Source organism: Carcharodon carcharias, chromosome 1, assembly GCF_017639515.1.
Source record: "Carcharodon carcharias isolate sCarCar2 chromosome 1, sCarCar2.pri, whole genome shotgun sequence".
Taxonomy (NCBI): Eukaryota; Metazoa; Chordata; class Chondrichthyes; order Lamniformes; family Lamnidae; genus Carcharodon; species Carcharodon carcharias.
Genome location: NC_054467.1, coordinates 147,471,553 through 148,624,985, shown reverse-complemented (window position 1 = coordinate 148,624,985; position 1,153,433 = coordinate 147,471,553). Strand labels below are relative to the sequence as shown.

Sequence of the window (1,153,433 nt, the reverse complement as noted above, 5' to 3'; positions counted from 1 at the left end):
CCATACCATAATACATACCATCACTAACTACAACACAAGTTGATTCCACATGTCTATAATTCATTGGCACAATGCTGCTAGTGAGGGTGCTGGCATATTTCTATCTTTACTGAATGTTTTTTCACCTTTCAACATCCAATGGTTCCACATCTTTCAGATACCATCCTTGAGAAGTTTATTTATACACATATCCAGGGGCTGAACAATTCTCTTAAGAGCACCAGGAATAACTACTACATTGGTGTATGTGAATCTCACATCATTATACTACATCGTCAGCGAGATGGGATTTGAACATGTCTCAGATGAGCAACTTTTTTTTGTGTAGTCCTCCAGTCTCAAGTTCCACACTTCTTGGCCCATTTCTTGAAGCCTCCTTCATTAATCCAACCTTTCTCATGAACATGGACGACAACGCTTTTCTGAAATTTCTCTTTGGGGAGAGCTTTGCCCTAGACTTTCACGATTATTTTTATGCCACTCGCCATACAAGATGGAATTGCTGTGAACCATGCCTTCTCGTGGCCAGTTGTTTTTACAAGGGTGGTTTTTTCAGCAATCTTGGTCATGGTCATGTTTACTGGTATGTCAAAGTTCATCGATGTTTCATCCATATATCCAATGCAGACCAATCAATATGCATTCTTCTCTTGATGTTGCATGACAAAACAATGGATATTAATGATCTTATCACCAAGTTCAGATGCTGTAAAATTTTCATTTCCTGACAGAGTACTAAATCATGCCTTTCCATGAATCATGGCACTGGCCATGAATTCTGTAATACCATCTTTCTTTGCTTCTCTGAGAATGTAGAGTTGGATGGCTCTGGGGTGATAATATGATCATTTTGCTGATGCTCGTTAACCCGGTCTGCCACTTTTTTGTCCAGTTTAAACTAAGCTGTATACTTGTTATTCTTTCTCGAAGGCATCGTGATAGATCATGTGGTACACATTCTTCTTTTTGATTGGCTGGGAGATTATCACTAGAATTGGCGGCAGGAAAATCTAAACGTTCCCAAGTATGCTTTTAAATTAATGGACCATTGTAATTCACAGTAAATAATTAATAAGCACAATGTGGTTTGATCCCTGAAAAAATTGTGTTGACTTTTACATGAGGTATATGAAAAGATGCGGTTTTTTAAGCTAAAAGTCATCATTTTTACACAAGATCGACTATTACACGAGTTATATGATGCTTACATTTATATGGAACCTTTAACATAGTAAAATTCCCAAAGACATTCCATGTGTGTGATCATCACACAAAATTTGACAAGAGTCACATGAGGAAATATTAAGACAGATGACTAAGTGCTTGGGCAAAAGGGAAATTTTAAGGAGAGTCTTAAAGGAGGGAGAGCTATAAAGGGAGAGAATTCATGAGCTTAGGGCATAGGCAGTTGATGGTGGAGTGAAGAAAATCATGGGTTTGCACGAGGCCAGAATTGGAGGAGGGATTTCCGAGGCTGCAGGGCTGGAGGAAATTACAGAGATAGGTTGAGGTGAGGCCTTGGAGAAATTCTAAAACCTATGCCTATGGCTACATGCCAGCTGGGCACTGAGGGAATAGAATCCTTTTTGGTTGCAGAACTGTTGACATGTGGCACCCGCAAACCAATGTGTGAACAGTCAGTGTCAGCCTGCATCATGAGCAAAGAATATAAGAATATAGGAAATAGGAACAGGAGTAGACTATTCGGCCGCTCGAGCCTGCTCCACCATTCAATAAGATCATGGCTGATCTTCTTGTGCTTTGATTTCCATGTTCCCATCTAACCCCCAATAATCTTTGATTCCCTTGCCTAAAAAGAATCTATCTACCTCTACCTTAAAAATATTCAGTGAACCCGCCTCTACCACCTTCTGAGGCAGAGAGTTCCTAAGTCACACAACCCCCTGAGAGAAAGCCATGTGTTAAATTGCCTGCTCCTTTCTGGCTAAATACTCCAACTGCTCCAGCCTGACATTTAAACATCCCTGGTCACCTTCACAGCCACTGGCACTATCATCTTCATCCTGCTCTGAGGTTGCGGTTATGGCTGCAGCAAGTGGCAGATTTCAGTGAATCCTGCAGGCATTTCACAGACTGTTCCTGTCTGGGGTCTAAGTAGAAGAACTGCCCCTTGAACGCCCTGGACAGATATGGCCTTCTGCTGGGAGCCTTTCTTCCTCTACTCCTTTTGCTCCCTCTTCTCGCAGCTTGTCCTGCCCTGCATCCCTCCTGTTCATTCTCCCTTTTGTGCTGCAGCCTACCACTGCACACATATCTGGGAGTAACTGGTTTGTGCAGAAGCTTTGAAGTCAAGGCGAACTTCTTCAAGATCCGTCATATCACTCCCTGTAGACTTCAGCAACTTCAAAGAACTCTATAAAGCACCAAACACTTGTACAATCATAGTAACAGCCACCAGCAACTAACCTGAAGGTAACATCGGTGCATCCAAATTTTGAGCTGAATCTATTCAATAAAGCACAGTTAGAACACATTGAGATCTGGGTTCTCTACTAATTCTGACCCCCATGTTGGCAGTCTATTACTTCATGTACCTCCCTAACCCTAGGATTTCACATCCATATTTTCAAAATACCATCTTCCCATTACAGCATCAAGCTGTGTTTTTCTTTAACTAAATAGTTTTTTGGCACAGCAATTAAATTCCCTCCTCATAAATAAATATTCCCTGAATCTGTCCTAAATCTGTTCTTAGTAGCTTTCTCATTGGAAATCTGTGCTATTCAAACTAACCAGACAATCTGCGATTTAAATTAACTAAATTAATCAAAGATAGATGATTATTTTAAACATTAAGATCAAAAAGCTGCTGATTTCAATTTTGCAACTGAACAAATTTAGTTCTTTGTTGGGATAGAAACCGAAACTATTCAGTTCCAGACACCGATTACATCTTAGAGTAGACATATCATGAAACAAATGTATTATAATTTGATTTGCACTTTAAATTCGTTTCACATTTTAAGTTGTATTTTTTTGAGCTCAACTGAGTATCAGTGCAACAAGCTGGACCAGACTGGGAGAAAAAGATTAGAAGTTTCAACTGATAGCGTCAAGGACAATATACACGAGGATGTGGAAATTCGGCTTTGCCCTGCCTCAGATCTGCCCACATACCTCCTCAGGTAATTCAGGACTGCAGCATCAAATGGACCAGATTGAAGTTCTTCAACAAAGTTAATCGCGTGACATAAAGAATTGGAGACTATTGGAGCTCCCAGGAAACACCGTAAATGCTGGAAATGGCAACTCCCACCATTTTTCTGCAAGTCCTTCTGGTCTTCTACCAGAATTACACCAGGAAACCAGTAGAATCCCTGTGGAATTTAAGGGCCCTGGTCAATTTAATTGTGAAGACATTGAGCCTGTTAACTAAGAAACCTGTTTGATTCTTGTAGGCTAGTTACCTACCCAGAACGAAAAACAGTAAAAACTGGGAATAAGAATATTGGCCCAAACTGGTCTTGCATGCCTTAAAATAAACACTAGTAAAATAAAAACTGAGAAATAAGAGTACTGGTCTGAATTGTTTTTTTCTTTCTGGGTATTTATGTACCTCAGCAGACAAAATAATATATGCTCTTATATGTAGTGAAATATGTTTACTGTGTATCATTATGTTCATTACAAAATATGATGGGTTTAGTAACTTGCCACTAAAATCAAGAAGTTGGACAAAAGATTAATTTATTTGAAGTAGAGAAGAGACCATCTGTGAGTTATCTTAGATATGGTTGTTTTGTAACTCATACTGGCCACAAAATTCAGCTCTGTAGTACCGACGGTGTTAGTAATTTGGAAAGTGGAGTCTGAAAATGGCAGCTGATCCATTTCCAGCCAGTCCGGAAGGGCCTGCCTTGCGCTCCATATTTGAAAGGGTGCTAATGTGGGCCTGCCATGAACGCGCCAGGTCTATGCAGAGTGGGATGATCGTGGTATCACTCAGTGCCTAACACTGATTTAGCACCAGACCTGCCATTCTGGACCTCATGGGGTTTTGTAAACACTTAAACTGTAATAGTTATGGTTTTATTTAGTGTGCAATGTACTTTAAGAATAATACTTGTTAAGGAAGATCCCATGATCTGTAGTAACCAATAAGTGAGTAGTGTGGGCTACCTCATCAGGCAGTGCAGAGATGGAGTTGAAGTTGAAAACAGATGCATAGTTGTTGCTGAGTATATTGTAAATAAACTTAGTGGGCAGAATTTTACGGCCCCGTTTCGGCGAGGCTGGACTGTAAAATGCAACAAGGCATTCTAAACTTCATTGGCTTCAGCGGGATTGTAAAATCCCACCGCTGTAAAATTTTACCCAATGTTTCCACCTAAGAAGTGCCTGCGCATAAACTCTATCATTAATAGTAACCCGGCCGCCCTTACAACATAAACACTCCCAGATGAACATGCATTCAGGCACATGAGGGACCACACACTACTGCAATTTAAAGAGATCAGTATGAAGCTTTCAGGTGAGATTCTTTTGACTTTCTTTTGCTGTTGCAGAGTTAGTGGAAGTATTGTATCCTGCATTATTGGAGGAGTTCTGAAAAGTTGGAGTCAGATGGGAGTGTTGCTGAGCTTTTCCATGGAGTTCAATAGAGTTTGACAGCCTGTCAGCAGAAAGCCTGTTTTTCCTTTGGTGGGTTACAACGGTAGCCCCTCTTGAGCTGCAGCATGACAGGGTGATGAAGCACAGACAGCAGAGAGGGAAAGCTGTGCACGGAGGGAGGAGGAGGGCTCTTAACAGAAAACTGTACACACCGACAGGCCTCAGAGAACATCTCTGCTACCTTCATTTCAGCCAGGTGCAGTGTCTAAGGTGGCTACAATTCACCCAGGAGGTAGACACTAAACGGTGCCACCTGCTTCACAGAGACCTGCAACTGCACAGCAGATCAATGTTGATGCTACCAGTGGTGTGAAGATCAACTTGGCCCTCAATTTCTACAGCAATGAACTGTTCCAGGCTGGAACCAGTGGAATTGCCAACACTTCACATTTCACCATGTATTGCTGCATCAGGGAGGTGATAAGGGCCACGGACACCAGGAGAGCAGACTTCATCATCTCCTCTCTAATCAGAGGGAAGGTATAAGTGCAAGCACATGGCTTTGCTAGGATAATGGGATTCCCAATGATGCAGGGAACCATCGACTGCACACACATGGCTCTGCAGGCACCTCAAATCACTGGGGAAAGGTTTGAGAATGCAAAGGGTTCTATTCCCTGAACATGCAATTGGTGTGACCATCCCCGGAGCATCATGTTGGTGCATGCCAACTATCCTGGCAGCAGTATCTCTGCTTTTATCCTGTGCTAGCCAGCAGCTCCATAGCCAGCCAGACGGTGGCAGTTTGGTGACAGAGGTACCCACTTCAGATGTGGAACATAACTCCCCTCCATCACCACACCAGATGTGGGCAGCATGCAAGCCATGCCACCACATGGAACATCATGAAGTAGTGTTCGGAAACAATAGTTCAGCTGCCTGGATCACTCCTGGTGAGCCAGCTACAATAGTTGCTATGTTTCCAAACTTGCGGTGGTCTGCTCTGTGCTACACAGCCTGGCTGTCTGAGGACCCAACCCTTGACACCAGGCCTTTGTTGAGGACCTCAGGAGGAGGAAGAGATGGAGGTGGAGGAAGGGAGGAGGTAACTGGGCTCCCATTCCTCTAGACAGGTTGTTCATGAGTGGTTAATCAGTAACTGGTTCCCCTAAAATCATCCTCACCTTACTGCTACTCATCAGTTTCCTGCCTGTCAATATCTCTACTACATACCATCATATAATCCACTTGACCAGAATCCTGAAATAAAACAAAACAAAAAAAATTCCATAACAACTTTATCCAATGATACTCCCAATAATACAAACAAAACTAAACTATTTGCCCTTGTGCATTCATCATTTAACATCTGTTTTGCAGGTGCCTTCGCCTGTCCTAATGCACCTACACAGTGCTACCCCAGTCATTGCAGTTTGGCTGGTAGGGGAAGATTGCAAATAGCCTTGCAGGATGCCGGCAATCATCTCTGAGCCTTGGGGGTTGGTTTTGGATTGTACAAGCACAGCATGGGTGATTACAGTCTCAGATAGTTGGCAATGACTCAAGTACTAGCAGAGTGGCAGTGGTTAGAGCACAAGTACTGCCATTGTTATGACTGGGATGGGAAGAGTGTGCGAATTATCAAGCCCCGCTACTCTGCAGGCCATATCATTAATTCAAATGTTTAATTTTCTCACTGAAATGGCTAATTGTTTATCTATACTTCTAGTACCCAAAAGAAAAAAGACTCTGACCAGGCTTTTTTCTTAAGATTTGATTCTGCCGTGTCATTGCCTTTTTGTCTTCCAGCTTTTCATTAATTAAAGCGCTTTGCTGTTCAAAACAAACAACTCCTTCACAAGTCGCATACAGCCCAGGTGATTTCTTGGAAGAGACCTGCTTGTTGGCAGTTCCAAGGTGAACATATGACCCTTTTAAAAAAAACCTCTCAGGCAGCCTCCAATATCCAAATAATAAAAAGTAAAATGCAACTTAAAGGTATATGATTCTAACACCATCCTGAGAGAAGGCAGCAGGTTCATGCATCATTGAGCCAATGCCACTTCCCAGGGTGGTACCTCAGCAATCTTAGTAATCTGCTGGTGCAGATTGCTAGACTGCTGTGTGAACCTGCAAAACCCTTTTGAACATTGGTATCCACAGCCATGATGGCAGCAGTCTGAGTCTGCTTGACAGCAAGCAGAAATTTCAGGGCCTTAGTCTGAGCTTCTGCAGCACTGAGGCATTGTGTGGCTTCTAGCTGTGCTGCAATAAAAGCTGAGTCATCAGGTATCAAATGTTGCATCATGGCTGCATCAGTACTGTCATAGATTTGGCTACAACTGCCATGATGGAAAGGATGGATTCCAACTCTCTGTCAAGTTGGAGTCAGTCTCCTCCATGCTTTTCGACAGGGCCCTGTCTGGCAGGCCTATCAATGTATTAGCACCTCTGTGTGCATGGCCAACAGCATTCTCCCACCTTGTCACCCATCAAATTTCTCATCTGATTCCTTTGCAGCAGAACTCATCTATAACCTTGCCCTCTGGGGAGCTGGCACATGTACTACCCTTTCACACTGGCCTGGCAGCACCTCCCCTCGATCCCACCTCTATACTACCCTCTAAAGTATGCACAATGCTAGTATCTGAACTGGTGTCTGCGGCTGTCAGATCATGTAAGAGTTCTTCTTCATCAGAAGCCTGTTCCTGCTTGAGACCCTTCATGATGCAGCTGTACCAGCTGCCTAAGCAGAAGTTCCTGGGTAACTAAAAGCATAAATGCAGGAGGGAAAGTTTGGGGCAAGGGAAGGGGGATGGAGTCGAGAGAAAAGGTTCATGATCACAACATCTAAAACTTACTTTTTATGTCAGATAGTAGGATGATGGTGAAGGGGGATTTGAGAAGGAACTTAAGGCAATAACATACCATCAGCCTGAAATTTCATGGAGGTGCCAATTGCAACAGCCTCAGTAGAGATGGCTCCATGACTGGAACACCATTTCCTCCAAGGGCTTCAGGAACCATAGGTTTGCCCATCCCCTGCCAGTTTTCTGCTTCCTATAATGTGCAACTTTGTCCTGCAAGAGGGAGGAAAGAGAGTCAGTGATTGTGTTGCAATGTGTTTGGGTGATGTGGCTGTAATAGCTGAACAGCTGGAAGTATGTGGAGGCTGAGTGGCTCTGAGTCCAGCGGCAGTGATAAGTGTGCAAGGGTGAGCTGGAACAGATGAATATTATGTATGTGTCCTGATTGCTGATGGGTGATTGTGATAGGGGTGTGATTCATCAAGCAGCAAGGGAGATTGGTGCTATGGTGGGTATGGGATGACACTTGAGGATCATCCACTGGCCCTGACCACTCGGGTGAGATCATTGAACTTTCTGCAGCACTGCAACCAGGTCCTTGAAGCCAAACACCTTGAATTTACATCTGTTGCTATCTGGTCACTTACCCCTCAGTGTGTGCCTGGAAACCCTCCTGTGGAAACATGACCTCTCTCTTCCTTTCCACCTTCTGGACAAAAGCCTCCAGCGATGCATCAGAGAAACTGGCATTATGACCACAGCCGATGTTAATTGCTGCACAAACCAAATTCCAGAGGGAAAATTGTTTACGGGCTGACTGGACGACTGATTCAAATTGCATCCTTTCCCAGCCCAGTTCCAGCTGCTACATCTCACAGCAGCTCCAGCTCAACAGGGTAATCTCACAGCTAGATGCAAACATGTTTCTTCTTACCTCTGACTCCCCTTTGATATCTAAATGAACTCTCAACTTATCTAAAAATGCATATATTAGATCTAACCTATTCATTTGTACCTCAAACCTCATGTTTTAAAACCTCCCCCCCAAGACAACCTGTCTCCTATTAATCTCTGCCCTGCTCAATTAAATCATAGATACACACACACACACACACACACACACACACACAGCCTTCTTCACAGAATAATACAATGTTGCCCCAAAATATTTTTAAAACCCTCCATTTCTCACACTGGGAGCCTACTTTCTGGCCTGCTGCACCATCAGTACTCTAATTCCTACTCTGCAACACTTTTGGAGACAGTTCCACCAGCTCTGCAGCCTAAATGTGCTTTCCCTTTGAGATGCAGGCTGCATTTCAAAAATGCAGATTAGCTTCACATCGCTAACCATATGTATACATGAGGCCCCTTTTGAGCATGCAGCCAGTCTGTAATGTGTTTCATGCAGGACTACATGCCACAATCATGCCAATGAATAGGCAGCCCGAAATTTACAAATTGACTGGGCATAGAGGAATTGCGTATCAGGATCCCCATGCCCCAAAACAGGCACCAGCCGATTTTTACCTCACAGAGTTAAAAGGAGCTCAGAGCATGGGAAGTTCTTCCAAAAGCTGTTGGTCTGTAGAGATTGTGAATCATTTTTCTTCAAGCAGTTTGTGTTCAAGTAGAGATAGTGTAAAATCACAATGCAATGGGCGAAACTTTGTACATCAAATGTATAGACACTTGAGCTAACCCAGAAGTTCTGTTTAAAAAGAATGATTAACCCATGACACACATTCTTTGTATATTTATATTATACATGATGATTTTACTTTATAGGGGCAACCTTCTACTTCTTGCTCTGTGTTGGAGATGAGCTGTGAGAATATATATCAGAAATCCTGATGCCTATTGTGTATGGTTTTATTAATTCTGATCTTTTGGAATTTCCAATATGTGCCCTGGTGAGATTCCTGTCAAAAGAGTGAAGTTGTAATATTTCCTCCTGTATCTTTTGCCATTTGGTGTGCTTCATTTTGCTATTTGTTCGTAAAGCTATCAGTGGCTCTGGCTTGCAAACATTAGGTTTGTGAGATAATATTTGCCATTTTGAAAAGAATTTTGTCCGATTTAATTTGGTAGCTGATTAGTGCAAATATGACCATTGTTAGCTCCTGGGATGCATTTCGGAAATTGCAGAAGTACGGAAGAGATGAAACTTTGAGATTGTAAGAAATAAGAGGTCTGCTTATAAATCTTTCAGCTATCAACGAGAAGATGGTGATAAAGACTGTGTTTTTACTGAAGACACATTAGATATTGGTTGGTAATCTGTAGATGATAGGCTTATATTGTTTAATTGCATTGCCCATCTACTACTTAAAATGCCCATGGCAGTTTCTTATGATAGTTAAATAGCAATCACTATTATCCATATGCAATGTTCCCTTTTCTGGTCTCAGAAATGTTTTTATTTCTGGCAAAAACAGCTGTACTTTCTTACTATAAATATCCTCCATAGGAGGAATCCGCAATTACTTTGGCTGGGCATATCCAGAGAAAAAGTACTATTTTTGTCTAACTGCACATTTCCTAAACTTGCAGAAAAGTATTTGGATTGTGAAACTTTCAGCAATACTCCTTCAGCTAATATCTCTTCAAAATCTTTGGAGGGGAAATGTTTTTTTTAAAAGTGTGGATAGTTACTGAACAGATTCCACGTGTGCTGAAATTCTCATTTACAAAGCAAGCAGGTGATGACATTGAGCAATAGGAACTGGCTGAGTGACATTATCCAAACACAAGTATTAGTTTCTGGTGTTCTTGTCATTTATCTTGCTTAGCTGGCTGCTTCAAGAGAATTCTAGACGATATCACATATGCTTTGCCCAGTCCAAAGTCAACAAGGCAGGCCCACTGCTGCCCATTTAAGTATCTAACTGGCACTTAATATGGTTGACATTCCCCCCCAAAGAAGGTGATGAGGAGCTCTCACTAGCTCTCCAGCTGGCAAATGAGACCCCAATTGCTGAATTAAATACTGCCCTATGCCTCTATTTAAAAAGCCCAGGATCTTGTGAGTCCTTTTTAAAGCCTTGTCAACTGCCACCATTAAAAGGTATATGTGAACACTAAGGTCTCTCTATTGCTGCAGCCCCTTAATATTGTATCATTTAGTTAATATTTTTTCTTCTAATACATCACCTCACACTTCTCGACATTCAAGCTCATCTTCCACGTGTCTGTCTTTATCACATGTTTGATCCTGAAATCTGCTACTATCTATCTCGCTACATGTTGCATTTTCAAGTTTTGTGTCATCTGAAAACTTTGAAAATATGCCCATATATCCAGTGGTGTAGTGCCAAATTTTGAGGTGCAAGAGCTGTAAGAAAGTGTGTTGGCCATATCATTTCTAAATCTGCTATTATGTTATTTTCCTATGTATTAATCATTTGAGTCCCTAAAAGTCAGAAAAACTATGCTTTTTACATGAAAAATATTAGTGCCAGTGGGCATTTTATTCCGAACCATGTGGTATTTTGGATCATTAGTCTTTAACATAGCTAGAATGTCATTATGCAACAGTTTAAATATTTAATTCAAACCTTTTAAAAACATGAATTACTTACTTCTAACTGGGGGATGGTATATAGAGGAACCACTGCTTTTCTTGATTTATAGACCTGGGCATAAAGGGCACAATTTCAAAATTTGAAGACGATGCAAGACTTGGAAGTATTGTGAACTGTGAGGAGGATAGGATAGACTTCAAAAGGATACAGACAGGCTGGTAAATGGGCAGGTACGTGGCAGATGAAACTTAATGTAGAGAAGTATGAAGTAATACTTTTTGGTTAGAGGAATGAGGAGAAGTGACATAAAATAAAGGGTGCAGTTCTAAAGGAAATGCAGGAGCAGAGGGACCTGAGAGTATACGCGCATAAATCATTGAAGGTGGCAGGGCAGGTTGAGAAAGCAGTTAATAAATTATACTGAATCCTGGGTTTTATAAATAGGGGCACAGAGTACAAAAGCAAGTAAGTTATGAAACTTCATAAAACACTGGCTCAGCCTCGATGAGAAGGGTGTGAAGGTTTTAGGAAGGGTGCAGAAAAGATTTACAAGAATGGTTCTGAGGATGAAAGACTTCATTTATGTGGATAGACTGGTGAAGCTGGGGCTATACTCCTTGGAGAAGAGAACGTTAAGTGGAGATTTGTTAGATGTGTTCAAAATCATGAGGTGTCAGGAGTGCGTCAATGGGGAGGTAGAGTTCCCAACGGCAGAAGGTCAAGAACCCTTCAGTGATTAGCAAAAGAATCAGAGGTGACATAAAGAAAAATTGCTGTATGCAACAAATAGTTTGGATCTGGAATGCACTGCCTGGACGTGTAGCAGACACATTCAGTTGTGGTTTTCAGAAGGGAACTGGATCATTACCTGAAGAGAAAAGATTTTACAGGGCTCCAGGGAAAAGGTTACGGACTGAGGCTAGCTGAGTTGCTGTTGCAGAAAACTGATACAGAGACAATGTGCTAATTGGCTTCCTTCTGTGCTGTAATGATTATATGATTATGTATAGATACATTCAAGGAAGTTGATAAACATGTGAGGAAGAAAGAAGCAGAAAGTTACCCTGATAGTGTGAAGAAGGGTGAGAGGAGGCTTGTGTGGAATGTAGATGCCAACATAGATGAGGTGGGCCAAATGGCCCTTTTCTGTGCTGTAAATTCCATGTAAAGCTGTTGGCAGGGAATACAAATACTGTACCATGTTTCACATCCACAGACCATCACAGCTGAGGAACTAATGTGAATCACTCTCTCTCTCCTCCCCCACCCCCTCACTCTATCTCTCACCCATCCCACCCTCTCACTCTATCTTTCACCCATCCCACCCTCTCACTCTATCTCTCACCCACCCCCTCACTCTATCCCTCTCAAATAGTCTCGGTCACTCACTTACTCAGGCACTGGTGGGCCCCACTGCTCCAGCTGCCTTACCTGGGACTCTGCTGCTTTAACCCCTGGAACTTACCTACAAAACTTACCTTCCCACTCTTTGCTGCTCATCCAATCAGAGGCTGGTTTCACTATTGAACCTATCAGCAGCAAATGCAGGGAGGGACCAGGCTGTGATTAGATGAGCAGCTTTACGGCATTTTTTAAATATAAGCCACTTGAGTATCCAACAAATTTGGCAGGCTGCATTGAGTTGTACAAGGATAAAAAAAAACTGCGGATGCTGGAAATCCAAAACAAAAACAAAAACAGAATTACCTGGAAAAACTCAGCAGGTCTGGCAGCATCGGTGGAGAAGAAAAGAGTTGACGTTTCGAGTCCTCATGACCCTTCGACCTAGGAGCAATTCAGCCCCTCAAGCCTGCCCCGCTATTCATTATGATCATGGCTGATCTCATTTTGGTCTCAACTCCAATTTCCCGCCCTCTCCTCATAACTTTTCAACCCATTACTAATTAAAAATCTGTCTATCTCCTCCTTAAATTTATTCAGCGTCCTGGCATCCACTGCACTCTGAGGTAGTGAATTCCACAGATTCACGACCCTTTGAGAAAAGCAATTCCTCCTCATCTCTAATTTAAATCTACCACCCCTTAGCCTAAAACTATGGCCTCTCGTTCTAGAGTGCCCCACAAGGGGAAACATCTGCTCCATGTCTACTTTATCTATCCCCTTTGGTATCTTATATATCTCAATTAAATCTCCTCTCACCTTCTAAACTCTAGCGAGTATAGGCCTAAACTGTTCAATCTCTCCTCGTATATATGCTGACACTGCCCTTTAATCCCAGAGGTGTTGATTTTGCTAAATCTATTAATTGGGACTTCATTGAACACCTTATGAAAATCCAACATCAACACTTGTCATTAGCAAGCATTGAAGAATGCAATCAGATTTGTTAGACATGATTTCCCTTTAAATAGGAGATAAGTGAAAGTAAATGGGAACCAATTAGTGGCAGAGACAGTTGAAATTATAATGGGGGATGGCGGAGACATTAGCAATCAACCATGATCATATTGAATGGCAGAGCAAGTTCGATGGGCCATACGTCTACTTCTGCTCCTATTTCTTATATTCCTATGTTCAAGTATAGCAATTTTGGTTGGCACGAGACTCCCAGAATGCCACATATTATATGCCTCTAGAAGTATGAAGAATTTATTTTGTAAGATTATCTTTCTCTGTGTTTAATATTGCATAATTTATGAAACAAGCCTTTTAGCACTGAGTTGACTGTGGTTAATTATTATTGTGTAGTAAGATCTATGTACATAACTTATAAAAATCTTTGCCAGCTAACAATCCAAATGACCATTATCCAAATAACATGGAAGCCCTTAAAAGATACATCTTCGCCCTTTGTATTGCAATGTATTTTCACCCTTTGTTAGAGGAAGACATCTGCTAATTGTATGCTAATGTGTAGCCTTTTGGGCACTATACCTCAGGATGGAAATGTTGGTCTTGGAGGGAATCAATGCAGAATGATATCAGGACTTGGGGATTTAATTATGAGGACAGGTTGCATATACTTGATTTGTAATCCCTTGGGTTTGAGGGGTGATCTAATCGAAGCCTTTAAAGTGATAAAGGTTTTCGATTGGGTAGCTAAAGCGAGAGCTAGGTCATTGAGGAGTGCAGTCAAAAAACACTTTTTCACATAAAGGATAATGGAAATCTGGAGCTCTCTCCCCTAAGGAGGGAGGTCACCTCTAACACATTTGATTGAATTTTTTGAGGAGGTGATCAGGTGTGTAGATGAGGTTAGTGCAGTTGATGTAATTTATATGGATTTCAGCAAAGCCTTTGACAAGGTCCCAAATCGGAGACTTATAAAGAAGGCAAATGCACATGGGATACAGGGTAATTTGATAAGGTGGATTCAAAATTGGCTTAGTTGTAGGGGACAGAGGGTGATGACAGAAGGATGCTTTAGTGACTGGAAGCCAGTGTCCAGTGGCGTACCACAGTGATCTGTGCTGGGTCCCCTATTATTTGTCATTTATATAAGCGACATAGATGACTATGTGGGGGGTAGGATTAGTAAATTTGCTGATGATACAAAGATTGGCTGGTTGGTTAACAGTGAGGTTGAGTGTCTTGGGCTACAGGAAGATATAGACGGGATAGTCAAATGGGCAGATAAGTGGCAGATGGAATTTAACCCTGAAAAGTGTGAGGTGATACACTTTGAAAGGAGTAATTTGACAAGGAAGTATTAAATGAATGGAATGACACTAGGAAGTTCTGAAGAACAAAGGGACCTTGGCATGTGTGTCCATAGATCTCTGAAGGCGGAGGGCCATGTTAGTGGGATGGTGAAAAAGGCATTTGGGGCACTTGCCTTTATCAATCGAGGCATAGATTACAAAAGTAGGGAGGTAATGTTGGAGTTGTATAGAACCTTGGTGAGGCCACAGCTGGAGTACTGTGTGCAATTCTGGTCGCCACATTATAGGAAGGATGTGATTGCACTGGAGGGGGTGCAGAGGAGATTCACCAGGATATTGCCTGGGATGAAACATTTAAGTTATGAAGAGAGGTTGGATAGACTTGGATTGTTTTTGTTGGAAGACTGAGGGGTGACCTGATCGAGATGTACAAGATTATGAGGGGCATGGACAGGGTGGATAGGGAGCAGCTGTTCCCCTTAGTTGAAGGGTCAGTCATGAGGGGCAGGAGGTTTAGGGGGGATGTGAGGAAAAGCTTTTTTACCCAGAGGGTGGTGGCAGTCTGGAATGCGCTGCCTGGGAGGGTGGTGGAGGCAGGTTGCCTCACATCCTTTAAAAAGTACCTGGATATGCACTTGGCTCGTCATAACTTTCAAGGCTATGGGCCAAGTGCTGGTAAATGGGATTAGGTAGTTAGGTCAGGTGTTTCTCAGGGGACGGTGCAGACTCGATAGGCTGAAGGACCTCTTCTGCACTGTGTGATTCTGTGATTCTAAGAGACTGCAGATGCTGGGTCAATTCAAATTTCCAGGACTGAGATTAATGGACTTTTATTAGTTAAGGGTATCAAGGGAAGGGGGTTAAATGGCAATGAAGTGCAGATTGGCCATGATCTAACTGATTAATTGATCAGGTTGAAGGGCTAAACTGTCTACACCTGTTCTCATGTTCCCTTTTGGTTATTTTTCTGTATTATCCTATATTTCTCAACTGCCCCTTCTTCATAACTTCATTTCTCTTGTTTATTTATTTATAATTATTCGAACTTTAACCTTCTGTGTATCTCTTTAGCCCTAATTAAATGTATTTAACCTTCAATTTATAAGTCTCTTATCTAATTGTGCTTGAACACTGATCTATTGTTTAATCTGTCATTATTTTTCCAATTAATTGACTCAGTGTCCTTTCATTAGATAATTTCCAATCTGCTGCCTTAACCTTTTTTAAAATTTATTTTCAATGAAAAGTTAGTTAAGTTATGGTCACTTGGGGCCTGGACTGTGTGACAGTGGCAAAACTGTCAGTGTTCGCCATCATTATCTCGTAGATGTGACAGTTGTTTCTGGTGTCTGCACATGTACAGTTAAACACAGGAATCCAGAAGTTGCTGCTGGTGATTCCCCATTCCTCCTCAGAGTGTGTTGTTGAAGTGCCTGCAAATGAAAATCTTTACAATTCACTGAACTGAAGAGAACTTCAATTTTTATGCTGTAATAACACTATTAAACACAACCACCCTCGAAAAAATTACACCTTGTTAATGAGGTATAACTGGGTTTATAATGGTGTTATAATTATTTAATGGTGGTCATAACAATTGTTCAACAAGCCCTCTGGCCCTGGAAAGATAATTTTGTCTCTGTGTAATATCAATTCTTCCATTATAATGAAAATTCAATAGGTTTTCAAAGTAATAATTTTTAAAAAATCACAATGGATCTTTTACCTTTTAACCTATTTGTACCAATCTTTATTTTGCTTTCTGTAAAATTTATATGAAGTGAAGAATAATAAGTGGATTTTACTTCCTGGTTTTAATGGAAGGATTCTACAATGTGAGTAGATGTTCTGCCTACTTGATGACACCACTTTTACTGAATGCCTCGAAATCTCCTTGATTTGAGGTCAGTTTCAAATTAATGCCAGTAGAAATGAAATCCATTCACTGAGGTCCTTCGACCTTTGTGGACAGCAATCTTCAAGATTAGCAGCAAACACACTTGTTTTGTTGCTGATTGGCTGATTGCAAAATTGGAGCCATATTTCCTTGCAAAAATCCTGGAACTCCCTTCCTAACAGCACTGTGGGTGCACCTACACCACATGGACTAGTTCAAATCTCACAATGGCAAACTATGAAACAATGTAACTTCATCTGAATAGGAACAGATGGAAACGTGTTTGTACTTGAAAGAGTTACACCACATGGACTGCAGCAGTTCAAGAAGGCAGCTCACCACCACCTTCTCAAGGGCAATTAGGGATGGGCAACAAATGCTGGCCCATCCAGCAACATCCACATCCCATGAGTGTATTTTAATTCCTGACTTATGGAAATTGTCCAGGATGAATTCTGAGGGGCCTGTCCCCATTTTGATGACCAACTTTCAACCTCCCAGGTTTGCCTTTTGGCAGTTTTTTTACCCAGCCCCATGAGACAGGGGGACCAGGAAAATCAGGAAAAAATGCATTGGGCAGCCTCCCCAACGTGTTCCTGCTTCCTTGCACTTTTCCTGGAGATGGACTTGCAGCAGTGATTGCAACCCTCACAGCAATGGTGGGAAGCTAATTAAGGTAATAATGGAAGCAAAATACTGCAGGTGCTGGAGATCTAAAATAAAAATAGAAAATTCTAGAAAAGCTCAGCAGCGCTGGCAACACCTGTGGAAAGAGAAACAGATTTAATGTTTCAAGTCCAATAACTCTTCTTTGGAAGATAATAATGGAGGCAATTAGCAGGCAGGCTTTGGAAGGCTGTGGAAATTTGCTTCCGGCATATAGGAACCCCATCCCTGCTGTGTCTGCAACTCAGCTACTCATGGAGACGAGAACAAAGTAGGAGGTTGGATCACCATGGGATTCATCTGCAGTGGTTACTTTAAAGGACAAAATTGGCAACGTTCAAGGTACCTGCAGGCAAATGCTAGCAATTGCTTGCTTGTCATCTGCAGATGGATCCCTGGATAGTGCAGATTGGCTGCCAGTTCCATCAGCGGTATGGCGTCTCCATCTTGTCCCGCCCTCTCCTTTTCCATTCACCTCAGCAGAACAAAGCATTCATAGTGGGTCTGCCATCCGCCCTTCATATCAGATGCTCTGATTTGTCCTCAGCCACCCATCGTCCCTAACTGGCCGGTGCTCCTAGAGGTGGCTTCTTAATTAGCGTCATTTGGAAAGATTGTGCCTGCTGTCCCACCACACAGAAGTCCGGGTTTGCCACCCAGGAATCAGAGCGACTCAAATGGGAAAATTAAACCCTTTGGGCAGAATTCTACACCTCACGGGCAGGCGCCCACCTGACCTGATAGGGCGTGAAATCCCGGGAGGTGATGTCGGTCAGCGTCCTGACGTCATTGCACACTGGTGCAATATTTTTCTCGGCAGGCGCACATAAAAGCACAGCTGCCGACAATTAAGAAAGCAATTAAGCCCATTAACGACACAATTGTCTGTGATTTTCATGGCCTGTCCAATCTTACAGTTGGCTGACAGGCAAATCAGGCAGGCAGCCTTTGCATTTTCCATCAAAACTCATCTAAGGGCCGGATGAAATCTCCATTAGGAAATAAAATATAAATAAGTATCTGAGGACAGCATTTTTATGAGGAATGCTTTCAGGTGCTTGATTGTGATGCATGGACGTTTTTTTGCGGCTTTTCTCAGCTTTATTTCATTATTTGGAGGTCTGCAGCTTCCAGGGGCAACTGACTGCCTTCAGGGAGCTCTCTCACAGTGCTCACCCGCACCCACAGTGACGTCATCGCCCTCCTTCTTCCCGCCCCCACCCCAACAGAAGTACGATTTTCAGTGCACATTTCACGCTGGCTGTTAATTGGCCAGCCAGCATGAAATCACGGTCGGGGGCCGATCGCGGTCAGCGGTCCATGTCCTACTCCCGCGCCCGCCAATCGCGCATGACTGCAAAGGGTAAAATTCAGGCCTTCAAGTCTGTGTTATTACAACTTGGTAACTGTAATAATTTCTGTATTGCTTACAGATCTCATGGTCAAATAATTTCTTGTTATTTTTTGGTCTATAATGCACTCCCATTATTCCATTTTAAATCAACCCAGACAGCCTCTGTCAGTAAAACTTTCCCTTTCTTCGGCTGTAATTGTATCCTAATTATTAAAGTCCACCTTCATAGATTTTGTTTCCTTTTCTCTCATTAAAATTATATGTTAGACAAGGCCAGTCCCACAGAGTATTTTTGTACTAGTTACTCCTGCCTCTTTCTAACCTATCTGAATGTGATCCACATTCTTCTTCTGACTCATTATCCCTTTTTATCTGTGGAGTAATTACTACCAAGAATGTTTCTTCCAGAAATCTTTCCTCTGCATCTATAGGGCTGTACTGAACATTCCTTTGCTTGTGCAACATGACTCTCCACTATTTTGTGCATGTGTAGCCCTGGATTCTTTGCAAATACAAGTTGTCCCACATCATGCACATCACACCGTGTACTTTAACCCCTATTCCACCAGTGATATTCTCTTACCTTTTACTATTACTGTAGATTTAATTAATTACAACAAATTCTCACATTCCTGCCTGGCCTTGCAGGAAATCCAGTCTGTCTCAGTACTCAATTTCTGTTTGGGCCAAACTCATTAGATGGAAATTTCCCGTCCATAATACTGCATATATGCTAGATTATCAATGAAAGCTTCTAATGTGCTTTCTCCAGTTGGCGTGGATAGCGGGCCAAAGGGCATCCAGTTACTACTCATATGCAAGTTAAGTTTAATCAGTATGATGGATCTGAGATTGGAGGAGTAAGCTTGATAAGGTGGTGCATGTCATGAATGCATTCAAACCTTTTCCAGCCTCCATGGGATTGAGATGTTAAGTGTCAGGGTTGGCATCTTGTTCACCTCGCTCTGTAATTTTGCGCCTCAGCTACAAGGCTATATCAACAACAAGGCTAGTAGTGCAGACACAGCTGAATGCCATGACAGTGGCATGTTTTTTCTGAGTGGGAGCATTACTGGCCAGGATTTTACAGCCCCTCCCGCCCAAAATTCCCACCGAACTGAATGGGAATTTAAATGACTCGCTGCATCCGGCAGGGAGAGACATGCCGCGGCAAGGCCTAAAATCCTGGCCATTATTTTTCCCCGTGAATCATTAATCTGTTATATCTATCATCCCACAGAGAGAAGGAGCAAACAATAATGGATTCTGGGCTCAATGCTGCCTTCTTGATGGTACTCATGGCAAGGAGGAGAAGGTGGTGCCTGGAGCCGCCGAATACAGTTCAGGAAGAGGTCCAGCCTGAAGTCCAGGGTCCAGGGGAACCCCAGCAAGAACCAGGATGAAGAGGTTAGACCCATACCATGGAGGCAACTCACTCGACCAAGGGTCTACCAAAAAAGGTTCTCCTATCTGCAGCTGATCGAGAGACAATGTCGCACATGTCTGCACTTGTCCAGAGATCTGGTGAATCATACCTGCCATTTTCCGCAGGAGGATCTAATGTCCTGTGGAGTGGGAGGACACCACCTGCCTTTGACCCTGAAGGTCAATTTCTGCACTCAATTTCTTTGTCTGCGGCTAGTTCCAGGGATCTACAGGGGACCTGTGCAGCATCTCGCAGGCCGCCACACATAAAAGCATCAAGGATCTGACAGATGCCCTCTACAGTACGGGTCATCATTATGTGAGGTCCACACTTGATGAAGATAGCCAGGCTGCTAGATTTAATGATTGTGCAGCTATCTCAGGCTTCCCTGGAGTACAGGGTACAATTGGCTGCACATATGTTGCTTTGAAGGCTCCATTGCATCATCCCCTGATGTTCATCAACCAGAAATATTTCCACTCCATCAGTATTCAACTGGTGTCCTATCACCGGAAACACGTATTCCATGCCTGTGCCCGAAACCCTGGGAGTTCACATGCATCCATCCTGAGTCACTAGACATCCGCGAACATGCTTGGAGTGTTGAGTGTGGAGGGCTCCAGTGTATCCGGCTGACACTAATTTTTCCTGTGGGGGGCCCCCTCCCTGACTCCTTGACGAGAAAGGGCACCTGGAGGGAGGTCAAGATGCCAAGCTCCCATCTTGCCTAGCCACTGATTGATCCCACTAATGCCATGGAATGCAGCTCCAAGCACAAATCTGGCAAAGCCTGCTGGACCAAGGTTTCCAAGGCAGCCGCCACCCTTCGCATGGAGGTCTCGGTGTGCTCGCATGTCAGAGCCATGACATCAGACAGAATGTGGACAGACTCCTCCATCCTTCACTCTAGTCTGCTGAGTGACTCTCGCATCTCTGCCAGATTTTCTGCCTGGCGTCCATGTGGCATCTCCAGCATTGTATCAATGGCCATTCACCCAGAGGCTCATTACCTGACCTGGACACAGCAGGTGCCTGTTCTCCAGCAGTCCTCCGAATTTCAGAAACCTGAGCTGTCACTGCCTCAGACTTTTGTGGAGACATGTCAGTGAGGTGTTCTCTAGAGAGTGACCCCGAAATTAAACTACAGCTATGACCCAGTGAGGTGTGTCCCTATGCTGGAGAGTGCAGCTGAACGCAAAGACCATCTCCAACAAAAGAGAATCTAACCATCGCCCCTTGACATTCAATGACATTACCATTGCTGAATCCCCCACTATCAACATCCTGGGGGTTGTCATTGGCCAGAAACTGAACTGGACTAGCCACATAAACACAAGAGCAGGTCAGAGGCTAGGAACCCTGCAATGAGTAACTCACCTCCTGGCTTCCCAAAGCCTGTCCACCATCTACAAGGCGCAAGTCAGCAGTGTGATGGAATACTCCCCACTTGCCTCGATCAGTGCAGCTCCCACAACACTCAAGAAGCTTGACACCATCCAGGACAAAGCAGCCCGCTTGATTGGCACCACATCCACAAACAGTCACTCCCTCCACCACTGACACGCAGTAGCAGCAGTGTGTACTATCGACAAGATGCACTATAGGAACTCACCAAGGCTCCTTAGACAGCATCTTCCAAACCTACAACTGCTACCATCTAGAAGGACAAGGGCAGCAGATACATGGGAACACCACTGCCTGGAAGTTCCCCTCCAAACCACTCACCATCCTGACTTGGAAACAAATCATCGTTCCTTCACTGTCGCTGGGTCAAATCCTGGAACTCCCTCCATAAATGCATTGTGGGTGTACCTACACCACAGCGACTGCAGCTCACCACCACCTTCTCAAGGGCAATTAGGGATGGGTAATAAATGCTGGCCTAGCCAGTGACACCCACATCCTGTAAATAAATTTTTAAAAATCATGGCTGATCTGATTGTGGCCTCTACTTTTCTGTCTATCCCTTTTACCCTTTGACTCCCTTATCAGTCAAGAATCTGAATCTCTACTAGTCTCTGGGGAAGAGAATTACACAGACTTATGACCCTCTAGGAGAAAAAACTTCACCTCATCTCTGTCTTAAATGGGAGACCCCTTATTTTTAAACAGTGTCACCTAGTTCTAGACTCCCTCACAAGGGGAAACATCCTTTCAGTGTCCACCCTGTCAAATCCCCTCAGGATCATATATGTTTCAATAAGATCACCTCTCAATCTTCTAAACTCCAATGGATACAGGCCCAGCCTGTCCAACCTTCTCTCATAAGACAACCCCTTCATCCCAGGAATCAGTAAAGTGAACATTTTCTGAACTGCTTCGAATGCAATTATATCCTTTGTTAAATAAGCAGACCAAAGCTGTCAATACTCCAATACTCCAGATGTGATCTCACCATCATTCTGTACAGCTCTGGCAAAACTTCCGTACTTTTAAATTCCATTCCTCTTGCAATAACAACATCCCATTTAACTTTCTAATCACTCGCTATACCTGCATACTAACTTTTTGTGATTCATGTACCAGGACACCCAGATCCCTCTGTGTACCTCAGAGTTCTACAATCTCTCTCCATTTAAATAATATGCTGCTTTTCTATTCTTCCTGCCAAAGTGGACAACTTCACATTTTCTGACTTGATACTCCATCATGTCAAATTTCTGCCCACTCACTTAACCTATCTAATCCCTTTGCTGACTCTTTATGTCCACTTCGCAACTTAATCTCCTATCTTCGTGTCATCAGAAAATTTAGCAACCATACATTCAGTCCTTTCATCCAGGTCATTGATATAGATTGTAAATAGTTGAGGACCCAGCACCGATCCCTGTGGCACTCCACTGGTTACATCTTGCTAATTCAAAGATGATTAATTAAGCCCTTCTCTCGGTTTCCTATTAGCTAACCAATCCTCTATCCATGCTAATGAGCTCTTCTTTTATATAGTAATGTTTGATGTGGCACCTTGTCAAGTCCCTATTGTAAATTTAAGTACACCACATCTACAGGCTCCCCTTTATCTGTGTTGCTTGTTAATTCCTCAAAGAACTCTAATAATTTAATCATACACAATAGACAGCAGTGTCCACCTCTGCCAGTGGGGCTGCCATCCATCTAGTGCAGGAAGGCCCACTGCACTAAATGGACAGCAGCCCCACTGGCAGAGATGGGCACTGTTGAAGCAGATAGGAAGCCTGATTAATATCGAAAAATTGTAGGGCCAACATTGTCAAGGAGAAATCCCTCAACAGGAAGGATATGGCTAGGAATGCACCCTTTGTACTTTTGTGGCCTCTTCATGGGACCAGTGATAAAACCACCTTGATGGCCCTACAGTTTGTCACCAGGAAGCCGCTTCCAAGCCAGTACCTTCGGCAGAAACTTTTATTCCTGTGCCTTGCTGCCTTTTCTGGTGCTAGAGTGGGATCCTGTCACAGCATCATCAGGATTATCTGCCTTTGCACTGCCAGACCCCCTCTCAATAGTGGAAATCATGTCCTGCAGAAGCACAATGTGCATGTGTACTGACCTCCAACCCAAGAAAATAGGTTAAGGCATGGGTGGATTCAACATTGTTGTTGGAAATCTCATTCCATCTGAACACCACACGGAGTGCGTGGCAACCCGAGCACCCCACCCATTCCCCCTACCACTGCCTGCCCCACTGTGACAGAGACTGTAGGTCACGCTTTGGACTCTCCAGTCACCTGAGACCTCATTTTTAGTTAGGGACAGCCTAAGAAGAAGAATACACTAAAGATCAGAATTCTCCCTTTATTTTGTACATTAATAAGCTGAAGGTTGAAAAAGAATTTTGGGGATCTATAATTACTTAAAATTATTTAACTTTTTTATTTATAATGCCAGTGTATCACTCTCAGTAAGCCTCATTATGTAAGATAATCTTATTATGCTTCTGACCTACCACCATGATGTTGGAAAAGATGGCACTGCCATCATCATATACAGACACAAGGACAACCCTGTAGTCATAAATCTGACGTCTGCTCGTGAAAGCAGAAAGCATATAAAGACTGACAGTAAAACACAGACTGGTGATCAGTTTCGATCACTTTGCAAAAGTACCTTGCCCAGGCCATATCTGGACAACTAAACAGACCGCTGGTAATTGTGACATAAAGCACCAACCAGGCCCTAGAAGCAGTGCAAAGATTAAGAATAAGGCCAAATTGCCCAGTATCAGGATGAAGCCTGACTTGTTAGGTCACAGCTCTTCAGCTATGAAAAGTGACATCCTAGAAGGTCATTATAAAGGCATTTAAGATACTTAATGAGATAAAAAAAAACATTTGGAATTATATTTTAAGATAAGCCACTGCAGTAGGGGAAAAGGTGCAGGTTCAAGTAGGTGAAACAAAGGCACTAGGCGTTTTTTCTTCACACAGGACAGAATTTTCCCTTTGGCATGTGGGGGTGGGACCCGCACGCCGACACGTAAAATGATGCGCGGTGATTTCAGGTGAGCGTCCCAAGGTCACAATGTGCCATTGTAATATTTCGGTAGGCGGGCACATGATGATCTCCGATGCACGCTTGCCATTAATTAAAGGGCCACTTAAGGCCCTTGAGGCACCAATTGACGGTGATTTTACAGGGCCCGTGCAATCTCCGGGTCAGTGCACGGGCGCAACGAGCAGGCGGGTAGGACACATTTGTATACACCTCATCCACGGGCAGGATAAGAGGGCTCAGTGGGGTCACGAGTGTGCTCTGTCAAATATTGATTTTTCAAAGTTACTGAAACTTGCCTGTATGATCTGCAATATTTCAAAACACATACCAGCTGCTTAGTCTAGACCCACAACCTTCAGGTCAGCACTCTGCAATGAAGAATCTTTTTTGGGCCTGCAGGTTTCATGAAGCCTTCGCTTAGCCTGGGAATGAGAGCTGAATTCTCCATTGACGGCACCTCCTCTGAAGAGGAAGGGAGGGCTAGAAGGGGGACGAGGCCAGGCGTGCACATTCAGCTTCCAGGGGAGCCACCTTTGGGAGAACAGGTGCAGGTAAAGGGGTGCAGGGCCAAGAGGTAGTACAAGCAGAAGGGGCCGCAGAAGATGCCACTATCCTGCTGCTAGGGTATACAGTGCATTACGGCAAAGCAGCTACCTCTATATGTCAGAGGTGCAGTGCTGGAGGAGGCTCCGTCTCTCAAGGGGGATAGTCAACTATATTTGTTAGATGATTGGGTCTGTGATCTCCGTGAACTGTGTGGGTGGACACCCCATGCCAGCGGCTCTAAAGGTCACAGCTGCCCTCAACTTCTATGCCTCTTGCTTCTTCCAGGGCTCGGTGGGTGATCTTTGTGGTGTCTCCCAATCGGCTGTCCAAACTTGTGTCAAGCAGCTTACACACGCTCCATTCAGAAGTGCATTGACCTTCATTCACTACCATTGGGACCAGGCCAGCCAGACACAGCGAGCCAGAGGGTTTGTAGCGATTGCTGGTTTCCCGTGCATCCAGGGTGCTATAGTTGCACACATGTGGCCATCAAGGCGCCAGCAGGTGAGCCCGGTGCCTTCGTCAACAGGAAAGCCTTCCACTCCATGATCGTGCAGATAGTGTGTGACCACAGGATGCTGATTCTACAAGTCTGTGCAAGGTACCCAGGCAGCTGCCACGACACCTACATCCTCAGATACTCCCAGGTGCTGAGGCTCTTCAGTCCTCCAGCCCAGCTGGGTGGATGGCTGCTGGGTGACAAGGGCTATCCTCTCAGAAGGTGGCCCGTGGCGCCTCTTTGCCATCCAAGAACAGAGGCTCAGCAGCGCTACAAAAGGAGCCACGACACCACAAGGACTATAGTAGAGAGAACCATCGGTCTTCTCAAAATATGCTTACGATGCCTGGACCGCTCAGGGAGCGCACTCCAGTACCCTCCAGATTGTATGTCGGTGATAGTGGCTGCATGCAGTGCTCTCCACAATCTTGTGCTGGAAAGGGGCAACGCTGTAGACGACAAAGATGTAGATGCAGTGGCTGCGGCTGCACACGATGAGTCCAGCAGTGAGTCCAAGGATGAGCACCCACAGGGAAATGCTGAGGGGGTGGACACTGACCTGGGCATACTCCAGGGAGGCAGGGACACCCAGGAGGCTTTAATCCAACTTTAATTCAGCCTTCAGCTAGCCCACCACATATGGACCTCCAGGACAAGCCTGAGCTGCAGGCTCCATTCTCGATACCTGAGTGCAAAATCTGCCTGGATAGGAACATTAACTAAGGACCTTGTTAATAAAGCTGAATGTCCCACAAAGCACTCATAACATTATTGGTAACCGTCCATCTGCAGAAGAAAAGAGTCACCCTCAGCCATGGTGATATGTCTGAATTTAATATTATAACAAAAGGAACTTAAGAAAACAAAATGACAAAGGTGTTAAACATCATACTAACTCATAAAGACCTCAGTGTGGGCCAACACAAAAGCACCAGTGATAAACCCATGGTGTGCCTAAAGTGTCTTATGTTTACGTTTTTGGGTGCTACGTCTTGGTGCTGCCCCCTTGCTGGGAGTGGCAACTAGACAGCCTGCTGACTCTGCTGTCCTGTTGGCCTCGATGACTTTGGTGGTTGTCCTCTGGCCCGTGGAGCCTATGCTGGCCCCACCTGGGAGGGAGCTGCCAGTGCCACAGCTGGCATCTCCCCAGTCGTCGCAGCCTCATCGGATGCAATGGTCACTGGCAGAGGGGTGGAGGATCTGTCGTCCTCATCCGGAGCAACCTGAGAGGTGCCCGCAGAGACGACAGGCAGCCACTGCGCCGACGTGAGGTCGCTTCGGACCGCTCTGCTCAACATGGATGGATAGGCACCGAGCTGGGAAACTTGGTGCCCAGACCATCTCCCTTCCTGGCACTGACCAGCTGAGGTCAATGCCGATGTGAGGGCTTGCTGGTCCAAGCGCATCTCCAGGAAGCCCTGATGGGTCTTCTGAAGGAACCTCACCATGAGAGTCGCCACTCTCTCCATGGAGGACGCATGGCGCTCGGCCATGAGGCTCATTGCATTGGCGATGGTCCACGTGGACTCCTCTACCACGGACACCAAACCAAGCATAGCCTCATGTATCTCCACCAGATGCTCCCGTACAACCGGCCACATTTCCTGCATTTGCTGTGTCGCGGACGACTCCAGAGGCACATCATCAGCCACCGACTGTGCATGTGCCTGGTCCCCTGCAGTCCTCCGACTGCTGGCTCCATGGGCACTCTCTGTCTCTTCCAGTTCCTCCTGCGACTGTGAAGTGCCCTCACCATTGTGCCCTGGGACACTAGCCGATGTTCTAATTCCCACCGAGGTGCTAGTATCTGTGCTGGTGCCTGCCTGGCAGAGATGGTGTGACACTGGTGAGACTTCAGGGCTCTCAGGTGTGAGAGGGGGACTCTGCTGCTCCTCCTCCCAGCCCTGCACTGTTGTTGCTGAAAGGAAGAACAAGGATATTGGATCAGCTAACGTGGAGACTATGTCAATGTGCATCCCTGTGGCATTATACGCTCATCCTTCCATAAGCAATGGTCAAGCCATGTTGCAAACTTCAATCACTGAACATTCAGAACTGCCATGGCTGTTGGGAGAACAATGGTGACCTCACTGCTGGGCAAACATACCTGCCCGTGGCACCCCAGCCTCACCGACACCGGTGGACCTGGGCACATGGCTCTTCTCCAGATCTAGGGCCTCCTGCTCAAAGTGGCTAAGAATTGCCACCTTGGCCGGCTCTCCACCAGTCCTCACTCGGCTGAAAAGGAGAGAAGAGCATTGATTAGTGCTAATTGTACCTGGATTATTTTCGCGGACAGCCCACGCCAACCAGACTGGGACATATCAGGGCTCCAGTGCCTCCTCACTCCGCTGTTGCTGAGCACTCACACAAAGATGTTAGGCCTGTCCCCCGACCCTCCCCCTTAGCCAAATGCTGCCTACATCACATTTAGCACCACAAGGTCTAACCTTCCATAGCAAGGAGGCGCAAGCACGTGGAGCGCAGAGGACAGCAGATCGATCGGTGCCTTGAAGCTCCCCTCCCAGCATGTCATCACCCTGACTTTGACATGTCCTGAAGTTCCAGCACTGCGCCCAGGTGCAGCTCCTCCAGGTTACCCCCAAAACAGTCATGTGGGTCTCAGTGCTGAGGGTGCAGAACCCATCTCTTCACCACCCTCTCAGAGTGACCTCGGCATCGGCAATGTCTGCTGGCCCACCCAGCAAAGGACACATTCTGTCAATGATTCAATGCAGTCACTACACTCAGACTGGATGGGGCGGGGGGTGGGGGGACGCTAGGGGGGAAAGCCGACCTGCTGGGTTAAGTGACCAATACCAACATTGTCCTGACCCTTCCTGAGTTCAACAGGTCATTGAAACGCTTGCGACACTGGATCCCGTTGCACTGCACCATGTCGCGGGAGCACACCACTTCCGCCACCTCCTCCCAGGCATGCATGGTCATGTGGGGGGGGCCTCCTCCCGTCCTGGGGTACGAGGACCTCCCACCGTGCTGCCACCTCTTTAAGGCAATCATCAGAAAAACGAGAGGCACAGTGCCCCCCTGCCCTACCCTCCTGCCTGGCCTGCTCAGCAGCACCGCTCTGGGGGGTCCTTCCATTGACCACGTTTGACAGCCTTTGAAAGGCTACAGCAGCTTTTTTAAACAAGCCGCCGAGTTGCCATTGGACCCAGTGGTCATTGCAATCCTGCCGCTGCCCGCCCACTCCCGCTGTCCTCGGGAGCCGTGATTCACGCTGAGCGGGCTTTAATTGGCCCACCCACGTAAAATGGTGGTGATCGGGTCTGCACCAGCTACTGCTCCCACTCCGCCCGCCTGACAGGCAGAAAATTCTGCGCACAGAGCTTGCCAGGAAAAGGAGATGATGCCTGTACAATGAACTCACAAAAGAAACAGTTAGATACAGTGATGGCATAATTGTTATTTTTAATGTATGAGATAATGCCGACTGAATATATAGGGCTTTGGTGAGACCACACCTGGAATATTGTGTGCAGTTTTGGTCTCCTTATCTGAGGAAGGATGTACTTGCTATAGAAGGAGTGCAGCAAAGGTTTACCCGACTGATTCCTGGGATGGCGGGACTGACATATGAGGAGAGATTGAGTCAATTAGGATTATATTCGCTGGAGTTCAGAAGAATGAGGGGGGATCTCATAGAAAACTATAAAATTCTAACAGAACTAGACAGGCTAGATGCAGGAAGGATGTTCCCGATGGTGGGGGAGTCCAGAACCAGGGGTCACAGTCTGAGGATACGGGGTAGACTATTTAGGACTGAGATGAGGAGAAATTTCTTCACCCAGAGAGTGGTAAGGCTGTGGAATTCGTTACCACAGAAAGTAGTTGAGGCCAAAATATTGTATGTTTTCAAGAAGGACATGGCATGGCATGGACAAGATGGGCCGAATGGCCTCCTTCTATGCTGTAACTTTTTTATGGTTTCTGAGGAGTTAGATATAGCTCTTGGGGTGAAAGGGATCAAAGGATATGGGGAGAAAGCGGGAGCATGCATGATCATAATGAATGGCTGAGCAGTCTCGATGGGCCGAATGGCCTACTGCTCCTATTTTCTATGCTTCTATGAAGGTTTTCTTCATCTGAACCTAAAATATGTAGATAGATCTATCTTGCAATCTTATGACTTCTTATGACTGCCTCTAAGGTAAACAGTAGTGAATTGCATTTTTTCTTATATACATGTTCATGGGCTGTGGGTGTCACTGGGAGGCTAGCATTTATTGTTCATCCATAATTTCTCTCAAGAAGGTGATGATGAGTTGCCTTGTTGAACCACTGCAGCTGATGTGGTGTAGGTGCACCAACAGTGCTTTGACGGATGGAGTTCAAGGATTTTGACCCAGTGCCAGTGAAGGAATGGCGCTATTGTTCAAGTCAGTATGGTATGTGACTTGAGAGGAACTTGCAGGTGGTGGTATTCTCATGGGCCTGCTACCCTTGTTCTTCTAGGTGGTAGAGGATGTGGGTTTGGAAGGTTCTGTCGAAAGAGCCTACAGTGCATTTTATAGATGGTACACACTGCTGCCACTTGCATCGGTGGTGGAGGAAGTGAAAGTGGTAGCTGGTATGCTGATCAAGCGGGCTGCTATGTCCTGGATGCTGTTTGAGATTCTTGTGTGTCGTTGAAGATTCATTCATCTGGGAAAATGGAGAGTATTCCATCACACCTCTGACTTGTGTTTGTAGGTGTTGGATAGGCTTTGCAAGCCACTGGGCGAGTCACTAGGCACAGAATACCCAACCTCTAACCTGCTCTTGTAGCCACAGTATTTATGGGACTGGCCCAATTAAGCTTCTGGCCAATGGTAATGTTGATAGTGGGTGATTCAGTGATGGTAATGCCATTGAATGTCATGGGGAGATGGTTAAATTCTCTCTTGTTGGGAGTGTCATAGTCTTTCATTTTGTAGCACAAATATTACTTGTCACTTATCAGCCCAAGCTCAGATGTTGACCAGGTCTTACAGGCACAAATAGCTTCATTATCTGAGGAATTGCAAATGGAAATATACACTGCAATCACAGCAAACATCCCCACTTTCCACCTTATGATGGAAGGAATGTCCTTGATGAGGCAGCTGAAGATGGCTACGCCTAGAACACTGCCCTGCTGAATTCCTGTAGTGATGTCCTGGGGCTGAAATGATTGGCTTTCAACAACCACAGCCATCTTCATTTATGCTGGGTGTGACACCAGCCAGTGAAGGGTTATCCCCCTGATTTTCATTGACTTCAATTTTACTCAGGGTCCTTGGCGTTACACTTGGTCAAATGCTGCCTAGATGTCAAGGGCAGTTGCTCTCACCTCAGCTCTGGAATTCAGCTCCTTTGTCCATGTTTGGACCAGGGCTACTCTGAGGTCTAGAGCTGAGTAGTTCTGTCAGAACCCAAACTGTGCATTGGTGAGCAGGTTCTTTGTGACCAAGTATCATCTGATAGCACTGTCGATGACACCTTCCGCCAGTTTGCTGACGATTGAGAATAGACTGATAAAATGGTAATTTGCTGGATGGGATTTGCCCTGATTTTTGTAGACAGGACATACCTGGCAAATGTCCACATTATCGGGTAGATGCCAGTGTTGTAGCTGTACTGGAACAACTTGGCTAGGAGTGATATTCTGGTGCACAAATCAGACATTATCTGGGCTCTTGGCCTTTGCTTCATTCAGGCCTTCAGCTGTTTCTTGATGCAAGATGTTTCACCCATTTGGCATTACTGGCTGAAGATGGTTCAAATGCTGTAGCTTTGTCATTAGAACTCATACGCTGGGCTCTGCCATTGTTGAGGATGGGGATGTCCATGGAGCCTCCTCCTTCGGTTAGTTGTTTAATTGTCCACCAACATTCAAGACTGGATGTGACAGGACTGCAGAACTTTGATCTGATCCGTTAGTTGTCCGATTTGTTGGCTCTATCTGTTGCACAATGCTTCTGCTAGTTAGCATTGATGTAGCCATGTGTTGTAGATGCATCAAGTAGGCATTGATTCTATAAAAAAGGAATTTATGTGTAATTGTAAAGTCATAGTACTCTGTTAAAGTTTATGTTTGCTAATCAAAGAGGGTGATTTTTCATTGGGTTTCTGTTACTCATTTGCTGTAACTTTGGCAGAGAGGCTTGGAAACAACAGAAAAATAGTTTAAACACTATTTATGGGCGGAATTTTCCATGCCCACTGGCGTCACGTGTGACGCGTCTTTGGCAGTGTGAGTGGACAATATAGCAAGAAGGCCAAAATTCAGTTTCACAACGTTATGAAACCAGTTTGCAAACGTCCACTCTGCCCTTTAATGGTGGACCACATTTCCTGCTGTCGGGCGTCGGGAACCTCATTGTAATACATCCGCATATCCTTATAGGCCCAGCTCGCTGGAATCATCCCCCAATGCTGGATCATCTGCCCACGTCGGCGGGAAAACACATCAGTTCAGAACACGTCTTGACAAGTGTGATGTGCAGAAGTCGAAGCATACCATCAGAGCCTTGCTCACATCACGGACATCAGAGGAGCAGCAGATGCTGGAGTCCGACAGAACGTCCATCACATGCTGGGTGGAGTCTCATGGATATGGCCCCACCGTGAAGCAGCTCATGGAAGGTGGAAAGTCACTGTTGAGGGTCTGCTCACAAGAGATGATAGCTGAGGGGATGGAGAGGAAGGTTCAGCTGTGTTTGAGAGAGGAAGATGTACTGAGGGATTGGAGAGGAAAGTCTATGTTCAGCTGGGAGAGGAACATTTGTTGGGGGGTGAGGTTGAGAGGGGGGAGACAAAGGTATTGGGGGGGTGAGGTTGGTAAGAGGAATGAAGTTATTGGGGGGTAGGGAGTACAGGGAAGAGGGGTTAATGGGGGAGAAGACGGCAACTGGGAAGGTAGTTGTAAAGGGGGAGGAATGTGTAAGGGAAGGAGTTTGGAGGAGGGGAAGGAGTCCAGGGAGCAGAGGGAGTCCAGGGAGGGGACGGAGTCCAGGGGAGGAAGGAGTCCAGGGGTAGGAAGGAGCCCAGAGAGGGGAAGGAGTCTGAGGAGGGGGGAGGAGTCCAGGGAGGGGGAAGAAGACCAGAGATGAGAAGGACTCGAGGGCGAAGAAGAAGTCCGGTGGAAGGAAGTAGTTTGAAGAGGGGAAGGAGTCAAGGGGGAGGAAGGAGTCTGGAGAGGGGAAGGTGTAAGGGTGGTGGAAGAAGTAAAGGTGGAGGAAGGGGCAGGATGAAGCGGGGGTGGGGTGTCCGGTGGAGGGGGAGGGAGTCCATGAATGGGAGGAATTCCAAAGGGCGGGTAGTTGGATGGGAGTAATGAGTCCAGGAGAGGAAGGGGTCCAGGGGGAGGGAGGAGTTCCAAAGAGAGGAAGGAATTCCATGACAGGAAGGACTTCCAAGAGGGGAAGACCATAAGACCATAAGAGGTAGGAGCAGAAGGAGGCCATATGGCCCATCGAGTCTACTCCGCCATTTAATGAGATCATGGCTGATCTGATAATCCTCAACTCCGCTTTCCTGTCTTTTCCCCATAACCCTTGATTCCCTTACTGATTTAAAATCTGTCTATCTCAGCCTTGAATATACTTAATGACCCAAGATCTGCGGCAAAGAATTCCACTGATTAACCACCCTCTGAGAGAAGAAATTCTTCCTCATCTCTGTTTTAAGAGTACCCTTACTCTGAGATTATGCCCTCTGGTCCTACCTAGACTGTCCCAGAAGGGAAAACAGCCTCTCAGCATCAACCCTGTCAATCTCCTTAAGAATCTTATATCTTTCAATAAGGTCGCCTCTCATTCTTCTAAACTCCAATGAGTACAGGCTCAACTAACTCAACCTCTCCTCATAAGAAAATCCTTCCATCCCCAGGATCAACCTAGTGAACCTTCTCTGGACTGCCTCCAATGCCATTATATCTTAGCTTGGATAAAAGGACCAAAACTGTTCACAGTATCCTAAGTGTGGTCTAATTAGTGCTTTGTATAGTTTCAGCAAGACTTCCTTATTTTCATACTCCATTCCCTTTGAAATAAAGGCCACATTACATTTGCCTTACCTATCCCTGCTGAACCTGTTTGCTAGTTTTTTGGCATTCATGCACGAGGACCTCCAAATCCCTCTGTGCTGCAACTTTTTCAGTCTTTCTCCTTTTAAATAATATTCAGCTCATCTATTCTTCCTGCCAAAGTGCATAACCTCACGCTTTCCCACATTATATTCCATCTGCCAAGTTTTTGCCCACTTACTTTACCTGTCTATATCCCCCTGTAGACTCTTTGTCTCATCCTCACCATTTGCCTTCCCACCCTATTCCCTCCCCCCCTCTATTTAGTTGAGTTGCAAGAGGGGAAGGAGTCCAGAGTGGGGTGGAAATCTAGGTGAATATGCAAGCGAGGGCTCCCTCGAGTTGATGACTGCCTCCTGGGGAGCAAACTGACGGTGAGCATGGTAGGAGGGAATGGTGAGAAAGACTGAGGGCAGAGTGAGGCGGGAGGGTAGGAGGGCGAAGGTGCAACGGTATCAGTAGAAGGGACAGTGAGGGTGGCTGGTGGGGACTTGGAGGCTGACATGGACACTGGAGTGGGAAGGAGGTGGCTGGGGAGATTAGTGGGGATGGGGGTGGGATTTTCTGGAATGTGCACATTCACCTGGACAAGCCTGAAAGAAAAGGGTTGTGGCTGCTAGGTCACGATGGGGGGTGATGGCAGGAGGGTCAACAGTGATAGGGGAAAGGAAATAGGTGACGGGGGAGGGGAAAGGATGGGAGGCCTGAAGAAAATTGTTAGAGGCACCATGCTTGCTAAACTGAAAGTGAAACAAAATTTGTGGTGGACGAGAACAGGTGCAGCATGGGAGTGTGATCAGTGGGTGGGCAGAGATGCAGCTCAGCTCAGATGGACAACTGAAAGAGAACCCCAGCAGGCAGCATTGAAAATGCTCAGGACATTGAGATGAGAGTGATACAGAAGGATTCGCGTGTGGGTGGGACAGTGCTTGCACGGGGCTCCGAAAGGCCCTGCCACACACAGATTTCTCGCTCCAGAATCACATGTGGGCCGACTGTGTGCAGCTGAACTGTTAGTGGGTTGGGAGTGGAGAATGCACTGGGAGGACTCGCGAACCCTGTTAATGAAGCTGAAAGATACCATTACACATTATTCAGTGAAAGTGAATATATTTTCAGGTTGTAAAGTGACAAAATGTGTTCACCTGTGCAACCAACTGTGATCAGAATTTCTTAACTTATAAATGCCTTAGACCTCTAAGTGCTGCCCTCTCATCCACAGATGGGGTGGAAACAGCCTGTGTAGTGGTTTGCCCTGTTGCCTCTGATGACCTTGGCATGGTTCCCCTGGAGAGCCAAGGCCTTGGGGGCCCTGGCTTGCTTTGACTGTCCTCCTGTGGGCCAGGTGCTCCCTCTGCAGTGACAGAGGATGAAGCTGAGGGGGCCATAGGCAAAAGGGACTTGGAGAGAGAAGACAGCGCCTCTGAGATTCCTTAGTGGATGACTCAGGGGTACCTTGATGCCACTCCTTCTTCCTTTGTGTGCCCGAGGGCCCAAGCCTGACTCCTTGAAGAGAAGGTGCACATTGAGAGACATCAAGGTGCCCCGTTTGCCTGTCGTGTTGTCACTGCAGGTACTCACCCATGGCTACCGCGATGGAGTGCATGTCTGCACACATTCCGCATTCTACTGGACCAGGGTGTCCATAATGTCCGCCATCCTTCCAATGGAGACCTCTATGCGTGCACATGTGGGCACCACTTCATCACAGAGCAGACAGACGCACTCCTCTAACTCACGTGCCTCTCTGTTGAGGGTGTCCAACAGCTCTATGTGATGTTCCGCTGCCTTCTACTGACTCTCCAGGATGAGTTGGAAGGCCGAATCCAGAGACTCATCATCTGACTTGGACCTCACAGATGTTTCTTCCCCAGGAGTCCTCCGAGTGCCGGGGAGCTCAGCTGAACCTGCCTTCTCCTGTAGTGACCACCAGACTGTAATTCTTAGTCTGCTCTAGATGTAGGTCCTGCCGAGGTGTGTGTCTCTGCCCTGGTGCAGGGTGTGGGTAAGCGCTGTGATGGGTCTTCCAGGCTGCTTGTTTCCAGCTGTTCAATGGAGGGGATTCCTCCTGTCTGGAGGTGAGGACCTGGATGGAGCTGAGGGACTGGCTGGCTGAGGGCGGCAATTGCTTGGCAGAGCTCCCTGTGAGCCAAAGTAGAGATAATTAGTGCACAGCAGCAGAGTCAAAAGCAGGAGAGAGAGCACTCATGTTTACATTGAGAGGGGTGATGTGCTGTAGGTTCCTCATGAGAATGTTTGCTGCTGCCTTCACCATCGCCATAGGCATGATCCAGAACCTCACCAGTCAGCGTGATGGCACACTCCACAAACTTAAGACTTAACCAAGAGAGGTTCTTAGTATACCCATGTTAACCACCCTCTCTCTTTCATCCTGCAGGAGAAGTACATTAGGCGCTTGGAGCCTGGTGATGTACAGAGTGTGGAGACGGTGGAGAAGAGAGCATTGGAGAGGCCTGGCTGCGCAGAGGGAGGAACAGCACCCTTAGGAAGAAGGGGTGGCTGGAGATCCTGCATATGCTGCTGAAGAGCCACAGTGAGCCATTATTGATCAGCACCTAGCTAGATCCAGGATCTATAAACGCCGCCTTTCATTCCTGCAGATGACCGAGAACCAGTGTCGCCGAAGACTGTGCATGTCTAGGGAACTGGTCAGTCATGTCTGCCAGCTACTGCAGGATTTGGTGCCATGGGGACATGGAGGGCATCCACTGCCAGTGACTGTGAAAGTGACCACAGCGCTCAATTTCTATGCCAGTGGCTCCTTCCAGGGCTCCACAGGTGACCTCTGTGGGATTTCACAAGCCTCCATCCACAAACGCATCCATTAGGTCATGGAAGCCATCTTTGCGAAGGCACACAACTTTGTGCATTTCACCCAGGAACAGGAGGGCAAGGATGCAAGAGCGATTGGCTTTGCCCAGATCTCGAACTTCCCACAGGTGCAGGGTACCATCGACTGTACTCACATGGTGCTCACATCTCCATCGCAATACGCGGTCAACTATGTCAACCTCAAGGGATCAATGCACTGAATGTGCAGCTGGTGTGTGATCACCACCAATACATCCTGCAGGTCTGCGCACGGTTCCCAGGGCGTGTCCACGACTCCTACATTCTCAGTCAGTCACAGATCCCTGACGTCTTCCAGGGTCCACAGAGGCTGCAGGGATGGCTCCTCGGGGACAAGGGCTACCACAGAGGCCATGACTGATGACACATGTGTGGCAGCCTCGGACTGCAGCAGAGTGAAGGTATAACGAAGCTTATGCTGCAAATCGCAACTTGGTGGAGCAAACAATCAGGATGCTGAAAATGAGGCTCCAGTACCTGGACCACTCTGGTGGGGCCCTGCAACACAGTCTGCAGAGGGTGTCATGCATCGTTGTCACCTGCTGCGCCCTTTATAACCTGGCGCTGCAACGGGGAGAGGAGCTGGCTGAGGAGGAGATGCAGGAGCTGGAGGTTTCCTCTGATGAGGACGTCATCGACAGTGATGATGGCGAGGAGGCCCTCGCACTGCGCAGATAAGGCAGGCGCGTTCGGGAGGTTTCCATAGCTGCTAGATTCATGGAAGATGATGATGACATGCAGTGAACAGACACCATAGATCTTCACATTGCATTTATGGACATTTGATCCAGTCTGGCTGATGGCAACGCACATACCCTGTGATAAGGCTCCTGCTATGGAGATGCAGTGGAGGCCTAATAGTCACTCGATTGCAGGAAGATGATGGTGACATGCAGTGAGGACACTCCATAGATCTTCACAGAGCCTCTGAGAATGTCTGACTCCTGTCTGTCTGAGGGCAGCTCCCTTGCACTTTGTAATTAGTGTCATATCATAGAGATGCAGCCATGAAACTTTAAAAGCATTTGATCCTTTATCTGCCTTCAGCACCTGAGCCCTTCAGGACCACAGCATCACTGGTCACAGATGCTGAGGAGATGGGGGCCAGCCCCACCTTAAAGGTGCTGAGAGCACACAGAGAGAATGATGGAACTCTGTGATGCCTGCCCACAACATTCTGGCAACATCGAGGTGCAGGCATCAGTATTGTGCCCAGGGAATGAGGCCAGACCATCACTTTTGTCTGAAGGCTGCACAGAGCACAGGGAACAAGCCCTGGACTAAGATACCTGCCTTTATCTTGTGCAGAAAGGTTTACCATTTGAGTGACATGAACACTGCTCATCAGAACAAGGAGCCACAGGCAGTGAGACATTCTTGGGAGTTTATTTACAATAGTGAACAGTATGTAAAAGTGATTAACACCCATGCCCAGGATGTGCAACTAATTCTTTTTTCTTAACTTTCCTAACGCTGCCACTATGTCTTGGTGCTCCCCAGACATACACAGCGGAGTTGGAGGCAGCCTGCTAACTGCTGTGCCCTGTCTGTGATGAACGTGGCAAGTGTCCTCTGGAGGGCTGAGACCTGGAGGATCCCAGCCTGATTTCGGGGTCCTGCTGTGTGGCAATGGCATCCCCCTCGGCCTGTGGAGCTGGAGTTGCTATGGTGACAGAAAGGACAGAAAGAGGGGCTGGACACTCCCAGAGGCATCTGGATGGATGACCCGGTGGGGGGGAGGGGGGGGGGGGAGGGCGGGGGTGGTGGGGGGGGGGGCTCGCGTGGTACACCTGCTGATACTCCTCCCACTGGGTGCCCAAGGGCTCCTGGCTGATTCCTTGAGGAGAAGGGGTAGCTGGAGTGAGATCGAGCTGCCCTGCACCCCTCATGCATACACACTGTTGGAGGCCAACTATGGCATCAGCGATGGAGTGCAGGACTAACATCCTGGACCAAGGTCTCCATGGAGGCCGCCATCCTGCCAGTGTTGACCTCGGTGCGTTGCAATGCCGGCACTATCACCTTAGGCTGAAGATGGATAGCCTCCTCCATCGTGCTTTGTAATCTGAGGAGTGCAGCAGACATCCCTTCCTGATGTTCCCGAGCTTGCCTTTGCAGCTCCAGCAACTGTGACATGACTGAATCCAGATGCTCATCATCTGACTCGGACTCAGCAAATTTCTGGCTGCCAGCAGTCCTCCGAGTGCAGGACATCTGGGAAGTCCCTGCCTCCGCCTGCTGTGGACCAGACAGTGCGATGTGAACTCAAGGCTACTCTAAAACTAGGTCCCACCGAGGTGTGTGACTCTGCGCTGGTGGGGGGTGTGGGTGAGCGCTGTGACGAGTTTTCAGGGAGGGTTTCAGCGGATTCCTCTTCTGAGTTTCCCTCAGGCTTGATTGGAGGCCCTGGGTCATGGAATCCGTCGGCTGTCTCTCAGATTTGCCTGTGAAAGCAAGGAAAGATAATTAGTGCATGGCACTGCCTGTGAAAGAGGACACATCACTCATGGCATGGTTGTCTGATGGATGTTGCGGTGCTGGATCCTCACTTGGTAGAGCAGCGCCGACATCACCGTCAGCACAGAAATGGTCAGATCCTCACCGGCCAGCTGGATGACTCTGTTTTCAAAGTCTGTGAGGACTTTGATTCAGGAAATCCTCCTCCAGTCTGCGACCTCTCCCTGTTGTTGTGTGCTAGCTTTTCCTGCATGAATAGAGGTGAAGAGGGTGTAAGCTGGATGCCTGCCAGGTCAAATGATAAGTATGCCTGGCATGTGTGGGTGGTGAGTGGTCCCATGGACAGGATGGGGAAAATGAAGATGTGTGTGAGAGAGTGAATAATGATGTCTCTTGAATTGGCAGTGAGTGAGATCCCTGTGGATGTGTGATGGGTTTGTGAGTGTGTCAGTTGAGAGTGGTGAGAAGAGTGAATTACCCTGGCGGAACAGAGGAGATCATTCATTCACTTGCAGCACTGGGTGGCTGTCCTCTTTTGCAGGGCATTGCCACTGACCACCGCTGCCACCACCTCCAAAGCCAAATTGGTGATGTTGCTGCCCATCCTGCAGCTAGAGCAGGGGTAAAAGACATCACAATAAGCCTCCGCTGTGTCTAAAAGGTGCTCAAGGGACGTGTCATTGAACCTGGGGCTGCAATCTTCTTGCCTTTTGGGGCCAGGTCTTACGTGCAGCAGTCATGGGCTGGAAGCACTGAGAGGTGTGTGTGCAGCTGCACTTCAAACATGGCACCCTGCGTGATGAAGTGGTGAGGTGATGATGTGGTGGGCAAATGAGAGCCCGCCCACCTTTGAAAGGGGATGTTTCCCAGCAATGCATAATTAATGAGACGGGTTTGGGACAATGCGGAGCGAAAAGCCGCCATTGCAGCCAATGGGTAAAACAACCTTTTCCCTGCCCGCTACCGCACTTAGTGTAAATTTGGGGCGATTCCACCCTATGCTTTTTTTCTGGAGTTTCTACAAATAATCCTGAGAACCCCCAGTCGAAATTCAACCCAATAATATTTTGCAGGTCTGGCAGCATCGGCGGAGAAGAAAAGAGTTGACGTTTCGAATCCTCATGACCCTTCATGAGGACTTGAAACGTCAACTCTTTTTTTCTCCGCCGATGCTGCTAGACCTGCTGAGTTTTTCCAGGTAATTCTGTTTTTGTTTTGGATTTCCAGCATCCGCAGGTTTTTTGTTTTTATCCCAGTAATATTTTACCTTTGCAGGTTAAGTTTTTTCCATGGTCCTCAATTGTTATCCCCTGGTAGTATATTACCAGCCGCGGTTTATTCTCTACATCAATACTTCTGGCTAAGAATTATTCTCAGCTTATTTACTTTTTTTCTGAAAATGCTTCACATACATTGTACAAAAAATTCAATCTTTACGGGGAGAAAAAGAAGGAAGAACCTTCTATTTACACATTTAAATAGATTGTGCTACAATAATGTCTGCCACAATGTAAAAGAAAAATAGAGTTTCGAGCTGTCTCTAACTCTTTATTTGCCTTGTTTCTTTCCAGGGTTGGAAATAACTTTAGTCATCAAGATGGCGGCTGTGATTAATACGCATAAGACCTACATACGCATTCCCCGAGCGTCTGTTCATCCTGTAGATGATGAGGTGGAGCAGATGGAAAATGGACAAAGCAGGTATGACAGAATACTGCAAGCTAAGATATATTCTTGCATCAGGAATCTTGTTACTTAAGAAAAGTTTCATATTAAAACTCAACAATGCTACACTATGTAAAATATACTGTCAAATGAAAAAAACTACTCTGTTGCTATACTGAACTAGGAAAACGCACACATCTGCTAGTTTTATATAATGCATGATTCTGAATGTCCTTTCAGGTATTAGCTGTAAGTGATAGAAGCGTAATGAAAATATACAGCCGTAACTTCCAGTGGAGTGGCAATTGAGTCTGATTGCCAGTCCGCTCATAGTTACTAACACTGAAATCCAGCTGCTCCTATCTTGCCTGACCTTCCAATTCAGGCCGGGTGAGATTTGTGTAGTGCAGCGTGTTCTCAAGGCCTACAGCCGAAGGCAGCTCGGTCGCAGGTAAGCCACGCCCTCTTTTTTTTAACAGCACGAGCTGCTGTATACCAGGTAGGTTTAAAGATCCAGCTAAGTTTAAATGGCTTTGATGAGCTAGGGAGAAGGTAAGTGTAAATATAATAAGGTAAGTGAGTAGGATTTGGGGGGGTTGGGTCAGACTTTGAGACGGGGATCGGGCCTGGCCTTGGGTTGGGGGGAGTCAGGTGTTGGGTCGAGCCTTGGGGGAGTCAGGTTGGGCCTGGGGAGGGTAGTCGGGTTTGTATTGTGGGGGACAGGGTCTAGTCCCATGGGGGGCCGGGAGAGATAGTCTGGGTGGTGGTGGTGGGAGGTTGGGGGGGGTGGAGGGGGTGGGTTGGGTTGGGGTGGAACCGTGGCAGGGCGGTAGGTAGTTGGGGGCTGGGATGGGTAATGGGGGGTGGGGGGTGGATGAAGTCCTGTGGGGGTTGGGGGGAAGTCCTATAGAGATGAGAAATAGTAAAGGCAAGCAATGGGAGTCGTGTACAGGCCCCTTAATAGCAACCACATGGTAGGATGGAGCATAGAGGAAGAAATAGTGGGAGTTTGTCAGAAAAGCATGGCGATAACCATGGCAGATTTTAATCTACGTATAGACTGGAAAAGTCAGATGGGAAAACATACCTTAGTTGAGGAGTTCATAGAATGTTTCTGGGATAGTTTCTTAGAACAGAACATTTTGAAGCCAACAAGAGAGTAGGGTTTACTAGACTTGGTATTATGCAATGAAATGGGATTAACTAATCTCATAGTGAAAGCACACCTAGGTAGCAGCGACCATAATGTGATTGAATTTTAAATTCAGTTTGAGGAGAGAAGAATGGATCCAAGACTATGTTTTTAAACTCAAATAAGGGCAATTATGAGAGCATGAAAGTAAAACTGGCTAAAGTGAATTGGAAAATTAGGTTAAGGGATAGGTCAGTAGAGATGAAGTGGCAAGCATTTAAGGTATTATTTCAGGATACACAGAATAGATATATTCCAACGAGTAACAAAAAGTCCAAGGGACAGACACACCATCCGTGGTTAATTAGAAAGGTTAAAGATAGTTTTAAAGAAAAAGTATATAATTGTGCAAGGATGGTGGAAGGCCAGAAGATTGGACAGAATGTAAGGAACAGTAAAGGATGACTAAAAGATTAATAAGGAGGGAAAAACTAGAATACGAGAGAAAGCTAGTCAGAAATATAAAAACAGATAGTAAGAGTTTCTATATATATTTTAAAAAGAAACGAGTTAACAAAGTGAGTGTTGGTCCTATAGAAAGTGAGTGTGGGGAATTGATAATGGAAAAGAAGGAAATGGCAGATGAATTGAACAGGTATTTTGCATCAGTCTTCACTATAGAGGATACAAGGAACATCCCGAAAGCAGCTATAAATCAGGAAATGGAATGCAACATTACAATCACCAAAAAAGTGGTACTGAATAAATTGTTGGAGCTGCAGGCTGACAAGTGCCCAGATCCTAATGGGACTTCATCCTAGGGTCTTAAAAGACGTGGCTAGTGAGATAGCTGATGCATTGGTTTTAATTTTCCGAAACTCCCTTGATTCGGAAAAGTCCCATTAGATTGGAAGATAGCAAATGTAACTCCATTATTCAAAAAGGGAGGCAGACAGAAAGCAGGAAACTATAGGCCAGCTTAATATCTGTCACAGGGAAAATGTTGGAAGCTATTCTTAAGGAAGCTATAGCAGGGCACTTGGATAAGTTCAAAGTAATCAGGCAGAGTCAACATGGCTTTGTGAAAGGGAAATGTTTAACCAACTTATTGGAGCTCTTTGAGGAAGTAACATGTGTTGTGGATAAAGGGGAACCGTTGGTGGACTGTAACAGAAGGCATTTGATAAAATGCCACGTCAAAGATTATTGCAGAAAATAAAAGCTCATAGTATAGGGGGTAACATATTGGGATGTTAAGAAGATTGGCTGGCTAACAGGAAGCTAAGTAGGCATAAATGGGTCTTTTTCAGGTTGGCAAGATGTAATGAGTGGTGTGCCACAGAGATCAATGCTGTGACCTCAACTGTTTACAATTTATTTAAATGGCTTGGATGAAGAGATGGTTGCCAAATTTGCTGATGACACAAAGATAGGTAGGAAAGAAAGTTGTGAAGAGGACATAAGGAGGCTACAAAAGGATATGGATAGATTAAGTGAGTGGGCAAAGGTCTGGAAAATGGAGCATAACTTGGGAAAATGTGAAATTGTCCATTTTGCAGGAAGAATAAAAGAGAAGCATATTGTCTAAATGGTGAGAGATTGCAGAGTTCTGAGATGCAGAGGGATCTGGGTGTCCTTGTGCATGAATCGCAAAAGGCTATTATGCAGGTACAGCAAGTAATTAGGGAAACTAATAGAATGTTATAATTTATTGCGAGGGGAATTGAATACAAAAGTAGGAAGGTTATGCTTCAGTTATACAGAGCACTAGTGAGACCACATCTGGAGTATTGTGTACAGAATTGGTCACCTTATTTATGGAAGAAGTTCAGAGAAGGTTTACCAGACCAATACCTGGAATGAGCGGGTTGTCTTATGAGGAAATGTTGGGCAGACTAGGCTTGTATCCGCTGGAGTTTAAAGAGTAAGAGGTAACTTGACTGAAATGAATAAGATCCTGAGGAGTCTTGACAGGGTGGATGTAGAGAGGATGTTTCCTCTTGTGAGAGAATCTCGAACTTGGGGTCACTGTTTAAAAATAAGGGGTAACCCATTTAAAATTTTTCTCTCAGTGTGTCGTGAGTCTTTGGAACTCTCTTCCTGAAAAGGTGGTGGAAGCAGAGTCTTTGAATAGTTTTAAGGCAGAGGTGGATAGCTTGTTGGTAAGCAAGCGGGTGATAGGTTATTGAGGGTAGGCGGGATGCAGATTTAAGGTTACTATCATATCAGCCATGATCTTATTGAATGGCGGAGCAGGATCGAGGGGCCAAATGGCCTACTCCTGCTCCTTGTTCATATGTTCGTATGTTCATTTAGAAGTGAGCCCTCACCCTACTGCATATAAATAAGATGCCCTCCCATGCATGATCTGCTGAGTGTCAGCACTGAAGGGTACCAACAGATAGAATCCCAGCACTGACGATGTATTCTGTATATACAGGGCTTGTGCTCTTTGGATTTATGTATTGTTTAACTTGCAAATAAATCTGCCCAAGTAGTTTTAATGCATATGTTTCAATTTCTGCCTTCGGAGGCTGTGAGAAAACATGGCAGCCCATGTGTTCTCCTGTAAATGGTTTATTGCAATTAGGCTTAATTGTTACAGCTGGCACACTAGTCTGTACACAGTGTAAATAAAGACTCAAGTTTTCAGTTCCTGGGAGATTTTGGTCTGTTTATAGAAACTGATGGCTGGCCGTGAGCATCAGATACGTTTTGAGAAAAAGCATGAAAGACATCAGGCAATTTTTCTAAACTGCTTGGTGCAGGATTTTGAAGTTGAATTAATTATCAGTCTGATAGTCAATATGTACTTCTTGCTGTTTGTCTAAATTTATTTCACTTTTTAAGATAAATGCTGTGCAGAATAAAACTACTCGGTTTATATAATACCCAAATAGGAAGTGCATTACTCTTTATGGTAGTATGCCTCAGACTAGTAGAGTAGCTGCTGAACAACTGTAATATATTAAATGTTCTATGTATGTTACATACTCCTTAATTGGGCAACACCATTCTGTGACATTCAATCACACCTGCAGTTGTACTCGCCGCTGTTACATGGGCTGGATTAAATGCTGAGGGTGGGATGCCCGTGCCCCAGCATAAACGTCAGAGATGTGTCTGCTTCTGCTTGGCCAGCTTGTCCCATAAAAACATAGAAAATAGGAGCAGGAGTAGGCCATTTGGCCCTCCGAACCTGTTCCGCCATTCAATACGATCATGCCTCATCCTCTATCTCAACACCATATTCCCACTTTCTCTCCATAACCCTTGATGCCCCTGATATCCAAAAATGTATCAATTTTTTTCTTGAATATACTCAGTGACCTAGCCTCCACAGCCCTCTGTGGTAGAGAATTCCACAGGTTGACCACCCTCTGAGTGAAAAAAGTTTTCCTCATCTCAGTTCTAAATGGCCTGCCCCATATCCTGAGATCATGGCCCCTGGTTCTAGGCTCCCCAGCCAGGGAAACATCCTCGCTGCATCCAGTCTGTCTAGCCCTGTTAGTATTTTATATGTTTAAATCCTATCCCCTATCATTCTTCTAAACTCTAGTGAATACAGGCCTAGTTGAACCAATCTCCGCTCATACAACAGTCCTGCCTTCCCTGGTTTCAGCCTAGTGAACCTTTGCTGCACTCCCTCTTCAGCAAGTATATCCTTTCTTAGGTAGGGAGACCAAAACTTCACACAATACTCCAGGTGTGGTCTCACCAAGGCCCTGTATAACTGCAGTAAGACTTCCCTACTTCTGAACTCAAACCCTCTTGCATTGAAGGTCAACATACCATTTGCCTTCCTAATTGCTTGCTACACCTGCCTATTTACTTTCATTGACTGGTGTACAAGGACACCCAGATCCCTTTGTGCATCCACATTTACCAATATATCACCTTTTAAATAATACTCTGCCTTTCTGTTTTTCACACCGAAGCATATAACTTCACATTTATCCACGTTATACTGCATCTGCCATGTGTTTGCTCACCCACACAACTTGTCTAAATTGCCCTGAAGCCTCCTTGCATCCTGTTCACAACTCACAATCCCACTCAGTTTTGTGTTGTCAGCAACTTGGAAATATTGCATTTGGTTCCCTCATCCAAGTCTTTTATATATATCGTGAATAGCTAGGGTCCAAGCACTGATCTCTGTGGTACACCACTAGTCACCACCTGTCAACTGGAAAAAGATTAATTTATTCCCACTCTCTGGTGCTGGTCTGTCAACCAATTCTCAGTCCATGCCAGTATATTACCTCTAATCCCATGTGCTTTAATTTTGCCTATTAGCCTCTTATGTAGGACCTTATCAAAAGCCTTCTTGAAATCCAAATACACCACATCTACTGGTTCTCCCTTATCTATTCAACTAGTTACATCCTCAAAAACTCCAGTAGATTAGTTAAGCATGATTTCCCTTTCATAAACCCATGCTGACTTTGTCTAATTGTATTAATGTTTTCCAAGTGTTCTTGTTACCATGTCTTTTATAATAGACTATAGCATTTTCCCCACTACTAATGTTAGGCTAACTGGCCTGTAATTCACTGTTTTTTCTCTCCCTCCTTTTTTAAATAGTGGGGTTACATGTGCCACCCTCCAGTCTGCAGGAACTGCTCCAGAGTCTATAGATTTTTGGAAGATGACCACCAATGCATCCAATATTTCCACGGCCACTTCCTTTTGTACTCTGGGATGTAGATTATCAGGCCCTAGGGATTTTTCAGCCTTTAACTCGTTGTCTGAAAAATAAAAAATTTAATTTCCCAGAAATGTTGGGGAACCCAGGGTCTAATGAGAGGGAGGAATTGAAGAAAATCAGTATTAGTTAAAAAATGGCGCTAGAGAAATTAATTAGTATGAGGCGGGACTTCTGTCCTTTTCCAGGTGGAAATCCCACCTCAAAGAGCTGCCAGCCAATCGGGGAGGCCAGCAGCTCTGCATCACATCACTCACGGTGGCCACTGCTGGTATTGCAGGAGGCTACACATTGGGCGCAGGCCTCTCCTTCCAGCCATTAAATTGGAATGTCGGAGGGATGATGCCCTTAATTGGGTATTAATTGCTCACTTAAAGACCTCAATTGGGCCATGGGTGGGCAGCTCAACCAACGCTTCACTTGCTGCCTGTAAAATTGTGGTGGAGTTGAGGTGGCTGGATCAACACTGGGAACACCACTGATGGCATGGTGCCCTAATTTACGGGTGGCACATAAAATTCAGCCCATGCAATTTCATGAGCTCTTAAGGTGTTGAGGATGGTCATTCTCAGATCAAGAGCATTACTAATACACCATACTGGATTTATTTCAGATTGTCAGCAGCCGCAGTATTTTGATTTTGCCTATTGGAAATCCACTTTGTCCTGAATTTCCATGAGCAACACCACAGAAAGTTAAAGGCTACAGTCAGTCTTACCAACGTATGATATCTGCTGTACAAAACTTAATATACATCCTGAACACATTCATCCATTTCAAATAATCTTCTACTTTATTATCCTGGCGTGGGCTGCCCAGTATTCATACATGCAAGTTAGGTTATTTCAGATAAAAATTCTCAAGAGAATATTCTCAATTAGCCACTTGTAAAGTTTGTTTTAAATTAACTTTATTTCTAACCATTATGCTGTTGCTTAGGAACCAGACCCTTGCTGATGACATGGAGATGTCTAACATTAACAACAGCAACAACAATGATGAGTAAGTATAATGTTGGATTTCTGAAACAAGATAATAGTTTTGCCATTGTGCATTTAATACATTTTAAGAAAATACATAAATGTCAGATGTTGCTCTCTTGTCTCGGAGTTAAAAGGTTTTGAGTTCAAACCACACTCCAGATATTTGAGAATTGTAACTTAGACCAAAACTTCGGTTCAGTACTGAGTTAGTGTTACATTATCAGAGGTTTTTGGATAAGACATTAACACTGTCTGCCCTCACAGGTGGACATACAAGATTCTATGGTACTATTTGCAGAAAAGCATGGAAGTTTCTCCTGGTGCTCTGGCCAATATTTATCCCTCAACCAACGCCTGTAACAAATGAGCTGGTCATTTCTCATTAGTCATTGTGGGAGCTTGCTGTGCACAAATTGACATTACAATGGTGACTACAGTCCAGAAGTACTTAATTGGTTGTAAAACGCTTAGAAATGTCCTGAATTCATGAAAGAGCCAATATAAAGTTTTTCTCATAAATTTCAGACAATATTAAAATTAAAAGAAGAATAAGAAACATTACAGTTTTAATATATTTCTGTGTGAACTTGTGCACAAATAAAGTTGTAGATGTAATTTTAAATGAGATTATGACTGACTGAATGATTTTTTAAAATCTTTTTTAGAGAGAAAGGAAAAAATAAAGAATCCAAAAAGAGCAAAAAAGAGAAAAAGGGGTAAGTTTAAAAGACCTCATTATTTTTAAATTTATTTAAGCAAACTTTATTTCTCTCCTTCCTATATAAGTGCTTAATCTCAATCTATTTTACAGTAAATCTGATGGCAAAAACGGAGAAAAGAAAAAGGACAAAGAAAAGAAAAAAGATAAGAGCAAGAATAAGGAAAAGACAGAAGAAAAAGATAAGGATGGGAAGAAAGATGAGAAGAAAGATGAAAAAAATGATGAGAAAGATGACAAAAATGATATTGTGGAAATGTAAGTGTCCTTAACTTTTAGCTCACTAGAGTTTGGCAGTATTTGTATAGCTGCAGATACGTAATTCATAGCAAACAACTTTTTAAAATTAAACTTTAACACAGACACTGCAAGAAAAGCAACGGTAATAATACTCAAAATAGTTTATAGTATTGTATTTTACAATAAGGCACTCCTTTAAGTCTCACTGAATGGTTTAATCACAAAATTGGTAAGCATCCTCAAGAACCACTGCGAGTTGAAACATCAACTAATCTAAAGCAGAAAAACATCAGATAAAACAAGAATGAGTTACATCTATCTCCTGAACACTGCTGCTAGCAAACTAGGGAAAGGTTGAGATTTGTGTCTGTGGCTTACACCTCAGCACTTCCTTTGCCCACTCACAAGCAGCTTTCCGGTTCCCAGAACTTCTCATACGAAACTGCAAGCAGACTAGGATCCCAACCTTTAAAAGGTAAATGCAATAATGTTTACAAACTGTGAGCAAGTGTCACATGACCAGATATTACATGATCAGATATCATGTGATCAAACACTGCATGGTCAGATGAACAAACTTGGATTTTGTTATTTGGCTGCTGTTTTCAAGAACGGTGTTGTCCATTGTCTCATGGTCTGCACATTTCCGGAAGCTTATAGCTTCAAAAAGCCTTTGGCAGAGTGTGCTTTAAAACAGTGTGGCTGCATCTCTGAAATCCTCACTCAGGTAATTGGGGGTTGTGCTCTCTGGTGGTGGCTCCTCATCTGAGGAGGAGGAGAGGAGAAGGAGGGAAAAGAGGCCAGCTGGTCATGGCAGCAGCAACATGTCTGCCACTAGGAAAGAGCTGCAGATGATGAAATGGTTGAAGGTCAACAAAAAAGAGGACATGAGAGGTGCCTGAGAGAAGAGGACAGAGGAGGTGTCATTACCCTGCTGGCAGAATCTACAGGGAGTGCTTTAATTATCAGCACATGATTGAGGCACAATGTAGAATAAGGCTTCACCTTTCAAGGGTGGCAGGCACTTCCATTTGCAAAATGATTGGTGCAGAGATCACCTCAAACTGCGTTGGGAGGCAACTGATACCAATTGCTTTAAAAGTGACTGCTGCCCTGAACCTTTACGCTTCTGAGTCATTCCAGAGGCCAAGAGGGGATCTCTGTGGAGTATTATAATCTGCTGCCCATCACTGTATAAAAGTCATGATCGATGCATTATTCAGGAGGGTAGACTCCTTCATCGAGTTTACTACTGATAAAGAGAGAAAAGTGAGTGAACGAGAGTCTTTAGGGTAATTGCTGGTTTCCCAAAGATGCAGGGCGCCATTGATTGTATCTATGTGGCTAGAAAGGCAGCCTGTGGGTCAGCAAGGGGCTTTTGCTATCACTCACTTAATGTACACTTATGTGCGATCACCATCAACAGATTTTCCGAGGTTTTTTGACGAAATCCTGGAAGTTACCATGATGCCTACATGATCTGGAATTGCCAAGTGCCAAGGCTTTTCACACCCCCACCACCTCCCCACCCCGCATGAGTGGGTGGCTGGCTGGTGGAGATAAAGGATATATACTGGAGAAGTGGCTCATGATGTCAATTAGACATCCTTGAAGCCCTACTGAGGAAAGCCAATCATGTCTCCACAAGGGCCATCATCAAAAGGATGATCAGATGATCTGCTAAAGATGAGGTTTCAGTTTCTGGACTGGCCTGTGGGCTTTCTACAGTATTGATTCAAGTGTCCAAAATAGCTGTCATTTATTGTGCTCTGCTCAATCTTGCTCTTCCCCGGGTTGAGGCTTTGGAGGAGGATGACTTAGAAGAACACCGTGAAACGTCAGAGGAGGAGTCCAACACCAATTCCAATGATGAACTTGAAGAGCCACAGGCCAATTTGGAGGAACCGGCAAGGCAGTACTTTCTTGGAGCTATGGATGCCAGGGAAGCACTGATCCAGCGTCACTTCCATTAGGGTGCCACAGGCCTCATGAAAAATCCCAACAGAGGGGACCGAGAGCATTTACAAACACCTCAAAAGCCCTTTAATACATCCTCTGGGGCCTCCACCACTTCCCCATCGTAATCATTCAGAGACTCAGGGAGAGAGTGTCATTGAGTTGCAGGCTTACACTCTTCATTTCACTAATAAGCATGACACCAACATCTAGTAGGCAACACCAATTCAAAAAAGTGCATTTGCACAACAGAACACCAGGTTACACAAATATATATCACCTGCGGTGGCCTTTTTGTGATTATGGAGATTTTCTCATTTTTTCCTGAGTGCTGCACCTTTGTAGTCCCCCATCGCTGCCAGCTGTGCTGGAGGCAGGCTGCTGATTCTGATACCCCATTGGTGTGGATGATTGTGACGATTGTCCTCTGGTTGCCTGAGGCTGTGAGGGCCCAGACAGAGGGAGGGGCTCCTGCACAGTGACAGGAGCCTCTGCTGTCATCACAGAATCCTGAGGCATTAGTATCAGTGGCAGAGGGGAGGAGGAGGTGCTATCACATATATACATATGAATATATGAATTAGGAGCAGGAGTTTGCATTTGGCCCCTCGAGCCTGCTCCATGGCTGATCTGATTTTGGCCTCAATTTCACATTCTGCCTACCCCCAATAACCTTTGACTCCCTTGTTAGTCAAGAATCTATCTATCTCTGCCTTAAAAAACATACATTATCCCTGCCTCCATGCTCTTTGGGGAAGAGAGTTCCAATCTAACTCCATCAAAAGCAACTGGAGAGGAGCCCCTGGATGCAGACAGCTGCCGCTCATCTGCCAACGTGAGGTTCCTTTGGACCCCCTGCTCACAATAGAGGAACAAGAACCTGGCTGGGACTCCAAGTGTCTTGTCCCTCTCTCACGCGAGCAATGCTTTGCTGAGGTCATTGACTATGTATAAGCTTGCAAGTATTGTTTGAGCTGCTGGGTCTGGCTCTCCATGAGTGTCACCAATCTCTCGATGGAAAAGACCAGGTGTTCAGAAAACAGGGTGATTGCAGTGCTCATGGCCTGGGTGGACTTCTTAAATGTCAGTACCAGGGAGCACATACCCTTTGGAAGCTCTGTTTGATCTCCATGCACCTCTGTTGGACGTCCAACATTTGTCACGGATGACTCCAGAGGCATGTCATCTGCCTGGGCTCAGCAACTTCCTGGTCTCCAACACTTCTCTGGGCATCAGAGTCCTGGGAATTGCTATTTCCAATAGCTACTCTGGTGATTGTGCAGTCCTATACCTAGGTTGTGCTTTCATCTTGACGGACACACACAATCCCACCAAGATGCTGAGGGGGTGCATGATGCGGAATAAGGATGGTATGGTTCACCCTCTGATGTCCCTGAACTTCTCTTGGAGATCAGCGGCAGACCCACTGGAACACTGGTCCGTCTGGAACAGGAACAATCTGATTGATAAAAAAGAGCAGTGAGTGCACATGAGCAATGAGGCACCAGACTGAGTGACATATGCATCATCTTACACACAGACATGGCACACGTCACAAGTGACGAGATTCTAGAGTCACCAAGATCAAACGTAATAGCCAGCCATCCCTTCACCAAAGCCCAGCAAATTCCTCATCGCCATTGCCGAGAGTGGGTCCCCTTCATACTCACCATCCTCACCAATAACCCTGACCTCTCCTCTGCCAACTGCTCTTGCCCCTCTGAGCTTGTCATCTCAAAAATGTCTCCCCATTGGGGTCAGCACAGCAAAATTGGGCACTCTACCACTTGCCATGGAAAGTTCATGGATGTTGTGCACTCTCTTCTCTTGTAAAGACAAAAACACATTAATGTCCAAATTGTGAATGGCTCATCTGCTCATGCTGGTCTCCATCAACTCCAATTCAAATGGAATGCACATCACGCCACTGGTTCTCTACTGTGCATACCTGTTATTCTACACACCTCAGCTGGGTGCTAGGACTGCATTTGACCATTAGTGTACCAAACTTTAACACATCTGGCAGACACCTCCCAGCCTCACCTAATGCATAGTCTCCCATTGATATTTGCTCCGATTACCGGATGTCTTCCCTACTCGCCCTTATAGAATGTAGACGGTCATTCAGTCTCTTCTGGCGCTGCAGCCTGGTCCTGTGCACAACCTCACTGCTATTGACCACAACTGCCAACTCCATCCAGGCCCTCTTGTCATCTTGCCAGAGGAGAATCTCCAACCATTCACAGACAATCTACAGGAGGGTAGGCAGCAATACATCTATGCATGTACACTCCTCCTGACTCGCTGCACCACAGCTTCTGCTCGTGTGGACTTTTCAGGCTTCCGAGCATTGACTGAACTCCTTAGCAGAAAATTTTTTGTTTTATTCATTCAAGGGATGTGGTCCTTGCTGGCTGGGCCATTCTATTGCCCATCTCAAGTAGCCCTTGAGAAAGTGGTGATGAGCTGCTTTCTTGAACCGCTGTAGTCCATGTGCTGTCGGTACACCCACAGTGCTGTTAGGAAGGGAGCTCCAGGATTTTGACCCAGCAACAGTGAAGGAACGGCAATATATTTCCGAGTCAGGATGGTGAGTGACTTGGAGGGGAACTTCCAGGTGTTGATTTTCCCATCTATCTGCTGCCCTTGTCCTTCTAGGTGGTAGTGGTTGTGAGTTTGGAAGCTGCTGTTTAAGGAAACTTGGTGAATTCCTGCAGTGCATCTTGTAGATGGTACACACTGCTGCTACTGTGCGTCGGAGGTGGAAGGAATGAATGTTTATGTATATGGTGCCTGTCAAGTGGGCTGCTTTTTCCTGGAAGGTATCAAGATTCTTGAGTGTTGTTGGAGCTGCACTCATCCAGGCTAGTGGGGAGTATTCCATCACACTCCTGATTTGTGCCTTGTAGATGGTGGTCAGGTTTTGGGGAGTCAGGAGGTGAGCTACTCATCTCAGGATTCCTAGGTCTGAATCTTACCTATGTCGGGCAGGCTGGGTGGGAGCAGACAGGGAGCCGATCGCCGCCATTTTACGTGGGTGGGCCAGTTAAGGGCCACCCAGTGTAATACATGTTCTGCAGTGCTCAGCACTACCTGTGCGGGTGGGGGGAGGAGGGAGAGTTGGGGCCTGCGCATGCTGCCTCAGGGATATTAAATTCATAATAAAACTTTTGAATAAAGGAAGTTAAAAATTATTTGAACATGTCCCATCATGTGCAGTGTCACATGATCTGGGACATGTTTGTGAAGTATGCAAATTTATTTTATAAAACTTTCAGGAAACCTCATCCCGTCCATGGATGAGATTTGCTGAAAAACACAAAGGCCGCTTGGACTCTTCACCTGCCCGCCAACCTTAAGGTTGGATGGGCAGCGTGGTTAACTACATTGATTGCTTTTTTAATGTCCTTAATAGGCTGTTGACAGTTTGACGGGTGCGGAGCCACTTCCGGCGCATGCCCACCAAACAAAATATCGATATGACGCGCGTCATTTTACGCGTCGGCATGTCCGGCCGGCCCCCGCACACTGACAGAAATATTCTGCCATTGAACATCAAAGGATGGTGGTTAGTTTCTCTCTTGTTGGAGATGGTCATTGCCTGACACTTGTGTGACGTGAATGTTACTTGCCACTTGTCAGCCCAAGCCTGGATATTGTCCAGATCTTGCTGCATTTGGACATGGACTGCTTCAGTATCTGAGGAGTCACAAATGGTGCTGAACATTGTGCAATCATCAGCAAATATCCCCACTTCTCATCTTATGATGGAAGGAAAGCTATTGATGAAGCAGTTGAAGGTGGTTGAGCCGAGGCCATTACCCTAATGACCTCCAACAACCATAATCATCTTCCTTTGTGCTAGGTAAGGCTCCAACCAGTGCAGAGTTTTCTCTCTGATTCCCATTGACTCCAGTTTTGCTATGGCTTCTTGATGCCACATTCGATCAAATGCGGCCTTGATGTCAACGGCAGTCTCTCTCACCTCACCTCGGGGGTTCAGCTCTTTTATCCATGTTTGAACCAAAGCTGTAATGAGTTCAGGAGCTGAGTGGCCCTGGTGGAACCAAAACTGAGCATCAGTGAGCAGGTTATTCCTAAAATGTTACTTGATAGCACTGTTGATGACCCCTTCCATTACTTTACTGATGATAGAGAGTAGACTGATGATGTGGTAATTGGCCAGGTGGAATTGGTCCTTCTTTTTGTGTACAGGACATACCTGGGCAATTTTCCACAAAGCCAGGTAGATGCCAGTGTTATAACTGTACTGGAACAGCTTGGCTAGAGGCGCAGCAAGCTCTGTAGCACAAGTCTTCAGTACTATTGCCAGAATATTGTCAAGGCCCATAGCCTTTGCAGTATGCAGTCTTTTTAGCCACTTCTTGATATCACTTGGAGTGAATCAAATTGGTTGAAGACTGGCATCTATGATGCTGAGGACCTCCAAAGGAGGTCGAAATGGATCATCCACTTGGCACTTCAGACTGAAGATTGTAGCAAATGCTTCAGCCTTATCTTTTGCACTGATGTGCTGGCCTCCCCCATCATCGAGGATAGGGATATTTGTGGAGCCTCCTCCTCCAGTGAGTTGTTTAATTGTTCACCACCATTCACAACAGTATGTGACAGGACTGCAGAGCACATCCGTTGGTTGTGGGATCACTTATGTCTGTCTATCAGCTGCTTATGCTGTTTGGCATCCAAGTAGTCCGGTGTTATAGCTTCACCAGGTTGATACCTCATTCTTAGGTATGCCTGGTGCTGCTCCTGGCATGCCCTCCTGAACAACAAAATCTAGGAACCGGACTTTCGTGGAGTTGGGGTAACTCCTGAGACTTTTAAAAATGGCAGTTGGGACCCAGACGTGAAAAACCTGACTCCATTTTTGACAGATCCAATTATTACTGGCAAGAGAAGGGGGTGGGCATGAATCACACAGGTGGGAAACCCAAATTCAGCAGGGTCATTTCAAATTAGTTTTGAATTTGAACAGGTTCTATTTTGCTGCTCAAAGTGCTTTAACCTGCATTGTAGGAGCTATAAACTTATGGAGTAAATGCAATTGTAGGATGAATAAGACCTGTTTAAGTGTCATGGCCTGAAGTTATTTAAATCCCCAACCTTTAAACATGAAATAACAGGCTCCAATTGTCAGGTAGAGTCAAAAAACAGGCTACTGGACGGTTTTGATTGACAGGGCATCTGGTGTAGTTTCAAAAAGAAGTTGCCACCTGTTCCTGCAATTTCAATAGAGTTCAGTAGTGACATTTCCCAAGGGCTGTTATTACAGCTGAGGTCATTCAGAGTGCTTGAACACTTTTCAAAAGCCTGGAAATCACTTATCTCAGTGGTGGAGTATGGTGGGGTGGTTGGCGGGGGGTGGTGGTGGTGGGGGGGGGGGGGGGCGGGGGGGTGCGGTTGGAGAGGAGATGCTTAGTTCATATTTAGATAGACAATTTTTTTCATGTATCAAACGTGTATAGCTTTTTGGATTGTTAAATCAGAACAGATCCAGCAGCTCAAAACTGAGCATTCGTGAGGCAACGTGGGCCATCAGCAGCAGAATTGTATTCAACTACAATTCATACCCTCATGGCATGGCACATTCCTCACTTTACCATTACCATCAAGCCAAGGATCAATGCTTGTTCAATGAAGAGTGCAGGAGGGCAGACAGGAGCAGCACCAGCCATACCGAAAAGTTGTGTCAATCTGGTGAAGCTACATCACAGGTCTACGTACATGCCAAACAGCAGAAGCAGCAAGCAGTAGGTAGAGCTGTGCCATCCCACAGCTAATGGATCAGATCAAAGCTCTGCAGTCTTGTACATCCATTTATGAATGGTGGCGGACAATTAAACAACTAACGTGAGGAGGGGGCTTCATAAATATCTCCACACTTAATGATGGAGGAGCTCAGCATATCAGTGCAAAAAACAAGGCTGATGTATTTGCAAAAATCTTCAGCCATAAGTGCTGAGTGGATGATCCATCTCAGCTTCTCTTGTGGTCCCCAGCATCACAGATGTCAATCTTCAACCAAGTCGATTCACTCCACGTGATAGCACTTAACAGCTGAAGGCACTGTATACTGCAATGGCTATGGGCCCTACAATAGTACTGAAGATGTGTGCCCAGAACTACCCACGCTCCTAGCAAAGCTGTTCCAGTACAGCTACAACACTGGCACCTACGCAACAATGTGGAAAATTGCCCAGGAATGTCCTGTCCACAAAAAGTAGGACAAATCCAACCCGGCCAATTACCGTACCATCAGTCCACTCTTGATCTTCAGTAAAGTGATGGAAAGCATCATCAACATTGCTATCAAGCGGCACTTTCTCAGCAACAACCAGCTCACTAATGCTTACTTTGGTTTCCACCAGGGCCATCTGCACCTGATCTTATTACAGCCTTGGTCTGAACATGGACCATGTCCTGGAACATCACTGCAGCAGTTCCTCAGGGTAGTGTCTTAGGCCCAACCATCTTCAGCTACTTCATCAGTGACCTTCTGTCCATCATCAGATCAGAATTGGAGATGTTTGCTGATGATTGCACAACATTCAGTATCATTCGCAGCTTGTCAATTACTAAAGCAGCCCATGTCCATATGCAGCAAGACCTGGGCAATATTGAAGCTTGGACTGATAAGTGGCAAGTAGCATTGCAAAATGACCATCTCCAACAAGAGACAATTTATCCATGTCCCCATGACATTCAATGACATTACCATCGCTGAATTCCCCACTGTCAACATCCTGGAGGTTTCTATTCAAGAAACTGAATTAGACCCGCCATACACATACTGTGGTTTCAAGAACAGGTCAAGGCTGGGAATTCTACAGAGAGTAACTCACTCCTGACTCCTGAAATTCTGTCCACCATCTACAAGGCACAAATCAGGAGAGTGATGGAATACTTCCCACTTGCCTGGATGAGTGCAGCTCCAACAATGCTCAAGAAGTTCAACAACATCCAGGGCAAAGCAGCCCACTTGATCAGCTTTCCATCAACAGCCTTAAATACACTGCACTGCAGCAACACACCAAGGCTCCTTCGACATCACCTTCCAAATCCACGAACTCTACCATCTAAAAGGCAAGGGCAGCAGATGCATGGAAGCATCACCACCTGCATGTTCCCCTCCAAGCCACATGCCATCCTTATTTGGAGCCATATTGCCATTCCTTCACTGTTGCGGGATCAAAATCCCTTCCTAACAGGACTTTGGGTGTACCATGGGTTGGACCACAGTGGTTCCAGAAGGCAGTTTACCACCAATTTCCCAGGGGAAATAAGGGAGTGACAAAAAATGCTGGTCTTGCCAGTGACACCCACATCCCATTGAAGAATAAATAAAGAACATTGCTCCTGCGGACAACCCATAGTGGATAACGGGTCAGTGGATATGGAGGTGACATGGGGGCTACACATCTCGGTAGCAAAAAATCCAGCCTAGTGTCCTACCTTTTCCTGCCTTCAGGCCTGAATTGGGCCATTTCTTGGGACACCTTTTCCATTGGCTGGACTTCAATTGGCCAGAACTGATCAGAACTTTCTGACAGTCGCTTCACTTTATGATTTTGTTGTATAGGAATAATTAAACTTTGCATTTTCCACTTGTGCCCTGCAGGATTTTTTCAAAATAAATTAAGGTCCTAGCATACATTTATAATTTAGCATATATTTCCCATGCTTCTGTTCACTGTTATTTTTTATTTTCTGGCTTTTTCTTGCTGTGTTTTTTGTGTGCATCTTCTGTTATTCTCTTAGGATGAATGCATAAATTAGCAGAAGTAAAATCTATATTATGGCTTGTTAAAGATGATAGTTTAATAATTTTTTTACTGATTATTATTGTAAGCATGAAGTATAATTCACTGATAACTTTTACCTAACCCTGTAAAAAATACATACATTTGCTCTGCCAACAAAAATATTTTTCTTCAAAATAGCAATTTTGAAGATTCCCCGATAATTAAGATTCCCTCTTTTACTGTAGACAGAGGATATTAAAGCAATCTGATAGTATGAACTGTCCACTGATTCTGCTGCATATGGTTGACAACTGCAAATGTTGGAACTGTTGGACAATCGTCACCTGGGAGTGGTGTCACCAAAATGTATTTTTTAGCAAATATTATGTTCAATGTAACTTTCCTCCTTCAAATTCACATCTTTTTTAATGGTTATATTCAATGGCATATAATTTACTAATGAGATTGTTTTTATTTCTGTTCTGTACACTTTATGTTCAGGCTGGAGAAAATGGTTCCCATTCTTGACCCAGCGGGAAACATGTACTACAACTGGCTCCTGATAATTACACTGCCTGTAATGTACAACTGGACAATGATCATAGCTAGGTAAGATGAGTCAAGGAAAAACTGTCAAATAACATAGTATAAAAGTTATGGTGGCATGGTGGAGTGATTAATGGTGGTCGTGATTCTCACCCTACTTAATCTTCCCATCTCAGTCACATTACTGTGGGAGGTGACAGATATAGGCCGGGGAAGAAGATAGAATGGAATATTAACTATCCCTGGGATGCTCTCAGGCATATTTTAGTCACTGACTCGAGGTAGAGTTGTATGCAATCTGTGATGATCTTTGACCCAGAAGCAATACAGTAAGAAAAGTTTGTAAATCCTTTAAAATATCTGTGTAGTCTGTAATTGTTTTTAAGACTGTTTAAAAAGGACTGTTAACAGTTTGTGCCAATGGTAAAGGAATCAATTGTAATTTTCTTGGATAATAAGAAATGCTGATCCATGTGGCCTAGCAACCCTTGAACTGGAATCAGTACCAACAAGGAAGTTAAGATACAGGAGCCATGTGGCTATTAGGCACAGAGAAAACAGACAAAGAAGCTACTGCTGTGAAGAAGATAGGAGAGCTTGTGGGAGATGGTGATCAGCACACAGATGTGGACACAAAGAGAAAGTGCACAGAGACAGAAAGAGGAACACACTGAATCCTTTTGAGGAGAAGAAGTAAACTCTCTCAAGAAGAGCTCAGATTTTATGCTTGACAGAAAAGGAAACAGGAGCTGTTTGAGGCAATGTGTGAGCTGGCTAATATGGTTTAAAACCTGAAAATCCAAGGAATGGCTCAGAGATGCTAAAGAGATGGGTGTTTTCCCAGATGTGGCCAAACCTTGAATCATGTTGTTGGTTGGTCAGTTGAAAAGGAACTCTGGAAAGCTACACCATTAAGATGTTGTGATCCGTGAGAGAGACAGTTCATAGAAGTGTGCCTTGCTGATGATAATCGTACCCGTGAAACTCGGAGGAGAAAGCTGCTGTCCGATCGGACTCCTGACCTACCCTGTATGAATAAAGAACAACATATGGCGGAACTGGTACTATATAGTGTTATCTATGAGAGGAGTGATGCGGGCCCTTGTGGTTGTGTAAGACTATCTCTGTTATATCAACTATTTAAAGTGTCATTTGCCTGTTAATTCAAGTTTTATTTGTTTCGATTCTGGTTCATTTTGAAATAAAAGTTACAAAAAGTGGTACCTTGATGGCAATTTCTTCATTTTGTGTCATTTAGTAAATTTTGTTATTTTGGTTTACGGTTCCACCATGGGCATCATAACAAAATTGAGTCCGGGACCAAACCCAGGGACTATAAAAAGGATTCACTGTAACTTTCCAGCATTTAAACAAATGAGATTTCACATTGGCTTTTTCTATATTGTATTGGGAAATCAACATGGGTACTTTTGAGGATCGAGCCTTTGTTAAAAGGGAAGATCTGACTCTCAGAGAACTGAAACAGTTGAGAAAAGATGATTCACAGGTTGTAGCAGAGCACAGAGGGATTAACTAGGAGGGATAGGAACCCTGAGGAATTAGCTAGGCACCTGGGGCTCAAGGAAGAAAGGACTGGTTCCATTAGTAATTGGGCCAGAATTAAAAAAGAAATAGAAATAAGAAATATTGGCTTAGAAAGAAAGAAATGAGCAAGAGAGGAAAGAGTTAAGGGAAGAAATAGGGAAAGAGAGGAAAGAGATAAAGAGAGAGAGATGAAAAAGCTCAAAACGTAGCATGAGTTCTGATTACCTGAACTTGAGCTGATGTAGAGAAGTGAGGCTGACTCAGAGAGAACTCCTAAGTGTGATTTGTCGGAGGCTTTTTGCTCAGTGCCTAAATTTAGTGAGGGCTAAGTGGAGATGTACTTTGGGTTCTTTGAGAAAACGGTCACAAATCTGAATTGGTCAAAAGAACAGAATATACTTTTACATAATGTTTTGATAGCTAAGGCCTTGAGGTGTGCTCATCTCTTTCAGCAGAGTACTTATGTGATTAAGAGGAAGTAATGACTGCTGTACTCAATGCTTACGAGTTGGTGCCTGAGGCCTACAACCAGAAATTTGAGAAAGAGAACAGACCAGACCTATGTAGAATTTGGCAAGGAAAAGGAAATGGTCTTTGATAGATGGTGTAAAACAATGAAGGTAGAACAGAACTTTCATAACTTTAGGTAGATGATGTTGATGGAGGAATTCAAAAATAGTGTCCCTTTGGAGTTCAGGTCTCACCTGGAAGATCACAAAGTTCGTAAAATGAGGGAAGATTCAGTATTGGCGGATGATTATGAGTTAACACATAATATGATTAGTATAAGGTCCCACTTTGGAACCCCCCAAGAGTAACTGGAGTGAGAGGAAGGTTTATGATGAGAAGAGATCAGGCCCTGCTGAGAAAGATGGAAAAAATAAAGACCCAGGCCCTTCTCAGATTGGTGGAAGTGAAGGTTCTGTGGACAGGTTTAGTTAAAGGGAGCCGACCTGCTACCTTTGTCACAAGAAAGGACATATGAAGGATAAATGTTGGAAATTAAAAAGCAAGCTAGTAGCATTAGTATAGTTGCACAATTCCCCTTCCAAAAAGACTGTTGTTGTTGGTAAAGCTTATGAAAAACAGTTACTTTCTCCTATGCTTTCTAATAGTGTGAATAAGGGCACATAAATTATAGGAGTTTCCTGTTTGAGGGTAAAGTGGCCCTGCTTTTGTTCACTGAAGCAGGCAAATCAATTATTACCCTTAGGGATACAGGGGTGACACAGTCACTGATGTTGGCCAATGACTTGACTTTCTCCCTAGATAGTTTGATGAATACCAAGGTATTAATCCCAGGGATTGATGGAAACTATTTACCCCATCTTTATATAGAGTTAATTTAAAAGGTGTCTTAGTTAGCGGTCCTGTAATTGTTGGTATTTCTAATTGGCTGATTGACAGTGTAGATATCTTATTTGGAAATAACTTGGCTGGGGATAAGGTATTGCTATCTCCAATAGTTTCGAGAAGCCCACTGAGGCTGTTGAAACTGAAACTGTATAGGAAAAGTTGGGTGACATGAAAGACTACCATACTTTCTGTAAACCTGCTGTTAGAATTAATGATTTGAATAAATCTGCATCCAAGGAGTCATAAACTAAGCCTGTTAATTTAAAAATGACCATGGAACATAAGGCTGAAAAGGAAAAGTTAATGGCACTAAGAGACAAATTAAAGCTATCGGGAGAAGCATGAGCAAGATGAGGCAAAGCAAATTTCAACAATATTCAAAGTTAATGATGAAACAGAGGGAAAACATGATTTGAAAGAGAGTGGAAAAGTTAAATCCAGTACTGAAATAGAACTGCAAGGAAGGATACATGTTCTTGAACAAAATTTAAAACCTCAAAATGAAGAGGTAATCATTCTTACCATGATGGGATTAAACAAAGCTCAAATGCATTTGAAGGATGAAAAGCAAAAAGAAATTAAGAAAATTTGTGAATTAAAGTGAAAGGAGCATGAAGCTTTCTTAGTTGAATGTTGACATAACATGAATGAAGCTCTTAAGGCAGCTAAGGAAGATTTTACTCGACAGAAAAATGAACAGCTTGCACAAAAGAAAGCTTGTTAAATCTGCATTTCCTGGAAAAGAAAACTGAAGGGTTAAATCATGCGAAGAAATTAAAGTTAAAAATTATCCTGAAATTAAACATGATGAGGTGAATTCAATTATTATGAAGGACGATTCGGATGTTTGGCTGATTGAAAGGTTTTTCAAAGACTTGGACATTAAAAAGAACATGCAGACAGGGAAGAAACTGGAGACCAAGAGTTAAAAACTGAACATAGTGGTTCAGAGTTTGTTTTAAAAAGTGAAAACCCTGATGACAATTTGTGGTCTGGCTTTCAGAAGGAACAAAGGAAAGTGCTGAATCCAGAGGTAAGAAGCAATATGACAGGGGATTTCTCCTTGAATCCCAATTTATAGCCAACATAACCCAGAAGTCAGATGGTCTTCCTGCAATCACCAATGTTGTTCTTGACAATGTTTACCAGCTGACAAATTGTAAAACCTTTGGACCCCTCAAAAAATGCTAATCCAGGGTCTTGACTGTACAAAGTCCAATACAGATTTTAAAAAGCAACATGAAGAGTCAAAACCAAGGTACTGGTCTATACAGACAGCAAACCTGCTGTTCCTAGAAAAGTTTGAAACCAAGAACCAAAGGCTGTTTTGGTAGAGTTTGATGCTGCAGCAACTACACTAAAAATTCTGCACAACGCCGGTCAACACAACTTGATTATGGATGCTCTGTTGAGAGTTTAAAGTACAAGGGATGGCAACAACATCATAAAGCCAGTTTTTGGGTTTTATAAGATAAGATAAAACTGCATGTTTACAAAAAAGCTTGTTTTGTAAATAAAATGTATCATTGTTCTTACCTGTGCTACATGTAAAACATTAGTTGTTAGATTGTTTATGATATTAAGAACTCAATGCATTTCAAACACTGTTGTAAAAGTTTTCTTTTTTTTCCTGTGCTGGGGGTGTGGGGGTGTGGGGGGTGCGGGGGTGGGGTGGGGGGGGGGGGGGGGGTGGGGGGCAGTAATTTTTAATTTCCTTAAAATTCCCGTGGAATCTGTAATTGTTTTTAAAGAATGTTTGAAAAGGACTTTAAGTTTTCATCAATGGTAAAAGGATCAATTGTAATTTTATTGGATGATAAATACTGGTCCATGTGACCTAGTGTCCCTGGAACTGGAAGCAGTACCAACAGGAAAGAAGTTAAGATACTGATGCTATGTGGCTGTTAGACACAAAGAAAACAGACAGCATGTCAAAAAATGCAAACATACAGCAGGGAATCAGCCACTTTGTTCCCATACACCTCACTGCAATTGGTCATTAGTACGTAGCCTGGGAATAGGTCAGTGGATTACTTTCTCAACTGAGGACGGTGCTTTAGGTAGGAAAAGATATCAAATGTGGAATAAGAGAAAAATTTTGAAAAAACGTATAGAACACTATCAACCACAGGTTACATTTCTTCACAATTCCTTGCATGCAGAAAAAAATCAGAGCACTTTACAGAGCAGACGAAAAAGGGAAAACTGAAAAGGCAATAAAGAACTGGGGGCTGACAACACAGTTAAAAGAGACGTTTAACAGCAAGGAGGGCGAAGGCATTTAGAAACTTCTGAAGGGCACAGCATAGTGATTCAGCAGAGGCAGGAAAGAATGAGGGGTAATTGGGCTAACTTCAGGTGACTGCTGGTTGAATGCAAGGAAATAAAGCTAGAGGTGATTATTGAGGTTGGTGCTAAAGGCCACAGAGAGGTTTGAAAATGAAAATGTGGGTCTTAAAAAATTATGGTAACTTATGGATTTTGACCACAACAGGCTTGATGGGATTTCAGTGCATGGTGGAGATGTAGACATTTTGTTGGTATAGGCACAGAGGCTGGCTAGCAGAACATTTGAGCAATTCAACCTCAAGGTGATAAAGGTATGGATTAGGAAAGTGGTTTTGGAAATCTTGCTGTAGAGAAAAATGTACCTCTAAGTTACTTTACCAATGTGTACATCAGACCAGACAGAAGGAGTAAGTGATAGAGAAAATATATAATAATATACTAAGGGATCAGGGGTTGACATGAAGCTATTAATGTATATAATATAATTGGAAAAGATTTTTCTTTTAAAATAGAGGTTAAGTCTGTAGGTGTGTCTTAACTGGATTAAAGCCAGCTAGTCTGGGTGCTTTGATGTGTACTAGTTTTGATATGCAAGAGAGATAGTGTGCATTTGCATTTATGAATAGAGCATTCAAGAAGTGGGGTGAAAAATGATACCTATCTAGCAGCTACCAAGCAATATGTTTATATTACTAATAAAATTGGTACTATGAAAGGATTTTTTTTGTTAGAGAGGTTTAGTTCAGAGGCTGTTGATACTTTGAGAATTAACATTCAATGGGAGTGGTTGGTATAACTTCAGCAGTTTTTGGGTGTGCAGAGCAGAGGCAATGTAAGATCAAAAGGCAGCTGCAAGCCTCCAACTGGCTCCATAAGGAACCAAAGTGAAAAGAACCTCATTTTGATTTCATACGGTGAAAATGCTTTGCCTGGTGTCTGGGTTAATTATATGGCTTTCTGTTGCCTTAATAGAGATTAGTTTGGGAATTTGTTAAAAGTTATGATAGTAGTAATTTGTATTTATATTATAACGTGTCTAAATTAATAAAATATTTGATTTATTTTAATGTAAAAGCTCGAGAACTAGTGGTCTGATTCCTGAATTTAGAGCTGCATCTCAGACGTAACACATTATAGGTTATGACAGTTGTTTAAAGTTTCCCTCTGGGGATTTTAAATAATTCAGCTTTACTAACTGCATCGGTCATAACATGGGGTTAGTTACAAGATTAAGTTGGAAAGGCTGGGGTTGATCTCCTTGGAGCAAAGGAGATTGAGAAAGATTAGATAGAGGTGTACAAGATTATGACAGGCCTAGATAAGGTAGTCAAGAAAATCCCTTCCCATTAGCTAATGGTACAAGGACTAGGGAACACAGATTTAAGATTTGGCTAAGAGATGCATGGGGAATGTGAGAAAGAACTTTTTTACACAGTGAGTGGTAATTACCTGCAACTCACTGCCCATGAGGCTGATGGAAGTGGAAATAATCAATTATTTCAAAAAGGAAACTGGATACACACTTAAAGGAAATAAACTTGCAGGGCTATGGGGATCGAGTGGGAGTGGGACTGATTAGATTGCTCCACGGGGAGCTGGCATGGGCTTGATGGGCTGAATGTTCTGCTTCTGATTCTATAAAAGCCGATAGTAGAGGATAAGTGGCTATGTAATTCTGCCTGTGCTAGGATTGCAAGGAGGACCTAAAAAGTTACTGTAATCTCAGAATGGACACTCATAACTGCAAGGAAATAATTGCTGATCCCTGTAGACATGCTGACAATTTATTGAAACATCAGAAATACTTTGGTATAAAATGTCACTAAATGTAATTGAATTGATGCTGAAGTATTTTTATTTTTCTCATTTGCTTTCTTGTATAGAGCAAGTTTTGAGGAACTTCAGTCAAATTATTTGAGCACATGGTTCATCCTTGATTATGTATCAGATTTTATTTACATACTTGACATGTATTTAAGGACAAAAACAGGTGAGTGTGCTTTTTGTCATTTTGTGCAAGGGGCTTTGGGGTTATTTTCCATCTGTGTCAATTTTAAGTTGCTCTGCTGGGCTGTAACAAATAAGATCCTGAGGGGTCTTGACAGGGTGGATGTGGAGAAGATGCTTCCTCTTGTGGAAAAATCTAGAACTAGGGGTCACATTTGAAAAATATGGGGCTGCCCATTTAAAACAGAGATGAGGCAAAATATTTTCTCTCAGAGGGCTGAGTGTCCATGGAACTCTCTTCTTGAAAAGGTGGTGGAAGCAGAGCCTTTGAATATTTTAAAGGCAGAGGTGATATATTCTTGGTAAGCAAGAGGATGATAAGTTATTGGGGGTAGGTAGGATGCAGATTTGAGGTTACTATCAGATCAGCCATGATCTTATTAAATGGCGGAGCAGGCTCGAGGGGTTGAGTGGCCCACTCCTGCTCCTTGTTTGTATGTAACAAAACTGTGGCAGCCCAAAAATCACAGTGGTGTGCTCATTTTCTGGTTCTACCTTTGTTCCCCTACCATTGCCATGTCTTGGCATGAGTGATCCAGGAACCTTCCTGCTTTAGGCAGAAGCCTCCTTTCACTACATTAATTGAGGTTGAGGTCCAATGACATACATAAGAAGGACCAATAATATGTTTAAGTGCCAGTAGGCACAGCATGCATCATACACACTCCATCCATTGGTAGCAGATGTTGAGCAGCCCAACTAGAACGGTTTGCTTTGAAAAAGATACATTTTATTTTATTTTATTGAGGCTTGGAGGAGTATGAATGCTTTACTTGTTAAAGGTGAGGTTTTGAAAATGTATAGATTCTATGTTGAGTGCACAGATAGTACTAATGATAAATGCATTACTTTGTGAAAAGCCCTAAAGTGCAAATTAACACCTGAGTTTGCAGCAAATTTACTTGGCAGTACTTAAGATATTTTGGTTCAATTTGTTTCTTTTATTTTTAGTTGCTCTTTGCACTTCAATCCTGTGCCACATCACATCTGATTCTAAAGACCCTTTCAGAATCGTCCTATAATTAATTATTTCTGGTGTTTTCTTTTCCCCCTACAGGTTATCTGGAACAAGGTCTATTGGTCAGTGATGTTAAGAAACTCAAAGAAAAATACATTTCCACAGTCCAGTTCAAATTGGATGCTTTTTCACTCATACCAACTGACTTGCTATACCTTCTCCTGGGAATAGAATATCCAGAAATTAGATTAAATCGTTTGACTAGGGTCGGTCGAATGTTTGAGTTCTTTTCAAGAACTGAAACTCGGACAAACTACCCAAATATTTTCAGGATTTCCAACCTTGTCATGTACATCGTGATCATTATCCATTGGAATGCTTGCGTGTACTTCTCAATTTCCAAAGCTATAGGGTTTGGGGCAGACACATGGGTATATCCAGATGTAAATATTCCAGAATTTTCCCGGCTTGCTCGGAAGTATGTGTACAGTCTCTACTGGTCAACACTGACACTAACCACCATTGGAGAAACACCTCCTCCAGTCCTGGATTCAGAATACTTCTTTGTGGTGGCCGATTTCCTGGTTGGAGTGTTAATTTTTGCCACCATTGTCGGTAATGTTGGTTCCATGATTTCCAACATGAATGCAGCTCGGGCAGAGTTTCAGTCAAGGATTGATGCCATCAAACAGTATATGCACTTCCGAAAAGTGAGCAAAGATTTGGAGAAGAGAGTTATCAAATGGTTTGACTATTTGTGGACAAACAAAAAAGCTGTGGACGAAAGAGAGGTCTTGAGGTATCTTCCAGATAAGCTAAGAGCAGAGATTGCTATCAATGTCCACCTGGATACACTGAAGAAAGTTCGTATCTTTGCAGATTGTGAAGCTGGCCTGCTAATTGAATTGGTGTTGAAGCTAAGACCCCAAGTGTACAGCCCTGGAGATTATATCTGCCGCAAAGGAGACATTGGTAGAGAGATGTACATCATCAAAGAAGGAAAACTTGCTGTTGTTGCTGATGATGGAATTACTCAATTTGTGGTTCTAAGTGATGGCAGCTACTTTGGCGAAATTAGTATTCTGAATATCAAAGGTAGTAAAGCTGGGAACAGAAGAACTGCAAACATTAAGAGCATAGGCTACTCAGATTTGTTCTGCCTCTCCAAAGATGATCTAATGGAAGCCCTCACCGAGTATCCCGATGCAAAAGCAATGCTGGAAGAAAAGGGGAGACAAATTTTAATGAAGGATGGCCTTCTGGATCTAGACATTGCCCAGCTTGGAGCTGACCCAAAGGACATGGAAGAGAAAGTAACAAGATTGGACATGGCAATTGACCTTTTACAGACTAAATTTGCTCGACTTCTGGCAGATTACAATTCTACACAACAGAAATTAAAAGAAAGAGTGACAAAGATAGAGAACAAAATTAAACGATCAGAGACACAGTTTGAATATTCAGAACTGACAGACACTGAAGCGGTATCTGAAATTGAAGGAAGTAAAAAAGAATAGTGTAAACATACATAATAATATTACAATAATAATACTTTTTTACCTTGCTGGATATACTGAAGATTCATATCTCAGGAAGAAAATTCCTAAAAAACATTGACAAGCTGCTATAAAAAAGATGATGTCTCAATGTTTAAAGTAAATTTTATACATAGAATTCACAAATATTGAAGAAATACAACTGAAAACTGACTTGGGAATATATTTGGAACTTAATTACAAATTATTAGCAGGCCTTCGATGTCAGGGTAGAATGTTTTATCCAGTACACAAAATTAAAACTGCAGTGTTAAGTAAAAATGTCAGCAATGCTTTTTGCTTAAAGCCACTGTATGTGTAAGAAGAAAGGATTTATATTTACATAGCACCTTATCATGTCCTCAGGATGTTCCAAAATGTTTTATTGTCAAAATGGATTATTTTCAAAGGGCAATCACTATTGTTATGTAGGCATTATGTATATTGTGTTATAAATAACCGTATTCAAAAATGTATGTTTTTATAACCATAACTGTGCAATTTCTTGCTTTCAGGTTCACACCCAACAGCGCTAAACCAAATGAACTTTGCAAGGTCATTAGATTGGGTTGGGTATTTTATTTATAAGGAGCCTCATCAAGTGCATCTCTGATATTCACCAGCCTCACAATCTTGTGACCTTTGTGGGAGTGTTACGCACGCTCTGCACATATCCCACTCATAATTTTGCAAATATTGCTATTTGGACCCCTTGCTCAGAAGCAGGAGTGGGACCTAAGGGAGGAAGAATTATTGTCCCAGAATCAGTGCCTGACCTTTCATTCACCTTATAAGGAATGAACAGAACTTCCTGAAACAGTGGAGATCAGTGTAGCTGGGTCTGTGCCATTTCCCTGGAGATTTGTTAGTCTCATTTCAAAGGAGTGCTATCCGTTATTACGAGAGGGATTGAACATAAAAGTAAGGATGCTATGCTTCAGTTATACAGGGCTTTGGTGAGGCCGCATCTCAAATAGTATGTGCAGTTTTGTTCTCTTTATTTAAGGAAGGATGTAAATGCATTGAAGGCAGTTCAGAGGAGGTTTACTAGATTGATAACTGGAATGAGTGGGTTGTCTTATGAGGATAGGTTGGACAGGCTGGGCTTGTTTCCACTGGAGTTTAGACGAGTGACGGGTGACTTGACTGAAGTATATAGGATCCTGAATGGTGTTGGCAAGGTGGATGTGGAAAGGATGTTTCCTCTTGTGGCTGAGTCCAGAACTGGGGGAACTGTTTTAAAATTGGGAGAGACCCTTATAGGATTGAAATGAGGAGAATATTTTTTCTCTCAGAAGGTTGTGCAACTTTGGAACTCTCTGCCTCAGAAGGCAATGAAAGTGGGATCACTGAATATTTTTAAGGCAAAGAAAGATAGATTCTTGTTAGGCAAGCGAATCAAAGGTTATCGGGGTCGATGGGAATGTAGAATTTGAAACACAAACAGATCAGCCATGATCTTATTGAATGGTGGAGCAGGCTCAAGGGGCTGAATGGCCTATTTCAGCTCCTATTTTGTATGTTTGTCTGTTCATGCTGTAGTAACTGCAGGACACTGGTAGAACCTTTACAGACTTTAGAGTCTTTGGCCAGAAATTTCCCTCTGTCGGGGATGTTATACGGGGGCAGACGGGGGTGCCCCCAGTCAGGTTCATGCCGCCATTTTACATGGGTGGGCCAAGGCCCACCCACTGTGACGTGCACCCAGAAGTGCTGAGTTGGGGGTGGGGAATTCCCTGAGTCGTTCCCTGTGGTCTTTCACGCATGTGCGTGAAAAAGCGCAGAGATCTCCCTGAGGCATGGAGGTGCCTCACAGAGATTTGTTTAAGTTATGGAAATTTGAATAAAGGTGGGAAAAAAATTTAAGGACATGTCCCCTCATGTGAAACTGTCACATGAGCTGGGACATGTCCATTATTTATTTCAAATTGTTTTATTTAAATAATAAACCCTTCATGAAACCTGTGGATGAGGTTCCATGAAAAATGCGAAGGCCGCCTGGGCTCTTCACCTGCCCGCCAACCTTAAGGTTGGACGGGCAGCTCAGTTGATTACTTTAATTACTTTTTAACAGGTCTTAATAGGCCTTTGACAGTTTGGCGAGTGCACAGCCGATGTGCAGTGACACCTAACGTCACCGCGCGTCATTTTACGTGTTGGCGAGCGGGCCTCGCTCACCAACAGGAAAATGCTGCCCTATGAGCCAGTAACAAATTATTGTTAACTGTGAAACAAACATAATTTAAAGGAAAACCGTACATCTGAATTGCCACGTAATCTAAAACGTTACATGGACATCAAGTTCAAATGAGGGACGACTAAGAGACACGAGTAATAATCAATATTTCTCTTTGCAAATAGATAAGTTGCAACCTGGAAATAGAAACTTTGTGGATATTATTAGCTTCAGTTATGTCTTTGTTCTACTTTCATGGAAAATGCTGCTTTTTGGCATGCATTAAATAGGTCGCAGGCATGTACAGCGGCAGAGAGATTTTTCATCAAGTATATGTTCTTTGACTACCTCTGACCAACAGATTTAAAATACAAACTAGAGAAACAGAATTATCTGAGAAGGCAGTGTCCATTTCTTTTAACAGTTAGACTGATATGACAAGATGAATATGTACTATTTGAGCCTAGATAACATAATATGGAATAATATATTTTATATGTAATATGTTATACATTGAAAATGCTGAATTTTATATATGTTGTGCAACACAACTTGTGAGTGTTCATTCCTTTATACTGAATTTCAAATTCTGTTAGTGTCATATTTGATCACACTGATGTAGAAGAAATCCTTTGTGTAATGAAGTGACCAGAATTGCACTTCAGTTTGAGGGAGAAAAGAGTGGGTCCAGGATTCATATTTTAAACTTAAATAAGGGCACAGCTAAAGAGAACTGGCAAATTAAGACAAGGGATAGGTCAATATAGACATAGTGGCAGACACTTAAGGCGCTATTTTAGAATACACAGAATAAGTACATTCAACAAGAAAGAAAAACTCCAAGGGGAGGACCCACCATCTGTGGTTAACTAAAAAAAGTTAAAGATAATATCAAACTGAAAGAAAAAGCACATAATTGTGCAAAGATGGGTGGCATGTCAGATGATTGGACAGAATATTACAAAACAGCAAAGAATAACCAAAAAATTGATAAGAAGGGAAAAATTAGAGTATGAGAGAAAGCTGCTAGAAATATAAAGACAGTTAGTAAGAGTTTCCATAGATATTTAAAAAAGAAAAGAGTTAACAAAGTGATTGTAGGTCCTATAGAAGGTGAATCTGGGGATTTAATAATGGAAAATAAGAAGATGGCAGATAAATTGAAACGGTATTTTGCATTGGTCTTCACTATAGAGAATATAAGTAACCTCCCAGAAATAGCTGTAAATCAGACAACAGAAGGGAGGGTGGAACTCGGGAAAATTACAGTCACCAGGGAAGTGGTACTGAGAAAATTGTTGGAGCTGTGGGTTGACAAGTTCCCAGATCCTGGTGGAGTTCACCCTAAGGTCTTAAAAGAAGAGGCTAGCAAAATAGTTGATGCAGTGGTTTTAATTTTCCAAAATTCCCTAGATTCGGGGAAGGTTCCATTATATTTGAAAATAGCGAATATAACTCCTTTATTCAAAAAGGAAGACAGAAAACAGGAAACTACAGGCCAGTTAGCTTAACATCTGTCATAGGGAAGATGTTAGAAGCTATTCTTAAAGACATTATAGCAGGGCACTTGGAAAAATTCAGAATAATCAGGCAGAGTCAACATGGTTTTGTGAAAGGGATATCATGTTTAACCAATTTATTGGAGTTCTTTGAAGAAGTAACATATGCTTTGGATAAAGGAGAACCTTTGGATTACTGTATTTAGATTTCCAGAAGACTTTTGATAAGTTGCAAAATCAACGGTTATTGTGGAAAATTAAAGATCATGGTGTAAGGGGTAACATATTGGCATGGATAGAAGATTGGTTTGCTAACAGAAAACAGAGGGTAGGCATAAATGGGTCTTTATTTTGGTTGGCAAAATATAACGAGTGGTGTGCCATAGGGATCAGTGCTGGGGCCTCAATTTTTTACAATTTATATAAATGACTTGGATGAAAGGACCAAAAGTATGGTTGCTAATTTTGCTGATGACACAAAGATAGGTAGGATAGCATGATGTGAAGAGGACACAAGGAGGCTACAAAGGAATATAGATAGCTTAAGTGAGTGGGCAAAGACCTGGCAAATGGAATGTAATGTGGGAAAGTGCGAAATTGTCCATTTTAGCAGGAAAAATAAAAAGGAAGCATATTGTCTAAATAGTGAGAGATTGCAGAGCTCTGAGATGCCGAGGGATCTTGGGGTCGTAGTGCATGAATCACAAAAGGTTAGTATGCAGTAACAGCAAATAATTAGGGAAGCCAGTAGAAAGTTATCATTCATTGCAAGGGGAACTGAATACAAAAGTAGGGAGGTTATGCTTCAATTATACAGGGCATTGGTGAGACCATATCTGGTGTACTGTGTACAGTGTTGGTTTCCTTATTTAAGGAAGGATGTAAATGTGTTGGAAGCAGTTCAGAGAAGGTTTGCTAAACAAATATCTGGACGGGTTGTCTTGTGAGGAAAGGTTGGACAGGCTGGGCTTGTATCTGCTGGAGTTTAGAAGAGTAAGAGGTGGCCTGATTGAAACATATGAGATCCTGAGGGGTCCTGACAGGGTGGATGTGGAAAGGATGTTTCCTCATGTGGGAGAATCCAGTAGTAGAAGCCAATGCTTAAGAAAAAGGGGTCACCCACTTAGGACAGGGATGAGGAGAATTTTTTCCTCTCAGAAGCTCGCGAGTCTTTGAAACTCTGTTCCTCAAAAGTGGAAGCAGCCTTTGAATAGTTTTAAGGCAGAGGTAGACAGATTCTTGATAAGCAAGGGGGTGAAAGGTTTTCATGGGGTTGACGGGAATGTGGAGTTGAGGTTACAATCAGATCAGCCATGATCTCATTGAATGGAGGAGCCAGCTCAAAGGGCTGAGCAGCCTACTCCTGCTCCTAATTCACATATTCGTAAGCACACAGTTGTGGCCTAACAAGTGTTTTATATAGCTCCAGCATAACCTCCTTTGTCTTATATTCTAAGCCTTGGCTAATAAAGGAAAGAGTTCCATATTCCTTCTTAACCACTTTATCAACCTATCCTGCTAAAATAGAAGGACTGGAAGATTGCAGCTATGAGGAAAGATTGGATAGGCTGGGTTTGTTTTCCTTGGAACATAGGAGGCTGGGGGGCGGGGGGAGTTTGATTGAGGTGTACCAGGTTGTGAGGGGCCTGGATAGAGTGAATGGGAAAGACCTATTTCTCTTAGGGAGGTTAGTAACTAGGGGGCATAGATTTAAAGAGGTTGGTGGAAGGATTAGAGGGGAGATGAGGATTTTTTTTCACCCAGAGGGTGGTTGGGGTCTGGGCAATAGAGGAAGAAACCCTCAACTCATTTATAAGGTATCTGGATATGCACTTGAAGCCCCATAACTTCCAGGGCTATGGACCAAGTGCTGGAAAATTGAATTAGGCTGGGGGGGGTGCTCGTTTTTTGGCTGGCGCAGACACAGTGGGCAGAATGGCCTCCGTTTGTGCCATATATTTTTCTAAATTTTCTAAATATCTGAAAAAGAGGAATATGCAGGGATGTGGGGAGAGGGCTGAGGAGTGACACTACATGCTCCTTAGGAGAGCCAACATGGATATGATGGCCAACTGGCCTTTTGTGCTGTAACAATTCAATAATTCAAAATCATCTTGCCAGTTGTGTACAGTAATTTAGTTTATACTAATGGGTTATTCATAATGACTACAAAATGGTTGTTGGTACTGTTCTTGACAACTTTCCAGATATAAAAACAATATTCGGTGTGGTAGACTTATGGCTTTTGCTTGGCATTATTATCATGTGATTATACGAAGTGAAACATTTTAATATTCACTGGTTTGTAAAACACATGGAGCAGGATTTTTCCTATGGCAGAGGGGCTAGGTGGAAGCGGGCGGGGGCAGTCACCGCCCGTGATCGGCTCCACGCTGCTATCATACACGGGCGGGCCAATTAAGGCCCGCCAGCGTAATACACGACTGGTAGCACTCGGTGCTACCTGTGCGGGCGGGGGTAGGAGGGAGGGTCAGGGCCAGCGCTCTTTCACACATGCACGCAAAGGAGGGCAGCAATCTCCTTGAGGCACGGAGCTGCCTAAGGGAGATTGAATGTATATTAAAATAATTAAAGAAATGATTTAAAAATGTATTTAAACATGTCCCCTTGCGTGTCACATGAGTGGGGACCTGTTTTTATATTGATGAAAATTTATTTATTTATTTAATAAAAGATTCAGGAAACCTCATCCCGCTCGTGGATGAGGTTTCCTGAAAAACGCGAAGGCTGCTTGAGCTTTTCTCCTGCCTGTCAACCTTAAAGTTGGACCGGCAGCGTTCACAAATGGTTCAATTAATTTCTTAATGGCCTTAATATCGCAATGGCGCGCAATAACGACGGGATGCACGCCCAACGTCATCACATATTGGGCCCACCCCCACATGCTGACCAGAAAATTCTGCACATGGGTTCTGAAAAACCTCATGGTACAAGTTCCCTCACCCAGGACCCTTCCTGCGGACTCTGCCAAAGTTTGCATAGTCAGATGGAAACCCTGTGACTTACATGGTCATAGCAACACTGGGAACTCCCTATGCCAAAGAGGGTAAAAAGTCTTGCATAAAAGCTGGGCCAGGGAAGAGTGTTAAGTTCATACTGGCAGCAACTTTAAGTTGCCTCATGGCCCCCTTACAAGGCGGCTATCTTAAAATATTTAACAAAATATTCTGAAGATCCACAAGGTTGAGGCCTGACCCATGGGTGGGCTTCTTAACTGGCACGGAGTTGGTCAGTAAACCTGCTTTCACCAGGTGTACCGTCACAAAGGATATGCTGAGTTTCTATGAGGGCCAAAGACATGGGAAACCTCATTTCAGGGTCCAATTCCCCCACTCCATTTATTTCAGTGCCCAAGATAAAAGTAGACAGAAACTCCACTCCTTCATGATTATCTGGAAAATGAGGCATAACCCCAGGACCTGGTGTACCCAGGCTCTGGCCCAGTTTCCTGCTGTTCCAGTGGCCTCGCACTAATGCATTGGATTGAGCAAAGAGTTTTAGCCCTTTGTAGAATAAGATATTATACTTGCGATCTCATAGCAAAATAATTAAAAGCCAAATTGCATATTCTGAAAAGTAAGAATATTTTTGCCTCATATGGAAATATAAATTGATTTAAAATAGATTTAGGTTTATTTTTACATGAATTGCAGATAGAAATTCCCCTCTTGAATTCAATCAAGACTTGAATGGTTGACTGGACATGATCATGGTGAGCCTCAGTCTGGAAACTTCACAAATTGGGACGAAGACTCAAAAAGAGTAATGTTGACATAGGGAACTGGAATGAGATAACCCTTTCTATTCAATAATTGTGGTTTGATTTATGGCTATCAGCGTAGGCTCCAGCAAAATATGATAGCAATGAAAGTTAAAAAATTATATCAATGAAACAGTAAGACACCGGCAAGACACTCATTTTTATATGCAAGCTGTCAGAATGTTGAGGTCAGGCTGAATTTTTAATTTTATTTAACAGGCAACTTTTGTAGTTTGAAGGGTAAAAAATTCTCATAGATGAAGAACTTATGCTGCAGTTATTTCAAGTTTTCATATTTACTACGGTAACCTATGTGGTTTTTAAAAATTATGCATGTTAAATAAAATCCAAACTGTGCACAAACAACGGATATGCAAATAATTGATAGCATATAATAGGTATCTTTCTGACAATTAAAAGTATTGGAAAAACTCTGAAAATATAATATAAATAAATTATAAACAATGTCAATTATATTTGTTGTGAATTTAACAGATTAGTTCTTGAATTTCACTTCATTTTAATTTAAAAGGTCTGTCTCCAAATTTGGAAATTGGTACATTTCTATTTTGACTGGGATAATGGATGACTTCTAAGGATTAAGCATTGTGACAGCATAAAACATGGGAGAGGACTTTTCCCTTGTCGGGCAGGCTCCTGACCGCCACCCGCGATCAGGACCGGACCATGATTTCACACTGAGCGGGGGAGGGAAGGTGAGCGTGAACTTCGTGCATGCGCATGCGTGCGGGCTCAGAAAAACGCTTCAAAATAAGAAATAAAGATTTATAAGATGTTATAAAACATGTCCCTGCTCACGTGACTCTGTCAACCATGAACAGGGACGTGTTATAAATGAAATTATAAAGTTTTTATTTTAATTTTTATTTGCTGTTGGAAACCTCACCCCACCCGTGGATGAGGTTTCCTAAAAATTGCAAAGGCCCCTTTACCTTTTTGCCTGCAGCAAAACATTTCTTTCAATTACCTTTTTAATGGCTTAAACAGACCTTTTAATTGTCGGCAGGCGTGCTGCTGACTCCGGCACACATCCACCGACCAAAATATTGTGTTTCATTTTACACTTGGTTGGGTCGGGCGCACGCCCGCCTGACGAGCTAAAAATTCTCCCCATGGAGTTGTACTAATTTAGTGGATTTGTAGTACAAAACTAAGTGGAATCTATTGGCTGAGCATAATTTTGTAAATCTTACTACAATCGCATTGATTTACCATAATCATCAATAAGCACGATTCGGAAGTGTGATGGAATACTCTCCAGTTGCCTGGATGAGTATAGCTCCAACAACACTCCAAGTCAAAGTCAAAGCAGCCCGCTTGACTGGCAGTCCATCCACTACCTTAAACATTCACTCTCTCCACCACTGAAAGAGTGATAACAGTACGTACCATCTGCAAGATGCAGTGCAGCGACTCACTAAGGCTCCTTTGACAGCACCTTCCAAACCTGCAACCTCAACCACCTAGAAGGACAAGGGCAGCAGATGCATAGAAACACCACCACTTGCAAGTTTCCCTTCAAACCACACACCATCCTGATTTGGAACTATTGCCATTCCTTCACTGTCACTGGGTCAAAATCCTGAAACTCCCTCCCAAATTACACCACATGGACTGCAGTAGTTCAAGGAGGTGGCTCACCACCACCTTCACAAGGGCAATTAGGGATGGGTAACAAATGCTGGCCTAGCCACCCAAGCCCACATCCAGTGAAAGAATTAAACAAAAATCCCATTGGCACACTGAAGACACACTTCAGGTACCTGAATCTGTTTGTGGGTGGCCTGTAACATAGGGCAGAAATCTCCCCCCGCCAACCCCCACACCGTTGGGGGGGGGGTTGTGCGGGAGCGGGTGCAAATCCGATCGGCACCCATCATCGGGGACACGCCGCCATTTTATGTGGGCGGGCCAATTAAGGCCTGCCCAGTGTGACGCTCGCCCAGAGGCACTGAGCGTTCCCTGTGTGGGTGGGATGGAGGGATGGGAATCCGAGTTGTTCCCTGTGCTCTCCCTGAGGCATGGAGGTGCCTCAGCGAGATTAGTTTGACGTGTTAATTTAAAGAAAGGTGGAAAAAAACTTTTAAAACATGTCCCCACATGTGATACTGTCACATGATCTGGGACATGTCAAAGAAGTAATGTTAAAATTTTTATTAGATTTTAAAGCATCTTCATGAAACTTCATCCCGCCCGTGGATAAGGTTTCATGAAAAATGCGAAGGCTGCCTGGGTTCTTCACCTGCCCGCCAACCTTAAGGTTGGACGGGCAGCTCAGCTAATTGAATTAATTACTACTTAAATGGCCTTAATAGGCCTTTGACAGTTCGGCGGACGCGCAGCCGACTTGGGTGCACACCCGCCAAACTGAAAATCTAAATGACGCGCGGTGACGTTGGGATGCTCGCCCGACATCACCACACATCATTTTACGTGTCAGCTAGTGGGCCCCGCCCTGGCTCGCCAACCAAAGAATTCTGCCCATAGTCTGACCAGGCTCCCAAGGATTATGGTGGAATGCTACATGCTGCACAGCTTTCCCTCACTAAACCTCCTCATGGAGGCCTGGCAGGATGAAGGCCTCTCAATCAGTAAAGACAATTAAGCATGGGCAATAAATACTGACCTTTCCAGTGATGGCCATATCCTTCAACTGATTTAAAACCTGTTTATGTAACTCTGTATCAATTTTTTGTTTGATAACATTTCTGTGAAGTGCTTTAGACTATAAGAATATAAGAAATAGCTGGAGTAAACTATTTAGATCTTTGAGATTACTCCACCATTCAACAAGATCTTGGCTTATCTTCTACCTCAACTCCAACTTCCTGCATAATGCCTTTTCCCTTCATTTCCTTAGTACACAAAAATCTATTAACCTCTGTCCTAAATATGCTCAATGACTGAGCATCCACAGCACTCAGGGGACAGAATTCCAAAGATTCACAACCCCCTTGAGTGAAGAAATTTCTCCTCATCTCAGTTCTAAATGGCTGAGCCCTTATTCTGAGACTGTGACCCCATATTCTAGATTCCCCAACCACAGGAAACACTTTCTCAGCATTTACCATTTCAAGCCCCTTCAGAATTTTATATGTTTAAATAAGACCACCTCTCATCTCCTAGACTTTAGGGAATATAGGTTTAGTCTATGTCGTATAGGGGTCTGGCACACATAGGGTTAATGAGGGACTGAGTACAGTACCACCCACATAGTGATGTAAGAGAGCACATGACACACAGCTAGGGTCAGTCTAGTGTTGGACAGAGCCATGTGGACCAGCAAGCATGGAGACAGCTCCTAGCTTGTATCCTTTACAGTATGTTTGTAAATGGTTCTGAGAGTCATTAAAGACTTCCAGTTAACCTATGTATGACTACAAAGACTTCCTCAGACCTGCTGAACAGTATCCAACTCCCTATAACATGGTGAAGGCTTGTGGAAATACCCAAGACCTCTCAGAAACTGCAGAGAAAATTTAAAATGCTGGAAGACTGAGAAAAAAATTAAGCAAAGCAGTCTGACCTGAAAAGAAGCTCCTGAATCAGAGGCGCAGAAGAAAAATTGCCAGGAAAAGGTTCCAAAGAAAGGTTTGGAAGCTGGGGACAGAAATTTAAAATTATTTACTGTGGTAGAAGACTCCATTGAATATTCTTTGGAAGTCCAGCTTCAGATCCCGGAGTGCAGAGTCAGCTGTCCAAGCAAGGGTGAGCTAAATCTTTTAAAACTCCAGGCTACAGCAAGTCCTGAGAAATCTTTAAATAATTCAGAGTCAGAAGCAGTTTGAAAAGACCCATCATGAAAATCCAACCCCCTAGTCATGCTCCAAAATTGGAAAAATAAATTTCGGAAGAATCACGCCTAAAGAATCAACCTTGAAGACCAACAAAGGCCAGGATTCAATGTTTTCATGACCCTAAAGCATTGTGCTGAAACGGAGAAGTCTGCAGCCTTTGTTTACATTTTTTTCAAACCAACAGCAGCACCATCTTGAATTTCAGCAACTTCTTAAAGCTGAACGTACACTTTAAAATATTTTAACTGTGGAGCATAAACCCACTCTTCCAGATCAATTTGGATTTATCCAAGGCCCTGATCATTCATATAACTGGGGACCTTGGAGAAAAAGATTCCTCAGATTCATGATTGCTTCAGTTCTGGATAAACAGACAGAATCTCAACGAGTTAACACACTGCTTTACTCAATAGGCTCAATTACGGACAACATTATTGAAAAAACAGGGAATCAATGAATCATCTGCTAAATTTGGAATACTAAAATCATTCAATGTTTATGTTAATCTAAGAGGCAATAAAAAAGCTAAATTTAAAAAGCAAGTCCTGCAGTCAGGAGAACCTGTCGGTTCATTCATCAACGATCTGTACAGGATGGCAGTAGGTTGTGAAGACAGAGACTTAAAATCTGAACTCATCAGAGAACTGTGTGCAATTCTGGCCGCCACATTATAGGAAGGATGTGATTGCACTGGAGGAGGTGCAGAGGAGATTCACCAGGATGTTGCCTGGGATGAAACATTTAAGTTATGAAGTGAGGTTGGATAGACTTGGGTTGTTTTCATTGGAGCAGAGAAGACTGAGGGCTGACCTGATCGAGGTGTACAAGATTATGAGGGGCATGGACAGGGTGGATAGGGAGCAGCTGTTCCCCTTAGTTGAAGGGTCAGTCATGAGGGGACACAAGTTCAAGGTGAGGGGCAGGAGGTTTGGGGAGGTGAGGAAAAACTTTTTTACCCAGAGGGTGGTGATGGTCTGGAATGCACTGCCTGGGAGGGTGGTGGAAGCGGGTTGCCTCACATCCTTCAAAAAGTACCTGGATGAGCACTTGGCATATCGTAACATTCAAGGCTATGGGCCAAATGCTGGTAAATGGGATTAGGTAGGTAGGTGAGGTGTTTCTCACGTGTCGGTGCAAACTCGATGGGCCAAAGGGCCTCTTCTGCACTGTATGATTCTGTGACAGAATAGTGGTTGAGGTAGTAGATGACACACTCTCTGATCTCAAGCAAGCAAAGGAAGATCTAACCCTGAAAGAGGCAATCTAAGTAGTTAGGCAGTCAGAATTTGTGAGCAGCACAGAACCATTTTAAGGGGAGAAAATAAACCATGGTGCAGGGGCCAGCCCAGAGTTCAGTTAGTTAAGTACAAAGACACTCCAGGTCAGGGAAAGCAATGCCCAAACAGGCCAGCAGAGCGGATGTGCCAATGCTGCGTAGCAAAACACCCTTACAGGTGAGATCAATGTCCTACAATTTCAGCCCAATGCTTCCAGTATAACAGGATTGAGCACTACGGCAAACTGTGCAAGATAAAAATGCTGAAACGCATAGAAGGCTTAAAGATTATCCATGAGGTCAAGGCTGCAAGCCCAGAAGATACACAGCCATACTTTTTGTGTGAGGTCAAAGATCTTGGTTTCTCACTTTGGAATGTGGACATTTCAGTCAATGGCCATTGAACAAATTTTAAATTAGACACAGGAGCCAGCGTGACAGTCCTGTCAGACAAAGAACCATGGCTAAAAGACTTCTGGCTATGAACACAGACAAACCAATCTACGGGCCCAGAGGAATCCGACTTCCAGCCATAGGCATGATTCTGAAATCGCTAAGGTATGGTGGCAAACAAATCTTCAAGCTGATGTACATCATCCACAATCAGCCTTTCTCTCTCTTGAGCAGAGATGCCTGTGTAGCCCTGGATCTCCTCAAAACAGCAGAAGATCTCAAGACAACCACTATTGCTAATCGCACAGAACTGCAAGTTCCCAAGTGCCCAAACAAAAAAGAGCAATGAAGCTCTGAAGAAGTCATATGGATGCGCAACGTTAACTCTGTCCACAGATGAAGCCAGACCTGCTGCACTTTTCCAGCACTTTCTTTTTTTTATATAAAAGAGTATCCGGACTGGGGCTTCAGCTCTGTGCTGTTTTCTCTCTTTGTGGAGCAGGTCTGTCCATTCTCATTACAGATCAATGGTAAGACCAGCCAACCACCAAGGAGGTAACCATGATGCCTCCAGTGGAGAAAATAAAAGAGAGCAGAAGATACACAGCCATACTTCAGCAGTGTGATAAGCCTCAACCTTCGGCTCCAACAGATGGTACAGCACGGTACTGCAACCACCGAACATACGCTGCAACTCCCAGCCAGCTTGCCAAAGCCACAAAAGGTGCTGCAATCAGGTAGCAGCCATTCATTGCCAACAGTGAAACACAGAGGTGAGCATACCACTAAACCTCATTCTAGTCACAGGAATACTCATCCTCTGTCACAGAGGATGTCATGATGATCCACATGACAAAGCAGAAGAAACAACAATGAGATAAGCATAATGTTCATCAAACCCACATGAAACGAGTTAGGGTAGCAACCACTGACCAGCGCAACAGCCGAACCGACCAAATACAGTTCAACATGAAAGAATGAAAGAAAAGGATGAAAATGTACCCAGGTGGTAGAACAACTTCCAAACCTATAGGAATAACCAGCAGCGACAGAGTCTACCGCTTCACCAACAATAGTGTGAACAAGATATGGGAGGATTACAAACCCTCCAGGCCGCCTGAACCTTTGAATTCAAGGATTTGAAGGGGGGAAATGGGGTAGCGATAATGTAGTAATGACAATGTAAATGTACGATAGTTATAACAATATAAGAAATAAGGTAAACTATAATCACTTAAAATGCAATGAATAAAGATTCGGGGAGAGGTGTACGATAAGGGTCTGGCACATATCGGGTTAATGTGGAACTTAGTACAGTACCGCCCACAGTGATGTAAGGAAACATATGACCCGCACCCAGGGTCAGCCTAGTGTTAGACAAAACTGTGTGTACCAGCAAGTATGGAGACAGCTCCTAGCTTGTACTCTTTACTGTATATTTGTAAATAGTTTTAAGAGTCAATAAAATCTTACATTTAACCTACGAATGACTACTAAGACTTCTTCAGACCTACCAAACAGTATCCAACACTATAAAACAGTCTACATAATCTCTCCTCATAACCTCTCATCCCAAGAACATTCTGGGCCAGAATTTTACATTCAGCATGTGGGTGCATGACTGACAAGCTCGAGCGTAAAATGACCAGTGATGACGTTGGGCATGCGTCCCGATGTCATTGCTCACTCACGTAATATTTTGTTTGGCAGGCGCGCCTGCCGATAATTGAAAGGCCTATTAAGGCCATGAAGAAGCTAACTGAAAACAAATTAATGCTGCCCGTCCAACCTTATGGTTGGTGGGCAGGCGAAAAGGCCAAGTGGTCTTTACATTTTTTAGGAAACCTCATCCATGAGCGGGATGAGGTTTCCTAAAGCAAATAAACATTAATTAAAAACTTTATTTTTGAATTAAAAACACGTCCCAGCTCATGTGACAGAGTCACATGAGGGGACATGTTTTTTTGAAATTTTTACTATCTTTATTAATTTTTTTTAAAAACACTTCAATCTCAAAGACAGCTCCATGAAGGAGAGAGTTCATAGTCTAAAGTTGTTGAACTCAATTTAAGTCCGAAAGATGTAAAGTGCCTAATTGGAAGATGAGGTGCTGTTCCTCCAGTTTGCGATGGACTTCACTGGAACATTGCAGCAGGCCAAGGTTGGACATGTGGGCATGAGAGCAGGATGGTGTGTTGAAATGACAAGCGACAAGAAGGTCTGGGTCATGCTTGCGGACTGAGCAAAGTGTTCCACAAAATGGTCACCCAGTCTGCGTTTGGTCTCCCCAATGTAGAGGAGACTGCATTGGGAACAGTGAATGCAGTGGGCCAAATTGAAGGAGGTGCTAGTGAAGCTCTGCTTTAACTAAAAGGAATGTTTGGGGCCTTGTACAGCGAGGAGCAGGGAGGTAAAGGGGCAGGTGTTGCACCTTCTGCGATTACATAGGAAGGTGCTGTGGGAAGGGGATGAGGAGCTCGGAGTGAAGGAGGAGTGGACCAGGGTGTCATGGAGGGAACAGTCCCTACGAATGACAGAGGGGTGAGGGGAAGACGTGTTTGGCGGTGGCATCATGCTGGAGTTGGTGGAAATGGTGGAGGATGATCCTTTGGATGCAAAGGCTGGTGGGGTGAAAAGTGAGGACAAGGGGGTCCCGATCAAGGTTCTGGGAGGAGAGGAAGGTGTGGAATATGGGTCAGACACGGTTGAGGGCCCTGTCAACCTAAGTCTACATTTATGATATTAGTACTTTTATGACTCTGATACAGAAGGCATTTTCTTGATAAACACATCTGAAACCTAAGTTCCCTGACCAGTGAGGTGAGGAATTTGAGGTCAGGTAAAAGAAGCTGACAAATATTCTTGGGGGTGGCGTGTGAAAGCTCAAAGCAGAACCAGGAAGGTGCCAGTCTGCCTCCTGTTGGCAGATCATGAATCTAGGTAGCTAAAGAAAAATACAGCAAGGACAGGAAATAGCTTGGAACATGATCCAAAACAGGAGCAGGTAGCTAACAATAAGAAATCTAATTCATATATCTAAAACTGAATCTACATACTTGTAAGCAGCACAGAAAAATAAGTTATGAATGGAGGAGGGAAGAAATACTTCAGAAAGTTAGCTTCATTTGTCATCTAGTGGCCAGAGTCAGCAACTAAATAATTATAGGTGACAATTTACTTGCAAGTTTGTGGTTTCAATAGAAATTGTTGGAAATATTCAGCAGGCCTGGCAGTGTCCATGGAGAAAGGAACAGATTTAATATTTCTGGTCAATAACATCATTAGGCCTTTCGTTATCAACCTGAAATGTTAACACTTTGTTTCTCTTTCCACAAATGCTCATTATTTCCAACATTTTCTGTTTTTTGTTTCAAATTGTCAGCATGAGCAGTATTTTGCTCTTGTAAGTTCAATGTGTTATGATACCCATATAGGCCAATAACTTTAAAAAAGAAATTTGAACTTCCATAGCTAAACGGATGACAAAAAAGATTTCATGTTTTAAGACTTTTACTGTAACAAGCAAACTAGGATCAACAGTGACTAAACACCTCAGGCGGAATTGTCCCAGATTTGCTCCAAGTGCGGTAGTGGGCGGGAAAAAGGATTTACCCACTGGCAGCAATGGTGGTTTTTCACGTTGTACCATCCCAACCCGGCATCATTAATCATGCATTCCCGGGAAACACACCATTTCACTGGCGGGCAGCCTCCAATTCACCCATCATGTAGTCACATCGCCACTTCCTCACAATGGCGGGCATACTTAAAATGCAGTTGCGTGCACACTTCTCAGTGCTTCCAGCCCAGGACTGCTGCATAGAAGACATGGCCCCAAAAGGTAGAAAGACTGTAGCCCCCTGATTCAGTGATCCATCCCTGGGATGCCTTCTGGACACCATATGTCCTCTAAACCCATGCTGTCCACAGAAGGCCCATCAGTGTCACCAATCTGGCTTGGGAGGCGGTGGAATTGGTGGTCAGTGCCAATGCCACACAGAAGTGGTTTATCATCCAGTGCAGAAAGAGGATGAATGATCAGCCAGGGTAGGGCAACCATCTCATCAATCTAAACTCACAAACTCCCAAGCCCATCACACATTCACTGGCATCTCAACTCACTGCCAGCTCAAGGGACATCATCACTCACTCTTTCACACCCTCACATCTCCATCTGGCCTCATCTCCACTGGAGACTGCCTCCTCTGCCCTCACCATCTTGAGGCCATTTGCACAGGTCAACATGTGCCCCGACACACACCCTGGGATAACCCGCTTCCCGATTAATGCCCTCGCCTTGTAGCGTCTTCCCTAGCCTGAGGCCACTTCTCCCCTTGCCCAAGCAAGCCATAGCCCTGCAGCCGTTGAAAAGCTGTCCCACCTCACAGCTGGTCTCATAAGTAGAGACCTGCCTGTGAGCCCCCGGGATGTGGTGCTGCATGTGAAGCCTGGCACTGATGACCATGAGTGCTGACCAAAGCAAGGTAAGCAAACAAACCTCAAAATCCTGAGCGAAGTGCAGCTTGCCAGGTGCATGTCGCTTATGTTCAGTTGTGAAACACTTTGGTATGGTGTCTGGATGATCCAGGGTGAGGGGATAATGCCAGCGAGCTGGGCTTGTAATGATATGCATATGTATTACAATGAAGTTCCTGATGTGCTGCAGCGGGAAACGTGGCCCACCATTCACAGACAGAGTGGATGATTGCAAACTGGTTTCATGACGGTGTAAATCGGTTTTTGGCCTTCCTGCCATATTGTCTGCTCTCACGTACCATGACGCCCAATGCCTTTGTGTTGGCAACTTATACTTTAAACTACAGAGCAGCACAGAACCTTCCCTTTTACTTTTAACATAACTGAAGATCCCATTTCACAACTGCACTTATACAGTTCCTTAGGCAGGCATTCAATTCTCCCAGAACCAGTTCAAAGCGATTCCTTAGCTCCAGAGGGTTTACTTCTGTTCTTTTCCTTTCCCAGCTTAATACCTTTTAACCTTGGCATCGTCTTTCACAGTGAGGGTCTTTCCTGCAGGTTCCCCCTCTAGTGCAAGCTAGGTGAATCTTCCAGCCTTGTTTCAAATCCTGATTCATTTGGCCTTTTCAATCCGAGCGTGAGCTCCCACCAACATTCCTGCATGGTGAACCATAGAAACATTTGGCTTCTAGCTGCTCTCTCTTTTCCAGATCCTGGCTGACTAACTTGTCTGAGAGATTCAGTGAAATTTTAGGAAATCCTGCAATCCAATCCTTCAATGGTTTCTTAAGAACTCTCCCCATCTCAAAGTCCATCTCCATGGCAGCATGAATCACATGGGCCTTGTATCCAGGTTGAAATGCTGATTGGCCATTCTATAGACCACAACTCTATTCTATAATTGGAAGTAAATGGGCAGTTTAAAGTATAATCATTTATAACCTGACATTCTCAACACCTTTCTGGGACTTTGGAGACTAGGGCCAGAATTTTGAGGTCATTGGGCGGGCATGGCGAGTGGGCCTGGGAGTGATTGGGCCCAGACCGTGATTTCCCGTTTCAGGCCAATTAAGGCCTGCCCAGCGTGAAATGTGGCTCCGCGCTGGCTGGGAAGGACCAAGAGGGGGCAGGGGCAGGAGCCGATCGGCCACTGGGTCCAATGGTGACCTGTCGGCCAGTTTAAAAACGTCCCAGGCAACTCCTGGAAGGCTGCTATGGAAGGATGTCTCATGTACTCTTGCTATGGATTCGAGTGCAGTTGGACACAGCAGGTGGGAGGGCGGATTGGGTGGGCACTCGGCCCCCCCACTTTTCTGATGAATGCCTTGCCATCCTCCTGGAGGAGGTGGCAGCCAGGGGGGGACACCCTTGTCCCCAAGGTGGGAGGAGGAGGCCACCACACCTCACCAAGATGGCATGGGAGGAAGTTGCAGCAATGGTGAGGAGCCATGATGTGGTACAGAGCATCTGGATTCAGTGCCAGAAGTGCTTCAATGAGCTGCTGTGCTCAATAAGGGTGAGTACCATGTTGGCATGGGTCAGTGTGCAGAAGTGTTAAGGTGTGGCTGTACCCTCATGGACCTCAGGGGTGCTAGCGTCTTAGTGGCAACTGTCAAAGATGCTGGAGCTGGCCAAATGGGTGAGCCCTGGCTGCTTGGACTGAGTGCCTTGTGGCTCGAGGGCCATGACTTGGATGTGCCCTCCTCAGCTGGGGTTGGCCAAGCTGCAATGGAGCTGCAGTCACAGAGTGGACTTATCAAAGCATTGTTTTAGGAGAAGATGGCCCACAACAATATTGAAAAATTGTGGACTGGCAGAGGCCCCGCTAGCCTCCTAATCCTGTCCAGATACCAGCAAGATGCCCTGGAGCTTGACAGCCAGCATGCACCCCATGCATCTGGGCCTGCAGAGGCACAGGTGCCACACAAAGGTAAGAGTGCAGTGCACAGAGGTGAGACTTTCGGTTTGTGGAACCATTCTAGTGTAGTGTCTCCTTGAACTTGGAGTTCCCATTGATCATTGGAAGACGAGGGCACCATGATGCAGATCTCCATGGTCTCACCAGAGTGCCTAGCATGCACAATGATGCTGTGTTGACTTTAACTAACGACATGTCTTTGTTCCCCCTTTTAGGTTCGCTAGCAGGCATGCATTCTGCGGACCCCGAAGGGCCACCCCAGAACTGGAGGACCACCGAGCTTCTGTTGCACCTGCATCACACTCGCTCTCTAAAGCAGGCACCAGCGCAGATACCAGCATCTTGGTTGGCATTAAATCAGTGGCTAGTATCTCGCTGCACACTGGTGAGGGCACTTCACACTCGCTTGAGGTGCAGGCAGAGGCAGAGTGTACGCAGGGCACTGCCAGTCAGAGGACTGCTGGAGACCAGGACCAAGCGCAGCCGAAGGCTCATGATGAGCCTCTGGAGTCATCCATTAGGCGGCAAATGCTGGGTGTCCAGTGAGATGTACAAGAAGATCTGGCGGAGATCCATGATCTCTGTGATGGAGGAGTCCATGCAGAGCATGAGCACTGCGTTGACTCATGGCCAAGCGCACTGCCTCCTCCATTGAGAGAGTGATGACTCTCATGGAGAGGCAGCTCCAGGAACAGAATCAGGGGTCCCTACGGCTGCACTGGGACCTGCAAGCCCTCATACAGGCACTGATCTCAGTGTCCATGTGGGAGATGGATGAGGCACCCAGTATTCCAGCTAGGTGCCCGTTCATCAATGTTGAGCATGGAGGCCCAGAGCGACCTCACGTTGACACATGACCTGCCTGCGGGCTCCCCACATGCTGCTCTGGATCAGGGCAGCAGCTCCTCTGCCCCTTTGCCAGTGGCTTGGCATCTGATGAGGCTGCAGCGACTGGGGAGATGCCAGCCGTGGCACTGGTCACTCCCTCCCAGGCGGAGCCAGCACAGGCTCCACTGGCCAGAGGATGACCACCAAAGTCATCAAGGCCAACAAGGCGACAAAGTCAGCAGGCTGTTCCAATGCCGGTGCCAGCGAGGGGAGGGTGGGGGGTGGCTGGTCACCAAGATGTAGCACTCACAAATGTAATTTAAGGGCACCATGAACACAAGGGGGACAGGTCATTGATGATTTTATGTTCATTTATGTTGACTTTACGTATACTGGTCTAGAGTTGAAGACCAGGAACATTTATGTAAATATTATTGAACAGTTAGAGTGAAATAAATTGTGTTTTTGTCATAATGACCTGAGTATGCTTCACTTCTTTGTTTCATTGGTACATGGAACGCCGGTATGTAATGCAGGACATGGGGGCTCTGGACTTAATTGCACAGGCGCTGTGTGTTCTTTGCGTTCAAATGAAAGTCCTTTCAGACATCCGGGATGGAGGCGGCAGCCCTGGCATGCGGGTAAAGCTGATCTTTGGTAGCCTTGTTGATGGAGCATTGGATCAAGGCGTCTCTGCCTCCTGCAGGTTACCGAGGTCTGGCTCCATGCCCTTGGCGTTCTCACCATGCCTATCTTTGGACTCATCATCTGTGGCCAGTGCAGCAACATCAAGATCCTCTCCCTCCAGTGGGTCCCCCTTTGCAATGCCAGATCAAGGAGAGCTAGAGAGCTTAGCATGCAACCACTATCAGTGACACCTGCACTGTGGGGTGTTGTAGTGCTCCACCTGAACGGTCCAAGCATCGGAAGCGCATCTTGAGAAGACCTAGGGTCCTCTCTCTCATTGCCCTTATGGAGGCATGACTCATTGTAACGCTTCTCTGCCTCTGTTCTTGGGTGGTGGAGAGGCGACATGACCCACCTTGTCAATGGATAGCCCTTGTCACCCAGCAGCCATCAATCCAGTCGGGCTGCAGCACTGAAGAGCTTCGGCACTTGGGCGTGTCTCAGGATGTACACGTCATGTGAGCTTCCAGGTATCTTGCACAGAGTTGCAAAATCCACATCCTGTGGTCACACATTATCTGCACGTTCATGGAGTGGAAGCCCTTCCTGTTGCTGAAGGCACCGGGCTCACCTGCTGGTGCCTTGATGGCCACATGTGTGCGTCTATTGTACCCTGGACGTGGGGGAACCCAGCAAATGCTGCAAAGTCTTTGGCTTGCTCAGTCTTGCTGGCTTCGTCCATACAGTAAAGAATAAAGGTCAGTACTCGCCTGAACAGAGCTTTTGTCACTAGCTTGATGCAACTGTGGACAGCTGATAGAGAGACTCCACACAGATCCCCCACTGACCCCTGGAAACACCCAGTGGCATAGAAGTTGGGGGCCGCTGTGACCTTCAGAGCCACTGGCATGGGGTGTTCACCCACACAGTCACAGCTGATCTCAGGCCCAATTATCCAGCAAATGGAGGTGACGGGCGCCTTTGAGAGCAGCATTGCACCTCAGATATATTGAGGTAGCTGCATCAGTGCCTGTAAACCCTGACAGCAGTATAGTGGCGTCTTCTGCAGCACCTTCTGCCTTGGACTTCCTGCTGGCCCTGTGCCCCTTGTATCTGCGCCTCTCCTCCCACAAGTCTCTACCCTGGAAGCTGTATAGGGACAGATGGCCTCCTCTCCCTTCTGCCCCTCTCTTAATTCTCAGAGAAGGTGCCTCCGGCGCAGGCACAATCCCCATTACCAGGGTAATGGGAGGCTGTCTGATACCTGGAAGGGTCCACATGGTCTGAATCCTCTGGGGGCCTTCCAGACACCAATAAGTCCTGAAATAAAGCCTGGAAATGCTAAGAATGAAGCCCAGAAGAGAGATGACACTGCCAAGTATCAATAAGCAACCAGCAGCAAACTATCTCCAAAACTACTCACTACTCACACTGGCAATGCTGCTGACCCTTCTTATCCCAGTCATGGATGAGGTTTTTGAAAATATTGGTTGGCTGTCTGCACATTTTGCCCTTGCGACAGTGCAAAATCGCACGGGCAAGGAAAATGTGCCATCAGTTGGACTGTTGAGGGCATTAAGTGGCCTATTAATTAATGGCGGCCACAGCTCCGGCATCTGTGTGCACCCATAGATCAAAATATCGCGCGAGTGCATGATGATGTTCGGATGCTCACCCGACGTCATTGCGTGCAATTTTACACCCGATCAGGTTAGGTATGCGCCCACCCGCGGGATATAAAATTCTGCCCTAGCAGTGTAACCACTGTAAACACAGATGCTGCTGCCATTCTCTTTAAGTATGATCACCTTACAGCTTCTTTCTAGCAAAATACTAGGGCCTCATTTTAATCTTTAACAGCCACATCACCCAAGCCTGTTTTCGGGAAGATTTTAGAATAGGTCACATGACACCCTTCATTTTCAATTTTTTCAAATTTTCAATTTTTTTATTCTTTCACGGGATTTGGGCTTCGTTGACAAGTCCAACATTTGTTATCAATCCCTAATTGCCCATGAGAAGGCAGTGGTGAGCCACCTTCTTGAAACACAGCAGTCCATCTGCTGCAGGTACATCTGCAGTGCTGTTAGGAAGTGAGTTCTAGAATTTTGATCCAGTGACAGTGAAGGAACGCTGATATAGTTCCAAGTCCCGATAGTATGTGGCTTGTAGGGAACTTGCAGGTGGTGGTGTTCCCATGCATCTGCTATCCTTGCTCTAAATGGTAGAGGGTTTTGAATGTGCTGTGGAAGGAGGCTTGGTCAGTTGCTGCAGTGCATCTTGTATATGATATACACTGCTGCCACTTTGCATTGGTGGTAGGGTTGTCAACTGTAATTAAATTTATTCCTGGAGTTTTCATCACATGACTTGCCCCCACGATCCAGATATTATTTGGCCAAAATATCCACTCTTGCCTTCCTATGCGAAAATACTCATTACCTAATTGGATTATGCTTGCTATTAGTCAGATAGCCTTTTCCTCCCTACATTTTCAATATTTTTATAAGTGGTCAAGTGAAATGTTCAAGGAAAATGACAAAAAAAACTCATTTTTTAATGACCCTATGATTTTTCTCCAAGATTACACACAGCAGTATCCTGGAGATTGATCTTCAATTCTGAGAGACTCCAGACTAATCCTTGAGGTTTGGCAATCCTAGTTGGTGGTGAAAGGCGTGATTGTTTAAATTGGCAGGCGGGGTGCCAAACAACCAGGTTGCTTTGACCTGGATGGTGTCAAGCTTCTTGAGTGTTGTTGGAGCCACCCATCCAGGCAAGCGGAGAGTATTCCTTCGTATTCCTGACCTGTGCCTTGTAGTTGGTGGGCAGACTTTGGATAGACAGGAGATGAGTTATCTGCTGCAGAATTCCCAGCCTCTGACCTACTCTTACAGCCACAGTATTTGTATGATTGGTCCAGTTCAGTTTCTGGTCAATGGTGACCCTCAGAGAATGTTGATAGTGCAGGATTCAGCAATGGCAATGCAATTGAATGTCATGCAGAGATGGTTAGATTCTCTCTTGTTGGAGATGGTCATTTTGCAAAGGTCACTTGCTAGTTATCAGTCCAAGCCTTCCTGCATATGGACACGGACTGCTTCAGTACCTGAGTAATTGTGAATGGTGCTGAACATTGTACAATCGTCAGTGAACATCCCCACTTCTAACCTTATGATGGAAATTCATTGATGAAGCAGCTGAATATGGTTAGGTCATTTAATATGTTGAAAATCTTTTGCATGTTTGCACATCATATCTACATTTCTGTCATACTTTTATGTTGACTTTCCTTTATAAATTTCTACACCCACCTTTATAATAAAATTGTCTCTAAATTAGTTACATCCTCTGACCAGTGATGGCACTATAATGGCTCAAGTTTGTCTCTGCCAGGTCATCAGTCTACTGCAGAAAAATGTCAATGTTCTAACCAACTTTACTTCTGTTTTCCAACCTCGTCTTAAGTTTTCCTTTTTCACAATAAATAATAGAGTATTATATAAGAATAAGGGTAAAGAATAAAATGGCACGTGAATTTTGTGAGCTCGTCCAACTATCTCCTGCTATCTAAGCCCGCTTCACATGAAAACTTGTCTTGACTTCTTGTGTCCATTGGTGATTGGTTAGGATAATATTAAAATGCTTCTATATGGTGCACATCTTAACCACATATGTCACTTCCTGTAACACTGGTGCAGCAACATTTTGTAATTGGAAAATCATGTTAACATTTTATAATTGGAAAAAAACCTCATCTAAGCAGTTGCTTGTAATAGTTTGTGAACTAATCAATTCATTTAAAATGCATTTTGAATAAAATTCAGTTTCAACTAAAATTTCTAGTATATGACTGAAACACCAAAAATTAATATTTCACAATAACACAATTACGTTTATTAATTGAACAGTCTGATGTCTTTTCATATCTTCATTAAATAATTTATAGGGAGATTCACAATAGTGGAACTGAGGTTTGAAACTGAGCTTTATTTTAGGCAAGTGATTTAACAAATGCTGGTTACTATTCTGAATTTTTCAAGCAATATCTATGATCAATAGGAGTAGTGATTAATAGTAACATGATCTTGCTTTAGCAAAAAAAGATTGCTTTTTGATGGCTGTCTTGCTTTTAAAGTCACTTTCCCCTTTATTTGGTTGCATATTCAGCCTAAATTTGTCCTGAACCATTTTTGAGTCTTACGGGGCTGTTATTAAACATGAGAAATGACATAAATATTTACTATTTATAGGGAGATTCACAAGAGTTAGTGGAACTGAGGTTTGAAACTGAGATTTATTTTAGGCAAGTGATTTAACAAATGCTGGTTACTATTGTGAATTTTTCAAGCAATATCTATGATCAATAGGAATACTGAGCCCTGCAGAACCACAATCGAAACAGCCTTCCAGTCACAAAAAAACTGTTAACCATAATCTTTCACTTCCAGCCACTAAGTCAGTCTTGGATTCAACTTGCCATATGCTTGTGGATACTATGAGCTTATTATTTTCTGACCATTTTGACAAGTGGGACGTTGTCAAAAAGCCTTGTTAAAATCAACATGGGCTACATCAAACGCAATTCTGTCATCAACGGTGCTATCTCCTCAAAAGATTTTGATCAGTTAGTCTGATACGAATTTCCCTTAATAAATCCATGCTGACTGTTCTTGATTAATCTTTACCTTTCTAAATAATGACTCATACCATCTGAGCTTTTCCCCAATAATCTGTCCACCACAAAGATTAAACTGACTGATCTGAAATAGCTTGATTTATTCCTTCTCTCTTTTAAAATATTACAATGCTAGCACTCCTATAGCACCACACTTATAGCCAGAAGGATTCGAAAAAAATGAGGGTCAAAGCTTCCACTATTTCTGAGTCACATGGACTTGAAACAGTAAATCTGTTTCTTTCTCCACAGAGGCTGCCAGACCTGCTGAGTTTTCCAGCATTTTTTGTTTTTATTCCACTATTTCTTTCCTTTCTTCCCTTAGCAGCCTGGGATACATTTCATCCAGCAACATTAATTTATCGATTTATGCAAAATATCTTTATATTTCCCCTGTTTATCCCGTCCAATATTTCACACTCCTCAACTACAATGTCTACATCATCCCCTCTTCTGTGAAAACAGATGCAAAAGTATTCATTAAGAACTATGCCCACATCATGCACCTCCATATACAAATTACATTATTGGTCTCTAAGAGGCCCTACACTTTCCTTGGTCATCCTCTTGCTCTTTATGCATTTATAAAATATCTTTGGGTTTTCCTTGATTTTACTTGCCAATATTTTTCATGTTCTCTTTGCCTTGCTACTTGTCATTTAATTTCACCACTGCACTTTGTGTAGACCTCTAGGCTTTGCAAAGTATTGATCTTTTGGTATCTGGTATAAGCCTTTTTTAACCTTTTTATTCTCTATTATGCTCTTTGACATCCAAGGCAATCTAGATTTGGGATCACCCTTTCTCTTTCTGGGAACATATTTGTTCTGAACCTTTTTTGTCTCCTCCTTGAATGTCTCGCACTGCTCTGACACTGAGTCACCTTCAAGTAGCTATTTTCAGTCAACTTTTGCTAAATCACATCTCAGGTAGTGGCCTTGCCCCAATTTAAAATTGTTTCCTTAGTTCTGTTGAAGAGTCATACGGACTCGAAACGTTAACTGTGTTCCTCTCCGCAGATGCTGTCAGACCTGCTGAGTTTTTCCAGGTATTTTTGTTTTTATTTTAAAATTTGTACTCTTGGTCTATATTTACCTTTTTCCATAGCTATTCTAAATCTAACTGAGTTATGATTACTACTAGTACTAAAATGTTCTCCTGCTGATACCTGTTCCACCTGCCCAGATTCATTCCCTAAAACCATGTCCAGAACTGCTCCATCTTATGTTGGGCTAGTTATGTACTGGTTATAAAAAGTTCTTAAATTTTCACTCCTGACTACTTAAGGTTGTCACTTGGAAATAAAGTAATGTTAAATATATATTTCAGGTCCTTTACAGTCAAATAGCAAGCAGCACAGAAATATTGATTGAAAGTGGAGATGGGATATTGCAGTTCTTTGCTTCTGCTTCAATATGCTAGTGTAGTAAATTAAAATTTCTATATCTTTAAAATAGTGAAACAAAGGTTGTACTGAGTCAGGAGTGAACAGACGCAGGCTAAAGCTGAAACAAAAGTTGAAAAGCGGAAGCAGACCGAAGCATATCTGTATATCGGGTGGCACAGGAGTGCCTTTGTTTTCACTCACATTTTGGAAATTACGAGCATAGGTGCAGTTGATGAATTGGCTTAAGTTTGTGAAAACAGATCAAAAACAAACTGGGGTTGATACAAGGATTAGATCCCTTGAACTAGGAACCTGCAAACTACAAATCTGTATACTATAGAAGCGAAACTGATGATGAGAGATCACTGACAAATGTTCCCACTAACTTGTGTGTAGGTCACGCAGCAGCCTGGTAGGTACCATGCAATCCTGTTCCATTTAAATACTGCATGTGCACAGCTGCAAAGGAAAAAAATAAAGGCACTGCATATTGAAAAGCTTGTCGCGCACAACAAAACATTTTTCAAGGGAATTATATTCCCTCATCCTCCTCCAGCTCAAAGACACATTGATCACTTCAATTATAGCAATTCTGGCTGGATATCTAAGTGAACACCAACCAAGAATTGAATTGGAGAATTCTTTATATTGCTTGCCATAACAGAGGTCTTCTACCAATTGCGCTAATAAAATTGTAGCTTTTTATATTTTACATGCTGGCCACAACCACAGGAGTTTGAGGGAAATACGGAAGCAATCAAGTTCTGCCTCAGGAAGACGGGATTGCACTCCTACATTCAATCGCCTGCCATTGCTGATTCAGCAGTAGTATGTAGAATGCACGCCTCAGATCTTGTACTTGCTCAGGTGCTATGCTTTACAATGTCAGCGATCATGGCTTTCCAACATTCACGGTCCTTGATATCAGCCAATATTTTGGTGTTCTCAAATCTTATACCTGTTCTGCTCAAACTGTCAAGTGTATTTCCTCCTTTGCCTCTCTCTTGCTTTGCTTCCCTCAATTTTACCAGATATACCAGATGTTCTAGTTTCTGTCTCCTAAGCACATGCCCAAATAATTACAGAAATACCTGGAGTTGGCGGAAATGGCGGAGGATGATCCTTTGAATGCGGAGGCTGGTGGGGTGATAAGTGAGGACAAGGGGGACCCTATCATGTTTCTGCGAGGGAGGAGAAGGCGTGAGGGCGGATGCGCGGGAGATGGGCCGAACACGGTTGAGGGCCCAAATAATTAGTTGTATCCTGATCATGTTCAAAAGTTCTTCTCATGTGCCTGCTTTGCTCAAAACTTCCTCAGTAGTTGTTATCCAACTAATCTGCGTGTTTCAGAAACCCCTTTTCTGTTGCCTTTATTTTCCATTGTCATGCTTACATTCCAACTTCCACATCAATATAACGTTCACCAGATATAGCATTTTAGTACTCTCCTTCTGCTTCCCATAGATATGTCTTTATTTCTAAAGAGGTCTGATATTTTTGTGAAGGCTTGTTTTGCAACTCTTTTTGAACTTCTTGATGTCTTGATCACTTTTCCCATCAGATGATATTAGGCTATTGTATTTGTTTTATTTCCTTTGACTTTACTGTTATTTTGCATCTGAGTGTAATCCTTTCCTTTGATATTAACATGCACACTGTTTTGCTGCAGTTTAATCATTATCCATCTGTTACTGTTTATTATAATTGAAACTAAAAGTCTTTGAAGACTTTCCTCTATCTGCCAAAATTACTGTCTCATCCACATATCTCAGATTATTTACATTCTGTCCTGGTAACTGACAGATGTCTTATAAACATTTCACTGTAAAGACTAAAATGAGCTGGAGACAGAACACAAATTTGTTGCACTCCTCTTTTTACAGCTATCCATTCATTGTATTCATTGTATTGTTTGGTCCCGGTATAAGTTCTGAAGCAGCCTTATATCTTTCCTTTCTATGTCCAAGTTAGGTAGCATTTCAAACATTGGTTCATGCCTCACTCTGTCAAACAGCTTGGTGTAATTTATAAAACTAGATATACACTTTTTGGACTTCTACTACTCTCTCCATTATCATTCTTAACATAAATGTTGCATTCTTTGTTCCTTGTCCTTCAATTAACACATTGTTCTTCTGATGCCTCTGGTCTAATTCTGTTTCATGCCCTCATCATGAGTCTTAGAATGATTTTGATTAAGTGGCCGATCGTTCTAACAAGTTCACATTCTTGGTCTTTTCTTGTGTCTTGTACGAAAGCCACCGAGTTCCAGAATCATGTTTTTCAGGGTCTAAACCCTCAGCTACATTTGTTGGGGTGTATTCAGCTGTCAAAGGTTCAATTATCCAGGTTAATTTTTTTTCTGATGTCAAAGATAGGAGAGAAACAAGTACAACTTTCAGTCTGTGATAAAGTCAAACAGTGCAGCATACCCTAGTTTCTTCTCTCTCCCCACTTTTATCAGGAGTAATTTAAAGAAGACAGGATGAACATAAATGCCAGATGCTACACTACTCCATTTTAATTCAAACATTACAGATCAATACTCAATTTTAAACATATCCCAATCGAGTACTGTGTCTACATAATAACTTTACATCCTGCTCTCCATTTTATTTGTACATTAAATACAACTTTGCATTGAGAGACATGATTCTCATTTTATTAGTGGACAAAGGTCAACAGATCCAAATAATTTCTTTTAAGTCACAATATTTTTATGTCTTATCATACAACACACCATTGTATTTACTATGAAACAAGATTAGTTACATGCACTAGAGGCCCTCCTTAGTTAAGTGGCTTGATACTTGTGTGAATGCATATCTCCTTCAGGAAATAGCAGAAAAATCAAGTATAAAAATAGAGAAGAAAATAACTGCCATCCCTCAATATATCTGAGGAAATTAGGTAGGAAAAACCTTGAGGTACAGGAAGACTGGCAGCAGTTTGGTTTAAAAGAACACCTTCAGTAATGATCACATTACCACCACTTCTTCATTAAGCTGGAAGAAGCATTTCCCCCAAAATTCTCACCTACATAAAATGGCCAAATACCCTTACCTTGTCATATTCTTTTGTTTCTTTTTAAGGTGGAGAGGGAAGAAGTGAAGGTGTAAGAAGGGTGACAAAAGTCTTCTGTGCAGAGATTTACATCATTCACTCTTTTTATAAACTGATTTTGGGATATAATGATAAAATTAACCTACATCTCTGACTTAACAATTAAGTAACTGCATTGAAGGCCAGTAATATTTAAGTTAGGAAATACTGGAACAAGCGTTTTCAGATTTTGGTAGGTTCATTGCTTGTGTCATCAGCACATAGCTTACATCAAACTGTACTATGCTTAAGGGCATCTCCATTTTAAAATGAAAAATTTAAATCCATGGGAAAAAAAAGAGAAAAACAGAGCTGAATTTTATAGACCACCCACAGCAGGAAAAGCAAGTGAGTGGACCCTTAAATTAGGGCATGTGCCATCGGCTGTGTGCCCACCACACGAGAGTTGTTTGCCGTCCCCCACCCCACCATAATTTTATGAGCATCAGGTGAGGTGCTCGCCTGTGGCACAATTGAGGCCCTTAAGTGGGCAAACACTGCCCAATTAAGGGTCTTGTTCCACTATCGTTCTGATTTAACAGGTGGCGGGAGAGGCTGGTGCTCAACATGCAGCCCTGCCAGAGACCCCCACCTCAGCCTTGTCTCCCCAAGTCCACCCATTCCCTGCTTTGCCCAACATGCCCTCAATCCACTCACTGGGGTCTGATCCCAGAGACACATATGGATGTATGTTCATGTTCATCGCTGAATGCCACCTCCTTGACCTACCTGCAGCACTAGCAGTGGCCACTGCTCCTCCTATTGGCCTCCAGCTTTACGAGGAGGGACCTTGTCATGAAGATAGACGGATGTCCCAGCTCATATTGATTAAAGGGTTGTTGCCTGAAAAATTAAGGCAAGGCGACCAACTAAGCAGAGAACGGCTCGCTACCAACATTTACACTGGGGTGTGAGAAGCCTGTCCTCAGCATTTAATTCAGCCCATAATGTTTAATATAATAATGTGGCTTTCCAACTCAACATAAACTGACTAATCTATATTTTAGATGGAGATTTTGCATCTTCATTTGAGTTTGGTTTATGAGGCTACTCGCATTGCCACAAGTTAATTACAGCATGCCAAAGCCCTTTGAGTATGTGATTGCCTTAAGGAGTCTTTCCTTGAGCTTGTCCTTGCTGGAATAGTCTGGAAGCAGCAGTACATTGAAGCAAGTATGTGTTGTTGGTAGCCTGTTAGGGAAAAAAACAGCCATGAACACAAAGTCATTGATTCTAAGTTCTTAGACATGTAGACTTTTAATATTTAAAAAAGCCACATTGCAAAATAAATCAAAATGTTTTGAGTGGAGATTATAAACCTAAGCAAAATATTACTTGTTGCCTTACTCACTCTTCTCTCCTTATACCATGATCCAGTTGCTACAAAAGAACTTGTATCTATGTAAGCACTTTACACAAACTCACAATGTCCCAAAGTGCCATTTAGCCAATGAATTCCTTTTGAAGTGCTGTTACTGATGTTATACAGGGAAATATAGCAGCCAATTTGGGCACATCTTGTCCCACAACAATTAAATAAATGACCAAATAATCTATTTTAATGATGTTGGTTAAGTGATAAATGTTGATCAGGATCCACTATGAAACACAGTCTGTTGGTATGGCTCAAGACTTGTCCAGGTGAGCACAACGATGGACAAATCAGCAAAACAAAATTACTTCTAGAAATCAACCAGTGGTAAATGGAAAGCCATTTTTTGAAACAAGGCTGGACAAAAATCCAATGTTGCTTTGAAATGCCTTTGATCTTACTTACATCAATGATTTTCATTTTGAATCTTCAGTAAACAGAAAAAACCTCTAGCTAATCATTTGCAAGATAAATTCTACCAGTGGATTTGAATCTTACACAACATACAGGCACTGGTGGGCAATCATTTGTTGTCCCCTGTATTTAGTCAGAGCACTCAGCTTAGTGTGTCATTAGGTGTTTACAATAACACCACCTAGAATTTTGGAATCTACCTAAATACAAATAATAGATGAGGAAGGGACAGAAAACAATTACAAGCCATTGTATGGGAAAGGAAACAGCCTGGAATGTTAAAACTAAAGCTGCTGACCCCCACTAAAGGCTGCTATTTTGCCCCATCTTTCAGAAAAAAAGAGGAATAATTTAAAATTACTGTGAATTATCAACCAATTCTTACAGCAGCAGGATTAATATAATGACTCCCTCCACAGGAAGATTAAATTCACAAGTATCACTAATGTGATGAAAAAACTCAGGCCAGTTTGAAACAAAATCAAAACTAGTAGCAAGGTATGAATTTATATACCTTTGTTACATTACCACATAAGTCATCAAATATGCTGTACTGCCATAAGGGTAGAATGCACAACTTGCAAATTGGATACAAGCAAGACAAGTCTGAGTGCAAGAAACAAATTCAGTTTTTTAATTCCATGTGTGCACTGCTTTTTTTGTACAATTTAAAATAAATCAACCTTCTTCAGCAGTAGCATGCGAGTCCAATATGACTTTTGCAGAATGTAAAGCATCATCCTAGAGTATGAAACAGCAGCACTTCCAATCATTAGAATATGCATTGCATCATCAGCTGGTTTATGCTCCATGGCTGGTTATAAAATATGGGAGGATTGGCTTTATTAAATCTTATCTTAATTCAGTGAATTTAAGTCAAAAATGAAGCATCAATGAATAGAGAACGAGGTGAAGGGCAAAAGCTGATAATTGCCTGCATTTACAAAATATAAAGAACCTGGCTTTGAAAATTTAAATGAACCACACTTTTAATAGTCATGGAGGAGGTTAAGATTTCATGATCTAACCATTGCACTGAAAGATAAATTATTTGAGGAAAGCTACTGAATATACCCTGGAATGAGAAGACTGTGAACTTGTCCCAACATTCTGCTATCTATTGCTTCCAATCAACCTACCCTAAACTAAAAATTTACAAGTTCTTCCAATTCTCCTGAAAAAAAATTGAAGTTTGAAACAGATATATCCCCTAGTTAGCTGCTGTCCAAGTCTTTTTTCCTCCTCCTCCCTAATGCGCTTAGCTAGAGAAGAGATGTCAGGCTGGGGACGTGAATTTGCTAAGCCAGGGTGGAGAGACTGAACAGTTAAGTCGCTGAAGCATCTACAGAATAACAGAGAATTTTGTTCCCAAATCATTAAAAATATGGCAGATGAAATTCGATGTGCTAATTGCAAGGTATAACACATTGCAAGGTAAAATAGGAAACACATCGATACAATGAATGGTGTTAAATGACCCAGGGGAAAGGCTGAAAGATATGATTACAGTGAAAGATGTAAATTAGGGGCATCCAAGGGACTCTGGTGTCCTTATTTTTACAATGATCATTGTATGTACAGCAAACTAGATGAACCAAATACTCAGGGATTGGCTGCGGCATTAGCTAGCCTCATCCTCACCTGGTGCCATAGCTAATTCTGGAATCTTATTGGCAGAATATGATTTCAGTTCATTTTCCATTTGTTGAGCTTCCTAGTTCAACGCTATCCCAAGGTCCTTCTCCTTTGAGAAAGGGTTGGCCTGATACTGAGATATGGTGCACATTGATAGCCTGAAAAGGATGAGCTTGTCGTTGTCAGGCCAGAGTTCCTGGCAGATCCCAGACAAATTTGGGGCACGGTGTGGGAATATGGTGGGTTGGGGTGCAGGGGCAGAAGTTATTATCTACCTAAAACCTGTCCAGGACCCTTCCCTCCTTGTGTTGCAGGGGCTAATGTTTGGAGTATTTAGGAACAGGTAGTATGCTGTTAACAGCTCATCAGGACCTGAAGTACTGGTGGAATAGGGCTTTCAACTGTGGCTGGAGGCATTCCTGTGGGCTTGATCACATGGTGTTGGGCCTCCTGACTTCTACAAAAGTTTTTTGAACTTACTTGATAAAGGTTGAGTCCCCTGCTACTGAGAATCTTTGTGGTTTTGCACCTGCAGCTGTTCTGAGAGAAGTTTCAAGAACTAGGTCATCTGAGAACAGGTGAAGAGGAAAATCCAAGGGTGGGGAAAAAGGGGAACCAATTCTCTCCATCTCTCCTACAAGCCCCACTACCCTCATTCCCTAGTCTCTCACTGTTGACAATTCGGCAGCCCTTCCAGCCTGATTCCCTACCCTGTGAAATCAGGGCCCAATTTCTAACACTCAGCCTGACCAGCAGTTCCCAGCTTTTGTATAAAGGAGATTTCTTTACCCAGCATCTATAATGGCAATGAAGCCTCTCTATCTCTGCGTGACAGCTAGGCAAGCATTCAATCCCAGACATTAAGCATTTTTACTGCCACTGCAAATGCTCGATAAAGCAATCTCCATAACAGAAAGACTGCTATTTTCTCAACAGCTGCCACCTCAAAGTTCCAGACAAGTAGGTAAGTTGTAAGCTGACTTAGTACAGCAAAGGCTGTCTATAGATTATTATCTGCAAGGGCCTGTGGTTTCAAAGTGCAGTTTGTATATAATAAAATGAAACTTATTTAGGGCTGTCAGTGAGTGTCAGCTTTTTGGGAGTATATATTGGTACAGATTTCAACATACTAAGAGGTGCAGTCATTAGGAGTCAAATTCCAGTGCATCAAATTATATTGCCAAAATCAATGGTGTGCAAGTCTGAAGCTGTCTTTACACACTATTTACACACTGCTACAGTAAAGCGATTCCCATTTGCTATGATGTTAAAGAGTGTGTAAAGAGGATCAAGGGTTAATATTGGATCAAATCAATCTGCAGGTCAAAATTTGGTGGTTTGAGACATGAACTGCAGACCTTAGATCACATTACAAATATAATCTGTTCAGATTTCAAAAGGCAGAGTATTGCAGGACAAGGTTAGCACTCTACCAGGGAGAAATAAATTGAAATACTATGGAAGACCCTTGCAAAACTGGCTTTCTCTTTTGGGGATAATGGTAAAACGCATTTTAATCTTCTAAATTTACCAAATTGTCCCATGTACATGCATAAAAATGCAAATAACTAGTCAAACTCTGTGTACAACCCAGTCCTGGAGGTGCCAGTTAAAGTTGGCTCCCTGAGCCTGAAATAAACTTTGGAGTTATTTGTCCACATTTGGTATGGACAGATTTTGGAGGTCATCATGGTCAAACGTGGAATACTCTGGTAAGTCTGGGTCTTGATCACAGTTCAGTCCTGGTCAGAGGCATAAAATGCAATTTGCAAAATTTCTCTCTTATTGTAGACAGTAATTTCACATGACCTCACGTACCCTGTTCCCCAGATGCAGACACTGGCTAAGAACTTTACTAGCAAGGTACGAGTGTTTCCCCAATATGCCTGACTTTGGAAGTATCCTTACTAAAGAAAAACAATTCAGTTACATTACTACAATGAAACTACAACAGCTCTCAGACCTCAGGTCTACAACCTCGTTATGACATAATCTTCGTTAACCTTGAGCTCCATTATCCAATTTCCTCCTCTCCTGAAAGTAATGCTACATGTTTGTAAATGGTTCGCTAGGTGCTAGCAGCTCTTTAACTATCTTTCTAAAGGCAGCAATTTTATGTGTGGAGCTAGACTGTGAATGTGCTTCTATGGGGGACATTAGTTAAATAGGCTTCACTCATCTTCTGAATGGCACTGATATTCAACTTCTGGATGGGATCACTAGATTGCTATCACTAGAGAGGTTGAGTAGGTTGAGCCTGTACTCATTGGAGTTGAGAAGAATGAGAGGCAGCCTTATTGAAACATAAGATTCTTGGGGGGCTTGACAGGGTAGATGCTGAGAGGCTGTCTCCCCTTATGGGAGAGCCTGGGGCCAGGGGACAAAGTAAGGGGTCACCCATTTAAAACAGAGATGAGGAGGAAGTTCTCCTCTCAGAAGTTAGTTATTCTGTTGAACTCTTTACCACAGAGGGCTGTAGAAGCTGGGTCGTTAAGTATATTCAAGGCTGAGATAGACAGATTTTTAATCAGTAAGGGAATCAAGGGTTAAAGGGAAAAGGCAGGAATGTGGAGTTGAGGATTATCAGATCAGCTATGATTTCATTGAATGGCGGAGCAGAGTCGATGGGCCAAATGGCCTACTTCTGCTCCTATGTCTTATGGTCCTACGGTCTTTGGGATTGGCAAACTTGTTAGCTAACTCTGGAACATTTAGGATGATTTTAGTGCTCCCAGTTAATCCGTAAAGAACAAGAGCTGGAAAGTCAGGGCTTTCCTGTACTATATGGTTCACCACCATGCCAACTTAGCTGTGTACACATATTGAAAATTGCATCTTTGCTTGTATAATCTTGCCGAATCTTATTTTTGATTCTATTCATTCTTGGCATGTTGGCTTGGCTGGCTGGGCCAGCATTTATTGCCATCCCTCGTTGTCTTTGAGAAGGTGGTGGTGCGCTGCCTTCTTGAACCGCTGCAGTCCATGTGGTGTAGGTACACCCACAGTACTGTTAGGGAGGGAGTTCCAGGATTTTGACCTAGCAACAGCGAAGTAACAGCGATATATTTCCAAGTCAGGATGGTGAGTGACTTGGAGGGGCTCTTCCTAGTGGCGATGTTCCCATCTATCTGCTGCCCTTGTCCTTCTAGATGGTTGCAGTCATGGGTTGGAAGATGCTGTCTGAGGAGCCTTGGTGAATGCCTTCAGTGCATCTTGCAGATGGTACACACTGCTGCTACTATGCATCGGTGGTGGAGGGAGTGAATGTGGTGCCAATCAAGCAGCTGCTTTGTCCTGGACAGTGTCAAGCTTCTTGAGTGTTGTGGGAGCTGCACTCATCCAGGCAAGTGGGGAGTATTCCATCACACACTTGACTTGTGCCTTTTTCCCCAAACAAGAATCAGGACAAGCTGTAATTTAGTCTCGGGTACAACTGAAGACAGGGCAAAGAAGGTTGCCTGCTACTGACTGTAAACAGAAAAAAAAACTTGAAGAAACTATTTTTCTCCCACTAGATTTCAATTCTGGATGTATCAATTCGAAGAAAAAGAACTGAAGGCTGCAGCCTCAGGGCTTGTGTTTGAGAACTTCGGTGATTTTAAGTAAACAGCTGTTCAAAGCACTGACATCGCCGTGTAAGAAATTAACATATAACAAGTGCAGTAAAAACTAAGTTACAACACTTCAGCATTTGTTAGTACAGATCTACCAAACGACTAATTGCATACTTCAGTATTTTTAGTAGGACGCTCTGGAGATTTTAAACACATTCCATCAAATCTGATCAGTAAAGATAGTGACATAATGGATGGTGTTTGTTCAGATTAACAGGACCTACCCTTAATTCTAATTAACAATAATATTTAAGGATTGCAGTTAGATGCAAGGAAATTTCTCAGATTGCAAAAAATTAAACCACATCAGTGCAAAATATGCTCTATGTTGCTGAATGTCTTGGAGTTGGGCGTAGTGTTTTTCAACTAGTTCCAGACAAGTAACTACTGTATTTGAAATAGCATTAACAACATTTTCAACTGTGCCATTCATTTGAGAATTTAACTAACCAAAAACTTCAGTAACCAAGGAGTCTGTTTTGCTTTCTAATTTAAAAAAAAAATCACAGGTAAAGTATTAAATTCCTCTGCTAATCAGAGCCAGCTTCCAAGTTTTTCAGCTGGGTTGCCAAATGGTAGCAGACCATCCTACTTTTTAAAAGAGGCAGTCATCTTACAAAATACATGCCTGGTTGGTCAATATAAGATATTAATTGATGGGCAAGAGGAGGTCTGGAGTTCAAAGAGTCTTGCGTATAATGTAGATGCTGAGTCTGGCATACTTATTTAGGACATCTCAAGCATATTGTGCATTTGTGTTCAAAAAAATCAGGGGAAACTTATTTTCCAAAATGTGGTAAAAACGTGGAACTCAATACCACATTGAACAATTGAGGTGAATAGCATAAATTTATTTAAGGGGAAACTAGGTAAATACTTGAGGGAGAAAGGAACTGATAGGGTTAGATGAAAAGGCATGGGAGGTGGTGTGCTTGGACATAAATGGCAGCATAGATTAGTTGGCCTGCTTCACTATTGTAGATTGAATATAATTTGATGCAAGCATCCCAGTCAAAAAAGAAACTTGCATCCCTCCAACTAAGTTATTTGCATTGCTTATTTTTATATACAGAGCTCAATAAGCAGCTATAAAAGAACAAACCAATCACAGGAAAAATATTAGCCTAAAACATACCTGTCTGAATCTGGTCCATTCTTGGTAATGATCAACTTAATTTTGCCAAGGCCACCGACAGGAGCCCGGTCAGAGCCTGTGGTGAATTGCAGAAACTGACGCTTCTGTTCTTCTGGGAGACTGTGAGTTATTCCCCAGAAATCTCTAGAAAAGTGTTCAGGAGGGAGGGAGATCAAACAAAATAAAACATTTGTAATATTAAGTTGATATTAGTAATTTTAATCAACTTTTTATGCTGTCCAAGCTTTAGGATATTTTGTGTGCTAATTGCCAGAATTCATTTCATTCTTGCTATACCTACTGTATTAATTTTGAGTTCACTGTGAGTTGGATTATTATGGGATAAAATTAAGCAAAATATACAATCCATATTTTAAGCAGGTCCATGCTTTGACCTATTAAAGTGCTGATTCTATCTCACAAAGTGATTTTAATATTAAGAAGAGCCACTTAAAAAGAAAAGCAAGGATAATACTGCTAGTCCACTTTAATTAAAAATAAAAATTTATTTCAGAAACAGATGAATTTTCCAGGGGGCAGACTGCCTAATTTCCTTCCTGCTGTGCAAATACAAAAGAAAATCCTGTCCCCAGGGAGCAGTGGAGGCTGGGTCATTGAAAATATTAAAAGGCTGAGTTAGATAAATTTTTGATCGGCAAGGGAGTCAAGGGGCAACAGCGAAGTCAAGTTATGAATATACGAACAAGGAGCAAGAGTAGGCCATTCAGTCCCTCAAGCCTGCTCTACCATTTAATAAGATCATGGCTGATCTGATAGTAACCTGAAATCTGCATTCCACTTTCCAACGATAACCTATCACTCCCTTGCTTACAAAGAATCTATCCACCTCTAGCTTAAAAATATTCTAAGGCTCTGCTTCCACCATCTTTTCAGGAAGAGAGCTCCAAAGACACTCAACCCTTGTTGATAAAATTTTGCCTCATCTCTGTTTTTAATGGGCAGCCCGTGATTTTTAAACAGTGACCCCCGTTCTAGATTCTTCCACAAGAATCTAGAATCTCCACATCCACCCTTTCAAGACCCCTCAGGATCTTATATGTTTCAATCAAGCCGCCTCTTACTCTTCCAAACTCCAGTGGATACAAGCCTAGTCTATCCAACTTTTCCTCATAAGACAACCCATCTATTCCAGTTATTAGTCTGGTAAACTTTCTCTAAACCACTTCCAATGAATTTGTATCCTTCCTTAAATAAAGTGGCCAATACTGTACACAGTGCTCCAAATGTGGTCTCACCAATGCCCTGTACAACTGAATGCCTCCCCATTTTTATATTCAGTTCCCCTCGCAATAAATGATAACATTCTATTAGCTTTCCTAATTACTTGCTGTTGAGGTCACTATCAGGTCAGCCATGAATTATCGAATGATGAAGCAGGCTCGAGGGGCCAAATGGCCTACCCGTGGTCCTAATTCTTGTGTGTTGAGATGCTACCACAGCAACAGATTATTTGACTTGCAGCGACATTCTTCCATTTGTAATAGTCCGACTGAACTGCACTGAAAATGCAACACCAGAATCTAATCTTGAAAAGCATTACTGCATCATGTTATGTCAAGTATGCAAAAAAATTACATGAAATTCATATTTGACAGCAAAGAGCATTATAATTTTAGATATATATTATATATATATATATATATATAAAAAATATATATGACACACAGTATCTATTATTCTGCTGCATTCTTGCTAAGGATGGAATTAAAAACCAATGTAGGAGGGTGCTTAGACATTGGATGTGGGAAATGTAGCAAGTGGCATACCAGTGTGAGCACAAAGACCAAACAAATACCTCACTATCCTAGATTCCTTTGTGAATCCTCCATCATACTCTGTGGCCTCTTCAAGTGCATGAAAATCCAGATTCTGGAAAGTAATGGAACCGTAGATTATAAGCATCATCTAGACTGCCATGTAAATCTGCTATAGGAAACAGAGACAGAAGCCTGACTGTGCTTTACAAGGGAACAAGAAAGGACACAGAAGAGAAGATAGGAATGATTAAGACAACGGGAGAAAGCAAAGACACCGAGAGATAGAATTTTGAAAAGGTTTTGAAGGTAGTGGGATTGGTAGCAAGGGAATGTAGTTTGGGCATCCAATCATCTGACTTAGTGGAACTGCCAAGGGACAATGCTGACTCATTTGAGGTTAGATGGAAAATCAGCAGTAATCCAGAGAGCAGAGGGGGGAGCAAAGACATGAGGCTGGAGAAATTTACTGAGCTAAAATAGTACGAAAGAGCAAGAGAATTTGAAAATGAGGATAAAGACATTAGAATATACTGTATTGAATGTATTCAATAGAGGCACAGTGAACAAGTGCAGCTTGGCACCAATGAGGAAATGGGTGCGTTGCACTTTGAGAAAGGTGTATGGGTCGCAGTTCCAGATTAACTTAAGTTTACGCAAAGGGTCATTAGCAATTATGACATAACTGCTAGTTAATGATTTTGTATGTAAGTACTGTTAGTATCAATACTATAGCATTATAATCTCAGTTCTACATTCACTAATTTTTATGAGTTGAGGATGAAAAAAAATCTGCAAATTTTATACAATAAAAATGAATGTCCCTTGGTACAGTTTTCACTAAGCCATATGATGAGTTTTTTTTATATAAAGGACAGGAACGTTGCACAATGTAAAATAGAATGTAGTTCCCTATCCCTTTAAGGTTAGATGCAATCGCTCTGCATTCTTGAAATGAATGTCAGCCTCACTTAGAAATCACATTACAAGTTAGGCTGCTGGCTTTGTTTGATTGCCCAGTCAATTAAAAAGTTTAAAAAAGTTATGTTAAGAGAATGTGCTAAAAACATAGTATTTTAAAGTTGACTGTATTTATGAGAATGTAGGCTGCTTGCAGGAGGTAGAACGTGCATGGTATTGCAATTCCAAATACCACTGTTTTAAAGTCCTAACTTTTCTATCCAGGAAGTCCTTGCTTAATGTTGTCCTGCATGTCATTTTACGTCAATGTTGATCTTCAATACCTGCATTCGCATTATGTTGCTGTTGTTTTGCATTAACGTTGCCATATGCCTGGACATACCTGCATAGCTCCCATATTGAGCCTGCAAGAGCTGGCTCACGGGCAAGGTGGGGAGCGGCCATCGTTGGTGGTTATGAGCCTCAGACAGATAGGAATCAGCTCACATTTTTATTTGTGCTGGGACAAGTTGTACTGTCCTGTAGTGGTCTCCTGAGGTCCTTTTAAGGACCACTGTTCAAACCTTGTATAGTATAGACAAGTGGATTGTGCACTGCGCCATTTTGTGAGCCATGCAAAACTGCAATTATTTCCTGTAGCCATCTTAGTTATCTTGAATTGTTGTGGTATTATTTGTTAATTCTACTCACTGAATTCAATCATAATGTGCCAAAATAGAGTCAGTGATTATGAAGTGCTTTCTGCTGAGAAAAAGCAGCAAAAACAGTTACATTTCAAAGACAGAAACAGAGTTAACGTTTCAAGTCGTACGACTCTTCTTCACTCTGAAGAGTCATGCGGACTCGAAACATTAACTGTATTTCTCTGTCCATAGATGCTGTCAGACCTGAGTTTTTCCAGCATTTTCTGGTTTTATTTCATATTTCCAGCATCTGCAGCATTTTGTTTTTACATTTCAAATGAAATTAGATAATATAAAGCACTCTGAAACAGATGAACATGCAGTGGATATTGCTAGTGCTCTTCGCTTGCCAACAGCAATGTTGAGAACAATTATTAAAAACACTAATAAAGGAGTTTGGTATATTAACAACCCTTTTGGCTGCTGTTAGATTAATCAGAGTGGAATTATGATGAACATGGAAAGACTGCTAACCATTTGGATTGAACACCAGACTCAACACACATGCTTCAATTTAATCCTTATTCAAAAGGATAGGAGTTTGTATAATAATCATATGGTGAAACTTCAAACATAGAACCATGATTCTGGGTGGTTTGCATGGTATAAAAAAACATGCTAACTCACACAACAAGTTTGGTAATAATAATATTATTGTGAGTGGGGAAGTTGCCAGTGCCATTGATAAAGCCGCTGAATCCTTCACTAAAACATTAAGTGACATCATTCAGGAAGGTGGATACACTCAACAAGTGACTAATGTGGATGAGACCAGTTTATTCTGAAATAGGATTCCTTCCAGAAAAGAGCATGGCAGGCTTTAAAGCAACAAAGAATCATTGCACATTGCTGCTTGGTGGAAATGGAGCAGCTGATTTTAAAGTGAAGCTGATGCTTGTGTACTATTCCCAAACACCTACAGTAATGAAGGGTTATTCAAAGGACAACCTACATGTTGTAGGGAAACTAAGGCAGCATGGGTAACTCAATCAATTTTTGAGAACTGGTTTACATCCTACTTTTGTCCAGTTGTCAAGGATTATTGTTCAGCAAATAATTTTGCCAATAAAGCAGTACTCCTCCAGGGCAATCCTCCTAGGCAATTCCCCTGGCCATCCTATGGCTCTTGATGGCCTCAGTGACATTGTCAACATAGAAACATGGAGGAGGAGGCCATTCGGCCCTTCAACCCTGCTCCACCATTCAATATGATCATGGCTGATCTTCTATCTCAAAGCTATATTCCCGCTTTCTCTCCATGCCCCTTGATGCCCCTAATATCCAAAAAATTATCAATTTCATTCTTGAATATACTCAGTGACCCAGCCTCCACAGCCTTCTGTGGTAAAAAATTCCACAGGTTGACCATTCTCTGAATGAAGGAATTTTTCGTCATCTCAGTCCTAGATGGCCTGCCATGTATCCTGAGACTGTGGCCCTTGGTTCTAGACTCCCCAACCTGAGGAAACATCCTCCCTGCATCTAGTCTGCCTAGCTTTGTTAGCATTGTACACATTTCAATCAGATCCCCTCTCATTCTAAGCTCTAGTGAATACAGGTCCAGTCAAACCAATCTCTCCTCATACAACAGTCCTGCCATTCCCGGTATCAGCCTAGTGAACCTTTGCTGTACTCCCTCTATGGCATATATATCCTTTCTTAGGTAGGGAGACCAAAACTGCATGCAATACCCCAGATGTGGTCTCACCAAGACACTGTATGATTGCAATAAGACATCCCTACTTCTGAACTCAAATCCTCTTGCAATGAAGGCCAACATACCACTTGTCTTCCTAATCGTTCGCTGCACCCGCCTATTCCCATTCATTGACTGGTGTACAGGGACACAGAGATCCCTTTGTACATCATTTCCCATATATTATCATTTAAATAGTACTCTGCCTTTCTGTTTTTCACACCAAAGCATATAACTTCACATTTATTCACGTTATACTGTATCTGCCATGTGTTTGCCCACACACACTTGTCTAAATCGCCCCGAAGCCTACTTGCATCCTCCTCACAACAGTTTTGTGCTGTCAGTGAACTTGGAGATATTGTATTGGGTTCCCTCACCCAAGTTATTTATTTATATCATGAATAGCTGGGGTCCACGCACCAATCTCTGCGGCACACCACCAGTCGCTTCCTGCCACCCGGAAAAAGACGCATTTATTTCCATTCTGTTTCTGGTCTGTCAACCAATTCTCAATCCATGCCAGTATATAATCGCCAATACCATGTGCTTCAGTTTTTCCCACTAGCCTCTTATGTGGGATCTTATCAAAAGCCTTCTTGAAATCCAAATACACCACATGCACTGGTTCCCCCTTATCTATTCTACTAATTACATCCTCAAAAAAATTCCAGTAGATTAGTTAAGCATGGTTTCCCTTTCATAAACCCATGCTGATTTTGTCTAGCCCCGTTAATGCTTTCCAAGTGTTCTGTTACCATGTCTTTTATAATAGACTCTAGCCTTTTCCCCACTACAGATGTTAGGCTAACTGGGTCTGTAATTCTGTTTTTTCTTTCCCTCCTTTCTTAAATAGTGAGGTTACATTTACCACTTTCCAATTTGGAGGAACTGCTCCAGAGTCTATAGATTTTTGGAAGATGACCACCAATGCATCCAATATTTCCAGGGCCACTTCCTTTAGTGCTCTGGGATGTAGATTATCAGGCCCTGGGGATTTTTCAGCCTTTAATCCCATTAATTTCTCTAGCACCATTATTTTTTACTAATACTGATTTTCTTCAATTCCTCCACTCACAAGACCCTTGGTTCCCTAACATTCCTGGGAAATTACTTGTGTCCCCTTTTGTGAAGACAGAACTAAAATATGTGTTCAATTCTTCTGCCATTTCTTTGCTCCCCATTATAATTTCTCCCGTTTCTGACTGTAAGGGACGTGAGTTTGTCTTCACTAATCTTTGTCTCTTCACATAATTATAGAAGTTTTTACAGTCAGTTTTTATGTTCCTTGCAAGTTAACTCTCATACACCATTTTCCCCTTCTTGGTCAATCTTTTTGTCCACTTTTGCTGAATTCCAAACTGCTCCTAATCCTCAGGCTTGCTGCTTTTTCTGGCAATTTTATGTCTCTTCTTTGGATCTAATACTATCCCTAATTTCTTTCGCAAGCCATGGTTGAGCCACTTTTCCTGTTTTATTTTTGCGCCAGGCAGGAATGAATAATTGTTGTAGTTCATGCATGCGTTCCTTAAATATTAGCTATTGCCGATCCACTGTCAACCCTTTTAGTAAGGTTCCCCAATCCATCATTGCAAACTTGCACCTCATATCCTCGTAGTTCCCTTTATTTAGATTCAGGACTCTAGTTTCGGATTCAACATCTTCAATCACCATCCTAATGAACAATTCTATCATTTTATTGCTGCTCTTCCCCAAGGGACGCCGCGTAACTAGACTGTTAATTAAACTTTACTTATTGCACAATACCCAGTCTAGGATAGCCTGCTCTCTAGTTGGTTCCTCAACGTATTGGTCTAAAAAACCATCACGTACACACTCCAAGAATTCCTCCTTCACAGTATTATTGCTAGTTCGTTTGCCCAATCTATATGTAGATTAAAGTCACCCATGATTACAGTTGTACCCTCATTGCATGCATCTCTAATTTCCTGCTTAATGCCTTCCCTTACATCTCCATTACTGTTTGGGGGTCTACAGACAGCCCCCACCAAAGTTTTCTGCCCCTTGGTGTTTCTTATCTCCACCCAAACAGATTCCACATCATGATTTTCCGTCATTATCCTTGCTCACTATTGCATTGATTTTGTCCTTTACTAACAATGCTACCCCACCTTCTTTCCCTATTTGTCTGCCCTTCCTAAATACTGAAAACCCCTGGATGTTCAGTTCCCATCCTTGGTCACCCTGCAGCCATGTCTCCATAATTGCAGCTTTATCATAACCATTTACATCTATTTGCGCTGATAATTCATCTACCTTATTGTGAATGCTCCGCACATTAAGATACAATGCCTTTAGACTTGTCTTTTTAACCTTGTTAATCATCTTAGCTTTATTTTGCACTATGACCCCATTTGCTTTTCACTCGTTTTTTCTGAATTTTGCTTCTTACTTTTCTGTCTTTCGTTTCTATCCTTTGCCTCCCTGCTCAGGTTCCCATCCCCCTGTCGTTCTAGTTTAAAGGCTCCTGACCGCACTAGCAAACACCCCCTCCCCCACCGAGGACAGTGGTCCCAATCCTGCCCAGGTGCAACCTGTCTTGTTTGTACTGGTCCCACCTTCCTCAGAGCCAGTCCCAATGTCCCAGGAAACTGAATCCCTCCTCCCATGCCATTTCTTCAGACACATATTCATCTGATATATCCTGTCATTTCTACTCTCGTTAGCATGTGGCACTGGCAGTAACCTTGAGATTACTACCTTTGAGGTCCTACTTTTTAATTTACGTCCTAATTCCCTATATTCAGCTTGTAGGGCCTCATTCTTTTTTTGACCTATGTCGTTGGTACCAATATGTACTATGACCACTGGCTGTTCACCCATCCCCTTCAGAATGCCCTGTAGCCTCTCCAAGACATCATTGACCCTGGCAGCAAGGGGGCAACATACCATCCTGGAGTCTCTTTTGCAGCCACAGAAATGCCAGTCTGTCCCCCTTACTATTGAATCCCTAATCACTATAGCCCTACCACTCTTCTTCCTCCCCACATGTGCAGCAGAGCCACCCATGGTGCCATGGACTTGGCTCCTGCTGCTTTCTCCCTGAGAAGTTGTCTCCCCCAACAGTATCCAAATCTGTTAGAGAGGGGGACGACCACAGGGGGCTCCTGTGCTACCTGCCTTCCTCTCCTCTGCCTGGTGGTCATCCATCCCCTTTCTGCCTGTTCAGCCTTTATCTGCGGTGTGACCACGTCACTGTCCACGATAATCTCAGCATTGCGGACGCTCCACAGTGAATCCACCTACAACTTCAGCTCCGAAATGCAGTTAGCCAATAGCTGTAGCTGAACACACTTCCTGCACACATGATCGCCAGGGACACTGGAAGTGTGCATGACTTCCCACATGGATAGGAGGAGCATATCATGGATGCGAGCTCTGCTGCCATGACTTCCCTTTAGATTAAACTCGTTAGTTATTCCCTTTAAAGAATACTAATTATGCTAGGGGCCTTATTCCACTCCAAACGCTCCCACTACAGTTCAAAGCCCTCACATTTTGTTTAAAGTAATGGAATGCAGCAATTTAATTAGTAGAAAAAGTAGAAGTAGAAGGACTCACCTGACCCTACTTACCAATCGGCTGCCTCCCCTGCGTCATGTCACTTTTTGAATCGTGACGTCCTCGTGCCGCTTTCAGCCCAGAGTCACCTTGGAACTCTCGCTCTGTCCTCACGCTGCTTTCAGTCCCAAATCCAGCTCCCGTTCTTTTTAAATCTCCGTGCTGACTCTCAGCTCCCATTCTTTTTAAATCTCCGCTTTAAGTCAAGGTGATCTTCCTACCTCCTAACACCACTTCAATTTTTTAGCCCATGGATCAAGGGGTGATTGCAATCTTCAAAGCCTATTACCTATAATGGGGGAACTTTTGGATAGGCCATGAGAGAAGGCAATGATGCTCCTACTCTAAACAATTCTGGAAGAATCAAAACATCATTAAGGCTATTGATAACATCTCTGTGGCATTGAATGAGGTTACCTCACCCAATGTGAATGGTGTGTGGAGGAAGCTGTGACCAGGATGTACCAGAGCTAAAGTCTACATGGAGCCTATTGAGAAAATCTAAGAGACGAATGTAGAAACAGGTAGGAAAATTACTTCCCATGCAGTGATATTGTCTACCAAGGACCTGAACAAAATGGGACAAAGGGATGTAGGGCATGGACGATGAACAAGAAGAACCAGCCAAGACATTTCGCTCAAAATCGTTGGTGATGCCTTGAAAAAGCTTGAAGAGGCAGTGATCATCTTTAATGAAGAAAGCCCTGACAGAGAGCATAGCTCAAGATGAACAGTAGTATTAACAGTGCAGTCAACTACTACAGAGAGCTCTGCAGAAAAAATAAAAAAGCTAAAGTGCAGCTGTCGCTGGAAAAAAATCTTTTAAAGATCCCATTGCAAAGAATGCTGCAAAGAGTTCTACTAATAGTCTTCAAAAAGCCCCTTCTAATAGTCCTCCCAAAAAGCCCCCCAAACTTCCAATAAAACCCACCTCCACCGCCACTCATCCATTCCTCTAAGTGAATCAAGCCTTCATAGCATGGTGAGTGCTTTCTCATGTTAGAATAAATTTATTGATGTTTGCTATGTTTTCTTAACTTTATAATGTTAATGTATATTTGTAAGGAAATGTATAATCCAAAAGCCTTTCCTGAGGAACATAACCCCCATTTATAACATTGCATCTATATTTCTTGTAACATCGTATTTTCCAGGAACCAATGTAAAGAACCTTTTTTTATTTTTCTTGGACTGTGGCTTTAAAAACTACAATGGCAGTTGAAAGACGTGTTCACTGGAACAGGGTGAGGAATATCTATAATGTTGCTATCCTGGAACAAAGCGCGCATAAGAGAGCAGGATGATGCTGGAAAGGAGTTCTGGATTAGGGGGAACTGCCTGAAGACATCATTTTAATTGGCTCCTGACCAGGTGACCAGGGTGGTGTGTGGTAACAGTGCAGGCAGAACATCTCCTTGGCTGCAAAGAGGGAAGATCTGAAACCTCTCTCCCCTGTGTTTAAGATTCCAGCAATTTTGCCATAATAGCTAGCCAGCTATCCCTCACATCTCAGTAACCTTTCTCTGGAATCCCCTGTCAAGAGGAAAAGGGGAAAAATCACCAGTAGAGAAATTGAAAATCAAGTTTTTCAACCAGTGAACCATAGACAGAGTACCAGGAGGCCACCTCGTGTCATCAACAACTGCAAGGAATTTGGAAGACATCAATCAAAATCAACCCATCTAACTCTGTACTCCAAACTGGTGCTATTGAACTGTTTTACCTCACCCTTAAAATCTATGTTTTGTGTGCCGTGTGCACGTAGGAGTTTAAGAAGGAGTAGAGTTTAAGTTAGAAGTTAGCAGTTCATATTTCTTTCTTTTACCACTGGTTAAAGACAATTTGTTCAATAAACAGTTATTTACTTAATAAGCTTACAAACCTGGTGCTCATATTCTGTTAATCTAAGTTAAACAGTTAGGTTGAATTGGGGCAATCTGATGGTTTGGTCAAACTTTTCACATCTGTCGTGGCTTGGTGGACAGTGGGGATTGATATTACAGTGCACTATCCCCAGTGAGTCATGACACCAATAACAACATTAAGCGAGGTCTTCCCGTATTCATACCTGGCTGGGAGCTGTCCAATTGTCTTTAGTTTAATTTTAGTTACTTCTCTGTGGTTAGCTAAGTGTGCTTAACAGGGAATCAAGCAGTTGGGAAGAATGATGCATGAGAATAAATTTTTCTATTAAATATAGCTAGGTTAGAATAAAATTAGTCTATAATTTAAAAAAAATAGACTTAACCTATGAAGTTTCTTCATAAATTACAGACAGACTGTCTTTGAAGACTCCAAATAAAACTGATTGAAAAGAGGCAGACATTTAAAATGTTGTGAAACAATAACTGGAGTTTTGTTTAAACAAGTATCAGTTAATTCAAAAGTGTTCAAAAATTCAAACACATAGCCTAACAAATCACAAAGCATGCTTATATTTGAAATGAGTCACTTGCTTTTCCCTCAAATAAATTTCTGAGGGGTCAAATGCAGGGAAATTTAGAAATCAAAAGGGAAAAGTCAAAGCGCTAGAGCAGTGTAACAACTCTGGTAAAGACAAGCAGAGGGGGACAGGAAGGGACACAGATCTTAATGGTTTAGTGCATTAGTGATTAAGGTCCATGCAAAGAATAGAACTAAAAAAGTCAAATTAAAGGCTCTTTTGCGGAATGCACAAAGCAGTTGTAATAAGACTAAATTGCAGCATAAATAGAGATACATGAGGTTGATCGAATTGCCTCCACAGAGACATAGTTAAAAGGTGACCGAGTTGGGAAATAAATATTTCAGGGTATACAAGATTTTGAGAAGACAGGCAGAAAGGAAAAAGAGAAGCTGTGTTAGTAAGGGGAGGCAATGGTGGAGTGGTATTGTTGCTAGACTAGTAAGCCAGAGACCCAGGGTAATCATCCAGGGATCCAGGTTCGAATCCTGCCACGGCATGGTGGAATTTGAATTCAATAAAAAAAAACTGGAATTAAAAGTTGAATGATGGAACCATTGCCAATTGCTGTAAAAACCCATCTGGCTCACAAATATAGGGGCAAATACAGAGAAGGAAATCTGTCGTCCTCGCCTGGTCTTTATGCGACCAGACCCACAGCAATGTGGTTGATTCTTAAATGGCCTAGCAAGCCACTCAGTTTATGTCAAAGTCACAAAAAAGGAATGAAATTGGATGGACCATTCGGCATCGACCTCGGCACCGAAAATGACAACAATGTCGACACTGCAAAGTCCTCCTTGCTAACATCTGGGGACTAGTGCCAAAACTGGCAGAGCAGATAAGTCAAGCAACAGCCTGTCATCCTCATGGAATCATAATCTTACAGATAATGTCCCAGACACCACCATCACCATCCCTGGCAGAGGTGGCGGCATAGCAGTATACTGTTGGGAGGGAGTCGATTCCGGACCCCATGAAGTCTCATGGCATCAGATCAAACATGGGCAAGGACACCTCCTGCTGATTACCACGTACCACCCTGCCTGAGATGAAGAATCAGTACTCCTTCATGCTGAACACCACTTGGAGGAAGCACTGAGGGTGGCAAGGGTGCAGAATGTACTTTGGGTGGGGGACTTCACTGTCCATCATCAAGAGTGGCTTGGTAGCGCCACTACTGACCGAGCTGACCGAGTCCTAAAGGACATAGCTGCTGGACTGGGTCTGCAGCAGGTGGTGAGGCAACCAACAAGAGGGAAAAACATACTTGGCCTCATCCTCACTAACCTGCCTGCCGCAGGTGCATTTGTCCATGACAGTATCAGTAGGAGTGGCCACTCCACAGTCTTTATGGAGACAAAGCCCCGCCTTCACATTGAGGATACCCTCCATCATGTTGTGTGGTACTACCACCATGCTAAAATGGGTAAGATTTCGAACAGATCGAGCAACTCAAGACTGAGGTGCTGTGGGACATCAGCATCAGCAGAACCGAACTCGAAAGCAATCTGTAATCTCATGGCCCAGCATATCCCCCACTCTACCATTACCATTAAGCCAGGGGATCAACCCTGGTTCAATGAAAAATGTAGGAGGTAATGCCAGGAGCAGCACCAGGCGTACCTAAAAATGAGGTGTCAACCTGGTGAAACTACAACACAGGACCTACTTGCATGCCAAACAGCATAGGCAGGAAGTGATAGACCGAGCTAAGAGATCCCACAACCAATGGATCAGATCTAAGCTCTGCAGTCCTGCCACATCCAGCCGTAAATGGTGGTGGAAAATTAAACAATTCACTAGAGAAGGCGGCTCCACAAATATCCCCATCCTCAATGATGGAGGAGCCTAGTACATCAGTGCAAAAGATAAGGCTGAAGCATTTACTACAATCTTCAGCCAGAAGTTCCGAGTGAATGATCCATCTTGGCTTCTTCCGGAGGTCCCCAGCATCACAGATGCTGGTCTTTAGCCAATTCGATTCGCTTGATATCTTGTGATATCAAGAAACGGCTGAAGGCACAGGATAATGCAAAGGCTATGCACCCTGACAATATTCTGGCATTAGTACTGAAGACTTGTGCTCCAGGACTTGCCACACCCCTAGCCAAGCTGCTTCAGTACAGCTACAACACTGGCATCTACCCATCTATGTGGAAAATTGCCAGGTACGTCCTGTACACAAAAAAGCAGGATAAATCCAACCCAGCCAACTATCCCCCCCATCAGTCTACTCTCGATCATCAGTAATGGAAAGTGTCATCAACAGTGCTATCAAGCAGCACCTGCTTAGCAATAACCTGTCCACTGACACCCAGTTTGGATTCCGCCAGGGCCACTCAGCTCCTGACCTCATTACAGCCTTGGTCAAACACGGACAAAAGAGCTGAACTCCTGAGGTGAGGTGAGAGTGACTGTCCTTGACATCGAGGCAGCATTTGACTGAGTGTGGCATCAAGGAGCTCTAGAAAAACTAGAGTAATTGGGAATCAGGGGGAAAACTCTCTGCTGGTTGGAGTCAAACCTAGCACAAAGGGAAAAGGCTGTGGTTGCTGGAGTTCAGTCATCTCAGCTCCAGGACATCACTGCAGGTGTTCCTCAGGGTAGTGTCTTTGGCCCAATCTTTTTCAGCTGCTTCATCAACGACCTTCCTTCCATCATAAGGTCAGAATTTGGGATATTTGCTTATGATTGCACAATGTTCAGCACCATTCGTGAATTCTCAGATACTGAAGCAGTCCATGTCCAAATGCAGCAAGGCCTGGACAATATCAAGTCTTGGGCTGACAAGTGGTAAGTAATATTCGCACAAATGCCAGGCAATGACCATCGCCAACAAGAGAGAATCCAACCATCGCCCCTTGATATTCAATGGCATTACCATCACTGAATCCCCCAATATCAATATCCTGGGGATTACCATTGACCAGAAACTGAACTGGACTAGCTATATAAATACTGTGGCTACGAGTTCAGGTCAGAGGCTAGGAGTAACTCTGCTGCGAGTAACTCACCTCCTGACTCCCCAAAGTCTGTCCACCATCTACAAGGCACAAGTCAGGAGTGTGATGGAATGCTCCCCACTTGCTTGGACGAGTGCAGCTCCAACAACACTCAAAGAGCTTGACACCGTCCAGAACAAAGCAGACTGCTTGATTGGCACCACATCCACAAAATTCACCCCCTCCACCACCAACATACAATAGCAGCAGTAGGTACATCTACAAGATGCACTGCAGGAATTTACCAAGGCTTCGAAGACAGCACCTTCTAAACCCACGACCACCACCATCCAGAAGGACAAGGGCAGCAAGCACCATGGGAACACCACTACCTGGAAGTTCCCCTCCAAGTCACTCACCACCCTGACTTGGAAATATATTGCCGTTCTTTCACTGTCGCAGGTCAAAATGCTTGATGTCCCTTCCTAACAGCACTGTGGGTGTACCTACACCACATGGGTTGCAGAGGTTCAAGAAGGCAGCTCAGCTCACCACCACCTTCTCATGGGCAACTGGGGATGGGCAATAAATGCTGGCCCAGCCAGCAAAACCCACATCCTGTGAATGAATAATTTTTAAAAATACTAAAGGATGACAAGGACAATAGTAAGAGAGGACCTTGGCTCAGAAGATCACAAAGTAGAATCAGTATGGGTGGAGATTAGGAATAACTAGATTCAGAAAATGCTGTTCGGAGTAGTTTATAGGTCCCCTAAAGATACTTATACTGTTGGACAGAGCATTAAGCAAGAAATAATTGGAGCTTGTAACAACAGCAATTTCAATACTCGTGGGGGAACTTCAATTTTCATATAGATTGGACAAATCAAATTGGCAAAGCTAACCTGGAAGACGAGTTTGTAAAATGCTTTCATGAGTTTCCTAGAAAAATACAATGTGGAACCGACTAGTGATAAAGCTATTTTAGATCTAATATTCTGTAATGAGGCAGGTTTAATTAATAGTCTCATGGTAAAAAGATCCTCGGAGACAAAATGATCATAATATAATTCAATCCCATAAAAATTTGAAAGTGGCATAATCCGGTCCCAAACAGGAATCTTAAACAATGAGTAGAGAGCTGGCCAAGGCTGATTGGGTGAATAGACTGAAAGGTAGAACAGTGGGAAACATTTAAAGAAATTATTCAAAACTTTCATTAACAGTACATTCCATTAAAAATTAAAAACTCATCAGATTAAGATCTACTCTTTGCTTACTAGGGAAGGATAATATCAGATTAAAAGAGGAGTTTATAACGTTGTGAAGAATAATAGTAAACCAGAAGATTGAGATAGTTTTAGAAACCAGCAAAGGGTGACCAAAAGGTTGACATAAAGGGAAAAAAAAGGAGAGTAAACAAGCCAGGAATATGAAAGCAGATAGCAAGAGCTTTTAAAAGTACATAAGAGAGGGAGTAGCTAAAGTAAACAGTGATCCTTTAAAGCCTTTAAAGGCTGAGCCAGGTGAAATTATCACAGGGAATAAGGAAATAGTAAAGAGGTCAAACAAATATTTTGTGTCTGTCTGCACAGTAGAAGGCACAAATTACAAACCAGAAATAGAAGGGAAACCTATAGACTATTCAGAATACAGAACTTAAAATAATTAAAGTCCAGAGAAAAAATATTACAGAAAGTTAAGTGACTAGAAGCCAACAAATCCCAAGGACCTGATGGCCCATATCCTAAGGTTCTAAAAGAGATAGCTGTAGATATGTTGGATAGGCCAGTCATGATTTTCCAAAATTCCCCAGATTCTAGAATGGTTCCAGTAGACTGGAAGTTAGCAAGTGTAACATTGTTAGGCAGAAAGGAGGAAGAGTGAAAACATGAGCTAGAGGCTAGTTCCCTTGATATTAGTCATCTGGAAAATGCAAGCATCTATTATTAAGGAAGTCCTAACAATGCACTTAGAATATCATAGACTGATCAGACAAAGCCAACATAGTTTGCCGAAAGGGAAGTCATGTTTGACAAATTTATAAGAGTTTTTTGAGGATGCAGCAAATAGGGTAGATAAAGGGAGGAGCCAGCAGATGTAGTATAACTGATTTCCTAAAGGCATTTGATAAGATGCCACACGAAATACGCAAGGGCTCTTGGAGTTGAGGATAATATGAGAACATGGATGAAGGATTGGTTAACGAACAGGAAGCAGAGAGTATGGATAAATGGGGCATTTTGAAATTGACAGGCAATTTGGACAGAGTTTAGAAGAACGAGAGGTGATCGCATTGAAACACACAAGATTCAGCCAAGGCTTGACAGGGTAGATACTGAGGACAGGTTTCCCCTTAATGGGGAACCTAAAACATGGTGGCAAAGTCTCAGGATAGGAGGTAGATCATTTAGTATTGAGATGAGTAGAAATTTCTTCACTCAGAGTGAATCTTTGAAATTTTCTACCCAAGAGATTTGTGGATGCTCCATCATTAAGTATTCTCAAAGCTGAGATAGACACAAAACCTATCAGGAAATCAAGGGATTCAGGGGGTTTGGCAGGCAAGTGGAGTTGAGGTCGATCAGCCATTATCAAATTGAATGGCAGAACATGCCCAAGGGGCCATATGGTCTACTCCTGCTTTTACTTCTTATGTTATGTTCAAAACATTGTCATCACATGTTATATAACTGATCCCCCTCCCCAACAACCAATTTGGGTGTCAAAAATTTAATGCTACTAGATATGTTCAGCCAAGATGAGAACTTCTTTGCATCTTACCTAAGGGCAAATATAGAAATGGGTCTGGGCTTATCACATTAAGCTGCTCAAAGTGGAATAAGTTTAATTTTTAGACTGTCATTTAGTCTTTCCTGTTAAAATTCTTGGGAGGATCAGGATTGGGAATCTATTATCTTGGAGTCTTACTAAGATTATAGTACATTTGTACCATACCATCAGTATCAACAGACGAGAACAGCAGAATAAAATATCCTCCCATTAGTGTCTAATACTTTTGGCGAATCTGGAACTAAGCAATACTCACCCTGCTGCCGCAGATTAGCTGCTCAATTTCTTCTGGTCTGAAAAGGTATTTTAAGGGAGACTCATTTGTGACCATTTGGAAACCTCGATTGAATGCTCGGAATTGCTTTTCTACTGATTGGTTCAAAATGTAGTTGGTATAGAGTTGAACAAACTCCTGCACCAAAAAAGACAATGTTAGAAGCCTAAATAAGACATTTAATTTAAATATTTAAAATAGAATACCACACTACTCGCCATGACAAAATCAATTGTAATATTGGAGTAAAACAATGTTTCTTTAAAATACAAATAATTCCTATGTCATGGCTTAACACATTTCTAGGTTTGTTGGGAGAAAGAAACCTCTGCAATAATCATGCTCAAATTAAGTGGTAATTATGCTTACTAACAAGCAGCGCTTCCTGTAAGCTGGTAGCAACCTAAAAGGACACCAACATTTGTTCAACAGTTCTCCTATTGAATCTGGAGAATGCGGCAGAGGTATTGTTGATAGAATTTCTCTAGTGCATTTATGTGTCACTGCACAGTCCAGGGCTCCCTGCACTACAGGAATGTGGCTCTGTACACTCGGACTTTAATGGCTTGCAGAGGTCTTTGTTGCCAAACACTCACTGCTATAGTTTGAAAAAGGCTGAGCTGGTGCAGCTGATATGGTATTGGATCTCGTCGCCAAAGGTGACCTTTTGAGAGAGAGGTGGCTGCCAACATTTAGGAAGTGCTCAATATATTCCAGAGTCACTCCTTCAACTTATATGGGAGATAGACATGACAGGCCAATGGTTTCCTTCTATGCTTCTTTGTCATTCTATGTTTCTAAAATCTAATATGATAACTCTGAGGGAGTCCTGCATTGATACAGATGCCTTCTTTTGGAGAAGACTCTTCAAATACATGTAAAAGATTCAGTGAAGTACAACAGGGAACTGTCCCAGTGTGCTGGCCTGCATTCATTCCTCAACCAATATTACAAACAAAATCTTGCTACAATTTCACTGTTGCTTGTGGCACCCTGTATACAAAATTGACTGTTGTGGTTGCTTACATAAGTTTACCTACACTACAAAAAATAACTCACTGAGAGATTTTAGGAGGAGCTTTTGGGTCAATGTTTTCTGATTAAACCCAAGTGATGCTGCTGCAGATTTTTGGAGCAAACAATTTGTTTTGTTAACTTAAATGTTCTGAATAAAATAGTAACGCAGTGCATCTGATTTTGTCTTTGGTGGCTCTGGGACAAAAAATTAACTCATTCCACACTAGGTTCTATTGTTGTTTCATTGTCAATGGTGTTACGAATATCTAGTTCATGATTCATATTAATATTTTAGGGGTAATTTTTAGTTCTGGGAAGATTAAAATTCTAAGGGTAAGGTAATTGGAATGCTGGGCTTTAGAGGTTGTCAAAACATCTCAAGAAATGGCAGGTCAAAAGATCATTCATGTTTAATAGAGTCAGAATAGAAGAGATGGGGCCATAAAGCAGCAGGTGAGCTCACTTAGCTGGAGGAATTCTAAGTGAGAGATAATTAACTTAAAGGTCAGTTTCAGGACAGCCTGGACTGGTTACATTGTCATGGGGATGGATGGAGCTTAGGGAAGCTCCAATTCAATGTTTCAATTTATCTGGATGTTTGCTGGGGAGGTTTTTAGTTGCAGTTTGGACCTCATGTGCTTTGCAGCTCACAGAGAAGTTGGCCAAAATAAATAAAATTAGACAGACCTGCACTGTAGACAGAACAAAACACTAACTTCACCATTGACCACATGGAAGGCAGGTGAGGTTTAATCTTAGTTTGAATTTTTGAGAAAAACAGAAGATAGAAGATTGCCTACTTTGAAGCTAATGGGAGAACCTACAGGAGGCCTCAGTGTTTCACTGCAAAAAAAAAGTAATCAGATTAATTTGGAAGTATCAAAAAGTGACCAGAATAAGGGACTGAGGTCTCTGCAGTTGAGAGAGTAAAGTTTTTTCTCTGAGAATGGCTGGAGCTGAGGAAAATTCTCCAGATAGTGGCATAATTATGTGTGTTCCCTATGTAAGTAAATAACTTTAAGATTGACGCGTCATATAAGAGAATGTTTGCAGGAAGTGGGAAGTAAACCTGAGTGCATAACATATAGTCATAAATCATATTATGTTAATAGTGCTTATTTTGCTTAAGTAATTTATATACAATAACGTTTGCTTTGTTAAACAAAAAGAAACTTTGTGGCGTATTTCTATTGGTTAAACAAGGTATTTGGATTTCTTTTTAAATGTTAACAGCCCTTAACTGGACCATATCAGTTAATAGATTAATGCACTATCGGTTTTGGCATAAAAATCGACCCCTGAAGCCTCAAAAAATCTCTCCAAAAACAGGGATTGACATATAAGAGTGAAATTTCATCAGCATCCAGTGCAAAAAGTGAACGCGTCTTAAAGCCCCTCGCATCTTTGCAACACAGCCCGTACCATCGGCCTGACGCTTTACACCGTTATAAGGTACTGGTGAAATGTGTACTTGTGTGATAATTTGAGAATGACTATTAATGCAAGTGTAGCATGGCATGGTTGAAAAGGAGGAGCGACTTATGTGTCCAGTATATGCAAAAACATGATTTTTGGGCCAGAAAAATGCCTGATCTTATATGCCCGGTCAACTTACATGTCACATTTTATGATAATTATTAGGGCACTTTGAACTTGGTATGCAAGATGATTTAGATGTGAGCTAAATTTAGCATCTTATAAATCCTAAGACTTGTGTGATAGAAATCCCGCACAGATGCTATGTTTTCATTCTCCTTATGACATATACAAAGACAGATGCGACAGCTACAATCTATATTGAAAATTGGACTGATATATTCCTTACATGATTGAGGTGATTTAACATCTACCAAAATATCTTTCACACTTCCAAGCCCCAAACATACTGCCCTATATGTTCTTTCCCCTCCCTATATATTGAAATTGAAACAAAATCATATGCCTTCCACTGTAACTCAATTTCCTCAACACTTATTTCCTTTATCCTATAATTTAAATGCTCATTAGCCACAAATTTGGTGTGATATTACATTCATTTCATGTATCTTCACTTATTTAGTATTCTCTTGTCAACCTTACAGGTGTCTGTAAAACAGATCTTGGTCCTTCACAATGGCTTCCCAATGAACAGCAGGGTTGAGCTTAAGAAAGCAATTAGGGAAGCAAAGAGGGGATATGAGAAAGTTCTGGCTGGTAAAAGTAGGGAAAATCCCAAGATATTCTATAAGTGTATCAATGGGAAAAGGATAACCAGGGAAAGAGTAGGGACCAAGGGGGCAATCTATGGGTGGTGCCAGAGGACATCAGTATATTGCTGGACAAACAATTCACATCCATCTTCACCCAAGAGAATGAGGATGAAGGTATCGAACTCGGGGAGAGAGACTGCGAGGTTCTTGAGCAAATTGAGATAGGGAGTGACAGGGTATTGGAGGTGTTGGCAGGATTAAAGGTGGACAAATCTCCAGGTCCGGATGATTTGTCTCCCAGACTGCTGAGGGAGGCAAGGGAGGAGATCGCAGGGGCTCTGACCCAAATTTTTAATTCCTCTCTGGCCATGGGGGAGGTGCCAGAGGACTGCAGAACAGTTAAAGTGGTTCTGCTATTTAAGAAGGGTTGTAGAGATAAGCCAGGGAACTACAGGCCAGCGAGTCTCACATCAGTGGTACAGCAACTATTGGAGAAAATTCTGAAGGAAAGAATCTATCTCCACTTGGAGAGGCAAGGTTTGATCAGGGATAGTCAGCATGGTTTTGTCAGAGGGAGGTCATGCCTAACAAATTTGATTGAATTTTTTGAGGAGGTGACCAGGTGTGTAGATGAGGGTAGTGCAGTTGATGTAGTTTATATGGATTTCAGCAAAGCCTTTGACAAGGTCCCACATGGGTGATTTATAAAGGCGGCAAATGCACATGGGATACAGGGTAATTTGATGAGGTGGATTCAAAATTGGCTTAGTTGTAGAAAACAGAGGGTGATGACAGAAGGATGCTTTAGTGACTGGAAGCCAGTGTCCAGTGGCATACCATAGGGAGCTGTGCTCGGTCCCCTATTATTTGTCATTTATTTTTACGATATAGATGACTATGCGTGGGGGGAGGATTAGTAAATTTGCGGATGACACAAAGATTGGCCAGGTGGTTAACAGTGAGATTGAATGTGTTGGGCTGCAGGAAGATATATACGGGATGGTCAAATGGGCAGATAAGTGGCAGATGGAATTTAACCCTGAAAAGTGTGAGGTGATACACTTTGGAAGGAGTAATTTGACAAGGAAGTATTCAATGAACAGCATAACACTAGGACGTTCTGAGGAACAAAGGGACCTTGGCGTGTGTGTCCATAGATCTCTGAAGGCAGATTTGTTAGGCATGACCTCCCTCTGACAAAGCCATGCTGACTATCCCTGATCAAACCTTGCCTCTCCAAGTGGAGATAGATTCTCTCCTTCAGAATTTTCTCCAATAGTTTCTCTATCACTGACGTGAGACTCACTGGCCTGTAGTTCCCTGGCTTATCTCTACAACCCTTCTTAAATAGCGGAACCACTTTAGCTGTTCTGCAGTCCTCTGGCACCTCCCCTGTGGCCAGAGAGGAATTAAAAATTTGGGTCAGAACCCCTGAGATCTCCTCCCTTGCCTCCCTCAGCAGTCTGGGAGACAAATCATCCAGACCTCGAGATTTGTCCACTTTTAATCCTGCCAACACCTCCAGAGGGCATGTTAGTGGGGTGACTTGCCTTTATCAATTGAGGCATAGATTACAAAAGTAGGGAGGTCAGATTGGAATTGTAAAGAACCTCGGTGAGGCCACAGCTGGAGTACTGTGTGCAATTCTGGTCGCCACATTATAGGAAGGATGTGATTGCACTGGAGGGGGTGCAGAGGCGATTCACCAGGATGTTGCCTGGGATGAAACATTTAAGTTATGAAGAGAGGTTGGATAGACTTGGGCTGTTTTTGTTGGAGCAGAGAAGACTGAGGGGGCGACCTGGTCGTGGTGTACAAGATTATGAGGGGCATGGACAGGGTGGATAGAGAGCAGCTGTTCCCCTTAGTTGAAGGATCAGTCATGAGGGGACATTAGTTCAAGGTGAGGGGCAGGAGGTTTAGGGGGGGATGAGAGGAAAATCTTTTTTACCCAGAGGGTGGTGATGGTCTGGAATGCACTGCCTGGGATGGTGGTTGCCTCACATCCTTTAAAAAGTACCTGGATGAGCACTTGGCACGTCATAACGTTCAAGGCTATGGGCCAAGTGCTGGTAAATGAGGTTAGGTAGGTAGGTCAGGTGTTTCTCACTTGTTGGTGCAGACTCAATGGGCTGAAGGGCCTCTTCTGCACTATGAGATTCTGAGATAAATGGAGTTTTTACCTGTGCTTTTATACTTCTCTGCAGTTTGTAATATAAGTCCTCATTCTGAACTAGCGTTTTCAAAAGTAAGAACATGGTCAGAATTTAAAGGTACCATATTCATTCGAAGGAAAGGAAAACAAACTTCTCTGATTTGACTCCTCACATGCTGATCCATACCAATGAATAAGTACAGACTACAAACAGATAAAGGCCTAAGTTTTGCATTGAGAATGTCAGTGAAGCTATCAGCACTCATCACTTTGGAGTAAAACGGACAGCAACTTCCATTATGTACGTGCAGTTAAAAAGCCGAAGTTGTGGTGCAAGTTACCTTGTTCCTCTATTTGTTGCGCTACCACAGTAATTCACCAATCGATTCAGCATTGAAATTAATGAAAGTTTGTGCAGTTGATATACTTACTCAGTAGTTACCCACTACATATGCCAGAAAAAGTCAGGATCATTCAGGAGGAGTGAACTTTCAATGGGTCAAACAACCGCACTGCCCCTGCAAATTGAATTTTATACCCGTGGAGTCCTATTCCTTCAGAATTTAATTAGTGCTGGAGTTTTTTTTTTAAACTTAGTCTTTCAGGCCAGTGAGCTAATATATATCAATTCTATTAACATTTTTAATTCAACGAAATCTTTTGCAAAAATTTACAATGTTAGAGCTCTGAATTTACAACCACATAAGTTAAATTTTTTTCCTGCATACTCAATAATTGATCTCTATTCAGAATCTAACAATTTTATGCTAGGAATATAATTACTTGGCAGGTATTTCACCATGGTGGGTGGCTTCACATTTAATGATCATTATTAACAAAATATAATTAACATAATCCAATCTTTCTTTCCTAATCTTTATTTCACTTTCTGTACAAGATTAAAAGCTATTTACCTTTCCTAGTTTAGACTATTTGTGTCTCAGTGATTAACTACATTAAGTAAAAGATGGAATTCAAATTATTCAAAACAAAAAGTGGATTTCGCTCTACAAAAATTGGCATATAATTTCTTGCTCCTCTGTGAATCCCTACACTTTTCCACTCAACACAGTTCCAAAACTTTACTAATACCTCTCAACAGGCTGGGAGGTAATGTGCAAGAACATCCTGGGATCAATTACTCATTAACAGTCTTTCTCACCACTTCCTGACAGCAGACGAAATTTTTTTAAAGTTATGCAAAGCACTAGAATTGAACAACTTCTCATCATTCCAAGTTATACAATTGGAACACAGCATTTCATCAGTTTAATTCTGCCCATTTTAAATGATTGTAGGCCTATATGTTAAGTGTAGGCAAAGCCAAAACTAACCTTTTTATTTTGGTTTGTTACTGGAATCTCATCACTGTTTTCTTTCAGATTGTGGACAATTGGCACCCCAAACAGATCACTATATGATACTTGAAAGGTGATCATCATATCTTCCTCTAAATTCCCTTCATATTCCAGAACGTCTTTCAAACTTCGATATAGTATCTGCAAAATATTGGTTCCAAGTAGTCAATATGTACAGTGTTTCAAAGATTTACCCTTAAATGCAGCACTAAGAGTGTTGACCAACTTCATCCAGAATCCCATAAATGGTAACGATTGATGGTAAATTGTTTCATTGCAACAACACTTCTGAAATTTAATTCCGTTCTCTATTGAATAGGTGTTCATTTTTCTATTTCTAAGAAAGATCGTATGTATGTTTAATCTCCGATTTGAAAGGTTAATTACATCTAGGTTAACCTATCACTTTGTAAAGAGAGGTATTCCAAAACAAATATTATATAGTATTACATTGCAAAGGATTTACTGCACAGCAACAGGTCATTTGGCCCAACCAGTCCAAGTCAGCATTTATGCTCCACTCGAGACTCCTCCCATCTTCCCCATTTAACTCTATCAGAATATCCCTCTATACTATTTCCCACTCATATACTTATTTAGCCTCCCTTGAAATGCGTCTCAATTATTCACCTCATCCACTCCCTATGACATAATGAGATTCACATTCTCACCATTCTTTTGGTAAAGAGATTTCTGAATTCTCCATTTGATTTTTTTGGTGTATATATATTGATGGCCTCTAGTTTTGCTCTTCCCCACAAGTGGAAATATTCTCTGTGCCTACTCTATCAAATCTTTTATAATTTTAAAGATCTCCATTATATCACGCTCAAATTTTTCTCTTTTTAAAGGAAAAGAGATCCAGCCTGTTCATCGTCTCTAGCCGACAGGTATATCCTTTCACTTCTTTATCGTTATGTAATTTTTTTGGCATCTTCCATATCTTTTTTATAATATGTGACCAGAATTATACACAGTGCCCTGGGTGTGGTCTAAACCTTTCAGTGCAAGTTTTCTCTCCACAAACTTCTGAAGTTGCAGACATCAGGGGCAGACTAGACTGCTGAGATTGGTTGCCAAATAGGCCATGGGGAAGGGCATAGTCAAACCTGATCCTGTCCTCAGCTGCAATTTCAGCAAGAAATATAGGATTGAGATCAGGCAGAGGAGCCCTCGCCAATTTCCCCTTCCTAACTCAGAACCATTTAAGCAAACTGCAGTGCCTCAGTCTGAATCGAAGACCTTCATGATCTGCATGGTTCAGCTATTCCCCGAGCCACTGGAAAAAATCAGTGGTATTCTCAAATGAATGGCATTGTTCAGCAGTTCAAACTCTATGCTTAATAACATTTCACAAGAAAACTGGACTGGTTGTAGGACCCTTTTAATAATAAAGCCACTTCTTGGTAGCTTACAAATACATTAAACATATGGATATTAAGAAACAGAAGGAGTAGGCAATTAGACCCTTTGAACATGCTCCACCATTTAACAAGATCACAGCTGATCATCTTCCTCAACTCCACCTTCCACACTACTTGCATATCCATTGATTCTTAGTATCAAAAAATCTATTGATCACTATCTTACTTATGACTTGAGTACGAACAGCCTCATGGGTAAAGAATTCTAAAGAGTCACACCCTTTGAATGAATAAATTTCTCATCTCAATCCTAATTCACTGACTCCTTATTCTGACACTGCAACCTTTAGTTCTAAACTTCAGATGGAGGAAATAGATCTTAGCATTTACTCTGTCAATCTTCTGAAGAGCTTTAAACGTTTCAATGAGATCATCTTACTGTATGAAACTCTACAGAATATGGGCTTAGCCGAATTTAGTGCCTCCTGATACAATGCCCTCAATCCCAAGAATCAATCCAGCAAACCTTTATTGTGCTTCCTCTAAAGGCAAGCATATGAGCTTGTTCCAAAAGCAAAATACTGGAAATTTGGAACAAAAGCAGAAAATGCTGGAAAAACTCAGCAAGTCAGGCAACAGCTATGGAGAGAGAAACAAAGTTAACATTTCAGGTTGATCTCTGATTAATAAGTCATCAATCTGAAATGTTAACTCTTACTGACCTGTTAAATTTTTCCAACAGTTTCTGTTTTTACTATATGAGCTTGTTGACTATGATGTATCCCTTCTAATCTCCAGCCTCATCGTTCCCAACCTTCTCCCTCTAAACTGCATTTTCCTACTGTGTTGAGACAGTAGCATAATGGGTATGTTACTGGAATGGTAAGCCGAATTGGAAGATACGAGTTCAAATCCTACCAATTAATTAAAATAAAATCGGGAATAAAAAGTTAGTCTCGGTATGAAACTATAGAGGTGTCTTAAAAATCTTTGTTACGCTAATGTCCTTTACAGAAGGAAAGCAGCTATCCTTATTTGGTCTGGCCTATATATGACTCCAGGCCCACAGCAATGTGACCAATGTTTGAATGCACTCATGTCAAAGCATAAAAAGAATTGACTGGAGATGGCCATAATTTTTCACCTATATTTTAGCTATACAGAACCTAAGTTTTATAATCCAAATTCTGTATAAACTGTATACCATAAATACGATTAGCACTGGGCTTAAAATTACAACACCAGAGCCAGTTGACAAAGGACTAACTTGTGGACAAAATCAAGTTTCCTAAAAGTATTTACATTTAAACATAATGCTTTATAAACTAAAGTTATAAGAAGAATCTAGTATCCAATTAGCATATTAAAGTTAGAATCATTAACTATCATTTCACAGTCAGATATTTTTCAAGATGCATTAACGTGTATTTAAATAAATTAGTTGACATCTGAGCCTTGGAAATCAGTCTGCTCATCCTCCATACTTCAATGGTTGATCATCTATTACATTACTTCTTGCTATGACATTTATTGCCCACCCCTAGTTGTCCTTAGAAGATGGTGGTGTGCTTTCTTTTTCAACTGAATGGTTTACTTGACCACTCCAGAGGGCTTTTAAGAGTTAACCATATTGATGTGGGGTTGGGAGTCATGTACAGGGCAGACCCGATAAAGATGGCAAGTTTTAATGCCTAAAAGGACAATGGTTTATAATCAGGTTTTACAACAATCAGACAAGCTTCCATTGCCATGTTTTACTGGCACCAGTATTCACCTCCAGATTTTTAAAACAGAATTTAAATTCCTTTGATCTTATTAATGATATGCGCCTTATTCCAAACCATCTTTCTAGATTTAGCTGCTATCCCCTCAATTTTAACCACTGTACCTGCAAATTTTTGAAAGAGAAGAATTGATAATAGTTCCTTGTCCTTCTCCACTTGATCTTCCCTTCCAAAGGTTCCATGTCTGATGATTCCCCTCCTCCAACAAAAGAGAACTAGTGAACCCTTACAAGGTGGAGTAATCCAGTTCAATAATGAAAAGGGAGTGAGAGATTAAGTGGGTAGGAAAGAGAGATAGCATGGAGCAGGCAGGAGATTTTATCCTCTATCAAAATTGCAAACCAAAGTGAAAATAGGGTCTTATTAATTGCAATGTGCAGTTTGTCTCTTTCAAAAATTCCTGATATATTTGTGAAGAGAAGTAACATTAGCAATTTCATTTTTTTAAACTTGTAAATCCACATTAGAACATTGATTTAAAATGCAGAAGGAAAATCCTGACAGTAAGTCTGACACAACCTGCAGTTTCTCAAAGCCCTGTAAAAGAGCAGCTCTCAGCAGAGTCTAAAGTCACAGTCCTCAGTAATTGCAAGAGTGCCAGATTCAGAGCAGCAAACATAGACTGAGGAGTGATGCTGTTGAAGCAATTCTAAGTGAGGGTAAGGATACTGAATTCAATGTGTTGGGAAGCAGGGAGCCACTAGATAAGTGATAAGTGGGTATTGGTGTATGACAAAATGTAAATGGCCAAGTTTTAAATGAGTTGCAATTTGTATAAGGTGGTGGTATGGAGGCCAGCAAGCAGAAGTTGTGTGTAGAGGCAACAAGAGAGTAATTAACAGTTTCGGCAGTAGTGGAATGATACAAGGGTGACAGTGATGCTTCTAAAGTAGAATTAAGTTTTGTCGGTAATGAAAAGGAATGTGGATTTGAAGTTCAGCTCACTGTTGAATAGGACATCAAAAATATACATCATTTGTCCAGTGTCAGGCAGGGGCAAGTTTGGAAGGATTTTATTAATTGCTGAATAAGATGGCTTTGGTTTTTCCAAAGTTCAATAGAAAATTTTAAAATTAATAATGTTGACATGCAAAGTTTTCTCTTCAATAAAATGAGGAATGCTTTGAATAAAAAAATATTCTAAAGTGGTTTAATTCAGATAATTGATAATCCACTTATTACATCTGTACACAACAGATACAAATTATTACACCTACATCTCATCTGTTTATTAACCGTGATTGCTGAGATGACTGATAGCTCTGTTGAAAATTGTTATGCAGTTCATTCAGCATAACACAATTGTGAAAACTACTGAACATATCATAAAGACATATTTAACAATGTTTGAGATGATATGAAAAACCTACTGGATGGTTAAATGGCCTTTTCTCCTTTCTTAAGGTATGAATAGAAAAGTGACAACAGCCTTGAGATGCTAGTAGAGGACAAAGCTCAATGGCAAGGTCCTGTGATGAACTTGCCCCAGTCTAGTTGTAATAGATGACTTCCAAACTTCTCCCTCCAATATGTAATTTGAGCACATGCACAAAAATACTTCATCTAATGTCTCTAGACAAATATTCATCCTCATTTATTGATTCAGAAATGTTCCCATTTCTGTTGGACTTCTACACGGAGCTCATATGTGCTATATAAAATGGCATCTTTTTCCGTACACCAACTACTTGGAGAAAACATTGCATTTAGTTAACTTGCATGTCAGCCGTGGCTCAGTTGGTAGCACACTCGCTTGAGTCACAGGTTGTGGGTATAAGTCCCGCTCCAGGGTTTGAGCACAAAATTAAGGTTGACACTCCAATCCAGTACTAAGGAGTGCTGCACTGTTGGAGGTGATGTCTTTTAGACAAGATGCTAAGCCGAGTACCCATCTGCCCTCTCCAATGGATGTAAAAGATCCATGGCACTATTTTGAAGAGCAGGGAAAGTTATCCCTGGTGTCCTGGACAATATTTTTCCTTGAATCGACATCACAAAAACAAATTATCTGGTCATTATCACATCACTGTTTTGCAGTTTGTGGGAGTTTGCTACGTACAACTTGCCTGCTGCATTTGCTATAATTACAACAGTGGCTACACTTCAAAAATTCATTGACTGCAACGTGTTTTGAAACTTCCAGTGGTCATGAAAGACTCAACTGCATGTCTTTTCTTTCTCTTTTAACTTCTGGTGCAGTACACATAATCTACTCAATCTGTTGAATGGGCATAGTTTATTGAAATCCAGTAGGTACCACAGTGTCACTTGATTCCCTGATGACGTCATCTTGTGATAGCTATATTTTATTTAAATCAATTTGATGAAAATTTACCTGCAGACAGTACTTTCAGTATTAACTTACTGGATGTGAGTCAGCAAGATCTTCTAAAGTTCCCTTCTTGCCCATCAACTTCCTGTAAACCACCATAGGGAAATGGACATCAAGGATGCAGTGATTGTAGATGGCCAGACCCAGTACTATCCCAATTAGTGTGAATTGTCCATCATTCTCAAAGGAGGTAGGGTTGAACCAAAACAGTTTCGTTTGGCTATCATAAGCAAACATTCCTATAAGAAAAAAAAATCAAGTATTTTCCTATTGCCTATAGGGAAATTAAGCTGATGAATCATATGCCTGAACACTTGGGGAAACAGGATCTTTAACTCATTCATCTACCTTGGCACTTTGATAACACTTACAGTCACATGGAATTTGTGTTTATCCACTTTCAGTGAATGCCTGTCCAGTGATTTTCATGTCAAATATAATTCAAACTCTTTTCCTCCTCCACCAAAGCCCATTACTCACATCCCCACCCCATTTAGATTTACATTAAAGCACCAAGAGAACTGTATGAATAACAGTTGTGGCCAATTACATTTCCAAATGAATGGTAAACATTTGAACAGGGCTTTTCAGTACATTGAAACACAAATAATATCTTTGCATCTGAACTCAAACTAGAAGCAAATAACTGATCAGTCAGGCTCTTAAGTAAAATGCTTTAGGAGTGTCAATCTAATAATCCATGGGTATGACCATAAAGCTGTCTAAAATTGGCTTTATCAAGAAAGCCAATCAGTAAACACACACAGAAAAGCCACCAGAATAGTGTTATGAGAATTGGAAGTGAAGTGCCACACTAGTGCATTAGGCTAGACTATAAGGTTGGCGTTTAATCACTTTTTGAGGAAAGGCAAACCACTTCATTGCTTTGCCTATGTTATACTTGATCACACTGCACAAGAGACAGGGGAGGGGAATTCTATTTTCCGGCAATAGCAACCTCACCATCAATACACATTTTTGCTGTGAAATATTGTTATAAATTAAGTTACTATTTCTGATAGTTACCCCACCTGTAGATCCATTAGGTTGGCAACTTTGGCCAAACAAATAAAATTCCAAATTTTTCTACAGGACAATCACTTCAGTTCCAACTGGTATTTCCTCACTTCATACATTTCACCAAGTAACCAGCACCATATCTGCTCTCTTGGATTATGTTTACTAAGGATAAAGCAAATATCATGGACTAGGGAAACTACTTTTGATCTTTGTTACTCCTACAGGGCAGGACATTTTAAACATTTCATCTTACTGAGACAGGGGGAAAGTCTGATTTCACTGACTATTGCAATGATATACTGAGGTTGAAGAAATACCTATATCTGGATTAAAAATCTCCTCGACCACCAGCTGAAAGAACTCCTTGGAAACTCCGCCTTCATCCACTCCTTGTTCCCCCTCAAACTCCACATAAAGTTGCTTTTTCAAATCTGAAGGATTTTCTGTGGCAATCATTTCCAACTGAAAAACAAAACAAGAAAACCGGTCAACAAACTCAAAGCTAACATGCTCATAGTAATCTAGGGATCTTAGGAACAAAAGAATCAACTATGCCCGAACATTCTGTTCAGGTCTGCAGATACCATTTCAAAAAAGAATGGTAGTCAGTTCCTACACAGATGCACTGAGTCCATTTACACTAGTAACTTGCAATAAACATACTTCATTATGGTATCACTCAGGCTTAAAATGAAGGACACTTGTTTACTTTATATGAGAGATGACAAATGTTGTATAGATCACAGCAAATAATGGATGGCACATTATAATAGTCTTTAGTTTATTGAACAAACACCATATTCAATTCCTCAAGACTATTCTCTTCAATTCCCTTGTGCAATATGGTTAAATCCCTTAGGCATTTATCAGTTTCAAACATTATCTTTTATTTTGGTTTCTTTGAATCACTGAACAGTTGCTGGAAATGGTTAAGACAGCTGACAAATTCAGGACAAAATTAACAGTCACATAGACAAATGTGGGTTAATTAAGGAAAGAGAGCATGGATTTGCTAAGGAAAAATCATGCTTAACTCATTTGCTGGAGCTTTTTCAAGAGGTAACAGAGAGGGCTGTTGGGAGCAATGCTGGTGATGTGGTGTACATGGACTTCCACAAGGCATTGGATAGGGTCACAGCATAGACTTGCCAGCAAGGTTATAGCTCGTGGAATACAACCGCCCCCGCTCATGAAAAGGTCAAAAATGAGAGTGTGCAAATTTGAAGTAATTAGTAAAAGAAGCAAAAGTGACACGGTGAAACTTTTTTATGCAAGTGGTTAGGGTTTGGAATGCACTGACTGACAGCGTGGTGAAGGCAGGCTCAATTGAAGCATTCAAAATGGAATTGGATTGTTATCTAAAAAGGAAGAAAGTGCAGGGTTACAGGGAGAAGGCAGGAATTGGCATTAGGTGAGTTGTTCATTCAGAGAGCTGGTTCAGACAAGATGGGTGAAATGGTCTCCTTCTGCACTGTAACAATTCCGTGCTTCACTTTGATTAAAATTATTACCAGAGCAGAGATAGAAGTTGTGATGGGTCAAATATACAATTATGGTTCTGAAATTTTTTGTAGCAACTGGTTGGTCCACAGCAGAAGGAAAATGAAAATCTCTAAGTGCTTAACAATGAAACCCTCTATTTCTTGTAAGTAACTTGCATCTTGTATGCAACTTGTATTTTCTACTGTGAAGCCAAACACAGAATACTTGTTCAATGTCTCAGCCATTTCCTCATTCCCCTGTCTCTGCATCTAAGGGCCCAAAGTTTACTTTAGCTACTCTTCCTTTTTGCATACCTGTAAATGCTTCAAAATGTTTCTATATTCCTGGCTAGTTTACTTTCATGTTCCATCTTTTCCCTTTTAATCAACTTTTTGGTGACCCTTTGCTGGTTTCTAAAACATTCCCAACCATTTCCAGCAACTGTTCAGTGATTCCTTTAGGGAAGGAAATCTACCATCCTCACCTGGTGTGGCCTACATGTGACTCCAGACCCACAGCAATGTGGTTGACTCTTAACTGCCCTATAAACAAGGGCAATTAGGGATGGTCAATAAATGCTGGCCGAACCAGCAACACCCACATCCCAAAGCCGAATAATAAAAAAATTCAAAGAAACCCCAAAAAAGTTAATGTTTGAAACTGATAAATGTTAAAGGAATTTAAACATACTGTACAAAGGAATTGAAGATAACAGTCTTGAAGGATTGCTTCTGGTCTTTATACTAACCTGAAACATTCCCAATCTTTAGACTATTATTCTTTGCAACATTATAAGCTTCTTGCTTTAATCTAATACCACCCTCCCTGCCTGAAAGGGTGGTAGAGGCAGATACCTTCATAACATTTAAGAAGTATTTGGATGTGCACTTGCAATGCCTTGGCATACATGGCTATGGGCCTAGTGCTGGAAAATGGGATGAGAATAGTTAGGCACTTGGTGCAGACTTGATGGGCCAAAGAACTTTTTTCTGTGCTGTAGGCCTCTATGACTATGACCCTTAACTTGAGTAAACCGCTCAGACTTGATTATTTTTGCTTAGTTTGTGTCTCTCAATGGAATGTATTTTTCTTCTGAACATTTTGAATTGATTTCTTCAAATGTTTCCCACTGTTTATTTACCACCATACCTTTTAGTCAATTTACCCAATTAACCTTAGCCAGCTCTCCCCTCACTATGTAATTGGCTTTAAATTTAAAATTTTTATTTGTGATTGGAGTATGTCTTAAATGGAAAGTTAACTTAATTTAATTCAAGCATAATGGAAAATTATGGTTAGAAACTTGGCTTTTTCATCACTACCCAACATTATAATTGATGACAAAGGTGAAAACTGGAAACAACCTACTAACCAAACTTGCTGGATCTACATGGATTGCTGCTGTCACAACACTCCCAGACCTCAGCACTCACCCTATCATACGCCGCAGCAGAGTACTATGCACCTGTCTGGCAAAGGTCATCACACACTTATATTGTTGACACTCAATTGCATGCAACAATGTGCATCATAACTGGAACTTTCCACTCAAATCAAGCCCTTCCCGGCTTCCTGTCCTTGCAAACATCACTTCTCCACAAATCTGCCAGCTGATAAAAACCCAGAAGCTGGTTGAAATCATCCACGCTGCAAATTATTTACCACTCCATGATGACCTGTTCAATCCACCTACTGCCCAACTTCCATCTACGCACCCCATAGGGAGCACCCTTCTCGTGCAACTACCAGCAGACATCCTCTAGATCAAGGAATGGGAAACATGGAAGTCACTAACAAGTTCGCTGTGACAACCCCATCTGTCGTATGGCAGGCTTTGAACTACTACGGCGAGAGTGGTCATTGCTAAACAGGTTCACAATAGGCCAGGGGCCCTAGGCTGCCAACCTCCACCACTGGGACCTCAGTCCAAACTTCTTATGGACTTGTGGAAGGACGCAAACAATGCTGCACATTACCAACGAGTGCACCCTCTATAGACAAAGTGGCAGACTAATCATCTTAACTCAGAAAATGAGGAGGCTAACACTTGTCTTCGGGGATTTACAGTCACTAAATAATAATAATAAAATTGCTGACATTGGTTCCAAGAATAGAAGGCATGACAATAAAACAAAAATCTCAATGAAAAAAATAATTTAACATTTAAGACCTGTTGAGCACACTACGTTAAATCTATTCACTGTTGCACTTGAAATAATAATTCATGAAAATGCTTACAATGCAGAAGATCCTTCAAAGAGAAAAATATTGGTACATACCCGTACAAGAGCATCATCAATGATATGATCGCGCCTTACTTTCAGTCGGAGATAAGGTTGAGCTTGCTGCCCTTGTACCAAGTTGTACAGCACAGTTATACGTCGTTCACTGAACATCCGAATTCTGTTGTCATAATAGAGGCCTTGGCTTTTAGTATATGGGGTAAGGAGGAATGGACAGGTCAAGAAAGAAAACTTCTTCTCACTGTCTACTTTAAAAAATATGTAGTCTTTATCCATTGCAAGAACATTGTTTAATGACTCGTTAACAAATTCATCATAAGGTATTACTGGTCGACAGCAGTCAATGGCCCTAAAATTAAGCTCTTTTTCCAAGGGGTCCACCCGGGGACCCTTCTTGTAACGGGTGTCCTCGATCAAAAGGTTCTGATGCAAATTTCCCTCACTGGTTTCTTGTGACGACTCCTCATCGTCATTCTCTATGGTCAAAATGCCACCCAGCAAATTTGCAAAGTATACCAATTTTAGACATTTGGCTGCTGCAACTACTACATCATCTTCATTTACCAAATTTCGACAACTATAATCATTGCTTATTACTTTGTACGTGATAAGCTGCTGAAAGACCTCAATCATTCTGCGGATATCAGTGGAGCTGTATGTTGACCACAGATGGATCAACTTGGCTTGTGCTGACAAAGGAAGCTTGCACATTGCCTTACAGAACATTTGTAAGGCTCCTTCCAGATACTCAGGACTATGTAGGTTGTGATTTTCCATGACAATTATGAACAGGTTTAGGTAGTTTGAATCTCTGGTGTATGCACTGTGATAACTTAATTCACATTCCACATCTGGTGATAGATACATCAAAGCATTAATCAGTGCAGTTTCTATCCGGTTATGTACCAGTAGTTTTTTGTAGACCCTCCGAACAGATTTGACATCAACAGTTAATTCTTCAAGCTTAAATGATTGCCCAAGACAATCACAAAGTTTCTGTTGAGAACAGCAAGGTGCTGAATGATTACATCCATGTATTTCGGCACAATTTTCCAAATTATCTGTAGTATTTTCTGGTAAAGAGCTTAAGCAATTTCTCTTCATTTCAGGTTTCCTAAAGCTCTTAACTAGTGTTTCTGCACTGGAGAATATCCGGCCAATAAGATGCACCAGTGGTGAGAAGTCTCCAGTTTCATTGCATACACTGAGAATTTCATCCACTTTTTCTTCAGTAAGGTAGGTTATGTCTAGCAATAGAAATAAGTCAAGTTGTTCAGACAATAGGGAACATGGTTGAAACACTTCTTTCCTTCCCCACCAACAAGATAAATAACTACATTAAATCTTTGCACCAAAACAAATAAGCTGTTCTACTTAGCAACAAAGCTAATTCAATTTCTGTATACTATTACCAAAATAGCTCTCACACTAGAACATTGTCAACAAGAGTTACTATTGGTTATACAATGGAGTTTTTAAAAATACTTTAGATTTTCAGTTCTCTAAGCTCCTGAAAACCTAAAACAATCACAAATGAAAATTTCCAAATATGACTTTGCCCTTGTACATAATCCTGGTACTGGTAAAATTTAAAATTGATTAGTATAGTCTCTTCTATAATATTGTGTAAAAATTCCTTTTTTCTAATACTAGGTAATGGAATCAAATTGAGATCATCAGGAAAAAGCTAATTTCAAGTTGGGGGCACAAAAATGGGCATAAAAACAAAATCTGGAGGAACTATCAAATACATAAAACACTACACTACGCAACCACCACCTGTACTCTAAATCTAAAGCTAGTAAGTCATGCAAAAAAGTGCCATTACTTCAACCCAGGGAGCAGCTGAAGTAATGAATTCAGTTTGAAAGAAAATGCACTCCAGGCACAGGAACTTCCAAGTGTACTTACTTCTAGAAATGTTCCACATGGCAGAATGTAAAAAAGAAATCAACTTGTTTGGAGACATTTATTTCAAGGACTTCTCTAGAGTTTTGAGGATCCTTTGTATAAACATTTCAAAAACACCCAGGAATGGAGAAAAAAATGTTTGGATTTTTTTTAAAGAAAACGTCAATTTAAAAGCACACTTTATCAAGACAGTTAAGAATACTGACAACCATTGCCCCATAATTACAATGCCACTGCTGTGCTCTTGTACTTGGTTGCTGTTAAAGTTAAAAGATGGAAGACCTTGGCCTGAAATTTGATTAGTGCTTTAAACAACACCCTTGAAAAAAACTTACCACAAATGAAATTCTACAGTAACCTAATCATGGAAAAAACAAAAGTAGATTTGGTATTTTGTCTCACTGAGTAACAATGCTTCAGATAACAAATGCTATCAAAACAAAACAATGACATTAGGGTTTCCCAGCAGTTACACCAACAAAGCTACACTGGAAAATTACATTTTTAAATTCAAAACACGTAGAATTATACTTTGTTACTAACTCTGAACCAGCTCTTGGCCAAAATAGTGCTAGAATATCAATATTTTAAATAATTAAATTGACTTATAAGAAAAAGATGCTGCTGCCCTTCGTAAAAAAACTCACGACAGCAACCACTTGAATGTATACAGTGCCCTTTGCATAGAAAAACACGCTAAGGCGCTTCACAAGGCACAAATGCATGCTGAGACAGAGGAGACAACACCAGAAGTGGTGGCCTAGAGCTTGGTCAAAGAGGTGGGTTTTAACAAGGGCATTGAAAGACAACAAGGTGGAGAAATAGGGTGCTTGGGGGAAGGTCTTGGGTGGTGGGGGTGTAGTTTTTGGAAGGGAAGATGTTCGGCCTAAATGGCAGAAAACACAGCTGTCAATAGCGTACTGAAGGAAAAGGGGTGCACAGCAGGCCAGAGTCACAATAATGAAATGGAGGAGTTCTAGGTCTGGAGCAGGTTACAGAGGCAGGGGCAGGAAAGGGAGTGAAGGGATTTAAACATGAGGATAGGAATTTTAGACATAAGATTGGGAACCAGGGACCAATACAAGTCAGCCAAGACAGGGGAAGGATACAGCTATGCTAGCACTCAGCAGGCGCGGTGGTGGTAAAGTCAGCAAGAGAGAAGAATAGTCCAGCCGGAGTGCTGTTTCATAACGGAGCAGCAACAGTTGCCTCAATGAGTTCTTCAGAGAGACAAAGAGCACATTTAAAAAACTAATCATGATCTAGTATTTGATCAACTTAATGAATATCATTACTTCAAAATAAACAATACAACAAACTCTCAGCTTTGCCAATGAATATTTACCCAATAAAAAAAGCCTTACTTTGAAAGTTGTCCTGTTGCTGTCTCTTACTACAGATCGCTTCAAAGTCACTCCCAACAGCCTTGCCGTTTTTATGCTTGCGCTTGTCAGATAAAACATTTTGGGAAAGCAAAGATCTTGGCTTCTTAGTGGGCCAAGCTGTGCATAGCTCTGCTCTGGTGCGATACAATTCCAGAGCTCTGGCTGCAGCTCGATTATTGTCCAACTGCTTGAAACCGGGACAGGAAGCACAGTTCTCATTTGCACAGAACTCATTTCCACAGCCTTTTGTTAACTGACAGTAGTAACTTTCAATCAATTCCTTGGCAGCTTCTCGTTTCCTACAAGAAATAAAGTGATGTAGATCAGTATTAAAATCTCAACTTCAGTGGAAATATATCGAGGTTTCAGAACTGAGTTAACTCTTCGTGTAAGCCAAGTATTCTTTGGCTTCAGCGCACAGACAACGGTTCATTGAATGTTAATCGATATTAGATATTACATATTATAATTAAAATCAAATTACTCAAATCACATTAAGCCTAAATGTAATTCTGCAAGTTAGAGCCCAGGTGTTCACACTGGGATCAAGCGGTCACCAGATTTATATTTTTTCTCCGTTGGTTAAATTAAGGTTATTTCTGTTGTCATACACTAATTAAAAATAATAGCACTGTTCACTTTGCAGAAAGTAGGACAAATGGGCCCCGAGAATGTCAATGTTTGCAGGTGTCCCCCATGTAGGGGGACGTGAAAACAAGAGTTAGAAGAATTTACCTCCAAAAATGATTGCAAAATATCAAACTTGAACCAGTCAAGATCCTTCTGCTAGAAAAGGTAATTACCATTATTTTGACCATAAAGGGAGGTAAAATATTTTGCACAGCAATGTGGAACACTGGCATCTGCCCATAATTGAGTTAGGTCCTGAATTAGCTTTGCAAAAGGTGGTTTTAAATAAAGAACATATCCTTTCTCAAAGAGAGGAAGAGGATAAAATGGCATCTCCAACCGCCTGCACACATCTTATAGTTTCCAATTTTACAGCATCAATAACAAGGGTCTAGAAAATCATGCCGAGACCTAAAGGAAGGAACACAAGATTTTTTAGGTGAATTTTGCATTTGTGAACCTCCCAATGCAACTTCCCATTAAAATTATTGTCCCATTGATTCCATATTGTGCATTTTATTCAATAGTTTCTTCACCTTTTCCCAATCACATACAAATCTCAAGGAATTTCTATAAAAGATGGAGCGAAGCATAATCTTTTAAATTTGTCTGTTTCCGGCTTCGAGCAGTCTATTAACAGAAATACACAGAAATGACAACAAGGAAATAGGTCCTTCAGGCCACCCAGTCCATCTTGGTCTTTCCCCTCCATACAAACAAAATAGTTCTAATCATATTTTTCATGTCCCTTCTGCTCTGCATTCCTACCACATCCTGTCGTGAATGGTGGACAATTAAACAACTTACTGGAGGAGGAGGCTCCACAAATATTCCCATCCTTAATGATGAAGGAGCCCAGCACATCAGTGCTAAACGATAACGCTGAAGCAGTCGCAACAATCATCAGCCCAAAGTGCCAAATGGATGATCCATCTTGGCCCCCTCCAGAGGTCCTCAGCATCACAGTCTTCTGCCAATTCTATTCACTCCACGTGATATCAAGAAACAGCTGAAGGCACTGGATACTGCAAAGGCCATGAGCCCTGACAATATTCCAACAATAATACTAAAGACTTGTGCTCCAGAACTTGCCACGCACCTAGCCAAGCTGTTCTAGTATAGCTACAACACAGGCATTTACCCAGCTATGTGGAAAATTGCCCAGATATGTCCTATACACAAAATGCAGGACAAATCCAACCTGGCCAAATACCACCCCATCATTCTACTCTCCATCATCAGTAAAGTGGTGTTAGGGGTCATCAACAGTGCGATTAAGCGACACTTGCTGAGCAATAACCTGCTCACTGATGTCTAGCTTGGGTTCTGCCAGGGTCACTCAGCTTATGACCTCCTTAGAGCCTTGGTTCAAACATGGACCAAAGAGCTGAACTCCAGAGGCACAGTGAGGGTGACTGCCTTTAACATGAAGGCTGCATTTGACAGATTGTGGCATCAAGGAGCCCTAGCAAAACTGGAGTCAATGGAAATCAGGGGGAAAACTCTCCACTGGGTGGGGTCATACCTAGCACAAAGGAAGATGGTTGTGGTTGTTGGAGGTCAGTCATCTCAATTCCAGGACATCACCGCAGGAGTTCCTCAGGGTAGTGTCCTCAGCCCAACCATCTTCAGCTGCTTCATCAATGACCCTCCTTCAATCATAATGTCAGAAGTGAGGATGTTCACGACTCCTCAGAAACTGAAACAGTCAATGTCCAAATGCAGCAAGAACTGGACAATATCTAGGCTTGGGCTGACAAGTGGCAAGTAATATTCGTGCCACATAACTGTCAGGCATGACCATCTCCAACAAGAGAGAAACCAACCATCGTCCCTTGATGTTCAATGGCACTGCCATCACTGAATTCCCCACTATCAACATCATGGTGGTTACCATTGGCCAGAAACTGAACTGGACTAGCCATATAAATACTGTGGCTACAAGAGCAGGTCAGAGGCTAGGAATCCTGTAGCGGGTAACTCACTTCCTGGCTCCCCAAAGCCTGTCCACCATCTACAAGGCACAAGACAGGAGTGTGATGGAATACTCCCAACTTGCCTGCATGAGTGCAGTTCCCACAACACTCAAGAAGCTTGACACCATCCAGGACAAAGCGGCCCGCTTTGATTAGTACCCCTTCCACAAACACTCCCTCCTCCAACAATGAACAGTGGCAGCAGTGTGTACCATCTACAAGATGTACTGCAGAAACTCACCAAGGCTCCATAGGCAGCACCTTCCAACCGAAAACCACCTAGAAGTACAAAGGCAGCAGATTCATGGGAACACCACCACCTGGAAGTTCTCCTCCAAGCCACTCACCATCCTGATTGGAACTATATTGCTATTCCTTCACTGTCACTAGGTCAGAATCCTGGAACCCCCTCCCTAACAGCAGTGGGTGTACCCACACCACATGGGCTGCAGTGGTTCAAGAAGACAGCTCGCCACCACCTTCTCTAGGGCAATTAGGGATGGGCAATAAATGCTGGCCTAGCCAGCGACACCCACATCACATAAAATGAATTTTTAAAAATTCCTTCGTTTGGACAATTACATCTTACAACTCCTAACCATAAAAGAAAAACTTATTCTATAAATTAATTTAAAAGGCCATAATAAGCTGCTAAATAAACTTCAGTGACTAGTACAACTGAAATCTCCTACAAATCATTTAGAAATTAAATGGATATGAATAAGTGCAAGACACATTGTTCACCCCACAAAACAATTTTGCACAACTTATTTCCTTAACATTACCATTCCTTAATTGTGTGCTGGACATGCGTTCTGCTCACAAATCGACTTCAAATGAGCTGACTCAACTAACCAATGAAAGCAGTCCCTCCATTCAGTTTTGACAGTTGCAGAATTACTAACCTTGTGCTTTAAAAATATAACTTTCACTGGATGTTACATCACCTTAATTCATGGTGGAACCGTAAAATTAAATGAGACTATGCTTTTCTCTTGTTTATACTTTTGTCACGAAAATATCAGAACACAATTCTGCAATGAATTCAACTAAGGAGTTGCGGGATGGGGGGCGGTTTATCAATGTCGTGGCCAATATTTACACCTCAACCAACTTCACACACAAAATCTGGCAATTGTCTCATTAAAATTCAAAGAAAGTCTTGAAATTGTGAGAAGATCCATAGAAAATTAAAGTTCTTTCTTTCTGGGAAAGGTTTCGGATGGTTGTGGTTAGACAAGATCAGTAATGTATAAAACACGAGCTTGCAAACATGTAGGAGAAAACTGAGCTGGTATCACTTCATTAATAATGTGACACATTCCCACATCTCGCCGTGTTGAGTAGTTAAAGGAAAGAAGCCAAGTCTTCCGGGTTACTAATCACAGCAATAAAGCGGACATGGATGTGACTACGTTGCCAGCAGTTTGGAAACCTCGAGATTAAAGGAAACAGTCATTAAGATCAGGTCGGTTCCAAGGCCCACCCCGCCCAGGCCGCGGCTGTTTCAGGAGGCCGGCGGGCTCCGTTCCAGTACTCAGCTAAAGACGGGCACACTCACCGCTTGAGACTCGCCGGGGAAGGGGCGAGCAGCGTGACCGGGGCGTTAGTGTCAGGGGAAGTCATGCGAGGCAGGTAAGGGAGACGGCGGCGGGCGACAACGGCCACTTTCACCGTAAACATTCAACACCGTCGACTGCCCCGCCCCCTCCTGCAGCTTCCGGCCCGGGACGTACAGCCCCGCCCCTCCTGCGGCTTCTGGCCCACGTGGCCCCGCACCTTCATGCAGCTTCCGGCCCAGGGCTCACGGCCCCGCCTCCTCCTGCAGCTTCCGGCCCGGGACGCACGGTCCCGCCCCTTCCTGCAGCTTCCGGCCCGGTACGTATAGGGCAGCAAACCTGGAAATCTGGACGAAAAGCAGAAAATGCTGGAAATACTCAGCAGGTCTGACAGCATCTGTGGAGAGAAAAACAGTTAAAGTTTCGAGTCTGGATGACTTCCTCAGAGCCTGATGTCTGATCTGGCTTCTATTTCCTGTGCAGAGGATTTGGTAGCAGCTGTAAAGCTGTGGGGATCCCTGACCACCACCTAGCCTCAGGTCAAAAATCACAGAATTATATGGCACAGAAATAGGCCCTTGGGCCCATTGTGTCCATGCCGGCCATTAAGCACTTATCTATTCTAATCCCATTTTCTGGCATTTGGCCCATAGCGCTCTATGCTATAGTGCTTCAAGTGCTCATTTAAATACATAAATGTTGTGAGGGTTCCTGCCTCTACTACCCCACACCCCCCACTCCCCCAGGTTCCAGGCTCCGACCAACCCCTGGGTGAATTTTTTTTCCCTCAAATCCCCTCTAAACCTCCTGCCCCTTATCTTAAATCTATGTCCCCTGGTTATTGACACCTCTGCTAAGGAGAAAAGTTTCTTCCTATCTACCCTATCTATGCCCCTCATAATTTTGTATACCTCTATCAGGTTCCTCCTCAGCCTTCTCTGCTCTAAGGAAAATAACCCTAGCCTATCCAGTCTCTTTTCATAGCTGAAAATACTTAAGCCCAGGCAACATCCTGGTGAATCTCCTCTGCACCCTCTCCAGTGCAATCACATCCTTCCTATAGTGTGGCAACCAGAACTGCACACCACTCCAGCTGTGATCTAACCAGTGTTTTATATAGCTCTAACATAACCTCCCTGCTCTTATATTCTAAGACTTGATTAATAAAGACAAGGATCCCATATGCCTTCTTAACCACCTTACCTATCTGTCCTGCTGCCTTCAGGGATTTATGGACATGTACACCAAAGTCCCTCTGATCCTCTGTATTTCCTAGGTTCCTAGCATTCATTGTGTATTCCTTTGTCGTGTTAGTCCTCCCAAAATGCATCACCTCACACTTCTCATGATTAAATTCCATTTGCCACTGCTCTGTGGGATACCAGTCCATCTATATCGTATCATTACAGCCTACGTTGGCTCTCTTAAGGAACATTTCACATACTGTCACTCCTCAGCCCTCTCGCCACATCCCTGCACACTCCTTTTCAGATAATTAGAAAATGTAGAAAAAGTTAAGCACAGAAGGCCACTCTGATTATCATGTCCACGCCAGCTAAAAAACAAGCCACCCTGCCTAATCCCATTTTCCAGCACTTGGTCCATAGACTTGGAGATAACAGGACTTCAGGTGCATATCCAGACATCTTATAAATGAGTCGAGGGTTTCTGCTCCTATTACCCTTTTAGGCAGTGAGTTCCAGACCTCCATAACCCTCTGTGTGAAAACATTATGATCTCCCTTCTAATCCTTCTATCTTAAAGTCCTCCCTCCTCACTGTCCAAGGGCCCAAACAATCCTTTCAGGAGAAGCAGCGCTTCACTTGCACCTCCTTTAATTTGGTCACTGTGTTTGCTGCTCCCAATGCAGTCTCCTCTACATTGGGGGAACTAAATGTACACTGTGTGACCGCTTTGCTGAACACCTTCACTCAGTCTGCAAGCATGACCTAGTCCTTCCTGTCGCTTGCCATTTCAATACACCATCCTGCTCTCATGCCCACATGTCTGTCCTTGGTCTGCTGAATGTTCCAGTGAAGCCCAAAGCAAACTGGAGGAACAGCACCTCATCTTCCGATTAGGCCCTTTATAGCCTTCCAGACTTAACATTGATTTCAACAACTTCAGATCATGAGCTCTCCTTCAGCTTTACTCGTTTTTAAATCCATTTCATTTTATTTATTTATTCACTTATTTTAACATTTATTAAAATCCCAATCAGCCCCCCACAAACAGGGTCATTGTCACTTGTTTTTGCTTGCATAGAGTGCTGACCCTTGTTCAGCTCTTAACACATTCTGCTGTTTTACCTTTATGCTACAATCAGCATCTTTTTTAGTTTTTAACACTACCATTAACATTCCCTTTGTCCTGTGTCCATGACACCCTTTTTCAAATTTCTCCTTTGCTTCCACCTATTCCTATCTTGCTCTACCCCCTCTTGAACAGTACAAAATCCATCACATTTCAACTTCTCTTTAGCTGTGAAGAAGAGTCATACGGACTCGAAACGTTAACTCTCTTTCTCTGTCCATAGATGCTGCCAGACCTGCTGAATTTTTCCAGCATTTTCTGTTTCTTATTGCAGATTTCCTGCATCCACAGTATTTTGCTTTTATCTTCGTGTTTTATACAGCTCCAGCATAACCTCCCAGCTCTTATATACTTCCCTTCCCTTCCTTGCCAATCTCCACCCCTCCATCATTTTCACGTGGTCCATCTCTGACACTTCCCTTCCTTGCCAATCTCCACCCCTCCATCATTTTCACGTGGTCCATCTCTGACACTTCCTTTCCCTTCCTTGCCAATCTCCACCCCTCCATCATTTTCACGTGGTCCATCTCTGACACTTCCCTTCCCTTCCTTGCCAATCTCCACCCCTCCATCATTTTCACGTGGTCCATCTCCGACACTTCCCTTCCCTTCCTTGCCAATCTCCACCCCTCCATCATTTTCACATGGTCCATCTCTGACACTTCCCTTCCCTTCCTTGCCAATCTCCACCCCTCCATCATTTTCACGTGGTCCATCTCTGACACTTCCCTTCCCTTCCTTGACCTCTCTGTCTCAATCTCTGGTGATAGACTGTCCACCAATATCCATTACAAACCCACCGACTCCCACAGCTATCTCGACTGCAGCTCATCACACCCCGCTTCCTGTAAGGACTCCATCCCATTCTCTCAGTTCCTTCGCCTCCGTCGCATCTGTTCCGATGATGCTACCTTCAAAAACAGTTCCTCTGACATGTCCTCCTTCTTCCTTAACCGAGGTTTTCCACCCACGGTCGTTGACAGGGCTCTCAACCGTGTCCGGCCCATCTCCCGCGCATCCGCCCTCACGCCTTCTCCTCCCTCCCAGAAACATGATAGGGTCCCCCTTGTCCCCACTTATCACCCCACCAGCCTCCGCATTCAAAGGATCATCCTCCGCCATTTCCGCCAACTCCAGCAAGATCCCACCACCAAACACATCTTCCCTTCACCCCTCCTATCGGCATTCCGTAGGGATCGCTCCCTCCGGGACACCCTGGTCCACTCCTCCATCACCCCCTACTCCTCAACCCCCTCCTATGGCACCACCCCATGCCCACGCAAAAGATGCAACACCTGCCCCTTCACTTCCTCTCTCCTCACCGTCCAAGGACCCAAACACTCATTTCAAGTGAAGCAGCATTTCACTTGCATTTCCCCCAACTTAGTCTACTGCATTCGTTGCTCCCAATGTGGTCTCCTCTACATTGGAGAGACCAAACGTAAACTGGGCAACCGCTTTGCAGAACACCTGCGGTCTGTACGCAAGAATGACCCAAACCTCCCTGACGCTTGCCATTTTAACACTCCACCCTGCTCTCTTGCCCACATGTCTGTCCTTGGCTTGCTGCATTGTTCCAGTGAAGCCCAACGCAAACTGGAGGAACAACACCTCATCTTCCAACTAGGCACTTTACAGCCATCCGGACTGAATATTGAATTCAACAACTTTAGGTCGTGAGCTCCCTCCCCCATCCCCACCCCCTTTCTGTTTCCCCATTCCTTTTTTTTCCAATAAATTATATAGATTTTCCTTTTCCCACCTATTTCCATTATTTAAAAATTTTTTTTTTTTAAATCTTTTATGCTCTCCCCACCCCCACTAGAGCTATACCTTGAGTGCCCTACCATCCATTCTTAATTAGCACATTCGTTTAGATAATATCACCAACTTTAATTTAACACCTATGTGTTCTTTTGTTCTATTGTTGTTGACATCTTTTGATGATCTGCTTCTATCACTGCTTGTTTGTCCCTACAACCACACCCCCACTCCACTTCTCTCTATTTCTCTCTCTCTGCCCCCCACACACACACCTTAAACCAGCTTATATTTCAACTCTTTCTTGGACTCAAACTCAAGTTCTGTCGAAGGGTCATGACGACTCGAAACGTCAACTCTTTTCTTCTCCGCCGATGCTGCCAGACCTGCTGAGTTTTTCCAGTTAATTCTGTTTTTGTTTTTGTTTTGGATTTCCAGCATCCGCAGTTTTTTTGTTTTTATCTTATATTCTATGCCTCGGCTAATAAAGTATTCTGTATGCCTTATTAACTACCTTATCCACCAGTTCTGCTACCTTCAGGGATCTGTGGGCACTCCAAGGTCCCTCATTTCCTCTACACCTCTCAGTATCTCATCAGCTGCTGAAACTGCCACACGTCTTTATTACCTCCAGACTTCACTATTCTAACATATTCCGGCTGGCTTCCCATCCTCTCACCTTACATTAAATTGAGCTCATCCAAAACCCTGTTGCCCATATTGTAAATGGCATTAAGTCCCATTCACTCATCACCCCTGTGCTTACTAAGCAACACTGGTGCCGTATCTGGCAACACCATGATTTTAAAATTCTCAACTTTGTTTTCAAATCCCTCCATTCCCTCGTTCCTCCCTTCCTCTGTAACCTGTGAAGTAATTCATTTTGGTAGGAAGAACAAGAAATATCAATATTTAATAAAAGGTACAATCCTATAGAGGTTTAGGAGCAGACAAACCTGGAAACATATGTGCACAGATCATTGAAGGGCGGAGGGCAGGTGGAGAAAACGTAAATAATAAATCATATGGGATCCTGGGCTTTATAATTAGGGATATAAGCAATGATGTTATGGTGAATCTTTATAAAACACTGGTTCAGCCTCAACTGGAGTATTGTGTTCCAATTTTGGGCATCACATTTTAAGAAGGATGTGAAGGTATTGGAAGAATGCAAAAAAGATTCACTAGAATGGTTTCAGGTCTAGGAACTTCAGTTACGTAGATGAATTGGAGAAACTGGGGCTCTTGGTGAAGAGAAGATTAATAGAAGATTTGACGGCATGAGGAAAAACATTTTTACGGAGCGAGTGGTTAGAATCTGGAATACACTGCCTGAGAATATGGTTGTGACAGAAACAATAGTGGCTTTAAAAAGAGAATTAGATAAGTATCTGAAGAGAAAAAATTGTAGGGTTACGGGAAATGGCAGGGAGTGGGACCAAGTGATTTGTTCTTGCAGAGACCCGGCATGTACACAACGAGCCAAATGGCCTCCTTTTCTATAATGATTTTGTGAATCTATGATTGCCAACAGCTCTACAACCCTCTAAGGTCTGTAAACTGCTTCAGTTCTGGCCTCTTGTATATTCCCGATTTTAATAGCTCCACGACTGAAGAATTCCATCTCGAAATTTAGCCACCTGTCTACCTTTTGTTATATCTTGGTTATAATTGGTGAAGGATCAGATTCAGAGACATAGATCTCTGAACAGTAACTGGTTTATTGTAAGAACCTATTTACAGATGTACAAGACTACAGGTATTCCTCAGTCTAAGCCATGAACTTTCTTCTTTTCTTCCTTTTATGGTTTCTGGCAAAATCACACCTCTTGGTGTATTACTGCCGCCTACTGAATCAGAGGAAGAAGTGCAATGCAAATAAAAAACTAAATTCTGTGCTAATGCTGTGAAATATAAAAAATACAACATGACTTTATAAACATCCCAATATATAAATCTAACTGCTAAAATAGTAGCTACCATATCACAATGTATACCCTCCTGATGTAAATTAGACTGCAGAGTTCCCCTTTCAGCTGCAAACTTAGAACAGTGTAACAAAACATGCTCCATCAATTGCAGGTACCCTTCCCCACACTCTTGACAAAACCATCAACATGGTTCCCTATTAAATACAGACTTGTTTAACCCACAGTGCCCAATCCTAATCCTGCTCATAATCACCTCATCCCTTCTACACTTCCCAGTGAATTTACTAGATAACTCTACATTGTTTTGAATCTGATATAAATGTCTTACTTTCTCATCTATATCCCACTTTTGTTGCCATAATGCATATAGTTTATCCTTAATAATAGATTTATTTTCTGTCTTCCCTAATTAAATCTCACTATCTGGAATCAAGTGATTTATAGAACTTTTAGCCAATGAATTGGCTGCCTCATTCCTTACTACACCTTTATGTGCCAGCATCGATAAAAAAAACAACCACACGACCCAACTGTTGTATGTTATTCAATAAATTAAAAATTTTAAAAATTAAATCCTGTCTGGAGTCAGAAAAACAAGATTGGATAGAGACCAACGGTGATAGCGAATCTGAACAAACGATGACTCACAATGGCTTTACTTCCATTACCCACACTAAAACCAGCATAATTACCATCAACTCAACTGAAAACACTGATAAACCATCAGGTAACCTTTTCGCAATATTAACATTAAGTTCAGGAATAAAAGCTGAACCTGTCCTTCCCATCCCAGGATCCTTAAAACCATCAACATAAAGTTGAATATAAGCGAACAAATTCTTATCTATATATTCTTTTACAAAATTAGACAAATTAAAACTTATACTTTTCCTTTAAGTATATCCAGTATTGTAAAATCGCCCTCTGGATATTGAAAGTACCAGGGTGGAACGACTGACCGGCATGCATGTATGCTTATATTAAAAAGTTACAGGCCCAATGCTTCCACTAAATCACTTATTCTTTTCCCAAAGAAATTCCCCCTTATTTGTGATCCATTCTCCCAACTATCTTGAAGGACACATTTGGTTATATGATTGTCTTTCTGCCCTACTAAGTTCACCAAATAATCCAAATCCATCCACCTTCTCCTCAATTCAAGAGGCATTTCTCCATTCTCCACCTGTAGAGCTATTATTGGAGAAGAAATAAAAGCACCAGAACAAATTCTCAATGATTGAAACTGAATTACGTCCAATTTATACAATAAGGTTTTTGCCACAGATCCATACGCCCAGCATCCATAGTCAATCATTGATTGTATCATTGCTTGACATATTCTTAATAAAGTTCCCTTATCCGCTCCCCAATCATATCCAGCGATACATCTCATTAAATTAATCACTTTTTTACACTCAATAACTATTGTTTCAATATGTATTTTCCATGTCTGAGTGAAATCAAACCAAATCACTACAAACTTAAACACCTTTACCACCTCAGTTGGTATACGTTATAGACATAAAACATTGCCATCCAGATTTTTCGTTCTTGTTAGAAAACTTCTTGAGGTTTTGAATTAGAAATTTAAACCCCCACTGCCTAGACCAGTGCTTCAATGCCCTTAAAGCTTCCTGAACTTTATTCAGTACATACTTAACATTTATGCCTCTTTTCCAAATTGCACCATCATTTGCATACAACAGTCCCATATCCTTACCCACATTATCATATATATCATTCATTATAATATTAGAAAGAACAGGACTAATCACACTTCCCTGTGGGGTACTATTCTCTCTCACCACAGTATCCAACAACTCCATGCCCACCCTCACCTGTATGCTATGATCTACTAAGAAATCCTGTACCCATGCAAACATGCGTGTCCTTCTATACCCAAACCTTTTAAATTAAACAAAAGCCCCTCTTTCCACAGCATATCATATGCTTTTTCAATATCAATGAAGACTGCTATAAGGATTTCTTTATTATATAAAGCTTTCTTGATATCAGTATCAAACCTCTTCACTTGATCTGTTATGGAACAATACTTCCTAAACCCACTTTGATACAGCGTCAAAAGCTGCTTGCTCTCTAAATGAACAGAGTCGATTGGTAACCATGTGCTCTATTACTTGACAAATATTGGATGTCAACGTTATAGGCTGATATGATGATGAACTAGATAAATCTTTTCCTGGCTTTCTAATCGGCACTATACTATGTTCCCAACACTTAAGCAAAGGACCCTTTTCCCATACTAAATTAAAATCTCAAGAAATACTTCTAAAACCTCATCCCCCATGTCGCAAAACATTTCATAGCACATTAGATCCTTCCCAGGAGCTGTATTTTTAGTACTGCTAATTGTCTGTTTCAGTTGATTTAAAGTAAACCAATCAATAACAGGATTGCCATTATTCTCGCTCCTCCTGAGAATATCCTGATTTTTCTCAAGATTTGCGGATACTAGAATATTCAGGGTCGAAATTACCTCTACTATGTACCTTAGCAAAAGCCTTTGACAACATATCTACCTTTTCCAGATTGGTTTTAGCAACGTCATCTCCATCTTTTTTTAAATTCATTCACGTGATGTGGGCTTTGCTGGCTGGACCAGCATTTATTGCCCCTCTCTAGCTGCCCTTGAGAAGGTGGTGGTGAGCTGCCTTCTTGAACCGCTGCAGTCCATGTGTGTAGGTACATCCATAGTGCTGTTAGGAAGGGAGTTCCAGGATTTTGACCCAATGACAATGAAGGAATGACGATATATTTCCAAGTCAGAATGGTGAATGGCTTGGAGTGGAACTTGAAGGTGGTGTTCCCATGTGTCCGCAGCCCTTATCCTTCTAGATGATAGTGGTCGTCAGCGTGGAAGGTGCTGTTGAAGGAGCCTGGGTGAATCTACCAATAATGGAATAGTTTTGATCTTATAAATTCCATTAATCCTCCTAATCTTCTCCCAAACATCACCTATTGATATATCCTTCCTTATACTATCACAATAACTCCTCCAATACTTCTTTTTTTCACACCTAATAACTCGACGAGCTATGGATTTCTTCCTATTATAATCCAATACTGCTTCAAACGTATAAGCTTTGCACGCCAACTTTATTCCTCTCCTTTATCACTAAACCACGAACCGCATTCTACCGTATTCCTTTCTTTAATGGAATAGGCACTTATGCAGCACCCAATACTATATCACATAAGTCATTATTTAAACTACCCAAATTTTTTGTAAATCCCAGACCGTTAATGTTATTTGCACACTTCTTCTGAAAAAACTTCCACTGTGTGTTACAAAAACACCACTGTGAACTCACTTTAGTTATTTCTTCATTCAAAAGCAACCCTACTCTTCCCCACATAGGAAAATGATCACTTCCAATAGTACAGTCTTCATAAACATCCCATTCACATTTCTCTGGCAAAGCACTGGAAAGCAGGATTAGATCCAGGTACGACAGTGATTTTACCAACATTTATTCTAGTACTCCTCCCATCATTCAAGTGCAGCAGATTACAACAGTCAAGTAAGTCTTCCACCACCTTCCCATTTCTATCTATATGACCACTACCCAACATCAGTTTACATGCATTAAAATCCCACACCACATAATAAGTTTTTTGACACCCGATATCAAGACTTCTAATTCTTCAATAATAAGATCTTTACAAGGATTATAAAAATTAATCAAAAGAAAACTATCAGACTGACACCAAATTTCAAGAACGTTGCATTCCAAATGAGTATCTAAATTAATAAGTCTATAATTTATTGAATTTCTAAGAAAAAGGACACATCCCCCTCCATCACCCACAATCCTATCCTTCTGAACTTCCACATATCCCTGGATCACAAAATCTAAGCACGGTTTTAGCCAAGTTTCTTGAATACATATAATACCTGCCTTTTCAATTAAATCAGCTAAAAAGTATTTAAACTCTTGACCATTTGCAATCAAACTTCGAGCATTCCATTGGAATATTAAAAAAAAACACAAAATCAACTAACCTGAGAGGATTGAGATTGTTGCATTGTTTTACCTAAGAGAAGCACCCCACTTATTTTCTCAAGGGACATACCACGAACATCCAGGTACTCCCCAGCTGTCTTAACAATAATCTTCATTTTCTCTGTTTTGCTTTGGGTTTACGCAGTACAATTGATCACTTCAGTAACAAAGGCCAAGAAATTAACTTTACTGACCACCAAAAAGTCAGATGAGCTTGAAACCTTATTCTGAATCACAACCAAAGATTCTGTTGTATTCCCTCTCATTTCTCTCAAAAAACCTGTGTCGGCAATCGCCTTCACCTCACAGTTTTCACTGCCTCTGCATAAGTCAGCTTACCCTATATCCTCAATTTCTCTACCCTTCCACACTTTAATATTTTCCTCACACCCACCAGAAGCAGCACTGTGTTTACCCCCACAGTTACAATATTTAATCTCCACTCCTTCCCCACATTTTCCATAATTGTGAGCTCCTCCACACATTCCACATCTCTTTTTACCTCAGCACAGCAGCTATATGACCAATCCTCTGACAATTAGAACAGCTCAATGGAGAAGGAATGTATGGTCTCACTGAAAAACTTAAATATCTCACGTGCACCTTTTCAGGCAGCACCTTTCCTCCAAAATTCAAAAGAAACAAAGTACTCTCACTCTTCACGCCATTCCTCATGCTCTGAATACGTTTAACTCCTACTACTTTCTCACTCCGAATATTTCTCATCACATCTTCCACACTGATATTAAAAAATGCAGGTGGTGGTGATATCAAAGATCACACTTGGTGCAATTTTCTGGTCTCCCAGAATAAAGCTCTCCACCTGTTGTTTTCCTAAATATTTAATTTTCAAAGCCTTATTCTTTTGCTGAGATTCACTACAAAAAAATCAACAGATTACCATTTGAGAAATTTTTAGTAAACTTAATATCTCCAATTTCATTTTTAAGGAAAGTTGCCAACTTAACCGGATTCATTCTGGTAAAATCTTTATAGAGACATAAAGTTACACAGAACAGAAACAGGCCCTTCAGCCCAGCATGTCCATGCCATCCATCAAGCACCTATCTATTCTAATCCCATTTTCCAGCACTTGGTCCATAGCCTTATATACTATGGCGTTTAAAGTGTTCACCCAAATACTTCTTGAATGTTGTATGCGTTCCTGCCTCTACCAGCCCCTCAGGTAGTTTGTTCCAGATTCCAACCACCCTCTGGCTAAAAAAAAAGTTTCCTCAACGCTATCTATCTCCACTTGGAGAGTAGGAAAAGAGAGGCTTTTAGCAGGTACAAGGGGAGCAAATCAGCAGAGGCATTCTTGGAGTACAGAAAGTGCAGGGTGAAGCTTAAGAAAGCAATCAGGAGAGCAAAGAGGGGACATGAGAAAGCTCTGGCTGGTAAAAGTAGGGAAAATCCCAAGATATTCCAGAAGTATATCAACAGGAAGAGGATAACCAGGGAAAGAGCAGGGCTCATTAAGAACCAAGGGGCAATCTATGGGTGGAGCCAGAGGACATCACTAGAGTGTTGAATGAATACTTCACATCCATCTTCACCCAAGAAAATGAGGATGAAGGTATGGAACTCAGGGAGAGGGACTGCAAAGTTCTTGAGCAAATTGATATAGGGAGTGACAAGGTATTGGAGATGTTGGCAGGCTTAAAAGTGGACAAATCTCCAGGTCCAGATGATTTATGTCCCAGACTGCTGAGGGAGGCAAGGGAGGAGATCGCAGGGGCTCTGACCCAAATTTTTAATACCTCTCTGGCCACGGGGGAGGTACCAGAGGACTGGAGAACAGCTAATGTGGTTCTGCTATTTAAGAAGGGTTGTAGAGATAAGGCAGGGAACTACAGACCAGTGAGTCTCTAGTCAGTGGTAGGGAAACTATTGGAGAAAGTTCTGAAGGAGAGAATCTATCTCCACTTTGAGAGGCAACGTTTGATCAGGGATAGTCAGCATGGCTTTGTCAGAGGGAGGTCATGCTTAACAAATTCGATTGAATTTTTTGAGGCAATGACAAGGTGTGTAGATGAGGATAGTGTAGTTGATGTAGTTTATATGGATTTCAGCAAAGCCTTTGACAAGGTCCCACATGGGAGACTTATAAAGAAGGCAAATGCACATGGGATACAGGGTAATTTGATATGGTGGATTCAAAACTGGCTTAGCTGTAGGAGGCAGAGTGTGATGACAGAAGGATGCTTTAGTGACTGGAAGCCAGTGTCCAGTGGCATACCAGTGAGATCTGTGCTGGGTCCCTTATTATTCGTCATTTATATAAACGACATAGATGACTATGTGGGGGGTAGGATTTGTAAGTTTGCGGATGATACGAAGATTGGCCAGGTGGTTAATAGTGAGGTTGAGTGTCTTGGGCTACAGGAAGATATAGACGGGATGGTCAAATGGGCAAATAAGTGCCAGATGGAATTTAACCCTGAAAAGTGTGAGGTGATACACTTTGGAAGGAGTAATTTGACAAGGAAGTATTCAATGAACGGCATGACACTAGGAAGTTCTGAGGAACAAAGGGACCTTGGCGTGTGTATCCATAGATCTCTGAAGGCAAAAGGGCATGTTAGTTGAGTGGTGAAAAAGGCTTTTGGGCCACTTGCCTTTATCAATCGAGGCATAGATTACAAAAGTAGGGAGGTCATGTTGGAGTTGTATAGAAACCTGGCGAGGCCACAGCTGGAGTACTGTGTGCAGTTCTGGTCGCCACATTATAGGAAGGATGTGATTGCACTGGAGGGGGTGCAGAGGAGATTCACCAGGATGTTGCCTGGGATGAAATATTTAAGTTATGAAAAGGGGTTGGATAGATTTGGGCTGTTTTCGTTGAAGCAGAGACGACTGAGGGGCGACCTGATCGAGGTGTACAAGATTATGAGGGGCATGGACAGGGTGGATAGGGAGCGACTGTTCCCTTTAGTTGAAGGGTCAGTCACGAGGAGACACAACTGAGGGGCAGGAGGTTTAGGGGGGATGTAAGGAAAAACTTTTTTACCCAGAGGGTGGTGACGGTTTGGAATGCGCTGCCTGGGAGGGTGGTGGAGGCAGGTTGCCTCACATCCTTTAAAAGGTACTTGGATGAGCACTTGGCATGTCATAACATTCAAGGTTATGGGCCAAGTGCTGGTAAATGGGATTAGGTAGGTAGGTCAGGTGTTTCTCACTTGTTGGTGCAGACTCGATGGGCTGAAGGGCCTCTTTGCACTGTTGATTCTGTGAACTTCCCTCTAAACCTCCTGCCCCTTACCTTAAATCTATGCCCTCTGGTTATTGACACCTCTGCTAAGGGGAAACGTTTCTTCTTATCTACCCTATCTATGCCCCTCATAATTTTATAGACCTCTATCAGGTCCCCACTTAGCCTTCTTTGCTCTAAGGAAAATAACCCTCGCCTACCAAGTCTCTCTTCATAGTTGAAACGCTCCAGCCCAGCCAACATCCTGGTGAATCTCCTTTGCACCCTCTCCAATGCAATCACATCCTTCCTATAGTGTGGTGACCAGAAGTGCACACTGTATTCCAGCTGTGGTCTAACCAGCATTTTATACAGCTCCAACATAACCTCCCTGCTCTTGTATTCTATGCCTTGGTTAATAAAGGCAAGTATCCCATATGCCTTCTTAACAACCTTATCCACCTGTGATGCTGCCTTCAGGGATCTATGGACATGTACACCCAAGGTCCCTCTGATCCTCTGTATTTCCTAGGGTCCTAGCATTCATTGTGTATTCCCATGCCGTGTTAGTCCTCCCAAAATGCATAAGTTATCTTTAGATGTACTTTTAAGGAGGACCTCAAAGTCTTCTATCGCTTCTGTTCTCTTTTCTTTCCTAGAAGAATCCGCCTCTGAGTCTGTAGATATCTTATCATCTTTCCTACTTAGTTTCTTATTTCTCTGAATTTCAGTCCATTTTCCACCTCCTGCTTCCTCCTCACTGCTGGTGAAAACACCGTCTCCATCACTTCACTCCATTGCACTTCCTTATCCCCCCACTGCGTCATCAAGTCGTTCTTTGTCGCTCAAGAGTGCTGTCGTCATGAACTTTCTCCAACTAGATTCCTAGCCATGTGATGCTTTCTTACATCATCATGTGAGTGGTACTGTTTCTCCAGTCCCACACATTGGCCGGGATTTTCCGTACCCGCCAGCGTCCTGCATGTTCAGTGGCGTGAGTGGACAATATGGCGTGAAATGTTTCACGATGGTGTGAAACCAATTCATGATTGTACGCTCAGTCCACCAATGGCGGGCCGCGCTTCCCACCACTGGACATCAGGAACCTCAATGTAATACATCTGCATATCATAATTAGGCCAGCCTGCCGGAATCGCCCCCCGCTGCGCTGGATCATACGTCCACTTTGGCGGGAAAGCACAGCAATGTGTTTCACAATGGCACATGAAAGGTGTGCATTTGGTGGGCTGCACTTTGAGGGGAACTTGGAGGTGAGTACACAGCAACGAAATGCAGCACTCGCCAGGGTCGCCTGTTGGACTTCAAGCTTGAGGAGTGTTGTGCGGGGGGGGAGGTGGCGGTGGGGGGAGGGGGGGTGGTGCCAGGGGGGCGGTAGGGCAGCCCTGCATTGAGGTGACCTGTAGGGGGGGTTGCAAGGGCTGCATTGCGATTGAGGTGACTTGTGAGCAGGGTGGGGAGGGCGGGTGCAAGGGCAACCCTGCTATTGAAGGAACTTGTGCGGTGTGGATAAGGGCTGCCTTGTGATTGAAGCCACTTGGGAGAGGGGAGGCAAGGGCATCCCTGCTGTTGAATTTAGCGCACAAGCATTTGGGTGTTAGGGTGGGTGAGGGAAGCGGCCACGCTTTAGGGAAACCTGTATGAAGTGACGATTCCTTTGCAGCTGAGACAGTTCAGGCGCAGCCACATTGATATGATTGGAGTTAGGCTTCTAGCTTATCTGCCCACTCAAGCAACGCGGAGGCATCAAAGTGCCACCAAGTGCTCCAAATCTTTTCACTCCCGCACCCCCCCCCCGGCGCAGACTACAAAGTCATGAGCATTTAGTGGACTGCAGTACAGTTGACTACACACGTACAATCTCCTTGCTAAAGCTAGCCATGGAGCAGTTACTGTTAGAGGCGCTCACAGCACCTTGCAATGTCAACAACCCAGTTTGGACCAGTATCCCCCATGGTTCAAGCTGACAGTGCAGCCTAGCCCTGTGGATTAGGAGAATGCCTGCGCCTGGGCTGAGAACACAGCATGTAGCCCAATGGGCAAAGCTTCTGCCAATCGGTTGGGTGGAAAGGGGCAGAGGTGGGTGGGGTTTCAGGCATCCATGCAGCGCACTAATCTCTGGCTATCCAAGTGGTGATCAGCAGCTCCGAAAGGGTTAAGGGGCCTTCCCACTTAACCAGGACAAGTTCTTAGTATGCCCATGCCAACCCTGTGTTTCCCTCTTTCATCCTGCAGGAGGAGTACATAAGGATCATGGAGCCTGGTGAACTAACTGTAAGTGTGATAGCCTACAGAGAGTGAAGATGATGGAGGAGACAGCGACTGTGGCTCCTGGCTGCACTGAGGGAGGAGCAGCAACTTCAGCAAGAAGGGGTGGCTGGGGCTCCCACACACGCCACCAAAGAGTGACAGTGAGCGTCGTTGGTTGGTGCCTAGCGACATTCAGGGTCTATAGATGCTGCCTTTCATTCCTGCATAGTCTGAGAACCATTGTTACTGAAGACTGCACATGTCTAGGGAACTGCTCGGTCACATCTGCCACCTGCTGCAGAATTTGGTGCCACAGCAACATGGAGGGCATCCACTGCCAGTGGCTGTGAAATTGACCGTGGTGGTCAATTTCTATGCCAGTGGCTTCCTTCAGGGCTCCACCGGTGCCCTGTGTGGGATCTCCACCCATAAATGCCATAAGGGGCACACCACTTTGTGCATTTTGCCCAGGACCAGGACAATCAGGATGCAAAAGCGATTGGATTCTCCCAGATCTCAGGTTTCCCACAGGTTCAGGGTGCGATCGACTGTACTCATGTGGCGCTCAGACCTCTGTTGCAATACGCGGTGAACTACATCAACCGCAAGGGGTTCTACTCGTTGAATGTGCAGCTGGTGTGTGGCCACCGGAAATGCATTCTGCAGGTGTGCATATGGTTTCCAGGGACTGTGCATTACTCCTACATCCTCAGTTGGTCACAGATCCCTGAAATATGCAGGGTCCACAGAAATTGCAGGGTTGGCTCCTTGGGGACAAGGGTTACCTGCAGACCTCGTGGCTGATGACACCCATGTGGCGGCCTCAGACAGCAGCAGAGTGATGGTACAATGAGGCTCATGCAGCAGCTCACAACTTGGTGGAGCAGACTGTCGGGATGCTGAAGTTGAGGTTCTGGTGCCTGGAACAGTCTGGTGGAGTCCTGCAATACAGTCTGCAGCAGGTGTCATGCATCATCAGGTTTACAACCTGGCACTGCAATGGGGAGAAGAGCTGGCTGAGGAGAAGATGGAGGAGCTGGAGGTTTCCTCTGATGAGGTGGATGCCGAAGGGGATGAGAGTGAAGAGGTCCTCGAATGTGACGATGACGGGGATGAGGCACTTGCACTGGCAAGACGAGGTAGGCCCACTTGGGAGGCCCTCATAGCTGCCAGATTTGTGGAGGATGATCATGTCATGCAATGAGGTGACCCCATAGATCCTGATATTGCATCTATGAACATTTGACTCCAGTCTGGCTTATGGCAGCACGAGTACACTCTGTGAGAATGTTCCTGTCATGGAGACACAGTGGGCATCTGAATAGTCACTCGATTGCAGGAGGATGACGACGACGTGCAGTGAGGACACTCCATAGATCTTCACATAGCCTCTGAGAATGTCTGACTCCTGCCTGACCATGGGCTATTTGCTTGTATTCTGTGATCAGGGTCATATTCCAGAGACTGTAAAAAACCTATCTTTTTATTTCTGTTGGACTGTGGATTACACTTACAGTAAGCTGCAGCTTGAAGGACATGAATACTGGAACAGTGTGAGGGATATATACAATGTTGCTGTCCTGGAACAGTATGTGCCATGAAATACAGGATGGTGCTGAGGAGGAGTCTGGGCTAATGGGGGACTGCCTGGTAACAATGTTTTAATTGGCTCCTAACCAGGTGACCAGAGTTTGTGCCTCAGCAGTGCAGCAGAATAGCTCCTAGCCTGAAAGTAAAAAGACCCAAAATCTGTTGCTCCTGTGTGTTTAAGATTCCAGTAAATCCACAATAATAGCTAGCTGGCTTTTTCTTCTCATACCGTTACAACCTGCTCTCTGAAAACCCCTGTCAAGAGGCAAAGGGGAAAATCACTGTTGGGGACATTGAAAGGCAAGTGCTCAACCAGTGAACTAAAGGCTGAAAGTGTTGGAAGACCACCCATTGTCATCAACAAAGAACTGAAAGGAATTTGGAAGATAGCAATCAAAATCGTAGAAACATAAAAACTAGGAGCAGGAGTAGGCCATTAGGCCCTTTGAGCCTGCTCCGCCATTCATTATGATCATGGCTGATCGTCCAACTCAATAGCCTCCTCCCACTGTTTCCCCATACCTTTTGATACCTCTCACCCCAAGAGCTATATCTAACTCCTTCTTTTGGCCTCAACTACTTTCTGTGGTAACGAATTCCACAGGCTCACCACTCTCTGTGTGAAGAAATTTCTCCTCATCTCAGTCCTAAATGGTCTACTCCATATCCTCAGACTGTGAACCCTGGTTCTGGACTCCCCCAGTATCAGGAACATCCTTCCTGCATCTACCCTGTCTAGTCCTGTTAGATTTTTATAGGTTTCTATGAGATCCCCCCTCATTCTTCTGAACTCCTGCGAATATAATCCTAATTAACTCAATCTCTCCTCATATGTCAGTCCTGCCATCCCAGGAATCAGTCGGGTAAACCTTTGCTGCACTCCCTCTACATAAAGTACATCCTTCCTCAGATAAGGAGACCAAAACTGCACACACTATTCCAGGTGTGGTCTCACCAAGCCCCTATACAATTGCAGCAAGACACCCCTGTTCCTGTAATCAAATCCTCTGGCTATGAAGGCCAACATACCATTTGCCTTCTTTACTGCCTGCTGCACCTGCATGCTTACCTTCAGCGATTGGTATACGAGGACACCCAGGTCTCGTTGCACATTCCCCTCTTTCAATTTACAGCCGTTCAGATAATAATCTGCCTTCCTGTTTTTGCCACCAAAGTGGATAACCTCACATTTATCCACATTATACTGCAACTGCCATGCATTTGCCCACTCAGTCAGCTTGTCCAAATCACACTGAAGCATCTCTGCATCCTCCTCACAGTTCACCCTCCCACCCGCTTTGTGTCATCTGCAAATTTGGAGATATTACATTTAATTCACTCATCTAAATCATTAATACATATTGTGAATAACTGGGGTCCCAGCACCGATCCCTGTGGTATCCCACTAGTCACTGCCAGCCCTTCAGAAAAAGATCCGTTTATTCCTACTCTTTGTTTCCTGTCTGCCAACCAGTTTTCTATCCATCTCAATACACTACCCCCAATCCCTTGTGCTTTAATTTTACACGCCAATCTCTTATGTGGGGCTTTGTCGAAAGCCTTCTGAAAGTCCAAATAAATCACATCCGTTGGCTCCCCCTCATCAACTCTACTAGTTACATCCTCAAAAAATTCCAGTAGATTTGTCAAACATGATTTCCCTTTCATAAATCCATGCTGACTCTGTCTGATTCTGCTACTGTTTTCCACGTGCTCAGCTTTTGAATCTTTTATAACGGACTCTAGAATTTTCCCCACTACTGACATCAGGCTGACTGGCCTACAATTCCATGTTTTTCTATGCCTCCCTTTTTAAATAGTGGGGTTACATTAGCTACCCTCCAATCTATAGGAACTGTTCCAGAGTCTATAGAATCTCAGAAGATGACCACCAGTGCATCCACTATTTCTAGGGCCACTTCTTTAAGTACTCTGGGATGTAGATTATCAGGCCCCGGGGATTTATCGGCCTTCAATCCCATCAATTTCCCCAACACCATTTCCCTACTAATACTGATTTCTTTCAGTTCCTCCCTCTCACTAAACCCTGTGTTCCCCAACATTTCTGGTATGTTATTAGTGACCTCCCTTGTGATGACAGAACCAAAGTATGTATTTAGTTGGTCAGCTATTTCTTTGTTCCCCATTATAAATTCCCCTGTTTCTGACTGTAAGGGACCTACATTTGTCTTCACCAATCTTTTTCTCTTCACATACCTATAGAAACTTTTACAGTCAGTTTTTATGTTCCTTGCAAGCTTACTCTTGCACTCTATTTTCCCCATCTTAATCAACCCCTTGGTCCTCCTTTGCTGAATTCTAAACTGCTCCCAATCCTCAGGTCTGTTGTTTTTTCTGGCCAATTTGTACGTCTCTTCCTTGCATCTAATACTATCTATAATTTCCCTTGTAAGCCATGGTTTGGCCACATTTCCTGTTTTACTTTTGCGCCTGACAGGAATAAACAATTTTTGCAATTTACCCATGCGTTCTTTGAATGTTTGCCATTACCTATCCACCGTCATCCCTTTAAGAAACGTTTCCCAAACCATCATAGCCAACTCGTGCCTCATACCTCCACCGTAGTTTCCTTTATTAAGATTCAGGACCTGTCTCAGAATCAACTACGTCACTCTCCATCTTGATGAAGAATTCTATCATATTATGGTCGCTCATCCCCAAAGGGCCTCACACAACTAGATTGCCAATTATTCCTTTCTCATTACACAATACCCAGTCGAGGATGGCCTGTTCTCTCGTTGGTTCCTCAATGTGTTGGTCCAGAAAAATATCCCGTATTCACTCCAGGAATTCCTCCTCTACGGCATTATTACTAATTTGATTTGCCCAATCTATACGCATATTAAAGTCACCCTTAATTACAGATTTTCCTTTATTACGTGCGTCTCTAATTTCCTGTTTAATGCCATTCCCAACATCACCACTACAGTTTGGGGGTCTATCTACAACCCCCACTAACATTTTTTGCCCCTTAATGTTTCTCAGCTCTACCCATACAGATTCCACATCATTGGAGCTAATATCTTTCATCACTATTGCGTTAATTTCCTCTTTAACCAGCAATGCAACTCCACCGCTTTTTCCTTTTTGTCTGTCCTTCCTAAATACTGAATACCCTTGGATGTTCAGTTCCCATCACTGGTCACCCTGCAGCCATGTCGAATCCTGTACTCTGGAATTGGTGCTATTGAACTGTTTTATCCCACAATTAAAATCCATGTTTTTGTGTGTCTTATGTGTCTTGTATGTGTGTGTATAGGGATTTAAGAAGGGGTAGAGTTTAGGTTATAGAGTTAAAAGTTAGCAGTTCATATTTCTTTCTTTTGCCACTGTTTAAAGACAATCTTTTCAATAAACAGTTATTTACTTACTAAGTTTACAAACCTGGTGCTCGTATTCTGTTAAATTAAACAGTTAGATGTGCTGATCAATTTTTTTCACATTTGTCGTGGCTCAGGGAGCAGTGGGGCACACTGTCCCCAGTGAGTCATGACAAGATGCAACCATGAAACTTTAGAACCTTCTGATCCTTTGTCCACATTCAGCACCTGAGCCCTTCAGGAGCACAGCATCAGTGGTCACAAATGCTGAAGAGATGGGGGCCAGTCCCACCTTAAAGGTGCTGAGAGCACACAGAGAGAATGATGGAACTCTGTGGTGCCTGCCCACAACATTCTGGCAGCAATGACAAGCACCATTGAGGTGCAGGCAGCAGTAATGTGTCCAGGGAGTGAGGCCAGACCATCACTTTGGTCTGAAGGCTGCACAGAACACAGGAAAGAGGCCCTGGGCTGAGACACCTGCCTTTATCTTGTGCAGAAAGGTTTCACATCTGAGTGACAAGAACACTGCTCATCAGAACAAGGAGCCATAGGCAGGGAGATATTATTGGGAGTTTATTGACAATAGTGAATATTATGTACAAGTGATCAACACCTGTGCCCAGGATGTGCAATTGATTCTTCTTAACTTTCCTAACACTGGTGTGGGATAATGTTCATGTGTTCTTTGTTTTTGTAACAGTACTTGAGCAGGAGCAGTACCAATTGTAGCGACTTGTATCATATTGGTCATCCAATATGCTTTACCGGTTGTGGAGTAAAGCAACTTATCTTATGAACCGAAGATTACCTCAATGAGTGTTAATTCCATTTTACCTAAAGGACAACATGTGTCAGACACAGAAACCCAGTCCAGATCATAAGGAAGTTCCATCTTTACATTCCTGGGTTATTGCACAATTAGATATAAGGATTGTTTTAATAATAAGTTGCTGTTTAAGAAAGCAAATGATAAATTTAAGTGGCTATCTTCATAGCATCTAAGTTCATGGAGTCATTCATTCAAAAGTCTTGCAAATTGTATGGTTCTCTTCTAAGGATGAATTTAGCCATTGGTCTTTTAACTTTTTTGAAATATAACGTGATTAGATTTTGCTGCATCCTACTGTTTCTGTATCATATCTTACTTGTAATTTAATTGATTACTTTTAGTCTGAACATAATTGTCGAGAGTATTTATCACCATTAGTAGAAGAACATGATAGAATTATACAGTAATTAAGTGGTAACTCTTAGTTCTATACCATGCTATCCCACTCATGGCATGTACTATGAGTGCAAGTTTTGGTTATTAGACAAGTTAGCACTTTTATGGAAACTGTCTTTCTGCTGTGAGCATGAGATATTTTGTTTTCAAACACAGAAAGATGTGGTGGCCATGTCATGTATTCTTCATCAATCGATGTATTCTGATTATGCCTCTTCTCTGTTCAGCTCAATGGAACTACCCTCACTAGGATCCAGTTTTATCTATCCAATTGTAGCTGTAGTATAAGGGTCTGGCACATACAGGGTTAAAGTGGGACTGTGTACAGTACCATCCACACAAAGATGTGAGAAGGCACATGACCCAGACCCAGGGGTCAGTGTGGTGTTGAGCAGAGATGTGTAAAGAGCTAAGCATGGAGATGGCTCCTGGCCTGTACCCTTTACTGTGCATGTGCAAATAAGTTTAGTAGTGTGGGAGAATAAAATATATATACAGGATAACAAAGGGTTAAGTGGTTAAACTATATAATGGAATATTACAAGAAGTGTCCTTGAAACTAGGCCCATCCGTTTTCTCACTAGCACATAAAATAATAGACTAGTCGCGCTATCAGCTACCTTCCCAGACTAATGGGCGCCAGATGGGTTGTGCAAGTGTCAGATGTGGTTGTAAACTAAAAGAACTATTGTGTGTATGCCAAAAGATATGTACTTTTTTGCTATAACTATGTGTGTACTCTAATGCTTCTCAGAGTGCCGGCTAGCTCCATTGTATGCTCCTGGGCTCTCCTTGATATCACGATTCAATAAAGGCTTCTAAGACAAACCTCCTGGGTCTGAGTGTTCACTCCGTTTTCTGTGACAAATTGGCGACGAGGATGGGATCCGACTGAAGTCCAGTTACCTCTTAAGTTGGAGAGGTGATAATTAGTGTCCCAGCTACCTCTTAAGTTGGAGAGGTGAAAGGGGGGCGAAAAGAAATTCTGGGCCGTCAGATCTCTAAAAAAGAACCCTCGTGGAAACAGGGAGGAACCACTCTCCCAAGTTGGGGAGAGTATGAACTGCATCCTAGCTGAAAGGGGGAATGCAGTTAAATAGCGTCCCAGCTACCTCTTAAATTGGAGAGGTGAAAGGGGGATGAAAAGCATCCTAGCTGAAAGGGGGAGGCTTGAAAAAGGGTAGCTACTGACCAGACTCAAAAGACCCAAGGAACTGGAGGACTTGTTAAGGAACTCTTAAACACCGGTGAACCTATAGGGTAGGACACGCGCCACGCTGTTAACTGTGTTTTCTTTTCAGAAAAATGGGAGGTCGCAACTGCAGAGCGGGCTCTGCCACTCTCCCGGCTTTGCAAAGTACTAAGAACAAACTGAAACCGGTGAAACCGGAGCTTAAATCCGGAAATTTGTAGATTGGTAAGAAAATGAAAAAAAGGTAGTAGTAGTATACCCAGGGGTTCGAGGCCCCTGGAGGTGAAAAGTAAGTAATTTCTGTGTCTTCTTTTGTGTATATTATTAAGTAAAATGGGAAATATAACATCAAAGAAACCCCAGGTTCCCCCTTTGAAGGGAACCCCAAATGCTTATATGTATGTCCATTACTGTCCTGAAATTGTCCAATATGTTTCTGTTCGGGTTAAATGGACTCAAAGTAAAGGAGAGAGCTTCCCACCAGCTGGAACTTTTAATCGGGACAGAATTGAGCACTTATAATATGTTTTAAGGGAAGTAGATAGTCCGCTACTGAATTTTCTGTAACTTAAAAAAAAATGAATTGATTTAAGTTACAAGAGCTGTTTTTACTGAAGAGAGAGAGAGAAAGGGTACCCCTAGGGGCTTAATGATCAATTGACAAGCAGCAGCAGAGAAAATGTGAACTTTTGTCAGTTTGAAGGTCCCTATAGGTGGAGCCTTCAAGATCCCTTTATTCCCCCCACTGCTACTCGAAGCTTCGTTTAGAGTTAAGTTCAATATTATAGGAGTATCGATACATACCTTTATATATGTGTTTGCTTGTGTGCAATGAAGCATTTGTATGTGAGCTTTAATGTGTTTCTTCCCTGAATTGTCTTTTGTGTGTGTGTAGTTGAGCACTTTAAGAGTCGAAAGCCCCATATTAGATTAAAGGAAAAGTTTATTCAAACATTCCAAACTTTTGAGTATAAGGTTTGAGTTGAGATTTCTGGCAAAAAAAAATCATAATTTGAAGGTAGTGTAAAGATTAAACAGGGCTTGCCTTTGTTTGAGATGAACCAACCCTTGTACCACCCCCCTTGCAGATTAGTAGGGAATAACCCTCATCATCAGCTTCCAAACTGATTAGGATTAATACATACGAGTTAGTATTCTAAAATTCTGAGAAAAAGAAATTACTTGAAATTCAAAAGGATTCTAGGAAAACGAAAAGACATAAACACAAGATCTAGATGGTTCCAATGGATAAAAAGGGGTTTCTTAAGAAGAGATGAATTAAATATTAAAGGAAATCTGCTTTCCAAAAACATTGGAATTTGAATTTGGGACAATCTTGAGATGTAAAGTGCAGTGTAATTTAACAGGTTACTTTATCACTAGGATGCTATCTAAGATAAACATACGGAAATTATAACGTGGATACAAATCGTTACACATGAAAAAGAGGTTGTTTTAATTTTGATAGTGTAAATTACAGTTCTTACAAAGTTTAAAAATTTGAGGTTTGGTTCTTGATAAAGTTCTCAAAAAGGGAATTTTCATTTTAAAAGGTTTGACAACAATTGGCACTAAATCAAATGATGCAAGCTTTTGTGTTTGTAAGTCTGTTCCCAAAATATGAAGCTAAGCTCGAGAACTTGGCAAAGTTTGGCAGAAATCCAATTTTTGGCCGAATTAATGAATCTGGATAATTCTAAAAGAAAAGGGTCAGACACAATTTAGTGGGTTACTTTTAAGACAATAAAATCTTTGAGAAGAAGAAAGGAAGCAAAACATGTTGATACCTGTTTTCTGTTTTTAAAACTGTTATGAGAATACTTTAAAATCTCTCCAGGCAACCTGAACAAGATAAGATGGTAGCTGTTGCAAGTGTAAACTGGTATGAGGCAAGTAGGAGAATGAGTTAGGGAAAGAGGACATAATGTACAAACTGTTTTAAGGGAAATGAAGTTGATAATCTGGCCATCAGCTGAGGCATTGGAACTGCACAGGGGGAGATAAGCAAAGATCTAGAGACAGAGATCCCCGTTGAAATGGAATAGTTAATATGGCCTAAACAGTAAGGAAACTTTTTAAACAATCAAGACAATAGAGAAACTGAACTCAAGAGAACCTTAGGATGATCATGGTCAGGAAAGAAAACTTAGAGGTAAAGTTATGAGGAATTTGTAGTTCAGGAATTGAAATGTAAGGAGAAATAATACTTAACAACAATTTACCACAAGATGGATACAGGTAAAGGAAAGCTGGGTAAAGGCTAAATAGATGTATTACTGATTATATTAATGTACCTGTGAGCTACAAAAAGTAAAACCATAGGATTAACACCTTGATGACAGCCAGAGTTAAGCGGTTTCCAGAGAGAAGCATCACTGGAAGTGAAGATACTGAGCCATTGAAAGATTGGATAAGAAGGTGCATTGTAGAGTTGTTTAAGGAATTGAGGCCTGACATGAGACAGCAGCAGGAGAGAGTAAACTGGAAGGTTTGGGGGTGCCTACCCAAATGGATTCAGATCAGGGAACTAATTTCACAGGGAGAGTCATTAAAGAAGTGTGTAATTTTATGGAGATTAAACAGAAATTCCATATTCCTTACCACCCCCAGAGTCCAGGGATGGTGGAAAGGATGAACTGAACTTTAAAAAAAAATCAATCAAGAGACAGGGAACAGCCCAATATTCTAATGCACTGTGGGCTACCCCAAGCAGGACCAACAGGTTCACCCCATTTGAAATGTTAACAGGTAAGGGCCATGCAATTACCTGAAGGTATTATAGCAGGAGGTGCAGGGCCACAGAAAGGAAAAATACAGGACAATGTAGGGGAATTAAGTAGGCAATTACATGAGTTGAGAGAGGAAGTTAAAGACTGACAGATGATTAAGGATATGGAAACAGGCAAATCCAAAGAGCAACAATGGATCATACCAGGTAATTATGACAGGTGATACATGCGCACTTGTAGATATGAGAACGGGAAGTAAATGGAGGCATTACACACAGTTAAAGATACATGACAACTGACCAAGCGGTAACCCAGAGAACGGGAGCCGATGTTAATGTCTCCACAGATCTACGATCCAGGTCGTGGGTCTATCAGTACTGGCAACAAGGTCGGGAATCATCACTGCTCATCCTGCACCGCAGGAGGAACTTTGGTACAGCACAGACAGTGCCGAATGCGACACGCAACGGGGAATGATAAATGTAACAGCAGGAGAACAAGTGCTTTCAAATTGTAGTAAGGGTTTACTTCAGATCGAGCATGGGAGGTCCACCACTACCCAGCCACCTCCCACCTCTACTTTCATAGTCTGAGTGGAGATAATTGAAGCCCCTCAAACCACACCGACTGATCCATCTTGTCCGACTCTGCATCCATGACCGATGGTTTGGTACTGGTTAATCAGAAGTTTTGTATGATAATGTACACCATGAGTTGGTACCGATAGTCTTGAATGTCGTCCTGCCCCAATGGTGTTCAGCCCATACCCAAGCACTCTATACGGCTCTGATGCGCCAATTGATGACTGAAGCAGTTCAGTTCAGTGGCGAGATGCGATCAGACTTGGGAGGGAACCACATTAAGTGCAGCCTGATAAATGATGCCACTATGATATTCAATATAGGGACATCATTGGTTAATCCAAAGTCTGGCTACTGTGTTCGAAAGTCACGCGGGGACTATCAATAACTTAATTGAAATAGGGAAAAATATTTCAGACGAAGCGAGCAGAAATGATATATGCAACACCTATAGACCTTGGGCACTGGAACAAGCCCGAGAAAATTTAAGACAGACTAAAGAAGGGGTAGTCCCTTTACGGGTAACTAATGAGCATCTATTGAATCTCTCACGACACAAGAATCATGACTTGACCGGTTGCCAGCTCAGGGGTTTAACACGTGTATGTAGAATGAATGTTGAATGTATAGTGAATAGTAATATGCTAATAGGCATTGTATTAGTAATACCTGTCATACCTATGTCAATGACATAACCCAGGCAAGACACCCACAGTGACTGCTGGTATGGGACTCCAGTCATGGGGCCCATTTGTACACCTACAAATGGACTTTATACAAATGCCTAAATGTATGGAATATAATTATGTTTTAGTTCTAATATGTTTGTTCTCGCGATGGGTGGAGGCGTATCCCACCCGATGAAATGATGCTGTTGTTATTGTAAAATTGTTGTTCATTTTACTGCTAAAGTGATAAAGGAACTATTGAAGGCCTTACTATGCAACCATCACCTTTCCTGCCCATACCACCCCCAGTCTACTGGGGCGGTGGCAAGACAAAATGGTATTCTGAAAAACAAACTTGCTAAATTATGTGAAGAAACCAGTTTGAAAGGGCCTGAAGCTCCACCCTTGGCACTCATGACTATGCGCTCTCACCCTAAATATCTCAAGAGCTTGCATATACAGGTAGTAGAAGCTCAGAAAAAGCCCACCATTGAAGATTGTCATCAATACCAGCCCGGGAACCTAGTCCTAGTAAAGACCTTAAGGAGAAAGAACTGTTTGGTACCATGATGGGAAGGGCCTTTCCAAGTCCTGCTCACCACCCATATGGCCGTGAAGGCTGAAGAATGCCTTGAGGATCCACGCATCGGACGTCAAGCGGACACTGACCTCGGACGGAAGTGCTTGTGCAAGAACTTTAACTGAGCCAACAGAATGCTGACTCTGATTTGGATCCTGTCCTGCGTGGTCCTTGCAGGGGCATGGACTACCAATTCTGCGGTTCAACGAATGCAGGCTGTAGCCTTGCAAGTTAATCGGACTAAATGTTGGATTTGTGCTCATTTTCCTCTATGCAAAACAGCAGCTGAATTGCATGAGAGGGTGGAAAGGACCCTGCCTTGTGCTGCTGACAACTCGAACAGCCCTGAAGATTAAAGGGAAGGAAGACTGGGTCCACGCCACTCGCTGTAAATGACATTGTCCGGTCACAATATAGCAGCTGTTACCAAGTGATCTAACTTGCATTATGTATTGAAATGGAAAGTTTGAGTAATTTTTATAAAAAAGATTCCTGGTTGTCTGTAATACTAGGTTGGTTCTCCGGTTGGGGAAGTTGGTTGCTATATATTTTAATTGGGTTGGTCGTAGTAGCATGTGTTATAGGGTAAAAAAACAAAAACAGAATTACCTGGAAAAACTCAGCAGGTCTGGCAGCATCGGCGGAGAAGAAAAGAGTTGACGTTTCGAGTCCTCATGACCCTTCGACAGAACTTGAGTGAGTCCAAGAAAGAGTTGAAATATAAGCTGGTTTAAGGTGTGTGGGGGGGGAGAGAGAGAGAAGTGGAGGGGGTTGGTGTGGTTGTAGGGACAAACAAGCAGTGATAGAAGCAGATCATCAAAAGATGTCACAAACAACAGAACAAAAGAACACATATGTGTTAAAGTTGTTGATACTATCTAAACGAATGTGCTAATTAAGAATGGATGGTAGGGCACTCAAGGTATAGCTCTAGTGGGGGTGGGGGGAGCATAAAAGATTTAAAAATATTTAAAAATAATGGAAATAGGTGGGAAAAGAAAAATCTATATAAGTTATTGGAAAAAAACAAAAGGAAGGGGGAAACAGAAAGGGGGTGGGGATGGAGGAGGGAGCTCAAGACCTAAAGTTGTTGAATTCAATATTCAGTCCGGAAGGCTGTAAAGTTCCTAGTCGGAAGATGAGGTGTTGTTCCTCCAGTTTGCGTTGGGCTTCACTGGAACAATGCAGCAAGCCAAGGACAGACATGTGGGCAAGAGAGCAGGGTGGAGTGTTAAAATGGCAAGCGACAGGGAGGTTTGGGTCATTCTTGCGGACAGACCGCAGGTGTTCTGCAAAGCGGTCGCCCAGTTTACGTTTGGTCTCTCCAGTGTAGAGGAGACCACATTGGGAGCAACGAATGCAGTGGACTAAGTTGGGGGAAATGCAAGTGAAACGCTGCTTCACTTGAAAGGAGTGTTTGGGCCCTTGGACGGTGAGGAGAGAGGAAGTGAAGGGGCAGGTGTTGCATCTTTTGCGTGGGCATAGGGTGGTGCCATAGGAGGGGTTTGAGGAGTAGGGGGTGATGGAGGAGTGGACCAGGGTGTCCCGGAGGGAACGATCCCTATGGAATGCCGACGGGGGGGTGAAGGGAAGATGTGTTTGGTGGTGGCATCGTGCTGGAGTTGGCGGAAATGGCGGAGGATGATCCTTTGAATGCGGAGGCTGATGGGGTGATAAGTGAGGACAAGGGGGACCCTATCATGTTTCTGGGAGGGAGGAGAAGGCGTGAGGGCGGATGCGCGGGAGATGGGCCGGACACGGTTGAGGGCCCTGTCAACGACCGTGGGTGGAAAACCTCGGTTAAGGAAGAATGAGGACATGTCAAAGGAATTGTTTTTGAAGGTAGCATCATCAGAACAAATGCGACGGAGGCGAAGGAACTGAGAGAATGGGATGGAGTCCTTACAGGAAGCGGGGTGTGAGGAGCTGTGGTCGAGGTAGCTGTGGGAGTCGGTGGGTTTGTAATAGATATTGGTGGGCAGTCTATCACCAGAGATTGAGACAGAGAGGTCAAGGAAGGGAAGGGAAGTGTCAGAGATGGACCACGTGAAAATGATGGAGTGGTGGAGATTGGAAGCAAAATTAATAAATTTTTCCAAGTCCCGACGAGAGCATGAAGCAGCACCGAAGTAATCATCGATGTACCGGAGAAAGAGTTGTGGAAGGGGGCCGGAGTAGGACTGGAACAAGGAATGTTCCACATACCCCATAAAGAGACAGGCATAGCTGGGGCCCATGCAGGTACCCATAGCCACACCTTTTATTTGGAGGAAGTGAGAGGATTTGAAGGAGAAATTGTTCAGTGTGAGAACAAGTTCAGCCAGACGGAGGAGATTAGTGGTGGATGGGGATTGTTCAGGCCTCTGTTCGAGGAAGAAGCTAAGGGCCCTCAGACCATCCTGGTGGGGGATGGAGGTGTAGAGGGATTGGACGTCCATGGTGAAGAGGAAGCGGTTGGGGCCAGGGAACTGGAAATTGTTGATGTGACGTAAGGTGTCAGAGGAATCACGGGTGTAGGTGTGTTACAGGGTGTTGTTCATGTGTTGCTTTGCGGATTTGCTGCTCCCAGATTATCAATGGTGTCTCTACTGGATTAGGTGGTGCCCCAATTATTCCCGAAATGATACGCACTGGCCCCAGCGAAGCCCACTGGTGGGGAGAGAAAGCTTACCCCGCCAGGGACCATCCTTTTCCTTATGGTTATGAACCCCCATATGATAATGAAGATACTATTCCTCATTGGTGTTAATCTAGAAGATTAACAAGGAGGGATTGTGGGAGAATAAAATACATATACAGTATAACAAAGCGTTAAGTGGTTAAACTATATAATGGAATATTACAACGAAGTGTCCTTGAAACTAGGCCCATCCGCTTTCTCACTAGCACATAAAATAATAGACTAGTCGTGCTATCAGCTACCTTCCCAGACTAATGGGCGCCAGATGGGTTGTGCAAGTGTCAGATGTGGTTGTAAACTAAAAGAACTATTGTGTGTATGCCAAAAGATATGTACTTTTTTGCTATAACTATGTGTGTACTCTAATGCTTCTCAGAGTGCCGGCTAGCTCCGTTGTATGCTCCTGGGCTCTCCATGATATCACGATTCAATAAAGGCTTCTAAGACAAACCTCCTGGGTCTGAGTGTTCACTCCATTTTCTGTGACAAGTAGTTAATAAAGACTTACAGTTAACCTGCAGAAGATTACATAGACTTTAAGAGATCGCACTCTGTAACCAATACCCTGCCAACATGGTGGTAGAAGGGGATCAAAAACCCTCAGCCTCACTAAAATGCTGAAGCCAACTGAAATTCGGGAAGACTAAGAAAAACATCAACAAATATTTCAGACCTAATAGAAGGTCCCAAAAGAAGCAGAGGGCGCAGAGAAAAAAACATCTCCAGAAAAACTCCAGAGAAAAGACCTGGAAGCTGAGTGCAGAGATTTTTATTGCAGCAGAAGACTCCACTGAATCTTCCTTGAAAGTCCAACTTCAGAGTGCAGAGTCGACAGAACCTGGAAGGGTGAGCTAAATCTTTTAAAGTTCCAGACTGCAGCAAATCCTGTGAACCCTTTAACTAATTCAGTGTCAGAAGCGCTGTTTGAAAAAAAAATCGCTAAAACCTGATCCCTGACTTGGAGCCTCAACGTGTGGCCCCCAAGTTTGCAGGAAAAAAACAGAGAAATTTTGATTAAATATCTTGGGAACATCACAACTGTCCAGCTCAGAAAGCAGCAAGAATAAGCTTGAATTTGACCGCCTTGTTACTTGGCAAAGCAAATCACTGAATAAAAGAAGTCAGCAGATACCTGATCCAGGCAGCTATTGTTAAACATTTTTTTTCAAGAAGCGTGCCATCGCCATTTTGCAGAGCTCATCAAAACTGGCAAGCATGGGAAATCCCTTTATCTCCGAGTGAACGGCGATGCCATTTTGAAATCAGGAAAAGCTCCAGAGAATGTTTTTTAAAAAACCTAAAGGCAGAGAAAGGAATCACCTTCCAGCACAATTTTCCAACTTAAAAACCTCCTAGATGGCCCAAACTTCTTGTTTTGAAGCTTTCCTGCAGAATTAAAAAACTTGAAATAAAGACAGTCAGTGCAACAGGAGCCTGAGAAACCCAACAAGCTCTGGAAAAGAACAGAGAGAAAGAAATGGTTACTGCAAAGCCATTCTTAAAAGAACAACAACATTTAAAGCTGTAACTGCAAAAAATATTAACGACTATGGATCAAAAATCCAATTTACCAGATCAGTTTGGACTTATCCAATGGCCAAACCCAACAAGGAATGCGGCATCCTTGAGAAGCAAATTTTTGCATTACTAGAGTATATTAGGTCTCGGCAAAAATCAGAGGAAGTCCAGATTACTTCCTTTTTATACTGGTTTGGTGATCTTGCAAATCACATAATCTGAATACATGGTATTGATGCACTCTAAACCAGCCTTGATGAACCATTAGCAGCCTCTGAAGAATACTTTAATCTTCAAGTTGAGGAGAGTGCAGAGCTTAAGAGGCATAGAAAATCCCTAGCAAAGTGACAAAAGGAAAAAGACAGTACCCGAGACAATTCAAGACAGTTTCTTAGAGCAGCATGTTTTAACATCAACCAGACAGCAGGCTATACTAAATCTGGAAATGTGCAATGAGACAGGATTAATTAATGACCTCATAGGGAAGGTGCCCCTAGGTTGCAGTGATCATAATATGATTGGATTTTGCACTCAGTTTGAGGGAGAGAGGAGTTGAACTAAGACTAGTGTTTTATATTTAAATAAGATGTCATGAAGCTATTAATATTATTGGAAAAGACTTTTCTTTTAAAAGAGATTTAGTCTATGGATGTGTCTTAATTGAATTAAAGCCAGCTAGTCTGGGTGCTTTGATGTGTCCTAGTTTTGATATGTAAGAGAGATGGAGTGCATTTGCATTTTTTGAATAGAGCATTCAAGGAGTGGGGTGAAAACTACCAACTAGCTAGCAGATACCAAGCCATATGTTTATATTACTAATAAAATTGGTACTATGAAATGGGTTTTATTGTTAGAAAGGTTTAGTTCAGAGGTCGGTGATACAATGAGAATTTACATTCAGTGGGCTGTGCTAGGTATAATTTCAGCAGTGTTGTGTGTGTAGAGCAGAGGTAATGTGAGATCAAAAGTAGCTGTAAGCCTCCAACTGTCTCCACATGAACCAAAGTGAAAACAACCTAATTTTGAATTCGTAAGGTGAAAATGCTTTGCCTGATGTTTGGTTAAGTCTACGGGTTGCTGTTGCCTTAATGGAGATTAGTTTGGGAATTTGTTAAAAGTTATGATCGTAGTAATTTGTAGCCATGTGTATATATATTTAACTTGTATAAATTGATGAAAGGTTTCATGTAATTTAATAAAAAACCTCTCAAGAACTGGTGGTCTGATTCCTGAATTTAGAGTTGCATCAGTTAAAATTATAGGCTTTGACAGTTGTTTAAAGTTTCCCTCTGGGATTTTTAAATAGCTCAGCTGTACCAACTGCATGGTCATAGCAAAGGGCAATCATGAGGGCATGAAGACAGAACTGGCTAAAGTGAACTGGGAAGTTAGGTTAAGGAATAGGTCAGTAGAGATGCAGTGACAGACATTTAAGGAGCTATTTCAGAATACTCAGAAATGATACATTCCAATGAGAAAGAAAGACTCTAAGGGAAGGGCACACAATTTGCAGTTAACTAGAGAAGTTAAAGATGGTGTCAAACTGAAAGAAAAAACATACAATTCTGCAAAGATGAGTGGCAGATCAGAAAATTGGACAGAATATAAAGAACAGCAAAGAATGACTAAAGAATTAATAAGGATGAATGAATTAGAGTACAAGAGAAAGCTAGCTATAAACATGAAAACAGATAGTAAAAGTTTATACATGTATTTATAAAGGAAAGGATTAAGTAATGTGAGCAATGGTCCCCTAGAGAGTGAGAATGTTGAATAGGAAATGGCAGATGAACCGAACAGATATTTTGCATCTGTCCTCACTGTACAGGATAGAAAATAACATCCCAGAAATAATTGTGGATCAAGGGGTGAAAGGTGGGGGGCGATGTGGAAGTGGGAGGCGGTGGTGGTAGGAATTTAAAATAATTACAATCACCATGGAATGGATACTGAGAAATTTATTAGCACTAAAATTCCCTAGGTCCTCATGGACTCCATTCTCAGGTCTTAAAAGAAGTGGCTACTGAGATAGTAGATGCATTGGTTTTAATTTTCCAAAATTCCCTAGGTTTAGGAAAGGTCCCAGCAGACTGGAAAATAGCTAATGTGAATCTTCTATTTAAGAAAGGAAGGAAGCAGAAAGCAGGAAACTACAGGCCAGTTAGCTTAACATCTGTTGTAGAGGAATTGCTGGAATCTATTATTAAGGAGGTTACAGTGGGGCGCTTAGAAAATCTCAATGCAGTCATGCAGTGACACCATGGTTTTGTGAAAGGGAAATCATGTTTGACTAATTTATTGAAGTTCTTTGAGGAAATAACAAGCAATGTGGATAAAGGGGGACCTGTAGATGTAATGTACTTGGGTTTCCAGAAGGCATTTGATAAAGTGCCACATCAAATGTTTCTATGCAAAATAATATCTCCTGATGCAGGGGGTAACATATTAGAGGATAGAGGATTGATTAGGTAACAGGAAGCAGACAATTGGGATAAATGGGTCTTTTTTGGGTTGGTAAGTTCTGAAGGGTGGAGTGCCACAGGGATCACTGCTGGAGTCTCAGCTATTTACAATTTATATCAATGATTTGGATGAAGGGACCAAATGTATGATTGCTAAATTTTCTGATGACACAAAGGTAGGGAGGTAAGCTGTGAAGAGGACATAAGCAGTCTGCAAAGGGACATGGATAGGTCAAGTGAATGGGCAAAAATTTGTCAGATGGAGTATAATGTAAGAAAATGTGAACATGTCCACTTTGGCAGGAAGAATACAAAAACAATTTATTATTTAAACGGAGAGGGACTGCTGAACTCTGAGGTACAGAGGGATCTGGGTGTCCTGGTACATGAAACAGGAAAAGTTAGCTACAGCAAGTGATTAGGAAGACAAATGGAATGTTGTTGTTTATTGTAAGGGAAATGGAATATAAAAGCAAGGATGTCTTGCTACAATTGTACAGGGCATTGGTGAGACCATATCTAGAGTACAGTGCATAATTTTGGTCTCTATTAAAGAAAGGATATAAATGCATTAGAAGCAGTTCAGAGAAAGTTCACTTGACTGATACCTGGGATGAGAGGGGCAAATCTTATGAAAAAAGACAGACTGGGCCTGTATCCATTGTAGTTTAGAAGATTGAGAGGTTATCTTATTGGAACATATAAGATCCTGAGGGAACTTGACAGGGTGGAAGCTGAAAGATGTTTCCCCTTGTGGGAGGGACTAGAACTATGGGATACTGTTTAAAAATAAGGGGTGTCCCATTTAAGAAGGAGATGAGAAGAATTTTTTTCTCTCAGTGGGCTGTGAATCTTTGGAATTCTCTTTCCCAGAGATCGGTCAATTAATATTTTTAGGGCAGAAGTAGACAGATTCTTGACTAACAAGGGAGTCAAAGGTTATTGGGGGTGGGCGGAATGTGGAGTTGAGGCCACAATCAGGTCAGCCATGATCTTATTGAATGGTGGTGCAGGCCTGAGGGGCCAAAGGGCCTACTCTTGCATTCTAACTCGTACATTTGTATGTTTGAAAAAAACCACATGAGTGTGCCAAAGAGGTAGGGAATTTTCCAGAAGTCCCAAAGGCATATCTTTTTCAAGACCCTGACATGTTTCCAGAACTGTACCAGCAGCTGGTAGTGAATGACAAAGAAAAAAACCCTGTGGTAGATGGAGCAAGAAAAAGGATAAGTAAAATCAGAAAATGTTCAAAAGCTGAACTGGAGGATTTGAAGTGCAAGGTTCAAGCTGAGTATATACCTTTGAAAGCGCATGACAAGCTAAAGTCTTCATTGAACCAAACTGTTCAAGATCTGAACAAACAAATTTCTGAGATGGCACAAAGGTACCAGGAGGAAATAATGACCCTCAATTCCACAGTTGGCAAATCAAAGCAGCAGTTGGGAAAATTCAAACAGCTGTACAGTCAGGCACAACAGCAGGCAGAAAAGGTACACAAAAAAGTTGCGGCCTTGAAAGACTCTTCTGAAGAACCAATACCTGCTCTTGGTAAAACACAAGGAGCTAAAAAAGATGTTGAATGCTTCTTCAGAAAAGCTGTATTGGAGCTATCAGTAGTGACAAAATAATACGCTGAAATGCAGAGTGAGAAGACAAGAGCTGAACAAAAAAATAAACAATTGAAAGATCACATTCATGAACGTAACCCTTCAGCAACATGACAGAATAAAGAGAACCTTGACCTGCAGAATGGCAGACCTGTAGAGCAAATTCAATGAGACTCTGTTAAATTACAAGAAAAATCAGGATGAAGCAATTGAGCTCTGCAACAAAAAGGAAAACCTATTGATGGATATTCACATGCTATTAGGATCCCTCAGGTCAAAGTTTGTTCCTCCGAAGAATTAAGAAGTGAAACAAAATAAATTTAATGTCACTTTGAACACGACTGAAGAACCAGTTGGCAGAGACGACCCAGGAATGTTTACTATTCCAGGAGGAAGCCAAGAGGTACAAGATAGAGACTACAGCACTGAAGAAAGCAGTTGCACATTGGGATGGAACCTTGGAAAAACATTACATTTCCAAAGAGATATAAAAAGAAATAAAAATCAAGAATATAGAATGACAAGTGAAGGTAGAAGTTCTCACTGAAGAGTGTGAGATGTCTCAAAAACAATTGGCAGAAGTGCAATTACAGAAAGTGAGCTTGAAGGATAGCACAGAGGAATTATACTCTGCCAAGGAGAAAACTGATCAGTGCACAGAATTAGCTTTCATGTACAAATGATAAGTTTGTTAATGAAAAGCAAGAACCGATGAGAACTCTGGAATGTCACTCATAGAAAGTAGAACACTTGAAAAATGACTTGAAATGCTTAAATGATGAACTTGTAGAAACAAGTTAAACAAAGATAGATCTGCAGTTAAAAGTTGATGAACCTCAAGCATCAGATGTCTCTAGTAAATATTGTGAAAAATACCTGGACCAGGAGAAGGAATTGCTGAAGAATCAAAACAGATGCATGAATGCAGAATTAATAACCAAAACTGATGAAATTGTTGAACTCCGATCCAACCTGAACAACATGATGATGAGACGCATAGTATGGAGGAACAAATCCTGACTTTGAAGGCAGAGAAAGGCAATTCAAGAAACACATTGAGGATCTAATGAATTAGCTGAAAGAGTCAAACTAGCAGTCAGTGACCAGGCAAGAAGCATTCTGAACAGAACTGAATGCTCAGTTGAAGTTGTCAAATTTATATGAGTTCCGCAGATAACTCTGAAACAAAGACAACTCAACTTCCCAGAATAGTTGCCAAGCCGAATGAAAAGACTAGTAAGCTCAAGAAACGACTGGAAGTGAAGAAAGTAATCAAAAATTTGGCTACAATTCTGAAACAGTTGCAAATGAAAGTTGCGTCGTTGAAACATGAACATACACGTACATTGGGATGGTCCACACTACAAAAGAAGAGAAAGAAACACCAATGTTCATCCAGTCCACAAGAAACGGGTTAGTTAGCAGCAGCCACCAATCAATGCAACAGCCGAACCAACCAGGTGTTCAACACGAAGGAATGTGTTACGGACAGGAGGGGCTGTTAATTTAAACAGTACTAATTTCTTCTCTCATCACCCTTCTGTAAACAGAAAGGTGTTTTTGTTTCCCTCTTTATAAGTGGTAGCATATTTCCCAACACCTTGATTTTGGTCTGATCCAATTTTCTACGAATAACCCCACAACAAACTCGAGATAGGATGAACTCAAAAGGTTAGTTTATTTACATAAACTCAAAATGTGGAAAGGAGGGCTGCAAAATCACCTCCTTGCATACATGCAATAAAAGATGGATAGAGGGAAGGTTTTATAGTACAGAGACCACAGAGAAAATAACTATTGTTTTACTGGGTTCCAGAGTCCAGAATCAGTTAACTCTCAAGGAGTTTAAATAGTAATTATTCATTAACAAGCTATGTACCCATTTGGTATGTAAAAAAAAGGAAAACAGGTGAGACAAGTTCTAGGGGTAAAGTTTTATACACTAGAATAAAACTCTGTTTGAAGGAGTCATTCTTGGTCTCTGTCTTAATTGTCAAGCAGCCATTGAAACTTAACAGTGGTAGCAGAGATGGCTTCTGCTTGTAAGTAAAAGGTTGGAAGCTAAGCTTTCTTCAGACAAGAGACTTATTTGGAGTTAACTTTAAGAGCAGAGTGGTTTGGAGTCACTCAAAAATGGCTGAATCAAAAGATAGAGTGTCCAGGTATAATTATCCACCGATGTTTTCTGAATGTCAACCATATGATCAATGGAAGGATGAAGTAACCATGTGAACACAGGTTATGTCCTTGCCAAAGTAAAAAACAGAGAATGTCCTTGGCATGCCTGCTTCCATACGAAAGCAAAATAAGATGCAAAGTAGTTTTGGAATTGGAGCCTGAGCACTTGGACACAGATGAAGGTTTGGAAACATTATAAGATTTTATGGAAAAGATCTATCAAAGGGATGACTTATAAGTGCTAACTAAGCATGGTCAGATTTTGACAAATTTAGAAAGTTGGAGGATAGTTCCATTGAAGACTGCATAATAGAATTCAGCAGACTATACGCAAGATTGCAAAAATTCCATCTAGAAATTCCCCAATCAGTGTTGGCATTTGAGTAACTAGACTGCGCCAGAGTATCGAAAATAGACAGACTTCTAGTATTGACAGGAGTTAAATTTGCAGAAAGACACGCTGCTAGAACAGATGTCAGAAGCTCAAAAAAAAATTCCTCAGAAAATATTCCTTTCCGGCAGTGTTCATGGCGCAAATAGGTCATTCAGTGGTAAGACAAAAAACGGAGATACAATGTCAATGGGATGGTGAAGTTGTCTAGAAACTGGACACAGGCATCAGTACAAAAGGTAATCTGTAACTCGAAACGATGAGAACAGGAACATCTTTGACAATTATGGCTGGAGAAAAGAATGGGGGATTTACAACAAAAGAATGAACCCAGAAATGCCCAGGGTGTGGTCAATCGGTGTTTTAGGTATGATTCAAAAATACCATTATGCAATGAACTATCCTAAATGATATAATAGGATGTTCGAAATTAAACACAAGACAGACGACTCGGGAGAAGAAGATAGAGATATTGACCAAAGAGAGGGCATTGTATTAGTTACAAGAAGTTTGAGCCTAGTGATAAATGTCTTGGTTGCAGAATCTTCAATTGTGCAGTGCTAGATAGTGGGTGCACGTCTGCTGTGCGTGGAATGGACAGTTAAAATGAATCCTGGACTCCTTAAATGACAAGAACCAGAATAAGGAATTTGAGGGTTCTACCAATTTTGGATTTGGCGATGATAATTCCCAAAAATCTTTAAAATGGGTAGTGATTCCCAATAAGATAGTTGGAGCCAATTATTTCATCATGGACGTAGGCAGAGATTTTCCATGCCTGCTGGCGTTGGGCATGTTTGGCGGCGTAAGTGGACAATGTGGTGTGATTGGTTTCACAACGGCGTGAAACCAGTTTGCAGTCGTCCCCTCAATCCGCCAATGGCAGGCTGCATTTCCTGCTACCAGACATCGGGAATCTCATTGTAATACATCAGCATATCATTATAAGGCCAGCTTGCCGGACTTATTCCCCCCCCACCCCGCCGCAGGATTGTCCACCCACGTCGGCAGGAAAACACACCGACGTGTTTCACAACAGCACATAAGCGACATGCACCTGGAGGACTGCACTTTGCTAGGGCCTTCAAGATTTGTTTGCCACCTTGTTTCGGGCAGCACTCACAGTCATGGACGCCAGGCTTCACAGACAGCACCACATTACTTTTAGGAGGGCTCATGGGTAGGTCTCAATGTACAAGATCAACTATATGTGGGTGGCTTTTCAGTGGCTGCAGGACAAGGCCTTGCTTGGGAAAGGGGGAGAACTGGCCTCAGGCAAGGGAAGATACGGCAGGACCACAGCTGTACTGTGGAAGGAGGGTATCCCAGGTGTGTGTGGGAGCACATGTTGATCTGTGCAAGTGGCCTCAAGATAGTGAGGGCTGAGGAGGCATCCTCCAGAGGAGATGAGGCCAGATGGACATGTGAGGGTATGTGTGTGAGAATGGGTGGTGATGTCCCTTGACCTGGCAGTGAGTGAGATGCCAGTGAACGTGTGAATGTGTTAGTTTAGAGTGATGATATGGTTGCCATACCCTGGCTACATGGATGAAATCATTCCTCTTCTGTGTGCCAACCTGGATGCCCAACCTCTTCTGTGCAGCATTGATACTGACCACTGCTGCCACCATCTGCCATATTGGATTGATGATGCTGCTGCCCATGCTGTGGCCAGAGTGGGAGTAGAGGACATCACGGCAGGACTCCACTGTGTCCAAATCCAATGATGCACCATTAAACACGGGGGCTGCAGTTTTTCTGCCTTTCATGGACATCTTCCCTGCAGTAGTCGTGGGTTGGAAATGCTGAGATGTGTGTGCATGGCTGGACTTTAAATATGATGCCCGGCATGATGAAGCGGTGAGGTGCTGGCGTGGATGGTAAATGAGAGCCCACCTGCTATGGAAATAGTGAGTTTCCTGGGAATGCATAAGCAATGCAGCGGGTTTGGGACGATACGGCACGAAAACCCGCCATCACGGTCGTCGGGTAAAACATTGTTTTACCCACCCACTATCGCACTTAGTGTACAGCAAGCAGTCCATTACTGTTGAACAGGCCATCGATGAAGAAAGTGCAAATGAAACTGAACATGGAAAATTACAAGGCTATTGTGTTAGGAAACCTGTGGACTTACAATCTATGCAATCTGGACACTATATTCCTTTAATGTAACCTAACTTTTCTACTAAAGGAGCTAAAGAAGTACTATTAGCATAGGCGGATAGGAATTTACAGGACAAAAAACTAATTGTATTAAAATTGCATTGACGGTTTGCCCACCCATCTTCCCAAAGATTAAAAATTTTGCTAAGGGATGCAGGAATAAGGGATGGCGAGTACACTAATGTTACAGAGGAGGTAAGCGATAGGTGTGATATATGTAAGAAATACAGAAGAACACCATCATGGCCCATAGTGAGTCTACCCTCAGTGAGAGATTTCAATGAAGTTGTGGTGATCATTTAAAGGTGTGGATAAAGAAAAGAACATTTTTATTTTATATCTTGTAGATTTGGCAACAAGGTTTAGCCAGTCGACAGTCATACACAGTAAAGAAAATAAGTGTGGATCAGGTAATGGAAAAGTGGATAAGGACCAGATTGGGACCGCTGGCAAAATTCCTCACTGATAATGGGGGGAATATGCTAACTATGAGTTTCGGGATATGTGCAAAAACATGAATACAATTGGCATGAATACAACAGCAGAAAGCCGTTTTAGTAACCGAGTGTGTGAAAGGAATCATGCAGTGATAGATGAAATGCTTCGTAAAATTTTAGCAGATAGACCAAGCTGTAAATTAACAGCTGCTCTACCATGGGTTGTTCATGCCAAGACTTCACTGCAGGTATTTGGGGGCTGTAGTCCATATCAGTTGGATTTTGTTAGGAATCCAAAAATTCCTTCAGTTCTGAGTGATCATCCCCCAGCTTGGGAGGGAACTATGATTAGCTCTACTTTTCCTGAGCATTTAAATGTACTACACACAGGCAGAATAACATTTCTTAAAGCCAAAGTTTCAGAAAGAATTCAGTGAGCATTAAGACATAACGTATGACCATCAGAAATGATTTTCATCAGGGAGACATGGTATACTATAAAAGAGGACTTAATAAATGGGATGGCCTGGAAAAGGTTATAAGTAAGGATGGTAAAACAGTCATTTTACAGCTTGGAAATCAGACTATTCATTGAGATTAGTTGGCATGGATTACAAATTTGCAGGTCCAAAAAGGATTATAGGAAGTGATGAGGAACCATGTATTTCTCATACGCATATGCTGCATGATTGTGAGGACCAGATTGCTGAAATTGACAGGTTGTCTGAAGATGGACACAGTAATTCTGGTGAACGTGATGAAGTGATTTGTCCAAGGGGACAATTGCCAAAAATTGGCATTAAAGTTACATACATGCCAGAAGGGGGCGAGTCAATGGAGGGATGCAATGATTGTAGGTAGAGCATGGAAGGTCATTGGAAAATATAAAAAGTAGTTAAATGTGTGAGATAAAGGACAGAAGGTTAGGCCTATGGATGGGGAACATGAAGTATAAAAACGGAAGGCACGGAAACGTGGTATCGGTTCAGACAGTGGGTCTGGGAGTGAACATGCCTCTAGGAAGAGATCGCGAACTGTTCAAAGAACATCTATAAAAAGGAGAGGGAGATCAAACAGTAACAGTCCGGAGTGTGATAGAGGGCAGGGTAGAGGGTCTAGCTTTACAAGGTCAAGGAATATGGCACAGACTAGTAATGCTACAAGGAGCAGAAGTCCATGCGATCGAGAAGTCTTAGTAGCTTCAAACAAATTAGATGATAAATTAATAAAGGATGCCAAACAGCAAGAACTACATAGTTGGAAAGAATTTGGGGCATACACAGAGGTGCCAGATAGGGGATAACCTGCTCTATCTCATAGATGGATATGCATGGAAAAGGTGCATCCTGATGGGACTTATAAAGGCTAGTGGCATGAGGCTTTAAAGGACAATTGGATGACCAAGATGTAAGAGTAGATTCACTTACGGCAGGAAAAGTTATTCTAATGATATTCTTGGCTCTTTTAACGACAAATGCTTGGGAATGCATGTCAACTGATATTAAAGCTGTCTTTTTGCAGGGACACCAATTTCAAAGGGAATTTTTTTTTCCGTCCACCAATCACATAATCAGTTTCATTTTTCTAACATCACCTGAAGATGGGAATTTCAAAACACAATGCTCCATTTTTAATTTTGTCAATGTTTTGTTTGCCAAACACAGAAGGGACACTCCTGAAGCTAAATAAATGCGTATATGGTTTAAATGATGTCTCCAGAGATTGGCATTTCTCAGTGAGTTCAGTTTTGTTAAAGTTGGGCTGCCTCCAGTTGAAAGCAGACCCCGCAATGTTTCATTGGCACCATGGAGGGAAACTTGCAGGCATCTTTATGAAGCATGTAGACGAATTTTTGTGGGGTGGTGGTAGCAAATTTGAAATGGCTGTCATTAATGGGCTCAGAATGGAGTTCAAGATTGGAAGTCAGGCTTCTGGTGCATTTAAATACATTGGATTTGAAATCAGGCAGAGTGGATCACAATCACCTTACATCAGCAATTCTACTTAGAGAATGTCAATCCCATTGCGATTAGTTGTGATAGGGCCTCCCAAAAAGATACAATGGCTTCTAAAACGGAAAAAGAGGAACTCCGAAGTCTAACTGCGCAACACAATTGGCTAGGCAAACAAACAAGGCTGTGTGTCAATTTTGATGTTGTGGAATTGAGCACTAAAATCAAAAATCCCAAGGTTGAAGAAATTATTCGAGCAAACAAAACAATGACAAAATTAAAAATGGAGCATTGTGTTTTGAAATTCCCATCTTCAGGTGATGTTAGAAAAATGAAACTGATTGTGTTTAGTGATGCTTCTTATCAAGTGTGGGAGGATTTATAATATTTCTCATGGGGGAGAAAGGTAAATGTTGCCCTGAGGCTGTTTCCTTATATTCCTAAATTTCTGACTGTACACTTCAGGAACCAACTGAGATACACTCAAAATAGCCTTTTTTACTGCATCATAATCCACTAATACTTGTTCTGAATGTGAAGCATAAACCTCATGACCTCTGTCTACCAACCTAGACTGTAAAAGCAAAGTCCATATTTCTTGTGGCCATTTCATCTACTTAGCAATCTTCTCAAACAAAACAAAGAACACCTCTATCTCCTTTTCCTCAAGCTTTGGAAGACACTGCATAAATTTAAACATCTCCCCACTGGGGTTTTAGATTGGGAGTGGTAATTTCAGCCCCTGAGATCTATTTTTTTTAACTTCCAAATTTTTAAGCTGATATTCTCTCTCCCTCTCCTTCTCTCTTTCCTCCCTTGCCAATTCTCTTTCCTGTTTCTTTCTCTCTCCTGTCTTTCTGCTTGATCCCTTGAAAATGCCCTTTCTCTTTCCTTTTCCTCTGCCTCTAATTCCAGCTTTTTCATTTTCATTGCTTGATCATGTTCAAGATTCTTCATTTGCAACTGAAGTCTCACTACCTCTAGCTGTGACTCACTAGTTTCAGGTATCTCTTCCAATTTCGAATGTTGTGATATCACTTCAAGTATGTATGCTTTCTTTGCCCCTACAGTTAACCTCTACTGCAACTTATCCCCCAATTTTGCTAACTTACCCTTAGATATTTTTTGTAAACCAATCAGTTATGTCTTCTCCTCCCAGTAAAGTCTTAGCTATGGATAAAGCCATATTTGCAGTCTCACCACTTTAAAATCCCTCAACACCAAATCCTGAGTTCAGTGTGCTTTTCGTACTCATAGTCTTAAGATTCACCAACTCCAAGCCAATCAAGGAATTTAAAATATTCTGCAAAGAGCCCCTAATTTTGTTATGATGTGGCAGATGACGTGTGCCAGGCAGAATATCCACAAGTGAAACTTGGCCATGCTATCACAATGGTCCTGCAATTTGTATTTATTATGAGAACATTTGTGCACTGAATTCAGAATTAAGTAGTCCACTAACACTTTTAGAGATTTAAAAACTAAATTCAAACATTTATTAACAAATGAAAAGACTTCAAGAATATACATATGATTACATTTACTTAATACTATAACAAATCCCAAAATTTCTAATTAACCTGATTCCCAACTACACAGCCACTTTAAGGCAACAGTCTAAAATAGATTTTAAATTTAAATAGCAAGCCAGCAAGTTTATCACAGCACCTAATCGACACTGGAATTCCAAAGGTTTTCCTCCACTTTTGGTTACTGGACACAGCAGACTTTTGCTGAAGTGGCTGGAGGCTTCCCCAAGGCTGTTTTACATAGTACTCTTAGATCTGACATGGTCCACCCCAATATAGCCTCCATTCCTCTTTATATATGTTTCTCTCTCTTTAATTTGTAAATTCCATTAATCTATACTTCTTTGGAAATGTACTTTTTCCATAATATAAAAATCTTTCATGTTGCCAATATGGTCAGTACCTTAGGGAAAAATAAACATACTGCTTGGCCTTGCTTATCTTCTTAGTTGTAAACATCCTATCCTTTGAAACCCAAATAACTCCTTCACTTAACTAAAAATGCAATTTTCCTTCACACCCGACAAGCTAAGCCCTCATCCATGTTTATTCATTAGCATTTCAAATGCCTTTTACCCCTAACTTCTTTTGATAATTTCAAGCTTGCAATCAATCTGACTCCAATACAATTAAATCATATAGACAGACCCCTCCATACTCACACCCATAAACCTACTTTACAATAAACCACAATAATATAATGAAACTATTGATACCATTTACAAGGCACAAGTCAGGAGTGTGATGGAATACTATCCACTTACCTGGATGAGTGCAGCTCCAACAACATGCAAGAAACTTGACACCATCCAGGACAGAGTAACCCGCTTGTTTGGCACCCCATCCGCAAACACTTGTTCCCTCCACCACTGATGCACAGTGGCAGCAGTGCGTACCATCTACAAGAAGGACCTTCCAAACCCATGACCACTACCATCTAGACAGACATGGGCAGCAGATACATAGTAACACCACCACCTGGAAGTTCCCCGCCATTCACCATCCTGAATTGGAAATATATCGCCATTCCTTCACTGTCGCTGGATCAAAATCCTGGAACTCACTCACTAACTCCACCACATGGACTGCAGTAGTCCAAGTTGACAGCTCACCATCACTTTCTCAAGGGCAATTAGGGATGGGCAATAAATTTTGGCCTAGCCAGCAATGCCCACATCCCATATATGAATAAAACAAAATACATCTTGGCATTTCCTCCTATTCACCAACCTTAATAAACTTCAGCTCACCTCGCTCTATTGCCTGTATCCTAGCACACATCAGCCCTGTCCTTGCTGCACTAGATTAGCTAATCACCCCTCAAAACAGTAAATTTAAAGTCCTTACCTTTGTGTTTAAAACCATCATTCCTCTATACCTGTTCAAATTCTTCCAGCTTAACAACCCCTCTGAAATTCTCCAGCTGACTCAACCTTCCCATGCTTTTCTTCCTTTCCTTTCATAGAATCATAGAAATTTACAGTACAGAAGGGGGCAGTTTGGCTTATTGTGTTGGTTGAAAAAGAGCTATCCAACCTAATCCCACTTTCCAGCTCTTGCTCCTTAGCCTTGTAGGTTATAGCACGTCAAGTACATATTTAAGTATTTTTTAAATGTGGTGATGTTTTTGCCTTCACCATCCTTTCAGGCAACGGTTTCCAGGCTCTATCCTCTAGCTGAAAAAGGTTCTCCTCAACTTCACTGTAATCCTTCTACCAACTAATTACATTAAATTTACGCTCCCTGATTTTTGACCTATCCACTAAGGGAAACAGGTCCTTCCTAACTATTGTATCTCAATTTCTATAGTTTTATACACCTCAATTAAATCTCCTCTCAGCCTCCTCTGTTTCAAAGAAAAAAAGCACAACCGAAGCAATCTTCCCTCAAAGCTAAATTTTTCCAGTCCTGGCAACAGGTTCGTAAATCTCTTCTGTATCCTCTTTATGCGATCACATCCTTCCTGTAATATGGTGAACTGAAATGTACACAGAAATCTAGCTGTGGCCTATGTAGTGTTTTAAATAGCCCTAGCATAACTTCCCAGCCCTTATATTTAATGTCTAATAAAGGAAGCTATCCCATATGCCTTCTTAATCACTTTATCTATCTTTCCTTTTACAGTAAAATAGGTGATGACAGTTAATTAAAAATGCCAGTTAACAGAGAGTTCCATTTACCAATGGAATACAGCACAATGTTTGTAGTATGAACTAATATGCAAGTACTCAAAAAGTAAAGAACAGTATTCTTTTCACTATTAATTTTCAACAGTACATGAATAACACAAACATAAAATATAAATTAATACAGTATACAGGTATGGGTTCCAGATAACTTCGTAATTGCTTCAGATTGGTAAAGTGATGATTCGTATTCAGAGAACATCAGAAATTCTGCTTAGCAGAGAATTCTGGTTGGTCGAGTGCTGGATGACACAAAGTTTACAGCACCTTCAAAGATCTGTGAATGTGAACTCCAAGGTTCCTCTGTTCCTCTACACTTAGGCAAGGGAACAAACAATAAATGGTACTATGTCTGAACCCCCCAAATGAACCTCGTTGAATTGAATTCCATTTTCAATTTTCAGGGATGAGAGTGGCCGAAGGTAAACAGGTCTGAATTTTTTTTTGACGAGGAATCATGTAATTATAGTAAAAACAGAATTACCTGGAAAAACTCAGCAGGTCTGGCAGCATCAGTGGAGAAGAAAAGAGTTGACGTTTCGAGTCCTCATGACCCTTCAACAGAACTTGAGTGAATCCAAGAAAGGGGTGAAATATAAGCTGGTTTAAGGTGGGGGGGTGGGGGGGTGGGGGGGGTGGGCGTTGGTTGGGGGGAGAGAAGTGGAGGGGGTTGGTGTGGTTGTAGAGACAAACAAGCAGTGATAGAAGCAGATCATCAAAAGATGTCACAGACAGCAGAACAAAAGAACACATAGGTGTTATAGTTGGTGATATTATCTAAACGAATGTGCTAATTAAGAATGGATGGTAGGGCACTCAAGGTATAGCTCTAGTGGGGCTGGGGGGAGCATAAAAGATTTAAAAATATTTAAAAATAATGGAAATAGGTGGGAAAAGAAAAATCCATATAATTTATTGGAAAAAACAAAAGGAAGGGGGAAGAAACAGAAAGGAGGTGGGGATGGAGGAGGGAGCTCAAGACCTAAAGTTGTTGAATTCAATATTCAGTCCGGAAGGCTGTAAAGTTCCTAGTCGGAAGATGAGCTGTTGTTCCTCCAGTTTGCGTTGGGCTTCACTGGAACAATGCAGCAAGCCAAGGACAGACATGTGAGCAAGAGAGCAGGGTGGAGTGTTAAAATGGCAAGCAACAGGGAGGTTTGGGTCATTCTTGCGGACAGACCGCAGGTGTTCTGCAAAGCGGTCGCCCAGTTTACGTTTGGTCTCTCCAATGTAGAGGAGACCACATTGGGAGCAACGAATGCAGTAGACTAAGTTGGGGGAAATGCAAGTGAAATGCTGCTTCACTTGAAAGGAGTGTTTGGGCCCTTGGACGATGAGGAGAAAGGAAGTGAAGGGGCAGGTGTTACATCTTTTGCGTGGGCATGGGGTGGTGCCATAGGAGGGGGTTGAGGAGTAGGGGGTGATGGAGGAGTGGACCAGGGTGTCCCGGAGGGAACGATCCCTACGGAATGCCGATAGGGGGGGTGAAGGGAAGATGTGTTTGGTGGTGGCATCATGCTGGAGTTGGTGGAAATGGCAGAGGATGATCCTTTGAATGCGGAGGCTGGTGGGGTGATAAGTGAGGACAAGGGGGACCCTATCATGTTTCTGGGAGGGAGGAGAAAGCGTGAGGGCGGATGCGCGGGAGATGGGCCGGACACGGTTGAGGGCCCTGTCAATGACCGTGGGTGGAAAACCTCGGTTAAGGAAGAAGGAGGACATGTCAGAGGAACTGTTTTTGAAGATAACATCATCGGAACAAATGCGACGGAGGCGAAGGAACTGAGAAAATGGGATGGAGTCCTTACAGGAAGCGGGGTGTGAGGAGCTGTAGTCGAGGTAGCTGTGGGAGTTGGTAGGTTTGTAATGGATATTGGTGGACAGTCTATCACCAGAGACTGAGACAGAGAGGTCAAGGAAGGGAAGGGAAGTGTCAGAGATGGACCACGTGAAAATGATGGAGGAGTGGAGATTGGAAGCAAAATTAATAAATTTTTCCAAGTCCCGACGAGAGCATGAAGCGGCACCGAAGTAATCATCGATGTACCGGAGAAAGATTTGTGGAAGGGGGCCGGAGTAGGACTGGAACAAGGAATGTTCCACATACCCCATAAAGAGACAGGCATAGCTGGGGCCCATGCGGGTACCATAGCCACACCTTTTATTTGGAGGAAGTGAGAGGAGTTGAAGGAGAAATTGTTCAGTGTGAGAACAAGTTCAGCCAGACGGAGGAGAGTAGTGGTGAATGGGGATTGTTCGGGCCTCTGTTCGAGGAAGAAGCTAAGGGCCCTCAGACCATCCTGGTGGGGGATGGAGGTGTAGAGGGATTGGACGTCCATGGTGAAAAGGAAGCGGTTGGGGCCAGGGAACTGGAAATTGTTGATGTGACGTAAGGTGTCAGAGGAATCATGAATGTAGGTGGGAAGGGACTGGACAAGGGGAGAGAGAAGGGAGTCAAGGTAACGAGAAATGAGTTCTGTGGGGCAGGAGCAAGCTGAGACGATTGGTCTACCAGGACAGTTCTGTTTGTGGATTTTGGGTAGGAGGTAGAAGCGGGCCGTCCGAGGTTGGGCGACTATCAGCTTGGAAGCTGTGGGAGGAAGATCCCCAGAGTTTTTTAATTATCAATAGTGAATGCAAATGCTCCTCGGCTATATCAAATGGGTAGAAACATTAGTTTTCCCTTTATACCTTCTATTACCATCAAGACTGTGGACCAATGTAATTGTATAACATCACTAAAGCGACCTCAGCATTTCAACATTCAATGCAATTTGTGCATCTGACACAAGATGAAGTCCACACTAAAAACACGACCTTGCTGGATTATGTACATGCGAAACAAAGTAAAGGATTACAGCTGTGCTTTGCAAACTATTTTCCAATGTGACCCCATTTTAACTCACTACTACCTTCTCAAGTTGCAAGGCACACACACACACACACACACACACACACCTCTTCCCAACTCCCCTGCTCCCCCAACTCACTCAATCAGTAGCCTAGCCTTTCCAATAACACCAAGCTGTCCTGGGACTCCACAGGCCTCTTCGCGGCCAGGCCACATGACTGAAAACCAGCGTAGATTCAGTACAATCAGCCAAGACTTGGGCTCTGCTGCTCCCTCCTGGGTAGCTAGTTGTACTGTGTCAGATATGTCCCTTAACATGTCAGTTTTATCCTATTTTGCATAAATTCTTGTTCAGACTTGATTCAATGAAGAACTCGATTATAAACAAAAATGAGCCAGTCCAATTAGCAGCAGGGTAATGTTATCAAATTGATTTTAGAATACCAATTAATCCAAACAAGGTTGTTCTGAGACTAAAGTATTTTTGGGAAATAAATAATACTTTTCACATGATGACATGTCTGATTCTGAATATGCTAATGTTGCATAACGTTCTTGCGCCTTGCGAGTTTTTTTATTTTTTTGCAAAGGACAAGTATTACAACATCTTGCATTTTAAAGCTAATTACAGTATAACATTTCACTGAATAAAGAAAAATGTTTGCGGCTTGTGAGCTTTTTGCAGCAAAAAAATTCCCTTCCCAAGTTCCCTTCCAATGCACAAGTTTAAACATCTCATTCTTTTTTGACTTGAAAATCAATAAATAATACAAAGCAGAATCTACTGCACTAACTTTGGGAATTTCCAGTTTTGACACATCTTCACTCACATCCACTGCAGCCAACGTTCTGCATCAGGCTTGGGCTCCACTGCTCCCTCCCCAGGCTTGTTGAATCTCGCTGAGACTTGGGTCGGATCCTTCCACACCCATTGGCGTTGGGTGTCATGGTGAGCATCAGCAGACATGGTGAGAAGGCCAAAAATTAGTTTTATGCTGTCATGAAACTAGTTTATGTTCGTCTGCTCCACCCATCAATGGTGGGCCGCCTTTTCCGCCATACCACACCAGGAACCTAATTCCAATGCATTTGGATTTCATCATTTTGCCTGCTCGCCGGAATCATCCCCCCCATGTCAAATTTACTGCCCACGTTGGTGGTAAAACACGCCAGCCCAGAACATGTCTGGACAAGTGTGACATGCAGAAATTGGGCCATACCAGAAGGGTCTTGCTCACATTGCAGACATCCAAGGAGCAGAAGATGCTGGTGCCCCACAGCTATCGGACCCTGGAGGGACACGTGCATTGCAAGCTGGGCGGATTCTCATGGACATGGCTCCATCACGAAGCAGCTCACAGAAGGTGGGAGGTCTCCATTTATGTCTGGAGTCTGCTTTGAGACATCACAGTCTTGGCCATGGGCTGCTACGGATGATCAGCTGGGGGAGGGGGCGGGGAGAGGGAGGTCCAGCTGTGAGTGGGAGAGGAAGATGTACCAGAGGGGGAGTGGGTGAGAGAAGAAGATCTAAGTTTGACAAGGAGAGGAAGGTGTACCGGGGGATGGGGTGAAGTTGAGAGGGTGGGAATGAAGGTGCCATGGGGGGGTTGAGGTTGGGGGGGAACAAAGGTGTCGGGGGAGTGAAGTTGGGAGGGGTATGTACAGGGGGAGGAGGGTGTAAAGGGGGGGAATGTGGCAACTAGGGAGGTAGGTATAAGGGGGGTAGGAAGATGTATATGGAAAGAGTTTGGAGGGCGGGACGGCGTCTGAGGGGAAGTAGGATTTCAGAGGGGGGGAGGAGTCCAGGGTGAGGAAGGAACCCAAGGGGAGGAAGGGTGGCTGAGGGAGTAAGGAGGCAGGGGGTGTCCAGGTGAATGTGCAAAGGAGGGGTCTGTGGAGTCAATGACGGCTTCCTGGGCAGCGAACTGAGACTGGGTGTGGTGGGAGGGAATAGTAATTTGAGAGGGAGAGGAAGCAGAGTGAGCTGAGGGTGCAACAGTAGCGGTAGAAGGAATGGTGAGGGTGGTTGGTGGGGACTCACAGGCAGACACGGACCCTGGGGGTGGGAAGAAGGAGGTCGGAGAGGTCAATGTGGATGTGGGTAGGATTCTCAGGAAGGTAGGGAACATGCACATTCACCTGAACATCCTGGGAAGAAAAGGGTTCTGGTTGGTAGGTGACGGTGGAGAGGTAGAAGGTGATGCCAGGGGGTCAACTGTGATGGGGGAGAGGACATGGGTAACTGGGGGAGGAGAAAAGACAGGGGAGCTGAAAAGAAACTTAATGACCACCATGGTTGTCGAAATCGAAAGTGAGAGGAGCCTCAAGTTGGCCAGGCACAGGGGCTGCATGGGAGTGTGATCAGTGGGTGGGCAGAGATGCAGCTCAGCTCAGATGGACAATTGAAAGCGAACCCCCGCAGGCAGCATTGAAAATGCTCCTAACAGTGAAATGAGTGTGATGGAGGAAGCTCCACGTGCATGGGAGAGAGCTTGCTCGAGGCTCTGAAAGGCCCTGCCACACACACTTATCCCTCCAGAATCACTCGTGGGCTGGCTGGATGCAGCTGGACCGCGAGTTGTGAGAGGAGGGGGGGGACATACAATGGGAGGGCTCACAAAGCCTGTCAATGAAGCTCAAATGCACCATTACACATTATTCAGTGAAAGTGAATACATTTTCACATTATAAAATGACAAAACACGTTCACCTGTGCAACCAATTGTGATCAGAAATTCTTAATGTTTCGAGGCCTACCACTTCTTCTAGGTGCTGCACTGCAGGAGAGGTGGAGGCAGCCTGTGCAATGATTGGCCCTGTTGCCTCTAATGACTTTTGCGTGTGTCCTCTCGAGAGCCGAGGCCTTGAGCTTTGGCTGTCCTCCTGCGGGCCAGCTGTTCTGTCTGCAATGACAGAGCACGAGGTTGAGGGGGGGTCATAGGCAAAGGGGACTCAGAGGGAGAGGACAGCCTCTGAGATTCCTGAGTGGATGATCCAGAGGTGCCCAGCCGTCACTCCTCCTCCTTTTGGGTGCCCGAGGACACAGATCTGATTCCTTGAGGGGAAGGAGTACCTGGAGGAACTTCAAGATGTTCTGTTTCCCTCTTGTGATGCTGCTGCAGGAACTCACCCAGGGCTACTGCAATGGAGTGCAAGTCTGTGTGCATCTCCGTGTTCTGCTGAACCAGGGTCTCCATGGCGTCTGTTATCCTACCAATGGAACCTCCATACGTGCACATATGGGCACCACTTCATCAGAGAGCATTCCTCCGACTCGCGTGCCACTCTGTTGTGGGATTCCAACAGCTTTGTATGATGTTCCCCCGCCTTCTGCTGACTCTCCACAATGAGCTGGAAGGCCGAACCCAGAGGCTCGTCATCTGACTCCAATCTCACTGATGCCTCTTCCCCAGCAGTCCTCAGAGTGCAGGGGAGCTTGGCTGAACCTGCCTCCTCCTGCTACAGACACATAACCATGCAATGACCACCAGATTGTGGACCCAAGCCTGCCCTAGGTGTGTATCTGTGTGCTGGTGGAGGGTGTGGGTAAGAGCTGTGACGGGTCTTCCAGGCTGCTTATTTCCAGCTCTTCAATGGAGGAGGTGTCCTTTTGGCTGGAGGTGAGGACCTGGATGGAGCTGAGGGACTGACTGGCTGAAGGTGCCAGTCACTTGGCAGAGCTCCCTGTGACTCAAAGTAGAGATAATTTGTGCATGGCAGCACAGTCAAAAGCAGGAGACTGAGCACTCACAGCTCATTGAGAGGGATGATCTGGTGCAGGATCCTCACGAGGGTGTTCACTGCCAACCTCATTGTTGCCGCAGGCACAGTCCACATCCTCCCCAGTCAGCACAATGGCACGCTCCACAAAGTGAGTAAGGGGCCTAATGTGGGCCAATCCAACCCCAGTCTAGGACGTCTCCCTGCTGTTGTGAGCCAGCTTCTCCTTCATGAAAACAGATGGAGGGAGTATGAGCAGGATATATGACACAGTGTGGAATTTTTGTGTGAAGTGCAGAGCCATGGACAGGACGAGAATGCGAGCTCCAGAGAATATGAGCCTGATGGAGATGTGAGGGTGTGTCTGAGAGTTAGTGGTGTTGTCCCTCAAGGTGTGAGATCCCTATGGATGTGCGATGAGTTTGTGGGTTTGTGAGTTGACAGTGATGAATGAGGTGGTTGACTTACCCTGGCGAATGGATGAGAGCATTCATCGTCTTCCTGGACTGGATAGCTGACCTCTTCCATGTTCCAGTGGTGCTGTTCGTTACCGCCACCACCTCACAGGCCGGATTGGTGACACTGGTGGACCTCCTGCGGCCAGAGCTGGGGTAGAGAATGCCTTCCACTGCATCCAGCAGGTGCCCAGAGAGGCATCACAAAATTTGGGTGCTACCGTCTTCTTTGCTTTCCGGGCCATCTGTTGCCTGGAGCAGTCCTGGTCTAAAGATATGGGGCTGAATTTTCCGTTCGTCGGGCGGGTGGAGCTGACCCAATCGCGGGCAGACGGAGAGCTGATCGCCGCCAGCGATCCGGGCCGCACCACCTATTTGCGCGGGTGGGCCAATTAAGGCCTACCCAGCGCATTTCACACTCCTGTGGAGAGCGGGAATTTAAAAATTGTGGCGGGCATGTACAGACCACCGATTCCAATGGGGAACCGGCAGTCTGTATAAAGAAAGGCCAGGCAGCCTCCTTTAGGCTGATCACCATGGCCAGCTACAGGTGCAGGGAGTCTGCATAGCAGGCTCTGGTGAAGGGAAGGCCAGAGGAGGAGGGCAGGCTGCAGGGTAGGCCAGCGGGGGGGCCAATGTGTCTCTCGATTCTCTGATGCCTACCTTGCTGACCTTCTCGAGGAGGTGGCAGCACGGCGAGAGGTCCTGTTTGCCGAGGATGGGAGGAGGAGGGCCCCCCACGTTACGAAGCGGGCCTGGCAGGAGGTGGCGGAGGTGGCCAGCTTCATGGATGCTGTGCAGTGATCATGGACCCAGTGCCGCAAGCACTTCAATGATTTGTTGCGCTCTGGAAAGGTGAGTACCATGTTTGCCTTGGCCATTTAACCCAGCAGGTAGCCTTAGCCTTTGAGGCCCCCCCCACAATGTCTTAGTGTCTTAACTGCATTGGGCATTTGGTGCACGCTGGGTGGGCAAACAGATAGTGACCATGCTTACATCAGCCGTAGTGGTTGATGAGTAGATGGGTTCTCCCTGTAGCATATGTTGGTGTTTGTTGCATTTGAGTAGTCTGGGGGCAACCTGCAGGAGAGGCAGCTAGGCACATACTCAGAACTCCAACACATGTCTTATTGATGGTGATGAGATGGTGGAAGGGGAGCCTCAAGGTGTCGTGGCCAAGTGCCATCTGCTGGCCTTGGTGCCGCACCTAGTTGTGCCTTCTTGCCATGGGCGCTAAGACCCATGTGTTATTGGAAGTGATGGATGCCGTTGGGAGAGGGGGTTGGGAGCAGCCGTACTATCTTCTGGTGACTGATCACCAATAGTGTGGATAGGAGCCACTGGAGGCCTCAGATGGGCCACTGTGGTTGGGGTGCGGCATGCGCATTCAGAGTACATGAGCGATCTGCTCCAATAAATGGTGTTCTCTGTTCTGCAGGTGAAAACTGAGCACAATACCCAAGAGCGTTTGCGCACTGGTGGTGGCCAGGTCACGCTGCACACACTGACCCACTTTGAAGAACAGGCCATGGAGCTAGAAAGGAGCCAGGCGGCCAGGTTGGCTGGTGTCGGTGAGGCTGGGGTGCAGCGGCCAGGTATTTTGAGGCCCACAGTCCCATCCACTCTGTCTTCCCACTATCCAAAGCACTGATGATTGCTGCAATCATTAATGCAGCAACACTGCTCATTCACAGACTGATAGAGTTAGACGTGTGGGTCATACTCAAATGTCCCTCGGCCCCTTGAGGATGCACATCTCTTGCACCTTCCAAAGTCGCCTTATCCCATTTGTGACCACTATCCCCATGGCCTAACATGCCTTGCCATCGCTGCTGCACATCCAAAGACTTATTGCATCTTAGGGAGTTTGGGACCTCCACCACCCTTTCAGCCAGTGCGTCCCACATTACTCTGTCCAAAAGGTCCTCAGCACCTCACCTGTCAACCTCATGGCACTCAACTTAAATAAATGCCACCACATTAGTCATCCCTCCACCAAGGGGAAATGGTGCCTTTTGTCCACCCAGTCGATGCCCTTCCTAATGGTATGAAGGTCAATAATGTGACCTGTCAATCTCCTGTGCTGCACAGCAAATGTCACAAGTGTTTGCAATGTTTCCTCATAACTCCAACTCTCCAGGCCAGCATGCATCCCAGTCAGGAACCTCTGCACTCTCTCCACTCCAATGCCATCCCTCCCATGAAGTGCAGGTCACAGAATGCAGAAGTGTAGCTGTGGCCTCGACAGCGTTTTCTGCACTTGCAACATGACCTCCCTTTTCCTACATTTTATTCCTCGGTTAATAAAGGCAAGTCTGGCTTTTACCTTTCTAAACGCCTTATGTTCCTGTTCTGCTATCTTAACGGGTCTGCCCAGCAGGGTCCCTGTAATCGTCCTTACTTTCCACGGTCCATTTCTCCTGTATTCCCGTACCTTGTTTGTCTTGCCCAGATGCATATCCTCACACTTACATAACATTCCATGTGGCATTCCTTAGGCCATCTGACCAGCCTGTCTGTATGCACGTGTAATGTTTGGGCCTCCACTTGACTGTTAACCACCCCACCAATGTTCGCCTCCTTAGGTTCTTGAAGGTTGAGCATATTATGAGCCTGGGGGGGAAAGGGATGAATTGTGTTACTGATTGAACGCTAACTGATCCACCGTCCTTGTTAATTTCAGCATCACCAATGCATGGCTGCCAGGAGGACGCCCAGAGTCCCCCTTCCACACCTGAGGGGGGTCAATTGGCACGAGTGTCACATCATTTCAGTGAGCCAGGCACCAGTGCAGCGACTACCACATCGGTAGGGAATATAGCGTTGGCTAGTGTCCCAGGGCACAGTGGAGAGGGCACTTCACAATCGCTGGAGGAGATGGCAAGGACAGAGAGTGCCAATGGCGCCAGCAGCTGGAGGACTGCAGGGGACCAGGCATATGCTGAGTCGGGCCGTGATGATGTGCCTCTGGAGATGTCCGCCATGCAGCAGCCGCAGGACAAGCGGCCGGGTGCGCAGGAGCATCTGGCAGTGTTGCATGAGAGTGCCCTTCACTTGGTCTCTGTGGTGGAGGAGTCCAGGCAGAGTGTCAGTGAAGGCATGAACCTCAGGACAGAGCATCAGGCTTCCTCCATTGAGAGATTGACAACTCTCATGGAGAGGGGCTTCCAACGGATTGATCAGCATCTGATTGGGTTACGTTCGGACCTGCAAGCCCTCACAGGTGGTCATTGGCAATGTGAGAGATGTTCTGGGCACCAAGTGTCCCAGATCGGTGCCCATCCATCGGTGAGCAGGGAGGTCCAAAGTTGTCTCTGCAAGCTTCTCTCAGGGCGCTCTGGATGAGGGCAGCAGCTCCTCCGCCCCTCTGCCAGTGACTGTTGCATCCGTTGAGGCTGTGACAACTGGGGAGGTGCCAGTTCTGGAACTGGCAACGCCCTCCCAGGCAGGGCCAGCACAGGCTTCACAGGGCAGAGGATGCCCGCCAAGGTCATCGAGGCCAACAGGACAGCAGATTCAGCAGGCTGTCTCACAAGCCACTCCGAGTGATGGGGCAGCACCAAGACGAGGCACCCGCAAACGTAAGCATAAGGCATGTTAGGCACTCAGCGGGTTTCTCACTGGTGCTTTTCTGTTGCCCCTGGATTAGGGAATTTATTTTTGTCAACATTGGAGCAACGATTTGTTGTGGTTTTGGTGGCACCATCTGATGGATGGCAATAAAGTCCACATTTGTGACCATGGCTGAGGGTGTCTCCTTTGTGCTGCATTTGTCTATTTCACAGACATATCATTGAGTGTTTGAGTTGACACTGGTGTTTCTGTATTAAGCCCTTAGTTGCAGCTGATGAAGTGGAAGATGTAGCACTTAAGTGCCGCGTATGGATATGCCAGGCAATGCTGGTCCTGCAGATCCATTTGTGTGGAGCTAGCTGAAAGTTTGTTGGATTAAAGTGTTCCGAATGTCCCTCCCTCCTTGGTGTAGTAGTGGGTCAGTGTGCTGCCCTCATCATTCATTGCCCTGTGCTTCCTCATCCTCTGAGTCACTGCTGGATTCATCGTGTGCAGCCGCATCCACTGCGTCAAGGTCTTCATTGTCAACTGTATCCCCCCTTTCCAGCGCAAGACTGTGCAGAGCATGCTACCACTATCACAGAGACGCAATCTGGGCGGTACTGGAGTGCGCCCCCTGACCGGTCCAGGCATCGGAAGCGCATCTTAAGAACACCGATGGCTCTCTCCCCCATGCCCTTGTGGAGATGTGACACCTATTGTAGTGCTCCTCAGCTTTTGTTCTTGGATAGCAGAGAGGCGTCATGAGCCACCTTCTGAGGGGATAGCCCTTGTCAACCACCAGCTACCCATCCAGCCGAGCTGGAGCACTGAAGAGCCCCGGCACCTGGGAGTGCCTGAGGATGTAGGCATCATGGGTACCTTGCACAGACTTATAGAATCAGCATCCTGTGATCACACACTATCTGCACGTTCATGGAGTGGAAGCCCTTCCTGTTGACGAAGGCACTGGGCTCACCTGTTGGTGCCTTAATGGCCACACGTGTGCGTCTATTGCATCCTGGACATGGGGGAAGCCAGCAATGGCCGCGAAGCCTCTGGATCGCTGTGCCTGACTCGTCTGGTCGCAGCGGAAGTGGATGAAGGTGCATACTGGTCTGAACAGAGCGTCTGTAACCTGCTTGATACAAGTGTGGACAGCTGATTGGGAGACACAGCAAAGCACCCACCGAGCCCTGGGAGGAGCCAGATGCATAGAAGTGGAAGGCAACTGTGACCTTCAGTGCTGCTGGCATGGGGTGTCCACCCACACAGTTAGGAGAGATCTCAGGGCCAATCATCTGACAGATGTAGTTGACTGTTTCCCTTAACAGTCGGAGCCTCCTTCAGCACTGCACCTCAGTCATATTGAGGTAGCTGCTTCGCCGCCTGTATACCCTGACAGCAGGATAATGGCGCTTTCTGAGGCCCCTTCCACCTTGGCCTACCTCTTGGCCCTGGGCCCCTTTTGCCTGCGCCTGGCCTCCCAAAGGTGGCTCCCCTGGAGGTTGATTGTCCACTCCTGGCCTCCTCCTTATTCTAGCCCTTCCTTCGTCCTCAGAGGAGCTGCCTCCAGTGGAGATGTCAGAACCCATACCCAGGCTAAATGGAGGCCTCTGGAAAGCTGCAGGCCTAATAAAGATTACTGTCTGCAGAGTGCTGAGCTGAAGCTTCAAAGTACAGAGAAAGCTGCTGGAAATCGATCTGAACTGCTACCGATAACACAGGCAAGTTTAAAATACTTGCTGCATTAAATACTTCAGATAAAACAGTGACAACGCCACAGAGCACACATATCCCACCCGTGGATGAGTTTTGTTAAAAAGTCACTTACTTACAGCCTGCCCATTGCGCCTGTGCACTGAGCCAAAGATTGCACAGGCGCCTTAAAATTGGCATTGATTGCCCAGTTAAGGGCCTTGACAAGCCCTTGAATTAATGGCGGGCACGCGTTGCACATTATCGTGTGCCCGCCCAGCTAAATATCGCGATGGCACGCAATGACATCGGGACACTCACCTGATGTCAGCACATGCCATTTTAAGCGCTGATGTACAGGACCTGCCACCCGCACATCATCCAGAAAATTCTGCCCATGAAGTTGGCAGGCACTCTGGTGCACTTTAAATATGGTGCCCGGAGTGAGGAAGCACTGAGGTCATGAAATGGCAGGCAAGTCCGAGCACGCCTGCCAGCGAGCTGGCATGTTCCCCATGAATGCATTATTAATGAGGTGGGGCGCACCGGGAATGGGACGATACGGTGCAAAAAGGTGCCATTGTGGCTGGCAGATAAAATGTTCTTTTCCCCGCCCACTACTGCACTTAGTGCAAATCTGGGATGATTCCATCATTGGGCTCTGCTGCTTCCCACCCCACTCCCTAGGCCTGACGAGCCCTGTAGCTTCACCATTGGCCAGTAGCAGAGTGCGCTATCCCAGTGGAATGAGTGACAGCTCTCCCGAATCTGCTTCCAGCCTTGTTATCGGCAGATATTTTCCAGGCTTTCTGAGACTCTCATCTCACGGCTTTGGCCTTGTTGAGGATGCAGTGGCCAAAGGTAGGCAGAGGTTGGAAAAGAATTAAGAGGGCAGAATTCCATTATGTAAAAGTCAGAATTCTGCCAAATGGAAGAAATTTCTCATCCCTGCATTTTTCTACTCACCTGACCAGTCCATTGATATCTTTGCAATGTCTAAAGTGTTCTTCCTATCAACCACATAGCAAATTCTTGAGATGATAAGGACTTGAGTTTCAAAAGTTATGAGGAAATAGCAGTGTAACCAATTAATGCCATTGAGTGGACAACTGTTGTTCCAATGAGAGGTCACATAAAATAACTGTTCAGGGTTGAACAGTACACTCCTGAGGCACCTGACTGAGTGAAGAGTTTGATATTTCTGGCTATTTATGTTGGACATTTTCTCAAGTTCAGTGTCACTGGCCAGACCCTCCCTTAAACTAGATTGTGCCATTTCCTACCAATATGGAGGTAAACGTTGAGATTGAAGATTCAAACAGGGATCACCTGTCACTGTACTCTGGCTTTCTGGAAAGGATCATGTGCCACTATATGATTTTTTTTATCTTCAATAGCCAGAACTGGTTAATGATGGTATTTCTCCAACTCACCTTTTTCATCAAGAATATTAAAAGCATATCATAAACATCTAATTAAGAAGAATTAAACATCAAAGTGATTCTGGCACTCATTCTTTGAGCTCTTCAATCTAGCATGGTCAAAATCAAGTCTAATATCCATAAGAGCTTGCAGTTCCTCGACTTCTCTGCCGCATTCAACACTGTTGACAACTCCATTATTCTAATCTATCGCCTCCATGGGATGCAATAACTGTTGGAAAAGAGCAGTCAGCAAAGCTGGACATCATGTAACCATGATTGTCCAGTAATGAAACCACCCCGCCCTGGGGGCATGTGACATTGACCCTGTGTTGACAAACTTAAGTGACGCCCTGGCACGGGGTCCAGAAGAATGGGGGTGCTGCCAGAGTTCTGTGCGTTGAGGGTGTTCCCAGATCTTCGACAGGGTACAAGCAAACAGAGCGGCTACTACGCATGTGTGAGACTTAAAGGTCTGAATTACAGGAAAAATAGCATCCTGGCCAGGACAGTGGGCTCAATTATGGCACAATCCCATGAAATAAGGGGTAGTTGTTCAAGCTGCACCCACTCAGCCTTGTTAGACTTCTGATTGTGAAATTGCCTGCAGGATGATTTCTGTGCAGTCAGCTTCCTGGGGAACTCCTCACTATCCATCTCTATATTCCTGGCATAAAAACAGAAAATACATGAAAAACTCAGCACGTCTGACACGATCTGTGGAGAGAGAATCGGACTTAACGTCTCTATGAGTCTTTTGCTTTTATCTATAGTCCTGGCCATCCGCATCTTTGATCAAGATTTTGGTCATCGGCCCTTTTTGTGTCTCGGTGTCATACTTGGCTTTATAACGTTCTTCTGAAACGCCTTGATGGGGTTTCGAATCATTCGTCTCTGGCGCCATATAAATATTTTTTTTTGTTGTTCAGGGGGCGGGGCCTCACGAGTGGCGGAAACTACAAATCCCAGAGGACAACCGCATCCGGTACGCATGTGGAGTGGATTGTGGACGTGTGTCTGTGTAACGCATGCGCATTGAGAGTGCAGGCGGCCCGGGCTGTGGGCAGCTGTTTGTCGCGGCGCCGCGTCCCGGCGGAGAGAGAGAGGCTATGGAGCCTGCTTGGCGGCAGGCAGGTCGGGGCCGGGGACGTGGACGTGGACGGGGCAAAAGTGGTGGCTGTCAAGTGGCTGGATCCGTAAGAGAAGCCGAGGCTGGCGGAGGAGATGACAGGCGGGCGAATGGCAGAGGCTCGAGCAGCAGCTGGTCAGGGGGTCAGCCCGGTATAAGTAATGGTAAATAATCCGGTGTAAAGTAGCAATGAAACTGCCTCACATTTCAAGGCTTTCTAACTAACGTTTACTAAATAGCTATAAATCTTATTGAAAATATCCATACACTGTAACCTCTCCAGTCCGGAAATCTATTGTTCAGAGAAGCCAGGGATTTTTTTTGAGTAAATCCACGGCATCATTTCAGTAAAGTATTTTGGGAGCAGAACCAAGGAATATATGGTATTTGGATGAGTAAAGCAATTTTCATTATTTATTTATACTGTTTTATGGTTCTGTTTTTTTGTGGTTCTCACACTTGTGGGTTAGGCATTCTATAATCCAAAAAATTCTGAAATCCGGAAATGACTTGGTCCCAAGCATTCTAGACTGCAGAGGTTACACTGGTTCTTTCAGCAGCTACGAGAATGGTTCCAGGGATGACGGATTGCAGTTCTGGATTGCAGACTGGAGAAGCTGGGATTGTTCTTAGAGTAGAATTCATAGATGTGTTTAAAATCGTGGAGAGTTTAGATAGAATAAATAAAGAAACTTTTAGTAATGGCAGAAAGGTGGATAACCAGTTGGTAATAGATATAAACATGGGTGGCCAAACCTGAGCTGCATACAGTAATCTTTGGACATTCGAGAGCTGCAAGACATGGACAACCTTTTGTAGACATTTTTTTTTCTGTGAGGAAACCTAAGTTTTTTTCCTCTCTAACCTTCCAGACTTCTTTCACACAGCTTTTCCCTCTCATCTTCTAGGTTTCCTTCACACACTGTACAGATTGTAGCAAAAGTAAATCTGCTTCACTGACATGCATCGTGGCTAGCACATGCTCACTGCTTAACTGACTTTTGCAGCCTTGTTCTTCTAATGTAGAAAATTAGTTGAGTTTAAAAAAAAGGATTGATTTTACTTTGGAGCAAAAAAAGCTGTAACCGCCTACTGACCAACAAATTTGAATCAGAGTAGCGGTGTCCCAATACAGTAGATTTTTACAATCTTGTTCTGTATTAAGCTGTTTCTCCCCTTTCCAGACAGAAGCCACAAGTTGGAGGGTCAGCATTGAGGGGGTGTTTTAGGGAGCTGGAGGAAAGGGTAGTAAGGATCACGCGGCCCTATCCAGGATGAGGGGAAACTACAAAAGAAATCTCGCAATGGTGTTGGAACGAATTATTGATCTTAACCCTCCTCCCTCCCTCCTTCCAGTGCTGTTGTCTGCTCTCCAGTTCTCTCCTGTGAAGTTGAAGCTGTACCTGGCTATTTACCACCCATCAATGTGTGAGTTAACTGGTTTCGCAGTACAAGGAATGAACTGCACTCTGTGTCGAAGAGCCTCATGCAGTTTGCGAGCCATAGGTTGGCCATCCCGATATAGGGTGATTGGCAAAAGAAACCTTGGTGACCTGAGTGTTGCAAATGTTGCACTTTGTTCAAAAAGGGTATAAGCATAAACCCAGCATCAACAGGACACACAGTTTAACCTCAATGGTGGAAAAGCTTTTAGAAATGAAAATCGGGGACAAAATTGCTTGATGAATCTGGATTAATTAAGGAAAGCTAGCAGAGTTTCATCTTTTGATTAGGTAACAGGGTTGATGAGGATAATGCAGTTGACTTGTATATGGACTTTCAAACGCTGTTTGCTGAAGTGTCACATAATAGACTCTCCAGCAAAGTTGAAACTCATGGAATAAAACAGTCAGTGGCAGCGTACTATGAAGTTGGTTGAGTGACAGGGAACAGAGAATAGCAGTGAATTTTTTTCAGACTGAAGAAAGGGATACAGTGGCGCTCTCCAGGGTGGAGGTGGGAGGTGGGTGGAGGTTGTTAGCGTGCTGCCAGAGATCTGAACTTCAGGACAGCTGATTTACTTGTTAGATATTAATAACCTAGTCTTAGGTGTGTACACAGTTTTTTCTAAGGGGAACGTTACAGAGTAAATGTGGAACTTCTCGTCAATTTAGTGACCTCTACAGACTTCTGTCCATGGGAAAGTCAACAATATGTCCTTCAGAGGAACAAGAAATGACTGACAGCAGCTTCTAAAATTCTGCATTTCATTGTATATGCGTGGAAGCCAAATGTTGTCGTCTGTTTCGGAGGGGAATGATGTGGAATTCTGTTAGTACAAGCTCAAAATCTGGAGTGTGTTTTTCTTTGAGGGAGACCGGCCTGAGCATTAAGTGCAAAAACCCTGAAATCAAGAAAACAAATAATTTTACAGGCAATGTTGCATTGTCATTTAAATATAAATTTAATTATTGTGGCTGCATTATTAATTTAATTGTTAGTGGCTGAGAAGATTGTATTGATTGTGTCTATTTATTGGGCACAATTTTTAAAAATTAATTCTTCAAGATTTTATGTCTGTGACTTTGTTTTTTAAAGAGGGAGAAGCACAGGAAAATTGTCAGTGTGTTACAACCTTGTAAACCCATTTAAAAAAATGCATTGATACTGTTGCTATGGATACTATAAATTCCAGTATATAATTTAATCCCTTTTTTTGGCATCAAGATGCAAGTTTAGCTAATAATTCGACTCCCCTAGTCCCCATTTTTCAGCAAATTATATCTATTTTTAGTGTTAGACTCGCATTAGGAGTTGGGCTCAATTTTTCATCTCAGAATTACATGTTTAGGATTATCTTTGCCTAATAAGTTGGTACATGGGATCGAGCAGGCGATATGGTTTGTGTAGTCAAGAAAATGTGAGAAAGTTTAAGAAACCTACATGCTGCAAACTGCACATGGTGACTGACAAACAGAAATGGATCCCTCTGCAAAAAGAATGGCTTTCAGAGCAGGTTTCAAGCTTAAAGTTGTAGCCATTGCTAACTCGTCAAATAACTGTGCTGCAGCAAGGGAATTTGGTGTTCGTGAAAAACTGGTGCAGAATGGAAGAAGGAAGAATCTGCCTTGAAGATGTCCAAGACCAAATCTGCCATCAGAACAGGGACCAGCCACTGAACAGGGACTGGCTGATCTTGAAAAGCATGTAACAGAATGAGTCCTTGAAAATCATTTGAATGGTTACATTGTCACCAAAGATGCAGTGTGTATATATGCACTTAAATGGACCAAATCAAACCCTGAGTGCAGCATTGATTTCAGAGCAGCTAATTGGTATAGCTGCTTTATGGAACAAAAATGTCCAACGTTGCAGCTGATGACCAAGGTTGTTCAGAGAGTACCAAGAGACCTCAATACCAAAATTAGCAGTTTCCAGTGATTCATCAGATTGTGGCAAAAACAAAAGTGGCCATCATGCCACATCAGCAACATGGATGAAACGTCCATGAATTTTGATACACCTAGCAATCCAAGGTTCAGATCGTTCAAAAATAAATGTGGAATATCCAATTCAGTGGTTGGGGAGGGGGGTGATTATAATTGGGAAACCAAAAGCACCACATCTGATCCAAACTGGGATCCTTAAGTGGGATGCTATAGTCAGTGACTCAGGATGAACTCTATGTTGAATGCCATAGATGATGAATTTGACGGTTTTTACAATATTATGATTTGTTCAAAATATCCATGTAGAATTGTTTCACTAACTAAAATGGAATGCATTGATTTAATTTGAATTACTGGTGTTTGTTTATTTTCACTTTTCAAAATGTTTTCAAACCGCCTACACCAACACTGGCGGTTCACATTTTATACTTGGCGAATTAAGTTTTTGGAAGGATTTTTCGAAGCTTCAACGAGTGGCTTATGTGGCGCAATCGAAGTGGGGTAGTTCTTACCCAAAGGTTGAAATTCATCAGAAAAGGACAAGATTTTTGGGTCAAATGGCTTTTTCCAGTTGTTTATATTTCTAATACAGGTTATAATTCCTTTCACATTTATATTCTCTTGTCTGTCTTTATTGTAGCTATCTATATTTGTGTGCAAGTGCTTGCAAAATCACCTGTAGTCTATCAGATGTTGAGAAATTTTACAGTTAGTGATTGAAACAGCTGCTTTCAATTTATCTAATTGTAATGTTTATGTAACTGTTTGCAACAGAGCTGTCATCGCTGAAAAAATTTGAAGAAATTCGTAAGGCCAATCAGGCAGTAGCCCAAAGGTTTGCTGATGAGGACACTTCCTCAGAAGAAGAAGGAGAGGAGGATTTTGAAGGCCAGCGAGGGAAAATTGTCGCCTCAACATTTACAACATATTCTCATCACGTTGGTAATATTATCCTCTGTAAATTAAGTATTTTCTAAAATGTGCAATACACCTAAATATTTTGTTTGGATATTGGAAAGTCTTGAGATCCTGTCCTAGAAAGACTTCAGTAAAATGCACAAGAAATGCTGCAGCACAAATTTAAAGCAGTGAATATTATTAGTAAAACCTAGAGATGGATATTAAATTGGTTTCAAGAAGAAACGGTAGGTAATATGTATGGAAGTGAAATGGGTGGTTAAATGTCCTGAATAGAGTACCAAGGGATTGGAGCTGAGTCTCTACTTTCTAATCACATAGATGATCTGTAAAGTATTTACACAAGATAGCAAATTATTGGGTTGCGATGGAGTGACGATTCAGCCAAAGAGTTGCAGAATGACCTATGCAACATTTTCAGAGATGATTGTAGATGAAATTCAAAATAGACACGTTCTAGGTCTTGCACATTGGAGAAAAATGTGAGAGAGATTTAATGTGTCAAACTCACATTTGGAGAGACTGCAAGAATTCTGATCTGATAGTAGTTATAACTTTGACGGTGTCCAGCCATTACAGAACAGCAACCAACAAAGTAGATGGGGAGAAACTGTTCACATTGCTGGAAGGATTGGGAATCAAAAGGCACAGATTTAAAGTAACAAGCAATGGTGGCATGAGGAAAAGCATTTTCACGCAGTGAGTGGTTAGTCTCTGGAATGCACTGTCTGAGAGTGTGGTGGAGGCTGGTTTAATTGAGGCATTCAAGAGGAAATTGGATTATCTGGACAAGAAGACTGTAGGGCTATAGGAAGTGATACTAAGTAAATTCCTCCTTCAGAGAGCCAGCAGCGACATGATGGGCTGAATGGCCTTTTCCTATGCTGTAACTACGCTTCGATTTTTAAAATTCATTCATGGGATGTTGGCTTTGCTGGCTGGGCCAGCTTTTATTACCCATCCCGAATTGCCCTTAAGAAGGTAGTGGTGAGCTGTTTTCTTGAACTGCTGCAGTCCATGTGGTGTAGGTACACCCACAATGCTGTTAGGAAGGAAAGACCAGGATTTTAACTCAGCGACAGTGAAGGAATGATGATATATTTCCAAGTCAGGGTGGTGAGTGACTCGGAGGGGAACTTCCAGGTAGTGCTGTTCCCATTGCCCCTGCTGCCCTTGTCCTTCTAGATGGTAGTGGCTGTGGGTTTGGAAGGTGCTGCCTAAGGAGCCTCGGTGAATTCCTGCATTGCATCTTGTAGATGGTACACACTGCTGCCACTGTGTGTTGGTGGTGGAGGGAGTGAATGTTTGTGGATGTGGTGGCAATCAAGTGGGCTGCTTTGCCCCGGATGGTGTCAAGCTTCTTGATTGTTGGAGCTTCACTCATCCAAGCAAATGGGAGTATTCCATTACACTCCTCATTTATGCCTTGTAGATGGTGGACATGTTTTGGGGAGTCAGGAGGTGAGTTACTTGTCGCAGGACCCCTAGACCCTGACCTGCTTTTGTAGCCACAGTATTTATATGGCCAGTCCAGTTCAGTTTTTAAAAAATTCTTTCACGAGATGTGGGCTTCGCTGGTTGGGCCAGCGTTTATTGCCCATCGTGGTGGTAATCCGACGCTGATTGTCACTTTGAAGAAGTTATGTCCCATTATAAAGAAAGGTTAATCTGAACCTGTTCTCAAGTAAATCCTAAAGGCAAGCTAAGGTGCAGAGGTACCCACTGATAAAATGCAAGTTCAAGGCTTATGCCATGCAGCATTTTTTTTTTCCATGCTAAGACTGATATCCATTTCATCATTCCAGATAAAGTAGAAGATGCAAAAATTCTGGAGACATTCAAGTAGCAGCAGTTAGATGGCCTCCTCTAGCTATGAGACTAACTATATGTTGATTTGGGCAGAAAACTGTACAATTAAATTGCAAAATAGTACAATTTTATGATAGCTGCATCAGTGGAATATTACATTTGTGTATTTACAAAAACTTTGGCATTTGTGCAAAGCAGTATTGACCTTGCTCTGGTTCTGAACTTAAGTAGTATAAAATTATATAAAAAAGCCCAAATTGATTCCATCCTACAGTGAAGTTCATTCACGCCAGGGATTGCTGCTGCACTTTGCTGTGATGTCAAGTTCGTCCCTGGTTGGATTCAGGCTGCATTTATATTATAACTGCCGATAACATAAGAAATAGGAACAGGAGTAGACCATTTGGGCCCTTGAGCCTGCTCCGCCATTCAATAAGATCATGGCTGCTATTCTTGTGTTTCAATTTCCACGTTCCCATCTTAGTCTGATAACCTTAGATTCTTGTCAAGCAAGGGAATCAATGTACCTCTGCCTTAAAAGTGTTCAATGATCTGCCTCCACCACTTCTGAAGCAGAGAATTCCAAAGTTGCACAACCCTCTGAGGAAAAGTTTCTCCTCATCTGTCCTAAGATATTGATATGGAACAAAATTGTTATAGTTGCAGTGTGCATAGATCTTTAAAGAATTAAACATGGGAATTTAACTAAGTTGGAGGAAAGCCTACATATTCCATTAATTGTCTTATGGTAAGTTATAAACTGTTACTCAGGAAATGAAAATGTATTAAAAATTGAAAAATTTTAAAATCTAGACTATTTATATGATGGTTTAATCTTTTTATATAGGTGATGATTCTTCCAGAGAACTGGAACGCACAAAGCAATATCTGAATGATGCATTTCAGTCAGGAGCTCAAACGTGCCTCATCTGCATTGCCTCAGTGAAGCGGAATCAGGCTGTAAGTATTGTCAAAAATCTTTAGAGTAAGTGTATTGCCTTATGGTGAATCTAATAAAGAGCATTAACTTGAGACTAATGTGGGATTAGCTTTTTAAATTTAGCAGCCTGATCAAGCATTACATGGGTTGTCAAATTATAGTGAGATTCAACAGTCTTGTGTACTTCTGCAATGTTAGTGTGTGTAGAATCTTTCCACTTCTAATAAATATATTATAAGTTCTTGTTCATAATTAAATTTTGTATATTGAGACGCAACTATTTTAGATTTAAGTATGAGTTTAATGCAGAAAAATCAGATACTAATTCCTTAATATTTTAAGATGATGATAGCATATAAGATGACCCCATTTTTTTCAGCCCCAAAAGTTATGGCTGTGTGCATTGTCGCTGCCCAATAATGCTGCCCATTTCTTCTGAGATCTTCCGATCTCAACTGAAGCAGAAATAGGCAGTGCAGGCACTTCAGGGTAAGTCTTGCAAGCATATAAGACTTGGGGGAAGGAGAGGACATGCCCCCTCTTTTACAACAGTATCTGCTGTATTCAGGTAAGTTTATGTAGGTCCAAGACTGAATGAATGACTGGATGGGTGTGTTGGCTGGTGACGGTGGGGGAGGTGGGTGAGTGGCTAGTTGGGTCAGGGTGTAGTTCGGTGATTAGGGGGATAGTTGGCTGGCCGGGGTGTGATCAGGATGGGTGCCCAGTTGAGTTACACAACTGTTAGACTAGGTATGAAACTGTCTAATGTTTCCTGGGTAAGTAACCAAGTAATATTTTCAGGTAAGTATTCTGTCTGTTCCACCTTATCCTGCATACCTGGCTCATGCCTCTGCCCTGAGCTCCAGAATAGAGATGTTCACGGAGAGTCAGGGCTAGCAGGTAATTGGCCTGTTGGAAGTTTTAACTTCCCAGGCAATTCTCACGTATGACTGTATGTCAGGACTTGCATAGAGTTCTGATGTGCATCTCTCAACTTATGACCCATCTCCAATGATCTGGGGTCTAGAAGATTTGGGCCACTCGGCATATAAGTTGACCTCCCTGTTTAAGCCATTACATGCTATGCTTTCGTTAGTAGTCAGTCTCACTTTGGATGTCTTGCTCACCGGCACCTTATAAACAGTGCGAAGGATCAAGCAGGCAATATGGGCTGTATTGGGAACTTAAAACGCATCCATACAGAGTAGACCCAACATGACGGACAACAAAGATGGAAATCGTCTGCACCCACACCAGCAGTTCACTTTTATACTTGGTCTATTAGTTGACCCCTGTTTTTGGAGGGATTTTTTGAGGCTTCACACGTCGACTTATAAGCTGACCTCTACAGTGATAGGTGAATTGACTTGGGTTAATGCTTGTGAATTTACCCACATGTCAAATTATTCATCCAAACTATAGCTTAAGATATTGGGCTGAATCTTGTGGCTGGCATGCTGGTGGCGGAGTCCGCATGCCAGCGCTTAAAATATCGCGCGCTGATGTCGTGCGAGCGTCCCGACATCAGTACGTGGCATCACGATATTTCAGTCAGCGGACGCGCCATCAATTAAAGGCCTTGTTAAGGCCATTAACTCTCCAATCGACCAGGATTTTGAGGGGCCTGTGCAAACTTCGGCTCGGCGCACCGGCCTAACGGACAGGCGGGTAAGTGATTTTTTTTTACAAACCTCATCCAGTGGCGAGATGAGGTTTGATGTCGGATTTAAAAATGTTTAATAAAGGTTTTGTGTACTTCATTAGCATATTCCATCTCGTGTGACATTTTCACATGAGGGGGACATGTTAATTAATTTTTTATTGTTCTGTTTTTAATATTTGACAGCCTTAGTGATCTCCCTGAGACAGCACTTTGCCTCAGGGAGATGTGCGCTCTTTCACGCGCATGCGCGAAAGAGCTCACTCTGACAGTTGGGGAATCCCCCCCCCCCAACAGAGCGCTTCCCGTCGGGTGGCACGCTGGGCGGGCCTTAATTGGCCTGCCCACTTAAACTGGCAGCGGGGGCTATCAGCTTCCTGCCCACCCATCAAGGGCAAAATTCTGCCCATTAAGTGCAGGCTGGATGTTTCTTCTGCTTCCTTGTCACAACAGTTAACTTTCAATTGACATTTTAAAAGTGATTGGACTAGGCCATATTATATATATTTTTATTTAGGATTGCTGTAGGTTGCTTAAAATTCTTGAAGGAGCAATTATGCGGAATTTAAAAAAAAAAGTATCCTAGGGCAGAATTTTTCTCTTGTCCCAAACGAGAGTAAAATTGCACAATGATGTTGAGCGAACATCCCATCTCTCGTGATATTTCGCTCAGCAGGCATGCGCAAGAGGTGGTAGCTTGTCTGCCGACAATTAAGAGGCCCTTTAAGGTCCCTAATCAATTAATTAAATTGGATTTTTCGCTGCCTGTCCAACCGTTTGGTTGGCGGGTGGCGAAAAGGCCAAGTGGCGTTTGGATTTTTTTGTGGAACCTTGTCCACAGGCAGAATGAGGTTTCCAACAGAAATATTGAAATCTCATTTATAACATGCGCTGCTCATGTGACAGAGTCACATGAGGGGACATATTTTCAACATTTTAAAATTCTTTATTGATGTTTTTAAAATCTTCAGCTCCCTGAGGCAGCTCTGTGCCTTCAAGGAGCTTTCAGTGTATGCATCCACGCACATGTGCAAAGATCCGCTCTCGCTCTCCTCCCGCTCCCACCCTGGTGCCGCTCAACATTGCAGCACGTGATTCATGCTGACTGGCTGTTAGTTGGCCGGCCAGCGTGAAATCGCGGATGGGGCCTGATCTCAGGCGGCGGTCAGTTTCGCGACCACTCCTGGGCTCACCCACCACGCCTCCCTGAGGTAAAAATCCTGTCCCTAGAATTATATTAATTCTTTTCTGCCTTTTCCATCTGATCACTGACTTGGCTCACAGATTTTGTGAATTAAAAATGAACAGTTCCTCAGAAAAGAGGGTAATCAGGATGATTCTTACAATGGCATCGTAAATCTTTAGGAGTTAGAATTTTTGAAATTAGATATGCTTAACGGATAAAAGAATGTAATAAATATATATTGGACACTAACTTAGCACAGTTACTTAAAATATATCTTTTTAAAATAGTCTTTTTTCAAGTAAGCACTAATTTATGATACACCTTTCATTTTTTTTCCTCTAGGTTTGGAGTTGCTTCCGTTGTTACTGCATCTTTCACATGCCATGTATTCAAAAATGGGCAAAAGACAGCATTTTTCTTGTATCCTCTGCGTTGGATGATGATTTTGGGAAAAAAGAGCATCCTTGGCCATGGTAAGCCACTGATATTTGCTCTGCCTCAACACCATACTCCAGCTTTCTCCCCATACCCCTTGATGGCTTTAGAATCTAGAAATCTGTCTATTTCCTTAAATATGTTCAGTGACTTTGCCTCCACAGCGCTCTGTGGTAGAGAATTCCACAGGTTCACCACCCTCTGGGTGAAGAAGTTTCTCTTCATCTCAGTCCTAAATGGCCTACCACATGCTCTACCTCCTCAGAACTCTCGCTGTTTTATTATTATTTTTATTCATTTGTGGGATGTGGGCTTCACTGGTGAGGCCAGCATTTATTGCCCTTGTTCAGAGGACATTTTTAAGCGTCAACCACATTAAAGAGTCAACCTACAACTGTATCCTGAGATTGTGACCCCTTGTTCTAGAGCCCCCAGCCAGAGGGAACCTCATCCTTCCATCCAGTTTGTCCAACCCTGTCAGAATTTTATATGTTTCAATGAGACCCCCTCTCATTTTTCTAAACTCCAGGTCTAGTCAGCCTAATCTCTCCTCATACAACAATCCTGCCATCCCAGGAATCAGTTCGGTGAACCATCGCTGCACTCCCTCTATAACAAATATATCTTTTCTTAGTTAAGGCAACCAAAACTGCACACAATGCTCCAGGTGTGGCCTCACCAAGTTGCAGAAAGACATCCTTGCTCCTGTACTCAAGTCCTCTTGCAGTGAACGCCAACATACCATTTGCCTTCTTAACTGCTTGTTGCACCTGCATGCTTGCTTTTAGCTGGAAAATATTTACTTATAAAGTCTGCTCTAAAATCATCATCACGATGTAAAAATTCATTAATTATACCTGCGATTGATGACTTGGAATTTTAATAACCTATGCATAGGCCTGAACAGCTGGTCCAGAAATAAAAATGTTGACTGCAACCACTTTGGAAAAATAATTTTATCAATTTGATTGCTAAGATTGAGGTTTTTGTGGTATCTTCAGTGTATATGTTAGCAAACCAGGATAATGAAGTTATTTATTTGAACAATAGGGGGAAGTATGCCACTACCCCTTCTTTTGATTTAAAGTGTGCCCGTATATAATATGTAATGGCCTGTTTTCGCTTTTAGTTCTGTTGTTAACATTTGATTATATATTTTTCCACACTCATGAAATGCCTAAATTGCTAGTTTTTTGTGATTTGAAAGAACATCTTTATCTTTTAAGCAGTCTGTCTTCATGAATAACCTTCTTTTCCATTACATTGAGTGCAGCAATGCAAACTATTTTTATTACAAAAAATGCTGGTAATAGTTTATTTTAAAAGCATACAGTACTGGAAAAATATATAATAACAGTTGAATGGTTTTCATTATGTTTTAGGCATGCACAAATTAATAGCTTTGGTTCTTCAAAAAAAAATTTCCTGTTTAGTCCTAAATGTAGGCACCAGTATGAACAGTCTCAAACTCCAACAAGATATCACTGTTATTGTGGAAAAGTTGAAGATCCCCCACCGGACCCTTGGCTTGTACCTCATTCCTGTGGCCAAGTTTGCGACAAAGAATTCAAGCCTTTATGTGGACATAAGTGTCTTCTTTTATGCCATCCTGGTAAAGTGATTTAGAATTGACTAATTATTTTGCACAACTCAGTAAAATTAGCCACGAGTCTAAAAGTGTTTTGTGTTTCTGATTTAGGTCCTTGCCCACCTTGCCCAAAGATGGTCTCCATTACATGTTACTGTAAAAAGGCTAAACCAGTATCCCGACGATGCAGTGCTAAGGGGTGGTCCTGTCAGCAGCTGTGTAACCGACTGTTATCTTGTGGGCAGCATAAATGTGAAAATCCATGTCATACAGGTTGGTTAATACTATATGTGCAGGAAGTTAGTTAAGGTGTAAAGATTTGGGACAGTGAGACAAGATGCAGAATGAAGTATTGCATAGATGTTGTACAAGTAAGGTATTGTGTTTACACCTAGGAATAAGTGTGTTTTAGTTTTGACTGTAAAGGACATTGTGTTTGACAGAGAAAAATTGTACTGTTGATTTCGTCAGTTTTCTGCCTTGCTTAATCCAAATAGGGCACATGTGTAAAGCAATAATCGTGGTAATTTATCCTCCATCTGTCTTACAGTTTTACCATCTAAAGAGCAGAACCATTGAAGCATTAATGTAATTTTGTGATTATTGAGATGTCGGGAAGATATAGTAATTATCAATATTATTGGAATTTGTTGTAAAATAGAGTAATAGGTGTGTGTGTTTGTGTGTGTGTGCTCATAGGGGAAAAATATGCATAAAGGATATGGGGAAAAATATGTATAAAGGAGTGAAGTCATATTTTCTGTTAATAAATGTTTAATCTAGTTTTGTTAAAATCTTTAAGGCTTGGTGATCTTATGACCACTGAATTCAAGGCACGCATCTCAAAATTTATATAAATTGCAAAACAAGTTGTAGCAGTTGTTTCAAGCGTCCCTTTGGGATTTGAACAACTCCACATTTACCAACAGCTGTGCCATAACACATGTGTAATTTAAATGCAGCAGGGCAAATAATGTTTTGTGTTCCAAATTTTCTTAATCCAAACTGAGAAGAATGAGTTGCTTTTGTACATAATTACTTTTTTTAAAGTGAAAATAAACATAGAAACTAAGAGCAGGAGTAGGCCATTTGGCCCTTCTCGCCTGCTCCGCCATTCAATATGATCATGGCTGATCCTCTATCTCAACGGCATATTCCAGCTTTCTCTCCATACCCCTTGATGCCCCTAATATCCAAAAAATTATCAATTTCTTTCTTGAATATATTCAGTGACCGGCCTACACAGCCTTCTGTGGTAGAGAATTCCACAGGTTGACCACCTTCTGATTGAAGGAATTTTTCCTCATCAGTCCTAAATAGCCTGCCCCGTACCCTGAGACTGTGGCCCCTGGTTCTAGACTCCTCAACCAGGGGAAACATCCTCCCTGCATCCAGTCTGTCTAGCCCTGTTAGAATTTTATACGTTTCAATCGGACCCCCTCTCATTCTTCTAAACTCTAGTGAATGCAGGCCCAGCTGAACCAATCTCTCCTCATATGACAGTCCTGCCATCCCCGTTATCAGCCTGGTGAACCTTCGCTGCACTCCCTGTATGACAAGTATATCCTTTCTTAGGGAGACTAAAACTGCACGCAATACTCCAGGTGTGGTCTCACCAAGGCCTTGTATAATTGCAGTAAGACATCCCTACTTCTGAACTCAAATCCTCTTGCAATGAAGGCCAACATACCATTTGCCTTGCTGCACCTGCCTATTTATTTTCATTGACTGGTATACAAGGACACGCAGATCCCTTTGTACATCCATATTTCCCAATATATCACCATTTAAATAATACTCTGCCTTCCTGTTTTTCACACTGAAGCTAATAACTTCACATTTATCCACGTTATACTGCATCTGCCATGTGTTTGCCCACGCACACAATTTGTCTAAATTGCCCTGAAGCCTCCTTGCATCCTCCTCACAACGCTGCCCAGTTTTGTGTCATCAGCAAACTTGGAAATATTGCATTTGGTTTCCTTATCGAAGTAATTTATGTATTTCGTGAATAGCTGGGGCCCAAGCACTGATCCCTGTGGTACACCACTAGTCATCGCCTGCCTTCTGAAAAGAGACCCATTTGTTCCCATTCTCTGTTTCTGGTCTGTCAACCAATTCTCAATCCATGCCAGTATTTTACCCCCTATCCCGTGTGCTTTAATTTTGCCCTAGCCTCTTATGTGCAGCCTTATCAAAAGCTTTCTTGAAATCCAAATACACCATATTTACTGATTCACCCTTATCTATTCTACTAGTTACATCCTCAAAAAACTCCAGTAGATTAATTAAGCGTGATTTCCCTTTCATAAACCCATGCTGACTTTGTCTAATCCCGTTAATGCTTTCCAAGCGTTCTGTTACCACGTCTTTTATACTAGACCCTAGCATGTTCCCCACTACTGATGTTAGGCTAACTGGTCTGTAATTCTGTTTTTCACTCCCTCCTTTTTTAAATAGTGGGGTTACGTTTGCCACCCTCCATTCTGTAGGAACTGCTCCAGTAGAATTTTGGAAGATGACCATCAATGCATCCACTATTAAAGGCCACTCCTTTCAGTACTCTGGGATGTAGATTATCAGGCCATGGGGATTTTTCAGCATTTAACCCCGTTAATTTCTCTAGCACCATTTTTTTTTTACTAATACTGATTTTCTTCAATTCCCTCCTCTCACCAGGCCCTTGGTTCCCTAACATTCCTGGGAAATTATTTGTGCCCTCTTTTGTGAAGACAGGAACAAAATATGTGTTCTCCTGCCATTTTTTTGTTCCCCATTATAATATCCCCCGTTTCTGACTGTAAGGGACATAAGTTTGGCTTCACTAATCTTTTTCTCTTCACATATTTAGAGAAGCTTTTACAGTCAGTTTTTATGTTCCCTGCAAGCTTACTCTCATACTCCATTTTCCCTTCATTCTAAACTGCTCCTAATCCTCAGGCTTGCTGCTTTTTCTTGCAATTTTATATGTCTCTTCTTTGGATCTAAAACTATCTCTAATTTCTTTTGTAATCCATGGTTGAGCCACCGTTCCTGTTTTATTTTTACGCCAAGCAGGAATGAATAATTGTTCTAATTCATGTGTACACTCCATAAATATTAGCCATTGCCTATCCACTGTCAACCCTTTTAGTAATGTTCCCCAATCCATCATTGCCAGCTCGTGCCTCATACCCTCGAGGTTCCCTTTATTTAGATTCAGGACCCTAGTTTCGGATTCAACTTCTTTACTCTCCATCCGAATGAACAATTCTTATCATTTTATGGTCGCTCTTCCCCAAGGGACCCTGCACAACAAGATTTTAATTAATCCTTTCTCATTGCACAATACCCAGTCTAGGGTAGCCAGCTTTCTAGTTGGTTCCTCAACGTATTGGTCTAAAAATCCATCGCGTACACACTCCGGGATATCCTCTTGCACAGTATTATTGCTAGTTTGGTTTGTCCAATCTGTATGTAGATTAAAGTTACCCATGATTACAGTTGTACCCTTATTGCATGCATCTCTAATTTCCTGTTTAATGCCTTCCCTTACATCTCCATTATTGTTTGGGGGCCTATAGACAACACCCACCAATGTTTTCTGCCCCTTGGTGTTTCTTTTCTCCACCCAAACAGATTCCACGTCATGATTTTCTGAACCTATACCCTTCCTCACTGTTGCATTAATTTCCTCCTTTACTATCAATGCTACCCCACCTCCTTTCCCTATTTGTCCTTCCTAAATATTGAATACCCCTGGATGTTCAGTTCCCATCCTTAGTAACCCTGCAGCCATGTCTCCATAATTGTAACTATATCATAACCGTTTATATCCATTTGCGCTGTTAATTCATTTACCTTATTGTGACAATTTCGTGTATTAAGGTACAATGCCTTTAGACTTGTCTTTTAACCTTGTTAGTCATCTTAACTTTATTTTGCACTAGACCCCATTTGTTTTTCACCGTTGTTTTTTTTTACCTTCCACTTTTGATTTAGGTAGGTTTAGGTTGCCCCTATAGTGAACATGAGGCCAACCTGACTTAAACTTGCAACTGAATTTAGATGATAAATTATGAGAAGATGATTACTTTTGCAATTTTCCAAATCTTACGAATTGAATCTTGATGGCTATTGTGGTACAAAATAACAGCCATAGTTTTCATATACATAGGTCCTGCCACACTTGCTGAATATTTCCAGCATTTTTTAAATTTTATTTCAGATTTCCAGCATCTGCAGTATTTTGCTTCCGGAACTGTATTTTTCATTTGAGTTGAAGTGCAGTTAAATTATTCAACTTTATGTTCATCAAGACCAGCGATGTTGATGCTGGGGAGATGGATTTAATGTGCAGCACAGCTTGCTGCAGAGTAAAATTACCACAACTCTTTCCCAACTTCACTATTTCTGTACCATTGTGCAGGGTCTGAATAGCTTTGCTTATTAGAGGTAATTTTCTTTTGTGGATTAGTGAGCGGGCTAGATTTGAATCCATTCTGTAAAGTGAAAGGATGATGTTGTAATCCACTCACCCCTTCTTGCAATCTTCAGATGTTCCACCAAACCTATGAGAGAAACAATAAAACTCTGATTGAATCCTTGTGATATATGTTTCAAGAATGAGAACAATTGGTTGTTAATGGCTTCCTTCAAGTGTTTCAGTTGTAGCTCTGGCAAACTACAATTATGGCCAGTGTAGGTTATACTGCATTTAACTTTTCATGGTTCACAATTACTGGGTTTAATCTCTGTTGCACTTAGGAGATTGGATGCCACTAGAAAAACTATTCTTCTACTTGTTGAATTGTACTGTACAAGTATGTCGAGTTGGAAGTGGTTTGTTTCTGACTCCGGTTCATGGAAGATTTCTGAAACTGAAGAATTGTTCATTCTGTCAATTTAATCTCTGTTGCACTTAGGAGATTGGATGCCACTAGAAAAACTATTCTTCTACTTGTTGAATTGTACTGTACAAGTATGTCGAGTTGGAAGTGGTTTGTTTCTGACTCCGGTTCATGGAAGATTTCTGAAACTGAAGAATTGTTCATTCTGTCAATTTGATCCCAGAAGTGAGAGAGCAATGTTCTACTTTGTGTCACACTATCTTTTGCATTTATGTTATCTAACATTTAATAATTTTAGTTTGAAGGTTGAACATTAGAACATAAATAGGAGCAGGAGTAGGCCATTCAGCCCCTCAAGCCTGCTCCGCTATTCAATAAGATCATGGCTGATCTGCGCCAGGCCTCAACTCCTCTTTCGTGCCAGCTCCTCATAGCCCTCAACTCCCTGATATTTCAAAAATCTATCTATCTCTTTAAATACTTTCAGTGATCTAGCCTCTACGACTTTCTGGGTAGAGAATTCCAGACATTCACTACCCTCTGAAAAGAAATTCCTTCGCATCTCAGTTTTAAATGAGTGTTCCCCTATTCTGTAACTATGTCTCCTAGTTTGAGATTCCCCCACTAGTGGAAACATCTTCTCAACATCTACCCTGTCCAGCCCTCTCAGAATCTTATACGTTTCAATAAGATCACCCCTCATTCTTCTAAACTCTAATGAATAAAGGTCTAACCTGATTAGCTGTTCTTGATAAGTCAACCCCTTCATCCCAGGAGTCAGCCTAGTGAATCTCTTTTGAACTGCCTTCAATGCCAGAGTATCCTTTCTTAAATATGGGGACCAAAATCCTGGTACTCTAGATGCAGCCTCACCAACACCCTGTACAGTTGTAACAAGACTTCCCTATTTTTGAACTCCAATCCCCTAGCAATACAGGCCAAAATTCGATTTGCCCTCTTAATTGCTTGCTTCACCTGCATGCTAACTTTGTGTTTCATGCACAAGATCACCCAGATCCCTCTGTGCTGCACTTTTTGGAGTCTTTTTCCATTTAAGTAATTGCCTGCCTTTTGATTCTTCCTACTAAAGGGCATGACCTCAATCTTTCCTACATTAAACTCCATCTGCCAAGTTTTTGCTCACTCACTCAATCTATCTATATCCCCTTGCAGATTCCTTATGTCCTCACACAACATGCCCTCCCATCTCTATTTGTATCGTAAGCAAATTTGGATATGTTACACTCTGCCCCCTCCTCCAAGTCATTAATATAGATAGTTAAGAATTGAGGCCCGAGGACTGATCCTTGTGGCACTCCACTAGTTATGTCTTTGCAATTTGAAAAAGACCCTTTAATCCCCACTTTCTGTCGTCTTTGTGCTAACCAATCCTCAATCAATGCTAATACATTACCCCCAATACCATGAGCTCCTATCTTGTGCAATAACCTTTTGTGACACCTTAATGCCTTCTGGAAATCCAAATACACTACATCTACCGGTTCCCTTTTATCAACTATGCTTGTTATATCCTCAAAAAACTCTAGCAAATTTGTCAAACATGATTTCCCTTTCACAAAAGCATGTTGACTCTGCTTGATTGTGTTAAACTTTTCTAAACGTCCTGATATTTTATCCTTAATAATGGACTCTAGCATTTTCCCAACCTTCTTGAACAGGGGCATCACATTAGCGATTTTCCAATCCGCTGGGACCCTCATGGAATCCAGTGAGTTCTAGAATATTTTGACTAATACCTCCACTATCTCTGCAGCTACTTCCTTTAAAACCCTAGGTGCAGGCCATCGGGTCCTGGTGACTTGTCTGCCTTTAGTTCCATTAGTTTGTCAAATACTTTGTCCCTCGTGATAGAGACGGTTGCAAGATCTTTCCTCTCATTAGCTCCTTGCTTATCTGATATCTTTGGGATGTTTATAGTGTCCTCCACTGTGAAGACCGATGCAAAATATTGGCTTAAATTATCTACCATATCCTTGTTCCCCATTATCAATTGTCCAGTCACATCCTCTAAGAATCCCACACTCACTTTAGCCACTCTCTTTTTATATAGTAGAAGCTCTTGCTGTTTGTTTTAATATTTTTTGCCAATTTACTTTCATAGTCAATTTTCTCCCTCTTTATTAGCTTTTTAGTCATCATCTGCTGGTTTCTTAAAAAAAAAATTCCCAATCCCTGCCTACTACTAGTTTTCGCCGCTTTATATGCCCTAGTTTTTGATTAGATTTTCTCCTTGACCACCTTAGTTAACCACAGGTGGTTCATCCTTCTCATCCTTCTTTTTGACCGCGATAAATTTTTGCTGAGCATTATGAAATATCTGCTTTAAATGTCTGCCACTGCTCATCCACTGACCTTAGAGTTGTCTAAAGCGTGATGGGAGAATAGACTTTCTTCATACCTCTGTAATTGCCCTTCTTTAAGTTGAGGACACTGGTTTGAGACCCAAGTTGCTCGCCCTCAAACTCAATTTGAAATTCTACCATGTTGTGATCGCTACCCACTAGAGGATTCTTAACTACGATATTGCTTATTAATCCCACCTCATTGCATATTACTAGATCTAAATAGCCTGTTCCCGGCAAGTTTCTGCAAAGTATTGTTCTCCTGATATAATCTACAAATTTGTCTTGCCAATTTGATTTGTCCAGTCATTGTGCAGATTAAAATCACCCATGACAATTGTAGCACCCTTCTTACACGCAGAATCACAGACTCTCAGTGCAGAAGAGGCCCTTCAGCCCATCGCATCTGCACCAACACATGAGAAACACCTGACCTACCTACCTAATCCCATTTACCAGCACTTGGCCCATAGCCTTGAATGTTATGACGTGCCAAGTGCTCATCCAGGTACTTTTTTAAAGGATGTGAGACAACCTGTTTCCACCACCCTACCAGGCAGTGCATTCCAGACCGTCACTACCCTCTGGGTAAAAAAGTTTTTCCTCACATCCCCCCAAAACCTCCTGCCCCTCACCTTGAACTTTATATAAATGACAAATAATAGGGGACCCAGCACAGATCCCTGTGGTACGCCACTGGACACTGGCTTCCAGTCACTAAAGCATCATTCTGTCATCATCCTCTGCCTCTGACAACTAAGCCAATTTTGAATCCACCTTATCAAATTACCCTGTATCCCATGTGCATTTGCCTTCTTTATAAGTCTCCCCTGTGGGACCTTGTCAAAGGCTTTGCTGAAATGCAAATAAACTACATCAACTGCACTACCCTCATCTACACACCTGGTCACCTCCTCCTCAAAAAAAAATTCAATCAAATTTGTTAGGCATGACCTCCCTCTGACAAAGCTAAGTTGACTATCCCTGATCAAACCTTGCCTCTCCAAGTGGAGATAGATACTCTCCTTCAGAAATTTCTCCATGAGGTTCCCTACCACTGACATGAGACTCACTGGCCTGTACTTTCCTGGCTTACCTCTACAACCCTTCTTAAATAGCGGAACCACATTAGCTGCTCTCCAGTCCTCTGGCACCTCTCCAGTGGCCAGAGAGGAATTAAAAATTCGGGTTAGAGCCCCTGCAATCTCCTCCCTTGCCTCCCTCAGCAGCCTGGGACATAAATCATCCGGACCCGGAGATTTGTCTACTTTTAAGCCTGCCAGCACCTCCAGTGCCTCGTCACTCCCTATCTCAATTTGCTTAAGAACCTCGCAGTCTCGCTCTCTGAATTCCATACCTTCATCCTCATTCTCTTGAGTGAAGACAGACGTGAAGCATTCATTCAACACTATACCGATGTCCTCTGGCTCCACCCATAGATTGCCTCCTTGGTCCCTAATGGGCCCTACTCTTTTCCCTGGTTATTCTCTTCCCATTGATATACTTATAGAATATCTTGGGATTTTCCCTACTTTTACCAGCCAGAGCTTTCTCATATCCCCTCTTTGCTGTCCTAATTGCTTTCTTAAGCTCCACCCTGCACTTTCTGTACTCCACTAATGCCTCTGCTGATTTGCTTCCCTTGTACCTGCTAAAAGCCTCTGTTTTCCTTCTCATCGTAACCTGAAGATCTCTGGTCATCCATGGTTCCCTGGGCTTGTTACTCCTTCCTATCACCCAAGAGGGAACATGTTGAGCCTGTACCCTCCCCATTTCCTTTTTGAACACACTCCACTGTTCCTCTGTAGATTTCCCCACAAGTAACTGTTCCCAGTGTACCTTGGCCAGATCCTGCCTTATTTTACTAAAATCCACTCTCCCCCATTTCAAAACATTTTTTTGCAACTTGTCGATTTTTCTTTGTCCATAACAAACTTAAACTGTACCATGTTGTGGTCGCTATCACTAAAATGCTCCCCTACCACCACCTCAGCTACCTGTTTGGCTTCATCCCCCAGAATTAGGTCCAGCAATGCACCGTCCCTTGTTGGATCCTCTACATATTGACCTAAAAGTTTCTCCTGTACACATTTCAAGAAATCCACTCCATCCAAGCCCTTAACATTAGGTTTATCCCAATTAATGTTGGGAAAGTTGAAATCACCTAATATATTTTCCTTATTGTTATTGTTTGTACACATCTCCATGAATTGTGCACATATTTGCTCCTCAATTTCCCGCTCACTATCTGGGGGCCTGTAATAAACAGCTAATAATGTGGTCGCACCTTTTTTATTCCTAAGCTCTACCCACAAAGCTTCATTCGATGCCCCCTCCAAGATATATCTCTCCTTACTGCAGTAACTGACTCCTTAACTAATAATGCAACGCCTCTATAATTTCCTGATTTATTCTTTGTTCTACAACGAGGCAACTCTTCTGGGGCTGATAGATGACTCCCACCTGTGACTTCTTCCCCATGCTATCCCTGACTTCCATCCAAACCAATCCCACATAACGATCTATTGCACCTACATCACCACTCACCACTGCACAGATACCTTCCTTTATTAACAAAGCTACCCTGCCTCCTTTACCTTTTTGCCTATTTTTCCAGAACGTCGAATACCCTTGAATATTCAGTTCTCAGCCTTGGTCACTGTGCAACCATGTCTTTCTGTAATAGCTATCAAGTCATATTCGTTTGTTTCTATTTATGCCATCAACTCTTCTATCTTGTTACAAATGTTTTGTGCATTCAGATAAAGAGCCTTAAGCTTTTACTTTTTACCATTATTGCTCAGTCTGGTTCTGATCTCTGCTGCATTCTTCTGCTTATATTTTCTGCCCCTTCCTGTCACGCATTGATTAATGTTCACCTCTTCACTACCCTGCATTACCTCTTGTTTCTTTTTGATTTTTCAACTTCCCTTCAATTGAACCCTCTCCCCACCGCCTGCACCCACCGTGCCCACCAAATTAATTAGTTTAAAGTCTTATCTACAACAACCCTAGTTATCTGATTTGCCAGGGCACTGGTCCCAGCATAGTTCAAATGAAGCCTGTTCGCATGAAACTGCTCTCCTTCCCCATTACTGGTGCCAGTGCCCCATGAATCGGAACCTGTTTCTCCCACACCAATCTTTGAGCTGCGCATTTACCTCTCTAATCTTAATTACCCTGCGCCAATTTGCACGTGGCTCAGGTAGTAATTCAGAAATTAGTACCTTTTAGTGGTTCTGCTTTTCAATTTAGCCCGGAGCTGCTCGTAGTCCCTCATCAGGATCTCTTGTCCTACCTATGTCATTGGCATCTACATGGACCACAACAACTGGATCCTACCCCTCCCATTCCAAGTTCCTTTCCAGCCCAGAAGAGATGTCCTTAACCTTGGCACCAGGTAGGCAACACAGTCTTCGGGACTCTGTCTTTGCTGCAGAGAACTATGCTAGGCCCCATTACTCCTACATTTCATTTTTCTCCCCCAGCTTGAATGGTACTCTGTACCATAGTGTTGTGGTCAGTTCACTCATCCTTTTTTTTAATTTCATTCACGGGATGTGGGCTTTGCTTTTATTGCCCATCACTAATTGCCTTTGAGAAGGTGGTGGTGAGCTGCCTTCTTGAACCGCTGCAGTCCATGTGGTGTAGGTATACCCACAGTGCTGTTAGGAAGGGAGTTCCAGGATTTTGACCCAGCGACATTGAAGGAACTGTGATATTTTTCCAAGTCAGGATGGTGAGTGGCTTGGAGGGAAACTTCCAATTGGTGATGTTCTCATCTATCTGCTGTTGTTGTCCTTCTAGATGGTAGTGGTTGTGGGTCTGGAAGGTGCTCTCGAAGGAGCCTTGGCGAATTCCTGCAGTGCATCTTGTAGATGGTACACACTGCTGCTACTGTGTGTTAATGGTGGAGGGAGTGAATGTTTGTGGATGATGTGCCAGTCAAGTGAGCTGCTTTGTCCTGGATGATGTCAAGCTTCTTGAATGTTGTTGGAGCTGCACTCATCCAGGCAAGTTGGGAGTATTCCATTACACTCCTGACTTGTGCCTTGTAGATGGTGGACAGGCTTTGGGGAAGGAGGAGATGAGTTACTCGTCACGTGGCTCCTAGCCTCTGACCTGCTGTTGTAGCCACAGTATTTATATGGCTAGTCCAGTTCAATTTCTGGTCAGTGGTGACCTCCAGGATGTTGATTGTGGGGGATTCAGTGATGGTAATGCCATTGAGCGTTAAGGGGCGATGGTTAGATTCTCTCTTGTTGGAGATGGTCATTGCCTGACACTTGTGTGGTGCGAATGTTAGTTGCCACTTATCAGCCCTAGCCTGGATATTGTCCAGGTCTTGCTGCATTTGGACAATGCAGTATCCGAGGAGTCGTGAATGGTGCTGAAGATTGTGTAATCATCAGCAAACATCCCCACTTTGATCTTATGATGGAAGGAAGGTCATTGATGAAACGGCTGAAGATGGTTGGGCCGAGAGCACTACTCTGAGGAGCTCCTGCAGTGACGTCTGGAGCTGAGATGAATGACCTCCAACAACCACAGCCATCTCCTTTGTTCTAGTTATGACTCCAGCCAGTGGAGAGTAACCCCCCCCCCCCCAACCGATTCCCATTGACTCCAGTTTTGGTCGGGCTCCTTGATGCCACACTTGGTCAAGTGCTGCCTTGGTATCAATGACAGTCACTCTCACCTCACCTCGGGAGTTCAGCTCATTTGTCCATGTTTGAGCCAAGGCTGTAACGAGGTCAGGAGCTGAGTGGCCCTTGTGGAACTCAAACTGGATGTCAGTGGGCAGGTTATTGCTAAGCAAGTGCTGCTTGATAATACTGTTGATGACCCCTTCCTTTACTGATGATTGAGAGTAGACTGATGGGGTGGTAATTGGCCGGTTTGGATTTGTCCTGCTTTTTGTGTACAGGACATATCTGGGTAACTTTCTACAAAGCTGGGTAAATGCCAGTGTTGTACCTGTATTGGAGCTGCTTGGCTAGGGGCGTAGCAAGTTCTGGAGCACAAGCTTTCAGTAATATTGTCAGGGTCCATAGTCTTTGCAGTATCCAGCGTCTTCGGCTGTTTCTTTATCACGTGGAGTGAATCAAATTGGCTGAAGACTTGCATCTGTGATGCTGGAAATAGATGGATCATCCACTGGGCACTTCTGACTGAAGATTGTAGCAAATGCTTCAGCCTTTTGCACTGATGTGCTGGGCTCTTCCCTGCAGTCTGTGCCCTCTTCTACATGGGGAGCAAGAATTTCGTACCTATTGGACAAGAGCACTGGCTCAGGCTCCCCCAAGACTAAATTCTGGATTGCCATACCTGTCCCACCCGTAGCCACACCCTCCTGTCCCTGACCATGGTCAAAATTTGATGTAATTCAACCAAGGGTTGTGACTGTCTCCTGAAACAGTGTCCAGGTAACTCTGTCTCTCTCTCCCTGATGTGTCGTAGTATCCGCAGCTCGGACTCCAGCTCAGCAACTCTGAGCTGAAGTTCCTTGAACTGCCAGCACTTGCTGCAGATATAGATCACACCGGCGTGCACCAGCTTCCACATATACAACTGCAAGACGTAACCTGCCCAGCCATCTCTATTCTATTTAATTAACTAATTTGGATGTTCAATATTTTAAAAGTGAGTTTCTTAACTGTACTCTTCAACTGTAATAATGTCTCCTGCATTAAACCATTTGGCCAATCTAAAGAGACAAGGAAGAGATTTTTTTGGAAAAATATGCTTTCTTCTTAAAATATCTGAAGGAACATTTCAAAATGCATTAAGTGCAATCATATTCAACTTTTCCACATAGATCATGAGGTGCTTCAATACAATCAATGAATATTACAGACATTTCAATATGGCCATTACAGACAGTCAGACAGTGCAATGGGATTTGAGTTATCGACATAGATCATGTTGCACTCTGAGGTGCTTCAACTCAATTATGATACATTTAGTGCCCACTGCATACATTCCTTGAGTCATACAACCCAAGAGGTCTAAATAATTCCTAGCCCCTCAGTGCACTATGGCAGAAAGGTCTTAGACAGCGACCTTTCCCCATTGCACCTTTGCGGCGGCTGCCCCTCAGCACGTTGTCCTGGACCTTGGAATGTGCCAGTCTACAACATTCAGTCGGGGACAATTCTTTGCACTGAAAGACCAACAAGTTTCGGGCAGACCAAAGAGCGCTTTTCACCGAGTTGATGATCCTCCAGCTGCAGTTGAATACCTGGCAGGGAAGAGACCATGATCATGGTTGCTTCTGCAAGTGTGCAAGTGTTTTTTTTATGGGTATCATTTCCTTTACTGGGGGGTTTCAGCAAAGGCTTTGGCCTTTTGCCCTTTGGTATTGGAGGCTCCTCTGTGGTTGTTTGTTCTCCTATGAAGGGACTTCAGTGCCTAACATTGGGAACTTAAAGAGGTGATGGCTGCAATCAGTTGAGCCCCAAACCATTACCTAACACCATTAGGGTGGTTGTGAAAGACAGCGAAGGAGGTACACTCATTGACCGTGCCTTCTTCATTAAGCGAATCCTTTTGAAGTCCTGTGGATTTGAAGCTGTGGGGATCTACTGTCTGCAAGACCCTCCCAGTGCTGGATACTTCGATGTGACCTTCAAGAATGTTGCTGCCTGCGTCAAGTTCCTGAAAGTCTTCAAGGAGAAGAGAGATTAGCCACAGATGAGAATTCTCATGGTGGAGCCACTCATTGCTCTGCCATCTCAATGGGACCATGTGGTGACTGTGCATCTCTACAACCCTCATGTCCCTGTTGCCGACGTGCTCACCTTCCTCACCAGGTACGTCAACAAGGTTGGGAACTGCTCTGAGGTCAAAGATGCCTTCGGAATTTGGACCAGCAAAAGCCAGGTCAAGGTCATATTCAAGATGGATGGTGAGGGAGCAATCCTCCACCCTCCTTCTAGCTTTGCTGTTGGGGGAAGCCATGGCTACTTTATCTATGCTGGGCAGCCCAAACGTTGTCGCTCACGCGGCAAATCTAGTCATGTGGCAGCCAACTGCAGTGCTGTCCTCTGCAAGAATTGCTTGCAGGAAAGGTGCCAGACAAAGGACTGCAAACAGACTAAGTGCTGCAACCTATGTGGTGAGGCAGGCCATCTCTACAAGACCTGCCCCAAATGCTGTCTTATGCACAGGCAACCAAAACCAAGGAGGGGTAAGCAGATGAAATGGCCAGCGTCTCTACCGCCAAAGACACTTGCAAACCTCCACCCACTAAGGCCTCCAGTGAGCACAATGGGACAAAGGAGACCATGAGAGACAAGATGAAGAGAAACATTGAGGCAGCAGACGGCCAAGCAACTGCACTGCTCCCTGAACTTCCCACTCCTCAGCAGAGCGAATCAATGGAGGAGGAACCAGCAGACAATCAACCTGCGGAGCGGCAGCTAGTGAAGAGGACCAAAAAGAAGGAGCTAAGAAGCGACCAAGCCACTGCCCAGACGAGTGGCAAGAGGCGTGTCCCATCTGACACCAATGACAAGGGCTGCTGCTCTTCAGACAAAGAAGGGCAAGGGTGGCACTAACAGAAGGAGCGGCAAAGCTCTAGGGAGCTGGAGGAGGAGATACCCGAGCCCCGGAACATTGGAGACAATGAAGAGACCATCGCACTCCAACTTCACCCTCAACTTGAAGAGACCAGTGCACTCCAGCCCTGGAAGCTGGGAGCAGTGAAGGGCTCAGTGCATCCCAGCTCCTGGAAGCTGGGGACAGCAACGTCCCGGAGGAGGAATGGATTGGAGAGACTTCTGCAACAGAGAACAATTCTAACCTCGCTCCTTGCATGAACCCCCCCAATGCCACTTGGACGGAACATCTCCAATGGGGCAGTTCAGGATGGTTTACTCAGTCCATCCAAAGCTGAGACAATTTGCAAACACTATGGGTATGCAGGAGCAGACCAAAGGCCTGGAACTCTCAAAGAAACAGGTTTGGTAAGTGACAAAATGCTTTAAAAAGGGGATGAAGATTGTATCCATTAACGTGCGTAGTATTAAATCTACTATGCAATGTGTTGCAATCTTGGACTACCTTGCCAAGGTCAAAGCTGACCTGTTTCTGCAGGAGTGTGTGAAACTGCACTTCAGCTCCTGCAGGTAATGGTCACGATAGTGGCCCCATGGGCCGTTGATCTGGTCGGGACAACTCATGTTCCTCTAGCCTGGGTATTCTGCTGCGGGGAGGCAACTTCACCATCTCCAAGGCTAAGGAGATGGTGGATGAGCGCCTGCTCGTAGCAGACGTACTATACGAGAATGCTCCGCTACAGTTAATTAACATGTATGCCCTGGCTCAAAACAGCGAGCAGCTGGCAGTCTTTCAGCAGCTCCCACTACTGCTGGTGACTTCCCGGACGGTCATTCTGGGCAGTGACTTCAACTGCATCACCGATACGGCTGGATGATCCGGCTGGGCCGACAGCAGACTAGGTGCCACATCCAGACTCCTGATGGAAGCAGTAAAGGATGCCAAGCTGCACGTCTTCAGCAACCCTGCAGATGGACCACAGCATAGATACACCTGGCACGGCCAGACGGATCCAGCCATTCCAGGATAGACTTCCTGTTTGTGTCCTGCATGTTCACAGTCAGATCCACTGACGTCAAGCCGGTGTTCTATGACCACTGCCTCCTATTGGCTGATTGTCACTTACAGGAAGTCCAGCAGGTTGGCGGGGGGGGGGGGCGGCATTTAAGCTGAACGTACAACTGTTGACCCCAGGGAACGTTGAGGAACTCGAGAGGGATTACAAAGGTTGGAGAACTGTGAAACCCCTCTGAGTCCCTGACACACTGGTGGGAAGCGATCAAGGAGAACATCAAGAAGCTTTTCATCCTCAAAAGGTGTCCAGAAAGTTAGAAAGGAACAGAGGGAAATGTCCTGACTCCAGAAAAACATGCAGAACCTGTTCTGGCTGCAGTCGATGGGGTTCGATGTCAAAGAGGAACTCCCAAGAGGTGAAGAGCTAGCAAGCCTCGCTCTTTGCTTTGGAGGCCTCTAAGATCATCTTCTGGTCCAAAGTCTGTTTTGGAGCAGGATGAGACCTGCTCATGCTTCTTCTTCCAAAAGGTATATGGAGTGAGCTCTGTGATCAGCAGCCTGAAGGAAGAAGACGGCTCAGTGAAGTCATTGCAGTTTGACATTTTGAGTATCAGCAAATCCTTTTATGCCTGATTGTATGATGTGAGGCCCACAGACAGCACGGCCTCCTGTCTATTACGGAGGTCTTAGATGACAGTACTTGGGAGAGTCTGGACAAACCGCTAACTCCTGACACACTGACTAAGGCCCTTGAGTCCTTCGAGAAGAGTAAAACTCCTGGAAGCGATGGCTTACCGGCTGAGTTGTATTCGGCTCTTTGGGACTGGATTGGCCCAGACCTGCTGGAAGTGTATGAGAGTATGCCCTGGCTAGCAGCATGTCAGAATCCATGTGGAAAGGCATCATCACCCTCACCTACAAGCGGATGGGGGAAAGGGAGGAAATTAGAAATTGGCAATCCATGTGGATTATAAGATTCTGTCCAAGGTCATTGCCATTCGGGCCAGGCCTGCTCTGGAATTGGTGATCCACCCTGACCAGACCTGCGCTGCACCCGGCAGCAAGATATCTGACAACCTTGTGCTACTCAGGGATGCGATTGACTATGTACAGGACAGAGGTGTGGACACCTGCCTCATCAGCCTGAAGCAGGAGAAGGCCTTTGACAGAGTATTGTACACCTACATGGTAGAGGTGCTTACCAAAATGGGGTTTGGGGAGGGAATCTGCAACTGGATCCAACTGCTCTACACTAACATCTGTAGCGCAGTTTCAATCAATGGGTGGGAATCAAAGCTTTCCAATTAAATCTGGAGTCAGGCAGGGCTGCCCTTTCTCCCCTGTCCTGTTTGTGTGTTGCATAGAACCCTTTGCTGAGTCCATCAGGAAGGATCCAGGCATAAGAGGAATGATGATCCCGGGCAGTGGAGGCATTCGGGTTAAAGCCCCACTGTACATGGACGATGTCGCCGTCTTCTGCTCGGATCCACTGTTGGTGTGCAGACTGATCAACATCTGTAACCAGTTTGACTTGGCCTCAGGAGCCAAGGTAAATCATGGCAAGAGTGAGGCCATGTTCTTTGGGAACTGGGCTGACCAATCCTTTGTCCCCTTCACCGTCAGGTCAGATAGCCTGAAGGTGCTGGGGATATGATTCAAGGGGCCAAGACATGTGTTAGAAACTGGAAGGAGCGAGTGGCTATGGTGAAAAGAAAACTGGGCGTGTGGGAGTGATGCTCCCTCTGTATTGTGGGTAAGAATCTAGTCATCAGGTGTGAGGCTCTCTCGGTGTTGCTGTACGTGGCACAGGTCTGGCCCATTCCTCACTCCTGCGTGGTGGCGATCACCAGAGCCATCTTTCGCTTTATCTGGAGGTCGAAAATGCATCATGTTCGCAGGGACACGATGTACAAGTTTCTAGATAAAGGTGGGAAAAATGTGTCCAACATTGCCCTCATCCTGATGGCCACCTTTGTGTACGGCTGCATCAAGCTGTGCATAGACCCTCAGTACTCAAACACCAAGTGTCTCTACCTGTCCCTGGTGTTGCGAAGGACAGGCCTGGCCATGCTGCCACGGAAAGCTCCAAGTAGTTGGACCTGTCCGTGTAAAAATTTATGCAGAGAAACACCTTTGACCACAAGTCCATCAGGCAGTGGTCAGCACGTAACGTCCTAGAGGCCCTGCGGGGAAAGGAAACAGTGGACCCTGTTGGATGGTTCCCCGAGCAGACTGTTAAAGTCATTTGGCAGAATGCCTCATCGCCAGAAGTTTCCAACAAGCACCAAGTTGTAACTCTCAGATCCCTCCTATATGCCAGGAGTCTCACCCCCTCTGCACGTTGCCCTTGAGGTGGCTGTGGTGAGGAAGAGACTGTTGGTCACCTCTTTGTGGGATGTGCCTTTGCAAAGAAGCTTTGGAGAGAAATGCAGTGGTTTTTGTCAAGGTTCATCCTGAGTAGTTCTGTGACACATGACTCTGTGCTCTATGGGCTGTTTCCAGGAACGCACACAGAGACCCTGGAAGAGATACCCACCTGTTTCCCTTTGACGTTTCACTTTAGCTCTGACTTTTTTATTGGAAAAATATACTTTATTCATAAAACACCTGAAGGAACATTACAAAACATTTCTAAATGGCCATCACAAAGTGCAATCATATTCAACTTTTACACATGGATCATGAGGTGCTTCAATACAATCATTTACAGTATTTTCAATATGGTCATTGCAGACAGTCAGACAGTGCAATGATATTGGAGTTATCGACATATATCATGTTGCACTCTGCGGTGTTTCAATACACTTAGTGTTCACTACATACAATCTTTGTGAGTCGTACATCCCGAGGGGTTTATACAATTCCCAGCCCCTCGGTCCCTCCAAACTGATAAGAGCAGGTTTTTTTTTGGAAAAATATACTTTATTCATAAAATATCTGAAAGAACATTACAAAACATTTCTAAATGGCCATCACAAATAGTGCAATCAGATTCAACTTTTACACATGGATCATTAGGTGCTTCAGTACAATCAATGAATATTACAATCATTTCAATATGGTCATTACAGAGTCAGACAGTGCAATGGTATTGGAGTTATCAACAAACATCATGTTGCACTCTGAGGTGCTTCAATACAATAATAATACAATTAGTATTCAATGCATACATTCATTGTGAGCCGTACAGCCCGAGGCGTCTATACAATTCCCAGCCCCTTGGTGCGCGATGGCAGAAAGGCCTTAGACAGCGACCTTTCCCCATTGGGCCTTTGCGGAGGCTGCCCCAAGCTTTAGTGCGTCCCTCAGCATGTAGTCCTGGACCTTGGAATGTGCCAGTGTGCAACACTCGGTCAGGGACAACTCTTTGCACTGGAAGACCAACAGGTTTCGGGCAGACCAAAGAGCGTCTTTCACCGAGTTGATGATCCTCCAGCTGCAGTCAATGTTTGTCTTTGTGTGTGTCTCTGGGAACAGCCCATAGAGCACAGAGTCCTGTGTCACAGAACTGGGCAGGATGAACCTTGACAGAAACCACTGCATCTCTCTCCAAACCTTCTTTGCAAAGGCACAATCCACAAGGAAGTAAACAACGGTCTCTTCCCCACCACAGCCACCTCGAGGGCAACTTGCAGAGGGGATGAGACTCCTGGCGTGTTGGAAGGATCTGACCGGGAGGGCCTTTCTCACCACCAGCCAAGCTACATCTTGGTGCTTGTTGGCAAGTTCTAGTGATGAGGCATTCTGCCAAATGACTTTGACAGTCTGCTCAGGGAGCCATCTGACAGGATCCACCACCTCTTTTTCCCACAGGGCCTCAAAGACGTTATGTGCTGACATAAATTTTCCACGAGGGACAGGTGGTATGGCACGGTCCAACTACTTGGAGTGTTCCGCAGCAGCGTGGCCAGACCCATCCTTCGCAACACCAAGTTGATGATCCTCCAGCTGCAGTTGATGTTTGTTTCGGTGTGCGTCAATCGGCTCTGACTTTTTTTTTGAAAAAATACTTTATAAAATATCTGGAAAAACATTACAAAACATTTCTAAATCGCCATCACAAAAACTGCAATCAGTTTCAACTTTTACACATGGATCACAAGGTGCTTCAGTACAATCAGTGAATATTACAATCATTTCAATATGGTCATTACGGACAATCAGAGTGCAATGGTATTGGAGTTATCAACACATCATGTTGCACGCTGAGGTGCTTCAATACTTTGATGGGTAGAAATAGGTCTGCCTCTTGCACTCTCCTCTAGGTGCTGCTGACTGCCTGTCCCAGGGTCCTCCTCTCACACTCTCCTGTTTTATTGTTTATCAAATTATTTGCCCTTTGGCAGCATGTAGGTTTTCAAAATCTAGTTAGTGTTTAAAGGGGAACTTCTAAGAGAATGTGCAAATTGGCCAGCCAAATTCTCTGACACACACTAAAACTGATTACCTTTTCATGCTTGAGCCAGTATAAACTATATATGCTGCTGTTTGAATTCAGAAATGTATTTTGAATTGTCCTTAACTTAGCAAATTTCTGCTTTTAGGTGGCTGCTCAGAGTGCCCTCGTATCAGCAGGCAGCGATGTTTGTGTGGCAAGAAAACAGTTGAGCGGCTGTGTGCTAGACCACAATGGCAGTGTGAAGAGGTAACCTGAAGTAAATTACAACAGATTAGCTAGCTAGAACAATTGACTTCCTTCATTTGTAGCCCTCTTTCTGAAGACCAAACCAGAATTTGTTGTTGAAATCCATTGGAGAATTAGAAATTGAGGAAGGGCAGTCGTGTTAAAAAGACCATCAGAACCTACTGAGTTAATTCTATTAACTAGTTCATGATCCAAATCTTTGTCTTAGTAGGAGGGAAAAAAATACAAATTCTCAGAGCGTCAGGGGAATAATACAGTCATAGTTTTACAGCACGGAAAGAGGCCCATCGTATACATGCTGGTCATCAAGCCCCTATTACTCTAATCCCATTTTCCAACATTTGGCCCATAGCCTTGTATGCTATGGTGTTTCAACTGTTCGTCTAAATAGTTCTTAAATGTTGTGAGGGTTCCTGCCTCTACCACCTTTTCAGACAGAATTCCAGATACTACACCCCCCACCCTGCCAACACCCTGCACCACCACCGCCACACTCTGGGTGAAAACATTTCTCCTCAAATCCCCTCTGAACCTCCTGCCCATTAAATCTATGCCCCCTGGTTATTGACCCCTCCACTAGAGGAAAAGTTTCTTCCTAGCTACTCTATCTATGCCCCTCATAATTTTGTACACCACAATCAGGTCCCCCCTCAGCCTTCTCTGCTCTAAGGAAAATAACCTCAGTCTATCGAGTCTCTCTTCATAGCCGAAACGCTCCAGCCCAGGCAACATCCTGGGCCATTTTAACAGTGTAATCTCCACTGTCTGGAAATGGCACTGACTTCAACAGGAGTTATCTGTTTGGGAGGAAGAACTCGACCCGTTCTTTCTAATCATTACTTATATCAAAAACTGTATGGAACCATGGAATGATGATTTTCTCCCTGAAGTTCCAGATCCCATTCTTCACCCCAGTTGACAGCTTCACTGAGACTCAGTTAAAGAAGGAAAATCACATTAAGGAAGAAGCAAAGAGAAACTTAATACAACATAGACTTTTCTAAAGTGTTAATAACAACATCTCCTGATTTTCTCTGACAATCGTTTGCTGTCTTGTTTCTCTAAACTCTACAAGAAATGATAGGAGAAAGTGATCCTCACCCACAGATGTCAATAAGCAAACAGCTACCGTGATAAGTGTCAGTCTCCCCATCCTGAGAGAACTGCCCTAGTCCCTGTTACACTCGGTGACAGATCCACTCTTCATGATGTACGGAATAGATCAGTTCAATCGCTTACTGAAGTGGCAATGCTGATTTGACCGAGTTCTGTTCACTGTTTGGCAGCTTCAGGCTTTTCATTTTTGCTTTCTCCTGTTGCTTTGTCGATTTTTTGCCCCTTCGCCACTCTGATCCCTTGCCCGCACCCCAATTGGATCACCACCCCTGTTCCCCACTCCCTTTCCCTGTCTTCACCGCTGCACTGAACGTTATTGCCTTCTGCACTTCAATCAGCTGCCCTCACCCCAATTCCGATCACCAGTCCCCTCCACCACGTACAAGGTGATGAAGTCACTTGACTGCCACTATTTGTAACCATGATAACCCTATACTGTCCACAGTCCAAAGTTGTCACTGACTTCAGAAAGATTGATCCATTAGGAACATGCAAATTAGCAGCAGGAATGGGCCACTCAGCCCCTCGAGCCTGCTCCGCCATTCAATAAGATTATGGCTGATCTGAATGTAACCTCAACCCCACATTCCTGCTTACCCCCGATAACCTTTCACCCCCTTGTCAATCAAGAGTCTATCTAGTTCTGCCTTAAAAATATTCAAAGAACCTGCTTCCACCACCTTTTGAAGGAGAGTTCCAAAGACTGGCAACCTTCAGAGAAAAAAATTCTCCTCATCTCCTGTCTTAAATAAGTGACCCATTATTTTTAAACAGTGACCCCTCACTCTAGATTCTCCCACAAGAGGAAACATCCTCTCCACATCCACCCTGTCAAGACCCCTCAGGATCTTAAAGGTTTCAATTAAGTTGCCTCTTACTCTTCTAAATTCCAGAGGATACAAGCCTAACCTGTCCAGCCTTTCCTCATAAGACAACCCGCCATTCCTGGTATTAGTCTGGTAAACCTTCCCTGAACTGCTTCTAATGCATTTATGTCTAATAAGGAGACCAGAACTTACCATCCAATGATTTGCCCTCTCCCCATCGATAAGTTGAGCTTCTCGTAAGCAGGAAACTACAGGGATGAAACTTAATTCAGGGTGCAAACTTCATCTAGGCTCGTGTATGTGAGCGACATCAGTGCACTGATCTGAGTTAGCAATGTGTAGGGCACGTGGCAGCGAATAACCTTTTCCGTAAAAACATGTCACTTCTCAAGGGCACCAAGATGTTGTTCCTTAATTGCCACTATTTGTAACCAAAGTAACTCTGTATTCTCCATGGTCCGAAACTGTCACTGACTTCAGGAAGATTGATTCGTTAGAAGGAAGAACTCAGCCAGTTCTGTGTTCGATTAGTCATAGCAACAGGTGTACCGATCCACTGACCGATACATTTCTTCCCGTAATCCCAGCCCCGTTCTTCGCTTTCGCTGTCGATTTCACTGAAAAACGTGGTTTCCCTCTGACAGTCATATTCGTCTGACTGTTTTCTGTCAGGATGATAAAACCCCAGAGCTCAGCACTGCACCAAACATTTTTACAATTAATCAGTTCAGATTTGATGCTATGCAGTTGCAAACTTCTAAATACCTCCAGCATGTAGTATGCAGCTTAGTGATATTTTTCCTGTGAAGTGCTGGTTTTCATTAAAATATCTGAAGATACTCTGTGTGGGTCATACCTGTAATGTACAACCAAATTGTCTGAGGAAGAAGTGCACACTGGAAATCATGGTTCCCCTGGAGGTTAAAAAAAGGCTGTTGGTACATGGATTGTGTGCTTCACAGTGAATTTCTAATACCAAAATGTCAGCACTTAATTTCATATTATGCCTGCAGGTGCCACCTTATATTTTTAAAAAAACTTGCCTTGAAACTTTTGTAGTTATTTGGGTTGTTCATTATTTTTATTAATCTAGTCTTGCTTCTAGTAAAACTGCTTGAAAAAGATGTAACTTCACCTTTGGGTGCAACAGCGTTCTCCCTGATTATTTCTAGCAGTTTCTCAGTTTGGGTCCTGCAAGGGTCACTCAGCTCCTGACCTTATTACAGCTCTGGTCAAAACATAGTCAAAAGAGCTGAATTCAAGAAGTGAGGTGAGAGTGACTGGCCTTGACATCAAGGCAGCATTTGACCAAGTGTGGCGTCAAGGAGTCCTAGCAAAACCGAAGTCAGTGGGAATCAGGGAGGAAATCCTCCACTGGTTGGAGTCATATCTAGCACACAGGAAGATGATTGGGGTTGTTAGAGATCAATCATCTCAGTTTCAGGACATCCACTGCAGGAGTTCATCAGGATAGTGTACTAGGTCCAATCATCAGCTACTTCATCAATGACCTTCCCTCTATCATGAGCTCAGAAGTGGAGATGTTCACTGATGATTGCACAATGTTCACCATTCATGACTCCTGTGATATTAAAATAATCTGTGGCCATATGCAGCAAAACCTGGACAACATTCGGGCTTTGGCTGATGTGTGGTACAAATGTTACTTGCACCCAAGTGCCAGGCAATGACCATCTCCAACAAAGAATCTAACCATCACTCCTTGACACTCAGTGGCATTACCATCGCTGAATTCCCCACTATCAACATCCTGGGGATTATCGTTGACAGGGTAGATGCTGAGAGGATGTTTTTCCCCGTGGGGGAATCTAGAACTAGGGGGCACAATCTTAAAAACAAGTGAAGAGGCACTCTGGAGCATGTACCTCTGCCATGCTGTATTAACTCAACATTATTACAATCCTTGAGGCTTTTCCCTGCCTGGTTGATGCTCTATGGTGAAATTGACAAACACTTTGGAGACTTGGATGTGGCTTTCCATTGTTTGTTCAAACGAATGCAGGGAGAGCCTATCTTAGTCAATGCAATCTAAATCTCTGCCCTCTGAGGTGTTACATTGTCTTTTATGCCTTTAGTTCCTTTCCTTTCATGACTGAGGATGTGTTCTTGGTCACATAGGCTCATACTTTGCACCCATTGTGATAGATTGTTTTAGATCAACTGTCTCGTATTCTGTGCACCCAGCATTCCAGTGACTGACACTTAGCAGATGTGAACCCAGTAATTACAGATAATTGTGTGGCAGCCTGGGCTAGTTTTTTGTTTAAACTAACATATGTCAAGTATTCCAGCAGCCTTTGCTTTACAGGCTCCTTCCTGATAGTTTTTCATGGCTGAAACTACTACTGCTGTCATGCTATGCTACTGCTATCCTAAGTTACCTTTGCTAATAAATGACGAACACCTTGTACACTCTAACACTAGCTATAAAGCTGAAAAAAGAAACCTTTTTTAGAGAGCTTTCATCCACATCCAAAAACCTGCCTTGAAACTTTGCTCACATTTTGACAGCTGTGACAAATTCCACTATAGCAACTGAGACAACCCACAACATTCTTCAAAAAAATTGTCACCTTAACTCCATTAAGTTCGCCCTATTTACTAATGTCCACAGATTCTTTAAAAAGTTCCAGGGTCTGGATTGGATCCATACCTTTGCCAAAAACTAACCAGGAACCTCCTTGGGACATAGCCTATCTATGACACCACCAAGTTTTGCTAAAATTCGTTCCTTAGTTTTTGAGATATGTTATTTACAGATTTAACAGGCAAAAACATTACATATGCCCACCTTCAGTGACTGAGGTAGTAAGGGGCCACCCCTCTAAGATGGAGATGAGGAATTTCTTCTCTCTGAGGATTGTTAATCTTTGGAATTCTCTTCCCCAAGAGGCAGGGTGTAGAATAAATTAAAGGTTGAGTTGGACAGATTTTTGATCTATATGGGAGTCGAGGGTTATTAATGACAGGCAGGAAAATGGAGTTAAGGCCACCGTGAGATCATTTTGAATGGTGGAGTAGACTTGATGGACCGAATGGCCTACTCCTCCTATTTCTTATGCTAAAGAAACATAATTTTAACCTTGTTTGTATCATGACTAGCGGGGAAGAACCCAAGAAGTAATGCATCATATGTGAAAGGCATAATTTTTGTATCTCAAATGTGTATCTGTTGTTTACGTGTATGTAATTATTTCTGCCGGTTGAACATGAGTTGTGTTATATCCATTGTGTTTCTCCAACTTTCTGAAGAACTTAGAGTATTAACTAGTGAGTAAGGAAGTAACTGTCCCAGCAAAATTCTAAACAAAAAGTAATTGCGCAAAGCATAGCTTTTTGGAGGGGAGAAAATGGTTTTGAAAATGGTCAAAATGACAATTGAGTCTACTAACAGATTAAGCTTACTGGTTTCTGTTTTCTATCCTCCTGTTCATTTGTCAAAGACTTGATGTTAAAGTAAAAAATAGTTTTAAGGATTTAAATTAAGTAAAATTTGTATTTGTAAATCAAAATTATTACCGCTTAGGTGTGTGGAAGAACTCTACCTTGTGATAACCATACATGTGAACAGGTCTGCCATCGTGGGGTTTGTGGAAATTGTCCTCGCTCAGGGTACAGGGTGTGCCCATGTGGAAAGTCAAGTATGTATACACACATAATTTAAAAAAATCTTTGTTTGCTACCTATAAAACCTTATTTCCAGTTGGCATGTTTTTGTCCCTTTTTTTGTCAATAGTTTATATTCTAAATTATTTTGTTCACAATTAACATGTAAATTGTCTCATATTTCAAGCTGCTGGGTGCTGTAGTGACTCAGTCCCGTATGTTAGCCTCTGCTGCAAAGAAATTGTTATGCTCTAAACAGCTCTGGCACTCTGTTTTCCAAATTCCATAATTATTGCTGTTTGACTGTCAGCCATGGATTAGTTGGTGGCACACTTGCCTCTGAGTTACAAGGCTTGGGTTCAAGACCCACTCCAGGGATTGAGCACAAAGATCCAGTGTAGTACTGAGGAAGTGCTGCACTATTGGAGGTGCCATCTTTCGGATGAGATGTTAATCCGAGGCCTCATCTCCCTGTTTGGGTAAATGTGAAAGATCTCATTGCACTCTTTTGAACAAGAGCAAGGGAGTCCATGTCTGAGTCAATATTCGTCCTTGAATCAACGTCGCAAAAGCGGATGATCTGATTATTATTATATTGCTGTTTGTGGGATTTTGCTGTGCACAAGTTGTCTGCCGTGTTTTCTACATTACAACAGTGATTACACTCATTACTCAATTGGCTGTAAAGCGCCGAGAGACATCCAGTGGTTTTGGAAAGCGCTAAGTTAGATGCAACTTTTTCTTTTTTAGCTATAAATAATATAATTTCAGTATGATAACCACAGAAAGAGCACTATTATATTTGTCTGGCCTGGTCTAATTATCCTTTCTTCCAAACCTACATCACCTGTAGACAAACTGTTTGCTGTTAATCCCCCATATTCAATGTCACTGTAGATTGACTATTGTATAGAAAATGTATATAAAATGAGCTCCCTGAATTAGTTACTTTTTAACATAATTTGTAATATTGGGAAGACCAAAGCTGTCTTTTTCTGCTCCTTCCATAAACTCTACTTGTTTGCCACAGATTCCATCACTCTTGACCATGCTTTTAAGAATTGAAACAGGCTGTTTGTCCCATGGCTGGGTGATAAACCCCATATCCTTTCTTGCACCTGCACCATATTAACACCCTCAGCTGCTGAAGCCCTTTATACATGTCTTTGTCACCTCCACACACATTAGGCCACAATTTCCATTGACACAGGGAGAGGGAGAGACAGAGAGGCAGAGCGAAAAAGAGAGAGGGAGAGATCTAGGGGCAGTCAGAGAGGGAGAGAGACTGAAAGACATTAAGTGGGTAGAAGTGTAGGATTTGCACTTGCATTTGGTCAAATGTGTCAAGTTGTAGGGACTGGACCATTTATGTAATTGGGGAGTATGGTCTGCAACTGTAGAGGGCTTGCCCTATTGATTTGGTAGAAGCTGTGGTGGCACTAAGCCATTGCATTGAAGGACCTCAAGGCCTGGGAAGAGAAGATGAAAATTGGCCTTAAAAATGTTTTCCCCCCTTTATGGAGGAATGGGGCTGCCTTCAATAGGTATTCGATCCCTATAGGATCAATTTACCTTTAGTCCCAGCAATCTTGGAGCTATTGGAAGACAGTGGCATCATGGTAATGCCACTGAACTAGTAGACCAGAGACCCAGGCTCATACTCTGGGGATAAAAGCAAAATACTGCGGATGCAGGAAATCTGAAAAAAAAACAGAAAATGTTGGAAAAACTCAGCAGGTCTGACAGCATCTGTGGAGAGAGAAACAGAGTTGACATTTTGAATCTGTATGACCCTTCTCTGACCCTAGCTCTGAAGAAGGGTCATATGGACTTGAAATGTCAACTCTGTTTCTTGCTTCACAGTTGCTGTCAGACCTGCTGAGTTTTTCCAGAATTTTCAGTATTTGTTTGTAATACTCTGGGGACATGGGTTCAAATCCCACCATGGTAGCTGGTGAAATTTAAATTCAATTAATACAAAAAAAAAATCTCAGTAATGGTGACCATGCAACTATTATCGTTTGTCATTAAAAAAAAATCTGGTTCACTAATGCCTTTTAGGGAAGGAAATCTGCCATCTTTACCTGGTCTACATGTGACTTCAGACCTACAGCAATATCGTTGACTCTTAACTACCCTCTGCAAAGGCCTAGCAAGCCACTCCATTTAAGGGTGATTCGGGTTGGGCAAAAAACGCTGGCCTTTCCAGTGACCCCACATCCTATCAAAAAATGCAAGTGTCACCTGCCAACATAAATGGCTGTGCAATATGACCATCGATACTGCCTGCGTCAATGCAGTGGTCTGCCCGTGTGCAGGAATCCAATTATGTACATACATCAGTTTACCAAGCACATCGCCAACTCGTTTTGCTTTCTAACTTGGTTATTGCAATGTGCTCTTAGTTTGCGGATTGCTTGGAATATCTAGCACACAAGGATTTATTGACAGAGAAAGTGTTGCAGTATTTTATAAGGAATGACGGGCAATCCAGAATCGTTACTGAACACCGATGCTTCAACTCACTTTAATGTTTTCTGTCATCTCACAATTTATAAGCACTGTGAACATATGTTGCTAAATATTCAGTGATTCGAAAGATTATCAGATTTTGCAAAGTACTGACAGCCACTTTATTTTGATGCGCGGTACATAGTTCTTGAAAGTAAATAAGCTGGGCTCATACTGCACATTGCCTCCTATAAAGATGGCGACCGTGCATACCACTGCACATGCACGGTGGTTGGCAGCAAACGCACCCAAAAAATTATAGGATCTGCTACTCTTTAGCAGATGCAAATCCTGATTTAGTCTGTTCAGTGCTGAGCTGAGTGGAATTCCCAGGATAATCTGCCTGGATTTAGGAGAAGGTGCAAGGTACACTTCAGTGCATTGAAAGCCAGGAAGAAACCTGGTGGATAGTGACTTTCCCTCAATGCAGCCTCTCCACAGGGGATTATACTCTATTTCTAGTTTCAGGAACTTCAGGCTTTTCTTGCTGACCTCCCTTCTATACCCTCCACAAGCTCTCAAATTGTGCATACCTGGCATGTATATTCTGTCCCATACCTACATCGCGCACCTCATCTCTCCCTTTCCTGCTTAGTGCCTATTTTTCTTGTGCCTGTGTGTAAAATGTGGTTGAATGTTTTTTACATTAATTGAGTTACATAAATGCAACAATTGTCATTGTATTATTATTCTTAGAGATTTGGGAAAGAATTGTAGTCGACAATGGGGGAAAATTGTCTGTTTATTTTTTTCCTTCTCAATTTTCTTTTTCCCCCTACCTCCCTCCACAATTGCCAACTGATTTTTGTTTTTCGTTTTCCAGCAGTACTTTTTTTTTAAATAAATATTTCTTTGAAATAATAAATATTCAGTTTTTTTTGGTGGGCATGGCTTAATCATCTATTTTGAGGCCTGATTGTTGCAACCACAGCCTGTAAAAGGGTGGATCTATTCTGTTGTTAGGGAAAACCCAGCACTTTTAACTCCCCCCTCCCCCACTCCCACCCCTACCATGACCCTGGTCAACTACTTCCCTCCTTGATCAGCAACCCTCTCATCCTCCCTCAATTTTCACTGAGGTCACATGAAGTCTGAGACATTAAAATGGGGTCACTTCGGGGGGAAAAAAGTATCGGAAGCACTAACAAAGGATGTCTCTCAGACCCCACCCAAGAACTTGTAAAGCAAGCGGTATCAAACCAAAGTCGTGTGAGATGGCCTTACCCCAAAGTTTCATTTGACCTGTTCAGTAGTCAGGTTGGGATCCAAATCTGGATTTATATTGTCATATTGGAAAATAAATAGCTGCTCTTCCAGCGTGAGTGCAGGTTGAAGTAAGCACAGCATCCTGGAAATTGACCACGATTATGTACTATAGAGCAGGGTATTTATAAGTTAAATATTTCTTAATTCCACTCTCAAACTTGGTCCACTTTTATGCTTCCAATTATATGCCCCACATCCCTACCGATGATCTCCCTTCCCACCTTGGCACTGTGAGGTCAGGTTTCACTCAATGTTGAGGGATGCTACACAGGTTTATCTCTCCACCTGCTCCATTGACCCATCCATTGCCTCTGTGCTGTACCTACAAACCAATTTTGGATCAGCCACATTTTCTTCCAGCTTAATTTGGGAAGACTGAAGCCATAATTTTTAGTTCTAGCTTCATATTCTGTATCCTTGTTACTGATTCTGTCCCTTTCCTCAATCACCGTCTTGGGTTGAACCGGACCGTTCACAACCTCAGCACCCTATTGGCTCCGAGTTAAGATTCCAAACCGTAGCCTTCCATCCCACGGGTGTTATTGTGCTGTTAGTATATTCACCAGCTCCAGGATTTCTCCAGTACTCCACATTTTCCAATGTCTCCATGAGGGTTGCATGAGGCTTCGAAAACCTTATGGAAATAATCAAAGTCTTATTGTCTTGTTCCTTGGAAAATGCTGCAATTTCACATACAAACATAATCTACTCTTCAGATTTCCCACATTAACAAAATCTAGGGCAGAATCTTTGGCTCGGCGAGCGGGGTTGGGACCCACTCGCTGAGGCGTAAAATGTCACGGGGTGACATTGGGATGCATGCCCGACAGGCATTTAGATTTGCAGTTCAGCGGGCGCACAGCCAAGTTGGCTGTGCACCCGCCAAACTGTCAAAGGCCTATTAAGGCCAGTTAAAAACTAATTAAGGCAATCAGCTGAGCTGCCCGTCCAACCTTAAGGTTGGCAGGCAGACAAAGAGCCCAGGCGGCCTTCACATTTTTCATGGAATCTCACCTGCAGTGGGATGAGGTTTCATGAATGATTTAAAATTTTCAGAAAAATTGTTATTAAAATTAAGGCACACGTTCCAGCTCATGTGACAGTTTCACATGAGGGGACATGTCATAAAAATTTTCTTGCTACTTTATTACACTTTTTGGGCTTAAAACTAATCTCCCTGAGGCACCTCCAAGTCTGTCCTGACCCAAGCAACCCCCCCCACTCCGCCCGGACAGGGCATGCTCAGTGCTTCCGGGTGCACGTCACGCTGGGCGGGCTTTAATTGGTCTGCCCATGTAAAATGGCGGCACAGAGCCGATCGGGGCATTGATCAGGCCCTTGCCCGCTTTCGCGCTGCCCGCCTGACAGGCAGAAAATTCTGCCCCCAGTTTATTTCTGATTACTCCAGAGGGCTTCCGCAATACCTGCTTATGGATAACAACAAAAACTCAAAGAATCACCTTGAGAGCAAGATTCCTTAGTATTTTTCATCTCATTAAAAACCTTTTCCTTTTTTGTGGATAGAAACAAAGTGAAGGAGTTTTTTGCTTTTTCCAGAATCTGCACTGCCCTGTACAGAGGATATACCAACCTGTGGTGATACTTGTGACAAACCATTGGAGTGTGGCCTTCATAGATGTTCAATGCGGTGCCACCGAGGTCCCTGTGAAACCTGCAGACAGGTGAGAGCATGCATCAGTTCACTCGTGTAGTGATTTTTAGGTTTATGTAAAAGTATATTATTAAAAGACTTTTTAACATAAATGAGCTTTGGAAAAGTTTGCTGATCTCTCCATTCCTGCCATTCGTATTTCTCAGAACTAATCTGCTCGGTGTGATTAAATGGAAGGGATTGGGATGATGTCTGTTTTTCACCATTTCATAGGAGTTATGCTTTGCTTTGAAGTGGTACTTTACATGCAACCTTGATGCAAACTGAATAACCGCCTTAACTGAGGCATGAATGCTAGTGTCGTGGTTGTTGTGCCAGACGGAGTACTGGAAGACCACCTTTGATCTGAGAGATGAGGACAGGGAAGGTGAAGTTGAGCAGCTGAGGAACAGAACATTGGAGGCAACGATGAAAGGAAGATTAAGAACTCTACAGGAATTTGGGTGTAAAACCAAAAAAACTGCAGATGCTGGAAATCCAAAACAAAAACAGAATTACCTGGAAAAACTCAGCAGGTCTGGCAGCATCAGTGGAGAAGAAAAGAGTTGACGTTTCGAGTCCTCATGACCCTTCAACAGAACTGTGTCTAACTAACCAAATTAGAATTTGTTTTTTGTTCAAACAGTTAAGAATCATGACCCATTAATGTAGGTTCAAATGTTAACTAATCCTGTTGCTGTCTTTTTGAAACTGAAATTGTAAGTTGAATTATAGCAAATGTTCCTGTTGAGTGTGTATAAAATATGTGTAGCTAGATGAAGAATTACACCATGGGTGAAGCATGAAGAGGGAGCTTTCCATGAATTAAGATGCCTCAAGTTATCTGCTTGTGATGAATATTTTCAGGGCTGTAAACTGGATGGGTAGCGCATTTATTACCATACCCTGCAACTGGTATAAAAAATATTTATATTAACTGAAAAGTTTAAAGCAATACAAGTTGACGAGAAAACAAAAAAGGATGGAGGAGATTATTTTGAAGTATCAAAGAAATTGCTTTGTTTTGAATTCTTAGATGTCGCAGGATGTAGATACAATTGCAATGCACTATTCCTTCCAGATAAAACAATTGCTACAAAATCATCCCATTAGAGCATGTACTTTAAAGCCTAATTTCACTATTAAATCAATGACCATTGACATCAGTCCCAAAAATGACAAGTTGAAATATATATGCACCAATAATGCATGAGAAATTTCATCAAGCCATAAGGGGAAAAGTGTGGGTAGAAATTTGTCTCGGGAGGTGACACACAACGGACGGTATCGGATTGGTCATCCGTTATGTGCAGTGTCTGATATTTAATTCCATTAACTGCAATGGAACTGAATATTAGGTGTTCTATTCTGTAGTATCTACATTGTCAGATGAATGAACAGAACCACTATGTGGATTACAGAGGAAAGATATTTAATGTTGTTGTCAAGAAGGATACGATAGTCTCAGTGCTACTGTTGAGTCAAGTTCTGAATATGAGATCATGACCAAATTGTAGTGGGATTAAAGTTATGAGGCAACAGCTTTTTCCAGAACTTTGTAAAGAAATATGGTATTGGAGGCAGGGTGATAACTGGAGAGAATCAGTGCAATGCTGTCACTCCAATTGCATGAATTCCCATCAGTAAGAGGTAGAGAAGATGAGGTTAAGCGATTAGCTACTGAGAGAGGAGGGGTTTGAGGACGCATTGGTACAGTGACAGGTTAAGAGTGCTGAGAGGGAGGGCTCAATTGACAGAGAAAGACATAGAAGGCAGTTATCCAAATGGCCTTGAGTTTAGTTGCAAAATGTCAAGTTCCTTGTATTTTACCAATACAGCTGGAGGTAGTCTCACCAGATCTGATGTCAGATTTTCAGGGCAGATGCTCTCCAAGCATGTTCTAGATTATGAACAATGGATTTGAAGTTAGAAGTGGTGGTTGTGCCAGACGGAGTACTGGAAGACCATTTTTGATCTGAGAAATAAGGACAGCGAAGGTTAAGTTGAGCAGTTGAGGAACAGAACATTGGAGGCAAGGATGAAAGAAAGAATAAGAACTTTACAGGAACTTGGTTGCGTCTAACTAACTAAATTAGAATTTTTTTTCAGCTCTCCAAATGGTTATGATTCTTTGGTTCTACGCCATGTTGTGAATGGAGAAACCTAACACCTTATTGAAGGCATAGACAAAAATTTCTTGTTGGATGGGATAATTGCAGTATAAATCTTCAAACCAGTCGGATTATTTTTGTTTGTTTGTGCAGTCAAAACTATTTAAGTTATCACATATAGTTAGGCACCTGTCTACTTTTAGAATTTTAATATAGAGGTTTGATACCCTAGGCTGCTGAACAATGTTTGATTAATGTCTTCCATTGGAAGGATTGATTTATAAAGCACTTAAGATGTTCTATATTTCAGTTTGATAGTAGGTTGGCATAAAGGATTATTCCAGCACTTTTATTCCTTTTGCGAGAACCATAAGACTACTCGGTGCATTTTTGAAGTTCAAAGCAAATGTTGGTGTACCCCGATTTCTTTAAGTAATCATGTACCACAATTTGAGGACCATTGAAAAACATTAGTTAAATTTAGACAGTAGGAAAGTTTGGACAGTAGCAGTTTAGGAATCCGTAATGTTTTAATGTCCAAAAATTAAACCTATTACTTCTAGTTTTTCAAGAAATAGATATTGTATTAAACAAGATATTACCAGTATATTTCTAATGCTCAACATTCAGAAGCGGAATGTGGTTATTTTGGAAAAAAACCCTTGGAATATAACTAAGAATGTTTCCCTGAATAATTTAAAATTGCTTTGCTATAAATCTTGTTACCATGAAGGCATTCTGTAAAATAGTAATAAATCTTCTATCAGCACTATTAAGTGTATGTTGTTTTTCCTTTGCAGGAAGTGGAAAAGCAATGTCGCTGTGGGAAGCACACAAAGACTTTGCCATGCCACAAGGAGTACTTGTGCGAAACAAAATGTGCCAAATTGCGTGATTGCCAAAGGCATCAGTGTAAGAGGAAGGTAAGAGTGAAGGCAAGCCTGAATTTTTTTCACCAAAGTGAAATCTGTACTAGTTATTTTCACAGCAGTATTACACAAGAACCTTGCAAATTTACCCTGTGCGTCGTCCACCATTTTGTTAGACAAGTTACCAGAACAAATTTCAATTTTATTTAATTAAAGTTGTTGAGTAGAACTGAAGAATTAGACAACCAGATAACTATGCATCTAATAGGGAGCCACACTGTAGGAAATCATGATTGAAGGTACATAACTTGCATTTATACAGTGTCTTGAATGCAGTAAAACATCACAACACACTTCACAAAATTATCAAAGTTTGACACAAAAGCCCATAAGGCAACATTAAGGGAGGTAATGAAAAGCTTGGTCAAAGAGGTAGGTTTTAGAGTGTCTTAAAGGGGGAAAGAGAAGTAAAGAGGAAGATAAGTTTAGGGTGAGAATTACAGAGCTTAGACCTAGGCAGCTAAAGGTATGGCCAGTGATGGAGCGATTAAAATTGGGGTACACAAGAGGCCAGAATTGGAGGAGTGCTGAGATCTCTGAGTATTGTGAGGCTGGTGGAGGTTTCAGAACTGGGGAAGGGTGAGGCCCTGGAGGAGTTTGAAAGCAAGGATAAGAATTTTAAAATGGAGGCTTTGCTTAACTGGGAGCCCATGCAGGAGCAAAGTGAACAGAATTTGGTGAGAGTCAGGATTTCGGCTGCAGAGCCTTGGAAGAGTTTAATTTTAGGAAGGGTGGAAGATGGGAGACTGGACAGGAGTACTTTGCAATAGTCAGTTTTAAGGTAACAGAAGCATGGGGGAGGATTTCAGCAGCAGATCATCTGAGGCAAGAGCAGAGGTGGGTGATGTTATGGAGGTAGAAATAGGCAATCTTAGTGATGAGCGGACATGCGGTAGGGAGCTCAGCTTGGGGCCAAGTACAACATTGGGCAGAATTTTGCCATTGGTGAGCAGGGACGGGGCCCGCTCGCCGATGTGTAAAATGGTGCGGGATGACATCGGGCGAAAACCCCGACGTCATCCCGCCCCATTTAAATTTTCAGGAAGGCAGGGGCGCAGCAAAATCAGCTGCAGGCCCACCGACCTGTCAATGGCCACTTGAGGCCATTGAGAGGATCAATTAAGCAATTAAAGGACCTGCCCGTCAAACCTTAAAGTTGGTAAGTCGGCCAGGAGCCCCAGCGGCAACTAGAAAAAACATGAAACCTCATCTAGCAGCGGAATGAGATTTCATGTAGGGCTTTAAAAATTGTAATAAAGTTGTTATGGAAATTATGAACATGTCGCAACTCATGTGACATTGTCACATGAGGGGACAAGTAAGGGATTTTTCTTTTCTCTATTTTTGATATTTTTAAAAGTCGAGGCGATCCCCCTGAGGCAGCACTTAGCCTCAAGTAGATGAGTGCCCTCTTTCGTGCACATGCGCGAAAGAGCACACTCTTGATTTTAGGGATTCCCCCTGCCCGCACAGGGAGCACATAACGCTTCCTAGTGGGTGTCTCGCTGGGTGTGCCTTAATTGGCCCGCCCACACAAAATGGCAGTGCAGCCTCGATCACTGCCAGTGATCAGCTCCACACCCACCCTGCGTTTGGGTCAGGCCCACCTGCCCGACATACGGAAAATTCTGCCAATAGTGTGCAACCACTCTGGTTCAGCCTCAGACTGTTGCCTAGGAGATGTTTGTAATCATGTCGGGGGAACAGATTTTGTGCTGGGGACTAAAGACAATGGCTTCAGTCTCCCCAGTGTTTAACTGGAGGAAATTTCTGCTCATTCAGTACTGAATGTCTGACAAACAGTGTAACAAATTGAAGGCATTCGAGGAAACTAATATGTTTTTGGATGACGTTGCAGAGGGACAGCATGTAGATGAGAAACAGGAAGGTATCAAGGATAGATCCTTGGGAACATAAGGGGTAACTGTGAATGTGAGTTGTGAGGAGGATGCAGGGAGGCTTTAAGGGGATTTGGATAGCTTAAGTGAATGGGCAAGAACATGGCAGTTGGAATATAATATGAATAGGTGTGAACTTATCCACTTTAGTAGAAAAAAACAGAAAGGCAGAGTATTCGTTAAATGGTGAGAGGTTGGGAAGTGTTGATGTTTAAAGGGACCTGGGTGTCCTTGTTTGAGTCAGTTGCAGGTGCAGCAAGCAATTAGGAAGTATGTTGAGCATCATCGTAAGGGGATATGAATACAGGTGTAAAGATGTCATGCTGCAATTATATAGAGCCTTGGTGAGACCGCATCTGGAGTATTGTGTACAGTTATCCTTACCTAAGGAAGAATAATATTTTCCATTGAGAGAGAGTGCAATGGAGGTTCACCAGACTTAATCTTTGTGATGGTGGGATTGTCTTGTGAGGAGAGATCAAGAAAACTGGGCTTGTATTCTCTAGAGTTTCAAAGAATGAGAGGTGATCTTATTGAAACTTACAAAATTCTTACAGGGCATGACAAGGGTACACGTGGATAGGATGTTTCCCCTGGCTTGTCAGTCTAGAACCAGGGGATGCAGTTTCAGAATTCCTGGGGCAGGCCATTTAAGACTGAGATGAGGAGGAACATCTTCACTCAGAGGGTGGTGAAACTTTGGAATTCTCTACCCAGAGACCTGTGAAGTTCAGTCATTGAGCATGTTCAAGACAGAAATCGATAGATTTTTGGATACTAATGACATCAGAGGATATAGGGATAGTGGGAAGAATGGCAAAGAGATAGATGATCAGTCATGATCTGTTTGAATGGTGGAGCATGCTTGACAGGCCGAATGGCTTACTCCTATATCCTATGTTCCTAACTATGAGAGTGGGAAGAGAAGCCATTGCAGGTGATTCAATTGCTGTGACTAGAAAGGTAAAAGTGGAGCTAGGCAAGTGCAATCCACTTGGCTGGATGACAGAGGAGGGGTGTTCGAGGAAGATAATCAATTGTGTCAATGGCTGCACACAGGTTGAGAAGGATGAGGAGGGATATTTTCTTTACTATGGTTGCAGTCACATAGGAGGTCATTTAGCTACATCTGGTTACAGCACCATAATTCTCCAACTTGCACTTCCGTGTAGAAACACAGGATTGATGGAGTTAAATGTATAATTATAAGAAGAAAGCTAATTCTATTATGAAATGTGTGTCCTGTAGGGCATTTTTGCATAAATAATTGGATAATGTAAATAGTCAATTTTGAGAATTGTGCGCTTGTGCGAATGTCAATTAAAATCTTGTCTCCATGTGTTTTTTGCCGACTTTTCCATTATAAGATCTTGTATCTGCAATTATAAGCTAAATGGTATAAACTTGTCATGCTGTAATTATACCTGTAATTATATGTTAAACTTTAAGATAAAGCAAGTTTTTTTTTTGATCCCCATCTCTCCAGAAAGCAGAACCTGGCATTGGAACATCGTTCCATGGAGTTTGCTGCTGCCTGATATTTTTTTCTTGAAGTAACCACTTGTTATGTATGAGCTTAGACTTTACTTGGGGGAAATCATCGCTACCAATCCGATCCTTTCAACCCCAAGTCCTCACACATGTATTCTCTCGGGTGTTTAAGATTGCATACTGCTGTTTGAAGAAAAACACAGATTTTCTGGTGTCCTGACAAATATGCACCAGTAACAACTTGTATTTATATAGCACATTTTAATGCAAATAAAATATCCCCAGATGCTTCACAGGAATGTTTTAATACAAAATTTGACACCAAGTCACATGGGGACATATTGGGGTAGATGGCCAAAAGCTTGGTCAAATAGGTTTTAAGGTGAGTTTTAAAGGAAGATAGAGAGGCAGAGCCAGAGAGGTTTAGGGAGGGAGTGCCAGAGATTAGGGCCTTAGCAGCTGAAAGTACAGACACCAATAGTGGAGCAATTAAAATTGGGGATGCTCAAGAGGCCAGATTTAGAGGAAAATAGTTATATTGGAGGGTTTGGGGCAAGAGGAAATTGTAGAGATGGGCAGGACCGAGGCCATGGAGGAATTTGAGAACATGGATGAAAATTTTGAAATCAAGGCTTTTCTTAATGAGATAAAAGCAAAAAACTGCGGATGCTGGAAATCCAAAACAAAAATAAACATACCTGGAAAAACTCAGCAGGTCTGGCAGCATCTGCGGAGAGGAGCACAGTTAATGTTTCGAGTCCATATGATTCTTCAACAGAACCAAGTAAAAATAGAAAAGAGGTGAAATATATCCTGTCGGAGAGAAGAGCAGTACTTCTTCAAGGTAGGCATTTCTTGAAGAGAAATGGCAGTCAATTAAACATTAAGATAAAAGCAAAAAACTTTTCTTAACGAGTTCCACTGTAGGTCAATGAGCACAGGGATTTGGTGAATGAACAGGACTTATTGTAAGTTAGGAGCTGGACAGCAGAGTTTTGGATGACCTCAAGTTTACAGAGGATAGAACGTGAGAGTTCGGCCAGGTGTGCATTGGCATAGCTAAATCTAAAAGTAACAAAGACATTGGTGAGGATTTCAGGATTACATACATCGAGGCAAGACAAGGACATGCAGTATAATGGAGGTGGAAGCTGGTGATCTTAGTGGTGGAACTGCTGATATATGGTTGGAAGCTCATTTTGGTTGAATATCAATCTACACCCTCCAAGAACAAATTATTTGATTGCTTGATACATTGCTTTTAAAGATGCCTGACTGTATGGAAAAAGGCCACCTTATTTATCCACAAAATAATATACCTACCTGCGGAATGTAATTCATTGTATGTTCAGGCCATTGGGAAATTTGAGATGTGGTGAAGAATTTTATATGTACACTTTTTTCCTTTGAATTTAACTTTTAAACAACACAAAGTAGTCTGTTTTCTAAACAAAATTTCTTGTGAATATTCTTCATGTGTAGATGTAAAATACTTAAAATATTCACTAGTTGGTCAAATTTGAAAGATTTTGAATTGACATTGTACACCCTGACTCAGCTGACAGCAGGCTTACTCTCCAGCAGATGTCACTGTTCTGTGACTAGAAACAGTAACCCTACTCGTTTAAAATAAAACTCTAGCCTAGGATTACCTAGACCAGTTAAAGAAGCCTCACTGATACACAATTTGAGATTAGCCAGTACATGGACTAGGGATCAAATTTTGAACCACCTTGGCCTGTAATCCATCACTACATGCTTTTAACCATAGGGCTGCAGGGAATTCCTATTATGTTAGGATGGGTTAGGGATGGGTGATAAATGCTGGCCTAGTCAATGACGCACAGATCCCATGAACGAATTTAAAAAAGATTGGTTTAACTGTTTATCTAGCGCCTGGTCCATAGACTTAGAGACAGTTAGCTGCAAACAAAAACAGAAAATGCTGAAAATTGTCAGCAGGCTCAGGCAGCATCTGTGGAAAGAGAAACAGAGTTAATGTTTTAGGTTGCTATTTCATCGCAACTGGAAAGCATTAAAAATATAAATAGCTTTTACTAAGTGAAGTGGGGACGGTGGAAAAAGAGCAAAAGGGAAAGTCTGTGATGACACAAGAGCATGAGATAGGCAGGAGTAGACTATACAGCCCATGAAGCCTGCTGTGCCATTCAATATGGTCATGGCTGATCTTGGGCTTCAACTCCACTTTACTGCCCATTCCCCATATCCCATGATTCCCCGAGGGACCATACATTTGTCTATCCCAGCCTTAAATATAGTCAGTGTTGGATCATTGAGAACCCTTTGGGGTAGAGAATTCCAAAGATTCACAACTCTTTGAATTAATAACTTCTCCTCACTTCAATCATGCTTGATTGGCACCACATCCACAAACATCCACTCTCTCCACCACCAACGCACAGTAGCAGCAGTGTGTACCATCTACAAGATGCACTGCAGGAATTCACTGAGGTTCCTTAGCACGTTCCAAACCCACGGCCACTACCATCTTGAAGGACAAGGGCAGCAGCTAGATGGGAACACCATCTGGAAGTTCCTCTCCAAGCCACTCACCATACTGACTTGGAAATATATCACCACTCCTTCACTGTTGCTGGGCCAAAATGCTGGAACTCCCTCCCTAACAGCACTGTGGATGTACCTACAGCACATGGACTGCAGCGGTTCAAGAAGGCAGCTCACCACCGCCTTCTCAAGGGCAACTAGGGATGGGCAATAAATTTTGGCTCAGCCAGCGATGCCCACAACCCGTGAATGAATTTTAAAAAATGGTCGTCTCATTCTGAGGGCGTGCCCCCGTGTTTTAGATTTTCCAGCCAGTAGAAACAACCTCAGCTTATCCTGGCATGCCCTTTCATAATCCTAGATGTGTCAGTGAGATCACCTCTCATCATAGGATAAGCCTCTTGTCCCATGGATCTATCTAGTGAAACTTCACTGTACTGCCTCCAATGCAAATATATCCTTCCTTAAATATGGAGACCAAAACTGCACAGTGTTCTAAATGTGGCCTTACCAAAGCCCTGTACAACTGCAGCAAGACTTCCTTATTCTTGTACTACAATCCTCTTGCAATAAATGCCAACATGCCATTTGTCTTCCTAATTGCTTGTTGTACCTGCATGCTAACTTTGTTCCATATGACGAGCACACCCAAGTCTCTCTGAACATCATTTACATGTTTCACACCTTTCAAAAAATATTCTGCTTTTCTATTCTTTCAGACCAAAATGAATATCCTCTTCCCTTCTCCACATTATACTCCACCTGTCAACTTGTTGGACATTCACTTGACTAGTTTATATCTCTTTGCAACCTCTGTCCTCCTAGCAACTTAGATTTCTACCTAGCTTTGAATCATCAGCAAACTTAGATGAAGAGAGAGCAATGTATCCAAGTCATTAATATAGATTGTAAATAGCTGGGGCCCCAGCACTGATCCTTGTGGCATTCCACTAGTCACAGCCTGTCAATTTGAGAATGCCCCATTTTGCCTGCTCTTTGCTTCCTGTCCGTTAGCCAATTCCTAATCCATTCTAATATATTACTCGCAACTGCATGAGCCCTTATCTTGCCTATTAACCTTTTGTGAGGCACCTTGGACCACATTGACTGCAGCGTTTCATGAAGGCAGCTCACCACCACCTTCTGAAGGACAATTAGGGTTGAGCAATAAATGCTTGCCCAGTCAGCAATGCCCACATCCCATGAATGAATATAAAAAACCTTATTGAATGTTTTTTGGACACCTAGGAATACTATATTTACTGGCTTCCCTTTATCTAACCTATTAGTAACATCCTCAAAAAACAGAAATAAATTTGTCAAACATGATTTCTCTTTTGTCAAACCATGTGGACTTTGTCTGATCATAGGGTGGAAGACAGAAATTAAATGACAATTGAGTTGGTGGTGCAGTGCCAAAAAGAGTGGTAATGGGATAAGAAGAAACAAAAGATGTGTTTAGAGGAGGTATGAATGGGGGAAAACAAGACCAAACCAAAATCTACAAAGAGAAAGGGCACAAAATGAGAGAAAACGTTTTGCTTTGAAATTGTTGAGCTTGATGTTGAGTCCAAAAGTCCATAGAGTGCCTAATCAAAAGATGAGGTGCCGTTCCTCGAGCTTGCTTTGAGCTTCATTGAAACCGTGAAGGAGGCTGAGAACAGCTTCGGAGCATGATGGAGAATTGAAATGACAGGCAACTGCAAGCTCGATGTAATGCTTGCAGAGTGAACGGAGGTGATCTGCAAAGAATTCACGCAACCTGTCTTTGGCTTCTGCAGTGTAGAGCAGACTGCATTGTGAGCATACGGCATACTAAATTGAAAGAAGTACACACAAATTGCATTTTCACCTGGAAGAAGTGTTTGAAGTTTTAGACGGTGAGGAGAAAGGCAAAAAGACAGGTGTTGCATCTCCTGTGCTTACATGAAAAGCTGCCACGAAAAGGGGACAGGATGTTGGGGGTGATTGGAGGGTGGACCAGGGTGTCATGGAGCAAACGGTCCCTTTGAAATGCTGAAAGGGCAGACGTAGATGTGTTTGGTGATGGCATCTCCTGGGTGTGGAAATGGCAGAGGATGATTCAAAATCCTGGAACTCCCTCCCCAACAGCACTAGGTGTACCTACACCACATGGATTACAGCGGTTCAAGAAGGCACCTCACCACTACCTTCTCAAGGGCAGTTAGGAATGGGCAATAAAGGCTGACCAAACCAGCAATGCCCACATCCAATGAATGAATCAAAAAAAAAGGATGATCCATTGGATATCGAGGTTGCTGGATTGGAAGGTGATGACAAGGAGAACCATGTTGTTCTGGGAGGAAGGGGAAGGGATGAGAGCAAAAGTGGGAAATTGGGTGGATAGGGTCAAGTGCCCCAACCAATCACTGCGGGGGGTGTCATTGGTTGAGGGAAAAGGCAGGCACATCTGAAGCACTGGTATGGAAGGTACCATCATCAGAATAAATGCAATGGGGAAACTGGAGATTGGAATGGAGTTCTTGCAGGGAGCAGAGTGTGAGGAAGCATAGTCAAGGTAGCTGTGGGAGTCAGCGGGCTTATAATGAATATTTGTTGATAGCTACCTCCAGAAATGGAGACAGAGGTTGGGGAAGAGTTGGAGATGGATTATGTGAAAGAAGGGTGGAAATTGGAAGCAAAGTTGATGAAATTTTCCAGTTCAAAGCAAAAGTGAGACAAAGCACTGATACAGTCATCAATGTTCCAGAAAAGAAGAGCTGAAGGAGGGGGCCCCGAGTAGGACTGGTTCAAGGAAAGTGCTTTTGCTAAGGACAGATCATTCGGGGTCAGCTGAGGGAATGTTAGAGGGTATTGTGAACGCACAACAAGAGGTAAGATTAGAAGGTATGGAGTCAGCGATAAGTAACAGAAAAGAAAGATCTGAAGCAGTATTGCTACCTATGAGTTGCTGAAGCTTGCAATCCTTCATACCTGAAAGAAAGAAAGTCTTTCGTTAAAACGTTGGGTACGATGAAGTATGAAATGTAACTAGACAGTTTTGAGACAGTGAGTTGGTGCTGATGAAGAGAGCAGATGAGTGTGTGAATTTGACGGCACATGACTTTGAGTATGGATCTTGATGCGGCGAGAACACTTCAAGGAACACTGAATGTCCAGGAGATACCTGTAATCGTGGGTAGATCCGAAACTTTAAGGGTAGAATTTCAGTTGGAATCCAGTGGATTAAGACCAAGCCAGAGGCAGTTGCTAAGGAAGAAGATGTGGCTGTGAAATTGAATTTTGGTGGATACCTGATCAAACGAGCAGAGGGAAATAGAAAGTGATGAAGGTGCACAGGGAAAAAGAGACTGATGGGGAAATCCTGTTGAAGAGGAGAATCTCTTCAATGTGTGGATTTCTGGACGAGTTGTGGCAATGAATTAAACACTAATACAAAAGCAAAATATGACAGATGCTGGAAATCTGAACTAAAACAGAAAATGCTGGAAATACTCAGGTCAGGTAGCATCTGTGGAGAGAGAAACAGTTAGGCTTTCAAGCTGATGACCTTTCGTCAGAGCTAGGAAAAGTTAGAAATGTAATGGGTTTTAAGCAAGTGGAAGGTGGGGAGAGTGGAAAAAGAGCAAAAGGGAAGATCTATGGTAGGGGAAAGATAGAGATTAAGTGACAAGAATTGGGTGCAAGGTCAAAACAAATGGTAATGGGAGAAGTAAAGAAGAAAGAAAGACTTGCCTTTATGTAGCACTTTTCACAATCACCGGATGTCTCCATTGAGTACTTTTGAAGTATAGTCACTATTGTAATGTAGGAAAGAGACTAAAGATGATTTGAGAAGATATGAATGGCAGAATGATGAACAGCTGCTGTTCAAAAGCAAAACCAAGGCAAAAATGTGACTAAAACTGAACCTGCAAAAAAAAAAGGAAACAATGAGGCAGAGGCTACGGTCTAAAATTGTTGAACTTGATCTTAAGTCCGGAAGACTGTAAAGTGCCTAATTGAAAGATGAAATGCTATCCTCAAGCTTATGCTGGAATTCACTGGGAGGCTGAGGACAGAGGTCAGCATGAGAGCATGGTGGAGAATTAAAATGACTGGTGACAAGAAGCTCAGGGTCATGCTTGCAGGTGAACAGAAGTGTTCTGCAAAGCTGTTACTCGTATGTTTTTGTCCTCCCCATTGTAGAGCAGATGGCATAATTAAATACATTATACCCAATTGAAGGAAATACATGTAACTCTCTGTTTCACCTGGATGAAGTGTTCGAAGCTTGAATGGTGAGGAGAGGGGAGGTAAAAGGGCAGGTGTTGCATCTCCTGCACTTGCACAGAAAGCTGCCTTGGTTGTTCATATTGTTAACATTTCTTCAACTCTTGGATCAGCCCAAATAAAACATATGAAGAACCGTAACCTCTGCCTGCATTTTGTTTTATTTTATTTCCTGCAATTAGCTGTTCCCTCTTTGTGCTGGTAGCAATCTTTTCATTTACTTCGTCCTTGACCATAAGACATAGGAGCAGAAATTAGGCCATTCGGCCCATCCAGTCTACGCCACCATTCAATCATGGCTGATAAGTTTCTCAACCCCATTCTCCCGCCTTCTCCCCGTAACCTTTGATCCCCTTACCAATCAAGAACCTATCTATCACGGTCTTAAATACACTCAATGACCTGGCCTCCACAGCCTTCTATGGCAATGAATTCCATAGATTCACCACTCTCTGGCTAAAGAAGTTTCTCCTCATCTCTGTTCTAAAAGGTCTTCCTTTACTCTGAGGCTGTGCCCTCGGGTCCTAGTCTCTCCTACTAATGGAAGCATCTTCCCCACATCCACTCTATCCAGGCCTTTCAGTATTCTGTAAGTTGCAATCAGATCCCCCCTCATCCTTCTAAACTCCATCGAGTATGGACCCAGAGTCCTCAAACGTTCCTCATATGTTAAGCCTTTCATTCCTGGGATCGTTCTCGTGAACCTCCTCTGGACCCTCTCCAGAGCCAGAGCATCCTTCCTGAGATACGGGGCCCAAAATTGCTCACAATGTTCTAAATGAGGCCTGACCAGAGCCTTATAAAGCCTCAGCAGCACATCCCTGCTTTTATATTCTAGTCCTCTCGAAATAAATGCCAACATTGCATTTGCCTTCCTAACTACTGCGTCAACCTGCAAGTTAACCTTAAGAGAATCCTGGACTAGGACTCCCAAGTCCCTTTGCACTCCAGATTTCTGAATTCTCTCCCCATTTAGAAAATAGTCTATGTCTCTATTCTTGCTACCAAAGTGGATGACCTCACACTTCCCTACGTTGTATTCCATCTGCCACTTCTTTGCCCATTCTCCTAACCTGTCCCAATCCTTCTGCAGCCTCCCCGCCTCCTCAATGCTACCTGTCCTTCCACCTATCTTTGTATCATCTGCAAACTTAGCCAGGATGCCCTCAGTTCCTTCATCTAGATCATTAATGTATAGAGTGAAAAGTTGTGGTCCCAACACTGACTTCTGCAGAACTCCACTAGTCACCAGCCGCCATCCTGAGAAGGGCCCCGTTATCCCCACTCTCTGCCTCTTGCCAGACAGCCAATCTTCTATCCATGCTAGTACCTTGCCTCTAACAGTATGGGCTCTTATCTTACTGAGCAGCCTCCTGTCAAAGCGGCACCTTGTCAAAGGCCTACTGGAAGTCCAAGTAGATAACATCTATTGGCTCTCCTTTGTCTAACCTACTCGTTACCTCCTCAAAGAATTCTAACAGATTTGTCAGGCATGACCTCCCCTTGATGAAACCATGCTTTTTTGCCGTATTTTATCATGCACTTCCAAGTATTCCGAAATCTCATCCTTAATAATGGACTATAACATTTTACCAACTTACCTTACTAATCGGCCTGTAATTTCCCTCTTTTGCCTCACTCCCTTGGGCTTCCAATCATCATTTAATTCATAGCCATATTGATTTAGGATTATATAAGTGAATGGCAACTGACAAGAGAAAGAAAAAAACATTTATTTAGCACACTTCATGCCCGCAGAATGTCTCGAAGTGCTTTACAATCAATCATGTAATTTTGAAATGTAGTCACCTTTGTAACATAGGAAACACGGTAGCCAATTTACGCATAGCAAGTTCTCTCAAAGAGCAATCTAATAATGATCAGATGACCTGTTTTTGTGATCTCTGTGAAGGAATAAAAATATTAGGCAGGATACTGGGGATAACTCCCTTGCCCTTCTTTGAAATAGTGCCATGGGATCTTTTACATCCACCTGAGAGGACGAACAGAATCTCGGTTTGACGTCTCATCCGAAAGGTGGAACCACCAACAGTGTAACACTCCCTCACTAGAGTGCCAGCCTTGGTTTTTGAGTTCCAATTCAGGACTGGTATGTCATGCCCAACAAAGACATGTCATATTCTTAACTTAAAGATATGAACTTTGTTCAGCATGGAATCTGTTGAACTGACTTTTTCTTTGTAAAAAGAAGTGGTCAGTGCAGTGCAAAGTTGGCCGCCGAAGGTCAGATGACCTGTTCTGTGTATTCAAGAACCAACTCACTGTCTAACAGAGACAAAAGGTACATTCCAGACTAAAAAGGCGCTAATTACCCACAGACCATCAAAAGACATAAACAAAAATAGCTGGAAAAACTCAGCAGGTCTGACAGCATCTGCAGAGAGGAATACAGTTAACGTTTCGAGTCCTGTCGAAGAACTGTCGAAGGGTCATGAGGACTCGAAACGTCAACTCTTTTCTTCTCCGCCGATGCTGCCAGACCTGCTGAGTTTTTCCAGGTAATTCTGTTTTTGTTTTAGTAATTGTTTCAACCCATCCAGATGAATGCCTTAACGCAAAAAAAAGAGGATGTGGCTCATTAATCAAACCATCACTGTATTTGGTAAAGAAACCACAATTGCGAAGGGTTACATGGTAGGGCAGCAATTTTTGTCCCTTTTAATCTTTAAACACTGCCTGCAGAAAGAGAGACATGTGAAGAAGGCAGTAAAACTCATGCCTGAGAAAGATCTGAAAGCTACAACATTGTAAGCCCTCCAAGCCTGTTCCATTTTGGGTCCACCAAATCCGCAAGTTGACCTCTTGGTAATGAGGCTAAAAGAAGCTGACTTTGATCCACAGAAGGTGCTGCAAATAACTTCAGCATATGACTTTGGCTGTTGAATTCACACAAACTGCATTTCAAGAATGAAGATGGCCTCCCATTCAAGACTACAACACATCTTTCCCAAAACAAGACAGCCACGTGAATTATGAACTATTTTTTTCATATAAATTGTAAAGTGCACTATTCTCTCCAACTGTACTTCCCTTGAGTCTGGTTGTGTGAGTGGGTGCTGTAACTGAGCAACTGCGATGCAGTAGAACACTAGGTGACTTTTAGTGTGATCTACTCTATTTGTACTGTTCTATGAATTGACAAAATGTTTCAATTGCATGGATAACCATGAAGTCTCAAAATAAAGCAGAAGGATGTCAGGATTTTAATTGCCTAAAATACTTTAGTTTTAAGTATGCAATTTCATGTGGGTATGCATTTTTATAAACATGGAGAAATACCAGATATTCAGGCATTACTATTATTTGATGTTAATACTTGATACTTAGGACCATGGTATAGAACCGGTTGTAGTGCTTTCAGCCTATGCAGTTTAATGCCTTCAAGATGAATGAATGAAGTGAAAGCTGAGTTATAAGGGATTATATTAGAGACTTGCCTTTGTTATGAGTAATATTTTGAAGATTTAATTTCATCATGAACTTAAGAATTTCCTGTTCTGAGATGACAGTAAGAATACTTTTTCACTCTGGTAATCCTTCATTTTTGCTTTTAGTGCTGTTCTGGGAATTGTCCTCCGTGTGATCAAAACTGTAGTCGAGCTCTTGGTTGTAGAAACCACAAATGCCCATCAGCCTGTCACAGAGGTAACTTTACACATTTGAATTGCATTTTTAATGTTGACTTGTTGCACAATAAAAAAAACTGAATTTTAGTTTGTTTAATGCATAATGTTCCCAGGTTTTAGGCTAATCATGGAGTTCACTGAAGAAGGCTGTTCATCCCATCACATCACATCAGTGGCGGCTCTCCTGAAGGTGTTAGCCGCTTAGCCACGTTCAACTACTGGTTCCCTATAATTTTTAAAAAATATTTCTTTTGAATATTCATCCTCATTCCTTTTAACAACCATGATGGATTTTGCTTCCATTACTAGTTTTGATGGGACATTCCCAGGCCTAAGAACTTGTTTGGTGATTATCCAGTTGCTGACCAGTAGAAGGATATCTTGGCCTTGGAAGGCAGATACATGGTGCAGATTCACCAGAATGAATCTGGGACTTAATGGGTTAAATTATGAAGTTGTTGTAAAAACTTGATTTCTATTTCTTTGTGGTTACATGATTTTGGGGTGATTTAGTCGAGGCATTTAAGATAATAAGGGGATTCCATAGGGTAGATACAGAGAAACAATTTCCTCTGGCAGGGAATCCAGAACAAAAATACAATTTTAAGATTAGAGCTAGATCATGCAGGAGTGAGATCAGGAAGCACAACTTCACACAAAGGATAGTGAAAATATGCAACTCTATCCCAAAAGGCTGTGGCTGTTGGGTCATGTGAAATTTTCAAGAAAGAGCAATAGATTTGTGGTCCACAAGAGTATCGAGGGAAATGAAGCAAAAGTGTGAAAATGGAGTTTGGGTTCTGAAAGAAAATGCTGAAAAACACAAGGGAATCCCATTTAAAAACCATTTGGGGTGAAAGATTATGATAAGCTAAAAGTCCATTTTTTTGTATAAACATGTATAAAGTGTTTTTCTCATTTGTGTAAATAAGAAAAGTCTATAATTTACCATAATGTGCATGCTTGAATCTGTTTTTCTTGGGGTTAACAAACTTGAAATCCTAAAGATTTAAAAAAAAGCATCTTCTATAAACGTACAAGGAAAGTGTATTTCTTCTCCTGATCGCAGATGAGATATAATTTGCACTTCACAAATAGACTTAGCTAATGATGCAGAAGCAACAAGGTCATCATGACTGCATTGCAGTCAGCAACATGCATGGTGCTTCATAGTGATTTGGTGTGCACTCTTTTCATTCCACACAAAGTTAACCGCTTAAAAACAGAACTGGTAGAAGCTATGTTAAATATAATCTCTTGCTTTAAAGATTTATCAGAATGAAGCAATTTTTTTCTTGCAGTGAATTTTTTTCAAAATAATGTTGCTTTCGTGGCATAAGTAGTAATCATGCACTCACTGGTCGTAATCTTCCAAGAATTCTCAGATTCTGGAAAAGTTCCAAAGAATTGGAGTACTGCCAATGTAACACCCTTATTCAAAAAGGGAGGGAGACAAAAAACAAGTAACTATAGGCCAGTTAGCTTAACATCCATCATTGGGAAAGTGTTAGTCTATTATAAAGGATGTAATAGCAGAGCATTTAGAAATGCATAATATAATCAAGCGGAGACAGCATGGCTTCATGAAGGGGAAATCATGCCTGGCAAAGTTATTACAGTTCTTTGAGGAGGTAACAAGCAGGATAGATAAAGGGGAACCTTTAGTAGATGTACTAGATTTAGTATTTGGATTTCCAAAAGGTAAGGTACCGCACTTAACTAACTTAATAAGATAAGAGCCCATGGTGTTGGAGTTAGTATATTAGCATGGATAGAGGATTGGCTAATAAATAGAAGACAGAGAGCTGGGATACAGGGGGACATTTTCAGAATGGCAATGCCACAGGGATCAGTGCTGGGGCCACAGTTATTTACAACATATGTTAATGACTTGGATGAGGGAAGTGAATGTACTCTGGCCAGGTTTGTGGATGACACAAAAATAGGTGGGAAGGCAAGCAGTGAGGATGACACAAAAAGTCTACAGAAGGATATGCACAGGTTAGGTGAGTGGGCAGAAACTTGGCAGTTGGAATCCAGTGTGGGAAAATGTGAGGTTGTGCACTTTGGCAGGAAGAATAGAGGAGCTGAATATTATTTAAATGGACAAAGACTGCAGAAAGATGCAGCACAGAGGGATTTGGGGGTTGTTGTGCATGAATCACAAAAAGCTAGCGCACCAGTTCAACAGGCAGTAGGGAAGGCAAATGGAATATTGGCCTTTATTTCAAAGGGAATGGAGTATAAAAATAGGAAAGTCTTGCTAAAACTATACAAGGCACTAGTTAGACCACACTTGGAATACTGTGAACAGTTTTGGTCCCCTTATCTATGGAAAGATATACTGGCATTGGAGGCAATCCAGAGAAGGTTCATTAGGTTGATCCCGGTATGGAGGGAGTTTCCTTTTGAGGAGAGGTTGAGTAGGTTGGGCCTGTACTCATTGGAGTTTAGAAGAATGAGATGCGACCTTATTGAAACATATAAGATTCTTAGGGGGCTTTACAGGGTAGATGCTGAGAGGTTGTTTCCCCTTGTGGGAGAGTCTAGGACCAGAGGGCATAATCTCAGAGTAAGGGGTCGCCCATTTAAGACAGAGATGAGGAGGAATTTCTTCTCCGAGGGTAGTGAATCTGTAGAACTCTTTACCACAGAGGGCTGTAGAGGCTGGGTCGTTAAGTATATTTATATTTAAGGCGGAGATAGACATATTTTTAATCAGTATGGGAATCAATGGTTATGGGGAAAAGGTGGGGAAAATGAAGTTGAGAATTATAGATCAGCCATGATCTCATTGAATGGCGGAGCAAACTCGATAGGCCAAATGGCCTACTTCTGCTCCTATGTCTTATGGTCCTATAGCAAAAATATTTAATTGGATCAAAAATTTAATAAGATATACAGAATGCTTCGCAGAATGTGATTTTAATTTTAATTTTGAAAATCTTTATTTTCAACTTTCAACTCACTAGAAATTTTGCAATTTGAAATGAGACAGAACAAACTACTTAACCTTGGAAGGTGGCCTTGCATTTTTAAGGTGAATTCCTCAGGGGAATGTGAAGATAGTGCAGGAGTCCCAAGTGCATCTTGCTCTACAAACAATATTCAATTCTGCATACCAGTAAGAGTGATGGCTCTGGCTGCACTCCTCAGAGAAACTAAGTCCATGACACTACACTGCACAGGGGGAATCGGAGGAAGATTAGGAAAGCAATAGAGATAGGAGATTCTATATTTAGGGGACCAGCCAAGCAGCCACAGATGTGAATCTGGGATGGTGTGTTGCCTCCTGATGTCAATAAGTGGCTGGAGAGCGTCCTGAGGGCGGAAGGCAAACAGGCAACAGCCATGTTATTGGTACCAATGACAGAAGGAGAAAAAAGGAATGTAGTCCTGCAAACAGATTTTAAGGAGCTAGGAAAGAAACTAGCAAACAGGACCTCAAAGGTAGTAATCTCCAGATTACTCCTGTTGCCATGTGCTAGTGAGTATAGGAATACGAGGTTAGAGCAGATGAATGCGTGGCTGGAGAGAAGCTCCAGGAGGGAGGGCGTTAGATTTCTGTGACATTGGGACTGGTTCTGGGGGAATCATAGAAAAGTTATGGTGCAGAAAGAGGCCATTCAGCCCATCCTGTCTGTGCTGGCCAAAAAGAAACTAGCTGCTCATTTTAATTCCACTTTCCAGCAACTGGTCCGTAGCCTTGGAGGTTACAGCGCTTCAGATACAGATCCAGATACCTTTTAAATGATTTGAGCGTTTCAACCTCAATACCAAGTTAGGCAGTGAATTCCAAATGCCCACTGCCTCTGGGTGAAAAAGTTTTTTCTCATGCCCCCTCTTCCAATCACCTTAAATCTATGCCCCCTGGCAATTGACCCCTCAACTTGGGGAAACGAGTCTAACCTATCTAGGCTCCTTATAATTCTATACACCTCAATTAAGTCACCCTTTAACCTCCTCTGTTCTAAGGAAAACCACCCTCGCCTATCCAATCTCTCTTCATTGCTGCAATTTTTAACCCCTGGTAACATTCTTGTAAATCTCCTGTACTCTCTCCAGAGCAATTATGCCCTTCCTGTAATTTGGTGACCAGAATTGTGTACACAATTCCAACTGTGGCTGAACCAGCATTTTACACAGTTCCATCATTACATGCCTGCTTTTGTATTCAGTGTCTCGCCCAGTAAAGGAAAGCATTCCTTATGCTTTCTTGACCACATTGTCCACCTGTCCTGCCACCTTCAAGGACCAGTGGAAATGCACTCCACGATCTCCTACTTCCTCAACTACTCTCAATAACTTCCTGTTTATTGAGTATTCCCTTGCTTTATTTGACCTCACCAAACGCATTACCTGCTCTTTTCTGAATTGAATTCCATTTGCTCCTTCTCCGCCAGCTCAACCAAACCATTGATATAATTCTGGTGTCAACAGGTATCCTCTTCATTATCAACTACATGGCCAATTTTTGTGTCATGCCTCCCACATTTAAGTCTAAATCATTGATATATGCAACAAACAGCAAGGGCCCAACACTCAGCCCTCTGGAACACCACTGGAAACTGTTTTCAATTCGCAAAAACATCCATCGACCACTACCTTTTGTTTTCTGTCACTGAGCTAATTTTGGATCCACCCTGCCACCTTCCCCTGTATCCCATGAAATCTCTCTTTCCTGGCCAGTCTACCATGTGGGACCTTGCCAAATGCTGTACTGAAATCCATGTAGACAGCATCCACTGCACTACCCTCATCAATCCTCCTTGTTACTTCCTCAAAAAGACACAGTCTTCCCCTAACAAAACCATGCTGACCATTCCTGATCAACCTGTGACAGTGACATTTTATCCTGGCTCTCAGAATTATTTCCAATAATTTGCCCACCACCGAAGTCAGACTGATCGGCCTATAGTTTTCTGGCCTGCCCTCTGCACCCTTCTTAAATAATGGTACAGCATTCGCAGACCTCCAATCCTCTGCAACCTCGCCTGTATCTAGCGAGGATTTGAAAATGACCCTCAGAGCATCTGCTGTTTCATCCCTGGCTTCCTTCAACAGCCTGGGATATAATACATCTGGCCCTGGTGATTTATCCACCTTCAAGGATGCCAGTCTCTCCAGTACTTGCTCTTTCACTATGCTTATTGTATCTAATATTTCACACTCCTCCTCTTTAACTAGAATGCCTGCATCATCCCTCTCCTTACTGAAGACAGAGACAAAGTACTTGTTGAGAACCCTGCCTACCTCTTTTGCATCAGCCCACAAGTTACCATGTACATCTCTGATAAGCCGCCCTATCTTTGCCTTAGTTATTCTCATGCTCTTAATGTACTGGTAAAACATCTTTGGGTTTCCTTTGATTTTACCTGCCAATATTTCTTCATAAAAATAAAAAACTGCAGATGCTGGAAATCCAAAACAAAAACAGAATTACTGGGACACCCTGGTCCACTCCTCCATCACCGCCTACTCCTCAACCCCCACCTATGGCACCTTCCCATGCCCACACAAAAGATGCAGCACCTGCCCCTTCACTTCCTCTGTCCTCACCGTCCAAGGGCCCAAACACTCCTTTCAACTGCAGCAGCATTTCACTTGCATTTCCCCCAACTTAGTCTACTGCATTCGTTGCTCCCAATGCGGTCTCCTCTACATTGGAGAGACCAAACGTAAACTGGGCGACCGCTTTGCAGAACACCTGCGGTCTGTCCGCAAGAATGATCCAAGCCTCCCTGTTGCTTGCCATTTTAACACTCCACCCTGCTCTCTTGCCCACATGTCTGTCCTTGGCTTGCTGCATTGTTCCAGTGAAGCTCAACGCAAACTGGAGGAACAGCACCTCATCTTCTGACTAGGCACTTTACAGCCTTCTGGACTGAATATTGAATTCAACAACTTTAGATCTTGAACTCCCTCTTCCATCCCCACCCCCTTCCCGTTTTTTCCCCCTTCCTTTTGTTTTTTGCAATAATTTATATAGATTTTTCTTTTCCCACCTATTTCCATTATTTTTAAATCTTTTATGCCCTGCTAGCCTTTCCACCCCACCCCCACTAGAGCTGTACCTTGAGTGCCCTACCATCCGTTCTTAATTAGCACATTCGTTTAGATAATATCACTACCTTCAACGCCTCTGTGTTCATTTGTCTGTGACATCTTTTGATTATCTGCTCCTATCACTGCTTGCTTGTCCCTACAACCACACCACCCCCTCCACTTCTCTCCCCCCACCCAACGCCCCCCACCTTAAAGCAGCTTATATTTCACCCAGTTCTGTTGAAGGGTCATGAGGACTCGAAACGTCAACTCTTTTCTTCTCCGCCGATGCTGCCAGACCTGCTGAGTTTTTCCAGGTAATTCTAATATTTCTTCATACCCTCTCTTTGCTTTCCTAAATTCCATTTTTACTTCACTCCTGTACTTTCTATACTCCTCTAGGCTTTCTGCAGTATTAAGTCTTTTGTGACTGCCGTAAGCTTTTTTTTCTGCTTTATCCTGGTCTGTATGCTTTTGGATAACCAAGGGCCTCTGGATTTGGCAGTATCACCCTTTTTCTTTGTGGAGACATGTCCACATTGTGCTCGTAGAACCTCGCCTTTGACAGCCTCCCACTGATTGAACACAGATTTTCCTTCTAATAGATGTATCCAGTCTGCTCTTGCTGGTCTTCCCCCAATTTAAAACTTTTACTCCTGTTCCATCTTTGTCCTTTTCCAGAATGACGCTAAATCTAACTATATTATGGTCACTATCTCCAAAATGGTACACCCCCCTGCCGCTACTGCATCCACTTGCCCAGCTTCATTTCCTAAGACTAAATCTAGAATTGCGCCCCCTCTCATTGGGCTTGTTACATGCTGGCTAAAAAAGTTCTCTTGAATGCAGTTCAAGAATTTTGTGCCCTCTTAGTGTCCCAATTGATATTAAGGTAGTTGAAGTCCCCAACAATTACTGCCCTATTGCTTTTGCACTCAGAAATCTGCCTACATATTTGCTCTTCTAACTCCCTTCCACTACTTGGGAGCCCAGAGTACAATCCTAGCAGTGTGGATGCCCCTTTTTTATTTCTGAGCTCTAGTCATATGGCTTCATTTGTTGCTTCATTTAATATCTCACCCCTCCTCACAGCTGCAATCGATTCTTTAACCAATAATGCAACCTTTTTTACTCCCCTCCCTATCCTGCCTGAAAATTCTTTTTCCAGGGACACTGAGCTGCCTTTTTTGTCCCCCCTTAAACCAAGTTTCAGTTATAGCAATAAAATCATGCTGCCATGTGTCTATCTGTGCCCTCAGTTCATTGGCTTTATTTACTATGCTACTTGCATTACATATACACTATTTTACACTGTCAAATTTCCATGCTGGACACTTTTTAACCTGTGCTGCTTTTGTCTTTCAGAGTCACTCACTAATTCTCCATCTCCTATTCCCTGCTCTGAATTGCCCTCAGGTTCCCATCCTCCCGCCAATATAGTTTAAACCCCCTGCAACAGCACTAGCAAATCTCCCTGCAAGGATATTCATCCCAGTCCTGTTCAGGCATAGACCATCTAGCTTGTACAGGTCCCACCTTCCCCAGAACTGGTCCCGATACCTCAGAAAAGAGGTGAGACTTCTACAGCAGGACAAATCCAACCCAGCCAATTAGTGCCCCATCAGTCTACTCTCCAACAGTAAATTAATGAAAGGGGTCATCAATAGTGCTATCAAGTGGCATTTGATTAGCAATAAGCTGCTCACTGTCGCCCAGTTTGGGTTCCGCCACTTTGGTTCAAACATGGGCAAAAGGGCTAAACTCCCGAGGTGAGGTGAGAGTGACTGCCCTTGACATCAAGGCAGCATTTGACCGAGTGTGGCATCAAGGAGCCCTAGCAAAACTGGAGTCAATGGGAAGTGGTGGTGGTGGGGGGGGGGGGGGTGCGGAGATGTTTCCACTGGTTGGAGTCATACCTAGCACAAAGGAAGATGGTTGTGGTTGTTGGAGGTCATTCATCTCTGCTTCAGGACATCACTGCAGGAGTTCCTCAGGGTAGTATCCTCGGCCCAACCATCTTCAGCTGCTTCGTCAATGACCTTTCTTCCATAATAAGGTCAGAAGTGGAGATGTTCTCTGATGATTGCACAGTGTTCAGCACCATTCGCCACTCCTCAGCTGCTAAAGCAGTCCATGTCCAAATGCAGCAAGACCTGGACAATATCCAGGCTTGGGCTGACAAGTGGCAAGCAACATTCGCACCACAGAAGTGTCAGGCAATGACCATCTCCAACAAGAGAGAATCCAACGATTGCCCCTTGATGTTCAATGACCTTACTGAATCCCCCAATATCAACATCCTGGGTGTTAACATTGACCAGAAATTGAACCAGCCATATAAGGACTGTGGCTACAAGAGCAGGTCAGAGGCTAGGAATTGTGCTACGAGTAACTCACCACCTGATTCTCCAAAGCCTGTCCACCACCTACAAGGCACAAGTCAGGATTGTGATGAAGTACTCCCCACTTGCCTGGATGAGTGCAGCTCCCAGAACACTCGAAGCTTGACACCATCCAGGACAAAGCACACTTGATTGGCACCACACCCATAAACAGTCACTCCTTCCACCACTGATGCACAGTAACAGCAATGTGTACCATCTACAAGATGCATTGCAGAAATTCACCAAGGCTTCTTAGACACCAGCTTCCAAACCCATGACCACTACCATCTAGAAGGACAAGGGCAGCAGATAGATGGGAACACCACCACCTGTAAGTTCCCCTCCAAGTCACTCACCATCCTGACTTGGAAATATTGTCATTCCTTCATTGTCACTGGGTCAAAACCCTGGAATTCCCTTCCTAACAGTACCTACACCACATGGGCTGTAGCAGTTCAAGAAGACAGCTCACCACCACCTTCTTGAGGACAACTAGGGATGGACAATATATGCTGGCCCAGCTAGCAAAGCCCACATCCCATGAATGAATTAAAAAAAACAAGCCAGACAAGTTGTACCTGAACAGAGTCAGGACCAATGTCCTTGTGGGGTGGTTTACTATTGGGGAGGATTTAAGCTAACTTGTTACGGGGGGTGGGAAGGAGGAGGTAGCATTTGGAGAAGCAAATAAGGTGCATAGAGAATTGGGAAAGACAGGTAATACCAGAGTAAGAAATAGTAAGGTATTAAGTAGGATCAGAGTCAGAGGGAATGCAGTAAAATCTAAATTAGATTTTGAGTGTGGCAAATAAGGTTGATGAGTTGCAGGTGCAGGTAGCCATGTGGAACTATGCTGTTGTGGTGATACTGGACACCTGGCTCAAAAAAGAACAGGGTATGAAATATTTTTGGACCCAAGGTGGCCAGGAAAGATAGGGAAGGAAAGAACAGAGGAGGCGGAATGGCAGTCTTGATTAAACATAGTATTACAGTACTCAGGGGAGAGAGTATCTCCTACAGGGATTAAGGACAGAATCATTTTAGTTGGAGCTAAGAAATAAAAGAAGTGCCATTACACCACTGGATGCATTCTATAAACCTTTAACTGGTGGATAAGGTATAGAGGTACAAATTTAAATTTGCAAGGAAATTAGAGGTACAAAAACTATAGAGAAGGTATAATGGATTTTAATTATTCTGATATTGGCTTGCTAGGTAATGGTGTCAAGGACAGAGGGTAGGGGGGAGAGTTTCTAGAGTGCATTCAGGAGAATTTGGTACGCTAGTATGTTTCCAGTCCAATGAGGAAGGAGGCATTGCTGGATCTGGTTCTGGTGAATGAAGTGGGCCAAGTGGATCATGTGCCACTAGGGGAACATTTGGGGGACAGTTATCGTAAGGTTTAGGCTGATTATGGAAAAGGATAAGGAGCAATCCAGAGTATAAGTAATTAATTGGGACAAGGTTCAATTTCAATGGGGGTGACGACCAATCTGGCATAGCTAAATTGGAATCAAAGATTGGTAGCCAAAACTGTAATTGAACAATGGGCTGCCTTTAAAGAGGAGATAGGTCAGGCACAGCCAACATGCATTCCCATGAAGGGGAAAGGTAAGACAAACAAAGTCACAGCTCCCTGGATGACTAAAGAGAGAAAAAAAAAGCTGCATTGGACAAATAATCGGGTGGATAATACAATTGAGAAGCAGGCTGAATATAGAAGGTTCAGAGGGGAAGTGAAAAAAAAATAAGGGCAGCATATAGCAAGTATGAAAAGAGACTGGCAGCCAACATAAAAGTGAATCCAAAGGTTTTCTGCAGGCAAAAAAGTAGTAAAAGGGTGTTAGCAGGAGGAGTAGGGGTTTTGTGTATGGGAGTAGAGGGCATGGCTGAGGCACTAAATGAGTTCTTTGTATTTGTCTTTAACGAAGGAGAAGATGCTGCCAATGTAAGAGTGAAAGAGGAGGTAGATGAGACATTGGATGGGGTAAAAATTGACAGTGGATGTATTAGAAAGGCTGTCTGCACTTAAAGTTGATTGGTCACCAGGACTGGATGAGATACTTCGAGGGAAGTAAGGGTGGCACAGGCTATAATCTTTCAGCAACAGGGGTGGTGCCAGAGGACTGAGGAATTTCACATGTTACTTCTTTGTCAAAAATAGGGTGTAAGGATTGCCCAGCAACTAAAGGCCAGTCAGTTTAACCTCTGTGGTCCAATAGAAATTATAATTTGGGATAAAATTAAGTCACCTGGGCAACATTGGACTAATTAAGGAAAGCCAACACAGTTTTGTTGTGGGCAAAATTGTGTTTAATCAGATTGAGTTTTTCAATGAAGTAATAAAGAGGGGTTGCTGTGGTGTACATGGACTTCCAAAAGGTGTTTGACAAAGTGCCACCTAACACGCTTGTCAGCAAAGTTGAAGTAAATGAGAGTGACGGCATGGATACGAAGTTGGCTGAATGACAGGAAACAAAGTAGTTTTTTTGGATTGGAGGAAGGTATATAGCGGGGTTCACAGAAGTATGTATAAAGACCACTGTTTTTCTTGATCTATATTAATGACCTAGTCTTTGGTGTGTAGGCACAATCTCAAAATGTGCAGGTGACACACAACTTGGAAATATTGTGAGCTGCGAGTAGGGTACTTTGAGGACATAGGCTGCTAGAATGGGCAGACACATGGCAGATGAAATTTATGCAAAGAAACATTAAGTGATACATTTGCTAGAAAGAAGGTGAGGCAACATAAAATAAAGGATACAATTCTAAAGAGGGTGCAGGAGCAGAGGAACTTGGGGTAGATGTTCGTAAATTACTGAAGATGGCAGGGCTGGTTGAGAAAATGGTTAATAAACATACAGAGTCCTTGGCTTTATAAATAGAAACAAAAGGTACAAGAGCAAGGAAGTTATGGTGACTTTTTGTTAAACTCTGGATTGGCGTCAGCTGGAGCATTGTATCTAATTCTGGGCAACACACTTTAAGAAAGATGTGAAGGCATTGGAGTGTGTGCAGATGAGATTTACGAGAACGGTTCCAGTGTTGAGAGATTTCAGTTATGAGGATAGATTGGTGAAGCCGGAGCGCTTCTCTTTAGAGAAGAGAAGATTGAGAGGAGACTTAATAGAGATCTTCAAAATCATGAGGGGTCCAGGCAGTGTAGTTGGGGAGAAACTGCTCCCATTGGTAGAAAGATTAAGAGACCAGGGGACATCGAATTAAGGAGACTGGGAAAAGAAGTAATGGCAACATGAAGAAAAGCCATTTTGTACAATGAGTGGTTAGGATTTGGAATGTACAGCCTGAGTGTGTTATGGAGGCAAGTCCAATTTGGCTTTCAAAAGGAATTGGATAGTTATCTGAAGAGAAACTATTTGCAGGGCTATGATGGAAAAGCAGGGTAATGGGACTAGTTGAGTAGCACTTAGGGAGCCGACAGCTTTAACGGGTGAATGGTTTCCTTCTGTGCTGTTACCATTCTGATTCTAACCAAATAAAAAAATGTAAGTTTTGTAAATTTTAGCTGCTCTGAGGTAGCAATTATTGACTTCACGCAACAGTGTACTAAGTCCAACATTGGACTGCCACCCCAACTTCAAAAATGGAAAACTGGTCACTATTTTTGATTTCAGCACAGGGGTGGCTTTCTGAAAAAGCTGCACGTCAAATGTAGCTTGAATCTTAGAATAAGACAGTTCTTAAAAAATTTGTCTCGTTACAGAGTGCACTGATACTTCAACTGTATAAAACACTGATTAGGCCACAGCTAGAGTATTGCGTGCAATTCTGGAATCCGCATTATAGGAAGGATGTGATTGCATTAGAGAATGCAGAGGAGATTTACCAGGATGTTGTCTGGTTTAGAGAGTTTTAGTATTGAGGAGAGATTGGATAGACAGGGCTTCTTTTCCCTGGAGCAGAGGAGATTGAGGGGGGACATGATTGGGGTGCATAAAATTATGAGGGGCATAGATAGGATAGACAGGAAGGAACTTTTCCCCTTGGTGGAGGGATCAGTAACCTGGGGGCATAGATTAAGGTAAGAGGCAGGAGGTTTAGAAGGGATGTGAAGAAGAATTTTTTCACCCAGAGGGTGGTGGGAATCTGGAACTCACTGCCTAAAAGGGTGGTAGAGGCAGAAACCCTCATAACATTTAAGAAGTATTTGGATGTGCACTTGCGATGCCATGACATACAAGGCTATGGGCCTAGTGCTGGAAAATGGGATTAGAATAGTTAGGCACTTGTTTGACCAGTGCAGACTTGATGGGCTGAAGGACCTTTTTCTGTGCTGTAGACCTCTATGACTCTAATGTTTTCTAGATGTGAAGGGGAGGGCAGGTGGCTCTGTAGAGATAGCAGATCATGTCTTGGCACTTGACTTTGTGCGTGTTAGCATCTGTGGTTGTTACAATTTAACTTTGGATATATTATTGGTGATCCAGTGTACCAGGATTAATGCTCTATTCATTTCTCTGGTATGTCTCTTTTGGATTTTTAAATTCATTGTTCAACCAGTCAAATTGTAGTGCTTTAAAGAGATACAATTGAACTCCTTAATAAATAATGGCTTAAGCAGACAAGCAAAGGATCACACACTTTAGATGGATTGCTCATTTGCTCAGCAAGCATTGATAATCGTAGACTGATAAAATGGAATAACTATTAAGTTCGTAAAATCTGTCAGAACTAATGAAAGTTTTTATTTTGACTTGGAGTGATAGATGTCTGTACTCAAAATATAAGGGATGAAATTCATTCATGTAGGCCTTCTTGTAGAGGTGTGGCACAGGCGGTGCCGCTCGCCTTGTGACCCGTGTGGCATGAGGCATCTGGAGTCTCACGTGCAGGTGTTTCCAAAGTCACTGAGCATGCGCAGTCACAATGTAATTGAAGTCCACAGGCTGATGCACAAGTTTACTAAAGTTGATGCCCAGGCAGTGTCTTATTCACTTCTAGAACAATAAGTGTTTGGAAACAATGTGGGCCCTGTTCTGGGGCTATTGAAAGGGCTTCTTGGCGAGTTGTAGCAAGCCCTTTGGTGAGTTGCTGGAAGATTTTGGAGGTTTCTGCTGACCACAAAAAGACAGAAAATAATATTACCTTGCATGGGTATGGGGGAAGTAGTGCAATACCACTTGCTCTGCAGCAGGATGTGCAGAGGAGAAGGCAGAGAGTGGAGCCTCTGAAAGGATGAAGGAGAGGAGGGCTTTCCTCAGAAGACCCTACCTCACCAGGGTCTTGCAGGAGCATCAGTCCTATGTTGGCTCTACCCCAATAGGGTCTGTGGGAGCACGAGTCGTGTTTTGAGATGAGTCACGAGCAGTGCCTCAGGAGGTTTTGCTTCATTTAAGGAGGTAGTGACTGAGTTGTCATCTCCATTGTGATGATTTTGAATCTCAAACCAGGACATCCCTCCAAGTGACTGTGGTGATTATTGCTGCTGTGGTGATCACTGTTGCCCTTTTGTTTCTGTGCAATGAGATCCTTCCAGATGGAGCTGGCAACTTCTGTCCACAGAAGGATCAGAGTGGTGACTGAGGTGCTATACAGGAGGAAAGGGGACTTCATCCTCTCCTCCCAGAGGAGGGAAGACCAGGATGAAAGGGAACTTGGGTTCGCCATAATAGCGAGCTGCTTGATGGTGCAGAGTGTCATTGACTGCATACACCTGCTTCTGTGCCCCCCCCCACATAAGTGGGGAATGATACCACAAGGCCTACCACACTGTCATTGTGCAGTTGGTGTGCGACTGCACCAAGAAATTTATCTTGGTGAATATCTGATATCCTGGCAGCACCATGCTTTTATTCTGTGGCAGCAATTTTTACTGTCTTTGGGCTTCCAAGACCCAGCACAAGATGGATGGCTGCTCCAAGATAAAGGATACTCCTTCCAGACATGGCTCATATACCCCATCAGCCATTCCATCACGGCAGGTCACAGGGCCTACAATGAAAGTCATGGAGCCACCCACAATACCATGGAGCAAGCAGTTGGTCTCCTAAAACAGAATTCACTGCTTAGATCGCTCAAGTTGGGGGCGGGAGAGAGAAATCTCTACAATACGATGCCTAAGAGGACCTACATTTTTGTGGCCATATGCTGCATTCTGCACAGCCTTGCAATTACGAGGACCAAGGCACTCAGAAGCAGAAAAGCATAAGGGGAGAGTAGTAATGAGGGGAAGAAAACTGGAAGTTCATGGTTACTCGATCTGCAGTTTGCATTTTATGGTACCTTTCAGGATGAGGGTGAGGAGTGCATGAAGAGGATGCACAAGCCAGCAACTTAGTTATCTAGGATAGCCTCCTCACTGCTGGGTACCATTGGTTCCATGCCACTGATGCTCATGATTCTGAGGAATCATGAAGGAAAGAATTCTTGGTGTTCCTGCCAGTTAGCTGCCTATCCTGCCTGTTGTGGGTGATGTTCTCCTGCAAGAGATGGAAGAATGTCAGTGGTTGTGAACAGTGGGCGATGGGCCTGCCAGAGGTGAGGCTGGCAGCATTGGTATGTGTGTGAAGGTGAGGTGGAGTGTAAGGATGTTGGGGGTGGGTCCTGACTGTCAGGGTGTGGTGCCAGGTGAGTAATAGGACTATAGTGCATTGAATGGTGTGAGAGGTGTGTGTTGGAAGATATGATGTGCAGATGCATTCACTCACCTTGACCACCTGAGTGACGTAAATGAATTTTGTGGCGCTGCTGCCAGTTTTGTGAGGCCATGCTTTGAGCTTTGACCCCTCTCATCTGTTCCCATTCCCTTAAGTGGATTAAGTCTTGAGCTTGCTTTATCTTGCTGGAAAAAGAAATCCTTCTTGTTCTTGACCGCTCAACAGTGGGCTTGAGGCAGTATCACAAAAGCAGGGAGCTCTCCCCTTCCCCTGGTGTACTGTAGTGTGTCCCTCAAATGGCAAAAGGTGATTATCCAGCACCCTGTGGTACATTCTTCCAAATTCTCTTTTATAGGGACTGCACTTTTTAAAAAGAGAAGGCTGCCTGGAGCATGTGGCTTCTTCTGAAACTGCCCCTAGAGCCTGCCTGCACAGAAAGAGACTGGGGTATTGTGGGAGCTGCTCATGGCCATGCTCCAATCATTTTCAAAAGGCTTAGGCACTCTAAATTTTAGCCCCTGTGCCCAGAAATTGGGCCTAATGAATTTTGTGTCCACAATGTCCCCCATTTTACATACCAAGCACTTTGAGGTCAGATTTGGCACATGTTGAAAGCTCAGTAAAGCTACTGTTATAAAATAGGACTTAAACCTTAACCCCAGCAATTCTTATTACATCCACAATGGTGCTGCCAATTTTAAATTTTATATGCCACTCCAGTAAAACTGCATTGAGGCTCACCTCACTTTGGACCAATCAGTGGGGATGAGCGACATTGAATTCTGATTTGGATTTGAGCCAGATACTTTTCGATAAAGGAACTAAATTGGATCGCCTTTAAATTTAAAATTTAAGGGGATCAAAGGTTACGGGGAGAAGGCGGGAGAATGGGGTTGAGAAACATATCAGCCATGAATGAATGGCGGAGCAGACTCGATGGGCCAATTAGCCTAATTTCTGCTCCTATGTCTTATGGTCTAAAATTGGGCATGGGGATTGTGATGCAAACTTTGTGTTGCATGTTTATTTCCATAATGGTGGAGTGCAACCCAGCGCTGAATGCCTCAGAAGGAGGCCCAAGTTCATGTGAGGCTAGTGCTACTTAAATTTAACCTGCGCTACTGAAAGCCAAACTGCACCTTTTGAAAGGGTTGGGGGAGGGGTACATTCTGACTGCTTTGACAACATTTTGAAGACTTTCAGGAAGGAGCTGAAATAGTAAAATAGGCAAGAGAACGTGGTCCATTTTGGATGGAGTGCTGGTGATGTTGGTGGATCTGGACTTGAGGAGAGAGCTCCTCATTCCTTCAGAACCAGGATGCCCTCCAGATAAGTGCTTAGAATGCAGTGGGAGCGATACTGCAGCCAATGGGGTAGAATTGCATACAAACACTAGGCCAGGCAAAGGTACCTGCAAGGCACTAAAGGAATGCACAGAAATGATTAATTGAGTATTGGATATATTGTTGGATAAAGTTGGTAAGGAATAGTTGGTTGGTGGCATCTTTGATTTCAGGGTTATGGCCAAGAGGATGCTGGTCTGCAACAGCGCAATGGTAAGGTAGGAAGTGTTGAGCATCGGAGAGCCTGAGTCAGATACGCTCACAGACCATCCAGAATGTGGACGTGCTGACTGTCATCTCCAACTCTTCATCTGCCATCTATTGCTGATTCTGAGGTGGTCGCCAAACCCATGGTGTCAAGGACTATGATCTCATGATGGGTAGGTTGTGGAGGAAGCAACAGAGCACACACATTGGCATACCTGCTCTGGTGAGTACTGGATGGCTGCTCCCCAGTGGTCCACACAGCAGAACTATTGCTTCAGCACACATGGCCTGCATGATACTATTCCTCATGGCAGATGTGATGGACTACAACTTGACACCGTAATTTTAAAAAAATAAAATATATATATTGTGATGCTAGACATATATTTTTATATTTTTGTGATTAGATTTTCTGTGTCGAAAGCTGTGTGTACATTAATTAAGCAGGGAGAATGTTGTTAGAGACAGGTTGTGAAGTCTAAGAGAATAAAGGTTAAAGGTGTTGGGTTTGTGCATTTGTACTGGGAGGTTTTGGTGGGTTTGAGTTACAAGTAAATAAGTTGGATCTGAAATTTGCATTTAGAGGTAAGTTGGGAAATTGATTTTTCAGCTGTTGAATTTCAAAAGGGAGTTCAGAGGTGACGAGGAACATTTGCATCTTACAGGGGTTTCATGAGTAAATAGGGGAAGGTATATTAAATTTTATTGGCCCGAAAGTAGATGGAAAATAGAAAACATAAAAGATTTTTACATTTGGAGAAGTTGAGTTTCAAAGAGGTGTTGAGGACAATAGAACCTGAGATGAAAGGGCAAAAAGATATTTAAGGAAAGGGATGTTGCTTTAGGGAACCCACTGAAGGCCAGTTTCTTTATGTGTGTGCTGCTGAGAAGCTGTGAAAGTTTTGAATTGGAAGCAGCCATAGAGTTAATCCAGGAGAGTCTTTGTTTTAAGAAACAGTTTGTTACTGAACTTCCTCTTGGAATTCCACATCAGAGTGGAAGTGTCTGAGAAGTCGTGAGGTGTACCTTTGTTGAAGTGACAACTTAGGTAATATTTATTGGATTTGTACGGTTAAAAATCTATAAGGGATTGTTGCCGAAAAGGTAGTTTACTTGTGTACTTTTGACCAAGCATGTTTTTTGGGGGTTGTTCTGTGAGGCTGTTTTAACTGTGTAACTTTTATCCTGTGTGCTTTTAAGTTTTTTTTCCTTCTTAATAGATCTTGTAACTTTTAAAATTTTAAAGGTGTTATTAGAGTTCTATGTTTTTGAGGTCAGGAGCTCTTACTCCTTGTTTATACAATATAAAAAAATAGGTTTATGATCAGTGAGACAGACTTCTCATTGGGGTCTGGCTTGCTCAGCAATAACATCAGCTGTGGTTGTAACAATATACTCATTGCTACTTCTAAATTTTAAAACTGGACCTTAGCTGAGCATGGTCCTTTAAATGGTTGAACCTATATCCGCCTGTGACCCCAGAACAAAAGAAGCTAATTTGCAGTTTTGGGAAAACACACACCTCGTTATCTCTGAGGAGCCACCAACAATCACCTGGGGACTGCACAGCCCAACTTCAAAGAGAGCTATGCAAAGGCAACTTGTATTTGCTAACCCAGGCTATCCAGCAGGAGACAGTGGGGTCTCCTAAGACGAAAAGGCCCTTCAAGCATTCCTTTTAACTCATAATAGCTGGGACATTTAGCAGTCTAAGACCCAGCCAAATTCTAGACGATGGAGGCACATCCTTTGTTGAAGAACTGGCGGAGAGGTGGGGGGTCACGTGACCTAGGCTTCTGGCTTGTGGAACAATAATAATGCCTTGCTGAACTGTATCATCTGTATACTCAGTCTGCTCTTTAACATCGGTCTAGCAACCACACAGAAATGAACTCTGCCCAAGTTGAATACCTGGCCCCATCTGCACTGCCTCTGTTAGAAGTTCTGTGCCATCAAGTACAAAACTGACTAATCTCTACATGCCTGTCCCATCTTGTGAAGTCAGCCCCACCGGAAAAGTGAATTTTACAAGATCGGTTTTCAGCCTGCCGACCTTGTGAAGGAATATCTGTGTGTGTTACAAAAGCATGCAGAGTTAGGAGATTATGAAATCAGCCAGCGTTCAACACCAATTTCGCGCACAGCTTGCCATTTTCAAACTCGCTACTCCAGTTACTGCTTTCCTAAACATGCAGGCTGAACACTCGCTCAGGTGCATGAGGAATTCCCCCATAGCATTATTTCAAGGGATCCATCCAACTTGCAGGTTTAGTTGCTTATTACTATTTACTGGTTCTTTCAGAATTTGTAGGAGTACTAGGTTGTTGATAGAGTTCTGAAAAGTGGTGAAGCAAGGAGTGGTGCTGGAGGTTGGAAAGGCATTGGTTATTACTGGAAGGCCTCCAAGTACACCACTAGCTCCCAGTCATGGGGGCTAGAGTTGCAGTTCCCCTTGCTGCAGCAGCAGGAGTTGAAGAGGAGGTAGCAATCAAGACAGGCTACTCAAACAGGGGGAGAAGACAAGCTCTCAGCAAGTGGTCTTATCCACGTAGTCTTCTAGACCTCTAGCCTCACAGCAAGGCAAAAACAATGTAGCCAAAAGGCTGTCACATGCAACTGACGTGTGACCATACCCAATTGATCCTGGACTCTGGAACCCACGTGAACCATTATTTGTTTTCTCTGTGGTCTCTGTACTGCAAAACCTTCTTTCTTGAATGTGGAGGTGACATTGTGAACCTTCCTTGCCATGTTTTGAGTGTGCAAATAAACTCACCCTTTGAGTTCATCCTATCTCGAGTTTGCTATAGGGTTATTAATTGAAACTTGGCTCACGTAAAAAACAAGGGTTTTTTGGAAATAAGCCTATGCTTATAAAGAGGGAAACAAACCAAAGCACCTTCCCGTCCATGGACTGGTGGTGATAGGAGAAATGAGTGCTGTTTAAATTATATACACACACACACCCCACCTTGCAACTATTGTAATAAGAAAAACCAGCCACTGTGTCCCAGGACACTACCCTGAGGAACTCCTGCAGCGGTGTCCTAGGGCTGAGATGATTGGCCTTCAACAACCACAATCATCTTCCTTTGTGCTAGGTATGTCTCCAACGAGTATTCCCCTCTATTCCCATTTACTTCAATTTTTTTAGGGCTCCTTGATGCCACACTTGGTCAAGTGTGGCCCTGATGTCAAGGACAGTCACTCTCGCCTCACCTCGATGGTTCAGCTCTTTTGTCCATGCTTGAACCAGGGCTGTGATGAGGTCAGGAGCTGAGTGGCCCTGGCAGAACCTGTATTGAGCATCAGTGAGCAGGTTACTGCTGTGTATGTATTGGTCAACTATCACTGTCGACAACACCTATTACTTTGCTGATGAACAAGTAGACTGATGGGGTGGCAAGTGGCTGGATTGGATTTTTCCTGCTTATTGTGGACAGGACATACCCAGGCAATTTTCCACATTGTTGGGCAGATGCCAGTGTTGTTGGTTAACTGGGACAACTTGGCTAGGAGTGCAAAACAAAAAGAGAATTACCTGGAAAAACTCAGCAGGTCTGGCAGCATCGGCGGAGAAGAAAAGAGTTGACGTTTCAAGTCCTCATGACCCCTTCGAAGGATCATGAGGACTCGAAACGTCAACTCTTTTCTTCTCTGCCGATGCTGCCAGACCTGCTGAGTTTTTCCAGGTAATTCTCTTTTTGTTTTGGATTTCCAGCATCCGCAGTTTTTTGTTTTTATCTTTGGCTAGGAGTGCAGCTAGCTCTGAAGCCAGAGTCTTCAGTACTACAGCTGGGATGTTGTCAGGGCCCATAGCCATTGCTGTATCCTGTGCTTTCAGCCATTTCTTGATATCACATGGAATGAATCTGACTGGCTAAAGTGTGACATCCAAGATGCTGTGGTCCTCAGGAGGAGGCCAAGATGGATCATCCACTCAACACTTCTAGCTGAAGATGGTTGCATATGCTTCAGCCTTGTCTTTTGCCCTGATGTGATGGACTCATCCGTCATTGAGGATGGAGATATTTGTGGAGTCTCCTCCTCCAGTTAGTTGTTTAACTGTCCATCACCATTCACCACAGGATGTAGCAGGACTGCAGAGCTTTGATCTGACCTGTTGTTTGTAGGGTGGCTTAGCTCATTCTCGGCCACTGTACCATACCAGCAGTGCCTTGCAAAGCCAAATTTTGTTGTGTTTTTCATGGACGCATACGTTATTAAATGTATATTTTTATTGCATTATACATTTATTGTATTATATAATTTATTGTAGATATAATAATAAATAAACATTATTGAAACAGCAAAGCTTTTTGTGAACTATAATTCTAGTACAAAGCTGGCTTTGTAGTAAGCATCACATTTCTATAATGCATTTGTCAAAAGGACACATTCTTTATTTCCTATCTGTTTTTATCTTTATTAACTTTAGTTAATCCTAGTGACCTTTTCATATGCTGATTTCTAAACATGCTCTTTTTCTTTTTTCCGTAATCAGATTTTGAGGAGAAAAAGGTTATTTCTTATGAAAAATTACCTTGTACAGCTTTCATATAAATGATCTTTACATAAATCAGATGTGGATAAATGGCACCTACAGTAAATGTTAGATGAAGACAATTCTACGTGTGCTGAATACAAATGCTGTAGTTGAATGAAATGATTTTGTAATGGCAATTATCCCTTTTAAACCTCATAATAAGTGCAACATTTTCAACTTGTCATTGTGGAACTCAAAGACTAATTCCACACTGTTGCATTTCCATTGGGGAGTTGCGCTGAGAGTTGGGGTTATCGCTCTGTATCTGACCCACATTCCCTGAAAGCTTCCCATTAGGAATGTTGAATTACCCCTTTTGATAACAATGAATTGCAAAACACAAATTTGTAAACACCTCTTAGGTATTTCCTTGCTGCCATCCCATCTTTGCCTCACTTTCCTTCTATCTTACCCTGTCTATCAATGTACACCATGCTTTGTCGCTCCATTAACAGAAGGAGAAAATGTAACTTAAAGTACTTTTCGATTCCTTCTCCTACCCCTATCAAATTATAATAGAGAGAAGAAAGATATTTTTGATAGAGAACTTGGTTATACCTCTTGACCCCAGTGTTGGTTGTATTTTTTTTTTAAGGGACCACTTGCATATTTTCATACTTTTTTTAAAGTTAATTACCTTGTCTCGCTCAGGACAGCATTAAGATATTAGATGTTATGGACTGTACAATCATACTTTGTGAAAGTGGCTACAAATTCTGTTAAGATGGCTGCAACTTAACATGTGACTATGGACATTTAAACTGTGGACAGTATTTAATTCTGTGACCAATATTTAGTTAAACACGGACCTGAATATGGGTACTTCACAACCACCTGTGAAGTTTAAACATCTCATTGTTTAAGGATGCACCAGTGCTTGAGGAATATGAAACCTCTAGACTGTTGGCCTCCAAGTACCATGTTGAACAAAGGAGAATACTTGAGCTCAAATTGGGACAGAGATGAGAGTGAATGACCATTGTCAACTGCTATTGTATCATGATGGTCTGGATCTCAGATGTGTTAAACCCTGCAGTCATATGAGGGAAACTAATTGTTAGGGATTCTATTTGGCTATAGTTATATATCTGATGTACATTTAGTGTTCATCTTTCTGTATGGGGATAATTCAGTGTCATCTTGTGCTGGGTCAGCTAGATGGCCCTACAGCTGCTGATGCCACATGTAATGCAATGGCTATCTGATCCTCCAAGCTATTTGGAGTCATTTGAATATTGTGGCTGGGTGATACGGACACATGCTAGAAATTTTGCAAGCCTTTTGCCATATATGCAAATAATTTCTTGAAATGTTAGCACTCAATTATCAAACTAAATTTGAAGGTAGATCCTGGGCTCAGCATCTGAAGGAATATTGGAACGGATCCTCTTTCTAGCAGATTCCAACTTCTCCAATGCTGTCTTCACATTTCCTCTCACTTGTGCTATGTGCCATACCATAACGCTACCAGTCCCACTGCAACTCAACAAATAAATCTTCTGACTGGATGTATCTGTGGGGTGAGTGACACTTAGGGGCTGGAGACATGACAAGCACTCGTTTCTACCTGCTCCATCTCATGGACACCACTTTACATATTTAAAGAGGAGTGGCAGATTGTGGCCAGAGCCTCTTCCATTTCCACCCTTCCCTTAGTAGCCTAGGATGCATCCTGTCTGAACTGGGTGACTCTTCCACTTTGAATGCTGCCAACGTTTTTGATCTTCTTTATCTGTTTTTATTCTATCAATTTCTCTGCCACATCCTCCTTTACTGTGGCATTGACAGCACCTTCATCTTTAAGGAAGCCAAATACAAAGTACTCAATGATCTCCCTCTTATTGCAGTGATTCCCTCTGTCTCCACAAAATGATTTTTTTTCCTATCCTTGGCCTTGCCCTTCCTACTATAAATATTTGTAAAAGACAACATGGCACCTCTAATCCAGAACTAGCCAGGCCAAAGCTGTTCAAGTGCAGCTGCTGGCACCTACTCGACAAAAGTGGAAAATTGCCCAGAAGCAATGTCCACAAAAATCAGGACAAATCCAATCCAACTAATTACTTCCCCATCAGTCTACTCTCAATCATCAGAAAAATGATGGAAGGTGTCATCGACAATGGCATCAAGCAGAAATTACTCAGCAATAACCTCATGGTTGCTCAGTTTGGTTTCTGCCTGGACCACACTGCTCTAGATCTTGTTACAGTCTTAGCCCAAACTTAGTGGACAAAAGAGATGAATTCCAGAGGTGAGAGGTGTCATCTAGGCAGCATTTGACTCCCTGTGGCATCAAGAAGCTCTGGGAGAATTGAAGTGCCTGGGAATCGGGGGCAAATTCTCCACTGGCTAGAGCCTTACCTAGCCCAAAGAAAATAGTTATAACAAAAACAGAAACACAAATACCTGGAAAAACTCAGCAGGTCTGGCAGCATCAGCGGAGAAGAGAACAGTTGATGTTTCGAGTCCTCATGACCTTTCAACAGAACTAAGTAAAAATAGGAAAGGGGTGAAATATAAGCTGGTTTGGGGTGGGGGAGGGGGGGTGGTTGTTGGGGCAAGAAGCCAGTAATAAGTGGAGATAACCAAAAGATGTCACAGACAAAAGGACAAAGAGGTGTTGAAGGTGGTGATATTATCTAAAGGAATGTGCTAATTAAGAGTAGGAAGCAGGACAAACAAGGTACAGATAGCTCTAGTGGGGGTGGGGTGAAGGAATACTAAAAAGGCTAAAAGGTAGAGATAAACAATGGGTGGAAATACATTTAAAAATAATGGAAATAGGTGGGAAAAGAAAAATCTATATAAATTATTGGGAAAAACAAAAAGGATGGGGAAGAAACGGAAAGTAGGTAGGGATGGAGGAGAGAGTTCATGATCTAAAATTGTTGAACTCAATATTCTGTCCGGAAGGCTGTAAAGTGCCTAGTCGGAAGATGTGGTGCTGTTCCTGCAGTTTGCGTTGAACTTCACTGGAACAATGCAGCAAGCCAAGGACAGGCATGAGAGCAGGGTGGAGTGTTGAAATGGCAAGCGACAGGGATGTCTGGGTAATGCTTGCGGACAGACCAAAGGTGTTCTGCAAAGCGGTCACCCAGTTTGCGTTTGGTCTCTCCAATGTAGAAGAAACCGCATTGGGAGCAACAAATGCAGTAGACTAAGTTGAGGGAAGTGCAAGTGAAATGCTGCTTCATTTGAAAGGAGTGCTTGGGCCCTTGGATAGTGAGGAGAGAGGAAGTGAAGGGGCAGGTGTTGCATCTTCTGCGGTTGCATGGGAAGGTGCCGTGGGAGGGGGGTCGTAGGGGGTGATGGAGGAGTGGACCAGGGTGTCATGGAGGGAACGATCCCTACGGAATCTCAAGTCCTCCTTCCTGCACCACTTCTCCAGTCACATGTTTAAATTGTCTTTCCTTACTACTCTATAATCAGCAACACGTGGCATTGGGAGTAGTCCAGGTGTTACTACCTTTGAGATCCTATTCTTTAACTTCCTCTTCGGCTTCTGAAAATCTGTGTATAGGACTTCAAACTTTTTCTACCTATGCCTTTGGTTTCAGCAAGGACCACACTTTCTGGTTTTCCCCCTTTCCCCAACAAAATGCTTTGCACCCATTCAGTGATATCCTTTATCCTGGCATCAGGGAAACAAAACACCTTGTGAGACTCACATTGGCAGATGTAGAAATGCACCCTGACTTTTCCCTGATTATCAAATCTGCTATGACTACTGCATTTCTACACTTTGCTGTCCCTTGGCCCCCACCCACGAATGATGCTATGGATGTATTCCGGACTGCACTCCACCAAGTGTCAGTCATCAAAAACCAGTTTGAGTGCCACATTCCTGCACTGCCTACCTCTTCCTATCCACCCACTTACTGTCTTCCTGAATCTCCATAGCTGTGGAGTGTCCACAACCTGGAATGTGTGCTCCAGGAAATTCTGTCATCCATTTGCCCTACAACTGCTCCTCAAGCTCCGAAGTGCTGAGCTTGAATTCAGGCAACTGGAGATGCTTCCTGCAAATCTGGTCATCTAGGTCACATGAAGCATCCTGGAGTTCCCAATTAGCACAGGAATTTGAGGGAACAGGACTCAGCTGCCCCATCATTTTCCTTACAGGTCAATGTACTTACTATATATATTCTTAAAAATATGTAGCTATAAATATAGCATGAATTATTCCTTATTCCTATTTGTCGGGCTGTAATTTCCGAGCTCCCCAACGTCGTATTGGGGAGGCACTCCAAAGATGTGCTGGGGAGTCCCCTCAGAAAGCTACCAGGTAAGGTTTGCACGGCAAGTACCTAGAAGTGCAAAGTTCCCCTGGACAATTGCCCTGCACTGGGAACCATCGAATATGTGATTTTAAGTTGCAAACTTTGGATGGTTCCAACTGGGTTACACTTGTAGTAACCCAGAAAAAGTTAGAAGGATTAAAACCATGTGTAACTTCTGGGTCTCTATTGTGCAGACTCAGAATGACTCCCTATGTACTCCCCCCCCCACCCAACCACCACCACCACCACCTACGCATTGGATTGCCCACCCTCTCTGTGGAGTCCTCCCCCTCCCTAGCAGGCCTAACTCTGGACTGATCCCAAGGCCTGACACCCACCCACCTACCCCTGCAGGCCAGCCACTCCATTCAGCAGACTCACCCAACTCTCACCGTGTCTCAGCTGTTCACCATGTGAACTGGGCCGGGAATGCCTTGAATTTATTAAAATTATTTAACTTTGCAAAAATATGTTGTCAGCTTTCATTGCTAAAAGCAAGTCATGTAGAAGTCTATTTACTATTGTGACTGAATCACATAACCAGTCCTGACGTCATCTACATGCTGTACAATGTATTGATGACAAATTTGTTCATTCTAAAAGTATCTAACTTAATTCAAATCACACTGAGATCTCTTAAACCAGTGAATGGGAAGAATTAAAGTGTATTGGTTTTAAGTATTCAAATTTTATAATTCTGTTAATTAGTGTACTTTCCAATTTCTAACTTGATAAATTGTTTGTTGCTCTGTGTCAAATTCAGTTATGTTATTAGTGTTGTTCATACTTTAGGGATGCACAGACTTCTGAAAACAGAGTGAAAAACTAGATTATTTTTAATAACTGTTGCTGATGGTTCTCAGATTAGATGAAGAAAAACTCAGTGTAGTTTAAATACTGATGGCATCATACTGGTAATAGGAAAATGGTGGGGGGAATATTGGTTGAACCCTGAACTAGGAGAAACAAGAGAATGGGAGGGTGATGCGAAGGTCACCTGGGGAGTTTGGCCCCACCCACCCAATCATCTGCAAACCAGCCAGTGGGGGACCATAACCATAACATTTTGCCCAGTATTTCCTGCAATACTTTGTTTGCTGACAATTGTATTACTCCCCAAGCAAACAATTTTATTGTGATTTTGTATGTAAATGTATATGTAATTACCATGCAATATGTAATTTTATAATCAAATCATTTTGTAATCACTGTAGAAAAAAATTAAGGGATGCAAGGAAAGGGCTAGCTGACTCTCTCTTTTAGAGAGCTAGCATGGCCACGACAAGCCAAATGGCCTCCTTCTGTGCTGTATCCATTCCATGTTTCTACTGTTTATGAATCATTTAGAATACTTTTTGAAAACTTACATATTTCAGAATGATCTGATTATATTTGCCCACTGAGTTGTCTTTTAATTGAGGATTAACAAAATGTACATTGCTGTGTATTTTAAAAATTCATCAGCCTTTTCGGTCTTGCTCTCTCACCCTATTTTTTAAGAGACTTTATTAATATTAGTATCTTCATCTAATTGCCACCAGTGTTTTGTTGATGGTTGGAAAATATAAACACCATACTGATACCTGTGAGATGCATGGTGAAAAGACTTAAGGAGAGGGAAGAAAATACAGATACAAAGCTATGATTTCAAGAATGAATCACAACATACTACAGTGTTTTCTGAAATATACTAATTTACAAACCAGTGCTGCCAGGGCGAGTATGCCCATTTTCTTTCCCCATCCCTCCACTGTTGATATCATGAATCCATCAAAGAGCAAAACTCCATGTTCCATCCTTCAGTTCTGCCAAACTCTGGGGTGACTCTTCACAGTCCTTTTAACAATGAGCAATTTCAGAAAGCGTACTAAGCTTTTTCTTAATCCAAATTTGAGTTCCATTTTTAAAATAAATTTTCAAAGAAGACGGAAAGATTCTAATTAGCACTTTTTTTGTTGATGATTAGAACATATAAGTTGCCCAGTTACTACATCATAATTGTTTTCCTAGGTTACAGCAGTGACTACACTTTGGTTGTAAAGTGGTTTGGAACTTCCATTGGTTGTGCCAAGGTGCTATAAAAAGCAAGTCTTTGTTATAACTGACTTTTGTGGCACGGATGGAGAGTCAGAGAGTGAGACAGACCATGTCTTTTTTCACGCTAATTTGACTTGTTTAATTAAAATATATTTTAAAATATTTTATTTTAATCTGCTATGTGTTTAAATTATTTTACAGATTGAATGAATGTGTTCTGTTTTAACTTTGTTTTAAATTACTAGGTGCTTGCTACCCATGTCCAGAGACTGTAGAAATAAAATGTAATTGCAGTGCAACTGTTCTGGTTGTACCTTGTGGCAGAGAACGAACTACTAAACCTCCAAGATGCAAAGAACTTTGCAGGTCAGTGCATAATATATATTAAATTGAATTCACTGATTAAGGTATTTTTGCATTTCTTATTATTTTATGACCTACGAACATACAAAATAGGAACAGGAGTAGACCTTTAGGTCCCCCAAGCCTGCTCTGCCATTCAGTAAGATGGTAGCTGACCAGTTTGTGTTTTGAACATTCTCATCTACCCCTGATAACCTTTGATTTCCTTGCCTAACAAGAATCTATCTACCGCCGCCTTAAAAATATTCAATGACCCCTGCCCTCTCAGGCAGGGAGTTCCAAAGTCGCACAACCCTCAGAAAAAATTCTCTTCACCTCTGTCCTAAATTGGCTACCCCTAATTTAAAAACAAAAAGTGCCCTCCTCTGGAAATTTTATATTGCCTGTACACCCATGAAATAAGTGTCATCTTGCAATGCTGTGAATAAGATACACCTTGTACATCAAGCATGCATACAAAAATATTGTGTATTGTGCTGCTGTGGTAGATCAGTGCTGTTGGTGGGTTTTGAGGGTTCTATAGATCCATGAAGATTCTGTTTACCTTTTAGATATCTATGGTGTGCTGTAGTGAAACAACAATTTGTAATCTCAACTCTCAAGTTTCCAGTGTAGGCATTGCTGTGTTGTTGCAGATACTAGTTCTGTATTTAGTGGAACGGAGTGCTACAGTATTTCTTTTTGGCTCTACATTCATTTAACTTCCATAACCATTCCGTGGAAGGACATCTTGCTTGATATTGGCTGTTGAAGATAAAGTGCAGTTTGAGATTATGGGATCTCTTGCTGCTCCATTGTACAAAAGGCATGTTTGAGACACAGGCTGCTTATTCCCTTTCACCATCAGTAAAATGAATCAGCATAACTGATTCATCTGTTGTAAGGTAGTTTTGACCATCAGAATGTCAGAGTTTGGATTGAAGGATGGCATAAGTGGGCTTAAACATTGACACAGCCCAATTAGACCGAATGGTGAATCCTATATAATTAAAAAAACACTCAGGAGGGCACACCAAGAACTCTGCCGTTTCCCCTCTTATTTCTGAAAACTGTTCCTCTGGATTCTGTCTTAACACAACCCTCTGCCATTCATTTTCCTTTTTACTTCACTAGGTGTCTTTCTCAATCTTAGTTTGGTTTGGTTTGGACTTGTTTACAAATGTCATCATATGTTAGCTTGCTTATCGTTTGTTGACTTATTCTGTAAATACCCTTAAAGATGGTATATAGTCCACAAGCTAGTGGTTTCACAAGAATCTATCTACCGCCTGTGTGTTCACTGATGAAGCAACTGTTCTCTCAAACAAAAATAAGTTCCTGAAAAGATGGGATGACCATTTCCAAAACATTTGAAATAAGTAATCAACTATTAATAATGGAGCTATTTCTCAGCTGTCTTTGTATGCCATCAATGATACAGAAAAGACCAGCCAGTTGCTCTCAGATGGGAAGGCCACCTAGTTTTCATGCTATTTCAGCTGAGATAAGCAAAGCTGGTTATGACCATGCAGTCGAATGTCTCAATTAACTCTCTCAATTTATGTGATTCTCAGGAGAAGTCCCAGGAGCTCAAAGATGCTTTAATTGTCCAACTCTGCAAGGGAATCGCCTGTCATTGTTGGTTAGATCCTTGCAAGAGTGATGCTAAATCGCTTTAATCAAAACATTGCTGAAAAAATCCTACCAGACGGTTAGTGTTGGTCCAGAAAGGAAAGAGCCATTAAAGAGATATAGCTCCATGGAAAGAAAAATCAGCTGAAGTGTATAATGGGCATGGGTTCACTACGGCCTATTTTGCACCCAGTGTGAAGCTGAATTTCAGCCCCTGTTTCTTCTGATTTACCATGAACAAATGTCACAGGACATATAAACTGACATATGAAAAATCTAATTCCATGACTAAAATATCAAATTCAGAAAACAGCAACAAATCACAATTAAATAGATGGCAAAGTAGTATCGATGTTTATGTGTTGTTATTTTTCCAAAAAAGTCAGTTACTTACTCCTGGTCTCTCTAAATTTACAAGTACCTGCCGATCTAGGAACAAACACCCTTCAACAATAGCGCAGGGAGAGCAGCAATTTATGCACTGTTAGACTTTGTAACCTTAAAAGTGGTGCCACTTCAGAAAGGGTTTTCAAGAGATTGTTATATAATCCGGGTTCATTTAATAGTATTAAATACCATGCCATATCATGGAATCAAAGAATGGTTATAGCACTGAAGGAGGCCATTGTGCCTGTGCCAGCTGCCTGCAAGAGCAACTTGTTTACAAATGTCATCATAAGTTAGCTTGCTTATCGTTCAAGGTATCTCTACCTTTTAGCCTATTTTGATCCCTTCCCCCCACCCCCACTTGGGCTATCTGTACCTTGCTCATCCTGCTTTCTACCCTTACTGTCACCTATTAGCACATTTCTTAGCTAATATCACCACAGTCAACACCTCTTTGTCCTTTTGTGTATGACATCTTTTGGCAATGTCCACCTATCACTGGCCCTCTATCCAGCTCTACCTGACCCATCCCCCTTTAAACCAGCTTATGTTTCACCTCTCTTCTATTTTTCCTTAGTTCTGTTGAAGAGTCATACATACTTGAAACATTAACTGTGTTCCTCTCTGCAGATGCTGTCAGACCTGCTGAGTTTTTCTAGGTATTTTTATTTTTGTTTTGCAAGAGCAGCTTGCCTGGCCCCATTCTTCTGGCTTTTGCCCGTGGCTCTGCAAATTTTTATCTTCAGATAATGATCAAATTCCCTTTTGAAAGCTACAGTTGAATCTGCATCCACTACACTCTTAGGTAGTGCATTCCAGATCCCAACCACTCGCTGTATTAAAATGTTTTTCTCCATGTCGCTGATCCTTTTGCCGATCACAAATCAGTGTCCTTGATTCTTGATCTTTCCACCAATGAGAACAGTTTCTCCCCATCTGCCCTGCCCAGACCCTTTTTGATTTTGAATTTCAATCAGATCTTCTCTCAACCTTCTCTTCAGAGTAACTGCATCCTTGAACCTACTGCAGAAAATCCATCAATTGTACTTTATTTTTTAAATAGATGTGTGTTTGTTGGTTACAGCAAATAGATTTATATTGTCTGTGTTTTTAAAAATTGTCTTGTTATTTCCCTCTCTAGGAAACCACCCACATGTCATCACCCAAATAGAGAGAAACACAGATGTCACTTTGGTGGTTGTCCTCCATGCAAACAGCCCTGCCAGAAAGCACTAGCTAAGTGTGCCCACCTTTGTCCTGCAACATGTCATGATGAAGTACTTGTGAAGCAAGCAAACTCCGTAAGAATTTTTAGTCTTTGTGTAGAATTAAACTTCCTTGGAGCTTATGATTAGTCTGGATGCAGTCAATGCAGCATCTTTCTAGCGATATTGAGGAAAAGTGGAGATTGGTTTGATCCTTCAGAAGGACTTCTGAGTACTCAAATTAACTTTGCATTCTGTCAGTTTTGCTGGAATTTGTTACTAGTCAGGCTCTAAAAGGTAGTATATCTGGAATGGCACTGTACAATGCAAATTTTCAGTTGACACAACTTTGGAGATGGACAAGAGTTAAGATTCCATGTTGGCACCTCATTTTTATTTTGGTGGCTAATAACATTCACTCAAGATAAAAGCAAAATGTTGCAGATGCGGGAAATCTGAAATAAAAACAGAAAATGTTGGAAAAACTCAGCAGGTCTGGCAGCATTTGTGGAGAGAGAAACAGAGTTAATGTTTCGAGTCCGTATAACTTCTTTAGAGCTAAAGAGAAGTAGAAATATGATGGATTTTATACTGTTTGAGAGAGGGTAGAGCAAGTGGAATGAGATAGAAGGCCAGGGATAGGTGACGGCTATGGAGAGATTAACAAAGATATCATGGACACAAGACAAAGGGAGTATTAAAGGTAGTGGTAAAGAAGGCACTGATAGTGGCATAAAGGTAAGATAGCAGAAGGTGTTAACAGCAGAATAAGGATCAGCACTGTGAAAGCAAAACATAAAAACAAATGACAGGTGGCCCTTTGAGGGGAGGGGGGTTTAAGGGAAAAAAGGATTTTAAAAATCCATATTTCTACTTCTCTTTATCTCTGAAGAAGAGTCATACAGGCTTGAAATGATGCCACCAGACATGCTGAGCTTTTCCAGCATTTTATGTTTTTATTTCATTTATTTAAAGTTTGAATAATCAGTCATTGTCGTTTTTTTCAAGTGGGCAGATGTAAAGTGAGCATGTTACGGGCTTTTGTGCTTTTTTTTCAAAGGATAGTTTCTGAATCAGCCAACCAACAAATGATCAGCAATTGGTCTCAATTTAGTTTTTGCACTGATCCAGTCCTATTTGTCCACATGAACTCTAAACTTGATCTTTGTATAGCAAAGCTAGAACTGTAAACGTACAATTTCTAGTGTGTCCTTTTATGAAATTGACATGTTATAATTGATAAATCCTACTTATTATTTTTCTGTTCTCATCAGTGTCGATAAATCTCATTCTTTACCGTCCCAGTTGGGCTCTTCACCCTTTGTTTCATACTAGATTCTAGCAAAATCACAATCTTTGTTGCAACAATACTGTTTAGCTCTCCACTACTCCCCTCTTCGTTCTGCATCCAGCTGAGTTTTGTGTGAGAGCTTGAACATGGGAGTAAGGCATAAAACCCTTGGGTTTGTTCTGCTATTCAGTTAGGTCATAGCTGAACTGTACCTCAACTTCAGTTACTCACAGTTAACCTATATGCCTTGATGCTAAACAAATATATATCAATTTCAGCCATGAAAATTTATATTGATCCAGCATCCAAAGCCTTTTGGGGGAGAATGTTCCAGATTTCTGAAGCATTTCTGTGAAGAAATGCTTCAGGAATTTGCTCATGAATGGCTTGGCTCCAATTTTAAGATCATGAGATAAAAACAAAAAACTGTGGATGCTGGAAATCCAAAACAAAAACAGAATTACCTGGAAAAACTCGGCAGGTCTGACAGCATCGGCGGAGAAGAAAAGCGTCGACGTTTCGGGTCCTCATGACCCTTCAACAGAACTGAGTTCTGTTGGAGGGTCATGAGGACTCGAAACATCAACTCTTTTCTTCTCCACCGATGCTGCCAGACCTGCCGAGCTTTTCCAGGTAATTCTGTTTTTGTTTAAGATTATGGGCTTTTGTTCTAGATCACCCAACCAGAGGAAATATATTCTCTTAATCTGTCATATCAAATCTTTTTATCGTTTAAAACATATTAATTAGTTCATAACTCAGTCTCCTGTATACAAAGGAAAACAAGCTAAGTTTATCAATTCCCTTTATAATTTAACCACAAATCTCCTGTATCATTCTAGTGAATTTGTGTTACACCCTGTCCAGTATGTTTCCCGACGTAATATGTGCCATGTCCAGAACTAAATGTAGCACTCTAGCTGGAGTTTAACCAGAGCCTATACAACTGGAGCATAATCATCTTCCATTTTGTGTTCCAGTTCCCCTTGAATTAAAGATCAACATTGCTCTAGCTTTTAAATTGTTTTTCATACTTGTCCACTAGCTTTTAGTGATTTGTGTAGATGTGCACCCAAATCGCTTAGCTCCTCCATAGTTTATAGCTTCTCACCAACAATAGAAGCAACTTTCATTTGTCTTTTTTGGATCCAAAGTGAATGACCTTGTACTTCCCACATCGAACTCTATTTGCCACTCACTTAATCTGCCCCTTTTATAATATCCAATTTGCATTACTTACTGTGTCTCTTTACTTAGTGTCATTTGCAAATTTGGGTATTATACCCTTTACTCCTTTGCACAGATTCTTGGGAAACACCACTTATTACATCTCACCAATTAGGGTATGGATTCCTTATCCCTCTGCTCTATCTCCATGTCCCAACAAATTTCCAACCCACATCACATTTTTGCAAATAATCTCTCATGAGGGAAACATGGGGAAGAAAAAAATGCTATATGGTGAGATAAAGTGAAATAAGTTAGGAAAAATGGGGAATGAAAAGCATTTGTTTTGCTCCTCCCAGACTTTGCATAACTAATTGTTGTAGAATTGCAATCACTATTGCACCATAATCAGACAGGCAGGAAAAGAATGACTGAGAAAGATAATGTAATGGTATGTTCTTTATGACGTAATATTGCAGATTAGTAAGTAACATTCATGTATTGAATTTTTTTATTCTATGAAGAACAAGGTCAAAAAAACTAGATGAGAGACTGAAGCAAGACATTTAAAAAATAAAAATAACTAACATTTTTCCAAGGGGGGTTAAATTGCGCATGCCATCAAGAAAAATTACTTTTTGCATTTAGTCCTGCAAAGAATCAAGTTCTGTTTTATTCGCCTAAACCTTGATTTTTAGAACTGTAACTTGCAAGCAGATTATTACTATAGAATATAATTTCAAATTTAAAGGCTGGGAATTCTGTGGTTAGTAACTCGCCTCCTGACTCTCCAAAGCCTGTCCTACAAGGCTCAAGTCAGGAGTGTGATGGAATACTCTACACTTGCCTGGATGAGTGTAGCTCCAACATCACTCAAGAAGCTTGACGCCATCCAGGACAAATCAGCCCATTTGGCTGGCACCCCATCCACCACTTGAAACATTCGCTAGCTTCACCACTGATGTACAGTGGCAGCAGTGTGTACCAACTACAAAAGGCACTGCAGAAACTCACCAAGGCTGCTTTAACAGCACCTTCCAAATCTGTGACCTCTACCACCTAGAAGGACAAGGGCAGCAGATGCATGGGAATGCCACCACCTGCAAGTTCCCTTCCAAGTCACACACCATCCTGACTTGGAACCATATTGCCGTTCCTTTGTTGTCGCTGGGCCACAATCCTGGAACACCCTTCCAAACAGCACTGCGGGTGTACCTACATCACATAGTCCGCTGTGGTTCAAGAAGGCAACTCACCACCATGTTTTTGAGAGCAATTAGGGAGGGGCAATATGATCAAGCCAGCAACCCCCATGCCCCATGAAAGAATAAATGGGAATAAAGAATTAATGTGGAAAAGGATCTGAAAATTGAAATAAAATTATGCAAGCTAAGTATCTTTTTAAAAATGTTTTAGGAAACTTTCAAAATCTTCTGGTGCAATCTACTTGAGAACTAATTATAATTTATGTTCGTAGCTTTATAAGGATTACACTTACTATTTGTATATTTCTTATCCTCTTAGCACCAACCTACAGGTCCGTGGGAGCAACGTTCTGAACCAACTTTCATTCGAACTGCAGTGCCCTGCCCACCTTGTATAATTCCTATTCCTATGTAAGAGCTGATATGATTTTTAACTCGGTCCTGAAATATTTCTGTGGTAATTCTGAAAACTAATATATGCAACTCTTTTAGCTGTTGCCCATTGGTGTCTCTTAAAGCTCTCTAATCAAAAAGCAGTTCAATTTCAAACTCTAAATGCTGATTTTTAAGTTAACATGGTAGTCCTTCAAATATTTGAGAATACACTCAATTTGGGTTTTAGAACATTGGCTTTTGTGATTAAAATTTGAAGAGGCTCGTTCTTGCACAGGAATATTTTTCCATAGACAATTTATTTACATTAATATAACAAAATAAAGATTCTGCTTTCATGATCTGCATTTTCATCATTTCTTGCCTTTGGACGAGATGTAGTAAACAAGGTACTGCATCATATGTGATCCACTTTCATTAATTAGTGAAAAATACTTCATTATAGTTAGTGGTATTGTTTTTATTTTTGAAGATTTGTTTGGCTAAAATGATATAAGCATAACTATTACTACAACAACAACTTGCATTTATTTAATATCTTTAAAGTAGAAGAGACAAAATAGGCATTGTGTCACGGGATGGGAGAGATTAGCAACCATGCCTGAAAGATGGATTTGAATGAGATTTTCAAATCTGGAAAAGAGACAGAGGATTTGGATAAGATGTCCCAAAAGCCATCCTAGGCACTCAAGGGTGAAGGAAGTGGGAGTGTGGCTGGGGGTGGGGGAATTGTAAGGATTTGGAAATATGATGTGTTGGGCTGAGATACAAAGTAGTGGATCAGCAAAGATAGAGTTAGTCTTTCAGCAAAATTCAATGACAGACCGGTTGTGTTTGCACTAGGTTGGAGTTTGAGGAGGTTGGAAGATCAGTGAGAAGGACTTCCAAGATTTCGAATCTCAAGGTGACACAAGCAGCAGTATGACTGTCAGCAGCAGAAAGATTGAGGGAGTGGCATTCTGAATTGCAGAGGTGGAAATAAATTGTTTTGCAGAGTATAGTGGGATGAAGATGTAAAACTGGAGGCTATTACAGATACATAGACAAAGGGGGAGAAAGATGGAGAGGTGTAGGATTTTAAGTTTAAACAAATTAGTGACAGAGAACCCGTGGAAATCATCAGGACTTGATGTGAGATAAGATACATATGGCAGGGTTTTCAAGCTGAGGTTTATGGAGAATGAAGGAGAGGAGGTTGGCTAGAACAGAATTGCAGTATTAATCTGGAGCGAATAACCTATGCTTTCATTTTCTCTTTGCTTAGTTATTTCTGAACCATTTAGGTAATTATAAGTATAGTTGTTAACGAACATTTGTGTTGATTTCATCCATGTAATTCATTGGTATAGAAATAGTTAGTAACATGTTTTAATTTTTGTTTGGTTGTTTAAATCTTTAATATAATTCACTATTTTATTTTGCAGGGCTTGTCTTGGAAATCATGAGGTGAGTCCAAGAACAATTGGCGAGGGTGAAATATGCAATTAAGTATTTGATTCATTAAATTTCATTATGGCTTTATTATAAATTTCTTATAAATGAAGATAAATCTGGGTTGTTGCAGCCTGGTAGTTGATGAGATCAGATTTTAGCAGAATTCAGTGGATTTTTCCCAGATTTGAGGCAGAGCGCTGAGAGAAATGTTCACATTGAAAACAAACTTTAAACATATTTGATGTCATAGTTTGAACTCCATTTTGTCTTCAATGGGACATTGTTGATATTTGAAATACATCAAATGTGCTTTAATATAAATCAATCTGCAAAGTTTAGAATGCTGATGCATAAGGTTTGGATAATATGTATGTATTTCCTGGTGAAGAGACTGTTGCCTTATTTTTCATTTACTTATTGCATGTACTCTTAATATTACCACCCATGAAGTGGGGAAAATTCTAGAGTCCATTATAAAAGATTTAATAGCTGAGCACTTGGAAAACAGTGGTAGAATCGGACAGAGTCAGCATGGATTTACGAAAGGGAATTTTTCAAGGATGCAACTAGTAGAGTTGATGAGGGGGAGCCAGTGGATGTGGTTTATTTGGACTTTCAGAAGGCTTTCGACAAAGTCCCACATAAGAGATTGGTGTGTAAAATTAAAGTGTATGGGATTGGGGGTGGTGTATTGAGTTGGATAGAAAACTGATTGGCAGACAGGAAACAAAGAGTAGGAATAAACGGGTCTTTTTCCGAATTGCAGGCAGTGACTGGTGGGGTACTGCAGGGATAGGTGCTGAGACCCCAGCTATTCACAATATATATTAATGATTTAGATGAGGGAACTAAATGTAATATCTCCAAATTTGCAGATGACACAAAGCTGGGTGGGAGGGTGAGCTGTGAGGAGGATGCAGAGATGCTGAGTGAGTGGGCAAATGCATGGCAGATGCAGTATAATGTGGATAAATGTGAGGTTATCCACTTTGGTATCAAAAATAGGAAGGCAGTTTATTATCTGAATGGCTATAAATTGAGGGAGGGGAATGTGCAACGAGACCTGGGTGTCCTTGTACACCAGTCGCTGAAGGTAAGCATGCAGATACAGCAGGCAGTAAAGAAGGCAAATGGTATGTTGGCCTTCATAACCAGAGGATTCGAGTACAAGAGTAGGGATGTCTTGCTGCAATTATACAGGGCCTTGGTGAGACCACACCTGGAATATGATGTGCAGTTTTGGTCTCCTTATCTGAGGAAGGATGTTCTTGCTATAGAGGGAGTGCAACGAAGGTTTACCAGACTGATTCCTGGGATGGCAGGACTGACATATGAGGAGATTGAGTCGGTTAGGATTATATTCGCAGGAGTTCAGAAGAATGGGGGGGATCTCATAGAAACCTATAAAATTCTAACAGGGCTAGACAGGGTAGATGCAGGAAGAATGTTTCTAATGGTGGGCACAGTCTGAGCCTACGGGGTAGACCATTTAGGACTGAGATGAGGAGAAATTTCTTCGCCCAGAGAGTGGTGAGCCTGTGGAATTTGCTAGCACAGAACGTAGTTGAGGTCAAAACATTGTATGTTTTCAAGAAGGAGTTAGATATAGCTCTTGGGGTGAAAGGGATCAAAGGATATGGGGAGAAAGTGGGAGAAAGCTATTGAGTTGGATGATCTGCCATGATCATAACGAATGATGGAGCAGGCTCGAAGGGCCAAAAGGCCTACTGCTCCTATTTTCTATGTTTCTAAGAAATTCCAATGTAGCTGCTGATCACCTCAATTTAACAGGATTTGTCCACTATTTTACTGCTTAAATCTGCTTGTTTAATCAAATTTATAGATGGTCTGTTTCAGACCATTTGATATTGAGGGCAAAAATGGCTTATTTATTTTCAGTTTTAAAACCTTCAGTCTAGAAGGTCCCGGAATCACTTCCTGGTTTTCTACTGTATTAGCCAATCTTGTCTAAGGCAGCTGTAGGGGCATGACAGTTGCCCTGATGTTAGGGAGCCAAGGACCACCATGGTTCCTGTTAATTGCTGCTGAGTGGACAACGTTGGGTGGACATCAGCTGTGGACACTAATGGACTTGGATGTGGTGTGCTACAGAATAAACTGGCCTCCAACGTTCACATTTTACCCTTGCACCAAAGAATGGTCCTTTGGAGTGGGATGTTAGTGTGTCTGATGCAATGGAACTTTACTCTTAAAGCCAAATCTTTTCAAGAGTGAAAATTGGTAGAAACATGGCTGAATTTCTGGATGAATAATACATTAAAAAATTCCAATATGGCACGCTCAGCTGCTTTACATTGAGAAATACAATGAAAAGCTCACAGGTGCATCTAGTAGCAAGAAGAAAGACACAATAAATGAAATAAGGCAACATTAAAGTAAGTCCTTGACATTGTTTGAATAACCTACTTATGAATATGCAAATTAATATTAAGTCTGTATTTCTTAGGACTTCATGGCAACGTCTTTTACTATTCAATTTCGATATTAGTGATCCCAGAGATCCTGGGGGACTCTTACTTAAGCATCCTAAATCAAAAATACAAAGGATGAAGCTTGAATTAATTAATTACTGCACCATCAATTGGCGAGAGATATGTCTACAAATAAAAAAAAAATTATTTGATAAATGGTGCACTTTGTTTTAATGTTTTTTAAAGAAGTTATGTAAAGAATTAATTCTTAATGGTTACGGTTCTATAGTTAGAAACAGTAATTCCCTCGCAGCTTTCTACTATGAACATTTGTACAAATGCTCATACGTTTTCAAATGAATCTCTGTCTTAAAATCACAATATTTTCCTCTTGAATTGTTTATTCATAGTAGTGCATGTCTGAATTAATATGAGATTCTTTGGAAGTATGAATTCAATACGCTAGCAAGATTAACCTAGAAATAGAAAGATCATTGACGATCCTTCAAACAACAGCAAAATACTGCAGCTGCTGGAGATCTGAGATAAAAACAAAGTGCTGGAAAAACTCAGCAAGTCTGGCAGCATCTGTGGAGAGAGAAAAACAGTTAATGTTTTGAGTCCAATATGACTCTTCTTTGGAAGATTGTGCCTGTTAAGAGTGTCTTGTAAACCAGTCCACCGGGTTTGTCAATGTAGGTGTACACAATGTTGCAATCACTAGATATAACTTTTTTTAAAAAAATTTCAAGGAAGTGATTGTTGGTGGTCATAGAAATTGTAACCATGAATGCTTACTCTTTAAATATTTGTATTAATTTTATAGAATTCTTGAGATTTACAGTCATTGGAACTTGTTTTGGAGCATAATTTTATACAGTAAGGCTGATATTTAGAAAGAGGACGCGAAAATTCATTTGTACTATAATTGATTTTTTTTCAATAAGAATCTAAATCAAGATGAGCATTGTGCTTGGTAGCAGGAGAACATTTTCAGATAAAACGCTGCCTTCCTTATCTGTGCAATAAGATTTCTTTGAAGGAGCTTCTATCTGTAAAACCTGTGCTCTGGAGGCCTGGCATTTTGGCTGTTAACTGCTGTGATATCAGATATTCGCATCAGCGGGTGGTTGTATACAAAAATCTGAGATCAGCAGTTAAATGTGTGAAAAATTCTTGCTTTTGGGTATTGCAAGCAAATCATGTAAACTGATTTTATTTTTATTCAAACATAGGAAATTGCATCACATCTAGTCTTTTATCTCTGTAATGATCATAGTTTAAAAGCAATTGCTAATTCATTGAGACTTCAAACGTCTTTTTTGCCTTATTTCAAAATGGCGATAGTTGCGATCGTTACTTCCAGATGCATGGAAGTATTTAAGAGTTATGAACACTGGAGTGAGTTCATTAACATGGCATTGAGGTTATGGACCATTGGGAAGTAAGAGGCTTAAAGTGTGAAGTTTTGGTGGGAACCAAATCTTAGTTTTGAGGAAATGTTAACTCATTAAATAGGATGACATAGAATATACAGTACAGAAACAGGCCATTCAGCTCAACCAGTCCATGCGGGTGCTTAAGCTGCACTCGAGCCTCCTTCCATCTTTTCTCATTTAAATCTACCATTGTAACCCTCTATTCCCTTCTCCCTCATATACTTGTCTCTTTTCTCCTTAAATGTCTTTACTATTTGCTTCAACTACTCTCTTCTTCTCAATTCCCCATTGGATTTCATAGTTTTTAAAAATTCTTTCATGCAATGTGGCTGTTGCTGGCTAGGCCAGCATTCATTGCCCATCTCTAATTGCCTTTGAGAAGGTTTAGTGAGCTGCCTTTTTGAACTACTGTAGTCCATGTGGTGTAGGCACACCCCAGTGATATTAGGGACGGAGTTCCAGGATTTTGATCCAGCAACAGTGAAGGAGTGGTAATATAGTTCCAAGTTAGGATGGTGAGTGGCTTGAAGTAGAACTTGCAAGTAGAGGTATTCCCAAGCCTCTGTTGCCCTTGTTCTGGGTGGTAGAGGTCACGGGTTTAGAAGGTGCCTTGATGAGTTGCTGCACTGCATCTTGTAAATGGTACACACTGCTCCCACTGTGCATTGGTGGTAGAAGGAGTGAACGTCGAAGGTTGTGGAAGGGTGGGCTGTCTTTTCCTGGATGGTGTCAAGCTTCTTGTGTTGTTGGAGCTGCACACTTCGACACAAGTGGAGGATATTCTATGGAATGTGCGACCTGTGCCATGTAGGTGGTGGACAGGCTTTGGGGAATCACAGAATAAACCAGTGCATGAGAGGCCCTTCGGCCCATTGAGCCTGCATCCACATGTGAGAAACACCTGACCTACCTACCTAATCCCATTTACCAGCACTTGGCCCATAGCTTTGAATGTTATGACGTGCCAAGTGCTCATCCAGGTACCCTTTTAAAGGATGTGAGGCAACCCACCTCCACCACCCTCCCAGGCAGCGCATTTCAGACCGTCACCACCCTCTGTTTAAATCAATTACTCTAGGGCCCTCCTTTCCTGATCCTCGTTACTATAGAATATGCAAACTATAAACCACAAAAAGACCTTAAACTATAAGCGATTAAAGTAGTAAATACTTACCCAACCTTACCCACTACTTACCAGTCACTCCTTTCCCTTGTAGTCTCTACTGCTGCAGCAGGGCAAGACCACGCTCTGATGATTTAAGAAGTTGGATAGTAAGGAAAAAATGCAAAGAGCACCTCGTCCCCTATGCACCAAATTCCTCCTGTGCACCAAATTGCCAATAGCCACTCTGGCTGTGTCTCACTCAGGATGAGTTCTCTCCCCTGTTCAAGTCAGGAGGTGAGTTACTCACCGCAGGATTCCCAACATCTGACCTGCTCTTGGTAGCCATAGCATTTATGTGGCAGGCCCAGTTGAGTTTCTGGGCAATGATAACCCCCAGAGTGTTGAAAGTCACTATCTTATATAGATGTTCTCTCGTTATGCTCTTCCCCGTACAAGGAAAGGTTACTTGTGTATCCAGTATTTGCTCTTCTTTCTTGGGCCTCTCTTTAATCTTTAATTGCTACATTACCCAGGCCTGATTTTAGGCAGACTTCAGAACAGGTCAGGCATACGACCCCCTTCATTTTACCCTAAATTAAAGACATGGTCCCCAGACTTAAAAAATATCTTTATTTGTAATACCAAATGTGGCATCAAGAAGCCCTAACAAAAATAAATTCACATTGAATCAGGGGAAAGCTCTTCACTGGTTGAAGTCGTACTGAGCAGAAAGAAAGATGGTTATGGTTGGGGAGGCCAGCAATCTCAGTCCCAGGACACCGGTCCATGAGTTCCTCAAAGTGGGGCCCTAAGCCCAACCATCACTTTCACCATTGAACTTCCCTCCAACATAAGTTCAGGATGTTCAGTGATGATTGCACAATGTTCAGTACCATTCACAACCCTTCTGATACTGAAGCAGCCCGTGTGCATATGCACCAAAACCTTGACATTGTTTAGGCTTAGGCTGAAATGTGGCAAGTAAAATTTGTGTCAGACAAGTGCCAGGCAATGATCATTGCCAATAGAGATTCTAAGTACCTCCCTGTGGTATTCAGTGACATTACCATCACTGAATCCCCCACTATCAACATCTAGGGAGCTACCATTGGTCAAAAACTGAGCTGGACCAGTCATATAAATACTGCGGCTAAAAGAGCAGGTCAGAGACACTGGGAATTCTGCAGCAAGCAACTCACCTCCTGACTTCTCAAAACCTGTCCACCATATAAAAAAAAAAGGCACAAGTTAGGAGTGTAATGGAATATTCTCCACTTGTTTGGATGACTGCAGTTCCAACAACACTTAAGTAGCTCAGATAAAAGCAAAATACTGCAGATGCTGGAAATCTGCAACAAAAACAGAAAATGCTGGAAAAACTCAGAAGGCCTAACAGCATCTGTGGAGAGAAAAACAGAGTTAACATTTTGATCCTGTATGACTCCTCTTCAGAGCAGAGTTGAACTACTCAAGTAGCTCAACTCTGAACAGGACAAAACAGCCGGCTTGATTCGCACCCCATCCACAGCCTCAAACATTGACTTCCTCCACCACTGATGCATGATGGCAGCATTGTGTACCATCTATAAGATGCACTGCAGCAACCTGCCAAGGCTCCTTTCACTGCATTTTCCAAACCCATAATCTTTACACCTGGAAAGACAAGGGCAGCAGATGTATGGGAACACCACAACCTGCAAGTTCCCCTCCAAACATCATACCATCCTGTCTTGTCACTCTCCCACTGTCTCTGTGTCAAACTCCTGAAATCCCCTTCCAGCAGCACAATCGGTATACCTATGCCATGTGTACTGCAGCAGTTCAAGAAGGTAGCTCACCTCCGGGAAAAAGAAGGGTGAGCAATAAATGCTGGCTTTGCCAGTGACATTCGTTTCCCAAGAAAGAATTATAATATACCTTCCATAATTTTAAGGACCTCAATGAGATTATCCCTCAGCCTCCCTTTTTTTCAAGAGAGTTGAGACCCAGCCTGTTAATCTTTTCCTGTTATATATACCCATGCATTTCTGGTATTCTTGTAAATCTTCTCTGCCCCCTGTCAAGTGCCTCTGTAGCCTGTTTATAAAATGGCCACCTGAGCGGCACACAGTACTCCCAAATGCAGTCTAACCAAGGTTCAATACAGGTATAGTATAACTTCCCATTTTTCAATTCTACCCCTCTAACCGCGTGCTTAGTTTGCTTTCTTATGCCCTTGCTGACCTGTGGCACAACATTTAGAGATTAGTAAATTTGTACTCTGATATTCTTTTGTTCTTCCACACCACCTAGACTTGCATCTTCCAAATAAAAAGTGACCTCCCTATTCTTCGTGCCAGAATATACTACCTCACGTTTATTTGTTAAACTTCATTTGCCAATTATTTTCCCATTCTGCAGGTTTATTCATGCTTTCTTTTAGTTTATTACAGTGCCCCTCAGTATTGACAGTTCCCTCCCTCCACCCCTTGATACCAGCACTGATCCTTGTGGAACACCTCATCCCACCTTCTGTCACACTGAATAGCTATTCTTTACCCCCACTCTCTGCTTTTTGTCTTGAAGCCAAATAGAATTCCATTTTGCTACTTGCCCTCTGACTCCACATTCTCTGACCTCATTATTCATTATTCTATTTTGTGGCATCTTATCAAGGGCTTTTGAAAATCCAGATTACATTTTCTGCATGACCATTTTCTACTTCCCCTGTTACCTCTTCAAAAAATTCAGTGAAGTTGGTCAAGCAAGATTTTCCTGTTTTGAAATCCTTGCTGACTATTTGTTTATTTATTTCTCTTTTTTCTAGATGCTTTCTATTCTCCTTTAGTAAGGATTTCATTATTTGTAGTACCACCCATGTTAAGCTGACTGGCCTATAATTCCCTGGCCCCCTTCTTAAATATAAGAATTACTTTAGCTATCCGCCAGTCCTCTATCACTACACCTTTTTCTAATGAATAATTAAATATGAGCAGTAATGCCTCTGCTATCTTCCTAGATTCTTTTAAAATACATGAATGCAATCCATTCAGACCAGAGATTTTATCCTTTTTGAATTTTGTTAGTTTATCCAATGCATACACTTAATTTTAATTTTAAATGTGATATCTCATTACTCATCACACCACTCAGTGTTGTGTCTCCTTATTCTCTAACAGGTATGACTTGATGTCAGAGAGGCAGTTGTATAGCTCAGTAGCAGTTGATGGTGGCAGCACAGTACAGCTCTGTGTCGTCATCAAGCATCTGGAAGCTGACTCCTTGTCAATGGATAATTTCACCAGGGCAAAACATAAATGACAAGGATAGAAGTTTTGAAAATGTCAGAGCTGCTTCTGTGAGAAAAGGCAGAGAAGCCATTGACTTGGATAATATTCGGGCTTGGGCTGAATAACAAGCGAGTGACTTAACCTCCTGATTCCTTAAAACCTTCCCATCTACAAAGCACAAGTCAGGAGTGTGATGGAATATTCTCCACTTGTATGGATGAGCGCAGCTCCAACAGCACTCAAGAAGCTTGACATATTGCAGATCAAAGCAGCCCACTTGATTGGCACCCCTCTCCACTTTAAACGTTCGCTCGCTTCACCACCGTGGCACAGTAAACTCTCATATGCATCAGTGTGATAATAAGTAATCTGTTTTTGTGATGTTGAGGAATCAATATTGGCCAGCACACCAGGGTAACTCCCCTGGTCTTCAAGATAGTGTCACGTGATCTTGCGCATCTACTGAGAATGCAAACGGGGCCTTGGTTTAACGTCTCATCCAAAAGATGTTGGTTCTAGCAGTGTAGCACTCCCTCAATGCTGCACTGGAGTTTCAGCCTTGATTTTTGCACTTAAGTTCTTGATTTAGACTTGAACCCACTTTAGTAACTCACTAAGGCTTCCTCAACAGTACCTCACAAAACCACAAAGCCTATCACTTAAGATGGTGGCAGCAGGCCTATGGGAACATGAAGTTATTTTCTAAAATAATTCTGGAGCAAAGCTGGCAAGGTAAATACACTATATGTTTGAGAGAATGCAAAAGAGCAGAGAAGTCCGAGGAGAAGAATGGAAGGTTTAGCTGGAGGTTGAGCCATCAATGTTGGGGAAGTCACTTGATGCAAAGACAAAGAAGAGAATGGGAAAGAAATTTGAGTAAGAAGAATCATACTGGGGGCTTGGGAGAGTTTAAAAAAAAGGCTTGCATTTATGTAACTTTTCATGACCACTGCATGTTTCGAAGTGCTTTACAGCCAATAAAGTTCTTTTGAAGTGTAGTCATTGTTATAATGTAGGAAATAGAGAGCCAATATGCACACAGCAAACTCTCTCAAATAGCAGTGTGACCAGATTATCTGTTTTTGTGATGTTGATTGAGGAATAAATATTGGCCAGGACACCATGGATAACTTCCTTGCTCCTTTACGAAATATTGCCATTGATTCTCTTCAATGGATCCTCATCCTGCTCCTGCACCATTACTACTGGTGCTCCCACAGATCTATCCTACAATTTCTTATCTAAATGCTGCCGCTTGGTGATATCATCCAAAAGCATAGTGTTAGTTTTCACATGTACGCTGATGAAAACCAGCTCTCCCTCACCACCACCTCCCTTGACAACTCCACTGTTGTTAAAAACAGATTGCTTATCTAACATCCAGTACTGGACGTGTAGAAATTTCATCCAATTAAATATTGGGAAGACTGAAGCCATTGTTTTCAGGCCCCTCTGCAAACTCATTTCCCTAGTTATCCCTCCCTCTTCTGACAACAATCTGAGATGAAGCCAGTCTGTTCATAACCTTGGTGTCGCGTTTGATCTGAACTGAACTTCTGACCTCATAATTCATGCCATCACTGAGACCATGTGTATCCACCTCTGTCATTTTTCCTCTGTATCAGCTCATCTGCTGCTGAAACCCTCATGCCTTCAATACCTATAGGCTTGACTGTTCCAATGTAATCCTGGCTGGTCTCCCTCTTCTGCGCTCCGTAAGCATGAGGTAATTGAAAATTCAGCTACCCGTATCTGAACTCTCAGCAAGTCCCATTACCCTATCATCCTTGTGCTTGCTAACTTACATTGGCCCCTGGTCAAGTAAAGTCTTGGCATTAAAACTTTCATCCTTGTTTTCAAATCCGTTCATGACCTTGCCTCTCCCTATCTCTATAATCTCCTCCAGCTCCATAAGCCTCCGAGATATCTGCATTCCTCTAATTATGGCCTCTTGTGCATCCTCAATTATAATTGCTCCACCGTTGGTGACTGCGCCTTGCATTGCTTAGGCCCCAAACACTAGAATTTCCTCCCTATATCTCTCCGCCTCTCTACCTTGCTTTCCCCCTTTAAGACGCTCGTTAAAACCTAATGCTTTGGCCAAACTTTTGGCCATCTGACCTTATAAGTGGTTCAGTGTCACAGTTTGTTCTCTAATGCACCTGTGAAGTGCCTTGGGACATTTAAGTATGTTCAAGGTGCTGTATAAATAAAAGTTCTTTTACATCCACTCCAGCTGACGGAATCTTGGTTCAATATCTAATCCAAAAGATGACATCTCCGACAGCGTGGCGCTCCCTCAGTACTGTACCAGAGTGTTAACCTTGATTTTTGTGCTCAAGCCCTGCAGTGAGACTTGAAGCCAGAACTTTGTGATTCAGAAGCCAAAGTTTTACCAGTGAGCCATGGCTGACTCCCAGTAAGGGCTTTAAAGGAGAAAGAAAGGGGTAGGAAAGAATGAGGTGCTCAAAATCAAAATGCCAGAGGAGTAAGTAGATTGGCAAAGTTGCAACCTGGAAATGGAAATGACGGCAGTTTGAGCTGGAAGTATAGTAGAACATGTTCTTGGATAAGGTAGCCTTGATAACTGGAAAAGAATCATTACATGTCAGCCAAGATTTTAGCAATCAGCATGTTGTAGTGTGATCCAAAACATGGACATGGATCAAGTCCTTTTGGCAAGATAACAAATGTTTTGTAGGACCACAGGGAATGTATAGTTAATAAGAAACAAGAAGGGTGAAACTGGAGAAATGGAAAGAATGTGTAGCAACTTGGAGAATTTAACCACTTTTACTTTCTACACTTTGTTAATGCTATAATAAATAACTAAAGTCACTTTCAAAGTTATTCAAGAATGTGGTTTTATTTTTGAACACTTTGTCAAAGGAATCATCATAATGCACCATTTTTCTGTAAATTCTTCAATTTTTTTTTAAATGTTAAGTGTATGAAATGTTAACCATTTTTACTCTTGTTACATATATCCAAAAGACTATTCTCAGCCTCAGTAAACTTGGTGGCTGAAGACAGGGGTGGGTGCATTCAAAAGAAGAGAATTGATGGCCAGGAACAGGTTGTCCTGCCCTCCTTTGTCTGGGAATGGCATGAAATGCAGAACAACTTTTTGGTTTAAGTGGGAGTGAAAGAGAGAACATTGAGGACGCACTTGTATCCCTGCCAGCATTACTAACTTCTTACAGTTGCATGGCTGAAGTCTGGTTTTGTTCAGTTTGAGCCTTTTCATGAGATCACCTTTGTCAAAAACGTCAAGAGTAGCCATTAATCAGTGAATCCGCAATTGGGAGAATTTCTGACTGTAGTTTGGAGAAGGAAATATTGGAATTTGATTGCTCACAAGATTACTTTGGTGAAGGGAAATAGTTATTGCTTTGAAACAGACATGAAGCTTGTTTAATTAAGATCCCCCGTTTCAAAATATGTATCTTGAAAGCTGCTTTAACCTTACTTTAATTTGATAATTGTAAATTCAAGACCAGGTGACACTTCTGGAAATGTCCTTTTTAACATATGGATTGTATTTCTCCCCAGCAACATGTCGTTATGTGTATGAAATCAAATTCACTCTCAAATGTTCACAGAACTAAAATGAGTACCTTTTGTTTTGCTTGCATTTGCAACAGACAGCTTTCAGCAGACAGCCAAGAGATGTGGTGTGAGATGTCTTGTACATCCTTTGATATAGCAAAGGTCAGTTATTCAGTTACCGTAAATGTTGCTTTGAAGTGTGTCGGTGGGGCGGTGGGGGTGATCTGTAATCTGGCCTTTTTGAATGTCAAAGCCAGTTGTGCCATGCCAGAGACTTTGAAGCTTCTCAGAGATAGTAAGGAATAAGTGTGATTGTAAAGCTGTACATCTTGTATAATCTTTTTCAAGCAATTGCTGAGTGAGAGATGTCTGCAGAGAAAATTTCAAACTTATTCTATTTGTGGAATTTTACAGTCCCTCACTGTCAGGTTTGAAAGTGGTGGTCTTGTAAAATGCAGTGTGTGGCCTGACTGTTGCCAACCTGACCTGCTTTCCCATTTTGTGGGCGGCAGGACGGGGGGGTTGGGGTGTTGAGGGAAGTGAAGGCATTGGGCGGCTCACCCATCCTGGGGCTGATTGAGGCCCTTAAGAGGTCAATTAATGCCCACTCAAGTCCCTAATTCCATCCCAGTCACTATTTTGCCATTGGCAGAGGGAGGCCCACACCAAACACAAAGGCTGGTAGGTTTTACTGACTGAGCTGAGATTAAACAAGGGGGTGGGCATCTCCTTTGGAGGACCCCTGTGTCCATTGGAGGTACCCTACCCTCCCTTTTAACCGTCGTATCTGGCCTCTCAAACCCCTAACTCCCCACTCTGGGGCCTGCCAGCCATTCCCAGCTGATACCCGGACACACCTTTGGTCTGGCTCCCATTTGCCCCTCTTCTTTGGAGACTGTCTGTAGTCCCAACAGTGCCACCGCTGAAACCTGGCGCTGCTGAGACTACAGAGCTGCTGGCAAAAATGGGGGCAGAAGTCTTGCATTTAGCCAGTTAATGCCTTGCCGAGCATTAACTAGCTGCTGGGCAGCTGGTATCATCTCTGCTGACTCTTTGGGTGGTGAGGTGGGAAGCCCTATCATCCAAAAAATCCTGCCCTGTGTGTGTATCTGCATAATAGTAGACTGGGATGCTAAGGCATCTCGTTTCTAAAACTTAACTCATTTTTAGGTTAATAAATGATGACCTAGGCTGCATAAATAAAAACTAAGTTTGTAATCAGAACCTTGAGGACTTTGGATGCTGCTTTAATCGAACAGTGATTTTTTTTTTGCGGAAAGCACACAATGAATGACCACAGTGGGAATAGTATTATCATTACCTGGTTTATCTTGGATATTGTTTGCAGATGCTTATTTTCCCTTATGGCCTTTGATTTTTTTTTTGTTGGGGGAGTCGATTTGAGTGTTTTAAAATACACAGCAGTGTATTTTACAAGAAGTTCTGTTGAAGAGTCATACGGACTCGAAACGTTAACTGTGTTCCTCTCCGCAGATGCTGTCAGACCTGCTGAGTTTTTCCAGGTATTTTTGTTTGTTTTGGATTTCCAGCACCCGCAGTTTTTTGCTTTTATGTTATGAATTTGATTGTTGGCTTTAAAATGAAAAGCTGGTGACTTTGGATAGTTGACTAATATTTTGCATATTGGACAATCAGACAGCACAGAGGCACTGGATAGGTAAAGTCGGATGAGAATCATACAGATGAAAGCTGATTCCTATTTTCACAATGTCGGCAAAGAGTTGAGGAATCTGGAGATAAACATGCAGGCTTTGGAAAAATGTTATTGTTCGGAATACTATGACTGTGATCAAATCAGAAGAGTGCAAATGAAGTCAGGGCAGTACCATCGAATTAGCTAACAGGAGGGGCATTGGAATAAGTGTAAGACTGAGTGGTCTGATGAAGTATTCAACCTAGATTGTGTGCAGGTTAAAGGAAACATTTCTCCCAAAACTGACCAGATTTTTAACTCTTACATTGTGATACTGATATAATATATTTAAGTTTAGTAATTGCAGGAATAAAATGTACTTGTTCATATTAACCTTGTTACTAATTAAATGCCTCAAACACAATTTTTATAACTGTAAAGTTTAAGCACTTGAGCAATTTGTTAGATGATTCTTCTTCCTGTTCTCTTCTATACACCTCTCTATGAATTAAAAAAAAATTATTCTACTTAGCATAATTTCTTCCCTCCTTTTTGGAAGTGGGAAGAACTTTTTTGTTTAAAATTTTCTAAAATGAAAAACAGTATATGGAAAGCTGCACGATAACCTAGTCTATGGGCTCTGCTTTTTACTCTTTTTGGATGAGGTCACCTGAATTGCCCATTTAGACTGGCAAACTTGATGTCTAGTGAAAGTCAAAGCAAAAATGTTAGTTCTGGATTGCATAGCAGTCTCTTAGGCTGTAATTATATCACAGTGACTTGAATCTCAAGCTACCATCCATGGAGTTGATGAATGGTTCTTCTGCCTTTCAGAACTGTCACCACCACCCCTTTCCCCATAAAACCAGATCCTTGCTCCTTGCCATAACTGCTCCATATCTTATCCCCTCAAGTCCTTCAATATGTTGCCACTTGCCAGATTCATGCCATTTCTCCCACAACACTCTTTTTGCTTTCTAACCCACCCAGAGCAGTGAAAAGCTCTAACCAAATTAGAGAAGACGTACTCTGAATGTACTCTGAATGTAGCTGTGGAGCATTGTCTATCCTTAACACCTTGATCGCTCTTTCTGCTGGCTTCAACATAATTAATTGCACTTGCCTCTCCCAATGTGTTGTCTCTGTTGTCTATCTCGGCAGGAAAATGTTCACCTATTTGGATTTTACCTGTCTGATCATAGCCAGAGTATTCCAGGCAATGTTGTTTTTTCCTAAACACTGCACGGTGATCTCTAGATTCCTCACTGTTCAACGCTCCTTGGTGATGTTATCGATAATCATGGAAATCAGTTTCCACCTGTGATTCTGACATCTTTTTAACTCTCCACTGCCTGTACACTGTCCGATTGATTGATTCACTGACATGCAATGTTAAAATCTGCTACAAGATTTTGGGAAAATTGAAGTTGCCCTTCAGCTCCTTTACAATCTGTGTCTTGTGTTTTTGGAATTATTAAATAGATATTCGGTGTTCCCGAATATTTTGCTTTATTCCTGGTGCCAATGAAAGACATCATAAGATGGGCAAAAAGGGAAGGGGGAAGTGCCAATAATCATGGTACATGTTGGAAGCATTGACAGAGTAGAAGTAGGTTTTACGATTTTGCAGGTGAAAATCGAGGACTTACATAGGAACATAGAAAATAGGAGCAGGCGTAGCCCATTTGGCCTGTTGAACCTGCTCCACCATTCAATATGATCATGGCTGATCCTCTATCTCAAAGCCAGGCTCCTGCTTTCTCCCCATGCCCTTGATGCCTTTAGAGTCTAGAAATCTACCTATTTCCTTCTGAAACATATTCAGTAACTTGGCCTCCACAGTCCTCTGTGGTAGAGAATTCCACAGGTTCATCATCCTCTGAGTGAAGAAGTTTCTCCTCATTTCAGTTCTAAATGGCCTACCCAGTATCCTGAGGCTGTGACCCCTTGACCTTGGCAGTAGATTGAGAAAATAACAACTTAGAACCTTGGACCAGTGCCTAGTCAGACTAATTCAAAGGAGTGAAAACAAGTATGAAAAATTTGTATTGGAATGTGCAGAACTCTGCCTGAGGGAATAGGCTGGGGCTGGAGTTCATATACAATTCCTGGCCATTGAATTGACATTGTGCATTAAGAAACATTGCATTGCATATAATTAATTTTGTATTGATGTATACTTTCCATAGAGGGCTTTTTTAAAAGTAGGTGCATGCCAAAGGACTGAATATTGGCCAATCTAGTACCCCGTTTTGAAAAGGGAGATGAAGTGAATCCACATAAATAGACTTGGTTAGTTTAACATCTATGCTGGGGATAAAGTTTGGAATTTTTAAGGATGAAATTACCATGGGCTTAGAAGAAAACTGCCCACAAAGATCGATAATTTTTGTGACATGGTTTTCCCCTTCCCAATGTTATTTTGAACCTGGCACCAAGTCAAGGTAATCTCCAGGTGTTCAGCAACAGTGATGCCATTGAGCAGGGTAAGCTGCTGGCCTATTTGATGTATTCTCATGGGCAGCAAACCGGAAAGTTAAAATGTACTGATAATCCTTCACATTTCGTTAAATTTTGCGGAGAGCGAAATAACTGATTGGGGGCATGCACATGAGATTAAGATTAAGATTGATATCATGGATGTCTTTTAAAAAAAAATGAAAAAAGTGCAGTTTTTTATGAAGAAAGTTGGTGTTCTACAAATATAAAATTAGATTTTCAGAGCTAGAAACGTTTTTTTCACTTGTAATAGTTATTGGCGGCCTGTCTGCCTCCTGGTCTCAGCCTGCCGCTGCTCTACAGCACCGTCTCCCCTTAGCACTGCTCACTCATTTCACGTGCTTTTGCACCCCTGAAGACCTCAACACCCAAGTGATCATGCTGGAGCTTTCTCAATGGATAAAAACATGGAAGTCACCTTACATCTCAGTTAACTGACATATTTGATTAACTGGCAACTCCCATTCCCAGAGCATGCCAGATGAGAGACTTTCCTGTATCCAGATAAAGGAAAAGTAGAAATAGGAAAAATAGGAGCAGAGCAGCCAATGTGCAATGATTGTGATGAACAAACCACATAGAGTTCTTTGAGGAAATGATAGACATGGTAGATGAGGGAAAGTGCAGTGAATGTAGTGCACATGGAATTTAGGAAAGCCTTAGACAAGATACCATATGGGGGATCACTAGAGAATATTAGGAGGAATGGAATTAGGTGGAAGGTAGCAAACTAGATTAAAAATTGGTTAGAAGCAAGAAATAATTAGGTAAGGCCAGCTTCTCCGAATGGTTGGAAGTGGGTAATAGTGTCTCACAGAATTTGGTTTCTGTGGGACAATGCCCCACAGCCACATTCACAGAGAACATTGTTTCTAATTTGGCTAGAGCTTTTCACTGCTGTGGGAAGGGTAGAAAGCGAAGGAACTTGTGGGAGAAATGGCATGAATCTGGAAAGTGACAACATATGAAGGACTTGAGGGGATAGGAGATGGAGTAGTTGTAGCAAGGGGCAAGGATCTGTTTTTATGAGGAAAGGGGTGGTGGTGACAGTTTTGAAAGAGAGGAGGACCATGCATGGGCCCCTTCTGTTTACTTTGTATATCGATCATTTGGAAGGAGGCTGGTGGGACTGGTGCCAAAATTTACAGATGATACCAAATAGGAGGTATAGTTAATTCTTTAGACGGCCAAAGGCATTTCCGAAGAGAAATTAATATGATGGGGGAGGCACAAAAGTAGCTGATACAATTTGATATCGGTAAGTATGAAGTAGTACATTTTACTTAAAAAATAACATCAGTAAATAATAATGAGTGGAAAATTTGGTGATGTGAAAGAGTAGAGGGGTTTGGGGGGTACTGACTCACAGATCATTAAAGATAGCAACTCAGTCTGAATAAAAAAGCAAACGGCGTTCCAGGTTTTATGAAAAATATATGTAAAAGACGAGATATATCGCTGGGTGCAATGCTGACCACCAGACCAAAGGAATACATTGCGGTTTCAAAGAGGATAACGCACAGAGTCGCTAGGATGCTGCCTGGTATGAGGAAATACAAACAGGAAGAATTTTAAAAATGTGCTTCTATCTGTTCAAACAATGCAAATTACTGCGTGATATGATAGTGATGCAATTATGCAAGGTTGGGACAAGTTTAATGGAAGCAGACTGTTTCTCATAGTAAATATCGGATTAAAGCTGAGTTTTCTTCTCTGGTTCGAGAGACATGAATTGGGGCAGTTTCTGACTTTGCCAACCTAAGACTGTCATCTCCTCCATACCTGCCAGTTTTTGTGGGCAGGTAAGATTTGGGCCTGATGCCTCCCTGGGAAGGTTCGAGGAAGCATTGAAAGCATGCGGGTGCTGAGGCGGGCTGGTTAGAAGGCCCACCCTGGTTCTCAGAGTCATTGACCCAGCTCTCCACATTGTTCTAATGTCCCCTATCCCTCACTCATCACTTTTTTCCCCCCTGCCCACCTATACCCCTTCCATGCTCACCATGATTCCTCCATAGCCACTTAACCCGTATCCATGATGGACAGACCACAGGAGCCATATAATAGCAGTTGGAAGGCTTTGAAAAGAATTTATATCGCTAACAAACCAATAGAGCTGTCAATCAAACACATAACTATACATACGACAGAAAAAAAACTCCACTCCCATTGGAAAGAAGTTAAATCCCTTTAATTAGTAATTTATTTGTAAAAGCAAGCAAATACCTGTTTAGAAACCACACCTAAGACAGATAATCCTATTATAACCTCTTAAAACTATCCATCAGACCATGCTCTCAGTACCCTGAACAATTCTGTAACAAACCTCCTGCTGAGCTAAGTGCTTTATGCGCTTTTAAAACTGAGCCAAGCATTCATAATGGGCTCACCTGTCAGAATAAATCATAACAGCCCCAGACAATGGAGCCCATTGAACAAACATATGAGTATACATATGAATTCTGAGTAGATATAGGCCATTTGGCCCCTTGAGCCTGCTATGCCCTTCAATAAGATCATGGCTGATCTGATTGTGGTCTTAGCCTACTCCCAATAATCTCTGACTCCCTTATTTGTCGTGAATCTATTCATCTATGCCCTAGAAGTATTCAATGACCCTGCTTCCACCACTGTCCGGGGAAGAGAATTCCAAAGGCACACGACCCTCAGAGAGAAAGATTCTTCTTGTCTTTGTCTTATTTTTAAACTGTGTGCCCTAGTTCTAGTCTCTCCCACAAATGGAAACATCCTTTCAGCATCCATCCTGTCAAGTCCCCTCAGCATCTTGTATCTTTTAATATGATCACCTCTCGTTCTTCTAAACTCAAATGGATACAGATACAACCTGTCCAACCTTCCCTCATAAGATAACTCCACCATCTCAGGTGTCAGTCGAGTGAACCTTCTCTGAACTGCTTCGAACACATTTCTATCCTTTTCTTAAACAAGGAAACCAAAACTGTACACTACTCCAGATGTGATCTCACCAATGGCCTGTATAACTGTAGCAAAACATCTTTTAAATTCCATGCCCCTTGCAATAAACAGGAACATTCCATTTGCCTTCCCAATCACTTGCATTAGCTGCATACTAACTTTTGTGATTCATGTACCAGGACACCCAGATCCCTCCGCACCTCAGAACTCTGCAATCTCTCTCTACTTAAATAATATGCTGCTTTTCTATTTTTCCTGTCAAAGTGGGAAAGTTAATTTTTTTCACATGATACTCCACCTGCCAAATCTTTGCTCACTCATTTAATCTTTCTATGTCCCTTTGCAGACTCCCTATGTCCTTCACAACTTACTTTCCTACCTATCTTTGTGTCATTAGAAAATTTAGCAACCATACGTTCGGTCCTTTCATCCAAGTCATTGATATAAGTTGTAAATAGTTGAGACTCCAGCACTGATGTCTTTAGCACTCCACTTGTCACATCATGACAACCCGAAAATGACCCATTTATGGTTACTCTGTTTTCTGTTAGCTAACCAATCCTCTTTCCATGCCAATATGTTACCCACTTTGCCATGAGCTATTATTTTGCGTACTAACCTTTGTTGTAGCACTTTGTCAAATGCCTTTTAGAAATCTTAAGCACAGCATGCCCACAGGTCTTCCTTTATCCATGCTGCTTGCTACTTCCTCAAAGAACTCCAATAAATTATTCAAATATGATTTCCCTTTCACAAAACCATGTTGACTATGCCGGATTGCATTGGGATTTTTTATAACCTCCTTAATAATAGATTCCAGCAATTTCCCTTTGATAGGTGTCAAGCCAACTGGCCTGTAGATTCCTGCTTTCTGTCTCCCTCTGTTCTTGAATAGAGGAGTCACATTCGCTGTTTTCCAATCTGATAGGACCTTTCCAGAACCTAGGGAATTTTGGAAAATTAAAACCAATGCATCCACTATTTTAGCCACTTCTTTTAAGACCCTAGGATGAAGTCCATCAGGACCTGGGGACCTGTAAACATTTAGTTCTAATAACTTCCTTCGTACCCTTTCCCTGGTCATTGTAATTGGTTTAAGTTCCTCCTTCCTTTCACCTCCTGATTCGCACTTATTTCTGGTTTGTTATTTATATCCTCTGCAGTGAAGACAGATGGAAAATATCTGTTAAATTCATTCATCATTTCCTTATTTTCCATTAATAATTCCCCAGACTCTCTCGCTAGAGGACCAACACTCACTTTTCTTATTCTTTTCCTTTTCAAATACCTATACTGCGAACAGTTTTGGTCTCCTTATCTAAGGAAAGATATACTGGCATTGGAGGCACTCCAGAGAAGGTTCACTAGGGATTTTCTTATCAAGAGAGGTTGAGTAGTTTGGGCCTGTACTCATTGGAGTTCAGAAGAACGAAGTGACCTTATTGATACATATAACATTCTTAGGGGGCTTGATGGGGTAGATGCTAAGAGGCTGTTTCCCCTTGTGGGAGAGTCTAGGACCAGAGGGCATAATCTCAGAGTAAGGAGTTGCCCATCTAAGACAGAGATGAGGAATTTCTTCTCTGAGGGTAGTGAATCTGTGGAATTGTGTACTGTAGCAGCTGGGCCGTTAAGTATATTTAAGGTTAAGATAGACATTTTTAATCAATAAGGGAATCAAGGGCTATGGGGAAAAGGCAGGAAAGTGGTGTTGAGGATTATCACATCAGCCATGATCTCATTGAATGGCAAAGCAGACTCGATGGACCAAATGGCTGACTCCTGCTCCTATGTCATATGGTCTAGAAACTGTTACTATCTTTTTATATTTCTAGTTAGCTTTCTCTCTCTCGTACTCTAATTTCTCCCTCATTATTAATCTTTATTTGCTGTTCTTTATATTCTGTCCAATCTTTTGAACTGCCACTCATCTTTGTGGAATGACAAGTTTTTCTTTAAATTTGATGCTATCTTTAACTTCCTTAGTTAGCCACAGATGGTGTGTCCTTCCCACTGGAATGTATCTTTCCTGAGTATTCTGAAATCTCTCCCTAAATGTCTACCACTGAAACTCTACTGCCTTGTCTTGCCTTGTCGTGTTGTCTTGGTTTTATTTATCAGTAAACTCAGCTTAACATTTCCCCATTTCACTTTAGCCAGCTCTCTCTTCATGCCCTCATAATTGTCCTTATTTAAGTTTAAAACACTAGCCTTAGACCCACTGCCCTCTCTCTCAAACTGAATGTGAAATTCAATCATGTTATGATCACTGCTATCTAGAGACACCTTCATTAAGAGGTCATTAATTAATCCTTTCTCATTGTCCATTACCGGATCTAGTGTAGTCTGCTCTCTAGTTGGCTCTAACACATGCTGTTCTAAGAATCTATCCCAAAATCACTCCATGATCTCATCATCCAGGCTACCTTTGCCAATCTGATTTGTCCAATCTATATTAAAATCATCCATGATTATTGTCACAAGCCCCCATTATTTCTTCCTGTATACCCATCTTACAGTGCCTTTATTGTTAGGGGGCCTATAAAACCATCCCCACAAATGATTTCTTACCTTTACTATTTATCATATCTACCCAAACTGATTCCACACCTTGATCTCCAGAACTAAAGGTATAAGAATTAAGAAGAAAGCTATTGTGCCAATGTCATCCTTGATTAATAGAACTTCCCCTCCATCTTTTCCTTGCTTCCTGTCCTTCCTAAATATTATGTGCCCTTGAATATTCAGGTCCCAGTATTGTTATCCTGCAGCTATGTCTCTGTAATGGCCATCAGATCATACATATTTATTTCTATTTACACTGTCTGTTTTGTTATGAATATTACATGTATTCAGTTGCAGAGCCCTTAGTTCTGTCTTTTTACTATTTTTGTAACCTCTAGCCTTTTCTGCAGGTGCACTCTTAGGTTTGTACACTTTGTTCCTTCCTGCCGCCCTCTGATGATCATTTTATTCCTTATTCCTACCTCGCCTTGTTGCCTTTGCTTTATTTATCACATCTTCCCAAAAGTGATCCCTTGCCCCCACTATTTAGCTTAAAGCGCTCTCTACGGCCCTAGTTACACAACTCGTCAGAATACTTGTCCAAGCACGGCTTGGGTGAAGACTGTCTCAACAGTACAGCTCCTATTTTCCCCAGTATTGGTGTCAGTGCTCCATGAATCGAAACCCATTTCTCCCATACCAATCTTTGAGCTATGCATTTATATCTCTAATCTGACTTATCCCACACCAATTTGCGTGTGACTCAGGTAGTAATCCAGAGATTATTAACTTCTGTGGTCCTGCTCTTTAATTTAGCCCTTAGCTGCTCATACTCCCTCTGCAGAACCTCTTTTCTAGTTCTACATATGTTGCTAGTACCTACGTGGACCCTGACCACTGGATCCTCCTTCTCCCACTGCAAGTTCCTCTCCAGCCAATAGCAAATCCTGGTACCAGGCAGGTGACACAGCCATTTGGACTCACACTTTCGGCTGCAGAGAATTGTCTCTATTAATTCCCCATACTTGAATGGCTTATTTTACCATGCGGACATGGTCAGTGTGCTTATCCACTCTGTAGCCCTCACTTTCATCCTTACAATTTGCAAGAACCTCGAACCTGTTGGACAATTGCAAAGGGTGAGGCCCCTCCACTTCTACCTTCTGGGTTCCCATATTTGTCGCAGTCACACCCTCCTGTCCTTGACCTCTGACCAAATCAGAAGACCCTAGCCTGAGGGGTGTGACTGCCTCCTGGAACAAAGTGTCCAGGTAACCCCCCCCCACCCTCCCTGATGCTTCCCTGCTTCCCGGTGTCTGCAGCTTGGTCTCCAGCTCGATGCTGAGCCAAAGCTCGGCAAGTTGCAGATACTGCAGATGCGTTTGCCCTGAATCACACCAGTGTCCAGGAGTTACCACATTCTGCAGTCGCAACATATCACCTGTTTATTGCATTTAATTAGTTTATTTTTCTTAATAAACACTGCTGCTCCCAATAACCTTTAATACCGCTGTTAAATCTTACTACAGCTCATAAAACCTTACCAGATAGCCTTGGTGTCATTTCAAAGCAGACGGCCCATCATTCAAGAGGATAGAGCAGATGACTGTTTTCAAGTTTAAGCAGCAGGCCAATTTTTCTGAGTTAAAGCGTGCTGGACATTTAAATCAATGCTTAAATCATGACAAGGGAGTTCCCAGGCACTGTTGTTCAGTTTGAATGAATAACAGCACTTTTTCAAATTGGAAAAATACTCTAATGCATCTCAACACTTACATATTACTGGTCAATGTAATGGGCAATCTACTTTTGCAGGTCAGGTCCCTATGATAGATCACTGCAATGAAAATACATCCAACTTGCAAGACAGCATCTAATAATGACATCTGAAGTTGTTCAAACATTTAACACCTATCTGTCAGAATATTCCCAATTTTTCAGCTGGCTCCCTAAGGTTCCCAAACTCTCTTACCCAGCAGATTTTCCATTGGTCTCCAAAACCCACCTGACGGCCGAGAATATTGTGGGATGTGAAATGCAAATTTCTCCTAGGCCTGTCAATGGCAACCCCTGACATCACAGGCCCTGCGTATGGGGTTGCAACCTGAACCTGAAGCAAACCTCTTCCTGCCCATGGGAAGTTTGTGTAGAGCTCTTTTTGAAGTGGAAATTCAAAATTCTGGTATCACAGCCTCCATTTTGCTGATTCCTGATCTGACCCTAGATGTAAGAGATTTAAAACTGAGCAAGTGAAATTTCTTCTTACAGGGAGTTAAGAGGCTGTGACTGATAATGTTTAAGGCAAAAATTGTCCAGATTAGATTGGTGAGTTGATGAAGGAAAAGGTGATAACTAAATGTGGACACAGCATTATTAAGAATATTTGCTTATATAGATGGCAAACACTGAAAGGAATGACTGTCCAAAATATTTTCTTTGTGTTTCTGCAAGTGGCAATGGTAGCATAGTGGTTACGTTATGGACCAGTAACCCAGAGGTGTCGACTAATGATCTAGAGACATGAATTTAAATCCCTCTATGACAAGTGGGGAAATGAAATTCAGTGAATTAAATAAATCTGGAATGCAAATCTACCATTAGTAATGACGACCATATAAATACAGGATTGTTGTTAAAAGTTCATCTGGCTCATTTTAGTGTCCTTTTGGAAATGAAATCTGTTGTCCTTACCCAGTCTGTTCTGTATGTGGCTATAGTCCAATGGCAATGTCATTAACTGCCATCTGAAATGGCTCAGCAAGCCACTCAGTTACAGAAAAGTGCTACAACAAAATATAATGAGAATAAAACCGGACACACCACTCGGTTTCGACTGAAGCATCTGATTTGGACATGACAAAGGCACACACAGCCTCCTCAGCAACATGTGGGGACTTATGCCTTAATTGGGAGAGCTGTCCCAAAGACCAGTCAAGCAACAGTCTGGGACATGCCCCTCCATCACCATCCCTTGATGGTCCTGATTCATTGGCAAGACAGACCCATCAGAGGAGGTGGTATAGTGGTTTATAGTCAGGAGGGAATGGCCCCTGAAGTCCTGAACAATGACTCTGGGTCCTGTGACGTCTCATACCGTCGGGTCAAACATAGGCAAGGAAATCTCCTGTTGATTGCCAATACCTCCCTCCTTCAACTGTTCCTCCATGTTGAAAGCCACTTGGAAGAAGCACTGGGGGTTGCAAAGACCAAAATGTACTCTGGGTGGGGACTTTAATTTCCACCACGAGGACGGACTTGGTAGCACCATTGAGATAGCTAAATGCTCAGGGAAGTAGCTGTTGGCAGATGGAGAGGGGAAATCCTATTTGACCCTGGTCCTCGCCAATCATTTTAACATAAATGCGTTCATCCATCACAGATTCGGTAACTACTAGAGTTCTCCCAGAGACAAAGTTCTGCCTTCAATGAGTTGTATGGCACTATCACCATGCTAAATGGCTCAGAACACATCTAGCAACTCAAAACTGGGCAACATCAGTGGCAACATAGTTTCCATTGTAATCTCTTGGCACAGCATATCCCTCAACCTACCATTGCCATCAAGCTGGGGAATGCCAGCCCTGGGTCAGTGGGTGTAGGAGAGCATGCAGACCTAAAATTAAATGCCAACCTGGTGAAGCTACATTGCATGACTATGTGCATAATAAACAGTGGAAGCAGCATGCTATAGACAGAAGCAAATGATGCCACAACCAATGGATCAGATCAAAGCACTGCAATCCTGCCACATGCAGTTGTAAATGGTGATGGGCAATTGAACAACCTGCAGGAGGAAGAGGCTTCATGAACATCCCATCCTCAATGATGGAGGAGACCACAAGAAATAGGAGCAGGAGTAGACCATACGGCCCATCGAACCTGCTCCGCCATTCACTATGGTCATAGCTAATCTTGGGCTTCAGCTCCACTTTCCTGTCCACTCTCCATATCCCTTGATTCCCTGAGTGACCAATAATCTATCTATCCCAAACTTAAATGTATTCAATGATGGAGCATCCACAAACCTCTGAGATAGAGAATTCCAAACTCTGAGTGAAGTAATTTCCCTTGATCCCATACCTAAATGACCAGTCCCTTATCCTGAGACTGTGCACCCTATGTTTTACATTTCCCAGCCAGGGGAAACAACCTCTATCTCAGCCCCCTTCAGAATCTGATATGCTTCAATGAGATTGCCTCTCGGTTCTTCTAAACTCCGGAGAACATAGACCTAATTTACTCAGCCTCTCATCTTAGGACAACCCCCACATCCACGGACCAATTTAGTGAGCCTTGCTGTACCGCCTGCAGCAGTATATCCATCCTTAAATATGGAGACCAAAACTCTACACAGCATTCCAGATATGATCTCACCAAAGCCCAGTATAATTTCAACAAAACTTCTTTATCCCTGTACTACGATCCCCTTGCAATAAAGGCCAACATGCCATTTATTTTTCTAATTGCTTGCTGTACCAACATGCTAACTGAGTTCCTTCTACAAGCATACCCAAGTCTCTTTGAATATCAACATTTACAAGATTCAAACCTTAAAAATATATTCCGCTTTTCTACCTCCTCTCCACTTAACTTTGTATCATCAGCAAACTTGAATACATTACTCTCCGTCATCACTCTTCATCCAAGTCATTAATATAAATAGTTGAGGCTCTGGCCCTGATTCCTGCAGCATTCCACTCATCACAGTCTGCCAAGTTAATGCCCCGTTTATGCCCACTCTGCTTTCTGTCCGTTAGCAATTCTTTATCCATGCTAATATGTTATCCCCAGCTCCATGAACCCTCATCTGGCCTATTAAACTTTTTTGTGGTACTTTATCAAATGCTGTTTGGAAATCCAGGTCTACAAAAAGGTCCCATGGATGGATAAAAAAACAATATCTACTGGTTCCCCTTTAACTACCCATGGGTACCCCCTTCAAAAAGTCCTAATTTGTCAAACAGGATTTCCCATTTGTAAGACCATGTTGTTCTAATCATACTGTACTTTTCTAAGTGCACTGTTTCGACTTTTTTTTACTTTTTTCTTTCATGGAGTGTGGGTGTCGCACTGGCTAGGCCAGCATTTATTGCCCATCCCTAATTGCCTTTGAGAAGGTGTTGGTGAGCTGCCACCTTGAATTGCTGCAGTCCATGTGGTGTAGGTACACCCATAATGCTGTTAGGGAGGGAGTTTCAGGATTTTGACCCAATGACGGTGAAGGAAAGGCAGCGATATAGTTCCAAGTCAGGATACTATGTGGCTTGGAGGGGAACTTGCAGGTGATGGTGCTCTCGTGCATCTGCTGTCCTTGTCTTTCGAAATGGTAGGTGTTGTAGGTTTGAAGGTGCTTTCGAAGAAGCCTTGATGAGGTACATACAGTTGCCACTGTGCGCCGGTGGTGAAGGGAGTGAATGTTGAAGATGGTGGATGGATGCCAATCAAGTGGGCTGCTTTGTCCTGGATGATGTCAAGCTTCTTGAGTGTTGTTGAAGCTGCACCCATCCAGGCAAGTGGAGAGTATTCGATCACACTCCTGACTTGAACCTTGTAGATGGTGGGCAGGCTTTGGGGCATCAGGAGGGGATTAATAACTGCAGAATTCCCAGCCTCTGCCCTGCTCTTGTAGACACAGTATTTATATGGCTGGCCCAGTTGAGTTTTGGTCAATGATAACCCCCAGGCTGTTGATGGTGACAGATTCAGTGACGGGAATGCCATTGAATGTCAAGGGGCAATGGTTAGATTCTCTCTTCTTGGAGATGGCCATTGCCTGGCACTTGTGTGGCACGAATGTTACTTGCCACTTATTAACCCAAGCTTGAAAGTTGCCTAGGTCTTGCTGCCAATGGACACAGACTGCTTCAGTATCCGTGGAGTCGCAAATAGTGCTGAACATCATGCAGTTATCAGTGAACATCCCCACTTCTGACCTCATGATGGATGGAAGGACGTGGAAGCAGCTGCAAATAGTTGGGTGTAGGACATTACCTTGAGGAACTCCTGCAGCCTTGCCCTGGGATTGAGATGATTGATTTCCAACAGCCACAGCTATCTTCCTTTGTGCTAGGTATGACTCCAGTCATTGGAGAGTTTTCACTTTGATTTCCATGGACTCCAGTTTTGCTTGGGCTTCTTGATGTCACTCTCACCTTGTCTCCTTAATAATAGATTCCAGTAATTTCCTGTGGAAAGATGTTAGGTCAACTGGCCTGTAGACCCTTGTTTTCTCTCTCTCTCTCCTTATTTGAAAAGCGGTGTTACACTTGCCAACTTCCAATCTGATCAGACTCCAGGACATGGAGCACAAAAGCTAATGCTGAAGCATTTGTATTCATCTTCAGCCAGTAGTGCTGAGTGGGTAATCCATTTCAATCTCCACCTCTGAGGTTCCCATCATTGCAGAAGCCAGTCTAGCCAATTTGATTCACCACCCTTGATGTTCAAAAATGACTCATCGCACTTGATGCAGTGAAGCATGTAGGCCCCGACAGCATGCCAGCAGCTGCAGTGTTGAAGGCTTTACTCCAGATCTAGTTGTGCCTCTAGCCAAGCATTGCAGTTTAACTACAATGCTGGCATCTACCCGCCAATGCAAAATTGCCCAAGTATGTCCTGTCAAAAAAAAACAGGGCAAATCCAATCTAATAACCACCCATCGGTCTGCTTCCAAACATTAGCAAAGTGGACAGGGGTCATGAACAGTGCGATCAAGCACCACTCATACAGCAGTATCTTGCTCACCAATGCTAAGTTTGGGTTCTGCCAGAACCAGACTTCATTATAACCTTGGTCCGAACATGAACAAAGGCTGAATTCCAGAATTGAGGTGAGTGATTTGATGACATCAAGGTAATTGACGAAGTGTGGCATGACAGACCCCGAATAGAATTGAAGGGAATGGGAATCAGGGAAAACTCTCCACTGGTTGGAGTCATACCTAGCACAAAGGAAGATATTCTGTAAGTATATCAATGGGAAGAGGATAACCAGGGAAAGAGTAGGGCTCATAAGGGACCAAGGGGGCAATCTATGGGTGGAGCCAGAGGACATCGCTAGAGTGGTGAATGAATACTTCACGTCTGTCTTCACCCAAGAGAATGAGGATGAAGGTATCGAACTCTGGGAGAGAGACTGCAAGGTTCTTAAGCAAATTGACATAGGGAGTGACAAGGTATTGGAGGTGTTGGCAGGCTTATAAGTGAATAAATCTCCAGGTCCAGATGATTTGTGTCCCAGACTGCTGAGGGAGGAGATTGCAGGGGCTCTGACCCAAATTTTTAATTCCTCTCCGGCCACAGTGGAGGCGGGGTGGGGGGGGGGGGATGCCAGAGGACTGGAGAACAGCTAATGTGGTTCCGCTATTTAAGAAGGATTGTAGAGAGAAGCCAGGGATCTACAGGCCAGTGAGTCTCACGTCAGTGGTAGGGAAACTATTGGAGAAATTTCTGAAGGGGAGAATCTATTTCCACTTGGAGAGGCAAGGTTTGATCAGGGATAGTCAGCATGGCTTTGTCAGAGGGAGGTCATGCCTAACAAATTCGATTGAATTTTTTGAGGCAATGACAAGGTGTGTAGATGAGGATAGTGTAGTTGATGTAGTTTATCTGGATTTCAGCAAAGCCTTTGACATAGGAGACTTATAAAGAAGGCAAGTGCACGTGGGATACAGGGTAATTTGATAAGGTGGATTCAAAATTGGCTTAGTTGTAGGAGGCAGAGGGTGATGACAGAAGGATGCTTTAGTCACTGGAAGGCAGTGTCCAGTGGTGTACCACAGGGATCTGTGCTCGGTTTCCTATTATTTGTCATTTATATAAACGACATAGATGACCATGTGGGGGATAGGACTAGTAAGTTTGTGGATGACACAAACATTGGCCGGGTGGTTAACAGTGAGGTTGAGTGTCTTGGCCTACAGGAAGATATAGATGGGATGGTCAAATGGGCAGATAAGTGGCAGATGGAATTTAATCCTGAAAAGTGAGAGGTGATACACAAGGAAGTATTCAATGAATGGCTTGACACTAGGAAGTTCTGAGGAACAAAGGGACGTTGGCGTGTGTGTCCATAGATCTCTGAAGGCAGAGGGGCATGTTAGTGGGCTTGTGAAAAAGGCATATGGGGCACTTGCCTTTATCAATCGAGGCATAGATGATAAAAGTAGTGCGGTCATGTTGAACTTGTATAGAACCTTGGTGAGGCCACAACTGGAATACTGTGTGCAGTTCTGGTCGCCACTCTATAGGAAGGATGTGATTGCACTGGAGGGTGTGCAGAAGAGATTCACCAGGCTGTTGCCTGGGATGAAACATTTAAGTTATGAAGAGAGGTTGGATAGACTTGGGTTGTTTTGGTTGGAGCAGAGAAGACTGAGGGGCGACCTGATCGAGGTGTACAAGATTATGAGGGGCATAGACAAGGAGGATAGGGAGCAGGTGTTCCCCTTAGTTGAAGGGTCAGTCACAAGGGGGCATAAGTTCAAGGTAAGGGGCAGGAGATTTAGGGGGAATGTGAGGAAAAACCTTTTTACCCAGAGGGTAGTGACAGTCTGGAATGCACTGCCTGGGAGGGTGGTGGAGGCGGGTTGCCTCATATCCTTTAAAAAGTACCTGGATAAGCACTTGGCACGTCATAACATTCAAGGCTATGGGCCAAGTGCTGGTAAATGGGGTTAGGTAGGTAGGGTAGGTGTCACGTATCAGTGCAGGCTTGATGGGCTGAAGGGTCTCTTCTGCACTGTGATTCTGTGAAGATCATTGTGGTTCATCTCCAATCATCTCAGCCCCAGGACATTATTGCTGGATGTTCAGTTCCATTCACAACCCCTCAGATAACAATGCAGTCTGTTCCCTCATGCAGCAAGGCCTGGACAAATTTCAGGCTTGGGCTGGTAAGTGGCGAGTAATAATCATGCCACACAAGTGCTAGGCAATGACCAAATCCAGCACAAGAGAGTCTCACCACTTCCCCATGACATTCGGCAAATTGTCCAGCAACATCCTGAGTGGGGATTGTGATGTAACCATTGACCAGGAACTGAACTGGACTAGCCACATAAATACTGTGGATACAAGAGCAGATCAAGAGGCTGGGTATTCTGCAGCAAGTGACTGACTGACTTGCCAAAGCTTTTTGCCATCCACAAGGCACAAATGAGAAGTGTGACTGAATATTCTTCGCTTGCTTGGATGCATACAGCTTCAAAGACCAGGAGAAATCAGCCTGCTTGATTGGCATCCCATTCACCACCTTAAACATTCCCCCTCTCAATCACTGGGACAGCATGACTGCAGTTTGTACCACTTACAAGGTGCACTGCAGCAACTCACCAACAGCTCCTCCAAAATCCCCAACCTCTACCGTCTAGTAGAACAAGGTCAGCAGGTGCATGGCAAACTACCGCCTAGAAGCTCCCCTCCAAGTTGCTAACTGATTTGCACATATGTTGCCATTCCTTCATTGTCACGTGGCCAAAAACTTGGAATTCCCTTCCTCACAGCCCAGTGGAAGTATCTTCACCATACCAACTGCAACAGTTCATTAAGGATTCACCACAACTTGGAGGGCAGTTAGGGGTGGAAAATAAATGCTGACCTTGCCAGCCATACCCACTTCCCATGAATAAATTTTAAAAAAAGTCTTGTTTATATTTTTTGTGTCACTTTGATCAGAGTTCTATAGAAATCTATTGTTCCATTTTGGTAAGTGCCTCAATAGCTTATTGTTTTTGGTTAGATATTTCAATTTAACCTTTTCCAATTAATGGTTAGTAATGTTATTGCACGTTATGTAAAGGCTTCTTTTTAGTAGCTAAGTTTATTTGCTGAAGGTGGCTTGTTCTAAAAACTTAGCTGGATTACAATGCAATGGAAAATTCGTGTTTTGGTTCCCACTGATTTCTATGGGGTGATGACACTTGGATGAAGATTTGTGAGCACACTGTTTCCTAGCCCAAAGAAACATTGAACTTTGATTAAATAGATGCAGAAATATGCCTCCTAGACCAATATGATTAAAGTTTCTTCTTTGTCAGTGTTGGATAGTACAAGAATATTTGGATTGTTAGCCTGACAGGAATATTTATCAGAGCAATAAGATGAACTCTTAAACCCTCATTTTAGCTCCTTGTCATAGAGCCATTTGAGATTACCATCCAATCTATGCTAAGGAGTAAACAATGCTAAAAATATGTCTTGCCGAGCTGCCATGCATCAACTAATTTGGATTCTATTAGCACTATGAACCTGTCAGGATACACACAAGCTGAGCAAATGAATTAACTCTTTGTTGAAGGCGGACAACAAAATTATGAACTAACAATTATTTATTTAGCAGCATTTAATCTAAACATTGAAAATGCAAATTATTTAGTAGGTTGTATTAACTACCAAAGGACTGAGATTACAAAGGCAGTTATGTCATGGTAATTTAGCATTAACTGATTAGCTGTATTTAATTTGACAGTTAACGTCAATGAATTGGTGAAACTAGTTTATGATTAGATTCCTTGGATAGCTGATAACTTAACAGCATTAGATAGCCAGGCTATTGAACAAATTGAAGCCTGTATGCTCATAGATAGCAATGTTTTCAGAATCTGCACAATCTTTTCCTTATGAGTAAGGGCTGTGGGGCTGAAGTCCTTGAATTCCTCTGAGTTGATTGGTTAGTCACTGACCCATCAAGTTGACAAGCCTTCACCTTAAGCTTTTCTTGAATTTTCCAGGAACAGTAAATCCATCTTTTGTGATGGTTGCTGTATTTTGTTCCCCTTGATTTTGGACAAACTTGTATATTTAAATGTTGCACCGATTATCTGGTTGATACAGCTGTACAGCTTTAATATAATTTCTTTCTGTTGGAAATGCACTTTTGGCCTTTTATAAAGAATATTGTTACATGGTGACTAAGAGCCCAACTCCCAAACTACAAGATTAATAGAAGAGAATAAGGTTTTACATCAAAACACAATCTTATATATTCTTGATTTATAAAGAAACCCCCTCCATTCTAGAGTAATACATGGAATAGGAGGATAATCTTATGAGGAAAGGTTCAACAGGCTAGGTTTGTATCCTCTGGAGTTTCATCGAGCAAGAGGCGACTTGATTAAAATATATAAAATCCTAAGAGGTCTTGACAGGATGGATGTTGAAAGGATGTTTCGTCTGGTGGGAGAATCTAGAACTAGAGTCACTGTTAAAAAAAAAAAATAAGGGATCACCCATTTAAGACAGAGATGAGGCCAATTTTTTTTTTGAGGGTCGTGACTCTTTGGAACTCTCAAAAGGCGGTGGCAACAGAGTCTTTGAATATTTTTACGGCAGAGGTAGATAGATTATTAATATGCAAGGAGGTGAAAGGTTATCGTGGGTAGGCAGGAATGTGGAGTTGAGGTTACAATCATCAGCCATGATCTTTTTGAATGGTAGAGGGGCTGAGTGGCCTACTCCTGCTCCTAACTCGTATGTTCAATTGACCAATCTGAGTGATACATGAGAAGCGTTCACCCCTTTGTCATGTCAGTGACCTTAACTATGTTAGTGCCCTTATGATCTCAGGTTAACTAAATACCAGCTGGTGATTTTGCTCCCCTAGTTCTCAATCTTTTAACAAAGTGGCTAGCACTCTTTCTGGAAATGGCATATTTATATTTTTGAATGAACCAAAGAGTCATAGAGGTCTACAGCATAGAAAAAGGCGCATCAAATCTGCACCAGTCAAACAAGTACCTAACTATTCTAATCCCATTTTCCAGCACCAGGCCTTGTATGCCATGATATCACAAGTGCACATCCAAATACTTGTTAAATGTTATGAGGGTTTCTGCCTCTACCACCCTTTCAGACAGTGAGTTCCAGATTCTCACCACCCTCTGGGTGAAAAAATTTTTCCTCACATCCCCTCTAAATCTCCTGCCCCTTACTTTGAATCTATGCCCCCTGGTCATTGATCCCTCCACCAAGGGGAAAAGTTCCTTCCTGTCTACCTTATCTATGCCCCTCATAATTTTATAAACCTCAATCATGTCCCCCTTCAATCTCCTCTGTTCCAGGGAAAATAACCCCAGTCTATCCAATCTCTCCTCATAACTAAAACTCTCCAGCCCAGGCAACATCCTGGTAAATCTCCTCTGCACTCTCTTTTCTAGTGCTATCACATCCTTTCTATAATGCAGATTCCAGAACTGCACGCAATACTCTAGCTGTGGCCTAACCAACGTTTTATACAGTTCCAACATAACCTCCCTGCCCTTATATTTTATGCCTCGGCCAATAAAGGCAAGTACCCCATTAGCCGCCTTAAGCACCTTATCTATCTTTCCCACTACCTTAAGGGACCAATGGACACGCACACCAAGGTCCCGCTGATCCTCGGTAATTCCCAGGGTCCTACCATTCATTGTGTATTCCCGTGCCTTGTTTGTCCTGCCCAAGTGCATCACCTCTCACTTATCTGGATTAAGTCCCATTTGCCACTGATCAGCCCGTCTATATCCTCCTGTAATCTAAGGCTATCCTCCTTACTATTTACCATCCCACCAATTTTCGTGTCATCCGCGAGCTTACTGATCAACCCTCATGCATTCAAGTCTAAATCGTTTATATATACCACAAACAGCATGGAACCCAACACCGATCCCTGTGGAACCCCACTGGACACAGGCATCCAGTCACAAAAACATCCCTCGACCATCACCCTCTGCTTCCTGCCACTCAGCCGATTCTGAATCCAATTTGCCAGATTGCCTTGGATCCCATGGACTCTTACCTTCGTTATCAGTCTCCCATGTGGGACCTTATCAAAAGCCTTGCTGAAGTCCAAGTAGACTACGTCAAATGCATTGCCCTCATCTGCACACCTGGTCACCTCTTTGAAAAATTCAATCAAATTGGTCAGACATGACCTCCCCTTAACAAAACCATGCTGACTGTCCTTGATTAATCCTTGCTTCTCTGAGTGTAGATTAATTCTGTCCCTTAGAATTGCTTCCATTATTTTCCCCACCACTGAGGTTAGACTGACTGGCCTGTAGTTCCCTGGTTTATCCCTTTATCTTTAGGCCTGTGGTCTTGATGAGTTGTGCTCCTTCAGTTTCTGTAAGAATGCTGTATTTCACATAAGCCTCATGACCTTAATTAGCATTAGCCCATTTTCTTTCTTAGTGTTCAGGCTATTGACTCCATTTTGTCGCCACATTTAAAAACATTTCTTAGGCCAATTCTCCTACAAGTGGCCTGTCTTACTTTCATAGAGTATTCATTTTTATCTATTTATGGACAGAAGTGGATACTTTATCTTGACTTTTTAACAGAGCCTTCTTAAATTCTCTAAAACTGACTTTATTTTTCCAAATAATCTTTACAATTAACAACACTTCCAAGGAAACAAATAAATAATTTTGAGCTAATTCAGCTATGCAAACCTGTCTTACAAATTGTACCAGTCAAAGTAACTTCTTTCTTCTAAAAGATTCCATTAAACTTCACTTTCAAACAGTAGTAATTTTTATTATTTGCTCATGGGATGTGGGTGTCACAGGTTAGACCAGCATTTATTGTCCATCCCTAATTGCCTGTTTAGAGGGCATTTAAGAGTCAACCACATTGATGCGGGCCCGGAGTCACATGTCGGTCAAACCAAGAAGGGTAGCAGATCTCCTTCCCTATAGGACATCAGTGAACTGGATGGGTTTTTACGACAATGGTTCCGTGGCCATCATAAGATTTTTAATTCCTGATTTTTATTGAATTCAAATTTCACCATCTGCTGTGTTGGGATTCGAACCCCAGAGAATTACCCTGGGTCTTCTGGAATACTAGTCCAGTGACAATACCACTATGCCACTACCTCCCTGATAAGTAGTGTGACATGCTATTACTTGTAATTTTGTTTCAAAGATTTTAATACTTCATGTAATAACAGATGTTATAGCACAAACTCAGCATTGTTTCATGCTATGCATCGGCAAGTTTAAAGAATTATTTGTAATTTACACTACAATTTGAGTGGCTCCTGCACATCAAATATTATATATTTAGTAAGGAATTGAAGCCCAAAGCATTTGTCTTAAAATGCTGTTTGAAATGGAATTATGTTAAAATGATTCAAATAGCATTTTAAGACAAATATTATGTTAAAATGATTCAAACTTTTGTTATTCTGACCATTATTTCTGCAAGCTAACTCCAGACTGATGAGATCTCATTCAGATGCTTCCACACATAGCCTGCAAGTTATTCTTTAAGTTGCTTTGCCAGAGCAGTATTTCAAAATGTAACAGGAACAGCTGAGCATCATTACCAGGTCAGAGTTTAATGTTCAGTCTGTCCATTGACTTTTAGGAACAGCTCCAAAATGGAGTTCATTGGAGGTATAGGAGAAAATTTAAGTTCAGATTTTAAAATCTATGTAAAAATTTAAAATAATGACAAGAAAGAAGATAGTAAGGGAAAAGTGAAAAAGATAATGGAAATATTTTTTGAACCTTACAAAAGAAGCTTTCACAAAATATATTACAGTATTATTATTGTAACAAACCTCCTGTGATATTTCAGCACTATTGCTGTAACAAGACTTTGTTAAAAATGGTGTGGTTAAAATCTTGATAGAAACTTGGAGCACAAGGCACCCTGACATTGCTAGCAATCAGGTAGTTTATGAAAATCATTATTCACAGCATTTTCTCACTTTGTTTCTTGAATAAGTAGTTGCTGCCTCAGTATAGTACCATGAATGCTGACAACCCTTATGTGATTATTATTTTAATTATAGGGGCATGGAAGCTAATACCTTACCCTGTTCCTTCTAGCAGCTCAAATGCACATACTTTGCAGTGGGGTCTTTAGTTAGCGATCACAAGCAGGAACATTGGCTGCTATCTCTTCCCCTCCCCCTTCACCCCCAAGTACACTGATGCCAACCAGGACAGGACCAGAAGTAGGCCATTTTCCCCATGAGCTTGTTCTGCCATTCAGTGTGATTCTGGCTGACCTGCAAACAAACATTATATAGCCACCTTTGCCCCATATACTTTAATACCTTTGGTTAACAGAAATTTATCAATTCCATGAACCTCAACCTTAGCTAATGGTCTCCTGTGAGAGACTTCATTGAACATTTTCTGACAGTTTGTCTAAAAAGCATCTGTAGACATTCCTCTGTCAAGTATTTTAGCCACCTCTTGAAAAAATCATACCAGGTTCATCAGGCATGATCAGCCCTCTACAAATCCATACTGGGGCTCTGATCAGCTGAAAATTTTTATTGTGTTTAGTCCTTAAATTAGACTCAACTTATTTCTTGACAAGATGTTAGACTATTTTGTCTATAATTTCTTGGTTTTCTCTCTTCCCTTTCTTAAATAGTACAGTGACATGCAATACTGCAACCTAGACTGACATTGGCTAATTCAACACAGTCTATGAAGGGAACCTGGGTTCCCTTTGTCTTTGAGACTCAGTACCAAGCAAAATGAATGAACTCGCACACTAGGTCATTGATTTTAACTGTAGATGAAAACCCTGAATTTGAGAGACTCTGCTTCCAGCAGTGAATAAGAGCATGCATCAAATCATTTGTTGTGAACATTAACGTTGCTGCTTGCAATACTTTCAATTTTCCAGCCACTAATAGAATGCTTAGAAATTATATTTTGGGCACCTCTGCATCCGATCCATTGAGCCAGTAGAGTTTGGTTTTTCTGCTGGAAATGAGTCTTGACACTTGAGGTCTACATATTTTTGTTCCAAAAGTAAAGGTTTTTTTTATTATTAGTCCTATAAATGTCAGCTAATTTGCTTGATAATTTTTCTACCCCAGTTGTTAGGAAAACCTTTAAGAAGAAATTTGAACTTCCAGTTAATAGCAAAAACAATGACAAGGCAAGATTTCATACTTATAAGACGTTTACAGTAACAAACAGACTAAAAGCGCTATTAACTAAAAGCTATTTTTGTGGGCAGCTTATACTTTAAACCTCAGAATAGAGTACCTCCTTCTTATTTTAGCATAACCATGGCCTTGCCCCTCCCTATCTCTGTAATCCCCTCCAGCCCTAGAATCGTCTGAGGATACCTGCTCTTCCAATTCTAACCTCTTCCAATTCTGACATTTTGAGCATCCCTGATTTTAATTGCTTCACCACTGATGGTTGTGTCTTTAGCTGCCAAGATCCTAACCTCTGGCATTCCTTACCTTAACCGCCCCACCTCTCTACTAATTTTCCCTCAATTTCCCTTATTTCCATCAATGTGCAGAATTAATTTTGTTACGTGCACCAATATCAAAGTAAAAGAGTGGGGAAGGGGTGGAGGGTGGGAGCGCAGAGTTGTGACAACGGGCGGAGGGAGAGTTCGGAGAGCAGGGTTGGGTGGGTGCAGGGGGCAGAGTTGTGAGCGCAAAGAAAGAAAGCACCCCTGCCAATTTTGTACAAGCATAGTGTCCAACAGAAGTTTGAAATGTATCAAAAATGACTTAACCCTTTATTTGAAGTATGACTGTAAAAATGTAACTTCAAAGTACGACAAGACAACAAAATAAAGCAAAGAATCATTACAGTGTTACTGTGAATTTATTTTCCTACAGTGGACCAAAATACATGTTCATATATTAAAAGATGCTAAACTAGTTTAATCCAGGAGGAGCATTCAATATCAGATCTAAACATGCCAGTCAGTTGACCTATATCATTTGATGGTACTTATCATCAAATCAGATCATTTGAAGTGTATTAGGATACATTTCAAATAACAGAACCTGGACATTGTACGTACAGTAGTATCTGTATTCTCAACTACTGACTTATGTCCTGAGGTATGTAGCCTTGCTCGATTTATAACTATTTCCTTTCTACAAAAAGTGATTTTAGCCAATGTATAAAGCTAGGGTGAAGGGCCATTGGATTCGCCCTGATCTCAGGATTTTCACGGGTGCAGGGTGCAATTGACTGCAGTCGTGGCGCTCAGGCCTCCATCACTACACTCAGTAGACTTCATCAACCGCAAGGGCTTCCACTCACTGAATGTGCAGCTGGTATGCAACCACCAGAAACACATCCTGCAGGTATGCGCACAGCTTCCAGGGAGTGTGCAGGACACCTACATCCTGAGTCACTCACAGATCCCTGCAGTCTTCCAGGGTCCACAGAGGCTGCAGGATTGGCTCCTTGAGGATAAGGGCTACCCACAGAGGCCATGCCTATGGCACCTGTGCAGCGACCTTAGACCAACAGAGCAGCAGAGCAACGCTATAATGTAGCAGCTCGCAACTTGGTGGAGCAGACCATTGGGATTGTAAAGTTGCAGTTCCAGTGCCTGGACCAGTCTCGTGGAGCCCTGCAACACAGTACGCAGAGAGTGTAACACATTGGTATCGGTTGCTGCACTTTTTACAACCTGGCACTGCAGCAGGGAGAGGAGCTGGCTGAGGAGCTGCACATCTCTTCCGATGAAGAGGACGCTGATGAGGGTGAGGGATCCCTCAGTGGTGACGACGACAGGGATGAGGCTCTCGCACTGGCTAGACGAGGCAGGCGCACTTCGGGAGGCCCTCGTAGTTGCCAGATTTGTGGAGGATAATGATGACATGTAGTGAGGTGTCCCCATAGATCCTCACATCACAGTTGTGAACACTTGACTCCAGTCTGGCTTATCACAGCGCCAATACCCTCTGAGAATGCTCCTGTCATGGAGATGCAGTGGAGACCCTAATAGTTGCACGGTCGCAGAAGGATGATGGGGAGTTGATAGCGCAGTGGTATTGTCGCTGGACTTGTAATCCAGAGACCCAGAGTAATGCTCTGGGGACCCGGGTATGAATCGCACCACGGCATGAATGGTGAAATTTGAATTCAATAAAAATCTGGAATTAAAAGTCTAATGATGACCATGGAGCCATTGTCAATTGTTGTAAAACCCATCTGGTTCACTAATGTCCTTTTAGGGAAGGAAATCTGTCTTTACTAGGTCTGGCCTATATGTGACTCCAGACCCACAGCAATGTGGTTGGCTCTTAAGTGTCCTCTGAACAAGGGCAATTATGGATGGACAATAAATGCTGCCCTAGCCAGCGACGCCCATATCCCATGAATGAATTAAAAAAAAACATGCAGTGAGGACACTCCATAGATCTTCACATAGCATCTGAGAACGTCTTACTCTTTTCTGGCCGAGGGTAGCTCACTTATGCTCCATGATCAGGGCCATCTCAGCGACGCAGCCACGAAACTTTAAATGCATCTGATGCTGCGTCCACCTTCAGGAGCTGGTGCATGGCATCACTGGTCGCAGATGCTGATGTGATGGGGACCAGCCCCACCTTAAAGGTGCTGAGAGCACACAGAATGAGAGAACTCTGTGGTGTCTGCCCACTACATTCTGGCAGCAATAACCAGCACCGTCGAGGTGCAGGCACCAGGATGTCTGAAGCTGAACCATCGTTGTGGTCTGAAGGCTGCATAGAGCACACTGAAGAGGCCCAGTACCTGCCTTTTATCTTGTGCACATCTGAGTGACAAGAACACTGCTCATCAGAACAAGGAGCCACATCTCAGCAGAGGTGGAGGCAGCGTGCTGACTGTGACACCCTGTTTGTGATGACTTTGGCGGGTGTCCTTTGGAGGGCCCCAGCCTGCTTTCGGGGTCCTGCTGTGTGGTAATGGCACCCTCCTCAGCCTGTGAAGCTGGATCTGCGGAGGTCACAGGAAGATAGGATTTTTGAGCCGGTTACTCCCAGAGTCACCTGGGTGGATGGCCCCGAAGTGTGCAACTGCTGATCCCCCTCCCCATGGGTGCCCGAGGGCCCCGGCTGACTCTGTGAGCGGAAGGGGTAGCTGGAGTGAGATCGAGCTGCCTAGCACCCCACTTGCGTACACACTTTTGGAGACCAACTATGGCATCAGCGATGGAATTCAGCCCGCGCAGCAGTGCAGGAGCAACATCCTAGACCAAGGCCTTCATGGCGGCCGCCATCCTGCCAGTGTTGACCTCGGTGCCTTGCAGTGCCGGTGCTATCACCTCAGCTTAAAGACGGACTGACTCCTCCATCGTGCCTTGCAATCTGAGGAATGCAGCAGACATCCCTTCCTGATGTTCCCGAGCTTGCCTTTGCAGTTCCAGCAGCATGACATGACCAAGTCCAGAGGCTCGTCATTTGACCTGGGAAGTCCCTGCCTCCACCTGCTGTGGATCAGAAAGTGCAATGCGCTCACCAGATTGTGACCTCCGAGGCTACTCTCAAGTTAGGTCCCATCGGAGTGTGTGTCTCTGTGTTGGTGGAGGGTTTGGGTGGGCGCTGTGGGGGACTTAAGGGAGGGTGCCTCCAGATTCTTCTTCAGAGGTTTCTTTGAAGCTTGACTGGAGCTTCTGGGTCATGGACTCTGCTGACTGTTTGGCAGATGTGCCTGTGAAATGGCTCGGGCCCTATTTACAAGGTTGCCAATAAGACCAATCTGATAGCATGTCAAAACTATAAGAATCCCAATGCATATACTGATCAGTGAAGGTAGGCTTGCGGTAGACTGTGGTAGAGAGCCCCCTGGCAGATTTCTCAACCAGCACGAGAAGGAAGGGGCGTTCATTTGACTGCTCCATTTAAAAGGTGAATTTGAGCGCAGGATGGGGCCCATTAAGACATGTAAGGAAATTAAAACATGCAGCTGGTGATTTAAACATAGCAAATGTACCATCCACATATCGGAAATATACAAGGGGTACGAGGTCGGGTGTCATTCCATTGAAGACACATTTCTCATGGAACCCAACAGAGGTTTGCTAAAGCTGGGCCTAGAGGGGATCCTATGGCAACACCATCTATTTGGACATACATGGTGTCATTAAAACTGAACTCAACTGCATGAGTTGCCGAGTTCATAAGCTCAATGAACGCTGATTCCTACAATGGTGGTGGGTCTACATCGCCATGCTATATGCTGCAGCGCAAATATCTGTAGCTTCCTTAAGTGGAACATTGCTGAATAGACTAACAATGTCAAATGAGCACATGGACACAGCATTTCTATCACTATGCAAGACCTATATGGCCTTTGCAAATGTGAAGGAATCCTTCATACTCTAGGTGGGAAAACTCGCTCAGAACTGGTTGTAACAATTTGCCCAACCATCGGGCCAATTCATCTTGCAACCATTTGGCCAATTTATCTTGTACTGAACCGGTCATAGATAACCAGGGCATCACTTTGGAGAGTCTTGGTACAGACCATACCCAACCAACCCATGCTTGTAAAACTTGAAACGCAATGTCTAATATTAGATGTGATTCTGCAATCGGACAACATTTGCTAAATAATCCTCAGTGTGCTAAGAATTGCACTGATAACCAATTTAAGATTGTCAGTCATGCTCACAATGTAGTGTATTTGCTTGTACTGGAAGCTACATATATTAATACACAGGGCCCTGTTCTTTGCAGTCAAGAAGGACATGTACACACATTGTGTCTCTTTCAGTTAAATAGAATAAGTGACAGCCATTTGCTGACTCATCCCTCAGGGTAATGCCTTGACCAATCAGGGTCAAGCTTCCTGGTTTACATGTCAAACAATGCTTGGCAGTTAACTGTCAATCACCATCACTGGTGCACTCTCCATGGCAACACCTCCACCGGAGCCCACTTGCCAGCCAGTCAGCACTCTCTTCTCATACAGCATAAATTGTTGTTTCTCCTTACATTGGTATTCCTGCTAAGTGTCCTGATGAGGGCAAGACGAAAAGCTTTGACATATCTCCTTTTTCAGCAACACTAAAGTCTCTTCAGTCATACAGAAACATCCAAAATGAAGCTGACAGATTAAAACAACCTATGAAGTCAATATGCATGTCCTTAATTACCAAAAATGTAAGAATGCATAGAACTGTGCAATTAGTTATTTTCAAGTAACTTTTAAAAAAGTGTAGAAAGCTGTCACCAAGAATGCGAGTTTCATTGAATAAAATGCACCAGGTTCCAAAAATATTCTACTGCAGAGAGAAAGCTGCTCTTCTGAGAGACAAATGTTACTGTATAAGAAATAGCAAGTATTCTGCTAACATTATTCTACACCAAACTGGCTCATCTCCTTCCCACCCACCCTCCCCCTCCCATACTGACAAGCCAACTTTAATGGTTCTCCAAAGGCCTGAACTGAGCCCTCCCCCACCCTCCCTCTCCACCAAACATCTCACTGTGGTCGGATGTATGTTTTTAAACTCAACCCCCTTCTCTGGTCGCACTTCATCCTCCCATCACCTTGGCCAGCTTAAGTGTGACAGACAAGCGAGTGGTTCTCTTAGCCTCTTTAGCCCACATGGGCATGTTGTTTTCAGGGAGTGGGGTGCTCAACCGTATCACCATGCTCAGTGAGGAAGCAGTATCCCTCCGATCAATGCTGTTGTAGAGAGGAAAAAATACACTTCTCAGTGGGTGGAGTGGCTGAGATTGTGCCTGCTGTAATAATTAAATGTGTAGCACTTATTGGAATGTTGTGTAAGCAAGTAGCTTAGAAGGAACATAATTCTCTACCTTTCTCCTCTTTTAAGAAGCTCCTTAAAATCTACCTCTTTGATCAATCTTTTGATCATCTGCGCTAATGTCTCCTTATGTGGTTCGATGTCTGATTTTGTTTGATAATGCTCTTTGGGAAGTTCTGCTATGTTAAAGATGTTGTGATGTACAAGTTTTTGTTTTTAAGGAGCTGATGTTTGCAATTTTATGTTTGAATTTGGAATTGAGCCTTCCTTATAAATTGGACATTTATCATTTTCATGTGTCAACAATTCTTAAAGTATGTCATTCTTGTATTATTTAATAATCACATAAAGGAGGAGAAGGTGAAGTTTAAATTCCCCAGCTGCACATTATTTTGAAGAAAGGATAATTTTTTTTCTAAATATTTTACTTTTCTCCTGAACAACCTGAACATGATCTTTAACCATGGACAAAGTGAAGCAGTTCAGCACAAATGATAATGTACTTTGCTCAAGTAATAAGGCTGAAGTTTCCATTTGGCGCAGTATTTGCATTCATTTTATACTTCTTTTGTATACAAAAGACTCTGCAGCTTTGAACAAAAAAAAAAATACAGCTGTTTGGAGCAAAAAAGCTCTAAATCCACAAACAGGCAGCTATACTATATTTATAATGAGTAATGAACCAGTAGGGAGCATTTATCTAATATATTTATAACTGTGATTAAAATATGATCAAGTTCAATGTTAGATTTGAAAAGAAGAAACTAGATTCCAGATTTTGGCAAGGCTAACTTCAAGGGATTAGGCCAAGACTGGTGGTAACAAACTGGTCAAAACTATTATCAGATAAAACTACAGATGAATAGTGGGAGGCGTTCAAGATATAATTCAGCTTAATGCACAATAAACTACAAAACTGCACAGTGTAGATCCAGGAGAGATACCAAGAAAGCTGAAAAAGACATTGAGTGTACAGCACAAGAACAGGGCATGGTCTATACTGGTATTTATGCTTCATAAGAGCCTCCTTCCATCCTACTACTTCTAACCCTATCAGCTTCTGTTCTTGCATTGTTACCATTCTTATATTTATGATCTCATGAACTTCTATTTCCCCACAATGAATTTTCTGGTAAGTCTATGCCATAAAACTCTTTCATCTTGAAGGGCACTATTAGGTTCTTGGCTTTTTGAGAGGAAAGAGTCCCAGCCTGATTAGACTTCCCTGATAATTATATCCTCTCAGTTCTGGTCTTGTCAGTCACTTCTGCAAATTCCCTGCCTCCATATGCTTTACATAATATAAGACAAAAAAGATAGTAAGAGCTGCAAGAAGGAATACAGAAGAATTAACACTAAGTTTTAATGATTGTATTAGAAGAAAGGGAATAGCTAAGGCTAATGTAGACATTTTAAAACAGATGTGGATAATATTGCTAATATAATTAATGAAATGGTTCATTTGTTGAAAAGAACATAAGAAAATAACATAAGAAAATAACATAAGAAATAGGAACAGGAGTCGACCATTCGGCCCCTTGAGCCTGCTCCGCCATTCAATAAGATCATGGCTGATGATCTTGTGCTTTGATTTCCACATTACCATCTAATGTTGATAACCCTTGATTCCCTTGCCTAACAAGAATCTATCTACCTCTGCCTTAAAAATATTTAATGCCCCGCTTCCACCTCCACCTGAGGCAGAGAGCTCCAAAGTCACACAACCCTCATAGAAGAAGTTTCTCCTCATCTGTGCCCTAAGAGGGTGACCCCTAATTTTGAAACAGTGCCCCCTAGTTCTGGACTCATCCAGAAAAGGAAACATCCTTTCGACATCCACCTTGTCAAGGCTGTTCAGGATCTTGCATACTTCAATCAAATCACCCCTCACTCTTCTAAACTCCAGTAGAAACAAGTCCAGTCTGTCCAAACTTTCCTCATAAGACAGCCCACTCATTCCAGGTATCAATCTAGTAAACCTCCTTTGAACCGCCTCTAATGCATTTACATCCTTCCTTAAATAAGGAGATCAAAACTGCACACAGCATTTGAGGTGGGGTTTCACCAATGCCCTATATAACTGAAGCATAACATCCTCACTTTTATATTCAATCCCTCTGATAATAAAGGATAGCATTTCTTAGCCCTTTAATTACTTGCTGTACCTGCATACTAACTTTTTGTGACTCATGTACTAGAACACCTAGCCCTCTGCACCTCAGAATTATGCAACTGTTCTCCATTTAATATGCTGCTTTTTTGTTCTTCCTGCCAAAGTGAACAGCTTTACATTTTCCCACATTAAACCATGATCTTATTGAATGGTGGAACATGAGGGGCTGAATGGCCTACTGCTCCTAATTCATATGTTTGTAATATACAGTAAAATTATCAGAGACCTCTTGGATATTTAAAATGTGAATTGTTTGAAAGTTTTTCAAAATGGGAGATTAAATTAAGTACATTCCACAATGTCTTAATTGGTTGCCCTCATTTCCACTACAAAACATTTTTTTTTTTTTTGCCAGTCACAGAATGCCAGAAAATAGACTTTAAACTCTATGGAGGAGAAAGATTGAGAAAATAGCAGCTACTATCATTTGAGTATTCAATACTTAAGTTCTTACATAGTCACATGGATATCAAAGAGCAAGAGGCCCCACCTTAGGCACTAAATCCACTGGTTGGGATCCATGGTCAATTCTTCAATTTATGGATGAGCTAATCTTCACAAAGAAATGAGATGGATATTGTATTTTGTAAAGTGAAAATAGGTTTTCTTTCCCCTCAGTAGCATCATCGGGCTTTGAAATCTGACTTTGTTTTGATGTAATTGATGTAACAGTAAAAATGCATACATTTTTGTATTTCAGGTTAGTCTTTTGCCTTGTCATGCAGTAGGGCCCTACTCTTGTAAGAGACCTTGTGGACGGCTCCTGCCCTGCCGGAATCACACATGTGTAAAAGAATGCCATGCACTCACCATAGTCGATGAAGATGATAAACAAAAGGTATGAAAACCATATAGCAGGATTCTTGAGCTTTAAAGAGGCCATTTTAATATTTTTCCAGATTGTATTTAATTTTTTTTTGTGAAAATATTTGTAAAATTTTAATTGTAACTTTCATTCTTTCATAATTTCTCTTTGCTTTTCTACATTACTCACACTTCCCCATTCTTATTTATTTTTAAACCAAAATTTACCACTTCACTTAATTGTCCTTTCTATTTGTAAGTATTACTTGCAAATTGAATGCACACTCCTAGCTGTTATAGCCTGTACATAATAAACAAAAGTGGTCTCGGAACAGAATCCTATGTGACACTACTGCCCACATTCAGCCATCCTGAAAAGCTGTGCCTAATTGCTATTCTCTGTTTTCTCTCTTTTCCCCTGTCTCATCTTATTAATGTCCATATATACCACAACTATCTCTCTTCCGCCATTTTCAATCTGTCACCTCCGCAGAGAACAATCAAGCTTGTTAAGCATGATTTTCCCTTCTGAAATCCATGTTGGCAGCTTATATTTCCACCTAGATATTTAGTAATTTCATCTTTGTAAATATACCAGCATTTTCTTTACCATAGATGTTAAACTAACTGTTCTGTATTTATCCAGGTTAGTTCTGCCTCAACTCTTTCTAAAAACGGGCATTGCATTAAAAAAAAGAAAATCAAATTCAAAAAGGAAAGAAATAATATCTCGAAGCTATATGTTGTCCAGAAACCAACCGGTCCGGCTGTTAGTTTTCACGAAGAGTCCGAAGTGAAGAGTTGCTATTTTTCTTATGCCTTGGCAGTTTGCGAGCACACATCTGCTCTTAATAGAACGCTGAGATTTAGGGCAGAATCTCATTAGTCTGGGCAGGAGGAATTGGAGGCAAGACTAGGACCAAATTTGGAAACAGCACATCATGTTGGCTCCTTGATGCAGGTGACCATGCCAGAGGCAGGGCCAGTGCATCAGTGGCCACCCACCTCATCATCAGACAGGCCTTTCGCTGAGGCTGGAGCACCATCTGGAATTATCTAGATGGCCTCCCAGTGACTGGCCAAGGGGTTATCGATGCTTCCTCTCAATACTCCAATCATGGAGCTGCTGGAATGAGAAGGCTGCAGTTGTAGCCACAAGCACTCCTGGTGCCACAATAATGGCACTTTTATGTTTTCAGAAGGCTTCAGAAAGCACCTCCATATTGAGGCCCCCACCTAGTTTTCTGCTTGCCTCAGCTGCTCCCACCTCTCCCACAGAGGCTGCTGACCATCCAGAGCTTTGGGCCCTCTGGGTCTCCCACCGCAGGAGCTGCCTGCCATCCTTAATTGGATGCAAACGCAGAGGCAGCCTCTTAATTGGCCACGTCCAGTAAGACAGCAACGCCATGTGGGCAGATGGCATCAGAATGGTTGGGATGCACTTTTGGCTCCGGTGGCAGAAAAATTTCAAAACTGACAAAATTTTGCCCATAATTTCAAAGGCCTTCATGTTTTCTGTTCACAGTTGCCTCAGGATCCATGGATGAATTCCATCAGATGCTGATATTTTGTTTTCCCTTAGCTTAATTAACTTCAATAATGCTTTCTTTTTTTTTATTTATTTTAATATCAGTCCCCTCACTTTCATGCAATTCAGGATTTACCTCCTCCTCAATATCTTTCTTTTTCGTAATCACAAAAGCAAAGTATTTCTTAACTATCCCTGTTAGTTTCCATTTAACCTGCGCCAAATCTTTATCCTTGAGAGTGGGAGAGGGAGGAGGTCCCACTTAACAGTGAACAGTTGCCTATTTACTGATATTTTTGTAGAATGCTGCCATGTGGTTTACATAGAACATACCATTTGGTTCTTTTAAATATTTTTTGAGATTCTCTCCCCATTTGCTCTCCTAGTTTTCTTTACCCCTCTCCAGTTATCTCATTTTTTCCTTTCCCCCGTTTTTTATCAGATATATTGGCCCCCACAAGGTACATAATTTCAATTTTAGTTTGTTTTTACCTCTTCATTATGTACATCTTCCTGAAACTTGAATAGTTTTTTTCTTAATGATATATATTTAATCTTTAGCTCTGCACTTTTTTTTAAAAGACCCATTGTTGATCTTTAGTCTTATAAGCAAATTTCTCTTTCCAGCTCAACTCAAGTTACTTAATTTATTTAGTGAATCTGCTGGGCATTTATGAAAGTGCTGTGCTGTGATATCACAAATTACCAAGTTTGTTGGGTTCACTGGTTGCTGAAAGGATGTTTCTCCCTTGTGGGAGAGACTAGAACTAGGGGACACAGTTTAAAAATAAGAGGTCGCTCATTTAAGACTGCAATGAGGAGAATATTTTTCTGAGGGTCATTGAGTTAGATTGACTCCCTTGTCAGTCAAGAATCTTAAGGGTATAGGGGTTGACAGGGAAGCAGAGGCCACAGTAAGATCAGTCATAATCTTATCAAATGACAGCAGGCACGAGGGGCTGAATGGCCTACTCCTCCTAATTCGCATGTTCATGTTACTTCCTATGGTAGGATTTGAATTCACTTTTAGGTTCAACTTAGTCTTAAACTTTCTAAAGCTACCATATTCCAATTTAGCATGTTTTTGTGCTAACTTTGAACTTCAAACTATCATAATCCGATTCCAAAGTGCTCGCCCATATTTAATTCATCTGTTTGACCTATTCTATTGTTTGTAACTAAAACCAGTAATGCTTCTCCTCTTGCAGGCATATAAACAAACTGTTTGGGGAAGAAGTCCTGAGTATCATTTAAGAATTCTATATCCTTTTCTCCATTTACTCCTTTCCTGTCCCAATAGATGTCCAGGACAAGAAAGTTGTTACCCACTCATTTCCCTTTCCATTTCCCTACCCAATTAAGGCATCTGTAGTACCAAGCAGCACCCTTTTCTCCCCTAGTATAAATTGTTCCGATCGTTTGAAATTTAGCTTTTGTGTGTTTGTCCTGATGAGTGCAAAATGAAAAGCTTTGGCAACATGACTCTCTTTTCAACAATATTCAAGTTCTGCCAAGTACTACCAAGCGATTGTTACAATCATTATGTTTATGTTGTCAAGCCATCTTTACATAACTTGAAAATAGCTTATCCTCTTGCAAAAATCACTAAGGGTTTCAAAACGTCTAAAGGATTGATTTTAAAAAGATGCATTCTACAGGTGAGATTAGCAGTTAATGTTTTGTTTTATAGTGTAGACTATGGTATTTAGTGAATAGATAATTCAAAATAAATTATACACAGAAATGTACCTTTCAGAATTAGAAGGGAAAATAAACCACACATTTGGGTTGAGAAAGCCTCTGAGTTTTTGGCTTGAAACAGCTCCTGTTAAAGTAAACAGAATGAATTCTTGCCTTGTCAGTATAATGTTGGTCTCCATGGTGTTATGGAAAGCTGAGATTTGCGTGGTAAATAGGATTTTTAGAAATAGCTCTTGCTTTTTTATAAAAGTCTGTATTTTGATACCTGAACATTGATTCTGAAAAGATTCTTTATAAGTTCACTAGACTTTTTTTCATACTGTTTGAAAGACAGTTAACTCCTTAGACCAAAATTAGGAGACTCTGCTCCTGATGCAGAGCCCTGCTCAATAGCAGCACATATCAGAGAACTGGGTTTGGATGTTAATGACAAAGTTGACTGTAATGATTTCTATGGTTCCACAGTTGACGGATTTGTGCATCCAGAAACCAGATTTCATCAAGAATGGAGTCTTGCAGTTTTGGGAAAAGTGAATCAATTTTGATATGGCTACCTGCACCTATTCTGTCAAACCTAATAACATTAGCCCCGATTTTAATTTTAAAGTTGGGTGTGGTGGGTGAGGGGAGTGGGGTACCGGAAACAGTGCATGTAATCCTTAAAGCAGGCAGCGCAGCCAGGGCTTCTGGAAATGTGAATATCCAGCTGATCTTAACAGCCAACTTCATTATCATGAATCATCTTTTTATCCCACCAAACCTGGATCCACTTCCTGGCTGACAAGTGGGAGTGGAAATTTGTTAGCAGGAGCTCGCAACCAGGGACCCAGCTAAATGGTGATGGGGGCTATGAATGCACTTAGAGGAAGGGGTTTTTTGGGGCTAGAGAGGCCGAAAGCTACGTTGTGCAGCCTGAGGTGTTGCTCCTCCTGGACCACCATCCACCTCACGACAGATCTTACCTGAGGAAACGGTTGTTGCTTACCCTGCTCAGGCCTTTGATTAATATTGCAGGTTAACATTGGGACATGGCAGGAAGACAATGGGAAAAGAAAGGAATGAAGAAGTGTGCTTATAGTGTGCGTAAGGAAGAAAAAGTTTGCTTATGACAGGTGTTGGGTAGAAAATATGATTGAGAACCAAGCTAAATACAGAAGGTTCAGAAGAGAGGTAAAAAAGAAAATAAGAGAAGCGAAGAGGGATTATGAGGAAAGACTGCCAGTTAACATAAAGTAGAATCTCAAAGTCTCCTATAGGCACATAAATAGTATAAGAGTGGCAAAAGGAGGAGCAGGGCTGATTAGGGACCAAAAAGGGGATTTACACATGGAGGTGGGGGCATGGCTGAGGTGTTAAATTAATACTTTGCATCTGTCTTTACCAAGGAAGCAGATGTTTCCCAGGTCATGGTGACAGTGGAGCAAACTCTGTCACTAGAAGCGTTTAAAATTGATGAGGAGGCAGTGGATAAACTGTTGGTACTTAAAGTTGACAAGGTACCAGGACAGGATGCGATGCATCTAAGGATATTGAAGTGAGAGTGGAAATTGCAGGGGCATTGGCCACAACCTTTCAGTCTTCCCTAGGCTCAGGTCAGAGGACTGGAGAATTGCAAACATTATGCCCTTGTTCAAAAAAGGTTGTAAGGATAGGCCCAGCAATTACAGACCAATCAGTTTAACTTTGGTGGTGCGGAAACTTCTAGAAACAATTATTCGGGATAGAATTAATAGCCAAGTGGAAAAATGTGGGCTGATTTGGAAGAGCCAGCATGGATTTCTTAAGGGAAAATAATACTTAACTTGCTGGAGTTTTTTCAAGAGGTAACAGGGAGGGTTGATGAGGGTAAAGCTGTTGATGTGTTGTACATGAACTTCCAAAAGGCACACGATATAGTGCCGCACAACAGATTAGTGAGAAAAGTTATAGCTCATGGAATAAAAGGGACAGTAGCAACGTGGATACAAAATTGGCTGAGCAATAGGAAACAGAGGGTAATGGTTCAAGGATGTTTTTCGGGCTGGAGGAAAGTTGGTGGTGGAGTTCCCCAGGGGTCGGTATTGGGACCCTTGTCCTGATATATATATTAATGGTCTGGATCTTGATGTGCAGGGGACATTTTCAAAGTTTGCAGATGTTACAAAACTTGGAAGTGTTGTAAACCATGAGAACAGTGTAGAACTTCAAAATGACATAGACAAGTTGGTGGAGTGGGCAGATGAAGTTTAATGCAGAGAAGTGTGAGGTGACTCATTTTTGTAGAAAGAACATGGAAAGACAATGTAAAATAAGGGGTACAATTATAACTGGTGTGCAGGAGAAATGTACCTGGGTATATATGCACATAAGTCATTAAAGATGGCAGGTCAGATGGAGAGAGCAGTTAATAAAGCATACAATATCCTAGGCTTTATTAATCATGGCATAGAGTACAAAAGCAAGGAGGTTATGCTGAACTTGTATAGGACACAAGTTAGACCTCAGCTGAGGTATTGTGTATAGTTCTGGGTGCCACACTTTAGTAAAGATGTGAAAGCATTGGAAAGAGTGCAGAAGAGGTTCACAAAAATGGTCCCAGGGATGAGAAACTTCAGTTATGAAGATAGATTGGAGAAGTTGGGACTGTTTTCCTTGGAAAGTAGAAGGCTAAGAGGAGATTTGATAGATGTGTTCAAAATCATGAGGGAGCTGGACAGAGTAGATAGGGAGAAACTGTTCCCGCTCATAAAAGAATCGAGAGGGCACAGATTTAAAGTGATTTGCAAAAGACGCAAATGGGAAGAAACTTTTTTGCACAGCAAGTTGTTCGTGTCTGGAATGCACTGACTGGAGGTGTCCTGGAGGCAGGTTCATTCGAGGCATTCAAGAGGGCATTGGATGATTATTTAAATAAAAACAATGTACAGTTATGGGGAAAAGGCAGGAGGTTGGCACTGAGCTCATTTGCAGAGTCTGTGCAGTCATGATGGGCTGAATGACCTCCTTCTGTACCGTAACAATTCTGTGATTCTGTGATTGGCATTGCTTTAACGGCCCCCATCCAGTTTCCACCAGGTGAAAGGGATTTAAATCAAGGCCATGAATGCAATCAGCTTTCCAAGTAAGCTTACAAGACTACTGAAGACCATTTTAAAAGTGCTGTCCAATACATTAGCCACAAGACACACATGGTGATTTCTAAATCCAGACGTAGCGAATTGCACTTCTGATTAGAAGATAAAAAATGAGTAATAGACACAATCATTGGGCACGTGATCTCAATACTTTGTAATGTTTTAATCTTTGTTGTGTGTTCCTTAATAAAATGGCCTATGAAAAGTAGTGAGATATCAGTGCTTTACTTGCTTGAGTGAATGGCAATAGATGTGTGAAGTACATTTACTTTCATGGCATTCATGCATGTAAAGTGGTTTCTACTAAAATTAGTGTAAAATTAGCAGCCAAACACTATCACTTCATCACAGCTGTAGCCAGTCAGTTCCTTTAGTAACTTAAGTAAATTTCAGGTCTGATTCTCTTTTAAATTGGATGCATCACTGTACTAACATAGCACTATATCACTTCTAAAATCAATGATTTGGAGAAAAGGTTTGTCTCTGGAAGTAATGTACTCCCTGTTCCTGCCCCTAGGGCTTGGCAGGTTGATGGAATTGGTAAACATATGCAGTTTAACAAGCACTTTTGGCCATATAACTCTGCTGGAATGTACAAAAACCATCTCAGCAACTCTGGAAACCACCTTCGAAAGCAGACAGTTTTGATAGCAGAAAACAGAAGATCTATGCCTAAATTGGAAATTGGATAGGAGGGATTTGGGTATTTTCACAGGTGATACCCAGTGTCAGAGCCCAAAGAGTAGCAATATTAGTTGTTAGGTGTTTTTTAATTATATTCCAGTGATCTTAATATGCTAGGCATATCTATTTTGTGCTGTTCTTTAGTGGCTATTAAAGAGCATTTGCACTTAAGTACCTCATTATTGTTGATTGTCAGTTTTATAAATATTACATTTAATTTTTGTTTGTCAATAGGCTGGCAAAGAATGTCAGGCGTGTGAAGAGGGATGTAACAAACCCCGTCCATCTGGTTGCGTTCATTCGTGCACTTTGCCATGCCATGATGGTGCATGTCCTCCATGTTCACAGATGATCCGTGTAAAATGTCATTGCAAAATCGCAAACCTCTATGTGGAATGCATGTAAGTACAAACTGGCATTTTGACATCCAATGCTTGTGTTTGCCCATCTCAAGGAGGAAAAATCATCTAAATCAACTTGGTCATTCTGAACTTGCAATCAACTGAAGTGATGCTGCTAAAACCACGATAGCAGCAATCATTGCCCTACCTTCATCCAGCTCACCTTTCCCTCCAGAAATTGTGCTTACTCATGAATAATGGTCTTACCATTAGTAATTGTGAGTGTGTAATTCTGACACTAATGGAAATATGGCTCATCAGTGTGAAACTTATTTTCCTTTTCAGAAGCATCCCTGGTCAACTATACTTTGATTACCTGTTCTGTCCAAACAACTGGTGAACATCTCTGTACCCAATGGACTCGATCTCTGACGAGACCATTTCATCCATGTTGCCTTTATCTCACACATCCCCCTTCCCTCCTCCAATCCCACTACTTTCACCATCTCCCCTCTCATGCCCCTTTCAGTCCCTTCACTTTTGGCTCCCCCTCAACTGCTCTGAACTTATTTAACTGCTCACTCACCACTTTATTCAGTGCCATTCTTCACAGCAAAACAAAAACTGTCTCCCACTTCTATCATCACCTCTCCTGCCCCCCACTTCCCTCAATCATGATCTTTGTTCCTTTAAGTTAGAGGGGTCCAAATTTATGCTACCTGCTGCACAACTGGCCTGGACATTGGCTGCCAGATCAAGCACTATGATACTTTACATACACTCTTTGGCCAAAATTGATTCCTACTCTAGGATCACCCTGAAGGGCAAAGGTATGCTTAGACTTTTTGGAGTTTGTGGATTTTTTTCATGATGGTGATCTTTTGTGCAAATTTCTTCTTCCCCTTGCTCTCATCCTCTCACACTACCAACCCATCCACCCCACCACCAAGTCTCCCATCCAGTCTAGTCTTGGACCCTTTTTATGATTTCTGTCCCATTTCTTCCCCCCATCACCAGCAACCCCCAAACACCCCCATTTAAACTTACCTTGTCCACAAAAGAAGTTGATCCCCTCTTTAATCTGTGATCATCCAACTCTCATTCCTGACCCTCATGTAGCCTGACATTGCCATTGGTTCCCTCATGCACCCTCCCATTTCTGTTTAAAACTGCAGTTGTTTCCTCTTCAAAAAAAGCCTCAACACTTATATTGTCAACCACTGCAACTGTTCATCAACCTTCCTATCTCTAAATCCTTGAATGTATCATTGCCTCCCAGTTCTGTGCCATGTAACCTGAAACTCCATGTCTGAATCCCTCTGATGCAGCTGTAGCCCTTCTCCCTGTACAGAACTTACCTTAACCTAAGCTATAAGCACCATCCTGAACAATTATGTCCCAAGTAGTTATGTCTCTCACAATCAACATCTTAGAGGGTGACCATTGACCAGAAAGTTAAGTGGCCCAGCCATATCAACAATATGGCTACATGATCAGGGCACCAGCTCGGTACACTGTGATGAGTAGCTCACCCCCTGATTCCTTAAGCCCTGATTCTGAATCTTGTATGTTTTCTCTACATACAAAATATAGATTTGTTTTGAATGTTTACTTGTGCTTCATACTATATTGTGTAGACTCCTTCTTTTAGAAAAGGTTACGTTCCTTATTTTTATAGAATCTTCACCATTACTCCTAGGGAAGGTACAATAAATTTAAGGACACCATACCTTAATTATGTTAGTGCACCTCAAAAATTTTACTGTAGCATGGAATTGAAAGACATCTAGGAGCATGTTGTCTGTGTTTGTGGTAATCGTTGGGGGTGAGGTGGGGCGGTAGTGGGCGGGAGTGCAAAATGTACATTTATTGAAGCAGTTGTTTACTGCTGTAATGGGGGAATAATAGGATTGGTATTCTGGAAGGATGAAAACAAATCAGCCATGAAGCTGCTGTATTGTGAACCTATCTTGTGAAGGCTTTTTTTACTAAATATTTTTTTGTTAACTTTGTGCATATCCTCTTATTTTAGAGAAATGACTACAGCTGATGCAGAAACTAAAGCAATCCTTAACTCCTGCAAAAATCAATGTCCTAAGCAGGTAGGTATCGACATTTTTTTAATAGGGGAATTAAATACCTAAGCACGTTTGCTGAGAATGGAATATTTAGCTGTTTGGGATTACGCTACCTAATACATTTTACAGTTGCTGAATGGGCAAATAATTGACAAATGAAGTTCACAGATAGATGTGAGGTAGAAAATTTTGAAGGAAAAATATGGAAATCACTTATTAGTGTAAAGTAAGTGGAGGTCTAGCTGGGTAGAAAAACAAAGTGATCTTGGAGTACAGAAACATCAATCATTAAAAGTTGGGCCATAGGTCAGCAATGCCATTAAAAGCAAACCAAGCTCTAGGTTTTATATCCTGTGGGAAAGAATTGAAATGTTTGGAAGTCCTACTAAATCTGTATCAAACCTTGATTAGACAATCATCTCAAGTCCCAAGTGTGCTGTGACCAACTCTAAGGCATTCCATGCCTGAGATCAGTACAGGTTTTCACAGAATCACAGGATTGTTACGGTGTAGAAGGAGGCCATTTGACCAATCGTGTCTGCACCGGCTCTCTGAGCATTTTAACTTAGTACCAATCTCCTGCCTTTTTCCCCATAACCCTGCACGTTGTTTCTGTTTAAGTAACCATCCAATGCCCTCTTGTATGCCTCAATTGAACCTGCCTCCGCCACACTTCCAGGCAGTGCATTCCAAACCCTAACTACACGCTGTGTGAAAAAAATTTTTCACACCTTGCATCTGTCCATGACGGTATAGGTGGGAGTGACCGTCACACAGTTATTGTGGAGACGAAGTCCTGCCTTCACATTGCGGATACCCTCCATCAAGTTGTGTGGCACCATCACCGTGCTAAATGGGATAGATTTCAAACAGATCAAGCAACTCAAGACTGGGCATCCAAGAGGCACAGTGGGCCATCTTCAGCAACAAGATTATGCTTGAACACAATCTGTAACCTCATTGCTTGGCATACCTCCCATTCTACCATTACCATCAAGCTGGGGGTAAACTCTGATTCAATGAAGACTGCAGGGGGGCATACGATGAGCAGCAACAGGCATACCTAAACATGAGGCGTCAACCTGGTTGAGCTACAACAGTAAACTACTTGTATGCCAAACAGTAAAAGCAGCATTTGATAGACAGAGCCAAAAGATCCCATAACCAATGGATCAGAATTAAGCTCTGCAATCCTGCCACATCCAGTCATGAGTGGTAGTGGACAATACACAACTCATTGGAGGAGGAAGGGGCTCCACACATATCCCCATCCTCAATGATGGAGGAGCCCAGCACATCAGTGCAAAAGATAAGGCTGAAGCACTTTCTACAACCTTCAGCCAGAAGTGCCGAGTAGATGATCCATCTTGCCCTCCTCCGGAGGTCCCCAGCATCACAAATGCCAGCCTTCAGCCAATTTGATTCACTCCACGTGATGTCACCATCCTGACTTGGAAATCTATCGCTGTTCCTTCACTGTCACCGGGTCAAAGTCCTGGAACTCCCTTCCTAACAGCACTGTGGGTGTACCTACATCACATGGATTGCAGCAATTCAAAAAGGCAGCTCACCACCACCTTCTCAACTAGGGATGGGCAACAAATGCTGGCCCAGCCAGCGAAGCCCATATCCCGTGAATGAGTAATAAAAAAAATTGCTTCTTTTGCAAAGCACTTCAAAACTATGCCCTCTGGTTCTCGATTTGTTTACGAGCGGGAAATAGTTTGTCCCTATTTACCCTGTACAGACCCCTCATGATTTTGAAAACTTTTATCTTAGCCTTCTCCTCTCCAAGAAAAAACAGTCCCAACTTCTGTAATCTTTCCTCAGAACTGAAGTGTCTCATCCCTGGAATCATTCTCATAAACCTCTTCTGCACTCCAATGTGTTCACACCCTTCCTATAGTGTGGCGTCCAGAGCTGTGCACAATACTTCAGCTGTGGTCTAACCAGTGTCTTATATAAGTTCTTCATAACCTCCCTGCTCTTGTACTCTACGCCCCTATTAATGAAACCTAGAATACTATATGCTTTGGAAACAGCTCTCTCTCTACTTGTCCTGCCACCTTTAATGACTTAGGTACATATACATCCTGCACACTCTTTAGAATAGTATCCATTATATTATACTGTCTCTCCATGTTCTTTATACCAAAGTGTGTCACCTCACACTTCTCCACATTGAACTTCATCTGCCTGTCCACTCCATCAATCTGTCAATACCCTTTTGAAGTTCTACACTGTCCTCCTCACAGTTTACAATTTTGTTTTGTGCCATCCACAAGCTTTGAAATTGCCCCCTGCACACCAGGATCTAGCTCATTCATATATATCAGGAAAAGCAAGAGACCGAATACCGACCCCTGGGGAACTTCACTACAAACCTTCTTCCAGCCTGAAAAATACCCTTTATCCATTACTCTCTGTTTCCTATCCCTCTGCCAATTTTGTATCTATATTGCTACTGTCCCTTCTATACCATGACCTATAACTTTCCTCAAGTCTGTTGTGTGGCAATATATCAAACACCTTTTTGAATTCCATATACTCCACATCAACGGCCTTGCCCTCATCAAACATCTGTTACCTCCTTCAAAAAACTCCAAGTTAGTTAGACACAATTTCATTTAACAAATCCTTACTGACTCTTCCAAATCGATCCACATTTTTCCATGTGACTATTAATTGTTATGACATAGCATTTAGTAAAGGCTGAGTTGTTTAAATCCCAGAGGGAAACTTGAACAACTGTCATAACCTATATTTTCAATTGGTATGTTTGAGATGCAGCTCTGAATTCAGGAATAAGATCACCGAGCCTAAATTAAACATTTATTAATTTAACAACAAATTAAACACACACGTCTACAAATTACTACCATAATAACTTTTAAATAAATCCCCAAATTAATCACCCCAGGTAAATCTCCACCAAAGCAACAATAACCTATAGACTTTAAACAGGCACCAGGCAAAGCACATTTGACCTTACAAATTCAAAACAAGGTTCCTTGCAAGTTGGTTCCTTTTCAGACACAGTTGTAGGTTGGTTAGATCTTAAATGCCCCTGACTTACACACACAAAATCCCTTCTGTTTATACTTAGCTTTTCCTTTGAACGTAAATTTTCCATTGTATCACCAGGCTTTTAACGTTATATCTCCTAACAATAGTATCCTTTCATTCCACCAGTTTTATTAGTAAGTTTGGGGAAAAAAACACATTGTTTGGCGTCTTCAAGCTAGGTGCAAGATTTTGCTCCCACTCTTGAATGTTTTATTCAACAAGTGCAAATTTATACTTTATCTTCTGTCCTCCTTACGTTTATCTAATTAACATCTCAAAGCTACTATACATCAAAGCACCCAGACTAGCTGGCTTTAATCCAATTAAGACACAGACAGTCAAACACATAGGAGAGAATTTTCACCCTGTCGGAGGGGTGGAGGCGGGGGTGGGGGCGCGGAGCTGATCGGTGCTCCTCGATCGGGCCCGCGCCGCCATTTTACATGGGCGGGCCAATTAAGGCCTGCCCAGCGTGATGCGCACCCGGAAGCACTGTGTGCTCCCTGTGTGGGCAGCGGGGGAAGGGTGGGGGGGTTCCCACGCATGTGAAAGAGCATAGAAATCTCCCTGAGCTACAGAGGTGCCTCAGGGAGATTAGTTTAAAGTTTCTAAAGTTTAATAAAGGAGAAAAAAGTCTTTAGACCATGTCCCCTCATGTGAAACTGTCACATGAGCTGGGACATGTGTATAAATTTTATTAAAATTTTTTCCAAGATTTCAAAAACATTCATGAAACCTCATCCCACCTGTGGATGAGGTTCCATGAAAACTGCGAAGGCAGCCTGGGCTCTTCGCCTGCCCGCCAACCTTAAGGTTGGGTGGGCAGTTCCATTTATTATTTTAATTGTTAGTTAAATTGCCTTAATAGGCCTTTGACAGTTCAGCAGGCGCACAGCTGACTGTCCAGACTGAAAATCCAAATGACGTGTGGTGATTTCAGGACACGCTTGACGTTACCCCGCGTGATTTTACACCTCGGCAAGCGAACCCCGCTCCTGCTCTAAGAGCCGAAAATTCTCCCCATAGACACAGACCCCACTTCAATTCCATTTTAAAAATAATTTCCAATGACATTTTAGACACCTCTTCTTAACATCCTCCTCCCTATCGAAAAGTGAACCTTCATAGTTTTAAAAGACGGCATCATTTTTAGAAACCCATGTCATACTATCTCCTGTACTTATTACACTATTATATTAACATATGCATGTATTAATATAATATATATATATATATATATATATATACACAAGCCCTTGGTATCAATAGAAATCACTCCAATCCAGTGTCCAGGTTTTTTTAAAATGTCCAATTTTCTCTTCAACCTCTTGATAACACATCTGTGAACAGATTTTTTCTACCAGCAACATGTATAATCCATAGATTAAATGGTTTTAATAATAGACTCCATCTGAAAACTTTTGTCTTGAGATTTGTCCAAAAACTTCAAAAGATTGTGGCCTATATAAACAATTTGTTTCTAATGAATTGTTTACAACATAAATTTCAAAATGCTGCAATGCTAACACCAAACCCAAGGTCTCTTTTTCGATTGTTGAGTATCTTCTCTGTTGTACATTCAGCTTCCGTGGAAAATACCCTACCGGTTTTTCAGTTCCACTGTTATCCTCTTGGAACAGTATGTCCCCAATGCCTATATCGCTCTCATCAATGGCCAATTTAAATTGCTTGGTATAATTGGGTACTGTCAAAACTGGTGTCATAGTTAATACAGTTTTCAAACTGTCAAATGACTTCTGACACTTGTGTCCTATGAAACTTCCTGTTCTTCTTAATAGTTCAGTCAGTGGAGCAACCACACTGTTAAAATTTGCCCATGCCCAGAAATTTCAAAACTCCTCATTTGATTGTAGGCACTGGGAAATCCATGATAGCCTTGATTCTCGCATCTCTCCAAGCCACCTTACCATATCCAATGGTATGGCTAGATACATAACTTGCACTTCTGCAAACTCACTTTTAGCTAAGTTCATCACTGAATTAGATTCTTGTAATCAAAATAATTCTTCCAGGTGCTGTAAATGCTGTGCCCACGTCTAACTGAAAACTATCAAGTCATCAATATAAACAGCACAATTTCTCAGACCTGCATTTACTTTGTCAGTCTTTGAAATTTTGCAGGTGCATTCTTTATGCCAAATGGCATGACTTTAAACTGATATAGTCCATTTGGCGTCACAAAAGCCAATATCTCCTTTGCTCTTTCCGACAATGGTATCTGCCAATAACCTTTTAGCAAGTCAATCTTTGTGATAAATTTTGATTATCCCACTTTCTCAATGCAGTCTTCCATCCCGTGGTATAGGATAGGAATCCGCTTTTGTTACTGCATTCATCTTTCGATACTCCATATACAGTCTTTGTGTTCCACCTAATTTCGGCACCAAAACAATAGGCAAACTACAGTTACTGCAACTAGACTCAATTATATCATTTTGAAGCATGAAGTCAGTTTCTTTTTGTACTTGTGATAACTTTGCCGGATTTAATCTAGAGGGATGTTGCCTTATTGAAGATGAAACTTGTACAGACACATCATGCATAACTAAATCTGTCTTCCCCAACTTATTCCCACAAATGGGTTTGTGTGATTGCAGTACCTTTTCCAAATCACTGTCCAAATGACAGTTGTTCCTCTTCCTTATCAAAGTACTTTTTAAGCATATTTATATGACACACCCTCTGCTTCTTTCTTCTATCTGGAGTATTTATTAAACAATTTACTTCACTCAATTTCTTTTCAGCCATGTAAAGTCCACTAAACCTTGCATTTAATGAATCAACTAGTACTGGTAACAGAACTAGCACTTTCTTTCCAGAAACAAAATTGCGAGCTGTAGCTTTATTATCTGCCTTCATGTTCATTACTTGCTGTGACACCTTTAAATGTTCCCTAGCTAACTCACGTGCCCTGTTCAATCTTTCCCTGAAATTTGATATGTAATCCAGGAGAATAGTTTCTGAATTTTGACCCACCAATTTCTCATGAATCAGTTTCAATGGCCCCCTTACCTCATGACCATAAACTAGTTCAAAAGGGCTAAAACCAGTCGCTGCATTAGGAGCGTCTCTAATAGCAAATAACAAGAATAGAATTCCTCTATCCTGTGGATAGCCCTGACAGTACCCTCTTATCATAGTTTTTAAAGTTTGATGCCATCTTTCCAAAGCCCCTTGTGACTCCGGATAGTAAGTTGTTGACTTAAACTGTTTTATTCCCAACCTGTTCTACTTCCTTAAACAGCTGTGAAATGAAATTTGACCCCTGGTCTGATTGTATTTCCTTAGGTAATCCATATGTTGTAAAAAATTTAGTTAACTCACCCACAATCTTCTTGGTTGTAATATTTCTTAAAGGTATCGCTCTTGGAAACCTGATAGACACATCCATAATTGTCAGTAAGTACTGATTTCCACTTTCAGTCTTAGGGAAGGGCCCTACACAATCAGTCATGACCCTGGTAAAAGGTTCTTCAGGTGCAAGCATTGGGATTAAAGGTGCCGGCTTAATCACTGCTTGTGGTTTCCCTATTACCTGATGTGTGACATGTTCCACAGAATTTGACTACCTCCCTATGCAATCCTGGCCAAAAAAAAAACTTCTATCTTTTCCTGTGTTTTCCTAATTCCTAAATGTACCCCGGTTGGAATCTCATGAGCAATCCTCAGTATCCCATTTCTATACCCAACTGGGATAACGATCTAGTACACCTCGCTCCAGCTTTCATTTGCTGAGACATGATCCGGCTTCAATTTTCCCATTAAAATATCACGCTTAAGGTACTGGAATACATTTTGCCTCTGTTTCTGAGTAAGCTGCCTGATATAACTGTTCCAATTGCAAATCAGTTTTCTGTAACTTCTCTAATCTTAAATTGAACACTTCAGCTGAATTGTCCTGTAGTCTTTCTTCTTGAACAATGTTATCAAACACAATGCCAGCTAATTAGATTTCAACACCTTTTTCTTGCCTTTGAACTGCCTGCCCTCCTTGTTTTTCTTGTTTCAACCTATGAGACTGTGTCCCATTGCCACACAATCTGGAAACAATCCAGGTTTCTCTCTCTCTGTAACACCCCTGTTGAAACCACTTCTACAGGCTGTTCAACTACCATAGGCATCACCCAAATCTATGATGATCATTACCCAAAATAAATGGAACCCTTGCAATGGGCAATTTTTCCACTACTCCAATAACTTCACCCGTCTTCCATTTGCTCTTTAAATTTATCTTCCACAAGGGGATAGGTTTAGCATCCCCATGCACCCCACTTATTATCACCTGCTCCTGCAATACTCCCTCTGAACAACAAATGCCCCTATCCCGCAATGTTAATGATTCAACTGTGTTTCTTAAAATTTTAACATCTTTACCTACTCCACCCTGACAACATGGAAAGACTTTCCCTTCACATACAAAATATTTAAACATTTCTGCAATTTGCCCCTCAGGATTCTGTTAGATAAAGTGGGAATGTGTTCACTAATTTACCCATCACTGATTTTCCTGTTTTGCCTGTACATACACTGTTGGTTTTTCCTGTGCCTGAACTCAGAACCCACAGTACTTTTATTTCCAGAACTTTCCTGCACCCCAATAATTCCAACAAATTTTCCCAGTAATTTCCAACACATGGATTTCATATACCCCACTTTATTACAGTGAAAACACCTCAATTTTCGAATGTCACTCCTACCCTCAGCATCTTCCTTTTTATTCGAGCCAAAAACTTCTTGCAAATTTCCAGCTACTCCTTTTCTTCCCTGACTACCCACCTTCCTTTCACCTTCCAACTTTCTATCCTTTTCGAATTTGAAACAGTGATAGAAAAAAGGTTTAGCTGTATGTACTAACTCATAATCATCAGCTATTTCTGCTGCTTATCTTACCATTTGAACCCTCTGTTCCTCCACAGGAGTTCTTACTACCAAAGGAATTGAATCTTGAAATTCTTTCAAAAGAATTACCGCTCTAAGAGCTGCATATGTTTTCGGTATTTTTAACCATCTGTATCTATCGGTCAAAATTACTTTGTTTTACTCTCTCAAGCTCAATATAAGTTTGCCCAGGCTGTTTTCTCATATTCCTAAATTTCTGCTTGTATGCTTAAGGAACCAATTCTTGTGCACTCAAAAAAGCCTTTTTCACCACATCATAATTCACCGATACCTCTTCAGATAGTGAAGCATATACCTCATGCACTCTACCCACCAACCTGGATTACAACAACAACGTCCAGTACTCCTGTGGCCATTTCATCTGTTTAGCTATCTTCTCAAATAAAATAAAGAACGCTTCAATATCTTTTTCCTCAAACTTTGGAAGCGATTGTACAAATCTAAACATCTCCTCACTCAGTTTTAGGTTAAAGGCTTTTACATCATCAGAACTCTCCCCAGAATCCGAGATCTCTTTTTTAACTTCCAACCTTTTAAGCAGTTATTCTCCTTCTCTTTCTTTCTCTCTTTCTCTTGCTTCTCTTTATCCTTCTCTCTTTCAGTTACTTTGCTTGTTCAAGTTCAGTCGCCTTCATTTGTAACTGAAGTCTCACTACCTCCAACTGTGACTCACTAGTGTTGGATATCACAGCATCTAGACAACATCCAGGCTTGGGCTGCCAAGTGGCCAGTAACATGCGTGCCACACAAGTGTCAGTCAATGACCACCTCCAACAGGAGAGAATCCAACTACCGCCCCTTGATGTTCAATGGCATTACCATCACCGAATCCCCCACTGTCAACATACTGGGGGGTTATCATTGACCAGAAACTGAACTGAACTGGACTGGACTAGCCATATGAATACTGTGGCTACAAGAGCAGGTCAGAGGCTTGGAACCATGCGATGAGTAACTCACCTCCTGACTCCCCAAATCCTACCCACCATCTACAAGGCAGGAGTGTGATGGAATACTTCCCACTTGCCTGGATGAGTGCAGCTCCTACAACACTCAAGAAGTTTGACACCATCAAGGACAAAGCAGCCCGCTTGATTGACACCACATCCACAAACATTCACTCCCTCTACCACCGACGTACAGTAGCAGCAATGTGTACCATCTACAAGGTGCATTGAAGGAACTCACCAAGGCTCCTTAGGCACCACCCTCCAAACCCACGACCACTACCATCTAGAAGGACAAGGGTAGCAGATAGATGGAAAGACCACCCTCCAAGTCACTCACCATCCTGACTTGGAAATATATTGCCGTTCCTTCATTGTCGCTGGGTCAAAATCCTGGAACTCCCTAACATGGACTGCAGCGGTTCAAGAAGGCAGCTCACCACCACCTTCTCAAGACGACTAAGAATGGGCAATAAATACTGGCCCAGCCAGCGAAGCCCACATCCCATGAATGAATTTTTTAAAAAGCACTTCCAACTGTAGACGCTGTGCTATACCTATAATTATATCTGCTTTCTTCACCTCTACAGGTAACCCTAATTTTAAATTACTTGCCAACTCTGCTAACTTATTCTTGGATACTTTTTGTAACCCAATCTTCTACTCCCAAACAAGTCTTAGCAATTGTCAAAACCAAGTTGCAGTCTCACCACTTATTTAAAAAAAAAACCTCACCAACTCCTGAATTCAAAGTGCTTCTCGTACTCATAACCTTTAAGATTGACCAATTCCAAACCAATCAAGGAATTACAAATATTATCCCGGATGAGCCCCCAGTTGTTATGACACAGCAGTTCGTAAAGGCTGAGTTGTTTTAATCCCAGAGAGAAGCTCAAACAACTGTCATAACCTATATTTTTAATTGGTATGTTTGAGATGCAGCTCTGAATTCAGAAATAAGACTGCTGAGCCTCAAAAGGTTTTTTTAATATAAAACTAAATTAAAGATTTGTTAATTTAACAACAAATTGAACACATGCACATGTCTACAGATTACTTCCATAATAACCTTTAAACAAATCCCCAAATTAATTACTCCCAGGTAAATCTTCACCAAGACAATAACCCATAAACTTTAAACAGACACCAGGCAAAACACATTTGATCTTACAAATTCAAAATGAGGTTCCTTGCAATTTGGTTCCTTTGCAGACACAGTTGCAGGTTTACAGGCTGGTTAGATCTTTAATGCCTCTTACTTGCACACACAAACTCCTTCCTATTTATACCTAGCTTTTCCTTTGAATGTAAATTTTCCATTTTATCACCAGGTTTTTAATGTTACATCTCCTAACAACAATATCCTTTCGTTCCACCAATTCTATTAGTAAGTTTGAAAAAAAATAAACACATTGCTTTGCGTCTTCAGGCTAGGTGCAAGATTTTACTCCTACTCTTGAATGCTTTATTCAACAAATGCAGATTTATACTTTACCTTCTATCCTCTTTACATTTATCTAACTAACATCTCAAAGCTACTAAAGCTGGCTTTAATTCAATTAAGACACACAGTCAAACACAGACACAGACCCCACTATAATTCCATTTTAAAAATAATTTCCAATAACATTATAGACATTAATATCTCTTCATGACATAATTCTATCCCGAATAATTGTTTCTACAAGTTTCCCCACCACCTAAGTTAAACTGACCGATGTGTAATTGCAGGGCAGATCTTTACACCTTTTTGGAACAAGGGCGTAATATTTGCATGGATTAAAGGAGAAACTGTTAGTGCTGCTAGCAGTCACACAGTAAGATCCCGAGGTGATCACATACTCGCATGATATTTCAGTCACCAGGCGCGTGCGAGGCTTTTTAAGGGCATTAATGTATTAATTAACGTGGGTTTTTTGCTGCCCATCCAACGTTACGGTTGCTGGGTGGGTGAATCGGCCAAGCGGCCTTTGGATTTTTGAGGAAACCTCATCCAAGGGCAAGATGAGGTTACCCATATTAATTAAAAAAACAATTGAAATGTTTGGGCAGAATTTTAAAAATCAATATGTTTAGGTGAGTGAGTCCAATGTGTGGACAATTTTTTTCGCAATTTAAAATCTTTATTTCATGGTTTCAAACTCTTCAGCTTCCTGAGGCAGCTCTCTGCCTTCAGGGAGCTTTCATTGTACGCTCCCCTACACCTGCAGTGACTTAAGCGCTCACCCTCCTTGCACCCCAACCCCAGCAGTGCTAAGCTTTTTAGCACGCGTTTCACACTGACAGGCCAATTGTAGGCCATTTCCCGGCCACTTCTGGGCCCACCCACTGTGCCTGCCCAGTGACCTCAAAATTCAACCCTATGTAATCCTACATGTTAATTGTGGCATTGAGCAAAATGCAATCTACATAGAATGACTTCTATATTCAGGTCGTCTTGTATCAGAGGAAGATGAACAAAACAAGTAAGCTACTCCCTTTGAAACATCACTGCATTGCTGTAAATTGTTTTTAATTCACTGTTATTCCTAGTATTTTAAGAATATACTAATTTTGTGGTCACTTATGCTCATCAAGATTAAGGATATTTGTACTGGGGAACTTTTCATTTCTGACATAAGGCCACAAACCAATTGGTTTGGTGCAGATTGATTCTAGTAATTTGGAATTCTCTCTCCAGTTCAGACCAAATCCTTAATTGCACTGGTGTGATTTCTTCTTTTTCCACATTGGCCTTCCGAAGAGTTCAAGTAGCAAATTTGAAGCTGGCAGAGGGGATTTTTATTTATGACCTAGATTAACACATGGTCCTTCACTCAAGGGGACCATGTACTAACTATGATGAACAACCTCCTTAAATTTGTTTTTAAAGGGCTGAGCTTGTGTTTTGTACTCCAGTCAGTGCCCTCTGTTCTTCATTTCCAGAGCGGGCTGAGAGAAAATTATAATAGTGAATTCATCAGAGCAGTCATATGCTTGAAAAGTAAGAAAGATGCAGCCAAGTTTCCTTACCTGTCCGTTTTTTTTTAAAAGGTCAAACTAGCTAAATGTTTTTTGCTTTTCGTTATTAATAAATTTGCAGTTTGTGAATTTACTAATATGGCATACAGTTTATTTCAATACAGAGAGATTTAATTTTGGCTGCTTTCAATGGATTAAGTTTTGACAAATGGTTGTAACATAACAAAAAAATTGCAGATTTTAATTTTGTTGATTTTATTATCACAAATTAAACTTCCTGAGCCTTGAAATGGGAAGTTTTATATTGTACCTGCTCACAGGCTTATATTAAAATTCCTGAAAATATCCCCATTATTTTCTTGTAAGCATTAGTAAGCTAGAATTAGCTAACATGGACAAATTTTGAAAAATGGGAGTCTTATTGCCTGCATCATACTGTTTAGGCGTTGGGTTGTGCATTATCTATTGCACGTGTTGTGTAGCTTTACTCTGCCTCATTACCCTAATCAGCTCCAGCTCGTATTCCAGTCCTAATGCTGATTCACACTTTCTGGTCAGGGCGTTCTGCCATCTCGCCCTGAAGGTTAGGTTATTTTGGATCAAACAAATCTTATGTCATCAATTAACGCACATGCAATGTGTCATTGTTTTATCATAGCTATGTTAAAATGCTATAAACTGGTATCTATCTGCATTATAAATTATTGGCTAATAGTTTTTGCTTACCAGATATGTTGGGAGACTTTGTTTTATTTAGTTCTCCATCTGTATTTTCTGTTCATGGGAGTCCTGAAGAACATGATAACCAGGGGACCCTAGTGATATGTGATGATGCCTGTGCTGAATGATTTATAGTAGTGATGAAAGTACCATGTTGTAGTTTGATAGTCAGTTGATTCCCTGGAGGCAATGCTAATTCTTTAAATAGAAAAAGTCACATCATTTAGGGGGCAGAGCACCATCCCTTAGACTCCAGTTTATTGGTTGAAGTCCACCCCTATTGTTAGTCTGAAAGCTTACTTTCTTGGTGGATGTTAGTCTATTGCAGGCAGGTGCCCAGTACTTGTTAGCAGTATTGCATGAGCTATAACTACTTGTGGGTAGTGAAGAAAAATTGTTTTAGAGGTTATGGATTACAACCCATTGTTGGCCTCATTAATACAATATAGTTTTACATTAGCTCTCTGAAATTTTGTTTTACCCTGAGTAATATATCTCAAAATTCATTTTGCTTTTTAAACAACCTGGGAATATTTTCTTGATGGTTTTAGTGACCTATCAACTAAAACCTCAAAACCTTTCTTCTGCTGTGACACGTCAAGTAAATTTGCGTTTAGCGCACAACGCATGTCAATGTTTCCTCTGCCAAATCTCATAACCTTACGCTTACCTGTATTGTTATGCATTCGCAATTTCTCTGCAAACAGATCAAGCTTGTCAAGGTCCTTTTGAATTTTTAGGCATTGATATTCCTCTTCTGCTATTGCCCCAATTTTGTATTGTCTACTAGGTTAGACTCACATCCTTTCTCTAAATTATTTATGAAAATTATAAAAACTGCAGCCCCATGCTGAACTATGTGGCACTCCACTGGTAACTGCTCGATAAGCAAACATTTACCCTTACACCCTTTGCTGTCTACTAACAGAATGAAATAATGTAGTTATTGTGTATGTTATCTTTATAACTGTCAAATTTGCTTCAGTTTGTTAAACACTTTTTTATTTTGGTTGTGAGGTTTTCTGGAATTTGCGGAAGAGAATAGTTTAGTAATTTTAAATTAAATTTAGAAGCTGTTTTATCCAAAGCACTATTATTTTGGCAAATTCCTCTAAAATTAAAATTCTGCAGCCAACTTTTTTGCCCCACCATCAAAACAAATGAATCCGCTGTTCCTTAATTTCTATCCCTCCTCACAGTCCAAGGGCCCAAACGCTCCCCTCAGGTGAAGCAATGCTTCACTCGCACCTCCTTCAATTTGGTCTTCTGCATTTGCTGCTTCCATTGGAGAGACCAAACACAGACTGGGTGACCGCTTTGGGGAACACTTTCAGTCTGTCTGCAAGCATGACCCAGACCCTTCTGTTGCTTGCCATTTCAACACACCATCCTGCTCTCATGCCCACATGTCCGTCCTTGGCCTGCTGCAATGTTCCAGTGAAGCTCAATGCAAACTAGAGGAACAACACCTCATCTTCCAACTAGAAGGGAGTTCCAAAGACTCACTACCCTCTGAGAGAAAAATTTTCTTCAGCTCACGAAGGGTGCCGTGGGGTCAGGAGAAGTTAAAAATTTCCCTGCTGCAACTCCATGTGATCTGCCATCAGCCAGACAGGAGTCAGACATTCGCATAAGCTATGTGAGGATCTATGGAGTGTCTCAACTGCATATGTCATCTTCCTGGAATGTAGGGACTGTGGGCATCTGCTGCATCTTCATGACAGGAGCCGTATGACAGGTGGTGTGTGCACTACAATATGAGGATCTATGGAGTCCTCTCATTGCATGTCGCCATCATTATCCGCTTCAAATCTAGCAGTTATGAGGGCCTCCTGAGCATGACTGCCTCGTCTGGATAATGCAATGGCCTCACCACCGTCATCCTCGCCTTTGAGGACCTCATCACCCTCATCCTCATTGACGTCCTCCTCATTGGAGGAGATGTGCAGCTCCTCCATCTCCTCCTCTAGCAGCTCCTCCCTCCGTTGCAGCACCAGGTTGTGAAGGCTGCAGCAAGCGACGACGATGATGCGTAACACCCTCTGTGGACTGTACTGCAGGGCTCCACCAGACCAGTCCAAGCACTGGAACCTCACATTTAACATCCCAATGGTTTACTCCACCAAAGTGCGAGTTGCAGCAGGAGCCTCGTTGTACCTTCTCTCTGCTGCACTCTGAGGCCATTGCCTGGGCATCATCAGCCATATCCTCTGTTGGTGGCCCTTGTACCCGAGGAGCCAACCCTGCAGCCTCTGTGGATCCTGGAAGACATCAGGGTTCTGAGACCTACTGCGAATGTAGGAGTCGTGGACACTCCCTGTGAGTCGTGCAGACCTGTAAGATGCGTTTGTGGTGCTCGCACACCAGCTGAACATTCAGCGAGTAGAAGCCCTTGCTGTTGACGTAGTTGACTGCTTGTTGCCATGGAGATCTAAGCGTCACATGAGTGCAGTTGATGGTAACCTGCACCTGTGGGAAATCGGAGGTCTGTGCAAATCCCAGCACTCTTGCTTCTTGACTTTCTTGATCCCAGGCGAAATGCGCAAAGTTGTGTGCCTTCGCAAATATGGCATCTGTCACCTTCTAGATGCATTTGTGTGTGGAGGCTTGCGAGATACCGCAGAGGTCACCTGTCAAGCCCTGGAAGGAGCCACTAGTGTAAAAATTGAGCACCGCAGTTACTTTCACAGCCACTGGCAGTGGATGCCCTCCATGCCCCTGTGGCGCCAAATCATGCAGCAGGTGGCATATGTGACCGGCCAGTTCCCTGGACATGCGCAGCCTTTGGTGATACTGGTTCTTGGTCATCTGCATGAATGAAGAGCGCCATCTGTAGACCCTGGGCCTAGCTAGGTGCTGACCCGTGATGGCTCGCTGTGGCTCTTCAGTAGCATTTGCAGGAGCCCCAGCTGCCCTTTCTTGAGGGTTTTGCTACTCCCTCTACCCAGCCAGGTGCTTCCTTCAGTCTCTTCTCCTCGTCCTCTGCTTTCTGCAAGCCATGAGGCATACAGCTAGGTCACCAGGCTCCATCCTCCTGATGTACTGCTCCTGCAGGATGGAAGAGAGAGACACGTGGGTTTGCATTGATCTACTAGGGACCTCTCATCTGCAGCTCCGGCTACGGCTCCATTTCCGTCCCAAGGCTCCTTAACCCATCCCAGAAAGTGTTGGCCACCTCGTGGGTGACCAGAGATTAGTGCGCTGCATGGCTACCTGAAGCCCCGCCCACCTCCACATCACTCCACCTAACTGATCGGCAGCAGCCCACTGGACTGCATGCTGTGCTCTCAGCTCAGGTGCAGGCGTTCTCCTAATCTGCACCGCAAGGCTGTGCTGTTCGCTTGAACCATGGGGGAGACTGGTCCAAAACTTAACAAAGATATTGCAAGGGGCTGTGAGCACCTCCACCAGTGAATGCTCCATGGATAGTTTTCACGAGATTGTACAACTTGCCCAGTCGTCCAATTGTTCTGCAGCTCTCTAAAACACTCATTAGTTTGCACTTTATGCCTGAGGCATGCAAAGCTCAGGAGCATTTGGTTGCACTTTCATGCCTCTGCATTGCTTGAGTGGGCAGATAAGCTACAGGCCCGACTCCAAACCTGTCAATGTGCTGCGCCTGAACTGTCTCAGCTTTGAAAGAATGCTCACTTTATGCAAGGTTTCTTTTAAGACGTGGCCGCTTCATTCCCCGCTCCCACATGTGCCTGTGTACTATCATCAAACCGAGCTGCCTTTCCCCCCACAACTCACCCCAACCACAGTGCAGCCCTTGCCCTGGCACCTCACCGTCAGCCAGCTGGAAAAAAGTGACTTGCCTATGCCTTCACCTGAATGCATGGTGCCTCTTACTTGAAGTCGAATGGGTGACCCCCGTGAGTGCTGCGCAACGTTAGTGTGCACTCACCTCGGAGTTCCCCTCAAAGTTCAGCTCGCCAGGTGCAATCACGCTGACAAACCCAGATGATCCAGCATGGGGGGATGATTCCTGCAAGCAGGGCCTATGAGATGCTAAAGTATTAAAATTAGGTTCCTGATGTGTGGTGGCAGGAAAGGCGGTGTGCCATTGACTGGTGGAGCAGATGATCACAAACTAGTTTCATGACGGTGTGAAATAGATATTTGGCCTTCCCGATATACTATACCCCGCACCACCCCCCCCGCCCCCACCTCCCCCCTGGCCCTCTATGACAATAAAGCCAATGAGGGAGGGAAATCCAGCTCTAGAGATTTTAATGAGAAGGGTTTTATACCTCGAAACCCCACAACCTTAAGGGGTAGTGGCGGGGGTTGGTGGGCATTAAATTCCACCAGCAAGTTTCCACAAACAGCAATGCGATTATGTAACTTAATGATAATTTGGTTGTAATTAATAAATAATAGATGATGTTTTCATTGAGAACTGTCGGCGTGACATCAGCCATCTCAATTTCTCTGCTTCTCTCATCCACTCTAACCTGTCTCCTTCTGAACTTGCTGCACTTCGCTCCCTTAGGTCTAACCCTGACTTTGTTGTCAAACCTGCCGACAAGGGTGGTGCTGTTGTTATCTGGTGAACTGACTTCTACATTGTAGAGGCTGAGCGTCACATCTCAGACACTCCTTCCTCCCTCCCCCTGGACCATGACCCCACCACTGAACATCAAGCCATTGTTTCAAGGACTGTCACTGATCTCATCTCCTCTGGAGATCTTCCCTCCACTGTGTCCAACCTCTTAATCTCCCAACCACAGACAGCCCGCTTCTACCTCCTTCCCAAAACCAACAAACAGGACTGTCCCAGTAGACCGATTGTGTCAGCCTGTTCCTGCCCCACGGAACTCATTTCTTCCTATCTTGACTCCACATTAAAAATTAAATCAGATCAGTGTAACTTGTGATGGGTTGTTTTCAAAGAACTTTATTTTAAAAAAAAGATATTCTTGAAGTGTTGGCTTTGCTGGGAAGACTGCCAATTATTAGTTCCCCTTGAGAAAGTGACAGTGGACTTTCTTGAACCCTTAAATAGTGGTTTAATGCAACTGAGTAGCCTAATAGGCCACTTCAGAGGGCAATTAAGGGTGTGAGGCTGAGGCCACATACAGGTCAGACCTGGTGCAGACAATGGCTTTCCTTCCCAGAGCGCCGTGAATCAGTTGAGGCTGGTAAAACATTCTTTCATGCTATACTTAAAATGTTAAATTAAACTCTGCTCAACCACTTTTAGCCAGAATATCTTGCATTTTAGCCCCTGACATTTGAAAACCTAACTGCGATTGATTTTTCTGCACATAACGCTTTATTAGATGCTTTTAGGTTTCCCCTAATGTCTGTGAGCAGGTACTGGAATGGTGTTAATGTCATAGAAACCAGAGTATTCCAAATAAAATCACCAGGTTTCTTGCTCCTGATTGCTGTCCAGTGACTGCCACTGGACTGAGAACGTGAACCTTGAGTAGGGACTGCGTTTGGCTTGGCCTCTTGTCTTTAGTGATAGATTAGTTTGCCAACACTTGCAGTTTAAGTTCACACAGAGAAGAGAAAAGGACTATTTGAATAAGGTACTGTAAGATGCTTGGTGTCTGTGAAACTGTATTGCAGTAAGTCAACACTCAAGAGATGGAAAGGTCATGTAAATTGCCAATGGTTTCATTTCCTTGTCAATTTCTCTTCCTTACCCCCAAACAACCATTCCCATTCTGTTCTGTACCTTTGAACCCATTAAACATTTGTTGGGTTACATGCTGATAGCCCTACAGTGCCTCCCCGAAGTGGCTTTTGCTTAAGAAAAGTCCTGAACTGTGTTTCAACAGGCTTTTAAACCCTGAGAGGGACTGCAGCTATTTAATTTCTCACCCAGCATTCACATAGTGCATTTCCAGCAAGGGGTAATAGGAGCAGGAAACATTAACTGACAGATATGTTGAGGTTCATCTTAACACCCTATAACACAGCCTGCTGAAATCTTCTAATTCAACACAGATTTAGGACCTTCCTGGTTGATATGGCTCAACTTCTCATTGGATGAATTCATTGAACTATTGGGAGAGCATAATTTGTATTTCAAAAGAAGTGTTAAAAGCATACCTGCACGTAGAAGAAGGAAGGCAAAATGGTAGCATCCGTATGGCTAGCAAGGATGTTAAAAGTTATCTATTTCTTAAACAAGACTGAACTCAATTGAGAATCAGACAAAAGCAAAAAACTGCAAATGGTGGAAATCCCAAACAAAAACAAAAATACCTGGAAAAACTCAGCAGGTCTGGCAGCGTCTGCGGAGAGGAGCACAGTTAAAGTTTTGAGTCCGAATGACCTTTCGACAGAACTAAGTAAAAATAGAAGAGAGATGAAATATAAGCTGGTTTGGGTGGGGGTGGTGGGGGTGGGGGACAAGTAGAGCTGGATAGAGGGCCAGTGATAGGTGGAGATAACCAAAAGATCACCATCAACACCTCTGTCCTTTTGTCTGTGACATCTTTTGGTTATCTCCACCTATCACTGGCCCTTTATCCAGCTCTACTTGTCCCACCCCCTTTAAACCAGCTTATATTTCACCTCTCCTATTTTTACGTAATTTCGTTGAAGGGTCATTCGGACTCGAAACGTTAACTGTGCTCCTCTCCGCAGATGCTATCAGACCTGCTGAGTTTTTCCAGGTATTTTTGTTTTTGTGTTGAGAACCAGACAAGTTATTTGCAGGTTAACTTGTAACTGAACAATTTTAAGTAGAATTAAATTCCCTTTTAAAAGTTTTGGTTTTGTACAAAGTCTTTATTGAATTGAATTCAACATGTTTCTTTTCGTCTGCTTCATTTTAACCAGTTGTCTTGTGGACATCGATGCAAAGCAACCTGCCACCCTGGTAACTGTTCACAAAGTTGCAGCCAGAAAGTGAAGATGAAGTGCCCCTGTAAGCGGATTAAAAAGGTATCTCTTAATTATAAGACATTATGAAATTTTTATCACTATAGCATTTCTTTCTTGTGTACTTTGTTTAGACATAAGGATTATAATTTGCAGCCCAGCCATTTTCACTATTTCACAACATAATCTTGAAAATTTGATTTATTACCTGAATTAGTAAGATAGTGATATTCGGTTAGCAGTGTTTTATTTTAGAATCGTCAGTTATCTTTGTGGATAGAATCATGATTCATCTATATGGTTAAATGACAGTTCCAATAATACACTGATTTAAAAAAAAACTTTACCTTAGTACGTCATTTTTTAAATTCACTTAAAGGATGTGGGCTTTTGCTGGCCAGGCCAGCATTTATTGCCCTCCCTTAATTGTTCTTGAAAGATGGCTGTGAGCCAATTTTTTTTTTGCACCTCTGCAGCCCATGCAGTGAAGGTAATACCATTGTGATGTAAGGTAGGAATCAAAGAATCACACAGTGCAGAAGAGGCCCTTCGGCCCATCGAGTCTGCACTGACACATGAGAAACACCTGACCTACCTACCTAATCCCATTTACCATCACTTGGCCCATAGCCTTGAATGTTATGACGTGCCAAGTGCTCATCCAGGTACTTTTTAAAGGAAGTGAGGCAACCCGCCTCCACTACCCTCCCAGGCAGTGCATTCCAGACCATCACCACCCTCTGGGTAAAAAAAGCTTTTTCTTACATCCCCCCCTAAACCTCCTGCCCCTTACCTTGAACTTGTGTCCCCACGTGACTGACTCTTCAACTCAGGAGAACAGCTGCTCCCTATCCACCATGTCCATGCCCCTCATAATCTTGTACACCTCGACCAGGTCGCCCCTCAGTCTTCTCTGTTCCAACGAAAACAGCCCAAGTCTATCCAACCTCTCTTCATAACTTAAATGTTTCATCCCAGGCAACATCCTAATGAATCTCCTCTGCACCCCCTCCAGTGCAATCACATCCTTCCTATAATGTGGCAACCAGAACTGCACACAGTACTCCAGCTGTGGCCTCACCAAGGTTCTATGCAACTCCAACATGACCTCTCTACTTTTGTAATCTATGTCTCAATTGATAAAGGCAAGTGTCCCAAATTCCTTTTTCACCACCCCACTAACATGCCTCTCCGCCTTCAGAGATCTATGGACACGCACGCCAAGGCCCCTTTGTTCCTCAGAACTTCCTAGTGTCATGACGTTCATTGAACACTTCCTTGTCAAATTACTCCTTCCAAAGTGTATCACCTCACACTTTTCAGGGTTAAATTTCATCTGCCACTTATCTGCCCATTTGACCATCGCATCTATATCTTCCTGTAGTCCAAGACACTGAACCTCACTGTTAATCACCTGGCCAATCCGGGTTTTGACCCAATGATGATGAGAGAAAGGTGATATATTTCCAAGTCGGTTTGATGTGTGGCTTAGAGGGGAACTTACAGGTGGTGGCATTCCCAAGTGCCTGCTGCTTTGTACTTCTAGGTGGTAGAGTTCGCAAATTTGGGAGTTGAGTTGCAATTGAAGAAACCTTGGGAATTGCTGCAGTGCATCTTATAGATACTGTAGGTCACGGTGTGTAAGGCAACCCCATTTTTCAGTGCCAAAACACATGTTTAGACCTATACCCTGTGAATAAGTTGAGCTCTGCCCCACTTCCCCCTCTTTCTGCTAATAGATTTCCTCAGTCCACCTGGATTATACCAGTTTCAACAGCATTTTAAAAAATGTTGAAATGCAGCATGCCTGTGATTTCAATCATACTATAAGGAAGTATCACTGAACTTCCTGTACTGAACACAGCACAGGAGAAATATGATTTTCAGCTTTAAAATAGATTATTTATTGAAACCATGTCAAGAATTTATAATAAAATGGATATTATTTTTTTCTTACCGTTTAATGTGAGCTAAAACTACCCAATGGACAAAGCCCTATAGGTGGCATGTGCATATGGCTATCAAGGGGATTGCCGTAACCTGCAGTAGATTTGTGGGAATCTTGTTATTTATTGAAACTCTGTTTCAGGTGGGATGCTGTTGGACAGTAAAAGCATGGTAAAGGTGACTGGAGTTGGGCCTACATCTAAATAGTCTTTGAGTCATATTAATAAATGAATAGTTTTTATGTTAACTGTGCACAATTTCAATCGATTTGAAAGCAGGACCATGTGTTTTTATGCAGTTACATGTGTATCAATTAGTCAAATACAGATTGACAGTCCCATATGTTGTTTTTCTGTTGGTAAATTATAGAGAGGAAGGAAAAAGCTTGAATTTTTGCAGCAGAATTTAATATATGTTTGGTCCATCTCTTGTTTCCATTGTTGGGTGCAGTTAGACAATTGGAAAGTGATTTATTTTCTTTTGGCACAAATGTCTAGCAAGCCACCAGAACAAGCGGGATTTATCAAATAAAATATTGAAAATATTCCTTCTCCCCAAAAAGAGTACAGTTCGGCTTTGCCATCTTCTCGCATAAGCGGTGTACGACTTTTCAGTGCTTCCCAGTGGAGATAGGTCCAAGTATTTACATTCCTTGCTGATGCTTGGCTTGATGTTTTTATATTCGGTGTTTACGTCGACCCTTGTTTTTTGAAGAATCCTTCCAAGATTGACTGATACACCTTGATCTGCAGTAGTAAACACTGAAGTCATGAGAACATAAGAAATAGGAGGAGAACGCTATTTGGCCCCTCGAGCCTCCTCTGCCACTTAACAAGATCATGGCTGATCATTCATCTCAACTACACCTTCCCGCACTTTCCCCATGCATCTTGATTCTCTCAAAAATCTAATGATCTCTGACTTGGAATGTACTCAATGTTTGAGCATCACAGCTCACTGCAGCAGAGAATTCCAAAGGCTCGCAACCCTTTGGGTGAAGAAATATGTCCCAACCCTAAATGACTGACCTCATATTTTGAGGCTGTGACCCTTTGTTCTAGTGTCTACATCAAGGGGAAACACCCTCCCAGTATCTAGCTTGTCAAGCCCCTCGGGAGTTTTATATGTTTCAAAGGGATCACCTTTTATTTTTATAAACAGTAGGGAATGTAGATGTAGGGGGGAATCATCCCAGATTTGCACAAAGTTCAGTAACAGGCAGGATAATAGTAATTTTACCCGTCAGCTGCAATGGCGGTTTTCGATCAGTATTGCCCCATACCCAGGGTGTTCCGCCTCATTAATAATGCATTTCCAGGAAACACTCTGGATCACTGGCAGGTGGGTTCCCCCATCACTGTTGACCACCCCCCCAGGCATCACCTCTCCAATGTCATCTACTAATCAGAACCCTTTTCTTGCCAGGATGTCCAAGTGAACGTGCACATCCCCTACCTTCCTGAGAATCCCACTCATGTCTGCATTCTCCTCCCCCACCTCCTGCTACCCAACCCCAGACTCAGTGTCTGCCCCTGAGTCCCCACCAACCACCCTTGCTGTCCCTTCTACCATTACCAAAGCACCCTAACCCTCCTACCACCTGCCTCATTTTGTACTCCCCATTCCCTCCTACCTCACAGCCTCAGTTCACTCTCCAGGAGCCAGTCATTGACTCCACGGACCCCTCCCTTGTACATTCACCTGGACATTTCCCTCCCCTTACTGCCTCCTCCACCTTCCTCCTCCCTCCAGACTCTCTCACCCCACCTCTCCTTTTCCCCTGCCGGGCTCCCTCCCCACCCGCCCCACAAACTCTTTCTCCCCCCCACCCCAGAACTCTTTTCACCTCAAAACTCCCTTCACCCCAACCCCCCATGCCAGAATTCCCTGCTGCACAACAGACTTGAGAGAGAAGTTATAGCTCATGGAATATAAGTGCCAGTAGCAATGTGGATACAAAATTGGCTGAGATATAGGAAACAGGGTAGTAATCGTTCATGAATGTTTTTCGGGCTGGAGGAAAGTTTGTGATGGAGTTCCCCAGGGTTCAGTATTGGGACCCTTGCTTTTCCTGATATACATTAATGGTCTAGATCTTGGTGTGCAGGGATAATTTCAAAGTTTGCGGATGATACAAAACTCGGAAGCATTGTAAACCATGAGGAGGATAGTGTAGAATTTCAAAAGAACATGGGCAAGTTGGTGGAGTGGGCAGATAGGTGGTAGATGAAGTTTAATGCAGAGAAGTGTGAGGTGATTCATTTTTGTAGGAAGAATATGGAAAGGCAATATAAAACAAGGGTTACAATTCTAAAGGGTGTCCCAGAGAGAGGGGCCTGGGTATACATGTGCATAAGTCATTAAAGGCGGCAGGTCAGATGGAGAGAGCAATTAATAAAGCATACTGTATCCTAGGCTTTATTAATAGGAGCATGGAGCACAAGAGCAAGGAGGTTATGCTTGAACTTGTACAGGACGCAAGTTAGACCTCAGCTGGAGTATTGTGTACAGTTCTTTAGGAAAGCTTTGGAGAGAGTGCAGAAGAAGTTTACAAAAATGGTTCCAGGGATGAGAAACTTCAGTTATGAACATCGATTGGAGAAGTTGGGACTGTTCTACTTGGAGAGCAGAAGGCTAAGAGGAGATTTGATAGAGGTGTTCAAAATCATGAGGGAGCTGGACAAAGTCGATAGTAGGGAGAAACTGTTCCCGCTCATAAAAGAATTGAGAACGAGAGTGCACAGATTTAAAGTGATTTGCAAAAGAAGCAAATGAGAAGAAACTTTTGCATAGCAAGTGATTCGGGTCTGGAATGCACTTACTGGAGGTGTGGTGGAGCTAGGTTCAATTGAGGCATTCAAGAGGGCATTGGATAATTATTTAAATAAAAACAATGTGCAGAGTTATGGGGAAAAGGCAAGAGAATGGCACTGTGCTCATCTGGAGAGCCAGTGCAGACAAGATGGGCTGAAAGAACTCCTTTTGCACTGTAACAATTCTGTGATTTAGTTGCCTATCCAATTCCCTTTTGGAAACCATAATTAAAACTGCCTCCACCAGTCTCAGGCAATGCATTCCAGAACGTAAACTTTTGCTGATTAAAACATTTTTTCCTCATGTCAATCATCTGTTTTGCCAATCACCTTAAATCCTTATGCTCTGATTCTTGACCCTTCTGCCAGAGGGAACAGTCTCTACCTACTCTGTCTAAACCCCTCATAATTTTGAACACTTTTATTAAACTCTTATTGGCCTTCCTTTCTCTAAGGAGAACAGCCCCAACTTCTTCATTCTATCCATATAAGTGGTTGCTTATCCTTGGAATGATTCTCTGCATTAAATTTCATTTGTCATGTGTTCACCCATTCCATCAGCCTATCTATGTCCTTTTGAAGTATAACTGTCCTCACAATTCATAATATTGCAAATTTTGTGTCATCTGAAAATTTGAAATTGTGTTCTATATATCCAAGTCTAGGCCATTAATATAAATCAAGAAAAACAGTGGTTCTAATACTGACCCTTGGAGATCCCCACTATATACCTTCCTCCAGTCCGAAAAATAACCAGTTGTCACCACTCTCCTGTCACTCAGCCAACTTCATATTCTTGGTGCCACTGTCCTTTTTATTCCACGGGCTTCAACTTTGCTGCTAAGTATTACGTGGCACTTTCTTTATCAAACACCTTTTGCTAGTCCATAAACAGCATATCAGCCACATTGCCCTCATCAATCATCCCTGTTGCTTCAACAAAAATTCAAGTTGGTTAAACATAATTTACCTTTAACAAATCCATGTTGACTTTCCTCAGTTAATCCAGAGTTATCCGGTAGTTACTGATTTTGTACCAGATTAAAAGCTTTCCGACTACTCAGGTCAAATTGACAGGCCTGTAGTTGTTAGCTTTACCCTTACAACCTTTTTGAACAAGGGAAACAGTTGCCATTGTCCCTTCCTCTGGCACCACCTTTATGTAAGGAAGGTTGGAAGATTCTGGCCAGTACCTTAGCAATTCCCACTCTTAACTTCCCTCTGCATTCATTTGTGCATTCCATCAGGATTTGGTAACTTATCAATTTTAAGTACAGCTAACCTTTCAAATACGTCCTCTTTATCAATTTTTAGTGCATCCAGTATTTTAGTTAACACCTCTTTCACTGTGACTTAGGAACTTAGGAAATAGGAGCAGGAATAGGCCATTTCGCGTCTCAAGCCTACTCCACCATTCAACTAGATCATGATTGATGTTCTACCTCAACACTCTTTTCCCGGAGTATCCTCATATCCATTGGTACCATTAATAATTAGAAATCTATCCACCTGTGTCTTGAACATGCTCAATGACACTGTCATACCTTTTCATGTAACTTCCCAATCAACTTGCCCCTCGTACCTTTGTAGTTTCCTTTCTTTGGATTAAAGACCCTAGTTTCGGATTGAACTACATCATTTTCAAACTTAATGTAAGATTCTATCATATTATGGTTACTGTTCCCTAAAGGCTCCTTGCACAATACTAGATCTAAAGTAGCCTGTTCCATAGTTGGTTCCTCAACTGTTCTAGAAAACCATCTCATTTACATTCCAGGAATTCATCTACTACATCATTACTGCTAATTAGGTTTACCCAGTCTATATGCAGATTGAAGTCCTCCATGATTACTGTATTACCCTTGTTATATGTACCTCTAATTTCCTGGTTTATACGGTGCCCTACATTACCACTACTGTTTAGTGGCCAAAAACAACAACTTCCAGTGTTTGCTGCCCTTTTGTGTTTCTTCCAATCAAAGATATCTCTAACATACTGATCTCATCCTTTATTAGCAGCTCTATCCCACTTCCTTTTCCGTTTTGCCTATCCTTCCTAAATGTCGAATATCCTTAAATATTTAGTTCTCAACCTTGGTCACCCTGCAGCCATGTCTCCACCTCTGGTGGGTCTGTCCTACATTTGGGGCAGGAAATACCCAGAAATGGTGATGGAGAAATCTGGGAAGTTGGATGAATTTTGTGACTATGACTGTATTAAGCTGTTGTTTGACTGGTTGATATAATAGCTCTTCCGATTTTGGCACAAGTTCCCAGTGTTTGCGATGTTTGCATAATTGGAGACTAGTTGCTTTCATTTTGGGATTATTTCTATCAGTATTTTGGACCAAAGAAATATTGTAAAGTCATGCAGTTCTAAAGACACCCATCTGTCAAATATAGAGAAAAAATAGGACAAGAAAGGTCAGAAAGACCCCAGTATCTATTTAGAGAGTGATGCACAATGCTAAAGGTCAGAATTAATTCAGCCGTGGTGGTTTGGATCCTGAAACATCTTAATCAGACTTGTACTCAATATAAAGAAACATGGGCTCCCAAACAAATTCAAAATCCCTTACAGCAAAATACAGGTTTAATTTTAGAAATCCAAAGTGCATAATATAATATAATTGAGGATATTCCAAAATTATTAATTTCAAGCATATCTTCTAAGCCATGAAATCCAGTGACCTGATGCACTTTAAAGTTAATCCTTTTAAAATACAATTTAAAGCAAACATGATTATATTCAGGCTTCCCTTGACAAAGGAATAGTAAAACTAACCATGGGCCAAGATTTTACATTCAGTGGGTGGGGATGGGCCCGACACACCGGAGCATAAAATAATATGCAACGACATCGGGTGTGTGTCCCAACATCATTGTGCTGTTCACGATATTTCATTCAGCAGGCACGCGCCGGAGTCAGCTGCATGCTCGCTGATAATTGAAAGGCCTATTAAGGCCATTAACTAGGTAATTAATTTCAAGTTTATGGTGCCCGTCCAACCTCACAGTTGGTGGGCAGGCTAAAAGGCCAAACTGCCTTTATGTTTTTTTAGGAAATCTTATCCACGAGTGGGATGAGGTTTCCTAAAGCTTTTACGAATTAAATAAGAAGTTTTTCTGAAAAATAAAAACATGTCCCATCACATGTGACACAGTCACACGAGGTGACATGTTTCATTAAATTTTTATTACATTTATTTATTTAGTTCAAGAGCTCTGTGCCTCGGAGATTGAAGCACTCTTTTGCGCACATATACGAAAAAGCGCTGGACCCAACTCTCCTTCCACCTTCTGCCCGCACAGGTAGAGCTCAGCGCTACCACTTGCATATTACGCCAGGCGGGCCTTAATTGACTCACCCGCATAAAATGAGGGTGCGGAGCCGATCACGGACAGCAGTTGACTCTGTGACAGCCCGTCCGACAATGGAAAATTCAGGCCATGTTGTATTATCTTCAACTGATTGCCTATGTGTGTATCAAATGCACCGAGAACTATTTCATGTTCAATTAAACATGTCTGCATACAGCAGTTTGTGTGTGTACATTTCAAGAATCCTCTTGCACTCTAGAGAACTAGATTTCTATTTTCTTGTTTTGTAGATTTTAGTATGGTGATATAGGCAGGTAGTTTAGGGAAATTTTGGTAGATAAAGCAACAGATGGAACATTAACTAATTCTTCTGTCACGGTGATGCATTACAGCCTGTTACACAAGCCAGCAGTCATTGAATGGATGCAGAGGAAAATACACTACTTTGGGTTCAACTAGGATCAGCAGTATTCTATTTATCTGAAACTCGATGATGAGCGCACATTTCTGTGTATAATTTCTAGTGGAACCCCAATGGGGTATGGAAAGTATCTTTATTGAATTGAAACACTAGAACTGGTGCGAGCAATGTTATTAAATGTGCCCATTAAATGGGTGTTATTTTGAACAAATGTTTATCTAACCTTAAAATATCAACTATATCCTTCCTGCTGTATAGAATTTGTGGTTTCAAATTAACACAACATTCTTTGAAGAATTGATACCAAAGACATTTATGTGTTTAATAAAGGAAATACTGTGTTCAGTGGTGACTGAGGAGCAAGCCCTGGTGGAATGTGATGAAGTCTGTCAGGAAATGAAGCAAAAAGCATCTGAGGTAACGTCTCTTGCCTTGTTACATTATACTCTCTCAACTTTGCTTAAGAGTGGATGCAAAGAACGTGTTCCAAAATAGACTCTACGTACAAATGAAATCTCACGTATAATTGTTGCAGTGAGTACATTGCATTCTATATGTTAAACTTCTATTGTTTTTGTGTATTTATACATAAGTTCTATTAGATTGCTTGCAATTTGTTCACCCAGGGTTGTTTGCTGTACCAGAAATGATAGTGGCAGAATCCATATAGCTTTTTAAAAAAAAGTTTTGAAACATTTGGAAAGGAAAAAATGGTTAAGGGAAAAGGGCAGAGGATAGGGACAAATAACAAGTATTTAGAATCATTTCAGAAAGCTGGCACGGGTAGAGTAGTCTCCTTCTGTGTTTTAAAATTCCATAATTTGAAGTACTTGTTATTTGACACAGGCTCAAGTTGATAAAATTAATTTTTATTAATTGTTTAGAAAGTTAACCAACAACCTTGGTCATCAAATCTTATTTTAGTTTGGGGAAACTTCATAGTTTAAATTTACCTTAAAATGACGGTAAGTAATTGCTTTGAACCTGTTTTGTATATTTTTCTTATCTCTGAACATTTTAAGTCATACTGCTTTTTTTTAAATAAATGGCTTGTCGTACTTGCACTGCCTGAATTTGTGACATGGTTTTATTCTGCCTTTCTGTGATGATATCAGGGGAAGATGGTGATGCAATGGTAATGTCACTGGATTAGTAATTCAGAGACCCAGGTTCATGCTCTGGGGACATGGGTTCAAATCCCAAATTCAATTCATTACTCTGAAATTGAGAACTAACCTCAGTAATGATGACCATGGAGCTATTATCAATTGTCATAAAAACCCATCTAGTTCATTAATATCCTTTAGGGAAGGAAATCTGCTACCCTTATCTGGTCTGGCCTACATGTGACTGCAGACCCACAGTAATGTGGTTGACTCTTAACTGCCCTATGAAGTGGCCTAGCAAGTCAAAGGCAATTATGGATGGGCAACAAATGCTGGCCTTGTTAGTAACACCCACATCTCATGAAAGAATAAACAAACAAAAATATGATTGGAACTTCTAATATTCAGAAGGAAAACGTACATCCTAGCCCAATCATTACACTTGATTTTTTTAAAATTAACTTTTGCATACTAGGAAAAACCTAAATGCAGCAAGCAAGTAACCATAAATTGTTATGAATCCAAATTCATTAAATTTGTCATTGTAATAAATTCCATTTTTATGGTTTAAACTTAGTGGCTTAAATCTAATTTTCTGATGATGCTAAATTCCCCAATTGAATTGCCAGCAGCACGTCGGAACATTAGTTTGTTCCTGATTTAAAACTTGCCTGAAATTGACAATTAAGCAATTGGAAAAACAGCAAGAACATAGCTTTTGATAGGAAATGGAAAACGTTAAGCCCATTATGCTCAAAAGTGAACAACAGTAATACTAGTCTAAAGCTGCATGTGGTATTTGTAATCTTTTTGGCATTACTAAGCTACTGTTTCAGAATGAGAACAGCGTTTTAAATTGGAGAGGCCCAAGAACTGTATTGGATTACATGTGGAACCTTACAGAATAGTCATCTTCCAACGTAAAGCATATGCTGTTTAAAGTTGACCAGGTGGCTTGGATTTTTCATGGATCTCCTCCAGTTTTGTTCCTTTTAAGAGCCTTACCAATCAATATATTATGAGTAGTAGCAACAATTTGGATTTCCTCTTTGAACTTCTACACTATATGAGTTTGTATGAAGGCTACATCTAGGGTTGAGGGATGAGGAATTGAAAATGATTCATTAAAATTAAAATACAGTAATTTTCCAGAGTGTAATTTTGAACTACTAGTGACTACAATCAATTTCAAAAACAATATGCCCAATATATAGGATCAGATGATCCAGAATATAAATGAACCAGCAGGAGTGACCATTGCAACGTTCAAGGGCAAAAATATAAGCATTAGTTAAATAATAGATAAATTACACATTTTGCTATTTGGGAATATATTCGATTAATGTAATAATAGTGTAGGAACTTAGTAACCAAAAATGTATGTAATGATTTTAAAATCAGAATTAAATGCAGGTATGGGCTATCTTCCTAAAAATACTACTTTCTTTATCCCTTCATCAGATGTGGGTGTCGCTGGCTAGGCCAGTATTTATTGCCTATCCTAATTACCCTTGAGAAGGTGGTGGCATGTGCCCTTCTTGAACTGCTGCAGTCCATGTGGTGTAGGTACACCCACAGTGCTGTTAGGGAGTGAGTTCCACAATTTTGACCCAGCCAACATTGAAGGAATGACGATATAGTTCTAAGTCAGAATGGTGTGTGGCTTGGAGGGGAACTTGCAGGTGGCGGTGTTCCTATGCATCCGCTACCCTTGTCCTTCTAGATGGTAGAGGTCGCAGGTTTGTAAGGTGCTGTTGAAGGATCCTTGGTGAGTTGCTGCAGTGCATCTTGTAGATGGCGCACACTGCTGCCACTGTGTGCCGGTGTTGGAGGAAGTGAATGTTTATGAATGGGGTGCTTTGTCCTGGATAATGTCGAGCTTCTTGAATGTTGTTGGAGCTGTACTTATCCAGGCAAGTGGAGAGTATTCCATCACACTCCTGACTTGTGCCTTGTAGATGATGGACAGGCTTTGGGGAATCAGGAGGTGAGTTACTTGCTGCAGAATTCCCAGGCTCTGACCTGCTCTTGTAGCCACAGTATTTGTATGTGTTTCTGGTCAATGGTAACCCCCAGGATGTTGAGAGCAGGGGATTCAGTGATGGTAATGCGATTGAATATCTCTCTTGTTGGAGATGGTCATTGCCTGGCACTTATGTAGCATGAATGTTACTTGCCACTTACCAGCCCAAGCCTGAATATTGTCCAGACATTGCTACATGTGGGCACAGACTGGCTCAGTATCTGAGGATTCATGAATGGTGCTAAACAATGTGCAATCAGTGAAAATCCCTAATGCTGACCTTATGATGGAGGGAATGTCATTGATGAAGCATCTGAAGATGGTCGGGCCTAGGACACTACTGTGAGAAACTCCTCCTGGGACTGAGATGATTGATCTCCAACAGCCACAACAATCTTCCTTTGTGCTAGGTATGACTCCAACCAGCGGAGAGCTTTCCCCTGATTTCCATTAACTCCAGTTTCCCGGCTTTCTGATGCCATACTCAGTCAAATGCTGCCTTGATGTCAAGGGCAGTCACCTCGCCTCACCTGTGTAGTTCAGCTCTTTTGTCTATGTTTGGACCAAGTCTGTAATGAGGTCAGAAGCTGAGTGACCCTGGCAGAACTCAAACTGAGTGTCAGTGAGCATGTTATTGCCTCTTGATAGCCCTGTCAATGACACCTTCCATTATTTTGCTGATGATCAAGAGTTGGCTGATGGGGCAGTAATTGGCCGGGTTGGACTTGCCCTGCTTTTTGTGGACAGGACATATGTGGGCAATTTTCCACATTGCCGGGTAGATGCCAGTGTGGTAGCTATACTGAACAGCTAGGCTAGGGGCATGGCTAGCTCTGGAGCATAAATCTTTTAGTGCTATTGCTGGAATGTTGTCAGGGCCCATAGCCTTTGCAGTAACCAGTGCCTTCACCTGTTTCTTAATATCATGTGGAGTGATTTGAATTGGCTGAAGACTGGCATCTTTGATGCTGGTGACCTTGGGCGGAGGCTGAGATGGATCATACACTCAGCACCTTTGGCTGAAGATGCTTTCAAATTCTTGAATCTTGTGTTTTGCACTGACGTGTTGGGTTCCCCCATCTTTGAGGATGGGGATGTTTGTGGAGCCTCCTCCTGTGAGTTGTTTAATTGCACACCACCATTTACAACAGGATGTAGCAGGACTGCAAAGCTTAGTTCTGATCCATTGGTTGTGGGATCTTTTAGGGCTGTCTATCAAATGCTGCTTCTACTGTTTGGCATGCTAGTAGTGTGGTGTTGTAGCTCCACCAGGTTGACGCCTCATGTTTAGGTATGCCTGTTGCTGCTCCTGCAGTCTGCATTGAACCAGGGTTGAACCCCAGCTCGATGGTAATTGTAGAATGGGACATATGCCAGGCCATGAGGTTACAGATTGCGGTTATATAGAATTTTGCTGCTGCTGGTTACCCACAGTGCCTCATGGATGCTCAGTTTGAGTTTCTAGAGCATATCCTCAGTGCGAAGATGGGACTTTGTTTCCACAAGGATTGTGCAGTGGTCAGTCCTATCAATACTGTGATCGACAGATGCATCTGCAACAGGTAGATTGGTAAGGACGGGTTCAAGTAGGTTTTTCCCTCTTGTTGGTTCCTTCACCATCTGCTGCAGACCCAGTCGAGCAGCTATGTGCTTTAAGAATCGGCCAGCTTGGTCAGTAGTGGTACTACTGAGCTACTCTTGGTGATGGACGTTGAAGTCCCCGCCCAGAGTATGTTCTGTGCCCTGGCCACCCTCAATGTTTCTTACAAGCGGTGTTCAACATGGAGGAGGACTGATTCCTCAGCTGAGGGGGTGCTGTAGGTGGTAACCAGCAGGAGGTTTCCTTGTCCATGTTTTACCTCATGCCATGTGACTTTATGGGGTCCAGAGTTGATGTTGACTACAGGGCACCTCCCTCCTGACTGTGCTGCCACCTCTGGTGGTTCTGTCCTGTCAGTGGGACCGGACATATCCAGGGATGATGGTGATGGTGTCTGGGACGTCATCTGTAGGGTATGATTCCGTAAGAATGACTTTGTCAGGCTGTTGCTTGACTAGTCTGTGGAACAGTGCTCAATTTTAGCACAATGCCCCAGATGTTCGTAAGGAGGATTTTGCAGGATCGACAGGGCTGGGTATGCCGTTGTCGTTTCTGGTGCCTGGATTGATGCAGAGTGGTTATTCCAGTTTCATTCCTTTTAGACTTATAGCGGTTTGACTTATGCTAGGTCATTTCAGAGGACAGTTAAGAGGCAACCAAGTTGCTCTGGGTCTTCCATCACATGTGGGCCAGGTCAGGTAAGGACAGCAGATTTCCTCCCTAAAAGGACATTAGTGAACCAGGTGGGTTTTTGGATGGTCACGATTACCAAGAACTAGCTTTTAATTCCAGGTTTATTAGTTGAATTTAAATTCCACCAACTGCTGTGGTGGGATTTGAATCTGTCTCTCCAGAACATTAGTCTGGACCTCTGAATTGTTAGTCCAGTGACATTACCACTTCCCACTGCCTCCCCTTAAATAACCTTTAATACAGAATTACATGAATATCAAAGTTTAATTTGTCTCTAGACAATAGATTTATTTTTTCAACTGTTTCTTCAGATGAAAGAAGCTGAAGAAAAAGCTGCCCTTGAAAAAGAAAGACTAAAGCAACAGGTAAGTAGCTTAGTACGCTCCTTCCCAAACAATTTTCTGATGTGACCCTGTTTTAACATGAAAATTAACATGACCCCAAATGACAGCAAGAACAACAGCAATATGGCAGCATCGTAACATTAGTATATGATTATTAACATTTGCATTTTATAGATCAACATATAATACGTCACATGCATTTGAAAATCAGTGTTTTTAAAGCACTTATAAAAATGCCATTATTTTATGTACTGTTGTAGGTTTCAGCCAAGCTCTCCATATTCCCCGGTGACAGAATGCTCGATGAAGTCCCTGTCCCCTCCACCCCCACCCCCACGCACATTGCAATCAACCCTCTGTTCCCACTGCGCACGTACGCACACACACCCCTCTTCCCAAACCACCTCCCGCAGAAACTCACTCAGCAGCCCCTCTTCCCAACTCCCTTCCACCCGACACGTTCGTTCACTTAGCAGCTCCTCTTCCCCACCCCCATGCCCCCACATACTGTTCCTTAACTTTGAAAAAGAATCCTTTAAACCACTGGACAAGGTGTACCTTTTAGAGAGAAATTAAATTTTGATTTTTTTTATTGGTTTGTCTTGTGTTGCTTAATTTGATAGCTGAATGGTGAGTTGGCTTTCTTGTCTGTTTCACCTAATGCTACTTGACAGGCTTGTATTGGGAACGATGGAGACAAAAGACTGCTATCAGGCTGATGGGTGCGGCCTTGTTTTAGTGCTGATTAAAGAATGTTTAGCACTTACAGGAGAGAGACTAATCCTATTTTTACTGAGTTGCGTATTCCCATTATTAGAACTGAGTTTCTTTTATCTGCTGATCATTTTACACTATGCATATAGTTTATTTTGTCTAAGTGTTTCTACCCTGTCATTTCATATTTTGAGGTAGACATTGTATGCTTGCAGTTTGTGGTATTTCCTCCTTCTACTATGACAAGATTATGTTTGTTGCCATCCCTGAGCTTTTGCTTGATATTTGTATATTTTGTTTATATTTATAGTTCACCTATTAAGGTACAATATTTAAAAAAGGCATCAAGCCAGAACTGGGAAATTATAAACCTATAAGCCATGTAGTTGGTTATATAGGAAAATTGCAAGAACGGATCATTTAAGGATACTCTATATGCCTGCCTAGTCACAGAAGGATTTTCAGAGATTCTCAATGTGTATTCTGAAAAGGTTTTTTTTTCTACCAACGTAGCTGCTATTTTTTGATGAAGTTGCAAGATTGCAGGATTACGGTATAAAACAAAAAGCACTATACTGTCCTTATGGAAGATTTTTGTTGGTCTCATCTAGAATACTATGTGCAGTTGGTCACCTCACATGGAGATGATGTAGAGGCCCTAAAAATGATCAGAGAAGCCACTAAGTTGACAAATACCTTGAAGGCTCTTAGTTACAATGGGAGGCTGAGCTGGCCTTTTAACTCTAAGTATAGACTTAAGATTTGACACGAGACTGTGTCCATGTGGTTACAGTATTTTAGTTAAATACACTGAGAAGAATCATGGAACACTAGTGTAGGACTTTTAGATATCAGGTGGTTATTCTTTTAACAGTGGGTCACTCATAGGTTGCCAGCTCTTGCAATGAATGTAGATGTGCTGCAATTGCTCAAAGGGGAGTTGGATGTGTAAGTGGGGTACTGGGTAATGTGCCCTTATAAACTGGCATTTTCTGAAACTCATTTTCATTGCCTTCAAGAGTTGCAGCGATATTTCCCAGATTTTATTTCCCTGAATTAACTTGAGTTTATTTTCTCTTTTAGCCTCTTTCAGGATATTACACGGCTACTTGTGGGTGTGGGATACTAGTGGTGATGCTCAGTTGCTCTATGACCATTATGGGACAAATTCAGTAGACTAGCTGATTTTTTTTCAGGCCTGTCATTATCATGTGCTCATAAGATTTATAATGTAAAAGAGTTTGCTTGACCAAGGAAGCAATGAAAATTCTGGTCTCTGCATCAGGATTATGCTGACCTTTGCTTTCCTGTAGGAGGTCTATCTCACTCAGCAGGGTAAGAATAGGTTGACAGTGGGTGTTTGGTTGCTTCCATTTTTGCCTTTCAGCTCTTGCCAATTGACAAGGATAACCATTCTAATTAATAAACGTGGAAAGCACAAGCTGGTGAGCACACAAAAGTAGAATTTCTACCCTCGTTTTTCTTACGATGTGGTTTTTTTAAATAACTGCCAAGTGAGTGATCTGCTATAAATGATTTAATGATAGCTTTCACTATTTGACTTTTCCACTGAGTTTCACTTGAGGATTTATTTGTGCCAAATTTGTTAGTTTTTTAAATCAAAAAAACTGTTGGTTAAGTATTTGATTGTCTCTGAATCAGATTATGTGCTCAAACCCCACTCAAGAAAAGAGCATATAACTTACATTGACGCTTCTGTGAGTGTTATGGGAGTGCTGCAATGCCAGAGGCGTTTTCTTTTGGGAGAGGCGATAAACTGAGGCTCTGAGTGAAAGTACACGATGTCATGACACTATTTGAAGAATAACACGATATTCCCCTGGTTTCCTGGCCAGCATTTCTTTCTCAACCTACACAAAAACAGATTTACAGTTTGTGGGATCTTACTGAGCATTGTTGACCGCCCCATTTGTCTACACATCAAAATTACTTAATTGGATGCACAGCGCTTTAGGATAGTCTGTAAATGGAAAATATCTTATATTGTGCAAGTGCTTTCTTTCTCAGTAATCCAGTTTGATTTACTTACCATGGTGAAAGTGTAAGATTGCATGTGCATTGTATGACAAGGATCAGAAAAATTTGCCAACTTAATAGCGTTGTCAAAGTTAACCTGTTTGGCAAAGTTCAATAATTTTGCAGCCCTGAGTTATTTTCTGAGATTTGGAGATCGCTTAATCTTTTAACCTGATTTTGTGTCTAATGAAACTGGTCTGTAAAAGCCTGGAAGATACAAAAGCATTTAAATTTTTATTTTTCTGTAATACTTCGGCAAAAGTGCCATTAATTTGTATAATATAAATTAAGAAAAACAACCAAAGGGAGTGTAACACCCACAACTAACTGTTGGAGGGAGTGAAAATTCAAATGTTCTTCACATTCTGCTGATGAACAATTTTTTGTTTCTTGGCAAAAGTATCATGCTACCACATTCCTCACTTTAATTCACATTTCCAGCGAAGAAGCTGTGAAATGGGATGTTTGAACATCGTTAGTACTTACATATTTATCTTTGAGTCTGTATTTGATTTCCTGAACAGTTGCCCTATAAACCAGTCACAGTAATGTTGTAGTGACATTTACTTTTTCTCTGAATGATTAATGATTAAACAAAGATTGGAAACACTCCCTCTTTCTGTTATCATGATTTTTATATTACTAGAATCTTGTTTTGTGATCTCAGTTGTGTGTTCCATTATGTTTCTTCTGAGGCAAAATAAAATAACCAAATTAGTTTCCAAATTTTGAAAACTTTAGAAATTCAAAAAGAGTACTGAACCTTGTGTTTTTCCCCATTTTCTTCCCTTTTCATATATCTTCTTTTAAAGGCAGTAAGCCCGACTTGATTACACTTTCAAAGAACCTAGCAGCCCCTTGCCAAAGTAACTATTCTTCAAGTGGGAACTTAGACAAAGTGTCAGCAAACTATTTCAATCTGGCAGGCATAATAGCCAAGCCAGATCCTGTTCAGTCTCATTGTCTCCATGTTCACATGTACTTTGTAGTGAGAGTCATCAGGAGCTGAAACTCTGGGCTGACTTTTCTGTTGTCTCTGAAGACCTCTGGTGATTGATGTCATTTGCTGCTGCTTGTAACTATTCCTACCAGGAGATCTGCTGTCTTGGTATCTCACGCTCGTCTGTCTTTTGCCATCCTCCTACATTCACTGTAACTCTTCTTCAACCAATATGTGACGTCCATCATCCAGCTATGCCAAGGCCAACCCTTTTTTCTGCTGCCCTCCTCTTAGCCCTCTGGAAGAGATCCTGTAGCCTTTCAGCTCAGATCAAATGGCCAAAACACTGATTTTTATTTTCTGGATGTCACTTTTTAAGAGCTCTTTTTGTTCTTACAATTTCAAGCACCTCCTCATGAAACATTTAGCATACGTCTTAGCATCCACATTTCAAAGGCCCCTATTTGCTTCTATAGATTTTTATTTATTGCCCAGCTTTCTGAGGCATATAGGCAGGTGGATGGAATGTAGCACCCTGTGTGTTTCTTCCTTGTTACAAGCTTGAATTTTTCTGTTGTTAACGCATCCTTCATTTTTACAAAATTAGTTTTGGCTATCTCTGTCCTCTTTCTAATTTCAGCATCACATCTACCATCTTCTGTTATCATTTGTCCGAAATAGACAAACTTATCTACTTGTTCCGGTGTGGCATCATCCTCTTCAGTCTTCACTCTAAGTTATTTTAATGTGTTCCTCCCAATTACCATTGTTTTTGCTTTTTTGGTGTTCATGCTCAATTGATATTCTAAACTTCAGGTTTTTACTTGATCTACAGTATTTTGTAGGGCCTCTTCTGATTCCACGAACAGCATTGTGTTGTGTTCTTGCCTCCAATTTTTACCCCTGGAATTACATCTAATTTTCTGAATATTTGTTCTGTGTACATTTTGAATATATTTATTATTTTTATTCATTCATGGGATGTGGATGTTGCTGGCTCAGCTAGCATTTGTTGCCCATCCCTAATTGCCCTTGAGTAGATGGTAGTGAGCTGCCTTTTTAAACCGCTGCAGTCCATGTGGTGTAGGTACACCCACAGTTCTGTTAGGCTATTTATGTTATTTATATTGTCCCAAATGCTGTCTTGGCTGCGCTCAGCTGAGTTAACAAACCCAGAAATTGTACCTGGTTTATCTAGATTCATACCACAATTGGTGTTGTGTCTTTACTTCAATTTATTTCACTTTCATTTTTACTCTTGCATATTCCCCTTACACCCAAATATGTTCATGAACTAAACTAAGTTTGTACAACCTTTTATCCAGGTGGAATTAGAAGCCTTTGAAAAAAGACTAAAGGGTCGCCGTAAGAAGAACAAGAAACGGGATACAATAGAAACCCAAGAAACAGCTTGGCAGAAATACAAGAAATACCTAATGATCCCTGTCTGTGGGATTATCCTGGCAGTGGTCGCTTTTTACCTACTACAACTCAATTGAAGAAATTGGAAGCCATGGTATGGTCAAAATTAATTAAGAAAAAACTTATCTAGTGTACTTTAAAAGAAATAATTACATTAGAATGAATCCCACAACTAAAGTCCTTTTGTGCTGAGCTTGCTTCCAGCCTACAAAAGTTTACAAATATAATCAATCATGATGCCATAAGTGATTTATGCATGTGACAAATACCATTAACTTTCACGTGTATATAATATTGTATGAAAACTTAACATCACATTGTGTGTATTTAGACATGCATGATTATTTCACTGAGATGTTTGAGAAAAAATATCACTGCAGATAATTCTATTTCATACATATAAACATTAATTTTGTCTTGGAACTGACAGGCTATGAAGATTGCATTACAATTATTAAAATTGTTTTATTTCCTTCTTTGGGAACTTAGGATAAGTCTGACCAATTTAATATATGTGAGTTTCTTTATCTTCTAGCTTATGTAGACCTTTTAATTTTTCACTTTTAGTCTATGCATTTGACTATTCTGTGAAAGTTGTAAGCCAGCAAACAGAGTTATGTTTAGTTTGTGAATCGGTAGACATAGTATAATTGACCCCAGCTCACTAAAATGTTGTAGATTGTAGATTGCCTTGCTATTAAAAAAAATTCTGTTGTTTCAGATCAAAAAAATGCTTGTCGGCTGGGCCTCGTGCTTTATATAGCACTGTAGTTATTCAAAACAAATTAACAAATTGAAAAATAGCAAGCATTGAAACACCACTAATGGCATAAGCACAGAGTGAGAAATTTAAAGTCTGCTCTTATTTTACATTTAAATGATTGAATGGCTCCACTTCCCTATTAGATTATCATGGAGAGTTGACTGACTTTTCTTTCACAGTCCGTATATATTTTATCTTCTAATTGAAAAAAATTGAGGCCAGAGGGTCAAGCATTCCTTTTTCTTAGCTACATAGTTGTATTTATATTGGAATTGGCTATTTAGATATAGCAGTAATTTTAAAAATTATTCAAAACTGTCTGAGAACCAATTGATGGATTACATGTTCTATAAATCTATTTCCATGGGATATTATTGATAAATTCAAAAAGAATTCACAAGACATTAAAAATATTTAATGCCAGATAGTGCAAACGGTTTGCAATGTGAGCCCTATTGAATGTTTTCCTGAACTGAAATTTATCTATGCAGTGAGCTGTATGTTGCATTATTTTTCTTGACCTATGATTTAATAAATGAATTGTGTTCCCATTTATGGTGGTACTTTTTGTTGTACTGAGTAACGTCTATTATCTAAAACAAAAGTGATGACATCCATTCATTAGAAAAGAAGTGTAAAGATTCTTTCTCATGTAATCAAGTTCCAAGGACCGTTAAATAAGCTGGCAGCCAAAAATGGAGGGAGGGAAGGAGCCCCACTCAAACACTGTTGGTCACCTTCTTCCCTCATTCATGGTGATTGTGCACCCCACCTGATTCTAGAATTGGGCATTTAGCACTTCTGCATCCGCTAATAGCAGCATTTCATTTTGTGAGCATTCTAAAAAGGTTTTAAAATCCATTTTACATTGTTTCTTTAAGAAAAAATTGAATCTTTAAGTGTTCCATGACAATGTTAGAAATGCAGGTCCCTTTAAGAGTAAACTAGGACAAGCTTCAGAGTGAATTGAGAGCAGGTGATGCTCATTGAAGCCTGTACTTAAGAGCTGGGTTTTTCCCCAGTCTGGGGGCTGCTTCTGGAGACGGAGAGAATCCAGAAGGATATCGATGTTTGTACCGAACTATAGTTTCATAATAAAACACGTGAAGCACAGAATGTCTTCTACCTGATTCAGTTAATGGATATCCACCTATAAGACATTCCAATAGGTTTTCTGAGAATCGGATGAAAACTTAATGGTATATATATGTGGAGATTGAAAGACAAAGATTTTGTGAATGTCTGTCAAGATTTGCCAACATGGAAACCGGTTTGAATTTTCAATTTCTAGAATTGGAACACATTTTTAGAACACATTCTAGAAATTTTCCAAATTTACCAACTTTCCAAGTTGGTAAATGAAAGTATTTCAGTTGTTGCCAACATCTGAATCCAATACATATCCTTCTTACAGCAACTATAAGAAATGTTTGGTGTTTGCTGATCATAACATCTTTCTGTTGCAGTCTAAGGACTAGGGTCCATTTGAACGTTGAAGTCATTGGAAGGAAATAATTTAGAATGCATCATTTTAAAATAGTCCTTGTCTGAGAAGATTGACTGCATAATCAAGACTATGTTAAATAACCCTACGAAGACCAGCCAATAAACAGGTGTCAGTGTTGAACCAGAGTTGGAGTTATATGATTCTCCTATCTACTAGAGGCATAAACACCAATTTTGGGAAGTAATTATTTGTAATGATTGAACTTCCAGAAATGCTGGAAGAAGTTGATTAAGGGCTTTAATGTTTTGATTTAATCTTCTCTGATTTGCATGATTTTTTTCCTCCTGCAGGGATTACCACAGTTCTAAACCATTATAGCAATTCCATTGATTCTGGTATTGGCTAATCAAATTTCTCTCCCCTCCCCCCTCCCCACCAAACTCAAATCTTCATCTTCCTTCTATGATTTTGACGTGGCTGAAGGAAATGAACCTATCAAAAGGAGGTGGGCGATGTTAAGAAATTAGAAGTAGGACGCCTTTGCAATCTGAGAGTGAGTACGAGCTTAGGCTTGAATAGGACACAGAGATTACAAACCATTTGGTTCAGCCTGAGCCGGTGGTGAAAGTGCGAATGGAATTGTGGGGCTCCTGAGGTAACTGTGCATGAGTGGTAAGAGTCCATTTCTGGAAATTCTGTGGCTACTATTGGATATGTAAGTGTAGAACCAAGTGAAGACAATCCTACTGAGCTGGCTAATGAAGAATGATGTGACTGGCTAAGCCAAATGCAAAGGAGGACATGAAGTTGAGCGATTAATGAGTCTCAGATTATGTTTGTGAAGAGGGCCACTTTGCTATTCTGGCCGGAGGGAAACTTGATAGGAAAAAATGGGCACTGATTTTGGGAGGCTACAACACATTGGGGAAATTGTAGCCACAGTATTTGTATGGCTGGTCTAGTTAAGTTTCTGGTCAATAGCAACCCTCATTGTTCATGATGGGGGAATTCAATGATGGTATCACAATTGAATGGCACGGGTAGATGGTTAGACATTTTTTTGTTGGAAATGGCCATTGCCTGTTACTTGTGATGTGAGTCTTGCCACTTGTCAGCCAAGCCTGAATTCTGCCCAGGTTATGCTGCATGCAAACATGGACTGCTTCAGTATTTGAGCAGTTGCAATTGGTACTGAACACTGAGCAATCAATCATCAAGGAATCAATCATCACTTCTGACCTTGTGAAGCAGCTGAAGCTGGTTGGGCCTAGGACATTAACCTGAGGAACTCCAGGGGCTGAGATGATTGGCCACCAACAACTACAACTATCTTCCTTTGTGCTAGATATGACTCTAACCTATTGAGGTTTCCTATTGAATTAATATGCAAACATACAAATTAGGAGCAGGAGTAGGCCATTCGACCCCTTGAGTCTGCTCCACCATTTGATAAGATCATGCCTGAAGTGATTGTAGCCTCAACTCCACTTTCCTGTCTATCACCTATATCCTTTGACTCCCTTGTCAAAAATGCATTAATCTAACTCAGCATTTAAAAAATATTCAGTGACCCTGCCTTCACTGCTCTGTGGAGAAGAGAATTCCACAGACTAACAACCTCCGAGAAAATTCTCTTCACCACTCTTAAATGGGAGACCCCTTATTTTTAAATTGCGTCCCATACTTCTAGTCTCTTCCATAAGGGGAAACATCCTTTCAGCATCTACCCTGTCATGTATGTATGTTTCAATAAGATTACTTCATATTCTTTTAAACTCTAATGGATACAGGCCCAACCCATACAGTCTTTCTCTCAAGGAGAGAAAAAAACTGTATGCAGTGCTCCAGATGTGGCCTCACCAACACCCTATGCAATTGTAGCAAAGCGTCCCTACTTTTATATTCCATTCCCATGGAAATAAATGACAACATTCAATTTGCCTTCCTAATCACTTGCTGTACCAGCATAACTTTTTGTGATTCATGCAGCAGGATACCCAGATCCCTTTGTACTGCAGAGATTTGCAATCTTTCTCCATTTAAATAATATATTGCTTTTCTATTCTTCCTGCCTGTGATGATGGATGTTATTTTTAAAATATTTTTGGGAATATGGTGGTATTCTGTAAAAGAAGGCTGTGTGTGTGTGGATCCATGATTGATTGAACTTGAGGAGGTTAATAAAGACAGCTTTTCTGTGAGAACTGAGAGATAAAAGGATAAAGGGGCTCGTTTCATGCATTTGTAATGAGAGGTTATGGTGAGGTTGGACTTACAAGTAGATAGGGTGCATTTAAAATTTGCATTATGAGATAAGTGGAGACTTGGTTTTTCAGCTATTGAATTTCAAAGGGGTGTTTAGAAGTGACAAGGAACTTTTAAAACTTAAAAGGTTTTATTGGTAAATGGGAAAGGTATATTAAATTTTATTGATGCAAAAGAAGAGGGAATGGGAAAACATAACAGATTCTTACATTTAGAGAAGTTGAGTTCAAAGAGGTGTAAGGACAATGGAATTTGAGATGAAAGGGACAACAGATATTTAAGGAAAGATGTTTAATTGAGCTGTGGGGGAGAACCGACTGAAGATAGCTCCTGTGTGGGAGAGCTGAAAAGCTATGAGGGATTTTAATTGAAGAAAGACACCCAGTTTCAGGCCAGAAAAGCCTTTGTTATCAGAAGCCAGTCTGTTTCTGAACCTTTTTTTTGGATTTCCACATCTGAGTGGAAGTGTTGAGGAGTTGTGTGGTATACCTTTATTAAACAACAATTCTTTGCCTTGGGTAATATTACTGGATTTTTATAGTTTAAATCTATAAGGGGGCTATCGCCAAGATGGTAGTTTACTTGTGAGTTTTGGCCAAGTGGGTTTTTTAGAGGGTTGTTCTATAAGACTATTTAACTCTAACTTTTTGCTAAAGTTTTTTTCCTTTTTTATAAATCTGGCTTGCTCAGCAAATAATATCTGCTGTGGTTATAACATTGCCAAAGTGGACATGTTCACATTTTCCCACATTATACTCCATCTGCCAATTTTTTTGCCCTCAAATTTAAACTATTTAATACCTTTTGTAGACTCTTTATATCCTCCTCAATTTACTTTTCTACGTATCTTTTGTATCATCAGCAAATGTAGCAACCATACATTCAGTGCCTTCATCCAAGTCTTTGATATAAATTGTAAATAGTTGAGGCCCCAGCATTGATCCCTTTGACACTCCACTAGTTACAACTTGCCAACCACGACCGGTTTATCCCTACTCTTTCCTGTTGGCTCACCAATCTTCTATCCATGCTAATATGTTACCCCTACACCATGATCTCTTGTGTAATAACCTTCAATGTGGCACCATGTTGAATGCATTTTGGAAATCCAAATACAGCATTTCTACAGGTTCCCCGTTTATCCACATTACTCGTTACTTCAATTTTGTTCGAGCTCCTGAAGCCACACTTGGTCAAGTATTGCCTAGACGCAAGGTCTATTATGATCCCTGTAGAGACCGAAGTTTCAAAAAGATATCTGAATTTCCAGTGGCTGACTAATAAATGAGCGAAAAGCAACATTGTCTAAACACTATCCAGTAGGCAACTTTGTCACAAAATTATCATATTTGTCATAATGTTTTTGTAGGCTTAAGGGCGTGAATGCAAGATGGTTCGGTCTGTGTGATTGATTTAATTAGACTAGAATCGCTTAGGAATTGTCAAAAGAATTAGGAGTAAAGCAGACTTTTGAAATGGAGATGGATAACTAGGATGAGGGTTCCACAGGGTGTGAATGGCATTTGCATTTTTAGATAAGAGAAGGGGTTGTTTGATTTTCAAAGGGATGGTGTAATGTTTACAACTAACAAGTTTAGTGAGGCAAAGCAATACCTTTATTTTTCCCAAAAGGAAAGGGCCATACTGACAACATCAAAGATTTTTATATCATAGGAAAAGTAAATTTCCAAAGACATGTAGAACAATGGGATTTTACACATTAAAGGGAGAGAAACATAAATAAAGAAGGATGGAAGGCTATATGTGGGTGGCTGTGTAAAATCTTGAAAGGTACACCAGATGAAACAGCCTTGAAAAAAAGCCTCTCCCCATTCTGAAAAAGAAGTGCTGCTCCAGTAACTAAGGTTCCGTTAGAAAGCCTTTGGAATTCCATTGTCGCGTGGATGCTGTGGTAACCTTGCTGGATTGCCTATTTAAATTTAAAATCTATTTTGGAGTGTTATCTTAAAGGGGGTACGTGGTTGTGAGTCAGGTTAATTAGGAATTTGGGGATTTGTTATATTATCAGGTAACTGTAATCTTATGTATGTGTTTGAATTCTTTTCTTTTGTTAATAAATGTTTTAATTTTTAAAATCTTTATAAATGTGTTAGTGGACTCAATACTTATGAATTCAGTGCACAAATCTTCTTGTAATAAATACAAATTGCAAAACCATTATGATCGCATGACCAAGTTTCCCTTGTGGATTTGGTCTGCCTGGCACATACCACCTACCACATCGTAACAACTATTACTCTAAGCCACAGCAATGAACCCCCATTTAACTATTAAAATGACAGAAAATCCTACTACACTTCACTCTCACCACCTGCCACATCATAACAAAATTGGGGGCACTTTGCAGGTTTTTAAAAAATTCCTTGATTGGCTTGGAGTTGGTGAATCTTAAGGCTATGAGTACAGGAAGAACTTTGAACTCAGGAGTTGGTGTGAGGGATTTTAAAGTGGTGAGACTACAAATATGGCTTTGCCCATTATTAAGACTTTTCTGGGAGTAGCTTGGCTTACATAAAGTAACTACGGTTAAGTCAATAGAATTGGCAGATAAGTTGCAGTTGAGGTTAACCATAGGGGCAAAGAAAGCAGACGTAATTGAAGTAATAGCTCAGCATTTGAAATTGGAAGGGACACCTGAAATTAATGAGTCAATTGAATTGGCTAAGATTCAGTAGCAAATGAAAAAACTTGAGTTTGAGGTCAAATAAAAGGAACAGGAAAAAGAGTATTTCAAAAGGGAACTGGAAATGAGAAGACTTGATCTTCAGAGGGAGAAAATAGCAATGGAGGAAAGAGAAAAGAAAAGGGAGAGAGAATATCAGTTTAAAGAGCTGGAGGTTAAAAAAGAGATCTCAGATGTGGAGGAAGGTTCTGATGTGGAAATGACAATTTTTAATTTAAAACCCTATGGGGGAATGTTTAAGTTTGTGCAGACTCTTCCAAATTTTGAAGAAAGGGACGTGGAGGTGTTCTTTTTCTTGTTTGAGAAGATAGCTAAGCAGATGAAATGGCCACAAGAAATCTGGACATTGCTTTTACAGTGTAGATTGGTAGGTAGAGTTTACGAGGTATATGCATCATTGTCAGAAGACAGTGTGGATTATGAGGCAGTAAAAGAACGCTATTTTGAGTTCATATGAGTTGATTCCTGAAACGTACAGGCAGAAATTTAAGAATATAAGGAAACAGCCTGGTCAGACTTATATTGAGTTTGAGAGAGTAAAACAAAGTAATTTTGACTGGTGGATACAGGCATTAAAGGTAGAGTCAAAATATGCAGCTCTTAGAGAAGTAATTCTTTTAGAAGTATTTAAAGATTCAATTCCCTCAGTAGTGAGAACTCACCTGGAGGAACAGAGGGTTAAAACGGCAAGGCAGACAGCAGAGGTAGCTGATGATGATTGAGTTAGTTCATATAATCTAAACCTTTCTTCGTCACTCTTTTAAATCCAAGAGGGTTAGGAAGTGGGAAAGTGACAGGGAGGTAGTTAGTCAAGGAGGAGAAGGAGCAGTTGGAAATTTTCAGGAAGTTTCTCTTCAGACCCAGAAAGGAAGGTGCTGAGGGTAGAAGTGACACTCCAAAATGGAGGTGTTTTCATTGTAATAAGGTGGAACACACACAGGCCAGGATTTTCTGTGCCAGTTGGCGCTGGGCTTGTTTGGTGGCGTGAGCGCACAATATGGCAAGAGGGCCAAAATTCTTTTCACGATATCGTGAAATCAGTTTGCAATCATCCGCTCAGCCTGCCATCAAGCGTTGAGAACCACGTTGTAATACATCAGCATATCCTTATAAGGCCAACCCGCCGGACTCATCCACCCCTGCTAGACTCATCCCTGCTGCCGGATCCTCTGCCCAGGTCAGTGGGAAAACGCGCCGGTGCAGAACATGTCTTAACAACTGCGAAGTGCAAAAGTTGGGACTTACTGCCAGAACCTTGCTCACATCATGGGCATCCGAGGAGCAAAAGATGCTGGAGCCTGACAGGAACGGGACCTTGGACCATGACATGCTGGGTGGATTCTCGTGGACATCACTCTGCTGTGAAGCAGCTCACAGAAGTTGGAAAGTCACCCTGGATGCTCTCAACAGATGATGGTCGAGGGAGTGGGAGAGGAAGAGGTAGCAGACGGTAAGGTTGGGAGATGGGAATGAAGGTGGGGGGCTGCAGTTGGGAGCAGGGAATGAAGGTGTCAGGGGGGCCAAGTTGGGAGGGGGGAGAATGAAGGTGTTGGGGTTGAGGTTGGGAGGGGTGAATGAAGGTGTCGGGGGGGTGGGGGGGGGGGGTCAGGTTGGGAGGGGAGAGGGAGTAATGGGGAGAAGATGGCAACTGGGGAGCTAGGTGTAATGGGGGGATGGAATGTGTAAGGGAAGGAGTTCAGAACTGGGAAGGAGTCCAAACGGGGGAAGAATTGCGGAGAGGGGAAGGAGACTGGAGAGGGAGGAAGGAATGCGCTGGGGAGGAGTCATCCAGGGAAGGGGGAAGGAGTCTGGCGAGGGGAGGGTGTTCGGTGGGGAGAAGGAGGGTAGAGGGTTGAAGGAGCCCAGGGCTGGAGGAAGGCGTGTGGGTGTGGAAACAAAGGAATCAGGTGGGGGTAGAAAGGATGGAGCGCAGAGAGTGTGCCGGGGGTGTGGAGGAAGGAGAGCAGAGGAAGGAGTGTGGGGAGAGGAGGGAGGAGTGCAGAGAGGGGAAAGAGTCCGAGGGGTAGAGGAATGGGTGCAGTGAAGGGAAGGAGTCGGGTGGTGGGGGGGAGGAAGGGGTGCAGTGATGGGAGGGAGTTGGGGGCTTAGGGAGGAATGAATCTGAGGAAGGAGTCCAGTGAGGGCAGGAAGGTGTACAGAGAGGGGAGGGAGTCCAGGGGTGAGGAAGGAGAATGGAAGGAGTCTGGGGGTGGGCGGAGGAAGGAGTGCGAGGTTGAGTGGGAGAAGGAGTCCGGGGATTGTGGTAAGGAGTGCAGAGAGCGGAGGGAGTGCGGGGGGTGGGGGAGGAGGGAAACAAAGGATTCGGGGGAGGGAGGAAGAAGTACAGAGTGGGGGTGAAGGAAAGGAGTGCGGGGGCCGGGGGAGGCGATAAAAGGAGTGTGGGGGAGGAAAGAGTGCAGAGAACGGAGGGAGTCCAGGGGAGAGGGTGGAGGAAGGACTGCTGGGAGAGGAAGAAGTGCAGGGGTGTGTTGGTGGGAGGAGTGTGGAGAGGAGAAAGGAGCATAGCTAGAGTAAAGAGTGAGACTGGAGGAATTGAGAGGGGTGAAGGGCTAAGGGTGGCGGTACAGGGAGGGACTAAGCGGGGTGTGGGGGTTGGGGAAGCAGCCCAAAGAAAGGAGGGGGTTCCAGAGGGAAGGGACCTGGAATGCAGAAGAGGTTCTGGTGGGGAAGGGGTCTGGGGGGTGGGGTGATGTCCAGGCAAACATGCAAGGGAAGAGTCTAATGGATCCATGACTGCCTCCTAGGGAGCGAAATGAAGCTGGACCTGGTATGAGGGAATGGTGAGAATGACTGGGGGCAGAGTGATGCATCAGGGTGGGAGGGTGAGGGTTTGATGGTAGCAGTAGAAGGGATGGTGAAGGTGATTGGTGGGGAACTCTGAGGCAGACACTAGTCCTGGGGGTTGGAAGGAGGGGGTCAGGGAGGTGAATGTGGTTGGAGGTGGGATTTTCAAGAAGTAAGGGAATGTGCATGTGCACCTGGACATCCCCGAAGGAAAAGGGTTGTGGCTGGTAGGTCACGGAGGGGAGGTGAAAGGTGATGCTGGGGGTCGGGGGGGGGGTGAGACGATATGGGTAACTGGGGGAGGGGAAAAGATGGGGGAGCATACGAAAAACTGGATCCAGACTATGCTGTCCAAATCAAAAGTGAAAGGATAGTCGTGGTGTGTGCACGCAGCTGGACTCTAAATATGGCATCCAGCGTGCTTAAGTAGCGAGGTGATCGCCGGGTTGGTGAATGAGAGCCCACCAACTGTGGAAATGACATTTCCTGGGAATGCATGATTAATGCGGCAGGTTTGGGACAATATGGCATGAAAAGCCACTATTGCGGCCAGCAAGTAGAATGTCATTGAAGAAGGTTCATACGGACTCGCAACATCAACTCTGTCTCTCTCTCAACTGTTGAGATTTTCCAGCATTTTCTGTTTTTCTTTCAGGTTTCCAGCATCCTCAGTATTTTGCTTTTACCTTGTACTAGGGTCCTGATTGAGTGATTGATTGTGTAGGGCCCATGCCCAAGACTAAAAGTGGAAATCAGTGCTTGCTCACAATTATAGATGTGTCTACAAGGTTTCTGGAAGCGATACCTTTATGAAATATTACAGCAAAGAGAATTGTGGAGGAGTTGACTAAATTTTTTTACAAGATATGGGCTACTGAAAGAAATTCAGTCAGAACAGGGTTTGAATTTCATGTCACAGCTGTTTAAGGAAGTAATGAGCAGCCTAGAGATAAAGTAGTTTAAGTCATTGGCTTATCATCCTGAATCACAAGGTACCTTAGAGAAATGACATCAAACTTTAAAAACCATATGAGGGTTTATAGTCCAGACTATCCACAGGATTGGGATTGGGGAACTCCATTATTGTTATTTGCTATTAGGGATGCTCCTAATGAATCCACAGGATTTAGGAGTTTTGAATTAATCTATAGTCATAAGTAAGGGGACCACTTAAGTTGATTCAGGAGAAGTTAATGGATCAGAATTCGGAAACTACTCTTTTGGAGTATGCAACAAACTTCATAGAAAGATTGAACAAGGCTTGTGAGTTAGCTAAAGAACATTTAAAGATATCACAGAGGAAATGAAGGCGAAGGCAGATAAGAGAGCCACAGCTCATAATTTTGTTGCTGGGGAAAAAGTGTTAGTTTTGTTACCAGTGTTAGGTGAACTTTTCAAGGAAAGGTTTAGTGGGCCTTACAGGATTGAAAAGAAACTGAGTGAAGTCAATTATTTAACAAATACTCCAGATAGAAGAAAGAAGCAGAGGGTGTGTCATGTAAATATGCTTAGAAAGTACTTTTGACAGGGAAGATGACTAAAATGAGGTATTAGTGGTGGTAAATAAAAAGGAGGTAGAAGTGAAAGATTCTGAAATTGATTTTCCTCTTAACAAATTGGTCAATGAGGGAGTATTTAAATATAATATTGAGTTACCTTCCAGACAAGTGTCAAAGTGATTTGGAGAAGCTATTGGAGTCACACAAAGCTATTTGTGAGAATAAGCTGGGGAGGACAAATTTAGCTACACATGGGGAAGAATTTTCCCGTCGGCGACTGGGGGCAGGGCCCACTCGCCGGCAGGCTTCCCGACGTCATCTAGATTTTCAGTTCAGTGGATGCGCAGCCGACTCGGCTACATGCCCGCCAAACTGTCAAAAGCCTATTAAGACCATTTAAAACCTAATTAATTCAGTTTAATGAGCTGCCCGTCCAACCTTCAGGTTGGAGGGCAGGCAAAGAGACCAGGCGACCTTCGCGTTTTTCATGAAACCTCATCAACGGGCAGGATGAGGTTTCATGAAGTGTTTTAAAATCCAATAAAAATGTATACATTTATTCTTTGACATATCCCAGCTCATGTCACATGAGGGGACATTTTTTGAAAGTATTAAAAACCTTTATTTAAAACTTTAGCTCTGAAACAAATCTCCCTGAGGCACCTTTGTGCCTCGAGGAGATCTCTGCACTATTTCGTGTGCATGCGGAATTTCCCCCCGCCCTGACAGGGAGCGCTCAGCACTTCCCGGCAAGCATCATGCTGGGCGGGCCTTAATTGGCCTGCCCGTGTAAAATGGCGGCACGCCCCCCAATCGGAGCCGCGTCCTCTCTCGCTCTTCCCCCACCCCGCCCCACGGGGAAAAAAATTTTCCCATAATGTAGATGTGGGTAATTCAGTTTCAGTAAGGCAACAGCCTTATAGATTGAATCCAGTAAAATTATCACAAATACAGAAATAAATCAAATTCATGCTTCAGAATGACATCGTTGAGTCTAGCTGCTAGTCTAGTTTGTCTATTGTGATGGTACTGAAGCTAGATGGAACACAAAGGTGTCTGTGGATTATCGAAAAGTAAATGCAGTGACAAAAGTGGACTCACATCCTATTCCAGAGTTGGAAAATTGCATTGAGAAAGTGGGACAATCAAAGATTATCACAAAGGTTGGCTTGCTGAGGGGATATTGGCAAGTACTGTTGCCAGAGAAAGCAAAAGAGATATCGGCTTTTTTGACACCAGGTGGACTATATCAGTTTAAAGTTATGCCATTTGGTATAAAGAATACACCAGCAACATTTCAAAGACTGACAAAGCAATTTCAGGGTTTAACAATTGTGCTGTTTATATTGATGACTTGGTAGTTTTCAGTTAAACATGGGAGGAGCATTTATAACATTTAAAAGCACTGTTTGATTGACTGCAAGAAGCTAATTTGGTAGTAAACTTGGTTAAGAGTGAATATGCAAAAGCACAAGTTACATATGTAGGCCATACCATTGGGCATAGTCAGGTGGCTCAGAAAGATTTGAAAGTAAAAGCCATGGTGAATTTCCCAGTGCCCACAACAAAATGACAAGTTTTGAGATTTTTGGTCATGAGTGAATTTTACTGGAAGTTTGCACCAAATTTTAGCAGTATGTTTGCTCCATTGACTGAACTACTTAAAAAGAACAACAAGTTTTAATGGACACAGGAGTGTCAAAATGCCTTTGACTGTGTTAACTACTACACCAGTTTTGACAGTACCTAATTACACCAAGCAGTTTAAGTTGGCGATTGATGCAAGTAATGTAGGTATTGGTGCTGTATTATTACAAGAAGATGAAACTGGAATTGAGAAACTGGTGGGAATGTACATCAGAGAAGATATTCAACCATTGAAAAGGAGACTCTAGGTCTGGTGTTAGAATTGCAGCATTTTGAGGTTTATATTACAAGCAATTCATCGAAACAATTTTATACAGACCACAATCTTTTAACATTTCTGGACAAATTTCGGGACCGAAGCGCAAGACAGTTCAGATGGAGTTTATTACTGCAACTGTTTAATTTACAAATTATACATGTGGCTGGGCGAGAAAATCTAATTGCAGATGCACTGTTGCGAGTTTAAAACTCAAAAGAAAATTGGATACTTAAAACCTGGACACTGGACTGAAATAACCTCTGTAGCTACAAAGGATTTAGATATATTATGTTAATGCATGTACCTGGTAATGTAGTAGTTTGTGTATATAGATAAGTATAGTAAGTAATGTAAGGTGGGTTGAGAAAATGAAGCCGTCTTTTAAAATTATGGCTGTCCATTTTTCCATAAGAATGCAGGTGTCACAAAACTGCCATATTTTTCATAATATTATTGCAGGGTGAGTGTGGATGGTTCTGTCTGTGTGACTGATTTAATTGGACTAGAGACACTTAGACCTCAAGAGTGGAATTATCAAAAGAGCTAGGTGTAAAACAGACTTTTGAAATGGAGATGGATAAGCTAGGATGAGGGTTCCACGGATAGGGTGTGAACAGAATTTGCATTTTTAGATAAGTGAAGGGGTTGTTTGATTTTCAAAGGGATGGTGTAATGTTTACAACTAACAAGATAATTGAGGCAAAGCAATACTTTTATTTTTCCAAAAAGGAAAAGGCCATATTGACAACATGAAAGATTTTTATATCATGGGAAAAGCACATTTCCAAAGACAGGTAGAACAATGGGATTTTACACATTAAAGGGAGAGAAACATATAAAGAAGGATGGAAGGCCATGTGGGGGTGGCTGTGTAAAATCTTGAAAGGTACACCCGGTGAAACAGCCTTGAAAAAAAGCCTCTAGCCATTCTGAAGAAGAAGTGCTATTCTGATAACTAAGGTTCTGTTAGAAAGCCTTTGGAATTCCACTGTCGAGTGGGTGCCGTGGTAACCTTGCTGGATTGCCTATTTAAATTTAAAATCTAATTTGGACTGTTGCGTTAAAAGCAAAATACTGTGGATGCTGGAAATCTGAAATAAAAATACAAAATGCTGGAAAAACTCAGCAGCCCTGGCAGTATCTGTTGGGAGGAAAGCAGAACTAATGTTTCGAGTCCAATATGACTCTTCATAGTGTATTGATCCCAGCTGATGTTACCCCTGGACAAGTTTGATTCCAGAGTGGAACTGAACTTGATAGATCCCAACTGTTCATTTGTTTATTTAGATATGTGGACAGTGGCTATTGAACAGTCACCAGAGTCAGCTAATGAATGTCTGACAAAAGAATAAAACATTTATTTAACAGGAGAAGATGAACTGTATTACAATACTCCTTTACCCATAACTATACCTTTACAGATATATGCAGATTTGTAAGGATAGCACAAGTTACAAAAACTATCTTATACTCTAATGTCCACAGTAATTACACAGACCATGTAAACCAATAGGCAACCCTGTGGTCAGTCACATCACACTCTCAAAGCAAGTGACCGATGCCACCCCAGACAGATGCTATGGATTTCTCCTCAACTCCCCATCAGACTCTTGTCACACTCTGAGCCAACTGGCCTCACTGAACTCCATCTTTCACATGAGGGTTTCCAATCTCTACTCTCCAAGAACTTGCTTTGGAATCTTCTCCCAAACCAACACTTTGACTCAGACGCCTTCCATAAGGGTCCACCTCCAGTGTTTCGACCTGTCCTTCTGATGTTCCTCTCACCTGGATCACCACATGCATTCAGGCTTTCTTCCACATGCTCTCTCTCACTGACTCAGCTGTTAACAGTACACCACTGCTTCACATTCCCATAGCAAAGAGTTGCAGACTTTCAACCATCTCTTTGGACCTTCTGCCTTCCCACAAGCTGTTCTTGCTTTAAATCTGCTTCTTGCAGTGTTTGTCTCTTTAAACATGAATCTTGGAGCCTTTCTGCTCCTCACTCTTAACTTCACTTAACAGGATCTTTTCCAGGTTTGTTTCATTCCTTTGGCTAGAAGGTCTGCCTGGAATCTTTCCTGTTCCACTCCCCTGGATTTGGGGATTTTCTTCTTTAGCTTGGGACTTGCTATCTGTCCCTTTGGTCCTGTCTCTCTCTGGCAGATATTTTCAACCAACTTTAGTTTGGAACTGGCTATCTGAGCCTTCTAGGCTGCGTCTGCTTGGCAGCTGCTCCCAACTGAACTCAAAATTTCTTTGGTTTCTTTGGTTTTTCTGTGTGTGTGTGTGTCGGGGGGGTCCTGCCTCTCTGGAGCCCTGTTGCTAGGCAACAGCACAGTTTTTCTACTCTTGGGCAAAGTTTTCCCGTTGGCGTGCAGGGGCGGGACCCGCATGCTGACACATAAAATGACGCGAGGTGACGTTGGACGAGCGTATCAACGTCACCGCGATATTTCGAGCGGGCACGCGATGATCTCCGATGCACACTCGACATTAATTAACGGGCCACTTAAGGCCCTTGAGGCACCAATTGTCAGCGATTTTTCGGGGTCCGTGCGATCTTCGGGTTGTCGCACGGGCGCAACGGGCAGGCAGGTAGGAGACATTTGTATAAACCTCATCCACGGGCAGGATAAGAGGGCTCAGTCGGGTCACGAATGTGCTCTGTCAGATATTTAATTTGGAAAGTAACTGATACTTGCCTGTGTGAGCAGAAATACTTCAAAACGCATATCAGCTGCTTGGACAGGATTCACGACCTTCAGGTCAGGACTCTACAGTGAAGAATCTTTTTGGGGCCTGCAGGTTTCAGGAAGCTTTCCCTTAGTCTGGGAATGGGAGTTGAAGTCTCCACTGGAGGCATCTTCTCTGAGGAGGAAGGGAGGGCCAGAAGGGGGAGGAGTCCAGGAGTCCACATTCAGCCTCCAGGGGAGCCACCTTTGGGAGGAGAGGCGCAGGGCCAAGAGGTAGTCCAAGGTGGAAGGGACCGCAGAAGACACCACTATCCTGCTGCCAGGGTTTACAGGTGGCGAAACAGCTACCTCAATATGTCTGAGGTGCAATACTGAAGGAGGTTCCATCTCTCGGGGGAGGCAGTCAACTCGATCTGTCAGATGATTGGGCCTGAGCTCTCCACTAACTGTGTGGGTGGACACCCCATGCCAGTGGCTCTAAAGGTCACAGCTGCCCTCAACTTCTATGCCTCTGGCTCGTTCCAGGGCTCAGTGGGTGATCTTTGCGGTGTCTCCCAATCAGCTGTCCACACTTGTGTTAAGCAGCTAACAGACGCTCTGTTCAGACATGCATAGACCTTCATTTACTACCGCTGGGATGATGCCAGCCAGACACAGGGAGCCAGAGGCTTTGCAGCCATTGCTGGCTTCCTCTGCATCCAGGGTGCAATAGACGCACACATGTGGCCAACAAGGCGCCAGCAGGTGAGCCCGGTGCCTTCGTCAACAGGAAGGGCTTCCATTCCATGAACATGCAGATAGTGTGACCACAGGGTGCTGATTCGGCAAGTCTATGCAAGGTAACCAGGCCTCTCCCATGACACCTACATCCTCTGACACTCCCAGGTGCCGGGGCTCTTCAGTGCTCCAGCCCGGCTGGATGGATGGCTGCTGGGTGACAAGGACTATCCCCTCAATAGGTGGCTCATGACACCTCTGCTACCCAAGAACAGAAGCTGAGCAGCGGTACAATAGGAGCCATGCCTCCATAAGGGCTGTAGTGGAGAGAACCATCAGTCTTCTAAGATATGCTTCTGATGCCTGGACTGCTCAGGGGGCGCACTCCAGTACCCCCCAGATCATGTGTCGCTGATGGTGGCTGCTTGCAGCGCTCTCCACAATCATGCGCTAGGAAAAGACAACGCTGTAGACGAAGATGTGGACATAGTTGCTCCAGATGCACATGATGAGTCCAGCAGTGAGTCCGAGGATGAGCACGCACAGGGAAATGCTGAAGGGGTAGCCACTGACCCGGGCATACTGCAGGGAGGCAGGGACACCTGGGAGGCCTTAATCCAATGAACGTTCAGCTAGCACACAACACAAGCCTGAGCTGCAAGCTCCATACTCAAGTCCTGAGTGCAAAATCTACCTGGATAGGAAGATTAACTAAGGGCCTTGTTAATAAAGCTGAATGTCACACAACTTATTCATAACATTATCGGTAACCATCCACCTGCTGAAGAAAAGAGGCACCCTCAGTCATGGTGACGTGTCTGAATTTAATATTACAACCAAAGGAACTTAAGAAAACAAATGACAAAGGTGTTAAACATCACACCAACTCATAAAGACCTCATTGCGAGCCGACACAAAAGCACCAGTAAAGCCGTGGTGTGTCTAAGGTGCCCTATGTTTACATTTTCGGGTGCTACGATTTGGTGCTGCCCCCTTGCTGAGAGTGGCTTGTGAGACAGCCTGCTGACTCTGCTGTCCTGTTGGCCTTGATGTCCTTGGTGGTTGTCCTCTGGCCCGTGGAGCCTGTGCTGGCCCCGCCTGGGAGGGAGCGGCCAGTTCCACAGCTAGCATCTGCCCAGTTGTCGCAGCCTCATTGGATGCAACGGTCATTGGCAGCGGGGTGGAGGAGCTGCCGCCCTCATCTGGAGTGCCCTGAGAGGAGCCCAGAGAGACAATAGGCAGCTGCTGCGCCGGCATGAGGTTGGTTCGGACCTCCTTGCTCACCGTGCTGAGATCAATGCTGATGTGAGGGCTTGCTGGTCCAAGCGCATCCCCAGGAAACCCTGATTAGTCTCCTGGAGGAGCGTCTCCACGAGTCGCCAGTCTCTCCATGGAGGACGCATGGCGCTCGGCCATGAGGCTCATTGCAATGGCAATGGTCCACGTGGACTCCTCTACCACGGACACCAAGCCAAGCTTGGCCTCATGTATCTCCACCAGATGCTCCCGCACACCCAGCTGCATTTCCTGTGTTTGCTGCATCGCAGACCACTCCAGAGGCACATCATCAGCCACCAACTGAGCATGTGCTTGGTCCCCTGCAGTCCTCCAACTGCTGGCACCATGGGCACTCTCTGTCTCTGCCAGCTCCTCCAGCGAGTGTGAAGTGCCCTCACCACTGTGCCCCGGGACACTAGCCGATGATCTAATTCCCACCAAGGTGCTAGTATCTGTGCTGGTGCCTGCCTGGCAGAGATGGTGTGACACTGGTGAGACTTCAGGGCCTTCAGGTGTGAGAGGGGGCCTCTGCTGTTCCTCCTCTCAGCTGTGCTCCGATGATGCTGAAAGGAAGAAGAAGGACATTGTCTCCACGTTAGCTGATCCAATGTCAATGTGCATCCCTGTGGCATTATACGCTCATCCTTCTATAAGCAATGGTCAAGCCATGTTGCAAACTTCAATCACTGAACATTCAGAACTGCCATGGCTGTTGGGAGAACAATGGTGACCTCACTGCTGGGCAAACATACCTGCCCATGGCACCCCAGCCTCACCGACACTGGTGGACCTGGGCACATGGCGCCTCTCCAGATTTAGGGCCTCCTGCTCGAACTGGGTAAGCATCACCACCTGGGCTGCATCTCCGCCAGTCCTCACCCGCTCAGCTGCATTATGTGTATTCTTCTCCTGAAAAGGAGAGAAGAGCATTGATTAGTGTTAATTGTATCTGGACTCTCTCCGTGGATGACCCACCCCAACCAGAGTGGGACATATCTCCAGTGCCTCCTCACTTTGCTGCTGCCGAATACCCAAACAAAGATAAAAACAGAATTACCTGGAAAAACTCAGCAGGTCTGGCTGTCCCCCCACCCTACCCCTTGGCCAAATGCTGCCTACATCACATTAGGCACCTCAGGGTCAAACCTTCCATTGCAAGAAGGCGCAAGCACGTGGAGCGCAGAAGACAGCAGATCGATCAGTGCTATGTCACCTTGAAGTTCCCCTCCCAGCCTGTCATCACCCTGACTTTGACATGTCCTGCAGGTTACCCCCAAAACAGTCATGTGGGTCTCAGTGTACCACATGCTGTGGGCGCAGAGCCCATCTCTTCACCACCCTCTCAGGGTGACCTCAGCATGGGCAATATCTGCTGGCCCACCCAGTGAAGGACACGTTCCGTCAATGATTCAATGCAGTAACTACACTCAGCCTGGGTGGGGTGGGGTGGGGGGGGGTGGGGGGCAAGGGGGAAAGCCGACCTGCTGGATTCACTGACCAATGCCAACATTGTCCTCACCCTTCCTGAGCGCAAGAGGTTGTTGAAGTGCTTGCGACACTGGACCCAGGTGCACTGCACCACGTCGCGGGAGCTCACCACCTCCACCACCTCCTCCTAGGCACCTTTGGTCATGTGGGGGAGCCTGCTCCTCCTGTCCTGGAGTATAAGGACCTTCCCCCCATGCTGCCACCTCCTTGAGGACGGCAGCAAGGCGATTGTCTAAGAAACGAGGGGCACAGTGCCCCCTGCCCTACCCTCCTGCCTAACCTGCTCAGCAGCACCGCTCTGGGGAGCCCTTCCATTGACCATGTTTTACAGCCTTTGAAAGGCTGCAGGAGCTTTTTTAAACAGGCCGCTGGGTCACCATTGGACCCGGTGGTCATAGCAGTCCTGCTGCTGCTTGCCCGCTCCCGCTGTCCTCGGGAGTCGCGATTCACACTGGGCGGGCCTTAATTGGCCTACCCGCGTAAAATGGCAGCATGGATCCAATTGCAGGTGGCGATCGGGTCCACGCCCGCCCGACAGGCAGCAAATTCTGCCCTTGTTTGCTTTACTTTCTCAAAGTCATAAAACTCATTAGAAATGTAGGTACCTTTTAAAGTGAAACTAAAACGCAACTTGACCTTTTCTTAACACACAAATACAGAAATACAAATCAAACTTAAACTTTAAAGCTAAAACTCATTCCTAACACCCACAAAAGCAAGCATAACATACATAAATTATCTCTATTTCCTAACAATCGTCATATTGAACTTGAAACATTAACTGTTTCTCTCTGCAGATGTGTGGTAATAATAATGCCTGCTGTTCTGACAGCCTCCATGAGATGGGGCTGTAAGCTCTTTAAAACAAGCGGCCTGTTATTCTTTCTTACTACAGAGGTGGCGTTACCTCAGCCTGTTGCAGCAAGTGCTTCTAAAATACATAGAAAAGAGGATAACTAGGGAAAGAGTAGGGCCCATTAAGGACCGTAGTGGTAATTTGTGTGTGGAGCCGGAAGACGCAGGTAGGGTTCTAAATGAATACTTTGTGTTGGTGTTCACAAGTGAGAGGAACGATGTGGGTATGGAAATCAGACAGAAGGACTGTGATATAATTAAAGAAATTAGCATAGAAAGGGAGGAGTTTCTAAGTTGTCTGGCAGGCTTGAAAGTAGCTAAATCGCCAGGCCCAGATGAAATGTATCCCAGGCTGTTGAGTGAGGCAAGGGAGGAGATAGCAGGAGTGCTGGCAATAATTTTAAATGCCTTTCTGGCCTCAGGAGAGGTGCCAGAGGACTGGAGGACAGCCAATGTGGTATCGTTATTCAGGAAGGGAGGAAGGGATAAACCAGGGAATTTCAGGCCAGTCAGTCTAACCTCAGTGGTGGGGAAACTATTGGAAGCAATCCTGAGGGACGGAATTAATCTACACTTGGAGAAGTAGGGATTAATCAAGCTCAGTCAGCATGGATTTGTTAAGGGAGGTCATGTCTGACCAATTTGATTGAATTTTTCAAAGAGGTGACCAGGTGTGTAGATGAGGGCAATGCATATGACATAGCCTACTTGGACTTCAGCAAGGCTTTTGATAAGGTCCTGGATGGGAGACTGATAACAAAGGTAAGAGCCCATGGGATCCAAGGCAATTTGGCAAATTGGATCCAGAATTGGCTACGTGGCAGGAAGCAGAGAGTGATGGTCGAGGGGTGATTTTGTGACTGGATGCCTGTGTCCAGTGGGGTCCCACAGGGATTGGTGTCGGGTCCCTTGCTGTTTGTGGTATATATAAACGATTTACACTTGAATGTAGGAGAGTTGATCAGTAGGTTCGTGGATGACATGAAAATAGGTGGGGTGGTAAATAGTGAGGAGGATAGCCTTAGATGATAGGAGGCTATAGATGGGCTGATCAGTGGCAAATGGAATTGAATCTGGATAAATGTGAGGTAATGCACTTGAGCAGGATAAAAAAGACACGGAAATACATGATGAATGGTAGGACCCTGGCAAGTACCGAGGATCAAAGTGTGCATGTCCACCGGTCCCTTAAGGTAGTGGGACAGATAGATAAGGTGGTTAAGAAGTCATATGGGACTCTTGCCTTTATTAGCTGAGGCATAGGATATAAGAGCAGGGAGCTTATGCTGGAACTGTATAAAATGCTGGTTAGACCACAGCTAGAGTATTGCATACAGTTTTGGAATCCACATTATAGGAAGGATGTAATTGTACTAGAGAGAGTGCAGAGGAGATTTACCAGGATGTTGCCTGGGCTGGAGAGTTTTAGTTATGAGGAGAGATTAGATAGACTGGGGTTATTTTCCCTGGAGCAGAGGAGATTGAGGGGGGACATGGTTGAGGTGTATAAAATTATGAGGGGCATGGATAGGATAGACAGGAAGGAACTTTTCCCCTTGGTGGAGGGATCAATAACCAGGGGGCATAGATTTAAGGTAAGGGGCAGGAGATTTAGAGGGAATGTGAGGAAGAATTTTTTTATCCAGAGGGTGGTAAGAATCTGGAACTCACTGTCTGAAAGGGTGGTAGAGGCAGAAACTCTCATAACATTTAAGAAACATTTGGATGTGCACTTGCAATACCATGGCATACAAGGCTATGGGCCTAGTGCTGGAAAATGGGATTAGAATAGTTAGGTACTTGTTTGACCAGCGCAGACTCGATGGGCCAAAGGGCTTTTTTCTGTGCTGTAGACATCTATGACTCTATACCCATTTCCTCTGAATGATCATGGGCAAACCAGAGGACATTCACTAGTTATAGGAAAAGTGTTTCATTTTATTGCATATATATCAGTGATAAAGGGCACATTATGTCGCAAACTACCTTGCATCTGAGGTCATATTTCTGTTTAGAGGGATCAATAAGTTAAGCTGTGGGCATGATGAAAAAATACCTACGCAGTCAAGAAATGTACCTGAGATTTAGCAACTGCACAGAACTGAGACTTTGCGTCCCAGAGAACCTTGCCTCAACTGGGACCCAACCAACATCCAAAGGTGCCTGCATTTCTAATGAGTTTTACAACTCTAAGAGAAAGTAAAGCAAATTTTTAAAGAAGACCAGGAGAGTTCTCCTGGCATCCTATTTATCCCTCAACCAATAACAGATGATCTTGTCATTATCTCTTTGATATTTGTGAAAATTGACTGTCATGCTTTCTACAGTACAACAGTGACTACATTCCAATAGCACTTCTTTGGCCATAGAGCATTTTGAAGCATTGAGGTTGTGGAAGGTGTCATATTTAAGCAAGTCCTTTCTTTTCTTTCATCTTCAACAGATCTCCTCCACTCACATTACTTATACCAGCTGGCAATAATATGGACATTCACACAATCTAGTTTCACAATTCATTTTGTTCCGTATGCAACTGTGCATGTCAGGATATTATGATGCAATAAGGAATTGAGATCGGCATTAGAAGAATCTTTAACCCAGATTTTATAGTCAGTGGTGAAGCAACTTGCCAGTCAACTTGAAAAAAGCCATTCACAATGATCTATCAACCTCCCTGGTGAGGTTTTCCCCTTTCCTGGCAGCAGCCTTGGCATCATCAGTGATGTCAGCAAACAAGTAAATAGCCAATCACAAAGAAACCAGGAAGTTAAAAGCACTTTTTAATACCCTTCACTTTTAATTTAAATCTTCAGATAAGCAAATACATTTTTATTATTGGATTAAGATAGAAGCTAAAATGAAGATAAACCACTAAGAAAATTATTTTTTAAAACGTGGAATTTTTTATTATTACGGAGAACTTTGAAATATAAAATTAGTTTTTCAGGCAAAGTGAGAGTGTTTAGCAGTAATTACAAAGTTAGTATGCCGTTAATAGCCTAGTTATACCTCATTCAACAAGATGCATCTTGTTTAAGGGTTTTTATCACAAAACTAACAGTGTAAGAATGGAAGTTCTCATCAATTTAAATGGTTTCCATTGGATACACTCTGGGGATACTTCAAATGAAGCATAGAATCACTGACATCAGCTTCTAGATTCCACAACATTCTGGACATGTGCTGACTCCTGAAGTTGCCGTCAGTATCAATGGAGTAATGATATTCAACACTGACGGTTTTGCTGTGATTTCCATCACAAAATCTAGGCCACTGTAAATGTGCTGCCCATTATCAACATTAATTTTGAGACCAACTTACTCTCAATTCACTGTGCACAATGATAATTCACCAAAAATAGGGTAAAGGCTTTGGATAAATTCTTTAGAACTTTTTTAAGCAAAAGAAAAAGTCCTCTGTATTTCACCAGTTGTGAATTAAACATGATATGTATAGAGAGTAATGAAAATTATTCTTCTGGAATAGAGCTGCTGAGTGTATACATAAATTTTGGTGAATTCTTTGAGCAAGGATTGAATTAAGCTGTCCTTTAAGATCCTCTACCTATACAGGATACATGTGAGTATCAAGTAATATATCGTCTTCCAAATTTTCATGACAAGTATTATCATTAGTAAGCCTATTTCCTAGATGGGACATCTTATATTCATTCCAGTTTCTTCTCATATCTATTTATAAATTATGACTGAAGGAGGCATAGTAATCTGGATAACTGCATTCTAACCAGTGAAGACTTATTTTTGCATCTATTAAACTTGTCAGCCAGTATCCAGGATACTATCAATGCCTGAGCTGTTTCAATAGAGGGTGAAATATGGGACAGTGTATTTCAAAATCTTAATTTAATGGATCAGTTCTGAAGAAAGCAAGCACAAAATTATGCAAGGTGTGTTTAAACCCCAATGAAACCTCTTTTAAATTTCTTTCAGTGCTTTTACATTCTTTGATCTTATTTCAGCTTGTAAATTTAGTGAGTTAGATTTTGATGACATTTTACGCTTTTCATACAACTTGCGGGCAGTTATAGACCACACCTGAAATTCATGCTCAGAATTGTATCAGAGTTTCAGTTATGCTGAAATGTAACATCCTGCTCTCTGATTGTTGCTTGAAGTACTTTTTTGCTGATATTTACTGAGCATAGAATATCCTATGAAGGATTGTTTGTTTCATTGAGAAAAGTTGTCACTAAACATCCAGTAACTTATGTAGTAATGTGCTTACCAGGTATAATTCATCAGGAGAACATATATGCTCCCTTTGTCCTTTAGTTCGTAACACCTTTGTAAATCTCTCCTTTGTCCCCCACCTATTGCTGGCCTTCTATCCACCTCCACCTGCCACCACCCACCCCCCCCCAACAGTATAAATTTAATCACATTTCCACTTCTCTTCAGCTCTGAAGAAGGGTCATAAATGTTAACTCTGTTTCTCTCTCCACAGATTCTGCTAGACCTGCTGAGATTTTCCAGCATTTTCTGTTTTTATTTCAGATTTCCAGCATCCGCAGTATTTTGCTTTTATCTTAGTGTTTAATTCAATGCCACGTCTCTTCCAGAAATGCCTACCTTGAAGAAGTATTGCTCTTCTCTCCGACAGGATTTCCACGTCTCTTTTGCCCTGTTCATCTTCATTGCTTTCCATTTCCCTCCTGGTGTTTGACAGGGTGTTCATTAAAACTCGCTTTCACGGCCATGTGTCCTTCCTCAGCGACTGTCTCTGTCTCCAACTTACCCCTTGTGGATCCCAACTGAAGTTCCATCCCTCATGTTTCGAATCCACCCAGGATTACAGGTATCTCCAAAACAGACAATGTTCCTCCGACTGCTGTTCTCGCTGCATCCTGAGATCCACACTCAGTGCCATGCATCGCTATATGAACACATTCAACCTCTCCCTCTGGCAGCATCGACTCACCCTATCTCTAAGCTGTCCTTGCCCCCAGTTTCATTTTATTCTTCATCTCATCCGATGCCTCAACAAGAAACTTTGTCTCTTTCTTTCAGGTGCTAAGGAATGCAAGCTCCAACAACTCATCAACACCAACGCCCATCCACGATCCTCCACCCCTGCCCGTCCCTCTGACCCCATCCCGTCTTCTAATCCCACCCCTTGCCGTGTATTCATCATACCCCCTGACCTTCCCCTCTCTGATGCTGAATGTTCAGTGCTCAGTAAAGGAGTTAGTTTCATATCCCTACACCCTCACCTTAATGAATTCCAGGCTCGGCATGATGCTGAACTCTTCTTCCGCCGCCTTCATCTCCGTGCTCATTTCTTTGGGCAGGAGTCCTCCCTCCATTCCATGAATCCTTTCACCAACACCCCCCCCCCACCCTCCTGTATTCTCCCTCCAACTCGACCCCTCCCTCTGGCCTCCTACCTGCTCTTGATCTTTTCATTCAGAACTGTCGGCGTGACATCGGCCGTCTCAATTTCTCTGCCCCTCTCACCCGCTCAAACCTGTCTCTCTCTGAACTTGCTGCACTCTGTTCTCTAAGGTCCAACCCTGACTTTGTCATCGAACCTGTTGACGAGGGTGGTGATGTTGTTGTCTGGCGTACTGACCTCTACCTCGCAGAGGCTGAGTGTCAACTCGCAGACACTTCCTCCTACCTCGCCCTGGACCATAACCCCACCACTGAACATCAAGCCATTGTTTCCAGGACTGTCACTGACCTCATCTCCTCTGGAGATCTTCCCTCCACAGCTTCCAACCTCATAGCCTACCAACCTCAGACAATCCACTTCTACCTCCTCCCCAAACTCCACAAACAGAACTGTCCCAGTAGACTGATCGTGTCAGCCTGTTCTTGCCCCACGGAACTCATTTCTTCCTATCTTGACTCCGTTCTCTCTCCCCTTGTCCAATCTCTTCCCACCTACATCCACGATTCCTTTGATGTCCTACATCATATCAACAATTTCCAGTTCCCTAGCCCTAACCGCCTCCACTTCATCATGGACGTCCAATCCCTCAACACCTCCATCCCCCACCGGAATGGTCTGAGGGCTCTCCGCTTCTTCCTTGAACAGAGGCCCAAACAATCACCACCAACCAACACTCTTCTCCACCTGGCTGAACTTGTTCTGTCACTAAAGAATTTCTCCTTAAACTTGTCTCATTTCCCCCAAATAAAAGGTGTGGCTATGGGTACCCGCATGGGTCCCAGTTATGCCTGTTTCTTTATGGGGTATGTGGAACATTCCTTGTTCCAGTCCTACTCAGGCCCCCTCCCACAACTCTTTTTTCAGTACATCGATGACTGTTTTGGTGCCGCTTCATGCTCTTGTCTGGACCTGAAAAATTTATCAATTTTGCTTCCAATTTCCACCCCTCTATCACCTTCACATGGTCCATCTCCGACACTTCCCTTCCCTTCTTTGACCTTTCTCTGTGTGTCCACCAATATTCATTACAAGCCCACTGACTCCCACAGCTCCTCACACCCCGCTTTCTGTAAGGACTCCATCCCATTCTCTCAGTTCTTTCGCCTCCGCCGCATCTGTTCCAATGACACCACTTTCCAAAACATTGCTTCTGACATGTCTTCCTTCTTCCTTAATGGAGGTTTCCCTCCAACTGTGGTTGACAGGGCCCTCAGCCATGTCCGACCCATCTCCCACACCTCTCTCCTCCCTCCCAGGGCCATGATAGGGTCCCCTTTGTCCTCACTTTTCACCCCATCAGTCTCCGCATTCCAAGGATCATTCTCTGCCATTTCCACCAACTCCTGTACGATGCCACATACATACACATCTTCCCTTCATCCCCCATGTCAGCATTCCATAGGGACCGTTTCCTCCGGGACACCCTTGTCCACTCCTCCATCACCCCCAATACCTCATCCCCTTCCCACAGTACCTTCCCATGCAACCGCAGAAGGTGCAATACCTGCCCCTTTTACCTCCTCCCTCCTCACCATCCAAGGGCCCAAACACTCCTTTCAGGTGCACCTCCTTCAATTAGGTCGACTGCATTTGTTGCTCCCAACGTGGTCTCCTCTACATCGGGGAGACTGGGTGACCGCTTTGCGGAACACCTCCAGTTTATCCACAAGCAGGACTCAGACCTCCCTGTCGCTTGCCATTTCAACACACCACCCTGCTCCCATGCCCACATGTCTGTCCTTGGTCTGCTGCAATGTTCCAGTGAAGCCCAACGCAAACTGGAGGAACAGCACCTCATCTTCCAATTAGGCACTTTACAGCCTTCCGGACTTAACATTGAGTTCAACAACTTCAGACTATGAACTCTCTCCTTTATCCTCAACCCCTTTTTTAAATCACCTTTTTCTGCATTCATTTTAATTTTTTATCCATTTATTTTTTTTATTTTTATTCATTTACCTGTGGTCTTATCCCCCTTTTTTCCCCCACCAATGCCCCTTCCCCCCTACCCCATCCCCTACAGGGCCATCTGTTATTTGTTCCATGCTGTTCTTTCATCCAATGCTATCCTTGTTCTGCTATTATCACATTCTGCTTTCTTCCGTTATGCCACTACCAGCACCTTTTTTAGCACTAACCACTACCATTAACACTCCCTTTGTCTTTTAGTTCATGACATCTTTGTCAATTTCTCCTTTGTCCCCACCTACTGCTGCCCTTCTATCCAGCTCCACCTGCCCCCCCGCCGCCTTAGCAGTATAAATTTCATCACATTTCCACTTCTCTTCAGCTCTGAAGAAGGATCACAAAGACTCGAAACATTAATTCCGTTTCTCTCTCCACAGGTGCTGTCAGACCTGCTGAGCTTTTCCAGCATTTTCTGTTTTTGTTTCAGGTTTCCAGCATCTGCAGTATTTTGCTTTTATGCTCTACTTCTGCTGTTATCACATAACATAAACAAGAACTTTTGCTTCACCTGCATGTCTAAGAAGGCTGTATTGAGTAAATTGCATGCTTTCATGTTCTTCTAATTGAGACAGTTTTCTAATCGTAACATCTCCATTTTAATAGATGCTAGTAATTTACCAATGGTATTTTCCAGTTATTTGATGATTTTAAGTTTTTTATTGGGCCAATATTTGCTGTGGCAGGGCATTTGCTCACTTCTGCCATTAGGTAGACTTGCCCTGCACCCTTTAGCTCAAAACATTTTTGCCCGCAAAGTTGCTGAAAGTGTGAGTTAATAATGGCAGAGCTAAGGAAATGGCTTCTATGACCTGCGTGAACACAGCAAACTAAAAGAGTCTCGCTCCTTCAGATTTTGAACTTCTTCGGCAGATTTAAAAAATGTATTTGTTTGTAGGAGGTTTTGTGGTGCAGTGATAGCGACCCTGCATCTGGGCCTGAAGCTCCGGGTTCAAACCTCACTCAGGACTTGATGGCCATGGAAGATGCTTTCGTAATGTGGCCAAATAGGTTGATTATCAGCCTGTAAATCCTTCCAATATGCCTGATGGCAGGTGCTAAGAGCAGGAGAGTTTCCTGATCAGCCATACTGCAGAAGGCAATGGCAAGCCACTTTGCCAAGCATAATCATGGACCAATCCAATGGAAGTCCATGGTCGCCAATGACTTCTTAAGGCAAGGTCCCTGAAGGTGGAGGATATTTTTCAAATTTCTCTCTTTTCCTTTCTGTATCTTTCTTTTCTCAATAAGGAATAAGATTCTGTATTTGTAATCATTAACTTTCAAGGCCAGAAAGATTGATTGGCAATCATTAATACTTAGCACATTGTTGCAAGGGCACTTAGTCTTGTAATGACAAGACTTAACTGTGATGAGTTTAATGGGAAAATATAACCAAGTTCCTATAAAAAAAAAGAGGCTAAGGGGGCGATGCCATTTTCGCAAAGCTAATGACAGAGCAATGCACAGGAACAGAACTTTTGGACATTCACATTTAATCACACGCCTGTTCCTTATTTGAAATTGCTGTCCTTGTTACTCAGAAATGGCGGCAAGTACCATTAGCCTTGCCGTTATTTTCTAACTCAATATGTATATAATGGTGAAAAAGTTAAGAGAATCTCATAACACACTGCCACATACTGGCCAATGCCTGTTGGTACTTTGTTTCATACAACTATTTATCCACAAGATTTCTATTCTAAATGTTTGCATAGGCAATTTACATTTTAAATGTCGATGTAAAAGTGTAATCAAAAATTGTGATAACTGGAAATGTGTATGATATCTATCAATACATATCTGTCTCTTTTGCGTTTGCTCTCTCTCTCTCTGACATATATAATAGTTTAAATTTTATCTAAGCACACAATTCATAATTACCATTTTTAGGCAACTGCTTCACAGAGAGAGAACGTTTCTCTCGTCCATATATATTTTGATTGCAAAGCAAGTAAAAACATTTTTAAAAGGTTAGTTGCTTCTTTTCCTGAAAATAATGAAATTTTAGCTAAAACTTTTTGGAACTGTATTGAAAATGGATTTGTATAAACATCTATTTTAGGTTCAGCAAACTATAAAATTTAATTAACAATTAACCTAAATGTAAAAGACATCTTTTTCATCTTGCATATAGGTTTGAACTTCAAAAGGTCAGGGAGGTTTGCTTTGGGGTTCTTCCTGCTTTAATGTACAGCAGGTCATATGGTGGCCAGCACATAAATCTTATTGAAACATATACGATTCTGAGGGGGCTTGGCAAGGTAGATGCTGAGATGTTTCCTTGTATGGGGGAATTTAGAACTAAGGGGCACGGTTTAAAAATAAGGGGTCTCCCATTTAAGACAGAGATGAGGAGGAATTTCTTCTCAGAGGGTTGTTAGTGTAGTTAAAGTCTGGCACATATTGAGTTAACATGGGACTGATTACAGTACTGCCCACACACAGGACACATGATCTGCACCTAGGGTCAGTCTAGTTTTAGACAGAGCCATGTGCACAAGCAAGCACGGAGGCAGCTCCTAGCTTGAACCTGTTCCTGTACATAGTTCTTGTAGTTAATAAATACATGCAGTCAACCTACTTAAGACTATGAAGACTTCACTAAGACCAACCGAACGGTATTGAATACCCTACAACAGTTAGTTTTTGAAACTCTCTTCCCCAGACAGCAATGAAGGCTGGTCATTGAATATATTCATGGCTGAGTTAGATGGATTTTTGATTGACAAGGGAGACAAGGGTTATGGGAACAGGCAAGAAAGTGGAGTTAAGGCCATAATCAGATAAGCCATGTCTTTACTTAATGGCCGAGCAGGCTCGATGGGCCAAATAGCCTACTTCTTCTATTTCGTATGATCTTATAAAGGCTACTTAAGAGTAAATTTTCACCTCAAAGTATATGTTTTTGTTACAGAATGCTGATCTGTGTTTTGTAGCAATAATCAAATAAGCAAAATCTGATAACTGAGCAGGTTTAAATTGAATGTTCTGTGATCAAGTGAAATCTGCTATATGACTTTCTAATACTTGTAAAAACACTAGGATCAACAGGTTGAGAATATTCATCAAGGGCACCAAATGAATCTCTCACCCCCCTTTAAATTCTTGTCTAAGTCCCATCTGTAGATTAACTGTTAGTGTATGCCTGGGAGCTATATTTGGTGTGTTGAACTCTCTTATGTTAATAAGTCCAGATTATACTCACGGAGCTGCTTCAGGGAGATTGAATCGCTATTGTAATTAATGAATAAATGGTTTAAAAATGTATTTAAACATGTCCCCTCATGTGACTGTGTCACATGAAATGGGACATGTTTTTATTTTTAGGAAAATTTTTTTATTTAATAAAAGCTTTAGGAAATCTCACCCCGCTCATGGATGAGGTTTCCTAAAAACGTGAAGGCTGCTTGGCCTTTTCGCCTGCCCGCCAACCTTAAGGTTGGATGGGCAGCATTAACAATTACATGAATTACTTCCGTAATGGCCTTAATAGGCTGTTTACATATCGACGGGCATGCAACCAACTCTGGTGCATGCCCGCCAAATGAAACATCATGAGACAGCTCGATGATGTCGGGACACACGCCCGATGTCATCGCGCGTCATTTTACGCATGGACATGTCGGGCCCGCCCCCGCAAGCTGACTGAAAAATCCTGCCTCTTTTTACATATAATAGACAAAACTCTGACACCCTCTACTTTAAAGACTATGAAAATAATTAAAACTAAACTAGGGACTGGGAACCTGAGTGTCAAAAACAGCAGGCTATGGATTCTTAATTCCCAGAGACATTCATCAATTCTGTTGACCAATCTGAGTGACACGTGTTAGAAGAATTCCACTATTTAAGTGTCAATAGCCTTACCCTGATGCAGCAGCAACTAGACAAGCCAGGTCACTTTTCCCTAGCTTCTCAGGCCTTTACTCCCAAGGCATTTGCACAGTTCTAGGTAAGGCAAGTCCTCTTTATGTACCCAGTGATGGAGCAATTCAAATTGGAGGAGTACAGAGAAACTGGAGGGTGTAGGGCTAAAGGAGGTTACAGAAATAGGGAGGGGTGAGGCAATGGAGGAATTTGTAATCAAGGATGAGAATTTTTAAATCGAAGCGTTGCTGGACCAGGGGCCTATGTCGTTCAGTGAACACAGGGATAATGGGTGAATGGAACTTGGTGCGAGTTAGGATATGTTAATGGAATTTTGGATGAGGCCAAATTTATGGAGAGTGGAGGATGTGAGATTGGCCAGGAGAGCTTTGCAATATTCAAGTCTAGAGGTAAGAAAGACATGATTTCAGCAGCAGATAAACTGAGGCATGGACAGAGCTGGACAATGTTATGGAGGTAGAAATGGATGACATTGGTGATGGAGCGGATGTGTGGCCAGAAGTTCAGCTCAGGTTCAAGTTGGATGCCAAGCCTCTTAAGCAGCCCTGGTTTTAATTGCTCCACCATTAATGGTTGAGGAGATGAAGCCGAAAGTCAGCCATAGAATCATAGAATGATTACAGCTCAGGAGGCCATTCAGCCTGTCATATGAATATACAAATTAGAAGTCCTCAGCCCAACCATCTTCTGCTGCTTCATCAATAATCTTCCTTCCATCATAAGGTCAGAAGTGGGGATGTTCACTGATGATTGCACGATGTTCAGCATCATTTGCAACTCTTCAGATACTGAAGCAGTCCATGTCCAAATGCAGCAAGACCTGGACAACATCCATGCTTGGGCTGACAAGTGGCAATTAACATTCGCACACACAAGTGTCAGGCAATGACTATCTCCAACAAGAGAGAACACAACCATCGCACGCTGATTTTCAATGGCGTTACCATCACTGTATCTCCCACTATCAACATCCTAAGGGTTACCATTGAGCAGAAACTGAACTGGACTGGCAATATGAATACTGTAGCTACAAGAGCAGGAAAAAGGCTAGGAATCGTGCATGATTAACTCGCCTCCTGACTCCCCAAAGCTTGTCCACCATCTACAAGGCACAAGTCAGGAGTGTGATGGAATACTCCCCAATAGCCTGGATGAGTGCAGCTCCTACAACACTCAAGAAGCTTGACACCATCTAGGACAAAGCAGCCCACTTGATTGGCACCACATCCACAAACATTCACTCCTTCCACCACTGACGCATAGTACCAGCAGTATGTACCATCTACAAGATGCACTGCAGGAATTCACCAAGGCTCCTTCGACAGCACCTTCCAAACCCACAACCACTACCATCTAGAAGGACAAGGGCAGCAGATAGATGGGAACACTACCACCTAGAGGTTCCCCTCCAAGTCACTCACCCTCCTGACTTGGAAAATATCGCCGTTCCTTCACTGTTGATAGATCAAAATCCTGGAACTCCCTTCTTAACAACACTGCGGTTGTACCTACACCAGATGGACTGCAGCGGTTCAAGAAGGCAGCTCACTGTGATGATGACTATGTCAGGTTGTTGCTTGACTAGTCTGTGAGACAGCTCTCCCAATTTTGGCACTAGCCCCCCAGATGTTGGCAAGAAGGACTTTGCAGACAGGGTTGAGTTTGCTGTTGTCGTTTCCGATGCCAGGTGGCCTGGCCAGTTTAATTCCTTTTTTGAGTAGTTTGATACAACTGAGTGGCTTACTAGGCCATTTTAGAGGGCATTTGAGTCACATGTAGGCCAGACCAGGTAAAGACAGCAGATTTCCTTCCCTGAAGTACATTAGTGCATCAGGTGGGTTTTTACAACAATCGACAATGGTTTCATTGTCATCATTAGACTTTTAATTCCAGACTTTTATCCATGGCGGGATTCACACCCAGGTCTCCTGGGTCTCTGGATTACTAGTCCAATGACAATACCACTACACCATTGCCTCGCTTTTGCAGACAATGACCCAGTTCCCTTATGAAAGCCTCAATTGACCCTGCCTCCACCACATTCACAGGCAGTGCATTCCAGATCCTAACCACATGCTGCGTGAAAAAGTTTTTCCTTTTGTCGCCATTGCTTCTTTTGCCAATTACCTTAAATTTATGCCTCTGGTTCTCGATCCTTCCACCAGTTTCTAATCCTAATGAATGGCAGAGCAGGTTCAATGGGCTGTAAGGTCTAGTTCTGCTCCTATTTCTGATGTCCTGTGCCTTCAGCCGAATAAGCCCTGAACTGTGGAATTCCCTCCCTAAATCTCTCCACTCAACCGGCCTCCTTCCTTTACGATACTCCTTAAAACCTACCTCTTTGACCAAGGTTTTGGCCATCTGCCTGAATAACACCTCATATGGCCCAGAGTCTAATTTTGCTTTATGACGCTCCAGTGAAGAACTTTGGGACATTTTATTACTTCATAGAATCATAGAATTGTAAGGGGGTAGAAGGACGCCATTCGGCTCATCATGTCTCCACCAGCTCTCTGAGCATTTTAATTTAATGCCAATTTCTTGCCATTTCCCAATAACCCTAAACATTGTTTCTATTTAAATAATCATCCAACGCCCTCTTGAAAACCTCAATTGAACCTGCCTCCACCACACTTCCAGGCAGTGCATTCCAAACCCTAACTACTCGCTGTGTGAAAAAGTTTTTTCTCATCTCACATTTGCTTCTTCTCCAAAACACTTTAAAACTATGCTCTCTGGTTCTCGATCCATTCATGAGTGGGAGTAGTTTCTCCATATCTACTCTGTCCAGACCCATAATTCTGAAAACTTCTATCAAGTCTCCTTTTAGCCTTCTCCTCTCCAAGGAAAACAGCCCCAACTTCTCCAATCTTTCCTCATAACTGAAGTGCCTCATCCCTGGAACTATTCTCGTAAACCTCTTCTGCACTCTCTCCAATGCGTTCACATCCCTCCTATTGTGTGTCACCCAGAACTGTACACAATACTCCAGCTGAGGTCTAAGCAGTGTCTTCATCATAAGTTCATCATAACCTTCCTGCTTTTGTACTCTATGGCCCTATTAATGAAAGTTGGAGTTTTCCCAGAATTGCACTAAGTGAGGCAGCAGGCGGGTAAAATGGAGTCCTACCCGCCGACGAAAATGGTGGGTTTTCACACTGTATCTTCCTGAGCCACCTCATTATATATTCATTCCTGGGAAGCATGCCATTTCCATGGGGGGCAGACTGCCATTCGCCCACTGTTGCATCATGCCTGTTGCCATCTTTAAAAGGAAGCCGCCAGCAAAGCACTCATCGCCACCAGCTCACCACCACTGTCTGGGAGACATGGCCAAGAAAGGCAAAAAGACTGCAGCCCCCCCGCTTGAACGACGGGTCCCTCGAGCGACTGTGGATGCCATGGAGGCCCAATGGGATTTGCTCTACCCCCACTCTGGCTGCCGGATCACTCCCACTCACACACTCACAAACCCATCACACACCAAAAGGGCCCTCACTCACTGCCAGTGCAAAGGGCATCACCATTCACTCTTTCACACACACCGTCATGGTCCTCATCCTGTCCATGGGACCACTCACCACCCACATAGGCCAGGCATACTTATCATCTGGCTTGGCAGGCATCCTGATACACTCTCCCCATCTCTATCCATGCAGGACAAACTGGCTCACAACAGGAGGGAAAGGTTGCAGACAGGTGGAGGGATGCCGGAAATCAAAGTTCTGACAATTCTAAAACAGAGCCATCCAGCTGGCCATGGAAGAGATGGCTTCCGTGACCTCAGGAATACATTTGTGGATGGCGGATTGTGAAATCACACAGAGGTCACCTCTGGAGCCCTGAAAGGAGCCACTGGTGTAAAATTGAGCGTCACGGTCACTTTCACAGCCACTGGCAGTGGATGCCCTCCATGTCCCCTTGGCGCCAAGTCCTGCAGTAAGTGGTAGATGTGAGCCACTAGGGCCCTAGACATGCGCAGTTGTTGACGACACTGGTTCTCAATCATCTGCAGGAATGGCTGGTGGTGTCTATAGACCCTGAGTGTCACTCGGCGCTGACTAGCCATGGCTCGCTGTCACTCCTGGGCAGCAGGTGGGGGAGCCCCTTCTTCATGAGGTTTCTGCTCCTGCCTTTGCTCGGCCAGGAGCCTCAGTCACTCTCTCCTCCGTCTTCTATGGGCTCTGCAGGCCATCAGGCATACAGCTAGGCCACCAGGATCCATGATCCTGACATGGTCCTCATGCAGCATGAAAGAGAGAGAGAGAGAGAGAGACAGAGAGACGTGGTTATCATGGCTGTACTTAGCACCTTTCCTGGTCCTGTGTGACCGCCCCTTAATGCTTCCCGGAGAGTGCTGGTCACCCCTCGGATGGCCAGAGATGAGTACGCTGCATAGCTGCCCTGTCAACCTGTGACATGGGGTACACTGGTCCAAACCAGAATGCTGAGATTGCAATGGGCTGTGAGCGCCTCCAGCAGTGACTGCTACATGGCCAGTGTTGGCAAGGAGATTGTACACTGTGTGCAGTCCAACTGCTCCGTGGTCCAGTAAAGTGTTGGCAGACTCGAAGTCTGTGCAGGGGGGCTGGGGGGAGGCAGTGGGGTGTGGTAAGATATGGACCACTTGGTGGCCTTCTGGTGCCTCCGAGTTGCTTACGTGGGCAGACAGGCTAGGAGCCTGACCCCAATCATATCACTGTGGCTGTGCCTGATCTGTCTTAGTTGCAAAGGCATGGTCAGTTTATACAGGTGAACCTAATGCATGGCCACTTCCTTTACTTATCCTGTACCCCACCTTGATTGCCTGTGCACGGGATGCAGCACCAGGGCAGCACCTGATCCACCCTCCCCTCAGCAGTGGCCTCCGAGGCTGGACAGCACTTTCCCCAAGACTGCCTCCCCCCAACCCCACTGCAATCGCCTCGGAGGCTGGCCAGCACTTGCCCCCAGACACCCCACCCCCCTCAGCAGTTGCCTCTGGGGCCAAGCATCAGTTGCCCACATCTCCCCCGGCAACTGTGAGGCCTGTAAACAATGGGTGAGCTGTAGAGAAAGCTGCTGCTCACTCACCTCAGTTCCCCCAAAGTGAAGGCCGCCAAGCGCATGTTGCTTGCGTGCTGTTGTGAAACGTGCTGATCTAGACGGATGATACGGTGGGTTCCAAGAGCCTGGCGGGATGGCCTTTTAATTATATGATAATGTATTACAATGAGTTCCCCGCCGACCAATGGTGGGAAATGCAGCCTGCTGTCGGCGAGCTGAACGGATGATTGCGACCTGCATTCGCACCGTCGTGAAGCAGGTCACGCCATATTTTCTGCGCATACCATCTATCACACTCGCCGCCAGCAGACACGGAACATTCCACCCGAAGCCTAGAATACTGTAAGCTTTAGTAACAGCTCTCTCTATCTGTCCTGCCATCTTTAATGACTTATGTATCTATACGCCCAGGTCTCTCTGCTCCTGCTCCCCTTTAGAATAGTATCCTTTATTTTATATTGTCTCTCCATGTTCTTTGTACCAAAGTGTACCACCTCACACTTCTCTGCAAGGAACTTCATCTGCCCACTCCACCACTTTAAAGGCCCGGTGTAAATCTGCTGTTAACGCCTACTCTGGACCAATGTTTTGACCCTTTACTGCTATCATTACCATTCCCTCTGTTTTTTTGTTCCATGGCAACTTTGTCATTTAACCTCCCCTGCCCTCTAACCTATCTCTGACCTTCCCTTTTGTTCCATCTGCCAACCCTTACTTTTCAACAGCATAAAACCCATCACATTTCTACCTCTCTTCAGTTCTGAAGAGTCATATTGGACTCCAAATGTTAATTCTGTTTACAGACAAAAAATGTATGAGCATATGAATTAAGAGCAGAAGTTGGCCACATGGCCCTTCGAGCTTGCTCTGTCATTCAATAAGATCATGGCTGATCTGAATGTAAGCTCCTGCCTGTCCCCAATAAACTTTCTCCCTATCTACCTCTGCCTTCAAAATATGCAAAGACTCGGCTTCCACTGCTTTTGAGGAAGGGAGTTCCAAAGACCCTCTACCTGCTGAGAGAAAAAATTTTGTCTCATCTCTGTCTTAAATGGGAGACCCCTTATTTTTAAACAGTGACCCCTAGTTCTAGATTCTCCCACAAGAAACAGCATCCTCTCCACATCCATCCTGTCAAGACCCCTCAGGATCTTATATGTTTCAGTCAAGTCACCTCTTTCTCTCCTGAACTCCAGCAGATACAAGTCTAGCTTGTCCAACTCATAAGACAACCTACCCATTCCTGGTATTAGTTTAGTAAACCTTTCCTGAACGGCTTCTAATGCATTTACAACCTTCTGTAAATAAGGAGACCAATACTGTACACTACTCCAGATGTGACCTTACCAATACTCTGTTTAACTGAAGCATAATCTCCCTACATTTATATTTAATTGCCCTTGCAATAAACAATAACATTCTATTAACCTTGCTAATGACTTGCTGTACCTGCAACCAAGCCATGCATGATTCATGCACTGGGACACCCAGATCCTTCTGGACTTCAGAGCTCTGCATTCTCTCACCATTTAGATAATATGCTCCTCTTTTATTCTTCCTGCCAAAATTAACAATTTTACATTTTCCTACATTATACTCCATTTGCCACTCACTTAACCTATCTGTCACTTTGTAGCCTTCTTATTTCCTCTCCACAACTTACTTTCCTATCTATCTTTGTATCATCAGCAAATTTAGCAACTATTCCTTCTGTCCCTTCATCCAAGTCATTTATATAAATAGTAAAAAGTTGAGGCCCCAGCACTAATCCCTATGGCACACCACTCGTCACATCCCGCAAACCACAAAAAGACCCATTTATGCCTACCCTCTGTTCCTGTTATTTAGCCAACCTTCTATCCATGCCAAAATGTTACTCCCTACATCATGAGCTTTTATTTTCCATAATAACTTAGGCGTGGCACCTTATCAAATGCCTTCTGGAAATCTAAATATAGCCCATCCACCGGTTCCCCTTTATCCACAGCCTATGTGACTCCTTCAAAGAAATCCAATAAGTTGGTTAAACATGATTTCCCTTTCACGAAACCATGTTCACTCTGCCTGATGACCTTGAAATTTTGTAATTGCCCTGCCATAACATTTTTAACAATAGCTTCTAACATTTTCCCTATGACAGATGTTAAGCTAACTAGTCTGTAGCTTCCTTTTTTCTGAGTCCCTCTCTTTTTGAATAAAGGAGTTTAATTTGCTATATTCTATTCTAATAGCATCTTCCCTGAATCCAGGGAATTTTGGAAAATTAAAACCAACACATCAATTATCTCGCTAGCCAATTCTTTTAACACTCTAGGTGAAGTCCATCATGACCTGGGGATTTGTCAGCCCGCAGCTCTAACAGTTTGCTAAGTACCACTTCCCTGGTGATTGTAATTTTCTTGAGTTCTTCCCTCCCTTCCAATTCCTGACTTACAACTATTTTTGGGATGTTACTTGTATCCTCTGTAGGGAAGACTGATGCAAAATACCTGTTTAATTGATCTGCCATCTCCTTACTTTCCATTATCAATTCCCTAGGTACACTTTCTATAGGACCAACACTCACTTTGTTAACTATTTTCATATTTAAGTATCTATAGAAACTCTTACTATCTGTTTTTATATTTCTAGTTAGCTTTTTCTCTTGGGGATGTGGTGGCATGGTATTGTCACTGGACTAGTATTCCAGACATCCATAGGTGATCTGGGTTCAAATCCCACCATAGCAGTTGGTGAAATTTGAATTCACTAAAAATCTGGAGTTAAAAGTCTGATGATGAACATGAAACCATTGTTGTAAAAACTCATCTGGTTCACTAATGTCCTTTAGGGAAGGAAATCTGCTGTCCTTACCTGGTCTGGCCTACATGTGACTCCAAACCCACAGCAATGTGGTTCACTCTTAAAACGCCCTCTAAACAAGGGCAATTAGGGATAGGCAATAAATGCTGGCCTAGCCAGCGACACCCACATCCCATGAATGAATAAAAAAAGCTCTAATTTTTCCTTGCTTATTAACCTCTTTGTCATTCTTTGGTGTTCTTTATATTCCGTCCAATCTTCTGACCTGGTCCTTGAGCAATTTATGCTTTTTCTTTAAGTTTGATACTGCTTTAACATTTTTAGTTAACCACAGATGGTGGGTCCTCCCCGTGGAATTTTTCTTTCACGTTGGAATGTATCTATTCTGAAATATCCTATTAAGTGTCTGTTGCTGCATCTCTATTGACCTAACCTTAACCTTATTTACTTGTTCACTTTAGCTAGCTCTGCTTTCATTCCCACATAATTACCCTTGTTTAAGTTTAAAATATTAGCCTTGGACCCCTTTTCTCTTCTCTTCCTTAAACTGAATGTAAAACTCAGTCATATTATGATCACTACTACCCAGGGGTGTCTTCACTATGAGGTTATCAATTAATCCTATCTTGTTCCATAATACCAGGTCTAGTATAGCTTGCTCTCTGGTTGGCTCCAGAACATGTTGTTCTAAGAAACTATATCAAAAATTCTATGAACTCCTCAACTAGGCTACCTTTGCCCACTTGATTTTTCCAGTCTATATGTAGATTAAAATCCCCCATGATTATCACCGTGCCTTTCTGACAAGCTCCCATTATCTCTTCCTTTATACTCTCCTACTGTGTAGTTACAATTAGGAGGCCTGTACACCACTCCCACAAGTGACTTCTTGTCTTTATCATTTCTCATCTCAAACCAAACCGTTTCTACATCCTGGTTTCCTGAACTTAGGTCATCCCTCTTTAATGCATTAATACCATCATTAATTAGCAGAGCCACCCCTCCACCTTTTTCTCACTTCCTGTCCTTCCTAAATGTCACACACCCTTCAATATTCAGGTCCCAATCGATGTCATCCTGCCATTTGTCTCTGTAATAGTTATCATTTCATCTGTTTTGTTTTGAATGCTCTGTGCATTCAGATACAGAACATTTAGTTTTGTCCTTTTTTAAATTTTTGTAACCTCTAGCCTTGGCTGCTGTTTTACTCTTAGATTTGTACACCCTAACCCTTCCTGTCACGTCCTGTTTATCAATTCCTATTTTAATATCTTTCTCTCTTGCCTTGTCTCTACTCTTTGGTTTACCACATCTTCTGAAATTTGATCCCTTGCCCCCACTAATTAGTTTAAAGCCCTCCCTATTTCTCTAGCCATGCAGCTCGCTAGAACATCAGTCCCAGCACAGTTCTGGTGTAGACTGCCCTAAAAGTACTGATCCCACTTTCCCCAGTACTGGTGCCAGTGCCCCAAGAACTGGAACCCACTTCTCCCGCACCAGTCTTTGAGTCACACATTCATTTCCCTAATCTTATTTGCTCTGCTAATTTGCACAAGGCTCAGGTAATATTATTTGAGGTTCTGCTTTTTAATTTAGTGCCTAGCTCCTCATACTCGCTCTATGGAAATTCTTTCCTAGTTCTATCTATGTTGTTGGTACCTTCATGGGCCGTGACCACCAGATCTTCTCCCCTCACTGCAAGTTCCTCTCCAGCCTTGAACAGATGCCCCGAACCCTGGCACCGGGCAGGCAACACAGCCGTCAGGAGTCTTGCACTTTGCTACAGAGAACAATGTCAATCCCCCTCACTATACTGTCCCCTACCACCACTACATTCCTTCTTGCTCCCCCCCCCACCTTGGATGGCTGCCTGTGCCATAGTGCCATGGTCAGTTAGCTCATCCACCCTTCCTTTCTCCACAGATACTGCCAGACCTGCTGAGCTTTTTTCCCCAGCACTTTCAATTTTTATTTGAACTGATATAAATCTGTTGTTTCCCTGAAAAACACATAGTTGAGCGCAGAAAATCACATTGTCCCTCAAGCAGAGTGCACTATCTCCCTTCCAAAACCCAAATAATGGGGTGGGTGGGGGGGGGGGGGAAATCAAGATTCCTAAAATTCAGAGAGGAAGGAAGGAATAATTGAGTTATAATGGTATGAGTGACATTTTTCTCTGTTGTTTTGCTCCTGTGATATGGAAAATGAAACGGAGTGCAGTGAATTCAGAGTTGTTCATGTCCGAAACGAAATTCGGCTGAATCACCATACCTTCCCATGAATGTTTAGCAGTTGCTGTAAATTTAACATATTCTCTAAATGTATTTTGCTAATTGTCGCAGCTCGGTTGGTTGATGTTAGTTACGGTATAATGTTACAACACAACCTAAAATCGATCTCTTGACCCGAAACTACGGTAACCCTTGTACAGCACAGAAAATGTCAGGGTGCAGGTTCCAGTATTACAAACCGGTTTTGCAATATCCTTAGGTGACATAACAGCAATATCATGCTGTCTACATAGACGGCAGCGGCACCGATCGCTCGTGTCCACGAAAAAAAATCCCAAATGTCAGCGCAGGGAATTGTCTTTATTCTCCGCTCTTCACTACAACACGAAATCCAGTGCCAGGTCAGACTTTCTCACCCTCTGTAACTTTAACTGAAGCGCATGTAAACCTACTTACTAGCCCCGTGATTGAAAGCATTTAGCTAGTGGTAAAACCAATGTTGGCATGATTTATTTCATGAAGTCATTGCATTGCTGATGCCCCATCCGGTTTATCTCAACAGGAACCTTTGCATTATTCTGGACAGAATCAGACGCGTGGAATGGGCTCGTTGGCGGGAAATCTAACGCCAAAAAGAAAATTTGTCCAGCGGATGTAGATTTTTCAGATGAACCAAATTGAAAGTAGCGGGGCTAGACGAGTGGAGATTGTTGCTTGGTCTTCGTCTTTCTGTCGAACTCTAATGAAATCTCATTTGACAGCGAGTAAAAACAAACCTGCAAAATTAACCAGCGTTTCATCATATGTGAAAAGTCTCCAAACCAGGGAATTCCACTGGCTGCTCCGTTTCCTTATTCTGTCAGGCTTTACCTTTAATCTGCTGATCTGCTCATTGAGTAGGTCACTGAAGTTTTTAAGCATTAGTGCTATCCATTAGTTTTAATGGTATGTCCCATTGATTTACCAGATAACATATTTTGTGTCGCGGTATTTCTGTAATACTGAAATTAAAACAGGAAATGCTGGGGGGAAAAACTCAGCAGGTCTGGCAGCATCTGTGGAGAGAGAAACAGAGTTAAACTTTCCGGTTCATGACGTTCCATCAGAACCGAAGAAAGATAGAAATGCAAGTTTTCAAGCGGATGGAAGGGGGCAGGAAGAACGCAGGGGGAGCTCTGTGATAGGGTGGAGGGCAGGAGAGCTTAAATAATAATAGATTTTATGAGGCAAAAGTTGAACAGAGCCATAATGGGTATTGTAAAGGAACAAAGTTTGTGTCCAGATGAGGAGTGAATAAAAGCCACCTGATGCAACATGAAGGGATAAAGAAAGAAAACAAGAACAACTCAGCAAAACAAAAAAAAGCAAAAAACACACCGAACAAGATGGAGGCAGAGGTTATAATCTAAAATTGTTGAACTCAATATTGAGTCCAGAAGGCTGCAGAGTACTGAGTTGAAAGATAAGGTGTAATTCCTTTGCAGGCCATGGACAGAAAGGTCAGTATGGAAGCAAGGTGGAGAATTAAAATGACAAATGACTGGAAGCTCTGTCATGCTTACGGTCTGAATGAAGTTGTTTCGCAAAGCGGTTACCCAGTCTGTGCTTGCTCTCCCCAGTGTAGATGACACCACATTTTATCAGCAGTGAATACAGTAGACTAAATTGAAAGAAGTACAAGTAAATCTCTGCTTCACTTGAAAGGAGCGTTTGGGGCCTTGGATAATGTAAGCAAGGAGGTGAATTGACAGGTGTTGCATCTCCAGCGCTTGCATGGAGAGGTGCTATAGGGAAGGGAGGGAATGTCAGGGATGATTGAAGAGTAGACTAGGGCATCCGGAGGGAATAGTCCATTCAAACTGCTGAAATGGGAGGGCATGGGAAGATGTGTTTGGTGGTGGCATCAAAATGGAGCTGGCAGAAATGGTAGAGGATGATCTGTTGAATACGGAGGCTGGTGGGGTTGAAGTTGAGGACAAGGGGAACACTATCATGGTTTTGGGAGGGAGGGGAAGGGGTTAGAACAGAAGAGCATGAAATGGATTGGATACAGCGGAGAGCACTGTCAACAATGTTGGGTGGGAATTCTTGGTTGAGGAAAAAGGAAGATGTGTTGGAAGTGATGGTATGGAAAATTGCATCATCAGGACAGATACAATGGAGACGGAGAAGCTGGGAGAATGGAATGGAGCCCTGACAGGAAGCAGGGTGTGAGGAAGTGTAGTTGAGGTAGCTGTATAAGTCTGAGAGTTTGTTGTCACCCTTGTTAGATAGTTTATCTCCAGAAATAGAGACTGAGAAATTGAGGAACAGTCAGAGATAGATCAAGTGAATTGAGGGAAGGATGGAATTGGAAACAGAGTTAATGAATTTTTCCAGTTCATGGCGTGAGCAGGAAGTGGCACCATTACAGTCATTAGTGCACCAGAAAAGGAGATGAGGGAGGAGGCTCCTAGGAGGACTGGAATAATGAATGTTCCACATATCCCACAAAAAGACAGGCAGAAATGGATCCACGCAAGTACACATAACATAAAGGAGCTCCCAGGAGGCAGTTAGCATTTTAATGGAAACTTCAGATTTAACCTGCTTTGCAGGTTTAACTGTGTGCAGCAGATTTTCTCAGGTCTTGGGAAACCTGACAGTTGCAGTCATGTGAAAAACAAGAGCCTTCACAGCACTGCGTGTGGACCAGGAGGAGCAGAAGAGCTTCCATCCGGCCTCGCAAACTCCCCACATTCAGAATCCCCCACATATAAACCCTCCCCACCTTGGGATCGATGATTGGAACCCCCATGGGATCTGTTTCCTGCCGGGCATTGGGATGACCAGCCTGTCTTTGGGGACCCTCTGTAGAGTGCCTGCTTGACTGGAAGCTAAGCCTGTCAATCAGGTTGATTTGTAGGCAAAATCTCGCTGTGGAGTTAAAACTCAGAACTCTAGATTTGTTGCATGCTTACCTCCATCACACTTAGTCAACTGTGCCTCTCCACCCCCACCACCCACCAACAACACCCTCTCCACACTGCCACTTCTGCTCCCAGTGCATCAAAAGTAAAAACTGCTACCAAATGCTGTTGTTTATCTGAGAGATCAAATAGAATAATAAATTTGATGATTCACTAGCATGTTAAAAAGATCTCTGTGTTAATGGTGTAACTCTTTCAAGTACAAACCCATTTCCATCTGTTCCAGATGAAGTTACATTGTTTCATAGTTTGCCATTGTGAGATTTGAACTCTTGATTGATATTTTGATGATGTAACAGATGTTGTGTAACTCTTTTGAGTACAAACACATTTCTATCTGTTTTTCAGATGAAATTACATTGTTTGCCAGTGTGAGATTTGAACTCTTGATCTTAGGATTACAAACCCAGTACCATAACCACTTGGCTATTTAGGCCAAGTATATTAATGGTGTACTTACACTTCAATTTACACAGACACCAAGTGGCTGAGGTAGTGAAATCAGTGTGTAATCACAGATTAGGCCAATGATTCCAAAGTGGTTGGTACTGGAGCTGTTGAAACGGAAGCCCCTGGACTGCAGGCTTCAGCCAGCCATGTAAAATGTGCTTTCCAGCTGTTCAAGTTCAAATGCCGGAGGCAAGGTGTGCAGCACGCCAACTAAAATGGGAAGCAATGAAACTGGTGAAAAAAATTGGATGTTCCAGGGCTATTGTGGGGAAAGTTTTTTTTAAATTCATTTATGAGATGTGGGCGTCACTGGCTAGGCCAGCATTTATTGCCCATCTTCAGAGGGCATTTAAGAGTCAACCACATTGCTGTGGATCTGGAGTCACATGCACGCCAGACCAGGTAAGGACAGCAGATTTCCTTCCCTGAAGGACATTAGTGAACCAGATAGGTTTTTACAACAATCAACAATGGTTTTATAGCCAACAATAGACTTTTGATTCCAGATTTTATTGAATTCGAATTCCACCATCTGCTGTGGTGGGATTTGAAGCCAGGTCCCCAGATTACCAGCCCAGCAACAATACGTATTTGATTGGTTATAGGTAAAGTGGTTATAAAATTACAGCCATCTAATTGAATGGCAGCTTGTCTGAAATGACAGTGGGTACTGCTCTCACATCCAGGTGATATTGCTCATGCAAACCTTGGTGGCAAAGGAGCTCTGTATTTGAATACTTGAAACAATCACAATCACCTAGGTTGTTAATGTTATTAAAGAGCAGGCAACAACATTTTTCTCCTAATTTTAAAAATAGTTAAAAGTAAGTTTGTGAAATTTCCAAGGCATCTGATGAACTGTCTGAGCAATGTTAATCAGTCATAATTTGGTGTCAAAATAATGGTGAGACTAATGGTACACACTATTAATTATGTGCAAATGATATAACTACTTCAGGCAAGGGAAGATGCGTGCTTTAATCCAAAAGTAGCTATCTTAGTTGAACTGCTCTGCCATTAGATTCACAAAACTGCATCTTCCCATCTGGCTCACCATTGGCATGCACTCTACTGTGTGAAGTTGCTGTATTTGCATGGTAGATATAAAGTAAACTTGCCACTGAAAGTTAAGTCTAAAGACCCTTTTAATGACATGATAATTACTAATTTCTGTTAGGCGAGCTCTCTGCACAGAAAATTAAGTTAAAAATTATAAGTGTGAAGCCTCGTTCTTTCAGGCTTTAATAGTCTTCAAATTTTAAAGATCTCTTTTTACTTTTCCTTTGTGTTTTTCTCTTAGTTCAATCCAACCATTCCCTCTTTTAATTTATTTCTGTACCTGATTTGATATTAAATTCATCCACTCTGTAATTTACACCTTCTTCCCAGTCCTTGCATTGTTAATTTCACAATTTTTCAACCTGATTGGTTAAAGGGATACACAATTACTTACTCTGTTCATTCAGGTCCCAGATGCCCATTTTTCTCCACTGCGACAAAGTCAGCTCTCGTTGCAGCAACTAGCATGCAAAAAATATGAAAATCTAAATCGGGGAGGGGGAGTCTAACCAATGGCAAAACATCAAGCGATTCACTCTTACAACAATCTGTAGCTGTCCCATTATAGAGCTTTCTAAGCAGATGGATATATACAATACCTTGTGCAAGATCCTGTAAGCTGCAATTGCAAGTTGCTGTTGCAGTTACTTACCAGAGGTGGTCTCACAACATTAGCTTTAGTGTATTTTGGAGTCTGTAACACTGGCATCTACCCACCAATGTGGAAAATTGCCCAGGTATGTCCTGTGCATGAAAAGCAGGACAAATCCAACCCAGCCAATTACCACCCCAACAGTCTACTCTCCATCATCACTAAAGTGATGGAAGGGGTCATCAACAGTGCTATCAAGCGACACTTGCTTAGCAATAGCCTGCTCAGTTCGGGTGCCGTCAGAGTTACTCAGCTCCTGACCTCATTACAGCCATGGACAAAAGAGCTGAACTCCCAAGGTGAGGTGAGAGTGACTGCCCTTAACATCAAGGCAGCATTTGACCAAGTGAGGCGTCAAGGAGCCCTAGCAAAACTGGTAAAAGCAAAAAACTGCGGATGCTGGAAATCCAAAACAAAAATAAAAATACCTGGAAAAACTCAGCAGGTCTGGCAGCATCTGTGGCGAGGAACACAATTAACGTTTTGAGTCCGTATGACTCTTCAACAGAACTGTTCCAGGACAGGAGAGGTCAGTTCCAGGACATCACTGCAGGAGTTCCTCAGGGTAGTGTCCTAGGCCCAACATCTTCAGCTGCTTCATCAAAATCCTGGAACTCCCTTCCTAACAGCACTCTGAGTGTACCTACACCACAGGGACTGCAGCAGTTCAAGAAGGCAGCTCACCACTACCTCAAGGGCAAATAGGGATGGGCAATAAATGACAGACTCTCCAGCAACACCCACTTCCCGCAAATGAATTAAGAAAAGATAACCAATACCTTTTATACTTAGATACCGTTATGCTTTTGATATGTAACTTTGCTTCACATTGGAGTTTGTTCAATAAAAGCATAGCCAGTTCTTTACTAACTCTATAAATGCCAGTAGGGATTAAAGACAGGTGGTGAGAGCACCCCTTTCGCGATAAGAGGAGATACAGGAGAGTAGCATACATCCGTGCTTTTCACTAGGGTAATTGATTGCTTTTAGAACAAGTGTAAATATTAAACTGATATGTCAATTGGTCTGTATAGTTACTGACTTATATGAATTATGCTGACAATTATACCTGCATAAAAACCTTTTTTAAAATTTATTCTTTCATGGGATGTGGACATCACTGGCAAAGCCAGCATTTGTTGTCCATCCCTAATTGCCTTTGAACTGAGTGGCATTCACTGCCATTTCAGAGTCAACTACACTACTGTGGGTCAGGAGTCACATGTAGACCAGAACCGAGTAAGGACAGCAGATTTCCCCCCAAGAGGAAATTGGTGAACCAGATGGGCTGTTATAATACTTTCATGCTATTACTGAGACCAGTTTTTTTAGATTCCAGATTTCAGTAGCTGAATTTAAATTCTACCAGCTGCTGTGATGGGGTTTGAAGCCATGTCCCTAGGATATTAGGTTGGGCTTCTGGATAGCTAGTATCAATACCACTACCCCACCAATGGTTTTTGTAGTCGTCATTGGTAACTCTAGGGTGTTGATAGTGGGGGGATTCCGCATAATGTCAAGTGAATGTCAAAGCAGGCAGTTAGATTCCCTCTTTCTGGAGATGGTCAACCCATGCCCGCATGCAGAAAGGCCTGGACAACATTCAGGCTTAAGTTGATGTTTGGCGCGAATGTTATTTGCCACTTAAGTGCCGAGACCTCCTGACTCTCCAAAGCCTTTCTGCCATCTATAAGGCAGAAGTCATGAGTATGATGGAATATGCTTCTACTTTCCTGAATCAGACAGATCCAATGACACTCAAGAAGGTCAATACTATCCAGGGCAAAGCAACCCACTTGATTGGCAATTCCTCTGCTACCAATGCAGAATGTATCATCTACTGTACAAGATGCACAGCAACAACTTGCCAAGGCTCCTTCCACAGCTCCAAACCCTTGAACTCTACCACCCAGAATTTCAAAGGTAGTAGATGCATGGGAACACCACAGCCTGCAAGTGCCCCTTTGATTCACAGCATCCTGGTTTAGAAGTATATCACCATTCTTTCACTGTCACTAGGTCAAAATCCTGGAACGCCCTCCCTAACAATACTGGGTGTACATACATCACAAGAACTGGAACCGTTCAAGAAAACGGCTCACCACCACCTTACAAGGCAAATTAAGGATAGTAGATGCTGGTCTTGCTAGCAATGCTCACATCAAGAGTCTAGAAATTGGGATTACAGCCTTAGGATAAGATGTTGGGAATTTAGGACTAAGATGAGGAGAATTTTTTTCAGAGAAATGGTTGCAAATCTTTGGAATTTTCTGCCCTAGAGGGCCGTGAATGCTCAGTCAATGAGATTGATATATTTTTGGGCATTAGAAAATCAAAGGACACGGGGAGAGGGTGTGAAAGTGGAGTTGATGTAAAAGTTCCCTGTGATCTTATTGAATGGTGGAGCAGGCTTGATGGGCCAAATGGCCCACTCCTGCTTCTATTTCTTAAATTCTTAAGCTAATCACCCTTTTTTTCCCTTATTCCCATTCTAAAATTTCCATACAATTAATTTTCATTTACACCTTCTCATCCAATTTTTTTGGGCATACTTTGGAGTTATATTGTGTGAGATTTTGGTATCAGTGGTGAAGCAAGCAAACTAACTGACCTTAAAGTAAAATGCTCTCTGAGTTCTAGCAGCCTCTATGCTGAGACTTTTAACTCTCTCAACATAGAATTGATTATCGTGTAGTTTAATGCAGATGCCCAGTGTTATGCTGGACCGATGTCATCAAGCTGTCCAAGCAGATTAAGAATTCTCAGACAGAAAATGAAAAGCATTGCAATCAAATCACTTTATAAATGTTTTACAGAAAGCAAATTAAAGATAGGGCCGTATACAAGAGGTTAAGATAGAAGATGAAATATCCCCTTCATGTTCAATGACATTACCATTGCTGATTCCCCCACCGTCAACATCCTGGTCAATGGCATTGTTCAAAAACGGAACTGGACTAGCCATATAAATACTAGCCAAGAGCAGGTCATTCTGCAGTGAGTAACACATCTCCTGACTCCCAAAAGCCTGTCCGCCATCTACAAGGCTCAAGTCAGAAGTGTGATGGAATACGCTCCACTTGCCTGAATCAGTGTACACCAGTAACACAAGCTCTACACCATCCAGGTTAAAACAGCCTGCTTGACTGGCACCCCATCTGCTACCTTAAACACTCACTCCCTATACCACTGGTAGTGGCAACATTGTGTACCATCTACAAGATGCACTGCAGCAACTCACCTAGGCTCCTTTGACAGCACCTTCCAGATCTGTGACCTTTACTGCCTAGATGGATAAGAGCAGCATATGCATGGGAACACATCACCTGCAAGCTCCCCTCCAAATCACACACAATTCTGACTTGGAAATATACTGCTATTCCTTCACTGTTATTGGGTCAAAACCCTGGGACTCCCCAGCAGTGGGTGTTCCTACACCATATGGACTGCAGTAGTTCAAGAAGATGGCTCATCACCACCTTCTCAAGTGCAACTAGGGAGGGTTAACAAATGGTGTCCTTGCTACTGATGCTCACATTCCATGAATGAAGAAAAAAAAATCACATGAAAAAAATTAATTAAAAAAAACTAGTTTTGAAAAATGTAATAATTTAATAACATTCCAGGAATATAAAATTATTTTTTCAGAACCAGAATAGATGTTCAGCAAAAGCTATTACTCAGATTGCCATTTGAAACCCAGTTACACCTCATTGAATAAGGCTTAACCTTTTGCATTTCTAAAAGCTGTATGAGAGTGGAAAAGGGGAAGCTCTCGCAAGTTCAGTTGGTTTTACTGATTGCTGGATTTGGGGAGCATCCACAGTGCAGCCTGTGTTCATCTGTGCTTACACTAACTCCTGAAGTTACAGTCAGATTCAGATGGGCAATGATTGAGAACATTGATAGTTTGCTGTCAAAAACCCCACACATTCCAGGCTACAGTTGATTTATTTTGTCTATACTATTCGATATTTTGCATCAATCATGTTCTGTCATAAGATGAAAGCAAATACTGTGGCTGCTAGAAATCTGAAATAGAAACAAAAAATGCTGGAAAAGCTCAGCAAGACTGGCAGCAATTGTGGAGGTAGAAATAGTCTTTACATTTCTAGTCCATATGACTCTTCTTCAGACCCTTCTTATGTTCTCCCATAATTTCCTCTTTCTAGACTGGAAAGTTAAAGGTTCTGTAATCTTTCTCATAGCTCAACCTCATTACCTTTGGAATCTATCAGTGTGGGTTTAAGTTCCATTACAGAGATTTAGGCTGGCACTCCAAGGTAGTACTGGGGAAGTGCTTTATTGTTGGAGGTGCCATTTTTTGGATGAGACTTGGAACTGAGACCCCATTTGCCATCTCAGGTAAACATAGAAGACCCCATGTTATGTTTTGAAGAAAAGCAGGAGAGTTCTCCCCAGTGTCATGGCAATATTTATCCATAAACATAACTAACAACAGATTATCTGGTCATTACCTCATTGCTCTTTGGGGGAGCATGCAAATTAACTGTTGTGTTTGTCTGGAAGGCAGCATTGACTACTTTTAAAGACCAATGTTTTGGATGTGAAATGCTTCATTCTGAAGACATGGAAGTGCTATATGAATCCAAATTTGAATTCTCTTTGAACTTTTAGGAATTTTTTAGGCATCAGCAATGGATGACTGAAAAGCTAATAAGGGAGAAAATGCGTAGGTTGAGTGAGTGGGCAAAAACGTGGCAGATGGAGTTTAACGTAGGAAAGAGTGAGGTCATGAACTTTGGTAGGAAGAATCAAAAGGTAGAGTATTATTTAAATGGAGAGACAAGTGCAGCACAGAAGGATCTGGGCGTTCTTGTGCATGAAATACAAAAAGTTAGCATGCAGGTGCAACAAGTAATTAAGAAGGCGAATGGAATTTTGGCCTGTAGTTCTAAGGGATTGGAGTTTAAAAATAGGGAAGCCTTGTTACAGCTGTACAGGGTATTGGTGAGGCCACATCTGGAGTACTGCATACAGTTTTAGTTCCTGTATTTAAGAAAGGACATACTGGCATTGGAGGCTGTTCAAAAGAGATTCACTAGGTTGATTCCTGGGGTGAAGGGGTTGACTTACCAAGAACGGATACACAGGTTAGGCCTTAATTCATTAGAGTTTAGAAGAATGCAGGGTGATCTTATTGAAACATACAAGATTCTGAGGGGTCTTGACAGGGTAGATGTTGAGAAGATGTTCCCACTGATTGGGGAATCTCGAACTAGGGGTCATTGTTACAGAATAAGGGGGCACTCATTTAAAACTGAGATGCAAAGGAATTTCTTCTCTCTGAGGGCAGTGAATGTCTGCAATTATCTACCCCAGAGAGTTGTGGAGGCTAGATCACTGAAAGTATTTAAAGAGGAGGTAGATAGATTTTTGAAATATCGGAGAGTGAGGTTTATGAGGAGTTGGCACAAAAGAGGAGTTGAGGTCTGGCGCAGATCAGCCATGACCTCATTGAATGGCGGGGCAGGGTTCAGGGGCCAAATGGCCTACTTCTGCTCCTAATTCTTATGTTCTTTATTTCAAAATATGTGTAATACTTAACATTTGTCAATGACAAATTTCAATTATCTATTTGCCAAATTCATAAATGGTCTAAATCCTTTAGAAAATTTCTTACTGTATCCCCTGCCTCTATTGCTCTCTCCAATTTTGTGTATACAACAAATATAATCATTTAATGCTGGTTTTGTTATCCAGGTTTTATATGGATTAGAAGCACCGAGGCTTGGAGGGATTTTGGTTAACATTTCCACTCAGTGTGGCAGTAGAGATGTGTGTTATATTTTCAGTGAAATAACATCCCCATATGAGATGCTATTATCCAATCAAACCAGAATTAATTTAACAGACATTTATCTGTTCTGGCCTTCTTAAAAATTCATTCAAGGGATGTGAGCATCACTGGCTGGGCCAGAAGTTATTGCTCATCCCTAATTGCCCTTGAGAAAGTGGCTGGTGAGCCACCTTCTTGAACCACAACAGTCCATGTGGTGTTGTACATCCACAGTACTGTTAGGGAGAGAGCTCCAGGATTTTAACCCAGCAACAGTGAAGGAACAGTGGTATAGTTCCAAGTTAGGGTGATGTGTGATTTGGAGGGAAACTTGCAGGTGGTGGTATTCCTATGCATCTGCTGCCATTGTTCTTCTAGATGGTAGAGGTCATGGTTTTTGAAAGTGTTGTCCAACCAGACTTGGTGAGTTGCTGCAGTACATCTTATAGTTGGCACACAACTATGCTGCTACTGTGCGTCGGTCATAGAGAGACGGAATGTTTAAGACAGTAAATGGGGTGCTGATCAAGCAGGCTGCTTTGTCATGGATGATGTTGAGCTTCTTGAGTGTTATTGGTGCTGCACTCATTTAGGCAAGAACATTCCATCACACTCTTAACATTGTGCCTTGTAGATGATGGACAGGCTTTCGGGAGTCAGGACATGAGTAGACTCTGACCTGCTCTTGTGACCACAGTATTAAATGGCTGATCCAGTTTAGTTTCTGGTCAATGGTGATTCCCAGGAGGTTAATGGTGAGGTTTAGGAGAATGAGAGGGGATCTCATTGAAACCTATAAAATTCTGACAGGACTGGACAGACTGGATGCAGGGATGATGTTTCCTCTGGCTGGGGGTCCTAGAACAAGGGGTCACAATCTCAGGATACGGGGTAGGCCATTTAGGCCTGAGGTGAGGAGAAACTTCTTCATTCAAAGGTTGGTGAACCTGAGGAATTCTGTACCAAAGGGGGCTGTGGATGTGAAGTCATTAAATATATTTAAGAAGGAAATAGATAAATTTCTGACACTAAAGGCATCAAGGGACATGGGGAGAGCAGGAGTATGGCGTTGAGATAAGGGATCAGCCATGATCATATTGAATGGTAGACCAGGCTCGAAGGGCCGAATGACCTACTCCTGCTCCTATTTTCTATGTTTCTATAAAGGGTCATTGATGAAGCAGCTGAAGGTGGTTGGGCCTAGGACACTACCCTATGCAAATCTTGCAGTAAAGCTATGGGGCTGAGATGACTGACCTCCAATAACCACAGCTTCTTGCTCTGTGCTAGATATGACTCCAACCAGTGGAAAGTTTTCCCTCATTTCCCATTGACTTCAATTTTGCTAGGGTTCCTTGATACCACACTTGGCCAAATGTCGCCTTGATGTTAAGGGCAGTCACTCTAGCTTCACCTCTGGGGTTCAGCTCTTTTGTGCATGTTTAGTCCAAGGCTGTAGTGAGATCTGGAGCTCTGGCAGAACCCAGCAAGTGAATAAGCAAATTTATCATGTAAGAAGACAAGTAAAGTACTGGCAATTATATGTACCTTTCATGACCTCAGGATGTCCCAATATGTATATAGCCAATTAAGTACTTTTGAAGAGGAATTTCTTCTCTCACTGGATTGTTAGTCTTTGGAATTCTCTTCCAGAAAGAGCAGTGAAGGCTGGGTTATTGAACAAATTCAAGGCTGACTTTTTGATTAACAAGGGAGTCGAGGGTTATGGGGAACAGGCAGGAAAGTGGACTTAAAGACCATAAGACCTAGGAGCAGAAATTAGGCCATTCGGTCCATCGAGTCTGCTCCACCATTCAATCATGGCTGATAAGTTTCTCAACCCCATTCTTCCGCCTTCTTCCCATAACCTTTGATCCCCTTACCAATCAAGAACCTATCTATCTCAGTCTTAAATACACTCAATGACCTGGCCTCCACAGCCTTCTGTGGCAATGAATTCCATAGATTCACCACTCTCTGGCTAAAGAAGTTTCTCCTCATCTCTGTTCTGAAGGGACTTCCCTTTACTCTGAGGCTGTGCCCTTGGGTCCTCGTCTCTCCTACTAATGGAAACATCTTCCCCACATCCACTCTATCCAGGCCTTTCAGTATTCTGTATGTTTCAATCAGATCCCCCCTCATCCTTCTAAACTCCATCGCGTATAGACCCAGAGTCCTCAAACATTCCTCGTATGTTAAGCCTTTCATTCCTGGGATCGTTCTTGTGAACCTCCTCTGGACCCTCTCCAGGGCCAGCACATCCTTCCTCAGAGACGGAGCCCAAAATTGCTTACAGTATTCTAAATGTGGTCTGACCAGAGCCTTATAAAGCCTCAGCAGCACATCCCTGCTTTAATATTCTAGTCCTCTCGAAATAAATACCAACATTGCATTTGCCTTCCTAACTACTGACTCAACCTGCAAGTTAACCTTAAGAGAATCCTGGACTAGGGCTCCCAAGACCACCATTAGATCAACCATGATCTTATTGAATGACAGGCTCAATTGGCCTACTTCTGCTCCTATTTTTTATGATCTTATGAATATTTTTTGAACGTCTCATATGCCTTCACATCCTTCCTAATGTGTAGTGCCCGTATCTGGACACAGCACTCCAGTTGCGGCTAAACCAGTGTTTTATTCAGGTTTATTATAGCTTGCTTTTGTGCTCAATGCCCTTGCTTATAAATGTTTCTCAATCTGTCCTGTCACCTTCAATGATTTATGAACTCTGCCCCTGCACACCCTTCAGAATTGTACCCGTTATTTTATACTGTGTCTCCTTGCTCCTCCTGCAAAAATGAATTATGTCATATGTCCCTGCATTAAATTTCATCTGCCACTTGTCCGCCCATTCCACATCCATCTTTGTCCCCTTGAAGTTTATCACTATCCTCCTCACAGTTCACAATGCTTCCAAGTTTTGTGTCACCTTTAAGATTTGAAATTGTGCCCTGTACACCCAAGTCTAGGTCATCAACATATATCAGAAAAAGCAGGTGTCCTAATACTGACTCCTGGGGAACCCAACTTACTGCAGTCTGAAAAACAACTGTTCACCACTACCCTCAGTTTCCTTTCACTCAACCAATTTCATAATAATACTGCTATTGTCCCTTTTGTTTTCTGGGCTCTACCTTTGCTGACAAGCCTGCTGTGTCCCACCTTATCACATGCCTTTTGGAGATCCGTGAACACCACATCAACGCTATCTGTTAACTCATGAAAATGATATCTCACCCAAGACATGACCTCTCTGATAATGCAGCACTCCCACAGCACTACACCACAGTATCAGTCTAGATTAAATGCTCAATTCTTTGGAATGGAACGTGAACCTACAACGTTCAGAGTCCAGGACGAGAGTTCTCCCACTGAATAAAAGCTTACACAGATCATGTAAATTACTCCAATTTTTCAGAATTAGTCTCAGTTCCCACTTTTTTGTTCTTCAATATCAAGGAAAACATTATTAATTTGTCTGTATGTGGATGTACAAAGTACATGAAGTCACCCAGAGTTGGTATACATGCAGTTAAAACCAAGAAGCCATTCTCAATTTGCAGTTCATCGTTGAATATCCATAGCTCCGGATTGCAGAAACATTTCTCGTGTTTCTTTGTCTTTTGTGTTTTGTTAGAGTAAGCCATTGAAAAATGAAACTAAACGTAATAGTGAATGACATTTCAATTTGGCTTCACTGACATGACACTCTGAAGTGTACCTGGATTACACTGACTATTGTTCAGCCTTTGCCAGTGCAGTGTTGCTTTAAGGCGCTGCCAATGCAAGGTTGCGGGAGGGGTTTAGTTTTTTTACGTCCCGAAATGTCGAGTATTGTGAGCTCAGCGTGAGCCTATTGAAATCGAGTACAAGTGAGACTTCTCAAGCAGTCTAATGAGGAGAGGGAAACAGTGATCGCAGGATACAGCCTAACCTACAATGCTGTCAGCTCAGCAATGCGCTCCTCTCAAGCCTGAGGAGCAGTACCAGCAAGTCAGCACTCCTAGGGTAAGGGACAAACCGAGGGGCATGTGCAACAGCACGAAGAGCTTTAGGCTCCTTTGCCCTGGAAGGTTTTTTGTGTGTCTCTTTTACTTTCTTAAAATACCAGTTTGTTCCACCGCAACAGTAACTCGAAATTAGTAGGCTTCTTGAGTTGGCAGAGAATGAAACGGCTTAACTTTCTTTAGTTGCGTTTTAATGGTTTGTTGTTTGTTGAAATAAGGTGAATTATGCCAGCAGCCTGAGCTTTTCTCGCTCGGGAGGTGCAAAATTTATTAAATACTTGGATTGTGAAGGAACTGCAACCGGGAATCAAATAGAAATTGTACATGTGAGTTAAATGATTTGGCAAAACATTTAGACTCTGTAAAGTGTAACTTCAGATATAAATACATCAGATCCAGAAAATTATTAGGTAGATTATGTAAATGTTTGTTAGGGTTGGTAAAGTGGGTTCAGTGTAAATGAGTCTATTCCTCTGGTTTGGAATTGTTCAGTCCTGTTAACAGGTGGTGCTGCCTGTTTGCGTAACACTTTCAGACTAACATCAACTACTTTTGTGCTCCATGCTCGTTGGGAGGAATGTAAGTAGACCGACATTTTTTTTTAAATGTGGCGAATAACTGGGCTTTATTTATTTGGTATGTTTGTCCATCTGAATTTACATCAGACAATGGAATAAAGAATAACAACGCGCACTTAGAGTAACAGAACAGACATTAACTTACTTTGCCTCGTGTTCTGTATAGTTGGATACAGTATTTGGCAAAATATTTAACGCCTAATATCAGGAATGGAATTTCCAGTGACTGTTTGAGTCCCATTTTAAGTTTCAGGTTTAAAACAAGACCTGATATGATAGCTTAATTTTGTTTCTCTAAATTCTCATTTTGCCCAGGTTATTTTTATTGTTGTGTAAACTTTGCCTCTTTAAAATGCAAATGTAGTTCTGTCTGGTGACTCCAAAAGCATAAATTGGCACACTCTTTGTATGCTTTTATCCAGTGTTCTATCCAAACAGCAAAATTCCGATCCTGTGCACTTACTGCCCGAAGAAAACTGTGTTCATCAGGATTGTTTCTTCAATCTAAGTTTGAAATAAACTTTCTTAGGGCTTTTTCAAAAAGCTCGCTGCTTTTTCTGTCCCGGGCATATATTCTGTAAATTTAACATTATTCTAAATGCTAAATTTTCCACTCCCGATGTATAGTGTGGACTAGCAGACTCGTGTTCCAGCTGCCCTTGCAAGCTGCTCTCTTGACCATGAGGTGTCCCACTTGGCTTCTGCTGCCGGGTGGTTGTTCCAATGTCTGACTTCAAAGATCTGACCCATGACCCATTCCTCAAATATAAAAATAACGCAATTTGCGCAAGATGTCAAATTCCTGATTATTTGCTGCCGCAGTGAAAAGCCTGAATGCAAATAAATGCTGGTATTAAATTGGTAGCCAGAAATTGGGCCGTTTTATTCATTCTTGGCGGTTGTTGGCAAGATCAACATTGAGGAATGGAGTTCAGGATTTTGACCCAGCGAGGGTGAAGGAACGGTGATATATTTCCAAGTCAGGACGGTGAGTGACTTGGAGGGGAACTTTCAGGTGGTGAAGAATTACTGACAGGTTTCTGCAAGAAATTCCCGCCACATTCTACCTTGTGCCTGATCAAAAGATAATGTCACAATAGTGAATATTTTTATTCTTGTGCCTTCAAAATGTGCACCTAAAAGATATGAATATTAAACATAATTTACATCTGTAATCTCTTTGGGTGAATGTTAAAAGATATAATCGGGATCACAATTTGGTGCACAACATTTGTGGAGAAAGTTAACTTAGCGAGCGCGCGGCTTTCTTGTTCATGACGATACGAGATGTAATTTCTGAAAGCGGCTCTCGTGCTGCTTGCGATGGGAGTTGGATAGTTAGTTTTCTGAGAGTTAGAAAGTTTGCCTGTGGCATTAGGACCCTGCGGGAGCTCCAACTTGATGCTACATTGGCGGCCGGCTGAGAGTGAGAGTCCGACTTGGGAATTGAGGCGAAGCAGGTTCTTTTCACTGGGGTTGAAAAGCAAACCATGATAAACCATAAAGCCTGATCCGATCGTCCGCTCGCGTAGGTCATTAGCGGCTCAATGTCTTGTCTTCTTGGAGAGCGTTCCTAGCGACGCTGTGATCGTTGGAGCTATCGGGGGAATCGTGCCCGGAGAAGTTCCTGGAATGATTGGTCCGCGGTACCGGCAACCAGAGGGTGAGACAGCGCAAGGTAGAGGGATATTCGGAACCAGTGCGATACAGCTGGAAGAGTGCAGTTAAGGATTAGAAACTGGCTCTTTCATCCAGATTTTACTGGCACCGTGAAAATCAGCCCCAGTCTGCTCTCCAAACATGAATCTCTAACTGGATTTTGTGTTGCAGATGTTGCACACCACACGGTATCGGCGCGGTTTTCTGGTTCCGTTTATCTTAATTACAATTATTATTCAGTGGTCAGTTCAAATGATTAAAACCTGATTTTTGCCTACTTAACACTAATGTTGACTGGAAAACCGTTCTACAGGTGTGGATCACTGAAGATTGTACAGTTATGCCAAATCACGCGAAAGTACTTTCGTTTTTTCTGAGCTCGGTGCGTATGAACTTGTAGCTTCTGTGTTGCTGAATTTACTAATGCCTTTATTCTTTCTAACTGAAGCAGGTGTTGGGGACAGATGAAGACAACATGGGGGATGCTTGTCCTCAGAAGCTGGGATCAGTCAAGCACCTCCGCCTCCTGCTGTTAATACTTATTCCATGTGTCTGCGCTTTCATCTGTGTGCTAGTAATCCTCCTGGCATTTGTAGGTAAGGTGCTTTCAATATTTGTCGGTGACTGTGCTTGTATTATGTATATGTGCATGTGAGAACGTAGGGTATTTATATGTAAAACAAAAACAGAATTACTAGGAAAAACTCAGCAGGTCTGGCAGCATCGGCGGAGAAGAAAAGAGTTGACGTTTCGAGTCCTCATGACCCTTCAACAGAACTGAGTGAATATTAGATAAGGGGTGAAATATAAACTGGTTTAAGGTGGGGGGAGAGAAGTGGAGGGGGGGGGGTGGTGTGGTTGTAGGGACAAGCAAGCAGTGATAGGAGCCGATAATCAAAAGATGTCACAGACAAAGGAACAAAGAGGTGTTGAAGGTGGTGATATTATCTAAACCAATGTGCTAATTGAGAATGGATGGCAGGGCATTCAAGGTACAGCTCTAGTGGGGGTGGGGTGGAAAGACTAGCAGGGCATAAAAGATTTAAAATAATGGAAATAGGTGGGAAAAGAAAAATCTATATAAATTATTGGAAAAAAACAAAAGGAAGGAGGAAGAAACGGAAAGGGGGTGGGGTTGGAGGAGGGAGTTCAAGATCTTGTTGAATTCAATAGTCAGTCCCTGACGCAGTTTCCAGTCTCAAGGTACGCCATATAACATGATATAATTATGAAAAAGATTAATATAGTAAATTACTTAGTAAACAAAATTGTAGCTAGTTATTTGCTTTAGTTTTGATGTTTCAAAATGCGTTTGAATATCTAAGAGTCCATAAATTCTAGTTAATGGTGGCCCCAAAAACATAGCTTTGTGTGAACAAGACAATACTATTCCTATCCAAGATCTTTTAATAACTGGTGTTTAATCCAGGAAGGTAACATGCAGACTTACTGGAAGTTTTTAGCCTGTAGTTACTGTGGTTGGTGCTGTCTTCGCGGGTCTGTGTGAAATCTGTTTTAGTTCTTCAAGCTGCATAATGAAGCTCCTATGAACCAAAACCCATAAATCGTGGAAAACTGTAAGGTTGGGATGAACAAAGTGAACTCATCTGTTGGTTCTGAGCCGGCATGTGGCCATGGCATACATTAATGGATTTATTCCCGAACCAACAAAAAAGGAACCTATACCCACCTGTATTGCACCCCTCCCATTTGCCATGTTGTATAATGTCATATATATTCCTCCATGATTCTCAATGTTTGCATTGTGAAAAATGCCTGCTAGTGTATCTCAAGAGAGCAGACTGCAAAGGTTAATAAGGAGAACATGTTGTAATGATGTGTAACTTTGCAACATCATGAATTGCAACAGCATAATAATTGATATAAAAACAGAAAATGCTGGTAAAACTCAGCTGGTGTGGCAGCATCTGTGGAGAGAGAAACAGAGTTAACGTTTTGAGTCTGTATGACTTCTTCAGAGCTAAAGAGGAACTGATGTTGAAGGTCAGAAATGTTCATGTTCTAAGATTTAAATATATAGTTTACAGGAATATTTTCTCAAATAGGAAAATTAAGTTTCTTTTTAATATGTGATGGATAATACTATTTCTCAGTTCTAGAAGGATATAGGTGTTGTGCTATCCAATGGCACAATTTAATTCTGTTTTGCAAAGCCACCAGTTCCCTATGCTGAACACCAATTCTGAAAATTAAATAATTCCATTTGCATTATTAAAATTCCTGGCCAAAATCTTAAAATAAAATTTACTTGTCTTGCGATGGACCCACTATAATATTTTGTAATTAATGTATGATATAGAAATAAAGAAAATAACCATACAATGGGCTAGTTGTCAAATTGTTTGTGATTGCAGCATAACCCTATCTTTTTTTTCCTTAGTGACCTATAACTTTAAAAAAACTGAATTTCTCAGTGACCAACAGAAATAAACTGAAGGACAACATTTCACAATTTAAGACTTAGGCTGTAACAAGCAAACTGCAATCAACCAAAATCAAACATTACTTAACTGGCAACTAGTATATCAAGCTAAAGAAAAGCCATTTTTGAGTTAATTAACTGATGCCATCAAGATACGTCTTACAACTCCTTTTGCTGTTCACCTCACTTCTGGTAGATATATAGCATTACAAGGATGAGTCAGCAGTTATTCTGAGCTTTTCAGCAGGCTCATCTCTCCCTGCTATGCCAGTTTGTAGTTTCCAGTGTCCTTTGAAAGTCAGTCCACTCAACCTGAGTCTCTTCAATCCAATTTCCACCAGTAAGACCCACCTCAGCCTTAAATATCCATAAGTCGCGTCTGTTCCGCCCTCTTTTTGAACAGAGAACCAGCTCACAGCAGCATCCTGTTTGGTTGCTAACACAAAAACAATCTTCACAGTAGCTGCATTGTCTCTCTGTCTTGGTGTCTCGGTATCCAAAAGCAGTTGCCCCTTTCCTGTGTCAAGATGCGAAAACTGTCACTTGATTTTGAATAGGTTTCAATTTGCGTTTTTTTCCATGGCAGCCAGATCACAGGAGCCTCGCTCCAGGCTGAGGTTTAGAATGGTGACCTCCTGCATCCTGAACATTCTGTTTTACCTTGAGTTAAAAAAGACATTTTAAAACATAACCATCTTGTAAAGTCCCATTTTCGTAACACTATATCTAAGTCTTCTTATCTTAAAATGGTAACCATCTCCCACTTCTGAATAAAAGTTACAAGAAGTTTGGTCTGAATATTCCAGAATTAAGATTTCAATACTATGTATATGTATTATGTTTTGTTTGTTTTCGTGAAATGTGTCAAACATGGGTGAATCAAGGTTTGTTATTTGCAAAACTATAAATTCCTGGAGTGGCGAACCTATGGAACTCTAAAAATGGTGATGGTATGTGTCTGATGCAGTTGAAGCTAAAATGCAGCCATTTCAGTTTAATAAAGTGGCTAAATGAATGACATAAAATGGCGTTTAACAATAGACTTAAGTAGTTAATAATTACCTTGAACATAAAAGAACTTAATACATTTTGTGATGATTGTACTAATTCAAAGCTATTATTCTAACTTATTTAAATGCAGTGAACATTTATCAATATAGGATTAAAGTGACCATAAAATATTGCAGTTCTTGCTTAAGAAAAGCTCTGATCACGCATCTTGTTAAGAAATTGGTAATAGATGATTTTTTGAATAATCTTAAGTACGCAACTTGTGTAATTGTTAAGAGTAGAGTCTTGTCGCTTTCTTTGATCAGATCTGCTGGCTGTTTTCAAAGGACAATGAGTGCTTTCATTTTAAAAATATATAATTTGTTCATGGGATGTGGGCGCCACTGGCTAGGGCAGCATTTATTACCCATTCCTAATTGCCTTTGAGAAGGTGATGATGAGCCACTGCCTTGAACTGCTGCAGTACATGTGTTATAGGAATACCCACAGTGCTGTTAGGAAGGGAGTTTGAGAATTAGGACTCAGTGACAGTGAAGGAACAGCGATATAGTTCTAAGTCAGGATGGTGTGTGGCTTGGAGGGAACATGCAGGTGGTGAGGTTCCCATGCTTCTGCAGCCCTTGTCCTTCTAGGTGGTAGAGGTCGCGGATTTGGAAGGTGCTGCCAAAGGAGCCTTAGTGAGTTGCTGCAGTACTTCTTGTAGATAGTACACACTGCTGCTATTGTGCATCACGGGTGGAGGGAGTGAATGTTGAAAGTGGTGGATGGGGGGTGCCAATCAAGTGGGCTGCTTTATCCTGAATGATGTCAAGCTTCTTGAGTGTTGTTGGAGCTGCACTTATCCAGGCAAGTGGAGAGTTTTCCATCACACTCCTGACTTGTGCCTTGTAGATGGTGGACAGGCTTTGGGGAGTCAAGAGGTGAATTACTGTCTGCAGAATTCCCACTCTCTGACCTGCTGTTGTAGCCTCAGCATTTATGTGGTTAGTCCAGTTTAGTTTCTGATCAATGGTAACCCCCAGGATGTTAATAGTGGGGATTCAATGATGGTAATGCCATTGAATGTCAAAGGGAGATGGCTAGGTTCTCTCTTGTTGGAGAAGGTCATTGCCTGACACGTGATAGCACGAATGTAACTTGCCCAATCAGCCCAAGCCTGAATATTGTCCAGGTCTTGCTGCAAATGGACGTGGACTGCTTCAATATCTGAAGAGTTGCAAATGGTGCTGAACATTATGCAATCATCAGCGAACATCCCCACTTCTGACCTTATGATGGAGGGAAGGTCATTGTTGAAACAGCTGAAGTTGGCTGGGCCTACGACACTACCCTGAGGAATTCCTGCAGTGGTGTCCCAGGACTGAGATGATTGACCTCCAACAACCACAACACTCTTCCTTTGTGCTGGGTATGACTCCAACCGGTGGAAAGTTTTCCCCCTGATTCCCATTTATTTCAGTTTTGCTAGGGCTTCTTGATGCCACACTTGGTCAAATGCTATTTTGATGTCAAAGGGAGTCAGTCTCACACCCCCACTCTTGAGTTCAGCTCTTTTGTCCATGTTTGGCCCAAGACTATAATGAGGTCAGGAGCTGAGTGGCCTTGGGAGAGCCCAAACTGAGCATAAGGTTATTGCTGAGATAGCACTGTCGGTGACATGTTCCATCACTTTACTGATGATTGTGAGTAGACTAATAGGGCAGGAAGTGGCTGGGTTGGATTTGTCCTGCTTTTTGTGTACAAGACATACTTGGCAATTTTCCACATTGCTGGGTGGTTACCAGTGTTGTAGCTGTACTGGGATAGTTTGGCTAGGGGCACGACTAGTTCAGTACTAGTGCCAGGGTGTTGTTAGGGTCTGTAGGCTTTGCAGTATCAAGTGCCTTCAGCTGTTTCTTGATATCACGTGGAGTGAATTGAATTGGCTGAAGACTGGCATCCATGATGCTGGGGACCTCTGGAGGAGGCTGAGATGGATCATCCTCCTGGCACCATTGGTGTGATCGGACATTTATCTGAGCTTCGACAGTGATATGTACCATCAAGATGATTTCTTTGTTTGTTTTCTATTGTTTTGGTTGGGTTCTTTGTATAGACATGGGTATACTATATCAAACCTACATTTACTCCCAACTTACTGCCAGAAATATTTCCTGCTTGTTTTTGTGCATGCATGAAAATGTTTGAAGTCACTTGTCCAAGATTTGTGCCCTGTGACCTTTGGTCAATAAGACAACAAGACTTGATAATACTAGGGATAACTTTATGTATCTGCACTGCCAGTATAGAGCTTCACCTGCCATAGTACAAATTGGGAATGTCATCGTAATGATTACAACATCATAGGGAAGTGCAAGCCCAAATTTCTGACTGGTGCAACCAGCCGGCGAGGGTGGTCACCAACAGTTGACAATCAGCAAATTAACCCAATGAGTCAAATAATCTTTAGAGTCATGCAGCAGTGAATGACAGTTATCGTGATATGTTGATGTATTTCCATTTATGATAAAGAAACTCCAGACATTAAGGAGAAAGCCAGAGCTAATCACTTACAGTCTTGTCTTTTTTGAAAAAGCAAACTCTTTGGAGGAAGAACCATAACATTTTTCAAATCAAAAATGTAATTTTAACAGTACACGCGCTTATGTCAGAATTATGTTTCAAAATATCTTCAACAGCAGAGCCCACTTTACCAATTCTGCAGATTTTTCATGTTATCCATTTTTAGTTTGATTCCATTTGTTTGCCATTACTTAATTTTTGTTTGCTGTAAAATGTCTGGAATCTACTACAAGAATAATTTCCACTTCTATAAATGCTTATCATTTATGTAAATTAAAGTCCTGGAGTTTCTCACATGTTTTGACTATTGACGTTGTGATTTTTATTTACAATATCATAAGGTATTTATAGATGAGAAGGTTATGTGGCCTATCTTAATTCAGGCATCCAGAAAGATTTTATGGTCCCTCTACCCCTGCCAATTGTTTCTTAAAACATACCAGAATTTTCTATCTTGAAGTCTATTTCAAGTGCTGATCACTCCATGCGAAAAACTTCCTGATATCACTCCTAAATTTATCTTCCAGTAATTTGAAACTGTGCCCACTTGTCATATTATTGCAATTTAATTTAAAATAATATTCCAGATTTAAATTTTTCATTCCCCTAAACTACTTTTAGTTTCTAGTATAAAGTGATCTCTTCGATGTTTCTCTTACAGCATGAAAAGCTTAAGTCTCTTCAGGCTGTCCCCATAACTCAGGCCTTTGATACTAGTCGTCCACTCTCGGTTCTTCTCAATACTCTCTCCAGTGTTTCAATGTTTCTTTATGTTAGTCTTGACTCAATAATAAAATTCTCACCGACAACAGCAACTTGCATTTATGAAACTCCTTTAAGGTAATAAAACATCCCAAGGTGATTTACAAGAGCTTGGGCAAAGAGGTAGTTTTTAAGGGATGTCTTAACAACAACAATTTATACTTACATAGCACCTTTAATGTAATGAAATGTCCCAAGGTGCTGCTTGGGTGTGTTATAGAACAAAGTATGACACTGAAGCACATAAGAAGAATTAGGTCACTTGGTCAAAGAGGTAGGTTTTAAGGAGTGTCTTCAAGGTGGAAAGCAAGGTATAGAGGCAGAGAGGTGTAGGAAGGGTATTCTAGAGCTTGGGGCTTAGGCAGCTGAATGCATGATCATCAATGGTAGAATGATTAAAATTGGGGATGCAAAAGAGGCCAGAATTAGAGGAGTGCAGATACCTCAGAGGGTTGTGGGGCTGATGAGATTTCAGGGGGAGAGGGGTGCAAAGACATAGAGGGATTTGATATCAAGAATGAGAAGTTGAATATCAAAATGTTGCTTTACTGGGAGCCAATGTAGGTCAACAAGCCCAGGAGTGATAATGGGTGAAAGTTCCCACAACACAACGCTGTCGATTAAGATCAACTATGAGATCCTGGAAAATGTAGATCATTTTCCATATCTTGGGAGCTTTTCCTCGACAAAAGCAGACATCATCGCCTCCAATGTGCCAGCTCAGCCTTTGGCCAACTGAGGGAAAGAGTATTTGAGGATCAGGATCTCAGACCCAAGATTAAGGTCATAGTTTACCAGGCAACAGTGATCCCTGCACTCCTATGTGCTTCAGAAACTTGGACAACCTACAGAAGGCACCTCAAGCCACTGAAAACGTACCACCAATGGTGCCTTTGCAAGATCCTCCAAATCTGCTGGCAAGAAAAGTGGTCCACCAGCAGCATCCTCTCTCATGCCATTATGCCCAGCATTGAGGTGCAAAGCATTCAAACCAGCTCTGCTGGTTGGGACATGTTGTTCACATGCCTGACACCAGATTCCTGAAGCAATTGTTCTACTCTGAATTTAATTGCAGCAGGAGCCTCCCAGGAGGACAGTGGAAAGGCTTCAGAGATGCCATCAAAGCATCCCTGAAGAGATCAAATATCCCCACATGAGAGTCCCAGACCAAAGTGGAGAAGATTAATTCAGAAAGACAGCGAATGCTTCGAGAGGCTTTGTTAGGAGCACACAGAGGCAAAGTAGGAGAGAGAGAGAGAGTGCACAAACCTCCAAACACTTCACCTGCCCGACCCTTCAAGCGCCAACTCCCCCGCATGTGACAGAGTCTGCAGGTCATGCAATGGACTTGTCACCCATTGAAGCGGAATGGAAGCAAGTTATCCTTGATCCCAAGGGACTGCCTAAGAAGATGATAATGGAGCTGGATTTTCTGCAAGTTAAGACATCGGTAGCAGAGTTTGGGATGATCTAAAGTTTATGGAGGATTGAATGTAGAAAGCCAGGAGTGCATTGCAGTAGTTGAGTCTAAAGGGAATAGATGCATGAATGAGGGTTTCAGCAACAGATGAACTAAGGCTGGTAAACTTAGATGATTTTACAGAGGTGGAAATAGGCGGTCCTAGTGATGGCATGAATATGAGTTTGGAAGCTCATCTCGGGATCAAATGTGAGGACAAGGCTGCGAACAGATTGGCTTATATCAGATTTGTGCCAGGGAGAGGGATGGAGTCAGTATCTAGGGAACTGAATTTGGAGCAGGGCCTGAAAACAATGGCTTCAGTCTTCCCAATATTTATTTGGGAGAAATTTCTGCTGGTCCAGTACTGGATGTCAGATAAGCTGTTGGATCATTTTAAAACAATGGAAGAATTGAGATAGGTGATGGTAAGATAGACCTGGAAACATGTGGGTGGTGCCAAGGATAGATCCTTAAAGAAGGAAAGAGAAGCAGAGAGGCTTAGGGAGGGTGTCCAAAGCTTATGTCCTTGGCAGTTTAAGGCACTGTTGCCAATGATGAAGTGATTAAAATCTGGAATACCCAAGAGATCAGAATAGGTGGAGTGCAGAGATCTAAAAGGCTTGTAGGATATGAAGAAAATTACAGAGAGAGGTCAAAAAAGTGATTCGGTTGTGATTCCAAGTCACATTCCAAAGAATTAAACACAGAATCTAGGCTGATGCACTACTTCAGTACTGCACTATCAGAGATAGCATCTTTTGGACAATACATTAAACTGAGACCCTAGGTTTTCTCTTTCGGTGGATGGAAAAGATCCAACAGCATTATTTTAAAATGATGAGGGGAATTCTCCCTGGTCTCCTGGCTGGTATTTATCCCTCAACCGACATTATTCAAGCATATTATCTGGCCATTTGTCTTATTGTTGTTTTGGGGATCCTGCTTTGTACAAATTGGTTCCCATGTTTTCCTATATTACAACAGTGCCTACACTTCAAAAGTGAGGTGCTTTATAAATGCATTCCTTTCTTTTGTCATGATTGGAATTGTATATCATACTCGAGGTGGTCTATACAGTTTAGTCACGATTCCTTCTGTTTAATACTTTGCTGTTTTGGCTATGTAGTTCAACATTCTATTGGCTTTATTCAGTTGTAGTTAGATCACTATCAATTTCCTATTTGAAAAACAGATGTAAATATAAAGGCAAGTGTAAGTCTGGGTTCAAATACTCACAATCCAAACCTTAATTTGAGGATTTGCGCTGTCATAGTTACTTGCCTCCCCCTCTCTAAACTCTGCCAGATGCCTCCTCCAGGTCTGTATGCAACTCTTTGCATGTCTGATTCCTCCGTGATTGTTCCTAAGCAACAGCATTTTAGATTTCCCACTAAATAAGTCAGAATACTTTTTATTGTAATTTGCAATGCTGCTTGTGTAAGTGAAGGTGCAAAACAGGGCCAATCAGGGTGAACATCCTTGTTCCAATTCCAGTGATTGGCTCTGCTATATTAACTTGCTGTGTGTCTATAAAATCATTGTATGTAAAGCCTTACAGTGTATAGTTCCCATAATCCACATGTGGATTTATCTAACCAATATTACACACAGTTCAGGGTCAGGACCAAAAGTGGGGGAAAACAAAAATATTTCTTCAAAAACATTTTTGTACACTATCTTGAATACATTGAACAAGGAAATTATTCTTTGTTCAACCATTACATATGGCTCACTGACCTATACTGACTCCTTGCCTGCCAACTTTTCAATTTTAAAATTCTTGTTTTCAAATCCTTCGATGTCCTTGCCCCATCCTGTCTCTGTAGCTGCCTCCAAGATCTCTGCGCTCCTTCAACTCTGGTCTTTTACACACCCCAATTTTATTCCTTTCACCATTGGTGGCCATGCATTCAGCTGAGAGGGCCCTAAGCTCTGCAATTCTCCCCTAAACCTCATTATCTCTTTCTCTTCTTTTAAGACACTCTTCAAAGACCAAGCATTTGGCCACTTGTCCTAATATCTCCTTGTGTGGCTCAGTGTCAAATCTTGTTGGATAACTCTGCTGTGAAGTGCTTTGGGATATTTTATTATGTTAATAATATAAAATAATATATAAAATGCAGTATTGAATTCATTCCTGTGGCTTCACCATTCCCAAGGCCTCAATCATTGACAAGGCGATATGTAACCACTTCCTTCTATCCCTCACCACCACTTAACTTCTGCCAATTTCATTTTCTTCTGCATGATTTCCTAGAAAAACCTCTCCCTTCAAGTCACTCACAACTGAACATTCAAATTCCCACCTGACTAGATTCCAAATCTTCTGGTCTCCAGATTGTTGGAAGTACAAAGTTTGCTTCCTGCCACTGAGTTAATTTTGGATCCAATTTATTACTTGCCCTTGGATTACATGAGCTTCCAATTCAACGGAAGATATGCATCAGGACCTTGTGGATGGCCTGAAGTGCTGACCTATGTGGGAATTTCCTTGGAAGTTTCAACTGCTGATGGGCAATTCCCTGTTCTCCCAGACCCTCCACGGATGTCTCCAACTCTGACTAGAGTCAGAGACTTGGGACAGATCTGTGGATAGTTACCCAGGAAATGTTAGACATTTTAAAACCTGGTCTAACACCTAGATAACTCCACAACTGACACCACCCCCTCAATCACACCCCAACCTCCACAACCAGCTGACTAGCCTCTGCCCCCAACCCCAGCTTGACCTGATTACCTCACTGACCACCCAACCATCCCACCAATCCGACTACAGCCCCTGCCAGACGCGATTATCACCAGACTAATCCCTGACCTGACTACCACCGCCCGCCCCGACCCCGAACGGATCCCAGTACCTCCTGACCCAACCCAGCTAACCCCTCATGCCCTGACAAAATTGAACCCCTCTTTGGACATCTGACTGCCCCCCAACCCAACCCGACTACCCCCCAACCACCTGGACTACCCCCTGAGCAGCTGACTACCCACCACCCACCCCCCCACCCCCCCGACCCAATGATTCACTCACCCACCTCACCCATTCACCTGTTCACCCATTCATCCACTAGCATCCTTTAAAAGACTGGACAATTAAATACTTAGCAGAATACAGCAGCTAGCGCCATAAAAGGGGGCACGCCCTCTCTTCCCCCGATTCTACTCCGCTCCAATGGATTTCAGTGGGGGATTTCTGTGCATTTCTTTGACAACCAGGATCAGAAGACCCGGAAGAAATGCGCAGAAGTGTCGGGTTGGGAGAATTTTTACAAGCAGCGGCATTGCACTCGCGCCGCTTGGAAGGCTCAGCCTAGGTTTTGGCTTCCCTTTCAACATTGCAAGATTTGTTTTAAAGTCGGTTCCTGCCAATCTGACATAGGGCCGCATGACTCAATCAGTGCCATTTTGGAATGGCCTACCACATTCCTTTACTTTTTCTTTATTTGTTCACGGGATGTGGATGTCGCTGGCTAGGCCAGCACTTATTGCCCATTCTAATTGCCATTGAGAAGGTGATGGTGAGCCTTTCTCTTGCTGCTGACCCTCCAACTTGTAGCCTCTACTGTGCCCTGACTCTCCTGCTTGCCGCTTCTCTCTCTTGAACCTGTATTTCAGTACCAGGAAGGTCCTAGGTTCTGATCCACATCTGATCTGAAGCCAGAGCTCCGTAGTTGTGAAAGTGTGGTCCAGACGGTGCAGGAGTGCCGACTGGGACTGTTATAATCTGTGTTTCTTTTGAATGCATAGAATAGTGTGTGAAACCAGGAATCAGTTTACTTTCGCACCATATCGCTGTCTGCTACACACATGTCCGTCACTCCTCACTGCAGTTACATCCCCCCCCCCAGGTCCTAGCTCCACCACTTTTTTTAAATGTGATTTGTATTAAAGACATATGTCGAAACTGCTCTTCCTGTCTCTTGCTGTTCACCTCCAGACCGAAGGTTCAGGAGAGGAAGTGATGATCAGGAGCATTTTAAAAAACATGTATTATATCAGATAAAGGCAAAATACTGCAAATGCTGGAAATCTGAAACAAAAACAAAAAGTGCTGGAAAGCTCAGCAGGTCTGACAGCATCTGTGGAGAGAAAGACAGAGTTAACGTTTCAAGTCCGTATGACTCTTCTTCGGAACCGTGTATTACGACAGCCCCAGCTCAGCATTTCTGCACCTGCATTTTCACAAGCTTGGAGCTCTGCTTTGTATCAGATCTGGATCTGGACCTTGAACGAGAACGCAGGTGAAGTGGTGAGCAGGAGAGTCAGGGAGCGGGAGGGTTTGGCGAGAGTGAATCAGGGAGCAGCAGAGGCTGCAAGTCGGAGGGTCAGCAGCAAGAGGGTAAGTTGGGGAACAAGAGAAACCACAAGTTAAAAGATCAGGAAGGAGAATGGTCTGCAGTGACCAGGAGAGTCAGAGAGTGAGATATGGGGCAAGGCTTGAGAAGCAGAATCAGTGGCGAGGAGGATCCACAGTGCGCGGAAGATAAGTAGAAAGTTACTTTTTTTTTATAACTTTTAATTTATTTTATTTTAATAGTTATTTCATTTATCAACATAGGAATTTAGCAATGTAAAATATTTCCACTTACAGAGTATAATGTTTCAATTTTTTTTCTGATAAGAAAGATCCTATAGAACCTAACTACTGTTTCTAAATTAGTTTTAATGGGAAAATCTGATTGCTTAAACTTGTTTTGCTTAAAGTCACTATTTTCAGGAACAAAACAGTAGCAGCAAGGGACCCAGTAAGTGAGGACTTACTGTATTCTCATCAAAAATAAAAATACCTGGAAAAACTCAGCAGGTCTGACAGCATCTGCGGAGAGGAACATAGTGAACGTTTCGAGTCCGTATGACTCTTTATCAGAACTAAGGAAAAATAGAAAAGAGGTAAAATATAAGCTGGTTTTAAGGGGGGGTGGGTCAGGTAGAGCTGGATAGAGGCCAGTGATAGGTGGAGATTGCCAAAAGATGTCATAGACAAAAGGACAAAGAGGTGTTGAAGGTGGTGATATTATCTAAGGAATGTGCTAATAGGTGACATTGAGGGTAGAAAGCAGGACGAGCAAGGTACAGATAGCCCTAGTGGGGGTGGGATGGGACGAAGGGATCGAAATAGGCTAAAGGTAGAGATAAAACAATGGATGGAAATACATTTAAAAATAATGGAAATAGGTGGGAAAAGAAAAATCTATATAAGGTATTGGAAAAAAAGGGGGATCAGAAAGGGGGTGGGGCTGGAGGAGAGAATTCATGAGCTAAAATTGTTGAACTTAATATTCAGTCCGGAAGGCTGTAAAGTGCCTAGTCAGAAGATGAAGTGCTGTTCCTCCAGTTTGCGTTGAGCTTCACTGGAACATTGCAGCAGGCCAAGAATGGACATGTGGGCATGAGAGCAGGGTGGAGTGTTGAAATGGCAAGTGACAGGGAGGTCTGGGTTATGCTTGCAGACAGACCGCAGGTGTTCTGCAAAGCGGTCACCCAGTCTGCGTTTGGTCTCTCCAATGTAGAGGAAACCGCATTGGGAGCAGCAAATCCTGTAGACTAAATTGAGGGAAGTGCAAGTGAAATGCTGCTTCACTTGAAAGGAGTGTTTGGGCCCGTGGATGGTGAGGAGAGGGGAAGTAAAGGGGCAGGTGTTACACCTTCTGTAGTTGCATGGGAAGGTGCCATGGTAGGGGGTTGAGGTGTAGGGGGTGATGGAGGAGTTGTCCAGGGTGTCCCGGAGGGAACAATCCCTGTGGAATGCCACTGGGGGGGTTGAAGGGAAGATGTGTTTGGTGGTGGCATCATGCTGGAGTTGGCGGAAATGGCAGAGGATGATCCTTTGAATGTGGAGGCTGGTGGGGTGATAAGTGAGGACAAGCCTATCATGTTTCTGAGACGGAGAGGAAGGTGGGAGGGTGGATGCGCGGGAAATGGGCCAGACACAGTTGAGGGCCCTGTCAACCACTGTGGGTTGAAAACCTCGGTTAACGAAGAAGGAAGACATGTCAGAGGAACTGTTTTTGAAAGTGGCATCATCAGAACAGATGCGACGGAGGCGAAGGAACTGAGAGAATGGGATGGAGTCCTTACAGGAAGCAGGGTGTGAGGAGCTGTAGTCAAGGTAGCTGTGGGAATTGGTAGGCTTGTAATGAATATTGGTGGACAGTCTATCACCAGAAATTGAGACAGAGAGGTCAAGGAAGGGAAGGGAAATGTCAGAGATGGACCACATGAAAATGATGGAGGGGTGGAAATTGGAAGCAAAATTAATAAATTTTTACAGGTCCAGACAAGAGCATGAAGCAGCACCGAAGCAATCATCGATGTATCAGAGAAAGAGTTGTGGGAGGGGGCCGGAGTAAGATTGGAACAAGGAATGTTCCACATACCCCATAAAGAGACAGGCATAACTGGGGCCCATGTGGATACCCATAGCCACACCTTTTATTTGGAGGAAGTGAGAGGAGTTTAAGGAGAAATTGTTCAGTGAGGGAACAAGTTCAGCCAGACGGAGGAGAGTAGTGGTGGATGGGAATTGTGCGGGCCTCTGTTTGAGGAAGAAGCGGAGACCATCAGACCATCCTGGTGGGGGATGGAGGTGTAAAGGGATTGGACGTCCATGGTGAAGTGGAGACGGTTGGGACCAGGGAACTGGAAATTGTTGCTGTGACGTGGGGTGTCAGAGGAATCACGGATGTAGGTGGGAAGGGACTGGACAAGGGGAGAGAGAATGGAGTCAAGATAGGAAGAAAGAGTAACTGAGAGAATGGGATGGAGTCCTTACAGGAAGCGGGGTGTAAGGAGCTGTAGTCGAGGTAGCTGTGGGATCGGTAGGCTTGTATTCTCATGCCTTGCTTGTCTCCCCAAAATACATTACTCCACACTTCTCCAGTTCAACTCAATTTTTCACTTTTCTGCTAACTTGACCTAACTTCTTGCAGTTGATAGCTTTCTTCCTCACTATCAACCGATTTTTGCAAATTCTGTGTGCTTCTTAATCATGTCCCTATTTTTAAGTCTGAATCATTGATATATACCATGAACAGCAAGGGACCCAGTGTTGAGCCTTGCAGAGCACCACTGGAAACGACCTCCCAGTCACAAAAACTCCCGTTGACCGTTTCTGTTTGCTTCATCCACTGAGTTAATTTTGGATCCAACTTGCCCTTGGATTACTTGAGCTTCCAATTCTTTAGCCATTCTACCATGTGGTACCTTGTCAAAAGCCTTGCTAAAATCCAGGTAACTATATCAAATGTTCTAATCTTATTGACCTTTCTTGTTATTTCCTCAAAAAAATGCAGATCTGGTTAGTCTGGCATAACAAATTCATTTTGACTATCTTTGCTTAATGATAATTTCCAAATGACGATTTATACTGTATCACAAACTTTTGCAAAAAATTGCCCATGAGTTTTGGCTGACTGGCCTGTGATTACTAACTCCCTTTGTAAACAATGGTACAATGTTAAGAGTCCTCCAGCGCAACACCCGTAGCCAGAGAGGATGGTCAGCGCCTCCGCTATATTTTTTCCTTGCTTCTCTTAACCTGGAATAAATTTCACCTTAACCTGGTAATTTATCCACTTTTAAGGATGCTAAAAGACTTAATATTTCCTCCCTCACTGTGTTTATTCTATCCATATTTCAGACTCCTCCCTTTTAACTACAATGTCTGTTTCATCCCCTTCTATTGTATAAACCAGCCCCAAGTATTCATTAAGAACCATACCCACATCTTGTGCCTCCACATGCAAATTACCTTTTTGATTTCTAATTGGCCCTACTCTTTCCTTTTGTTTTTTATGTGTTTATGAAACATCTTTGAGATTTCCTTGCTTTTACTTGCCAATATGTTTTCATGTCCTCTCTCTGCTTTTCTAATTTCCTTTTTAATTTCACCCCTGTAACTTTTATGATCTATCTAAGCTCTGCAGTATTGAGTTCTTGGCATCTGATATAAATTTTCTTTTTCCTACTATGTATTCTGTCTGATATCCATGGGGGTCTGGATTTTGGAGTGGCACCATATTTCTTTGTGGGAACGTATTTGTTCTGAAACCTCTTTATCTCCTCCTTAAATGGTTCTCACTGCTCCAACTACCAACTACCACAACTACTACTAAATCTAATTGAATTAGGATCACTGCCACTAAAATACTCTCCCACCAATGTCCCCTTCATCTCTCCAGCTTTATTCTCTAAAATTAAGTTTAGAACTGCCCTTTTACTTGTTGGGCTTGTTTTATATTTGCTTAAAAGAAGTTCTTCTAAATGAATTTTATGAATTCTGAGTCCTCTAAAGCTTAATATTTAATTGTTGTTTGGTAGTACTGAACTTTAGTATTGCTGAAAAAATTGACATGTCTAAGCTTTTCGTCTCGCACTCATCAAGACACTTCACAAGAATACCAATATAAAGGGAAAACAACAATTTATACTGTATGAGAAAAGAGTGCCGATTGGTTGTCAAGGGAACTCTGATTGGTAGAGGCGTTGCCATGGAGAATGTACCAGCGATGGTGACTGACAGTTAATTGCCAAGCATCGTTTGAAATTTAAACCAGGCAGCTTGACTCTGATTGGTCAAGGCATTGCCCTGAGGAATGCGTCAGTGAATGGCTGTCACTTATTTTGTATAGCTGAAACAGGCACAATGTGTGTACCTGTTCTTTCTGTATGCAAAGAGCAGGGCCCTGTTTATTAATATACATAGCTTCCAGTAAGCGTAAATGTGCCACACTTCAAGCCTAACTGAAAACCTTAAATTGGTTATCAGTGTAATTCTTAGCACACTGAAGATTATTTAGCAAATGTTGTCCAATTGCGGAATCACATCTAAAGTTGGAGACTGTGTTTTGAGTTTTGCAAACACAGGTTGTTTGGGTACAGTCTGTACTTTGCCCATTGCGAACAGCGGCTGGGACATGTTGTTTGATACGAACCACCAGTCTTTGTATGGACTACACACCTAGCATCACACTGGCACTATTTGCGTTGTTTTCCTCTTATATTAGTATTCTTGAAAAGTGTGCTGATGAGTGCCAGACAAAAAGCTTCAACATGTCTCTTTTTCCAACAATAATTTATCCCAGTTAATATTACTGCCCTATTATTTCTGCACTTTTTAGCAATTTGCCTAGGCATTTGCTCTTCTATCTCCCTCTGTTATACTCCCAGCCATTTGATTGTTCCTTTCTTTTGTTCCTCAGTTCAATCTATATGGCTTCATTTGATACTCCTCCGAGCATATCATTCCTCCTCACAGCTGTGATTTCTTTAACCGATGTAGCAATCCTGCCCTCTCTCTATTCTGCCTGAAAACCTAGTAACAGAATATTGAACTGCCATTCCGGACTATCTTTAAGCTACGTTTCAGTAATAGCTATGATATCATACTTCCAAGTGTCTCTCTGTGCACTTGGTTCAACTGCTTTATTCACTGCACCCCTTACATTAAAGTATATGCAACTAATTACTAAACAATTAATAGGAGTTGTGTGTTTGTTTGGACTCAGGTTTCCCATGTGAATAGGATTGTCTGAAAAGTTTCATAGTCTTAGGCATGAATCTAATATATACTTACAGACAGGAAAGATTTCCTTGCTCTACAATGGCTCTTTATGTCACATTATCCTTGGCAGTATGTATAGAATCACAGAATCAAAGTAAGACAACAAACAGCATTTGATTCTAGCCCACATATGTGACTGGCTTTTAAATGCAAAATTGGATATAGGAGCATGTGTGAGGGTAGCACTTTGCATTGATGTCTATTTACAAGGACAAATGACCTTCTGGGAGGGGATTTTCCAATAAATGCTCCAATGTGAAATTAAACAACTTAAGTTAATCCTAAATCTTTCACTTGGACAGCCTTTGTGTTGATAATTTTTTGCCCACTTTTTTCTCCCTTTCTGGAACAACATTGATAAAGCCTTGGTGATGTGCAGGGCAATTGCACAAATAATTAATTTCCACTTATCTGCATAATAATTACATTTCTTTTCATGTTATTGACAGCTGATTTTAAGTTACACTGCTAGGAGGGAACTGGCTGGTAGCAAGCTGAAAACAATAGTACTTTACTTAATGCAACACTCCCAGCTACCACCCTTTTCCTAGGTGTCGCTGTATGGGAAGCCCAACTGTCCATCTGTTTCAGGTGGGATCCTCATTCCAATGTTCAAGTTAGGGTCCTATGATATCATAGGGTCAGAATGCAATTTTTAGAACTCGCACCATGCATAATCCTCCCATAGGTGCCAAGGGTTGAGTGGCCTAACCTAAAGGAACTACTGCAGGCCACTTGGCAAAAGATGAGGGTTTTTTTTCCCTTTCATTTTGCATAAGTGCTCCTCTTGGCTGCACAGAATTGTCCAGCCCACTGCTGGTCCATCTGTGTATCTAAGCATGTCTAATGCCTGCCCCAGAATAACATTTCTGGCTTGTCTCCACGTCAGAGCTGCCAGAATTCCCAACCCCTCGATCGGGATGCTGTCTGTGATTGCTAGAACAGTGCTCACTGCTCTAATGTAAATGAGACTTGACTCTCAAAATGACTGGCCTCACGCCAGTTATATTGATTGAGTGATGTAATTACATTATCTGCTGTCCTCCAAGTTTAGGCTGCCCCTATACTCTGGCTATATGTGGTAGGACGTGGCATTGAAACTCTGCGATGTGAAGAAAGCACTATTTTCCCTAACATTGTATTTTATTGGAACGTATGAATTGGGAGAGGCAGAGTGGTTGATCGTTTTGCGAAACAGCTCAGTTCAGTCCACAAGCATGACCCCGAGCTTCCAGTAGCCTGTCTTTTCAAGTATGTCAATATAATTTAAACCAGTCAACATGGTTCTATGAAAGGGAATTAATGTTTGAAAAATCTGTTGAGGTTTTGAGGATGTAGGGGACGTGCGAGGAGACAGGCAACACCACTGGAGTAAGACAGAGATTGAGTGAGGAGCAAATTAGGCTCACGTGGGAATTCGTGCACGGGGTGGGAAGAGGTGTGGGATACATAGGAATTATTCTAAGTTGGGAACAGGAGCAACTGAGCAAAAATGGACCTGGGTGTACCTCATGTTCGGAGCTGAGTTTGAAAAAAAAATTGAACAGTGACAGCACAGGAAAACTAAGTTCGTTGGTTGGGAGGAAATTGCTTTTAGGAGTGTCTTTAAGGAGCTGTAAATTAGAAAAGCGTATTATTTTTAAAGAAGTAGCTACTTTGATTTGAGTAGGAAACAGTAGGAATAAGGGGAAGTCAGGGCCAGAATCATAAAGTAATATAAGTGAACCAAAGCAAAATAAAGTTAACGTAAGGGAAGTGGGGGAGGAATGGAGTGTTAGTGGTATTGTCACTAGACTAGCAATCCAGAGACCTAGGGTAATGCTCTGGGGACCCGGCAGATGGTGGAATTTGAATTCGATAAAAAAATTTGGAATTAAAAGTCTAATGATGTCATGTCGAGTATTGTAAAAACCCATGTGGTTCACTAATGTCTTTTAGGGAAGGAAATCTGTAGTCCTTACCTGATCTGGCCGATATGTAACTCCAGACCCACAGCAATGTGGTTGACTCTTAAAAAATGCCCTCTGAAATGGCCTAGCAAGTCATTCAGTTGTAACAAACAGCTACAAAGTTACAAAAGTCGCTACAAAGTCACAAAAAAGAAACAGCACAGTGGATGTACCTACACCACATGTTCAAGAAGGCAGCTCACCACCACCTTCTCAATGGCAACTAGGGATGGGCAACAAATGCTGGCCTAGCCAGCGAAGCCCACATGTGAATGAATAAAAAATTAGTAAAGTTAAGACATGGCAGGGCAGCTCGTCATGTGGAATACGTGTCCTGTATTATGTGGGATGTCATGGACACTGCTGGTGACCTAGACGACCACATGCCAGCTGCAGAAACTTGAGTTCTGAGTTTTAGCGCTCGAACGATGGCTGGAGTCACTGTGGCGCATCCGCTAGGCTCAGAGCTCTGAGAGAGGTGGTCACACCACCGGTTAAGAGCATGGAGGCAGAAAGGGAATAGGTAACTGCCAGTCAGTCTAAGAGAACCAGGCAGGTAGTGCAGGAGTCCCTTGGGATCCTGCTCACTAATTGGTTTTCCATTTTGGATACTCGTGAGGGCTTTGGCTCTCCAGAGTGCAGTCAGAGCCAAATTTATGGCACCATGAGTGGCTTGGCTGTACAGGAGGGGAGGAAGAAGAAAGAAAGAACAATTGTGATACAGGATTCGTTAGTTAGGGGAACAGATAGATGTTTCTGCGGCCATAGAGGTGACTCCAGGATGTTTATTTTGCTTCCATGAGGCCAGGGTCAAGGATGTCACGAAGCGGCTGCAGGACATTCTTTCTGGGGGAGGGTGAACAGCCAGTGGCCGTGGTCCACATTTGTACCAATGACTTAGGTAGGAAAGGGGATGTGGTCCTGCAGACATAATTTAGGGAGCTAGGTAGAAAATTAGCAAGCAGGACCTCAAAAGGAGTTATCTCCAGATTACTCTCTGTGCCACGTGTAAGTGAGTACAGAAATAGGACGATAAGGCAGATGAATGTTTGGCTGGAAAGATGGTGCAGGAGGAAGGACTTTAGATTCCTGGGACACTAGGACTGCCTTTGGGGGAAATGGCACCTGTACAAGCCGGATGGTTTGCACCTGAACAGAGCCGGGACTGAGTTCCTTGCAGAGTGTTTTGCTAGCGCTGTTGGGGAGGCTTTAAACTAACTCAACAGGGGTGGAAACCAGGAGAGTAATACCAAGGTGCACAAAATACTGGGAGAGACAGATGCAATAGAATAGAGAATAGTAAGTTAATAGGCAGAGCCGGAGTAAGGGAAAAAGTAATGAAGTCTAAATCAGGGTTATACTGCATGTTTGTGAATGCATGGAGTATCGTAAATAAGATTGGGGAGTTACAGGTGCAGATTGCCATGTGGAATTATGATGTTGTGGCGATAACAGAGACTTGGCTCAAGGAAGGGCAGAACTGGGTGTTAAATATTCCTGGGTACAAGGTGTTCAGAAAAGATAGTGCAGGAAGAAAAGGAGGAGGTGTGGCTGTGTTGGTTAAGGAGAGCTTTGGAGTGCTGGAGAAAGAGGATGCTCCAGAGGGTTCAAGGACAGAATCAATTTGACTAGAGCTAAGGAAGAAAAATGGTGCAGTTACATTGCTCAGTGTAGTACATAGGCCACCAACTAGTGGGAGGGATGCAGAAGAACGAGTCTGCAGGGAAATTACAGTGAGGTACAAACATTAGAGAGTAGTTATAATGGGGGGCTTTAATTACTTGAATATAGACTGGGGTATGGTAGTGTAAAGGGAAAAAAGGGGCAAGAGTTCCTATATTGTGTTCAGGAGAATTTCTTACAGCAGTATGTGTCCAGTCCAACAAGAAAGGATGTGCTGTTGAACCTGGTTCTTGGAAATGAGGTGCGCCAAGTAAATCAGTGGGGGACCATTTAGAAGACAGTGATCATTGTATCATAAGGTTTAGGATGATGGTAGAAAAGGACAAAGTGCAATCCAGAGTAAGAATAATTAACTGGGGGAGAGCCGACTTCAATGGGGCAAGAACGGAGCTGGGCCAGATAGACTGGAACCAAAGATTGGTGGGGAAAACTGTAGTTGAATGTGGCCACCTTCAGAGAAGAAATGGTTTGGACACTGTCAAGGTATATTCCCTCAAAAGGGAAAGATAAGGCAAACAAATCCAGGGCTCCATGGATGAAAAAGGAGATAGAAATTAAGATGAAGAAGAAAAAAATGTGCTTATGACAGATGTCAGATAGAAAATACAATTGAGAACCAAGCTGAATACAAAAGGTTCAAAAGAGAGATGACAAAGCATATTAGAGAAGCAAAGAGGGATTATGGGAAAAGGCTGGTAGCCACAATAAAGGGGAATTCCAAAGTCTTCTACAGGGACATAAATAGTAAAAAGATGGGAAAAGGAGGAAAAGGATCAATTAGTGACCAAAAAGGAGATTTACACATGGAGGCAGGAGGCATGGCTGAGGTGTTAAATGAATATTTTGCATCTGTGTTTACCTCAGAAGCAGATGCTACCCAGGCCATGTTGGCAGAGGAGGAATCTGTCACTAGAAGAGTTTAAATGAAGAGATAAATGTAAAGAAAAATGTCATTTTTCCAACATTACTGTGGGAAACTGTGAAGCAAGCTTGTGGGGGCTGTGCGTATGTTTGTGTGTATGTGACTAATTTAATTAAACTGAAGACAGTCACACTGCAATGTTTAAATTATCAAAGGGTTAAGTGCAAAAGCAGGCATTTTGAAGTGGAGATGTACAAGCTAAGATGGGATACAAGTAAATATAACATGAATAGGAATTTATATTAAGAGATAAATGAGGAGTTGAATTTTTAGCTGTTGAATTTCAAAGAGATATAAAAGGAAGTTTTACAACTGGCAAAGATCATAAATGAAAAAAAGCAAAGTTATTAAGTTTCTTTTTCCCAAAAGTAGTGGCCATAAAGATAACATGAAAAATTTTTATATTCTGAGAAAGGTAAATTTCAAAGAAAGTTAAGAACATTAGATTTAAAGATGAAAGACAAAAACCATATTTAAGGAACTATTGAAAGCTTTATGAGAGATAGGCCATGTGAGATCTTGAAGAATGTGCTGTGTGAGGACAAACCTGTGAAGTAAGCAGCCTCCAGGCACCCCAGAGAAGTGTTTGTTCCAAAAAACATGGTTTTGTTACAAGCCTTGGATTTCCATTGTCGAGTGAGAGGGAGAGAGAAACATTGTGAAACCTCCTCAGAAACCTATGCAGGTTCCATCAAGGCATTCGAGAGGGCAGTGGATCATTATTTAAAAAGAAACAATGTGCAGGGTTACAGGGAAAAGGCAGGAGAATGGCACTGGGTCATAATACTCATTTGGAGAGCTGGTGTAAGCACAATGGGCCAAATGGCTTCCCTCTGCACTGAAACAATTCTGTGATTCTGTAATGTAACTAGCAGGGAGACAAAGGGGAACTAGTAGATGCAAGATACTTGGATTTCCAGAAAACATCCAATAAAGTGTCACACAAAATTATGGGGATGTGGTGGCATAGTGGTATTGTCACTGGACTAGTAATCCAGAGACCCAGGGTAATGCTCTGGGGATCTTGGTTCGAATGGCACATGGAGGAATTTGAATTCGATTAAAATCTGGAATTAAAAGTCTAATGATAACCATTAAAAAAATACTTATTGTCGATTGTCGGAAAAACCTATTTGGTTCACTAATGTCCTTTAGAAAATTGCCGTCCTTACCTGGCCTACATGTGACTCAAGGCACTAAAACCACTAAAAAGTCTCAAAGAAACTGGACGGACCACCCAGCATTGACCTGGGCACCGAAACGACAATGGCAAACTCAGACCTGTTGACCCCGCAAAGCCCTCCCTACTAACATCTGGGACTTGTGCTAAAATTGGGAGAGCTGTATCATAGACTAGACAAGTAACAGCCTGACATAGTCATAATCATGGAAACATAACTTAAAGATCATGTCCCAAACAGCACCATCACCATCCCTGGGTGTTCTGTCCCACCGGTAGGACATATCCAGCAGACGTGGTGGCACAGTGGTATACAGTCGGGAGGGAGTTGCCCTGGGAGTCCACAATATCAACTCTGGACCCTATGAAGTCTCATGGCATCAGGTCAAACACGGGCAAGGAAACTTCCTGCTGATTACCACGTACCATCCCCCTTCAGCTGATGAATCAGTGTTCCTCCATGTTGAACATCACTTAGAAGAAGGGTGGCAAGGGTGTAGAATGTACTCTGGGTCAGGGACTTCAATGTCCATCACCAAGAGTGGCTCGGTAGCACTACAACTGACCGAGCTAGCTGAGTCCTAAAGGACATAGCTACTAGACTGGGTCTGTAGCAGGTGGTGAGGGAAAAACATACTTGACCTCATCATCACCAACCTGCCTGCCTCAGATACATCTGTCCATGACAGTATTGACCACCTCATAGTCCTTGTGGAGAAGAAATCCCGCCTTCATGTTAAGGATATCCTCCATTGTGTTGTGTACACTACCACCTTGCCAAATGGGATAGATTTGAAACAGATCTAGAAACTCAAGACTGGGCAACCATGAGGTGCTCTGGGCCATCAGCAGCAGCAGAACTGTATTCAACCACAACCTGGTGAAGCTATCACACAGGACTACTTGCATGCCAACAGCATAAGCAGCAAGTGATAGATAAAGCTAAGTAATTCCACAATCAACGGATCAGATCTAAACTCTGCAGCCCTTCCACATCCAGTCGTGAATGGTGGTGGACAATTAAACAATTCACTGGAGGAGGAGGCTCCACAAATATCCTCATCCTCAATGATGGGGGAGCCCAGCACGTCAGTACAGAAGATAAGGCTGAAACACTTGCTACAACCTTCAGCCAGAAATGCCAAGTGGATGATCTACCTCGGCCTATTCCAGAGATCACCAGCATTACAGATGCCAGTTTTCAGAAAATTCGATTCACTCCACCTGATATCAAGAAATGACTGAAAGCACTGGAGAGTGTGAAGACTATGGGCCCTGACAACATTCTGGCAATAGTATTGAAGACTTGTGCTCCAGAACTTGCTACGCCCCTAGCCAAGCTGTTCCAGTACAGCTACAACACTGGCATCAATCCAGCAATGTGGAAAATTGCCCATATATGTCCTGTACACAAAAAGCAGGACAAATTGAACGAGGCCAGTTACCACCCCCTCAGTCCACTCTTGATCATCAGTAAAGTAGTGGAAGTGATCATCAACAGTGCTATCAAGCAGCACTTGCTCAGCAATAACTTGCTCACTGACTGTCAGTTTGGATTCCTCCAGGACCACTCAGCTCCTGACCTCATTACGGCCTTCAAACATGGTTCAAACATGGGCAAAAGAGTTGAACTCCAGAGGTGAGGTGAGAGTTACTGCCCCTGACATCAAGGCCGCATTTGACCGAGTGTGACATCAAGGCACCCTAGCAAAACTGGAGTCAATGGGAATTGGGGGAAAACTCTCCACTAGTTGGAGTCATACCTAGCACAAAGGAAGATGATTGTGGTTGTTGGAGGTCAATCACCTCAGCTCCAGGACATCACTGCAGGAGTTCCTCAGGGTAGTGTCCTCGGCCCTATCATCCTCAGTTGCTTCATCAATGACCTTCCTTCCATCATAAGATCAGAAGTGGGAATATTCACTGATGATTGCACAATGTTCAGCATCAATCACGACTTCTTAAATACTGAAGCAGTCCATGTCCAAATGCAACAAGACCTGGACAATATCCAGGCTTGGGCTGACAAGTGGCAAATAACACTCATGCCACACAAGTGCCAGGCAATGACCATCTCCAAGAGAGATCTAACCATTGCACCTTGACACTCAATGGCATTACAATCACTGAATCTCCCACTATCAACATCCTGGGGGTTACTTTTGACCAGAAATTGAACTGGATTAGCCATATAAATACTGTGGCTACAAGAGTAGGTCAGAGGCTAGGAATCCTGTGGTGAGTAACTCACCTCCTGACTCCTCAAAGCCTGTCCACCATATACAAGGCAAAAGTTAGAAGTGTGATGGAATACTCCCCACTTACCTGGATGAGTATAGCTCCAACAACACTCAAGAAGCTTGACACTGTCCATGCAAAGCAGCCCGCTTGATTGGCACCACATCTGCAAACATTCATTCCCTTCGCCACTGACACACAGTAGTAGCAGTGTGTACCATCTACAAGATGCACTGCAGAAACTCACCAAGGCTCCATAGACAGCACCTTCCAAACACACGACCACTTACATCTAGAAGGACAAAGGCAGCAGATAGATGGAAACCCCACCACATGGAAGTTCCCCTCCAAGCCACTGGACTTGGAAATATATCACCGTTGCTTCACTGTCGCTGGGTTAAAATCATGGAACTCTCCCCGCTAACTGCACTGTTCATGTATCTACACCACATGGTGTACCAGTTCAAGAAGGCAGCTCACCAGCACCTTCTCAATTAGTGATGGGCAATAAATGCTGGCCTAGCCAGCGAAGCCCACATCCTTTGAATGAGTAAAAAAAAAATCCTACGATGAAAGGCTGAGTAAATTGGGTCTATATTCTCTAGAGTTTAGAAGAAAGAGAGGTGATCTTACTGAAACATACAAGACTTTGAAGGGGCTTGACAGGGTAGACACTTAGAGGTTTTTTCCCTTGACTGGGGAACCTATGACATGTGGTGTGGGGAAGGGGTGTGCACAGTCACAGGATAAGAGGTCGATCATTTAGGACTGAGTTGAAGAGAAACTTCCTCACTCAGAGGGCTGTGAATCTTTGGAATTCTCTACTTCAGAGGGTTGTGGATGCGCCATCGTTGAGTGCATTTGAGGCCATAATTTTCCGGCCCCATTGGCCTCGAGCATCAGGTGGAGTGGGGGGGACAATTCGGCGTGAGGGGCAGAAATCGTTTTCATGCCGGTATGAAAGCACAGCAGGATTATCTGATGGTGTCCATCATGGTGGAACGCCAATCCGGTGGAGGCTGGTGTGAACCTGCTCTGCATCCCGCTAATGGGGTGCAAAGTAAGCCCTGACCAGAATCGTCCCCACAGGTTAGATTTACTGGTACGTTGGCGGGAAAACACGTCGGCCAAGAACATGTCTGGACAAGTGTGACGTGCAAAAGTCAGGACCTAATGTTAGGGCCTTGCCCAGAATGTAGACATCCGAGGAGGAGAAGATGCTGGAGTCCTACAGCTGCTGGACCCTGGAGGAATGTGCTTCGCTGGCTCAGTAGATTCTCATGGACATGGCTCCGCTGCCAAGCAGTTCACTGAAGGTGGGAGATCTCCGTTGACGTCTTGGGTCTGTTTCAGAACATTATGATCCTGGCCATGGGCTGCTATGGATGATCAGTGAGGATGCGGGAGAGGAAGGTCCAGCTGTGAGTGGGAGAGGAAGGTGTACCGGTTGGGGGGAGGCTGAGGTTGGGCGGCCGGGGGGGACGGGGGGCACAGATGTCAGGGGAGGATGTAGTTGGGGGCATTGAGGTTTTTGGGCGGGGATGGAAACGAAGGTGTTGGGGCTGGATGAGGTTGAAAGTAGGGAGCAAAGCTGTTTGGGGGAGTGAGGTCGGGAGGGGGAGGAGGATGTAACAGGCAGAATGAGGCAAGTGGGGAGGTAGGTGTAAGGGAAGGTAGTTGATAGTGGGGAGGTGGAAGGTGATGCCGGGGGGCCAATCAGTGATGGGGGAAATGACATGGGGGGAGAGGAAAGGATAGGGGGAGCTGATCAATAACTTAACGACTACCATGGCTGTCGAAATTGAAAGTGAGCAGAGCCTCATGTTGACGGGCATAGGTGCTGCATGGGAGTGTGATCAGTGGGTGTGCGGAGATGCAGCTCAGCTCAGATGGACAACTGATAGAGAACCCCAGCAGGCAGCTTTGAAAATGGTCAGTACATTGAGATGAGTGTGATGGATAAAAGCTCCGTGCGCATGGGAGAGTGCTTGCACAAGGCTCTGAAAGACCCTGCCCCACACACACACACACGCACACACACACTACTCCCTCCAGAATCACTCATGGGCTGGCTGCATGCAGCTGAACTGCTAGTTGGAGATTGCTGCAGTGGGAGGACTTGCGAAGCCTGTAAATGAAGCTGAAAGACAACATTACACATTATTCCGTGAAAGTGAATATATTTTCAGATTATAAAGTAACAAAACATGTTCACTTGTACAACCACTTATGATCAGAACTTCTTAACTTCTTTAGGCCTACCACTTTCTCTAGGTGCTGCCCTGACATCTGCGGGAGGGGTGGAGACAGCCTGTGCAATGGTTGGCCCTGTTGCCTTTGATGACTTCAGCTTGGGTCCTCTGGAGAGCCAAGGTCTTGATGGCCCCAGCTTGCTTTGGCTGTCCTCCTGTGGGCCAGCTGTTCCCTCTGCAGTGACAGAGGATGAGGTTGAGGAGGTGACAGGAAAAGGGGACTCGGAGGGAGCAGACAGCCTCTGAGATTCCTGAGTCGATCACCCAAGGGTGTCCAGCTGCCGCCCCTCCTCCCTTCGGATACCCAAGGGCCTTGGCCTGATTCCTTGCGGGGAAGGAGCACCTGAAGGGATGTTGAGATGCCCCATTTCCCCCTCACATTGCCACAGCAGTAACTCATCCATGGCTACTGCGATGGAGTGCAGGTCAGCGCGCACCTCCATGTTCTGCTGGACCAGGGTCTACATGGTGTCCTCCATCCTTCCCATGGAGGTCTCCACATGGGCACATGTGGACACCAATTCAACAGAGAGCAGATGGAAGCACTCCTCTGACTCATGTGCCACTCTGTTGAGGGCTTCCAACAGCTCTGCGTGATGTTCTCCCGCCTTCTGTCAACTGTCCACAATGAGTTAGAAGGCCGAATCCAGAGGCTCGTCACCTGATTTGGACCTCACAGATGCCTCTTCCCCAGCAGTCCTCCAAGTGCCAGAGAGCTCAGCTGAACCTGCCTCCTCCTGTGGCAGACACATGTCTGTGCGGTGACCACCAGATTGTGAACCCGAGCCTGCTCTAGATCTAGGTCCCACCGAGGTGTGTATCTGTGTGCTGGTGGAGGGTGTGGGTAAGAGCTGTGACGGGTGTTCCAGGCTGCTTATTTCCAGCTTTTCAATGGAGGAGGAGTCCTCTTGGCTGGAGGTGAGGACCTGGATAGAGCTGAGAGACTGGCTGGCTGAGGGTGTCGTTCGCTTGGCAGAGCTCCCTGTGACCCGGGGTAGAGATAATTAGTGCATGGCAGCAGAGTCAAAAGCAGGAGAGAGACCACTCAATTTGCATTGAGAGAGGTGATGTGGTGGAGGATCCTCACGTTGGTGTTTGCCTCCAACCTCACCATCGCCACAGGCACAGTCCACATCTTCACTAGTCAGCAAGATGGCATGCTCCTCAAAATGAGTGAGGGGCCTAATGTGGGCCACTCCAACCCCCGTCTTGGACTTCTACCTGCTGTTGTGAGCCAGCTTCTCCTGCATGAAAACAGATGGAGGGAGTGTGAGTAGAATGTGTGCCATTGCATGAAATGTTTCTGTGGTGAGCGGAGCAATGGATAGGATGAGGATGCAAGCTCGAGAGGATATGAGCCTGATGGAGATGTGAGGCTGTGTGTGAGAGTTAGTGATGTTGTCCCTTGAGGTGTGAGATCCCTGTGGATGTGTGATGGGTTTGTGAGTGTGTGAGTTGACAATGAGGTAGTTGACTTACTCTGGTGGAATGGATGAGTGCATTCATCCTCTTCCTGCACTGGATGGCTGACCTCCTCTGTATTCTGGTAGCGCTGACTGTCATCACCTCCCAGGCAGGGCTGGTGACACTGGTGGACCTTCTGCGGCCAGAGCGGGGGTAGAGAACATTGCAGCGGCCTTCCACTGGGTCCAGCAGGTGGCCCAGAGAGGCGTCACTAAATCTGGGGGCTGCCGACATCTTTGCTTTCGGGACCAACTATCGCCAGGAGCATCCCTGGTCTGTAGACATGAAGTAGGCATGTGCTCTGGGCACTTTAAATGTTATGTCCAGAGTGAAGAAGCACTGAGGTCATGGCAGGGCGGGAAAATCCGAGCCTGGAACAGGTCAAACATTTTTATTTTATAGTGTTGGGTTAGTTTTTCTAAACTGGCAGAGAAAAACATTAGTAGATCATTCAACTTTTTGAGCCTGTTCCACCATTCAGTCAAACCATGACTAATATTTACCTCAATTCCATTTACCTGCCATTGATCCAAAACCCTTGAAACGCTTACCTAACAAAAATAATTGAAGTTGTTTGTTACATTTAATGAGTACATGCAGTTAGAATTTGTGTGACCAGGTTCATACTGACGTCCGTGTTAATGTAATGTTATATTATCAAGGTTAAGGATACACAGGTGAAGGGCATTGATTGATTAAATACATTTTAAAGAGATTTTACCCTTACAGTACCCATTTCAAAAGGGGTTGATCATTTGATTGTTTAACTCTCATTGTTTTTTTTTAAAAGTATAAAGAAAAGCTCCTGGGACACTAGTTAGGGAAGAGACAGACATTTGTAATGTAGCATTCTGCAAATAAATCTAGTATTAAGTGAAAGACTGACATCTAGTTTCCTACTGCACCACTGACTTCAGAATAAATTAACATGATAGCAGAAGATGGTTGCCTAAAGGTGAAGGTTGGAAACTAAGAATTTCTTTTTCAGACAGAAGATTGTGATCTGAGTGACTTTTGTGAAGAATAGCTGAAAGCAAGTGTAAGTTGTCAAGGTATGATTACCCGCTGATGTTCTTTGAATCCAATGTTAAGGCCAGTGGGAAAACAAAGTGGGTATGTGGACACTGTTATGACCTCTCTAAAGAGAAAGTGAGGATGACCTTGGTATTGTCACTTCCTAACAGAAGTAAAATCAGATGCAAAGTATTTTGTGAGCTGGATGCCTGTCTGATGGACACTGATGAAGGTTTGGATTTTCTATGAAGCTTCATTGTTAAAATATACAAGAAAGATGATCTATTAGTTGCCTATGAGGCATGGTCAAACTTTGATAGATTTTGAAAAACACAAGGACATTCTATAAAGAAATCCAACATGGACTTTAACAAACTGCATAAAAGATTGAAGGAATTCAATTTGAAGATTCCTTATTCAGTGCTCACATTTAAATTGCTGGATTTTGCTGAAGTGTAACATATGGTTAGGCTCCTGGTCTTAAATAGCATTCTGTTTTCAGCAAAAGAATCCTTTTGGATCAAATGTCTGCTGCTTTAAAAAAAATTCCTTAAGAAGCAGTTATTTCCAGCAGCTTTACTGGAGCAAATGGGACATTTTACTGTCTCACAAAGGATGGAGGGCTCAATAATTGTGGCCTTTTGAGGATCATACAGATATGGGGTGCAGGTGTCACTACAACAGAAGAGTTACAGATATAAGGAAGGAGGATAAAGGCATTTTTGCAAATCATATGACAAGATTAGAGCAATAATAATAGACGATTGAACTACAGAAATGGCTGGGGAATAGTTGGCAGGTGCTTCAGATGTTACTCCAATTATCATTATGCAATGACAAAGTTGAACAGCAGTGTTCCCAGAGCGATACATGACACAGAGAATTTGGAAGTTGAAGATGATGATAGTCATCAGTTTGAGGGAATTGTACTAGTCAAGTAGTGAGCATACTAATTGTGGATCCAGTTAACTGTGCTGTGTTAGATAGCTGTTGCACCTCTATAATGGGGCGGAATTTTACAGCCATTCCCACTGCTGGGATCTTCCGGTCCCACCAAAGTTAATGCACTTTTGAATGGCTCACCACATTTTCCAGCCCAGCCCCCGCCACAATGGGGGCAGTAAAATTCTACCCAATGTGTGGAACAGATTGGTTAAAATGTTTTTAGATTTGCTCAGTAGTAAGGACCAAAGTGTAGCCAGGGGGTATGAAAGTTATACTTGTTCCAGGCTTGGGGATGACAACAAATTGAGGTCACTGAAAAGAGTAGTGATCCCATGCAAAATAGCTGGAGTAAGCCACTTTCTTAGTACAGATGTATTCTATATTGAGATACCCTTGCTGATGAGCAACCCTTCCATGGAAAAGGCACAAAGGAAACTGGACATGAAACATGCTAAAACACTTGTTTTTTTGGAAAGTCAGTGTATCTGCAGTTCAGGGCATTATTGCATGACCTTATCAAAATCTGGCATTTCTAATCAGAATGGTAAATAAGTGTTAATGGCATCAGATGATAAGATTCTGAGAGAAAAAAAAATTGTCTTAAAGTTACATAGACAATTTTCTCATCCTTCTCGTCACACATACTAAAGGATGCAGGTGTGGCTGATGATGGTGCCACAGGGCTCTCCCAATTTTCTCTGAAAGTTCTACCTTGATGAATGCCCTTCTCCCTGCATGTAAAGCATTCAAGTGTGCAGAAAAATGGAACTAATTGTTGTCCCTTCTAAAGTCGGGAAACTATCAGATAACATAGAAGATATTTGGGATTCCTCCCATAGACCAACTGATGAGCACCATAGCCCCGGCCATTTGAAACAAATTCTTTGCATGGGCCACTCATTTCAGGGAAGTTGTTAACTTGCAGTTTGGTTGATTGGCAAAGATCTTATGGAGCATCTCATCGATCACCACGTGATTTCTTTCAGAGTCCACTGCAGCTGTGGTGTTCATGACCACAATATTTATATTTCCGCAAACCTCTAAATACATCATTAACAAATTTCCCCACACTGTCAGCCAGAAATTTAGCCAGTGCTGCCAATCCGGTCCCGGTCCATTTTTCCATGTTTTTATGGAAAATCACTCTTTTGTCCTTATCTTGTATTATTGTAGAAAAACTGAATCTGGTTGCCATGTCCTTAAAATGTAAAATGAAAATGTTTCTGTCATTGTCCCATACCTTTAAAACCATGGCTATGACAGCATTTAATTACCAATGGAAGACACAATAGGCCTTGGCAGCACCATATGATACTTTTTATATACGTCACATTTTTCACTCATCTCTTTGATGAGCAGTTGGTCTATGAGAGGAATGGCATCACATAAGGCTGTCCAAAATAAAGTTTAATCCTGGGGATTTAGTTATAGGTTCAGAATGAGTGGCAAGGTCCAGCAAAGGTGATGGGGTGTGATGAGAAGATGGTGGGCCTCCCACAAGGTAATCAAACTAATAAAGCCCATTCATCTTGGTTAATTGGGATGGATTACAAACTTTCAGATTGGAAATCAGTCTTCGGTCTTAAAATTATAGGATTAGACATTAAGCAGATTAGGCTGGTAGTAATCTTGAATCAACATTCTTATCTAGAAAGTGTTACCTGTATCCTGATAAATCATGCTAGGTCATCACAGAAAGATGAACTTACATCTAAAGAAGAAACGGAGCAGTTAAGAAGTTTGATTGAACAGTTGAATTGACAATGCACCCAGACAAGACCAGATGCCAGTTTTGATGTATTGGAACTAAGTATTTTGATGAAACATGCTACAATTAAGAATGATTTCAGGGCAAATAAAACATTAAAAAAATTAAATGCTGAGAAACGCACAAGTTTCCAGCAGTGGGGGACCCAAAATGCTTGCACAAAAAGACTATTGGAGGTCCTAGAAGAGTCTTATTTTATGCCTTGTATTATGATATGATAAACAGAATATGGAAAATCATTTTTAAAATTTGTTTTGAAATATTGTTATAAAATTTTAATTGAGAGAAAAAAGAAGAATTTGTTAACAGTATGTTAATTCTATTATCAAGGTTAAAGATACACAGGTGAAGGGTGTTGTTTGATTAAGTAACTTGAGCACGTATAAGGAAAGACTGCTGGGACATTGGTTGTTGGTTAGGGAAGAGGCAGATGTTTGTAATGTTGTATTCTGTAGATAAATCTAGAATTAAGTAAAAGATAGGTGCCTAGTTCCCTACTTCATCCATTGGCTTCAGGATGATTAAGCAGTCCCTGCTGTGCTCTGTGAAAATACAATTTCCGTTCAAACTTTGAGAGAATGTTAAGATCAAATGGGAATGTTGGGTTGTAAATTGGAATTGCTATTCTATCATTGGGAGATGTAGTGAAGATGATAAATAAGTTCATTTTTTAATTCACAAGTGCATGTTGAGTAAATTTGTAATTGTTGCTGTAGACTTGTAAAGTCCTTAAGGTGTGAAATCTCATTATAACATCATGCAGCAGATAAAACGACTACCTCGCTGATTCTAATTAAGGCTTTCATTAGCTGTAGCTCTTTATTAAACAATAGCTGTTGGAAATTGAGGCAAAATATAACACAGTTAAAGTGGTGACATTGTATCTAATCCCATACCCGGAAAGGGGATATTACAATATTAACAACATAGAAAGAAAGAGGCTACAGCATGCTTGGAGAATGGGAGAAATACCAATCACAGAGAAGTCAGACAGAAGATACAGAGAAAAAGGTGCGAAGATAACAAGGAGGATTATAAGAGAAAATGTATGAATGGTAGGCAAACAGTCAAAAAGAGAAATTAAAATGAAGATTAACAAAAATAAGCAAATCATTATAAAGTTCAAGAGAAGAGATGGAACAGAGAGATGATGTTCTTTTTATAGTCTGAGCAACCCAGTGCAGGCTTTCTAAAGTTTGACAATTCACAGAAGGTCACAAAGAACCTAAGCCATTTACTGTGTCCAACTTGCAGAAAATCCTATAGCTTAATTAGTTGACTTTGTATTTCCTGGCTGTGACAGTATTCATAGGGTTCTGAAGTCAGTCCATTTATTGTAAGCAACCTACTGCCTCTGCGAATGGAAAGAGGAATTGCAGACCAACATATTAAACATTCAAAGGCTCATGTCTCAAGGAATAATTTCAACCTGAGTGTTTTGTTTATTAAAACAACATAGTTTCCAATTGTATCATTTTACATGGAAAGGTAGAAGATTTGCAACACAGTAGATGGACATTCAGTCCATTGTGCCTGTGCCTACTGAAAAGAGCCGCAAAGCCTAATCTCACTTTCCCATTCTTGGTTCAAAGCCCTATAAGTTACAGCACATCATGGTCAGAAATTTCCCCCTGTTGGGGGGTTTGTGTGGGGGCGGGCACGAACCTGATTGGCGCCCCTGATTAGGTCCACGCCACCATTTTACGTGGGTTGGCCAATTAAAGCCCGCCCATTGTGATACTTGCCTGGAAGTGCTGAGCACTCGCTGTGTGGACAGGGGGGATTCCCTGAGTGGTTCCCTGTGCTCTTTCGTGCATACGCGCAAAAGAGCGCAGAGATCTCCCTGAGGTATGGAGGTGCCTCAGGGAGATTTGTTTGAGTGTTAAAATTTTGAATAAAGGATCTTTAAACTTTTGAAACATGTCCCCTCATGTGACACTATCACATGAGCTGGGACATGTTAATGAAATTTTGGAAAAAATTTTACTGATTTTTTAAACACTTCATGAAACCTCATCCTGCCTGTGGATGAGGTTCCATGAAATATACAAAGGCCGCCTGGGCTCTTCACCTGCTCATCAATCTTAAGGTTGGACGGCCAGCTCATTTAATTGTTTTAATTAGTTTTTAATAGGCCTTAATAGGCCTTTGACAGTTTGGCTGGCGCTCAGCTGGGTCAGCTGCGCACCCGTTGAGCTGGCAATCTAAATGACGCGCGGTGACGTCGCGATGCATGCCCGATGTCACCGTGCATCATCTTACGCGTCGGCGAGCGGGCCCCACTCCCTCACTAGCCGACAGGAAGATGCTGCCTCATGTCTATTTAAATGTGATGAGGGTTTCTGCCTCCAACTGTCCCGTCTCCTTTTCAAGCAGTTAGTTCCAGAATCTCATCACCCACTGGGTGAAAAAATTTCTCCTCAATTCCCTTCTGATCCTTCTACCAATTACTTTATATGTAGTCATTCACTAAGTTAAAGGTATAAAATTTAAAAATTATTCTCAATGAGTTTTCTCAGAATGGTGTTCTAACCCTTTCTTTCTATGTTTTTCATCAGGCGTTATAGGTGATGGCTTTTTTGAACAGAGGAAGAATGATGTACTTGCAACCAGTGGGACTGGACACGTAACTGATATTCCTTATACAGACAACATTGGAAATAGTTCAGGAGTGCCACAACAAATAGACCTGGAGACACTTTCTCCTTTTGCAGTAACAAATGTCTCAACTTCTGGTGGCCTAAATGGTGAAGACAAGTTCATTGATTTGAATAAAGGACAGTTGAGCACCACAAATATGCAGGAAGACATTTTGCTGCCTTCTACACACAGTATATCACCCAGTTTTGATGATATCAATGTGGGCCCATTCCTGCATGTGGAGGAAACAAGCTCATTTACTCAGAGAACAGATGGAACATTTTCTTCTTCTGAGCCACCTACAAAAGCCTCACCTTTCAAGACTTCTTTTCCTAGCCTCAGCTCCAGCAGTATTGCTACAGATAACAACACAACACATGAAGCTGTACATTTTGCCACCAGCTTTGGTAAGAGTTTATTTATCTTGTAGACGATGGCCTGAATTTTGCAGTCAGTGACGAGCGAACGAGGAAAGGCGTTCAAAATGCTTACACTCACTCACAAATTTCAGTGGGCTTTTGCATTCAAAGTTGTGATAATTAGAAATCCAAAATAAAGCAGCTCTCCTTACAGGGCCACTGGGACCTTTGTGAACAGGGCAAGTGGATATGCATCCCCTTAACCAGTCAGTTTGAAGAATCCTCACTGAGTCACACAGAGCTAGAAATTTATCTCAGAGGGTGATACAAAACAAGCACCTGTATTACACAGTTCCTGGTATTCAGTTCCTTTGCAGTCAATGGAATTAAGCATCAGACAGTACAAAGAACCTGTGCCCATTTCATGTCACTGCCCAAGACAAATTTCTAGCCTGCAGTTTAAAGTAAGAAGTGTAAGTTAAAACATTTAATTTAATGTAAAATCATGTGCAAAAGGTGAACTAAAGAGAGAGAAAGGATGGAAAAAGAGAAAGATAAAAGACAAAGATAAAGTAAAAAACATTTTTTATTTAAAAAAATATTTCTAATAATAAATAAAATCTGAAGAAATGAGACTTCACACTCGTAAAAGTTCATTTTCATTACCAGCAATGTTGAATACATTAATTAGGGATTATACCATTAAAAATTCACTTATATTTGAATGGACAAGCCCTAAATTTTGCTGATGGGTTCAGTTGGTATCTATCATTTATGTACCTCAACTTCAGCCATTCCATTTATTTCAGTGGGATACTGTTATCATGGAATTCCTGAAGGATTAGGGCAACTCAGGCACAGACACAGACTTCCTATTTGCACATTTAATTGTGAACATGCGGTCTCTGTAAGTTGCTGAACCATTTACTCTAATAATGGGGACACTGTTAGCTCCACCATTATTCTTACCACAAAACATTACATCCAGAGCTAGATAATTTTTGGCATACTATATATTAATGAATCTATTCAAATATATTCTGCTTGTTGATATCAGTATTCATAATATATCAACATGGATAAGAAAAGGGTGACAGAGAACCAAGACCATGGTTGTTATAACCTGGTAGCTCTTGGCAAATCTATATGTAATTTGCAATATTAACATTAGGAACGTAAAGCATGGAAAAGGAAAGTTCATTCCCTCGACACTATATGTTGTATCTCAAACTTTACCTAACTCATCTAATCTCCTGAAGAAAGGTGCACATTTTCTCCCAAAAATGGAAAATTTATTCATTTCTACATCCTATAGTATTCATCCCTGAGTGATCAGCTTCTGTAACATGGCATTCCATCCTACCATGGCAAATCTTTCATCTTTGTGTTGTATGGAATATTTGGTCATTGCTATAGGTTTTTGTATCACTATAACCTTCAGCTCTATCCCTAGCCAATTATTTACACGATTCTTTTGAAGGCTTTCATTAACACAACAATTACTGCTTTTGCTGGGAATCTTTTTTGCATGGCCACATTTGTAGAAAAGCATGCTTTCTGATTTTAGGCAATTTGACATTTACTACTTTTATTCATGTTATTTACTCCAGTTATTCCAATTTAAACACCTCACATTTACAAAGCCATCTCAGCATTTTAAATGCCTCCTCTTCATCATTTTATGCCCAAACCAGAGATTACAGTTTTCATGAGGATTCTTTGTGTACTGTTAAGAGGTGAAAACAATAGGATAGATTTCATTGTATGGGCCCCTGTTGGACACAGAACATGCACTGCACTTGTGGTGTGCATGGTTTCATCTTGACACTGCAAAGCATGGCTACAGGTTGTCAGCATCAGGACTTTCTGACTGCCACTGTGAGTCCTAAGACTTGTAGATCATCTTTTGTGGCAGGAGAAAAACTTCATAACCTTGCTGCTCTGGCCTCTAATTGCATCTTCAGCTGTTTCTATGACCCACAGACTGAAGGACACCTAGTGCAAGGCATTGCACCAGATTTCTTTCCTGGGTCTTCTCTGAGGCACCCAAAGGTGATGGATAAGAAAAGTAAGGCAGGAGGGTGGGAAATATCCTCCCACCTCTTTGAGGTGCTTATGTATCACCTGTCGCACCAAGAAATCTTGGCACAGCACAACGAGAGAAGAAAGTGTACGTAATACGTTTCCATCCTTTTTGCTCTTTATTATACCTGGGGAATGCAGATAACCCAAACATCGCAAAAATGAAATCCACCCTAATTTCTAATGCCTAGGTTGGAAGACATTTAAAAATATTTGGATGATATCTGGAATCCTTGAAAAATTGAGAAAGAGGGAAAATTGTTTCACACTTTTAAGGGCTCTGTAAAGGTAGTAGCTGTACCTGAAGATGGGAATATAGCCAATTTTGTCTTCATATTTGAAAAGGCAATGAGGAATGAAGCTTAATTATCGACTAATCAGCTTAATGTTGGTAGCAGGTTGGAGAGAGAAGGTGAAAAGCATTTTTTGAGATGCTATCTGGCTTCTTCTGAAAAATACAGGTGCCATGATGGATGATCAACACACAACTGCATTTAAGAAAAAATTAAATGATGCGTCAATAGTTATTTGAGGGAGTAACTAAATTCATTAACACCAGTGGATATAATTTACTTTGATTTTTGGAAAGCATCTGTTAAAGTATCTGTTCCATTTCTGAGGCACATAGAATCTTGAAGACTTATGCAATGAGTTACAGATTAGCTAAGTGGATTGAAGGCAGAAGGTGCCAATAAATGGCAAAAGCTGTAGCTGAGATACAGTGACTCCCCAGTTTAGTTCTTGATGCAGTGTTGACATGTAGAGGGTAGTTCTTGTCTTATAACATTTGTTGATAGGACCAAGCTTTGTATTCAGATGATGACTGTAAGGGAGATTTATAACATTAAAATGCCTCAATTGCATGTATTTGGCTAAATGCATTAAATTAATATAGTGTGACTAAGTGTAAATTTTATACCATATATGGAAGTGCTAAGCGCAAACTGAAAGTTTCCAGTCAATGTTAAACTGTTATCAGGATGGCCAATCTAGAATTGAGAAGCATCTCAAGGTTATTTGATTATGAATCAAATTAAATTATTTTGACTAGAAATCACTAATGAGATCACATTTGGACTACTCCATGCCTCTTTGGGGATACTATGTTCAAGTCTTGATGCCTTGAAGCTATTTCAGAGATGTTTGACTAGGATGGTTCTGGGACTTTGGCATTTAATTATAACTGGAGAATCAGAAGCAGATTGGCCTGGATTTTGCTGGAAGAATAATTGCACGATAACAATGCACTCCATAGTAATTTGCAAATCAGTGAGGAAGTTCAGAATATTAAGAGATTCACCATGAATTGCACATGTCCAGAACTTGCTGGTCAATTTACGCAGCTCCAACATTTGGTTTGCACAAATGGCATCTGTCTTAGATCTGAATTTTAACTGCCAAAAATCTTAACTCCCAAGAACAGGTATGTTGATGTTGGGTCAGAGGCTAAAGTTCAAGAAACTCTGAAAAAGTAACCCAAACCAGTCACTCCAGTTTTAATTGAGGCAGGAAGAGTGACAGGTGATCAATTGAACAGAAAACAGAGAGTAGGAATAAGTAGGTTATTCTCAGGTTGGCAGGCTGTGACTAGTGGGGTACAGCAAGGATCAGTGCTTGGGCTCCAGCTATTCATAATCCATATCAGTGATTTGGATATGTGGATCAATTGCAATATTTTGAAGTTTGCTGATTACACAAAACGAGGTGGGAATATGCGTTGTGAGGAGAATGCAAAGAGGCTTCTCGGGGACTTAGGGTAAGTCAGTGGGCAAGAACATGGAAGATGCACTATTATGTGGAAAAATGTGAAGTTATCCACTTGAATAGGAAAAATAGAAATGCAGAGTATTCCTTAAATGGTGAGAGATTGAGAAGTGTTGATGTCCAAAGGGACTTGGGTGTCGTTGTTCATGAGTCACTGAAAGTTAGCATGCAGGTGCAGCAAGCAATTAGGAAGACAAATGGTATATGGTCTTTATTGCAAGAGAATTTGAGGATAGGGCCCAAGCACTGATCCTTGCTGTACCCCACTAGTCACAGCCTGCAATTGTATGGAGCATTGATGAGACCATACCTGGAGTATTGTGTGCAGTTTTGGTCCCTTTACCAAAGGAATGATATACTTATCATAGAGGGACTGCAGCGAATGTTCACCAGACTGATACCTGGGATGGCAGGATTGGCCTATGAGGAGAAATTGAGGAGACTAGGCATTTGTTCTCTGGGGTTTAGAAGAATGAGACGTGATTTCATTCAGACATACAAAATTTGTAAAGGTTGGTTGGGTTAATGCAGGAAAGATTGGGATGTCTAGAACAAGGGGAGTTAGTTTCAGATTAAGGGGTAGGTCACTTAGGACTGAGATGAGGAGGAATTTCCTCATTCAAGAGGATGGTGAATCTTTGGAATTCTCAACCCCAGAGGGCTTTGGAAGCTTAGTCATTGAGTTTGATCAAGACAGAGATCGACAGATTTTTAGATATTAAAGGCATTAAGGAATATGGGATTAAAGCTCTGAAGAAGGGTCATAACTCTGTTCCTCTCTCCACAGATGCTGCTAGTCCTGCTGAGTTTTTCTAGCATTTTCTGTTTTTGCATCTGAGGTCATTACCTGTGTGCGGGCTTGCAGTTCTCTGTGCAACCTTAGCAACACCTGATTCTGTCCCTGGAGCTGCCTCTCCACAAGAGTCGCCACTCTCTCAGTGGAGGAGGTAGTGCCCTCAGCCTTGAGGGTCAATGCAGTGCTCATGCTCGGCATGGACTCCTCCACAACAGAGACCAGACACACATACCCTCATTGATCTCCACCAGATCCTCCTGCACATCGTGCTGAACATGCAACATCTGCTGCCCAATGGATGACTCCACAGGCTCATTATCTGCCTTCAACTAAGCATCGTCCTGGTCTCCAGCAGCCCTCCTACTGCTGGCATCCTGGGCACTCTCTGCCTCCGCCTGCTCCTCAAGTGAGTGTGACGTGCCCTCACCGCTGTGCACCGACATTCTAGCTGCCGATCTAACGTCCAACGAGGTCCTGGTATCTGCGCTGCTGCCTGGTTCAGAGAACTGGTGTGACATAGGTGCATCTGAAGCCCGGTGGTCCTCTGGCATCAAGGGTGGCTCTTAGGGGTCCTACAAATGAGTGCCTGCTGGCAAATCTAAGGGAGACCAAGGACATGTCATTAGTTTATGTGATCACACTGTCACGGTGTATGCCAGGCACCCTGGTGACACAATGGAGATCTGCATCACGGCAACATCATCTTTCAATGATCAAAGGGGACTCCAGTTTTGAGGCTTCCATCAATGAAGCGACTACACAAGAATATTTGCACCAACTAAAACTCTCACCTCTGTGCACCTTCATCAGAGACCCCTGCTCCTCCACGACCAGTCGAATAAGTTGGGTGGCGGCTCTCCAGCTCCAAGGCATCCAGTTCAAACCTTGTCAATATTAGGAGATCTGGGGGGCCTCTGCCTGTCCTTGACCTCTCATTATGGCTCCTCTTCTCCTGAAAGGGCAAAGGAGCCTTGATTAGTCCACTCTCTACCTGCAGCACCATTGCAGCCTGGTCAACCCCACCTGAGGAACACGTCGCAAGGCACACCTGAGTTGTGGCTCCCGAGCTGCAAGGCTCTCAGTCCAAGCAGTCAGGGCTCACCACCTTGGCCAGCTCCGGTGTCATTGACAGTTGGCACTCAGACTCTAACACCCCTGAACTCCATGGGGTGTGGGGGTGATGGTCCACCCTTAACACTTCTCCACACTGATCCATGCCAACACGGTACTCGCCCTTGTTGAGTGCAGCAGGTCATTGAACCTTTTGTGGCACTGCACCCATGTGCGCCACACAACTTCGTGGCTGCTGAACAAAAACAGAATTACCTGGAAAAACTCAGCAGGTCTGGCAGCATCGGCGGAGAAGATTCTCCGCCGATGCTGCCAGACCTGCTGAGTTTTTCCAGGTAATTCTGTTTTTGTTTTGGATTTCCAGCATCCGCAGTTTTTTTGTCTTTATCTTCATGGCTGCTGACCTCGGCTGCCACCTCCTCCCAAGCTTTTATTGTCTGGCGCAGTGGTCTCCTCCAGCCATCCTTGTGAACGAGAGTGTCCAGCCTGACACCCACCTCCTCCACAAAGGACATAATGAGACATAGTCTGAAAAACAGGGGCCAAGTGCCCACCCGACCTGCCCTCTTGCCTGACATCTCCAACTGCTGTTGAGGCCGTAGCTCCAGTCTCCAGACTGCTGAATATGATTCTCCCCTGACAGCCTTCAGGAAGGTGCCTCTGCCATTTTTAAACCGCCCGCCGTGTTGCTATTGGACCCGCCGCCTAACAGGCCCCCGCCTGGCCTTTCCTGATCATTGGGAAGACGGGTTTCATGCTTGGCAGGTGTTGGATCTAGTGCCCTTTGGTTTGTTGAGGCTAAAGGATCTGGGTTGCACGCTTAATTTGGGGTGACTGAGTTGGTACAGAGACAGAGAACATCAGGAGATCGTTGTTAGAATAAACACCTGTTGTTTATTTAGAAACTGAAATCAGCAGCTACATTTGTGTGCTCACAACTCAAAACTCTATATTCAGTCTTCAGTGTCTAACTCAAGACTCTCTCACAGTGGTAACCTGCATTACTCTGCTATTGGGTATTATGATCATGTGATTTTACATTACAACACTTGTCTTAAAAGTATATTACATATTAGATTACTACACCCTTCCCCCTTTACTGAAAAATACATTTTACAATTTTTTCAATATATCAAGTTATTTACACAGAACAATTATTTACAAAGTCAGTCTCTCTGGGGGTTTCCTTATGCATGTAGAACGTCTCAGCTCTACAGCTTCTGAAGTTTGATTTGGAACCTCCTTTACTGGAGCCATCTGAGCATCTGGTTCTTTAGCAGGTACCTGTAAATTTGTTTCTTCGACTCTTTCAGGTACAGTCGGCCCTTCAAACACATTTGTACTCAATTGAGTTCTTTCAACGGAAATTGTTGATTCAGGCTCGAACACTGGTGGAATCATTTCATGGTATTTGGTTTCCCCTCTCCTTATGTGATCCATATGTCTCCTAATTACTTGATCTTCGACTTTCACATGGTAGGAAAGAGGTCCTGTTACTGCACTTATTTCACCGAGTAACCATACTGGTCCTTCCCTAAAATTTTTCACAAATACTTTCTCTTCTACATTAATGTTCTGTCCCAACTGCAACAATCATGTCCCATTTTCTGACTTTGCTGTCTTCTTTCTACCATCCCCTCCAAGTATGGCATGATTAGGCTCAGTCTCGATCAGAGACGACACTGCATTAGCAATTCCGCTGGTGTGGCACCTGTTGTTGAATGAGGGGTGGTTCTATAATGGAAAAGAAAACGTGCCAATTTAGTCACTATCAAATCTCCAGACATTTTCTTCATACCAGATTTGAACGTCTGAACTGCTCTCTTGGTGAATCCGTTTGAAAAAGAATGGTATGGAAATGTTTTCACATGAACAATACTATCGATGCTTGTAAATCGGTTAAATTCAGTGCTTATGAGAACTGTTCCATTATCTGATAATAGCATTTCAGGTAGCCCACTAATTGCAAAACTTTGTTGCAGTCTGTCTATCATCGCTGAAGACGTGGGTGACTTCAACTTTGTATATGTAAATCCATTTTGAATGCACGCCTATGATAAGTAGAAGTAGTGAGCTGGGGGTGGCAGGGGCGGTTAAGTGCTGCCCTGGTGCTGCAGCGCATACACAGGCAATCGAGATGGGGGGGCAAGGTAAGTGAGGGAAGTGGCCTGTGTAAACTGACCATGCCTCTGCAACTGAGACAGATCAGGCGCAACCACAGTGATGTGATTTGGGTCGGGTTCCTATCCTGCCTGCCTCTGCAAGCAACATGGAGGCACCAAAGGGCCACCAAGCATTCCATACCTTACCCCCCATGCCCCTCCCCACCCTCCCCAGCACAGACTTCAAATCCGCCAACACTTTATTGGACTGCGAAGCATATGCCCTGGGGCATGTTTTTGTAGTAGCTCTGGAAGTCCATTAGTTCTCAGTTGGAAGATTTCCGTATATTACAATTTAATTTCTTTCAGCCAGTTTCATCCGAAGACACTAGGTCCCTCACCTGCTACTACCATCAAGGGTAATCTCACTGTTTGAGCTCTGTGATGTACTGTGACTTTACATACGCCCTTGACTTGTATGTCTTCTTCTGTGCAAGTTCTTAATTTGTCATCAGTCTTTTCTAAATTCAGCTTATGTTCTCCATGATTCAGGTATTTAAAAGTATGCTCACCAACCACCGTTGTGGCTGCTCCAGTATCCACCTCCATTTTGATAGGCTTCTCATTCACTCTCATGGTTACATAGATAAGCTCTGTTCTTCCTACCTTTAAATTATATAACAAATAGTTATCAGCATCTATTACTTCAGGCTTTTCAATGCTGTTTATCTCATTGGGTTTTTGCTTTTGTCTGAAAGTTTGCCTGATTCTATCTCTACCAATGTCCCATGAGGTGTCCATATTGATGGTAGAAGAAACATTCGATCTTTTTAAACTGCTTCATTACAAAATTGTCTGCTTCCATCTCTGTTACTATTATGCCATGGTTTTGCTGCTAAGTTATCCCTTTTAATTTGTCTGCTCACAGTAACTGCTTCTTGCTTCTGAGTAAAGCTCTGCAATTTTGCACTCTTTTTGGCTGAGGCTTTCTGCTCAACATGGAGGACGACATCATTTTGTGCTCCTCGTATGGCGCCTGAGTCTTGCACTGCACATACATTGCCAGAGCAATTTCCAAAGCCTTCTGAAAAGTTTGTTTCAGCCAATAATCTCTTCTGAATCGCATTTTCGTTTACACCACACGCCAAATGATCTCTAAGCATATCATTGATAGAAGTACCAAACTCGCAATATCCAGTTAATTGCATCAGATTTGCTACATAAGAAGCAACTGTCTCCCCCACAGCTCTAATTCTTGAGTTGAATTTAAACTGCTGCTTCATCACCGACAGCCTAGGCTGGTAATGATTCCTTGCGAAGTTCACCAAGTCATCAAAACTTTCGAGTCCGGGGCACTGGGCGGCAACAGATTTCGAATTAGTCCGTATGTCTTACTTCCACACGTGGACAGTAGGATCGCGCACCTTTTCTCCTCCCCTGACATGTTGTTCGTCTGGAAGAAGAACACGAGGCGTTCAGCACAATGAGACCAGTCGTCTGAGGTTGGATCGAAAGGCTCCACTCTTCCAAATTGCAGCATGCTCTGAGGGGATTACTTCAACGATCGAGAAGGAAATTGTCTTTAACTCACAATTACTGTGTGAGGTATGGCCTGGTTTCTGTTCTTCTGAATTCCTTCGTTCTTCCTCGCTTTTTACCTCGTTTTTTTCTGTGGCTTTTCATTCTTTTACTCTCATCACCAGTTTGTTGGATCCAGTGCCCTTTCGTTTGTTGGGGCTAAAAGATATGGGTTGTATGCTTAAATAGGGGTGACCGAGTTCATATGGAGACAGAGAACATCAGAAGATCGTTTTTAGAATAAACACCTGTTGTTTACTTACAAACTAAACTCAGCAGCTACATTCAAAACTCAAAACTCTGTATTCATTCCTCAGGACTCTCTCACAGTGGCAGCACACACTACTCTGCTATTGGGTATTAAGATCATGTGATCTTACATTACAATGCTTGTCTTAAAGGTGTATTACATATCAAATTACTACAGCCTGCCTTAATTGGCCAGCTAACATGAAATCGCGGCCATGGGCCGAGTGCAGTTGGGGACCTGTTTCCCGACTTCTCCCGGGCCCACCGATTGTGTGTGCCCGCCAAGGGTAAAATTCAGGCCTAGTTTTAAAACTTAAATAAGGGCAATTATGAGGGCATGAAGGCAGAGCTGGCTAAAGTGAATTGGCAAATTAGGTTAAAGGATAGGTCGATAGAGATGCAGTGGCAAACATTTAAAGGGATATTTCAGAAAACAAAGACTAGATACATTCCAACGAGTAAGAAAAAGCCCAATGGACGGACACACCATCTGTGGTTAACTAGAAAGGTTAAAGATAGTATCAAACTTAAAGAAAACGTATATAATTGTGCAAAGACAGGTGGAAGGCCAGATGATTGGATACAATATAAGGAACAGCAAAGGCTGACTAAAAGATTAATAAGGAGGGGAAAATTAGAGAAAGCTAGCTAGAAATATAAAAACAGATGGTAAGAGTTTCTATAAATATTTTAAAAAGAAACGAGTTAGCAAAGTGAGCGTTGGTCCTGTAGAAAGTGAGTCTGGAGAACTGATATTGGAAAACAAGGAAATGGCACATGAACTGAACAGGTATTTTGCATCAGCCTTCACTATAGAGGATACAGGTAACATCCCAGAAGCAGCTATAAATCAAGAAATGGAAGGGAGGAACTCAGCTGCTGGCTGACAAGTGCCCGGATCCTGATGGACTTCATCCTAGGGTCTTAAAAGACGCGGCTAGTGAGATAGTTGATGCAATGGTTTTAATTTTCCAAAATTCTCTAGATTCAGGGAAGGTTCTATTAGGTTGGAAGATAGAAAATGTAACTGCATTATTTAAAAAGGGAGGGAGGCAGAAAGTGGGAAACTACAGGCCAGTTAGCTTAACAACCATCATAGGGAAAATGTCAGAAGCTATTATTAAAGAAGCTATAGCTGGGCACTTGGATAAGTTCAAGGTAATCAGGCAAAGTCAACATGGTTTTGTGAAAAAGAAATCATGTTTAACCAACTTATTGGAGTTCTTTGAGGAAGTAACATGTGCTATGGATGAAAGGGAACCGGTGCATGTACTGTACTTAGATTTCCAGGAGGCATTTGATAAAGTGCCACATCAAAGGTTTTTGCGGAAAATAAAAGCTCATGGTATGGGGGTAACACATTGGCATGGATAGAATATTGGCTGGCTAACAGGAGGCAGGGAGTAGGTATAAATGGGTCTTCTTCAGGTTGGCAAGATGTAGTGAGTGGTGTGCCACAGGGATCAGTGCTGGGACCTCAGCTGTTTACAATTTACATACATGACTTGCATGAAGGGATTGAAGGGATGGTTGCCAAATTTGTTGATGACACAAAGATATGTAGGAAAGTAAGCTGTGAAGAGGATATAGCGAGGCTACAAAAATATATAGATAGGTTAAGTGAGTGTGCAAAGATCTTGCAAAAAGAGTATAACGTGGGAAAATGTGAAATTTGGCAGGGAGAATAAAAGAGAAGCATATTATTTAAATGCTGAGAGATTGCAGAGCTCTGAGATGCAGAGGGATCTGGGTGTCTTAGTGCATGAAGCGCAAAAGGCTAATGTGCAGGTACAGCAAGTAATTAGGAAAGCTGATAGAATGTTATCATTTTTTGTGAGGGGAATTGAATACAAAAGTAGGGAGGTTATGCTTCAGTTGTACTGGGCACTAGTGAGACCACATTTGTAGTACTGTGTACAATAATGGTCACCCTATTTAAGAAAAGATGAAAATGTATTCGAAGCAGTTTGGAGAAGGTTTACCAGACTGATACCAGGAATAGGTGGGTTGTCTTAGGAGGAAAGGTTGGACAGGTTAGGCTTCTACCCACTGGAGTTTAGAAGAGTTAGAGGAGTCTTGACAGGGTGGATGTGGAGAGGATGTTTCCTCTTGTGGGAGAAACTAGAACTAGGGATCATTGTTTAAAAATAAGAGGCTGCCCATTTAAAATGGAGATGAGGCGAAATTGTTTCTCAGAGGGTCGTGAATCTTTGGAACTCCCTTCCTGAAAAGGCGGTGGAAGCTAAGTCTTTGAATATTTTTAGGGAGAGGTGGATAGATTCTTGTAAGCAAGGGGGTGATAGGTTATTGTGGGGTAGGCGGAATGCAGATTTGGGGTTACTATCAGATCAGCGATGATCTTATTAAAGGGCGGAGCAGGCTTGAGGGCTGTTCCTTGTTCGTATGTTCATTTATGTAACCTACCTGATTTAAGTTTTGGCCTTGTGTTGCAGGCTTCTTGCCTGAAAATCCTCCAACCTGTCAGGAGCCACCAGAAAGCAATTAAAAGAAACTGTGCAGTTAAAAGGACATTCGAAAAACCCATTCTTCCAGGTTTTCCAAATTCATAACAACTTGTTACCTAGCACTGAACTCCGGACCAAAATCTAGGCCTAGTTTCGCCATTATTTTCAAGAACTTATTAGATTTGTACATTAGTTGTCCATTAAGCCTGTTGCAGATAGCTAGCATTGGAACTTAACAGCATAAGTACCTTTTTAACAACCTGATAATTGTTAATGAAATGCTAATCAAATTCTCTCTCCCAGAAAGGGAACAATTTAAAATGTTCAATCTCAAATATTTTAAGTATGTTAACAAAAAAGACTTACTTTCTTTCTCTCTTTTCTCTCGCTTAATTCAATCAATCTTTCCTTCTTTATTTCTTTCTGTACTTGATTTGACTCTAATTTACCCTCCTGTTTCATCATTCTTCTGTTACTTTCTCAAACCTTAAATCTTATTGCTTAAGGAGGTACACAGTTAATCACATTGTTCACCAAAATCCCTCAACACACCCTTATTAATTCACACTTCCAGCAAGTTATGGTGCAAACATGTTGAAGGGTGCAGGAAAATGTCTCACAGCATGTGCTACATGGTGTCCTTGTCCAGCAAGATCTGACCCAGTATTTCAAAAGGCTGAAAGGTATGATCCTAAGCCTTCAAAATGCTGAAAGGAATGAAATGTAATGGCTGTTTGAGCTGTTGAGCCATTGGAAATGTCAGCTGTGGAAGATGACTAATATGGTTTTAAGTTGGATACTGTGCAATTCAGCTGAACTATCGACTGGGGTTAGGAAGAATTTGTAGCAACGCTTTCCTTTTCCTTAGGTGATAAAATAATTGCTAGAATTCCTGACAGGATAGCCTATAAAGGGGCTCCTGAAGGAGCAGCTTGATGATTCAAATGACCTTTTGTGGCTCAATACGTTTTTGGAGACCTTTGAACTTGCACCAGCCAGTAAAAATGATCATGAGTATAATGCCTATTAAGCAGGTTATTAAGGACCAGTAATTGCTTTGTAATTACATGTATCAATTTAAAGACCATAAGACATGGGAGCAGAAGTAGGCTATTCAGCCCATTGAGTCTGTTCCGCCATTCAATGAGATCATGGCTGATCTGATAATCCTCAACTCCACTTTCCTGCCTTTTCCCATAACCCTTAATTCTCTAACTGCTTAAAAATCTGTCTATCTCAGCCTTGGATATACTTAATGACCCAAACTCTACAGCCCTCTGCCATAAAGAATTCCACAGATTGACTACCCTCTGAGAAAATAAATTCCTCCTCATCTCTGTCTTAAATGGGCAACCCCTTACTTTGAAATTGTGCCCTCTGGTCCTACACTCTTCCACAAGGGGAAATAATCTCTCAGCATCTACCCTGTCAAGTCTCCTAAGAGTCTTATATGTTTCAATAAGGTTGCCTCTCATTCTTCTAAACTCCAATGAGTACAGGCCCAACCTATTCAACCTCCTCATAAGAAAATCCCCAGGATCAACCTAGTGAACCTTCTCTGGACTGCCTCCAATGCCAGTATATCCTTCCTTAGATAAAAGAAACAAAACTGCTCACAGTATTCTCAGAGTGGTCTAACTAGTGCCTTGTATTGTTTTAGCAAAACTTCCCTTCCCTTTGAAATAAAGGCAAACATTCCATTTACCTTCCCTACTATCTACTGAACTTGTATGCTAGCTTTTTGTGATTCATACATGAGGATCCCCAAATCCCTCTGTGCTGCAGCTTTCTGCAGTCTTTCTCCATTTAAATAATATTCAGCTCCTCTATTCTTCCTGCCAAAGTCACATTTTCCCACATTATATTCCATCTAGCAAGTTTTTGCCCACTCACTTAACCTGTCTATATCAGTCCATAGATTCTTTGTGTCATCATCACCGCTTGCCTTCCCACCTATTTTTGTGTCATCTGGTAATAGTACATTAACTTCCCTCATCCAAGCCATTAATATTTATTATAAATAATTGTGGCCCTTGCATTGATCCCTGTGGCACTCCACTAGTTACAGGTTGCTGTCCTGAAAATGCCCCCCTTACCCAACTCTCCATCTTCTATTAATTAGCCAATCTTCTATCCATGCTAATATACCACCCCAACACCATGGGCTCTTATCTTATTAAGTAGCCTTATGTGTGGTACCTTATCGAACGCCTTTTGGAAATCCAAATATATTACATCTACTGGTTCCCCTTTAGCTATCCTGCTTACTACCTACTCATGATGTCCCTTCATGAAGCCATGCTGACTCTGCTGGATTATATTGTGCATTTCTAATGCTCTGCTATTACATCCTTTACAATAGACTCTAACATTTTCCCAACGATGGGTGTTAAGCTAACTGGACCATAGTTACCTGTTTTTTGCCACACCCCATTTTGAATAAGGCTGTTATATTTACAGTTTTGCAATCCTCTGGGATTTTTCCAAAATCTAAGGATTCTTGGAAGATTACTACCAGTGCATCCACTATCTCTGTAGCTGCTTCCTTTAATATCCTAGGATGCAACCCATTAGGTCCAGGGGACTTATCGGCCTTTAGCCCCATTAGTTTCCCGAGTACTGTTTCTCTAGTGCTAGTTATTGTATTTATTTCCTCTCTCCGTTTTGCCCCTTGATTATTTAGTATTTTTGGTATGCTATTAGTGTTTTTTTACCTTGAAGACTGATGCAAAGTATTTATCCAACTCCTCTGCCATTTCTTGGTTCCCCATTATTATTTCCCAGCCTCATTCTCTAAGGGGCCTATGTTCACTTTGGTCCCCTCTCCTTCTTTTTTATATATGTAAAGAAGCTCTTTCTGTCTGTTTTTATATTATTTGCTAGTTTACCTTCTGCATTTATTTTCTCCTTCTTTATTTTTTTTTTGGTCATCTTTTGTTGAAACTTTTCTTCACAAAACTTTCCCAATCCTCTGGCTTACCACTAATCCTTGCCACACTGTATGTGTTTTTTCTCAATTTGATACTTTCCTTAACTTCTTTGGTTAACCATGGTTGGTTTACCCCCTTCCTAAAATCCTTCCTCCTCACTGGGATATATCTTTGTTGTGAGTCACAAACTATTTTCTTAAACGTCTGCCATTGTTCATCAACTATCTTTTCTGCTAAACTCCTTTCCAAGTCCACTCCAGCCAACCCTGCCCTCATTCCTTTGTAATTACCCTTAGTTAAGTTTAGCACAGTTGTTTCTGACCCAAGTTTCTCACTCTCAAACTGAATGATAAATGTTATGGTCACTGTTTCCAATGGGATCTTTTACTCTGAGATTATTTATTAAGCCTAATTGATTACCTATTACCAGATCCAAAATAGCCTGTTCCCTGGTTGAACCCACAACATATTGTTCTAGGAAACTGTCCCAAATACACTCTATGGGAAAAACTAACTGCGGGAGAGGGCATGTCTTCGATTGGGGGCGCACTGCCATTTTACGTGGGGGGGCCAATTAAGGCCCGCCCAGCGGGACGTACGCTTGGAAGTGCTATGCTCTCCCTGTGTGGGCGGGGTGGGGGGGATTCCCTTAGCTAGGAGTGTGCTCTTTTGCGCATGCACGTGAAAGAGTGCACAGATCTCCCTGAGGCTAAGTGCTGCCTCAGGGAGATCGTCTCCGATTTCAAACTTTAAATAAAGAGGTTTATAAAATTTCCCTGCCATATCCCCTCATGTAACACTGTCACATAAGTTGGGACATGTCCATAACTTTTATTGAAAGATGTGATTAAAGTTTAAATACCCTCTTGAAACCTCATCCCACCCGTGGATGAGGTATCATGCTTTTTCTGAAGCCCGCCAGGGCTCCCGGCCTGCCCGCCAACCCTAAGGTTGGACGGGCAGGTCCATTAATGATCTTAATTACTTTTTCAATGGCCTCAATAGGCCGTTGACAGGTCGGCGGGCGTGCAGCTGACTCGGCTGTGCCCTCACTGACCTGAAAATGGAAATGAAGTGGGGTGACGTTGGGAGTTCCACCCAACGTCATCCCGTGTCATTTTACGCATCAGCGAGCTGGCCCCGCCCCAGCTCACCCACCGGAAGATCCTGCCCAATGAATTCTTGCTCGTGGCTACCTCTGCCAATTTGATTTTCCCAATCTACATAAAGATTAAAGTCACCCATGATTAATGTACTGCCTTTTTTACATGCCCTCATTATCTCCTGATTTATTCTCTGTCCTACAGTATAGCTACTATTAGGGGGCCCATAGACTACTCCCAACAGTGTCTTCTTCCTCTTGTTATTTCTTACCACCATCCATATGAATTCTACTTCTTCCGATCCAAGGTCATTTCTTGCTATCGTACTTATCTCATCTTATACTAAAAAGCTACCCCACCACCCTTTCCTTCTTGCCTGTCCTTTCGAAAATATTTAGTTCCCAGCTTTGATCTCCTTGTAACCACGGGCATGATTTTAAGGTTGTTGGGCCAGGAGCAGTGGATGAACCTGGGGTTGGCCGGGAAACGGTCCACTGCCTGCAATTGGCCCCCGACCACAATTTCATACTGGCTGGTCAATTAATGTCCAGCTAGCCTGAATGGCGCACTGAGGAGCTCAGTGCTGTCGAGATGGGGGCAGGAGGAGTGCGAGTGCAAAAGCCTGTGCACGCACGGGGGATTGCACACTGAAAGCTCCCTGAAAGCAGGGAGCTGCTTCAGGGAGCTGAACAATTTGAAATCAAAAAGAAAGATTTTTAAAATCTGAAAAAATGTCCTGACATGGGACTCGCTCACAATATCAAACAGAATAAAAATTCTGCCCAAAAATTTATATTTATTTTTTATTTAATTGTGGAAACCTCATCCAGCCCCTTTTAATTAAGGATCAATGGCCTTAATAGGCCTCTTAATTGTTGGCGGGCGTGCCTGCCAACTCTTGTGCATGCCTGCCAACTGAAATATTGTGCGAGTGCGTGATGATGTTGGGACGCTCGTCCAATGTCATCACACGCTATTTTATGCCCGATCGGGTCGGGTGCTTGCCTGCCCGCGGTTTTGTAAAATCTTGCCCCTCGTCCCAGTAATGGCTATAAGATCATACCCAATAATCTCTATTTGTGCCGTTAATTCATTTATTTTGTTCCGAGTACTACTTGCATTTAAGTAAAGAGCTATTAATTTTGCCTTTTTACCATTTCTTCCCCCTTTGACCCTATTTGCTGCTTTTAAAAAAATGTCTGTACACTCTGCCCCTTCCTGTCACACTCTAGTTATCATGACCTAAATAGCTGCCCTGCCATATCCTTTTGCTTTGAAGGCTACGTATCCGCTCTTGAGAACTCTCCCTCCCCCCCTCACTTCCATTTAGTTTAAAGCCTTCTCAACAGCATTAAGGTATGTTTAAGCTTATGAAACCATTGGGGTTATCATTTCTGGCTATAAATTTAAAAGGATATTCACTCTGTTGTAAATATTCTGTCAAAAATATTGGTATATCAATAAAAAAAATTAAGATTTATATAAGCTTAACTGAAAAAATCTCTCAATTTGATTTGGTTGCCTTCAATGATAATTAAATACTGCAGAAATTGAATCATTTTTTGAGTTTAACTGAGTAAAACATCATTGCTTACTCTATTGTACTACTAGTTGCAAACAAACTCTACAGCAGCTAGTTCAATGGATTGTTTTTTACTAGAATTCATATTTATGTACTTAATCCAAGAAGATTGGCAAAAGAACCTTAGCGTTAGCAATGAGAAAAACTTCAGCAATTGTAGTCATAAAACTGGTTATATGCTTCTCAAAGCCAGCAGTTTGATAAGTGCTGGATTTGAACCCTTGGTGAATTGGAACAATCTGAATATCTGATGTAATTTAAGGCCCTTAAACTGAATGTTTACTGATGATTCAAATTGGCCAAGGTCCAAAAGCTATTTCCTAAAGCTATTACGAATTAAATGAAAGGTTTCATTTGAACTTAAAAACATGTCCCATCTCATGTGACACAGTCACATGAGGGGACATATTTCATTTAAATTTTCTGCCCTTTATTAATTTTTTCATAAAGCACTTCAATTGCCCTCAGTCTGCTCCATGACTCAGGGAGATTGAAGCACTCTTTCTCATGCGTGCGCAAACTGCACGTTAGGCCCAGCTCTCCCTCCTCCCCCCCCCTGCCCGCACAGGCTCAGCGCTGAGCGCTGCCGCTCGTGATTCACGCAGGGCGGGTCTTAATTGGCCCCCCCGTGTTGTGGAGCTGATCGTGGGCGGCGATCGGCTCTGCGACTGCCCCCACCCGCTCCCACCGGGCCCTCCCGATGAATGGAAAATCCTGGCCCTAGGACTGTGATGCAAACCTGCCTCATAGCTCAGTACATTTCCATCTAGTTTGCTTCTAATGCTCAGTCCTACAATTTCACCTGTTATCCTTCTTTACCAAGTACTTAGTTTAAAATCTTTCCACGCTCCAATTTTTCTTCGTGGAGTGTCGTTAGCGCTTCTGAATCAGTTTTCTGCTCTGATGCCAAAATAATCTTTTCTTCACCTGGAACAGCCACATGTTTTCGCCCTAGAGCAACCAATAGAATCTTGGAGTACAGAGGGAGGCCGTTTGATTTGTCATGCATGTGCCGACATTTGAAAGATCTGTCCAATTTCTGTCCAAGATCTGATTGTTTCTATTTAAATAATGTGCAGGGTTACCGGGAAAAGGCAAGAGACTGGCACTAACTTAAAATGCTCAGAGAATCAGTGCAGACATGATGGACTGAGTGGCCTCCTTCCACACTGTAACAATTCTGTGATTCTGTGAATTTAGCCCCACGCGCCAGGTTTCTACCCATAACTCTGCAAATTAGTTCTCTTCAGGGATAGTCCAATTGCCTTTTGAAAGTTTCTATGAAATCTGATTCCTTTTAGTTCGCGCATCCCAGATCTTAACAACCCTCTCTGGAAAAAAAAATTCTTTTCATTTTCTGCCTAGTTCTTTTGCCAACTATTTTTAATCTATGACTTTTGGCTACAGATCCACATGCCAAAGAAAACACTTTCTCCATACTTGCTCTATCAACCTCTCATGATTTTGAATATCTAAATTAGATCTCTCCATAGTGGTCTCTGCTCTAAAGAGAGCAATCTAAACTTCTCAATTTCTCCAATGGAAGCCCCTCATCCCTGATGTCATCCTGGTAACCCTCATCCAAACCTTGTCATCCCTCCTAAAGTGTGGTGCCCAGTAATGTAAAACAGTATGCCAACTGAGGCTTAACTTATCATTTGTAAATGATTACTTTCTTGTTTTCGTAATCAATGACCCTATTTACAAAACTAAGAATCCTGTGCTCTTTCTTAATTGCCTTATCAACTTGCTCTGTCATCTTCAAAGATTTGTGAATAAGCACCCTCAGGTCCCTCTGTCCTTGCATCTTCCTCAAACTAGTAGATTTACATTTAAATTATACTGCCATCCGTGTTGTTTCTCCCAAAGTGCATCACTTTGCACTTGATCCAGATTAAATTCTACGTCCTCCTGAAGTTTTGCTGCTATCTGTTTACTATTTACTATGTTACAACATAATTTTTCTGCACAAACGTAAACTCCATACAGTGAACGATACCTAACAATTTCAACACCATGAACATAATACTAAGTTCCTCTACTTGTTATTGTATGCCAGCTTCACATGCGAATGATAACATCCACAAATTCTGTTAACAAAGTTGAAAACCCAGGTTTTCGATGTTTGGCTTGTCCTCTTTACTTAACTTCTTAAAAATATATTTTTTGCACACTTTTATGTGCAAAACTTTTGAGTCTTCATTCTCAAATGTGATCCTTGTAGTTGGTATTTTTTTTCAAAAATGAAAGATTTAACTCCTGTTTATATTGTCCATCTATCCCTTGCAGGTGCCTGTAACAATGTAACTTACAGCCTATGTGAAATGCTGCCCTATAATCAGACTACTGTGCCATCCTATCTTTCAAACTTCAGCATTGCGGACATGGAAATGCTCATCCGTTTCTTCAGTCAGCTTAACCTCCTGCGCTGCTATCAACATATCATGCTCTTTGGCTGCAGCCTTGCTCTTCCTGAGTGTATCAACAACACTGAGAGGTAGGTGAGCAGGAAAACCACTAGTTTTTGATTTGTGTAGATTGAGAGGTATCCTGCCTGAGTTATTGAGGGTATCTGTCAGCTTGATAATAACACTATGTAATATTATTTGTACAAATGCTTAATGTTTAGAATCAAATTTCCTTCCTTGCTAGTTTAATAGGGGCATTTAAAATAAATAGGTCAATGCTTTCATTAAAATAAGGGAGTAATTTGAAATGAACACACTAGTTAATTGTGTGAAAATACTACACAGCATACGGTAAAATTTTTAGCTTTGCTGGTGGGCACGTGCCCGACCCACTCGAGCGTGAAATGACGCACATTGACGTCGGCTGAGTGTGAGGACTTCAGCATGCAGTTGCGCGATAGTTGTGTTGGCGGGCACACGCCAGAGCCGGCAGTGCACCTGCTGAGAATTAAAAGGCCTGTTAAGGCCATTAAGTTAGCAATTAATGTAAATTTTTCGCTGCCCATCCAACCTAATGGTGAAAAGGCCAAGCGGCCTTTGCATTTTTTTTAGAAACCTCATCCACGGGCGGGATGAGGCTTCCAAAAGCAAAGAAAAATAAAATAAAAACTTAATGGTTTTCATTAAAAACGTGTCCCTGCTCATGTGACAGAGTCACATGAGGGGACATGTTTGATTACATTTTTACGTCCTTTATATTTTCTAAATATTTCTTCATCTGCCTGAGGTAGCTCCATGCTCAGTCGCGCGCATGCGCAAAGTTTGCGCTCAGCTCGCTCGTTGCTTGCGTATGACACTGGGTGGGCCTTAATTGGCCTGCCAGTGTGAAATCATGGTGTGGTGCCAATCGCGGGCGAGGGTCGGCTTCCTAACCACTCCTGCCCTTTCTTGCCAATCTGGCATGCCAAGGGCAAAATTCTGTCCATAATTTCCAAATTATCTGAACGTTCACTGATAATTATTGATTTGGGGGAAAACGTCAAGCCCTGAGCGTTGGTTTATGTTATATAAATAAAATCATTAATGCACGCAGTAAGGAAAGGTCATTGCTCATTGAACCATTACATGATCTGCTCTCAGGTTGTTGTTCATACTGCTGTGTGAGGCTGCTAGTAGTGTGTAACATTGGCAGTTTTCCAGTTTCCCTTTCACCTTCACCCCTTGTCCATGTCAGGACAGCCACCTGGCCTCAACTCAACACCGTTTCTTCATACAAGATTGTTGTATATAAATTGAATGTAAATTCAGTACTGATTTGGTTGTCCAAAGTATTAACCATTTAACATCTCTGGCAAGTTTTTATCCCTCTTGGCTAACAAATCATCTTAAATTGATAAGAGATTTCTTTTTGGAGTTTTATCCACTTAATCAGTTATTTAGAAAATGTCCTGTAAACATGACTTTAGTGACTGCACTTTGAACCTAATTATCCTGTTCATTCTCTCTAGGCCCCAGGCAAGCTGGAAAGACCCCAATAATCAGCAGTTTTGCACTCTGTATTTTTGATAAATTTAAAATGAAATTATGTTCCTCCTTAAGTTTCATTGGATCTTCATGATATATTTTACTTGTGAAGCAATGGCCCTTTTTTCTCATTTAACTAATCAGCCTATATTTTTACAGGTCCTTTGCCATGTCTTGGAAAATGCCTTGTTAATGTTCTTCTCCTCTTGCACGCCCGTTCCAGTTGTCCTTTATTATAATAACTTGTTTAGCTGTAGGCTTAGAATTTCCTCAGGACTATTCCCACTCTGCCACTGTAATTCTGACAGAAATAAGGTAGAACTCATTTCTGTAAATACTGTACATAAACAGAGCTTCCATCACACTGCTGGTATGGTTACGGGAGAGCAACAGTGTCCTTGAACCACAACATTGCTGCTTATGTACGTATTGTTGGTAGGTGTAGGGAAGGGAGGGGCTGTTGAGTTGCTGCACTGCATCCTGTCAGTGGAGAGGGTGGAAATTGTGACAGGGCTGCTAATCAAGAGAGCTACTCTGTCCTGGATGATGTGGAGTTTCTTGACTGCTGGTACAGCTGTATTCATTCAGGTAAGCAGTGAATATTCCATCAAACTTCTGACAAGCCTTGCTTATTATGGAAAGACTTTGAGAGGCCAGGAGATCTACTTGTTGCAGTGTACCCAGCCTTGAGTTTAACCCTCAACCTCCTCCTTGCCTGTGGGAGTGGGGCATGAGAGGGTTAAGATTAGGCCATATTTGCTACAGACAGACAGGAGGGTGTGGGGAGATTACTTTAAATTCAAACACTGACCTTATGACATTGTTGATGACACAATTGACATTGATGATATTGTTAATGACATTATCAGTGTCACGATGTGATTTGATGTTGAGTCAATGGATTGCCTGTGTGGTGTAAGACTTGGCAGCTTGGGGGATTCGGTGGTGTAGTGGTAATGTCACTGGATATGTCACTGGATTACTAGTCCAGAGGCCTGGGCTAATGCTTTGGGGTCATGAGTTCACGTCCCACTATGGCAGACAGTGGAAGTAATAAAACCTGGAATTGAAAGCTAGTCTTAGTAATGGTGACTATGAAACTATCATTAATTATTGTAAAAACCCATCTAGTTTGCTAATGCCCTTTAGGGAAGAGAATCTGCCACCCTTACCTGGTCTGGCCTAAATGTGACTCCAGACCCACTCTTAAATGGCCTTGCAAGCCACTCAGTTCAAGGGCAATTAGGGATGGACAACCTTGCCAATGACACCCACATCCCATGAAAGAATAAAAAAAAAGCTGAACCACAGCAGGAAGCGCTTGCCAGTAGAGGCCAAGGTAAGTTTTATAGAATTACTTCAATGGGGTTTCCTTGTGGCCCAGGAGGAACAGAAGTATTCTCTCAATTGTAGGGAGCACAGCAGGTTTGTACTCCATGGAACCACTATCATTCCCTGGATGGCAATTCAGAAATTCTAGTAATCTGTTGAAGGACATATTGATGGACTGTTGGGAGATCCTGAAAACCCCTTAAAGCATTGGTATGCAGCAATTATGGCAGCAGTATGAAGTTGCATGGCAGAAAGCTGAGCTTGCAGGAGAGCTGCCTGAGTTTCCATTGCAGCACCCAGACACATTGAGTGGCTTCTGCTTGTGCTGCAATGGAAGCTGAGACATCGACCATTAGATGCTGCAACATGGTTGGGTCCACAAGTGTGCTTCTGGAATAGGCCATTGCTTCCATGATGGGAAGGATGGGCTCCGAGCTTTGAGCAATGCCCTGTTCGAAGTTGATGGTGGTCTCCATGCTCCTTAACAGCAAGTTTCTGGCAGGTCTGTCAGTGTACCAAGCATTTCATTGTACACACTCAATCTGTAGCCTTCCCCATCAAAATGCTCACCTGAGACCACTACAGCAGAACTCATGTGCATCCTCACCCTTCAGCAAGCTGGCACCTGTGCTACCTTGGCAGTTGCCTCCAGTTGTCTACCACCTTGTCCTGCTATAGAGAGAGAGAAGTGTGTGGTGCAGTCTTTTGGGGGCATTTCACTCTTATGGTTGAACAGCTGGCATTGATGGACACTGTTGGTAGATGAGTGAAGGGTTTGTGTTGCATTGAGCAGTCTGTGAGGCCAGCTATACAGTTGATAGAATATGGCATTTGAAAATGAATTCACTGCCTTGACCATTCGTATGAAGTTATTGAACTTTTTGCAGCACTGCAACCAGGTCATCGAGGCTTGATTCCAGGCATTGATCATCACAGCTTTTTGATCCCACTGCCTTCTGAGCATTTGACTGAAACGCCTCTGGTGGATACAGCAATTCTCTCTTTCTTTCCACCTCCTCCAAGGCATTCAATGCATTTTCTGTCTGAGAACACTGAGCCTGCTGTCTCAAATGTTGTTTTCTATGTCAGAGTGACTTGTACCAGGACTCCATCTGCTGTAGCCACAATGTATCTCCCCTGTAAGTGATGCAAGCTGGCTCTGAGCTAACCTCGCACGATCTTGGGTCCCCCAGCTGAGGTGTGCAGCCACTCAACAGCGGGTTTAGCACTGGCTGCATGCAGCAATCATGATAATGAGCAAGCAGCATGATATTGGCATGCTACTTGCATCAAATTGAATGGAGGCTGGGTAATCATGCATTATGAGCTTCACACCTGTTTTCAGGGGCTTTCTAATTTACTCCCTACTGAACCTTATTGGCACTATGTGCAATTGTCAACCAGCTACTTGCCCTTGTTACCCTTTGCTTGCCTAACAACCAGCCATTTACCAATCTATTTTAATACATTTCCATGTATCACAAGGGGCTTAGACCTTGGCCTTGATTTTTGTGGAGTTGTGGAGACTTCATGGCTTATCCAAAATGGCTCTTGAAATCCAGATCCAATAGGCCCGCCCCATTTCCAACTGATCCTATTTTCAGCCAAGGGGGAACAGGGGCTGATGTGACTCACAATGGGGGAAACCTGAACTCAGCTTGGACACTTGAACTCATTGCTGAGTTCAAACAGACTGCATTTTTGTTGGAGCAAGGGCCTTACTGCGCACAGTGTAACTAATGATTTTTTTAGAGTAGGTGCAAGTTCTCGTAAAGGGCAGCTAGGGTCTGTTGAATTGTCAAGTTATTTAAAGCCCATGCTCTTTAAATCTTGAAGAAAAAACAGCCTACCTGTGTCCTCAAGTTGAAAAAAATCTGTGCTTGCAATTTCAACACCTGTTTGTTGACATAATCTTAGGGTTATCATTACAGTACTATTATTGCTTGACTGCTTGGACAATCTATCATTGTCACAGTGGGGGTGCTGTAAGCTCACAGTTTGATTGGCAGCTCCAAGAGATTATTAAAGGATTAGCTGTCTTTTATGTATTTATTATTACGATTTTTTGTCTTTTTATTGGATTAAGTACTTGAGCTGATTTAAGTGTATTGAATGGGCTTTTATGAATAAGGGTTTTTTATTTAGTTAATTTTGTAATAGATACTTAAACCTTTATTTTATTCCATCTCATCATAGCCCCTGGGGTCTGCCCATGGTGGATGATGCATGAGTTGCCCTGGAGGGTGTGGGGGTGGGGGACATGGATTGTCATGAATTGGCACTAAGATGGCATATGAGATATAAAGGCCATGGGGAAGAGTGGGGGTCATGAGTTGGGATGAATTGGCACTAGATTGGTGTAGATTGGCACTAAGTTGGCATAGAGACAATAAGGGGCCATCAGGATGAGTTGGGGCATGGAGTTATGAAGGGCTATTGAGGGCTGATGGAGGGGCCTGGTTTAGCATGGAGGGTATGAAGGGCCATTGGGAGTTAATGGGGAGGCAAGAGTTGTCATGGAGGGCAAGAGGGGCCATTGGGGTGGGTGGAGGGTCAAGGGTTGGCATGCAGGGTATGGGGGACATTTGGAATGAGTGGGAAGGCATATGAACATACAAATTAAGAGCAGGAGTAGGCCATTTGAACCCTTGGGCCTGTTCCACCATTTGTTAGGATCATGGCTGGGTTAACTGGAGGGCATAGGGGCCATTGGGGGTGGTGGGGAGGAAGGGTTGGCATGATTTGGGATGGATAAGGCATGGGGAATGGGTGGACAGGTGATGTGGTCTAAGTGGTGAGGGCTAGAGGATCAACTTATCTGGGACGAAGTTCCAGAGAACTGAGGCGGGCCTTTTAAACTTGGCAGCCCCTGTGGCTGCCTCTGACCTGCTTCCAGGAGTGGTGGGCCCGACTCCAGTATGCACCCACCTTACAGGCACTTTTTCCTGAGGAGCATGTGACAAGCCGGAAAATATCCTGACCCTGCACACCTGCCTGAGGAGCGGAAATCTTGGCATTTATGTAATAGTCCAATATGTGGGGCAGTGTCAAATACCTTTCCAAAATTCTAGTAGATGATACTTACTAAGTCTTTCATTTCCTCAAAGAGATTTAATAAGTTAGTTGAGCACCACCACCCACTGCCAAAACCACACTTATTATCTTGGATTAGCTCATGCCCCTCAAGATTTCCCCTTTATATTATCCTTCGTGATACTTAAGAACAGTGGAAGTAAAGATTGCAGGCCTATAATTTGATGGTTCATCCCATGCCCATTTTCTTTTGGAATATAGTTCATCTGTTGCCCATTTTTCTGAATTTGCTATTTTGCACTACTCCAGCTATGACCTCGTCCAGTGAATTCTGAAAAATATCTGCAAGATGACTTGTGAGTCATCCAGGAAATCCTCCTCTAGTATGGTGAATAATTAAGATCCTGGTGTACAATTATAAGCCTTTTAGGACAGAAAGGAATACTGGTATTGTTAAAGCATTCATAGCAAATTTCTTTACATACTATTTTAACAGAGTTATTAATGTGCTTATGTTAAATTGATTGGCATCTCTTAAAATACTGGAGAAAGGAATTCAGCCCAAGTGCATTAAACGTTTATATCATTCTACTGGCTGTAACTTCAATATTATATCTTCAATGGCCTTAATAGGCATGCTAATTGTTGGTGGGCACGCTGCCAACGTCCACGCACACCTGCCAACTGAAATATTGTGCAAGTGTGTGATGATGTCAGGAAGCTCGCCCGATGTCATCGCGTGTCGTTTTACACTGGTTTGGATTGGGTGTGCGCCTGCCCGACGAGTACAATATTCTGGCCTATGAATTGTACTTATGTTTTAAAGCAAAGAGTTGTGTATATATTATTTCTTTTCATGAATAATCACTTGCCTTCACATTGTAGAAATTAATGAACCCAACCATCATAGTGTATGCACAACATGCATTCGTTGATGAGAGTGGGGGAAAATCCCACCAACTTGTACTGCACTCAAACAGCATAGCGGTGTGTGTGTGATTGAGCAACCCAACTAAGAATGGACCTTTGAGTATATCAGGAGAAGCAGATGAAATAAATGACATTTCCCCCCATTGGGGGTGAAGTTGAATGGCGGCACGCACAGGCGCGCCTCCAGTCAGTGTTCCCGATTGGGGGGTGGCACCATTTTATGTGGGCAGGCCAACTAAGGCCCGCCCAGTGCGATGTCCACACGAAAGCATGCGCACACAAGAGCGCACTCATCTCCCTGAGGCTAAGTGCTGCCTCGGAGATCAGCTGTTCTGTGACAAAATTAAAAATAGAAAAAAAATTCCTGACATGTCCCCTCATGTGACACTGTCACATGAGTTGGGACGTGTCCATAATTTTTACAAAAACTTTAATAAAATTTTTAAAAACCTACATGAAACCTCATCCCGCCCGTGGATGAGGTTTCATGCTTTTTCTAATTCCCGCTGGGGCTCCTGGCCTGTCCACCAACCTTAAGGTTGGACGGGCAGGTCTATTAATTAGCTAAGTGACTCTGTCAATGGCCTCAATTGGCCATTGACAGGTCGGTGGGTGCACAGCTGATTTTGCTGCGCCCCTACCTACCGGAAAATTCAAATGGGGTGCAGTGATGTCGGGAGTTCCGCCTGATGTCACCACGCATCATTTTACACGTCAGCAAGTGGGGCCCGCCCCCCGCTCCCTGACAGGAAAATCCTGCCCTATAAGATTGTGAAATGAATGAATATAAAGTACATTAAACTGTCCTTTTATCTGACATTGAAGGGATATATAGGAACAAAGGGCATATATAAGTAACGCTTTTATCTTTGATCTGTTAACAAAACCAGTGTAAGAAAGGAGATCTCATCATATCAGACTGGTCATGTCAATTCACAGAGGGAATAAAGGGTATTGGTCTTGTGTAGGTTGATGTGATGTATGGACCACCTACGATGTACTATATTAATTCACATGTTGTATCATTTGTGAAATACAACAGAATTTAAGCTGGAAATTCTCCTTTTTTGTGTGACTCCATTTAAAATGGGAGCAAGAGAAGCACAGAACCACAGGCATTCTTAACTTATGCATGTTTGTTATTTTGCAGTGATTACAGTATATTTTTTAGTATTTTTAGAATTTCTTTCCATATTATTAACATATTTTAATGCTTTTAAAAAGTAAATTAGAGGTCCAATTATTTGTAATTCCTTAAGTTACAATTAAGTTTGTTATTAAAGCATCCTAAATACAATACTTTATGGTTTAATTGGTACCAGATAAAAGAATAAAGAAATAAATTTCTGCAGGCCCTAGACCACTTCTGCAGATTTTTGATAAACTACCTGCCAATGACCAAGGACAACTGCCTCCACTTGCTTTAGGGCGGAGCTCCATGAACCACATGATTGACACCTGTGCCAATTTATAACCACTGCTAGTGCTTGATTTTTTTCTGATCTCATCCCTTCAGGCATAAACTTTGCTGGGGTGGCCGGTTTTCTTGGGCAACAGCACAGATTGGATAAAAACAAAAAACTGCGGATGCTGGAAATCCAGAACAAAAACAGGTTTTACCTGGAAAAACTCAGCAGGTCTGCCAGCATCGGCGGAGAAGAAAAGAGTTGACGTTTCGAGTCCTCATGACCCTTCAACAGAACTAGGTGAATCCAAGGAGTGGGGTGAAATATAAGCTGGTTTAAAGTGGGGGGTGGGGGGGTGGGGGGGGGCGGTGTTGGGTTGGTGGGGAGAAGTGGAGGGAGGGTGGTGTGGTTGTAGGGACAAGCAAGCAGTGATAGGAGCAGATAATCAAAAGATGTCACAGACAAAAGAACAAAAGAACACAGGTGTTGAAGTTGGTGATATTTTCTAAACGAATGTGCTAATTAAGAATGGATGGTAGGACACTCAAGGTACAGCTCTAGTGGGGGTGGGGTGGAAAGACTAGTAGGGCATAGGGTTTTCCCACCTAGTTCCATTATTTTTAAATCTTTTATGCCCTGCCAGCCTTTCCACCCCACCCCCACTAGAGCTGTACCTTGAGTGCCCTACCATCCATTCTTAATTAGCACATTCATTTAGATATCACCAAAATCAATGCCTCTGTATTCTTTTGTTCTTTTGTCTATGACATCTTTTGATTATCTGCTCCTATCACTGCTTGCTTGTCCCTACAACCACACCAACTCCCTCCACTTCTCTCCCCCCATCCAACCTCCCCACCCCCCCACACACACCTTAAACCAGCTTATATTTCACCCCTTCCTTGGATTCACCTAGTTCTGTTGAAGGGTCATGAGGACTCGAAATGTCAACTCTTTTCTTCTCCGCTGATGCTGCCAGACCTGCTGAGTTTTTCCAGGTAATTCTGTTTTTGTTTAGCACAGCCTGGATGTTGGGCGGGACCCCATCCTGGACAATGGTGACACCTCCCAGCAGCTTGTTGAGCTCCCCGTTGTTGCGGATGGTGAGCTGCAGGTGGCGGGGAATGAGGCAGGCCTTCTTGTTGTCCCTGGGCCCCATTGCTAGCCAGCTTGAGGATCTTAGCCATCAGGTACTCAAGGACAGCGGTCAGGTAGACATGGGCTCTGGCCCCGACACACTCAGCATATTGGATGCGACATAGCCGGTGGATACAGTCGAAGGGGAACTGGAGACCGGCTCTCGAAAAACGAGTCCTGGCCATGGCGTGCCCTTAGACATGGTCACTATTACCTGGAACCTTTATGCCCAGTTGACAAAATTAAGCTTGGTACTGTTTCTTGTCAGCCATGATTCTCTATGATTTTTTTGAAGAGCTTGCTAGTAGCTCTCAACAAGGTAACCTTCCTTACAGTCCTTCATTCAAAAGCTGTAAAAGTGGTGGTCAGTTCAGCTGAGCTCTATCTTTAGTCCATTGATTGTATTTCATGCTTCTTCATTAATGTCCTGCTTTACTCCATCATTTTCTCACACTGGTCCCACCTTCCTCCCACCATGCAGCCTTTACAAAGCTTGCAAACTTGTATGAATTATTTTTGAGGCTTCTGAAAAGGCTCTGACATTGTAATATGTAGCCGCCTTACCTATGTTGTGGTTGTATCTGTTTCTGTTTGAGCAGTAACCTTTCAAGTGCTGCTTGCATTTAATATTCACCATCTGACAATCCAGCTTTTTACTTTGCTGGTACAAAATTTGGGCCCCTTGGAGTGGTCTAGGTGGCTTTTGGCCAGGATCATTGAATTAGCCTTAATATCATTTCCTATTTAGATGTGCCACTGGATTGTGGATGGTGCATAAAAGCCTCATGAAATGTAAGGTCAAAAGCTAACTGGAAATTAATCAAGGCAGTGCTAGTGGGGTTCTCTTGAGAATTATGGCATTCTGTGATCTTGTATGAATCTAAAGTCTGTCTTAAAAGTTTCATCATATCAAAATATTGTCTGTTCCTTCCAATGCATTATGATTCTCCAAAAGAATCGCCATATGAGTCACTGATATCAACAAGCTTCCTAGTAAATTTTTAGGCTTATTAGGATCTCCCATCTTGTGAAACGGAATCACATTAGGCTCTGGAAATACAGTTCTCAGTCTCAAAATATAGTCTCAAACAACTTATTCACCAGCCTTGGAAGAAGGGCTCCAATGCTAGTTTGTAGTTCCTAACCACTGCACTTCAAGACCATTGTGATATCTCCCTTCTCACTTGGAGCAGCCTTTGGGAACATACATGTCAGCTTAGGTGGTGTAATGTAGTGCAGAATCTTGCAAAGCTCCCAGGAGTGGGATTCGAGGTGGGCAGGGCATTTAATTGTATGGGAAGCCAAAAGTCTGCCTTTTGAAGATGGGATGAAATATGGAATTATATTGGTGGCAGATTGACATGGATCGAGTTTCCCGACATCAAGCATCAGGAACCTCTTTTTAATTTGCATGTCATGCATGCTCATTAAAAGGCAATCTTGCCAAAATTAATTCTACCTTTCCAAACAATGAATTAGTGAGTGAGAAAAATGTGCCTTAGCTTCTTGGCTGCTTAAATGTGGCATGTGTGCAGCAGGTGAAGTGGTTTTCCTGGTAGAGTTGCAGTGAGTTGGAGCTACTATAGAGGAGGTATTGATGATTGAGATCAGGCGATGGCAGTCCAAGGAGAATAGAGCATCACTGAGGGAAGGAGAGAGCTGGCAGCTCTATGAAGTCTCGTGGGGGACAGAGGGAGGAAGCTGGACTTTGCAGGGAAGGTCAAATGTCTACAGGTAGCAGTTCAGTGGCTTGTTATGGCCAGGTGAGGTGGGGTTGGATGGCTTCCCTCTTTTCCCACTCCTTGTTTGACTGCAGCAAGGTTTTTAAAAAAGGATGTGCTTACCAATTCAATGAGTGCTTAACTGTCTATGTGCTGTGACTGTGAAAGCCACACAGAACCAGGCTCCTTTAAGTCTTTAACAAAGAAAAGAGAATAATATTTGTTGTACATAAGTTGGTCTAAGTAAAATAAATAAAAAGCTACACACACACAAATAGATTAGAGTGGGAAGATAAATTGAGCAATTTAAAGTCCACTAAGGTTGAAGGGGTATATAGATCCTGAAGGTTGGTGACGTAGCTGGCTTCAGGCTGAATGCGGTGGCCCTGCTCAGTTCGACGTCAAGGCAGTGAAGATGTTGATGGTTGGTTTATCTCTTCTAAAGATAGCAGCTGTTAGGTTGATTTGTTGCTCTCTGCCTGCGATATAAGGATAGTCAAACAGCATGCATGGCTCAAAACTTGCAAGTTGCAAAGAGGAAGAAAGAGAGAGGGAACCCACTCAGGGTCTTGATTCTTCAGCACCTCATTTGCTTGTGTACTGGTCTGCAGAAAAAAACATGTTTAAACACACAAAGGTTAGCTGGCTTGTCATATGATTCTGTCTCCACCTACCCAATGGCCCAAATATGGTCATGGCTGGTAGACTCCAGTTGCCTGCCTTACCTGATTAGATTACACCTGGGCACATTCTTTTTTTAGCCAGAGCCCCATTGCCCAAGTGATTGGGCACCTGCCAGCAACGGTTACTGTGGTGGGCGAGGATGCTTAATTTGGCAGAAGGCAAAAAATCTGTTTTCCGACAGTGAGGTATGCTATTGGAATTTTGTTCTCCCGACTTTCAAGTGGGTTAAAGGTGGGTTGAGCTTCTCAATGAGCATTGGAAACCCCATCAGCATGCATTAGCACCTCCTGCATGCTAATTAAAAGGCCACCTCACCAGAATTAAGCTCACCCTGCAGTTTAAGTTCCCTGCCAACAAGAATTTAGATTGTTCAGTCTTACGATTATGTACAAGTGCCGTGTACCTGGCAAGCTTCATCTCTTCACAACTTTGAGGTCAGTAGATGTTGCTTTCTCCTTCCTGGGGACCTCGCATAACTTCACTTGAGCTCTGTTAGCAAATGCTGTGCCAAGGGAGGCAGGTGAAGGCTGGAACTGGGGTGGGGGGGTGGGGTAGGGTGGAAGTTTGGAACGAAGGCTGCACAGGGGAACCAGGCTTACGGGGGAAGGTTGGGGAGAGTGTCTGGGAATGGAGGGGGGTGGTCAATGTCCATGGAAGAGGGATGGGGACGCGATATCCAGGGGAAGGGGTGGGGGAGGGTAAATGTCTGGCAAAGGTGAGTTGGTGGGGGTGGTGGGGTGTCTTAGAGATTGGGGTCAGTGATGTTGACGGTAGGTTCTGGGGGGACCAGTCAGGGCATTGATGATTGGAAGGAACAGTCACAGTCACCGGAGGAATGGGATACAGTAGGATGGCAGGTTCAGGGTGAGAGTCAGGTAGGTGAAGGTCTCAGAGGGGGTCAAGGCAGGTGGTTCGGATAATAGGAGGGGGCAAGGTCAGGGTGGGTATAGGGGTGGTAACAGGTGTTGGCTCTGAGGGAAGGAAAGGCAAACCATGTGGAGATGGATTGTCATTGCGTCCAGGGTAATGGGAGGAGGTTCAAAGGTGACAGAGGGGAGAGGAATGGTGATATTGGGTGGGTCTATGGTGACGAGGGGAAGTTAGTGTGTGTCAGGGAGAGGGTAGAAGGTGATGGAGCGAATTTGAAAGGTGACACACACAATATGCCTAAACTGACCTTGACTACACAGTCAGTCAGTGAGATCCCTCGAGGTGGGAGGAGGCTTTTTCACGTGGGTAGAGTTCAAGGTCAGCACAAGTGTCCGACTAAAGGGACGCCCTAATCATTATGAGGCAATTGGATGTCAAAGATGCTCAGTTGTGTTCTCCTCTCTATGGTAAGGCCTGCTTTGCAGCAGGTTTGTTCCTGACTCATGGGTCTCGTAACATTGAGATCCCTGCAAGATATGGAGCTGCCATTCATTCTGTGCCATCTGTCATCAGCTGCAGCCAGAGGCAGGGATGAGGGGAAGGAGGGAGGTGGATGCCTCCAAGGGCATGGCTGGTGGAGGGCAACCAACTCGCAACCCCAAACCTCCATCCTTCTGGTGAAGGGTCATGACTGACAAGGGATCATACAGGAAATCATTCTTCGCTGCCAAGGCAATGGTCTCTCTATAGAATTTCGAGGGTAATGGAGACAAGTGGAAAAATGTCTGCATGAGGGTTCTTGCACATTACTGTTTGAGCAAGATGATGAGAGCCATGTCTCCATATGCATTCATGTATGAACAGGAGGAACACCCACACCTGGTCATCCAGGATGTCCTTCACCTCTCAGGGGTGGGGTGGGGTGGGGATGCCATGTCTAGATGGAGGCCAGGCAAAGGGCTTGTCTGTTGGCTTTGAGATGAGGGAAGCCTTTCAAGGTCATGCTAATTTAATGCATCACTTCAGTTCATTCACACATCCACTGAGATGTCAATGCTGCAGGCAGCCCTGCCTTAGTAATGGCTCTCATCCTGATCAGAAGGAGGGCCCATCGCAGGTTGGCACAAGGCTAGGAGGAGCAAGGGCCTGAGCAATAAGAGGCGGTGGGGCCTCTATAAGGTCAAGATGCTGGTGAACATGGACCCGCTGCAATGGTGAGCAATAGCCTGACCATGGGTATATCGCCAGCAGTGCTCTTATCCAGATATGAACGAAAGGCAATGCCAGAGGTGTCCTCAGATGTCTCAGAATGTGGTTTCTCACATCTGTGAGCTTCTCCAGTATGGGCTGTGGCCACAAGCACTTTGGAGGAGTAGTGTGGAGCTCCTGGCCTGGAGTGAATATGTGTGTAGGTGCCCTTTAAAAATGCTGCCAGGATCTTCAACTCCATGAGGTAATGGCAGGATGGGCAACTTCCTGCCTGTCCCATCACAAGATTCGCTGTGCTCCTTGCTGATGCATAATTAATGAGCTCAAAAGCAGATCACACATGTTCACCCAGCCCGTCAACCAGCGGGAATCACACCAGCTTTTTTGCCCACCCGCAGACTTAGCCTCCAGAATGAAAAATTCCGCTCATTATGTCTAATGGTTTGTCCCTACCCAGTTGAGTATCCAGGTGATTGTCAGGATGCTGTGCCAATGGTGTAGGAGATGTTCCCATTCATACTCCTTCAATAGCTCTCCATTTCAATAGCTTTGGAAAGTACAGTGATGCAAATGTTTAGCCCTCTTTGTGATGAAATGTGGCTTCAGTCTTTTTTAAAATTCAATTAGTGGTTCCCAGTCAGCAAATTCAAAAACTCATTTCTGATGTAAAGCATTGTTTCACAGCCGGTATATAGGGAAGATCAATATTGAAGCCTTGAGAGTTGGAGGTAACAGTGGGAAGGTCAAGGATTTTAGAGGGAGGGTCGAGAACGATGGACGGCAGGTTGAGAGTATCGGGACAGTTCCAATGTGCTGGGGAAAGCTCGGGGGTCAATGATAGCTGGTCAAATGTATGATGGAGGATTGGTTAAAGGTCACCAAAGGCAGGGCAAGGGTTATGGAGTGAGGGTTGATAGTGATGGAGGGAAGGTCAAAGGTGATTTGGGGAGTTGGCTTCCAGTTCCAATGTTTACCCTGCGAGTTTCCATGGGCATGGCTGTGTCAACAAGAAGTGCAGTGAATCTCAAAGATGGAGTTGACCAGGGTTGGATGCGTGAAAACTAGCATTTAGCCGATGCTAATATAGGGCTCACCATTCAAAGATCAAAAGTGTTCAGGACAGGAGGGGGACCTCAAAGACTGGGCTGACTAGTTCATAGTTCACCTCAGGCAGACAAGATGGGTCAAGTGCATCCAGTGCTTCTGTGATCTCTGGCGCAGCTGCAGAGGAGCTAGCAGATGGTGGCCCAGGGACAGACAAAGCAAAAGCCAGAACACCAACAAGGGATGCCAGCAGAGGGTCAAGCAGCTTGGGATGCTGGAAACCAAGGACCAGTGTGATGTTGAGCATTAGCGTGTCATAGTTACACTGCCTATGGTTTTTTAAATATTCGTTCATGAGGTGTGGGAATTACTGGCTAGGCCAGCACTTATTGCCCACCCCTAATTCCCCTTGTCCAGAGGGCATTTAAGAGTCAACCACATTGCTGTGGATCTGGAGTCACAAGTAGGCCACACCAGGTAAGGAAGACAGATTTTCTTCCCTAAAGTGCACTAGTGAACCAGATGGATTTTTACAACAATCGGCAATGGTTTCATGGTCATCATCAGACTTTTAATTCCATGTTTCCCGTGGTATAATATACCTGCAAATGTTAGAGAGGCAATGTCAGAGGCAGCTGAGGATGTCATGGGCTTCCATCACTCATCTATATCAGCTCCTTCAGGAGGACCTATGTCCTCGTGGATTGGGAGGCAATCCAATACCAGTAGCTTTAGAAAATCAGCACAGCATTGAGTTTCTATGCCAGCCGGTTTTGCCAGGGCTCTATGAAGGACATGTGTTGCATCTCTCAGTCAGCCATTCACAAATGCATCAGGGGAGGTCATCAATGCCTTGTCCACAAGAGCCAATGAATTTGTGCAATTCACCACAGACCATGAGAGCCAGGCAGTCAGAGCAGTGAGTGTCACTGTCATTACTGCATTTCCACAGGTACAAAGGGCAATTGATAGTGCAAATGTGATGCTGAGAGTTCCCTGGGAATAGCCAGCAGCCTTCATAAACTAAAAAGGCTTTCACCCTCTCAATGTGCAGCTGGTCTGTGATCACCGCAAGTGAATCCTTAAGGAATGTGCTCGCTTCTCAGGGAGCTCTCATGATTTCTATATCCTTACTCACTCTCAGATGCCACAATTGTTTTCTTCCCTTCAGTAATTGCAGGGGGGGGGCTCCTGGGTGACATGGGATATCCTCTGAAGACTTGGCTCATGACACCTGTATGAAAGCCACAAAGCTCAGCAGAAGACAATAGAACAGACCATTGGGCTGCTGAAGATAAGTTTTTGCTACTTGGACAGCTTAGATGGAGCGCAACAGTACGCGCCAGACTGAGTCTTCAGGATCGATACACCACTTCGCACAGCAAGTGGATAAGGAATTTGCCAACTGGGAGTTGGAGGAGCTGAATGCCTCCTCAGACGAGGAAGAAGGGAAAGAAGCTGATGTTTGTGAGGGAGTGGATGGTGTGGCCACATATGTCAGGACAATGGAGTGACGCACCAAGCAGGGCCAGGACACCCTCATTGCAGTCAGAATGAGGACCCTGCAAATTTATTGCTCTTTTCCTTGATAAAAATCATGCCAGCAGGACTGGAACACTCATTCCAGACCGACATACATTTCCATGCCTCTGGCACCTAGAAGGGAAATTGCTGCAGGCCTTTGGCATAAACAAGCTATCTTGGAAGCCCCATATACTTGTGATTGGGAAAGAAGTCACATGTCTCAGTGACACATACTCCAGATGTTGGCAATGCTTTGCTAAGAACTCTATTATGCACTTATTTGCAATATATGGAATGTCTCAGCTACAAGTGCTGTTTAGACAACAGCTTCAGATGGACGATAAGTGGGTGAGCACTACCTGCTAGCTTGCCAACTAGGTTCTAAACCTCTTAACTTGCAAAGGTTGCCGGCACATGTCATGATAGTCAGAGATGCCACGACTTCCAAAACCACACAATACATGGTGTTTCCAGGGTCCACACCACCCATCATTGATCGTTCATGAAGGTGCAACACCCTTAAATGTACCCATCAGTTGTTACAAATCCCAACATAATGACCATTCAACATATATGAATGAAGTGCTCTGAAACATATTTACATGAGTTACATATATCTAATGAAGAGTCACTCATGCCACTACAAATTTTTCATCTTTCATGTCCTACCACTATGCCTAGCTGCAACCCTGCCATCTTCTGTAGAGGTGGAAGCAGCCTGCTGACTGCTATGCTTTATTACCTGAGGTGACCTAGGTGGGCTTCCTCTAGTGGTCTGATGTCTAGAGGGCTCCTGCCTGCTGAGGTCTCATGATCAGGTGCAGGGGCTCCCTCTTTGGCCTCACCTGCTGCAGGCAATGGGGTCACTAGCAGAGGGGAGGAGGGTGATTGTGCATCTTTGGAGTGTCTTGAGATGATGCCCCCAGGGTGGCTTGCTGACATTCCTTCTCCATGTTGGTGCACCTCCCTGACTCCAGAATGAGAAAGGGCACCTTGGAAGGAGATCGAGGTGCCTCATCCCCCTCTCGCTTAGCCATTGCTGTCTTGAGCCCATGGTCAGAGTGATGGAATGCAGGTCAGAGTGCATATCTGGCAACCACTGAGTGTTCTGCTGAACCTTGCTCTTCATGGCAGTGACCAACCTTTCCATGGAGGAAGCCAAGCGCTTGCATGCTGGAGCCAGGAAGACAGACAGAACTTGGATGGACTCCTCCAACTCAAGTCTACGCATGGCCTCTGACATCTCTGCCAGATTTCCCTACCTATCTCAGTATCTCCAGCTGGTTTGCTATGGTTGATTCCAGGGGCTTATTATCAGCATGGGACTGGTCTCCAGCAGTCCTCTGTGAGGGATCTTGGCTGTCACATCCTCCGTCAGCTGCAGGACATATCTGTGGTGTGCTCACCAGATTGTAACCCTGAGATAGAATGGGCACCCACCAAAGTGAATGTTTCTGTGCTGGTGGATGGTGCAGGGGAATGATGTGACAGTACATCATCCTCTGTGTGTTGTGTCTCTTCATCCTCAGGTGGAGGTGGATCTGGAGCAGGGGGAACTGTCTCATCCTCTTAGTCTTGCTGCAAGGACCTGCAGTGGAGAACACAGAGAAACTGCTCATGGTTATGCACAAGCACTTTTATCATCAATGTTTCAGACATTACTCCTGAATGTCCAGTTATCAAAACCAGACCATAGGCATCCTCTCTCAAACACCTTAAAATTCCAGCCACTCCATCTGCACACAATTGCTCCTGAACCTCCCCAGCCAATTCCGACACCTCCTCTTCAGCAGGATATCAAGGATACCGCCTTCTATCTTAGAGCACTTCCTGTGGTTATGAACTCTTTTTTCTTCCCTGCAGGCAGACAGAAGGATTGAGTATCATCCCAATGGGTACATAACTGCTTGCTGAGCATCCATACCTATGCCCTCTCAAGTAAATGTTCAACACACACACTGTCCTGCAACTAGCACAACTTCAATTGAGAGCATGAATTGGTTTCCACACATTCAGTCCACATGTTCCATCTGATGTGGATGCCTGAAACATAATGCCTACGCTCTCAATTTACATTGCTTGATGCCCTTATGAGTGTCACTTTGCAGTGACAATACGGTGCCACTTATCTTTGTGGAACACAGGAATTCATCCTTTTCCTGCACTGGACCCAGGTTCTGTTATGGACCCCACAGCTGCTAACTTCTGTTGTGACCTCCATCATGACGGCGTTGGTCAGGTGGGAAGGCATCCTGCTGCCATCCCTGGGAAACGAGAGCTCCTGCCGTTATTGGATGACCTGGGGGAGTGCCTACAGGGTGGCATTGCTGAACGCTGGGGCCACTCTTTATCTGAAATCAGACATTTCTCACTTTGGAATGATAGCTCCAAGGATCCAGAAACCAGGTGGAGAAGGGGTGGCAGCAGTTACAGTGCCCACAAGCTCCTCAGATAGCGAGAATGATGCTCCTGGCTTTCAGGGAATGACTGCCTGTTCGGGTGGCCTTTAAATATAATGCCCAGAGCTTTGACCCCGTGAGGTAATGATGGGTGGTTGATTTGCTGCCTGACACCATGTAGCCAGCCGTCCCCCACTACGAGTGGAAGTGCTGCACACTTCCGGTCTTGCTGCCGACAACCTCGCCGCTACTGGAAAATTCCACCTACAGGGTCCACTTCTCTTGTTCAACTAGTACATTCAGTCTTTGATCTATGCAGCTCACTCCAACATTTTTCATTTTTGGGGAAGACTAATTCAATGCAATGTTTCCTGACATGCTGAGGATACAATCATGAGTCTATTAGTCTTGCCTGTTAACTAGCACTAAACAGGAAACTTTTGAAAATTGGTGATGAAGTTTAGCTAGTGGTTAGACGGTTTAGGATCATTCTTGTGTAATTTCACACCCTTGTGAAACCCTTCTTCATCTTCCTGATGACCCTCTTAGCTCCATGATCAACATTTGGGGATTTCTTCAATGCCCTAAGGAAGCTTTGTGTACCACTTTAAAGAGCTCCTGTTTTCTCCTCACAAAAAGGCTTTCTCCTTTACTTTAATTGGATCCTGTTTAGTGATAAGCAGACTCTAACCTTGGTGTCCAATTTGATTCTGAGGTGGGCTTCTGACCACCACTGCCTATTTCCACCTCTTTGACACTCCCCAACTCCACCCTTGCACAGTTCATCTGCTGCTGAACATAAAGGCTTACTGTAAAAGCTGCTTTAGGAATATGAACAGGAAGACATTAGCTCGGACAAACATGGGCCTATTAAAAGTGGGGACAGGAGAATTTATGGTGGAGAACAGGGAAATGGCAGAGAAACTAAACAGTTACTTTGCATCTGTCTTCATGAAAGAAGATACAGAAAATCTCCCAGGTATACTAGACAACCAGAGGACCTGTGAAACTGAGGAACTAAAAGAAATTAATATTAGTAAAGAGCTAGTACTTGAAAAGTTAACTGGATTGAAGGTTGATAAATCCCCTGGACCAGATGAGCTTCATCCCAGAGTGTTCAAGGAGGTGGCTAGAGAGAGAATGGATGAATTGGTGATTATCTTTCGAAATTCAGTAGATTTTAGAAAGGATCCTGTGGACTGGAAAGTAACAAATGTAACTCCACTATTTAAGAATGGAGGAAGAGGGAGAATGGAAAACTATAGACCTGTTAGTTTGATGTCAGTAGTAGGGAAAATGTTAGAATCTATTATAAAGGATGTGACAACCGGACATTTAGAAAATGGTAAAATTGGGCTGAGTCAACCTGGATTTATGGAAGGGAAACCATGTTTGACAAACTTGGAATTTTTTGAGGATATTACTTGTAGCATTGATGAAGGAGAACTAGTGGTGGTGGTGTATTTGGATTTTCAGAAGCCTTTTGATCAGGTCCCACATGGGAAGTTAGTAAATAAAATCAGAACACATGGGATTGAGGGAAATATACCAGTATGGATTGAGAATTGGTTAACGGACAAAAAGCAGAGTAGGAATGAATGGATTATTCTCTGGATGGCAGCCTGTTGCTAGTGGGGCACCTTAAGGATTAGTGTTAGGTCCACAGATGTTCACAATCTATACAAATGATTTGGATGTGGGGACCAATTGCAATATTTCCAGATTTACTGCAAACAGTTTTGGTCCCCTTAGCTAAGGCAGGATGTACTTGCTGTAGAAGGAGTGCAATGGAGGTTCACCAGATTAATCCCTGGGATGGCGGAATTGTCTTATGAGGAGAGATTGGAGATACTAGGTCTGTATTCCCTAGAGTTTCAAAGAATAAGGGGTGGCCTCATTGAAACTTACAAAATTCTTACAGGGCATAACAGGGTGAATGAAGATAAGCTTTTCCCCTGGCTGGTGAGTCTAAAATCAGGGGATATACTCTCAGGATAAAGGGTTGACCATTTTGGACTGAGATGAGGAGGAGTTTCTTCACTCAAAGGGTGGTGAATCTTTGGAATTCTCTACCCCAGAGGGCTGTGGAAGCTCAATCACTGAGCATGTTCAAGACAGAAATCGACAGATTTCCAGAGACTAATGCCAACGGGGGATAATGCGGGAAAGTAGAATTGAGATAGATAATCAGCCATGATCTAATTGAATGGCGGAGCAGGCTTGATGGGCAGAATGGCCTACTCCTGTTCCTGTGAAACCCTCACCTTTGTTATCCCTGAGCTTGATTATTCCAATTCTTTCCTAGTTGGCCTCTGACTTTGCAATCTCAGCAAATTTAAGCTCATCCAAAACTCTGCTGCCTGTATCCTAATTTTGCACAAAGTTCTGTTCAACTACATTGGCTCCTGGTCTGCAAACATTACAATTTTACAATGCTCATCCTTGTTTTCTAATTTCTCCATGGCCTCACCCTTCTTTATCTCTGTAATCTCCTGCAGCCCTACAAACCTTCAAGATCTCTGCAGCCATCAATTCTGGCATCTTGCACGTTCCCAATTTTAACTTCTCCAGCATTGGCAGCAGTACCTTAAGCTGCCTAGACCTAATGCTCAGGAATTCCTTCCCTAAATCTCTCTACCCCTTTCCTCCTTAAGTCCTATCTCTTTGATCAATCTTTTGGTCACCTGTCTTAATATATCCTTGTGTTACTCTGTGGTAACTTTTGTTAATGCTCTGTGAAGTGCCTTGGGGCATTTTACTACATTAAAGGTGCTTTATAAATGCAAGTTGTTGCTTGTAACTTCAGTTGCTAAGGTAATAAATTATTATCTGCATCATTTGATGTGTTGGGCCCACCCTATTAGCAATGACAAGCACCCGAACCAAGGCTTCATGATTACCAATATTCCTCTTGAATTGCCTGACCTGATCACTTGCATCACAATAGCCAGAGCCACGCAGGGCAGTCATTCTCTACCTCAAAACCAGCAGCTGGTAAAGACAGTCAAGAACCACCTCCTTGCCAAGGAAGTTAAACTGTCAGTGGTCTGAGTGTTTCCCAGCAACATGAGATAATGCAGTTGGAAAGCAAAAATATGTTGAGCTATTCATCACTACATCGCATAATTGTAGGAACAGAAATAGGCTATTCATCTTCTTGAGCATATTCTACAATTCAGTTAGATTATGGCTGATCTGATCCTCAACTTTGCTTACCTACTTTTGTTTTATATCTCTTAATATCCTTACCTAACAAAAATCTATCAATCTCAGTCTTGAAAGTTTCAATTGACCCAGCATCTATGCCATTTGATAATCAGGTCCAAATTTCCAGTGTGTGTGAAAAAGTGCTTTCTGTTTTTTCTAGATTCCATCACAGAGGAAATTGTTTTTCTCTACGCATCCTCTCGAATCCCTTAATCATTTTAAAGATCTTGATCAGATCATCCCCTCAACACTCTTTAAACCCTCAAAGGAGTACACGCCAAGTTTAAGAAACCTGCCCTCATCATTTAAACCATTAAGCCTAGGCATCACTCTGGTGATTTGCATTGTACCTTTCCAAGGCCAAGGTAACTTTCTTGAGGTTCTGCCAAAAACTGATTGCAGTACTCAAAATGGAGTCTGACCAAGGCTCTGTACAGCATCAGTTGTTATGCTTCTCTGGATCTGATGCCAATACCATGCAATTGATGGACGCAAGAAAGGAAGCAAAGAGACAACCATGGCCAGAGTGAGCTAGACCACTTGTGAAGCTCCAGACCTGAAATTTTCCAGTCACCTATGAAGAGCATCGGTGACTGGAAGATTTCTCAAGGGCAACGATGGATGGCCAATAAATGCTGGCCTTGTCAATAATGCACACAAAGTAAATGAATAAAAAGGCTAGAAATGGCCAATGAAGAAACAATTCTGCCTGGCTGACTAGATGCATAGCTACATTCTTTAGTATCAATCAGCTCCTATGGAATGTACAAACATTTCACAACTCAAGGCCCGGAACCCTTGAGATATAATTTTCTTCAGACAAGTTGGCTGATGACATCCTAATTTCCAATGCAAGTAGCTCCTGGCTAATGGTCAGAGGTATGCTTTGTGCATCTGCGTCCAGAGGTTATTTTGATATCTGTGTGATCTTAGAGCCATTGATCACCCTACTTTTTACCATCCTAAGTAAAATTGTTTGTTCTATTGTAGTTTAATAAATCCTTAACAAGCATTCCTTTTATTCTCGAGGCTAACTTTTACACATATATTGACTGTGAATAGTAGTAAAAACTAAAGAAAAGACCTGTAATTTCTTTCTTGCTCAGCAGTACATCCACATTACCTTTTTGTTAAACTTTATCCTAAATAAAAGAAAATCTAGTCCTTAAAGAATTAAGGCCAATAAACAATACATATCCTTCAGTAATTTACATTTCTGATTTTAAATTTCCTTTAAATAAATCTTTACATTATCAGATAGAGCTTTTGTTTTTACAAATCCTGCTTGAGGGTTCATTTTACATTGGACTGGCAGAATATACTAGATTAGTGTGCCATGGCTTAGGTCAGAAGTCCTGGGTAAACTTATCCATGATCAGTGGAGCGCTGGTGGTTGGGAAACAGGGGAGTATATGAAAACAGCAAATATCGTCATTTGAAGGTTTCTACATTCCTTCATCAAAGTCCTGTACTTAAAGCAATATTTAGCTAACAGTGACAGAGAACATAATTACATCTTAACTGTCAGATTTTTTCGGTATAAAAACACATGAGCAAGAGATTAAATGGCATGAATGGCAAGTGAAAATATTTCATAAGTGTTCACTATATTTACTTTGATAAATGGTCAAGTAATGTTGAACCTTTAATAAATATATAGAATGAGTTTACTTTCTGCAGCAAAGTCAACAAGTTTAAACTTTAATTGGAAAGCAAGAGTTCAGTTTTGCTCAATTTCAGGAAAACTTCTAATTATGTCTTTGGAAACTATTTCAGACATCAAAAAAAAGATAAATCTGATGGTAGATCAATGTGTCAGTAGGGCTGTAATTATCAGCATATTTTGTTTAGTGCCTGAATATCCTGGTTTTCTTTTGAGAACCTGATTTATTTAATAGATGCCCTCCACGTAGATTGTAGAACTCTTCTTTCAGATACATCTGATGTCTCCTACATTGTTGGCTCTTAGAAACTCCACTGGTGAAATGCACTTTGGTGTGAAATATACAGTTTTCTCTTTCGGCCACAGAGTTGCAGAAAGCATTGGGCATTCATTTTATTATTTAAGTAATTCAATTATTTATGAACAATAAATCTAGATGAGCATCCTGGATTTATCTGAAGTATAATTCACTATAATATTGTGGGATTGGGTGGGACTGCTCTCACCTGGCTACATTCTCATTCATGTAATGTAACTACAGTGTCATTGGAATGGTTTCTGTTCCTGCACTTGCACCGTTAACTCTGATGTCCTCTAAGGATCTATCTATAGCTGCCCTCCTTTTGCTCATCTACATGCTACCTCCCAAACATTTTTCAAAAGCACAGTGTTAGTTTTCACATTACACTGACTAAACCCAGCTCTACCCCACCATCACCACCTCAATATTAACTCCTCCATTATTGCTAAATTATCAGACTGTTTATCTGACACCCATTACTGGAAGAGAAGAAATTTCATACAATTAAATATTGGGAAGACTGAATTTATTGCTTTTGGTCTCCACTCCAAACTCTGTTCCCTATCACGGACTCCACCTCTCTCCATGGCAACAGTCTAACAGTCTGTTCACAACCACAAACACCTGACCCGAAGATGAGCTCCTGACCACATATTTATACCATCACTAAAACAGTTAATTTCCATCTCTGTAACATTGTTCGGCTTAACCTTTGTCTCAGCCTATCTGCTGCTGAAACCTTCATCCGTGTCTTTGTTATCTCTAGACTTGATTATCCCAATGCACTGCTGGTTGGTCTCCCACATTCTACACTGTGTAAACTTGAAATCATCTAAAACTCTTCTGTCCATGTCTTAACTCACATCAAGTCCTGTTCACCTATCCCTCCCATGCTCACTGACCTACATTGACTCCCAGTCAAGCAAAGTTTTGATTTTAAACAATCTCACCCTTGTTTTCAAAACCCTCCAGAGTGTCACTGGAATGGTTTCTTTTCCTGCTCCTGCACTGTTAGCTCAGATGTCCCCCAAGGATCACCACTCCCTATCTTTGTAATCTCCCCTAGTTCCACAACGCTCCAAGGTATGTGCATTTGTCTAATTCTGGTCTCATGAACATCCCCAATTTTAACCGTCATTGGTATCCATTGGTGTCTAGGCCCCAAGCTCTGGAACTCCCTCCCTACACCACTCTGTATCTCTACTCCATTTTTCTTCTTTAAGACACTTCGTAAACCTACCTCTTTGACCGAGCTTTTGGTCATTTAACCTAATATCTCCTTTTGTTGCTTGAGGTCATATTTTGTTTTAAACGCTCCTGTGAAGCACCTTGGAATGTTTTACTACATTAAAGGCACAATATAAGGATAACTTGTTAGTTGATCAATACTGTTAAAATTTGCATATGTGAATGAAATAGTATTAGATACATTACATACATTATGATTTAGTTCTGTGAAACCATTCCCATAACATCATCAGGTCACTGCCCAGTTGTTAGATCTGGATTATAGGAAAGTAGACAGTCATTGTATCAACATTTTTGTGTCATGGCCCTTTAGTTTCTCAATATTTAATATTAAAAGTGATATTATATTCATTTGATTGTTAGTCCCTGTTTAAAGAAGCTTGACTCAATAACAGGTATTCAGTAGAATAATACCAATAAGCACGAGGTGAAGTTTTGGTGCATGGCAGTTCTGAAATCCTAAATTGTGGAAGTTAAGCTGTGTAACTGAAAATACACCTAGTTAAATTCAGTTGAGTAGAATTTTATCTTCCTTTGAATTGTTGGCGTTGTGGTTGCACTCAATGGATCTTTGGCTCACTAAACCCAGTCAAAAGCATAGGAATGTGAAGACGATAAATAGTTCAGAGGAAGATGTTTTACCTCCTCGTACTTCTTGAATTTTCAGTTGCGGAATGCTTAGGAATCTGTATGAACATCTGTTTTTCACTGTTGTTTGTTGCTAGCCAATATGAGTTTTTATTTTGTCTGTTGTATTTATCTACCTGATGCATCAAGTATTTACAGACTTAGTAAAATTTTTATAAGTCACATGTTTCAGATTCCAGTTGCACCTCCATTATCATCATAGATCTGAAGCCTGTGCACAATGAAACTTTATGAGAACTACTTTGTCAATCACACTGAGTTTTCAATAACAAGAATTGACTTCAACCTGTTTTCTTTTGAAGAGCGGTAGACCTCAATCCAGAAGACATGATTTTATCACATAGAGCTTGTACATGTTGAGTCGCTGCTCTACCTCAGCAAAAATCAAACATTTTGTACTGCAGCAAAAAAGATGTGATTGAGCACACTCTCCAGTTGGTATCCTTGGGATGCCAGTTTATACGTTAGAGATTGTACTGATGTATACTTTTAAATTGCAAGTCTATTCACCGTGTCCTATCTTTGAACAACTTTTTAATGAGCTTTGATTAGATTTAACCAAAGTTCCTTTATAGAAGAATATTACATTTGCAACACTTTGGCAGCCGAATCCTAGAACATATGCAATCAAGGTGGCTGCAACATTACTATTTAACCTGCAAAGTTTGGTGATATCAACTGTTACTTAAGTCAAAACTTTGTCCCTGCTTTCATTCTTTTGTTTCTTCTCCTTCCTAGTTCTCTTTCTATTCATTTTATCCTAGTTATTATTTTGATTATCATAAGTAGTCATCTTTGTACTGTTATGACATGGCAGGTGATGTGTGCCAGGTGGACCAAATCCACAAGAGGAACTTGGTCACGCTATCACAACGGTTTTGCAACTTGTGTCTAATATGAGAAAATGTGTGCACTGAATTCAAAAGTAATGAGTCCACCAAATCTTTAGAGATTTTAAAAATTAAATTAAAATATTTAATAACAAAATAAAATACATAAGACTACAGTTACTTAATACTATAACAACTCCTAAAATTCCTAATTAACCTGACTCCCAGTTACGCAACCCCTTTAAGGCAACAGACCAAAATAAATTTTAGATTTAAAAAAAAAAGCAAGTTAACACAGTACCCACTTGACAGTGGAATTCCAAATGGCTTTCTCCAACTTTAGTTATTGGATACAGCAGACTTACGCGCAAATTGCTGGAGGCTTCCTAAAGACTGTTTCACATACTCCTGTTAGATCTTACATAGCCGTCAACATAGCCTTTCATTCTCCTTTATATACGTTTCTCTCTCTTTAATATGTAAATTCTATTGTTCCTTTTGTCTTTGGAACTGTACCTTTCCAATAATATTAAAAACTTTCATGTTGCCAATGTTGTCAGTAACCTTTGGGAAAAATCACAGACTTGTTACGGTGTAGAAGGAAGCCATTTGGCCCGTCGTGTCTGCACCAGCTCTCTGAGCATTTTATGTTAATGCCAATCTCCTGCCTTTTCCCCTTAACCCTGCACATTGTTTCTATTTAAATAATCATCCAGTGCCCTCCTGAATGCCTCAATTGAACCTGCCTTCACTACACTCCCAGGTAGTGCATTCCAAACCCTAACTACACGCTGTGTGAACAAGCTATTTCTCACCTCGCATTTGCTTCTTTTGCAAAACACTTTAAAACTGTGCCCTCTGGTTCTTGATCCATTTATGGGCAGGAATAATTTCTCCCTATATACTCTGCCCAGACCCCTTATTATTTTGAAAACTTCTATCAAGTCTCCTCTTAGCCTTCTCCTCTCCAAAGAAAACATTCCCAAATTCTCTAATCTTTCCTCATAACTAATGTGTCTCATCCCTGGACCCATTCTCGTAAACCTCTTCTGCATTTTCTCCAATGCATTCACATCCTTCCTATAGGGCTGAATTTTCTCAGAATTGCACTAAGTGCAGTAGTGGGCTGGTAAAATGGAGTCCTACCTGCCGAAGGAAATGGCAGGTTTTCACACCGTATCTTCCTAAGCCCGCCTCATTATATATTCACTCCCATGAAACACGGCGTTTCCATGGCGGGTGGGCTGTCATTTGCCCACTTGCAATCACCCCACTGTTGCACCACGCTGACCACCATCTTTAAAAGGCAACCGCCAGCAAAGCGCTCATCGTCACCAGCTCACCATCGCTGCCTGGGAGACATGGCCTGCAAAGGCAAAAAAACTCCCCCTGTTTCAACGACGGGTCCCTCGAGCAACTGCTGAATGCCGTGGAGGCCCACTGGGATATGCTCTACCCTTGCTCTGGCAGCAGGATGGGTAGCAATGTCACCAACCTGGCTTGGGAGGCAGTGGTCAGTGCCAACACCCTTCAAAAGAGGACAGCCACCCAGTGCCACAAAAAGATGAATGATCTGTCCCGTTCTGCCAGGGTAAGTCACTCTTCTCATCACTCCCAACTCACACACTCAAAAACCCATCACACATCCACAGGGCCCTCACTCACTGCCAGTGCAAGGAACATCACCATTCACTCTCTCACACACACCGTCATTGTCCTCATCCCATCCATGAGACCACTCACCACCCACACAGGTCAGGCACACTTATCATCTGGCCCGGCAAACATCCTGATACACTCTCCCCATCTCTCTCCATGTTGGACAAACTGCCTCACAACAGAAGGGAAAGGTCGCAGACAGGTGGAGGGATGCTGGAATTCAAAGTTCTCACAGAATTTGAAAACGGCCATCCAGCTGGCCCGTGATGACCGGGACCGATCCTATTCTGATGGTGAGGTCAGCGCTGCTCTATCAAGTGTGGATCCAGCTGTGCAACGTCCTTCAGATAACTATACTGTGAGTGATATGTCCTTTTTCACAGGCCACTGCCATGCAGTAATTATCCCCCCTTGCTTTCGCTGGCACATCAGGGAAGCAGCCAACAGAATCCACAACCCAGAGCCTCAAAGCAAGCTCCAAAGAAACCTAGGAAGCGGAATCTAAAGGCATCCTCTCTGAAGTCCCATCACAGTGCTCACCCACACCCTCCACCAGTGCAGAGACACACACCTTGGTGGGACCTAGCTTTAGAGTAGCCTCGGGACCACAATCTGGGGAGCACATCGCACTTTCTGATCCACAGCAGGCAGAGACAGGGATATCCCAGGCCTGCTGAGTTTTTCCAGCTAATTCTGAGATGCTGAAGATGCAGTTCCAGTGCCTGGAGTAGTCTGGTGGAGTCCTGCAATACAGTCCGCAGAGGGTGTCACACATCGTCATCGTCTGCTGCGCCCTTTACAACCTGGCGCTGCAACGAGGTGAGGAGCTGGCTGAGGAGGAGATGGAGGAGCTACATATCTCCTCCAATGAGGAGGATGCTGATGGGGATGAGGGTGAGGGAGTCCTCGGTGGTGACAATAATGAGGATGAGGCTCTCGCACTGGCGAGGTGAGGCAGGTGCACTCGGGAAGCCCTCATAGCTGCCAGATTTGTGGAGAATGATGACAACATGCAGGGAGGTGTCCCCTTAGATCCTCACAGCACAGTTGTGAACGTTTGTATCCAGTCTGGCTTATCTCAGCACCAATACCCTCTAAGAGAATGCTCCTGTCACGGAGAGGCAGTGGAGGCCCTAATAGTCGCTCAATCACGGGAGGATGATGACAACATGCAGTAAGAACACTCCATAGATCTTCACATGGCCTCTGAGAATGTCTGACTCCTGTCTGGCCGAGGGCAACTCACTTGCGCACCATGATCAGGGCCATCTCAGAGATGCAGCTATGAAACTTTAGGTGCATCTGATGCTGTGTCCACCTTCAGCACCTCAACCCTTCAGGAGCTGGTGCACAGCATCATTGGTCACAGATGCTGGTGTGATGGGGGCCAGCCCCACCTTAAAGGTGCTGAGAGCACACAGAGGGTATGAGAGAACTCTGTGGCACCTGCCCACTACATTCTGGCAGCAATGACCAGCACTGCTGAGGGGCAGGCATCAATAACATTTCCAAGGAGTGTGAGGCTGGACCATCACTGTGGTCTGAAGGCCATACAAAGCACAGGGAAATAGCTCTGGACTGAGACACCTGCCTTTTATCTTGTGCAGAAAGGTTTAACACCTGGGTGACAAGAACACTGCTCATCAGAATAAGGAGCCAAAGGCAGGGAGACATTCTTGGGAGTTTATTGACAATAGTGAACATTATTTTCAAGTGATTGACATCTAACCCCAGGCTATGCAACTAATTGTTCTTAACTGTCCTAACCCTGCCGCTACATCTTGGTGCTCCCCGGATATCCACAGCGGAGGTCGAGGCAGCCTGCTGACTGTGACGCCCTGTTTGTGATGACTATAGCGGACGTCCTCTGAAGGGTCGAGACTTGAGGGCCCCAGCCTGCTTTTGGGGCCCTGTTGTGTGGCAGTGGCACCCTCCTCGGCCTGTGTAGCTGAATCTGCAGAGATCACAGGAAAGGGGGAGTCAGGTGGGCCAGTCATTCCCAGAGTCACCTGGGTGGATGGCCTCAGAACGTGCACCTGCTGATCCTTCTCCCAATGGGTGCCTGAGGGCGCCAGCTGACTCCGTGAGTGGAAGGGGTAGCTGGGGTGAGATTGAGCTGCCCAGCACTCCTCTCCCATACACACTATTAGAGGCCAACTATTGCATCCGCGATGGAGTTAAGCCTGCGCAGCAGTACAGGAGTGATGTCCTGGACCAAGGTCTCCATGGCAACCGCCACCCTGCCAGTGTTGACCTTAGTGCGTTGCAATGCCTGCGCTATCACCTCAACCTGAAGACGGATGGACTCCTCCAATGTGCCTTAAGACCATAAGACCATAAGACATAGGAGCAGAAAATAGGCCATTCGGCTCATCGAGTCTGCTCCACCATTCAATCATGGCTGATAAGTTTCTCAACCCCATTCTCCCGCCTTCTCCCCGTAACCTTTGATCCACTTACCAATCAAGAATCTATCTATTTCGGTCTTAAATACACTCAATGACCTGGCCTCCACAGCCTTCTGTGGCAATGAATTCCATAGATTCACCACTCTCTGGCTAAGGAAGTTTCTCCTCATCTCTGTTCTAAAAGGTCTTCCCTTTATCTGAGGCTGAGCCCGCGGGACCTAGTCTCTCTTACTAATGGAAACATCTTCCCCAAGTCCACTCTATCCAGGTCTTTCAGTATTCTGTAAGTTTCAAACAGATCCCCCCTCATCCTTCTAAACTCCATCGAGTATAGACACAGAGTCCTCAAACGTTCCTCATATGTTAAGTCTTTCATTCCTGGGATTGTTCTTGTGAACCTCCTCTGGACCATCTCCAGGGCCAGAACATCCTTCCTGAGATACGGGACCCAAAATTGCTCACAATATTCTAAATGTGGTCTGACCAGAGCCTTATAAAGCCTCAACAGCACATCCCTGCTTTTATATTCTAGTCCTCTCGAAATAAATGCCAAAATTGCATTTGCCTTCCTAACTACCGACTCAACCTGCAAGTTAACCTGAAGAGAATCCTGGGCTAGGACTCCCAAGTCCCTTTGCACTCCAGATTTCTGAATTCTCTCCCCATTTAGAAAATAGTCTATGCCTCTATTCTTCCTACCAAAGTGCATGACCTCACACTTCCCGCGTTGTATTCCATCTGCCACTTCTTTGCCCATTCTCCTAACCTGTCCAAATCCTTCTGCAGCCTCCCCGCCTCCTCAATACTACCTGTCCCTCCACCTATCTTTGTATCATCTGCAAACTTAGCCAGGATGCCCTCGGTTCCTTCATCTAGATCATTAATGTATAAAGTGAAAAATTGTGGTCCCAACACTGACCCCTGCGGAACTCCACTTGTCACCAGCCGCCATCCTGAGAAGGACCCCGTTATCCCCACACTCTGCCTCCTGTCAGACAGCCAATCTTCTATCCATGCTAGTACCTTGCCTCTAACACCATGGGCTCTTATCTCACTGAGCAGCCTCCTGTGCGGCAACTTGTCAAAGGCCTTCCAGAAGTCCAAGTAGATAACATCCATTGGCTCTCCTTTGTCTAACCTACTCGTTACTTCCTCAAAGAATTCTAACAGATTTGTCAGGCATGACCTCCCCTTGCTGAAACCATGCTGACTTTGCCCTATTTTACCATGCACTTCCAAGTATTCTGAAATCTCATCCTTAATAATGGACTCTAAAATCTTACCAACGACCGAGGTCAGGCTAATCGGCCTGTAATTTCCCATCTTTTGCCTTAATCCCTTCTTAAACAGGGGGGTTATATTAGCGATTTTCCAGTCCTCTGGGACCCTCCCTTTCTCCAGTGATTCCTGAAAGATCACTGCTAATGCCTCCACTATCTTTTCAGCTATCTCCTTCAGAACTCTGGGGTGTAATCCATCTGGTCCAGGTTATTTAGCCACCTTCACACCTTTCAGTTTTCCTACCACCTTCTTCTTGGTAATGGCCACCATATTCACCTCTGCCCCCCGACTCTCTTGAACTTTGGGCATGTTACTCGTGTCTTCCACCGTGAAGACTGATGCAAAGTACCTATTCAGTTCCTCCACCATTTCTTTGTTTCCCACTAATACTTCTCCAGCGTCATTTTCCAGCAGCCCAATGTCCACTTTTGTCTCTCTCCTACCCTATATATATCTAAAAAAGCTCTTGCAATCTTCTTTTATATTGCTGGCTAGTTTACCCTCATATTTAATCTTCTCCCTCCTTATTTCTTTTTTAGTTGTCCTCTGTTGGTCTTTGTAAGCTTCCCAATCCCCTGGTTTCCCACTGCTCTTCGTCGCATTGTATGCTTTCTCTTTAGCTTTTATGCTGTCCCTGACTTCCCTTGTCAGCCATGGTTGCCTCGTCCTCCCTTTAGTATGCTTCTTCTTCCTAGGGATGAATTTTTGCTGTGTCTCCCAAATTACTCCCAGAAACTCCTGCCATTGCTGTTCCACTGTCTTTCCTGCTAGGCTCATCTCCCAGTCTATTCTGGCCAGTTCCTCCCTCATGCCTCTGTAGTTGCCTTTATTCAACTGTAATACCGTTACATCTGATTCCAGCTTTTTCCTCTCAATTTGCAGGGTAAATTCTATCATATTATGGTCACTTCCTCCTAAAGGTTCCTTCACCTTAAGCTCCCTTATCAAATCTGCCTCATTACACATCACTAAATTTAGAATTGCCTGTTCCCTAGTGGGCTTCACCACAAGCTGCACCAAAAAGCCATCTCGTAGACATTCCACAAATTCCTTTTCTTGGGATCCACTACCAACCTGATTTTCCCAGTCTACCTACATATTGAAATCCCCCATGATCACTGTAACCTTGCCTTTCTTACACGCCTTTTCTGTCTCCTGGTGTATCTTGTGCCCCACATCCTGACTACTGTTCGGAGGCCTGTACATAACTCCCATTATGGTTTTTTTTACCTTTGCAGTTCCTCAGCTCTACCCACACAGATTGTACATCATCTGACCCTAAGTCATTTCTTGCTATCGATTTAATTTCATTTCTTACTAACAAAGCAACCCCACCCCCTCTGCCAACCTGCCTATCTTTTCGATAGGATGTATATCCTTGGATATTTAGCTCCCAGTCCTGATCCCCTTGCAGCCATGTCTCCGTGATGCCCACCACATCATACCTGCCAATTTCAATCTGGGCCACAAGCTCTTTTACCTTATTTTGTATACTGCATGCATTCAGTACAACACCTTCAGTCCTGTATTTCCCGTCCCCTTTCTCATTGTCGTCCCTTTATCTGATGTGTTTGAAGTTAGATTCCTAGTGCTTTCCAAACACTCTGTCCTATTTTGTGTCCTGGAGAGTTTAATTGCCTCTCCTGGGCTCTCCTTTCTTTTCAGTTTTTTCATAATTTTCCATGAAGTTGAATCCACCCCCCCACGCACTAACTGCTGCTTTGTTTCCCATTAGTCATACTTCTTGGAGTTTTACCCTTCCCTTCGCCCCCCCCCCCTTCTAGTTTAAAGTCCTATTGACCACCCTATTTACCCTTTTCGCTAGAACATTGGTCCCAGATCGGTTCAGGTGGAGACCGTCTCAATGGTACAGATCCCTCCTGTTCCAATACTGATGCCAGTGTCCCATGAAATGGAACCCCTCTTTCCCACACTATTCCTTTAGCCACGTGTTTACTTCCCTTATTCTCGCATCCCTGTGCCATCTGAGGAGTGCAGCATCCCTTCCTAATGTTCCCGAGCTTGCCTTTGCAGCTCCAGCAATTGTGACATGACCGAGTCCAGAGGCTCGTTATCTGACTTGGACTTAGCAACATTCTGGCCTCAAGCTGTCCTCTGAGTACCAGGGGCCTGGGATGTCCCAACAGAACTGTTGAAGGGTCATGAGGACTTGAAACGTCAACTCTTTTCTTTTCCACCGATGCTGCCAGACCTGCTGAGTTTTTCTAGGTAATTCTGTTTTGTTTTGGATTTCCAGCATCTGCAGTTTTTTGTTTTTATCTTCAGCATCTCGATGGTCTGCTCCACCAAGTTGTGAGCTGCTCCATGAGCCTCATTATAGAGTCGCTCTGCTGCAGTCTGAGGCCACCTCACGGGCGTCATCAGCCATGACCTCTGCCTTGTCCCTAAGGAGCCAACCCTGTAGCCTCTGTGGATCCTGGAAGACTGCAGGGATCTGCAAGCAACTCAGTATGGAGGTGTCATGCACACTCCCTGGAAACCGTGCACACACCTGCAGGAATGCAGGAATCCCAGGTGAAATGCACAAAGTTGTGTGCCATGGAGAAGATGGCATCCGTGACCTCATGGATGCAGTTATGGGTGGCGGATTGTGAAATCCCACAGAGGTCACCTGTGGAGCCTTGAAAGAAGCCACTGTCATAGAAATTAAGCGCCGCTTTCACAGCCACTGGCAGTGGATGCCCTCTGTGTCTCCTTGACACCAAGTCCTGCGGCAAGTGGCAGATGTGAGCTACCAGGTCCCACCAGGTCGGCAACACTGGTTCTCAGTCATCTGCAGGAATAGCAGGCTGTGTCTATAACCTTGGGTGTCGCTAGGCGCTGACCAGCCATGGCTCGCTATTGTTATTGGACAACGTGTGTGACAGCCCATGCTGCCGCTTCTTCATGAGGCTGCTGGTCCTGCTTTTGCGAGGCCAGGTGCCTCAGTCACTCTCTCCTCCATCTTCTATGGTCTCTGTAGGCCATCAGGCATGCAGCTAGGTCACCAGGATCCATGATCATGACGTGGTCCTCCTGCAGGAAGGAGAGAGAGACGTGGTTATCATGGCTGTACTTAGCACCTTTCCTGGCCCTGTGTGACCACCACTTAATGCTTCCCAGAGAGTGCTGGTCACCACTTGGATGGCCACAGATGAGTGCGCTGCATGGCTGCCCTGCCAACCTGTGACATGGGGGACACTGGTCCAGCCCAGGATGCTGATATTGCAAGGGGCTGTGAGCACCTCCAGCAGTGACTGTTAAATGGCCAGCGATGTTGAAGAGATTGTACAACATGTGCAGTCCAACTGCCCCTTAGCCCAATAAAGTGGTGGCAGTCTTGAAGTCTGTGCCTGGGGGGGTGGGATGGGGGGGCATGCGGGGGTAAGGTACGGAGCGCTTGGTGGCCCTTTGGTGCCTCCGCAATGCTTGCATGAGCAGACAGGCCAGGGGCCAATCATATCACTGTGGCTGTACCTGACCTGTCTCAGTTACAGAGGCACGGTCAGTTTATACAGGTGTCCTCAGTGCATGGCCACTTCCCTCGCTCCTGACCCCCACCTCAACAGCCTGTGCACGGGATGCAGCGAAAGGGCAACACTTGACTACCGACTCCAACCACCCCCCCCCACCACCCCCCCCACCCCCCCCCCCCCCCCCCCCCCCCCCCCACCCCCCCCCCCACCCACCCCACCCCCAGCAGTTGCCTCCGAGGCTGGCCAGCACTTTTCTGCAGATAGCCCCCATTCCTCAGCAGTCGTTCGCAGGGCTGAGCATCAGTTGCCCCTGTCACCCAGCACCCCTGAGGCCTGTAAACAATGGGTGAGCTGTGGAGAACTCTGCTGCTCACTCGCCTCGATTCCCTCAAAGTGAAGGCCACCAAGCGCACGTTGTCTGCGTGTTGTTGTGAAACCCATCGGCATGCTTTCCTGCCGATGTGGCCGGAAGATACGGTGGGGTTCCAAAAACTTGGTGCTACGGCCTTTTAATTATATGCAAATATATTACGATTAGCTCCCCACCGACCAATTAGTGGGAAACACGGCCTGCCATTGGTGGGCTGAGCAGAAGATCGCAACCTGCCTTCACGCCATCGTGAAGTGGGCCCCGCCATATTTTCCACGCATGCCACCGGGCTCAGAAAATTCTGCCTATAGTGTGGAGTCCAGAACTGTACACAATACTCCAGCTGAGGTCTAACCAGTGCCCTTTATAAGTTCATCATTAGCTCCCTGCTCTTGTACTTTATGCCCCTATTAATGAAGCCTAGAATACTGTATGCTTTAGTAACAGCTCTCTCTAACTGTCCTGCCACCTTTAATGACCTATGTACATATACTCCCAAGTCTCTCTGCTCCTGCACACCCTTTAGAATAGTATCCTTTATTTTATACTGTCTCTCCATGTTCCTTGTACCAAAATGTATCACTTCACACTTCTCCACATTGAACTTCATTTGTCACCAATCTGCCCACTCCATCAATGTGTCAATGTCCTTTTGAAGTTCTACACTGTCCTCCTCAGAGTTTACAATTCTTCCAAGTTTTGTGTCATCCACAAACTTTGAAATTGTCCCCTGCACACCAAGATCTAGATCATTATATATATATCAGGAAAAGCAAGGATCCCAATACCAATCCCTGGGAAACTCAACTACAAACCTTCCTCCAGCCTGAAGAATACCCATTAACCATTACTCTGTTTCCTATCCCTCAGCCAATTTTATATTCACATTGCTACTGCCCCTTTTCTTTCACGACCCATAACTTTCCTCACAAATCTTTTGTGTGGCACTGTATTGAACATTTTTTGGAAGTCCGTATACTCTACATCAATGGCCTTGCCCTCATAAACGATCTGTTACCTCTTCAAAAAGTTAGTTAGACATGATTTTTCTTTAACAAATCCATGCTGACACTTCCGAATCAATCCACATTTTTCCATGTGACTATTCATTCTATCCCAAATAATTATTTCTAGAAGTTTCCCCACCACCGAAGTTAAATTGACTGGTCTGTATTTGCAGGGCAGATCTTTACAACCTTTTTTGAGCAAGAACCTAATGTTTGCAATCCTGCAATTCTCTGGCACCTCCCCCGAGTCCAGGCAACATTGAAAGATTACGGCCAGTGCTTCTGCAATTTCCACTCTCACTTCCTTCAATATCCTTGAGTGCATCTCATCCAGTCCCGGTGTCTTGTCAACTTTAAGTACCAACAGCTATCCAATACCTCCTCCTTATCAATTTTAAACCCTTGTAGTGACTGAATTTCCTTCTCTGTCACCATGGCCAGGGCAGCATCTGCCTCATAGGTAAAGATAGATATAAAGTATTTATTTAACACCTCACCCATGCCTCTTGCCTCTATGTGTAATCCACTTTTTGGTCCCTAATCAGCTCTGCTTCTCCTTTTACCACCTTTTTACTATTGATGTACTTATAGAATATTTTGGAATTTCCTTTTATGTTAGCTGCCAGTCTGTTTTCATAATCCCTCTTTGCTTCTTGTATTTGCTTTTTCACATCCCTTCTGAACCTTCTGTAATCAGCTTGGTCCTCAATTGCCTTGCTACCTGACACCTGTCACAAGCACACGTTTTCTTCTTTAACTTGATTTCTATCTCCTTTGTCATCCAGGGAGATCTGGATTTGTTTTTCCTTCCCTTCCCTTTTGAGGGAACATACCTTGACTGTGCCCAAACCATCTCCTATTTGAAGGTAGCCCATTGTTCAGTTACTGTTTTTCCCCACCAACCTTTAGTTCCAGTCTATCCGGCCCAGCTTCGTTCTTGCCCCGTTGAAGTCAGCTCTCTGTCAGTTGATTATTCTTACTCTGGTTTGATCAATGTCATTTTCCAGCATCATCCCAAACTTTACAATACAACGATCGCTGTTCCCTAAATGTTCCCCCACTTCATTTGATCTACTTGGCCCACTCCATTCCAAAGAACCAGGTCTAGCAGTGCCTCCTTTCTTGTTGGACTGGACACATACTGCTGTAGGAAATTCCCCTGAACACAACCTGGGAATGCTTGTCCCTCACTGTCCCTTACACTACCGTTATCCCAGTCTATATACAGGTAATTAAAGTCCCCCATTATAAGTACTCTATGATGTTTACACCTCCCTGTAATTCCCTTGCAGATTTGTTCCTCCATATCCTTCTCACTATATAGTCACTGGTAGTCTATATATTACATTGAGCAATGTAATTGCATCTTTCTTATTCCTTAGTTCTAGCCAAATCGATTCTGTCCCTGAATCCTCTGACACATCCTCTTTCTCTAGTACTGCAATACTGTCCTTAACCAAAAATTCCATCCCTCCTCCGTTTTTCCCTTTGCTATCTTTTCTGAACACCTTGTAACCAGAAATATTTAACATCCAGATCTGCCCTTCCTTAAACCAGGTCTCCATTCTTGCCACAACATCATAATCCCATAAGGCAATCTGTGCCTGTAACTCCCTAGGGCAGGATTTTACCCCTGTCGGGGTGAAGCTGAAGGGCTTTGATTGACGCCCCCAATCGGGGACGCAGTGCCATTTTACGTGGGCGGGCTAATTAAGGCCTGCCCAGCGCGACACCCACACGGAAGCACTATGTGCTCCCTGTGTGGGTGAGGGGGTATTCCCTAAATCAAGAGTGCGCTCTTTCACGCATGCGCACACAAGAGCGCAATCATCACCTTGAGGCTAACTGCTGCCTCAGGGAGATCGGCTGTTATGTGACAAATATTAAAAATAGAGAAAAAAAAAATTCCTGTCATATGTCCCTTCATGTGTCAATGTCACATGAGTTGGGACACGTCCATAATTTTTGCAAAAACTTTAATAAAATTTTTTAAAACCTACATGAAACCTCATCCTGCCCGTCGATGAAGTTTCATGTTTTTTCTAATTCCTGCTGGGGCTCCTGGCCTATCCACCAACCTTAAGGTTGGATGGGCAGGTCCATAAATTAGTTTATTTACTCTGTCAATGGCCTCAATTGGCCATTGACAGGTTGGCGGGCACACAACTAATTTTGTTGCGCTCCTGCCTACCGGAAAATTTAAATGGGGCACGGTGATGTCAGGAGTTCTGCCTGATGTCACCGCGCATCATTTTATGTGTCGGCGAGCAGGCCTCGCCCCCCATTCCCCGACGGGAAAATCCTGCCCCTAATTTTATTAACTATACTCCGTGCATTCACATACATGCAGTGTAACACTGATTTAGACTTTATTACTTGTTCCCTTACTCCAATCCCATCTATTAACTTACTATTCTCTATTTTAGTGCTATCTGCCTCTCCCAGCATTCTGTGCACCCTGGTATTACTTTCTTATATTCTCTCCTGGTTCTCCTGGCTGAAAAGTGATTTCACACTGGCAGGCCAATTAGGGTCTGCGCAGCGTGAAATGTGAGTGGTAGCGCAGCGAGGAGTGGGAGCGGGATGAGCGCGAACCTTGTGTATGCACGCGAGTATGCATTTCATAATTTCCCTGAGGCACAAAAAAAAAGAAATAAATAATGTAATAAAACATGTCCCCACATGTGACACTGTCACATGAGCAGGGACATGTTATTAATTATATTTTAATTTTTTAATTTTAATTTTATTTGCTTTAGGAAACCTCATCCCGTCTGTGGATGAGGTTTTATAAAAAGTGCAAAGGCCACTTAGCCTTTTTGTTTGCCCACCAACCGTAAGGTTGGAAGGGCAGCGAAAAGTTAAATTTAACAGCCTTGTTAAACGGCGGGCACGCTGTCGACTCCGGCACCTGCCCGCCGAATGAAACATCGCGGCAACTGTGGGATGCTTGAGCAGGTCGGGTGTGCGCCCGCCCCGCTGAGCTAAAAATTTTACCCCTAGCTTCTTTTGATAATTTCAAGCTTGCAGTCTCCCTGACTCCAACTGTAATTAAATCACACAGACGAGAACCATCTACACTCACACCATAAACCTACTTCACAACAAACCAGAAGAATATTATGAAAATTATTATGCTTTTGTAACAGTACCCATTTTCCATGTAACTGAATCAGGTGAGAACATTTGATTCAGATAGAGAGCTGTGGGCTATAGTTGTTGCCCTGAAATGGTCTGCTTCTCTTCGATATGGAACCTCATTTAGCAACACAATTAAGTATTTGCTTCCAACTGGAATAGTTATGACTGAGGACACAATTGGAACTAGACATGTTAAGAGTTAAGTGCTTATCGACTTGAAGTATACAGACATCACTGTGGTTATGTCATTTTGCTACATATGTGTAGATAAGATTTTTTGTGATAATAAATAGAATGTTTCCTGTTTGCTATATGTTTACTTTATACTAAGGATGACGTTCAAATGAAATTCTGAACTAGGCCAATTCAGTTTTATTTGGAGTAGTTTGGATTTTAAACTAATTTAGGTATACTTAAGCCTTTTTAATTAAATACTGCTATGAACAGAACAGCCATTATTGCCCATTCTGCACATATAGGGGGCAGAATTTTACGACAGCGGGATTTTACGTTCCCGCTGAAGTCAATGAAGTTTAGAATGTCTCGCCGCGTTTTACGGCCCCGTTCCCGCCAAAAGGGGGCTGTAAAATTCTGCCCAGGATCTCACTTATCCTAGACCTATGAATGATATAAAGCTAAAAATCAAAAATCCAGCCAATTGTAGTTCAGATGGTGTAAATCATTAAAGAGTTATGTTTCTCAGACAAAATATTTAGATAGCTTCAGTTCATCCTGACCTTAAAATGACTGTATGCTTTAAAAATTTAAAGATTACAGCATCAAGTTTTCACTTGTTTCCACTAGCTACATCAGCACAATTGGCCAGAATCAGCCAAACCAACAGAAAAGATCAGGGAATTTTAAACGTAGGTAGCTAGGCCCAAAACCAGTTAGACTTTGTGTTCCTCCATTTTTTACCCTGGTTCTAGATTTATTTGCCCCAATCACAATGCAAGCTATACACCCAGATCATAATTGCAAGATGGCTGATGGGATTTTTGGGGAAGATCCTTCGAATTGAGGCTACTTAGACATACAGGCACTAATTGGCATGTTTTAAACACTTTTTCATCTCAAAAAATGCCCAATTTCGTAAGAAACTGAGCAATGCACACCGACCAAAATATTAAATAATTTGGTATAGCTTTTTTTTAAAAAAAAATCATTTTCAATTATTTTAAATCAGGCTACTCACAGTTGGAGGACTGGACACCCTCAATAAGCTTGCTTATTTTTGCTGGTGGGCCCATTTTCAGCTCTTGTAATAAAACTGAAGCAGGTCACTACTCTTAAATACATCAAGCCATACGTTTAATGAAAAGAAAGAAAACAAATAATTACATTCTATTACACTGCCTAATTGAGCTGGAAGATTTTACAATTTGTGAATATGCAAATTAATTTTAATGGAATCTTGGAGCCTAGCCTAACCAGCACAATTTCATTAACACAGTCTGGGCCCAATTTCAACAGAAAATGGGAACTTTGTCCCATTGTAAACCTGACTTCCTGTGGCTGACTGACTGGTTTGGACGTTTTGAAAAAGCGTAATTGACCCAGTCAGTGCACAGGCAGAAATTGATTGATGTAGAGATAGATGTCCATTAATTTCAAAAATGCATTGTGCTATTCATCAATGATTAAAAGGGATACACATTTCTATTGAGATTCATAGCAACACAAACATAAACCTTGTTTCTATTTTGCAATAAAAGATATGTTTTTAAGGGTTTTATTTTCTTATACTCATCCTCCTTTTCTGCCAGCTTTCTCCCATGTTTTCCTGTTTTGAAGGTAATGTCTTCTTGCTGGGGTATGGTTGCACAGATTCCAGTAACCCACTTAGTCACTTTTACCCTCCTAATCCCAGCGCATTGAGAGATTCGTAAGACCTGTACTGTACCCATGCTTAGATCAGAACACATTGGAGAACAAATCTGGAATATTACTGGTTTATAAAATTCAGTTATTCATGGCTTAACAAGCTGAACTCTCAGGTGAGCACATCTTTATGCTCTTAAACAAACTAGCATTTATGTAATTGGTAAACTTTTACCTTGCATGTAACTGCAAAATTCAAACTGATTATGGACAATTGTGCAAAAAAAATAGGTAGTTGACTTTAGTTTTTCAATTCCACTGTATCTCATTCATTCCTAGTCTGGTCAATCTCTCTTAACATACTGTGGAGCTTTAATGAAATGAGTGCTCAAGGGGATAATGCTGGACTAACTCCAACAGAAACTACTTTTAATGACAACACTGAATGACTGGCAGTTAGATTAGAAGTATAAATGGTGATGTTGCGTGATGTGGATCATTTCTCATCAGTCTGTACGGAAGAACTACAATGTGGTTTGCATGCTAAGTTCTGCAAGCATAGGGCGGAATTGTCGCAGAAATTCATTAAGTGCAAGTGGGGGGCATGAAAAACTACATTTTACCTGCCAGCCGCAATGGTGGGCTTTCATGCTGTATCGTCCGATTCCCACCTCATTAATTATGCAGCCACAGGAAACATGCCCTCTCACTGGCAGGCAACTTCTGAATCTCATGACATGTCGTTACCTCACTGTTTCTTCACTCCGGGTGCCATATCTAAACTGCAGCCACACACAGTTCTCAATGCTTGCAGCCCAGGACTGCTCCAGTGAAGACATGGCCCTGAAAGCCAAGAAGAGTCCAGTGACCCATCACTGGAATGCCTTTTGGAGACCCGCCATGATGTCCTCTACCCCTGCTCTGGCCACTGGAGGCCCAGCAAGCTTACCACTCTGGCTTGGGAGGCAGTGGTAGTGGTGGTCAGTGCCAATGCTGCATGGAAGAGGTTGGCCATCCAGTGCAGAAGGAGGATGAATGACCTCATCTGTGTTGCCAAATTAAGGCAACCAACTCATCACTCTAAACTCACACGCTCTTGAGGGCGATCACACATTCACTGGTATCTCACTCACTGCCAGCTCAAGGGACATTACCACTCACTCTCTCACACACCCTCACATCTCCATCTGGCCTCATCTCCCCTGGAGACTGCCTCCTCAGCCCTCATCATCCCCTGGAATACCCCCCTTCTCCATACAGCCCTCCCCCTGCAGTCTCTTCCCTTGCCTGAGACCACTTCTTCCCCTTCCCCAAACAAGCCCTAACCCTGTAGCTGTTGAAAAGACACCCCCACTTTATGGCTGGTCTGGTAGATAGAGACCTTCCTGTGAGCCCCCCCTAAAAGTGATGTGGTGCTGCCTGGCACTGATGACCGTGGAATTTTTTTTTTATTCGTTCATGGAATGTGGGCATTGCTGGCTAGGCAAACATTTATTGCCCATCCCTAATTGCCCTTGTTCAAAGGGCAGTTAAGAGTCAACCACATTGCTGGCCAGACCAGGTAAGAGTAGCAGATCTCCTTCCCTAAAGGGCAACAACAAACCAGATGGGTTTTTACAACAATTGGCAATGGTTTCACCGTCATCATTAGACTTTTGCTGAATTCAAATTTCACCATCTGCCCTGGTGGGATTTGAACCCAGGTCTCCAGAGCATCACTCTGGGTCTCTAGTATATTAGTCCAGTGATAATAACACTGTGTGCCACTACCTCCCTCTGCTGTTTACTGACCTTGCTGCCTGAAGCAAAGTAGGCAAACAAACCTCGAAGTCCCGAGCGAAGTGCAGCTCGCCAGGCGCACATCACTTATGTACAGTTGTGAAATACGTTGTTGTGCAATCGCGCTGATGTGCCTGGATGATCCAGCATGGGGGTTGATTTCAGCGAGCAGGGCTTATTATGAGATGCTAAAGTATTGAAATTAGATTCCTAACCCGCAACAGCGGGAAGTGTGGCCTGTCATTGACGGGTGAAATGGACGATTGGAAATTGGTTTCACGATGGCATAAAACAGATTTTTGGCCTTCTCGTCATTTTGCCCACTCACAGCGCCAAACACGCCTGCCACCAATGGGAGTGGAAAATTCTGCCCATAATTTCTACACTTAGATTATCCACTCCAAGTCCCATTTGTTTCTAAACCTTGGAAAGCATTTGCCTATAAGACACTAGAGTTTAAAGAACTACTGTTTGCAATATTACCTACTGGTTTTAATGATTATGGCCAGAAACTTACCTATGTCGGGAGGGCTGGGCTGGAGCAGGCGGGGTGGGCCCGGAGCTGATCGCCACCCGCGATTGGCTATATGCTGCCATTTTATGCCTTAATTGGCCCGCCCAGTGTGACGCATGGCTGGTTGTGCTCAGCGCTACCTGTGCGGGTGGGGGGAGGAGGGAGAGTCGGGTCCTACGCATGCACGTGAAAGAGCACAGCAATCTCCCTGAGGCATGGAGCTGCCTTGAGATGAAGCACATAATAAAAGTTTTTGAATAATAAAGTTACAAATTATTTAAACATGTCCCCTCATGTGACAATGTCACATGAGCTGGGATATGTTTGTGAATTGTGCAAAAATTAATTAATAATTTTATAAAATCTTCAGGAAACATCATCCCGCCCCTGGAAGAGGTTTCCTGAAGAACACGAAGGCTGCTTGGGTTTTTGCCTGCCCGCCATCCTTAAGGTTGGACAGGCAGTGTTGCTAAGTACTTCAATTGTTTTTTTAATGGCATTAATATGCTGTTGATAGTTCAGTGGGGCGCGCAGCCACCTCCGGCATGCACCTGCCGAACAAAATATTTAAATGACGCGCGCCCGACGTCATCGAGTGTCATTTTGCGCGTCAGCGTGTCAGGCCCGCCCCCGCACACCGACAGTAATATTCTAGCCTATATTTTTATTCACTACTTTAAAGTGTTAACCCATTTATTTTAAATCTAAAAGATAAACAATGGCGGTCGAGAACAATCAGCTGATACCATTCTTCAGCTGAATTTGGTGATGAATTTATCCCACTCCTCTGAGCAAATCTTAAAACTGTTGTGTACAGGCTACTTCAAGGGAATGTAAGCTGTGAGGAGGACACAATGAGGCTGCAAAGAGATGTGGACAAGTTAAATGTGTGGTCAGTTGAAGCAGTCCATGTCCAAATGCAGCAAGACCTGGACAATATCCAGGCTTGGGCTGACAAGTGGCAAGTAACATTTGTGTCACACAGGTCTTAGGCAATGACCATCTCCAACAAGAGAGAATCCAACCATCATCCCTTGATGTTCAACGGCATTATCATCACTGAATCTCCCACTATCAACATCCTGGGGATTACCATTGACCAGAAATTGAATTGGACTAGCCTTGGGAATACTGTGGCTACAAGACCAGGCCAAAGGCTAGGAATTGTGTGATGGGTAACTTGCCTCCTGACTCCCCAAAGCCTGTCCACCATCTACAAGGCACATGTCAGGACTGTGATGGAATACTCCCCACTTGCCTGGATGAGTGCAGCTCCCACAACACTCAAGATGCTGGGCACCGTCCAGGACAAAGCAGTCAGCTTAAATGGCACCACATCCACAAACATTCGTTCCTTCCACCACCGACACACAGTAGCAGCAATATGTTCCATCTACAAGATGCACTGCAGGACTTCACCAAGGCTCCTTAGACAGCACCTTCCAAACCCATGACCACTACCATCTAAAAGGACAAGGGCAGCAGATAGATGGGGACACCATCGCCTGTACGTTCCCCTCCAAGTCACTCACCATCCTGACTTGGAAATATATCGCCGTTCTTTCACTGTTGCTGGGTCAAAATCCGGGAACTCCCCTCCTAACAGCACTATGGGTGTACCTATACCAAATGGACTGCAGCGGTTCAAGAAGGCAGCTCACTACCACCTTCTCATGGGCAACTAGGGATGGGCAATAAATGCTGGCCTAGCCAACGAAGCCCACATCCCATGAATGAATAAAAAAAAACAAGGTTACAGATGGAGTACAATGTGGGGAAATGTGATGTTATTCACTTTGGTCCTAAGAATAGAAAATCAATATTTTTAAAATGCAGGGCTTCAGAGGGACTTTGGTGTACTAATGCAAGGTACACAGAAAAATCTAGCTTGCAGGTACAGCAGAGTCCATACCTCTGCTACAAGGACACCAGTAAATGAGATATGAAGATGGCACATATTGACACTGACAACTAGGAGACAGTTACTGGTGGTGTGACCTCCAGTGGTTGACTGTTTAGAAAGGCATTGGAAGAGATGAGTAGAAATGGAAAGGTCAGCTGGCCGAGAAGAGGGCCCAGAGACAACAAAGGCCAACTCATCCTGCACCATCTCGGAGCACTTGCCTTCTGGAGCAAATGCGGTAGAGTCGGCATGCTAGAGTGGCGCTTCTGAGCCACACCAGGATGTTTAACAGAGTTGACCACCATGGTGAAAATCATCAATCACAAGATGGAAGGGTGCCTAGAAAAGAAAGGTGCAACAAGCAATGAGGAAGGCAAATGACATGTTGACCTTTATTGCAAGATGAATGGAGTACAAAAATAAGGAAGTCTTGCTACAATAGTACAGGGCTTAAGAGAGCCCATACCTGGAGTATTGTAAGCAGTTTTGATCTCTCTTTTTTAGAAAAATATAGGACAGAAATATCCCCCTGTCCTGGCGAGGGGGGGTGGGGTGGTTGTGTGGGGGCGGGCACCAACCCTATCGGTGATGTGCCGCCATTTTATGTGGGTGGGCCAACTAAGGCCCGCCCATTGTGACACGCACCTGGAAGTGCTGAGTGCTCCCTGTGCGGGCGGGGGTGGTTGGGGGGGGGGGGGGGCGCGGCGATGGGTGCGTGGGGGGTGCCTCAGGGCAATCAGTTTAATGTTTTAAAATTTAAAAATTTAAATAAAGGAAAAAAATAACTTTTTAAACATGTCCCCTCATGTGACAGTGTCACATGAACTGGGGCATGTCAATGAATTTTTTCAAAATTTTTCATTTAATTAATAAATCCTTCATGAAACCTCGTATCGTCTGTGGATGAGGTTTCATGAAAAATGCGAAGGCCGCCTGGGCTCTTCGCTTGCCCGCCAACCTTAATGTTGGACGGCCAGCTCAGTTAAGTACTTTAATTAGTTTTTAAATGGGTTTAATAGACCTTTGACAGTTTGGTGGGCGTGCAGCCGACTCCGCTGCGCCCCCGCCGAACTGAGGATCAGAGTGATGTGCGGTGACGTCGGGACGCCCGCCTAATGTCACCGTGTGTCATTTTACGTGTCGGCGAGCGGGACCCGCCCCCCCCCCCCCCACCCCGCTCGCTGACGGGAAAATGCTGCCCATAGTTAATTTAGAGGTGGTACAGCGAAGGTTCACCAGCTTGGTCCCTGGGTTGAAAGGGTTGCTCTATGTTGGGAGTCTGAGTAAGTTGTCTCTGGAGTTTAGAAGAATGAGAGGTGATCTCATTGAAACATTCTGAAGGGGTTTGACAGGGTAGACACTAAGAGATTATTTCCCCTGTCTGGGGGATTTAGAACACGAGCAACACAGTCTCAGGATAAGGGGTCGATATTTTATGATTGAGATGAGGAGAAATTTCCTCACTCAGGAGGTTGTGAATTTTTTGAATTTTTTACTCCAGAGGATTGTGGATTCTCCTTTATTGAATATATTTGAGGTTGAAATAGATATTTTTGATCCCTTCGGGAATCGAGGGATATTGTGAACAGGTGGGAAAATGGAATTGAGAAAGAAGATCAGCCATGATTTTATTGAATAGCGGAGCAGGTTTGAGGATCCTTAGGGTCTACTCCTGTTTCTAGTTTTTATGTTCTCAATTGGAAGCAGTATGGTTCTCTTTAATTACTTCTGTCATAATTTCCAATCAATGAGTTAAATTGGTATATTTATAGTAGCAGATTTACAAACCTTTGTCCACAATGGTCGGCGGACAGGCTGATGTGAATAGCACTGCTGTTTCTTTATATCATTAACCAATCAGAATTATAACCAACACCTGGAAAATTACCATCTGGAGTTTTATGCAGAACTAAGGGTGTATTTGTACTGCTGATGTATATCCATTAGTAATTTTGTTGAGACTGCTCAATTTATTTCATTCGGGACCATTACTGCCGGCAGGGAGTTCTGCTGGGACAAAACCCCTGATTACAAAGGTGTCTGACTGAACCCTGAACAAAACCAGTCTGTTCTGTTTTTCTTAATGCTCTTTTCATGTTATTTGTCTGGAGGATAAATATGCCATGGAATAGTAACCTTTTATACATGCCTTTTATTTTCTTCATAGAAGATTCTTGATCTATCCCTTGTCAAGTCCAATTTTTAAAAATATAATAAATAAACCGTGTAGCTAGATGCAATAATAATTAAAGATTTTAAAGAAGCATTCAACTTAAATGAGTTCCAGTTTGTAATGGCTGTACATCTAAACAGGTGAAATTACCCTGACAAATAGGCCTTTGGGCTGTCTTGGCATTTTGCCAAGAGCTGTAAAATATTGAAATGGCAGGTGAAATGGAAAATCTTGTCAAAGAAGCTTACATGGAAATATTTGTAGGAAAACAACCCAGATGTTAAATGTAATGTTATCAATAGCAATAGGATGCTAAGCACTAATGTAAACACATATTTAGGAAATTACTTTTTAAGCATATATAACAATAGTTGCACAATAATCTATTATGCTTGCACTGTAGCCAGAAATTGAGAAATCCGCTTTTTAAAGCGGAGAAGACCACCATTTGAGTTATTAATTTTCCCCATTGCACATGCAAGGGGCTAGAAATGTCTTGTCTTGACCCCTTGGGGCACAGTGTGACTTCTGCTTAACTCACTGCACCACCCCTAGTCATGTCTGACATCCTAGAGTCTGGACATTCAGTATAACGTGAGTGGATACCTGTGTGATTTTCAGCAATACTGGGCACTCACCTCAGCAGCATAAGGGGGCAATTTTAGTGTAGCACCTTGCCACAGTATAAGAGAGCTGGCTGTACCAATCAAGTATCTTTAAAAGATAGCTATAATATCAACTATTTCCTACCAAAATATTAAACTCACTGTTTTCTTTGACAGGGCTATATTGTTCTATTGAGGCAGGATTGCCTAATTTTGGGTCTGCCCTATTGGGCAGATGTAAAAAATAACATGACACTATTTTAAACAACAAGGGAGTTCTCCCTGATGTCCTGGCCAATATTTATCCATCAATCAACATCTAAAAATAGATTCTCTGGTCATTATCTCATTGCTGTTTGTGGGACCTTGCTATGTGTAAATTGGCTGCCACATTTCCTATATTAAATCAATGACTACACTTCAAAAGTACTTAATTGGCTATAAAGCACTTGGGGCATCCTGAAGTTATGAGAGGTGACATATAAATGCAGGTCTTTCTTCATAATGGTTCTTTGTAAGTTATATCAGCTGCAGTCAGATTAAAATAAATATTAACCTGTAACTGCTTCATGATTAATTGGAATTCTCAGGCAGAATTGTCCCAGATTTGCACTACGTGCAGTAGTGGGCAGGCCACAGTGGCGGGTTTTCACGCTGTATCGTTCCTTCCCGCCACGTTATTTATGTTTTACTGGGAAACATGCCATTTCGATGGCGGGTGGACTCTCATTCATCCACCCGCCATCACCTCGCTTCATCACACCGGGCGCCATATTTAAAGTCCAGCAGTGTGCATACATCTGTGGTTCCAGCCCCCAACTACTGGGCTGTTGACACAAAAGGCCAAGAAAACTGCAGCCCCCAGATTTGGTGATGCATCACTTGACCGCCTTTTGGATGCCGTAGAGGCCCACCACGATGTCCTCTACCCCTGCTCTGGCTGCAGGATGGGCAGCAGCATTACCAACTGCTTGGGAGGCAGTGGCAGCGGTGGTCAGTGCCCATGCCCTGCAAAACAGGACAGCCACACAGTGCTACTACAGGATGAATGGTCTCATCCATTCCACCAGGGTAACTCACTCTTTCATCACTCTCAACTCACACACTCACAAACCCATCACACATCTACAGGGATCTCACACCTTAAAGGACAATACCACTAATTCTCACACACACACATCTCCATATGGCTCATATCCTCTGGAACTCATGTCCTCATCTGATTCCTATCCATGGCTCCGCTTACCACTCAAACATTCCATGCAGTGCCATGTGTCCCGCTCACACTTTCTCCATCCATTTTCATGTGGGAGAAGTAAGCTCACATCAGCAGGGAGAGGTCCCAGAACTAGGGGTGGAGTGGCCCACATTAGTCTCCTCACTCACTTTGAGGAATGTGCCACCGCGCTGACTGATGAGGACGTGGACCCTGGCTGCGGCGACAGTGAGGTCAGCGGCGAACACCCACCTGAGCATCCTGCACCACATCATCCCTCTTTCAATGCACCTGTGAGTGCCCTCTTTCCTGCTTTTGACTCTGCTTATATGCGCTACTTATCTCTACTTTGGCTCATAGGGAGCTCTGCCAAGGGACCAACACCTTCAGCCAGTCAGTCCCTCAGCTCCATCCGCATAATCATCTGCAGCCAAGAGGAGTCCTCCTCCAGTGAAGAGGTGGAAATAAACTGCCTGGAAGGCCCATCACCGCAGAGGGAGCAGCAGGCCCATGAGTGATTCTGGAGGGAGAAGTGTGTGTGTGGCAGTGCCTTTTGGAGTCTTGTGCAAGCACTCTCCCATGCACACAGGACATCTCAATGTCCTGAGTATTTTCAATGCTGCCTGCTGGGGTTTGCTTTCAGTTGTCCATCTGAGCTGACCTGCATCTCCACACACCCAATGATCACACTCCCATGAGTACATGATCTTGCCCTCCACGACTCTCATTTCACTTTCTATTTAGCAAGCATGGTCTGGTTTCACTACATTGTGTGCTCCCTCATCTTCCACCCTCCCCTAGTCACCCATTTCCTCTCCCCCATCTCAGTTGAGCCCCCCTGGCATCACCTTCCACCTCCCCTACATCACCTACCAGCCACAACTCTTTTGCTTCAGGGATATCCAGGTGAAGGTGCAAGTTCCCATCATTCTCGAAAATCCCATCCACCCCCCCATCCATATTCACCTCCCTGACTTCCTCCTTCCCACCCCCAGGCTCCATGTCTGCCTCCGGGTCCCCACCAACCACTCTTGCCATCCCTTCTATTGGCTACCATCGAACCCTCATCCTCCCACCCTACTACCTCACTCTGCCCTCACTTATTCTCACCCTTCCTCCATACCATACCCTCAGTTCGCTCTCCAAGAGGCAAACATGGACCCACCCGACACCTCCCATGCATGTTCACCTGCACCCCTTCTACCCTTTGCACCTCTTCCCCTTCCATTTCTCCCCTACTTCCCTGCACTTCCCTATTAATGATATGCTGATGCATTACGATGTGGTTCCTGATGCCTGATGGCAGAGAAGCGGCCTGCCATCGGCGGGCTGAGTGGATGATCGCGAACTAGTTTCACGCCATATTGTCCGCTCACGCCACTGAACGTGCCTGACACCACCTGCCCCTTCACTTCCTCTCTCCTCACCGTCCAAGGGCCCAAACACTCCTTTCAAGTGAAGCAGCATTTCACTTGCATTTCCCCCAACTTAGTCTACTGCATTCGTTGCTCCCAATGCGGTCTCCTCTACATTGGAGAGACCAAACGTAAACTGGGCGACCACTTTGCAGAACACCTGCGGTCTGTCCGCAAGAATGACCCAAACCTCCCTGACGCTTGCCATTTTAACACTCCACCCTGCTCTCTTGCCCACATGTCTGTCCTTGGCTTGCTGCATTGTTCCAGTGAAGCCCAACGCAAACTGGAGGAACAACACCTCATCTTCCGACTAGGCACTTTACAGCCTTCCGGACTGAATATTGAATTCAACAACTTTAGGTCTTGAGCTCCCTCCCCCATCCCCACCCCCTTTCTGTTTCCCCCTTCCTTTTTTTTCCAATAAATTATATAGATTTTTCTTTTCCCACCTATTTCCATTATCTTTAAATATTTTAAAATCTTTTATGCTCTCCCCAGCCCCACTAGAGCTATACCTTGAGTGCCCTACCATCCATTCTTAATTAGCACATTCGTTTAGATAATATCACCAACTTTAACACCTATGTGTTCTTTTGTTCTATTGTTGTTGACATCTTTTGATGATCTGCTTCTATCACTGCTTGTTTGTCCCTACAACCACACCAACCCCCCTCCACTTCTCTCTCTCTCTCTCTCTCTCCACCCCCCCGCCCCCCCCCCCCCCCCCCCCCCCCCCCGCCCCCCACACACACACCTTAAACCAGCTTATATGTCAACTCTTTCTTGGACTCGAACTCAAGTTCTGTCGAAGGGTCATGAGGACTCGAAACGTCAACTCTTTTCTTCTCCGCCGATGCTGCCAGACCTGCTGAGTTTTTCCAGGTAATTCTGTTTTTGTTATGGAAAATCCCAGCCTTCGTTTCAAAAGTAAAAATTCCATAAATCCAATATATTGTAAACCTTTTGCAGAATAACATGTATGTTAGGGTTGCATTTTTGTTTTATGTGTTCCTAAAAAAATTTACTCGTAAAGCTGAACTTATTTGTATCTAAATGATAATGTTCATCAGGCATGAATGTACAATAAATCATGAATCATGAACAAAAGAATTCCAAAAGTGATGGAGAAGTTATATTTTACAAGGGGATGTCATAGTGGAAGATTTTTGGAATGTGCTTGTTTGTATGATGTAATTCCATAGGTTTCCATAGACTCACCTCAGACCAAGTGCCATATCATGTTGCAGTGTGACATTTCTATTGCTTGAAAATCTCTCTGGTTAATGCTGAACCAATGCCAAGCAATTCCCATTTTGAAACTGCTATGGACTCACCAACACAGTGAAATAAATCAAAAAACTCCTAGAATATTTTCCCTTTATGTGTTTGGGCAAGAAACCTTTATCCTTTTGATCTAAATTAAAGTAAAACCCATCCCTAATGTGCTTTAAAAATATCGCCATTTCAAGTTTTTCACCATATGATCCTTTTTCCCATTTGTTAAAAATATCACCATTTCTACTGTCTGCTCTTTCTCATAGGTGTTGAATTTTAAAATGTGTCTGTATTGCACATTGACTTAAAATAGACAGACCAAATCCCAGGAATGACTTTTGTGGCCACTATCATGCAACAGAGGTTTTCTTCCCCAGCAGGTGTTTTTGTTGTGTGATTGTATAACCTTGCATCCAGTCATGGGTCCCAAACCATGGTAGCATGTAATGAGCCCTGCTAACTGGAGTACATATCTTTGACAATAAAGTATCAGAGTTTGAAACTGCTCTATTTTAATATTTTGGATTAAGCTACAAGCACAATGATATCTCCTGCCACCAAGAATTACATTAACATAGTTGATATGGAATTACAGGATTGGGACCAAGTGTATTTCTCAAATTGTTTTACATTTGATAATCATAGCTAATTGCTGTGCACAATATTTGTGACTTTAGCATGTGCATTTTAATTATTTTATGAAGAATTGTTTACTTTATGGTAAATGATTATAGAATTTCAAAAGGGAGCAAATTGAAATGCTTAATCAATTGTGTCCTAGAGTGAGCTGAAGGTCATTCAAACTCACTTGATAGGTTTCTATAGTGATGGTTCATGATGCAAAATGATACTGATATCTCAGGATCATGCTAATTCCATCACAGTACAGCCATTGCTAAGCTAACGACATCTGCACTGACATGGTCACATTCACTGGGTCGATGTCGGCTGTATATCCAAAGAACTTAAGTATAGTGAACTGGCCATGACCTGCTGGTCGCCCATATCTCTGCTACAAGGACACCTGCAAGTAAGATCTGAAGATGGCAGACATTGCCACTGACAACTGGGGGGCCGTCACTGATGGCCTTGACCTCTGGAGGCTGACTGTTTGGAGGGGCATTGGAAGAGGCGAGTAGAAAATTAAAGCTTAGCTGGTTGTGGAGGGCCTCAGGGAAAACAGAAGCCAGCAAATCCTGTACCTTTTCAGCCCTCTGCAGGCAGAGATTGCTATGCCAGAGGTGGGCTCCTGAGCCACACCAGGCAATAAGATAGAGTTGACTATCATAGTGCAAACCGCTGATTCCTGAGATGGAAGGTTGCCAAGCGAGGTAGATCTCTAACTTTGAGCAAAATTAGTGAATTTCTAAGATACTTCTGACAGTAAACTAGTAAAAGTAACGTTGGTACGCTACCATTCATAATGTTGAGATATAGATTATAAATAAAGGATGCTTTGATGTTTTTACTTACATTCCAGCCAGGTACCTCTATTGATGTAATCACCCAATGACTTGATCATGAGGAAAATGTCAATTAATGACAAGTTAGTGGCATCATGGTCAAACAATGTGCAACAAGAACAAGTTTTTCTAAGATTGTACTGGGCTGTTCATCTAAGAATGCATGCTAATCCCAAACATGTTCTTCCTCACGTCATGGGTTCCATACCAGTGCCCGTAATGGATCACAATGGAATTCTAAAGACAACCTCTATCAACAAGTCACCGTTCTGTTTAGAAAATTATATTCCAAAACCTAAATGTTTATAGAGAAAGAGTGAGACCTGTTTAATTATAACCCATTTATAACTATAAGTCCACAAGTTTTGATAAATATCCTTTAGGTATGAACCAATGACCGGCATTGTGATGTAAATCAAAAATAAATTTCTTGGATGATGATGACAATGTCTCTTTTTTTAAATAAATTTATTAGTAACTATTGAACATTGCAGAGCTAATATTTTCCTTTGTCATCCAAATTTGATAAATTACTTACTTGGCAGTCCCTCTGATCAAAGGTGACTTGCTTTCAGTCCGGTTCAGTGGTTTTTGAGATGGCTGATAAGTCCAGTGCACCATCTGCAGACTCTGCCACTTGCAGGGCAGGTGGTGTTTATAAGTGCCCAGAGGTTTGTGCGCTCTCTCCGATACCTCGACTTTGCCTCTGTGTGCTCCCGATGAAGTCTCTTGGTGTTTGGTGCCTTCCCGAATAAACCGCCTCCATTTTGTTCAGTCACAAGCCAGGGAATCCAATGAGTCGGAGGGAATGTTTGACCTCTTCAGGGATGCTTTGAGGACAGCCCTAAAGCGTTTCCACTGTCCTCCTGGGAGTCTCTTGCTGTGACCCAGCTCCAAGTGGAACAGTTGCACAGACACTTGTTGAATATAATGGAGTTCTTTCATCATTATTATCTGGTCATTAAAACATTTTCTCCCTTTACCTCCTCCTCCCACATAAAAAAAACTATTCTTGGGACATTCTCCTCTTTTTCTTAGTTTGATTTGCTATTTTTCTGAGAAGGCTGGATTCATCATACATTTTGAACAAACCTTGAAATTGCCTAGAATTGGTAGGCTTACTTGATCGATGAAACAGAAATGTGAACGCTAAATTGCCTCCATCAGAAACACGGCCAAAATGCTTCACATGGTCCTGTGGGAGATTTGAGTAATTTAGATAATCATAGGAGAAGCTTTGCTCAAAGGACAGAAGTTATCCCAGCTATGCTGTAGGAAGCACTGCCTTGTGTTAAATCCTTCTAAGATATTGGCACTGAGGATGACATTGGACTTTGCTGTGACCCTTCTCAACTGTCTCAGGTGACTAAGATGCTCATCCAGCATCCATTTTTGTGCACTACCAGGGAGGTATGAGTCTGTAAGATCTGGAATCAGCAGCTAAATTCTCCAGAGCCTCCATTGCCTACTGTCAGGTCCCACATTCACCTCTTATTATCTATTCCTCAGTGCAAAACCTTGCTTAGAGTTATCTATATCTCCCTGGGTGGATTTGTCTGGACTGGTGACTGATAGAGTTTAGCCAGAGTTGGCATATTCTGGGAAGTCAGCGGAAGTGATCAAGTCCAAAGCCCCGGACATAGAGGGAGGCGATGCGTTTCTTTGATGCACCTGAATGAACAAAAGTACTTTATGTTACTATCCTTGTTTAGGAATGATTTGTTCAGGCACTGCTGTGCCTGGGTGCCTGTTGGAACCGCGATCAGGCAGCAGCCCTTTAAAGTAGCCATTGCTGAATCCTCATACCCCTCCTGAGCTCAGACCCTGGTCTCTCCAGTTGCCCCCACACACATACACACACCCGGATGATCCTGAAGCACACAGATATGCTGAGCACTGACCGGCAGCCGCCCTGACCTGCTCCCTATTGATGGTTACTGGCATTGTAACATTTGCTGCTTCTGGTTATAATGTTGCGGCAAATGGAACCTGATCCTGGACACAGTGAGCCACCTTGTGCACGTTCCATCCCCAGGCCTATGGCCTCGCTCCTGGCTTCCTGTAGAAGCTCCCTGGACAGCACCTTCCAAACCCATGACCTCTACCATCTAGAAGGACATGAGCAGCAGACACAAGGGAACACCACCATGTGGAAGTTTCCTTCCAAGCCACTTAGCACCCTGACTTGGAAATATCTTGCTGTTCCTTCACTATCACTGAGTCAAAATCCTGGAACTCCCTTCCTAACAGCACTGTGGGTGTACCTACACCACATGGACTGCAGAAGTTCAAGAAGGCAGCTCACCACCACCTTCTCAAGGGCATCTAGGGATGGGCAATAAATGCTGTCCCAGCCAGCGAAGCCCACATTCTATGAATGAATAAAAAAAAATGCTGATTCCCCTGCCAGCTCACACCATTCACCTCACAGGCCAGGGTCAGCTGCTGAACAGCCCTCCAAGCTTCCCACTGAGCAGACTGGCACACAGAGACACGATGGTTGGCATTCCATTACTCACTTATATTTTTTTGTACAGCTACATGTGAGAGCTTAGCCTTTGGTCTTCTCGGCAGGAAAAAACAGACAACAACATCAATGAGCGCAGTACAGGTACGCGACCCATGTCAGTACCAGTTTGCATTTTATGTCATCATGCTGTAAATATGCCATCAGCTCACCATTTTACAATGAATGATGAGCTTCTGTGTATGAGTTTCTGTGTACGAGTTATTGTGCATATTTATTTAGTCGTTTAAAATAACATTTTAAAATCTCCTGGATTGCTTTCAATAGCCATCAGGAGATTGATGCCGATTCCAGGATACTCCAAGCCATTCCAGGAGGGTTGGCAACCTGAGAGAGAGGTGGTGAATTTCACTGTGGGTGAGGGTACAGCTGGTTGGACAGAGGCATTTTGCTTTAATTTATTGAGAGGAAAGGAAAATGAAGAGATGTGAAATGGTATAGAATTACACAGACAGTTCCTCTGTATTTTTGATGCAGCCGTATCATTGTCTCTTTCTATTGTGTCTGCACTCCAGTGTTACAGATGGCCCAAACAAATGTGCAGATGCTACAGGCCTTCCTATACCTCTGACCCCGAACAGTTAGTTAAATGGCTTCTTAGCATCTCTAATACAACTTCTGTAGATTCCCTGAGAGATGAAAAAACATGATAATTACAGTCAAGGCTGTGCAGAAAGTTTTACAACAGTTTGAAAGATCAGGTTAAAAGAGAAACAAAAAATGAAAAAGGGTAAGTGTGGTGTGATAGGGAGGCTTCCATGTCACACTGAGAAGCGAGATGTGCATGTAGTTAATAAGTGAAATAGGATGGAAGAAGGGAATCAGTGGCTCAGAATACAATCCCAGAGCATCATGACAGTAATGAATAAAGGAATACTATTTATAAAAAGACACTGAAAGGTATGATTGAGGAAGCAGATGACTTAGTTTCTCTGATGATGTTAATAAAACAGTTTCTTGCACTCTAAATGAGCCCTGGCTGTTGGGGAGCTGCCATGTACTCACGTTGCCTCTGCTCTATCAATGTGAATTACATACTTAGCAGGTCTCCAGTCCTTGATCACAAACATAAAAACAAAAAACTGCGGATGCTGGAAATCCAAAACAAAAACAGAATTACCTGGAAAAACTCAGCAGGTCTGGCAGCATCGGCAGAGAAGAAAAGAGTTGACGTTTCGATTCCTCATGACCCTTCAACAGAACTAGGTGAAACCAAGGAAGGACTATGCTGCCAGACCTGCTGAGTTTTTCCAGGTAATTCTTGATCACAAACATGCCCATGTTTCCATTAGGCGGACTTCCGAGTCAGATTCTCTTGCTTCCTTCAGTGCTGCATTGTCCCTTTAGGCAATAGCAGGTTTTAAACTGAGTCCATACCACTACTTCAGGTATTCACCCCTCCTGTGGACATCCATTTGGGGCACCCTTAATAGACTCCACCTCTGCATGCTTTCCTGATGCACCCTAACCCCACCCCCTGCACTGATGGCAGTGCACTTTGATTTACATAAACTATACAGTCTTCTACTAGCTACCATTGCATGCAAGCAGGTACTTTGAGGAGTCAAGCTGAATTTTTTTGACTGCTCTACACATGTTTTGAAATATTTGTGTGTTTTCAAGTTTTAAAATCTACTACGAAGATGTTGCCAATATTATGCTTTCTAAACTTTAATTAAAAGGAAATTGCTCAGTAATTCATTATCTTTATTATCACATTATCGTTTTTATTTATTTAGAGCAGTAATTCTTCCATGCATGTCATTCTGTGAGGCTGCGAAGGAAGGCTGTGAACCATTGTTGCAACAGGTGGAGGCTGGATGGCCAGAGTTCCTCAAATGCTCCAGGTTTGTCAACGATACAGGAATGGAAAACACCAGCAAGATATGCTTTTCACCACATCAAGAGGAAGGAAAAAGTAAGTTGAATATTAACTACCTATCAATACTTTAGACTTCCATGCAGCCACTTAATTTGAGTTAGTCCCCTACATCACAATATCACCCTCTCTGTGGCCAATGATTCTTGTGGTACGTTTGATTGCCAGGTTTAAAAAGGTAGACTTTGAAATCACAAGTATTAAAACTTAACACTTCTTTGTGCATCCTATTCAAATAGATTTTCAAAATCTGGTTAGATATATCCCATCTAACTTAAACTCTGGCCAGTAAGCACATTTTCTTTCAGTTTTCTTCTACTATTTCCTTTGATGTAGTCCTCTGATATTTGAAAAAAACAGTTCAGTTTTATCTAAAAGGGGCAGCAGACCCATGATTTTTTTTTTGAACAGAAATATAAATACAGTGGCAATGTTCTGAATTTATTTGCTTCCTAATTTCTTCCTTTTGTGAAGAAGGTGACTCATGCAATCTTATGGTGACATAGACAACAGGCACTTTCTGTTACCCCCATCAAAATAGTTGCTCATCATATGTGAGCCTAAAATAGGAGTATTGGCACAACATTCATCTATGAAAGCATCGTTTCTGAGTCCAATTCTCTTATCACCTGTGATGCACGGACACACACGTGCACAAAGATAGACCAGGATTTAATGTGGGAGACCGTGGTCTCACCCCCTAGTTGGAGAACTGATGGGAGCCAAGTGTCGCTTTTCTCCGGGGGGCCCAACATTATTCCGAGGTAATCAGGCTCTTACCTGGGGCGCATCAGGCCTCCTGTTGGATTAAAACCCCAGTAGGGTGAAAATCAGAGGCCAGCAGCTGTCCAGTACCAATGGCCACTGCCGGTACTACAGTGGGGCCTACTACTGCTGATGGATCCACAAGTAGATGTGAGTGTGAGCGGGATGGGGATCCTTGGTGAGGGGGGCCAGGAGCAAGGACAGGGATTTGCTAGCTTTCTGCAAGGCAGCTCTCTTCATGATGCTGGGTCCTTCGATCCGGCAAAGGGTGCCTTTGAACGAGTGACGCCCCCACACCTCACCCCGGTAAGCCACTAAGCGGCCTCCCCAGATGGCAAGCCCCTTGCCTGATGCTGGTTAAATATCATCAACAGACCTCAATTGGTCTCTGGGTGGGAAGGCTGCTCACAAATTTCCCTGCCCTGGACTTGATTAAAGTAATGAGGGAGGGCAGGAGAATCTCCACACCTTCACCACCAACGACCCCCCCAATCACATGCCCCAAACTCCGGCCCTTCCAACCCCCACACTCTGAACTCACCTGCAGGGCTGGTTGTTGGTGGGGGGGGGCATTAAATTCCTCCCATACACACACCTTTTTATATGGATCAATTGAAATTTTGTGCACCCTGTCAGAATGACTTGCTGAGATCAGCTACTTCAGTCTTTCCATTGTTTATCTATATGGCCTGAATTTTACCTTTGACAGGTGTGCCTGATCGGTGGTCCCGGGAGCGGTCAGGAAATGGACTGCCGCCCGTGATCGGCCCCAGACCGCGATTTCATGCTGGCTGGCTAATTAATGGCGAGCCAGGGTGAATCACACGCTGAAATGCTCAGCGCTGCCAGGGTAGGGGCGGGAAGAGGATGAACGATGACATTTCCGCGGGCTTTTGTGGGCGCTAAGAGAAAGTTCCCTGAAGGCAGACAGCTGCCTCGGAGCTGGGGACCTGAAAAAACTGAAATAAAGGTTCTAACAGCTGAAAAAAATGTCCAGGCATCGTAATCAATTACCTGAAAACATAGCCATTATAAAAGCTGATCAAAGAAATTTATTTTTATTTTATTACATCACGAAAATTTAATCCCATTCTTGGATGAGGTTTGATGAGAAATGCAAAGGCCGACTCGACGGTCCGCCAACCGTGAGATTGGACGGGCATCAAAAAATCAGAGTCAATTGCACCGTTAGTGGGCTTTCTTGCTCTCTTAATTGTCAATGGGCACGCTTCTGTCTTTTGCACACGCCCGCTGAGCAAAATATCACATGAGTGCGCGATGACCTTGGGATGCTTGGCCGATATCGTCTTGTGCAATTTTACGCCCGTTTGGGTCGGGTGCGTGCCTGCCCACGGGATGCAAAATCCTGCCCATTGGCTCAATTAGACACTGCTTTACACACTGTGGGTGGAATTTCCCCATCCATGGCGGGCTTTGTGGCGGGCGGGGCTGGAAAATTTGGATAAGTTTAAAATCGGAAAACTGCTGTTGGGAAAACAGTTTGGAATTTTCCCCTCACCGCTTTCATGGTGGGCAGATGGTGGGTCGGGATTCCAGCTGATCCTTGATTAACATCTCATGAATGCTCATTACAAACACTACTCGCCAGAATCAGAAGGCCCCCCAATTATGTGCAACATCAGCGGAAAGTTGGACCAGTCTGAAACACATTTGGATATAAGCTGTCAGCCCTCACTTTGCTCCTGATTTCAACGTGAATGCAAGAACGCTGCTCCGGGTTCTCAACAAGCCAGTGAGACGCTACACTGGTGAGGCTGTAGGCTTGTGCTCCTCGCTGCCTTCCTCCTTTGTTTGGAGGGTGTTCTCTGGGGACTCAGACTGGACAAGAACCCAGATAGAGACCAGCATTGCGCCCGCGGGAGGTGGGGAGAGTGGGGGAATGTAGGGGCAAGGAGCAAAGGGGACAATGGGCAAAGGTGGGATTGGAGGAGAGGGGATGAACGATGGCAGGAAGACTGGTTGGGGGAGAGGAGAAACAATGGCAGGCAGACTGAGGGTGGGGAAGCTGGAGCCAACATGTAAGACAGGAATGCAGACACAGTAGGGGGTGGAATGGGAACAGGACAACACAAATTGGATTGAAAACATGCAGCCTCAGGAATATGATGGAGGGCTATGTCGGTTAGGCACAAGAGGGGATGTCTTGCACAAAGACTCATGAAAGTGGGCGTGTGGAAAAGATTCAATATGAGGAAGGGGTTGTACAGAGACTCATGGAGGGTGGGGGGGGGGAGGAACACTGTGTGTTGTCAACAGTTACGAAGGAACGGGAGGAGCAAAGAGAGAGACAGTCATAGTCCCTGGACTGGGGCCAAGTAGTCACGGTGCGAGAGTGAAGTCAGTCCTGGGGCTTTGTGGGCCGTGTCACGGGGCAATCCAAGGAGGGGCAATGGCTGTGTGCTCAACTGGGGAAAAGGCACAGCCTGGTGTGCAGGGCGTGGTCCGGGTCTTAATGTCGCAGGCCACGGTCTTGTCTTGTCTGGTACTGGGCTACTGATGGGATGGTCAGGGTCACGGGAGGCATCTGCAGCCTGTAAAGGGGAAGAGGTAATATGAGGTGGGGTGGGGGGGGTGCGGTTGTGAAACTTCCCTGCGGGGAGGGGGGAGGGGGGAGGGGGGAGGGGGGATGTCTCCACTGTAGGTGACTATGCACACAGCCTTGAGATGGGGAATGGTGAGGTCCACAATGGACATTGGGACATCTACAGTTATGGATTCAGGTGGGAGGGTTGGAATGTCAACCACCATCTTGTCAAGTCAAAGTTATGGTGCATTCAGAAATCAAAACTGGAAAAGATTCTGGATGGGAAGGGTTAGAGTCAGTGTTGGTGGAGCCCAGGGCTGCACTAGAGGCCCCATTTCCTAGGATAGCCTTAACCTGATTGCATTCAAAACATTGAAATGAAGTCAGAGCTGAGATAAACCATGCTGATTCTTCCCAATTACCTTGAGTTTCTCTAAGTTTCCCTAAGCTATAACCTCGTTAATGATTGATTCTAATAACTTCCCTCCAACAGAAGTTAAGCTAACTGGCCTATATTTTCCTGTTTTCTGTCTCTCTCCCTTCTTGAATAGAGGGGACATATTTGCTACTATCCAGTCTGGTGGAACCTTTCCAGAATCTAGCGAATTTTGGAAAATTAACACCAATGCATCGATTACCTCATTTGCCACCTCTTTTAAGATTCTAGGATGAAGTCCATCAGGATCCGGAGACTTGTCAGCCCCCAACTCCATGCAGGCCCCCTGTGAATCTCTGGAATGAGCTGCAGACAAAGAAATTGAGTGCGGCAGCTTCCTTCAGGGCCACAGGCTGGTGGTGTCCTCCACGGGACATTAGATCCTCCTGCAGAATGTGGTAGATATGACCCACCAGATCTCTGGACAAGTGCAGATATGCGTGGCATTGTCTCTCACTCATCTGCAGATAGGAGAGCCTTCTTTGGTAGACCCTTGGTCGATCAAGTTGCCTCCACGGTATGGGTCTAACCTCCTCAACCTCTGGTTCTTGCTGGGGCACCCCAGGACCCTGGACTTCAGGCCGGGCCTCTTCCCAAACTGCGCCAGGCGGCTCCAGACCCTTCTTCTCCTCCTCCATGCAATGAGTACCATCAAGAAGGCAGCATTGAGCCCAGGCTCCATTATTGTTTGCTCCTTTCTCTGTGGAATAGTAGATATAACAGATTAATGATTCACAGGGAAAAATAGTAAAGCTCCCACTCACAATTGTAGCTGAGGTATAAAATTACAGAACAAGGTGAACAAAATGCCAACCCTGACACTTAACACCTCAATCCCACAGAGGCTGAAAAAAGTTTGTATGCATTAATGACATGCACCACGTTACCAAACTCACTCCTCCAATCTCAGATCTGGCATACTGATTAAAATTAACTTGCACATGAGTTATGACGGAAGCCCTTTGGCCCGTTAAGAAGGAAAAAACAGCGCATAGTTTCAGAAACAGAAAATTCCACCCTTTATCTTATACTCATTATTAATCTTCTCAATTCCTTCAAGAATGGCACCGATTGCAGTGAGTGGGAAAACTACAAAGGGTTAAATAATTATTCCAAATTCCCATGGGCATTCTCCTGACTTCCTGGCATAACTTCGGCATCAGCAAAATGGCATCAACAAGCTGAAAAATGACCAATTATGTTTTCTCTCTGGGGGTTCACTAATCTTATACTAAAGTTACAGCAGAAGGTCAGGAGAACTACATCATGAACTTCAGAGCCAGTATGACTGTTGCTTGCTTCCATTGATATCATTGAAGAAAGCAGCATCGGCTGTGCAGATAGTGGCACATGGCACTGCCTGCCCCAGTGATTTGACATAAGCCTGTTTAGAATTGGTGCTGTGCATACATATTACTCCCTCCATATGGTCCCATGGGGAAAAAATTACATCGGTAAATCTAATGGTGGCGAAAAATATCTTAAAAACTGAGATATGGAGCACTTAAAATAAAAGTCCACTGCTCAAAGCAATTTTTCTGAAATATGTGGCAGGCCTATTCCAAAGTTTCACATTCCTTGATCATCCCACATTACATTCTCAGCTCAGCCATGCTTGGCTCGTCAATTTAACTTTATGTAAAGAGCTTGCTCAGACTATGCACATGATGAATGTACTCTGTTTCTGTTCTGCATAGAAAATGTTTCTGTATGGTCACAGGTTAGCATCTTGATATTTATTACTTTATTTTTAATATACTTTTAGACCCTAGTATAAAGAATACCAGACTTTTTCTTAGCCTCACCTCTAGTTTTCCTAAACTGAAACAATAATATAAAAAGCATAACCTCAGGATTGGGGATAAAACATTTTTTTCACAAAAAACTGTTATTGAAGCAATTGAGGGAATGAAATAAACAGAGGAAGAGAAAAACAATTGCAAGAAATGGAATGAGAGAGTTTTGATGTGGAGCTTTCTCTCGCAAATGCATGATGCACCTGCCTCTTTTTGTGTCGAAATGTCTATAACTGAGATAGAGAAAGAAAAATGTAAAATTTGGGGTGATGTAATTGTTCCATGAGATTTCTTTTACCTAAGTAATTGCTTACTGCAAGTATGATTGGCATATAGTAAGAGATGTTTAAGGAATCTGAATCGTGACGCACAACTGCTACTTATGTTCTAGTAGAATAGTGACTAAAGCGGTTTAAAAAAGCAACTCACTTCAACAGGGCTTTGCTGAGGTATTTACTCTTGAATAATGGAGGTCATTTTAGAGAATGTTTTTGGAAGAAGCTTCTACATGACTTAATCTCACTAAGAAGTTTTTAATTAGAACTCCATATTAACAAGCTCTGTGTTTCCCTCATAGCAGGAGGTTAATGAATTAAATCCCACTGAGTTTCTTTAAAGGAAATTTTTGTTTTTATGAAATGGGAACAATGCCCTTGGAGAATAGAATCTGTCCTCAAAGGTTTATGGTACAGTAATGAAGTGTCCACTGATTGCAAATTCTTGTAAATAATGCCAGGCTTATCATCATAGTATGGGTCCAAAAACACATCTAAGTAAAAAAAGGGCATTCAAAAGGCATTAGCAGTCTACTGTTTAATATTTGTGTTATGCTGCAAAGAATTTCAGCGAACCATTCTAATGGATATAAAAACCGTTATAAAATATACTATAGGCCAATGTAGGCCACAAAAGCTGCCATAATCTGCTATGTTGCAGTGTGTGAATGGCATGCATCCAAATTTTAGTGATTTGTAAGGGCCGGACTCAGTTGTAAGTTAGTCATGTTCCCATAACCTCATTTGAACATGTATTAAGTATTTTGCTAAGCAAAGGTGAAGAGGGAGAGAAAAGCACAAAAACTAGAATCTGAATTATGGATCAGAAATGGTTAGAAACACATGACGGCATCTGAAAAACAAAAGTTAGGCCAAGGTTTCAGATAGAGATATTCTGATAGAGGGTTTTTTTCAGATACCATTGAATCCGCCATGTATTTCCATAATCTTCTATTAATCTTTTGCTGCTTACATTTAGTTTATTATACTTTGAAAGAGAAGACAACATTATTTGTCCAATGAGAAAATTAGTGAAAACATGAGGCTGATTCTTTTTTAGGCCTCAGCGTGGGCAGGCACATAAATTCATGCCACTGGCTGGCATGCTGGTTCCATAGTTCCATCCCATCCCCAGGCGATTTTCCAGGAGGTAGCATGGGTAGCCAGTTGACCACATTAAAGAACTAATTGTCCATAGGGCCCCCAGAGCTGTTGGGGGAACAGTATAGCTGCCTGAAGGTGGCCCCCCCGATAGCTGATCGGGGGGGGGGTGCGGAGAGTGGGCCAGTGTTCCAACCAGCCTTTGAGGCCCTCCCTGCCTGCCTGTCTTCAGCTGCAGCTGCAGATCACCTTGTGGAAGGGTTTCCCCTCCTCAAAGGTGGCCTGGCTGCTGAGGCCATTCCTCAAGTTAAAGTTAAAAAGTTGGAGATGGCATCTCCATCTTGGAGCACCTTCCGTACCTGAAAGGGTAGCCTGTTGCTGCTTCAGTGCTGGAGCCCAACTATTACCCATTGTTAAGGACAATACGCCCATCCTCTGATCATCAATTGACCAATTCAGAGAAAATCATAACCGGGTGACTGTTCTCCACACAGTGAGCTTCTGACTCTCATTTGACACTGACGGGAGGGCCACAAAGCCTGCAGGGAAGTCCTGCCAATAGATCCTGGAGTTCCACAGGTATTCTACTAGTCTCCTGCCATAACTCCAATGGAAGACTGACCGGACATTCTGAAACACTCCCATTCTAACTCTGATGGAGTCCTACCTGAAACAAGGATAGCGCCGAAGGAGGGGGCATAGCTGGGGCCAGGACTTCCCTCATGAGGAGCTCTTGCACCCTAGCCTGGTCAGACAATAATGGGTTGGAATAAAGAAAGATTTGCATTTCTATGGCATCTTTCATAATCTTCAGGTTGCCCCACAGTGCTGTACAACCATTGAAGCGCTTTTAAAGTATAGTCACTATTGTAAGTGATGCCAAATGAAAGCTCAGATTTCAGCCTGCCAAATGCTGGATCTGGGGCTCACCTGGGAGTTGTGAGTCTACATTTGGACTGAATCCTGTAGAAAACATGCTGCTGGGGTAAATATCAGCATTTGTTTTTAACTTTTGCAGCCACTGGCAATGTAGGGTTATTTTGGATTACAGCATGTGACATAACCCATCAATGTCTTCCTTTTGTGAAGCACAGCCTCTGCTTCTATGGTGCCTTGTAATGCTGGCTTTGTGTGTAATGGGTATAATTATTATTGATGTGGCAATGATAGAAAGTTGGACCTAGACATTACCATGCCATTACAATTTCATTTAAATATCTCCATATATTTGAAGATGGCCGATTCTGCCATTTGCTTGATCTGACACTGGAAATCTGTGTAGAAACTAAGGGAAGGATCCTGCATAACATATCATTGACATTTTTCTCTCAAAAACAACAGCACATAATAATAAAATGTCTCAAGGCACTTCACAAGAGCATTATGAAACAAAATTTGACATCCAACCACAAAAAAAGTGGAAAACAAAAACAGAATTACCTGGAAAAACTCAGCAAGTCTGGCAGCATTGGCAGAGAAGAAAAGAGTTGACGTTTCGAGTCCTCATGACCCTTGGACAGAACTTGAGTGAATCCAAGAAAGGGGTGAAATTACCCCTTTCTTGGATTCACTCAAGTTCTGTCGAAGGGTCATGAGGACTCGAAACGTCAACTCTTTTCTTCTCTGCCAATGCTGCCAGACCTGCTGAGTTTTTCCAGGTAATTCTGTTTTTGTTTTGGATTTCCAGCATCCGCAGTTGTTTTTGTTTTTAGCAAAAAAAGTGGAGGCAGATGATCAAAAACTTGGTCAAAGAAGTAGGTTTGAAGGAGTGTCTTAAAGGAATAAAGAGGAATAGAGAGGCAGAGAGGTTTAGGGAGGGTTTTCAGAGCTTGGGGCCCAGGTAGTTGAATGAACCGATGGTGAAGCAGTTTAAAATCAGAGGTGCTCAAGACATCAGATATACCTCAAATACACCCTGAAAATTAGACAGGTATTCATTGGAAAATCCAGGCTCATGTCCGAGTGTGTGCTCCGTTTAATTTGAAGCTTTAAACATTATATTGCATATTCTTACTGAGAAATCTTTGTGTGTATTTTTGTACAAATGTGCTTTATACTGTACACATGCACCCATTTTCTAAGATTGTTTACTAAAGTTGGGCCATTTATCAGAAGCAGTACATGTTGATTATATCATCTCTGGGACTTCCTCTTGAGCTGATTCAATGGCAGAGCCATTGTTTGTCAATGCAGCTCTGCCTCTAAAGTGAACAATGCAAGGAGCCCAATTGTTGAGTTCACTGTTTGCAATGTTTACACTTAGGGAGCTGAATTTTCACAGGGTACTTCAGTTCATCTGTTGTAAATTAGGCAGATGATCTGTAGTAACCCTGTAAATATGATGTAAATGCTTTTACAGTGTTTTATACTGTTTCAATGGTTCCTCCACTGGCTATGGTGAATGCAACCACACCCCTGCAGAAATTTAATTCTAGTAATGTTAATCCATGGGTGGAGGAGGCTGCTTAGTCATCTCCACCCTTTGGTCTCCATTTTAGTGATTTCAGCATGTGTGCACAGGAGACACAGCTGGAATGTTTTCAAAACCAGTGCCTCCTGCACCCCTCTTGAGGTTCCCACCATCATGGGTACAGTATCTAACAGGTCACTCGTGACAGGAAGGGGTGTTGAGTGGACTGGACCAAGCAAAGGCCAGAAGTTATGAGTGCCTCCCAGATGTAGTGCTGAAGATCTGTGCACTAGAACTAGCTACTATCTAACTAGTTTACTCTAATGAAGCTATGAAACAGGTATCTATCTACCAATGTAGAAAAGTGTTGCAAGTATATCCTATCTTTTTGTGGTTTATAATTTGTACATTCTATAGTAACAAGGATCAGGAAAGAAGGGCCCTAGAGTAATTGATTTAAAAGGTTTAATTTAAAGGGATAAGTCATGGCAGGAGAGCTCAAAGCCGTGGTGTGCTCCTCGTTCTCCATGTGTGAAGCCGGGGCCATTTCCTGTGCCCGGGACCAGTATGTGTGCAGGAAGTGTATCCAACTGCAGCTCCTGGAAGCTCGGGTTTCAGAGCTGGAACGGCAGCTGGGGACACTGTGGAGCATCCGCGAGTCTGAAAGCATCATGGATAGCATGTTTAGAGAGGTGGTCACACCGCAGATGAAGAGACCTGAAGAAAGAAGGGAATAGGTGACCACCAGGCAGTTCAGGAGAAACAGGCAGGTAGTTCAGGAGTCCCCTGGGGTCCCGCTTGCAAATCGGTATTCCATTTTGGATCCTGATGAGGGTGCTGGTTCCTCCAGGGAGTGCAGACAGAGCCAAGTTCCTGGCATCACAAGCAGCCTGTCTGCACAGGAGTGGAGGAAGAGAGGAAGAGCAATAGTAATAGGGGATTCTATAGTCAGGGGAACTGATAGGCACTACTGTGGCCATCAAGGTGACTCCAGGATGGTTTGTTGCCCAACTGATTCTAGGGTCTGGGATGTCATTGAATGGCTGCAGGGCATCCTGAAGGGGGAGGGTGATAAGGCAGAGGTCATGGTACATGTTGGTACCAATGACATAGGTAGAAAGAGGGATGAAGTCTTGCATCAAGAATTCAGTGAGTTAGGCAGTAGACTAAAAAGCAAGACCTCTCGGGTTGTAATCTCTGGATTACTCCCAGTGCCACGTGCTAGCGAGCTTAGAAAAGGGAGAATAATGTAGATGAATACGTGGCTTAAGAGTTGGTTCAGGAGGAAGGGTTTCAGATTCCTGGATCACTGGGACTGTTTCTGGGGAAGGTGGGCCCTGTACCAACATCTGTATCTACATCTGAACCAGAGCAGGACTAACATCCTAGCAGGCAGATTTACTGCTGTTGGGAGGAGCTTAAACTAATTCGGCAAGGGGCGGGGACACAATGTTAGCAGAATAGGGATACGTCATAATACAGTAAAACAATCAAGTCAGAGGGAATACAGCTGCATTAAGCTTCAAGGGAGTAAGGCAAGGCTGGATGGCCTCTACTTTAATGCCAAGAGTATTACTGGTAAAACAGATGAGTTAAGGGTGAGGATTGACACGTAGAATTGTGATATAGTAGCCATCACTGAGACATGGTTGAGGGAGGGGCAGAATTTCTAGCTCAACATTCTGGGATATAGAATCTTCAGGTGAGACAGTGGAGGGAGTAAAAGAGGAGGAGGCATTGCATTATTAGTTAAGGAGTCAGTTACTACAGTAAGGAGAGATGATATCTTGGAGGGGGTGGAAAAGGCATTTGGGAGACTTGACTTTATCAATCGAGGCATAGATTACAAAAGTAGGGAGTTCATGTTGGAGTTGTATAGAACCTTGGTGAGGCCATAGCTGGAGTACTGTGTGCAGTTCTGGTCACCACATTCTAGGAAGGATGTGATTATACTGGAGAGGATGTAGAGGAGATTCACCAGGATGTTGCCTGGGATGAAACATTTAAGTTATGAAGAGAGGTTGGTTAGACTTGGGTTGTTTTTGTTGGAGCAGGGAAGACTGAGGGGCAACTTGATCGAGATGTACAAGGTTATGAGGGGCAGGGACAGGGTGGATAGGGAGCAGCTGTTCCCCTTAGTTGAAGGGTCAGTCACAAGGGGACATATGTTCAAGGTGAGGGCCGGAGGTTTAGGGGGGATATGAGGAAAAATGTTTTTACCCAGAGGGTGGTGACGGTCTGGAATGCACTGCCTGGGAGGGTGGTGGAGGCGGGTTGCCTCACATCCTTTAAAAAGTACCTGGATGAGCACTTGGCACGTCATAACATTCAAGGATATGGGCCAAGTGCTGGTAAATGGGATTAGGTAGTTAGGTCAGGTGTTTCTCACGTGTCAGTGCAGACTCGATGGGCCAAAGGGCCTCTTCTGCACTGTGATTCTGTGATTCTGTGTGATTCTGTGATTCTATCCACAAAAAAACCACAATAATTTTACTTGTTGCTGGCACATTTGACTAGTCCCATGCCCTCCAGGTTGTCCTCTCATATTCTGCCCTCCATAAACTTCAGTTCATGCAAAAAATTCACAGCAAGTCCTGCTCACCCATCATTCCTGTGCTTGCTGATTGCATTGACTCTTGGTCCACTAGTGCCTTGACATTACAATTCTAATCCTTGTGTTCAAATGGGTTCATGGCCTCAGAGCTCCCTACCTCTGTAACTCCTCCCGGCTCTACAGCCATCAATGTATACCCCTCACTGCCTTCACCCCACCATTAGCAGCTGTACCTTCAGCTATATAGGCCTAAGATCTGGAATTCCCAACCCCATCTCCTGAAACTTCTCCGCCTGTTCATTCTCTATCCTCCTTTCATATATCTCTTTCGCTAAGGTTTTAGTCATACTTCGTAATATCTCCTTCTTTGGTTCAGTGCCGGTTTTTGTCTGATTATACTCATGAGGCAACTTGCAATGTTTTTCTGCATTAAAGGCACTGTAGATTGTTGAGGGAATGGCTGGGGAATTTCAATTTCTTTGTTCTGCATTGCATTTTATTTATAGTAGAGCTATGGTTAAACTGTGTGTTGGACCTTTCAAAAAAATTAAATACATTTTCTGTGACTTTTGTTTGTTTCACATAACAGTTGGCGTTGATGTGGCCTAGAATTTCCTCAAAATTAATTTTGATGTTGTTGCCCCTTTAATTTTTTTAATATCTGCCAGAGTCTAGTAGAGGAAGTTGCATGCAGGTTTCCTGGGTCTGCTTATTTATATTCTCATTGGTGTAGTCACTTACATAAAATCTGTTTAAATACTATCTGGAAACTTTGGTTGCAGCCTTTAAAATTGCAGTTCAGCTTGCCCTGTTTTTCAATAGATGGAGAGGCCAAAGAGGTCAGACAGTAACAGTGCCTAGCTTCTTCACTTCACCCAAATAAGTTCACGGAATAATAACAAAGAACAAAGAACAAAGAAAAGCACAGCACAGGAACAGGCCCTTCGGCCCTCCAAGCCTGCGCCGATCATATTGCCCGTCAACTAAAACATTTTGCACTTCCGGGGTCCGTATCCCTCTATTCCCAACCTATTCATGTATTTGTCAAGCTGCTTCTTAAACACCACTATCATACCTGCTTCCACTACCTCCTCTGGCAGCGAATTCCAGACACTAACTACCCTCTGCGTAAAAAACTTGCCCCGCACATCTCCTCTTTGGTTTTCTCCTCTTACCTGAAATCTATGTCCCCTAGTAATTGACTCTTCCACCCTGGGAAAAAGCTTCTGACTATCTACTCTGTCCATGCCACTCATAATTTTGTAAAATTCTATCAAGTCGCCCCTCAATCTCCATCGCTCTAGTGAGAACAATCCGAGTTTCTCCAACCTCTCCTCATAGCTAATAACCTCCAGAACAGGCAGCATCCTGGTAAACCTCCTCTGCACCCTCTCCAATGCCTCCATATCCTTCTGGTAATGTGGCGACCAGAATTGCATGCAATATTCCAAGTGTGGCCTAACCAAGGTTCTATACAGCTGCAGCATGACTTCCCAGCTTTTATACTCAATAACCCTGCCAATGAAGGCAAGCATGCTATATGCCTTCCTGACTATCTTATCCACCTACGTTGCCACTTTCAGTGACCTGTGGACCTGTACACCCAGATCCCTCTGCCCATCGATGCACTTAAGGGTTCTGCCATTTACTGTATAATTCCTGCCTGTATTAGACCTTCCAAAATGCATTACTTCGCATTTGTCTGGATTAAACTCCATCTGCCATTTCTCCGCCCAAGTCTCCAACCGATCTATATCCCATTGTATCCTTTGACAATCCTCTTCACTATCTGCAACTCCTCCGATCTTAGTGTCGTCTGCAAACTTACTAATTAGCCCAGTTATATTTTCCTCCAAATCATTTATGTATACTACAAACAGCAAAGGTCCCAGCACAGATCCCTGGGAACTCCACTAGTCACAGCTCTCCATTCAGAAAAGCACCCTTCCACTGCTACCCTCTGTCTTCTAAGACCAAGCCAGTTCTGTATCCATCTTGCCAGCTCACCTCTGATCCTGTGCGACTTTACCTTCTGTACCAGTCTGCCATGAAGGACCTTGTCAAAGGCCTTACTGAAATCCATGTATATAACATCCACTGCCCTTCCATCGTCGATCATCTTTGTATCTTAGCAATCTATTTATTTACTTGCACAAAATAATGACACAGACACCATTTGGAACTGGAGGCCAGCAGAGCATGCAGAACTCCACTTATTCAAGTTTCCAGGACCCCTTTGAGGAAATCAAGGACCAGGAGGCACAGGCTGCTGGTTGTAGATGCCACCAGTTCACCCAGAAATGCAACCGCTACTTCTCACCAGGAAGAGGAACTGGCAGTCACTGCCAACTCCTCATTCTCCATGACTGCAGAATTGTGTTGCAAATAGATTAAAGATCTCAACAGGGCAGCAACGCAACATACTGGACACTCTCATTGTCTTCCTTGCTCACTCTGGGCATCAGCACACTCTTCACCCTCTTAAAGCAACACTTACACACTGTACTCTGATTAAAAGTGGCTCCAAATGGCTGCCCAGTTTCCCTCGTAGCAATTTTTAAAATTTATTCGTTCCTGAGATGTGGGCATCACTCACTAGGCCAGCATTTATTGCCCATCCATAATTTCCCTTGAGAAGATGGTGGTGAGCCGCCTTCTTGAATCACCGCGGTCCATGTGTTGTAGGAACACCCATGGTGCTGTGAGGAAAGGAGTTCCAGGATTGGAACCCAATGACAGTAATGGACTGACCATATGGTTCCAAGTCAGAATGGTTTATGGTTTGGAGGGGAGCTTGCAGGTGGTGATGTTCCCATGCACCTGCTGCCCTTGTCCTCTAGGTGGTAGAGGTCACGGGCTTGGAAGGTGCTGTTGAAGGAGCCTTGGTGAGTTGCTGCAATGCATCTTGTAGATAATACACACTGCTGCCACTGTGCATTGGTGGTGCATACAGAACTTAAACACAGAAATCTAAAATCCTGTGCTTCATTTTTAACAGCCTCATACCACATCACTTGCTTCATCTCTCCCATGTAATTTGGCATTCACTTCTCAACTGCTGGCCTTATCCTTGTTCGCTGTTGAAGGACAAATTGTCACACAATGCCACCCCCCACCATTGACAGGCCACAGGCTTGCCCATCTTCAGACTCCTCAACCTTCCAAAGACAATAAACGCTAATAAGTGAGCCTGGAAGGCAGAGTAAACATAGGCTAGATAAGGAAGAAGGGAGTTTAGCAAGGCTAAATAGAATATATTTTAATGCAAGGAGCTTGAGTAATAAGACAGACGAGTTGAGGGCACAGATAGGCATGTGGGAGTAGAATATCATAGCTATGACCGAGACTTGGCTAAATGAAGGGCAGGAATGGCAGCTCAACATTCCTGGTCATAGGGTATTCAGATGAGATAGAGAGGGGTATGGAAGAGGAGCAATATTGATCAAGGAATCAATTATAGCACTGAGGAGGGATGATATCCTGGAAGGATCATCAAATGAGACCATATGGGTAGAAGTAAACAGCACAAAAGGGGCAAACATGCTGTTGGGTGTGTACTATAGGCTCCCAGTCAGGGAGAGACAGAGGATCAAATACTTAATCAACTTTCAGAGAAGTGTAAGAATAATAAGGCAGTAATAGTACAGGAATTTAACTCCCCAAATATTAACTGGGATAGTTTTAGTGTACAAGGTAGGGAGGGAGCAAAATTCTTAATTTGCATCCAGGAGAACTTTTTTAGCCAGTACGTAGAAAACCCAACAAAGGAGGGGGCAGTTCTGGACCGAATATTCAGAAATGACCCCAGTTGGGTGGAAGGCATATCAGTAGGGGAGCATTTTGGAGATAGTGACCATAAATCAGTTAGATTTAGGATAGTTATGGAAAAGGTTGGGCCAGGAATAAAAGTTCTAAACTGGGGAAAGGCTAATTTTACTAAGATGAGATACAATTTGGCCCAAGTGGACTGGGAGCAGCTACTTGCAAATGAAACTGTGTCAAAGCAGTGGGAAGCATTCAAGGAGGAAATAGTAAGAGTACAGGGCAAATATGTTATTGTAAAGAGAAGGGGGGTGGGGGGGGCCCAAGTCCAGAGAACCCTGGATGTCAAGCAACATAAAGGTTAGGATTAAGAAAAAAAGAGAAGCTTATGGCAGATACCGAGGGCTCAAAATGGTAGAATCCCTAGAGGAGTATAAAAAGTGCAGGGGGGATCTTAAAAAGGAAATTAGGAAAGCTAAGAAATTGCATGAGAAAGCATTGGTGGGAAGAATAAAAGAAAACCCAAAGGGTTTTTTAAAATATATAAAGAGGAAGAGAATAACTAGGGAAAGAGCAGGGCCAGTTAGGGACCATTGAGGTAACCTGTGCATGGACCCGGAAGATGTAAGTATAGTCGTCAGTGAATACTTTGCTTCAGTCTTCGCAGGTATAATCAGTAGGTATAGACAATCAGGGTGGAGGACTGTGAAATATTAGAGGAAATTAACAGAGAGAGAGGAGGTACTAGCAGATTTAACCACCTTAAAAGTGGATAAACCTGCACGCCCGGATGAGATGTATCCCAGGCTGTTGAGGGAGGCAAGGGAAGAGATATCAGGGGCCCTGGCAGTAATTTTCAAGTCCTCTCTGGCCACAAGTGAGGTGCCAGAGGACTGGAGGACTGCTAACGCTGTCCCATTATTAAAAATGGGAGGAGGGGATAGACCAGGAAATTACAGGCCAGTCAGTCTAACCTCAGTGGTGAGGAAGTTACTAGAAAAAATTCTGAGAGGCAGAATATATCTGTATTTGGAGATACACAGATTAAACAGGGATAGTCAGCATGGATTTGTTAAGGGAAGGTCGTGTTTGACAAATTTGATTGAATTTTTTAAGGAGGTAGCCAGGAATGTTGATGACGGTAATTCATTTGATGTGGTCCATGGACTTTAGCAAGGCTTTTGATAAGGTCCCTCATGGCACACTGGTCAAGAAAGTAAGAGCCCATGGGATCCAAGGCAAAGTGGCATGTTGGATCCAAAATTAGCTGAGGCAGGAAGCAGAGGGTGATGGTACAGGGATGTTTCTGTGACTGGAAGTCTGTTTCCAATGGGGTTCTGCAGGGCTTGCTGATGGGGCCCTTGCTATTTGTGGTGTATAAAAATGATTTGGACTTAAATGTAGGGGGTGAGCTGAGAGGAGGATGCAGAGATGCTTCAGTGTGATTTGGACCATCTGAGTGAGTGGGCAAATGCATGACAGATGCAGTATAATGTGGACAAATGTGAGGTTATCCACTTTGGCAGCCAAAACAGGAAGGCAGATTATTATCTGAATGGCTATAAATTGAGAGAGGGGAATGTGCATCGAGACCTGGGTGTCCTTGTACACCAGTCACTGAAGGTAAGCGTGCAGGTGCAGCAGGTGATAAAGAAGGCACATGGTATGTTGGCCTTCATAGCCAGAGGATTTGAGTACAGGAACAGGGACGTCTTGCTGCAGTTGTACAGGGCCTTGGTGAGACCACACCTGGAATATTGTGTGCAGTTTTGGTGTCATTATCTGAGGAAGGATGTACTTGCTATAGAGGGAGTGCAGCGAAGGTTTACCAGACTGATGCCTGGGATGGCAGGACTGACATATGAGGAGAGATTGAGTCAGTTAGGATTATATTTGCTGTAATTCAGAAGAATGATGGGGGACCTCATAGAAACATATAAATTTCTAACAGGACTAGACAGGGTAGATGCAGGATGGATAGTCTGGATGGTGGGGGAGTCCAGAACCAGGGGTCACAGTTTGAAGATATGGGGTAGACCATTTAGGACTGAGATGGCGAGAAATTTCTTCACCCAGAGAATGGTGAGCCTGTGGAATTCGCTACCACAGAAAGTAATTGAGGCCAAAACATTGTATGCTTTCAAGAAGGAGTTGGATATAGCTCTTGGGGCGAAAGGGATCAAAGGATATGGGGAGAAAGCAGGAGCAGGCTATTGAGTTGGATGATCAGCCATGATCATAATGAATGGCGGAGCAGGCTTGAAGGGCTGAATGGCCTATTCCTGCTCCTAGTTTCTATGTTTCTATATACAACATACATATAAAAAATTTAAACATCTACATGCCCCTTTTCACTCACTCCTTATACAGAATTTCTGTATAGGTTCCGATCTTTTGATTTCTGTATTATACTAACAAAAATTACATTCTGGATAATGCATCAGCAATATATTGTCTTTTCCAGCAATATGGTCAACCTTCAAGTTATAAAGCTGTAGTAACAAACTGAATCGAAACAGTCTGACATTCTGATTCTTAGATGTTTCTATAAAGGCCAGTAACAATTCCAGGGTTTTCTTTCCAATGGCAGAATATCTTCTTGATGCCAATTGAAATTTTTAGAAAAGTATCCCACTGGCTTTTCTATACCCTGTTCAGCTTCTTGTAATAAGACCGCACCCACCCCCTAGTCACTGGTATCGATTGCCACCTTGAAGGGCTTAGTGAAGTTAGGGGCAACCAACACTAGATCATGAGCTCAAATTGACTTCAACCTCTCAAAAGCTGTCTGGTATTCTCGTGACCATACTACCTTCGACTTCTTTTGTAACAAGTCTGTTCGTGGAGCAGCTATTGTGCCTAACTGTCCTGATATTTCAGAATTAGCTAATCAAATAGCAGGAGGTTCAATTGATGAACTGCCTAAATCTCCTTCTGACTCATTCTCACTGTCTCTTTCATCCTCCACTCTCCTTACTACCTGACATACCTGCTCCTTCCTATCCTCCCTACTATGGTATGGTTTTAACATGTTAATGTGACATAGCTAATTCTTTTTCCTGTGATCTGGGGTATCTATCGAATAGTTTACTTTACTAACCCTCTTAACTACCTTGTATGGACCACTGAACCATGCTTTCAGAGGATCCCCATTTAAAGGTGATAACACTAACACTTCATCCCCTGGTTGAAATGTTCGGATCTCAGTTTTTTTTTTCTCTGTCCATTCCTTCATCTTTGTTTGAGAAACTTTAAGATGTTGTTGAGCCACTTTACTTAACTCTGGATCGACTTGCTGAACATCAATCAGAGACGACTTACTGAACATTGCCTTTGGATTGTCCAAATCCCTAAAGAAAGTTTCAGATAACCAAATATCTGTTTGTGGTGCCAATTTTACCTCTGACAACAGAATTTGTTTAGCTATTACTTGGGGCACTACACAGGAAGGAAAAATTCCTGGAACCTTTTCCTGCAACTGTCCTGCCTCCTTGACTTCACTAGGGGAATAAGGTGTTACTTTCCATTTGACAAGAATTTTCTGTAGCTTTCAAGTACCTTGTTCATATCACCCACACTCACAGCAATGTTCACACTCGGACTCACAGCTGCAGTCAACATTACAACTTGATCAGTTGTATTTTCCACTGGGGCTTCTTTTCTGAATCATCCTCACGTATCCCAATAAGTTCCATGGATTTCCCACCAACTTCCCACAATTTTCCTGAATGTGTCCCACCTTGTTACAATGGAAACACTTAGTCCTTTGGCGTCACTCCTACCCTCAGAATTTTCCTTTCTGGCCTGAGGATGAGATTTCAGCATATTCTCAGTTGTCCCTTCCCTTCCTGGCTACTTGCCTTCCTTTCACCTCCCCCCACTTTCTATCCTACTGGGATATGTGGAGTTGATGGAAAAAGGGTTTGGATTTATCTACAAGCTCATAATCATCAGCCATCTCTGCTGCCTGTCTAGCTGTTGAAACCTTCTGGTTCTCTACATGAGTTCTTACTACTGTAGGGAGTGAATATTTAAATTCCTCCAGGAGAATTATTTCCCAGAATGTCTCATATGTGGCCTCTACCTTTAGCTTTATCCTCTCAAATTCAACATAGGTCTGCCAAAGCGATTTCCTTATGTTTTGAAACTTTTGCCTGTTTGCCTCAGGGACCAACTCATATACGCTAAGAACAGCCGTCTTTATTGCAGCATAGTCCATAGAACACCTCTTCCGAAAGTGATGTATAAACCTCATGAGCTCTGCCCACTAACCTACTTTGCAGGAGCAATATCCAGTTTTCTTTTGGCTTATATTTCAACTCTTTCTTGGACTCACTCAAGTTCTGTCGAAGGGTGATGAGGACTCGAAACGTCAACTCTTTTCTTCTCCGCCGATGCTGCCAGACCTGCTGAGTTTTTCCAGGTAATTCTGTTTTTGTTTTGGATTTCCAGCATCCGCAGTTTTTTTTTTGTTTTTTTTTGTTTTTATTTCTTTTGGCCACTTCATTTGCTTAGCTACCATCTCAAACGAAATGAAGAATACCTCTACATCCCTTTCCTCAAACTTTGGAAGGGCTTGTACAAATTTAAACATCTCCCCACTGGACTCTGGGTTGGGATAAGTTCTTCCATCTGCAAAAAGTTCCCCGACATCTGGTGCCTCTGTTTTAAATTTCAGCCTTTAAAGCTGGTATTTCCTTTCTTGTTCCTTCTCTCTTGCCTGAAATTCCAGTTTGAACAGCTTAAATGTTCTTTCTTTTTTGGCTCTTTCCTGTTCAAGTTTAAGTTTCTCCATTTCATGTTCGCTTCATTTGCAACCGAATCCTAGCTAACTGAATTGACTCACCACCTGGAAATTGTGCTTTCTCTTGTATGCCTACAATTTCAAATGCTGTGCTATTAGCTCAACTATGTCTGCTTTCCTTGCCTCATCAGTTAATTCTAATTTCAGCCAATCAGGGATAAATCTTCCATCTTTAAAAACGTCATAGCAACTCCCAAAGCCATGTAGGTTAGCAATGAATCAGAAAACTGGTATCTGTCTTTTTATGATTTAACTAATATTGTTAATCTGCATCCAAAAACTCATTGTCCGTGCTTCAAATCCTATGAGAGACCCCGACCTTATGTTACAGAATGAGGTGGCAGGAGTGTGCAATTAATTCTAGCACCACTTCTTCACAGGTTGCAACAATAGTTTAAATGTTTAATTCACCCACACAATTGGCCAATTGTTCATATTTGATACTGTTATTCCCAGCATAAAAATACTCTAACCAGACTTCTTTCAGTAAACACAAACAATTGATTTATTATAAAATCTATTTTTCAAAAACAAATTAATAAACTGGTAAACATACAAGTTGTAGTTTAGAATTGTAATGATTTTGTCTGTTTTAAAAAAACAGATATTCGAACCCCCATACACTCACACGCAAACACAAGACAGGACAAAACAAACAAGTCCAGTACAGAGGCTGGAGGATGGGAAGGTTTCTTTTAAAAGGATAAAATTTGAAAGGATCTCGACACTGTTCTAACAGAATTCTGGTCACAATAGATCTGGTGGTTCTTGCAGACAGATTTCTTTGATGAAACTGCTCTTGATGACTATTACTTATCATAACTTTGCAAGCTCTCAAAAAATAGATGAATTATCCTGATGAGACATTTCTTAGGAACTTTAACACAAAGGTGGGGCAGAGAGAGAGAAAGAGAGAATCTTTTCCTTGCAGCCTACTTCTAAGGCACCGACACACTCTATCTGAGTGTTTTAATAACTAAGATGTTCAAAGAATACATCTCTCAAGCCAGGTGTTTTTAACCAATCAGCAAGAGTCTTTAAAAGCAAAAAACTGCAGATGCTGGAAATCCAAAACAAAAACAGAAACAGAAATACCTGGAAAAACTCAGCAGGTCTGGCAGCATCGGCAGAGGAGAGCACAGTTGACGAGTACTCATGACCCTTCAACAGAACTAAGTAAAAATAGGAAAGGGTTGAAATATAAACTGGTTTAAGTGGGTGGGGGGAAGGGGTGTTGCTGGTGGGGGTTGTTGGGGCAAGCAGCCAGTAATAGGTGAAGATAACCAAAAGATGTCACAGACAAAAGAACAAAGAGGTGTTGAAGGTAATGATATTATCTAATGGAATGTGCTAATTAAGAGTAGAAAGCAGGACAGACAAGGTACAGATAGCTCAAGTGGGGGTTGGGGAATACTAAAAGGGCTAAAAGGTAGAGATAAACAATGGGTGGAAATACATTTAAAAATAATGGAAATAGGTGGGAAAAGAAAAATCTATATAAATTATTGGAAAAAACAAAAAGGAGGGGGAAGAAACAGAAAGGGGGTGGGAATGGAGGAGAGAGTTTAAGATCTAAAATTGTTGAACTCAATATTCAGTCCAGAAGGCTGTAAAGTGCCTAGTCGGAAGGTGAGGTGCTGTTCCTCCAGTTTGCGTTGAGCTTCACTGGAACAATGCAGCAAGCCAAGGACAGACATGTGGGCATGAGAGCAGGGTGGAGTGTTGAAATGGCAAGTGACAGGGAGGTTGGTGTAATGCTTGCGGACAGACCTAAGGTGTTCTGCAAAGCGGTCACCCAGTCTGCGTTTGGTCTCTCCAATGTACTACCTCCTACCCAAAATCCACAAACAGGACTGTCCCAGCATTCCAATCATGTCAGCCTGTTCCTGCCCCACAGAACTCATTTCTCGCTATGTTGACTCCCTTCTCTCTCCCCTTGTCCTGTCCCTTCCCACCTACATCCGTGATTCCTCTGACACTTTACGTCACATCAACAATTTCCAGTTCTCTGGCCCGAACCGCCTCCTCTTCACCATGGACGTCCAATCCCTCTACACCTCCATCCCCCACCAGGATGGTCTGAGGGGTCTCCGCTTCTTCCTCGAACAGAGGCCCGAATAATCCCCATCCACCACTACTCTCCTCCTGAACTTGTTCTCACACTGAACAATTTCTCCTTTAACTCCTCTCACTTCCTCCAAATAAAAGGTGTGGCTCTGGGTACCCGCATGGGCCCCAGCTATGCCTGTTTCTTTATGGGGTATGTGAAACATTCCTTGTTCCAGTCCTACTCTGGCCCCCTTCCACAACTCTTTCTCTGGTACATCGATGATTACTTCAGTGCTGCTTCATGCTCTCGTCAGGACCTGGAAAAATCTATTCATTTTGCTTCCAATCTCCACCCTCCATCATTTTCACATGGTCCATCTCTGACACTTCCCTTCCCTTCTTTGACCTCTCTGTCTCAATCTCTGGTGATAGACTGTCCACCAATATCCATTACAAGCCTACCGACTCCCACAGCTACCTCGACTACAGCTCCTCACACCCCACTTCCTGTAAGGACTCCATCCCATTCTCTCAGTTCCTTCGCCTCCGTCGCATCTGTTCTGAAGATGCTACTTTCAAAAACAGTTCCTCTGACATGTCCTCCTTCTTCCTTAACCGAGGTTTTCGACCCACGGTGGTTGACAGAGCCCTCAACCGTGTCCGGCCCATCTCCTGCGCATCCACCCTCACGCCTTCTCCTCCCTCCCAGAAACATGATAGGGTCCCCCTTGTCCTCACTTATCACGCCACCAGCCTCCACATTCAAAGGATCATCCTCCGCCATTTCTGCCAAGTCCAGCATGATGCCATCACCAAACACATGTTCCCTTTACCCCCCCGTCGGCATTCTGTAGGGATCATTCCCTCCGTGACACCCTGGTCCACTCCTCCATCACCCCCTACTCCTCAACCCCCTCCCTCGGCACCTTCCCATGCAACCGCAGAAGATGCAACTTCCCTTCACTTCCTCTCTCCTCACCGTCCAAGGGCCCAAACACTCCTTTCAAGTGAAGCAGCTTTTCACTTGCACTTCCCTCAACTTAGCCTACTGCATTCGTTGCTCCCAATGCGGTTTCCTCTACATTGGAAAGACCAAACGCAAACTGGGTGACGGCTTTGCAGAACACCTTAGGTCTGTCTGCAAGCATTACACCAACCTCCCTGTCACTTGCCATTTTAACACTCCACCCTGCTCTCTTGCCCACATGTCTGTCCTTGGCTTGCTGCATTGTTCCAGTGTAGCTCAACGCGAACTGGAGGAACAGCACCTCACCTTCCGACTAGGCACTTTACAGCCTTCCAGAGTGGATATTGAGTTCAACAATTTTAGATCTTGAACTCTCTCCTCCATCCCCACCCCCTTTCCATTTTTTCCCCATCCTTTTTGTTTTTTCCAATAATTTATATAGATTTTTCTTTACCCACCTATTTCCATTATTTTTAAATGTATTTCCACCCATTGTTTATCTCTACCTTTTAGCCCTTTTAATATTCCCCCACCCCCACTATGTCTATCCGTACCTTGTCTGTCCTGCTTTCTACTCTTAATTAGCACGTTCCATTAGATAATATCACCACCTTCAACACCTCTTTGTTCTTTTGTCTGTGACATCTTTTGGTTATCTCCACCTATCACTGGCTGCTTGCCCCAACAACCCCCACCAGCAAACTCCCCCCTCCACCACCCAGCTTATATTTCACCCCTTTCCTATTTTTACTTAGTTCTGTTGAAGGTTCATGAGGACTCGAAACGTCAACTGTCCTCTCCTCAGCAAGAGTATTTAGCCTGGCAGCAGGAGTTTTTTGTTGACTTAGATGTACAAAGTATCACTTCCCTGTCCAGGTGTTCCCTGCCAGACATCTATCCTGACATGTGATTTCTTGAAGAATGGCATAGTCACAGCCTTGAATATTGCAAACTTTTAAAAAATAACTCAGGTGAAAGAATGTCCAAAATTCAACCCTTTACTCAGGGGTTGATGATTGACACACAAGGGAAATGAGAAAAAATGTGTAGTTATGTTGTAGAATGGATAGTGGATTAAGGGAATAGCTCTTTATTTGAAGTGGGGAAAGAGAAGGTGAGTCATAGTGTCAAAAGTGGATTGAGAAATACAGAAGAGAAGATTTTTCCTTTTATCCTTTTCATAGGATGTGGGCTTCGCTGGTGAGGCCAACACTTGTTGCCCATCTCTAATTCCCCTAGAGTTGAACTCAGTGGCTTCTTTCAGCTGGCTGTTACGAGTCAACCACATTGCTGTGGATCTGGAGTCACATGTAGGTCAGATTGGGCAAGGATGAAAGATTTCCTTCCCCGAAGGACATTAATGAACCGGGTGACTTTTTACAACAATCAATGATAGTATCATGGGCCAGAAACTTACCTATGTCAGGCGGGCCGGGTGGGGCAGGTGCGGAGCCGATTGTCGCCCGTGATCGGCTGCGCACCGCCATATTATGTGGGCAGGCCAATTAAGGTCTACCCAACGTAAAATGTGTTCAGTAGCACTCAGTGCTACCTGTGTGGGCGGGGGGAGGAGGGAGAGTCGGCGCCTGCGCTCTTTTGCGCATGCGCGTGAAAGAGCGCAGCAATCTCTATGAGGCACGGGGCTGCCTCAGGGAGATTAAGTACATGTTGAAATTTTTTAATAAAGAAAGAGAAAAATTATTTAGGCGTGTCCCCTCATGTGACAGTGTCACATGAGCTGGAAGATGTTTGTCAATTTATCAAAATTTGTTCATTGATTTTATTAAGCCTTCAGGAAACCTGGATGGGCAGCTCAGTTAATTAGCTAAATTACTTTCTTAATGGCTTTAATAGGCCTTTGACAGTTCAGCAGGTGCGCAGCCACCTCTGGCACGCGGTCACCAAACGAAATATCTAAATGACGTGCAATGACGTCGGGATGCACGCCCGACATCATCGCGCGTCATTTTGCCCACCCCTGCACGCTCCTGGCAATATTCTAGTCATGGTTACCATTACTGGGACCATTTCTGCGATGAGATGCTGTGATGCCATTTGCAGTAAATACCCACTCTGAGAATGCTTACCTGTAATGTGGGTGTGAAGGATCCAAAAATCTATCACTGGTCTGATCCCATGAGATGAAAGCCCAGTTGCCTGGAAGCACAATGACAATAGAATGCTGCATAAATCATCTTCTTCAGTTCTCTGCTGGAATGCAGGCCCGACCACTGCACCACAATCTTCACCATTGGTAGGACAAGGAAGCATGTCTCAAATCCATCCCCAGCCGAATGGGGATTGAACCCCGTGCTGTTGGCACCAATCTGATCTGAGACCAGTAAAGATTCAACGGCAGATCATGGAAAAGCTGGAAATCTGAAATATAAACAGAAAATGCTGGAAAAACTCAGCAGATCTGGGAGCATCTGTGGAGAGACAGAGTTAATGTTTCGAGTCCGTATGACTCTTCAATCACAAATGTAGGTGGGATGGGATGGGACAAGGGGAGAGAAAATAGAGTCAAGATAGAAAGAAATGAGTTCAGTGGGGCAGGAACAGGCTAAAACGATGGTTCTACATGGGTCTGCAGCAGCTCTGAAGAAAAGTCATACAGACTCAAAACGTTAACTCCTGCTTTTCTCTCCACAGATGCTGGCAGACTTGCTGAGTTGTCCAGCATTTTTCTGTTTTTATTTCAGATTTCCAGCATCTGCAGTATTTCCTTTAGCCTTATTGAAAAGGTGAAACTCATTTGAACCATTCTAAAGGTGTGCAAGCAACAGAAACTATTTGCACCTGGATTTTCTTACTGGAAATAATTCCTGCACCATTTGTACATGGCAAAGCAATTCATGTAATTGTAATCAAGTAATTGGTTATAATCTTCTAAAATTCCTTAGATTCTGGAAGGGTTCTCGTGGATTGGAAAAAAGCTAATGTAACACCTTTATTCAAGAAAGGAGAGAGGCAGAAAGCAGGAAACTACAGGCCAGTTAGCCTAACATCTGTTATAGGGAAATTGTTAGAACCCATTATTAAGGAGGTCATAGCAAGATATTTAGAAAATTATAACTTGATCAGGCAGAGTCAACATGGGTTTGTGAAAGGGAAATCATGTTTAGCTATTTTATTAGAGTTTTTTTGAGAAAGTGACAAGCAAGGTGGATAAAGGGGAACCTGTTCATGTGATGTATGTGGATTTCCAGAAGACATTTGATAAGGTGCCACAACAAAGGTTAATACACAACATATGATTACATGGTGTAGGGGGTAACGTATTGGCATGGATAAAGGATTGGTTGGCTAACAGGAAGCCGAGAGTAGGGATAAATGGATCTTTTTCAGGTTGGCAGGCTGTGACAAGTGGAGTGCCACAGGGATCAGTGCTGTGGCCTCAAGTATTTACAATCTACATCAATGATTTGGACGAAGTGACTAGATGTATAGTAGCCAAATTTGCCAATAACACCAAGATAGGTTGGAAAGTAAGTTGTCAAGAGGAGGTAGGGAGTCTGCAAAGGGACATATAAATAGGTTAAGTGAGTGGGCAAAAATTTTGGCAGATGAAGTATAATTTGGGAAAATGTGAACTTGCCCACTTTGGTGGGAAGAATAGAAAAGCAGTATACTATTTAAATGGAGAGAGATTGCAGAACTCAGTGGTACAGAGGGATCTGGGTGTCCTGGTACATGAATCACAAAATGTTTGTATGCAGGTAGAGCAAGGTGTTAGGAAGGCTAATGAAATGTTGATGTTTATTGCAAGGAGAATGGAATGTAAAAATAGGGAACAAAATTTTATAATTTATAATTTTATAATTTTTAATAATAATTTTATATTTTATAAAAATAGGGAAGTTTTACTGCAGCTGTACAGGGCCTTGGTGAGACCACTTCTCGAATACTGCATACAGTTTTGGTCTCCTTATTTGAAAAAAAGATATAATTCCATTAGAAGCAGTTCAGAGAAGGTTCACTTGACTCATTCCTGGGATGAGGGGCTTATTTAATGAAAAAGGTTTGGACAGGTTGGGCCTGTACTCATTTGAGTTTAGAAAAATGAGAGGTGAAGTTATTGAAACATATAAGATTCTAAGGGGATTTGATTGAATAGATACCAAGAAGGCATTTCCACTTGTGGGAGAGACTAGGACCAGGTGGTGCAGTTTAAGAATAAGGGATCTACCGTTAAAGACAGAGATGAGGAGAAACTTATTCTCTCAAAGGGTCCATAGTCTGTGGAATTCTCTTCCCCACAAAGCAGTGGAATTTACTTAAGGCAGAGTTAGACAAAGTTTTGATAGACAAGGGAGTCAAGGGTTATGGGGGGCAGATGGCAAAGTGGAGTTAAGGCACAACCAGATCAGCCATGATTTTATTGAACGGTGGAGCAAGCTCGAAGGGCTGAGTGGCCTACTCCTGCTCCTACGTTCCAATGTTCCTATCTCCAGTCTCTTTAATGAAATGTTTAAAATGTTGCTAATTGTTTATTATAGGAATGATTGAGCTAAGAGTGGCAGAAGTTTTAGTCCCGGCAGTTGCTGTGGAATTCCATGGTGAAGGTCAGAACAGCAGTATACAAATGTCACATTCCCATTGCTGTCTTGGAATTCAAGAATCTGTTGTTCAGCTCAGATAATAAGCAGCTCTTGCTGCTCATGCTGTTTGACCTTGCGGCTGCCTATTGAAATTATTATTATTGGCTGCTGAGCATTTTGTATGCTGCATTGAATCGACCCTCATAACCTAGTTCTCTTGATACCTTACTAATGTTGAGGATATGGTGAATTAAAAAATGATTTTCTTTACATATGTTAGAACAGCAACACCAACTTTTGAACATAAAACTTATTTTATAACACCAAAATTCCACCCCGACTTTGGAGACTGCCTATATAACATTCTGAAGGCTTAGTAATGGCAGTAAAGCAATTCCAGAGAAAAGCAAATAAAAAAGTTACAGTGATGATGCACCTTAACAATAAAAGGCAATAGCTTGTGATGGAAGGTGGTACCTGTAGCCCTAACATGTTCATATTGCTGGTGGAGGTGGGGTTGGGGGTGGGTTCTTGAAATCATGGACATAGCATACCACAAAAAGAGCAAGATTACATTAAAAAATTTCAGCTGTATACTGAGATATCAGTTTTTACTAGGATCTCCTCGTTGTTAGCTATGACTTTAGTACCTACTTAGAGGTGAAAATTAAAGACATCATATTTCATTTGGAAGCTGTCTCTGATGATGATATAATAATCTGCACTTTGTCCTTCTGTAGACGTACATTTGCACATGGGGGCAAAGTGATATTTCATCTGATCTTTCTTAATTAGCTATGGTGTGCAATAAGAACATAAAGACCTCAGGGCATTCCAAAATACTTTACAGCCAATGAAGTACTATTTTAAAAAATGTCATCACTATTATAAAGTAGGAGACGTGGCAATGTGCACAGCAAGGTCCCACAAGCAACAACGTGATAATGACCAGATAATCTGGCCCGGATTTTGTGAAGTCATGGAGATTCTGTGCACTTTTAAAATTGATGGGCGGGACCCAAAAGTCCTGTCCTGTTTCTGATTCCATTTTTACTGGGAGGGGAAAAGGTGCAGGGTGTGGCTCACACACGTGGGAAACCCAAACTCAGCAGGGCTATTTGAACTCCGTGCTGAGTTCAATCAGACCCCATTTTCACTGTAGAAAGGGTCTTAACCTGTGATGTGGGGACGAGTGTAGCTCCAACAACACTCAAGAAGCTTGACACTATCCAGGACAAAGCAGCCCACTTGATTGGCACCCCATCCACAAATAGCCACTCCCTCCACCACCAATGCACATTGACAGCAGTGTGTACCATCTTTAAGATGCACTGCAGAAACTCACCAAGGCTCCTTAAACAGCACCTTCCAAACCCACGACCACTACCATCTAGGAGGACAATGGCAGTAGCTAAATGGGAACACCACCAACTGGAAGGTCCCACCCAAGCCAATTACCATCCTGACCTGGAAATATATTGCCGATCCTTCACTGACGCTGGGTCAAAATCCTGGAACTTCCTCCCTAACAGCTTTGTGGGTGTACCTACACACATGGCCTGCAACGGTTCAAGAAGACAGCTCACTACCACCTTTTCAAGGGCAATTAAGGATGGGCAATAAATGCTGGCCCAGCCAGCAATGCCCACATCCCATGAATGAATAAAAAAATGTCAGGAGCTTTTAGAGTAGTCTTAAAAGCTTTTGAAAGGTGGATTCGGTCTGTATAGCTTTCAAATTATTCAAATCCCCAGCCCTTTAAACATTACAAAAACAGGCTGCTGTATCAGTGAGAGTTGAAAATAATCTGGGTCAGAAGTTTTAGACCCTGCTGACTCAGATTGCCCCACTCTCATTTTATGCTCTAACAAGTGTTGATTGGCAGTAGGCAGGTCTTCCACCCCTCACTCGGGAGGAAGTCCCACCTTGGAGAGCTGCTGGCCAATCTGATTGGCAGGCAGCTCTCCAGTATCTCCATGAACTGTGCTGCAGTGGCCTGAAGAGGCACTGCAAGAAGCTTCCTGAGTTTAAGTCCAGGGATCCAGAGAACAATGTTCGTGTCAGGGTCAAGGCGGGTAGGGTAGGGAAGGCCTGGGGGATCCCGAGTGGGGTGATCTGGGTCTCGGGGGATAGGCCAGGGTGGAGATAGAAGACTGCAGGTTACTGGGCCTTAAGGGGAGGGTGCCTCCACTCAGAAGGGGGCTTCCGATGGAAGTGCCCACCCCCCATTCCCGCCCGAGATCTAGCCCCCTTCATTTCTGGCCTTCCCCCCACTCCCCCACCCCCCATTCCCACCCACTGAGCTGCCACCTGCCCTCTAGCCTGAAAATTGAGGCTGGGCAGGAAACGGCCTTTAAGTGGCCATTTAAGGGCCTTAATTGGCGCAAAGGTGGACTTCCCATCGGAGGCCCTGACCATGCCAGCGTAAACTCACTGCAAGGTTGGGGTGGGCAGGAAGCCAAAGAGAATCTTATCGATGCAATTTCACGTGCTCAACCACCCCCTTCCCCACCATTCCCACCCAGCCTTAGTACAGCGCAAAAGTCTGGCCCTGGTCTTACAGTTACAAAAGCTGTTTGTTGACATTATTCCAGGGCTATCAATGTGTCATTATTAATGCTTGGCTGCTTTTCACAGCCTATCATCAGGGGGGAGTCCTAGGTTCATGAGTGATTAAGTATTGTGGGGATTTAACTGTTTTGAATAGGCTTTCATGAATAGGAGTTTTATTATAGCAAAGGCTGTAATAGATATTTAGAACTTTATTTTATTTCACCACCTCTTGGCTCCTGGGATATGCCCATGATGGATACTTGGTGAGTTGGAATGCAGGGTATAATGGTGGGCCAAGGGCATGAGTTGGCATTAAGTTGGCATGGAGGGTACGAGAGGCCATGGGGCTGGGTGGGAGCATGTGTTGGCATGGATTGGTCATGGGAAGATGGCGTAATGGGTGAGGACCAGAGGGCCCAATATTTAACAAAACAACTGGGACAAAGTCCCAGAGAATCTAGGTGGCCTTTTAAACAGCACCCCTTGGCACTCGGAAGCCCCTGTGGCCACCTTTGATCCGCAGTTGGGGGCAGCGGGCTCAACTCCATTTCCTCCCGCTGCACCTTCCTCCCACCCCCACAAACCAACCACCCTTGGGAATGAAGGATTCCCAGAGAAGTTTCTCCTGAGGCAGGCACAGCAAGCCAAGAGATTTCCCGACTTGAGCTATCCGACTCAGGAGCAAAAATCCAGGCCTCTGTTTTAGTTATGCTGATTGGGGCTAAATATTGGGTAGGCCACTTCGGAGAACTTCCTGTTCTTCTTCAAATATTATCATGGGATCTTTTACATCCACCTGAGAGGGCAGAGCTACCCTCAGTTTAATGGCTCGACTGAAATACAGCATCTTTGCAGGATGCCCTCGATATCACAGCGGAGTTTAGTTTTTCTGCTCGAGTCTCTGGATTGGAATTTTAACCACAACTTTCTGACTGAGATGAAAGGCTGTGCATCCATCAAGCTCACATCTACCTTAGTCTGTGTGCAATGTACTCTATCCCAGCTACTTAATTTCCAGAGGAAACGTTCTGCATAAATATCGTCTGATTCCCAAAAATGAATAAGTAAAATTGCAGATTATTTATCAAAGGAGTTGAGGATAATTGATTTACTGATCAAGGTGTTTTGATCTGGAATGGGCTGCCTAAAAGGGTGGTGGAAGCATTTTCAAAAGGGAATTGGATACGTCCTTAATGAGGGAAAAAATTGCAGGGCTATGGAGAAAGAGCTAGGGAGAGACTAATTGGTAGTTCTTTCAGAGAGCTGACACAGGTCCAGTGGGCAGAAAGGCCTCATGCTATATGATCCCATGATTCATTCATCCCTAGAATTTGCACAATTTATCTTTGCTCCTACTCCCAGCAGTAAATGAACCATCAACCTCTGTTGAATAACTGATCTTCAATCCTCTTCTACCAGATACTCCGCTTAATACAGTATTAATTGCTTTCCTTGAGTATCTCTTCCACATGTCTACTTTTCAGTGGCAGCAATTATTTTTTATTTGATGTTTGTTAATTTTAAACTAGCATCCTTTAGTTCCGTGCTCAAGGTCCAAGCATGTGTTCTCCATGTAGTTCAACAGTTCAATCTCATGGAAGAAACCCAGTTTATACAATGGAAACTCATTCATTGTTTCAGCTAGTCCCAGTGGAAGCTTTGCTTTAGATAGTAGTTGAAGTGATCGCTGGATCTAATCTGCCATCCCCTCTTTGTGCCTGGTACACGGCACTCCAATATTCATATTGCTGAACTTAATGTATAATTCCAATTTACCAAGCCATAACCTGATTTAGTCTAAATTATGTTGAGCATTATAAATACAGTCACTCTATTACTATAATTTAATCTGCAGATAAATCAGAAATGTGATCAGTTGTATGTGAACTATCTACATGGTGATGTGCTAACTATTTTAGTTGAAGTAAAGGAAAACTCAGCATGTAATATTACCCCATCTGTCTGATGTGGAAGGATGCTGAGTTATATAACACCTAATGAATAAAATTATTTTTGTGAAAGTAGTTCATTCTCTTGATTTTTAGTTGAGCACACCAGAAAATCGTGATCTGGGTTCACAATAAGGTCTCCAGGGATTTAAAAACAAAAAACTGCGGATGCTGGAAATCCAAAACAAAAAATAAAAAATACCTGGAAAAACTCAGCAGGTCTGGCAGCATCGGCGGAGAAGAGTAGTTGACGTTTCGAGTCCTCATGACCCTTCAACATAACTAAGTAAAAATAGGAGAGGGGTGAAATATAAGCAGGTTTGGTGGGGGGGGGGAGAGGAGAGAGAGGCGGGGCGGTGGTGGGGAGGGTTGTTGGGATAAGCAAGCAGTGAAAGGAGGAGATAACCAAAAGATGTCACAGACAAAAGAACAAAGAGGTGTTGAAGGTGGTGATATTATCTAAAAGAATGTGCTAATTAAGAATGGATAGCAGTACAAGCAAGGTACAAATAGCTATAGTGGGGGTGGGGTGAAATAAGACTAAAAGGGCATAAAAGGTATAGATAAATGCTCGGTGGAATACATTAAAAATAATGGAAATAGGTGGGAAAAGAAAAATCTATATAAATTATTGGAAAAAACAAAAAGGAGGGGGAAGAAACAGAAAGGGGGTGGGGATGGAGGAGGGAGTTTAAGATCTAAAATTGTTGAACTCAATATTCAGTCTGGAAGGCTGTAAAGTGCCTAGTCAGAAGATGAGGTGCTGTTCTTCCAGTTTGCGTTGAGCTTCACTGGAACAATGCAGCAAGTCAAGGACAGACATGTGGGCAAGAGAGCAGGGTGGAGTGTTAAAATGGCAAGCGACAGGGAGGTCTGGGTGATGTTTGCGGACAGACCGAAGGTGTTCTGCAAAGCGGTCACCCAGTCTGCATTTGGTTTCTCCAATGTAGAGGAAATCGCATTGGGAGCAGGAAATGCAGTCGACTAAATTGGGGGAAATGCAAGTGAAATGCTGCTTCACTTGAAAGGAATGTTTGGGCCCTTGGACGGTGAGGAGAGAGGAAGTGAAAGGGCAGGTGTTGCATATCTTGCGTTCGCATGGGGAGTTGCCATAGGAGGGGGTTGAGGAGTAGGGGGTGATGGAGGAATGGACCAGGGTGTCAGGGAGGGAACGATCCCTATGGAATGCTGCCGGTGGCGGGGGGAGGGGGGCATCGGTGAAGGGAAGATGTTTTTGGTGGTGGCATCATGCTGGAGTTGACGGAAATGGCGGAGGATGATCCTTTGAATGCGGAAGCTGGTGGGGTGATAAGTGAGGACAAAGGGGACCCTATCATGTTTCTGGGAGGGAGGAGAAGGCATGAGGGCGGATGCGCGGGAGATGAGCCAGACTTGGTTGAGGGCCCTGTCAACTACCGTGGGTGGAAAACCTTGGTTAAGGAAGAAGGAGGACATGTCAGAGGAACTGTTTTTGAACGTGGCATCATCAGAACAGATGCGACGGAGGCGAAGGAACTGAGAGAATGGGATGGAGTCCTTACAGGAAGCGGGGTGTGAGGAGCTGTAGTCGAGGTAGCTGTGGGAGTCGTTAGGCCTGTAATGGATATTGGTGGACAGTCTATCACCAGAGATCGAGACAAAGAGGTCAAAGAAGGGAAGGGAAGTGTCAGAGATGGACCATGTGAAAATGATGGAGGGGTGGAGATTGGAAGCAAAATGAATAGATTTTTCCAAGTACCGACGAGAGCATGAAGCAGCACCGAAGTAATCATCGATGTACCGGAGAAAGAGTTGTGGAAGGGGGCTGGAGTAGGACTGGAACAAGGAATGTTCCACATACCCCATAAAGAGACAGGCATAGCTGGGGCCCATGCGGGTACCCATAGCCACACCTTTTTTTTTGGAGGAAGTGAGAGGAGTTAAAGGAGAAATTGTTCAGTGTGAGAGCAAGTTCAGCCAGACGGAGGAGAGTAGTGGTGGATGGGGATTGTTCGGGCCTCAGTTCGAGGAAGAAGCAGAGAGCCCTCAGACCATCCCGGTGGGGGATGGAGGTGTAGAGGGATTGGACGACTCGCAGATACTTCCTCCTACCTCTCCCTGGACCATGACCCCGCCACTGAAGTTCAAGCCATTGTTTCCAGGACTGTCACTGACCTCATCTCCTCTGGAGATCTTCCTTCCTCAGCTTCCAACCTGATAATCGCCCAACCTCGGACAGCCCGCTTCTATCTCCTACCATAACACAAGGTTTGTGACCTCCCACCACCACACCCCCGCTACCCACCCTCACAACGACCAGGCCCCAAACCCCCCTAAAACAAGGTCTCTGACCTCTGAGCCCCACAGACAGGCCCCCAACTTCCCTCCAAGATCAGCAGACTGCCCGATTGATCAATCAGGTTGGTTCTGAGGAACTGATTGATGACGTCCCTGACACGCTGTGAAGTTAAGTCTCCACAGCAGCCGGGGCAGTTCCTAATTGTGGGTTTCCTGTGATTTTCTGATAAACCATTTCCTGCAGGTCAGATAATTAAAAGCTCCTTCCTCACCCCCACATTGTGTTGAAGTGCAAAATAAGATGCATTTTTTTGCTAGTATTGATGAGTCTTTGGCTAAATTTAAATCTTATTTTGGTGAATCACTTGCAATCTTTTCAAACCCATGTTCTTTGCAAAGAAAAATGTTTCCAAAGAACAATTTTATCATTATATAGAAACTCCAGTACATGATTCAGAGATTGTTTTGTCATAAATAATTTGAGCTCCAAGTACAATGAAGGATAAAAGTGATGTGTCTGCTTCATAGTTGTTAACCACATATTAGGTTCACATATGCTGGAACATTTTATATTGACTTACAAACTAGTTTTGTGTTTTGTTTTAAGAGTGTAGGAGCAACAACAAAATCTGTTTTCAAAAGTATCATGCTTGTTATTGCAAAGAACTTGCATTGACGTGATGCCATTCTTGTCCTTAGGACATTCCACAGCTCTTCACAGCCAATTTATTATTTTCAATGGAATCACTGTTGTTTTCTAGACTGTGAAATACATAACTAGCATCTATTGTCATGATGCTAGTTGAGGGATGATTGTTGGCCAGGATGTGAGAGGATTTCTTTGGGCAGTTTAAGATGGGGCTCAAAACATGCTTGGAAGCTGAAGTTTGAGGCCCAGGGTGTTATAGCTTCTGTCAGGTACCCTACTGAGACAAGTGGAAAATAGCAAAAGGAAGACTTGCTGGCTTGTAGGTAAATCATGGGGAGAGGGTTTTGGGTGGATCTTGCGGAAGCAGCAGCTGTGATTTTCCTTGTGGGGCTGGGAAGAGCACTGCTGATCCTTCTATCTCCACAAAGGAAAGATTTTCATTTATCTTGGATGAAGCCTCTTGCTGTTGAGCTACCTTCACCTAGCAGAAAACACCTATGGTGTTTTCCCAGCTGAGGCTTGGGTTACAATTCAACAGGGTCCAATTGGTATAAAGAACCCTGATAAGTATTATTCATGAGACTCCCACCTGCTTCTGATGGGTACCTCAGCCACATGAGCAGTTAAAATGGCGGCCAGCAGCAGACGAAGGGTGGCAAGGCAGGGCATTCCATTTTATAGGCCTCTGGTCCATTGCCAATAGGGTTCAAATCAACTTCTGGTCTTTAATATCCACCTAAACAGGCAAACAGAGCCTTAATTTAATGTTTCATGAAAAAGGCATTCTCTCAGGACTGCAGTGAATTTGTCAGTTTAGAATTATGTATTAAACTCTTGTAGTGGGACTTGAAACTCAAACATTGTGTCTCAATTGCAAGAGAGCTATCATTGAATCCAGCTGACATCAAAACCCTTTCCTCCACCCTGATGCAATCTGTAAGTTCATGATGGGAAAGGATCTATCTGACTCCTGGTAATCTTTGGCAGGGAAGAAACCATAAGAGAGAAAGATTTTAAAATGGTTCACTCTGATCTATTGAATTGGCTCCAATGAAAAATATGGAGGTAGTGCTGGAACAGGGACCAGAACTCTCATTAAAATTGTCCCTCGCTGTCACTTACACCTTAAGCTTTTATGCTGGAAAAGTCACCTTAACGTTTATACTGGTAACCTTCATTTGTCTGTCATGCTTCTGACAAGAAATTTCCCTTCTGCTTTGATTAAACGCCATGACCAAAGGTTGAGCCACTTTTAATCAGTACTGAGTAGCTTATTGTCTCTTACAACTCTGACAGCTGGAAATGTTGAATGCAATTTCTCATACTGTCCTAGCTCCCTGCCAAGGGAAATGCACTGTGATCAAGGACCTTTTTTGCTGCATGAATTGATAGTCCTCCTGCCTGATTTCCCATTGACTTGACGTAATCTCACCAAGGACTCTCCTTGTAAAATATAAAGAGGTCCATATTGACTAGTTCTGTCAGGATTTAATGCAGCAGTAACAACCTGAAAATGGAGTCAGTAGCTTTACCATCCTGGTAATCCCAATAATATGTAGCTGGCCCCATTTAGAAGGACCATACCACTGGGCACCAGAAATACAGCCTTGTTTCAGGTGGTAGGCCTGCTTTAATATGCAAATCAGGATCCTAGCATCTGGATTGCTTGTTTTGGATGAAACAGGTCAGAGAGTGTGCTGTGCAGGCTCGACCAGTTCCAAGGGTGATAGAGCTGAAGAGCTGCAAAGATAAGTTTGGAATTACTTTTGCAGGGCACAGCAGAGCAGGAGGGCTTCTCAAGGTTGCACAAAAATAATCAGGAATCTCCCTTTCCGCACTCATGACCCTCCCTTGCCCCTCCCTCACTCCCCGCAATTACTGAGCTGTTTCCCGGGGTGGCTCTGTTTGGAGCTGCCTAATTCATTGAGCTGCAGTGGGACACAAGGGATCCCACTGCTTGCTTCCCTGATGTAAATGAGGCTACAGTATCAATATTGCAGCTGTCTGTTGCAGTTGGTATGGAAAAGCAGCTCCACCAGTTGATCGTCCAAAAGTCAAAATTCACTACCCACCAAGTGCAATTTGGTAGAGCGAACTGGAAAGTGACTTTAGCACCCGAACTTCTTCCTGCCCTCACTTGCATAGAGTGGGTGCACACACTGTAATATAGCAGGCTTAGGGGAGATAAAATCCAAACGCTTCTGAAGACTTAAAGGCAGCAGGGGCATTGAATAGGTTAGACAGCCTGGTAAGAAATTGAAATCTGCATTCCCAAAAACTTGGGGGTTTCCAAAACAGGAATTGTAACAATGTCCCCTGCTGCTGCAGATTTGAAATTGTTAAATCCATTGTTTTAACCCTGAAAAGTGTGAGGTGATACACTTTGGAAGGAGTAATTTGACAAGGAAGTATTCAATGAACGGCATGGCACTAGGAAGTTCTGAGGAACAAAGGGATCTTGGCGTGTGTGTCCATAGATCTCTAAAGGCAGAGGGGTATGTTAGTGGGGTGGTGAAAAAGGCATATGGGACACTTGCCGTTATCAATTGAGGCATAGATTACAAAAGTAGGGATGTCATGTTGGAGTTGTATAGAACCTTGGTGAGGCCACAGCTGGAGTACTGTGTGCAGTTTTGGTCGCCACATTATAGAAAGGATGTGATTGCACTGGAGGGGGTGCAGAGGAGATTCACCAAGATGTTGCCTGGGATGAAACATTTAAGTTATGAAGAGAGGTTGGATAGACTTGGGTTGTTTTCGTGGAGCAGAGAAGACTGAGGGGTGACCTGATCGAGGTGTATAAGATTACAAGGGGCATGGACAGGGTGGATAGGGAGCAGCTGTTCCCCTTAGTTGAAGGGTCAGTCACAAGGGGGCATAAGTTCAAGGTGAGGGGCAGGAGGTTTAGAGGGGATGTGAGGGAAAACTTTTTTACCCAGAGGTTGGTGATGGTCTGGAATGCACTGCCTGGGAGGGTGGTGGAGGCGGGTTGCCTCACATCCTTTAAAAAGTATCTGGATGAGCACTTGGCACGTCATAACATTCAAGGCTATGGGCCACGTGCTGGTAAATGGGATTAGGTAGGTAGGTCAGGTGTTTCTCACGCATCGGTGCAGATTCGATGGGCCGAAGGACCTTTTCTGCACTGTGATCCTTTGATTCTGTGGAGCAAAAAATTGCATCCCTCATTCATTTTAATATGGCTTACCCCTTGTGAAAATGCTTGTGTTGCTCTGCCAGTTTCTGATGGCTGCAACATCCTAAGCAAGAAGCTGGACACCCCTGCAGTGGCTAGAGGAGTGGATAAAAGGGAAGCATTGCAGTAGGCTCATAGACACTTGTTTCTCGAAAGCAGTATTGTGAAGTATAGTTTTGATTTTGAAGGTGAAGGAACAAGGGAAACAAATGTGCTGACGAAGGATAATGATACTGGAATATAGAAAGGTGACAATTTAACTTTGAAGCGTCTCTTTTTCTCTATCACTATGTGTCGAGGACTAGCAGCATTCAGCAACAAATATTTAAGCAGCAAAGCAATTTTTAATGGCAAGTGCCAAAGATAAAAACTGTGCAGTACTCTTCTGTCTTTTTAAGATTGATGGTACCTAAAAAGCATGTCAGAAAGCAGTAATGCCAAGTTTTCATGAGGCAGTCTGTCCCTTAATTGTGGCCCAGCATGATTGAAGAGAAATTAGCTACAATCCAAATTTGACATTGGTCTGCATGTAATTTGAATTATCGAACTACAATCACAGGCACCAGGGAAGACATAAAGGAAGTTCAGGGACAGAGCTATTCACAAGCAGAACAGAGAAAAAGGATTTGTGCCTAATTTTTGTTTGCATTATTACCATAATTTTGATGTTATTTGGGACCAAAGCAGAGGAAAACTTATCCCAAGTACTTTTGGGAATGAGTATTACACCAACAAGTCTGTCCCTTTTTGATTCTTCCTTCCCTACTTGCTGGCTTTCTTGGCTTGAGTTTGCACCTTAAAAGCAAGTTCTTTCATTTCAATGGCCCTCCATGTTTCACATGAACTCCAATAAGGCTATTTTAATGTTTCCCATTTCCTATGGGGTGCAAACCCATATTTTACCATTCTTTATAACTTAGCTCATTCTGGGTATTGAGATTCTATGTTGTCCATCCCTCTGTATCCCTTCATGGGAACCAGGACTACACGCATCACTGCAGATAGAGACTGACTGTCACCATACTCAGAAATGTGTACATTTATTTGTACTCTATTCCTCTGCTAATGAAACACTTTCCTACAATGAAACACTGAAGTATAGATTTCATAGATTTATCCACAATAACACTGAGATCTCTGCCCAGATTTGCAAACTGCTTGATCATTCCTTTTAATACACACTCCTTATTTTGGTCCTTTAATATTCCATGTTAATTATTTTGCACTGCTTCTCATTGAACCACATGTGTACCACTTTTTGCCTCAGTTCCCTAAAAGCTTCAGGGGGTGAAACTGGACTAGGGTGGCGATACAAAACAGATGGAATCACTTTTGCTTCTTGTTAGTTAACATGACTGAATACAGACAGTGGAGTAAAATTAGTGACCAATTCTAAACCATCTGTTTTGCAACCCCACTGCACACAAACATTGCCCTTAAGTCTGCCTGAAGCTGCTTGTGTTCTTTTACTATGCTTTCTATTTTGCTCTCATCTGCAAATTTGGAGATTTTGCTTGCAATATCCTTGTCCAAATCAATGACTGTTATGTTGACTTTGTGTAATAGTGTAAAACAGGTATTACTGAATCACCAACCCATTTTATATCTCTGTCCATTTTTATTTCTATTGAAGTTATGGAAATAAAAATTAGGAGAGGTGTAAATGGGTTGGTGATACATTAGCACTTGTTATAAACTATCATACAAAGTCAATGTTACCCCAATTATTTAGAAATAATTAGGATTCCAATCTTCTTGCAATTTCTTTCTGACTTGAAAGGTTCCCATTGACGGCTATCCTCTGTTTTCTTTATTAAGTGCCATCCTCACCCTTTACTATATGACCATTGGCCTCTGAATAACCAACCACATAATATCTACTACATTACATCTGTTCGTTGGAAAAACGGCAGTTTTACAAAATTCTTTCACAGGTTGTGGGCATTGCTGGCTCGGCCAGTATTTATTTCCCATCTTTAATTGCCCTTGAGAAGGTGGTAGTGAGCTGCCTTCTTGAACCCATGCAGTCATGTAGTGTAGGTACATCGACAGTGCTGTTAGGGAGGGAGTTCCAGGATTTTGACCCAGCAACAGTGATCCAGTGATATATTTCCAAATCCGGGTGGTGTGTGGCTTGGAGGAGAACCTGCAGGTTGTAGTGTTCCCATGCATATGCTGCCCTTACCCTTCTAGGTAGTAGAGTCACGGGTTTGGAAGGTGCTGTCGAAGGAGGTTTGGTGAGTTGCTGCAGTACATCTTATAGATGGTACACACTGCCGCAACTGTGCACTGGTGGTGAGAGGGGTGAATGTTGAAGGTGGTGGATGGGGTGCCAATCATGCGGGCTGCTTTGTTCTGGATGCTGTTCTTGGATTTGTACTCATTCAGGCAAATGCAGAGTATTCCATCACAGTCTTGTGCCTTGTAGATTGCTTTAGACAGGCTTTGGGGATTCAGAAGGTGAGTTACTCGCCACAGAATTCTCAGCCTCTGACCTGCTCTTGTAACCATGGTACTTATATGGCTAGTCCAGTTAAGTTTCTGGTCAATGGTAACCCCCAGGATGTTGATAATGGGGGATTCAGCATTAGTAATGCCATTGATTGATAAGGGGAGATGGTTAGATTCTCTCTTGTTGGAGATGGTCATTGACTGGCATGTATGTGGCATGAATGTTACTTGCCATTTATCAGCCCAAGTCTAAATGTTGCTGCATAAGGACATGGACTGCTTCAATATCTGAGGAGTCGCGAATGGTGTTGACCATTGTTTAATCATCATTGATCATCTCCATTTCTGACCTTATGATAGAGGGAAGGTCATTGATGAAGTAGCTGAAGATGGTTGGGCCTAGGACACTACCCTGAGGGAATTCCTGTATCTATGTCCTGGGACTCAGATGAAGGCCTCCAACAACCACAGCCAACTTCCTTTGTGCTCGGTATGACTCTAACCAGCAGAGAGTTTTCACCCTGATTCTCATTGACTCCAGTTTTGTTTGGGCTCCTTGATGCCATCTCTTGAATTCAACTCTTTTGTCCATGTTTGGACCAAGTCTGTAATGAAATCAGGAGCTGAGTGGCCCTAGCGGTATCCAAACAGAGTGTCATTGAGAAGGTTATTACTAAGTAAGTACTGACTGATAGCACTGTCGAAGACAGCTTCCTTCAGTTTGCTGATGTTTGAGAATAGACTGACGAGCCAGTAATTAGCCGGGTTCAATTTGTTCTGCTTTTAGCGGACAGGACATAGCTGGATAATTTTCTACTTTGCCAGTGTGAGGGGACTAAGACCTCACCCTGTATATTTTTTATAAAATGGATATAGATATCCTAAAATTTTAAAAACTGGACAAAGACCTTTCAAAATGGCTGTAGCTATGTCTGTCGGTGACCCTCAAACAAAAGGAGCTACCATGGCAATATCGAAGAAACTTGTACCTCGTTTCTCTGAAGAGACACTAACGATCCCCTTGTGGGTTGCAAAGACCAAATTCAAAGAGAGCTATACAAAAGCTATCTGTATTTCATAACCTGGGTTGGCCAACCAGAGTTTACTCATCATCTGGGACAAAGGGACCCCACAACCTTCCTTTTAATTCTTAATTGTTGGGACATTTAACAATCGCAGGAACCTAGACGATGAATACACAGTACCTTGTCAAAGACAATGTGGAGAGGTGGAAGTCATGTGACATGAACCTCTAGCTTGTGTAACCAGTAATATTGCCTTGTTATACTGCAAAGTCTCAGTCTGCTGTTTACCATCTTACAAGCAACCTCACTGAAAAGGGGATCGGCCCAGATTTGAATACCTGGCCCTATCTACACTGTTTCTGCTGGAACTTCTGTTCCATCGCTCACAACACTGATTCATCTCTGGGTATCTCTTTCATCATGTGAAGTCAGCACCACCAGAAAAGTGAATTATATAGCATTGGTTTTTAGCCTGTCAACCTTTGTGAAGGAATACCTCATTGGAATTTGATTCTGGACTCTGGAACTCACGTGAAACAGCATTTCTTTTCTCTGTGGTCTCTGCACTGTTAATCTTTCTTTTCTCTATCCCTGTTTTACTCTATGACTGCAAAGGGAGCAAAGTTGCAACCCCCACCCCATGCTTGAGTGTATGCAAATAAACTAACCCTTTTGAGTTCATTCTATCTCGAGTTTGCTGTGAGGTTATTAATAGAAATTGGATCATACCAAAACTGAGGGGTTAGGAAATGTGCCACTGCTTATAAAGGGGGAAGCAAATCAAAAACACCTTACTGTTTAAAGATGGGTGGTGTGAGGAGAAATTAGTGCTGTGTAAATTAACCCCGCTTTTGTCCATAACACTGGGTAGATACCAGTGTTGTAACTGCACTGGAACAGCTTGGCTAAGGGCCCGGCTAGTTCTGGAGACGTCTTCAGAACTATTGCCAGAATGTTGTCAGGGCCTATAGCCTTTGCAGTATTTAGTTCCTTCAGCCATTTTTGATATCGTGTGGAGAGAATTGATTTGGCTGAAGACTGGGATGCTGGGGATCTCCGGAGGAGGTAAGGATGGATCATCCAATTGGCACTTCTGGCTGACGATGGTTGCAAAGGTTGGTGCATATATTTTCATTGGGGTTGATTTTTGCATACTTACTGCCATGCTAAAGGTTAAAATGCCTCAGTTAATGGAAACTGGTGCCCTAGTTTGTAATCGAGGAACAGATATAATTTTCTTTTTACTTTAAGTAAACTTTAGTAGAATTAAACCTGGGGTAAAAGAATACCCAGATGGAAACTGTGATAGTCTTTTGGTCTAAAATATATATTCCAAAATTGAAAACTTTGACTTGCAGGATGACAGATGGCTGAGTAAGTAATTAACTTAACGCAGCAATAACATGTACATTCTCCATGACAACAGCTAATGCGTAAAATCTGAAATCCTGGTTACCTAACACCAGTAAAGTGGGTCCGTACGTCTTTTTTTCAAATGGAAAATTTCAAAGCGTCAAAAAAATGTTAGCTCAGTGAGCTAGAATGAATTGAGATCTTTTGCAATCTCATTTTGTTTACAGTCCAGTTAGAGCAAATTGCAATGTCTGGTTACCTTGCAATTCAAAGCATTTATTTTTCAAAGCATTTTTAGGTTTGAAAAGACTCAAGAAAGCAAGGAATTTTAAGAATTCAATTGAGGAAAAGCTGAATTTATGTATAAATGTTGCTAATGAGGAAGCAGGTTATGCTGAGGTCGGACCTATGGTGATTATGGGGCACAGTGTCATGTTGCATATAGAACAGGAAAAAAAATCAAAGCACTGGGCTAATATTCAGATTTGTAGTTATCTGCATAATACTTTCCACAAACAAAAACAAAGCTCTATGGCAAGAAGCAAATTCAAATTCCTATTTTTCTCCCTGTATTTAGTTTTCTTTTTCCTCCCCTGAGCTGTGCATGTACAGGGTTCTTGTGCTTTGCCCATCCACCATCTGTGAGATGAACAGTAGTGGTGGGGGGGGAGACTTGCAGATTTGCACTCAGTGTGGAGCTTCACAGAAGGCATTAGCGTGTATTCAGGCACAAGGTCAGTGGGTCCTGCAGGATTTTCCATCCATTAATGGATCTGTAAAGTTTACCCCTGTGAACATCAACACATTATTCAACAGTGGGAGAGTGTCATGTTTCATCATTATTGGTCATTTGGCCACAGAAGGTGTTTAGTATAATTTATGTTGAAGATATATCTTAAGTTAGCTCGCAAGAAATTAAAACCTTCGCAAGGATTCAAAGGAGAGGAAGAGGATGTGTATTAAAAGCTATAAGGACCAGTCTGTGGAAGGTACAAATTGCTTCCACTTGAGACATTAATAGTTATTAACTCCATCCAGCCAGGAGACTGCTTCTTTCCTGTGAGCCATCCAGAGCTAGTACCCTCAATTTTAACTCCCAGCCAGGTAAAAACCAGATGGTGGGATCAGTTGAATCCCTGGACATAAAGACCTGAGAGAGATTCAAGGATCCAGCCCTTGACTTACTCTTCAGCTAAGAAACAACAGAACATGGGAATACATGTGCTGAAGTTTTCAATGTCAGTGTGGTCATGTAGCAGGTGATGTTGGTCCAGTCACCCATTATATGCCCACACAATTTTCCTTTCCATTGAAGACAAAAAATTGAAGTAAAACTGGGTGTCAGTTTTACTCCTGCACCAAAGTTGTGCACATGGCCTGTTGAAAACATTTGCTGAGAGACAGAGAGACATATAGTGATCTTAAGATAAAGTTGGTCAGAATCGGAGATGGAGCTGGCCAGTTAAAGTTACTATTAGCCCATTAACAGGGATATCATGGCATATTATTTTCTATACTATGAGGAGGTTTACTGGATAAAGTTGAAGTAAAGAAATAAGTGAAATAACATTTATTATTTAAGAATTGTAAAGTAGTCCAGAGTGTTGATTTGCATTCAGCCTCATCTCACTGAAGTGTCAGTCAATCCACCTTCTGGAAGATTGGAGAAGGGCACATGAAAGCATATTTGAATTGGAATTGAGGTTCATGGAACACAAGGTTGCACTGTTGCAACCTATTTGAAGGAACTCAAAACTAGCATACCTTCTCAACCATCTGTTTAATCCAATATACATCAACAAAAAATAACATAATGCTTTAATAAACACATTACTCCATGATTTCATTATCCCATTTTCTAAAAATAAGCATGAAAAACTATCCAGGTTTATAAAAATCTATAGGACTCTTCTTTGGTACTCCTTCAACTCTTTCTCTCTCCAGGGATAATGCCAGATCTGCTGAGCTTTTCTAGCACTTTCTGTTTTTATTTCAGATCTCCAACATCTGCAGTATTTTGCTTTTATTATAAAAATCCATGTTTTACTAATAGGAACCGTGATTTTGAGAGACAATCCTGCATTGCCACTAATGATCACTGATCCAGTTTATTTTTGCATTACATGTGTAAGTTTTGGAGGATGTTTCCAAAGACCTTTTTCTTGTCCCTGGTGACTGTGTCTAGATTATAGAATGGACACGGAGGCAGGTAAACTCTTCACAATCTTATTGCGCTTAACTTTAATGTTGGGGAGACCAATGCAACTTGCATAATTTTGTAAGGAGCTTTCTAGTGGTTATTACATAGTTTAAAAAAATAAAATTATTAAGATATTAGAACAGCAACAACAATTCACATTTATACAGCACTTTTAATATAGCAAAATCTATAAAAAATATTCTTGACATTGCTTGACACTGAGCCACAGAAGATAAAATGAGCAAAACTGACCGAAAGGTAAATCAAAGAGGTGGATTTTAGGGGGATCTTAAAAGAGAGGTAGAGAGGCAGCATGGTTTAGGAAGGAAATTCCAGAGCTTATTGCCAATGTAGCTGAAGGCATGCCTGGTGGAGTGATTATAATCAGGAACTCTTGGGAGGCCAGAATTGGAGGAGAGTAGATTTTTTATGGTTTGTAGAGCTGGAGTAGGCTGCACAGAGAGGGAGGGATGAGGCTATAGAAAATTTTGAAAACAAGGGTGAAGATTTTAAAAGTGAAAGGTTGTGGGACAAAGGACGAATAAAGGCCCGCAAGCATCGAAGTGATGGGTGAATAAGATTTGGAACAAGTTAAAAAATGGGCAGCAAAGTTTTGAATGAGTACAGGTTTATGTTGGGTAGAAAAGGAGAGGCTGGCCTGGAAAGAATTGGAATAGTCAGATTTGGAGCTAACAAAGGCATGGAAGAGGATTCCAGTAGTAAATGAGCTGGGGGAAGGTTGGAGTTAAGTTGCAAAGGTGAAAGTAGGCAGACTTAATGCAGATAACTGGTCAGAAACTCAGCTCGGATTCAAACACAATACACAACACTAAGTTTGCAAACAGTCTTGCTCAGCCTCAACAGTTATCAGGAATGGAAACTGTGGATAATGAACAGAGTTTATGACGGGGACCAAAGACAATAGCTTCAATCCTCCCAATATTTAATTGAAAGAAAGATCTGCACATTCAATATTGGATTTCAGACAAGCAGTGTAACAAATCAGAAACTGTGGAAGCTTGCAAGGTGGTGATGAGATAAGCTGACTGTCATTAATTGACAAGGGTGAGAATGGGGGTTCAAAACCCACAAAGACTTTTTTGCAGATGAAGAGCTGATTGCTGCACCTTTTATGGTGAAACAATGTACAATATTTTCAATAATGTAAAAATATTTTCCATAATTTAACTCTAGGTCAGCTATTTGGCCAATTAAGTTTTCTTTGCCTATTGTTGAAGCACATTCCTTTTGAAAGTAAAAGTTGCAGATAATATTAGCAGCTATGGGGTGTCTAAAGCTGTTAGCAGGAATCAAGAGCAATTGGGAGCTGGAGCCGAGGATGTATTTTTTCTGCTCCTTGTTAGAAATACTGTAGGCTTTTGTAGCACCCTCACTGTTGTTCCATCTCTACCCCACCTGCTTGAAATCAGCCAACTCAGGGTAGACCAGTAATTGAACCTGGGACCTTCTTGGTCAGTGCAGCTCAACATCACACAATTTACATCTGCTCACAAGCCCTAACCTTTCACTTGGTATTGACTCATAATGGTAGCTTTCTTCTAGGTTATTTGTGGAGAGGGTGTCAAGTTAGTATTTAGCGTTTTCTTTAATTGCGTGTTATGTTTACAGTATCTATATACTATCAGGGCTTTCTAAAATGATGTTTTGACTCACACTATTGAACTGACTTTGAAGTTGGCCATTACCAAAGGTCTTTGCAGGCAAAATAGTGATAATCAGCTCTATTTGACTAGAATGCACATTCCTTTTCACTCACAAGTGGATTGTTTGCAGCGCATATATTAAAGGGATCCATGAGTGTTTGAGCAGGAACAGAAAATTAGGAAATTACCTTAATTAACTAAGCAACATGCTCAAGAACAACTGGCTTGCAGATAGAATACTTTTTGATTAGCTAGAAACAGAGGCTCAGCAAAGTTGCTGAGCAGCCAGAGCTATTCTTTCTAAACTCATTCTAGGAAATCATAATCATATTTCTCTGTACTCAAGCTTTTGGGAAGTCACAGCAACTACACCAGAACTACTACAAATCTCCATTTATGCCAGATTAGCAAGTTAACTCTAAACCAGTCAGCCTAACATTAGTACTCATGTGATACAATGGGATAAAACAAATAGGCACTTAAGCAAACATGACAAATTTCAAAAAGTAAACAGTGTACTGTTGAAAATAAATGAATTGAATTTTTTGTTTATTCATGGGATGTGGGCGTCGTTGGCTAGGCCTGTATTTATTGCCCATCCCTAATTGCCCTTGAGACGGTGGCAATTAGAGATGGGCAATAACTGTGGGCCTAGCCAGCGACACCCACATCCCATGAGTGAATAAAAAAAATACAATTTATTTCTTTTTAACTGTTGCTCTGTTGCATTTATGGATTTCCTGAAGAAATTTGATAGGGTGCTGCACAGGATGTCATTAATAAATTAAGACACAAGGATTTAGGGAGGAATCATGGTGAAAACAACAGGAAATTAGATCATTAAGGCCTCACTGCCAAGATCAGGATTTCCCTGTTCCTCATTGCCAGGATAATTACTGGGCATTTCTCGCTGACTGCCACATTGAGGGCAGCCTGGTCCTAGGTCAGCTGGTGGATTTTCCTTCCTTCTGTTCATGTTTATTGCCACTTCCTGGGGCTGTCATTGGGAAAATGGTATAAGCCCAGCTGCAGCTCCAAGGATTTTGTAGCCTTGCTGTAGCAGACTTCTGGTTGATGGTGGAATTGACTCTCTGGGAGCCTGCTATACATCTTTAATGAACCCTACCTGAGAAACTAACTTGGGGCAGATAAAGAAAGCGGGCAGAATTCCCACCAAAACTCGAGTAACATTTTGTTGTCCAGCATAATGGCCAGAAATGGGTGTTAGGCTCCTTAAAAATGCAAATTGATGTCTTACGTTGGTTGTAGGATTCTTAATACAAAGTGTAGATACAAATGAACACAGTGTGCATTTTCCACATAATTAAATCGGACATTGAATGGTCTAACCAGTGACCCTTAAAAGGGAAGGCTGCTGACAAAAACAGCAAGAGCGCTTCTCCCAGACCCAGAAAAATACTCCCATCAACTACTGGGGTTCTCTTGTGGAAATACTTTCCCCCCCTCACCACGGTACAACCCCTCCCCCCACCCCGACCCCCTCGCCCCCAACCATTCAACCTGTTGCCTGGCTCCACATAGAAGCTGGCTGATCCCTCATGCTCCCTGCCTGGCAAACTGTAGTAGGGGGTCTGTGTAGAGCCTGCAACTTGATGGCAACATTTAAATGAAGATCAAAAATGAAATTGGCTCAGGACTCAGGCTCGTCAATTTTACGCCTGCTTTTGGCGCACGTCAAATTTCTTGACCAGAGTTTTCAAATTTGTTTTCAGGATGTAGGCAATGCTGACATTTATTGCGCCTCTCTAGCCGCCTTGAGAGGACGGTTCAGCTATCTCCCTGAACTGTTTGGGTCTGTGTGTTGATGGTGCTCCCACGTTTTGACACAGCAACAATGAATGAATAGTAGGGAAGCTTGACAATGATCTATTTCCCATAATTTGTGGCTCTTGCTCATCCTGCTTGGTTCAAGACACAGAGCTGGGAGGTGCTGTCAAAGTAAACTCGCAGTTTACCTTTACTGCAGTAAATGCTACAGCCACAGTGCAGCGGCAGTGGAGACAATGAGTATTAAGTCTATGGATAGCAGGGTTTTAGATCAAGCAGACTGTTTTATCCTGGATGATTTTGAGCTTCTTCAGTACTTTTAAAACTGTATCCATTGAGTGGTGATTATTTCATCACACTTCTGATCTAAGCCTTCAAGATAGTGATAAAGGATTTGATAGGTCAGGAGGTGAGCCATTCTTTATTGAGAACCCAGTTTCTGGTCTTGCTTTCATATCCTTGGTGGTGATATGATTGATCCTGTTCAGGTTCTGGTAAGTGATGACTGCCCACCCCCACTCCACCACCCGAGGGCCCCAGGATCTTGATGATGGGTGATACCATTATAGATCAGGAAGAGATTGTTGTGCCTTCTTGGAGTGGCGCTTATGTGATGTGAATGTTACCACTTGTCAGCCCGAGCCTGGATATTAGCCAGGTCCTGCTATTGATTGGCATGTTGTGCATCATTGTTGCAGGAGTTGTGCATGGAGCTGAACACTGGAGAATTGTTGGTGAACAGCCCCCTTCCTGACTATGATAGAAGGAAGGTCATTGATGAAGCAGCTAGGAGTGATATCTTAGGGTTGCAATGACTGTAGCACATGTAACTCCAACTGTTGGGCCAGAATTTTTCGCGTGTGGGCATGCGCCTGACACGTTTGAGCATAAAGTGACGCCAGGCGAGTGTCCCGTCAGTGCGCACTCACGTGATATTTCGGTCGGGCACACGCGGGAGTCGGCAACGTGCCCGCTGACAATTAAGTGGCCTATTAAGGCCCTTAATTAATTAACTAAATGGAATTTTTTGCTGCCCATCCAACCATTCGGTTGGCGGGTGGATGAAAAGACCAAGTGGCCTTTGCATTTTTGGATGAAGTTTCGTCCAGTGATAAAGAAAATTAAAACTTTTTACATTCATATTTAACATGTCCCTGCTCATGTGACAGAGTCACAGAGCCACATGAGTGACATGTTTTCATTATTTTAAAAATCTTTATTTTTATTGATAAAAATCTTCAGCCCCCTGAGGGTACCTCAGGGAAGTTTTACTGCGCGCACCTGCGCGCATGTGCAAACTTCAGCGATTGCACTTCTCCTGCCAACCACCCCAGCAGTGCTGCAGCGTGCATTTCACGCTGGTTGACCGTTAATTGGCCAGCCATCGTGAAATCGTGGTCAGGGTCCGATCATGGGTGGCGGTTGGCTTCTCGGCTGCTCTCGGGCCCGCCCGCCCAACAAGGGTACAAGTTCTGCCTTTGGGGCCTTAATGCCAATTGAGCTCAGTTTTCTCAGGCTTCTTGGTCCCATACTTATTTGAATGCTGTCTTTAATGTTCATAGAACCATAAAACGTAGGAGCAGAAGTAGGCCATTCGGCCCATCAAGTCTTCTCTGCCATTCAATGAGATCATGGCTGATCTGATAATCCACAATTCCACTTTCCCGCCTTTTCCCCATAACCTTTGATTCCCTTACTGATTAAAAATCTGTCTATCTCAACCATGAATATATTTAACAGTCCAGCCTCTACAGCCCTCTGTGGTAAAGGATTCCATGGATTCACTACCACTGAGAGAAAAAATTCCTCTTCATCTCTGTCTTAGATTGGCGCCCCCTTACTCTGAGATTAAGCCCTCTGGTCCTGGACTCTCCCACAAGGGGCAACAACCCCCCAGAATCTACCCTGTCAAGCCCCCTAAGAATTTTATATGTTTCAATAAGATCGCCTCTCATTCTTCCAAACTCCAATGAGTACAGGCCCAACCTACTCAGCCTCTCCTCAAAAGTAAATCCCTCCATACCTGGGATCAACCTAGTGAACCTTCTTTGGACTGCCTCCAATGCCAGTATATCTTTCCTTAGATAAGGGGACCAAAACTATTCACGGTATTCTAGTATTCTATGGCCTAACTAGTATCTTGTATAGTTTTAGCAAGACTCCCCTATTTTTATACTCCATTCCCTTTGAAGCAAAGGCCAACATTCCATTTGCCTTCCCTATTACCTGCTGAACTTGTATGCTAGCTTATTGTGATTCATGCACGAGAACCCCCAATTCCGTTTGTGCCGCATCTTTCTGCAGTCTTTTTCCATTTAAATAACATTCAGCTCCTCTATTCTTCCTGCCAAAGTGTATAACCTCACATTTTCATACATCATATTCCATCTGTCAAGTTTTTGCCCACTCACTTAACCTGTTTATATCCTTCTGTAGACTATTTGTGTCATCCTCACCACTTGCCTTCCCACCCCATTTTTGTGTTATCCGCAAACTTGGCAATAGTACATTCACTTCCCTCATCCAAGTCATTAATATAAATTGTAAATACTTGTGGCTCCAGCATTGATCTCTGTGGCACTCCATTAGTTACAGGTTGCCATCTTGAAAATGCCCCCCTTATCCCAACTCCCTGTCTTCTATTGGTTAGCCAATCTTCTATCCATGCTATTACCCCCAACACCATGGGCTCTTATCTTAGTAAGTAGCCTTACATTATCGAATACCTTTTGGAAATCCAAATATATTACATCTAATGGTACCCCCTTTATCTATCCTGCTTGTTACATCCTCAAAGAATTCTAATAAATTTGTCAGGCATGATTTTCCCTTTGTGAAGCCATGCTGACTCTGCTGGATTATATTATGCATTTCTAAATGCTCTGCTATTACATCCTCTATAATAGACTCAAACATTTTCCCAGTGACGGATGTTAAACTAACTGGCCTATAGTTACCTGTTTTTTTTGTCTCTCTCCCATTTTGAATAAGGGTGTTACATTGGCAGTTTTCCAATCCTCTGGGACTTTTCCAGAATCTAAGGAGTCTTGGAAGATTACTACCAGTGCATCCACTATCTCTGTAGCTACTTCCTTTAATATCCTTAGATGCAACCCATCAGGTCCAAGGGATTTATCAGTCTTTAGCCCCATTACTTTCCCTAGGATTTTTTCTCTGGCGATTGTTATTGAATTATTTCCTCCCAGCTTTTGCCCCTTGAATATTTAGTATTTTTGGAATGCTATTAGTGTCTTCTACTGTGAAGACTGATGCAAAGCTGAAGACTGATTCGACTTCTCTGCCATTTCCTGGTTTCCCATTATTACTTCCCCAGCCTCATGTTCATTTTGGCCTCCCTCTCCCTTTTTATATATTTAAAGAAGTTCTTACTGTCCATTATTACATTACTTGCTAGTTTACCCTCATTCATTTGTAACTAATCTCATTGATTTTTAGCACAAGTTTCTCACTCTCAAACTGAATGCTAAGTTCTACCATGTTATGGTCATTGTTTCCTAGGGGATCTTTTACTCTGAGATCATTTATTAAACCTGCCTCATTACACATTACCAGATTCAAAATAGCCTGATCCCTGGTTGGATCCACAATATATTATTCTAGGAAACAGTCTGGAATACACTCTATAGGCAGAACTTTGCCCTTATTGGGTGGGTGCAGTGGGCGGGCCCAGGAGCGGCTGCGAAATCAACCTCTGCCCACGATCGGGGCCCAGCCACGATTTCACGTTGGTGGGCCAATTAAGGTCCACCTAGCGTGAAACACGTGCTGCAGCGCTCAGCACTGCCAGTGTGGCAGGGGAGGAAGGCAAGCACGGAAGTTTGCGAATGCGCATGGGTACACAAAGGGAAAGTTCCCTGAGGCACAGAGCTGCCCCAGGGAAATGAAGATTTTCGAAAATAAAAAAGATTTTAAAAATGTTAATAACATGTCCCCTCATGTGACACTGTCACATGAGCAGGGACATGTTAGAAATTAGTTTGAAAATTTTAAAATTCTTTTTGAATGATGGATTGAAACCTCATCCCGCCCGTGGATGAGGTTTCGCAAAATACCCAAAGGTCGCTTAGCCTTTTCGCCTGCCCGCCAACCTTAAGATCTTTAATGGCCTTAATAGGCTTGTTAATTGTCGGCAGGCATGACGCCGACTCCCACGCGTGCCCACTGACTGAAGTATCGTGCGTCATTTTACGTTCGTTCAGCTCGGGCGTGTACCCGCCCAAGTGCAATATTCTGCCCTATGAAATCTTGCTCATGGCTACCTTTGTCAATTTGATTTTCCTAATCTCATGAAGATTAAAGTCACTGATGTTTAATGTACAGCCCTTTTTACATGCCCTCGTTATCTCCTGATTCATTCTGTGTCATACAGTATAGCTACTGTTATGGTGCCTATAGATTACTCCCACCACTGTCTCCTTCCCTTTGTTATTTCTTACCTCCATCCATATGGATTCCACATCTTCCAATCTAAGATCATTTTTTGCCATCGTACTTATTCCATCTCATACTAACAAAGCCAGCCAACCCCCTTTCCTTCCTGCCTGCCCTTTCAAAAAGTCACATACCCATGAATATTTAGTTCTCAGCTTTGATCACCTTGTAACCATGTCTCCGTAATGATGATAAGATCATACCCATTACCCTCTATTTGTGCCGTTAATTCATTTATTTTGTTCCGAATACTACCTGCATTTAACTAAAGAGCCATTAATTTTGCCTTTTTACCATTTTCCCCTTTTTAAATGAAGACTCCCTGCACTCTGCACTCTTTTTTAAATGAAGTCTTTCCGCTCTCCCCGCTCTTTTTTAAATTAAGCCTCCCAGTTCTCCTCACTCTTTTTAAAATGAAATCTCCCCGCTCTCCACACTCTTTTTAAATGAGGTTTTCCATGCTCTCCGCGCTCTTTTTAACTGAAGTCTCCTCATTCTTTTTTAAACAAAGTCTCCCTGCTCTCTGCACTCTTTTTAAAATGAAGCCTCCCTGCTCTCCAAGCTCTTTTTAAAATGAAGTCTTTCCCTCTCCCCACTCTTTTTAAATTAAGTCCCCCCGCTCTCCACAATCTTTTTAACTGAAGTCTCCCCACTCTTTTTTACATGAAGTCTTCCCCTCTCCCCGCTCTTTTTTAAATGAAGTCTCCCTGCTCTCAGCGCTCTTTTAAAAAGAACTCTCTCCGCTCTCTTTAAATGCAGTCTTCCTGCTCTCCATGCTCTTTTTAAATTAATTCTCCCCGCTCCTTTTTAAATGAAGTCTGCCTGCTCTTCTCGCTCTTTTTTAAATGAAATCTTTCTCTCTCCCCGCTTATTTAAAATGAAGTCTCCCCGCTCTCCCTGTTCTTTTTAACTGAAGTCTCCCCACTCTTTTTAAGCAAAGCCTCCCCGCTCTCCGCACTCTTTTTAAAATGAACTCTCCAGGCTTTCTGTGCTCTTTTTAAAATGTGCATCCAACCACTCCAGGTATAGTCTAACCAAACTTCTATACAATTGAAGCAAGACTTCACTACTCCTATACTCAAATCCTCTTGTGATAAAGGCTAACATTCCATTAGCCTTCCTCATTGCTTGCTGCACCTGTTAGTTATCTTTCAGTGACTTGTGGACAAGGACACACAGGTCCCTTTTGTACATCTACATTTGCTAATCTCTGACCATTTAGGAAATACTCTGCACATCTGTTCCTTCTGCCAAAGTGGATAACCTCACATTTTTCCACATTATATTCCATCTGCCATGTTCTTGCCACTCACTAAGTCTGTCCAAATCCTCCAGTAGCCACTTCACATCTTCACAACACACATTCCCACCTAGCTTTGTATCATCTGTGAACTTGCAAATATTACATTTGGTCCCGACATCCAAATCATTGCTATATATTGTGAACAGCTGGGGCCCAAGTACTGTTCTTTGCGGTACCCACTAGTCACAGCCTTCCAACATGGGAATGACCTGTTTATTCCTACTCTCTGTTTTCTGCCTGTTAGCCAATCCTTAATCCATCATTTCCCTAGCCTCATTCTCTAAGGGGTCTATGTTCACTTTGGCCTCTCTCTTCCTTTTTATTTAATGAAGCTCCTCCTGTTCATTTTTATATTACTTTTTTATTACTTGCTAGTTTACCCTCAAGGTTTATTTTCTCCCAATTTATTAATTTTTTGGTCATCTGTCATTGGTTTTTAAAACCTTCCCAATCTACTGGTTTACCACTAATCTTTGCCACGTTGTTTGTATTTTCTTTCAATTTGATACTATCCTTAACTTCCTTGGTTAACCATGGTTGGTTTATCCCCTTCCTAGAATCCTTCTTCCTCACGGGGATATATCCTTGTTGTGAGTCATGAACTATTTTCTTAAACGTCTGCCATTGTTCATCAACTGTCTTTTCTACTAAACTCCTTTCCCAGTCCACTCTAGACAACTCTTCCCTCATTCCTTTGATATTACCCATATTTAAGTTCAGTGCAGTTGTTTCCAACCCAAGTTCCTCACTCTCAAACCGAATGCTATATTCTACCACTTTATGGTCACTGTTTCCTAGAGGATCTTTTACTCCAAGATAATTTATTAAACCTGTCTCATTACACATTACCAGATCTAAAATAGCCTGATCCCTGATTGGATCCACAACATATTGTACTAAAAAACTGTCCTGAATACACTCTCTGATTTTGTGGTCGTCGCTTCCTCTGCCATTTTGATTTTCTCAATCTACATGAAGATTAAAGTCACCCATGATTAATGTACTGCATTTTTTACATGCCCTCATTATCTCCTGATTTATTTTTCCCCCTTTGACCCTATTTGCTGCTTTTTTTTATGTTGTACACTCTGTACCTTACTGCCATACTCTGGGTATCATTACCTAAATAGCTGCCATGCAAGGCTGCCATACCATTTTGCTTAGTAAGCCTACGTATCCACTCTCAAGAAACCACCCCACCCCGACAACCCCCTCTATTTACTTTGAAGTCCTCTCTGCAGCCCTAGTTATTCAATTCGCCAGGACTCTGGTCCCAGCACGGTTCAAGTGAAGCCCGTCCCACTGGAACAGCTCCCTTCTACCCCAGTACTGGTGCCAGTGTCCCGTCAACTGAAACCCATTCCTCCCACGCCAATCTTTGAGCCAAGCATTTAACTCCTTGACTTTATTTACCCTATGCCAGTTTGACCATGGCTCGGGTAATAATACCGAGATTATTATTATTATGCCTTTTAATTTAGCTGTTCAAATTCTTTCAGCAGAACCTCCTTTCTAGTCCCATCAATGTCGTTGGTCCCAATGTGGACGATGACAACTGGGTCCCTCCCCTCCCACTCCAAGTTCCTCTCCAGCCCTGATGAGATGTCTTTAACCTTGGCACTGGGCAGGCAACACAGCCTTTGGGACTCATGATCATGGCTGCAGAGAACAGTATCTAATATCCCTAATTATACTGTCCCCTACCACGAATATGTTCCTATTTCCTCCCCCCACTTGAATGGCTCCCTGTACCATGGTGCCATGGTCAGTTCACTCATCCTCCCTGCAGTCCCCACTCTCGTCCACACAGCTTGCAAGAACCTCATAACTGTTGGACGATTGCAGGGGCCGAGGCTCCTCCAATGCTACTCCTTGGGTCCCCGTGCCTGCCTCACCTGCAATCACACTCTCTTGTGCCTGATTACAGACCGAATTTGAATTACCTAACCTGGGGGGGTGTGACCGCCTCCTGTAGCAAAGTGTCCATATAACTTTCCTCTTCCCTGATGTGGCACAATGTCTGCAGCTCCGACTCCAGCCCCTCAACTCAGATCTGAAGATCCTTGAGCTGCAAACACATACTACAGATGTGTTTGCTCTGGATCACCTTGGTGTTCAGCAGCTCCCACATGCTGCAGCAGCAACACATCATCCGTCCTGCCATCGCTATCGTATTTTAATTTATTAATTAATTACTCTTGTATCCCTGCTCTTTACACTTGAAGAATCCCCCGCTTTTTGTGCTTTATTGTAATTAATTCTTTTTTATATCAGTACCGATCTTATATTAAACAAGCTATTTTTAAGAAAAAGAGAGGAAAAAAAGGCTAGAGACTTAAACACAAACTAAGGACCATACTTTTACTTTAAAGACTAGAAATACTCACCAATCCTACTCACCAATCAGCTGCTTTCCCTGCACTCACGTCACATTGTGGTTCGTGACATCATCCCACCGCTAGCCTCACTGCAGGTAGGCCTCTCGAATTGTGCCTTTTATCCTCTCCCGCTCATCTCTCGCTCAAAATATACTACTTTGAGCCTTAGAATTAGAATAAACCTTAATCACTTAGCAGATACTCACCAATTAACCAGCTTCTTCTTCCGTAGCAGAGCAAGAATCAATTCCTGGAGGCTGAAAACGTTTAGGCAAAAGCAACCAAACACCTCTTTCCTTCTTCCGCTTAACTCCCCTGAAATGCTCAAATCCGGCACTCTATTCAGAGCAGTTCCTCTCACCACTTTCACATTTGACTGTAAGTACATACTTGGATCAAAGGTCACGAGGCAAATGCTTCTGGTGGAACTTGAGATAAGTGTTGCAGAATTATAGAATAGTTATTGCACAGAAGGTGGCCATTTGGTCCATCGTGTCCGTGCTGGCTCTCTGCAAGAGTAACTCATCTGGTGCCACGCCCCTGCTTTCTCCCATACCATGCAGACATTTACTTTTCAGTTAATTAAACAATTCTCTTTTGAAAGCCATGATTGAATTTGCCGCCACCACGCTCTCAGGCATTGTATTCCAGATCCTAACCACATATTGCAGAAAAAAGTTTTTCTGCTGCTCATAAATCAATGTCCTCTGGTTCTGCATCCTTACACCAGTGCTAACAGTTTCTTTCTATCTATCCTGTCCTGGCCCCTCATGACTTTGAACACTTCTCTTAAATCTCCTCTTAATATTCTCTTCTCCAAGGAGCACAGTCCCAGCTTCTCCAATCTATCCACATAACTAAGGTTCCTAATCCCTAGAACCCTTCTTGTAAATCTTTTCTGCACTCTCTCTAAAGCTTCCACATTCTTCCTTAAGTGTGATGCCCAGAACTGGACTAGTTACTCCAGTTGTGGCCAACCAATATTTTATACAGGTTTATCATAGCTTCCTTGATTTTGAACCCGGTGACCCTATTTATGAAGCTCAGGAGCCCATATTCATTACTACCTGCTACCTCAACCTGCCTTGCCACATATGATTTGTGCACACACATCTCTAGATCTCTCTGCTCCTGCTCCCCCTTTAGAATTGTACCATTTATTTGATATTGCCTCTCCCCATTCTTCCTATAAAATGAATCACTTCCCACTTCTAAGCATTAAAATTAATCTGCCACTTGTCCGCACATTCCACCAGCTCGTCCATGTCCTCTTGAAGTTTATAACTATCCTCTTCACAGTTCACAATACTTCCAAAACTTTTGTGTCACCCACAACTCTAGGTCATTAATACATATCAAGAGAAGCAGAGGGTCATAGTACTGAGCCCTGGGAAAGCCCACTATATACCTTCCTCCAGTCCAAAAAACAACTGTTCACCACTACTCTTTGTTTCCTGCCACTCAACCACTTGTATCTTGTACTGTTACTGTCCCTTTTATTCCATGGGCTGTAACTTTGCTGACAAGCCTGCTACGTAGCACTTTAAGATTGATTTTGAATAGAATGATTTGAGTAGATGGTCCTGGATCAACTCTTCCATCACTTAACTAATAAATTGGTGCAGGCTGGTAAAGTGCTAATTAGCCTGTGTCACATTTCAGGATTTTCCACTACAGAATTTGAAAAAATGTATAACTTTTAATGTTGGATTTTAAAAGCAAAGAGTATTGTCTCAAGTTTTTATTTTAAATAAATACACTGATGGTTAATGTGCTCATACATGTTACTTTCCACAAGGACTATAAACAAACAGTTCCTTAACTTATCTCAGCTAATGTCTCTCATCCACTGTGTTGGAAAGCCTTTGATCCCTATTTATCTATGAAGAGAGTGATATAGAACACTGTGACCAATACCGTCGCAGACAGTCAGGTGATGAAATAAAGATCTTTGAGGGCTTTTACTGAGACTCATCATGGTCATCAAGTGTGCTCAATTGAAGGCAGTTCCTTGGCTCATAGTCTGCTCTATTGTTACAATCTCAGCTGAGGTTACCCCTGGACAAGCCTGATCCCAGAGTGGAACCCAGCTTGATAAATCCTAACTTTTATTTGTTTGTTTAGATATGTGGAGAGGGGCTACTGAACAGAGTCACATGAGTCAGCTGATGAACTTTTAACAAAAGAATAAAACATTTATTAAACAAGAAAAGATTAACTATATTACAATATTCCTTCGCCCACAACTATACCTTTACAGATATATACAGATTTGCAAGGATAACACAAGTTACAAAAGCTATCTTTATACTCTAATGTCCACAGTAAGTACACAGTCCATGTACCAATAGGCACCCTGTGGTCAGACACACCACACCCTGAAACCAAGTGACAGATGCCACCTCAACCAGATGCTATGGATCTCTCCACAACTCCACCCCCAACCCCGCCACCCGCTTCCCCCCCCCCCCCACCCGACCCAGACACTTGTCACACTGTGAACTCCGTCTTTCACATGGGGGCTTCCAATCTTCACTCTCCAAGACCTCGCCTTGGAATCTTCTCCCAAACTGATGCTTTCTCTCAGATGCCTTCTGCAAGGTTTCACCTCCAGGGTTTCAAACTCTCCTTCTGATGTTCCTCCTCCCTGTGTCACCAAATGTATTCAAGTTGTCTTCCACATACTCTCTCTCACTGACTCAGTCATCAACAGTGCCGCTGCTTCACATGCCCATAGCAAAGAGTTACAAACCTTCCATTGTTTCTTTGGACCTTCTTGCCTCTTGCAAGCTTTCCTCACTTTAAATCTGCTTTCTGCAGCTTTTGTCTCTTTAAATCTGAAGCTTGGAGCCTTTCTCTGTGCCCCTAACTCTTAACTTCATTAACAGGACCTTTTCCAGTTCCTGTCCTTCATTTGAGTAGAAGATCTGCTTGCGATTTTTCCCTTCCATTCCCCTGGATCTTTTGGGGTCTTCTCTTCAGCTTGGGACTGGATATCTGTTGCCTTTGCTTCAGTCTCTGCTGGCAGCTACTTTCAAAACCAACTGAACTCAAACAGCTTCCAAAATCAAATTGCCCTTTCTCTTCTTCTGTATGTATCTGTGGGAGGAACCTGCCTCTCTGGACCCCTGTTGCTAGGCAACAGCCCAATTCTTCTACTCTTGTTTGTTTAACTTAGCTGCAACAGTTATAAAAATCTCATTAGAAATCTAAGCACCTTTTAAAGTAAAACTAAAACTCAATTTGACCTTTCTTTACACAGATACAGAAATACAAATCACACTTAAACTTTAAAGTTAAAACTTATTCCTAACACCCACAAAATACAAATATAACTTACTTAAGCTATCTCTATTTCCTAACACTATGTCTCTCTGTCCTGTGTCAGACTTTTCCTTTTCCTAAAGCTTCCTTCAATTTTCAACCCATCCAGCATTGACATTCTCTTCCTTCCTATTCCTCTTTTTTCCTTGAAACATTCCCTTTATAATGTCTCTTACTAGTCCTTATCCTCTTAGGTTGTGCTCTGGCCAGTCTCTCTGTCTTTTCCTAATTACATTCAACAATGTCTTTGTTTGTTCACTCTCCTCAGCACTTCATCATTTGTTACTCTTTCTACCTAGCTGATCCTTTCCATTCTCCTCCACATCCACATTTCAAAGCCATTTAGCAAGTTGGTCTTCCCTTTCCATAAGATACAAGTCTCACATCTACACAAAACAACACTCCAAATCAAGCTTTTTACAAATAGCTTCTTGAGTTGTTTATTCAGCTTTCTGGTAGTAACTCTCTTATTAAATACGGCCTTTCCAATTGCTAACCTTGTTCTTATTTGTCTGTTGCACCGTCCATCTGCAGATATAATGCTTCCTAAATACTTGAATTCCAACACCTATTTTAGATCTTTTTCTTCTATCACTGTATGAATATTTCTTGGTGATTTTGTGATATGCATCATTTTGGTTTTGTTGATGTTCACTTTCATTCCAAAGTTTGTGCCTGCTGCTACTAGTTCTTGTGTTCCTTTTTCTGTGCCTTGTCATCTGCAAATCTAACTGATGTTATCATCTGCCCCCACGCCCTCCAATCTTAACACCAGATCCTGTGTCTTGAAACACTTCTTTAGACATTGCTTCTGTATAGACCTTGATTGAGCTAAAAGAAAAGTAATGTGACATCAATATCATTGAAACAGAAATGCTGCAGAGATAAAAGCAGCAATAAAGGAGATAAAAACTGAAATATATGAAATACCTGCAGAGTTGATTAAAAAAATGGGAAAGTATGTAGCATCAATGTTTAATAAGCTATGCAAATAAAGGTACTTATCAGGAGAATGGCCAAAGGACTTCATGCAGACAATAACGATCACCCTAAGAAAGAAGCCAAAGGCATGTGATGTTCTGATTTTTGTATAATTAGTCTGATTGTCCACTCACCCAAGATTGTATTGAGAGATGAACAAAGAGAGTGGATGGGAAGGCACAGAACTACGTCAGACAGGCCTGGTTTAGATTCTAGGGAGGAAGAGGGACAAGAGAAGAAATTGGCATTATAAGATTAATGAGCGAACACAGTTCGAGTTTGAACAGGAAGTTTTTTATGTTTAAAGACAACAGTGCTTCTCAGTGCCTTCTCATAGCAAGTCTTTACAGAACTGATCTCAAGATGACCACCTGCAGAGAACTGCCTCATGTTAGAGGTCACATGATCCTGGAAAGCCAGATAAGACATGTATAACTGATTGCATTTCAAACCCAAACATCCTCCTTTTCATACTGAACAAAATTACAAAAATTCTCTTTTCCTAGTGAAAAAAACACAAATTTGCATGCAAGAACGTGTGTAACTGTGAGTTACTCAAGTTACCCATTAATACACCCACTGTTCTCATGCATTAACAACAGTTTGTTGTACTAGTTCATCTTTGCAACTAAGATTGCATAAATAGGCCAGAATTGTCCCAGATTTGCAATAAGTGCGGTAGCGGGCAGTGGAACATTTTACCCACTAGCCGCAATGGAGGGTTTTCGTGCCATATCGTCCCAATTTCACCTCATTAATCTTGTATTCCTGGGAAATACACTGGGTCACTGGCAGGGTGTCCTCTCACTTATCCACCCCGCCGTCACCTCAGGCTTTCAGTAAACCAGGCGCCATATTTAAAGGCCGCCTTGCAAAGAGCGAGCACTCCTCAAGGGGTAGGAAGCTGTTACAAACTGATGGCTGCCAAAGGGAGGAAACATGCTGCCCCCAGATTTAGTGACACCTCCGTTATGTACCTACTGTGGAGGCTCGCCATGATTTCCTCTAATCACAATCTGGGTGAAGGCCAGCAAGCAAAGTCACCAATCCTGCGTGGGAGGCAGTGGCAGCAGTGGTCAGTACCAACACCTTGCAAAAGAGGACAGCCATCCAGTGCCGAAAAAGGATGAATGATCTTCTCCGTTCCACCAAGGTAAGTCACTTTCCTCATCACTCTCAGCTCACACACTCACAAACCCATCACACATCGATAGAGATCTCACTCGCTGCTGGTACAAGAGACATCACCATTCAGTCTCTCACACACACCTTCGTATGTCTTGCGGGTCGTGTCCTCATCCCATCCATGGCACCACTCACCACCCACACATGCCAGGCATCCTTATCACCTGGCCTGGCAGGTGCGCTGCTTATACTCTCTCCACCTATATTCATACAGGACAAGTTGGCACATAACAAAAGGGAGAGGTCGCAGACTAGTGGAGGAATGCCTGAAATCAGTCCTCACGGATTTGAAAATGGATTCATTCAGCTGGCAGGCGAAGATCTGGACCAGTCCTGTGCTGACAGTGAAGTCGGCGGTGCTCTGCCAAGTGAGGGTCCAGCAGTGCAACATCCATCAGACAACCATGCTGTGAGTGATGTGTCCTGCTCCACAGTCCCCTGCTATGCAGTAATTATCTCTCCTTGCTTTCGCTGGCACATCTGGGAAACAGCCAAGGGAGTCCATGATCCAGGTCCTTGTCTCAAGCCCTGAAGACATCGCAGAAGAGGAATCTGATGAAACTCTCATTGAAGAGTCCATGATCCAGGTCCTTGTCTCAAGCCCTGAAGACATCTCAGAAGAGGAATCTGATGAAACTCTCATTGAAGACCTGTCACAACGCTCACCCACACCCTCCACCAGCGCAGATACACACACCTTGGTGGGACCTAGCTTTAGAATAGCCTCGGGGTCACATTCTGGTGAGCACAAGTCACTGTCTGATCTACAGCAGGCGACAGCAAATACTTCCCAGGTCCCCGGTACTTGGAGGACTACTGAGGCCAGAAATCAGCTGAATCCTAGTCAGATGAGGAGCCTCTGGACTCGGTGATGTCTCAGTTGCTGGAGCTGCGGAGGCAAGCTTGGGAACACCAGGAAGGGATGTCCGCTGTTGTCAAATTGTAAGGTGTGATGCAGGAGTCCGTCTGCCTTCAGTTTGAGGTGATAGTGCCGGCATGCCAATGCACCGAGGTCAACAATGGTAGGATGGTGGCCGCCATGGAGATCTTGATCCAGAACATCAGTCCTGTACTGCCGCGCGGGCTGAACTCCATCACTGATGCCATAGTTGGCCTCCAACAGTGTCAATGCAAGAGGGGTGCGGGGTGGCTCAATCTCACTCCAGGTACCCCTTCTCCTCAAGGAGTCAGCCAGGGGCCATCAGGCACCCATAGGGAGGAGGATCAGCAGGTGCTCACCCCGCGGTCATCCACCCAGGTAACTCTGGGAGTGTCTAGCCCATCCGAATCCACTCTTCCTGTGACCCCAGCAAATCCAGCTCCACAGGAGGGTCCCACTGCCACACAGGAACCCAAAAGCAGGCTGGGGTCCTCCAGATCTCAGCGCTTCAGAGGACACCCGTCAAGGTCATCACAGACAGGATGTAGCAATCAGCAAGCTGCCTCCACCTCCACTGTGGATGTCCGGGGGGGGCACCAAGATGTAGCGGCAGGGCTAGGAATGTTAAGAAGATGTAGTTGTATGCCTGGACACTGGTGTTAATAACTTGTACATAATGTTAACTATTGAAAATAAACTCCCAAGAATGTCTCCTTGCCTATGACTCCTTGTTCTGATGAGCAATATTCATGTCACTCGTGTCCCCGCACAAGATAAAGGCAGGTGTCTCAGTCCAGTGCCTTTTCCCTGTGCTTTGTGCAAACTTGCCAGCACACTGATGGTGCCCCTTCAATGTCACTGGTCACATGAGTCAAGCTTGTACCTTGATGGGGCTTATCATTGTCTTGGGCTGGCGGCACAGTTCCATCTTTCTGTCTTTGTGCTCTCAGCATCTTTGAGGTGTGTCTGGCCCCCCCATCTCATCAGCATCTGTGTTCGGTGACAGTGTGGACCCTGAAGGGTTCAACTCACGAAGGATGCCATAGGATCAGGAAAACTTAAAGTTTCCCCTCTGCATCTCCATGATATGTCCCTGTTCACAGAGCATGAGCGAGGTACCATCAGGAGTCACACATTAACATGAGCTATGTGAGGATCGATGGAATGTCTGCAGTGCACATCCTCATCATCCTCCTGGAATGTAGGGACTATGGGCATCTGCTGCGTCTCCATGACAGGAGACTTATCACAGAGGGTATGTGCACTGCCAGACAGGGGTCAAATGTTCATAGATGCAATGTGAGGATCTATGGTGTCTCCTCACTGCATGTCGTCATCATCTTCCATAAATCTAGCAGCTGTGAGGGCCTCCTGAGCATACTGGCCTCATCTGGCCGGTGTGATGGCTTCATCACTATCATCGTCACCTTCAAGGCCCTCCTCATCCTCATCCCCATAAATGTCCTCCTCATCGGAGGAGATGTCAGCTCCTCTGTCTCCTCCTCAGCCAGCTCCTCTGCCCATTGCAGCTTCAGGTTATGGATGGCCAGAGTTTAGTGCACTGCATTGTTGTCTGAAACCCCACCCACCTCCGCTCCACTCTACCTGACCGATAGGTGGCAGCTTTGCCCACTGGACTGCATGCTGTGCTCTCAGCTCAGGAACAGGCATTCTCCTAACCCACACTGCAAGGCTGCACTGTTAGCTTGAACCAGGGAGGAGACTGGTCCAAACCTGAATGAACATTGCGAGGGGCTATGACCGCTTTCACCAGTGGCTGTTCCATGGCCAGCTTTCACAAGGGGATTGTACAACTTGCCCAGTCATCCAGCTGTTCTGCCATCCCCTAAAACGCATGTTAGTTTGCAGTCTGTGCCCGAGAGGTGAAAAGCTATGCTGCATTTTATGGCATTTTCATGCCTCTGCATTACTTGAGTGGGCAGATAAGCTTGAGACCCAACTCCAAGCATGTCTATGTGATTGTGCCTGAACTACCTCAGCTGTGAAGCAATGGTCACTTTATACAAGGTTTCTGTAATGCATGGCTGCTTCCCTCCATGACCACAGCCTCATGTGCTTGTGCACTACCATCAGGTGCAGTGCAACACTTGCCCCCCACCACTCACCTCAACCGCAGTGCAGCCCTTGCATCGGCACCATGCTGTCAGCCAGCTGGGAAAAAGCGACTTGCCTGTGCCCTCACCTGACTGTGAAGCGCCTCAACCTTGAAGTTGAACAGGCGACCCTCACAAGCGCTGCACAATGCTAGTGTGCATTAACCTCCAAGTTCCACTCGAAGTGCAGCCCACCAGGTGAAGGCCTAATAAATGTTGTTCTGAAACATGTCAGCATGCAATCACTTCGATGTGACCGGATGATCCAGCATGGAGGGATCAGTCCAGCGAGCAGGGCTTATAATGATATGCAGATGTATTAAACCAAGTTCCTGATGTCCAGCAATGGGAATCGCGGCCCACTGTTGACAGACGGAGTGGACGATCGCAAACTGGTTTCACCATGGAGTGAAACTGATTTATGGCCTCCCCGCCATATTGTCTGCTCATACTCGCCATGATGCCCAATACCAATTGCGATGGAAAATTCCACCTATAGTTTTTAAATCATGCAGATCTCTTAATGGTACACATGCGTATTGTCATTGGTTGGTCATCAGGGTGATGTTTCCTCTCTGGAGAGTGTCGTTCCCTCAACACTTGTTGCCATGGTAACTGTTATGATTCCATTGCTGTTCTTGGGGACACTTGGATCCCTGGGATTGATAGTAGTTTTGTACTCAGTACAGCTAGTGAGATCCCTTCTTCCAGACTGGCTGATGGCTGTGGAGGAACAGCTTCACTAGTTGTGTGTACATGTCTGTGGTTGTGTTGGTATATTTGATCTTTTACTTCCACTGCATACAATTGAGGTGACAATTTCTCTATGCATGTCCCAAGTTTCCATATGAGCAGGTTCCGGTTTAGAACTTGGAAGGTTTGCAGCCTGATGGGCTCTAAAATGCTCAGCTCTGGCAATAGTCTGGCAGACTTGTCAAACTGTAATTTGGCTTTCTGCCATTTCACCTTGATTTTTTCACTCTCAACTGTTGCTACTCCTGGTTTCAGTAGCCTTTTTTGCCTTTGGAAGAGTAGTTTGGATGCGGTGTGACATTAAACTTTGGACTGGACTACTTTCCATGCCTTCAGTTGATGTGTTTCTCCACTCAAGGATTGCCTTGTATACATCTATGCTAGATTTGCTCGATTTCTTGATGATTCCTTTGGCAATTTTCACTGCTGAGTCAGCCTTTTCTTTCGACTGGGGCTAGTGTAAAAATGTTGTATAGTGTTAAATTCCACAATCCTTTGTGAAACGGCTGGGTATGAGCAAGGCATTTGTCTGTCAGATTCACTATCTCTACTGGATTGCTGACTTCCAGATAATGTTGAGCGCTGCTTCATGTTGAACCTGGAAGATTTCACATTCTGCTGTAGCTTCCTCAACGTTCTTCATGGGGGGCGCTGCTCTCGACAGCATATTAGCGACATACATCTACTTCCCTTGCTTGTATGTCACGTCCAGATGATATCTTTGTAAAAGAAGTAACATTCCTTACAGACACTTTGGAGCAGATTGTAGCACTTTGAGAAAAATGCTTTGAAGTGGCTTGTGGTCGGACTCACCATTACTTTGTCTCTCCCAAGCAGGTATTGATGAAAATGCTCATGAGCAAAAACAATAGCCAGGCACTCTTTCGCAATCTGAGTGTAGAGTCATTCTGTTTGCGTCAGTGCCTTGGATGCAAAAAGAACTGGTTTTTCTTGCAGCATTAGGGTTTCTTAGTGTTCTGATGAAGAGTCATATGGACTCGAAACATTAACTGTATTCCTCTCCACAGATGCTGTCGGACCTGCTGAGTTTTTCCAGCTATTTTTGTTTTTGTTTCAGATTTCCCCCATCTATCTTAGGGTTTCTCCCAGACCAGTCTCGCTGGCATCACTCTACAAGGTGACTTCATCATTGATGTCATGATACTTCAGCACTGGTGTTGTGACCACTAGTTGTCTGACTTTAGTGAATGCTGCCTTTTGTTCTGTGTCCCAATACCACTGCACGTCCTTGGCAGTGAGCTTGTGTAATGGTTCACACGCTGATGAAAAATTAGGTAAAGATTTTGCTAAATAGTTCACGAATCCAACAAATCGTTGCATTGCTTTCTCATCTGTTGGTCGCTGCATCACTGCTACAGGTCTCACTCTGTCAGGATCCAGGCGAAGACCTTTTGCTGTCAATATAACCTATGTACTTGATTTCAGGCATCTTCAATTGCAATTTGTTCTTGTTCAGCCTCAGATTCACCTGGTGCGCTCTCTCTAGCAGTGGTATTAAATTCTGATCATGGTCAGCTATGACTTTTTCCAATGTGTCTCCACATCCATAGACTAGTAGATCATCCACTATGGCGTCCACTCTGGGGAGATCACTGAGCCTCAACCTTACTGTCAAAGGCTTCATTTTTGGATTGGCATGTTGCGCTACATTGCACAGGCCTGTAAAGGTCATGATGTTGCATGATTCACCACTGTCTATCTGACACTTCTTGTTCACTTGATGCTGTCCTTCTGCGGTCATCATTGTAACAGTCATAAACCATTTATCACCTGTAGACTTGACGGAACCAACCTGTTGTATCGTGTATAATACTTCATCAGACTCTTCTACTGATATCTCTCCAGTGGCTATCTGCATAGGTTTGTTTTGCTTCTTTCTGGCCGGACACCTGTATGCAAAATGATTCGGCTTCTTGCCGTTAAAACACTGCTTTCCGCACACTGGACAACCCTTCTTTTCCTTTGCACGATGTCCTTTGCAGTGTTTACATCCTGTCCTTTGTCTGCGATTGTTCTGCTCTTTTGGCCTGGAATGTCTCTCAGCATAATGTATCTTCTGGTCTGCTCTGCCATACATGTGCTCTAACTGAGATTTTACAAGCTCCACATTTCTAAACACATCTATCACTTTCCTGTGCATAAGTTTCTCCTCTTTAAGTAGACTTGCCCTCATTGTGGGGTCACTTAGGCCAAAGATTATTCGATCTTTAATCATATAATTTTTTTGTTGTCCAAATTCATATGGTTGTGCAAGCTGTGTTACTTCAGTCACATAGAAACATAGAAAAATAGAAGCAGGAATGGGTCATTCGGCCCTTCGAGCCTGCTCCACCATTCAATATGATCATGGCTAATCCTCTATCTCAATGTTGTACTCTTGCTCTCTCCCCATACCCCTTGATGCCTTTAGAGTCTAGAAATCTATCTATTTCCTTCTTAAGTATATTCAGTGACTTGGCCTCCACAGCCCTCTGTGGTAGAGAATTCCATAGGTTCACCACCCTCTGAGTAAAGACGTTTCTCATCAGCTCAGTCCTAAATGGCTTACCCCATATCCTGAGATTGTGACCCCTTGTTCTAGACCCCTCAGCCACAGGAAACATCATCCCTGCATCAAGTCCATCCAGCCCTGACAGGATTTTATACAGTTCAATGAGATCCCCTCTCATTCATCAGTTAGATTTAGGCTGGTATACAATTTATAGTAGTCCTTCCCCAGCGATGTTAGAAATGTGGCTACTTTTATTGGTTCCGGCTTGAAATTAACTCAGTTGCCAGCTCATTGTTCTTACCGTTGCAAGTGAAAAACTGCCAGTCTGCCTTTCAATTCGACAGCAGCTGTGAATGGAAAGTTTCGTACCATGTTCACTTACCCAATATTTTACTTGCAGCCTTCAGTTTGTTTGCTTTTCCTTGTCCTTTTTCAGCAGCTTTTAGCAGATTTTAACATTTCTGTGTGCCTTTCTGAGCTGTGTTTGCTCTGCAGCATTTCCAGGATTTTAAAAACTGTTTTATCTCCACTTCTTGAAACCATGTTTAAAGAAAACAGTGCTTCTCAGTGCCTTCTCATTGTAAGCCTTGATTGAACTGGTCTCAAGATGGCAGCCTCCAAACAGCTGCTGCCTTGTAGATGTCACATGACAATGGAAAGCCAGATAGGTCATGTAGAACTGATTGCATTTCAAACCCAAACAGGAAGTGTGTTTGTTTTGTAGATTTTGGAAAACTATTTTTTTTTATTCATGGGATGTGGATTTCGCTGGCTGGGCCAGCATTTATTGTCCATCCTTAGTTGCGCTTGAGAAGTGACAGCGCGCTGCCCTCTTGAACCGCAGCAGTCCATGTGGTGTAGGTACACCCACAGTGCTGTTAGGAAGGGAGTTCCAGGATTCTGAATTTTCAAATCAGGATGATGAGTGACTTGGAGGGGAACGTCCAGGTGGTGGTGCTCCCATCTATCTGCTGCCCTTGTCCTTCTAGATAGCAGTGGTTGTGAGTTTGAAGGGAGCCTTGGTGAGTTCCTGCAGTATATCTTGTAGATGGTACACACTGCTGCTACTGTGCATTGGTGGTGGAGAGAGTGAAAGTTTGTGGATGTGGTGCCAATCAAGCGGGCTGGATGGTGTCAAGCTTCCTGAGTGTTGTGGGAGCTGCACTCTTCCAGGTAAGTGGAGACTATTCCATCACACTCCTGACTTGTGCCTTGTAGATGGTGGACAGGCTTTGGGAAGTCAGGACGTGAATTACTTGTCACACAATTCCAAGTCTCTGACCTGTTCTTGTAGCTACAGTATTTATATTGCTGGTCCAGTTCAATTTCTGGTCAATGGTAACCCCCAGGATGTTGATAATGGGGATTCAGTGATGGAAATGCCATTAAACATCAAGGGGCGATGGTTGTATTCTCTCTTGTTGCAGATGATCATTGCCTGACACTGGTGTGGTGCGAATGTTACTTGACACTTGTCAGCCCAAGCCTGAGTATTACCCAAGTCTTGCTGCATTTGGACATGGACTGCTTCAGTATCTGAGGAGTCACAAATGGTACTGAACATTGTGCAATCACCAGCGAACATCCCCACTTCTGACCTTATGATGAAAGCAAAGCCATTGATGAAGCAGCTGAAGATGGTTGGGCCAAGGACACTACCCTGAGGAACTCCTGCAGTGATGTTCTGGAGCTGAGATGACTGACCTCCAACAACCACAACCATCTTCCCTTTTGCTGGGTGTGACTCCAACCAATGGAGAATTTTCCCTCTGATTCCCATTGACTCCAGTTTTGCTAGGGCTCCTTGATGCCACACTCAGTTAAATGCGGCCTTGATGTCAAGGGCAGTCACCCTCACCTCATTTCGGGAGTTCAGCTCTTTTTTTCCATGTTTGAACCAAGGCTGTAATGAGGTCAGGAGCTGAGTGGCCCTGGTGGAACCCAAACTGGGCGTCAGTGAGCAGGTTATTGCTAAGCAAGTGCCTCTTGATAGCACTGTAGATAACCCCTTCCATTACTTTACTGATGATGGAGCATAGACTGATGGGGCGGTAACTGTCTGGATTGGATTTGTCCTGCATTTTTTTTGTGCACAGGACAAACCTGGGCAATTTTCTACATAGCCGGGTAGATGCCAGTATTGTAGTTGTACTGGAGCAGCTTGACTAGGGGCGCGTCAATTTCTGGAGCACAAGTATTCAGCATTATTGCTGGAATATTGTCAGGGCCCATAGCCTTTGCATTATCCAGTGCCTTCAGCCACTTCTTGATATCACATGGAGTGAACCGAATTGGCTGAAGACTGGCATCTGTGATGCTGGGAACCTCCGAGATGAATCATCCACTTGGCACTTCTGGCTGAAGATAGTTGCAAATGCTTCAGCCTTATCCTTTGCACTGATGTGCTGGGCTCCTCCATCATTGAGGATGGGGATATTTGTGGAACCTTCTCCTCCAGTGAGTTGTTTAATTGTCCACCACCATTCACAACTGGATGTGGCAGGACTGCAGAGCTTAGATCTGATCTGTTGGTTGTGGGATCGCTTAGCTCTGTCTATCACTTGCTGCTTATACTGTTTGGCATGCAAGTAGTCCTGTGTTATAGTTTCACCAGGTTGACACCTCATTTTTAGGTATGCCTGGTGCTGCTCCTGGCATGCCCTCCTGCACTCTTCATTGAACCAGTGTTGATACCCTGGCTTGATGGTAATGGATATGTGGGGGATATGCCGGGCCTTGAGGTTACAGATTGTGTTTGAGTACAGTTCTGCTGCTTTTGATGGCCCACAGTGCCTCATGGATGCCCAGCCTTGAGTTGCTAGACCTGCTTGAAGTCTATCCCATTTAGCACAGTGGTAGTGCCACACATTGTGATAGAGGGTATTCTCAACGTGAAGGTGGGACTTCGTCTCCAGAACGACTGTGCGGTGGTCACTCCTATCAATACTATGATGGACAGATACATCTGTGGCAGGCAGGCTGTTGAGGATGAGGTCAAGTATGTTTTCCCCTCTTGTTGGTTCGCTCACCACCTGCCACAGACCCTGTTCGATTGTGTTGACTGGATTAAGCTCTTGTCAGTGGCAAAATACATTGGAATGGACTGGAGTTATAGATGACTCATAAGAAATCTGTACGTCAGACAAACAGTAACAGTGAGAGTAGCCAACATGGTAGTCGGAACCATGTGTAATTGAAAGAGGAGTTGAACAAGGGTGTTGTTTATCACCAGTCGAATTTAAGTCAATGCAGTAGCAATGATTAAAGAAGCATTTAAAAACACAGAACCTTACTGACACAAAAGATTAGAAATGCTGGAAGAACAGTTAGAACAGTCTTGATTAAGTCAAGCAAGATGATCCACTGATATGGGGTAACTTAGCTGTTGTTTACTTTGTTTAATTATGCAAAAATAAGGTGTATCGATTGAGTTAAGTAAGTCTTATTACAGCTGTTGTTCTCCCTGTTCTCCATACTGTGAAATAAAACAGTTATCAATTTAAATCAAGCCTTCCCTCGCCAAGAGATTGCTCAGGTTCGGCGAGATTGTAGAGGTACACCTGCAAAAGACATGGACACCTGGCCCAAGTCACAAGGGGGTGCTATTGTTCCAGGCCCAGGTTACATACTCATACAAGTAGATACAGGGCACAATTAATCTGCACAAGCTGGCTACAGGAGTCACTGACTCTTTTGAATACAAGAAAATATCTGCGGCAGACACAAATTTATAACAGTTGGATACCGATGATAGAAAAAATTGTTATGGCTCATGGAATAAAAGGAACAGTAGCAACATGGATACAAAATTGGCTTAGTGATCGGAATTGGAGTGTCTTGGTTAATAGCTGTTTTTTGAACTGGAGGAAGAGTTGTAGTGGAGTTCCCCAGGGATCGATGGTGGGACCTTTGCTCTTTCTGCTATATATTAATGACCACACCTTGGTGTACAGGACACAATTGCAAAATTTGTGGATGCTACAAAACTTGGAAGCATTGTGAGCTGTGAGGAGGGTAGCATAGAACTTAAAAAAGGACATAGATAGGTTGGTGGAATGGATGGACAGATGATTGATGAAATTCACTGCAGAGAAATGTGAAGTGATTCATTTTGGTAGGAAGAATGCAGAGACACAACATGAAATAAAGGGTATAATCCTAAAGGGGGTGCAGGAACAGAGGGAACAGGGTGTATATATGCATGAGTCATTTAAGGTAGCAGGGCAGGTTGAGAAAGCAGTTAATAAATCCAACAGTATCCTAGCTTTTATTAACAGGGGCATAGAGTACAAGAGCAAGGAGGTTATGTTAAACTTGTATAAAACACTGGTTCGGCCTCAACTGGAGTACTGCACCCAGTCTGGGCACCATACTTTAGAAAATATGTGAAGACATTAGAGACAGTACGGAAAAGATTCTCAAAAATGGTTCCAGGGACGAGGAGTTTCATTTACATAGATAGATTGGAGAAGTTGGGACTGTTTTCCTTGGAGAAGAGAAGGTCGAGAGGAGATTTGATAGAGGTATTCAAAGTCATGAGGGATCTATAAAAAGTAGATTGGGGAAAACTGTTCCCATTGGTGGAAGGATGGAGAACAAGAAGGCATGGATTTAAGGTACTGGGCAAAAGAAGCAATGATGACATGACGAGAAATGTTTTCATGAAGTGAGTGGTTAAGCTCTGGAATGTGCTGCCTGAGAGTGCAGTGGAGGCAGGTTCAATCAAGGCCTTCAAGAAGGAATTAATAATGTGAAAAGGAAGAACATGAAGGGTTACGGGAGGAGATGACGAATGGCATTGTGAATGGCTCATTTGAAGGATCAGCGCAGACATGACGAGCTGAATGGTTTCCTTCTGTGCTGTTACAATTCTGTGATTTTGTGATTTAAAATGATTAAAATCCAAAGTGAACAGAACAGGAAGTGTAATATCTAAAAATTTCAACCAGATAAAAAGGTAGTAGAAATTGAAATTGCAGCATTCGCAGTTGAAGGGAAAACAAGAGAAAATGTCAGTCCGAGGACTGAACTTTGGTTAAGAAAGAGAAAGGAGAAGGGGATCATGAGTGGGGAATGCAGGTGGAGAAGGGGAATGTGAGTGGGGGAATGGTTCAGAGGGAGGTGTCTGTGGAATTGATTGATGAATCTGGGTGGGGGGGAGCGCAAAGTGAAGGAATTGGTTGTAGGATGGAGTGTGAATGTTAAATGGGGCAATGGTATGCGGTTGGGTGGGAGGGTGAGGGTCCTGCGATGATGGGTGAAGAGGCAGTTAGGTTTGTTGGAGGGGACACGAAATGAAATGCGGATCTTTGAGGTGAGAAGGATGAGGGTGGGAATTTCGACGGTGAATGGAGTGGGATCTTCGGGGAGGGAGGGGACATGGACAGTGATGGGCTGAAGGGCAATGCTGCGAGCCTACCCAGTGCCTCAAAGTCCCGATATCAAAATGCTGGATGGGTGTTGGGTGGGCATATCTGCAGGTCAGCTCAACTGGACAACTGAAGGGTAACCCCAGAATGTAGTCTTGACAATGCAAAGGTGTTTGGTTTCAAGAAGGTGTAAAGGGCAAAGGGCCAGCTTGTGTGGGAGGCTGCTCGTTCATGGCTCACAAGGACCCTGGCAAAAATTGATATCTCCCTGCGCATGCATGATTCCAGGGGACAGAAACCCAGCCTGGGTTGTTCCCTTGAATATAGGGCGTGCGCACAGGCTTTAAAACAATAGATGCAACGAACACACACGAGACCTCCTTAAAGCATAAGTGTACATATATTAACAATTGTGCATCAGCAATGAACAATGAGAGTGCACCCGTGCCACCATTATATCAGAGCTTCTTAATTTTTTGTTACTTGCCACTGCACCTAGGTGCTTACCCAACATCCACAGCAGGAGTAGAGGCAGCCTGCTGACTGCTATGCCCTGTTGTCTTTGATGACTTTGGTGGGCATCCTCTGGACCCTTGAGGCCTGGAGAGCCCTGTCTTACTTTGGGTCTCCTGCTCTGGGGGCAGGTGTGCCCTCTGCAGTCTCATAGGCCAGAGCTCATGAGGTCACAGACAAAGGGGATTTGGAAGGCCTGGATGCCCTCAGAAAGTCCTGAGTGCAGGTCACAGGGGTGTCTGCCCGATGCTTCTCATCCCTTTGGGTGCCCAAGGATTCCACCCTGACTCCTTGAGGAGAAGGGGCACCTGGAGGGAGGTGGAGATGTCCTATCCCCTCTCATGTAGACTGCAACACCTCTGTGGGAAACACTTCTACAGGCTGCTCAAATACCATAGACATCACCCAAATCTGTGACTCAACTATATCATTACCTAAAATAAGTTGAACCCCTGCCATGGACAATTTTACCACTACTCCAACAATCACCACATCTGTTTTCCACTTATTCTTTAAATTTATCTTCCACATGTGAATAGGTTTAGCATCTCCATGAACCCCACTTATCATCACCTGTTCCTGCAATACTCCCTCTGAACAACAAATAACACTATCCCACAACAGGATTGACTATCCCCTGTGTCACACCTACTCCCCCCTGTACACATGGAAAGACTTTCCCTTCACACACAAAATCTTTAAACATTTCTGCAACCTGCTCCTCAGAACTCCCTTGGGTAAATTATGAACACATTCCCACTTTATTACCTATCACTGATTCTCCCTGTTTTACCTGTACACAAACCACTGTTTTCTTCCTGTATCTGAACCCAAAATGGAATTTTGGCCTGCATTGTTATGGGGTTGGAGTTTAAAAATAGGGAAGTCTTGTTACAACTGTACTACAGGGTATTGGTGAGGCCACACCTGGAGTCCTGTGTACAGTTTTGGTCCCCGTATTTAAGAAAGGATATACTGGCATTGGAGGCTGTTCAAAGGAGATTCATTAGGCCGATTCCTGGGATGAAGGGGTTGACTTATCAAGAACGGCTAAGCGGGTTATGCCTTTATTCATTAGAGTTTCGAAGAATGAGGGGTGATAATATTGAAATGTACAAGATCCTGATGGGGTTTGACAGAGTAGATGTTGAGAAGACGTTCCCACTGGTTAGGGAATCTCGAACTAGGAGACATAGTTACAGAATAAGGGAGCATTCATTTAAAACTGAGATGCGAAGGAATTTCTTCTCTCGGAGGGTAGTGAATGTCTATAATTCTCTACCCCAGAGAGTTGTAGATGCTAGATCACTGAAAGTACTTAAGGAGGAGGCATATAGATTTTTGAAATATCGGGGAGTTGAGGGCTATGAAGAGTTGGCACAAAAGGGGAGTTGAGGCCTGGGGCAGATCAGCCATGATCTTATTGAATGGCAGGGCAGACTTGAGGGGCCGAATGGCCTACTCCTGCTCCTATTTTTTATGTTCTTATGAAACTTATAACCCGCAGTACTTTTACTTCCAGAACTTATATGCACCCCAATAATCCCAACAGATTTTCCCTGTAATTTCCAACACACTGACTTCATGTGTCCAATTTTATTACAATGAAAACACCTCAATTTTTGTGTCACTTCTACCCTCAGCACCTTCCTTTTTAGTCTGAGAAAAAACTTGCTGGGAATTTCCACCTACTCCTCTTCCCTGACTACCCACCTTCCTTTCACCTTCCAACTTTCTATGCTTCCGTGCTCTAAAAGGCTGACAAAAAAAAAGCTTTAGCTCTATGAGCTAACTCATAATCATCAGCTATCTACGCTGCTTGTCTTACTGTTTTAACCCTCTGTTCCTCCACATGAGCTCTAACTACTGAATGAATTGAATCTTTAAATTCTTCCAAAAAATTACTTTACAAGCTGTATGTGTCATCTCTATCTTTAGTACCCTATCCACCAGTCAAAATTACTTTGTTTCACTCTCTCAAACTCAATATAAGTTTTCCCAGGCTGTTTTCTCATATTCCTAGATTTGTGCATGTATGCTTCAGGAACCATCTCATATGCACTCAAAATAGCCTTTTTTACCAGATCATAGTTCACTGATATTTCTTCTGACAGTGAAGCATAAACCTCGTGCTCTACCCACCAACTTGGATTGTAATAACAATGTCTAGCTTTCCGGTGGCCATTTCATCTGTTTAGCTATCTTCTCAAATGGAATAAATAATGCTTCAACATCTCGGCCAGGATTTTCCCCTCAGCGATTTGGAGGCAGGGCCCGCTTGCCCAGGGGAAAATGATGCGGGATGACAACCGGAGGAATCCCTGACGTCATCCCGGTCCCTTTAAATTTTTAGGAAGGCGGGCAGACAGCGAAACCAGCTGTGCGCCCGCCAACCTGTCAATGGCCAACTGAGGCCATTGGCAGGCTAATTAAAGTAATTAAAGACCTGCCTGTCCAACCTTAAGGCTGGCGGGCAGGCCAGGAGTCCCAGAGGGCTCCAGATTATTCATGAAACTTCATCCACTGGCAGGATGAAGTTTCATGTCCGTTTTGTGAAAAAGTAATAAAGTTTGGTTCTTTTATCAACATGTCCCATTTCGTGTGACATTGTCACATGAGGGGGACATGTTAATAATTTTTTAATGTTTCTATTTTTACACGTAACTTACCTGTCACGAATCTGCTGCCTCAGGGAGAATTGTGCTCTTCTGCGCGCATGCGCAATACAGCACACTTTGACAGATGGGGAAATCCCTACCCCCCCCCCCCCCCCCACCAGCAACCACTGAAACAGGAAGTGCACAGCGCTTCCTGTTGGGAAGCTGCTGGTCAGGACTTAATTGGCCCTCCCACTTAAAACGGCGGCAGGCCCCGTTTCAGAGGCGGGGGTCGGCTGGCCGCCCGCCGCCGAGTCGGTGGGGCCCGCACACTATCCGAGGGCAAAATTCTGCCCCTCTTCCCTCAAACTTTGGAAGAGCTTGTACAAATTAAAACATTTCCCCACTAGGTTTCAGATTAAAAGTTTTCTCATCATCAGAACTTTCCTCAGCATCTGATGTCTTCTTTTTAAAATCCAGCTTTTTATGCTTTTTTCTCTGTCTCTTCCCTTCATCCCCTCTTCCATTGCTAACCTTTCCCCTTGGAGATCAAGCTTTTGCATTTCCATTTCTTTTTGAAATAATCTCTCTTTTTCCCTTTCTTTTTCTGCTGCCTCTAGTTTCAGTTTTTTCATTTCCAATTCTTTTTCCTTTTCATTTGCCTATAATTCAAGTTTTCTCGGCTCCTTTGCTTGCTCAAATTCAAGCCTCTTCATTTCTAATTGAAGTCTCGCTACCTCTAACTATGACTCACAAGTGTCAGGTATCACTTCCAACTTTAAACGCTGTGCTATTACTTTGACTATGTCTGCTTTCTTTGCCCCTATAGGTAACCTCAACTGCAACTTACCCGCCAACCCTGTTAATTTACCCTCAGATACTTTCTGTAACCCAATCAGAGTTATATCTTCCATTTCCAAAAAAGTATTAGCCATGGATACAGCCATTTTTGCATTCTCACCACTTTAAAAAAAAACCCACACCAGCTTCTGAATTCAAAGTATTTCTCGTACTCGTAACCTTAAGATTCACCAACTCCAAATCAATCAAGGAATTTCAAATATATCTTGGACGAGCTCCCAATTTTGTTATGGCACAGAGGATGGTAAATGCCGGTCTGCTCAAATCCCAGAGGGTAACTTGAAACAGCTACCACAACCATTTGCAATTTGTAATTTATTTCAAAATGCATGCCTTGAATTAATTAGTAATGACTTAGAGGATTTTACAAAACCAAACATTTATTAATAGAGGAAAAAATTTTAAGCACATACATAAGTTACAAATGACTATTATAATAACCCCTAAATCTCCAAATCAATCTAGCTCCCAGATACACCTCCATTAAGGCAACAATAAAAACAAATAAATTTCAACAGACCCAGGCAAAGTACACAATACCCTTGACAGTGATATTCGCGAAGAGTTTTCTTAGCTTCGGTTCCTGTCGACAGCATTTTGATGCATGGAGGCTGGAAGCTTTTCACACTTGTTAGACCTTAGAATACCTTGCACACAACCTCGTCTCCTTTATACAGGTTTCTCTCTTTTTAATGTAAATTCCATTGTCCCAATATGTCTTTGCAACTTTGCTTTTTCCATAAAATAAAACTTTCATAGTACTCATATTATCAGTAATCTTTAAGAAAAATAAACACACTCTTTGGCTTAGCGTTTGTTGGCAAGGTGTAACACCCTACCATCTCTTTGAAATTCACGACTGTGGTTTATCTAAAAATGCAAATGTTCCTCACACTTCACATTCTAAAACTTCAGCCATGTTTATGTATTTAGCATTACAAACCTAGCTTCCCTTTTGATAACTCAAAAGCACCAGACTAGCTGTCTGCAATTCAATTAAAACCCACACACACAACCTCACAGAGAAACTAATCCAAACCCCACTATTAACTTACCTTTCATAATATTATTGTGATTTATTGTAAAATTATTATAATTTCATGGCAGATTGGGCATGCCCTCTCCTGTCCTTCTCTCATGCCTGTTGTGCATTAACTTGTCCTGTGCAAAGGAAAAAGATGCTTTGAGAGCAATTCCCGCAGGTGGCATTTGCATGCTGCCAATCTTCACCACTAATGCACTGGAAACTGTGTGCCATGTGAAAGATGCAATGCAGCTAATCCACAAGGGTCCTTTGGCAACACCCTGTCGGTGTGACAGGGTCAGAGACCTGCAGTCTCTTCCCTACCTGAAGGCAAGATGGACTGCAGTGGGGCGATGAGGCATCACCGCAGCATGCTGAGACTAACTCTTATGCATGGGCAATGCAGATGGTGGCCTTGCCATGAGGCCCATCTTCGTTGCCTTTCAGTGAGCTGAGTATGAGCAGTAGTGGGTTCACTTACCCTGGCGGCGTGGATGAGGTCACTCATCCTTTTCCTGCACTGCAGGGTGAGGAGAGGAGTTGGCACTCGGCTCACTGATGACTGTCTCCCATACAGGGATAGTGAGATGGGTGGGCCTCCTCCTCCTATCTCTTCAGTAAAGGATGTCCTTCCTTTCCTCCACGGCATTCAGCAGCATTTCCGGCGATGCATTGCTGAATCTGGGGGCCGGTGCTTCTTGGGTTCTGCATACGTCCTGGTCCATTGTAAACAGCTGCATAACAGTAACTGTCCGGCCGCCTTTTAAATTTGGTGCCTGGATATGACAGCGGGGGGGCACGACATCCTGACCGCTCCACTGTGAGAAACATCGGAAAACCCCTGGCTGCATAATTAATTAGCCCAGCATCACACAGTTTGGTGCGATTTCCCACTGGACTCCACTGCGGACAACACTGTCGCTTTCTGCCCCTGCTACGGAACTTAGGCCCGGATCGGACGATTCTGTCCAAAGTGTTTCCTCTGGAGAAAAAAGAAATGCTTTGTTTGCATGACAAAAAATGGAGTTTAAAGAAGGTTAAATTCAATAAGCACTCTTGATGTCTACAGGAAGGAAGTTTTTTTGTTCTTTCATGGTTTGTGGGCATTGCTGGCCTGTTACCCATTCCTAATTTCCCTTGAACCGAGTGGCTTGCTAGGTCATTGTAGAGAGCAGTTAAGTGTCAGTGTCAATCACATTACTGCAGGTCTGGAGTCACATTTAGGCCAGACAGGTAAGGATGGCAGATTTCCTACCCTAAAGGGCATTAGTGAACCAGATACAACAATTAACAATGGTTTGATGGTTACTCAGACTAGCTTTCCAGATTATTACTTGAATTCAAATTCCACCAGCTACCATGGTGGAATTTGAACCCTTGCCCATACAGCATTAGCCTGAGCCTCTGGATGACTGGTCTAGTGACAATACCACCACACCACCATCTCCCCTTGAACTGTGTTCTGTCAATAAGCTTCAATTTCATTCAAGATACAGGAGATGTGTAGGGCAAAGTTACCATGGTTTAAAAAGCATTAATAAATATCCTTTAGTTGTGAAAAGTGTCTGATGTAATAACTCACAAAAAGAATTCTGCAGCTTTTAAAGTATCTTTACTTTCTTTTCCTTGCAGCATCTTGCAAACAGCTGGACAATTTCTTATGTGGCAGTGGGTTCTGTATCCAAAGGAAGCTGCTGTGCAACGGTTACAATGATTGTGATGACTGGAGCGATGAAGCAGACTGCAGTATGTCATTGAGTTTGATTTTTGTAGTGACTGCAGTGATTGCGCTTCCGAAAGGTCACCCAGAAGTCAAGTATTGTTATGGGTTAAGCACCTGTGCATATAAAACCTAGCTACATCGCCAATGATGGCTTTTATAATAATGGGCTAAAATATATGTTGCACCTGATTTTGAGCACTCCTTTTTGCTTTTGGATAACACCCATATGGTGTCCATATCAGATCATTTGCCAGCTTAGCGGCCCCAATTTTACGTTGATCATTGTCAGGGAAACTGCCTCTCATGAAAAACAGGTATTATGTTAAATGATCAAAATGTCAACAGCTGTTTTATATTGATAATGTTTTAATCAGGATACCAGAGCCACCAGCATCCGTAAGTTAGCTCCCAGCACTTACACTTTCTAAATCCAGCTTCACGTTTTGATGGCGAACAAATTGATCAGTGAGAAGCTGCCACACTTGCCCCCAGATTAAGGAAGTTGGATTGGATGGTGTAAATTCTAGGAATTGTTTTATGTGATACCTAACTTATGGACCCTGATATTTTTTAAAAATTCATTCACAGGATGTGGTCTTCGCTGGTTGGGCCAGCATTTGTTGCCCCTCCCTAGTTGCTCTTGAGAAGGCGGTGGTGACAACTGAGTGGCTTGCTAGGCCATTTTTAAGAGTCAACCACACCCGCTGTGGGTCTGGAGTCACATGTAGGCCAGACCATGTGAGGACGGCAGATTTCCTTCCCTAAAGGGCATTAGTGAACCAGATGGGTTTTTACAACAATTGACAATGGTTTCATGGTCATCATTTTAATTCCAGATTTTTACTGAATTCAAATTTCACCATCATGGTGGGATTCGAACCCAGCTCCCCAGAACATAACCCTGGGTCTCTGGATTACTAGTCCAGTGATAATATATCACTACGCCATCACCTCCCCTCTAACCTGATGTTTACAGGAGTGGCATGTCCAGGGCAGTAGGCAAAGGGGCAGAGTTTTGGTCAGCGTGGGTTTCCCCAAACGCTATGGAGTGAAAACTCCACAGAGTGCATGTTTTTTTTTAAACAGGTATCTGCTTGGATTGACATTCTTGGCTCCCTGTTGGATAGAAAATGTTCCGGAAGAGGCCATCGCCCAGGAACAGTTAGGTTTTCTGTTGCTTGGGTAGATAAGTGAGTGTGTTAGGATGGGTACAGTGTGGCTTGGAGGGTCGAGGAGTAATCACAGTGTTTTGAAGAGGGATGGGAGCAGAGATGAGGAGATGGGGTGTCAGTGGTTGTGGGGGTCTGATGCAGCGGCTCTCAGAGGGAATCCAATCACTCAGAGTTGAAACAGGTAAGCTCGGGGGGTTGAGGGGAAACACTCTCACTCTTCCTGCCCCACAAGCAGAACTGGAAGAACACTTACTTTTTTGATGCCAGCTGTCTTTGGCTTCCATTAACTTCCAGGTTTCCTGAGTGTTGGAAAACCATCATTACAGTTGGAAGAGAGAGAAATTCTGAGGCACGTAGCCTCATTAAAATATTCAACTGAGTGACCCACTCTGTCCAACCTCTGTCAAAGTCAGAAGTGAGTGTGTTCGAGGCAAGTTGGGTTTGGGCTTGAGATTTTTCCTATTTTATCAGCCTAACCAACCTAAACCCATCAGTTTTGAGGAGTTAAAATTCCGCCCCACCCTGGGACAAAATGAACAGTCACCAGGATTTTACAGCCCCACCGCTGCAGGTCTGCCCCTAGTGGATGCAGCAAGTCATTTAAATCTCCATTCAGTTCAGCGAGACTAGGGGGGGCAAGGCCTGTAAATTCCTGGCCAGTCACTTGGATAAGTGTAGATTAATTAAGGAAACATGATGAAGGCATATCATGTTTACCCAACTTGATTTTGACTTTTGATGAGATAACAGAGGGTTGATGAGAATAATACAGTTGATGTGGTGTACATAGACTTCCAAAAAGCGTTTGGTAAAGTGTCACATGATCGGCTTGCCAGAAAAGTGGAAGCCCATGGAATAAAAGGGACAATTGCAGCTTAGTCTGAAGTTGGCCGAGTGACAGGAAACTGAGCACTTTTCAGATTGGAGGAAGGTACAGTGGGGTTCCCCAGGGGCCAATAACAGGACCACTACTTTTCTTAATATATATTAATGACCTAGAATGGATGTACCATGCACAATTTCAAAAGTTGTGGGTGACACAAATCTTGGAAATATTGTGAACTGTGAGGAGGTTCAGGAGGACATTTATAGGATGATGGAATGGGTGGACACACGGCAGATAAAATTTAATAAAGAGAAGCTTGACTGATACATTTTGGTAGGAAGCATGAGGAGAGACAACATAAACTAAAGGGTACAGTTCAAAACAGGGTGCATGAAGAGAGAAATCAAATCATAGAAGGTGGCAGGGCAGTTTGAGAAAGTGGTTAAAAAGGGTGCTGGGCTTTATAAATAGAGGCATAGAGTACATAAAGCAAGGAAGTTACAGTAAATGTTTTAAAACACTAGTTCAACCTCAACCTGAGTATTGTGTCCAATTCTGGTACCACACTTTAGGACGGATATGAAGGCTTCAGAGAGGATGCAGGAAAGGTTAATGAGAATCGTTTCAGCGATAACGAACATCAGTTACATGGATACATCGGAGAAACTGGGGTTGCTCTCATTAGATTGAGGTGTTCAAGATCATGAAGGATCTAGACAGTGTGGTCAAGAGGAATTGTTTCAATTGGCAAAAAGGTTCCAAAGCAGAGGATGCCAATTTAAGGTGATTAGCAAAAGAACCAAAGGTTAGGGTTTGAAATATCTGAAAGGGTGGTGGAGGTGGGTTCAAATGTGGCTTTCAAAAGGGAAATGGAGTAGCACTTGAAGAAACAAAAATGATCAGGGCTATGAGAAAAGGCAGGCTGTGGGACGAGCTAAATTGCTCTTGCAGAGAACCAGCACACCCTCATTGAGCCAAATGGGCTCCTTCTGTGCTGCAATCACTCTTTGGGTGGAATTGTCCCAGATTTGCACTTAGTGCGGTAGCGGGCAGAAAAAGGACATTTGACTCACCAGCTGCAATGGCGCCTCTTCATGCCGTATCATCCCAATCCCACCCCATTAATCATGCATTCTTGGGAAACATGCCGGGTCGCTGGCATGGCCTCTCGAAGGCCTGTCATTCGCCTGCCCCACCATTGCATCTGGCCTTCAGTAAACCGGGCACCATATATAAAGACCGCCCCTTTACAGAGCTAGCAATCTTCAAGGGATAGGAAGTTGCTGGGAACTGATGGTTGCCAAAGGGAAGAAATATCCTGCCCCCAGATTTAGCGACACCTCCCTCAAGTGTCTAGTGCACGTAGTTGAGGCCCGCCGCCAAGTTCTCTAACCCCGTTCTGGCCAACGGCCAGTAAGCAAGATCATTCTTGACATAGGAGGTGGTGGCAGTGGTGGTCAGTGCCAATGCTCTGCAAAAGAGGACAGCCACCCAGTGCAGAAAGAGGATGAATGGTCTTATCCGCTCCGCCAGGGTAAGTCACTCTTTTCATTGCTCTCAACTCACACACTCTGAAACCCATCACACATACACAGGGATTTCACACCTCAATGGACAACACCACTAATTCTCACACACACCCTCACATCTCCATTAGGCTCAATTCCTCTGGAGCTCACGTCCTCATCCCATCCATGTCTCCGCTCATCACACAAACACTCCATGCAGTGTCATGTGTCCTGCTTACACTCTCTCCATCTGTTTTCATGCAGGGGAAGCCAACTCACATCAGCAGGGAGAGGTCCCAGACATTAGGCCCCTCACTCACTTTGAGGAGCAGACATCTTGCTAACTGGTGAGGACGTGGACCCTGCCTGCGGTGATGATGAGGTTGGCAGCGAACACCCTTGTGAGGATCCTGCACCACATCATTCCTTTCTTAATGGAACTGTGAGTGCTCTTTCACCTGCTTTTGACTCTGCTGCCATGCACTAATTATGTCTACTTTGGGTCACAGGGAGCTCTGCCAAGTGACTGACACCCTCAGCCAGCCAGTCCCTCAACTCCATCCAGGTCCTCACCTCCAGCCAAGAGGACTCCTCCATTGAAGAGCTGGAAATAAGCAGCCTGGAAGACCCATCACAGCACTTACTCATACCCTGCACCAGTGCAGAGATACACACCTCAGTGGGACCTAGATCTAGAGCAGGCTTGGATTCACAATCTGGTAGTCACTGCACGGACACGTGTCCACAGCAGGAGAAGTCAGGTTCAGCCAAGCTCCCTGGCACTTGGAGGACTGCTAGGGAACAGGCATCTGGGAGGTCCAAGTCAGATGATGAGCCTCTGGATTCGGCCTTCCAATGCATTGTGGAGAGTCAGCAGAAGGTGGGGGAACATCATGCAGAGCTGTTGGAAGCCCTCAACAGAGTGGCATGTGACTCAGAGAAGTGCATCTGTCTGCTTACTGATGGAGTAGTGCCCACATGTGCGCTTTTGGAGGTCTCCATGGGGAAGATGGCAGATGCCATGGTGACCCTGGTCCAGCAAAACATGGAGATGCGCGCAGACCTGCACTCCATCGCAGGAGCCATGGGGGAGTTCCTGCAGTGGCAATGTGAGAGGGAAACAGGGCACCTCAACGTCCCTCCAGGTGCTCCTTCCTCTAGAGTCAGGCCAGCGCTCTCGGGCACCCGAAGGGAGAAGGGTGGCAGCTGGACACTCCTGAGTCACCCACTCAGAAGCTTCCTCTTCCTTTGAGCCCCTTTGCCTGAGAGCCCCTCAACTTCATCCTCTGTCACTGCAGAGGGAGCAGCTAGCCCACGCGAGGACAGTCAAAGCAAGCCAGAACCCTTAAGGCTTCCACTCTCCAGAAGATACATGCCAATGTCATCAGAAGCAACTGGGCCAACCATTGCATGGACTGTCTCCTCCCTTGCTGCGGATGTCGGGGCAGCACCTAGAAGTATTAGGCCTAGAAAAGTTAGGAAATTCTAATCACAAGTGGTTGCATAGTTGAACACATTTTGTCACTTTACGACCTGAAAATATATTCACTTTCACTGAATAACGTGTAATGGTGTCTTCCAACTTCATTACAGGCTTCGCAATCCCTCCCCCTTACCCCCCCCCCCCCCCCCCCACCCCCAATAGCAGCTCAGCTGCACAAAGCTGGCCCATGAGTGATTCTGGAGGGAGAAGTGTGTGTGTGGCAGGGCCTTTCGGAACCTCGTACAAGCTCTCTCCCACACATGCAGAGCCTTCCTCTATCACACTCATCTCAATGTACTGACCATTTTCAATACCTCCTGCTGGGGTTCTCTATCAGTTGTCCATCTGAGCTGAGCTGCATCTCCGCCCACCCACTGACCACATTCCCATGCTGCACCTGTTCCCACCCAACATGGGGCTCCGCTCACTTTCAATTTTGCAAGGTGGTTCTGGGAAAGTTTGTCTTCAGCTCCCCCATCCTTTCCCCTCCCCTAGTCACCCATTTCCTTTCCTCCATCACTGTTGACCCCCATGGCATCAACTTCCACCTCCCCACCATCACCTCTCAGCCACAACCCTTTTCTTTCCAGGACATCTAGGTGAATGTGTAGATTCTCTACCTTCCTGAGAATCCCACCTCCCATCCACATTGACCTCCCCAACCTCCTCCTTCCCACCCTCAGGTTATATATCTGTCTCCGAGTCCCCACCAACCACCCTCGCCGTATCTTCTACTGCTACCATTGTACCCACACCCTCCCACGCTACTGCCTCACCCTGCGCTCTCTCATTCACACCATTCCCTCCTACCATGCCCACCCTCATTTCACTCCCCAAGAGGCAGTCATTGACTCCACAGACCCCTCCCTTGCACGTTCACCTGGACAATCCCACCCCCTTACTCCCTCCTCCACCCTTATTCCTTCCTCCATTCTTACTCCTTCCTCGACCCTTACTCCTCCCTCACCCTGGACTCCTTACCTCCTAGACTCCTCCCCCTCTCCAGACTCCTTCCTCCCCCACCGGACTCCTTCCTCCCCTTCCAGACTCCTTCCTCCACCCGGACTCCTTCCACCTGCTGGACTTCCTCCTCCCCCTGGACTACTTTTTCCTTCTGGACTTCTTCCTCCACCTGAAGTCCTCCTACCCCTCCGAACTTATTCTCCCCCCGAATTCCTTCTCTGACTCTTCAATCCACCTTGCACCTACCTCCCCAGTTGCCCTATTCTCCCCCATTAATCCTCCTCTCCCCTTGCACATCCCTCCCAAACTCAACCCCTGCCACCATTGTCCCCCCCCACTCCCGACCTCACCCTCCCGACCTGACACATCATTCCTCCTCCCAACCTCACACGCCACCACACCATTGTTCCCCTCCTCCCGGCCATACCCCCACGACACCATCCCCCGAAGCCTTTTATCCCCCCTCCCAACCTCACCCCCCTAACACCTTCACTGCCTCCCTCCCAAACTCACCCCACCTTCCACTCCCGGTCAAGCCTACAACTTCCTCTCCTTCCCCATGATGACTGTGGCCAAGACACTGATGTCCTGAAGCAAACCCCAGACATCAATGGTGACTTTCCACCTTCCCTGAGCTGTTTCGTGGTGGAGTCATGTCCATCAGAATGTGATGCACATGTTCCTCCAGGGTCCAGTAGTTGTAGGGCTCCAGTGTCTCCTGCTCCTCGGACATCCACGATGTGAACAAGGCCCTAACGGTAAGTCCCGACTTCTGCACGTCAGACTTGTCAAGACATGTTCTGCACTGGCATGTTTACCCACCGATGTGGGCATTAAATTTGACATGGAGGGCTGATTCTGGTAAGCAGGGCTTATAATGATATGCAGATGTATTAAAATGATGTTTCTGCCTTGTGGCAGCGGGAAAGGTGAACCGCCATTGATGGGTGGAGTGGACGATTGTAAACTGGTTTCACAATGGTGAGAAACCAATTTTTGGCTTTCCCACCATATTGCCTGCTCACGCCCGCCATGACGCCTGATGCTAACGGGCATGGAAAATTCTGCACTATGGTTCTATGATAGGGAAGTGCCTATTGTTTGTGGTTAAGGAGAAATCTGGAGCTCATGGTTGTTCTGTCCTGTCTGATAGCAACTATTTGGGGATTTGTGTGTGGTGTGGCAACCTATAAAGAAAAACATTACTGGTGGAATCGTCCCAGATTTGTACTAAGTGCAGTAGCAGGCAGGTAAAATGATGTTTTACCTATCAGCGGAGCAGCTGCCTGTCGTCTCTGCTGGCACCTTTCAGGGCGCTTCGGATGAGGCCAGCAGCTCCTCTGCCCCTCTGCCAGTGACTGCGGCACCCAATGAGGCAGTGGCGACTGGGGAGATGCCAGTTGAGGAGCTGGCAGCTCCCTCCCAGGCAGGGCTAGCACAGGCTGCACGGGCCAGAGGGCGTCCGCCAAGGTCATTGAGGCCAACAGGACAGCACAATGAACAGGCTGTCTCAAATGCCAGTGCCAGCGAGGGGGCACCACAAAGACATAGCACCCACAAATGTAAAATTAAGGCACTTTAGGCACACCCCGGGTTCAGCACTGGTGGCTTTTTGATGGCCCCCCCTATGAGTTCCTTCTGATTGTGTTTGCAGTGTGGCACCATTTTATCTGTGTTATGTTCAGAGACCTTTGTGAAAGCATTAAATTAAGATCATCCAACACGGATGGGGGTGCCTTTTCTCTTGGGCAGGTGGATGGAATCCTGAGATGTTATAAGTGATTTGACATTTATTGACTGGACCCATCATCATTGCTCCTATCCTGACAGATTTTGCACTAATGTCTCCAGTATGGAGGCTGCAGCCCAGGCTTGGGTTGGAGGTCCATATGTGCTGTGCTAGCTGAAGATTCCTTGGATTAGAGCGTCCTGGGTGGCCCTGCCTCCCTGGAGTGTGCCCGGGTTAGCGCCTGCCCCTTCAGCATTTCCCTGTGCGTGCTCATCCTCGGACTCACTGCTGGACTCATCGTGTTGAGCCGCAGCCATTCTGTCTACATCTTCTTTGTCTACAGTGTCCCCACTTTGTAGCGCAAGATTGTGGAGAGCGCAGCATGCAACAACTATCACCGACAGTCGATCTGGGGGGTATTGGAGCGCGCCCCCCGAGCAGTCCAGGCATCGGAAGCGCATCTTGAGAAGACCGATGGTTCTTTCCACCACATCCCTTGTGAAGGCGTGGCTTCTATGGTACCGCTGCTCACCTTCTGTTCTTGGATGGCGGAGAGGTGTCATGAACCACCTTCTGAGGGGATAGCCCTTGTCACCCAGCAGCCATCCACCCAGCCGGGCTGGAGCACTGAAGAGCCCTGGCACCTGGGAGTATCTGAGGATGTAGACGTCGTGGGAGTTGCCTGGGTACCTGGCACAGACTTGTAGAATCAGCATCCTGTGGTCACACACTATCTGCACATTCATGGAGTGGAAGCCCTTCCTGTTGACGAAGGCACCGGGCTCACCTGCTGGCGCCTTGATGGCCACGTGTGTGCTTCTATTGCACCCTGGACACGGGGGAAGCCAGCAATAGCTACGAAACCTCTAGCTCGCTCTGTCTGGCTGGTATTGCCCCAGCGATAATGGATGAAGGTCAATGTACACCTGAACAGAGCGTCTGTAATCTGCTTGACACAGATGTGGACAGCTGATTAGGAGACACCAGAAAGATCACCCACCGACCCCCTGTACAGAACCGGAGGCATAGGAATTGAGAGCAGCTCTGACCTTTAGAACCACTGGCATGGGGTGTCCATACACACACTTAGCTGAGATCTCAGGCCCAATCGTCTGACATAAAGTGTTAACTGTCTCCCTTAACAGATGGAGCCTCCTTCGGCACTGCACCTCAGTCATATTGAGGTAGCTGCTTCACCGCCTGTATACCCTGGCAGCAGGATAGTGGTGTCTTCTGCAGCCCCTTCCGCCTTGGACCACCTCTTGGCCCTGCACCCCTTGTGCCTGTGCCTCTCCTCCCAAAGGTGGCTCCCCTGGAAGCTGAATGTCCACTCCTTGCCCCCTCCCTCTTCTAGAACCTCCCTTCCTCCTCAGAGGAGGTGCCTCCGGTGGAGAGATCACCTGCCATTCCCAGACTCAGGGAGGCTTCCTGAAACCTACAGAAACAAATCCTCATTGCGAAGTGCTGACCTGAAGGTTATGAGTCCGGTCCAAGCAGCTGGTATGCGCTTTGAACTTTTCCTGCTCCCACAGGCAAGTTTCAGTAACTTTTGTACAATAACTTTTAAATTTGTAGATTCGCGACCCCACTGAGCCCTCTTCTCCCGCTGGATGAGGCTTATAGAAATTTCTGCTACCCACCTGCCCGTTATGCCCATGCGACAAGCCGAAGATCGCACGGGCGCTGCGAAATCCTTGTCAATTGGAGCCTCAAGGGCCTTAAGTGGTCCGTTAATTAATTGCGGGTGGGCAACGGAGATCATCGCGCATCCACCCACTGAAACATCGCAATGGCGCATGGTGACGTCGGGACACTCATTTTATGTGTTGGCGTGTGGGTCTTGCCCCCGCACGCCAACGGGAAAATACTGCCCAATATATTTTTGATGATGCCTTGTATTAGAAATTAAAAGAAAAAGCTCTCTGATCTGAGATTCATGAAATATTTCATGATACCAGTCATACTGGATGAACCATAAAATAGCCTCAAAGCTGTCAGCATTGCTTTGTTATGATCAAACAAAACCTAATTTTGGACTGAGCTAGTTCATCTGCCTTAGGAGTGGTATATTAAGTAGCTACCGATTTTGCTAAACATTTTAGATAAAAGCAGCCTGAATTTACATTGTGCCTTTGATGTAGAAAATATCCCAAGGTGCTTTATAGGGAAAGAAAAAGAAATAGATAAAAGAAATAGGTGCTAAACCATCATGACAAATTTAAAGGGGCCACCAAGAGCTTTGTTTAAAAGAAGAGTTTAGAGAACTTTGTTAAAGCTGGAGAGAGAGGTGAAACAGTTTAGGAAAGGAATTCCAGATATATGCTCAAGGCAACTAAGGGAGCTGGGTGTGCAAAAGGCCAAGGTCAGAAGACTTGAAGCATGCAGGAGGATATAAGTTGAGAGGATATATGAGGACTTTAAATTTAATGCTTTGTGGTCAGCATCTTGATGTAAACAAGCAAGGACAAGATGATGGACAAACAGCACCTAGTGTGGAACAGGATATGTGTGGTTAAGTTTGGGGACGAAGAGTTCAGAGATGACTGATACACTACAATAGGATTTTGGAAAGTATGAATCTGCAGGTAAAAGAAGCATGAATGAGGGCTTCACTGGGAGAGGGAAGAGGTGGAGTTGGGCAATGTTGTGAGGTGGAAGTAAGTGATCTTGTGGATGTCAAGGTTATGAAACTTGAAACCCAGTTCAGGTTCAAACAGAATGCGAAGGTTTTACATGGTTTGGTTTGTTCTGTGAGAAAGGCTGGAGAGGGGCATGAAGATGGTTTTATCTTATTCAAAATCTAGATCAAATAATTAAATATTGCTGAAATAGATAAAGTCAACTTTAAATACATTTATTTTAAGAAAATATTTACTAAATTCAAAAGTGTGAAAATTATGATCAAGACAGTGAGGATGAAATTCCTGGGTGAGTGGGAAAGCGTACTGTGAAAGAATCCATGCGAAGAAATGTAGCTATATTTTTTTAAATCCTTCACAGGATGTGGGTGCTGCTAGCTAGGTCAGCATTTATTGCCCATCCCTAATTTCCCTTGATGTTGCCCAAGTTTCTGCACTATATAACAAAGCCAGTCTCATACCTGTCTTGTAGATTCTTCCTTTCAGTTTCAGCGATATTTTTCTATCACATAACACTCCACTGCACTTCTTCCAACTCCTCAAGAGCTAACCTGCTGCTTAATTTCCATTTCTATACTTCCATCTTCTGCCACCCAGGTACTTGAAACTACTCACATTCTCCAAGTCCTCACCCATAATCTTTACACCTTCACTGTGACCCCTCCTCCCTAGGCTCAAACTGACAGTCCATAAATTGGATTTTGGTCTGAACTTCATAACCCTGTATTCCAGTGCTTTTCTCCAGTTCCCCAGATATTCTGCCATGTCCTCATCAACCCCGCCTAATAGTTCAATGTCATCTGCATACAACATTGACCATGGCACTTTCCGTCTCACTTGCGCAGTTAGAACAGGAAATGGCTCAGTGCCTATCCTTTGGCTTTGAAACTCTCACTCTCCCCCACACTGCTTCTTATTCTTGTCTGGCACTCTTTGTACATGTCCGGTTGCATGTACTTCACATGGAGTCCACGAATTCTAGCACATCTCCACACTTCCTGCCTAGGCACCCGGTCATAAGCCTTCTCTAGATCAATGAATACGGCCTTCATCTTTTATACAATCTTCATGTTGTATTGACCTTCCTGATATTTCTCCATCACCTGTCCCAAAATAAAAATAGCATCAGTAATGCTTCTTCCAGGCATGAATCTGAACTGATCTTCATGGATTTCCATTATTTTTATCAATCTCTATTGTATGATTCTCCCATATCTTGAAGATATGTAGTAGGAGTTTAATTCCTAGGTAGTTTTTGCAACCTTGAATGTCTCACTTTCTTTGATTATTGATAACAAAATGTTTTGCCTCCAAGCCCTTGAGATTTTCTCCCCTATCATAACACAATTGAGTAGCATGCTCAAGACCTGGTCCCCATACTCACCTGTGCAGGTCCATACTTCTGCTGGTATTTCATCCAGTCTTATTGCCTTGCTGTTTTTCATTCCTTTCAATGCTGCTCTGATTTCTTCCAGATTGATGTTGGTTGTTATTCCTTGATTTTCAGCTGCCTCAATCTATCTTTGTTCTGGGTTTTCTTCATTTCTAAGGCAATTAAAATATTAGCCCCACCTCTCTTTGATTTCATCCTCTTTCATTAAGAGTACCCATCTGGTTCATTAATATCCTTTAGGGAAGGAAATGTGCCATCTTTACCTAGTTTGGCCTACTTGTGACTCTAGACCCGCAGCAATGTGGTTGACTCTTAAGTACCCTCTGAGCGAGGGGAATTAGGGATGGGCAATAAATGCTGGCCTAGCCAGCAATGCCCACATCCCTTGAATGAATAAAAAAAGCTCCACTTGCATGCTTGAGTGTATGTTTATTTCCCACAATTTTGTTAACCTATCTCTGGAAGCTGCTATTCTGGAGAAATCTTTTTGTTCCTACTTTGGCCAGACTTTCATAGATTTCTTCCATGGCCAGGGATCTTTCTCTAGCAATCAATTTCTTTGCATTCCTTTTTGCCTTTTTGTACTGTTCTTTATCGTCTTGAACCTTGACTGATTCCACTTCTTTAACTGTTCCTTTTCCTTTACTCCACTTTCTGTGTTTTCATTCCACCACCAAGTTTCTTTTCCGGCCTTTATCCTCCCTGATGATCTTTCACACGCTACTTCACCAGTTTTCCTAATCAAGCTTGCCACATAGTTCCACCAGTCTTCCATGGTGTCTGTCATAACTTTTATTCCTCTTAGCTGTTTCTCCATCTGCTCCCTGAATTCCCCATTCGGGGGGGAGGTTGTGGCATATAGGAATTTGTCACTGGGCTAGTATTTCAGAAGCCCAGGGATCTCAGTTCAAATCCTACCGTAGTAGATTGTGAAATTTGAATTCAATAAAAGTCTGGAATTAAAATCTGGTGATGACCACAAAACCATTGCTGATTGTCATTAAAAACCCGTCTGGTTCACTAATGTCCTTCAGGGAAGGAAATCTGCCACCCTTAACTGGTCTGGCCTACATGTGACGCCAGACTAGAAACGTGGTTGACTCTTAAATGCCCTCTGAATGAAGGCAATTAGGGATGGACAATAAATGCTGGCCTAGCCCACAACCAATGAACAAATAAAAAAAACTTATTGTAGTAATTATGGTTTTATTTAATGTGTAAGGTACCTTTAAGAATAATAGTTATTAAGGAAGATCACATGATCTGTAGTAACCAATAGGAGAGTAGCACAGGCTACCTCAGCAGTCAGTGTAGAGATGAGTTGGAGTTGAAAGCACACGTGTAGTTGCTGCTGAGTACATTGTAAATAAACTTAATGTTTCCATCCAAGAAGTGTCTGCTGATCAACTCTACCATCAATAATAGCAACTCGGCCTTCCTTACAACAAACTGGTGATGAGGGTAAAACAGGATTGAACAGAAAAAATCAAGCTTGAAAAAAATTGGCATTGTACCCTGCCCAGTGATTGTAAGTAGTAAGCTCCATTAGAATTGAAGAAGTTATCCCTTCTCAGAATGCCACAGTTTGGGACAATTGATCCTTTTGAACCAGCCACAGACAATTGGTCCCATTACTTGGAACGCCTCACATTCATTTTTCAAGCAAACAAGATTACGGGAGAAGAGAAGACGCGAGCGATCCTCTTGAGTACTGTGGGAACAAAACCTACCGTCTGATTCGAAGTTTGATTGCACCCAGTGCCTCAGATTCGAAAAATTTTGATAAACTGGCGGACCTCGTGAAGGGTCATTTTCAACCGAAGCCCTCAGTTACGATGTAGAGATTCAACTTTAATTTGCGAAATAGAGCCCCGGGTGACATAATTACATGCTATGTGGCAAATTTGAAGCAGCTAATGGAACATTGTAAGTTCAGTACGACTCTAAATGACACGCTCAGAGATTGGTTAGTGTGTGATGTGAAAGAGAGCACTGTTCAGAAAAGATTATTGTCTGAAGTGAATCTGGATTTCGAGAAGGCGCTAGAGAGAGCGCTGACCATGGAAAGCACAGTAAGAGATTCAAAAGCAATACAGGGTGTGCAAAATGGCGCCATCCTTCACATCGGGTGGGAAACCCCAGCCAAAACGGTTTCAAAAATGCAAGACTCTGCCGAGAATTGGGAAACAGCCCCGCTAGCCAAAAAATAAAGAAAAATAACTTAGCAGCAAAATCGAAGAATAATTTTAATAGCAGTGGAAACAAGCAGTCTTTTAGTGATTGGCATTTAAAAAAAATTGAATGCCACTATTGTCATAGAAATGGACATACAATGAGACAGTGCAAGGGAAGATTCAAGTGGGCTTGTAAACAAAAGAAGCCCAATGAAATCAACAATGTAGAAGAGCCGGAAACAACAAATTCAGACATTTACTCATTGTTTAATCTGAAAGTTGGAAAGGCAGAACCAATATTTGTCATAGTGAAAGTAAATGGAAAACCTGTTAGAATGGAAGTGGACATGGGAGCTTCCACTAGAGTAATTGGGGAACATAGCTTCAGACATCTGAATAATGGTGAACATCAATTAAGTTTAGAAGAAACAGCTGCTAAACTCAAAACATATATAGGTGCAGACATTCAAATAAACGGCATAAGCAGGGTAACTGGCCGTTATGAAAGCCAATCGGCAAAGCTACCAGTGTTGGTATTGAGAGGCAGAGGACCAAGCCTTCTGGGGCGAAATTGGCTAAGGGAAATCAACCGTGATTGGCCACTGAGATTCCAAAAGGTAACTGGAAATGTTCCTTTTTTGAAAAAAGGAGTGTGTAAAGCCTCAACAACCTGAAGAAATGCAGGCTGTCTTAAGACAAAACACGGAAGAACAGCAGAAGAAACTTGAAGAGACCCTGCTTAATGACAGAGTTTGAGATAAGGTGAGCAACCTTCGCAGGGAAAAATAAAACCTGTTGAAAGACCTTCGCATGCTACAAGATGCCCTCAGGTCAAAGTTTGTACCTCTGGAAAAGTATGAAGAGAAACAGAAAGAATTCAGCACTTTGAATAAATTGAAGAATCAGTTGGCAGAGAAGACATAACAATGTTCAATTTTCCAGGAGGCAGCAAACAACGATAAACAAGAGATGGAAAAGCTGAAAAATCAGCTAAATGAAGCCAAAGTGGCTTTGGAAACAAAAGTCGCAGAATTTTCCAGGAAGCAGACAGATAATGAAATTTTGGGAGACTCAGTCACTGAGCAGTACAGGAAGGATGTAATAGCTCCAGAGAGAGTGCAGAGGAGGTTTACAAGAATGTTGCCAGGGTTAGAAAAGTGTAGCTACGAGGAGAGATTGGATAGGTTGGGGTTATTTTCTTTAGAACAAAGAAGGCTGAGAGGTGACTTGATTGAGGTGTACAAAATTATGAGGGGAATAGATAGAGTGGACAGGATAAAATTGTTTCCCTTGGTGGCGAATTCTAGAACCAGGGGACATAGATTCAAGATAAGTGGCAGAAGGTGTAGGGGGGACATGAGGAAGAACTTTTTTATGCAGCAGGTAGTGGGTGTCTGGAATTCGCTGCCCAAATTGGTGGTAGAGGCAGAAACTCTAAACTCTTTTAAAAAGTACCTGGATCTGCACCTTAAGTGCTGTAAGCTGCAGGGCTATGGGCCGGGTGCAGGAAGGTGGGATTAGAAAGGGCACCTGAGTGTCCTCGGGCTGGCATGGACAAGATGGGCCGAATGGCCTTCTGTGCGGTAATTTTTTTATGGTTCTAAGTTGAGCTTACATCTGAGAGAAGTCTGGCCAACAATGAAGTCAAAAAGAAGGCCAAGAGTAAAGTCTGCACTAGAAAGAAGGTGGCAAGTAGAAAGAAGATACAGGAATACTAATTGGGCTTTAATTCTGGCAGCATACGAATACACCTTTGTACAAAGGCCTGGCAATCACATCACAAATGCTGATGCCCTTAGTCACTTGCCTTTACAAGAAAATGATGAGCACGTCCCCGTTCCACAGGAACTTGTCTTACTGTTAAATTTCTTAGATTCCTCGTCGGTATGTGCTCGACAGATTAGAGACTGGACAAGACAGAACCCAATCCTATCTCACGTATGGAACAAGTGCTACATGGTCACTGGAGCACGTATCTGAATAAATGAAACCGTACTTCAACAGAAGATGTGAAATAACCAGCCAGGATGGCATCTTATTGTGGGGAGCATGAGTGATAGTTCCTCCAAAGGGAAGGGAGCCACATTTAATTAAACTACACAGTGTCCATCCAGGAATTTCCTGAATGAAGACCATATCACACAGCTATCTATGGTGGCCTGGGATGAATGGTGAAATAGAGTTCAGTAAAACACTGTGTGCAATGTCAGCAACTGCAAAAATTGTTAGTGACAGCTCCATTATACCCATGGGAGTGGCCAGGTAGACCCTGGGTGCAGTTACACATTGACTATGTTGGACCTTTCCTGGGAACAATTGTCGATGCCCATTTGAAATGGTTGGACATATATGAGGTGAAGTCACCAACGTCGGCCATTACAATTGAGAAGCTGTGCCAGAGTTTTGCCATTCACGGACTACCAGAAGTAGTTGTTTCTGATAACGGCATGGCATTTACAAGTGATGAGTTTCAACGGTTTATCAGCCTCAACGGTATCACTCATGCAAAAACTGCACCATACCACCCTTCCTCAAACGGACTGGCTGGAAGGGGAGTTCAAATGTTCAAGACAAGCATGAAAACACTAACTAGCGATTCTTTGTCAACTAAACTAGCACACTTTTTTTTTCATTACGGGACTACCCCTCACACAACAACAGTTGTCACATCTGCGGAGTTATTGTTGAAACACTGTCTCAGGATGAGATTGAGCTTATTAATGGTGAATTTAGAGGGGAAGGTTGAAAGGAGTCAGGGAAGGCAGACAACTAGACACTACTGACCTAGTCACAAGAGGAAATTTACCGTGGGAGAGCCGGTATATGTGAAGAACTTCGGAGAAGGACCAAAGTGGTTACTGGGTGAAATAAGTGCAGTGACTGGACCTCTTTCTTACCATGTGGAGGTGGAAGGTTAGATCATCTGTAAACATGTGGATTATTTAAGGAACAGAGAGACAAATCACCAAGATATGGTTCCACCAGTGACCATGACGAGTCTGCGTTTCCTATTGAGGATACTCAACCCAGGACTGACATGGCTGATATTCCTGTAAGAGTTGAGGATACAGAACTGCAAGTGCCCACCAAAGCACCTGATGTTCAGGCAACTCTGGAAAAGGAGGTTCCTGACAAAGAAGCTGAAATTGTAGAGCTGCAACATTCCACATGTGTCAGGAAGCCACCTGAAAGACTGAATTTGTAAATTCCTTACCTAATGTAAATATTATGTTGTCTTGAAAAATATGTACTTGTAAATATAGGTATAGCCGAGTTAAAGGGGGAGGAATGTAGTAATTAAGGTTTTACTTAGTGTATAATGTATCATTAAGAATAATAGTTGTTAAGGAAGATCACATGATCTGTAGCAACCAATAGGAGAGTAGCTCAACAGTCAGTTTAGAGGTAGAGTTGTAGTTGAAAGCACATACGTAGTTGCTGCTGAGTATATAGTAAATAAACTTAATGTTTCCACCCAAGAAGGGCCTGCTGATCAGTTCTATCATCAATAGTAGCAACTCGGCCACCCTTACAACACACATAAATATATAAATATGTATATCTTATAATCTGTCTTAAACTTGTTAAAAATATGATCTAGAGGACAGTAATACTCTTGGCTAGCTCCCATCCTTTGGGTAGAAATGGACCAGTCCTTTAGATGCATTTAGTATTTTTGGGATCCGTTTTTCTCAACCTAAAGTTAAGAGGAATCATTTGAGAGGTAGCCAGGATCTGGGATTGTCCCAAGAAGGGGTTAGGATAAAAATCCATTGGTTGAGTGGGCAGAAAAGTGGCAAATGGAATTCAATCTGAAAAAGTGTGAGGTAATGCATTTGGGGAGGGAAAACAAAGCAACAGAATAAACGGGAGGATTTTGAGAGGGGTTGAGGAAGTAAGAAACCTTGGAGTGCATGTTCACAGGTCCCTAAAGGTGTCAGGACAGGTGGATAAGGTGGTAAAGAAGGCATATGGAATGCTTTCCTTTACTGGATGAGGTATGAATACAAAAGCAGGGATGTAATGATGGAATTGTATAAAATGCAGGTTAGGCCACAACTGGAAGTTTGGGTACAGTTCTGGTCACCATTTTAGAGGAAGGACATAATTGCTCTGGAGAGAGCGCAGAAATGATTTACAAGAATGTTGCCAAGGAATGAAAATTGCAGCTACGAGTAGAGATTGGATAGGCTAGGGTTGTTTTTCTTAGAAGAGGAGGCTGAGGGGTGACCTAATTGAGGTGTACAAAACGATGAGGGGTCTAGATAGTGTAGATAGGAAAGATCTGTTTCCCCGAGCTGAGGGGTCATTTACCAGGGGGCATGGATTGTTGGAAGATTTAGAGGGGACATGAGGAAAATATTTTTTTATCCAGAGGGCAGTGGGCATCTGGAACTCACTGCCTGAATTGGTGGTGAGGCAGTCAACTCTTTTAAAAGGTACCTGGTTCTGCACCTGAAGTGCTGTAACTTGCAAGGCTATGGACCGAGTGCTAGAAAGTGGGATTAAAATGAGCGCCTTGTTTCTATTTTTCTCTCTTTTTTTGGCTAGTGCAGACATGATGGGCTGAATGGCCTCTCTCTGCACTGTAACTTTTCTTTGGTTCTAATACTGCAACTGGGAAAGCTATATTCTTTGTACCATGAACTACTAATGCCAATATCCCAACAGGAAGCTTCAGCCATTGCAAATTTTTCTCAAATAGGCACCTTCTTATTAGGTTGATGTTTATCCACACTTTTAACAACAAAAGACTAGAAGCAACAGATGCTGAAAATGCTGGAAACGCTCAGCAGGCCAGGCGGAATCTGTGGAGAGTAACCCTAGCACATGACCTTCTGAGTGTTTCTATCATTTTCTGCCTTTTTGTTTTATGCCTTTTACAACCTTCATTAATTATTACTGAAAATGTCTCATAAATATGACCTTGGTTATCATATAAAACCCAGAGTGGGTGACTTTTAACAGTGTTCAGCTTACTAGTTTTGTTTTAACTCTAAACTATTCAAGTAAGATGATAATTTAATGCTTAACACTTACCAAAGTCTGTGGCATTGAAATTTTGAACAGGCATACAGTGTTTTGGATGTCTATTTGTGCCAATCATGAAGTAGCTGATAACTTGTTAATCGTTAAGATTCCTAGGCCTCAGACTTTGAATAGAGCGTTTTAAGTCACAGGGGGCATGCTGGGTTAAATGATTAAATTCTGGGTTATACAAACTGAGGCAAACAAGACTTCACCAAAGTGGCCATTATTCGGACAGGCAAACTTCAGTGTTTTAAGCCGATTTTCAGGACTTGAACTTAACTTCCAAAGAGGATCATGGCAAAAATGTGGCTGGATCATCTGGAAGTTGCAGTACCATATGAAGGTTCAACTGCTCCTCATGGCTGGGCTTCATTAAAATGCAGTTTTGCAAACATCTTGATCTAAATTCCCAGTAAAGTTGCCAGGAAGCAGTTTCCTGGCCATTAAAATCAGACAGTAAGAGGCTGCCACTGGGAACCCAAGCGAATAGTACGGAGAATAAAGTAAGTGCTCCAGCACAAGAGCCTGGTCATGGGAGGGGAGGGGGAACCCAGGGCAGAGGAAGCCATTGGTTCCCTTGTGGGACTGAGGTTATTTCTGGTCCTCCTGATCCACAAGGAAACTAAAAGCATACAATGTACAATGTTCCCTTTAAAATGTAGTTATTGTGCGTGACCAGATCTTCAGTGCATGGTCCATGTACAGAGCTGCTGCATGGCCATGCACCTGAGCAGCTTAACAGAAACATTGACAGTGCATATTAGTGGGATATTTAGTAACACCGGGGGACATTTTACTGTGTTAAAGGCATAATATCAATCTAAATTGTTTTTGTAGACACATAGAGGTACATAGCCTCACTGATATGTATAGTTATGTGCAATTCTGGGTGTCTAGCCTTTCTATAAAATCGAATATGCTAGTGTTGCTGGCTCTTAGTGGATTGATCATGGGCAGGCGGCTGCTTCTGGCTCAGAATGTGCACGTGCATGAAACCTGCCATATTGGACACTTGTGACCATTTTACAACTATAAGACAGATTTAACGTAATGAATTTCTAAGCCGTTGTTTCATTCACGTTTCCCATTTTATCCCTGGTTGTATCTTTGGTTTCCTGTTGCAGCCTGTAGTCAAGAGCAGTTTCAATGTGGCACTGGCAAATGCATCTACTATAATAACACATGTGACGGTTACGATGACTGTGGGGACCTGAGCGATGAACTGAGCTGTGGTAAGTCGAGCATGGCATCTAAAATTATATTTTGAATCAGAAATCAGCTATCACTAAATTTGACTGTTTGAATTGTTGTTTATACTGTAAATTACAACAGGCTGCTAATAACGTCCATAGTACTTTGTAGTGAAATAACCTTGAATTACACAGTACATAGCAGAAACAGGCCATTCAGCCTGCCCTTGCATTAAGAACCATCCTGAATGCAGCTGATTCCTCAGGTCAAACCACTTTAGGTCTCTTTGCATATGCAAATAATGGGCAAACACCTGTTTTAGTTGTGGGCACTGTACATAGATTTTTTTGGTTTTCATCAATATTGAAGGTGGTGTACTTCCGGCTTTCAATGAGTGTGCTTTTCATGATCGCCTGTTGAGGTCTTAGGAGGCCACGTAATGCCCAAAAAATGGATGTTGCATGGACAAATTTCTAGGCCTTCCTCTTTAAGCTACCTTAGCCATTACATTGGAATTTGAGAAAAGGTATTATGGAAGGACATGATAAAATTTTATACATATCAGCACGGTGTCAGAAATTAATTTACAGGGATTCTAATTGGTGCATGAATTCAGCTGCAGTCTTAAATTATTACCTAATGCATATTACTGAATCCGCAAAGAATCAAACATGCTTAAGTTGACATTGAAAATCTGAGAACTAACAGACCTTTGCCAATTTCAAAATACAGAGAATAAAATAAGTCGCTACTACGTTCTAAAAATAGGGAACATCAGCAGTTTACAAACTAACAAAACCATTCAGTCAAATATTCTGAATCACTTGTTAGTCTACTGTGGAGCAGTGCAACTTGTAACTTAAGTTAATTTTCATTCTAAGGAAAAAGGTCCAAACCAAACACTGAACAAAATGTTTAGCTAAAGGTTTACCTAAAAGATTTCAGATTTTATTTCCCTCATGACAAAGTTCTCCCATTTGATGTTGTGCTGCCGAGTCAGTCAATATATATAAATATGGACTGAATCAGTAATAAGGGATACAAATGAACCATCTTAAAGAATGAAATAGTTTCTCGCACTGGGGTTATTAAAATAAAATAAAAAACTGGGATAATTAAATAATACTTTATCAAAAATGATTTGACAAGGAAACTATAACATCATTTAAAAGGATTTTTTAAAATTCTATCAAGAAATGTGAACTGCCTTCTTGAATTGCTGCAGTAGGTACACCCACAGTGCTGTTAGGAAGGGAGCTCCAGGATTTTGACCCAGCGACAGTGAAGGAATGGTAATATCGTAACAAGTCAGGATGGTGTATGTCTTGGAGGGGAACTTGCAGGTGGTGGTGTTCCCAAGCGCTGTTGCCCTTGTCCTGCTAGGTGGTAAAGGTCTTGGAAATTGCTGTCGAAGGAGCCTTGGTGAGTTGCTGCAGTGCAATTTGTAGATGGTACAGACTGCTGTCACTGTGTAATGGTGGTGGAAGGAATGAATAGTTAATGTGGTGGATGTGGTGCTGATCAACTAAGCTGCTTTGTCCTGGATGGCGTTGAGCTTCTTAAGTGTTGTTACAGCTGCACTCATCCAGGCAAGTGGAGAGTATTCCATCACACTCCTGACTTGTGCCTTGTAGATGGTGGATGGGGCTTTGAGGGTCTGAGGATGAGTTACTTGGCCTCTGACCTGCTCTTGTAGCCACAGTATTTATTTGGCTAGTGCAGTTAAGTTTTGGGTCAATAGTAACCCCCAGGGTGTAGATGGCTTGGATTTCAGTTATGGTAATGCCATTTAATGTCAAGGAGAGATAGTTAGATTCTCTCTTATTGGAGAGGGCCATTGCCTGATATTTTTTGTGTTGCGAATGATACTTGCCACTTATTAGTCCAAGCCTTGAATGTTGTCCAGTTCTATGAAGTAGCAGCTGAAGATGGTTGATCTGATCTTGGCCTCTACTTCACTTTTTAAAAATTTATTCACGGGATGTGGGCTAAACACTTCAGCCTCATCTTTTGCACTAATGTGCTGGGCTCCTCCATCATTGAGGATGAGGATATTTAAGGAGCCTCCTCCTCCAGTGAGTTGTTTTAATTGTCCACCACCATTCACGACTGGATGTGACAGGACTGCAGAGCTTAGATCTAATCTGTTGGTTGTGGCATCGCTTAGCCTGTCTATCACTTGCTACTTATGCTGCTTGGTGCGCAAGTAGTCCTGCGTTATAGCTTCACCAGGTTGACACCTCATTTTTAGGTATGCCTGGTGCTGCTCCTGGCATGCCCTCCTGCACTCTTCATTGAACCAGGGTTGATCCCCTGGCTTGATGGTAATGATAGACTGGGGGATATGCCGGGCCATGAGGTTACTGATTGTGTTCAAGTACAATTCTGCTGCTGCTGATGGCCCTCAGCAACTCATGGATGCCCTGTCTTGAGTTGCTAGATCTGTTCAAAATCTATCCATTTAGCACGGTGATATTGTCACACAACACGAGGGAGGGTATCCTCTACGTGAAGGCGGGTCGTCATCTCCACAACAACTGTGCGGTGGTCACTCCTACCGATACTGTCATGGACAGATGCATCTGCGGCAGGTAGGTTGGTGAGGATGAGGTCAAGTATGTTTTCCTCTCTTGTTAGTTGCCTCACCACCTGCCGCAGACCTAATCTAGCAGCTATGTCATTTAGGACTTGGCCAGCTTGATCAATAGTGGTGCTACTGAGCCACTCTTGGTAATGGACATCGAAGTACCCCACCCAAAGTACATTCTGTGCCCTTTCCACTCTCAGTGCTTCCTCCAAGTGGTGTTCAGCATGGAGGAGCACTGATTCATCAGCTGAGGGAGGGTAGTATGTGATAATCAGCAGGTGGTTTCATTGCCCATGTTTGACCTGATGTCATGAGACTTCATGGGGTCCGGAGTCGATGTTGAAGACTCCCAGGGCAACTCCCTCCCAACTGTATATCACTGTGCCGCCACCTCTGCTGGGTCTGTCCTGCCAGTGGGACAGAACATACCCAAGGATGGTGATGGTGGTGTCTGGAACATTATCTGCCAGGTATGATTCCATGAGTATGACTGTCAGGCTGTTGCTTGACTAGTCTGTGAGACAGTTCTCCCAATTTTGGCACTAGCCCCAGATGTTAGTAAGGAGGACTTTGCAGGGTTGACAGGGCTGAGATTGCCGTTGTCATTTCCGGTGCCTAGGTCGATGCTGGATGGTCCGTCCAGTTTCATTCCTTTCCTTCTTATTCCCCATAATTCTTGGCTCCCCTATATTTCAAGGATGTTTCTAACTCAGCCTTGAATATATTCAATGACTCAGCCTCCACTGCTCTCAGGGGTAGAGGATTCCAAAGAATCACAACCTACAGAGAGAAGAAATTCCAGTTTATGTCCAACTTAAATATGCAACTCCTTATTCTGATGCTATGCCCCTAGTCTTAGAATAGGAAAAATATAAAGAGATTTGGGATAAGACCAGGGAAATGGGACTGGGACAGATAGCTGCAGGTGAAACAGTAGCAGAGATACTGCACATCCTTTGTCAATTTTACCCATTTATATGCATTTACTATTTTGGGTCTGAGTTTAAGTTCATTAAATGTGGATCATATATTCCCTTGATGGCACAGTGGATCAGATTGAAAGTCTGACCTATTTTCCTTCCTCTAGCTTAATGGCACTGTGGGCGATTGTAGAATCTGGTAAATAAGTGAAAACAGGGATAACCTGGGACCTTCTGAGTTGTACAGCTTAGTTTGACATTGAGCTGATTACCATCCACCAACCCTTGCTGGAAAGTGCAAGTTACATGGGTGTTAATAGGATGCCCTTAATGGTGAAATGGCTTGCTGGGATTTAGAACCTTGGCTTACATGCAAAGACTAACCACCTATAAGAATGTTGCTGGTATCACCAGAGCAGTAATATAGCAAGACCAAGTACTTCAGGAAAGGAAATTGAGGCATTGCATGTCATTTGTCAAATTGGCCATATAATTTAAACTCCAGAAAGATTTGATATTAAACAAAACAGCATTCATTATGTAGTCTGGCTTAGAAAGGAATAGGGCTCTGTTTTTGCCCCAAGTTAACTTGCAATGAGCTGTGTCACAATCTCTTGACTTCCTTAACCACTTGTTGTTTTACAGAGTGCAATCCAGAGCTTCATTTCAGATGTGGAGATGGCAGATGTGTCCTTAAGTCCTGGGTATGTGATGGGGACCACGACTGCATGGACAGGTCTGATGAGGTTAACTGCTGTAAGTCATCAATTCACCATGAATGTTATAGCTTATCAGTAAGTCAAGAACTTGGGAATAAATTGGGAAGCGTATCCGGAACCCTGTTGGTCCCTCGTGGTACATAAGGAAGGATTTGTGTACTTGAACTGTTTCACAGGGAAATCTTAAATAAGGAACAAAATTTTATGACTAACATCATGTAAGCATTGCTTTAACCTACTTTCTATATTTGTATTCATGCAACACAATATTAATGCAAATTAAATATATAATCATGTTCTATGAACATATATATATATGTTATGAAAAGCCAAACAACATAGTTTGTGTCAAACGTACAATACATCTTAATGTATAATACATGATGGGCTGACTAATTAATTAGATAATGTAATATAAACAAAGTGCTGAGCTGATTAGGATCTTCCTGCTGGAAAGAACAAACTTAAGGGTGTCAATTTTAAATAAAATGTTGTAAATAAAAGCTGGATATGTATCGTTTAACTAAACCAAAAGTGGGCAAATAATAAGTCATCAGTGAGGTTAAAGAAAAAACTACCCAGATAAACTACCTTGTTTTCAGGGAATCAGTATTTTATATTTGGCCTAATTTTCTCTAGTTGATGCTTGCTGGGTATGCTGTTCTTCCTGTGCCGACCTAATTAATGAGTGGCAGTGGACTTTTGACAGGGTGCCAAAACTAAGCCAAGTCTGCCCTTGACATATTAGTCCTCAAATTTCTGGTGGATCATAGCAGTGCCGAAGTGTAGTAGGGAAAATCTTCTTGCAAACAGTGTCCAATTCACTGGGATTAACCGTATTTCCATCTTTTAGGTTGATGCCTGCACCGTTTTGGTGCAACATTGGTGTCCACCCCAGTAAGGGTGAGGAATTTCATTCCATCATCTTATTGAGGCATCCCAGAATTGATTGAGCTTGTAGAAATTGAAAGACGAATTTAAATGTTCTGCTCATCCAATGGCAATCAATTACCACAAGCAAATTGACTTTTGAAGTTTTACTTCCACAGGATTTAGTTCCGATATGTAAACTATGGCTGGAATTTTCGGCCTCTATTGGCATCGAGTGTCATGGCAGGCGTGAGCAGACAATGTGGCAGGAAGGTCAAAAATCAGTTTCATGTTGTCGTGAAACCAGTTTGCGATCATCCTCTCCAACTGTCAATTCCAGGCCACCTTTCCTGCCACCGTTGAGAATGTCATTTTAATACATCTGCATCTAATTAAAGCCCTACTTGCTGGAACCATCCCCCCATGTCAAATTTACCACCCAAGTCTGCGAGAAAACATGTCGGCCCAGAACACGTCTTGACAGAAGTGGGCACTTACCGTTAAGGCCTTGGTCACATCCTGGACATCTGAGGGGCAGATGATGCTGGAGCCCTACAGGTACCAGACCCTGGAGGAACATGTGCATCACATGTTAGTTGCTCCTCATGGACATAGCCCCCTAACAAGCAGCTCACGGAAGGTGGAAGGACACTGTTGAGGCCTGGGGTCTGCTTCGGGACATCAGTGTGTTGGCCACGGTGTGCCATGAATGATCATCGAGAGGGTGGAGTCCAAGGTGTAGGTTTGACTGGAAGAAGAAGGTGTACTGGGGTGAGAGGGGTGTGAGGGGGATGAGATTGGGAGGGGGGAAACGATGGTGTCGGGAGGACAGGAGAGGTTGGGGAAGGCAATATGGGGCAAGGAGGGTGTAACGGGGGAGAATGTGGCAACTGAGGAGATAGGTGTAAGGAGGGAGGAAAGTGTAAGGGAAGGAAGTTGGAGAGGGGAAGGACTTCAGGGAGAGGAAGGAGTTCAGAGAAGGGCAGGAGTCCAGGGAGAGGAAAGGATAAGGGTAGAGTAAGGAGTCCGAGGGAGGAGGGAGGAGCCTGGGGTGGGGGGGGGGGTTGGTGTGGAGAAGAGGGAGTCTGTACGGGTGGAAGGAGTTTGGAGGGGGGAGGGGGTTTGGATGGGGAAAGGAGTCCGGGGGGAGAAGGGAGGAAGAAGTAAGGGTGGAGGAAGGAGTCTGGCGGGGGGGTGGGGGGGAGGAAGGAATCCGGGGAGGAGGAAGGAGTAAGGGTGCAGGAAGGAGTAAGTGGGGGGGATGTCCAGGCGAACATGCAAGGGAGGGGTCTGTAGAGTCGATGACTGCCTCCTGGGGAGTGAAGTGAGGGTGGGCGTGGTAGGTGGGAATAGTGAATATGAGAGAGGGCAGAGGGAGCCAGAGGGGGAAGGTGTGTTAGTAGCGGTAGAAGGGACAGTGAGGGGGTTTGTTGGGGTCTCAGAGGCAGATATCGACCCTGGGGGTGGGAAAGACGAGGTTGGGAGGTCAGTGCGGATGGGGATGAGATTCTCGGGAAGATAGTGTGCTTGCACACGAGCAGGGGAGAGACCTCATCCTGAGTCAGACACAGCCAGAGTGTGTGTGGGTGTTGGCAATTTGGTGCACAGTGAGAATTTGGAACAGAGGGGAAAAGGTGCTCTTTGCATTTTTTCTTTGCTATCCAACTTCTTAAATCTTCAGAGAGTGATCTTGCCCTGCTGCATCAGTAGAGGCTACAAGGGAGAGAAATGTTTGGTAAGTAGTGGGTCCAACAGAGGGCGGCAGTGAGAAGTGACTGAGAAGCATTCTGGGAGAAGTCAGCATAGTCACCGCAACTCAGAAGGGGATCAAGGAGAAGGATCCTTGCACTCAACAGGAGGAAGAGCATCCAACAGAGGGCGGTAGTGAGAAGTGACTGAGAAGCATTCTGGGAGCAGTCAGCGCAGTCATCGCAACTCAGAAGGGGTTTGAGGAGAAGGACCCTTGCACTCAACAGGAGGAAGAGCACCCAACAGAGGGCAGCAGTGAGAAGTGACTGAGAAGCATTCTGGGAGAAAGTGCAGTCACCACAACTCAGTAGGGGATCGAGGAGGACCCACTGTCAAAGAACAGAATAGCCCCAAACATTACATGGCTGTAGTGTTTCCATCCCTCCCTCCTCCTCGAACCCCAAAAAAAGAGAGAGGCAGTACCTTCAGGAGTGCACCAGACCTGCAAGGCACACTCTTATGGAAGTGGATTTTTTAAAAAAGCAGCTGATTGGTGAGTAAATCCTGGTGAGTTTTTTTTTCAATCTATTAAATTCATTGCTTAATACTGAGGTAGGAGCTAAAATACTGCACAGGTATAATTAGTCAAGAAACAAGGTTCCTAGCAAACATAAATAAGGCCCTGAGCTCGCGTATTTTTTAAGGGAGTAACTAGCTTAATTAAGAAGGACATCATGGCAGGAGAACTCAGACCCGTGATATGCTCCTCCTGCAGGATGTGGGAAATGAGGGACGCTTCCAGCGTCCCTGGTGACTATGTGTGCGGAAGGTGTGTCCAAATGCAGCTTCTAGCTAACCAGATTTTGGAGCTGGAGCTGCGGGTGGACTCAGTGTGGAACATCCGCGATGCTGAGCAAGTCGTGGATTAGCACGTTTAGCGAGGTGATCACACCGCAGGTGAAGATTACACAGGCAGAAAGGGAATGGGTGACCATCAGGAACAGTAAAAGACTCAGGAAGGTAGTGCAGGAGTCCCCTGTGGTTATCCCCCTCTTTAACAGGTTTACCACTTTGGATACTGTTGGGGGGATGGTCTCTCAGGGGGAAGCAGCAACAGCCAAGTTCACGGCACCATGGGTGGCTCTGCTCCTCAGAGGGGAGGGAGGAAAACAAGTGGCAGGGCTATAGAGATAGGGGATTCAATGGTTAGGGGCACAGACAGATGCTTCTGTGGCCGCAAATGTGAATCAAGGATGGTATGTTGCCTCCCTGGTGCCAGGGTCCAGGATGTCACGAAGCAGCTGCAGGCCATTCTGGGGAGGGAAGGTAAGCAGCCAGTGGTTGTGGGACACATTGGTACCAACGACATAGGTAACTAAGGGATGCGCACCTGCAAGCTCAGTACAGGAAGTTAGGAGATAAATTAAAATGCAGGACCTCAAATGTAGTCATCTCAGGATTACTCCCAGTTCCACGTGCTAGCGAGAGCAGGAATAAGAGGTTAGACCAAATGAACACGTGGCTGGAGAGATGGTGTAGCCGGGAGGGATTCAGATTCTTGAGGCACTGGGACCGGTTCTGGGGAAGGGGGAACACGTACAAACCAGACGGGCTGCACCAAGGCAGAGCTGGGACCAGTGTCCTTGTGGGGGCTTTTGCTAGTTCTGTTGGTGAGTATTTAAACTAGTGTGGCAGGGGGATGGGATCTCAGGAGAAGCATCAGATAGGTCAGGTTCAGATCAGAAAAATGGAGGTAGAACAGGGACGTTGTGATAGACATGAAGTTATAGGAGAAGCAAAGTTTAAAAAGTGTCCAGCAAGGGAAATTGACGGAGTTAAACTGTTTATACTTCAATGCAAGGAGTATTACAAACAAGGTAGATGAGTTAAAGTCACAGGTAGACACATGGCAGCAGGATGTCATTGCTATAACGAAGACCTGTCTAAAGGAGGGACAAAACTGGCAGCTTAATATCGCTGGTTATAGTCTTCAGACACGATGGAGTAGGAGATTAAAAAGGGTGGGGGGTGGCACTAATGGTTAAAGAATCAATTTCAGTTGTGAGAGGGGATGATATACTAAATGGGTCAACATATGAGGCTTTATGGATTGAGCTTAGAAATAAAAAAAGGGACAGTCACACTACTGGGAGTATACTACAGACCCCCAAATAGTGAAAGGGAGATAGAAGAACAAATATGTAGGCAAATTTCTGCTTGTAAGAACAAGAGGGCAATAATAGTAGGAGACTTCAACTTTCCTAGTATCAACTGGGATTCAAACAATATAAGAGGCACTGAGGGAGAAAAATTCATGCAGTGTATCCAGGAGAATTTTTTCAACCAATTAGTGACAAACCCAACTCTTGACATTGTCTTGGGGGACGAAGAAGGACAAGTGGGTGAAGTGACAGTTGGCGACCATATCGGGGACAGTGATCACAATTCAGTTAGATTTAGCATTACCATGGAAAAGGACAGAGATAGGGCAGGAGTAAAAGTCTTGAACTGGGGGAAGGCAAATTTTGTAGAAATGAGAAGGGACTTGGCTGAGGTGGACTGGACAGCACTGCTGGAGGATAAAACAGTGGAAAACTAGTGGGAAGCACTGAAAAGTGAGATCTTAATTGCAAAGTAGACATGTCCCCTACAAAAATAAGATTGGTACTGCCAAATCTAGACCCCTCCTGGTTATCTAGAGGAAAATAGGGGAAGATCAAACAGAAAAAGAAAGCATATAATAGGCACAAAGAACTAAGCACTGCAGATAGCCTAGATGAATAGAGGAAGTGCAGGGACGAAGTAAAAAAGGAAATATGGAAATCAAAGAGAGGGCATGAAAAAAGATTAACAAGTGAAGTTAAAGATAACCCAAAGATGCTTTACCAATACATTAATGCTAAAAGGTTAGTTAAGGAAAAAGTGGGGCCTATCAGAGATGAAGATGGAAACTTGTGTGTAGATGCAGAGGCTGTGGGAAGGGTTTTGTGTGAATATTTTGTCTCCATGTTTACAAGGGAAAGGAGGATGTAGATACAGTAGTCTAGGAGGAACACTGTGAGGTATTGGACGGGATAGTCATAAAGAGAGAGGAAGTACTCGAAGGGTTGAAATCCTTGAAAGTTGATAAGTCACCAGGGCCAGATGGATTGTTTGCGAGGCTGCTGAAGGAAGTCAGGGAGGAGATAGCAGATGCTCTGAGGATGATTTTCCAATCTTCACTAGATACAGGGGAGGTACCGGAGGACTGGAGAAATGCAAATGTAGTTCCATTGTTTAAAAAGGGATCAAAGGAAATGCCAAACATTTATAGGCCAGTTAGTCTTATATCGGTGGTGAGCAAATTAGTAGAATCAATCCTGAGAGATAGGATTAACTGTCATGTGGAAAGGCATGGACTAGTCCGGGATGGTCAGCATGGAAATGTTAAAGGAAGGTCTTGCCTCACAAATTTGATTGAATTCTTTGAGGAAGTGACAAGAAGGGTTGATGAAGGTAGTGCAGTGGATGTTGTGTACATGGTTTTATCAAGGCATTTGACAAGGTCCCACATGGCAGATTGTTCAGGAAAGTAAAAGCCCATGGGATTCAGGATAATGTGGCAAACTGGATAAAAGGTTGGCTTTGTAACAGGAAACAAAGAGTAATGGTTGATGGATGCCCTTGCGAATGGAAAGTTGTGTCAAGTGGTGTTCCACAGGGCTTGGTGTTGGGACCCTTGCTGTTTGTGTTATATGTTAACAATTTGGACATGAACGTGGGGGGCATGATTGGGAAATTTGCAAATGACACAAAGATTGTCCGAGTAGTGGATAGTGTAGGGGACAGCCTAAACTCCAAAACAATATAGATGTGTTGGTGGAGTGGGCAGTAAAGTGGTAGATGGATTTTAACATAGAGAAGTGTGAGGTCATACATTTAGGGAGGTCAAACAGTTACAGGGATTACACAATAAATGGGAATATACTAAGAGGGGTAGATGAAGTGAGAGATCTTGGTGTACAAATACACAGGTCTCTGAAGGCAGCAATTCAAGTAGACAAGGTCGTATAGAAGGCATATGGAATGTTCTCCTTCATTGGCAGAGGTATAGAATATAAAAGTAAGGATATAATGTTGGAATTGTATAAAACACTGGTGAGGCCACAACTGGAGTATTGTGTGCAGTTCTGGTCACCACATTACAGGAAGGACGTAATAGCTCTGGAGAGTGTGCAGAGGAGGTTTACAAGAATGTTGCCAGGGTTAGAAAAGTTTAGCTACGAGGAGAGATTGGATAAGTTGGGGTTATTTTCCTTAGAACAAAGAAGGCTGAGAGGTAACTTGATTGAGGTGTTCAAAATTATGACGGGAATAGATAGAGTGGACAGGATAAAATTGTTTCCTTTGGTGGAGAATTCTAGAACCAGGGGACATAGGTTCAAGATAAGTGGCAAAAGGTGTAGGGGGGCCATGAGGAAGAACTTTTTTATGCAGCAGGTAGTGGGTGTCTGGAATTCGCTGCCCAAATTGGTGGTAGAGGCAGAAACTCTAAACTCTTTTAAAAAGTACCTGGATCTGCACCTTAAGTGCTGTGAGCTACAGGGCTATGTGCCGGGTGCAGGAAGGTGGGATTAGAAAGGGCACCTGGGTGTCCTCGGGCTGGCATGGACAAGATGGGCTGAATGGCCTCCTGTGCTGTAACTTTTCTATGGTTCTATGGTTCTAAGGTTGGGTAAGTATTTACCATTTTTATCTCTTATAATTTAAGGTATTTTTGTGGTTTCAAGTTTGTATATTCTGTAGTAACGAGAATCAGGAAAGAAGGGCCCTTGAGTAATTGATTTCAAAGGTTTAATTTAAAGGGATAAGTCATGGCAGGAGAGCTCAAAACTGTGGTGTGCTCCTTGTGCTCCACTTAGGAAGCCAGGACCATTTCCAGTGCCCAGGACCAGCATGTGTGCATGAAGTGTGTCCAGCTGCAGCTCCTGGAAGCTCGAGTTTCAGAGCTGGAACAGTGACTGGGGACGCTGTGGAGTATCCTCGATTCTGAGAAAATCGTGGATAGCATGTTTAGAGAGGTGGTCACACCGCAGATGAAGGGACTTGAGGAAGGAAGGGAATGGGTGACCACTAGGCAGTCCAAGAGAAACAGGCAGGTAGTTCAGGAGTCCCCTGGGGTCCCGCTCACAAATTGGTATTCCGTTTTGGAGGTTGATAAGGGTGCTGGTTCCTCCAGGGAGTGAAGAAAGGCAAGCTTCTGGCACCACAAGCAGCTTGTCTGTACAGAAGGGGAGGAAGGGAGGAAGAGCAATAGTAATAGGGGATTCTATAGTCAGGGGAACAGATAGGTGCTACTGTGGCTCTCAATGTGACTCCAGGATGGTGTGTTGCCTTCCTGATGCCAGGGTCTGGGATGTCACTGAACGGCTGCAGGGCATCCTGAAGGGGGAGGGTGATAACGCAAAGGTCATGGTACATGTTGGTACCAATGACATAGGTAGAAAGAGTGATGAGGTCTTGCATGTAGTGGACAGGCTTGGGGAGTTAGGAGGCGAGTAACTCGGTTGCATGGTTCCTAGCTTCTGACCTGCTCTTGTAGCCACAGTATTTATATGGTTAGTTCGGTTCAGGTTCTGGTCAATGGTAACCCTCAGGATGTTGATAGTGGGAGATTCAGTGATGGTAATGCCATTGAATGTCAAGGGACAATGGTTAGATTCTCTCTTGCCTGATACTTGTGTGGTGCGAATGTTACTTGCCACTTGTCAGTCCAAGCATAGATATGGTCCAGGTCTTGCTGCATTTGGATGTGGAGTGCTTCTGAGGAGTCGTGAATGGTGCTGAACATTGTGCAATCATCGGCGAACATCCCCACTTCTGACCTTATGATGGAAGGAAGACCAGAGTGTGTGAATGGGCATGGAAATGCCATAGCTTAGCATGGCTCAAGAAGGGCCATAAGGGATGAGGGGGGGCATTCCTTTGCATGATGGGGGGGGGGGAGCGAGGTGAGGGGGCCATCGAGAAGGGGCGAGGGGCATGAAGCAGCATGGACAGGGCATGTGGAGGGGTTTGAGGGCTGGAGGGCCTTTCTGTTTTTATTATTACTGGGACAAAGCCCTACAGCACCAAGATGCGTCATTCAAATAGCACGCCTCTGCACTCAGCAGCCCCTGTGGCTGTGTCTGAACTTTTCCCAGGTCAGCTAACCTGACTGCAGCCCCCACCCACCCTTCCACAGTCCATGGCCAAAACCCCGTCTCTTGTCACTCTTTGTGTCACTTTCTCCCGAGGCAGGCGGGCTGAGCCCGGAATTTTCCTAACTCCTACTATCAGCTTTGAGGATGAAAATCCAGCCGATTAACTCTATTTCTCTCTCCACAGATGCTGCCAGACCTGCTGAATATTTTTAGCACTTTCTGTTTTTATTGGAGAAGCTAGGATTACTTTCTTTGAAGCAAAAGAGATTGAGGGGAGATTCGATAGAGGTGTGCGAGGTTATGACAGGTTTAGGTAGGTTAGATAAAGGAAAGCTGCTCCCATTAGCTGAGGGTACAAGAATTAGGGGACAAAGATTTAAGGCTTTGGTTTAAGAGATGCAATTGGGGGATGTGAGGAAGAAGTTTTTTTCACTCCATGAGTGGGTATGACCTGGAACTTGCTGCCTATGAAGATGATGGAAATGGAGATGATGGATGATTTCAAAAGGAAATTGGATGGGGACACGAGTGAAATAAACTTATAGGCCTAAGGGTCTCGAGCAGGGGAATGGGACTAATTAGATTGCTTTAGAGAGAGCTTGCATAGACTCAAAGGCAGAATGGCCTCCTCCTATGTCATAATGACTCTATTACTTATTTGCATTAAATAGCATCTGCCACCTGTCTACCCATTCCACTAGTCTGTCCGTCATCCTGAAGTAATTGACAGTCCTCCTCATTCTTTACTGAGCTCCCTATTTTTGTGTTATCAGTAAATTTCAATATTCTATTCACTATGCCCAAGTTATCTGTATGTACCAGGGACAAAGGTAGACCTAGTACTAACCCTAATACTGGGATGCATCAATTCTAAACTTTCTTCAATCTGAACAACATCCATTAACCCTAGCACTTTGTTTCCTACCCATCAACCAACTTCCTATCCACTAGCTGAATTTCAACTACCATATGTCTGATTTTTGTCTGACAAGCCTCTTGCTGGGCATCTTAATGAAAGATTTCTGAAAATTCATATGTAATACTTCTACTGCATTCCCTTTATCTCTCCAATTAGTCACTTCTTCATACATCTCTATGAAATTTGTCAAGCACAACTTCCTTTAAACAAGTCTATACTGGTTTCCCTAGATTAATCCTTGCATTTTTAAAAATTCACTAATTTTATCTTCTGATACTAAATTCTAAGAGTTTGTCCACAATTTAAAGCAGACAAACTACCCTTTGGTTACCCAGTCTATCCTTGAACAAGGGTATTACATTAGCTACTCCGCAATCCTATGCTGTAACTTACATGTTTAAGAAGGATTGAAAAATTGTGGCTAGAGCTTCCATCTCTGTCTCATTTTTTTCAATATCCTTGAGTTCCTGTCATCAGGGCTTGGTGTTTGAACACATAGGTTTGCACAAATTATTTACAGGAGCATTTCCTTTTCCTTCAAGTCCTGTATTCTGGAGTTCTTAAGTTCTTTAAAGAAATAGGTTTGAATTCCCTTTGAAATGGTCTAAACAGACAAGCTGCATATTCAACTACGCCCACATCAATAGCCATGATAGTTCCCTACAGTCCTATCAGTCATCTTGACCCAATTCATCTATTCTTTAGTAAAGCTATCAACAGTGTCTTTTATGTCTTGGGATTTCCTTCAGCACTGTATATACTTCCTGTTTCACAGTGAATACTTGTTCAATACTGTGGGACCTCACTTCTATTCATGCAGAAGTTCACATCTCACTCTATTTACATTGGAACAAAGGATCTTGAAATGTTGTTAAAATAATTTCATTTTGACATAATTATAATACAAAGTTAAATTATTAAAATTGCTTTCCAGCTTGCAAGAGCCAGGGTCTAATGGAATGTGGTAATGGTCGATGTATTCCAAGCATTTTCCACTGTGATGGTGAAAATGACTGTGAAGACTGGAGCGACGAACTGAACTGCTCCAAAACTCATGGTGTGTAATCCTTCATAATTCAGTACAAACAATTAATTAAGCTGGAATTCCCACAATTTGAAAGTATGAATTCAATCATGCAGTACACCAGAATTTAATCTTAACAATTAAATGGTTCCACAATTAAATGTATTCCACCCCAAAGCCAAATAAATCGGTTATCATGTGTGCAGATGAGATTTTAGCGTTTGGGGAAAAATTCATTTTAGTTTACTTTAGAGTGTTTAATTTGTCTTTGTGGTGCGCTGGTACATTTGTGTCAAGTTAAACCCCCAGAGTTAATTAAAACAGTTAATGTTGTTACCTTTAGAACTCCTAAATAAGTAAAACACCCAAGATATTGCTCCTAGTGACATGTAAAAATACACTTTATTTTCCATTTACTTTCTATTACGGAAGCCTGATTATGTTATGATTCAGTATATTGCAATATTGGGTGGAAGTTAATGCCAGCTGGCCCTGGAGATAAGTTCTGAAGTGGTAGTGGGGTGTGTGAGCATGGGGTTGGGGGGGGGCAGCATTTCATCAAGCAAAAGGGCATGAGGTGAGGACCCTTCCACCTCCCAGCCTCCCACCCCTCCTACCCCCTGATTAATCTCAGGGCAGGAAGGCTTGCGGGCTTTCTTCCCAACCAGATGCCATTTGAGGCCCTTAAGTGGGAAATCTGCAGCAGGGAGGGACTCACCATTTGGGGAGACCAACAAGCAAACACTGTTGTGGCCTATTGGTGTTGGATAGGGCGGGGGTCCCTCATTCAAAGACACTCAATGCCTGTTTGAGGGACCTGGCATTGGGAAGGGGGAGGCCTGCTGAGAGCTACTCCCCCCAGCCTTTTCACCTACCAACTTCCCTCCTGCCCTCACCAGTGACTCCCTTCATGCGACCACCATCCGGCTGTTGTTTACCTTCCTTCAGAGATCCCACAACGAACCTTGGTGAAGACCTAAGTGAATTACCGGCAGCAGCCACTGCTCCTCATGGCGCTGCCTGTTGTGGAGAGCTATCGGTGTCTGATGGCCATCAGCTCTAGGGGCTGGATTTCTGCACTACTGGGGGAAGCCCTGCAATTAAATGTCCCCAATGGATCCGTGAGCTCTGGTGCAGAGTTCCTGCTATCAATTGGGGACTTAATTATTTCGGGGCTCCTGGAGATTGGGTCAACCAGGGTGCCACCAGTTTTGGTGCCTGACATCTAGTCCCCCTAACCCTCCCCACACACACCATCTCACCCCGCCCTCGTTAAATAGTGCCCAATATCTTCTATAGTTTAGACAATGATCCAAAGTCAGAATTTGCCATGAATATTTGTATCCATTAAAATTGTGGACATCAATGTTGAGATGGAAAGTGTTAATATTTTTTGCACCAAATGTCAGCATTCAATATTCCCAGGTTAGGCTCCTGGCTGACCTTTAAACAAAATGTTCTCATGGCTGACAGAATTTTAGGCACATTCTGCAGAACATTCCTTAACCCCCTATCACTGAAAAGCTACTTGAAATGACAAAGGGAAAGTAGAGACCCTTCTCTGTGCTGTTAATGTTAACTTGAGATTGGTTGATCAAACACCAGCATGGAGTATGGACAGGCTGGAACAACTTGAACTCCTAGGGCAGAAATTTTCTCTCGTCAAATGGGTGAGTGCCCGACCCGAATGAGCATAAAATGACGTGCAATGATGTTGGGCGAACGTCCCGACATCATCGTGCACTCACACAATATTTTGGTTGGCGGGCGCATGCGGGAGTCAGCAGCACACCTGCTGACAATTAAGCAGCATGTTAAGGCCTTTACTCAATTAATTGACTAAAATTTTTCACTGCCCATCCAACCGTTCGCTTGGTGGGTGGGCGAAAAGGCCAAGCGGCCTTTGCGTTTTTGTTGATATCTCATCCATGGGCAGGATGAGGTTTCGATCAGTGATATAAAATAAAAAAATCTTGTAATGCTCATATTTAACATGTCCCTGCTCATGTGACAGTCACACAAGGGGACATGTTTTCATTATTTGTAATATCTTTATTTTTTATTTTAAAAATCTTCAGCTCCCTGAGCTTGCCCGTTGACCGGAAAATCCTGGCCCTAATAAAGGATACACAAGGATTTACTTTGGGAAGGAGGAGTATTAAAAATAATGATCATATGTGATTTCTGTTTGTTCCAGCAGATCAGACCCCTTGTAAGGAAGGGGATTTAGCCTGTGCTGAAAATTCCTGTACTGACATGTGCAATGGAAGCTCTGGTTGTGCAGCTCAAAACAGTAGAATAAACTGCAGTAAGTTATACATTGCTATTGGATCAAATTATTCTGAAAGATACGTAGTTCACGATGGCATACCATAACCAAAGTTTATCTACTTTTGACCATGAGTACAACTAAAGTTTGCAAAATGCCAGTGCATCACACATTGTAATAAGGCACTACAGAACCTGGTTTCATTTTAAAAATAGCATGACTAGATTTTTATTTTTAATTTACAAGCAAACTACAGTCAATTATTCTAACATTTTATCTCCACCTAATTTGCCAAAATCAAAATTTACTATTCATGTACCGTGAAAGGAAATCCATTTAAACGTTTTGTTCGTCTTGCAGGTAAATGTGAGCCCATAACTCTTGAGCTCTGTATGAACCAACCATACAACTCCACCATCTACCCTAACTACCTGAGTCACCGAAACCAGAAAGAGGCATCTATCAGCTGGGAATTTTCACTCTTTCCAACCCTCGTTCAGACCAATTGTTACAAGTACCTCATGTTCTTTGCGTGCACCATCCTTGTACCAAAGTGTGATTATGAGACAAATCAACGGGTCCCACCTTGCAGGTAATGCAGAATGTCTTCTTTATTCAAAAAATACTTATCAGAAAATATAATTGTTAGAAAGCACAATTTTATTCAAAAACTCTAGCAATAAAAATGCCGTAATAATGAAATAGAATAGATCGCCGTATTAATGTGTCAGGTTTTGTACCTTTTCTCCTTCAGTAGGTTTCACCAGATATTTTTCACACAGCATTATCTAAGGCTGTCACATTAACCATCTGTGCAAAAGTCTGGAGTGAATAAAAGAACATGTGACTGCAGAATATGGGAGTTCATGGACACCAATTGGATCCAAGGCAAACACGTCTGCAGTAAGTGTCTGCGGCTCGAGCAGCTTTGGCTCTGAGTCATTGAGTTGGAGGCCGAGCTGCGGACACTGCGATGCATCAGGGAGAGGGAAGTTACTTGGATACTTGACTCCAAGAGGCAGTCACACTCCTTAGGATAGGGGCTTCTGATATGGCCAGTAGTCAGAGACAGGAGGGGGTAACTGCAAGTGAGGCAAGCAAGGAGATCGAGAAGAGAGAGTGGAGGAGTCACAGCAATTGCAATTGTCTAATGGATTTGAGGTTCTTGCAACTTGAATGGATGAAAGTGGGGACTGGAAGATGAGTGTATGGATGAGTGAACTGACCATGGTACCATTGTACAGGAAGCCATTCAAGCAGGGGGAGTTAATAGCATTGTAGTGATATTAGGGGACAGCATAGTCAGAGGGGTAGACACAGTACTCTGCAGCTGAGAGTGAGAGCCCAGAAGGCTGTGTTGCATGCCTCGTGCCAGGGCTCAGGACACCTGCTCAGGGCTGGAGAGGAACATGAGGTGGGAGGGGGAGGACCCAGTTGTCGTGATCCATGTGGGTACCAATGACATAGATAGGGCTAGGATAGAGGTTCTGCTTAGAGAGTATGAACAGCTAGGGGCTAACTTAAAAAGCAGAGCCATGACCAAATTGGTGTAGGGTAAATAAGACTAAAGAGAAATGCATTGCTCAAAAATTGGTGTGGGAGAAATGGGTTTCGATTCATGGGATACTGGCACCAGTACTGGGGAAAGTGGGAGCTGTACCATTGGGACGGTCTTCACCTGAACCATGCTGGGACCAGTGTTCTGGCAAGTCGTGTAACTAGGGTGAGGGCTTTAAATTAACTAGCAGAGTGGGTGGGTGCGGTGGGGCAAGGGATCACATGTGGGAAGGTGTGATAAACTAATGAGAGAAGACGAGACTAGTTCACAAGGTAGCGTTGAGGGAAATGATAATCAGAGCATGGCAGGAAGGGACAGGATGTACAAACTAATGATTGAGCCAGCAGATAAGCTAGAGGTTGCAAAACTAGTAAAAGGGCAGAATGCAAAGCTCTGTATCTAAATGCACATAGCATTTGTAACAAAATGGATGAATTGAGGGCTCAAATAGAAATAAATATGTATGATCTGATAGTCATTACAGAGACATGGCTGCAAGATGACAATGATTGGGACCTGAATATTCAATAGTAAATTACATTTCAGAAGAACAGGAAGCTAGGAAAAGGTGGAAGGGTTAATTAAGGATGGCATTAGTACATTAGGGAGGTATGACCTTAGTTCTAAATATCAAGTAAAGATTCAGTTTGGGTAGAGATAAGAAATAATAAATATAGTAAGTCACATGTTGGAGTAGCTTATAGGCCCCTAAGAGTAACCACACTGTAAGACAGGGCATACAGGAAGGAATAACAGGGACTTGTGACAAAGACGATAACCATGGGTGATTTAATCTACATATAGATTTGAAGAATCAAATTGGAAAGGGTAGCTTGGAAGATGAGTATACCTAAGGGCTTTCAGGATGGTTTCTTAGAGCAGCACGTTCTACAACCAACCAGAGGGGAGGCTATTCCAGATCTGGTAATATGTAATGAGACATGATGGATTGATTAATGACCTTATAGTAAAGGTACCTCTAGGTAGTAGTGATCATAAGATGATTGAATATCACATTCAATTTGAGGGAGAGAAGAGTGAGCTTACGACTAGTGTTTTAAACTTAAGAAAGGGAAATAATGAGGGTATAAAGACTGGGAAATTAGGCTAAGGGATAGGTCAGTAGAAATGCAGTGGCAAACATTTTAGGAGATATTTCATAATACTCAGCAAAGATATATTCCAGTGAGAAAGAAAGGCTCTAGGGGAAGGACTTATATCTGTGGCTAACAAAGGAAGTTAAAAATAGTGTCAAATTGAAAGAAAAAGTGTATAGTTCCACGAAGAATTGGGCCAGGTCTGAAGATTGGGAAAATATAAAAAACAGCAAATAATGACTAAAAGAATAATTTGGAGGGAGAAATTACAGTATGAGAGAAAGCTAGCTAGAAATAATAGTACTGAAATAATAGTACTGAAGCCTTGTGCTCCAGAATGTGCCGTGCCCCTAGCCAAGCTGTTCCAGTACAGACACAATTCTGGCATCTACGTGGCTCTGTGGAAAATTGCCCAGGTATGTCCTGTACACAAAAAGCAGGATAAATCCAACCCGGCCAATTACCCCCTCATCAATCTACTCTCCATCATCACTAAGGTAATGGAAGGGGTCCTCAACAGTGTTATCAAGTGGCACATACTTCACAATCACCTGCTCATTGATGCCCAGTTTGGATTCCGCCAGGCAATTCAGTTCCTGACCTCATTACAGCCTTGGTTCAAACATGGACAAAAGAACTGAACTCCTGAGGTGAGGTGAGAGTGACTTTCCTTGACATCAAGGCCACATTTAACCGAGTGTGGCATCTAGGAGCCCTAGCAAGACTGGAGTCAATGGGAATCGGGGGAAAACTCTCCATGATAGGAATCATACCTAGCACAAAGGAAGATGGTTGTTGTTGTTGGACGTCAGTCACCTCAGCTCCAGGACATCACTGCAGGAGTTCCTCAGGGTAGTGTCCTCAGGCCAACCATCTTCAGCTGTTTCATCAATGACCTTCCTTCCATCATAAGGTCAGAAATGGGGATGTTCGCTGATGATTGCACAATGTTCAGCACCATTCGTGACTCCTCAAATACTGAAGCAGTCCATGTCCAAATGCAGCAAGACATGGTCAATATCCAGGCTTGGGCTGTCAAGTAGCAAGTAACATTCTCGCCACACCAGTGTCAGGCAATGACCATCTCCAACAAGAGAGAATCTAATCATCGCCCCAGATTTTCAATGGCATTACCACCACTGAATCATCCACTTTCAAATCCTGGGGTTTACTATTGACCAGAAACTGAACTGGACTAGCCATATAAATACTGTGGTTACAAGAGCAGGTCAGAGGCTAGGAATCCTGCGATGAGTAACTCATCTCCTGACTCCCCAAAGCCTGTCCAACATCTACAAGGCACAAGTCAGGAGTGTGATGGAATACTCCCCACTTGTCTAGATGAGTGCAACTCCCACAACACTCAAGAAGCTTGACACTGTCTAGGACAAAGCAGCCTGCTTGATTGGCACTATATCCACATTCATTCTCTCCAGCACTGAAGCACAGTAGCAGCAGTGTGTACCAGCTACAAGATGCACTGCAGGAATTCACCAAGGCTCCTTAGACAGCACCTTCCAAACCCATGATCACTACCATCTAAAAGGACAAGGGCACCAGATAGATGGGAACACCACCAACTGGAAGTTCCCCTCGAAGTCGCTCATCATCCTTCCTTGGAAATATATTGTCGTTCCTTCATTGTTGCTGGGTCAAAATCCTGGAATTCCCTTCCTAACAGCATTGTGAGTGTACCTACACCACACGAACTACAGTGGTTCAATAAGGCAGCTCACCACCACCTTCTCAAGGGCAACAAGGGATAGGCAATAAATGCTGGCCCAGACAGCGAAGCCCACATCCCATGAATGAATTTTAAAAAAAGATAGTAGGAGTTTCTGGAGGTATTTAGAAAGGAAAACAGTAAGTAAAGTGAGCTTTGGTTCTCCAGAGAGTGAGTCAGGGGAATTAATAATGGAAAATAAGGAAGTGGTGGATGAACTGAATAGACATTTTGTATTTATCTTCATTGCAGAGGATACAAATAACATTTCAGAAATAATTGTAAATCAGGAGGTGAAAGGGAGGGAGGAACTTAATTACAATCAGCAGAGAAAAGGTACTGAGAAAACTATTAGAATTAAAAGCTGACAAGTCCCCAGGTCCTGTTAGACTTCATCCTAGGGTCTTAAAAGAAGTGGCTGCTGAGATAGTAGATGCATTGGTTTTGATTTTCCAAAATTCCCTAAATTCTGGAAAATGGTGAATGCAATTCCTCTAGTCAGGAAAGGAGGGAGACAGAAGGCAGGAAACTACAGGTCAGTTAGCTTACATCTGTCATAAGGAAAATGCTGGAATCTATTATTAAGGAGGTTATATGCAATCAGGCAAAGTCAACATGGTTTCTGAAAGGGAAATCATGTTTGCCTCATTTATTAGTGTTCTTTAAGGAAGTAATGTGGTAAAGGGGGGAATCTGTGAATTTATATTTCCTAAAGATATCTGACAAGGTGCCACATCAAAGGTTACTGCACTAGATTAGAGCTCATGGTGTAGGGGGTAATGTATTAGCATAAACAGAAGATTGGTTAGCTAACAAGAAACAGAGAGTAGCCATAAATGGTTCATTTTCGGTTTGGCAAGGTGTAACGAGTGGAGTGCCACAGGGATCAGCGCTGGGGTCTCAACTATTTACAATCTGTATCAATGACATGGATGAAGGGACCAAATGTGTAGTTGCTAAATTTGCTGATGACACAAAGATAGGTAGGAAAGTAAGTAGTGAAGAGGACATAATGGGTCTGCAAAGGAATATAGATAGGTTAAGTGAGTGGGCAAAAATTAGACAGATGGAGTATAATGTGGGAAAAATGTGAACTTGTTCACTTTGGCAGGAAGAATAGAAAAGCAGCATATTATCCGAATGGAGAGATATTGCAGAACTTTGATGTATAGAGGGATCTGAGTGTCCTGATATATGAACCACAACAAGTGGTTAGGTAGGCAAATTGAATGTTGTTGTTTATTGCAAGGAGAATGGAATATAAAAGTATAGAGATGTTTTGCTGCAGTTGTACAGAGTACTGATGAGACCATTTCTAGAGTACTGAGTACAGTTTTGGTCTCCTTATTTAAGAAAGGACATAATTACATTAGACACAGTGCAGAGAAGGTTCACATGACTGATTCCTGGGAGGAGGGGGTTATCTTATGACGAACGTTTGGACAGGTTGGGCCTCTATTGATCGGTGTTTAGAAGAATGATAAGTGACCTTATTGAAAGATATAAGGTCATGAGGGGGCTTGACAGATTGGATGCTGAAAGGATGCTTCTCCTTGTGGCAGAGAACGGAACTGGGGGACACCATTTAAGAATAAGGGGCCTCCCGTTTAACATAGGGGGATGAGGAGAATTCTTTTCTCTCTTCCCTAGAGAGTGGTAGAGGCAGGATCATTGAATATTTTTAAGGCAGGTGGATAGATTCTTGACTAACAAGGGAGTCAAAGGATACCGAGGTTAGGTGGGAATATGGTGTTGAGGCCACAATCGGATCAGCATTGATCTAAATGAATGGTGGAGCAGGCTCAAGGGGCCAAATTTTATTGTATCAGCAAAATTAATTTGCTGGACGCCAGAAGATTCCGTAATAGCACATTTCTATGGGCAGAATTTTCTGCCTGTTGGCTGGGCTGTGTGGGAGCAGACGCCACCTGCAATCGGGTCTGCATCACCATTTTACGTGGGTGGACCAATTAATGCCCTGGGTGGGCGAGGTGCGTGAAACGCGGCTCCCGGGGACAGCTGGAGTGGGTGGGCAGCGGCGGGACTGCTATGACTGCAGGGTCCAATGGCGACCCGGCGGCCTGTTTAAAAGTGCTCCTGCAGCCTTGTCAAAGGCTGTCAAACATGGCCAGCAGAAGGGCTCCCCAGAGCGCTGCTGGTGAGCAGGCCAGGCAGGAGTGTAGGGCAGGGGGGCAGGCCTGGCATCTTTGTGTGATTGTGCGGCAGCTGCGGAGTGAGGAGGCACTGAAGCCCTCAAGTGTGTGGGAGGATCTGGCAAGATACATGAGGCTATGCTTGGTTTGGTCTCCATTGTGGAGGAGTCCACGTGGACCATGGCCAATGCAATGAGCCTCATGGCCAAGCGCCATGCTTTCTCCATGGAGAGAGCGGTGACATTCGTGGAGAGGGTCCTCCGGGAGACCAATCAGGGCTTCCTGGGGATACGCTCGGACCAGCAAGCCTTCACATTGGCATTGACCTCAGCTGGTCAGTGCCAGTATGGGAGATGATTTGGGCACCAAGTTTCCCAGCTCGGTGCCCGTCCATCTACAGTGAGCACGGAGGCCCGAAGCGACCTCACATCAGCGCAGCAGCTGCTTGTTGTCTCTGCGGGCTCCTCTCAGGGCACGCCGGATGAGGGCAGCAGCTCTTCCACCCCTCTGCCAGTGACCGTTGCATCCGGTGAGGCTGTGAATACTGGGGAGATGCCAGCTGTGGAACTGGCCACTCCCTCCCAGGCGGGGCCAACACAGGCTCCATGGGCCAGAGGACGGTCGCCAAGGTCATCGAGGCCAACAGGACAACACAGTGAGGAGGCTGTCTCAGATGCCAGTGCCAGCAAGGGGACAGCACCAGATGTAGCACCCAAAAGCACATGTTTAAGGCACCTTAGGCACACTACGGTTTCTCACTGGTGTTTTTGTGTTGCCCCGCAATGAGGTCATGTTTAGTGGGTCTGGTGTTTAACACCTTTGTCATTATGTTTTCTTAAGTTCATTTTGTTATATCATTAAATTTAGACATGTGATCATGGCTGAGGGTGACTCTTTTCCTCTGCAGGTGGATGGTTACCCATGATGTTATGAGTGAGTTGTGTCACATTGAGTTTTATTAACAAGGCTCTTAGTTAATGTTCCTCTCCAGGCAGATTTAGCACTCAGGTATTGAGTATGGAGCCTGCTGCACAGGCTTTTGTTGGAGGTCCATCTGTGGTGTCCTACCTGAAGTTTCATTGGATTAAAGCATCCCAGGTGTCCCTGCCTCCCTGGAGTATGCCCGGGTCAGTGTCTACCCCCTCAGCATTTCCCTGTGCGTGCTCATCCTCGGACTCACTGCTGGACTCATCGTGTGCAGCTGCAGCCACTGCATCTACATCATCGTCTACAGCGTTGCCTCTTTCCAGCGCAAGATTGTGGAGAGTGCTGCAAGCAGCCACCATCAGCGACACATGATCTGGGGGGTACTGGAGTGCGCCCACTGAGCGGTCCAGGCATCGGAAGCACATCTTGAGAAGACCGGTGGTTCTCTCCACTACAGTCCTTGTGGTGCTGTGGCTTCTATTGTACTGCTGCTCAGCTTCTGTTCTTGGATGGCAGAGGTGTCATGAGCCACATTTTGAGGGGATAGTCCTTGTCACCCAGCAGCCATTCATCCAGCCAGGGTGGAGCACTGAAGAGCCCCAGCACCTGGGAGTGTCTGAGGATGTAGGCGCCGTGGGAGCTGCCTGGGTACCTGGCACAGACTTGTAGAATCAGCATCCTGTGGTCACACACTATCTGCACGTTCATGGAGTGGAAGCCCTTCCTGTTGACGAAGGCACCGGGCTCACCTGCTGGCGCCTTGATGGCCACATGTGTGCGTCTATTGCACCCTGGACACGGGGGAAGCCAGCAATGGCCACGAAGCCTCTAGCTTGTTGTGTCTGACTTGCCTGGTACCAGCAATAATGGATGAACGTCAATGAATGCCTGAATAGAACATCTGTCACCTGCTTGACACAAGTGTGGACAGCTGATTGGGAGACACCGCAGAGATCACCCACCGAGCCCTGGAAAGAGCCAGAGGCATAGATGTTGAGGGCAGCTGTGACCTTTAGAGCCACTGGCATGGGGTTTCCACCCACACAGTTAGCGAAGATCTCAGGGCCTATCACCTGACAGATAGAGTTGACTGTCTCCCTTGAGAGATGGAGCCTCCTTTGGCAATGCACCTCAGACATATTGGAGTAACTGCTTCACCACCTGTAAACACTGGCAGCAGGATAGTGGCATCTTCTGCGGCCCCTTCCGCCTTGGACTTTCTCTTGACCCTGCGCCCCTTGTGCCTGTGCCTCTCCTCCCAAAGGTGGCTCCTCTGGAGGCTGAATGTGCACTCCTGGCCTCCTCCCTCCTTCTGGCCCTCTCTTCTTTCTCAGAGGAGGTGCCTCCAGTGGAGATTTCAACTCCCATTCCCAGGCTAAGGGAAGGCTTCCTGAAACCTGCAGGCCCCAAAATGGATCTTCACTGTAGAATGCTGACCTGAAGGTTGTAAATCCTGTCCAAGCAACTGGTATGAGTTTTGAAGTATTTCTGCTCACACAGGCAAGTATCAGTAACTTTCCCAATTAAATATCTGACTGAGCACATTCACGACCCCACTGACTCCTCTTATCCTGCCCGTGGATAAGGTTAATACAAGTGTGTCTACCCGCCTGCCCGTTGCACCCGTGCACCGACCTGAAGATCTCATGGGCCCCGAAAAATCACTATCAATTAGTGCCTCAAGGACCTTAAGTGGCACGTTAGTTAATGGCGGGCGCACATCGGAGATCACCGAAATATCACGATGGCGCGCAGTGATGTTGGGACGCTGGCCTGATGTCACCGCGTGTCGGCGTGCGGGGCCCGCCCCCACATGGCGACAGGAAAATTCTGCCTATATTACTTTAATTTTCTTCACTATCAATTGAGGCATATAGATACTTAGTTGGGAAGGAAGAGTGCTAAGGGATTTGGAATAAAGGAAGGGCTGTCATAGCTTGCAAAGCGGCAGAACAGACTTGATTAACTAAATAAAAACAAAAAACTGTGGATGCTGGAAATCCAAAACAAAATCAGAATTACCTGGAAAAACTCAGCAGGTCTGGCAGCATCGGCGGAGAAGAAAAGAGTTGACGTTTCGAATCCTCATGACCCTTCGACCGAACAGTTCGGTCGAAGGGTCATGAGGACTCGAAACGTCAACTCTTTTCTTCTCCGCCAATGCTGCCAGACCTGCTGAGTTTTTCCAGGTAATTCTGTTTTTGTTTTGATTGACTAAATGATTGTCCATCAAAACAGTATCTAGATCAATCTTTGATTGAGACAATATATCCAACTAATCACGAGAGAAAACACATGGTCCCATTTAGTATTAATTAAGTATCGGCTCCATTCATTTTCATGGGAAAACTATCCTTATTGTGTATGCAATTAGCTATATTCCTATTTTATAACATCTGAATTAATGTTTAATATTTTTGTTTTATTATTGTAATAAGATCTCTATGTGAAAACTCCAAAGAACACTGTGAGACTGTACTGAGCATGGTTGGACTGCAGTGGCCAGAGGACACAGACTGCAGACAGTTCCCCAGGGAAACCTCTGACAACAAGACATGCCTGATGCCTGATGAAAACGTGGAAGGTTAATGTTGACATTGTAGGCTTTAAGAATAATGCTGCAATTCTTTTAGTGTCATTCTCGAATGAAAGATATTTTCTCTCCTGAAGAAGCTAGCTCTTACTGGTGTAAAGTTCTTTGGGTGTCAGATGACTTCAGTACCTCGCCTAATTGGCCATTCTATATCTGTGAGTTTAGATGGTGAGAGACAAATTTTTGTCTTCACCCCAGGGGCAGCATTGTGGCTGAGCACATGATTGTTCCTCTCCCCTTAGCCCGTTATAAGATCATAAGAAGTATGAGCAGGAGTAGGCCATTTGGCTCATCAAGCCTGCTCCACCATTCAAAAGATCCTGGCTGATCTGATAAAAACAAAAAAACTGCGGATGCTGGAAATCCAAAACAAAAACAGAATTACCTGGAAAATCTCAGCAGGTCTGGCAGCATCGGCGGAGAAGAAAAGAGTTGACATCATGAGGACTCGAACCGTCAACTCTTTTCTTCTCCGCCGATGCTGCCAGACCTGCTGAGTTTTTCCAGGTAATTCTGTTTTTGTTCTGGCTGATCTGATTGTGGCCTTAACTCCACTTTCCTGCCTGTCCCCATAACCCTTGATGCCTTTTCAATTAAAAATCTGCCTAACTCAGCCTTGAATATATTCAATGACCCAGCCTCCACTGCTGTCTGTGGAAGAGAATTCGAAAGACGATTGACCCTCTAAGAGAAAGAATTTCTCCTTATCGCTGTCTTAAATGGGAGACCCCTAATTTTTAAATTGTGCTCCCTAGTTTTAGATTTCTCTTCAAGAGGAAACATCCTCTCACCCTGTCAAGCCACCTCAGAATCTTATATGCTTCAATACGATCACCTCTCATTCTTCTAAACTTTAGTGAGTATAGGCTTAACCTATTCAACCTTTCCTCATAAGACAACCCTTTCATCCCAAGGATCAGCCTACTGACCCTTCTTTGTACTGTTTCCAATGTAATTACAATCTTCCTTAAGTAAGGAGACCAAAACTGTACACGGTATTCCAGGTGCGGTCTCACCAATGTCCAGTACAGTTGTAGCAAGGTTTCCCTGCTTTTAAACTTGCAATAAAGGCCAACATTCTATGTGACTTCCTAATTACTTGCTGTGCCAGTGTGCTAAATTTTTGTGATTCAGAACATCCAGGTCCTCCTGTACTGCAACAGTCTGCAGTCTTTCTCCATTTAAATAATATACTGCTTTCTATTCTTGCTGCCAAAGTGGACAATCTCACATTGTCCCATATTATACGCTATTGGCCAAATTTTTGCACTCACTTAACCATCCATATCCTTTTGCAGACTCTTTATATCTTCCTCACAACTTGCTTTCCTGCCTATCTTTGTATCATCAGCAAATTTGGTTACAATACAGTTGGTCCCTTCATCCAAGTCATTAACATAGATCAAAAATAGTTGAGGCCCCACCTCTGATCCCTGTGGCACTCCACTAGTCAGAGTTTGCCAATCTGAAAATGACCCAGTAATCCTGACTCTCTGTTTTCTATTGATCAGCCAGTCCTCTATCCATGCTAACATATCACCACCAACACCATAAGCTCTTATCTTGTGCAATAACTTTTTATATTGCGCATTATTGAATGCCTTTTGGAAATTCAGATTGATTTCAAATAGAATGAAAATCATACAGGTTTCATGGTGAGAAGGCAAGCTACCTACCAGATTACAGCCCAAGTAACGATGATGATAATTCAGTGTTACCATCATCTACCCTTTCCAATGGAGTTCGTAATGTGGGATTGAAAGTTTGAAGCCTGGTTGATTTTCCTCTGAATAACGCAAGCATACCTATACCTGCTCTTGCTAGGATCAATCAATTCAGCATGAATTGTGGATGAAGCTTGTGACCCTTCACATCACATTTACTGCAGCAACAAAGAATTACTTGTGATTATAAAATACACAAAGAAACTTCTGTTCATCTTAGACTCTTGTCTTAAGCTGGGTTGTTGAACCTTTTGAACAAAACAACTTGCATTTGTATAACAAACTAAAACATCTCAAGGCACTATGCAGAGGTGTAATCAGAGCCAAAGAAGGAGATATTAGGAGGAGTAGCTTAAAACTTGGTCAAAAAAATAGGTTTAAAGGAAAGTCTGGAAGTAGAACAGAGAGTGGTGGAGAGGATGAGGGAGATAATTCCAGAGCTTTTGGTCTAAATTGCGAATGGCTCATGTGGCAGTTGTGGGGTGAATGGAGGAGGAAATGCACAAGAGGAACACAGAGTTCTGGGAGAGTTGCTGGGCTGGAGGAGGGCATGATCACGAAGGGGTTTCAACAGGAGGGTGAGAATTTTAAATTGTGGGGATTTGGAAGCCCATGTAGATCTGCAAACACAGGGTGTCAGATTAATAGGTCTTGGTGTGAGTTAGAATTCAGGAAGAAGAGTTTGGATGAGTTGAAGTTCACAGAGGGTGGGGGATCTAAGGATGACCAGGAGAGCATGGCAATAGCTCAGACCAGAAGTGACAAAATCATGGATGAGGGTTTCAGCAACAAATGGGCTAAGACATGGGGGGACGATGGTGGAAGTTGGTGAGCATTCAGTTGCCCTTTAAAAGTTTGAAAGCCAAATTCCTGATCTTGGAATAGTTGTCAGATTTGGGGAGAGTTGCCATAGCAGGAGTATCACTGGACTAATAGCCCAAGTGGCCCAGGCTAATGCTCTGGGGACATGGGTTCACGTCCCACCATGGCAGTTGGTGGAATTTAAAATTAATAAATAAATCTGGAATATAAAGCTAGTCTCGGTAATGGTTACCATGACAACTATCATTGATTTTTGCAAAAAAACCATCTGGTTCACTAATGTTCTTTAGGGAAGGAAATCTTCTGTTCTTACTTCGTCTGGCCTACATGTGACTCCCGACCCACAGCAATGTGGTTGACTCTTAACTACACTTTGAAATGGCCCAGTAAGCCACTCAGTTCAAAGGCAATTCGGGATGGGCAGCAAAAGCTTGCCTTGCCCGCGACGCCCACATCCCATGAAAAAATGGATGCCTTCAAGTAACATCCAATCAATCTATATGGTTACATTTTGCAACAAGCTGCCATATTTACATTTGAAGGAGCTCAACCAAAAGCAATTCCAATGAGTTTTATATTAAGGTTGTTTTGAATCAGTGTGGGTAGCAGGAAGTCTTGAACTATTCAGTGAATACATGCAAAGCATTGATTCTGATCTTCTGTTGTAAATGAAATCATTAAGTCAGCCTCATACCTTGTAGTCTCAAATAAACCTGGGGGAGATGTAGGTCTTGCTCCATACTGGTGATCTTATATATAGCTTATATTTTCCCATTTTACTATAAATTCCCAAGAGTAAATTCTTAATAATTTAATAATAGTGAAAGTGGTAAAATAATATGTAGAAATAATTGGGCAGCCTTAATCCAAGGTCTTTCATGTACATCCATTCTCACCTGATGCAGTGAAAGTGCATTTATAGAATGATTTCATGTTTTGTTCACAGAGTGCTCCCCAAGTCATTTCAAGTGCAACTCAGGGAGATGTGTCTTGGCATCAAAAAGGTGTGATCGACGACCAGACTGTGATGATTTTAGTGATGAGGAAGAATGTGGTAGGTGTTGCTTAATTCCTTCTGTGAAGGTCCTTTGTCACATTGTGCAGCAGGTGACAGCAAAAATTTTTCACAGGCTGTACATGAAATAAGTTTTGTAGGGGGAATTGTGTACACACACTGGACATTCATCTCCGAGACCCAAGATGAAATAACTGTTAAGTCCTAATTGTCTGTAAAGGTTTCCTATGTAAATTGGGTTTGGGTGGTGTTAATCTAGTTCCTAGTGGGCATGGACCTGCAGCACAAAACTGTCCCTTATTTGCTAATAATTTCAATCGCACTAAAGAGAGGTTACAGGATAGCTAGGGTGAAATTTAATGCCCGCTCCCATGGTGAGTTTGGTAGCACGGGGCATTTAATCAGGCAGGAGGGTGGTGGGTGGGGAGCTCGCCACCTTCCCATGTCCACCCTTCCCATATCCATGGCGGGAAGTCCCGTGGATCATCACCAATTAAGACTCACTTATCAGCATCATCCTGCTGCTACTGATAATAACCTGGCAGGGGGGGCTTGCAATGCCTGGAGCACAACAAGCAAACCCTGTGGTTGCTTGCGGGCTCCCAGGGGCCCCTCGCTCAAAGGCATTGAGTGCCTAATTAAGGGACACAGCATCAGGAAAGGAGGTGCATGCAGAGAACCACCACCCTGCCCCTGCTGGTGAACCCTCTCGCTAACCCCTTCCCCATTAACCCCACTCTGCAATCCCCTCCCACCAGCACTCATCTGTGGCCTGGGATCCAGCAATGATATTCTTGGATGAGTGTCGTACCGGCAGCAGCCACTGCCTTCCTGGTGGAAGGGGATTGCAGGGTGGGCCTTCCACCACGCCGTTGAGAGCCTGAATGGGGCCTTCATGAAAAGAGACAATGCAGGACTTTCACTGGCTCTCCAGCCGGCAGGCAAGACCCCCATCACCTGTGTGGGAAATGGAAAATGTCACAGTGCTGCAGTTGGGTCTGCTCCCCTGAGGTTGAAGCTCGGGTATATTGCTGTGGCAGAGTAGAAGGAGCTTTATTTTGCCTGCGCTATAACTGAATTGGGAGTGCTTGGGTTCATGAAGTGGGGGGAGTTCTATTCCACAGCCCTTGTTGAGCACCAACTTCTACAATCTATTCTCCAATTGACCTTTAAGAAGACTTTGAAAAGTTTGTTGTAGATGGAGGTATTTCTGCAGAAGCAGATTTTAAATAGTTAATCTGTGTTAGACTGGTATCATTAAGCTGATAACTTGTCAGGCCACTGTTGATAATGTAAGCGCTAGAACAATCAACAAACAAGTAGCTCCTAGTAACAATCAGTACACAAGGTTGTCTGCTTTCTACTGCAGGCTGTACACTAGGAGACTGACGCATGAAGCAGTCAGTTTTAGAAACTAGTTGAATCAATTTGATTACACAGTATTTTGCCTTGTCATTCTCCGCAATCCAGTATTTTCAAGCAAAAATTATAATTTATATTTTTAACAAGATAATATACAAACAATAACAGACAGGAAAAGACCCCCTGTTCCATCCAACCTTGCCCACACAGATGTGAAACCTTGTTTATCTCAACATATATACTCCAATCCCAACCAAAACCATGTGATATTCTGGAAGAGGTAAAAAAGCCAGGCCTATTTGGGGAAAATAATGTAGCAAATTTCTCTTCAGCCTCTGAGTGATCAAAACTAGCCTAGGAGATCACCCTGCTAATTCTATGCTGTACTTACCTTTTATATGAAGTGATTTCTGCCCAGCTAGAAATAGGTGATACAGCTCTCACATAAAGAAATTCAGCAAATTGATGTCTACTCATGTGCTGGCTGCTTGTCCAGAGTTCCGCCATTATTTGGATAAAGAACCACTGCCTGACAAATAACGTAGATTAGGCCCTATACAACTTGAAATTGTGAACCTGGTGCCCCCTAACTTCCTTAACTGGAACAAATGATCAACTCCTGCATAATCTAATCCCTTTAAAATGTTATAGACCTCAATTGGATCACCGCTAACTCAACAGTTCTCTCATGTATAAAATCCCAGCTCTTTTAATCTAGCTCAGTAACAAAGATGCTTTAAACTGAGAATTAGTATTGTGGCCCTCCTTTGCAACCTGTCCAAAGCTGCAATATCATCCACAATGTAAGAAGACTGAAACAGAGTACAGTACGGTCAGACCAAGGACTTTTTGCAAGGATACTATAATATGCTTTTATAAGCAATAGGAGCAGAAGCGAGCCATTCACCCTTCCTCATTCCACCATTCAGTAAAATCTTCCACCTCAATTCCGACTTCCCACATTACCTCCATATCCTTGTAATTCCTTTAGTGCCTAAAAATCTACCAATCTCTGACTTGAACATACTCAATCACCACTACCATCTAGAAGAACAAGGGCAGCAGATAGATGAGAACCCCACCACCTGGAAGTTCCCCTCCAAATCACTCACCATCCTGACTTGGAAATATATCGCCTTTCCTTCACTGCCGCTGAGTCAAAATCCTGGAACTCCCTTCCTAATGGCACTGTGGATGTACCTACACCACATGAACTGCAGCATTACAAGAAGGCAGCTCACCACTCCCTTCTCAAGGCCATAGGATGGGCAATAAATGCTGGCCCAGCCAGCGAAGCCCACATCCCGTGAATGAATAAAAAAAAATTGAGCATCTGCATCTCTCTGGGGTAAAGAATTCCAAAGGTTCACAACTCTTTGAGTGAAGAAAGTTCTACTCATTTCAGTCCTAAATGGCCAACCCCTTATTCTGAAACTGTGACCCAAATTATAGACTCCCCAATCAGCAATTTACTCTGTTAAGCCACCGAAAATTTAAGTTTCAATGAGATCACATCTCGTTCTTCTAAATTCTAGGGACTATAGGCTTGGTCTACTCACTTTCTCCCCAAAGGACAATCACTTCATCCCCAAAATCAGCCTACTGAACCTTTGTTGCACTCCCTTTATTGCACTTCCTCTGAGGTAATATATCCTTTCTTTGGTAAGGAACTGTACACAGTACTCCAGATGTGGTCTTACCAGTGACCTGTATAATCATAGTCAGACTTCTTTATTCTTTGTAATAAAAATTAGCATATCATTTTCTTTCCTAATTTGCTTTTTATTCATTCATGGGATGTGGGCTTCGCTGGTTGGGCCAGCATTTTTTGCCCATCCCTACTTGCCCAACACCTGCCTTCTTGAACCACTGCAGTCCATGTGGTGCTATTAGGAAGGGAGTTCCAGGAGTTTGACCCAGCGACAGTGAAGGAGCGGTGATATATTTCCAAATCAGGATGGTGAGTGACTTGGAGGAGAACTTCCAGGTGGTGGTGTTCCCATCTATCTGCTGCCCTTGTCCTTCTAGATGGCAATGGTCATGGGTTTGGAAGGTGCTGTTAAAGGAGCCTTGGTGAATCTGCTGTTTCTGCCTGTTAACTTTCTGTGATTCATGTACAAGGACACCTAGGTCCCTCTGAACACCAACATTTCCTCTCAGCATTTAAACAAATTCAGATGGAGAGAGAAACAGAGTTAACGTTTCGAGTCTGTATGATTTCTTCAGAGCGCAGAAGAAGAGTCGAAACATTAACTCTGGCCAGAAACTTACCTATGTTGGGCGGGAGTGGGTGCGGAGCCTTAAACACGCACAAGATTACAGTTACACAGTTATAACAGTTCGCAAAATTCCTACTTAACCAGACTCCTAACTACACATCCCCTTTAAGGTAACAGTCCAACTAAATTCCAAATGTATAATGCCATCCAGCAATTTTACCCCTAGCAACCACTGGACAATGGACTTCCAAAGGCTTTTAACACAATGTTGGTTATGGGAACAGCAACACTTCTCCAGGATGACTAGAGGCTTTTTCTCCAAGTCTGCTTCACACAGTCACCTTTCAAGATGGCCACATCTCACACAGCCTTCCATCCTTCTTTAAATATATTTTACCCCTTTTGATTTTTAAATCCCATTGTTTCCACTTGTCTTTAGAAGCTACTTTTCCCAGAAAATAAAAATCTTTCATGTTATCATTATGGCCAGGACTTTTGGGAAAAAATCAATGTAATAACCTTGCCTTATTTATTGTGTCATTCGTAAACATTTTTCCCTGTCCGTTTGAAAATCAAACACTTCTCCACTTAACTAAAAATGCAAATTTTATTCACACTGTATCTGCTGACCTCACCCTAGCTCTGCTCATCTTCATTTAAAATGCATGTTTTACACCTCACTCTTTGATAACTTAAATGTCGCAGTCTACCTGTCTCCAGCCCAATTAAATCAACCATGTACAGAATCACACACACACAAACCTGCTTTAAAATATCTCACAATAATATTAGGGAAAATATGATAATTCCTTGACACCTGCTAGTTACAACTTCAAAGGCTCTAACAGATTTGACCAAAATGATTTCCCTTTCATAAATTCATGTTGGCTCTGCCTAATCATACCATGATTTTCTAAGAGCCCTGTTAGCATGTCCCTTTTAATAGATTCTAGCATTTTCCTGACAGCTAATATAAAGCTAACTGACTTATAGTTCCCTCTTTTCTCTCTCCCTCCTTTCCTGAATAGTGGGGTTACATTTGCTACCTTCCAATCCATTGGTATTATTCTAGAATCTAGCAAATTCTGGAAGATCTAGGGCAGGCTTCTCATGGGATTCCCCCCAACAGGATGTGAACCCATCAAAGGAAGATGTTTTTAGGTGTTGCAGTATCAGAAGAAGCACTATTTAGGAGGTGCAGGGTGGAGTGGGGTGTAGGAGGACTGAAGATCTTCCAACTTGTTTCAATTTTAGGCCTCAGAGTGAGTGAGACCTGACTGAGAAAAGAAAGAATAGTGGAAAAAAATGAGGCCAAAATATGATCAGTAATCTAAGTTTTGAGAAAATAAGCTGAACTGGTTTGAAAGTATTAATGAATTCATGAGGATTGCTGGGAGAAATTGGAAATTCAGCGCCACAGTGCAAGCATCCCTCAGAGGTTGAAGTGTTAGACTAGCAGCAGCTTCAACTATCTTCTGGGACATCCAGTGACAAAACATAACTTGAGTAGAATTTCTACTTTGACTCTTGAGCATTGATGGGATGCCCTGTGGAAATTCCTACCCCTGAAACATCAGAAATAGTTTTAATAACATTGAGCAAAAATCAGCATTAAGAACATAATTTTAACAAAATCCGTCTCGTTCAACCTTTTCCTCTAAAACACTGGGATAAATATTTCAGGCTGGATTTTCCTCTTTGAGGTGGGAATGAGGAGTTGGGAGTTTTTCCTGTGTCAAAATCATGCCTCCTGCCCGCCAATGCCCACTATGCTATTATCATTGTGGGAATGGGCTGGAGTCAGAACTCCAGCCTCCAAAGGCAGGAATGGAGGCAGATGGATGCCAAGGTGGCAGGTCACAAGTGTAAAGAGCCTATTCATATTTTTCTTGGACTATGGCTTTAAAAACTACTATGGCTGCAGATGAAAGACTTGTTCACTGGAACAGGATGTGGAAAATACAATGTTGCTATCTCCTGGAACAGAGTGTGCCAGGTGGGACAAAATGGTGCCAGAAAGGGGAACTGCCTAGCAACACCTGATTAGGTGACCAAGGTTTTGTGTGATAGCAGTGAGCAGAGAGATCCTAGCCTGCAAAGAGAACACACCTAAAGCCTCTCTCTCTCCTGTGTGTGTAAGACTCCAGTAAATCTGCAAGGCTAGCTAGCTGGTTTTTTTCTTCATATCCCTGTAACCTGCTCTCCCTGAAAAAACCCCTGTCAAGAGGAAAAAGGGAAAATCACCAGTAGAGGAATTGAAAAGCAAGTTTTCAACCAGTGAACTACAGACTGAAAATGCTGGAAAACCATCTCTTGTCATTAAGAAAGAAGTGCAAGGGATTTGAAAGACATCATTCAAAATCAACCCATCTAATCCCATACTCTAGATTGGTGCTACCTCACCCTTAAAATCAATTTTCGTGCGTCTTATGTATGTGTGTGTGTTGTGTATATGGGTTAAGAAGGGTAGAGTTTAAGTTATAGAGTTAAAAGTTAGCAGTTCATATTTCTTTCTTTTGCTACTGGTTACAGACAATTTGCTTAATAAACAGTTATTTACTTGTTAAGTTTACAAACCTGGTGCTTGTATTCTGTTAACCTAAATTAAACAGTTAGGTAGAATTGAGCAATTTGGTGGATTAATCAACCTTTTCAAATTTGTCTTGGCTCGGGGAGCAGTGGGGCTTGGTATTACACAAGGCTTGCCTGTTTTCACTGGGCTATTGTCCCAGTTTTGTACATGAGTGTAGGGACGCAAACCCTCACCCCATCCACACCCGAATCCCTACCTCACTCACCAATCTCCCACCATGTTCCCTCCAGACCTTGCATGACCCATATCCCCCATGCCCCCATATTCCCCCATGCCCACTCACCCAGTATTCACTTTGCCGGAAGTCATGAGCACTATAATAACATTTGGAAGTTTTTGAGATGCTCATGAAATTGTCAAAATAAACAAACAACCATTCAAACTCCACTTGTTAAAAAACATTAATCCTCTTAGAAGTTCATAAAACTGTCAGTCAAACACTGCCATTAAAACGCTACTGGAAAAAAAACCTTAACCCCATTAAGTATTCATAAAGCTGTCAAGCAAACAGCCATTCAAGAACCATGTCAAGAAGCATGGGCTCTTGGGGGCTCATACAATACTCAAATTAAAAAAGCTCACAATACCTTAACAGCTGTATCAACAACTCCTGTTGAGTTGAATCCAGTTCGGAGCTCAGCCAAGTAATCATGGTAACATTCTATTGCATAACTGTGTCAACCAAGGTATCCAAGCTGAATACATTAAAGCTTTTGAAGTAGTGAAAAAGATGGCCATCAGTTGCACTGCTTCAAAGGCTGAACAGATGGCTGACCTGTCAATCAACGAAAAGATCAAAGCACAAGATGTAATTGACATGATAAAATCTGATACTGTTCAGTATGGAAGAGCACTTTATCCACTGGCTAAGTTAATACATCTGGAGACTTTTCCACTTTTACAATGGGTAGAATTTTCGGCTTGGCGAGTGGGGGCAGGGTCTACTCGCTGAGGCATAAAATGATACAAGGTGACATCAGGTATGCATCCTGACGTCACCACGCGTCATTCAGATTTTCAGTTTGGCGAATGCACAGCCAACTCGGCTGCGCGTCCGCCGAACCGTCAAAGGCTTATTATGGCCATTTAACAATCATTTAAATTATTGACCTGAGCTGCCCGTCCAACCTTAAGGTTGGCAGGCAGTTAAGAGCCCAAGCACCCTTCGCATTTTTCATGGAACCTCATGCATAGGTGGGATGAGGTTTCATGAACGTTGTTAAAGTGTTGGAAAATTTTTTATTAACATTAATGATGGTTTTACATGAGGGGACATGTCCTTAAAATTTTTTTCTCGCTTTATTCAACGTTTTATACGTGAAACTAATCTCCCTGAGGCACAGAGGTGCGCGCGTCACACTGGACGGGCCTTAATTGGCCAGTCCACAAAAAATGGCAACGTCCAGCTGATTGGGGGCACCGATCGGCTGCGTGCCCACTCACGTCCACCCCGGCACAACCCCGCTGACGGAGAGAAAATTCTCCTCAATGCTGGTCAGTTTAATGGTCGCTTATGTTTTCTAAACAAAATCCTATCATCAATCACTGCATTTAAAATATACTTAATTGATCATACTGGATTACATTGACATTTGAAGTTAGCAACATTTTTTAAACTTACCCATCAACAGGTTCCCCACTCCAGAACAGGTTTATGACACCTCTGAGCTGGTGTGACCCACATCTTTCTCTGAAGCCTTCAGTAGCTATGCCGACTACATAATAATTGCAGAGGGTCTGAAAACACTTCTCCTGCAATGGAGCCGCTGGCGTTGGGATTGCTGCATGCAGGCTCATGAACCGCACCTTTATTGCACGCCCTTAAAAATACCACATGACATGTATGGGGGTGGGAACCCTGGAATTGGATCCTGCCTGACTCTATCTCTCATTGTGTGATGCGGGTTTGCCCGCCATTGGAGCGGCAAAATCAGGCTCTGCACTGGCCAATCCACAAATTTCGATTCAACTGTGAAGAAAGAAGGGGGCATCTTTCAGGATATGTCAAGATTCAGATCACTGTACATTCTGGGAGTTACCAATTTTGAGAATTAATGACTATAGCTATGTTAAAGGTAAGTCTTCCCTCTAATAGTTTATTAGCCAGTCTCACAGTGTACTGACAAGGTTGCAAGGAGAGCTTACTTCATCCCAAGTTTGGATGAAAAATTCAAATTTGGCTGCAATGACATATATGATAGGATTGATGATTATGATGAAAGTGGTGACATGTCTGATTTATCTTATTAATATTGTTGAAGGAGAAGTCAGTTCATTGTCATGCAAACTTTATGCTGTCTAGTTCCATAAAAAAATTATATTAAACTGATTATTCGAATGTCATTGTGGAGATTCCCACCTCGGCATACTTGGATCACCCAAGTACAGTGCATCATTGACATTATGGCAGATTTGCGCACATACTGTCAAACAACTAACGTGGTGATTTCCCCATTTTTCAAAATCAGAGTTAGCCAACCTCCTGCCTGCCCACAACCTCGAGTTGTGGTTGAATGCCTACTTAATGCCTTCAGCTTCCAGGCTGCATCTAAACAAGGCCCAAATTTGAAAATGGTTCAGGTCTCCTGATTCTGGTATCGTGCAGGTCATTTGGATTCATGGCTGATTTGATGCCTAATTTTGCATAAGTCAAAAATCTGCCACACCCCAAAACCGCATTATTCAAAAAGTAAGTAACCATAAACTTTTAAACTGGGCACTGAATTGTCTACCTTAGCAAGGTATGTAAATGGGTTTTAATGCATGCTGATGGAACAACAGGAATTTGCCCTGCCTACTCATACTATATTGAACTTGCGGTCACGTATGCCGACTATGGTAGCTTTAATTTTTTTTTTAATTTCACCGATGTCCCACTTTTTGTCTGTCTGTTAGTAATTAAGTTAGTTAGACTTTATGTACTGAGGAATACCACTTTTTATCAGATTTTGTTCTATAAATATGCAAGGAGCAAGTTTCTAAAACCATTAGTGTAATTGAGTATTCTCATGGCAGCTGACCTTTATATAGAAGAGCAATCTAACATGGTTACAGCAAATTGTACCACTCAGTAGTCCATTTGACCTCACTACAACAGATTGAAATATCAATTCAAAATGATATTTCCTTCCAAAGATTCATGTAGTGTTTACCAAAGTTTAACCTTGGATAAAAAGTATTTTTGCATCTAGCAACTTCAAATAAAGTTTTAAAAATACGCAAAGAAGAACTATTCATTTCGGACACTTTTTAAATTTGTCAGTTGCATTTTCTGAACAAAACAACAACAACTCACATTTGTATGGCATCTTTAACATACTAAAATGTCCCAAACTGCTTCACAGTAACATAACCAGACAAATTAATGCTGAGCCAAAGAATGAAACATCAGGAGGGGGTGGTTAAAAGCTTGGTCAAAGAGGTTAGTTTTCAGAACATAATTAAAAGAAGAGGGAGTGGAAAGACAAAGGTTTAGAGAGGGAAAGTCTAACTTGATGGTTTTTGGCCTGCATACAGTGTGTGCTTATCTCTAAACCATGGTTGCATTGTTTCATGCATATAGTACAGATTGATAGATCGGTTACTTTGAAAGCATTTTGTGCTAAATTCATATGCAGAAAGTGCAGTTATGAAAGGAAAGTTTCCTCAAGATCAGGTATGAAATGAGAAAATGGCCAGAATTTTCTGGCCCCATTGGTGTGAGGCATCATGGTAGGCGAGAGCGGACAATATGGCAGGAAGGCCAAAAATTGGTTTCACGCTGTCGTAAACCAGTTCGCAATTGTCCGCTCCTCCTGTCAATGGCGGGCTGTATTTCCTGCTGCCGGATATCAGGAACATCATTTTAATACATCTGCTTATCATTATAAGCTCTGCTCTGCGCAATTATCACTCCACGCTGGATCACCCGAGCAACGCCAACGTATTTCACAGCAGCATTTAAGAGGTGTGCACCTGATGAGCTGAACTTCGAGGGGAACTTGGAGGTGAGTGCACATTAACGTTGCACAGCATTCGCATGGGTTCCCGTTCAACTTCAAGGTTGAGGCACTGCACATTCAGGCAAGGGCACAGGCAAGTCGCTTTTTCCCAGCTGGCTGCATTGCGGTTGGGGCGACTTGGAGGGGCAAGGCATCCCGATGTGAGGCAAGTTGGGAAGGGCAAGGGCTGCATTGCATCTGAGGTAAGTTGGGGTGGTGGTGTCAAGGCAGCCCAGTCTGATGGTAGTGCACAAGTACATGCAGGGGTGGGGGGTGTGGTGGGGAGAGGGAATCCATGTATAAAGTGACCATTCTTCTGCAGCTGGGACAGTTCAGGTGCAGCCTCATTGACATGCGTGGAATCATGCCTCTAGCTTATCTGCCCACTCAACAACACAGAGGCATGAAAGTGCTACAAAATGCTCCAGAGCTTTTCATCCCTTGGGCACAGACTGCAAACTAATGAGCATTTTAATGGACTGCAGGACATTTGGACAACTGGGCATGTTGTACAATTTCCTTGCTAAGGCTGGCCATGGAGCAGTCACTGGTGGAGGCACTCACAGCCCCTTGCAATGTCAACACCCCAGTTTGGACCAGTCTCCCCCATGGTTCAAGCTAACAGTGCAGCCTTGCAGTGCGGCTTAGGAGAATGCCTGCGCCTGAGCTGAGATCACAGCATGCAGTCCAGTGTCCAAAGCTGCCGCCAAACGGTCAGGTGGAGTGGGGTGGAGGTGAGCGGGGTTTCGGGCAGCCATGCTGCGCACTAATCTCTGGCCATCCAATTGCTGGCCAGCACTCTCCACGATGGGTTAAGGGGTCTTCAGACTTAACCCTGTGCAGGTTCTTAGTACATCCAAGCTAACCCACACATCTCTCTCTTTCACCCTGCAGGAGCAGTACATCAGGAGCATGACCGAGCTGTATGCCTCATGGCTTACAGGGAGCAGAGGCAAAGGAGAAGAGAGCGACAGAGGTGCCTGGCTGGACAGAGGGAGGAGCAACATCCTCAAGAAGAAGGGGCAACTGGGGCTCTCGCACATAACTCTAAAGAGCCACAGTGAGCTGTCACTGGTCAGCGCTTAGCTAGACCCAGGGTTTAGGGATGGCGCTTGTCATCCCTGCAGATGACCAAGAACCAGTGTTGCCAAAGATTGCACATGTCCAGGGTACTGGTCGGTCATATCTACCACTTGCTGCAGGATTTGATGCCACACGGACATGGAGGCCATCCACTGTCAGTGGCTGTGAAGGTGACCGCAGTGCTCAACTTTTACGCCAGTGGCTCCTTTCAGGGCTCCATGGGTGACCTCTGTGGGATCTCACAAGCCTCCATCACAAATGTATCCATGAGGTCACAGATACCATCTTCATGAGGGGATATAGCTTTGTGCATTTTGCCCAGGATCAGGAAAGCCAGGAAGCAAGAGCGCTGGGATTTGCACAGATCTCAGGTTTTCCACAGGTGCAGGGTGCCATTGGCCACACGCATGTGGGGTTCAGATCTCCATGGCAACAAGCAGTCAACTATGTCGACTGCAAGGGCTTCCACTTGCTGAATGTGCAGCTGGTGTGCGACCTCCACAAACACATGCTGCAGGTCGGTGCACATTTCCCAGGAAATGTCCATGACTCCACAATCTCAGTAGGTTCCAGATCCTTGATGTCTTCCAGAATCCACAGAGGCTGCAGGGATGGCTCCTCGAGGATAAGGCTACATGCAAAGGATGGGGCTGACGATGTCTGTAGCCTCAGACTGCAGCAGAGAGAAGATATAACCAGGCTCATGCTGCAACTTGCACTTTGATGGAGTAAACGATCGGGATGTTGAAAATGAGGTTCTGGTGCGTGGACGGGTCTGGTGAAGCCCTTTAATACACAGACGGTGTCACGCATTGTCATTGCCTGCTGCGCCCTTTACAACCTGGTGCTGCAATGGGGAGGGGAGCTGGCTGAGGAGGAGATGGAGGAGTTACACATTTCCTCCAATGAGGAGGACATCATGAGAATGAGGGTGAGGATGACGGCGTTGAGGTCATCGTAGTGGCCAGACCAGACAAGTGCACTCGGGCGGCCCACGTTGCTGCTAGATTCATGGGGGATGATGCCAAGATGCAGTGAGGACAGTCCTGACATCCTCACATTGCATCTGTGAATGTTTGACTCCTGTCTGGCTGAAGGCAGATCGCTTGCACTCTGTGAACAGGGTCATATCATGGAGGTGCAGTGGGGAAACTTCTCCTGATCGTGTGGCATCCTTTGTGAACTGAACCCTTTAGGACCAATCTGTCACTGGGCACAGATGCTGATGAGATGTGGGGGGGTAGCCATATCTCAAAGGTGCTGGCAGCACACAGAGAGAATGGTGGAACTCTGTATTGCTGGCTCAGGACAGTGAAGGCGCACCATCAGTGTGCTGGGATGGTTACACAAAGCACAGGGAAGAGGCCCTGGACTGAGACACCTGCCTTTATCCTATGCAGGAACCAAGATTTCACATCCGAGTGACACAAACATTGTTCATCAGAAAAAGGAGCCATTGGCAAGGAGATATTTTTGGGAGTTTTATTTACACCAGTAAACATTATGTACAAGTGACTAACACCCGTGCCTACGCTGTGCAACTACATCTTCTTAACCTTCTTAACTCTGCTGCTATGTCTTGGTGCTCCCCCGATATCCACAGCGAAGTTGGAGGCAGCCTGCTGACTGCGACGCCCTGTCTGTGATGACCTTGACAGGCTTCCTCTGGAGGGCTGAGACCTGGAAGGCCCCATCCTGCTTTTGGGTTCCTGTTGTATAGTTGTGGCACCCTCCTCGGCCCGTGGAGCTGGGGTCACAAGAAGAAGGGATTCAAATGGGCTGCACATTCCCGGATTCACCTGGGTGTATGGCCCAGGAGTGTGCACCTTCTCCCTATGGGCGCCTGAGGGTGCTTGGCTGACTCCTTTAGTAGAAGGGGAAGCTGGAGTGAGATCAAGCTGCCCCGCACCCCTCTCATGTTGACAATGTTGGAGGCCAACGATGGCATCAGTGATGGAGTTCAGCCCGCGCAGCAGTGTAGAACTGATGTCCTGGACCAAGGTCTCCATGGCGGCTGCCATCCTACCAGTGTTGACCTCAGTGTGTTGGCATGCCGGTGCTATCACCTCAGGCTGAAGGCAGACGGAGCCCTCCATTGTGCCTTGTAATTTGAGGAGTGCAGCAGACATCTCTTCCTAATGTTCCCGAGCTTGCCTTTGCAGCTCCAGCAACTGTGACATGACCAAATCCAGAGGCTCCTCATCTGATTCTGACTGAACAGATTTCTGGACTCCACCAGCCTTCCAAATACCAAGAAACATGGGAAGTCCCTGCCACTGCCTGCTGTGGATCAGACAGTGCGTAGACAGGTGTGCTCAGCAGATTGTGACCCAAGACTACTCTAGAGCAAAGTCCCACTGAGGTGTGTGTCTGTGCGTTGGTGGTGGGTGTATATAAACGCTGTGATGGCTCTTCAATGAGGGTGTCATCAGATTCTTTGTCCGAGGTTTCTTCGGGGCTTGAGTTGATGCCCTGGGTCGTGGACCCCTCGACTGTTTCCCAGATGTGCCAGCGAAAGTAAGTGGAAATAATTAGCGCATGGCAGGGGACTATGGAACAGGGCACATCACAAACAGCATGGTTGTCTGATGGATGCTGCACTGCTGGATTTTTATTTGGTTGAGCAGCGCTGACCTCACCATCAGCACGGGAATGGTCCAAATTGTCGCCGGCCAGCCTGATGACTCTGTTTTCAAAGTCTATGAGGACCTTGATTTCAGGCATTCCTCCACCAGTCTTTTGTTGTATGCCAGCTTGTCCTTCATGAAGACAGATGGAGAGGTTTTTTTAATTCATCCACGGGATATGGGCTTCGCTGGCTGGGCCAGCATTTATTATCCATCCCTAGTTGCCCTTGAGAAGGTGTGGTGAGCTGCTTTCTTGAACTGCTGCAGTCCATGTGGTGTAGGTATACCCACAGTGCTGTTAGGAAGGGAGTTCCAGAATTTTGACCTAGCAACAGTGAAGGAATGGCGATATATTTCCAAATCAGGATGGTGAGTGACTTGAAGGGGAACTTCCAGGTGGTGGTGTTCCCATCTATCTGCTGCCCTTGTCCTTCTAGATGGTAATGCTTGTGGGCTTGGAAGGTGCTGTCGAAGGACCTTGGTGAATTCCTGCAGTGCATCTTGTAGATGGTACACCTTGCTGCTCCTATGCATCGGTGGTGGAGGGAGTGAATGTTTGTGGATGTGCTGCCAATCAAGCGGGCTGTAGGCAAGACACCTGCCAGGCCAAATAGCAAGGATGTCTGGCATGTGGGCATGTGTGGGTGGTGATTGGTGCCAAGAATGAGATGAGGACACGATCTGCCGGGCAGATGAAGGTGTGTATGAGAGAGTGAATGGTGATGTCCTTTGAACTGGCAGTGAGTGCAATTGCTGTGGACGTGTGATGGGTTTGTGAGTGTGTGAGTTGAGAGTGATGAGAAGTGTGACTTACCCTGGTGGAACGGAGGAGATCGTTCATCCTCTTTCGGCACTGAGTGGCTGCTCTTTTTTTCAGGGCGTTGGCGCTGACCACCGCTGCCACCACCTTCTATGCAGGATTGCTTGCTGGTCTTCGCCCAGAGTGGGGGCTAGAGGATTTCATGGGGGGCCTCCACTGCATCCAGTAGATGCTCGAGGGAGGCGTCACTAAATCTGGGGGCTGCATGTTTCCTCCCTTTGGCAGCCTTCAGTTCCTAGCAACTTCCTATTCCTTGAAGAGCACTAGCTCTTTGCAGGAGTGGCCTTTAAATATGGCGCCTGGTTGGGTGAAGGCCTGAGGTGATGGTGGGTGGCTGAATCAGAGGACACCCCACCAGCAACTCGGAATGTTTCCCGAGAATGCATAATGAATTAGGTGGGAATGGGAAGATACGGCGTGAAAACCTGCCATTGCGACCAGGGGGGGTGAAACATCCTTTTTCCTGCCCGCTACTGCACTTAGTTCAAATCTGGGATGATTCCGCCCAATGTTTAAATTGGCTTTACAGTCACCAGATATGTTTTACTCTGTATATAAAGAAAGCTGCTTTTCTTAATCATCAGACTAAACATTTTCCATTTTGTGAAATAATATACGCATTCACTGGCTTCAATTCTACAATACGCAATGATAGCTCCACAATTGATCACTATGGCTGTCTATGATGTAAACAGAAATTGCTTTGACATTTTTACCTGATAAAGTTGCTGTGCATTAAACTAAATTTCAGAAATACTCATTTTGAACGAGAACTGTGACCACCAGTGCTAGCTCTACTATAGGACCCTACAGTTTCCTATTGTTGTTCTGATCCTTGTAGAAACTGATAGCTTTTAAGGAGTAATTTGAATTTCCAGTTAACAACTGAAAGAGTGACAGGTCAGGATTTGACATTTTAAAATGTTTACTGTAACAAACGGCTAAAACACTATTGACTAAACACCATTTTCTTTTTGTAGGCAACTTAATACCTTGAACAACTGAAAAGAGATCCCCCATTTAGTTTTTAGCATGAATGAAAATCTCCTGTACAATTACATGTGGATACTTCATCCTCCAGGAACTAGTCTGAAATTGTTCTTGGCTCCCAACAGCTTATTCCTTTTTTACTTTTCCAGCTGAGTAACTTCTAATCCTAGAATTGGTTTCCATTGTGAGGGTAATGCTGTAGATCCCTTCCTCTAGCTCCAAGCTAGCCGAATCTTCCAGCCTCCTTTGCATCCTCATGAACTCAGTGTTCAATCTGAGTGTAAACTCCTACCTACATTCTGCATGGTGAATGATAGAGATGGCATTTTCTCTACTTAAGGTATAGGCCTGGCTACTCCTATCTCACCTCTCAAATGGCTGCAGACCACACAAAAGAAAACTGCAAAACCCTCTATCTGTCTATGATATTCATTAACAGTACAATTGTCAGCAAATTTTCATGGCCTGCCCAATCATACGATTGGCGGATAGTTGAATTGGCCAGGCAGCCTTTACATTTTTCATCAAACCGTATCCAAGGGTGGGATGAAATCTCTGTTAGGAAAGAAAATAAAAAGAAATATCTGGGGACAGCAATTATATGAGGTTTGCTTTCAGATGCTTGATTGTACTGCATGGACATTTTTTGCAGCCTTTTTGTGCTTTCTTTTATTATTTGCAGGTCTGCAGTTCCCTGAGGCAGCTGTCTGTCTTCAGTGAGCTCTCTCAAAGCATTCACGCATGCCCAACGTGACATCGTCGCCAGCCCACTTCCCACCCCCACCCGGGCAGCGCTGAGCTTTTCAGCGTGTGTTTCAAGATGGCCAGCGTGAAATCACAATTGGGGGCTGTTCGCGGTCAGTGGCCTGTTTCCCGACCGCTCCTGGGCCCACTGATCGCACGCGCCCGACAAGGGAAAAATTCAGGCTCATGGGTTTATAGGGAAGCCTTTCACCTAATCTCAAAAATGGATCCCTCTACCCTCTTCCCCATGGCAACAGGAAATATATTAGCTTTGTATCTAAGTAGAAATTCTAATCAAATATCTTTGATCCCAACTCCCTTTCATCTTAGAGGTAAAGGGATAGTTTACAGCACAACTGTTTACAACTTGATATCTAAAGCAACTTTCTGGAACTTTGGAAGATTCAGGGTTTACTCATTGTAAACTTAGAAACTGCTGTTGTTATCTCTAAGTTTAAATACTTGCACGCCCCAGTCAAAACACAACCTGAGTCTTCCTTTGATCTCTAACAACTAAATCACCCAGAATTACTGTCAGGCAGATTCCACCACAGGTCTCATGATCACCTTCATCTATCCTACATTTAAAGCTACAGTCCCAAACTTATAAACCAAAAGATACATTTCTAAAGCATAATAACTTTACAAACTTCATAATTGTAACATTGTAGAAAGATATACTATCTTCTGAATAGCCAGTTTATATAACTGGAAGAATTCCTTAGAATGGAAATTCAGCAGCAAAATACTGTAGATGCTGGGAATCCAAAATAAAAAGAGAAAATGCCTCAGCAAGTCAAGCAGTATCTGTAAATAGGGAAACAGAACATAAGATCAGTGAACTAAAAAGTTAATTTGTTTTTATCTCTCTACAAATGCTGCCTGACCTACTGAATGCTTTCATTATTCTCTTTTTATTGTTTAGAATGGCACTAGGTTTCAATAAGCAAAACTATAGACTGTATTAGGATTTGGGTTAGTTGGGTTGTTTGCACACCTTGACTTTAGGTAGAGCTGAATAATGTTATGTTGGCGAATTTGAATATTTCTGTACTGGGATAAGCTAGGACTGGAACCTCTGCTGTCATTCTCTGACTGGGGAAGAGTAGTGAGCAAATGTTGGAGAACAATAGTTAGTAATGAAGATTCTGTGATCTGATAGATGTGCTGCCATCAGATTACACCATTGAGCTCTTAGCCAGGGGCACTAATTTTGACTTCAGAATACTTTTGTCACAGAAAACAAATCTTAAGACAAATTTCTGAGAAGATAACAATCGGGTTATTCAGTAGACATTCTTTGTAAAGCATAATAAAGCAAACTGATTTATTTGTTGCTTCTGTTTATTAATTTTCCACAAAAATTGGTAATCAATTTACTTATCCCTCTTTAGACCTCTTGACTTTTTTTTCCTTTTTTCTCAGGTTGTAGTGAGAGAGGCCTCTGGGAATGCCCCAGTGACAAGACGTGTATCAAGCATACAATGATCTGTGATGGTTTCCAGGACTGTGCTGACAAAGCAGATGAAAAGAATTGCTGTAATTCATCACTGGTGTTTTGTATTTTTCTGTTGCTAAATTCTATTGTTTTGCTCAGAGCATGCCTTTTTAAAAGTGTCTATTGATGCTCTGCTTTTGAAATCTTCTTTCCAAACCTATGCAGCTAAATATACAGACTGGTAAATATTAATATAGCTCTGCAGTAACTCAATGCACTGCGCATCATGCATTATGGGAATGTGCTTCCCCCACAACAATACCATGACCTTTAAGACATGATGTTCCATATCACCCCAGGGATTTGGATATATGAACGTAGAGACTATCCTTCTGGAAACTATGAATTTTTGGGCTGTTTGAAGTGTGTGGTAAGCCCATAAATCTTTAGTGACAAACAGAAGTGTGACTGAGCTCTTTTTCAGGAGTGAATGGGCTTTCATAATTCACTACTCAACGTGTAGCATCTACTTTCAGCATTTACATCATTGGCATTTTAAAAATATACATTTGTTAGTATTGAAGCTTTCATTGAATGGCATGTCCTATTTATTATTATTCATTCATGAGATGTGGGTATTGGTGACAGGAGCCTTAACTCATGGGCTAGGCTTCTTATTGCTGGATTTTGGACTGGTGATTCTGCTATCAGTGCTTTATTCAATCCTTTGATTCTTAATACTGCTGTTTGTTACCCTGGTGCACCGTTACTACAATGAGTTTTGTTTCATCATCTTGATTCTCTTTTGAATTTTACAAATTCCAGTGCTGGCGAGGCCAGCATTTATTGCCCAGCCTAATTGTCCTTGAGAGGGAGGTGGTGAGCTGTCTTCTGGAACCGCTGCAGTCCATGTGGTGTGGGTACACCCACAGTGCTGTTAGGAAGGGAGTTCCAGGATTTTGACCCAGCGACAGACAGTGAAGGAATAGTGATATATTTTTAAGTCAGGATGTTGAGTGTCTTGGAGGGGAACCTCCAGCTGGCGGTGTCCTATCTATCTGCTGCCCTTGTCCTTCTAGATGGTAGTGGGTGTGGGTTTAGAAGGTGCTGCCTAAGGAAGCTTGGTGAGTTCCTGCAATGCATCTTGTGATTTATTTTAACGACATATTTTCATAGTGATCAATAATCCACCCAAATACAATAATATAATTTAGAATGTATTTTTCAAAACTTCAGGTTATTTTCTTAATGGTGAAAACAGTAAAGCACTTGCACACTGCGAGAGATACACAAATTTACTTCAAAGGATCAGCTACACTTAAATAACTGACTGGAGTGCAAGACTGATTGTTGATCTTTCACCCAGCTGTAACTGAGACATGTTCAGAATACTTTACAGCAGAGTGTGACAACATATGTTTAAACATATGCTTATGCTTTTTTTTAAGTGGGTGCCTTAGAAAGTGTGTTTTGAATTAAAAATTATCTGAAATTTGTAAAATTCAAAAGAGAACCAAGATGATGAAACAAAACTCATGATATTCTTAAACTTAAAATCTGCTTTTACACTTGGAATTATTTGTTTTCTTTCGGAGTCGGTCATACTTGAATTTTTGAATGAAGCAATAGAGTCTAGTATGGATTTTCTTGTGAGTTTGGCTTATTTTGTTCAAAATTTTTAATTGTTCTGTTCTGCCAAGAAATAGGACCCAGTATTTTATGCCTTCCAATAAAATGGTTTCCGATTCCTTGTCTTTTCCTCTTTCCAGCATCCTGTACTGACATTGAGAAGGTCTGCATTAACCATGCCTGTGTCCCCCATCATGTTTGGTGTGATGGGAGGAGAGATTGCCCTGATGGCTCAGATGAATGGAATTGTGGTGAGTGTTGCACAGTAATCTCTGGTTTCTTAGGACCGTGAACCTTAACTCATGGGCTAAGCTTCAAGTGCTCATTATTGCTGGATTTTGGACTGGTGACTCTGCTATCAGTGCTTTATTCAATCCTTTGTTTATTAATACTGCCATTTGTTAACCTGGTGCACCGTTACTACTGAAATTGTATAACTTTGAATTTCTGGGAAACCAGAGTTTTCTCAATGCATGCTGAGCCAGCAGGGCAATAGGTCAGTGCCTGCGCTGTAAGCCAATGACACCCTTGCAACCAACTAGCTCACTAGCTAAGAAAATAGTCATTGCTGTAGAAATGTAGAAAAGAACCTGAGTTAAATTAATAGGATTTAATAGTTCTTAAAATGTACAATTCTATTACATTGCAAAGAATTAGTTCAACATTGTATACCCTCTGTTATTTAATGCAAGAATGAAATTTCATTCATGCAGTTAGGAATCATTTAAATCTACATAGTAAGCAATATTCTTGTTCTCTGTATATTTTCAGTCCATGAAGGTTGGAAACGTAGGTGCAGAAATAGAGATTTCAATGCAATGCATTTGAAGCTGCTTCTGTCAGCTAGACCTGTGTATGCTGAAGCACACCTGACAGGATTACCCTCATTAAAAAAAAAGGGAGGAATCTGTTCTGATGGCTGAGTTGTTACCTTCTCTGCCTTATGTGAAATTAGACCACACAGAATAAGGTCTTGAGTTCAGACTCCAGCATGTGCTTTGTTTGCTGACTTCAGCCTGTGTTACAATGCTGGTTGCTATTGGCCACAATGGTCCTGTGCCATGAAGGAGAAAGATCAGCCAAGACTTACACTGCTGATGAGCGTTCAGAAACTCCCACGGCTGAATGTGTTCATCGACCTTGAGCTTGGCTTGGTTGTGATACCACCATAGCTAAATCCCCTGAAGACACTGACTTTCAGGAGAAAAGGAACATTACTTTTGAGGCAGGATTTTGCATTTTTCCGGGTTCCCACAACACCGCCCCCTCCCCCCCGGCAAAAAAGTCAATGGGGAGCCCACTCTGGTGGGTTGCTCCACAGCTATTTTATCCTCAGAGGGATGCTAAGTGAGTCAGGGTGAGACCTTGTCCCTTCTAGGGAGGAAGTCCCACCTCTGAAAGTTTCCAGCCACTCAAATAACCGGCAGCTCTCTAGACCCAGCAAACTTGACTTCAGCCTTCGCCTGCCAGGGCAAAAGGCGTCTATTAATTGGTCACTTAAGGGCTCCAATTGGCCCAGGAACGGGTGGGCTACCCAACACCTCCCCTGCTGTACATAGAATTGCAGTGGGGTTGGAGTTGGAATCAGGTGGGTAGGTGCAGGGATGGCACCCATGGCATTACTCCCCCACCTGCCTGCCCCTATTCACCCTCAGGGGAGCATAAAATTCAGCAAATGGTTTTGTAATTTAATCAAAGTTCAAGGGAAATTCATTGGCAGTTAATGAATGTTCAGTTAAGTACAATAGACTCGAGAAACTGGGATTATTCCCAGGGTGGAGAGGATTATAGGGAGATTTAATAGTGTGTTCAAGATTATGAAGGATTTTGAGAGAGTATGTAAGGAGAACCTGTTTCTACAGCAGATGGGTCAGTGATCATGGGACACAGATTTAAGATGATTGGCAAAAGAAGTACCTACACCACATGGACTGCAGCAATTCAAGAAAGCAGCTCACCATCAACTTCTTAAGGGCAATTAGGGATGGGCAATAAATGCTGGCCCAGCCAGCAACTCCGACATCCTGTAGGCCTATTTCTGCTCCTACATCTTATGGTCTGTAACTGAATTAAAAAAATCAGAGGGGGGATGAGATGAATGTTTACAAAGTAAGTTGTTATGATCTGGAACACGCTGCCTAAAAGGGTGGTGGAAGCAGATTCAATTGTAACTTTCAAAAAGGAATTGCATAAACACTTGATGGGAAAAAACTTTCGGAAGAATGGGAAGAATGGGGAAGCAGGTCTATTTGATAGTGCTTTCAAAGAGCTAGAACATGCATCATGGTCTGAATGGCCTCCTTCTATACTGTATGATTCTATGATAACATAAAGAATGTCTTTGTGGTTTGTTTACAGTGTCACTGTCAGACAGTGCAGTTTCCTTGTCTCAGCTTGTTGTGCACAGGTCGACCTCTGACTATCACGTGTGTGCTGATGATTGGCAGGAAGAGCTCAGCCAGCTGGCCTGCAAGCAGATTGGTTTAGGGTAAGGTCAGTAGCTTGTAGTACTGTAGATTCTTGACTAAGGGGCACTTTCAACACTCAACTACATTTGCAATACATCTGCAGTATACTTGCCTGCTTAGCCAAGACCTGTTGATTGACATAATAAGTGCTCCTTTAAGACAGATTTTTTTACCGCATTCACAAAAAGTTGACCCGCCTTGTGGTAAAAGAAAGATGGCCTCTGACAAAGTACTGAAAAGTTGAGCTGTGGAATCATACTGCAATTAATATTCCTTCACTGGATCCAACCTGGGAATAGCAAGTAGCAACTACTGTAACAAAGGCAGAAATGAGAAGCCCTTGAAGAAGCACTGGATGCAAGTACTTATTGAACCCTGGCTGATGTGTGTCAGAACTTCAATTTGACTTTCAAACATCATGTGTTGCAGCATGAGCTTGTTGAGGGTGTTATCTGGTTGTAAACAGATTACCTTGCAATTTATGATGGATTTGCAAACAATAAAAACATTCTGAAGGAGTATTGGGCAGGCACCCAAGTGTTTTATAGGCATCCTGTAAATGTTTTAACACTGATAGATAGTGAGGACAATGCAGTTTTGAAGAATGATTTTAGAATCTGAGCTGAATATGCAAGCACAGGATATTGCCTCTGCAGTCTGTTACATCTAGTTGTGTTTGCATCTGACTCCCCAAATTCCTCCCTCCAGCCCCCATTCTTTATTTGTTCTCTCCTGTTTTGAAGGAGCTGCAGTTTGCTGGGGTGTGATTGTGCAATCCAGTTTTTAGTATCTTGACCATTCTTCTTATGTGAATATCTTCTATCTGACCCTGAAACAAATTATGTTATCCCTTACAAAAACAGAATTACCTGGAAAAACTCAGCAGGTCTGGCAGCATCGGCGGAGAAGAAAAGAGTTGACGTTTCGAGTCCTCATGACCCTTCAACAGAACTAGGTGAATCCAAGGAGAGGGGTGAAATATAAGCTGGTTTAAGGGGGGGGCAGCCCCCCCCCCCCCACCTTAAACCAGCTTATATTTCACCCCTCTCCTTGGATTCACCTAGTTCTGTTGAAGGGTCATGAGGACTCGAAACGTCAACTCTTTTCTTCTCCGCCGATGCTGCCAGACCTGCTGAGTTTTTCCAGGTAATTCTGTTTTTGTTTTGGATTTCCAGAATCCGCAGTTTTTTGTTTTTATATCTTTATGTTATCCCTTATTTCTGTATCAACATAATTTTAACCATTGTTCAGATGACCAGTATTTCCCTTCCTGTACAAGGAGAGCAGTGGACCTGCTGTACTGCCTAGAAATATTATCTTATTAGTAATAGGGAACAAACTATTTAAAATTTACCATGTTGTTACTGTAACATTAGTGTACTATTTAAAAAAAAACAGCCCTCCAAAGCAGAACTTCCCAATAGATGAGAACTAAAATATCCCAGCCTTACACTTGGAGAAAGACCTTTTGTCATCATTTTTCAAAAGTATTTTGAAATTCAACGTGTATTTTGCAGTTCATTTCAAAGTTGTTATCAATTAGTGCCATGGATAACCTTCTTCTTTTCCTGTATCTGGAAAACCATGAAGGAAGCCTACATACCTTTGTTAAGTGCAGTAGTTTTCAGGCCACCTTTCACTGATTAATAAATCCCTACCCCTTCCCAGCTCACAGGATGCATCCCAACATTTACACATCACTTTGCAGCTAATGTTGCACTTTCACTATGGATTGGTCCAGCTCACAGACAGTGCTCGTAGCCTTTACCACCCAGACCTGAGAAAGGGAGGTATTCTCATTTTAGTTTACCATTGTCCATTAATGTAAGTCTATGGTGATGTTGTCAGTTTGTGCTACTGATGCTTTACATGATGCAACTAATATCATGCCTAAGTGGTCATGCCTTGTTCCTTGGTGCTAGTGAAACTTGTCTGGGAAAAACTCAAAAATCACACCATTGCCAGGTTTGAAAAGTTGGCATCTCAGCCAAGAGCAAATTGAAACAGCATCTCGCACAATCCAAAACCCGGCTAGGCATCTAAAAAAGGAAGTATGAAGTCAATATTTTTCTTAGCTATGTCCTAACTGAAAAGGATCCAATGTTTCCACAATTAAAAGAAGATAAAATGTTTCTTAACTTTTTAAATAATTGAAATGTCTTTGGTAATTCTTGGAAGTTTTTTTATGTTGATACAACACAAACATCTACTATTAGTGTAAACACAGGAGAGAAAGTAAGTAAAAGAAAACCTAGGGGATTCTGATGATTGTGGAATTAAATTGATCTCCCCTCTCTTGAAGCTGCTGGTAGTCTTTCTTTCCATTGGAATGTTCCTGGTAATTACTTCATTGTAAACATAATAAATAGATGACTTTTTAAAAAATAAAAGCAGTACTAAAAAGATATACAAAAACAGTCATTTCAAGTGGATGTTCTGTGCCTCAAGACTTTCCTGTTGATGGAAATTTAGTGATTCTGCAATCTCACTGATTAGCCAAGTACCTATTAACAAGAGTACATTCTTCCACCTTTTATAACCAATTATAGTGTGATAATTGTTTTAGATAACTGGGACTGCTGGGTGAAAAATGGCATTCCAGGGAAAGAGGAGGGGTTGCATCTAACCTGCCCCTGTTTCCTGCACATAAAATAGGGCGGGTGCCCACCCTATCACTTCTCACCAACCCCTGATCTCATCCCCATAATAAATTGGCAGCCAGCTGCCATACTTAAATAGGTAATCAAGGATCTATTAGGCTTGTTACCAAACCTGTTGGCCCTGATAATATGCTAGCCATGCCACAAAATGTTTGACATGGGCAGTCAGTTGGGAGTGGCCAGCCCGATTTTTTAACCACATTCATTAAAGGGTGGGAAGGAAGGGGGAGGGGCAGGTTTAATCTTTTTTGGCTGCTCTTTTTGGATTGGGGGATGGCCTACCTAAGATTAAACCCCTTCCCTTCCTAACGTCAACAGCCTTAAGCGCAACACCCTTCCATACTCCCCCACTCCCCTCCCTGATCAGCCGAAACCCTCCCTGCACAAGACCCTGTACTTAGCAGCTTCAGGGATTCATGGACTTTCTTCCTCCTCTTGTTACCACCCTGGTAGTGGCCATGAACAAGCTCTTTGAGCTATTGGGACTGGTGGAGCTACCGGTCAATTGGCTTGGCCCACCTGCGTTATGATTGCGGGTCAGCCGGCGTGGGGCAGGTCATCTCAATGGCAACCTAGCTTTCAGAGGGTGTGAGCCATCTGTGCCACCGTATTATTCAGCCAGAGAAGCAGATCAGGGCTTTGGAGCTTTATTTAGCCTTCTATTCACTATCCAATCGTTTATTTTTATCAACAGCCAGGGAATGTCTCCTTTGGAGGAAACAAACAAATGCAACAACTCATTCCGAGCAACTGTACTTAAATGTTATGTAAAAGGTTTTTTTTAGTTCTGTTCTACATACCACGTAGACTTAGAAAGACAAGGCCAGGTCAAATGATCAATAAACAAAATAGAGAGGTTGTCAGTTTGTCTTTTTGCTCTCCCCTGTTTTAATAACTCTCATTTGTTTTGTTGGCAGAGGCCCTCCAGTGACTCAAATATTGTCAGAATACAACCAAACGCAACACAGGAAGTGGTTATGCCTGAGTTCTGATTGGCGGAATAAGAATGTTTCCAATCTACAGGCCTTATTACAAAAGGGGTAAGAGCCAGAAAATACATGATGTGATTTGAGTGGAAAATTCAAAAAGCATTATAAAAACTTTCAATGATACTGATGGTGTCCAGGGGGAGGAAGGGATATGGAGAAGGGAGGGAGTAAGAGTAGAGGAAGAAGTAAGAGTGGAGAAAGGATTCTGGAAGGGGGAGGGTCTAGGCGGTGGGTAGGGAGTCTGGTGGGGAGAGGGTGGGGGGTGGGGGGGGTAGCGTAGGAGGACTGACAGGGGAAGGGGTTCCGGGAGGTGGGATGAGGTTCTGGGTGGGGGTGTTTCTGGGGGCGAATGGGTGTGAATGGGGGAATGGGTGCAAATGGTGGATATGCAGCTGAACGTGCACGGGAGAGGTCGGATAGATCCATGTCTGCCTCCTGGGGAGTGAACTGATTGTGGGAATGGTATGGAGGAAGGGTGACAATGACCGAGGGCAGGGTGAGGTAGTAGGGTGGGAGGGTGAGGGTTCTATGGTAGCAGTAGAAGGGACGACGGGGGTGGTTGGTGGGTCCCAGAGGCAGACACGGACCCTGGAGGTGGGAAGGAGGATGTTGGGGAAGTGAATGTGGAAGGGGGTGGGATTTTCAGGTAGGAAGGAACGTGCACGTTCACCTGATCATCTCCGAATGAAAAGGGTTGTGGCTGATAGGTAACAGAGGGGAGGTGGAAGGTGATGCCTGGGGGTCAACTGTGATGAGGGAATGGAAACAGGTGACTGGGGGAGGGGGAAAGATGGGGGAGCACACAAGAAACCGAATCAAGGCCATGCTGGCTAAATCGTTAGTGAAATGAGAGTCGTGGTGGGTGAGATCATGTGCTGCATGGAAATGTGATCAGTGGGTGGGTGGAGATGCAGCTCAGCTCAGATGGACAACTGAAAGCGAACCCCAGCAGGCAGCATTCAAAATGCTCAGGACATTGAGATGAGTGTGATACAAGAAGGATCCGCATTGTGGGAGAGTGCTTGCACGAGGCTCCAAAAAGCCCAGCCACACACACACACTTCTCCCTCCAGAATCACTCGTGGGCCAGCTGCTCCCTCTGTGCTGATGGGTCTTCCAGGCTGCTTATTTCCACCTCTTCACTGGAGGAGGAGTCCTCTTGGCTGCAGGTGATTATGTGGATGGAGCTGAGGGACTGGCAGGCTGAGGGTGTTGGTCCTTTGGCAGAGCTGCCTGTGAACCAAAGTAGAGATAAGTAGCGCATGGCAGCAGAGTCAAAAGCAGGAGAGAGAGCACTCACAGTTGCATTGAGGGTGGGATGATGTGGTGCAGGATTCTCAGGTGGGTGTTTACCGCTGACCTCACTGTCGCCACAGGCAAGGTCCACGGCCTCACCAGTCAACATAATGGCACATTCCTCAAAGTGAGTGAGGGGCCTAATCTGGGCCACTCCACCCCCGGTCCAGGACCTCTCCTTGCTGATGTGAGCCAACTTCTCCCACATGAAAACAAAAGAAGAGGGTGTGAGCAGGACATGTGGCACTGTGTGGAATGTTTGTGTGGTGAGCGGAGCCATGAACAGGAATAAGGACGTGAGCTCCAGAGGATATGTGCCTGATGGAGAGGTGAAGGTGTATGGGAGAGTTAGTGATGTTGTCCCTTGAGGTGTGCCATCTCTGTGGATGTGTGATGTGTTTGTGAATGTGTGAGTTGACAGTGATGAGAAGAGTGAGTTACCCTTGTGGAACAGATGAGACCATTCATTATATAGTGGCACTGGGTGGCCAACCTCTTTTGCAGGGCATTGGCGCTGACCACTGCTGCCACCGCCCCCCAAGCCTGCTTGGTAACGCCGCTGTCCATCCTGCAGCCAGAGCGGGGGTAGGGCACATCATGACAGCCTCCACTGCGTCCAAGAGGTGTTCCAGTGACATGTCACTAAACCTGGAGGCTGCAGCTTTTTTGCCTTTCATGCATATCTTCCCTGCAGTATCTGTGGCCAGGAAGCACTGAGAATGTGTGCACTTGGCTGGACTTTAAACATGATGCCTGGCGTGATGAAGTGGCGAGGTGGTAGAAGGCAGGCAAATGACAGCCTGCCCACCATCGAAATGGTGTCTTTCCTGGGAATGCATAAATAATATCGCGGGATTGGGACAGTGCAGCATGAAAACCCGTCATTGTGGCCAGCGCGTAAAACGTTGTTTTACCCACCCGCTCTCACACTTAGTGCAAATCTGGGACGGTTCACCCTAAAAGTTACACGTTTCTTAACTACACAGATAATGTGTTTTAGGTGTTTTAAATTAAAATTAAAGTAAAGTTTTAATTCTATTTTATTAATAGATCTACTTTAATTCCTGTGTCCTAACCTGGTTATTAACACACTGTCCCTAACACTAAGCACTTACCAGCCAATCAACTTACAAGAGTACAGTGCCTATACTATTTTAAATCCTAGGAATAGAATAAAGCTTAACCACTTACTAGATATTCACCAGATACATCATCAAATATATAAATGTATATAAATGTAGTTTGAGGACCTTACATTCCTGCTAAATGCTCTTCAGACAAAGTTTTCATTTATTTATTCCTTCACAGGATGTTGGTGCTGCTGGCTAGGCCAGCCTTTATTGCCCATCCCTGAGAAGGGATTAATACTGAAGGATTAATAAAAGGATTAAGGATTAATATTCAACAAAATTATGTCAAGTCCTACAATGTGCTGTCACACCTGGGTAATGTTTTTTTACATTCATTCATGGGATCTGGCTAGGGCAGCATTTGTCACCCATTCCTAATTGCCCTTGAGAACTGAGTGGCTCGCTATGCCATTTCAGAGCCAACAACATTGCTGTGGGGCTGGACTCACATGTAGGCCAGACCAGGTAAGGACAACAGGCATCCTTACCTAAAAGATATTAGTGAACCAGATGGGTTTTTAATAACAATGACTTCATGGTCATCATTAGACTTTTAATTCCAGATTTTTTTTTTAATTAAATTCAAATTTCACCATCTGCTATGGTGGGGTTTGAACCTGGGTCACCAGAACATTACCCTGGGGTCACTGGATTACTAGGCCAGTGATAACACCACTACACCACCACCTCCCCAACATGAGTGCATTGTAAGCATGACAAGTTATACCTATGAGTAAATACCTCCAGTATTAGTTTTCTTGCCAACTTTCACAATTGGACCCATCTTTAGGAAGTTCTGGGAATAAATTCAATGGACATTCTTTGGTAGGGAGAATCGCACTTGTTTCAATCATCTTCCATGAATGCTTCCTCCATGGCCACAACCCTCTTTAGCCAATAACATGGTTCGTCTTATCCGTCTGGAGGATCTGATGGGCTCCCACATCCCATGTGATGAAGAGGGCTCAATGACACCCACCAGATGCGAGTATCCCGCTAGATTTCCAAGCAGAATTCGGAGCCGGATACTGTCTTGTCACAACCACGTAAAAGGCATTTCCTCAAAGTGGTTTGTGAGCTAAGAATTTATGTGTGTGTGTATGTAGCTCCCTTTTAATTTATGACTGGTTCAATTTTAAAATACTCCAGCAGACAAGCTTTTGTCTTAAACATAAATAAGGGTAGGTTTATTACAAAACTGCTGCTGAAATTTACTTAAGCAAAGGTGATAAAGACATGAACAAAAATATAGTTACATAGATTAAAATGCAGATAAGGAAAGAAGGATACTTAAAGATGAGATTCCAATCAGTCTCTGTGAGCTGTTGTTGTGGGCCTGTTGTTTGAATTCCTTCTTTCCAAGATGAAGGTGTTGAAACATGAAGTTCAGTTTAACAGCTGTGATGGCTTCTGCAGTCGACTGGTCAGTGTTTGCCTTTTTAGGTGGACTCAGCAGGTCAAGCAGGTTTTGGGAGAGAGAGGTTTCTTGTTCCTCATTAGTCCTGCAGTTCCGGCACTTACAGATTGCCTGGACTATTTTGGCAAAACAGCGGTTGATTTCTAAATATCGTCCTCTTTGACTCCCCATAGCAGAGAGAAAATCCCCCTGATGATGTCTCACATCATTCAGCACAGATGGCTTTTGCAGCCTATGTTTATCACAACCAAGAACAAAATGGCTGCTGTGTTAATTTTGATGAATCATTATTCCATCAGGCAAAGAATTACATTTAGGTCCATTGAAGTCCCTTTCTGTTCTCTCAGAAGCCAATGGATTTTCACACCTCTTGGAGGATACAGTGGATGTCCCTGGAGGAGTCTTCTGCATTTTAATGACTCTTTGTAGCCAACTGCAGAGATATGAGTCTAACAAGGTTTGAACTAACACAGAACAAAAGATAAAAACAAAAAACTGCGGATTCTGGAAATCCACCCCACCCCCACTAGAGCTGTACTTTGACTGCCCTGCCATCCATTCTTAATTAGCTCATTTGTTTAGATAATATCACCACCTTCAACACTTCTTTGTTCCTTTGTCTGTGACATCTTTTAATTATCTGCTCCTATCACTGCTAGCTTGTCCCTACAACCATACCAGCCCCCCCACTTCTCCCCCCTTCTCTACCCCCCCCCCCCACCTTAAACCAGCTTATATTTCACCCCTCTTCTAATATTCACTCAGTTCTGTTGAAGGGTCATGAGGACGCGAAACGTCAGCTCTTTTCTTCTCTGCCGATGCTGCCAGACCTGCTGAGTTTTTCCAGGTAATTCTGTTCTTGTTTTTAACACAGAACAAGCCTGGTTGTCCATAGTTCCATTTTGGAAAGAACTTTTAAACTCAATTTAAAGGTTTGAAGACAGAAATGTATCTTTTAAATTCTTGTCCTTGAAATCTGTAATATTATTACAGCATCATGACAGTCTAGGCATTTCTCGAATCTTGCACCTTCTGACAAAAGAGGCGGGAATGCTGATGCCTCTTGGTGATAACAGCAGACAAATGCTCAATACTAAAACAAAAACAGAATTACCTGGAAAAACTCAAGTTCTGTCGAAGGGTCATGAGGACTCGAAACGTCAACTCTTTTCTTCTCCGCCGATGCTGCCAGACCTGCTGAGTTTTTCCAGGTAGTTCTGTTTTTGTTTTTGTTTTGGATTTCCAGCATCCGCAGTTTTTTTGTTTTTATGCTCAATACTGTTGTCTAGCATTCCTTTATCTTCAATTTTAGCAAAGGCGCTAACCCATTTAAACTAAACAGGTTAACACTTGCATTAAAATAAATGACAGGCGGAAGTCATCTTGAATATTAAGCTCCTGTCAGCTAATATTGTCAACTGCACTTTCATGTTCAATGTGTTATCCTTTCAAATGGCACAATCAGCATCTCAGGTATCGTCTTCTTGGGTACTATAGTGACATCTATTGATCATATCAGATCATTGACAATGGGAAAGATGTTACTTATTGTCTGAAGGGCCAATCCAGTCCAAATGAAACAATTATTTTACTACAGTTCTGTGCTTTTTGTCTAATACTTGTTTGGTATTCACCGTAGCAGACACTGTGGCTGCTGTACTGGCACAATTGATCATTTATTCCAAAATCTTTTGTAACAAAACAGAAAAACCTGCATTTCTACAGTTCTTTTTATGACCTCAGGACCTCCCAAAGTGGATTACACTGTTCCACCAATTAAGTACTTTTGAAGGGTACTGTTGCAATGTAAGAAACGCTGCAGCTAATCAGCACATTTAAAGCTTGCACAAACAACAGTGTGATGGTGACCAGATAATCTGTTTTTAGATGTTGGTTTACAGATAAATATTGGTCAAGACACTAAGAATATGTCCCCTGCCCTTCTTCAAAATAGTGTCATGGGATCTGTTATATCCAGCTGAGACAGCAGACAGGGCCTCATATTAATGTCCCATCTGAAAGATGAAACATCTGACAGTGATCTGACAGTACCTTCAGTACAGCACTTGGAGTGTCAACCTGGATTTTGTGCTCAGCCTTTGGAGTGGAAGTTGATTCCATAATCTCATGACTCAGACAAGCCTGCAGTGAGGCAGAAATTAAGACAGCATTTACTTATAGACAAGAATGTGATGAGTTGCTGAGTTACAAATTATACTAATATATGTTTTCTCATTCCCCGTTTATTTATAGGCAGGTGTGTCAAAGCAAAAGCAGGATATCCCTCCAATGCACCAAAGAAAGTAAGTAAAAGGCTTTTCATTTTATATCGGCTGTCCTTCCTTTATATAAAAGTGTGTGTAAGAAACTGTGATAATTTATTATGAATTGGTATGTATTGCAACCATGTCTAGTTCTAAAAATAGTGTGTTGGCATAAGTCTTAATAGAAGCTAGACACAAATTTCTTTTCTTATTTGGGTTTTACATAGAACCTATCTATGGGTGCAAGCTTGGTACTTCCATATGAACATATGAAATAGGAGCAGAAGTAAGCCATTCGACCCCTTGAGCCTGCTCCATCATTCAATAGGATCATGGCTGATCTGTTTGTGTTTCAAGTTCTACATTCCCATCTACCCCGATAACCTTTGATTCTCTTGCTTAGCAAGAATCTACCTACCTCTGCCTTAAAAATATTCAGTGACCCCGCCTCCACCAACATCTGAGGCAGAGAGTTCCAAAATTGCATAACCCTCTGAGGGGAAAAAAATTCTCCTCATCTCTGTCCTATAAGGGTGACCTGAATTTTAAAACAGTGCCTCCCTAGTTCTGGACACATTCACAAGAGGAAACATCTTTTCTATATCCACCTTATCAAGGCCATTCAGGATCTTATATGGTGATAAATATTGTTCCAGTTTGATTTGGGATGAAGCACACCAAAATTGAAACCATGCGCAAAAGTGTCCGCAGCATAAGCTCACCTAAGTGGAAGTGGTTTGGCAACGCAAGTAATGATGCCACTAAACACGTAACAAATCTCTCTGACTATGTACTCTCAGAGAGCGAGGAGTTTGTTCTTGCACATGGTTTCAATTTTCATGTGCCTTCATCCCAAAACAAATGGGAAAAGGTATTTGCTGAGTTTGAACTCCTGTACTCCCAATTATCCTGCCATAATTATTGTTACTGTGCTCAAAAATAGATTATAAAAGAAAATAATTTGCAGATCTGACCTGATATCTATCTGAGCAGGTATCACTGAGTAAATCAAAGCAAAGGTTGCCAAAAATGACACTTCTCTGTTCCATTGTGCCTTCAGTACACTAGATTTCTACAGTAAAAACAGTATATTTTGGAAGTACACATATCAACAGCTGCTGCCTGAAAAAAATGGGAGCAGTGATTATGATCTGAAATTGTTGAACAGTGTTGAGTCTGGACGGTGGTAAAGTGCTTAATTAAAAGATGATGAGCTTTTCCTTGAGCTTCTATTGAATTTCATTAGATTAGAACCGTGTAGAAGGCTGAGAGCAGCGTGTTGGGGGTGGGGGTGGAGAATTAAAATGACAGGTGCCCAGAGGCTCAGGGTTATGCTTGCAGATTGAACAGAAGTGTTCTGTAAAGTGATCATCCAATCTGTATTTAGTCTCTTGAGAAGACCGTAATGTGAGCAGCAAATACAACACTACTTCTGTAGTGCTGAAAATTACATAGCATTACATAGAAAATAAAGCACAGAAACAGATTGCTCAGTACAGTCAGTCCATATTGGTGTTTATCCTCCAGGGATGAGAAATTTCCATTGCTTGGCAGAATTCTGACTTTTGCAAAATGGAATATCGCCATTTTAATTTTTTCCCACCCTCCACCTGGTCCGGGGAGCCATCACTCAGCTTTCTCTCTCTGTCTCTTGAATCTGCTGCCATTCTGACTGACTTACGGTGATTGGATGCAGAGGCCACACCACCAGTAACTGCTGCACTCATGTGCAGAGCACTTTGGATCATCCAACTAGTGCCGCTTCTGCTGTGGGATTCGATGCGGCTAGACAGGGGCTGGGGCTGATAGGGAGACTGAGAGTGGGGCTGAGGCTGGGGCTGAGACCAAGAGCGGGGCCATGGTTGGATGGGAGGGGAGGCCGAGAGCAGGGCCGAGGCCAAGAGCAGGGCTGGGAGGGAGGCTGAGACTAGGGCAAGAGTGCACTGGTCTGGCCCAGGGTTCTGATTTCCGGTTTTCCACTGCCCAGACTGCTCTGTGATTCCAAAGACAATAGGAATCAGATGGCCAGAGCCATGGAGACTTGGGCTGTTTGCCCTATACTTACCCTGGTCTTACATGGGTTTACGTAGAGATTTTCATGGCACGTATAAAGCCAGAAAAATGAAATAAATCAAATAGAGTGTCAAAGCACTCCAGAATCCACAGCAATGTTCACCCCCCGGCAATGTACACCTCCCCCAACCCTCCCTGGCAATGTTCACCTCCCCCAACCCTCCCAGCAATGTTCAGCTCCCAGTAATGTTCACCTCCCCCAGCCCTCCTGGCAATGTTCACCTCCCCCAGCCCTCCCGGCAATGTTCACCTCCCCCAACCCTCCCGGCAATGTCCATCTCTCCCAGCCCTCCCGGCAATGTTCATCTCTCCCAGCCCTCCCGGCAATGTTCACCTCCCCCAGCCCTCCCGGCAATGTTCACCTCCCCTAGCCCTCCCGGCAATGTTCACCTCCCCCAACCCTCCCGGCAATGTTTACCTACCCCAGCCTTCCCAGCAAGGTTCACCTCCCCCAGCCCTCCTGGCAATGTTCACCTCCCCAGCAATGTTCACCTCCTCCCTGGCATATGGAAGTATATTTAAATATGCAATTCGGGGTCCTCTGCTGGTTATAGGAACAATTCAGAATTGACCTTCCCCTCCTCAACAAAAACAGATTTATCTGGAAAAACTCAGCAGGTCTGGCAGCTTCGGTGGAGAAGAAAAGAGTTGACGTTTCGAGTCCTCATGACCCTTCGACAGAACTTGAGTTGGAGTCCAAGAAAGAGTTGAAATATAAGCTGGTTTAAGGTGTGTGTGTGGGGAGCGGAGAGAGAGAGGGAGAGAGAGAGAGAGAGAAGTGGAGGGGGGATGTGGTTGTAGGAACAAACAAGCAGTGATAGAAGCAGATCATCAAAAGATGTCAACAACAATAGAACAAAAGAACACATAGGTGTTAAAGTTGATGATATTATCTAAACGAATGTGCTAATTAAGAATGGATGGTAGGGCACTCAAGGTATAGCTCTAGTGGGGGTGGGGGGAGCATAAAAGATTTTAAAACATTTAAAAATAATGGAAATAGGTGGGAAAAGAAAAATCTATATAATTTATTGGAAAAAAAAAGGAAGGGGGAAACAGAAAGGGAGTGGGGATGGGGGAGGGAGCTCACGTCCTAAAGTTGTTGAATTCAATATTCAGTCCGGATGGCTGTAAAGTGCCTAGTCGGAAGATGAGGTGTTGTTCCTCCAGTTTGCGTTGGGCTTCACTGGAACAATGCAGCAAGCCAAGGACAGACATGTGGGCAAGAGAGCAGGATGGAGTGTTAAAATGGCAAGCGACAGGGAGGTTGGGGTCATTCTTGCGGACAGACCGCAGGTGTTCTGCAAAGCGGTCGCCCAGTTTACGTTTGGTCTCTCCAATGTAGAGGAGACGACATTGGGAGCGACGAATGCAGTAGACTAAGTTGGGGGAAATGCAAGTGAAATGCTGCTTCACTTGAAAGGAGTGTTTGGGCCCTTGGACGGTGAGGAGAGAGGAAGTGAAGGGGCAGGTGTTGCATCCTTTGCGTGGGCATGGGTTGGTGCCATAGGAGGGGGTTGAGGAGTAGGGGGTGATGGAGGAGTGGACCAGGGTGTCCCGGAGGGAGCGATCCCTACGGAATGCCAATAGGGGGGATGAAGGGAAGATGTGTTTGGTGGTGGCATCATGCTGGAGTTGGCGGAAATGACGGAGGATGATCCATTGAATGCGGAGCCTGATCTTCCCTTTGTAAACACTGAAATTAACTACTTGTTAAGTATCTCAAAAATTTGTTTATCCTCTGACAAAACACTATCCTCTTCTTTCGTGCTCCACCTCACATTTGACAATTCTATTTTCACTGATTATATTTGTAAAGTACTTAATCCTTTCTGTTATACTCTCTTCATATTCAGTCTTTTTTCCTTACCCCTTTCTTCACAGCTTTTCTTATTTTCTCATATTCTCTCTTATTTTTATCATTATTAAAGGCATTTTATGATTCTCCCTTCTTCAATTTGAATTTCAGAAACATGAAGTAGACTCCTTTTTAATAGTTTATATTTACTTTGCAACCCTTCAATTTCATTTATCACACCACTTTATCGATCTAAAGTCTTGTGTGCCGTTTTTTTCCCCCAACTCATCTTAGTAGGCTCATTTTTCATTTTTCTAAAATATTCTCTATTCCAATATCAGGCTGCTCTTGTTCCTGTATAAACGTTTTACCTTTTATGGTTACGACTCCTGAGCTGCTCATCTGTACCTAAGTCATCTACTAGACTGAGAAGCCCCTTGAGGCAAATGGCCATGGAGGGTTTAATCCAAGTTTGGGATGTACTATTTTTAGATCTTAAAAAAAGGAACTGTTAAAATAGTGCAAATAAAGAATATAAAAATGCTGAGATTTGAAAACACGCATGCTAGCTATAAAATAAAAAGGGGTAGATTCTCATTTATGCATAGGGGAAAGTACAAAGAACTAGAATTTTGAAATAAAAACTGCCCAATTTTCAATCCATGCAGGGTGCGGGGTGGGTGGGGGGCAGGTGGGGTAGAGGGGGTGTTCAGAGACAAAGGCAGAGGATGGCTTTTAGTTGCCATTCCACTGCCCAATGCCCTCAATCATGCACTGTGCAGTTGACAGAGGAACCCTTCTAGAGGGCTACAGGCAAATCCAGTGGAGTTTGCCTGGTGGCCTTCTGGAGGCATGGGAATGTCATGTCACTCGCATGTAATCCCTGAGACTCTGAATTCCAGTGGGCACAGGGATAATTGGTGTCAGTTGACTCAATAATGAGCCTAATTGAGAACCTGACATGAGTGGCTGAACTTCTCCCACAGATCCGTTCTTGCCTCCAGCTTAATTGCAGGAGGTCTTCTTGCCACTGGGAGAGTGCAGCTTCTCCCCCGATGAAGTGGGCCCACCTGCCATGTTTTCTGCCATAAAAGGTTTTCCCTTTTTTTTAAAAATGCACAATAAAAATGAGGGTAGTTTGTACTGAATGTACTCACCCTAATCCTTTTCCTTTAATGCTCCTTAAATGGAGGAAACTTTCATACCAGCCTGGGCTGATAACAGAAATGAAAGGAGTTGTATGAAGGTCTAAATTATTCTACCACATGATCAGGGGGCTGGTGAATGCTTATACTTTGGGGTAGGTTGGAGCAGGATAGAGTGAGCTCGAAAGAAAATGGCTGAACTGAAACATTCAAAGAATACAAAATAAGTGAGAACCCTTACTCAAAGTGAGCTGTAGGTTATGAAAATCTACATATAATTACCTATAAATGAAATCTGCATTTTCTAGATTGTGGTCAGCGCCCAGCAATTCGACTGAATAAAAGAGTTCTTGGAGGCAGAACTAGTCGCCCAGGCCGCTGGCCCTGGCAGTGCTCATTGCAGAGTGAGCCAAGTGGACATATTTGTGGCTGTGTACTGATTGGACGAAAATGGGTTTTGACAGTGGCACATTGTTTTGAAGGGTAAGTTGCAAGATATTGAAGCTGAAAACTGAAATTCAGGGAATTAATGAAATAAGTACTAAAATAAAGTGTGAAATCCTGTACAAAATATAGGATATTTGATATATTGTAAACATTCCCATTTTTTTTATTAGCCTTGTTACCTGTTCCTGTACTTATACTCCTACTGGCTCTTCGACAAAAATTCTAGCCATAGTAATGAAGGAGCTTTAAAGTTGTCATAAATCAGGCTGTTCAATATTTTTCAATTCAACAAGAAATTCAGGATCTTTTCCTGTACACAGAGGGCTGAAGGGAGCTCCATGGGGCTGAAGTGAGTGCCTGGGCAATTAGCCCCTTTAAAAGAAGCCCCACATTGGATTTGTTAGTTGTATGAGTCATAAGAGCACCACAGTGGCCCATGTACCTAATGACCCTATGTACTCTTCTGGGGTCAGTGCATTAGGACACTTGTGAGAGAAACTCCAGGGTAACTGCCAGGATTACAGCCCATGGATTTTCAGAGTCCATTTTTCCTTCTCCCTGTAGTTGTGTCTTTGGCTCATATGTGTTTATGATAATGTATTAGTCTTATATGCAGTCATCTGTTTCTGTGCCCAATCTGTGCTTCCTCTGTCTCTCTCTCTCTCTCTCTCTTTGCTATTAGCATACGGTTTTGTTTGAGAAAACAAAGGAGTGGAAGTAGATCTTGGCCATCGTAGTGCTATTTTATTCCTACTTGTGGCTGTTTTCCTGTCCTCAGCTATGTGTGTCTTTCTGTTTTCTCGTCTCTGTGGTGGAAGAGGGAGACTTGCAAGCAACTGAGAGGGTTGGGCCAGTGGACAGCAGTCTGATGTTAGGGACAAGGCTAAATCTGGAGAGGGGGTCAAAGGTGCCACAGTGGAAGGCTCAGATGTATTTGAAGGATCACAGTAGAAGATGAACGTGGCATGTTATACAAAACATTACAGAGAGGAGGACCCAATGAGAGAGAATTTTTTGTCTCATCAATGAAGAGCAGTATTGGTGTCACCGAAGGAAAAGCTAGCTATAAGACCAAGGCACAGGGCTGGGAGATAGCGGAGGGTGGTCACAGGGAAGGTAGGGAATCTGCAAGAGCAGCAGCAGATCTCAGGACATGGGATCGAGCAAAACATTGTGGACAATGCAGAAGATTGGGTAAGGGTTGTAACTGGGACACCAGGAGTTGGGGTGTCTGCCGGGCACTCGGGAAGTGGCTGCAACTACAGTGGCAGTGGACCCATCATATGGCTGCAACAGGAAAAACAGTGTAGGTGGGCAAATAGTTGTGAGGAGGCAGAACCTCACCAGCAAGCAGCTGAAGGCCTGAATCTGGACTGTGACAGGTAATTGTTTACATTGAAAATTACAATATAGGTATTACATGTACAGCTTCAATTAAAAATTTATAAGTATTACTAAAAAAATGTCTTGATAACAGGAAGTTGGTCAGAGGTATACACATACATAAGACTTTTAATAATAATTGACGTGGCTTTGCACTAAAAACAGGTAGCAAAAACAAAATACCAGGTTAGTTAGTCATCATGGCAGATTTGTACAATTTTTTCTTTTGACTTGTTTTTTCTTCTTGTAGCCGTGAAAATGCAGCTGTCTGGAATGTTGTATTTGGTATCAACAATCTGGACCATCCATCTGAATCTATGCAGACCCAGGAGGTGAACCGAATAATCCTACACCCACGCTATAACAGAGCATTTGTTGATTATGACATCAGTGTGGTGGAGCTGCGTGAAGAAATAGTTGAGACTAGCTATGTCCGACCTGTCTGCCTTCCCAAAAAAGACCAAGTGGCAGAACCTGATACCTACTGCTTTATCACAGGGTGGGGGCACACAGGCAACAGAGGTAAGAAAGGTCAATGAAAACCAATCCTTTGACCACACTTGCTAATGACTCAGCAGAATGCTGGATGAACTTATGCACATGACTGAAGTAAATAATCTGGGCTAATATTCCAGGCTAACATGGCAGCACTGAGAAGCTACCTTGTTGGAGCTGCCATTCTTCAGATAAAGGAGCAAATTCAGTCTTACCATTCCAGTGGCTGAGGTTTAAGCTGTCCCAGGCCCTCAATTAACCAACACTACTGAAAGCAGATTAATTGGACATTGATGTTTGAGAGATCTTTTTAAAATGTGCCAATTGTTACATGTGCCCTCCAAGCTCAATGCCTTAAATGCTTCTATACTATTGGCTTCAACCATTTGCTTTGGCAGCCACTTTCTCACCTCTCATTGGGTAAAGAAGTTTCTTCAGAATTCCCCATTGGATTTCTTGGTGACTATCATATATTGATAACCTATAGTTAAGTTCTTTCCCACAAGAGGAAACATTCTCTCTACATTCACTCTATCAAAACCTTACATAATTTTAAAGACCTCTAATTAAGTCACCCCTCAGCCTTCTTGCTTCAGGAGAAACGAGACACAACCTGTCAATCTTTTCCTGATATGTATACCCACACATTTCTGCTTTCATCCTTGTAAACCTTCTCTGCACTCTCTCCAGCGCCACTAGATCCTCTTGATATGATAAACAGAACAACACAGAGTACTCTAATTTTGAACTAACAAAGGTTTGATACAAATTTAGCATAACCTCCCTTTAGTTATTGACAAATTATTATGCTGAGATCCATTTGTTCCTCTACCTCACCTAGACTTGCACCTAACAAGTAATAAATGACCTCTCTACTCTTCCTACCAAAATGTACTACCTCACGTTTATTTGTGTTCAACTTCATTTGGCAATTGTTTGCCCATTCTTCAAGTTTATCAGTGTTCTCCCTTGGTATTGACTATGTCCCCCAATTTATTGTCATCTGTGAATTTAGAGTTTGTGTTTTTGATTCCAAAGTTCAAATAGTTAATGTAAATTGTGAACAACAGTGGTCCCAGCACTTCCCACCTTCTGCCACACTGAATAACTATTCTTTGTTCCTACTCTCTGCTTTCTGTCGTTATGATCCCAGCTGACATTACTGCTGGATAAGCCTGATCCCAGGGTGGAACCCAATTTGATAGATCCTAACTTTTATTTTTTTTTAGATACCTGCAGAGTAGCTACTGAACGCATCACAGAAGTCAGTTAATGAACTTTTACCAAAAGAATAAAACATTTATTTAACAAGAAAAGATTAACGGTATTACAATGCTCCTTCACCCACACCTATACCTTTACAGATATATACAGATTTGGAAGGATAACACAATTTACAAAAACTATCTTATACTCTAATGTTCACATAAGTGCACAGCCCATGTAAACCAGTGGTGACCTGTGGTCAGACACACCACACTCTGAAACCAAGTAACAGATGCCACTCCAAACAGAAGCTATGAATCTCTCAGCAGCTCCCTCCAGACACTTGTCACACTGTGAGCCAACCAGTCTCACTGAACTCCATCTTTCATATGAAAGCTTCCAATCTCCACTCTCCAAAAACTCGCTTTGGAATTTTCTCCCAAATTGACGCTTTCTCTCAGATGCCTTCTGCAAAGGGTCCACCTCCAGGATTCTGAACTCTCCTTCCGATGTTCCTCTCCCCGGGTCACCAAATGCATTCAAACTTTCTTCCAGACACTCTCTCTCACCGACTCAGCCATCAACTGTACACCACTGCCTCACATGCTCATAGCAAAGAGTTGCAGACCTCCAGCCGTCTCTTTGGATCTTCTGGCCTCTCACTTTAAATCTGTTTCCTGCAACTTTTCTTCCTTTGAGCTTGAAGCTTGGAGCCTTCCTCTGCTCCTCACTCTTAACTTCACTTAACAAGACCTTTTCCAGGTTCCTCTCCTTCCTTTGACTAGAATGTCTCCTTGGGGCTTTCTCCTCATCCAATCCCCTCGATTTTGGGGACTTCTTTAATTTGGAACCTGCTATCTATCCATTTTCATGTCCTGCCTGTCCTGGCACCTTCTTCCAACTGCACTCAAACTGCTGTGTTTTCTCTCTGTGTGTGGGTGGGTCTCCATCTCTGGACTCTTGTTGCTAGGCTACAGTACAGTTTTTTCTACTCTTGTGTTTGCTTTAACTTTTCTTCAGGAGTCATAAAACTCATTAGAAATGTAGATATATAAAGAGCTTTAGACCTGCTTTCTCCACTCAAAAATGAAATGAGATCTCAGGTTTCACTTTTTAACCCACAAATAAAAAAAATAAATTAAATTTAAACTTAAAGATGTACTTTATTCCTAACATATCCAAGTACACATATAACTTACTTAAACTATCTCTATTTCCTAACACTGTCTTGAAGCCAGCTAGCAAACCATTCTTCCACTGTCTCCTGACTCCACATTTTCTGGCTTTATTCATTAGTTTATTATGGGGCAGTTTATTGAAGGTCTTTTGAAAATCCTGATAATTTATATCTACTGCATTACCATTGTCTACTCTCTCTGTTACCTTCTCCAAAAATTCAATAAGGTTGGTCAAGCAGGATTTTCTCTTTTGAAATCCATACCAAGTACTCATTATTACATTTCTCATTTCTAGATGTTCTTCTATTCTCTCCTTTTCCGTTATTTTTCCCGCCACTGATGTTAAGCTGAAAATGCTCTGTTCCCCTTCTTAAATACAGATAGTTATCACAACTTACAAATACTTCAGATTGGATTTCTATTTTTTATTTTGTCATTAATGCAAAAAATATAAAATATTTCTAGATATAGCTAACACATTCTGTATTGATACACTTCCAACATGTTCAATTCTTGCATGTTTTATTGAATAATCAAATATCTGAGAGATTTCCAAGTTCTCAAGTCAATTATTTTATGGAGGAAAACTGAAATACTTGACCTGAGGTGTAGAAGACAAGAAAACCAGTAACATTAAATTAGACAGTGTAACAAACATATTTTTGAATCCAGGAACCTATTCTATAATCTGACTTACGGCCACTACATTTTATCCCCTTGTAAAATGAGGATGTGGCCAGCAGTGGAGAGCTTGTATGAAACAATGGAGTGGGCATTCTGCTGATATCCCGCCATTACTTTGGTAGAAATTCTGGAGAAATGGTATTCTCTGGGGTTTTTGCTGTTCCTCCACCAAAGATACAGTGGGAGGTCAGGAAACTGCCCGTGGAAACTCTGCCCCTATATGTCAGAGAAGCTATGGGTCTACATTATTCACTTTAAAGTACAGAATTCAATATACTGTATATAATATTCCAAATGTGGCACTGGACAAATTAAACACTCTTATTTTAAATGCACATGGCCAGAGTTAACACACTATTAAAATGCACATCATGAAATGGATAGTCACAATCTGTTGTACATTTTTTTCATTCATGGAATGTGGGCTTCGCTGGTTGGGCCAGCATTTATTGCTCATCCCTAGTTGTCCTTGAGAAGGTGGTGGTGAGCTGCCTTCTTGAGCCTTGCAATCCTTGTGGTGTTAGAAAGGGAGTTCCAGGCTTTTGACCCAGCGACAGTGAAGGAATGGCAATAGATTTCCAAGTCAGGATGGTGAGTGACTTGGAAGGGAACTTCTAGGTGTTGATGTTCTCATCTGTCTGCTGCCCATGTCCTTCTAGATGGTAGTGGCTGTGGGTTTGGAAGGTACTGTCGAAGGAGCCTTGACGACTTCCTGCCGAGCAGCTTGTAGATGGTACACACTGCTGCTACTGTGCAACGGTGGTGGTGGGAGTGAATGTTTGTGGCTGTGGTGCCAATCAAACAGGCTGCTTTGTCCTGGACAGTGTCAAGCTTCTTGAGTGTTGTGGGAGCTGCACTCATCCAGACAAGTGGGGAGTATTCCATCACACTCCTGACTTGTGCCTTGTAGATGGTGGACAGGCTTTGGGGAGTCAGGGGGTGGGTTACTCGTCGCACGATTCCTAGCTTCTAAGCTGCACTTGTAGCCACAGCATTTATATGGCCAGTCCAGTTCAGTTTCTGGTCAGTGGTAACCCCCAGGATGTTGATGGTGGGGGATTCAGTGATGGTACTGCCTCTGAACATCAAGGGCCGATGGTTGGATTCTCTCTTTTGGAGATGGTCATTGCCTGACACTTGTGTGGTGCAAATGTTACTTGCCACTTGTCAGCCCAAGCGATCCCCTGGCTCGATGGTAGAGTGGGGGATATGTCAGGCCATTAGGTTATAGATTGTGTTTGAGTACAATTCTGTTGCTGCTGATGGCCCACAGTGCCTCATTGTTGCCCAGTCTTGAGTTGCTAGATCTGTTCGAAATCTATCCCATTTAGCACAGTGCAAGTGCGACACAACACACTGGAGGGTATCCTCAATGTGAAGGCGGCACTTCGTCTTCACAACAACTATGCGGTGGTCACACCTACTGGTACTGTAATGGACAGATGCATCTGTGGCAGGCAGGTTGGTGAGGATGAGATCAAGTATGTTTTTCCCTCTTGTTCGTTCCCTCATCACCTGCCGCAGACCCATTCTAGCAACTATGTCCTTTAAGACTTGGCCAGCTTGGTCATTGAAGTCCCCCACCCAGAGTATGTTCTGCGCCCTTGCCACCCTCAGTGCTTCCTCCGAGTGGTGTTCAACATGGAGGAGCACTGATTCATCAGCTAAGGGAGGGTGGTATGTGGTAATCAGCAGGAGGTTTCCTTTCCCATGTTTGACCTGATGCCATAAGACTACATGGGGTCCAGAGTCGATATTGAGGACTCTCAGGGCAACTCACTCCCGATTGTATACCACTGTGCCACCACCTCTGCCAGGTCTGTCCTGCTGGTGGGACAGGACATACCCATTGATGGTGATGGTGGAGTCTGGGACATTATCTGTCAGGTATGATTCTGTGAGGATGACCATGCCAGGCTGTTGTTTGACTAGTCTGTGAGACAGCTGTCCCAATTTTGGCACTAGACCGAGATGTTAGTAAGGAGGACTCAGTAGGGTCACCAGGGCTGAGATTGATGTTGTCATTCCTGGTGCGTAGATTGATGCCAGGTAGTCTGTCCGGTTTTATTCCTTTTTTGTGATTTTGGAATGGTTTGTTACAACTGAGTGGCTTGCTAGAGTCAACCACATTGCTGTGGGTCTGGAGTCACGTGTAGGCTAGACCAGGTAAGGATGAGAGATTTCCTTCCCTAAAAGACATTAGGGAACCAGGTGGGTTTTTACAACAATTGACAATGGTTTCATGGTCATCATTAAACTTAATTCCGGATTTTTATTGAATTCAAATTCCACCATCTGCCATGGCAGGATTCATATGGTAACAAGGTATCAATCTTAATATTTTCTCTTAACTTCTATTCCAGTTCCATTCAAACTCCAGGAAGGAGAGGTTCGCATTCTCTCACTTGATCATTGCCAGTCATACTTTGATACTAAAACAATCACTTCTCGAATGTTATGCGCAGGCTATGAACCTGGAACAGTGGACTCTTGCATGGTAAGGGGGATAATGAAGACAAATTCTGTATGAATCCCTTCTTATATTTTCTAACATAAAACTTGATGAGCAAATTTCACATGCATGCAGTAATTACATGTAATTACAGGCACGCTATAAACACTTAATAGCTGAGTTTTGTGTAAATTATTTAGGTTCATTGGCAGCAGGTGGGGACAACTGAGTCATTTAAATTTCAGGTGTATGGGGACTCCTTTGGCTTGACCTTCCCAAGTATGCTTCTTAAAAAGGTGCTATCATTGGTAATAAAAAATCATTCTATCATTAGGGAAAAAATTGTGGGGGGATTAAGTGGATTGGGGGGAATGGTGGGTGAGCAGGATTTGAAGTTTAATGGTATCTTGCTTTAGACAATAATTTTTCTGAGTAGCCTCCTGCTTTTGCATTTTTTTTCTGTCAAAACTTTACTTCATTATTGCTCCTGCCATTTGAATTTCACCAAAGCTTGTGTATTCTGAACATGCTGCAGAATGGAGATCAGAATGGAGAGTTTGTGAGGAGCCAGCAAATTCAGCAACCTCTGTAGCATTTTGTCCGTACCCATCATTGCTTCCAGACCTGTGTTTATTGATGTTTGCAGATCTGGGCATCAGGGTTACTTATAAAATTGTGTGGCCTCCAGGACAGGCAGAGGTTTGCACTCAGTAAATGTCCAAATGGTACATGAGCACAGAAATATTATTTTCACATTAATGGGCAGTATTGTGGAAGTGGCTGTGACACCTTCATTGTAAAGCAGTCCATAGCCTGCCAGATCACAGAAGAGAGCCAAATCAGTCTGTCTTGCCTTTGTCTCCCTTTGTTAGACTAATCCAAAACTAATAGATGCTCTGCTCTCTCTCTCTATAGATCGAATAGTTACAGCCACAGGAGGAAGTGTTTACCTTTGTGTTTTTAGCTTCAAAGATATGATGGTATCTGCCTCAACAACACTTTGTATAAATAAATTTTCCATAACTACTAACAGTGAGAACTTTAAATTGACGTCCCCTCATCACTGATTCGACAAACAGATGAAAGACCTTTTCTCTGTTCACTAATTCTTGGTTTTCTGGATGGCAAGTGGCCTTTTCAGTTGTGTGCTGATGAATGGGAAGGCATGAATTTAGGAATTTCAGGGTGGTTTGATAATGTGTAGGACTGTTTTTTGTTATAGCATGTGGGGGCATATAACTAAAGCAGCTCTTGCATGTGTTTGTTAAGTTCCACCAGTCCATCCATGTAAGTGAACAATAATGAGAGCATCCTCGACAGCAATGTGCACGACTGGTGGTATGTTGCCCACATCACCTTACATCTCCTTTTCCTCAGAATCATCTGGGCTATATGCCTTGTTTCTTGTGAAGAACCAAACCTCATTGCTGTGCAATGTTATGCAGAGCGCTGCTCACTACGACCATTCTGGAGATCCCAACCTGTTTTTACTGAAGGGCATCTCTAAATCTGTCTGCCTGAAGTGCATCTTCAGCATTATGATGGCTTGTTCAATTAAATATCTGGTATTCATATGGCATTCATCGTATTGCTCCTGGGCCTCAGTCTTCAGTTTCCTGCCAGAATCACCCTTCTCCTAAAAAAAAATCTTTTGATCCCACTGTCCTTGCAAACTACAATTCCATCTCCAATCTTCCTTTCTTCTCCAAACTCCTTGAATACGTTGTCGCCTCCCAAATTCATTCCCATCTTTCCCAGAACTCCATGTTTGAATCCCTCCAATCAGGTTTCTGCCCTTGCCACAGTACTGAAACAGGTCTTATCAAAATTACAAATGACATCCCATTTGACTGTGACAGAGGTAAGCTAGTCCTTCTCGTCCTTCTTGACCTATCTGCAGCTTTTGAGACAATTGATCACACCATTGTCCTCCAAAGGTCCTCCAGCTACATGGGCCCACACACCTAATTCCATTCTTGTCTATCTCGTTAAAGCCAGATAATCACTTACAATGGCTCCTCTTCCTGCTCTGCACCGTTGCCCCATGTACCCCAAGGAATGATCCTTGGACCCTTCCTTTTTCTCACCTACAGGCTGCCCCTTGGCAACATCACCCAATGGCACAGTGTTAGTTTTCACATGTACGCTAATGACATCCAACTCTACCTCATCACCACCTCTCTCGATTTCTCCGCTGTTTCTAAATTATCAGACTGCTTATCCAACATCCAGTATTGGATGAGCAGAAATTTTCTCCAATTAAGTGTTGGGAAGATTGTTCATTGTTTTTGGACTCCACTCCAAGCTCCATACCCTAGCTTATCCCTCTCCATGGCAACATTCTGTCCACCTCTTTATCATCGCCTAACTTCACCCTTGTCTCAGCTCATTTGCTGCCAAAACCCTTATTCATGCCTCCGTTACCTCCAGACTTGACTATCTCAGCACACTCCTGGCTGGTCTCCCATATTCTACCCTCTGTAAACTTGAGGTCATCCAAAGTCATGCTGCCTGTATCTTAACTCCCAACAATCCCATTTCCCCATCAACTCGGCGCTCTCTGACCTACAATGGTCCCTGGTAAGCAACATCTTGATTTTACAGTTCACATGGACTCGAAACGTTAACTGGATCCCTCTCTGCAGATGCTGTCAGACCTGTTGAGTTTTTCCAGGTAATTTTGCTTTTGTTTTACAATTCTCATCTTTATTTTCAAATCCCTCCAAGGCCTCGCCCCACCCTCTCTCTATAATCTCCTCCGGCCCCCCAACTCTGTGCTCCTATAATCCTGGCCTCTTGCTTTAATTTTAATAGCTCCACCACTGGTGGTCATGCCCTCAGTTTTCTAGGCCCCAAGCTCTGGGATACCCTTCCTACATCTCTCTGCCTCTCTGCCCTGCTTTCCACCTTTAAGCTGCTCTTTAAAACCTACCTCTTCAACCAGGTTTTTGGTCATCTGACCTAATATCTCCTTATGTGGCTCAGTGTCATGCTTTATTTTATAATGGTCCTGTGAAGTGTCTTGTTACATTTCATTACATTAAAGGTGCTACATAAATATAAGTTATTGTTGTTTCTGAGAGATCAGTCCCATTATAAGTGGGCATCTCTTGTCTCCAAGCAGCCAGCTGGTAACTTTTCTTCGAGGTGCAAAGCAATCAGGGAGGGTGGACTGCTGTGGGATGAAAGTATCGTAGCAGATGCACAGGAATCTAGCACACATTTGTCGTCATAAGATCTTTTGTGGTTTGTACATCAGCTGTACCTTGATGGAGTGGAAGCTCTTGCAGTTGACGAGCGCTCCTGAAGAATTTCTGGGTTCCTTACTTACCACATGTGTGCAGTCAACAAAGCCCTGCACCTTTGAGAAGCCAGCCAGATTTACTAGCCAAAGCTCCCACTCATTCTGACTGGCGTCATAACAGGAAATGTTAACATGATTGCTGGCCCTGGTAAAGAAACAATCAGTCAACTACCTAGCTTGTGCATTTGTGTGTGGTCCGTTGTGAGATCCTGTAACTGTCTCTGAATGAGCCCAGGGATAGTCCAAAAGCAAAATGGTTGAGGGCAGTAGTGATTTGACAGCACTGATAAAGTCTGGTCACCAAGTCTAGCTGGTTACAAGTGCTTTCCAGCACCTGACATGACACGTCAGCCTTCTGAAGCACTGGTGTTCCAACATGTCAAGGACGCTTATCCTCTGTAAACCCTGTGTGGTGGGTGTGGCCTCCTGTAAGCTGCACCTCTCTACTAATACCCTCTCTTCTGTGGAGCTGAAGGTCTGTGAGCAGCAGGTTGTTGCTGCTACACCTGCTGCTGTTGGTCACATTGGTCCTCCATCTGAGGTCCAAAGTAATACAGCGTAAGCAGCACACATGCTTATCTGATAGATCAAACCTCTGAAGTGTAACATAACCTCTCAACACAAGTACTGTGACCAGACAGCAGACAGGAAAGGAGTTAAGTATGGGGTACATTTTGCATATTTTCCTGTCATGTATTCATCCCTCTCAGTTGACACTGTGGGTGGAATCATCCCAGATTTGTACTAAGTGCAGTGGTGGATGGGGAAATGAATGTTTTACCGCCCAGCTGCAATGGCAGCTTTTCACACCGTATCGCTCCAAATTCACCTCATTAATCATGCGTTCCCAGGAAACACACAGTTTCGATGGTGGGTGAGCTCTCATTTGTCCACCTCGCTGTAACCTTGCCACTTCCTTGTGCCACGCACCATATTTAAAGTGAGCCGCGTGCACACCTCTCAGTGCTTCCAACCCAGGACTGCTACAGAGAAGACATTGCCCCGAAAGGCAAGAAGTCTGCAGTCCCCCAATTCAGTGGCGCATCCCTGGGATGCCTTCTGGACATTGTTGAAGCTTGCTGCGATGTCATCTACCCTGCTCTGGCCACAGGAGGTCCATCAGTGTCACCACTCTGGTTTGGGAGGTGATAGTAGTGGTGGTCAGTGCCAATGCTGCACAGAAGATGTTCGCCATCCAGTGCAGAAAGAGGATGAATGATCTCATCCATGCAGCCAGGGTAAGGCAACCATCTCATCACTCTAAACTCACACGCTCAAGCCCATAACACATTCACTGGCATCTCACTCGCTGCCAGCTCAAAGGACATCACCACTCATTGTCTCATGTGCACCCCCACATCTCCATCTGGACTCATCTCTTCTGGAGACTGCCTGTTCAGCCCTCAGCCTCGAGGCTACTTGCACAGATCAACATGTGCGCACACACCCTGGGATACCCTCTTTCCCCATTAATGCCCTATCTCTGCAGTCTCTTCCTTGCCTGAGGTCACTTCTCCCTCTTCTCCAAGCAAGCCATAGCCCTGCAGCCGTTGAAAAACCACCCTCGCATTACTGCTGGTCTCGTAAGTAAAGACCTGCCCATGAGCCTTCCTAAAAGTGGTGTGATGCTGCCTGCAAAGCCTGGCGCTGATGGCCACGAGTGCTGCCTGGAGCAAGGTAGGCAAACAAGCCTCCAAGTCCCAAACGAAGTACAGCTCGCCAGGCTCATGTCGCCTATGTTCAGTTGTGAAACACGTCTGTGTGGGGGAGTGGGGGGGATGATTCTGGCGAGCTGGGCTTATAATGATATGCAGATGTTTTACAATGAAGTTTCTGACATGCGACAGCGGGAAACTCAGCCCACCATTGACAGGTGGAGGGCATGATTGTAAACTGGTTTCACGACGTTGTGAAACCGATTTTTGGCCTTCCTGCCTTATTGTCCGCTCATGCCCACCATGGCACCCAACGCCAGCGGACACGGAAAATTCTGTCCTGTGTTTTCGCCTTGCTTTCAGTGGTGAGTTCCAGGAAGCGCAAGAAACCTGTGAACCCAAAATTAATTGCAAAATCCATGTCAATATCAACCTAGTTAAGTGACGAACATATTGAAATTGACCACCAGCCTGTCCTGACGGGGTAGCGCTTGCAGCCATAGGTGCTGGAGTGAAACGCAGAAGTTGGCATGTTAGACCAACAGATATTAGGTCTAACCCTTTGATTCCTGCCTGTCAACCAACTTTCTAGTCATGCTGCTGTATTTCATCTTATACTATATGCCAGAATCTTTGTATCAATTTTCCTGTTAGACAGCTTAATACAAACTTTCTAAAGATACATGTGGAACACATTTCCTGTATCCCCTTAATCTATCCAGTTGCCACTGATTGAAAATTCCATTTTGTCAAATTTGCCTTTAACAAATCCATGTTGGATTCCCTTGATTATCTTATGCACCTCAATGCTATTTTGATCTCAATTTTTTGATTCTAAGAATTTGCCCACATCTGATATTAGACAAGAGTTTTTATATCCAGTTTAACCTTCTCTCTTGAACAGAATTATTACATTGGCTCTGGCATAATTTGTATATCTAGGGAGTGAAGAGAGAAGATTGAAACATTGTTCACAGAGATAAAAACAAAAACAAAGAGATTCACAGAGTCTATTATCTCCCTTCTAACTTCTGTTTATAGCCTAAATTGCATGACATCAGAGCCAGGTGACAAATACTTTCATAATGTTTTTTTCAGAAACATAGCCTTTTCTACTGTTATCTCCCAATAATCTCCTCTAGCCCTACAATCTTCTGAAATATCTCTGCTCCTCTAATTGTCCTTTTGAGCATCCCCAATTTTAATTGTTCCACCATCAGTCGTTGTGGCTTCAGTTGCTCAGGTTCCAAGCGCTGAAATTCCCTCCCTACACCTCTCTGCTACTCTACCTGACTTTCATCCTTTAAAACACCCCCTAAGACAGTACCTCTTTGACCTAGCTTTTGGTCATCTGACCTAATATCTCCTTATGTAGCTTAGTCTTATATTTTGTTTCATCGTGCTCCTATGAAAACCCCTTGGGATGTTTGATTATGTCAAAGGTGCTATTATAAATGTAAGTTGCTGCTACTTCCATACCTCCACAGTACAGCCACATTCTTCTATCACTTTCATCACTTGTAGAAACAGAAACAAAATATTTATTTCATATATTTCGATATATTAGCTGCTAGACTATCTTCATACCCACTTTAGCTGATCTTCCTTTATGCAAGCCACGCACACCTCCCCCAAAACACTAGCTCCACTCCTAATAAGAATATTGATCCCAGCCTCATCGAGATATATGCTATCTGGCCTGTACAGGCTGCTCCTGTCACATAATTAACCCTAACGTCACATGAATTTGAACCATTCTCTCTTCCACCATCTTTCAAACCATGCATTTAAGTTCCCCATATTGCTCTTATGCACACAACATCACAGAAATCCTTAGGTAACCAAAATCCTGCTATTTAATTGCTGAAACTTACTTTGCAGCCCCCCAAATCTATTCCTTCCTACATTATTAGTTCCAACATGAACCTTGACTTCCCTTTTTTCTCAAAAACCTTTTGCATCCACGCTATTAATGTGCCACCACCCACCTTTCTGCCGCTTGCTGTTCCTCCAATCACAGTTTGTTTTTTTCCAGTATTTGCTGCTAATAGGCACACTTGTGAGATGCAGTTGTGCATGACCCTGAACACCAATGCGACAGTGGTGTGAGGGCAGTAGCTGCTGGCTGAAACACTGTCTAAGTGGGAGAGGCAGCTGCTTGACCTGCAGGTCAGTGCACTGCTGGCTGGATCTGGCCATCACACTGGTGGAAAGGAGTGAATAGGAGACGGAGTTTAGAAGAGGAGCTGCTGATTGAGTGAGTGGGGAGGTGAGGAAGGTTGGGAAGAGGGGCTGCTGAATGAGTGGATGGGCGGGAGGGGGGTTTTGGAAGAGGGGTGCTGAGTGAGTATGTGGGAGGGAGGGGGTGGAAAGACTGGCTGCCAATTAAGTGATTCTTTGAGGGCAGGGGGTTTGTTGATATATTTCTCCTAATTTCAAGCACTTATGCTGCAACAAACAAGCTCATCCATCACATTAATGGTAAGTAAAAAAAATTATTACAGACATATGTTTGTTTACCTGTAATGTGTAATTATAATTGACAAAACATGTAGTCATTAGAGGGGTCATTGCTGCTTGAAGGGTTATGCAAAAAGTTGGTAAATCTGAATAGGGAAACACAACCAAATCATTTGTGAACCACAAGTGAAAAGCATACCTATGCGTCATTTATTTGGTTGTGTTATAAGTAAAAAGGGGAAAGTTATGTTCTGTGGTTTAAAGTATAAGTTGCCTACAAAGATGGTGTTTAGTTAATAGTGCTTTTAGTCATTTGTTACAGTAAAAGTCTTAAAATGTGAAGTCTTGTCCTATTATTCTTTCAGCTATTAACTGGAAGTTTGAATTTCTTTTGGAAAGTTATGTCTCTACGGGGAATGTAACACAACTAATAATAACATGATTTAATTTCATTCTATTATCTTTTGTAACTTGGACATCTTTTGCATTTGTTACAATTATGCAGTTTATAAGATTATTATTCTTTAGGACAGAAGCTTTAAATTTAGGGTAAATTAAGGGGTCATGCGACCTGTTCTGCAGCCTGACTAATAGTAAGCATGGTTGGTTTGATTGTTAGAGATCAAAGGAAAGCTTAGATTGTTTTGCTAAGAAGAAGGTGTGAGGTATTTACTCTTGGAGACTGATTGCCTCTGAGTTTTTAATGAGTGGACTTTGGCATGGATTTGCATTCTTGAGGCAGTTAGCGAGAGTTGGGAAAATTCCTGGCTCGGCGTGCCCACCTGCGGAGAAAGTTCCTGCAAAGGCAGGATCTTCATACCTTCATTTCCGAGGCGGGGGGGGTGTAGGTGATGACCTGGGAAAAAGATTGGAGACAGCTACAGGGGCTGCCGGTGCAGAGGCAGGCTGTTTGAAAGGCTCACCTCGGTGCAGTGGGACTTCATCCCAGTTAAAATAAAAATACAAAGGGTGTCCAGCCCTCATCCCTCACACCCTCCCAACACTCTCCATGCCCCATCCATGCCGCTTCATGCCCCCCAGCAGCCCCACCCCATGTCCCATCATGCCTCCCCACCTACCCTCTTTGGTCACTCATACTCTCCCCACCTATGTCAAGCTCTGCCCTTTCACCCACTCTCATGCCTCCTTTGCCAAGCTATGGCACTTCCATTCTCATTGACCTACGACACACTATATAGAACCAAGAAATCCTATAGTAACAGTAGAATGTGTAAAAAAATTTTAAAAAGATTAATTCATTTATAACTTTCCACTATGAAAAAGATGCCATTTCACTTAGAAGGTGTTATGGACAGGAGAGAGACAGGCAAACTGTACTTCTTTTCTCTCACCAACTGTCCATAAGCAGTTGTTTTGAATTACTTTCAAAGCATGCTGTGTTGTGTTTTCCAAAGTCTTTAGTTTGTGTGATCCAATTTACTAATAACTTGCAGCAAACGCACATTATGTTTAACTCAGAAGGTTGGTTTATTTCACATTCAAAATCTGGGGAAGGAGTGTTTGCGCCGCCATTTCACATGGGCGGGCTAATTAAGGCCCGCCCATCATCATGCACACCCAGAAGCACTGAGCGTTCCCTGTGTGGGCGGAGGAAGTAGACCGAATCAGGCCTGCGCTCTTTCACGCATGTGTGTGAAAGAGCGCAGAAATCTCCCTGAGGCACAGAGCTGCCTCAGGGAGATTACTTTGATTTCTAAAAATTTTAATAAAGGAAAAAAAAATTTAAAGACATGACCCCTCATGTGAGTGTCACATGAGCAGGGACATGTCTATGAATTTTATTTAAAAAATGTTATTAATGTTTTAAAACCTTCAGGAAACCTCATCCCTCTGTGGATGAGGTTTCATGATAAATGCGAACACCACCTGGGCTCTTCACCTGACTTAAGGTTGGACGGGCAGTTCAGTTAATTATTTCAACTGGAATTTAAATGGCCTTAATAGGCCTTTGACAGTTCGGTGGGTGTGCAGCTGACTCAAACTGAAGATCTGAATGATGCACGGTAATGTCGGGACGCACGCCCGATGTCACTGCATGTCATTTTACGTGTCAGATATTGGGGCCCGTCCCCACTCGCTGACCCAAAGATTCTGGCCAGAGAGATTGCAATGCTAAGCTATGGCACTTCCATTCCTATTGACCTACCACACACTATATAGAACCATGGAACCCTATAGTAACAGTGGAATATGAAACAAAATGTTTTAAAAAGATTAATCCATTCATAAATTTCTACTATGAAAAAGAAGCCATTTCACTAATGGACAGGAGAGAGATTTCAATATGGTCACTTGAGCCATGTGACCTTCTTTCACCACGATGATTTCAAAAGGGCTGGTTTTCCAGTGTCTGGAACAAGCTTTATTTCTGAGCTGATAATGTTTCAGTCATTAGCTGTTGAAAGTTACCATCCATATTATCAGGAAGCCATTGTCTATGCAGACCCTCTGACTTCACAAATGACATAAATGAAGTCCATTGTTCCCTCAATGGTCCCTTTTTGAAATGGACCTGGAGATTTCCAGGTGTGAGGTGAGTTGATTAACAGTTCTGCAGGCATAAAGAGTTTTGATCTGTGAGTCCCGTGGTTTCATGATTACAGGGGGTCTTTACAATGAGGTGAGAGATTCCACAGGCTGAGAGAGGAATTCTTTTGTTCCAGAACAAAGGGCCAATCCTGTGGTCATGTGACTTGTAGCAATCATCTTTCTTGGATTAGCAGAAAGTCAATTTTAAAAATAGCAAAAAGAGTAAAGTTTTGATATCCAGTGTTGGATTCTTTTCATGTCTTGGAGACCCAACAAAGGCAATAAAAATATCAATCATCTAGACCCTTTAAAGTATCAATAGCAAAAGCCACAAACCCTTGAAACCACTTTAAGTGCAAATAAACAATGTGAAATGGACACCAGAAATCAGAGAACCTAAGTGTCAATGAAACAATGTTTTCTCTGGCACGCAGGTATTTCAACAAGTGTTATGGTTGTCTGGGCAAAAATATCATAATCATTGTATAGAGAATACTCACATGCAGCATCTTGTACAGCAACAGTTTATGCACAGCATACAAAATAAATGGGAACCCTGCATCCACATTCCAGCAAAATTTTTTGGCTGCTGCACGCTCAAACAACAGCAGGATCAGGCAGCATGACCATTGGTCATGGAACTTATTAGATCGAATGTGTTGAAGTTCATAAGTTCATAAAGTGAAAGTTTTTATAGGTTTGCCAAAAGTATTAATTTTCCATTGCCTGAACATCATTGTATTTCTGTTGGTCAGGGTGACAGTGGAGGACCTCTGGTTTGTGAACAACCTGGCAAGAGATGGACATTATTTGGTCTAACATCTTGGGGATCAGTGTGCTTTACAAAACTCCTTGGACCCGGTGTTTACAGCAATGTAACTCATTTTGTTGAATGGATTGAGAGGCAGATCTACATCCACACTTTTTTATAAATAAATAATTACAAGGCCAGCAGAACAGTACCTGAGATGAAACCGTAAATAGCAAGAAGCAGAAATGTGGCAGCTGGCAAGGACTAGATGATCATTCCTCTTCCCTTGCAGTAGACCCCACACCCACCCTTCCATTTCCCACCCCCATTCACTGAAATATTTCAGTAATAATTCATAAGGAATAACTACACCAAACTGTTCTCAAGGTGATGGTTTCTCTGATACCTGGATTATTATGGGAATCAATGACTTTTAGAAATATGGAGTTCATTGATCTTTAACAAAATGTTTATATCCCATTTTGTAATACACCTGTCAATTGCTGCTCCCTCTTGAGATTTGTAGTGCATCCATTCCAAAGCTGTAGAGCACTGTATGACCTGATTAGATTCTTCTGGTAAACAAGGTCAGTATTTGCTGTTCAGTCTGTGGAGAGGAATTTTTGCTACCTCTAACTTGACCTGTTTGAGAAAGCTGCTTCTGCATTCTTCGTGAGACTGCCTCACACTGAGGATGCTGATGAGGGGAGAAATTCTTTCATATTTTACAGAACTACTTACAGGATGGGTTTATTTTGCTTCAGTGCATAACCGTGAGCCAAATGTATTGGAGTTATAGATTAATTTCTACATGGTGATCAGTCTAAAGCTTTTCTTATAATTAATCCTTGGTCACGATATAGAATATTTTCAATATGTTGACATCAAATACAGTTAGTATCTTGTAATATGACTCTAACTGGAATACTCGTAAAAGCTGATTTTTTTGGCAGTGAGCACCTCTTTCCCTAAAAGATTTATTTGCCAAGCTATTGAGGTATGGGAAAGAGAACAAAGAGTTTAGTTATGAGTAATTGTAGATTAATGCATTTAAAATAAATTACAAGGATTTGATTTTGTAGCATTGATTGCAGTGATGATACATTGTAATGGATTGAACTATTCCTGTATATGTAGCAGTTTCATTCCATTTTAAAGTAGGAAGCAACCATACAAAGAATGAATAAAATGCACTTCTCTTGAATCCATGATCAAGCTAGAGAAGAACTGTCATGTGCTTTCTAATGAAGTTTGAATTAAAATCAAATTGAAGCATACTGTATACAGATCACTGTTCTAGATTTAAACATGGACTTTTTATACCATTAGCCTTTTGAACCACCTGAGTTCATTGGGCTTTCTGAGAATCTCATTTTTATTGTGAAAGATTTCCAGTGTATAGTGTTGATTTTTCTTCAGAGTACTGGCCACATTTGGAAGACAGTTCACAGTCTGATAATTCTTGCTGCCAAAATAAAAGTTAATTAATTTGGGGACTTATCCCCTGCTCGGCTCTTGTTTGAAGTTGTTTAAAGGGCCTCTCTTTCTGTAGTGTCAATAGTCAGTTTTTCAGTTTTACTTTTTCTACACTAATGTGAGTGGTAATGATATTATTTAGACTACCACTTTTCAAACAAACATATTGACAACTAAAATTATTCTCTTATGCCAAAGTTTTGTTTCAGCTCACTTTTTATTCACATTGGATCTTTGTGTGGCAGCTTGCTATTTGAGTCTGTGGGAATAAATATTACACTGTGATGGCACTTTTCAACAATGTAATGCTATGTACTTTGCTCCTGTATCATTTCTAAACAAAGGCATTTGAGAAATGTCTGCAATGTTCAATGTAACATTCCATGTAAAGATAATATGATGGTTGTAATTTTATAAAATATTTTTATATTGCTTTTTCTATGTGTGCACATTTAAACTTTATGCTGTTGTGTGGCCAGACTTTAAGTAGATTGGGTGTTTACACTTTGCTTTTTGATCGTCATTTACAACATCACAAACTACTGGTGACTAGTGTTGTAAATTGAAAACTTGGGCTTAAGCTTGTACTACTGTTACCACCTGTTCAAATAGAAACACACATTTTGGCCTCATTCAAATGTCAAAACATTATCTAGCAATCCTTGTTCATGGCTTTAGTGGATCAAGATCAGAATATTCAGTCTGCTTTTTCCTAATCCTTCAGTAGTGTGTGCATTATAACTTACTTCTCAGCTCTGAGTTTCTGTGATTTATCTAGTCATTCATAATGCTGTTTTGCTCACTATGTCACTGCCTCCTTAATTGATCAGGGTTATAAACCTCAAGAAACACTGTTAAGTAATATTTTGAGCAATTATACCACATTTTAAGTTAGCTTCTTACCTCACACATCCCATAGCCCTTACTGAGAGACGATTAAACTTTCAAATCAGAAAGCCTTGAATCAGAAACTTTAGTTCCATGGCTAGAAGATAATGATTGAACAAATGACCATGATTATGGTTTGAATATTGGCAGTGCAACCAATTTTATTGATAAAAGTTCAACCTCTGCACCTCCTTTAGAATGGTATCCTTTATTTCACATTGCCTCCCATCATCTTCACACTTGCCTGCCTTATACTTCATCTACAACCTGTCTGCCCATTCCATCGACCAAAGTCCTCTTGAACTTCTAATCTTGCCCTCTGCTGATGTCATCCTTAATAACAACCAAGAGAGCCTTCCCTGAGGTTTCTCCTCTTCGGGGATTTGTTTGTCTCAATGTTCCCTTCTAGCTGACAAAGAACGGACCACTGCCTTGGTGGAATACAAACCAGTGATTCCAACAGTAGCCTCCCAATACAGCCAAGCTTGGGTGTATTGTAGATAGTTGGCAATTTAACAAACATAACATATGGTCACTTTGACACCAAACTCCCATTTCACAGAACTGTTGTCCGAGAAGAACGAACATTTCCCTGCAGAGATGGAACATCAGCATTGCTGTGCCTCTGCTGCACATCTCCAAACAGGCATTGAGAACAGCAAGCAATCTACCCCCTTTTACCTTCTTGCCAAGAAATGATATATACTATTTCTCATTCACCAATCACATTTTCTTAAAGGATCTACTATTCTTAAAAGATGTATTGTGTCAAATTCATGCCAACTCCGTGTCAGCCTTATTTACTTTTATACCACTGACAATTTATCAGACTGGTTGTAAAGTTTGAGTCAAGGTCACAAATGTAAGTGAAGCCCCTTTGCAAGAAGCAGCAGTGAGCACCTAAATGCTGGAAGTACATAACATTAACACAACGTTTGTGACAAGACTTGGTTAACGCTCAGGACGTAGAACTTCGGTCAGCACTGGATACTTTTCCGAAATATCGATGAATTTGCTGTCTAGATCCAGTATTTTATTATTTTACTTCAGACTTCTGGCATTTGCAGTTTTTTCCGTATTATTTGAACCAGTGGCCGCATTGTACTCTAAAAACTAATAAAAAATACCTTAATAATGATTCATGTTTGCTTACTTTAGCATTCTAAAATATTGCTGTGACTTCCAAGCTCTAGGGCAGTGTAACTATGTAAGTGCAAACTTCCCTTGGGAAATTACCCTGCACTGGGAACCATCTGAAAATGCGATTTAAATCGCAAACCTCGGATAGTTCCAACTGTATTACATCAAAAGTTACCCAAAGAAAGTTAGAATGATTAAAATCACTTCTAACTTCTGGGTAACCCTTGTACAGACCCACACTGACATCCCCATGGGACCACCCTCCCAGCCCCCGACTAGCTTTCTCACGGGGACTACCCCCCTCCACCTCCATGGGACTCCTCCTTCTCCTCCTGCCTCCCCCCCCACCACAGATTCCCTTCTCCTCCTTCTCCCTTCCTTGCAAAACGGAATTCCTTTCTGTACTTCTCCTTCTTCCCCCCACCCACGTGATTGATTCCTTTCTCCTGCTCCTCCCCATCCATGTGATTCTTCTCTTCCTCTACCTAAACCCTCCCATGTGATTCCCTTCTCCTCGACTACAGGGTTCCCTCCTCCCCGCTCCACCCTACAGGAATCGCTCCTCCCCAATGGGAATCGCACCTCCCGGACGGGAATTCCTTCTCCCTGCTCCTTCCCTATGGGATTCCCTCCTCCCTGCTCCTCCCCAACGGGAATCCCTTCTCCCCGCTCCTCCCCCCATCCTCCACAGGATTTCCTTCTTCTCCAACTCCTCCACGCTCCACAAGATTCCCTCCCCACCCACCCCCCCGCACCAAATCCTACCCACTTCCCATGTACACTTACTTTTTCCCTGGCCTGTCAAGGACCACTAACTTACCTGGTTTACAACAGCTAGTGCCATAAAAAAGGGGGTGTGGCCTCCTTACATCCAACTGAGCTGCTGCCAACATTGGGCCCGAGGGATGCACTACACTGCCCAGATCTTGCCTGGCCTGAGTCGGAAGGTTGGGCGAGATAGGATCGAAAAAGAGTTGAGTTATGAAAGTTGGAGCGGAGTGGCCAGAGGACTCTGATCGCCACTCCTGAGGAAGTTGAGGCCCATTAGTTATCAGACATATTTGAGGAGCAAAAATCTTCTAAATTAAAGACTGCACCAATAATTTCTTAATCTTTTTCAGATGGTATATGTAGAAAAATGGTATGGATTTGCTTAAAATAAGGCAATCCAAATATCTTGCTAATATTACAGCAAAATTAACCAAACTACATTCTTGAATATTACAAAGAAAGGCTTGCATTTATATAATGCCTTTTACAACTTCAGGACTTCCCAAAGCACATTATTGTCAATTAAATACTTATGAAGTGTACCAGCAGTTGTAGAAAAAACATTAGCCAATTTGCACACAGCAAGTTCTTAAAAACAACAATGTGATAAAGACCAAATAATCCATTTTTATGATATATATTGAGGGATAAATATTGGCTAGGACGCCAAAGAGAACTTGTGCTCTTCTTCAAATTATGGGATATTTTATGTCCGTCTGAAAGGGCAGACAGTGCCTCAGTTTAACATCTGATCTGAAAGCCGGCACAGTCTTAGTACTACAATGGAATGTCAGCCTAGATTTTGTGCTCAATTCTCACTGAACAGAATGTTATTTGTAATAAAGAGAGTCCTACAAGGTAAAAACTATTCGTGTCCACAAGAAGATAAGAAATAGGAGCAGGAGTACAGCATTCAGCTCAAGCCTGCTTCACCATTCAATATCGTCATGGCTGATAGCTTAACTCCAATTTCCTGCCTCTCCATTTCCCTTGATTCCCTGAGGGATCAAAATTTATCAATCGCAGTCTTGAATAAACTTAATGAAGGATCTGTAACCCTTTGAGGGTTACAAAGTTTCTTATTCATGAGTGAAGAAATTGCTCCTCATCTCAGTCCTAAATGATTGACCCCTTAACCTGAGGCTGTGCCCCTGTATTCTAGACTCCCCAGCCAGGGCAAATTACTTCTCAGTATCTACATTATGAAGTCCCTTCAGAATCTTATAGTTCACTGAGATCAGCTCTCATTCTTCTAAACTCCAGAGGGTATAGGCCGAAGTGAGTGAGGCTTGAACAAAGTGTGAAATTAGGAGTTTGGTGAGTGACGGATTCTTAATGGTCAATCTTATTCTAAAAATCTAACTTTGACTGCATTTAACTGAAATTTACTGTGTAAGTAACTTGCTTTCAGCCTTCGGCAGGAATAAACAAGCTTTACTGGACAGCAGCTGAAATTATTTAATTAGCTAACTAGTGTAATCTGGATTCTGTAACTGCAGCAGAACTGATCCTTCTGAATTGTAAATAATATAAATACAAGAGTCTTGAGTACAGCTTGAACTGAGTTTGAAACTAGGAGATTGGTGAGTGAGGAAGTTCGGTGAAGGGGGGAAAGCAGGTGCTCCTTTCTTTTTCTAACTTTTTCACCCTCCAGTATTTGATTCTTACATTGGTGCAGGGGAAGATTGGTAAGTAATTCTACTTTTAATAGAATAGTTTGTAAAGCTAATGTATGGCAGGGCAACTCGGTCAAGTGGAATGTACCTCCTGTGGTATGTGGGAAGTCGTGGATGCACCACTTGATCTACACAAGTCCATTTGTGGTGTCATTGGCTGCAAAAGCTTGAGCTCCTGGATTTGGAACTCGAATTGTGGCTGGAGTCACTGTGGTGTGAGGGAGAGAACTATGTGGAGCATGTTAGAGAGGTGGTCAAACCGGAGGTTAGGGGTGTGCAGGCAGAGAGGGAGCCAAGTCCATGGCACCACGGGTGACTCAATTGACAGAGGGGAGAAAGAAGAGTGGAAAGGCAATAGTGATAGGGGATTAATTAGTTAGGGGATCAGATAGGCATTTCTGTGGCCACAGACATGACTCTAGGATAGTTGCCTCCCTGGTGCCAGGGTCAAGGATGTCACAGAGACGCTGCAGGACATTCTTATGGGGGAGGATGAACAGCCACATTGGTATTAATGACATAGGTAGAAAGAAGGATGAAGCCCTGAAAGCAGATTTTGGGAGTTAGGAAAGAAATTAAAAAGCCTCAGACTTACTTTTCCTTTTCAAAAGCAGTAATCTCAGTATTACTCCCAGTGCCATGTATTAATGAGCTCAGAAGTAGGAGGTTTAAGTGATTACACATTTGGCTGGAGAATTGGTGTAGGAGGGAGGGCATCAGGTTTCTGAGGCATTGGGACTGGTTCTGGGGCAGGTAGGACCTGTACAAGATGAATGGGTTACACCTTAGCAGGACCGAGACTAACATCCTCACAGAGAGATTTGCTAGTGCTGTTGGGGAGGGTTTAAATTAGATTGGCAGGGGGTTGGGAACCTGAGAGGGCGTTCAGATTGGTGGGAAGCAAAACTGGTAAGAAGTAGAAAAGTAGTAAGCAAAATTAGAAGGCAGACAAAACAAAAGCAAGCATCAAATAGGTTCAGAATGCAGAATAATGTTAAAGAGACAAAAGGGCACTCTATCTGAATGCATGGAGCACTCACAACAAGGTAGATGATTTGAAGGCACAAATAGAGGTAAATGAGCATGATTTAATTGCCATTCCAGAGACATGGTTACAGGGTAACAGGACAGGGAATTGAATATTCAGGGATATTCTTCAATTAGGAAGGATGGGTGGAGGGGAAAAGGAGGTGGGGTAGATGTGTTAATAACGGATGAGATCGGTACATGAGTGAGAGAGGATCTTAAATCGAAAGATCAAGATGTAGAATCAGTTTGGGTGGAGCTAAGAAACAGCAAGGGGCAGCAAACATTGGTGGAAGTTGTTTACAAACTGTGGTGGGCATGGCATAAATAAGGAAATTAGAGCTGCATGTAACATTGGGCGACCTCAATTTACATATAGACTGCATACATCTAACACTAATGCTGTGGAGGATAACTTCCTGGAGTGTGTAAGAGATGAGTTTCTGGAGCAGTACATTGAGGAACCAATTAGGCATCAGGCTATTTTAAATTTAGTATTAACTAATGAGAAAGGACTAATCAATAACCTTTCTGTAAGGGAATGATTAGGCAATAATGACCATAATATGATAGAGTTTTACATTAAGTTTGAAAATGATATAGTTCCTTTTGAAACTACGGTCCTAAAGCTGAACAAAGGAGATTATGAAGGTATGAGGGGCAAGTTGACTTATGGTCGATTGGGAAAATACATCAAAAGATTTGACGGTGGACAGGCAATAATATTTAAAGTAGTATTACATCGTCTACACCAAAGAGACATTCCTCTAAGACACAAAGACCCAACAGGAAAGGTGAATCAACCGTGGAAAATAAAATACATTAAAGATTGCATTAGATCAAAGGAAGTGGCTTACAAGGTTGCCAGGAAAAATGGTAAGTGCGAGGATTGGGAGCAATTCAGAATCCAGCAAAGGATGAGCAAGAAACTGATAAAGAAAGGGAAAAGAGAATATGAATGCAAGTGAGTGACTAACATAAAGGTAGGCTGTGAAAGCTTCTTTAGGTATGTGAAAAGGAAAAGATTAACAAAGACAAATGTGGGTCCATTACAGGCAGAGACAGGAAAATTTATAATGGAGAATAGGGAAATGGCAGAGAAACTAAACAATTACTTTGTGTCTGTCTTCACAGAGGAAGATGCAGAAAATCTAGAAATACTAAGGGAATCAAGGAATTCATGAAAATGAGGAACTGAAAGCCATTAGTATCAATAAAGAGGTAGTACTCAAAAGTTAATTAAAAAGTTGATAAATCTCCTGAACCAGATGAGTGCATCCCAGAGGGTTGCAAGCAGTGGTTATAGAGATGTTGGATGCATTGGTGGTTAGCTTTCAAAATTCTATATATTCTGGAAAGCTCCCTGCAGACTGGAAAGTAGCAAATGTAGCCCCTCTATTTAAGGGATGGAGAGAAAAAACAGAACTACAGACCTGTTAGTTTGACATCAATAGTAGGGAAAATGTTAGAATCTATTATAAAGGATGTGATAACTGGACACTTGGAAAATAGTGATTGGGTAGAGTCAACATGGATTTATGAAAGGGAAATCATGTTTGACAAACCTGAGTTTTATTTGAGGATGTTACTTGAAGCTTACATAAAGGAGAACCAGTGGATGTGGTGTATTTAGGTTTTCAGCAGTCTTCAATAAGGTCCCACACAAGCTGTTAAACAAAACGCGAGCACATGGGATTGGGGGTAATATACTGCTATGGATTGAGAATTGGTTAACAGACAGAAAACAGAGTCGGAATTCTCAGGATGTTAGACTATTACCGTGGGGTACTGCAAGGATCAGTGCTTGGGCCCAGCTGTTCGCAGTCTATATAAATGATCTGGATGTGGAGACCAAATGTAATATTTCCAAATTTGCAAGACACAAGACTAGGTGGGAATGTGAGTTGTGAGAAGGATGCAAAGAAGCTATGTGGGCAAGAACATGGCAGATGGAATGGAATGTGGATAAGTGTGAAGTTATCCACTTTGGTAGAATAAACAGAAAGGCAGAGTATTTCTTAAGTGGTGAAAGATTGGAAAGTGTTGATGTCCAAAGGGACCTGAGCGTCCTTGTTCATGAGTCACTAAAAGTTGGATGGAGTTGTAGAAAGCAATGAGGAAGGCAAATGGTTACTTGGCCTTCATTGCAATGGGATTTGAGTACCAGAATAAAGTTGTCTTGCTGCAGTTGTGTACAGCCTTGGTGAGACCGCATCTGGAGTATTGTGTACAGTTTTGGTCTCCCTATCTAAGGAAGAACATATTTGCCATAGAGGGAGTGTAACAGAGGTTCACCAGACTAATCCCTGGCATGGCAGTTTTGTCTTATGAGGACAGTTTGAGGAAACTGGGTCTATATTTTCTAGAGTTTCGGAGAATGAGAGGTGATCTTGTTGAAAGTTACAAAATTCTTAGAGGGCTTGACAGAGTAGATGTGGATAGGATGTTTCCCCTGGCTAGTCAGTCTAGAACCAGGGGAAGCAGCCTCAGAAGAAGGGGAAGGTCAGTTAAGACTTAGATGAGGAGGAATTTCTTCACTCAAAGGGTGGTGAATCTTTGGAATTCTCTACCCCAGAGGGCTGTGAAAGCTCAGTCATTGAGCATAATCAAGACAAAAATCCATAGGTTTCTGGACACGAATGACATCAAGAAATAGTGGGAAAAATGGTTTGAGAGGTAGATGATCAGCTGTGATCTGTTGGAATGGTGGAGTAGGCTCGAAAGGCTGAATAGCTTACTCCTGCTCCTATTTCCTATGTTCCAATTTACTCAGCCTTCAAGGACAACACTGCCAACCCAGGAACCAATTGAATGTACCTTTGTTGTACCACCTCCAAGGCAAGTATATCCTTCCTTAGATACTGTCATGCTCAGTAAAAGCATGAGGATCATGGGATATTACAGACTGTAAGAACATACTTTTTGAAAGCAGCCACAAAACCTGTTAAGATGGTTGCAACTTAACATGTAACTATGGGCATTTAAACTATGGACAATATTCGATTCTGTGGCCAATATTTAGTTAAACGTGATCCTGAATAAGGGTACTTCACAGCCACTTGTGAAGTTTAAACATCTCATTGTTTAAGGATGAACCAGCACTTGAAGAATATGGGGTCTCTAAGCTGTTGGTCTCTAAATGCCATATTGAACAAAGGAAAATATTTGAGCTCAAGCTGGATGGCTAATGTCAACTGCTATTATATCATGGTTTGATCTGCAGTCATGTGACTAAAACCAACTTTCAGGGACTGCAGTTTAAAGTATTGTGAACAAAGCAAATCCTGCAGAGAAACACCTGAACCATCATAGCTGAGAGTCTTCTAATGCAGCCAAAGTATTGCACTTGTTCCAGCTTCCAAGTCCATCTGAGAACCAATCTCCTGGCTATTTGTCTCCGGCTCTTCACAGCTTCATGAAAATCCTTTGTTCTAAAAGATCTTCACTCTAATTAAAGGATCAACTCAATTAAGATGACAGCAGGCCTGCATTGACAAAGGGACTAAACTTCATTTTTATAATTAAGGCTTTAGATTCATCTTTATCTAACTTTTGCATGTGTGATTGTGAGTGAAGTGAATGATAAGAGATGTTGCATTTCAAACTTCCAGGGCAAGTGTGAGTTAATGGATAACCTTCTTTATTTTTAAAATCACTAAAAAGCCTGCTGCTGGAATCTATGTTTAAGTGAGGAAAAATCATTGAGGGTAAGGAAATACACACACCTTACACACAACGGACTGGAAGGGACCACAAAAATTCTGTCCGGATATTTTGGAGGCGTGGTCTCACCAAGCGATATAAAACTGTAGCAGTCTTCTTTATTCTTGTATTCCAAACCCTTTGCAATAAAGGTTGACATACCATTTGCCCTCTTAATTGCTTGCTATATCTGCCTGCTAATTCTATGTTCTTCACATGAGTACACTCAAGATCTCTAACATCAACATTTAAAAATATCATGCCTTGTAAATATTGTTCAATACTTTCTACCAAAGTGAATGACCCTACACTTCCCACGTTGTACTCCATTTTGCACCTTGTTGTCTATATCTCTTTGCAGCTTCTGTGTGTCCTCCTCACAGCTTACATTCCCGCAACATTATATGGCCAGAAAACTTGGTTACATACTCTGGGTCTCTTTGGCTAAGTCATTAACATAGATTGCAGATAGCTGGGGTCCCAGCACTGATCCTGGCGGCACTCCATTAGTTACAACCGGCCAACTTGAAAATGCCCCGCTTATTCTTAGTTTCTGTTTCCTGTTACCCAATCCTCCATCCATGCTAATTTTTAAAAAATTTATTCGAGGCATGGGCTTTGCCGGCTAGGCCAGCATTTATTTCCCCTCCCTAGTTGCCCTTGAGAAGGTGGTGATGAGCTGCCTTCTTGAACCACTGCAGTCCCTGTGGTATAGGTACACCCGCAGTGCTGTTAGGGAAAGAGTGCCAGGATTTTGACCTAGCGACAGTGAAAGAATGGCGATACATTTCCAAGTCAAGATGGTGAGTGACTTGGAGGGGAACTTCCAGGCAGTGGTGTTCCCATGTGTCTGCTGCCCTTGTCCCATATGGAAGCGGTCATGGGTGTGGAAGGTGCTGTCTAAGGAGGCTTGGTGAGTTCCTCAGTGTGTCTTGTCGATGGTACACACTACCGCCACTGTGCGTTGGTGGTGGAAGGAGCAAATGTTTGTGGATGGGGTGCCAATCAAGGGGGTTGCTTTGTCCTGGATGGTGTCAAGCTTGAGTGTTGCTGGAGCTGCATTCATCCAGGCAAGTGGAGATTATTCCATCACACTCCTGACCTGTGCCTTGTAGGTGGTGGACAAGCTTTGGGGAGCCAAGAGGTGATTTGCGCACCTCAGGATTCTTAACCTCTAATCTGCTCCTGTAGCCAGTATAATATATTACCTTCAACTCCATGGCCTCTTATTTTGCATATTCACCTTTTGTGTGGCACAGTTTTGGATGACATTCGGAAATCAAAGCGTACCATACCTACCGGTTCCCCTTTCATCTAGTTGCATCCTCAGAAAAACTCCAATAAATTTGTCAAACATGATTTCCCTTTTGTAAAGGCATGCTGACTTTGTCTGATCATGCTATGATTTTCTAAGTGCAGTGTGAAATATTTCCAAGCTCCTATTATCCACATGAAAGAAATGTTTTAAGATGCAAAAACCCGAGAATCCAATTACTACTAAATAATCAATGCAGCCTAATTATTACTAAGCGCATAATAAATATAAAAAATGTGACTCGCCAGATTACATATGTTACAATGTTTAAAATATTGTAAACACAAAGAAATATTCAGGTATCACTAAAATGTCTGGCAAGACATTGAACTGCAAACATTGTAAAAGCTATTTACAAAATAGTTTAGTTACCCCACTGAAGTAAAACTTCAGTACAATTAGGTGAGCCAATGCTGCCACTAGCCTTTTTGGGGTTAACTATATATTTCTTTTAAAGGGACATGGTTTTCATGAAAAAGTGGGAAACCTGATTTTTTTATTTGGGAGGGAAGAAATCAGAAGAACTATTTCATACTTTTAATCTCAACATCAAACGCAAATAACAAAATTGGGTCTATCTGCCCATCTGTGAAATCGACAGTAACCTGCTGTAAGCAGGGTAATGCCAACATTAAAATAATGTTGGGAAAATATACCCTACTGGTGCCTTCTATCATGAGTTAATCATTGCAACATTCAGAAATCTGTTTGTTTTAAAAAAATATTGCTTTAATGTAGATAACCATCCAGTAAGGTCAATTCCACATGTCAATAATTGACCTAAGAAAATAATGTCCAAAAAAATAGCAATATGAATATTGGAATTGACAAAGCTTTGGAAAATGTTGACATTCTATAAAAACAGTATAATTCGACCTTATAAAATACCCTGTTCAAAGTGATAAGCAAATCATCACTAATGAATGATTCTTGAATTTCAATGGTAAAAGTTCACTGCATCAATTAGCAAAGTCGGTGGACAAAAATAAAGATTTGAAATAACAACTGAAACATTTTTGTAAATGGTTCACAGGGGAGTCAGATATAATGGAGGAATGCTTTGCTCTTTATGGAGTACAAAGAACACCATACAAATGGAAAGGGAAGAATATCTCAACAAGCTGACTCAGGAGAATGAGAAGTTGATGACTACCCCTTTTATACATGTGTCACAGAAAACCTAAGTGGTAAATATTATTGGGAAATTTTTAATCAGATCAGTGCAGCCTAATTATTCCAACAAAGTACAGAATTATATAAAATTTCCACCCTGAGTAAACCGCAGAATAAATATCATGCCCCCATAATCAGCATGGGAAGAAAATCCCTGGTCAAAGCACAATGCATGGCTACCACAGGTGGCTACTCACATTTAGAAAGCATCTAAGTGTTGTCAAGCTCACTGCTATAATACTATTTTTTTTAAAAACACACCACTTTGATTACATGTATGCTTGATACATCAATAAAATGCTCTGATGCAGCTTGAAAACAATTAGCACCTATACCAGTACTATTGGATCAACAATATAAAATGTGACTTGGAGCTAACTGCTTCTACTTAATCAGTTTTAAACATACATTGCAACTAGATCTAACTCAATAGAACATTTGGTTTTGTAGAAAAGGAAGAGAGCACATATTATGAAGGAGAGTACAGAAACAATAAGAGGGGGTTCCTGCAGCTGGTTTTGGGGATCCCACAAAAATCGATGTCAGGGCAAGTGGTACAATATATATTTTATATGGTTTGTCTATCAAAAATATTTGTTTTGTAGTACTGCTGAGTAGTGGAATCAAGCATGATCATTTTCTTATCACCTATGTGAATAGTCAGTGTCTTTAGTTTCCATGAGGATAAATACAAACAATGCAGAATTTAGGGAAAAAAACCAAGTATTTGTAAAGCTGTATTCATCAATGTTGAACACTTTGGCATTATACATTGTGTGTTAATTATTAAAACAAGGAACAGCTTGCAAACATCAATACATCATACAACAAAAACACTGTCAGGTAGTTCAGCTGACAGACAGGCACTCCTCTAATCCAGCATTCTTGGGAGCAGTTGAATAAGTTAAGTTTTAGAAAGCATATTCTTTTTATTAATGAGCAATCTGTGATAACCAATAATTGTGACATGATCAGTGTTGCATTGAGAGGCTTCTGTATTAACATTATAAAAACAAAATACTATGGATGCTGGAAATCAGAAATGAAAACAGAATTTGAAGGAAAATCTCAGCAGGTCTTGCAGTATCTGTGTAGAGAAACAGATTTAATGTTTCGAGTCTAACATGACTCTTCTTTGGAAGAGTTCCAAAGAATTCCTTCTGCAGCAATGTTTAGGTGTAAATTAAAGGTTTGTTCAGAATGGTGAAAAACATTATATGGTGATTAATGCTTTAATGAGTGACAGAGGTTTGGCAGAAATGGCATGAATAGAGGAAATTTGGGCGTAGCATTAAAAATTGAAATGAGTCACTTACGTTTGAAATTCTTTGATCTTTTGTGCTGAAATTTGTACAATGCTGAACTTACAGCACACATTTCATGAAATTCCAAGCCATAATGACAATCTGTATTCTAAGTTGATATTTCAGATTAGATCCTGTTTTCACATCTGAACATCACAAACGTTTGGCACATGCCCAGCTTAAAAAGGGCCATCATTTGTATTCTGTTGGATTCATTAAATAGTCCTGGTTCAGCTTTGAAAATAATGCTATTTTAACAGATCAGGGCATGATACATAAACACTATCTGGTTCCAAAGAAAATGAACAGGTTACGGCAGCATGATAATTCAGTCCAGGAAGCCATTATGACTGGCCTAATTTCATTTTTCCTCCTGGATTGCTGCCTGACTGTGGAGCAAGCAGGGATTCAGTGCTACATTCCCTCTTTGCCTTATTCTCCAGCAAAGGCCAACAAGGAAGTGCTGTGTGTCCTGTGGGGAAAATGGTACACTCCACGTGGCAACTGCACACAGAGGTATGATTGACATCAGAGTTCATTCCACATGGAATGAAGGACACCAACTTATAAGTCAGTATTCCATGGCAAAGCCTATTTTAGAATTATAGATAGCAGCTCTTCAGCAAGGCAGTGGTTCAGATTGTGGTCTGTAACAAAAAGTTGGACAGCAATACTGGTCAAAAGAAATTACTTCTTCATCCCTAGACAGTTAAGTAAAAATTAACTTTTATCGTTATCTAGCAAGTAGCTCCTTATAGATTGAGCAGTGCTAGCACTCTGCTGGAGGGAATTCCGGTAACCTAGCAGTCTCACCCCAGACGGAAGAAGAGGTATTTTTGTTCTTAGATCGTGAAGCAGCTCCTTGATTGTCCCCTTTTGAATGCATACTGTCAGTGGTAACATTTTGTGTGTGTGACTCTTGCACCAAGTCAGAGTTCCCAACCATTCCTGGTTTAAATAAAACAGCGTTTCTCTGGACATTTTCTGATTGCATTTCATTCAGTGGAATCACAGTAAGGGCAGCTTCTCCTTTTGCTGGTTTAGCTACTAAATAGGCTACTCTTGTGTCCTCTGATAAAAAAGTGGCCTGCTCTGAACAATTTTTTCTTGAAACAATTATGTTATCTACAGAGCTGGTGGTGTTGAGGACATCCACAGTAGGTTCCTCACAGACTGGTTGGGTGTCGTTCCACTCCTGGATTGTCCTCTTACGTTCCTCAGCACTGAGCTTATCCAGCTGGCGAGCCTTTAGCAGTGGATATGGGAATACTGTTCCCTGGAATATGCGATAGATGTACCTGAAAATAAAGTTGATATTTGAGTGTTATCATCATTGTGGTTTATTAAATTGAGGAATGCAACAGACTCAAGGTAAGGTGGTCATTTAGATCAGGTGTAAAGGTAAAAGTTTAAAAATCTGAAACAGGGACCCAACCTGTGTCAAGCCCTATCTCAACCCCACAGAGATGGGATGAGAGACAGTGGGGGGACTAATCTCTCAGGAGACAGGTCGGCCATTGAAACTTTTTAAGGAGGTTGCTAGTTTCTATTTTTAACTCATGTTGGCTGAGTTTCCTGAACTTTAGCAAGAAGAAATGGGATGGACTGAATCCATCAGGTAATTGTCCTTACAGTGCTATTTATGAGCCAAGAGAAGGAGGTGTATTTCCTCTAAACCCAACAAGTTAACGTGTGAAAACCTTTCTGCCACCGCAACTCCATCTCCTTCCCCTGACACCTCACCCCAATCACTGACCTTGATGCCCCCATGATTACCAATGTCCTGCTCTCTGATTCCATTACATCAAAATTCCCTCTTGCCACAGTAAATAGCAAGGTCCAAGTTTGTTCCTCTTGGTTCATCTGAAGAAGACATATTACAGATGCAGCACAAAGAGGTAGGCTATTCTTACAGTAGCTCTTGCAGGGGTACTCGTCTCACATCTTTCCTCCCATATTTTCTGGATCACACATTACTTGCTGCTGATTGTGTAGGTCAATTGCCATTAGAATGCACATGGCCTTCCTTCAAATTATCCTTCCACAGCACTGTGCTGAGCTCAACAGTGCAAAGCCTGCCTTACTTTTTGCTGGTATGAAACTCTGCCACCCATGCATTTCCAGTTCAGTGGGGTTTTAATTATATTGCGTTGTCAGATATAATTAACAAGAAAATGTATCAAGCATTTATAAACCAAATTTAGTCATTCTATATTATGTTTCCATTCCAATCGTACTCTGGCCGAAGGCAGGTCCTTGGCTCATTGTCTGTTAATGTTTCATCCTAAGCTAGTTTCCTTGGCAGTTTTTTGTCCATGATGGTTTTCCATAGCTTTCCACACTCAGGTGCAGGACGAGGAGGCAGGTCCCAAGTATACCTCAGCCAGAACAGGAATCGAACCTGTGCTGTTGGCATTATTCTGAATTATATACCAGCCATCTAGCCAACCGAACTAATCAACCCCTTACATGAGGTGTAAATGATATTTAACATGTTCATATCCTAATCAAGTGCATTAATTGTGCTGACAAGGTGTTAGGTAGTTGCTTGATGTTGTGCACAATTTGGTTGCAGTGAGTTATCAGCTGTGACTGTACCAGCATAACTCGTGGGAAGGGGCAGGGATGTTGCCCCATCTAGGCTGGATTCACAATTTTCCTTTTTGTCTTGGAGAAGACTAAAGTTTAGCAACTTTATAACAAAACAGGAAGCTAGATTTACTTTGATTTTATTTTGTCCAATTGAGTTTGAATGTTCAATTGGGTTTAACTATCTCCTACTAATACACAGAAAACAGACATTTGCTTTAACCATAACAAGAAGAAATGTTTTGTAGCTATTGCAAAATATGTAATGTTTGGAAATCATTATGATTAATTATTGAAAAAGGAACAAATTTCAAACAAAATGATAGCGGCTAGGGTGAAAGAGAAATTCACCCCACAACACCACCCACTGGCTGGCATCTGTAGCTCTATCATTCTAGATAATAGTTGACATACAGGCTTTCCATTTTAAAATGTTAAATGTTGATGCAAAAGAGTGAATGATAACCTGTGGCAAATTGTATTGTACATGCGATGGTAGTTCAGAAATTTAATTCAAAATTCTGACAAATCTGCCTACAGCTCCACAGAATTATCTGTCTTCTATTTTCACCATCATCATCTCCTGCATGACAACAGTGGCTAAACTTACAAGAAAAGTACTTCCTTGACTGTAAAGTGCTATGAGACATCTGATGGTCATGAAAAGCACTATATAAGTGCAAATTTTTTTTTAGATCAAGATTGGAATGAATATTTGCTTTGATTATAAAATCATTTTTTCCAGTGCATCGGATGAGAGTATGGTTAACAAAAGCAAGCCAGTGTAGATTTATTTAAAGCAATTCATACCTGATGTGGAAACCTGTATTTCATGAAAATCAATAATTGCATTTATATAGAGAGATAAATATTGGCCAGGACACTGGGGATAACTCCCCTGCTCTTCCTCAGAATAGTGCCTTGGGATCTCTTACATCCACCTGACAGTAATTTGGCCACGTAATTTGAACAGGTTTTACATAAATTACACATTAGAATAGGGTATCTGACCACTTGGAACAGAAGTGCATATTACCTGGGGAGCAAAGCTATCACTGTAGCGAGGATACAGACCAGGTAGAAGAGTGGATCTGACATTTGTTGCTCCATGATCCAATATGGATTTGATGGAGGGTTGCAGTTTATACAAGTTCCTCCAAAAGCCAGTGCAAACACAAAGTAAAATAAAGTACTTCCTGCCATTACAACCCAATGAATCCAAGTCTGAAATACAAATAAATCATTAGTAAATTAATTGCTGCTGGTTGTCAGTTTAAAACATAAAGACCCTAAAACTTGGCAAGGAATTGTTTTTAAACAAGCTGTATTTTGTTGGCATTAAAGAACCCAACTCCTATTATGTTTAGCAGCATACCTGGCAAAAGGTATGAGTTTGTCATTTTAATCATGCACATGCCTATTACAGTTTTTACTGATTTGCAGTAAATTTCTTTATACCATAATCTAAAGGAATCACCATATGATCATGTCCGACTTTATGACACAGTTTAGATTAAAGTGTACAGCAGTGCACCATGTTTAATGTGCGATCATCCAGACAACAGCGTGACATGCTTACAACCCCCAGAATTGTTCAAACAAATGAAAAACTGCATTTCTTCACAGGAAATAAAACAATTTGGAGGCTCACTGTCCAGTTCTTTTTTACACACCTCCCAGTAATGGAATGATGCACAACTTGGGAAGCCACACGAAGAAAGGAGAGAAAAGACAAAATGTGGACTCATTTGATTTGTGTTTTTTTAAGAAAAGAATGTGGGCATACTGTGCTAGCTACTACAGTAGCAATGTCTAACCTGCAGTGCACCTCCAAATTTATTAAAGTTGCTGAGAGAGAAATTCTGGATTTAACAGCATAAGTGGGTAAATTATCCAACATAAACATGGTAGTCTCTCTCTCACACTTTATGTACTCAGTCTGTCCTCACTGCACAGAATAAAACACAATCAGACCTTATTCAACTTGATTGGAATTTTTGGAAAACTGCAAGTTCTGTCTTACCAAGAAATTATTTTCCTACACAGCTAAATCTAAGTTATCACTGCTACAATTGAGAGGTGCCCTACAATTTCAGTAACTCACGTAAGTTCAATTTTCAAAATATTTATTTACTGCCTGTTAGTGTAAACCCCCTATTTGGTTAACTCAGTATCTTGTCTATATATAATTTGTATCTTATAGACTGAAATAAAATATGACCAAGAACGCAATGATCCAGATTAAGTTTCGCATCACTGGAGGTGCAGTTCCAGCTATACTCCCTTATGGCTTTTCGACTGGAGAAGGCATCTCACTCCCTATCTGCTCATCTGTTTGGGAACTTCCTATGTCCCTATTTATTGTCAGAAAGAAGGTTTCTGCTAGCTATATTTCAGGCAAGTCATTATCCTTTTCCTTTCTGGGCTTAATAACCTGCCCTCCCTCAAGCATTTTGACTACGCGGGGCATCTCCCTCATTACTTCTTTCCCTGTTCTAGGACTTCTCTGGTCTCTTTTTAATTCTGGGATTCTTGGGGAATCTATTTTAGATTCTAGTGGCCTTTTCTTTTGATGTTACTGCCTGGCTTCAGCCTTGCTACCTTCGAGCTGCTCTTGCTCAAGGTCTATGCGTGCTATTCCGCTCTTTTGGGCCTCGGGATCTTCCCCAGCCTTCCACCCCTTTTGTGGATTTCTGCTGGTTGGCATTGGCCTCTTTTCTTTTGCTGGCTAACACATTGCTACCAGCCAAATTGTTTCCAAGGAGGAAATTGACTCTTGCTGCTGGTACTTTGGGGACAATTCCTACTGTAACAGGGCCTGAAACAAGGTCACACTCTAGGTGGACCTTATGGAGGGGTGCAAACACAGGTCCTCCTCCCACTCCACTGATCAGTGATTTGGCTTTCAGAGAGGACTCAGGGGTTACATTTAATTTTTACTCCAACATTATGGATTGAGTGTTCGAGTCCCTGAGCAGTACTATAGACTTGCTCACATATTTGGACAGGTAGAGGGATACTGTTCCTGACAGGACAAAATTCTGGAAGCTTACTGGGAGTTTGTCCAGCTCTGACACACATTGTGCCATACGCTCCAAAGGGTGAGTTTCTGTAGCGAGAGTCTCTGCCTTCTCTGCTGCACTACCCATTGGGACATGCTTTGGGAGACTAATTATGTGAAGCCCTACGAAGTCAAATGGCTTGCCGCGCAATCTCCAGCATTCAGGTCTGGAATGGCCTATTTTGTTGCAATGAGAACACATTGGCCTCTGGGAGTTCTCCTTTCAGGCTGCAGGAGGCTTCTCGCACCCTCTTTTGTGTTTTCTTTTCTGGGTTGGGGTGGGGGGGGGGCCTTTCCATTTAGGTAACCCTGCTTATCTTTCCAATGGTCATGGTAATGGTTTGGAATCTCCCTGAGTGTCCAAGCCTAAGGATTAGATCATAGATGTCTGTTGTGATGGCTGCATCGCTAGCTGTGAGGATTCTCTGCTTCTCTAGGTGTATTCGCAGGTTGGAGGATAGGCAGATTTTGAATTCCTCCAACAGGACTAGTTCATGCAACCATTCATAGGTACATGGGATTCTTAGGGAGCTTACCCATCAGTTGGACACTATTTGCTTTAGCCATTCAAACTCGATGTAGGTTTGTGTGGGCCACTTATGAGTGTTCCGGGATTGCTGGCAAAATGCCTCCAGGACTAACTCGTAGGCACTTAGGATGGCAGCCTTCATCTGCTCATAATTCAGGGACACACTAGGGAGGCGGCATGGAGTAGACCTCTTGAGATCTTCTCACAGCTGCCCTTCAATCAAAAATGTCCAGATATCTGAGGGCCATTTTAGCTGCCCTGCTATTTTCTCAAAAGTGACAAAAGATGACTCCACATCACTCTCTTCAAATTTGGGAATGAATCTTGCATACTTGAGGGCCTCAGAGAGTGGCTTGGGTTAGAGGGAAAGGGGTGCTACTGGGTAGAGAGAGATTTTCCTTTGGCGCTTCCAATTGTCTGCTCTCTCTCCCTTTGAGCTGCTAGCTCTATTTCCAATTTTCGGAGCTGGAATTCTCTTTCCCTTTCCCATTCCCATACTCACTCTCTCTTCCACTCTTGAGCTTCTGACCCTCTCTCTCTCATTTTCTCCACTGAAATTCTATCTGTCACCTGAGCTTTTCCAGCTTGAAATTGGTTAGGGGAGAGGATTTGGAGTCATGATTGATCTCTACATCTAACTGCTCTACTGGTAACATGAAATCCAAATGTTCTACCGATGACTGGATCAGTTTACTTCTTTAGATTTTGCTGGGCAAGTTTAACTGCACCTTCCCAGCTACAGCTTTTAACTGTTCTGTGCCAAGGGCTCCCAAAATTTCACCGTTAAAGTTCTTTTGCTGAACAAAAATCTGTGCATCAAATGTTGCCCTTTCTTTAGTGTTAGGGAAAAGGAATCTGCTGTGGCAAGTTATTTGTGTTTTAAAATTTGTTCCAGCCACCGAGTTCTTAGCTTCCAATTGGCTCTTATATCTCAGATTTGGCTCATCACTTAACTTGGACTCTGGTCAAATTCAAATTGGGTTTTCTGTTATGGGCAGCAGAGGGTTTAATTTAAACAGCCCTGATTTCTCCTCTCACCACCTAAGTGGAAAGGTGTTTTTGATTTCCCCCTGTAAAAGTGGTATTTTCCCCAACCCCTCAGTTTTGGGATGATTCAATCCTCCTTTAATAACCCCACAGCAAACTCGAGGTAGGGTTAAATCAGAGGGCTAGTTTATTTTATGCACATCCAATATGCAGGGAGGGGGTGTCGCTATGTAACTCTGGTAAATTCATACCATAGAAGAAGGAAAAGGGGAAGAAAGAGGTGCAGGGCAAAGACCCCAGACAAAATAAGAATTATTGGCCCGTAACTTACAAGCTCCCAGTGTACGATTTGGGGGGTACCCCAACGATGTGCTGTGGAATCCCTCTGGAAAATTCGCAGGTAAAGGTTTGCATGGCAATTGTCCAGAAGTGCAGCACTACAGTGCAGTTGCAGCAGTCTGCCTTGTCAGGTAAATCAGGGAGAGAGAGTATTGCCAGTTTGACGTGTCCTCCCTCAAGTTTTTGGAAGTTAAAATGAAAAAAAAACACCTCAGGAGCCAGGCCACCAGCATAGGGTGACCTACGCCTGCACCTGAAACCAGGCAGGGAGGGCCTCTAAGCCTGCCTGGAGTGCTGGCCCCCTGGTCTGCCACCATGAGACTTGAAGTTTCCCGTTGGCCTCTGAAATATGCCTTAGTGGAGCTGAATTAAGAACCCACCACTTTCAGACTGGTAGTTCTACTGCCCCCAACATTCCTTTCACTCATCCCAAAGTGCCTCCGGGAATATGGCCAAGGGGAGGGATGGTGCTGGGAAACTGATACGACAGCCAGCAGCACGAATTTATACACCCACCCGCTTCTGTGCTCATCCCTGTCGAGAGCTAAAATTCAGCCCAAGACTCTGAAACCAAAACACTGCAGAACAGGATGCCAGTAGTGGGGTGATAGACATTGGGATGTGTGCATATAGTATTGAGGATACAAAGTTTTACTGAGTTGGGCTATGTGTAGGTTGGAGCTAGGATTCCAGTGAGGAGAATACTAGAGAAATCAAGGGCAGGATTTTCAGGCCCAGGAGTGGTCAGGAAACAGTCCACTGCCTGTGATCGCCCCCGACTGTGATTTCATATGGCTGGTCAATTAACGACCAGCCAGTGTGAAACATGCGCTGAGAACCTCAGTGCTGCCGGGGGTGGGAGGAGTAGGAGTGCATGCACAGAAAGCTGCCTGAAGGCAGGGAGGTGCCTCAGGGAGCTGAACAGTTTTAAAATAAAAAAGTTTTTAACTCTTGAAAAAAGTGTCCCGACATGGGACTCACTCACAATAACATTAACGGAATAAAAATTCTGCCCCAAAATTTATATTTATTTTTAAATTTAATTGTGGAAACCGTATCCCGCCTGTTGATGAGGTTTGCTAAAAAATCAAAAGGCCGCCTGGCTGATTCGCCCGCCGCCAACCGTAAGGTTGGATGGGCACCGAAAAATAGGTTTTAATTAATTGATTAAGGGCCTTAATAGGCCTAAGTGTCACTGGGCACGCTGCTGACTCTTGCGCGCATCTGCTGACCGAAATATCGCGCAATGACATTGGGACACTCGCCCGACATCATCATGCACTATTTCACGCCCGATTGGGTCGGGCGCTCGCTTGCCCGTGGAATGTAAAATCCTGCCCCAAGTCTTGAAGTGAAGAAGCCATTGATGAGAACATGATCTTGAATAAGTTAATTCTTCTGAGAATTGACATAAAATCACTGCACTAAATACTAAAATATAATCAGATCATTTAGGATTATTCTAAGGATATTATGAATACTATATTTGAGCTTCAGGCAGTTTTTGTATAACATATACCTTGTATATCCTCAGGAACAGGGATGAAAAAATTAGAATGAGAAAGTATCTAACTTTTAAATGCTTTGCTGAGTTTTATGAATTCAATGTTATAAGTGGAACATCTAGAATTACATCCAATTTAGGAACATATACTTACCCAAGTGTTGCCTTCTATCATTAAGTGTAAAAGAATTACACACAGTATTGCAGTATTGACAGGTGTTCCGAATGAGTAGATATCCACATCTGAGCCAAAGTAAGTCTGAAAAGAGAAGGTTTCATTTAACGTACAACTTATCACAACCGTGCTGAAGATTCCATTAGGTTCTAGTTGCTAATTTTAATGAATGACTGCACAGGTGACCATTTGGCCCGTCGCGTCCATGCTGATGCTCTGCAAGAACAATTCACCTAGTGCCACTCCTCCATCTTTTCCCCCCACCCCTGCAAATGACCAGAGGGCAGGCTAGTCATCCAATTAATGGACAGCAGGTGAGCTCTCAAAGATGCAGGGGCAATAGAAGGTCCTCCAGCACTGAGGAAAATTACAATAAGCTATACTTTGTCACAAGGCTATGTCCCTTTTATTTTGAAAATATGGGGCTGTAACCTCCGACTAGTGTCAGAAAGTGCTGGCCTGCAGAAATTAGAAAAAACAATACCTACTTGACTGGTCTTGAAAATTATGTTGCTACTCCCGTTCGCTGGAGCTGCTTGGGGACTGCATCAAAAGACTCCTCACAGGCCCCAGCAAAGTCTAGCCCCAGCAGTGGGGGCGGCATGAGAATGTCGGGGTGGGGGTTGGGGGGTTTTCAAGGTCAGGGGGTTAGGGAGATCCGAGGTTGGGAAGGGTTTGGGGGGGTCTGAGGTTGAGGGGGGTCAAGGGGTTGGGGGTGTATGAAGTCTGGGGGAGGGGGGTAGGGGATGATGTTGAGCCGGTGTCCGAGGTTCGGTGGGTCATGAAGGGAGGGTCCGAGGTCTGGGAGGTGGGTGTTGAAGGGTCCCAGGTCTGGAGGGTATGTGTGTGAGTCAGAGATCCAGAGATTGTCAGGACGTCGAAGGTGTTGGTGGTCAGGTGGGGGTAGTCCCATGGGGTCGGTCAGGGACTTTACAATAGCTACTCAGAAGTTAGAAAGGGTTTTAATTCTAACTTTTTCTGGGTAACTATTGGTTTAACCCTGATGGAACCATCCAAAGTTTGTGATTTAAACCGCATTTTTGGATGGTTTCCAGAAGTGTGCACTTCACAGAGGTACTCCCCAGCGCATCTTGGGGGTACCCCCCCAAATCTGATGCTTTGCAGCGCAGAAGTTACGGGTCATGATTTTCAAAATTTCAACTGACTGGGAATTTTGCAATTTGAAATGAGACAGAACTAATTAAAAATGCAAGGCCACCTTCTAAGCTGAAGGTGAAGAACAAACAGATCACCCCTGAGGGAGTGTGAAGAGAGAGACATTTCCTATAATTCAGAGATCATTGAAACTTGTCACTATCTAGGGGAGAGACATTAAAATGCAAAGTGCTGGATATTGAAACAATGGCTGCCACAGACACACCCACCAAAAACCATTTTGAAATGAACAATGGACAAAGTATGCCTGGCCAGGCTGCAGCCACTGCAGAGGGAAATTTGCAAGAAAATTTTCAGCAGAGGAAACAGGCTGAAAGCCAGGCTCTCTCCCTCACTCTCTTTTGGAACAAATGTATTACCAAGTTCAGAAGCCAACTTTACTAGAAATCTACCAGTGAACTAAAATCTTTTAATAATTGCAACATCTTCTACATCTGACTGCATCCATGAAACCAGCTAATCCAAGTAGGCCGCAACACTTAAAAATCCTCACCTGCAGGATGTCATGACCATGGATCATAGCCCTGAATTACTTACAGACATACTGAACTTTTAAGTACAATATGTGTTTTTTCAAAAAGGACCTACTAGCAAAAGCTGGTTGGGATTGTAAAGAAACCACCTGCTGGAAAATTCCTATGTGGATTACACTTGGCCAACTAATCCAAAGAGAATGGAATTCTGCACCTAAAAAGGTGTTGAGGCCTACTTCAGACAGAGACACTCCAAAAGAAGAGATTCGGTGCAAAAACTGAACTGTAATTTCCTGTGGTTGCGGAGATAATGGAGGCTGATCACCATCTCAGCAGAAGCCATCTCCTGTTGAGTTATATCCCAGACTGTAGACATGATCTAGTTGAAAGAAAGCACTTTCTGGGTGAAAGACTTGTTTGCTTTTTCCATTCCAGGAATACACAAGAAAAGGCATTAAAAAGCCAACTGCAAACCTGGTCTCTATGTGCTAGTCTGGTGTTCTGTTCTGGTGCTAATGTGTGCTGTGAAGATCACAGCTGAAGAAAATCAGCTAGGCATCCCGGCGCTTGCAGATAGAAAAAGTCTCACTCTTTGATTTAAGGAAGCAAGTCACAAGTCAGCAAAGTCAAGAAGGAAGCAGGGCAATTCCTTTCAGCTAACCTGCAGCACCAAGAATCTCCAAACCAATTGCTCAATTGCCAAAGTCAGCTCTACCAGAATCATCCAATTTAACGGCCGCAGTATTTCACCATCAACTCTTCAAGAGGCAAGACTGATTTAAACTTTTGTTTCTGGACTCTCTTCTAATTTGTGTGTATGTGTATTGTGTTTTTCTAATTTTTTCTCACGGTTTAGTAACCAAATAACTCACTCTTTCTCTGACTCAAGAAAGCCTGGTTAAATTGGCTCTTTTAAAACATAAATACATTTGGACTAGAAAAGGTATCCATGAGGGAAGGGATCCTTTTTAAATTAATGTTGTGACCAACTGAGGGAGTTGAATAACGAAGGGGAGCCAGTTCACGTCTCCTCACCTGGGAGCATAAAAATTTGGGGGAACCTTGCCTGGGGACAAGGGCAATCAAAGGACATTCAACCATATGTACTTTTAGCTTTTTTTATTGGACTCTAGCTTCCCTTATTTCTTACGTGTGTGTGTGAGACGTCACATTTTTATTATTTTTTTCCTTTGGGTTTAGCGGTTAATAAATTTGCTCTTTCTTTGACTCAAGAAATGGCTCCTTATTGCTCACTGATTAAATGGTTAAACACGTTTGAATTCGGAAAAGTCATTTGCTCGTGAAAAAGAAACTTAAACCTTTGTTGTGACCAAGTGAGGAGGTTAAATAGAGGGGAGTCACATCACCCCTTCTCATCTGGTTGTAACAAGTTTTAGTTAGATAGAGAACTTGAATATTGCTGTAAAAAGAGACATGGTGTCAAAGATATTTGTCTTGCACTCATCAGGACAGAATCATAAGAAAACCAAATTGCAAAGAGATTAGCAATTTATACAGCATGAAAAAAGGGTGCTGGTTGTTTGGCAAGCGGACCCTGATTAGTTGAGGTGTTGCCATGTGGAATATCCCAGGGCAATGTTATCCCCCCCCAAGATTTTAATTGGTTAAAGTGTCAGCGTAATGTCTGGACATGTTATTTTTGTTTACCAAGGAGAGGGCCCTGTATGCGAATATATGCATCCTCTAGTAAGCATAAGTGAGCTCCTTTCTGATTGATAATCATGAAGTGGTCGTTAGTGTAATTCTTAGAACACTTCTAATTGTTGAGTGCTGCCCAATTGCAGAATCATACTTAATGTTGAACCATACGTTCTGAGTTTTGCAAGCAGGGACTGGCTGAATATAGTCCATACTGCACCTGTTGCAAACAGCCGAAAGGATGTGCTGTTTGACATGATCCACCAGTCATTGGGACTTTTAAAAAATTCATTCCTGGAATGTGGGTGTCGCTGGTTAGGCCAGCATTTATTACCCTTCCTTGTTCTGAGACATTTAAGAGTCAACTGTATTGCCTACATATCTGAAATTCATATACCATATTACATTTTGGGGACCGGTGACAAAGTGGTAATGTCACCGGACTAGTAGTGCAGGGGCCCAGGCTAATGCTCTGGGAATATGGTTCAAATCCCACCACAGCAGCTGGTGGAGTGCAAATTCAACTAATAAAATCTGGAACTGAAGACTAGTCTGAGTATTGGTGCTGACACTAATGTCAATTGTTGTAAAAACCCACCTGGTTCACAAATGTCCTTTAGGGAATGAAATCTGGTGTCCTTACCTGGTCTGGCCTACATGTGACTCCAGATCCACAGTAATGTGGTTGACTCTTAACTGTCCTATGAAATAGTCCAGCAAGCCACTCAGTTCAAGGGCAATTAGGGATGGGTAACAAATGCTGGCCTTGCCCACATCCCATTAAAGAATAAATTAAAAAAAAAACTAATTTGTGTAGTAGGCAAAACACCTTCCAACATTAGATGTGATTCTGCGATTGGGCTGTCTAACTGAACAATTAAGAGAACAGAAGTCAGCTGGTTGAGTTACCACCAGTCATGATGCAGATTAGTGTCAATCAGTCAAAGGCTCGGGTATAATCTGCACACACGGTGCACATATTGTAGTGCTGCCAACATAGCTTTTTGCAGCTGGTATTTGCAGAAAGGTTTAGCGTAATGAAAGAGGTCCTGTGATAAAGACTCAGATAGAAAGTGAGAGGCAGCTGGTGAGAAATGAGCAAAATTATAGTGGTCTGGAAACAGAATCCAGTACAGAGAGGAAGACCAATGGAAAATGAGGCACAGTACTGACAATACAAGTAAAATAAAAGTGTAGAAGAGAATTAACCACGGGGAACGTTGAACTAATGATCAGAACATCGAACTTTCCAATTATCAGCACACAGTCTCAAAGTGGTGCCAGAGGAAAAAGAAGCCTTTGGTTTTTGGATTATATGCACAGTACAATGTTCACCGTATAAAGCAACTAACAGGTAAATTTAACTTAAGCCACCTAGTGAAAATTGATGGGTTAATATCTACTACCCATTATCTGCCCTCCTTCGTTCTATGCTCCTTGAAATTCAACGGAGGGTAAAATCGATCAGAGCACAAAACTGGTGGCTGACCCTATGCCACCCCTACTAGATATATCAGGTTCAAATTACCTGCAATGTCATCATAAAAACAATTTCACAAATTTAGACAAAAATCACCCATGCTTTTTGTGGCATTAAGTGGAACTGAGGAAAACTATGGCCGCAAAAAATCAGAGCGATTTCAACCATGAATTGAAATTATGTCCATTCTATTAGTAAACTAAGTGTGTTCTGTGACATGTAATTAAAAATTCCTATGTACAACTTTTGCCTGAGGTGCCTTCAGGGAACATTAATGTAAGAGGGCTTTCCAATGTTTGTGGCAGTCTGTCACTGACTGCTGAAGTCTGCACTCCAGCCGCTTGTGGTGCTGTAGAGACAAATTCCTCCACTTTCTTTTTCAACTCTGATGCCAAGTGGAGTTTTAAAAAACTCTTCAGGTGAGTTATCATTTCATATGATTTTTCACTTCTTATATTCTGGCTTAACTTTCTCTATTAAATTTACTTTCCGGCTTTTGCTCACAGGCTCCTGTCGTTCCTTGTCCTCCCTGCTCTTCTTCAGGTAGATAGAGAATGCTGTTCCACGTTCCACTCAAACAGTTCTCTCCCCAGCTCTTTCATTATTGTCATTTTCTGTTGAACAATCTCACCTCCTATGTTATCTTCCCTCGTCTGTTCCCTTGAGCTCTTTATTTGACATAAACGCATGAAAAATTAAGCACTTTGCAAAATGAAAAACATATTTATTGTAAAATTATCCACCTGCTGTAACTATCCCCCACTCCTCCAAGTTGACCTGCATGCACCCCAATGAACCTCATCAACAGTCTCACTATCAAATAATTCCAAATGCCTCTATATCCCAGCTTTCTGCCACTCTGCCCAGCTGTGAGCCTTGCATAAGTCCCATGCAGCATGCTGAACCTCAACACTAGTCTCAATACCTTCAGCAGCAGATGAGCCCTCACCCCTCAGGTCCACTTCCTAACCCAATTGAGACCTGATGGGAAGAAGTGTATGATTACACATCTAGTGCTGGTAGCTAGTACTATAAAAAGTTCCTAGCAGTTTGAAAATGGAGAAAATACTGGAAGACAGTGAGAGAAAGTGTTCTTGTCATACAGGAACCATGAGGAATAAGTCTACCTAATTGAATAAAAGTGCTCCTTTATTAATTAATTTACTAGAATGAATGTTCATACATAGCTTAGAGAAAGCTGTCTATATATTCACTGAACTGTATAAGTGAATCTGGACCTAGATTTTCATTTTTGACAGTGCTAGAACACAACAGATTGGCTACCATTTATACACATCGTTCAATTTTCCTTTCCTAATGTTAAAATCTATCTCAGCTCTTGAAGCATATCCTTTTTAATAATAAATGTAACAGAGAAAATGAAGTGTTTTGTCACTTCTTAACAATTAGGAATACACACACAGCTATCTGCTTCTGAACCCTAACTTCCTGCTTGAAAAACAGAAGGTTCCTTTATTCCTTATTCTCCACCAGAGGGCAAAACATCTAGGACTTAGCACACCCTACTGGCAGGTTTTATATAACAAGTCTTTTTAACTAAAATGTCCTTTTACAAAAAATAGCATAAACATTAAGCACATCTCCTCCCCTTGTAGCCAGGAACAAATCGGTCAGGTGGTTTGCAGATTCACTTTGGTCTAGAGAGGAGTGTTGGCTTAGGTATCTCAGTTTGTTTGCTTAGAAACGGAAGATTGTGCTGTTCCACTTGTTTCTGTTCAGGTTCAACAGTTTCAGCTACAGGTGCTACAGGTTTGTCAGTTGAATCAAGTCAGATTTCACCAACTGAAGCAGATGTTTCCCAGAAATCTTCCACTGTGACAGGAGATCCCTGGAAATTTGATTCTTTAGACTTGGCTTCTCTAATCTGGTCAGTGTGTCTCTTCCAGATTCCACAGGAAGATTCAACATCATAGGTCAACGGTCCTCAACACTTGATTATTTTTCCCAGGAGCCACTTTGGTGTCTCACAGTAATTTCGGACCCAAACAGACTGATCCAGATTAAACTCATGAGCTCGTTTATTTGTGTCAGGTGACCTTTTCTGATCAAATTGCCTTGAACCAATCTTTTCTTTCAAACCCGGACAACAGCAACTTCATTCTGGTATGCAGTTGTTTTCCAAACATCAGCAGGAGATATGCCTGTTATTGAATGTGGAGTGTTACTATACATCATCAAAAAGTTCTTCAGCTTCAACTTCCAATCTGTTTGCATCCTCCCCTTCAATATGGCTGTTTGAATGTCTGGACAAAGCACTCCGCTTCACCAGTTGACGATGTGTGGCAAGGCGAGATGAGAATCTGCTTGATCCCATTGTTTTTCAGGAATGTTTGAAATTCACACAATGTGAACTGTGTACCATTGACAGACACAATCTACTCCGGCAATCCAAAAGTGGTGAACACATTCCGGAGAGCATCAATGATCTTTGCTGAAGTAGTCAACTTCGTGGAAATAACTTTGTGTGGACATCCACCACTATCAGGAAAGTATGTCCGAGAAGTGGTCAGGCCAAGCCCACAGATGTAACAGGGCAGGTGCAGGAGAAGATTTAATTTCTTGGCATGGAAGGCCACCACTGACCATGCCTTCGATGTCTTTATCTAGGTATGGCCACCATACATGTAGATGAGCAAATTTTGATAATTCCCATATGAGTAAGGTGAAGTTCTTCTAACTCTCATGTTTGGAATTTTAGAGGAATAACAACTCTGATCCCCCATAACAAACAACTGTCTTGCAGTCAGCTCAAATCTACGCATATAGTAAGGTTTAAGCTCAGTAGTCACTTCTTGAGGTACACGCCAACCCTTCTGTGTGTATAGGTAAACTTTGGAGAGCATAATATCTCTCTGCATTTCAAGTCAAATTTGATCTGCTTTAATAGGTAACATGTCTAACTGGTTCACATTGAAAGCAGTGATTTCACTTCAGGTTATGGAAGTGTGTTTTAATGGAAGTCTGGAAAGTGTATCTGCATTTCCATGATTCGCAGTAGAGCGAAATGTAATTTCGTACTGGTAAGCAGATAAAATCAGTGGCCGCCTTTGTAGGCATACAGCGGCAAGCATCAGGGTTTGTGACTTCGGACTAAGCAACCAGGTGAAAGGCTTGTGGTCTGTAATTAACGTGAATTTATGCCCATACAAATATCGGTGGAACTTTCTGACTCCATAGATTAGTCCAAGAGCTTCCTTCTCAATTTGGGTATAATTTTGTTTTGTCTTGGACAACGTGCAGGAGGTGTATGCAATGGGCCTTTCGCTGTCATCAGGAAATGTGTGGGAAATGACAGCTCCAACATTATATCCAAGTGCATCACAAACCAGGCTGACAGGTAACTTTTCATTGAAATGTGCCAGGACTTTAGCAGAAGTGAGCTCTTGCTTGAGTTCCTTGAAACTGTCCTGACAGACTTGTGACCAATCCCATTTTGCATTCTTCTTCAGCAGATTATTCAGTGGTGCTGCCTTGGTAGCCAAACTGGAAATTAACTTGCCATAGCAATTCACAAGTCCCAGAAACAAACAAAGCTCCATTTCTGGGCAGTGGTGCATTCACCACTGCCTCCAACTTTCTGGATGAGGTTAAGGGGCCAGTTTTGTCGATCACATGTCTCAGGTACTCCACTGAGGGCTTCAGGAACGAGCATTTAGATTTCTTACAGCAGATGCTGTATTTTTCCAGTCTATGCAGGAACCTGCCTAGGTTCTGTAAATAAGTTGGGAGGTTTTCCCTGGTGATTTGCATGTTGTCTTGGAAGCAGATTACTCCGGGAGGCCCTGCAGTGTTTTGTTCATGGCCTGCTGGAATAAGGCTGGTGATGACGTGATTTCAAATGGTAGTTGTTTGCATTGATATAGACCTAGTGCTAATGGTTGTATACTTCCTGGAATCTTTGCATTTGCAAAAAGGCCTGTGATAGGTCAAGCTATGTGAATAATTCACCTCCATTCAGATCAGCAAACAGGTCCTCAATTTTCTATAGCGGGTACTGATTCACTTCCAGGAAAGGATTAATGGTCATTTTATAGTCACCACATATTCTGATGGACCCATCATCCTTCATAACTGGGGCTAATGGAGCTGCCCACTCTGCATTATCAACTTTCTCAATTATCTGAAAGTTTTCATGTCGTTCCAGTTCCTGCTCTATTTTCTGTCGCATTGAGTAGGGAACTGAACATGGTTTGAAGAATCTTGGAGAAGCTTCGGCTTTCACAGCAAGTTCGGCTTCAATGTGTTTAATAACCCCAAGACCTTCTTTAAAGACATCAGTATGCTTGTCTAACAAGGTCTGCAACATGGGGTTGCAGTGCACTTTGTTAATTTTACTCTAGTCCAGCTAACTTTCTTTGAGCCAGTTCCTGCTCATAAGCGATGGACGATCCCCTTCCACAATGATAAGTGGCAACCTTGTTATTTGATCTCCAATGGGGAGAATTTTCTCCCTGTTGGTCGGGAGTGGGTGCGGGCTGGCACGGAGCTGATCGCTGCCACAATCGGCTGTGCACCGCCAATTTATGTGGGCGGGCCAATTTAGGCCCGCCCAGCGTGATGCGCGCCAGGTAGCATTCAGTGCTACCTGTGCGGGCAGGGGGAGGAGGGAGAGTCGGGGCCTGCACTAGAAATCTCCCTGAGGCACGGAGCTGCCTCAGGGAGATTAAATTCATAATGAAAGTTTGAAATAAAGAAACATGTGAGTGTCACATGAGCTGGGACATGTTTATGAAATGTGAATAAATTATTTACAGATTTTATTAAACCTTCAGGAAACCTCATCCTGCCCGTGGATGAGGTTTCCTGAAAAATGCGAAGGCCGCCTAGGCTCTTCGCCTGCCTGCCAACCTTAAGATTGGATGGGCAGCATTGATAATTAATTTAATTGGTTTTTTAATGGCCTTAACAGGCCTTTGACAGTTCGGCAGGTATGCAGCCACCTCTGATGCCTGATGTCACCGCGTGTCATTTTCTCCCCCATATTTAGCTCGAACAGACATTTTTCCAAGTTTATTCACAGGCTCACCAGTGTAAGTGCTAAGCTGAAGGAGGGTTTTCTCCAATGGGCATTTCTTGAAAATTTTCTCCCATGTCTTCTCTGAACCAACAGAAACAGATGCTCCAGTGTCAACCTCCATTTCAACCATTTTACCATTTAAGGCAATGCCAACTTTTAGTCCTTCATCTAGTTTCAGATAAGATTGAACACAATACAATTGCTCTTCCTCATTGTCGCTGTTAGTTTCATTTTCTGTCTCGTCTGGACTCTCATTACTTTTGTATTTTGTTTCCAAGTAATGCGTCTTTTTAAATAGCCTGCTTATTTTCAAGCGCGACTTGTCTGTGTGCTCCTCGTGATGCCCTTTTCTTGGCGGTACTGCTTTACTGTGCTCAGCCTTTGCTCTACGTGCACGTTGTATGTGTTCTTTTTTTTCCACAATAGTGACAATCAGCGGGTTTCCACTTACAGGCTTCGACATTATTCCCTATTCCATTACAGCGGTAACATGTTTGAAAGCGAGTCTACCCTGACTTTAATATTTTAACTTTGGCATTGTTAGAACATGCTTTCAAATCCCCAGCTTGTTTCTTTGCCATTTCTATGCTTTGCGCAATCTCAAACACTTTCTTCAGTGTCAACTCTTGCTCCGCTAACAAGCTATGCTGAATTCTTTCATTTCTTAGTTCACAAACCAAGCGATCACGCCATGCTTCTTCCAGGTAACCTTTAAAGCCACAAAGTTTGGCTAATTTTCTCAACTCAGCCAGGAACTAGGAAATTGACTCACTTTCATGCTGTTCTCTTCAGTGAAACTTGAATCTCTCGGCAATACTTGCTGGTCTGGGATCGAAGTGCTTTTTCAAAATGTCCACAGGATCTTTAAAGCTATTATCTGCTAGCTTGTCAGGGGCAATGAGATTTCTCAGTAAAGTGAAATTTTTCATTCCGATGACTGTAAGAAACACTGAGGCCTGCTTTTCCTTTTCCATCTCATTCACAATGAAAAACTGTTCCATTTGCTTGACATAAACTACAAAGTCCATAGTAGCTGGATCAAAAGCCCCTAATAATGATGATCCCATCCTCATTGCCATTTGAAGTGTTTTGTCACTTCTTAAACACTAAGAGTGCACACACAGCTATCTGCTTCTGAACCCCAACCTTCTGTTTGAAAGACAGAAGGTTCCTTTATTCCTTATTCTCCACCAGGCAAAACATCCAGGACTTAGCACACCCTACTGGCAGGTTTTATATAATAATTCTTTTTAACCAAAATGTCCTTTTACAAAAAAGCATAAACATTAAACACAAACATCACAGAAAACAAAATACAATAGCTATTAGATGCAAAGACACTTACAAAATATGGAACAAAGAAGCAGACGAGACTTTGATAAAAGGCATCCAATATGCTGATCCAAAATGTTGATGATAAGTAGGCCTACAAAAAGTACAAAGTAAAAGTCAGTCTAACTTTTTATTGTAATTGTTGTTCTTTAAGTTAATAATTATGAACAGTCTGTACATAATCATAGCAATTCTTATATTGATATTTAGTCAGCAATAGTTAGAATAATGAGTCCACCTATAAAATGTAAATTGGTGGATGAATATTGTTGAGCTTAGTGAAGAAATGGCCAATTTTTAATTTGTACTTGGGCTCAGTCTTAAAGCTTCAACTCACTCATAGATGACAGGTCAGTTCTTCATGACAAGAGGCCCAGCCCATTTCAACAGAATTAGTGATAGAAAACTGAGTCAGCAAAGCATAACTCTGAAAGAATTTTCAAGCAAGATCAATTTTAATTGAGTTCATTCAAATTCATTTGAAAATATCAAGTTGAGCCTGTACCTAGAATCACAAAATGTTACATCACAGAAAGCTATGTTGGCCCAGTTTATTCGCACCAGCTCCTTGAAAAAGATTGTCCTTGAAAGAGACACTTGTTCATTTCCCCTTAAAATTTTTCTTTCAAAAATTTATTCATTTCTCATATCATGGTTCCCAATTCTAACAATCCTCCCTGCTGCAGTTTTGGAAGATTCAGCCAAGGGTGGGTGCTGCTATTTTTGTGTCAGTGCAAAATGATTTCCACTGTGTTAAATCAGACTTAAAGTGCTTTGGTTGTCCCCCACTGAACTTTCCAGGCACTTTAGAAATTTACGCTGAGCTTATTTAAGTGTTCTGAGAGTGTGAGTGCCCTTACATTCAGATTTAAACATTTACAACTTACCGGCCAGAAGTGTCTATGATAGACAGTGTCGTATGTCTCCTTTGAAAGCTTAGAAGTCCATGTTTTCCCAACCTTTCCTCATAATTCTGTTCTGACAGTAGGGATTAGATTGATAGGCCTTGTCTGCACTGCTTCCAGATGTATCCCTTGATCCTTGGTGTGATCAAGGTTCAGCCTGACATGAACACTGAACAGCTTCAGCATCACAGCCTTAAACTTGAATGCTACTATTGGGGCAGTATCATTCATCATTCTGTTTGCTTTGTAAATTGCTGTTCTGCATGGGTCTACTAGGTCAGAGTTGAATCTTTCACCTTTTTGAGTGGTTTGACACTATTCATTATGTTCCCCAGTTTTCCTCCACTGATTTACGTGACCAGAATGGTACGTAGCACTTCAAATGGAGTCTGACCACCACTTTATACAGAGATTGCCCTTTTCAAGAGCAATTAGAAATGAACAACAATGAGACTTGCCCATAACCCTCACATGCCATGAAAGAATTAAAAAAGGATGCTTCAGGATTCCCTCTGTTTCTATGTACGTATGAATCAATTTTAAATGGTTAAGCATTTTCAGTAAAGTTGAGCCTTACGTGAATAAATCTAATAGATTGAGGACAACATTCTCAGAAAGGTTAATCATTATTCAAGGTAAAGAAATCAAGTGTTCATACAATACTATTAAACATTCATACCTGAGAACGTTGTCCACTACTGTAAAGTTCTGGTAGTTGGAGGAGAGTCTCTGCAGAAACATCTTTATCCAGGATGCCATAGATAATTGGTGGAACAGATGTGAAGATGAGGTTGAAGAAGATGAGAATCCAATAATCAATCATCGATGTACCAGAGAATCCACAGAACAACTGGTACCAGAACAGGAGATTCACATAAGCCTAGAAAAGAAGTATGTCAATATCAAAATAAGCAGCATAAAAGCAAAATACTGCAGATGCTGGAAATCTGAAACAAAAACAGAAAATGCGGGAAAATCTCAGCAGGTCTAGCAGCATCCGTGGAGAAAGAAACAGAGTTAATGTTTCCATTCTGTATGACTCTTCTTCAGATCTCTGCTGAGTTTTTCCAGTGTTTTCTGTTTTTATTTCAAAATAAATGGCACCGGATACAGGAAAGTTCACTTTATTTTTGAAAGATCTCAACTTTTTTCATCTAGCTGCATTTCATACTACAGCTTTTGAAATGAACACAAAATTAGGGTGCTGTGATACCCTGCCCCAGCTAAAAGGTTGGGCAGGAGCCTGCCCAAAAGATCAGCTATCTACGCAGCCATTTACCAGTGATTGATGTTAATAGACTTGAGGCAGAATTTCTGCCCCTCAGGAACAGGAAGCTCTGCTTTAGGAACTAGCCACTACCATTGAGGGGCAAGGCGAACCTGGGGGATGGTGGGGGTAGGTAACACACCTTGAGAGGGGGTCCATCTGATTGGTCCAAATGGACCATTAAGGAGGGACCCCTGCCCAACAACAGCCCACACAGGAAAACCGGTTGGGCTCACCATTTCATGCGGGCCTCCACTGGCCACTGGTGGGTGAGATACCAGATGCCACAACCATCACTGGTAAAATTGCATTGGGGCAGGGGGAAGTGGAGCAGGCTATCTGCTGGATTTTACATGCCCCTCCCCCCCACCCCCCCACCCACACCCCCTCAACCCCCGGCTTTCAAACCTGCCATAGGGGGAGTGCAAAATCAGTCCATGGATTCTGACTGTCAATTGTACTATTGTTTTCAGTAAGTGGAAATCACAGGTTTATTAAAACCACCTGTTAATCCAAAATACAACTACAAATGATACTTTTTAAGAAAAAAGATTAAATAACAACAGATAAAACATAAAGCAAATCAATCATCTCTAAAGAGAGCACAAAGAAAACTGATGTATGTTACTGAAGGAGTTGCTGAGGGTGCTCATTTTTCAGGCATGAAGTCAAGCTATAGAAACAGCTATGTTACTTGTAGGAAAAAAGCAAATTGTATTGCTACAAAGCAGGACATTTGGAATTGCAAAAAATAGCTGAGAGCTGGTTTGTAACAAAACTTCAACAGATAACAAACTCGTAATGTTGAGACGAGTGTATCACTTTGCTGCACCATCATTATTCATGTAGAATTTTCCCAATCTCACCAAAGCTAGCTCAGGAAGCTATGAACAGAGAGGTGATGTTTGTATCATAGGAAATAATCACAAAAGGGCATCAAACCACGTCCACTGAGATACAATAGTAAAGGTCTAAAATGAGATCATCTTCCTGTCCACAGTCAGGGACACTGCAAAGTCAAGGGGCAATGGAAAGTTAATCAAAATGAAAGAAGCATAAGAATTACCAAAATGGGTAAATTAAAAACTTGCACATATATAATACATATATATATATATGTATGTGTGCACGTATATTGTATTATGAAAATTATTTTAACAGATGAAATATGCCCTAAGGTACTCCGCAAAAAAAAAACACTCTCTGCTGAACAATTGACTAATCCTAAGGCCCATCTTATTTTGATTATTTAGTGTTTGGTAACAGACATGAGTAACTTTTTCAGTGTTTGTCCTGTACATTACTAGCTTTCCCAGTTATGGAGTAAGTATAGTACAATATCAAATTGAAGATTGCATCCTAAGTCTATTTTCTATTTAATTAGACAAAAACATTAAATCAACCAGTATTTTGGCAACTCAGCCAATAACACTTACCACATTCTTATAGAAGAAATAAAGTATCATATTGGCAAGCCGGGTGTAGCACCAGTGGCCGTGAACAAGCAGCAATTTCTTTAAATGCTTAAATCGAGAAATCGCAAAGTCACTGGACATTACTGCCTGTAAAACAATTAATGATAAAAATATCTGTGGGTTCAGTCAATAAACACGGGAGAAACTCCTAAGTATTGTGATGACCCATATGCTTATGGGGGGGGAGAAAAAACCTCTATTATGTGTTGGGATAATGGTCCTTATAAGAACTAGATTTCTCTAGGATCTGATTTCTGGGAAAAGAAAAAGCAGCTGTTTTCCAGTAAATTATCGTGATCAAGTTGCCTAGGCCAAAAAAAAAAGGGTCAACAAGTTAATTATAGGCTGAATAGAGTTCTGGGGGTTCTGTGTTCAAGAAGTTGACTTTTAGGTTGAAGAACAAGCAGGCTACAGAAGATAAAACATCTCTCTCTGAGATGTAGTAGAAGTGGCATATCAGTAAGGACACTGGACTAGTAATCCAAAGACGCAGGCTAATGCTCTGGGTACAACAGCAGCTTGTGGAATTTAAATGCAATTAATAAGACTGGAATATAAAGCTAGTATCAGTAATAGTGACCATGAAACATCGTTTGTTATAAAAACCTATCTGATTCACGAAGTCTGGCCAACATGTTATTCCACACCAATGTGGTTGACTCTTAACTGCCCTCTGAAATGGCCTAGAATGCCAAAGGGCAAGTAAAAATGGGCAACAAATAATGGCCTCGCTAGCAACGCCTACATCCCATGAAAGGATAAAGAAACTGAGTTTAGTTGATTTTTTGTATTGGCTACAAGAGTTTAAAACTCTTGGTTACTGAAGGACTCCGAACAGTGACTTGAACTTCTGACACAGACCAAGCTGGGGGAAAGAGAGAGATTTATATGTAAAACTCCAGAATTAAAGAATATTAGAACCATTAGAATATTAGAGATGCCTGTTTTGAATGGGGAGTTTATAATTGTAGGCCAATTGGAGAACCAGGAGAGGAGGTCTTGTGACACAGTGATAGCATCCCAACTTCTGTGTCAGAAGCTCTGGGTTCAAGTCGTACTCTGGGACTTGATGGCCATGGAAGATGGCCAAACAGATTGATTATCAATCTGCAAATCCTTCCAATATGTCTATGGCAGGGGTAAGAGCAGGACGGCCTTTTGGTCAGCCAGGACCTACCGAAGGCAATGGCAAACCACTATAGTACCTTGTCAAGCACAAGCATGGCCCAACACATGGAAGTCCATGGTTGCCAATGCTCTATTAGGGCATGATACCTGAAAAGAGAGGGAGAGAGAACCAGGAGAGTTCTGATCCAAGCTGGCTATGATTAAAGCGCTAGAGACGCCTGTTTTGAATGGGGAGTTTATAACCATAGGCCATTGGAGAAGGCTTGAAAGGACAGCCTTGCTAGCATTAATTGGGTGGGCCAAGAAATCTCAACCCTTATATGAATTGTTGAAACAGTATTCAGACCAAATGGTTAATCAACCAAATTTTGGTATCTGACATGAGCTTATTGGTGGTCTACATCAAATGCAGGGAGAAGGAGAATGGAGTGAAGGTCAGTGTAGATTATAAGTAGCTCAGTTCATTGTACTTTTAATACCTTTAACGTAACTGGCTATTTAAAGTAGAATGTAGTTAGTAGTATCCATGTTCTTTGATTTTTGGTCAGTAAAATTCTTTTAATTTAATCCATGAACCTTTTCATTTCATTCTTTTACTAAATAACAATTCTGAGGGACAGAACTAATCTACACTTGGAGAGGCAGGGATTAATCAAGGACAGTCAGCATGGTTTTGTTAAGGGGAGGTCATGTCTGACCAATTTGATTGAATTTTTCGAAGAGTTGACCAAGTGTGTAGATGAGGGCAATGCATTTGAAGTAGTCTACTTGGACTTCAGCAAGGCTTTTGATAAGGTCCCACATGGGAGACTGATAATGATGGTAAGAGCCCATGGGATCCAAGGCAATTTGGCAAATTGGATCCAAAATTGGCTGAGTGGCAGAAAGCAGAGGGTGATGGTCGAGGGGTGTTTTTGGGACTGAATGCCTGTGTCCAGTGGGGTTCCACGGGATCGGTATTAGGTCCCTTGCTGTTAGTGGTATATATAAACGATTTGGACTTGAATGTAGGAGGGTTGATCAGTAAGTTCACAGATGACACGAAAATTGGTGGGGTAGTAAATAGTGAAGAGGATAACCTTAGATTACAGGAGGATATAGATCGGCTGATCAGTGGCAAATGGAATTTAATCTGGATAAGTATGAGGTGACGCACTTGGGCAGGACAAACAAGGCACGGGAATACACAATGAATGGTAGGGCCCTGGGAAGTACCAAGGATCAGAGGGACCTTGGTGTGCATGTCTACCAGTCCCTTAAGGTAGCGGGACAGGTAGATAAGGTGGTTAAGAAGGCATATGGGATACTTGCCTTTATTAACCTAGGCATAGAATATAAGAGCAGGGAGGTTATGTGGAACTATATAAAATGATGGTTAGACCACAGCTAGAGTATTGCACGCAGTTCTGGAATCTACATTATAGGAAGGATGTGATTGCACTAGAGAGAGTGCAGAGGAGATTTACTGGGATGTTGCCTGAGCTGGAGAGTTTTAATTATGAGGAGAGATTGGATAGACTGGGGTTATTTTCCCTGGAGCAGAGGAGATTGAGGGGGGACATGATTGAGATGTATAAAATTATGAGGGGCTTAGATAGGGTAGACAGGAAGGAACATTTCCCTTGATGGAGGGATCAATAACCAGGGGGCATAGATTTAAGGTAAGGGGCAGGAGGTTTAGGAGGGGATGTGAGGAAGAATTTTTTCACCCAGAGAGTGTAGGGAATCTGGAACTAATTGCCTGAAAGGGTGGTAGAGGCAGAAACCTTCATAACATTTAAGAATTATTTGGATGTGCACTTGCGATGCCATGGCATACAAGGCTATGGACCTAGTGCTGGAAAATGGGATTAGAATAGTTAGGTACTTGTTTGACCGGCGCAGACTCGATGGGCCGAAGGGCCTTTTTTCTGTTCTGTAGACCTCTATGACTCTAAGAAAAAAATAACTGGGTTTTTGGATTAAAAAAAAATGTTGCTGGTCTCTACTGTGATTATAGCAGTATGTATAACATATGTTTGCTTGACTATGACCTATAATGGTTTACAGTGAGAAGGTTGACATTTGAAGCTTTGTCTTAATCAACATTCAAATTTACATGTGCTGGGAAGTGTCCTGCCCTCTATGTTTGCAGAAGGAAGGCAAAAAGAGCAGGCAGAAATTCCCTTCTGCAGCATTTGGATTGTTGACCTCTAGCTGGTAAGAACTGCATAATACTGCTCTTTGCAAATGGTGTGAAAGTCATTATAATTAAAGTTATAATCCAAATATTACAAACACAACTCAAAAGCATTAATACATTGAGTGTGCAATTTTAGTGTGGCAAAATAAATATTTGAGAAAAAATGAAAAGTTTTGTTACTTAATTAATTTTTAAAATTTACAAGCAAGATAAGAATTCTAATTGATTAACCTGGCAGGGAAATGTAGTGGTTAAATAATTGTTGGTAAAAACTATCAAAACTTCCAAAGCAGCTAAGTGGAACATGCCTTGTAGACTTCACAATGTGCCATAGTTACATTATTAGAGTACATATGTATATATTCATGTATCATTAAAACAAGCGCAAAGCTAAAACTGTGAAGAATCCTTGGTGCACATTTTGCATATATATTTTCAGCTGTATATAGACATGTATTGTTGTAGCTTTACCTGCATCCCTTCCTGACCAGAAATTCCTATTCCAACATCCGCCACCTGAATCATACTAACATCATTGGCACCATCACCTGCATCAAAAAACAAAATGGGTTTTAATTAAAACAAGGATGAAAAGAAATCCAGTTAGTTTAAGAAGCACTATTCCATAAACAATATATATTTATTTGGAGAGGGGAGAAAAAGGCAGTGTTTGTCATGACAATGTCACAATCTAAAATAAAGGTGTGTTTCACATACTGAATTATTTTGTAGATAATTTTGCGTTTAGAAATTTTCTTTCTTAAAGAAATGATTCTAGCTCAGAAGATTTAAGTGGTGCGACACAATGCTATCAAAAGCATATCAGGTAGAAGTTTGATCCATTTTGAATGGTAGGACACTGGCCCTAAGGGGATGAAAAATTAATCAAGGTAAGTCAGAGGTTTGTCATGCTCTTGGAGGAGACTCCAGCATGAGTCCCTGCCCTGAAGAGTACAGGAGGGAAAATGTGATGGATACAAATACAGTTAAGCTCAAATGCAGGACAGTAAAAATCTTTATATATAAAGTAAAAGCCTTCAAAGAATACTACTGTGGTAATCCAATAGAAGATTTGAGACTTCCAGATTTTCTAACGTTTCATACAAATGAAATAACAACTATTTTGTTGATCAAAATACAATTACTGGTTATTACAAAAGAAGCTGGTCCATCTTATTTTTGGTCCTTCATCTCTCAGCCATTTCAAAGGTCCACTGGACAACAAATAGAATCATAGATAGAATAGTTCCAGCACAGGTGGTGGTCATTTGGCCCATCATGTCTGTGCCAGCTCTCAGCAAGAGCAACTCGCCCCCACCCTTCGCAATCTCTCGCCACTGTCCTACAATTTTTTTCTTCAGGTGCCTATCCTATTTCCTTTTGAAAGCCATGATTGAATCTGCCTCAACTACACTCCCAGATAGTGCATTCCAGATCCCAACTATTCAGAGTAAATGAGAACAGCCCCAGCTTCTCCAATCTATCCGCGTAATTTAAGTCACTCATTCCTGGAACCATAATTGTAATTTTTTTCTGCACCCACTCTAATGCCTTCATATCCTCCCTAAAGTGTGGTACCCAGAAATGGACACAATACTTCAGCTGAAATCAAACCAATATTGTGTAAAGGTCCACTATAACTGCCATTTGTACTCTATGTCCCTGTTTTTAAAACCCACAACGCCAAATGTCTTTTTAACCTAATTCTCAAACTGCCCTCCAAGGTTCAATGATTTGTGCACAGGTGTCTCTGTTCCTGCACCCTCTTTGGAATTGTAGCCTCTAATGCAGTGCTTCCCAAAGTTTTTCCCGCTGTGACCCCATTTTAATGCTTGAAAATTGATGCAACTCCAAAGTGAGAGTTGTTGAGTTGGGCGGGGGGTGGAGGGTAGGGAGCGGGCGAAGTGAGAAGGGGAGTTGTTGTTAAGCAGGGGCCAACAGTTTTGTCCGCAACCATGTTGAAGACTTTGATGAGGCCTCAGAGCTAAGGATCGTGTGTTCAGAATCATGAAGAGATATTAATGTATATAATGTTAATGGAATTTTTAAAAAAAAGAGTTCTAGTGGGGTCTGTGTCTATGTATGTGTCTGTATGTGTCTGAATTGGATTAAAGTCAGCTAGTCTGGGTGCTTTGATGTATAGTAGTTTTGAGATGTTAATTAGGTAAACGTAAGGAGGGTAGAAGCTAAATTTGCATTTGTTAAAAGAACCATTCAAAACTGATGGTGACATCTTACACCGAGCTAGAAGATGCCAAGCAGTTTTTTTTTCTCTCAGCTTACTAATAAAATTGGTGGGATGAAAGGATGTTATAGTTGGAAGAGGTAAAGTTAAAAGTCTAGTGATACAATGGAAAATTTATACTCGAAGAGAAACATATGCATAAAGGAGACAGAAGATTGTGTGTAAGATAGAGGCATTTTAAGATCAAACACGTGTAAGAAGCCGCCAGCTTGTAAGCCTCAAGCTACTGTCTGCAAGGACCCATTTTGAATGTGACTGTCCAGGGTGTGCTTTGCCAGGTGTCTGTTTAAATCTATGAGATTTACTGTTGCCTTAATGGGGGTGTAACTGAGAGTCTGATTAATTAGGGGATCTTTGTAGTTATTATAGTAGCAATTTTGTAGACATATGTATGTGTTTACAATCTGTCTTGTATTAATAAATGTTTAATTTAGTTTTATAAAAAACCTCTTGAGGTGCAGTGGTCTTATTACTACTGAATTCAAAGCCTGCATCTTGAGATATACAAATTACAAAAATGTGTTATGGCAATTGCTTCAGGTTTCCCTCTGGGATTTGAACAACTCAGCCTTTACCATTGGCTATGTCATAACACATGTAATGGAGTCTCATCACTGATATCAGGAGTGTCCTGCCAAAGTCTCCACTCAACAGTCGCAATTGCTGTTTGGAGCCTTGTAACCCCAAATGTAGGGGTTGTGACCGGCAATTTGGGAACCCCTGTTTTATTGCCTCTCCTTATTCTTCCTACCAAAGTGCTATCATAATTTGTCATTACAAAAGAAGCTGGTCCATTACCTTTCTGTTCCTTCATCTTTCAACAATTCCAGGGAGGGGGGCTAGATGGCAAGCCCATTAAATGGCACTTTATCAAACACATTTTGGAAGTTCATACACCATATCAAATGCAATGCCCTCATCAACCGTGTCTCTTAACTCATCAGCAAATCAATCAAATTAGTTAAACACAATTTGCCTTTATCAAATCTGTGCTGGCTTTCCTTAATTAATCCACACACGTCCACGGGACACTTAATTCTATCCTGGATTATTGTTTCTAAAAGTTATCCCACCACTGAGGTTAAACTGACAGTTTCTGGTTTTATCCTTACACTTTTTAAAAAAATTTCTAGTCCTCTGGCATCACCACTTGTCTAAGGAGGATAGGAAGATTTTGGCCAATGTCTCCGCAATTTTCACCCTTACTTCCCTCAGCATCCTCAGATACATCCCATTTGGTCCTGGTGACTTATCAACTTTAAGTCAAGCCAGTCTTTCTTATACCACCTTGTAATCAATATTTAGCCATCCAGTGTTTTAGCTACCTCCTCTCTTACTATGACTATGGCAGTATATTCTTCCTTGGTAAAGACAGATGCAAAATACTCATTTAGTACCTCAGCCATGCCCTCTGCCTCCAAGCATAGATCTCCTTTTCGGTCCCTAATTGGTCCCCCACGTACTCTTAGTACTCTTTCTATGCAGATGGAAACTTTTTGATTATCTTCTACATTAGCTGCCAGTCTCTTCCCTTACTCTCTTTTTACCTTTCATTTTCTTTTACACTTACCTTCTGAACTTTCTATATTTAGCCTGGTCTCACTTGCACTATCAACCTGACTTTGGGCTGTACCTAAACCATCTCCTCTTTAAAGGCAGCCCACTGTTCTACCACAGTTTTGTCTGATGATCTCTGATTCCAATTTGCCTGGGGCAGATCAGTGCTCACCCCACCTAAATTGGCCCTCCTCCAATATATTTTACTCTAGATTGCTCCTTGCCCTACTTAATTACACAGGGGAGCTCTGTGAATTGTGTCTCAGGAGAGCTCCACGTAGAAGTTTATGTAAAAATATTTACTCAAAAAAGGAGCTTAAGTAAGTGCACAATCTTTTCAGCACAGAACTTATTTTTCCAGAATGAATCAATAGATATTTCATGGAATCAGCTGTGACTTTTAAGAGCTTTGTTCTATTACCATTAGGCTGATTATGAGGCAGTGAAAAAGATGCCAGCTATTGCTACCTGGTAAAGGGATAGAAGAAGTTATTAAGTTGCTTTTGCACACCTCCCGGCAAATGTTGGCACACCAAAATGTTAGGCCGAAATCAAAATAGCAAGTGCCAGGAATCTGAAATAAAAACCGAAAATGTAGAGACAGAAACAGTTAATGTTTCAGGTCAATGACTTTTCGCAATAAGATTGATAGTGACCAGGGAGAAAACAACCTGTGGACCCTTCTCTGTCTTAGAATAGGGCTTGCAGATTTAGGTGAGAATATCTTAAAAATGGACATTTCATTAAAAAAAAATTCAAAAGTGATCATTCTGGAGACAATATTGAAATTAGATGTACAAACAAAACTGTAATCAAAGCTAAAAGTCTCCTCCCATTTCTTTTGATGTGTCATGAAAATACGCACACTCACGCACAAGGAAAATGAAGATATCTTTATTTGGCACCAGTTTCCTTTAAAACTAACAAGAGAAAAGAAAATCAATGTGCAATTAGTTTAACTGCAATAACATCAATAGCAAGGAATCCAAGCCAGGTCAATAAAATCTGAAGCATCTTATTTAGCATCTCCTTAATGTCTGTATAACAAAGTAAATGATAAGCAGGATTCCATCAAAGAGCCCTTTAAATCCAAATAAGTATGAAGAAGTCTTCCAGGTCAGTCAACATTTGTAGCAATTGGTCAAGGCTTCCATCAAATCATATCATTGATTTTATTTATTTAGTTTTTCTTTATTCTTTCATGGGATGTGGGTGTCATTGGCAATCCCTGGTTGCCATTGAGTTGAGGGCAGTTAAGAGTCAACCACATTGTTGTGGGTATGGAGTCATATGTGGGCCAGGTAAGGGCAGCAGATTACTTTCCCTAAAGGGCATTAGTAAACCAGATGGGTTTTTACTGACAATTGATGATAGTTTCAGGGTCACTGTTACTGAGGCTAGCTTTTAATTCTAAATTTTTATTAACTAAATTCAAAATCTACCAGCTTCCGTGGTGGGATTTGAACCATGTCTCCCAGAGTATTTGGCTGGGCCTCTGGATTGTTAGTCCAGTAATATTACCACTACGTCACTCTCTCCCCTGCTAAATTCATTTCTTAAAATACAAACACATATTTTAGTAAACATCTAATATGATTTTGAAGATGATGTTAATTTTACCCAACTTGTATTGCAATAAGAAAAATCATAAGTAGAACATCTTGGATTAATCCTGACTAATTGGGGCTAGAAAAACACCAAATTAATTTTTCTAATATGTGTATTGGAAATATAAAGGTGTGGATTTCCCAATGAGACCTTCAGCCAGCTGGCCAACAGAATGTCCCGCGGAGGCTCAGGTGTCATTAGCATCAGTATTTTTTTTAACTCATTCATGGGATGTGGACATTGCTGGGCCAGCATTTATTACCCATCCCTAATTGCCTTTGAGAAAATGGTGATGACCTGCCTTCTTGAACCGCTGCAGTCCATGTAGCATAGGTATACCCACAGTGCTGTTAGGGAGAGAGTTCCAGGATTTTGACTCAGCAACATTGAAGGAATGGCTGGTGTGTGGCTTGGAGGGGAACTTGCAGGTTGTGGTGTTCCCATGCATCTGCTGCCCTTGTCCTTCTAGATGGTAGTGGTTGTGGGTTTGGAAGATGCTGTCCAAGGAGCCTTGGTGAATTCCTGCAGTGTATCTTGTAGATGGTATGCACTGCTGCCACAGTGTGTCAGTCATGGAGGGAATTAATATTTGTGGATAGGATGCCAATCAAGTGGGCTGCTTTGTCCTGGATGGGGTTAAGCTTCTTGAGTGTTGTTGGAGCTGCATTCATCCAGGCAAGTGGGGAGTATTCCATCACACTCCAGACTTGTGTCTTGTAGAAGGTGGACAGGTTTTGGGGAGTCACTAAGGGTGAATCCTTGCTGCAGGATTCCTAGCTTCTGACCTGCCCTTGTAGCCGCAATATTTATATGGTCAGTCCAGTTCAGTTCCTTATCAATCGTAACCCCCAGAATGTTGAAAGTGGGGGATTCAGTGATGATAATGCCTATTAATGTCAAGGGGCGATGGTTAGATTCTCTCTTGTTGGAGATGGTCATTGCCTGGCACTCAAGTGGCACGAATCTTACTTGCCACTTGTCAGCCCAAGCCTGGATATTGTCCAGGTCTTGCCGCATTTGGACATGGACTGCTTCAGTATCTGAGGAGTCGTGAATGGTGCTGAACATTGTGCAATCATCAGCGAACATCCCTACTTCTGACCTTATGATGGAAGGAAGGTCATTGATGGAACAACTGAAGATGGTTGGGCCGAGGTCACTACCCTGAGAAACTCCTACACTGATGTCCTGGAACTGAGGTGATTGACCTCCAACAACTACAGCCATCTTCCTTTGTGCTAGGTATGACTCCAACCAGCCGAGAGGGTGATGGGCTGTGTCCAGAATGAAGTGACTCAAGGTAGATCATTGCGCACTACTTTTGGATGCTGCCGCCCCATTTCCACTAGTTGGAATGCTTGAAAATGAATCTCATAGATACCTCAAATAAAATAGGTAGCAGGATGCTATACCTTTAGTGACACATGATGTACCCTCGTGTAGATATGGAACCTACTGCCACAAACAGTGGTTGAGGCAACTAGCATAGGTACTTTTAAGGCGAACCTAGATACACATGATGGAAAAAGGAATAGAAAGATATGTGGATGGAGTTAGATGAAGGAGGGTGGGAGGAAACTGATGTGAAAGATAATCACCAGCATAGACCTGTTGGGACGCACAGCCTACTTCAATGCTGTAAATACAACTGCATGTAACTATATCAATGGTTATAGCATCACCAATAATATACTATTTAGAACTGATTTTAAATTTTGCTATGTAGAGGGAGACAGCAAGAGGAGAAAAGTGTGCCTCTTTCCCATCCAGAGGAGGTGGTGGCATAGTGGTATTGTCACTAGACTGAATCCAGTGACCCAGGGTAATGCTCTGGGGACCCAGGTTCAAATACTACCATGGCAGATGGTGAAATTTGAATTAAATTAAAAAAATCTGGAATTAAAATTACTGCCGATGACCATGAAACCATTTCCGATTGTTGTAAAAAAAACCAATGTGGTTCACTAACACATCTGCTGTCCTTGTCTGACCTACATGTGTCTCCAGGCCCTCTTAGCTGTCCTCTGAACAAGGGCAATTAGGGATGGGCAGTAAATGCTGGCCCAACCAGTGACACCCGCACCCATGAACGAATAAAAATGTTGAAAATGGTCCCATAACTTATCAGACATTAAAAAATGTTACCTGTTATATTATGCTATATTGTTGTCATCTATATATATTTTTAAGAACAGTTACTATAATAAAGTTACTTAATGATAAATGATTTACCTATTGCTAGAGTCATGACTTTCAGCTTATCGCGCACTAAATGGACGATCTTGCTCTTCTGCAATGGTGTCGATCTGCAGCATATAACTGCACGGCATTGTTTAGTAAGTTCCAGAAATATATCTTGCAGACTTTCATGCAGCACAAATTCTAGAGTTTTTCCATCAATAACCAGACCAATATGAGGCTTGGCCCCACCAGATAAAGAGGTAGGAAGAACGCTGACATCACAAGGGCTCCCTCGAGCAGTGGTCTGTTCTGTGATTTCAGCTATAATTTTATTAATCAAGTCTTCACATGCTTCCTGTAATGAGAAGAACAGATGAGCATCAAAGTCCTGAAAATTTTGGAACAAAAGACCTCAGCAGGACATTAGACAGGAATGCCATGCAAAATCAACGCACTCTGTTTTGGGTGGGGGTGAGGTTTATGGACGGAATTTTCATCATGTATACGTTCAGGTGACTGATTCTGATGCATGGACATTTTTTTCCAGATTTTAAAATCTTTATTTATTTCCTTTAAATTCTTTAGCTTCCTGAAACAGCTCCCTGCCTTCAGGGAGCTTTCATTCCACGCTCCCCCACACCTGCACTTACGTCAGTGTCTGCCTTCCTCCTGCCCCCACCCTGGCAGCGCTGAGCATTTCAGCAGTGTTTCATGCTTGAAATCATGGTCAGGGGCCGATCACTGACGGCGGTCCGTTCCCAGCTGCTCCTGAGCCTGTTGACCCACCTAAAAATCCTGCCCATAAACATTTTGTGATTCATGTACCAAGGCACACAGAACCCTCCATTATGCGGTTATACATTCTCTCGCCAATAAAATAATATGCTGTTTTTCTATTCTTCCTGCCAAAGTGGACAAGTTCACATTTTCCCACATAATGCTCCATCTGCCAAGAATTTTCCCACTCGCTTAACCTATCTACATCCTTATGTCTTCTTCACAACTTACTCTCCTACCTATCATTGTGTCATCAGTAAATTTAACAACCATATATTCAAGCCATTGATAAAGATTGTAAACAGTTGAGGTTGCAGAACAGATTCCCTATGGTACTCCACTTGTTACCTCTTGCCAACTGAAAATTGCCCATTTTTGCCCATTCTCTATTTCCTGTTAGCTAACTAATTCTCTACCCATGCTAATATGTTACCCCACCACCACCCTGCTCCCACACCATGAGCTCTTATTTTGTGAAGTAACCTTTGAAGTGGAACCTTGTCAAATGTCTTTTGGAAATCCAAGTACACCACATCTACAGGTTTCCCTTTATCCACACTGCTATTTGCTTCCTCAAAGAACTTGAATAAATTAGTCAAATATGATTTCCCTTTCACAAACCATGTTGACTCTGCCTGATTGCTTTAAGATTTTCTAAGTGCATAACCTCCTTAATGAAAGATTCTAGTCTTCTCCCCATGGCAGATTTTAGATTACTGACCTGTTGTTTCCTACTTTCTGTTTCCCTCCCTGCTATAAGCTCCCTAATAATAGCTTCTAGCATTTTACCTATGACAAATTTTGGGCAAACTGGCCTGTAGTTTTCTGTTTCCTGTCTCCTGCCTTTCTTGAATAGAGGAGTTACATTCGCTAGTTTCCAAACTGAAGAGACCTTTCCAGAATCTAGGGAATTTTGGAAAATTAAAACCAATGCTTTTACTATCTCAGCAGCCAAGATTCTAGGATGAAGTCTATCAATTGTCAGCCTTTAGTTCTAATAATTTTTTTCAGTACCCATGCAATTGTTCTAAGTTTCTCCTTCCCTTTCATCTCTTGTTCTACAATTACTTCTAGGATATTATTTGTGTGTCCTAAAGTGAAGACAGTCACAAAATATCTTTTCAATACACCTGCCATTTCCTTATTTCCCATTATTAATTCCCCAGAATCACTCTCTAGAGTGCTCACTTTAAATATTCTTTTCCTTTTTAAATATGTGTAGAAACTCTTACATTTTATATTTCTGTTCTGCAACCTCAACTGTTTACAATCTTTATCAATGGCTTGAATATATGGTTGTTAAATTTACTGATGACACAATGATAGGTAGGAGAGTAAGTTGTGAAGAAGACATAAGGATGTAGATAGGTTAAGTGAGTGGGAAAAATCTTGGCAGATGGAGCATTATGTGGGAAAATGTGAACTTGTCCACTTTGGCAGGAAGAATAGAAAAGCAGCATATTATTTTATTGGCAAGAGAATGTATAACCGCATAATGGAGGGTTCTGGGTGCCTTGGTACATGAATCACAAAATGTTTATGGGCAGGATTTTTATATAAAATATGTTTTATATTTCTAGCTAGCTTTCTCGCATATTCTAATATCACCCTCATTATTTGTTAGTCATTCTTTGCTCTGCCCAATGTTATGTTCTGCCCAATGCCCAGAGTAGATAGTCAGAAGCTTTTTCCTAGGGTGGAAGAGTCAATTACTAGGGGACATAGACTTAAGGTGAGAGGAGAAAGCTACAGAGGAGATGTGCGGGGCAAGTTTTTTATGCAGAGGGTAGTGAGTGTCTGGAATTCGCTGCCAGAGGAGGTGGTGGAAGCAGGTACGATAGTGGTGTTTAAGAGGCAGCTTGACAAATACATGAATAGGATGGGAATAAAGGGATACAGACCCTTGGAAGTGCAAAATGTTTTAGTTGACGGGCAATATGATCGGCGCAGGCTTGGAGGGCCGAAGGGCCTGTTCCTGTGCTGTACTTTTCTTTGTTCTTTGTTCAATCTTCTGACTTGCCACTAATCCTAACAGAATTGCATGCTTTTTCTTCCAATGTCATACTATCTTTAACTTCCTTAGTGAATGATGCATCCTTCTCCTACAGTCTGTCTTTCTCACTGGAATGATTCTTTACTGAGTGTTATAAAATATTTCCTTGAAAAGTCCTTCACTGCATCTATACTGACCTACCCTTTAACCTAATTTTGCAATTCACTTTAGTCAATTCTGTCTTCATATCCTTATAATTGCCTTATTTAAATTTAAAACACTAGTTTTAGACCCACTCTTCTCTCCCTCAAACTCTATGCGAAATCCCATCATGTTATGACTACTGCTACTTAGAGGGTCCTTTACTATGAGGTCATTAATTAGTCCTGTCTCATTGCACATTAGCAGGTCTAGAATAGCCTGCTCTCAGACTGGCCCTAGAATGTGCTTCTCCAAGAAACTGTGCCCAAAACACTCTTATGAAATCATCTGATGCCAATCTGATTCATCCAATCTATACATAGGGGAGAATTTTCCCCATGTCAGGCGGGCTGGTCAGGAGCGGGCGCAGGTGGGCGTGGAGCCGATCGCCGCCCGCGATCAGCTCCATGCCGCCATTTTACTTGGGTGGGCCAATTAAAGCCTGCCCAGCATGACGCATGCCCAGTAGCACTCAGTGCTACCTGTGCGGTTGGGGGGGGGGGGGGGGGGGGGGGGGAAGAGGGAGATTGGGAGCCTGCGCTCTTTCGCGCAAGAGAACACAGAAATCTCCCTGAGGCACGGAACTGCCTCAAGAAGATAAAGAGCATGTTGAGAATTTCTAATAGAGAACCTTTAAAAATATTTACATGTCCCCTCATGTGACAGCGTCACATGAGCTGGGACATGTTTATGAATTGTGTAAAATTTTTTTACTTATTTAATAAAACCTTCAGGAAACTTCATCCCACCCATGGATAAGGTTTCCTGAAAAATGCGTAGGCCACTTGGGCTCTTCGCCTGCCCACCAACCTTAAAGTTGGACAGGCGGCTGTCTGCCTGAACAGGACTTTGACAGTTCAGCGAGTGCGCAACCACATCTGGTGCGCGCCTGCCGAAAAGAACATTGGAATCCACAGTGATGTCGGGACGCATGCCTGACATCACCGCACATCATTTTACGCATCAGCGTGCAGGGCTCGTGTCCACACGCCAACGTGAAAATTCTCCCCATAAAGTAAAATCACCCAAGATTATCACCATACCTTTCTCACAAGCCCCCATTATTTCTTGCTGTATATCTCATCCTACAGGGGACCTACAAATTACTCCCACAAGTGACTTATGTTTGCTATTTTTTATCTCTACTCAAATTGATTCTTCATCTTGATCTAAGGTAATCTCTCACTATTGTTATCACTTTTATTATAGTCATTGTACTAATGTCATCCTTAATTAAGAGAGCTACCTCGCCACCTTTTCCTAGCTTCCTGTCCTTCTGAAATGTCATGTATCCTTGAATATTCAGGTCCCAACCTTCATCTGCCACATTTCTGTAATAGTCATCAGGTAAAACATACATATTTCTATTTGAGCTGACAATTCATCCATATGTTACAAATGCTACGCACAATCAAATACTGATCCTTTAGTTCTGTCTTTTTACTATTTTTGCAATCTCTGGTCTTATTTGCTGGTGTAATCTTCTACCCTTTCCTGCCACCCTCTGATCATCATTACCCTTAATGCTACCTTGCCATCTTGTCTTGTCCTCTCTAATTTATTACATCTCCCCTCACTTGATTCCTTGCCCTCACTATTTTGTTTAAAGCCCCCACTACCACTCTGGTTATACAACTTGCCAGAACACTTGTTCTAGCGTGGTTCAGATGAACACTGACCCAACGGTACAGCTCCCACTTTACCCATGGTGCCAGGGCCCCATGAATCAAAATCCTTTTCTCCCACAGCAATCTTTGAGCCACACATTCAACTCCTAATCTTAGTTACCCCACACCAATTTTCTTGTGACTCAAATAATAATCCAGAGATTATTGGACAAAGAGTTGAATTCGAGAGGTGAGGTGAGAGTGATTACTCTTGACATCAACACAAGATTTGACCAAGTGTTGCATCAAAAACCCTAGCAGAATTGAAGTCAATGGGAATTAGGGGGAAAACTCTCCATTGCTTAGAGACATATGCTAGCACAAAGGAAGATGGTTATGGTTGTTGGAGGCCAATCATCTCAATCCCAGGACATCGCTGTAGGAGTTCCTCAAGCAGTGTTCCAGGGCCAACCCCTGTTTCATCAATTAACTTCCTTCTATCACATGGTAGGTCAGGAATGTTTGCTGATGATTGCAGTGTTCTGTACCATTTGCAACTCCTCAGATACTGAAGTACTCTGTGCTCGCATGTAACACAGAGGTTTAGGTTGATAAGTACCAAGTGACATTTGTGCCACACAAGTGCTAGGCAATGACCTTCTCCAAAAACAGAGAATCTAATCATCTCCCCTTCATGTTCAACATCACTGAATCTTCCACGGTAAACATCCTGGGGGTTACCATTGACTAAACTGCACTGGTCTAGCCACATAAATACTGTGGTGCAAGAACAGGTCAGAGGCTAGGAATTCTGCAGCAAGTAACTCATCTCCTGACAGCCCAAAATCTGTCCACCATCTACAAGGCACAAGTGACTTGCCTGAATGAGTGCAGCTCCAACAATGTACAAGAAACTCAACACCATTCACTCCCTCCATCACTGGTGCATAGAGGCAGCAGCATGCATCATTTACAAGATGCACTGCAGCAATAGCACCTTCTTCAATTGCACCTTCCAAACTGCAACCTCTATTACCTTGAAGAACAAGGACAGATGATGCTTGCACTGTCATGTGTAAGTTCCCTCCAAGCCACACACTATTCTGACTCAGAACTACACTATTGTTCCTTCACTGTCACTGGTTTAAAAAATCTGCAATTCCCTTCCCAATAACACTGTGGGTGTACGTTCATCACGTGGACTGCTGCAGTTAAGAAGGTGACACGCTATCACCTTCTCAAGGGCAAGGTGGGATGGGCAACAACTTCTGGTCTTGCCAGCAATAATCACATCCAATGAACAAATAAAAAAATATACACATAGCAACATAAGGATACTTCAATACAACAATATATCACACCATGATGCGCCCTGATAAATTATTAATGTTGTTGTTATCTCTTCTATTCATGAATAATTTGTTGGAAATCATCACTAGATATGGCCATGTGGCAGTGATAAGTGTAGATATATGCCTCCCAATCACATCTACGATTTTGGGAAAATTCAATACAATGTGCATTCCCTTTAAATATTTTACATTATGGTGAAATAATTTTAGAACAAACAATAAAAGCAATGTTTAAAGGTGAGAATCAACAAATCTTCTATTCAATTTTAAAGCGAGTGACATTCTAATCATACATCATATAAATTTTATTTATTAGTAAATAACCTTTTTTTAAAAATTACAATGATGGTTAACTCAGGTTTTCTTTACAACTCTATAAAATACATATAGAAACAGAAGAGAGTAAACAACAGATAAAAAAAACTACAGTAGGTGGAAAACAAACAGAAAATGCTGGTGGCAATCAGCAAGTAGCATCAGTGGGGATAAAAGTGAAGTCAATGTTTCAGGTCATTCATCAGAACTGCAAGATATTAAAGATAATTGCATTTACAAAGGAACAGAATAAAAGTAAAGGAGAGGAAAAAGAACAGAAAGAAAATACACACACAAGAAAAGAAATAGAATGATCTGAAAAGTGCTTGAGTGAAAAGCAGAACTGATATATTATAAGTATAAAGGTTCAAAGCGGCCACAAGAGTGTGCAAGCTAGGAGGCAGCATCACATTACATCTCACTCCTGACCACCAGAGGTTGCCCTACTCTGTGCTTGGAAATAATCATGCCATTTTTCAAACAACTCAGCCACCCCAGGTATATGCCAGTCTGAGATACTCAGTTGATCAGGAAGTGTCTTTCACAGCTCACTTTTTCCACAACCAATAACAGACTGTCAAGGTGCAGAGAAAACCTTTGAACTTCCCAATTAACATCATATATTGAATATGTTATTTCCTAAAGATTTGTGCATTTTTTGTGCTCATCAAGAGCAAGGTCAGAAATTAAAAGAAAAAGTTCAAAATTCAAGTACAAAGTTAACAAAAGTACCATGTATCATCACTAAAACTATCAGAAACTTGAAACATCTTCCAAATAAAGCAAAATTCCATTCTTGCTTTCCTGGAAGCAAATTCAGAACTTGCTCCAAATCAGGAGGGTTATTATTAGCATATGCCAAATCAGAAAGGCTCAAAGCAAATAATCATGCCAATGAGTGTGGTTTGGGTACACATTGTCACTATTTTGCTTCAAGGCAGAATGGCATGTGTGATTCATTGGATTTTTGATTCTAAACATTGGTTAACTAAACATTGTTGGAAAAACAGATCACTACATACCCAGTGTACAGAAGCTAAAGATTGGATTATTGGCTACATTCAATTAACTTGCCTTTACTTAGAATGACTGAAGTTAAGTACAAATCGAAACAAAAATATTTGAACATGGTCTACCTGGTGTAATAAATTTTAATTCCCATTTCTAATTGTATTTGGTTGGTTTTCCCTAGCTTAGGGGCATTTCAGTTTGTTCACCATGCATACACAGCACAGAAACAAATTTAAAATTGCATCATTTCAAATAAAACTGGAAAATCAAGCACAAAAATGCAACTTTAATCCAAATTGATTTTTTAATTCTTTTAACAAGGTTTTAAAATGGTTGAGTTTGGGAGCATAGAAAATATAACTGATTTGTCAGTTCAAAGAGTTGCTATTTACCTCCAAAACAGAAGACTGCAAATTCAAATCCTATGGCTACTGTCACTCAAACAAGCTGCCTCCACTAAATTTAACCCTCGGCTATCCTGCTTAAAAGGGTACTGCAAAGATCAATGTCGGGGAAAAACAAACATCCCATTTAGTTGTTACTTTTAGTCAATGATAGCAGGTATGGAGAAGTACATAGCCCATCAAACTCACTAACCACTCCCCACCGCCATAAAAAATAAATAGTAGAGGAAGATACAAGATAATGGTTTGAAAAAAAGTGAATACATAGAAAAACAAAGAGCAAAAAAAGGATTCCAAATTGGAAAGCTTAGAAACAAAACCTGAAAGAGTCAACATATTGCAAATGAGATTACACAACTGTTCTTTTAGTTCTTAGCAATATTTTGTTTGGACCCTGGAGATTTAGAGTGAAAGAACAACTCTACCCTAACCTTTGTTTGAACGCACTGAGAAATCACTTGCCATCTATTTTTATTTCCTTCTCTTCCTATCCATATCCAAAAGAAAATTCCTATTAAAAAATTGTATATAGCTCACCTGTGCGGAAGAATTATGCTAACACAATTACATAATTCTTCAATAAAAGTAATGCTCAGTATCTAATTCAGTAGCAGGACTTTTGCCACAGACTATAAAAATATATTGTACATAAAATTTGCAGCACAGGGCATCAAGTTTCCTGGGAACTGCATTCTTTTGGGAAAACCAATTATACTGCTTGTCTTATCAGTCATACCTGTACATGACACTGTGTTTGAAGTTTTCAACGTTAATGACGTTACACCTTCTTTGTTAGTTTCACCCAGCCTGAGTGTCATCCAGGAAGAATAATTGTACTCATAGTCTTTCAAATTCTAGGTTATCCTATCAAAGGTAAAGCTAAGCTCCAATATTTGGGAATGCTTCACCTCTAGATAGTGGCAACCTATGAGCACACCAATATTCTTTTACTCCAGAATAGAAACTGACAACGTTCTTGACTGTGCCTTCTCATCTTTGTCATTTACTAAACATCTCACCTCAACCAAGTTGCTTCCCTAGGAATATTTTCAAGCATGAAAATACCAATTCTCCTCTGAGGATATGTCTCGATATGCCCCTGTTGGCCTGTTGCCAACACACACAATATGTTCACCCTCCCCCCACCCCCACCTCCCACTACAAACAATTTTGGGCTCTGATTAGAAGAAAGGCCTACCCAGACCTCCTCTGTCCCATTCAGGCAGAATGAGGGAACTTGGCGGGTTGGAAAGCTTGCTCCATTGGCTACACCTTCCCTCCCTCCAAAATGTCTATTAGTGAATGGGAAGGATCAGTCTCTGCTCAGGCGAAGGCCTAGGCCATCTCTCCCCATTGAGATAACTTCTGTACCTTTGTTCCCTTTTCTGCAGCCTCCTGCTCCTCCTTTCTTATTCTTCCTCTCTCCTCCATCCATCTCCACCACCAAGCCAGAATGACAGTGGCGGCTCCTACTACTACAATGACGACTTGTTGGTATATAGTGCCTTTAACATTATAAAACATCCTAAAAGCACTTCACAGGAGCATCAGAAAACAGAATTTGACAGTCTACCACACATGACTATATTAAAGCAGTTGACCAAAAGTATGGCCAAATATGTAGGTTTTCAAGAAAGGGATGTAAAGAGCAGAGAAGTTTAGGAATGGAATTCCAGAGCTTAGGGCCCTAGGAAACTGAAGGCTGCCAATGGTGGAGCAATTAAAATCAGGCTGCTCAAGAGAACAGAATTAGAGAAGAGCCGATAGCGTGGAGGGTTGTGGGGCTGCAGGAGATTACAGGGATAATTCCAAGGGTTAGATTATGAGGACATATTTCATGAAATTGATTTCTATTCCATAATATAGGTTAAGGGGTAATTTGATTGAGGCTTTTGACAGGGTATCTAGAGAGAAACCTTTTCCAATGGTGGAGTGTCTAAGACAGTGACATAATTAGAGCTAACCCATTCAGGAGATAAGTTAGAAAACACTTCTTCTACCCTTTATATGACAAGTGTAGAAATCTCGCTACCCCACAAACTGTGGTAGATCCTATCTCAATTCATAATTTTAAACTCGAGATTGATAGACTATTGCAAGCCAAACTTTGATACTGCACTTGGTTGTCATGTTCCATGTAACGTCTCAGGATGTCCACTAGGCTACACATTAAAAAGCATTCACTACCTGTCTGTGCAACATGACCATCTGCTGTTACATTCTATGTCAGCTTTTTCTAACTATTATAAATTCCAATGCCACTTTTCTGATAGGTTTATTTAAGAAAAACCTGTTACGCTGACTGTAGAATTTGGGCCTCCACTGGTTACTCAAAATGCTTTATGAATGTTTTTTCTTTAACTACCATTGTTTTCATCAGTTACTGAATTTCATACTGGAGGTTGAGAGAATGAAAAAGGGAGAAAGATAGAAATTGGGACCAGAAATGGAAATAATAGAGAAAGTTTTTCTTCATTTCACGTTATTTCAATTTTCAAGAAGTAAATTGAATATTGAGGTCAACTAATCTTATAGGTGCATTGCTGGGAGTTAGAAAAGTTCAATGTGAGAATAGGACTTGACATTAATCTCTTCCCCCTCCAATCTGTCCCCCGTTAGTCTGACTTCAGTCATCGAGAAAATGCTGGAATCTATTATTAAGGGAGTTAATGATGCAGCTAGAAAACCATGGGGGACAATTTTCTTCCCGTCGGGCGGGCTGGATGGGAACGGGTGGGCGTGCAGCTAATCGTGAACGGCTGCACGCTGCCATTTTACATGGGTGGGCCAATTAAGGCACGCCCAGCGTGGCGCACACCCAGAAGCGCTGAGTGTTCCCTATGCGGGTGGGGGAAGGAGGGAGAGTTGGGGCCTGCGCTTTATCGCGCATGCACGCAAAAGAGCTCAAAAATCTCCCTGAGACACGGATTGCCTCAGGGAGATTATTTTCACAGAATCACAGTGCAGAAGAGGCCCTTCGGCCCATCGAGTCTGTACCGACACATGAGAAATACCTACTAATCCCATTTACCAGCACTTGGCCCATAGCCTTGAATGTTATGACGTGCCAGGTACTTTTTAAAGGATGTGAGGCATCCTGCCTCCACCACCCTCCCAAGCAGTGCATTCCAGACCGTCACCACCCACTGGGTAAAAACGTTTTTTCTCACATCCCCCCTAAACCTCCTGCCCCTCACTTTGAACTTATGTCCCCTCGTGACTAACCCTTCAACTAAGGGGAACACAGCTGCTCCCTATCCACCCTGTGCATGCCCTTCATAATCTTGTACACCTCGATCAGGTCGTCCCTCATTTTTCTCTGCTCCAATGAAAACAACGCAAGTCTATCCAACTTCTCTTCATAACTTAAATGTTTCATCCCAGGCAACATCCTGGTGAATCTCCTCTGCACCCCCTCCAGTGCAATCACATCCTTCCTATAACGTGGTGGCCAGAACGACACACATGACTCTAGCTGTGGCCTCACCAAGGTTCTATACAACTCCAACATGACCTCCCTACTTTTGTAATCTATGCCTTGATAGATAAAGGCAAGTGTCCCATATGCATTTTTCACCATCCCACTAACATGCCCTTCTGCCTTCAGAGATCTATGGACACATACGCAAGGTCCCTTTTTTCCTCAGAATCTCCTAGTGTCATGCCGTTCATTGAATACTTCCTTGTCAAATTACTCCTTCCAAAGTGTATCACCTCACACTTTTCAGGGTTAAATTCCATCTGCCACCTATCTGCCCATTTGACGACCCCATATATACCTTCCTGTAGCCCAAGACACTCAACCTCACTGTTAACCACCCGGCCAATCTTTGTGTCATCTGCAAACTTACTAATCCAACCCCCACAGTCATCTGTGTCATTTATATAAATGACAAATAATATGGGACCGAGCACAGGTCCTGTGGTACGCCACTTGACACTGGCTTCCAGTCACTAAAGCATCCTTATGTCATCACCCTCTGCCTCCGACAACTAAGCCAATTTTGAATCCACCTTATATCCCATATGCATGTGCCTTCTTTATAAGTCTTCCATGTGGGACCTTGTCAAAGGCTTTGCTGAAATCCATATAAACTTCATCAACTGCACTACCCTCATCTACACACCTGGTCACCTCCTCCAAAAATTCAAATTTGTTAGGCATGACCTCCCTCTGACAAAGCCATGCTGACTATCCCTGATCAGCATTGCCTCTCCAAGTGGAGATAAATACTCTCCTTCAGAACTTTCTTCAATAGCTTCCCTACCACTGACGTGAGACTCACTGGCCGGTAGTTCCTTGGCTTATCTCTACAACCCTTCTTAAATCGTTTTCTTTATGAAAACTTAAAAGAAAATAGAAAAATATATTCAGATAGTGTCACAAGAGCTGGGACATGTCAATGAATTTTAATTAAAAGTCTTATTTAATTAATACACTTCATGAAACCTCATTGTGCACACGGATGAGGTTTCATGATAAATGCGAAGGCTGCCTGGGCTCTTTGCCTGCCCACCAACCTTAAGGTTGGACATGCAGCCCTGAGAAGCAGTTTAATTAGTTAATTAATGGCCCCAATAGGCCTTTGACAGTTGGGCATGCGCTCAGCAGAGTCAGCTGCGTGCCAGCCAAACTGAGGATCGGAATAACGTGCAGTGAGGTCGGGACGCATGCCCGATGTCACTGCACGTCATTTTACACATCAGCAAGCAGGACCTACCCCCACACGCCAACCAGAAGATTCAGGCCATAGCATGATCAGACAAAATCACCATGGTTTCATGAAAGGGAAATCATGGTTTGACAAATATATTCGTGATTTTTGAAGATGTAACTAGTAGGGTAGGTAATGGGGAGCCAGTAAAGTTGGATTTCCAAAAGGCATTTGATAACAGAAGATTAATATGCGAGATAAGGAGTGGTCATGGTGTTGGGGGTAATATATTAGCATGGATGGAGGATTGCTTAATGTACAGGAAGCAAAGAGGAAGAATAAACGGGGCATTTTCAAGTTTGGCAGGTCTTGATTGAGGAGTTCTGCAAGGATCAGTGCTTGGGGCCTCAAATATTTACAATCTATATTAGTAACTTAGGCAAAGTGACCGATGCTAATCTCTGTAAGTTTGCTGACAATACAAAGCTAGGTGAGAAAGTAAGCTGTGAGGAGAACAGGAAGAGACTGCAAAGATGTATACTCAGGTAAGTGAGTGGGCAACAAGATGGCAGATGGAATATAATGTGGGGAAGTGAGAGATTATTTACTTTGGTAGTAACATTAGAAAAGCTGAATATCTATTAAAAGGCATAGAACTTGTAAATGTTGATGTTCAAATGGGCTTACCAGGAACACAAAGTTAGCATGCAAGTATAGCAAGCAATTAGGAAGATATATGGCAGGTTGGCTTTTATTGCAAGGGGATTGGAGTACAAGAATAAAGAAGTCTTGCTACGATTGTACAGGGCTTTGATGATACCACACCTGACTCGTGAGTGCAGCTTTGGTCTCCAGATTTAAAGAACGATATGCTTACACTGGAGGTGGTACAGGAAAGGTTCACTAGATTGGTTCCTGGGATGAAAGGGTTATCATATAATGAGAGGCTGAGTAAATTGGGCCTAAACTCCCTGGAGTTTGGAAGAATGAGGGGTGATCTCAAGATTCTGAAGGGACTTGACGGTGGGAACATGGCTGGGAAATCTGGAACATGGTGGCACAGTCTCAAGGTAAGAGGCCAATCATTTAGGCCTGAAATGAAAAATCTTTTGACTCAAAGGGTTATGAATCTTTAGAACACTCTACCCTAAGAAGGTTTTGGGTGCTCCATCATTGAACATATTTAAGGTTGGTCATTCAAAGAATCAAGGGATCTCGGGAGTGATTGGGAAAGTGGAGTTGAGGCAGAATACCAGCCATAATCAGTTGTGAATTTTTCAAATATTCTACTCCAGAGGGTTGTGGGTGCTCCATTATTGAATATATTTAAGGCTGAGATAGACAGAATTGTGGTCAATCAGGGAATCAAGAGATTAAGGGGAGTGGGCAGGAAAGTGGAGATGAGGCAGAAGATCAGCCATAATCATATTGAATGGCAGAACAGGTTTGAAGGGCCTTATGGTTTACTCCTACTTTCATTTTTTTATGTTCTTTTAACAGATGGGAGACTGTTTGGGGTGCTTGGGGTGGGGACTGAACAAACGGGGGGTGCTGCGATGGGTGAGTGCGTTTGGGTCAGGGGAGGAGCGATAACAGAGCAGGTGTCTTTGATTTGGGACATTAAAACATGCATGACTTGTCAGAACTGAGCACAAAGATTGCTGTGGACTGTGGTCAGAGATTATCAGTTTTTGCAAACAGGAATTTGGTACTGTCCTACACTCCAGAATGATCTCAGTTTAGTTAAAGGACTTGCACACAGGAAGAGAACAACCGAAGAACTTGAGGTGATCAAGCCAAAAAATAAAAGAATTCTGAAATAAATAGTGGAAAAAGAGATGTCTTTATCACTAAACTCCAGTTAATGTGAATACTTGTTTAAATATAAAGAATATTTTCAACAAAAACTTTTATTTTGCTCACAGTTTTAAATTTTTAAACACCAGTGTCTAGTAATAACTGATGTTACTGTTCCAACACCACCATGCAGTACACATAGGTTTCCATTTACCTTGTTATGTGCGTTAAGAGTGAAAATGCTGTCCTCCTTCTCCAGGAGCTTACAGGCATAAGCAATGTTAACAGCGGTTTCTTGTTTGTCACCTGTTAAGACCCAAATCTTTATCTTTGCCTTTCGAAGTGCCATGATAGTGTCTGCAACACCCTTCTGTAAGCGATCGACAATGCCCGTAGCACCTAACCATGGGAATACAAATTGTTTGTTATTTCCATAGTGAAAATCATGTGGAACAATTCAAAGGATTTGCTACATGATTGTGTTTTAAGAATTATATTTTCTGATGCATTGCAAATTATGAAACTGAGTTTAACTTTATAGGTTTATTGAAAAATCATGAACATGGCTGCAAGATTTAATTCCTGATCAGCTTTTAGTTATCATCTCCAAAGGTGCTGGCCTCAGGCTGCAGGCCTGCAGAAAAACTGCTCCTGCTGCCTTTCTAATAATTCCTGTTTCAAGTGGATGGGAACTAGGTGAAGGTCAAGTTTGTTCATAGGTCCTGTGGTTGAATGCGATATGTTTATACAATCTTATATAGTCTTATGTTTGCATGCATTCCCTGTCTATAAAAACTTATTTCCTGCTGCCAACTTTTCACATTTATGATGAGAATTGCACGTTTAAACAAATCATGTACGCGAGTGCTGTTGCACCTCAGTTTTAAGTCTCCCAGTTCCTTAGAAGAGACATTCTCAACCAAACAGTTCATGAACCAAAGATAGCTTATTTTCTGAACCTAGGCCTGGTCCGAGGAACTTTTATAAAACACAGTGGGGCAGAGGGGGTGGGGGCGGGGGGTTTGTGGGTGGGGTTGTAGGTGGGGGGGTGTGTGGTGGATGGGGGTTGTGGGGTGGGATTAGGAAGGGGTGTGCAGAGGGAGCTTCAAGCAAAAAGGTGGAGAACTGCTGCCCTGGCCTTTACTGCTTCAAACAATTCTGCTTCCCAAATGAAAATAAGTTTTGGTGTTTACCTGTGAGCTACCAGGTAAAATCAAAGCATTAATAAACTATAAAAGTTATGACTTTAATATGAAAATCAGCTTTGCCCACCGATCCAATTATCCCCCACCTTCTAACCCTGCTTCCCCAGAGACTGCACATGATCTCAATTCCCTTAGTGAGGTTCTTTGCTTATAACCCATGATTGTCTCATTAAAGAAAATGTGTGAAACACTGTAGACTGGCAAATGCAATGGCACAAAACTCTGCTCCCAGGGTAATGCCACTGGGATGACTTAGTTATTCTTGAAAAAAAGATTTTACCAGCAGTTTTAAGGGAATTCAGAAAAAGATGCACGTATAAAACGTTGGTAAAGCCACAGTGGAATTCTGTGTACAGTTCTGGCCACCACATTGGATGAAGGACATAATTGCTCTGGAGAGAGTGCAGAGGAGATTTAAAAGAATGTTGCCAGTGCTTGAAAATTTCAGCTATGAGGAGAGATTAGATGTTTTCCTTAGAACAGAGGAGGCTAAGGGGTGACCTAACTGAGGTGTACAAAATTATCAGGGCCTAGAGAGGGTAGATAGGAATGACTTGCTTCCCCTAGCTGAGGGGTCAATTACCAGGGGGCATGGTGATTGGCAGAAGGATTAGAGGGGACATGAGGAAAAACTTTTTCACCCAGAGGGTGGTGGGAGTCTGGATTTCACTGCCTAAGATGGTGGTTGAGGCTAAAGCTCAGTTATAAAGGTACCTGGATCTGCATCTGAAGTGCTGTAAACTGCAAGGCTATGGACCAGGTGCTGGAAAGTGGGATTAAAATGAGTGGCTAGTTTTTTTTTCTTCCTTTTTTTGGACCAGCACAGACACAATGGGCTGAATGGCCTCTTTCTGAATCGTAATTTTTCTATGGTTCTATGGTGTATTAATAAGCCCAGCTTCCCACAGTCCCAAAAATTCTAAACAAACTCTTATATCTTTGGATAGGGAGATAAACATTTGAGACAAACTGCACAACACTCTCAAAACTGTATTCTGCAACCCTGAATGGAATCTCACTGCCTTTGAAGATTTTGAGAGTTCAGAATCAAAAGTGGATCTTGACTCCACTGATGCTGCCTGGCCATCCACCTGCACAATCTTTCTGGAAGGGGCCAATTAAGAAGCTGCCTCCGGGAGCACCATCAAATTAAGGACAGTGGACAGAGCAGACAATAGGCTGGCCCAGTGGGAGAGTTCGGAGCGTTGTCCTGCCGCAGCTCCACTAGGAGAGGTGGGTGCTGCCGTGGCAGGCAGGAGAATACAAAGGTGTCCTTGGAAGATGTGCTAAAATTTAAGAAATGTTCGTGGGCACAGCTGCAAGGCCATCATTGTGGGGGGGAAGACTCTCCACAAGACGGCCTGTGGCCACAGCTGTGATCCTGTGGCCACAGCTGTGATCCTGTGGCAAAAGCAGTTCCGATGGGGAGGGTTAAGGACAGGAGGGCTCACTCTGCCCTCAAGATTGCTGTCTGCAATCTGCCTACAAGTGGGCACTTACTTATTCAAATTGGCTACCCACCATTATCAGTGATGACCTGCTTCTGGCAAAATTGCCACATTGATCCAAAACCTTGGTTTCAAAATTTCCTCCACGTTCCACCTTCAAGTCCACCTCCAGGGGACTGGGAAGATTCCAACCATAGAGTAAAGCAAGATCTGCTGAACCAGGTAAGCAATTCTGATCACATCCTTAACACAATACTAAAATAAATACATCAAGCTAAGCTGCTATAAGAATGTAGACTATATTTCATGGTTTGTACTTGCAATTATTTACCAAGCAGTGTTAGCTCAGTTTCCAGCTTAAGAGCTGATTCAAGTAGGAGCTCCTCTTGGTTATCAATACTTGTCTCCGCCAAAAGATGGAATTTTAGCCACTCTGAATACTCAGCATCATTCATCACCTGCAGAAAAGGAAAGGTGGGGGTTAGAACAAACTATCTCAAGCCCAACTATGTCTAAATATGAACATTGACTAACATGGTAAAATCTTTACAAGGTTAACCTTTTGTTACAAAAATATTCGATACCTGTTGGTGCATTCTGTTTGTATATTTACAATGTTGCAGTAATATAATTTGTATTTAGTTTAACCTGAAATGATGAGTATCTGATATTCTTTCACAAATCTCTATTTGCAATATGATCATCTTTTAGAAACACAGAAAGGTCAGTTTGCACAGTCCAATGAGTAGAGGTAAACATATTTCTGAAAATATGCAAAGTCTCCACAGAGAAGTCATTATGATCTCAAGTGCCAACAGCAGCATCAACTTCCAAACTAAGACATCAATAAGCAATCAGGAATGCACACAATCAAGCAGACTGCATTCAGTTTCCAAGGTAACTCATTAGTTCTGAGATGTTAAGAGTAGTCAGAGATACTTGCATCCAACTTTAGATGTATTCCTTCATATTCTTCTTCTGTATCAAAACTGCTTTAATTGATGTATCATAGTCTTAGTGTACCTCTTAGTACAAACTGTCTTCACTAGAGAAGGGGATGATGACAATATCCCAACAAAGGAGGTAGTAGTGATACTGAACATGATAAAAAATAGATCAAGATGAGGCACTTAAAAGTTTGGCAGACCTCAAAGTAGATAAGTCATTGGTCTGTACTGGATGCATCCTAGGTGTTAAGAAATATAGATAGTTTAAGTAAGTTATATTGGTATTTGTGGGTGTCAGGAAGGACTTTTAGCTTTAATGTTTAACTTTAATTTGTATTTCTGTATGTGTTTGTTAAGAAAAGGTCAAGGAGTTTTAGATTCACTTTAAAAGGTGCCTACATTTCCAATGAGAGTTTACGACTCTACGAGAAGTTAAGCAAACACAAGAGTAGAAAAACTGGGCTGTTGCTTAGCGACAGGGTTCCAGAGAGGCAGCTCCCTCCCACAGAAACTAGAAACAGCAGGTTTTGAGTGTAGTTTTGAAGACAGCTGCCAGGCAGATACAGCCTAGAAGGCTCAGACATCCAGTTCCAAGCTAACGTTGGTTGAAAGGAGCTGCCAGAGGGAGGCTGGAGCAAAAGGGACAGATGGATAGTCCCAAGCTAAAGACGAAAGTCCCCGAGAATCCAGGGGAGTGGAACAGGAGAAAGTCACAAGCAGATCTTTTAGTCAAAGGAAGGGCACGAACCTGGAAAAAGGTCCTGTTAAGTGAAGTTCAGAGTGAGAGGCAGAGAAAGGCTCCAAGCTGCAGGAAGCAGAGTCAAAGTGGTGTAAAGGCTTGTGAGAAGTCAGAAGGTCCAAAGAGGCAACCAAGGCCTGTAACTCTTTGTTATGGGCATGTGAGCAGTGGTGTACTGTTGACAGTTGAGTCAATGAGAGAAAGTGCGTGGAAGAAAGCTTGAATGCATGTGGTGAGCTGGGGGGGAGGAAATCAGAAGGAGAGTTTGAAACCCTGGAGATGAAGACGTCTGAGAGAAACCGTTGGTTTGGGAGAAGATTCCAAGGCGAGTTCTTGGAAATTGGAGATTGGAAACCCTTCTGTGAAAGACGGAGTTCAGTGAGACTGATTGGCTCACGGTTTAACAAGCGTCTGGGCGAAGTTGAAGAGAGATCCATGGTATCTGTATGGGGTAGCATCTGTCACTTGGTTTCAGAATGTGGTGTGTCTAACCACAGGTTGCCAATTGATTGACATGGACTGTACTTACTGTGAACATTAGAGTATAAGAAAGCTTTTGTAACTTGTGTGATCCTTACAAATCTGTATATATCTGTAAAGGTATAGTTGTGGGTGAAGCAGTATTGTAATATAATTAATCTTTTCTTGTTTAATAAATGTTTTATACTTTTGTTAAAAGTTCTTTCGCTGACTCCGGTGACTTTGTTCAGTAGCCCCTCTCTACATATCTAAACAAACAAACAAAAGTTAGGATCTATCAAGCTGGGTTCCACCCTGGGATCAGGTAAACTCCAGTGGTAAACTCAGTTCGGGATCATAAAACTAGGCTACTGAGGGAAACATAAATGGAAAATGCGGAGGTGCTGGCCCCAATTTTCCAATTCCCCCTTTGACCTTCAGTGCCTGAGGACTGGAGAATTACAAATGTTAAACGCCTGTTCTCTTGAAGTCTATCACTATCCTTCTCACGCTTCAAAATATTTCCAAGTTTTGTGTCATCTGCAAGTTTTGAAATTGCATCCTGTGCATCTAAATCTAGGTTATTAATACACATTAAGTAAAGCAGCGGTTCCAATACTGACTCTGGCGAACCTGATTATAAATCTCTGAAAAACAACCGTTCACACTACTTTACTGTCACTGAGCCAGCTTTGTATCCATGCTACTACTGTCTCCTTTATTTCAACTTTGCTGACAAGCCTGTTATGTGGCACTTTATCAAATGCCTTTTTGAAATCTATATACACATCAGCTGCATTACACTTGTCAATCCTCTCTTTAACCTCATCAAAAAACTAAATCAAATAAGTTAAACACCATTTGTAGCCTTTCTCAGTGAAACTGGGTAGTCTTCTACCAGCCACTGTGGTAGCATTGTGTAGGAGCACTAGGTCAGGTAAGATCACCTGCGTGACTAAGAGGACGGACAAGGGTAATTCATTTTTGTCAGTATTATTTATTTATTGCTGGATAAAGTTTTTGGTGAAGGTTTTTGTGGATGTCCTTAATTAGATGATGTTGTCCAAGGGGACTTTATCATGGGAGTCTGAAATCAATGTACTTTGAGAGAATGGTAGGTCCGTATTGAGAATGCTGCAGTTTTTTTTTAAAGCAAAGCCTCAATGTGGTCCCTTTTGCTCCATCCAGTTGCATGTGCTGGATGTGGTCTCCTTCCTACCGCCTGCTCCTGTGGTGGCCTCCAGATCCCAGGAGGTAGTGTCTGGGCTCTCATAATTGCTAGGCTGTGGAGGATGTGGCACAAATGTCAAGACCCAATTGCACTGCAGAGATCCCCTGAACAAACTAAGCAGTGATACCTCTGCTTTAGGTGCTGGTGGATCCATGGCTTTCTGAAGTGCCTCTAACCTCTTGTGCTGGGATGGCAGAAGGGTGCCATGAGCCATGTGTGAATGGGGTAGCCCTTGCGGCCAACCAGCCATTTTGTGGTACATTATGGAGGTCTGAAGACTGTGGGAATTGCTGACTGTTGCAGGATTAAAGTATCATGGATGATGCCAGGATATCAGGCATTCACGGAGATGAATTTCGTGATGATGAGCTGCCTTCTTGCACTGCTAAGTCCCCATGGTGCAGGTTCACCCACACTGCTGTTAGGGAGGGAGTTCCAGGATTTTAACCCAGCGACAGTGAAGGAACGGTGATATAGTTCCAAGTCAGGACGGTGAGTGGTTTGGAGGAGAACTTTCAGGTGGTGATGTTCCCATGTGTCTGCTGCCCTTGTCCATCTAGATGGTAGTGGGCGTGGGTTTGGAAGGTGCTGTCTAAGGAGGCTTAGTGAGTTCCTGCAGTGCATCTTATAGATGGTACACACTGCTGTCACTGTGCATCAATGGTGAAAGGAGTGAATGTGGGTGGGATGGGATGCCAATCAAGTGGGCTGATTTGTCTTGATGTCAAGCTTCTTGAGAGTTGTTGGAGCTGCACTCATCCAGGCAAGTGGAAAGTATTCCATCATGCTCCTGACTTGTGCGTTGTAGATGGTGTACAGGTTTTGGTGAGTCAGGAGGTGAGTTACTCGCTGCAGGCTTCCTAGTCTTGTAGCCACAATATTTATATGGTTAGTCCTGTTCAGTTTCTGCGTGCATCAGTCTAGTTGTCTCATACCACAGGGGGCTGCGGGAAGCAGTGTCTCCCATGCTACAACTATGCAGGAAGGCTTTTGTAGAGTCATTATAAGTACTGCTACACAATTGAAATTCATGCCAAAAATGTTTTGATAGTAAATAAGACTAAAAAATGAATGTGGTGGTGAAATTGGTCAATGCGAGTACTAGGAAACAGTCTCACAACAGATTGGCAGCCAAACTTACTCATCCACTCAATAATAAAGGGTTACCACAGCATTCGTGGTAAAAGAAAAGAAATAATGAAAATAACATGATTTGGCAGTGAAGCTGGGTATTAGTGCATTTGGGAACTCAGAGCATAAGTTTTTGTTTTGTTGGAATTTAAGTCGCATGACAAGATTCATTGAGCGCTAAACAGCTTATGTATAATTAATTACTTTCAAATACAATGAGTGCTAGGTGCCAAGTTGCAATAGAACACAGATTTTCACACAAATTCCCTTAAGGCCCATATTTAAACTGCTTGTTTGTTTTCATGATCTCACAGTTCAGAGGCTAGGAATCCTGTGGCGAGTAACTCACCTCCTGACTCCCCAAAGCCTGTCCACCATCTACAAGGCACAAGTCAGAAATGTGATGGAATACTCCCCTCTTGCCTGGAGGAATGCAGCTCCCACAACAGTCAAGAAGCTTGACAACGTCCAGGACAAAGCAATCTGCTTGATTGGCACCACATCCACAAACATTCACTCCCTCCACCACCGATGCACAGTAGCAGCAGTGTGTACCATTTACAAGATGCACTGCAGGAATTCACCAAGTCTCCTTAGACAGCACCTCCCAAACCCACAACCACTACCATCTAGTAGGGCAGCAGATAGATGAGAACACCACCACCTGGAAGCTCCCCTTCAAGTCACTCACCATCCTGACTTGGAAATATATTGCCCTTCCTTCACTGTCGCTGGGTCAAAATTCTGGAACTCCCTTCCTAACAGAATTGTGAGTGTACCTACACCACATGAACTACAGCGGTTCAAGAAGGCAGCTCACCTTTTCAAGGGCAACTAGGGATGGGCAATAAATGCTGGCCCAGCCAGAGAAGCCCACACCCGCTGAATGAATAAAAACAAAACTGTCTCAGAAAGACCATAGGAAAAATGGTTACTGAGCAATCTTCGACTACCGCTGAGCAGCTGCCTCAGAGTGAATGGACGGGCCTTCATGCAGTTTCTATTTTCCTCTACTGGTGTGTGGTTACTACTTTTAACTCCAATCAGAATGTGCCACTCTCAAACCAGAACTCAGCAATGGAGAGTGATGGGAGTGACAACACCTTAAAGAAGTGCAGGTTAGACCGTAGTACCAATGGGCAAAGGATTACACAGGTGGGAACAAAGAGCAGAAATGCAGTCGTTATAGGAGATTCAATTCTAAGGGGAATAGGCAGGCATCTCTGTAACCGTCAGGCATGGTGCGTTGCCAGGATAAAGGGCATCATGGAGAGAATGCAGAATATTCTGCAGGGGGAAGTGAGTGACCCAGAAGTTGTGGCATAGAGAGGGTAGGGACTGAGGTCCTATCATCAGATTTTCAGGAGCTAGGGAGGAAGTTAAAAAGCAGTCTCTCAAATGTTGCAATTTCTGAATTACTCACAGTGTTGCATGCTAGTATGAGTAGAAATAGGAAGCTAGGCAGGATAAATGGCTTGAGGCATGGTGAAGGAGGGAAGGCTTCAGATTCTTGGGGCATTGTGAGATGTGGGGCAGGTGGCACCCATTCAAGAGGGATGGGATGCACCTCAACAGGACCAGGATCAATATCTTTGTGGGCAGGTTCCCTAACCTGGTTTGGGAGGGTTTAAACTAAATTGACCAAGGGTTGGACACCAGCGTATAGGAGTAGAAAAGAGGAATAAGGTGTATAAAGTGAGAGTGCTGGATAGTAGTAGAGAAGGAAGTAGTACCATATTGGATAGGAACGAACTAAGAAGGACCACAAGGAATACAAAGACAGGTTTACAACACCTGTAGGTAAACACAAAGTGCAGTGATGAAGTTGATGAGCAACAAGAACACATTGCCTTGTGGGAATATGATGTAGTGGCAATAATGGAAACATGGCTTAAAATGGTGAGGACTCAACATGGTCAGAAAAGACAGGGAAGGAAAAATGGGATGTGGGGTAACATAGAAGTGTTGAGAATAGAGGATGTCCTGGAGGAGGCAAAGACAGAATCCATTTGGTTAGAGTTGAAGGATAAAATCATGCTATGGGGGTATTCTACAGAGCTCCATATAGTGAGAGAGAGAGAGATGAGGAGCAAATCTGTAGGGAAATCACAGAGTTGTGCAACAACTATATACTGGGAGACTTTAATACCCAAATATGTTTCGGACAAAAATGTGAGACTAAAGGGTAAGGAAGGGGAAGAATTTGTGAAATGTGTTCAGAAAAACTTCCTTGACCAGTTTATTCTCAATCCAACCAGGAAGAAGGCATTGCTAGATCTGGTGCTGGGGAATGTGGTGGGCCAAATGGGTCAAGTGTGTGCGGGGAAACACTTGGGTAAAGAGTGATCATCGTATCATAAGGTTTAGGTTATAAACAGCCTGCATCCCAGGTTGCTAAAGAGAGTGGGGATGGAGATAGTGGAAGGGCTTGCCATAATCTTCCAATTTCCCAGAGATGGAGGATATGTCAGAGAATGGGAGAATGGCAAATGTGATACCTGACTCGAGGAAGGGTGTAAGGATTCCTAGTAAATGCAAGAAGTTGTTCACCAAGTTCCATTAACATTTGACGCAGAGGTATTCATTGACCAGACCTTGGTGCCTTTTAAAAAGAAGAGCAGGGAGAGAGTGGAAACTTCATTTTAAAAAAGAGCAGCGAGAGCGTGGAGACTTAATTTTTAAAAAAGAGCGGAGTGTGGGGACTTCATTTTAACCAAAGAGCGGAGAGAGAATGGTGACCGCATTTTAAAAAAGAGCAGAGAGAGTGTGGAGACTTAATTTTTAAAAAGAGCGGCGAGAGTGTGGAGACTTCATTTTAAAAGAAAAAGCAGGGAGAGTGTGGAGGCTTCTTTGAAAAAGAGAGCGGCGGGCGTTTGGAGACTTAATTTCAAAAAAAGAGCAGCGAGAGTGTGGAGACTTCATTTTTAAAAAAGGGCGGAGAGAGTGTGGAGACTTCATTTTTAAAAAATGAGCGGAGAGAGTGTGGGGACTTCATATTTAAAAATGAGCGGCGAGAGTGTGGAGACTTAATTTTAAAAAAGAGTGGGCAGGGCGTGGAGACTTCATTTTTAAAAAGAGTGGGAAGCGTGTGGAGGCTTCATTTAAAAAAAATAGCAGGGTGAGCAGCTGATTGGTGAGTAGGATTGGTGAGTATTTCTAGTCTTTAAAGTAAAATTATGGTCTTTAGTTTGTGTTAAGGACTCGAGTCTTTACTTTCTCTTAAAAATAGCTTAAGTATAAGATCAATACTGGTGTGTAAAAAAAGTAATTACAATAAAGTATAAAGAGCAGGGGAATTTTCAAGTGTAAAGAGCAGGGATACTAGAGTAATTAATTAATAAAATAAATAAAACATGATAGCGATGGCAGGACAGGTGATGCGTTGCTGCTGTAGCATGTGGGCGCTGTTGAGCACCAAGGTGATCCTGAGCAACATCTCTGTAGTAAGTATTTGCAACTCAAGGAACGTCAAATCCGAGTTGAGGAGCTGGAATCCAAGATGCAGACATTGCGCCACATCAAGGAGGGGGAAAGTTACCTGGACACTTTGCTCCAGGAGGCAGTCACACCCCTCAGATTAGATCATTCAAATTTGGTCTGTGATCAGGGACAGGAGAGTGTGACTGCAGGTGAGAAAGGTATGGGGATACAGGAGGTAGCTTTCGAGGAGCCTCAGCCTCTGCAATTGTAAAACAGTTACGAGGTTCTTGCAAGCTGTGTGGATGAGAGCGGGGACTGCAGGGAGGACGAGCGAACTGACCACAGCACCATGGTACAGGCAGCCATTCAAGTAGGGGGAGGAAATAGAAGCATATTAGTGATAGGGGATAGTATAATTAGGGGGCTAGATCTGTTCTCTGCAGCCCTGAGCATGAGTCTCAAAGGCTGTGTTGCCTGCCCAGTGCCAGGGTTAAGGATTTCTCCTCAGGGTTGGAGAGGAACTTGAGGTGGAAGGGGAGGGATCCAGTTGTTGTTGTCCATATTGGTACCAATGACATTGAGAGGACTAGGAAGGAGGTTCTGCTGAAAGAATCGGAACAGTTAGGAGCTAATTTAAAAAGCAGAACTTCCAAGGTAATAATCTTGGGATTATTACCTAAGCCATGGGCAAACTGGCATAGGGTAAATAAAGTCAAGGAGTTAAATGCAAGGCTCAAAGATTGGTCTGGGAGGATTGGGTTTTAGTTCATGGGGCACTGGCACCAGTATTGGGGTAGAAGGAAGCTGTTCCAGTGGGACTGGCTTCATTTGAACCTTGCTGGGACCAGTGTCCTGGCAAATTGAGCAACTAGGGCTATAGAGAGGGCTTTAAACTAAGAAGGGCGGTAGGGGGAGGGTTTTGGAGAGGGTATATGTAGGCTTACAAAGCAAAAGGATATGGCAACATTGCAAGGCAGCTATTTAGGTATCATACCCAGAGTGTGACAGGAAGGGACAGGGTGTACAAACATTAAAAATAGCAACAAATAGGGTAAAAGGGGAAAAAAATGGTAAAAAGGCAAAATTAATGCCCTTTACTTAAATTCGCATAGTATTCAGAACAAAATAAATGAACTAACGGTACAAATAGAGGTGAACGAGTATGATCTTATAGACATTACGGAGGCATTGGCCAGAACTTTTGGGTCATTGTGTGGGGGTGGGCACCGCTTGTCGATGTGTAAAATGACACGCGGTGAGGTGAGACATGCGTCCCGATGTCACCACACGGCATTCCAATCTTCGGTTTAGCGGGAGTGCACCAAAGTTGGCTGTGCGCCCGCCAAACTGTCAAAGGCTTATTGAGGCCATTTAAAAACTAATCAAAATAATTAACAGAGCTGCCCGTCCAACCTTAAGGTTGGTGGGCAGGCGAAGAGCCCAGGCGGGATGAGGTTTCATGAAGGATTTATAAATCAAATAAATTTTTCATTAAAATTCATTGAGATTTCTCAGCTCCTGTGACACTGTCTCTTGGGGGTACATGTCTGAAATATTTTTTTTCGTTATTTAAATTTTGAATAATGAAGGTAAACTCCCTGAGCCAGCTCCGTGCCTCAGGGAGATTTCTAAGCTCTTCCATGTACATGCATGAAAGAGCACAGGCCCCAACTCAGCCTCCTCCCCCCGCCCGCACAGGGAGTGCTCAGCACTTCCGGGTGCGCGTCACGCTGGGTGGGCCCAAATTGGCCTGCCCATGTAAAATGGCGGTGCGCAGCCTATCGCGGGTAGCGATCGGCTGCGTGCTCGTCTGGGCCCACTCTCACTCAGCGCCCCCTGATGGGGAGAAAATTCTTCCATGGTTACAAGGAGATGAAAGCTGGGAACTAAATATTCAGGGGTATGTGACTTTTAAAAAGGACAAGCAGGGAGAAAAAGGTGGTGGGGTAGCTTTGTTAGTATGAGATGGTATAATTACAATAGCAAAAAATGATCTTGGATGAGATGTAGAATCCATATGGGTAGAGGTAAGAAATAACAAGGGGAAGAAGACACCAGAGGGAGTAGTCTATAGGCCCCCTCACAGTAACTAGAATGTAGGACAGAGAATAAATCAGGAGCTAATGAGAGCATGTAAAAAAGGCAGTATATTAATCATGGGTGACTTTAATCTTCATGTAGACTGGGAAAATCAAATTGGCAGAGGTAGCCACAAACAAGAGTTCATACCATGTATTCGGGACAATTTCCTGGAACAATATGTCGTGGACAACCAGGAATCAGGCTATTTTGGACCTGGTAATGTGTAATGAGGTAGGTTTAATAAATAATCTCAGAGTAAAAGATCCCATAGGAAATAGTGACCAAAACATGGTAGAATTTAGCATTCAGTTTGAGAGCAGAAACTTGGGGCAGAAACAACTGTGCTAGATTTAAATAAGGGTAATTACAAAGGAATGAGGGTGGAGTTGACTGGAGTGGACTGGAAAGGAGTTTAGCAGAAAATATAGTTGATGAAGAATGGCAGACGTTTAAGAAAATAGTTCATGACTCACAACAAAGATATGTCCCAGTGAGGAAGAAGGATTCTAGGAAGGGTATAAGCCAACCATGGTTAACCAAAGAAGTTAAGGCTACTTAGTAAGATAAGAGCCCATGGTGTTAGGGGCAATATATTAGCATGGATAGAGGATTGGCTAAAAGGAGACAGAGAGTTGGGATAAGGGGGAATTTTCAGGATGGCAACCTATCACTAGTGGAGTACCACAGGGATCAGTGCTGGGGCCACAAGTATTTACAATATATGTTAATGACTTTGATGAGGGAAGTGAATGTGCTGTCGCCAAGTTTGCGGATGGCACAAAAATTGGTGGAAGGCAAGTGGTGAGGATAACAGAGACTACAAGGGATATAGACAGGTAAAGTGAGCGGACAAAAACTTGGCAGATGGAATATAATGTGGGAAAATGTGATGTTATGCACTTTGGCAGGAAGAATGGAAGAGCTGAATATTATTTTAATGGAGAAAGACTGTAGAAAGCTGTAACACAGAGGGATTTGGGGGCCCTCATGCATGAATCCCAAAAAGTTAGCATACAAATTCACAGGTAATAGGGAAGGCAAATTGAATGTTGGCCTTTATTTCAAAGGGAATGGAGTATAAAAATAGGGAAGTCTTGATAAAACTATACGAGGCACAAGACACTAGAATACTGTGAACAGTTTTGGTCCCCTTATCTAAGGAAAGAGATACAGGCATTGCAGACCATCCAGAGAAGGTTCACTAGGTTGATCCTGAGTATGGAGGAGTTTTCTTATGAGGAGAGGTTGAGTAGGTTGGGTCTGTACTCATTGGAGTTTAGAAGAATGAGAGGTGACCTTTTTGAAACATATAAGATTCTTAAGGGGCTTGACAGGGTAAATGCTGAAAGACTGTCTCCCCTTGTGGAAGAGTCTAGGACCAGAGGGCGTAATCTCAGAGTAAGGGGTCGCCTATTTAAGACAGAGATGAGGAGGAATTTCTTCTCTCAGAGGGTAGTCAATCTGTGGAATTCTTTACCGCAAAGGGCTGTAGATGCTGGGTCGTTAAATATATTCAAGGCTGAGATAGACAGATTTTTAATCAGTAAGGGAGTCAAGGGATATGGGGAAAAAGTAGGAAAGTGGGGTTGAGGATTATCAGAGCAGCCATGATCTCATTGAATGAGGGAGAAGACTCGATGGTCCGAATGGCCTACTTCTGCTCCTACATCTTATGGTCTTAACAAAATCATGGAATAGGAGGGTCAATATCAGCTTGGATATAAAATTGGCTCAAGGACAGAAAACAGCAAGTCATGGCAAATGGTTATTTTTCTCACTAGACAGCGGTGTTCCCAAGAGTCAGTGCTTGGATTACTAATTTTTTAATATATATAAATGACTTGGATATTGGAATAAAGTATAATTTCAAAATTCGCCAAGAATTACAAATTTGGAGGTGTGGATGAGAGTGAGAATGATACCAATCGACTACAATAGAACATAGGTAGGCTAGTAGAATGGGCTGGAAGTGGCAGATGGAATTTAATAGAAAAATGTGAGGTGATGTATTTTGGCAGCAGGGACAGGGGAGGCAATATAGATTTAATGGCAGATTTCTAAAGTGTGTGTGGGTACAAAGCACCTAGGGTTGCAAGTGCATCGATCTTTTAAGGTGGCAGGACATATTGAGAGAGTGGTTATCAAAGTATATCAGATTTTGGCCTTCATGAATAGAGGCGTTGAGTACAAAAGCAGAAAAATTATACTGGACCTTTTTAAACCTCTGGTTAGGCCACAACTGGAGTATTAAGTCAAGTCTGGAACTATACTTTAGGAAGGATGTGAGGGTCCTTGAGAGGGTGCACAAGAGATTTACCAGAATGGTTTCAGTTATGAGGGATTTTAGCTGCAAGGTTAGACTGGGGAGGCTGGGGTTGTTCTCTTTGGAGCAAAGGAGATTGAGGGGAGATTCGGTAGAGATGTGCAAGATTATGACAGGTTTAGATAAAGCAGATTTTAAAAATTGTTCCCATTAGCTGATGGTACAAGGACTACAGGTTACAAATCTAACAGCCTGTTTCTACCTCCTTCCCAACATCCATTAACAGGACTGTCCTGTCCATTGTTTCAGCCTGTTCCTGCCCCACTGAACTTATTTCTTCCTCTCTTGACTTTATTTATTCTCCACTTGTCCAGTTTCTTTCTATCTACATCTGTGACTCTTCTGAACCCCCACGTCATTTCAAGAATTTTCAGTTTCCTGGCCCAAATCACCTCTCACCACATCCTCACCCTCCCAGAACTGGGATAGGGGTCCCTTTGTTCTCAATCTCCACTCCACCAGCCTCCACATTTAAAGGATCATCCTTCATCATTTCCGCCACCTCTGGCATGATGCCACCACTAAACACCCTGTCAGCATTCTGAAGAGACCATTTCCTCTGCGATACATCCATCACCTCGTCCCCTCCCAATAGCAGCTCCCCATGCAATTGAACGAGATACAACATCTGACCTTTTACCTCCTCTTTACTTACTGTCCAAGGCCATAAACAGTCCTTCCAGGTGAAGCAGTGGTATACTGTATTTGCTGCTCATAATGCAGTCTCCCTACATTGGGCAGACCAAACGTGGATTAAGTGACTGCTTTGCAGGACACCTCCACTCAGTCCACAAGCATGGCCCTAAACTTCCGGTTGCTTTCCATTTTAATTCACTACCTTGCTCTCGGTCTCACATTCCTGTCCTTGTCCTGCTGTAGTGTGCTAGTGAAGTTCAATGCAAGCTCGAAGAACAGTACCTCATCTTCCAATTTTATCCTAATTGGACAGTATGTTACAACCTTCTGGATTCAACACTGAGTTCAATAATTTCAAACCATGAACTCTGTTCCCCATTTTGATTCTGTTTTTTTGCCAGGTGCCAGTTGGAATCTTGTTTTTCATGTTTTTGCTTTTGGACAGAGCTGTTTATTATTCTGAGGTTTACACTCACCCTGGAAAAATGTTTTGACACTTGACTACAACCATTACTACTCCCTTTGCTTTTTGTTTCATGGCCGTTATTATTTAGTTTCTCCTGCCCTCTGCCATATCCCAGACCTTTTCTTTTGTTCTTCCTTCCCCTTCCCCACTTTTGACATATAAATCATCACATTTATATCCTCCTTCAGTTCTGAGAAGAGTTTTATTCGAATCAAAACATTAACTCTATTTCTCTCCCCAAAGATGCTGCAAGACATACTGAGTATTTCCAGAACTTTCTGTTCTGGACACAAATCTAAGGTTTTGGGCATGAGATGCTGGGGGATGAGAGGAACAACTTTTTTTTAAAGCAGCGAACAACCTAGAACTTGCTGCCTATGATGGTGGTGGATGTGAAGACAATCTATAATTTCAAAAGAAAATTGGATAGCGTTTGAAGGAAATAAACTTGCAGGACTACAGGGATAGAGCAGGAGAATGGGGCTGGCTGGGTTGTTATACAGAGAACCAGTATAGACTTGATAGCCAAATGGCCTCCCTCTGTGCCGCAGTGACTCTATGACATTCATCAAAATAAATGTGTGATTTAGAATTCTATATTGAATTCTAGTTCGTTTTATTCTGCAGTAATCAAGTGATATGAAAGCAGGAGCTCACACTCACCTATTGGCTATCATGTTAGCTTGTTGCTAAATAAACCAAAAACATCAAATCAAAACACAGAGAGTGGTAACAAATCATACGATATTTCTACCAATATACTGTAAAATAGATGTATTCAAATCAGTAACAAATTCAGATAATGTTGATAAACCCTGAGCATGGCTCCTGCATGCTTTTTCATCTCTATTCCTATGTATGTTACTGGCTTGTAACACATGACAAACTGTGTATTATATCTAGAACATTCATCATGCGCATTCTTTTTTACATACCTTTTTAGCAATGCATAGCGTGCGGAGACCCTCTTTGGCATAATCATCTAAATAATTCTGGGTCCTTTCCTGAATTCCCTTCAGTTCCCTATGGCCTGCAAGTTAAATGAGTCAATTGAGAATCAGCTTAAAACCCCGCAAAGTATTCTATATGACAGAAACCATATTCAATTCCATTTCATGTACAATTAAACATGACCCATGTTACTGCGAAAACAGATGGTCTGTGGTTAAAAAAAAGGCACAGTGAAATCACAGAACCACTCTGAACTCTGTGCATCAATATAGTTCAGAATTACAACTTTACATGAAACATTTATTTTAATATTAAAGGAAAGTCTTTGGGACACGATCTACAGCCCTACTCGGTTTGACCACGATGATCTATCCTAAGATTCTATCCTGGGTACCCCGTTCTCATTCCTCAACTACATGTTTCATCTTGGTAATGTCATCCAAAAGTACAGCATTAATTTTCACATGTACGCTGACAACATCCAGCTTTTCCTCACTACCACCTCTCTCGACTCCTCCACAGTGCTAAAATATCAGACTGCTTATACAACATCCAGTACTGGATGAACAGACATTTCCTCCATTTAAATATTGAAAAGTCTAAAACCACTGTTTTCGGTCCATACAGCAAACTCCATTCCCTAGCTACTATTCCGTCGCTCTCCCTAGCAGCAGTCTGAGATTAAGCCAGTCTGTTGGCTCCGGGTTAAGTAATGTTTTGCTTTTAAAAATCTCATCCATGTTTTCAAATTCCTCCATGGCCTCATACCTCCCTTTCTCTGTAATGCCTTCCAGTCATACAATCCTCCAAAATAGCTGTGCTCCTCTAATTCTGGTCTCTTGAGAATCCTCAATTTTAATCACTCCACCATTGGTGACCATGCCATCAGTTGCCTGGGCCCTATACCCTGGAATACCCTTCCTACACCTCTCTACCTCTCTATTTCACATTCCTCCTTTAAGATACTTCTTAAAACCTAACTTTTTGACCCAGTTTTTGGTCATCTGACTTAATAGGCCAGATGTTGCAATCCGAATAGCTGCGAATGCAGTGTGGTTCACCACTATTAAGGGTCACAACTGAGTTTAGTTTTACTGCAATCTAGAACTTGTGGTTTGCCAGAAATGGTTCCGTGGGAGCCCACGGTGATGGTCCTGTCAGGACACGTCAATGTGTAAACTTGGGCACTTTGCCTGATACTTAACCTGTTATTTACACTGACTTATTTAAGGCTGCGCCTACCCAGTAGCTCTCCTGTACCCCTGATTCTGCCCACTACCCTTCTTCGCCCCCACCAACCACACCCCCTTCCCCCACCTCACTAGGCATTGCTGGTGAGAAAGGTCAGAATACACTTTTAAATGTAGCCAGCGGCGTTAGCCACAGCTTCAATGATGGATGTTATGATATAGCAGGTGGTAGTTGCCAGGCTGACCAAATCCACAAGGGAAACTTGGCCACACTATCACAACAATTTTGCAATTTGTATTTATTACAAGAAGGCTTGTGCACTGAAGTCAGAAATAATGAATCCACTACCACCTTTAGAGATTTTAAAGATCAAATTAAAACATACATTAACAAAACAACAAGAAAACTTAAACACAGACAAGATTACAGTTACGCTGTTATAATAGCTCCCAAAATTTCTACTTAACCAAACTCCCAACTACACACCCCTTTAAGGCAACAGTCCAAATAGATTCCAAATTTATAAAGTCCATCCAGCAATATTACCACAAACTGTTGTTACAATATGCTCCTGGCATTGTTACTGTTAAATTGCTAGCAAATTTGTGTGATACATGTCATATTTCACATCTGATCAGGTATCCTCCATAAATATTCAGTTCAGGCTTTCTCACGACATTTTGTGTGCTCACATCAAGTTGCCAGTTTCCTTAGGCAGACATAGGCTCCCATGCAACCAAACTTGCAATCTTAAATGTGCCATGAACAAGACAGTGTACCTTGTAACAGTTACCCTTTAAAATGCCATGCACTGCAGGCTACGTACCAAGCCCACTATTCTTCCCTGTCCACTGAGGTGGTGAATACCATTCTGTTAAACTGTTACATTCAGGCTCCCTTGGCCCTGAACTTTAGGCCATCAACGTTCCCTTCTTGCTTCCATGATAGCTGACATTATAAATGATTCCAATTCCTTCATTTACTTGTGGCATGAAAAATAAAGGCTGTTCTATCCCACAAACAATCACACTTGTTTTAAACATAATTGGGATATCTTATTAATTGAACACATCATTTGAAATATGATAAACTGTCAAGGTATTTTCATTGATATGGGCGAGACCACGAACTTCAGCTCCAGGTAGTGTGCAATGTGAAACAATATTAACTTAATGTCTGTAATTACAGTATAAAATATCAGGGGCAGCTCCAGCACAAAATATCATAATTAATGAGCAATTGAAAATACATCTCACCTATAAAAAGAGGAAACCAAAAAATCTATTTGTGTGGTGAGGATGGAAACATGGCAGCTCTCTGGTAAGCAGAACCTAGTTCTGCTCTGTTGCTTAAATCCTGCCTTTTGCTCAGGGGTGGGAGAGAGGAGGATAGAATCAAGAGGTTATGCTTGGGACTTTCTGGTGTACTTTTATTCTTCAGCCCTTATAAGGTCTGGGTGGAACTCTCTCCAGCTGAGGAGAACCGAACATTTCATTGAAACCTCTGGAAAGGTGCTCACAAACTCTAAATTCAAGGGCAATCTGTCTCAGAGGGGATCAATCACCTTTGCTTAGTGTTCAAGTGGCTCCCTTTGGACTTAAAGCACTTCTATTTCTTTAGTCTGTGAAAGGCATGACCTGTAGCTCAGAACCTATAACAGAATGGCCATGGGCTCTTACCTTTGTTATCAGTTTCCCATGCGGGAGCTTATCAAAAGCCTTGCTGAAGTCCAAGGAGACTACATCAAATGCATTGCCCTCATCTACACACCTGGTCACCTCTTCGAAAAATTCATTCAAATTGGTCAGACATGACCTCTCCTTAACAAAACTATTCTGACTGCCCTTGATTAATCCCTGCCTTTCCAAGTGTAGATTAATTCTGTCCCTCAGAATTGCTTCCAATAGTTTCCCCACCACTGAGGTTAGACTGACTGGCCTGTAGTTCCCTGATTTATCCCTTCCTCCCTTCTTGAATAATAGTACCACATTGGCTGTTCCCCAGTCCTCTGACACCTCTCCTGTGGCCAGCAAGGTATTGAAAATGATTGTCAGTGCCCCTATTATCTACTCCCTTGCCTCACTCAACAGCTTGGGATACATTTCATCTGGGCCTGAAGATTTATGTACTTTTAAGCCTGCCAGACCACTTAGAACCTCTTCCTTTTCTATGCTAATTTCTTTAATTATATCACAGTCTTTCTGCCTAACTTCCATACCACGTTGTCCCTCTCACTTGTGAACACGCAACACAAAGTATTCATTTAGAACCTTACGTCTTCCGGCTCTACACACAAATTACCACTATGGTCCTTAATGGGCTCTACACTTTCCCTAGTTATCCTCTTACTCTTAATGTACTTGTAAAATAACTTTGGGTTCTCCTTTATTTTACCTGCCAATGTTTTTTCATGCCCCCTTTTTGCTCTCCTAATTTCCTTTTTAAGTTCCCCCCTACACGTTCTCTACTCCTCTAAGGCTTTCGCTGTTTATCTGCCATTAGCCTCCCTTTTTCTCTTTATCCAATCCTGTATATCCCTCGACATCCAGGATTCCTAGGATCTGCTTGTCCCACCCTTTATCTTTACTGGAATATGTTGGCCCTGTACTCTCCCTATTTCCTTATTGAATGAGTCCCACTGCTCTAATGCAGATTTATCTAAAAGTAGCTGCTCCCAGTCCACTCTAGCCAAATCATATCTGATCTTATTAAAATCAGCCTTCCCTCAATTTAAACTCTGATTTCAGGCCCATCCTTGACCTTTTCCATAACAACCTTGAATCTAACGGAGTTATGATCACTATCTGCAAAATGCTCCCCCACTGATACCTCTACCACTTGCCTGGCTTCATTCTCTAAAATTAAGTCCAGGACCTTCTACATACTGGCTTAAAAAGTTCTCCTGGATGCATTTTAAGAATTCCGCTCCCTCTAAACCTATCACACTATGACTAATCCAGGTAATGTTGAGGAAATTGAAATCCCCCATTTTTACTACCCTATTATTTTTACACTTCTGATGTTTGGGGGCATATAGTACACTCCCAGCAATGTGATTGCTTTTTTGTTTGTTTTTCAGTTCTACCCATATGACTTCATTTGAGGAGCCTTCTAATTTGTCATCCTTCCTTACTGCTGTAATTGATTCCTTGATCAATATTGTGATACCCCCTCCTCTTTTACCTCCTTCCCTGTCTCACCTGAAGACCCTATATCCTGGAATATGGAGCTGCCAATCCTGCCCCTCTCTCAACCATGTCTCTGTGACAGCAATGACATCATACTTCCATGTGTTAATTTGTGCTCTCAACTCATCTGCCTTATTCGTCAGGCTCATTAAAGTAAATAAAATACCATCCATCCTTGCCAAACTCCCTTTTACCTTAACTGGCCTATACTTTCTATGCCTTCCAGACTCACTTGCTCTCTCTTCTAATTTTGGCTGTACATCTCCCCCTGCTGAAACCTCCTCTCAGGATCCTATCCCCCTGCCAAGTTAGTTTAAACCCTCCCCAACAGTCAGAGGCGGGGAATTTGGTGGTGAGCAACTCACTTCCTGACTCCGAAAAGCCTGACAAACATCTACAAAGCACAAGTCAGGATGTGATAGAATACTCTCTACTTGCCTGGATGTGTGCAGCTCCAACAACATTCAAGGTGCTCTACACCATCCAGCAAAAAGCAGCTCCCCTCAGCTGGCACCCAATCTACTACCTTAAACATCCACTTCCTCCACCAACACACAGTGGCAGCAGAGTGTACCTTATACAAAATGCACTACAGCAAATCGCCAAGGCTCATTCAGCAGGACCTATTAAACCCACTACTACTACCTAGAAGAATTAGGGCAGCAGCTGCACGGGGACATCAACACTTGCAATTTCTCTTTTAAGTCTCATGATTTGGAACTATGATCAGCATTTTATCACCGTCACAGAGTCAAACTCTTGGAGTATCTCCCTAACAGTACCGTGGGTTAACTGACACGACAAAGACTGCAGTGACAGCTTTCTCAAATGCAATTAGACATGGGCAATAAATGTTGGCTTTGCCAGTGATGCCCACATCCCATGAATGAATTTTTAAAAACTGATGTTAAACTGACAGATTTGTAGTTTTCTGGTTTCTCCTTCCCTCCCTCCCTTTTCAACTAATGGAATTATGTTGCAATTTTCCAATTTAAAGGCACATTTCCTAATACAGGAAGATTTGAAAAATGTTGGCTAGCTTATGTGCATTTTCTTCTCTTTTTCTTTTAATATTGAGTGGAAACAATCAGGTTCTGGAGATATATCCATCTTCAGTTGTATTTCTTTTATCCATTTCCATTTTTTACAAACTTATGATAAATCTACTAATTTCCTTACCTTGGCTTATTTTTGGCTTGCCATATACAGCTGGTATTTTGTTCTCTTTCTCCACTGTGAAAATGGATGCAAGGCACTCATTTAACAAAGCTGTTATTTCCTATTGTCCATTAGTCTTGCCTGCATCTATCTTTAATGGGCCCATATTTCCCTTTACCATTGTCATTCACTTAAAATATCACTTGTTAGTTTTTTTTTATATTCCCTCTTATTACTTTAGTTTTATCTCTTTATTGTGTTTTATAGCTTTCCCAGTCTACTGGGTCTCCACTTATTTGCACATTTGTGTAAACTATTAGTTTTAGCTTGATACTGTATCTTACCTCAGTTCTTAACCATGATTACTTAATTACACAAATGGAGTCTTTGCCTCCTAACAGTGCATAGTTCCGCAGATGTACTTATTTCTTATTGTACCAAATGCTTCTTTGACTACTTCTTACTATTTGCCTATTGATTTATCTACCAACAGCTCAACCCAGTTTACTGTGATAAATTCATTTCTCATTCCTTTGAATTTTTTCTACATTTAAAAGTTTTGTTTGCTCCTGGTTTGTAATAACAGGAGGTGTACCTGTAGTGAGCACCCAACCCTAACAGTCTAAGCTGGAAAATGTGATCCAGAGACTCATGGCTCAGACTTGTTAGTTGCTGAATTCTTCTTGATTTGATTATGGTGCGCACAAGATAGAACATGAAGAAGAAATGATTTTAAAGTATTTTTGCTCCTGTTTATAACATACTGTTTCAGTTTCAAAAAGTTCATAAAGACATCCAGAATTCAAAAGCTTAAAGGACAGGCAAATACAAATACTGCAACTCTTTACGTACCTTTAGTGGAAGTATCCAAAAGATCCATCATAACTGAATCGGCACCTTTTGTATAAACAACTACCTTGTTAGTCAGTGGATGTCGGACTACCACAGACATCCTCTTTCGAACTGAGTCAAATGGTAATATATGCAAGAGTTGAAAATGTAATGGTCCTACTTTGTTAAGCTCCACAGTGATGTGATTAGATGTCTTAGATAATAAAGTGCACTTATAGGCCCGAGCTGCATGTACCAATGCAGCTTCATCTGGGCTTTCAGCTTCATAACGCAATTCTTCTACAGATCTGTCCTGGCCTGCAGGTGAAATGTCTGCAGTTTCGTCAAGCTCTTCTGACACATTTTGAACACTTTCCTCAGCTGGAGAATGGCCCCCAATGGCTTTGATCTCCTTAGTTAATCCAGCAGCTGCTTCGATTTGTTCCTCGAGTACACTGGGTGAAGCCGGCTTCACTCTATTTAACAGTCTGTTAGCAAAAGTATTTGGACTTTCTGTAGGTAAATCTTTTCCACTTGAGAACGAGTAAGCACTCATATGAGGCACCGAAAATCTATGAAACATCTGCTTTATATCTTCCAGGGCCTTCATTCGAGTATTGCTGACTGATGGTATTCGTACCTTTATTGACATAAAAATATATTAAAATTAGACAGGCTTCATGATTTTCACATGAATACAAAGTAACAGTTATTTCACTCCAACAGGAAAAAATTACTGTTTTGTAAACTAAAGTTCTTATACATTGAACAAGGATATGGGAGCATTAATACTTCTTTCTTCCATGTAATTCAACACAAATTAAGAGCCATCCCTGGTATGCAACTGTCTAAAGAATTTCCTCTGTTATTATTACTTTCTCCAAGGTTTAATTTTGGTTTACAATGCTACAATATTCAAAACAATAGACAAACCCCACCTGTGCTCAAACTCATTTAGACCTGCAAACAGAAATCCTTGCTCTGTGGACCAGCCATGCTAATGGGATCCACTTGGGATTTTATTCCAACATGCCCAATCTATGTGCAATGAATAAACTTGCAGGTGCGCAAAACACAATTTTGCTTCATACCGATTTATTCTGGAACAGCTGAAGGGGAGATTAAATGTTAACATTATCACAACTCTACTTGAGAGTACAGATCACATTAGCAGGTCAGTAATTGGGTTAATCACTTGACTGGTAAAATCGCGTACCCTCATTGGTTAGTGCTGCTGCAAGTAGTTGAAACAGTTGTGCTGGACTGGAAGTCTCACTCAAAAACAGAACATTTTAAAGATCCACATGTCACCCTTGTCAATCGATTCAAGCCCAAACAGCAGTGTTAAATCTCCCTGTTTTAAAATACTGATGATTTCAATTCCTTGTCCTCTTTCCTCTAAACTCAGTGCCCATAAAATCTTCCCTCTTTATAAATCAATATTCACAGCCACCCTCTCAACCTTGCCATCTCAAGTGGCCTCTCTATCCCCTTGGTCTTGGTTCCTGAAAGGGCCATGCGGGATTACTATTTTGTATCCCTCGCCACCCACAAAACTGATCCCATCACAAAGCCATTTCCTTCTGAATCATACTGAGATTTAAAAAGCCTAAGTCAGCTACAAAGGCATTTTCAAACACCAACAGCCTATAGTCTTTGGACATTCATTTGCCAAAATGCTTCTGTAACAGTTGATTTATTTAATCACTTCCGGATATCCACTTCTGATGCCAATGTCCTCAGCAAAACAGAGAGGGAATGGTTGTCTACCAGAGAAACTGGAAAGACCTGGCAGGTAGTCTAGGTTTCCCCTGAAAGTATCTTTCTCTTTACCCGGTATTCCTGGGGAGTACAGCTGAAGTCAAAATTCATAGCATCACAGATGGTTTAGCTGTAGAGGGTGGGAGTGGGGAGGTGAGGGGGAAGATCAGAAAAATTATAGTGACAGTGGATTAGATATCTGGGGGAATAGTTAGGCATTTCTGCAGTCACAGATGAGATTCCAGAATGGTATGTGGCCCCAATGGTGCCAGGGTCAAGGATGCCACTGAGCAGCTGCAAAGCATTCTGAGGAGGACGACGAACAGCCAGAGAACATGATGATACAGATAGAAAGAGGGCAGGAACGGCAGCTCATCAGATGAGATAGGAACAGTGGAGTAGCAATATTGGTTAAAGAAACAATTACAGTGGTGAGGAGCTAGAAATTAGGTCATATGGGTTGAACCAGGACAAATATGGGGAAACTGCACGGTTGGAAATATGCAATCACCCCCCAAAAAGTCAGAGGGAGATAAAAGAGTAAGTAGGTAGGCAAATTTCTGAGAAGTGCAAAAGCGATGGTGCAGTAAAAGTAGAGATTTCAGCTATGCTTAAATTAACTGGGATCAATGTTAAAGCTTTAGAAGGTGCAGAATTCTTGAAATATGTTCAGACAATTGTTTTTAGCACGTACATAGTTAGCCCAGCAAGAGTGTGGGCTGTTCCGGACTTAGTTTTAGGGATGGAAGCTCGGCAGGTAGCAGGGGTATCAGTGGGAAAGAAGTTTGGTGGTAGCGAACATAAATCAGATTTAGAATAGTTATGGAAAGGGACAAATATTTGACCAGGGGTAAAAGTTCTCAGTTGCAGAAAGTAAATTCTATGACGCTGAGGTGTGAGTTAGCAAAAATGGACTGGAAGCAGCTACTTGGAGGTAAATCAGGCAGAGCTAATGGGAGATATTCAAGGAGGAGATAGAGAGGGTTAAAAACAATATGTTTCTACAAAGAAAAATGTGGGACTCCCAAACCTAACCATCCCTTAGATGTCAGGTGGTATATAGGACAGGACAAGGCAATAAAGGGAAGCTTATGTCAGATATCAAGAGTTTAATGCTGCAGAAAGCCTATTGGAGTATAAGATGTACAGAGTGACAGTAAAAAGGAAATTATGAAAACAAAGAGAGAGCATGAAAAAGTATTGGCAAGTAAAATCAAATAAAGCCCAAAGATGTTTCTAATTTCATAAAAAGCAAGATAACTAAGGTAAGAGTAGGGCTCATTAGAGATCAAAAAGGCAATGTGGGCAGAATCTTCCAGGCCATCCGGCAGCGGGAAGCTTGGCGGGCAAGAGAACTTAACTTGCCATGAAGTCGAAAGTCAATTTCCAGACGGCAGGATGAACTTTAGCAATTATGTTCTCGGCAGGTCAAGTTTTCCAACTTGCATTAGCATGTCATTAACAGGCCACCTTGTCAGAATTAAGTTCCCCCTCCAAATTAAGTTTCTCACCAGCGAGAAATCGAAACGTTCACATTCACAACTGCACATGAGTGGCATGCACCTGGCAAGGTAGACTTCTTCCATGATTAATGTTGAGTTGCAGCTGCATTGCCCTCTTTGGGGAACATCTATAAATGCCATCTATGCTTGAGACTGGGTGGTGACAGTGCAAGTTGCATGGAAGATGGCCAAAGAAGGCGGGGGGGAAGGGTGGAGAAATGGCCATCAAAGGTGGAAGGGATAATGCAAGCTGCCCGGCACCCTTTAAATATGGCAATGGGCCTTTGGCCCAAGTGGGGGGGGGTGGGGAATGACCTGCGTACCCCGCTGCAAGAATCGGCGAGGTCCTCACAGTTGCCTGTGTAATGAATTGAACATCGCAAGATCGCATGTGATCAGCCATCCTGCCGCCACCCCACCAGAAACCGCTCTCTTTTCCTCACGCACCTCTGAACTTGGATTCCAGCCCCCATGAGTCGAGGCAGTGGAAGTAGGCATGGTTCTTAATGAACATTTTGGCCTGGATTTTTACCAAATTGGGATGACTCAGAAGCTTTTAAAAATGGTGGGCGAGTCCTGATCCTGGGATTCCCAACCCCATTCCCAGGCTGTCTGATTTTCAAGAGCCCCTTTAAAGGGTACTGGCTGGTTCCCGTCAAAAGCCCTCATCAGTCATGCCTGACCTGGCCTGGCCAGCTCCATTGCAGTGATAGACGTGTCTTATTCCTCTACAATTTTCATGGAGTCTGGTGAGGTCTTTAAAGAATCATGGCTCATGGCCCCTCAGGGGAGTCATGAAGCCATGAACCCTAGTCTGCATGAGGGGACCTTTTAAAAGGTAAGTTTAAAAGGTCCTCCTCATATCTTCCACTGACCACTAAGGCCTCTCTTGCCTCCTATGCCAAGCTCTGCCCTCCCAAAGGAGGAAACATCAGAGGCTCTGTCTGCCATTTTCCAATTCTCCCTGGCTTTAGGCATGGTACCAGAGGATTGGAGAACTACCAACATTGTACCATTGTTTGATAGATTAAATAATTGCAGATCAGCCAGCCTAACTCAGTTACTGGAGCAGTTTCAAAGTTATTGGAAAAAATTCTGAGGAATTAATTGTCATTTAGAAAGACATGAACTAATCAAGGAAGTCAGAATAGATTTGTTAACTTGACTGAGTTTCTGATTTCCAGTCTTAAATACCCTTTTATATTATCTATAACAAATTGCTCAAATTCCGCAGAAAATCATCGACATTATTCATAACAATGCATGCAAGTTTCTCTTCTACCAGTAGAAAATTGCTGGATCTGTTTTCAGCTGAATACAGCCTGCTTTCAGCAAGACTGAGAAATATATTGATGCATCATTCAATCCATAAACACATTTGTTTAATTTCACCGCTTCCCTTCTACATCACTTGCTTCTTTAGGCATTTTAAAAAATACTTCTCTTTGAAAATTTTCAGCTGCAAAAATGCAACTTTTCATATCGATTGACCTATGTTTCCATGAATATGCATGTGAGAGCTCAGAAAATCTTTTCCTGCTGTGGGGGAGTCCACTTTAACATCCTGATCACCAAGTCTCTTTTCAAAACCCTGAGCCACTAGTCTGGCTTTGGCCTTGTATGACCAATCTGGCGTTTACACTTTCCAAACGTATCCAACTTTTTAAAAATTCATTCATAACATGTAGGCGTCACTAGCTAAGCCAGCATTTATTGCCCATCCCTACCTGCCCTGTATGATAAGGTTGACTGTCTCTATCTGGCACTTCAGAGGAGACACCAGATTCCTTCCAACTATCCAACTCTTTGGTTTTTGTCTCTAATATTTAATGTATCTTCTAATTTGTTTGCAGTCACCAAAATGTCCTGATCGTGAGGGCTTCTACTTCTAGTAGTGTTCCTAGAATGTTCTGTAGTCCTTGTTCGATCACATAGTCTAGTCAACTACAGCTCTACTTGCCCTCCTATCTCTTTCTGGACGACTGTTACATGACCTCTCCCTCCCAGGAGCAGAGGTTCTTTTGCCAATACGTGATCATTTTCTAGCACCAGTGTTACTTTTTTTTATTCATTTATGGAATGTGGGTGTTACTGGCTAGGCCAGCATTTAATGCCCATCCCTAGGTGGTGATGAGCTGCCTTCTTGAACCACTGCAGTCCACATAGTGTAGGTACACCCACAGTGCTGTTAGGAAGGGAGTTCCAGGATTTTGACCCAGCGACAGTGAAGGAACAGATATATATTTCCAAGTTAGGATGGTGAGTGGCTTGGAGGGGAACTTCAGGTGGTGGTGTTCCTATCTATCTGCTGCCCTTGTCCTTCTAGATGGTAGTGGTCTTGGGTTTGGAAGGTGCTGTCTAAGAAGCCTTGGTCAGTTTCTGCAGTGCATCTTGTATATGGTATACATTGCTGCTACTGTGCATTGGTGCTGGAGAGAGTGAATGTTTGTAGATGGGGTGCAAATCAAGCAGGCTGCTTTGTCCTGGATGGTATAAAGCCCCTTAAGTGTTGTTGGAGCTGCACTCATCCAGGCAAACGGGTGAGTATTCCATCACATTCCTGACTATTGCCTTGTAGGTTGTGGACAGACTTTGGGGAATCAGGAGGTGAGTTACTTGCCGCAGGATTCCTAGCCTCTGACTTGCTTTTGTAGCCACAGTATTTATATGGCTAGCCCAATTCAGTTTCTGGTCAATGGTAACCCCCAGGATGTTGATATCGGGGGATTCTGTGATGGCAAAGACATTGAATGTCAAGGGGCAATGGTTAGATTCTCTCTTGTTGGATATGGTCATTGCCTGACACTTGTGTGGTGTCTTGCTGCATTTGGAATATTAGAACTCGCACTGTGTTTTCTTGCTTTCCACTGTTTTACCTCAGTTTTCCAGTCCATAGATCTTACCTCCTCTCTATCACCTTAGACATTTAACCAATGTTTGAATTTGCTGGTGGCTTTCCCTGCTCTCCCTACATGGCTGCATTCAGGGCAGGTGGTGGTGTAGTGGTATTGTCACTGGATTAGTAATCCAGAAACCCAGGGTAATCCTCTGGGGACCTGGGTTCAAATCCCACCACAGCAGATGGTGGAATTTAAAGTCAATAAAAATCTGGAATTAAAAGTCTAATGATGACCATGAAACCATTGGTAAAAGCAAGATACTGCGGATGCTAGAAATCTGAAACAAAAAAAGAAAATGCTGGAAAAACTTCAGGTATAACAGCATCTGTGGTGAGAAAGACAGAGTTTTTAGCTTTGAAGAGTCATACGGACTCGAAAAATTAACTGTTTTTCTCTCCATGAAATCATCGTCGATTGTTGTAAAAACCCATCTAGTTCACGAATGTCCTTTAGGGAAGGAAATCCGTTGTCCTTACCTGGTCTGGCCTATATGTGACTCCAGACCCACAGCAATGTGGCTGACTCTTAAATGCCCTCTGAACAAGGGCAATTTGGGATGGACAATAAATGCTGGCCTGGCCAGTGACGCCCACATCCCATAAATGAATTGTTTAAAAATTCCATCATTCACTGGACCCTTCTGGGGTTACCATAGTACCATCTTTAGACAGTTGGCCTTTGGGTACAATAGACCTATTCTGTGCATCCGTATCACTTTGCCTATTGTCATCCAATTCCTCATGTATTGTATTCTGTTCCTCTTAACTGTCAAACATGAATATGTGAGATACAGGATGCTTATCACCTTCTACTAATTGCTCAGATTCTGCAAGTTTCTAATTAATCCCAATTACCCTAGATGAATGTACCCTACTAGTTTGACTACCATGTTGGAGAATTACTGTCTTCCCATCACACCTCATCACTTTACCCAGACCTTGCCATGCTTTCTGACACTCTCTTTGAAAGTATACTAAATCTCCAAGATTGTTATCTCTAACGGCTTCATGCGATGTCACAAGGTTTGCTGAATTTTCCCTGAGACCTCTGCCTTAATGAATGCCCTTCTCCCCACACGTAGGGAATTCAAATGCTTAGGAAACGCGGTACTAATTTTGGACCCTTCTAAGGCCGGGGGATGGTCACACAGCATGAAAGGTATTTTGGGATTCCTCCCATAGACAACTGATGTGGACTGTGGCCCCCATTCACATGTATTGCTCATATCAGGGGAAATGGTTGCTCGCAATGGTCAGCTAAGATCTTGAGCATCGCATTAATCACTGTATGAGTTTTTTTCTCAAAGTCTATTACTGACAGAACTTTTTACAACGTTCATGTTTTCACACATCTCTAAACTCGTCACTGAGTCAAAATTCACCCCCAGGCCCCCACCCCCACAATGTCAGTCAGGAATTTAGCCAGTGCCCCCTGTCTTGACCCTATCCATTTGGTCCATACATTTACTCTCAATTTCTCTTTTGTCATTACCATGTATTACTGTAGAAAGACTAAATCTGGTCAGTCTATGAAATGCAAGATTAAACTTTTCTGTGTTTGCCCCACACCTTTAAACCCACAGCTACTACTTCATTAAAGTCTCATGCTATTGGGAGACTGTGCTGCGACGGTGTCCTCCGATACTTTTTTGCATATATCACATTTCACTAATCTCTTCAATTAGTTTTGTGTACCCATCATCGCCCACCCCTGCATTCTTCATTAGGAATTTTTAATCTGCATGAAGAGGGATGAGCAAATAGTCAATGTAACTTTAAGACAATTTGTTTTTTTCCTCTCAAACACCCACTATGCCAATAATGCGTCTTTAACATTCTGATCAGAGATGCTAGGTTTTATTAAAGGGATGTAATAATATCCTGATTGGGTGAATTGTAAATCTACTGACTTTCCAAAAACAATTGCTTTATCATTTATATAAAAGCAAAATACATTTGTATAAAAGCAAAATACAGCTCTGAAAAATAATCATACAGGCTCGAAACTTTAACTCTGTTTCTCTCTCCACAGATGTTGCCAGACTGCTTAATTTTTCCAGCATTTTCATTTGTGCTGTTTTCGTGGAAGGCTTGCTCAGCAAGTGTGTCTCATTAGATACCACATCTGTACAAATAAAGTGGCTTACTCCAGCTGTTCTTCATGGAATCAACAGTCTTTTCAATGACTTCAATGTGTTGTCAATCCCGAACTTGAGCAAATAGAACTTCCATATTCCCGGTCCTTACTTTGTTCCTGGCTATTGAGTGAATCTAAATATCACTACAAATAATCTGTTCCACATACTGTCAATCTGCAACCACTGTTCACATGGAGCAATTAAATCAATCTGCGACTAGTAAGCTCATTACAGGACTAAAGCTTCTTGTGACCAGTACAATTCCATCAGACCAATCAATACCAGCATCTTCCATTTACAAGCCTTTTGAGTCATGTGTCGCCTCAAACCGTGTTGTTCCATATGGGACAATTTACCGCATAATTACATTTTGAATTTTTCTTAATTATTCATTCTTGGGATGTGGGCATTGCGGGCTAGACCAGCATTTATTGCCCATCCCTAAGTGCCAATGAGAAAGTGGTAGTGAGCTGTCGTCTTCAATCGCTGCAGTCCATGTACCCACACCCACAGTGCTGTTAGGGAGGGAGTGCTGGAATTTTGACCCAGCGACAGTGAAGGAATGGCGATATGTTTCCAATTCAGCTTGGTAAGTGACTTGGAGGGGAACTTGCAGGTAGGGTGTTCCCATGTGTCTACTGCCCTTGTCCTTCTAGATGGTACCGGTCGTGGGTTTAGAAGGTGCTCCCTAAGAAGCCGTGGCGAATTCCTGCAGTGCATCTTGTAGAAGGCCTATATTGCTGCCACTGTGCGTTTGAGGTGGAGGGGATGATTGTTTGTGGGTGGGGTGCCAATCATCTGCTCTGCCTTGGATGGTGTCATGCCTCTTGAGTATTGATTGAGCTGCAATCATCAAGGCAAGTGGAGAGTATTCCATCACACTCCTGACTTGTGCCTTTCAGAGGGTAGACAGGCTTTGGGGAGTCAGGAGGTCAGTTACTTAGCATAGCGCTGTTCGATAGCACTGGTGATTACCTTTTCCATCATTTTACTGATAATCGAGAGTAGGCCAATTGGCCAATAATTGGCCAGGTTGGATTTGTCCTGCTTATTGTGTACAGAACATCTCTGGGCAATTTTCCATATTCACCAGTGTTGAAGCTGTACTGGAACAGCTTGGCTAGGGCATGCAGCAAGTTCTGGAGCACAAGTCTTCAGTACTATTGCCGGAATATTGTCAGGGCCCATAGTCTTTGCAGTATCCAATGCCTTCAGCCATTTCTTGAGATCACATGGAGTGAATAAGATTGGCTGAATACTCTCATCCCTGATGCTGGGGACCTCTGGAGGAGGCCAAGATGGATCAACATTCGGCACTTCTGTCTGAAGACTGCAGCAAATGCTTCAGCCTTCTTTTGCATTGTTGTGCTGGGCTCCCCCATCATTGAGGATGGGGATATTTGTGGAGCCTTCTCCTCCAGCGAGTTGTTTAATTGTCCTCCACCATTGACGGCTAGATATGGCAGGACTGCAGAGCTCAGATCTGATCAGATTGGTTGTGGAATCACTTAGCTCTATCTATCACTTGCTGCTTATGCCATCTGCCATGCAAGTAGTCCAGTTTGGTCATTTCACTAGGCTGACACCTCATTTTTAGGTATGCCTGGTGCTGCGCACAGCAGGCCCTCCTGCACTCTTCATTAAACCAGGGTTGATTCCCTGGCTTGGTGATAATGGCAGAGTGGGGAATATGCCAGGCCATGAGGTTACAGATTGTAGTTGAGCACAATTTTGCTGCTGCTGATGATGATCCACAGCACCTCATGGTTGCCAGATCTGTTTCAAATCTATCCCATTTAGCACAGTGGTAGTGCCACACAACATGATGGAGGCTATCCTCAATGCGAATATGGGACTTTGTCTCCACCAGGACTTTGTGGTGGTCGCTCCTACCGATACTGTCATGGACAGATGCATCTGCGGCAGGCAAGTTGGTGAAGATGAGGTCAAGCATGTTTTTCCCTCATTGGTTTCCTCACCATTTGCCACAGACCCAGGCTATGTCTTTACTCTATGGCAGCGCAGATACATCCTTTAGGACTTGGCCGGCTTAGTCTGTAGTGATGTTACCAAGCCACTCTTGGTGATGGACATTGAAGTCCTCCACCTAGAGTACATTCTGCATTTTTGCCACTCTCAGTGCTTCCTCCAACTGGTATTCAACATGGAGGAATACTGATTCATCAGCTGAGGTAGATGGCAGTGGGGCAGGGAGTAATTAGCAGAAGGTTTCCTTGCCCATGCTTGACTTGATGCCATGAGACTCCATGGTTCCGGAGTCAATGTTGAGGACTACCCAGGCAACTCCCTCCTGACTGTATGCCACTATGTCAGTGGGACAGGACATACCCAGGGATGGTGATGCCTGGGGCATTATCTGTAAGGTATGATTCTGCGAGTATGACTATGTCAGGCTGTTGCTTGACTAGTCTGTGAGACAGCACTCCCAACTTTGGCACAAGCCTCCAAGTGTTAGTGATGAGGACCTTGCAGGGTTGACAAGCTGATTTTGTCATTGTTGCTTCTGGGGCCCAGGTCGATGCCAGGTGGTCCATCCGGTTTCATTTTTTTTTTATTTTCTAGCGGTATGCTATAACTGAGTGGCTTGCAGGGTCATTTCAGAGGTCATTTAAGATTCAATCACATTGCTTTGGATCTTGAGTCACATGTAAGCCATACCAGGTAGGAATGGCAGATTTCCTTCCCTAAAGGACATTAGTGAACCAGATGGGTTTTTACGACAATCAACAGTGGTTTCATGGTCATCATTAGACCTTTAATTTCAGGTTTTTATTGATTGAATTCAAATTCTGCCATCTGCTGTGGTGGAATTCAAATACGGGTCCCCAGAGCATTACCCTGGGTCACTGGATTACTTAGATAAAAGCAAAAAACTGCAGATGCTGGAAATCCAAAACAAAAATAAAAATACCTGGAAAAACTCAGCACATCTGGCAGCATCTGTGAAGAGGAACAATTAACGTTTCCAGTCCGTATGACTCTTCAACAGAACTAAGTAAAAATAGAAGAGAGATGACATATAAGCTGGTTTAAGGGAGGGTGGGACAAGTAGAGCTGGAGAGAGGGCCAGTGATGGGTGGAGATGGCCAAAAGATGTCATAGACAAAAGGACAGAGAGGTGTTGAAGGTGGTGATACTATCTAAGGAATGTACTAATTAAGGGTAGAAAGCAGGACAAGCAAGGTACAGATAGCCCTAGTAGGGATGGGGTGGAGTGAAGGAATCGAAAGTGGGTTTTAGTAAACACCAGGAGAGAAATGGAAAGCAATGAAGGTGAACAAGGCAAAAGAGAGATACGGAAATCCTATCGGAGAGAAGAGCAATACTTCTTCAAGGTAGGCATTCCTTGAAGAGAAGTGGCAGTCAATTAAACACTAGGATAAAAGCAAAAAACCGCGGATGCTGGAAATCCAAAACAAAAATAAAAATACCTGGAAAAACTCAGCAGGTCTGCATCTGCGGAGAGGAACACAGTTAACATTTCGAGTTCATATGACTTTTCAATAGAACTAAGTAAAAATAGAAGAGAGGTGAAATATAAGCTGGCTGTACATTGGAGAGACCAAACACAGACTGGGTGACCGCTTTGCAGAACACCTTCGGTCTATCCGCAAGCATTACTCCGTGTCGCTTGCCATTTCAACACTCCACCCTGCTCTCATGCCCACATGTCTGTCCTTGGCCTGCTGCATTGTTCCAGTGAAGCTTAACGCAAACTGGAAGAACAGCACCTCATCTTCCAACTAGGCACTTTACAGCCTTCTGGACTGAATATTGAGTTCAACAATTTTAGATCATGATTCTCTCCTCCATCCCCACCCCCTTTCCGATCTTCCCCTTTTTTTCCCAATAATTTATATAGATTTTTCTTTTCCCACATATTTCCATTATTTTTAAATGTATTTCCATCCATTGTTTTATCTCTACCTTTTAGCCTTTATCGATTCCTTCACCCTACCCCACCCCCGCTAGGGCTATCTGTACCTTGCTTGTCTTGCTTTCTACCCTTAATTAGCACATTCCTTAGATAATATCACCACCTTCAACACCTCTTTGTCCTTTTGTCCATGACATCTTTTGGCCATCTCCACCTATCACTGGCCCTCTATCCAGCTCTACTTGTCCCACCCTCCCTTAAACCAGCTTATATTTCACCTCTTTTCTATTTTTACTTAGTTCTGTTGAAGAGTCATACGGACTCGAAACATTAACTGTGTTCCTCTCCACAGATGCTGCCAGGCCTGCTGAGTTTTTCCAGGTATTTTTATTTTTGTCACTGGATTACTTGTCTAGTGACATCTGGATCACATCTGAAACATCTGTTAATAATTCCCCAGGCCTTCCTGGGTTCATTCAGCTGTTAATTTTACTCCCACCCTGTCGTCTTCCGGACCTGTCAAAAATGTCTCCATTCTCATTCATTTTGTCTGTTACCCTACAGCTGTATTGATTCCTCTGGTCCATATTTGAATAATCTTGAAAGGCCACAACCATTGAGTCCTCCATCTTCTGTGACACTGTCAAGTGTTCCATTTGTGCCATGAAGGCTGCGGGAAATGACTGCTTTTTCAGGAATTTTTTTTAAAGCATCAGACATCTGATCCAAAATTGTCTCTCTTTCTGAGAATCTAACTCCAGTTAACACCAGAAGTCTATCCATGTATGATACTTTAGCACAATCCAACAATTTGAAAGCGAGCACTGAACAGGGAATTTCCAAATTGAATTTCTGAAATCTTGTACATAGTCTATTAAATTCCATGATATATTCTTCTTTGGAGTAACTTGCCGTTGTTCTAAATTTATCAAAGTCTGACCATGCCTTGTGGCATTTAATAGATCATCTCTCTTGTAAATTTTATTCATAAAGCTTAATAGAATCCCAAACCTTCATCAGTGCCCAATTGATGATCCTCCATCTCACTAAGTACTTTGCATCCAATTTGCTTTTGTTAGGAAATGAAAATGCCAAGGCCTTTTTTCCTCTTTGGTAAGGCTGCAACCCGTGTCAACATATCTACTTCATTTTCCATTGTCCATAAGGTTCAGGTTCTGAGAATATCGATGGGAAATCATACCCTGACAATTTACACCTTGGTTCAGATTTCTTCCCAGAAGTAACTCAGATTACAATCTTCTATCTGAAGTAAAATTTCTTAGTTTCCAATCCTCACCTTTCAGGCAATCATTCTCTGCTATCAGGTTATAAGGAAGCGAAGTCAGATGAATGTAGGCACAAATCCTTTTCTTCATAGTCAGTTTATTCACAAATGGCACCATTGCAAATCTCTGCCTCCTATGCACCAACTAACCCAGTGTGCCAGCCATCCCTTTTTTAAGGTGCTCAAGTTAGTTAGTCATCAACACCCTCCATCTGTTTATCCTTAATCTTAGCAATACAATTGACATAACATTAACACAACCTACCTATAGCAAATGTATCTATCCATGACAGTATTGGCTTGAATGACCACTGCAGAGTTCTTTGGGAGCTGACGTCCCATCTTCAGGATACCATCCATTGTGTTATATGGTATGACCACCATGTGAAATAGAACCGATTGCCAACAGGTCTAGCAGTTCAAATCTGGGCATGTATGAGGTGTTGTAGTCAAACTTTATTCCACCATAATCTGTAATATCATGAACCTACATAATCTCTCACTCTACCATCAAGTCTGGGAACCACCCCTTGTTCAATGAGTAGAAGAGCATTTCAGGAGTAGCACGAGATGTATCTAAAAATGAGGTGTTAACCTGGTGAAGCTACAACACAGGACTACATGCAAGCTAACCATGGAAAGCAGCATGCAATAGACAGAACTAACCATCTCCACAGCCAACAAACAAAATCAAAGTTCTGCAATCCTGCCCTATCCACTTGTGAATGGTGGTGGACAATTAAACAACTAATAGGAGGTTGCTTCATGAACATTTCCACCTTCAATGATGGCAGAGCCCAGCAGGTGAAGCAAAAGATGAGGCTGAATTATTTGCAATGATCTTCAGTCAGAAGTGCCAAGTGGATGACCCATCGTGGCCACCTTCTGAGCTCCCCACTATCACTGATGCCAGACTTCGGACAATTCGATCCACTCTACCAGGATTGGCCTGGAGTCTCCAGGAACTAAGATCAGTCTCATTATTATCCAGATATGTTCTATACACAAAGAGCAGGGCAAATCCAATCTGGTCAATTACTGCCCAATTCAGTCTACTTGCGATCATCAGAAAAGTGATGAACACATCATTGACGGTGCTATCATGGCACCTACTCACCAATGACCTGCTCATTAATGCTCAATATGGGTTCTGCCAGGACCATTCGGGTCCCAACATCATTAAAGCCTTAGTCTAAACTTGGATAGAAGAACTGAATTTCAGAAATGAGGTGAGAGTGCAGCATCATGGAACTCTCAACTGCCTGGAGTCATATTAACACAATGGAATATTGGTTGTGGGTACTGGAGGTTAATTATCTCACCCCCAAGGCATCCCTGCAAGAAATAAAAACAGAAAACGCTGAAAAACTCAGCAGGTCTGGCAACATCTGTGGAGAAAGAAACAGAAGTAATGTTTTGAGTCTGTATGACTCTTCTGCAAAGCCTGCAAGTTCCTCAGCGCACAGTTCTTGGCCCAACTCTCTTCAGCTGCTTCATCAATGATGTTCCCTCCATTATAAGGTCAGAAGTGGGGATGTTCACTGATGTTTGCAGACTCTTCGGTTCCGTTTGCAACTTCCCGGAAAGTGATGGAGTCTATGCTCACATGAGGCAAGGCCTAACAACATTCAGGCTTGTGCTTATAAATGGCAACTAACATTCGCAACACACAAGTGCCAGTAGACTGAACTGTAGGGGGCATGATTAAGGAATTTGCAGATGATACAAAAATTGGCTGTGTGGTTAATAGTGAGGAAGAAAACTGTGGGAAGATATCAATGGACTGGTCAGGTGGGCAGAAAAATGAGTGGTAATGCATTTGGGGAGGGAAGACAAAGCACGTAAATGTATAATAAATGTCGGATATTGAGAAGCCTGGAGGAGCAGAGGAATCTTGGAGTGCATGTCCACAGATCCCTGAATGTAACAGTACAGGTAGATAAAGTGTTTAAGCAGGCATACTGGATACTTTCCTTTATTAGGAGGGCATAGAATATAAAAAAGGAGGATGGTTATGCTAGAGTTATATAAAACACTAGTTAGGCCACAGGTAGAGTACTGTTCATGGTTATCATCATGGCATTACATGAAGGAAGTGATTGCACAAGAAAGGATACAGAGTAGATTTATGATGATGCTACCAGGAATGAAGAATTTGTTTTTCTTGGAACAGAGGAGGCTGAGGGGTGATTTAATTGAGGTGTATAAAATTATGAAGGGTCTAGATAAAGTGGATAGGAAGGACCAATTTTCCTTGCAGAGAGGTTAATGACCAGGGGCCATTGTTTTAAAGTATTTGGTAGAAGGTTTAGATGGGAGTTGAGGAGAAGTGTTTTCATCCAAACTTTGGTGGAGGGCTCTGGAGCTCATTGCCTGGAAGGGTGGTAGAGGCAGGGACTGCATCACATTTAAAAGACATGAGGTTATACACATGAAGTGCTGTAATCTGTAGGGCTACGGACCAAATAGAGTTGAACTGAATAGCTCTTTTCGGCTGGCAGTCACAACGAGCTAAATGGTCTCCTCCTTTGCCATGAATTTTTATGATTCTATGATTCTCAGCTCATCTGCTGCCTTTGGCAACTCCAGTCTCAATCATTCAAATACTCTCCTTGTTGGCCCTCAACTTCTACCCTTCACAAGCTTCAGTTTTCTAAATCTCTACTACCCACATTCTGCAACATGTCCCACTTTCCCATCACCCTGTCCTTGCTGACTTACTGTGGTCCTTCAACACCTCAAGATTACCTTCATATTGCAATCCCTTCATGGTCTCACCTCTATCTCTAATCTCTTTAAGTTCTATTTCCCTTGCGAATCGTTTTTTTTTTGTCTGCCTCTGGCCTCTGATGCCTTCCTCTCCTTCTTATAACCCATTATTGACAACTGTATCTTTGCCATCTAGGCCCCATGCTTTGGAATTGTCTCTCCTCCTTTAAGACACTCCTTAAAAGTCACTTAGTTGAATGAGCTTTTGGTTATTCTTTCTAATGTGTCTTTCCGTGGTTCAACATTCACTACTTCTTTATGCCTCTGAGAACTGCCTTAAAAAATTCTATGTTAAAAGATATTTAATGCAGTTAAAATAAATGTTGCCAAATCCCTCTTTTTAAAAATAAATTATGAATAATGGAAGATTTGATTAATCATTAGGCTTGTAAGATTGTGCAATGTCACTAACGTGTGAAGGTGCAACATGGGGTTGGAACAATCAATAGGTCATGTTGTCACTTTTCAAAGTTGGATCTTGCAGCAGTTCATCTCCTCAATCTGGTTAAGATAGTCATCAAAGAAAAAAAAGGAGTGCATTGACTGATGAAATGATAATCTGTCACCAAATTTTATTGGGAAATTGAGAAAAATTCCCAGTAACACCTTCATAAGGTTAAAAGCAATTGCAAGTTTCGTTAGAAACAATATCATTTCATTTTCTTCAAGCTGAAGAGAAAAACAAAACACTGATGGGGCTATTTATTAGGAAACTGTCTAGAAAGTTGCTACACCAACTTCAGAACAGGGGTTGTCACTAACTAGAGATAACTTAATCTCCACTCCAGAAACAGGTTTGCAACTGGCAAAATGTCTATGGCATGACAGCATGGCCATATCACAAAGCAAACTGATTAGCACATATGTCATTAACTAAAAAGCATCTGGTGAAATAACTATGTTCCCTAAAACAAACCTGTCATAATAATTCTATTACCTGCAAAGCAACCAATAACTAACAAGAACGATTAAATCACCAGGAATGTCAACTCATCACAGATGGGTTCTCTGTGGCAGACTTCCATCTCCTAAGACTTTGGTTTAAATATTTGCCACTAAATATCAATTACAAAATGCATGAGAAACACATAGTTAAGATAACATATATCATTAACTGTTTCAAAATTTTCCAAAAACCTTTCCATGGCGTACCTTTTCTCAGAGGCGTCAAGCTTGACCTCTATTTAATTCAAGAACTTAGATCGTTGCTTTGAGCCTTGGGTCCTGATATTTCTTGCAAGCTTAACTTCAGTGATCAGTGTTTTTGCACAAGCAACGTGCATAGAATTTCCACAAAGGTGCAACCTGACTGTCCCTTGATACTATTTTTGTAGGATGTGTATAGGTCTAAACTCTGTCCTTCAGTGGCAGGCTGATTAATTTGTTAGCGTGTTGGGAAACGTCAGCTTTTCTGCATGTGTACAGTTTGATGCAAGTCACAAACCAGTCCAACCCTGACTCCAACAACAGAAACCAACAAAATATCTGGCACTGGTTCTCAACAACAAAATTCAACAGCATTTCAATCAGGATCACATCATTTTGTTATGCCATTCTATAATTAATTTATTCTCTCATTTTGCAACTATGTTGCTTACTAAACTGTACAGTTAACTAACATTACCTCCAAATGATCAAATGTATTAAATTACATTGTAGTTCATTTACTTGCTGAATTTTATTAATTAATTCACTAGTCACTTGGTAGTGAAGAACTTGAGTATTGCTGATAAAAAGAGACAAGCTGTTGAAGCTTTTGTCTTGCGCGCACTGGGACAGATGTTATAATACAAAATTTCAAAGGCAGCAATGATTTATTCTAAATGAGAAAAGGATGCTGATTAGTTGGCAAGTCGAATGTGATTGATCAAGGTGTTGCCATGGAGAATGTACCAGGAAAAGTGTCCCAAATGCTTTTGTTTAATTCAAAAAAAGGAGTAATGCCTGGACATGTTCCTTTTGCATGCAGAGAACAGATCACTGTGCATGAGGAGAGGTTGGAGAAACTCGGATTGTTCTCACTAGAGCGACAGAGATTGAGGGGCGACTTGATAGAAGTTTACAAAATTATGAATGGCATGGACAGTGTAAATAGTCAGAAGCTTTTTCCCAGGGTGGAAGAGTCAATTACTAGGGGACATAGATTTAAGGTGAGAGGAGAAAACTATAAAGGTGATGTGCGGGGCAAGTTTTTTACGCAGAGGGTAGCGAGTGTCTGGAATTCGCTGCCAGAGGAGGTGGTGGAAGCAGGTGTGATAGTGGTGTTTAACAGGCAGGTTGACAAATACATGAATAGGATGGGAATAGAGGGATAAGGACCCCAGAAGTGCAAAATGTTTTAGTTTGACGGGCAATATGATCGGCACAGGCTTGGAGGGCCGAAGGGCCTGTTCCTGTGCTGTACATTTCTGTGTTCTTTGTTGTTCTTTGAATATATGTAGGTTCTAGTAAGTGCAAATGAGCCACATTACGATCCCAACTGAAATCTTAAATTGGTTGTTTCTGTAATTCTTAGCACACTCAAGAATGTTCAGCAAGTGATGTCCAATTGTGGAATTGCATCTACTGGTAGACATTATGTTCTGAATTTAGCAAGTGCGGCCTGGTTGAGTACTGTCAGTACTCTGTCTTGTGAACATCCAAAGGGATGTGCTGTTTGATATGATCTGCCAATCGTTGGGATGTATGGCCTTTGTACGTGATATCTCACCGGCAATGAAATTCATATACCACATTATTCATTTGTCTGGTAGGTAGAAGGTCTTTTTGGCTGAATGGCAGCATCCTGCTAGTGGAAAATACCATTTGTGTTGCTACTGTGTATTAGTAGCATGAAATGGAAATGAATAATGTGATATATGAATTTCAGTGTTGGTGTGATGCCAGCATAGGCCATATGCCCCAACGACTGGCAGATCATGTCAAACAGGTCTAAACTTGGTCCAAACAGGAGAAAAGAGCTGAACTCAGGTGAGGTGAAAGTGTCTGCCCTTGGCATCAAGGCAGCATTTGACTGAGTGTGGTAGCAAGGAGCCCTAACAAAACTTAAGTCAACAGGAATTGGGGATGTAAACTCTCCACTGGTTGAGTTATATCTAGCATAAAGGAAGATGGTTGTGGTCGTTGGAGGTCAATCATCTCAGTCCCAGGACATTGTTGCAGGGATTCCTCAGGGCAACGTCCTAGGCCCAATATCTTCAGCTGTTTCATCAATTTATCATAAGGCAGGTTAGAAGTGGGGATGTTTGCTGATGATTGCAATGTTCAGTACCATTTGCAATTCCTCAGATACTGAAGCAATCTGTGCCCGCAGGCATCAAGACATGGGCAACATTCGGGCTTGGGTTGATTTGCAGCACAAACGTTACTTGCCACTTAAGTGCCAGGCAATGATCATCTCCAACAAGAGAGAATCTAACCATTGCCCCTTGACATTCAATGGCATTGGCATTGCTGAATCCTCAAATATTATCACCCCTGGGGGGTTACCATTGAGCAGAAACTGAACTGGACCAGCTATATATACATTGTGGCTATAAAAGCAGGTAAGAGGCTGGAAATTCTGTGGTGAGTAACTGACCTCCTGACTCCCCAAAGCCTGTTCACCATCTATTAGGCACAAGTGAGGACTGCGATGAAATACTCTCCACTTGCCTGGATGAGGGCAGCTCCAACAATACTCACGAAGCTCAACAATATCCAGGACAAAGCAGCCCACAAGATTGTCACCCCATCCAACACTTCAAACATCCACTTCCTCCATCACCAAAGCACAGTGGCAGCAGTTTGTACTATCTACAAGGTACCCTGCAGTAACTCACCAAGGCTCCTTCGACAGCACCTTGCAAACCCTTGACATCTACTACCTAGACGGACAAGGGCAGCAGATGCATAGGAATGCTACTACCTGCAAGTTGCCCTCTAAGCTAAACACCATCCTGACCTCGAACCATATCGCGGTTTCTTCACTGGGTCAAAATCGTTGAAATTCTCTTCCTAAGGGCAGTATGGGGGTACCCATACCGCATGGATTGCAGCAATTCAAGAAAGTAGCTCACCACCACCTTCTCAAGGGCAATTAGGAATAGGCAATAAATGTTGGCTTAGCCAGTGATGCCCACATCCCATGAAAGAATAAATAAAAGAAAAATTGCCATGCTTATTTTAGGAAGTGGTTCTGTGATTTTTGAACGCACCCATATAAAACAGAATCCTCCTGGCATTAATTAATTGTACTTTTAACTCCGAAGACTCAAAGAAGGGATTGGATTGGTGCATTGTCCAAAGCCTGAGAACGGTTTTTTGCTTTGCGTCAGAGTTGCTCCTTAATCAGAAGGTGTCATAAGCAGCAAATGGAAAGAAATTTAACACTGCCCAAACTGACAACTTTTACCTGCTGGAAGAACAAGGGCAGGAGCCTATGAAACCACCACTACTTCCAAGTTCCCCTCCAACTGGCATCATTCTGACTGGGAAATGTATCAGTTCCTTCATTGTCACCATGTCAAAATCCTGGAACTCCCTCCTGTTATGGCTTAGCTGATGGTAAATGCCGAGCTGCCCAAATTCCAAAAGAAAACTTGAAACAGCTATCAAAATGATTTTTGCAATTTGTATAGTATGAAGAGAGGTTCTGAAATCAGGAAATGATGCCCTCGACCACTTGTGATGACTTTAGGGTAAACATTTATTTAGAAAAAAGCAAAAGAAAACAATTACACTTAAACTCGAGGATGGTTTCACACAGTAAACTGCTTTAAAATAGTTCCAAAAGATCTTAACTACTCTCAAAGCTAGCCTTCCCCTTTTCTGTTCAGCAACTATCTATATAGATTTTTAAATTTACATAATTCCACTAAGTTTTACTGCACAGTGCCTTTTACTTTGGGGTCCTCCGAGGCTGATAGCAACTGGTTCTCCTGGTCCAACCTTGTTCACATTGTCTTCTAGGAGTTCTGATCTGCTCTCCTGCTGTCTTCTGGGAGATCTAAACAGCTACCCCACATAGGCTTCTGTATTTTCTTAAATGTATTCCTTCCTTTTCATCTCTCTATTGTCTAACCCAGCCTCTTCAGAAATGCTTTCTTTCCAGAATTGATTAAACTTGTTTCTTTACCCTAGCTCCTAAAAGCTTTAAAATAAAACTTATCTTAGCTTTACTTACTTATTTAAGTCTTTTACAACCTGTATATATATCCTTGTTTGAACTAAAACAACTCAATTTAAAACTACTCCTGTTAATGCTTTATGTAAAATTTTGAATGAAGTTCCTCTTGGTTCATTAACATATCAAAACCACGTGTTGTTTTTAGACTCTTACAGTTGCTCTGTTTCTTACTCCAATTACCAAGCTTACAACCCCCAACAGCCTGTCTTCCAGTACGTAAGAAATATGACAGTGATGTTACCAACTGAAAAATATTACAATTTCTTTTTTTCTTGAAACTCCCTAACAACTGTGGGTGTACATTCACCACCAGGACTGCAGCAATTCAAGGAGGCAGCTCACCACATCCTCAAGCACTGATGAAAATGGAAAAATTCGATCAATGGAAATTCATTGTACTTGTTGCCCCTTTTTCATAAATAGCCTCAACTATATTACTGCATGGAAGTTAATAAATCTCAAAATCAATACATACGAACAAGGAGCAGGAGTAGGCCATTCAGCCCCTTGAGCTCGCTCCGCCATTTAATAAGATCATCACTGATCTGACAGTAACCTCAAATCTGCATCCCGCCTACCCTCGATAACCTATCACCCTCTTGCTTCCCAAGAATCTATCCACCTCTGTCCTAAAAATATTCAAAGACTCTGCTTCCACTGCCTTTTCAGGAAGAGTTCCAAAGACTCACGACCCTCTGAAAGAAAAAATTTCACCTCATCTCTGTTTTAAATGGGCGAACCCTTATTTTTAAACAGTGAAGTCTAGTTCTAGATTTTCCCACAAGAGGAAATATCCTCTCCACATCCACCCTGTCAAGTTCCCTCAGGATCTTATGTGTTTCAATCAAATTGCCTCTTACTCTTCTAAACTTCAGCAGATACATGCCTAGCCTGTCCAACCTTTCCTCATAAGTATTAGTCTGGTAAACCTTCTCCGAACTGCTTCCAACGCACTTACACCCTTCCTTAAATTGTGTGACCAATACTGTACACAGTAATCCAGATGTGATTTCACTAGTGTTCTGTATAATTGAAGAATAACCTCCCCAATTTTGTATTCAATTCCCCTTGCTATAAATGATAACATATTCTATTAGCTTTCCTAATTACTTGCTGTACCCACATACTAGCCTTTTGCGGTTCATGCACTAAGACACCCAAATCCCTCTGAATCTCAGGGCACTGCAATCTCTCATCATGTAGATAATATGCTTCTCTTTTCTTCTCCCTGCCAAAATGGATAATTTCACATTTTCCCACATTATACTCCATTTGCCAGATCTTTGCACATTCACTTAACCTACCTATATCTTTTTGTAGCCTCCTTATGTCCTCTTCACAACTTACTTTCCTACATATCTTTGTGTCATCAGCAAATTTGGCAACCATCCCATCCATCCCTTCATCCAAGTCATTTATGTAAATTGTGAACAGTTGAGGTCCCAGCACTAATCCCTATGACACACTACTCATTACACCTTGCCAAACTGAAAAAGACCTATTTATGCCTACTCGCTATTCATGTCAATATGTTACCCCCTATACCATGAGCTTTTATTTTCTGCAATAACCTTTGATGTGGCACTTTATGAAATGCCTTCTGGAAATCTAAATACAGTATATGCACTCGTTCCCCTTTATCCATAACACATGTTACTCCCTCAAAGGACTCCAATAAGTTGGTTAAACATGATTTTCCTTTCACAAAAACATGTTGATTTTGCCTGATTACCTTGAGCTTATCCAAGTGTCCTGCTATAGCTTCTTCAATAATAGCTGCTAACATTTTCCCTATGACAGTTGTTAAGCTAATTGGCCTGCAATTTTCCATTTTATGTCTCCCTCCCCTTTTGAATAATGGGAATAATATTTGCTATCTTCTAATCTAATAGGACATTTCCTGAATCCAGGGTGTTTAGGAAAATTTCTCACTGGTCACTTCTTTTAAGACCCAAGGATCAATTCTGCAGTTCCAAAAATTTACTCAGTACTACTTCTCTGGTGATTGCCATTTTCCTGAGTTCCTCCCTCCCTTCCATTTCTTGATTTATAGTTGCTTCTGGGATGTTACTTGTATCCTCTATAGTGAAGACTGATGCAAAATTCCTGTTCAATTCATCTGCCATTTCCTTGTTTTCCATTATCAATTCCCCACACTCGCTTTCTATAAGACCAATGCTCACTTTGTTAGCTCATGTCTTTTTAAAATATTTATAGAAACTCTTACTATCTATTCTTATATTTCTGGTTAACTTTCTCCTGTACTCTAATTTTTCCTTCCTTATTAATCTTTTGGTCATCCTTTGCTGTTCCTTATATTCTGTCCAATCTTCTGGCTTTCCACATATCTTTGCACATTATATACTTTTTATTTAAGTTTGATACTATCTTTAACCTTTCTAGTTAACCAAGGATGGTGTGTCTGTCCCTTGGGCTTTTTCTTACTCATTGGAGTGTATCTATTCTGTGTATTCTGAAATAGCCCCTTAAATGCTTGCCATTGCATCTCTACTGACCTATCCATAAACCTAATTCGCCAATTTACCTTAGCCGGCTCTGCATTCATGCCCTCATAATTGCCCTTATTTAAGTTTAAAATCAGTCTCGGACCTACTCCTCTCTCCCTCAAACTGAATGTAAAATTCAACCATATTATGGTCACTGCTACCTAGGGGGTGCCTTCATTATGAGGTCATTAATTAATCCCATCTCGTTGCACAATACCAGGTCAGATATAGCTTGCTCTCTGGCTGGTTCCAGAACATGCTATTCTAAGAAACTATCGCAGAAAAATTCCATGAACTCCTCATCTAGGCTATCTTTGCCTATCTGACTTTTCCAGTCTATATCTAGATTAAAATCTCCCATGATTATCGCCATGCTTTTCTGACAAGCTCCCTTTATTTCTCCCTTTATGCTCCATCCTACCATGTGGTTACTATTAAGGTGCCCTTTCACGACTCCCACAAGTGACTTCTTACCTTTACCGTTTTTCATCTCTACCCAAACCGTTTCCACATCCTGGTTTCCTGAACTTAGGTCATCCCTCTCTATTGTGCTAATACCATCATTAACTAACAGAGCCATCCCTCCACCTTTTGCTTGCTTCCTGTCCTTCCTAAACATCCTATACCCTTTAATATTCAAGTCCCAATCCATGTTCCCCTGCAGCCATGTCTCTGTAATGGCTATCAATTGAAGCTTATTTATTTCCATGTGCACTCTCAGTTCAAATGTTTTGTATCTGAATGCACAAAGCATTCGAAACAGAGCCTTTAATTTAATCCTTTTATTCTTTTTATAACCTCTGGACTCATCTGTTGATTCTTGTAGATTTATACTCTTTATCCCTTCCTGTCATCATCTGTTTTTCATTTCCCGTAATAATACCTTTCTCTTTCGCCTTGTCTCTACTCTTTGATTTACCACATCATCCCAAATTTGTACCCTTGCCCCCACTACTTAGTTTAAAATCCTCTCTATTTCCCCAGTTATGTGGTTCACAAGAATACTTGTCTCAGCATGGTTCAGGTGTAGGCCGTCTCAACAGTACAGGTCCCACTTTCCCCAGTATTGGTGCCAGTGCCCCATGAACCTGAACCCACTTCTCCCATACCAGTCTTTGAGCCACACATTCATTTCCCTAACCTGATTTGTCCTATGCCAATTTGCAGGTGGCTGAGGTAATAATCCAGAGATTATGACCATTGAGGTTCTGCTTCTTAATTTAGTTTCAAGCTATACAGAACTTCCTTCTTTGTCCGGCCTACGTCATTGGTACCAACATGGATTACGATGGCTAGGTCCTCCCCCTCCCACTGCAAGTTCCTCTCCAGCCTCGAGCAGATGTCCCGAACCCTGGCACCAGGTAAGCAAAACACCTGTCTGGACTCATGCTCTTTGCTGCACAGAATGGTGTCAATCCTTCTGACTATACTGTCCCCTACTACCACTGCATTCCTTGTAATTCCCCCTGCTTGAATGGTTTTCTGTACCACAGTGCCATGGCCAGTTAGCTTACCCATCCTGCAGCCCCACTCTCATCCAAACAAGCTGAAAAAACCTCAAGCCTGCTGGACAATTGCAAGGGCAGAGGCTCTGGCATTCTTGCCCTCTGGGCCTCACTTACAGTCACACCCTCCTATCCCTGACCAAATCCGACGACTCTAGCCTAAGGGGTTGACCACTTCTTGGAATAAAATGTCCAGGTAACCTTCCCCTCCCTGATATGCTGCAGTGTCTGCAGCTTGGCCTCCAGCTCAATAACTCAGAGCCAATGTTCCTGTAGCTGCAAACACTTACTGCAAATGTGTTTGTCCTGGATCACACCAGTATCCAGAATCTCCCACATCCTGCAATTGCAGCACATCACCTGCCCTGCCATCTCCAATATGTGTTAATTAATTAATAATTGCTAATGAATTAATTATAATTAATAAAGCCTACACCTCCCAATAGGTTTTAGCACTGCCAGTAAACTTTACAATACTGATAAAACAATACAATGGTTACAATACTGCTAAAACCAATAATACCAGTTGCTGGTTTACCTGCTCCTTCTGCTGCACCAAAGTGGAAATCAAATACTGGAGGTTGAAAAAGAATAGAGGAAAAACAAAGCAACTCCTCCCCGCCCTTCCCGAATTCTCCACTCAGCGCACTTTACTTCTTGGAGTAAACCTTACCTAAAGCATCTCTTTCCTCCATGCACCACTTTGAACCAAATTCTGTAAGAAGAACTGAAAACTTGGAAATATACTATGGAGAAAATTTACACTTTCTTAAAACATTTATAACTTTAAAGAACTTATCACCTCTCACAAATTTGCCCATGTACTTCACAATCAATTAATTACATCATACAATTACTATCATGTGGATAGACCCAACAGCTATTTTATGCGTAGCAAGGTCCCACAAATGGCAATAAGTTTAATTACCAGTTGATTTGTTTTTGGTTGCATAGATTAAAGGAGGCAAGTTGGCCAAGATACCAGGGGCAGGATTTTTAGGTCAGCGTGCGGGTGCAATTGGCGGGCCCAGGGGCGGCCAGGGAACGGACTGCCGCCCATGATCAGCCCCCGACTGCGATTTCACACTGTCTGGCACTGAAATGCTCAGCACTGCTGGGGTGGGTGCAGGAGGAGGGCAGGAACTGACTAAGTGTGGGTGCGAGGGAGTGCAGAATGAAAGCTCCCTAAAAGCAGAGAGCTGCCTCAGGGACCTGAGGAATTTAAAAGTAATAAATAAAGATTTTAAAATCAGGAAAAAAATATCCACGCATCAGAATCAATCACCTCAACATATACATAATGAAAATTCTGTCCATACATTTTCTTAAAATTTAATAATGGAAACCACATCCCACCCTTGGATGAGTTTCATCAAAAATGCAAAGCTCATCTTGACAGATTCGCCCGTCCGCCAACTGTAAGGTTGGACGGACCACGAAAAGTCGGGGACGATTGGAACTTCAATGGGATTCACTGTCCTCTTAATTGTCGGTGGGCATGCTTCCGACTTTCGCACGCGCCTGCCGACCGAAATATCGTTCGAGCACGAGATGACATCGGGACGCTCACCTGATGTCACCACGTGCTATTTTACGCTTGAGTGGGTCGGGTGCATGCCCGCATGCAGAGCTAAAAATTCTGCCCCAAGAGAATTCCACTCTTTCTCCAAATGATCTTTAACATCCATCAAACAAGCTGACAGTGTCTCAGTTAACACCTCAGTCGAAGAATCGCCTTATACAGTCTTCTTCAGTGTACAGAACCACATTTTTGGACAAACTATATACATAATTATATAAAAGGTTTATTATATTTTCCTATTCTGCTACTGTTAAAACAATAGTTTGCTACTATTAATGATAAAACAGATATGTAATTAATTCAATATTTACTTGAAGGTAGGTAGTTTATTATCAGATTATCATAAACACACTTGTTACTGTTATAAACACCTGATGGATGCTGGCATTTTGCTAGAAGAATTACAAGCTACAGGAAACTGGAAGATAACAGAGGCAAAATGTATTTCTGATAATATATTTCATCGTTCCTCAAGATGGAGGAAACCAGAGAGGAGGGCAATTTTCTACTTTTGGAACTATCAACATGAAGCTTAATTCATGCTGCCTTAGAAAAATCACTCCCATCCTGCCACCTTCTCCCATCTCCACTGACAAATGCAATGACAAAATGCAACTTCCTTCACCAACGACACTGGGCTTAGAGGGAAATCTCAATATAATGTCAAATTAGAGGCAGCTTTTTATTGTGAGTCTACACTCACTTGCAAGTGGAATGAAACTATGCCAACTAATTTCACACAGAGCCCTTAGAAAGTATCAAACAGGAGAATTTCACCCATCAGTCAGCATATGAATTCAATCCAAATTCCAGAGTTCTAAGAAAACCTTATTTAAGCAAAACAGACACCTGTTAAATGTTGCCCTTACCCGCTGCCTTGGCTGATTAATCGATGACACCACGACAGTATTACAGATGGCTAAGGCAAGGAAGAAGTCAACAATGTATGTGTACTCCAGGGAGAGCCCGTTTTCTGTGCTATCCAACAAGTCCAGTGGCTGAGATGTGATTTGTTCTAATTTCCTTAGAAGCTGAGAGTCTGGTGCAACATCTCTCTCCTAAAAATCAGAGCACATTATTAGGCTATTAAAACCTGCAGCATAGAGAGGCTGAGGAGGCAGACATTAAGGGTTAGGGGATGGGGTGGGGGTGTAGAACGGGTGCGGTAGGGGGAGGGGCAGCAAGGGAGAGAGAAATGTTGTTAACTTGCTTTAAGTTATAATTCTTATTAGAATTAATTAATTAATCTTATTAGAACTACGCTTTCCACAAGCATTTAGGCTTTTTTAAAAATTACTTTAGGAAAGGTATTTCAAAAAACACTCAGCCCTTAAAGACTGTTGCTAGTTTATTACTCCCAATAGCTTTATTTTTTCTAAAATTTCCAGTTCCCGCTCTTTCACCTTCTCAATACCATTACTTGGAAAGTATGTAGCCCACTGTTAAAACACCTCCATTGATTCAGCCTTCTAGGACACTGGATCCGACATCTTAGAACCCTTTTATCTTCGATGGTCCAGATATTGTGTGGTAATGATGCAAACTGTCAGCATTTGCCATTGAAACTGACACAAATGCTGGAGTTTGAACAGGTGATTCAACACTTTTTCAGAGGATGGGCTGTTGAGGTTCCCCATCCAGACCTTTTATAAACACATTTTATATTTTAGCTTGTATCTAAATGAAATCACAATCTACTTAACTACTTAAGAAAATAAATTAAAAGTCAAGGATATTAAGTGCTTATAACTTCCTGATTTGTTATATGAGAATATTTCAACATGAGTGGCTGCTTACTTGCTTGCTGACATCACTGCACATGCACACCAAGCCATCCCATGATGCACTGCCAGATTTTAAACAACCGTTGAGAAAGGGTAAAAGCATACCATAGAGATCTCTAGATCATTGTGGGCAGCTTTCTTCGAGGTCAGTGTGATTGCTGTTTCTTTGTCGCTGACTGTAAAATCCAACCCATTAATTTTAAACTAAGCAATTTCTAATTTGAAGGGTATGTTCTGGTTTTCTGTACTAGATGAAGCACTTTCCTCTCAGTAAATTCATGGAGATCTAACCTATTTATTTATGCACCTACAATACATCTCCCTTGGATTTTCCATTTACAGGGAAGTACCTTATGTCTCCTTATGATAGAACTCAACATGTGGAGATAAGCAAGTTGGAATCCGTGCTGCACTATTCTCTGATGTAGATGCTCAGTGCACTTCTCAAGTTTAATAAATACCTAAAATAAAATGGTTGCATTATATGCACTAAGAAAAGAAATCTGCTAAGCTTTAGGATTAGGTTTTCACCTTTGTGAAATCTTTCAGAATTCTAGTACTTTTCTAATTAAAAAAACACAAATAGACAGATTTCAATAGCTCTATATTCAAAGTATTTTGTTTTAAAATAAATTCTACATAGGCGTTTGAAAGAGGCAGGTAAAATATGTATTAATCACACGTTTGTTGCAGCTTTTGTTTGTGGCTTCAGAAAATGTATTAAACTTAGGAAGCAAGAGCGAGAGCCAGAAAGTGAGAAGCTTCACTAATTAAAAGAAAGCACATAGTGGACATACTCACAATTGAGCTGCTGAACGCCACATGACAAGAGTGTGTAATTTTTTCATGTTCATCTTCATATACATCTTCCTTCCTCGATATTGAGCGATTAGCAGTTAAGCAATTCAATGAGCTATGGCTCCCCAGTACAGGTAGGGATCTGCAGCTATTCGAATGGTGCCACTTACAAACGGATTCCGCAGAAATGTTAGATAAATCTTCAGAAATAAAATCCTGAAAGAACTCCAGCCTTTTTGCTGAGGGGCAGGAAAAAGACAAAATCCAAGATGAATATAAACAGTTGTATGGGAATGACTCAAGCATTCTAGCATTCTCTTCACACAAATGGTGCAGATCACAATACTTCAATGAACGTCAGCATCCAATGCTGAACATTTATGTGTATCTTGTTTAAGTATTTTAAAGGGACATGATGCTCAAAACTGTTTTGAAGTCGATCTTCAGTACAAGAGTACATAAAATGACTTTTCCAACACATATTGCTAACTAGATACTGTCTTAGCCACATGCACTAATTTTGTAGTGAATGCCTTGCATTCCGGCACACAATATTATGTAAATATACAGGTATATATATATGTTTCTTTATAAATATCTACCACCATTCAGTAGTCAAGGAAATAAAGCATTTATAATGATCAAAGAACACTCTGCTTTCCATCTTACCAACAAATGCACAAAAAGGTTGAAGTGCACGTGCATTTGCTGTGCCAATAGGAGCATGGAGATCAAAAGCCCAACAAAAGCATCTATTACTCATCTTTTTAATTACTGGTCAGAAATGTAATTAACCATATCAGAATTCCCAATTGGCCACATGTGGCTAGCTTGGCTAATGTAATGGACAATACAGGTGGACATTAGGGACACTGGAATCCTTACAGAGCCTGGCCGGTTATATTACAGATTGGGAACCATTTGTCTTTTTAAGAGCCTTAATCCAATATTGCTTTCACAATGGAATTCAACAAATAGTGTGTCAAAAAGACAAGGATGCCTAGTTGACATGCCCCTTTTGTAAAGTTCACAAACACGTCTGCTCCTTTTCACTTAAATAGATTAGCCTTCCAGTTCCTTTTTTTTTTAAAGAACAGTTACAGGACAACTGTGCAGGATTTTACCTTGTCTCTTATTTTCAAAAGTTTAATTAATAATTCATTTTGTAACAAGTAGCTTCTTGTTTTAGTAGCAGTTTTCTTTCTATTTTATGAACATGGCACAGGCTGCCTATGTTCAAATAACAGTCTTAAATGGTCCATATCGAAGGGAAGCATTCACTGATAAACAAAACAGTGCAACTGAAATTTAATACAAGATTGTGGTTTTAAAAGGGAATCAGCATCAAATAATAATATTTTCACATAATTTAAACAAATCCATAAATTTGGGTGCAAATTCCATTCCATTAAGTAGAATTGTGCAAAATGACAAGAAAAGGGAGTTTCAATGCCATTAATGTGCTTTATTTTATTTTGTTTGTAGAACAGATCTGACCCCCCAAAAATTGAAAATATTGGAAATGGACAATAGGTTGAGCAGCATCCAAAGCGAAAAATAGGCAACTTACACCTTTTTATTCTCATGGGGATGTCTAGACTTGCTCCAGAAGATGGTCTCTGATCACCCCAATTCTGATGAAGGGTTGCACCCAGGACATTAATCTATGCTAACTCACCTGCTATGTAGTTTTATTATTTTATGTCCTTAGCAGTTTTATTTTTCCCATGACTTAGGTGCTTTGATGGATTTGCTTTAATCTGAGTGATTGTGCTTTTCAAGCAACTTTTAAAATTGCATGTCATAGGACATTGAATCACAATGGTATTAAGAGAAAGATTTTTTTAAAAATAGGAGCTTTGTAGCTTTGTACCTAACTGGAGTTACATCAGAGTAAGTAACAAGGTACAATGATGACCAAACTAATGGGAATTCACTTCTATTTAAAAGGTTTTAATACTCAAAATACATTAAAAATATTCACATGGGTAGCTCACAATTCCAATTTTAGAACATGAAGGTATGCCCGCAATTCTCATAATCTGCATGGGGCTTATGAAGGTAATACCAAACAGATGGCAGATACTTTGCAAGGGGAGGGAGCCAGGAAAGGAAAGCAAACAATTGGAGATTCGCATTGAAGTTGGTTTATAAAACACAGTCCACCTGGTAACACCATGTATAATTGTGATCTGCTGACTTGAGAATATTTTTCATGAATCCACATGTATTTATTTTAAATGTTTCTCTTCCATTTTTTCTTTTATGTACTCATTGTCCTCCTCCAACATTGGCTGTTGTGTTTGCCTTGGCAAAGGTCAAGCACCAAGTCATATGCTGTTTCAGCCAGAAAATAGTGCATTGTAGATAAAAACAAAAAATCTTGCACTTCTATAGCTCCTTTGATGTCCTTAGGATACTTTACAACCAAAGAAATAGTTTTAAAATATCGAGTGGCTGAGTAGGGTTTGAGTAGGGGAAGAAAGAATTTGTTTGCTTGACTTTCCAGAAGTAAATTTTTGTTGGAGACATTTGTGCATCAGAAAGTATTGAAATCACAAGGTGATAACTTTGAAATTGCTTGTAAAAGCCTGAAGAATGTTTTACACCCCTGTAGCTGAGCATTACACAGTGACTATGCCTCAAAAAAACTCTAGCTCGGGATGTCTTGAGCAGAGTAATGTATCTAAGTTTGCTGATGATACAAAGTTGGAAAAGTAAGCTGTGGGAGACACAGAAAGGCTGCAAAGAGAAACAGACAGGTTAAGTGAATGGGCAACAAAGTGCAGTATAATGTGAGGAAGTGTGAAGTTATTCACTTTGGTTATAAGAATAGAAAAGCAGAATATATTTTAAGAAGGTGTGAAACTTGTAAATATTGATGTTCAAAGAGGTTTGGGTGTGCTTGCACAAGGAAAGCAGAAAGTTAGCTGGCAAGTATAATTAGAAAGGCAAATGGCACATTGACCTTGATTGCAAAGGGATAAAGAAGTCTTGCTATAGTTTTGGGTTTAGGGCTTTGGAGATAACATATATGGAATACTATGTGCAGTTTTGATCTCCATATTTAAGGAAGGATACGCTTTCACTGGAGGCAGTACAGCAAAAGTTCACTAAATTTGTCCCTGGGATGAGAGGGTTGTCTTATCACGACAGGCTGAGTAAATTGGACTTACATTCTCTACCTAAAGGGAAGAGAGGTGATCTCATTCAAACATACAACATTCTGAAAGGGAAGACACTGAGAGATTCTTGATAGGGCAGATGCTGAGGATTCTTTCCACTAATTGGGAAATCTAAAATACCAGGGCACAATATCAGGATCAGGGGCTGATTATTTAGGATTGAGGTAAGGAGAAATTACTTCACTAAAACGGTTGTAAATCTTTGGAATTCTCTGTCCCAGAGAATTGTGGATGCTCCACCATTGAATACATTTAAGCCTGAGATGGATAGATTTTTGGTCTCTCAGGGAACCAAGGGATATGAGGATTGGGCAGGAAAGTGGAGCTGAATCCCAAGATTAACCATGATCATATTGAATGGCGGAGCAGGCTCAATAGGCTGTATGGTCTACTCCTGCTCCTATTTCTTGACGTTTTGAAAGGTGCTATATAAATGCAAGCTTTTCTTATTTCAAGCATGGTCCAATTCGACAACGATCAGTTGTCCTTTGGCGTTTTGTCATCCGGCCATGTGTAACCCTTGATTGGGTGTGTTGGGAGGTTGCTCAAATCATGAGGAATTTGATCCTGTCCCGAAGTGTAAAATCCACAGGATAGCTTCCAGGAAAGCCCAAATGATTTTCTCCTTCCTAACCCAAGGGTATTGAAACCAACTGCAGCCTTCTTGCAGCTCCCGTGGAGTGGAATCTGACTGCCTTACTTTTTGATGAGAGACAGAACCATTTCTGAGTTCTGACTCTGATGGTTTCTGAGGTCCACCCACCTGTGTAATCTTTCCGGAGGCAGCCAATTAACAGGCCATCTCCAGGAGCCCCAATCGATTAATGATAGTGGATTGGCCGCCCAGACACGAAGGTTAATGGGAATGCCCAGCTGCCCCATTGGAAGAGACGTGCTCTGCCACTGTAGGTGGAGGATTGCGAGTAACTTCAAGATGAAGACAGCCTCAAAAAAAGGTTAAAATAAAGTGTGGCCTTACCTGCCCAGCCTTCATTGTGGAGGGGTGACCTCTGGCACTCGCAGTCCTTGGCTGGGGTGGGGGAAGGGGTGGCAGGACAGCAGGGAGCCTGCAGCAGCTTTTGCTAATCCTCCGGCCAGTTGCCATGTGGTCACCCTCCATCTATCTGCTGGGTTTTCACCTCAGCAGGAGAGCCCATCATCCATTGGGAAGATTCTGGCAGCATGACCAAGCTGTATGCCCAAATGGCCACTTAATTGCCACCAAATAGTTACGTTCCACTGCCAGGTGGGTACAGTTCCAGTCTTACCATGCCTCAGACAAGATCGCTCAGTATACAACCTTATGCACACCTTTCTAAAACTCACCCCACTTCCACCTCTCTCCTCCAAAGTCATGTGACTGATAAGATTTGCTCATAATGAGCTAAGCAATCACAGACTTCAGAAAGAACCTAGGACCTTCTTGCTCAGTATATCCATCACTTACTGGATAACCTCAGACAAGGAGTAGTCCATGTGATTTTAGTGCTTTTAAAATCTGGCAAATTATCATAATATCTACAAATGAAAGCCAGAGGCCATAATCAAGATAGAAACATACCATTTTCTTCATGGAAATACTCTACCCCAGCAATGTTGCACCTGCAGAAAACCATTTTGTTCTCAGTGAGTGTTCCAGTTTTATCTGAGAAGAGATATTCAATCTGTCCCAGGTCTTCAGTGATGTTCAAAGCCCGGCACTGTATTGTTGAATCTGTATTTTCATCATACAAGTCAATGTCACTCTGGAGGAGGAGTACTTGGCCCAACTTGACAATTTCAATGGACACATACAAGGAAATTGGGATCAATACCTGAGAAATAAAGAGCCAGGATGGTATAACAAAAGTAGCATTTGCACTCAACCAAATAGCTTAGGATAAGTTTTAGTTTGAACAAATATTTTTGATGTTATCATTATACTTTCACATTATGTTAAAATATACTACCTCACACCCAGTACCTTTGAATTGCTTGTAAAATTGCAAAACTGGCAATAAATATTTTATGGAAAATTAAGCACCTTTCTTTTCAAATCTTCCTCTTAGAACATATGTGTTTTGCATCAATTTCTAATTAAAAGCTGGTCAGCTAGTGCCCAGAGTTCAGCCAAAGCAATTGTCGTAAACTCACTGTAGAATTTTCCTAATCTCTCGGTGGGGATATGCCTTCAACTCCACACAATTTGTACCAGATGCAGATGCACTTTGTGAGTCAGTTGCTTTTTAAAGTGGCATTGATCACAAATTTTCTTGCTAATGTTTTGCCAACATTAGAATGATGTTATTATAGAATAGTTACAGCACAAAAGGAGGCTATTCAGCCCATCATGTCCGTACTGGCTCTCTGCAAAAGCAACTCAGGTAGTCCCAGTTCCCCACCTTTTCCCCATAGCCTGCAATTCTTTTTCAGATAATTATCCAATTCTCAAAGGCCTCAACTGAACCTGCCTCCACCACATTTTCATGCATTGCATTGCAGATGCCTAGCCACTTCTTGCATAAAAAAAGTTTCCTCATGTCACCATGTCTTTTTTTGCCAATTACCTTAAATTAGTGTCCTCTGCTTCTTCATTCTACTGCCATGGAAACAACTTTCCCCTATCTACTCTGTCCAGGCTCCTCATGATTTTGAACACCTCCATCAAATCACCTCTTAATATTCTCTTCATCAAGGAGACCAGACCAAGATTCTCCAATCTATCCATTTAACTGAAATTCCTCATTCCCAGAACCATTCTCATGAATCTTTTCTGCACTAATGCCTTCATATTTTTCCTAAAGTGTGGTATCCAGAACTGGGCACAATACTCCAGTCAAAGTTAAACCAATTTTCAAACAAGTTTATCATAACCTCCTTGCTATTGTACTCCATGCCCCTATTAATAAAGCTCAGGATCCCTAATGATTTATTAACCATTTTCTCAACTTGTCCTGCCAACTTCAATGATTTGTGTGCATATACACCCAGGTCCCTCGGCTTGTCTTTCATCTTATTTCTACAAAAATGAAACATGTCACACGTCTGCAATAAATTTCATCTGCCACATGTCTGCCCATTCCACCAGACATGTTTGTCACATGCTTGTTATATGAAAATTTTGAGATTGTGCCTTGTACACCCAAGTATAGATGACTCATACATAGAGAAAAGCAGGGGTCCTAACACCTGGAAACCCAATATATACCTTCCTGCAGCCCGTAAAACAACTGTTCACCACAGGGAGGGGAAGAGATGGTGGTGTAGTGGTAATTTTACTGGACAAGTCTTCCAGAGGCCCAAGCTAATACTCTGGGGACACGGGTCCAAATGCCACCATGGCCGCTGGTGGAATTTAAATTCAATTAATAAAAAATCTGAGTTGGAACCAAGGCCCAGATCCTGGAATTGGCCAAATTTCCTAAGTCCCCTCCCCTAACCCGGCATTTGCCATCTTCATGGGAGTGGGACTGGAGTCGGGCCAGGGTTCTCACATGCGCGATTCGCGGAGGCAACTGGCCATTTAAATCACCAGCTGCCTCCATTGACTTCCAATGTTCCAACCCTAGCTGTTTGAGTCCTGTAGTACACAGAGCAGACCAGGTAAAAGGATGTCGGAACTTGGTGGATTCTTTGGATAGCCAGGGTACCCCTTTAGAGAGGTAAGGTACTCCTTTGGATAGGGTCCCGGGACACATATGGGAGAGCTAAGGCACACTTTGGGAGGGCTAAGGTGCCCTTTGGGAGGGGTAAGGCACCCTTTGGAATTGTTGGAATTAAAAATTATTAAAAATACATTTTTTACACACCAACTCATTGGAGCTGTCCAGCTGTTAAGAGACTGTCAAGCTGTCAAAGGACAGTCCAACTGCCCAGGAAGCATTGAGGCTTCCCAAGAAGTGTTGAAGTATACTAGTTGAGTTGGCATGGAGGGTAAAGAGTGGTGTGTAGGAGTCATGAGTTGGCACTAAGCTGGTATGGTGGTATGGGGCAATGGGTTGACATGGACAGAGCATAGGGAGCATATGGAGTGACAGGGAGATGAGCAGTGAGGTCTGGAGGGATGTTAATTTATCTAAACACAGTGCTAGAATACAGAGGCCGACATTGCGCCCAGCCTGCCTCTGCACCACACAGCCTCTGCATTCGTTCTGAGGTTGCCTGCCCCGACTTCTATTTCAACCCGCTCTCCACCCCGCCCCCCTCACCCAAAAATCTAGGCTGCGGGCGGACATTTTTAGAAGGTTGGGTTCGCCAAGCCCAGAAATCTCCTAACTCTGCGTACTCGACCTGGGAACGGAAATCTGGGCTCAGGTCTCAGAATGGTGATCATGAAACCATCATCAATTGTCGTAAAAACCAATCTGGTTCACTAACATTCTTTAAGGAAGGAAATCTGCCATCCTTACCTGGTCTGGCCGAAATGTGACTCTAGATCCACGGTAATGTGGTCGACTCATAATTGCCCCCTGAAATGACTTAGCTAAAGAGAAATTAGAGGTGGGAAACAAATGCTGGGCCTGCCAGCAATGTCCATATCCCATTAAAGAATAAATTTTTAAAAAAATCTATGCTGCTATTGTCCTTTTTAGTCGATGGGCTCTAATTTTGCCGACAAAAAGACTGTTATGTGACACCTTATCAATACCTTTTGGAAGTCCATGTACACCACATCAATTGCATTCATACAACAACTTAAAATATTCTGTGTTAGTTCTGTTAGTGACTCAGTTGGTTGCAGCAGTGAGCTGCTCTCCCATACAGAACCAGGGAAGTCCCAGATTTAGCACCAAGTCTGCACTAAGTTATGGAAATGCGAATAGTCGTTTAACCAAATCCCATGACTTTATCATAAAAAAACAGAGATGTTAATGTTAGACATCTAAGAAATTAAACTGCACTATTTTTAAACATTACAGAAAACATTAGTTCATCTCACTCAAGACAGTGGCAATGGTAGTACAATAAAAGAGGAAAATTAGTCAGTGTTCAACATTGTTTTGACACTTATTCTGAATTTGCCAATATTATACCCAAATAAGCTCTGGACTAAAAGAGAAAGTCCTCAGTTCCTCACCATTAACAATGCTCCCCTAGATAAGCACAAAGATAAAAGTATAAATTTAATAAATACCTTACTTGGATTTTGTTTGTGTTTACAAAGTGGGGTCAGATTTGAGATTTCAATATAAATTAAAACATTTGTGCACCCTCCTTACCTGTAGTAAAATGATCATGGTCCAGAACATGTAGAATGCTGCCAAAACTGGAGGAGTATGTTCTCCATCTGGCTGTGGGACATTGAAAATAGGGAACTGCAAATAGCCGCTTAGCCAAATCCCATGACCTTATCAAGAAAAAAAGTGGCGTTACTGTTAGGCAACTAAAAAATTAAATGGCATTGTTTTTAAACATTACAGAAACTACTTGAAATCATTTATAAATGGACTGTTTTATTCACAATATTTCTTTTGAGAGGTGCATACAAGAAAACAGTGGCTGTACAGGATTTTAGGTGGACCATAAAATACAGTATTGTAATGCTCTCGCTGCATAAGATGTCGGTAGGCATTGTGCATTTTGATACAAGCTGCAATATCATGGAGTAGGACAGAAAAGTCTCTTCAGATCAAAGATAAAGTCAATTACATAAAGGATCTGATAGTTAAAAGGAAATTCAGAACAGTTTGAGGACCAATTTTCAGTGGTAGCAATTCTAGTTGGGTAACAGTGGTCAGAAGGCTCTCTTCAGTGATTGGTACAGAGGTTTTTGCTATTCACAATATTTATGACACCATTAACAAAGATACTAAAAGTGCTATATCCAGGCTTGCAGACAATATCTAGTCTGGGAAAGCAGGACATTTGAAGGATACTATCAAACATTAACAGCAACCTGACAGATCAAATAACTTAGTGAAAACTTGGGTCTAAACCCTGGACTTTCCTGGCTGTGTATGAGATTTCAATATAAATTAAAACATTTGTGCACCCTCCTTAGCTGTAGTAAAATGATCATGGTCCAGAACATGTAGAATGCTGCCAAAACTGGAGGAGTATGTTCTCCATCTGGCTGTGGGACATTGAAAATAGGGAACTGCAAATAGCCGCTTAGCCAATTCAGATCAAAGATGAGGAGATGAGGAGGAATTTCTTCTCTCAGACGGTCGTTAGTGTTTGGAATTCTCTCACCTAGCGAATTGTGGAAGCTGGGTCACTGAATATATTCACGGCTGAGTTAGACAGATTTTTGATTGACATGGGTTATTGGGGAAAGGGAGGATAGTGGAGTTATGGCCACATCAGATCAGTCATTTTCTTATTGAATGGCACGGCAGGTTTGAAGGGCCAAAAGGCCTTATGCTGGTCCTATTTCTTATTTTATGTGTCTGCAAACTATCCAGCACTTAAAAAACAACTCAAAAAACAGAACCCCAGCACAGAAAGTACTGCAGCGCTTTCTTGATTTCTTGCTTAATCCTGAGCTAAGCTTCAAAACCACAGCAAGTCCATACCAAGATTGCCTACATCTACTTTTACAACATTATCCACCCATATTCCTAACTCACTCTCACTACTGCCAAACTCTCATTCATGCCTTCTGCCACATCTAAGCTTGATTTCTGAAATGCTTTCCTTGCTGGTTTTTCAAGTGTTACCTTATGATCTTTAACTCATCTAGAACTCTACCAAGCTTGCAATATGTCCTACACTCCTACTAGCCCAATCATCTCTCAAGTTCATGGCTCCCCATTCTTCAGCACGTCAAATCAGCCACTGATTTTCTCTCTTTTCAAATACAAGGGGATCTCACAGCTTATGTCTAAGATACTTTATTAGCATAAAACATTCTATTTTAATAAGAACAATGCATTTGTCCAAGGGGTAGCATCCAAACTTGTACCATTCAAATTGCACTACAAACTAATTAAATGTTTACTGTGCATTAACACTTCATGCTTCAATAAGGATATATGTTTCCATATTGATAAGGGAGTGTTGTGCAACTTCTCACACAGAAAAATATACTTAACTCTGTGTACAGTCACGCTAGACTTCTTTCATTCATATTTTGGTCACTTACCAAATGCTCCAATCAGGCACATCACCAATAGTAGGACCACACACCACAGAACATCTGTATTAAGCTGCCTTTCTAATTTGCTGCGCTTGTAGCGAGGGCCACTGTTATTCATCATTGCTTTGGTTTCATGTCCTGGTTTAGAGAAAAAAAAGATAAACTGAAAATCCAATATTATTGTTAAATTAAACTGGAAGAAGTGAGTATTTTATTTAAATACTAGAATTAAACAACATAAAACAGGAATAGGACGAGGAAATTGGGCTCCTTTAGCCAACTAAACTACGCTTAGTTCCCAAATCAGCACTAACAGTTGTATGCTGCTTACACTGTTACTAGTTCATAACCCCTTTCACACTATGATCATAATCTCTGACATCATTTTGATTACACTTTTAATTTTGAACTTCCATCTGAATAAGAGTGCTGTAGATACAGAGAAAAATGACTGAGGTTACTGAGTAAATGGGAAGTGAAATGCCATCACTAATTGTCATTACAATATGTATTGACTGATGTTAATATTATCTCCTTCAAATTGATCAGAACCATTAAATGCTCCTAGTCGAGTAAACTGAGATGTCATCAAACCACACTGTTCAAAATAAAAGAGGCAAAAATATGACAGTAAGTGTTCAAATTAAGCATTAGTTAATTTCAATTTCAAAATGAAACCATGAGGATGAACTAATCAAAAAATACTTCCAATACAATTTTTCACAACCGAAAGATACCACACATTCTTAAACTGGATTGACTGGAAGACCGGGTGTTAAAATTGTCACTGGCTGAAATTTTCTTCTTGTGGCAGCTAGCTTAAGTTTTTTTTTAAACCATCAGCAACGCCATTTAGTGAATTTTAATTGTTATGGTATCTCAATGTGAGATGCTTGCATTCAATAAAATTTATCACAAATATGTAGACATAGTATACTTATATATACAGTTCTAACACCAACCTGCATAAACAACAATTCCAACAACAGCCTCAGTGTTCCTAATGGTGCAACCTCGAAGCAGAAGATTTTCTTTACTGAGACCAACCCGCTCTTTATTCTGATGTACCCTGCACACAAAACAGCAATTTTCAGAAAAGATGATCATTGTTGAAGGAAAAACAATAGGCGTATTTATTACTCTTCCAAATTTTCATGAAAGTACATTTCAAAGAAACAGTTTAAGAAAGCATATTAACAAACTTGCACTATTCATACAAGACTGCTATGTGGTGTGGTGAGATTGCTTAAATTAGCTACAATGTTTCTCTCTTTTCCCCAATAACACTTCCTAGCCTTTAGAAACTTAGTTAAGGTGTCCCTTGGTAACAGTGATGATGATATGTTTGAATTTCACATTCAATTTGAGGGAGAGAAAAGAGGAACTAAAACTATTGTTTTAAACTTCAATGAGGGCAATTATGAGGGCATGAAGAGAGAGCTGGCTAAAGTGAAATGGGACATTAGGTTAAGGGATAAGTCAGTAGAGATGCAGTGGCAGACATTTAAGGAGATATTTCAGAATACTCAGAAAAGATGCATTCCAGTGAGAAAGAAAGACTCTAAGGGAAGGATGCACCATCAATTTGACTACTAAGGAAGTTAAAGATAGTATCGAATTGAAAAAAAGCTTATAATTACACAAAGATGAATGGCAGTTAAGAAGACTGATCAGAATATAAAGAACAGCAAAGAATGACTAAAATATTATTGAGGGAGAAATTAGAGTATGACAGAAATACAAAAACAGATATTAAGAGCTTCTATAGGTATTTAAATAGGAAAAAAGTAAAATGAGCATTGGTCATCTAGAGAGTGAGTCTGGAAAATAAGGAAATGGGCAGATGAATTGAAGAGATATTTTGCATCTGTCTTCACTGTAGAGAACACAAGTAACATCCCAGAAATAACTGTGAGTCAGGAGGTGAAAGGGAGGGAAGAACTTAAACAATTGCAATCACCAAGGAAAGGGCACTGAGAAAATTCTTAGAACTAAAAGCTGACAAGCCCCCAGGTCCTGATGGACTTCATTCTAGAGTCTTAAAAGAAGTGGCTGCTGAGATAGTAGATGCATTGGTTTTAGTTTTCCAAAACTACCCAAATTCTGGCAAGGTCTCATCAGATTGGAAAATAGCAAATGTGATTCCTCTATTCAGGAAAGGAGGGAGACAGAAAGAAGGAAACTACAGGCCAGTTATCTAACATCTGTCATGGGAAAAATGCTGGAATCTATTATTAAGGAGGTTATAGTGAAACACTTGGAAAATCTCAATGCAATCTGGCACAGTCAACATGGTTTTGTGGAAAGGAAATCATGTTTGACTAATTTATTGAAGCTCTTTGAGAAATTAACAAGCAACACAGATAAAGTGTTGCTGTACTTAGACTTCAAGAAGGTATTTGACAAGGTGCCATATCAATGGTTACTATGCAAAAGAAGAGCTCATGGATTGAGGATTGGTTAGCTAACAGGAAACAGAGAGTAGTGATAAATGAGTCATTTTCCAGTTGGCAAGATGTGATGACTGGAGTGTCACAGGGATCAGTGCTAGGGCCTGAACTATTTACAATTTCTATCAATGACTTGGATGAAGGGACCGAATGCATGGTTGCTAAACTTGCTGATGAAACAAATATAGATAAGAAAGTAAGTTGTGAAAGGGACATAAGGAGTCTGCAAAGGTATATAGATAAAGTCAGTGGGCTAAAATTTGACTGATGGAGTATTATGTGGGAAAATGTGAATTTGTCCACTTTGGCAAGAAGAATGATTTAAGTAAGTATATAAATGCATTAGAAACAGTTCAGAAAAGGCTCACTCAACTGATAGCTGGGTTGGGGGAGTTATCTTATGAGAAAATGTTAGACAGGCTGGGCCTGTATCCATTGGAATTTAAAAGAATGAAAGGTGATCTTATTGAATTATATAAGATCCTGAGGGGACTTGACAGGGTGGATGCTGAAAGGAGGTTTCCCATTGTGGGAAAGACTAGAATTAGGGGACACAGTTTAAAAATAAGGGGTTGCCCATTTAAGACAGAAATAATGAGGATTTTTTTTCTCAGAGGGTCGTGATCTGTGGAACTCTCTTCCCCACAGAGCAGCGCAGTCAGGGTCACTGAATATTTTTAAGGCTAACAAGGGAGTCAAAGGTTATCAGGATGGGTGGTAATGTGGAGCTGGGGCCACGATCGGATCAGTCATGATCTTCTTGAATAGCAGAGCAGGCTCAAGGGGACAAATGGCCTACTCCTGCACCTAATTTGTATGTTTGTTTGATCGAAACAGATAACTGTGCCACATGAATCTACAGTTAACTCTTAACTTAAAATCAACTCATTGAAGTTGCAAGTCTTGATCTCTGCAGTGAATGAATGGCTCATAACTATTTTCAATGGGTGAAACATTTTCTAAATAATTAAGGGTAAAATCTTGCAATATTGGAGGAAGAATCAGAACGGTTATGAAGTCAAAAACAAAAATTTGTATATTTATGGAGACTTTGGATAGCAAAACATCCTAAGCAATTACACAATTAGTTGGGTGAGGGAGAGCCAAGTGAGTTAGGGGAAGTGGCAGCAAAGTGGTGAGAATCAGTTTTTCAAAAGGGAGAGAGATAAAGCAAGATAGAGAATTTCTTAACGCCAGGGCTCCATTACCAGTGGTAGACCCAAATGTGAAGAGCAGAGGGTCTGAGGAGAGTGGAGGAGATTGTTGACAAGTTTTGAGTCAAAGCACTAATAAATGGGAAGCCAATGAAGGTCTGGAAGGTGGATATTGTCACTGGACAGATTTAATGTGGGGACAGGTTGCAGGTCGCAATGTTGTCACGAGTTGGTGGTTATACAGCATACAGTTCAGGAGGCCAGTGATAAAGTATTGGAAAAGTTGAGACTCAAAGTGACAAAGGGCAAAGGCATGAATAAGGAACTCAGTGCAATGAAAGTGAGACAAGGAGGGAGATTGGTAGTATTTTACAGGTGGAAGTGTGTGGTCTTGGTGGATGCAAAGTTTGAAGTTCAGTCAAGCAAGACACCAAAGTTGTGCAACAGCCTATTTTTATATTGGTTTCCCAACACTGAAAGCCTGTATCTTCAATTTTTACTTGGTTAGTTGGGAACCACTGAGCACTTACATATATCCTTTGAACTTGTTTAGATCATTGTTCGGACCTTCACATTCAATTCTGCTCGTGAACCTCTCAGGATCAGCTTGGGAATCCTGTACAAAAAAGAAAATACGTAAGGGACAAACTAATTTATTTTGTTTGTATCATTCGCAGTACATCAGAAAACCTCCGATCTCTCTACGGCTTTGTACTGTACTTAGTCAAGAAGAAATGGTTACTGAAACATATACAAGTATGACAATTACAACACAACAGGTTGGTTCTCCATTAATTCAGCAGCTCCAGTTGGGAGCAAAATCTCCATCTCTGCCCGTCTCTCTCTCTCTCTCTCCATCTCTGCCCGTCTCTCTCTCTGCCCGTCTCTTTCTCTCTCTCCATCTCTGCCCGTCTCTCTCTCTCTCTCTATCTCTGACCGTCTCTCTCTCTCTCTCCATCTCTGCCCGTCTCTCTCGCCATCTCTCTCTCCATCTCTGCCCGTCTCTCTCGCAATCTCTCTCTCCATCTCTGCCCGTCTCTCTCTCCATCTCTGCCCATCTCTCTCTCCATCTCTGCCCATCTCTCTCTCCATCTCTGCCCATCTCTCTCTCCATCTCTGCCCATCTCTCTCTCCATCTCTGCCCATCTCTCTCTCCATCTCTGCCCATCTCTCTCCATCTCTGCCCATCTCTCTCTCTCACTATCTCTCTCTATCTCCATCTCTGCCCGTCTCTCTCTCTCCATCTCTGCCCATCTCTCTCTCTCTCTCTACCTCTGCCCATCTCTCACTCTCTCCATCTCTGCCCGTCTCTCTCTCTCTCCCCATCTTTGCCCTTCTCTCTCTCTCTCCCCATCTTTGCCCTTCTCTCTCTCTCTCCCCATCTTTGCCCTTCTCTCTCTCTCTCCCCATCTCTACCCGTCTCTCTCTCTCTCCATCTCTGCCCGTCTCTCTCTCTCTCTCCATCTCTGCCCGTCTCTCTCTCTCTCCGTCTCTCTCTCTCTCTCCATCTCTGCCCGTCTCTCTCTCTCTCTCCATCTCTGCCCGTCTCTCTCGCTCTCTCCATCTCTGCCCGTCTCTCTCGCTCTCTCCATCTCTGCCCGTCTCTCTCTCTCTCTCCATCTCTGCCCGTCTCTCTCTCTCTCACTCCATCTCTGCCCATCTCTCTCTCTCTCTCTCCATCTCTCTCTCTCTCTCTCTCCATCTCTGCCCATCTCTCTCTCTCTCTCTCCATCTCTCTCTCTCTCTCTCTCCATCTCTGCCCATCTCTCTCTCTGTCTCTACCTCTGCCCATCTCTCACTCTCTCCATCTCTACCCGTCTCTCTCTCTCCCCATCTCTGCCCGTCTCTCTCTCTCTCTCCATCTCTGCCCATCTCTCTCTCTCTCTCCATCTCTGCCCGTCTCTCTCTCTCTCTCCATCTCTGCCCGTCTCTCTCTCTCTCCATCTCTGCCCGTCTCTCTCTCTCTCTCTCCATCTCTGCCCGTCTCTCTCTCTCCATCTCTGCCCGTCTCTCTCTCTCTCCATCTCTGCCCGTCTCTCTCTCTCTCCATCTCTGCCCGTCTCTCTCTCTCTCCATCTCTGCCCGTCTCTCTCTCTCTCTCCATCTCTGCCCGTCTCTCTGTCTCTCTCTCCATCTCTGCCCATCTCTCTCTCTGCCCGTCTCTTTCTCTCTCTCCATCTCTGCCCGTCTCTCTCTCTCTATCTCTGACCGTCTCTCTCTCTCCATCTCTGCCCGTCTCTCTCGCCATCTCTCTCTCCATCTCTGCCCATCTCTCTCGCCATCTCTCTCTCCATCTCTGCCCGTCTCTCTCGCCATCTCTCTCTCCATCTCTGCCCGTCTCTCTCTCCATCTCTGCCCATCTCTCTCTCCATCTCTGCCCATCTCTCTCCATCTCTGCCCATCTCTCTCCATCTCTGCCCATCTCTCTCCATCTCTGCCCATCTCTCTCTCTCACTATCTCTCTCTATCTCCATCTCTGCCCGTCTCTCTCTCTCCATCTCTGCCCATCTCTCTCTCTCTCTCTACCTCTGCCCATCTCTCACTCTCTCCATCTCTGCCCGTCTCTCTCTCTCTCCCCATCTTTGCCCTTCTCTCTCTCTCTCCCCATCTTTGCCCTTCTCTCTCTCTCTCCCCATCTCTACCCGTCTCTCTCTCTCTCCATCTCTGCCCGTCTCTCTCTCTCTCTCCATCTCTGCCCGTCTCTCTCTCTCTCTCCATCTCTGCCCGTCTCTCTCTCTCTCCGTCTCTCTCGCTCTCTCCATCTCTGCCCGTCTCTCTCGCTCTCTCCATCTCTGCCCGTCTCTCTCGCTCTCTCCATCTCTGCCCGTCTCTCTCTCTCTCTCCATCTCTGCCCGTCTCTCTCTCTCTCACTCCATCTCTGCCCGTCTCTCTCTCTCTCACTCCATCTCTCTCTCTCTCTCTCTCCATCTCTGCCCATCTCTCTCTCTCTCTCTACCTCTGCCCATCTCTCACTCTCTCCATCTCTACCCGTCTCTCTCTCTCCCCATCTCTGCCCGTCTCTCTCTCTCTCTCTCCATCTCTGCCCATCTCTCTCTCTCTCTCCATCTCTGCCCATCTCTCTCTCTCTCTCCATCTCTGCCCATCTCTCTCTCTCTCTCCATCTCTGCCCGTCTCTCTCTCTCTCCATCTCTGCCCGTCTCTCTCTCTCTCTCCATCTCTGCCCGTCTCTCTCTCTCTCCATCTCTGCCCGTCTCTCTCTCTCTCCATCTCTGCCCGTCTCTCTCTCTCTCCATCTCTGCCCGTCTCTCTCTCTCTCCATCTCTGCCCGTCTCTCTCTCTCTCCATCTCTGCCCGTCTCTCTCTCTCTCCATCTCTGCCCGTCTCTCTCTCTCTCTCCATCTCTGCCCGTCTCTCTCTCTCTCTCCAGCTCTGCGCGTCTCTCTCTCTCTCTCCATCTTTGCCCGTCTCTCTCTCTCTCACTCCATCTCTCTCTCTCTCTCTCTCTCCATCTCTGCCCGTCTCTCTCTCTCACCATCTCTCTCTATCTCCATCTCTGCCCGTCTCTCTCTCTCTCTCCATCTCTGCACATCTCTCTCTCCCTCTCTACCTCTACCCATCTCTCACTCTCTCCAACTCTGCCCGTCTCTCTCTCTCTCCAACTCTGCCCGTCTCTCTCTCTCTCCATCTCTGCCCGTCTCTCTCTCTCCATCTCTGCCCGTCTCTCTCTCTCTCCATCTCTGCCCGTCTCTCTCTCTCTCCCCATCTCTGCCCATCTCTCTCTCTCTCACTCCATCTCTGCCCGTCTCTCTCTCTCTCCCCATCTCTGCCCATCTCTCTCTCTCTCACTCCATCTCTCTCTCTCTCTCTCCATCTCTGCCCGTCTCTCTCTCTCACCATCTCTCTCTATCTCCATCTCTGCCCATCTCTCTCTCTCCATCTCTGCCCGTCCCTCTCTCTCCATCTCTGCCCCTCCCTCTCTCTCCATCTCTGCCCCTCCCTCTCTCTCCATCTCTGCCCCTCCCTCTCTCTCCATCTCTGCCCCTCCCTCTCTCTCCTGCCCCTCCCTCTCTCTCCTGCCCCTCCCTCTCTCTCCATCTCTGCCCCTCCCTCTCTCTCCATCTCTGCCCCTCCCTCTCTCTCCATCTCTGCCCCTCCCTCTCTCTCCATCTCTGCCCCTCCCTCTCTCTCCATCTCTGCCCACCCCTCTCGCCATCTCTGCCCATCTCTCTCTCGCCATCTCTCTCTCTCCATCTCTGGCCATCTCTCTCTCCCTTGCCATCTCTGCCCGTCTCTCTTGCTATTTCTGCCTGTCTATCTCTCTTCGCGTAGAGAGTGAGAGCGCGAGCGTGTGAGAGAGAGAGAGAGAGAGGGAGCGAGAAGTAAAAGATATCCTCTTTTCTTCTTAATAAAACTCAAGAAAATCTTCTATGGTGTAGGTAATTGGACATTCACGCAATTGGCAAGTAAGTCTCATTTTGAGAAAATTCTATTGCTTTCAAACGAGGAGAGGGAGCAGGGTCGCCATTCAATCTCTCCTAAGCTGATTGTAAGAACAGATAAGCAAAAAATTTGGTGATTGTGCCTGAACAACTACAGAGTTAGCAATTACATGCAAGAATTATCAAAGAATTCTAGTCTTTTGTCTGTAAAGAAGTATCTCACCAGTTCTGTGAATCCCTTAACAACCTGCCTCTGCTTCAGGTTGGTCTCCCCATCCAAATTGGAGGTTTCAATGTGGCAGATACCATCAACATCAGTAGAGTACAGTAGCACCAAATCTGCAGGGATGATCTCATTGCAAGATAATTGGATGAAATCACCAACATGAACTTCCTTCCACCATTTCGCAAGGTATCTTTTGTGGTGTCTGGAATGAAAATACAACAGCATCTCACCAACAATGAAAGGCTCCCTTGATTTGAATTAAAATTACAATTTTCATTAATGATATTCCTTCAGCATTTATCATACTTTGGCAGCGCCAGAAGGGGATACATCAATACCAATGAAAACAAAGGGGTAAATCACTCTTCTAATAACACCACAAGCAATTAATGGTCTTGGAATGGTTGCAGCACAGGAGAGGGCATTGGGCCCATTGTGTCCATGCCAGCTCTCTAAATGAAACTCAGCTAATCCCACTCCCCTGCCTTTCCCCATAGCCCCGCATATATTTTCGCTTCAGATGCTTATCCAATTTCCCTTTAAAAGCCAAGATTCAAATTGCCTCCACCACATACTCAGGCATTCCAAATCCTAACAACTCGCTGTGTAAAAAGTTTTCTCCTCATGCCCCTGTTGTTTCTTTTGCCTTACATCTTATATTGGTGTCCTCTGGTTCTCAACCCATTCGCCAATGGTTTCTCTTTATCTACTCTGTTTAGAGCCCTCATGATTTTGAGCACCTCTATCAATCTCCTCTCAACCTTTTTTCCTCAGAGAAGAAACCCCAGGTTCTCCAATGTATCCATTTAACTGAAGTCCTCTCATCATTTCATAAATCTTTGCTCCACCCTCACTAATGCCTTCACATCCTTCCTGAAGTATGGGCACAATATTCCAGTTCAGGCTGAAGCAGTGTGTGATACAAGGTTCATCATAACTAATAGGATTCAGTTTAATTTTATACACTAAACTCTATCTGGAAGTAGGCAATTTTATTGTAATAAAATAAACAACTTACAACATAAATGATTGCTAACACTATTTTCTCTGTGGTTCTAGTTGATTGGAAGTGAAGATTAAAGCAAACTGTTTGCTGATCAAGATTGGCAGGACTGTGATGAAGCTGCTTTGCAAGTAAACATTCTAGTAAAAAATACTACCCTATGTTGCCAGCCTGCTTAAGTTTTTTTTTAGTGGTGGTCAGGGATTCTGGCCTTCATTTGTGCTATTTGCATACATATTTTTGCAACACATCCTTCCCACAATAAGTTGCACATCAACTCTGTGCACATTGGTCAATCCCTGTGCCTCATGTAAACACTGGAGATGTCCACTAGTGGAACCAACTGAAGTAAATAGATTTCAAGGTGGTATGGCATGGGATCACACAACTTGTGGTTACATTTCTAACTTACAAGATAGTTGCATTTTTTCAAGGGATACACATTTAGACAGAGATGCGAGATATCTGGCTACTTATAAACAATTAACTCATTAAAAAAGAAACAGCTTGCTGTCAAATCCAGAATAGCAATCTTGACCAGTCCAAACCATTGGAATGCTAATGACAAACTTTGAAAAAACAAAGGGATCTTTGCACACTACATTTTGTTATAAATAATATTTCCCTTATTGTGGCTTTTGATTTAGTTAGGTTCTATGACATCAGTGGGTTCTTTAAAAGTATAGCAACCTTGTAGGTGTCATGAACTACTTCATTTGACCTTATCCAAACTCTGCTGGTGTCTACATGCAATGTACGTGTATGTAAAAATTTTATCCAATTTCTGCTGATTTTGTCCCGTGTATCTCAACAATAGTCTACTAGTAACAAGAATAATCAGCTGTTCAGTTCTCTTTTGCACAGTCTGTCACACCCTGGAAAGGGGTGCTGTGTTCTCTAGCCTGGATGTATTCCCCACTCCTGTGCCACAAACATGCATTATAAAGAGCTGATCTAAGGCCAGGCTGTCCCCTCTAATGCTGCTCTCAGACATTGTGTGAAGTTGTTCTGATCCCACAATAACCTTGGATGAAAGTGATCGAAGTAACACTGCTGTGATTAGGAGTTATAGGCTCCCTGATCTGTCAAACATTCACTCCAGCCCTGAAGGCTTCTTCAAAGGTTTCCTGTGGACTCATTTGCTGTGTTTCTCAAAGAGAGACTAAAAGAGAGACTAAAATTAAGTTGAGAACTCCCTATGTAGGGATAACAAGGAGCAGTATGTAGTACAGTACTGGGCTATGCAGGCCAACTATGTACAAAGACACTAAGCTTTGAAAACCAGTTGTTAGATAATACATGTTAAATGGTACAATTTTAAATCAGGTGTAAGTGAGAGACATAGCATGCTTGTGCACAAATATTTTAAGGTGGCATGACAGATTAACAAAGCAGTTAATAAAGCATATGGAAGCTTGTCCAATGAAAGATAATCAATCCAAAACATTTACTCTGTTCCTCTCCCCACAGATGCTGCCAAACCTGCTGAGTATTTCCAGCATTTTATGTTTTTATTCTAAATAAAACATGAGTTTGACCTCCAGTTAAAGAATTCTGTCCAATTTTGAGCATCATATTTTAAAAAGGATAAATGCTAAACAAGAATATTTCCAGGGATGAGGGATGAGAGCTAAGTGGATTGACTGGAAAAACTAGTGGTTCCTCCTTAGAGCAGCGAAGGCTAAGATTAGATCTGATAGAGGTATTTAAAATTGTGATGTGTTTAGATAGACAGAAACTGTTTCCAATGGCTGAAGGATCAAAACCGGAGATCATATATTTATGATGATTGGCAAAGAACTAGAGGGGAGATGTGGAAAAACTTATTGATGCAACAAGTAGATAATATTTGGAATGCATTTGCCTTAAAGGGTGGTGGATTCAGATTCAATCATAGCCTTCAAGTGGGAATTGGATTAATACTTGGAGGAAAAAACACAGGAAAATGAGGAATGAGCAGAGGAGTGGGACTAACTGGATTGCTCTTTGAAAGAGCTGGCGCAGATTCATTGAGTCAAATGCTGTACTATTCTATTAAGAGAAATTACTTGTTATTCAGATCTCAAACACTGACCTGCTTTGTACTTGCTGAGGTATTACACCTCAGTTCTTTTTTTCTCCTGTTCATGCCTTTTCTTCCTACAAACTAGGAAGAATTTCTCCACAAGTCGTCTCCTCCTAGTGGAGTTCTTCTGATGCGGGGCGCTAACTGTTTATGTAACCCTGCAATGAATGCCTCTCCCGTTGGGAAAATGTTTGCTCGCAGGATGACTTCTCTCCTCACACTATAAGCCCAATTCTTCATCCCACTGTATTAGCAGACTAAGTAGGTCCTGCTGTTTGGAGCACTAACTTTGGGGCAGTGGAGTGGTTAGGAGGCAATTCAGCTGCAGTCCTAGTAGACAGGAGCTGAGCTTCGACTGCTCTTTGAGAAACAGGAAAGGTCCCGCAACAACCCTTTCACTTTGTTAATATAGATTCGGCCATACATTGCAGAACCAATGATTTCAACATAAACCACAATCATATGTTAAAATTTACATAAGTCCTATCTTTAAACCAGAATCACACAAAACGTTGGATTTGGTATCATTCTCTAAGTCTCAGCACTAAAGCAGTGATGGCTTGACACTTGAACACTTTCTGGGAAGAAACACCTTCTCGTGAGTCAGGAATGAAGAAAGGGGTTGACAACATTTTCTACCCCACTATTAAGCAAGCATTAAAAAAACTAAATAAATGAAACAGTGGTAGTGCAAGTGCAGAGCATATATGCTTTGTGGGTTTATGCCATTAATTCTTTCCAAAGTAACACTGTAACAAAGTAACAAAATCTGACGTGTTCAACATGTGCTAATTTGAAGCACACACTTTATTTTAAATGACTAATATCCCTGTGCAAACATCTCACACTTCCAACAAAACAGAAGTCATAAATGTGGCAGGCAATCTTAAAGAATCTGCAAAAGCTTACTGAATAAGGACATTGCTGCAGTTAGCAAATGTACAGAGGTGAAACCTATCTGAAAACATTCCACATTGACTTCACAGTGAGACATGCCCTCGAGCCATGGGTTGGGAGTGGCAGTGAAATCTATGGTCCTTCTGTAGCCCATGGGGCTACAAATTAAGCCTGGAACTGGTTATGCAGTGTTCAGGCCTTCCCAGAATTTTCCCAGATGGTTTGTTGAGGGAGGATGAAGCCTCCAAGTATTCCAGGCAAGGCTTTCACAGAGGTTGGGGGCACGGACTCCAGATGTTGGGAATTTTCCCTTTCAAAGCAATCAAGAGGGTTCTGGCATGTGAATGGAGGAGATTCACCAGTTGAAAGCAGGCAAGCCGACCTGCCAAATGGCTGAGGTGAGACCCATGTAGTTATTCAAGTGAAGGCCCGGACCTCTGTAAAATGAATGAAACTTCCACCAAACTTTCTGGTCTGTTCTAGGGTCCCTACCAGCACTGGCCTCGTGGAGTGAGTGCCTACCAGTCTCTCTTAAAACAGGGAGTTCTCCCTGGCCCTATGAATTTTGGCAGGGTCAGTGGCAGAGATTCCTGGCAGCTGTTATACCTGGATACATCTTTCCCATGGATTTTCAAGGTCATGGGTTACAGCAAAATGAGGTGCACGAGTGCTGTGAATGCCACCTGTTCAGTGCATTTTAGTTACATCTGGTTGAGCTTCTTGCGTTGCCACTATGCAAGGTGATTTTCAGTGGATGGTTTTGAAAATAGTTCTTACTGCTTAATACATCCACTTTTGTTCTATATTCAGGAGAATCAAAACTCCCATTAACAAGTGAGGCCACACCAAGGGTTTCACTTTTTCACAGGAAAATTGAAAAGTAGGATACAGGTGTAAGAGTGGCCCCAAGACAAAAAGATCTGAGAGTTAGTGGCAGAAGACAAAAAGGTCTGAAATTTGTGTGTACAAGTAATTGTGTAATTATAACACTTATTATGATTGATAGTGAAATACAAATGCTTCTAGGCCGTTTCAAATGGGTGGAATTGTTGGACTTTAAGTGGGTAGAAACATTAGTTTTCCCGTGGTTCAACATTTACAAATTTTGACCAATGCATTTATAAAATATCATCGAAGTAATTTCAACATACAATGCAGTTAGTACATGTAACACAGGATGAAGTCCACACTAACAACAGAACATGACCTTGCTGAATTATATACATGTGAAGTAAAGCAAAGGACTATGACAGTGCTTCATAAACTATTTTTCAATGTGATCCCATTTTAACTCACCAACAGCTTGGAGGGGGATTTCCAGGTGGTGGTGCTCCCATGCGTCTGCTGCCCGTGTCCTTCTAGATGGTAGTGGTCGTGGGTTTGGAAGGTGCTATCAAAGGAGGCTTGGTGAGGTCCTGCAGTGCATCTTCTGGTAATACACACTGCTGCCACTGTACAACAGTGCTGGAGAGTGAACGTTTGTGGATGAGGGGAAAATCAAGCGAGCTGCTTTGTCCTGGATGGTATCAAGCTTCTTGAGTGTTGTTGGAGCTACACTCATCCAGGCAAGTGGAGACTATTCCATCATACTCATGACTTGTGCTTTGTAGATGGTGGACAGGCTTTGGGAAGTTAGGAAGTGAGTTACTTGCTGCAGGTTTCCTAGCCTCTGATCTGATCTGGTAGCCACGGTATTTATATGGCTAGTCCAGTTCAGTTTCTGGTCATGGTAGCCCCCAGGATGTTGATAGTGGAGGATTCAGTGATGGCAATGTCATTGAATGTCAAGCGGCGATGGTTAGATTCTCTCTTGTTGAGGATGGTCATAGTCTGGCACTTGTGTGGCACAAATTTTACTTGCCAGTTGTCAGTCCAAGCCTGGACATTGTCCAGGTCTGGCTGCATTTGGATATGGACTGCTTAAGTATATGAGGAAACTGGAATGGTGCTGAACATTGTGCAATCATCAGCGGACATCCTCACTTCTGACCTTATGATGGGAGGTCACTGATGAAGGAGCTGAAGATTCTTTGGCTGAGGACACTACCCTGAGGAACTCCTGCAGTGATGTTCTGGAACTGAGATGATTGATATATAACAACCACAACCATCTTCCTTTGTGTTAGGTATGCCACCAACCAGCAGAGAGTTATCCCCCTAATTCCCATTAACTCAAGCTTTCTAAGAGCTCCCTGATGCCATACTTGGTCAAATACTGCCTTGATGCCAAGGACAGACACTCCACACTCTCACCTCACCTCTCAAGTTCAGTTCTTTGGTCCCTGTTTGAACCAAAGCTGTAATGAGGTCAGGACCTGAATGACCCTGGTGGAACCCAAACCGAGTGGCAGTGAGCAGGTTATTGCTAAGCAAGTGCCACTTGATAACACTGTTGATGACTCCTTCCATCACTTTACTAATGATCGAGCGTAGACTGATAGGGCAGTAACTGGCCAGGTTGGATTTGCCCTGCTTTTTGTGTACAAAACATACCTGGGCAATTTTCCACATTGCCGAATAGGTGTCAGCGTGGTAACAGTACTGGAACAGTACAGCTAGGGGCTCAGTAAGTTCCAGAGCCCAAGTCTTCAGTTCTATTGTTGAAATATTGTCAGGGCCCATAGTCTTTGCTGTATCCAGTGCCTTCAGCCGCTTCTTGATATCATAAGGAGTGTTTCGAAATGGCTGAAGACTAACATCTGTGATGCTGGGGATCTCCGGAGGAGGCCGAGATGGATCAACCACTCGGCACTTCTGGCTGAAGATCAGTGCAAATGATTCAGCCTTATCTTTTGCCCTGATGTGCTAGGTGCCCCCATCATTGAGGATGGGGATATTTACGGAGCCTCCTCTTCCAGTGAGTTGTTTAATTGTTTAATAACCACCATTCACGACTTGATGCAGCAGGACAATAGAGCTTAGATTTGATCTGTTGGTTGTGAAAATGCTTAGCTCTGACTATCACTTGCTGATTATGCTGTGTGGCATGCAAGTAGTCCTGTGTTGCAGCTTCATCAGGTTGACACCTCATTTTTAGGGACACCTGGTGCTTCTCCTGGCATGCCTTCCTGCACTCTTCATTGAATCAGGGTTGATCCCCTGGCTTGGTGGTAATGGTAGAATGGGGAATATGTCAGGCCATGAGATTATAGATTATGGTTGAGTACAATTCTGCTACTGCTGATGGCCCATAGTGCCTCATGGTTGCCCAAACTTGAGTTGCTAAATCTGTTCGAAATCTATCGCATTTAGCATGGTGGTAGTGCTACACAACACGATGGAGAGTATCTTCAATGTGAGGACCATTCTTCGTCTCCACAAGAACTGTGCAGTGGTCACTCTTACTGATACTGTCATGGACAGATACATCTGCGGCAGGTAGGTTGGTGAGCATGAGGTCAAATATGTTTTTCCCTCTTGTTGGTTCCCTCACCACCAAGTCTAGCATCTATGTCCTTTAGGACTCAGCCAGCTCAGTCTGGTGCTACTGAGCCATTCCTGGTGATAGACATTGAAGTCCTCCATCCATTCTGTACCCTTGCCATCCTCATTGCTTCCTCCAAGTGTTGTACAACATGGTGGAGTACAGTTTTATTAGCTAACGGGGGACCATACACAGTAATCAGCAGGTTTCCTTGCCCACGTTTGACCAGGTGTTGTGAGACTTCATGGGGTCCGAAATTGATGTTGAGAACTCCAGGGCCACTCCCTGCTGACTGTATACCACTGTGCTGCCACTTCTGCTGGGTCTCTCCTACTGGTGGGACAGGACATACACAGGGATGGTGATAGTGATGTCTGGGACATTATCTGTAAGGTATGATTCTGCGAGAATAACTATGTCAGGCTGTTGCTTGTCCCACTTTTGGCAAAAGCCCCCGGATGTTAGTGAGGAGGACTATGCAGGGTCGATAGGAATAAGTTTGCCATTGTTGCTTCCTGTGTTTAGGTTGATGTTTAAGACCGTCCGGTTTCATTCCTTACTGACTTGTTTTAAACAGTTTGACACAAGTGAGTGGCTTGCTAGGCCATTTCCGAAGACAGTTAAGAGTCACATGTAGGCCAAACCAGGTAAGAATGGCAGATTACCTTCCCTAAAGCACATTAGTGAACTAGTTGGGTTTTTACAACAATTGACATGGTTTCATGGTTACCATTAGACTTTTAATTCCAGATTTTTCTTCCTGAATTCAAATTCTACCTGTGGTGGAATTCGAACTCAGATTCCCAGAGCATAACCCTGGTTATTTTTTTATTCATTCACGGGATGTGGGCTTCGCTGGCTGTGCCAGCATTATTGTCCATCCCTAGTTGCCCTTGAGAAGGTGGTGATGAGCTGCCTTCTTGAGCTGCTGCAGTCCCCCCAGAGTGCTGTTGGGGAGGTGGGGGGGGGTGGGGGGGGGAGTTCCAGGATTTTGACTCAGCAACAGTGAAGGAACGGCGATATATTTCCAAGTGAGTGACTTGGAGGGGAACTTCCAGGTGGCGGTGTTCCCATCTATCTGCTACCCTTGTCCTGCTATATGGTAGTGGTCATGGGTTTAGAAGGTGCTGTCTAGGGATCCTTGGTGAATTCCTGCAGTGCATCTTGTAGATGGTACACACTGCTGCGACTGTCGATGGTGGTGGGAGTGAATGTTTGTGGATGTGGTACCAATCAAGCAGGCTGCTTTGTCCTGGATGGTGCCAAGCTTCTTGAGTGTTGTGGGAGCTGCACTCATCCAGGCAAGTGGGGATTCCATCACACTCCTGACTTGTGCCTTGTAAACGGTGGACAGGCTTTGGGGAGTCGGAAGGTGAGTCGCTCATCGCAGGATTCCCAGTCTCTGGCCTGCTTTTGTAGCCACAGTATTTATATGGCTAGCCCAGTTCAGTTTCTGGTCAATGGTAATCTCAGGATGCTGATATTAAGGGATTCAGTAATGGTAATGCCATTGATAGTCAAGGGGCAATGGTTAGATTCTCTCTTGCTGAAGGTGATCATTGCCTGACACTTGTGTGGTGCGAATGTTACTTGCCATTTGTCAGCCCAAGCCTGGATATTGTCCAGGTCATGCTGCATTTGGATCTGGACTGCTTTAGTATCTGAGTCGTCATGATGGTGCTGCACATTGTGCAATCATCAACAAAATTCCCCACTTCTGACCTTATGATGGAAAGAAAGTCATTGATGAAGCAGCTGAGGATGGTTGGGCCAAGGACACTACCCTGAGGAACTCCTGCAGTGATGTCCTGGAGCTGAAATGACTGACCTCCAACAACCACAACCATCTTCATTTGTGCTAGGTATGACTCCAACCAATGGAGAGTTTTCTTCCTAATTCCCACTGACTCCAGTTTTGCTAGGGCTCCTTGATGCCACACTCAGTTAAATGTGGCCTTGATGTCAAGGGCAGTCACTCTCCACTCCCCTCACTTCAGCTTTTTTGTCCATTCTTGAACCAAGGTTGTAATATGGACTTCACTGGTTGAGCCAGCATTTATTGCCCATCCCTAATTGCCCTCAAAAACTGAGTGGCTTGCTAGGTCATTTCAGAGGGCATTTAAGAGTCAACCACATTGCTGTGGGTCTAGAGTCACATGTAGGCCAGACCAGGTAGGGATGGTAGATTTCCTTCCCTAAAGGACATTAGCGAACCAAATGGGTTTTTACAAGAATCGACGATGGTTTCATGGTCATCATTAGACTTCTAATTCTAGATTCTTTTACTGAATTCAAATTTCACCATCTGCCCTGGTGAACCTGGGTCCCCAGAACATTACCCTGGGTATCTGAATTACTAGCCCAGTGACAATATCACCACGCCACCACCTGCTCTACAGCATGGGGGAAAAATATAGTGGATGCTAGTCTAATGAAGACTGTGTGAATTGGATAATTTAATACTGAACAATGTTATTTCATAAGAAAGATTTATATTTTTGTGTTATCACCTCCCCCAGCATTTCACATCCTGTAAATTACTTGAGATGTGAGCGTGTTAGAGTCAAATATGCAACCATTTTTCATATGCCAAGAGCGCAAACAATAACGAATGCCCTTGCATTTCTATCACGTCTTTTATGATCTTAGAACATACGAAAGTGCTTTACAATCCTTTATAACCTTGGGAGTGTAGTCACTGTTGTAATGAAGGAAATGTAATGAGGTGAATGACCAATTAATTTAGGGGAGTCTAGGGTTAGGCAGTATAATCTAAAAACTAGGACCGGATCTTTCAGGAATTAAATTAGGAAACACTTCTACATACAAAGGGTGGTAGAAGTTTGGAACTCTGTTCTGCAAATAGCAATTGATGCTTGATCAATATCAATGCTAGATTAATTGTTAAATTTAAATTTGAAATTGAGATCTATGGTTCAGTAAAAAAGGGTACAAACTGCCTGGTTAAAATCCTCCAGCTTTGTGCACATACAATGAAAATGCATTAGCTATGGCATCGCCAGTCCATGGAAGGCATGTTTAGGGTGATGGCTTTTGTGTGTAGAAGTATGTGTCAGCTATTTTGAAAAAAACTTCTGTTGCTAGCTTATGCCTATTGTCTTGTGCCAATTTAAATACTGTTGTGTCTAGAAATTAATGCTTTGCCTGTGTGTTGTGGCTTTAAGTTTAATAGAGGGGTGATGATTAATGAGAATATTGATGAATTCTTTTAATTCTGTTTTGCGTGAGTCCAAAAACCCACGGATCGACACAAATACAAAAGGTGACTTGACTGGGATTCGGTTGTCCTGCTGTTACCTTATCAGCTCATTCTTCCGGGCGCCATGTTTAAATTGCACCCATGCACACAATCAGCCCAGGACTTGTTGTGGCAGGCATCAGGATGGCCCTCAAACGTAAGAAGCTGAAGTTTAGCGCCACCGCACTGGCAGCACACCTTGATGCAATGGCAGAATGCCAGGGCATCCTATACCGCTGTGACGGCAGAAGGAAGTCCACCAACCTCACCATGCCAGCTTGGGTGCAGGTTGCCAGGGCAGTCAGCACGTGGATCTCAAATGGATATTTTTGAAAGAATGCCATGTGACTCATGGATTTAAACAAATGAAAATACCAATCCTGGAACAGGATACCAACGATCTAAAATGTTACACTATTTAGACAACATCGCTGAGCTCTGTATATAGTAATAAAACTTGGTTCTGTAATGAAGATTTGTAAATTTATACTTGTACTGAACAAGATGTAACTTAGAAATAATCAACAATATTTTGAAGTGCTCCAGAAATAGCATTCTTTTTGCTGAAGATATCCATACTCGGGTACAGTTGAGTTGGTGGTGGTGCAGTGTTACAAGGTTTAATTACTTGGACAATTTCATTTCCCATCAAAGATAACCAGCATTTCAACAAAAGCAACAGAAAAATGATTTAAGTAAATTAAATTAAAAATTATTGTTTATGTTGCTAAGCATGGAACTGAGCCCTCCTACTGATCTCAAGACCCTACCTGGGTATAATATTTAAGATATAAAGAGATAAGAGGTCTAGCAGTCAATATCTTGAATGTTGAGTTAGTCAAAGCAACAGGTCTTACTGTTCTTGAGGAACATAGTTGTATAAAGCATAACGTTTATATAATAATTGACCTCTCATGGCACATGAAGACTTTATAGTATAGTTGGTTTCATAAGGTGCTACTTGGTTAGCAAGTTGACTCTGATTGGTCAAGGCGTTGTCATGGAGAGTGCATCAGGGAACTATTGGGCATACAATGTTGCTCACACTGCTAGAAGTTAAATATATTCATATGCCTGGATCCATCCTCTGTGGGCAAAAGAAATATGTCCAGTCATCAGGCTTTCTTTGAATTAAACAAAAGCACGGGGGATATTGGTTCCCTGGTGCATTCTCCATGCTAAGACCTCATTCAAAGTAGACTTGCCAACCAATCAGCACCCGTTTCCCATGCAGTATAAATTGTTGCTACCTTTGAAATGTGTCATTCTGTCCTGCCAAAACAAGACAAAAAGCTTCAACAGCATGTCTCTTTTTTCAGCAATATTCAAGTTCTGTACCACCAAATGACTAATTCCAGTAGACAACAAAATCAGGTGGAGATAATGCACTGGCTTCAAAATTTAACTTTTTTTCAAAATGGATTATTAGCATAAACAAAGACATCACACTCCCTTTTCATTTCTGCTCAGCTTAATTTTCTAACATAAAAGAACACTATGTGTATATTGTACAGTCATTTCTACTCTTGCACCCAACCTCTTTTGAAACACATTAGATATGTATTTTAAGCTATTGAATGTTGTTCCCTTTTTAAAAAAAATTTGAGGAAGAGCTACTGAGCAGAAAGTTGAGGAAAAGTTTAAATGCAGCTGAGTGAAAGATACTAGTCCATTCTATGAAATTGGTACCTACACAAACACAGTGTACAATTTGTATTCAGCTCATGGAATCACAGCTCTAGGCAAAAATAGCAAGTCCAAGCCCATGCTTTTCAGAGGCTGAAGTCTTCGAGTAGAAACTTCATTGAAGGGATCAAAAGTTACAATAGTGAATGGAATAGATAAATTTCATGTTATTGTAAGATGTATGTAAAATTTATTAATGTTTAAATTTATTTAATTCTTATTCTGGACATTAAAAAATGTTATCAGTAGAAAAAATGTGCTTGGTAAAAAAAATTAGAAAACAATTTGATAAAATTGTGCAAAGTTAAGGGCCAGTTTGTAAAAATCAGATATACTCTCATTATCAAGTAAAACCAATGGTTTGACCCATTTGACATTGAAAATACCTATTATTCCACCACCATTAGGAGCAACAGGTATTGCAGGTACTTATTACAGGCCAAAATTAGCTCTGAGCAGTGAATGCCATTCATTAGACTTCCACCTGCCCACAGACTTTCTATAGGCAAGTTGCTGTCAGCCAAACATCCAAAAAACGGAGCACCCTCTACATAGCAACTGAGACCTATGTGAACTAGTTGAGCAACTGTGTTTCTCCTCAGCCAAATCAGTTTGAAGAATTGCTAATGAACAGCGCAGTCTGAATAGTGTCAGTTAGAATAATGATTTCAATATCAAATCAGGTACAGAAAGCAAAATAAAGATCGAATGAAGAGAGATGAGTCAGAAAAGAAAGAATTAAAGTTTCTTTTAAATCTCCAATAATACTTAAAAGCTGAATGAAAAAAACTATAAAAGTTAATTTCTAGTGGCAGAGAGGTTATTTGGCAGTAATTAAGACTTATGACATCATTCAAAGGGTATATAAGACTGAAATGGACAAGCCCAAACACTTCTTAGCGAGGTTAGTCTGCATCTATGTGCTAAATACAGGAACCTTACGCAGTTCAATATACTTGAATAGTGAGCCAGGTAACAGCTTTTGCAGGATGTCACATCTTGGACAGCAACTGCCACATTTCCCCGGTCACCAGAAGTTGTTGTCCAATTTGCACAAGTAACAGTGGAAGCTGGTAACCTCAATTATTTTTTTAACAGCAAAATCCTGCCAACTGAGTTTTCAATGAAAGGTGTGCTCATACAATGAATTCAATATATTATAGATTATCTACTGTGTATTTACAAAAATACCATTTGGCCATAGCTTTAGATGGTGACTGATGATCGCTACCACAGATAAAACCTTCAGGACAGAAGGGAAAAATATACATATTTTAAAATCTTGCAGGAATCAATATGACCAAGATTCTTTACCAATACATTTAGCTCATGTATAATACAAAAGTCAGCTTGCATTGGCTAGCATGCACTTACTACAAACAAAAACTCAATTTTCTGTACTAAGGATATAGGAGGGGAAGTTAAAAGGCAGACAATATTCTTTTTACCACTGAGGTATGCACTGGAAATAGTGTATAGAAAGGGAGAAAAAAAACTAGCCTTTACATAGCATTCATCATGCCCTCTGGGTATTCAAAAGCACTTTAAGGCTATTGGATTGTATTTGAATAGCAATCATTGTTTTGTCGATTACCATAGCAGCCAATTTGTGTAAGGTTCTACAGCAAATGATAGAAGAACCAGATGATCTACTTTTGCTGGTTTGTTGACAGATGATCACCTCAAACCTGAACCACTAACTACTTTACATTAAGTAAAAATTCTTAAAATTATCCAGAAGCAAGAGTAAAAGCAAATTAAATTACAGTATTTCACTTAATCCACAAAATTTGTTTTAAAAGAACAATGAAAGCTCTGTTTTAGCCATTCTGTTTGGTAATTTGTGAGCATGCTTCTGGCATGAGATGTTCTACTTGAAATTAATTCCATCCTTCTTTGCTGTGACTTGGTCTCCAAGTGAATTGAAGCAGCTGGCTGCAGCTATAACATTTATTCCAAGCCTGTGCTGCTTCCAGACACAGAACTGTTCATCAAAAATCAGGAAAGCCACACTACAGGAGATGGCTCACATATCACCTTGACTGCCAAACCCAGTGATGGTTTTAATCGGGAATTGCGAATTCAGAATATTGTGCAATGTTGAAAAAGAAAATTTAGTTTGATAATTAATCTATTACAAAAAAACAATAGCACCTCCATTTTCAAGAACATATCTTCAAGACACTCTAGACCCTCAGCCACAAGCTGGTAAATAAACTGTTAATCAACTACATTTTTTTCTTAGTGAGACAGCTATTCCAGATAACAGATCTGGTTTTCTCAGAATAGTTGAATCAACAACACAACTTGCATTTCTATGTTATAAAAGCAAAATACTGTGGATGTTGGAGATCTGAAATAAAAACAAAGTGCTGGAAAAACCCTGCAGGTCTGGATGTATCTGTGGAGAGAGATACAGTTAACGTTTCAAGTCCAACACGATTTCTTCGGAACTGCGTCTCTGTATCCCTTTTAATGTAGGAAAATACCATGGCACTTCATAGGAGCATTACCAAACAAAATCTGACAACGAGTCAGATAAGGACAGAGTAGAACTGAAAGAGATAGATTTTAAGGCACATTATAAAAGGAGAGAGATGGTGTATGGAGGGATTTCCAGGGCTTAGAGCCCAGGCATTTCGAATGGACAGCCACGAATACTGGAATAATTAAAATTAATGATGCACAAGGGCCCTGAACAGGAGGAGGGCATGGAAATTTTGGTGGATGCCATATTCTTCAGGAGAACAAACTTTACATTTATTTACTATCCATCACATCTTCAGGACATCCAAAATGCTTTGCAACACTGAATTACTTTGTTTGTGTACAGAGAAATAAGACAGTCAATGTGCACACAGCAAAGTCTCACAAACAAGTTATACTCCTGGCCAGCCTTTCATCTTCCACCCTCCATGAATATGAGATCATCCAAAATTCTATTACCTGTATGATAACTCGCACCAAGTCCCCTTCACACATCACCCATGTGGTGCTGACCTACACTGGTTCCCGGTTGAGCAAACAGCTCAATTTTAAAATCTGCATTTTTATTTCCAATGGCTTTGCCCCTTCCAACTGTGTAACCTTTTCCAACTACACAACCCTCTGGGAATAACTGCGCTCCTCTAATTCTGGCCCCTTACGTGTCCCCAATTTTAATTGTTTCATCATGGGCAGCTATGCCTTCAGTTGCTTTGCTCTGTTTTTCCCTGCCTAAACCTCTCTGCTTTTTTTTACCTCTCTTTCCTCTTTTAAGACACTGCTTCAAATCTACCTCTTTGATGAAGGTTTTGGTCATCTCTCCTAAGTCTCCTCTTATTTGTGGCTCAGTGTTAATTTCTGTTTGATGACACTTTTCTGAAGTGTCTTGGGATGTTCTACTACATGAAAACTGTTGTTGCTGTTTCTGTTATTTCTATAAATGCTCAGAAACTAATAAAACCTTTTGGATGAGACATTAAACCAAGGCCCCATAGGCCCTCTAGGGGCAGACATAAAAGATCCCACTGTACTTTCAAAGGATCTACCTCAGTGTCCTGGCCAATATTTATCCCCTCAATCAACATCACACAAATAGATTATCTGGTCATTAGTAAATTTCTGTTTGCGGGAGCTTGCTGTGCATAAATCAGCTGTTGTGTTTTCTACATTGCAACAGTGACTACACATCAATAAAATATTTTATTGTCTATCAAGCACTTTGGGAAGCCTCTGATCATGAAAAGCACTATATAAATGCATATCTTCCTTTCCCTATATGCAAAATAACATACGCTTTTCCTAAAAGAAAATGCAAGCATACACATGCCTAACCTTTTCAGTAACAGTATCGACAAAAAAAGCACATTAAAATCACGTCACTTGATCCACTGACATGCAGCTGTATCACTGCAATCCAAACTTTTTAAAGTCTCAGATTACTCATCATTTAAAACCTATATCTCATTTCACAACACTGTACCTAATTAGTCAAGTGTGATCAAACAGTAGATTGCTAGCATGCTAATTTGTTAGCTGTTGCCTTGGAAAGAGTTTGCTTCATGGCCAAATGCTTTTTATTGTACAAACAGCAGTGAAATAGTATGGTAGAAATAGATTACTTCAGTTACTGGACAGGTTATGATTTCATTCCCAGGTAGGATAGTCATTACAGCAATTGCTATAGTACCAGGTAATGAAATCAGAGACCTCCTCAGCTGCTCCCTGACAGGCCCCAGCTATTGCTCTGTCACTGTCCCATGCTCCACTTTTCCTTTTTTATGCAAACTTAGTAAGGTAATTGTGAATCTCTGTCCCTGTGCCCCCATCTCCAGAAAGAGACAATTAGAGGGTAAAACTCATGTGTTTCCACGTTTCCATGAAAGATGAAAGTAACAGGATTTTAGGTATACAGAATAAAGTATATGTGTGAATACCAAAAGAATGAGGAATATGTTAAAAGCAGAGAGAAATAGAAATAAATTATAGAATATTGGACAGGGAGAGTGCGATTAAGATACAGTAAGATAAGAAAAGGGCAAAAGATAGAGAAATAGAGGCAATGTGGTTAGGATGGTGAGATCATAAGATCATAAGACATAGGAGCAGAAATTAGGCCAATCGGCCCATTATGTCTGCTCCGCCATTCAATCATGGCTGATAAGTTTCTCAACCCCATTCTCCCACCTTCTCCCCATAACCTTTGATCCCCTTACCAATTAAGAACTTATCTATCTCCGTCTTAAATACACAACAGGGAGGGATACACAACATGGAGGAGACAAAGGTAAAGACAAATAAAAGATGTGATTGAGGCACGTGAGGTACATGGACTGACTGAGCTTTGGGATCAGATGGATTGTGATGGTCAATTTCAACCCTGATTCACGAAAAGGGAATGTTAAAAAGTGTCAGAAGTTGAAAGGAGAGAAGAGATATAGGGAGAGAGAGAGAAATACGAATTTGAATGAGACACAAGAGATGAACAGCTTTATTTTTTACTCCTATGCAACAGCATGGGAAAATCAATATATTATTTAAGGAGAGATAAACAGAGTTAATGTTTCAGCTCAATGACCTTTCAAGATGTCACTGATCTGAAAAGTCAATCTTGTCTTTCTCCACTGATGCTGCCTGACCTCTGAGTATTTCTAGCATTTTGTGTTTTTATTTCAGATAACTATTCTCTGCAGTATTTTTATTTTTATTTGTAATTTGCTCTTTACTCTCATGTTATGTCTCACTGCTTAATGCCTGTGCATCTTCATGTTATTGCTGTACTTTTTATATTATTATATTTCTTCCACAGTTTTTGCAACATTACTGCATTAGAGACATGTCTCTAGCTCTTGATCCAGGTTTATAATTCCTTCCTTCTACTAGGTCTCTCTATAGTCAAATCTCTGTGAAACAGCATTAGCTTGAGAATTCTTTTAATGGAGTCTTAAGATTTTATTGGGAGACAAACACTTAGATGATAGGGTGCATTACAAAAAAAGTATTACACTAAAGTTGTCCTTCCATGTATATGGACAATATTCTACCTCAAAATGTCTCCCCTGATCGTGAAACAGCCATAGTTTACTTGAAGGAGAGATTAAAAACTCCAAACTAGTTAAAATGTAACTGTTCATGAAAAAATTCAACTCATCAGTAAAGATTTAATTTGCTCATTTTATATTTGATTCAGCAACTTCTAAAGTCACTTCATTTTCTAATAACTCCTATAAGGGAGGCAATGAATAAAGTTACAAGATCTCTAACCAGCTTTCCACCCATTAGTCACAAAAATTTTCCCCTTTTGTGTCTTAAGGTTCAAAGAATTATTGGAAGAGTGTGGTCTCTTGAAGAATTTTTACCTGTTGTAGACAAGACATAAGTTCTGATTGATTTTTTGGTCCGAGGTGTAACGTCTGTGATCCTCCCAGATATCTTTGATGGCATTTGGAAGGAGGATGATTAGAATGGGGATGAGGCTGATCACTGGTTGAAAGGCATTGATGGTGGGCACAAAATTGAGCACAGCAATGAAGATAAAATACATGTTTGCCAGCCGGTGCAGCTGCTCAAAGAGATTCTTGGGCACAAAGGACCACACCGTGTACTTGGTTGTCTTGATCCAATTGCCCAAATATTTTTGGTTTATGGCTTTTGTAGTCTCTCCACATAACAAATTTGAAGTCACAATCCTCTTGGTACCCTCCATATTTTTATCTTCCTTATTTATATTTATGTGGTTTGCTGACATTACATTGGTTTCAAAGTTATTCCCTTCTGTCTAAATGACCATGGCACAGTAAATCCTGCTGCCCCAATCTTCGCATGGTTAAATGCACTGGTTTGGAAAGTTTCTTGTTCTGTGACTGGCAATCCCTTACACAGTTTTCAATCCTGTCCTTCACTTGTTAATCATAAACTTGCATTTGACTTAGTTTGCTTCCTGCACCACCCACCTGCAAACTACCTGGATACATGCCAATTCTTCTGGAGCTACAATCCAATTTCATTTGTGATGCTTAATGCCTTAATTTCCTTGTTACCAGCAAACATTGCTGCAATAGAAACAGCGAGCATACAGCAGAGTGGTACTTCATTTCACCAGTCAGGAGGATCCAACAACTCACAGAGACAAATAAGGCAGGCATCATAATCATTTGTAGAATAAGAAATTCTCTGTCTGCATAAACTAAAGAGCCAAATCTTGCTGGAAACTTAAGTCTGTTAAAGATGCTGTTATTAATGAGCAAATTGGCCAGAAAGATCTGGGATTAAGAGATTTGCATTAGTTTTAAATTTCCAGAACTTGCTGGTCGATTTACACTACTCCGCTGTTTGCTTTCATCACGCTTACCCTTCCTGTTATTTTTAAAAACCTGCTGGATTTCCACGTTAATTTCCAATTAATCTTATTAAGAGAGTTAAGTCTGGTGATTAATGTAATTATGCTATTAATAACATAAATGGTATTGCAAATACCAATCAACATATGGCACAGAAAGGGAACAGTTGAAAGTGGTCTCATTCCTTCAGATAGCAAATTGTTCTTAGTGGTTTTTACTTTTCCTTTCTGTCTTTTTTACCCACCTTTATCTCTCTTTCTGTCCTGATTTGACATGTAAATCACCCACTCTAATTCACTCTCCTATTCAGTCATTCTTCTGTTTCTTTCTCAATCCTTGAACCTCATTGGTTAAGGAGACAATGAAGTTTGGAACCAACAGTATAATATCTCAGATGCCCCATTGCCCCCACTGTGCCATTATCAGCTTGCACTTCATTATGGTCCAAGCTAATGTTTCTACTGGACAAGCCAGATTCCTGATGAAGCCCAGCTTCATAGATCCTAACTTTTATTTTTTATTTAGGAACATGGAGAGTGGCTACTGAACAGAGTCATGGGAGTCAGCTGATGAATTTATAACAACAGGATAAAAAATTTATTAAACAAGAAAAGATGAACTATATTACAATAATCCTTCACCCACCACAATACCTTTACAGATATATACAGATTTGTAAGGGCAGCACAAGTTACAAAAGTTATCTTATACCCTCATGTTCACAGTAAGTACACAGTCCATGTAAACCAATAGACGACCTGTGGTCAGGCACACCACACTCTGAAAGCAAGTGACAGATTCCACACCAAGCAGATGCTAAGCATCTATCATCAACCTCCCCCAGATGCTTGTCACACCGTAAGCCAATCATTCTCACTGAACTCCATCTTTCACACGAGGGTTTCCAATCTCCACTCTCAAAGAATCCGCTTTGGAATCTTCTCTGAAATGCACTCTCTCTCGAATGCCTTCTACAAGGGTCCACCTCCAGGGTTTTGAACTCTCCTTCTGATGTTCCTCTCCTCTGGATTGCCATGTGCATTCAAGCTTTGCCTTCCATGCATCTTTTTCAGATACTCAGCCGTACCAATAGAACACCACTGCTTCACATGCCCACAGTAAAGAGTTACAGGCCTTCGACTGTCTCCTTGGATCTTCTGGCTTCTCGCAAGCCTATTTTTGTTAACAAAAACAGAAATACCTGGAAGAACTTAGCAGGTCTGGCAACATCAGCGGAGAAGAACAAAGTTGACGTTTCGAGTCCTCATGACCCTTCACCAGAACTAAGTAAAAATAGGAGAGGGGTGAAATATAAGCTGGTTTAAGGTGGGGGGGTGCTGGGGCGAGATGGTTGTAGGGACAAGCAAGCAGTGATAGGAGCAGATAACCAAAAGATATCACAGACAAAAGAACAAAGAGGTGTTGAAGGTGGTGATATTATCTAAAAGAATGTCCTAATTAAGAATGGATAACAGGACACGCAAGGTACAGATAGCTCTAGTGCGGTTGGGGTGAAATAAGACTAAAAGGGCATAAAAGGTATAGATTTAAAAATAATGGAAATAGGTGGGAAAAGAAAAATCTGTATAAATTATTGGAAAAAACAAAAGGGAGGGGGAAGAAACGGAAAGGGTGTGGGGATGGAGGAGGGAGTTCAAGATCTAAAGTTGTTGAACTTAATATTCAGTCCGGAAGGCTGTAAAGTGCCTAGTCAGAAGATGAGGTGCTGTTCCACCAGTTTGCGTTGAGCTTCACTGGAACAATGCAGCAAGCCAAGGACAGACATGTGGGCAAGAGAGCAGGGTGGAGTGTTAAAATGGCAAGCGACAGGGAGGTCTGGGTCATTCTTGCAGACAGACCGAAGATGTTCTGCAAAGCGGTCGCCCAGTCTGCGTTTGGTCTCTCCAATGTAGAGGAAACCGCATTGGGAGCATCGAATGCAACAGACTAAGTTGGGGGAAATGCAAGTGAAATGCTGCTTCACTTGAAAGGAGGGTTTGGGCCCTTGGACGGTGAGGAGAGAGGAAGTGAAGGGGCAGGTATTGCATATTTTGCATATGCATGGGGAGGTGCCGTAGGTGGGGGTTGAGGAGTAGGGGGTGATGGAGGAGTGGACCAGGGTGTCACGGAGGGAATGATCCCTACAGCCTTCCGGACTGAATATTAAGTTCAACAACTTTAGATCTTGAACTCCCTCCTCCATCCCCACCCCCTTTCCGTTTCTTCCCCCTCCCTTTTGTTTTTTCCTATAATCTATATAGAGTTTTCTTTTCCCACCTATTTCCATTATTTTTAAATCTATACCTCTTATGCCCTTTTAGTCTTATTTCACCCCACCCCCACTAGAGCTATCTGTACCTTGCGTATCCGGCCATCCATTCTTAATTAGCACATTCTTTTAGAATATCACCACCTTCAACACCTCTTTGTTCTTTTGTCTGTGACATCTTTTGGTTATCTGCTCCTATCACTGCCTGCTTGTCACTACAACCACCACCCCCCCCACCACTTCTCCCCCCACCCCCTCACCTTAAACCAGCTTATATTTCACCCCTCTCCTATTTTTACTTAGTTCTGTTGAAGGGTCATGAGGACTCGAAACGTCAACTTTGTTCTTCTCCGCCGATGCTGCCAGACCTGCTGAGTTTTTCCAGGTATTTCTGTTTTTGTTTTGGATTTCCAGCATCCGCAGTTTTTTGTTTTTATCCCTATTTTTCTTTAAGTCTGCTTCCTACAGCTTTCTTCTCTTTAATTTGGAGCCTTTCCTGCTGCTCTCTGCTTTCACTTCCACTGAATAGGATCTTGTTCCAGATTCCTGTTCTTGTCCTTTGACTTAATTTAAAGGGCTTCTTGGGACCTTTCTCCTTTTTCATTAGGGCCTGCTCCCTGCAGTTCCCTCTCCCAGTAGACTGCTGACAACTTGATATCTTCCTTGAGATCCAGAATCACTTGACATTCATTGTTACTTTAACTTTAGAGCAACCCATCTAAGATTCTTAGACTTATTTACCTCAGTAATCTGCTAGTATGCCCAGCTAGAGAGAGAATTAAACTGCCTCCTCCACCTTAGAGCAAAATCACCAACTGCTTGAAACTGAAACAACTGAAACTCTGTGTCTGTAGGTCCCTCTCTCTGGGTCCCTGTTGCTAGGCAACAGCACAGTTTCTTCTACTTTGTGTTTGTTTTCCCTTTAAGGGTCATAAAACCTCATTAAAATGGAGGCATCTTTTAAAGTGACACTAAAACTCAAGCTCCCCCTTTCTTAACAAACAAATACAGAAAAAATAAATGTAACTTAAAACTTAAAAATATACCTTATTCCTAACACAGACAAATATGCATATAACTAACTTAACGATATCTAGTTCCTAACAACTTCCAGCAATTTAAGAGTAAAGATTTTTCGAGCTATAAGGTACAAGTAACACAAATGGCACACACTGCAAGATGTCTCACTTTTGCAAGATTTGGCCCATTGTAATCACTTGATTTATAAGGGAAATCATTTCCATGTAGAGCTGTCAAGCTGAGACATTCAATTGCAAAATAAACAATTTAACCTTCCTGCCCAAAATGTATCACTCCCATTCTAAAGTGGATGCATTATAACTAAGATGCATTATAAATAAGAACATAAGAAACAGGAACAGGAGTAAAAACAAAAAACTGCGGATGCTGGAAATCCAAAACAAAAACAGAATTACCTGGAAAAACTCAGCAGGTCTGGTCAACTCTTTTCTTCTCTGCCGAGGAACAGGAGTAGGCTATTCAGCCCCTCGAGCCTGGTCCACCTTTCAATAAGATTATGGCTGATCTGATTATGGCCTTTTACTTCCCTGTCTGCCCCCCCATAATCTTTGACTGCCTTGTCAATCAAAAATCTATCTAACACAGCCTTGAATATATTCAAGACTCAGCTTCCACTGCTCAGTGGGGAAGAGAATTCCAAACCTCAGAGAAGAAACTCCTCTACATCTCTATCTTAAATGGAAGACCAGTTATTTTTAAACTGTGCCCCCTAGTTCTAGTTCCCCCACGAGAGGAAACTTCCTCTCAGCATCTACCCTGTCAAACTCCCTCAGAATCTTATATGTTTCAATAAGATCACCTTTCATTCTTCTGAATTCCAATTTATTTTCGGCCCACTCTATTCAACCTTTCCTCATAAGACAAACCCCTCATTCCATGAAACTTCTCTGAACTGCTTCCAATTCAATTATGTCCCTCCTTAAGTAAGATGGCCAAAATTGTACTCAGTATGGTCTCACCAATGCCCTGTACAGTTGTAACAAGACTTCCCTATTTGCCTACTTAATTACTTGCTATGCCTGCATTCTGATTTTTTGTGATTCTTGTACAAGGACACCCAGGTCCCTCTGTATTGCAGCATTCTGTAAACTCTCTCCACATAGATGATGTTCTGTTTCTCTATCCTTTCTGCCAAAGTGGAGAAACTCATATTTTCCCACATAATATTCCATTTGCCAAATTTTTGCCCACTCACTTAATCAATCTATACCCCATTTGTAGACTCTTTGTGTCCTCCTCACAACTTGCTTTCCTACCTATCTTTGTATCGTCAGCAAATTTGGCTACTATACAGTCAGTCCTTTCATCATTATTACAAATCGTAGCACTTGTTCAGAAATTCACATTGTAATTTTTGAAAAGAGTAAGATATTAAAACAAACTGGAAAATATTGGGTTCCTTTATAAAATGCTATATTCATCCATTTCAACAGACAGTTAGTAAAGTGCATGTGCCTAAGGAGTAGAATTCGATGAAACTCTCTTCAACATGAAAGGAAGTGACTATGTTGGACCCAAATAGGTATAGAAGATGGTAAATGGTGTAGGGAAGGTAAATCGGAAGCACTACTTCAGTTTGAAGTGCCGTAGCAATATAAGGAGACAGTAGCTTGATGATTGAATCAGCTAACCACCCCCCAACATCTTCTATTACTTTGGGTTGAATCTTAACTCCCAAAAATGGGCGAGGTAGGGTTAGGTTAAAGGTTAAAACGTAAAAACTAAGGATGACATTTGTGGCTGACCCAAGCAAATTTGTCTCACTAACGCAAGCTGGTAAGGGCTAGACAGAAGTTAGTTACTGATGCAAAAGGGCATTCAGCCCATTACTTCAATCAGCATAAAATAATTTAGGCTACTTTATCGCAGTAATTAATATTTTTTAATACTTCCACTTTTTGGTCTTCATGTACCAATCAACTTTTCTGTGAAAAGCAACTAAAACTATGTTTTGAAGGCAAAGTCAAACTAGTGCCTCCTTGTATTGTTACATCACTCAAACTGAAGTAGTGTTTCTGATTTACCTTCTATACACCATTTACTGTCTTTGATACCATTGCGAATCCCATACAGTTGCTTCCATTAATGTTGAAAAGGATTTCATTGAATTTGTTTCCAATAAATTCCAAGAGGACCATCCAAACTACAGACCAGGTAAAATTAATGTTTATTTAACATAATTTTCAGTTCCTCTTTTTAACACTCTCAGGTGAGCACTGTTCTAAAATAATCAAAATAAGCACCAATTGCCCAAATGCAAGTTTAGCATGAGTTAATTCTTTACATATATGAGAAAATGCTCAGATTTCTTTAGTTTAAAGGATTCCACTATTTAACATAAGCGACAGGAAGCTCAATTATAAATGTGAATTTTAGTATGAAGTATAGGAACATACGGATTAGGACCAGGAGTAGGCCATTATGCCCCTCAAGCCTGTTCCGCCATTTGATACGATCATGGTTGATCTGATTGTGATCTCAACTCTAATTTCCTGTCTACCCACTACTCCCTTTGACTTCCTTGTCAGTCTATTTGACTCAGCCTTAAAAATATTCCATGATACTGCCTACACTGCTCGTTGGGGAACAGAATTGCACAGACTAACGACCCTCAAAGAAAAAAAATTCTTCTAATCTCTGTCTTAAATGGGACACTCCTTATTAGTAAACTGTACCCCCTAGTTCTAGTCTCTCCCACAAGGGGAAACATACTCTCAGCATCCACCCTCACAAGTCCCCTCAGGATCTTATGATTCAATAAGATTACGTCTCATTCTTCCAAATTCCAATGGATAGTGGCCCAACCTTTCTTCACAAGAAAATCCCTTCATCCAAGGAATCAGTCCAGTGAATCTTCTCTGAATTGTTTCTAATGCAATTATATCCTAGGAAGACCAAAACTATACACAGTACTCCAAATGTGTTCTCACCAATGCCCTGGCAAATCTTCCCTTTGTAAATAAACAACATTCCATTTGCCCTCCTAATCACTTGCTGTACCTGCTTACTAACTCTCTGTGATTCAAGTACCAGAACATCAAGATCCCTCTGTACTGCAGAGTTCTGCAATCTCTCTCTATTTAAATAACATATAATTTTCTATTCTTCCTGTCAAAGTGTATGAGTTCACACTTTCCCACATTAAAATCCATCTGCCAAGTTTTTGCCCACTCACTTAACCTATGTATATCCCTTTGCAGACTCCTAAAGTCCTCTTTGCAACTTACTCTCCTACCTATCTTTGTGTTATCAGCAAGTTTTGCAACAATACATTTGGTCCCTTCACCAAAGTAATTGATATAATTGTAACTTGTTGAGGCCCCAGCGATCCCTGTGGCATTCCACTAGTACCAGCTTGCCAACCTGAAAAGATCCTACTTAGGCCTACTCTCTGCGTCTTGTTAGCTAACCAATCCTCAATCCATGCTAGTGTGTTACCCCCTGCACCATGAGCTCTAATTTTGTGTCGTGATGTGGCACCTTGTCAAATTCCTTTAGGAAATCCAAGCATATCACATCTACAAGTAACCCTTTGTTTGTTACTTACTCAAAAATTTCTAATAAATTAGTCAAACGTGATTCCCTTTCAGAAAACCATGTTGACTCTGCCTGACTGCATGAAAATTTTCTAAATGCCCTGCTATAACCTCCTTAATATGCGACTCTAACATTTCCTTATGACAGATATTAGGCTAACTGGCCTGTAGTTTCCTGCTTCCTGTCTCCCTCCTTTCTTGAATATATTCACTATTTTCCATTTTAATAAGACCCTTCTAGAATCTAGGGAATTTTGGAAAATTACAACCAATGCATCTACGATCTTTGGAGGCACTTCCTTTATGATCCTAGGATGAAGTCCACCAGGATCTGGGACTTGTCAGCCTTTAGCTCTAATAAAAACAAAAAAACTGCGGATGCTGGAAATCCAAAACAAAAACAGAATTACCTGGAAAAACTCAGCAGGTCTGGCAGCATCGGCGGAGAAGAAAAGAGTTGACGTTTCGAGTCCTCATGACCCTTCGACAGAACTTGAGTTCGAGTCCTTTAGCTCTAATAGTTTTCTTAGTACCCTTTCCCTGGCGATTGTTTTAATTCTTCCCTCCCTTTCACCTCTTGATTTATAAGTATTTCTGGGGAGTTTTTTTCTGGCTTCTATAGTGAAGAGAGACACAAAATACCTGCTCAATTCCCCAGAGGACCAATGTTCACTTTAGATAATCTTTTCCTTTGTAATCACCTGTTGAAACTCTTACCATCTATATTTATATTTCTAGCTAGCTTTCTATCACATTTCTCCCTCATTAAAAATAGTATCAAATTGGAAGAAAAAGTGTAATTCTCTTAGTTAGCCACGGATGGTGTACTGTCTCCTAGAGTCTTTCCTTCTCACTGGGATGTATATTTGCTGACTGTTATGAAAATCTCTTTAAATGTCTGCAGCTGCATCTCTATTGAATTACCCCTTAACCTAATTTCCCAGTTCACTTTAGTCAGCTCTCTCTTCAATCTTTGTATTACCTTTCTAGCATTCTCCAACTGAGCATTTGATAGAAGAATGTTCCAAGGGTCAGTAACTGTGAAGAAGTGTTTTGCTCTCCCAATAAAAGTACCCCGGTCCCATCGAGGCACTTTGGTATCAATATTCAACAACACTTCTCCAGTCATTTTATATTTTTCATTCACTCGCCGCTGCCTCCTCCCACGCCTTCATTTAAAACACTGCAACCGAAGGGGTGTGACTGCCTTCTGCAACAAAGTGTCTGTAGCTCAGCCACCAGCTTGTGGATTCTGAGCTGAAGCTCCTTGAGCTGCAGGCACTTATTGCAGATGTGGTTTCCAGGATCAGGCCAGTGTCAACCAGCGCCTACACACTGCAGTTGTAACACATCACCTGCCTAGCCACCATTATTGTGTTTAATTATCTAATTAATTAATTTTCTTAACTAAATTTTAATTAATGCCTTTAAATTTTAATTAATTAATAGTGGAGACGATGGCATAATGGTATTGTCGCTGGACTAGTAATCCACAGAGCCAGGGTAATACCCTGGGGGACAGGGTTCGAATCCCGCCACAGCAGATGGTGGAATTTGAATTTCAATAAAACTCAGGAATTTAAAGTCTAATGATGAGCATAAAACATTGTCGATTGTTGTAAAAACCCATCTGCCTCACGAATGACCCTTAGGGAAGGAAATCTGTCGTCCTTACCTGGCCTAATGTGATTCAAACCCACAGCCCTCTGTAATGACTTAGAAAGCCACTCAGTTCTATCAATCCGCTATAAAGTCACAAAAAAGATTGAAACTGAAAGGACCACCAGACATCGACCTAGGCATCACAACGGCAAACTCAGCCCTGTCGACCCTGTAAAGCCCTCCTTACTAACATCTGGGTCTAGTGCCAAAAGTGGGGACTGTCTCACAGACTAGTCAAGCAACAGCCTGACATAGTCATCCTCACGGAATCATACCTTACAGATAATGTCCCCAGGCACCACCATCACCATCCCTGGGTATGTCCTATCGCATCAGCAGGGCAGACCCAGCAGAGGCGGTGGCACAATGATATACAGTCGGGAGGGAGTTGCCCTGAGAGTTCTCAACATTGATTCCAGACCCCATCCAGTCTCATGGCATCATGGGCAACAGAACCTCCTGCTGATTACCACTTACTGGCCTCCCTCAGCTGATGAATCAGTGCTCCTCCTTGTTGAACACCACTTGGAGGAAGCACTGAGAGTGGCAAGGGCACAGAGTGTACTGTGAGTGGGGGACTTCATTGTCCATCACCAAGAGTAGCTCGGTAGTGCCACTACTGATCAAGCTGGCCAAGTCCTAAATTACATAGCTGCTAGACTGGGTCTGCAGCAGGTGGTGAGGCAACCAACAAGAGGGAAAAACATAATTGGCCTCATCTTCACTAACCTGCCTGCCACAGATGCATCCGTCCATGACAGTATCAGTAGGAGTGACCACTGCATAGTCGCTGGGGAGACAAAGTCTCACCTTCACATTGAGGATACCCTCCATCGTGTTGTGTGACACCATCACTGTGTTCAAACAGATCTAGCAACTCAAGGCTGGGCATCCATGAGATGCTGTGGGCCATCAGCAGCAACAGAATTGTACTCAAACACAATCTGTAACCTCAAGGCCCGGCATATCCCCCATTCTACCATTGCTATCAAGCCAGTGGATCAACCCTGGTTCAATGAAGAGTGCAGGAGGGCATGCCAGGAGAAGCACCAGGCATACCTAAAAATGAGTTGTCAACCTGGTGAAGCTGCAACACAGGTCTACCTGCATGCCAAAGAGCATAAGCAGCAAGTAATAGACAGAGGTAAGCGATCCCACAATCAACAGATCAGATCTAAGCTCTGCAGTCTTGCCACATCCAGTTGTGAATGGCAGTGGACAGTTAAACAACTCACTGGAGGAGGAGGCTCCATAAACATCCCCATTCTCAATCATGGAGGACCCCAGCAGATCAGTGCAAAAGATAAGGCTGAAGCATTTGCAACAATCTTCAGCCAGAAGTGCCAAGTGGATGATTCATCTCACCTCCTCTGGAGGTCCCCAGCATCACAGATGCCAGTCTTCAGCCAATTCGATTCACTTCACGTTATATCAAGAAATAGCTGATGGCACTGGATAATGTGAAGGCTATGGGTCCTGACAATGTTCCGACAATAGTACTGAAGACTTGTGCTCCAGAACTTGCCGCGCCATGAACAAAGCTGTTCCAGGACAGCTACAACACTGGCATCTACCCGGCTATGTGGAAAATTGCCCAGGTAAGTCCTGTACACAAAAAGCAGGACAAATCCAACCCAGCCAATTACTGCCCCATCAGCCTACTCTCAATCATCAGTGAAGTTATGAAGGAGTCATCAACAATGCTATCAAGCAGCACTTGCTTAGCAATAACCTGCTCACTGGTGCTCAGTTTGGGTTCCGCCAGGGCCACTCAGCTCCTGACCTCATTACAGCCTTACTCCAAACAGGGACAAAAGAGCTGAACACCCGAAGGTGAGGTGAGAGTGACTGCTCTTGACATCAAGGCCGCATTTGACCGAGTGTGGCATCAAAGAGCAAAACTGAAGTCAATTGGAATCGGGGGAAATCTCTCCATTGGTTGGAGTCATACCCAAGGAAAGATGGTTGTGGTTGTTGGAGGTCAGTCATCTTAGCTCCAGGGCATCACTGCAGGAGTTCCTCAGGGTAGTGTCCTCGGCCCAGCCACCTTCAGCTGTTTCATCATTGACCTTCCTTCCATCACAAGGTCAGAAATGGAGATGTTCGGTGATGATTGCACAATGTTCAGCACTATTCGCAACTACTCAGATACTGAAGCAGTCCATGTCCAAATGCAGCAAGATGTGGACAATATCCAGGCTCGGGCTGACATGTGGCAAGTAACATTTGCAACACACACCATCACTGAATCCCCCTCCTATCAATATCCTGGGGGTTACCATTGACCAGAAACTGAACTGGGCTAGCCATATAAATACTGTGGCTATAAGAGCAGGTCAGATGCTAGGAATCGTGCGAAGAGTAACTCACCTTCTTATTCCCCGAAGCCTGTCCAACATCTGCAAGGCACAAGTCAGGAGTGTGATGGAATACTCCCCACTTGCCTGGTTGAGTGCAGCTCCAACAACACTCAAGACGCTTGACAACATCCAGGGCAAAGCAGCCTTTTTGATTGGCACCACATCCACAAACGTTCACTCCCCCCACCACCAATGCACAGTAGCAGCAGTGTGTACCATCTACAAGATGCTCTGCAGGAATTCACCAAGGCTCCTTACACAGCACCTTCCAAACCCACAACCGCTCTCATCTACAAGGACAAGGGCAGCAGATAGATGGGACCACCGCCTGAAATTCCCCTTCAAGCCACTCACCAGCCTAACTTGGAAATATATTGCTGCTCCTTCACTGTCGCTGGGTCAAAATCCTGGAACTCTCTTCTTAACAGCACTGTGTGGGTGTACCTATATCACATGGACTGCTGCGATTCAAGAAGGCTGCTCATCACCACCTTCTCAAGGGATGGGCAACAAATGCTGACTCAGCCAGCGAAGCCCACATCCCATGAATGAATGAAAAAAATCCTGGTTGTGCCTATTCTTATAATTTCTATTAATGCTCTACTTACTCTACTGATGCACCAGCCAATCACCAACCTGCTTTCCTGTGATGTCACACCTAGATTTTTATTTTACATAAGCCAGGCTTTGAACCTACAACCTAGCTGCAGCTAACTCTTTTAAGCCTTGCACTGTCTCATTCCTTCCTAAAGCGAAGTTTTGCTCTCTCCGCTGCTCTTTAAGTCTCGTTCTGTCCCATTCCTTCCAAAAGGTAGTCATGCTCTCTGCTGTGCTCTTTATGCCCTGCTCCACTCTCCCTCCTTTATGAACTGAACCAGGAACCTCCTAAGATGACTCATTCTGAGAAGTGCTTTGATGAACATTTACCAGCAAAGACCGAGTGCATCCAAAACAATTAGTACCAAGTTTTCATTGTCTATCTGCACCTTCTATTTTTTGAAATCAATAAATGACATTTCAATCAGAGGGCCCAGACCTGAAGGAGTTTGGGGGCAGAGAGGCAGAGCAGCTGGAGCTTGGAGGGAGAATGCATGTGTAGTAAGAAAAATCCTAAAGTTATGTCAGGTCAGGAAAGGTATTGATTGGTGAGTAGCTGGTGAATGTTTTCCTTTTGGAAGATCTTTATTTCTGTTAAGGGTAGGTACTTTAATAAATAGAGGCTTGGCAGGACACCTCAGTCCCATTGCATGTACATCCTGTGACATGTGGAAGCTTCAGGGCAATGCTCAACTCTAGGACAACCAAATCTGCAGGAAGTCTTGTCATCTGGAAGAGCTTGAGCTCCAGATTTTAGAGCATGTACAACAGCTGGCATCACTGCTGTGCAATCTACAGCACTGAAAGCTACATGCATAGACTACTTCTGGGGGGGCATCACCCCATAGCTTAAGAGCGTATAGGCAAAGAAGGAATGGGCGATGGCCAGACAGTGAAGGAAGACTATGCAAGTATTAGTGAAATCTCCTGAATATATCTCGCTTTCCAATTGGCATTCAGTTCTGAATAGGGCTGAGGGTGTTGGAACCTCTGGGGAGTGCAGACAAAGCCAAAAGCAAGGCACAACAGGTGACTCAGCAGCACTTGCTGGGGTGGAGTGGGGTTGGGTCGGGGCGGGGTAGCGTGGGTGGTGGTGTGGTTGAACGAAGATCGGGAAAGCAACAGTGAGAGGAGATTCAATCGGAAGGGGATTCAACAGGATTTCTACAGTTGCAGATATGCTTCACAAATGGGCTTCCCAGATGGTTGTTGCTTTCTTGATACCAAGGTCAGTGAATGCAGAACACTCTGAGAGTATAGGGTGAACAGCCAGATGTCATGGTCCATAACGGTACCAATGGCATAGATACAAAGAGCGATAAAGTCCAACAGGAAAACTTTAGGGAGCTCAGAAAGAAACCAAGAAGCAGGGCCTCAAAGGTAGTAACCTCCAGACTATTCCCAGTGCCATGTGCTAGTGACTATAGGAGTAGAAGGACAGAACAAACGAATGCGTGGCTGCAGAGATGATGCAGAAAGGAGGGCTTTAGATTTTTAGGGTATTGGGACTGGTTCTGAAGAAGATGGACCTGCACAGGTGGGACAGGTTGAATCTTAACTGAGTAGAAACCAATGTCCTCGGACGGTGGTTTGCTAATGCTGTCGGTGGGGGGCTGGGCAACAGGATGTAGAATTAGTAAGGGGCAAAAAGATGCACAAAGGATTAGGAGACACAGTTAGCATGAGAAGAAATATGTATTGGGGGTGCCAGACTAAAGAGAATACAATAACATCTAAGTTAAGTTTACAGTGCTTATATGTTTTTTTCCTATTCCTTCAGGGGTTGTGGGCTCCACTGGCAAGGTCACCATTTGTTGCAGATCCCTTATTACCCTTGAAAGATAGTGGCCTTCTTGAATACAGCTGCAGTCCATTGGTTGTAGGTACACCCACAGTGCAGTTAAGGAGGGAGTTCCAGGATTTTGATCCAGTGACAGTGAAGGTATGGTGTGATACTTCCAAGTCAGGATGGTGTGTGGTTTGGAAGGGAACTTGCAGGTTGTGGTGTTCCCATGCATCTGTTGCCCTTGTCCTTCTAGGTGAAAAGCTGCAGGATAAAACTACAGTCATTGATGGGGGTCACAGCAAGAATGGAGTGGTAAGTATTTTACTGGTATTTTAACCCTGAAATGTGCTCAGCAAGCATGAGGGGTTAAAACTGGGGCTCCCACATGGTGTGTTACTTGGAGGGAGCTGGCAGGTGCTGCCTTTGTCCTTCTAGATGGTAGAGGTTGTGGGTTTGAAAGGTGCTCTCAAAGGAGCTTTGGTGAGTTGCTGCAGTGAATTTGTATATGGTATGCACTGCTACCACTGTGTTTCGATGGTGGAGGGAGTGAATGTTTAAAGTAGTGGATGGGGTGCCAATCAAGTGGGCTGCTTTTCCTCAAATGGTGTTGAGCTTCTTGAGTGTTGTTGGAGCCACACTAATCGAGGCACGTGCAGACTATTCCATCACACTCCTGACTTGTGCTTGGTAGACAGTGGACAGACTTTGAGGAAACAGGAGGTGAATTACTGGCTGCAGAATTCATAGCGTCTTACCTGTTCCTGTAGCCACAGTATTTATATGGCTCATCCAGTTCAGTGTCCGGTCAATGGTCACCCCTGGCCCCAGGATGTTGATAGTGGGGCTACAGCGAAGGTAATGCCAGTGAATGTCAAGGGGAGATTGTTAGATTCTCTCTTGTTGGAGAAAACAACAAAGGATGATAAATAAGACTAGAAAACTGCAGGGGCCAAAATATATCTTTTTCGAGGGCTCTTTTTGAGATTTTCGTGTGGGCTACTTTTTGGTTTTCGGGGGCTACTTTTTGGTTTTCAGGGGCTCATTTTTCATTCTCATTGCCTCCGTCATTAGGTGATGCACTCACTTAGTAACATTACCTTTTTTATATGTGTTGATTTTTTTTAAAGAATTTCCTTCTTTAGATAGACAAGGTAGCACAAATACTTCTGTATAAAGTGAATGCTGACAAACATGTCAGGATGCTGGCTTTTAAAGGTCCAATTGTGCAAGAATGGAAAAATACACAAATAAATTCTACAGCACCAAGCTAACCATCAGATAAAAAATGGTTTAATTCAAATATACTTCATACTTCAGTACTTTTATTCCCCCAAGGTAATGCACTTCCTTACGTAATCCATGCTTTCATGGGTCTTAGAGTGGAACCTCTTAACATAGAAACAACCTAGTTACATTAAAGCCACATACCACTTTATAGAGGTAGTTAACTCAGCAACTGTTCCCCAAATGCCATACTTTTTACAATGGACATTGATAATCTGTGCATAAACACAGAAACAGACAAAGGTATGCTGTTCGAAATCATGGAATGTTATGGCACAGAAGGAGGGCATTTGGCCAATCGTGCCTCTGCTGGCTTTTTAAGACAGAGCTATCAAATTAATCCCCACTCCTGCATACTCTTTCCTGATGACCTTGTAACTGTTCTCCCTTTGAATATTTATCCAATTCTTCACACCTTGCTGCAAACTATTATTGTTAGTGATTTACGAAAGTAAATTTCTGTCATTAGCAAGAGGCTGAATTAAGTAAGTTTTACAATCAATTTAAGTAAAATACAAAAAAGAAAGAAAAGCAAAAAAATTAAATCATTGGTCAGGAAAAAATTCACCAGCAGCATTGCAGCAAACAGCACCATCATCAATTCACCAGGCAGCCATAATTTCCTTGAGTTTGTCTATTGCTTGAACCACTCATCACTCCCTCTGTTTGATGCAGAAAACCTTACAGACACCTCTATTTCTGAACGCACACTGCAGAGGGTCAAAATCAATAGTCTTCTTGAGAGCATCTCTGCCATGTTGGTATCTTTAAATAATTTGAGAGCCATACAATATAGTTCATTTAGGTGGAGGCTCCACAGTTTCTCCACCTCCTTGGCCTATATCTGCTGCTCCTGCTGCTGCTTCTCTCCCACACAAGCATCTTTGACCCATCTATCCCCTGAGCCAAGTCTCGGCTACAAATCAGGCACAGCGGCTACTGACCTTGGATGAGCATTGCTGAGTGAGGCTTCCTGCTGTTTGTTGCCATTCTGCTCTCCCTCGTCCAGGTTTGGGCTCAGCGTGAGAGCAACAGCAGGACCAGCCAAAATAACTGCTCCAGCTTCTCCGATCACAGGTTCCCTCTCTCCTTGCTGCTTCACCAAGCATAGAATCTGTCTCTGTCAGGAGAGAGTGAAGCTGTGATTGGAGAAGCTGGGGCAGTGAGCATGGGGAAGACGGAATCTGTGGTCGGAGGAGCAGCTCCTAATAAATTCTGTCTCTCCCACTTACGGGGATGACTTTTCTCTCAATTGTCTTTGCTGTCATTGATTTGCTGTCATTGTGGGCTTTTTGTAGGCTTTCAAGGGAGAATTCACTCACTACCCTCATGTATTTTGAACCCTGGAAAGTTGCATGTGCATATAGCCAAAAGGGAATATGATATTGTGGCAATAATGGAGACACGGCTCAACAATGAGCAGGACTGGGAGCAAAGTGTTGGGGAAAAAGAGGGAAGGAAAGAAAAGAGGAGGGGTGGCAGCAATACTGATTAAGGACATTATTACACTGTTGGACAGAGGGACAGAATATATTTGGTGTGAGTAGAAAAACAACAGAGGTGCCATGACACTACTGGGTATATTCAGTAAGACACCCCAACTAGTGGGAAAGATATAGAGCAGCAAATTGTCAGGGAAATTAAAAGTGCAAAAACTATAGTGTAGTGGAAGATTTCAACTATCCTGATGAAGACTGGGATAGTAATAATGCAAAGGAAAGTATGCGCTTTTGAAATGCATTCAGTAGAATTTTCTTGATCAGTATATTTCAGGAATGAGGCATTGCTGGATCTGGTTCTGGGGAATGAGGGGTCAAGTGCATCAAGTGTCAGTAGGGAAACATTTAGGGTATAGTGATTATAGTATTAGATTACTTACAAAAAAGGACAAAGAGCAAGCTAGAATAAAAATACAGAATTGGAAGGGGGCCAATTTCAGTGGGTTGATAACGCATCTGTCCTGAGTAAACTGAAAGCAAAAATTGGCAGACAAAACTGTAATCAAATAATGGGCTGCCTTTAAAGTGGAGATGGTTCAGGCACAATTGAGATACATTCCCGCGAGGGAGAAAGGTAAGGCAACCAAAACCAGAGCTCCCTTGATGACAAGAGAGTAAGTTGAAGCAGAAAAAGCATGACAGGTGTCAAGTTGATGAAATCCAAGTTGAATAGAGAAAGTTTGGCGGGAAAGTGAAAAAGGAAATAAGGGGGGCATAGACAGAGTATAAGAAGAAACTGGCAGCTAACAGAAATGGGATTCCAAAGGTCTCTTATAGACATATAAATAGTAACATGGGAGTAGGAGTGGGGGCTGGAGCCGATTAAAGACCCAAAAGGGGAACTACACATGGAGGCAGAGAGCATGGCTGACATACAAAATGAGTGTGTTGCATGTGTTTTTATCAAGGAAGAAGATGCCACCGAGTTATAATTGAAGAAAAAGTAGCTGAGACACTAGATGGGCTAAAAACTGACAAAGAAGCGATACTAGAAAGGCTGGCTCTACCTAAAGTGGAATATATTTGAGGATATTGAGGGAAGTTAAGGAAAAAATTTCAAAGATACTGGACATAATCTTCCAATCCCCCTTAGATATGGGAAAGCTTTTAGAAACAACAGGCCAAGACAAAATTAACAATCACTTGGCCAGAGGTGGATTAGATAAGGAACGGCTACATGGATTTGTTATTGGCAAATCATGTTTAATTAACTTGATTGAGTTTTTTGATGACGTAACAGAAAGGAATAATGAGGGTAATGCAGATGATGTGGTGTAAATGGACTTCCAAAAGGCTTTTGATGAAGTGCCACATAATAGGTTTGCCACAACGTTGAAGCCCATGGAATAATAGGGACAGTGACTGCATGGATATGAAATTGGCCAAAGGACAGGAAACAAAGAGTAGTGATGAATGATTGTTTTTCAGACTGGAGGAAGGTGTGCAGTGGGGTTTCCCAGAGATTGGTACCAGAACCACTGCTTTTCTTGATATATATTAATGGCTTAGACTTTGGCAACTTGGAACAGGGTACAAATTTCAAAATGTGCAGATGACACAAAACTTGGAAGTATTGTGAACTGTGAGAAGATAAGTGATAAACTTCAAGATGATATAGACAAGCGGTTGGAATGTAATTTCTGTACCCTGTTTAAAGCCTTCTTCACATTCTTCCTAACTTATAGTGCTCAAAATTGGATATAATACTCCACTTGTGGCCAAAATAGTATTATATAAAGCTTCATTGTAACTTCCTTGCTTTTGGATCCTATATCTATCTCTATTTGTAAAGCACAGGATCTAGTACACTAATTGAACCACTTTTTGAACCTGCCCTGCCACCTTCAATGATCTGTGGCAGATGAAATTTAATGCAGAGAAACATGAAGTGACGCATTTTGGGAGGAAAATGAGGAGAGGCAATAGAAAATAAAGAGTACAATTCTAAAACGTTGCGGGGACAGAGCTACCAGGAATATACATGCACAAATACAACCATGTAGCCAGATAGCAAGCCTCTTCCATTCCCTTCAAGAAGGTGAAGGGCAGATGCACAAAAGACTAAATACTGGTATCTGTAGCAACTACTGAATTTCAGCAAGAACTAGAACTTATTGGACAGAGGCCTAGGCAAACCCCAGGTTTGAGATTTTCAGTAATGCTATTACACTGCCCACATTCAGAAAGTTCCGTCAGTGCATGAGCTCCTTAGTTGACAGGGTCTCTGCATGATGAGCAGGTTTCTCACATTACTGAAGCCATATTGCATAAACCTTCTCATAACAGAAGATTTAAAAGTTGAAGGATAGAATAAATTGATTATTTCCTGAGTGAAAGATTTGCAGAAGGTTAGGAGCAACACAAAGGCTTCTTTTATAAGGTTGGTTATTAGGTACAAATTATTTTATATACCAAAAACAAGGTATTGTGGAAGCTGACTCCTGCTGCCAAACTAATTTTTGTAGCATTTTGCTTTTGTTTTGAAGGTTTTACTTGCATAAATACCTATCTTATCAAAAACTAATTTCAGAAAACTGGACACAATTTATTTTGAAATTCATACAAATATTTTATTAAATGCAGTAGCTCCATAAACCTGTTGTGCTGATGGGGTTTTATTATAGATGCATTTGATAATTTGTACGGCCTTAAAAACCACATTTAAACATTACTTGAACTAATACTAACACCTTTACCAAATTGTTGTGCGCTATAACTCTTCTGTCAAAGTGAAGAAAGGGAAATACGTAGACTTACTTGTCATATACTTTAGTTGTTCGGTTGTTTATTTGTTTGTCAAATTTATAGCGGCGGTAATCTTCAATCCCATCCTTAATTGCAATAATTGCAAGAACCACGACCAATGGCAACATGGTTATCTCCTTTTGAAATGCTTCCACTAATGGGACCCAGTTTAGAACAACTATAAACAGGAAGTAAAGGTTTGCAGCCCTGAAGGAACACAGAGAAAAGGAAACTGAAATTAATAAATGAAGACAGACAAAGTTACATTTTTTAAAATTGTTTGCTAATTACGATGACTACATAGTCTACATTTAAATTCAAAGTCACTAATTCATATTTTCTGAATTTTTTAGCATGAAATTTCCCCTTAGGTCTAGTACTTACATTGCATAATTCAAACAATGATATTTTAACCTTTTGCACAAAAGCAAGATTGAATTATCAGGAGTAGACTGAACTATGTTGATCGTAAAGCTACGATTAGTGATAGCAGCAAAATCCAAACTGCTTGGAGTGGTATTCAGCATCCCCCCACCATGCCTTGAAAAGTCCTACTTTCTCAGCGCTCTCCTTTCTGAGCTCACTTGCAGTGGCATAGTGGTATTGTCACTGGGCCAGTATTCCAGAGATCCAGGGTAATACTTTGGGGACCAAGTTCAAATCTCACCAAGGCAAATGGTGAAATTTGAATCCAATAAAAATCCAATTAAAAATCTAATAATGACCAGGAAACGATTGTTGTAAAAACCCATCTGGTTCACTAATGACCTTTAGGGAAGGAAATCTGCTGTCCTTACCTAGACTGGCCTACATGTGACTCCGGACCCACAGCAACATGGTTGACTCTTAAATTGCCCTCTGAACAAGGGCAGTTAGGGATGGACAATAAATTCTGGCCTAGCCAGTGATGCCTGCATCCCATGAATGAAAAAAAAACCTTCTTTGAGAGCTCATAGAAGAGTTACTCTTTCTTTTCACCTTTCTGGGCAACCCAGAACTGCTTACATTAGTAACGCATTTAGACAGCAGAAGACAAGGAGGCCACCATATCATCATTATTGTCATCAATAATTCTTTTGATGAGCAATACAGACATTGCAATCTTCGTCAAAGCGTGATGGTCCAGCACAACTAACACTGATAAATGGGTAGTACATATATGGCTATTCCAAAATGAATGGCTGAGGGAGCATCAGAACACAACAATATTACTAAAAATATTACCAGAGTATGCCTGACTGCTTAACACTTATAATGATTGCACTGGGTCTTATCTACTTTCCTTTGAATAGGGGGATGAAAGGTGTGCAAAGGGAAAATCACAAGAGATGTGCAAGCACTATAAAGGGGTAATTTTAGGGGACTTTAATTACCCAAACATTGATTGGAATAATGTTAGACTAAAGGGTAAGGAGGGGGTGGATTTTCTGAACTGTTCAGCAGAACTTCCTTCCCCAGTAAGTTCTCAGCCCAACTAGAAAGTAGGCATTGCTGGATTTGGTGTTGGGAAATGATGTGGCCAAGTGGACCAAGTGTCTGTGAGGGAACACTTGGGTAAGACTGATCATCACATCATAAGGTTTAGATTTGCAATGGAGAAAAGCAAAGCATGATATTAAGCAGAACATCCACGTTGGAAGAGGGCTAATTTCAATGTGATGAGAGGAATCTAGCCTGCATAAAACTAAATCCAAAACTGACAGGAACAATTGCAATGGAACAATGGGTGATCTTCAAGGAAGAGTGTCTTTAGATACATTCCAAAAAGGGCAAAAGGTAGGGTAACCTAAAACAGGGCTCCTTGAATGATGAGAGAAATAGGGATTATGAGGAAACAAAAAAAAGTGTTATGATGCATATTAGGTGAATTCTTCCAGTGAGAACCAGGTCAAGTACAATAGATTGAGAGGGAAAGTGAAAAGGAAAGTAGACTGGCAAGGAGAGAATGAAATGGCAGCCAACATAAAAGGGAACCCAAAAATCTTCTACTGGCATCTAAATATGCGGGAAGTAAAGGTGGACTGGGGCCATTAAGGATAACAAAAGGTGATATATGCTTGGAAGTGCAGGACAAGGCTACAGTACTTAATGTGTACTTTGCATTAGTGTTTACTGAGGAGAAGGAATCTGACAATATAGCGATAGAATCGAAAATAGCAGAAGCAATGGACAGAGTGCAAATTGAGAGGGAGGTGGTATTGGAAAGGCTGGCTATGCTCAGGGTAAATAGGTCACCTGGTTGGGATGGCTCGCAGCCCAGGTTGCTGAAAGGAGTATGGGTGGAGATAGTGGAAGGGCTTGCCATAATCTTCCAATCTTCCCGAAATAGCGGTGAGGTGCCAGAGGATTGGCGACTGGCAAATGTCACATCCTTATTCAACAAAGGCCATAAAGGATAGTCCTAGCAACTACAGGCCAGTTAGTTTAACATAAATAGTAGGTAAGGTTTGGAAACAATCAGGGAAAAATCAGCAGGTACTTGGAGAGTTTTGAGTTAATTAAGGACAACTAGCATAGATTTGTCAAATGCAGATCATTCTTGACTAATCTGAGTTTTTTTGATGAAGTAACAGAAAAGGTTGATGATGGGAAAAGTGTTCGACAAAAGCAGCACACAAAAGATTGGTTAAAAAAACTGAGGCTCATGGAATAGGAAGGTCATTGTCCAATTGGATTAAAAAAAATGGTTTAAGGATAGAAAACAATGAATCTTGGTAGATGGTTATTTTTCAGACTGGAGGATGATAGACAGTGGCGTTTCCTGAGGGTCAGTGCTAGGACCACTGCTTTTTTTGTAACATATAAATGATTTGGATCTTGAAATACAGAATAGAATTTCAAAATTTGCCAAGTATACCAAGCTTGGAGGAGTGGCAGTAAGGATAATACAAATTGTCTGTGTCATGAAGAGATATTAATGTCTATAATGTTATTGGAAATTATCTTTAAATTGGAATTGTAGTAGGGTTTGTGTCTATGTGGCTTAATTGGATTAAAGGCAGCTAGTTTGGGTGCTCTGACATTTAGTAGTTTTGAGATGTTAATTAGATAAACGTAAGGAGGATAGAAGGTAAAGTGTAAGTTTGCATTTGTTGAATAAACCATTCAAAATAATGGGGAAAATCTTGCACCTAGCTGGTAGACGCCGAGCAATGTATTTATATTGCTAATAAGAGTGGTGGAATGAAAGGACTATTATTAGGACAGGTAAAATTAAAAACCTAGTAATACAATGGAAAATTTACATTTCAAAGAGAAAGCTAGGTATAAACAGAAAGGAGCTTGTGTGCGTAGGTCAGAGGCATTTAAAATCTAACCAGCCTGTAAACTTACAATGTATCATAAGAGTCATAAGGTCATAAGAAGGGTCATAAGGACTCGAAACATTAACTCTGTTTGTTTTCTCTCCACAGGTGCTGTTAGACCTGCTAGTTTTTCCAGGATTTTCTGTTTTTGTTTCAGATTTCCAGCATCCGCAGTATTTTGCTTTTATCTCATTTTGAATTCATACGGTCAAATGTGCTTTGCCTGGTGTCTGTTTAAAGTCTATGGGTTACTGTTACCTTGGTGAAGATTTACCTGACAGCGATTGACTTGGGGATTTGTTTAAAGTTATTATGGTAGCAATGTGTAGACACGTGTATGTGTTTAATTTGTTGTTAAATTAATAAATGTTTAATTAAGTTTTATATTAAAAAACTTTTTGAGGCTTGGTAGTCTTAAATCTGAATTCAGAGCTGCATCTCAAACATACCACTTGAAAACATAGGTTAAGACAGTTGTTCAAGTTTCCCTCTGGGATTTAAACAACTCAGCCTTTACCAACTGCTGTGTCATAACAGTCTGCAGCAGGACATTAATACGTTAGCAGAATGGGCAGACAAGTGGCAGTTGGAATTTAATATAGAGAATTGTGACGAGATGCAACTGGCAGAAGAGAAAGGGAGAAGCAATATACACTTAATGGCACAGTTCTGAAGAGAGGGCAGGAACAGAGGGACCTGGATGTGCATGTGCATTGGCCCTTGAACGTGGCAGGACATGATGAAAGTGGTTAGCAAAGTATATGGGATCTTGGGTTTCATAAATAGAGGCATCAAGTATAAAAGCAGAGAAGTTATGCTGAGCCTTTATAAAGCTCTGGTTGGACCCCAAATTGTGTCCAGTTCTGGTCACCACACTTCAGGAAGGATGTAAGAGGTCTTGTGAGGGTGAAGAAGAGATTTACAGAATCATACCAGAGATGGGGAATTTTATTTACAAGGTTAGGTTGGAGAAGCTGGGGTTGTTCTCCTTGAAACAATGGAGAATGACGGGAAATTTAATAGAGGTCTACAAAATTACGTCAGGTTTGAATAAGGTGGACAAAGAAAAATTGTTCCCATTGGCTGATAGTACAAAGACTAGAGGACACAGATTTAAGATTTTGGGCAAGAGATTGTGACGACAGCCAACACGATGTTAGAGTGAGAGTGACCCACAGCCTACAACTAACTATCAACACATTGCAAGACACTGATCAAAAGACAACTGATACTGTAAAGGGACCCCTTCTGGAAAATTCCTATGTGGATTGTTTTGGCAGACTTGTCCTGAAAGGTTGCATAGAATTTTGCATCTGGGGAGGTGTAAAAGCCTGCTTCAGAGGCACTTGAGAAGAAAACATATAAAAAATGCAAAAGATTGGACTGTTAAGTCACTGTGTTTCTGTGAAGATAATGAAAACTGGCCCCAACCAGCCACATCCCGTCAGACATCCAAAAACCATTTCCTGTTGATTAATATCTTAGAATGAGTCAAAAGGTTCCTGAGGTGAAAGCAAAATGTACATTGGATGCAACATATGCCTATTTTGCTTCCGGGAATACACTGAGGAATGAGTTTAAATCTGGGTCTGAAAGGACAGAGCAGAGGAACAACAATAAAGAAGCTGGAAGGACACACTGTCTTTCTACCTCACTGAAAACAAGTGTCTATAAGACAAACAGAAAAACACCAGTCTTCTAAGAATTCTGTTGGAGGAAAGCAGGATCTCCCTCTTGCTGGAGACAAGTGTATTTTATCACAGACAGCCAGCAGTCAGGAAGAAACAGGGCAATCTCTTCAGTCACTTCTGCAGAGACAAAGAAGTCATCTCTCCCTCTGGGGACAAGCCAACAAGTGTCTCCAACAGATTACAAAACTGCCAAAGTCCGCTCCAGAGTTCTACTGAAATCAGCTAACTAACGATTGCAGCGTATCACCATCTTTTTTTTATTCATTCACAGGACGTGGGCTTCACTGGCTGGGCCAGCATTTATTGCCCATCCCTAGTTCCCCTTGAGAAGGTGGTGGTGAGCTGCCTTCTTGGACCACTGCAGTTCATGTGGTGTAGCGCTACACCCACAGCGCTGTTAGGAAGGGAGTCCCAGGATTTTGATTCAGCGACAGTGAAGGAATGGTGATATATTTCTAAGTCAGGGTGATGAGTGACTTGGAGGTGAACTTCCAGTTGGTGGTATTCCCATCTATCTGCTGCCCTTGTCCTTCTAGATTTGTGGTGGTTGTAGGTTTGGAAGTTGCTGTCTAAGGAGCCTTGGAGAATTCCTGCAGTGCATCTTGTAGATGCTACATACTGCTGCTACTGTGCGTCAGTGGTGGAGGGAGTGAATTTTTGTGAATGTAGTGCCAATCAAGTTGGCTGCTTTGTCCTGGATGGTTTCAAGCTTCTTGAGTGTTGTGGGAATTGCAATTATCTATGCCTCATGGACAAGCCAAGGACCTATTTGTATATTCTATTTAACTTTTATTTGGACTCTTAGGCCAGAATATTGCCGTCGGCGTGCAGGGGTAGGCCCGACACATCGACGCATAAAATAATGTGAAATGACATCAGGCATGTGTCCCGACGTCATTGCACATCATTTTGATATAGCATTCTGTGGGCACGTGCCAGAGGCAGCTGTGTGCCCGCCAAACTGTCAAAGGCCGATTAAGGCCATTAAGAAAGTCATTAACACCACTGTCCGTCTAACCTTAAGGTTGACGGGCATACGAAGAGCCCAAGCAGCCTTCATGTTTTCCAGGAAACCTTATCCACGGGCAGGATGAGGTTTCCTGAAGTTTTTATAAAATTAATAAATCAGTGTGGTGAACTTGACAAACATATCCCAGCTCATGACACTGTCACATGAAGGTCCATGTTTAAATAATTTTTTAAAGCTTTTATTGTTCATTTAATTTCCGAGGCAGCTCCGTGCCTCAGGGAGATTGCTGCACTCTTTCACACGCATGCGCAAAAGAGCATAGGCCCCGACTAGCCCTCCTTCCCCCGCCCACACAGGTAGCGCTGAGCAGTATAGAATGCGTAATACGCTGGGCGGATCTTAATTGGCCCGCCCACGTGAAATGGCGGCACTCAGCTGATCGCGGGCGGCGATCGGCTTCCCACTCACCCATCCGACATAGGTAAGATTCAGCCCTTAATTTTCTTTTCTGATCTATGTGAATGTGTGTTGCGTCTTTTATTATTTTTCCTTAGGTTTTAGTGACTAATAAACTTACTCGTTCTTTGACTCAAGAAAACCTGATTGAATTGGCTCCATGTTAAAAAGTAAATATATTCGGACTGGAAAAGGTATACACGGGGGAAAGAATTTTTGAACAAACCTTTGTTGCAACCAAGCGAGGGGGCTGGAAAAAGGGAAGCTAGCTTGTTCCTCTTCATCGGTCGTAACAAGATGCAGGGGAATTTGAGGAAGAATGTTTTACGCAGCGAGTGGTAATGACCTGGAACACTCTACCCATGAGGGTGGCGGAAGCGAAAACAATCAATGATTTCAAAAGGAAACTGGATGGTTACCTGACAGAAATTAATGTGCAGGGCTATCAGGATTGAACAGGAAAGTATGACTGACTTGATTGCCCCAAGGAGAGCTAGCACGCACACACAATGGTCTACTGTGCCATAAATGACTCGACAAAACTATGACAATTTGAATTCAAATTTTTCTGTGAAGAACTTGAGCACAAGGGGTCATATTTACAAATTAAGGACAACAAAAGAAAACAGCAAAGACAGGGTGAAGGTTAATACTGCAGTAAATACTTAAAGCGGATTACCAGCATGAATGTTGAAGCAGATTCACCACATGGGTGGTATTACAAACGCTGGACTTTACAAGACTATGTTTTAAAATGTTTCGTTTTACTTAAGGTGAAACGGAATGCTCAGGATTGGAGGGGATGATGGTTATACTAAGCCTTTGCCCGGAAACAGGCCCATGAGGAAAAACCCAAACTGAAATCTACTGAAAATAAAGTATCACCTTGATACAGAAAAAGGATTAGCTGCATTTTAGAGACAGTCACACAGACAGAGACAATGCAACTACTACTGCAATGAGCAGAAAAAGACTATTTTTGCATTAGCAACCAAGCAGAATGCTGGTGAGAACTGGTTCTCTGTTTAAATGTGCCAACATTTGACCTGGAAGCAGTACAATAAAGAAAATATGTAATTTCTTTAAAATTTCTGTGATCTGTAATTTTTTAAAATAATGTTTGAAAATAACTTTTAAGAGTTTACCCTCAATTGTAACAGGATCAATTGTACCTTTCTTAGATAATAAGAAATACTGGTCTATGTGACCTGGTGACCCTTGACTTAGAGGTAGTACTAACAGGAAATTAAGGTATGAACGCTGTGTAGCCAGAAACAAAGGAGAGCTGCAGACGCAAAGGAGAGCTATAAGCCAAGGAGCTGGAAGGTGAAGAGACAAAGGAAAGTAAACCTGTTGGAAAGCTGGGAGTAACACAGGACTCGATTGTGTAATGCCATAAATCTGCCAGAAGTGCGCAGTGAAAGGAGTTGCAACACATATCTCGATTGCATTAATTAACTAATATGAAAGTAGCTTTTGTTTGGTTTGAGTTATTAGTTGCCTGTTAAATAATGCTTGATCTTTGTTGATTTTAGTTTGTTTGTTACAGTAAAATTCTTGAAATGTGAAATCTTGAACCTCAGTTTCTGTCAGTCACTGAGAAATTCATCTCTTTTTTTTACAAGTTATCAGTCTCTATAAGGATCACAACAGTGGTAAAACAAGAAACCTTAACGGGTTTCAAGCAGGAATCTGCCAGGTTCTTGTCAAAAAATGGGTTTCAGATTTATGAGAATGCATTAGAAATGAATCAAGGGAATGTGGCGGGCTAGATGGACTAAAGGTCTTCACCTGCCTAAAATAGTCACTTCTTAAATACGGAAAATAAAAGCAAAAAATGCTGTAAATACTCAGCAGGACAGGCAGCATCTGTGGATAGAAACAGTTAATGTTTCAGATCAATGACCCTTCAGGTGAGAATTTTCAGCACTTTTTATTTTTATTTCAGAATTCCAGCATTTGCAGTATTTTGCTTTTGTACTTGATCGCTCCTGAGCAAATAAAGTGGTCAAAATTAAGGTTTATAACATATCAGTGGATTGGAAGAAAAATTAATTGAAACATTTTCACAATGCTGTAAGGGTAATAGAAATTGTTTATTACAATTTACAACTTTACAACCAATAAAGTACTGAGTTGTAATGTAGGGAATCGTAGCAGCTAACTTGAGCTCAGCAAGCTCCCACAAAGAACAACAAAATAAATGATCAGTTACTCCGTTTTTGTGATATTGGGTGGATAAGATTAGCCACAGCACCTGGGAGAACTTCCCTGCTCTTCTTCAAATAATGCCATAGGATCTTTCACATCCACCTAAGAGGTTTAACTGGCAAATGGAGTAAAGTTGACTAAATGGAGCTGAGGTCAGCCATAATCTCATAGCATGGCAAAACATGACTGAAGGGATTCAATGACCTATTCCTGTTCCCATGACCATAAATTTTCTTCAGTAAAAATTTTCCACACTTACGTCATGCATCAGTGCCCATAGCTGTAACAGAGTGACAAAGCAATTTGCTGTAGATGGCAAAAATCCATGGTGGATGATCCATTGAATGTGGAGACTGATGGGAAGGAAGGTAAGAACATGGGGAACCCTATCATATTTCTAGGAGGGCAAGGAAGAAGTATTGAGAACATCAGTGTGGGAAATAGAATGGGCATGATCTTTTCTAATTCCTGTCAGCCATTTCCACCACCTCCAATGTAATATCCCCACCAAACATATCATCTTCTCCCCTTTTAGCATTCTGAAGGGATCATTCCCTCCATGACACCTTGGTGTGCTCCTCCAATCCCCACTATGCATGCAACAGCAGGAGATGCAACACCTATCCTTTTACCTCCTCCCTTCTCACCGTTCAAGGACCCAAACACTCCTTCCAGGTGAAACAATAACTTACTTGTACTTCTTTCAATTTAGGATAGTGGACTCACTGCTTATTACGTGGTCTACACCACACTGGAAAGACTAAATGCAGGTTGGGTGATCGTTTTGTGGACACCTGTTCAGTCCACATGCATGACCCAAGCTTCTTGTCATCTGTCATTTTAATTCTCCACCCCCATTCCCACTCTGACCTTGGCCTCCTATACTGTTCCCTGAAACTCAATGTAAGCTTGACGAACAGCGCCTCATCTTTCAATTTGGCACTTTACAGCCTTCTGACTTAATATTGAGCTCAACAATTCTAGATTATAACCTCAGTCCGGATGACAATTGTTGGTGACGATTCTGCTTTCTTCAGAGCGGTCATAAGGACTCGAGGCGTTGGCTTTGTTTCTCTCTCCACAGATACTGCTAGACCTGCTGAGTTTTTCTAATGTTTTCTGTTTTTGTTTCAGATTTCCAGCATACGCAGTATTTTGCTTTTATCTAAATACTTTCTAAAGTGCAGTCACTATTGGAATGTAGGAAATGTGGAAGCCAATTTGCACAAAACAAACTCCCATGAATAGAAATGTTATAATGACCAAATAATCTGTTTTTGTGATGTTCATTGAGGGGTAAATATTGGCCAGGACACCAGGGATAACTCCCATTCTCTTCTTCAAAATATTTCTCTTGAGGGGACAGACAGGGTCTCAGTTTAACGCCTCATCTGAAAAGCGACATCTTTGACAATGCATCACTCCTTCAATACCTCACTGGAATGGGATGGAACCTACAAACCTCTGACTCAGGGGCAAAAATGCTACTAACTGAGCCACAATTGACACAGATCTTCCCTATTTTCTTTCCCATTCCCTCCCCACCTCCAATTTCTCCCTGCCTTTATGCTTGCTGAGAAGTTTTAGATCTCTAACCTGTTTCACTTCTGACAAAGGGTCATTTGACCTAAAACTTTAACTCTGCTTCTCACTTCAAAGGTGTGGAGTATTTCCAGCATTTTGTGTTTTTATTTGTGTGTGACATATTTGGCACACAGCACAAAGAGCAGTCCTAATAGCACTGTGGGCATACCAACACGACATGGACTGCAGCGGCTGAAGGAGGCTCACCAACAACTTCTCAAGGGCAATTAGAGATGGGCAATAAATGCTGCTTAGCCAGTGATGCCCACATCCCGTGAAAGAATAAAAAACACATTACTCCATCACGGTACTAGGGTACAAAGACACTGACAATTTAAATGATTCAGAGAAGGCCAATAAGGATGATTCCAGGCATCTTAAAACTAAAGGATGCTTAACAATCCAGATGATAGTTTCTTCAATTTAAACAAGTTTAGTTCTGAGTCTCTGCGAAAAGCTAAGGTCTTAATCCTGGAAATCATCCACATTGCTCTTCTTGCATTCTCTCTAATGTACCAACATATCATAGGTGGAATAAGTTCAGGATAGGTAGATTGTACTGGGTTTGTAGAAGGTGAGGGCTTAATGGGTCAAACCATCTTTTCTAGGTCCATGACTTCTTATGCTCTTAAGTAGTCATTTAATAGTACAGAACTTGAGTATTGCTGAAAAAAATAAGACATGTCGAAAGCTCTTCATCTTGTGCTTATCAGGACATTTGCAAGAATACCAATATAAGGGGGAAAAGAACAATTTATACTGTATGTGAAGCATGCTGATTGGTTAGCAAGTGACGTTGCATGGTGAATACACCAGTGATGGTGACTGATAGTTAATGGCCAAGCAGCTTGACCCTGATTGGCCATGGTATAGCCCTGAGGAATGAGTCAGCGAATGGCTGTCATTAATTTTGTTTAGCTGAAACAGGTGCAATATATGTACATGTTCTTTCTGTTTGCAAAGAACATGGCCCTGTGTATTATTTTATGCAGCTTCCAGTACGCGCAAATGAGCCACATTGAGAGTCCGACTGACAATCTTAAATAATAATTCTCAGTACATTGAGGATTATTTAGCAAATGTTGTCCAATCACAGAATCACATTTAATATTGGACACCATGTTTTGAGTTTTGCAAGCACAGGCTGGATGGGTACGGTCTGTACCCTGCCTGTTGCAAACAGCGGCTGGGATATGATACAATCCACCAGTCTTTGGGACGTGCGGCCTACATACCTAGTATCAATCACACTGGTACTGAAATTCATATACCACATTATTCATATGTATGATAGGCAGAATGTATTTTTGGCTTGACGGCAGTATCCTGTTAGTGACGAGTACCACTCGTGTTGCTACTGCATAGTAGCAGTGTGAAACAGCCAGCTTCACCTGTTGCTCAAACTTCTGAGGTAACTTGCCCTTCCAGGGTAATCAGAGCCGGAAGTGATGGCCTTAGGCTCGTTCATGAGTTTGGGTGATATACAACATGAAATGATCTGATCAGGGTAGCTATTATCCTGCATGATGCCTTTGATGCGCCCCATTTCAGCATCAAGCTTGCATGGTGAGCAAATGGCTCGGGCCCTATTTACAAGGTTGCTGATACAAGGTTACATTGTATGCAGCTGTAAGAATCCCAACACATATATTGCCAATATTGACATATACTGACAATATACACATTGGGATTCTTACAGTTCCATATGCTATAAGATTGGTTTTATTGGCAAACTTGTAAATAGAACCCAAGCCATTTGTCCAACATGCAAGGTTGATGCTGAAATCGGGCACATCAAAGGCATTCTGCAGGGCAATGGCTACCCTGATTAGATCATTTCGCGTTGTGTATCATGCAAACTCATGAACGGGCAGAAGGCCGTCACTTTCAGCCCTGAAATGTCCAGTCTACCTCAGATTACTCTGGAAGGGCAAGGTATCTCAAAAATTTGAGAAACAGTTGAAGCTAGCTGTTTCACGTTGCTAACGTGCAGCAGCAACACGAGGGGTATTTGCCACTAACAGGATGCTGCCATCATGCCAAAAAGACGTCTGCCATCACACAAACGAATAATGTGGTATATGAATTTCAGTACCAGTGTGATGTTAGGTATGTAGGCTGTACATCCCAAAGACTGGTGGGTTGTATCAAACAGCATATCCCAGCCGCTGTTCATAATGGGCAGAGCATAGACGGTACCCAATCAGCCCATGCTTGTAAAACCCAAAACAGTGTCCAACATTAAATGTGATTCCGCGATAGGATTATTTAGCAAATGTTGTCCACAATGTGCTAAGAATTATGTTGACAACCAATTTCAGTCAGTTAGGCTCAGAATGTGTCACATTTGCCTGGAAGTTACAAATATTAATGCACAGGGCCCTGTTCTTTGTAGACAGAAAGAACATACGTACACTGCGCCTGTTTCAGCTAAACAAAATAAGTTACAACCATTCACTAACTCATTCCTCAGGGCAATGCCTTGACCAATCAGGGTCAAGCTGCCTGGTTTAATTTCAAACAATATCTGGCTGTTAACTGTCAGTCACCATCATTGGTGCATTCAACATGGCAACGCCACTTGCCAACCAACCAGCACTCTTCACATACAGTATAAAGTGTTCTTTTCCCCCTTATATTGGTATTCTTGCGAGTGTCCTGATGAGCGCAAGGTGAAAAGCTTCGACATGTCTCTTTTTTTCAGCAATATGGTCTTAAGATTTATTGCTGGACAGCTTATATTAACTTATTCAATTATTGACTCAAACTGACACATATCCAATGATATCATACTGATTTTAATATATGCACAAAAGCAAAAGCTGACCATCAGCTTCAAAAAAACTTAAACTTGATAACAAGAAAATAGGAAGTTTAGCAAACAGTGAGGAAGAAGGTAAGAGGTTTTAGAAAAGCCTGGACAACTAGGCAGAATGGCAGAGAGATGCAATTTCATGTGGAAATAAATGTGAAGGAATCCATTTTGAGGCAAAAAGACAAGAGCACCTTGCTGTCCACAGTTGAATAACTACATTCAGTTTTAAAATCATTAGAGCACTGTCACGGTTAGGTTGAAAGGGAACTGCTGATAATCCCTGTCCCTTTTTCAAATTCCTTGTGATCAATGATTTTAAAGAATAGGAATGGTGTGTGTATTTGTTTTAACCTGGAGCGTGCAGTCAAGAAGTTGTACAGCAGCAGACTTTCAGGAATGTGTGTTAAAAGAAAAATTGTTTATTTTTAAACAATAAAAAACTAAATGAACGAAAAATGAATCATGCTGCATTCTGACATGCACTTGCACTAACACACTCAAGAAAAGCTACAGGGGTAAAAGACAGAACTGTTACTACTTATAAGAAAAAAAAGAAAACATTCATATATCACTTGTTTTGCGTAATCTGAAATTCAAGGTTGCAGGCCTGATGAGAGGTCTTCTTTAGTCAAAGAATCGTTTAAAGGATTTCAACAGCCAGGATAGAAGAGGTTTGCAGAAATCCTCTTGAAGAGATGAGGTTACTTTCTGGTTGTTTCTTCAACTGATGAGCAGTAAGTCCTTGTGTGGGGATGTCCAGGTAGATAGTCGTCTGCTCTGCTGTTCGTCTGCAAAATGTCCTCCTTGTCGTATCCTGATCGGCTTAAGTGACTGTAGCCAGAACAGTAATTTAACTGTTTTCTTGGTGTAGTTGTCAGGTGTGCAGATCCTTCTTCCCATGTCCTGGTCTCTTTGGCGATTGTAATCAGAATGGCAGTTGAACAGTTTCATTCTTTTTGAACCAATAACTGAACTCGAACCAACACGGATTCTGCTACAATTATTCTAGAATACGTTGCTGTTTGTGAGACAGTTTTTAAATTTATTCGTGCATGGGATGTGGACGTTGCTGTAGACCAGCATTTATTGCCCAACCTTAATGGCCCTTGAGAAGGTGGTGTTGAGCCACCTTCTTGAAATGCTGCAGTCCATGTGTTGTAGGTACACCCACATTGATGTTAGGGAGGGTGTTCCAGAATTTTGACCCAGGGACAATGACAGAATGACAATATAGTTCCAAGCCAGGCTGGTGTGTGGTTCGGAGGGAAACTTGAAGGTGGTGGTGTTCCCATGCATCTGCTGCGCTTGTCCTTCTAGATGGTAGAAGTTGTAGGTTTGGAAAGTGCTGTTGAAGGTGCCTTGGTGATTTGCTGCATTGTATCCTGTACATAATTAATAGGAGAAAACGGAGAGTTGTAGAGGAAGTGAGTGACCTTGGAGTGAATGTCCACAGATTCCTCAAGGTAGCAGGATAGGTCAATAAGGTAGTCATGAAGGCATTTCTTCTTAATCCTTTCCTATATTGGCCAAAGTATAGAATTTAAGAGCAGGGAGGTTATGCCCGAACTATATAAATCATTAGACCATAAGACGTAAGAGCAGAAGTGGGCCATTCGGCCCATTGACTCTGCTCTGCCATTCAATGAGATCATGGCCGATCTGATAATCCTCAACTCCATTTTCCTGCCTTTTCCCCCACAGTCCTTGATTCACTTACTGATAAAAGACCTGTCTACCTCAATCTTCAATATACTTAATGACCCCACCTCTACAGCCCTCTATGGTAAAGAATTCCACAGATTCACCACCCTCTGTGAGAAGAAATTCCTCTTCATCTCTGTCTTAAATAGGCGACCCCTTACTCTGAGATTATGCCCTCTGGTCCTAGACTCTCCCACAAGGGGAAACAACCTCTCAGCATATATCCTGCCTAGCCCCCTAAGAATCTTATGTGTTTCAATAAAGTTGCCTCTCATTCTTCTAAACTCTAATGAGTACAGGCCCAACCTACTCAAACTCTCCTCATAAGAAAAGCCCACCATACCCAGGATCAGCCTAGTGAACCTTCTCTGGACTGCCTCCAATGCCAGTATATCTTTCCTTAGATAAGGGGATCAAAGTATTCTAAGTGTGGTCTAACGAGTGCCTTGTGCAGTTTTAGCAAAACTTCCCTATTTTTATACTCCATTCCCTTTGAAATAAGTGCCAACATTCTATTTGCCTTTCCTATTACCTGCTAAACTTGTATGCTAGCTTTTTAGGACTCAAGCACAAGGATCCCCAAATCCCTCTGTGCCGCAGCTTTCTGCAGTCTTTCTCCATTTAAATAATATTCCGCACCTCTATTCTTCCTGCCAAAGTGCATTTGCCAAGTTTTTGCCCACTCACTTAACCTGTCTATATCCCTCTGTTACACGCCTTGTGTCATCCTTACCACTTGCCTTGCCACCTATTTTAGTGTAATCCGCAAACTTGGTGATAGTACATTCACTTCCCTCATCCAAGTCATTAATATATATCACAAATAATTGTGGCCCCAGCACTGATCATTAGTTAGGCCACAACTCGAATTCTGTGTGCAGTTCTGGTCACCTCATTACAGAAAATATGTAATTGCACTGGAGAGGGTACAGAGGAGAATTACAAGGATGTTTCCAGGACTGGAAAAATGCAGCTATGAGGAAAGATTAGATGGATGAGGATGTTCTCCTTAGAACAGAGTAGGCTGAGGGGAGATTTGATTGTGATAGAATGGATAGGAAAGGCCTATTTACCTTAGCAGAGAGGTCAGTGACTTGCGGGCATGGATTTAAAGTGATTGGTAGAGAGATTACCCAGGTAGAAAGAGATGAGGAATTGTTTTTTTCACCCAGAAGGTAGCAGGGATCTGGAACTCACTGCCTGAAAAGGGTAGTAGAGGCAGAAACCCTTAACTCATTTAAGAGATGTTCGGATATGCACCTCAAGTGTCATAACTTTCAGGGCTATGGACCAAGTGCTGGAAAGAGGAATTAGGCTGGTGGCTCGTTTTTCTGCTGACACAGACATGGTGGGCCAAGTGGTCTCTTTTTGTGCAATAAAACTTCTAATTTTCTATGATGGTGGGGGATTCATGGATGGTAATGTTATTGAATGACAAGGGAGATGTTAGAGATGATCAATGCCTGACATTTGCATAGCACGAATGTTACTTGCCACTTGTCAGCCCAAGCCCAAACATTGTCCAGGTCTTGCTGTACATGGACACAGAATGCTTCAGTATCTGAGGAGGCAAGAATGGTGCTCAACACAGTGTAATCATCCACGACCTTCTCCACTTCTGATCTTATGATGGAGGGAAAGTCATTGATGAAGTACCTGAAGTTGGTTGGGCTGACATTACCCTGAGAAACACCTGCAGCGATGTCCCGGGACTGAGATGACTGATCTCCAAAAACCACAACTATCTTCCTTTGTGTTAGGTATGGCTCCAGCCATTGGAAAGGTTTCCCCGATTCCCATTGACTTCAGTTTTGCTAGAGCTCCTTGATGCCACACTCAGTCAACTGTGGCCTTGATGGCAGGGGCAGTCACTCTCACCTAAGATAACAGCAAAATACTGCAGATGCTGGAAATATGAAATACAAACAGAAAATGCTGGAAAAATTCAGCAGGTCTGACATCTGTGGAGAGAGAAACAGAGTTAACGTTTTGAGTCTGCATGACTTGAGTCAAGAAGAGTCGTGCGGATTTGAAACATTAACTTGGTTTCTCTCTCCACAAGTGTTGTCAGACCTGCTTGAGTTTTTCCAGCACTTTGTTTTTATTTCACTCTCACCTAACCTCGAGTTCAGCTCTTTTGTGCATCTTTGGACCAAGACTGCAATGAGGTCAGAGGCTGAGTGACACTGGCGGAACCTAATCTGAGCACCAGTGAGCATCTTATTGCTGAGCAAGTGCAACTTGATAACATTGTTGACAACACCTTCCATCGCTTTGCTGTTGATCGAGGGTAAACTGATGGGATGGTAATTGGCCAGGTTGGATTTGTCCTGCTTTCTATGGTCAGGACAGACGTGGCCAATTTTCCACATTGCTGGGTAGATTCCTGTGTTGGAGGTGTGCTGGAACAGTTTAGCTACTGGCACGGCTTGTTCTGGAGCACAAGTTTTCAGTACTATTGACGCAATGTTGTCAGGGATCATAGCCATTGCAGTATTCAGTGCCTTCAGCTGTTTCTTGGTAGCATGTGGAGTGAATCAAATTGGCTGAAGACTGGTATCTGTGATGCTGAGGTCCTCAGGAGGAGGTAGAGATGGGCCATCTACCTGGCACTTCTGGCAGCAGATGGTTACAAATACTTCAGTTTTGTCTTTTGCACTGATGTGCTGGGCTCCCCCATCATTGAGGATGGAAATATTTGTGGTGCCTCCATCTCCAACAATTGTTTAATTGTCCACCACCACCATTCAAGACTGGATGTGGCAGGACTACAGAGCTTAGATCTGATCCATTGATTGTGGGATCACTTAGTTCTGTCGGTTGTATGCTGCTTCTGCTGTTTGGCATGCAAGTAGCCCTATGTTGTAGCTTCACCAGATCGACACCTCATCTTAGGTATGTCTGGTGCTGCTCCTAGTATACCCTCCTGCATTCTTCATTAAACCAGGGTTGATCTCCCAGCTTGATGGTAATGGTAAAGTGGGAGCTACGCTGTGCCATGAGGTTACAAAATGTAATCAAATATGATTCTGTTGCTGCTGATGGCCCACAGAGCCTCATGGATGCCCAGTTTTGAGCTGCTAGTCTGTTCGAAATGTCTTCCGTCTAGCATGGTGGTAATGCCACACATAATGGAGGCACCAAGACTGCAGACCCGGTCTAGCAGTTATGTCCTTTAGGGCTCGACCAGCTCAGTCAGTAGTGGTGCTACCAAGCCACTCTTGATGATGGACATTGAAGTCCCCCACCCAGAGTACATTCAGTTCTGTGAGTCAGTTCCCTGACTGAGTTCTGGAATTTACACAACAGTGTTACCTGACTTTCAGCAACATTTTGTGGACACAGTGGCCTTCTTTTTAACTCAACAGCTTCTCTGTTCAATATCCATATTGAATAAGGTCCAAACTTTAAATTATGAGTTTGCCATGCCTTACGTGACAGAGCTGATAGCATAGATTCGCTAGGATATTGGAAAACTACGGCTATAAGAAAATGTGGGTTGTGTAGACTCTGGTTGTTAGGCTGACTAGTACATTTTAGACTGCCGTGTTTTTAGAGGGTGCAACGATTATAAGAAGAGGCTTGAAGGATTGGGACTACTACCATTAGATCGGAGAATACTAATAGAGGTTACTAAATTAATGAAAGGTTTTGATCCAGGCAACAGGGTGGGGAAAAAAATGTTCACAACCTCAGGACATCCCTAAGTACTTCACAACCAAGCAAGTACTTTTCAAGTGTAGTCACTGTTGTAATGTGTTAAACATGACAGTCTATTGCACACAGCAAGCTCCCAAAAAACAGCAATGCAATAACAGCCAGATAATTTTTTATTGCTGTTGGCCAAGGGATATTAGCCAGGTCACTTGAGAGGACATATGAGGTAAGGCCCAAGGGCTCTCTGTTTAATGTTTTATCTGGAAGATAACACCTCCAGACACTGTGCACTACACTGATGGATTTTACTGAGGTAAAAGGTGATTGAAAAATTCAAGCATTTCTCCCCTAGCAGTTACCACTGAGGACAGAAATAATACCGAGTGCTGATCTATCACTGAGCACTGAGGCCGGCCAAGGGGAGGCATCTGAAAGCTGCAGAGAAAGCAAGAAGCCAGGATGGACGACTGAGAATACAGAAAAATACTGGCTGAGATAGACAGCAAAAACTGTGACACAAGCTCAGGTAAGCGTGGTGTTTTACAGTTCAAGTTCATCACTTTGTGACAGAATAGGTATTTTTCACTTTCCTAGGATAAGGCTGTTCCCTTTCTAGAAGTTAGAAACAGCCATGCAGATGTATTTTCTGCGCTCCTTTACTTGCCTGCTGAATAGGACTGATTGGAGGTGAAAAGGTGATTAAAAGACAGGCTGGCAGATGCTGTGCTGTGCACGCAAGTGGTTTTATTGTTTGGCTTGTATGCGACTTCTGGTTGAAGCTAAAAGATTTCTAAAATTTTGAAGGAAATAATCTTTGAGAAGGGGAGAAACATTTTAAAAGTTTTAACAGGATCTAAGGCTGTTCACTGTGTTGTACCTGTACTTATCCTTGCTGCCACCTGTCTTCTCACTGCTGATCATCACCTTGTGCTATTATAATGATATAATGCATTGGACTTATTTACTGTGGCTGGATAACATGACACATTTCCCTTCTGGTGATGTCATGCTGACATCCCGTAAAGGAAATAGACCAACAGTCAGCCCAAAAGAAGGCCTAATGCCAAGCAAAGGAAGCCCATAATGAGGATGCTAGACAGCTTGTACAAAAGAAAGCAGGGCATCAAGAAACAACTCAACAGCAGCTGACGTAGTACTCTCCAGGTTCAATGCAGGAGAACCACTGGAATCAGTAAAAACTAATGCCCCTCCATGTACGAACATACAACTTAGGAGCAGGAGTAGGCCACTGGGCCCCAAGAGCCTGCTCCACTATTCAGAATATCATGGCTGCTCTGATTGTAAACTCAACCCCACATTCCTGCCTACTACCCTGCCTTGTTAATCTATCCAGCTCTGTCTTGAAAATATTCAAAGACTCTGCTTCCACCACCTTTTGAGGAAGAGAGTTCCAAAGACTTACTATGCTCTGAGAGAAAAACAAATTCTCCTCATCTCTGCCTTAAATGGGTGACCCCTTATTTTTAAACAGTGACTCCTTAGTACTAGATTCTCCCACAGGAGGAAACATCCTCTCCACATCCACCCTGTCAAGGCCTCTTAGGATCTTAAAAGTTTTGAACAAGTCGCCCCTTATCTTCTAAATTCCAGTGGATACAAGCCTAGCCTGGCCAGCCTTTCCTCATAAGACAACCCACCCATTCCTGGTATTAGTCTTTACCAGACCTTCTCTGAACTGCTTCTAATGCATTTACATCTTTCCTTAAATAAGGAGACCAGTACTGTATACAATACTCCAGATGTGGTCTCAGCAGTTCAGGGTAGGGTACGGGTGGGAGCGATTAAATGGCAAATATGGAGCAAAAGACAAAGGGAGGAGTAATGGTTGCAGTAAAGAGACATAGCATTTGTCCAGAGTGTGTTGGTGATGGAGGGAGTAAATGTTTATGGATGGGGTGCCAACCCTATGAGCTGCTTTGTCCTGGATGGTGTGGAGCATCTTGAGTATTGTTGGAGCTGCACTATTAAAATGTTAATCAATTCATATAAAAAAATCTATTTGTTTCAATGCTATGCATTGGTGTCAAAATTATCAGCTAGTTGACAAGAGATTCCTGGTGGCAAACTCAGACAGCAAGATTTTTTTAAAAAATGATGGCAAAACCAGACGGGCTCCAGAGACAAAGTACGGATGGGATCAAACACAAATCACAGTGTTCCAACTGGAGAGAGGAGTGGAGGGAGGTGAAGGAGGAATGTAGTTGTCGGGTGAGATCGGGACTATTTTTCCCCCTACATTTCCTGAATTGATTTTATTTTCCATTTCATGATTGCATCATGACCTAGTAGCTGTTTTACTTTTTCAAATGCACTTATGCTCCACATAACCCCGTACATTCAGATAACACTCTCTTTTGGGTGCTTCAATCAAACCTGTCTCCAACACACTCTTAAGCAGTGCATTCCAAACCTTAACCACTCACTATGTGAAAAAGTCTTTTCTCATATCACTTTTGCTTCTTTTGCCAGTTACTTTAAATCTGTGCCCTATCTGAAGCCAAACTAGTGTCTTATACAAGTTCAACATAACCTCCTTGCTCTTATACTCTCTGCGCCTATAAACAAAGTCTTCGAGTGAAGAGTATCCAGATTTGCAAATAATACCCAATAAAGGTATATAGTTAATTCTTTACAAGATCAAAGATAGCTAAGTAGGGATACTAACGCAGAAATGGTCTAAAAATTAGCAGTTGTAAGTCAATGTCAGGTGAGGTGAGCTCAATTAGCTCAGGAGAGATTATACTCGGAATGGAAGTAAGTTTGATGCTGTGCAAGAATACTGGGATTTGAGAGCATAGGTTTACAGAATATTAAGAAGTAGCATTTGGTGAGGCTACAAGAAAAAACGAATGGAATTCTAGGTTTTATCATAAGGGGTGTAAAATATACACCTCCACCCTGTCCTACGGTCATCTCCACGGTCAAAGATAGGATAGAAAAAGCACCAAGTAAACGCATGTCATTTTTGGGCACATGTCCAAACTCCATTCCCTAGCTACCAATTCCACCCCTCTCCATGGCCACAGTTTGAGATTAAGCCAGTCTTTCTGCAGCCTTGTGTCACATTTGACCTTTCTATATAGTGAAAGGGCGGTAAAAGGAGCAGTAGGACTGATTAGGGACCAAAAAGAGGATTTATGCGAGGAGGCAGAGGGCACAGCTGAGGTATTAAATGAATACTTTGCATCTGTCTTTACTAAGGAAGAAGGTGCTGCACTGGCCCTGGTGAAAGAGGAGGTAATTCAGACACAAGAAAGGTTTAAAATTGATAGGAAGTATTGGATAGGTTATCTGTGCTTGAAGTTGATGAGGCACCAGGGCTGGATGAGATGCATCCAAGGATACTAAGGGAAGTGAGAGAAGAAATTGCCGAGGAACTGGCCATAATTTTTCAATCTTCCTTAGACTCAGTAGTGGTGCCAGAGTCCTGGAAAATTGCAAATGTTACACCCTTGATCAATAAAAGGTGTAAAGATAAGCCCAGCAACCACAGGCCAGTCAGTTTAACCTCTGTGGTAGGATACTTCGAGAAACAATAATTCGGGACAAAATTAACATCACATGAACAAATGCGGTTTAATTAAGGAAAGCCAAAGCCAGTATGGATTCCTTAAGGGAAAAGAGTGTTTAACTTGCTGGTGTTTTTGAAGAAGTAACAGAGAGAAATATAAAAACAGAAATATAAAGTGTACAATTCTAAAGGAAGTGCAGGAGCAGAGGGGCCTAGGTGTATATGTGCATAAGGCATTGGCTGTGGCAGGACAGACTGAAATCATGTATAAGTATACAATATTCTAGGCCTTATTAGTAGCAGTATAGAGTACAAAAGCATGGAGTTTATGTTGAACTTGTATGTTATGACCACAGTCGATATCAATTGCTGCGCAAGCCAAATCCCAAAGGGAAACTTGGCTAATGGGCCATACCCTTTTTTTTTGTATTCTGAAAATGAGAATTCTGATCTCAGCAGCAAGAAGTCCAGTGACAGTTTTGGTATTTAAAAAATTTAAAGTAAAAGTCTGATTAACATGAATAAAAGAAAAGTTAAGCACACAAAGTTACAGTTGCACAGTTAAAAAATCTTACAAAACATTCCACCAAAAAGACTCTACTTGATCAAACCTTCCAGGAAACACTCCCTTATAGATGGTTAAGTATAAAAATCTAGTAATATTGCCCAAGGCAAACTGCTGTAGCTTCAATAGAGACACACCACATGACCTCTAATTCTCTTCCATTCTGCTGTGGAAATCCAGGACTTCAGAACAGGACTGCTTGTTGCAGCCTAAGAATCTTCTGGCTTGACTGGATGACTGATTCAAAGCTACAGCTACAGCTAACAGTCCCCAGCTCAGCTGCTACATCTCCCAACTACCCTAAGCTCTCCATGGTAACTCTAAATTATCTTTTTCTCCCTTTCATTTTGGGATCCATTGTTCTCACACCTCTTTGAAACTCAAATCCTTCCAAATATTAAATATTTCATGTTTCTATTTTTCCACTGCTTTCAGGTCAGTAAAATGTAATATACCCTCTTCTGTTTACCTATGGAACTCCTGCAAAATACAAACATGTTTTTCGTCATCTCTGACTTCCCTTTGATATTCAAACAAACCCTCAATTTATCTAAGATGCAGATGTTAGATCCAAGCTATTCACTTGTACCTCAAATCTAACACCTCTATCCTTTCCATGTTTTAAATCCCCCAGGCAACCTGTCTCCTAGTAACCTTTGCCCAACTTAATTAAATCATTTACACACACACACAGACATACCATTCCCCCAAAATATTTTTAAAATAACATCCATTCTCACAATAAGATACCAGTTCATCCTCACCCTGGAGTATTGCATCCAGTTCTGGGCACCACACTTTAGGAAGGATGTGAAGTCCTTTGAGAGTGCAGAAAAGATTTATGAGAATAGTTTCAGGTGAGGAACTTCAGATATGATGGTAAAGTGGGGAAGTTGGGACTGTTTTCCTTGGAGAAAAGAAGGTTGAGAGGAGTCTTTATAAACATATTCAACATCATGAGTAGTCTGAACAGAGTAGATAGGGAGAAATCGTTCCAACTCGTGAAGGGAATGAGAACAATGGGGTACAGATTTAAAATAATTGGCAAAAGAAGCAAAAGCGATGAGAAGGAAACTTTTTCACACAGTGAATGGTTAAGGTTTGGAATGCACTCCCTAAAGCTGCGGTGCAGGCAGGTTCGATTGAAGCAGTCAAAATGTCCTTTGGGAAGGAAATCAGCTATCCTTACCTGGTCTAGCCTACATGTAACTCCAGACCCACAGCAATGCGGTTGACTCTTAAATACCCTCTGAAGTGGCCTAGCAAGCTACTCAATTGTATCAAACCACTACAAAGTCTCAAAGAAGGAATGAAACTGGACGGACCACCCGGCATCAACGTAAGCACCGAAAACAACAATAGCAAACTCAGCTCTATCAACCCTGCAAAGTCCTCCTCACTAACATCTGGGAACTAGTGCCAAAATTGGGAGAACTGTCTCACAGACTAGTCAAGCAACAGCCTGACATAGTCATCCTCACGGAAACATATCTTATAGATAATGTCCCAAACAACACCGTCACCATCCCTGGGTATGTCCAGTCCTACCAGCAAGACAGACCCAGCAGAGGCGGTGGCACAGTGATATACAGCTGGGAGGGAGATGCCCTACAAGTACTCAAAATCACCTCTGGACCCCACGAAGTCTCATGGCATCAGGTCAAACATGGGCAAGGAAACCTTTTGCTGATTACCATGTACCACCCTCCCTCAGCTGATGAATCAGTGCTCCTCTATGTCGAACACCACTTGGAGGAAGCACTGATGGTGGCAAGGGTGCAGAGCATATTCTAGGTGGGGGACTTCAAATCCATCACCAAGAGTGGCTCAGTAGCACCACTACTGACTGAGCTGGTTGTGTCCTAAAGGACATGGTTGCTAGAATGGGTCTGCAGCAGGTGATGAGGCAACCAACAAGAGGAAAAAGGATACTTGAGCTCATCCTCACCAACCTGCCTGCCGCAGATGCACCTCAGTATCGGTAGGAGTGACCACTGGAGTGGAAAGGAAGTCCCGCCTTCTCATTGAGGATACCCTCCGCCGTGTTGTGTGGCGCTACCACCATGCTAAATGGGATAGATTTTGAATGGATCTAGCAACTCAAATCTGGGCATCCATGAGGCGCTGTGGTCCATCAGCAGCAACAGAATTGTACTCGAACACAATCTGTAACCTCATGGCCCAGCATATCCCCGAATCTACCATTACCATCAAGCCAGGGGATCAATCCTGGTTCAATGAAGAGTGCAGGAGGGCATGCCAGAAGCAGCAGCATGACATACCTAAAAATGAGGTGTCAACCTGGTGAAGCTATAACGCAGGACTACTTGCATGCCAAACAGCATAAAGCAGCAAGTGATAGACAGAGCTAAGCTCTGTAGATCTGCCACATCCGGTCATCAATGGTGGTAGACAATTAAACAACTAACTGGAGGAGGAGGCTCCACAAACGTCCCCATCCTCAATGAAGGGGGAGCCCAGCACATCTGTTCAAAAGATAAGGCTGAAGCATTTGCAACAATCTTCAGCCGGAAGTGCCAAGTGGATGAATCATCTCTGCCTCCTCCGGAGGTCTACAGATGCCAGTCTTCAGCCAATTCAATTCTCTCCATGTGACATCAAAAAACAGCTGAAGGCATTGGATACTACAAAGGCTATGGGCCCTGACATTATTCCAGCAATATTACTTAAGAATTGTGTTCCAGAACTTGCCATTCCCGCAGCTAAGCTGATCCAGTACAGCTACAATACTGGCATCTACCCGGCTATGTGGAAAATTGCCCAGGTATGTCCTGTACACAAGAAGCAGGACAAATCCAACCTGGTCAATTACCGCCCCATCAATCTACTCTCCATCATCAGTAAAGTAATGGAAAGGGCCATCAACTGTGCTATCAAGCGGCACTTGCTTAGCAATAACCTGCTCAGTGATGCCCAGGTTGGGTTCTGCCATGGTCACTCAGCTTCTGACCTCATTACAGCCTTGGTTCAAACATGGACAAAAGAGCTGAATTCCAGAGGTGAGAGTGACAGCCCTTGACATCAGGGCCACATTTGACAGAATGTGGCATCAAGGAGCCCTAGCAAAACTGAAATCAATGGGAATCAGGGGGAAAACTTTCCACTGGTTGGAGTCATACCCAGCAGAAAAAAAGATGGTTCTGATTGTTGGGAGGTCAGTCAGCTCAGTTCCAGGACATCACTGCAGGAGTTCCTCAGGGTAGTGTCCTAGGCCCAACCGTCTTCAGCTAATTCATCAATGACCTTCTTTCCATCGTAGGGTTAGAAGTGGGGATGCTTACTAATGATTGCACAATGTTTAGCACCATTCACGACTCCTAAGATACTGAAGCAGTCCATGTCCAAATGCAACAAGACCTGGACAATATCCAGGCTTGGGCTGACAAGTGCCAAGTAACATTCACACCAGACAAGTGGCGGGCAATGACCATCTCCAACAAGAGAGAATCACCCCTTGACTTTCAATGGCATTACCATCACTGAATCCCCTGCTATCAACATCCTGGAGTTACCATTGACCAGAAACTGAACTGGACTAGCCATATAAATACTGCGGTTACAAGAGCAAGTCAGAGGCTAGGAATCCTGCGACCAGTGACTCACCTCCTGACTCCCCAAAGCCTATTCACCATCTCCAAGGCACAAGTCAGAAGTGTGATGGAATACTCCCCACTTGCCTGGATGAATTCAGCTCCCACAACACTCAAGAAGCTTGACACCATCCAAGATAAAGCAGTCCGCTTGATTGGCACCACATCCACAAACATTCCCTCCCTCCACACCGATGCCATCTGCAAGGTGCACTGCAGGAATTCACCAAAGCTCCTTCCACAGGGCCTTCCTAACCCATGACTACTACCATCAAGAAGGACAAGGGCAACAGGTACATGGGAATACCACCGCCTGGAAGTTCCCCTCCAAGTCACTCAAAAGTGAGTGAGGCAACTTGAAAATATATGTTCCTTCACTGTCGCTGGGTCAAAATCCTGGAACTCCCATCCTAACAGCACTGTGGGTGTACCTACACCACAGGGACTGCAGTGATTCAAGAAGGCAGCTCACCACCACCTTCTCAAGGGTAACTGGGGATGGGCAATAAATGCTGGCCTAGCCAGCAAAGTCCACATCCCCTAAATGAATGAAAAAAAGAAAGTAGACTATTATCTGAAAAAGGAAGAATGTGCAGGGTTATAAGATAGGAAAATGTCACTAAGTGAATTTTCATTCGGAGAGCCAGTGCAGATACGATGGACCAAATGGCCTCCTCCTACAATGTAACAATTCTGTGATTCTGAGAGCTTCCAATCTTATATATGCGCTATCACTAAGTCTGCTTATTTCTACCTTGGTAACATCACCTGACTTTGTCCCTGTTTCATCTCATCAGCCGTTGAAATCCTCAACCATGCCTTCATTACCTCTCGACTTGACTATTCCAATACACTCCTGGCTGGTCTCCCACATTCTACCTTCTATAACATGAGGTCATCCAAGGCTCTGCTGCCCGTGTTCTTCCTCAACCCAAGTCCCATTCATCTATTGCCCTTGTGCTCACTGACTGACATTGGCAACAGTCAAACAACTTGATTTTAAAATTCTGATCATTGTTTGCATATCCTTCCAATGTCTTGCTCCTCCCCGTCTCTGGAATCTCCTTCAGCCCCACAACTCTCAGAAATATCCATATTCTTCTAATTCTAGTCTCTAGAGCATTTCCGATTTTAATCACTCCACCATTGGTGGCCATGTCTTCAGTTGCCTAGCCTCTAAGCTTGAATATCCTCCCTTCAGCTCTCTGCCTTTCTATCTTGCTTTCCTCCTTTAGGGCACTCCTTAAAACCTAGTTCTTTGACCAAACTTTTTGCCATCTGACCTAATACCACTTACATGGCCTGATGTCATATTCTGTTTTATAACGTTTCTGCAAAGTGCCTGGGATAGTTTCTCATGCCTAAGGCACTATATAAGTTGTTGGTGAATGCTAAGAGGGGAAGAGACAGGTTGACTATTGTGGGAGGAGCACTAACGAGAGATATAGACACAGATCCTCAACACCATCACCTGCTTCAAAAATCACAAATGCCAATGCAACCCCATAAAATTCAAGAAGTTTTGGAAATATTGCACCAAGAAAGGCACCACATGCACATATTTTGGTCATTCATCACATTCAGTCCTCCTGCTCATCAGGCCAGGCGACCACTAGATCATTGGTTGGTCGTTACCAGGCCTGGCCAGCAAGGAGCGAGAATCCCCTTGGATAACAACTGTCACTACTAGCTCCAAGAAGGTGCATTCCTCATCCCTGTGCAAATATGCAGCCTTTCCCATGACAAGCATGTGTCTGAAATAATGTAAGACATGTGCAAAGCAGCGTGAATTTTATTCAGCCCCCACATGAAATTTGAAATACCAAACAGTCTAGAGTCAGCTCTTAGCACAAACTTGCACCCCTGTACACAAAAGTACTATGAAAGACAACGATCCTAACCAACATGACCTTTCTCCCTGACTTTGGTGTAACTAATCCCCATAAACCAAGAACAAACTATTTGTCTAAATCTCTTCATTCACATTGTTTCTAGTGCAAGTAGATTCACGCTGAGAAAGCTCTCTGCAATGGCTTCTTTTTTAATCCTTCTGAAATGACAATATTTACTTTTAGAAGCACCAATCTATACAAGTCACCAAAATGTTACACTTTCAAAGAAAAAGCAGGCAAGAGATTAACAAGAAGTAGAGCAATTTTATATTTATGTTGCCATGAACAGGTTAGATCTAGGCTTCCAAAACTGTCGGACGCAACCCCCAGTGGGGTGAAGAGAAGAGATTTTGGGGTCGCAAGCTCCAAGGCAGTAATGGCTGCCATGGAGGTCGTACTGAATGTTAACAGCTGGAGGTCCCTTTAAATCCTCGCTTTTTTCCTTATTGGTGGGTGTGGCCTAACAGACAGATCTTTGAGGCCTGATTTCTGCTGCAAAAAAGCCTGTGAAAAGTTAGGGATTTGTTTTTTTTTTTAAATACTCTGCAGTTTAAACAATTCCTACCATGCTGAACTTTTCTCTCTCCCCACCCCCTCAACCCAGGGTCACATGAAGCCTGAGGCATTAAAATGGGGTCACACACAGAAAACGTTTGGGAAGCACTGGGCTAGATTGTAGAAATAACTTTCCAGTTAACAGACAATACCTGTGAAACTGTTCAAACAGATTTCTTGGAATGAAGTTCAGCAAGGTATACTTCGTTGTTTGAATCCTATTGGTCATATAATTTTTGAAAACCTTTTCATATTCTTCAGTGAATCCACCAAGGCAGGGAATTACTAATCGATGTTTGCATCCAGTTTTTTGTGGCTGGGAAGTTTTGAACCATCCAGGGGCTGATGATAAAGTGTATCTATTACTCCTCCCATCTGTAGATAGCAATCTCTGCCATCTGTAACGTGCCCATTGGATGGAGTATGCCATCTTCGTAAATCCTAGCCAGCAGGTATATTTGGGCGTTCTGGATCAACAGGGCTCAGCTAGAAAAAGCACAAAGAAAAACAATAAAATCAAAACTTGCTGGATTTGAAGATAAAGATTTAATTTTAAAAGAATTTAAATCATACAAAATCTACAGAAATTAACTTTCAAGTGAAATAAAGAAATGCATCAATTGCTCTTTTATACTTTAATGAAGGAATGTAATAACTAACTAAGCTTGTTTAATTTTTAAAAGCAGACTTACATGATTGAAGCTGATAGAAAAAAATAAATGATCATTGCTGACACTGACTGTTACCACATTATGTCCTGCACTTAGGCCATGCACAACATACTGTGCAAGGATTATTTTTTAAAATACAAAAGGAATAAATTCTATAGGCACAGAGACACCAAAAACATCATTCATTACAAAAGGTGGAGATTTTTGATTAGTGGGAAAAGAAGGATTCAAGCAGTTTTGATCGGTGCTTTTTTATGTATGATTACAATAAATTGAACAGGCCAGTACACACAGCTTGTGAATATGAACAAAACCAAAGATGCATTTGTTATATGCAAATCAGATCCAAAACTACAGAGTCTTCCACTTATGCAGTAGTTTTGTTGTAATAAGGCAAGTATTTGGAATACTGAAATATAGCACCACCACGCACACTGAAGTGTCAACCTCAATTCATGGCCCTGGCGTTGAACTTGACTCAATATCTCTGACTCAGAGGCAAGAGTGCTACCACTGTGCAAAATGGACTCATACATAGATAACTATATGCAACTATATTGCATATAGAACTATGGGTCTTAAAAGAGGTAGCTAAGGAGGTGGTCGATGCACTGAAGTTAATTTTCCAAAACTCACTAGATTCTCGAAAGATTCCATCAGATTGGAAAGTAGCAAATATAACCCCTATATTCAAGAGGGAGGGAGGCAGAAAACAGGAAACCATAGACCAGTTAGCTTGACATCAGTGGGTAGTTATTAGAATCGATCATTAAGGAGGTTATAGCTGGGAACATAGAAGAGTTCAAGGCAATTGGGAAGAGTCAGCATGGTTTTGTGAAAGGAAAATCATGTTTAACCAATATATTGGAGTTTTTTGAAGGAGTAACATGCACAGTGGAAAAGGGGGAGTCTGTAGACGTATTGTACTTGGATTTCCAGGAGGCATTTGATAAGGTACCACATCAAAGATTATTACGGAAAATAAAAGTACATGGTGTAGTGGGTAACATATTAGTATGGATAGAGGATTAGCTGGCTGGCAGAAATCAGAGAGTATGCATAAATGGGTCTTTTTCTGATTGGCAGGATGTGAGGAGTGGCGTCCCACAGGGATCTGTACTGGGGCCTCAACTTTTTATGATTTACATCAATGACTTAGATGAGGGGAGTGAAGAAATGGTAGCTAAATGTGCAGATGACACAAAGGTAGATAGGAAAGTATGTTGTGAAGAGGATATGAGGAGGTTGCAGGTGGATATAGATAGGTTGAATGAGTGGGCAAAGATCTGGCAAATTGAGTTTAATGCAGGAAAATGTTAAGTCATTCACTTTGGCAAGAAGAACAAAAGAGTATTACTTAAATGGAGAATGGCTGCATAATTCTGAGGTGCAGAGGGATCTAGGTGTTCTAGTACATGAGTCACAAAAAGTTAGTATGCAGGTACAGCAAGTAATTAAGGCGGCTAATGAAATGCTATCCTTTATTATGAGAGGGATTGAACATAAAAGTAAGGATGTTATGCTTCAGTTATACAGGATATTGGTGAGACCGCACCTCTAATACTGTGTGCAGTTTTGGTCCTCTTATTTAAAAAAGGATGTAAATGCATTGGAGGCAGTTCAAAGGAGTTTTACTAGATTGATACCTGGAATGAGTGGGTTCTCTTATGAGGAAAAGTTGGAAGCTTGTTTTCACTGAAGTTTAGAAAATTAAGGGGTGATTTGATTCAAGTATACAAGATCCTGAATAGCCTTGACAAGGTGGACGTCAAAAGGATGTTTCCTCTTGTGAGTGAGTCGCCCTTTTAGGACAGAGTTGAGGAGAAATTTTTTCACTCAGAGGGTTGTGCGACTTTGGAATTATCCGCCTCAGAAGGTGGTGGAGGCAGGGTTATTGAATATTTTTAAGGCAGAGATGGATAGATTCTTGTTAGGCAAGGGAATCAAAGGTTTTCGGGGTTAGATGGGAATGTGGAAGTCGAAACAAAAGATCATCAGCTATGATCTTATTGAATGGCGGAGCAGGCTTGAGGGGCCAAATGGGCTACTTCTGTTCCTATACATTATGTTCTAACATGCAGTAAATTCAGATGTTGTTCCTTCTTTAAAAAATGTCATTATGTTGTTGGAGTTGTCCAAATAATTAGTAAGAGCATGGCACCCCTAGTGAGACTGAGTGAATTTACAGTTTATTTGAACACCCTGGCACAAAAAATACAAAATCCTTAAAACCTCATGATCTCAAAGATGATTGACACATAAACAGGCCATTCAGCCCAACAGGTCTCTGCCTGTATTTATACTCCCTGTCAGGAAGATATAATAATTTTCATAATGTCATTGGAATTTATTATAAAGCAGAGTAATAGTGGGGTTTATGTCTACGGGGGCGGGGGGTGTGTGTGTGTGTGTGTGTGTGTGTGTGTGTGTGTGTGTGTGTGTGTGTGTCTTAATTGAATTAAAGGCAGCTGGTCTGAAGACATTGATGTATCAGAAGATAAGCTAGGTTTGAAATGTTAAGTAGGTAAACATGGGGGAAGTTTTAAAATGTAAGATAAAGGGAACATTTGCATTTTTAAATAAACCAGACTAGTTTGAATTCAAAAGAGGGAGTGAAATATTACACCTAGCCAGGAGAAGTTAAGAAATAGTGTGTTTATTTTCCCAAAGATTACTGGTAAAATTGGTACTATGATAGATTTAATTATTAGAGAGGTAAAAGTCCAAAGACATAGGGCTGAATTTTTTGCCTGTCTAGCGGATGGGCCCGACACAATCTCCAGTGGGCAGGGAGCTGATCCCCGCCGGAGAAGCAGACCCTGTCGCCATTTTAAGTGGGTGGGCCAATTAAGGCCAGCCCAGCGTGACATCCGCCGGGAAATGCTATGTGCTTCCTGTGCGAGCAGGGGGGGGATTCCCCAAATGCGAGAGTGCGCTCTTTTGTGCATGCACACAAAAGAGCGCACATCTCCCTGAGGCTAAGTGCTGCCTCAGGGAGATCGCTGAAAGTTTTACAAACTTTAAAAATAGAAAAATAAAAAAATCATTAACATGTCCCCCTCATGTGACAATATCAAACAAAATAGGACTTGTTAATAAATTTCACAAATACTTTAATAAACTTTTTTAAAACCTACATGAAACCTCATTCTGCTGATTGATGAGGTTTCATGTTTTTTCAGAAGCCCGCCGGGGCTTCTGGCCTGCCTGCCAGCCTTAAGTTTGGATGGGCAGGTCCTTTAATTGTTTTAATTATCCTGTCAATGGCCTCAATTGGCCGCTGACAGGTCGGCGGGTGGACAGCTGATCGCGCTATGCCCCTGCCTTCCTGAAGATTTAAATGGGGCGGGATGAGGTTGGGAGTTCACCCTGATGTCATCCTGCGTCATTTTCGCATCGGTGGGTGGACCCCGCCCTCTTCTCACCGACGGAAAAATTCAGCCCATAGTGAAACAATGGGAATTTGCATTCAAAAGGGAAAATATGTATAAAGGAGCGAAGGTTCTGTGTAAGGGCAGGCACTCTAAGATCTAACAAGTGTGAAAAGCCTCCAGCATCTATGCCTCAAGCTGCTGTCTAAAGAAACTGAAGTTAAGAAAACTCACTTTGAATTGTTCAGGGCATCGTGTTACTTTATCTGGGTCTTTTAAAATCTGTGTGTCTCATTGTTACCTTATTGGAGCTGTAACTAGGGTTTAGATTAATATGGGGATTTAGAAGTATCATAGTAGCAATTTGTAGATCTATGTATGTGCTTAAAATCATTGCTTCTATTAATAAAGGTTTAATTTAGTTTTGTAAGAAATCTATAAGAATTGGTGGCCTTCTTTTTGCTGAATTCAAAGCCCAAACTCAAAATAAATACAAATTGCAAAAATAGTTGTGGCAGCTGCTTCAAACTCTGGGGTTTGGGCAGCTTGGCATTTATCATCCGCCTGCCGTAACACTTCCCATGAACCTTCTCTCACTTTACCTCATCTCACCCCATCATCATATCCTCCACTTTCTTTCTCTCCCCTGTAACTATCTAACTTCCCTTAAAATGTATCTATGCTATTCTCCTCAACTATTCCATATTGTAGCAAGTTCCATATTTTCATCACTCTCTGGATAAGTTACTCCTTAATTTGCTGTTGAATGTATTCATTGCTCCTATATTTATGGCCCCTATAAGGCTCATCTCACACGGAAAATCTTCTCTATCTTTACCCTATTTGCTTAATTAATAATATTCATAATAGTGTCCCCAATGTCCTTCAATCAACATAGAAAGTCCCAAATGTGATCCTTGCTCTATGCTTTGTTATCTATTCTCCATTGGGTCATGGGTGGTGCATGACAATTGGCTTCAGCTCTCCTCAGTTTAGTGTGGGAAAGAGAGTGGTGATTTCTGCGGATGATTGCTATCTGATGACGCCTGCTAAAAGTATGTGAACATCAGATGAGCTCAGTTGTGATGCACCGTGCAATTAAGAAGCCTGCTGATGCTCACACAATGAATAATGGTAAAAACAAACTGATAATGGGTACTCAGAAATGCTGATGGAAACAAATGTGTTGTCAAACCGTAACTGTGGTAATTTGAGGTGTAATATACCTTTAGGAGACTGTGAGACCCAATAGCTGTGTAGCACAGGCTACCAGATTAATGTTAGTCCAGAGTAAGGTCTGGCTGGAGAAGTACACATCACGTTAATGCTCTGTTGTTTGTGTAAATAAATAGCAGGTGCTTCATTTCCTATTGGTCTCTGTGTCTGGAGTATATTGTAATCGACCAGTCTGCCGACAGATAAGCATGCAACTGGTTCGCGAGCAAAGCAACCCACAGTTAAAACATAACAGTAACAAAAACCAATTCATATGCCATAAAAGGCAATATACAGATCTACAGACATTTAGAATATCAACTGTATCCACCAAAATACCAACATGCATTCAGAGATGATCCCAAATGCTACAGTGGACCAACATCAACATGGCTAGCATAACCCCAATAGCGCAGCCTACTTCTAAACCTTAGAACACCACCATCCAACTATGTTGATTCCTGGGATGAAGGGATTTCTTATGAGGAAAGGTTGAACAGGTTGAGCCTACACTCATTGGAGTTCAGAAGAATGAGAGGCGATTTTATTGAAACATATAAGATTCTGAGAGGGCTTGGCATGGGGGGGGTGCGGGGGATGGATGCTGAGATGATGTTTTCTGTGATGGTGAAATCCAGAACTAGGGGGCACAGAATCAAAATAAGGCTTCTTCCATTTAAGATGAAGATCAGGAGGAATTTCTGCTCTCAGAGTGTTGTTAACCTTTGGAATTCTCTACTCCAGAGAAATGGAGGCTGGGTCATTGAATATATTCAAGGCTGATTAGACAGATTTTGATCTACAACAGAGTCAAGGGTTTGGTGGTGGGCAGGAGAGGTGGTGATTGAGAGAGGCAGGCAGCAAAGTGAAAATAAAGCCACAATCAGATCAGCTGTGATCTTATTGAATGGCAGAATAGACTCAAGGGGCCAAATGACCTACCTCTGCTCCTCTTTCATATATTATGTTAACACAGACTGATTATAATATTATATATTATGTTAACACAGACTGATACTCCACATTCAGAATTGGCTGCCAGGCTATGACTCCAAATTGTGCTGGGCTTCTTTATTTTTGAAGTGAGTCAGAGACAAACACAAGTAACAGAGTTGCACAACCAAGGGAGATTAGGAAGAGAAAAAAGAAGCTGCTCTCAGGCATCCCCTAGAGGACACATATAATATCCCAGTTATAGAGACATGGGAGGAAACCAGCTACCTACCTGAGTCATAAGCGGGAAAATAGTGTACCTCAATCAAGTTCCCCTCCAAATCTCACACCATCCTATATTGTTGTTTTATTACTATTGCTGGAAAAAAAAACCTGGAACTCCCTTCCTAACAGCACTTTGGGGTGTACCTATACCACATGATCAAGGCAGCAGCACCACCACCTTCTCAAGGACAATTAGAGGTGGGCAACAAACACTGGCCTAGCCAATGATGCCCACAACCCTTGACAGAACAAAAAAGGGAAGGAGAACAAAGACTTTTGAGCAAGTTATTCACATAAAATGGATAGAGATGCTGGAAATGTTGTTCAGCATCTCAGCTTCATTGCAACAATTTTATTTTTCTAATTTTCTCTAGTCACTTGTGTAGCAAGAAAATACAAAAAAACCTCTGTTAAGATAGGTTAATAAGTGCAGCAGCATTTCTGTTTTTATTTTCCATCCCTTAAATTTTAAAGCACTTCATACTATAATTGAAACAATGCTAGCCCAATTCACAAACTCAGTGCTTAAATTGAGAGGTATTGATAGATAAAACTAGTATCAGTTTATAAATCACAACTTTACAAACATTTATAAAAAACAAGTTGCCCAACTCACAATAATAGCAAGGAGCCCATTGACATTACAGTAGAATGAGAAATGCAGTGATTAAATTCCTGTTCAGAATTAAGGATGATTTCTATATATGGCTAAAATTTACCCAGAAGGAGAAAAAATGCAAGCCTTTTGTTTTAAACAAAATAAGTAATTGATCTCTCGTAAAGATGACCATGGGGAAAAAAATAAATACAATATTGTTTCCCCTTTTCTGCAACCATGATTCTCATACCTTCCGACTCACGTTCTTTCTCTTTTGTTTCCTTTGTTGTTCAGGTTCTCTCTCTCTTTACTATTCATACTTATTTCTCTCTAAACCTTTGGCTCTTTTTCTCACTCTCTGTAGAAGTTTCTTGCTCTCACCCTTAATCTTAAGTCTATGGTATAGAGTAAAACAAGAATGCATGACTTGGGAGTACTAATATCAGACAAGGACAGGCCAACCAGGAGTTGCTGGTACACAGGTGGGTGAGAGAAGGGGTCAGGGGTTGATGTGTGAGAGGCACTGATCTGCTAAACTCAGAAGACAGTAGGTAGTGGGATAGGGACACATGTAGTCGTGCATGTGGAAGATGAATTACATCTGATGACAGTATAACAATGAGGCAATGGGCCCTGTGATCATTCAATAGGAGACACTGTGGCGTGGAGTCTGTGAGTGCTCAGCAGGGGGTTTAAATGGGAATTTGGAAGCAGAGAGATGTGGTAGACTAAGAGCAAAAAAACTGTGAATGCTGGAAATCCAAAACAAAAACAAAAATACCTGGAAAAACTCAACAGGTCTGGCAGCATCTGCGGAGAGGAACACAGTTAACGTTTCGAGTCCGTATGACTCTTCAACAGAACTAAGTAAAAATAGAAGAGAGGTGAAATATAAGCTGGTTTAAGGGAGGGTGGGACAGTATAGATGTGGCAGACTGTTAAGTGGGTGAATCTGAAATTACTTGGTATGGTGTCAGGAAGTCAGCACATTTGATCAGTGCTGAAATTTCTTTTGAAGTGGCTTTACTTTGAGCACAGCCAGGCATCCCTATGCCATGAGGAGAGAGTCACTACTGTTACTCTAAATGAGAAACAGTTACAGCGCATACTCTGTTTTCAATGACACCATTTACTTTGCTAATAGGTCTGTTGCCATTTTGATCCCTTCATACACGTCCCTAACATTTTCTGTATCGAAGGACATCTGGATATTCTGGCACCGGTTATTACTGGCGCACCAACTAGCAGTCTTTGGACTTTACTGCATTCAGAGTCTTCTCAGATGAATCTTGTAATTAATGAGAGCGAACTTCTTAGCTTCAATGACAGGTTCCATCACAGTGATGTTAGCCTCGAACCAGTCAGCAATTTTCTGCTCTTGCTTCCCATGTGTTGAGAGTGTTGTATTGTTGATGTCTCAAAGTATTGTTCCAATTCACTTTTGCACTGTATTGGAATGTCAGACATTGCCTGTTCAATCGAGTTGAGAAACTTGTTTTTTATCTGGGTAGGCAGTATTGCTGATATTGCTACAAGGACATAGCACGTACGAAAGGATCAAAAAGGCAACAGGCCCATCAGCAAAGAAAATGTTGTCTTTGTCGAACTGCAGATTCTGGCTCAACACATCTATCCTGAATCCCAGTGTGGTTTCAGAACAGGAAGATCTACAATTGATATGATCTTTTCAGGATAGTGTAAAGGCAACAGGAGATGGGGTCTTTCACGCTCCCCAGTGGGTTGTGTGTCGTTTTTCTGCACCTCCCCCCGCTGCCCCATATCACATTTGGTGGAATGTAAGCTGTATAATTTAGCTGTCTGGCAACCTCCATCGTCTTTGGAGGGTTTCAATTTTTTAAAAAAACAATCCAGCCAGAAAAAGAAAAATAAGAAATTGTATCCTTAAAAACAAGCACATCCTCATAACTATGTCGAGACAACACCAAGAACCTTCACTCTTGAAATATTTTATAAACACCACAGAACCCCACAAGATCCATAAAACCATAAGGCATATTAGCAGAAGTAGGCCATTCAGCCCATCGAGTCTGCTCCGCCATTCAATGAGATTATGGCTGATCTGATAATCCTTAACTCCACTTTCTTGCCTTTTCCCTTGATTCCCTTACTGATTAAAAATCTGTAAGTTCGCCTTCAATATAATTAATGACCCAGCTTCTACAGCCCTCTGCGGTAAAGAATTCCACAGATTAACTACCCTCTGAGAGAAGAAATTCCTCCTCATCTCCATTTTAAATGGGCATCCCCTTACTCAGAGTATGCCTTCTAGTCTTGGGCTCTACCACAAGGAGAAACAACCTCTCACCATCTACCCTGTCAAGCCCCCCAAGAATCTCCCGCCAGTGTCTTCTTCCCCTTGTTAGTTCTTAGTTCCACCCAAATGGATTCTACATCTTTTGATCCAAGATCCTTTCTTGCTATTGCACTTATTCCATCTCGTACGAACAAAGCTACCCCACCACCCTTTCCTTCCTGCCTGTCCTTTCACAAAGTCACATACCCCTGAATATTTAGTTCCCAGCTTTGATCTTCTTGTAACCATGTCTCTGTAATGGCTAGAAAATCATACTAATTAACCTCTATTTGTGCTGTTAATTCATTTATTTTGTTTCGACTACAACGTCCATTTAAGTTAAAAGCAAAATACGGCGGATGCTGGAAATCAGAAACAAAAACAAAAATAGATGGAAAAACTCAGCAGGTCTGACAGCATCTGTGGAGAGGAAGACAGGGTTAATGTTTCGAGTCCATATGATTCTTCATCAGAACTAAAGAGAAATAGAAATGTGGTGAAATATAAGCTGTTTAAGGGGGGGTGGGACAGGCAGAGCTGGATTGAGGGCCAGTGATAGGTGGGGGCAAAGGAGAGATTGCCAGAGATGTCATAAACAAAAGGACAAAGGGGTGTTGAAGCTGGTGATATTAGTTAAAGGATGTGCTAATAGTGACATTAAGGGTAGAAAGCAGGATGAGCAAGTGACAGATGGCCCTAGTGCGAGTGGGGTGAGGGGGAATGGATCAAAATAGGCTAAAACGCGGAGATAAAACAATGGATGGAAATAAATTTTAAAAATAATAATCGAAATAGGTGGGAAAAGAAAACTATATATGTAAAAAAAATGTAATAATTATTAGAAAAAAGGGGATCAAAAAGGGGGTGAGATGGAGGAGAGAGTTCATCATCTGAAGTTGTTGAACTCAGTGTTAAGTCTGGAAGGCTGTAACATGCCTAATCGGAAGATGAGGTGCGTGCCTCCAGTTTGCGTTGAGCTTCACTGGAACATTGCAGCAGGGCAAGGACAGACATGTGGGCATGACAGCAGGGTGGTGCGTTGAAATGGCAAGCGACAGGGAGGTCTGGGTCATGCGTGTGGAGAAACCGAAGGTGTTCCGCAAAGCGGTCACCCAGAGACCAAACACAGACTTGGTGACCACATCCCAACCCCACTTGCTCATCCTGTTTTCTACCCTTAATGTCACCATTAGCACATCCTTTAACAAATATCACCACCGTTAACACCCCTTTGACCTTTTTGTTTATGATATATTTGGCAATCTCTACTTTGCCTCCACCTATCACTGACCCTCTATCCAGCTCCACCTGTCCCACCCTCCTTAAGCAGTTTATATTTCCCCACATTTCTATTTCTCTTTAGTTCTGATGAAGAGTCATACAGACTCGAAACGTTAATTCTGTCTTCCTCTCCACAGATGCTATCAGACCTGCTTAGTTTTTCCAGCTATTTTTGTTTTTGTAATGTGCATTTAAGTAAAGGGCCATTAATTTTTGCCTTTGTACCATTTTTTTCTCCCTTTGACCCTATTTGCTGCTGTTTTTTATGTTTGTACACTCTATCCTTTCCTGTCACACGCTGGGTATCATTACCTAAATAGCTGCCCTGCAAGGCTGCCATATCCTTTGCTATGTAAGCCTATGTATCCCCTTTCCAGAACCCTCCCCACCCCTCTATTTAGTTTAAAGCGCTCTCTACAGTGCTAGTTATTCAGTTCACCAGGGCACTGGTACCAGCACGGTTCAAGTGAAGCCTGTCCCACCAAAACAGCTCCTTTCTACCCCAGTACTGATGCCAGTGCCCCATGAACTGAAAACCGTTCCTCCCAGACCAATCTTTGAGCCACGCATTTAACTCCTTGACTTTATTTATCCTAAGCCAGTTTGCCCATGGCTCAAGTAATAATCCTGAGATTTATTACCTTGGAGGTTCTGTTTTTTAAATTTAGCTTCTAACTGTTCAAATGCTTTTAGAAAATCCTCCTTTCTAGTCCTATCAATGTTATTGGTACCAACGTGTACGATGACAACTGGATCCCTCCCCTCCCACTCCAAGTTCCTCTCCAGCCCTGATGAGATGTTCTTAACCCTGGCACCGGGCAGGCAACACAACCTTAGGGACTCACGCTCACAGCAACAGAGAACAGTATCTATCCCCCTAATTATACCACTACTATGTTCCTATTTCCTCCCCCCACTTGAATGGCTCCCTGTGCTATGGTGCCATGGTCAGTTCACTCATCTTCCCTGCAGTCCCCGCTCCTGTCCACACAGCTTGCAAGAACCTTGTAACTGTTGGACAGTTGCAGGGGCTGAGGCTCCTCAAATACTACCCCCCCAACCCCCCCCCCGGGGCTCCCATACCTGCTTCACCTGCAGACACACCCTCCTGTCCCTGATTATAGACCAAATTTGAATTAGCTAATCTGAGGGGTGTGACCACCTCCTGGAGCAAAGTGTCCAGGTAACTTGCCCCCTCCTTGATATAGCGAAATGTCTGTAGCTCAAACTCCAGCTCCTTAACTCAGGTCTGAAGTTCCTTGAGCTGCAAACACCTGGTACAGATGTGCTCGCTCTGGGTCACCTTGTGTCCAGCAGCTCCCAAATCCTGCAGCAGCAACACATCAACCATCCTGCCATTGCTATTATATTTATTCAAATTATTAATGAATTATTTTAGTATCTCCATTCTTTACACTTTATTTATAATTATTTTTTATATACACCAGTATCGATCTAATACTTAGCAAGCTATTTATAAGAAAAAGAGAAAAAAAACTAGATACCTAAACACAAACTAAAGACCTTAGTTTTATTTTAAAGACTAGAAATACTCACTAATCCTACTCACCAATCAGCTCTCTGCACTCTTTTCTCTCTCGCTTTCTTTAATGGCCTCTCACTCTTCTCGCACTCTCTCACTGTTAAAGGCCCTGCTGCTTCTCTTACACTCTCTTGCTGTAAATGGCCCCGCTGCTTTTCTCAAGCACTCTGGCTGTAAATGGCCTCGCTGCTTTCCAAGTTTATGTTTCATTTAAATGTCTGAAGGTAGCATAGATTTTCACAAACTTCATCCAGACCTTCAGGGATGGAATCTAATACCGATGCAGCTGCTAGATATTTCATTTTAGGAGCTAGTACTGTACATTGTGATTGCACTGAATCGCCCCAAGGCTATAGAACAATAAAAAACAAAATCAAACTATAAGAATATTCCAAAGGAGACCAAGCTAATTCATTGCACTGGCTCACTGCCCAGTGACTACTTAGGTTGAAGTCATCGTTTTAACCTTACCAATGTACATGACTTCAAACTGAATCAACAGCATTACAAAAAATAAAAACAAATAAAATGCATAGTAAAAGACTTTACAAGAATTGTACAATATGTGGAAGGTGGAAGTGATTTATGATAATTTAAATACGTTCAAGGAAATTGTTCCTTTCAAACTATTCAAGACCAGGAATGCATGAGGAACTGCAAATTTTCCATTTTTACATAAAGAGCTAGCTTCATGGCCTTTAAATTAGCAACTACTGCACCCTGTTTATCTAAATTCTCAACATCCAACTGAATTGAGTTAACATGAGAACAAATAAAGGAGGTGGTAATTTGAATCTCAATAAAAACAAGTAGTTTTGCACATTCCAGAACCCATAAATTCATGATAATATTAGAACAGCAATCATAAAATTCTGCATGTCTTGCAAATGTTTCGCGTTTGCACCTAAACACTTTTCCCTACACATAGGGGAATGTTTGCATTTTTTCCACATTGACAAGAATTAACATGGGAACAGCGAGATTCCATGCAAAATGACTTACAGATTGAATTGCAACTATAGTCTAGGAGTCACTGACATTATGGTAGCAAAATGTGTCTTCACTCCCATGAAACTCTCCAGCTTGATATTTTGATCTCAAAGAACAATCAGAACTAGTAGCCAACTCCATTTAGAACCCTGTTGTATACTGAGTTTGACAAACTCTAGGATCCCTTCTTTGCAATGGACAGCAGCACTCAGGTGAAAGGAAGTGTAGAGATAAAAACATAAGTAAACTTCCCCTCTCAAAAATGGACAGCTGTGGTTTTTAAAATGACATGCACTTTACAGCACCTTTCATGACCACAGGATTTCCCAAAGCACTTTACAGCAAATGAAGTACTTTCAGAAATGTAGTAATTATTGCAATGTGTGAAACATGCCAGCTGATTTGCATACAGCAAGCTCCTATAAACAGAATTGTCTCTATCAGTGGTTCTTCGATTTGGGGACCGACATCTACTCAGGGTTGTGAGTTTCTGCCATGGGTCTTCATGTGATTGACCAGGCGCATTCTCAACCTGCAGATCTTTGGGCACACAGAGCAATATGTCCCACAAGGTAGTGGGATCCAGAATGCAGGCTTTGCTTCCTTTTCTTTCCTACTCTGATGCCACTCTGCCTCATCGTTAAGGTGGTTGGACTTGAAGCATGATGCAGCTTTATGGACAGGTTGTCGCCATTTTGAACAATTGAAAGCAAGCTCCTCCCAGGCATTAATATCAATTCTGTTGCACTTAAAGGAGAGCTACAGAGTGTCTTTGAAACATTTTCATTGTCCTCCCCTGGACTCTAACCATTTGAGAGCTGAGAAAACAGGACCTCAGCCTGTCTTGGATGTTGTCAAAACAAAGCTCAGCTATCAATCCACACCTTGCCCACTTAGCATATATGTTGAAGGAGGCACTCCGGAATATGTTGAGCACTTCCCACACACTGGCAGCCACCTCTCTCAAAAGGCCACCATTGAGAAACAGATTCAGCACCAGATCAGCTGCACCAGCTCAGCCTTCTACAAACTATGGCAGCGAGAGTTAAACAACGAAGACCTCTGCAAGTCAACAAAAGTCCCAGTGTACAGATCAGTTATCGTCACCACACTCATGTAATGCTGTGAGACCTGGACTGTGTATCAGTACCAGGTAACAGCATTAGAGAAATTCCATCAGAAATGTCTCCATCGCATCCTCTGAAAAGGGGATAATATACTGGCATGGGCTGAGAATTGGTTAATGACAGAAAACAGAGAGCAGGAATAAATGGTTCATTCTCAGGTTGGCAGGCTGTGGCTAGTGGGGTACAACAATGATGATTTGGATGTGGAGAACGTGTAATATTTCGAAGTTTGCTGATAACACAAAACCAGGTAGGAATGTGAGTTGTGAGAAAGAGGCAAAGAAGCTTCGAGGGGATTTAGGTTTAGTGAGTAGGCAAGAACATGGCAGATGGAATAGAATTTGGAAAAATGTATAATTATCCACTTTGGTAGAAAAACAGGAATGCAGGATGTTTCTTAAACGGTGATGTATTGGGAAATGTTGATATCCAAAGGGACCTAGGTGCTGTTACTCACGACTCACTGAAGGCTAACGTGTAGGTGCAACAAGCAATTAGGAAGGCAAAGATTACAGGGAAAAGGCAGAGGCACGGGACTACATGGAACGCTCTTTCAGATAGCCAATACAGACTCAATGGGCTGAATGGCCTCCTTCTGCATTGTAAAGATACTGTGATAAATAGTATGTTGGCCTTTATGGCAAGGGGCTTTGAGTACAGGAGTAAAGAAGTCTTGTTACAATTGTGTACAACTTGTGAGACCACACCTGGAGTTTTGATCCCCTTACCTAAGGAAGGATTTACTTGTCATAGAGCGAATGCAGTGAAGGTTCACCTGACTGATTTCTGGGATGGCGAGATTGAGGAGGCTGGGCCTGTATTTTCTAGCGTTTAGAGGGATGATCGCGTTCAAACACACAAAATTCTTACACAGCTCGACAAGGTAGATGCAGGAAGGGTATTTTCCCTGGCTGAGGGATCTAGAACAAGGGACATAGTTTCAGAATATGGGGTAGGCCATTTAGGACTGAGATAAGGAGGAATTTCTTCACTAAAGAGTTGGTAAATCTTTGGAATTCTCTACCCCAGAGGGTTGTGGAGGCCCAGTTATTGAGTATATACAAGACAGAAAATGATATTTTTAGATATTAAAGGCTTCAGGATATGGGGATAGTGTGGAAAATGACATTGGTGGTAGACGATCGGCCATGATCTAGTTGAAAGGCAGAGCAGGCTTGGGGGGCCAAATGGCCTACTCCTGCTCCTATTTCCTCTGTCCCTATATAATAGGAAGACTGTTGAACAAATACTAGTGTCCTTCTTGAAGTTAGCTCCATAGCCATTCAGGCAAAACTCCTGCAGAATCAAGTATGGTGGACTGGACATTGTGACAAATGGCCGAAAACTGTCTCCCATAAACAGCAACTTGATGATGCCCAGATAATGATTTTTTTTAGCAATGTTAATTGAGGGATAAAGTATTGGCCAGAACATCAGAGATAATTCAAAAAGCAGAATACTGGAGTAGCTAGAAACCTGAAACAAAAACAGAAAATGCTAGCAAAAATTCAGCAGATTAGGCAGCATCTGTATAGTGAGAGAAACAGAGTTAATGTTTCAGGTCGGTGAGAGATGCAATAGGTTTTGAGCAAGGGGTAGACAGGACAAGGGCAAAGAAAGGTCTGTGATAAGGTGGAAGACAGGAGAGATTGAATGACCAGCATTAATGCTCCAAGGCCAAAATGAATGGAGATGCAGCAAGAAAAGAAACATAGTGCCTAGGAACAAGAAAAGGAAACAAAATGGGGACAGAGTTTACAGTCCGAAATTGTTGAACTCAAGGTTGAGTCAAAAGGCTTTAAAATGTCTAATTGAAACATGAAGTGTTGTTCCTAAAGTTTACATTGAGCCTCAGTGGAACAGGCCAAGGACAAAAACGTCAATGTGAGAACAAGGTGAAGAATTAAAATGACAAGGCACTGGAAGATCAGAATCATGGTTGCGGACAAAACAGAGATGTTCTGCAAAGCGATCACCCAACCTCCGTTTAGTCTCCCCAATGTAGAAGAGACTACATTGTGAGCAATGAGAAAATGATCCATTGAATAGGGAAGCTGGTGGGGTGCCATTTCTGTCACCTTCAAGTTGATTCCACTAAACACATTTCTCTTCCCCTCTGCTTTCACTCTTCCCATGGACCATTAACTCCATGATCTGCTCCTCAGTCCCCCCTACCACCCAATCCCCTTCCTATGCACCTTTCCATGCAAACACAGGTGATATAACACTGGCCCTTTTACCTCCTCTCTCCCGACCATCCAGGGCACCAAACACTCCTTCCAGGTCAAGCAGTGATTTACATGTACTTCTTTCAATGTAGTCTACTGTACTCATTGCCCAATCAGGTTTTCAATCAAGACCCATGTAAGATGTAGGAAAAAACCCAGAAATTCCGCCTTATCTCAGTCCTAAATGGCCTACCTTGTATTCTGAGACAATGTCTCTGGTTCTAGACCCCTCAGCTAGGGAAAACACCCTTCCTGCATCTACCTTGTTGAGCTGTTTAAGAATTTTGTATGTTTGAATGAGATTGCCCCTCTAAGCTCTAGAAAATACAGGCCCAGCCTCCTTAATCTCACCATCCCAGGAATCAGTCTGGTGAACCTTCGCTGCACTTCCTTTGTGAAAAGTATGGGGATCAAAACTCCAGGTGTGGTCTCACATGTTTGTATACAATTGTAGCAAGACTTCTTTACTCCTGCACTCAAAAAAATTCAAACCCATACACATGTAGGATCAGAGGCAGAAATCCCACCTCATTACAGATCAGAAACCGAGCCAGATTTGTACCTGTCAATATTACAATAAATAGTCCATTCATTGACTAAGAACTGTGACAGGATCTTAAAGGAAATTAGGAAATTTGTCCAATGGAGGAGGAGCTGAGATCAGTGTAGGGGGGGCATAATGCGTGTCCTGCTTGTCCTGAAAGGTGGTGCAATTCCTTCTTTCGTTTAGAATATAGACTAGATGCAATTGCTTGTGGAAACATGGATAAAATGGTATTTTCTCTGTCTGTACCAAAGTATGTTCCTCACAATCAAGGTCCAGTTTCTGGAGTACAGCAAGGGAGGATTAATTGGACCAAATTGAATATTACAATAGTTATACTTGCACATAAACTCCATTGATGTGGGAATGTCACCACTTGTATCACTCTAAAGGAAAGGGAGGCCCCAGATCATTGTCATTTTATATACTGGAGTAAGAATAAGTCTCTTCTAGGAAAGTAACATAACTCATATCCACTGCAATGCCAGCATGATTATTTATAAAATTCTTCTATTTGCATTGATAAATTTACATATAAACATTTCATTGAAATAGCAAGTGACAAAGAGGTCTTGAGGTGCAGTGGATAGCACCGCTGCCTTTGAGCCAGGAGCTCCGGGTTCAAGTCCCACTCCAGGGCTTGACGGCCAACGAAGGTGCATTCAAAGCACAACCAAACAGGTTGAATATCAACTTGTAAATCCTTCTAACATATGCCAATAGCAGGCAGTAAGGGTGGAGAAAATTCCTGGTCAGCCATGTGATGGAAAGAAATTGGAGCCTCTGCCATCACTATCCACAGCCCCAGGCTCCAACATGGATGTAAGAGTCGATGTTGCCGCAGCCACTCAGATTCCTTCCAGAGTTGGGGGGTGGGGTCAGTTGGCTGGATGGCCGGTGTGGATCTGATTGGTGTCAACCACATGGGGTTCAATCCCTATTCTGGCTGGGGTGGATCAGGAACCTGCCTCCTTGTCCTACTGTGATGGAAGTTATGGTACTGTAGGTCGGGCCTACCTTTGGGCAGAGAACTCAAGAAGATCCCAATGATACCAAAAAAGTAAAAACCCAAGAGTAACACCTCACAGCCTGCCAATGGAGCCATTTTGAAAACAAATAAATGAGCAGTAATTCTTGACTTTAAAAATTTTCATCCTTGTTCTCAAATTCCTTCATGACTTTGCCCTCCTTATCTGTGTAATTTCTGTCAGTCTCAAGACCCTCCAAGACATCTGTGCTCATCTAATTTTAGCCTCTTATGCATTCCTGATACTAATTCCTCCACCATCAATGACCATATCTTCAGCTACTTAAGCCTCAAGTTCTGGAATTTTCTTCTTAAACTTCTCTGTCTCTCTACCTCCCTTTCCTCACTAAGGTGCTCCTTAAAACCTAACTTTTTGCCAAGCTTTTAGCCATCTGCCCTAATATCACCTTATGTGACTTACTGTCAAACTTAGCTTTCTATTTTATTATGTTGAAACACTTTATAAATACAAGAGGCTGAAGTAGAAATAACCCATGTAATCCAGCAGATGGTGCAATAAAACAAGAACAAAAACCATCCATCTGTTGAACGCAAGGCTTTATGTCCCTTCATACACAAATGTACGTTTAGAAATTAAAAAGCATACTGCTCGTTTAAGAAAGAGCCATGTCAGGAAACAATAAAGTATGAATAGTGAACCGTTACTAATAACTTATATGCAAAATTCATCAAAATGCCATAGCAATAGTGAAAAGTACAATTTGGAATGTGCCAGTAGCCATTCTTAAACAGGATAATTGGAAATTGTGATCGTCCGATCATTCAGCATCAAATAACTAGTATTTTTTCTCCTAATTTTTTCATGGGATCTGAACGTCACTGCCCTAACCATCCCTGAGGTGAGCAGCCTTCTTGAACCACTGCAGTCCATCTGCTGTAGGTACATCCACAGTGATGTTAGGAAGGGAGTTCCAAGATTTTGAGCGAACAACAGAGGGGGACCAGTGATATAGTTCCAAGTTAGGATGGTGTGTAGCTTGGAGGGAACTTGGAGGTGATAGTGTTCCCATATGTCTGCTGCCCTGGTCCTTCTAAGCGGTAAATTTCACAGGTTTGGAAAGTGCTGTCGAAGGAACCTTGGTGAGTTGCTGCAGTGCATCTTGCAGATGTATACTTTGCTGTCACTGTGTATCCATCGTGGAGGAAGTGAATAATTGACATGATGGATAGGATGCCAATCAAGTGGGCTGCTTTGTCCTGGATGATGTCGAGCTTCTCGAGTGCTGCTGGAGCCACACTCAACCAGGTTAGTTGAGAGCATTCAATCACACTCCTGACGGTGGGGAGGCTTTGAGGAATCAGGTGGTGAGTTACCCGCTGCAAACTTGCCAGTTTCTGACATGCTTTCGTAACTACAATATTTATATGGCTGGTCGTTAAGTTTCTGATCAATAGTAGCCCCTAGATGATAATTGTGGGGAATTTAGCGATGTTAATGCTGTTGATAATTAAGGGAAGATGGTTAGATTCTCTCTTGATGGATTTGGTCATTGCCTGGCACATGTGTGGCGTGAATATTAGTTCCCACTTATCAACCCACACCTGAATGTTGCCCAGGTCATGCAGTACTGAACAATGTGCGGTCATCAGTGATTTTGCCACTTCAAAGAATCACAGAATTGTTACAGCGCAGAAGGCAGCCATATAGGTCATTGAGTCTACACCAACACTCAAATGAGCAATTCCCTTAGTGCCATTTTCCTGCTCTTTCCCTGTAATCCTGCATATTCTCAGAAAATAGTCTAATTCCCTTGTGATTGCTTTGAGTGAACCTGCCTCCAACTCACCTCATTCCAGAAGATTAACCACTCGCTGTATGAAAAATTTTTTTTCTCAGATCGCTTTTGCTTCTTTTGCCAATTACTTTAAATCTGTGCCCGATTTTTCTTGATCATTTCACAAGTTGGAACAGTTTTTCCCTGTCTACTCTGTCCAGACTCCACGTGATTTTATCAAATCTCCTCTCATCTACTCTCCTCCAAGAAAAACAATCCTAACTTCTCCAATCTATCCTCATAACTGAAGTTCCTCATCCCTGGAACAATTCTCAAGAATGTTTTCTGTACTCTCTCCAATACCTTCCCATTCTTGTTCTGAATTTAGCGAGGATGTGCTCTGCAATACTCCAGGAGACCCACAATGTATGAGTTCAGATTATAAAGAATGAATCAGACACGTTTTCTGAGTTAAAATCTAAGAACGAGATAAGTTTATTGAAGCTACTTCCCGAGTTAGAAATAAAACTAGGTAAATCACAACTACCATTCATGCACACACACATTCCCTGTGGTCAGGAGCCGAGTGGCCCTGGTAGAACCGAAACTGAACATCATTGAGCAGGTTATTGCTGAGTAACTGCTGCTTGATAGCACTATTGACAAAACCTTCCTTCACTTTGATGGTAATTGAAAGTAGCCGGATTGGATTTATCCTGCTTTTTATGAACAGGACATACCTGGACAATTTTCCACATTCTCAGGTAGATGCCATTGCTGCAACTATACTGGAACAGCTTGGCTAAGGGCACAACTGGTTCTGGAGCACAAGTTTTCAGTACTACAGTCAGGATGTTATCAGGGTGCCTAGCCTTTGCTGTATGCAGTGCCTTCTGCCATTTCTTGATGTCAAATTGGCTGAATTTGAATTTCTGCCGTTTGGAGCCTCAGGAAGAAGCCAAGATGAATCCACTCAGCACTTACAGCTGAAGACGGTTGCAAATAAGACCATAAGACTTGGGAGCAGAAATTAGTCCATTAGGCCCATCGAGTCTGCTCCGCCATTCAATCATGGCTAATAAGTTTCTCAACCCCATTCTCCCACTTTCTCCTTGTAACCTTTGATCCGCTTACCAATCAAGAATCTATCTATCTCGGTCTTAAATACACTCAATGACCTGGCCTCCACAGCCTTCTGTGGCAATGAATTCCATAGATTCACCACTCTCTGGCTAACGAAGTTTCTCCTCATCTCTGTTCTAAAAGGTCTTCCCTTTACTCTGAGGCTGTGCCCTCGGGTCCTAGTCTCTACTACTAATGGAAACATCTTCCCCACGTCCACTCTATCCAGGCCTTTCAGTATTCTGTAAGTTTCAATCAGATCCCCCCCTCATCCTTCTAAACTCCATCAAGTATAGACCCAGAGTCCTCAAACGTTCCTCATACGTTAAGCCTTTCATTCCTGGGATCGTTCTCGTGAACCTCCTCTGGATCCTCTCCAGGGCCAGCACATCCTTCCTGAGGTACGAGGCCCAAAATTGCTCACAATATTCTAAATGTGGTCTGACCAGAGCCTTATAAAGCTTCAACAGCACATCCCTGCTTTTATATTCTAGTCCTCTCGAAATAAATGCCAGCATTGCATTTACCTTCTTAACTACTGACTCAACCTGCAAGTTAACCTTAAGAGAATCCTGGACTAGGACTCCTAAGTCCCCTTGCACTCCAGATTTCTGAATTCTCTCCCCATTTAGAAAATAGTCTATGTCTCTATTCTTCCTACCAAAGTGCATGACCTCACACTTCCCCACGTTGTATTCCATCTGCCACTTCTTTGCCCATTCTCCTAACCTGTCCAAATCCTTCTGTAGCCTCCCTGCCTCTTAATATTACCTGTCCCTCCACCTATCTATGTATCATCTGCAAACTTAGCCAGAATGCCCTCAGTTCCTTCATCTGGATCATTAATGTATAAAGTGAAAAGTTGTGGTCCCAACATTGACTCCACAAGTCACCGGCCGCCTCCTGCCAGACAACCAATCTTCTATCCATGCTAGTACCTTGCCTCTAACACCATGGGCTCCTATCTTACTGAGCAGCCTCCTGTGCGGCACCTTGTCAAAGGTCTTCTGGAAGTCCAAGTAGATAACATCCATTGGCTCTCCTTTGTCCAACCTACTCGTTACTTCCTCAAAGAATACTAACAGATTTATCAGGCATGGCTTCCTCTTGATGAAACCATGCTGACTTTGCCCTATTTTACCATGCACCTCCAAGTATTCTGAAATCTCATCCTTAATAACGGATTATAAAATCTTACCAACGGCTGAGGTCAGGCTAATCGGCCTGTATTTTCCTGTCTTTTGCCTCACTCCCTTCTTAAACGGGGGGTTACATTAGCAATTTTCCAGTCCTCTAAGACCCTCCCTGACTCCAGTGATTCCTGAAAGATCACCACTAATGCCTCTACTATCTCTTCAGCTATCTCCTTCAGAACTCTGGAATGTAATCCATCTGGTCCAGGTGATTTATCTACCTTTAGACCTTTCAGATTTCCTAGCACCTTCTCCTTGGTAATGGCCACCATACTCACCTCTGCCCCCCCGACTCTCTTGAACTTTGGGGATGTTACTTGTGTCTTCCACCGTGAAGACTGAGGCAAAGTACCTATTCAGTTCCTCCGCCATTTCTTTGTTCCCTACTACTTCTCCAGTGTCATTTTCCAGCAGCCCAATGTCCACTTTTGCCTCTCTCTTACATTTTATATATCTAAAAAAAACTCTTGCAATCTTCTTTTATATTACTGGCTAGTTTACCCTCATATTTAATCTTCTCCCTCCTTATTTCTTTTTTAGTTGTCCTCTGTTGGTCTTTGTAGGCTTCCCAATCCCCTGGTTTCCCACTGCTCTTCGCCACATTGTATGCTTTCTCTTTATCTTTTATGCTGTCCCTGACTTCCCTTGTCAGCCATGGTTGCCTTATCCTCCCTTTAGTAAGCTTCTTCTTCCTAGGGATAAATTTTGCTCTGTCTCCCAAAATACTGACAGAAACTCCTGCCATTGCTGTTCCACTGTCTTTCCTGCTAGGCTCATCTCCCAGTCTATGCTGGCCAGCTGTTCCCTCATGCCTCTGTGGCTGCCTTTATTCAACTGTAATACCGTTACATCTGATTCCAGCTTTTTCCTCTCAAATTGCAGGGTAAATTCTATCATAGTATGGTCACTTCCTCCGAAGGGTTCCTTCACCTTAAGCTCCCTTAACAAATCTGCCTCATTACACATCACTAAATCTAGAATTGCCTGTTCCCTAGTGGGCTCCACCACAAGCTGCTCCAAAAAGCCATCTCGTAGACATTCCACAAATCCCTTTTCTTGGGATCCACTACCAACCTGATTTTCCCAGTCTACCTACATATTGAAATCCCCCATGATCACTGTAACCTTGCCTTTCTTGCACGCCTTTTCTATCTCCTGTTGTATCTTGTACCCCACATCCTGACTACTGTTCGGAGGCCTGTACATAACTCCCATTATGGATTTTTTACCTTTGCGGTTCCTCAACTCTGCCCACACAGATTCTACATCATCTGACCCTACATCGTTTCTTGCTATCGATTTAATTTCATTTCTTAATAACAAAGCAACCCCACCCCCTCTGCCAACCTGCCTATCTTTTCGATAGGATGTATATCCTTAGATATTTAGCTCCCAGTCCTGATTCCCTTGCAGCCATGTTTCCATGATGCCCACCAAATCATAGCTGCCAATGTCAATCTGTGCCACAAGCTCATTTGCCTTATTTCGTATACTGTGTGCATTCAGTACAACACCTTCAGTCCTGTATTTCCCGTCCCCTTTCTCATTGTCATCCCTTTTCCTGATGTGCTTAAAGTTAGATTCCTAGCCCTTTCCATACACTCTGTCCTATTTTGTGTTAAGGAGACTTTAATAGCCTCTCCTGAGCTCTCCTTTCTTTTCAGTTTTTTCATAATTTTCCATGAAGTTGAAACCATCCCCCCACACGCTAACCTGCTGCTTTGTTTCCCATTAGTCATACTTCTTGGAGTTTTACCCTTCCCTTCCCCCCACTTTCTAGTTTAAAGTCCTGTTGACTACCCTTTTTGCTAGAACATTGGTCCCAAATCGGTTCAGGTGGAAACCGTCCCAACGGTACAGATCCCCCCCTGTTCCAATACTGATGCCAGTGCCCCACAAAATGGAACCCCTCTTTCCCGCACCACTCCTTTAGCCACGTGTTTACTTTCCTTATTCTTGCAACCCTATGCCAATTTGCATGTGGCTCGGGTAGTAATCCAGAGATTATAACCCTTGAGGACCTGTTCTTTAGTTTAGTTCCTAGTTCCTGATAATCCCCAAAGCGGTCCTCTTTCCTAGTCTTACCTACGTTATTTGTCCCAACATGGACCACAACAACTGGATCCTCCCCCTCCCTCTCCAATATCCTTTCAAGCCGGTCAGAGATGTCACTCACCCTGGCACTAGGCAGGCAACATACCATGCGGGACTCTCGATCCTGCTTACAATGGATGCTATCAATTCCCCTAATTATATAAGCCCCTACAACTATCACTTGTCTTTTTGCGCCCCCCCCTCTTGAATGGCCTCCTGTGCCACGGTGCCGTGGTCAGCTGGCTCATCCTCCCTATAGACCTGTTCCTCATCCACACAGGGAGCAAGTACCTCATACCTGTTGGACAAGGTCAAGAGCTGATGCTCCTCTGTTCCTGAACACAGGATCCCTCTACCTGCCTCACTTGCAGTCACACCCTGCTGACCCTGACCACTGACCAATTTGAGGTACTTAATCTACCGGGTGTGACCGCCTCCTGAAACAAAGCCTCCAGGTAACTCTCCCCCTCCCGAATGTGCCGTAGCGTCCGGAGCTCGGACTCCAGCTCATCAATTCTGAGCCAGAGTTCCTCCAGCAACCAACAGTTGCTACAGATGTGGTCATTGCGGCTCGCAATGGGATCTGCCAGCTCCCACATCATACAGCTGCAGCACATCACCTGCCCAGCCATCTCGACTTAGTTAATTAATTTATTAATTAGTTTTGCAGTGTTTTTTTTTCAAATTTGTTGCAGATTTCCTACCAACCAATCAGGTCACAGCTTTCCTGTGTTATCACTTTTTAAGTTTTGGCTTCAGTTACTCTGTACCCCGAGGTCACCACTCTGGTGCTCTTCCCTCCGAGTCTGCTCCCTGGAGACAAGGCCGTGAATCCCTGGGGTAAGCTAGATTTATACTCACTGCTCCGGTGCTCCTCCTTCTGAATCTGCTCCCAGGATTTACTCAACAATCAGCTGCTTTTTCTTTAAAATTCTCTTTCAGAAGAGTGTCCTTCGCAGGTCTGGTGCACTCCTGAAGGCACTGCCTCTTCCTCTCTCTCTTTACTTTTGAGGAGGAGGGAGGGATGGAAGCACTACAGCAATGTAATGTTTGGGGCTATTCCGTTCATTGAAGTGGGTCCTCCTCAGTTCCCTCCTGAGTCACGGTGTCTGCTTGGTATAACTACAGATAACAGTTGGGTGATATATCTAAACTTGAAACCCAATTGGTTAAATCAAACACAATAATGGTCACAGGGCAGGTGATGTGTTACAGCTGTATCAAGTGGGAAGTGAGGGGTTAGGGTTATTGACCCCTCTATAAATGGAAAAAGTATCTTCCTATCCACCCTCTCTATGCCTCTCATAATCTTAAACACCTCTATCAACCTTCACTGCTCCAAGGAAAACAACCCCAGCTTATCCAATCTTTCCTCATAACTCAGACCCTCCAGCCCAGGCAGCATCCTGGTAAATCTCCTCTGCACCCTTTCCACTGCAATCACATCCTTCCTATAATGTGGTGACCAGAACTGCACGTAGTACTTCAGTTGTGGCCTAACGAGTGTTTTATACAGCCCCCGCATAACCTCCCTGTTCTTGTCTTCTATGCCTCAGCTAATAAGGGCAAATATCCCATATGCCTTCTTAACCACCTTATCTACCTGCCCTGCTACCTTCAGGGATCTATGGATATGCACACCAAGGTCCCTCTGATCTTCAGTACTTCCCAGGGTCCTACCATTCATAGCGCAATCCCTTGCCTTGGTAACTCTCCCCAAGTACATTACCTCACACTTTTCTGGGTTTAATGCCATTTGCCACTGTTCTGCCCACCTGACCAGTCCATTGATATCCTCCTGCAGTTTACAGCTATCCTTTTAACCACCCTACAAATTTTCATGTCATCCTCGAACTTCTTGATCATACCACTACATTTAAGTCCAAATCATTTATGTACGCCACAAACAGCAAGGGCCCCAGCACCGAACCCTGCAGCACCCCACTGGAAACAGTCACAGAAACGTCCCTATACCATCACCCTCTGCTTCCTGCCTCTCAGCCAATTTTGGATCCCACGGGTTCTTACTTTCTTGACCAGTCTGCCATGAGGGAACCTTATCAAAAACCTTGTTAAAGTCCATTAGACCACATCAAATGCATTACCCTCATCAACACTCCTGGTTACCTCCTCAAAAAATTCAATCAAATTTGTCAAACACGATCTTCACTTAACAAATCCATGCTGACTATCCCTGATTAATCCATGTCTCTCCAAATGCAGATACATTCTGTTCCTCAGAATTCTTTCTAGTAACTTCCCCACCACCGAGGTTAGACTGACTGGCCTGTAATTTCATGGTCTATCCCTTCCTCCTTGAATGCTTCCCACTGCTCTGACAAAGTTTTAACTGCAAGTAGCTGCTCCCAGTCATCTTGGGCCAAATCGTATCTCATTTTAGTAAAATTAGCTTTTCCCCAGTTTAGAACTTTTATTCCTGGCCCAACCTTATCTTTTCCATAACTATTCTAAATCTAACTGATTTATGGTCACTATCTCCAAAATGCTCCCCTATTGATACGCCTTCCACCTGCCCGGGCTCATTTCCGAATATTAGGTCCAGAACTACTCCCTCTCTTGTTGGGCTTTCTACATACTGGATAAAAAAGTTCTCCTGGATACAACTTAAGAATTTTGCTCCCTCCCTACCTTGCACACTAAAACTGTACCAGTTACTATTTGGATAGTTAGATTCCTGTACTATTACTGCCTTATCATTCTTACACTTTTCTGAAATTTGATTACATATTTGATCCTCCATCTCTCCCTACTGGGGGCCTATATTACACACCTAACAGTGTGTTTGCCCCTTTTGTGTTTTCATTTCTACCCTAATGGCCTCATTTGATGATCCTTCTAAGATATGATTGTTCCTCACTGCTATAATTGATTCCTTGAGCAATATCGTGAGACCCCACCCCCGTTCTACGCCCTCTTGGTCTCATCTGAATACCCTATAACCAGGAATGTTGAGCTGCCAATCCTGGCCTTCTTTTAGCCAAGTTTCAGTCATAGATATGATATCATAATCCCACGTGCCTATCTGTCAGTTCATCTGTCTTATTCCTCAGGCTCCTTACATTAAAATTTATTCCATTTAGCCTGGCTAAACTCACTTCTTTCTTATCTAGCCTATGCTTCCTCTGCCTTCCATATTCTCTCATTAGCACTTTAACTTCTAATTCCATCTCAGCTTCTCTCCCCTCTGAACTACTTTTCTGGATCCCAACACCCTGGCAATTTAGTTCAAATCCGCCCCAACAGCACTAGCAAACCTCCCGGCAAGGATGTTGGTCCCGTTCCTGTTCAGATGTAACCTGTCCAACTTGCACATGTCCCACCTCCCCCAGAAATGATCCCTGTGCCCCAGGAATCTAAAGCCCTCCCTTTTGCACCACCTCTCCAGCCACGCATTCATCTGCATGGCACCAGGAGTAATCCAGAGATTACTACCATTGAAGTTCTGCTTTTCAATTTCCCACCTAAATCCCTAATGTCTGCTTGTAACATCTCGATTCTCTTTCTTCTTATGTCAATGGTCCCAACATGAACCACACCCTTTGGCTGTTTACCCTCCCCCTTCAGAATGCCTGGCAACCGTTCTGTGATACCCTTGACCCTGGCACCTGGAAGGCAATATACCATCCTGGAGTCACATCTACAGCCACAGAGGTGCCTGTCTTCTCCCCTCACTAACGAATCCCCTACCACAATTGCCCTTTCACACTTCTCCTCTCCTGCTCTCCACATCCTTTTCTAACTGAAGTCCCCGCCACTCTCTGCATCCTTTTTAAACTGAACTCTCTCCCGCTCTCTGCGTCCTTTTCAAACTTAAGTCCCCACCGCTCTTCCTGCTCTTTTCAGACTGAAGTCCCCACCGTTTTGGCATCTTTTTTAAACTCTCTCCGTGTCCTTTTCAAACTGAGGTCTCTCCGGCTTTCCATGCCCTTTTCAAACTGAAGACCCGCCACTCTGTGTCCTTTTCAAACTGAGGTCCCCGCTGCTCTCCACGTGCTCTTCTCATTTGAACGCATGCAGCATTTGTAACAGGAAAAGTAAAAATGTGTATGTTATGATAGCCGTTACAGAGATATGGTTGCTGAGCCACAGATGGGACCTCAATATTCAAAGGCATTTGACATTTCGGAAGAACAAAAAGGAAAATGAGGTGGGATGGCTCTGTTAATAAAGGATGTATGGTAACATATGGTATGTTATTTGCCAGGCTGACTGAATCCCAAAGGGAAACTTGGCCATGCTATCACAACAATTCTGCAATGTGTACTTATTACGAGGAGGTTTGTGCATTGAAATCAGAAGTAATGAGTCCACTACCACCTTTAGGGGTTTTAAAGATTAAATTAAAACAGTTATTAACAAAAGAAAAGAAAAAAAAACACACAAAACTACAGTTACACAGTTACATTTGGTTTATTACAGTTCACACAAGATTTTTACTTAACTAGACTGCCAACTACACACCCCTTCCAGGCAACAGTCCAAATCGATTCTTAATATATAAAACAACCAGCAATATTACCACAAGCACCCAGTGTTGCTGTGAGGGAGATATTTCACAGCTTCTTTCTCCCTCTCCCTCGACAATGGAAGTTCAAAGGCTTTTAACAAAACTTGGTTACTGGAGCAGCAAACTTCTCTGGGGCTGCCACAGGCTTTTCCCACAAGTATGTTTCACACAGCGCAACTTTTAAGATTTCACACAGCCACTCCCCACACAGCTTTCCATCTTTCTTTAAATATATTCCTGCCCTTTGATCTGTAAATCCCATTGTTTCAAACTTTCTTTGGAAGTTACTTTGCCCAGAACATAAAAATCTTTCATGTTGTCACTATGGCCAGCACTTTCAGGAAAAAGAAACTAAATAACTTTGCCTTATTTATCATGCCAATTGTAAACATCTTATCATGTTCCTTTGAAAATCAAACAACCTATCAATTTATCTAAAATTACAAATTCCATTCACACTGTATCTGCTGAGACTTCATCCTAGCTTACCCATCTCCATTTCAAATGTCTGTTTTACACCTACCCCTTTTGATGATTCTAACCTTGCAGGCTGTCTGCAGTTTAATTAAACTAGACACACACATAAACATACATACACACAGTCTCCATAAGCCTGCTTCAGTATACCACAGTAATATTAGAGAAAAAAATTCTTTTACAAAGATATCAGTATAGAGCTGCAAAATGAACTTGGTTCAGAGGATCAAAATGGAGAATCAGTGTGGGTGAAGATAAGAAATAGCAAAGGACATAAGTAATTGGTGGGAGTGGTGAGTGGTTTATAGACCCCCCCCCTACACTGTAGGACATATTATAAATCAAGAAATAATGGGGGCTTGTATGATAGGTACTCCGTAATCCTGGGAGATTTAAATCTTCCTTTGGATTGGATAGATCAGATTGGCAAAAGTAGCCTGGAGGATGAGGTTATAAAGTGTATTCAGGATAGTTTCATCGAACAATAGTTTCTGGAACCAACCAAGGAACAAGCTATTTTACACTTGGTAATGAGACAGGATTAGTTAATGACCTCATTGTAAAGGTTAAGAATGATCATAACATGAAACTATTTCACATTCAGTTTAAGGGTGAAAAATTTGGATTGAAACTAGTGCCTTAAACTTAAATAAAAGTAATTACAAGGGTATGAAGACAGAGTTAATTAAAGTGGACTGAGAAAATAGGTTAAAAGGTAAGGCAGTAAAGAAGCAGTGGCAGACATTTAAGAAGGTATATCATAACTCTCGAGAAATTTACTTTCTGTGAAGAAAGAAGCTTCCTTTGATGCACCATCCATGGCAAACTAAGCAAGTTAAGGATGGTATCAACTTGAAAGAAAAGGTGTACAATGCTGCAAAGATTAGTGGCAGCTCAGAAGATTGGGACAATTTTTTGAAACAAGCATAGGATAACTAGAAAAATAATACGGGAAGAAATTCATGAATGAGAGAAAACTAGCAAAAAATAAAAAGGATTTTACTGTCTGTTTTTATAAAAAGGAGGAAGCTAGCTAAAGTAAGCAGTGGTCCCTTGGATGGTGAAACTGGGGAATTAATAATGAGAAACAAAGAAATGATAAAGCCTTGAGCAAGCATTTTGTATCTGCCTTCAAAGTAGAAGACACAAAAAGCATCCCAAGAATAATATGTAACCAAGAGGCATAAGTGAGGGAGGAACTTAACACAATCATGATCACTAGAGAAAAAATACTAAGAAAACTAATGGGACTACAGGCTGACAACTCCCCTGGACCTGATGGCCTGCATCCTAGGAAGTGCCTGCAGAGATAGAGGGTGCATTGGTTGTAATCTTCCAAAATTCCCTAGATTCTGAAAGGTTCCAATGGATTGGGAAACCACAAGCTTAACATTGCTATTCAAGAAATGAGGGAGACAGAAAGGAGAAAGCTATAGGCCAGTCAGTCAAACATCTGTTATTGGGAAAATGCTAGAATCCATTATTAAGGAGGTAGCAGCAGGACATTAAGAAATCATAATACAAATCAGGCAGAGTGAACATGCTTTTGTGAAAGGAAAATTATGTTTGATCAACTTATTAGAGTTCGTTGACCATGTAACAAGCAGGGTGGATAAGGGGAAACCCAGTAGATGTAGCGTATTTGGATTTCAAAAAGGCTATTGATAAGGTACCACACCAAAGATTACTGCATAAGAGCTCATGGTGTTGGGGGTGATATATTGGCTAGCTAACAGGAAAGAGAGAGTCAAAATAAATGGGTTATTTTCAAATTATAACTAGTGGAGTGCCACAGGGATCAGTGCTGCGGCCTCAACTATTTCCAATCTATATTAATGATTTGGGTTAAGGGACTGACTGTATTGTGGCTAAATTTGCTAATGATACAAAGATATGGAGGAAAGCACATTTTAAAGAGGATACAAAGAGTCCACAAATGTACATGGAGTGGTTAAGTGAGTTGGCAAAAATTTGGCAGATGAGGTACAATGTGGGAAAAAATGAGGTTTTCCACTTTGCCAAGAAGAACAGAAAGGTGGGGTATTATTTAAATGCAGATTGCAGAATGCTGCAGTATAAAGGGATTTGGGCGTCCTTGTATACGAAGCACAAAAAGTTTGCATATGCAGGTACAGCAAGTAATTCAGAAGGCAAACAGAATGGCAGTCTTTATGCAAGGGGGATTGACTATTAAAGTAGGGAAGTCTTGCTGCAACTGGGCATTGGTGAGCCTGCACCTAAAGTACTGAGTACAGTTTTGGTCTCCATATTTAATGAGGGATACACTCACATTGGAAGCAAATACTGTGGCTACAAGAGTAGGTCACAGGCTGGGAATCCTGCAGTGAGTAACTCACCTCCTAACTCCCCAAAGCCTGTCCACTATCTATAAGGCACAAGTCAGGAGTGTAATGGAATATTCCCAACTTGCCTGTGCGAATGCAGTTCCACCAACACTAAGAAGTTTGCCACCATCCAGGACAAAGCAGCCTGCTTGATTGGCACCACTTCCACAAACATTCACTCCCTCCCCACCGACATGCAATGTGTACCGTCTACAAGATGCACTGCAGGAACTCACCAAGGCTTCTTTGACAGCACCTTCTAAACCCATTGCTGCTACCATCTAAAAGGACAAGGGCAGCAGACACATGGGAACACCACCAGCTGGAAGTACCCCTCCAAGCCACCCACCCTGACTTGGATATAAAACAAAAACAGAATTAACTGGAAAAACTCAGCAGGTCTGGCAGCATCGGCGGAGAAGAAAAGAGTTGACGTTTTGAGTCCTCATGACCCTTCGACAGAACTTGAGTTCGAGTCCAAGAAAGAGTTGAAATATAAGCTGGTTTAAGGTGTGTGTGTGGGGGGCGGAGAGATAGAGAGAGAGAGAGGTGGGGGAGGCGGTGTGGTTGTAGGGACAAACAAGCAGTGATAGAAGCAGATCATCAAAAGATGTCAACGACAATAGTACAATAGAACACATAGGTGTTAAAGTTAAAGTTGGTGATATTATCTAAACGAATGTGCTAATTAAGAATGGATGGTGGGGCACTCAAGGTATAGCTCTAGTGGGGTTTTTTTTTATATAATGGAAATAGGTGGGAAAAGGAAAATCTTTATAATTTATTGGAAAAAAAGGGAAGGGGGAAACAGAAAGGGGGTGGGGATGGGGGAGGGAGCTCACAACCTAAAGTTGTTGAATTCAACTCGTGAGCTCCCTCCCCCATCCCCACCCCCTTTCTGTTTCCCCCTTCCCTTTTTCTTCCAATAAATTATAAAGATTTTCCTTTTCCCACCTATTTCCATTATATAAAAAAAACCCCACTAGAGCTATACCTTGAGTGCCCCACCATCCATTCTTAATTAGCACATTCGTTTAGATAATATCACCAACTTTAACTTTAACACCTATGTGTTCTATTGTACTATTGTCATTGACATCTTTTGATGATCTGCTTCTATCACTGCTTGTTTGTCCCTACAACCACACCGCCCCCCCCCACCTCTCTCTCTCTCTATCTCTCCGCCCCCCACACACACACCTTAAACCAGCTTATATTTCAACTCTTTCTTGGACTCGAACTCAAGTTCTGTCGAAGGGTCATGAGGACTCGAAACGGCAACTCTTTTCTTCTCCGCCAATGCTGCCAGATCTGCTGAGTTTTTCCAGGTAATTCTGTTTTTGTTTTGGATTTCCAGCATCCGCAGTTTTTTTGTTTTTATCTCTGACTTGGATATATATCACCATTCCTTCACTGTTGCTGGAACTCACTGTTTAACACCATTGTGGGTGTACCTACTTCACATGGACTACAGCAATTCAAAAAGGAAGCTCACCACCACCTTTAAGGGTGGTTAGAGATGGGCAATAAATGCTGGCCTAGCCAGCGATGCCAACATCCCATGAATGAATTTTTTAAAAAGTTCACAGCAGGTTCACCAGGCTGATTGCTGGGCAGGTTGAGCAGATTGAGCCTATACTCAGGATCACAGAATCATACAGTGCAGAAAAGGCCCTTCGGCCCGTCGAGTCTGCACCGACACAGGAGAAATATCTGACCTACCTATCTAATTCCATTTACCAGCATTTGGCCCATAGCCTTGAATGTTATGACGTGCCAAGTGCTCATCTAGGTACTTTTTAAAGGATGTGAGGCAACCCGCCTCCACTACCCTCCCAGGCAGTGCATTCCAGACCGTCACCAGCCTCTGGGTAAAAAAGGTTTTCCTCACATCTCCCCTAAACTTCCTGCCCCTCACCTTGAACTTATGTCCCCTCGTGACTGACCCTTCAACTAAGGGGAACAGCTGCTCCCTATCCACCATGTCCATGCCCCTCATAATCTTGTACACCTCGATCAGGTCGCCCCTCAGTCTTCTCTGCTCCAACGAAAACAACCCAAGTCTATCCAGCCTCTCTTCATAACTTCAATGTTTCATCCCAGGCAACATCCTGGTAAATCTCCTCTGCACACCCTCCAGTGCAATCACATTCTTCTTATAATGTGACGACTAGAACTGCACACAGTACTCCAGCTGTGGCCTCACCAAGGTCCTATACAACTCCAACATGACCTCCCTACTTTTGTAATCTATGCCTCGATTGATAAAAGCAAGTGTCCCATATGCCTTTTTCACCATCCCACTAACATGCCCCTCTGCCTTCAGAGATCTATGGACACACACGCCAAGGTCTCTTTGTTCCTCAGAACTTCCTAGTGTCATGCCTTTCATTAAATACTTCCTTGTCAAATTACTCCTTTCAAAGTGTATTACCTCACACTTTTCAGGGTTAAATTCCATCTGCCACTTATCTGCCCATTTGACCATCCCATTTGACCATCCTGTCTATATCTTCCTGTAGCCAAGACACTCAACCTCACTGTTAACCACCCGGCCAATCTTTGTGCCATCTGCAAACTTACTAATCCTACCCCCCATAGTCATCTATATCATTTATATAAATGACGAATAATAGGGGACCCAGCATAGATCCCTGTGGTATGCCACTGGACACTGGCTTTCAGTCACTAAAGTATCCTTCTGTCATCACTCTCTGTCTCCTACAACTAAGCCAATTTTGAATCCACCTTATCAAATTACCCTGTATCCCATGGGCATTTGCCTTCTTTATAAGTCTCCCATGCGGGACCTCATTGGAGTTTAGAAGAATGACAGGTGATCCTATTGAAATTAAAAGATTCTGTGGGGTTTTGACAGGGTAGGTGTTGTGTGGATGTTTCCTCTTGTGGAGGAATCTAGAACTAGGGGACACAGTTTCAAATTCCCATTTACGATGGAGGTGAGGGGGAATTTCTTCGCTCAGATAGTCATTAGTCTTTAGAATTCATTTTCACAAAGGTGGTGGAGGCTGAGTCATTGAATATATCTAAGGCTAAGTTAGACAGATTTTGAATGACAAGAGAGTTAAGAATTATGGAGTAGGAAAGTGGAGTTGGGGTCACAATCAGATCAGCCATGATCTTATCGAATAGCAGAGCAGGCTCGATAGGACAAATGGCCTACCCCTGCTCCTGTTTCTTACGATCCTATATGCAATCACATTAGGCAAATTGTCAGAGATGCCACCTTGGATAGAACATTAAGCCTCAGTCCCATCTAGCTCCTCAGGCAAACATAAACAGCAGTTCTCCTGGTAGTGGTACATAAGGGCAGTATTTATACTTCAAACACCACCACCAAAAATGAAATTAACCAATCGTTCATCTTATTAGGAAGATTTTGCTATGTACATATTGGCTATTGCGTTTTCTAAGCTTACAGAATAACTACGCTTCAAAATAGTTCATTAAAGTAAATACCTGGAATTCTCACGAGGGTTCTCCTGATCTCCCACTGTAATTTTATTGGGAGTTCGGGAGAACTCATTCATAAATAACAAATAAATGTTTATGCCATTTTTCCAGGGGCTTCAGTTGACCTTTCACCAAAGACTTCCACAGAAATTCTCTATTCATGTTTTTGAATATCCCAAGAGGTGGTGAGGTGTACCCTATATTTTTATCTTCAAAATTGTTTTAAATACATTCATTCTTTGGATATGGCTATCACTGGCAAGATTAGCATTTATTTCCAATTTCAAGTTGTCCCGAGGCTGTTTTTAATACAACAGTGTGACTGCATGAGGACTTCAAGTTTCCCCAAAAAACATAATTGAACCTGTTGGGTTTTGCTGACAACCCAACAGCTTCAAAGTCAATTTACTGAGGCCAGCTTTTTAATCACAGAACTATTATCTAAAAAGTGAATTCTCAAACTGCCTTAATGGGATTTGAACCTGTATTCTTGGCTTTTGAGTCCAAACTCTGATTTACTTGTAAAGCATAACAATTATTGAAAAAAATAATCACACGTGGACACTCACCAACTTCATCAGGGGAATGAACTTAATATCCTCACTTAAAAACAGATCTTAAAGTTCTTGCAGTTCAGGGGCCCACTGAAATGGCAAAATAATTATTCATAAATGGATTTTGACAGGAAAATGCTCCGATCCTGCATTATGTATTATTTGTCTGTAAAGTCCTAAAGTTAGTGATGGTTTTAATAAATGCTTTTCTTCTGGAAATAAAATATGTAGACAGTTTTGCAAGACATTACACAACGTAAGCAGAAGCGTCCATTTACATCTGTTGCACAATTCAACCACTAAATGGTCGGGTATAATGAGAAAGTAGCATTGGATCCTGTCATATGAAAGATCTGATTTTAAAAAGCCTAAGCTATTGCTGCACACCCAGCTGCAATGAAGAAAAACAGTTAAGAATTCTAGAATTAGCAAAACCTACATGCAAATCAGTAAGTGGCCAGAAGAGTGTGCTAATACCTTCCTGATCACAATATGCTATAATTCTTTTGAGAAAACTGAAATGTTCTTTCATGCGTGCAATCATCACCCTCAGACATCAGTTATCTTTCTTAATAATCAGCTATGTTTGACAATGCTCGTGACAAAGCTATATTCTCAACTTATAATCTAATTGAAAATACAGCACACAATGAACAGTGCAAGTGTCCAGAACATTAAATCTTGATGGAAGATTAATGAAAACACTTATGTAAAAGAATCATATCTGGTCACAATGATTATGGATTTAATTCTCTGCCAAATAAATCATATTCAATTTTTAAAGCAATTTTTAGAATATGAAATATATAGTCTTTGTATCAAAACAAGCAAATTCTATGATAAAACATCTGTCTTAACTGCATTTGATCAATACGCACATTAGTAGAATGTGAAATGTCTCAGCACACCAATGAATTCATTTCAATTCACAGCTACAGCATTTCTTCTTCCATCCATCTGCCTCATTAATTAGCAGCAACAAAAGAAATTCCATTGCTCTCAGAGAACTATCAACCTATGCACTTCTAAATGTGCTATCATGTATTACAGCCTTGAGCTCAGTGACCAAAGACCACAATTACTGGTTGGATATTTCCAGGTTTTTGGGTGAGCGCAGAGTAGAGGAAGGGATGGGAAGAGTAAAAGGGTCAGTAATGCCATTTCACCTCTGAGCCTTAGTTTGAATCCTTCGAAGTCTATTCAATTTGCACGATTTTAACTCTTAGTGGTTGTTAGTGATCAACTGGAAGAAATTATTTCACAGGATTCCAAGGTTTAAAACAAATTAATTACACTACTGTAATCATGAAACAAGTAAACATTGTCATAGGTGAATACTTATCCTTTACGTTGAAAAACATAATAAACACATTCACATCCGCTTTAGACTAAAATTTTCAACCTGACCCTTCCCTGTTTCCTTATGACTCCCACCACATCACCTACCCCCAAGAAAGACTTTGGCCACTTATCAAGCTCCTGAAGGTTCTTTCACTTTCTAACCAAAAAAACCAAATGCCACAGCTCTCAGCAACTCATTTTGATTTCTCATCAGTATTCCAGCTATTTTCAGAGGAATGACATTTCATCTGGATCCTTCCATTAGCATTGGCTAAGCAATCTTCCAATTCCTCTTCAAAGCCTCATGACTGCAGACTTCTTACCTCAAAATTTAGCTTGGAGAATGCAGCGAAGCCAATGTGCTTAGTGCCTCCACCTCAGAAATACCCCAGGATTTTGATAATCCTTTTGTTTCTGGTCCACAGCTGCTTTATAGCTCTTAGCAGACTCTTTCTTTTGCTGCCTGAACTCACCACAGTGCATTACCTTTCTCAATTTCTCTTCAATGTTTGATATGATCAATCATTGCATTCCCCTAACTTATTTTTCCTCTATAGTCCAAGCCATGGTTGAATTGGACTAGCCATATAAATACTGCGGCTACAAGAACAGTTCAGAGGCTCAGAATCCTGCGGCGAATAACTCACCTTCTGACTCCCCCAAGCCCATCCACCATCTACAAGGCACAAGTTAAGGGGTGTGATGGAATACTCTCCATTTGCCTGAATGAGTGCAGCTATCACAACACTCAAGAAGCTTGCCACCATCCAGGGCAAAGCAGCCTGTTTGATTGGCACCACATCCACAAACATTCACTCCCTCCACCACCGCACAGTGGCACCAGTATCTACCATCTACAAGATGCACTGCAGGAACTCAGCAAGGCTCCTCAGGTAGCACCTTCCAAACCCAAGACCACTACCATCTAGAAGGAGAAGGGCAGCAGACACATGGGAATACCATCACCTGCAATTTCTCCTCCAAGCCACTCACCATCCTGACTTGGAAATACATGGCCTTCCTTCACTCTCACTAGGTCAAAATCTTGGAACTCCCTCCCGAACAGCATTGTGGGTGCACCACACATGAACTGCAGAGGTTCAAGAAGGCAGGACTGTTACAGCCATAGCTGATGCCATTGCTGAGCAAGCCAAATCCCAGAGGGAAACTTGTCTTATTGATCCTGACTTTTTATTTGTATTTTGAAAACAAGGGGAAAACTACTGATCTCAGAAGCATAGAATCCCAATAACACTTCTGGATTTTAGAACTAAAAGATTTATCGACAAGAAAAAAAACTTAAGCACACAAGATTAAAAATTACACCGTTAAAACAGTCTTACAAAACATCTGCGCCCAAAATACCCAGCGGCTGCACAAGTAAACTATTTGGCAACAGCTCCCTTATAAATTTTTAACCATAAAAATTCAGTAGTATTACCAAGGTAAAACTGCTGTCACTTGAATAAAGGTATACCTCATGACTTCTCAGCCTCTTCCACTTTGCTGTGGAAATCCAAAGAAGTTCAGAAAATAAACTGCTTTCTGAGACAAAGATTTCTCTGGCTTGAAACTGGATGGCAGCTTCAAATTCACACCTTTTCTCAGCACAGAGCTGGGCTCAGAACATCTTCCCCACATAGCGAACACAACTCAGCTAACCATCTCCCTTAATTATCATTGTTCCCTCCCATCCTAGACTCCATTTTTCTAAGCACTTCTTTGAACTTGTCCAAAAAATAAAAATCTTTCATATTACCTCCACTTTCAGGTCAAATAAGATTTAATACTTGTTTCCTTATGAAACCTTTGTAAGTTGTAAAAGTCCCTTAAACTGCCTTTGAAATTCAGCAGCTGAAAAATTTAAAACCCAACTTATTTACTTGTAATTTCAACTTCACCATAGCCTTTCATTACAAATCACACATACACACCACATTCCCAAAAATATTTAAAAAGATAACATCCATCTTCACACTACCACCTTCTCAAGGGCAATTAGGGATGGGCAATAAATGTTGGCCTAGCCAGAAATGCCCACACACATGAATGAGTAATTTAAAAAACACTTTCATGGCTCCATTTCTACCTATCCCAATATAGCATATCTTCTGGAATGGGTTACCTCCTCTTTTCATGTGGTCACCTCCAGTGACTCCATGGATCCCATGGTTCCATCCTCAACAACCCCCTTTTTCTCATGTATATGCTGTCTCTTATGGAAATAATGCAGAGACATAAGGTCAGTTTCTAAATGCATTGATAAAATTTTACCTTTCAACACATTCCTGAACTCCACAAGTGCCTCTGCCCCACATCAAAGATGAGTCAGAATGTGCTACAATTAGTCATTAGCAGAGTCAAAGCCATTCTCTTCTGTTCTTGCCAAAGTTGAGCCTCCAATTCTACCCCCTTCTTAGTTACTTACTTAGTAAACCTAACAGGGTACAATATGGGTATCCTGCTAAACCTTGAGTTTAGCTTCAAACTCAATATCTATTCTATCTTCAACTTTTTCCTTTCTTCAGCTTCACAATTACTATAAAACTATGTGTTTTGTCAGAACACGTTCAGCTTTTCAATGCTCTCCTCACCGGCTTCACAACTGTCACCCTCCGCAGTCTTCAACTATTTCAGAACACTAGGACTCACATCCTTCTTATTCTGTACCAAGTCCCTAATTCTTCAATATGGATTTCAAAATCCTCATCTTTATTGCCTCACAAAACTCCACCTCAAACATTTTCTACATCCCAACCTAAATCCATTCCCTCTTCTTGTGTCATGCCCCTCCAAGTACTCTACTGGCAGAGGATTCAGCCATCATGCCCCCACTCTTTGGAATTCCCTCACAAACACTCTGCCCCAATTCATCATTATCCACCTTCAAAAGTCTATTCCATATCACCTTTTGGTTATTTTATTCTCATTTGATCTCCTCCCCACTCACCCCGCCTTGGGAAACACGACATGATGAGCAAGTTTCTACTTTTGAATATAGATTTGCTTCACTTGTTTCAAAAAGAAATTCTTTACAAAAAGAAAATGCCAGAATAAATAGGGAAGAATAAATTTACTCATTGTAAATCAATCCTCTTTAAAAAAATACAATTAAAAGATCAATGTTTTGTCACTGTATTCAGTATAGGCATAGATTCTTAAGCCTCGAACACTAATGGGGAGGCAGGGAGGGAGCAGGGGATGGCAGTTAAATGGCTGGTAAACCTGGAAGAATGGTTTCTCTCAAGTACTGCCACGTTTACCAGCAAGACCAGATTAACATTTTTTAATACTCTATTTCCGATCCGCAGCCAGTTCGATTGAGAAGTTTTGGCACCAGGCTGTAATGAGAGAGAAGGAACAAAGAGGGAGCATCAAAGGTGGGGGTGGTGGCCAAGGTGGAAGGAGGACAGAAGATCACATTGAGGGAGGGTCCATGGAGGACACAGGGAAGGGGATGGAGATCCCACATTATGGAGGACATTGAATCATGGGGCAGGGTGCAGCCCAATCTTTGGGGAGGTTAACAGGCTTGATTGGGCAGGGGGCTTGGTGAAAGTGGGTGTTGCAGGCCAATAATCCTGCTTTCCCTGGCCCACAAACAGTGCTGTAAAAGCAATTACACCTGTTTCATGCAACATACCTTATCTCCCTTTAGCTGACAGGCTTCCGCAGCCAAGGAAATCCAAGTAGTCAACATGTAAACCAGAATAGAGGAAAACAAATTGGAGATACATAGCCTTACTGAAATATTTAAGTAAGCACTCCAGCTTCTCGGGGTGGATTGGTCACCTGTCCTCGTTTCCACCTCTGTTAACATGTGGATTTGAGACGGTTTGGTTTTTTAAAATATTTTTACTTCAAGTAACCTAACCCACCCATTTTTGGTGGTTAAAATACCCCTCCTCCCATAGAATCTTATAGCACCGGAGGCTGCTATTAGGCCCATCGTACATATACCAGCTCGTTGAAAATCTATCCAATTAGTCTCACTCCCCTGCTCTTCTCCTATTGCACTACAAATTATTTTTCAACTGCATTTTCATCCAATTCCTATTTCAAAGTACACTGCTGCACTTCAGACATCACTGCTACTTCAAAAAAAAAATTAGAAAAATGTAGAAAGAAACTTTGAATTAGATTTAATAACTGGGCAGTTAACTCAAATATTAATTGATACATGAGTGATGACGGATTAGGGAAGTCTCAAATTTAATTCCTAAATCTGTACTGATCTGAGGTGCTTTGGTGAGGGGGAAGAGCCCGGGAGAGGGGGCTGCAGGTGGTGCTAATCACTGGGATCCATGCCTCTAGGGAGCCCTGGGCTCATTGGCCAAGTAACTTGTAAATGGATAAAAACAAAAAACTGCGGATGCTGGAAATCCAAAACAAAAACAGAATTACCTGGAAAAACTCAGCAGGTCTGGCAGCATCGGCGGAGAAGAAAAGAGTTGACGTTTCGAGTCCTCATGACCCTTCAGCAGAACTGATTTTTCTTTACAATGAGAAGGGTGAAATATAAGCTGGTTTAAGGAGGGGGGGCGTGGGAAGAGAAGTGGAGGGGGGTGTTGTTGTAGGGACAAGCAAGCAGTGATAGGAGCAGATCATCAAAAGATGTCACAGACAAAAGAACAAAAGAACACAGGTGTTGAAGTTGGTGATATTATCTAAACGAATGTGCTAATTAAGAATGGATGGTAGGGCACTCAAGGTATAGCTCTAGTGGGGGTGGGGGGCATAAAAGATTTAAAAATAATGGAAATAGGTGGGAAAAGAAAAATCTATATAAATTATTGGGAAAAAAAAAACAAAAGGAAGGGGGAAGAAACAGAAAGGGGGTGGGGATGGAGGAGGGAGCTCAAAACCTAAAGTTGTTGAATTCAATATTCAGTCCGGAAGGCTGTAAAGTGCCTAGTTGGAAGATGAGGTGCTGTTCCTCCAGTTTGCGTTGGGCTTCACTGGAACAATGCAGCAGGCCAAGGACAGACATGTGGGCAAGAGAGCAGGGTGGAGTGTTAAAATGGCAAGCGACAGGGAGGTTTGGGTCATTCTTGCAGACAGACCACAGGTGTTCTGCAAAGCGGTCGCCCAGTTCACGTTTGGTCTCTCCAATGTAGAGGAGACCGCATTGGGAGCAACGAATACAGTCGACTAAGTTGGGGGAAATGCAAGTGAAATGCTGCTTCACTTGAAAGGAGTGTTTGGGCCCTTGGACGGTGAGGAGAGAGGAAGTGAAGGGGCAGGTGTTACATCTTTTGCGTGGGCATGGGGAGGTGCCATAGGTGGGGGTTGAGGAGTAGGTGGTGATGGAGGAGTGGACCAGGGTGTCCCGGAGGGAACGATCCCTACGGAATGCCGACGGGGGGTTGAGGGGAAGATGTGTTTGTTGGTGGCATCATGCTGGAGTTGGCGGAAATGGCGGAGGATGATCCTTTGAATGCGGAGGCTGGTGGGGTGATAAGTGAGGACAAGGGGGACCCTATCATGTTTCTGGGAGGGAGGAGAAGGCGTGAGGGCAGACGCGCGGGAGATGGGCCGAACACGGTTGAGGGCCCTGTCAACGACTGTGGGTGGAAAACCTCGGTTAAGGAAGGAGGAGAACGTGTCAGAGGAACTGTTTTTGAAGGTAGCATCATCAGAACAGATGCGACTGAGGCGAAGGAACTGAGAGAATGGGATGGAGTCCTTACAGGAAGTGGGGTGTGAGGAGCTGTAATCGAGGTAGCTGTGGGAGTCGGTAGGCTTGTAATGGATATTGGTGGACAGTCTATCACCAGAGATTGAGACAGAGAGGTCAAGGAAGGGAAGGGAAGTGTCAGAGATGGACTACGTGGACCACCCTCCATCATTTTCACGTGGTCCATCCTCCCTTTCTGTTAGTGAGATGGGTTGATCAAAATATATTTGGATTAGTGTGGCTATGCTTACATTTTTTTAATGTAATAATTTTTGTAAAGCATGCAAAATAAAACATGAACTGATAGCATCTATCTGATGAACTTAAAAACGAAGAAGTAAATGACAGATAGAGAGATGTGCAATCTGCAGTAAAGTGTGATATTCATTTTCCTGAGCTATCACACATTCTAAGTCAAGCATTTCAATTATCAGTCCCTTTAATGAACTTTCATAGAGCTGAAGGCCGGGGCTGCGGGCAAGGGCAAATATTCGGTTTCCATAGGTAGACTAGCTATTGGGAAATTGGGAAATTTCTACAAGTGCCCACAAAAAACTGTGATATCTGAGAGAGAGTCAGGTACAACACCCACTTTCCGCTGCTCCAATCACAGCCTCATATTTTTTCCGTCTCTCTCCATCCCCTCCAGTTTTCCCATCTGAATCCATCTGGACCTCTGACAAAATACCCAAGCCTAATGTCCCTGATTTTTTTTTGTGTGAAAAATGTAAAGATGTGGAATTCGAGATTGGGAATGAAAATGGTCCGTTAAATCAACAATTCATGTGGTTGCTTTCTGATTGGTCTCTGTGAGGCAATAAAAGGAATTGCCAATGAGAATGATGTGTCAATGCAGGCAGTCCTCGGACTTACAACACAATTGGTTCCTGCAAACCGCGTCTAAATCGAAATGTCATAACTTGGAACCAATTTTCTCATAAGGACAATAAATGGGGTATTGGGTCCTGAACCAAGGCTCGATACCCTATTTTCACCAAAATAACCCAGAATTTTGTACTCAATTATCAATGAGTAATATAACGACATTAATGAATTTATATTGTAAATAGCAATCATATTGACATCAAAAGTCACAAGCTAAAAATACATATAGAAATATAGTACAGTACTGTACCAATGGCGTCAGAACATCAACTGATCGTCCTGAGTCAGGGAGATGGGTGGCGCTGAACGTCAATGTGTACATGAGTGTTTGAACTGGTTGGCTGGCGTGGCATTGTAAAGTTGAAACCGATATGGGAAAGTCAAAACAGGGTGTCAATTTATAAATGTTGCAAGTACTGTTCATCGTAACTTGATCATAAAGTCAAGGGCTGCTTTTAGTGGTTTTAATCCTAACATTAAAGCTAACTGTAAAAATATTGTCAATAATGTTCTTTAAAACTAACCCCAATCTAATCCCAGTCCCAAGTATCATGCTGAAACCATAACTTTCAATGGGCTTTATAAATAGATGAATAGGGTATAAAAGCCCAATAAGTTTTTCTGAAGCTATATGAAACAATTTGACCCCAATATGACTATGGTTCCCAACTCTGGGCACCTGAAGGATATGAGGGAGGAGGGCTAAAGGGGTCGGAGGGGTGGTGGAAATAAAGGGCCTGGAAAGAGGAGAAGCACCAGGGCCATGATTTTTTCCCCTGACCCTGGAAGGGAGTGGGGGGCGGGGCGACGGCAAGGGGGAGGGGGTTAGAAATGATGGAGTTGCAACAGTGACTGACTCAATTGCAAACTAGTCAGCACTGCTGGAAATGCATGTGGAAGTTAGGTTTTGTTAATGGCGACTGACTGGAAATATGGGTAGAGGATGGGAACAAGGTCAAGCTGTATTCTGCTAATCCAATAATAATTATATTCACCACTTGGGCTTATAGATGAGAAATCACCATTTCAGTGAGGTAACAGGGGCTAACTACAACAGTTACCCAGCCTTAGTCAATGCCATCATATCCAAGAACAACAGAGGGGGAGGGGGGTGGAGGAAGGGGGAGAAAATAAATCAAACTATTGCTTCTGATTTTCATTGAACTTGAAAAGAAATAAACAGAACACTGAAGGAACTTTTTGGTGATTTGGTACCTGGTTCCTCCCTTTCTCACAATGCGCAGTTAATTTCAAAAAAGCATATCCAACATGACACAAATAAAAAAATCAACTATCCTTGTCAATAGAACAGACCACAGCCATATTTAATAATCCACAATCAAAACCATCTCTCACTGCTGTTGTGGTTCTTCTGAACCTGAGGACACTCCACATCTGAGATTTCTAGTTAAATATGAATGGTTCAAATTCACACCATTTCATGTTTTCAATTCAGTTTGACAATCAGTCCTACAAATCTATAATGAGGTATTTCAGCAGAAAGCTATTTTCTGTTAATTTAATAGACTCATATTTCTTTCTTCTGTTATCAGTAATTAGGTAACAGAGTACTAAAACAAAGTCAGAGGATACTTAAAGGTGAAGCAATTTCAAACCAGCTAAAGGCGATAAATTAAGGTCTACTTTTCATTGCTGTCAAGATTTGATTTACAGTTTTCTTCTTTCCCTGTTGAGTTCAGTTAATTCTCAAAATGCAATATTCTCTATTTAAACTGCCTAGTTACTTGGGATAGCAGTATGATAACCAAGGGCTGGACCAGAATAAGATAGACTACCTATCCAGCTTATATCTACCTCACCATCACCTCTTTCTCCTGTGCATCTGATTTCTCTCACTGGATGAGCAGGAATCTTTTCTAACTAAATCATGGGAAGACCTAAGCCACTGTCTTCAGTCCATATCATGCTAATGTCTGTGCTCCTCCCCAGTTCCCAGTCAGTCGCCATTAACAAAACCTAACTTCCCAACATTGAATGTCACTTGTTATAATTTTACCCACTCAGTTTGTCTACGCCTCTTTGTAACATCCTGCTATCATTGCACACAACTTAACGTGCATCTCATGGTGTCATCAGCAAACTTAGATATCCAACCTTTATTCCTTCTAGCAAGTCTTTGATATCCCAACTACGGACCCTGACAATATCCCAACTGATGTGTTGACAACCTGTGTACCAAATCTAACCAGTCAAGCTGTTTCAGTACATCTCGAACTAATATCAATGTGACAATTGCAATAGTTCCCAGAATATCCTATACACAAGAAGCAGAATAAATTGAACCCAATTATCATCCTTATCAATTTCAATTATCAAGAGTGAGAAGCAAGCTCACCTAAACCTGTTAGGGGTTGCCTGTGTGGGCTGCTGCTGCACACCCTTCACTTCCTTGCCCACCACTCGGACACGCCCTGGCGTGCCTTGTTGCCATCTGGCAGCGGAGGTCCCCATTGGGGGGGTCCTCTATGGAGGCGTCCTCCCGCTTTCAATCTAGGTCCTGGGGTGAAGGGTGCTGCATGCAGCAGTCCCATATAACCAAAGGATGTGTCGGTTCATGGACTCCCAAGATACCTGCCCCTTTTGTGGTCTTGTTGAGTCTGTGGACCATATGTACATAGAGTATTGTAGGCTGCACTCCCTTTTCAGTTATTTAAAAAAATCTTTTATTGATGTTTTGTTTGCACTTCAGTCCCACGCTCCTGATTTACGGGCACCTGGTGCGGAGGAGGGCCGGGAGGGAGGAGGACCTCCTTATGAACCTGCTCCTGGGCCTGGCCAAGTTAGCCATTAAAAGTTCCAGGCAGCGGGTGATCAAGGGAGACGTCTGACCCGACTGTCTGCCTCTTTTCTGCAGCTATGCCCGCGGTCGGGTGTCCCTGGAGAGGGAGCACGTGGTGTTTGCTGGCACTGTCGAGGCCTTCCGTGCTCGGTGGGCACTGCAGGAACTGGGGTGTTTTATCGAGCCCTTTAATCACATTTTGGTTTGATGTTTGTAAGCTTCCTTTAAATTTTGTCTTTGGTTTTGTAGTTCCCTACTTTAGGGGCTGTGTTTATTTAGTCCTTTATTTTGTTAACTTAGTTTAACTGGTTGACTCCCAAAAGAGTTAAATCTGTTAGGGGTTGCCTGTATGGGCTGCTGCTGCACGCCCTTCACTTCCTTGCCCTTGCCCACCACCCGGACACGCCCTGGCATGCTTTGTTGCTGTCCGGCGGCGGAGGTCCCCAGTGGGGGGATCTCTATGGAAGTGTCCTCCTGCTTCCCATTGGGGACCTGGGGTGGAGGGTGTTACATGAAGCAGTCCCACACAACTGTAGGTTGTGTTGGTTCATGGACTGCCAAGATACCTGCTTCTTTTGCGGCCTTGTGGAGTCCGTGGACCATGTATATATAGGGTGTTGTAAACTGCACTCCCTTTTCAGTTATTTAAAAAATCTTTTACTGTTGTTTTGTTTGCACTTCAGTCCCACGCTCCTGATCTATGGGCACCCAATGCGGAGTGGGGCCGGGAAGGAGGAGGACCTCTTCGTGAATCTGCTCCTGGGCCTGGCTAAGTTAGCTATTAAAAGGTCCAGGCAGCTGGTGATCGAGGGGGTCGTTCAGCCCGACTGTCTGCCCCTCTTCTGCAGCTATGTTCATGGCCAGGTGTCCTTGGAGAAGGAGAATGTGGTGTCTGCCGGCACTATTGAGGCCTTCCGTGCTCGGTAGGCACCGTGGGCACTGTGGTGTTTTATTGACTCTGTTAATCACATTTTGGTTTAATTTTTGCAAGTTTCCTTTAAATTTTGCCTTTGTTTTTGCAGCTTCCCTTTAAGGCGCTGACTTTTACTTTGTCCCTAATTTTGTTAATTTAGTTACTTGGTTGACTCAAGGGTTAAACCTGTTAGATTTTGAAAGGGCTTGACAGAGTGGATGCTGAGAGGGTGAGAGGCTGTTTCACTGGCTGGAATCCTACAAGTATGCGGTATCGACTCAGGATAAAGGGTCAACTATTTCAGACTAAGATGAGGATAAATTTCTTCACTCTCAGGGTTGCAAATCTTTGCAATTCTCTACCCCTGCCATTTCGTATGTTGTTATGTGTGTTTGGAGGAGTCTTCAAGCAACAGTAATAACCTGTTCACCAATAATCTGCTCACTAATGCTCAGTTTGGGTTCCATAAGAAGTATGTCACTTCAGATCATAGGCATCCAAACATGGACACAAGACTTTGAAGGCCAATAGAGAGGCAAGGAGGAACATGTGAAAGTTGTCAGTATTCTAGTACCGCAGTTCCAGGACGTCACTGTAGGATTTATAAATGACTTTGCTCAGTCATATGACCAGTGGTGGGACTATTTGTTGATGACTCCATAACTCCTCCAACAATGAAGCAACCAATGCCGATCTTCAGCAAAATCTGGTCTTGGGCTTTCAAGTGGCAGATGACATTTGTAACACAGAGGTGCCAGGTAATGACCATCTTGCACAAGAAAACACAGGTATCTCCCCTTCACTTCCAATAGCAACAGCATCACTAAGGCCCTATTAAAGGTACACAGGACATTTCAACAAAAGCTGCACTGGGTCAGCTAAATCAACATTATGACTACAAAAGTAGGACAGAGTTTGGGTACTTTAAAATGTGTGGCTCACCTCCTGACCCCTCAAAACCTCTCCAACATCAGTGCCTAAATCAGGAATGTGATGAAGTACTATCAGCCTGGCAGGACAGAACCGCTGTATGTGCTTGGTGCTGTCCCCCTGATGGGAATAATATTTATGATGAAGAGGGAAACTGAAAAGGGAAACCAACCCTCCCAGTTTCTAAGGAAACAAAACAGAAAGTGAGCTTGGAAACCAAAGCTTCTGGGAGACTGAAACTGATTCAAACGTATAAAAGTGCACAGATCAATCCAAGCTCAGTACAAGTTGATGAGTCCAGTACAGACAGGCTGAAGCAGAGATGAGATCCAGAAGCTGAGAATAAGCAAAGATACAGTTGCTGCAGCTGTTTCTGTTACTTGAAGGTAACATTGGTGGGTCTATGCCATCCAGACCGAGTTGAGGAGTTCTGCAGACATGTGCCATTTTTGGTGAGGACTGTGCCCATTGAACTCGGGTTGACTGTGCCCTGCTGTCAGCTGGGGCTCAGTCTAGCTCCTGGAAGAAGAGGAGCTGAAATTCTTCGTAAAGAAAACAGCCTATATGCTGGGATGACTGCTAAGCTAATTCATTAGATCTGTCTTAGTTGTATCTGCCATTTATTGTGTAGTTTATAATAGGCTGCAATTTGCCTGTTAATTCATGTTTAACTTATGTTGATTCTGGATTCTAGAGTTCAGGGTGGTACCCAAGACAGTATTTAGCATTTGCTTTGTAGTGAAAATTCTTCTGTTTTAAACCATGGAATCTTCTGGCTTCATACTGTCAGTAAATAACTGGGATTATAACAAAATATCTTCAAGTTTCTTTCAAAGTCACACAGTATCCTGACTAGGACATTTACCATTCCTTCACCATCAATAGGATAATATCCTGAAATTCCCTATCTAACAGCATTTTGGGAATGCCAGCACAAGAACTGCAGCAGTTCAAGAAGATCCACCACTACTTTCTTGCCGCAATTACACAAACAATTACCAGTAATGCAACCCTGTCAGTGTCACCAAATCCTGAGAAAAAAGCACAAAAACAAACTCACAAATGAAATTTATTGAATTCAATTTCACAACCTCGCATGGTGGGTTAACCACTAGAAAAATACAGATTGCAAAAATAGAAATGCTATTTAGGTGCTACAGGATTGGTTCCCCTGCTGTAACATTGGGCACTTAAAACAAAGGCAGATTCATAGACCTACACTTTCATAATTCTACAATGCTGCCAGTTCCCTGAACCCCCATAAATTTGTCCTTAACAGCACAGCTAATAAAAGAAAGAATTACACATCTGCTGCAGGCTGCATTCACTACTGGATGTGGCAGGGCTACAGAGCTTAGATTTGATCCGTTGGTTGTGGGATCGCTTAGCTCTGTCTATCACTTTCTGCTTATGCTGTTTTGCATGAAAGTGGTCCTGTTTCATAGCTTCACCAGGTTGACACCTCATTTTTAGGTATGCCTGGTGCTACTCCTGGCATGCCCTCCTGCACTCTTTATTGAACCAGGGTTCTTATGTTGAATAAGAAGGAGGAGCACTGATTCATCAGCTGAGGGAGGACAGTACATGGTAATCAGCAGGAAGTTTCCTTGCCCATGTTTGACCTGATGCCATGAGACTTCACGGCGTTCATTAGAATGAAGGGTTCATTAGAACGAAGAATATTGCTAGAAATATCTATGCACTTCCAGTAAATGCTATTCAATATCCCCTGACTTGATGGTAATGCTAGAGTGGGGGATATGCCAGGCCATGAGGTTACAGATTGTGCTTGAGTCCAATTCTGCTCCTGCTAATGGCCCACAGGGCCTCATGGATGCCCAGTCTTGAGTTGCTAGGTCAGTTCGATATCTATCCCATTTAGCATGGTGGTAGTGCCACACAACACGATGGAGGGTATCCTCAATGTGAAGGCGGGACTTCGTCTTTACAACGACTATGTGGTGGTCACTCCTACCGATACTGTCATGGACAGATGCATCTGCCACATGCAGATTGGTGAGGATGAAGTCAAGTATGTTCTTCCCTCTTGTTGGTTCCCTCACCACCTGCCGCAGACCCAGTCTAGCAGCTATATCATTTAGGACTTGGTCAGTAGTGGTGCTACTGAGCCACTCTTGGTGATGAACACTGAAGTCCCCCACCCAGAGAACATTCTGTGCCCTTGCCACCCTCAGTGCTTCCTCCAAGTGATGTTCAACATGGAGGAGCACTGATTCATCAGCTGAGGGAGGATAGTACATGGTAATCAGCAGGAGGTTTCCTTGCCCATGTTTGACTTGATGCCATGAGACTTCACGGCGTTCATTAGAATGAAGGGTTCATTAGAATAAAGAATATTGCTAGAAATATCTATGCACTTCCAGTAAATGCTATTCAATAACAAGATGATGTAGCCAACATTTGTTGAGAGTTTTCCAGGCTTAACTTGAAATCTGTATAGATTGCAGCCTGGTAAGCATGTTTTTTTTGTTGTGAAGTTATTTTACCCTCACTTGACTTTTGCAGTTCAATACAGCACCAACATGTGATTCCCGACATTACTAGAATCTGGCTGAGCACAGAGCCTACTGGCTCGTTTCATCTGAATGGAACTAGCAGACCAGAAACAGACAAGCAGTTTCCTGAGACACTATTGTCAGAGGCTGTGCAGCTACCACCCCACTGATTACTACTGCAGTCACTTTGCATTAATATTTAACAAGTGGGTAGAGGCAAAAAAATCACTGACTAATCCTCAGAATCTCTCTTTTGTGAAGCCATTTATTCTAGTTTAATTCACTGGAGCTGGCATTTCAGTTGGGTAAAAACACATACCCCATTAGATTGTTATTGAGCCAGATCTGTTCTTTCCCAATCGTCTTTTGTGTCTCTAAAATAAGACCAATATTCTTAATTTAAGACAGAAATATTATGCTTTTGCAGAACTCCAAACTAAAGACAGTTAGTTCTGAATAAATTACTCCCCTGTATGCTTTGTTGAGATCATAGGTACTGCAGTCTATCAAAGTCGGCAGCAGGTGATTCGAACAACACATCAGAGAAATGACAGAAGTGATAGCCCCCTGACAGCTATCTCACCCTGTGACATTTACACCTGCAATTGAAGATTCTTGCTGATATTCACTGGTCCAAGTGTCAATTTGAAGTTTAAAGGATTCATTTCAAAAGCCATTCTCGTTTCATGGCTGTCACTTATATCCCACTTGGTGAGCACACTGTTCACCTAACAACCCCTCTGAATGAGCACTGCTGAAAGTTGTGATGCCCCACAAATTAACATTGCACTTTCAAAGCTAATGGTAATAATTGATAGATAGAAATCACATTTGTAATGGAGCTGTTTTCCCCAAAGAGAATTTAATGCAAATGTAATAAACTGAAACCAGTGATTCCGCAATACTGAGTCCAAATTTAAAAGCTCTAAATGCGCACGTGAGACCTCCATTTCACAAAAAAAAATTAATGTTCCTTATTTACCATTTTCAATTTCAAGATTGCCAATTTGGAGTTGTTCTCATGAACCTTTTTGAAACCAGGAATACACAAACAGAATCATTATCAATGCAGCTCTGAAGGGTGGAATGTGTTATCACAATGGTGTGAGGAAACCAGAAGGCAAAGCTGGCCAACAATTATTTCATTCATGGTTTTTAAAGGAGCAACGCATCAACCTTCTTGAGGCTTCCAGCAACATTTTTATCCCAAAAATCAAGAACACCACCAGGACGTTCTTCAAGAAAATATATACTTTATCATCATTGAAGGCTCTTCTCTCCTCACCAGAGTTCATGACTTCAGTAATAAAAACAAAATACTGCGAATGCTGGAAATTTGAAACAATAACAGAAAATGCTGGAAAAACTCAGCAGGTCTAGCAGCATCTGTGGAGAAACAGAGTTAACGTTTCGAGTCTGCATGACCCTTCTTCAGAACTCAGAAGGAGAGTCATAAAGACTCGAAACATTAACTCTGTTTCTCCACAGATGCTGCTGGAGCTGCTAAGTTTTTCCATAATTTTCTGTTTTTGTTCCATGACTTCTGTAGTTTGGTTATAATGTCACTGCCTGGCCTTAGGTACCTCATTCATTTTCAGCGATGAGCCAGAGAAATAAGTGTCACCATGCGGTGTGAATCCAAAACACAGCAGTGAAAACATAATCTCATTCAGGGCCTCCATGGATTTACTCCCAGTAGATATCATTAGTAGCATCAGGAGTGATACTCTTGGTGTGTTTTCCCCTTCCCTGTGTCCAAGGCGAAGGGGAGGACTCAAGTTGGAATTGATCCAGTCAGTTCAGGTCACGGGTCCAGCGAGGGGTTAATGGTCAAATAGGGCCTGGAGAGAAGGCCTGTTTGGGAAATAGGTGGTAATAGGGTTGCCAGTCCTCCCAAAATGGCTGAGAATCTACCAGAAACAGCATCTATTGCCCAGTGTCTATTGAACAGAATTTGGGAATTTTTAAATAAAATTATTTTGATTTATTAGGATTGCATTGCTCCAATGGTTTATTCCAAATAATGGCATTGGGAAGAGAATAAAGTGCCCACCCTAATGTCAAGATATAGCCACTAGTGGCAATTTGGGGTGCCTGCTGGGTTGATAAGTGTCTGACTGATTTCTCTATCAGGTGTCCTGGTTTTAACAATGTGAAAAAATATCCAAAAAGTTAAACTGGATTCACTCGCGAAGTAAATTCATTGACAAGACAGTGCCACAGGCTGTCTTCAATGATTTCAATGTGTCTGTCCCCAGGGAGTCAAAGTGAATCTGCAGCACCAGTAGAACGAGTTTCTCCTTATCTTTTGAGTGGAAGCTGATCCAATTGGCAATTTATTTTGGAGGGAGGAAAAAATCTATCTTGATGAGATTTTAATCCAGGCAGAAATTGGAAGCATTTTTTTCCCCAAGTTTCCACTTTAGGACAAGAGGCACCTCAGGGCAGTTCATTGTAATTCTGCTTTACTGCGAGTTAAAGTTGATTTTTTTTGTGGCTTAAGCTGCAGTAATTAGACAATGTTTAATTCTCCAGTCTGCTCTGACTAAAAAGGGATATATTTCCCACTTCTGTTCAGAAACGGACATTCACAACAGGAAACTTTCTCCAGGGGTTTGTTTTCCTCTCTCGCCAACATCTCCCAGAATTTGCCCAGCCAGAGTTGTCAACCCTAGGTGGAGGCATGCTGATAATGGAGTGGATGATCAAATGTTGAATTGGAAAGAGGAGTTCTTACATTCAGGTAAATTATTTACTTTTTTTTGTTGCATGAAATCCCTGGAACTAGGGGGTTTCCTAGCTCCTGAGTCCTGGCCAACATCTATCCTTGAGCCAACATCATTAATCAGATTATCTGGAGATTTATCTATTTGAGGGGCTTTGCTGTGCACAAATTGGCTATTGTGTTTATCTACATTACAACAGAAGCTATACTTCAAAAATACTTTGGGCTGCCCAGATGATACATGCAACTGCTTTTGTTATTCATTCATGGAAACATGAGCATAGCTAGCAAGGCTAGCATTTGTAGCCCATCCCTAACTGAAGGTGCTGTCGAACGAGGCTTGGTGAGTGGCTGTACTCCATCCTGTAAATGGTACATATTGTACGCCGGTGCTGGATGGAGTGAATTTTAAGGTGGTGGGTGGGGTGCTGATCAAGCAGGTTCCATTGTTTGGATGGCGTTGAGCTTCTTTGGTGCTGTTGGAGCTGCAGTCATCTAGTTAAGTGGAAATTATTCCGTCACACTCATGACTTATGTTTCGCAGATAGCTTTGGGGAGTCATGTGGTCAGTTACTCACCAGCCTCTGACCTACTTGAGTCCACTATATTTTATATGACTAGTCCAGTTAAGTTTCTAGTCAATGGCAATCTCAAGCATGTTGATGGTGGAGATTCACCAATGCTCATATCACTGAACATTAAAGTGAAGATGGTTAGATTCTCTAGTGGAAATGGTCATTGTCTAGCATTTCTCTGGCATGAATATTACTTACCACTTATCAGCCTGCGCCTGAATGTTGCCCAGGTTGCTGTATGTGGGCACAGACTGCTTCATATTTGAGAAGTTGTGAAGGTACTGAGCACTGTGCAATCATGAGCAACCATCCCCACTTCTGAGCTTATAATGGTGGTAAGCTCATTGATGAAGCAGCTGAAGATGGGTAGGCCTAAGACACAACCTGCGGAACTCTTGCAGCAATGCCCAGAGACTGAGATGACTAACCTCCAACAACTATAACCACCTTCCTTTGTGCTAGGTATGACTCCAATGACTGCAGAGTTTCCTCCTGATTCTATTGACCTCAATTTTATTCAGCTCCTTGAAGTCACATTCAATCAAATGCTGCCTTGATGTCAAATGCATTCACTCTCTGCTCCCCTCTTGAATTCAGCTCTTTTGTCCACATCTGAGCGAGGCTTCTGACCTCAATATAGCCGAGTGGCCCTGGCAGGCAGGACCCAAACTGTGCATCGATGAGCAGATTATTGCTGAGTAAATGCCACTTGATGACACTGTTCACAATACCTTCCATCACTTTGCTAATGATTGAGAGTAGATTGATGGAGCTTCCTAGAAATATTACATAAGATCAGGAAATATCAGGTGTTAAATTGGTGACATGGCTGTGAACAAGTTCAAGGTCTAGTCAAAACTGAATTGGAAATCTAACACATACAATGAAAGTAAAGCATGTGTTGAGCATAAATTCAAAGAACAAGTTGAGTGGAAACATTTGCATTCATTCCAGAGACTCAAGGAAATTAATAAGGAAATACTTTTGTTTTTCCAGGGTATCTCAAAACATAAAGAGCTCTAGCTGAAAGCTGGAGCACAGCAGATGTTATCTTAATATTCAAAATGGAAAGCAGATTAAGTCATGATTTTTGTCGCAGCAACACCTTTTCAGGATTGGAGATGGACTTGGCTGCTAATTGCAGGCCATGGGATGGGAATGGAAGTGATCCAGATGAAGCGCAGACCAGGTTTAAACTTCAATGGCATCTATTACTATGGCTGCTGCGTGAGTGTTGAGGAAGCAAGTATAAGATTGTGGTTGCCCATTGGACTGCTGCGTCCCACAATGATGCAAGAGGCCTGGCACCTTGGCAGGGCAGCCTTTCAGTTCTCAAACAAGCTGAAGATGATGTTTAAGGCCATGAAGGAGAGGAGGGAGATCCTCATCCCAAAGACGGCAGGAAGAGGCCACCCACTTAGACTAAGCAGGCCTGTGTTGAGATGGCAGCCACTGTCAGAGGCAGAGGCATCATCGGAAGATTCTAGATTCAGTGCCACAAAAGGTTCAATGACCTCACACTCTGGCAAAGTGAGTGTGTGAGGAAATAGAGGCAGTTTAAGTAAGTTACATTGGTATTTGTAGGTGTTAGGAATGAGTATTAGCTTTAAAGTTTAAGTTTGATTTGTATTTCTGTATGTGTGTGTTAAGAAAGGTCAAATGGAATTTTAGTTTCATTTTAAAAAGGTGCTTGCATTTCTAATGAGAGTTTACAACTTAAGAAGTTAAGCAAACACAAGGGTAGAACAACAGTGCTGCTGCCTAGCAACAGGGGTCCAGAAAGGCAAATCCCAGACACACAGAAAAAACAAAGAAACAGCAGTTTTAAATTCAGTTTGAAGCCAAGACTCCAGACAGACTGGACACTGGAAGAGGGAGTTGCAGATTTTCCAAAAGAGCCAAAGCAATGAGAATGAAACAGGGGAAAGTCTCAAAAAGACCTTCTAGTCAAAGGAAGGACAAGAACCTGGAAAGGTCCTGTTAAGTGGAGTTAAGAATGAGGTACAGAGAAAAAGGCTCCAAGCTTCAGATTTAAAGCTACAGGAAGCAGATTTAAACCGAGAACAGCTTGCAAGAGGCAAGAAGGCCCAAAAAGACACTGAAGGTCTCTAACTCTTTGCTATGGGTATGTGAAGCAGTAGTATACTGTTGACAGCTGAGTCGGTAAGAGAGAGTGCATGGAAGACAGCATGAATGCATGCGGTGAGTCAAGGAAGAGGAACATCAGAAGGAGAGTTCAAAACCTTGGAGGTGAACCCTTGTGGAAGGTGTCTGAGAGAAAGCGTCAGCTTGGAAGAAGAATACAAAAGGTGAGGTCTTAGAGAGTGGAGCCTGGAAACCCTCCTGTGAAATACAGAAGTTCAGTGAGACTGGTTGGCTCATGGTGGAATAAGCATCTGGAGGGAGTTAAGGAGAGATCCATAGCATCTGGTTAGGTGGCTTCTGTCACTTGGTTTCAGAATGTGTGGCGTCTGACCACAGAGTGCCCATTGGTACATGGTCTTTGTACTTACTGTGGTCATTAGAGTATAAGATAGCTTTTGTAACTTGTGTTATTCTTACAAATCTGTATATATAAAGGTATACTTGTGAGTGAAGGAGTATTGTAACATAATTCACCTTTTCTTGTTAAATAAATGTTTTATTCTTTTGTTAAAAGTTCATCAGTTGACTTCTATGACTCTGTTCGGTAGTCACTCTCCATGTATCTAAACAAACAAATAAAAGTTAGGATCTATCAAGCTGGGTTCCACTCTGGGATCTGCTCATCATGGGGTAACCTCAGCTGGGATCACAACAAGTGCAACCTCTAACCTTTAGGACAGTTCTTTCACCCTCCAGCCGATGAGCCTCAGGGCACTTGCTGCTCCTGAGCATGGGAAGGGTGTGTGCCCAGGACTCAGAATGGCTCATAGCCATAGTGCTGCTGAGACTTGTTGCCATTGAAACATGCAGTTTATAATGGGTCTCACCACCCTCAAGGTCCGCACTCCTCTGGAGCACCCTGCTATGGAGAATGCAGCAGATCAAAACAAGTAAGATCAGGAGGGTACTGGGAAACAGCACCCGGCTGGTCCAGGCAACAGAATCCTTGAGAAGCCCGACGGTCTGTTCAATGACTTTGAGTGAGCAGATGGCTTCAGTTATATCGCTCCTATGCCTGTCTTGGGCTCGCAGAGGGGTGGGTAACCGTTTGCCTGTCTTGGGCTCGCATTAAAACTTTTGTTGGCTCCAGGGCAATTCTCTTGGATGGCCATGATTGGCTCCCCACTCTGTACCTGTCTCCCTTCACCTGGTCTGCCCCAGACAGCACATGTAGCTGGTGAAACTCGCGTCTGCTCCACATCGAAGAGCTTTTAATGGGCCCTTCAACTCTTAATTGCCTTTAATCGGGGATCAGGCAGGATCACCATCCTGCCTTTCCCCTACCTGGCAAACATGGCCAGTGTCGGGAACCGCATTGCCTGTTTACAAATATAACAATTAATGTAATCAATTTGCTGATGTGGCCAGAAGGTGAGATAATGAAGACATCATTCAAAAAGAGAACTGGACAAATTAAGTAAATGACCTAAGACAACAGGTAGATTTCAATAAGGGTAAATGTAAGTTAAAAAGGAACAGCTCCTTGAGCCTGTTCCACCATTCATTGAGATCATGGCTGATCTGTACCCTAATTCCATCCACCCACCTCGGCTCCATATCCCCTAAATGCCCTTAGTTAGCAAAAATCTTTCTTAGATTTAAAAGTAATTGCACTAGGATCTACTGCTTTTTGTGGGAGTGTTCCATACCTCTACCATCCTTTGCATCCAGAAGTGCTTTGTAACTTCTCTCCTGAATATCTTGACTCTGATTTTAAAATTGTGTCTCTTGACCTAAATTCCCTCACCAGTGGGAAAAATTTCTCCCTCCCTACCCTATCAATTTGTTGCAAAAGCCTAAAAGCAGAAATAAAGTCACCCCCTACTTCACTGTCTATAATTGCGGGAATACAAGCCTGCCTTAGGTAATCGCTCCACATAATCTAACCTTTGGTGCCCTGGCAACATTTTGGTGAATCTGTGCTGCACTCCTTCCAAAGTCATAGCTGTAGCAAAACTTCCTCCCTTGTATATTCTAGCTCTCTAGTTATAAAGGCTCCCACTCTGTTAGCTTTTGAGTATTTTTTGTACCCGACTACTACATTTTAATGATCAGTGTACACGGAGACCTAAAATTCTATGGACCTCCACTGTTCCTATTTTTCACAGTAAAAAATAATTGGATCTATTCTTTACTGGTTCAAATGGATGATCTAATGCATAGTTGCAGTCAATTCCATCTGCCACAGTTTTTCCCACTCACTTAATTAGCAATGCATCTTTTTTGTAATTTTATGCTCCTGTCTACACTACTTACTGCACCACCAATCTTTCTGTCAGTGGCAAATTTGGATATATTGTTCTCTATTGTATGATCCAAGTCATTAATATAGCAAAAAGGTGAAGCCCCAGCACAATTCTGGGACACCTTCCTCCAATTCATGTAAAAATCCATTATACCTATTCTCTGTCTTCTACAACCTAACCCATCTCCTAAACAAGTCAATAATTTCCTTCAGTTCATGAGCTTTAATTTTAACCAACCATCTCTTATATGAAGACATACTGAATATCTTCTGGATGCCCAAATAAACAGCACCCAGCGATATTCCCTGCCAACTCCTTTAACAACTTGCTTAAAAACTTCAATTCAGTTCATTAGGCATGACATGCCTTCTATGAACCCATGCTGGCTCTTTCTAATCATCTCAAATTTCCTTAAATGCTCAGTTACTCTGTCTTTAATTATAGATCCCAATAACAATGCATGTTAGACTGCTAGGCCTATAATTAATTTGTTTCTCACTCACACCTTTCTTAAATAGTTAAGTTTTAAATGCAGACATGAGCAAGAAATTATATCCATCGTCAATGATGGAAAATAAGCTTTATGGTACAATAACTTAGTTTATTAAAAATCAGTGTTCGGATACTGAGAGCAGAGCGAAACCAATTGCTGTGATGCAAAGAGAATGCCTGGTAGTGGAAGCTAATTGTCTTACTATGGACAGATCATTAGAAAGGCAACTTTCAAAACAATACAAAATCCAATTACCAGCAAAATTTCTAACATGGTTACGATCAACAATTTGCAAGGAAAGAAGGCAGATGATCTTCTCCTTAAAACAAATCAAAAAGCCATATATATTAATGATTTTTCGTGAAGGGTTTTAAAGAGCACAAGAAATAGGAGCAAGAGTAGACCACACAGCCCATGGAGCCGGCTCCACCATTCAAGAAGTTCTTAGCTGATCTTGGGCTTTAACTCCTTTTTTATACCCACTCCTGATATCCTTGACTTCCTGAGAGACCAAAAACCTGTCTACCCCAGCTTTAAACGTATTCAACAATGGAGTATCCAGAACCCTCTGGGTTAGAGAATTCCAAAGATTCACAACACTTTGAGTGAAGTCATTTCTCCTCATCTCAGTCCTAAATGATCTGCCCTTATCCTGAGACTGTGCCCATGTTTTAGATTCCCCAACCAGGGTAAACAATCTCTCAGCATCCACCCTGTCAAGCCCCTTTAGAATTTTGTAGATTTCAATGAGATCACCTCGCATTCTTTTAAACTCCAGAGAATAAAAGCCCAATTAACTCAGCTTTTCATCATAGGGCAACCCTCTCATCCCAAAGACCAATGCGGTGAACCTTCACTGTACCGACTCCAATATCCTTTCTTAAATGTGGAGACCAAAACTGCACACATTACTCCAGATACGGTCTCACCAAAACCCTGTACAACTATAGCCAGACGACTTTTTTTTTTAAACAAGTAACTGTTGATTTCTATAATTTAGAGTATTCTTGTAACTCTTTCGAGTACAAACACGTTTCCATCTGTTTCAGATGAAGTTACATTGTTTAATAGTTTGCCATTGTGAGATTTGAACTCTTGATCTTGGGGTTACAAGCCCAATACCATAACCACTTGGCTATTTAGGCCAAGCTTTAGAGTATTCTTGTACTTCAATCCCCTTGCGATAAAGACCAACATGCAATTTACCTTTCCAATTGCTTGCTGCACCTGCATGCTAACTTTCTGTGTTCCTTGTAACTCTTTCGAGTACAAACACGTTTCCATCTGTTCCTATTCAGATGAAGTTACATTGTTTCATAGTTTGCCATTGTGAGATTTGAACTCTTGATCTTGGGGTTACAAGCCCAGTACCATAACCACTTGGCTATTTAGGCCAAGCTTTAGAGTATTCCTGTAACTCTTTTGAGTACAAACCCGTTTCCATCTGTTTCAGATGAAGTTACATTGTTTCATAGTTTGCCAATGTGAGATTTGAACTCTTGATCTTGGGGTTACAAACCCAGTACCATAACCACTTGGCTATTTAGGCCAAGCAAAATGTAACTCTTTCGAGTACAAACACGTTTCCATCTGTTTCAGATGAAGTTACATTGTTTCATAGTTTGCCATTGTGAGATTTGAACTCTTGATTGATATTTTGATGATGTAACAGATGTTGTGTAACTCTTTTGAGTACAAACACGTTTCCATCTGTTTTTCAGATGAAGTTACATTGTTTCATAGTTTGCCAGTGTGAGATTTGAACTCTTGATCTTAGGATTACAAACCCAGTACCATAACCACTTGGCTATTTAGGCCAAGCAAATGAGTGAAATCCATCAATGTATCAGTCATTACATTGTTTCATAGTTTGCCATTGTGAGATTTGAACTCTTGATCTTGGGGTTACAAACCCAGTACCATAACCACTTGGCTACTTAGGCCAAGCTTTAGAGTATTCTTGTACTTCAATTCCCTTGCGATAAAGACCAACATGCAATTTACCTTTCCAATTGCTTGCTGCACCCGCATGCTAACTTTCTGTGTTCCTTGTAACTCTTTCGAGTACAAACCCGTTTCCATCTGTTCCTATTCATATGAAGTTACATTGTTTCATAGTTTGCCATTGTGAGATTTGAACTCTTGATCTTGGGGTTACAAACCCAGTACCATAACCACTTGGCTATTTGGGCCAAGCTTTAGAGTATTCTTGTACTTCAATTCCCTTGCGATAAAGACCAACATGCAATTTACCTTTCCAATTGCTTGCTGCACCTGCTAACTTTCTGTGCTTGGCCTAAATAGCCAAGTGGTTATGGTACTGGGTTTGTAACCCCATGATCAAGAGTTCAAATCTCACAATGGCAAACTATGAAACAATGTAACTTCATCTGAAACAGATGGAAACAGGTTTACTCAAAAGAGTATCAAGAGTTCAAATCTCACAATGGCAAACTATGAAACAATGTAACTTCATCTGAAACAGATGGAAACAGGTTTACTCAAAAGAGTGTCAAGAGTTCAAATCTCACAATGGCAAACTATGAAACAATGTAACTTCATCTGAAACAGATGGAAACAGGTTTGTACTCGAAAGAGTTGCTAACTTTCTGTGTTCCTTGTACAAGCACTGTCAAAGTATCAGTAATTACACTGCATAGCAATTACCTTGTTAAAGACAATCGTTAGTTAAAACAGGTGATGGGCATTGGTTCACCTATAAATAGAGTATAAGTTGACATAGCTTGAACACTCTAGGATGAAAAGGACGAAAGTAATTCTGTAGCACTGAAGAGTTGTCCTGAGACCAAACCAGCTTTAAGCTTTGGATTCATTCTTCTGCAACAAGCACTTATTGCGAATAACAAGCACTTTGATCTTTGAACATCGTCACAAGTTTCTCACCTTTATGACCAAAGTGAATAACTTCACACTTCCCTATACTATACTCCAAAAAAAGTTAAAAGTTCCAGTTTAATGATATAGATAACATGATGTTGTGCCTATAACTTTAAATTCACATTCTGCCATATTATCCACGCATGATAGATAGTTTTCAAAGAAAACATTGCACTTCTGAATTTCTTACACAAAATCAGTTTGTCTAGGAATAATTACAAATAGGCTTTGTTTTTGAGCTTCTACATTTGGTACAAAACCTCCACTTTGTATCAAGTTAATTTAAGGGGAAGTGGGTTGAGAGGGGGACACTGTCAAACCTACAACGTTTCTTGGTATAATACAGTACAAACACCTTCATAATTCTTAATGAATCAGAGTTTTAAAAATAAGCAGATGCAAAGTTGCACCTTAACTGAGGTGCATATTAACATTTTTTGTTGCTCAAGGCAGTTTCTCACAAACACGGGGAAGAATGTACTGTTCATTTAATAAAGCTTGTGCCAAGGGACATTTTGTGGCTAGGGCCCCAAACGCTCTATAACAGACAGCATTGGTATCATTATGGTAAAACTGCAATTTGTTTATACTTTCAATTTAGCATATTGCATCCGCTGCTCACAATGCAGTCTCCTCTATATTGGGTAGACTAAACATAAACTGGGCGATCACTTTGCTGAACAGCTGTGTTTAGTCTGCAAGCTTAACAATGTGTTTCTGGTCACTTGTTATTTTAACTCTTCAACAGTTCCGTTGAAGAGTCATACGGACTCGAAACGTTAACTGTGTTCCTCTCCGCAGATGCTGTCAGACGTGCTGAGCTTTTCCAGGTATTTTTATTTTTGTTTTGATTTCCAGCATCCGCAGTTTTTTGCTTTTATGTTATTTTAACTATCCATCCTATTTCCACTATGACTTCCCTGTTCTTGGTCTCTGTTCCAATGGCCCACAATGGAAGTTGGAGATACAGTGCCTTATCTTTCAATTAGGCATCTTTAAATTCAATGATTTCAGATGATAACAACTGCTCCCATTTTCTCAGAAAGCAGTTACTCTTAATTGTTCGTTGCTGCCATTTACAACCTTTCTAGACCCACAACAAAAACAGAAACAGAAATAACTGGAAAAACTCAGCAGGTCTGGCAGCATCGGTGGAGAAGAGCACAGCTGACGTTTTGAGTCCTCATGACCCTTCAACAGAACTAAGTAAAAATAAGAAAAGGGTGAAATATAAGCTGGTTTAAGGCGGGGGGGGGGGCGTGTTGTTAGGACAAGTAGTCAGTAATAGGTGGAGATAACCAAAAGATGTCACAGACAAAAGGACAAAGAGGTGTTGAAGGTGGTGATATTATTTAAAGGAATGTGCTAATTAAGAGTAGAGAGCAGGACAGGCAAGGTACAGATAGCTCTAGCTTGGCCTAAATAGCCAAGTGGTTATGGTACTGGGTTTGTAACCCCAAGATCAAGAGTTCAAATCTCACAGTGGCAAACTATGAAACAATGTAACTTCATCTGAAACAGATGGAAACGGGTTTGTACTCGAAAGAGGTACAGATAGCTCTAGTGGGGGTGGGGTGAAATAATACTAAAAGGGCATAAAAGGCAGAGATAAACAATGGGTGGAAATACATATGGAAATAGGTGGGAAAAGAAAAATCTATATAAATTATTGGAAAAAACAAAAAGGAGGGGGAAGAAACGGAAAGGGGGTAGGGATGGATGAGAGAATTCAAGATCTAAAACTGCTGAACTCAATATTCAGTCCAGAAGGCTGTAAAGTGCCTATTCGGAAGATGAGGTACTGTTCCTCCAATGTGCGTTGAGCTTCACTGGAACAATGCAGCACGCCAAGGACAGACATGTGGGCATGGGAGCAGGCTGGAGTGTTGAAATGGCAAGCGACAGGGAGGTCTGGGTAATGCTTGCAGACAGACTGAAGATGTTCTGCAAAGCGGTCACCCAGTCTGCATTTGCTCTCTCCAATGTAGAGGAAACCGCATTGGGAGCAACGAATGCAGTAGACTAAGTTGAGAGAAGTGCAAGTGAAATGCTGCTTCACCTGAAAGGAGTGTTTGGGCCTTTGGACAGTGAGGAGAGGGGAGGTGAAGGGGCAGGTGTTGCATCTTTTGCGTTTGCATGGGAAGGTGCCATGGGAGGTGGTTGAGGAGCAGGGGGTGATGGAGGAGTGGACCAGGGTGCCACGGAGGGAACGATCCCTACTACTTTCTAAAGTTTCTGTACTTGTCCCATTATCACCTCCCCCCTTCCATTTCTTTTATCTTTTGATATCATGCCTTTTGTCATTTAATCACTCCTCCCTTCAATCCTATTACAAACCTTTTTTGATCTTTTATCTCCCCCATCCCTCACCCCTTCTTTTCCTCTGATTTTATAATTGCTTCATGAACTGTTATCCCTAACTTTAAGCTCTGATGAAAAGTCCTCAAAGCAAAATGTTAACTTCACAAATGCCACCTGACCTTCCAAGTATTACCAGCATTTTCTGTTTTCATTAAAGATAGGTTGACGATAAAACCAGGCCAGCCAGAGACATTGAGACCTGACCGTTGAGATTTCCCATGTCCAATGTTTGTATTTTTTTAAATTCGTGAACACAGGCTAAAAAAAAAGGGGAAGGGATTCAAACAAAACAGTATTCAGGGGAGAGGCAGTGTCACCGGACTAGTAATCCAGAGGTCCAGGCTAATGTCCTGGGGACACTGGTTCAAATTCCACTATGGCAGCTGGTGGAATTTAAATTCAGTTAACAGAAGGCTAGTCTAACAATGTCCTCCAGGAAAGGAAATCTGCCATCCTTCCTTGATCTGGCCTACATATGGTTGACTTTTAACTGCCTTCTGCAATGGCCTAGCAAGCTACTCAGTTCAAGGACAATTAGGGATGGGCAATAAATGCTGGCCTTGCCAATGATGCCCCCCATGAAAAAAATAAAGAAAAAAAATTATCAGCTTTTTCATTCATATTGCACAGATTATAAAAAAATGTAATAGCAGAAATATGAAAATATATCATATCAACTGCATTGTCTTAAAATCAGGGGAAGATGAACTTTGCATTTTATTTAACAGGTGTTTAGAATTTTTTTGCAGGAGAGAAAGAGGGATTAAAGCGTGACTAAGCAACATATTAAACAAAAACAGAATTACCTGAAAAACTCAGCAGGTCTGGCAGCATCGGCGGAGAAGAAAAGAGTTGACGTTTCGAGTCCTCATGACCCTTCGACAGAACTGACAATGTTAGAAGAGGGGTGAAATATATGCTGGTTTAAGGTGGGGGGGGGGAAGAAGTGTGGGGGGGGTGGGGAAGGTGTGGTTGTAGGGACAAGCAAGCAGTGATAGGAGCAGGTAATCAAAAGATGTCACAGACAATGGAACAAAGAAGTGTTGAAGGTGGTGATATTATCTAAACAAATGTGCTAATTAAGAATGGATGGCAGGGCACTCAAGGTACAGCTCTAGCGGGGGTGGGGTGGAAAGATTAGCCCGGCATACAAGATTTAAAAATAATGGAAATAGGTGGGAAAAGAAAAATCTATATAAATTACTGGAAAAAAACAAAAGGAATGGGGAAGAAATGGAAAGAGGGTGGGGATGGAGGAGGTAGTTCAAGATCTAAAGTTGCTGAATTCAATATTCAGTCCAGAAGGCTGTAAAGTGCCTAGTCGGAAGATGAGGTGCTGTTCCTCCAGATTACGTTGAGCTTCACTGGAACAATGCAGCAAGCCAAGGACAGACATGTGGGCAAGAGAGCAGGGTGGAGTGTTGAAATGGCAAGCGACGGAGATGTTTGGGTCTTTCTTGTGGACAGACTGCAGGTGTTCTGCAAAGCAGTCGCCCAGTTTATGTTTGGTCTCTCCAATGTAGAGGATATTAAATAATACCATCAATACTCAGGATACTCAATTCAGCAATTAATGTCAATCGTTAAAAAGCACATAAATTCAATGCCACCAGGCAACAAACGCTTGATTATAACAAAGTGATTAATTAATCCAAAATACTAGATGACTAATAATGAAATAACAACAGAAAATGCTGGAAAAACTCAGCAGGTCTGGCAGCATCTGTGGACAGAGAAACAGAGTTAATGCTTCAAGTCCGTTTGGTTCTACTTCAGAGCTGCTGTAGATCCACGTGAACCCATCGTTTCATCCTATTCCAGCCCCACTGAACTCATTTCTTCCTATATTGACTCTATTTTCTCTCCCCTTGTTCAGTCTCTTCCCACCTACATTTGTGACTGAAGAGTCAAACAGACTCAAAACATTAATTCTGTTTCTCTCTCCATAGATGCTACCAGACTTGCTGAGTTTTTCCAGCATTTTTTGTTTTTATTTCAAATTTCCAGCATCTGCAGTATTTTGCTTCTATTTTAGATGAATAATGCTTTCTGAAATATACCACAATGTACTTTTCTAGTTTCCTGCAAATGTGGTATTCCTAACATTTAGTACTTCTTTTGCCTTCCTCCATATCACCCATGGTTTCAGGAATCTTTCTTTCAAAGTACAAGTGGTAGCTATGCCTCCAATTAAAACATATCTGTCCCTGTGAACAGCAGTCAATCATTATTGATGTCAAATGGCAGATATAGGCTAAAATCACATCAGGAAAAGGAGTTCTATTATTTTAAGGGGCAGGAAAGGAAGATGTGTGGAGACTCGTTTGAAGTGTCTTCATTTTTGTCGTCACTCACAATATCAATCACACAATTTGAAAACTGTAGGTTTATTGATGAAGCCAAATAAGCACATTTGTTGTATGTACCTCAAAGAATAGGCAACAGTATTGAAAACATTTTTCTACCTGGTCATACCTTAGGTAACTGTCAAAACTGATTTAGGGGACAAATTTATCAAATTTACATAAAAACGTGAATAATATTCAAGCAAAGTGAAAAGAGACAACAACTTATTGAGGTATCACATCAGTACAAACTGTTCAAGCCTTGAGCATAAATACAGAACTATTTCCTTACCAAAAATAATATAATTGGAGTACAGGTAATTTCCCAATGAAAATTTTACCAGCTACTTCAGTAATTGTAACACTGAAATAGTCCAATATTCAGAAAGTTAGGAACGCAATCATGCAATGCAAATATAAAATAACTGAACTGTCACAGCCTAATGCAAGGAAGTCACAAGCATTAACCAGTAGAGAACAGTGGGAGCAGCGGGTGCAACAGAAGATTTGTGGTAAGGTCTAAAATACGATTATGCAAGACTTGGCAAATGAAATTTAACATTGATAAATGCACAAATCAAAAAGAATGTACCTTATAATTCAATGTTATTAGTTGTATGCTTCGGAAATGTAGAAAAGGTACTTATATCAGGAGGCATGGCACTTGGAATGCCTTTACCACAAAGCAAATAATAAGACTAATAGAATACTGGTTTATATGGGTAGAACAGTAAAGTGCAAGTCCTTAGAGGTTATGCCAAGACTCTACTGTGCACTCATCAGATCACATTTAAAATACTGCATTCAATTTTTGGCACCACAGCTTAAAAAAATACAAGCAGGATACATTGTGTGTGTTAATTGCATATTGTTAGCTGAACAATAGAAGATCCCCTTTTGGAACTAAGCACAGTGTAGCAATTACAATTCAAGGACCCCCTTGTTCCTACTGATATTTGACAGGATGTTCAAGAGGATTGGAAGTTGGCAAATGCTTTTCAAAAAAAAGGGAGAGAACACACATGGATCCACAAGCTAGTTAGCCTGACATCAGCTGTGGGGAAAATGCTGGAATTTATTAAGGAAGTCTTAAAAAATACACTTAGAAAATCATAGTCTGATCAGGCAGAGTCAAGGAGCTTTTATTAAAGAAAAATTATGTTTGACAAATTTATTAGAGTTTTTATGAGGATGTAACTAGTAGGTTAGGCAAAGGGGAACCAGTAGATGTAGTATAATTCAATATACAAAAGGTTAATGCAAAGATAAGGCCATGTGGAGTTGGGGGTAATATACCAGCATGGATGGAGGATTGATGGAGAGACAGAAAGAAGACAGTAGGAATGAACGAGGCATTTTCAAGTTGACAGGTTCATGTAACTGATGGAGCGTCATAAGTATCAGTGCTGGGGCCTCAGTTATTTCGAATCTATATAATGCCTTAGACAAAGAAATTGGGGATGTTGTATCCAAGTTTGCTGATGATACAAAGCTATGTGGGAATGTAAGCGTGAGGAGGATCCAAAGACCCCAAGGGCTTTGACAAAGTGAATGGACAACAAGGTGGCAGAAAAAGCATAAAGTGGGGAAGCGTGAGGTTATTCGCTTTGGTAGTAAGAAAAGAATTGCAGTAGTTCAAGAAAGCAGCTCACCAGAATCTTCTCAAAGACAGTTAGAGAAGGAGCAACAAATGCTGGCCTTGCGAACGATGCTCACACACCATGAATAAAGTAAAGATCCTGCACCAAATTTTTGACACGCTGTCAGGGCCACAAAGTAGGCTACGGAAAGGGAAGGTCAGCCACGGTTTTTGTACCCAATCGGGATCCTGCTGGCAAGCATTTCTGCATGAAGCGAAGATTGTGCTCAGTTCCGATTCTCCGTATGTTGAATAGGCTGATGACACATACTCTCTCGGCTCATTCTTGAAAAATGCTCATCTGTACAAGGCACTAAAGAGCCGACAGTGTCTGGATGAGCAGGAAAGGCTTTGCTTGCCTTTCAACAGAGGCAGGGAGAAAAATAAAGGCGGAACAAAGATAACTCAAAATGAAAACAGGCACTTTCCTTTTCTTGGGCCTTCTTAGACTGCAGCAGATAACCTAGTTCCAAGTAGCATACTGGATGCCTCCTTTTTGATTTTCCAGCAGAGGGGAGTACCTGCTTCTGTTCAATACATCTTCATGGTAACATAACTAAGAATGAAATTCAGTTGGATGACTATAGCCACGTTGCCCTAGCAATTTGTGAAGTTTGACTGAAATTTACTGAAATCCTTTAACAATATACAGGTATTAGATTAGTGCCCATCGGTATTAGTTTCAAATCCAAAATTTCTCTATTTCTAATGTATCTAAAAAGTTCATTAAGGGCTGGAATCCCAGTGACATCCTTGACCCTGGCACCAGGGAGGCAATATACCATCCTGGAGTCACGTCTGTGGCCACAGAAACGCCTGTCTGTTCCCCTTACTATAGAATCTCCTACCATATTGCTATTCCTCTCTTTTTCCTACCCCCCATGCAGCTGAGCCACTCACAGTGTCACGAGTGTGGCTGCACTCCCCAGAGGAACCGTCACTCTCACCGTTTTCCAACACAGCAAAACAGTTCTAGAGCAAGATGCACCCTGGGCATTTCCTGACTACTTGCCTGACACCTTTCTTCTGACTGATGGTCACCATCACCTCTCTGTCTGCACTTCCGGAAGCTGTGGGGTGACCACGTCTAACAACGTGCTATCCACAAACTCTCAGCCTCGCGGATGCACCTCAATGCCTCCAGCTGTCGCTCAAGCTCCGAAACTCGGAGCTCAAATAGCTGCGGCTGGTTGCACTTCCTACACACGTGGTCAGTCTGAGCACAAGGAGCATCTAGGACTTCCCATATGTTGCAGGCGGTAACATAACACAGGGCTGAGCTGCCCTGCCATGCCTCTAGTTGAAAAAAAACCCTTACTTTAAGTTAAATGCAGTAAAAAAAAAGTTAAATTATTTATCTACTTTAAATAAAAACTGGAACTCTCACCTTTCCTTAGCTTCATCTATTTTAAATTGGAGAAAAACCTGGAGAAAAAAAACTGAAGAAAAACACTTACGCACTACTCACCAATCAGCTCTCACCTTTGTGCTGACGTCACTTTTTGAAGCTTCCCCACACTCGCACTAGTTTTAATCTCTCCGCTGCTCTCTCACGCTGTCTTGTGATGTCACTCTTGTTATTTTCAACAAGAACTGGCTGCAGGACACTCTTCCCAGACCTCTTCACCACGATGCTGACTGCGGGACACCCTTCCCAAACTGCTTCACCGCGATACTGACTGCAGGACACTTTTCCCAGAAAATAGGAGTTGGCCATTCAGCCCTTCGAGCCCTGCTCTGCCATTCAATATGATCATGAGTGAAACTGTCTCAACGCCATGCTCCCGCTCTCTCCCCATAACCCTTGAGTCCTTTAGTGCCTAGGAATTTTCTTAAATATATTCATTGAGTTTGCCTCCACAGCTTTGTGGTAGAGAATTCCACAGGTTCACCACCTTCTGAGTGAAGAGATTTTTCCTCTTCTCAGTCCTAAATGACCTACCCTGTATCCTGAGACGGTGACCACTTGTTTTAGACCCCCCAACCAGAGGAGATATCATCCCTACATCCAGTTTCCCCAGCCCTGTCAGAATTTCATACGTTTCAATGAGATCCCCTCTCAATTCTTCTAAACTCTGGTGAATATAGGCCTAACGACCCAATCTCTCCTCATACTACAATCCTGCCATCCCAGGAATCAGTCTTGTGAAACTTCGCTGCACTCCTTTCTTAGGTAAGGAAGCCAAAACTGCACACAATACTCCAGGTGTGGTCTCACCAAGGCCCAGTACAGTTGCAGTAAGACATCCTTGCTCCTGTACTCAAATCCTCTTGTAATCAAGCCCAACATTCAATATGCTTTCTTAGCTACTTGCTGCACCTGCATGCTTGCTTTCAGTGACTGATGTGCAAGGATACCCAGGTCACTTTGTACATCAACATTTCCCAATCTATCACTATTTAAATAATACTCTGCCATTCTGTTTTTCCCACCAAAGTGAATAACTTCGCACTTATCCATATTATACTGCATTTGCTATGTACTTGCTATGCACACTCACTCAAATTGTCCAAAAAGCCTTGAAGCCTCTTAACATCCTACACACCACTCAAATTCTTACCTAGTTTAGCGTTGTCAGCAAACTTGGAAATATTACATTTGGTTCCCTCATCCAAATCATGGAAAAATATTGTGAATAGCCAGGGCTCAAGCACTGATCCCTGCGGTACTCCACGAGTCATTGCCTGCCAGTCCAAAAGACCCACTTATTCCTACTCTGTTTTCTGTCTGCTAACCAATTCTCAATCCGTGCCAATATATTACCCCCAATTCCATGTGCTTTAATTTTGCACACTAACCTCTTATGTGGGACTTTATCAAAAGCTTTCTGAAAATTCAAATACACCACATCAACTGGCTCTCTCCCTTATCTATTCTACTAGTTACATCCTCAAAAAACTCCAGCAAGTTTGTCAAACATGATTTCCATTTCATAAATCCATGTTGACTTTGTCTAATCCCATTGACATTTCCTAAGTGACCTGTTATCACATCCTTCATAATAGAGTCTGACATTTTCCCTACTACTGATGTTAGGCTAACTGGTCTTTAATTCTCCGTTTCCTTTCTGCCTCCTTTTTTAAATAGTGAGGCAACATTTGCCACTTCTAATCTGCCAGGACTGTTCCAGAATCTACAGAATTTTGGAAGATGACAACCAATGTACCCACTACCTCCATGGCCACCTGCTTTAGTAACCTGGGATGTAGATTATCGGGCCCTGGGGATTTATCAGCTTTCAGTCCCGTTAATTTCTCCAACACTTTTTTTTACTAATACTAATTTCCTTCAATTCCTCCTTCTCACTAGACCCATGATTCCCTCGTATTTCTGGAAAGTTATTTGTGTCTTCTTCCATGAAGACAGAACTAAAGTAGTTGTTCAATTGGTCTGCCATTTCCTCATTCTCCATAATAAATTCTCCTGTTGTGGTCTGCAAGGGACCTACATTTGTCTTCACTAATCTTTTTTCTTTTTACATACTTATAGAAGCTTTTACAGTCCGCTTTTATGTTCCTTGCAAGTTTACTCTCATATTCTATTTTTCCTTTCTTGATCAATTTTTTTGTCCTCCTTTGATGAATTCTAAGCTGCTCCCAATCCTCGGGCTTGCTACTTTTTCTAGCAACTTTGTATGGCTTCTCTTTGGATCTAATACTATCCATATTTTCTTTTGTTAGCCATGGTTTCCTGTTGTGTTTTTGCACCAGAAAAGAATGTATAACTGTTGCACTGCCTGCATTCATTCCTTAAATATTAGCTACTGCCTATCCACCATCATGCCTTATAATGAAGCCAATTCATGGCCTCACACCATCGCAGTTTCCTTTGTTTAGATTTAGGACCCTAGTTTTGGACTGGATTACTTCACTTTCCATCCTAATAAAGAACTCTACCATGTTATGGTCAACCGTCCCCAAAGGACCCCACATAAGATTATTAACCCCTTCTCCTTATACACTGTAACTTCTCCAGTCCAGAATTCTTAGGACCAAGGCATTTCTGAATTTTGTAATTTTCTGGATTATAGACTAACATTAGAATGTCTAGCCATAAGTTTGTGAAGCAACTATTTATATGTACCTAAGATATAAAACAGTGACAAAATATTATAAAGCGGTAATAAAAATTTTAAAATAACAGGTTCAAGTCTTAATCCTTTTCTTAAGTGCCATGGTTTAAAAAAAATACAAACTATACCCTGGGTCTGCTCAAAAGCACTGCTGCAATGGACAGAGGACAGAAAATGACTGGTGAATGTAGCACGGGAAAACACAGCATGGGGTCACAGTGTAAAACAGGGCCCAGAACTGCCACTACCAAAGCTCAGGCTAGGGAAAGAAGGGTAATAATTATTTACTGAACATTTAATATAAAAGCTGAGAACAATTTCCTTTCCCAGAAAGATTGAACTGTACTATCAGTGTGAAAGGTTTTGATTCTTAATTTGAATTTCTACCTAATTAGCCAACTTTTCTTTCTCCTTTATTCTTTTGCGTCACCCCTGCAGTCTTCCCACTGAAACAACCAAAGGCTGTTCACTCTTATCTTCAGTAGATATATTTATCCATTGGATAAATATAAAGGCTACTACATTCACTATTGTGAGAGTGCTGAGACTGAGAGTTGCTTGGGACTGCTCAAAAAAAATTCCAGACAACTGGTGTTATCGGATTTCTGGACTAGAGAGATTACAGTGCATTAATGAAATGTAGATTTCCTGAGCCCAGTTTAATTCAAATGCTAGAAGTCAAAAGTACCTAAGTGGGGAAGGCAAAAGAAGCTTTTTCTATATCTCTTCCACCTTTCACAGAGTAGTTGCCCCTTCTTAGTTGACATACTTTGTAGACCTCTCAGACTGAAAAGCAAGAAATGCCTGATTTACATCTACACAAATACTGAGCCATTTTGGGCTAATTGGAATGCAATCTCCAAATAAAGTGGCACCAATTCAAGGAAATTTGTAAGCGGACTTAGTCCCACACATCTCCCGACTCAAAAAGAAACATATTTCCAGAGTTTACAGAAGTATGTGTGAAAGCCAAATGCATCACTCTGAGATGCTTTAGGTATTTGTTCATTGATCACTTTTCCAACTGGCAAATGGTGGAGATTGCTTGTGAGAATAGGCAAAAATCAATCATTTTTACTTTGATACAATGTCAAACAACAAAAATATCGTACTCTCAGCAGACCATACTTGGTAATATAAAAGATCTGATCTCAGATGTTTGACAGTGTCTGACACTCAGATTTATGTGGTCCAGCAATCTGTTCTCAAATCTTTTTCTCTCATCTCATTGAATGCACTGAGCTGGCTCTGCTGAGCAGTCAACAGGATATTTTCATTTGAAATGGGATGTTCTTTCAGCTTTCCTACCTTTGCTATATTTCACAGAAGCATAATCATAGAAAAATAGGCTCCAAGCCAAAGATGATGATATTGATAGGGTTGGGGAAACCAAAAGCTTATTTATATGTGTAGGTTTAAAGGGGATCCTAAAGGAGAGCTCTAGTTCAGGAATTCCATAGTGTAGAGTCTAGGTCAAAGGTATGGCTTTCAATGGTAGGCCAATGGGAGAGGGAGAAACACCCAAAAAAGAGGAGTGATGAAAAGTTTGGAATTGGGGAAGGAATAGTGCAGGTTGTAGGCCTGGAGGATATTATGATCCTCAAAAGACCATTAACTTTTAAAAAGAAATTTGAACTTGCAGTGACCTCCTGTTCACATGTTTGAAAACCTCACCTTATGATTGTACTTTCCACTGGCTCTTAAATAGATACTTCATTCTCCAGGAACCAGTCTAAAGCTATTCTCAGCTCCCGACGGCTTGCTTCCTTTGTCCTTTTTCAGTTGGGTAACTTCTAATCCTGAACTGACTTTCACTGTGAGGGTTACCCTAAAGATTCCTTCCTCTTGCCAAAGCTAGACAAATCTACCAGCCTCATTTAGCTCCTGACAAACTTGGCCTCTTCAATCTAAACATGAGCTCTGACCTGCATTCTGCATGATGAACAATAGAGAGTGACTGCCTCCATCTCTCTGCTCACTCTCTCTCTCAGATTCTTGCAGACTGACCTGTTTGTTAGGTTCAATGATATCTTAGAAAACCCAGGAAGCTAATACTACAATGTCTTGCTATAGGCTCTTCCCCTTACAAAGCTCATCTCCATGGCAACACTAAGGTTCACTAGGCTGATTGCTGAAATGAGGGTTTTGTCTTCTGAGGAAAGGCTGAGCAGGCTCAGCCTATATTCATTAGAGTTTAGAAGAATGAGAGATAATCTTATTAACATATTCGGTTCTGAGGGAGCTTGGCAGGGTAGATGCTGAAAGGATGTTTCCCCTCGTGGGGGAAATCTGGAACTAGGAGGCATAGTTTCAAAGTTGTCTCCCATTTAAGACAGACATGAGGAGGCATTTCTTTTCTCAGAGGATCGTTTTTGAAGGATGGGTCGTTAAATATATTCAAGCCTGAATTAGACAGATTTTTAACAATGGAGGCAAGGGTTAAGGGGGGCAGGCAGAAAGTATAGTTAAGGCCACAATCAGATTAGCCATGTTTTTATTGAATGACTGAGCAGACCCGAGGGGCTGAATGGCCTACTTCTGCTCCTATTTATGTTCTTGTTCTTATGAATCACATGGGCTTTAAATACATCTAGGAATGCCAATTCTTTAATATTTTTAATTCCTCAACTCCATTTTTTCTTGAAATTAAATAGATAGTTTAAAGTATAACCCTTATAAAACCTGACATTCCTAACCCCTCCCTGTGAGACTTGGGGACTAAAGGTCTATCCATCATCATCACAGCTGCTCTGGCCATTGTTTACAGGTGTGAACATCTTGCGCCCTCTTCCCAGTAAATCAACCTGGGCCACCCTTTAATCTTTAACAGCCAAATCACCAAAGCTTGTCATCAGACAGGATTCAGAGAAGGTCACCTGACCCTCTTCATTCCTCCATTTCATCCTAAATTAAAGAGACGGTCCCAAAACATGATATTTCTTGTAATATTTGTAATAAGCAGCTCACAGAGATATACAGAGGTGAGGCTGTGAAGACACTTAAACATGAGAATAAGAATTTTAAGTTGGAATATCTGGCACTAATGTAGGTCACCAAGGACAACAGGGATAGGTGAACGGGACTTGGTACAGGATACTGACAGCATCTTAATCTTTCGCCTGTTTTTATTCCCAAATGCATATGAACATACTTTGCTTTAAACAAACATTTAAAAGCTAATTCTCATTCTAAATCGGTGGAAAAAGTGTCAAAAAACCGCAAGTCCTCTTAATCCTGTGAGGCAGTGGCATAGTGGTATTGTCACTGGACTAGTATTCCAGAGACCCAGGGTAATGCTCTGGGGACCTGAGTTCGAATCCCATCGTGACAGTGGTGAAATTTGAATTTAATAAAAATCTGAAATTACAAGTCCAATGATGACCATTAAACCATTACTGATTGTTATAAAAACCCAAGTTTCCTTTAGGGAAGGAAATCTACCATCCTTACCTGGCCTGGCCTACATGTAACTCCAGACCCACAGCAATGTGGTTGACTCTTAAAAATGCCCTCTGAATGAGAGCAATTAGGGATGAGCAATAAATGCCAAGCCCACATCCCATGAATGAATAAAAAAAATTGTGCCTAAATTGTGCCCTTATTATTTTCTTGTCAAAGAGTGGAAACAATCTATCACTATGTGGATTATAATGAAGACTTACATAACAAAGTGGAAAAAATTCTAACTTTTTAAGTCTGTTTTTCAAAGGCAGGAAAGTTAGGCCGTATACACAGTGAAATTGTTCCATTGCTAAACTGTCTCCATCTAAGGTCACAAAACCTAATTGCTGTTAAGTAAACATCAGATAAATTCAATCACTTTCCCCGGCTTTGACTATTTTTCCCCCAAGTGTGATCAAATAAGAGGCGAATAAGAGGATCAAATAAGAGACAATTTCCTAAAATGGATTTGTAATTCTTGCTGAAATTCTAGTAAACGCCGGTGAGCGTACCCTCAAACACTATCCCATTATTGAGAATCCAGTGCCCATCTCCTGAACAAGTAGTCAGTCTCCATGATCTGAGCCTGGCTGATTGATCAGCACAGATATCCAGGTGTAATCTCTCACTGAAGCTTTTGTTCATGACAGATGAGCAGGCCTCGCTAGAAAAGCCTACTTGCATTTTTAATTCAATTTAAGAAGGAAGCTTCATGATTTTCTTAATCCATAAATTTTGTATTTCTTATTTGTGCATGATTCAAATATTATTTCTAGCTGTTACATTTAGCAGAGTAGGAAAGGAAAATAGCAATCAAAATCATCGTGAAGAAATTGTCTGAGCAATGTGACTGATACATTTTCTGGTACTTACTGGTTTGGGAATGTTAGCTTTGGGGAATTGAGAGGGATATAATTGTTTAATATTCTGCTGCAAGTTGGTAGTTTCTTTATCAACCTAAATTTATTCTAATTTAGGAACCTGAATATTTGATTGGTAACATCACAGGTAAGTGGTATTTGATTTTTTTTGCTCTATTGGCATGTGTCATCTCAAGAGGCCGTAGGCAGCTAAGATATTTCTTTTTTTGTACTGGAGTGCTGTTTTTGGCTGCGGTAGAGAGCTTCAGTTGGAATTTGGTGACTGAGGGAGTTCAGTGAGAAAGGAGGAGGTGCTCCTTTCTTTTCCTACCTTTCCTCAGAAAGAAGAGCAGCGGCATTGCTAAGTAGGAACTGGTGAGTAAATTAGAAAAGAGTAATGTTTTTAAAGTTCCTATGCTTGGATTTAACTGTGAACTGCTAGGAATAAAAGAAATTTAGTGCCAATATAATAAAGTAATATAAATAACCCAAAGTAGGATAAAGTTAAGGTAAGGGAAGTAGCTCCAGCTCCTAGGCAGCTCCAACTCCAACACCAACTCTGGCATGATGCCACCACCAAACACATCTTCCCTTCATCGCGCCCCCCCCCCCCCCCCCCCCCCCCGGCACTCTGTAGGGACTGTTCCCTTTGGGGCACCCTGGTCCACTCCTCCATCATCCCCTACACCTCAACCCCCCACGGCACCTTCCCATGCAATTGCAGAAGGTGCAACACCTGCCCCTTTACTTCCCCCCTCCTCACCATCCAGGGGCCCAAACACTCCTTTCAAGCAAAGCAGCGCTTCACTTGCACTTCCCTCAATTTGGTCTACTACATTCGCTGCTCCCAATGCAGTCCCCTCTACTTTGGAGAGACCAAACGCAGATTGGGTGACCGCTTTGCGGAACACCTTCAGACTGTCCTCAAGCATGACCCAGATCTTCCTGTCGCTTGCCATTTCAATGCATCACCCTGCTCTCATGCCCACATGTCCATCCTTGGCCTGCTGCAAATCCCAGTGAAACTCAACGCAAAATAGGACAGCACCTCATCTTCCGATTAAGCACTTTACATCCTTCCAGACTTAACATTGAGTTCAACAACTTCAGATCATGAACTTTCTCTTCCATCCTCACTCCTTTTTGATCTTCTTTTCTCAAATGTTTATTTTTTATTTTTATATATAATTTTTCCCCACCTATTTCTATTATTATTTTTAAAATTTATTTCCATTCATTGGTTTATCCCCACCTTTTAGCCTATTTTGATCTTTTCTCCCACACCATCCCCACTAGGGCCATCTGTCACTTGCTCAACCTGCTTTCTATTCTTAATGTTACCATTAGCACCTGCTTTAGCCAGTATCACCACCATCAGCACCCCTTTAACATTTTGCTTATGACATCTTTTGCAATCTCTCCTTTGCCTCCACCTATCACTGGCCTTCTATCCAGCTTCACCTGTCCCACCCTCCTTAAACAGCATATATTTCACCACATTTCTACTTCTCTTTAGTTCTGAAGAAGAGTCATACGGACTTGAAACATTAACTCTGTCTTTCTCTCCACAGGTACTGTCAGACCTGCTGAGTTTTTCCAGCAATTTTTGTTTTTGTTGAGTTAAGACATGGCAGGGCAGCTCAATCATATCTTGTAATGGAATGCATATCTTGTAATGTGTGTGAAGTCATGGGCGTTATCGGGGTCCTAGCTGACCACATGTGCAAGAAGTGTTGTCAGCTGCAGAAGCTTGAGCTCCGGGTTTCAGAGCTGGAGAGGTGACTGGAGTCACTGTGGCGCATCCGTGAGGCTGAGAGCTATATGGATAACACGTTCAGAGAGGTGCTCACGCCGCAGCTTAAGGGCCTGGAGACAGAGAGGGAATGGGTGACCACCAGACAGTCCAAGAGAACTAGGCAGGTAATACAGGAGTCCCCTGGGGTCCCACTCACAAATCGGTTTTCCGTTTTGGAAGCTGTTGAGGGCACTGGTTCCTCAGAGGAGTGCAGTCAGAGCCAAGTTTGTGGCACCATGAGCGACTTGGCTGTACAGGAGGGGAGGAATAAGAAAGGAAGAGCTACAGTGATAAGGGATTCATTGGACAGGGGTACAGACAGGCGTTCCCATGGCCGTAGACATAACTCCAGGATGATATGTAGCCTCCCTGGTGCCAGGGTCAAGGATGTCACAGAGTGGCTGCAGGACATTCTTCTGGGGGAGGGTGATCAGCCTGGTGTTGTTTGTTGTCTACATTGGTGCCAATGACTTGGGCAGGAAGGGGAATGTGGTCCTGCAATCAGAACATGCCAGTGAGTACAGAAATAGGTTGGATAAGGCAGATGAATGTGTGGCTGGAAAAATGGTGCAGGATGGAGGACTTTAGATCCCTGGGACCTGGAACTGGCTCTGGGAGAGATGGTACCTTACAAGCCAGATGGGTTGTACCTGAACAGAGATGGGGCTGAGTTCTGTGTGGGGCGGTTTGCTAGTGCTGTTGGGAGAACTTTAAACTAACTCAGCAGGGTGGGGAAACCAAGAAAAAATATCAGAGAGGAATTCCAGGGTGCACAAAATACTGGGAGGGACTGGTGGCACTAGTATAGAGAATAGGTAAAGTCAGGGTAAGGGAGAAAGTAACAAAATCTAAATCAAGGTTACTATGCATGTATGTGAATGCACTGAGTGATGTAAATAAGATTGGGAAGTTACAGGTACAGATTGCCATGTGGAAATATGATATTGTGGCAATAACAGGGACCTGGCTCAAGGAAGGGCAGAACTTGGTGTTAAATATTCCCAGGTACAAGATGTTGAGAAGAGATAAAAGGAAAGGAGGAGGAGTGGCGGTCCTGGTTAATGAGAGCGTTGCAGTGCTGGAGAAAGAGGATGTCCCGGAGGGTTCAAGGGCAGAATCAATTTGGCCAGAGTTAAGGAGCAAAAAAGGTGCAATTACATTGCTCGGTGGATCTATAGACCACCAAATAGTGAGGAGGATGTAGAAGAACAAATTTGCAAGGAAATTACAGAGAGATGCAAGCATTGCAGAGTATTTATAAAAAGGGAGTTTAATTACCCGAATGTGGACTAGGACAGTGGTAGTGTAAAGGGCAGAGAGGGGCAAAAGTTCCTAGATTGTGTTAAGCAGAATTTTCTACAGTACTATGTGTCCAATCCAACAAGAAAAGATGCACTGTTGGGCCTGGTTCTTGGAAATGAGGCAGGCCAAGTAGATCAAGTGTCAGTGGGGAAATATTTAGGAGACAGTGATCATTGTATTGTATGTTTTAAGAAGATGATAGAAAAGGATGATAGGCAATCCAGAGTAAAAATAATTAACTGGACAAGAGCCGACTTTGATGGGGCAAGAACGGAGCTGGCTGCCTTCAAAAAAGAATTGGTCTGGGCACAGTCAAGGTATATTCCATTAAAAGGGGAAGGTAGGACAAATAAATCCAGAGCTCCCTGGATGAAAAAGCAGATTGAAATTAAGATTAAGATGACAAAGTGCACTTATGACCGGTGTCAGGTAGAAAATACAATTGAGAAGCAAGAGGAATGCAGAAGGTTCAGAGAGAAGATGAAAAAGCATATTAAAGAAGCAAAGAGGGATTATGAGAAAAGACAGGAAGCCAACATAAAGGGGAATCCCAAAATCTTCTATAGGCATATAAATAGTAAAAAGGTGGTAAAAGGAGGAGTAGGGCCGATTAAGGCCCTAAAAGGAAATTTACACATAGACGAAGGGGCGGTGTTAAATACTTTGCATCCGTCTTTACCAAGGAGGGAAATGCTACCCAGGCTATGGTAACAGACAAGGAAACTCTTGTCACTAGAAGGGTTCAAAATTGATAAGGAGGAAGTGTTGAATAGACTGTCAGCATTCAAAGCTGACAAGGCACCGGGACCGGATGAGATACTTTCTTCAATACCCTTGGATGTGAGAGTAGAAATTGCAGGGGCACGGGCCATAATCTTTCAGTCTTCCCTAGACTCAGGGGTGGTGCCAGAGGACTGGAGAATTGCAAACATTATGCCCTTGTTCAAAAGAGGTTGTAAGGATAAGCACAGCATTTACAGACCTGTCTGTTTAACTTCAGTGGTGGGCAAGATTCTCAAAACTATTATTCGGGATAGAATTACTAGTCACGTGAAAAAATATCGGTTGATAAGGAACAGCTAGCATGGATTTCTAGAGGGGAAATCGTAATTAACTAACTTGCTGGAGTTTTTTTGAAGAGGCAACAGAAAAGGGCGATGAGGGTAATGTTATTGATGTGGTGTACACGGACTTTGAAAAAGCATTTGACAAAGTGCCACATAACTGACTTGTGAGAAAAGTTATTGCTCATGGAACAAAAGGGACAGTAGCAACGTGGATACAAAATTGGCTGAAAAATGAGACAGTAATGGTCAATGGATATTTTTCGGGCTGGAGGAAGGTTTGTAGTGGAGCTCCTTAGGGGTCGGTATTGGGACCCTTGCTTTTCCTGATATATATTAATGATCTATCTTTGTGTGCAGGGGACAATTTCAAAGTTTGCAGATGGTACGAAGCTTGGGAGTGTTGTGAACTGTGAGGAGGTGGTGTGGAATTTCAAGAGGACATAGGTAATGCATTTTGGTAGGAAGAACATGGACAATATAAACTAAGGGGTGAAATTTTGAAGGGGTGCAGGAGCAGAAAGGTGTATATGTGCATAGATTATTGAAGGTGGCAGAACAGGTGGAGAGAGCAGTTATTGAAGCATATAGTATCCTGAACTTTATTAATAGGGGCATAGAGTACAAGAGCATGAAGGTTATACTGAATTTATGTAAGGCACTCGTTAGATCTCAGCTGGAATATTGTGTATAGTTCTGGGCACCATATTATAGGAAGGATATGAACACATTGGAGAGACTGCAGAAGAGGTTTGTAAGAATGGTTCCAGAGATGAGAAACTTCAGCTATGAGGCTAGATTGGAGAGGTTAGAACTGTTCTCCTTGGACAGAATAAGGCTGAGAGAAGATTTGATAGAGATGTTCAAAATCATGAGGGGGGTGGGCAGAGTAGACAGGGAGAAGCTGTTTCCACTCATAAAAGGATCAAGAACGAGAAGGCACAGATTTAAAGTGATTTTCAAAAGAAGCAAGTGTGACATGAGAAAAAACTTTTTCACGCAACGAGTGGTTTGGGTCTGGAATGCACTGCCTGGAAGTGTGGTGGAGGCAGGTTCAATCGAGGCATTCAAGAGGACATTAGATGATTATTTGAATAGAAACAACGTGCAAGGATACAGGGAAAAGGCATGGCAATGGCACTAGGTTATAAAGCTCATTTGGAGAGCTGGTGCAGACATGATGGGTCAAATGGCCTCCTTCAATGCCATTAAGATTCTGTGAAATATCCACATCCTATATATTAAAAGTTAGCTAATTTTACTGCTTCTCAACAAGGCCCTAGTTTAATGCACAAGTAGCTGCAGCTGTGGGTGTCTATTACTTTTCCCTATCTTTGCATATCCTACAAGCGATCACAGAAGGGTCATTCGAACTCGAAACGTTAACTGTGTTCCTCTCCGCAGACGCTGCCAGACCTGCTGAGTTTTTCCAGGTATTTTTGTTTTTGTTTTGATTTCGCAGTTTTCGCATCCGCAGTTTTTTGCTTTTATCTAATTGATCACAATACTTGGCCCAGTAGACCTTGGAGGGCAGCATGACCCAGGAGTTCAGGGAAAGCTGTACAAGAGAGTAACTTTCTTTAAAAAATTATATAAAAGACAGCTCATTCTACTTTCAATTCTTATCTACAATTTTAAGTATTTCTAAGTTGTGGTAAAATTTATTCTACTTATGTGATCTAGGACATCTTATCTTGCCCATATTTACAGTGCATTAACAGAAAATCCATCCAGTCATGTATATTCTACATGTTGTGTAATGCTACATTTGATATTTTGTTCGCATCCACAGTTACTTTTGTTTGTTAATGCTCTTAGGCTTCATAAAGGTTTCCGCCCTGCCACAGCACTTAAACAGCTCTTATCAAAGTCACAAATTACATTCTGTTTGAATTATCCCTCCTTACCTTTCCTGATCTGTCTGCATCCTCCCCCAATACCTCTCCTCTGCAGTCCAGCTGAGTTGGTCTGCCCTTATCTGGTTATATTCCTAACTACAGCTAGAAAAGCATCTACATTTGCTGCTCTGACTGTTATCTCTGAAGTCAGCTGTGGCTCAATTGGTAACATTTGCGCTTCTAAGTCAGAAGGTTTGGGGTTTAAGTACTACCACAAAAATTAGGGCCAACACTTCAGTGCAGTACCGAGGGAGTGTTGTACTGTCAGAGATGCTGTCTTTCAGATGAGACATTAAACTGAGGTTCTGTCTGCCTCTCAGGTGGAAGTAAAATATCCTCTGGCACTATTTCGAAGAGGAGTTGGGGATTTATCCCTGGTGTCCTGGTCCATAATTTTCCCTCAATCAATGACACAAAAAACCATTACCTGCTCATTGTCACATTACCATTTGTAGGAACTTTTTTGTGCAAATTAGCTGTCACATTCCCTGCATTAAACAGTGACCACACTTCAAAAATACTTAAATGGTGGCTGCAAAGCACTTTGAAATGCCCAGTGGTCGAGAAATGTGCTATATAAATGTAAGGCTTTCTTTCCACATCACCTGCCCCAACCAAAGGATTTAATCTTGGTGTCCTCGCATTTCTTATCCACATGCTGTTCCTCGACAACATTATCCTAAAACTACGCCAGTTTCCATATGGTGACACCCAGCGCTAACTCACCACCATCTTTCTTGATCCCACCAGCTTTAAATTATCAGACTGCTTGTCCAACATCTAGAATGGATGAGCAGAAACTTCCTCCAATTATCTATTGGAAAGACTGAAGCCATTGTCTTTCATTGCATCACAAACTCCATTCTAGAGCTATGAACTCCATCCTGAAACAGATTTTTCACAATCTTGGCATCCGATTTGACAATGAGCTAAGGTTCCAACCCTGCAGGCTTTCCATCAATAAGAATGCCTACTTCAACCTCAGTAACATTGCCTGACCCCACCCCCTCCCCCCACCGGCCTTAATTCATCTGCTGCTGAAACCCTCACTCATGCTTTTGTTTCTTATAGACCCGACATCTCCAATGCTCTCCTGGCTGGGCACCCAACTTCTACCCCATGTAAACATGAGCTCATAAAAAAACTCTGCTGCCAGCATCCTAATTCTTAGCAAGCTCCATTGATCCATCACCCCTGTGCTCATCCTTGCATGGTCTCACCCCTCCTTATCTTTGTAACTTTCAGTCCAACAACACTCCAAGACTTCTGTCTTTCTTCAATTCCAGTCTCTTTCGCCTCCCCGATTATCGTTGCTCCACCATTGTCAGTCATGCCTTCGGCTGCCTAGGCTCTAAGTTCTGGGCTGCCCTCTCTTAACCTCGCTCATCTCTCTCTCTCTCCTCCTCCAAGATGCTCCTTAAAACTCACCTCTTTGACTAAGCTTTCAGTCAGCTGTCCTAAAATCTTGTGCAGCTTGTTGTCAATTTATGTTTGATTACACTTCCACGAAGTGCCTTGAAATGTTTCACTACATTAAAATATCTACATAAATGCAAGTTATTATGCTGTACAAGTTGAACATCACATGGATATCATTTGTTTCATACAAAGAGCATGGTACACACATGTGACTGCTATATAACTGTTCCTGATCACTGCATATTGCATTAAAATAAGTCATTTATGCTCTTAAATCTGCCTTAGGGCTCTGATTAATACACATTGGTTCCATATCTATTACCTATAATTTGCTGAAGCAGTAAGTAATGACCTTGACTATAAAGAAGAATTCTTTTCATGAAAAAGTATTTGGCAAACCTAAGTCTGATAATGGAGGAATGCCAGAAAGGCCATGTGATGATCATGATCATGACATCTTGTAGAATCAATTGTCTTGTGTGTAAACAAAAGTCTGCCAGACGCACTTTTATGAATGCCAAATCTTTTTAACACTACCATGCAGATAATGGCTCCACATTTCAATTTAATGTGCACTAAGAGTAAATTGAAGCGCTTCAGGCATCCAAGAAGTGCTTTGCTACTAGTAATCAACAGCTCTATTGGCGAGAATTGGCACATCACCCAGAATAAAAAGAAACTGGTCCATATTTCATTCGATAAGGAACTCAAATCGAGGGCAGTCAGAGCTATTCTGACCTTAGTATCATAAAATGATAAAGCAGTTCTGTCCATTGCACCTGTGTCAATTCCTTAGTAGAATTATCCAAATTGTTCCACTCAACTGCTCTTTTCACATAGCCCTGCAAATGTTGTCTTTTTAACTATTTATCCAATTCCATTTTGCAAGTTATTATTTAGTCAGCTTCTAGCATTCTTTCAAGCAGTACAAATTGTAATAACTCACTGCATTGAAAAAAAACTTTGCATCGTCTGTGGGTCTTTTGCCAATTACCTCAAATCTCTGTCCCCTGGTTATCGACCCTTCTATTGCCAGAAATAATTTCTCCTTTTTATTCTGAAAATTATTCATGATTTTAGACAGATCAATCAAATCTACCCTTAATCTTTCCTAAGGAGAATACCCTCATTTCTCTGATCCCTCTATATAACTGAAGTTTTCATCCTTGGTACCATTCCGATAAATCTCCTCTGCACCCTCTCAAGACCTTGACATCATTCCTAAAAAATTGGGGCGCTCAGAATTAATCCAAATACTCCAGCTGAGGCCTAGCCTGTTTATTCAAGTTTCCTATAAATTTCATCAAATCCTTCTGCTTTTCTTGGCTTCAGTTCTTTTATAGATCTAAATATTTCACATTCTCGATGATTAGGTCCTAAATCATCCTAGAAAATGTCTTCTTCATTCTTTGGTTCTAGTTCTGTTGGCTTACCTTCTTTGTCATGCAAGTCTTTGATGTACTCTTTCCATCTATTCTTCCTAAAGTTCCTCAGATGAAACTGTTAAGCAAAAGAAGCATAGAATACCAGCAAGAGATATACACCTTCTTTGTGGATCATGAAAAATCTTTTGATCAGGTGAACTGGCAAAATTTGTTGAATGTGCCGGAGGCAATCAGACTTGACTGGAGTGATAAAAGAATGATTGCAGCTCTGTACCTGGGATAGACTGCTACAGTCAGGACAGCATTGGTGAAACTGTACCTGGTGCAATCAGGTATGGGGTGAGACAAGGCTGTATACTATCACCATTGCTTTTTAACATCTATGCGAAAGCCATGATAAAAGGAGGACTAGATGAAATACAGAAAGGTCTTTGCTGAACGTGGTAGCTGAAGGAAGATTAAAGGGCTGTAGACCAGGGAGAAAGAGAATGATGATGTTATACAACCTTAGATTGAAAATGGAAGGCTTCCAAGAGCAACTGAAGAAGAAAGTGCAAGACCACAAGGTGTGGAGAAATGAGCATAGGACCTGCCCTTAGATAGATCACTACAATTTCCATAGTTTCCTCGCTTTTGTACTCAACACCCTGTAAAGCCAAGGATCCTGTATAACTTTTTAATCAGACTTCTTTCTCAACTTGCCATCTTCAAAGACTTGTGTATTTGCACTCCCAAGTCCTGCTGCTTTCATGTCTTATTAATTATTAGTTTCATTGCCACAAAAGCCACTAATGTGTTTTTGTCTCCATTTACATTTACAAACAAAAATACAATGAAAGGAGGAAAAATTAGAACACATGACAAAATTTAAATACTTCTTCAAATTCTCAAAGTCAAAAATTTTGCAAACTAAGAGGAAGATCAAAAATAGTAATAAAATAAACACCAGGAGAAAGGAGAAGAAAAAAATACTCAATCTCATTCTAATTCAGATTGCCTCTTTAATGCAATTTGTGCTGTCGGCCCGCCCCCTTAGTAATGGGTTGAGTCGAGTCAAACTTTGCTTGAAAGAACAAAAGAACCTGCAATAATGCTACAGAGACTTTAAAGAAAATGGAACAAATACACCCAGCATCCTATGTAGTCAGACAACTGTTCTTTTTAAAAGCAATATTTTTGGTTTCCCAGTAGTTTTACTTGGACTGCAACAATGGATCAATTAGCATTGCAACTTAATTGCCACTATCTTTGCCTCCTATCCTCCCAAACAGCTCAAACAAGATCAGGAATTCAATGTGGTGAATAATTGTGAATAGCGATACCTACTGTACGACCATTACATAACCACAAGTCCAGCTCATCAAAGCTGTTCATGATTACATTTTTAAACTTTTTGAATATTCCTCCCTTTAAAGTTGCAATTTCTTCAAAGTGGATTGTATCCTGCACTCACTCCGTTGACCCTGTCTGAGGAAGGGGTAGATAATCAGATTCACCTTAAGGAATATTCTGAGTGCTATGTTTAGGAACATAGGAACAGGAGAAGACCATTCACCCTGTCGAGCCTGCTCCGCTATACAATACGATCACAGCTGATCAATGCCTTTTACCAACACTATCCCCAGAACCCTTTATGTTATTGTTAATCAGAAATTTAGCAATCTCTATCTTAAACATACTCAATGACAGAGCTTCTACAGCCCTCTCAGGTAGAGAATTCCAAAGATTCACAACCCTGAGTAAAGAAATTTCTCTTTTTGTCGATCCTAAGTGGCTTCCCCTTTATTTTGAAATTAAGTCCCCTGGTTCTAGACTCGCCAGCCAGGGAAAACTTCTTACCTGCATCTACCCTGTCTATTTCTTTAAGTATTTTGTAGGTTTCAATGAGATCACCTCTCATTTTTCAAAATTCTAGAGAATACAGGCTCAAGTTTCCCCAATCTCTCTTCATAAGACAGTCCAGCCATCCCCGGAACAAGTCTGGTGAACCTTTGCTGCTCTCCATCAATGGCAATAATATCCTTTCTGAGGTAAGGGGACCAAAACTGCACACACTACTTCAGGTACAGTCTAACCAAGCTTATATACAATTGAAGCAAGACTTCACTACTCCTGTACTCAAATCCTCTTGCGATAAAAGCTAACATTTCATTGGCCTTCCTAATTGCCTGCTGCACCTGCATGTTAACTTATGGATAAGGACACCCTTTTCACAACTACACTTTCTAATCTCTTCCCATTTAGGGAATACTCTGCATTTCTGTCCCTCCTGCCAAAGTGGATAATCTCACATTTTTCCATATTACATTCCATCTGCCATGTCACTTGCTCACTCGCTAAGTCTGTCCAAATCCTCCCGTAGCTGCTTTACATCTTCCTCACAACACACATTCCCACCTAGCCTTGTATCATTCGTGAACTTGGAAATATTACATTTGTTCCCCACATCCAAATTATTGATTTATATTGTGAACAGCTGGGGCCCATGTACTGATCCTTGCGGTACCCCACTAGTCACAGCCTGCTAATGCGAGAATGACCGGTTTATTCCTACTCTGTGCTTTTTGCCTGTTAGCGAATCCTTAATCCATGCCAGTATATTTCCTCCTATCTCATGTGCTTTTATTTTGCTAATCAACCTCCTGTGGGGGACTTTATCAAAAGCCTTCTGAAAATCCAAGCATACTACGTCCATCGACTCTCCTTCATCAATTTTGTTAGTAACATCCTCAAAAGACTCCAACAAGTTCGTCAAACATGATTTCCCATTCGCAAATCCATGCTGACTATGCCCAATCTAAGTATTCATTTATCACATCCTTTATAATAGATTCTATCATTTTCCCTATTACTGATGTAAGGCCAACAGGTCTGTAGTTCCCTTTTTCTCTCTCCCTCCCTTTTTAAATAGTGGAATGACATTTATAACCTTCTAATCTTGAGGGACCATTTAAAAATCTATAGAATTTTGGAAAATGATCACCAATGCATTCACTATCTCTATAGCAACCTCTTTCAACACTCTGCGATGCAGAATATCAGCTCCCAGGGACTTATCAACTTTCAGTCCCATTAATTTCTCCAATACAACCTTCTTCCTAATACTAAATTCCTTCAACGGCTCATTCTCCCTAGTCCCTTGGATCTCTAAATCTGGGAGATTTCCTATATTTTCCTCAGTGAAAACAGACACAAAGTAATCATTTAGCTTCTCTGCCATTTCTCTATTCCCCATTATGAATTCTCCTGACTCTGCCTGTAATGGACCCACATCTGTCTTAGCTAAAAGCTTCCTTTTTACATACCTATAGAAGCTTTTACAATCATATTCTATTCTCCCTTTCTCTACCAGTTTCTTGATCTTCCTTTGCTGTATTCTAAAAACCTTCCAATCCTCAGGTTTACTACTACTTCTGGCAACTTTATAAGCCTTTTCTTTAAATCTTATACAATCCTTAACTTCCTTTGTCAGCCACAGTTAACTGACTTTTTTGGGGTTTTTACACCTTAAAGGAATATATAGGTGCTGTAAGCTATGTAATAATTCTTTGAGGACTATCCATTGCCTACATACAGTCATGCATTTTAATGTATTTTCCCAATCCTCTTCAGCCAATTTGTCCCTCATGCCTTCATAATTTCCTTTATTCAACGTTAACACCCTTGTTTCAGAGTGAACTACCTTACTTTCAAATAAAATTAAATTCTATCATATTAAAATCATAGTCATAGAGGTCTACAGCACAGAAAAAGGCCCTTTGACCCATTGAGTCTGCGCGAGTCAAACAAGTACCTAACTATTCTAATCCCATTTTCCAGCATTAGGCTCATAGCCTTTTATGCCATGGCATCGCAAGTGCACATCCAAATACTTCTTAAATGTTATGAGGGTTTCTGCCTCTATCACCCTTTCAGGCAGTGAGTTCCAGATTCCCACCAACCTCTGGGTGAAAAAATTCTTCCTCACATCCCCTCTAAGCCTCCTGCTCTTTACCTTAAATCTATGCCCCCTGGTTATTGATCTCTCCACCAAGGGGAAAAGTTCCTTCCTGTCTACCCTATCTGTGCCCCTCATAATTTTATACACCTCAATCATGTCCCCCCTCAATATCCTCTGCTCCAGGGACAATAACCCCAGTGTATCCAATCTTTCCTCATGACTAAAATTCTCCAGCCCAGGCAACATCCCGGTAAACCTGCTCTGCACTCTCTCCAGTGCAATCACATCCTTCCTATAATGCAGAACTGCACATAATACTCTATATAGTTCTAGCATAACCTCCCTGCTCTTATATTCTATGCCTCAGCTAATAAAGGCAAGTGTCCCATATGCCTTCTTAACCACCTTATCTACCTGTCCCGCTACCTTAAGGGACTGGTGGACATGTACACCAAGGTCCCTCTGATCCTCGGTGCTTCCCAGGTTCCTACCATTCATCGTGTATTCCCGTGCCTTGTTTGTCCTGCCCAAGTGCATCACCTCACACTTATACGGATTAAATTCCATTTGCCACTGATCAGCCCATCTGACCATCTCGTCTATATCCTCCTGTAATCCAAGGCTATCCTCTTGTAATCCAAGGCTATCCTCCTGTAATCCAAGGCTATCCTCCTGTAATCCAAGGCTATCCTCCTGTAATCCAAGGCTATCCTCCTGTAATCCAAGGCTATCCTCCTGTAATCCAAGGCTATCCTCCTCACTATTTACCACCCCACCAATTTCCGTGTCATCCGCGAACTTGCTGAGCAACCCTCCTACATTCAAGTCTACATCGTTTATATATACCACAAACAGCAGGGACCCAACACCGATCCCTGTGGAATCCCACTGGACACAGGCTCTTACCTTCATTATCAGTCTCCTTTATCAACCTTAACAAAAGCCTCGTTGAAGTCCAAGTAGACTACTTCAAATGCATTGCCCTCATCTACACACCTGGTCACCTGTTCGAAAAATTCACTCAAATTGGTCAGACATGACCTCCCCTTAACAAAATTGTGGTCAGTCATCCTTGAAGAATATTTTACAACAATGAAAAATGGCTTTTTCATTACATAATGTCTAAAATAATCTGTCCTATAGTCGGCTCCTCAACATACTGCTCTAGAAAGCCATCCCTAACACACTCCAGAAACTCACCTTCCATAGCATTAGTGTGCAATTGGTTTACCCAGTCTATATGCAGATTGAAGTCAACCATGATTACTGTATTGCCCATGCAACATGCTTCTCTCATCTCCTGATTAATACCATGCCCCACATTACCACTATTGTTTTGTGGCCTATAAACAACTCCAACCAATATCTGTTGCCCTTTGCTGTTCCTTAGCTCCACCCAAACAGATTCCACACATTGTTCTTCCGATCTGAGGTCCTCCCTTACTAATGCACTGATCCCATCCCTTATTATCAGCGCAATTTCACCTCCTTTCCCTTCTCGTCTGTCTTTCCTAAACATCAAATATCCTTGAATATTCAATTCCCAGTCTTGGTCATCATGCAGCCGTGTTTCCGTAATGGCAATTATACCATACCCATTTACCTCTATTTGTGCCTTTAGATGATCTACCTTATTGCAAATGCTGCATGCATTCAGAGAGAGTGCCCTTAACTTTGTCTTTTTGACATTGTTCCACATTCGAAACACACTAAATGCTCTGCTTTGTTTCTCCTGCCTTCTAGTCTCACTACTACTTCCTGCTACCAACTTTACTTTCTTCTAATTTGGGCCACCCAAGGTTCCCACCCTTCAGACAAGCTAGTTTAAACCCACCCAAACAGCACTATCAAATCTTCTGGCGAATTTATCAGTCCCAGGCCTGTTAAGATTGTAACCCATCCAGCTTGTATAGGTTCCACTTGCCCCAGAACCGGTCCCAATGCCACAGAAATCTGACGCCCTCCCTGCTAGACCAGTTTTCCAACCATGTCTTTAATCAATCAATCCTCCTTTCCCTATGCTCACAAGCATGTGGCACTGGGAATAACCCTGAGATCACTGTTCTTGAGGTCCTGCTTTTTAATTTCCTTCCTAACTCTCTGAAATCTGCTTATAGGACTTCATCCCTCTTCCTACTTATGTCGTTGGTGCCAATGTGAACAATGACTTCTGGCTGATCTCCCTCCCCCTGAAGGATATCCTGCAGTCACACTTGACATCCTTGACCCTGGCACCAGGGAGGCAACACACTAGCCTGGACAAAAACAGAATTACCTGGAAAAACTCAGCAGGTCTGGCAGCATCGGCGGAGAAGAAAAGAGTTGACGTTTCGAGTCCTCATGACCCTTCGACAGAACTTGCGTTCGAGTCCAAGAAAGAGTTGAAATATAAGCTGGTTTAAGGTGTGTGTGTGGGGGGCGGAGAGATAGAGAGACAAAGAGGTGGAGGGGGGGGTGGGGGGGTGTGGTTGTAGGGACAAACAAGCAGTGATAGAAGCAGATCATCAAAAGATGTCAACGACAATAGTACAATAGAACACATAGGTGTTAAAATTAAAGTTGGTGATATTATCTAAACGAATGTGCTAATTAAGAATGGATGGTAGGGCACTCAAGGTATAGCTCTAGTGGGTTTTTTTTATATAATGGAAATAGGTGGGAAAAGGAAAATCTTTATAATTTATTGGAAAAAAAAAGGGGAAGGGGGAAACAGAAAGGGGGTGGGGATGGGGGAGGGAGCTTACGACCTAAAGTTGTTGAATTCAATATTCAGTCCAGAAGGCTGTAAAGTCCCTAGTCGGAAGATGAGGTGTTGTTCCTCCAGTTTGCGTTGGGCTTCACTGGAACAATGCAGCAAGCCAAGGACAGACATGTGGGCAAGAGAGCAGGGTGGAGTGTTGAAATGGCAAGCGACAGGGAGGTTTGGGTCATTCTTGCGGACAGACCGCAGGTGTTCTGCAAAGCGGTCGCCCAGTTTACGTTTGGTCTCTCCAATGTAGAGGAGACCACATTGGGAGCAACGGATGCAGTAGACTAAGTTGGGGGAAATGCAAGTGAAATGCTGCTTCACTTGAAAGGAGTGTTTGGGTCCTTGGACGGTGAGGAGAGAGGAAGTGAAGGGGCAGGTATTGCATTTTTTGCGTGGGCATGGGGTGGTGCCATAGGAGGGGGTTGAGGAGTAGGGGGCGATGGAGGAGTGGACCAGAGTGTCCCGGAGGGAGCGATCCCTACGGAATGCCGATAAGGGGGGTGAAGGGAAGATGTGTTTGGTGGTGGCATCATGCTGGAGTTGGCGGAAATGGCGGAGGATGATCCTTTGAATGCGGAGGCTGGTGGGGTGATAAGTGAGGACAAGGGGGACCCTATCATGTTTCTGAGAGGGAGGAGAAGGCGTGAGGGCGGATGCGCGGGAGATGGGCCGGACACGGTTGAGGGCCCTGTCAACGACCGTGGGTGGAAAACCTCGGTTAAGGAAGAAGGAGGACATGTCAGAGGAACTGTTTTTGAATGTAGCATCATCGGAACAGATGCGACGGAGGCGAAGGAACTGAGAGAATGGGATGGAGTCCTTACAGGAAGCAGGGTGTGAGGAGCTGTAGTCGAGATAGCTGTGGGAGTCGGTGGGTTTGTAATGGATATTGGTGGACAGTCTATCACCAGAGATTGAGACAGAGAGGTCAAGGAAGAGAAGGGAAGTGTCAGAGATGGACCACGTGAAAATGATGGAGGGGTGGAGATTGGAAGCAAAATTAATAAATTTTTCCAAGTCCTGACGAGAGCATGAAGCGGCACCGAAGTAATCATCGATGTACCGGAGAAAGAGTTGTGGAAGGGGGCCGGAGTAGGACTGCAACAAGGAATGTACCACATACCCCATAAAGAGACAGGCATAGCTGGGGCCCATGCGGGTACCCATAGCCACACCTTTTATTTGGAGGAAGTGAGAGGAGTTGAAGGAGAAATTGTTCAGTGTGAGAACAAGTTCAGCCAGACGGAGGAGAGTAGTGGTGGATGGGGATTGTTCGGGCCTCTGTTCGAGGAAGAAGCTAAGGGCCCTCAGACCATCCTGGTGGGGGATGGAGGTGTAGAGGGATTGGACGTCCATGGTGAAGAGTAAGCAGTTGGGGCCAGGGAACTGGAAATTGTTGATGTGACGTAAGGTGTCAGAGGAATCATGGATGTAGGTGGGAAGGGACTGGACAAGGGGAGAGAGAAGGGAGTCAAGATAACGAGAAATGAGTTCTGTGGGGCAGGAGCAAGCTGAGACGATCGGTCTACCGGGGCAGTTCTGTTTGTGGATTTTGGGTAGGAGATAGAAGCGGGCCGTCCGAGGTTGGGCGACTATCAGGTTGGAAGCTGTGGGAGGGAGATCCCCAGAGGAGATGAGGTCAGTGACAGTCCTGGAAACAATGGCTTGATGTTCAGTGGTGGGGTCATGGTCCAGGGAGAGGTAGGAGGAAGTGTCTGCGAGTTGACGCTCAGCCTCCGCGAGGTAGAGGTCAGTGCGCCAGACAACAACAGCACCACCCTTGTCAGCGGGTTTGATGACAATGTCAGGGTTGGACCTGAGAGAATGGAGTGCAGTAAGTTCAGAGAGAGACAGGTTAGAATGGGTGAGAGGAGCAGAGAAATTGAGATGACTAATGTCGCGCCGACAGTTCTCAATGAAAAGATCGAGAGAAGGTAAGAATCCAGAGGGAGGGGTCCAGGTGGAGGGAGAATATTGGAGATGGGTAAAAGGATCCGTTGAACTGGGAGAGGACTCCTGCCCAAAGAAGTGAGCCCGGAGACGAAGACGGCGGAAGAAGAGTTCAGTATCATGCCGAGCCCGAAATTCATTGAGGTGAGGGCGTAAGGGTATGAAACTAAGTCCTTTGCTGAGCACTGATCGTTCAGCATCGGAGAGGGGAAGGTCGGGGGTATAGTGAATACACGGCTGGGGTTGGGATTGGAAGAAAGGGTGGGGACGGAGGAACAGGCAGGGGTGGGGGGTCCTAGATGGGTGTTGGTGTCGATGAGTTGTTGTAGCTTGCGTTCCTTAGCACTTGAGAGAAAGAGAAAAAGTTTCTTGTTGAGGCGTCGGATGAGCCGAAGGATAAAATGAAACTGGGGGCACGTGCAGCTTTGAAAAAGGGTACGGCGGTGCTGCTGGAGGGAGAGGTCGAGTGTGTTCATATGCCGCCGTACCCTTTTTCAAAGCTGCACGTGCCCCCAGTTTCATTTTATCCTTCGGCTCATCCGACGCCTCAACAAGAAACTTTTTCTCTTTCTCTCAAGTGCTAAGGAACGCAAGCTACAACAACTCATCGACACCAACACCCATCTAGGACCCCCCACCCCTGCCTGTTCCTCCGTCCCCACCCTTTCTTCCAATCCCAACCCTAGCCGTGTATTCACTATACCCCCTGACCTTCCCCTCTCCGATGCTGAACGATCAGTGCTCAGCAAAGGACTTAGTTTCATACCCTTACGCCCTCACCTCAATGAATTTCGGGCGTGGCATGATACTGAACTCTTCTTCCGCCGTCTTCGTCTCCGGGCTCACTTCTTTGGGCAGGAGTCCTCTCCCAGTTCAACGGATCCTTTTACCCATCTCCAATATTCTCCCTCCACCTGGACCCCTCCCTCTGGATTCTTACCTTCTCTCGATCTTTTCAGTGAGAACTGTCGGCGCGACATTAGTCATCTCAATTTCTCTGCTCCTCTCACCCATTCTAACCTGTCTCTCTCTGAACTTACTGCACTCCATTCTCTCAGGTCCAACCCTGACATTGTCATCAAACCCGCTGACAAGGGTGGTGCTGTTGTTGTCTGGCGCACTGACCTCTACCTCGCGGAGGCTGAGCATCAACTCGCAGACACTTCCTCCTACCTCTCCCTGGACCATGACCCCACCACTGAACATCAAGCCATTGTTTCCAGGACTGTCACTGACCTCATCTCCTCTGGGGATCTCCCTCCCACAGCTTCCAACCTGATAGTCGCCCAACCTCGGACGGCCCGCTTCTATCTCCTACCCAAAATCCACAAACAGAACTGCCCCGGTAGACCGATCGTCTCAGCTTGCTCCTGCCCCACAGAACTCATTTCTCGTTATCTTCACTCCCTTCTCTCTCCCCTTGTCCAGTCCCTTCCCACCTACATCCGTGATTCCTCTGACACCTTACGTCACATCAACAATTTCCAGTTCCCTGGCCCCAACCGCTTACTCTTCACCATGGACGTCCAATCCCTCTACACCTCCATCCCCCACCAGGATGGTCTGAGGGCCCTTAGCTTCTTCCTCGAACAGAGGCCCGAACAATCCCCATCCACCACTACTCTCCTCCGTCTGGCTGAACTTGTTCTCACACTGAACAATTTCTCCTTCAACTCCTCTCACTTCCTCCAAATAAAAGGTGTGGCTATGGGTACCCGCATGGGCCCCAGCTATGCCTGTCTCTTTATGGGGTATGTGGAACATTCCTTGTTGCAGTCCTACTCCGGCCCCCTTCCACAACTCTTTCTCCGGTACATCGATGATTACTTCGGTGCCGCTTCATGCTCTTGTCAGGACTTGGAAAAATTTATTAATTTTGCTTCCAATCTCCACCCCTCCATCATTTTCACGTGGTCCATCTCTGACACTTCCCTTCTCTTCCTTGACCTCTCTGTCTCAATCTCTGGTGATAGACTGTCCACCAATATCCATTACAAACCCACCGACTCCCACAGCTATCTCGACTACAGCTCCTCACACCCTGCTTCCTGTAAGGACTCCATCCCATTCTCTCAGTTCCTTCGCCTCCGTCGCATCTGTTCCGATGATGCTACATTCAAAAACAGTTCCTCTGACATGTCCTCCTTCTTCCTTAACCGAGGTTTTCCACCCACGGTCGTTGACAGGGCCCTCAACCGTGTCCGGCCCATCTCCCGCGCATCCGCCCTCACGCCTTCTCCTCCCTCCCAGAAACATGATAGGGTCCCCCTTGCCCTCACTTATCACCCCACCAGCCTCCGCATTCAAAGGATCATCCGCCGCCATTTCCGCCAACTCCAGCATGATGCCACCACCAAACACATCTTCCCTTCACCCCCCTTATCGGCATTCCGTAGGGATCGCTCCCTCCGGGACACCCTGGTCCACTCCTCCATCACCCCCTACTCCTCAACCCCCTCCTATGGCACCACCCCATGCCCACGCAAAAAATGCAATACCTGCCCCTTCACTTCCTCTCTCCTCACCGTCCAAGGACCCAAACACTCCTTTCAAGTGAAGCAGCATTTCACTTGCATTTCCCCCAACTTAGTCTACTGCATCCGTTGCTCCCAATGTGGTCTCCTCTACATTGGAGAGACCAAACGTAAACTGGGCGACCGCTTTGCAGAACACCTGCGGTCTGTCCGCAAGAATGACCCAAACCTCCCTGTCGCTTGCCATTTCAACACTCCACCCTGCTCTCTTGCCCACATGTCTGTCCTTGGCTTGCTGCATTGTTCCAGTGAAGCCCAACGCAAACTGGAGGAACAACACCTCATCTTCCGACTAGGGACTTTACAGCCTTCTGGACTGAATATTGAATTCAACAACTTTAGGTCGTAAGCTCCCTCCCCCATCCCCACCCTCTTTCTGTTTCCCCCTTCCCCTTTTTTTTCCAATAAATTATAAAGATTTTCCTTTTCCCACCTATTTCCATTATATAAAAAAAAACCCACTAGAGCTATACCTTGAGTGCCCTACCATCCATTCTTAATTAGCACATTCGTTTAGATAATATCACCAACTTTAATTTTAACACCTATGCGTTCTATTGTACTATTGTCGTTGACATCTTTTGATGATCTGCTTCTATCACTGCTTGTTTGTCCCTACAACCACACCCCCCCACCTCTTTGTCTCTCTATCTCTCTGCCCCCCACACACACACACCTTAAACCAGCTTATATTTCAACTCTTTCTTGGACTCGAACGCAAGTTCTGTCGAAGGGTCATGAGGACTCGAAACGTCAACTCTTTTCTTCTCAGCCGATGCTGCCAGACCTGCTGAGTTTTTCCAGGTAATTCTGTTTTTGTTTTGGATTTCCAGCATCCGCAGTTTTTTTGTTTTTAACACTAGCCTGGAGTCATGTTTATGACTGCAAAGTGCCTGTCTGATCCCCTGACTATAGAACCCCCTATCACTATTGCCCTTCCATTCTTCTTCCACCCCCCACTGTATAGCTGAGCCATTGGTGGTGCCACAGGTTTGGCTCTGGCTGCTCTCCCCTTAGGAACCATTGCCCTCATCACCGTCAAAAGTGGAAAATCGATTAGCAAGCAGGATAGACTGAGGGAACTCCTGCACCTCCTGCCTGGCTCTCTTAGACTGCCTGGCAGTCACCCATTCCCTCTCTGGCTGTACGCGTCTGATCTGCAGTGTGACCACCTCCCTGAGCATATTATCCACATAGTCCTCTGCCTCAGGGATGCACAACAGTGACTCCAGCCGCCACTCAAATTCCGAAACTTGGAGCTCAAGCTTATGCAGCTGCTGACATTTCCCACAGATGTGTTTGTAAGGGACACATGATGCATCCATGGCTTCACACATACCATAGGATGTACACTCCGCTTGGCTGATCTGCCATCCCTTAACTCTAAAAACTATTTATTATACTTAGAGTAAGTAGAACAAGTAGAATAAATTACTAGTAACTTAACTACACTAATGCCAACTTTATCTTACTTTGGTTTACTTTATTACTTTACTTCACTTTGACTTGATTTAACTTTACTTCCCTATTGCTAGTGTTCCTTACTGAAATTCAAGTAGCTTTTTCTTTATGAGTGACACCTTTTTCTAGTTTTAAGCTATATAAACACACTCCCTAACAGCAACTTCTCACCAACCAATGAACTTACAGTTTTCCTGTGATGTCAATCCTGGATTTTTTTCAAACTCAGCCCGCTGCCCGAGTAGAGGTGTCCCTCGCAGGTCCTGCTGTCTCCGCTCCCAGAAGCTGAGTGAAGACCCCGAGCCTCACCCTCTATTTATCTGCTGCCTGAGTAGAGATGATCCTTGTATGTCTGGCTGTCTCCGTTCCTGGAAGGTGAGTCAAGTTAGCTCAAAGATGATTGTAGCAACATGAGCCAGTTCCCTCCATTACAGTGTACCTTTGTCACTTTTGTCACACACTTGAATCCAACCAAAATGTGCAGTTTGTTATCCAAATGAATAGGAGAAGTAGTGAGATTTCAATGTCTGTGACTGCAAGCATTCAAAATATATCACTGGGAAAATTCTGATGAAATCAATTAGAAGCTTTGCTTTCTGCATCACTGACATTCTAAAATTTTATTAGTTAAGTTTAGCCCAAAGATCTTTAATTGGAGATGGTATAAGAGACAGGGGTTCTCCAAATAACACCAGCATTATTAGTAAACTCATCAAGGATTGACTGCCACAAGAAATGGTGTTGCACTTCCTCAGTTATCAGCAGCTTCTAATTATCTTGCAAGGCAGATTAGTAATATGGTTACAGACCTACATGTTCTCTCTGTGATGAAGTGTCTACATTGGCAACAAGACACAAGCATTTATTACTATAAAGCTGAGTTAGTAAACAAGCCTCTTATGTATTCATCACTTAAAGGATGTGAGAACATAAAATGCAATAGATGTGAACCTATCAATTCATACTTTCTATTTCTGATGGCTATGAAAATTATGGTTAATTGAACTGAACTGTCAGAAACAGACCATGCATTGCACTGGCCATCTGATGAATCACATTATCAAGTATTTCCCATTCAGTCAGGTTAAAGATCTAGAAATAATTGGGTAATATATAATACCTCCCTCTGCAGATCAGCTGTAAAATTGTTAAATACCTCAAACGAAAGAAGGGATAGTTGGAATATAAGTAGGGTTCAAGAAATTAAGTGCTCAAGCTATTAAGTGACAAAAGCTTTAGAGTCAGATTCCTCCAGTAACACTGTGGCTCACTTTGATACTCTGATAGATCAGAAACATTGGGCCAGAATTTGCTGGCGGGGAGCATATTGTGAGATGCCCTTGTTAGACATTTTTCCCCTCAGCTTTCAGCTCAAAATTGTTTGGCATTGCAAATTGCTGGAAGTGTGAGCAGATAATTGAGGGTACCAGGGAATCCATCATCTTGGTACATGACGAGGCAAACAATCTATCTCCTTAAACAATAAGATTTAACAGAAGAACAACAGAGAAGGGAATAGGGTGAATTAGAATCAAAATTGGGTACAGAAAGAGGAAGAGAGGCGCAAATGATTAGACTGAGCGAGAGAAATGAAAAGTAAGAAAACATTTCTAAGATTCAAAACTTTACATTTTGAAAATCTTCAGTAACAATTTACTACCAAAGGAATGAGACTGCCCTTCTGGGCCAGACAGGTTAAGTGGTATTGAAGAATATTATTGTTGCCATTAGAAGGATCCTTATGGGGTTAAGTACCAGCACTGGCTTTCTGCTTCAAGTTAATTCTAAGTTACTATGCAAGTGCAGCAATTTCTTGAAACTCAAGGGGCTAATAATGGCAGACATGCACAGGTGGGCCAGCACTTCGCAACTCGTAAGGTATCTCTTCCTCGCCACAATCTGCTTGACTATTTACGTATTTATAATATTGTATGCATGAAACTTGCTGTTATCAACTGCCCTTAGCATGAAGGCAGCATTTGATGAACTGCAGCATGAAGAATCCCTAGCAAAACGAAAGTCAATGGGAGTCAGGGAAAAAATTCTCAATTGGGGTGGAGTCATACTTATCACAAAGGAAGATGGTTGTGATTGTTGGAGATTAATCCTCTCAGTTCCAGGACATCACTGCAGGAGTTATTCAGGGTAGTGTCTTAGGCTCAACCACCTTCAGCTACATCATCAACGAACCTCCACCAACATTAGGTCAGAAGTGGGGATGCTCATTGATGATTGCTCTGTAATATTTATGACTCCTCAGATACTGAAGCAGTAAATGCCCACATGCAGCAAGACCTGGACAATATTCAGGCTCAAGCTGATAAGTGGTGTTACGATCCCAGGCCAGGTCCCTAAGTTGTTGGTAAGGTCTGGTTAGGAACCAATAATGCTTCGTCTAAAAGTAGACAAAGTTTCAGATTCAAGACACTTGCAAATAGAATAAAACCATGAGATTCCATGGGTTTTGAATAAACAAAAATGAACTTTACTATACGAGGTCAAAGATCTAACAAGGAATTCTCTGCAAGTCACTCCAACTCAGATGGTATCAACGACAGCCCACCTTGCAGGGTTACAATCTCATCTCTGAGGATTCCTGAGTACTCACTCAAACACAAACTCACAAGCTCAACTTCAGCTCTTCGGCCATGCCAAGCAGAACACTACTACTCCAAAGGGATACCTTCACCCTAACAACTCGCAGCATGAAGTCACCAATCTTCTGCTGCCCTCTTCAATCGCCAAGGCTTCTCCTGAGCCCTCCTCACCTAATGTCTGCTAATCCCAGGCATTTTCCTACTTTTTAAGTACTTTTTGACGCTCCCAGTCACATGACACAGCTTTTCACACTGTTTTCCCTTTCTGTGCAGGCATGCTTGGCCCATCCTCAGCCCAAACAACTAACACCACTGAATTGCACATACACAGACTGGGAGCAGGCTACACATGTACAAAAACTCTGAGGTCTGTTGGGGTTTGGACTTCCCAATCTTCCACCCTCTGACAAGATAAATGTAGCTTTCACAACAGTGGCAAGTAACTTTTGTGTCACACATGTGCCAGGCAATGACCATCTCCAACAAGAGAGAATCTAAAAATTGCTCCTTGATGTTGAACAGTATTACCACCATCAAAATCCTGGAATTCACCATTGATCAGAAACCTGCCTGGACCAGCCATATGAATACCGTGGTTGCAAAGTTAGAGATTGGGAATTCTGTGCCAAGTAACTCACTTCCTGACTCCCAAAGCCTAGCCTCCATCAAAAAGGCACAGGTCAGATGTGTGATGGAATACTCTCTGCTTGCTTGAATGAGTACAGCTCCAACAACACTCATGAACATCCAGGACAAAGCAGCCTGCTTGTTTGGCACCCATCCAGCAACTTAAAAGTTCACTCCCTCTACTAGCAGTGCACGTGACAGCAGAGTGCACCATCTACAAGATGCACTGCAGCAACTCGCCAAGGCTCCTTCAATAGCACCTTTCAGAACCAGGGTCTCTACCACCTTAAAAAACAAGAGCAGCAGATGTATGGGAACATCACCACCTGAAAGTTCTGCTCCAAGTCACCAACATACTGATTTGAAACTTTATCACCATCCCTTCTTCATCGCTGGGTCAAAATCCTAGAACTCCCTTCCTAACAGCACTGCAGGTGCACCTATTTTAGGTCTCGAGGTAGCCCAGGTGCGCAGTGGTCTTCCGCCTGAACGTTCCCCTGTTCAGATGGGATTCCACATTGGCCCCGAGCCCTCCCTCGGGTGCCGGTGCCCCGCAACATGAACCGCTTCGGGGACATGCCCTCCGTGTCATTTGGCACGGCGCGGAGGAACTTTCGGTATGGACTGCTGCTGCACACCTTTCATTTTCTCGCCCTTGCCTGCTGCCCGGACACGCCCTGGCATGCCTTGTTGCCGTTGCAGCCGGGTGTCCCTGGAGAGGGAGCACGCGGTGTCTGCCGGCACCCTCAAGGCCTTCCATGCCCGATGGGCACCACGGGAACTGGGGTGTTTTATCGACCCCTTTAATCACATTTTGGTTTAATGTCTGTAAGTTTCCTTTAGACTTTGTCCTTGGTTTTACAGCTGACCTGACTTAGGGGCTGTGTTTATTTTATCCCTTATTTTGTTCATTTAGTTTAATTGTTTAACTCCAAAAGAGTTACAACACATGGACTGCTGAAGTTAAGAGGGCTCAGTGCTCACCACCACCTTCTCAAGGATAATTAATGGGAAATAAATGCTAACCTTGCCAGTGACACATACACCTCATGAATGAACAAAAAAAAATCCTCGCAAGTTCTGAGCCAGTGTGTTTGATCACTTGCCCATACTGAAATAGCTAACCTCAGCCAAGGAGGGCAGCATGATCCTTCAGTGAATGGTACCATACACTGGGATCAAACAGTCTACAGACATTATATAGGTTTGCCCATCTAAAATACCCAGAGGACAAAATGCTGAAGAGTGGTCTAAGAAACTATTTGCAGCAGGAGTTATTTCAGAAGATACCAAGAAAAAGAGATGTGGAAATTTTTTTTCTCTGAGGGTCATGCAGCTTTGGAACTCTGCCACAGGTGGTGGAGGCGGGGTCATTGAATATTCTTGCCTAACAAGAACCTAAGGTTATCTGGGGTAGATGGGAATGTGGAATTTAAAACACAAACAGATAAACTATGATCTTATTGAATGGCAGAGCAGGCTCGAGGGGCCAAATTGCTTACTTTGGCTCCTATTTCATTTGTTCATAAGTAGCCCCAAACCCCTACCCCCCTGCCTTTTTAAAGTTTATATTTTCCAAACGTTGATGCACTTCCCTTTAAAGGGTTAAAATGCTTGCGGCTTTCTTCCTGCCTTTCACTATTCATCTCCAGAGCCCTCACTCACAGTGAGGGTTTGGGAGAGAGAAGCTGTGAGCAGGAGCTGAAGGTTCGGTTAAGAGTCTGCAGTGGCCAGGAAGCAGGAGAGACTGCAAACGGAGGGTTGGCAGTGAGATGTAGGGTCAGGGAGCAGCAGAGGCTGCAAGGGAGAGGGTTGGTGAGAGAAACAGTTCACAGAGACCGAGAGAGTCAGGGAGTGGGATAATTGGAGAGACCAAACGTAAACTGGGCGACCGCTTTGCAGAACACCTGCGGTCTGTCCGCAAGAATGACCCAAACCTCCCTGTCGCTTGCCATTTTAACACTCCACCCTGCTCTCTTGCCCACATGTCTGTCCTTGGCTTGCTGCATTGTTCCAGTGAAGCCCAACGCAAACTGGAGGAACAACACCTCATCTTCCGACTAGGCACTGTACAGCCTTCCGGACTGAATATTGAATTCAACAACTTTAGGTCTTGAGCTCCCCCCTCCATCCCCACCCCCTTTCTGTTTCCCCCTTCCTTTTGTTTTTTTTCCAATAAATTATATAGATTTTTCTTTTCCCACCTATTTCCATTATTTTTAAATATTTTTAAATCTTTTATGCTCTCCCCACCCCCACTAGAGCTGTACCTTGAGTGCCCTACCATCCATTCTTAATTAGCACATTCGTTTAGATAATATCACCAACTTTAACACCTATGTGTTCTTTTGTCCTGTTGTTTGTGACATCTTTTGATGATCTGCTTCTATCACTGCTTTTGCCTACAACCACACCACCCCCCTCCACTTCTCTCTCTCTCTCTCTATCTCTCCGCCCCCCACACACACACCTTAAACCAGCTTATATTTCAACTCTTTCTTGGACTCGAACTCAAGTTCTGTTGAAGGGTCATGAGGACTCGAAATGTCAACTCTTTTCTTCTCCGCCGATGCTGCCAGACCTGCTGAGTTTTTCCAGGTAATTCTGTTTTTGAGTGGGATAATTGGCAAGCAGGAGGTTTGAAAAGCAGAATCAGCAGTGAACAGGAGAGTCAGTGAGTGAGAGTTAAATATAAAGAGTATAGTTCTTAGGAATTTAGTAATGTAAAGCATTTCAACTTACAAAGTATAATGTTTTAATGTTTATTTTTGCTGAGATAGGTCCTATAGAATCTAACTACAGCTTTTACATTGATTATAATGGAAAAATCTGATTCACTTAAAGTTGTTTCACTTGAAGTTACACTTTTCAGCACACAAGTACAACATTAAGCAAGGACTTACTCTATATAATCTCCTGACTCCACTGAACTCCTGTGTCAGAAAATATCTCCTAGGTCCAAAAATCTTCAGAAATACCTGGAAAAATTCAGCAGGTCTGGCAGCATCGGCGGAGAAGAGCAAAGTTGATGTTTCGAGTCCTCATGACCCTTCAACAGAAGTTCTCTCCAGTACGCCTGAAGGTGTACACTGCTCTTGGGGTACAATATCACACATGTTAGGCATACAATGCTCAAGTAGGCATGTTTTATGTATAAACCCAGTGGTGGCAGGCTGCTCAACAATTGGGAGGGTGAGTCACTACAACACAATCCACACTTGTTCACCTTCTAGCAGGAATCACTAAGTAGTGATCCGGAGCAAGAACCATGGCTGACCATTCTCTCGCAATTCTGGTACCAATACTGGCTTTAAAGAGATACAAAGACTTACATTCATATAGTGTCTTTCAAGGTCTCAAGACATTCCAAAGCTTTCATAGTCAATGAAGTGGTTTCAAAGTCACTATTATAAAGTGGAAAATGCAGCAGTCAATTTGCACACACTAAGCTCCCACAAACAGCGACAAAGTATATGCCCAGATCATTTGTCTTGGGTTTTGGTTGAGGGATAAATTTAGGACTGGATATCAGGAGAACTCTTCCTGCTCTTCTTCAGTTAGTTAGTGCCATGGGGTCTTTTGCAACTACCTGAGGGACAGATATAGCCTGTGTTAATATCTCACCTGAAAGACAGCATCTCTGACAGTGCAGCAGTCTGAGTACTATACAGCACTGTGTATAGATTATGTGCTCAAGATTCAGTAGTGGAGCATGAACACTCAAAGGTGAGAGTACTAACACTAAGACCAAACTGATACCTTGACTTTCTGCTCCCCAAAATATCCCTGACTTCATTTTCAAATTCTATGGCCTCACTTTACTTACCTGTTCTTCAGCCCTAATTCCCAGCCCACACTCTCCACATCTGACTCCAGTTCACTACATGATCCCACTTTTCCTCTATTCCATCATTAATGGCAGAAGCTTTAGGCATCCTCTTCCTTTATCCTTCTGCCCCATTACCTCTCCACAAATCTCCTCAAAACTTATATCTTTGATTGCACCTTTGCCCATCTTCTATAATCTTCTCTATTTCTTGCTCCATATCCTCTGATCTCCTATAAAGTGCTGCTTCAGGATTTAATATTTTTAACATAAGGTGGTGTTACACAAGCTTTGGCTGTACTGCCACTCCAGCTGTGATCAGCTTGGACCCTAAGGCTCACTGATCTGTAGAGATTACTTATAGAATAGCTTTACCAAGCATTAAGGGATCTTTTTTCAGAATCTTTTTGGCAGTTATTTGGCAAGATAAAAGACACATCAAATACAGTCCCTCCAGCCAATAAATTCCTCAGTCTGAAGTTCACATCCAAGTCAGCTTTGTCCTCATGAGTCAAAGGAAGTGTTAGTGAAGCAATGTAGTTGGAAAAACTATAATCATAAGGTAGATAATACTTAACAAAATATTGTGCAGAGGTCAAAATCTAACTAGCTCAAAATGTATTGACCAGAGTAAAATGTAGCACATAGAATATTTTGCATAACCCAACACTGCCACTTAATTTTGTTGAGATACTTGCACTAAATGCAGATAAGAAAATGATGCCAGTCAGACGACCAGACTTTGCTCAGCAGATCTGACAGCACCTGTGGAGAGAGAAATAGAGCTAATGTTTTGAGTCAGCACGGCTCTTCTTCAGAGGTCATGCATGCTCAAAACGTCAACTCTGTTTCTCTCTCCACAGATGCAGTCAGATCTGCTGAGATTTTTCAGCAATTTCTGTTTTTATTTCACATTTCCAGTATCTGCAGTATTTTGCTTTTAACCAGACTTTGCTATCTGTTACCAGGTGTACAATAATAATTTAATATCAAATACAGACTTAACTTATAATATTACTGATCATCTCAATAGACATTTTTGGACATGCTTATCACCATGGTAGAATCTCATACTTGTAGCAGATATATTTTTTAAACAATAACTCACAAAGAATTACTGAACAATCTACACCCCAACCTTACATTAAGATGGTCACTTAGTGGGCATCTGGCAAGTACATACAATACCGGAGAAGTGAAGAGCAATTTTAAAAAAAGCCCAAGTCCTGAGTTGACATTTATAAACAACTGAAGTTTCACTCTTTATATATATATATATATATATATATATATGTAGATGTGAACTATTTTCCATGAAGAGAAGAGAAAGCTGAAAGGAGAATTGATAGAAGTATTCAAAATCATGAGGGGTCAGAGTGGATAGGGAGAAACTGTCCCCACTTGCGAAAGGATCAAGAAGAAAAGGGCACAGATTCAAAGTAATTAGTAGAAGAAGCAAAAGTGATATGAGAAGAAACTTAATCACACAGCAAGTAGTTAAGGTCTGGAATGCATTCCTTGAGAGTATGCTGGAGGCAGTTTCAATCAAAGCATTCAAAAGGGAGTTAGATTGTTACCTGAGAAGGAAGAAGGTACAGGGTTACGGGAAGAATTCAGAAGAAGGGCACTAGATTAACTACTCTTTCGGACAGCTGTGCATACACAATGGGCTGAATGGCCTCCATCTGCTCTGTAATGATTCTGTGATGTACATACACACACAGACACAAAATCTCAAACTATGATGGCTTGCTGTCCCTAAAACCACTGCAGGCTTTTATCCTACATGTCCAAAAGGTTCCCCATACTCTGGGGGAAAAAAAACTATCCCTATCTAGACGACCAGACTAAATGAAAGCCAAATATTGAAACCAAATAACTTCTGCTTCCTGATTCGAGAGGTAAGCTTTTTCAAAAAAGTTTCTGGTCTGAACTGGATTGTAAAGAACAACTTGCAAGGTTGGTTCAAAGTAACATTTTCCCTGCTCTGGCCAGGTCTACACTGGAATATGGCAGCATTTGTATTCCCCTCCTGATTCCTATGCTTATCTTACAAAGGTCACTTAACATTCACATTGCAAGTACTTATTCTACAAACATTTTTTCCCCTAAATGTTTTTCAGTCTAAAAAACTTTGAGTAAACTCAGCAAATCCTGTATTATGACAGTATAGGGAATACAATTGGTTTCATGAGTCATTGAAGGATCTTCCAGAACCAATGTATGAAAATCTATTAATTTCAGAAGAGCCACAAGGCCCCTATAAAAGTAGACAGGGTGGGGATGCATAGCCTATTTTCCTCTAAAAAAAAAACATTTTATGCATTAAATTTTGCAAAAACAGAACAGTTCAAATTTGACATTACATATATTGCAACAGGAGGTGGCGATGATGTAATGGTATCGTTGCTGGACTGGTAATCCAGAGATCCAGGGTAATGCTCTGGGGTCTCGGTTTCAAATCCTGCCACGGCAGATGGTGGAATTTGAATTTAATAAAAATCTGGAATTAAAAATCTAATGATGAAACTATTGTCGATTGTTGTAAAAACCCAACTGATTCGCTAATGCCTTTTAGGGAAGGAAATCTGCCATCTTCACAGCAATGCAGTTGACTCTTAAATGCCCTCTAAAATGGCCTAGCAAGCAACTCAGTTGTACCAAACTGCTACAGTCACAAAAAAGGAATGAAACTGCATGGACCACCCGGCACCCTAAGCGCCAGAAACAACAATGGCAAACTCATTCCCGTCGACCCTGCAAAGTCCTCCTTACTAACAATTACTGAGCTGTCTCACAGACATAGTCATCCTCACAGATTCATATCCCTCAGATAATGTCCCAGACACCACTATCACTGGCAGGACAGACCCAGCAGGGGTGGCGGCACAGTGGTACACAGTTGGGGGGGTGCGGAGTTGCCCTGGGAGTCCTCAACGTCAACTCCAGACCCATGAAGTCTCATGGCATCAGGTCAAACCTGGGCAAGGAAACCTTCTGCTGATTACCACGTACCACCCTCCCTCTTCTCCATGTTGAATACCACTTGGAGGAAGCAGAATGTACTTTGGGTGGGGGACTTCAATGTCCGTCAACGAGAGTGGCTCGGTTGCACCTCTACTGACCAAGCTGTCCAAGTGCTAAAGGACATCGCTGCTAGACTGAGTCTGTGGCAGGTGGTGAGGGAACCAACATACTTGACCTCATCTTCACCAACCTGCCTGCTGCAGATGCACCTGTCCAAGACAGTCTCAGTAGCAGTGATCCCCGTGTACAGTTGTTGTGGAGACAAAGTCCCGCCTTCACATTGAGGATACCCTCCATCGTGTTGTGTGGTCCCATCACCATGCTAAATGGGATAGATTTCGAAAAGATCTAGCAACTCAAGACTGGGCATCCATGAGGCACTGTGGGCCATCAGCAGCAGCAGAATTGTACTCGGACACAGTCTGTAACCTCATGGCCTGTCATATCCCCCACTCTACCATTACCATCAAGCCTGGGGATCAACCCTGGTTCAAGGAAGAGTGCAGGAGGGCATACCATGAACAGCACCAGGCATACCTCAAAATGAGAAGTCAACCTGGTAAAGCGATAACACAGGGCTATTTGCATCCCAAACAGCATAAGCAGCAAGTGATAAGACAGAGATAAGCAATCCCACAATCAATGGATCAGATCCAAGCTCTGCAGTCCTGCCACATCCTGTTGTGAATGGTGGTGGACAATTAAACAGTTCACTGGAGGAGAAGGCTCCACAAATATTCCCATCCTCAATGATGGGGGAGCCCAACACATCCGCACAAAAGATAAGGCTTAAGCATTTGCTACAATCTTCAGCCAGAAGTACCGAGCGGTTGATCCATCTTGGTTTCCTCTGGAGGTACCCAGCATCACAGACAGCAGTCTTCAGCCAATTCAATTCACTCCACGTGGTATCAAGAACCGGCTGAAAGCACTGAACAAAGCATGGGCCATGGGCCCTGACAGTATTCCGGCGATAGTACTGAAGACTTGTGCTCCAGAACTTGCCGCGCCCCTAGTCAAGCTGATCCAGTACAGCTACAACACGGGCATCTACCCGGCAATGTGGAAAATTGCTCAGGTTTGTCCTGTACAGAAAAAGCAGGACAAATCCAACTCGGCCAATTACAACCCTATCGGTCTACTCTCAATCGTCAGTAAAGTAATGGAAGGAATCATCAACAGTGCTACCAAGTGGCACTTGCTTAGCAATAACTTGCTCAATGATGCCCAGTTTCGGTTCCACCTGGGCCACTCTGCTCCTGAACTCATTGCAGCCTTGGTTCAAACATGGACAAAAGAGCTGAACTCCCGAGGTAAGGAGAGAGTGACTGCCCTTGACATCAAGACTGCAATTGACCGAATGTGGCATCAAGGAGCCTGAGCGAATCTGGAGTCAATGGGAATCAGGAGTAAAATTCTTGAGTCATACCTAGCACAATGGAAGATGGTTGAGGTTGTTGGAGGTCAGGCATCTTAGCTCCAGGGAATCACTGTAGGTGTTCCTCAGGGTAGTGTCCTCAGCCCAACTACTTTCAGCTGCTTCATCAATGACCTTCCTTCCATCATAAGGTCAGAAGTGGAAATGTGCATTGATGATTGTACAATGTTCAGAACCATTCGCAACTCCTCAGAAACTGAAGCAGTCCATGTCGAAATGCAAAAGACCTGGACAATATCCAGGCTTCGGTTGACAATTGGAAAATAACATTTGCACCACACAAGTGCCAGGCAATAACCTTCTCCAACAAGAGAGAATCTAACCATCACCCCTTGACATTCCATTACTAAATCTCTCACTATCAACATCCTGGGGGTGACCAGAAACTGAACTGAACTAGCCATATAAATACTGTGGCTACAAGAGCAGTTCAGAGGCTGGGTAGCCTGCAATGAGTAGCTCACCTCCTGACTCCCCAAAGCCTGTCCACCATCTACAAGGCACAAGTCAAGAGTGTGATGGAATACTCCCCAATTGCTTGGACATGTGCAGCTCCCACAACAAAAGAAGCTTGACACCATCCAGGACTAATCAGCCCGCTTGATTGGCACCACATCCACAAACACTCACCCCCTCCACCCCCGACACACTGTAGCAGCAGTGTACAAAATGCGCCACAGGAATTTACCAAGGCTCCTTAGAAAGCACCTTCCAAACCCACGACCAATACCACCTAGAAGGACAAGGGAAGCAGGTAGATGGGAACACCACCACTTGGTGGGGCAGTTCCTCACCAAGCCACTCACCATCCTGACCTGGAAATATATCGCCGTTCCTTCACAGTCGCTGGGTCAAAATCCTGGAACTCCCTTCCTAACAGCACTGTGGCTATACCTACAACACATGGACTGCAGCAGTTCAAGAAGGCAGCTCACCATCACCTTCTCAAGGGCAACTAGGGATGGGCAATAAATGCTGGCCCAGCCAGCGAAGCTCACATCTCGTGAATGAATAATTTAGAAAACTGTAGGTGGCATTCTGAGGTGCCTCACTGCATTTACAATTGGTTATATTTACAACATACTTTTACATTTTAATTCAAACATTCTATGATGCATAAAGCCCGAGGGGTTTTCCACAGGTTCCACTTAACCATCGTAGAAAAGTTTATGCAGAAAATCACCCTTGACCACAAGTCCATCGGGCAGAGGTCTGCATGTAACAGCCTAGAGGCCCTGTGGGAATAGAAGATGGTAGATCCTGTCAGTTGATTCCCTGAGCAGACTGTTAAAGTCATTTGGCAGAATGCCTCATTGCCAGAACTTTCAAACGTGCACCAAGACGTAACTTGGCTGGTGGTGAGAAAGGCACTCCCCATCAGATCCTTCCTATACACCTGAAGTCTCACCCACTCTACTCATTGCCTTAAGGTGATTGCCGTGGGGAAGAGACCATTGTTCACCTCTTTCTGGAATGTGCCTTTGCAAATATGCAGTGGTTTCTGTCGAGGTTCATCCTGAGCAGCTTTGTAATGCAGGACTCCGTGCTCTTCCCAGGGAAGCACACCGAGACAAGTATCAACTGCGGCTGGAGGATCATCAACTCGGTGAAAGTCACTCTTTGGTCTGCCCGAACTTGCTGGTCTTTCAATGCAAAAAGTTGTCCTTGACCGAGTGTTGCAGACTGGCGCCTTCCAAGGTCCAGGACTACACACTGAGGAACACACTAAAGCTTTGGGCAGCCACCTCAGAGGCACAATGGGGAAAGGTCACTGTCTAAGGCATTTCAGCCATAGTATACCAAGGAACTGAAAAATTTATAAAGTCCCCCCCTGCTCTCAGGCTGCATATCTAACATTGAATATGAATACAGAACAGTTGAAATTGTATTGAGGCACCTCAAAGAGGAACATGCTGTATGAAGAAATGTTGAATTCTATTGCACTTTTTGTAATTTTTCAATTTGAAATGCTTTTCCCCCCAAGCTTTGTGCCTAACATGGAAAGTATAATGTAAATATCAAAAGAATTATGACTGTCCAGAGGCAGCTAAGAATGGAACACAATGTATGAAGCCAAGTGGAGTTTTATGGCACTTTCTGTAAACGCCATATTGAAATGTTTTGGGAATATACTTTTACAAATTTTAAAGTTTATTTTTTGGGGGAAAATTGATAAACAACAGCTCAAAACAGGGAGGTAGAGTGATGATACTCCCTCCAGGGAGAAAAAGTTACCAGACGCAGGCTGGGTGGTTATGCAGGGGTCTATTGGTGCAAATTGCAGAATACTGATAAATTCACCTCAGTTAATAGCAACTTGTTTCACTACCTAAAATCCCGATGACTTATGACAAGTTGACTTCAGCTATTAGACTGACAATACTTTTAGTTAGGCATCTGGCCATCCCAGGGGACAATGGACTGTGCCCAGGGCGTATGTCGCTTCGATATTGAACATCATCTGTTGTAGCTGTAGCAGCCAATTTAGCAATGGCAGTTCTTTCCACAGTTGGCACAGATGAATAGCGTTAACCCGAGGTTGATTGATGTTTTGTCCTTCCAGCGGGCTCTCTTTTCCGCCGTCTGGTCATTTCTTTTGTCCTCTGCGTTTTCCACACCCTTCCTGACTGCTTGAATTCAGGAACTCCGGTCAGCATAAGGACGTCCCATGCAACACCAACCCTGGTCAACTTGAAGTCTCGTTTGCAGAAATCCTTGTTGGTCCCATTCCGATAGCAGGCTCACCATAAAGCATATCTTTGAGGATGCGGTCGTCGTCCATTCGGTTCACGTGACCCAGCCAAGAGTGCCGTTGAATCAAGGTGCTAGGGATCGCTACATGTGTACTTCCACTTTCAGCACTGTCTTGCCAGGAGGTTCCCGATATTCATCTCAGGCAAGGGAGGTGGAAGTTATTCAGCCACTTTTCTTGGCTAGCAAATGTTGCCCCTGCCTCGCTATTGTAAAGGAGGGTGATTAGAACACATAGAGTTTTGTATTTTCAATTAGTGTATCGTTGGCCCACACTCAACTTTTCATCTTTGACATGACAGCAGCTGCAGCCCTGGTAACTCTGGTGCTGATTTTGGCATCAAGGGACAGGTTGCTGATAATTGTTGATGAAAGGAATGTGAAGCTGTCGGCGATATCATCTGGAGATCGATGTTAATGAATGGTGCAATCTCTAATTCATGACCCATAACTTTGGTCTTCCTGATGCGGATTGTCAATCCAAACTCTTGCAGGCCCAGGAGATGTGATATACAAGCTGTTCAGTATGAATTTCAGTATGAGATGCCAGCGCGGCATCATCAGCAAACAGCAACTCACAGACTGGGACATTATGCACTTTGGTCTTGGTGCACAGTCTTGCCATGTTGAACAGCTTGCCATCAGCTCTGGCACGCAGGTAGACACCCTCACTTGAGTTGCTGAAAGCATACAATAGCAGCATGGAGAAAAAGATGAGAAAGAGAATTGGCGCCAGGACACAATCCTGCTTTACCCCACTGCTGATCTTGAAAGCCTTCAATGGTATTCTATTGTAACTGATGAAACTGTGCGTGTTCTCAAGGAAAAAAGAAATGATTCCCAGGAATCCAGGCAGGCAGCCTATTTTCTTCAACAGTTTAAAGAGTCCATGTCTCCTGACAAGGCCAAAGATTGGCGAGCTCTATGAAAGCTATAGTCTGCGCTGTTCATGGCTCTTCTCATGTAACTGCCAAAGTGAGAAAATCATGTCAACTGTCGATCTGCCAGATCTGAAACCCCACTGCGACTCAGGGTAGATGCGTGATGCCAGGGTCTGCAATCAAGCCAGAGCAATGCAAGCAAACTTTCCCCAAAATACTTAACAAGGAGATGCCTCGGTAATTGTTACAGTCCCTTTGCATCACACACATCTTGAGGCACAAATCTTTTCTTTCAGCAGAGAAACAAAGTTCACGGAGATGCTGCAGCAGTGCTGGTTTTCCAATTTTGATAATTTCAGGTTGAATGGTACCACTGGGAGATGGTCAATGGCCATGCTGAGCTCTACCATGGTGGGCTCACTGTCCAGCTCCTCCATGACAGGAAAAGTCTGGAATGGCGCAGAGAGCTTCTTCAGTGACAATGTTCAAGTCTTCTAATATTCTAGTAAAAGGGCGGAGCATGCGGTTTATACCACTGCCATTTCCATTTCCCTCCATGGCTTTCCTACTTCCCTATTTCTATCATCTCTTCCAACTCTACAACCCTCCAGGATATCTGCACTGACCCAATTCTGGCCTTTTGCACATCTCAGAATTTAATTGCTTCGTGATTGGTGGCCATGCTTCCAGCCGCGCAGACTCTATGCTCTGGAATTCCCTCCCTAAGCCTCTCCGTCTCTCTGCCTCTGTTTGCTCCTTTAAGGCACTCCTTAAAATCTACCTCTTTGACCAAATATTTGGTCATCTACCCTAATATCTCCTTAGTTGCCTCTCTGTCAAAGTTTGTTTAATAATTCTGCTGAAACACTCTGGGATATTTTACTACATGAAAGATCCTATATAAATGTAAGTTGTCTTTGTGTTGTTGCCCACTTTAGATTAAAGCAGTAATGAAAACTAATTAATGCTTGGGCTATGAGCGTTGCTAGCTATGCCAGTATTAATTCTTGACCCTACGTGCCCTTGAGATGATGGCGGTTAGCCACCCTCCTGAACCACTATAATGTGCGGTGAAGGTATTACTTCAGCGCTGTTAAGTAGGGAGTTCCAGGATTTTAGTTCACTGGAGACATACAGTGATATAATAATCTCCTTCTCTTTAAAAGGTATTAACTCATGGAAGCTCGCTCATATTTTTAATCATGCTGCAAATCTTTCTGTATTACCTATGTCTAAGCCAAAATAGAGGTTGTCTCAGGTGGCTATTCAACTATGGAATGTATTACAGCGAAGAACAGTTTTCATGCAAATCCACTTTAAAGGGGCAAGAACCATGGCTGACTTTTCTCCTCTGGTTCAGGGCACTGAGGCCAATCATAGCAGCCAAAATGCTATCCTGGCTGAGATCAATTAAGTCAACCTAGACTATAATCAAATTTGGGACTTTGTGCATAGTGTTACATTACATTGCCTGCCAGGGTATTATGGGAGTGGCCAGTGACACTCTTAACAGATGCTGCAGAATGATAGAAAAATTCAGGTGTGCCAATTAGGTCATATTCCACAGGTCACAGCCCACAGCCTACAGCCTAGGCCCCATCCCAGTTAGTGCCCTGCTGCCTAAGCTCCCTTGAATGAAGTATAAACCCAACCAACATTTGAAAAGCAATTTTTTTGAAGATGTGCAACAGTACTGCAGTACTTCAAAACTGCACTCAGAATGTATAACATTTAACACTGTTGCATAATAATCCTATTTAAAAACACACAGGAAGTGCATCGCTGTACGCAGCAAGAGAGGTTTAAGAGACTGTCTGATTGACAATGGCAGGATCCACCAACGCAAAATTTTCCCTAGAAAAAGTTGGGAAAGGGAGGAGAAAGAACTACCTTGCAAGAGCTTTTGTTTCCTTTGACTACATACCTGCGCAAATGAGCATACAACTTCTGTCTCTCAAAGCATGCAGCAAAGTAAAATCTCATCAGATTAAAACAGATTGAGTGCCTCAAAGAAATAATTCACTCATGGAGCTCAATCTGCTTCTCTCAGAGAAAGCAGAGATACTCAAAGCAATTTACTATCTAAAACATTGCTGGCTGTGGAGTTCAGCTTTAAAATAATACTCACCCATTTGCACTCATGATGGTTAGCCATCCTTGAGGCAACAAGGCATTGAGGGGGGGCTATAAACTATTTCAAAATGCATATGGTCTCACGTCGATTTTCTTTCTAATTTGTCCCTTCTCTCTGGTATTTATTAAGGGTTCAAGGAGCCAGCAGCCTTTAGCAACTCAACCACGTGATCATTCTTCAAATGTGAGCATAGACAGCCAATGTTGACAGTTGCAGCCTGCCTGATTCTTAGGACCTTTGCAGCTGAATATACACCTGACCCACCCTGTAGTTACCTCCATGCATTATTTAGCAAGGACTAACGAGGAACAAGATCAATGGCTTTATTTTCCTCTCCCTAGCCTTGGGATACAGATAGTAACTGCAGCAACCATAATGCCACCCTGACTGAGGTCAACTAACTCAGCACAGCCGCAGGATCACGGGATCAAACAAAGACAATGTGCAAATATGTACAGCTTTTATTGCAGGAAACATCCCAATGCACTGTATAGAGAAGAACACTGAGCCACGGTGGGAGAGTTAGGAAAGATGGCCATGAGGTTGGTCAAAAAGATGAATTTTCAGAAGATTTTTAAAAGATGAAGAGAGGCATTGAGGTTTAGCGGGAGCACTCCACAGTGAGGACGAAGCAGCTGAAGGTTTTGCCACTAACGGTGAAGCAAAGGAGGGCAGGGTTTGTGGAAGGTCAAAGTTTGAGGATCAATGTGCATGACAGAAAACAAAGATGTAAAAGAATGCAAAGCTAGCATGGAGCAAGGCTATGAAGAGATCGGATGATAGATATTTAAAATTATTGTACTGGGAAAGAGGGACCCAGTGTAGATGGATGAGAGCAGAGATGAGCGAACTTGCTGAGAAACAAGATACATGCAACTAAGTTCTTAACAAGTTGGAATTTGTGTAGGGTGGGAGAATGGCAAGCAGCACAGTGGATAATTTGTATCTATAGTTGACAAAACCATAGTTAACATTTTGGCTACAGTGGAATGAAATAGGACAGGCAAAAATCTTGTTCTGTTCGGTTCAGTGATAGTTACTTATCCACAGGAGGATTAAAGAGCAATTTATTTTTCCTTCAGAGCCATCACACACAAGTAAAACAGCAACTGAAAAGCACTGTAATTCAATAGGTGAAAAACACAAAAGTTTAAAACCACAGCGCTTTTTCAAGGATATTTGAAATAGTTGACATGAGGAGACAACAAGATTTTCCCCCTTGACCCATTGGATTCCAACAAATGCCATCATCAAGCATTCCCTGCCCAGGGATTGGAAAGTCAGGTGCAAAGTGAAGCTCCCTGTACTCTGCCTCAACCACCTAGTCCAGTATTTTCAGTTCAGTGACTTGGGATAAACTGTTGATAATGGAGGAGAAAGGAGAAAAATTATGAAAATAAAACTATTAAATACTTGTAACATTTAATTGGCTAAGAAGTTACTAGCAACTCAAAGGAGAGAATCTGCAAAAATACGATTGAATAATTTGAATTACCTATACATACATGCAGCACTCTCAGTTTGTCTGACTTAGAATTATTGCAAAGCATATAGCTGGTGACAATTCCCCAATGATAAGTAGATCGTGTTGAGAGCTTGCCCAACCTATCCCTTTATGTGCAGTGGGCAACATGTGAATGCCCTGCCTGCCATCTCAGGTGGATGTAAAAGATTCCACGGCACTATTCAAAGAAGGGCAGAGGAAATCTCCCCAACGTCCACGTCAACATTTATTTATTTATTTGTTCAGTGACAGTTACTTAGGCACTGAAAAATCACGAGAGTTACTGAGTCCACCCCATGATAAGTGGATCTTTTCGCCTCTTACCCACCCTTGGTCTTTTAATTGAGAACTGTCGGCATGACATCAGTCGTCTTAATTTCTCTGCTCCCCTCAATCATTCTAACCTGTTTCCGGCTGAACTTGCTGTACTCCATTCTCTCAGGTCTATTCCTGACATTGTTATTAAATCTGCTGACAAGGGTTATGCTGTCATTGTCTGGTGTCCCAACCTCTACCTCTCAGAGGCCAAGTGCCAATTCTCAGACACTTCTTCTTGCCTCCCCTGAACCCATTAATTCCAGTACTGTCACTGACCTCATCTCCTCTGGAGATCTTCCATCCACAGTTTCCCACCTCACAGTCCCCCAACTCCAAACAGTTCGCTTCTAGCTCCTTCCTAAATTCCACAAACAGGACTGTCCCAATAGACCTATCATTTCAGCCTGTTCCTGCCCCACTGAACTTATTTCTTCCTATCTGGACTCCTATTTTTTCTCCCCTGGTCCAGTTTCTTCCCACCTACATCCATCTTGACACCCAACATCATTTCAACAATTTTCAGTTTCCCAGCCCTAACCGCCTCCTCTTTGCCATGAATGTCCAATGTCTCTACACCTCCACCCTTCACCAAGATGGTCTGAGGACTCCCCACTTCTTCCTTGAACCGAGGCCCAGAAAGTCCCCATCCACCACCACCCTCTTTCCCCTGGCTGAACTTGTTCTTTCATTGAACAATTTCTCCTTTAACTTGTCTCACTTGCTCCAAATAAAATATGTTGTTATGGGTACCTACATGGGCCCTAGTTATGTCTGTCTTTTTGTGGGGTACATGGAATATTCGTTGTTCCAGTCCTACTCAGACCCCGTTCCCCCAACATTGATGACAGTATCAGTGCCATTTCCTGTCCTTGCCAGAACTGGGAAACTTAAATCAACTTCGCTTCCAATTTCCACTCTTCTCTCACCTTCATATGGCCCATCCCTGACAATTGCCTTCCCTTCCTCAACTTCTCTGTTTCCGTTTCTGGGGATAGGCTGTCTACTAATATTATAAGTCCACTGACTAACATAGCTACCTCAACTACGCTTCCTCACACTCTTTTTCCTGTAAAGACCCCATTTCATTCTCCCACTTCCTCATTCTCCGTAGTCTCTGCTCTGCTGATGCAAACTCCCACAACAGCACTTCTGATATGTTTCCTTTTTCCTCAATGGAAAATTCTCCCCCTCAACTGACCCATTTTCCACACTTTTGCTCTTACCCTTTCCCCTCCCTCCCCGAAATGTGTTAGGGTTCCCCTGGACCTTACTTTCCACTCCATCAGCCACCACATTCAAAGGACCATCCTCCACCATTTCCATCATCTCCAGCATGATGTCATCATCAAACACATCTTCCCCTCCCAGTCAGCATCCTGAAGGGATCAGTTGCACCATGACACACTGGTCTACTCCTCAATCACCTGAAAACCTTGTTCCCTTCTCATGCAATCACACCAGGTGTAACATCTGCTCTTTTTCCTCCTCTCTCCTTACTGTCCAAGGTTCCAAACACTCCTTCCAGGTGCAGCAATGACTTACTTGTACTTCTTTTAATTTAGCAGACTATATTCACTGCTCATAATGCAGTCTCCTCTATATTGGGAGACCAAATGCAGATTGGGCGACTGCTTTGCAGGACACTTCCATTCAGACCGCAAGTGTGGCCCCAAGCTTCCATTTGCTTGCTATTTTAATTCATCACCTTGCTCTCACATTCACATTTCTGTCCTTGGCCCGTTGTACTGTTCCACTAAAGCTCAACATTAGCTCAAGGAACATCACATCATATTCTAATTTTACAGTCTCTGCACTCAACACTGAGTTCAACAATTTCAGTTCATGAATTCTGTTTCCCATTTTGGTTCTCTTTTGTCACATGCTGGTCTTAATCTTGTTTTTCAGGTTTTGCTTCCAGACATGGCTGTTCATTATTCTGCCATTCATACTCACTCTGGACAAATGCTTTGTTTTCCCCTACAACCATTACTACTCCCTTTGCCTTTTGTTCCATACCATCTTTGTCATTTAATTTCTCCCGCTTTTCACCCTATCTTCCCTTCCCTCATGTTCTTCCTCCCTCTCTCCCCTGTCAACAGCATAAAACTCATCACATTTTACCTTCCTTCAATTCTGAAGAGGGTCACGTTCAACTGAAATTTTAACTCTGTTTAACTGTCCACAGATGCTGCCAGACCTACTCAGTGTTTCCAGTACTTTGCTTTTATTTCAGATTTCCAGCATCTGAACTATTTTGCTTTTATTTCGATATTTATTTATCTCACTGTTTGTGGGATCTAGATTGGCTATCTTGTTTCCTAGTGACTACGCTTCACAGGTGTTCAATCAGCTATGAGGCACTTTGGCACATCCTGAGGTTATAAAAAGTACCAGATAAATGCAAGTTTTTCTTTCTTTGAATACAGACTGAGTTGCACAAATTCCTGGTGATTGTTAAATTACTTGATTAAGACAAGGTGTGGGCAATAGGGGCAGAACAATCTAGTCTTTGTATTCCTGCATCCTGCTATTGTTTACTTCTGATAAGGTTGATATTTCAGGATCAGATTTGGCTGTAATTTCGCCTCTCCGACAGCTAAAAAGTCCAGTGACATTCAAGTCTCGGATTATGCATCAAGAATAATGAACCGGCAAAGTATCAGAGGGCTCCTCCCACCCGTTGAACCATAATTTAATGTAGCAATGCCTTCTGGCAAGAAGAAAATTGGAAATACAAATAGTGTCCACTGTGGGGAAAGAAGACAGCAATCCATCTGGTGTCTGAATAACCGAGTATTTAAACAGTTTGAGGGTTTCAGACTGTGGCCCAAAACGGGCAGCATGAGATCAACCACCTGAATTGCACATGAAGTTGAATATCAGGCGGACGGCTGATCCAATACCGTCCATTTCGATGAAATTCTAGGCATATATTTTCAAATAATAAGTGGAAATTTCCAACTCCGACACAGTGAACTAGCTTTTGGATTGACAACTGTCTTTCTGGAAAGCTTTTAGCAAACCTTAGAAAACCCCTGAAAAATCACCACATACTCGTGTGTTAAAAAATAGAGCTCCTCCCCCCTAAAAATCCCCACTTTATGATAGTTCCTACTTCCGCTCACTTAAATCTTGCAGTAAATGCATACCAAAAGGTCACTGAATCCATGAACTCTGTTAATTATCAATCGCAAGCAAATCATTTCTTTCGCTGGTACTAGCTTCAGAATTTGAAAAAAAACAGTACAATGCTCAGTAAATAACGTCTCCCTATGAAACGGTGACTGACAATTGTAATTTAGGGGAGGCAAGAGAGAACAATAGACCTCAATATCATTTTAATTATTGCTATGCCAGGTCTACGTAATTTAAGGACGAATCCAACATAATTTATTTCATTTTCTGTGTATTTAACCAGCAGAAAATCATTTCTCAAAGATTGTGCTTTTCACCTTTAAATGTGATAGAAGCTAAACTCGATTTTTTAAACATCTCGAGCTGAGAACAAATCAAATGAGTGCTGATTTCTTGCACAGTAGAAAGGGCTGTCCTTTCATACTTTTTTATTTATTATTGCTTTGGAATTAGAGACAGAGACTTACCAGCTACTTGTGTCCATAGCAGCAGAAATGTACACCACAGGAGAACGTCTTTTCAGCAGAAATCCCTCCTTTGTAACAATGAGAAATTAAATATGTCAGTTCCCAGTTCGCCCCGCTTAATAGTTCAGCTGGCAATAAAAACCCTAACTTCTTCCCCCAGATACTTTCAATGCAGAGATACACAAATCGAACTTCCAACGGGACCAACTCAATCAATTCAGACAGCCGCTGGGGGGGGGGGGGGAGGACCAGACAATCTTAATCGAACACAGAAAACTTGATAACTGGAGCTGAGCCACAAAAATTTTGCAAGACATGCACATGCAGGATACGGGAAGGAAGGACGTAAGGGTGGTTTTATGTTCAACTACACGCTGATTTCTGATAGCAAACAGCAGCACAGTTCCAGCTCGAAAAACAACTTGAAAAATATCAATAATGTTATTTCTGTTCTTATTTTTGAAATAAAAATATAATAGACCCATTACTCAAGGTATATACATACTCAAGTACATATTTAAAATTGGTGCCCATGGCCCCTAAGGCCCATGTCTCATCTCTCTTCCCACTTCAGACAAACTGAGCTCACTGTAGCTGTAAATATTTCTTTTATTCATTCATGGGATGTGGGCTTCACTGGCTGGGCCAGCATTTATTGCCCGTCCCTAGATGCCCTTGAGAAGGTGGTGGTGAGCTGACTTCTTGAACTGCTGCAGTCCATGTGGTGTAGGTACACCCACAGTGCTGTTAGAAAGGGAGTTCTAGGATTTTGACCCAGTGACAATGAAGGAATGGCGATATATTTCCAAGTCAGGATGATGAGTGGCTTGGAGGGGAACTTCCAGGTAGTGGTGTTCCCATCCATCTGCTGCCCTTGTCCTTCTAGATGATGGTGGTCGTGGGTTTAGAAGGTGCTGTCTAAGGACCCTTGGTGAATTCCTGCAGTGCATCTTGTAGATGGTACACACTGCCGTTACTGTGCGTTGGTGGTGGAGGGAGTGAATGTCTGTGGATGTGGTGCCAATCAAGCGGGCTGCTTTGTCCTGGATGGTGTCAAGCTTCTTGAGTGTTGTAGGAGCTGCATTCATCCAAGCAAGTGGAGAGTATTCCATCACATGCCTGACTCGTGCCTTGTAGATGGTGGACAGGCTTTGAGGAGTCAGGAGATGAGTTACTCGTCGCAGGATTCCTAGCCTATCCTATCACGCAAACTAGGAGATGGTGTCAGGTTGCGATTTGGCTGCAACACAACCATTGAGTTCAAGTGGATGTCAAGATAAGCTGATAGGACTGCTTCTCTATTTATGTTTAATCATTTATATATTATATATTATTTATATATGATAGTTGGTGGTAGAATCTCATACTATATAAGACATTCAATGTTGACAACTCCATTTGGAGCAACACCGTCTACATGAAGAATGTTGAGCAAACCTTTTTCATTTGTTTGCATAATGCAACAACATAAATCATCTTCAAATACATCATCATTATAATAACAAGAAATACAGGAAAGAATGTAACAGGATAAAGTCACAAACCCAACAAGACTGTCTTTGCACAGACATAAAGTATGGCTATTCTCCTTTCACCCAAAATAGTTTTGCAGAAAAATGTTTCATAAAAACGCTCTCATTTCTTGTCCAAATATTGTCAGAATCTTAATATTATAACTAATTGTTTTGGTTATTTACCCAGCTTATCACATCTCCCCTGAATGCAGAACAGTGTGGTTCTACTAGTGTTGGGTATGCAGCGACCCTCTAATGCCTCGTCCGAGAGACCATCCTTCATACAGCCCATAAGAAGCAAGATTTGCTTTTGTCTATATTGGAACCTATTGTGTATTGCATTGAGTAAGACTAACACGTGCTCAAGAGCAGGCAGCTATTATTGAATGTCTTCATTTACACCTCCCCAGCAGAGAGGGTAATATAACCAATATACTTGCATTCTTCTGTTTAGAGAAAACATATCAATCGTACAAGGATTGGTAGAACAATAATGTTGTTTTTTTTTCCAATAATTTATATAGATTTTTCTTTTCCCACCTATTTCCATTATTTTTAAATGTATTTCCATCCATTGTTTTATCTCTACCTTTTAGCTTTTTCCGATTCCTTCACTCCACCCCACCCCCACTAGGGCTATCTGTACCTTGCTTGTCCTGCTTTCTACCCTTAATTAGCACATTCCTTAGATAATATCACCACCTTCAACACCTCTTTGTCCTTTTGTCTGTGACATCTTTTGGTTATCTCCACCTATCACTGGCTCTACTTGTCCCACCCCCCCCCTCCCACCTCCACACCTTAAACCAGCTTATATTTCACCTCTCTTCTATTTTTCCTTAGTTCTGTTGAAGGGTCATTCGGACTCGAAACGTTAACTGTGTTCCTCTCCGCAGATGCTGCCAGACTTGCTGAGTTTTTCCAGGTATTTTTGTTTCTGTTTTGGATTTCCAGCATCCGCAGTTTTTTGCTTTTATCTTAGTGTTTAATTGACTGCCACGTCTCTTCAAGGAATGCCTACCTTGAAGGGTATTGCTCTTCTCTCCGACAGGATTTTCGTATCTCTTTTTTTGCCTTGATCACCTTCATTGCTTTCCATTTCTCTCCTGGTGTTTAACAAGGTGGTTACTAAAACCCGCTTTCACAGCCATATTTCTTTCCTCAGTGACTGTCTCCGTCTCTGACTTACCCCACGTGGATTTCAACTGAAGTTCCATCCCTCATGTTTCGAACCCACCCAGGATTACAGGTATCTGCGGGACAATACAACGCTCCTTGGACTGCTGTTCTTGTCGCATTCTGAGATCCACACTCAGTGCCATGCGCCGCCATATGAACACACGCGACCTCTCCCTCCAGCAGCACTGCCGCACCCTTTTTCGAAGCTGTGCGTGCCCCCAGTTTCATTTTATTCTTAGTCTTATCCGACGCCTCAACAAGAAACTTTGTCTCTTTCTTTCAGCTGCAAAGGAACACAAGCTCCACCAACTCATCGACACCAACACACATCCAGGACCCTCCACCCCTGCCTGTCCCTCTGTCCCCAGTCCGTCTTCCAATCCCAGCCCCGGCCGTGTATTCTCCATACCCCCTGACCTTCCCCTCTCCGATGCTGAACATTCAGTGCTCAACAAAGGACTTAGTTTCATACCCTTACGCCGTCATCTCAATTAATTTTGGGCTCGGCACGATGCTGAACTCTTCTTCCGCCGCCTTCGTCTCCCTGCTCACTTCTTTGGGCAGGAATCCTCTCCCCATTCAACGGATCCTTTTGCCCGCCTCCAATATTCTCCCTTTACCCAGACCCCTCCATCTGGAATCTTAGCTTCTCTTGATCTTTTCATTGAGAACTGTCAGCGTGACATTAGTCGTCTCAATTCCTCTGCTCCTCTCACCCACTCTAACCTGTCTCTCTCTGAACTTGGTGCACTCCATTCTCTCAGGTCCAACCCTGACATTGTCATCAAACCCGCTGACAAGGGTGGTGATGTTGTTGTCCGGTACACTGACCTCTACCTCGCAGAGGCTGAGCATCAACTCACAGACACTTCCTCCTACCTCCTCCTGGATCATGACGCCACCACTGAACATCAAGCCATTGTTTCCAGGACTGTTACTGACCTCATATCCTCTGGAGATCTTCCTTCCACAGCTTCCAACCACATAGTGTCCCAACCTCGGATGGCCTGCTTCTACCTCCTACCCAAAATCCACAAACAGGACTGCCCAGCAGACCGTTCGTGTCAGCTTGTTCTTGTCCCATGGAACTCATTTCTTGCTATCTTGACTCCATTCTCTCTCCCCTTGTCCAGTCCCTTCCCACCTACATCCGTGATTCCTCTGACACCCTACAACATATGAACAATTTCCAGGTCCCTGGCCCCAACCGCCTCCTCTTCACCATGGATGTCCAATCCCTCTACACCTCCATCCCCCACCGGGATGGTCTCATGGCTCTCTGCTTCTTCCTCGAACGGAGGCCCAAACAATCCCCATCCACCACTAATCTCCTCCGTCTGGCCGTCTGGCTGAACTTGTTCTCACACTGAACAATTTCTCCTTTAACTCCTCTCACTTCCTCCAAATAAAAGGTGTGGCTATGGGTACCCGCATGGGCCCCAGCTATGCCTGTCTCTTTATGGGGTATGTGGAACATTCCATTTTCCAGCCTTACTCCGGCCACCTCTCACAACTCTTTCTCTGGTACATCGATGATTACTTTGGTGCTACTTCATGCTCTCGTCGGGACCTGGAAAAATTTATTAATTTTGCTTCCAATTTCCACCCCTCCATCATTTTCACATGGTCCATCTGTGACACTTCCCTTTCCCTCCTTGACCTCTCTGTCTCAATTTCTGGTGATAGACTGTCCACCAATATCCATGACAAGCCTACCGACTCCCACAGCTACCTTGACTACAGCTCCTCACACCCTGCTTCCTGTAAGGACTCCATCCCATTCTCTCAGTTCCTTCGCCTCCATTGCATCTGTTCTGATGATGCCACTTTCAAAAACAGTTCCTCCGACATGTCTTCCATCTTCCTTAACCGAGGTTTTCGACCCACGGTGGTTGACAGGGCCCTCAACCGTATCCGGCCCATCTCCTGTGCATCTGCCCTCACACCTTCTTCTCCCTCCCAGAAACATGATAGGGTCCCCCTTGTCTTCACTTATCACCCCACCAGCCTCCGCATTCAAAGGATCATCCTCCGCCATTTCCGCCAACTCCAGCATGATGCCACCACCAAACACATCTTCCCTTCAACCCCCCCACCACTCCGGCGGCATTCCGCAGGGATCGTTCCCTCCGAGACACCTCATCCCCTCCCACGACACCTTCCCATGCAACTGCAGAAGGTGCAACACCTGCCCCTTCATTTCCCCTCTCCTCACCGTCCAAGGGCCCAAACACTCCTTTCAAGTGAAGCAGCATTACACTTGTACTTCCCTCAATTTAGTCTACTGCATTCGTTGCTCCCAATGTGGTTTCCTCTACATTGGAGAGACCAAACGCAGACTGGGTGACCGCTTTGCACAACACCTTCAGTCTGTCTGCAAGCATAAACCAGACCTCCCTGTCGCTTGCCACTTCAACACGCCACCCTGCTTTCATGCCCACATGTCCGTCCTTGGCCTGCTGCATTGTTCCAGTGAAGCTCAACACAAACTGGAGGAACAGCGCCTCATCTTCCGACTAGGCACTTTATAGCCTTCCAGACTGAATATTGAGTTCAACAATTTTAGATCATGAACTGTCTCCTCCATCCCCACCCCCTTTCTGATCCCCCCCTTTTTTTCCAATAATTTATATAGATTTTTCTTTTCCCACCTATTTCCATTATTTCTAAATGTATTCCCATCCATTGTTTTATCTCTACTTTTAGCCTTTTTCGATTCCTTCACCCCACCCCACCCCCACTAGGGCTATCTGTACCTTGCTTGTCCTGCTTTAATTAGCATATTCCTTAGATAATATCACCATCTTCAACACCTCTTTGTCCTTTTGTCTGTGACATCTTTTGGTTATCTCCACCTAGTTGTCCCACCCCCCCCTTAAACCAGCTTATATTTCAACTCTCTTTTATTTTTCCTTAGTTCTGTTGAAGGGTCATTCGGACTTGAAACATTAACTGTGTTCCTCTCCGCAGATGCTGCCAGACTTGCTGAGTTTGTCCAGGTATTTTTGTTTTTGAAATGTTGGTTCTTTATTTGAAGATAAGACTATATACATACAATAATAACCGCGAGGCTATGTAGACAATCTGACCTGTAGGGCTGATGCTCTGTTCTGTCTACAGAGTACATGGGATTATATGCATCCTATCTTGTGGTGGTTAGTGATGGACAGCAGTTTAAGATATGCCCCTTAAAGGTACATCACGACATCCCCCTTTTTACCAAATTAAAATGTAATCCTTAAAGAATCAAAAACCATTTACATTACACCAAAAGTAAATTGCATTGTGCTTGAATATACTATTTAACCAAGCAATGAATTTATAAGTCTCTGAAGTGTATTGGCAGTTTACGTAAACATCCAGACTTGGTACAGTGAACTTGGTTTGAGATCGCTGTATGTTTTCATAATGCTGATTTTTGGTAGGGATGCTGTGTTCGAGTTGAGTCTTAGACCATGTTCTACTAGCAATAGGTTGCTCGGTGTTTCTGATTGTGATATTGGTCTGATTTGGCATCTGTTTCATTGCGCTGCCATGCCCATTGGTGTTCATGCTTTATATAATCTCAGGTCTGGACATATGCTGACAATTTCCACTGGATTCCTTGTGCCATTTATATGATTGGTTGATATATAACAGGTTAACTATTATAGTCAAAACTTTTGCCCAACATTTAGGTTTGGTAATTCATTGCCTGCCTGCCAGTTGCAAGCAGCTCTTAAATTCACCTCTTTATCGATCAAGGCATATTGTACTCCTGGGACTATTGAGGAGTGATAACTGGGAAGGATTGTTTGCACTTGTCTGCTGAACAGTAATTCAGAAGAGGTTCCACACTAAGATGAAGTTTGCAAATTTGGAACAGATATACATATTCTATTCAGACCGTGATGCATAGCTTGTTGGCTACATGATCTCTGTTGCACTTAGGCGGTACTTTTCCAGCTTAAGCACAGGATTTCCAAGGGCGCTCCCTATGGTCTGTGGGCTTCATCATTGTCTTGACGATGCCACGAATGGTGACCAAGGACAGGTCCCTACATACCAGCAGGCCTGCGATCACTGGACCAGTGATGTCCACTATATAAAATATCTGGGGTGACCTAGGAGATTTGTTGTAGTGACACTCAAGTGTAATGGATTCCAGTGACAGAATCTCCTAGTCATTGCATGCAGTTCATTTGGCAGTGGTTGGTCACGCCATTGTTTGCCACTTCAGCGGGTATATACAGTTCAATGTGCAAAGTGAAGGAAATTTGCACCTGCACCATTATCTAGTTTTGCATACAATTCATGCATCTGTAGGCATATAATCTGTATGGTGACAAAGGCTTCTTATGGTACCACTGCGAAAATACATTCTTTGATGTTCACTGAATGGGATGTCTGCTCACTTTGTGCATCATGGTCACTTTACCATATAGTCTGGCTAGACGTTTTGCGCATCTTATTTTGGTGATGTTTGTTATGTGCTCTTGTTTGGTTGGAATGCTTTGCATATCTGGCCTCTGGTTGTGAGACAACTGCTCCCCTCCACAGAATGCAACTTTCAGTTCAACCTCATTCTTAGTCATACCACAATATGAGTCCAGAATCTCATTAATTTCAGAACAGTCCATGGAAGGGACACTGGTTAGACATCACCTCAACAGCATCTGGCCCCATCGTGGTGAGGAAAACATTTACTTTATCCTCATCCCCTATTTTACTATTCCCTAAGGCGCTGCCCTTGGCACAGTCTTCACCCTGTTTATGTTCTTGACCCATGACTTCCAATATATTCTCTATTTCTAAGCTATAACTTGAACCCTCATTTTTTTAAGCATGAGCTGCAGCTTTCCATGCAGAATTTTATTAAAGTTTTTATAAGTTGGCTTCCCACAGTCTTCCTAGGATGGCACTGCTTTGGACAGTTGGAAGTGTTTTTTTCCTTCTCTGCCATTTGCCTCTTCACCCATCCCTTTCCCTCCCCTCTGCTGCTCCAAGGTAGCGTAGAGGTGTAGTATAATTAGTTTTAATGCCAATGACTTAAGAAGAAAATCAGCTAGGGTTTGTGCTCCTAATATCTATCTAGTGGCATGTAATTGAAAGTGCACATGTCATTGTTAGGACTGGATCAGTTTGAATATGATGTTATTTTCAGTCAACTAGCTCGTCACTACCAAGGCTCAGACATGAAAAATAATTACTTGAATGGCATACTGAAAGGCAACTAGCACATGTGGAACAATACCCCAACAGAAATCAATGCCTTCAGGAGAAGGGGGATGAAACTGTTGTAACTGCATATAAGTTTACATTTGATAAATTCAATAGAAGAAATAGTAGAAACTTCTTGGTAACATTCCATGGCACCAGGGTGCAGGTTGCCAATCAAGTGAGGGGGAACGAAAAGGAATTGGTTGTGATAGGGGACGGTAATAGTCAGCGGGATATACACTGTTCTCTTTAGTTGCAACTGGAAGCTCCGAAGGTTGTGTTACTGCCTGCTGCTCGGGTTAAGGACAACTCCGTGGTTTGGAGTTGAACTTGGAGTGCAAGAGGCAGGATCCAGTTGTCGTGGTCCATATAGGAACCAACAACATAGGTAGAACTAGGAATGATGTTCTGCTGTGACGGTTGGAAGACTGGATCCAAATTAAATCCCATCAAAGGTGGTCATCTCTGAATTGTTACTGAGCCACATGCCAATTGGAATAGGGTTGAGCAGATTAGAGAATTCAATGTGCAGCTCAAAATATGGTGTGGAAAGAAGGGATCTCGATTCATGGGGCACAAGCACCAGGAAAGAGAGAGCCATTATGTTTGGATGCCTCCACTTAAACCAGTTTGGGACCAGAGTCCTGGCGAATCATAGAGATGGGCTGTGGTTAGGGCTTTGAACTAACAAAGGGGAGGAGGGTTTAGTTGAAGAAAGATTTAGAAATCCAAAGAGAAAAGTCAAGGCAACATAAAAGTGTATCAATGCAGGTAAAGACAGAATGGGACAGGAAGGTACAGATAAGTTAACAGTAATTGTGCATCAGCAAGTAAGGTCCACGTAGGGAATAGTAGTTAAATTATTAAATTAAAGACCTTGGGCGGAATCTTCCGCTCTCATCAGCAGTGGGAATTGTGGAAGGTGGGGGAGCAAGATTTAGCAAGAGGCAAAAAATCAGTTTCCTGACAGCAGGAAATTAGTTTGGAATCGTGTTATCCTGACTTGAAGGCAGATCGGGTTCCCGCGGAGCTATGTCGGGAACCTCATTTGTATCTCATGAACGCTTATTAAAAGGCCAACACACCGGAATCTTGTTCCTCCTCCAAATTAAATGCCCCACAAGCAGTAGTTTAGCACATGCGCTTTCACAATTGTATGTAAATGACGTGCACCTGGCAAGGCAGACTTCTTCCTGGACTTCGAGTTCAGCAGACACTGATTTTGCCTTCCTTTCGCACTGTCATTGAGTGATATCGGCTGCCTATAGCACAAACTACACCAAGGTTGGGCATAGAGAAGGGGTGAGACTGAGGCAGGACTGGGGTGGGGGGAGGAGTCTAGGAGTAGTGGAAGAATGAATGGCTGGCAGGTGGGGGTAATATGGCGCCGCATATAGTTCTACTTTTCTATTCTTCCTAACAAAGTGGACAACCCTACATTTTTCCACAATATCCTCCATCTACCAACTTTTTGCCCACTCACTTGTCTTATGCATGTGCATTTGCACACTCTTTGTGTCCTTATCACAAATTGCTTTCCTTTTTCTCTTTATTATCAGCACATTTGGCTACAATACAAGCGGTCCCTTCATTCAAGTCATTAATATAGATCGTAAATAGTTGAGGCCCCAGGACTGATTGCTGTGGCACTCCACTAGTTACAGTTTGCCAAACTTAAAATAACCTATTTATTCTGACTCTGTTTCCAGTTGGTTAGCTGATCCTCTCTCCATGCTAATATTTAAATTCCAACACTATGAGTCATTATCTTGCACAGTAACCTTTTATGTGGTACATAATTGAACACCTTTTGGAAATCCAAATATATTACACATATTGGTTCTCCCTTATCCACCCTACTTGTTACATCCTCAAAGAACTCAAAGAAATTTGTCAAACATGATGCCCCTTTCACAAAACCACGTTGATTCTGGCTGATTGTATTATTATTTTCTAAAGGTCTTGCTATTACTACCTCAATGATAGATTCTAGCATTCTCCGAATGAAAGATGTTAGACTAACTGGCCTATAGTTTCCTGCATTCTAACTCCCTCCTAAAGGTGTAGATTTGCAGATTTCCAATCCACTGGATCTTTCTAGAAACTAGGGAATTTTGGAAGATTAGAACTAATGCATCCACTATGTCGGCAACCACTTTGTTTAAGTTGCAGGCCTTTGGGTCCAAAGGACTTGTCAGCGTTTAGTCTCATTAATTTTCCTTGTCACTTTTCTCTAGTGATTGATGTTGTTTTAAGTTCCTCCCTTCCTTTTGATCCCTGCTTTACTACTGTTCTAGGGATGCATTTGTGGGTGGGCTAAACTTAAACCAGGATGGGACCAGTGTCCTGGCGAATAACAATGGATAGGACTTTAAACTGCGGGCGGGGGAAGGGAGATTTAGAAGTCCAGAGACAAAAGTTAAAGTAATGGAGAAGGGTAGTGATGCAAGTGAACACAAGCAGAGTGGGACAGGAAAGGGCGGTTTACCATTAATAGTGCACCTACGAGTAAGGTTCAAGCAGGGAATAGTAGTAAAACAATTACATATCTCGCGTGGCGTTGGTAACACATGCAGCCTTACAAATGTTATGAATAAAGTTTATTTTGGGGGAAAAAAGCATGCTGGAGTGGGTCTTGAACAGCCTGTCAGTTCAAGAGCAAAGATGAGGTTGTTTTGGGGTAAACTACATATGGCACTATTTTAATTTGTTTCATATTTTATCCAAATCTATCCCATTTTCTCCTGAAAGCACAGACTCGTATTGTATTACGGCAGCCCGCTGGTACCTTTTAAAGTGGCGGTGGCTCTTCATGTTTGAACCTTTTCGTGGAGTGTTGGAAAACTGGTGTTGGAGCACTGGAGAGAAAAAAAACAGCAACTGATCCTCTTATTCGACATCCATACAGATGTGGCTTCCATATGAAGTCAAGCTGCTGTTGGTGAACAGATGGGAGGAGGAGCTTGACTGACATTTCCCTTACTCTCTGGGTTATTGGTGCTGAGGCCAAGTTGACAGACAAGCCCAACGGCCGAACGCGCGCGCGGTGAGCACGGGAGCGGAGCGCGCGGCGATGCTGCCGTTATTGGCGAGGCTGGAGGTCGAGGACTGCCCCAAGGTAAGTGCCGGGGCAGGGCGCCTCCTCCCGCCGTATCCCCGCACTATCTAATGAGGCGGAGCGGGGCCGGTAAGGCCGCAGCTGAAGCCTCGGTGTTTCCTACCAGAGCTCCCGTGGGCGACGCTGGTGGGCCTGTCTTGTGTCCAGGCCGCCCTCTCATGGGTTGACTGGCTGCCTGGAGTGCGGGTGTTTTGCAGGTTAACCCCGGGCCGATTGCGCGCTCCCCTTGATCTGGACTCTCCACCCTTCTCCTCACTATTTCTTATTTTGAAAGATTTATGAAGTTTCTCCCCCTAACTGCACCAGTTAGACTATTAAAGGGCTTTAAAAATGGCAGCAAGTCAACAAATGGCTTCATTGTTTTCATCAATGAAACGAATGTGTTTTAATGTAGGCGTCTGGTGAAAATGAACTACTTTTCAGCAGTAATACAACAGAAATGCAGAAAATACTTAGTCTGATTACATCTATGGAGAGAGAGAGACGAAAGTTTAACGTTTCAAGTCTGGGACCTTTTTACAACTGGGACAAGTTACATATTTATTAGGGTTCTAGAAACAGCAATTAGGGACAAAATTAATAGTCATGCGAGAAATGTGAGTTAATTAAGGAAAGCCAGCATGAAGTTTTTAAGGGAAAGTCATGTTTAACTGACTTGCTGGAGATTTTTGAAGACTTAATGGGATTAATGAGGACAATTTTGTTGGACTTTCAAAAAGCATTTGACACTCTGCTGCACAACAGACTTGTGAGTAAAATTATAGCTCGTGGAATAAAAGGGACAATAGCAACATGGATGCGAAATTGGCTGAGTGACAGGAAACAGAGTAGTGTTTAATGGATGTTTTTCAGGCTGGAGGAAGGTTTGTAGTTCCCAAGGGGTCAGTGTTGGAACCCTTGCTTTTACTGATATATATTAATGACCAAGACCTTGACATACAGGGCACAATGTCAAAATTTGCAGATGATATAAAACTTGGCAGAACTGTGTGGAGGGTAGTGTAGATCGTCAAAAGTTGGTGAATGGGTGGATAGGTAGTAGATGATGTTCAAAGTGGTGAAATGTGAAGTGATTCATTTTGGGAGGAAAAGCATGGAGAGACAATATAAATTAAAGGGTACAATTCTAAAGGGGCTGCAGGAGCAGAGGGATGTGGGGATATATGTGCATAAGTCATTGAAGGTGGCAGGACAGGTTGAGAGTGCGGTTAATAAAGCATACAGTATCCTGGGTTTTATTAATAGGGGCATAGAGTATAAGAGCATGGAGGTTTTGATGAACTTCTAAAAGGCACTAGATTGTCTTCAGCTGCAGTATTGCTTCCAGTTCTGGGTGGTGCACTTTAGGAAGAATGTGAAGACATTTGACAAAGTGCAGAAAAAATTCATGAGAATTGTTCCAGCTTCAGCTGTGAAGATGGATTGGAAAAGTTAGGACTGTTTTTCTTGGAGAAGAGAAGGCTGAGAGGAGATTTGATAGAGGTACCTAAAATCATGGGGAATCTGGACAGAATAGATAGGAAGAAACTGTTCCTGTTCGTGAAAGAATTGAGAACGAGAGGGCACAAATTTAAAGTAATTGGCAAATGAAGCAAAAGTGATATGTGAAAGAACTTCTGCATGCAACAAGTGGTTAAGGTCTGGAAGGCATTGTCTGAGAGTGTGGTGAAGGCAGGTTCAATCAAGGCATTCAAAAGGGAATTGGACTGTTATTTGAAAAGGAACAATGTGCAAGGTTATTGGGAGAGGGCAGAAGAATGACACTAGGTGAATTGCTCATTTGGAGAACAGGTGCAGACACGGTGGGCTGAATGGCCGTCTGTGCTGCAACAATTCTGTGATTCTGGGTTAAGTAAGTGAAAGGGGGGAAGGTGGAAAAAGAACAAAATGGAAGATCTGTTCTTAGGGTGGAGGGCAGGAGAGGTTACAAAGAGCTGATGGTGTAGGGCCAAAGGGAGTGATGATGGGACAAGTAAAGAAACAAAAGATACGTTGTGAGGAGGTGAGAATAGCAAAATAATGAACAACTGCCAACCAAAAGCAGAAACGAGAAACTAAGACTAAAACTGAAACCTGCAAAGAATAAGGAAATAAAATGGAGCAGAGATTATGGTCTGAAATTCTTGAACTCAACATTGAATCTGGAAGGTTGCAAACTGTCTAATGTAAAGATGAGGTGCTGTTCCTTGAGTTTACGTTGCGCTTCATTGGAAAGCTGCGGGAGGCCGAGGACAGAGTTGTTGGCATGAGAGGAAGGTGTAGAATTAAAATCATACACAATGGGAAGCTTGGAGTAATGCTTGTGGTGCCATGGGAAAGGGAAGAGATGGTGGGAGTGATTGAGGAGTGGACCAGGGTGTCAGAGGGAAATGTCCTTTTGGAATGCTCCTCAATCACCAACAAGAATGCCACTCATTCCTTTGGCATCTTTCCATGCAAGTGCATGAGATGCAACACTTGCCCATTTATCTCCTCTTTCTTCACAGTCAAAAAGCCCAGATATCCCTTCCAGGTGAAATGGTGATTTACATTCTTGCAGTTTGGAGATGTTTGCTGTTCCTCTTGCAGAGGAGAAGTTTGCTGTTCCAGTAACCAAGGTTTTATTAAAAGCCTTTGGTGTTCCATTGGCAAGTGAGAGGGAGAAAGAAGCTGTTAACTCCCTCCCTTACAGCAACAGTAGGTTCTTATGGTAATATTGCTGGATGTTTTATAGATTTGGACTGTTGTCTGGAAAGGGTGTGTAGGGAGTCTAGTTAAGTAGAAACCTTTTGAGAACTGTTATGAAACTAAATGTAACTGTAACCTTGAGTGTTTAAGTTTTCTTTTGGTTTGTTAATAAATGTTTCATGTAATCTTTAAAATCTCTAAAAGTGGTAGTGGGCTCAATACTTCTGACTTCAGTCCTGCTACATCCAGCTGTGAATGGTGGTGGACAATTAAACGACTCACTGGAGGAGGAGGTTCCACCAATATTCCCATGCTCAATGATGGGTGAGATCAACACAACAGTGCAAAAAATAAGGCTTAAGCATTTGCTACAATTTTCAGCCAAAAATGTCAATGGATGATCCATCTCGGCCTCCTCCAGAGGTCACCAGCATCACAGATGGTAGTCTTCCGCCAGTTCGATTCACTCTACATGATATCAAGAAACGGCTGAAGGCACTGCAAACTGCAAAGGCTGTGGGCCCTGTTAATATTCCGATAATAGTACTGAAGCCTTGTGGTACGGAACTTGCCGTGCACCTAGCCAAGCTATTCCATTACAGCTATAATGCCGGTATCTACCCAGCAATGTGGAAAATTGGCCAGGTATGTTCTGGACACAACGAGCAGGAACGATCCAATCCGGCCAATTAACCCCCATCAGTCTACTCTCGATCATCAGTAAAGTGATGGAAGGAGTAATTAACAGTGCTATCAAGCAGCACTTACTTAGCAATAACCTGCTCACTGATGCTCTGTTTGGGCTCCACCAGGGCTGCTCAGTCCTGACCTCATTATAGCCTTTGTTCAAACATGGACAAAAGAGCTGAACTCCCGAGGTGACAGTGACTGCCCTTGACATCAAGGCAACATTTGACAGAGTGTGGTCTCAAGGAGCCCTAACAAAACTGGAGTCAATGGGAATCAGGGAACACATTCCGCTGATTGGCATCATACCTAGCACAAAGGAAGATGGTTGTAGTTGTTGAGGTCAATCATCCCAGTTCCAGGACATCGCTATAGGAGTTCCTCAGGGTACTGTCCCAGGCCCAACCATCTTCTGCTGCTTCAATGACCTTTCTTCTATCATAAGGTCAGAAGTGGGGATGTTCACTGATTGCACACAATGTTCAGCACCATTCACAACTCAGGTACTGAAGCAGTCCATGTCCAAATCAGCAAGACCTGGACAACATCCAGGCTTCGGCTGACAAGTGGCAAGTAATATAGGTGCCACACAAGTGCCATGCAATGACCTTCTGCAATGAGAGAGAATCTAACCATTGCCCCATGACATTTAATGGCATTACCATCACTGAATTCCCCATGATCCACATCCTGGGTGTTACCATTGATCAAAAAATGAACTCGGCCAGCCAAATAAATACTGTGGCTATAAGAGCAGGTCAGAGGCAAGGAATCCTGCAGCGAGAAACTCAGCTCCTGACTCCCCAAAGCCTGTCCACAATCTACAAGGCACACGTCAGCAGTGTGATGGAATATTCTCCATTTGCCTGGATGAGAGCAGCTCCAACAACACTCAAGAAGCTTGAAACCATCCAGGACAAAAGCAGTCCGCTTGATTGGCACCACATCCATAAATATTCACTCCCTCCACCACCGATGCACAGTGGCTGCACTGCAGAAACACATCAAGGCTCCTTAGCACCTTTCAGACCCACAACCACTGTCATTTGAAGGATAAGGGCAGCAGATGGATGGGAACACCACCACCTGGAAGTTCCCCTCCAAGCCACTCACCATCCTGACTTGGAAATGTATTGCCATTCCTTCATTGTCTCTGGGTCAAAATCCTGGAATTCCCTCTGTAACAGCACTCTGGGTGTACCTACACCACATGGACTGCAGCAGTTCAAGAAAGCAGCTCACCACCACCTTCTCAAGGACATTTAGGGATGGGCAATAAGTGTTGGTCTAGCCAGCGAAGCCCACACCCCTTGAATGAATTTTAAAAAGCCTTCTCGTGATAGATACGAACTGCAAAATCATTGTGATAGAGTAGCCAAGTTTCGCTTTGGGATTTGGTCAGCCTGGCAAATACTACCTGCCATATGTAACAATACATTTTTTGTTTATTTATTTACTTGTCCCATTACCATCCCTTTGTCCCTGCACCATCTTCCACCCTATCACAGATCTTCCTATTTGTTCTTTTTCCACCAACACCCCTCCCCCTTCCCCCGCCTCTCTTCTTGCTTAAAACCTATTATGTTTCTAAAATTTTTCAGGTCTGGTGAAAGGTCATCAACCTAAAATGATAGCTGTTTCTCAGTCCATGAATGTTGCCAGACTGGCTGAGCCATTTCCAATATTTTCTGTTATTATTTCAGATTTACGGCATCCACAGTATGTTGCTTTTGTACATTTTAGCGGCGCATGTTTAAAACCCACAGTAATTCATATTTCTGCCATTGGGATGATGGGGATGACGGAGAACATGGCGAGAACTTCAATTTTCAAGCAATGGTGTGATGAGGCATTTGTGATCTTTTTTAAAATAGGTCTCTAAGGCAGTGGGTTAGTATCCTATTAAATGGGTACAATAGAACAGCATTTCAAGCCTCATAGATAAAAACAAAAAACTGCGGATGCTGGAAATCCAAAATAAAAACAGTATTACCTGGAAAAACTCAGCAGGTCTGGCAGCATCGGCGGAGAAGAAAAGAGTTGACATTTCGAGTCCTCATGACCCTTCAAGTTCTGTTGAAGGGTCATGAGGACTTGAAACGTCAACTCTTTTCTTCTCCGCCGATGCTGCCAGACCTGCTGAGTTTTTCCAGGTAATTCTGTTTTTATTTCAAGCCTCATGTTTCTTATCTGGTAGCTGCATCTGTTGAAATTGATTAATTTTGCTTCTAAAATCTAGTTCTTCATTTCTGGAAAAACTGTCATTTTTATGGATTAGACAAGTTTTTAAGCAATGCTGTAAAATATTTTTTGTGCATTTTTAGGAGCCTAAAGGCAGAAAACTTTATGCAAGGGATAATCCAACGGGAATACAATGTTTACCAAGTAGTGTGTTTGCTTCAATAATTGACCCCTTTCTGTCGTAGGCTTCCTTGGGTACAAGTCACCCTCCAGCACTTTGTCCAAGTGGTAATAAGTCACATTTGATCCCAGGCTGTGAGTTACAACAAGCTATTCAACCCAAGGGACATCACAGCTGAGCCCAGTGCTGTCCTTACCAAATATCCCCATACTGTCAGCTGTGGTTGCTGATTAACAATCCGGAAAGGATACCCTGGTAGAGTTTATTTTCCTGTCCGCTCAGAGGTACTGATTGAAGCTAATTGTAGGGTCACTGCTCCTTCTTCAGAGCTCTGAAGAAGGGTCATATGGATGTGAAATGTTAACTCTAGTTCTCTCTCCACAATGCTGTCATACCTGCTGGGTTTTTCCAGCATTTTCTGTTTTTCTTTCAGATTTCCAGCATCTGCAGTATTTTGCTTTTATATTTATGTAGGGTCACTGCTATTGTCCCAGCTAAGATCATCTAACTTGGAACAATTCGGAAGTTTCTATAAATATATTTATGCAGAAAAAAACAGCACTTGTATAATTAATCATCCATTGCATATTAGAATTTAGGGTGCATTTACACTACATGTTAATATCAGTCAAAGCATAATCTAAACTGGACTATCAGTGGGAGTGCTGCATTGTTGAAGTAATAACAAAATGTTATACTAAGCCCTGTCTTTGTTGATCCCATGGTGCTTTTATGAAGAAGACCATGGAGTTATTTTGATGTCCTGACCAGCATTTGTTCCTCAACACCACCAAGAAACCTAAATGATCATTAACAGCATTGCTATTTGTGGAACATTACTGTGCACAACTTGGTAGTGCCATTTTTCTACAAAACAACAATTTAACAAATTGCCCATTGGTTATGAAGTGCTTTGGATATGATTGGTGCTTTATACATGCAAACAGTAGAGTTGAAGTGCAGATGTGGACTAAATCAAGTATTTGGGGCCCAAACCTCATGTCTGAAGGAGGAAGTTTTACTTTTTTAGCTTTGCTCCAGAGTCAGGTTGAATTGTAACAATGTATTTCCACAACATAAAGTTAACATCAGTGTCCTGCATTGGTAAACTTGTGATGTAAATCACCCTTGAAGTACTTATATGTTTGTAGATTTTTTAAAATATTGTTGGTTATAAAGACAATGATTTGAACAAAGGATTGTGTTAAGCTGAGAATTCACCTTACTAAGCAAAAACAAATACAGCTAATTTCCAAATTGTTTTTGTAAGTTAGTACAACCTATTTGCACTGCAATGTTGACATTTTAATATTATACCCTGAGTTCTTTTTAATTCATTCACGGAATGTGGGCTTCGCTTTTTAGGCCAGCATTATTGCCCATCCCTAGTTATCCTTGAGAAGGTGGTGGTGAGCTGCCTTCTTGAACTGTTGCAGTCCATGCGTTGTAAGTACACCCACACTGCTGTTAGGGAGGGAGTTCCAGGATTTTGACCAAGCGACAGTGAAGGAAGGGCGATATATTTCCAAGTCAGGATGGTGAGTGGCTTGGAGGGGAACTTCCAGGTGCTCTTATGCACCTGTTGCCCATGTCCTTCTAGATGGTAGTAGTCATGGTTTTGGAAGGTGCTGTCAAAGGAGTCTTGGTGAATTCCTACAGTGCATCTTGTAGATGGTGTACACTGCTGCTACTGTGCGTCGGTGGTGGAGAGAGTGAATGTTTGTGGATGTGGTGCCAATCCAGCGGGCTGCTTTGTCCTGGATGTTGTCAAACTTCTTGAGTGCTATGGGAGCTGCACTCATCCAGGCAAGTGGGGAGTATTCCATCACACTCCTGACTTGTGCCCTGTAGATGGTGGACAGGCTTTGGGGAGTCAGAAGGTGAGTTACTCGTTGCACGATTCCTAGTCTCTGACCTGCTTTTGTATTTATATGGCTAGTCCAGTTTCATTTCTGGTCAATGGTAACCCCCAGGATGTTGATAGGGGATTCAGCGATGGTAATACCGTTGAACATCAAGAGGCGATGGTTGGATTGTCTCTTGTTGGAGATGATCATTGCCTGGCACTTATGTGGCACAAATGTTATTTGCCACTTGTCAGCCCAAACCTGGATATTGTCCAGGTCTTGCTGCATTTGGACATGGACTGCTTCAATATCTGAGGAGTTGTGAATGGTGCTGAATGTTGTACAATCATCAGCAAACATCCCCACTCCTGACCTAATGATGGATGGAAAGTCATTGATGAAACAGCTGAAGATGTTTGGGCTGAGGATGCTACCCTAAGGAACTCCTGTAGTGACGTCCTGGAGCTGAGATGACTGATCTCCAACAACAACAACAACCATCTTCCTTTGTGCAAGGTATGAATCCAACCAGCAGAGAGTTTTTCCTCTGATTCCTATTGATCTGTGATCTGTTTTATGAAAATTTGGAGGGGTGAACATATCATTTTTAGTCTTGATTTTTTTTCCAGATGTGAAATTACGATGAGAATTTAACACAATATTATAGCTTGCATTTAACAAATTACCCTGATAGTTGTGTATGAATTTAGTTGTTGAGTACAGGGTATATAACTATTAAGTAAACAAATATCAGGTTGAAAGATTTGTTTCAATACATTGGATGTAGAAGAGAGGTTTCACACAGCCAAATTATACAGATTTCTCACAACCTGATGCCATTGTAGGACTCAGCTTTTCTAAAAGGCTACTTCTCGGATCTCCTCCCCAGTGTTTTTTTTTGCTGTGTTACAGTCTTCCTTTCGTATGTATTTTGCATGCATTGGATCAATTGCAAATGGAAGGAAGAAAATTACAAGACACACTCTTTTTAAGCTCACTCCAGATTACTTTATATATCCCTTGTGTTCAAATATAATATACTTTGTTCAGATATCTCATGCTTCGTTATAATATTGGTGAATTTTATTAGGTTTCCCAACCCCCAACCCAATGCTTTTTTTAACTGCAGCTGATTAAAAATGTGCATGTCTAACAGCTTTTAACTTTATACTGAAGTGTTGTGATGCTTTTCTGTTAGAGTGTTGGGTGCTTAAAGTGCCTCAGTGAATTAGAACATAGTGCTGTGGCACTTCCCATGCACTTAGAGCAAAATTCTTGGCTTCTGCTGCAGCCTCAGTCAGCAGTGTGATAAGGGATTAAGTTATCCATTGGCTAATTAGGGCTGTTACATGGATTTTTTTTAAGGGCAGGTCCTCTTTGACTAAATTCTCAATTGCTGTATACATCCATTCAGCAGTAGACTTTCAGAAAGCATTTGACAAGGTACTACATAAAGGGTTTGTTATTTAATGAAAATATTGAAGAAAAATGTGGCTTTGTGGATAGATGGGGGCTAGGTTACAGAAAGTAGTGTTTGGTTCATTCAGATTAGTATCCCCAAGGGATAGATGGTATTTTCCAAATGGAAAATGATTTTTATGTAGGCATATGACATGATATTGCATGTTGATACCAAAATCCAGGCTATTCAAAAAATAAATGCAGGAGGACATAGATGAGCTAGTAGTGTGTAGAATAGATATCAAAAGCAATTGTACAGATAATTATCAAGTTTTATTTGGGAGGTGGGAGGGAATAACTGACAGGAAGTAAAACCTAAATGGTAAGATTCTTAAATGAGTACAGAAACAGATTTAAGGGTGTAAATGTATGTATCATTAGAAATGCATGTAGGAACTTAAGAACAGCCTATCCTACCCTCAAGGCTATTTTGCCATTCAGTTACCTCATGATTTGATATGTACCTCAATTCTATTTACCTGCCTTTGTCCACTTGATACTCTTACCCAAGAAAATCAATCAATCTCAGTCTTAAAAATTACAATTGACCCAAAATCCATCCACAACTCTTTGGACAAGGAAGTTTCAGATTTTTACTATGATTTGTGTGAAGAAGTGCTTCATTATTTCATTCTTAAATGAGCCAGCTCTAATTTTAAGTTTACACCCTCTTGTTCTGGATTTCCCCCATTGGAGGGAATTGTTTCTAATCGAATTTGTTTATCATTTTAAACAACTTGATTAGATCACTTGTCAACTTTGTAAACTTGAGAATGTGAGCAAAAGCATTTCTGGATTTTGTATATAGGAACATTGAATATAAAAACAAGAAAGTGATTTTGAATGTACAAATTTGAATTAAATTAGACTACAATTAAGAGTATTGTGTGCAATTCTGGGCATCCCATGATAAAATAGTACAGCCATGGAAAGGGTACAGTGAAGATTGACTAAAATTAATCTGAGAATGAGAGGTATTATGAAGAAACGTTTGAAAAAATTACTTATCTCCTTGGAGAGATTAATAGAGGTTTTGAACATTATCAAAGATTTTCAGCTGGCTGGCAAAGAGGAACCAGGAAACATAGACTGAGCATTTCTGTAGAAGAACAAAGAAGGTTAGATATCCTTTGCATGTAATGGTCTCAATATACTTCAGCATAAATACCTAATGAAGCAGACAATATGCAATTTAAAATGGAATTGGATAGAAATCATATTGTCTGCTTTTTTGAATTTAAAGCTTTCTATTCCTTTTTCTGCAGTTCATTCACAGAGTAATTGATGGTATTTGTGGACGTGCACTCCCCCGATTCCGGGATTTTGGAAGCATTTGGAGTCTGGTGGAATGGATGGAGGTCCTAGAGGAAACCTCCGCATTTGTGCAACATGCCATTGGCAAGCATTTGCCAGATGAAGAGGTTGGTCTAAGCACTTTTTGAATATTAAATTTTTTTGGCCCACACCTTGAACCATTTCTGCTCAGTGCATTTCAGAATTGAGTGCAATAACATATAATAGATCATTAAGTTTGAAAGACTGACCAGCCAACAATACTCTTTCATTTGAGAACATTGAGTTAGTATTCAGATTAGCCAGACATCAATGTAAATAAAAATTGCTGCGCTTTCTGCCAATTACTGTGTCTTTTATCTGGTTTATTAAGACAATACAGTTTTTTAGAAACAATGGGTGAAATGGCTTGATGAGCTCATTTTTGGGAAGAGAAAAAGGACTTCGGAGATTCACAGAATTGTTACAGTGCGGAAGGAGACATTTGGTCCTTCGTGTCTGTGCTGGGTCTGTAAGTGAGTAATTCATTTAGTGCCATTCTCCCACCTTCTCTCTGTAACCCTGTACATTCTTCCTTTTCAGATAATAGTCTAATTCCCTTTTGAATGCTTCTCATATCACCTTTGCTTCTTTTGCTAAATACTTTAAATCTGTGCCCTCTCATTCTCGATCCATTCACTAGTGGGAACAATTTCTCCCTATATGCTCTATCCAGACAGATTATGATTTTGAATACAAGGTGTAACCTCGCTTAAAGTTGTGGTTGCGTTCCTGAAAATCTGGACTTTAAATGAACCATGGGTTTTCATAGGAATCAATGTTAAAGCCAGAGTTTGTTTTTTCCGGGTGACAAATGTCTGAAGGATGAAAGCAAAATACTGCGGATGTTGGAAATCTGAAAAAAAACAAAAAATGCTGGAAAAACACTCTGTGGAGAGAGAAACAGGGTTAACGTTTTGTGTCTGTGTGACTTCTTCAGCGCTAAAGAGTAGAAATGTCTGAAGGAACCTAGGTACAAATTGAGTACGATACTGTATGTACGCAATACTATGTAGTCCTAGTTGAAATAGCTTGCAAAATAAAATAAATCATTAAATGTAAAAGAAATACATGACATAATTTTTTAAAATTACACTCCCTCAAGTACAGTAATTTTAGATTGAATGGTTCCATCTAGTGGCAGAAGTTTCAGGAAGCTGCTGAAATCCTGAGATTACCTTCACTGACTAACTTCAGCCACTAGATGGAGGCCAGGACTTCAGTTCAGAACTGGAGCCAGGAGCGAAATGAACAGCGAAGCCAGGAGTGGAGCAACTCAAAACAGGCTCTTAGGGTGGAGGCATGCTGGAGGGTGTAGGCAGGACGAAGAGCAACATCGGGGGGGTTGGAGAGCAATGTAAGGGAGGCAAGGGCGACAGTGGGGGATGGAAGAGGGACTGAGGGTGAGAACGGAAGGATTGTGGGAAAGGTTTTGAGTGCAGGCAAGCCACAGAAGAGGAAGTCTGTGGCATACACCTTTAAAGTGAAACTGGCAATGTTAAATGGATATGTGAACACAACTTCATTCACAATGTTAAAGTGAAATAACATTAAGTGAGTCCATGTTAAGCAAGGACTTACTGGACCTCGATCAAATCTCCTTCCAGCCTTCTCTTCTCCAAGGAAAATAGCCCTAACTTCCCTAACCTCTTCATAACTGAATTTCCTCATCCCTGGAACCATTCACATGAATCTTTTCTACACTCTCTCCAATGCCTCCACATCCTTCCTAAAGTGCAGAGCCCAGAACTCGATGCAGTACTCCAGCTGCGGCCAAATTAGTGTTTTATACAAGTTCAACATAACCTCCTTCCTCCTGTACTCTATACCCCTATTAAAAAAACCTAGGATACTGAATGCTTTATTAACTATGATATCAACCTATCCTGTCACCTTCAATGACTTGGCACTTTATTATGATTCCAGCTGGTGTTACTACTGGACAAACCAGATCCTAGAACCCAGCTTGATAGATCCTAACTTGTATTTTTGTTTAGAAATGTGGAGAGTGACTACTGAACAGTCACAGGAGTTAGTTGATGAACTTCTAACAAAAGAATAAAATGTTTATTAAACAGGAAAATATGAAATATATTACATAACTCCTTCACCCACAACTATAACTTTACACATATATACAGATTCGGAAGGATAGCACAAGTTACAAAAGCTACCTCATGTTCCCAGTAAGTAGACAGTCCATGTAAACCAATAGGCGACCCTGCGGTCAGGCACACCACATTCTCAAAGCAGGTGACAGATGCCACCCCAAGCAGATGCTTTGGATCTCTCATCAACTCTCTCTCCACCCCCCCCCCCCACCCCCATGAGCCAACCGGCCTTACTGAGCCCCGTCTTTCATCTGAGGGTTTCCAGTCTCTACTTTTTGAAGAACGCGCTTTGAAATCTTCTCCCAAATGACGCTTTCTCTCGAACGCCTTCCATAGGAGACCACCTCCGCATTTTCAAACTCTCCTTCCAATGTTCCTCGCCCCCAAATCACCACGTGCATTCAAGTTTTCTTCCACACAAACACACACTCAGTCATGACAACAGAACACCACTTTCGCATGCCCGTAGTAAAGAGTTACAGACCTTCGGCTGTCTCCTTGGATCTTCAGGCTTCTTGCAAGCCTATTTTGCTTTAAGTCTGCGTCCTGCTTTCTCCTTTTGAGCTTGGAGCCTTCTCTGCTTCTTACTTTCATTTCCACTGAACAGGATCTTGTTCCAGATTCCAGTTCTTCCTTTGACCAGAAGGTAATGTTGAGATTTTCTTTTTTTCCCTTTAGGACCTGCTCCCTGATTTCTGGGGCCTTCTCCTGTTCTTATGGGAAATCTGTTCTCTCTGCGGTTCCCTCTGCTGTCTCCAGCCTCTCCTGGCTTCAACTGAACTAAAATTGCCTTCTGTTTCTCCCTATCTCTATGTGGGCCTAAGCAACAGCCCAGATTTTTCTACCTTGTGTTTGTTTTAACTCTCCTTCAAGAGAGATAAAACCTCGTTAGAATGCAGGCATCTTTTGAAGTGAAACGAAAAATCAAGTACCCCCCTTTCTTAACACACCAATACAGAAATACAAATTAAATTTAAAGCTAAAACTCATTCCTAACACTCTCAAATAGAAATATAACTTCCTTAAACTGTCTCTAGTTCCTAACAATGTTTAAACCCAGGTTCCTCTGTTCCCACACCTCCTTTAGAGTTGTACCCTTTATTTCATATTGCCTCTACATGTTCTTCCTACCAAACTTAATTACTTCATGTTTCTCTGCATTGAACTTCATCTGCCACATGTCTGCCCATTCTACCAGTTCTTTTGAAGTTCTTTTGAAGTTCTACATTATCCTTCTCACAGTTCATGATGCTTCCAGATTTTGTATCATCTGCAAATTTTGAAATTGTGCCCTGTACATTGGTTCCTAGGTCATTAATATATATCAAGAAAAACAAGGGTCCCAACACTGAACCCTGGGGAACTCCACTATGAACCTTCCTCCAGCCAAAAAACATCCATTATCTGCTACTCTCTCTTTCCTGTTACTCAAGCCAATTTCATATCCATGTTGCTACTGTCCCTTCTATTCAATGAATTATAACTTTGCACACAAGCCTGTTGTGCCGCACTGTATCAAACTCCTTTTGGAAGTCCATGTACACCACATCAACAGCATTGCCCTCATCAACCCTCTCCGCCACTTTTTCAAAAAACTCCAAGTTACTTAAGCACAATGTTCTCTTAAATCCATGCTGGCTTTCTTTAATTAGCCCCCATTTGCCCATGTGACCATTAATTTTTGCCTCAAATTATTGTTTCTAGAAGTTTTCCCTCTACCAAAGTTAAGCTGACTGGCCTGTTGCTGGACTTATCTTGACACCCTTCTTTGAAGAAGGATGTAATGTTTGCAATTCTCCAATCCTCTGGCACCATCCCTGAGTCGAAAGAAGACTGAAAAAGTATGGCCAGTGCCTCTGCAACTTCCACTCTCACTTCCCTCAGGATCCTTGGATGCATCTCATCTGGTCCTGGTGCATTATCAACTTTAAGTACAGACAACCTATCCAATACCATATCCTTATTAATTTTAAACCTTCCCAGTGCCTCAGTTACCTCCCCTTTCACCAGGGCCTAGGTAGCATCTTCTTCCTTGGTAAAGACAGATGTTATTATTCACTTAATACCTCAGCTATGCCCCCCCGCCTCCAGGCGTAAATCCCTTTTTCGGCCCTGAATCAACCCTATTCCTCCTCTCACCACTCTTTTACTATTTATATGTATGTAGAAGAGTTCAGGATTCTTTTTTATGTTGGCTTTTCATACTGCCTCTTTGCTTCTCTTATTTGGGTTTTCACCTCCTCTCTGAACCTTCAGTTTGGTTCTCAATTGTATTTCCTGCCTGACATAGAAACATAGAAAATAGGAGCAGGAGTAGGCCATTCGGCCCTTCGAGCCTGCTCCACCATTCATTATGATCATGGCTGATCATCCAACTCAATAGCCTGCTCCCGTTTTCTCCCCATATCCTTTAATCCCTTTCGCCCCAAAAGCTATATCTAACTCCTTCTTGAAAACATACAATGTTTTGGCCTCAACTACTTTCTGTGCTAGCAAATTCCACATGCTCCCCACTCTCTGGGTGAAGAAATTTCTCCTCATCACAGTGCTAAATGGTCTACCCCGTATCCTCAGACTGTGACCCTTGGTTCTGGACTCCCCCACCATCAGAAACATCCTTCCTGCATCTACCCTGTCTACCCCTGTTAGAATTTTATAGATTTCTATGAGATTCCCCCCCTCATTCTTCTGAACTCCAGCGAATATAATCCTAACTGACTCAGTCTCTCCTCATATGTCAGTCCTGCCATCCCAGGAATCAGTCTGGTAAACCTTCGCTGCACTCCCTCTATTGCAAGAACATCCTTCCTCAGATAAGGAGACCAAAACTGCACACAGTATTCCAGGTGTGGTCTCACCAAGGCCCTGTATAATTGCAGCAAGACACCCCTGCTCCTGTACTCAAATCACCTCGCTATGAAGGCCAACATACCATTTGCCTTCTTTACCACCTGCTGCACCTTCAGCAGCTGGTGTACGAGGACATCCAGGTCTCGTTGCACATTCCCCTCTCTCAATTTATAGCCACTCGGATAATAATCTGTCTTCCTGTTTCTGGTACCAAAGTAGATAACCTCACATTTATCCACATTACACTGCATCTGCCATGCGTTTGCTCACTCACTCGGCTTGTCCAAATCACACCGAAGCATCTCTGCATCCTCCTCACAGCTCACCCTCTCACCCAGCTTTGTGTCATGTGCAAATTTGGAGATATTACATTTAGTTCCCTCATCTAAATCATTAACATATATTGTGGGGTGCCAGCACCGATCCCTGCAGCACCACACTAGTCACTGCCTGCCATTCGGAAAAAGACCCGGTTATTCCTACTCTTCGTTTCTTGTCTGCCAACCAGTTTTCTATCCATCTCAATACACTACCCCCAATCCCATGCACTTTAATTTTACACGCTAATCTCTTGTTGTAAGCCTTCTGAAAGTCCAAATAAACCACATCCACTGGCTCCCCCTTCTCAACTCTACTAGTTACATCCTCGAAAAATTCCAGTAGATTTTTCAAGCATGATTTCCCTTTCGTAAATGCATGCTGATTCTGTCCAATTCTGCCACTGTTTTCCATATGCTTAGCTATGAAATCTTTTCTAATGGACTGTAGAATTCCCCCACTACCAACATCAGGCTGACTGGTCTACAGTTCCCTGTTTTCTCTCTACCTCCCTTTCTAAATAGTGGGGTTACATTAGCTACCCTCCAATCTGTGGGAGCTGTTCCAGAGTCTATAGAATCAATAGAACCAATGCAACCACTATTTCTCGGGCTACTTAAGCACTCTGGGATGTAGATTATCAGGCCCTGGGGATTTACTGCCCTTCAATACCATCAATTTCCCCAACACCATTTCCCTACTAATACTGATTTTTTTCTGTTCCTCCCTCTCACTAAACCCTGTGTTCCCCAACATTTCTGGTATTTTATTTGTGTCCTCCTTTGTGAAGACAACCAACGTATGTATTTAGTTGGTTAGCCATTTCTTTGTTCCCCATTATAAACTCCCTTGTTTCTGACTGTAAGGGACCTACGTTTGTCTTCACCAATCTTTTTCTCTTCACATACCGATAGAAACTTTTACAGTCAGTTTTTATGTTCCCTGCAAGCTTACTCTTGTACTCTATTTTCCCCTTCTTAATCAATCCCTTGGTCCCCCTGTGCTGAATTCTAAACTGCTCCCAATCCGCAGGTCTGTTTTTTTTTTTATAACCAATTTGTTTGCCTCTTCCTTGGAACTAATACTATCTCTAATTTCCCTTTAAGCCATGGTTTGGCCACCTTTTCTGTTTTTCTTTTGCTCCAGACAGGAATAAACAATTGTTGCAATTCACCCATGCGCTCTTTGAATGTTTGCCATTACCTATCCACCATCATCCCTTTAAGTAATGTTTCCCAATCCATCATAGCCAACTCGCACCTCATACCATCATAGTTTCCTTTATTAAGATTCAGGACCCTAACCTCTGAATCAGCTACGTCACTCTCTATCTTGATGAAGAATCCTATCATATTATGGTTGCTCATCCCCAAGAGGCCTCGCACAACTAGATTGCCAATTATTCCTTTCTCATTACACAATACCCAGTCTAGGATGGCCTGTTCTCTATTTGGTTCCTCAACATATTGGTCCGGAAAACCATCCCGTGTACACTCCAGGAATTCCTCCTCTGCGGTATTGTTGCTAATTTGATTTGCCCAATCTATATGCAGATTAAAGTCACTCATAATTACAGATGTTCCTTTATTACATGCGTCTCTAATTTCCTGTTTAATGCCCATTCCCAACATCACCACCACAGTTTGGGGGTCTATAAAGAACCCCCACTAACATTTTTTGCCCCTTAGTGTTTCTCAGCTCTACCCATACAGATTCCACATCGTGGGAGCTAATATCTTCTCTTTAACCAGCAATGCCTTTTCCTTTTTGTCTGTCCTTCCTAAATACTGAATACCCCTGGATGTTCAGTTCCCATCCCTGGTCACCCTGCAGCCATGTCTCCGTAATCCCGACTATATCATACCTGTTTACATCTATTTGCACGGTTAATTTATCTGCTTTATTGTGAATGCTCCTCTAGTTAAAGCACAAAGCCTTAAGGCTTGTCTTTTTAAGATTACTTGTCCCTTTCCCACTATTTTTGATTGAGGCCCTGTTTGATTCTTGCTCTTGATTTCTCTGCCTATCACTTTTCTTATTACCTTTTCTGTCTTTTGTTCTTGTTCTTGATTCCCCTTCCTCTGATTCTTTGCATAGGTTCCTATTCCCCCTGCTAACTTAGTTTAAACCCTCCCTACCACTCTAGCAAATATTCCCCCTAGGACATCAGTCCCGGTCCTGCCCAGGTGTAACCCGTCCAGTTTGTACTGGTTCCAATGTCCCAGGAATCTGAAACCCTCCCCTTCACACCATCTCTTCAGCCATCTATTCATCCAATATATCCTGCCATTTCTACTCTGACTAGCACGTGGCACTGGTAGTAATCCTAAGATCACCTACCTTTGAGGTCCTACTTTTCAACCTATTTCCTAACTCCCTATATTCTGCTTTTAGGACCTCATCCCTTTTTTTTAACCTATGTTGTTTGTACCAATGTGTACCACGACCACTGGCTGTTCACCTTCCCCCTTCAGAATGTCCTGTAGCCGCTCTGAGACATCTTTGACCCTAGCACCAAGGAGGCAACGTACCATCCTGGAGTCTTGTTTGTGGCCACAGAAATGCCCATCTATTCCCCTTACAATTGAATCCCTTATACCTATTGCATTCCCACACTTTTTACTCCTCCCCTGTGCAGCAGAACCAACCATGGCTGTTTAGCCGTTCCTGCTTTCCCCCGAGATTCCATTCCCCCCAACAGTATCCAAAGTGGTATATCTGTTTTACAGGGGAATAGCCACAAGAGATTCCTGCTCTGCCTGATGGTCACCCATTCCCTTCCTGCCTGTGGCTCTTAGCCTGCAGTGTGACCACCTCTCTATACGCGCTATCCATGACATTCTCCACCTCGCAGATGCTCCACAGTGTTCCCAGCCACCGCCCCAACTCCAAAACCTGGGATTCCAGGAGCTGCAGCTGGAGACACTTCCCGCACAATGCTGGCCCTGGTCACTGGAAATGTTCCTGGCTTCCCACATAGAGCAGGAGGAGCACGCCATGGCTTTGAGGTCTCCTGCCGTGACTTACCCCTTTAAATTAAATTAAACTGTTTGGAAGATATTTAATATCAAATAATATCAATTTCTCTAGGGGCCCTTCTTCCCTGCTCCTCATTGTTATAGCATATAGCCCTTACAAATGATGAATCACAAAATAAGACCTTAAAAACAAAAAGCGATAAAAGTAGTAAATAGTTACCCGACCATACTCACGGTACTTAAATGATCACCCCGTTCCTTCCTCACTGATCTCCCTCAGTCACCAAACTCCAACTTACGCACTCTACTGCAGCCCAAAGCAACACTGCAGTGCAGACAAAGTCAGCACTGTAAGATGGCCTGTTTTCATACTCTCTGAATCTAGCCTCTGTAAACATGTTTAAGCCAGTTATCTAATTAACTAGTTGTAGCTGCAAGCAGAGCCTGTATAAACCCTGTTTTAAAGCTGGCTTAAAACTCATCATCTTCCAATACAAACAGCAACTTTCAGTTAATTACTAAATTAAAAAAAGACTAGACTTTGGATAGAAATTAACCCTTAAATTCCCTCAGTCACCAAACTCCAACTTAAGCACTCTACTGCAGCCCAAAGCAGCACTCCAGTCATCTGTCATAAGCACACTCTTTCTTCTTTATTCTAATTTCTATCTCATTTGTCATCCAGGGACCTCTGAATTTGTATGCCCTCCCTTTCCCTTTTGAGGGAATATACCTTGACTGTGCCCAAACCATTTCATCTTTGAAGGTTGCCCATTGTTCAGTTACCATTCCTCCTGTCAACCTTTGACTCCAATTTATTCGTCCCAGACCTGTTCTTACCCCATTGAAGTTGGCTTTCCTCCAGTTTATTTACTCTGGATTGTTCCTTGTCCTTTTCCATAGTCAGCATAAATTTATGATACAATGATCACTGTCCCCTAAATGTTCTGCCACTGACACGATCCACTTGGTCGCCTCATTCCCAAGAACAGGTCTAGTAATGCCTCCTTTCCTGTTGGACTAGAAACATACTGCTGTAGAAAATTTTCCTGAACACACTGTAGGAACTCTTGTCCACCTCTGCTCTTTGCATTACTACTATTCCAGTCTATACTCTGATAATTAATGAACCCATTATAATTTTTGTGCCTCATGGTAATTTCCATCCTTAGTTGGTGGCCTCTAGACACCACTGAGCAATGTAACTGTGTATTTTTTGTTCCTTAGCTCCAGCCAAATAGATTCTGCCTTGATCCCTCTGGGACATCCTTGTTCTCCAGCACAGCAGTGCTCTCCATAATCAACACGGCCACAATCCCACTTTTCATAAGAACGTAAGAAATAGGAACAGGAGTAGACCATTCGACCCCTCGAGCCTACTCCGCCGTTCAATAAGATCATGGCTGATCGTCTTATGGTTCGATTTCCAACTTCCATCTAACCCCGATAACCTTTTATTCCCTCGCCTAACAAGAATCTATCTACCTCTGCCTTAAAAATATTCAATGACCCCGCTTCCACCACCTTCTGAGGCAGAGAATTCCAAAGTCACATAACCCTCAGAGTAAAAAATTTCTCCTCATCTCTGTCCTAAAAGTGCGACCCCTAATTTTAAAACAGTGCCCCTAGTTCTGGACTCACCCACAAGACAAAACATCCTTTCGACATCCACCTTGTCAAGGCCATTCAGGATCTTGTACGCTTCAATTAAATCACCCTCACTCTTCTAAACTCCAGTGAAAACAAGCCCAGTCTGTCCAACCTTTCCTCATGAGACAGCCCACTTATTCCAGGTATCAATCTAGTAAACATCCTTTGAACCGCCTCCAATGCACTTACATCCTTAAATAAGGAGACCAAAACTGCACACAGTATTTGAGGTGAAGTCTCACCAATGCCCTGTATAACTGAAGCATAACATCCTTACTTTTATGTTCAGTCTCTCTCGTAATGAATAGCCTTCCATTAGCCTTAATTACTTGCTCTACCTGCATACTAACTTTTTGTGACTCGTACTAGGACACCCAGATCCCTCTGCACCTTAGAATTATGCAGCCATTCGCCATTGAAGTAGTACTCTGCTGTTTTGATCTTCTTGCCAAAGTGAACAACTTCACATTTTCCAACGTTAAACTCCATTTGCCAGATCTTTGCCCACTCATTCAACCTACCTATATCCATCTGCAAATTACTCATGTCCTCTTCACAACATACTTTCCTACCTACCTTTGTGTCATCTGGAAATTTAGCTACCATGTCTTCACTCTCCTCATCTAAGTCATTGATGTAAATCATAAAAATTTGAGGACCCAGTACAGACGCCACTTGCCACATCCTGCCAATCATACAAAGACCCATTTATGCATACTCTCTGCTTTCTGCCGGCCAGCCAATCTTCTATCCATGCTTTTATGTTACCCACTACACCATGTGCTTTTATTTTCTATAATAATCCTTGATGTGGCACCTTATCAAATGCCTTTTGGAAATCCAAGTACAGTATGCCTGAAGGCTCCCCTTTATCCACTGCATGTTACTCCTTCAAAAAACTCCAATAAGTTAGTTAAACATGATTTTCCTTTCGCAAAACCAGTCTGACTCTTCCCAATTGCCTTGAGCTCTCATGAGCGCCCAGCTATAACCTCCTTAATGATCGATTCTAAAAACTTCCCCATGACAGATGTCAAGCTAATTGGCCTATAGTTTCTGTTTTCTGCCTTCCTCCCTTCTTGAATATAGGGGTGATATTTGCTACTTTCTAATCTGATGGAACCTTTCCAGAATTGAGCGAATTTTGGAAAATGAACACCAGTGCATCAACTACCTCATTAGCCACCTCTTTTAAGACCCTAGGATGTAGTCCATCGGGACCCAGAGACTTGACAGCCCGCAGCTCCATCAATTTGCTCGGTATCCTTTCCCTAGTGATTACAATTTCACCAAGTTCCTTTCTCCCATTCACCACCTGATTTGCAGCTATTAGTGGAATGTTTTTTGTATCCTCTACAGTGAACACAGAAGCAAAATATTTGCTCATTACTTCCGCCATTTCCTTATTATCTACTATTAACTCCCCATTCACTTACTCTTTTCCTCTTCAGGTACATTTTTTTAACATTTTTAAAAATTTCTATCTAGCTTCCTCTCATACTCTAATTTCTTTCTCCTGATTAACCTTCTAGTCATTCTTTTCCGTTCTTTATGTTCTGTCCAATCATCTGTCCTGCCACTCATCTTTGCAGATTATATGCTTTTTCCTTTAGTTTGATGCTTTCCTTAACATTTCTAGTTAACCAAGGATGGTAGGTCCTCCCCTTGGAATTTTTCTTTATAGTAGGAATGTACTTATTCTAAATACTCTGAACTATCCCCTTAAGTGTCTGCCACTGCTTCACCATTGATCTATCCTCTAGCCTAGTTTCCTAGTTCACTTCCAATAGCTCAGCTTTCATCCCCACATAGTTGTCCTTATTTAAGTTTAAGATACTAGTCCTAGACCCGCTCTTCTCCCTTTCAAACCGGAAGTAAAATCCAATCATATTGTGGTCGCTGCTACCTAGGGGTGCCTTTCCTCTGAGGTCATTATTTAATCCTGTCATGTTACACAGTACCAAATCTAATATAACCTGCTCTCTGGTTGGTTCCAGAACATGCTGCTCTAAGAGACGATCTTGAAAGCATTCCAAGAGCTCCTTATCCAGGCCACTACTGCCAATCTGATTTTTCCAGTTTATGTGTAGATTAAAATCACCCATGATTATTGCTGTCTCTTTATCACAAGCACATGATATTTTCTCTTAAATATTTGGCTACTGGTAGAGAGCCTGTAGACCACTCCCACGAATGACTTATTTCCCCTACTATTCCTCCTCTCCACCCAAACCGATTCTACATCCTGATCTTCCGAACCAAGGTCATCTCTAACTAAGGCACCAATGCCTTCTTTGATTAACAGTGCTACCACTCCACCTTTACCTAGCTTCCTATTCTTCTTGAACGTCATGTACCCTTCAATATTAAGGACCCAATCATTGTTGTCCTTCAGCCACATCTTTAATTTAATGTGGGCCATCAATTCATTTACTTTGTTATGAATACTGTGTTTATCTAGTCTTGACTGTTGATGTATTCTTGGGTTTTTTTCACTCTCTCCCTTCTTGCCATTCTCTGACCATGCTCTGCCCTTCTTTGAGCCAGGTCTCTGTTATCATCATAACATCATATTTCCACTTGGCAGTCTGTGCCTGTAACTCACCAATTTTATTCACCACACTCTGTGCATTCGCATGCATGCACAGTAACCCTGATTTAAGGGAGTGACAAGGTATTGGAGGTGTTGGCAGGCTTAAAAGTGGACAAATCTCCAGGTCCGGATAATTTGTGTCCCAGCCTGCTGAGGGAGGCAAGGGAGGAGATCGCAGGGGCTCTGACCCAAATTTTTAATTCCTATCTGGCCACGGGGGAGGTGCCAGAGAACTGGAGAACAGCTAATGTGGTTCCGCTAGTTAAGAAGAGTTGTAGAGATAAGCCAGGGAACTACAGGCCAGTGAGTCTCACGTCAGTGGTAGGGAAACTATTGGAGAAATTTCTGAAGGAGAGTATCTATCTCTACTTGGAGAGGCAAAGTTTGATCAGGGGTAGGCAGCATGGCTTTGTCAGAGGGAGGTCATGCCTAACAAATTTGATTGAATTTTTTAAGGAGGTGACCAGGTGTGTAGATGAGGGTAGTGCAGTTGATGTAGTTTATATGGATTTCAGCAAAGCCTTTGACAAAGACCCACATGGGAGACTTATAAAGAAGGCAAAGGCACATGGGATACAGGGTAATTTGATAAGGTAGATTCAAAATTGGCTTAATTTTAGGAGGCAGAGGGTGATGACAGAAGGATGCGTTAGTGTCTGGAAGCCCAGTGGCATACCACAGGGATCTGTGCTTGGTCCCCTATTATTTGTCATTTATATAAAACGACATAAATGGCTATGTGGGGGGTAGGATTAGTAAGTTTGTGGGTGACACAAAGGTTGGCCGGGTGGTTAACAGTGAGGTTGAGTGTCTTGGGCTACAGGAAGATATAGATGGGATAGTCAAATGGGCAGATAAGTGGCAGTTGGAATTTAACCCTGAAAAGTGTGAGGTGATACACTTTGGAAGGAGTAATTTGACAAGGAAGTATTCAATGAACGGCATGACACTAGGAAGTTCTAAGGAACAAAGGGACCTTGGCGTGTGTCCATAGATCTCTGAAGGCAGAGGGGTATGTTAGTGGGGTGGTGAAAAATGCATATGGGACACTTGCCTTTATCAATCAAGGCATAGATTACAAAAGTAGGGAGGTCATGTTGGAGTTGTATAGAACCTTGGTGAGGCCACAGCTGGAGTACCTGTGTGCAGTTCTGGTCGCCACATTCTAAGAAGGATGTGATTGCATTGGAGGGGGTGTAGAGGAGATTCACTAGGATGTTGCCTGGGATGAAACATTTATGTTATGAAGAGAAGTTGGATAGACTTGGGTTGTTTTCATTGGAACAGAGAAGACTGAGGGGTGACCTGATTGAGGTTTACAAGATTATGAGGGGCATGGACAGGGTGGATAGGGAGCAGCTGTTCCCCTTAGTTGAAGGGTTAGTCACAAGGGGGCATAAGTTCAAGGTGAGGGGCAGGAGGTTTAGGGGGGATGTGAGGAAAAACTTTTTTACCCAGAGGGTGGTGATGGTCTGGAATGCACTGCCTGGGAGGGTGGTGGAGGCGTGTTGCCTCACATCCTTTAAAAAGTACCTGGATGTGCACTTGGTACGTTATAACATTCAAGGCTATGGGCCAAGTGCTGGTAATTGGAACTAGGTAGGTAGGTCAGGTGTTTCTCACGTGTCGGAGCAGACTCGATGGGCCGCAGGGCCTCTTCTGCACTGTGATCCTGTGATTTAAACTTTATTACTTTCCCCCTTACCCACCTATTAACTTACTTTTCCTTATTCTAGTGCTATCTATTTCTCCCAATATTCCGTACACCTGTTTGATATTATCTTCTGGTTCCCACACCCCTCCCAAGTTAGTTTAAATGTTCCCCAGTAGAACCAGCAAATCGCCCAGCAAGGAGCTCAGTCCTTGTTCTATTTAGGTGCAACTCGTCTCACCTGTACAGGTCCCATCTTCCCCAGAGCTGGTTCCAATGTCCAGAGAATCTATAACCCTCCCTGCACCATCATTCCAGTCATGCATTCATCTGCTTTATCCTCCTATTTCTATACTCACTTGTGCGTAGTTCTGGAAATAATCTGAAGATTACTACTTTTGAGGTCCTGTTTGGTAATTTCCTACCTAGCCCCTAAATGCTGACTGCAGGACCACAGCAATCTTCCTGCTAATTTGTTCATTCCAATGTAGACCATGACTGCTGGCTGTTCATTACCCCCCCACCTCCTCTGTGCTCCGTAGCCACTCAGTGACATCCTTGACCCTCGCACCAGGGAAGCAACACACCATTAGATTGGAAGATAGCAAATGTAACTCCATTATTCAAAAAGGGAAGGAGACAGAAAGCAGGAAACTACAGGCCAGTTAGCTTAACATTTCTCATAGGGAAAAAGTTAGAAGCTATTATTAAAGAAGCTATAGCAGAGCACTTGGATATGTTCAAGATAATCAGGCAGAGTCAACATAGCTTTGTGAAAGGGAAATCATGTTTAACAAACTTATTGGAGTTCTTTGAGAAAGTAACATGTGGATGAAGGGGAACCAGTGGATGTACTGTATTTAGATTCCTGGAAGACATTTGATAAGGTGCCACATCAAAGGCTATTACAGAAAATAAAAGTTCATGGGGCAGAATTTTTGCTCAGCATGCGGGTGGCACCCAACTGGCTCAAACGTGAAATAACACGTGATGACAGCGGGCAAGCATCCCGATGTCATTGCACTTGCGCGACATTTCAGGCAGCGGGCGCACACAACAGTTGGCAGCATGCCCGCAACAATTAAGAGGCCTGTTAAGGCCATTAACATTGTAATTAACAGAGTTTTCGCTGCCTGTCCAGTGCGACGGTTGGCGGGCAGATGAATTGGCCAGGCGGCCTTGCCTTCTTGAGGAAACCTCATGCAAGGGTGGGATGAGGTTTCTGATATTAACTTAAAAAAAATGTTTGGACAGATATTTCATCATCCATATGTTCAGGTGACTGATTCTGGTGCGTGGACATTTTTTTTTGGCATTTTAAGATCTTTATTGCTTTTGAATTCTTCAGTTCCCTGAGGCAACTCTCTGCTTTCAGGGAACTTACTTTCCACGCTCCCCACGCCCATGCTGACTTAAGCGCTCACCCTCCTCCCACCCCCACCCTGGCAGCGCTGAGCATTTTAGCATGCCTTTCACCCTGGCTGGCCGTTAATTGGCCAGCCAGCATGGAATCCCTGTCGGAGGCCGATCTTGATTGGCGGTCATTCCCCGGCCATTTCCGACCTACCGACTGTGGGCGCCTATCGAACTAAAAATCCTGCCCATGTTTTAGGGGTTAACATATTGGCATGGATAGAATATTGGCTGCTAAGCAGAGAGTACGCATAACTGGGTCTTTTTCAGGTTGGCAAGATGTAACGAATGGTGTACCACAGGGATCAGTGCTGGGACCTCAACTATTTACAATTTATATAAATGACTTGGATGAAAGGATGTATGGGATGGTTGCCAAATTTGCTGATGTCACAAAGATAGGTAAGAAATTCAGTTGCGAAGAGGACATATGGAGGCTACAAAAAAGATATAGATAGAGTGTGCTAAGATCTGGCAAATGGAGTATAATGTGGGAAAATGTGAAATTGTCCATTTTGGCAGGAAGAATAAAAGAGAAGCATATTATCTAAATGGTGAGAGATTGAAGAGCTCTGAAATGCAGAAGGATCTGGGTGTCTTAGTACATGAAGCGCAAGAGGCTAGTGTGCAAGTACAGCATGTAATTAGGAAAGCTATTAGAATGTTATGCAAGGGGAATTGAATACAAAAGCAGCGAGGTTATTCTTCAGTTATACCGAGCACTAGTGGGACCACATCTGAAGTACTGTGTATGGTATTGGTCTCCTTATCGGAGGAAGGCTGTAAATGCGTTGAAAGCAGTTCAGAGAAGGTTTACCGGACTAATACTTGGAATGGGTGGGTTGCCTTATGAGGAAAGGTTGGACAGACTAGGCTTGTATCTGCCGAATCTTAGAAGAGTAAGAGGTGACTTGATTGAAACATGTAGGATCCTGAGGGGTCTTAACAGGGTGGATGTGGAGAGGATGTTTCCTCTTGTGGGAGAATCTAGAACTAGGGGGTCACTGTTTAAAAATAAGGGGTTGCCCATTTAAAACGGAATTGAGACAAAATTTTTTCCCTGAGGGTCATGAGTCTTTGGAACTCTCTTCCTGAAAAGGTGGTGGAAGCAGAGTCTTCAAATATTTTTAAGGCAGAGGTGGATAGATCCTTGGTGAGCAAGGGGATGATACGTTATCAGGGGTAGGCGGGATACAGATTTGAGGTGACTATCAGATCAGCGACGATCTTCTTAAATGATGGAGCAGGCTCGATGGGCTGAACGGCCTATTCCTGCCCCGTGTTCGTGTGTATGTTTGTATGTTCGTATTCACCTCTGTGTTTGCATAAACACATATCTATTCTCTTAACTATCAAACAACCTATCATTATTGCTCTTCTTGCCTTCCTTGTATCCACGCTGTACAGTTCAGCCACCTGTGGTGCCATAGACTTGGCTCTGGTTACACTCCCCAGATAAACCATCACTCATCAGTATTTAGTACTGAATACTGGTTGGAGAACGGGATGCACTAAGGGGACTCCTGCAGAACCTTCCTGTGCCTTTTTGAATGTCTGGTGGCCACCCATTCTCCCTCTCCCTGTGTACTCTTTAAGCTGCGTGGTGACCACATCCATAAACATGCTATCTCCGAAGCTCTTAACCTCACGGATGCACTGCAGGGCTCCAGCTGCTGCTCAAGTTCTGAAACCTGGAGCTCAAGCTACTGCAACTGGCGATACTTCTGTATAAATGGTTATCTAGGATACGGGAAGTATCCTACATAGCACAGGATATGCATTCCAGAAGTCGGAGTAGCCCTCCCATTTCTCTATTTATTAATAAAATTCACTACTGCTAACTTTACCAATACTAATGCACCTAACAATTAAGCCTTGCTAATACTGATAAATCCTACTAATAGTTAATACACCTAGTAGTAATAAACCTTACTTAAAAATAAAAGATAAGAATTACCAGCTATTCCCTTGGTACTTATTATTAATACTTAATATTGTTATGGCACAGCGGATGGTAAATGCCGAGCTGCTCAAATCCCGAAGGGAAATTTGAAGTCGCTGCCTAAACGGTTTTTGCAATTTGCTCAGCACCTCTGAACTCCCGCTGGCTTTTAGCCCTGCTGAGCTGCTCTGAATTCTTGCTTTCTCTGGCTGGCTTTTTGCCCTGCTCAGCTCCTCTGTTGTCCATCCCTTTTGTCGCTATGCTTCTGAGCACAATATTTTTCTGAATATTGTTGAAGGTGATGTATTTTTTTAAAATAACTTCTTGGCCTCCACCAGGGATCAAACCTGGAGCCTGATTTACATGGTTTTGTAACAAACCCTGTGATGAGTTTTGTGCTTATAGTCACCCTTCCTAATATCCCCTGTATGTTGTTGTTTTTGTATCCGAATCACCCTAACAAGACCAGTAAACTAATCTTGAATTTCCCCATATTTATAACTCTTGCACCTTTTCAATTTAAATATATTTTAGAGTTTCAAATATACATTTTCGTAAACAAAGAACCATGGTAGGTTATAGCACAAAAGGAAGCACTTTGGCCTATCTAGGCCGTGCCAGCCCATTACTGGGACAGCTTTAGGCTAATCCCACTAGTCTGCTCTCTTCCCCCAGCCTTGCATTTCTTTTGCTTCAAATATTAAACTATTGGATAGTTAGAATTTCTTGGGCATAAAACAGCTTTGAATTTTGAGTAAACTAGTTAGTCTCAGTTTTCACATTTAAAAGATATGAAAGTCATTTATAGTCTCACCTGGTATATTAATTGAACTTGTGTGTTAATAGATGATATGAAGGCAATCATCATTCTTGAAATCAGCTGTGTGCACACTAAAAGTGTCTTGAATCTGAAACATAAACGGTGCATCAAAGCCTCTTGTACTCGGAATAATATGACTGGATTTTTGCTTTTGTGTTAGATTCTCCAGCTGTTGGATGGATTGAATGCACCCCATCAAGAAGCAGTACTTAACTGTTTAAAAGGAAGAAAAGAGGAGCTCAAGTCAGCCTTAATTGAGAAAACAAATGCTGTGTCATCTGCTCAACTACAGGATTTTGATTGGCAGCTAAAGGTATAGGATTAAATGGATCTTATCTAGAGGGCCAATGTACTATCGGCATTTTTAAGCTAAGATTTCTCCACTGACACCACAATAATGTGTCCCTCGAATTGTATTCATTACTTCAAATCAAACTTTTAGTGCAATATTTAAATTACTCCCCTAACCAGAGTCGCAAACAACATTCTCCGTAACTGCATTATCCATCTCACCCTCCATAACCTTTAACAGGGTGGTTCACAACATAACTTCTAACAATACCTCTTTGAAATGAAAGACTTGCATTTATATAATGCCTTTCTGGGCAACCCAAATTGCTTTACAACTAATTAAGTACTTTTTGAGGTTTGATCAGTGTTTTAATGTAGGAAATTTGACAACCTATTTACTCCCACAAACAACAATAAAGTAAATGATCAGATAATTTGTTTTGTGTGTTAGTTAAGGAATGCTAACCATGACACCATGAGAGCTTCCTTGCTCTTCTTGGAATAGTGCCATGAGATATTTTACATCCACCTGAGAGGACAGTTAAGGCCTCTTCTTATCTGAAAAATGGCACCTCCAAAAAAGCAGCATTCCCCTAGTATGACACTGAAATGTCAGCCTAGATTATTAGCACCAGTGTCAGCAGTGGGATTTGAACTGAGAGCTTACTGACATGGAAGCAAGGGTGCTCCATGGCTCAGTTGGCCTGCTCTTGGTTTTAGCCTTATTTATTTCATCGTAGAGCAATTTTCCTCTTTCCAACCATGTATTTCAGAATCTTCAAGGATTATCCTAAACCCTCTTATTCCCTTTTGTTCTCATTGCAATATCATTATGCCCTATGTGTGCACCACCTCCTCAACTCCTCCACTGTCTCTTTGCTGCCAGATTGGTTGTCTAACATCCAGTCTTGGATGAACCTTAATTTCATCCAGCAAAATGATGGAAAGACTGAAGACACTGCCTTTGGCTTCGACCACAATCACTGCTCCCTTGTCATTAATCCCACCCACTGAGGTCATTGGAGAGCTGAGTTTCCAACCTAATCTGCTCCTTCATAAAGTACCTGTGCTTCACTGTCTCCCTCTCATTTCATCGGCTGCTGACATCCTCACTTGTGATTTTATCACTTTCAGACTCGATTACACCCATGCCACCTTTTGCCTCCCAAACTGCATTCTCTATAAACTCTGAGTTTGCAGTGGCCTTGCCCGCCATTGCCTCTGTAACTTCCTCTGATCCTGTATCAACCCTTCACCTTCTAATACACTTTTCTTCTGACTCTGCTCTCTTTTGCATTTCCTTTTTGTCCCATCATTGGTGCCAAGCTTTCAGATATCTAGGACTCACTTTGAAATTCTCTCCCTAAACTTCTTCACTTCTCCACCTACATTTTATCTTTTTAAAACCTGTGGCTTTGATCATTCCCTCTAATTTCTTCTTGATTTTGTATTGGTTTTCCTCATGCTTCAGTGAAAAAGTCCCTACTATTGCGAGCACAACTTGGCACAATCTCTCTAACTCAAATTTCTAGCACCCAAAATGAGTTTTAAATAACATTTTAAAATAATTACTTAAGTATCTTCAAAATTATGAGGGGTTTTGATAGAGTAGGTAGGAAGAAACTGTTTCCACATGCAGGTGGGCCAATAGCCATAGAGCACAGATTTAAGAAAATTGACAAAGGACCATTTGGAGATGAGGATTTTTTTTAACGTGATGTGTTATGATCTGAAATGCACTGCCTGAAATTGTGAAAGCACATTCCATAATAATTATTAAAGAAAAGTTGAATAAACACTTAAAATAGAAAAATGTTGCAGCACTCTGGGGAAAGAACAGATGAGTGGAATTAATAGTTTTTACAAGAACTAGCACAGGCATGATGGACTGATTTGCTACCACCTGTGCTGTATGATTCTATTCTGTAATGGGATTAAATATTGAATTATTCAATACACGTTGAATTATGTGTCTTTTTAATACTTATATTAAAATTTCCACTTGATGACCCTGGGCTTGATGTTTTTGCTTAGAGTGGTGAATATTAGCTGAAGGCCGTTCTTGCAGTCTTAACTGCAGTGTGCTCAGTTGCCCACAGTATATCAATAGAATTTAAGCTCATCACTGATAGAATGCTTCTATTTCAGCATGCGACAAAATTTGGAGAAAAGCTGAAGGATAAAATTTAGAAACTTTATTGAGGTCCTTTTCCCACCTCTCTTGCCATTGCCCCATCTTTAACCCTGCTTGTCCAGAATCCTGCCCTTGGACGTGGCTTAGTGGGCAACGCCAAGGGAGATTGACAAGTACTTTCTAAACTTCCTGTGTACACACACATACCTGCATACACACCTGATTATCATCTTGTTTCGTGGTGGTTAGTACACCTAATTGCTGCCCCTAGTCTGCAACGCAGGCTGGAGAAGAGAAGGAGGGGCACATAGCAACTGCCTCAGGAATCAGCCCCAAAATTATAACAAAGAGTTTTTGCAAATAAATCTACAAACCAGTGTTGCCAGACTTAGGACTGAGTCAGTTCTGAACAAGTTACTTTTTGAACTGTTGGATAGTGCTAAAAGTACCTTAATCATTACAGATTACAGTTAGTTTAGATTGCAAAGGAACTGACATTACTTGGAACTTGAAGCTATATAGTGAAACTGTAATGACAGAATGTATTACAACAAGAATGTTTCTGTGTATATCATCAGAATTTAAAAGAGCTGCGACTTAATTGCTTTGAAATAATGGGGACTGAAAATACTGCTGTTATGCTTGAGAAAAATGGAAAGGCAGCCAGTTGTATTTCATAAATTTAGCTTCTCCAGTGAGCCAATGAAGAAAGTTTTTGTGTTGCAGAATAAGTGCAGTTTAAACATTTATTTTGAATGTACCTTGATTCAGAGCTGGAATGAGCTGTACAGCAGGAGGTTGATAATTGCAAGCACAATTGATCTTCCTTAGAAAACTCAGGAAAGATGTGATAAGCAAATATTGTGTGTGAAAAGAAAGCAGCATGGGGACCAGGGACTATCTGAATAGTGAACAAATGAGGTTTGCAATCAACAGAGCATATTCTTCAAGATACTTCAGCAGCAGAGTTCAAATGTTACCCATTCCCAAGAAGCCTAAGTGGACTGTAATAAAATAAAAAGTATTGTCTTTTTCTTTGAAAATGTTCAGCAGGCCTAGCAGCATCTGTGGAAAGAAACGTTTCGAGTCCATATGATTCTTCTTCAGAGCACTGCAGAAGGGTTATACAGACTCGTAATGTTAACTCTGTTTCTCTCCACAGATGCTGCTAGACCTGCTGAGTTTTTCCAGCATTTTCTGCTTTTGTTTCAGATTTCCAGCATCCACAGTATTTGGCTTTTGTCTTTTTCTTTATTTTTCTATCCATTTTTTTATATCTTAAACCAAAGTGTACTTTAACACTAACGTGACAAAGCTGCTTGTTTTATTGGGCAGCAAAACAAGTACAAGAAATTTCCATTTTATAAGCTAGCACGACGTAGATGCAGTTGTTTAAGTGAATACTTAGTGTTTCTTTTATTTCATTTTCACAAGGAATTGTATGCTATTTAATCTTTAGATTGCTGGAACTTTTAAATGGTCAATTAAGTAGCTCAAGTACTGATGCATGCCTACTGTATGAAGTGTTTTGGATATTTGTACAGGAAGCATGTGCAGAATAAGGGTAATTCACTAGTTTCCTTTCATGAGTAAAGGGCAATATTCAAACAGTATTTTAGATTCAATCAATTGAATAAAACCAAAGGGAACGTTCAAACTTGAATTTACAAAGTTCACTTAGCTTTTTTTAATTGCAGTTACCTCTGTCGAGTGATAAGATTGCCTTTCTTCAAACACCACTGCTGAATCTTGACCTTGATGTTAGGGAAAATGGAGTATTGAAGCCGGTTTCCATTGAGATGGACAAAGAAGAGTTGCAAACCCTCATTCACTCTCTGGAGGCAGCAAATAAGGTAATTATTACATACTTGAGTCTGCATCTATATCCTGCCTAATAATTCTTTATTTTTTCCCCCAATTTGCTTATTTTCTGAAAGTGGCGACTTGTGTTGAAGTTGAAGCACACAGGCATCAACAGATTTTGTGCCGCTCCCCTACTGGCCATTTTCATGTGAATCTAGTAGTAAATGTTAGTAAACTGTATTTCCAAGAGAGGAGATGCAATACAATGTATAATTATATTCTTGCCTGCAATCTGGACTATTATTTTTGTTAAATGTAAATTTATTTAAAATGACATGCACCAGTCCTTCATGTTTTTATTATTTTATGGAATGTGGGCATTGTTGGCTAGGCCAGCATTTGTCGTCCATCCCTAAGTGCTCTTGATGAGTCACCTTCTTAAACTTGTGAAGTCCATGTTGTTACGACGACAGGAAGCTATGACTGAGTGAAATCTACCTACATCTTCAGCTAACTACAGAACTATTGAACTGTTTAAAGAAGACCTGTTTTAAAAGAAAACAAGAAAAGAAACTGTTCAGAAAATGGCTGCCACGAGTCACCTGATATCTGATATTGTAACTTAACTACTTTGCTGGAAATTTTCTATATCAATTACACTGCAGATCTATTGTATGGAATTTCATACCTGGGGGGTGTCAGGATCCACTTCAAATAGGGACTCACTTAAAAGGAAGGCATTAAAAATGCTGAGTGCTAGACTTCAATCAGCTGAAGATCTTTCAAGACAATGGAAACTGCTAAGCAGCCAGATACTCATTAGACATTCAAAACCCCTGTGGAGGATGAAATAACCTTATCTTCTGTTGGTTTATATCTTGAAATGTGTCAAAGGTTTCGGAGATGAAAAGATCAATAAATGGGATTACTTGGTCTGCACCAATCACAGCAAGACATGCTAATTGAATTCCTTTCTGGGAATATACAGACAGGAATTTTAAAAACTGGTTCTGGTGAGCAGGAGGAGAAGGAAACATCTCAGTCACCTGAAAACACTGCTGAAAGAGGGCAGTAAAGATATCTCTCTCTCTAGCTAAAAGAGTGCTTTCAACAACGTGCAGACCTGAATCAAGTCAATTTCCGAATCCTATAGGAAACCAAGTAACTTCAAGCGGCCACAAAGTTCAACAATCTACGCCTCAAATTCAAGCAAGGGACTTAATCGCATATTCTTTTAATTTATTATTGAAGTCTAACTTTCAAACTTCTGATGTCTTTGTGTGCATGTGTGCTGTTGTATCTTTATTATTTTTTCTCTGGTTTAGTAACTAATAGAAAGAGTAAGTTTCCTTGACTCTTTCCTTGACTGAAAGACCTGGTTTGATAAGCTCCTTATTAAAAATAAATACATTTGGATTGGAGAATATTTATGGGAAAAAGACATTTTAAAACCTTGTTGCGACCAACCAAGTGGGCTGAATAGAAGGGGAGCCAGCTCAGTCCTCCTCACCCGGTCATAACAATGTGGTGTAGGTGCACTGACAGTGCTGTTAGAGAGGGATTTCCAGGGTTTTGACCCAGTGACTTTGATGGAACAGCAATATAGGGCAGAATTTTGCCCTTGCTGAGCGTGTGGGTCCCACTGGCTCGGCGGCGGGTAGACAGCCGACCCCCGCCACTGAAACGGGGCCCGCTGCCAATTTGAGTGTGCGGGCCAATTACGGCCCGCCCAGCGGCCTGCCCGGTGAGAAGCGCTATGTGCTGCCTGTGCAGGCATGTGCGCAAAAGAGCGTACTGCTCCCTGAGACAAAGTACTGTCTCAGGGAGATTACTGACAATCCAAAAAATAGAAAAAGTAAAAAAAATTATTAACATGTCTCCCTCATGTGACAATGTCACATGAGATGGGACATGTTAATAAATTTCACATAAAATGTATTAAAGTTTTTAAAAACGGACAGGAATCCTCATCCCACCAGAGGATGAGATTTCATGTTTTATCAGAAGCCTGCTGGGGCTCCTGGCCTGCCTGCCAGCCTTAAGGTTGGATAGGCAGGTCTTTAATTATCTGAACTAGCCTGTCAATGGCCTTAATTGGCCATTGACAGGTCGGCGGGTGGACAGCTGATTTCGCTGTCCGCCCGCCTTCCTAAAAATTTAAAGGAACCGGGATGATGTCGGCGAGCAGGCCCCACCCCCAAATTGCCAATGGGAAAATTCAGGCCATTATTCCAACTCAGGATGGTGTCTGGCTTGGGGGGAACTTGCAGGTAGTGGTGTTCCCATGTGTCTGCTGCCCTTGTCTTTCTAGGTGGTAGAGGTCATGGGTTTGGGAGGTGCTGTTGAAGAAGGCTTGACAAATTGATGCAGTGCATCTTGTATATAGTACTTAGCACTGTGTGTCGGCAGTGGAGGGAGTGAATATTGAAGATAGTGGATGGTGTGCCAATCAAGTGGGCTGCCTTGTCCTAGATGGTGTTGAGCTTCTTGAGTGTTGTTGGAGCTGCACTCGTCTAGGCAATTGGAAAGTATTCCATCACACTCCTTATCTGTGCCTTGTAGATGGTGGACAGGTTTTGAGGTGTCAAGAGGTGAGTTACTCGCTGGAGAATTCTCTGATCTGCTCTTGTAGCCACAGTATTTATATGGCTGGTGCAGTTCAGTTTCTGGTCAATGGTAACCCCCATTTGTAGTATATTGCCTTGCTTGGTATATGTCACACTACTCTATTCATTATCAACATTTAGACTTTGCTATATTCAAGTGGCTGTACCGTTGATTATGACTAGAGTCTAGTGTGTGAGAAACTGAGCTTTTTGATTTTATTCATATTGATTGTTATGACTGGAATGCTATCCAAATATTGCTTATGGCTGGTATTAAAGATACACTGATGACAAAACTCATTTAGAGACTGTTTTAGATGCTTTGCAAAATGCTTGTGAGACCTGAAAAATCTAATTTGAATCGCATTGCCCATTGCTACTACCTTAATAATTTGGCACAAAAACAGAATTACCTGGAAAAACTCAGCAGGTCTGGCAGCATCGGCGGAGAAGAAAAGAGTTGACGTTTCGAGTCCTCATGACCCTTCGAAGTTCTGTCGAAGGGTCATGAGGACTCGAAACGTCAACTCTTTTCTTCTCCGCCGATGCTGCCAGACCTGCTGAGTTTTTCCAGGTAATTCTGTTTTTGTTTTGGATTTCCAGCATCCGCAGTTTTTTTGTTTTTAATAATTTGGCAGTCTGCTATCTGTTACTTAATTACATCTGGCACATTTGGCTCTTCCAATGGGAAAGTGGACCTTGTTACCAAATACTGTATTTCTGTTAGTCCAACTTACATTGTTTGACTAATTTTCTCAGTACATGTGCCCTTAGTTAAGATAGCAGGGATTCCATAATTATATTGAAATTTTATATAAAATTGTTTGAAGTCAAAAATTCAAAATTCTTGATTAGTTCTGTATTGTATTATTGTCTTAGTCTGAAGAATAAAGGACAGAAAGTATTTGTTTGCCGAGGAAAAAAAATGGAATCATTTATTTTTAAAAATTATTGTGCCACAAATCCAATATTTATTTTATTCTAAACCCTATTCAAACTTTGTGGTTTTCTGTAATGCACCTTTTGTTTGTACACTTTTGCGCTGCTAAACATGAAGCATGACTAGCTGTACAGCATAGGATAGATTTTCTGCATTCAAGTACTAGTGTTGAGTACTTTGAAATCATTAACATGCACATTCTGATATGCAATTAAATCCCTCTATACATTGCCATAACAAAGTACCTGAAACCGAGAGCACCCATTACTGCTTCTTCAGCCTCAACAATACTCAAGAAGCTTGACACCATCCAGGAGAAAGCAGCTGGCTTGATTGGCACCCCTTCCACAAACATTCACTCCCTCCACCACTGATGAACAGTGGCAGCAGTGCGTACCATCTACTGGATGCAGTGCAGGAGCTCACCAAGCCTCCTTAGGCAGCACCTTCCAAACCCTCGACCGCCACCATCTAGAAGGACAAGGACAGCAGATGATACATGGGAACACCACCACCTAGAAACTTCACCTCCCAAGCCACTCACCATCCTACCTTGAAAATATATCGCCGTTCCTTCACTGTCGTTGGGTCAAAATCCTGGAACTCCCTCCCTGACAGCACTGTGGGTGTACCTACACTACATGGACTGCAATGTTTCAAGAAAACTGCTCACCACCACCTTCTCAAGGGCAATTAGGGATGGGCAATAAATGCTTATCCAGCTAGCAAAGCCCACATCCTGTAAATGAGTGAGAAAAATATTAATTTCCACACTGGCCATTCATGTGCTTTTTGTAATGACATGCATGGATTGAAGTGTTAATAAAATAAAAGTAAAATTCTGTGGATGCTGCAAATCTGAAATAAAACAGAAAATGCTGGATAAACTCCAGGTCCTGTGACATCTGTGGAGAGAGAAACAGATTGAAACATTAAGATCAGTTCATTTAGAATCTGTGGTGCTATCATTTTTAAGCTGGAATCAATTGCTAGCATTAGATATGTTCTTATTACACCGCTGGGTTTTTTCTTAGACTGTCTAATCTTCATACGTTAGTGTTACTGAATCTGAAATCTTCATGAAAACTGAATTTACTTTATTTTCATTTTGCTATTTGAACATTTCTTTGCAACATAGGTGAAAAAAATAATCCCAGTGTTTGAAACTGCGATTAGTGTAGTTGCATCAAGATCCAAAGAGAGACATAGCTTGCTGAAAGTTGGATGGCTTGTCAACCATGTAGGCTTCATTGTTATGGTGTTCAAAATGAGCCCAGCACGTTTGTGTTTATTTTTCTTTGTCAGCATCTTTCCTTGATCACCAGTTTTATTGACAATACCAAAATGATTCTTTTCAGTGCCCCAATTTTGATGAAAATTGGAATGCCTTAATTTCTTGCCATGCTTCCTGCAATGAGACTGCACAAAATGTATTCCAAAATTGAAATATATGCTTGAAGAGAAGAAATTTCCACCCATTCTGATACAATTGGGTGAGACATGTTTGACATGACATTAAACTGCTGTACCATGACAGATGTGTATCCTGAAAACTGAATTTACTATTCTCATTATGGATTTGATGGACTATTTTGAACTAAATAGACTTTTGTACAAATGGACCTGCCAAGTGTGGAAAATACGACATGTTCATTTACCATTAGTTACTGCAATTGGAAACCAGGTCTACCTCAGCCTTGTAGGTGTCATCTTCAGCTTAGTGGTAGCACTCTCACCTAAGTCAAAAAGAAGTGAGTTCAAATTCACTCCAGAACTTAGAACTTCTGTTCTCCTGATGAATCCTCGAGAAACTCACCAAGATGCGCTGGGGGACCCCTCTGAAGTCGCCACACACTGACTATGTGGGAATCGCTCGGGGAGTTTGGACTTCCATGGGACAATTCCCCTGCATCTAGAACTCTCTGAAATTCTGACTCAGGACTTTGGATGGTTCTGACTCACTTTGCAGAACAATTACCCAGGGAAGGTTAGAAGAATTAAAACCAGTTCTAACTCCTGGGTAACTAAAACTATTGCCCCCCCCCGCCCCCCCCAGACTACCCACCCTACCCCTTCATTTACCCGCCTGTCACCTTACACACTTACCTTCTCTCTGTAGCTTCTGAAAGTGGCTTTGGGACACTTAAGCTTATTGGAATACAGCAGCTAGTGCTGTAAAAAGGGAGCATGACTTGGATTCCCTGATGATCCTACTCCATGAAGGAAGGATTTGAAGAATAGGTTCCACTTTTCTGAGGAGGCCTCATTCCGAAGTCTGGTTGAAAAATGTGGGATAGTGCAAGGTAAGTAAATAGGCGTGGAGTGGCATTCTGCCACTCCTTGGAAGATTCAACCCATAATCTTGGCTAACAACCCAGTGCAGTACTGAGGGAATGCTCTACTGTATTTTGGATCGGGCACTAAGCCAGGGTCCTGTCAAGTCGATGTAAAAGATCTCCTGATACTATTCAAAAAATTATAGTAGAGTTATCACAGTGACCTGGTAAACATTTATTCTTCAAGCTACATTGTTAAGACAGTTTAATTGGTAATTTATCTCATGATTGTCAGTGGACCTTGCTGTCCCCAAATTAACTTGCATTTCCCAACATAATACTGACTACACTTTGAATTTAATTCATTGACTGACTGTGAAATGTTTTAAGGACACCCTGAGGTGTCACCTTTCCAAATGGATGCAAGTTCTTAATAATTGAGTACGGTATTAAGGAAACATGAAAGCATGTTGAAAATGAAGTATTAGGAAGAGTTAACAGAAAAGTTTCTTTCAATGACTAATTAGCAGTTTTTTTTTTATTATTACCAGGGACAAGTTAATTCATTTTTAAAAATTCATTCACGGGATGTGGGCTTCGCTGTCTGGGCCAGCATTTGGAATATATAAAACTTTAAAAAACACCCAACTAAGCAGAAAACTGAAGTATGAATGAATTATTTTCATAGGAAGGATCTAAACCAGTTGCAGAAATCAATATCATTTTAAGTACAATAAAAAGCTGAAAATCTTCAATTGCCTCACTTCAGCTCTCTATAGTGCACAAACCATCCTGGAAGGAGGAGATAGTGAAGCATAATTATCATGCAAGCCTTCAAAGGCTCTTTTTGGATCAGAACCTTTTGTTGTCCACCCCATGTGAAGGCGTTTCTTAAGGATGAGTTTCCAGAGACTGTAATTTGTAAATTGTACAGTACAAGTCAGTACAGGCTCTTTACCTGCTCAGGTCATGTTCATTTCTGTTGTTTAAGTCATGATATGTCACATCCTAGTAATGTCTGTACGTGGTTTACACCTTAATTTACTTGTCATTTTTTTAATACCTGAAGAAGCTAGAAAAGTTTGTCTTAATTTGCTATTAGATGCCACGTTTGAAAACCAAAAGATATGTTTGTTTTAAGTTTTGGAGAAGCTGTTGTAACTATTGTTCTAAAGTGAGATTAGTGTACATGCATCTAATAAATTGGAAGTTTTTTTTAATGTAATCTACCTTCTACTGTGCATTAATGAAAGCATATGGGGAAAACGTGAAATGATTTAAACAATGATATGGAGGGTATTCAAATATTTACACTCTTGAAATTTGGACAAAATCAACTTTTAATGTTTGACAAAGTGTTTGTAAAGGTTTACATTTCTAATTGTTTCCTAATAATCTTGATTTTGAGTCTTTAGGAAATATATGAAAGAAACCTAGGTGAATTCATTCATATTTTTAATGGTCTACTTGACACCCCTATGAGTGGTGATCTCTAGCTGGCCAGAATGAGGCTCAATTGTAAGGTAATGGCCCTTCATTTAGAAGAGGTAGGAAGTAAACTGTCGGAAACAGTGGATAAGATCAAAAATTTGCTATGTAAGAAATCTTAGTCTATCCCCACATAAACCAATTGCAGCACTACTGAATTGATTCATTAAAATAATTCAGCAATCAATTCCAAACACATCTGCCAGTATTTCCTGTTGTGGTACACTTAAAGACACAAAATAATGAATGCAACAAAAAACTTTCTCTGAATAAGCACGAATAGCTATTGTATTGGTAAGCTTTCTGAACGAGTGGAAAAATATGGTTCCTGAATTTGTCTGCAATATGTTGGTATAGTTCTTTAAAATGGAAACTGTTCTAACACATATTCAGCCTTAAATTTACAAATTCTCTCTTGACAGGTTGTTCTACAAATAAAATGACTGGAGATAATCAGTGGCATCTATTTCTGTAACAGTTGCAGTACAGACTGAGAGCTACTTGGAGCTTTGCACTGATATTGAAGTAAAAGCGAGTAATTGCATCATCAAGATTCCATGAATAAATAAAGTCAAGCCTGGAGAACTATCAGAAATTTGAAAACCTGTTTTATTCTTTAAAGTATTTGGTTAACTTTTGACACTCAGCAGAACCAAAGATATTGGATATACACAGTATTTGATCCAATAGCTAGCCACAATAATTGAAATACACAGCACTAAAGTTTTTGTTTTGTCATCTGAATGATGATCTGCAGCTTATTTGTACATTTATTACTTGATTCAAGAGGCTTGCAGAAAAGACTTTAACCAAGGAAATAACTTTGTTTCTAAAGTTGTCGTATCAGATTTCCCTCATGATTGTTCATGTGAATTTTACAACTCAATTTTCAACATAGGAAGAGCAAACTGCAATTACTGATTCATCTGCAGTATTTTAGTGTGTTGCCTAATAACGCATTGCAATTGGCACAATTCTTGCAACTACTTGAGAATTGATTATCTTTTGAGAAGGGGAAGGAGAAATGTATAACCAGGAAAAAACGTCTTGCAAATGTGTGTATGTATGTATGTGTATATATATATATATATATACACATATATATATACCATATGCATGCTCATTCTTCTATTTTGTAAGTTATTTAACCCTTTTTAGTCTACATATTCATTCATGTTGCTTGCACTCCGTCCTATGATAATTCTGTTGTAATTATGAACTATTGTAGTTGCAGATTTGGGAGCAACTGCTATGATATTTTTGCTACAGGGGATGTAAAGTGCCCCCAGTCTGAGAATTCATGGCCTGCTGGAGGCTTAAGTCTGTGGGCAGAGGCTGTTAGGAAAGCGGAACTTTGGAAGTCAGTGGCTACACATATTAAAAATCTGTTAATTGGAACTTCCAACACTTTATTAGCACCCATTAGCTATCCAGAGGTTGAAAATTCCTGAACTATCTGATTTTGTTGTGCTCTCTTGCTGTTAACTGTTAACTGATGTGCTAAAGAGTTCTCTTCGTGTGCTGTCTCACTGCTGCAGCAGCTGACACTTCCCATATTCAATTCAGCGAAGGATCCCAAAGCTCTATCTTGTAAACTCTACAATTTAAATCCAGGACTTGTGGACAAAGTTCTAACATTTAAATCAAAATTAGATTCAATCAATGAACCACACTGATATCTAGTTATATTAATGAAATAAGAGTAATGAATATTTCTAGTAAGTTAAAATAAAGCCGGACAATCTATAGGTGTTTTTTAATGAGTTTAACATTTTCTTTTCTCCTTTGACTGAGAGGCAATGAGAGCCTTTACTCTATGGACTTTGCTCATTACTGAACTGCTGTGCTACAAGGACTTTAGTGTCCTCTTTTAATACATGAAAAGCCGCTGAATTCAGGTGACTGAAGTCATACAGGTTTTGGTTAAATCAAGGTTTGTATGAGTAAAGAGAAAGGGGACCATGAAGTAACTGGAGAGACATGATAAATCTTGTGGGGAAAAGAAGAGCATTTGGAGAATCCTCCTTCTATAATGTTTGTGCTGGAAACCCTACAATATAAAACCATGACTCGTGGACAAAAGTTCTAGCATTTAAACCAAAATTAGTTTCAATCAATGAATCTTGACCTCATGGTAGAAACACACGCTGATGTCAGGTTGTAGTAATTAAATAGGGGTAATGAATATTTATAGTAAGTTAAAATAAAATGGGACAATCTATTTATAGGTGTGATTTTTTTTTAAATATGGGTTTGACATTTTCCTCCTCTGAGGGATGATGGGAGCTTTTACTCTCTGGTTTTTGCTCATCCTGCTTTAAGCAGGTTGCCAAGAGATGCCCATGACTGACTCAGGCTAGCTCCTCCCTCAAAGCAGTGCAACCATGAGTAGGAGCTTATTGAAGTTGGCTTTGAATATGTGTCCCACCACTTTGTGCCACCACTATACTGCACAGCAGAACTCTGTTAGATCCTTTGCTATTATTTCCTTTTGACTGGATAAACTACATTGATAAACTTCTAACTCTTGACAAGTCTGCTAGAATCCAACAGAAAATTTTCATTTTGGAAAGCTTGTACTACAGGCCTGAGCTCAGTTCTTGTAGAAGGGGCTTTCACTGCCTTGTCCTTGTGAAACTCATAATGGGCTCTTATGATGTGCAGAGTAACTAAAAATAGATGTTATCAACTTGACAAGGGCTAATTCATCCTTTAACTAGAGGCATTCGCTACTCTACTGAGTGAACCGTATCTTTCCTCTTGATCCCTTGTAGGGGAATTTTCAGAGTTCAGTCTCACTTTTTTTTTTGTTTTGAGATGCTTAAAATGCACTGATGTCCCTGAAAGGGAAGGCCGCGCAGGCATTTTTAAAATTGTCGTGTTACATGTGCCTTAAACTGAATTTACCATAATATTGAAAAAACTATTCCAAGTTTTGCACATTCCTGTGGTATGTGGCCAATGTCCCCCGGAAAATTGAAATTACCCAGTTTGTGATGATTTTTAATAAAAAATGTTGGTCCACATGTGCACTGCATAGCAAAACACAAGTTCCTGTTGCCAATATTTGTCATCTGTTTGAATAAATGTTACAAATTAAACTGGAAATTTGACATTTAAAAACATTTGAACTTTTATTGCTACTTTATATTTCTCATCGTTGAGGAGCTGGAAGAAATATATCAAGAGTAAAGCTTCCTTCCCACATTGCTAAAGAGACAAACGTATAAAAAAAAGACCATCTGCTATAACCAGCTTTACTCAGCCAGAGATCGGGCATCAACATCCCTTTCTACCACTCCCTTCCCCTTCATGTTTCTCTCATTGGGAGAAGCAAAAACTGAGCATTCTTATATGTCTTAAAATGTTCTCTCTTTTTACCTGATTAAAATCTGATATTATTTCTCTTCTGAACACATTGACTCCCACATTTAGGTACCTTGTAACATATATTATCTCTCCAAAGTGGGCCATTCTTCATATGTGAGGCATGACTGCCATGGTTGTTGACTGCAGCAGTCATGATAGCCAAGTCTGACCTTGTTCTAGAGGGATTGCTAAATAATGATCGGGAGCAGGAGTCTTGCCACGCTTCCCTACCAAACAGCATCCCTATTGTTACAAAAGAAAAATACTGCAGAAACTGGAAATTTGAAATTAAAAAAATAGAAAATGCCATTAGATTCAGCAGCTCTGGCAGCATCTGTGGAGAGAGAAAGTGTGTTAATGGGGACAATTTTCCCCATCGGGACGGTCGGGCGTGAGCAGGCGCAGGTGGGCGCACAACCATTTTGCCTTGGTGGGCCAATTAAGGACTGCCCAGTGTGACGTGCACCCAGAAGTGCTGAGCGCTCCCTGTGTGTATGGGGGGGGAGCAGGCTGAGTCGGGGCCTGCGCTCTTTCACTCAAAAGAGCGTAGAAATCTCCCTGAGGCACAAAGCTGCCTCGGAGATTAGTTTAAATTTTAATGAAGAAGAAAAATTTTAAGACAGTGTCACATGGTCTGGGACATGTCAATGAATTTTAATTTAACAGTTTATCTAATTTATAAACTCTTCATGAAACCTCATCCTGCCCATGGATGAGGTTTCATGATAAATGCGAAGGCCACCAGGGCTCTTCACCTGCCCGCCAACCTTAAGGTTGGACGGGCAGCTCAGTTAATGTTCTTAATTGGAATCTAAATGGCCTTAATAGGCCTTTGACAGTTCAGCAGGAGCGCAGCCAACTCTGCTGTGTGCCCGCCAAACTGAGGATCTGAATGACATGCGGTGACCTTGGGATGCACTCCCGATGTCACAGTGTGTCATTTTATGCACCTGCGAGAGGGGACTGTCCCCACTCGCCAAACAGAAGATTCTGGCCAATGTTTCAGGTCAATGAACTTATGTTAGAACTGCTGCTACTTCTACTGAGATCAGCTAACTCAGTCCAGAACGGGAATTGAACCTCAGACTAGGCTAAATACTTCTGCTTTATTCACTTATTTTATTAATTTTTCATTTTTAATAATGTGATAAATTGCATCGGGAAAGTGATACAATGACAAAAATATATCACCAGAGACCTATTGTCTTTATGTGATAATTTTCTGGAGTATATTTAAATCAGGTTTTTAATAATGAAGTGATTTGTAGTAACCTAACAAAGCATGAAAATTGCTAATGAGGAAAAATGACTGGACAGAAGTTAACATTAATAATTCTACTCATTGTAATGAATTCTGTGCGCAGTTAGCCGTTGAAGTATTTCATTTTTAGTAAAAATGATGGAAACTGGGTGAACAGCAGATAAAATTGCCTAGGTTTACTGACCTGTCCTACAGCTGCCTTTATGGCCAGAATTTTCGGCTCAGCGAGTGGGGGTAAAAATGCTCCACGAAGTGTAAAATGATGCGGGGTGACGTCAGACGTGTGTCCCAACGTCACCGTGCGTCATTTAGATTTTCAGTTCCCGCCTAACTGTCAAAGGCCTATTAAGGCCTTTTAGATATCAATTAACATAGTAAACTGAACTGCCCATCCAGCTTTAAGGTTGGCGGGCAGGCAAAGAGCCCAGACAGCCTTCGCATTTTTCATGGAAACTCATCCACGGGCGGGATGAGGTTTCATGAAGGGTTTATAAATGAAGTAAATTTTTTCATTAGTGTTCCTTGACATGTCCCAGCTCATGTGACACTGTCACATGAGGGGATGTGTCTTAAAATATTTTATTTTCTTTATTTAAATTTTTAAAGCTTAAACTAATCTCCCTGAGGCACCTCTGTGCCTTAGGGAGATTTCTGCGCTCTTTAGCGCACATGAGCGAAAAAGTGCAGACCCTGACTCAGGGAACCACCCGCACAGGGAGCGCACAGCACTTCCGGGCAAATGTCACGCTGGACGGACCTTAATTGGCCCGCCCATGTAAAATGGTGATGCAGATCCAATCGGGGGCACCGATCGGGTTCCCACCCACCTCCGCACAACACCCCCCCCCCACCCCGATGGGGGTGATATTCTCCTCTATAATTTTAACTTGTTCTAATGAGTGACAAGGGTATTCAGTCTATGGCAACTCATTAGAATGAGTATTGCTCTTTTTGCTCAGTTTAAATGGAAGACCAGAGACAGGGCCTAGAAATTGCTGATGCTGCAACCACTTTACAGGGATAAAACTGATATCAGAGCAACCAATATGGCAGGTATCCTGTGTGAACACATTGCACCCTGGAAGTGCATTACCCAACCATTGGTAAATGCAGAAACTTGGGTGCCCATGTGCAAGATCCTCTGCATGTGCAAATAAAGGGCCCAATGTCTGTTTAAGGACCCCTCCCAAAATTGGACCAGTTGCATTCAGGAAAAGGTGTTCCACATGTGGGCAAACAGTGATCCTTAATGAGAGTTCGTATGGCTACCACCAAAAGGTTAATTTTTGAAAGATATTTAAGTGCATATCCTAATGCAATGGCAAAGCCTATTGCTGGGTCCCACTTGGCCTTCTCCAAGTGACTTCCTCTCCCTTCCAATTACTCTTGCTTGCATTAATCACCTTCCAATCCACTCCCAAGATCTACCAGATATATTTACTGGTAAGTCAGGCCTGAAATCCAGTTTTGAGTTTCTGGTGATCTGCCTGAGAGTGTCAACATCTGTTTACCCATTTTCTTGTTTTAGCTGGGTCTGACTTGCAATAATCCATTTTCAAGTCTCCAAAGCAAGTTGGAGAAATCAACGCAAGTAGAATTCCTGCATGCTTTCTATAGGGCGCCCATTCCCTCCCCAGAGGGACACTGTACTCATCTTAATTCAGAAAGTGTAGACACAGATTTTTCAGTGCTAAGACTAAGTCACCCACAATTACGTACAAGGGATCAGCTAGAGTTTAACCAGCTACAGGCATACTGCTTATCAGTGCTTAAGATGGTGGTGTGTTACAGTTCACTCAGAGAGCCTGAGTTGATATGGCAGTATGCACTTTTATGTGTTGTAATCTGGAGCTATGGATAGTGATGGTAAAGGCGCCAAATTTCTTTTTATCACATAGCTGACCAGAAATCTCTCCAGCTCTTACCGCCTACCATTGGCATGTGTTGGAAGGTTTTACAAGTTGATACTCAACTTGTTTGGCCATGCTATGAACGCACCTTCCTTGATCAGCACTTATAGGCTATGATTTATTGCAGCAGTATCTGAAACACATTAAAAGAATCCAGCCTGTAGAAGTCTAACCTGTCCAGATTTCATTAATATGCTAGATCATGTATCAACAGCCCAGGATACTATGGTTCTGCCTGGTTCAGGTACTGGACTACAATTTAAAAAAAAGAATCAATTATCATCACTCCCGAGAGGTCTTTCAAATAAATTTTACCTATTTGTGCATTTCTGTATGCAAAGGACCGAAACCAGAAACTCAACATGTACGGTAGGCAGTACTGATTGTGCACATGTGACAGCCTTTTAAAAAATGTCTTCCTGTTAATGTAAAGGATTACCTGAGCAGAGCAGAGAAACTACACAAGGAAGATCCCATGTCCGTAATCACAACCTGCATGATTATCTGCCCATTTTAAAAAGACGGACTGCTCCTAAATGAATAACTTTGTTATCGGTTTAATTGACAAAGCATTACTTCACGTATCTTCTAGCATTTATATTAAGCAATCTATTAAAAATTAAATTTTAATTTTCAATTTACACTTTACAATTCAAAAATAAATCCCAATTTGCATAAGATTTGTTTACAGATCCATCATTATGAAGAGGGAAACTGTAATTATTTGCTGTTGAGTAGAAATGCTGGAAGCCATGTGAAGTAATGCTTTATGTCAATTAACCTGATAACAATGTTATTCAGTTTGGTGCAACCCCTCTTTTTTAAAGTGGACAGATAATCAGGCAGGCTGTTACAGACATGCAATCTTCCTTGAGTAGATTTCCCTGGGCTGTGCTCAGGTGATCCTTTACATTGATAGGAAAACCTGTCCTCAAGTCAAAATTGACAAGAGAAAAACAAGGAACAAGTGTGAAAGCTATTGGCTAAAAATAGCACAGATAGTATTGTGTAGAACATAAGAAATAAGTGCTAGAGTGCCCCTCTCAAACTTGCTGAGCCATTCAATCAAATCTTGGTTCATGTACATCAACCCCACTTTCCTGCTGTATTTTTGTATCTTTGCCTGTTTGCTTATTCCTTGATTCCCTTAGAAAACCTTCTGATCTCATTGTTGAATATGCTCAACAATAAAACCAGCTCTCTTGGGTAGATGATTTAGGGACATAGGATTAGGAGCGGGCCATTCGGTCCTTGGAGACTGCTCTGCTATTCAATTTGACCATGGCTGATCATCTACCTCAATATCACTTTCCCACACTGTCTCCATATCCATTGATGGCATTGACCTCCAGTAATCTATTGATTCATGTATTGAAAATGCTCAGTGATAGAACTTCCATAGCCCTCTGGGGCAGCAAAGTCCAAAGATTCGCCACCCTCAGTGAAGAAATTCCTCTTCATCTCAGTCTTAAATGCCCTTCCCCTTATCCCGAGCTTTTGTCCCCTGCATTTAGACTCGCCAGCCAGAGGAAACATCTCATCTGCATCCACCCTGTAAGAATTTTGTAAGTTTCAATGAGGTCACCCCTCATTCCTTGAAACTGTAGGGATACAGACCCAGTCTCCTCAATCTCTCCATTTAAGACAATCCTGCCATCCCAGGGATTAATCTTGTGAACCTCCATTGCACTCCTATGGCAAATATATTCTTCCTTACATAAGAGGACCAAAACTGTACATAATACTCCAAGTGATGTCTCACCAAGGCTCTGTATAACTGCAGCAATACATCTTTCCTCCTGTACTCAATCCCCTTGTGATGAAGGCCAACATGCAATTCACCTTCCTCATTGTTTGCTGCACCTGCATGCTAGCTTTTAGTGACTCATGAACAAGGACACCCAGGTGCTTTTGCCCCCTGTACTTCCCAACCTCTCACCATATAGGAAATACTCTGCCGCCTTGTTTTTTCTATCAAAGTGAGTAACTTCACACTTATTCACATTATATTCCAACTGCTGTGTTCAAGGCCATTCACTTAGCTGTCCAAGTCCTCTTAAAGCTTCCTTGCATCCTCCTGACAACATATGTTCTCACCCAGTTTGGTGTCATCAGCAAATTTGGAAATATTACAATTGGTCCCCACATCCAAATCATTTATGTTGATTGTGAACAGCTGTGGACCTGGCATGGATCCTTGTGGTACGCTGGTAGTAACAGCCTGCCATCCTGAGAATGATCTGTTTATTACTATTCTCTGCTTTCTGTCTGAAAACCAATTCTCCACCCATATTAATACGTTTACCCCAATCCCATGCGCTCTAATTTTAATTTACTAATCTCTTGCAAGGGAACTTATCAAAAGCCTTTTGAAAATCCAAATACACCACATCTACTAGTTCTCCTTTATCTATTCTACAAGTAACATCCTCAAAAAACTCACAACCTTCTGAATAGTTAAATTTCATTTTATCTCAGTCCTAAATGGCCAACCCTTATCTTGAGGAGATGGGGTGAGTTGGGATCCTGACCAGGGTAAAAAGCGGGTCCAAATTCTGCACTTGGGACCAGCTTGGTCATTTTACCACAGGTTGCCTCATAATTGGCTGCCTGTGGGTAGCCATCTGATTAAGGAAGGCAAGTGGGCTCCTAACACTGCTGGCCCAATCAGAGGGCCTGCAGCTCCGAAGCATTAGCAACACCATCAGGAGAGGCAGTCATAATGCATTATGTGCCTTTTTTTTAAACAATAACACCATTAAGCAAAAGCAAGCATCTGATAGATATTTTCCAATTGTGAGCAGACAGCTGAAGTAAGCAGGACATGTGCTGGAAGGATCCTGTAGTATGAGAGATGGGGTCTTCCCCACTGGTTGGATAGTTGGCGTCTTTTTTTTCCGGAAGGTCCGATGATATTCTGAAGTAATCAGGTGCTTACCTGTTCAGAGTTGGGCCTCGCTCGAGTTTAACCCCCAATAGGATAGAAATCCAGTCCCTGATAACTGCTAGCTAATCAGGGGTCAGCAGCTCTCCAGCAGTGCCACAGTGGGGCCTCCCATGAGGACTGTCGAAGGATCCCCAGAAAGAAGTCAATGTCAGTGGGATGGGGGTCACGGGGTGGGGATTGCTGATGAGGATTGTAGTGGGGTAAGAAGCAAGGGCAAGGGTTGGTTTCCTGTGGACCCCCCTTCCTGACTGGGTTTTTTTTGGGCGGCGTCCCCAGATAGCAAGTTCCCCGACCACCGCAGTGGGATGAAGCCCTGAAGAGGCCTTTAAGTTACCACATAAGGGCCTCAATTGCCTCCAGATGGGAAGTCTGCCCATAAGCTTTCCCCTTCCATGGTCTTGATAAGAAGGAGGCTGGAGGGCACTGGAATATCCGCCCCACACCCTCACACCTGATCAGACTGATACCCAAACTCGCCTCCAGAGGGGCATTAAATTCTGCCCATGGGGTCTAACCTCCAACTTCAGAGAGGTTGGATCAGCGACCTACTATATACCCTGCCCAATTTTTCTTCTAGCAAAGTGAATGGAAAAAAAATTGTGTGTGGCGTGTAAGGGATCGATCTAATATTGCTCATTTTACACCCTTGTTGAAGTTGAAATTTCTGTCAATAGTTTAAGATCGCTGGAATTCTACATTTTCATTTTTGGTTACTGTGCCAAAATTTGCTGTCAAAATATTGCTGAGGTTAATGGTGTTTGCTATCAGCATTGTTAAATGGCAATATCCAATATTGCATTGCTCTGCTGCTAGCTGCTGGATTTTTGCAGTACATATGAACAAAACTCACCATAGATAGTTAAGGCTGTAGGCAGATGAACCTACACCTCGCCTCTTATACTCTTGATTCTAAAGTCCAACCTGAACCCGTCCAAGTAGTGAAAATGGGCAAGGCTTACAACCCAGTACACCTCAGTATTGTTTTAGAGGTTTATTGTCTCACTGGTAACTTACAAACATCAGTGCCCTGCTACTTTCAAATTAAATCAATACTTACAAAATCTGTTCCCGTAACTTTCAAACTGCACCCACCCTGGTGATCACTCAGAGGAGTACATTTTCATGTGTTTTTTTTTGGAAAAGTATACTTTCTTCATAAAATATCTGAAAGAACATTACAAAACATTTCTAAATGGCCATCACAAAAAGTGCATTCAGATTCAACTTTTATACATGGATCGCAAGGTGCTTCAATACAATCAATGAATATTACAGTCACTTCAATATGGTCATTACAGACAATCAGTGCAATGGTATTGGAGTTATCGACATACATCATGATGCACTCTGTTATGATACATTTGGTATTCACTACATACATTTATTGTGAGCTGTACAGCCCAAGGGGGCTATACCTTTCCCAGCCCCTCAGTGCACTATGGCAGAAAGGTCTTAGACAGTGACCTTTCCCCTTTGCGCCTTTGTGGCAGCTGCCCCAAACTTTAGTGCATCCCTCAGTATATAGTCCTGGACCTTGGAATGTGCCAGTTTGCAACACTTGGTCGGGGGCAACTCCTTGCACTGGAAGACCAGCAAGTTTCGGGCAAACCAAAGTGTGTCTTTCACCAAGTTGATGATCCTCCAGCTGCAGTTGATGTTTGTCTCGGTGTGTGTCCCTGGGAATAGCCCGTATAGCACCAAGTCCTGTGTCACAGCACATTCTCATGTGTGTGGATGATCAATTCTGCCTGCAGTTACTTTGCAAGTCACTGTCCTTGTTCCTAAACACATTTCTTATAGAGCAAAAATCACTCCCCTGACAATGATTGCCACAGACCCCTCCCACTTTTGATTGTACCTTCTTACATTTTGCAATAATTCCACATCCTGGATTTGTGAATAGATCATTAACACATGAAAGCGTTTCGATGAGGAAAATTCTGGCTTATTAGCATCATCAGTTTGGTGACCTAAGTTTTGCTCTAAAGAAACCTTTTTTGGGATTAGCCTTTCAAGGAATGTGGGTATCCACCCAGACATACTGAAACCCACAGCTTGTTAATTTGTAAGCATTATTTACAGTTTTACATTTTGGCCACAGGGTTGAGACAAATAATTTAATTCTTGCTTAGATAAGTATCATTGTGTGGTCTGATTGCCTCTGCCATCTCTCGACTAGTATATTCAAGAAGTTACTTCATTTTTTCCTATGATTCATCTCAAGGTTTTTTTAAGTCCAGTTCCAAAGTGGAATGCTGAAAGCCATTACAAACAATCTCTTTTCCAAATACCGTCACTTGAACTTGAAAGGTTGGCTCCCTTTTAAGTTAAGTGCATTCTTTCTGAAGGACTGGCTACAAGGCTATAACCTACAAGTGTAAGAACCCTTTTAATAACGTTCTAATTGTTAATGACTTACAGACAACCTCTTTAGCACCAAAAATAAACTTGTAAGAACGGAGTCTCATTTCTTTAATATATAAATTATTTTAGGAGATTTTTAAAATATCAAATGTTAAATGTTAATTATCTTTTTCAGTATCTGATTCGACATTGATTTCACTCCCCTTAATTCACCCCACCTCTCAGCCCCTCCTGTGTTTACTTCGTAATCCGTAAATCTCATTGGTTAAGAAGATATCCTGTTGGCTACCCTTTTCACACACGTTCCAGGCGCCCTGTTTCCTTGAGTTCACTCAAGTTCTGTCGAAGGGTCATGAGGACTCGAAACGTCAACCCTTTTCTTCTCCGCCAATGCTGCCAGACCTGCTGAGTTTTTCCAGGTAATTCTGTTTTTGTTTTGGATTTCCAGCATCCGCAGTTTTTTTGTTTTTAGCCCTGTTTCCTTCGCTGCCTGTTTCTGTGTTACAGCTCACACTTTCATCAACTTAGTGAGTAAACATTTTATGAACCAAAACAAAAACAAAAAATGCTGGAAAAACTCAGCAGGTCTGATAAGCACCTGTGGATAGAGGAACAGAGTTAACGTTTCGAGTCCGCATGACTCTTATTCAGAGATTTCCAGCATCCGCAGTATTTTGCCTTTATTTTTTGAACTGAATTGTGAAGGGCAAGTCGAACTGAAGGCAGACTGTTGGATGTCCTGCTACTGCAAAATCTGGGCCAATGTAATCTGCATCAATTAAAAGTTGAAATCAAATGTCGAAATTAGAAATGTCTTCATGTTACAATGTGGCTTCTTCCATGCCAATTTTCGCACCTCAGCTATCCTGAGGTATTAGCAAGTATTTAATTTTGCAGCCTTCAGACAGGAACCTTGTAAGCATATCCATGACGTAGAAAAGTAACTTGTCCTGTGTTCAGTGCAATCTCATCTTGCATTATTCAATAGTATTACATGATTTCTTGTTCATTACTATTTAAATATTAAATGGGGCATAATTGCAAAGAAGATTACAAAGAAAATGCTGCAGACCCACCATATTCTCTATGAACCCAATCTTGCAAATTCACAATCCTGAGAATTAGTTTATAGAAAGAATAAAAGAATAATCCACAAAACTCCTATCTCTGACAGATCATATTACAATTTATAATATTCTAGATTCTACCCAATTTGTTAATTTCCTGCAGCAAGTGGTAAACAAATGAAAAACAGGCTTATCTCCTTGAACACTAAAGATGTTCAAGTTTAAACTCTACTAAACAATTCTCAAATTGCATCCCATGTTATTGTACTCTGACTAGTGCCATTCTGCACCTGATATTTCCAGGTAGCTCTACCATGTTTGTGTTTATATTTATGACTACAGTACTTATGATTCTCCTTATGGCATTCAATCTAATTGTTAAGTGGATGTTTATCCAGTTCCTTGTTAAATATATGGAAGCAAAATACTGCGGATGCTGGAAATTGAAATAAAAATAGAAAGTGCTGGTAATACTTGGCAGGTTTGGCAACATCTTTGGAGAGAGAAACAGAGTTAATGTTTATATTAATGACCTTTCATCAGAATAGTTCTGAAAGCTGGAGTTCTGGTGGGATCATTCCCTCTGCAATCTGACAAGTGTAAAACCTGATGTACCATTCAGCGTGTGCATGGACTGGAAAATTAACATTTAAAATTTCATGCAGTCATGTTTATTTTGTAAACTTGGAGGAAATAAATGGCTGGGAAAAGCAGCATTGCCTGTGGATGAGGGCTGAAAATTATTGAAAGAGATTTGACTTTGGAAGCTTAAGTCTAAGTTAGTATTATTGGAATTCTGTGCATAAAGGGAAGGACATAAATAATTGGGAGCAGCGCTATTATATAAAAAAATGGTCCAGACCATGAAAAATTAAAACTACCAAAAGCTATTTATGAAAATTACATACTGATATTACATGATTATATAACGATACAACAGCATCCACATTTGTATACTTTGCTTGTGCCATGGAATCAGGAATCAGGGACTGGGACTATTTTCGGGTCCTGAACCTACCTCCAATGGGAAACTGAATAAAGTCAAGATTTTCACATGGATGAGCCCTCAGTTGACATGGAGATAGATTCCCCGCCTAATTAAGGTGTGTGGGCGAGCTCTTGAAGGTGAAGGGCCAATCAGAGGCCTTCCAGCAGCTGATTGAAGTACAAGGTGAGTAACTGGGAGGATACTTCAGAAAGAAGGTGGGATCTAATGCTTTAAATGAATATTTCTGCATCAACGTGTGTCCAAAACCATTTTGCTGTAATGCAAAGATAGCTATATAGCTGCAGTCTGGGTCATAATTAAAGGTGTCAAAGAACCTAGACTGAACAAAACTTATATTCTATTAATTATTTATTTAAAAAATATATTTTGTTCTTGAGTATTTTGTAGAAACAGCACGGTACAGAAGGGGGCCATTTGACTCATCAAGCCTGTGCAGGTTCTTTGAATTTATCCTACTCCATTGTTCTTTCCTCATAGCCCTGCAAACTTTCTGCTGCTCAAGCCAGCAGGATCTGGATGATACACAGTTAGATGACTGCCAACTATAGGAGACATGGGGCAGAATTTTCCATGTCAACTGATGTCGGGCGTCATGGCAGGTGTGAGCGGACAATATGGTGGGAAGGCCAAAAATAGGTTTCATGACGTTGTGAAACCAGATTGTCCACTCCATCCATCAATGGCAGGCCGTGTTTGCTGCCACCAAATGTTGGGAATATCATTGTAATACATCGGCATATCATTATAAACACAGCTTGCCAGAATCATCCCCCCCGCACTGGATCATTGGAGCACGCCGAAGTGCTTCAAACAGCATTTCTAAGGCACGCACCTGGCGAGCTGCACTTTGAGGGGAACTCGGAGGTGAGTGCACAGTAATGCTGCGCAGCGCTCGCGAGGGTCACTTATTGGACCTCGCGGCTGAGGTACCGTGCATTCAGCCGAGGGCACAGGCAAGTTGCATTTTCCCGGCTAGCTGACAGTGCGATGTTGGGGAAAGGGCTGCACTGCGGTCGATGGTAGTGCACAAGGATGTGCAGGGGAAGGGAAATGGCCATGCATTAGCAAAACCTTGTATAAAGTGACCATTCCTCCACAGCTGAGACAGTTCAGGCACAGCCACATTGATATGCTTGGAGCCAGGCCTCTAGCTTGGGCTACTCAAGCAACGCAGAGGCCTGAAAATGCCACCAAAATGGTCCAGAGCTTTTCACCCCTCAGGCACAGGCTGCAACTTAATTAGTGTTTTAGTGGGCTGCAAAATAATTGGATGACTAGGCATGTTGTACAATCTCCTTGCAAAACCTTGCTGTGGAGCAGTCACTGATGGAGGTGCTCACAGCTCCTTGCAATGTCGTCATCCTGGTTTGGACCCTTCTCCTCCATGGTTCAAGCTAACAGTGCAGCTTTGCAGTGCAGGTTAGGAGAATGCCTGCGCCAGAACTGAGAGCACAGCATGAAGTCCAATGGGCAAAGCTGCCGCCAGTCGGTCGGGTGGAATGGGGCAGAGGTGGGTGGGGTTTCGGCCAGCAATTCAGCGCACTAATCTCTCGCCATCCAAGTGGTGGCCAGCATTCTCTGACATGTGTTAAGAGGCCTTCAGACTTACCCAAGAGAGGTTCTTAGTACACCCAAGCTAACCCACACATCTTTTTCTTTCATTCTGCAGGAGGAGCACATCAGGAGCATGGAGCCTGGTGGCCTAGCTATATGCCTCATGGCTTACAGAGAGTGGAGATGAAGGAGTAGGGAGCGATGGAGATGCTTGGCTGGGAAGAGGGAGGAGTAACACCCTCATGAAGAAGGGGCGGCTGGGGCTCCTGCGCACGCCTCTGCAGAGCGACAGAGAGACATTGTTGGTCGGTGCCCAGCTAGACCCAGGGCCTATAGATGCCACCTTTCATTCCTGCAGATGACTGAGAACCAGTGTTGCCAAAGACTGTGCATGTCTAGGGAACTGGTCGGTCACATCTGCCACCTGCTGCTGGACTTGGTGCTGTGGAACATGGAGTGCATCCACTGCCAGTGGCTGTGAAAGAGATCATGGTGCTCAATTTTTATGTCAATGGCTCCTTTCAGGGCTCCACAGGTGACCTCTGTGGGATATCACAAGTCTCCACCCATAAATGAATCCATGAAGTCATGGGCACCATCTTCACAAAGGCACACAATTTTGTGCATTTTGCTTGGGATCAGGAAAGAGTGCTGGGATTTGCCCAGACCTCAGGTTTAACACAGATGAAGGGTGCCATTGGCTGCAGTCATATGGCACTCTGATCTCCATCGCAACAACCGGTCAATGAAGCCAACTCCAAGGGCTTCCACTCACTGAACGTTCAGCTGGTGTGTGACTATCACAAATGCATGCTGCAGGTCTGCGCACGGTTCCCAGGGAGTGTCCATGAATTTTACATTTTCAGTAGGTCTCAGATCCTTGACGTCATCCAGGGTCCACCCTGGAGGATGCAGGGTTGGCTCCTCGGGACAGGGCTACCTGCAGAGGACATGGCTGATGACACTCATGTGGTGGTCTCAGAATGCAGCAGAGTGAAGGTATAACGAGATTCATGCAGCAACTCACAACTTGGTGGAACAAAGCATCAGAATGTTGGAAACGAGGTCCTGGTGCCTGGACAGGTCTGGTGGAGCCCAGCAATATAGTCCACAGAGGGTGTCACGCATCACCATCGCCCGCTGCACCCTTCACAACCTGGTGCTGTAACAGGGAGAGCAGCTGGCCGAGGAGGAAATGGAGGAGCTGCACGTCTCCTCCAATGAGGAGGACGTCGATGAGGGTGAGGGTGAGAAGGTCCTCGATGGTGAGGATGACGGTGATGAGGCCATCGCAGTGGCCAGGTACACTCGGGAGGCCCTCATAGCAGCTAGATTCATGGAGGATGATGACAACATGCAGTGAGGAGATACTATAGATCCTCACATTGCATCTGTGAATGTTTGACTCCTGTCTGGCTACTGGCAGATTGCTTGCACTCTATGAACAGGGTCATATCATGATAAAGCAGCAGGGAAACTTTAACTTCTCCTGATCCTATGGCATCCTTCGTGAGCTGAATCCTTCGGGACCACACTGTCACCAGAGACAGATGCTGATGAAATGGGGGTCCAGCTGCACCTCAAAAGGTGCTGGGAGCACACAGAGAGAAAGATGGAACTCTGTGTCGCTGGCCCAGGACATCCTGGCAGCGATGATAAGCCCCATTGAGGTGCAGGCATCACTGATGTATCCAGTGACTGTGATGGCGCACCATCAGTGTGCTGGGACGGTTACACAAGGCACAAGGAAAAGGCCCTGGACTGAGACACCTGCCATTATTTTGTGCAGAGACCAAGTTTTCACATCTGAATGACACGAACACTGCTCATCAGAACAAGGAGCGATAGGCAAGGAGACATTCTTGGGAGCTTATTAACAAAGCATTAATTATGTACAAGTGATTAACACACATGTCCAGGATGGGAAATTACATCTTCTTAACCTTCCTAACCCTGCCACTATATCTTGCTGCTCTCCTGATATCCACAGTAGAAGTGGAGACAGCCTGCTGACTGTTACACCCTGTCTGTCACCTTGACGAGCTTCCTTACCTGGAGGTCCTCAGCCTGCTGTGTAGCAGTGGCACCCTCCTTGGCCTGTGGAGTGGTATTTCCATTCACAGGAAGAGGGGCTTTGGATGGGCCTGACACTCTCAGAGTAGCCTGGGTGAATGGCCCCAGGTTGTGCATCTGCTGGTCCTTCTCACTATTGGTAACTGAGAGCCTCTGGCTGACTCCTTGAGGGGAATTGGAAGCTGGAGTGAGATCAGGCTGCCCCATACCCCTCTCGTGTTGACACTATTCCGCACAGCAATGCAGGACCGATGTCCTGGACCAAGATCTCCATGGCGGCCGCCATCCTACCTGTGTTGACCTCAGTGCATTGGCAATCCGACGCTATCACCTCAGACTGAAGGCGGACCAACTCCTCCATCAGGCCTTGCAACCTGAGGAATGCAGCAGATGTCCTTTCTTGATGTTCCTGAGCTTACCTTAGAAGGTCCAACAACTGTGACATGACCAAGTCTAGAGTCTTGTCATCTGACTTGGACTCAGCAGATTTCTAGTCTCTAACAGTCCTCTGAGTGCCAGAAACCTGGGAAGTCCCTGCCTCTGCCTGCTGTGGATCAGACAGTGCGATGTGCTCACCAGATTGTGCCCCTGAGGCCACCCTAAAGTTAGGTCCCACTGAGCTGTGTGTCTCTGTGCTGGTGGAGGGTGTGGTTGAGCGCTGTGATGGGACTTCAATGAGGGTTTCAGCAGATTCCTCTTCTAAGATGTCTTCGGCGCTCGAGTCAAGGACTGGTTCGTGGACCCCTTGGCTGTTTCCCAGATGTGCCTGCAAAAGCAAGGAGAGATAATTAATGCATGGCAGTGGCCTGTGAAACAGGACACATCTGATGGATGTTGCACTGCTATCTTGGTTGAGCACCACCGACCTCACCGTCAGCACAGGAATGGTCCAGATCTTCACAGTTCATCTGGATGACTCTATTTTAAAAGTCTGTGAGGACCTTGATTTCAGGTATTCCTCCACCAGTCTGTGACCTCTCCCTCTTGTTGTGTGCTAGCTTGTCCTGCATGAATAAAGATGGAGACAACAAGACACCTGCCAGGCCAGATGATAAGTATGCCTGACATGTGTAAGTGGTGAGTGGTGGCATGGACAGGATGAAGGTGTGAGTGAGAGACTGAATGGTGATGTCCCTTGAACTGGCAGTGAGCGAGATCCCTGTGGATGTGTGATGGGTTTGCGAGTGTCTGAGTTGAGAGTGATGAGAAGAGTGACTTAACCGAATGAAACAGAGGAGATCATTCATTCTCTTTCGGCATTGGGTGGCTGTCCTCTTTTGCAAGCGCTGCCACCACCTCCCAAGCCAGGTTGGTGATGTTGCTGCCCCTCCTGTGG

The 1,153,433-nt window shown here is 42.7% G+C and overlaps 6 protein-coding genes across 12 annotated transcripts; 4 read left to right on the top strand and 2 right to left on the bottom strand.

The window, feature by feature from the left end:
• The first annotated feature begins 23,779 nt into the window (after positions 1 to 23,779).
• cnga1b (cyclic nucleotide gated channel subunit alpha 1b) lies at positions 23,780 to 68,163 on the top strand. The gene is made up of 7 exons (XM_041183065.1): positions 23,780 to 23,951; positions 40,355 to 40,484; positions 47,225 to 47,287; positions 48,080 to 48,244; positions 58,447 to 58,554; positions 65,565 to 65,671; positions 66,746 to 68,163. Exons 1-7 carry the CDS (start codon positions 23,780 to 23,782, stop codon positions 68,161 to 68,163), a joined length of 2,163 nt encoding a protein of 720 aa, XP_041038999.1.
• Positions 68,164 to 97,537: 29,374 nt separating this feature from the next.
• Positions 97,538 to 143,744, bottom strand: LOC121277309 (ubiquitin-protein ligase E3A-like). 2 transcript variants are annotated; one of them, XM_041186601.1, is made up of 10 exons: positions 143,645 to 143,744; positions 142,281 to 142,372; positions 140,406 to 141,616; positions 136,962 to 137,106; positions 135,658 to 135,863; positions 130,121 to 130,285; positions 123,408 to 123,563; positions 108,130 to 108,203; positions 106,314 to 106,457; positions 97,538 to 99,334 (listed from the first exon to the last, which is right to left on the bottom strand). In XM_041186601.1, exons 2-10 carry the CDS (start codon positions 142,336 to 142,338, stop codon positions 99,214 to 99,216), a joined length of 2,280 nt encoding a protein of 759 aa, XP_041042535.1. In that variant the 5' UTR covers positions 142,339 to 142,372; positions 143,645 to 143,744; the 3' UTR covers positions 97,538 to 99,213. The 2 variants fall into 2 exon arrangements, 1 of the variants encoding a protein (XP_041042535.1); XR_005942856.1 differs by lacking the exon at positions 108,130 to 108,203.
• A 65,269-nt stretch (positions 143,745 to 209,013) lies between these two features.
• nfxl1 (nuclear transcription factor, X-box binding-like 1) lies at positions 209,014 to 401,299 on the top strand. The gene is made up of 22 exons (XM_041196468.1): positions 209,014 to 209,323; positions 213,323 to 213,490; positions 216,123 to 216,235; positions 219,404 to 219,534; positions 220,930 to 221,108; positions 221,196 to 221,357; positions 241,395 to 241,495; positions 246,986 to 247,100; positions 252,400 to 252,524; positions 255,405 to 255,527; positions 269,278 to 269,368; positions 297,057 to 297,177; positions 300,314 to 300,473; positions 304,360 to 304,451; positions 305,858 to 305,879; positions 351,597 to 351,734; positions 358,961 to 359,127; positions 361,100 to 361,169; positions 380,561 to 380,665; positions 389,435 to 389,521; positions 394,838 to 394,891; positions 399,887 to 401,299. The coding sequence occupies exons 1-22, from the start codon at positions 209,059 to 209,061 to the stop codon at positions 400,058 to 400,060; spliced, it is 2,763 nt and encodes a 920-aa protein (XP_041052402.1). The 5' UTR covers positions 209,014 to 209,058; the 3' UTR covers positions 400,061 to 401,299.
• Positions 401,300 to 456,603: 55,304 nt separating this feature from the next.
• Positions 456,604 to 764,675, top strand: LOC121280888 (atrial natriuretic peptide-converting enzyme-like). 4 transcript variants are annotated; one of them, XM_041193245.1, is made up of 22 exons: positions 456,604 to 456,697; positions 459,385 to 459,529; positions 494,709 to 495,197; positions 515,161 to 515,368; positions 573,765 to 573,943; positions 654,893 to 655,006; positions 675,026 to 675,133; positions 679,245 to 679,355; positions 689,913 to 690,035; positions 692,203 to 692,310; positions 692,632 to 692,863; positions 702,168 to 702,313; positions 705,815 to 705,922; positions 723,727 to 723,840; positions 725,509 to 725,619; positions 727,727 to 727,856; positions 731,414 to 731,536; positions 737,582 to 737,631; positions 742,917 to 743,091; positions 744,689 to 744,960; positions 750,365 to 750,498; positions 761,178 to 764,675. In XM_041193245.1, the coding sequence occupies exons 1-22, from the start codon at positions 456,629 to 456,631 to the stop codon at positions 761,352 to 761,354; spliced, it is 3,426 nt and encodes a 1,141-aa protein (XP_041049179.1). In that variant the 5' UTR covers positions 456,604 to 456,628; the 3' UTR covers positions 761,355 to 764,675. The 4 variants fall into 4 exon arrangements, with proteins under 4 accessions (XP_041049179.1, XP_041049174.1, XP_041049198.1 ...); XM_041193240.1 differs by having other exon boundaries at positions 459,382 to 459,529; XM_041193264.1 differs by lacking the exon at positions 761,178 to 764,675 and adding an exon at positions 751,369 to 751,483 and having other exon boundaries at positions 459,382 to 459,529.
• Positions 764,676 to 773,874: 9,199 nt separating this feature from the next.
• On the bottom strand, positions 773,875 to 1,094,508 carry atp10d (ATPase phospholipid transporting 10D). 3 transcript variants are annotated; one of them, XM_041213647.1, is made up of 27 exons: positions 1,094,427 to 1,094,508; positions 1,093,994 to 1,094,063; positions 1,083,314 to 1,083,381; positions 1,060,796 to 1,060,976; positions 962,751 to 963,084; positions 934,066 to 934,260; positions 896,117 to 896,321; positions 892,024 to 892,109; positions 888,852 to 888,958; positions 887,896 to 888,027; positions 886,031 to 886,158; positions 882,394 to 882,646; positions 877,651 to 877,886; positions 875,935 to 876,123; positions 848,074 to 848,692; positions 847,243 to 847,296; positions 841,669 to 841,763; positions 827,631 to 827,757; positions 824,861 to 825,045; positions 810,586 to 810,889; positions 803,415 to 803,491; positions 799,595 to 799,720; positions 797,571 to 797,771; positions 796,000 to 796,080; positions 784,808 to 784,912; positions 779,270 to 779,457; positions 773,875 to 776,942 (listed from the first exon to the last, which is right to left on the bottom strand). In XM_041213647.1, exons 5-27 carry the CDS (start codon positions 963,026 to 963,028, stop codon positions 776,414 to 776,416), a joined length of 4,500 nt encoding a protein of 1,499 aa, XP_041069581.1. In that variant the 5' UTR covers positions 963,029 to 963,084; positions 1,060,796 to 1,060,976; positions 1,083,314 to 1,083,381; positions 1,093,994 to 1,094,063; positions 1,094,427 to 1,094,508; the 3' UTR covers positions 773,875 to 776,413. The 3 variants fall into 3 exon arrangements, with proteins under 3 accessions (XP_041069581.1, XP_041069700.1, XP_041069660.1); XM_041213766.1 differs by lacking the exons at positions 847,243 to 847,296; positions 1,094,427 to 1,094,508 and having other exon boundaries at positions 1,093,994 to 1,094,101; XM_041213726.1 differs by lacking the exons at positions 1,060,796 to 1,060,976; positions 1,094,427 to 1,094,508 and having other exon boundaries at positions 1,093,994 to 1,094,101.
• commd8 (COMM domain containing 8) lies at positions 1,094,133 to 1,137,666 on the top strand. Its single transcript, XM_041213839.1, has 5 exons — positions 1,094,133 to 1,094,323; positions 1,104,613 to 1,104,768; positions 1,123,166 to 1,123,318; positions 1,127,128 to 1,127,283; positions 1,134,966 to 1,137,666. The coding sequence occupies exons 1-5, from the start codon at positions 1,094,279 to 1,094,281 to the stop codon at positions 1,134,984 to 1,134,986; spliced, it is 531 nt and encodes a 176-aa protein (XP_041069773.1). The 5' UTR covers positions 1,094,133 to 1,094,278; the 3' UTR covers positions 1,134,987 to 1,137,666.
• The last annotated feature ends 15,767 nt before the right edge of the window (positions 1,137,667 to 1,153,433 follow it).

Coding starts and splice junctions, on each gene's coding strand:
- commd8 (XM_041213839.1), top strand. CDS start 1,094,279: ATGCTGCCGTTATTGGCGAGGCTGGAGGTCGAGGACTGCCCCAAG. Junction 1,094,324..1,104,612: donor AGGTCGAGGACTGCCCCAAG/GTAAGTGCCGGG, acceptor CTTTTTCTGCAG/TTCATTCACAGAGTAATTGA. Junction 1,123,319..1,127,127: donor ATTTTGATTGGCAGCTAAAG/GTATAGGATTAA, acceptor TTTTAATTGCAG/TTACCTCTGTCGAGTGATAA.
- LOC121280888 (XM_041193240.1), top strand. CDS start 456,629: ATGCTGTCAGCTCAGCAATGCGCTCCTCTCAAGCCTGAGGAGCAGTAC. Junction 692,864..702,167: donor CAACGGGTCCCACCTTGCAG/GTAATGCAGAAT, acceptor TATTGTAATAAG/ATCTCTATGTGAAAACTCCA. Junction 702,314..705,814: donor GCCTGATGAAAACGTGGAAG/GTTAATGTTGAC, acceptor TTTTGTTCACAG/AGTGCTCCCCAAGTCATTTC.
- nfxl1 (XM_041196468.1), top strand. CDS start 209,059: ATGCGCATTGAGAGTGCAGGCGGCCCGGGCTGTGGGCAGCTGTTTGTC. Junction 221,358..241,394: donor TGAAAATCCATGTCATACAG/GTTGGTTAATAC, acceptor TTCTGCTTTTAG/GTGGCTGCTCAGAGTGCCCT. Junction 252,525..255,404: donor CCTGTGAAACCTGCAGACAG/GTGAGAGCATGC, acceptor TTTCCTTTGCAG/GAAGTGGAAAAGCAATGTCG.
- atp10d (XM_041213647.1), bottom strand. CDS start 963,028: ATGGCATACTCCATCCAATGGGCACGTTACAGATGGCAGAGATTGCTA. Junction 888,959..892,023: donor AACAAGTTCAAAGGATATAT/GTAAGTGCTCAG, acceptor TTTTGTGTGCAG/GGTACATCAGAATAAAGAGC. Junction 877,887..882,393: donor GTATTTCCATGAAGAAAATG/GTATGTTTCTAT, acceptor CCTGCCCCTCAG/CAAAAAGGCTGGAGTTCTTT.
- LOC121277309 (XM_041186601.1), bottom strand. CDS start 142,338: ATGTCTCCAAACAAGTTGATTTCTTTTTTACATTCTGCCATGTGGAAC. Junction 137,107..140,405: donor TTGATGATGCTCTTGTACGG/GTATGTACCAAT, acceptor TTTGTTTTTCAG/TTGGAAATGATTGCCACAGA. Junction 135,864..136,961: donor GATTTTTAATCCAGATATAG/GTATTTCTTCAA, acceptor TTTTTCTTATAG/GAATGTTTGCTTATGATAGC.
- cnga1b (XM_041183065.1), top strand. CDS start 23,780: ATGCTTCTGACCTACCACCATGATGTTGGAAAAGATGGCACTGCCATC. Junction 58,555..65,564: donor TGGACAATGATCATAGCTAG/GTAAGATGAGTC, acceptor TTTCTTGTATAG/AGCAAGTTTTGAGGAACTTC. Junction 65,672..66,745: donor GTATTTAAGGACAAAAACAG/GTGAGTGTGCTT, acceptor TTCCCCCTACAG/GTTATCTGGAACAAGGTCTA.